This window comes from Trachypithecus francoisi, unplaced genomic scaffold, assembly GCF_009764315.1.
Source record: "Trachypithecus francoisi isolate TF-2019V2 unplaced genomic scaffold, Tfra_2.0 Contig01579, whole genome shotgun sequence".
Lineage (NCBI taxonomy): Eukaryota > Metazoa > Chordata > Mammalia > Primates > Cercopithecidae > Trachypithecus > Trachypithecus francoisi.
This window is the reverse complement of record NW_022681442.1, coordinates 32,383,138-33,440,898: the sequence shown is the minus strand read 5'-3', so window position 1 is coordinate 33,440,898 and position 1,057,761 is coordinate 32,383,138. Positions and strand designations below refer to the sequence as shown.

The following is a 1,057,761-nucleotide window of genomic DNA, read 5'->3' as shown; positions in this document are numbered from 1 at the left end:
GTCTCTAGCTGGGTTGCCTTATTCTTTCTACCTTTAAGGGTCTCTTTTGTTTATTTTATATATAATGCCCAAGATTTTTAGTTGTATTACTACTTAAACTCCCAGAGAGACAGAAAAAAGTGCTTCTATTTCATCTCCCCAGAGGCAGAAATGTTTCCTCCTCATTTATTTTCTGAAGAGTTTATGTAGGATTGGTATTATGCTTCTTAAATGTTCGGTAGAATTTTCCAGGGAGGCCACCTGAGCCTGTGGTTCTCTCTGTTGGAAGATTTTTTACTGTGAATTTCTTTACTATATCTAGGATTATTTGAGTTACTTATTTTTCTTTTTTCTTTTTCTTTTCTTTTCTTTTTTTTAGACGGAGTCTCGTTCTGTCACCCAGGCTGGAGTGTGGTGGCATGATCTTAGCTCACTGCAACCTCTGCCTCCTGGGTTTGAGCAATTCTCCTGCCTCAGCCACCTGAGTAGCTGGGATTACAGTTGTGCACCACCACACCTGGCTAATTTGTGTATTTTTAGTAGAGATGGGGTTTTTGCCATGCTGGTCAAGCTGGTCTTGAACTCCTGACCTCAGGTGATCCACCCATCTTGTCTTCCCAGAGTGCTGGGATTACAAGCATGAGCCACCGCACTGGGCCGAGTTACCTATTTTTCATGTAAATGAAAGTTTGGCAGCTTATGATTTTCAAGGAATTTGTCTATTTTATCTAAGTTTTCAAATTTACAGGCATAGTTTGTTTGTTTGTTTGTTTTTTTTTTAACATTCTCTTATTTTATTTTTAATGTCTTAGGGTCTATAGGGATAACCTTTTTTTTTTTTTTCTCATTTCTATTATTGTGTCTTCTCTCTTTTTTTTCTTATTAAGCCAGATCTTGAGGAGGACAAGCATTATCTTGTGAGGTGTCTACCTCGGCTGACAACTTCAAATAGTATCCATTCAAGGGGCTGGATCTTGTAGGTGGGACGATCTTGAATAAGGGAGAGGGGGATGTCTCAGCCAGGCCAGAGGCTTCAAGTGAATCTGAGGGTTCATGGTTCTCATACCCATTCTCCTGTGTGTGTCATCCTAGATCTTAGGGTCCATTTATTCCCTATCATGGTTCAGCATAAGAAACTAGTTAAAAATGCATCCATATCCTTTTCAGTTTTACCACTCTTGCAGTTAAACCCTGTGCCTAATTTTCAGCACTCTCCCCCATGGCTACAGGGATGAGAGTCTCTTTAAATGCTGCCAGGCAGGGCTTCCAGCTTTCATGGAATGCTGAGTTGGTAGTTGACTGAGCCTGTTGTTTTCTTGCTGTGATATTTCTAGGATAATATTTTAGAAAATCATTCAATTCCATTATCCTTATTAGGACCATTGCCACCACAATATTCAACTTCTTGAGTATTGCATGAGCCAATATTTTCCCTTCTAGCTGTTTGTTATCCCAGTACACCGCTGGCAAGAACCTTAACATTTGTGAGCTGCAACATAGTACAAAGGGTTTTAACACCCACCCTTACCACCATTAATGCAGTCATTTTGCTGTGTGAACCAGTAAATAATTCAGTTTCAGAATCCTATCCTGAGGGTACACTTTGGTACCAATGGAATTAGTTTGGGTTCTCCTGGAGGCAGTGCCTGAGATAAGGACTACTGTGCAAATTGTTTACGTGGCGGAACATTCCAGAAGACAGAAGTAAAGGACAAAGAAGAATGATACCAGCAAGGGAGAAAAGCCAATAGATGTGTTATTGAGCTGGTTACCATAGTGAGTACTTGAGGATCTATCTACTAGGGACTCTCTTTGGAGGGATACAACTAAAATTTATCCTGAAAAGATGTGAGGCTGGGACATTTATTTCCTAATTCTTTCTCCATTTGTGTCCTGTCTTGTGGAGGGTTGCCTTCAGGGCATTAGCTACCTAGGGGGATACAGCATGGAGCATAAAAAGCATCTGCTGGATCTCCATGCTGCCAGTGTGGAACCTGGATGCAATGCCAGGCATGGCCATAGTCCTTCAGCTACAGTATAGCTTGAGCTTGTGTTATGACCCCAACAATTGTGCCTAGGTTTATCCTAACCTGACTGTAACTCTGCTGGTCTCTTAGTCAACCAGGCTTCTCCAGTGCTGGCTCTCTCCTATGATAGCAGCCTGCTTTTCTGGGGTTTTGATGTCCTGCCTGCTCTGATGAGCGTTCGGGGGAGAGATGGGGTAGGCAGAGGCTGATTCTATTCCCAGATACCAGCTGTATCAGAGGGCTGAATAGTGGCCCAAATAAGATATATCTAAGTCCTAACTCCTAGAATCTATGAAGATGACCTTATTTGGTAAAAGGATCTTTGCAGATACAATTAAGGAACTTGAAATTAGTTCATCCTGGTTTTAGGGTGGACCCTAAATCCAATGACAGGTATCTTTATAAGAGAAAGGAGAGAGAGATTTGAGACACAGGGACAGAGATTGGAATGATGCTGTCACAAGACAAAGAGTTTCTAAAGCCACCAGAAGCTCGAAGAAGCTGGGAAGGGCTTTCCCCTGGAGCCTTCAGAGGGAGTGTGGCTCTGCTGACACCTTGGTTTTGGACCTCTGGCCTCCATACTCTGAGAAAATGAATTTCTGTTTTAAGCCACACAGAGTATAATAATTTGTTATTGTGGTTCTAGGAAAATAATACATAAGGCACAGGCTGAAACTTTTGCTGTGAGAGGGCCAAGTACCCCAAAGCTGGAGCAGCTGCCCCATTGCTGTGTTACCTCTGTTGGCTGGGAAATGGCCACTCCTGTGGTCAGCCATCTGCTGACCTCATGGATCCCAGCCCACAATGGCTGGAACTTGGCCATAACTGAGGTCTTTAAATCCGCTCAATATTGTCCTGACCTGTGTGATGCTTCCACTAAAGTGGCTTAGTTGCCCAGGCCCTGCCTGGCCAGAGACATGGGATGCAGCCTGATTACCTGTCACCACTCAGATCTCTCCTAGCAGGACCTTGTGGGTGATATGAATCAGAGCTTGTGTTGCTTAGAAACGATAGACATCGACTTTGATTAATTTAAACAAAAAAAAGGAAGTTATCAGAGGGATATAGGAAAAGCTGAACAATCCAGTCTGGTAAAGGCAGACCAATGGCCCAGGAGACCTGGTTATTAGCTGGAATGAAAGACTAGTTGAGCCAGGTTGCTGCCAGTAAAATGGCCTGACTGGGCCAGATGAGGTTCTGTGCTAGGCCTCTGGGGGAACAAGGATGCAGGTGATAAGGGGACACTTTGAGAGTCCAACCAAGTCCCAGAATGGGTGGGGGGTTCCTCAAAGGGAAGGTGAAGTGTGGTACCAATGAAAAGAGAAAGGACCCTGGGCAGAAAAAAACACCTGCTTGCAGGCCAGGGACAAGAGCTTGTTTTACTGCACCTCTTCTTGCCCTGATTCCTCCCTTGCAATTGCTACCGCTTTCCACTTGGTTCCTCAGAAGGACGAGGGAGAAGCCAGACTGTTTTTTTTCTAACATTAGAGGATCCCTCGAGTCAGCATTGAATGATAATTAGACTGTGATCATTCTATTTAAGCACTTCACTTAATCAATTACAATTGCCTATGCTGTCTCCTAGTATCGATTATAGAGTCCCTCGTTCTGGAAATCATAAAGCTCCCTCCTGGGATATACCACTGGCACCATGACTCTCGTGGACGCATGAACACCCCGTGCTGAAGCAGATCTTTCGATGCAGCTGCTTGAGATCCTTTTTCATCTTAATTGTTTCTGAAGACAGGACAGAATACCAGCTCCTTCTATTCCTAATCTGAATCTAAGTGGGAGGGAGCAGCCCAGCTAATGGGGCATACAGTGGCTCCCAGGTGGGCAGGATGAGGTTGGCGGCTCCAGACACCCTCTCAGAGGAGACATAGGACACGGCCTACAGATTGGCTGTGACCCCTTGTAAGTATGATAACTGGGGAAAGGTGACCCTGGACAAACACCAGCCACCTCACCTACCATAGTCATTCTGTCGGAAAACAATGGCTCAGGCCAGGACAGGGTGCAAGTCAGCAGGAAGGTCCCAGAGCTGCCTCAGGTCTAAGCAGTGTGGAAAGGAGAGGAAGGGCTGGAGGCTGAAGACAAAGTTGCAGTGGTTTTCAACCTGGCTGCACATTTTAAAACACCCATGCCTCGGTGGGTTAGGAAGAGCAAGCTAGTTGCACAAACTGGAGACACCTGAGTAGGGAGAATAACTGGGAAATTAACCCAGGTCTCTTAGCCAGGGTTCTCCCAAGAGACAAATCCAATAGGAGCTCTTTCTCTCTCTCTCTTTCTCTCTCTCTCTATCTCTATCTCCACACACATGTACAAACACACACACACACACACACACACACACTCATATATGAGAGGGGATCTCTTAGCATAACTGGCTCACACGGTTTGGAGGCTGAGAAGTGCCACAGCAGGCTGTCTGCAAGCTGGAGACCCTGGGATGCTGTAGTGTGGCCCAGTCTCAGAGCCAAGGAAGCTGATGGTGTAATTCTCAGTCTGAGGCTGACGACCTAAGAAGCTTGGGGACTGCTGGCGTAGTCCTGAGTCCCAAGGCCTGACAGCCCGAATTTCTGATATCCAAGGACAGGAGAAAAAGAATGTCCCAGGTCCAGGAGAAAGACAGGCTTTCTTGTCTGTCTTTCCTCTGCCCTTTTTCATTTTATTCAGCCCCCCAGCGGATTAGATGGTGTCCACCTACACTGAGGGCAGACCCTCCCCACCCAGTCCGCCCACTCGCATGCCAGTCTCCCCTGCAAACAACCTCACAGACACACCCAGAAGTGATGCTTTACCAGCTCTCCAGAGAGTCCTTCATTCAGTCAAGCTGATGCTTACAGTTAACCATCACGCCAGGTATGAAGTGAAAAGGACCCTCCACTGAGGTGTAGGCAAGTTGGCAGAGGTGGTCATGTTTGAGCGAATGGCCTGCTAATGGTTTAAAGGCTTTTTATTGAAGTATGGGTGGTGAACAGAGCTGCCTGCCCTCCCCTGATCAATCCCAGGGCTGTCTGCCTCCTCTCAGCACCTAGTCCTGTGCCTGGACCTGGAAAGTGCTTGATAAATTGTGAATGAACCCAAGGACCTGGGCAAAGAAACATAGTTCATTACCAGGAAAAAAGGACATTTAAACTTACCTCAGTAAAGGAGTGATTAAATAACCCACGGTATAACCCTGGTATGGAACACTGAACAACAGAGAAAAAGGATGAGAAAAGCAATCCCGTTATTGGGTTTGCTTTTTTATATTTTATATTTATATTTTATATTTATATTTCCTGAAGGAATATAAATTGTTCCACTATAAAGACACACGCACGTGTATGTTCACCAAAGCACTATTCACAATAGCAAAGTCATGAAATCAACCTAAATGCCCATAAGTGGTAGACTGGGTAAAGAAAATGTGGTACATACATGGAATACTACATGGTCATATAAAAGAACAAGATCATGTCCTTTGCATCAACATGGATGGAGCTGGAGGCCATTATCCTAAGTGAACTATCACAGGAACAGAAAGCTAAATACTGCATGTTCTCACTTATAACTGGGAGCTAAACATCAAGTGCTTATGGACACAAAGAAGGGAACAACAAACACCGGGGCCGACTTGAGGGCAGAAGGAGGAGGGTGAGGATCGAAAAACTCCCTGGGTTCTATGCTTACTACCTGAGTGGCCAAGTAATCGGTACACCAAACCCCCATGACATGCAATTTACCTATATAACAAACAGGCACATGTACTCTGGAACCTAAAATGAAAGTTACAAATAAAAAGTAAATTGAAAAAAAGTATAAGAAGACATGGAATGGTTTCCAGACAAAAGTGAAAAAAGCAAGTTCCTCATGAATGTGAGTAGAAGGATGCCATTTGTGTAAAGAAGGAGAAGTTCAAATTATATGAGTATGCAAATGTGTTTGTTTGTTTTTGAGACAGAATTTTGCTTTTGTTGCCGAGGCTGGAGTGCAGTGGCACAATCTCAGCTCACTGCAACTTCTACCTCCCGGGTTCAAGCGATTCTCTTGCCTCAGCCTCCCGAGTACCTGGGATTACAGGCTCCCACCACCACACCTGGCTAATTTTTGTATTTTTAGTAGAGACGGGATTTTGCCATGTTGCCCAGGCTGGTCTCGAACACCTGATCTCAGATGATCTGCCCCCCCTCAGCCTCCCAAAGTGCTGGGATTATAGGCGTGAGTCACAGCACCTGGCCTGCAATTGCATTTTTAAAAAGTATGGAAGGATGTGCAACCAGCAATTGACAGGGATTTCCTCCAAGGAAGGAAGTGAGATGGGAAAGGAGGACATTCACTTTGTGCACTTAAAGTTTTGCTGTGTGTTCTACTTTTCTTTTAAAACAACTAATATGCATTCCTTTATTACCTGTGTAGTTAAGACAACTTTTAAAAATTAGAATTATAGTCAGCCTTCCGTATCCGCGGGTTCTGCATCCTCAGATTCAAACCAGTGCAGATCAAAAATATTTGGGAAAAAATGATAAAAAATAATATAGTGAGAAATAATATATATAAAAATACAGCATAACAACTATTTACATAGCATTTACTTTGCATTAGGGCTTGTAAGTAATTTAAAGATGATTTAAAGCAAGCTTGTCCCAGCCGCGACCCACAGGCCTCGTGTGGCCCAGGACAGCTTTGAATGTGACCCAACACAAACTCATAAGCTTTCTTAAAACATTATGAGATTCTTTTGTGGATTTTTTTGTTCTTTTAGCTCATCAGCTATCATTAATGTTAGTGTATTTTATGCGTGGCTCAAGACAATTCTTCCAATGTGGCCCAAAGAAACCCAAAGATTGGACACCCATGATTTAAAGTAAATGGGAGGGCCGGGTGCAGTGGCTCAAGCCTGTAATCCCAGCACTTTGGGAGGCCGAGACGGGCGGATCACGAGGTCAGGAGATCGAGACCATCCTGACTAACACGGTGAAACCCCGTCTCTACTAAAAACACAAAAACTAGCCGGGCGAGGTGGCGGGCGCCTGTAGTCCCAGCTACTCGGGAGGCTGAGGCAGGAGAATGGCGTAAACCCGGGAGGCGGAGCTTGCAGTGAGCTGAGATCCGGCCACTGCACTCCAGTCCAGGCGACAGAGCGAGACTCCGCCTCAAAAAAAAAAAAAAATAAATAAAAAAATAAAGTAAATGGGAGGATGTGCGTAGGTTATATGAAAATACTACATTATTTTACATCAGGGGCTTGAGCACCTGTGGATTTTGGTATCCATGGGGGGCCCAGAACCAGTCTGCAGATATGGGAAATGCCTGCATAGTTATGGAATGGGTTAGAGGAGGCCACGATACTCAATTTTGTTGTGTAGTTGAGGGAACAGTGGTGACTGACTATACGTGGACAGGACGGGGCTGAGATGAGAATACCTCCCATTGCAGGGAGTCTGAAACCCCAGTGTGCACCAGAATGAGCATTAGGGGGCTGCCTAAATGCAGATTTCTCAGCCATACTGACGCAGGATGTCAGAGTGACACATCTGCATTTCAGCCAGCTTTCCGCGATCCTGACGCCAGTGGGTCCCTGAAGCACTCCTGTGCATCCACAAAACTGCCTCCCTCCCTGGGCTTAGCAGCCAGACAGCAGGCCACCAGCCCTGCTGGGTACCTGGGCAGGGCGACTTCCCCTTCAGCTGCATCTAACCTGAGGGAGGAGAAGCTGGCGTGTGCTGTGCGGGGCGGCCCCGCCTTCGGAATGTGTGGTTCAGCGGGGCAAACACCATCCTTTTTCACTACTCCGTGCCGTGAGCTGGTGCCACGGCGCCCCTCGGGATCTTCATTTACTTTGAGGGACAAAGGTAACAACTTAAGCTTCTCTGGGCCATTCTAAAAAGACACCCAAGCTGCCCAAATTATCCATTCCAAATTCATTTGGAATTCTAAGCAAGTAGGGCAAACTGGTGTTAATTAAATATTTAATTCATGTCCATTAAGGCTAGAATATTGGTTTTCATTCAAATTTATGGCCTGGTTGTATTTTTTATAGCTGCCCATATATTGCATATAGGTCATTGGTTCCCTTCCCTCAGTGAAGTGTTCAGTGTATTTATGCCCATTGTATAGGACTTGGAGCATAACTTGAGTATTTTAAGTGGTTATAGAGACATACAGTATTCACTTTATGACATTGTTGGTCACATCAGTGATAAATTTGCTGTCGAGTTACCACTGATCAGGCCAGTAACCACCAATTACAACCCTGTGCCTATGGGAAAATATGGGCTGCTTTACAGCAATCTATTTTATTATTCGATTTTCAGGAACCTGTTGAGGTTCAAATGTGAGTCCATTTGCACATTTACAAGGCAGCGGGCAGGGGTTGAAGGGCCCTTTCCCTCACATGGCCCAGGCAAAGTCTAGAAGCAGACTTCTGCAATTTCATACATGAGTTTCGACAGTCCCTCAAAGAGTTACAGAAAGTCACGGAGGGGACTCCCTCCAGGGTCCCTCTCATGAGTTACAGAGAGTCCCTGTAGAACAGAGTGACTGACTAATCTGTGCAGGGAGGAGAGGAACACAGAGGCCTCCCTTCCTCTTTTGTTCAGCCTTCTGGAAGCCCTGGCCCTGGAACTTTCACCTTTCAGGAATGATTCTTCTACCAGGGATGGGGAGCTGTAGAACTTCTGGTCTCCAACCAGCAACAGAACAGATGCTGAGGTCAGTTTGGGTTCAGTGGTGAAAATGGAGCCCAAACTGACCCTTCTTTCCTGGTAGCCCTTGTTTCCAGAAAATTGATGTGGCATAGCTTTCAATTTCCAGAATGGATGAAGTAGGCCCCGCTCTGTTTCATGTCACATAAGAGCTGGCAGAGAGCTTAGAGATCTGAGGGCCAATGTTCTTCTTTGAAGATTTTTTAAAAAGAGAAAAAAAATAATCTAACAACATACAAACAGAACTAATTTTTCCTGCAATCATACCATGTACCAGACCTACACTAAGGGTCGTGCAGGCATTGCCTCATTTAGCCCTCAGAATAGGCTGCTGAGGGAGGCATTCTTATTACCCCCGTTTACAGATAGGAGATGTGAGGCCCAGCGAGGTTGAGTAATTGATCCACTGTTACCCCAGCCGAAGGTGGCTCAGCTTTAAACTAGGTCTTCCTGATTCCCAGCCCAAGCTCTCAACCTTATGCTCTGAGAAATTCGTTGTTTAGTTGCGGAGTGGAAGTTTGGATCCTGAAGATCCCAGGGAGACGAGGAGGGGCAGAAGGCATAGAAATGGTCCAGAGGAAAACAAACACCCCCATCAAAAAGTGGGCAAAGGATATGAATAGACATTTCTCAAAAGAAGACATTCATACAGCCAACAGACACATGAAAAAATGCTCATCATCACTGGCCATCAGAGAAATGCAAATCAAAACCACAATGAGATACCATCTCACACTAGTTAGAATGGCAATCATTAAACAGTCAAGAAACAACAGGTGCTGGAGAGGATGTGGAGAAATAGGAACACTTCTACACTGTCGATGGGATTGTAAACTAGTTCAACCATTGTGGAAGACAGTGTGGCGATTCCTCAAGGATCTAGAACTAGAAATACCATTTGACCCAGCCATCCCATTACTGGGTATATACCCAAAGGATTATAAATCATGCTGCTATAAAGACACATGCACATGTATGTTTATTGCGGCACTATTCACAATAGCAAAGACTTGGAATCAACCCAAATGTCCATCAGTGACAGACTGGATTAAGAAAATGTGGCACATACACACCATGGAATACTATGCAGCCATAAAAAAGGATGAGTTTGTGTCCTTTGTAGGGACATGGATGCAGCTGGAAACCATCATTCTCAGCAAACTATCACAAGAACAGAAAACCAAACACCGCATGTTCTCACGCATAGGTGGGAACTGAACAATGAGATCACTTGGACTCGGGAAGGGGAACATCACACACCGGGGCCTATTATGGGGAGGGGGGAGGGCGGAGGGATGGCATTGGGAGTTATACCTGATGTAAATGACGAGTTGATGGGTGCTGACGAGTGGAAGGGTGCAGCACACCAACATGGCACAAGTATACATATGTAACAAACCTGCACGTTGTGCATATGTACCCTATAACTTAAAGTATAATAATAATAAAAAAAAGAAATGGTCCAGAGAGAAAGTTCAGAGACACAACCACAAACATATTCAGCCACTTTCTCCAGAAAGGGCCTCTGTCCTCTGGATCAGATCTGTTCCTGGCTGCACACGTCTGAGAACAGTTCCCACACTACTGGAAACTTCTCTGTTGTTAAGCAAAGCATTTTGGGATTTCTGCATGTTTGCAAAGTATCTTTGCCTCAATATTTCTGGAAGAGTTCTTGCTTCCACATGGCCTGGAAGCAGGCTGTGTGCATCCTAAACCTTTATTTAGAGCTGCTTCTGATGCTCACCACAAAGCCTTGATCACGTAACAATTGAAACACCACAAATTGTGACCTTATCAAACCCGCAAGAGTCGATCCCAGTAAACACTTGAGGTTTGGAGCAGCAGAGTAACCTGCCCACAGGCACACAGCAGAGCCCTAAGTAAGACCTAGTTCTCCAGGGACCTGCCCCATCTCTTCTCCCAAAGTTCATATCCCACTGTGTCCACCTGGAGCTTCAACTTGAGGTGCTTTCAGCTTTAAGGACACCTGGTGTTTTGGGAGAGCCACAGATGGCTCACAATCACTCTGTATTTCATTTCTGGACTTAGTTTTTATTTCAGTTCATTGCATCTCCATCCTTCACCTTGGCGGGAAGATGACTTTGTTTTCAAATAAAAGTCAAAAAGGAAGGATATCTGTTGGTGATGAGAATGCAAATTTGTAAAACCTTTCTGGAAAAGAGTTTGGCAATCTCTTATAAAGCTAAACACACTCTTACCATAGGATACAGTTCACGCCTAGGTATTTGCCCTGAAGAAATACACTTTTGTTCACAGAAAAACCTGTACATGACTGTTTATAGCAGCTCTATTCACAAAGGCCAAAAACAAAAACAAAAGCCCCACCTTGAAACAGTACACATGTCCGTCTTCATGTGAAGAGATGAACCGCAGCACGCCCATGCAGTGGAATGCCACTTAGCAACACAAGGAACAAACTACTGATACAGGCGGCGACATGGTGTATTTCAAAGGCATGGCACGGAATAGAAGAAGCCTGTCTCAAAGGCTACGGACTCGATGATTCCTTTATAAAGCATCCTGGAAAAGACAAAACCATGGTGATGAAGGACAGATCAGTGGTTGCCAAGGTTGTGGGTTGGAGGAGAGTGTGACGAGAAGAGGCAGCACGAGGTGTTGGGGATGATGGAACTGCCTGTACTCCCAAACTGTGGTGGTGGGTATGTGAACCTATACATGTGTTAAAACTTGTGGAACTCTACACCAAAATTAAGGTAAAAATGAAAAAGGAAAAGCTCCATTTCTGCTAGAACAATCTAGCTCTGACAGCACAGGAAGAAGGATTTCATGTTGGGGAGAGTGGTTCTTGGCCAAGTCTGAGGATCCCACCTTTCTGCCCTCCAGACCAGCAGGACAAACCCTGGTCTAAGGCTTTGGCTCCAGGAGGTGCGTCCATCACCAGCAGGTCCCTCCGTGCTTGGAGGATGTCCACCCAGCTGACAGTCCATCTCCACCTCCACACGGAGTTGGGGGGGGCAGCAGGCTACCAGCTCCAAGACTTTCTCTGGACTCCTTTGGGAGTGGCCCAGAGGTTCTGGGGCTCCTTTTCCTCTGGATGCTGGGGAACAGCCAGATGGCTCCAGGTGACAGAGGTGTCACTCACAATGGTTGTTCCTTTGAGCTATGCTCCACTCCTTGGGATTCCGGAGAAAAGAAGCCTACCTTCCACTTCTAACCCCCAAATCATACACATATCCACAGGAAGCAAGCAGCAGTCACTCCACACTGCTACTACTGGGAAAAGTCTTCCAGAATCAAATTAGCTTGAACTGGCCAACCTAGCCAGGAGCCCAGGCACGCAGACATGAATAACCTGAGGATTCCAGGAAGAGGAACTGGAGGGCAGTCAGCTCCCAGAGCAATGGCACTGAGGTTGGCAGTGCCTTCTGGCCCTGTCTGAGCAGGAACACATGTCTGCAGTTGGGAGCTCTGTGGATGGCCCTTGTACCACAGAGTCATATCAGAAGGCAGGAGGAGAAAAGGCCAGGTGGTGGCTTTAACCATTTGTGGTCCCAAAGGAGTGGTCCTCAGAGTGGCAGCTCATGGCACAAGTGACTGGCAAGGCCGTAGTGCAGAGCTGGGCAATCCTGGGCAGGCTGGGGCTGCCGGCTTTGGCTGCTAGTACTTTTCTCCATTTACTCATCAGACTGAAAAACAACTCGGCCCACTTGCGCTGAGCTCTGCCCTGCATTTTTCACCTTTGAGCTATCATTCCAAGGAAGACATACCAGCCCAGGAGGAAAGTTTTGGCCAAGTTGAAAGGGAAGGGCTTGGGGAATGGAAAGTCCTCTGGAACCTTGCTCAGATGGTGACTGCCTGACCCAGATTTTGCCTTTTCAAAAATATGCTTGGAGCTCAAAGGCCCGGGTGTCATGTAGACATGGGCGTGACAGAGTCACAGGGAAAACACATCAACCAGAGCACAGCTGGATCCTCACTCAGAGGAACCTCAAGCCTGAACGTCTGGCAGGACTCCAAAGGTCAGCCTGGCTGTCACATGTTTCTGCAGGGGCTTCTGGGGACACCCACAGAGGTGAGGCTTGAGCCCACCCAGTGTTGGGTCTTCTCTTGGGGCCAGCTCCTGTCTCAACATGAGACTCCTCTCCCCTGTCCCCATCTCCTGGGTGTCTTATTTTCCATCCTCTGGCTTGGATGCTGAGACCCGGGAGGTGACTCCAGGAGGCACACAGTGTGGCTGCTCCACTGGGCGATGTTTCTGCTGCCTGGTCTATGTTGACAGGTGTTTCCCTGACTTGACACTCCTACAGGGATGGAGCTGGAGAAAACGGGCCAGTGCAAAATTGTACATGTGTCCTCTCACCCCGCCCCAACACACACACACTTTACTGGCATCTGTATGACAAGAAAAAAAGCCCCTACCCTTTCTCTTTCTAGCAGGGCAAATGGGTTTGACCTAGTAAAAACAATATCTGGTCTCATCCTCATCTGCTTCGAGGAGTTAATTCCTCACTGCTCCCCCTGCCCCAGGAGGAAGGAGGGGAGGAAATACTGAGACTGAAAGGGATGAGCCTCTAGGCTAGCCTTTTCTGGTTCCCAGTCTCTAGAGTATGGTTGTTCAGCCCTGAATTACTTGGGCACCAGCTGGTGCCTAGTACCATGACAAGCTCGGGTGTCACCCCAACCCTGGCTACGTGGGGCCCCTGCAGTTCCATGATTTCCAAAGTGTCAAGACAAAGCAAACTTTATTTTATTATTTGTTTAATAAATAATAAATAATGTCGCCCAGGCTGAAGTGCAGTGGTGCAATCACGGCTCACTGCAGCCTCAGCCTCTGGGTTCAAGAGATCCTCCTACCTCAGCCTCCTGTGTAGCTGAGACTACAGGTGCATGCCACCACACCAGGCTAATTTTTAATTTTTTTCATGGAAATGGTGTCTCACTATGTTGCCCAGGCTGATCTCAAACTCCTGGACTCAAGCGATCCTCCTGCCTTCGCCTCCCAAAGAACTGGGATTACAGGCATCAGCCACTATGCCTGGCCAAGGCAAACTCTAGTTTCTTAGCTTTCGTGCTGCAGCCCTGGGTCTCTTTGATTCTCTCTCACCTGCTGTGGTCCCCCTGGCTATAAAGCAGACTGCCAGATAGTATCTCTCAGCCCAGCCCCACTGTTCTATATTCTGCTTTGTAGTGCCCAAGCTGGGATGCTGCAAACCACACATTTCCTTTGCCAGCTGCTCACTGGTAGGTGCTGCCAATGGGGAGGCCAGAAGGAAGCAAGGGGCAGGAGGAGGGAGTTGGGCCTGGCTCCTTCCTGATTTGCTTCTTGGTCCTGGCAACATTACCCGATGATTGTTCTCCATCCTGGCAGCAGGAGTCAGTTTCAGTTTCTAGCCGTTTTTATTTTGTTTTGTTTTGTTTTCACACTTCTAGAATCAGCCTCACTGTGCCCCCTCAGATATACCAGCCAGGCAGCACCTACCTCTTTGAAGTCTGGGTCCCAGCTTCTCCCCCATCGCAGGCAGCCACTCCTCCCAGCTTATAGGTTCTAATAACCCCTCCCTTCCCTTTCTTCCTGCAGTGGGGTGCTAGCTGCTTTTTGTAGTTATTCACTCTGCTACCTCAATGTGTCCCTCATTTCTTTTTTTTTTTTTTTTTTTTTTTTGCCATTTCAGCCATCCAGTACAGGTTTGACCAATTCTCCAGATTAAATTCTCTCTGTTAAAATAACTGCTGTGGTTTCTGTTTTCCTGACCAGACACTGACTGATACAGACCCCATGGCTGCCAAACAGGCTGCATGAGGAAGCTGTAATTTACCATCTGTTTTTCCTCCTTCAAAGGAGTAGGTGGCTTCCAGCTTACCCAGTTACTATACTGCATTGAGGTCATTCCAGCCCAAAGCAGAAAACCCTGAAACCTCGGTCAGCCTGTGTAACCTGATCATGGGCACAGTGATGATTCTGTTCTGTTCTTATGGTAACACCTTTTTGCAGATTTCCTCGAGGTCCCTGCAGGACAGGGAGGAAGGCCATGATGGGAGCCATCGGCCTCAGGTCTCCTTAGGCTTGTAGAACCTTCTGTTCCCCAAATGGCTATGAGGCACCCCTCCAGGCTCCCAATCTCCACGGCTCCCTCCCAGGTTGCCCCCGCCCCTTGGTTCTCACCTCTCTCCTCCTAATTGGTTACCAGGGGATGGTCTCCATGGTTCTAAGTAGGCAGGGTCCCCACAGGGCCCAGACTGGGAGGACAGAGGAGATTCTAACACACGCAACAGTTAGGGTTGAGCTTTTCCCAACTCAGTGGCAACATCCCTCACAGAGCCTCAGAGCTGGAAGAGAACCCAGAGACCAACTATCCCCACCCTGCCATTCTACAGAAGAAACCAGAGCCCACAGAGGTCAGGCAGCTTGTCTAAGGTTACATAGCTTGCAGAGGCAAGTCTATGGCTAAGGACAAAACCTCTGTCTCTGGAGAGCTCCCAGTTCTTCCCAGGAACCACGCTGAGATCACGCAGTCTACAAGTCTCTGCAGGCCAGCAGAGGTCACTTGTTTCTGCCCGGCATCCTCTCCTAGATTTCCTGAGAAGTGGGGAGAGCTCTCTGCTTCCCCTGACTTATCTCTGAGCTTCCTCTGAGTTCCCTGACCCCTCAGGCTCTTTCTTGTCTCTATTTCTGGTCCAGCTCTCTGATTCTCTGCCCGTTCTAACCGCCTTTCCCGACCCAGCCCCAAAGGCTTTCTGCCCCTCTTAGGGAGTTGGGCTCTCAGTCTCCCATTACCAATGGACCTTGGCAGTCAGTCCTGGCTGTTGGGTTATGTGAACAGTGGCTTCATGCAGGGTACACCCCTGGAATCACAGGCAAGTCCCTGCCCCACTGCCCCATGGCATTGATTGAGCCACCTCTCATGAAAACCCTGTTTTTCTCAAATTGCAGGTCTGTAAGTACCATCTTCTGAGCATTCTTGGGAAGGTGGGGCAACATCCTTAAAAGTCCAGACATGATTGCTCTATTGATCAGCCCAGGTTACTCCCGAAAGCCTTTTTCTCTGGCGAGTTTGTCTGTGCAAAAGAAAGGAAAGACAGGCCGGGCGCGGTGGCTCAAGCTTGTAATCCCAGCACTTTGGGAGGCCGAGACGGGCGGATCACGAGGTCAGGAGATCGAGACCATCCTGGCGAACACGGTGAAACCCCGTCTCTACTAAAAAATACAAAAAACTAGCCGGGCGAGGTGGCAGGCGCCTGTAGTCCCAGCTACTCGGGAGGCTGAGGCAGGAGAATGGCGTAAACCCGGGAGGCGGAGCTTGCAGTGAGCTGAGATCCGGCCACCGCACTCCAGCCTGGGCGACAGAGCGAGACTCTGTCTCAAAATAAATAAATAAATAAATAGAAAGGAAAGACATTGTATCCCTTTGAGTGGTGAAAGCAGAGCTAGTTCTGAGAAATCACATCTGAAGCTGTCACCCCAGGCACAGCATAACAGAACCTCTACTTATGTTTGTGGTGCGAGGCAGTTTGCTTTAGTTCAGGGGCTCTCATGTCTGATGTAAATCAAAATCACCTGGGAAGCTGTTTAAAAATAAGTTCCTGCCCCCACCCCTGAACTTTGAAAACGGAGCCCCTGGGGGCGGGGGTCTAAGGATCTGTGTATTTTAAAACACTCTCTGAATGATTCTGTTGCTCTGCCAAGTTGAGAAGCCCTGCCTAGACAGATAACAGAGGATACAGGAAGGCTGCTAGCACATCTGCACATCTTGGTAGAAAAAAAGCATGCAGTGGAGGGTCTGAGTGCATGGGGAATGAGGCTATATCGTTAAAATCTTGGAGACTGCGCATTTGTCCTAGAACAGGCTGTGTGGGGACAGATTCTGGGCTCATCTCTCTGCACGAGTAGCCTTTCTTGGTCAGGAGTGTCTCCTTCAGGGTCATGCCACCTCTGGAACATAGACTGAGAAACCAAGAGACCTGTCACTCTGGCATCCTCTCCTGCCAGGGACACTGGGTGACTCTGGGACTGCACACACCTTTGAGGACTTTCATGCAAATACGATGCCTGCAGTGTTTCCCATCACGGCCCCCATGCAATGAGAGTTATTGAATGGCATTTGTAGGTCCCACTTTGACAGGGACCATTAGCTTTTTATTCTGCATGCATCTGATGACAAGAAAAATGCATTTAAAAAATATGTGACTGAAGCATCTTTGCCGTTATCACTTCTAAAGTTTTATCTATCTATCTATCTATCTATCTATCTATCTATCTATCTGTCGTCATCTATCCATCTATCTATCATCTGTCTGTCTATCCTACAATAATTTAACAATTTTTATACATGGATCAGCTTTGGAAGGTGGTTTGCACTGGGAGTTGGAGTGACTTTGTTGGACATCTGTTCACCTATCTTCCCTGGGAATGGCTCCCCTGCTCAGTAACCACATTCCTGCTGGGTGACCTGTGAAGCCTGGCCTGTTTGCACCAGGGGTGATTCTAAACAGGCTCAATCAGATTTTCTCTTCCAATAAATTGGAGTTGGGACTGAGAAAATGAAGCCAATCTGGTCCAGTGTCTGTTCTGGCCCTACAATGTGATAGTCACGAACAACAGAGAGCACAATGGGCTGAGTGGATGGAAGAACAGAGACAACTGACCTACAGAGGGAATAAGGAGACCCTGGGGAAGGGTGGTCATTCCCAGGGAAACAGATGAACACATGTCCAACAAAGTCACCTTAACTCCCAGTACAAACCTCTTTCAATGCTGATCCACAGTCTACAGATGAGCAGCTGAGATTTGAGCAGTCACATGACTGTTTCAAGAGCACCCAGGTGCCCAGTCTATGGCTCCTATTCTCCCTACCCTGAATGGAAGCTTTGGAAACCAGTTTAGTTTTCCATTTGGGGCAGGGAGGCAAAACTGGTAGAATGCCTAAAAGTTGTTAAGTTGTTGTATGAGAGACAGATAATATATAGATGATAGACAGATGATAGATAGATAGATAATAGATAGAGATGATAGATAGAGATAGACAGGAGATGGTGAAGGGGCCTGGTGATCTTACAGGTCCCAGTTTGCAGCGCTACTGAGGGGTGGGATACTCATACTCTTGGCTTCCGTAAGACACCACCATGCCCTAAGGCAACCCCCATTTTATTTTACATAAACCCCACACCCGTCTTTTGTTACTTGCAGCCATTGATTCCTAACTCATGAACAGGAAGAGGGCCCACCAATCCAGAGATTGGAAGTCTACAAGAGCAGCCTAGGCAGAACATTGAGGCTACAATGGATATTAATGTTAGGATTCTCTTATTGAGCACCTACTACATGACAGACACGATATAAGTATTTTATATTCACCAACCTTTTAAATCTCCTCAACAAACTTGAAGGGCAAATGTTATTATCTTACCTTACAGAAAAGGGGCTGAGGCTCATGGAGAAGAGACACCTTTCTCAACTCACTTAATGGAGGATAGAATGGAGACTCAGACCCAGGTCTGCATGATTTGACAACCTATCTTCTTTACACCACGCTGCTTTTCTGTGTGGTGTAAGACTGAAGCAGATGCGGATGCTGTTAATATTAGATGTGGCTGGCATATGGAGGGCAAAATCCAGTAAAGCAGAGGCAGCAGACCCAGCTGAAGGTCTGAGGGTCCACTGGGTCCAAGAGTATCAAGCAGAGCCTGGCCAGTACCCTGGAGAGCTCCGAAGAAGCAACAGAGACGACATACGTTTGCTCCTCGGAGACACAGGCCTGCCTGGCAGCTCCACCTCTGCAGGCTAGAGGGAGGGATTATTCACACACATGAAGAGGGGTTATTCCCTGGAACCCCGGGATTATCTTGGATCATCTCCTCTCCCTCCCTCCAATCCAGCCCCACTGTATACGTTTTTCTCTGCATCAGCTTTGGAGAGGGAATGCTGTCTTAAGGTGCCCATGTCTTCACATCCAGAGTTGAAAATAACTTGAGTAGTCTCTTTCAAACCAGCCCACCTTTTCATAAATGAAGCAACTGGTAAATGTGATCTGTTAATCATGTCAGCTTTCCTTTGGCAATGTAAAAACCAAACTGACTGCTTTGCATAATAAAAGGTTAAAATTATGAGCCATACAGGGAAAAAATAAAGCTTAATCATTCAGGCTCAAAATTTGTGACCGAAGCTTCTTGCTCTTGCTTTTCACTTTTGCTCCTTCGTCACATGTCTGACCTCAACTACGGCTGTTTATTTTTAATCTGCGTTTCCCCAAAATAGATATTAATAATTTTCCTGCAGCTTTTCTGGCAACACCGTCTACATTGTCCAAGAGCAACGAGATTTCTTTAACTATATGCATTTGGGGTTTTCTTTGACACTGTAAATGGATCTTTTGCGTGGTATTTAAGTTGGCTCTTTGTGGGAAATGTTGGCCAGTTCAGACTTCCTTAATAAGTTCTTCATGACTGCATTTGTGATGATGTTAATGAAACCATTCTGAATATCAGTGGGCAGATAATGAGCCCAGAGGCAGAGACCAGGGCGAGGGCCCAGATGGAGGGAGGAGTTGGGGTGACTGAGCAGAAGTGGGGGCAAAGTGGTCTTTCTGGTTCCTAAAGCAAAGTGATATGAATTCAAAACCCCTAGAGCCTGACTTTTCTCCCTCCATGTGGAGAGGTTTTGGAGGGGGGTATCCAAGAGTTTAATGGTTCTGTCTTCAGCCTGCATAAGAGAATGAGACTCAGAAGACTGTTCTCCTCCTGGAAGAGAAGCAAGCTAGGACATTTTCTCTCACACTCATGGAGAGACACTGGGCCTTGATGCTCTTTGGATGCACTTGGCTTTGGACCCCCCTTTCTTGCTCTCCCTGCAGACCCCCATGCTGGCCTACCTCCCTACCCTGACCCCAGCACCCCACACCTACACTGCCAGGAGGAGTGCCCAGCCTCCCACCTCACTCTTCCTTTTTCAATCCGTGTTGGCCTGGGTTCCTGTTTCTGCAGCCTCTGGCCATTCTCTTGTATTGGGGAGGGTGCAGGAGGTACCAGGGGCTCCTCTCAGGTCTCAGGGCTTCATCAGTCTGCTCCCTGAGTCTCTGGGTGACCAAGGGCTGTCTATTCCGGGCCAAGCCAGCTGTTCAGAGAATGGAAGGGAAAAGTCAAAGGTCTTGATGGGGCCATGTTGGAGGGATCTGAGATGAGAGGCAGAAAGAGGCAATGCCCCCATCCAGGCTGCCACATTCAGATGATGCATTGCACAGCGTGGAGGCCCCATTCATGTCTTACACACTGCAGATGTGTAAGAGAATGATGACAGGTTCCTGGCAATCAGGTATCTTATACTAACAAAATCAATACATGACAACACTTTTTCAACAATCGGAAGTAAAGTATGTTGTGTAAGGGGAATCTTTCTCTACTTTGCCCAAAGATGCTGTATAGGCTGGGGTGACTCTCCATTTGGGAACCCCATAAATTTTGAGGGACTTTCTGCATCTCCAAAACTGCTGTGTGACAGTACTCAGACCAGTGTCCTCATGCAGGGAAGGGCAGCAGGGGGAAGAGGCTCGTGTCCAGAGGGAGGGGTATGTCATCACATATGAAGTAAATCTCATTCTACCAGTTTCGCCTCCCTGCCCCAAATGGATAACTAAACTGATTTCCAAAGCTTCCATTCAGGGTAGGGAGAATAGGAGCCATAGACTGGGCACCTGGGTGCTCTTGAAACAGTCATGTGACTGCTCAAATCTCAGCTGCTCATCTGTAGACTGTGGTGGCTGTTATACCCATTGACCTTACCTCCTGGGGACACTAGGAGGTGCAGGCAGAGAAATGATGCCCACGTGCTTTGGAATCTAAGAAGTGGAGTTGTTTAAAACCTCTGACACCATAAGATACACAGGGCTGCAGCAGGGGTCAGCTCATTCCTCGCCCCAGCAAACAGCAACTTCCATTTCATCCTAGACATTCCAAAGGTGCTGGAATAACAGGCTGCTCTTCAGAAGGGTCATTCGATAGCTGTGGCCCTGCTTGGCCCTGCTGGCTCTTCCCAGAAGAAAACAAACAGGAAGGCAAGTTGGCAGTAAACAGAAGGGGACCGGGGGCCAACAGGCAGACTCAGAGGGTGCTGTTGAGCCAGATGTGGAAGTGTTACTCTAGGCAACAGATAACCCAGCTGAGCAGCCCAGTCAACGAGTCCCCTAGAGAGGTCACCGGAAGGCCAGGAGCTGTGGCTTTGCCTCGCAGTGGGCTCAGAGAGCATTTCCTCCTCTCTGCCAGATGCCAGGTGACAGCATGGCTCACGTGTCGGTTTGTGTCTACCTTGGCCTTGTCCCTGGAGCCTGGAGCTCTCATGTCAATCCCAGGCAGCTTGGTTAAACAACTTCTTTTCCAGCTGGGAGCGGGGCATGCCCCAGCCTGGCCCCGTGGTCCCAGCTCCCAGACAGCTGGTCTTCCAGCTGGAGCATGCAAAGGTGCCAGAGCGGCAGAACCACTCAAGAAATTGATTTTAAAGGGAGGCTTGGAGGTTATGTGTATCTCATTTGTACCCCCACCCCCACCCCACAAGCTGTTCCCTGTAGCCAAACATCTCAGCTCAGGGGAGTGCAAAGCTGATAAAAATAGATTTTAGCCAGAGTGGCAGAAAAGGGAGGAGAGGACAGAGACTCAGCGCACCCCTCCTTCCTGAGAAATCAGCACAGGCCATGTGCTCTACCCTGGGTGAGGGGCAGGTGCTCCTTACCATCTTCCATCTCCAAAACCGCTGTGTGGCAGTACTCAGACCAGTGTTCTCATGCAGGGAAGGGCAGCAGGGGGAAGAGGCTCATGTCCGGAGGGAGGGGTATGTCATCACTTAATAGAGGATGAGAGCTTGGTTGTCGGGAATAATAATAGTGATCATGGTAATAATAGTAGTAATAGCTAACATTAGTGAGCGCTGGCTATAATGTTAGGTACTGCTATATTTACTGTTTAATTTACTCCTCCTAGCACAAGTATAACAGTTATGGTGTCATAGTCAGTTTGGGTTACCATAAAAAGATACCGTAAACTGTGGGATGGGGGTTGAGGGCTTATACACTTAATTCTCGAGTTTGGAGGGTGCCAGCATAGTCAGGTTCTGGTGAGCATCCTCCTCTGGATTATGGACTGCTGACTTCTCATTGTGTCCTCACATGGTGGAAAGAGTGAGACAGCTCTCTGGGGTCCCTTAGAGAAAGGCATTTTTCTCATTCACAAGGGCTCCACCCTCATCACAAAATCTCGTCCCAAAGTCCCCACCTCCTAATACCTTCACATTGGGGGTTAGAATTTCAACAGATGAATTTGAGGGGAAACAAACATTCAGTCTATTGCATTTTGTCAGCTCCATTTCCCAGATGAGAAACCAAAGCTGAAAGAGAGTGAGTTTCGGCCTGAAGCTGCCCAGCTGGTCTGCAGCAATTGCCAGGATCCAAACGCAGGTCCGTCCAACAGTAAAGCTCACAGGCCTAGCCATGGGGCTATGTGGGAAGTGGACCTGCCTGTGGGGCTTGTGGATCCAAGCCATGCAGAAGAGAAGTTGACCAGCCAGGGACTCTGGGGAACGAGGGCACAGGGATAGACAGGTGCTGGTGGCTCAGACAGATGTTCGGTACCTGAGAGGGTGCCCTTGAGAAATAGCCTGGGATATGGTCCTAGCAGATGTGCCTCATGCCCTGGGAGTCTGGGGAAGGCTAGGCAGTGGGTGCCTGTTGGGAGGGTGAAATGAGTGATCCAGCAAGCAGGTGGCCAGCCCGGGGAAAGGTTCCAAAAGTTCCAATGCAGTGACTCCCAGCCGTCCATTCAAGGGCTCTTCTGAAGGCTTCAGGGGCTTCTACAGATTTAGAACCCAGGTCTGCCCAGTGAGCCTTTCTGGGGAGGGGGCTTGGGAGCTGGTTTTACACAAGCTGCATGATCCTGACTCAGATGCTCCAGGAACCACATTGCCAGAAGCTCTAGCCAGGAGAAGTGGTGAGAGCAGGGCAGGCCCCAGGGTCAGAGACAATGGGGCTGCAGGAGAGGCAGTCAAGCCTGAGCTCAGGCAGCAGGAGGTGAGGTGGGGGCTGGCCACCAGGGCAGACACTGGCTGCCAAGAGGAGACTCTAGCTGAGTGGAGTGAAGGCTTCAGGTTCTTCCATGTAGGGCAGATGGGGCAGAAGTTAGGATTCAGGCTTAAAGCAGTGGGAATGGGAGGAATCTTCTCATTTCCCTGCTTACAACTTTATAGGGACTTCCCGCACCCTTACAATAAGTGCAAACTCCTTCCGTGGCTATCAAGGCTGCATGGTGGAGCCCTTGGCCATTTGACCTCAGCCCTCCAACTTCCCCGTCCTTATTAGGCTCTATCCACATTGCTCTTCTTACCTCTGAGCCTCCGAACATTCTGGTCCTTTTGCCCTGATGAGTTTCCTCCCTAGTGTGATAGTGTTTTCTAGGGGAGCTTCCTCAGACTTTGGACCCCTCTCTGAGATGGACACCCTCCCCCTCTACCTCCACAATTATTTTCTGTCTCAGCCACTTGCTGCTTTCTTGCAGGGTTCTCACCAATATTTGTAATGTTTTGCCCCCACTGCTCCCAATAGAGTACGCACTCTGTGAGGCTGGGAACATGTCAGTCTCGTTTACCTGTGTATCCAAGTACCTGCCACTTGGTTGGCACCTGATTGGTGGGGGGATGTGGGGAAACTGCAAGTCTTCAGGAAACTCTCTTTGGAAACTTTCTGAAACATGTTCTTTTACACCAACAGTGATAGGAAAGTCGGGAAAATCCACATCACCTCTGGTTTTGTTGTCCAGGTCTGAAAAAGATAATGGGGTGGGGAAGAGGGGGTAAGTTCTCTGTCTTGCTGGAAAAGGTAAAATAAATAAATACAACAAAAATTGACAGGTTATCCTTCCTCAAGGCTCTGCTTCAAATGCCACCTCCTCCAGGAATGCCTTCCTGATCACCACCTGCATTAGCCAGTTGGGCGTGGTGGCTCCCTCCTCTGAATTTGTGCTCCCCCTTTGATGTGTCTTCTGTGGTGCCTCTCACACGCTGCCTGGATTGTGCCGGTTGTGCGTGCATGTCTTATGTGTTATATATGTGTCTTGATTCATCAGGATGCTTTTGATTGCAAATGACAGAAACTTGACTCAACTAGCTTAACCCATGAGAAATTTATCAATTCATGTAGCTAGGAAGAAAGAGGTGGTGTTAGCATCAGAGGAGCTGGATGGATCTGGGGAAACTCTGATGAGAGCCTCTCTCTCTCTTTTTCTTCCTCTTCTTTTCCCCATTCCCCATCACTTCACTTCCTGGCTTTTCTCATTGTCTTCCATCCAACAGTTCTCTATGTGGTAGGGAATATGACCACTGCCCAGCTCCAGGCTTATCACATCACTGGTCACTATCCATGGCAGATGAGCCTCTCTCCCAGTCCTCATAGCAGATCTCATGGAAGTGTCCTAAGTGGCCCTACTTGCTCATATGCCCAGTCTTTCGACCAATCACTCTGAATGGGAAGGGGGATTAACGAGGCCTTGTTACGGGTCCGTCCTCTTAGTCAGGGCACAGACCACTATGATTGGCCACCTCACTAGAATCATAATTAGAGAGAGGGAGGAGTAGTTGCCAAAAGAAAGGAACATGAGAAAGGGGTGCTGGGCAGATAAACGTCTTAGAAATTTACTCACTTATCTTATAACGGCTTCTATTTTTAAAGTGTCTGCGTGTTAGACTTGGTGTAAGACCTTTTCCATAAGCTGTTTCTAATCCCTTTAGTTGCCAGTGAAGGTGGGTGTGTTAGGCTGTTCTTCTGTTGCTATAAAGCAAGCTTGTCCAACCCATGGCCCATGGATGGCTTTGAATGCAGCCTGGCACAAATTCGCAAACGTTCTGGGCAGTTGTATTTTTTATTTCTTTAGCTCATCAGCTATTGTTAGTGTTTGTGTGCTTTACGTGTGGCCCAAGACAATTCTTCTTCCAATGTGGCCCAGGGAAGCCAAAAGACTAGACACCCCTGTTATAAAGAAATGTCTGAGACTGGGTAATTTATAAAGGGAAGAGGGCCAGATACAGTGGCTCAGGCCTGTAATGCCAGCACTTCGGGAGGCCAAGGCAGGAGGACTGAGTCCAGAGCTTCACCACCAGCCTGGCTAACATGGCAAGACTTATATCTACAAAAAATACAAAAAGTAGCCAGGCACGGCGGTGCTCGCCTATAGTCCCAGCTACTTGGGAGGCTAGGGTGGGAGGATGGCTTGAGCCCAGGAGATCAATTTGCAGGGAGCTATGATTGTGCCACTGCACTGCAGCCTGGGTGACAGGGTGAGACCCTATCTCAAATAAATAAATAAATAAATAAATAAGTAAATAAAAGAGGTTTAATTGGCTCACGGTTCTGCAGGCTTTATAGGAAGTGTGGCGCCAGCATCTGCTCAGCCTGCGGGGAGGTCTCAGGAAGCTTTTACTTATGGTGGGAGGGGAAGTCAGAGCAGGTCCATCACATGGCAGGAGCAGGAGCAAGAGTTGGAGGAGGTGCCACACACACACACACACACATACACACACACACACACCAGATCTTGAGAACTCAATCACTATCATGAGGACAGCATGAAAGGGATGGTGCCAAACCATTCATGAGCAATCTACCCCCATCCAGATACCTCCCACCAGTTCTTACCTCCAACAATGGGGACTGCATTTCGACATGAGATTTCACAGGCACATATACTCAAACTAAGCAAGTGGGTATTATACATCATATTTGTAAAGGTGAGGAAAACAAGTTCAGAGAGGCTAACTTGCCCAAGCCACATAGCTAGTAAGTGGCTAGTCCAGGATTCAAACATGGGTGTGTTTATCTCCAAGGCCCAAGCTTGGGTGTGTTTATCTCTAAGGCTCAAGCTTGTCCCACCACACTGTCATTCCTGGGGACAGAGATGATCTATTACTAGAAGTAAACAGATGGATAATCTCACATATTCTTACCTGGGAATTGTATCAGTCAGGATAGGCTTGGTTAAGATACAGTAACAAACAGCCCCCAATCTCAGTGGGTTAAAAACCATGGTTTTCTTTCTTACTTAGTTGACATGTCCACGATAAGTCAATAAGAGTGCTGTGCTCATCATAGCAGCTCAGGGTGCTGGGCTGCAGGAAGAGCCATGATTTTTAATGTTGCCAGTCACTGTGCCAGAGGGAAGAGGAGCTCTGGAGGGCCCAGAACCTTCTGCTCACAACTCACTGGACATAAGTAGCCACACAAACTTAATCCACCGCAGGGGCTCCAAAAAGTGCAAATCTGCCACGAACCCAGAAGGAGGAAAACCAGAAAAATTTAGAGAACAACACCAATAAATTTTTAAAACCCATTTTGTATTTTTTTGTGGTATATAATAGAGTGATTTTTAAATGTAATAATTTCATTTTAGATCAGTATATTATGATCAATTATATTTTAAGGTATATTTTAATCACTCTTTAATTATAACCATAATGTATAAAGATGAATTTGAGCATTTTCCTCACTGAGGAGGTGATATAAGTGCTATTTAATTTAATCACGCAAAAAAGTGATTTGCTGACAAATTTTAATTTGATATATTATATGTTTCATTTGAGGACTAAATGTATTTTAAAATGCATGTTGTAATTATAAGTTGCAGCATAACAATGTTTTTAGGACCTCATATTTGAACTTAATGGAAATTTTGTATTTCAAAAAATAAAGTTGTTTTTTTAAATGTAAAGGATTTTCTCCCATTGGATATTGAGATTAAGGGTATGAAACCACTATTTTTTGGTTTTGTTTTGTTTTGTTTTGAGACAGAGTCTTACTGTGGCCCAGGCTGGAGTGTAGTGGCATGATCTTGGCTCACTGCAACCTCTGCCTCCTGGGTTCAAGTGATTCTTGTGCCTCAGTTTCCTGAATAGCTGGGATTACAGGCATGCGCCACCACACCCAACTAATGTTTGTATTTTTAGTAGAGATGGGGTTTCACCATGTTGGCCAGGCTGGTCTTGAACTCCTGACCTCAGGTGATCTGCCCATTGTGGCCTCCCTAAGTGTTGGGATTACAGGCATGAGCCACCTTGCCAGGTCAGAAACTGCTATTTGTTAGCACTTCTCAAAAATACACTACAGGAATGGATCATCTTTATTCTTAATAAATAAAAATGTCAACTTGGCCATAATTGCCAGTGTGTTTTCTCTTTTTAGCATTGGTTTATGGAGTACTAGAACAATTTTTAGAATTATTCTATTTTTTATGTTCCTCATTAACTTGATAGTGTATTTCCATCTCAGTGTTCCTTATGCTTCTTGTCTTAAACCAATGGTCCATCCATCCTGGGTGTAAATTAAACTGAGTATGACTAAACATAAAAAGAATTTAATGCTGCATGATAGTGAAACCCACCAGGATGGTTAGTGGTGTTCGGCTGAGTGCTGAGCCAACAGGCTGGAGACTGAGTCACAGCGAAACTGATCTCTACTTCCAGGGAAGGTGTGCTCTCTGGGCATGCCTTCGGAGCACTCACGCCCTTCCATTTAGAAAAATAACTACTGTATTATTGATTTAGAAAATAACTGGAAACATACTATCATTGCCTTGAAGCACACAGATGCTTGCAATATCTTCAGGAGTCCTTGAGGATCACAAATAGCACACTGGGAAATGTTTCACAACGCCAGCTTCCACCGACTGTAGGCGCCTGGGGGCACATCTGAACTCAGCCATCTCTGCAGGTGACAGCCTCGTGGTGCCCAGCCCAGTGGGTTTTGCATAGGCTTAGATACTTGCTATTTGTAGATTGTAGCTGATATTGCTTGATATTTGGAAGGGCAAAGAAAAAAAGGAGGGAAAGACCGACTACCTCCTCTTGAGTACATTCGCTTCCCAGTTTACAAGGGGGTTGACTGCACTGCCCAGGTCTGGATCATGTCTACACAGCCCGAAGAATGAGAGATGGTGGTTGGCAGGATGCAGCCAGGGCTGGAAAGAGATGCAGAGATTCCCCAGGAATCAGTGTGTGAACTCTCTGGCCGTGTCCTCCCCCTGCCATGAAGAGCCGAGATAATGAAGATAGAACAAGTTCAGAGCAGGGCAGAGAAGTGATCCAGGAGACATGACTTACAGGAGGAGAGTTTAATTGGTTTAGCCTAAAAAGCCCATTACGTTCTCTGGTGGACACGGTAATGCTATAAATATCCACAAGGTGACAACAAGGGAGAGAGGATGGAATCCGTCTCACTGATAGACTGTTAAGACCGGCGGCGCAGCAGGGGGAGGCAGGACCTGCTGGGGGCTTGAGCCCATTTCAGGGGCTTGGAGATGTTTTTACAGTCAGAATCCTTTGTTCTAATGAAAGCATACATGGAACTCTGTTACATGAAACAGATGGATAACTAAGCTTCTCTAGTGGAAGTGAAGGTCATTCTCTGCCCCAACTCCTGCAGATACCTCACCTCACCCTCCCCCGCCCCCCAAGTCCCCCGGCATCTCCTCCAGGCTTAGTTGGAAAACCTCTAGCTGAGCTACTCAGAGGCCCCCAGCTCTGACAGTCCTTGCTGGGGAGTGATCGTGTCTAAGCAGGAGATGAGGGTGGGGCACCCAAAAAGACAGGCTGTGGGGATGCAGCTTAAAGCAGGGCCCCTGGATGGAAAGTGGTTTTGGCTGGGATGAGATCCTGGGAGTGGTGAGACAGTACCCATCAAGCCTCGGGAAGGACCGAGCTCATTAGATCACAAGTCGTATCTCACTTGCAGCTGCAGTCTTGGGAGCAGGCATTGGCGATGAATTGTGAGCAAGCGCATGCCTGTGGGGTGTTTCACATGGTCGGGAGGGGAGCTCAGCTTTCAGGGAGCATCCCAGAGTGTGCAGATGAGAGGGTGTTAGGGAGAAGGAAGCAGGGTGACGAGCACGCGAGTCCCGGACCCAGAGTGCGGAAGCTGAGCTCCGATCCCTGCTCTCTGTAAATCTGCCATGTGACCTTGGGTTGTTTGGCTCTCAATTTCCTGATCTGAAACACAAGGTTGGATAAGAAGAGGGACTGGGATGGAGGCGTAAACTGCAGCCGCCCATTCCCAGCCCTCTTCCGCCCTCTTATGGCCACCCCTGAACCAGCCTTTGCTAGGAGGCTTCCCAGAGACTCCAGGGCCTGCGAGCGCAGCCTGGGAAAACTCGGCTTGGCAGTGACCCTAGCAAGGGCATCCCAGGCCCTGGTTCCTGGATGAGACAGACAGAATCAACTCTGCCCTGGCGGGAGGGGAACTGGGAGAGCTCCTTTTCCAAGGGACCACACTTGGGGGCCACCCTTGAACCTCTTTCTAACAAGGAACAAAGACAGCTCCACGAATGACTCCCCTGCTCAGAAACACAGCTCTCTGCTGCCTGGAAATCACAAAAAGGCACCGAGTGATGGGGTGCCCTTCTGTGCTCTGGTTCCCTCCCAGTTTCTTTCCTCCCAATTTCCCTCCTCATCTTCTACGCTTCTATTTAGCCCTCAGGACGTGACAGTTCCTAGATGCCTCCCTTTATCTGAAATGCTGGTTCCAGCCTCCAGCACTCCCCGTAACAGGGAACAGGTACTCACTCTCTGCTCCCTATGAGACACAATTAACACTAACATGCAATTTTTAAATGTGAATATCAACCACAAAGCAGGCCAGGCACAGTGGCTCATGCCTGTAATCCCAGTATTTCGGGAGGCTGAGGTGGGAGGATTGCTTGAGCCCAGGGGTTCAAGACCAGCCTGGGCAAAATAGTGAGACCACGTCTCAGAAAAAATAGAAAACCAGCCACAGAGCCGACTACTCACATGTGTAATTCCTCAGTAGGAGCCATGGTGCACCTGGCCTTTTGTTCTTGGTTTTTCATCACTGTACAATGTTTTTTTCCTGCTGCTCCATAATCCTGATGATAGTAATTTAGCAGCTGCATGATTCATCATTGTACAGACTGGTGGCTGTCAGTCTGATTCTAGGGGCTGTCCAGGTAATGGCATCCAACTGCTGCATTGACTCCAGGAACTCTGCATTTACCTTTCTCCCAGCGTCATTGTCTTGTTATAACACACTGGGGGTTTCAGGAAAGATTTTATTTGGAAAAAAAATCTGTGATTTAAAACACTTAAAAATCATGGAGCTAGATTAACAAATCTGCACATAACCAAATGCATAACAAATACGCACATAACCAAATGCATCATTTCAAAGAATGGTTGTGCACATGCAGACTTTCCCTCTTTCAAAAGTGTCTTGTTGGCATTTTTTTTCTCCCCTGCCTGGCATTGTCCTTCTCTGGAGAATGTGTTTGCCTCGTCCCTTCAATTAGAACAGGACTCCTGAGAGTCAGGGGCTGGGTCTTGTTCATCTCAAGGCCTGGCAAGGTGCCTCACACACAGTACATGCTCCCTTGTGGAACTGAATATGAAGGTGGCTCCACAGGGGAACTGGGACATGCCTATGTTGGATGGACAAGACGTTCCTGTTCAGAATTTCTCAGCACACCAGGGAATGGCAGAGGTTCTCCAAGAAAGTTTTTGTTGTCAGGGTAGGGCCAAGACCACCTCCCTTGCCAGGCTCCGGGGAGACTCAGAGAGTCGTTTCCCTGGCAGGGGTTTTGTCAGGAGCACCAGGTGAAATAGACCATTCTGGGCTCCCTCCGGGGCTCAGGACAGGCCTCGGCCTCGGCATTCATCACTGGAGCCTTTCCCACATCCTCCACTGCACCTTGCTGGTCTGCGTCCATCACTCATCTGAATGTCCTGCTGGTGAGGCACCTAGCTAGGAGAGAAGTGTCCCTGGGCTCTGCTTGGAGGAATAGCCCTTGGCCCATCTCCTGTGCTGTGACCCTCCATGCCTGCCCTCAAGTCATGTCTCCAGAAGGAAACTGCCAGTCAGTCCCCAGCAAGGGGGAATAGTGAATCAGAACACAAAGAGGCTTTTGGCTGGGTACGGTGGCTCATGTCTTCCCAGCACTTTTGAAGGCTAAGGTAGGCGGATCACTTGAGGTCAAGAGTTCGAGATCAGCATGGCCAGCATGGTGAAACCCTGTCTCTACTAAAAATACAAAAATAGCCAGGCGTGGTGGCAGGCACCTGTAATCCCAGCTACTCGGGAGGCTGAGGCAGGAGATTTGCTTGAGCCCAGTAAGCGGAGCTTGCAGTGAGCTGAGATCGTGCCACTGCACTCCAGCCTGATAAAAAGCGGCTTTAGTGAGCCGGCCCACACCCTCTTTTATTGATAACCTAACAGGGCACAGGCTGGCTCAAGGCAGGGCCTAGGGTTCCCGGTGCCTTCATCAGCATCACAGTGTTAGGTGTGGCTCTTGATGCCTCTTCCTTGTGTCTCTCACTGGACAGGAAACAGGAGAAAAACACCACGGCCTAGAACTTGGGAGACTTGGTTTTTGGAGATCCCCATCTGGGTGAACTCGGGAACAGCACCTGAGCCCTCTTTCTGCCTTCGTTTATTCAACTACAAAACAAGCAAGTTGGTCTAGCAGGTCTCCAAGGGGGCACCCAGATGTGGCATCTTGTGGTTTACACGTGGGGAGTGGGATTGGGAGGGGATTCCATTTCCTTAACTGTGGCCCCAGGAAAATGTCCTAAGTCGGGGAGTACCATGTGAGTTATTATCCAACCCGGGACACTTCTGAGTAAAAGGGAGTTTTGTTTATAAATACCTAGGGACAACAGGTGGAAACCAGACAAACTGGTACATTTGGGTGCCTGGGTGATGGGGTGTAGGTTAAGCCACAAGCACCCACACAGCTCACCTCCCAAGAACCCTGTAGGTTGCTTGCTCACAGTAAGCAAGATTAGTAATGCCCAAGACCAGACCTGTTTCTCCCTCTTCCCACTTGTGGCATGGCTGATGCTGCAAGATCCATTCCAGAGAGATGAGCCTCCTCCTCCTGGGGAGTCCATGGGGCACATCGGATGCCCTGGGCACATCACTGGGCTTCTTCTAAGAAATGTCTTCTATGACAGCTTCTCTCTGAATGGCAGAACCTAAAGTCTTTTCATTGCGCTCGAGCTCATTTCATCTTTATGGCATTCTCAGCAGGAAGGCATCGTGATTCCCATTGTACAGGCGGGAAAATTGACGCTCAGAGACATTAGCTTGTCCCAGATCCCATGGCTATGAGTGGCCGAGTCGGGCCCCGGCCCAGGTGTGTGGCCCGCTCCTCTGGCCCTCCGCAGTCCACCACACCCTGCTGGCCATGAGCTGCGGCTACACAGCGCAGGCGTAAGTGCTTAGAACGGGAAGCAGAGTTTGGTGATGGGGTTATAAATTATTTGCTAAAACCTCAGGCTAAGTACTAGGCATTCTGTGGTTTTGACTAAGTGCAAATGCCTTCCCTCAAGTAGAGGACCTCTGTAAGCTGGGCTTGCTCAGCCAGGAATTCACCTTGGGATTCTGAAGATATGTATAGCCTCGCCGTTTGTGGATTTCACATTTATGAGCCCTTCCTTGGCACTTGTAATAACTGTCTGTTAAAAGTTTGCATTTTTCCCCTCTGCAAGGGCCCCTCTCCAGCCTTTTGGGTTGAACTTGTCTCTACCTTGTTCAGGATTTTGGAATTATAACAAGGGAAGGAATTACTAGTGAGGAAGCATTTACTATTTGCAGGATCCATCACTTCTGTTCACTAGTTAAATCCTCAGCGTGAGCCTAGGAAGTAATCAAACTTATTTTCAGGTGTGAAAATAGAGTCTGTGATTTGGCTGAGTCACTCTAGGGTAGGGAGAAGCTGGTTCTTAAACCCCTGAGGAGCTTTTCCCTTCTCTGTAAGGGTGAGGGCCACCAATCCCAGGGAGTAATTCTCAGAAGCCAGTGATGTCCTAGACAGGACTTTAAGCTACATTTAATTGAGGCCAAGGTGGAAGCTGTTCCAAGAACTCAGGGACACTTGGGAGCATTCAAATCTGTTTCTAGAATTCCAAGGACAAAGACCTTGGAAAGCTGCTGACAAATGCCCATTAAAGGGCCTGTAGAATTCAATTAAATCCAATGAACTTTTATGACTGCCTCCTGTAAGCCAGGTGCTGTGCCAAGTGCTTTGGGGAAGCAAAGGTGAATAGGCAGGTCCCTACCTTTATGGAACTCCCTGGATGGCGACACTGGCATTTCTGGCCTCACCACACAGCAGCCCCATGCCACCGAGATGGAAGAACAGAGAACCCTCTAGCAGGGGCCGTCAAACATGTTTGTGAAGCATTGAGTTCTGGAACCTTCTCCTGTAGCCCATCCACATTGGCATTTTCAAAGGCTTGAGAAGGAAGGACATTTGTTTAACTTTCTTTAGAGTTTCCTGAACTTATCTGACAATGGAGCCCACTCCTCCTATGTCCTCTTGTGCCTGGTGGAGTATTTACTAACATCCTCAGAATATTCCATGGAACACACTTTGGGATACAGCAACCTGGGGGCAGCTCCATGGTGGGCCTGGGAGGCTAATGGACGTGTTCTCTTCTTTTAGAATAAATCGTTTGGGGATGTCACTACTTCTCGCTCTTTGCTCTCTTGGACAGAAGATGCATCTGCGGAGGCTTGGGTTTAGCTTTGGCAGCTTACTTAAAAGGGCGTCTTTCAAAATTGGAGATTACTCAGGCTTTTCAGCCTTTCCGCCAAAGAGATCCCTTGGGTCAGCATACGAGTGTTTGGGGGACACGAACATGGCCACAGCTTTCATAACATATGCAACAGCACAATTTCCAGCAGGGGATTGATGCAGCCTAAATTTTAACGGAGAAAACACACTGGAAAACAACATGGGGAGGGGCCATTTGGCCTCTAGCTTGTGGGCTTTGGTCAACAGGGCTCCACTTTCGTCCCCACTGAGGTAGCCCAGCCTCACTGGCTGGACTCCAGGCATTTATTTGCAGGATGAAAATGGATGGGCAGCTGTTGACAGCATCACAACATCCAAGCCTTGGCCTCGTATGTCTGGGGCCTCTTCTTGGAGGTGACACGTTGACAAAGCTGTTTACCCAGCACAGCCAATGCAAGGAAGTAACTTAGATCCCCAAGGCTGTGGCAAAATTAAATGCCTTCATGGGTGTGGTGACATTTTTCCTTGGTTGAGAAATAGCCTGGCACCATGACTAGGGCACGTTCTCCAGTGTCATGCAGGCTTGGCCCTGCCTTGGGCCCGTTGTGTAATCTTTCTGAGCTTTGGGCTTTTCTGTTAAATAAGAATAATTCCTACCTTGGAATGTCCAGTTCTGGATGAATTTAGAGGCCCCCTGGGGTCTACCTTTAGGATTAGGTTGTCAAGTCAATGTGAAAATGCTTTATAAACTGTAAAGCTCTGTACAAATGGAGAAGATTGCAGTCAAACTTTACTGAGTACTCACTGTTTGCTGGGTCTGTTGTCATATAATGAGTTACACACATTATCTCATCGAAGACTCACAACAACCCTATGAAGTCGGATACTATGATTCTCCTCATCTAACGGACGAGAAAACTGAGATTCAGAGGTTGAGTAATTTGTCTAAGGTTACACGTGATGGAACCGGATTTCCTCCCAGGTCTGTTTCCTTGCAGAGCCCCAGACCTCAGTTCCGTAATCTTTGCTGGAGAAGAAGTATTCTCCTATTGGGGGCTGGCTAGGAGACAGGGGAGTCTGAACATTCTGAGGGAGGCGCAGGATTCTAGAGGCTCCGAGTCTTTCCTGGAATCTTTTATGTCAGGTACCCCCAGAGAGAGGAGCAGCCTTCTCACCCTGGCCTCTGCAGGTAAGAGTCCTTCCCTTCCTCCTAGTGATGAGGTGGGAGCATGATGAAGGCACTGCTTCTGCTGTTGCTGTGATGTTACTGGTAATATGGACAGTTATGGAACCTTTTATCTTGCTTCATCCTCACAACAATTATCAGGGAGTGACAGCACAACACCCCACTTCATAGTTGGGGAGACTGAGGCATAGAGAAAACTTGTGCCTGGTAAGCTCCAAAGCTGAGACCCAAACCCCAATGCTGGCTCTCAAGCCTGAACTTCACATCCTCGGAATGTTGGGGTTTCAGATCCTCTGGAAGGCCCCAAGGGGAAGCATCTCCTGTGGTCCAGTTCCCAGGCCAGGCCTGGAGAGAAAGAGATGGGCACTCCACATATTTCCATCTCACCAAACTTTACAACTGAGGTATGTCCGACTGTGCTGATTTCACAGATGAGCAAAGGCAGGCTTAGAGAGCTTGCAGAGATGTGTCCAAGGCCACCCAGCTAGGGAGGAGTACCAGTCTGCTGGGCTCCAAAGCCCACCTTTGTCCCTCTACCTCTCAGACACCCTTAGGAACCCTTCTGCTCTCTGAGACTCTCACCCAAGCACACTGTGTGCTTCTCAGTTGGGCACCCATGGGACCAGGACTCTCAGCATATTTACTTTAGGCCTCTTTCTCAGCAGCTCAGACCCAAAGGCAGGTGGTAAGAAGAGAGGGTGAAACATGGTAATGAGGGGAACCAAATCACCCATCTTACCCCTGTGATGGCCATGCCCCTAAGAGTCTCTGCAGATAACTTTGGCCACTGGATGGACATTTCCCTGTTCAGAAACTATCATCTGCTCTTCTCCTCCCAGAATCACATGCTCCTCATGCATTGTAGCAGCACAGAAGGCACCAGGACCAGGAACTTACAGGAAAACGAGATCTGAGGCACGGTTGCAAGATCCAGCCGCAGAGTCACTGTACTGGGAAGTGCTGATGGCAGGAGGGGTGTCTGCACAGGCTGAGCTGTGGGAAGCAGGGATAAGGCATTCATTTATTTACTTCTTCCTTTCACTATGCTTTATTAAACACCTACTGTGTGCCAGGCACCATGGTGAGTGCTGGGATTAAGAACAGAGGTTTTGGAGCTCACTGGACTGAATTCAAATTCCAGCTCCATCCCTGAGCAAGTCACTTAACCTCACTGTTTGTCAGTATCCTCAGCTCCAAAATGGACACAGTGGCAGCACCCCACTCACTGAGCTGTGGTGAGGATTAGATGAGGTTATGTATTTTAAGTACTTAGAGCAGTGCCTGGCACATAGTAAGAGCTGAATAAATGGTGGCTATTAGTGCTATTATTATCTCTGTCCTTGGGAGTTCACAGTCTGGTGAGGCACAGGCATTAAAAGAAACAGATAATTTCCTAATGACTTGGGCCAGGAAGTGAGTTACACTGAGTAATGAGTGTCAGAAAATCCTGCCTCCCTGCTCTCTATGAAATGCACTGAGGTCACATTCTGTGCTTTGTTTCAGGATGGGATCTGACTGGAGTACTCCCTCTGCCATGGGTGCTAGGGGGCTGGGGTCCAGAAAAGGGGTCCTTGCCATCTTCCCTCGTTTGGTTTCACCTTCTGAAAGGAGAGAAAAACTGCTGGGATTGGAAAGAGTAACCAAGGCTCCTTACAATTCTGCACTGCAGACAACAGACAATGAGATGGAAAATCCAAATGGCCAAATGAATATATAAGAGCAGGAAGTTTAACAGTTTTGATGACAAGCAGCACATGAAATGATAATCCCCTGGCAGGTGACAAGCATTTTGGAAGCAACAGAGCAGAAAAGGATTAGTGGGGTGAAGTTAGGGACCCTTGCTCCCTGGTCTGGTGGAACGCCTCTAGGGGAAGGGGGGCCACGTCCACTTTCTAGACTTTGCGGTGAGTTTTGTCACCTGAAAGGATCACCCAGAGGCCGACTATTCTCAATCGTCACTGCTTTTATTACACTCATGATCTTAAGGACAATATTTGCCCAGGGGCAGAGGGAACTAGACTTTCCAGGGGCCCCAGAAAGACTCAATTTTAATCAAAATGGCGATCACCTTCCTCTCACATCCTAACTGTAGAACACACACATTTTATTTTGTTCTTTTGTATTGTCAACTTTGTACCCAAAAGATCATCTCCGAGGAGCTATCTTTAAAGAGATTTTTTTTTTTTAATTGATGTCTCAACTTAGAGTCAGTCACAGTCTGGATGGAAAATTCTCCTTCCAGGAGGTCAGGTGTGCTGATCTTAGGACGAGACAGTACTGAAGCTAAATGTGCCTCTGAGGTTTGCCTGCTGCTGGGGCCAATCCCTGCGGTGGCTACTGACAGAGTTCAGGCAGGTTCTAGGCCTCACCATTATATTAAGCCAAGACTCTGGGCAAGAGCCAGACTGAGGAAAAGGGACCTGCAGAGGAGGGATAGACGGGTGAACCAGCGTCATCCCAGGTAATGAGACTTCCCATTCGGAGTGATCTTGTCTTGGTGGGTGTAATAGTGGCCCCCAAAAGATATGTCCACGCCTTAACCCCTGGCACCTGCGAATGTGATCTTATTTGAAAAATGGTTTCTGCAGATGTGATCAAATTAAGTATCCTGAGATGAGATAATCCTGGATTATCTGGGTGGGCTCTAAATCCTTACAAGAGATAGAAGAGAAGGGGCCATGTGAAGACATAGGCAGAGCTGGAGGGAGGCAGCCACGAGCCAACAGGTGCTCGGAGCCATGAGGAGCTGGAGGAGATGAGGAAGGAGTCTTCCCTAGAGCCTTTGGAAGCAGGGCAGCCTTGCTGACGCCTTGATTTGGACCGTGTGTTACTGATGTTGGACTTATGGCCCCCACAATTGTGATAGAATAAATTCTGCTATTTTCAGACCCCACGTCTGTGGTCATTTGTTGTGGCAGCTGTCGGCAATGGATCCAGTGGAGACAGAACTAAGTGATGAAAACGTTCATTGAAGAGCTGAGCCCATGAAGACCGTGGCTCACAAACAGGCAGGAGGCCCAGGGTGGGTTGTTGAATAAAGAGACAAAGAGGGGTCCAGAGCCTCTCATCCTCATCCTCGGCCAGCATAAGCTCAGGCCAAAGATGAGCTCCACCTGAAGTACCTGGGCGAGCACCATCCAGGGTGACGTGGGCAGTCGTGGCGCCTCTCTCTTTGATTCTTGCTTTTCCATCCTTCCCATTATGCCCACTGGCTTGCTGTGGTTACAAGGGAAGAGATCTGCTCAGGTGATTTAAGAATGCGTGAGCACCTGGGGCCCAGGCATATCATCTCAGCAGCAGCCCAAGTCACACTGGAATCTGGTACTTCAACCAGATGCAGGTGACTGCTGGGCTCAGGACAGTGCTGGTGACTGCCCTTAGCCCTGGCGCACTTCTCACACCAGAGTCCTACATCTGGGGAGCTGGAAGGGGCTTTCTGAACTCTCACGGACTGGATTCCTACACACCATGGCTCAGTCTTCTCACGAGACCCCATCCTTAGTTTTTGATACGTGCTGCTCCTCCACCGCTGGGCAGACTTAGGAGCCCACAGCATGAATGAACAAGCAGCAAGCAGATGCTAAGAGAACCTTTGCACGCAGCCAATCTCAGCTTGGCAGCTTGTTATTATTTTTTTTTCTAGAACATGTGTGTTTGTGGTTATGATATTATATTGCACACATTAATACAGTCATATTTTCTGCTAGTAAAATTGTTCCTGGCTCATATAATGGGATTAAATATATCAGTATTTCATGGTGTTCCGCAAAAAGCCCCATAACTTCCAGGTGCTCAGCCACGTGGGCAAGTTTGAGAACCACTGATCTATAATAAAGGGCAAAATCATTGAACACATAAGTAAGCAGGAGGTCTGAAAGAAATCATTTGTCACCAATCCATCAGCATTCTGGGAGGTGGTAATTGTCCATGTGTACAGGCAAACTGATAAATGAAAGTTATTTTAAATTTTCAAGAAGTATTTGATTATACTTTGCATCTAATAGAACTGATATGAAACACTGAAGACCTCTTCTAGCTCTCAGGGCCAAGCCAGAAAATCAGCCTCAGGACTTCATGAAATAAACGGAGCCTCGTGACTTCCTGGCCACACTTTGATTTGTCCATCTCATTCTGTCCACGCAAATGGAGGCTGCATATATAAACGCCACATCACAGATGCTGGCCCCGGCCCCAGGGTTCATAGGGTCTGCCGCTCAATCAGTTGACTTGCGAAGTGTCCTCAGGAGACAGGAATATCCTGGCATCAGGGTCATTGTCTGCCTAATCTGAACTGAATCCTACTGAGCTGTCAAATGAAACCTATAAAGGGTCCTCGAGTCCCTGCAAACTATTCTCAGCAGTTATTTGCAGGAAGACATTCTTTAAAGGCCAGGAAGCCTGGATGTTGGCCGCCTGCTAGAAGACGTTGTTCTGCCTCTGCAGAAGCCAGCGGTGGACTGGCTCCGGCTGGAGCGTGGAATGCATGTTAGTCACTGGGCATCCTTGAACTGGAGACGGTTTAGAGAAATCTGCTGAAGACCAAGGGGGTTATGATTTGGGATCAGAAGACAGAGAAATAACAAAGAATAATCATGCAGTAATAATAAAAATAAAATAAGCCTCTCTTACTTATAATGTAGTCATATCATATGATGAGGATGGGAATGAAGAAAATGGCTCAGAAAAAGCAAGTTAAGCCAAGGATGCACTTTAGGTCTGGAAAGGGTTACTCCAACTTTGGCCAAAGGAAATGTGCCTTCGTAAGATGGAGTTCATGATGAGAAAGCATAGGCAGAAAACGTAACGAGAGAAAAAAAGATGCAGCAAAATCTTCCGATGGATCCACAACTGGCTCTTAAAGAGAATTCTGAGTTCAGAGGCGTGTTGTTTATTCCTTGATCATTTGTTCAGACTCCTCTCTACTGTGTGGTAGGCACTGGGCTAGGCCCTGCTGGCACAGCTGTTCAGAAGACAGACACTGTCCTGCCCTTTAAGGAATGAGCTCTTCGGTGAGCAATCTATGAACACAGGTGGTAATTACAATGCCATGTGATAAGGGTTATCACTAGGAACCCAGGATCTGATGAAAGAAAGGGCATCTCCTCCAGTTGAGGGAGCGGGGAGGAGGGTGGCCATCCCCGTGTCTCTGCTAGAGAAGGAACCTGGCTTACTGAGCCTTGGACAGTGTCTCTTACGCTAGGACACATCATGGTCCCTGGAGAGCAGCTACCAGGAGCACAGATTGTTGTGAAAGCATTTTAATGACTGGGTCCATTCATAATGCAGCTGCTGTAGCCCCAGAAACTCAGACAAGGGGCAATACGATGGAGTCTATACTATTATAAATATTTGATCTCCTAAGACAATATTACGGTAAATATTATTTGCTACCCTGAAAAGCTTCAAGCTCATAGTTTAAATTTCCCCCATTAGGAGCCTAATGAAGAGGATTTCAAAGTGCACTCTCTGCGGGCAGGGCTTCCTGGCAGGCTCCATGCTGGGGAGGGAGGGTAAATGCAGGCTGGGTGGTGCTGGCTCTGGGCGAGGGAGACAGGCAGGCCCAGAGGGAGGAGTACCGCAGATGTCAGTAGAGAAGCCTGCACTGGGGCCCCTGGGGATCTGGGGGACCCGAGGGGGAGGCTGCACTTTACCCAGCGTCCCAGAGAGGAGTATGGGACTGCGGCTGTCTCTGCTTCAGATTCACTGGGTGGCCTCAGGCTCGGTACAAAGTCACCTCATCTGCAAAATATAGACAATATCTGGCCCTACCTTGTAGGATGAACATGTGGGAGAATGTGGGGACCTAGCACAGGGCTCTGCACGTATTAAGTTCGTAGGAAATACCAGCTGTTAGCACTGCAGCGAGCACGGCTCCTGCATTCTGCGGCTGCTGCTGCTGCTAATGGACAGCCCACACCCTTCAGGTTACAACCCAGCCCCTCAGCACGGCCCACAAGCCGCTCCTCCATCTTAACCACCTCTCTGCTGAGACAGGCCCCAGGTCCTGGCAGACACTTACTGTTGCCCCTCATGGCACTCGCGCTCCTTGTGCTTCCCCTGCTGCTTGCTCTCTGTGGCTGGAACACTCACATTTCTCTCTGCCTGGCCAGCTCCTTTGGGTCCATGATGCTTTAACTGCCGGGGCCCCCTCCATGGAGCCTCCCTGACCCTCGGGCACCTGGGAGACCTCTCTTGTGGGTTCCCTGAGGGCCCTGACTCTCTGTGAGAGGTGCTTGCTGGCCAGTTTCCTCTCCATGCAGCCATGAGCCTCTGGCAAGCAAGGATGGAGCCTCACTCATCTTTCTACCTTGAGAGCCCAGCAGAGCGCTTGGTGATTGGAGCTCAGTAGTTGCTTGTTGAATGAATGAATGTATTATTACAGACATTTACAGTCTCCAAAGGATTTTCATACCTGGTGTGCATTTGCTCCATGGATGTCCTGGAAGCATTGTGGTGCTTCTCAGAGGCTCAGGGAGGCTAAGTGAATTGTCCAGAGGTACTCAGCAAGTTAGGAACATGATAGTAATCCAGGTGCTTCTATACCCTGAGCCCAAGGGATGCTGAGTGATTACAGTGTACTCTGGGGCCTGGATTGTGTGAGTGGACTCAGGGCATCTTTTTCTGACTGTGACTGTTTTAAGAGGTGAGGACTCCTACAGAACTATTACTCCTGGCTCTCCTGCAGTTCCAGGTTATTGGCGGTAAGGTGGGAGTGGAGGGGTTCTCCTGGAGCTAGAAGCCATCAAAGCTCTCAGAGTCATCAGATCCTATGACAGGGTCTTGGAAGAGGAGACTGAGGCACAGAGAAGTTGGTTCACCTGCTCAAGGTCACACAGCGAGTCAGTGGTAGAACTTGGCAAGGAGCTCAAGCTCTTATCCACTGTTCATTTCCCTGGGTCTTTGACACAGAGATCACGCCAGGGTCTAAAACAAATCTAGCCCCCAGGATAGCTGGTGCTGATGATTTAAAGGGCCTGGCAGTGCTTAATCTTTCTGCCCGGCTCCCTCATTTTAGAAAATGTTGAGATTTAAGAGCTCATAAAACTGAGCTATAACAGCACCCTGCCAAGAACTCAGCATAGGGCTTTCTATCCTGGGCTGCCCGGCCCAGTGGTTTCAGTCTTGTCCCCAGTCACCCTGGGAGAGTTTTGCAGTCGATTACAGCTGCTGGGCTCCTTGGGCCCTCAGGAGGCCCATCAGGTCATCTATGTCCTTGCCAGGGCTGAATGACGTGTGGCATGGCAATGTGCGCAGTGACTGGCTAAGTTCATAAATTGTTCAGGACTCTGGCAGCAGTGGCAGCAAGGCTGGGCATCAGGGTTCATTCAGCCTGTCACCAAAACAAGTGAGCATTGACAAGCATTTGCACAGGGACCACCTTTCTGTGACCACAGCAAAGCAGAGGTGACAGATGCCCATGGAGCCAGCTGTGTGGTCGCTTGCAGCCCGCTTAATCCATTTTGATGGTGGTTTTCTTCTGGTTGAAATCCCCTTCGAAAGTTTAGGGCTCATGTCACTAATATATACTTCCTCCAGTCATGCCTCCAGCACCTAGCAGGGTCTTGTCCAATAGCAGATATCCAATCAATGTGTACTGGGTGGAAGGATGGATGGATAGGAGGAAGAGAGGGAGAGACAAAGGGAAGGATGGTAAATTGATTATGAAAACGACCCCATTTCTTCATGTCTCTCTGTATCCACACCACTTACGATGTGACTTTTCAGCTTCCTGCATGAAGAAGTGGAGGGCTTTCCCCCCTATCCCTTAAGTCTAAGTTGCATTTGTGACTCACTGTGGCCAATGGAATGCAGTGGAAGTGACAATGTACCAGCTCCAAGCCAAGGCCTCAGGGCCTCTTGTGTACTTCTGCTTTTTCCCTTGGCACCTGGCCAAGCCACTAAGTGACTAAGCATGAGCTGGCCAAGTGCATGATGACAGACACATGGCCTAGCTACCCCTTCACTTCGGCCTGTGGCCAGCCATCCCCCAGGCACATGTGTGAAGGGCCTCAGGCTGCCCCAGCAGCTGACCTGCAGATGCAAGAGCCCAGCTGAAGTCAAACAAGCCTGGATTAGATCTTCCCTGTGGAATGATCATCTCATGAGTGATAATAAATGCCTGTTGCTTTCAGGCTACTGAGCTACAGGGTGGTTAGTTATGTAGTGACAGTTAACCGATACAGTATAGAAACCGTGGGAAACTATGCTCTCCAGGTTCCACAGAGCCCCAGTGTCTCCTTTTCAGAGGCCTCTTCCTTGTCCCCTTTTGTCCTGTGCCATCCTCTCCTGCCACTCCAGCCAGAGCCTTCCATTCACGTTTGGACTTTCTTTCACTAAGTCCATATCTAAGATGTTGTGCAAGCTTTTCAATTCAATTCAGCCAACATTTATGGAGCACCTGCATACCAGGTGCTATGGAGATGGACAAAAATAACACATGACTCTTGCTTTCAGTACATTTAGTGGCCGTAATAGCAGCAGCATTAACGATAACTGATATTTGCACAGTACTTGACACTAAAAGCGCTTTCACACATTATCATATATTTGAACTTATGATTTAGGGGGTGGCACAGCAGGTCAGACGCAGATTCAGCTATTACTGGGTATCTACTGTGTATGCAGCACCACGACAGATGCTAGTGAAAATAAATGTCACAGGATCATTGTAAAGATTCGAGCTTCACTCAGTGCTGGAGTGGTTACGTCCACTCCCTTTTAAGCTGTATCCCTCCTCGTAGAGGAAAATTGAGATGCCAAACCAAAGACTACAAGGAACACATGTAAATTTCCACCTTGAGGTTCAAAAAATCAATTTTGCAAGTGCAAGTGCAGTCAGGGGATCCATGGCTTAGCATCAGTCCTTGTGGAAAAGATCTGAGAGAGATTTTAGTTGTCATAGCAACTGAAAAGCCAATTCTGTTTTAGATTACGGAATGAACATGGTAATCATGTTACAGGACTATGTGAGGGTGCTGGGCTTCTCATGCTACATCCAGGCCCAGCTCTACATTCTTGTTTTTTGGAGACAGAGTCTCCCTCTGTTGCCCAGGCTGGAGTGCAATGGCATGATCTCAGCTCACTGCAACCTCTGCCTCCCGGATTCAAGCAATTCTCCTGCCTCAGCTTCCCGAGTAGCTGGGACTACAGACACATGCCACCACGCCCAGCTAATTTTTCTGTATTTTGGTAGAGACAGGGTTTCACTGTGTTGCCCAAACTGGTCTCAAACTGCTGAGCTCAGGCCATCCGCCCGCCTTGGCCTCCTGAAGTGCTAGGGTTACAGGTGTGAGCCACCGTGCCTGGCCCAGCTCTACATTCTAAGGAGCCTATTAATTAACCAGAGTGTGGTCAGAGGGAAGACTGGGATGAAGAAGTGTTAGGAAACTGGGTCTGGATGTTTGAGGAAATTTGGAATATTTAGCCTAGAGAAGAGAGGGCCCAAGAAAGATGGCAGGGCAACTTTAATTGTTTGAAAAGTCTGCTGTGTTTAAGAAGGCTAGACCTCAGACTGCTGCCAGTGGAGAAAAAAAAAAAAAAGGCTAGACTTCTCCACTGTTGGCCATGAGAAAAGAATGAACAGGGTGAGAGAGAAATAAATTTCAGTTCAACTTAAGCAATAACTTTCTAATATCTGAAACCATCCATCAAGGGAACAGGCTCTTCCTCTGTGGAGAAGATCTTCAGTATCCATTGACTAAAGGTTGTTTGGCTTGGTAAGAGTTTGAGTTCAATGACTTCTAAGGTATCTTCCACCTCTGAGTCCCTGTGAAGAGCTCTGCAAAAGTGGCTTCTGAGACCCCAGGGGCGGCCACATCCTTTTGTAAAGACAGCTAAAAAGAAGGTTAATTGGAAGAACGCTTCCATCAGCACATTGGACTCTGGTGGCTGCTGAGAACATTTGAGAAATTGGTCTATGCCAGGAGAATGTACATTAGCCATCCTATAGGAACCCATATAAAGATTTTATCTATATCACAGTTCATACGTATATGTTATGAAAATGTGGCCTATAATTATATAACTACATGGCATCTATGTAAATGTGATGTTTAATTCTTCTCTGAAGAGGTGGGATTGAAAGCCTGGCTGGGCCCCTCTTTTCGTTATGGTGAGGGGCTCCTCTCTCCCAATTAAAGGGTTCAAGAATATGAAGCCACAGTGTTAAGCAGAGGGAGTAGGAGAGGAAGGCAGACAAGGGAGGGGAGTGACAAGGAACCAAGCCAAATGGGTGGTCAGATTAACGGTGCTGCAGCAGGGAGACACGTCAGCTGGGTGAGGGGTTGAGGTGGGGGTTGTGTTCACTTGCTTCCGGCATGCAGCTTTGGGATGTTGTTACTGTTGTTGTTGTTGTTGTTTGAGACAGAGTCTCACTCTGTTGCCCAGGCTGAAGTGCAGTGGTGCGGTCTCCACTCACTGCAACCTCTGGCTCCTGGGCTCAAGTGATGCTTGTGCCTCAGCCTCCCTAGTAGTTGGATTACAGGCACCTGCCACCATGCCTGGCTAATTTTTGTATTTTTAGTAGAGACAGGGTTTCACTATGTTGGCCAGCTGATCTCAAACTCCCAACCTCAGGTGATCCACTCACCTTGGCCTCTCAAAGTGCTGGGATTACTGGTGTGGGTCCCCCAGCCCGGCAGAAGATTTTGTTGATGATAATAGTGCTAATAGTTGACGTTTACCAAGCATTTACTGTATGCCAGGGACTATGCTTTACATGTTATCTCATTTAAACTTCACAACAAGCCAGTGCTGTAGGTGCTCTTGTTACCTCTACTTTAGAGAAGAGCAATTAAGGCACAGAGAGTTTAAGTAACTTAGCCAAGGTCACACAGCCGGGAAGTGGCAGAGCTTGCATCTGAACCTAGATTGTCTGACTAAAGCCTGCACCTTTAACCTCGTCCCAGTCACATCTTGTCTGTCTCTGTAGTGCTAGTGGAAGGTTGTCCATCTGTCCTTCAGGCATCTGCAGTCCCTAGGGTGTGAATAGGACAGCGTCAAAAAACAGTTCAAGAGTGCCGAGCAATCCCACCACCTCAATATATTGATTCCTCCCCTGGAAAGAGACAGGAGAGAAAGATGAGTTCTGTCTGGTAGCATAAATTAGCTCTGTGCCCTTGGGGCTTTGTCTCACCATGCTGCTGCCTTGCCGTTCAGATGGCAGGCCTGCCTGCAGCAGAGCTGTTGCTAGAGCGATTCGTGGCCGGCACATTGCAAGTGCCAGGACAGCAGCTTCCACATTGAGCCTGGACAAATGGCAGAACAGAGCAGAGGGCAACGCAATTTACAAGGAATCTTAGCAACCAGGCAAGGGGCAATAAACCAGAAAATCGCTGAGGAAACTCAGTGGAGCATGAGCTAAACGAATTGCAGGATTTGTGAACCAATTTACACCCATCAGTGGAGGGGTGAGAGGGGTACCGGGCGGCTCCGAAAGCCATGGCTGGAGAACTGCCAGGTTGTCACCCACGGCAGACTTGTTGAAGGGCAGTGAGGACACACAATCCCTGCCAAGGGACCGCTGGGCAGTGGTCTCTGGGGACATGACGAGAGGACCTTTGGCTGCCCTCTCTGCAAGGGACCTGGGGTACCTCATCCCGCTGTGGAGGGATGGGTGTCAGGGAAGGGGAAAAGTATGGATGGAGGGCCTCTCTTCCTTGTTCCCAGGGAACTGGTAAAAGACAGATGAAGTGTTCTTGACCAGAAATGAAGCCCACCTTTGGTTTCCATTCCAAGGAGTAAATCCCCTGGGAAGTGAACACCATTTCTCACATGAGGCGCCCCGATGGGAAGTGGGAAGAGGCTGGTGAGGACGTGGAAAACCAGCAAAGCAGCGAGCAGCACCTTCTCCTGTGGGTGATGGTGGCACATGTCTGTGCAGAAGCACACTCCCATCCTGGGAGCTCTGGGAGGGACAGATTCAGCTGTCCGTGGACCTATGCAGTGGGGAGGGCACAGGAGGGGCCAGGTTTTCCCATATAAACATTCCCAGCTAGTTAAAGCAGAGCTCCAAGAGAGCATGTGAGGCAGACATGTCCCTTTCGGCCACACAGGGTCTAGGACAGCGTCTGACCCCGCGGTGGCCTGGCATGTTCAACGGTCAGGTGAATGATCAAGCTCTCTAATAGTAATAAATGTGCAAGGTCCTGAACTGGTATTAAGGGCTAGAATCTCAGGTTAAGTTAAAAACAACAGTGTATAGATATTTTAGTAAGGAGACTAATGCATTGCCCTAACAGCGTGACTCTCGCTGATACTCCTGGGAATGGGAGTGAGACTACATTGCAAAGAAGTGGGCCTCAGTCTTCCCATCCGTAAAGCAAGGTGGGAGGTTGAAACCACACTTCTCTAGGGCCATCTCCAGCTCTGTCTTGCTGTGGTTTTGCGATTCTCAGCAGCACCAGAGTGGCTTGGACTTTTCCCTGGAGGAGCAGTATGATCCAGTCTTCCCACAAGCCACATGGTGCTCCCCCCAGAAGCTTCTGGAAAGCCTGTCTGCTCACCCCACTGCTCCCTTTCCTCTGAGTTCTAAGCTCTACTGGCCACAGAATGGCTCCCCAAGGCTTCGCTGCTGCTCAGCAGGATGCAGCACAGGGGATCTGTCCTTTTCAGGTTCCTGCCACAGTTCCTGTCTGGGAATCCACCTGCAGTGCAGGGTCTGGACTGGGAGGAGGGAGCAATGGCAAAAATGGCAGCGACCACTGACCCAGGGCCTAGCTCTCTGGCCCTGAGCACAGATGGGGAGAGAGCTCAGCTGTGATTGAAATGGCCTTGCCTGCCACCCTAGTGTACAGGGCACAGAGTGAGTCACACAATTTAGGTCAACACAGGGCAGTGGCATGGTGTGGGCTCTGGAACTGGACACAGCTGGGTTTGAGCTCTCTCTCCACATGGCTGTGAGGCTCAGAAAACTCCTCGGAGTGCATTAGTCTTTTTGTGTGTACTAGAAGGCTGAGGAGTACCTGAAATAACACATATGGCTCCTTAGTACGGGGCCTGGCACATTGTTAGTGTATGCTCGGTGTTAGCTAATTTTTGGTGCCTATAACCTAAATCCTAGTGACTAAGATGCACGTGTTCTTTCCTGCTTGTTGTTAGGCCATCCTAGAGATTCTAATCCTATGGGACAAGCTGGAGGCCCAGGACTCTCACCTGAGCTGAGATCCTTGGCACAGGCTGGGACTGCACATGGGAGTGGAGTCTAATGTCCACATGACTTAGGAGCTAGCTGAATGGTCCAAAGAATCAAGGCCAAATGGATAAGAACAAGAAGAAGAATCAGATCTTCCAGGAAGGGTCTGTTACAGAGTGTATCAGTCAGCTTTTGCTACATGACAAACAGCTGCAACATCTCGGTAGCACATAACCCCAAGCATTCATTTTACTCATGAATCTGTAACTTGTCTGGGGAAGCTCTGCTTCATATGGTCCCCAGGCTGAAGGAGCAGCAGCTACCCAGGAAAAGCTGTGCTCACAGCTGTGGCAGAAGCACCAAGGAGCAGGTGAAAGCTTGCCAGGCCACTTAAGGTTTAGGCTGGGAGCTGGCATACTCATTTCTGTTTCATTCTATTAACCAAAGCAAGTTACGGAACCAAGCTTAAAATTAAAGAGCAGGAAAGTGGCTGGGTGTGGTGGTTCATGCCTGTAATCCCAGCACTTTGGGAGGCCAAGGCGAGTGGATCACTTGAGGTCAGGAGTTGGAGACCAGGCTGGCCAACATGGCAAAACCCCATCTCTACTAAAAATACAAAAAATTATCCAGGCATGGTGGCGCATGCCTGTAGTCCCAGCTGCTTGGCAGGCTGAGGCACAAGAATCACTTGAACCCAGGGAGGTGGAGGTTGCAGTGAGCCGCGATTGTACCATTGCACTCCAGCCTGGGCGACAGAGTGGGACTCCACGTCCCCTGCCCCGCAGATAAAAGGAAAGTATACTCTGCCCGGGTGGAGGCTGCAGCAAGGATGTAGTTACAGGGAGGGGTGAAGAATTGCGGTCTCCAATTTGATCTTTCACTTAAAGAGGGAACCCTGGTGGATAGGAATAGATGTAGGAGGCAGAGAGATCCCCAAAGAAACAGAGACCAAAGAAGGTCTGCAGTGGGGCTGAAGGAGATGTGAAGTGAGCAGAACTGCTTCAGGTAGAAATAACAGTGTCCGCTTCCCTGGGTCCCAGGGCATCACCATGAAGCCCCACTGGCCAGGACCTCTCCATTTGACTTTATCATTGCCAAATGGGCTGGCATAAAAGTGGAATGGCTCGCATCCTTGTAGGGAAATTGCCCAGCGTTATATCAGAAAGAGGCTGTATTTGATCAGAGACTTACCAGGACTTCCGTTATACCAGAAAATGACTAAGTGATATCACTGTGTAACAGTTCATTCCTTAAAAATTCCATTCCTCTCAGGCCGGCCGAATGTACCCAACTGCATCTTAAAATGGCTCTTAAGGTGCACTTGCCTGAAAATGCCAGGAGGGAACCTGGTATTGGTGAAGGGAATTATTAATTACTAAGGCAGGCATGGCTTTAAAGAGATGGCCTGGGGTCATGATTATTGTTTTTTTTTTTTTATTTGTGATTTGTGTTCCTCTTAACTTCCAAACAAATTTGAGATGACTGACAATTAAAAATATGGGCCCCAGGACAGCAAGATTAAAGATAAAATATCCAAAGTCATAGGGATGAAGGGAAGAAATGATTAAACCAGAAACCTAGCAGAAGATAGTTACTGCAATTGCACATTAAATTGAGCTAAAGCGAAAGGGAAAATATGATGAGTTATTGGATAAAGGGAAGTATAGCTATTTGTCAGGAGAGCCAAACTTTTCCCTGACACTCAATGTGAGCACAAATTTATCATGAGAATCTCAACAGAGGGGGACAGTGAGGCCCATAACAGGCGCTCTCCTCCAAGACTCCTGCAGAAGATGCAGAAACATTCTTCAGATGGTCGTTTATTATATCGACCCTGGATAAAAGCTGAGGTCTTCGAGATGAACCCTTCTAGATTTAATATAGCCCCGGCTAATGGCTTATAGATTGTTGAAGAGACAGGCCCAGTTAGAGTGTTAGAAGGTCAGCCCTAGAGCAGAGGGCAAACACTGGGAGCGATGTGTGGCTTTCCTCCTGGAGCCAGACTGAGAAAGGACTCCTAGATGGGCACTGCATGGCCCACATCCTCCTGGAAGCACGATCGCTAAGCAAGGCAGAGTCCTGAGTAGGTGAAGAGCAAGAAAGCCCTTAGTATAGGAAGAAACGTGAACAATCAGGCCACAAAATGGACTACAACCATCTCATTTCATTTATGTGAACAAACCATATACGCAAAGAGAAAAGACTCAAAGGAAATTCACCAGTTTGTGAATAGTGGTAAACCCTGGGTTGTAGGAACTTGGAGGATTCTTTCTCCTTATAATTGTCTTTACTTTTCAAATCTTCTAAGATTCAGCTGGCATAATTTTATAAACAAAAAAAAAAAAAAGAGAGAGAAAGAAAATGTCTTTCCTAAATCATGTTTCTGAGGTATTTAAATTGTGGAGAGGAATCACTAGCAATGGTCCATGTCTTCCTGGATAGACATCCTTCCAAGCAGGTGGGAATAAGATGTTCAGAGCCATGGAAGTCTTCATTCCTGTTTCTGCTTCTCTCACAAGCTACTAAACCTAACCCTTCCTCTCTGCATCATGTGGTTTCACAGAGAGTAAGGAAGATGTGGAGGAGCTTGGCAGCTGTGACCCCTGATCATAAGAACATTTCGCTTTGTTGGCACAACTTCTCTGGCAGGAAAACTGGCAATATGTGGCAAAACCTTAAAAGCGTGCCTACCCTCGCTACATTGATTTTATATATGGAAACTTATTCTAAGGAAATAATCATGGCCACATGGGAAGATTGAGCTGTAAAGACATTCTTTACTGCATTATCTGTACAGCAAAATATGGGGAAACTCACTCCACATTTAGCAAACTTAAATATTCACCATTAGGGATGCAGTTAAATCAATGGTGGTCCTAAGGAACACAGTACAACCTTCACAGAGGACAGTTTGGTGGGATGCCTAGTGGCAAGGGGCTGTTTTATGGGTCTCTGTTAAAAAGTGCAGGTTTCAGAAGCTCATGTACAAGACTGTTCTATTCTTGGAAAAAGGAAAAATGTATACATCAGTAGGATTATAGATGATTTTTCCTTTCTCCTCCCTATTCCTATTTCTGGTTTATCTGCATTTACTAAAATTTCTATTATGACTATTTTTTTGGTAATTAAAAAAATGAAAGAAAATGCATTTTTTTCCTCAAAGTAGTACTATTTCATAGTTCTGTTTTCTGAAGGAAGATTAGAGGAACACGTGCAGTGTTGGGATGATCTTTAAGGACCCCACTGGGAACAGGCTTGCCCTGGTTTCAGGATAGGAGGTTGGAGCTGAACAGGATGAGGCATCTCTGGGCCATTTGTCTCTTGCGTCCTTTCCTTTGTGTCCCTCCCTGGGTTTGAAGCAATTTGCATGACACTGCAGCACGTCCGCCTTCCCTCCTCTCTCTCCTGCTCCTCCGGTAGGAGATGATTATGGGTGATGCCCCCTACTGGAGGTGGAAAATGCCAGGAAGCAAGAACAAGAACAATTGCTAACCCTGATGTCAGGCTGGCTTTTGAAAGATGACATGTTCTTCTCAGGAAAGACTCGCTTTAAGAGACAGGGACCCAAAGCAGTGCCCCTGCCTCTTGTGTGTACCCTCCATGAGATTTGTTTGGCTTTTTGCTATTAAGTTCAGTCCTTTGAAAATTCATCCCGGTTCAGTTTCTTCCCATGTTGCTCCTCTTTGCAGACAAGCTAAAACAGACGAACATTTTTCTTCTTGGTCTCCCTAGGTTATAAGCCACAAAAGTGAAGGGATATGTCTTCAAGAGAAAAATAATACATTGGGCATGTCACAAATATTACCGGGCCTTTGTGCCATGAGATTAAGGGATGTCTGGTTGAAATAAAGACAGGCAGGAAAAAATGTCATAAGAGTGAAGGAAAGAAATCACAGACGACAGGAGTCCTGGATTTGAAGAGACCCAAATGAAGCTGGTGACATGTCTCCTTGTTAGAATGGTTCTTACAGTGCGGTCCGGGGATGTGGGTGGGACACAGGGGTTGTCCATGAGTTTTATAGAAAGGAAGGGAACAGGTCTATATGGAGGTCTCCTGAATGCAGGATGCTGTGCACGTGCTATCTCACCAGGCTTCCTACAGCCATGGGAAATAGCTGCTGTCCTCCACACCCCACAGGAGAAGAGACCAAGGTTTAGAAATGCTGAGTAACTTGCCTACAGCCACGCAGCTAGAAAGTGGAGAAGTCTGAATTTGAACCCATTGCTGTCTGACTCCGGAGACTGAACTCTTTTTGCAGTACTAGGCTCATCTCCCTTGCTGTCAATATTGATAACATGACTAAAGCAGATGAAAATGCTTAGCCTGGTGCTTTTGGCCTTGGCATGAAACAAACAGCTCCAACTGTTTGCCAGAGGCACTTAATTCTAAAGTTTTAAATGCTTTCTGTTTCCGGCATGAATCAGTTGTTCGCTTTTAAGATTGTAAACAAAGGGTTACTTTACAGTGTCTTACCAAAGCAGTATCAGTGTTCATTTATTCTCCTGAGAGATTTTAAAATTTATTTTATTTTGCTTTGGTGTTTTGCAGCAGTCAGCAGAAGAGGGGGATGTGCTTGGTTCACTGAAGTGGATAATGGCTAGAACTTTTTAGGAGGCTCTGCTCAAACAGAGGAGAAGAGCTCCCTGCTCTTTATCAAGAGTCTGGTGGGCATGGATAGCAATTCCAGCATTTTGTGGCTTTATAAACACATTTAAAATATTTATATTGAAGCACTTTCAAACTTACAGAAACATTGCAAGAAGAGTACAAAGAACTCCCATATCCATTTATTCAGATTCCTCAGTTGTTAACATTTTACCACCCCAATTGTTCCATCATCTTCCCTCTCTCTATAGACATCAACCCATCAGCATTAGTCTCTTTCTGAACTTTTGAGAACAAGTTGTGGATCTGATACCCCATACCTTTAAATACTTCACCACATCAAAGACATTCTCCTACATAACAATCATAGCCTTCCAAATTCAGAAAAGGTGCTGATACAACATCACCATCCAATTCACAGACCTCATTCAGAATTTGCCAACTTTTCCCATCAATGAATTTCCGATCAATGTTTCTTTTTTCCTCCCTCCCTCTCCCCTTCCCTTCCCTTCTCCTTCCTTCCTTCCTTCCTTCCTTCCTTCCTTCCTTCCTTCCTTCCTTCTTTCCTCCTTCCATCTCTCTCTTTCTCTTCTTCTTTCTTTTCACATGGTTCCAATCCAGGATCACATGTTACTTTGATTGTCATGTTTATTTCCTTTCAATATGGAACAGTTTCTCAATCTCTCCTTATCTTTCTTGACCTTGACATTTTATGAAGAGTACAGATTTCTCGTTGTTTTTTTTCCCAGTGCCTCGTGCTCAGGCTGTGCATTTTGATGGAACACCACAGAAATTAGGGCTTTTCTCAGTGCATCTCATCAGGACACGTGATACTGACCCTTCACACCACTGGGATGTGATCCTTGAATGTCTACCGGGTCACGGTGTCTGTCAGACTTCTCTACTGTAAACTCACCATTTCCCCCTTTGTGATTGACAAGTATTTGGTGGAGAGATGTTCCAAGGCTACACCAATATCGGGGCTGGGTAGAGGATCAATGAACATGATATTGGCAGAGCCTCAGAGTATTTCCCCACCAATTACTATGCCTGTTAATGCCTTTATTTATAACTTCGATGATTGTTGCCAAATGGTGATAATTGATTTCCACCATTCCTTCTGCATTTATTTGTTGACATTTCATGGTAAAGAAGAGCCATCTCTTGTGATTTACTTATCTACCTACCTACTTACCTATCTACCTATTCATGTCAATATAGACCAAGCTTGTCCAATCCACGGCTCACCAGCTGCATGCGGCCCAGGATGGCTTTGAATGCGGCCCAACAAAAATTTGTAAACTTTCTTAAAACATTACGAGATTTTTTTTTTGGCAATATATTTGTTTAGCTCATCAGCTATCATTAGTGTTAGTGTATTTTATGTGTGGCCCAAGACAATTCTTCTTCCAGTGTGGCCCAGAGAACCCAAAAGATTGGGCACCCCTGGTATAGAAAATGAATTGTAATCCATGAATATCATTATTTATTTCGGTGCTCAGTTGTCACAGATTTGACTAATGAGGCCATTCAAGCTGCCTTCTGTGTCCTTTTGACAGGTCTACATTGTTCTATCTTTGACATAAAGAATATCAAAGAACTTTCTGGAATAAGATGCTCTTGTACAAGTACAAGAAAGTCTTGTACTTTCCTTGCCTCAGCCCTGGAATCAGCCATTTCTCCAAGAAGCTCTGGTTCCTTTTAGTGGAGGGTCGTGTTTAGAAATCAAACACCGGATGCTCCCTTCTCCTGGAGTGAGATTGTTTTCTAGGCCCTCTTGGCAGGCAGAGCTAGGAATTATATGTGTGTACATGTGTGCACACACACACACTCACTGTGTAGTATATGTTTATATATACTATGAATACACATAAACACATCTATCTATCATCTATCTGTCTGATCACAAGATTACACTGACACTTCCAATTACAATCTATCACCTCAGGATTCTTTCTATTTCCCCCCTTTCCATATCTGTCAATCCCTTCTCCAACGGTGAAAAACCTAGCTCCAATTAATCTCAATTTATTTACTCCTTCAGTCAGTCCCCCTAATGTAACCCATGTCTTGATGATGCCAACTGACTCTGAGTCCCCGGCCCTGCCACCTCCATCCAGCCCACAGCCACTTCCAGGGCCCCGGCCCTGCGCCACCTCTAAGGAAAGAAAAGAGAAAGGAAGAGGCAGAGGAGGAGGAAGAGCAGCTTGAAACCTTGATCATTTTCTTTGGGATCTTTCTGTCTTGTTTTCTTGTGTAGTTAACACAATCTGGAGCCACTATTGTTTGGAACAACCCTTACTCCCAGGCTATGCAGAGAGGACAGACTTTTTTTTTTTTTTTTTTTTTTTAGTAGACAGGATCTTGCTCTGTTGCCCAGGATGGAGTGCAGTGGTAGGATCATGGCTCACTGTAGCCTCGACTTCCCAGGCTCAAGTGTTCCTCCCACCTCAGCCTCTCAGGTAGCTGGGACTACAGGCACACGCCATGCCAGCTAATTAAATTTTTTTTTTTTTTTTGGTTTAGAGACTGGATGTCTCTATATTGCCCAGGCTGGTCTTGAACTCCTGGGCTCAAGCGATTATGTCTTGGCCTCCTAGAGTGCTGGGATTACAGGTGTGAGCCACCGTGCCTTGCCTGGACCTATTTTTATACCAAAAGATTCCTGTCCCCTCCACTCTTCCAAGTCATTGGATGGGGGGACAGTCAAGGTATTGGTAGATGAGCAACTGGCTTGATCCTTTCCATCAAGGATTGGAGCTGAGGGTGGTAGAGACTCTGGGCCATGAAGTCAGGCTTGAGTGAACGGCACATAGTCTGGCCTGAGGCAGCCGCTTCCGCCATGGCACACTAGAGGAGGGACCCCTTGCAGAGAGCACAGAGGCATGGCACACAGAATGCCTCCAGCTTTTGTGGACCCTGAAGCTTGTACAACTTGCGGATCCTCTTTAAGAAAAACAATGTGAACATGAATACATGAGCCTGTGGCGTGGCCTTTAAATGCTTCTTGCTCTTTCCATAACTGTTTTATGGAAATTAACTCAAGTGGGTATCTACTACTTGGCCAAGAAGCTAAGGCACCAACAACAAAGCAAACGCTAGCTATTTTTTCCCCTCAATTGTGAAGGTGAAGTCAGTTCAACGTTTTTGTCCCTGAAAAATGCTCCTCTTAACTAGACTACTGAATTGCCAGATAAGATTTGGGATTTTGCAGCAGTAAATAAAGAAAAATCAGAAGTTATAGTTTTGGCATTGCCATCCCAGGGTTTTAGTGTGGTTCACAAAGATGCCTTCTAAATCAAATGTCTGGGTGTCCTTCAGGATTGCTGTTGATTCAACATTCCTGGGCATGCTTTATATCCAGTGCCAAAGAACTTCAGAGTTCATATCAGAAAAAGTTTGCAAATCCACTAGCTGCAACTTTTGGAAGTGAAAGTTAACCCCTTTTCTAGGAAGTAGTGGACCGCAGTTGAGCAGAAGACTGCTAACTAGAGAGGCCGCTCAGGGTTGGGGGTCTTGCCAATAAGGGGCACTGTGCCCCTGGGAGTGCCGCCTGCTCACCCCTCCCCACATTCTTGCCCACTCCCCTCCTCCTTCATCCCTCCCTGTAAATCCAAGAGTTGAAAGGGATTTGGACAACCTTTTATGAAGGAGAATACAAAGTTATCATCACTGATGTCAGGAAGAAAGACTACACAGTGCTGGATCAAGAGGACACTTCATCATTATCTAGTCAATTCCTGGCTCAAGTTCTAGCTCTGTACTCTTTAAGCAAGTTACTTACACTTTCCCAAACATTAGGTCCCTCTTCTGTAAAATGGAGGTAAAACTAACACCTAAGGACCTTGTGAATGGCAAAATACAACAACTCCCCACAGCTAACAGATCTGTCTGATGCACCAGGCTCTGTTCTGAGCACTTCGCTTACATTGTTTCATTTAATTCTTACTACAACCATGTGAGTTAGTTGCTATTTTTATCACATTTTACAGACCAGGAAATGTAGGCACGGGAAGTTAGGTGATTTGCCCAATGTCATTTAACTAATTAATTGTTATTTTTATTAGATCTGAAGAAACTGGATGACTGAAGCTCAAGTTAATGCCCTTAGTCTGATGAAAGGATCCTTTGCTCATTTCAGAGGGGAATTCGCAGCAGGTCCTTTTGCCACTACATGGGGAAAGCAGAGGGTGGGAGAATAGTTGGAGACTTACCACTGGGTGTGCGCCAAACTAGCCTGTGGTTCAGTAAGAGAGAAAGAAAACCTGCTCCTCCTCCAGGTCGGGTGAGAGCACCAGGATGTGGAGAAGACGTGAAGGGCTCTAAGATCCTGAAACTTTCTCCCCCGGTGGGAAAGGAGCAGCCCGTGTGTCTGTGGGGCCCAGAGGGCCAGTATCCATGGCACCGACCTCGTAAGGTAGCTCATTACCTTGGCTGCCCCAGGTAGGGGGCCATCAGGGAGTCTTGCTGAGAGGGGCCAGGCACTGAGGGGCTGGCTGCCCAGACGCAGGCAACCCACCCATCCCTTAAAAGTATACAGTTGAGGCCAGATGTAGTGGCTCACGCCTGTAATCCCAGCACTTTGGGAGCCTGAGGTGGGCGGATCACAAGGTCAGGAGTTCAAGACCAACCTGGCCAACATGATGAAACCCCGTCTCTACTTAAAATACAAAAATTAACTGGGCATGGTGGTGGGTGCCTGTGATCCCAGCTACTCCAGAGGCTGAGACAGGAGAATCGCTTAAACCTGGGAGGTGGAGGTTGCAGTGAACTGAGATCACGCCACTGCACTCCAGCCAGGACCACAGAGCAAGACTCCATCTCAGAAAAAAAAAAAAGTATACAGCTGAAAGCCCAAGGCACCTTTCAAACCTCCAGTGACTCCTAAATTCAAAATGATACATTGTAATTATGGGACATTAGCTGGCTTTCTATTTAAGACCTACACGCTTTGACTAATTTGGGATTGGTGACTTTTCCCCAAAGAAAGTCTTATAAAGAGATATTGCTTGGGGATTATCTAGGTTCCCAAAAGGACATTTGGCTAAGGACCCTCCCAGCTCAGTCATATGGCCATTTAGTGGTACAGCCAGAACAAAATGCTTCCTTGGATCTCAGAGCTTGGGCTGTGGCGTCATTTTGTCGTGGATCCAACTCCAGCTCCACTGACCCACTGAGGGAATCTGAGCAAACTACTCCTTGTCTCTACACCTCCCTTTCCTCCTAGGGTTGCATCAGGATTAAATGAGATAATGCGTGTAAAGGCATAGCACAGTCCTGGCATAGTGCTGAAGGTGAACTATTCTTATAGTCTAGTGACCTTCCTATGACTCAGGAATAGCACCGCCTAGCGAACTCACTTTTGGAGTAGCCTTTCTTTGTTCCAGCTTTGTTGTGATATAACAGAAATACAGTAAACTACACACATTTAAGTGTACAATCGGATGAGTTTTGACATAGGTACACACCTGTGAAACATCATCACAAACAGGATAATGAACTGGATCTATCACCCTAAAAAGTGTCCTTTGCCCTTTTGCAATCCATCTCTCTCTTCCCCTTGTCTCCCAGCAAACATGGATCCGCTCTCTGTCACTATCGATTAGCTTGCATTTTCTAACATTTTTATAAATGGAAGCATACCATATGATTCGTTTTTTGTCTGGCTTCTTTTACTCAGCATAATTATTTTGAAATTCATCCATCTTGGGATGAATCTCAACTTAGTTTCAGTTTTTTTTTTTTCTTTCTGCACATGGTGGATAAAGTATTTCCAAATGAGAGATGCAGGCCAGTGGGGTGCTTCTCCAAGGTCCTGGCTGGGGTTTCTAGTATATTCTTGCAGCTGCCTGGGGTTTCTAACACTTGTCTTTTGAGCACTCTGATGCTCCCTGTGTCCCAGTATGTGCAAGTGTAGCTGGTTCAAAAGCCACAGGACTTACCAGGGTGCACACCAGAATCTTGGACACATCTTTTTCACATTGCGTGTGCCTAGACTTCATCCCCAGGGCTTCAAAGGTCTGAAGTATGGCCTCATTGTGAAACTTTGTTTTGAAGTAATGCCACTAATTTCCAAAACTCACCTGGGCAGTGAACACATAAGCAAAAGGAAGGGAGTTCAGGTTGGGCATGGTGGCTCACGCCTATAATCCCAGCACTTTGGGAAGCCAAAGTGGGCAGATCACTTGAGGTCAGGAGTTCAAGACCAGCCTGGCCAACACCGGGAAACCCCATCTCTACTAAAAATACAGAAATTAGTCAGGCACGGTGGCAGGCGCCTGTAATCCCTGCTACTCAGGAGGCGGAGGCAGGAGAATTGCTTGAACTAGGGAGGCAGAGGTTGCAGTGAGCTGAGATTGTGCCACTGCACTCCAGCCTGGGTGACAGAGTGAGACCCTCTCTCAAAGAAAAAAAAGGGAGGGAGCTCAGGTAGCGCCTGATGGTAGGAATCACATTCATAGAAGATGTGCTATGGGCTGCTCTGTGTGGCCTGAATACCTTGTAAGACATCTGTGGGCCAAGGTGAGTGTGGTACCCACAGTTTTAATGACACATATGAAAATAAGTCTGCTCCCTGGGTTTATTTCAGTATTTAAGCACACATGACCGGAGGGCCACTGCGTGTTGTGTGCATCAGGAAATAAACAGGGTGATGCCATCACCTGCCTGCCCATGCAGTTCCAGAAAACCACACTCAAGAGGGCACGGAAATCAATATTGAAAATGAGACACTCAAGTTACCACAAAGAGTTATTTTTGCTTATTCCAAATTGCTCTGTTTCTTTAAGCAGCTATTTTCAGTCAGCCTCTTCTCTGGCTATGTATAGGAACGGCTCAGGCCATCTAAAAAAGAAAGATGAAAAAGAAAAGAAATCTGCAAATAGGTTCACACCCCAGGGATAAATCTGGGGCACTTGTGAAGGTGGTACCAGCCAGTTATTTTCCCAAATACCCAGCCTCTCCAAATTCTACTCATGGGCTGGAAACCATCAAGAAATAAATACCCAGGTACATTAGCGGGTCACTTTCTAGTAAGTGCTCAGAATTTAAAAATAGAGATTTAAAAGGAAATGTCTCCTTTGCCTCTAGCAGGGGGCAGCTCTCTGCTCTGTCTTTTGCTCTGCTATCCTGAGACCGCGTTTTGGTGGCAGGTGAGGGGAAGCTAGGGTCTATTTTTAAAACCTTCTGCTTCTCTGACTGTTGCCAGGGAGAACTTGGACAAAAGAGCAGTGCAGAGAAGGGAAGGAAGATCACCGTGAATGCTGGCCCTGTGAGTCACTCAGCGGTTGTGCTCTAGTTCCTCTGCCCCCAAAGACATCGGATCTCCCTCCTCAGCTCTATCTCCTTTGCTGCCACCTTGTCTGGGTCACTGTTATTTTTCACCTTGGCCACATGGACTTCCTGTTCTTACCCCGGCTCTTCCAGTCTGTCCTCCACCCTGGAGCCAGAGAGAGCTTTTTAAAAGTGCAAATTGGACTGAATCACAGCTCGCATTAATATAAATGCATAATAAAAAGTCTGGAAGCTGTTAATAGTAAGTCTCTCTGGGGTAGGGGCGAAGGGAGACTAGAATGTTTTTACTATGCCTGCTTCTGTGTGGTTTGAATTTTATACCATGAGCTTGTATTTCTTTCATAATTTTAAAAGAATCTCGAACGTTTAATTTGGTCCCTGCACTCCAGGAGCTCTTAATCTTCCATTAGGGTCCCCAACACTAAAAAGTCTAGGAATTATGCTTGTTCATTATGGCCTTAAGGAGCAGAAGCTGCCATCAACGAGTGGAAGTGATCAAACTGAATATTAAGAGTGTGCTGATAAGCAGAGCTGCCCGAAGGTGGGCTGGCGGGCCAGCACAGGCAGTGTGCCAGGGCCAGGACAGATGTCCCGGCTGAGGCTGGTGTCCATTGCTGTGAAGTGGTCACTTGCCCTTGGGGTCCCTGCAGTTCTGTGACTCCATGGGATGCCCTGGCAGATACTTTTTTTAGCCTGATGGCTTTCTTTCATTTCTACCTCTAGTTTCTTTTTTCTTTTTTTTAATTGTTATTTTTATAGATTCGGGGACTACAAGTGTAGTTTCATAATATTGATATATTGAATGGTGGTGGAGTCTGGGCTTGTAGTGTAACCATTACCCTAATAGTGTACACTGTACCTATTAGGTAATTTCTCATCCTTCATTCCCCTCCCACCATCCCACCCTCTGAGTCCCCAGTGTCTTTCTACTATGTCCGTGTAGCCCACTTATAATGGAGAACATGCAGCCATCTGCAATTTCTGCTTTTTTTTTTTTTTTTTTGAGACAGAGTCTTGCTCTGTCACCCAGGCTGGAGTGTAGTGGTGCGATCTCAGCTTACTGCAAGCTCCGCCTCCCGGGTTCACCCCATTCTCCTGTCTCACCCTCCCGAGTAGCTGGGACTACAGGTGCCCACCATCACACCTGGCTAATTTTTTGAATTTTTAGTAGAGATAGGGTTTCACCATGTTAGCCAGGATGGTCTTGATCTCCTGACCTTGTGATCCACCCACCTCGGCCTCCTGAAGTGCTGGGATTACAGGTGTGAGCCACCGCGCCCGGCTGCACTTTTTTTTTTTTTTTTTTTTGAGACAGAGTCTCACTCTCTCACCAGGCTGGAGTGCAGTGGCGTAATTTCGACTCACTGCAACCTCTGCCTCCTGAGTTCAAGTGATTCTCCCACCTCAGCCTCCTGAATAAGCTGGGATTACAGGTGCCCAGCACCATGCCCAACTAATTTTTGTATTTTTAGTAGAGATGAGGTTTCACCATGTTGGCCAAGATGGTCTCAATCTCTTGACCTCATGATCTGCCTGCCTTGGCCTCCCAAAGTACTGGGATTATAGGCGTTAGCCACTGCGCCCAGCCAGCCACCTGCAATTTCCATCAGACAAATACAGTCCTGCAAGTCATGACTTAATCTTGTAGTTTCATGTGCCCTGAATGTATGGACAGCAGTTCTTCTGCAAGGAAAAAGAACACACAATATCTATAAGGAGTCAAATTGGACATGAGTTGGAAGAAGACGACTCCAGGAACAGTGGCCAAGGAGGAACCATCAGCACAAACATTCCCAGCTAACCTCCCCTGCAGCTTCAACTCTAGAAGTCACTTCACCTAGAAGTCAAGTCCCATGGGTGCCTGCCCGTGCCTGCCTCCCCTTCCTGCTTTCTGGTCCCCCCACTCACTCCCTCGGGCATAGTGACACCTCTGGATGCAGCTCATTGTTTGGTTTCTGGAAGAGAAGTCATACTCCTGTCCAAAGGGATGACATATCCTTCCAGCTGTCATTATTCTTATTGTGGAATAAATAGAGATATTAGTTTGATTGGACAAGCGCTTTATGGAGCCTACCTTGTTCCCTGGAGTCTCTCAGACATTTACAAATTGGTTGAACCATGTTTTTATTTTCTCCACCACCTCAAGGCCATACCATTTCTCTTTTTAATATACAGACTACGCCTTGCACAGAGTAAGTGCCAATAAATATTTGTTGAATTGATTTTCCTGTTCAGAGATGTGGCAGAAAGACCCTCTTGCTTTCTGTGCATAATTCTTCTGTGCGGCGATTGTTGAAATCCTTTCTCGTGGATACTGGTCACATCGGCGAGCACCAGGCCAAGTCTCAGGGTCTGAGCTGAGTATTACCTGGGTCAACAACCAAAGGTGACCTAAGGCTGAGCACAGACTGTGGTGGGGGAAGGGAGACTACAGAGGGTAAAAGGAGAACAATTCCAGTCCCTCACGGACAGGGATGAATATATGCTGCAGGCAGGAGTCAAGGTAAGAGGCTGAGAGCCCATGAGATGAGGAGCTGGTGAAGGAGTAGAGAACAAAGGGGGATGATATGATGGGTTCAAGGTCAAGGTGGTGGCCAAGGGTGGCCAAGCCGGTCATCCTGGGTTTGCATCCTCGCTCATGCTAGATGCCACTTTGGACAACTCTCTTTACTCCACGGAGCCACATCAGCTCCGTCTCTATAAGACCAGGGGCTCATAGTCACTGGGGATTTAACGAGGGAACTAGTATTTGTGAAAACACTGTAAACTGGGAAATGTAAATGCAAGTAGAAGGCAAATTTGCAACATTTGGAAACAACTCCTATCCTTGAATAATTTTTTGCAAGTCTTCCTCTGCTTTCTCATTCCTCTTGAAGGTTTATCCCCAGGAACCTGGGGTCTTCAAGCTTGAGGGACCCTGGAGTTCACTTGGCTCATCCCTGTCATGTCACAGACAAGGAAATAGGCTCAGAGGGCTAATGAAAGTCACCCAGGGCTAATTAAAGAGCACATCAGGCTGGGCGTGGTGGCTCACACCTATAATCCCAGCACTGTGGAAGGCTGAGGCGGGAGGATCACCTGAAGTCAGGAGTTCAAGACCAGCCTGGCCAACATGGTGATACCCTGTCTCTACTTAAAATATAAAAAGTAGACAGGCATGGTGGTGCATGCCTATAATCCCAGCTACTTGGGAGGCTGAAGTAGGAGAATTGTTTGAACATGGGGAGGCAGAGGATGCAGAAAGCTGAGATCACACCACTGTACTCCAGCCTGGGTGACCGAGTAAGACTCCATCTCAAAAAAAAAAAAAGGAAAAAAGAAAAGAAAAGAAAGAACACATCAAAGGCCATCCCCACCAATCACAAGTTCTCTGGCTTGGATCTCTAGTTCACGTTTTTACTTTGCTTTTTACTCCCCGGTTTTCATTTTACTTTCACCCCACATGTCACTTTAAGGACAACTCATGCTGCTCACTATAGACCAATATGGTCTAACTATTGAAAGCATGGTGAGGATGCTTATTCGGTTGGCCCCAGGCCCTAATAATAATAATTACCACAGCTGAGCCTTGAATCTGCTACTGGGACCAGGCTACTTGGAAAGGATGACCTTTTGCAGGGTCCAGATCCAGCTGGTGAAGGTGGGAGGGAAGAAGCTGAAAAGCCTCTGCTCCCCTCTGTCATGCTGCTTCATCTTACCTTCCCTTGCAAAGTTAAAGTCTCCTTCGAGTCTACTTGGTTCCTTGTAGAGAGCCTGCTTCCCACTTCACCTCTGTCTTACCTGGTGTCTTTGGCAGAGCCCCAAACCATCTCAGTGTCAAATCCTGGGGCTCCCCTATTTGGCCCTGGTCTAGGTAACTGAACAGTCCCTGCAAACATGAGGGATTGATGTATGTCCAATGCAGGTATGTCATGAACAGGCTCCACAGCAGAGTGACTAAGGAACCAATTAGGAGATGAATAAAACGTGTCCTATATAGGTTATTCAAGAAAAGACTAATAATGAGAAACCTGAAGAAAGATGGGTGCATTATTTTTGGGATCGTCCCTTCTTGAGCAAGTGGAAGAAGGAAGGCCTGAGAGTCCTTCAAAGGCACAGCAGCCAGGGGAGGTGCTGAGTGATGGAGGCAGAAGCATTTTTTGCTCCTCATTTAGCAGACTTGCAAACACTGCCTCCTCCTCCGTGGTTGGGAGATGCCACCTTTTGCTTGTCCCAAAGGCCCAGGACCTGCTGACCCAGCATTTTTGTTTCCTTCAACTGTTGCTATGACCCAACTCCAAGTCCTGGCTATTGATTGAGGGACCGCTTGACTTCCCCAGATGTCTCACTCTGCACACCTGATGTGGAAAGCTACCCCCATCCAGAGTAGGGCCTCTGGGTGCTGGCCAGCCTTTTCCTGGCTCCCTGCATCAACGTCCTCCCTACAAACTCTGAGATGCAAGATCTGTTTTCCAAACCACCAAAGTCATCACATAAATGTGTGAATGCATACATTTGCCAGAATAACCGGCAGACAGTACTACTAATGACTAAACCAGAGCTGGCTCGGGAAATGAGGGTAAGTCATCAGCAAACTCGTCAGTGTGTGGCTGTGAGACGCTGTGGAGAGCGGCTGGTGTCAGAGGCTGTGGGTTCCTGCACACTCACTGGCTGCATTGCTGCTAAATAAGTCTCAGGTTCCTCATTTGCAAAGTGGGCTTAATAATCAAAATAGTGCTTATCCTATTTACTTTACAAGGTTCTTGCTAGGATCAGAGAACACAAGCCCTGTGAACTTTTTTTTTTTTAGAAAGCTATACTTGCATACAAGACTATTCATTTCATAATCAGCAAAGTGCCTTGCTGAAAATAAGTGCTCACTAGGCATTAGAACTGTAGTCTGATTGTGAAAGGAAACATTATTATTTAATGACATTTCCTGCCTGACATTCTTCTTTGTTTGCCTGTCTTCCCTGCCTCCCCCATTAGACTGTAAACCCTCTGAAATCAGGAATTCTGTCCATCCTGCTCAGAGCTATGTTCCTTGTGCCTTGGGGGCTATTGGAACAAAGAAAATATCATTAAGTGGTTTGTGAGGGGATGAATGGCAGCCTTATGGCTCAGAAGGAAGCAATGTAGGGAACAGTTAAAATGGGCTTAATTCTGGGGAATGCAAGCTTTCTTTTTTCTTTTTTTTTCTTTTCTTTTTTTTTTTTTTTTAAGATAGAGTTTCGCGCTTGTCACCCAGGCTGGAGTGCAATGGCATAATCTTGGTTCACCGCAATCTCCGCCTCCCAGATTCAAGTGATTCTCCTACCTCAGCCTCCCGAGTAGCTGGGACTACAGGCATGCTCCACCACGCCCAGCTAATTTTTGTATTTTTAGTAGAGATGGGGTTTCACCCTGTTGGCCAGGATGGTCTCAATCTCTTGACCTCGTGATCCACCCACCTTGGCCTCCCAAAGTGCTGAGATGACAGGCATAAGCCACTGCACACAGCCTGCAAGCTTTTTTAACGAGAATTTGCTGCTGGTGTAGAATTGAAATATATCTTAGAAAGTAACCAGGTAATCTTGGAGATCGAAATATGGAAGGAAACACTGAGTGTGAAGATCAGATAAGAGATCCGTGAATATTGCCGGGTGCAGTGGCTTGAACCCAGGAGGAGGAGGTTGCAGTGAGCCGAGATTGCATTACTTCACTCCAGCCTGGGTGACAGAGTGAGACTCTGTCTCAAAACAAACAAACAGACATCTGTAAATATTGAGCAGGAAGAGATTTGTTCTGTCTTCTAAAAAGCTGACTCCATTTGTACTGCCCCAGAAAGTAGAACCAGGACCTACAGAGAGATGGGGTTTCTTTCAGTTAAATACACTTGAAAATAGAATGGGCTGACTCAGGAGGTGGTTTTCTAGACAGAGGAGAAATTCAAGAAGAGGCTGGATGAATTTGTGATACTAATGTTGCAGGTAAACTGAGGAACTATGTTATTAAATGAGATGTAATAGGGCCTCCATGGCCCCAATTTATTCTAATCTACAGGGTTCCAGAGGCAAAGTCCAAAATAAGTTAATGAATTAACTAATTAATTAATTAAAGGGAAAGAAGGAGGAAAGGGAAGAGGGAAGGGAAAAGAGAGGAATGATCTGGGATCTCTGCCATTTCCCTTCCTTGAGAATCTTTTTCATCCTCAACCTAAGCCCCTTGATAAAGAACGTCAGACACCACCCACCCCCATTTCAGAACAACTCATGACTTGTATTCTCTTTCTCCAGCCAGACTTACCTCTCACCAGGACACATGGCCTCGGCTCCCATTGCCCCGTCCTCCGCCAGGCATTCTCTCTTGGTGTAAGGAAAACCACTGTTTACTCCATGCTGAACTGACCCTGGAGGTTCTTTGTTCTTGACCTCCACATACCATGTGGAACAGGAACTGGCAGCCCCCTGTTACAGGCTGAATGTTTGTGTCCCCCAACACCCCCAAAATCACATTGTTGGAAATAAGATCTTAGAGTTGCAAAGAAAATGAGCACTCAAATAAAGGATATCTCAGCAAGGCAAATTTACTTCTGCAGAAGGGTGCTGCTTGTTCTTCTGATCACTGCAAGAACACATCAAACAAAGGAGGGAAGGGGTTTTTATCCCTCATGCAGTCAGTCCCTACTACTGTGTCCAGTCCCCATTGGCTGGGGTTGGACTACATAATCTAAGCTGATCCCGACTGGCTACTTCAAAATTGAGCAGGGGTGGGGGCTACAGTGGCGGGAAGAGAAGTTTCAGAACTAAGGATGCCAAATAAGGATCCTTATTGGATCCCAGATATGGGTTGTTGCAGATTGGGAAAGGATGTGGGTTACAGATTGGGAACGGATGTGGGTTACAGACTGGGAATGGGTGTGGGTTACAGATTGGGAACAGATGTGGGTTACAGATTGGGAACGGATGTGAGTTACAGATTGGGAACGGATGTGGGTTACAGATTGGGAATGGGTGTGGGTTACAGATTGGAAACAGATGTGGGTTACAGGTTGGAACGGATGTGGGTTACAGATTGGGAATGGGTGTGGGTTACAGATTGGAAACAGATGTGGGTTACAGGTTGGGAACGGATGTGGGTTACAGACTGGGAATGGATGTGGGTTACAGATTGGGAATGGGTGTGGGTTACAGATTGGGAACAGATGTGGGTTACAGACTGGGAATGGGTATGGGTTACAGATTGGGAATGGGTGTGGGTTACAGACTGGGAATGGGTGTGGGTTACAGACTGGGAATGGGTGTGGGTTACAGATTGGGAACAGATGTGGGTTACAGACTGGGAATGGGTGTGGGTTATAGATTGGGAATGGGTGTGGGTTACAGATTGGGAATGGCTGGAAGGTTGTTTACTGTAACTAGTGGCAAGGAGGCAAGGAAGTTAGTTAGGCTTTGAAAATAGAGGACAAGCAGAACCTTTGAAGAGGAACTCACGGTTTCCAATAATATGTTGAAGCCCTAACCTCATTGTGGCTGTACTTTGAGATAGGCCTAGCCCCTAAGGAAGTAATTAAGGTTAAACAGGGTCACAAGGGTGCAGGCCTGACTTGATAGGATTAGTGTCCTTGCAAAAAGAGACACCAGGATGCACTTCTGTTGTCTCTCTCCTCTCTCTGCCACAGAGAAAAGGCCATGTGAGGGCATGGCAAGATAGGCGACTGTCCACAAGCCAGGGAGAGCGCCCTCCTTAAAAACCAAATGGATCAACACCTAAATCTTGGACTTCAAGCTCCCAGAACTGTGAGACAATTAATTTCTGTCATTTAAGCTGCCTGGTCTGTGGCATTTTATTATAACAGCCTGAGCTGACTAAGACACTTTCTTGGTAAAGAACTTTCAAGGAGGAAGCATGATTTGGATGCTCATTCTGCCACTTACAAGCTGAGGGGCCTTGGGTGAGTTATTTTTCTCTATGAGCCTCATTGTGGTCATTGGTAAAATGTGGATCATAACACCTATTGCAAAAGGCTATTATGAGGATCAAGTGAAAAATCTGCATGTCGGTATCTGGGGCACAGTAAAACACTTAGAAAAAGTTAGATCTAAAGGAAAATACCTACATCTTGAGACTGGAACATTTATCGGTGTGATCACTTGATAAAACAACAGCAACCTGCCCCCTTTGAGGCTGCCTCCTCTGGACAGTGGCCTTGAAGTCCCCATTTACTTAACAGTTAACTTTTGGGTTCGTCTCTCAGCAATACCAGCCTCTCCCGGGTCTCTAGGGTTCACATCCCAGAGCTCCTTGTGCTTTTCTCCGCAGAATTTTGGGATCACAGCTAAAAGAATCAACCAGTCTGTTGGAACATTTAAGTTCTTCCACCCTCCTGATATCTGCAGACATAGGTAACAATTCCATGTGCAAAACTTTCAAGTAATGATGAGTCCCCTGGGGCCATAACTCACACCCTGAGGCCACCCCCGAAGGATGGCTGGAGGTACCCCACCGAGGAGTCATCCCGCCCACTAGTCCCATGAGTCATGCCCTCTCATTAGATCAAATCAGAGGCAGGGAGAGATTTATAGCTTATCTCAAAACATCTGGACCGGCAATGTCGATTCCAGACCAACAGCAGGAGAAGGTACTTGGGGCCACATTACAAGCCTTGCTTCTGAAGAGCAGCTGCCCTGAATGTTCACCTCGAACACTTCTCAGCATGCTGCCTCCTCAGAGTGTGCACATCTGGACTTGAAACTGAGAGCAAGGACTATACATTTTTCTTGCTGTTGAAATATGGCTCCCCGGGGACCCAGCAGGTCGGACCAACACAGACACTTCCCGCATCCTGACCTCAGACAAGCCCACATTCTGTAGGATAACCGAAGGGAATGCTTCCAAGTCTGCAAGCTGCCATCAACTAAGAACTCAGGCATCCTCACTTCGTGCTGAGAGGAGGCTCTTAAACATCACTGCCTGGGCTGAGCTTAGGGGAGAAGGAAGTAGAAAATGTGATTAACATGTAACCATAAAATGTTGCAGCCATAAAAAAAGAGAAAAATTATGCATAAGTTATGACTGCATGAATGGCCACATCAAGCCATTTCCAAAAGCCCATCTCACTAAACAGCAGTTATCTTGCTCATCAAGTGGAAACCGCTTTGAGACATTTCAAAATTAGTGATTTTCTGCCAGCAGCTACACTGACTGCACCAGAGATCCTGACCACAGTCCTTGCTAGAGTCTCAAACAGACTTGCATTTGACTTTTTTTATTTTTTATTTTTTTTTGAGACAGAGTCTCACTCTGTCACCGAGGCTGAAATGCAGTGGTGTGATCTCAGTTCACTGAATCCTCTACCTCCTGGGTTCAAGCGATTCTCCTACCTCAGCCTCCCAAGTAGCTGGGACTACAGGCACCTGTCACCACACCTAGGTAATTTTAATATTTTTAATAGAGGCTGGGTTTCACCATGTTGGCCAGGCTGGTCTCAAACTCCTGACCTCAAATGACCCACCCACCTCGGCTTCCCAAAGTGCTGGGATTACAAGTGTGAGCCATTGCACCCGGCCAAACAGACTTGCATTTGACTTTCAAAAAATATGTTACAGCTGGGCACGGTGGCTCACGCCTGCAATCCTAGCACTTTGGGAGGGCGAGGTGGGAGGATCACAAGGTCAAGAGATTGAAACCATCCTGGTCAACATGATGAAACCCCGTCTCTACTAAAAACACAAAAATTAGCCAGGCATGGAGGCAGGCATTTGTAATCCCAGCTTACTGGTGAGGCTGAGGCAGGAGAATCGCTTGAACCCGGGAGGCAGAAGTTGCAGTGAGCTGAGAACGCGCCACTGCACTCCAGCCTGACTACAGAGCGAGACTCTGTCTACAAAGTATGTATGTTGCATCCTGCAGAAAAAAACAATGAGGACTGATTCTCAACCTCAGGGTCATGATCAGGTGTGATGTGTTATAACTAATTTGTTTTTAAGGTAAAGTAAAGAAATCATTCTGTGAAGAAGAGAAAGGAGGAAAACATATTGGAGATTATCATGGTTATAAATGCCATCCTCTCACATGTATTCTGAAGAGAGTTCCTGATTCAGGGAGAAAGAAATTGTTAAAGGAAAGACCAAGACCACAACAGTGATCAACAGAGAGCTGAGATCATCTGCTTGCCTTCCGAAAGAACCCACACAAAGGAACAGTCACAGAGTAGCTCTAGGACCACAAAGAATCCAGGGGATCTCATGTTCTAGAAAGGGAAGTTTTGGCTGAACAGAGGCTCACACCTGTAATCCCAGCACTTTGGGAGGCCAAGGCCAGAGGATCGCTTGAGCCCAGGAGTTTGAGACAAGCTGGGGCAATATGGTGAAACCCCATTTCTATGAAAAAATTTTAAAAATTAGCCAGGTGTGTGTGGTGGCACATGCCTGTGGTCCCAGCTACTTGGGAGGCTGAGGGGGGAGGATTGCTAGAGCCCAGGAGGTCAAGACTGCAGTGAGCTATGATAGTACTACTGAAACCTGGTCAAAGAAAGAAAGAGAGAGAGGAAGGAAGGAAGGAGAGAGAGAGAGGAAGGAAGGAGGGAGAGAGAGAAAGAGAAAGAGGAAGGAAGGAAGGAAGGAAGGAAGGAAGGAAGGAAGGAAGGGAGGGAGGGGCAGGCGTTTTCTTATGGTTATGCTAGTTAAAGATTGAGCATAGAGCCTGGGTAGGGTAGAATGGAATCCTTAGGTTCATACTTTGAATCTTAAGCCTATACTTAAGTGCCCATAATGCATAACGACAAGTCCCCCTTTACACTCTGCAGGAGAGTCTTTCTTTAGGTCAGCATGCGGGGGTGGCTCATAGTTCTTTGTCCCTTTCAGTTTGGGCTGGTTAGCACTAGCAGGTGTGAAACACAGCCTCCAGTTTTAATATCTTGGAAACTCAGTGCCACTGCAAGTGGAAAGTTATTCTTCAGAACGAAGTAGTGGGGTTGGGAATTGAGGCAGGTACCCCAAGGGTGTGCTCTGAACAGCATCACTGCTGCGGTGGTGGGAAGGGGATGGAGGCTTGCAGGAGCTAGGAGTATCTGCAGCCCCTTCCAGAACACACCTACTGAGTGCTTGGGTTCCCTTCCAACTCTCATGCTATGTGGCTCTTACACTCACCCATCTGCTGTTTCAGCCCGTGACTCACAACTCTGATTAAGCCTGCCCTTTTTTGCTATCCTTGAGAAAACGTTCCTCTTGCTTGATCTTATTCCTTACAAATTCATTCTCTTGTTTAGGGTCAATGCTCCTGAATGATGCTGTTGTTCTATTGTCTACCACAAACCCCTTTCCACTTTAAAGGTTTGTTAACATGAACCAGTTTGTTGATGAAATCAGACAAGACAGATGTGAGGATGATATTCTTCTTGAGGTGTCCAGTCCTGCTTGGTACCTGACAGATCTAGACTAAAAGCATCCTCCTGACCCATGTGCAGAGCAGGTACATGGTGCTTGGCTGTGTGATGGAGACACCAAGACACAGCTTGAGTCCTCTGTTCTTACTACCCATGAGAATGTGGTGAGAAATGTGACCACCCTGAGCCTCAGTCTTCTGATGTGTGAAATGAAGATAATTGGAGACCCTATTTTCTAGGGTGTTTTAGGAAGAAACAAAATCATGCTTAGCATGGTACCTGGAATACCTTTAGGATCCAATAAAAAGAATAACTATATTCCTTGTAGTGATGAGATAGTTCTGTATCTTGAGTGCAGTGATGATTACACAAACGTACGCATGTGAGGAAATGGCATAGAGCTACGCACACACTGACCTGGTGTCAAATTCCTGGCTCAGATTTTGTGTGATAGTTATTCCCGTAACCACTGGGCAACTTCCTATGAACCTATCATTATTTCAAGATTTAAAAAAAGAAGAAAGAAAAAAAAGACCAGGAAGGTAAAAAAGGAGATGGGGTGAATAGCTGTGGTGGGGTTAGTATTGTTTGGAGACTTCATTTCCTTCCTTGCTCTGCGGTATGACTGCAGAGCGCTGGCTGCAGACCCTGCTGCACTTTCACGGCTGCCCTAGTCTCCAGGTTCATTATTGTCTCACAGACTCACAGCATCAGCCTTCACCCTGGCTCTGCTGGAGACTGCCTCAGAGCTACAGTCCTCTGGTAACGCCCTCGTGCATCACCGCCCCAGGCAGCTCCACCACCCCTGCCCCACCCCCAGCAAGACACATGCAGGCTATGCCAGGAGAATCTCTTGCTGAAGGGAGACCTCGCTGTGTGAGCAAGGCTCTCCATGGGCCCATATGCCTAGCCCTGGAGGGAAGCCGAGGATAATGGGTTTTGCTGGTGGCTGTAGAGTGTGGATTGTGGGGATGTGCCAAACCTGTGAGTATGAGCTCAGGCGAAAGTCCTGTCGTGAAAGATATGATGGCTCGAGCTATGGAATTCTGTTCCAGCAAGGATGAGAAAACATTCTGTGTCTTTCCAAACCAAGAAGGAAAGCATCAAATATGGAGGGTTTTAAACTTTGACGAGTTCCAGAGGCTCAGTGATAAGAACTAGGGAGAGATTCCAGGGGGTGGTGGCAATCAAGGGAAATGTCTGAGCCCAGGAAGGGGAGGCGAGGTGAGCGGCAGGCCCCGGTTACCAAAGACGTTCATGTGTGAATCAGACCATGTAAGAGACCTCCGTGTGAACCTGATAGGTAGTATTTTAAGATATTCATAAAGGAAAAGTAGATCCTATCTGTGGCAGATTGTAAAATGCAGGGGCTGCTGCAGTCTGCAGAGAAGACACCTCAGGATTTTGATCAGGTTGGAGGATTAGGGGAGCATCATTTAAACCAGCTGCCAGAGGACCTCTGATCCGAGAGGGGAACGTTTGTGCAGACAAGCATATGGAGAGGCTCTAACTCCTTTCTTTCCTCATTTATTTGTCTTCCATAAAGAAGAGAAGACCTAAAGCCCAGGATCCTAGGAATAAGAAGAGCAGATACCATCTTTCCTTAGCAGGAATAACTAACAGTCAGCCCAAATCCTACCCTTCCAATTTTGGTGAGCATGTGGAGAAACAGACACATCTCCAGACATGATGGTAAGGGTGTGCATGGACAATGTTTCTGGGGAATTCAGTTTGGAAGATCCACACATGTCTACAACTGGGTCTTTGTGGAAAAGATTGTGTCTTGCATATCTCAGGCTTTTGCTGGTAAAGACCAATGAAATGAAAGGAGTGGGTGCTTCTGAATTGCAGGCACCTGCTGTGTGCTCCTCCCAATGCCTCTCACCAGTGGGAAATCTCGGGAGCCTGTCTCTGAACTTGTTTCCCTTGCTGTGAAATAGGGATGGCAAGAATAAAATCTCTTTCTGGGGTGGCTGGAAGGATCACTTGGAACAGTGAACAGGCTTTGAACATTGAACTACACCTCTGGAATGTTACTGAATGTTGCTATTATGACATGTGAAGAGGCAGAGATTTTGGTGTCTGGGAGTATTTTCCTGGGAAAGGGAAGGGGTAAGGAGGCTAGGGAGGTGGGTCATCTACAATCATCCCTTTACCCAGGTGGCTGGAATTGTTGTATAGGAATTAAAATCAACAAAGGAAGTCACTGTGAAAATACGCATAGACATGAGCTCTGGACAGAACAGGTTCAGGAAGTGGAGGAGACCCCCAGGAAGTCTTCCAAGCACAAAGAGGAAGAAATGGAAAGTATGAAAGTACAGATGCAGGAACCTGTGATTAAAGGAGAAATGAAAGAATGAATAAAGGAACTATAGTTCTGCAAACAAGAAAACGAGGAGGCAGGAGTAAGTCCAGCTCTCTCTGAAAGTCTTTCCTTCATCAAGCCATAGGAAGGAGGGAGCAGATGGCACAGAAGCTCTGAAGAACAAAACAGGGCAAGTCAAAACTAAATCACTAGTGAGATAATGAGAGGTTAATAAGAGCAATTTCCAGATCTGTCGGCAAACATGGGTGTGACTAAGACTGGTACACAATTTGGGGGTCCCCTGTGAGATGCTACTGATGGAAGGGGAAACGGGGATTTTAAAGCAGAAACATTGCCCAGGGACACAGAAACCCTGGAAGGGGACTACTACTTCCAGAATGGGTGAGTTCATTGAAGAATTTTCCACTAGCAATTGACTTGTCATTCATAGAGGGAGAAAGCCGGAGACAGAGCAAATGCTGGCCACACTGGCAGTGGTAGGTATGATCCCACACTCACCTGCTGGGGTCAGCTTCCCTGTCTGCATCCCTTACAGCTGGGAAATCCAGTTGCCCTGTCCATACCATCTTATATCTGCAAGGACTCTTATTTGACACCAGGGCTGGTGTTTGAACGACATTACTGTTAGTGGAGGGAGCTGACAAAACGACTCAAGGCACAAGTATATCATCTGAAGAAGACTAGAGCCTCAATGCCTTAAAAGAATCAGCAACAAGTGAAAAGTGATGGTGGCTGACCACGTGTCCTTGGACAAGGTACTTACCTGCTCTGAGTGTACTTGCTGAGTCTGTTTCAACTATACAATGGGAATGACGTGATCTCCTACAGAGGATGATAAAGACCACCTTAGAGAGCAAGTGGAGTGGCCAGAGTTACACCCTAGTACTGCCTTCAAGAAACAGTTTCCTTTCTCTTGCAGTGAGGGAAGCCAAGGTGCCTGGATGGGCAGATAGAATCTTTGTTTGTGGTTGCCCAGGCATCCCTACCATCGTCATTTAGATGTCGATGCCAGCTCAAAGAAAGCATGTCTGAGCTTTATCTCTTTATTCCTCTCTCATCTTGTCAAGCCCAAGGATGCCTTTTAAAAAACAGGAAAGGCCAAACCATTTAAAAGAAAGGCCAAGTGCCAGGCAAGAGCTTTGGTGAGTGGTGGGGTGTGGGGAGGGCTTCACAGACCCTGGGACTCGCCTTCAGGCCTTGCACTGACCCTGTCTGTTCCTGACAAGACCTGTGCACTCTCCTCTGGCTCCTGGTGGCTTCTTTCCTGGTTCCAGCCACTCTGTTTGTCCTGGACTTCTCTTGACCCATCTGTTCTGGTTGGGCCTTCCCTTTCTGAATTCTTATCCCTGTTTTTGCAGTCCCAGAAGCCTTGGCTGCCTCCTGGATGTCCAAAGCCTTCCATCTTGCCTCAGGCTAGTAGGCTGCACTAATTTACACTGAGGGGTGAATGAGGCTCAGTTAGGGAATGTTTGCAGCCCAGGAGTACAGAAGGGCTGAGGGAAGGAGAGGTCATGGGTGGGGTGAGGTGAGGGGATATGGGCGGCACTTGGTTTCAGTGTGATTTGCCGAAGAGCATCCCCTAACCCCACCCCAGACGTTCTCCAGTGCTGTCAAGGGAGAGAATAAAAAACACCAAATGCAGAAGTCAAATGTCCCTCCACCTTCGACAGCCTCTGCCTTTTAGATGAGGTCAAGGATAGAGTCCCCACATGTGAGGCTGTGTCAGTCACCAACCAAGAGACTCCACTTCCACCTTCACAACTTCCAGGGCACAGACTCCTCATCTGACAAATATGACCAAAGACCTAACTGTGGTGAGCTCAGCATTTTGTTCCCCTGCTCTGACATATCAGTAATATTGGCATTTGAGCTGTGAGATCCCATTAGCTCTCCTCGGACCCTGAGGCTTTAAATTTCCTGTTGAATTCATTTTAACCCACAGTTATTGGCTGTGTACCAAGCTTTGGGCTCAGCACAGTAAAGAAAATGGTGAATTGGCCCCACAGGGAGATATGATGTAACAGAAGCCAACCTGTGAGCTCTGGCTTTCACTATAGGGTGGGATACATAGGGGCTAGAGGGCAAGAGGGCAGGGATCATTTATTCCTGGGTGCGAGTCAGGGCAGTGGGTGTGTGGCTGGCTGGAAGGAAAGTGAGATTTGGCATGGCCTTAGCAAAGCATCTTCAGACCGAGGGAACCTCATGAGTAGAGGCGTGGAGGAGCAGGTGTGGGCAGAGCCTATGATGGGGAGGTGGGGAGAGCCTGGAGAGGTCAGCCCAGGCCACAGAGGAAATTGGTTAACACTTGAACCCGAAGGCCAGAAGTCTAAGAGACATCAGGGTCTGTGACTGCTCAAATTATATGCAAATATCTGAGTGCAAATGTAGTTTTTAAGAGGAGAGTCTATATATTTCTTCAGGGTCACAATGAGACCCAGAGTCATCAATGCCGATATAGGCTATGGGGGACCTATTAGAATATTGTTTTTCATTTAAAAAGTTATTTATTATAAAGATTTTCAACCATACCAAATAGAGGTAATAATGTAATGAACTCAGTGTCCCACCTTCAACAATGATCAATTTGTGACTGGTCTTGTTTCAGTTGCACCTTCACCTCTTCCCACCACCTCAGGCTTGATTTGATGCTAATCTCAAAGAAAATATTCAGTACGTTTCTGAATTAAAATATAAGGATTTAAAAAAAAAAAAAAACACACACAACCACAATACCATTGAGTCATCTAAAATGCTTAATAATATTTCCTTAATAGCGTCAAATATTCATCAGGTGTTCACATCTCCCTAATTGTTGCTTGACTTTTTTTTTAAACAGTTTGTTAATTTGATTTAGGATCCGTATAGAGTCATACCTTGCTTTCTTTAAGTCTCCTTTAACCCATAGAGTCCCTTTCCATCTATTTTTTCTGTCATTTGTCCTGTAGAGTTTCCTGCAGTCTGGAATTTCTGAGCTGCAGCTCATGGTGTCATTTAACATGTGCCTTTATCTGTGTGCTTCCTATAAACTGGGAGTTTGAACTACAGATGTCATTATATTCAGGTTTGATTTTTTTTCAGTACAACTTCAAGAAGTTCATAATGCCTGGTTTTCCCTCTTCTTTCCATCACAGTGACTTTTTTTTGTTTTTTTTTTGAGGTGGAGTATCGCTCTGTCACCCAGGCTGGAGTGCAGTGGCGTGATCTCGGCTCACTGCAACCTCTGCCTCCTGGGTTCAAGCAATTCTCCTGCCTTAGCCTCCCGAGTAGCTGGGACTACAGGCACGTGCCACCGTGCCCAGCTAATTTTTTGTATTTTTAGTACAGATGGGTTTCACTCTTTTAGCCAGGAAGGTCTCAATCTCCTGACCTCATGATCTGCCCGCCTTGGCCTCCCAAAGTGCTGGGATTACAGGTGTGAGCCACCACACCTGGCCGCCATCACAGTGACTTTAAGCTTGAGAGATGTATTAGTCCATTCTTATGCTGGTATGAAGAAGTACCCGAGACTGGGCAATTTATAAAGAAAAGAGGTTTAATTGACTCACAGTTCCACATGGCTGGGGACGCCTCAGGCAACTTACAATCATGGGGAAAAGCACCTCTTCACTGGGCAGCAGGAGAGAGATAAGTGCAAACGGGAAATGCTAGATGCTTATAAAACCATCACATCCTGTGAGGCTCACTCAGTAGAATGAGAACAGCATGGGGGAAACCGCCCCCATGATTCAATTATCTCCCCTGGTCCCACCCTTGACATGTGAGGATTATTACAATTCAGGGTGAGATTTGGGTGGGGACACAGAGCCAAACCATATCAGGAGAGAAGCGTAGGCATTTCAGAAAGGTCAGTAAATGGTGTGGGGTCTGAGCAGAGACAGGGTCCAGAGGCAGGAAGGCCAGCCAGGAAGCTGCTGCAGGGGTCTAGGTGAGCTGCCACCTTCCAGCCGCAAGAATGAGCCTGTATAATTGAGGGGTGCCTGTGTGCTTGTATGTGTAGAACGCACCCTGGAGCTGCAGGCAGCACTCTGGCACTAGACACTTGTTTCTATGACCTGGGGGAACTTAACAGCCACTTGAGGACCCTCAAATAAATGAGGCACTTTTACGAACATATTTGCTTTTTCTGTATCTGCCTGAAGCTTTGCTAGGTGAATTAGGTTTCCAATGTGTTGCTCCTCCCTAGAAACATGAAATCCCCAGGGGATAGGAAGTGAATGGAAATGACTGAAGCACAAGGCGAACCCCTGGCCTGTGTGGTTCCATCTGTGTGTTGTAAAGGAGAAAAATAACAGCTGTATTTTCATGGGAAATGCTTAAACAGTGAAAAAGCCCCAGACTGCAAAATCTTACCCTCCCCAAGAGGAACAAGAAATTTAATGTTTGAAAATGGTTTTACATTTCTTTGAGGACCAAAACTATTCCTCTTGTTTCTAATGCCCATAAGCTAGTCTCCGACTCTCCTTGAAATCTGAGAGGGGTGGGCAGTGGGGTGAAAGAGAGAGATGTATTATATTTCCTTTTAGAGTGGGTACACATAAAAGTGTCCAGTAATGTAATTTTTGAATGTGTAACTAGGCTTATTTTCTGATAGTCTTGAGTCATAAAATTATACCTTAATTTTAGAAAGCATTCTGATTCTAAGATGTAATAAAATCATATTTAATGCTGTGAAACATTTTAAAGTGTGTTTTTAAAGGAAAATAATATTTTGGGTAACCATTAAGTAACTCAGCTATTCAAAATAAACTATAAAATGCAAATACAAATGTACTTGGGTTGTATTTTGAAGTTTGATACAATACCTTAGAAATCTGTTGAAGCTACAAGAATGGTAACTGAATGAAACCGATCCCACTGGACCTATCTGCCGTCATGACATCACTGCTCAAATCCTGCAGCTTGATCTAGTGCATCTCACAGCTTGATGGCTCCGTGGTCTATGTTTCTGAGTGTTTTGAGGAAGCTGATTTTAAGAACAGCCAGCTTTGTGTGGCATGGAGAGGACAGAGAAGCAGGCAAGGCTCAGCCCCAACCTACTTGTTTAGGAGACTGTTGGGTAGCAGTCGATGGGGGAAAATAGACTCTAAAGTCTGATGAACCAATTTAATGTTTTATAACGTGACTACCACTTCCTGGCTGAGTGATGTTGGATATGTCATTTAACCTCTTCTGTGGTTTCTTTATTAATAAATGGAAGATTTAAAACTCCTTGTTTTAATACCCAGTAAGTGGGGCTTAAAAAGAACATACAGGAAAATTGGCTGTGTGTTAGGAACTAAGCTGTTGCTTAAGAAATGATAGATCTTGTTATTATCAGGACACGTAAGAAAGTAAATCAATAATAGAGGAATAAATTAGCTAGCCCTTATAGCTGAGGGAATATTTTAATCTCATTTTGTTATTCAGTAAAGGTAATATCATCAATTTTCCCTGATTAATGAATATTGAAATTCTGTGGTATGGTAACTAGCTTCAAAGATGGTGCCCAATTATCCTCTTGGTCTTCATGACCAGAAAGAGACATGTGGTTCTCATCCTCATTGTAACAGACTTGGCCTATGTGGCCAATGGAATATGGCAGAAATAATGATAAGTGCCTTCTGAGATTCGGTTATAAAATACATTGTGTTCCCCCCCCCCAAAAAAAATACATCGTGTTCCCATGGAAAAGAATAAAGTTGGATCCTTATCTCACACCATATACAATAATTAACTCAACGTGTATCAAAGACCTATTTTAAGAGCTAAAGCTGTAAACTCTTAGAAGACAACAGAGAAAATCTTCACGATTCTGGATTAGTCAATAGTTTCTTAGATATGACACCAAAAGTACAAAGAACAAAAGACAAGCAAACTATACATCACCAAAATTAAAACTTTTGTGCTTCAACGCAAAAGTCTTGGTCAAGAAGATGAAAAGAAAATCTAAAGAATGGGAGAAAAAGTCAGCAAATTATATCTAATAAGGATCTCGTATCCAGAGTATGTAAAGATCTCTAACAACTCAGTAATAAAAAGCCAATAACTAAAAAGCAAGCAGAGGATCTGAATAGACATTTCTCCAAAGAAAATATGCACATAGCCAATACACAAAAAGTTGTTTAACATTATTGACCATCAGTGAAATGCAAATCAAAACCTGGCAGATACCACTTCATACCCATGCAGATGGCTATACTAGAAAAGACAGATAATAACAAGTGCTGACAAGTATGTACAAAAATTGAAACCCTTATACATTGCTGATGGGACTGTGAAATGGTGCAGCCACTTTGAGAAATAGCCTGGCAGTTCCTGAAAATGTTAAACATAGAGTTATCATATGACTGTGCAATTCCACTCCCAGGTAAATACCCAAAGAAGTAAAAACACATGTCCACACAAAAAGTTGTACATAAATGTTCATAGCAGCATAATTTGTAATAGCCAAAAAGAGGAAACAACTCAAATGTCTATCAATCAATGAATGGGTAAATAAATTGTGGTATATCCATACAATGGAATATGATTCAGCAATAAGAAGGAATGAAGCACTGATACATACTACAAGGATGACCTTTGAAAACATTATGCTAAATGAAAGAATTATAAAACACCACATATTTTGTATGATTCTATTTATATTAAATGTCCGGAATAGGCAAATCCATGTAGAGAGAAAATGGCTTACCGGTTAGTGAGGGCTGGGAGGCTTAGGGAGAAATGAGGAGTGATTGCTAATGGTCATGGGGTTTCTTTTTGGGGTGATGAAAATGTTCTAAAATTAATCATAGTGATGGTGCACAACTCTGTGAATATACTAAAAACTGAATTGTATACTTTAAATGGGTGAATCATATGGTACATAAATGACATACCAATTAAGCTGCTATTTTTATTTTTATTTATTTATTTATTTATTTATTTTGGAGACAGAGATTCTCTCTGTTGCCCAGGCTGGAGTGCGGTGGAGTGATCTTGGCTCACTGCAACATCTACCTCCCAAGTTCAAGCAATTCTCATGCCTCAGCCTCCTGAGTAGCTGGGACCACAGGCATTTGCCACCACACCTGGCTAATTTTTTGCATTTTTAGTAGAGACAGAGTTTCACCACGTTGGCCAGGCTGGTCTCGAACTCCTGAACTCAGGTAATCCACCTGCCTCAGCCTCCCAAAGTGCTAGGATTATAAGTGGGAGCTATCATGCCTGGCAGGAAGCTGTTATTTTTTAAAATCACATTGCAAAATATTTTTTAAATTAAAAATTATAAATAAATTAACAAAAATCACATTGGAAAGTATAGCAGATCTCTGTGATCTGGTCTGAACTCTAATGTCAAACATTAAAATCGAGTTTGTCAGTATTACTATGTATGGTTTTTTAAATACCAAATAAAAGATAATGAGGAATCTGAAAATATTTAAAAAGACATCATGGCTTTGGCGTTGCTGGTGCTCTCAGATCACTCCCTCTGGGAAGCAAGCTGCCATGTCATAGCAGGATGCCCACAGGGTGAGGAGCTGAGGCCTCCAGCCAATAGCCGGCAAGGAAAAAGCCTTCTGTTAACAGCCCCTGGAGTGAGCTTGCAGACAGATCCTTTAGCCCCAGGCAAGTTTCTTGATGATGTGGTCCTGGCTGACAACCAGACTGCAACCTCACGAGACACCCTGAGCCAGAACCACCAGCTAAGCCACTTCTCAAGTCCTGACTCACAGCGCTGTGAGATAACAAACGTTTTGGAGTCATTCGTAACACAGCAAGGGATAACAAAGATATGTGGGTTGAATGGGGCTTTGCCTAATATGCCCTAGTGCCTCCTGAAAGTGAATGAGGCCAGCTGGGATGGCCAGGCAGTGCTCAGAGAGCTGGGGTAAGGTCACCATGTGCTTTCCCAAGGGGAGTCAAAGTAGAGAGAGCCTGAGATTAGCATTTTCTGGAGGGAGGGACTGTGTCACCTGGGAGAGTCACAGGCACCTGGTTTCTAGGGCTCTGGGCCTCAGGGGCAGGTGTCATCTAGGGATAAAGGACTACAGGCAATGTCCAGAGGAGGAGGTCCCTTCTCTGACAGCCTGGGGTCGCAGGAGGCAAAGCTTTTGTTGAGAGGCAGTTAGTTCCCTGGCTTGATCAGAAGAGGAATGTCAGCCAGCTTCAGAGGACTGCAATACCAGAGCCTCTGAGGCAAACTGGGACATAGGAAGATTGAAGAAGACTCCAGAAGCACAGAGACACATTACTGGAGCCTTGGAGATGGTGGTCATGGAAGCCATTAATAAAACATGGAACTTTCTGAAACATTGGTATTCATCATCATCATCTCTTACCCTCATGTCAACACTATTTATTTATTTATTTATTTATTTATGATAGGGCCTCTATTGCTCAGGATGGAGTGCAGTGGCACAGTCACAGCTCACTGCAGCCTTGACCTCTTGGGCTCAAGTGATTCTGCCACCTCAACCTCCACAGTAGCTAGGGCCACAGGCATGCACCACTATGACCAGCTAATTGTTGTATTTTCTATAGAGACGGGGTTTCGCCATGTTGCCCAGGCTGGTCCCAAACTCCTAGGCTCAAGTGATCTGCCTGCCTCGGCCCCCCAAAGTGCTGAAATTACAAGCGTGAACCACAGCACCCAGCCCTGTCAACACTTTAATGCAGGCAATTGCTATCCCCATTTTACTGAGGAGAATGTGATATCATGGCAGGCCAGGTCTCACTAACACAGGCCCCCATAACAACTGCTTCAGTGCTGACTGAGTGGTTAGGTTAAATACTAAAAGCCAGGGTCTTTATACAAATGCTGGGATGTAACAAAAGCCCACCAAGAGTTTTGTCTAGGCCTTTCCTGGGCCTTAAAGCATGACAGAATAGTGAAGGAATTCTTAACAGGACCCATTTAGGATTAAACAAGTTTATTGGGGGTCTGGAGGAACTCCCCAAACCTGTGATTTAGCAGGAGACAAGACAAGGGTAATCACCCCAGCAACTGGACCCATTAAGCCTAAGTAAGCTGTCTGGGTGCGGTGGCTCACACCTGTAATCCCAGCACTTTGGGAGGCCAAGATGGGCGGATCACGAGGTCAGGAGATCGAGACCATCCTGGCTAACATGGTGAAAGCCCGTCTCTACTAAAAATACAAAAAAAAAAAAAAAAAAAAGTTAGCCAGGCATGGTCATGGGCGCCTGTAGTCCCAGCTACTCGGGAGGCTGAGGCAGGAGAATGGCATGAACCCAGGAGGCAGAGCTTGCAGTGAGCCAAGATCACAGCACTGCACTCCAGCCTGGGTGACAAATCGAGACTCCATCTCAAAAAAAAAAGCAAGAGTAAGTAAGCTTACTGAGCCTCCAGAGGAAGGTCTTCAAGACTCAGACCTTACTTATAGATTAAAAGAAGTTAATCATTTATGTCTTTAGATGAACGCACACCTACACATAGACACGTAGCTTAGAACATATAGATGCTCTGGAAAACTTTGTAATTTTGAGTTGGTTTGGCGATAATTTCCAGGCCTTCTCCCTGTAACAGATTGCAGAAATAAAAATTCTCTTCCTCCCCAGTTCATCTGCATCTCGTTATTGGGCCATGAGAAATAGCAGCCTGAACCTCAGTTTGGTCCAGGAACAATAACATCAACAAAAGTAAAATGTGGACAGCTAATAAGTGGCAGAACAGGTCTTCCAACTCCAGGTCCTGGGTCGCTACTGCCACACAGCACTGGAAGTCATGAATGGCACCTTCAACTCGTAACCAGATAGGAGGCGGCTCTGGAGGAAAACGCCCAGCTGAGACAACGCTGATGTCAGACATTGTGCCCAGTCTGTTATTTCTCTTACTTGACCTAAGCATGTGACTGTGTGTTTATATGTGTATGCAAAATATATTTTAAAAAGTGTATATGAAATCCATACAAATCATAATAAATACCCAAGCGCTTACCAGAGAGCTCAGAAAACAGAATTATCACCAGTAACAGGTACTCTTGTAAGCCCTCCCTAGTGGAATTCTCCTTCCTCTTCCCAAAAGTAAGTCTGAATTTTATGTTAATTTTATTATTTCCATCTATTGTTCTCTAAGGTTTCCGGTTGTTCATTTGTGTGCCCGTGGTGGCCAGCGTGTTTGCAGTTGGGAGGATTCTTCACCAGTCTAACACATGCCTCAGTTTTCGGGGTGAGAAACCCAGAAAAGTATAATACCTGCCTCTCCCCTCCCTTTATCACTCCAGGTCACATGGACTGTGGGTGCCATGGCCGTATCTAAAAGCAAATGCCATTAGTCAGGGACTGTTAAAATCAAAGGGACTTTGCCATCCAGGTCAGAGAGGGCACACAGAGGGCCTGCTGCTGTCATCCATGTGTGCAGACGCTGTCCATCCTGGATGGCCTCCTTTTGTGCCAACCTGTCTTGATCCTAAGCCAAAAGCTTTTTTCTGTTATTAAATTCTAATCACTTCTCCTGGTCTGACTCAAGGCTTTCTCCTCCAGGCGTGTGTACCGAACTATTCGGCTCCCACTTATTTCTCCATGTATTGCCCTGAACTCATGTTTCTGGATCTGGTTGGCATGGTTTCCAGAAGGTAGTGTGTAAGCCACTTGAGGCAGGGGTCTCAGCCTGCTCTTTAACCCCTAGCCCAGCCTTGGGCGGAGGTGCCCAACTGGGCACTCCCCAGCGGTTGACTAATCACTGGAGGAGTCTCTAGTGATTGTAAAGCCAAGGATCCATTGCCCCAGGACCAAGCAGCGGTGCCACATAGAAGCCTCCGATGCACTCCCAAAGCTACAGCTCTTGTCCTAAAATAATTTACTGCGCTCTGCTGGGCTCTCCACTTCCCACGTGTTCCTGATTTTCCCTTTCGCTACTGTCCCACTGGCCAAAACATCAGTGTGGGAGGCCAAGCCCAAAATACCAGTGTGGGAGGCACCACCAAAGGGTGTGGGGAGAGGGAGCAAACTGTGGCCTTTCCTATCATCAGTCAACCACGGTAAGGGAACTGATATTTATTAAGCACCTGCTGTGTGCCAAATGCTTTACTTCTCATCTTATTTAAGCTTCACAACAATTCTCTTCAGTGCTGGCATCCCTGCCCCCGGATGAAAAGCATCACTCAGAGATGTGGGTCACTTGCCCATGTGGTTAGCAAGTGCTGGAGCGGGGATTGGTACCTGCTGAGTTGGGGCATGGGACGGAGCCTGCCCCTCTGAGAGTGACTCTGAGTGTGACATAAGTGAGTCACAGTGAGAACTGCAGGAGATCAAACAGAAGCCTGTGAATGAAGCTACCAGGTGGATCCTGCTCCTTACTTAGGAGGACATGGCCTTTCTCCAGGCCGACGTGTGTCATCAGCAATGACATCCTCTGGTACACCAGGTTCTCTACTCCTCACCACCGGTGATGAAGATAAAAAGGAGGGAGAAGGGGAAGCAATGTGACGCTTGGGACCAGAGTCCCAGATGCTGATGGTCTCAGTGATGGGGGTGTGTGAAAAAGACCTTTTCCTTTTTCCCTTTCCAGTGTCAGGCTTTGCCCTCTGAGGGCTCACAGGCCACCCAAACCCTTTCCACACTTTCAGACACAGTTGTGGTTTTTTATGTTTGTTTGTTTTGTGTGTTTCTTTTTTTTTTTTTTTTTTTTTTAACAATTTTGAAAGTGCTTAGGTAGAGACACAGTTTTAGATGGGCCACATGAAAGGCCCCATTCAGACAGCTCTCATCTGATACAAAGCCTCAGAATGCCCATTGATGAGGCCCAAACGGTGGTGCTCACTTGGGCAGGTGCATCTGAGTATTCACATGGTCCCCTGATGGAGGCATCATCTGAGCTGAATTCTGGCTCAGAACAAAGGAAGTGCAAGTCAGGCCCCCTGTCAGAACTTCCAACCGCCTTTCTGCATAAAAGGATCATGCCTCCTGGGTTGTTGGTGGCTGCGTGGAGCCAAGTCAATCGCAAACTGTCATTTAAGACCAAAAAAAAAATGCAGTTTTCAAGTTCAATGGACAGGAACTCAGAGGAAAGCAGGTGGGAGAGAAGAGCAGGAGCTGCTCACAGCAGCTGAAACAGCAGGATGGGATCTGCGCAGCCCAGGCCTCCAGTGCCAGGCAGCCCTGGTGTCTCAGTGGCCGGCCCACCTCCTGAGGCCTGGCTACAGCCAGGAGCCCACACACCCTGCTGGGAAACGCGCAGAGGCCTGCGCACAGCCTCGGTGACCCCTCATCTTACACGCAGCCTGAAATAGAAGCTCAGCCACACACACTGTCTGACCCGGAGCCAGCCTGACGAAGCCGGAACTTCCCACTTCACCTGAACCCACCCGCCACCCACCTGGCCACAGACTCACTGCCCTCTTTATCCCCAAATGAAAAGGGTAGTTGTCTCGCTTGGTGCCCAGGGTGCCAGCTTGTTTACCCTTCTTCATAGGGCATATTTCTGGGCCTGTCCTTTTTCTCCCAAAGTGCCTAAGACAATGCTCCCTTTATAGGTCAGGGAAGGGGTATAGATCCTGCTCTCATTCTGTGCTCTTCCCCCAGGGCAAACAGCTTCACCCTCAGCTTTATGAATTCCTTCCTATTCTTACTTTTCTCAGAAGCTGTTTCTCATTGACCTGATGTCTCCTGACCTGTTGACGAAAGCACCATTCCACATGTCCTGTGTGTGTGTAGCTCACTGTGAACTTGCTGTTAAGCTGAGGCCTTGCCCCGAATGTCACCAGCTTGCTGGTTACTTACTGAGACAGGAGATGAAGGCGCTACAAGAGAGAGGGAGATGAAAGTGGAGAGGAGAGAGAGGTAGAGAGATGGAAATGACCAGGAGGGGGAGGACGAGGAGCAGAGCTGAAAAGTAGGAAGGAAGGAAGGTGTGACTACGAGCTGGGTGCTACCCTGGGGCCTGTATATATTACCTCATGTAACCCTTACAACACACAGGTGACATTCACATCAGCACTCACATTTTTCGTGAGAAGACTGAGTTTTCAGAAAGGTTAGTTTGTCTGAGATCACTCAGCTATGAGGTGGCAGGGACTAGATTCAAACTCAGATTTCTGGCTTTGATTTCAGGACTTTTTCCTTTCTAATCTTCTGCTCCCGCTAAGAGGGGACCAGAGAACAGAGGAAATGAAGGGAAATAGAAGGGAAGTGGAGACCGCCAATTGTTCTCTGGCTGCAAGCAACAGAAACTGATTCTAGCTATCTTAGATGGGAAAGGGTTTGGCTGGAGGGAGGCCAGGTGGCTTTCAGAATCCAGTGGACTGTAGGAGAGCAGGGTCAAGAACCAGAGTGTTCTGGGGTCTGGGCAGGAGAGAGCTTACTTGGGATTCTGCCCCTGAAATAAATATACTCCAACCCTTTCCCCCTCTCTCTATGCAGAAGAGAATCCCAGGAAAGAGTCTGATTTGTTGTATTGGGGTTACTTGCCTACCCTTAAGTCAAGGGAGCTAAGAACACGAAGATGTCACGTGATGGAGGAGAGAGCTCCAACTCCCAGTGATGTTATCAAACGAAGCGGACACGGACACAGAGCACCCAAACCACAGATGACAACCACGCCAGAATTTTTAGGTGCTGCCTGCAGGTATCAGGGGCTGATTCTATCTGCCCCAAACTGCATTAGGGCTGAGCCCAGCAGGTTGAGTCTTTCTCATGACATCATGGCCACCATTGTCACCACTAATCCCATCTGGCAGAGATGGGATGTGCCCCCACCTCTTCCAAGCCTGGCTTCTGGGAGGAAGTGTTTCTCCTCCTCTCAGGAATTAGTCCTCGTTCAAAAACTCCATGCGGTAAGGTTGCAGAACAATGAGCAGCTTACAATCAACACTTTGGACACACTGCTTTATAAAGATTCCTCCTAGTGAGTGGTCTTCAGAGTGAAACTTCCTGAGTTGGAGTTCTAACACCATTACCAGCTGTGAGAGAGAAAACGCCCACCTACTCTCTGAGCCTCAGTCTGTTCTGCTGCACAGTAGGGAGACAATGTGTATTCCGCCCCCATCTGTATGTTGTTCTATCAAATGAAATAAAAACTGTCATCAGCTTGTAAACGGTGAGATCCATACGGATACGAAGAGGCATTGGTGTCCTTTTCGCTATTACCAAGTGAGATCGGGCTGCTCTGGGAGTGTGACTGGAGGCTGAAGGCGGCTGCACACTGCGGTAACAAGAGCAGAGGTTGGAGGAGTTGAAGGTGAAAGTCCGGAGAATGGGGTCCTCTGTGCTTACAGCTTGCTCTCTACTTCAAGCACCGTGAATAGATGAAGGTCCACCACGTCCCAAATGGCCTGAGGGCAGAGTTATACATTCAACTGGTAATTGTAAAAACCCTGATTAGTTTCATCTAAGCTCTGTCTTCTTTACTGAGAACCCAACTGCTAAGCCTTTCCTGGCAAGTAGGCTTCTTGAGGCTGAGCCTTCACAAAGCTGGGTTGCCTCCAAGTTTCCCTTTTTTTCCTCCCATAGGTTGGCACTGCACAGAGATGGAACCTGATGAAACGGCCCCATTTGAGTGCCTGCTGTATCGTGTTGGCTCTGCTTCCTGCAGCTGTGCTCCGAAATGAGCCTTTCAGTCATCGCTCCCTAATAGCCCCATCTCCCCGAATCCGGGAGGATGCACATTCCTCTCCTTGCTCACATGCCCCACTTCAAGCCATCTGCACACTCTACAGGGAACTTGCCACCTAACGTCCTGATGTGCAACCCCATCCAAATCCTCTGCTGGAATCTCACTATTCACACCACTGATGCCCCTGGAGCATGCAACAGAAAGGCCAGTCTTCTTGTCTTTTTATTCTAAATGTTTAATACAGATTCCATGGACTTGGTCCATAATAATATGAGCGTGGTCTTACATCAATCCTTTTACTAATTTCTCATCATCTCCCTCATCCTTGTCCTTTAGTGATTGTTCCAGACCTTCTCTTCTTATCCTCATACTCTCCTCTTTGGTATAGTGATGAGTAAAAGAAAGAAAAAAAGGTCCTAATGTGGCTCATATCATCATGGTTTATTTACTACCTGGAGGATTTTTGAGGCTATGAACATTGTTTTATTTTCTGCTGTATCCCCAGCACCTAGCACAGATGTGTGTGTACCAGGGCCTGCACGTATATGCTCTATGATGCTGCTATAACATGTAGTTCCCCCTTCAAAACTAAGCATTATTAAAGTAGCATTTTGAACAGGGTTTAAATTACCTGGCCCGTGACTTTGGGAATTGGAATTTTGTCTACTGCAGTCGCTTGGGGGACCTTCCAATACAGATTTATGATTAAAATGATATCATCCAGTAAGACTTTTACTGCAGGGCTTCTAATAAAAAGATTGTCTGTGGCAGAATCTGCACTGTGGAATGAGAATTATATATGGTTTACTGTAAAGTAAACTCAGGCATAATTGTATGTTGTGAACTACAAACGCACAGTGGGATTCTGAGATTAATTTCCAATCACTCCTCACCACGGGTTGGTGAAAATCCCAGCCAAGTTCTGTGCGTTCGTTGCTGATCTCATATCCCACCTTCCAGCTGCTGCTGCTCCACATCGGGTACTGCAGAGATGTTCAGTTTTTCATGCCAGGATTTCTCTGTCAGGATTTGTGTTAGTAATTGCAGAGACTTCGTTAGGCTCTGTTTGCAATCATACATAACTCAGATTTTAAATTAAAAAGGTAAAAATGGAATAATTTGGAAAAACATTCACAGAATATCAGAGTTAAAAGGAGATATTTAACACGATCAAGTCCAGGAACAGCAAATAGTTTTCTATCCCACTTGCCAGCCCTATCAACACCATGTCTAGGCCTTGCCCGTGAGAATGCAGTGATCAGCTGGTGATGCTGGCCACAAGCAAGGGAGGAGAGGCGGCGTGGCCTGAGCCACATACCTGCCCTCCTTGCAGAAAGGCAGGGATGTCCCATGGATGAAGGGAGGGCAGCCTTTGGGTTGAAAGTTTTTTAGGAAAATGGAAACTTAGTGGCAGAAATAGTGTTGAATTACTATTTGAAATAGTGAGAAATTACTAGTCAGAATTACTGTTGAAATAGTCAGAAATTACTATCAACTGACATTCAAAATCACTTTCAAACCAACAAGACTAGTAGCAAACTGAAAAATAGGAGTGAGAATGCCTGACCCAGACATGAATCGTGTGGGGGCAAAACGGGTAGATCCAAATATCAGTGAAACAATCAACTGCGACTCAAGCTGATTTCCAGCCTGCCACTGTCAGCAGGTACAACAGTGGGGGGCTGGGGAGAAACCATCCGGCCTCGGACCAGGTGCGGTGAACTTTACGGACCAGACAAACATGTTACAAGAATCTGGCTCTAAACAGATTTCCGCAAGCCCTCTCTCAACCCCAGCAGGAGGGAAGTTGCCACTCCCTGACAGCAAATCAAACTGGATCTTGGGACACAAAATGTTGGAGACGGTTAAAAAATTATAATTGAAAACATTGAAAGTTAGGCCAGCCACGGTGGCTCAGGCCTATAATCCCAGCACTTTGGGAGGCCGAAGGCGGATCACTTGAGGTCAGGAGTTTGAGACCAGCCTCACCAACATGGTGAAACGCTGTCCTTACTAAAAATACTAAATTTAGCCAGGCGTGGTGGCACACACCTGTAGTCACAGCTACTTGGGAGCCTGAGACAGGAGAATCACTTGAACCTGGGAGGCGGAGGTTGCAGTGAGCCACGATTGCACCACTGCACTCCAGCCTGGGCGACAGAGAAAGACTCCATCTCAAAAAATAAAATAAAATAAAAAACAAAAAAATTGAAATTTAAAGAAAAGGAGAGAACACTATTTAACCATAAATAAATACATATGTGACCACAAAGAGTTACAATGTAAATTATTGGGCATTAATCAAAATAAACCAGTGGGGTAAAAAATGATAATGCAACTTGTAAATTGCCTGACTCTCTAAGTTTTGCTGCTAGACGTAAAATATAACATTTCTAATTTAAAAATTCCAAGCTTAAAACTAAAATGTTCAATTATAAGGACTTTAAGTAAATAATATAATTATGAATGGAAAGGTTTAGAACAACATGGGGAAATGCTTGCTAAGATGTTAAGTGAAATCACAGTACTATAAACACAGGATGATCAAACTAAAGGAAAAAAGTGTTTCACTGGAAAAAGCATCTTTACCCTTTCTGGAGTAAGAAAGGGTTAATATTGTGTATTATATGCAGCTATATCATTATGTCTCTCTCTTTTGGTGTTTTTGTTTATCTATCAGGCACTCAGAAATATGAACAAAATTTGCACTCAGGAGCCGTAACCACAGATAATTTTTGTCTTTTGGCAGTTTTTATTACATCATTCCTTCCTGTTTATAGTAGCAATATTAGAAAAGAGATAAACAGAAGTAAAGTAAAATAACATTCATAATTCTCCCCTGGATAGATAACATTTGGCGCTTTCTTTCCAGACAATTCAATAAGCAGATAGACACGTAAGTGCATTTATTTTATAAAACTGGGATCAGACTCTGCATCTGGTGAATATTTATAACCATTCGACCTGCCCTGGCTGGTGCCATCCCCGTCCCTCGGGACTTGTGCTCGCCTCTGGGTGGAAGTTGACAGGCAGGCAAATCACAGAGCTGCAGCCCAACCGAGTCTATATGTTGCCTCTATAAGATGTTAAAGGTAGAGCAAGGGAAGGTATAACCTGCTCAGTTTCTGCAGAGGCAGGCCCCTTCCCTTGTAATCTGATGAGCTCTTTGCTTTTATCCTTTTGCTGTATTTTGCTTAAAGATACAGCAAAGGTCAGGACGGCCCATTGGAGCTCTTGCCCTTGCCAAATGGTGTATGGATAGCAAAATGTCAAGTGGCTCTGCTGGAAGCACTTGACCAGGAACAGGCAATCATCCTCCCAGCACCCTCAGGGACAAGGGGCCCCAGGCGGGCTCCCCTGCCCTCCTGTTGCATGACACGGTCTCTGACACCAGGTCACCTGCTCCATGTCCAAGCTATGTCCCCTCCCAGGGGCACACTCTCTGATGCAACTATGGCAGGCATGAGGGAGACATGGCAAAGAGAAACTGGAGGATCTGCACTTTTCCCTGAGGCTTTTGCTCCCAACCAGCTGCAGAGAGAGTGTGAGGAGAGTACCCACGCCAGGCACGGGGAGCCACTGAGAGGCTCTGTGTTTGTTTCCTGGGCTTTAATGACAAAGAACCACAAACTGGGTGGTTTAAATTTATTCTCCCACAGTTCTGGAGTCCAGAGGACCACAATCCAGGTTTTAGGAGAGCCACACTTCCTCTGAAACCTCTTGGGGGGTGGCAAGGGGATCATTTCTTGCCTCTTCCATAGTCACTCCAGACACCCTTGGCTTGTGGCAGCATCCTGCCCATCTCCACCTCCACTTCACACGGCTGTCTTCTCCCTGTGTCTGTGTCTTCATAAGGCACTGTGTATGTGTGTGTGTGTGCGTGTCCCAATTTCCCTCATTTTATAAGGACATGATCATATAGGATTAGGGCTCACCCTTAGGACTTCATCTTGACTCCATGTGCAAAGACCCTGTTTCCCAACAAGGTCACGTCGATTGGTACTGAGGGTTAAAACTTCAACGTGTCTTTTTGGGAGACACAATTAGACCCTAACAAGCCCTATGAGGGGCCAAGAGGACCAATGCTCTTTCACTATGTCAGATGTATGTGGAAGGAGTGACTAAGTAAGACAGACGAACTATTTTAAAATCCTACCTCTGCCTCCCTAACATACCTCTGCAGCCCTCAGAGAACCTTCCTTGGAGGATCCATGGCACCTGTAGCCTTGGAAAAGTCACTTGACTTCTTGGGACCTCTGTTTTCTCATTTATTAATTGAGCTGATGCAGTGACTCTCAAAGAGGGACCCGAGCATCATTCTGATGACTATGAAGTGACCCAAGCTTGCAAACCTTTCCTGTGGTTCCTCCAGGTGGGTCACAGAGGTGGCCCCCACACTTTACTTCTTATGTACAAGTAAAGCCTCTAACCCACAAAAATTTGGTATTCGTAAGCTAAAATCAGTGTTCTTGGAGTTTACTGAGGACTCCAATTTGTTATTCTACACTGTACTTTACATAGTTGGAATTTCCCCAAGTTTTGGAAGAATGCTGTTTCGTTAGTTCTTCAGTTGTTTTGAGCTGTCATGGTTTTCAGCTGCTGTTACTTATACTTTGTATTTATAAATTGCTATTGGTTTTGTGCCCTCATTATCCATCGAGTCTGGTGAGAGTTTTGGGTTGTCCTAGAATGGATAGTAGTAAGTATTTACTTTGATAATTTTTGGCTTATAAAATTGTCCAATTTCTAGACATTATGTGTAAATGAATTGCAGTTGAATAATTCATCACTCATGTACCCCTACTGCTAAGGGAGGTATATACATGATCCCATTATATTTTTCTTATATAGTGGTTTGCCCAGGACTGAAAGGTTTGCCAGAAGGTAGAATTTTCAATGCTAAAACTGGGAGAATCCTGAGCAAACTCGCACGGTTGGTCACCCTATTACAGAAGGACACTTCATTGGGGGCTTCCTTGCCTGTGAATTTGTGCTATTTTCGTCACTTTCGACTTGCAATCAAGGTTAGCATAATAAAATTAGTAGGGTTATTTTGAGATTGCGGGGCACTCATTTATAATATAAAATCAAGTGTACAATGGCAGATTTTTCTTTAACGTAAGTAGGAAGTGAACCTTGTATATTGCCTGCTCAGCAGGTTTACTGCAACATGTCTGGTTCCTCTGCAATCCTCTTCTCCTTCCCATAAGCCCCACCCCTATAATTACCAAACTCAGGAGAGAGGGGGAACTGGTGAGACATTGGTGTCCTTTGGCCCCACTCAAGTGAGTGTAGTCAAAGAAGTTTAGGAACCCCTGGGTTAAGGACTCCTAGACTGCCCTACCCCTTACAGCTTGGGGCTGCAGATCCACCCTGACTTTGCTCAAGATTCTAAGCAAATGCAGAGTCAGAAGCAGCTCCGAAGCTTCCCTGGAGGTCCTTACTGAGAATTCCCTAACGGGCAGGCAGTTCCTCCTACCCTAGGAAGATTTTGAGTATAGCCTCCTTTGCATAGTGTCCACTGTGAATTCTCTTATCTGGCTCCATTGCATAACAGGAAGGCAGGAGGGGAGGACAGAAAGCTGCTCTTTATTTTCATTCTTATCTCCAGCTGTCAGAACTCTCATTAGGGGCATTTTGCTTTGGGCTTAATTTACCTTAGTCCTCACAGCAATGCTGTGATGTATGACTGACCCTACCTTGTAGATCTGGAACCCGGCTGCCCTGACCTGGCTCACCTCGAGCCCTGGTCTCCCCTCCACACTTGCTCAGCCCCTGAAGTCCCAAGGAAACCAGGACTCCACTCACCTGAACAAAGGTCACTTGAAAACTGGGAAAGGGACAGAAGCTTTAAAAAGCCCAAACAAACAAACAAGAGGTTGACAATTTAAAAATAAAACCAACACAAACTCAGCCTGGAATGGAAGCTCCTGATGGAGTCATCCTTAGAATTCATTGCCCCCAATTTGACCCAAATCCTGGGTGACCCCTCCGCCACTGCTCGGACTGCTCTCAGGTATAGCTGCTTTACAGGGCACTGTGGGCCTGTAATAGATGGCTAAGCCATCAGTGGGAGGCATCTCTCCCTACATACCATCTCTTTTTCCCAGCTCGGAGTATCTTTTCTAACCTAAGAATGTCCTTGCTTTACATTTCCAGGGGGTCGTCCTTAACAGTGGGTAGGTTACCCTGTGGCAACCTGATTCCTGCTCAGCTGTAAGCTTTTTCTGTCCCCTGGCGGGGGACAGACACTCAGCATTCCAGACAGGGTTAGTGGTGGGACTTCTATTTATTTAACTACTAATCCCACTTATGTGAAATTAATTTGCTCTCCCATTATAACTCACCTTGCTTCCTGCCCTGACCAGCTTCTGTAATTGACACCTGGCTGCTCCATTGTGCTCCTGCTTCCTAGGCTAAGGGGCAGCGGTTGGAAGCCAAGTCTTGGAGTGACTCACATTAGGAGGCTGCTCTATACAGAAGAGAGCTTTGCTCATTATAGAGTGAGGAGGGTTACTGCAAAAACAGCAGTGGTGTTTTTTCTCCTAATAGCCAGTTCCCCTTTAGGCCAGCCCTTTCCGAGGAAGTTTGTGCACTATTATTAAACTTCTTCCCAACTCCAAATATGGGCTGCTCCAGTTTCTGCAGCGTACAGATGAGTCTCTGGCTTCTGCAGTAGAAACCCAGGCCCAGGTCCCCAATTGCCTCGGTCCTTGATGAGGTGCAGGTCATCCACAGTCCCAAAGCAGGCGCTCATGGAAAAGGTGTCCATGCTGCCCCAGGGGACAATGCCTACAAGGTGTTACAAACACCTCTGGCCAAAAACGGGCTGCCACTAAAGCCTCCAAGATCCAGGTTCCATGGCCAGGATCCCTCTTCTGTCTATGGCAGAGTTGAATGAGGAGCTGTTTGCATTAAGGCTGCAGGGAACACGGCACTATTATGGAGATGAGAAGGAGGCATGCTGGCCTCTGTTCGTGGCCCTCCACTGAGCACCTGGGCTGGGCAGACAGAGGGGTGGGGTAGTCTGAAGATCTGACTCTAGCCTCCAAGTGAGAAGCTCCCACCCCCAACTCATGTCTATCTCTCAACTGCTCATTTGAGTCCTTGGGAGAGGGCGAGGGGAGGTGGGGATGTGGGGCGGAGGAAACCCAAGAGTTTGTCCCCTGGTCTCTGCCAACACTGCAAATGTGGCCACTTACACAGGCTAACAGACTGGACGTCCTCCCATGTGTGTAAAATCCCCAATACCTCCTCCAGCAAACTTCACTTTGGCTGTAGAAGGAAGGCCACCTTCTGCCCGGCATGGCGTCTGCAGCTTGACCCTCTTATCCGGCCTTATTCTTGCCTTTGTTCTTCACAGTCCTCATCCCGTCCAACTGTGGCTCTGAACTCTTTGTCCATCCCTCCATCCCACCTTTGTCACATGGTGCCCAGAAGACCCTGAATGTCCACCTTATTCTTTTCACTCGTCATGTCTAGTGCATCCTTGATCCCACTCCAGCTCAGTCCCCTCTGCTGTGAGAAGTACTTCCTAACCCTTCCAATCAACAGGCAGCTTGTCTCTCCAAATTCCACTAGTGTGCTCACACAGATTCATGCAGCCCTGGGGTTGTTAATAATTCTTATATGAGTGTTCTTTGTCGTCCTCCACTAGACTGTAAATGCTTTGCAACAAGGAACCGTTCCTTAGCATTTGTGTCTAGCTCTACACAGGTGGCCAACAATTGATGGAACTTGATGAACCTAAAACCTGTTGTCCACTAGGTGTGTCCAGAGTGTTGTTTCTTGCTTACAGCATGATTTTTGCTGTCAGAAGGACCTCAGTTCAAATCTTGACTGTGTCAGCTACCAGCCCTATGACCTCAGGAAACTAACCTAACTGTGTTTGTTTCCTCATCTGTAAAAGCAGAGATGTACAGTGATGGGCCCCCGGGGTTTATTGTAGATTTAAATGAAGTAACGCATGGGAAATTCTTGCTCGGTGCAGTGCCTGGCATGAAATCAGGGCTCACTAAATAGCAGCCATTATTATTATCGGGTTAGTTTTGGGGCTGGTGCCTCTGTTACAGTGAGTCTTAACAAACATCAAATTAATGGAGATAGATCCTGGTTTTAGGGGAGGCATCCTAGAGAGAATGTTGAAGTGAGTTTTGGAAATCCAACAAGGAGAGAAATCAGAAGTTAACCCAATTGCATTTCTCCCAACTTTTCAACAGCCTTCAGGCAGACTCATTTTTAGCTGATTCTCCAGATATTACTAGAACTTTTCCCAGAGGCAGATGCACAGTGACTATGCGAACTCTGAAAAACAGTGCTTGTCACCTGACCTTGAACGTAACAAACAACCCCTGAGGAAGGTAGCTCCAATTACAGTCATGAAGTTGTAGGAGCCCTTTCAAGGTAGATTGATTTATCGGACCAAAAAAAAAACTCAACATCCCACACACAGATTTCTGCCTTTGGCAAACTGCGCTGCCTGCTTCCTTCTCTCTTGCCCTGGTGTATTGATCTGTATGTGTGAGTTGGTATAGTTTATTGTATAGGGTTGTGTGTGTGCGTTTGTGTGTGCCGTGGTCCCAGGATGGAAGCTCCCAGATTGGGGACCCTCTCATTGAGTGATGTCCAAAGCCTTAATTAAGGGAAACCTTGCTCCATTTCTTTTTGTGGTGCCTTTCATTTCATCCCCCTGCTTCAGGTGGGCATAGGATGTTCCAGAATGCCTCTCACTGTGTCTGATTCCTGCGCTTCTGAGTGTATGTAGTAGCATGTCATTGTATAAGGAAGGAAGGAAACTAGTTTTTCTTGTGTGCCTTGTGCCAGACAAAAAGAAATCACCATCTCCATGAGTCACATAAGAAACTGAGACTCAGAAGCATCAGGAACATGCTTAAAATCCAATGCTGGTAGAGCCAGGATCCAAACACAGGTGTGTCTGACTTGATGCCTTCTGTCATGGTGACTCCAGGCTTGGCCCTGCTGGGAGATGGATGCCCACTATGAGAGTGAAGTCCAACTCATAGGGTCATTTTGAATGGGAATACTTTGAAATCCAGGGCATAATTTCAATTCATATCATCATATTTTGCATCCATCATGTGCTTGGCTATGTGGCCTTCTCCCTTGTATTAGTTATTGACTGCTATGTGACAAATTAGTCCAAACTTGGTGGCTTTGAACAACACACATTTATTATCTCACAGTTTCCATTGTTCAGGAATCCAGGTACAGCTAGACTCCCTGCTCAAGGTGTCACAAAGCTATACTCATAGTGCTGGCCAGGCTGTGTTCTCATCTGGAAGCTCAACTGGGGAAGCATCCATTTCCTTGCTTACATGGTGTTGGCAGCATCCGTTCTCTGAGGTAGAAGGTCTGAGAGCTTCAGTCAGCTGGAGGTTACTGCAGTTACTTGCCACATGGGGTTTTCAACAGGGCTACCTGCCTACTCACAGCCAGCCAGGAACTGAGATCTCTGCATGATGATGCTATGTGTGGTATAATGACATACATCCTTTCACCTTTGTCACATTCTGTTGGTTAGAAGCAATTCACAGACCTCCCCCACCCTTGAGGGGAGGGGAGCACACAAGGGCATGGGCACCAGTAAGCAGGGGTCCTGGGTGGGGGTTCCTACAGGTCTGTCCACCACATCCTTCTTTCCCTTTCTCCTCTTCTCCTTCCTTACCCTCTTTCTTCATTTTCCCTTCCAAGCCTAGCCTCAGACATAGGTCTTTGCCAATAAATATGAGCTTTAGAGTAATAATGTTGATAAGTGACATCACCATGTTCCAGGCACTAGTTTTTTTAACTTTCTATTGAAGTATAATATACATACAGAAAGCTACAACATCCTAAGTGTAGAAATCAATGAATTCTTCAGAAACTGAACATGCCTATGTAACCATCACACAGATCAAACAGGTGGATCTACTGCTAGCACACTGAAGCCCTTCTCAGGCTTCCTTCTAGGCCCTAACACTCTCAATGGTGAACTTTTTTTTTTTTCAATTCAGTGTCTTATTCTGTTGCCCAGGCTGGAATGCAGTGGTATGATCATAGCTCACTGTAGCCTCCAACTCCTGGGCTCGAGTGATCCTCCCTCCTCCACCTCCCAAGTAGCTAGGATTACATGCATGCACTAGATGCCCGGCTATTTTTTTTGTTTTATTTTAGAAATGAGGTCTTGCTACATTGCCCAGGCTGATCTTGAACTCCTTGCCTTAAGCAATCCTCCCACCTCAGCCTCCTAAAGTGCTGGGATTACAAGTATGAGCCACTGTGCCCAGCTAAAGGTGAACTTTTAACAGTATAGGAACTATTAATTTAGCCTGATTCTGTACAATTTATAAGCAGAATCCTACAAAATGTATTATTTCATGTCTGGTCTCTTTGACTCAACATAGTTTTGTTGCATGTGGTTCTATAGATTATTCATTCTCATTGCTGAATAGTAGTCTATCATATGAAGGTACCAAAATTTACTTATCCATTCCTTTGTCAATGGGCATTGGGGTAGCTTTCTGGTTGGAGGTATTACAAGTAGTGCTGCCAGGAGCAGCCTAGTATGTATCTTTTGGTGAACACCAGTAAGCATTTCTGCTGAGTATACCTGGGAGTGGGTGTGCTGGGTCACACAGTGTGCATATTTTGGTGAGCTGTGTTTATGTATATACAATCCTCACATCCCTCTGTGGGAGGCATCATCATCCCCTTTATACACAACAGCCTTCTGGGTCAGACCTACACTTTCTCAATGGGTCCTGAAAGATCAGACAGAAGGGAAGGCTGACAGGTGCAGTGCAGAAAGTGTAGGTTTCACCTATCTTTTCACCTATCTTTTCACTGTTGACAACCTTCTTTTTATTTATTTTTTCTTAAGAGACACATTGCCTTGAAGACTTCTGCATACCAATCAAATGGCCTTTGCTTAGTCTTATTTAATTCCTCTTGTGATTCTGTTATTAGTCAAAGACATATCTAGCCAGCTGCAGAGCTGCTGGTCTGACAACCTACATAACAGCATTGACTAGTTCCAGATAAAACCAGAGAAAGTTCAGGTTCAGGTTCACCTCGGTCACCTCCTTACAAGAACACAGGATTTCTGTTGGGCTGTGGAAACACGGAGAAGATGCCACTCTTTCCCTTTGTGATGCTGCAGGGACTTTAGGTGACTGAAGACCCCATGCCTCCACTGAGGATCTCTTAGACCCAGACCAGGTCTGAAGCACTCTGACTTATGGCCAATCGATATCTATCAATGCATAAGCCATTCACACACCATTTGGACCAGGTCCAGGCCATCATTTTTAAACAAAAATTCAAAGTCCCATCCATTTACTTTGGGCTGGTTCTTATGCTAAGGTAAGTTCTACAAAGGTAGTGAGGAACATTTTCCAAGCTGCTGCCAAGTGGTCAGAAAGACTTGAGCCTTCTGCTAGTAGCCTGTACTTTGGGGTATACTTTGTTCTTTTCCATTTGTCTCTCTGTTTCTGTCTCTCCATCTCTGTCTTTCTCTCTGTCTCTGTTTTTCTCTGTGTGGGTATGTTTTATATAGTTAGTATATATAATGTATATTATATATATATATATATATGAGAGATCCATCTATCCATCTATCACCCATCAACAAAACTCAGGTCCCATTATATCTTACTTTTTATTAGCATATTTTTCCATGTGATAAAAGTAGGTTCAAAAATGTAACTTTTAAAGTTATTGTCTGATATTCTATCACGTGCAGTTACCATGATTAATTGAACTAATTCTCTATTTTGGGACATTTAGCCTGTTTCCAGTATTTTGCCATTGCAAACAATACTGCATGACTATCCCTCTACCTAAATCCTTAGGGACATTTCTGATATTTTCCTTAGGCTCAGTGATAAGATGCGGAATAACCCACAAAGCACACGGATGTTGGCTTTTGAGTCTCGTTATCAAATCCAAATGTATGCTGCTGTCAACAGCAGAGAAGAGTGTCTTTTTTGCCTACACCAGTAATTTTCTATACAAATATTTTTTCTCAATTTTATAGGTAAAGCATGATCGTTTGGTTTTCACTGCATTTAATGGATTCCTGGTGAGCTTAAATATTTTTTCAGGTTTGCTGTCCATTTGCGTTTCTCCTTGCTTTGCATTTTGCATTCCTTTTTCTCATGTCATGTGTCTCCACTCCCCCACAGAATGACATCCTGTGCTCAGCAGGTCTCTTTCCCCCTCATTCCAGACGTCAGGGTAGGAGTATTACGAAGGTCCCACAGAAGAACTTGGCGACTGTCACCTGCCTTGCAAATCGAACATATGTTAGAAAGATGCACGCTCACAAGGCCCACAGCCGGCTTGGTCAGCCACATCTGTCATTCCTCCCACCAGGAAAGCCAAATTCCTCCCGGAGCTGTAAACCTCACATCTCACTGAATCTCTGGACACCATCACCCAGGGGCTGTGAGATCAGGAGGGCCCGCTCGCTGGTAACGACTTAACCAGCTGAGGTTCCAGTGCACTTCAGGGGTTTACAGGACTGTGCCTCAAAGGAAGTGTTCCCTGCTGCTTTGGGAAAACAGGTAATTGTAAATCAGGTAACAATGAGGCCCTGACTTATTTATCCTTCTACAGGTTTTATGTACTAGGGCCAGCAAGGGACACATTTGCCCAGTTCATGGCTGACTTGCAGAGTCAGCACTTTAGGTAAGACCAGCCCGCCTTGCTCAGCGGGACGGCATGTGCTGGGGGCTTCGAGGAACCAACGCACCCTGTGGTGCTGAGGCCTTATCTTGTCTCTCGGTCTGGACCAAATGCCATCTTTCAGAGACATGAGACACAGAATGAGAAGTCACCAAACAGTGGGAAATTCTTCCTCTTGGTGCTAAAAGTGCTTTTTCCCCTCTTTCCCTGGCCTCCTCCAAGGTCCTCCTCCTTTAGAGGGAACATTTGCCTGGAGAACAGCTGCACCCTCGTGATCCCAGAAATGATACGGGACCATTAAAACAGGAACAGCGGCGATAAAAGAAGCTTTCAGGCCTTTGGCTTGTACTAATTAGCAATCAAGGCCAAAGCTGAACCCAATGTCCCATAATAAATTATGACACATCCTTACAAGAGAATATTAGGCAGCTATTAAAAATAATGTTTTCAAAGAATTTTTATGGCACCGAAAACTGCTTATGACATGAAGTGAAATGAAGGAAAGATGTAAAGCCCACATATAGAACACGGAATGCCAATGACCTGAAAGACTACCTGAAAATACTGTAAAACTGGAACTGCGATTATCTCTGCAGGAAAAATTATGTGTGCATTTTATGTTTCTCTCTTATTATATTTTAAACATTTCCTACATTAGGCATTCGTGGCTTTTGTCTATCAAAAATAAAATAAAATAAATAAAGTTTTTTTTTTTTTTTTTTTTTGAGACAGAGTCTCTTTCTGTCGCCCAGGCTGGAGTGCAGTGGTGTGATCTCGGCTCACTGCAACCTCTGCCTCCTGGGTTCAAGCAATTCTCCTGCCTCAGCCTCCAGAGCAGCTAAGATTATAGGTGTGTGCCACTACATCCAGCTAATTTTTTTTTTTTGTATTTTTAGTAGAGACAGGATTTTACCATGTAAGCCAGGATGGTCTCGAGCCCCTGACCTTGTGATCCACCCACCTCAGCCTCCCAAAGTGCTAGGATTACAGATGTGAGCCACTGCACCTGGCCAAAAATCGTTATTACTTTTAAAGACTAAGTCTGATGTGAGCTTCCCCAGGCCTTTGAAGATTTTCTATATTCATTTCTCCCTCCCTCCCTCCCTTTCTCCTTCCTTCTTCCCTCACTTTCTTTCTTCCTTCTTCTCTTTCATTTTCCTTTCTTTCTTCCTCCCTCCCTTTTTCTCTTTCATTTTTTCTCATTCTTCCTCCCTCTCTCCCTGCCTTCCTTCTTTCCTTCCAGAAAACCAGCAATATTGACCAAAAACAAATTTTCTTTTCTTTTTTTTGAGACAGTCACCCTTTGTTGCTCAGGCTGGAGTGCAGTGGCGCGATCTTGGCACACTGCAAGCTCCGCCTCCCGGGTTCATGTCATTCTCCTGCCTCAGCCTCCTGAGTAGCTGGGACTACAGGCGCCCACCACCACAACCGGCTAATTTTTTGTATTTTTAGTAGAGATGGGGTTTCACTGTGTTAGCCAGGATGGTCTCGATCTCCTGACCTCGTGATCCACCCGCCTCGGCCTCCCAAAGTGCTAGGATTACAGGTGTGAGCCACTGCACCCGGCCAACAAATTTTCAACAAGCTCAAGAAGTTGATGGTACTGATGCTGAATAAGGGTGGGGCTTGGCTACTGTGGAAAAAGCTTGGGGACCTAAACGTTGCTCTGCACTGTCCTGCACCATGCTTCTAGGGGGCTAGTTTCAATTCTGGCTGCCAGGTTAAAAAGTATATAGCAAAGACCACCTTCTGCAGAATACAAAAATGACAAAAATATCTTCACCAACAAAAGCCGCAGCAGCAGCTCCACCATGTACTGAATGCTTATCGTGTGCCAGATACTGGAGGGAAACATGACCTGTTGTCTGATGTCAGCTTTAAAATAACTCTTTTACAACTGAGAAATCTGAGTTTACCAACATTAAGCAATGAGGTGGATCTATTCGAATCGGTATACATTTGCCCAGGAAATGGAGGAAGGGAAGCTTTCCCAGGGAAGATCCTGCCTCATCTGCAGATGGGACAGCTTGGACTGTGGCCTTGGCTGCCGGAACTGGAGAAGCTGGCTGGGAGGGCTGCATTGCCACGGGAACTTTGGATGGATTTTCCTGGACAAGAGTGACAATTAAACTCACTTTAGAATTATAGGGGTTTATATTGAAAGGTGTTGGTGACACAACAGACTTAGCTCATGGCAGGCAGAGGTCTGAATGCTCTGGAATCAGGAAGAGTGGGCTCCCAGACAGCCTCAGTGGAATCCACCTTGCAGTCACCCTTGACTGCTTTTTGCCTGACTGGAAGATTCTGTGGCTTGAGATGCCAAGCATTGTTCAGGCCCATGGCCCCTGTGGGTGACTCTATGGATCATGGGGAAATTGGGTTCATTCTTATCATTTGCCAGGAATGTGACAGCAGTTGACTGGGCTCCACCTGGGCAGTCCTCCAGTTGGTGGTGGTGGGGTTCCCAGCCAAGGACAGGGGGATGCTTAGATCAGACTCTTCCACTGGTTAGATGGCTGGGTTTTTTGTTTGTTTGTTTGTTTTTTAGTTTTTGTTTTGAGATGGAGTCTCTGTCGCCCAGGCTGGAGTGCAGTGGCGCAATCTCAGCTCATTGCAACCTCTACCTCCTGGGTTCAAGTGATTCTCTTGCCTCAGCCTTCCAAGTAGCCGGGATTACAGGCACCTGCCACCACGCCTGGCTAATTTTTGTATTTTTAGTAGAGATGAGGTTTCACCATGTTAGCCAGGCTGGTCTTGAATTTCTGATCTCAAAGTGATTTGCCTGCCTCAACTTCCCGAAGTGCTGGGATTACAGGCACGAGTCACCATGCCTGGCCTTTAAATGGACTGCTTCTTAGCTGATGTAAGAATTATCAGTACCCCAGACAAGTCTATCCCACCAACTAACACAGAGAAAAAACACGAGCAAGTAATCTGTATGAAATATTAGTTTTAATAAAACAGAACCAGTCCACGTATGGAGGCACGGGCATAAGGTTAACTTGCAGTAAATGTAATTGGTACATTTTTTCTAAAATAATAGCTTGAGCATTGAGGACTTGATGGCCTTAAGCACTAACCCGAAGCTGAGCTTCCCGGGAAGGTGACCCAATGGAGCGCTTGGAATTACGGGCTGAAGTCTTCTTCCTGGGTCAGAGCTGGTTCGGGATCACTTGCTCTTGAGGTCCCTAAAGGCCGCATGCGCTGCATTTCGCCCAGCAGCTCCCATCACACCTCCTCCTGGAAGGGAATCTCCTATGAACCAAAGCTCCGCTCAAAAACCCGCCAGGGTGGGGGGAGGGGGACGGGGCTTACAGAGATCCAGCAACAAAGCAGAGTGGGGCTGCTTAGAGCGGTGCAGGGGCGTGGGCACTGGAATCGCCTAGGACAGACATTCAATAGATCCTGGCTCCCTCCAGGCTTCCCGCACCAAAGGTCTGGGAAGGGGCCAGGTCCACAGCCCACAGTCTCAATGGCTGAGGGTGGACCTGCTAGATGGGCAGATGCTTAGTAAGCAAAGTTAAAATTTCAGAATAAGGGGCTGGGGGAAGGGGGGAGATGTGGAAGCACAGACTCTTTCCAGGGGGACCAAGTCCACACAGCTCAGAGAAAGTGCGCATAGCAAATGACAGCCTCAGCCAGCTCCCTTAGGCTTGGAATGCGCACAAGAAAGAATTGTAAAGTTGAAGAAGTTAACTTTATCCATCCTTTCTGGTCTAAAATATGGATGGAGGCCTCTAATCCCAGCACTTTGGGAAGCTGAGTGGGGAGGATCACTTCAGCTCGGAAGTTCCAGACCAGCCTGGGCAACGTGACAAAACCCATCTCTACAAAAGAATAAAAAATTAGCCAGGCATGATGGCACACACCTGTAGTCCCAGCTACGCCAGAGGCCGAGGCAGGAGGATCACTTGAGCCCAGAAGGTTGACGCTGCAGTGAGCTGTGATCATACCACTGCACTCCAGCCTGGGCCATAGAGTGAAACCCCGTCTAAATATATATACGGATGGGGAATTTAGGGACGTGGGTCTCTCACAACCCCACATTGGAATGTGGTGAGATGCCTCCACCAGGACGAATCCCCAGGCCTCCTGAAGGAGAGGTGTGAGCTCAACTGTGGGCTGTGGTCAGCCTGGTGGAGGCAGCGGCTGGGTGCTCACCTGTGCATGGAGAGTTCTGAACACAAGGCAGCTTCTTATGGTGGGAGTTCCCTGCTCCCCTCCCTCTCTGCTGCCTTCATTGTTTATCTTCTTCCTCCTTCTCCAAGTCTCTGGCCTCCAGTGAGCCCTCCCAGTCCCCACAGGGTAGTGGGACTCCAGGTCACTCACCAGGATGAGCCCCACTTCCACAGAGACACAGGCCCTGGAGAGGGCAGCGGTAGCCAGAATGCAGGGGCACAGGGCGGGCAAAGTAGAGCTGGTCCAGGGACATGGCACAGTGGAATATGTTCTGCAGGGGCAGGGCCACAGTCATTAGCACAGGAGCGTTACAGCCTTTCCTGTCCTGGCGGGGTTTCTTCCCCTCCCCTGTTCTCCAGCAAAAGTTCTTCTCCTTCCGGGATATTTTCTTGGGTTCTTAAAATGCAGAAAGGGAAGGAGATGAGATGGAACGGGCACATGCCCTGGCGCTGGGAGTGAAGTTTTCTAGAGGCCTTTTGAGGAAGAAAGCAGGGTGGGGAACAGGAACTGAACAGGAAAGAAAAGAGGGTTTTGCTATCTACTCTGCATCCCTCTCGCTCTGCTGGAAAAACAGAATCATCTGACTTATTGTGGCTGCTGGCATGTGTCTCTGTGAGAACTTCCTCCTGTGGCCAAGGCGTCCACCTGAGCCCGGACCCCGGTGTCCAAGTTCCAGCAGGATCACTGTGAATGGCAGACAAGGGGCAACGGAGCCCGAGCACGGTTCTGCCCCCCCTGGCTTGGGTGAGACCAGCCCCAGGCTGAGAAGGGAGGCAGCATAGGACAAGCGAAGGTCAGACTCAGGGGGCAGGTCTGGACAAGAAGCCCCACGTCTGCCGGGCATCACCACAGGAGTGTCCCCCCACTGTCCCCCTCACCTTGCCCCAAACTGAGGCCATCCTCTTCCCTCCGTCTGCTCCTCCCCATCCTCCTGCGTCAGCGAATGACACCACCTTCCTCCCCCTGGCCTCTGCACCTACCCTTCACATCACCTCCACCCTAACCCCCATGTGCACACTGTCACCAAGGCTTCTCAAGTCCGCCTGCCCCATGCCTGCTGTACCCAGTCATTCCCTTCCTTCCTGCTGCCTGGCCTTCTTTCCTCTACCTGGACCAGTGCTGTTCAGTGAACATGTAATGGGAGCTACATATGTACTTTTTGATTTATTAGTAGCCACATTTAAAAAGTAAAAGCAGAGCCTGCTGTGGCCTGTAATCCCAGCACTTTGGGAGGCCAAGGTGGGAGGATCACTTGAGCCCCAGAGGGGCTCAGCTACTTTGGTCCCAGCTACTCAGGAGGCTGAGGTGGGAGGATGGATGGCTTGAGCTCCAGAGGTCGAGGCTGCAGTGAGCTATGATTGCACTACTGCACTCCAGCCTGGGTGATAGAACAAGACCCTATCTCTAGAAGGAAGAGAAGAGAGGGAGGGAAGGAGGGAAGGATGGTAGGAAGGGAGAGAGGGAGAGAGGAAGGAAAGAAGGGAGGAAGGAAGGAAGGAAGGTAGGAAGGGCAAGTTGATGAATTAATGTCAATAACATATTTAGCTCAATATATCCAAAATATTACAATTTCAACATGTAATCAATATATAAATTATTGATGAGATATTTTATATTTTTTTCTATACTGTGTATATTCTACACTTGCAGTACATCTCACTTTGGCCTCAGATTTTTCTTTTGCTTTTTTTAAAAAAATTTTCTTTTTAGAGATAGGGTCTCATTCTGTTGCCCAGGCTGAAGTGCAATGGCGCATCACAGCTCACTGCAGTCTCGAACTCCCAGGCTCAAGCAATCCTCCTGCTTCAGCTTCCTGGGTAGCTGGGACCACAGGTGCACACCACCACCCCTGGCGATGTTTTTGGTTTTTTGTTTTTGTAGAGATGGGGTCTCACTATGTTCCCTAGGCTGGTCTCTGGCCTTGCAAGTGCTCAGTAGCTGCAATGAGGCAACTGAGCCTGGCCTCCTAACTGGTCTCCCTGTCTCCAATCTCTAGTTTTTGATAAACTGAAGTCTGAGGACATGCTGCTGCCTTGAGAAGGGGGTACTCTCTCTGAAGAAAGTCAGATGGCAGAGCCAGCATGGTTATCAAGGCAGAGGGCCACAATCCTGGTGACCTTCTCAGTGGGGCTGTCCTGCCTGTGTTTCTGAGTCCTCACTAGGGATCCCCCATTCCCTCGATTTGACCACTTCTCTGCCCTCTTTCAGCCAGGGTCCCTGCCACTGTCCTCCCTTCCTGATGAAAGCTGAGTATGGAGGGACAAGATAAAGCAGAGAGGTCACAGCCAGGAAGTGAGGGCGCAGAGGGAATGCTGTGTGAGAGACCCCCTAGGCTTATACGCACCCCTCCAGGAAGCCCGAAGATTCTCTCCAAATCTGGTGGTGTGAGGATGTCTCTGCCAACCACAGAGTCCTTGAAGCCAGGGGCATAGACCTCGATGCAATCAAACACTGGGGTGCCAAAAACAGAGAAATGAGATGGTGTTAGGAAGAAGAGGAGGCGCTAAGGGGATACAACTTGGCAAATTTACTAATAGTCATTAAATTACACACAGACATGGATTTATTTTATCATATGCAAATTATACCTCAACAGGTGAAAAACAAAAATCAGCCCACAAGCAAATGAATAACTCATCCCAAAGATGCATGGGCAGGCCAGTCCAGTCCCCAATTTTCCCCACTTCCCTACCAACCCTAAACACAAAGCTGCTTGTCTCCTCTTGCATATGCAGCTTTTTTCACCTCATCACTTTCCACAAGCTCGCCCTTTCTTTCTTTCTCTCTCTTTCCTTCCTTCCTTCCTTCCTTCCTTCCTTCCTTCCTTCCTTCCTTCTTCCTTCCTTCCTTCCTTCCTTCCTTCCTTCCTTCCTTCCTTCCTTCCTTCCTTCCTTCCTTCCTTTCTTCTTTCTCTCTCTCTCTCTCTCTCTCTCTCTCTCTCTTTCTCTCTCTCTCTCTCTCTCTCTTTCTTTTTTTTTGAGACAGAGTCTCGCTCTGTCACCCAGGCTGGAGTGCAGTGGTACGATCCCGGCTCACTGCAACCTCCGCCTCCCGGGTTCCTGCCTCAGCCTCCGGAGTAGCTGAGATTACAGGCATGTGCCACCACCCCCTGCTAGTTTTTTTTGTGTTTTCAGTAGTAATGGGGTTTCACCATGTTGGTCAGGCCTGTCTTGAACTCTTGACCTCAGGTGATCCACCTGCCTCGGCGTCCTGAAGTGCTGGAATTACAGGCATGAGCCCCCATGCCGGTCTGCTCAAGCTGTTTCTCTTGCTTGGAATGCCCTTTGCTGCCTGGCCAGCTCCTAGTCATCCTTGGAAACCCAGCTTGACTGTCCCTTCCTTTGAAAGCCTTCCTTGTCCCTCTGGCTCATGTTTCTCCTTTGGTTCATGCAGTCAGTTGTGCTGTAATGACAGGTTTCTTAATTTGTCTCCTCCATCCCTTGCTAGGCTGCGAGCAACTGGGGGGCAGGAACTGTGTTTTCTTGGCTTTCTTAGCCCAGTTCCTGACCCCAGCAGTCATTCACTATGCTGACTTGAGGTTCCCTCGACTATTTCCTCCCTTTGGGACGTCACCTGCAGCTGTCAATCCTGAATGGGGCAGTGAGGAGGAGCAGGCCCAGTCAGGTCGCAAGCCCGGCCGGCTCTGGAGGCAGAACATGCAGCTGTCTTTACCTCTGTCTGCATAAGCGTCTCTCTCCCGCTCGTCCCAGGCCTTGCCTCCAGCCAGTGTGTAGGGCGTGTACTGAGTGAAGAGAGAGACTACGTGGCAGCCGGAGGGAGCCAGGGTGGGGTCCAGCGCAGAAGGGATGCAGAGTTCAATCATAGGCCTGTGCGGGCAGGGAGGAGAGACGGCAGGTCTAAAGAGCAGCAGTGTGGAGGGAAGGGCCTCTGAGATGACTTGGGACACAGTGGAGACCCTGAGATGACACCAATCCTGGGCGACTGTCGCTGTACGGCCACAGTGGTTGTGCACTTGCACTGGCTTAGAAGCCGCCAGCGTGATCCAGAGCACCTGTGAGGAGCTGGCCTTGCCCAGACCTCCGAATCCATGGCCTGTCCTTGCCTGCCTTCATCACACGCTGTGCTCTAACCACAGCTCCCAAACGCAAATGTCTCCAAGGTCCACACAGACAGTGGGAGTGTGGAAAGAGGCCAGGCCTAAGACAGCAGGCGCCCAGGCAGCCAGATTTCAGCCAGGCTTTAGCGGCCTGACTGCCTTTTCCAGAGCAGACCAATGGAAGACAGAGTTGCTAGGGCTACCTCAAGCTCCAGCAAAGCTGTGACCTGCTTCCCACCCCACCACCTTTGCCTGCCACACCTTTTCTACCTGGAGCACATTCTCCCTCTCATCTCCAAATATGAGTCTCCTTCAAGGCCACGGGAAACGCCCCTTCTCCCTGAGTCCCTCAGCCGCAATATTTTTGCTGAACTTGGATGTCCACCAGGGATCTCAAACGTCCCCCGTTCAAACCCCAATGCCTGATTAGCCTCTAAAATCTGCTCCACCCCCGCCGCCTCTTCCTCTCTTCAGTAAATGGAGGCACCATTTCACAGTCGCTCCTTTTTATTACCTACTTCCCACTCCCTGTCCAACAGCAAGTCCTGTTGGCTTCAGCTTCAAAATACACCCAGTCTTCCGTCCCTTCTCATTACTTCCACTGCCCCCACCCTTGTCCAAGCCACTGTCCACTCTAACTTGGATTCTGCAACAGTAACCCATTGCAACAGATGCCTTAACATTTTCTCCACACCGTGTCCAGGCTGGTCTTTCTAAAGTATAAGGCAGACTCTGCACAAACTTTCCTGGAGTAAGAGCCAGGGCAGTTGACAAGACCCAGCACAATTGGATACCCTTCACTCCCAGGTGCTGTCTCTCCAGTCACTCTGGCCTCGTCCCTGTGCCTCCTACACAGCAACACACTCCTGCCCCAGGGCCTTTGCACCTGACCTTCCCTCTGTCTGGATGTTCTTTCCCAGGTACCCACAAGATCTGTATCCTCACTTCCTTCTGGTCTCTGCTCAAGTGCCGCGTTATCAGAGAAGCCTTTCCTCCCCTTCCCTGCCTATTTTTCTCCGCAGTGCTCATCATCAGTGCGTACTTGTTGATTGTCTTCCTCTCACGGATAGAAAGTCAGCGACCTGAGACCTTGTTGGCTTTGCTTGCTGATCTGTGCCCAGTCACTGAACCAAGCCTGGCACAGAGTAGAGACCCCAGAATATTTATAAATGGATGAATGAACTTTGCCCTATACCCTTCTCTCCAGGCGCACATCTTCTTTACTACATGCTGTAAATATTTGTGTACCTGTCTTATCATAAGCTTCGTGTTGGTTTCATGCCCCTGCCCTGCTAGTTCTCCCAGCCCGTACCTAGTACAGAGCCTGGCACTGAATAGGTTTTCAACAGTGTGTGCTGGACAGCGGACAGGATGGAAAGGCTCTTGCTCCTATAGTGCCCCTGCCTTTTCTGGAAGGATGGAAATACAGCTGCAGTGGGAGGTGGGAAATGCTTTTAGAAGTTTTGCAAGAAGGCAGCTTATCAGAAAAAGAAAGGCTATGGAGCAGGGGACTGAGTGAGTGCGTGCCCCCTGACAGGTTCTGAGTGAGAGAACCTCCTTTGCTCTCCCAGAACACATTTTCTCGTCTTCTTCCCCAGCCCCAGCACTTTCCCAGGCAGCGCTCTGCCTCTCTGCCCCTTCCGCTAACCTGAGCTGCTCTTCACCCTTACCTGCCCTGGTCCTCAGATTTTTCACCTGGGATGCGCTTCCTGTCCTTAGAAGTTAAGTATGGATTTTGGCAGATCCTAACTCACTGTGAAGGTTGAACGCCAGCCCTGATCCCTGCTGTGTGTGGCATGGACAGCCCCGCCTCCCAGGCCCACGTGGAAGAACATCAGGGGATGTTCTGTCCAGGACTCCTACCTGTGGGAAGGCAGGCCGTCCATGGCGTCTTCAAAGGCCTGATGAAGGAGGAGGGTGTCTTCACAGTTCAGGTGGATGGAGCACTGGTGATGGGGCAGCGGATGGCCCCTGGGAGCATTGGGGGCCGCCAGGAAGCTGGGCAGCCTGTCTACGGCCACTGAGGGATCAAAGAGGAGGGTCAGGTCTTAGCCCCCCAAGGTCCTCCCTCTACAGCCAGCACCCTGCTACCCTCAGTGGTGGATGGGAGTAGGAAAGTACGAGCAAGTGTTTCACCTTCTGACCAGGCTGCAGGGGGACATGGGCTGGAGGTCAGGGAATGGAGATGATGACAGCGTTCAGCTGCCCCCCGCCTGGAGGCTTCTCACTCGGATGGGTCAAAGAAGACAGTGCTGCAATGTAGTGTGTCTCTTACCATTGATCTTGGTGACAGGCGACCGGGTGTCCAGCTGAGAGATTTTCTCCAGGAACTTCTCAGGAAGCCATTCCTGGAAGGAGAAGCCTCCATGAAAGCCCCCAGACGTCCAAGACCCCAAGGAAGCTGCCTTCTTTCTTTGCTCAGGAAGATCCCTCAGTCGCTCCCTCTGGAAATCCTCTTCATCCTTCAAAGCTCAGCCAAAACCACCTCCCCTGTGAAGCCTTTCTAGATCCCCTCCCACTCAGCTCTAACCACTTCCTCCTCTGTGCTTGGCCAGCAGTTCTGACTGTGAAATAGTCCACACCTCTCTCTGCTTGCAAAGGGGACAGTGGTTTGCAGGTCTCTTTTCACTACTGGTCTGTAAGCTCTTGGAAGCCTCAATGATCTCAGAATTGGCTTAATGTTTCTTTTTACTGATGTTTGTTGAATTTTATTAATGGAATCACTCAGAAAAAGTAGTGCTTTGCCCCTAAGAATTGCCCCCAAGAATGGCTGGGAGCTTCCTGCACGTATACATGTTATCATATCTTTTGGGCACAGGGAAAGTCAATTGCAAAAACTGTCCCCCAAAGCTTACCCCTCCCTGTTTGCACACCCGTTTCTGTGTAACCTTGCAGTGCCCTCACACTCTGACTCTGGGCTTGGCCATGAGACTTGCTTTGGCCAATGCTAGCAAACAGGATGCAAAGAGATCAAACCACGTGATGCTTGCACACATGCTTGAGCTTGCCTGCTTTTGCCCCTTGCCAGACCCTGAGAACATGCCTGGACTACTGTGCTGCGGGAGGACAGACACACGGAGCACAGCTGAGTCCCCCCAGTCATCCCAGCAGAAACTGTCCTGGACCAGCCACCACCGGCTAGCTCCCAAGAACATGAAGGAGTCCCGCCAAGATCAGCAGAGCCGGCAAGCTGACCCGCAGCTGACTGCAGATGCATGAGCTAGCCGTGAGCAGCTGAAATCCACCAAGATCAACTGAAGTCTCCAGTTCTGGGTGCCAGTATTTCTTATTGTGTGCCCAGAAGTTTTGTGGCTCTTTTAATTAATTAATAATCATGGATAATACAACAGATAGTTGACACATACAATGGAATTAGAGCTGGTGAGAGGGGAGAAATGAGGAAAGTAGGAAAGTTGTGGAAACAACTCTAGATCGAAAGTCAGACCTGGGTTCTAGCTCTGGCTCTGCCAGTGGCCAGAATCTTGGTCACTTCACCTCTCTGGCCCCTTCTCCTCACCTGTGAGGCTTCTTCCCTGTTTGCTACCTGCCCTTACCTGCCTGTTTCCCAAATGCAGAGACTTGGCTTTTGCATCTCACACCCTGATGCAATCCTGGCTCCCTCAATCCCCACAGATTCCAACCCCTGTTTTGGCAGACATCTAAGCTCCACCCTCCTGCCCGCAGTCTCACCTGTGGCGTCAGCTTCAGGAAGGTGATCTGCGGTGATGTGTTGGACAGCACCACCTTGCTTCTCACCTCTGTGCCATCTTCCAGCACAACTCCTTGAACACAGCCTTCACTGTTCACCTGCACCTTCACCACTGTCTAGCGCCCATCAGAAACCCCCAGGAAGGGAAACCCAGGTTAGATCTTGTGGGATTCCCATGGTCTGTGATGGTCCTAGGCATTCGCAACTTCTTCATCCCAAACCCACCCCATCAAGTTCTGCAGCTTCTCCATGAAGCCTCGGCTTCTCCATGAAACACTCAGCCTCAGTTCAGTGACCAGGGAATTCAAAGGGGGTGGTTAGCCACTAACAGGCTGCTTGATTGTAGTCTCTTGATTCTGCAACCCACCCCCTCACAGCTCCTCTGTTCATCAGTAAAACAAGGGACCTTCCAAATCTGAGACTTGGTTCTGTCCTGGGATCCTTGCCAATAACTGGGGTGGGGTAGAGGGGCTGTTCACCTTTTCAGTGAAGATGCTTGCTCCATGGGTGGTGGCTGAGCTTGCGATGGCATCAGAGAGGGCACCCATGCCCCCTTGGACATAGCCCCAGGCCCCCTGCATCCCCTCCAGGCCCCCCATCACATGATGCAGCAGCACATACCTGAGGACAGACCATCCGACTCAGATCCTGGAGGTGGGATCTCATCTCCCCAGAGTTGTAGGTGCAACTATTCCTTTCCATCTTGATCTTCAGCCCCTCCCTGCCACCATCCAGCCCTTTCCCAGTAGCCTTTAATGAGCTCAAGTTCTTGTAAGAGCCCTTTGCCTTCTCTACACTGACTCCCCAGCAAGTGTGTCTATGTGCATAGCTTTATTACCAAAAAGAAGGCAACGATGCCCAAACCTGTAGCTCCAGCATTCTCCTGAGCTCCAGCTCCTGTGTCTAACTACCCATAGATATCTCCATTTGGATGCTTTCTTGGTAGGCATCTTAAACCCACCACCTTTTCCCCATTCTCCAGCTGCTTCCGCTTCAATCTTTCCCATTCCAGTGAATGACACCTTTCCATAGAAGGTTCTGTTTCCAACAGAAACCAGGTGTCAGTCTTGACCGCTACCAACCTTCCCCATCTACGTCCACACAGCAATGCCAACTCAGCCTCCAAAGGGCTTGCAAGGCCACCCCACCTCTCAGCCTCTCTTCTCTTCCTTATGCTGCTGCAGTAGTGCCCCTCATTGGAACCCCTCTCCCACACTTTCTCCCCTGCAGGTCTTTGTCCACATATATCCTGGAGCCTTATCTTAAAGCCCAGCTGTGCTCCTGCCACTCACTTATCGCCATTCCAAACCTCCCTGGCTTGGCACTGCTCTTAGGGAATGGCCAGTCTCCTAGCAGGTGCTCCAGCCTCATCCCTCATCCTGTCCCCTCTCTGTACCCTATCCTCCTAACTAACAGAACCACTAGATTCCTGGGTAGATCACACGTTCTCTAACCCCAGCATTTCCCCTGCTGTTCTGTCAGCCTGAAGCCCCTTCCTCCCTCATCTTGTGTTTTGCTAACTCCTCTTTGTCCTTTGGGTCTCAGATCAAATACCTCTTCCATGTGGAGGCTTCTCTGACCCTAGATCAGGCTGTGTTCCGGCTGCTCCTCCTAGCATCACACTCACACCACTTCATCATCATCACTCGCTCTGTGTCTCTCACCCATCAGGACGTCTGCTCCACTCACTACGGTATCCCCAGCACCTAGCGAGCGCTCATCCATATTTGTTGGAAGAATTAATGAAGGAACAAATTACTTAAAGGCACATTTCACAAACTGAGCACTGGCTAAGCCTCTCAGAGATCCCAAGAGAAAAGGGCAGGAGGCCCCAGCTGGAAGATCCAGATTGGCTGGTAGATCACAGCTTGGCCAACGTGTAGCAACTGCTGCCAAGCCCCCGTCTCTATGGTCCTGGGGGAATTTGGGGCCGGCTTAATATGTGTTGAAAAACCACTTCCGAGGGTGTGCTCATCCCTTGAGTCCCTTGAGAGAAAAGCCACGTCGACAGCTTCTAGCTTCTAGCTGTATCTTCTGGTGCACTGGAAACGGCCCAACCCTTGGCGGCATTCTCCATCCCAACACACACACACACACACACACACACACACACCCCTCCAGTCCTGCTTCTGTGGGGGCTCATTAAGTCAGACCACACTGCAGGCTTCACTGTGTCTGACTGCCACCTCTCGGATTGGGCTGTCAGCGCACACCCGCACTCACGAAGAGAAAGGCAGCTTACTGTCCATCCTGAGGTGTCTATGTGAGCGTCCCGGAGCCCAGGGAAAGGACCGGTGGCAGGCAAGGGAGAATGGGTGTTTGCGGGAGTGGAGAGGTGGAAGAGGGAAGGGAAGAGGAGAGGAAAGAAGATATTAATGTTGAGATACCAAGCGGGAGGTGGAGAGAGACTTTTCTTAGTGAAGCAGTAGGGCACAATCACTAAGAAGGAAGATTTTGGGGAGTCAGACACCTCGAGCTGAAAATCAGCCTTGCCACTTGAGTGGCTTTGGGCAAGACACTCCCTTCTCTGAACCGCAGTTCTCAGACGTTGCTCTGAGGGTTAAATGGATGGTGTGTGATGTGCCTGGCTTGGTTCCTGGCTCACTGGGTGAGCTCTGTTAAGTGGCAGCTGTTGCTGCAGCCACTGCCACTGTTGTCCTCACTCCTGTTGGGGAACATGCCCCATTCCTGTGTCCCGCCTCACACCCCTCACTCACCCACTCCCCGGAGTGCGGGGACTTGTCATGGCTCCAATCACAGCATCTGTGGCCAGAGTGGCTTTTAGAGGCTCAGACTCAAACCACTGATCCAGCACCTGGACAGCACAACAGCAGAGAGAAGGCCTTAGGGGCCTCGACGGGAGGAGAGTCCCCTTGCTCCCTAGTCGGGCCTGATGCTGGGGAACCGCTCACCTTGGTAATGGGAGCTGTGAGGACCTCATAATATTCGGGAAGCTGGGCTCCCAGGATGCGGCCTATAACAGAAGATCCACAAAACAGAAGTTGAAACAGGTGACAGGGAAACCCTCCAACCTGGCCTGTGGGATAAAAGATTGGAGGAGGCCGAGACTTCCTGCCGGGAGATGGTATAGCACAGCCAATGCAGAGACAGACCCAGCTTGAGTCCCGGCCACACCTCTCACTAGCAGCGCCTGGGACACATTTTTAACATCTCTGAACCTGATTCTTTACCTGTAACACGGGAATCCTATTTTACACCCCAAGGGCTACGGTGAGCATTAAATGAGCTGGGTAAAGCATTTGCAAGTTCATAGGCATTTAATATGTTTAATCAGTTAGCATTATGTTTGGAAAATTTTAAACTTGTACCTTATTCCCTTATTGCTGATCCATTCCTACAACCCTGATTCAGACCATTTCAGAGTAACTAGGTTTTAAGACCTTCAGGATAGAAATCACGGTCTCTAGCCTTATAGCATCCAGGCCTAGCTTAGTGTCTGGTACCTAGTAGTTGCTTGATAAATGTTTTTTGTCTGTTTTTCACACAGAGCTCCCTGGACTGGTTATCTGAGAGGCAGTGTCTACTTTTTGCATTTGTAATAGATTCCACTGGCTCCACACTCTTTGCAATGTATAAGTCTGCAGTGCCTCCCAACCCACCACAGCTTGGTTAACCTGCCCGGCTCCTTGGCTCTAGGCTCATCCACGTGACTTGGCCAGCCAGTGTAACGTTTACAGATGTGACACAAAGCCAGACCTGAAACAGGCCTGTATATTGGGGCATGCCCTCTGTGCTTGTGCCACTGATGTGAAAAGTCCATGCCCAGATCAGCATGTGCTTCTACAAGGAGGACGGGAGGTACCTGGAGCAGAGCTGCCTCCACTGAGCTGCTGCAGACACAAACACATGCCCGAGACCAGACCAGATCAGCTGAGCCAGCTGGGACCAGCTGAACCATGAAGACATGTGGGAAACAAGCGATTTGTTTGTTTGTTTTTTCTAGGATATAGAGGCTAAACTGGTCTGTATATCCTCAAGGAGGGCAGAAAATAATAGCACACTTGATGTGCCTTCCATTCTCATACTCATGACAGACATTACTAACTGATCACAGAACTTCTCCTTGCTGACCCCAAATCTAGCATTCTTCCTGTATGGGAGCAGCACTTCAAATCTCTTGGCCCCTATATCTTATTCTAGCCACAGCCATGATGCCGAACTCCATGCAGGCTTTGATCAGCTTCACAAAGGCAACTCCACAGCATCTCACTTCAGTGCTGAAAAGTAAGCCTCTCTACTTCTTCCCTAGGGCACTCATGGGAACCTACTTGGCACCCACAGATGCACAGCCCAGAAGTGTGGGAGTCAATGCCCTGTGAGGCAACCCTTGACCAATGGGAGATAGAACCCAAGGAATAAATATTTCCCTTTCCATCTCCCGAGAAGGTTCCTCAAATGCATTTCATAAGGTTTCCCAGAGGGCCCACACAAGTCCAGCATCTTGTCACCCACAGTGTGGCTAGTGTGATCACACACTCTGGTATTGACTCTTTCTCTGTCCACTCTCACCCCTACTTTCTCCTATTTTTGTGCCTTGGGGTCACCCTTCCAAATGAAGTACCCATGCACAAGCCTTGGTCTCAAGCTCTATTTTAAAGCGCATCAGCCTAAGATGCTCTCAACAAAGTGCTCCAGGCTGCCCGTAATTGATCACAGCATGTTAACTGATCCCAGCTGGCAGGTTGCCATGGAGGTTCAGGCTTGTGTCTAGGCATTGAGACAATGAGCTCACCTCCTTGAAGGTCACTCATCATGCCCTGGTGCCTGCACTTGGACTTACCTGCCTTCAGCAGGGGCTTGAGGGTGGACAGCGACTTGATCCTTTGCAGCAGAGAGCCACGCTGGAGGGCCGCCATGTCCACAGGGGCCGCATCCAGCAGAGGGTCAATGGCTAATGCCAAGCGATGCATGAACTCCTCATATCTGGGAAAGACCTGCAACAGAGCTCTGCATCAAGGCCCCATCATCCACATCCCTCCCCTCCATGCTGTCCCCATATGGCCTGTCACCCCCACAGCTTGATGGTTCCTCAGGCCTCGGCTTGGCTCTGTTGAGCTCCCCCAGTTCCAGGTGTCTGGGTTAACATCAACACCAAGAAGAGTACATGGGGTGGAGGTGGGGGTGGTCAGGAGACCCTGGGCGATAGAGGAGTGACCAGGAGTGGCAACAGGGACACGGAGCTAATGCTGGCCAACACAAAGTGTCACCCACAGAAAGCTGGCAAGAATCTTAGGGTGTGACCTCTGCGATAAACCATGAAACCACTTAGAAGTTTCTTCCTTCTGTCATTTCTTCTTTTTTTTTTTTTTCCAAGATGGAGTCTTGCTCTGTCACCCAGGCTGGAGTGCAGTGGCGCGATCTCGGCTCACTGCAACCTCTGCCTCCCAGGTTCAAGTGATTCTCCTGCCTCAGCCTCCTGAGTAGCTGGGATTATAGGCATGTGCCACCATGCCCAGCTAAATTTTTGTAGTTTTAGTAGAGACGAAGTCTCACCATGTTGGCCAGGCTGGTCACGAACTTCTGACCTCAAGTGATCCGCCTGCCTCGGCCTCCCAAAGTGCTGGGATTACAGGCGTGAGCCGCTGCGCCCAGCCTGTCCTTCTGTCCTCTCATATATTACTGGTAGAAGTTAGACCTTTGCTTGTATTCTTTTCTAGTCTGTAGGTCTCCCACACTGTCTCATCACCCGCAGTCACAGAAGACTGCCTCTTCTCACCCCACAAGCTCCCATGTCAGAATCCACTTTCGAAAGCCTGCTTTCTGACACTACTTTCGCTTCCCTGGTGGGCACAGGAGCAGTGACAGAAGCCTGTGCTATTGGAGGCCCTACCTGATTCTTCTTAGCCTTGGACTTTGCATTTTGGTCTATCTCTACCCATGGATAGACCCATGACATTTTAATAAGTGTTACATAAAGAAAAGTTCCATGTTAAAATACATTTGAGAAGTCTTGGTAAAAACGAAGTTAAACAGGTTTCTCTAAGCAGGACTTTAATATGACAGCATGGAAAGGCAAAACCAGGAATCAAGCTCCTTACTTTCCACAATGGGAAATGGGCCCTTGCCTCTGGTGTGTGTGGTCGCTAGAGTGTAGGGCCACAGCTAGTGTCCTGCAGGCCCGGGGACCTGGCCTTGTGCCAAATCCCCTCAAGTGCATCTGAGATGGGCAGGATTTGGACGAGAGGATGCAGGTGGTGGTCTCCAATCTGCCACACAAAAGAACCATCAAAGAAGCACTTTTAAAAAGCTAAGCTCCTCAGGCCGGGTGTGGTGGTTCATGCCTGTAATCCTAGCACTTTGGGAGGCAGAGGTGGGAGGATTGCTTGAGCTCAAGAGTTCCAGACCAGCCTGAGCAACATAGTGAGACTTTTGTCTCTACAAAAGAATTAAAAATAACTTAGCCGGACATGGTGGTGAATGCCTGTAATCCCAGCTATTCAGGTGGCTGAGGCAGGAGGATTGCTTGAGCACGGGAGGCGGAGGTTGCAGTGAGCCAAGATCGCACCGCTGCACTCCAGCCTGGGTGACAGAGTGAGACTCCGTGTTAAAAACAAATGAAATAAAATAACAAAATAAAAGGCTTAAGCTTCTCAGGTGATTCTGATCATCAGCCAGGTCTGAAAACTGCTGGTGGAAGAGACTTGTAGGCCGTGCATCTGTGGTTCTCTAAGTTTTACCCAGTAATAGATTAACACAAGAAAAGCAATGTACATGGGTTCTATTAACCTAGGTTCTTCTTATGAAAATGTCTCCACTGAGATATGATTTAATGCTACACCTCAGCTTGTATCCATGCTTGGTACAAAATGGCCATTCAAATAATCTTCCTATGTCCACAGAACCAACTGTGGCAGGGCCCTCACGGAACTCAGTGGCTCATCTAGACAACGCCACCCAGCAGGTTCCTAGAACGCAGTTCCAAGGGGAAAAAAGTGCATTCTCCATCCAACATGTGCTCATCCCGTCACCAGGGCTGCACACCATCATGGACACTTCGTTGCCTTGGGCAGTCAGGAGGGAGCCTTGGGATGCCACATTGAATGAATATTTAGAACTCTCTTGTCCTAAGTTCCTGATTCAGTTGATTTTATCCTTAATTTTCTCTGATCATCCCTCATCTTCCTTTCTGGCTTTCATGTGCTTTAATGTGGACAAACACTCGGAACTCTGTCTGAAAACTGGAGGGGCATGAAGCACTTCCCGGTGTAAGAACATGCCGGTGCATTTCCTCTTGAACTCAGCATGCACAGCCCCTCTGACAGTGGCCCCATATTGAACACATGCTGGTGTGCGGGTCTTCCAGTCCACTGGTCTTCATCAGCATCCTCCACCCGCTTCTCTTCCCAGTGCCTGAGATCAAGAGCTGCCACCAACTGGAGCCCTCCTAGGAATGTGGGGTGGCCTGGCCCAGTGCCCATGGCCTTTGGACAGTTGTTCTAGGACAATCCAACCACGCCCATCTTTAGGCTGCTGAGGGAGTAGGAGCTCAGTCACTGTCGCCTTCCCTACCTGGGCATCCTTCCGGGAGAACTGGGCAATCTGCTTCTGGTTTTCTGCCATGTCTGTGCCCAGCAGAAGGGACCTGGGCACCTTGCTGCCCGCACCCTCTTCCAGCATGGGGGTGAAGGAGTAGGGGTTTCGAAGATGAAGCCTCAGCCCATGTTTCTGCAGAACACAAACAGCACGGCAACAAATGAATGACTCTGTGGTCTCTGCCCGTCATCTTTTTCTCCTATTGTGTGTGTGTGAACACACAGGTACCTGTGTGTAGATTCCCAAGTGTATGGTCCTGGTGTCTGTTTTTTAAATATAAGTTTATAAAAATCCCTCTTGCCCAAGTACCCTATGCAGACAATACTGTCTCATACCCCAGTACACTATAGCATTCTATACCATAGCATACATACCATACCATGCCATACAGCACCACGCCATGCCACATCATACCATACCACACTACATCACATCACACCATACACACCATGCCTTACCACACCCTACCACATCATATGATACTATACCATGTCCTATCGCACCACACTACGCCATGCCACATACCACACCACACCACGGCACACTCATTCCGTGCCAGGGACTGTACTAGGGTTTACAATGGTTACCTCACAACAACTTTGTAAGTACAGTCTTGCATCACTTAACGATGGGGATATGTTCTGAGAAATGCATTGTTAGGCAATTTTGTTGTAGTTTGAGCATCACAGAGTGTACCTACACAAACCTAGATCTGATAGCCTACCACACATAGGCTGTGTGGTGTAGCCTATTGCTGCAAACCTGCACAGCATGTTACTGCACTGAATCCTGGAGGCAACTGTAATACAATGATATTTGGGTATCTAAACGTATCTAGGCTGGGAGCAGTGGCTCATGCCTGTAATCTCAGCATTTTGGGAGTCCAAGGCTCACAGATTAGCTGAGGTCAGGAGTTCGAGAGCAGCCTGGCCAATATGGTGAAACCCCATCTCTACTTAGAATACAAAAATTAGCTGGGCATGGTGGCACACACCTGTAGTCCCAACTACTCGGAAGGCTGAGGCAGGAGAATCGCTCAAACCTGGAAGGCAGAGGTTGTAGTGAGGTGAGACTGCACCACTGCACTCCAGCCTGGGTGACAAAGCGAGACTCTGTCTCAAAAAACAAAAACAAAAACAAAAAACCCAAACATAGAAAAGGTACATTAAGAATATGGCACAAAAGGTAAGAAAAATGATACCGTATAGAGCCCTCACGATGAATGCAGCCTGCAGGATCAGAAGTTGCTCTGGGTGAGTGGTGAGTGACTGAAGGCCCAGCACATTGCTGTGCACTACTGCACGCTTTATACATACAGTACACTTAGGCTACACTACATTGATTAAAACATTTTCTTCAGTAAGTTAGCTTACTGCAACTTTTAAACTCTATAAAAGTTTTAATTTTTAAAACCTTTTTGATTCTTTTAAAAAGACACTTGGCTAAAAACACAAACATTGTATAGCTATATAAACTATTTCCTTTATATCCTCATTCTATAAGTTTTTTCTGTTTTCAAAATTTTTACTTTTTTTTTTTACTTTTAAAATTGTTTTGCTAAAAAGTAAAACGCAAACACACACATCAGCCTAGGGCTACACGGGGTCAGGATCATCAATGTCACTGCCTTCCACCTCCACATCCTGCCCCACTGCAGGGTCTTCAGGGACAGTAACATGTGTGCTGTCATCTCTAGAGAGCAATGCCTTCTGCTGGATACCTCCTGACAGACCTGTCTGAGGCTGTTTGACAGTGAATTTTTTAAATAAGGAAAAGGAATACATTCTAAAATAATAATAAAAAGTATAGTATAATAAATACGTTAAGTGACAAAGTAATTTACTATCAAGTATTATGTACTGTATATAATTATATGTACTAGACTTTTTGACGACTGGCCGCACGGTAGGCTTATCGTCACAAACACATGAATAATATGCTGCACTGTAACTATGACATCACTAGGGGACAGGAATTTTTTTCAGCTCCATTGTAAGCTTATGGGACCACCATTGTATATAGTCTATCGCTGACCACCATGTTGTCACGTGGCACGTGGCTGTCTTACTATCCTCATTGTACAAAAGCAACATGAGAGGCTCATAGGAGTTAACTAATTTGTCCCAGGTCACTTTAGGAGGTAGGTCTGGGTTTCAAAACCACAGCTGTGTAACTGCAAAGCCCTAGCTCTCAGCACCAGTCTGTAACTGCTCCACTTCAGAAATAAATAATTAAATTTAGAAAGACACAGTCAAGCAATGGTTATGTGAAAATCTATACTTACAAGGTAGATAAATTATTAACATCAGAACATTTTATTTACTTCGCAGACTCATTTACTCCAGGGTCACTTTAAGTGGAAGTCCCCCGATGCATTTAAAATATGATTTGATTTACAAATATTTGATTAGCACACAGAACTTTCCAAGAGCATATCTACTTCCTCAAAGGAGGCACAGATAAAGCAAAAGGGGCCTGTGCTGCCTCCAGTTTCTGCTGTCCAGAGGCTTCCTTCTCCAGATCCGTGGCCTGCTCCCTCAGCGACTGGAGGTCTTGGCTGGAATGCCACCTTATCAGCCAGGCCTCTCCTGCACTTCCTGCCCCCTCGCCCTGCAATATTTTTCCCCAAAGTACCTGTCACCACATGGCTAATCACATATTTAGTGTTTTCATTGTCTCCTCAAGTAGAATGTGAGCCCTGTGAAGTCAGGGGCATTGTCTATTTTGTTCACTGCTGTATCCCCCGCATGCGGACACAGTGCAGTTAATAAGCATTCCGTCGACTCTGAATAAATGGATGCTACGTTGCAGACAAGGTACGGCCGCAGAGGAGAGAAATGAGATCTGAGAGTGGAGGTTTTAGAAAAGCACGAGGAAACCAAAAACAGGCTTTTCCAACAATTGCCGCTGGAGTTGCTCCACACTGGAGACGTTCCAGGCAGGCAGGCTCGCCGCAGCTCTGGACACTCTGTGCCTTGAGGAGGTTCCCGACACTGGCAGGGGCCGGGGCCAGGAGACGGCTGGGGTCCCTCCTAACCCTAAGATGGAGACATTCTTTATTCTAAGCTGGAGAAACTTCCAGCTTCGTTCTTCTTAAAGTAGTCAACTCTCTCATACCCAGGAAGCATCCTTAGTTTCTCTCCTTGTCATTCTTGACATCCCCTACGCTGCCTCCAGAACCTGTGTGCTTCTCTCTAAGCCACCATTTTGGGAATCGCTGCAGCGGCGGCCTCGTGATCCACATGCGACCCCTCCTGTTTCCGCGGAGTCCTCACCAGCCAGCAGGTGGGCTGACCTTTGTAAAGTCACACATCCTAGCAGTGAACTTCCTGATCACACACCTCACTGGCTTCTCGCTGCACTTGGATAAAATGCAGTCCCCGAGTTGGCCCCTGCCCCTCCCACCCCAATCTGCGGCCCTCTGCCTGTCACTCCTCTGCCCTGGCCACACTGATCTGCCCTCTGCTCACGCCTGCCTGGGTGGGTCCATCTCCTCTTCCCTCTGACGGGAGACCGTCTGCTCAGATGTCCACGTGGCTGCTGCTGGTGACCTCTTGGTATTTGAAAACGTGCTCAAATGTCACCTCCTTGAGGAAGATGTCCTTCCTGGTCGCCATCTAGGCTGGAATCTCCACTCTCTCTCTAATGCTGCCTTCTTTTCTTTTCTTCTTGGCACTTACCTCTACCTGAAGTTCTCTCCCTAAGAGCAGGGTCCTTGCCTTTCCAGTTCACTGCTGTACACCCAAGGGCTTCTCTCAGCGCCTGGCACACAGCAGGTACTCAGAAACATGGACTGAATGAATGAATAACCCCCCCCCAAATCAGGGACCTAAGAGGAATCCAGAAGTTATTCCAAGTATAACTAATTGACTATGAATCACTTTTCATTTGATTCCAGGACTTTCTCTTCTAAATGGAGGCTCTGTCATTCTTAATGGTGTTAAATCAAATTTAGCTTAAAGCTGCCTCCTTGAATACTTTAAGCTCAGCTGAAAGGTTTCTCTGTTCATAGTGAACTCTAAGCTAGAAGGAAGTGTAAACAGACTGTAACCTACTCCTGTGTCAAGCGTCGGGTTTTGGCCAATCAAAGGGGACCAAGTGTTTAAACTGTGTTCAAATAAGACAAACACTGAGCTGTATCCCATCCAGCTATTTCTGTACCTCACTTCCATTTTCTGTACATCACCTTTCACTTTGTCTATGAATCTTCTTCTACCACAGGGCTGTGCTGGGGACTTTGAGCATACTCTGGCTCAGGAGGCTGATCCATTTATGAATCATTCTTTGCTCAATTAAACTCTGTTAAATTTAATTTGGTGAAGGTTTTCCTTTTAACAATGGTTTTAATTATGTGGAGTTCGAATGAGAAGGGGAATGTTAAGGAACCATCAGATTATATCCATGAGATTTGTTCGGATTATGAAGTATTTTTCTTAAAAAAAAAAAAAAAAGAAAGCAAAACCCTTCTTTTATTTACCCCATGAGAGTTCTCAGCATGCATAACCATCATGGGTGGAAACTGTTGGAAAGTGTGTGTGTGAAGGATGTGTGTCTAAATGACCAGAGATACAAGAGATTTTTTTTTTTTTTTGAGATAGAGTCTTGCTCTTTCGCCCAGGCTGGAGTGCAGTGGCGTGATCTCGGCTCACTGCAAGCTCCACCTCCCAGGTTCACGCCATTCTCCTGCCTCAGCCTCCCGAGTAGCTGGGACTACAGGAACCTGCCACCATTCCTGGCTAATTTTTTTTGTAGTTTTAGTAGAGATGGGGTTTCACCATGTTAGTCAGGATGGTCTCGATCTCCTGACCTCGTGATCCGCCCACCTCAGCCTCCCAAAAGTGCTGGGATTACAGGTATGAGTCACTCTCTCTAAGAGCAGGGTCTGGCCCGTAGGAGAGATTTAAAGGGTGTGCTTCTCAAAGTTGTGTTCCGGAGGCCTCCTCTCTCAGAATGACCTGAGAATGCCATCAAAAAGACGGTTTCTGGGCCCCACCACTGCCACCGAATCAGACCTGCGAGCAAGAACCCCAGGGAAATCTCCGCTTCCCCAGCAGTTTCCCAGGTCATACTCTGTGCCCCTGCAAGTTAGAGCCCTACCTTAGAGAGATTTCCAGGAGAAAAGTAGGAGCAAAATGAATAAGACTGAGTGAGACACAGAAGGTCAGTGAGAGGGGGGAGGGAGGATGAGGTTGCCTCTGGCAATGAGGTCAAGGCTGGCCCAGGGGGAGGTGGGGAAGGTGGCTTATGGCTGAAGGGGATGAAAAGCCCCCCTCCACATCCCCTTCTCTGCCAGTGCAAAGGCTCTGCCCTTCCAGCCTGGATTCCATCACCCAGCGTGAGACTGCTGCAAAAGCAAACTCCGCTGGGCGCGGTGGCTCAAGCCTGTAATCCCAGCACTTTGGGAGGCCGAGACGGGCGGATCACGAGGTCAGGAGATCGAGACCATTCTGGCTAACACGGTGAAACCCCGTCTCTACTAAAAAATACAAAAAACTAGCCGGGCGAGGTGGGGGGCACCTGTAGTCCCAGCTACTTGGGAGGCTGAGGCAGGAGAATGGCATAAACCTGGGAGGCGGAGCTTGCAGTGAGCTGAGATCTGGCCACTGCACTCCAGCCTGGGTGACAGAGTGAGACTTGGTCTCAAAAAAAAAAAAAAAAGCAAACTCATTTTCTAGGTGGATGGAACCGGGAGGTGATCCAAGTCAGTGCTCGCATTGACAGCTGTGGAAACTAACACCCAGGACGGGGAGGCAGGCCCTGGTGGGGACCACAGAGGGTCAGTGGAGGGTGCTTTGGCTCAAGGAGGGGAGGAGGGGCAGCGGTGCCAAAGCTAAGCCTTACACTTTAGTTGGCGGCTCAGTCTAATTGGATACAGCCATATAAGTGGCAGGGTGATTGAGTAGTCTCTGGCCATTGGTCTTTCTGGAGCCTCAGTTTTCTCAAGTGCCAAAAGGGGGTAATAATAATAGCAACAAGTACTGAGCCCTCTGTGCACCAGGGACTGTGCTGATGTAGCCTTAGGAGGCAGGTGTTGTTGTCATTCCCATCTTACAGATGAGGAAGAGAAGGCATCACATGGTGAAATCACACAGCTGGTGAGCTGTGGAGCAGGGAGGCAGATGCAGCCGGCCAGTTTCCAGCAGCTCCAGTCTCAGCCTCTGTGCACACCCCGCTGGAGCTGCCAGGGACACTCCATCTATGACCATGTTCACCACAAACTACAAAGAGCTAGAGGCATGTGAGTCTGGGTGGTATCGGTACCAAGAGGCCTGAGTGCATCATAGCTCAAGAACAAGGAGTAGGAGACAGTCCGACCTTGGCTCAAATTCTCCATCACTTTCTAGTTCTGTGAATTTAACCCCCGAACTTTAAGTTCCCTGATTGTAACATGGCTCTTGACTTACAGGTGAGGAACAATTGAGATAGAACATTAAAGGTCATAGCCCAATATGTGATGCTGATAAAGTAAATGCTCTCCATTATAGTTTTGGAAAAAGGATATTCCTGGAAAGAGTTTAGTTGCCCTCCTGTCAATGCCCTCCAGGCCCTCAATGTCCTGTTAAAACAAGGTGCTCCAGATGGGGTAAGTCCTGCACATCACACAGCAGAACTGCTTTCTCCCTGATCTGAGCACTGTACTCCTATGAATGCAGCCCAAAGCAGAGGTTAAAGCATCTACTCAATTCACTTGGGAGCTTCTAGTTCAAGGAACACTATGACAAATACCATTTCAAATGAGTAACATTTTTTAAGTAAAGAGAATAATCAAGTGAAAACGTCCATCCTGTGATTCTTAGTCTCATAGATCAGGTTTGCCAAAAGGAGGGTCCCTGTTCCCCAACATCTGCTACTATGAATAAGTGGTGCATTTACAAACTGCCTGCTGCCATGGTCCGGTCTGGACTAGAGACCAGCGACTCACCCCCAGCCCTGGCTAGATTTCATCCAGTCCTGGTACCAGGATGCACATACTCTGTCTCAGTGGCTTGAAGAAGTCTCTACATGAACCAGTTAGAGCAGCCAAAGAGCTGTGAACAGCAGCTGGACATCACACTAGCTTAAAATTTTGAATTTAGAGCAAAGATGGCACCAACATGGCTGGGTGCGGTGGCTCACGCCTGTAATCCCAGCATTTTGGGAGGCTGAGGTGGGTGGATCATGAGGTCAGGAGATCGAGACCATCCTGGCTAACACGGTGAAACCCCGTCTCTACTAAAAATACAAAAAATTAGCCGGGCATGGTGGTGGGCGCCTGTAGTCCCAGCTACTCGGGAGGCTGAGGCAGGAGAATGGCGTGAATCTGGGAGGCAGAGCTTGCAGTGAGCCGAGATAATGCCACTGCACTCCAGCCCGGGCGACAGAGCAAGACTTGGTCTCAAAAAAAAAAAAAAAAAAAGATGGCAGCAACGTGAGTGGCAGCTGCTTGTATAGATGGCACTAAGAACCCTTTTCTCTGAGTGGTGAGTGACAGTGGTACCCAGCAAGTAGAAGCCAATCAGCCTCAGGAATGTGGTGACGCAGTTTATAAGACAGTGGGGGTGAAGGAAGGTGAAAGGGTTGGCAGCAGGGTTGGGCAAGGTTGCGGACAAAGGTCGGTGGACTGAGAGGCAAACAGCACCAGATGAGACTCCCAGGAAGCTTCCAAACAGCCCGGGAGCCAGAAAAGTCCCCAGGCCCCACTTTCTGCTCCAGCTGCCAAGAGAGGGAATCAGCTCTCAAGTTCAATGAGGGCAGAAATGGGGCTTGTGTCCCAAGGCAGCTGTAAGCTCAGGTGCCCAAGGCTTCAGATAGGTGTCCCACAGGGCCTGATGGTGACAAAGCTCATTCTTCAAAAGAAGTCTGATTCTTGGATGAAATTTCCCACTTTTCAAGACACTATATGGACAAGACAAAACCCATCCATGGGAATGCAGCAGGGAAATCCCGTGGGATACACAAGACTTGGGTAGAAGAGGGAGCCCTCAGGGGCGGGCATCACCTCGGGCGTGGAACAGGGAGGCTCTGCCCAGGTTGGGAAGATGGAACTGCCTCCTCCCTCCCTGCAATCAGGCCGGGGAGGCCCTACCTTCAGCTCCAGATCAGTGTAAATCTGCGGCCTCAGCAGGCTGAGCAGGTAGGACGCGCGGGAGAACTTAAACCCTGAAACCGAATCCAATGAAAACGGTCACCAGGGGTCAGCAGGGATGCAGACCGTCACCGGGGGTCAGCGGGGACGAGGACCGTCACCGGGGGTCAGCGGGGATGAGGACCGTCACCGGGGGTCAGCGGGGATGAAGAGGATGAAGACTGTCCCTGGGTCACTGCCCTCCACTCCCCCATGCCACATCAGAGCTCACCTGGGACGATCTCCTCGGTGACAGCTGCACCCCCGATCACATGGCGCCTCTCGAAGACCGCGGTGTTCACCCCCAGTCTCTGCAGGTATGCTGCCTGGGAAGTGGGGCAGCACACAGGGCCCTCCCTTTATCCCTCTGAAATGTCAGGGCTCCCTCGGGCTGACCCTCAGACTAAGGTCTTCACTATAGGCCAATATGCCCCACACCCCATGGCCTCCCCACCCTGCTCATGCTGTTCCCACCTCTGGGAATGCCCTTCCCTGTGCTTCCCCTTCCACTCTTGCCTTTCCTAGATGTCCTCTAAGATCTGACAGGCCTGCTCCCACCCCTCCGCTTCCCAACTGAAGGCGGTCTTCCCTCCTTAGAGGCCTGGTGCCTCAGGGTCTCACGCTGCTTCCTGCCACCCTGCCCTGGGATGTTCCTCTCCTTCAGGCAGGGAACAAGCCTCAGTCCTCCTACAAATGCAGCACAGTGAGGTGAAACTTGTGAATGCTGACTCTTCCGCCCAGGTTCAGCCCCTCGTTCTCTCTCTGCTGCTGCAGCCTCAGTACCTGATCCGCCTGGCCTGTTTGTTCACCTGCAAAAATGGGGCTGATGAAAATAGTCCTGGCTTTACCCACTTCATAAGGCTGCTGTGAAGATGAACTGAGCTGGTCCCTAGACAGGGTTTTAAGTGGTCCCTGGCACAGAGAATGTGCTCAGTAAATGAAGCTGTTCATAGCAGAGCTTTATTTTGGGAGAACAAATGATGCAAGGATTTCTATTAACTTTTTTCTAGCACTTAGTGGAAAAATCAATAAATATCCGTTGAACCAAACTGGTCATGAATCTACCGATCTAAAATGCTGGCCCTGTGACCACAGGAATGGTGCCATGCAAAAGTCAGACTTTTCAAAAAGCTTACTTGGCAACTATTATGTGCCAGAAACAGTGAGTATATTGTCTTATTTAATTTTTCCTACCAGCCACGAGGCAGGTACTATGATTCTCCCATTTTACAGATGAGAAAACTGAGGCTCAATAAGGTTAACAGCTTGCCTCAGGCTCACAGAGCTGAAGAGCAGAGGTCTTAGGAATTGAAATGAGAGTGTGAAACCAGCGTCTATCCTCCTAACATATCCTACTGAGAAAGAAACAGCAGCCGTCACTCAGTGGCTGAGGCCTGGCACGCAAGGTAAGCTGCATCTCCTATTACACAGGAACAATCTCACAGATGGACAACCCCAAACAAGGTTTCTATAAGACTATGATAAAATGAGGCAAGCACAAACAAAAGCAATGTCTCAGTGCCATCGAGAAAATACCCAACACCCCTCTTGGCTGAAATGAGTGACTGCTACTTCTTTATCAATTACTGCTCTCCGCACACATCTCTCTCCTCCCTACAGATCAGATTTCTTGAGCTGCCCAGTTGTAGATACTCCTTCCTGAGAGTATCTAATCTATGGCAATCCCTATTTCCTTAGGCCTTCCCTCGAATCAACCAAAGCTCAAATCCTGTGCTAGGTTCTTTCTAACACCTTCCTACTGAGGCAACCCAAGGTTCCCCTGATGTGAGTCCCCTCGCTGCAAAGAGCAAGAAACCCAACTAGACTAACTACAAGTGTGTTCCTGGTGGGCTTTGGGTAAAGGGGATGGATGCCAGCCTTCCTTGGCCTGGAAACTTCCAATAATAACAGCCACCACTTGCATGTGACAGGTCCTAGCAGCAAATGACCCATTACCTTCACAGCAGCTCTGTGAGGGCAGGTGCCATTGTTCCATTTTACAGTGACTCGGAGAGGCTAAGTGACTCACCTTAACCTTCACAAAGTGGCAGAGCTGGGAGATGAATCTTTGTTTATATTAATATAAAATCAGGCCTATATTAATATAAAATTAGGCCGGGCGTGGTGGTTCATGCCTGTAATCTCAGCAGTTTCAGGGCTGAGGTGGGCAGGCTACCTGAGGTCAGGAGTTTGAGATCAGCCTGGCCAACATGGTGAAACCCCATCTCTACTAAAAATACAAAAATTAGCCGAGTTTAGTGGTGGGCGCCTGAAATCCCAGCTACTCAGGAGGCTGAGGCAGGAGAATTGCTTGAACCCGGGAGGTGGAGGTTGCAGTGAGCTGAGATCGTGCCATTGCACTCCAGCCTGGGCGACAAAGCAAAACTCCATCTCAAAAAAAATTAAAATAAAATAAAATAAAATCAATGTTTTAAATTACTGATCCATTGAGTTACAAAATGCCCCACACAAAATGTTCAGGTAAAACTTAGACATCAGGCAAAGTATTAAGGTTTAACATCAGTCCATTAGTACATCCACAGTTCTCCCCATATTGATATTCTAGAGCTGCCGCTGCTTCAAGAAGATGTTGCATGTTTGTTTTGTGGCCTTGAATATGTTCTGTGGCCTCTTGGAGGTATCTAGACTCAGGTTACAGAAGCATAGGCTAAGGATAGCTCTGGGCCACCCAGCTCAGCTTGGGATCTTGAAGTCAGTGGTGCTGGGGACGGGGTGCTGGCCCTTCTGCTAGGCTGAGCTCCTCAATGTACCCAGGGCACACTTTAGCCACATAGCGGCTACTTACTCCAAGGTGGTACGTGGCCTGGACCTGGCTGGGAGCACAGGGCTCTAGACACAAGGGCTGCCTATGATCTGGAGTCAAGGGCACCCACCATGCCCTGGGTGCCCAATCCCCTGCTTCCCACCTGCTCCCATGCTATGTTGGTTACATGCTTCCCCGCCTTGTCAGCTTGTTTCTGGAAGCTCCCTGACTCCCTCACAGGCCATGGGGAAACCACCTTTCCCCATTCGGGGAAGGGGAGGAAAGCAGCCTGTGATGTCCTCAGCTGGCTGCAGATGTGCATTCGACCCAGCCCCCGATCAGCGCAGGAGAGCAGAGAGTGTCGACTAGGCTGCCTTTTCCTCTCTTGAGGCCCTTATCCCACCTGCTTCTTCACACTCCTTCCCAGGCTGCTGAGAGCCACACGCCCAGGGGCCAGTGAAGTGGGATCAATTGGGGAGGTACTCACAGCCACCAGTCCGTTGTGTCCTGCAACGAGACAGGGGAGAGGGAAGGAAAGCATCACTGGTCAGCGGGCGGGCAGACGGACAGTCCTTGAGGAATGTGCTCACCGCTCCCTGTCCCCATGCCATGAAGATCCTTGGTGACCCTCCCCTCCCCTTCCCGCACTCAGATGTTGGAACAGCAGCTAGCTCAACTCCATGAAACACCAGATCTTCGAGTCAGAAAACCCTGGTTCTTGCCCTGGCTGGAAAAGTCCTGCTCCCCTGGCTTGGTCAGGGGCTCTGCTGGAGTAAGGGGTTCATGAGAGCATCACCAGGGCTTCCATTGCTTGGGAGGTGCAGGTGATGGTATCTGAGGGAGCAGCACGGTTGATTTGGCAAGCAGGAGAAGCAATGGGTGGCTGAATGCTGGTGCGCCAATGTCCCATCTCACATGGCAGCATCAGCATCCAGGGGGAGTGCTGGTCATGTGGGTAGCTGCTGTCAAGCGTGGCTTGTTTTGCCCACATGTGGTTCACAATTGGCACAATGGTGCCCTAGGAGGCTTCATTCACATGGGTTTGTTTTTGCCAATCCCCAGTGTTCCAAAAATAAAATGTGAACAGTTCAACATGAAGCAAGCATGTACAGCTTCAACATGTGCTGGAGTGACTGGCTGTGCTTCAGGGTGCCTTGGGCTGAGAGGCCTGAATTTGGCCTTGGCATCTCATGTTCCACACCAAGCCCCTGGGTAACAAGTGTCTCTCCAGCTCTGATAAGCTCAGAATCACCTGGGAGGCTGTGTAAATGTCGACTCCCAGATCCCTCTCCCAGGAGTCTATTCAGCAGGTGTTTCACAGAACCAAGAGTTTCATGAGCTAAAATTAACTCTGACCACATGAGAAGCATGTGAGAAGCTAGTTGGTTATAGTTCATCTTAAAAAGTGCTGCTTGACATACTCTTTATTTGTATGGGCTTTTGAAAATGTTCATAAGAAAGTTTAAACAATCTGCCAGTTGGGACTCATGAGCAGATGGAACCTGTCTCAAAGACATGCAACAAACTAAAGGCAGACAGTCCTGGGCTCAGCCTAGCCTCTGCTGCTTGCCAGGGCGTGACCTCAGAGAGCTGTCAGCTGCCCTGAGCCTTGAGCTTCTTCACGTGGGGAACAGAGGGTGCCAGGGACCCTGCAGTGCGGCAAGGATGAGACAAATGGGAGCTATTTGTCTTTTAATTGGTGCTGATGGTTAGTCTTGGAAAACTCAGTTTTCCAGGCAACTGGGTCCAGTTCTATCACGGCAGACCTCAAATGAGTAAGGTAAAGGATCCAAAGCACAAGACCCCCTCCCAGTGGCCACCCCCAGGTCCTGGCTGAGCCCTCCTTGGCTTCTGGTGACACCTCTGTTTCCTTGAAGAGGACTTCAGCTGTGGGCTCTGCTAATCCCCAGACCTGCCTCGGGGGCCCCACAGCAGGCGCCTGGGCCCTTGAGAAGCTGCTCTGGGCGTGGACTCTGCAGCTGCCTGCATCAGGCAAGGTTGGTTGGGTGGATGTGCTGACCTCCGGGAGTCACCCCCCGCCCTCAGAATGCTCATCACCAGGTACAGGGCCAGGAATCTCCATTTTAACAAGCTCCTCAGTCACTCTCAGGCACATTTAGTCAAATGACTAAATCAGAGTCATCTTCAAGGTGGCGGCCAGGTGCCAGTGTGCCTTCAGGGACTCAGAGGTAACCCTTGTCTCAGAATATGCCACTCTGTTCCTCACTCAGGCCCAAGATGCCTTTAAAACAGGCTTTATGGTATGTTTAGCAACTAAAGAAATCATGTCAAGGAAAAGCTCACACACTGAGACTCACTCGCACTTGTAGGCAAGTCACCAAGGCAGCTGGTGACCTAGAGTCAACCTTCCCCATTAGGAGACAGCAGGGTGAGCTGTGGCCGAGCACAGAAGAAGGCAGGGGGCTTCTCTGAGGCTAAGCGAGGTGCTGGAGATGTCTCCCACCAGCCCAGGGAGTTTGTGAGCCGGATGTCAAATAGCCATTGTTATAAACCAAATTATATAAGCTTACAATTAAATAAATTATATTAAAAACAAAGGTAAATACTCAAAACACACTACCTCCTATTTGTTTTACTACATTTGTCTGTTCCCCATGCCTTTGCCGTCATTGGCCTCTAGGTACATCTCTGCATGGTGGACATGCTATACAATGATGTGCCACTGGGTATCACTCCCAAATCATATTCAGCAACCTCATCTTGGTGACAAAAAAGGCCATGGTGGGAGTATTTCCACCACCGTCATCACTATTACACAAATATTACACAGCAGGGCTGCGTTTATTGTTCTGTGGTCAGGCTTAAGAAAGCAATGGGAAAATGCTAATAATGCAAAATAAACCTAACAGCATTAGCTGTTACAGCGTGAATAGCATAAAAATTGAAGGAAATTCTAGTATTAAAAAAATTATCTTATTTGAGTAACATCATTCCTGTCATTTAAAGAAGGAGACCGGGAGCAGTGGCTCACGCCTGCAATCCCAGCACTTTGGGAGGCTCAGGCAGGTGGATCACAAGGTCAGGAGTTCGAGACCAGCCTGGCCAACATGGTGAAACCGGACTCCACCGAAAATACAAAAATTAGCTGGGCGTGGTGGCGGGTGCCTGTAATCCCAGCTACTCAGGAGGCTGAGGCAGGAGAATCACTTGAACCCAGGAGGCAGAGGTTGCAGTGAGCTGAGATTGTGTCACTGCACTCCAGCCTGGGTGACAGAGCAAGACTGTCTCAAAAAAAAAAAAATTAATTAAATAAAAATAAATTAAAAAAATAAGGAGTAAGGCTGGGATATAAATCTTTGCTGTTTCACGATCGTCCTACTCTTTACAGAAAATATGGAGCACCATTCTCTTCGGAGCTACCCTCATTTGTCAGTTGCAACTATAGGTTGGCTACCGAGTTTAGCAAAAATAAAAGAAAGCCTTTGGTAAGAATCACTTGGCTAGACTGCATTTACATTGAGAGTATTGTATTTTTATTTGTAAAATTGTGTGCAGTGTATCTTTTATTTCAATATTTAAAATAAGCATGTGTGTGTCTATGTATACACATATATGTATACATATATACGTTATGTGTGTATATACATGTGTGTATATATGTATGTGTATATATACACACGCACACACACACACACATCACACATTTTTCCCTGGAGAGGTGACTGTTGAGTATCTACCAGCTCGCAACTGCTCTAGCACATAGGAAAATGAAGACACGCCTTCAAAGCTGCATAATGAGTGCCGTCTGCTTTCGGTCCCTGTCATTATCTCTGTAAGACCTAGCTGGCAATCATGCATTTGGGGCCCTCTGCAAGTGTGAATGGAAGGCACTAAGGAAGAACCACCTGGTCCTGGGCCTGCCTCTTCCCCTAGCACCCAGCAGACTTTGATACTCTTGAGCCCAGGCGTTGGCAAAGTATGGCAGGATCACTGCAGATTCACAAATGTCCCAGAGCTGCAAGGCAATGGGGGCCACTGCCCTCTGCAGACACGCAGTAGGAACTCCGGGACTCAGTTCTGTTTTATCCTAACTGGCCTTTATGAAATGACTGCAGTTTCTTGTGAGGATGGGTGGCCTCAGTGGTAAGGTAGTGGTGACCAGAACTCACGGCACTGTGGGGGAGGTGGGGGGTGGGTGCTGGATTTCACTTGTCTGTTGACCCAGAGCTAGTTCCAACCCTTACAAACCACAGGCTGAGAACGTGGTGGAAACCAGGTCATTTTGCAGGAGATAGAGGGAAACCCCTGAGCTCACCTAGTCTTCCTTTGTCATTCTCCATGGAAGATCCAAGCCCAGAGAAGGCAAGCATTTGCCCCAGGCCACATAGCAGAGCCAGCACCGGAATCCCAGGTGCCCGCCTGCCAGATGGAAGGGCTTTCCATTGCAGCCTCTGCTAGTGTACAAACTTCTGGTGGGTTATGCCCAAGGAGAGAGCAGTGGGGCTTGGCAAAGCCGCCTCCTCCCCACCAAGCTCTGAGCAGGGCTGCCTTCCCGCCCCTCAGCTCTGGCCCAGCCTGCTTTACCACTTTACCTGCTCCTATCACCACCGCATCATACTCAGGCTTCAGACCTCCCCCGGCTTCTGTGTGAGCTCGTCTCCAAGCTGGGAAGGGAGAGGCAGCCACAGCCCTGCAGAGACCTCGGCCACTTGCAGGCATTTCTGCCCCAGGATGGGCCTTGCTAGGCAGGGAGTTAGCTAGAGATTTGCTTTTGTGCTGCCCTAGGCAGGGGGTGGAGCAGGGAGGAAGCAGGAAGAGGAGGAGCTACAGTCCCCCTCCAGCCCTCCTCCACCGTGCATTCTTGGCCACAGGCCAGCCTCCTGCTGCTGCGCAGCTGTGCTGGGCCATCAGGAGGGGTTACCTATTAACCAGGTGGTGTCACCTCCAGGATGCAGGGGAATCATGACAAAACTGATCATCCACTGGGGTTCCCATGTCAGGCTGGTACTGTGCTGAACTCTGTAGGCAAAACTCCCCATTTTACAGATGAGGGCACTGAGGCTGCAGGGTTAGGGAGTGGTGGAGGCAGAGAGGAGCTCCAAAGGCCCTCTCCTCCCCTGTGCAGCTCCCTTCTCAGTCAGAACTGAAATGCCTGGGATGGCAAGTGCTCATGTCAGACTCGGCTCTGACTCCATGCTGAGTCTGCCAGTGCAGAGTGGTGATGTCTTTACACCCACAGGAGGCGTCTAGGGCAGCCCTCTAGTGTCACCACGACCAGGGCCTTCAGACACCGCAAAGGCAGCTGTGTTTGTCCCTGAGAAGCATTGGAGTCCTCTCCTAAATGCTCAAACACACCCCTCAATGAGGGCTTAGGGGCAAGTTCACTGTCTGTAATTCTCTGAGTTTTCTTCTTTTGAAGGCCTGGTCAGTTCTCTTCTTTTGGCACTTTGCCCATTTTCCAAGAATCCCCAAGGATTAGAGGTCACATCTGTAAATACCTCCAGCTAAAGTTCTTTCTGACCCTCCCTTAGGCCTGCCTTGAATGAGGAGCCCCTTTGTTCTCTGCCCATTACTTAGCAGTGTTCCCTAGGAGGAGAAAGCCCTTCGGAGTGGAGCAGAGAGTTCCTGCGCTGCTCTGACATGGCAGTGTGAAGGAAACCTGCTATTGGTAACGAATCTCAGAACTGGGAGAGTATGTGGAGATGATCCTAAGAGGGGGTTCCGAGGACCCCTCCACACACCATGGACAGTTACCCCGCATGTGAGCATCTCTGCTAAGATCTGATTCAGGATGTCCACCCCTGTGTTATTTATTATATAGAAAGATCAAGGGGACTGGTTAAACTAGACGTATCACATCCAGCCACTGCTAAAAACTAAAGGGAAATAGTAGGCGACAAAAGCAGGTGTCCTGAACACTGGTGGGCTCAGAGGATTGGAGTTTTTTCCTTTATGCTTTTCTGTATTTTCCACAATCCATGCTTTTCATTGTCATTCCATCAGATGATGATAAGGAGGAACACAGATCCAGTCACCTGAGGGGACACTTCCTCACTGCCTCCTCCTCTGGGTTTAGACCAACGTGTGGGTTCGAGCTCCCCCAACGCCTCCCCAAAGCTGTCCCCTGCAAGGGAGAGACCAGTCTGTGCGAATTTTGGCTCAAGACTGAAGACACAGAAGGCGCGGCTCCCACATGCACAGCACAGGGCCATCTGTTCCTGTGCTGCAGTAGACGCTGATTTCTGCCACGCCGCCCTCTCTGGCCCAGCACCAGCCTCCTGGCCTCAGAGGAGCAGATGCTCCCAGTCCCAGGGCTCTCAGGATCTCTTGTCCTTGGGTCCATTCTTGGACAGGAACTTCTCGGTTGGAAGAGAGAGGCTGCACTCCTTGGGTGGTGGTTCTTAATCCAGGGCGTACCACGGAAGCTTTGAAAGACATCAAAGCCTGGGCTCCATGGCCGCCAAGCGAATCCGTATCTCTGGGCCAGGGCCAGGGGCTTGAGAACCCCAGCCCCAGGGCAGACGCCAGCTGAGCGTGAAGGGGCTGGGACTTAGCAAGGGCTTATCGGCACAATAGAAGAGTCTAGAAGCACAAGCGTGTTGAGCTTCAGTGATAACAATGACCAATATTTATTGAGCACCTACCACATTGGGTAATCCTCACACCACCCTGGGACGGAGGTGCCATCGCTTTAAATGTGGGGAATAGAAGAAACTTTCCAGGAGATGCAGAGAGGAAGTGGCAGGGCTGGAATTCAAACCCAGGCAAAGGAGAGAGCTTGCCGGGGGGGTTTCCTCCACTCGGAACAGCAGAGATGGGGCTTCCTCCCCATCTCCCAGGATAAAGGCAGAAGCAGCTCTAGAAGAGGAGCTGCTGCCACTTTTGTTTTACGAAGACAAACTGGGCCCCTGGGAGGAGAGAAGGATCTGGGGCCTTGCACAGTACCCCACATGGAGGGTGGTCTAGGTGGGGTTTTAGAAACCCTGGGGCCACCCTGGGCACTCTGCCCCATCCTCAGGATGGCCACTGCAGACAGCAGGCTCTTGCCATGGGGAACAGTGGCAAGCAAGAGCAGCTGGAGGACGGGGTGCAAAGGCAGACTGCAGCCACCTTGGCCTAGAGCAGGGGGATACGGGAGGCCTCCCAGAGGCGCCGGGCCAGCTGGCCGGCCTGCTGCACCAGCAGGTCAGTGGGGATGACAGACAGGTGCAGGGCCAGCAGCTCGTAGCACCTGACAGCCTCGGCCGGGCGGTTCTTGCTGTAGTAGCGCAGGAGCTTCCTGGGGAGGAGAGGGAGGACGGGATTCAGGAGCGAGGCTGTTGCCCTCCTCCAGTGCCAGAGGCCTCTCTGGGCCCTCACGAGCAAATGCCCATGTCCTCGGTCATCTCACTAGGCCCCTGCACGTGGGCCTTGACACCTGCTCCTGTTCTTCACTGACCTAACAGTGCCATCCTGGCTACCAGGCAGCAGTGGGGATGTTCTGGGCCGGGCGCAGACGTTTCCTGTGCTGCCAAGACCATGCCAGCAGGAAGGTGGTAGGAACACAGAAGTGCCCTCCACACCCGTCCTCCCTCACTGCACACAGGCCCCGCTGGGAAGGTGTTCCCAGCATGGATTTCTGGGTCTGGGGTAGGGCACTGCTGAAGCAGAAGCCGCTGCCGGCAGAGGCGAGTACTTGTCACCCACACGGGGCCGTCCGTCCCCAGCGGCTCCCGACGCGCCATCACCTGTAGTAGTCTCCTCCCAGCATGCCAATAGGCACCGAGTCATCGGAGAGGACGGGCACCTCGATCATCTGGAGTTTGTACCCCTGAGGAGGGAGGACAGGGAGGCAGTGGGTGTCGGGGGAGCACACGGGCCTGAGTCAGACGCACCGGGCTCGCAGCCTGGCTTGGCTCTGCCTTGTGTGCTGGGTGCCTGGGAAAATGCCTGGACCTTGGTTTTTCATCTTTGAAGTCAGAATAATGACAGTCGCCTTATGAACATTAGAGACAAAGTATACAAAGTTCCAAGGGCTGGCAGGGTAGCTCTCATTCCCATCAATACCTGGACCTGCACAGGCCACAAACACACGCTCAGGAGGGCAACCTGCAGGGCTGTCATACAGGATCTCAAAGAGCAGAGCATTCACAAAAGGCCTAAGCCTCGCTTTGAAAGAACTGGGAATTCCCAGGGTGGGATAAGGTGGGAAGGGAATTAAGATCTGCTGGACGTGCCCTGTGTGCCAGGCACGAACATGGCGATTAGCTGATACTTGTGTGGGCCACCGTGGCCTGCCATGCAGGGGGAGTGGACTCCGCAGCGTGCAGGGCTGCCCCTGTGGCACCAGCTGGGCTGTGTGGCTGACATTCAAACCTGGCCTCTCCAGCTCACAGCTCTGCCTCACTGTATCACCCCATGGGGCCACCCAAGCACACAAACTCCTGTCCTTCCCTAGAAGTGAAGGTAAAGGTCACAGGAATTTTCTAGCACTTCTGTTGCACACAAGTCCTGGGCACTTCCAGTGGCACAGAGGAAAGCTGGGAGCCTGCAGGCTAGGGGAACAGAGCTTGGGCTCCGGCTTCCTCACTTAACAACCTCGGTGGCCCTGGCCATGGCGTCTGAGCTCTAGATCGTCGTGTCTCCATCCGTACAATGGGGTCAGGGATCCCTGCCCTAGCCACTGCACAAGGCTGTGAGGGATGACTGAGAGAACAGCGGCGGAGGGCCCCAGTAACCACCCTGCCCTATGGAAAGGGATGGCTGTCACCCTCAGTGAACAAAGAGAATGCAGGGTGGGTGCAGGGGAAGGCACAGTAGTTCAGGGACCCAGAGACCAAGGGCTGCGAGGGAGGAGGAACGCTCCTGAGAGCTGGAACAACCATTCATGGTGACAAACGAGATGCAAATAAAAGAGAAACAGGAGGAAAGCAAAGAAAGGGAAGAGACAGAGAGGAGGGAGAGACAGGAGGAGAGGGGCAGGTGGCCACAGACAGTAAGTTCCCCTCACCGGAGCCTACTCTGCAGTAACAGTGAGGCCCAGAGGAAGCAGTGTAGGGCCAGGAGGCCAGGGCCCCGAGCCACACCACCAGTGTCTCCTTGGGTGGCCTGGCTCACTGCTTCAAGCAGGGCCTATGCTCTTGAGTTCAGGGACCTATGCCACAGGGATGACCATGTGCCATGCTTGGCATGTGATGCTGGTGACATGGAATCACTAGCGACAAAGTGTATGATCTGAGTCGCGTTTCCCACAGTGGGGCGTGTGCCTATCTGCTCACATGTGTGCCTGCATGCCACGTGGACAATGGCAAGAGTCTGCCAGACAGCTGGGCAGAGGGGTCACAAAACAGTTAAATGCCCACGTGAAAATGTGACCTCTGAGCTCTGGGTCCCAACCTGCTGGGCTTACCAGCAACAAGAAGAGAAGATGAGACAGACAGACAACAATTCAGAAGAAACGAATCCAAGAGTTACAGAGCGGGAAGTGTGTGCGGACTGTCCTGGCCCAGGAACTCGGCCTCACCTACCATGTCATTCTCAAACCACAGGAAGTAGGAGCAGTAGAAATCCCCCTCCTGGAACAGCAGTGTGGTGTAGCCCTTCTGCAGGTACCTGCGCGCCAGCTGGATCAGAGACCAGACCTGGGGAAAAGAGGAAAGTGAGGATCACCACTCTCTCAGCGTTGGTCTGCCCGGGCAGCTCTCATCTCCGAAGGAAGGAAAGTGCGCAGACAAGAAACTCCGTGAGTGCCAGGGGCCTCTCCTAGTACCTGGGCACTGCCTTGGCCCAGAGCAGAAGGCTCAACAATAAATCATTATTGGATGGATGGACTACCCTCCAGTTAGTGTGGGGGCAAAATATATGTAAAAAAGCTTTGTGTAACTTTACTATACACATAAGCCATACATTAGTGAACTGGGCTGGTGTGGTGGCTTATGCCTATAATCCTAGCACTTTGGAGGCTGAGGTAGGTGGACTGCTTGAGCTCAGGAGTTCAAGACCATCCTGGGTAACATAGCAAAACCTCCTCTCTACAAAAAACACAAAACAATTAGCCGGGTGTGGTAGCATACACCTGTAGTCCCAGCTACTTGGGGGGCTGAGGTGAGAGGATCGCTTGAGCCCAGGAGACTGAGGCTGCAGTGAGCTGTGTTTGTGCCACTGCACTCTAGCCTGGGTGACAAAGTGAGACCCTGTCTCAAAAAATAATAATATTAAAATAAGTAAATTAGTGAAATGATCATTCAGGCCAGAAAACAGCCAGGGACATCATTAATTAACACAGGAGAACAAGGTGTGGTCTCCTGAATCCATCCTAGCGCCCTTCAGGCTGGGAACTGATGATGGTCCAGGTGAGTGACCCTGTAGGATGTCCTGAGCCAGGGGTGAAGTCCAAATCAGAGCTCACCAAGGGGTCAGATGGAAACACAGGGCCTGAGAAACCACATGCCTTAGCTCCCCTGGGAATGTCCTCCTGCCTGACGCAGGGACCGTCACCAATGCTGCCAGGGAAGTACCCCAGGGAAGGCAGTAGGGACAGTGGGCTCTCTCCCACCTCTCAGGGCTGGGAAGAGACTCGAGGAGCCCGCTCCTCCACCCTTAGCGGGAGGGACAGGCAATCTGCTCCAAACTGCATCACTGTGCAATTACTAATTAAATCTGCCATGGATTGATTATACTTTTCAGGAAAGTAATTTGACAACACCCATTAATAACCTTAAAAACATTCCTCCCATCTGACTTAGTAATTCCATTTCTAGGAATCCATATTGGGGACATAATCAGAGATGGGGACACAGATGTATGTAAGGTGTATACTGCAGAATTATTTATAACAGCAAAAGCCTAGAAATAATCTGTATGTCTAAACATCAGGGAAATGGTTCAAGGAATTATGTTACATTCACATGATGGACTATTACGGAGCTGCTAAAAATCATGTCTATAAAGAATTAATGGCATGAGGAAATGCATCTGATATAATGTGAAGGGAAAACATGGTAACAAAGTTGCACATACAGAGTGATCTCAACTACAACAAACTGCACAGAAAACCAAAAAGAAAAACGTACCAAGATAACCCCGACTGTCTCCGGAATGAGGGGCAAGGATGAAGATGGTAATGACGATGCTGCCAGTAAGTACTGAATGAACTGTATCTACATTTTGTACCACGTGCTATGCTAAATATTTGACACGTATCCTCTCATGTAATCTTCATAGCTCTGTGACATAAATAGCACTATTTTTTCCTTCTACGGATGAGGAAACTGACACTTGGCTAAGTACTGCCCAAAACCACATAACTAGTGGGAGATGAGGCTGGGCTTCCAACACATGCCTCTGCCACCCAACTTCCCATCTTCCCATCTGGTTTTAAACATTAGAATACACTTCACTTGCCCCCCACCGCCCCCCCCCCAAAAAAAGAAAGAACACACACACACACACACACACACACACACACACGCGTACAGTTTTTTGGACAGTGGCAGGGGTCCTCCCCCTACCAAAAATACAACTTTGCCATGAAAACCAGTCAGTTAAATAAGGAGAATAAAAGAATGTCCGGGGAATGCTTCCCTCACAGAAATCGCCTTGTTTTAGGTTCTGATGCCCATCTGATGTACCTTGCTGTTCTCTCCATTCTAGCTCATTCAACAAATACTTGTCGAGCATTTATTTATGCCGGCACTGGCCATTGCCTCTTCTGGCCTGCTGCCCAGTGCACTCTGCTAGCCCCAGGTACGTGGATCACACCAGCAGGGACTGCCCAGTATTGGCTAAGGCCCACCCATCCCCACCCTGGGCCCGAATGGTTACCTTGGTTTTGACAAAGGCAGCCAGCGGCCCCTTGCCCAACTCCGACGAGGTCTTTTCACTGCGGTTGAGGGAAGGCGCCACCATCTGCCCGGTTGTGCGGTCCACGTAGATGAAGTGCACCAAGCCTGGGAAGTCTTCTAGGTAGGTGAAGGTCTGAGTTAAGGTGTTTACCAAGCCAGGAGCTAGGGATGACCTGCCTCTGTCCTCGCCCTGGACTTCTAGCTGTGCCCAGTCATGGTGGCAGGAGGGCCAGGACTGCTTCTCTCCAGCAGCTTCCATTTCAGCCAAGCCCCCCGGTATCCTTGCTTCCTCAGATCCCCACTACCTCCTAGCTCCCCAGGCCTTGAAAAGCTGTAAGATCCTCAACGCTTGCACAGTTGACATGGGCAGTTCTGGCCCTACAGGAACATGGTTTGCTCAGTTCATCGTTTTCATGAGGGATGAATTTAAGTCAGACACACGTGAGGCTGGAATGTGAGCACAGCCACTTGGTTCATGAGTGAGCCTAGCTGACCGCCCAACCTATGCACCTCACTGTGACCTTGCTAAACCCTTACACTTCTTCATGAGCATTTGGAAGGCTCCCATTTGGGAGGGGAAGAGATATCCATGGAAGGGCAGCAGCTGGTGGCTAACGAGGCCCTCTGGCATCCTTTCACCTGCCCACTGAGGACCTGCCTCAGGAGACTGAGGGCTGGACACTTCAGAGATGATGTGGGAAAAGCTGTTTTACATCAAGTTCCATGGAAAATCAGTATTCAATGAAATTAGTGTTCCATAATAAAAGGGTCAAATAGTCTTAGGAATGGTTTTTGAAACAGGGATACACATTTACTGTAGGCCTTCTGGGAGCTTTTACATGCCACTGTCCACTGTGATGATCTAAGAAGGACATGGCCCTTTCAACCCAACTAGACCACAGGAACCCACCCCGTCTCCACCCCTTGTGGAATACCTATTACCATTTTGCCAGCTGGCAACACTGACATAAAGAGTCTTTATGGCTTTTGTGAATTAACTTTGGGACAGGAGGAATTCCTGTAATTTCAGCTTGGAATGTTCCTATCGACAAGGCACACGGGTCACTATGTCCTATTGTTTTCCTTCAGAGAGGTGGTGAGCGGCTGAGGGGTGGAAAATATATTCCGCTTCCCCGGGGGCCACAGTCCTTCTGGGTGCAGGTGTGGGGGCAGAAGACCCAAGAGGCTTGTTGGGCTGGCTGGGGCCCCGGCGTCAGGATATGACACCATGGTGATGTTCCTCCTGCTCTTCACCAGCAAGAAGTCCTTCCAGTCCATCAGCTTCTCCCTGCCGGGGGAAGCTCAGGCTGCATGGAGGAAGTACGGACCCCAGACTCTGCCCTTGCCATCCAGGGGGCCGCACCGCACTTACCGCATGAGCCTCTGCACTTGGTCCTGCAGGTGCTGAGGCAGGTGTGGGCCTCCCCTGCTGGGGGCTGTGGTCAGGAAGTTCAGCCGGTAGATGGCACAGAGCTGCCGCTTCAGCTTCCCACATGCCTGGAGCAGCCTGGGCATGAGAGAGGAGAGCATCACAGCAGAAGGGACCTGGGGGGCCCCTCGCCCCGTGTGGACCACCTTGTTCCTGCACCCAGGACAGAGAGACCTGGGGACGCCCTCGCCCCGTGTAGATCAACCCGCTCTTGTACCCAGGAGAGACAGACAGACAGACCTAGGAGAGCCCCTCGCCCCATGTGGACCTCCCTTTTCCTGCACCCAGGACAGACAGACCTAGGGGAGCCCCTCGCCCCTGTGTGGACCACCCCACTCCTGTACCCAGGACAGACACAGACCTAGAAAAACCCCTTGCCCCGTGTGGACCACCGCACTCCTACACCCAGGACAGACAGACCTGGAGAACCTCTTGCCCCTGTGTGGACCACCCCATACCTGCAGGACAGACAGACAGACCTAGGGGAGTCCCTCACCCCATGTGGACCACCCCACCCCAGTACCCAGGAAAGACCTAGGAGGACCCCTCTCTCCATGTGGACCAACTGACTCCTGCACCTAGGACGGACAGACCGACCTAGGGAGCCCCTCACTCCATGTGGACCTCCCTGTTCCTGCACCGAGGACAGACAGACCTAGGGGAGCCCCTTGCCCCATGTGGACCACCCTACTCCTGCACCCAGGATGGACCGACCTGGGGAGCCCCTCATTCCTAGGTGGACCACCCTGCTCCTGCTCCTGGGACAGACAGATGGAAAGACCTAAGGGAGCAGCCACAGCTGATCAGGCAATAGGAAGGAGCTTCCCAGCTTCTCTACATGGTAGAAATCTCCTTTCTTGAAATTATTTTGATGATAAACGATGTGCAGTGGTGGAGGAGATGCGGTCTCCCAGGGAACAGTCTGCCTGGGCACATGACCCACCCCTTGTCCTGAGGCCCACCACTTACTCGGAGGAGGATCCAGGCTCACTTTTGGAGAAAGCCTTGGCCTTAAACTCCAGCCAGGTGCTCTGTAAGGAAGACAGGTGGCAGGTTTGCATCCCCACCATGTTTCCAGTGAGGTCCAGGCCAAAGTCCTTCCCAGATCAGGCTCTGAGAGGGCACAGGGCCCCCAGACAAATCTGCCCATCTGGCCAATGCAGGCTACCCTGGCAGGCCCCACCAGCCCCCTGCAGACTTCAGTGTGCCATGTTCTAGTCACTCAGCAGCGTTTATTTAAAGGGCAGTTTCCAGGGGCTCACTGTCTGATGGGCGCAGGCACGTACAGTAGCACCCTCACAGTGACCAGGCCAGCCCCTCGAGGTCGGTGGGCACACATAGGGCAGGGGCTGGGGTGTGCAGAGGAGGTGCTGCTGCAGGAGCTGGGAGGGCATGGGGTGGGCATTGGGTAGCCACGCAGGGGGCGGCCTCACAGGATCTCTATAAAGCAGAAGAACTTGGTGTTCTAGTGAAAGGGCTCCTTAGGATGCCCTGAGGCACTGTGGGATGCGGCACTGCCTCTGCCTCCGTGAAGAGGAACCTGGGTCTGGGGCATCAGCTGCTTGCTCTGTCTCCTCCAGGCAATCCTGCAGCCTTCAGACTGACAGGCACTCCAGCCACAATGGGTCCACACACTGCCACTGCTTAAATCCAGTGTCAACCCCCACCCACCTCACTGCTGTCCAGGCCCTGATCTGGGCTTTGTCAGAGCACGGGGTGATGGCCTCTTTCTACTGCCTGCACATTCTCGCGTGTCTCCTGGTCTCAGCTCCCCACCTGGGCCCTAAGCTTGCTACGGGTAGGGTGGGGCCATGACTTGCACATCCCCGTGTTGCCCTGTGAACCCAGGTGCCTGGCCCCGCGGCAGGAGGAAGCCTGTGACGGGCGGATCCCTGGCCTGCACTTGCTCACTGCGTCCAGGCTCTGGCTCCATTGCTCATGAGCTGCATAATCTTGGCCAAGCTAAAACTTATCTAAGCCTTAGTTTCCACACCTAAAAAAGGGGAATTATAATTCATGTTCTGCCAAACACACATACAAAGATTCTGAAAACCTAAAAAGCAGCTAAGTTTTTGTTATCATTTCATAATAGGGAAAACAAGGATCGTAGGCCTGGTGGAGGTGCAGCCTGGACAGGAACCCAGGCCTGCTGGCCCCTCAGCTGCGGTGGACCCGATGGACCCTGCTGCCAGCCCTGCCCCTTCCTCAGGTGGGGAGGACTGGAACTTGGGTCTCACCTGAATCTCCTGTGCCCCTCGATTCTTGACAAACTTGTCCATCCTCTGGCGCAGGTCTCCCACAAGGGGCTGGGAGCGCAGGGAGGCCCTGGCCTCCGGCCCTTCCTTTAGCTTCTTCTCCAGTATGGCGAAGCCATCCATCAGCTGGGACAGGACCAGGGCCAGGGGCGCGCTGGGGCTCTGAGGGAAAGGGCCGAGAGGAGAGTGAACAGGGCTGCCCCTGGGGAAGCCGTGCCAGCCCCAAGCGTCACCAGGGCAGGGTGAGGGGCTCTCCTACCCTGGTCAGGAGCACCAGGTTGATGCCCGGCCACAGGGGCAGGCAGTACATGGTGTGGGGCACTAGGGGGCAGTAGCTTTCCTTCACGTTGGCATCCAGGAAGATCCTTCTAGGGCTGGAAGGCGCAGGGCAGTGGGGAACCAGCGTTTGGAGGGTGTCCTCCGCTATCTACAGAGGAAGAAGAGTTGAAGTGAGAGGTGGGATCCCTAAGTCGGACCCACCCATTGCTGCCCTATCTGTGAACCATAAGAAATAAACATTTTTAGCTCTAAGAAACTCCGGTTTTTAAATCCCTGCACTCTGCTGAACCTGTCCTCGCAGCTCCAGTTCCGCTGTTGCCCATCTCAGCTGCTTCTGGACCTTTCTGCCCAGATTCTGGCCTGGATGACAAGCAGGGCAGTGGACGGGGCAGAGGGGCTGGGTGGTGGCACAGAGAGGACAGAGAAGGCAGGGAAACACACTCGTGGATGGGGAGTGCACATTTTCAACAGATGGAGGTACTAACGTTCAACATTGTATCATTTCAATCACCCTCAGAACATCCCAACAGCCACTCAAATTGGGGAAACTGAGGCATAAAGTGACCAAATGAGCAAGGCTCCAGCCTTACAGAGGGATCTGAGTAATAAGCCTTTAGTTCTAAAAATTATAGAATTAAGGAAATCACGAGAGATGCCACACAAATTCCCCTTCAGTATTATATATAACAGCAAACACTGGACACAATGATGCGATTGTCCTGGGCATTTGTTAGATAAATAACATATGCATGTGATGGACTCCCAGACAATCATTACAAACCACACTGTGAGACTGCTTAGGAAACAGAAGAATTTTAAATAAAAAAGTATAATGAAGCATGTTAGCATCCAAATCTGATTTTAAAAGTACACACGTGTACATATGTCCTGTGTGTGTGTGTGTGCGCGTATGTGTGGGTGTGGGTGTGCGTATGTGTGTGTGTGTGGGGGGGGAGGTGTGTGTATGTGTGGGTGTGGGTGTGTGTAAAGTCACAGGAAAAAAAGACTAGAAAGAAATACCCAAAGATGTTAATCTCATTTTGAGGACAGAATTCAGAGTAATTTTCATTCCCTTTTTTATAGTTTACTTTTGTATTTCTCAATCTTTCTACAATAAATATACACGCTCACTTAAAAAAAAATCAAAAATTCGATTGGACTTTCACTCCCAAGAACAATGGAGCTGAGGGACAGCACCTGGGGGAGGGGAGGGGCAAGTTCACCACCCCTCACAGCCTGTCCCCAGACCCTGCCTCTGCGCTGAGCTCTGGCACCAGGACAGGCACCTGTACTGACCAGGCCTGGGGTGGGCCGGAGGAGGGCTCCCATGGGTACAGTGACCCTGGAGGCGGAACCCTCAGAGCCCCCAACACTTACTGCAGCATCCCAGATCAGCTGCAGCCCAGACAGACACAGGAGAAACTCACCTGAAGGGCTTCCATGGGTGGGGTGCCCCCCTCCAGCCAGATGGTGCTACCTGCAGGCCACAGGTAATAACATAACGATGTAAGTATCATGAGATGTAAGCAATGGCTCAACAGCATGGGGTAGGGGGTCCAGGTGTCCCCCACAACCTCCGCCCTTGGCTGCCAGCTCCACGCAGGGGTGGTAATGTGGCTGGGCAACACCCCTTCATCCTAAGTTGGCAGGCACAAGGTGAACTTTGCAGTACCAGGGCTGAGGTGGCCTGGGCCTGGAAGAGAAGCTGACCCTCCCTTGCTCCCTAATCCCCTCCTTGTTCTGTCCCCTGTATTCCTTCAGACCTCAACCCGCCCTTCAGGAGTCAGCACACACAGTCCACCTTTGCGCACTCATTATTCAACCAGCAAGCTCTTACTGAGCGCCTACTGAGCGCCTACTGTGTGCTGGGAATTGAGGTGGATTTCCTTCCGAATATAGCGCACAAAAACCTACTGAACTCACCACATATCTGAAATATTATGTCTGTGATAATACTGTTACCTCTTATATTTCATTGCCAACAACCCTCATTTATAATCATGTTCCTCTGGGGGAAGTGTGTTCCTAGTCTTAAACACCTGATTTACAAGTGGATGAGTGCAACCCAAGCCATTTGTAAGTTGTTGAGTTCTGTGCATAGTGGAACAACATTATTTTTTACAGTTCTGAGGCATAAAAACCACTGTCGAGAGAGAGGGACTGGGAGGAGGACGGTGATGAATGACGAAGGGAGCGGTAAGAGGAACTTCGGAGATTACCCAGAAGCACTGCTTCTCAACAGGTCTCAGGCTCATTGGGAGCTCAGAGAATCTGAAGATAGCTAGGAACCCTCACCCCAGGAACTGCACAGGCACGGACGAGTTTGCACACAGTCTCGGGGGTCCTGGGCTTCTAGCTAGTCCAAGGACCTAAAGTTAAGAGCATCTAACCCAGTAGTTGTCAACCTTGGCTACACGACAATCATTTGGGGACCTTTACAAAATCCTGACGCCCAGGTCAACTGAGTCAGCATCTCTGGGTATAGGCTCAGCTTGAATGATTGTTAAAGATCCAAAGGTGAGTTCAATATGCAGCCGGGGGCAAAGCATGCTATAATCTAAATCTGTGCATAGTAGTGGTTTGCACCCGAGGCACGTTGGACTCACCTGGGAAAATTTCCTAGAAGTAATCACACCTGGGTCCCAGGCCCACAGACTGTAACTTAATTGGGCTGGCTGAAGCTGCCCGGTGATTCCAATGTACCAGGGTTAGGAGCCACTGCTTAAAAGAAGCCACATAATAAATTCCTTTCAAATCCTAGTCCCCAACAGGTTTCTCCTCCTGAAACCCTGGCCTTCTTTCTTCTATGGGATGATGTGGATGGACCACAGGATCCTTTTTTTTTCCCTAAGAACTTCAGAAATAAATGTAATGCTCATTCATAGTGACCACAACAGTCTGGATTTTGGTTTATCTACTTCTCTAAGCAAGGTTGTCTATTTTTTTGTAACATTTTGAATATTTGTAGTTTTTTTTTTTTTTTTGAGACAGAGTCTTGCTCTGTCACCCAGGCTAGAGTGCAGTGGCATGATCTTGGCTCACTGCAACCTCCACCTCCTGGGTTCAAGTGATTCTTCTGCCTCAGCCTCCTGAATAGCTGGGATTACAGGCACCTGTCACCATGCCTGGCTAATTTTTGTATTTTTAGTAAACACAGGGTTTCGCCATGTGGGCCAGGCTGGTCTCGAACTTCTGACCTCAAGTGATCTACCCGCCCTGGCCTCCCAAAGTGCTGGGATTACAGGTGTGAGTCAACACACCTGACCCATTTTGAATATTTATAGTTTTTTTATTGTTTACCCACATACTTTGGAGAAACAGGTAAAGTATAAACTACAGAGGCTGAATATTTATAGTTTAGAATGTATTGAAATGAGATGATTATTACTTAATTTAACTTAATTTTTAATTACAAAAAAGAAAGATGAGTCTGAGAATGCATGTTCAAAAGTTTTAAACGATGATAATCAACTTGTCATCAACAGCATTAGGGATCAGTGGAGTGGTCTTAACAGTCCTTGAGTTCAGGCTGGAGCTGGCAGGGAAGATGGGGAGTCGCAGACAGCACCCTGTGTTCTAGGAACACGGGTACCTGCACTCATGTCTTAGGAGGCGCAGGGTCCACTGAAGCCTAAGACAAACGTCCTGGGCTGCTGATTGCTACTGCTGCAGGCAGCTAGCTGTTGTTTCCTACTGCTTCCCTCCAGGCCTCACCTGAGCTCTGATCACCAGGGGAAGGAGCTGGTGTGAAGTACTCCTCAGGGAGGGAGAAGCTGTCTGTCTCCTGGAATGGAGAAAGTGGCTCAGGTTGAGAGGCTCTCCCAGCTGGCTCAACCCTGTCCCTGCTCTCCCGGGAGGGGCAGGAAAGGCCTGGTTGCCTGCAGAGGCCAATCCCCTCCTGCCCCTGACTCCACGAAGTGCACAGCACACACCGTCTCTGCAGAGCTCCCCCTGGTTGGGCCTGTGGAGTGAGGGCTCCACGCCTGCTGCACGGGGATGTTCTGGCTGCTCCGGGCCCTCCGTGGGGAAGGCTGTGCAGGGCAGGGGAGAAGCTGGTTAGCTCCTATCTGACCTGGCTCCCTCCACCCCTTCTGCCTCCCGGTGCTTCACAGAGAAGCCCCCACCCCTCCACCCGTTCCGGGTGCAGTCCTGGGTGTGCGGTCCTCAGACTTCCCAGGGATTTGATTCTAGGCAGTCTGTTCTGTGGAAATTCCAGAAATTCCAACACACTGGTATCCAACCCACCACTACCCCTGGTGATGAGGTCAACAGCGATGATGGTGGCCAACACTCACTGAGCATTCACTATGCCCCAGGCGGTGCCGGGTTCCGTGGGAACTCCGCCTTTTGTCCCTCCAAACACCCCTGAGAGGTAGATGCTTTGTTATTCCCATTGCACAGATAAGGGCATTGAGGCTCTGGGGATGCAAGTATGAGCTCAGCTCACATAGCCAGATGGTGAAGCTGGGTTTCAAGCCATGGCTGACTTGAAAAATCTGCACTTTGAACCCACTGGACCATGTGCACTCCAGAATTCCCCTTACATCTGAAAGCAGTGGGAAAAAAGTCACGCCCAACCACACACCCAGAATTGTGACTTAGACAACATGGAGTCCCCAGGGGGAGCCCGCCCACCACTTTCCAGGCAGGTTTTCTGAACCACTTCCCCAAGGCCTCCCTCTGCCCAGAGAGCTGCCCTGAGACCTGAGTGTCATCCTCCACTGTGCTCTCGCTGGGGTAGAGGTCCTGAACCAGGAGGATGAGGACGAGCAGGTCGGCCGGGCGCAGGGAGCTGGCACCGTGGCTGCAGACATAGGAGCACAGCCACCCATCAGCACGTGCCCAGCAGGAGATGGGGCAGGCAGGTTAAAGGAGTGTAGAGCCTGGCCCCTGCCCTCAAGGAGCAATGTACTTAATCTTTTCTGGAGACGGGCAAGGCACAAACACAATTAATTAACTCATCAAATTTTAAAGTAAAACTTGGTTGTATAGAACAAAGAAAAGAAAATGATTTAGCAGTGGGAAAGCACCAGGGACTAAGAACAACACAAACGGAAGTTCTAGATTGAGACTATAAGACAGTGTTCCAGGAAGGAATGATACAGAGAAATGAGTGAGCTGAAAAGGGTTGAAGAATCAAATCTGGGAAGGTTTCAGGCTTCATGCAGGAGGTGATTCTTGGCTGGGCAGGTGGTGCTTTTCAGGCAGAGGGAATAAGGGGAGTGGGGAGGCCAGGGAGACTTTAGCCACCACATGCCGGACCTTGAGCTCACCTAGAGTAGAATGCCAGCAGCTTGGAATGCACGAGCAGGAAGGCATGCAGGGCCTCCTCGCCGCCCCGCTCTGGGCTGGTGTTGATAGCCTGGATGACGTGCCGCTCCAGTGCCTCTATGCACAGCTCACAGAGCTGGGGGTGAATCAGCCGCTCCAGGGCCTGGCCAGGGCAGGCAGGGAGAGAAAGCCGTATCACCAACCACCTTGCCCCACTCCAGGCCCTGGGCTAGTGGGGACATTCACTGTCCACACTGAGCTTGGACTCTGCACCAGATACTTGGAAACAGGGGGACTAAGACCCACCAGGTCCCAGCCTTCCTGAGGCTTACCATCTGGTCACTAGACTCCAGTGGATGAGGCAAGGCAATATACAAGGAAATAAAGTTAAGTGCCATTTGTAAATAAGCACCAAGTACAAAATACACAGCACTGGGCTAGAGAGAAATAGCAGCGACCTCCTTGGGTAGGGTGTCCAAAGAAATGTCCCTGAATTAGGTCACCTTTAAACTAATATCTAAACAACCGGATGGCCTACCAGAGAAAGAGGGAGAGAGAGAACACTGCAAGTCAAGGAAACAGCATATTCAGAGGCTCTGAGGAGGGAAGAGAGTTTGGAATGGTGCTGTCCAACAGAAATAAAAGGTGGGCCCTATGCATAATTTAAATTTTTCCAGTGACCATATTAAAAAAGTAAAAAGAAACAGTGGACATTAATTTTAATGACATATTTCATTTTACTCAATATATCCAAAATACTATCACCATATGATATAAAAGCCTTATTAATGGAATGTTTTACATTCTTTCTTGTGCTAAGTTACCAAAATCTGGAATATATTTCACATGCATAGCGTAACTCAATTTGCACTAGCTGTATTTCAAATGTTCAACAGCCACATGTAGCTAATGACTATCATATTGGACAGATCTAAATACAGAGTTTTCCTGAAACTTAAAGAAGTTTCATGTGACTAACACTCAGTAAGTGTGGACAAGAGAGGCATGAGATGAAGCTGGAGTGAGATAGGCAGCGATAGATCACACAGGGCCTGGTAGGCTTGGGAAGGAGTTTGGATTTTATATTAATGGCATTAGGTCACCTCCTAGAAGAAGTCTTTCCTAATGTCCCAGAAAGAGTTAACCATTCCATCTCTTGTGTCACCATGGCTTTTGATGAAAAACCTAATATGGCACTCAGGATTCTTATTTATTTATTTATTTATTTATTTATTTATTTTTGAGACGGAGTCTTGCTCTGTCACCCAGGCTGGAGTGCAGTGGCCGGATCTCAGCTCACTGCAAGCTCCGCCTCCCGGGCTCACGCCATTCTCCTGCCTCAGCCTCCCGAGTAGCTGGGACTACAGGCGCCTGCCACCTCGCCTGGCTAGTTTTTTGTAGTTTTTAGTAGAGACAGGGTTTCACCATGTTAGCCAGGATGGTCTTGATCTCCTGACCTCGTGATCTGCCCGTCTCGGCCTCCAAAAGTGCTGGGATTACAGGCTTGAGCCACCGCACCCGGCCAGGATTCTTTATTATATCTTTTAGTATACACATGGCTGATTTCCCCTCAAGGGCAGTGAATGTGTCTTTATTCATCTCTTTATTCCCATGGCCTGGCACACCTCTTAGCATATAACAGGTATTATATGTTTATTGGAAGAGTGAATGAGTGGGGGGTGTGAGAATGAATTCCTTCAGATCTATTTTCCAGCTCATTAATTCTCCCTCTAGCTATGTCTCATCTGCTATTTAACACATCCCTTGAGTTTTTCATTTTAACAACTATGTTTTCATTTCTAAAATATTTGTATGGGTTCTTTTTCAAATTTGCTTGGCCAATTTAGAGTTTCTTCTTATTTTGTGATTCTACATTTCATATATTTAAACATTTCATAGTTATTTTATATTCTATACTTAATAGTTTCAATGTATCAAGTGCCTTGGGATAGAAATCTGCTGGTAATTGATTTTCCTGACTCTCACTCATGGTGGCTTATTTTCTTCTATATCTGATTTTCTTCAGTTGTGAATTCACATTTGTTTGATCAGTACCTTTCCTGCTTTAGCAGTGGTTTTCCAAGTGTGGTTCCTGGACCAGCACAATAAACAAACAGCACCTGGGAATTTTTTAGAAATGCAAGTTCTAGGGCTGGGCATGGTGGCTCACACCTGCAATCCCAGCACTTTGGGAGGCCAAAGTGGGCAGATCATGGGGTCAGGAGTTCCAGACCAGCCTGACCAATATAGTGAAACCCCATCTCTACTAAAAACACAAAAATCAGCCAGGTGTGGTGGCATATACCTGTAATCCCAGCTACTCAGGAGGCTGAGGCAGGAGAATCGCTTGAACCTGGGAGGCGGAGGTCACAGTGAGCCAAGATTGCTCCACTGCACTCTACCCTGGGCAACAGATCAGACTCCATCTCAAAAAAAAAAAGAAAAGGAAATGCAAGTTCCAGAGCCCCCATCCCAGACTTGCTAAATGAGAAATGCTGAAAGTAAGGCCCAGTAACCTGTATTTGACAAGCCGTGCAGAGGATTCTGACACACACTGGAGTATGAAAACCACTGCTTGCAAGAGAATTTGGTTTACCTCTTTAGGAAGCCAAGGAGTGCTACTGACCAGCAGCCACTTTAGTTTTTATTTTTAATTTTTTAGTTTTTTATTTACTAGGCTTTATAAAAGCACCAGCAGCCACTTTAACTTTTGGGGGCTAGGCTTAATCTAGAGTTGCAGGCTTAGCTCTCCTATGCTGCTGCTGGCCCAAGGCTGTTTACTGGCTGTAGTGCTGATATCATTTGCACTCGGGGCAATCTTGCCTTTAGTGCTGTGTTTTTCTCCACTGCTTTCCCCTCCAGTTCCAGCTCAATATAATTTTGTGGGAGGAGGAGGGAAGGATTGAAGGAACTGTCTTCAAAGATTTCTGTAATTTACAGTGAACCCAAAAATTACATTAAAAGTCTGTATTATCCAGGATCGAGCTGTTTTACCATGGGAAAGCCCATCAGAGTACACAACCCTCCATATGGCCACAAAGAACAACTCTCTCTGAATACATGAGTTTCAGGGGCTGCTTGTGCCTTCACTCATTAGGGTTAAAACATGGTCTTAAAGCTGGATGCCCCCTCTGACCTGACAGCTCCAAGTCCTGAGGACTCCCGCGCCCAGTAGTCACCTCCACGGCGAAGCACTGCTCCTGCTCCCGCAGGTGGCTGTAGGTCCACAGCAGGCTCTGGAAGTGCTCCCACAGCTGGACACGCTGCTCCAGGTCTGGGGGCCGCAGCCTGGGGGCAGAGCCAGAGAGGGCGGGAGAGATCACAAGAAAGCTGGTCTCCCCCATACCCAACCGAGGGGCCACAGTCCCAGCTGAGCATCAGAGCCTGGTGAGCCCGCGTGACCTGCCCACACAGCTGGGAAAGGGGGCCAGGTTTCTGGCTGAGCTCTAGCTGTGGAGTGGGGTGGGATAGGCACGGAGCCAGAAGGCAGGCAGCTAAGCAAATCACCTCACTCCTCAACCTCTGTCACACAAGCACATGTCATACAAAGCCAGCTAGAGAGAGCCAGGGTGATGCTTAAGCTTCCCACACAGAGGCCACTGAACACAGAAAGGTCTAGTCCATCATCAGGGTCCTACACAGGGTTGCAGACATCTCGGATGCTGGCAAGGTCTGCACTAGCCAATGTGGTCCATGTAACAGGCATCCACCACCTGTAGTATTTGCCACTGAAACCATGACCTATCTGGGCTACAATGACTCATGAAACAGTGTTTGTGCATTTGAGAAATGCCTCTATATGGGTAGTTGCTCACATTGCTACAAAACTCTAAAGTCCCAGAGTTTCACACTCTGCAGCTTCCTAATCCATCTTAGAGAATCAGGGGGTGGTGATACCATGAACTTCTCTTTTCTAGGTCTACATTTCAACTACAAGCCTTTTCTGGGGTCCCTCCCACCTCAGTGTATACTCTGAACCATCATTCCCTTTCCCCAAGTTCTTGACTGTGGGCCCAGAGACAGGTTTTAGGGTCTGTCTCCTGAGAAAACCTTTACGAGACTGTATGAGTGTGCACGGGCTTGTGTTTTTCTGGAGAGACAGTCTGAAGCTTGAGAAGCCAGAGAGGACTAGCTCAGACCAGATTTGTAATGACGGGCGACGATGTTGGGAGAATGGAAAGAGCACTGGACTGAGTCTTGAGCTCAGATTTCCAGTTTGGATGTGGCCAACCACCAGCTGGATGACCCGAGGCAAGTGAGTTCCATTCTCTGCTCTGTTTCACCAGATACAAAGTCAGAGGGTCAGACCAGAGTATCTCCAAGGTTCCTTTGAGCTCTGTTTCTCTGAACTAGGGACTCAGCTGGGGGCAGTGTGTGAAGAATGGCAGCTTCCCAGGGGCTAGGCACACACTGCCTGGTCCACAAGGGTGCTCGGCAAAGGACAGAGGGGACCAGCTTTGAGGACTCACTCCTTTCGGATAAGCTGACCGTCCACAGTCACCAGCCCGAAGTGCACTTCAAACAGGTACTTGAGCACGTATAGCTTCCGCCGCAGGTCGCCCTCGCTCTCAGTGTGGTCGCCATTGATGGCAATGAACAGGCATTCTCCAAACTGCAGAAACAGGCAGGCCAGTGTCAGCCAGCCCCCAGGGCACTCCCTTCACCTGCCCTAGTCTCTGCGGACAAGCCAGGGAAGGCTCAGGTCCCAGGGGGGTTTGATAAGATGCCGTTTCTGCCTTCTAAAGGAATCTAAAGCTCCAGATAAGACAGGCCTGTGGACTCCCCATCGAGCGGAGGGAAGAGGAACATGGGCCCCAGAGCTACAGACTCACCAGGTGAAGGACATATAGGGAGTCGCCGTTTTCTGTGGAGAAGCAGGTGTAGGTGTCTGAGAGCTTCTCCAGCATCGTCATGGAGGATATGATGACCGGGGCTAGGAGGGTGCTGAGCTGGTCCTCCAGGGCAGGGAGCTGCAAACATGGGGGAAAATATCACAGCTTAGAGTGGGCCAGACAACAAGAACAAAGGAAAGGACAAGACCAGGCCTTGATATCAAGGGTTCCATAGTGTCAGACCCTCCTGGGAGGGTCTCACTGTCCTGGTAGGGAGGGGGCAAAAAGAGACTGCCGCCAACACTTTGGGTAGTGGTTAGGAAGAATGGGGAGGGCCAGCTGGGTAATGGTGCTGTTTAGGCTCTGAATCTGGAAGGAAACATTAAGGAATTGGGCCTCATTACAATAGTGGAATGTGGGGAGCACTGAACAGGCAGCTGGAAGGAAGTTTGCAGCATGTACCAAAGTCTATGCTGTTTTTTGCAATAAGTCTACTTTGGAAAATTTGTCCTAAGGAAAATGATCAGAGATTAGGACAAAGACACATGCACAAAGATGTTCACTACTGCATAATTTATAATAGCAAACAACTGGAAAAAAATATAAACATCCAGGATCAGGGAAATAGTTAAACAAATAGCAGTACATCAAAATTATGGAAAAGTCTATAGTCATTTAAAATATTAGAGTGTTTCTAGACCGGGCGCGGTGGCTCAAGCCTGTAATCCCAGCACTTTGGGAGGCCGAGACGGGCGGATCACGAGGTCAAGAGATTGAGACCATCCTGGCTAACATGGTGAAACCCTGTCTCTACTAAAAAAAAAAAATACAAAAAACTAGCTGGGCGAGGTGGCGGGCGTCTGTGGTCCCAGTTACTCAGGAGGCTGAGGCAGGAGAATGGCATAAACCCAGGAGGCGGAGCTTGCAGTGAGCTGAGATCCGGCCACTGCACTCCAGCCTGGGCGACAGAGCGAGACTCCGTCTCAAAAAAAAAAAAAAAAAAAAAAAAATTAGAGCATTTCCCACATGTTCTCACTCATAGGTGGGAATTGAACAATGAGAACACTTGGACACAGGAAGGAGAACATCACACACCGGGGCCTGTTGTGGGGAGTGGGGAGGGATAGCATTAGGAGATACACCTAATGTAAACGACGAGTCAATGGGTGTAGCACAGCAACATGGCACATGTATACATATGTAACAAACCTGCACTTTGTGCACATGTACCCTAGAACTTAAAGTAAAATATACATATATATATATGAGTGTTTCAATGACATAGAAAATTCCTCTGACACAATGTTGTAGTTAAAAATAAAACAAGAATGTGAATTCATAGAAAAAAAATGAAGTATTGATAAAATACTGAGAAAGCCATTTTATTAAAGTTACTTCTGGATAGAGGAATTAGGAGTGATTTTTTTCCCTCTATTTTTAAGTATATTTCTGTACTTCCCCTATTTTCCATAACAAGCCTGCATTGACTTTGATAAGTTCTTCCTCCATCCATTCTCTCAGCTCGCCGAAACAAGGAACAAAACAAATAAGAACAAAAAGGAACTGGACAAGTTTGTTGCAAATGTGTGAATAAAATGGGATAAAGCCAGTGGAACAGTTACAAATCAAATTCTCCATAGTGGAAAAAAAAGAAAGGCAGATTTCCCAAGAGGATTTCAGGAGACGTGAATGAAATATGAGGGAGGCACAGTACTAACTTGGAGCTAGGGAAATCTACAAGGAGCTGAGCAAGACCTTGCCTTGAAAAGACGGGCAACTGGCCAGTGGGAAGGTGCAGCATTGAAGTACAAGTGGGGACACAGCACTATGGAGTAGGTTTTCCTGCCAACATTCAGGAACCAAGGACTGTGCCCAGCTCCCACAGTCTGTCTGTCAAGCTTTCACAGTGGCTCCTACTCATCGTTCTGGTTCCAGCTCAGATTGTTTTTTTTTTTTCTGGCCACCTCAGGCCACCAACCCCTGCCTCTGTCACTCCCCATCCCACACCCCATTTAACTTCTTCAGGCTATTTGTCACTACCTGAACTCATGGTACTTATTTGCCATCTGGTTCACTGTACAACGTCCTTCTTTAGACTCTAAGTTCCATGAAAGCAGGGATCATGTTGCTATGTTCACTGCTTTACCCCAAGAGACTGGCACATGATAGGTTCTCAATTAATATTTGGTTAATGAATACCCCCACAGATAGGCAAGAATTCAATAAACAGGCAAGAATTCAAATATTTGCTGAATTATTCATATACCACGATTTTCTTGAACAAATTTTATTAATACAGAAATCACTTATGAATCTAGATTTTGATAGAAACTCATCTTAAAAGCAATATAGTCACGTACTGAAGAGCAATGTTTTGGTCAGCAACAGACCACGCACGATAGTGGCCCCATAAGATTACACAAAGATTTTTGCTATACCTTCTCTATGTTCATTCAGATACACAAACATTTACCATTGTGTTACAACTGCCTGCAATATTCAGTACAGTCACATGCTGTACAGGTTTGCAGCCTAGAAGCAACAGGCCATACTGTACAGCCTAGGTGTGTAGTCAGCTACACCATCTAGGTTTGTGTAAGTACACACTCTGATATTCACATGACAAGGAAATCACCTAATGATGAATTTGTTATTAATGGAATGTATCACCATCATTAAGCAAGGCATGACTGTAGCTTTTTCTGCAGGAATAGAACTTTTTTTTGGTGAGGGGATGACATGGTCAGGCTTTGTGTCCCCACCAAATCTCATCTTGACTTGTAATCCCCATAATCCCCACGTGTCAAGGGAGACCAGGTGGAGATAACTGAATCATGGGGTGGTTTTCCCCAGGCTGTTCTCAACTCGTTCTCACGACATCCGACGGTTTTATAAGGGGCTCTTCCCTACTTTGCTTGACACTTCTTCCTGCTGCCTTGGGAAGAAGGTGCCTTGTTTCCTCTTTGCCTTCCACCATGAATGTAAGTTTCCTGAGTTCTCCCCAGCCATGCTGAACTGTGAGTCAATTAAACCTCTTTATAAATTACCCAGTCTCAGACAGTTCTTTATAGTGGTATGAAAATGGACTGACACAGTAAATTGGTACTGCAGGTGTGAGGAGCTACTATACAGATACCCGAAAATGTGAAAGTGACTTTGGAAATGCATAACAGGCAGAGGTTGGAACAGTATGGAGGGCTCAGAAGAAAACAGGAAGACGTGGGAAAGTTTGGAACTTCCCAGACACTGTTGAATGCTTTTGAACAAAATTCTGATAGTGATATGGACAATGAAGTCCAGGCTAAGGTGGTCTCAGATGGCAATGAGGAACTTATTTGGAACTGGAAAAAAGGTGACTTTTGTTATGCTTTAGCAAAGAGACTGGCAGCATTTTGCCCCGCCCTAGAGATCTATGCAACTTTGAACTTGAGAGAGATGATTTAGGCTATCTGGTGGAAGAAATTTCTAAGTAGCAAAGCATTCAGGAAGTGACTTGGGTGCTCTTAAAAACACTCAGCTTTATACATTCACTAACAGATGGTTTGGATTGGGACTTACCTTTAAAAGGGAAGCAGAACATAAAAGTTTGGAAAATTTGCAACTTGATGATGCAATAGAAAAGCCCATTTTCTGAGGAGAAATTCAAGCCTTGGCTGCAGAAATTTGCAAAAGTAATGAAGAGCCAAGCGTTAATCACCAAGACAATGGGAAAAATGTCTCCAGGGCATGTCAGAGGTCTTCACAACAGCCCCTCTTGCCACAGGCCTGGAGGCCTAGGAAGAAAAAAATGTTTCAGGGGTTGGGCCCAGGGCCTTGCTGCTTTGTGCAGTCTGGGGACATGGTGCCCTGCATCCTAGCCATGGCTAAAAGGTGCCAACATACAGCTCTGGCTGTTGTTTCAGAGAGTGCAAGCCCCAAGCTTTGGTGGCTTACATGTGGTGTTGGGCCTGCGGGTGCACATAAATCAAAAATTGAGGTTAGAGAACCTCCACCTAGATTTCAGAGGATGTATGGAAATGCCAGGATGTCCAGGCAGAAGTTTGCTGCAGGGGCAGAGCCCTCATGGAGAACCTCTGCCAGAGTGGTGAGTAAGGGAATTGTGGGGTCAGATGCCTCCACACAGAGTCCCCACTGGGGCACTACATAATGGAGCTGTGAGAATAGGGCCACCATCCTTTAGCCCCCAGAATGGTAGATACACTGACAGCCTGCACCATGCACCTGGAAAAGCTGCAGACACTCAACACCAGCCTGTGAAAACAGCCGGGAAGAGGACTGTACCCTGCAAAAGCACAGGGGTAGAGTTGCCCAAGGCCTTGGGAGCACCTCTTGTATCAGTGTGACCTGGATGTGAGACGTAGAGTCAAAGGAGATCATTTCAAAGCTTTAAGATTTGACTGCCCCACTGGATTTCGGACTTGCATGGGGCCTGTAGCCCCTTAGTTCCGTCCAATTTCTCCCATTTGGAATGGGAACATTTACCCAATGCCTACACCCACATTGTGTCTGGGAAGTAACTTGTTTTTTATTTTACAGGGTCATAGGTGGAAGGGACTTGCCTTGTCTCAAGTGAGACTTTGGTCTTGGACTTTTTGGTTAATGCTGGAATGAATTAAGACTTTGGGGAACTGTTGGGAAGGCATGATCAGTTTTTAAATGTGAAAGGGACATGAGATTTGGGAGGGGCCTGGGCAGAATGATATGATTAGGCTTTGTGTCCCCATCCAAATCTTATCTTGAATTGCAATCCCCATAATTCCCATACTCCTCATATGTCAACAGAGAAACCAGGTGGAGGTAAATGAATCATGGGGGCAGGTTCCCCCATGTTCTTGTGATAGTGAGTTCTCATGAGATCTAATGGTTTTATAAGAGGCTCTTTCCCCTTCACTCAGCACTTCTCCTTCCTGCTGCCTTGTGAAGAAGGTATCTTGCTTCCCCTTCGCCTTTTGGCATAATTGTAAGTTTCCTGACACCTCCACAGCCGTGCTCAACTGTGAGTCAATTAAACTTCTTTCCTTTACAAAGTACCCAGTCTTGGGCATTTCTTTATAGTGGTATGAAAATGGATTACCACAGGGGAGATAAAAATGTTTGGTGTATACAGAATATAAAGGAGCATACTCATATATTACTTGGTGGAATTATAAAGTAGTACAATATCTTTGAATGGCTTTTGACTCAATATTTTTATTTTTAGGAATTTGTCCTAAGGAAACAATCTGACATGAGATAAAATTTAAGCACAAATGTTCCTTAAAGCAAGAGTGATATAGCAAATTAATAGCAAAATATTTGTCCATATAAGGAAAATGGTTAAATAAAGGATGATACACTGATTCATGTACTGGAGTATAATGTTTCCATTAAGAATTATGCTTCTGAGACTATTTAAGAAAATAGAAGAAATATCTTGATATAATGGCAAGTGAAAAAAAAAAAAAAGGCAGTAAAACTGTAAATGTGGTATAATCCCAATTATATAGAAAAAATAAAGACCCAAAGAAAGTATATTAAAAAGCTAATAGCTCTGGGTAGTGGAATTACAGGTCATTTAAAAACTACCTCTTTGTATTTCCAAATTTCCTACAATTAACTCATGTTATTTATATGACAAGAAAAGAATGTGTTGCACATTAACAACAACAAAAAAAACTTTAAAGACAACATTTCCTTTACACTACTCATTTTTAGGAACTGAAAATTCAGGAGTTCATTCCTTTGCCAGGTTTTCAATAAAGAGGAAGAGAAAGGCCACCAAATAATTTGCTTCTTAAGTTGACATAGTTGTAACAGTAGTTTAAAAACTGAAATACTTTAAAAGTCTTAATTTAAATATTATATGTATTGACTGTTAAAAAATAAAGTCTAACAAAGAGTTAGCTTAAATAAAACCACTTGAATGTCTATCTCTGATATTTTGTGTTTGCCTAAAGACTGTGATGAGAACATGGGTGACATTGATGATAAATGGACCCCCTGAAGTGGAGCTGGCTCACTCATTGGCTGGATGATGAGACCCCTTAGAGCAGAAAGGGCAAGACAGGCCACCAGTCCATGCTGCTGCAGAAACGTAAGAACACCTTCCACTGCATCCCCAATAAAAAACATTTTTAACCCAAAATTAATCGGGAAAACATTTTCACAATAAATTACTCCTTTAAAATATACAGTGGAAATTATGTAAATGAAAAGGACAAGTATTTCTGAGTTGTAATGTTAAAAGTGTTAAACTGGATGTCCACATGCAAAAAAAAAAAAAAATTAACTTCAATCCATAGCTCGCACGACATACAAAAATTCAAAGTAGACCATCAAACCTGATATAAAACCTAAAACTATAAAACTTTCAAGAGTATGTAGAGAAAACTTTTTGTGAGTTGGACAAAGATTTCTTAGATATAACACTAAAAGCATAATCCATAAATGCAAAATGGACAAATTCAAGTTCTAATACTTCTGCTCTTTGAAAGATACCACTGAGAATATAAACACAAACCACAAACTGGAAGAAAGTATTTGCAAAACATGTATCTGATAAAGGACTTCATCCAAAATATATTACAAGCTCTCAAAACTCAGTAAGAATAGTAAGAGGAAACAATCAACTCAAATAAAAACTGGACAAAACATATGGCAAATAAGCACATGAAAAAATGCTCAAAACCATTAGTCATTAAGGAAATGAAATGTAAAACACAGTGAGATTCTAGTGGACATCCATTAGAATGGCTACAATTAAAAAGATGGACCATAGCATTGGTGAGGATATGGAGGAACTGAACTCTCAAACACTACAGCTGCAATCAAAAATTATACAACCACTTTGGAAAAGTTTGGCAGTTTATTAAAAAGTTACACATACACATACATGATCTAGCCATTCTACTCTAAGTATCTGTCCTTGGACGTGAAAGCATCCATGTATACATAGACTTGTACATGCATGTTCATAGTTGCTTTATTTGTAATAGTCAAAAACTGAAAATGACACAGATGTCCATCAACAAGTAAATGAATGAACAAATGGTGGCATCCTGATCCAATAGATTACTGCTCAAGAAAAGGAATGAACTATTGATACATGCCACAACACAGATGAATCACAAAATAATCATGCTGAGTGAAAGCAGTCAAACCAAAACCAAACTAAATCCAAGCACATACTGTATGGCTCCATTTATATAAGCCCATATAATACAAACTAACCTATCACGACAGAAAGCAGATCAGCAGTTCCTAAGGGATGGGGATGGGAAAGAAAGGATTACAAATGTTTGAGGTGGTAGATATATTCCTTTTATCGATTGTGATAGAATCATAGTTATATATACATATCAAAGCTTATCAAGTTGTGTACTTTAAATATGTGCAATTTATGGTATGTTAATCATACCTTAATACAGCTATTAAAAAATTAATGTGTTCAGCTTACGTTAAACTTTTTCATTTTTTTTTTGCTCTGTCGCCCAGGTTGGAATGCACAGGCACAATCTCGGCTCACTGCAGCCTCTACCATCTGGACTCAAGTGATCCTCCCACCTCAACCTCCCAAGTAGCTAAGACCACACCTGGCTAATTTTTGTGTTTTTTTTTTTTTGTAGAGACAGGGTTTCGCCATGCTGCCCAGGCTGGTCTCAAACTCCTGAGCTCAAGCAATTGGCCCATCTTGGCTTCCCAAAGTGTTGTGATGACAGGCGTGAGCCACCATGCCCAGCCTTGTTAAACTTTTTAGGGTACAGAAACTGATGGCTCCAAGTTCCTCTGTTATGTGATTAAAATTCGACATATTCTTGCCCTCACTTAGCCCAGAGAGCCCTGGTGGGGTGTGGGGGTGGGGTCATTGAGCTCAGAGCATCAAGAGGCAGACCTTGAGGATGAAGGTCTAGCTGTGAAGGATGCTGGACCCCACACAACACCCTGCTCATGCTGCCCAGGACAGGGTGAACACAGGTTTTCCTGCCTCTCTGCCTGCTGGTAGTTTTGTATGGTTCCTTCCTATCCATCCCTCCTGGGACTGCCTACCCTGCACTTACCTCTTCTTCCTCATTCTCTGACTGCCCGAACTTCAGCCGGAGACTCTCTTCAAACTCCTCATCTGTCCAGTAGAAGAGGACCTCTGCACTCTCAGTGGCCACCAAGACGCACTTCATCTGCCAGGGAAAGGCAAGGTCAAGGTCAGCCCCTAGCCCCAACATCCATGAGCACAGCCTGAGTAACGAAGAGGACCCCAACCTCAGCGAATATCCAGTGAGCCCTTTCTGCACACCAGACATCACAAAGGCCTTCCGTTTTTGTTGCACCCTCACAACTGGACAAAGTAGGACTCTTTAGGTTCTCCCATTTTAGAGAGCAGGACACAGGCACAGCCTGAAATGACAAAGCTGGAAACCGGACCCAAATCTGTTTGATGCCAAGGCTGGGGCTCTTTCCTCTGTGGTATCTGGTCCCTCTCAGCACAGCATTAGACCCACGACAGGGCCTACCGCAACCAGACTGGGACAGGAAGGGACCCAGGTCTTGGCCTGGACATGGAGTCAAATGCCCAGGGAGGCCATGCTTACAGCAGACAGTTAGTGCCTGGTGTGGATTGGAGGGCGCTGCTGCACCTCCATCTCTGCGCAGTCCAGAGATATCTCTCCCTCAGATAAAAACAGTTCCAGGGCTGGGTATGGTGGCTCACGCCTGTAATCCCAGCACTTTGGGAGGCTGAGGCGGGTGGATCACCTGAAGTCAGGAGTTTGAGACCAGCCTGGCCAACATGGTGAAACCCCGTCTCTACTAAAAATACAAAACTTAGCCAGGCGTGGTGGCAAGTGCCTGTAATCCCAGCAACTCGGGAGGCTGAGGCAGGAGAATTGCTTGAACCCGGGAGGCAGAGGTTGCAGTGAGCCGAGATTGTGCCACTGCACTCCAGCCTGGGGGACAGAGCAAGACTGTCTGAAGAAACAAACAAACAAACAAACAAAAAACAGCTCCGGAAGACGAGCCTCAAAGCTCCTGAATTTACTTCAGCACCACAGAAGTTTCATTCAAATGCTGCTCTCCCTGCTCATGGTGAGAACACAGGCTGCCTAAAGACCCTGTACCTAGCAGGCTGCAGCTTCTAGGGCCACAGTCACCAGTGTCTTCAGCCCTTCCAAATCTCCTTCCCCACCCCCCTGCCACATACACACCACACACTCTGTGCTTGATTGTGTAAGGAATGTCTTAACTGTTCACCCATTGGAAGATCTTTCATATAGCTCCCCACACTGTGTGCTGTGGCCCTCTGGGTGCGGCAAGCGCTTATCTTCTAACTCTTGGGGCAGCCTGACCAGGCTGGTGAGGACAGCGCTCCAGGCTGCCTGCTGCAGCTGAGAGGCCTCAGGCAGTGGTTTCAAATCCTCTTATGTGCCTCAGGGTGTCATGCAGATATAATCATGTGGTATGTGTGCTAAGCCATGACAATGATTAGGAAGCTCTGCTGTAACTCTCACACATGTGGATTTCCAGTTTTTTGGGAGGATCATAGCATCTCCAGGTCTTGTGTTCTGTCATCCCCATGTCCAGCTTAGTGGTCCTTACTGAATTCCTCCCAAACTAACTCGGTGCAACTGGTCCCAAGGTGTTTATGGCGAATGCCAGGAGACAACAGCACAGTGAAGGAGGAATGTAGCCTATTCCCACAGAATTACTCAATGCCAAGGCAGACACTGAGAGTGCAACAGGTGTGAAGAGGAGGTTGCTGGGAGAGGCAGGTGGACCTGAAGAGGCTTCTCTGGGATTCCCAGGTACATGTGACAAAGCTGACCAGAGTGTATGGGTTAGGGAGCAGTGGGCTATGGAATGGAGGCTGTGGTTGTGAGCAGAGAAATGACCGGCTGGCTGGAGATGGGCAGGTCGAGGTCATGAAGGCAGTCATCTAGGTGTGGATGTCGGGTAATGAGTGCTCACCCCTTGGTGGGGGCCGGGAGGAGCTTTAAAGACTCAGCAGGCTGTGATGACCCACCTGGATGTGAGGGGTGAAGGAGAGATGAGGCATCAGGATGGGGGTGGCCTCAGGATGCAGGGCTGGGGAGGGGATGAGCAGGTCTGCAGAGCTCAGGAGCACTCAGTCCACTGCCTACCTCATTCCATCTGCCTCCCAATGCCCCAGAGTGGATGCTGCCTGCCTCCCTGTCCTCCCCAGGTGGGGCAAAATCATCTACCTTGGCAAGGAGCACAGTGGAGCATCCAGACAGTCAGAGGTTCAGAAAGGGCTGCAGCAGACAGACTCAGGGACTGGTTCATGGGAGAGCAGCACGGCATCCCTGGTCCTGCAAATGCGTAAAACAGAGAGAACATGAGGGCAGACAGATGCCCTGGTCCTGACTGCTGCCCGTTGGGAAAGGACAAGCTGGAGAAGGGCTGCGTGGTCCCTGGTCTCTCCAGGCCCTGAGGCAGTCTGCTAAGAACATATCCAGGATCCTGCCCCTCACCTCCCATAATGGAGAATGAGAACCCGGCCAGTACAGCCCTTTGTACAGAGCAGGTGCCCACTTTTGTTCCTTCCTCCTTTGTTCCTATAAAGTGCTCTCACTTCTGTGGGTCACTCAGAGCTCCCCAAGCAGCCCCAGGGAGCTTGCTAGGAGTGACTGACGGGAGACAGCATAGCACACCCCAGGCGGCGAGGATGCAATCCCAGTGAAGGGAGTGGGGATCCTGGGATGATGCAATGAGTGGAAGGAAACAAACAGGAAAGGCATCTGGGACCAGGTTCTAGTTTTGGCTTTGCCAAGTCGCATAAACCTCTTTGAGCCTCAAACTTCCAAGGAGAAATAGAGCAACATCCCCTACTCTACCTCCCTACAGGGTTAGATCACGGGAGTGACCAGGCAAGCTGGAAAGTAACCTTAGCAAACTGCTTTCTTATATAGGTGTGGGGATCATTATTCCTATTTCCCAGCTTCCCTTCTTCAAATAACAGGATTAACGAATCTGGTTCCAGAATCTTTCATATTTGGAGAGAAGGCAGGAACAACAGAAAACTTAATTAGGAAGTCAAGTACTGTGAGCGAGTAAGAGGCAAGTGACTACCCGCCACAGAGACTGCTGTTAGGAGTTCGGCCTTTAGCAACCTAACCCTGAGACGGCCTCCATCACCCACATGATTGGCCGGAATGCCACATTCCCGAAACAGGGGGATGCTTCCCAAAGGCTGCTGGGAAGAGAACCTCGCCGGTGAAACGTTGTGACTTCGGCTTCACCTCGCTATGTTGCCCTAGAAAGGGAACTCGGAGGGGACTCACTGGCGAAGGGTGCTCCAGATGGCGGGGGGAGGGCCAAGCTGGGGCGACCCCCAGAGCACACTTTCACCATCTGGACTCCAGCAAACCTCCCTGTGGCCCTTGGTCCCGCCTTCAGCAGCTCCTTCTCGGGTCCCACACCTTCGGAGCCCGGCCCTGTCCCTGAGTCTCTGCAGGGAGCGAGTCAGCGGCTCCCGTTTGCCTAGCACGCCAGTTTCTGTCCAGTTTCACCCCCAAATCCCCACCTCTCCCCACCCCCGAACCTCACGGCCACCCTGGGAAGGAGGCCTGACTTGTGACATCCGCCCCTCTTCACGGCTGAGGAACTTTGGCTCCGAGCGAGGAAGCGACCGGCCCATGACCACACGCCCGGAGTGGGTGAGGCTAGGGGTGGGCCCGCTCCGGGACCCCTAGAGCCCCTCCCCTACTTCCGGGAGGGTTGCGAGGGGCTCCGGAGGAAGAATCGCCTCCCCGGGAGGGGACAACCCGGAGACTCACGTACCGCATCGCGGCGCGCACAGCGCCCAGCCTGCAGGAGCCCGGGCGCGCTTCCGGGTAGGACCGCGTGATCCCGCACGTGACCGCCCCGCCCCGGGAGGGGCCGGAGCCGCCGTCGCTTTCCGCAGGTTCGAGCCCCGCCCCTGCCAGGCCTTGCCCATGCCCAGTTTTACAGAAGAGGAAACGGAAGCTCAGAGAGAAGAAATAACTTGCTGAGGGGCCGAACCAGGCTCAGAACCCAGGTTTCCTGGCTCCTCAGCTGATTCCTTCCCTCCTCCCCATTCCCGGAACCCCAGGCTTTGCTTAATGAACTGAAGTTCTGGGGCTAGAGCTGTCCTTTTGTGACTGCTCTTCCTGACCTTTGGGGAGGTGACACAGCGCATAGAAGGGCTCAGTTGCCCCCAGAGTGCCAACGCTGGAATTTCTTTATAGAAGTTTTCAATCTATTTTGGGAGCGGAGTGCACATTAGGAGTTTTGTGTTGAACCTATGTTTGCAATATTAATTTTAAAAAATGGTATGTGTACTGGGGGTGGCTGGAAGTGGAGGGGGCACTCTGTTAATAATGGAAGGGGCTAAATTCCCGAACAATCCACCCCTCAGTGCCTGGGTGCCACCTAGGAGCTCCAAGCCCAGCCCAGCAGGGTATGGGTTGTAGGAACTGGCTGGGGATATAGTAGATTGAGCATCCCTTGGGGGAAAGGCAGAGGCTAAGAATCAATACCTCCACCACCTGCAGATCAAAGAGAGCATCACTCCCCACAACCCACTACCCACCCCTTCCAGCCCACCTTAGGGCAAATTCTTCCAACTCCCCATCCACAGCACATAGCCCTGCCGCAGGCATCTCTCTCCCCAGCCCACCATTGAGATCGTTCACTCAATATGCTTTCAGTGGTTGAATGAATTCCATCAAATGAATATGCTATTATTTACTTATTCATTCCCCTACTGGTAGTTTCCATTTCCCAACAGCAATGTATGAGGATTCTGATTTCTCCACATCCTCATCAAAGCTTGTTATTGTTAATTTTTTTTTAAAGTATAGTAACTCAGTGTGGAGTAGTATCTTGTGATTTTCATTTGCACCTCCCTGACGTTCAGCATCTTTTCATGTGCTTTTTGCCCATTTGTGTACCTTCTTTGGAGAAATGTCTATTCAAATCCCTGATGCATTTTTAAATTGTCTTTATTATTGAGTTGTAAAAGTTCTTTATATGCTCTGGATACAAGCCCCTTATCAGATACATGATTTGCAAAAAAATTTTTTTCCCCCATTATATGGCCTGTCTTTTCACTTTCTTAGTGGTATCATTTGTAGCACCAAAGTTTTAAATTTTTATGTAATCCAGTATAATCTATTTTTTAGTTATGTGCAGGCTTTTTGTGTCAATATGTTTCTTTTTTTTCAAATTTGTTTGTGGTAAAATACATATAATGTAAAATTGATCATTAAGCATTTTAAGTGTACTGTTCAGTGGTATTAACTGCATTCCTAATGCTGTGCAGCCATCACCGCCATCCATCTCCACAGCTCTTTTCATCTTTTGAAACTGAAACTATATCCAGTAAGCAATAATTCTGGCCAGGCGCGGTGGCTCACGCCTGTAATCCCAACACTTCGGGAGGCTGAGGCGGGTGGATCATGAAGTCAGGAGTTCGAGACCAGCCTGGCCAACATGGTGAAACCCAATCTCTACTAAAAATACAAAATTAGCGGGGTGTGGTGGCACACGGCTGTAGTCCCAGCAACTCAGGAGGCTGAGGCAGGAGAATCGCTTGTACCTGGGAGGCAGAGGTTGCAGTGAGCCAAGATCGTGCCACTGCACTCCAGCCTGGGCAATGGAGCAAGGCTCCCATCTCAAAAACAACAACAACAACAACAACAACTCTTCATTCCTCTTCATAGCAACCACAATGCTACCTTCTGTCTCTATGAATTTGACTACTCTAAGTACCTCATATAAGTAGAATCATACAGTATTTGTCTTTTTATGACTGGCTTATTTTACTTAGCATAATATTCTCAAGGTGCATTCATGTTGTAGCATATGTGAGAATTCTTTCCTTTTTTCTTTATTTTTAAGCCTGAATAATATTCTATTGCCTGTATATACTATATTTTGTTTATCCATTTATCCGTTGATGGACAATTGGGTTACTTCCACTGTGTATAAGGTCGTTATGAACATGAGTGTACAAATATCTCTTTGAGACTCTGCTTTCAATTCTTTTGGGCATATACCCAGAAGTGAAACTGCTAGATCATATGGTAATTCTATTTTTAATTTTTTAAGGAACTACCATACTGTTTTCCACAGCCGCTGCATCATTTTACATTCCCACCCACAGTGTACAAGGGTTCCAGTTTATCCACATCTTTGTCAACACTTGCCATTTTCTATTTTCTTTAAAATTTTTATAGTAGCCATCCTAATGGGTGTGAGGTAGTTCAACATAAGTTTATATTTCTCTTAGGTAAATATCTAGGCATGGGATTGCTGGGCTGTATGGTAAGTCTATGTTTAAATTTCTATTAAACTGCTGAACCATTTTCCAAAGTGGATGTACCATTTTACATTCCTCCTAGCAACACTGACAGTTGTAATTGCTCTGTAGTCTTGTTAGCACTTGATACTGTCCTAGTAGGTATGTGGTAGTATGTCAAGTGTTCAAATCTTTTGCCTATTTAAAAATTGGATTGTTTGTCTTATTATTTATTTGATTTATGTGTTTGGATTCAAGCCCTTTATTAGATCTCTTTTCCCCAGTCTGTGGCTTTGTCTTTTCCTTTTCTTTACAGCGATTTTTGAAGAGCAGAAATCTTTGTGCATTTTGTGTCCTATGTAGTCTCTGCTTAGCCAGGTTCAGAGATTTTCTCCTGTTTTTTTTTTTTTTTTGCAGAAATTTAATAGTTGTAGATTCTGTCTTTAGGTTCACAATCCATTTTGTGTTAATTTTTGTGTATGATGTGAGAGAAGGTTGAGGTTTTAGTTTTTTGTTTTGCATATAGATGTCCAATGTTTCTAGCACCATTTGTTGAAAAAAACACATTTTCTCAGCTGCGCACGGTGGTTCATGCCTGTAATCCCAGCACTTTGGGAGGCCGAGGAAGGCAGATCATCTGAGGTCAGGAGTTCGAGACTAGCCTGGCCAACATGGTGAAACCCCGTTTCTAGTAAAAATATACACACACACACACACCACACACACACACACACACACACACACAAATTAGCCGGGCTTGGTGGCATGCACCTGTAATCCCAGCTACTCGGGAGGCTGAGACAGGAGAATCGTTTGAACCTGGGAGGCAGAGGTTGCAGTGAGCTGAGATCATGCACTCCAGCTTGGGCAACAAGAGTGAAACTCTGTCTCAAATAAATAAATAAATAAATAAATAAATCTTTTCTCCATTGAATTAATTACCATGGCACAGTTGTCTCAAATCAATTGACCATCTGTGTGTGAATCTATTTTTGGAGTCTATGTTGTTCAATAAATTTAAAAGGATTTTATTGATTTTCTTAGAGGCAGTTTTTGGTTTAATCAATTTTTATTGATTCTCTGTTTTTTAATTCATCAATTTCTGTTCTGATAGTTACTATTTCCTATCTTCTGTTTACTTTGGGTTTATTTTTTCTTCTTCTTTTTAATAGTTTGTTAGGGTAGAAACAAAGGCCATTGATTTGAGAGCTTTTGTCTTTTTTTTTTGAGACAGAGTCTCGCTGTGTCACCCAGGCTGGAGTGCAGTGGCGCGATCTCGGCTCACTGCAAGCTCCGCCTCCCGGGTTTACGCCATTCTCCTGCCTCAGCCTCCAGAGTAGCTGGGACTACAGGCGCCCGCCATCTCGCCCGGCTAATTTTTTGTATTTTTTTAGTAGAGACGGGGTTTCACCGTGTTAGCCAGGATGGTCTCGATCTCCTGACCTCGTGATCCACCCGTCTCGGCCTCCCAAAGTGCTGGGATTACAGGCTTGAGCCACCGCGCCCGGCCGAGAGCTTTTGTCTTTTCTAATGGAGTTTAGTGCTGTTGATCTTCCCCAAGGTACTGCTTTATCAGCATCCCACAACTTTTTATCTGCTGTGTTTTCATTTTCAATTACTTAAAAATGCTAATTTTTCTTTTGATTTATTTAGAGTATAGTTCAGAGGTCAGCCAGATATTTGAGTGTACTTTGTACCAGGTTTTTAAGTTTCTCCCACCTGTTCCCCTTCCCTCTCCATTCAATTTTCAGCTGCTCTGGTAGTCTTGAACACCAGTGTCGCTCCACGGCCTAATATAATAGCTGCTTGCTGATGGACCTTGCTTTCTGTTGTGAACTAGGGGAATTCCTTCGGGAGAAAAGCCAAATAAATGCGGATATCACCCAGTGTGATTTTCTTCATTGAAGAGCTATATCTCCTGCAGTTTCTGCCTGCTCTTAGCTGTTTTGCATTGCCTTCAAAGAATTGTTTTTTGAAATTTTGTCTAAGGTTCGTAATTGTTATTGGCAAAGGGTCAGTCTGATACAACTTTAACATTATCAGAAATTGGAAGTTTTTCTGCACATTTATATATGTAGTATTTTCCATTTAGTTTAAAATATTTTCTACTTTTTATTGTGATTTCTGATTTTTTCCTCATGGAATATTTAGAAGTGTATTTCTTAATTTTCAAGCACAGGGAGATTTTCTAGTTTCATATCTATCTATCATCTATCTATCTATCTATCTATAATTTCCACTTATATTCCACTGCTGTCAGAAATACATTGTATGTTATTATTCTTTGAAGTTTTTTGAAACTTTATGTCACAGTATATAATCAAGTTTTATAAATGTTTTGATGTGTTGTTGAAAAAGGACTTTATTCATTTGTTGTCGTAATGTTCTCTGTATATCATTTAGATAAAATATGCTAATTGTATTGTTTAACTCTTTTCTATTTTTCTGATTTTTGCCTTTTCTCTCATTTTCTGAAATAAGAGTTAAACATCTATTATAATTGCAAATTTGTCTATTTCTCCTTTTATTTCTGTGAGATTTTTTGCTTCACATATAGAAGATGTCATTAGGTACCTGCAGATTTATAATTATATATCTTACTGTTAAATCAAAACTTTCATCTTTATGAAATGTCCCTATCACTAGCAATGCTTTTTGGTTTTTTTTTTTTTTTTTGAGATAGAGTCTGGCTGTCACCCAGGCTGGAGTGCAGTGGCCGGATCTCAGCTCACTGCAAGCTCCGCCTCCCAGGTTCACGCCATTCTCCTGCCTCAGCCTCCTGAGTAGCTGGGACTACAGGCACCCGCCACCATGCCCGGCTAGTTTTTTGTATTTTTTAGTAGAGACGGGGTTTCACCATGTTAGCCAGGATGGTCTCGATCTCCTGACCTCGTGATCCGCCCGTCTTGGCCTCCCAAAGTGCTGGGATTACAGGCTTGAGCCACCGCGCCCGGCCACTTTTTGGTTTAACAAAAACATTTATTGTCTCGTATAAACATAAGGACATCACCTTTTGTTGCATGGCATATCTTTTTCTTACTCCTTTTAATTTCTTATATTTTAGATATTTCTTTTGAAATAGCTTCTAGTTGGACTTTCTTTTATCTGACAACCTTTGTCTTTTAATTGGAGCATTTATTCCATTTACATTTAGTGCCATTACAGATAAATTTGGTTTTAAATCTATTATGTTGCTAGTTGCTTTCTATTTGTCCCAAGTGTTCTTCATTAACTTTGTCTTCTTTCTTGCTTTCTGTTAGATGAAGCATTTTTGTGATGATTCCACTGCCTCTCCATTCACTTAGAAAAATATTCTTTTAAATATTATTTCAGTGGTTACCATAGAGACTAAAACATGTATCCTTGACTTATCAAAGTTTAATGTAAATTAGTAGTTTTACCTCTTTCTTGAAAATGTCAGGATGTTAGTATATCTTTCATTTACCAGCTTTCAATATGTATGGTATTATTGTAATGCATTTTTAATTACTTACATATTTTAAATTGCATGAGACATTGTTATTATTAGATTATATTTATTTAGAGTTTCCCACATAATTACCCTTTACGTTGCTTTTCATTCTTTCCTGCATCTCTCATTGCATTATTTTGGTTGTTCATTCTTTCTCTCCCTGTCTTTCTCTTCATCTTTCCTTTCACTGTCTCCTCCAATTTTCTCACCCTCCCACCACCCACTCACACCTAGACATAGTTGAGTTCTAAGACATTAGGTGCACACATGGTGAAATTCTACTATAATACATTTCAGTTGCTGCTGCAGAAACCCCATGTACTTGTCTTAAAGTTCAGTTTAACTAATTTCTCCAATGTGAGGTCAATCTTTTCCTTTTAAAAACCTAACAAGGTTTTTAAAGCCTTGGGGCATTATTAGTCTACATTAGATATGCACTAAATCACGACTTGGAAGAAATTGGGGTGGCAAGAGTCAAGTAATTAACTCAAAAAAAGTAATTAACTCAAAAAAAAAAAATCAGGATGCTATCCCTGAGAGTGAGAGGATCTTCAAAACGTGTTATCTGTGTTGAATTTCATGTGCATGCATTCTAGAAGGCATATTGCATTTATGTAGAAATAGCAACAATTTAAAGCTAACTTTGAAACTTCTCAAAAGGATGTATCTAATATATAAGCTAACATGAGGAGGAGATAGAAAAACAACAGCAGCTGGACCAGAGACCATCTGACATGACATTGGACAACAGGGAGTTTCAGGTAAACTTAGAGTTCACTTAAATCCAAAGTCCTCATTTTATAGATGAGAACACTGAGGTCCAGAGAGGCTGACTGAGTTGTCTTCTGAGGTGGATAAAATCAGTGGAGTAGCCTGTTCTGATCTCTAGGTGTGATTGTTCATTGGGTCTAGAGTTGGCCTCTATATTCTCTAGTTATCTTTTAACCCACTTTGCTATTTGAGGTTTCAAATTATATTTTTGATGTTTCCGGTAGAGGGTGCAGCATCTTCTACTATGTGCATCTACATTGCATGCCTGTGGAGCAACACAGAGATTGTTTTCTGATAAAAATCAGCCACGTACTACTAGGAGAGGCAGGACTTTAGAAGTGGAGGAGATGCAGAAGGAAGGTTAGGTTACTATGGAGTGTGCAAAAGAAGTCCTGTGGATTTAGATAACACCACACACAAACGGTATGTAATACTCACTTGATGGCAAATCAGCTAGAGGGATCTAACAGCATTGACCCATTCTCTGGTCTTCTAGCATCCATCATAGTTTTGTGCTCCTTTTCCATGAAATACGGTTGTTATTGGAAAGTAGCTGCCCAGATAAGGACTGCATTTCCTCTAGCCTCGAGATGAGACCAAATGACTGCTGGCCAATGGAAATGAGTAGAAAGGACTGACTCCAGTTCCAAGTTAGGCCTCCAACTGCTCTGGGCATGTTGATGGAACAGGACCACCACCTCCACCCCATTACCACCAATTCAACTTTACATGAATTATAAGTGAGAAATAAACTTGGACTGTGTTAAGCCATTGAATTTCTGGGGTTTAACTGTTATTATAGTTAACAATGCCTTTAATACAGTCAATGACATCTAACTGGAATTATGAAATTCAATTTCTACTTAGAGTAATTGAAGCAAAGGTTGTGGGGGAGGGGAGGAGGGCAGCACACCATGAAATCAGAGATCCCCAGTATGAGTTACTTCGTCAATCAGTCTTAAGGTCAGGGTGTAGCGTGGGCAGCAGTTGCCTCCCTCTCCCCACAGAACACCCTGAGAATAGGAAGTTAGAGTAGTCACATCTTGTTACTTACAAAACATTACCTCAAAATGTAAACCACCCCCTGGACCCAAACTCTCTACAATCACGAGGTTTCATAAACTATACTCGAATCTGCTTTCTGGAAGAAAATATTAACCTGTTAAAATTTCCTGCAGAGAGAGGCAACTTTTTCTGGGAGGTATTCCTGAACTCATTTTGCCAACTTCCAGATGAACAAAACTAAAGTTTCTTTTTGCTTCTTCCAAACGTATAAATTATCACATAACATTTACAACTTGAAAAAGAATCCTAGAATATTTTCATGAATAATAATTAGAAGAGTAATGTTCACATAGGAAGGACGCCTTTTCTCTGCTGTGTGCATAGGACCCTGGGACCCTGGGATTTACTTATGAGCCAGTCACATGGAACTTGGTCAACTCCTCCAAAATGCTCCCAGCGCTCACAGGCGCTGCCTTGGTGTTTGGAAGGAGGCGATGCCAAAGCAGTTGGTTTGCTGGATTTTGACTTTCTTGTTTTAAAGTGGTATTTGCAAATACTACCCCGAGGGCAATGGTTAATGGATTTCACCTTTGGGTCATGGAGGCCAGGAAGCAGCACTTACAGCCTCAGCGGGGGGAGGTGGGGGCGGTGCGGGGTGCTGACTGGCTCTGCCACTCACCTCTTAGGCCTTAGGAATACCAAAGATTCTCACCTATGATTGGTGGTGATGGTGGGAGTGGTCCTTAAAACTGCTGTATAGAAAATCATAGTGGGGGGCCGGGTGCGGTGGCTCAAGCCTGTAATCCCAGCACTTTGGGAGGCCGAGACGGGCGGATCACAAGGTCAGGAGATCGAGACCATCCTGGCTAACACGGTGAAACCCCATCTCTACTAAAAATACAAAAACTAGCCGGGCGAGGTGGCGGGCGCCTGTAGTCCCAGCTACTTGGGAGGCTGAGGCAGGAGAATGGCGTAAACCCGGGAGGCGGAGCTTGCAGTGAGCTGAGATCCGGCCACTGCACTCCAGCCTGGGCGACAGAGCAAGACTCCGTCTCAAAAAAAAAAAAAAAAAAAAAAAAAGAAAATCATAGTGGAACAGACCAGAAGGACCACTGATGGGGCAAGGTGAACCTGGACTCAAAGTTCTACAGCAAAGGCTGTCCACAACACTACTTACTACTCAGAAGAGCTTCTAGTTGGCATCCTCAAACCAGAGAGCAGTTGTACTGGGGGTAAGGCACTGCTAGGGTTCTCTGCAGGACACACATGCGATGTTAAGGAATCTAGCTGTGGGCAACATGGAGATGAGAAATAGTTGGCTACAATCAGTCAGGTGAGAGGTAGCACAGTGTAAGGACAGCAGGCTTTGAAATTTAACAGACCTGGGTTCAACTCCTAGTTTTGCCACACTGTTTTTCTGGGTGGTCTTGGACAAGTTCTTTCTCTAATCCTTCCCATCTACAATTGGGTCTGAACACTCACCATACTACCCAGGACTGCTGTAAGCATTCAATGAAATAGCATGTCTGATAAGAAGAAGGCACTCGATCAAGGAAGGGCAGCCACAGAAGCCTTCGTGCCATGGTTAGTGGAACTCAGAGGGAAGGGTTCTGTATGTCCCAGTTGTTTGGGCCTTATAATAATAATAAAATTCATTTTAGCACTATCTCTCTTTGGAGTACTTCTTATCTTCTTTTCAATTCTGGTATATCCTAAGAAAAGATTACAAACAATTCTAAAATGGAAACTTCACTCTACTTCAATACAGCAGATTTCCCTGGGCTCCTGGTTGGGCACAGAGTGGCTGGAAGAGGGCAATCTGTGGACGTGGAGAGTAAGTAAGTGGAAAAGAGCACTCAGCAGGAGCCAGGCTGGGGCAGTTGTGCTGATGCTGGAGTGAGGAGAAGTGGAGGAAGCTGTGCTAGGTAAGCGTTTATGCCCTTTCTTCCCTTGCCTTTTCTAAGCCATAGTGCTATTAATTTTGGTTGCTCTACTGACATTTCAAAATGTTAGTCTTCCCTTCTCCTAGTGTTTTTATCGTCAGAGGGATCCACCTGGTTCACCTTTGCTTCTGCAGAGGCTCAACACTGCCCTTGTGTTTTCAAACATAAAGCTACCCTCAATGGATTTCCAAGGTGAATCCTGCAGCTGCATCCGTCCCAGACACTGGGGCCTTGAGTGCCTGTGGAGAACACCTGCAGATGCTGGGCCTCGCCATGACCACCGGAGGCTAAGGGGTTAGCACACCGAGTCCTCACTGCCAGGAGGCCACAGAAACTCCCAGTGCTGACAGCAGGTGGGAGCCTCTCAGGCGGTATCCACCAGCAGCCTCTGCCCTGCTGGAGAGTGCAAGGCTTTGAGCCCACCTGCCTAGGGACTGCCCACCTGCTGGGGAAGGGTGGGGCTGCAGAGGGCCACTGGGCTTTTGGGAATTGAGGTTCTGGGAGCCCCAGACCTTAGTCTCACTGTAGCCCAGTTCTGGTATTTTCAAACTTTTCTCCAGCAGAGATAATGCTAATATCCCACAGTTGCAGCATTGTTCAGGGCACTAGAAGAATTGGGGCTTTCTCTCCAAATAACAATGAGTATTTCTTCTGAGCCTTTGTGATAAGAAATGAGAAAGAAAATCATTCCTAGAGGCAGATGCAGAAAACCGTCTCAACAAAAGGCAGAAACGTTTCATTATGCATTATTACTCTTTCAGATGAGCATTTCTGCCAGCCCATTCTAGGTTTAAAATAAAGTGGCTTTTAAGTCTTAGATTATTATGGCCACATCTTGTTTTAGAAGGAAACATCTGATCTGGGGCAGCTGCCGGATGAGCTCTTCTGTGCTTTTGTCCATGCTCCCAGCTGGCAACCTGGTCCCTTGAAGTGCATTGTGATGCTGAGTTTTGCCACAGGCTGTCTTTTGTGGGTGGGTGTGATATGGGAATCCCTGTGAGGAGCAACCCCCACCTCGCCGAGAGAAAAAGCCCAGGTGTTTCTACGGAATGTGATTTTACAGTGAGTTTTTCTGGTATCCTTTGAACAATGCACATATTTCTTCTGTGAAAGAGTTGCAAAGTTAGAATTGCAGGACTCCAGAGATAAATTTCAGTAGTCCCTTCTTCCTTTTATTAACTAAAAAATAAACAAAACTTAAACCTCATGGGAGCAGCATTTAATACACAGAGAAAGATAAAAGAAGCAGGAATTACCCATATTCTGCAAGGTTTAGTAAAAAAAAAAAATCAACACTTATTTACAGAAAGTGTTTGAGTGGAGTTCTGGCTGTTCTGAATGAGCAGAACCTACACAGATGTGAAGGAGGTGTCTGGACCTGCGGAGCCACTGAGCCTTGTGGTTGAGTGGGCAGGCTCTGGATTATTTCACACTCAGCAACCCATTCCCCTGGGTGCCCCTGGGCAAGCCATGGATCCTCTCCATGGCTCGTAGGAAAAATGGGGATAACAATAGCAGCCCCTTTATGATGGGGTTACTATGGACGCAAAGCAAACCAAAGGTCCCCAAGGCCGCCAGGTCCTTAGGGACCTTTGGTTACTCTTGTTATATCAGGGGGCCCTGCAGTTGCACCTGTACCAGTATGTAGAAGAGATGTTGATATCTGCACAGATTGTTAACAGTTGAGGGGAACAACCTTTTAGTCTCATTTCTATTTTCCTCTTTCCCTCACTTTGGCTTGTCAATCTGTTTCTTCTTTCTCCTATTTTCTATCCCATGCCCTGGCCCCCATCTCAGCACTTCACTTTCCTGCCCTCTCAGAGCTGAAGCCTCAGTGGGAGGCGCCTGGTCCCAGAGAAAGGGGCCCCTTCTGGGCAGCCTTGCAGGGCAGTCTCAGGGTCTGCCCCTGTCTCTCCAGTTGCTTCCGTGCTGAGCACAGCCACTGACCTGGTGCAGCCTGGTCCTTGGGCTCTCCCTTTCTTGCTCGCTGTAGTACATCTCCTGTATGCTGTTCTTCCTGTGCTTAATGATCAGCATGTCCCCTCGCTTCCTGGAATTAGACAGTCAGCTTCCCTCTCCCAAATCCCCAGTTCTCCAAGCTCAGAATTCTCTCCCTCCTTTTTGGTCTAATTTCCCTTTCATCTCTCACTTTGCAGACTTGGCCCAAATCCTTAACTACGTGTGCATCTTAGGCAGCCTCCCTAGCCTCTGCCCTCAGCAACCCTGCCTTGCCCCCACCCCATTCCTGTCCTTTCAAAAACAGCAGAAATTCTATCACCGTCTCACTTGGAACAGTGTCAAATCTCTCCTCCTTCTAACAAAAGCATCATTCCTGTCATTTATCCTGAGAAAGAAAAGCACATCTATTGGGGCCCGTGCCGGGGGTGGTGGAGAATGAACAGACACAAGAGACAAAGGCAAACAGAGAACATGGCGGCCGCGCCTAGAGCCTCCGCCTCACTTTATTTATACTCCATGAATCCCACGTCAGCAAAAATAACACAATGCAAAACAAACTTTCTGCACCCAGATATAACCTTCTGCTTAGTTCCTTGTTTCTAAGTTCTTTCTTATTTTGTCTGCCTTCTTGGCGCCTACTAGAGTTCATTAAAAGTTCAACTAGAGATACTGTCCTTGACTACTGGAGTTCATTGAAAGTGCAACTAGCTAGAGATACTGTCCTTGAGCCTTATCTATTCTTAGCATATTATTTTCAATGGCCCCTGCACACATCCACAGAAAAGAAAGTCATTTCAGCTGTAGCTCTTTGGCAAAGACCCTCATGCCCCTTGAATCATATAGAAGGTCCTCATCCCCCACTTCACACCGGCCCAACTCAGAAGCCTCCTACCTACCATTCCATAGTTTTGACCAGATCTTCATCCTCTAGATTCCCCCATTCTCTCCCAAAATAGCTAACAAAGTTTTGTTCTAGCTCAAATAGGCTACCTGGGAAGAGGCAAAAAGGTTAGATTCAGTTGTGTCTTCCAGTGATGACCTTTGATTCACACCTTTTTCTTCTTTTTTTAAAATAATGATTTGAGTTAATCAAACAATTAAGGGCTTACCCTATAGAGCCCCTAATATTCTCTTAATTTTGGGGAGGTCTAATGTGCTTTGTCCAGTTGGGGTGTGTGTGTGTGTGTGTGTGTGCGTCTGTGTACCTGATGTTTCAGTATGCTTTCTCTTTGTGCTCAAACTCTCTCCCTCATAGCAATATGAAGAATGAGGATTGCTTTTTGTTGTGCCTAGTAAGCTGCTCTCCACTTAATGAATATTGTTACTTGACTCCCATTGCAACTCTGGGGGAATCTGGATTCACAGAGCAATAGAACCTTCTTACCAAATCTGGGGTGTGATTGTAATTTTACTTTTGAAGCACCCGCTTCCCAGAGGAATTGCCAGTGATGAATGCCACTGTCAGGAACCCAGATGCGCACGCTCATACATCAGCCGAGAAATCACATAAACAGCCCTCCCGGCAGGCCAGGGCTGACGCACCCATTGCTCCCCTATGGAAAGAGATGTGTCAAAAAACTCAGGGCAGCAGCAAGAAAGAGGCAGAGAAGAAGGAGTTGGGAGAGGATGGGTTTCTGCTAGTCCACCCAGTTTTTTTCCTTCGTCATCGTCCTCTGAGGGCAGCAGCAGCAGCAGGCTAAGGTTTGGGTTTGTGGTTCAAATGCTGTGTGACAGGATCATGGGGAGTTGTCTGGAAACATTTCTCCTGGGAGTGTGCTGTCAGCTCGTTTTCATAGTGCACATGAAGGGAAACATTCTGCTCTATACACATCCCTTTATCCTTATATAGGTACAGGTTATGTCTACATTTTCCTTTGGGATGAATGTGGCCTACCTAGGCTAAGATCACGCTATGACATTTAGTCTCTTTGAAGAGCAAGTCTGTGTTGATTCCAGCAGGATGGGGCAGCAGGGGCTGGTTGCTAAGATGTCTGAAAACAGAGGATACTACTGGAGTGGAGGAATGGAAGCAGCCCAGCGGGCCCACTGGTAGCCGTGAGTGTTAGGATAGCTTATCGGTAGCGGCAGGCCAAAGCATTGACATTCTTGACCACATAAAAGCCCATGGTGACTGGAGGGATGACCAATGTCCGGCCGGCCCGAAGGGGGCGGGGCTTCAATTCTGGGAGGGTCCCGTCGTCCACCATCACTAAGGGCTGGCCATTCAGTTGCACTGACCTACAGTGAGGAAAAAACAGTATGGAACTCATTATTGCATTATAAGGGAGCCATTGCAACAAAGCCTAGCCCCAGATGGCCTGGCAGTGTCTGGTACACACACACAGCTAACACTTATTGGCACTGGCTATGCCCTAGATTCTGACCTAGGTGCTTTACTTTACTAACTCATTCAAACATCCCAACACTCCCCCCCCCACTCCCCCGAGGTAAGGAACTATTAATATCATTATCCCCATTTCATCTAGAGTGGCTAGGTGACTTGCCCCAAGTCACACAGCTTGAAGGTCCAGGGTTTGAGCCCAGGTAGTCTACTTCCGGAGACACATTTAGAGAAGTGAGAAGTCTGTGACGCAGAAACTGGAATGTTTCATTCCTATTTTTTTAAAATCACAATATCGGCTCAGTTTGACTTTTCCACCTAAAGAGTTTTTACCTGTGGAATGATACATGGGCTTAAGATGACGTCAGAAATCTATATAATTCATATCTCATTAATTTACTTGACAGATCAGATAACCTTGCTTGTCTAGGGTTATACGGAAGGGAGACAGAGACATAGGTAACAACTCTACTTTTTCTAATTTAAGAATGAGTTTTGGCTGGGCGTAGTGGCTCATGCCTGTAATCCCAGCACTTTGGGAGGCCGAAGAGGGAGGATCGCTTGAGTCCAGGAGTTTGAGACCAGCCTAAGCAACATAGCGAGACCCCATTTCTACAAACAATATAAAAGCAAAATTAGCCTGGCAGGGTGGCTACTTAGGAATTTGAAGTGGGAGGATCACCTGAACCTGGGAGGTTGAGGCTGCAGTGAGCCAAGATTGCACCACTGTACTCCATTCTGGGTGACAGAGAAACTCTGTCTCAAAAAAAAAAAAAAAAAAAGAAAGCGTTTTCATATTAATATTAACAGATGTTTCCATTTAGCAAAACAGCAAAGTAGGTGATAAAGTAGGCACTTGTGATCACAATTCGCCTATCTTGCTTTTATTCTTTCTGTATAGCCAGCCACCTTCACCCTGAAAAGGTGGACCACATACATAGCAAACTGAGAAAAGAGAAACCGCTCATCTTATGCTGGATGAGAGGGAAATGCCACCTATCCTTGACATCTGGTACCAGAATCCTGATAATGTTCCAGTTGTTTCTCACAGCCATGCACCCAGGTGGAAGCTTAGTTTTATGGGTCAATAGAAAAGGCCAGAAACAGGCCACCAGCTGGAAATAAGGTTGTGAGTCACCCTCAGAAAATCAACATTGCATAGTGATGACTGTTTCTGGGCTTTGCCCAACCTCCAGTGTGATAACATTGCTGTGATATCATCTGAGCTGTAAAGAGAATAAAATGTTATAAATTGATATAAAGGTCTTTGTTTAGTGTTTCTTTGTGGTATGAGTGATAGACAAGGTTAGAGAGAGATAATCAGACCCATGCCCGATAGAGCAGTGAATTCCCCTAGATAAGTGTGTTGTAAATTGCTCCCAGTGGAGAGGTAGGCAGAGAAGAGATCCAGGCCTGGCCCCAAATGGCTAAGTTTGGGCTAGGTCCAGATCTGACAGGCCAGAGGGAGTAGGCCCCCTTCTCTTGCTAGATGACTGAGTGAATAAGTGTGTAGGAGGCTCCTATATGGAGAGCGAGGCCTGCCTCTGGAAGGCGTGGGGGTGGGAGAATTGAGATCTGAAGGTCAGTGTTGACTGCATGAGATATGCAAGGAGCTTTTGCTTCCAAATATGAGAAGTGACCCTCTCTAGTGAAGACAACCTACTCACTGGAGTGGAAGGCAGGGCGAGGAGAGTGGTTCAGTTAAGTTACAAAAGAAGCCCAGATGGGTCTTCACAGTGTATTTTCATTATTTTGTTTCAGGTGCTGTGAATATCACCCAGACATAAGCACAGTCAAATACAAGTTCAATAATACTGATTAATCTTTCTAAGGCATACTCAAATTTATATCAGGTCTCTGCTCGAAAACCTTCAGTGGTTTCTCCCATACGCAGAATTCGGTGCAAACCTTTCTTCTGAAGAATTAGGTAATGCCCTTTTAGGTTCAGATGATCCCAGAATATTGACATCTTTGGGTTCTGGGGAGTGCAAAACAACGTGTGATAAGCAAACCTTTAACAATCTATACTAATAAGGAGTAGTTATCCTGGGACAGGCCCTATTCTGGTTTCTTTATTGGTTGGTTAAAAAGTTAAGAGTAGAACCAGGAAAGATGGTGAAGATTCTCCACCGAAATCTGTAATTCCAGGAGCCAAGTCGCTAACTAGCTAGATGGCTTTGGCAAATCCCCTAACCTCCCTGCCCTGTTGCTTTTGCATCTGTAAGAATGTTATATAGGCTATAACACCAAAGAAATGAAATAAGAAATATGAGAGTGCTTTGAAAGCATAATGAGCCACATACTTAAGATATGATGTTTTTGTTGTTGTTATTCTTATTCTTTTTATTTATTTATTTTTTTGAGACGGAGTCTCGATCTGTCACCCAGGCTGGAGTGCAGTGGTGCATTCTTGGCTCACTGCAACTTCTGCCTCCCGGGTTCAAGCGATTCTCCTGCCTCGTCCTCCCGAGTAGCTGGGATTACAGGCATGTGCCACCACACCTGGCTAATTTTCGTATTTTTAGTAAAGACCGGGTTTCACCATATTGGCCAGGCTGGTCTCAAACTCCTGACCTCAAGTGATCCACCCGCCTTGGCCTCCCAAAATGCTGGGATTACAGGTGTGAGCCACCAAGTCTGACCTGTTGTTATTCTTTTTAATGTCATTGTGGACAGATGCACTTTTTGGTCTTTATCATACCTGACTGCTCTGTGGTACTGACACTTTTCAAGGCTCCATTCTCAAAACCCTCTCTCTCCTTGGCTCCCATGATATTTCTCTCCGTTTTCCTCCATTTCTGGATGCTGTTTCCTTTTGAGAGGGAGCCGTTCCCCTCTGCCTGCTTCTCAGATGCCAGGGTTCCTAGTGTTTTGTCCCTGGACTCTTCTCTCCCCACACTCTGCACTCCTCCCGGGGTGCTGCTACTCTCACCCATGACTTCGGTTACTATCCACATACTGATGCTCCCCAAGCCTGTGTCTCTACCCTACATTCTATGAACTTGTGTATCTCCACTTGGCTGTACACATGAATTTCAAAGTCACTAGGTCCAAATTCAAAATCTTCTCCTCAAACTCTGTCCTTATCTCTGCTTTTTTTAAAAAAAATCTTTGTGATGATATCGCCATTTATTAAATTACCCTAGCCAGAAAGCTGGGAGTCTCCTGAGACTTCTCCCCCAATTCCCATGTGTAGGGTAGCTACGTCAAAATAATTCACCTTATAATGTTTTTCAAATCTGCTCCTTTTCCTCCATTCACTGCTATGTTTTTAGCTCAGAACTCGCCTCCTAACCTATCTCTGGGCCGCATTGCTGACAGCTATCTGTTGTCACTGCACTGCTTCAAACTTGCCAACACTCCCCTTCCCTTACACTTTATTGTGAACAATGACACCCAGCTCCAGCTACCTCTTCAGTCTCAGATCCCGCCGGGCCCCTCTCCAATGCTCACTGTGGATCGCAGACCTCTGGGAGTGGGTGTTGGTAGGGAGTTGCCAGTTATTGTAAGAATTTCATTAATATATGCATACACAAAGATGAAGATTGAAAAAATTATGTCTTTCACAGAGATGAGGTAAATATTACTCAATGAAAATATAAGTAGTTATTGTTGGGACTGAAATACACAAGTTCATTTAAAAGTATAATAGGCTGGTGTGGTGGCTCATGCCTGTAATCCCAGCACTTTGGGAGGCTGAGGCAGGAGGATCACTTGAGTGCAGGAGTTTGAGATTAGCCTGGGCAACATAGTGAGACCCCATCTCTACAAAAAAATAAACAAAATTAGATGGATGTGGTGGCACATGCCTGTAGTCCCAGCTACTTGGGAGGCTGAGGTGGGAGGATTGCTTGAACCCAGGAGGTTGAGACTGCAGTGAGCTGAGATTGCACCACTGCACACCAGTCTGGGTGACGCAGCGAGACCCTGTCTCCAAAATAACAAAAAGGTGGAATATATTTTTCAGGCCAGGTGCAGTGACTTATGCCTGTAATCCTAGCATTTTGGGAGGCTGAAGTGGGTGGATCACGAGGTCAGGAGTTTGAGACCAGCTGGACCAACATGGTGAAACTGTCTCTACCAAAAATACAAAAATTAACCAGGCGTGGTGGCACACACCTGTAATCCCAGCTACTCAGGAGGCTGAGGCAGAAGAATTGCTTGAATCTGGGATGCAGAGGTTGCAGTGAGCCGAGATTGCACCACTGCACTCCAGCCTGAGCGACAATGTGAGACTCTGTCTCAAAAAAAAAAAAAAAAAAGAAAATATTTTTCAAATGTAAATGGTAGTCAGCAGTTTTGGGATTAAAACGTAAGTTCATTTAAAACTGTTCTTCAATTCCCAATAGATTTTTTGGGAGGAGGGGGGTATCATGTACTTTTTAAGAAATAGATTTTAAAAGGACAATTACTATAATGTGGAAGGCCATGACATTTGTTGACACTTAAAAGGAACCCACATGCTTGAACAGGCCAAGCCCCCGTGCCCTAGTATGACCAAATTAAATGACTTGCAGTTTTGCTTCTGAGTCGTTGTGTCATTGTGTGTGGTGCTCCCTCCAGCTGTCCTCCTCTGCCAGACTAACTGCAATGGATCCTTGCAGAGTCTGTGTAGGTGTTGCCTCCTTTGGAGAACCTTCTCTGACCCCTAGGTTGGGTTTGGAGTCCCACCTCTGGACTCTCTTAGCACTCCAAAGTTACTTCTAACTGTGGCCCTTATTATAGTGAGTTACTTGTTTGATCCCTCTCTGGGCTATGAATCCTCAGTGCCTAAAGAGGTGCTTGGCACAGAGTAGGGGCGAAATATTTTCTGAGCAAGTGAATGGGCTTTTGAGGTTCTTTTGCATTATTTCTGATCTTCCTGGATTAAGTTTCTTCACCTCTAAAGAGGCTCCCTGGAGGTTTGCTGAGTATATTTACAGATTTCATTAATGTGCCAATTACTCTTGCTCTCAGTGGCTTGTGGAGATGTTAGATAAGGTCTGAATTATCACTGATTCTCTCAGTCACTCACTAGATGCCTTATCCCAACCTGACATAAGACTATTGATCATCGTCAGTGTTTTCCATCCTTAAAAAAGATCTATGCGACCATCTCTTAGCTAAATGAGCATAAGGTTTTGTGAATAAGGTTTTGTGAGACTTTGAGTCCTCATATGTCCTCATCCACAAAGTCCCTTCATTATAAAGATGGGCCATGTGCTTTATCATTTCCATTCTATTCTTCCTGCTTATATTTTTCTTTTAATATTTATCTTCTTACCCAGCAAAGTCATATCATGCTAAATATAACAATAATCTTTCATTTATATACATTGAACAGCTTGTAAGCTTGTAAACATAATCACATTAATGACAAAATCATCAATTATGCAGCACTGTTTATGCAAAGGCACTACGCCATGATTTATTTTGACTATCTCATTTAGTCCTTACAACAACTGAGGCAGGTGTTAGCATTCCCGTATTACAGATGAGCAAATCAAAGTTTAGAGGGGTCTAAAACTCACCTAAGCCATACAGCTAATGAGTGGTAGAGCTGAGATTTGCACTGACACCCTTAACCATAGCCCTATCTGGCCTCCCTTGTCACATGTGATTGCTAAAGAGCCCCAGGAGATACACAGGCCAGTATTACTATTATTGTAACTTTACTATGGGGACAAGGTTGGAGAGGTTAAGTGGCCTGGGCAAGGTCATGTGGTTAATAAGTGGCTAAGCTAGGTCTCACATCCTGGCTTCCTGGCCACCTCTTGCTACTCTTTCATGTTGTTTCTCCAGTTCCAGCTGGCGTTCACCAGGATTGTGTTTCTTTCTTTGAAAACCGTCCTTATCATATTTTCATCATATTCTGAGACCTCCTAACTGGCCCATGACTTTTCAAATCAAATACTGAATGATCCAGCCTGGGTTGAACTATTTCTCTTAATTCCCTAGCTTGCCTGAACTGCTGAGGGTATTTAAATTATCCAAATATTAGGACAACTGCATTTTATCACCATCTGTTTTTACAAAGTCTAAGTTACTTTCCAATTCCTAAACTTGTTTTATTAATTTTGAATGTTATTTAAAATGGGATTCAACATGTCAATTTGGAGTCAAGCCCTCTGCCCCCCAGGTCTCCATGGGAGCTAGGAGCTCCTTGGCCAAGTCACTTCTCTGCTACCCTCTGCCCACCTGACTACAGTCTCTGGTCTTCATGTCTTATCACTGTTCTTGATAGCCATGGATATTTAAGCAAGGTTTCAACTGTTCTGAGGTTGGGTCAGGGAAGTAAGTCTAATGAGCATGTCCTTTTTAAAGCTTGAAGCTAATTTTCTGGACTACAGTCTGGCCAGCGGGGAACTTTAGTGGGGAATTACGTGTTTTATCACGAGCAGCCTTGGGAGCTGCTGTGTAGCTCAGGCTGGCATATTTTGGGGCCTTGAGTGGGAGGTGAAGGGACTTAAAGAAAATTGGTTCTGGCCAGGTGCGGTGGTTCACACCTGTAATTCCAGCACTTTGGGAGGCTGAGGCAGGCGGATCACAAGGTCAGGAGTTCCAGATCAGCCTGATCAACATGGTGAAACCCTGTCCGTACTAAAAATACAAAATTAGCCGGGTGTGGTGGTGTGCGCCTGTAATCCCAGCTACTTAGGAGGCTGAGGCAGGAGAATCGGTTGAACCAGGGAGGTGGAGGTTGCAGTGAGCTGAGATTGCACCACTGCACTCCAGCCTGGCAACAGAGTGAGACTCTGTCTCAAAAAAAAAAAAAAAAAAGAAAATCGGTTCTGTCTCACCCACTTTCAGAACATTTGCCTTCTCTGAGCCTAGTTTCTCCAACTGTAAGGTGAGGGGTGATAGGTCAGATGAACCCTAAGATCCCTTCTGGCTTAACCGTTTTTCAGTTGGGTTGCCTATGACTAACAGCTAGCCTGAGGCAAAGTTTAATGCCAAACCCAGAGTGATCCTGCATAAACAGAAATCTGATCATGACATTCACCTGTCTAAATATTCAGTGGCGTCCTGCTGATCTTAGAACATTGTCTGAAGTTCTTATGCACAGGCCCTATTATCTACTTCTCCAGCCGCGGAGAGGCTCACTCTAGCTCCTGCCCCTTCCAGCTCCCTTCCACTCCCACCTCCTTTCATTCTTTAGGGCCTTTTCTCTAATCTCGGCCTAAGGGCAGAGTTTTGCATGCGGTTTCCTTCTACCTGGACCTTTCTCCATATGCCCTCCCCCTCCCTTCCAGCTTCCTTCTCCTGGCTAACTCTTACTTGTCCTTCAAGTCAGGGGTGCTCCCACAGGACCCAGTACTTCTTGGATCTCAGCTCCTGTCACACAGCTAAGCTGATTGCTTGTCAGTCTCTCAACTAGATAGGAAGCCCATGTGTCTTACTCATCCGTCACTCTCCTGTCCGCCCACTCACACAGGAGGCGTCAATAAAAGACATATTGGATATAAACACGTGGGTAAAAGACTACTACCTAGAAGGAAAGACACTGGACTGGAAGATCAGAAACCCGTTTTAGTCCAGGCTTGGGACATGAAGTGTGCAGGTCTAGGTATGTGACCAGCCGATTCTGGCCTCAGTTTCTGGATTGTTAAATGATGAGAGAGAGAGAGAGAGAGAGAGAGAGAGAGAGAGAGGAGAGAGAGAGAGAGAGAGAGGGAAGGGGGAGAGAAAGGAGGAGGGGCTGGGGAGAGAATGAATAAGTCCGGCTGTGTGTTTGTATGGGACTGCGCCTGGGTTAGCAGCTCTCTTTCCTCCAGTGTGCTTTCCTAGGGGCCACTAGAGGTCACTCTTGTCCTACACAATGGTACCAGGACAGTGTGACTTCGCGGTGGCTCCCAGGGAGCCGGAATGCGTCCGCCTGCCTCCAAATCCTGCACTCCAGTCCCGGGAAGGCCAGGAGATGTGCCCGGCGCTTGGCCTCCCGGAGGAACAAATCACAGAATCAATCAAATCCCAACCAGAACTTCGTTGCGGTCCCGTTGGCAGGGGTCCCACCTGGAATGTGGCCTAATATTAAGGAAACGTGCGAAACCGGGCTGTAATTCCTGCAGGGGTGCCGGCCTCCCAGCCAGCGTGCAGAGAGGGGGGTCCCGGCGCAGGTGCGGGGTCTGCGGCGCCCGCACGACTCGGCGCCGGGCTCTCCCGGGCTCCGGGTCCCCGGCCGCCAGTCGGGTCGGCCCCGCACCTGTTTGTGCTTTGCAGGCTCCCAGGCCCCCTCGCTGAGTGAGGAAGCTGGTATGTGCAGCTGCCCTGCCCTTCTCCAGGTCAGGGGCAGGTTACAGCCCGGAGGAGGCCCAGTCAGGACAGAGGGGCTTTGCTTCCCTTTCCTGCTCGGTGGGGAGACGGTGCATCTGGGGCAGCTTGGACAGGAGGTTCCTCTGAAATTACCTTGAGTGATGGCTACCATGCTGAGAAAGGCTGCTCAGAAGGGGCCCCTGCAGGTAGTGTTGCCTGGTCCCGCATGCCCGGTTCGAGGAAAGGCGCTAAGACCGTCATGACCCTCTCTGGGCTGCTCCCACTCCTCAGGAGTCACGGGGAGGATTACTTCCTTTCAAGTGTGTCCTGAACTTTTCTTCTATGTGCTTTTTGCTCTACCTGGAATCCGGTGGAATCTCTCAAAAGCCTGTTCTTCCCTCCAGGCCCCGTCAGAGGTAGCCTCCTGCTTGGGACCTTACCTGCTAACAAGCTGGAAGGGAGGGCGGCACATTATCTGCATCTCCCTTTTAGTTTCCCTCTCAGCCTCATTTTATCTGTGTGCTTGGGTCATTTTGTCTGCTACTGACTTGTTTTCACTTCTTAATTTTCAATAGTATGCGGCTCAGTGCCTTCTTGTCCATGATAGCTGTTTAGTTAATACTTGTTGAGTTCTGCGCAATCAACCGCTCTAGGAGTCATGCCTGGTTCCAATCTCTTCCTCTACTGTTGTTAACAGAGAGGACTGTAAGGGATAGAGAGAGAAAGTGGGGAAAATAGTGTCCTGTTCCCTTGCCCTTCCAACAGCCCATACCCTATTTGAAGTTCCTGGTCCCTAAGACATTTTGAGGCTGAGATTATTTGCCCTCCATCCTACCCTCTGAGGGACACACTGAAATGGTGAGCAGTTTTAATCTAGCTTCTGCATCACTGACCAGAGAAAATACTAGGACCTCTTTGTACAAGCAGAGCTGGAGGTTTTATAGGCAAGTTGTTAGGGATATAGGCTTTTCCTGGATGTAGTGTGGTTTGGGGGTCAGGATTTGATCTGTATTCTATCCAAGTCTGTGTAATAGTGATCCAAACCATAATGGATTCTACCATGTGCTTCTAATGGCTTAAAAATAACTTAGCACACTTGGCAGACAAGATGAGAGCCTGACTAAGGAACCTGGATTTATAATGATATTGTTAACTCCCAGCAGATGAGGGAATCATCTGGGGGAAGTTTGGAAAGAAAATTTGATCCTGCAACCATTTCAAAGCTCCATGTCACAGGCATATCACACTCAAACCACAGGACACAATAGGAACCCAATACAAAAACCATGGAGACTTCAGTATGTGGTTAACTATGTCCCCCTCCCATCGTAAAGAATTGGTGTCATCATCATCAACATTTACAAGTAGTGTTTAAGGGGCATTATTTGTAGTTCCATCGTTCTGTTCTGTTCTTTTTTTTTTTTTTTTTTTTGAGACAGAGTCTTGCTCTGTCGCCCAGGCTGGAGTGCAGTGGCCGGATCTCAGCTCACTGCAAGCTCCTCCTCTCGGATTCACGCCATTCTCCTGCCTCAGCCTCCCGAGTAGCTGGGACTACAGGCGCCCGCCACCTCGCCTGGCTAGGTTTTTGTATTTTTTAGTAGAGACGGGGTTTCACCGTGTTAGCCAGGATGGTCTCGATCTCCTGACCTCGTGATCCGCCCATCTCGGCCTCCCAAAGTGCTGGGATTACAGGCGTGAGCCACCGTGCCCGGCCCCATCGTTCTTTTCATTGTACCAATTAAATTACAACAGACTTACTCCTTGTCCTCTAAGTCAGAAAACACTGAAATATGCAAATGTCTGAGCAGACACACCATAATAAACATATTACACAAAGAGCAGGAAGGAAGGAAAATCAGACTTAGTCTGGATTTCAAGGCCATCTGCAGTCTGGCCTTATTATGTGTTTGTGGGCTTTCCCTTTGCCCCACAAAGCATCCTGTATTCCAGTCACATGAGATGATTTGCCACCTCCCAAACAAAATGAGCCTTGAACTTGTGTACTTCCAAACCTTTAGTGAGCTCATCCTGGTGCTGGAAGTTGCCTTTCCTACAGCGTTTCCTAGAAGTATGGCACATCCTTCCAGCTCCAGCTCCATGGCCTTCAGCCCTGGGACTTTTCAGAGTCCCAAGTCAGAATTCATCTCTCTCTTTCTCATAATCCCATCTCCTATCTTTACCCTTATGTGGTCTGTTTTGTCTCCGAGTTAAGGTATCCTCTGTGGAGAGGGACCAGGTTTCCCCAGACCTAATTGTGTGGAGCTGGAGGAGACAATATGGGGGTGCAAAGTATTCCCTTTATAGCAGTCTACAGGTGGAGTGAAGACAGGTAGGAAGGCAGGTGTGTGTGTGTGTGTATGCATACATGTTAACATGTTTTAAACATGTTTAGTTATGTTTAATACACATGTTAAAGAGATAAATACCTGTTTTATTAGGAATACTTTTGAGAAAGTATTCCCCATGACATCAGGTGTACTGGTATAATCTCAAAAGGGAAAAAAAGATGTCTCAGGTGGTACAGGCTCTGTTCCAGATCCCACAGATATCCAAGTGCAAAGTGTGGGGCGACTCTGAATCATTGTTGCAAGAGGAAGCAGGCAAGGGCTAATCTGCACCGGTATTGCTGGTTTTGGCAGTGGGTCCACAGTTTAATGCTCCAGGCCCCTTGTCTGGAATGAGCCACATCGTGCTCTGGGCTTCCTGATGTTTAGCAGCCAAAGAAACACCAGTTTGGGGCCCAGGCCCCACTGTAGGGATAAGCTGGATTAGAACTTTCAGTTCCTCAAGGCTTACATTTGTTCATCGCCAAATCACAGCCTCTGGAAGGTGCAGGGGAAGAAGAAGACAAGGGCCATTTCTTCTCAGTCTGCCAGAACTGCCCACATATTCTGCTGCTCTCTCACTTTAGAATCAACTGTTTAGAAATATGTTAGCCCTACCCTCACTTGCCCATTTACGGGTGTTTTGTCTAGGTCATCTGGGACAGAATGGAAATCTCTGCCTACAGTGAGGGTCCCTAAGTGAGTGAAGGTGAAGAGGGGAGACCACAGCCTTAATGGACAGCTATGCAGAGAGTTTCCAGCTGCTGGGAGTGAGCTGGAGGAAAATACATTCTGGATCTGAGAACAAACAAAAAACTCTCGAAAAATAACAGTGAAAAGCCTAGATTCCTAAACATCTTGGTTTAAGATGTCAAGTTGCTGTAAAATATAAAAGCATTTTATAATCCTCTAATCGGCACAGTGATCGCCACATTAGTAATCTGGGAGTTAAAACAAAACAAACAATAAAACCTTTGGGGAGCCAGCACTCATCCTTCCACTCAGTCACAGAGAACTCCCAGGGGCTCATGGTATGTTCACACCTTTGGCAAAATGGCATAGCGCCTGAATGAAGAAATAATCTGGGAAAAATTGAAGATACAGATCATCTGGGATCTTGTTCTAGCAGTTTATAGAGGGACAGTGGTTCTCAACCTTGACCACATATTTGAATCACCTGGGGAGCTTTAACAACAACTGGTGCCTGGGTCCCAGCCCAAGGATTTTGGTTTAATTGGCTTGGGGTGTGGCTTGGGCATTGGGGTTTTTAAAGCTCCCCAGGTAATTGGAAGTGCAGCCAAGGTTGAACACCCCAGGTAGAAGAGGGGGTGGGCATATGTTTGTAGGTGGGGGTGGAGGGGACTCAGATATCTTTCTAACTATTACATTCTGAATTTATTTTGAATAAAAAGAGACTTTCTTACTTTTTGAGTGCCATGTCAGGAGGCTACACATTTTTTTAACCTAAAAGGAAGATGTGAACTTTCCAAAGACAAGTTTTTTGCTTCATAGACTGAAGGGAGCATTTTTGCTATTTCAGTGGAATGGCTTCACTGAATGTCTTGCCCCCTCCCGCTTGTATCTTGGTGGGATGATTCTGCTCCTCGGTGTGTACCAGGGAGGTTCATGTGTAGCACTTTACAGGATGACTTAGGAAACAAATCAGATGAAGCATCAGCACTGATAACCAATGCTGTGTTTCTTGAACACTGAAAAGAAAAACTTTTTTCTTTTCTTGAAAGTCAGTTTCTATAAAATCATTTAGATTTCTCTCAAGTTCTGGACTGTGTCGCAGAGAGCTCCTTATAGACAAAGAGTGGTTCAAGTTCTCTTCAGGCAAGAGGAACTAGGGAATGAAGAATGTGTCATTCAGTATCTTCACTGTAGTTTTCAGATATGCATATACTTACTTATGTAGCTAACATTGGTTATAGCTACTATCTCTTTATGAGCCACAAAACACCCACAAATTAGCACAAGGGCTAAAAGAATCCAAACTCCTCTGGGTTTCAGTGAGTAAGCTTGCATTAACAAGATTTGTGAGGCTCATTTCTCTACATATTTACGTCTCTTTCTTTTTTTCTGTATACTGCCTCAGAACCTTAAGTATAAGTATTTTTATAAATATATATATATATTTAAATTTCCGCTTTTTACAGTGTCTATTTCGGCCTTTCTGAACTGGGGCAGTAACCTGAATGTTAGTGTTTAGAGTAAGTACCACTTTCCTGCTCACTCACAGCCAGCTCATAAATCTCCCTGATCCCAGGCACTTTCTTGCCATTCGGTGCTCTCAGCCTTTGCAGCTTGTCTTTCCTGCTGAGGGGCTCTGAATGGCCTTTCAAAAGGGCTGCAGCTGATGTGGTTGATCTGCACCAGTGGGGCCTTTTGCTCCAGGTCAAAGATGTCCACTCAAAGTCTTGCTTTGTAAAAAATTATCCTATTTTTTCCTGATATTTTAACATCTGAAGCCCTGCAGGGGTTAACGGCTTTCCTCACATGCTGTCAGCCTGAACGTTACAGGCACTGAGGCTCCTTACCTTTTACCATGCATCAAAACAGATTCCGAGTGAATCAAAGAAATGAATACAAGTGAAACAAAAAAGAATCTGGAAGAAAATGAAGATGCATATTGATCTGATTTCAAGAATATAAATTCATACACATATAAGTAGAATGGAAGAAAGCACAAGGTAAACATATTTAACTATACAAAAGGGAATACTTCTGTATGTCAAGATAATACCCTAATATTATATAGTTAGAAAAATAGCAAATAAAATAGTAGAGAAAATATTTCAATGGGGGAAGTTGCCTTATACCTGTATTAGAGCAAACTTAATAAAACAGACTAACACCCGAATATAAAAATAGCAAAAGACATAGAAAGTGCATAAAAGCAATACAATACTAACATATGAAAAATCTTCGGGCTCATTAATGCTCAAAGAATAGAAATTAACATAAGAATACTATTTTTTTATAATGAAGTTTTCAAAGATGTAAAAAATGTTACTATATTGTGTTGGTGAGATGAATTGTAATAACAAAATGTTCATATTTCCTTCTCCATCTCAGACCTCTTCAACTAAGTTTGGATGAGGTAAGAAATTTGAAAGGTGGCCAGGCACGGTGGCTCCTGCCTATAGTCCGAGCACTCTGGGAGGCCAAGGCGGGCAGATCACCTGAGGTCAGGAGTTTGAGACCCGCCTGGCCAACATGGTGGAACCCCATCTCTACTGAAAATACAAAAATTAGCCGGGCGTGGTGGCGTGCACCAGTAGTCCCAGCTACTCAGGAGGCTGAGGCAGGAGAATCCCTTGAACCAGGGAGGCCGAGGTTGCAGTGAGCCAAGATTGTACCACTGCACTCCAGCCTGGGTGACAGAGTGAAACTGTCTAAAGAAAAAAAGAAAGAAAGAAAGAAGTAGAGAAAGAAAATCGAAAAGGTTCATCCTGTGAGATAAAATTCTAAAACTCAATGGATTCCAAGGTGGGCAATCTGAACACCAGGTCATTTGAGGAATGGTTGAAGGATCTGAGAGTGTGTAACTTGCAGACTAGAGTTTTTAGGTTAGATATATAGAAAAATTGATAAAGAAGAAGGTATAGATTTTCTCTTCTTATTTTTTCCAAAGCAAGAGTAGAAAGGGCAAGAAAGCACCTTTGGCCTAATACATGGAGGTTCTTTCCTACAATCAGAGCTGTCTAGTCCTAGCATGAGCCAGTTCCTGAGACGAGCCATCCCATCAAACAGAAGCTGAAAAGCTTTATGTCGGGGATATTATAGAAGAAACCTCTTGACCCATATGAGCTCTTTGAAATTTTTCCTTTATAAAGTCATCTTTTACTAACTACAGAACTTTCATAGAACGGTTTATTTTTAAAAGAAACTAATTTAAATGATCCCAGACAAGTGAAGATAATGGAAACCTGCAGGGAGTACATCTGGTTGACCAGAGTTCAAAAAGTCTAGGTACCAACTAATATCAGCAGTGTAGAACTAAAATACTTAGATGTCTCGAATCTGCTGGGATAAATGGACAAATGGCCTACTGGTCCCAGAAACAAGTCTTCATGTTTTGTTTTTGAGTGTCTGAGTCTTGGTATTGAATTAATGGGGTTAAGGTTTTTCTGAAAGCTTCTTTTACCTGCTCTCTCTGTGTCCAGAAACTAAACATGGTGCTTCCAGACATCATTAGTGAGAGATTGTGGCAGGTCAGGTGGTGGCCAGTTCACCCCTCAGGATTTTTCACATTAGCCAAGCTCTGAATCCAGAGATGAAATATCATAATATGATCTGGTCTGTTCCAACAGGGACATGAAGATATTTTTAAAGTCTTAGCACCTGGGAGTTACTTGAGTATTTTCAGAACCGTTCTGTTTGGTTAACATCAAATGACACCTCTCTAAAGGCATGCAGTTAGATGCCAATGTTTTTCTTTGATATAGGATTTAATGAGGGTGAAATCAAAGCAAAAGTTATATCCCAGAGAGATGGAAAAAATGAGCAGTATGTGGAAAAGGAAAAAAAAAGATGTTCATTTCTTCACAGAATAGGCAATAAGATTTTTGGTTCATAGGAGCCTTGAGATTTTTTTCAGCTGAAGGAGAGGCTCATGCAGATCTGAAATTTAAACATTAATATGGAACCTATTAGCCCCAAAGCAGAAATACTTTACATGTCTATTTATGGCACCACCCACAGGCTGCTTCCTGTTAGTTGTTTGTTTCTAGTAACAGAGATGAGCTCCTTTAAGAGATTCTTCTGAGCTCCTTTAGGAGATTCTGAGATTCATCTCAGAATCCTCTCCCCAACAACCCCAAAACACCCCATATTAAATAGCTCTTGAAAGCCAGGTGAGGATATGGCCTAGCAATAGAAGGATCAAGGGACATTCTGATCGGAAACATTCACATTGAACTTTACATTCAGAATTTCCCCCTAATTTGTCTACTTGGAACTCTTGAGTACTTACAGCTATGGGACCACAATTCTTTTAAAATTTTAGTTAGTCATTGCAAATTAGATCACTGAAGAGGAAGAAGTTTTGTCTGACACAAAGTAGGATCAATAAAAATTGATGAATGGATGAAGATATATACTTTCCAGTTTCCTTCGGAGGCCTCCCTTCTTGGCCTCTTTCCCTCAGAAATATACCTCTGAGAATGGGCTCCACTAGGTGTGAGGGAGTTGGAAATGCGTGTGTATAGGGGGTTGGAATGTAATCTATTTATATTGATTTTTATATACCTCAAATTAAACAAATCTAGAGTCATTGCTGGTTTTTAATAATCCCTTTGTTTGAGAAGAGCATAATAAAAATAGAAGGGAATTCCCCAGTTTTGCTGGAAGAAAAAAATGTGCTTTTACTAGAATTCTAATTGGGAGACAGTCTTAGAAGTAGCTCAGAGAAGAACTTTTAAAAGGGTCTGAGGCCGGGCATGGTGGCTCATGCTTATAATCCAGCACTTTGGGAAGCTGCGGCAGGTGGATTACCTGAGGTCAGAAGTTTGAGACCAGCCTGGCCAACATGGTGGAACCTCATCTCTACTAAAAGTACAAAAATTAGCTGGGCATGGTGGTGCATGCCTTAGTCCCAGCTGCTCGGGAGGTTGAGATGGGAGAATAGCTTGAACTTGGGGGGCAGAGGTTGCAGTGAGCTGAGATCACACCACTGCACTCCAGCCTGGGTGACAGGGTGGGAGTCTGTCTAAAAAAAAAAAAAAGCGGGGGGTGGGGGAGGGGGTCTGAATTCTGGACTTGTGAAGAAAAGTTAATGAAACTGGTATGAATTAGCCTGAAGGAGAAAACTTCTGGGTAACCTAATACTCATCAAATATATTCATTCTATAAGGAGCCTACGATGAAATGAACCCAGATAATATCATGACAGAGTCCAGTTATCCATATGTATATTCATCCTATGTAATTGTAATTTTATAATACCAGACTGTTGGTGTAGCACATTGTTGAAAAAAGTGCACTAGAGTAAGGGTCAGGGGAACTGGATCCTAGGGACTTCTAGCTTTTTCACTTACTAGTCGTGTGACTCTTGAATAAGTCACTTATTGCTTTAAGACTCAGTGTCTTCAACTCTAAAATGGAAGGGAGGCAAGAATTATTCTATATGCTTCATGGTTCTGTCAGAAGGTTAAATGAGATAATGGCTATTAAAGTTTTTCATTATCTATAAAGTTGCAGTCATAGGTACAGTGGGCCCCAGTGCTCTTACAAAATTAAGTGTTCAGACAGGACTGAAATTGTGGTCACCCCTTTCTAAGAGGTCTTTAAATGTGGGCCATCTTCTAGTCCAGATGGCTTGGCCACAGACTGAAGGCTAGGGGAGAGAGCCAGATCACCTCCCAGTGTCACTCCATCTCAGGATTCTCAGCATCTGCTGGTTCCCTCAGGTCAATGTGTCAGAACAGAACAGCCAATGTGATGAAAGTTGCTTCCCTCTTTCCTAATTTTTGGAATATTTTCCCTCCAAATGGAATTGAACAAGGCACATAAGGGAGAACACTGGGATCTGACCTAACACCTGTTCTTGGTTTGCTTTTTCTCTGGAAAGGTAAGTCCTTTTCATTTTAGATGTCAGTTGGCTTGTGAGGCCAAACTTCATGTTGCTTCTCTGTTTGTTGAGAGACACTGGAGATATTTATCAGGTACAAATGATTCCCTAGAGCAGGGCTCCCTAACCTCTGGGCCACGGACCAATCCTATTAGGAACTGGGCTGCACAGCAGAAGGTGAGTGGTGGGTGAGCATTACCACCTGAGCTCCACTCCTGTCAGATCAGCAGCATCACTAGATTCTCATAGGAATGCAAACCATATTGTGAACTGCACATGCAAGGGATCTAGGTTGCACACTCCTTATGAGAACCTAATGCCTAATGATCTGAGGTGGAACAGTTTCATCCCCAAATCACCCCCAACCCCCACAGTCTGTGGAAAAACTGTCTTCCGTGAAACCACTCCCTGGTGCTAAAAAGGTTGGGGACCGCTGCCCTAGAGGACAGTGGTTATTGCTTTGTGATCACACAAGGCAATGGGTAGATTCTGTGTTTTGCAGATGCCCTCAAAGTCTCCCCTGACTTATCCAGAATGGGAACTATTGTTCTGGATGTGAATGGGGCCATCTTCTTCCGAGAAAGGTGAGAAACCAGGGAACATGACGAGGGAGGGACCCACAGCTGGATTTTTTCTGGAAAAGAAAACTAGCCAGATACTGCCACCACTTCCTCTAGTCATAGAGCCTCTTTGTGTGGCCTTTTAGTGGCTTGACTTTGCCAGTGACCACTGAGAACACAGGCTCCAAAAGTGAAGAGGAAGCAGGGGGAATAGGGACCAGAAGAGAATAGAATTTCAGAGCTCAAAGGGAAGCTATAATCCCTTGTCCAACCCCCAACTGAGGAAGGAATCCTAGAGCACCTCTGAGATGGCTGCTTACACTCTGATTAATAGGCTACCTCCTGAGAAAGCCTATCCTGACCTCGGTCAGACCAGGCAAGCCTTTGGAAAACGAGCTCATTTTGAAGTGAAATCTCTCTCTTTTAAATTGCACTCCTTGGTTTTCTGTCATTTTGGAGTATTCTAGGCCAAAACTATTTAATTTCACTTGGCAGTCCTCTGAAGAAAGTCCTCATGACTTACCTTACTTTTCTCCTCTGAACTAAATTTCCCCATTTCCTTCAGCTATTCCCTGAAGAATGTGTATTCCAGATGCAGAATACTCTTATTTGTACACACTGCAATTTTCTAAAACTTCTGTCCTATGGGCTAGAGAGCACCCACTTTTTGTCTGGTTCCTAGAGTAAGTACAGTCTCTTATATAAGGAGTTGGGACTGGAGTAGGGGGTCTTACGATTGGTTCATTCACTGAGATGGGAAACAAGAACCTTCTTGTGAATGTGGTTGCCTAGACCATACCTAAATAGTGACTCCAAGGGTGCTTCCTGTGTGATACTTGACATACCTTAGCTCTGAGTTCACACAGAGATGCCCTTTCAGAGATTTTAAATCTTCCCAGGCCCAGTGGCAATTCTAAGAGAATGGGAATTACCCCAAGTCCTCGAGCAATCAAAGAAGTCTTCTGGCCTTTCCCTACTCCTGAAACACGAGACCAGAATACCCAACTGGTGGCTTGAATTGGGGTGGAGGGCACTGACTTACTCTATATCCTCTTCCTGGTTCCTCCAGACAGGAGCAATTACACATTCCTCTGCTCCCAGAACTTTCTATCCCCTTCTGAGCTAACACGGCTTCAAGCTGTAGCAAGAACTAGCAGACACAGAATACAGAGTCTGGCCCCAGAGGCTTATAAAAGACAGAAAGAGACACCAAAGGCTGAAATCACTTCCTAGCATTTCCTTTCATCCCTTTCTGCACAGTCTGCTTCACTGAAACCACACCCTTCCTGTGAGACCCCCATCCCAGACCTCTCAGCTCTTTAGTAGCTGCTAAGCAGAGCACTAGATGTGGTCTTGAACATGTACATGACAGTCCCCGTCTGGCAGCTTACAGTCCACCATGGCACAGCCCAGGGTCGAGCCAATGAGGTCCAGAACAGGAGAGGTATTAAATTGGCAGTAATTTATAGGCAGAACAGACTCAGAAGAATGAAGTCCCCAACATTTCACAGTGAATTAGTGGCAGGATCAGGGGCTGGAATCCAGTTCCCTTGAATTCCAATCTAAAACTCTCTAATCCAACATATGTAAAATCGTTATGTGTATATCTGTATTTATATTTATAGATGTATGCATATGCATGGATTTGTGGAAGGCTTTATTTCAACCATATTTTCCAAATTGAGTCTCACAATAATCCCATTTGACAGTTAAGGAAGCTCAGGTTTGATCACAAAGATAAATGGTGGCATCTGAATTCAGACCCTTACCTTCTAATTCCAGTTCCAATGTTCTTCCAATTACCTGATATTATTATTTGAGCTCAGTGGGCGTTACCAAATCCTTCTTAAGGATCCCTGTAGAATGAAATTCTCTTTGTCCTTGTCCCTCTCCTACATTTTTTTTTTTTTTGAGACAAGAGTCTTGCTCTGTTGCCCAGGCTGGACTGCAATGGGTGTGATCTCAGCTCACTGCAACCTCTGCCTCCCAGGTTCAAGCAATTCTCCTGCCTCGGGCTCCCAAGTAGCTGGGATTACAGGTGCTCACCACCACACCTGGCTAATTTTTGTATTTTTTTTGTACAGAAAGGGTTTCACCATGTTGGCCAGGCTCGTCTCAAACTCCTGACCTCAAGTAATCTCCCACCTCAGCCTCCCAAAGTGTTGGGATTACCGGTGTGAGCCACTGTGCCTGGCTGGTCTCCTACATTCTTAACAAAGTTGTAACACAACTCCTCACTAGTGTGGTGATGGCAAAGGTTGAACATACGGCATATTGCTGGCCAGTGGGAGTCAGTCCCTTCAGTCACTCTTAAGGATAGGTATAGAAAGATAGGGATTAAGGTGTGGTCAGCTCCAAACTGCAGGGGAATCATCTTGGAGGCGGGGACATAGGGGAGGGGTAAATAGGGTTAGAGGCCTGCCTGCACCCTTGGTTGGAGGGAAAACAAGCTCATAAAAAAGTGCTACCCTTGACTATCATCTTTTGTTTCATCCTTTCGCTTTTTTGTAATTCTTAGCATGATTTTTTATCATAATCCTAACACATGTCTTGTTAACACATTATCTTAAAAGTCTGAAAACATTCCTCTTTGGAAGAACATTCTTAGGGAAAGCAATTGTATCCTTCCTTTTTCTCAACCAGCCAGATTTCTGAGTTGAGGAAAAGGAAGGTAATGGACATTTATTGAGCATTTACTATGTGTCAGGAACTTTACACAGATTACCTCATTTACTTTGCTCCACAAAAGAGGTTTCACAGATGAGGAAACTGATGCTCACAGAGATGACATAACTTGCCTAAAGACACACATCCAGCAAGTAACAGAGCAGGGATGGACACCTTGGCTTGTTAGACTATAGCATTTGGCCAGTCCCCTCCACACAGTGCACACAGTCTTCCTGACACTGGGCAGGCTCAGCTCCTAAGCTCTTCGGTTCCAGAGGACCCTAATGAGAGCATCCTAATCATTGCTGCAGAGTCAGCCCTTCTGTCAGAAATGGTTTTGCAGATCATTATTTAATGGCAGCAGGAGATTTAATGCACTCATGGTCCTAAGAAAATCACACCCAGGATGAGAGTTTTCAAGCTGCACAGGACCCTACCAAATATACAACAACCCTTGAAATCCGAATATTAGGAAACTGAGGCCAAAGGATTAGGATAAAATAATTTTCCCAGGTCATATGATTATTTACTGGCAAAGTTGGGACCAGAAGCAGGTCTCCTGCCTAGGATGAAGGCCAGGAATTCAGCACACTCATCATGAACTACTCAGAAGTGGAGAGAAAGGGGATAAAATACTCGATAGAGTCCTGCTGACATAGGTAGGACTGGGAAGAAAGAAAAGCAGACGCAATGTACATGTAGCCAGAAAAAAGAGCCAGCATGTGAACCAAGACTGAAAATGAAGATCTAGGGTGGGCTAAAGAGACTCAATAAGTGACTTCCCAGATTGTTTTTTGCTCCCATTGCAAATACAATTGGAAGCCAAATGCAAGCCACCAAGGTTGCAGTGAAACAGTGAATAATTATAGCACAAATATTTGTGGGCAGCTGTTGGAGTGCAAGCCACCTGCTCCAAGTTTACAGCTTTGTTAAACTTGGTAAACATTAAAAATGGAATAGGAATGCTTCCAGTCGGTGCAGCATCCCATACCCTTCCTGAGAGGCCTTACTCAGGGAGCTGGGGTGGCCTTGCCCTTGACCAGGCCCTGCTCACTGTCCTAGAGTTTTTCTGTTCGTAGAGATCCATGTGTTGATAGTCTCTAATAGAGACTGAGGGAGGCAGGGAGTGTCACAGAATCATACATTTGTAGAGTTTAGAAGGGGCCACAGAGTCCTCAAAATAAAATCTCTGTCCTATTATTCAGATGAAGAAGCTGAGATGAAGCAGTGGTGTGTTCAAGTTGTAAAGTTCGGGGTAGGACAGAGTCTTCACCTCTGAACTTTCAAGCACTAAACTCTCTGTTTAGTGCTCCTTCCTGTAAGCCCTGTGAGGTTAATAGATGGTAACAACAAGGGAGTCATAGCATTACAGAATGTTACAGCTGTGAGAGACATGGTTCTCAACTACCAGGATGTTTGGTTGCTACATGACCATGGGGCACTATTGGCATTTGGTGAGCAGCAGCCAAGGATGCTAAACAGCTTACAATGTGATAGTCGTGTATAAAGAAGAGTTATCTCGCTCAAATACCAAGAGCACCCTTGTTGAGAAATACTTTCTCCACCATTTGACTTTACAATTGAGGGATCTAAGATAGGGAGGGGCTTGAGCAGGTTTCCAAAAGGAGTCAGCAGTCACCTGACCCCAGACCACTCTTTGTCCTACTCCATCCCACTGAGCCCTTGAAAGAATTAGTAGTAATCTTGGTGTCTTCAGCTGCCCCCTCCCTCAGCTCCTGCTGCACTTACTCCCGAGCTATTTTCAGGTTGGCACGTACTTGGACTTTAGGCCCTCCTGCCCATAGGGCTGCAGCAGGTACTGGTGAACGAGCTTGTCTCTGAGAGTCCCAGCCAGCTTGATTTTCTTTCTTGATCGATGCAAGTTGATGATAAAAAGTGTAATGGACCCACGAACATAGTTGTGGCTGAGATCCAGAGAAAGAGAGAAGTGAAAGATGGAAACAGAGTGGTAAGTTAGATGCTCCTAAATAATTTACAGACTGTACAAAATATGAACAGCCCAGAAAATGGCACTTAAAAACTTGGCCACCATAGACCCTAAAAGACAGGAAGGCCTCGTCATTGTGGTTTCTTGCAAAGATGATAGCCACTTCCCGCCATACTTCTTTTTTTTTTTTTTTTGAGGCGGAGTCTCGCTCTGTCGCCGGGACTGGAGTGCAGTGGCCAGATCTCAGCTCACTGCAAGCTCCGCCTCCTGGGTTTCCGCCATTCTCCTGCCTCAGCCTCCCAAGTAGCTGGACTACAGGCGCCCGCCACCTCGCCCGGCTAGTTTTTGTATTTTTAGTAGAGACGGGGTTTCACCGTATTAGCCAGGATGGTCTCGATCTCCTGACCTCGTGATCCGCCCGTCTCGGCCTCCCAAAGTGCTGGGATTACAGGCTTGAGCCACCGCGCCCGGCCAACCCGCCATACTTCTTTAGTTTTTATTTAAATTTATTGCAATGATTTTAGAAAATATAATGTATATATTTTATGGCATATATTACCATAGTATGGAAGTAAAACATGCTGATTGCAAAAAAGGGAAAATATTGAGAAACACAAAGAAGAAAAAGAAAATTCCCCATAACCCTCATATCTTGAGATATGATAATATTTTGGCAAACATCCTTCCAGTATTTTTTAATTTATTAATTTGACAAATATTTATTGAGTACTTTGACACATTATTACTCAGTTTTACAAAACTGGAATCACATTATTCACAGAGTTTTTTTTCCATTAATGAACATCTTAAACATATTCCCATGTGATTCTTTTTCTAGTTATAGAAGAATCCTAAACTTTTCAATCATAGACGTGTAATAAAATTTATTTAACTAATCTCCTACATTTGCAGTTCAAACAACTCATGTTTGAACATTTTTGCAATTATAAATTACGTCATGTGTATAAACTTTTTGATTATTTCTGAGGGATAAAGTCCTAGACGTTGGAATCATTAGTCCAAGGGGAATGTGTGTTGTACGATTCCTCGCCAAATTTTCCAGTTCATTCCCAGTGGTGTACCTCCCTGTGGGAAGAATTTTTCTTCCTGCCCTACTGAGTGATCACGTGATTTGCTTTGTCCAGTGAAATGTGAGTGGACATGGTAAAACCTCTAGGCAGCAGCTTTAGGACTCAGTCCATCTTTTGCCATGTTTCATTTCCCTCTGCCAGAAGACTGACAATGTTCTTGACAAAAGCTGAATGAAGATGATGTGGGCAGAGGTACAGTCGAGCCATGATGGACAAGTAGTGTGAATGAGAAATACATTTTCTTATTGAAAGCCATGGAGATTTGGGGGTTATTCATTATTGCAGCATAACCTAACCTATCCTGACAGATGCACACATTTTGATGACATTGATATTAACTTTCTAGGAAGCTTTCACTAATTTTGCTCCCACCTACTCTGTATGAGAGCACCTATTTACTCATACCCCTAAGAACACTTCCAACGTGCTCTTTTAAAATACCTTTGTCAACCTGAGGGGTGAAAATGGGATTTCAATGTTGTATTAATTTGTATTTTTAAAAATTAATACTGACATGCAGCATTTTTTCATTTACCATTTCATTTCTTCTTTTGTAAGCTGACCATGTCTCCTTCCTTCCTTCCTTCCTTCCTTCCTTCCTTCCTTCCTTCCTTCCTTCCTTCTTCCTTCCCTCCCTCCCTCCCTCCCTCCCTCCCTCTCTCTCTCTGTCTCTCTCTTTCTTTTCTCTGTCATCTAGGCTGGAGTGCAGTGGTATGATCTCAGCTCACTGCAACCTCCACCTCCCGGGTTCAGGCAATTCTGCCTCAGCCTCCCTGGTAGGTGAGATTACAGGCATGTGCCACCATGCCCAGCTGATTTTTGTATTTTTAGTAGAGACAGGGTTTCACCATGTTGGCCAGGCTGGTCTCGAACTCCTGACCTCAAGTGATCACCTGCCTCGGCCTCCCAAGGTGCTGGGATTACAGGCATTAGACACCGTGCCCGGACACTTTTGCCTATTTTTCTGTTGATTTATAAAAACAATTTATTTATTAAAGAGCAGTCTTTTGTCTGCAAAATTTCCCTCAGTTTTCTTTGACCATTTCAGTTTATTTACATTGTATTTTAAGATATAAAAGTTAAAAAACTTTTATGTAGTCAAATTTATCTTTCTGATTTCTTCTTTTGCTGTTTTACCTACCTCAAGATTATAAAACTATTCACCATTTTGGAATTCTTTTAAATGAGCATAAGATGTTCAGAAGTCTGAGAGAACTATATGCCTACATGCATAAGCCCTTCAGCATGTATTAGGAAAACTATAATGATTTCCTTCTCTCTGTAGGAAAAAATACTTTGTTTCTAAGGGGTCCCTTAGGGCCCCATCTGGATGAGTTAATGAGAGGAAACAAAAAAATGACCCAGCCCCACCTTCAAAGGAGGAGTTCAGAGAAACTCTAAGTCAACTTTGCCCAGAGGAAAGCATCATTCCTTGTAGAAATAACACTCCTCCATCCTGGGTCACTCACCTCTGCTTCTAAAGGTGCTAATTAAGAGGTGAGTGACCAAGGACAGGTCGGTATGGTGACATGGAGTCTTTCATTTTTGTTTTTGTTTTTGTTTAGAAGCACAGTTTCCAGGTCTCTTCCCTGGAGATTTTGATTCAATCTATTTGGGATTAGGGACTGGGAATCTCTACTTAAAAAAATCTTTCTGGGATATTTGGCAGATGAATTGGGTTTGGGAACCACTTGCTTAGAACAATTCATTAAGATTATGAGAAGAGCTACCGAAGTATATCCTGCTGGCTGTGTGTCAGAGGATTTTTCTTGCATCTGCAGGAGGGTACATTATTGTGTTCAAGGCTTTTGGATGCCTGCATTTGTGTTCTGATAAATTATTAAAATGACTCTTCCATCCGGTTCCTCCTCCTCCAGTCCTTCTTAATCCCCTGCAACATGTGAACTAGCTTTTGTAGCTAAATGAGTTAGGTCAGAAGAGAATGCCAGTGGATTTAAGCATACTTGTGTCCCCAGAACTCTGAAGAAGGATGCTGGCAGCCTGAATCAGTGTAGACCATCATTAAAGAAGAACATCGACTCTTTCCCATTGGTGGGGTTTCAGCTTAGCTTAGCTATCTGTAAATCTGAGGAAGACACCATTAATTGCAGGATATCTAGGCTTCAGAGTGGGAGCAAAATACATGTGGATGGGTATCAATTTTGCCAGACTGCAGTAAACTCTTTTGCTAGCTACTATCAAACAACACTCTCAAAGGCCAGCAATGGAGGAGAAGAGAGCCACGTGCTTGCGTTTATGAGTTTCTCCTCTGCAGAGCTGGGGCAGAATGAGCCCTTGGAGACTGCAGAAGAGAAGGTGGGATGTGGGGAAGTGGTGGGTGGGAGGGAGACCTGAAATTACAGTACTGCTGCAGGGAAAGCTGTCTTTTTCAAGCTGTTTGGCAGTGGTTTGATTTCCACTTACATAGTTCCCCTGGGGAAGACAAACCAGTACAGCCCAGAGACCCACATACAGAGGCTCTCAGAACTCACAGCACCTTCTCAGGTAGGAGCTGGCATTAAAGACTGCTTCAGCCATCCCTCTCCCTGCTCGGCTTATGGGCAAGGACATTAAGGGAGGCCTTTTTGCTACAAAGACACATTCTTGGCTGGGGAGTGCAGCACCAACCTGAAAGTAGTGTGTTGCGAATCCAAATTCCTGAGAAACATATATTCTCTGACCATAGAAAAATAATCTTGGAGAAAATGGTGTCTGAAGGCTTGGCCTGCAAGCATTTGCTGGCCTTCTGATGTTGTCAAGTCCAGGTGGCTTTTGGTTATCTTAGTGAATGTTCCTTTCAGGAGAGAAGTTGTCTGAGAGGATCATCTATCTTGCCCCATGTCTCATTCATGGGTAAGATTTTTTTTTTCACCAGCAGAGAATCCATGTATCTGGAGTTCATTTTTTCTGGCTGTTCTTTTCCTGCCTGACATTTCTCTGTGTTGCCATGGGAGGAGGGGGAAGTGAGTCAGGGAAGGGAGGCTGGAATTGGAATATCCTAATGTAAGAGGTGGGGAATGTCAAATGGGGAGGTGCATCTTGACTTCCAGATAGAAAACAGTCATGTTCTAGAAACGTCTCCAGTGAAGCTGGGAGGCTGGGAAGGGGAAGGGAGGATGATGCTTTGCAGTCCACGGTCATTCCCACTGAAAGTCAATGTGCTTGAAACTGGGTTGATCCATTGTCTCCACATCTAATTCAAAGGTTTTGGGTTCGGTAAAAGCCAGGCCATGTTTTGCCAAACATTTTTTCCCTTAATTTCAAAGCCCCTGTGTATTTTAAGGGAAATTTAATCCACATGTTTCTGATTCATTTACACTTAACTCATCAAAATATTGTTTTGTAAGAGCCATTTGATGTCCAAGAAGCCTCAGGAACCATTTTTATGAGTCTTTAAAAAAACTTCTTCTGAAAAACAGGAAGTCATGTTTTGCCAATAATAAAAGAACTTGAACCCCAAAAGGCTTAATTTTGCTTCAACATCCACCAGGTTCCAATTGGTTCTGAACTTGGCGAAGGACCTCATCTCCACCCCAGAAACATACATTGTCTCAGCAGAATGGCTCATAAAAAGAGGCTTCCTTGTCAAAACTTGATTGTTCTCTAAGCAAGAAGATGGAGGGTGAGAATTGCCATTCTGTCAGTGTCCTAATTTGTTAATTCCAGAAGAGAAAACAGAAAAGCACCTGCTGGTGGTGGTATAAGGATCTAACTTTTTCTCCTAAATCAATCCTAACAGACAGCGCTCTACAAGGTCAGAAATGCCCCACAATGCAAGGGGCTGCTGTGACAGGCAGTATCCACGTAGGGGTTGCGTGACTGTCAGGGAGATGTGAAATGGATTCCTGTGTTGAACAGGCACTGGGCCGTATGATTTCTAAGGGCTCTTTCCAAATGTAGCATTCTTTGCATTATTAATGCTGCTATTTGCATGTAGGTGTGATACCGCAGAACCTCTGAAATTCAATAAAATAAGTGCAAATATCTGGAAAGATGCTTGTCACACAGCAAGTATTTAATATACACTGGAGTGCAGGGGTTGTTGTTTTAATAGACGCTTTCTCTGGATGATTCTACTCATAAGTTTATACCTTCTCTTCCAATCCCTGTTTTGACCCGGGACAAATATTTTCAGAGTATTTGTCAAGGTTGCATAGTGTGAATCTACCATGCCCACTCTGGGATAATTCTGTGATTTTGGCCTATTGGCCACAGATAAATGACTCAGCAGTGCTTCCTTAATGGCACATGATTTCTCAGAGAGGTGAACAGATACTTCTTCTACCTTTGAGCTACCCCAGCTAGACACTGACACCTGTTGACACGGAGGAGCCCTGCAACCTCAGCCAGCTCCGTGCATTCACTGTGGGTTTTCTTTATGAATCTAATAGGAACAAAAACACCTTCACCCCAATTATTATCATTAGGGTCATATGTAGAATGGATTATGAAAGTCTTCTTTCTGTCTTTTTAACAGGGAGTGAGAGGTTGTACTGATAGAAGCCCAGTGACACTGTTTCTCTAGAGAGATTCTGGAGTGACTTTGCATAGAAATTAGAGGAGAGCTGGTGGTGTAGACAGAGAGTCTTGAATGCAGATGGTTTCAGTAACTTGTTTGAGGTCTCATACTAGGGAATGGTAGAATCCCTAACCACTCCACCATACCATTTCCTTCTGGCTGATGTGGTAATATCAAAGAGGAAGAAAGCTCTAACTCCAAATCAACGGTAACATCTTGATGCCCAATTTCTGCACTCATTCATTCATTTGCAAACCTTTCCTGGGATCTTCATGCCAGTCACTACATTAGACACCAAGAATACAAAATGAATGAGACACTGGCCCTGAGTTCACAGTACACTCAGAGTATTAATAACAACTTCCCATGAGAATGTTAAAGAATGAGGATGAACACTCGAATGAGATTATGTGAGGAGGCTTCTATGAAGAGACGCAAACCCTGCTAAGCCCATGGCTGCAGATACTTTTTTTCCCGAGTCCTCAGACTAGTAGTATAAAGGCCACAGACTGATATGCTTTCCAACAGGGATATAAGGTGCCAAGAGTAATTTTTCTATCTTGAGTCTGGGGGTCCACCTTTTGGGTGGTTACCTCAGGGCCAGGACAGAGACAAGGAATACAATGTTTCCTTGTGTGATGATCAGATAACTCCAGGCCAAGGCCATAAAGCAGTCACTCTCTGTCAGGTATTGCATTGAGCTTCCTGTTGAGCAAAAGGGATGTTGAAAGCCTCTGGCCTCTGCCCAAGCCAGCCTCCCCTCATTTACAATAGGCACTTGTATCTACTGACAAGACAACTGGCCCCTGTCCCCGCTCTGCTCAGAGTGATTCTTTGAAAAGTCTTATCATGATAAATTAATTGGCTTGGCTCCTCTCTCATCAAGGAAGGAGAAGGAGCATCTGTTGTAACCTGACCACTCCAAGCTCTTTGTACTAGCTACTCCCCTTGATCAGCTCCCGATAGGCCTGGGCTGGAATGAAGGTCTGGCTGGAGGTACTTGCTTTACCATTCCCTGCCCTGTTATCCCCTCACCAGGTTTTCTTTGCATTAAGAGAAAGAGAAATAATTCTCTTTTCCAGGGCAACCTATTCTGCCTTAAACAGGAAGTGATGTAAGAAAGTCATATTTGGCCAGATGGATTTTGCTTTAGGCACCCACCTCTCTCCGATTTAAAGTTTTCCCTTATGGTCTTAATGTGTTAAAATTTTTTGTCTGTCAAACTTTATTTATTGATAATTAATTTTCCTGTTTGTTTTAAAGACAACTGTAATGACAACCAGTGCTTCAGATCAAAAAGAGAAGGATAACCCCACACTACCACATTCAGTTGTTATAAGCCCAGAGCCCTCAGAAAAGGAAGCCCAGATTTCACTTAGCCTCTTAATTTTTAAAATAGCCGAAAAGATTTTCAAAACACTGGAAATGGCTCTAAAGCTGGCATGACCACCTCTGGGCACTCCATTAGTTCTGGGGACACCCAGTTTGAGATGCATTGGTCTAGGGCTAGGTTTCTAGTGGCATATCTCTCCAGCATGCATCTTAAAAAGGGAGATTTATTTTCTTAAGCTTTGCTGGTGGATCATAGGAAAAGATTTTGCACCTCTTGACTTGGCTGAAGCTTAGGCACACAAAAAAGCCTCATGGGCATTACATCAACTGGCACAGAGAAAATGCCCAATAAAAATGTGTTGGATGAATAAGTAAATGAACAAATGGCAAGAATTTTAGGAACCTTTTATGATTAATCCTCTAAGTATGAGAAGGGAGGGTTTACTTGGAGTAAAAGCTATTTACCAGAAATTATTTGAAACCTGCAAAGAGCAGGTATGGTGATTCCAGCGGCAGAAAGTTTTCGATAAGATTAGTGAATCGACATGAGTCTTGAAGGGGTCCCCAATGGAACGGGGTGGGAGCCCCTCGGGTGGCCTTTCTGTGTCATCTCTCTGAGGACTTACTTGTGGTGGTTTGTGCAGTGAGCATAAATCCTCAGTTTGTCCCGGATCACTCGGCCGGGCCGTGGCTTCCGCTGCAGCCCAGCCACATGCACAGCCAAGACTTTGGGGCCAATCAGGCGCTTGTAGAGGAGAGAGAGCCAGTAGTCCTGAGGAGAATAGAGAGGGAGAGGGTCAGGGAGAGACCACATGCTCAGGTGTTCTGAGTAAACATGACACACACCGGCCAGAAATCACTTCCTACTGGGAGTAAAGTGAGTCATGACCAACGCAGCCCTAAGCCTACAAGCATGGTCAGCCCCATGAAACAAGAACCTGGGTTGATAATGAAGTGGACACTGTCTAAAGTGGCCTTTCAACTAAACTGGGATGTGTAAGTGGAGTCGACCTACAGCAGCATATGAACAAATGAATCAAGGATTTTCATATATTATGAAATAAAACCATTTGAGACTTTATGTTTTCAACTTTCTTTTCCTATGACTTTACTTTTATAGTGGTTTATGATTTCTGTTTAATTATGGAATGGGCTATTTCCATTCCTTAGAATTGTTACTAACATGATCATCCAAACTGTCATCCTCCAAATATTGTCGCTGAAGACTACTAGTGCAGTGGGACTGAGGTGACGCTTCTCCACATAGGAGACCAGAGTCCTTGATTCCAGAGTCAGAAAGGCAAACAGAAAAATGTTTGCAACCATGGTGCTAATTCTTGGTTATCCTCAACAGTTTGACAATAGAAAGTGTAATTCTAAACTAAAAAGAATGTGATGCTTTAACCATTCTATGAACCATGTGTAATGGATTTAAAAATATTCAATCTGTGGCACACATTTATATGAGCTTACAAAAGCGCACCTTAATTTCTGTTGTATTTACTATCATCATATTTTGTGTTTGCATCTGATATAAATATAAAATTTACATTTCTCTTGTGCACGTTCTTATCAACTATTGTGAGGTAATGACTTCAGTGTTTATAACTCAGTGTATAAAATAGGGCTTCCTAATAACATTTAGGACCCCCCACCCCACTCAAATTCCTGAATTCAGTGAATATACTGTTCAGTGCATACTCTTCAATGCCTTAAAGACATCATTCGTATTTTATTAGCATTCATCTTTTCAGGCAGAAGCCTTCTGATAATGTTTTTTTTTCTTGTGTGGTCATTTATAGTATCAGCTGCTTAAAAATATCTGAAGAGCTGCGTAAATCAGAACGAAGTCTCCAAGCCCCTTTGCTACTAGAATGGCTCCAAATCTGCCCTGAGTAGTTAGTGTGCTCTAAGCCATGCACAACCATTTGCTTTAATTTTAAGTGGCCTTAGGATGGCTGTTAAATATGGTGTCCTAATATTAAAAAAGGCAAATAATCATTATCAATTATATAGATGGAAAAAGTGTTATGGGTTTAATATGCTCAAATTTGGTTACAATTTCTGTGTTTTTGATGATTACTTTATGAAGTGGTTATCACACTCCAAGGGGATTTCCACCCTTTTCTTCCTGATTTGCAATGTGCTTTATTTTAAATGATAAAAGTAAAAAACTGTAAGTTAGCTATGATTAGCTTACTATTTTCTCAGTAATAGTAAGATATAATCCTCTGATATAATAATAGGGATTATTATTCTCATTTTACAGACATGCGGACGTTTCAAGGTATATCTCAGGTCACAAAACTAGTGAATGGTAGACCCTGAAAGCAAATAGGGATCTATTTGCCTCCAATGGCTGTATAACACTTTCCTTCACGCTGTGAAGTACGACGTCATATTACATAAAGACACAAGGCAGCTGAAAAACAAAGAATTCAACCTAGAGAGTGGGTACAAAATCTGGAAGGGATCCTTAGTTTTTATATACAGGTTGCCAAAATTTAGTTTCTGATTTTTACACTCACAAAGCATTTAGAAGTCAAGAAGAGCAAAAGCACAAAACACTTCCGTTTCTCCAATTTCGACTCACTACAGATCGCTCCCATTTTTCTTATCCTTCATTCCAATGTCTTATCACAAACACCCCTGTTTTTATTTAGGTAATTTGAAAAAGCTGAACAGGCTTGCTCTCAAACTTGCATTTGGGCATAGCCATTATCTTTGTGTTACAGCAATTTTCACTTAATGTGAGACACGTTTGTAACAGCAAGTTACAAAATAAACTTATAAAAAATAAACTTATATAATATAATTCCCACCAAAACTGAGTGGCAAACTTTAGATTTATTAACTTGAAACCTCTCTGCTTTTCAGTAGGAGATAGCTAAATGCCATGTCATTCTCTAAAAAAGGAGACGAGGATACCTGGGTAAAACTCTAAAGAGGTTTGGGATAGATATATAAAAGAAGTCGATAAGGTTAATTCCTAATGACCAACATTCTTTCCCAATTTTTTTTTTTACTGTGGTGAGATCCGCATAACATAAAATTTATCATCTCAGCCATTTTTAAGTGTACAGTTCAGTGGTATTACGTAAATTCATAATGTTGTATAACCATCACCACTGTCCATCTTTATAACTTGTCATCTTGTAAAACTGAAACTCTGTACCCATTAAACATTAACTCTTCATTCCTCCTTCCCCAACCTCTGGCAACCATCATTCCACTTTCTGCCTCTCTGACTATTCTAAGTACCTCATATAAATTAACTCATAGTATTTGTCTTTTTGTGACTGGCTTATTTCCCTTAGCATAATGTCCTCAAGGTTCATCCATGTTGTAGCATATGTCAGAATTTTCTTCTTTTGTAAGGCTGAATAATATTCCATTGCATTTGTATACCACATTTGAACTTAATTTGCAGCCTAACACATGGACTTATCCTGCAAAATGTCCCATATGCAATGAGAAAAAAATGTGTATGCTATTGTTGCTGGGTAAAGTGTTTGGTGTGTCTGTTAGATTTAATTGGTTTATTGTGTTGTTTAACTCCTCTACTTCCTTACTTCTGTCTTGTTTTTCTTATCATTATTGAGGATGGGATATTGAAGTCTTCAACTGTTATTGCAGAAGTGTCTGTTTCTCTTTCAGTTCTGGCAACTTTCACTTCATATTTTTGTGATCTGTAATTAGGTGTGTAAACATAATTGTTATATATTATTGCTGTATTGAACCTTGTATTAATATATAATGTCCTTCTTTGTCTCTTATAATCTTTGAAAATTTAAAATCTATTTTGTCTAATATTAGTAAAGCTGCCTCTGCTCTCATTTGGTTACTATTTTTATGGAATATATTTTTCCATCCTTCCAATCTTTTTGTGTTTTTGGGTCTACAGTGAATCTCTGTGTAGACAGCATACAGTTGGATCCTGTTTTACTTTTAAAATCCTTTCTGGCAACCTCTGTCTAACTGGAGAGTTTAATCAATTTACATTTAAAGTAACTACTGATAAGGAGGGACATCTGTCATTTTGCTGTTTTCTATATATTATAGCTTTTTTGTCCCTCATTTCTGATATCACTGTCTTCTTTTGTGTTTAGTGATTTTTTTAGTGAAATGTTTAAATTCCTTTCTCATTACCTTTTGTGCATACTCTATAACTATTTTCTTTGTAGCTACTTTGGTATTACATTTAACATCCTAATTATAACACTCTAATTTGCATTTATACCAGCTTAACTTTAACAATATACAAAAACTCTGCTCCTTTACAGCTCTGTCCTCACCCTTCTCAATTGTTTGAAATGCTTGTTCTCTGGTGTCGTAAAGAAATAGCACTTGAACATAAATTTAATTTATTTAGTAAGGCCATTTTTATTTCCTGCAGAAAGGGTACACTCGCCAGCAGTTTTGCCACAAGAGTACACTGAACAAAGGAGACAGGGTCATTTATAACCTGACACATCCACCCTACTGCTGTGTCTGGTTTCCATTGGCTGGAACGGGACCTTACATTCTGTTATTTGTCTGGTTTGGCTAGCAACTTAGAATTTTTTAAAAGAGGCAAAGGTAGAGGAGAACAAAGGAAGGAGGAAGTAACTTGTGGAATGCTGAGAAAGATAAAAACACTTTTAAATAAGGAAGAGGAACAGGCTATGACCTAATGCTTGCTTGGACCAGTATAAGCATGCCAGGGCAAATATTTATGCTAAATTGTGGGAGCTAAGAACATAAAGCACATTGATTTCTTTACTACGGCCAGCAGATATTTAAGAATGTTAGCACAGGTCTTTGAATAAATTTTGCTTTTAGGAGAAGTTACTATTTATTCCTAATTAGACGGAGAGGAAAGTCTTTGAAGAGGAACCTCTACTTTACTTTTTATATCAATGGCTGATGTCACAAAATTACATCTTGATATACTGTGTGTCCCCAAAACATAAACTGATAATTCTTTTAAAAACATGATTCTCTTAAATTATGTAGAAACAAAAATTGGAGTTACAAACCAAATAATAACACTAGCTTTTAGACTAATAATTGTTTTTAAAAGAGGTATTAGTCTGTTAAATCATGCAGAAAAACAGTTAAAACCTATTGTCTTAAAAGGAGTTAAAACCTATTGTTACAATAATGCCAGCTTGTATATTTGCTCATATAATTAATATTTATTGAGATATTTATTTTTTCATACAACTTTGAATTACTATGTAGTATACTTTCATTGCAACATGCAGGACTGCCTGAAGCATTTTTTGCAGAGCAAATCTAGTCGTCACAAAATCTCTCAGCTTTTCTTTATTTGAGAATGTCTTAATTTCTCCCTTGCTTTTGAAGAAAAAGTTTTGATGGATATAGGATTCTTTGTTGACAGTTTTTTTTCTTTCAGCACTTTGCATATATTGGCTGACTGCCTTCTGGCCTTCAAAGTTTCTGATGAGAAATCTACTGATAATCTTACTAAGAATTACTTATATTTGGCAATTCACTTCACTCATGCTGCTTTCAAGATTTGATTTGGCCTTTAAAATCTGATTAAAAGTGTCTTGGTGTGGGTCTCTTTAGATTCATCTTATTTAAAATTTATTGAGCTTCTTGGATGTTTATATGCATTTTTTTAAATCAAATTTGAGATGTTTTCAGCCATTGTTTATTGATTATTTTCTGTGCTCCTTTTTCTCTTCTCCTTCTGGGACTCCCACAGTGTGTATATTGGTCCACTTCATGGTGTCCCCCAGGTCCCTTAGGCCCTGTTCATTTTTCTTCAATCTTTTTTTTCTGTTCCTCAGACTAGATAATTTCCATTGTCCTACCTTTGAATTTGCTGATTCTCTCTTCTGACTGCTCCAATCTGCCTTTGAATTCCTCTACTAAATTTTTATTTCAGTCACTATATTTTTTAGCTCCAGATTTTTTTTTGTTTGTTTCTTTACAGGTTTTCTTTCTCTTTACTGATATTCCATTTTGTTTATATATCATTTTCTTGACTTTTTCCACATCTTCATTTAGCATCTTCAAGAGAATTGGTTTAAAGTCTTTGCTTAGTAGATCTGCCATCAGGTCTTTTTCAAGAATGGTTTCTATGGATTTATTTACTTTTTTCTTTGAATGAGCCATACTTCAAAGATATTGTTTATTTGTATGCTTTGTAATTTTTTTGTTGTTGTTGGAAACTGGACATTTGAATCTAATAATGTGGTGACTCTGGAAAACATATCCTCTTCCTCCCTAGGGTTTGCTGGGTTTTAGTTGTTTTTCATGATGCCTCCTATTCTGCCATCTTCCCAGAATCCTCTATAACATAGGCTTTTAGTTTTGGTAGTAACAATCCTTTAGTTGTATATGGCATAAATATTCTGTTCAAGTCTGTAGTTTGACTTTTATCACTTTTTACGGTTTTTTGTTTTTGGTGTGTGTGTGTGTGTGTGTATGTGTGTGTGTGAGTGTGTTTGTGTGTGTTTAATTGTTGTAGGCTGTTTCTGTGCCAAGGATCAGCCTGAGGTACAAACTTAAGATCTTCTCAGGTCTTTTTTGAGTCTGCACCTTTTCCTGGGTATGCATAGTACTTTCTACTTTTCCCTGTACACGCAGTTGCTTTTTGAATGTTTCTGTATTTAATGTCTGAAAGAAAAAAGAGGAAAAAAGGAGGAGAGTAAAAAAACAAAACAAAACAAAAAGGCACCAATCTTTTAAATCCCCTACAGTCACTTCAGCCAGAGGGGGAGAGGCTTACATCAATGGAGAGAGGTGCAACAACAATGGTTGCCTGCCTCCTTATCTGCACCTCTTGGTCAGAAGCAGTAATCAGAGATGAGAGTAGAGATCCCTGGTATTTAGAGGATGGGGTATTTTTTGACCACTCTGACTCCTGCAAGCTGTATGCAAACTGCTCCAGGAACACATACACAGCTACCTGCCATAGGGCTAAGAGGTGGGGAATGGGTAGTCACTACTGAGCTAAGAGCTGAAATTGACCAAAATTAGCTGCAATTCACCTTCCTAGCCTTCCCTTGAAAGCTGCAAGCCTTTATTTAATAGACCTTGTCCTTCTAAAATAGTTACATGAGACAGATTCTGCCAGTGCAATTGTTGTCTGAGTGAAGAGACAGATTCATGATGCCTCCTATTCTGCCATCTTCCCAGAATCCTCTATAACATAGGCTTTTAGTTTTGGTAGTAACAATCCTTTAGTTGTATATGGCATAAATATTCTGTTCAAGTCTGTAGTTTGACTTTTATCACTTTTTACGGTTTTTTGACATGGAGAATTAAAAAAAATTTATAGGAAAACACATCAATATTTTTCTTTTGGTTTTTTCCTTTTTTAAATTCTTAGTTAAGTCCTTCCTCATATAAGGATTAGATACATCTTCACTTATATTTCTTCTAGTTCTTTTTTATATTATTTAAACATTTAAACTTTTAATTCATTGAAATTGATTTGATGTATACTATTAAGTTTGTTATTTTTTAAGTAGTCTGGTAATTATTTTAGTATCATATATTGAATAACCTATCCATAAGCCCATCCTTATCACATACTACGTAACAGTAAGTCGTCTCTTAATGTCATCAAGAGGTTCTTGGAAATTGTGACTTTAAGTGAAATGATGTGTAACAAAACCACTGTTTTCCTCATCAACATTATAATGAAATGACATTGAGCAAAATGACATTATTTGAGGGTTTGCTGTACATCATTTCACTGAAAAGCACAGTTTCTAAGAATCTATCAATGACATTAAATGAGGACTTTGTATGTATGTGTGTGTATCTTATGATGTGAGATATTCATGATATACTGATAAATAGTATATGTAATTCTGTGTCTAGATTTTCTATTGTCTTTCACTGAACTCTCATTTTTAATCAGTTTCACAGCATTTTCATTATTATCATTTACATTTTAATATCTACAGATTCAAGTCTATTTCATTATACTTTTTATTATTTTGTTCAAACTTTTCTTATTTAGGCATATTTATTTAAAGCATTTTTGAAATTGATATATAATCAAGATACATATTTTCAGGGTGCATGCAATAATTTAATTTGATCATAAATTTGTAAAGATCAAGTCAATGTAATTGAGATTTCCATTACCTCATACTCATTTGTTTTTCCAAATAAATTTTGAAATCATTTTCTTTTTTAAAAATTTCAATATTGACCTCAAGTAGAATGAGGTCATTTTCTTGTAGCATTGTTGCAGAGAATTTTGAAGCTAGCATGATTTTTGTTATATGTATGGGTAACGTGTTTATTTTCTAGTTTTTGTGTTTTGCTAGGATGCTCATAGAAGTCATGTTTTATCCTTAATTTTATGAACTTTGGCCAGAAATGTGTCAATATGAGTTTCTGCATTAATTTACCAGTATTAGGGAGAGCACTTTTGATCAGAAAGACAAACACTTTTCTTTAGCCTCTGAGAACTTTCTTTAAATATAGCTTTGAGGAGATTCGACCATCATGGTGGACGGGAGGCAGAACTAGATTGCAGCTCCAACTCAGACAGACAAAGCAGCATGCGGAGGCTCACATCGTGAATTTTAGCTCCAGATCAACTGCAAGAACAAACCAGCAATCTTGAGAGGACCCACAGACTCTCCAAAGGAAGCAAGCGAACTGCTTCTACAGGACCCGGGAGGCACCCTAAATACTGTGCTGATATCCATGGCTGAGAGACCCATAGACGGTTCCCATCACAGGACTCTGTGCAGACAACCCCCAGTACCAGCTTGGAACTGGGTAGACTTGCTGGGTGGTTAGACCCAGAAGACAGACAACAATCACTGCAGTTCAGCTCACAGGAAGCCACATCCATAGGAAAAGGAGGAGAGTACTACATCAAGGGAACACCCCATGGGACAAAAGATTCTGAACAATAGCCTCTAGCCGTAGACCTTCCTTCCCTCTGACAGAGCCTACCCAAATGAGAAGGAACCAGAAAACCAACTCTGGTAACATGACAAAATAAGGCCCTTTAACACACCCAGAAAATCACACTAGTTCACCAGCAATGGATCCAAACCAAGAAGAAATCCCTGATTTACCCGAAAAAGAATTCAAGAGGTTAGTTATTAAGCTAATCAGGGAGGCACCAGAGAAAGGTGAAGCCCAATGCAAGGAAATCCAAAAAACGATACAAGAAGTGAAGGGAGAAATATTCAAGGAAATAGATAGCATAAAGAAGAAACAATCAAAACTGCAGGAAACACTGGACACACTTGTAGAAGTGCAAAATGCTCTGGAAAGTCTCAGCAATAGAATTGAACAAGTAGAAGAAAGAAATTCAGAGCTCAAAGATAAGGTCTTCAAATTAACCTAATCCAACAAAGACAAAGAAAAAAGAATAAGAAAATATGAACAAAGCCTCCAAGAAGTCTGGGATTATGTTAAGTGATGAAACCTAAGAATAATCGGTGTTCCTGAGGAAGAAGAGAAATCTGAAAGTTTGGAAAACATATTTGGGGGAATAATCGAGGAAAACTTAACTGGCCTTGCTAGAGACCTAGACATCCAAATACAAGAAGCACAAAAATCACCTGGGAAATTCATTGCAAAAAGATCATCACCTAGGCACATTGTCATCAGGTTATCTAAAGTTAAGATGAAGGAAATAATCTTAAGAACTGTGAGACAGAAACACCAGGTAACCTATAAAGGAAAACCTATCAGATTAACAGCAGATTTCTCAGTGGAAACCCTACAACTAGAAGGGATTGGGGCCCTATCTTCAGCCTTCTGAAACAAAACAATTATCAGCCAAGAATTTTGAATCCAGTGAAACTAAGCATCATATATGATGGAAAGATACAGTCTTTTTCAGACAAACAAATGTTGAGAGAATTCGCCACTACTAAGCCACCACTACAAGAACTGCTAAAAGGAGCTCTGAACTTTGAGACAAATCCTGGAAACACATTAAAACAGAACCTCTTTAAAGCATAAATCGCACAGGACCTATAAAACAAAAATACAAGTTAAAAAGCAAAAACAAAAAACAAAAAAACCACGGTACTCAGGCAACAAGTAGCGCAATGAATACAAAGGTACCTCACATCTCAATACTAACATTGAATGTAAATGGCCTCAATGCTCCACTTAAAAGATGCAGAACTGTAGAATGGATAAGAACTCACCAACCAACTAACTATCTGCTGCCTTCAACAGACTCACCTAACCCATAAGGACTCACATAAACTTAAAGGGGTGGAAAAAGGCATTTCATTCAAATGGACACCAAAAGCAAGGAGGGATAGCTATTCTTTTATCAGACAAAACAAACTTTAAGGCAACAGCAGTTAAAAGAGACAAAGAGTGACATTATATAATGGTAAAAGGCCTTGTCTAACAGGAAAATATGGCAATCCTAAACATATATGCACCTAACACTGGAACACTCAAATTTATAAAACAATTACTAATAGACCTAAGAAATGAGATAGACAGCAACACAATAATAGTGGGAGACTTTAATACTCCACTGACAGCACTAGACAGGACATCAAAAGACAGAAAGTCAACAAAGAAACAATGGATTTAAACTATACCTTGGAACAAATGGACTTAACAGATATATACAGAACATTTCATCCAACAACTGCAGAATACACATTCTATTTAACACTGCATGGAACTTTCTCCAAGATAGAACATATGACAGTCCATAAAATGAACCTCAATAAATTTAAGAAAATTGGCATTATATCAAGTACTCTCTCAGACCACAGTGGAATAAAACTGGAAATCAACTCCAAAAGGAACCTTCAAAACCATGCAAATACATGCAAATTAAATAACCTGCTCCTGAATGAGCATTGGGTCAAAAACAAAATCAAGACAGAAATTAAAAAATTATTCAAACTAAACGACAATAATGACACAACCTGTCAAAACCTCTGGAACACAGCAAAGGTGGTGCTAAGAGGAAAGTTCATAGACCCTAAAAGGCTACATCGAAAAGACTGAAAGAGCATAAACTGACATTCTAAAGTCACACCTCAAGGGACTAGAGAAACAAGAACAAACCAAACCCAAACCCAAAAGAAGAAAGAAAATAACCAAGATCGGAGCAGAGCTAAATGAAATTGAAACAAACAAAAAATACAAAAGATAAATGAAACAAACAGCTGGTTCTTGAAAAAGATAAAGTTGATAAACCATTAGCAAGATTAATCAAAAAAAGAAGATTAAGAAGAAAGAAAGTCTAAGTAAGTAACCACATTAAGAAACAAAACAGGAGATATTACAACTGACACCACTGAAATACGAAAGATCATTCAAGGCTACTGTGAACACCTTTATGCACATAAACTAGAAAACCTGGAAAAGGTAGATAAATTCCTGGAAAAATACCCTCGTAGCTTAAATCAGGAAGAATTTGATACCCTGAAGAGACCAATAACAAGCAGTGAGATTGAAATGGTAATTAAAAAATTACCAACAAAAAACAGTCCAAGACTAGATGGATTCACAGCAGAATTCTACCAGACACTCAAAGAATTGGTACCAATTCTTTTGACACTATTCAAAAGATAGAGAAAGAAGGAACCCTCCATAAGTCATTCTAGGAAGCCAGCATCACCCTAATACCAAAACCAAGAAAGAACATAACCAAAAAAGAAAACTACAGACCAATATCCTTGATCAATATAGATGCTAAAATCCTTAACAAAATACTAGCTAACTGGATTGATCCAACAACATATCAAAAAGATATTCCAACATGATCGAGTGGATTTCATACCAGGGAGGTAGGAATGGTTTATCATATGCAAGTCAATAAATGTGATATACCACATAAACAGAATTAAAAACAAAAATCACATGATCATCTCAATAGATGCAGAAAAAGCACTTGACAAAATCCAGCATCCCTTTATGATTAAAACTCTCCAGCAAAATCGGCATACGAGGGACATACCTCAATGTAATAAAAGCCATCTGTGACAAACCACAGCCAACATAATACTGAATGGGGAAAAGTTGAAAGCATTTGCTCTAAGAACTGGAAAAAGACAAGACTCAATAACTTATTTAGATTTGTTTGGATTAAGGTAGAATATTAAAGGTGAAATAAATAAATAAATAAAGCTTTGAATTCTTACTTCTTTCTATTGCTCCAATCTCTGCTTCAGGAATCTGTTAGATCTCCATCCTCAGTTCTGCACATCTATCATCTCCTTTCTGATTATTTTTTAAACATTTTGTGTTTCACCTGCAAGAGGTTGTCTCAAGTTTGTCTTCCACATTGCTACACCTATTTTCTCCAGGACTATTTCTGTTACTTACTATGTCCAATGAACATTTTAATTGTTATTATAATTTTAGTTTCCTCATAATCTTTTCTTGTCTCCTTTAGCTCACCTTATTGTCTGACTCTCACTTAATTTTTTTTCATTTTATGTATATTATGTATATGTTTTTCATATACAGCAGACTATATGTAACTTACATGATAGTTCTGAAGCACATGAGAACCTACCATCCACTGTAAAAGTTACCGTAATAGGGCAGGGCACGGTGGCTCAAGTCTGTAATCCCAGCACTTCAGGAGGCTGAGGTGGGCGGATCACGAGGTCAGGAGATTGAGACCACCCTGGCTAACATGGTGAAACCCCATCTCTACTAAAAATACAAAAACAAAGTTAGCTGGGTGTGGTGGCACGCACCTGTAGTCCCAGCTATTTGGGAGGCTGAGGCGGGAGAATGGCATGAACCCAGGAAGTGGAGCTTGCAGTGAGCTGAGATTGCACCACTGCATTCCAGCCTGGGTAACAGAGTGAGACTCCATCTCAAAAAAAAAAAAAAAAAAAGGCTACTGTAATACCCACACTGTTGCATTGAGTTACGTGATTCTTCTCTTTGCCATTAATTTCCTTACTTTATATTTTATAGCTTTATCCACATATGTACTCCTAAACAGTATATTATTCAGTGTGTTAGCTTTATAAAAGTAGTATGTAATTTCCCGTGTCTTAATTTTTTCACTTAACTTTATGCTTCTAAGATTCATCCAGGTTGTTACATGCACTTATAGTTTGTTCCTTTTTAATTTTGTATAATACTTCATTGTGTGAACATCCTACAGTTTATTTATCTATTCTCCTACTGATGGATATTTGTGTCTAGACTTTTGCTATTATAAGCAGTGTGGTTTTGAAATTCTTATTCCTGTTTCCTTACACACAAGAGAAAAAATCTAGAGGAATGTTACTCCAACTGTGATTGGAGACCAGCAGCAACTTCATCAGCTGGGTGCTTCAAAGAAACCCAAATTAATAGAATTCACCCCAGACCTAATGATTTAGAATCTCCAGGGAGTGAGGATCCAAAATTGTGTGACACTCCAGGTGATTCTGATGCTCATTAAAGTTTAAGAAGCTCGTTCTAGAGTATATACCTAAGAGTGGAATTGCTGTGTCATATACAGGTATATGTATGACACTTTATAGCATAATGCCCAGTTGTTTTTCAAAGTGATTCCAGCTATTCCAACTTATACTCCCTCCACCAGTGTCCGTATGATCTCCTCTTGATTTACATCCTTGCCCACACTCATTGCTTTCAGACTTCTTAATTATCTCTTTCTGTGTGTTGTTTAAGAAGTCCTTCCCTATATCTAGTTCATAAAGATATTCTATATTTTCTTTTTAAACTTTTAAAGTTTTTTTCTTTCATGGATGAGTCTTTAACCAATCTAGAATTGGTCTGGGGTATTTATGAGACAGGTATCTAATTTCATATTTTTCCACTGGATAAATGGATTCAATTGGATAAATGGATAATCCAGTTATACCAGCATCATTTATTAAATCATCTCTCCTTTCTTTAGTGATCTGAAAGGCCTTGTGTCCTATATTAAACTCCCACATATTCATGAGTCTGTTTCTGCGCTCTCTATTCTGCCCTGTTTCTTTGTCCTGAACTAATACCACACTGTTTTAATTACCATTGTTTTATACTATGTGTTGAAATCTGATAGAGCAAGTCCTCCTTTCTTACTCTTCAGAAATGGCTTTGTAAGTCTTTAGTCTTCGCTCAGTTGTAGACACTTCAGCATCAGATTATCTGGTATCTAAACAAAATCTGTTGGAACTTTGGAATTGCATAGAATTTATAATTCAAATGAGGAGAATTTATGTTTTTATAATACTGAGTCTTTTTATCCATAAAGATGTAAACAAAACTGAAAAAGAACTCCTTCCAAGGAGGGAATCTTTATTTTCTCTTTCTGCTTTGAAGGTGAAAGTTCCCAATCATGTAATTTTTCTCTATTAAAGAAATGGTCCTAGATCTTTTATAATGAAAATAAATCTTTAATGGAGGAGAAAATGTGAAAACCTTTTCAGTTTAGAGAATTAAAATAAAAAAACATTTTATTTTTAGGAGTTTACTATTAACCATTAGTAGTATGCAAATCAATAAGGAAAATACAGTGTTAACTACCAAACTTGTCCTGTTGGCAGATTCACTGATTTTCCATTTCTTTCTCCTTTTCTTTCTTTTTTTGAGACAAGGTCTTGCTTTGTTGCCCATGCTGGAGTGCAACAGTGTGTAACCACAGCTCACTGCAGCCTCAGCCTCCTGGGTTCAAGTGATCCTCCTGCCTCAGCTTCCCCCAGCCTCACAAGTCCTTCCCCCAGCTAGGACTACACGTGTGCACCACTATACCCAGCTAACTTTTACATTTTTTTGTAGAAACAGGGCCTTGCTATGTTGCCTAGGCTGGTCTTAAACTCGTGGCCTCAAGTGATCCTCCCAGCTTGGCCTCACAAAGCACTGGGATTTACAGGTGTGAGCTTCTGAACCTGGCCTGATTTTCCATTTCTAGAGAGTGCTTTCAAAGTGCTTCTATGTTTCTATTCTCCCTGCCGATCCTTTTGATATTCTATGAAAACTATTTGTGACGGATCTCTTCATTTCCATTTCCAAAAGTATACATTACTGGACAAAAGCCTTCAAATTTACTCCCATCCCCAATCCAAGGATAGTGTAACCAGGTAAAACATGTGATGTAGGTAATAGTTGTATGCTTCTCGTATACTGTAGGCAAATGTTTGCCTTTTTTGTTTTTTAAAAAATTTGTTTACAATTAGCTCATGCATATTGCTTAAGCACATATATATTTGTAATAAAGTTGTGTGTATATGAGTAGTTTGATAATCATAAAATTTAAAATAATGGTTATCTTGGGTGGGACAGGAGAAATCAGGGAAATGGGGCAGTAAGGGAACTCATAGGTTGATGGGATTTTTGGTAATGTTTTAGTTTTGGGGTGGAGTGGTGGATTCACAGGTCCTGAGTGTATTATTTTGCTTTAAAAGTAACATATAAGCACAGATAATGTTTTGTATGTGTCAAATAACATATTTAAAAGATAATACATGAAAAGTTTTATATTATTTGTTTATCAGAGCTTCCTTTAGGAAGATGACATTATTGACGCAAGTATAGGCTGGCATCTCTGAATTGTTTTACCCAATGAGAGAAGAGTTTGTGATGATTTGCTGTTAGTTTACCATGTCTTCCCTCAGGGCAATGGAGGGTTTTGGTTTGTAAGTTAGTTGATGGTGGGTTGAAAGTCAGGTGAATGTGGAATTTTCACCTTTTCTTAGCTCCACGTACCATTTTCAGACTCCTTTTTCATCCTTGCATTTCTCTCAGTTCCCTATGTATTCTAGCTATTTTTTTCAAACTCCATCCTCCCCCTCTCTGTCCTTACCATGTCCTTATGTAAACCAGCTCTCAGCAGAATCAAATTAGATTTCCATGCTCACTTCCTCCGTCTCTTTGTTCCTCCTTCTTTTCTTTCCTTCCCTTTTTCCCTCCCCATCTTTCTTTCTTTTATTTTATTATGAATAGGTTCCATTATATAATCATAAATAAAATGAAACAAATGAAATAACTCCTGAATATTTCGTAAAGCAATGGCCTGTAATCCCAGCACTTTGGGAGGCCGAGACGGGCGGATCACGAGGTCAGGAGATCGAGACCATCCTGGCTAACACGGTGAAACCCCGTCTCTACTAAAAAAATACAAAAAATTAGCCGGGCGAGATGGCGGGCGCCTGTAGTCCCAGCTACTCGGGAGGCTGAGGCGAGAGAATAGCGTAAACCCGGGAGGCGGAGCTTGCAGTGAGCGGAGATCCGGCCACTGCACTCCAGCGCCTGGGCGACAGAGCGAGACTCCGTCTCAAAAAAAAAAAAAAAAAAAGAAAATGCATAAAAGTTATCTTTATGCACAGGATAAGATAAAAAGAAAGAATACACAGACACATCTAACAATAACAACAACAAAGACATTGCCTGGAAGATGGAAGGTAATGAAAACTTTGCAGACAGTAAGAGTCATTAAGAAGGAAGGCAAATAAAATGTTTTTTTTATGTCAATAATAAAAAAAATCTAAAGGAAGGCATACATTACAATTTCCAAAGGTCAAAGAGAGACACAGACAGACATTCTTTAAATGTATTAGACGTGAGAAGAGGATGAAGAAAAATAGGGTCCATTTATTAGTTGGAGAGGGAAAACTAATAGCAGATGACACTAAAAAGACAGAGGTTTTAAATCTTTTCTTTTTCTTTAGTGTTTGTCAAAAAGTCAATTGCTGTCTGAAAGCTAGACAAAGTAGTATATGGAATGAGTTGAACCAAAATAAATAGGAAAAGAGAAACTGACAGAAGTTTACAGAATTTGCTGGATTAATTGCACAGCTATGTGTTCCCCGAGGTCTAAGACTCCCTACCAATTCCTATAGCCCAGTGCCTAGTAGAGTGCCTGGCTATAGGAGGTGCTAGAATTTAATTATGGAATGCCTACTATGCTTAAGTTCTTGGCATCATGATATTTCTAACCTAGCAAGAAAGACAGTTCTTAAGCCAATGAGTTTAAAAATTACTTAATTTTAGTAGTGCTAATGGTAAGAAGAAGTAGGGCAGGACTCTGAGAGCAGACATTAGAACATGTGACCACGTCTGAGGGCCAGGGAAGAAGTCTCTCATGAAGGAACATTTAAGATTTGAGGAAAAGAAGGGAGGGGACGTAAAGTGTTTGGGGCAACGGAAAGAGCATATGCAAATACTGTGAGATGGGAAGGAGTTTGGTGTGTTTGGGAATTTGAAAGCAGGCCAATTCAGCTGGAGCTCAGCAAGTTAAGGCAATAGTGGAACAAGATGAGGGTGGTAGGGCAGATCATATAGACCTAAGGATTTCAGAATTCATCTTACAATAAATGAGAAACCATTGCAGAACATTTAGCAGGTTGACTTTCACAGCTATGTAGAAAGTAAATTGGAGGAAACCACTTCAGAAGTTAGTTTAGATGGGGCTGGACGTGGTGGCTCACGCCTGTAATCCCAGCACTTTGGGAGGCCTACGCGGGCGCATCACAGGGTCAAGAGATCAAGAGCATCATGACCAACACGGTGAAACCCCGTCTCTACTAAAAATACAAAAATTAGCTGGGCGTGGTGGTGTGTGTCTGTAGTCCCAGCTACTCGGGAGGCTGAGGCAGGAGAATCACTTGAACCCAGGAAGCGGAGGTTGCAGTGAACCAAGATTGCGCCACTGCACTCCAGCCTGGTGATAGAGACTCTGTCTCAAAAAAAAAAAAAAAAAAAAAAAAAAAAAACAAAAAACAAAAAAAACGAAGAAGAATAAAAAAAGAGGTTAGTTTGGATGAAAGATGATAGTTTTCATTAAGGTAAGAAAGTTAACTTAGGGCCAGGCGCGGTGGCTCAAGCCTGTAATCCCAGCACTTTGGGAGGCCGAGACGGGCGGATCACGAGGTCAGGAGATCGAGACCATCCTGGCGAACACAGTGAAACCCCGTCTCTACTAAAAATACAAAAAACTAGCCGGGCGAGGTGGCGGGCGCCTGTAGTCCCAGCTACTCGGGAGGCTGAGGCAGGAGAATGGCGTAAACCCGGGAGGCGGAGCTTGCAGTGAGCTGAGATCCGGCCACTGCACTCCAGCCTGGGCGACAGAGCAAGACTCCGTCTCAACAAAAAAAAAAAAAAAAAAAAAAAAAAGAAAGTTAACTTAGAAGAGAGGTTTGGGAGATATTAAGGAGATAGCATTGATAAGATTTGGTGATTGATTGGATATACAGAATGAGCATAAAACAGGATTCATAGCTTTTCTACTTTTTTTTTTAATTTTTTTGAGATGGAGTCTTGCTCTGTCACCCAGGCTAGAGTGCACTGGTATGGTCTCAGCTCACTGCAACCTCTGCCTCCTGGGTTCAAGTGATTCTCCTGCCTCAGCCTCCCGAGTAGCTGGGATTACAGGCACGTGCCACCGCGCCCACCTAGTTTTTGTATTTTTAGTAGATATGGAGTTTCACCACCTTGGCCAGGCTGAAATCGAACTCCTGACCTCGTGATCCACCCGCCTCCGCCTTCCAAAGTGCTGAGATTACAGGTGTGAGCCACCGTGCTCGGCTTCATAGCTTTTTAACTATGAAGTTAAATGCTTAACTCGGGAGGTTGGGATGGCTGCTGGTAGTGCAGCAACAACAGCAGCATTTCTCTTCTCTCCTCATCCTGTCCCTCCTATCCCACCTCAGCCACAAAAGCTTAGTGCTGTCAAGCTCTGCCAGGGATACACATACACACACACACACACACACACACACACACACAAACACACGAAAGCACACTTTGTTAACTCAAACTCAGATATTAGCTCAAGGGTCATTTTCCCAGGGAGCACACTAAAAGAAAAAAGAATCAAACAAAGTAATAATACTAACTCACAAATGTGCATGATATCTTCCTGAAATTTAGTTCTGAAGTTTTTTTTTTAAATCACATTTACCGATAAATATGAATCCAATGCATATTTTTGAAATGTTTTGTCTTTACTTACTTCACTCACTATTTCTCAGGTTTACTATATCCAATACCTATAGCTGGCCAAGAACACCCTTGTTTCAGAAGGCCAAGCTCCAGCTCTCCTTCAGTCTCACCCCTTTCCATGGGGCAAGTCCACAGGACCAAGGACTTATGCCCACCTTGAGCTAGCACCCCTTTCTAGAGCATGCCCTGAATACTCAGGCTCCCAAATCCTCTGCTGAGATCTCGTCCCTAGCTTTTTGCCAGGACCTGCATGGGCTGCAACCTGGAGTCTGGCTTCCTGAGAGCAAACCCAGTAGAGTGTGCACTTCTAGGCCAGAAAGGTGGCAAAGGGAACCTGCTTATGGAGGTGTGATCAGGCTTGGTTTTGTGAACTGGACTGTCTACACTGCAGGCCCATGAGACTCTTGACGATATACTACAGAGCCAGGGGTGAGAAGGGGAAACTGGGTTGTGGCCCTGGACTCTGACCCTGGGCTCTGACCAACTCAGGCACAGGAGTGAATATGTTAGTCGATCCTTTCATTCTACAAGCATTTTCTGAGCACGTATTTGTGGTGTGTAAGGTTTCCTGTGTGGCCTGGGGGAATGCGAAGATGAACAACACATCCTTCTGTCACGGAGGGTCGCAGGGCCAAAGATGCATGTAAACAACCCTCTGTGAAATGAGGCTGACTAAAGTAAACATCACATGAGCGGGAACCGTTTGTAGTACTTTGGGAATTCAGAAGAGGAAATTATTTTTTATAACTGGAGGAATTTGGGGACAGCTTTACCAAGAAACCAAAGTGGAGAAGTAATTTGCTTAGAATTGAAACACATATGCAAATTCTACAAAGTTATGTATTGATTCTAAACTTCAGTTTCCTCATCAGGATTTAATGAGATAATATATCTGGAAACATCTATCATAGTGCCTCATACATAAAAGTATTTAGTGAAGTATTTAATGTGTTGCTTTTTTTTTTTTTTTTTTTTTGAGACAGAGTCGTGCTCTGTCATCCAGGCTGGAGTGCAGTGGCGTGATCTCGGCTCAGTGCAACCTCTGCCTCCCAGATTCAAGCGATTCTCCTGCCTCAGCCTCCAGAGTATCTGGGACAACAGTCACATGCCACCACATCTGGCTAATTTTTGTACTTTTAGTGGAGACAGGGTTTCACCATGTTAGCCAGGATGGTCTTGATCTCCTAACCTCATGATCCACCTGCCTTGGCCTTCCAAAGTGCTGGGATTACAGGCGTGAGGCACCGTGCCCAGCCATGTGTTGCTGTTTCTTTTTATTAATTAAAATATATTTTTTACCTCATGAAAATATTCCACTATGCACACAGGTATGCTTCAAGTTGCCCTGAAAACATAACTATTGTATGTGTGTGTGTGTGTGTGCACGTGTGCGTGTGTGCGTGCATGCATGCATGTTGGGATGGTTTAGGATGGTTGGAAGGAAGTTTCTTGAGATCAGGGCCTATATCTTTGCATTCCCAGTGCCATAGATATTGGAATTTAATAAATATTCTTTGATTGAATAAATGATCAAATTAAGATTCGCCTCCTGAAGCTGATGCGAATGAAATAACTGCAAAGTTTGAAGATCATGGTTTTCCTGGGCACTGACAGGCCTTGCTGCAGGTGCATGCGCTTGTTTAATCTCAACAGTTTTTGCTTCTGGGAATTATAAATGCTCCGAAGTGTGATGGCAAAATGACAGATATTTTTCCTTCCTGGAGCCTGTTGTGTGATTTCCAAAGTTGTAAAAACCTAATTAATTCTAATAGGCACAAATGCTAAACCAGTAGCTACTCTTCATCTAGATATTTGGCCTTGGAGAGCCAAGAAGAAATGGAGTGGAACATTACCACTGGTTTTTGCACCAGATGTGGCAGGATGCCAGAGCTAACATGAGGGAAAGGCCTCTGCTTCTCTGGCTTCCTCCACAGAGAGGGAGCTGCAAGGCAGATCCAGAAAGTTTTCTTGTGACTTAAGCATCTTTGGAAATTTTGAAAGCTACTATTTCCCTTGCTGCCCCTCTAGAGGTAATGAAATACACTCCAACCCATTTTTTGACTGCTTTACTTAAAATTGTCAAATGGCAGCCAGGCACACTGGTTCACGCCTGTAATCCCAGCACTTCGGGAGGCCAAGGCAGGTGGATCACGAGGTCAGGAGATTGAGACCATCCTGGCTAATACGGTGAAACCCCATCTCTATTAAAAATACAAAAAAAATTAGCCAGGCGTGGTGGCGGGCACCTGTAGTCCCAACTACTTGGGAGGCTGGGGCAGAAGAATGGTGTAAACCCAGGAGGCAGAGGTTGCAGTGAGCCAAGATCACACCACTGAACTCTAACCTGGGTGACACAGTTTCAAACATACAAAAAAATGGTCAAATGGCTTCCCATTGCTTGCTGGGTAAAGTAGGAAGATCAGTGCTTTCAATGAGTTGTCTCCTTACCGATTCACCTTTCTCTATCTGGCCTTTCATGCTTAAGGATTTTGATGGTTTTCTGCCTCCCTTCAAGGATAGGGCCTTTCTGTTTCTCCACTTACCTCCCACTCCACTCCTCCCAGACCTATTCCACTCCCACCTCACAACACACACACACACACACGCACACACACACACACGCACACACTTTGTTAACTCAACTGAGATATTAGCTCAAGGGTCATTTTCCCAGGGAAGCCTTCTTGGACCACCCACATCCCTATCCTGGGTGAAATCACATTTCTGTGTCATATGTTCTCATAGAACTATTTCTTTCTCCTGGGACACTTGATTCAGTTTGTATTTACATATTTATTGGTGGGATTATCTGATTCATATGTGTCTTTCCTTCTAGACTATGAATTTCATAATGATGGGATTATGTTTTCTCACAGATGTATCCCTAGAGTCTAATACAGCACTTAGAACATAAGGGTGCTCAATAAACGGTTGTAACTATGAGGCCTTGAGGTACTTATGTTCCCCTTGTATGGCCTCCTGCCCCTTGCTTCTCTTACCCAGTCTTATCTATGGCTGGACTTTGGGTAATATACTTTGAAAAACATTACAGAATTTTTATGTTTTCAGTCTCATCAAACCCAGACCTGAGATTTAGTGGGAGGAGGCATTTGCTCAGTTAGGGTTCCATGGAGCAGCCAGTGGCAGCAGTGAGAAACATTTAACCCAATACAATGAGGATGATGATGCTCAAACTAGAGAACTGAGGAGAATGGAGACCCATGAAGCCCCCAACCTTGAATTACAGTCCAGAGGGTCATCACATAAGGGGCGCCAGAAGTCCTGGAGCATGAAGTCAGAATTCCAGGTGTGTTGCAAGTGAAAGCAATCATAAACTTGCACGCAAAATTACAAAGGAATGCCTTCATCTGCTCACTGCAAAAAGGCAGGTGATGCTCTCCGGGCTCAAAAAATCAAGGGCAGAACTGACAAGTTGGCTGTGAAAAAATGACAATATGCTTTTGGTAAGAGCTATTTTTTGGCAGAAAATGCATTTGAACTATTCTTGTTTCAACAACTTGGAGAGTCAGATCATGAAAGTCTGGTATGCCAATGAAATATTTCCTAGTGTTTAGTATCAATAATGAATTGTCAAATGGTACAGCCACTAGGAAAAAGTCTGGTGGTTCCTCAATAAGTTAAATATAGAATTACCACATGATCCAGCAATTCCACTCCTAGGCATATACCCAAAAGAAGTGAAAACAGGAACTCAGATACTTGTACATAGATGTTCACAGCAGCATTATTCACAATAGTCAAAAGGTGAAAGAAAACAACCCAAGAGTTCATCAACAGATGAATGGATAAACAAAATATGGCATGTATATATACATAAATGCAATATTATTCAGATGTAAAAAGGAGTGACTTTCTGAAACATGGTATAAAATAGATGAACCTTGAAAACATGCTAAGTGAAATAAGCTGGACACAAAAGGACAAATGTCATATGATTCCACTTGTATGAATGATCTAGAATAGGTAAATTCACAGAAAGTAGAATAAGGTTACCAAAGGTGGAAGGGAGAGGCAAGAATAGGGAGATATTGCATATGGTTACAGAGTTGTTATTCAAAATGATAAAAAAAATTTTGGAAATAGCTAGTAGAGATGGCTGCATACCATTGTGAATGTACTTCATAACACTGAAGAGTAAACTTAAACATTGTTAAAATAGCAAAGTTTATGTTATATATATTTTACCACAATAAAAAAGAAAAAAAAAGAAAAAAAGAATGAATTTCTAGAAATAAACTTTCTTGAGATTAACTTGGCAATATGTATCAAAAGTCTTAATTGCTGCATACCCATTTTACTTCTTATAATTTGTTTTTAGGAAATAATCACAGATGTGTTCGAAGATTTATCTGCAAGATGGTTTTAGTGATCATTGCTGGTTTTCTTCTCTAATATCCTCCTTCTGGTCACAGCATCTGGATTTTCTTTTAGGAAATCATTTGGCTGTGGTTATATACTGTTTCGTTTTTTGTTTTTGTTGTTTTTTTTGAGACAGACTCTTGTTCTTTCACCCAGGCTGGAATGCAGTGGTGTGATCTCAGCTCACTGCAACCTCCACCTCCCTGGTTCAAGCAATTTCCCTGCCTCGGTCTCCCAAGTAGCTGGGATTACAGGTGCACACCACCACACCTGGCTACTTTTTTTGTATTTTTAGCAGAGATGGGGTTTCACCATGTTGACCAGACTGGTCACGAACTCCTGACCTCAGGCAATCTGCCCCCCTCAGCCTCCCAAAGTGCTGGGATTACAGGCGTGAGCCACTGCGCCCAGCTGGTTATATACTGTTTACTTACGTTCCCTGGTCTCCCTTGAGGCAAGCAATCATATTGCCTAGTTGGACTTTCTCTCCAGGGAATCTGAAAACTGGGTGGTGTGGTCAAGCTGACTGAGAGTGGCTGGAAACAATTTATGCCATGGAGTGGCACTTTAAGGAGACTGACCTTAAGACAGGATAGGATCCAGGTACCATGGGTGCCGACATCTAGATCTCCTGTGTTGCCCTGGATCCTATCCTTTCCAAGCCGGCTGCTTTACCTTTTCTTCTCTGCTTAAATTACCTACATTCCCTTCCTCCTTTATTTTCTTATTATCAAAGAATCTTGGTTCAATGGTCATTATAGCATTATTTTTAATGGGGAAAAATCTTGAAAGCAAAGTTCAATAAATCAATTAATGGGTAAACAAATTATAGATCCAACTATGGACACTTTATAGTCACTAAAAATTATATTTTAGAAGAATATAATGATGTCAAAAATGGTCATTACAGTCTGCAGAATAAAAGCAGACTCTAAAATAGAATTATCCTGTTTTAAGGGGAAATAAAATACGTCTCTGTGCAGTTAAACCTGAAGGATATACATATAAATGAAAATGGTTGTTATCTCTGGGTAGCAGGATTATAGAGCATTTTCTTTTTAAGAATATTTTCTAAACTTTCAGGAATGAACATTTAAAATGAAAACAAGTTTTCATTTTTTAAGATGTATACACATATTTCTGTTGATAACTTCCTTAGTCTTAAAATGGCAGACCTGATTATTTCTCTGCTTTCAAAGTCGTATTTTTAAAAAAATGGATCTGTGTTTCTAACTGCCTTTTCTACAGCACTACAAGCACCTCGTATGTAAAATACCCAAATATATCAATTCCTCCCTCTCCCCACCAGCTCCACTGAAACCTCCTCTAGGAAGCCTCCCTGAACTCCCAAGTCCAGGTTAGGGTTTCTTTTGTACCCCACCCTGTGGATTCCTGCAGTTCTCCCTGCTGACCTCCATCCCTTACAGCATGGTTCATACTATATGCGAATTGCCTGTTTACCTGTCCTCTCTACTAGACCCTTCAGTGGCAGAAGGGTCCGTGTTTGCTCATAACAATGTCAATGAACATTCCTAAAGTGCTTAAGATGTGCTCGGCCCTTCACATGTATTATCTCATTGAATTCAGGAAACAATCCTATGAAGAGGTACTATTGTTTGTCCTATTTTACAAATAACGATATTGAAACTTAGAGACAGAAAGCAATTTACCCAAGTGACACAGTTGCAGCCGCAGCACCCAGCACAGGGTCTAGGTATGTATTCGGTGCTTTATAAATAATATTTGTTGAATGAATGAATGAATGTACTAAAATTATGTAGCTAAATCTCCCTATTGCAGTTTTCTGAATCTATAAATAAAAAGCATTGCCAGAATTAAAAGTGCCTGATGAAATGGGTAAAATGTCAGTATGTAGCCAGAACGGTAAAGACATCTTATCTCACTAATTAGTGACTTCACTGTGAAACTCTCTTAAAAATTCAGAGCCACTACTGCCTAGAGATAAAAATCAGTCCCATTTTTTTTCTGCCTCTGAATGCTTCTGTGAGAATTATTAAACCAGGAGGGTACACTTCACTGGCTGAATTACATGCAGGGAAAGGCAAGAGGTAAAAGCGCTTCTCTCTCACCTGAATTGCCCCCAAGCTGCCCTGTATCCCTCTTTGCTGCACTTGGAATACCTGAACAGAGCCAGAACACCAGATGTGAAGCTCATTGTCCAGACCTTCACACTGTGAGTAGGGGCCTGAAATACAAAGAACAAACCTGGGACAAATGTGATAATCGATGAAGCACTGCTGTGAAAAGAAAAGGAACAGGCTGCCAAAATCTCCATGTTAAGCTGGAATTCAGCAAGCAGAAAGTAAGTGATAAGAAATCTCCTGCTTTTCACTAGGATTGCCAAAGTTCCTAAATTTACCAGGATCTCCCTGACTCTCTGAGTGATTCTTAGTTTCAGGGGTTATTTTTATCCAGGAAAATATTGTAGGAATAATCCCTTCTTTTGAATCCCAGGAACCTGAGAGAAAGCATACTATTTCCCAGTTCCTAAGACCCAGAGCAGGGCTTTCATCCTCAGCACTATTGATAGCTTGGGCCTGGCAATTCTCTGTTGGGTTAGGGGGCGGGGTGAGGGGGTGCATTGCAGGATATTTAGCAGCATCCCTGTCCTGTCCTATGCCAGTAGCACAACCCTCATGCCCCACCCAGCTATAACAACCAAAAATGTCTCCAGACGTTGCTAAATGTCCCTTGGAAAGCAAAATCACACTTCCCACACTTCCCATCCCATCCCTTCATTTGGAGAACCACTGACCTAGAGTGTGGCAAATGGAAAACACTGGTTCATTCCCTTCCCACAGAACATCATAGAGTATTTCATAAATACATATGTGGACACACGATGCTTGTTTATTTACCTGGAGTGGAGGAAGGGAGAAAATATCCCATTAACCTAACATTTCATGTTTGATGGTGATATGCAAGAATGTCTAATATTTTGTTAATCTTCACTTAAGAACCTTTTTTTCCATTCACCCAGTCAACTAAGGTTTCCAAGCATGGAATGCTTGTACTGCAATCTTAGTCTTTGGAATGGAGCTGGTTCCCTGGACCATTTTGGATTTCTGGACGTTTGTGTACATCCCTAGTAGACAGAAAAGCATGGGGTTTGGAGTCAGGCACCCTGGATTGAAATTCCAATGAAACTTTTATTTACCTGTGTTCACTGCAAGTCACTAAACTGCTCTGAGACCCAAGTTCTTCAACCATAAAAACCTCTCTTATTTGACTGTAGTCAACACTGAATGAGATAAAGTCAAGAAATGGGCCTGGCACAGGCCTGGTTGGTAGAACCAGTTCCTGCTTATAAATGTTTTCTTCCTTCAATGCTTGATTATTACCCAAGAAGTAACAGTAAGGGAAAGCTTCCTTCCCAGTGTCTAGTACCCCAGAATATTTCTTCAGCTCTTCCCAAAACATGGTGAGAAGAGGTAATACTGGGTGAGAAGAAGTAATACTGGGATAATCAGGGAAGGCTTTTGAATGTGACTTACAGTTTTTGCCTGGAGTTGGTCAGAAGCAACTTGGCAGGCAGTAATTAAAGACTGCATTTGGGCGGATAGGGCTTTTTCAGGGAGAGTGTCTACCCATGGGCGAGAGGTCTGTTGGTGCAGAGATTTTGTTTCATTCTGAAGACCTGTTCTACATAATTCCGCAAGCTATAATGCAGATGACAGTAATCCGAAGTTAGATGTGGATTCTAGTTCACCTTCAGCACTTTCTAGATGAGACCACCACCTTGGGCAAAAACTTTCCCTCTAAGCCTCAGAATCCTCATCTATGAAACAGGATGGGCCAAATGTGGTGGCTCACACCGGTAATTTCAGCACTTCAGGAGGCCGAGGCAGGTGGATCACTTGAGGTCAGGAATTCGAGACCAGCCTGGCCAATATGGTGAAATCCCATCTCTACTAAAAATACAAAACACTTAGCTGGGTGAGGTGGTGCATGCCTGCCTGTAATGCCAGCTAACCAGGAGGCAGGAGAATTGCTTGAACCCAGGAGGTGGGGGTTGCAGTGAGCTGAGATTGTGCCACTGCATGCCAGCCTGGGCCACAGAGTGAGACTCCATCCCCCAAGAAAAAAAAATAGGGTGATACTTGAGCCTATCTCATCAGGTTGCTGTAAAAATTAACAAGTTAATGCATGCAAAGAGATCAGCCCAGTTCCTGGTGAGTAGTAGACACTGAAATATTAGCCAATGTTATATTAATAATCATCTTCTGTAAATGCCTGTACAATATGAGCACATCTGAATATATTCTTGAAAGGATAAATAATAGGGAAACAAGGTCCAAGACAGATAAGACAGAACTCAAACAGCTAACCAATCAAAAGAAAAAGCTGAGGATAAAGTACCAGTGGGGGAAAAATGCAGAATAAAGAAAGTCGGCAAAAAAGACAAAGGTCAAAAGTGAATAGTGCAACTTTTTTGTGAAAGCTGGGGACCACTTATGTATGTGCCCCAAAGTCTTACATTCGGGCTGGAGCAAGGCCCTACATTGAATAGAGACAAACAGATAGATAGTAGAAGGGCTTTTTGGCTAGATATCATCAATCATTATCAATCAACATTTGCTGAGCACCTGTGAGGTATCGGACAGATAGAAATAACTAAGATACAGTCTCATGCCTTGAAGAGCTCATAGTTTAGTTGGCCGACAGCCAGGAAAGTCTCTAAGTAGAGTTTCTGAGCTAATTCTGAGGTCCCATGTTCCTTCTTTCACTGACACACCCTTTGGATGTTGGTGGGCAGAGGAGTACAAGCCCCCGTGGGCTTCAGCAAGTCCTTTTTTCCCCAAACACTCTTGCTCTCTTTTACCATCTAAGCTTTTCTGCACCAAAAGTATTTCTACAAGTCAGGAAAGTTAAAGTGCATGTGTTGTGCTTAAAGAAGAGGTTTTATAATAACCACTGCCTTCTTGGCAGGCTGCAGAACCTGGGCCAGTGGAGAAATCTCTGGAAAGGCAGTTGGAAGTAACTGGCTGACTCCTTTGCCCAGGGTGGGCATCATGCTAGCATCTTTCTGGCTACAAAGAGTAGAATCAAGTCTGTGAAGTCAGCTGGAGACCTAACTGCAGCTTTAACAGGCCAACAGCTGGGTCAACCAGCCACAGAGGAGACATTTTCCTGACAGTCACTCTGACGGGTTTAGGGGATTCAGAACACAAAAGTGAAGGTGGTCTCCATCCAGACCACTCCAGGAAAGTCTGTGGAACATTGCGTTGTCCACAAGCTATTTTGCAGCTGCTTCAGTTAAAGAATTAAACTGTATCTGAGTAGCAGCAACATACATGAGAGCCAAATTGGATTCCTGCTTGGAAAATAAGCTACAGACCATGTCTTTATTGTGCAGACACTCATTAACAAATATGTAAAAAAATACCAGTCAGAGAAAGATGTTTTCCTGCTTTGGAGACTTTAAAAAAAGCATTTAATTCAATCTGGCATGCATGGCTGAACCTGAAATGGCTACAATGTGTAACTGGTGGGAAAGCATGACTAAAGGAGTTCTGTCTATCAGTCCACACTTTGCAGGGCAACTGTATCCACAGCTCCACCGGGTTAGGGAGAACGGGCCATTCACTGTTCTCTGAACACTGGGGACATGTTTTCTATGCTTGAGGAAGTTCTAAGTTTAGGGTCTTTTCTCAGGAAAAGAAATGCTGGCTGCAGACAGCGGGGCCAGTGCCTCCATTTCTCTCCTCGCTTGTGAGCAGTTCAGATGCTAGACAGGCTACAACATACAGACCATCTACAGAGAGACTTACAAACCATTCCCAGGAAATGGTCCCAAGTAACCTCACATTTCACATTTTTAAGTGTAGACTATACTGTCTATGCTTTCACAGGGTCCACTAAACCTGTCAGGACAGCAGACCCTGCTCTCCAATGTCCAAATTCAAGTGGAGCCACGCCTCACAGTAAAGTGGGCTTTAAGGCGCAAAGTAAGATCTATCCTTTAAGAAGAAATTGTATGTCTAATGGCTTTTAGGATATTTTCATTGATATTAGGCTTTACTTGATTAAAAAATAATAGTTAACTTTGCAACTTCCAAAGTGTATTGTTGTACCCTAAAGCCAAGGCACAGATATAGAAATATGAATAAGAAAGAATCAAGCTGGGATGCTACTGGTACCAAAACAGATGTATAGACCAATGGAACAGAACAGAACCCTCAGAAATCACACCACACATCTACAACCATCTGATTTTTGACAAACCTGACAAAAATAAGACACGCAGAAAGGATTCCCTATTTAATAAATGGTGCTGGGGAAACTGGATAGCCATATGTAGAAAGCTGAAACTGGATCCCTTCCTTACACCTAATGCAAAAATTAATTCAAGATGGATTAAAGACTTAAATGTTAGACTTAAAACCATAAAAACCCTAGAAGAAAAACCTAGGCAATGCCATTCAGGACATAGGCATGGGCAAGGACTTCATGAATAAAACACCAAAAGCAATGGCAACAAAAGCCAAAATAGACAAATGAGATCTAATTAAACTAAAGAGCTTCTGCATGGCAAAAGAAACTACCATCAGAGTGAACAGGCAACCTACAGAATGGGAGAAAATTTTCCCAATCTACCCATCTGACAAAGGGCTAATATCCAGAATCTACAAAGAACTCAAACAAATTTACAAGAAAAAAACGAACAACCCCATCAAAAAGTGGGCAAAAGATATGAACAGACACTTCTCAAAAGAAGACATCTATGCAGTCAACAGACACATGAAAAAATGCTCATCATCACTGGTCATCAGAGAAATGCAAATCAAAACCACAATGAGATACCATCTCACACCAGTTAGAATGGCAATCATTAAAAGTCAAGGAAACAACAGATGCTGGAGAGGATGTGGAGAAACAGGAACGCTTTTACACTGTGGGTGGAAGTGTAAATTAGTTCAACCATTGTGGAAGACAGTATGGCGATCCCTCAAGGATCTAGAACTATAAATAGCATTTGACCCAGCAATCCCCATTACTGGGTATATACCCAAAGGATTATAAATCATGCTGCTATAAAGACACAAGCACACGTATGTTTATTGCGGCACTATTCACAATAGCAAAGACTTGGAACCAACCTAAATGTCCATCAGTGACAGACTGGATTAAGAAAATGTGGCACATATACACCATGGAATACTATGCAGCCATAAAAAAGGATGAGTTCATGTCCTTTGCAGGGACATGGATGAAGCTGTAAACCATCATTCTCAGCAAACTATCACAAGGACAGAAAACCAAACACCGCATGTTCTCACTCATAGGTGGGAATTGAACAATGAGATCACTTAGATACAGGGTGGGGAACATCACACACTGGGGCCTGTTGGGGGGTGGGGGCCTGGGGGAGGGACAGCATTAGGAGAAATACCTAATGTAAATGATGAGTTGATGGGTGCAGCAAACCAACATGGCACATGCATACCTATGTATCAAACCTGCACGTTGTGCACATGTATCCTAGAACTTAAAGTATAATAATAATAAAAAGAAATCAACTACATGGGATTGTTAGGAAGTTTAAATGGTTTCATAAAGGGCTTAGAACAATGGCTGATATGTATTAGAGCTTGTAAACAAAATAAACTCTTCAATATGCAAAAAAACCCAATAAAACAAACTAATAATAATAATAACAAAGAAAGAATAAACCTGGGGAGAGACAGATGGAGGGGAACAAAGATTCTGTGTCTCTCCCCAGCTTCATTTTTTTCTTTTCCTGACTTCTTAATGATCGCCATTCTAACTGGCATGAGATGGTATCTCATTGTGGTTTTGATTTGCATTTCTCTGATGGCCAGTGATGATTAGCATTTTTTCATGTGTCTGTTGGCTGCACAGATGTCTTCTTTTGAGAAGTGTCTGTTCATATCCTCTGCCCACTTTTTGATGGGGTTGTTTGTTTTTTCTTGTAAATTTGTTTGAGTTCTTTGTAAATTCTGGATATTAGCCCTTTGTCAGATGGGTAGATGCAAAAATTTTCTCCCATTCTGTAGGTTGCCTGTTCACTGTGATGGTAGTTTCTTTTGCCGTGCAGAAGCTCTTTAGTTTAATTAGGTACAATTTGTCTACTTTGCTGTTTATGACAAGCAAAGAAGTATATTAGGTGTGTGAGGCAGTTCCGGGCGGCGGGGAAAACAGGTCTTGTGGAATAAGGCCACCTCCATCAACAAATGTTTTTATTTTTGTTTTTGTTTTGAGACAGAGTCTTGCTCTGTCACCAGGTTGGAGTGCAATGGCATGATCTCAGCTCACTGCAATCTCTGCTTCCCGGGTTCAAGCGATTCTCCTGCCTCAGCTTCCCGAGTAGCTGGGATTACAGGTGCCCACCACCATGCCTGGCTAGTTCTTTTGTATTTTTTAGTAGAGACGGGGTTTCACCATATTGGCCAGGCTGGTTTCGAACTCCTCACCTCAGGTGATCTGCCTGCCTTGGCCTCCCAAAGTGTTGGGATTACAGGCATGAGCCACCATGTCTGGCTTCATCAGTGAATTGTTGAAAGGAGGAGATGGACACAGTATAGAGAAAAGACAGAAGACCTGAATCTTATCCTGAGTCTTGTAGATAGTTTTGTGGGCATCTAGTGAGGAAGAGGACTGGTAATTAACTGGCAAGCCCATGCTGCCAAATTGGATCATTCCCAAGAGAAAATATACTAGAAACAAAATTAACCAAAGTGGCCATCCATACAGCAGGGTTTTTCTGGGCTGCAACTTAATTCTTCCTATATGGATGCTGTTCTATGACCAGGGACAACAAGAAGTTCTCTCAGATGGGCACAGCATCCAACCATTGGAAAGGTGTTTCTTTCCCCCCCCACCCCAGCTATCACCTTGTCCTTACTATTCAGAAGGTAATTGTGGATGAGTGACAGGAACACTTTGGGGCAGGTACTTTGCCAATTTATATTCTTGTGCTTAATAGACGTACATGGGAAGGCACAGTACCAACTCAGTAACTGCCTTTGAAATTTTCATACACAACTACTCAAATACTGGAAACCAATCATTACAAATCTAAAGAGCTTTAGCTATCAGGTTCTACAGACTTTGTATAAGAAAACATTAGTTGATGAGAAAGTTGGAAAGAACAGGCACCTTGGCACAGAAACCCAGTATGAAATAGAATATAGACTCTTGGAAATGTGAAAGTTTTTCAAAATTCAAAGGAAAGTCCAATTTCAGAAAACTGCAGGCTAGAAGATAGCTTATTGAATCCCAAATAAAGACATTACTATAAATTTCATTACATAATTTGATAATTCTGACATTTACAAATGCATAATGACATAAATCTTGAATTGCACAAAGTCAAACTCTCCATACAAAATAAGCTGGATGGAAAAATTTTCCTTATTTTGCTCTGATCACCATTCTGCAGTTTTAAGGGCCAGTAGTTGTTTTGAACATATAAGTGGGATACTAAAAATGTATTTTTAAATTTCCCTTATGATTAGGAATTAAAGTCTATATAGTATAGGTTCACTACCTGATCTCTCACTTCTGCCTCAGCAGAGTTTCCTTGTTAACCCTAATGTAAATATTGGCAGAGTCTCCTCCTATCTTCTCTACCTCCTTAGCCAAAGATATAAACAAAAATTTCAGATGTTCTTAACAGAAATCGGACCAGAAAGTACAATAGCTTAGGGGCCTTTCATAATATAATAAAAGATTTCTTTTGGCAGAGTGAAGGATTTCTGCTCCACCTGCTTTCTCCCAGCTACCTAATCCTTGAACCCTTTCTCAGTCCCAGGGTCAACCTCAAGACACACAACCAGCACAGTTGCACAAGGCCCCATGCTCCAGAGGGCCCTGTGCTTGGCTTAATGCTCTGCTGCTGACATCTTGAAATTCTCAATAATTTTATCTTTGAACCGCTGCTTTGTAAATGAAGTCCAAGGGGATAATGGGACACGCACATGAGTTGAGGAGCTGTGCACAATATGCGTGTCCAAAGATCCTTGCTGTCATATTAACATATAGTGGTGCAATGCCCCGTGAGCACAGAGTTCTGGTGGAGCCGTAATGTGGGTGGGGGACTTCAATGATGCTCAAGTGAGTGCAAGATAAGTGTGTGTAAGTAGGGAGTGGAGGGGCTGACTGCCCGAGAGGCCACACTTTCTTTCACCCCAGAACTTTTTTGAATGCAGGAAGAAGGCAATGGTGTTTGTTTTAAGTAACACAAACAACCAAAGAGCCTGATCATATCCTTTCTTTCTCATGTTACTTCTCTGTATTAGCCAACCACTTTTGCTGAAAATGATAATATAGAAGGAAAGGGAAAGATAAGGCAACCCGTTGTTCCTTTTGCTTCAGTCCTTCCTTCCTTATTAATCTGAAGGTAAAAAGTGTTGGTAGAAAGCACACATATTAAGAAATGAGAGAAGAAGAGTTGAGTTAGTTTTGTGCAATGTTTCTATGGTTTTGGTAAGAACAAAATACATGTGTGTGTATTATACAAGCTGTGAAATATAAGTTATATAATTTTGGTAATTTTGTATATAACAAATGCTCTTATGTTATTAGCATTTAAATCTTACATGCACATATAAGTATCATATAATTCTAGATACATTCTCTGAGTCATGCACAATATAAAGATGAATGGTAACACTCATGCTAATCATTTAACATTTTAATTTTTCTTTACTTAGAACAATGTTAAATAGCACATTAAAAATACCATGACAAATCAAGAGACAGACTGGAAGAAAAGACAGAGCTTTACATTTTGGGACCTTTAAAGGCACATTTATTTATTTACAGACAGAGTTTCGCTCTTTTCACTCAGGCTGGAGTGCAATGGCACGATCTCGGCTCACTGCAACCTCCGCCTCCTGAGTTCAAGTGATTCTCCTGCCTCAGCCTCCTGAGTAGCTGGGATTACAGGCGCCCACCACCATGCCTGGCTAATTTTTGTATTTTTAGTAGAGATAGGGTTTCACTATGTTGCCCAGGCTGGTCTGGAACTACTGACCTCAGGAAATTCACTGCCTTGGACTCCCAAAGTGCTGGGATTACAGGCATGAGCCACCACACTGGGCCTAATGGTACTTTTAAAAGATAGAGGTCCCACATTTCACGGCCCATTTAGTCCTCACCTTAACAACTCTATGCCATCACAACATCTCCTTCGTCTTGTCACACAATTCATAGGCATATACCATAAAATGGAATAGGAGTCTGCAAAACAGAAGGGACACTCATGGACGACCTGCTGGGAAGACAGGCCTAAGGGAGCCCCACTGTGGCTTTTTGACAATGAAAGGAAAAGCTATAGGAGAGAAAACCATGGCAGCTGCTAGTTAAGGGAAATGGGAGGATCTTGTGGTGAGACCCACAAGTTCTAGAGAAAGCAAAGCAGGCCTGTGGGCTGTTGTGGTGACCTACTGTTTACCTGGGTGGCCTTTGGATCTCGCAAGGGCAGGAAGTGAAATATGGGAGTGGGATGGGTTGGGGGGCAGGTAACTCAGAGGGCTGAGACTGGCAGAAAGACTCTTCAATGTTTTACCTCCATAAAGGAACTCAAAAATTTGTCAGCAAAGTAAAGTATTAATCGGCAGCTTTTAACACCAACCATGAATAATATTTGAACTTCAGTTTTTTTGATGTAACACTCCAGTAACAGTACCTATCCTGTATACTAGGTGCTGCTATATGTGCCAGGCAAAATTGCAGGAACAACAATCTGAGAATGCATTGTCTAAGATGTACTTCCCAACATTACATATATCCTAGTTACTCTGTAGAACAGGGATATGACAATTGCCATCATCCCTTACATAAAAATTCCACAGCCTCAGAAGCTAGAGTTTCTGCTATTTCTAGCCTGCCAGTATGTAGATGCTGAAAACGGTAATATATGCTACTAAAGGACCTGGGTGTGGGCGGAAGGTATAGAAGACTGGGTGTAGCAAGGAAGTCTCAGCCCTCTGGGTATAATGGTTAGAAGGAAGGTCTAGATAGAATCTTTGTCTTTTACTGTGAGTTGGTATTTGCACAGTTATAAGGAAAATTAAAACTTTCATGTGGCTGTGAAATAGAATGTATAAGTCATTTACACAAATGTCCTTCCTCTTGCAGCATAACAATCATATTATTAGATGTATCAGAGCAACTCGGATGTAAGTTTCATTTTGGTTACAACAGCAACTCATATTAAATTATGTAAGTTTCATTTTGGTTACAATACCAACTCCTCTATTAAATTAAACTCCTGTAGTATAAAGTTTAGCACTAGTTATGGGGAACCAGCCTTATTCAAAAATCACATTTCTTTGGTTCAAATTTCAGTGCTTGTGCTCAGGCAGCATGGCCATCTGCTCAGGACTTTAAAAATAAATACAGAGAACATTGTTTCTAAAAGACCTGGAGGCTGAAATACAGAAAATGGTCATCATTAAGTTTACAGATGACACTAATGGAAAGAAGGATGGGTTAGGAATTCCAAATAAGAGTACATGCAGGGTAGAGGCCTGGGGAGAACATCTTAACCGTAAAAGTAAATGACGGGGAAGGACTGGTTTTGTGTGGAAGGACTAGGACCAGGGTTCACTGGGGTTGAGGGGATGAAGCTGGTATAAATTTCTGGGCATAGCACTCAGGGGTCCAACTGTGTTACCATGAATTCAAATCCCTTGCAAAGATATTTAACTCGTCCACACTTGCAAGCTTTGGGACGGGCAAAAACTTTTTTTTAAAGGGACCTCAAACCCACTCTGGGGTTTGTGCAGTATTTATGTGATTTAGGATAATACTATCCTGGGTGTGCATAAAACGGAGTAGAATGTAAACAATTATCCCTTGGTTCCCCTCTTAACCTTACCCCTTCCCAGCTGATTCATCCACATGTTCTTTAATTTCTACCTCCTAATATCTTTCATCTGTCCCCTTCTGCCTTGTTTATAGTCATTACCCTACTTGAGCCAATAGCTTCCTCTCTAGGCTCTCTGCCTCCCCTTTTGACTCTTTATGATCTACTCTCTGCAGAGCAGCAAAAGTCATTACCCTATAACTTAAATCCAATCATATCAGTTCCTTGTAAAGTTTCTTCACTGGCTGCCCATCGCTTTTGGACTAAAAATCAAGCTCCTTATGGTGATCTGCACACTCTGCATGATCTGCCCCTGCTCAGCTCTCCAACCTTGTTTCCTACCACATGACTACTTCGCTACATCTAGCTTTCCTCTCTGTTCTTTGAACCCTCTGGACCCTCTCCCTTCTAAGACTCCTGCACAAGATGGTGCTTCCTCTAGCTCCTCAAGAGTCCACGTCATTCTCATCCCTCAGGGCTCTGCTTAAGTGCTCCTCCTCAGAGACCTATCTTTACCTATTTAATGTGGCCACTTCCCCAGAATTCTCCAACCCCTTATTACATTTTCCAGAATCTGTCGGAATGACCTTATTTATCCAGTTACTTATTTTTATTTGCCTCTGCCCTAGATTGACTCCGAGCTCCTTGAAAGTAAGAGGCTATTTCTGTTTCCTTTGTAGTTATATTCCCAGAGCCTAGCACAGCGTTGGCACAAGGCCGGCACTCAACAAATATTTGAGGAGTAACTAAACCTGTCTCTCATCATGGGTCACTACCATGCCCAGCATATTTAAAAACTGGTCCTCTGAATCCTATGGTCATTCCTAGGGAGGATATCTACAGCCACAGAGCTAATGAAAGTACCTGAACTATGTATTTTACGCTCCAAGTTGCTGATCTGAGGCCCTTCAGCAGTGGGATAGGTGGGTATCATTTGTGGTCAGGTGTTCTCTGAACCTTCTATTGTAGCAGTGGCAGCTTTGAAAAAACTTTTTTTCTTCTGTTACTTCCTACCTGTATTTTCTATGCCTTGGAGAGTGTCTCTAAATTTGGTATCACCTGCATTCTCATTAAGGTGGCTTTAATGTCTGTCTTCTGGATCCCGAATGATGAAAGAGACAACAATTAAAGGGATCCTCATCCCTGACAGCCTCCCAGCAGGCACTCCCTGCTCAGCCAGAGCCACTCATCACTCTCCTGTGTTTGCCTTCTCCGAGCCAGCTTTTAGTTCATTTGACTGGCTTAGATTCAAACACACTTAAGTTTTGAAAGCTGAGCTTTATAATTCTAGATACTTACATTCTCTGAGTCATGTCATTTTCTCAAAAAAGCATATGATGTGAGTTTTAGAGGGCATTTCCGGAGGCAGAGCTGGAATTACAAAAGAAAAAAACAAGCAGGAGAGCAAAGAGGATGGATGATTCTTTGATCAACACTCATTTCCCAGGCCACATGGTGATTCCATCAGTGAAGCACGGTGTGTGCAGATCAAACCAGGAGAGCCGGTGGAGAACAGACACCCAATTAGTTATAATAACCTTTGACTGGTAAGTGAAAGGAAGGAACTACGGGAACCTGGACACCCAGAACAAATTTCGGGACCAAACCCCTCTGAGTTTCCTATCTGATGTGTCAGCCGGAAGGCAGCCCTTCTAAGGGAAGTGCTGTGTGTTCCTTAGAACACGGGGAGCCAAGTGACTGGGAAGCAGCAGCCCCAAATGGGCTTTACAGTTACTGCGAATGAAAAAGAAAGGCCATATATTTTTAAGAGAAAAAGCCATATAAATCTGACAGCTCCACCCCACTCATAGCAAACCTCAGTCATTTCCAGCCAAACCACTTTATTTTCCTGACAGAGACTTGCACAGTGGGAAGACATTGTGAAAAATCAGTGGTAACAACCGCAAACCACTTATGGTTCGCCCTGGGCTTAATCATGATGTCTTTGGGTTCATCTGGGGCAGGGTCACCCTCCATTTTCAAACACACACATACCCACCACCCTCTCCACACACACCCTAAACTCTTAACCAACACACATGCAGTGATAGCCTCACACACAGAAGATGAATTATACAAGTAAATTTTCTATTTTCTCTCTTAAATGGAATTAAGCTTTTCTCTTTTGAAACTTCTAAGTTATTAGTCTTAATAATTCTATTATCCAGTTAATGTTTTTGTTTTTGTTGTGTTGAGATAGACTAACAGGGATGAAAACCATATTTTAAATTTCTAGTTAAATCTGCAAATATTGATTGATAGTGATCTCTATCAACACTTAAAATGCACATACCCTTTAACCCAGTCATTCTATTTCTAGGTATTTTTTATTAAAGACATGCAAAAATATACAAAGACATCCCTATCCATCCATCTTCTCCATTTTTGTATTCAAGCAGCTAAATTTAGCTGGAGAAAAGCACACAGGCAGATAGGTGTCACTTTAACATGATCTCAGACCTCACATGCTCTCAATGCTGCAGTAATCCTAGATGTTTCTCTAGTTTCTTTATCAAGCTTGCCTTTCTAACCTCTGATATATTTTGTACATTTCCTTTCTCTTCAAAACCTCTTCTACAATCACTTCTCTTCCTCTTAGCCTTGCCTTACACTTCAAGCAGTACAGAAAGCTATGCTTTGGAAGCTGTCCTTTCTTCTCACCACCCAATCTGTGCATGATTGCCACTGTACCCTTCTCTTTTCTCCTGCACAAATTGGATGTGCTAAATGCTGTTCTTCCTAAGCAAGGTTAGGTTCTGTGTCTGTCATCTCTCACCTTGTTTCTCTCCTGCATCCTCACTCCTCTAACTTTCACCTGGATTTAGATATGCTTACACATTTGTATCTTCAAAAAGGTTTATGCCACACCTAAATAGCTGTAGAGCACTCTGTGATAGAGCACCTAGATGACTGGAGTCATCCCTGCTGACTCTGGGACAGATTGCTTGGATCCTTATCAACTGCCAGGACCTCATCTGATTGGAAAAACCTGCAGAGCAAATTGGTGCCCACTGGCTCCTTTTGGTTTCCTTCTGGCTGCTTCATTTGTATTTCTAAACAGATGTATGGAAGAGTGTATATACATGGGGACGAGGTGGGGTGGGGTTTGCGCTCTCTCCTGCTCAAGGGTACTAAACCAGCCAGATTTACTTCAGTTCACCTCATGTGTTCCATCCCTCACTTGGAGGACTTTAAATCTTCTAGTGCTTCTCAAACTTTAGCATCCATAAAGGATCACCCAGAGGGCTTGTTAAAACCAGATTTCTGAGCCCCATCCCCAGAGATTCTGATTCGGTAAGACTAACGAGGACTCTAAAATTTGCATTTCTAACAGGTTCCCCGTGATGCTGATGGTCTGGGACTCTACTTTGAGAACGGTTACTTCAATGGGGTAACTTTGACTCTCCTTTATCCATGTACAAGGGATCCTGGGGCAAGTGTCATGAGGTCATACAGGAGAGCATCCATCCCTTTTGTTAGCTGTCAGTCCAAAGGCTTTTGATTTTACTGCCTGACAAGCTCCGGGCAGTCTTGGCATTAGAGAGGTGGCAAGTAGCTGTGTGCAATGTGTCTGCTCTGCTCGGACTGGCTCCAGGATTGCAGCCCCCACTCTGTAGTGTATACACAGCATCCATAGGTAACCTGTAGCAGGGCTTTGGAGAGTCAGATGTAGGAAGGGATGCAGCCCCACATTCTCATCCCTTCCCCAACATGGTGCCTCCCACCCCCAAGGTGGCCCTGCTGGAGAAGACTCCAGGAGGAGCGAGTAGAGGGACCCTCTGCTGAGGCCTGTTACTGAAGGAAGAGGTCTGGACCCTATGAAGAAGGCCCTGAAAGTCAGTCAGTCATTTCTGCCCTTGATTTTCTCCACTCCCCTCCCTGCCTGCCCAGCCATTTTCTTCTTCCCTTTCTTCCCTCAATCCTAACTGAATATATACACTGTGTCAGGCACTATACTGTGGAAGTTAGGGACAACAAATGTGGAAAACCCAGTCCTTACCCTCCATTTTATGCCCGAGTGGCAAAGACAGATATGAAGTGACTACCATAGAAGATTGAAAGCAATAGGGGCTAAAATGCAAATACATGGAAACACAGGGAGCACAGAGGCAGGGACAATGGATTCTGACAAGAGAAATTAGACAGACTTCAATAAGAGGGCAGCATTTTAACTGGTCCCAGGAGGAGAATGGGAAGAATGAGGAGTCTGTGCTTTGGAGAACAGAAACTGCTAAGCTCTCGCCTTAGTATGGTACCCCTTTCTGATGGGGAAATAGCATATTTCCAAGGCTTTACTTAGTGCTATCAAGAGCACCAGCTCTTCCTGGCTGCAGCCCCACATCCAAGGGTGTCTTCCAGCCGTCGACACTGGTAGTCACTGGTGGGATCTACTGTACTCTGGGCCTGGTATCCAAGCAACTGTAGTGCACATGCGGGTTGATAATGGGGAGAACTCATGACTAATGGTCATCGCTTACAATTCCAAAGAGGTCTTTTTCAGGAAAGATGTCCAGATGTCCAGTTTCTCAAATGTAGGGCAACAAGCTCAATCTTACATTTCTCATCTTTCCCACATATCAGCCTTATCAGGCATGTGGGCTTTTTCTTTTTTTTTTTTTTTAACCTATATCCTGTGACATAAGAACGACAGTAGCTATTTTTCTGGATATTTAAGATGAAAGTTTAGCCCAGGAAGCTCTCTGGTGACTCTGTATTTCCCCTCTACTGTTGGATTACCAACTGTGTGACCCTTAGCAAGTTACTTTATCTCTCTGTGTGTCAATTTTCCTCATCCACAAATGGGGAACATAATACCTAAACTCATAGGGTTTTTGTGAGAATTAAATGAATTAATACTTGTAAGTACTCCATAACTGCTAGTTGTCTTTTCATATGACATTTAAATCAAGCAAATAGATTTTAAGGTAAATCAGCCCCAGAAGGTCCTTATTTCTATTTTTTTCATGTGTTTAATTCAGAACTCTTTATCTGGATTTCAAGAGGGCCCTTCCTAAGCCAGGCCACGTGCAATGTTTGCCTGTTCGACAAGGCAGACTCCTAATCTATCACTATGGCTGAGAAGCTCTTTGAGAGCTTGGGGAAGAAAACTCTCCTATTCCTATGTTGGGAGTCTCTAGTATTTCTTCAATACCTCCCCCAAATTGTTTGTTATGTACGAAGCTTCAAAAATAGAGGAGAAGGCACATCAGATCCTACAACACAAAGGACTGGCACAGAAATCTTGAACTGCCTTTTGCTGTAAAGAGAGTTGGGAATGGGAAACTCGTGGACCCTTGAATCTGCCTGGGTTGAATTCTGCCTCTGCTTCGTGATCTTGGGCCCATACCTTAAGCACCCTTCGCCTCACTTATCTGAAAAAACAAAGATGATAAAGATGCCTACCTCAGGGGGTTACCGAGAGGACTAAATAATACATTTTGGGTAAAGCATTATTATAGCACTTGATACCTAATACGCACTCAATAATAGCTCTTGTAGCATAATGTAAAGAAGACCAGATTGGAAGTCGAAGTTACAGAGTTTTAGTCCAAGTGTGTCACTATTAATCTCCACTAATAATTGTTGAAACTGCACTTTCTTTTCTGTAAAATAAAGGAGTAGGAGAAGATGGTTTCAAAAGATTCTTCCCAGGTGTAATCGCTTTTTTTAGCCTCTATCATCTTTCCTTTCAGAGGTCAGAACAATAGCCTTCTCTCTCTCTCTGGGATTCAGGGAACAGACTGCAGACCCTGGAAGAGCTTCCTTTTATTTGTCTATTTGGCCTTTATTGCTTCTGGCCTTACTGATTTTCAGGGACGAGGGCTGACCTGATTCTTTCTCTTTGATGGGCCTGAGCCTATTTCCATTTTAACAGATACTCTGGGCTTACTTTGATCCCTTTCTATTTTGATATTCACTGAAGAACTAGAACTAGATATGCTTCTTCTTGGAGCCCCAGTCTTCTCAGTTGTAGAGACTGGATGATCGCTAAGATCCCTTCTAATGTTCTATGAGTCTGTGAATCCTAACTGGTACCCCTTTCCAGTTGAAGTTTGGCCTTGACTGTGACAAAGCTGGATACATTCAAGGGCAGTGTGGGCAACAAAGATTTCAGCCAATGGCTAGGACTACAAATGAAGCAGCTGTGATGTCAGGAAGCATCACCATAATTTGAGGCTCAAACAGCATAAAGTAGAATTTTATAGAAGGTAGGCTTTTGGAGGTATTTATGGAAGTCACAATGGGACAGTCTGAAGATATAATAATGCCTTAATACAAAATTTCCTGGCTTTCTTTTGAGTCACTGGAACACAGTGTTTATGTTTCCTAATGTTAATCACATGCAATTCTTCTAAATCTGGGATCTAATGGATGCAAAAATTGGTCCAAATGTCAATTTTAAACATATGTTTTTTATATTGAATAGACCTGTATAGTTCCAAACACCAGTTAACTCTTTGATGAAATTAGGGTCTGATTTTTTTCAGAGGTGGTTCTGATTGCTATTAAAGAAGGAAGAAAACCTTAGATCACTCCAGCAATGGGGTCAGCTGAGGAAGACTATTTCCTGAAACAAAGCATGAAGCCTGGGATATCTCAGTGAATACTGCTCACCCTAAGTAATGGAGGGAGTTGGGAAGCTGTCCGGCAGACTTTGGTAGAATCTGGAAATTTGAAAGTTGGACAGAACAATGAAAGTCAATGTGAGAACCCTTTCATGGGGACTTTAAATGCAGATGGAGAACATACTGATTTTGTTGGTCATTAATAGTCATCTGAATTTCAAAATGACCATTTTCATTTTTTTCTACTGATGTGAAACAGTTTCACTTGGTCCTCAGAGAACAATTAACCAGACTTTTTGTTGGTATCCAACAACTGTGCTTGTTGTTTTGTCTGAAGAAAAGGAGGCTGGGAGATGACTTAGCCTTTCAGTACAATAAGAAATTTACAGTTTAAAAGTGACAGAAATAGGGTTAGACATAAGTCTTCAACTGCCAGGACATCACAATGAGAACTGGCAAAAACCATGATACAGAGGAATGGGTGGCATCTGCTCTGAAGATCTGACAACTACTATCTGTTTTATCCTACAAGGAAATGGAGGACAATTTGATTCTTAAAGTTCCTTCCCACTTGGTGCTTCAAATAACACTGCCATGACTCATAACCATTTGGATATTTAAATTGGAATTGTCTTTTGAGCCAATAAAAGTTATGGAAGAAATCCACCTCATAGTCATAACCTGAGATTTTTTTCACCCCAACTGAAATTTCCCAGTTTAATTATTCACTTTATTCATTAGTTTTTTTTTTTTTTTTTTTTTTTGAGGCAGAGTTTCACTCTTGTTGCCCAGGCTGGAGTACAGTGATATGATCTCTGCTCACTGCAGCCTCCACCTCTCGGGGTCAAGTGATTCTCCAGCCTCAGCCTCCTGAGTAGCTGGGATTATAGGCGTGTGCCACCACACCCGGCTAATTTTTGTATTTTTAGTAGGGACAGGGTTTCACCATGTTGGCCAGGCTGGTCTTGAACTCCTGACCTCAGGTGATCAGCCTGCCTCAGCCTCCCAAAGTGCGGGGATTACAGGCATGAACCAGCACACCCGGCCTATTCGTTAGTTTTCGCACCAAATAACTTTTGGCTATTCTGAAAAATCCAGTGTAGCGCTAACAGGTAAGATTAGTGATGGATAAGGTACCAAAGAATGTGCTATAAACTTGGAGAGCAATTCCTAAAGAGTTATTTCCAAACATTTTCAGCAAAGGCAACATCAATAAAAGAACTAGAGCCTTCTGAAGTGACTTTTTGAAGAAAACTGCCTTCATTTGGGTATATAAGCTTTAAGATGTTTGATAAAAAGTTAGCATGTTACCCCCCAAACTTACTTCATGTATAAGGAGAACCTTCCCTTCCACCCGCCTCTCAGGTGTTAGGAGAGCAAGTGAAATGATTCAACTTTGTAGATTACCTACAGAAAACAACTTCATGCTATTTTTTTACTACTATTTTTGAAACCTGCTTTCCTATCCGTGAATGTCTTCTCAAAGCAGATTTCTTAGCTTTTAGATAATAATGAACAATTTCATTTTCAGATTTTAAAAAGTCCAGGCAATTTTATATCAAAACTAGTTTTTCATCCAATTTGATTCACATCTTGGACAATTTAGGCTTGACATTAATCAGAAAACTGCAGTGAGTGGAGAGACTACATATTTTTGTTTGCTTTTTATTTAATCCTCTTCCCTACCAATTCCTGAAGGAGCAGAGGGAAAGAAGAAAGGTATAATTGGGACAACCATCCTCATTGACTGGTGGTGTAATATGGCTTTGGTTCATCCCCTGAGGGTGATGCCAAATCATGGACCCCTCTCTTGCCAGACATTTTTGTGGGTTCTTCCAATGCTTTCCTGCTGGGAACCCCCATGTCATACTGTTTTCTTAGGCAGGCAGTATACTCTGGCAGACTATTTAAAACTCCTCTAAGTGTATACTATTGATATATATCTCAGTCTCTTTCTGTTGGGACATGATTCTTTAAAGATAACTGAAAGCTTGGTTACCTGTTGTGGTAACTACTCTAGCCCAGGAGAGAGAGGCATCTTTGTTCTGCCCTCAGTGGAGATGTAATTTCATAATACAACAGCCCTCTCACCCCACTCAACTGTTAGGGACAGTTCCAGCCTGCCTCTTCATTAGACCTTTCCAGATGAGAACCAGGCACTGGGCTCTGTGCCTGCCAAACTTCAGCACATATCAAGGCTTTCCAAGAACTCTTTTGATACTCTAGAGTGTTTCTGGGGCCAAGGAACCCTATCACTGGGCTAGCAGTGGAGACGAAGAGCCTTCCTCCTGTTCCTACTGCCAGGCTGACACAGCTCTCTTCAGACACAGACAGAATCTTCTCTCTCATTAACCTCTCAGCCCCCTTATATGCAGACAGGAGATGGGCAATAGGTCCCATCTCATTTGGGTCCAGAGCTGGTTTGGGGCTACCCCTCAGGAAGTCCTGCATGGACAGGTCAGCTCTAACTTCTCTTTAAAATGTATGGGCACTTTATACCCATCGACCTCAGCTTTGGGGCTTCAGGTGGAATGGACAACAGAAAAGTCCCACCTGTTACAAAAGTAAAGGCTCAATGAGAATCAGAATCAGAGTCATGGTGGAGCTGAAAGGATATTCTCAGTTTATCATTCAAAAGATCATTTCAGACACAACTATTTCTTTATTGCTTTATTTTAGATTAGTGGGGAACCCAAACAAAACTGCTAACGAAGCAGGCCAGGTGGAAACCATTGAGGTGATGCTGGAAAGAGAGAGCACTTCTGCTGTGAACAAAGAATCCTGATGGTCCTTCCTTCCAAACTGTGATGGCAAAGTGAAGTGCAGATGAGTCTGGTTACCAGAGACAGGGAAAAACGGGGAAGGCCAGGGTTGGTGGGGAAACATCAGGAAGTGTGGTCAATAAAATAGGGGTCCAGAGTCATGTTTTTTTTCATCTAAGGCCAAGGGAAACAGAGTCAGGTAAGGCATGAGAAGCTTCATAGCCCTGAATCAACAGATTTGTGCTGGAGAATTAGTTCATTGCCAGGGAAGATAACATCTAAAGCTTTAAGTACATATTCACTGTCTCACCCATGCACACACATGCCACAAATGCTTCCTGGTGCTGACTCTGTACCAGGGACTGTGGTAGGCACTGGGATTGCAGCAATGAATTTAAGAGAGTTTACTCAGAGGAAAACAAATAAACCACATTCAGAGGACTAAATTAAGTTCTGTTTGGCTGGAGAACAGAGTGCAAGAAGAAGGATGGCACAAGATGGGGTTGGAGATGTGGGTAAAGGCCAAATCATGCAGGTCTCTGTGGCCCACTTTAAGGAATCTGAATTTTATTCCAGAGGCAATGAATTAAAGGGTTTTAAGAAAGTGTTAACAAGCACTGTGTTTTAGAAAATATTTTTGGCCTCAGTGTAGAAAATGGATTGAAAGAGAGGCAGAAATAAGTTAAGGAAACTTGGGGAGTAAGATGAAGAAGTAAGTTAAGTTTCTAACTCAGGCGATTGTGTGATAGTGAAGCCATTTGTTTAGACATGGACACTAAAGAAGATTCAAACTTATGGCAAGGGAATGGAGAGGTAGAGGAATGGAGATGTTGAGCTTACATTTAGGTAAACATGCCTGTGAAACATTCAGTTGTTTATGTCCAGCAGAAAGCTGAAGGCCAGAAGAGGGAAATGGTCAAGACATATGTATTTGTGAATGTGGGCGGAGGATTACCTAGGTGCCGAGGCAAGAGACTGAAGGCACAAATGGTTTCAGTATAATAAAGAAAATAGTTAGAATAAGAATAGTCATAATATGAATTAGATATAGAGATGATCATGAACAATTATCAATCATTATTATAAACATTATTAATCATTAGCTTTTAATATTACTCTTTGTTGCATTACTAATATAACCTAGGAATAACCGGCGGGTATAGGGTCAGGTGCCGAAGGGACATTGTGAGAAGTGACCTAGAAGGCAAGAGGTGAGCCCTCTGTCACACCTGCCTAAGAGCGGCTTGAGGACTCCTTGGGAGCTCCTGGTCAAGTGGTAACACCAGTGCCTGGGAAGGCACCTGTTACTTAGCAGACCACAAAAGGGAGTCTCCTTTCCTTGGAGGAGTCAGGGAACACTCGGCTCCATCAGCTTCTTGTGGAAGGCTGGATACTATCCAGGCCTGCCCACAGTCATCTGGAGGCCTAAACCCCTCCCTGTGGTGCTGTGCTTCAGTGGTCATGCTCCTTGTCTACTTTCATGCTCCTCCCACACTCTTGGTTCCTCTTTGAAGTTCACAGTAGATAGCGGTAGAAGAAATAATGAAAGTCTTAAAGTCGTTGATGTTTCTTATAAGTGCAGAGAAGAAAATGCTGGCGTATGCTGCCTTCTCTCTCTGCTTCGGCTACCTAAAAGGGAAGGGCCCCCTATCCTGTAATCATGTGATGTGCTTCACCTTGTCAATCGCTTAGAAGGTTCACCCTTCTTACCTTGCCCCCCTTTCTTGTATACAATAAATATCAGCGAGCCCAGCCGTTCGGGGCCACTATCAGTCTTTGCATCTTAATGGTAGTGGTCCCCCAGGTCCAGTTATTTTCTCTGTATCTCTTTGTCTTGTGTCTTTATTTATTACAATCTTTCATCTCCGCACACAGGGAGAACACCGCTAAGCCCCATAGGGTTGGACCCTACATGTGAGTGACAAACAAATAGATAATAGTCTCCTTTTCTGTTGGGTTTTCTTCATCTTTTTATGGGTCCTGACAATCTTGAACCTTCCTGAAACTAGGTTTACCTAATATTACCAGTAGATTTAGTAATGTATTTATTGGTATTTTACACTAGTTTCTTGGAGCAGCTAAGAGCAAACAAGGCAGTTATTTATTCCCTATGTCTATATAAAAATGTCCCCCAGAATATCTCATTAAGAAGGCCTATGTCAGTGGTTCTCAACCTTACTGTACACTGGAATCCTCTGGGGAGCTTTAAAAAATACTGATAAATGGGACCTGCCCCCCACTCCCTGCCAATTCTGCTTTTGCTGCCTGGGAATTGGATTTTTTTTAAAGCTCCCCAGATGATTCTAAATGTGTAGCCAAGCTTGAGAACAACTGACCTAGATCCTACTTAATTAATGTGGTTTTTGATTTTACATCAGCGTTTCCAAATAAAGGACGTATATTCATCTGTAGAGAACTGCTTGTTTAGCTTAATGGAAGAACTGCAAAGTTTGAGCAGGCCCTTCAGGGATACAAGTGAACAGAGGCATAAGTACACCCATTTGTGGGGACAGTGGAGGCACTGATGGGGCCATAGCCAATGGATTCATGTGTATTGTCAAGTACTTTGACACCTCTTGTCTAAATTGTCCATAGGTAGCCAGCAACGTAGACTGGTTCTCTCCTAGCAGCACCAAACAGAAATCAGAATACTGTTCTCTAGAATTACTGACCCATTACATGGGGGAAGGCAATAGGTGACTACTTAATACTAGGCTCAGGAAAGTGGTAAAGAGGTTGAAATCGGTTTTTGGTCCTCTCTTGTCAAACCATTTTATCAACAAATCAGCCCCACAATATTTAACAGTCTGGTAACTGCAAGGTATGACACTTACCCTTCCTTAAAAAGCATGTTAGGCCAGGTGCTGTGGCTCAAGCCTGTAATCCCAGCACTTTGGGAGGCTGAGGCAGGTGGATCACCTGAGGTTGGGAGTTTGAGACCAGCCTGACCAACATGGAGAAACCCCGTGTCTACTAAAAATACAACATTAGCCGGGCGTGGTGGTGCATGCCTGTAATCCCAACTACTCGAGAGGCTGAGGCAGGAGAATCATTTGATGGAGGTTGCGGTGAGCTGAGATTGCTCCATTGCACTCCAGCCTGGGCAACAAGAGCGAAACTCCGTCTCAAAAAAAAAAAAAAAATCTCAAGACGCCGGGTGTGTGGTGGCTCACGCCTGTAATCGCAGCACTTTGGGAGGCTGAGGCAGGCAGATCATGAGGTCAGGAGTTCGAGACCAGCCTGACCAACATAGTGAAACCCTGTCTCTACTAAAAATACAAAAATTAGTTGGGCATGGTGGCAGGCACCTGTAACCCCAGCTACTCAGGAGGCTGAGGCAGGAGAACAGCTTGAACCCGGAAACAGAGGTTGCAGTGAGCCCAGATCATGCCATTGCACTCCAGGCTGGGTGGCAGAGCAAGACTCTGTCTCAAACAAACAAACAAACAAACAGCATGTTGACAAAGTTGTGTGATCCTATTTTTAGCATTTTACTCAGATTATCAGAAAAGTGTGGGTGGCATTCTACTTCAGGGACTTTCTCATCTACCTCTTTCTTACCCTCTCTGTATCGCCTTCTTTTGTTCCTGGCTGTCTCTGGCCTATACTATCTTTGTTCACTCTCCCTCTAATTGCTTTTCTTTTCTTATCTTTCTCAACCCCTCTGCCTCTTACAGTTTCTTGGCACTCTGCCCTAAGCACTTTGATTCTTCTAACTGTGATATTCATTCCTGATTTTACCCCCTCCTTAGGCACACCTTTCCTCCTTCTGTCTTCTACCATTCTCCCTGCACCCTTCAACAGTCTTCCTTCATCTTTAAGAGAAGTCACTATAGCAGAAAAAGCCCTTGAGTGAAGAAGTAGGAACCAAGATTTCAGGCCCTGCCTGGTCAGTGACAGTAGTATTACCTGGGATAAGCCACTTACACATTCTGGGTCTCAGTTTCTGTACATAAAAATAAAGTTGGTATGAGTCAGTGGTTCTGAATAGGGCTAGAAATAGTCTCTTTTGTTCATTGTATATCCCCAGTAACTAAAAGAATGCTAGGAACATAGGAGGAAGTCAATAATTTTTGTTGAATAAATGAATAAATTTGTTGCCTGCATAAGTCACCAATGGCAGAGCATATACATTAAACCATTTTTTTTTAGCAATACGGTTGAATTTGCATTTATTCATACATATGTTTTCTCCTAGTTTCTCTTGGGCATGAAAATCTACATTTGTAATTAAACTAAAGAGCTTCTGCACAGCAAAAGAAACTACCATCAGAGTGAACAGGCAACCTACAGAATGGGAGAAAATTTTTGCAATCTACTCATCCAACAAAGGGCTAATATCCAGAATCTACAAAGAACTCAAACAAATATACAAGAAAAAAACAAACAACCCCATCAAAAAGTGGGCAAAGGATATGAACAGACATTTCTCAAAAGAAGACATTCATACAGCCAACAGACACATGAAAAAATGCTCATCATCACTCGTCATCAGAGAAATGCAAATCAAAACCACAATGAGATATCATCTCACACCAGTTAGAATGGCAATCATTAAAAAGTCAGGAAACAACAGGTGTTGGAGAGGATGTGGAGAAATAGGAACACTTTTACACTGTTGGTGGGATTGTAAACTAGTTCAACCATTATGGAAAACAGTATGGCAATTCCTCAAGGATCTAGAACTAGATGTACCATATGACCCAGCCATCCCACTACTGGGTATATACCCAAAGGATTATAAATCATGCTGCTATAAAGGCACATGCACATGTATGTTTATTGCGGCACTATTCACAATAGCAAAGACTTGGAATCAACCCAAATGTCCATCTGTGACAGACTGGATTAAGAAAATGTGGCACATATACACCATGGAATACTATGCAGCCATAAAAAAGGATGAGTTTGCGTCCTTTGTAGGGGCATGGATGCAGCTGGAAACCATCATTCTTAGCAAACTATCACAAGAACAGAAAACCAAACACCGCATGTTCTCACTCATAGGTGGGAACTGAACAATGAGAACACTTGGACTCGGGAAGGGGAACATCACACACCGGGGCCTATCATGGGGAGGGGGGAGGAGGGAGGGATTGCATTCGGAGTTATACCTGATATAAATGATGAATTGATGGGTGCTGACGAGTTGATGGGTGCAGCACACCAACATGGCACAAGTATACATATGTAACAAACCTGCACGTTACGCACATGTACCCTAGAACTTAAAGTATAATAATAAAAAAAAAAGTTAAAAAAAAAAAAGAAAATCTACATTTGTGTGAATTTTGAGCAAGGTCTGTGATCTGTAAATGGTGTGACATAAATTGGCCCACGAGGTAAAGGGCCCATGAGCTTGACCATTGTAGGACCCTAAAGATGTAGTAGGCCAAATGCAATTATAGGTCGTTTGACCATTCTCTGAAATCTCGGCTCCCTACTTCTTCACTCAAAGCCATTTACAAGTGTGTCTTGAACACATTTTTTAGAAAATCAAGAGCATATGAACAAAGCAAAAGAATCATTTTTGAAAAACAGACTGCATTGAATAGAGAACGGAATACAGAGCATCTTGGAGTAATAAGTCAAAGATATAAAACATAAACTCCTTCAAAAGTACATAAATAATCGAAATAGAAAATTCTTGCTCTCTGGAAATATAGTTTACAAGATGGAGAGAAGGTTAAATAGCAAGAAAATTAAGTAAACAAAAGCAACTAATCCATAGCACATTAAGACTTATAATCCAGTCAGGAAACAGCAAATTTGAATGCAGAGCCATTTCAAATGCATCCACCATGATGTAATTGGACTCTAGATGTAAAGAGGAAATATGAGGATAATTAAATTTGAGGTTGTGTGAACTTAAAGACTATAATATAAACTGTATCAAATAAAAAAGGAAAAGCAAGAACAATGTAAGGAAGAGAAACAGCTTTTGTTTTTAAAAGAATATTGAGGACTCAGGATTCATTAGATAGAGAATTATTCATTAATTCTCTTCATATGATTAAAAAGCAGATTTTAATGTAATAATTTAGAGTGGGGTAAATGTTTAGAATCCATGTAGTTGTAAAAAGTTTTCCTCTTTTCAATTTTAATTAAAAAGGCTTTAACCTTATGCTATCCTTATACTGCAACTCTAGTATTTCATTGTTAAAATTTAACTTTTAAAAGGCGATCTTTGTGCTTCTGAAATGTACTACATAAGACAAATATCAAATGGAAGAATATTTATTAAAACATTGCAATTGTCTTCACAAACTACTTAAAAAAACTCAAGTGATGATAATGGAACTGACTTTTCCATGTTTAAACATTCATTTAAATTCAGAATTTCTTGAACTAGACAAAATTTCAAGAAGTTGAGCAAGAGGTCTCTTCTTCTACAATAATTCAATTTAAAGATGTATAATCGATTTATGAGATTCCAGGCACTATTCTGGGCATTGAAATACAGATATGGACAACACATAGTTCTTGTCTTCCAAAGCTGATGGTCTCATAGGGGGACAAAAATGCCCATAAATAGCTATAATATAATGTTAGTCATATATCCCGTAAAAGAACAAAGCATTATGACCACAGAGAACATATTACTCACTTCTAATAGCTCTTATAAAACTTTGGTTGTAATCCTGATTCTCTGATGACTTAGTGAATGGTGCTAGACAGAGAAAAGTATATTGTTGACAGTGGGTAGGCAAATTCCCTTTCCCCTCTACCTCCTACTTTCAGTAGTTCAAAGATGAGGCTGGGTGCAGTGGCTCATGTCTGTAATCCCAGCACTTTGGGAGGCCGAGGTGGGCAGATTGCTTGAGGTCAGGAGTTCAAGACCAGCCTGGCCAACATAGTGAAACCCAGTCTCTCCTAGAAATACAAAAATTAGCTGGGCGTAGTAGTATGCACCTGTAATCCCAGTTACTTGGGAGGCTGAGGCAGGAGAATCTCTTGAACCCGGGAGGGAGAGGTTGCAGTGAGCGGAAATAGCTCCACTGTACTCCAGCCTGGGCAACAGAGTGAGACTCTGTCTCAAAAAAAAAAAAAAAAAAAAAGAAAAGACAAGAAAAAGAAAAAGAAATTTAGAGATGAATGTGTACTGTTTTCAACCTTCAGGTAAGGGGAACAAGAGCTCCTCTGAGTGCTGACACTGGTATTCCATAGTAGGAATTGTACAGGAGCACACTTGGAAGCTGAGATGTTAGGCCCATTGCCCCTGGCCTTAATTCTACAACGAAGTACTTCAGCACCTGGCATCTTGAAACGGTCAAGAAAAATAAGAAAATTAATTTACTGCGAGACTCATATTTCTCTCACTGTAGCAGGTAAGAGGATCAGTCTTTCGATTCATCTTTTACTAGACCCCTATTGAATTTCTCACACAACAGATTCCCAAATCATCCCTGTTCCCACACAGCCCCACAATTGCACCTTCTTTCGCCCACTTGCTGCAGATACCTTCAAGTCCTATTTTCCTACAAAGTTGTATGTCATCTGATATGAGTATCCTAAAGTATTCACGTTAAGGTTCTATTCCAGCAACCTCAAAATCTTTATCATCTTACAGTATACTGGTTAAGAGTAGAAATTCTGGAATCGAATTACCTGGAATTAAATTTTGCTTATACCACTTACTGTCTTTGAGACATTGGGCTAAAAAAAAGATTGAGCCTCAGATTTTTCATCTGTAAAATGAGGAAATTAATAGTATTTACCTTATATAGTTGTTGATAAAATTAAATACTTCTAGACTACTTAGAATAGAACCTGATGGCCGGGCGCGGTGGCCCAAGCCTGTAATCCCAGCACTTTGGGAGGCCGAGACGGGCGGATCACGAGGTCAGGAGATCAAGACCATCCTGGCTAACACAGTGAAACCCCGTCTCTAGTAAAAAATACAAAAAACTAGCCAGGCGAGGTGGCGGGCGTCTGTAGTCCCAGCTACTTGGGAGGCTGAGGCAGGAGAATGGTGTAAACCCGGGAGGCGGAGCTTGCAGTGAGCTGAGATCTGGCCACTACACTCCAGCCTGGGCAATAGAGCTAGACTCCGTCTCAAAAAAAAAAAAAAAAAAAAACCGGATATTCCACGAAACTATAAAATAACTATTATTGTTATTATTATTATCCCTCCATTGCTGAGAATGAAGATAAATTTCGTATATGTTAAAAGTTCTCTTTCCTCTGGCCTCCTTCAGGAGTTCACTCTAATTATCTGCATCTTATAAAATTCTATTTTAAAAACCTATTTCCTTATCCTGCTACAGTACTGTGGATCTCCCTTGCAGCACTGACAAACTTCTTAAAAAAGTCCTTGCCTCCTTTGAAAATCACCTACCCGCTTGTTTCTATCTAATCAATTTGGTCCAAGTGTTCTTTTTCATCACTAGTACACTCCATCCAACAAATGTGAGGGCTTTTCTTCGTCACTCTTCTTCTTCACCTCTGCATTTAAAGCAACTGAACATTGACCAACAACTTTCTCCTTCTTGAAACTCTCTTCCTTTGCCTTCCATGACTCACTTCCTACCTGTCAGAGAGAGCCTTCTCCGCATCTCTCTTAGACGTGGTCTTTTCTCAAGTTGTCCTCGGTCTCCTTTTACCAGATCTACTCCTGAGCAATATCATCATTCCCATGGTTCAGCCCTGTATCTGACTCCCAGATCATATCCCTGGCCTGATATATGAGAAAATCTACACATTATAATTTCCAACTCAGTCGAGGTCATTTGCACCTGCATTGCTTGCTGCACTTAAAAACTCAACTTACTCAAGTTTAAACATTTTCCCTCCAAAGGAAATTTTATTTGATTTACTTATTCCCGTTGGTATCTCTTCTCAAACCAGTCTTCTCTGTGTTCCAGTCATGCTGGCCTTCTTCCCGTTCCTTTAAAATGCCACTTTACAGCCTGTGTTACCTCTATTAGAAACTTCCTTTCTTTTCCCAGCCTAGTAAACTTCTTTAGCTTGAATGTCCCTTTCTCAGGGAAGTCCTTCCATCCTTATTAATGCTTAGCATTTTTTTTTTTCAAGTTGGGTTCTCTCTCTGTCACCCAGGTTTGAGTGCGGTGGCACAGTCATAGTTCACTGCCTCACTGCAACCTCAAACTCCTGAGTTCAACCAGTCCTCCTGCTTCAACCTCCCAAGTAGCTGGGACTACAGGTACAGGCCACCACACCTGGCTAATTCTTTCTCATTTTTTTTTTTTTTGAGACAGAGTCTTGCTCTGTTGCCTAGGCTGGAGTGCAGTGGCACGATCTCGGCTCACTGCAAGCTCCGCCTCCTAGGTTCACACCATTCTCCTGCCTCAGTCTCCTAAGTAGCTGGAACTACATGTGCCCGCCACCACGCCTGGCTAATTTTTTTGTATTTTTAGTAGAGACAGGGTTTCACCGTATTAGTCAGCATGGTCTCGATCTCCTGACCTTGTGATCTGCCCACCTCAGCCTCCCAAAGTGCTGGGATTACAGGCGTGAGCCACCGTGCCCGGCCTCTTAAATTTTTTTTGTAGAGACAGGGTCTCGCTTTGTTGCCCAGGGTGGTCTCCAACTCCTGGTTTCAAATGATCCTCTCACCTTGGCCTCCCAAAGTGCTGGGATTACAGGCATGAGCCACTGAACTTGGCCAGGACTAGTCTGTTTTGATCTCAGTTGTACCTCCAGTACCTGGCTTATGGTTGAGCCTTATATAACTATTCACTGATGAACAAAAGAATAAATGAATACAAAGGCATCAAACAGTATAGCATATTTGAAGAACTATAGTTTTATGACTGAAGCATAAAGGGAATTGAGTGAGGGGATGAGAAAGGGGAAGCAGCAAAAGATGACACTGAAGTGGGATGCAGGGGTCAGCTCACTGCAGGCCCTGTGAGCCTTGTCGGGAAGCTTGATCTTTATTCTGTATGTGGGATTGGGTTTGCTAGGGGTTGCAATCAGGAAAGTAAGACAATCAGTTGTATGTTTTGGAAGATCACACTGAAAGTGCTGCAGAAAACAGAGATTAGACAGGATGCATACTTCTCTAGATGAAGCGGAATGAAGACATGGACTATGTGTTTGGGTTGTTTGTACTGAAGATCTGCTGCTTTTGCCTGCCCGTCATCAACTCGCATTTCTTCTGACAACAGTGCTCCCATTTGCCTTTTATAAAAAGTATCTATTCCCCACTGAATGCTGTTCTGCTAAGACTGTCAATAAAGATGCCCCGCCCTCCCACCAAGGGGCAGGAGTATGATCTGAACTAAGCCAATCAAACGTTCTCTCTCTGGAATCAGAGACACAAACTGAGTGACACAAGGACTGAAAAATGACTGGGGCTCATTCATTCCAACTGTGGCCTCTGAAGAGACTGTTCATTAGTTCCTGCTCCCTGGATCCCCAGAGTTATCCAATTTCCTACCATTTCTTGGTTGCCTAGCTTTTTAAAATAGTCTGTGTGCTGTCCATATCTTTCTAATACATTCTTTTTTTTTTCTTTTTTGCTTAAGTTAGCCAAAGTTGGTTACTGTTGCTATCAACCAAAGTACCCTAATTGATACAGCACTGTATCCCAAACTTGCCTGAATATAAACATCATCTAAGCATCTAAGTTGCTTGTTAAAAATACATATTTCGGGATCCTACCCTAGCAAAAATCACTGAATCAGTAACCCCAGGGGAAGAGCCTAGGAATCTTTATCATTAATACATTTTTTTCTGGTAGGTTTTAATAACCAGGCAAACTTGGCAAACACTGAACTAGGGAAAAGACTGCAGGGAAAGGAAAACAAAGAAACTGATAGACATAGTGATAAGTTGGATGTGGTGGATGAGGGGGAGGGACCTGACTTGAGTAACTATCAGTATGCTGATGCTCTAAAACCTAAGGAGAAGCATGTTTATAGGGTAACAATGAATTTAGTTTTGGGATATGTTGATATTTAGATAATGCAGGATATTTAAGGGAAAACAGGTAGCTAGTAAATGGTTCTGCCACTTACTAATGTATGACCTTGGAAAAGTTACTTAGCCTCTCTGTGTAATGGAGATCATCATCATCATCATCATCATCATCATTATCATTATCTTAGTAATGATAATACCTATTTATAGGGTTTTTATGACACTTCATATAAAGCACTTAGAACTGTGCCTGGCACATGTAGGTACTACATAAGTGGCAGAGAAATGAATGAAAAAAGTTGGATATAAGGGTCTGCATTTTAGGAGAGAAGACTAAGGCTTCTGAGTTACGATCCTAGAGGGAGTAACTGAAGTCATGGAAGTTAATGATCTAAGAATGTATGGACCTACAGTATATAAAAAACAGAAGGACCTCTACTTGGTAGGCTTTTTGTCTTATTTCAACCTATCAAAATTCTTAGACAACATTTCATCAATTCTATGATGACTTTTTTCACATTTTTAACATCTCTGGAAAAGGAATGCCTCTAGCCATCAATGACATGTCATTGTTTAATTATCAGAGTTTTCCCTTTTAGCGGTGCATAAAATAATGCTGTGTCTTTCAATAGACAGCATCTTAGATTTGATGATATGAGAAGTATGATCTCTCTTCTTTGAACCTCAAAGACATCCCATATCAGCCTCTTCTATAACATTTATTTTAGCCTGCTGAATATTAGAGTTGTCCATCAGCTACTAGACTGCAAGAACCCCAAGGGTCAAGACATCTCTGACTCTTCCTTTTGTTTGTCAAAGGACACACTAAATGGTTTTGCCTGCAAAAGACCCTTAATAAAAATTGCTTGGATTAAATTGAATTCTAAAGCAGGATATAAATTATTTTTAGAGTTTCTGATATTTTGCAATTAGCCTTATTGCAATTCCCATCTCTTGCTCTGACATGTGTAAGTACACACTTGTTTTCAGATTACTAACATTACACCTAATCCAAAGCATCTACAATGTGAATTCCCCAGGTGGATGGTTACATGAACTATTTCAAGAAAACATATTCAGCATTCCTGGGAATATTAAAAAGATAAGACCAAAAATCTTACACAAAGTTATATTCAGAATAGAGAACGCTGTTCATACACCTATTGATAACTGTGTAATTACTACAGATGTCGATACTTTATGTGTTATCTTAGTTTGTGCTGTCTGTTCTTTCTGTTAATGAAGTTTTATTCCTTTTCCTTGTTTACATATGAGACTTTGGGTGGCCATTACCTGTGTGTTCAGTCTCACCAAATCCGTAGGGGTCAACTACATGCTCAGACATGCATCATTATGGAAGTAAAGAGCTCACCTCCTCCCCAAGCCTACTTTTTGCACAAAACACACCTCAAGCCTTGGTAATGGCCAGGTCAATTCTCTTGGTCTGTTCCAGCTGAATTTTCTACCATCCTTGTCTCCACTACTTCTGACTCTGCCAGCCCACTGCTCAAGTGCTAATATCACTTCTCGCCTTCTGGATCCTAGATCACATTAGCCTCTCTTCTTTTCCAAGGCCACAGGTTAATAAAGCCTCTCCAGTGTCACAATAAGAAAGAGGAATTCAATTGCTGTCACCGATGATTGCTATTTTTTTTCTCTCTATGGCTCTTTCTGTGCTGTTTGCAGGGCTGTTTTGTTCTCAGTGGAATTTCTCGTCTTCAGGTGGACAGCCATATGTGTATGTATCCAGTCAGTCCTCTGGCCCCTGTTTCTTTTTACAGTACAATCTTGCATTGTGATCTTGTTCACTGAGTACTCTCTCCTCTATAGAACTCACCAAGGATCCAAGGGTACTTTGAGTACTCTTAGCATTAAGTAAACGGGTTACAAGCATGTCATGTCACTATAATAATATGTAATGTTTCAGTCTTATCATCTACCTTTTCCCATAATTCTGAGAGAAATTTGCAGTGCATCCCATGCCCACCAAGGTTCAGACTCATCCTGTCCTCCAAGCCTTACCTCTCCCAGCATACTGCACACTGTCTCCTCCCCATAGGCTGCCAGCCAGACCAGACTATACGACAACATCCAAACTCCCCGTGGACTCAGGCACCTCTCAATCTTTGTTCCTATTATTCGCCCAAGCCTGGAATTCTCTTTCCTCCTTTGTGGCTACTGAAATCCTATTCATTCACTCAAACCTGACTGAAGTAGGACCTCCTTCATGAAGTCTCCCAGTCTCCACCTGGAAATAACTGTCTCTGTACTCTCCCACAACAGCTTTCTTGTATTGCTGTGTCTGTACTTCATTGTGTCTTGAATGATTATTTGTACTTAGCTAATTCCCCATAAAATTTTAAGTTCTTTGTGGTCGGAGACTACATCTCATCTCAGTATTCCTTAAATCAGCCCCAAAATGCCTTATGACGTTTACTTAATAGTTGACTACACAAAGGCAGAGAGATTGTTTACAATGATACAAGTATCGTAAAAGTAAGTAATATTCCAGAAGAGTAAGATGAATACCTAGAAACCCTTGCAATTTTGAATTCTCTAAAATTAATAGCAAAGTCAGTTGCTGAAGAAAGCACACTAGTCTGGAAATTAAGGGATTTGCGTGTTAGTCATGGTTCTGCCTTGGTTAGGTCATGTTTCCTCTCCGGCTTAGTCTCCTCATAGCTAAGACGAGGGGGTTGCTCTAGGTCATTATTTTCCAAACCTTAATTTTTGCAGTATCTGTACGATACCTGTGCTTTATTTGCTTAATAGTTTAAATCACCCAAGGCCTAACATGACTACCAACTTTAGCCTCATCCTAAATAAGAATATCTGTGAAATTGTGGTTTCATTGCAGCAGCTATAATTTGTTAACATAAATTAAATATAACTGTTAAGTAAAAATAAAAATCAAAGCACCATTAAAATAACTTCCTATGGGCCGGGCGCGGTGGCTCAAGCCTGTAATCCCAGCACTTTGGGAGGCCGAGACGGGTGGATCACGAGGTCAGGAGATCGAGACCATCCTGGCTAACATGGTGAAACCCCATCTCTACTAAAAAATACAAAAAACTAGCCGGGCGAGGTGGTGGGCGCCTGTAGTCCCAGCTACTCGGGAGGCTGAGGCAGGAGAATGGCGTGAACCTAGGAGCGGAGCTTGCAGTGAGCTGAGATCTGGCCACTGCACTCCAGCCTGGGCGACAGAGCGAGACTCCGTCTCCAAAAATAAATAAATAAATAAATAACTTCCTATGCCACTAATGGCACATAGTTCATGCTTTAGGAGGTACTGGTTTAGATTCTCCCTGAAGTTCCTTTCAGCTCTACGGGCTTTAAAATCTTCTCTGGGGAAGTTATGCCCCCTCTTGAGCCATTTAACAAAATGCATTAAATGAATCTTGAATGGGAATGTTCAGCATTAGCCTCAGGGAATAGAATGTAACTTAATAAGGCTTCCAGCACCTCTAATGACTGGGATTCCATCCTTTTTATGCCTCCCCTCTGAACGAGGTGCTGTTTGCACATTCTGCCTTTTCTGCAGCCTCCGCTTTCCTGCAGAGCCCTGTGTGTGTCTGCCTGCCCAGATCTCCCCTCTGAGGGCTGTTTATGTTTGCACACTCGGCTTGTCCTGTGGACTTGTCTAACTAAGCTCCCCTTTGAGGGCTGTATATTTTGGCACAGTCTGGCTCTCCATGGGATTCGTTTGTCCATTAACACCTCTTGTCTTGCAGTTATAGTAAAGTCTTTGCTGCCCTTGCCTCAAGCAAATAAGCCCACACGATTCTAAACTTAACTATTCTTCTGTGTATTTCCATTTATTTTCTATACTTTATACAATGAACATGTATAAAGTTTATAATAAGGAAAGCTATAAATTTTGCTTTTTAAAACTGTGAAGAGGACATTTGGTTGCAGATGATGGAATAAAGGCATTGCAACTTAATTCTCCTCTTTCGAAACCAATTTGACAACAACGAAAATAATGTAAAGCAGCCTTAAGAAGAAGGCCATTATCAATGAAGCAAGTAAACAGCCGTAATACCAAGTACCATAATGACAGAGCTTACTTACGATGTGCTGGGCTTGCTTGCTTGAGGCAGGATAAAGAGTCCTGAAAACTGTCACAGCCTTGAAAGCACACTAAGAACTCTAAAAGTATAAGTGGAAGTGGAGAGTGTCTCTGTATAGACTTAGCTCCTCACCACAGAAAAGACTGAGTTGAAGAAGAACCCATAATAAACTCTGACTTTTATTATCATTAATTCACTTTTATTATTTGCCACATGTGCTTCTAGCCAAAAAAGATAGTGATAAAGAAAGGCGTGAGCTTACCAGATAGCAACACAGAGTCTAGATCTAAGGGAAATTGCTGTGAGCTACACTGACTTCTGGAATGTGGAGAACAGAAGAGGGAGTGTGCTCCCAGAGCACAGGAAATGCAAACTTGGTGGTAGGAAGTATGAACAACAAATCCTAATAGAGATAGTATGCTGCCCCCATACACATACTTCTGCAAATAGATGGCTCCATTCAAAGATGAGTAATAATTAGAACAGGAGAAAGAAAACTGTTTATCTGACGACACTATTATTGTGTATGTAGAAAATTCAAAAGAATCTACAAACTATTAGAATTACTAAGTGAATTTTGCAACATCACTGGATATAAGGTCAACATACAAATGTAAATTTGATTACTATCTACTAACAACAACTGCAAAGAAAATAAAACTTTAAGAAGGATATAACTTCAAAAACATCAAACACCTAGAAATACATCTAATGAAGGGTAGGTAAGACCTCTGCCTTGAAAACTATAAAACCTTATGGAGAAGAATGAAGAGATCAAAATAAATGAAGGGATTTACTATAGTATGGAATGAAAGATTCAATGTTGTAAAGATGTTAATTCACCCTAAAGTAAACTACAGATTCAATGCAACCTCTATCAGAATTTCAGCAAGTTCTTGTGCAAGTTAATAAGCTGAGTCTAAAATTTATACCACAATGTCAAAAGCCAAAAATATCAAAAGTAATCTTGAAGAAGAAAACCAAAGTTGGAAGAGAGTTATACCACCAGATATGAAGACTTATTATAAAGCTATAGTAATTGGCCAGGCACGGTGGTTCACACCTGTAATCCAAGCACTTTGGGAGGCTGAGGCGGGCAGATCACAAGGTCAGGAGATTGAGACCATCCTGGCTAACATGGTGAAACCCCGTCTCTACTGAAAATACAAAAAAAATTAACAGGGCATGGTGGCGGGTGCCTGTAGCTGCAGCTACTGGGAGGCTGAGGCAGGAGAATGGCTTGAACCCAGGAGGTGGAGCCTGCAGTGAGCTGAGATAGCACCACTGCACTCCAGTCTGGGTAACAGAGTGAGACTCCATCTCCAAAGGAAAAAAAAAAAATTAAGCTGTAGTAATTAAGACATCAAAGTTTTGGTGCAAGAATAGACAAACTGACAAGTGAAATGTAATACAAAGTCCACAAACAGACCTTTACCTATATATGATCATCCGATTGATGCCAAAGGCACCAATGCAATATACTGGGGAAAGGATGATCTTTTTCAATAAATGCTGTTGAGTCAATTGAATATTCATATGGAAAAATGTTTATTGACTCCTACCTTATACCATACAATAAAACAATTCCAGATGGACTGCAGATCTAAATATGAAAGGTAAAACAAGGAAGCTTTTAGAAACATAGGAGAACATCTTTGTGACAGTGGAGTATGCAAATATTTATTACACAAGACACAAAGAATCTTGATCATAAAGAAAAAAATTGATAAATTGGACAATGTTAAAGTTAAGAATGTGTGTTTATCAAAAGACACCATTGAGGCCAGGTGCGGTGGCTCACGCCTGCAATCCCAGCACTTTGGGAGGCCAAGGTGGGCGGATCATGAGGTCAAGAGATCGAGACCAGCCTGGCCAACATAGTGAAACCCTGTCTTTACTAAAAATACAAAAATTAGCTGGGCGTGGTGGCACGTGCCTGTAGTCCTAGCTATTTGGGAGGCGGAGGCAGGAAAATCGCTTGAACCCGGGAGGCGGAGGTTGCAGTGAGCCGAGATCATGCCACTACACTCCAGCCTGGGTGACAGAGCAAGACTCTGTCTCAAAAAAAAAAAAAAAAAAAAAAAGACACCATTGAAAGAATGAAAAGGCAAGTTACACAGTAGAAGAAGATATTCATAGTACATCTATCTGTCAAAGGCTTCATATCCAGAATATATAAAGAAAAGGATAGACAGCTTGATAGAAAAATGAATAAAACCCTGAACAGACATCTCATAAAAGTAACTATCCAAATGGCCAATAAATATAGGAAAAGGTGCTGAACATCATTATTAATCACGGCAATATAAAACAAAATCAATACCACTACATGTATCTGAGAATGGCTAAAATGAAAAAAAAATCAAGTGTTGACAAGGCTGTGGAGAAACCAAAATTTTCATACACTGCTGGTAGGAATGTAAGTTTGTACACTTTGGCAGTATCTATTAAAGCCAGATGTAAACATATTTTATGATCCTGCTACTCCATCCCTAGGTGTACATCCAATAGAAAGGTACATATAGGTTTACTAAAAGATGTCCACTAGATGTTCTTGGCAGCACTGTGTGTAATGGTCAAAACACTGAAATTCTAAATGTCCATAAACAATAAAATGGATTTATAAATTGTGGTATATTCAAGTGAGATACCTTCCCACAGTGAGAATGAGCAATCCACAACTATGCTCAAAAATATGGATGCTTCCCACAAACACAATGTTGACTGAAAGAATCCAGACACAAAAAATACTCCTCTATGGTTCCATTTATAGAGTATAAAACTGGCAAAATTATTCCACATCATTAGCAGTCAGGATAGTGGTTACTATTCAGACAACAATGACTGGAAGGGAGAACTTGGGGAGAGGGATTCTGGGTTGCTAGTAATATTCCAATACTTGATCAGGGTACTGGATACATGGGCATCTTCAGTTTGTGAACATTCATTGAAAATTCACTTAGGATATGCGTACATTTCCATACGTGTGTCATGTTTCAACAACAAGTTTTTGAAAACCCTAATTGTTTCCAATATTTCACAAAAGAGAGATTTCACCAAAAAATATGTATTTCTGGCTTCTCCTGAAAACATCTGAAGATTGTCCATGGTGGCTTATTTCTAAGAATCCTCTGGAACTGAGCAGAGGCTGTACCCTTGAGATAGGGTATACACAATTCACTACCCACTTAGCTCATTCATGTTCCATGTTTAGCCTTTCTAGGCATCTGAGTTTGTGACCCTGGAATCAAAGCCTGTCTATTGGTTCTTTTTTTTTCTTTTGGAGACAGAGTCTCGGTTTGTTGACCAGGCTGGAGTGCAGTGGGCCAATCTTGCCGCACTGCAACCTCCGCCTCTCAGGTTCAGGCGATCTCCTGCCTCAGCCTCCTGAGCAGCTGGGATTACAGGTGCCTGCCACCAAACCTGGCTAATTTTTGTATTTTTAGTAGAGATGGGGCTTCACCATGTTGGGCAGGCTGGTCTCAAACTCCTGACCTTAAGTGATCCACCCATCTTGGCCTCCCAAAGTGCTGGGATTACAAGCATGAGCCACTGCACCCAGCCTTATCTGTTGGTTCTTTCACTCAATTCTGAGTCCCCGGGATAGAGCTCACTCTTTGCCCTGTATGCTCTTTCCTTCTGCCCTCTATTCTCCCCCTGCCCCAACTCTCCACTCCCACTGTGGTTGTACCTCAGCACACTCTCCAGTCATCTTACCCTGAAGGCTTCTCTCCTGGCCTGTGCTGGCACGCATCTGATTATGTCTATTCTCACATCCCCCAAGGCCTTCTCACTCTCCCCTTATCTGCTTCCTGATTTCATTAATCCATTCACTCACTCACTGACCGACAAACATTTATTGATTACTTGTTATGTGCCAGACTGTCTATCAAGAGCAGGTGAATGAAGGGATAGTCTTTGCCCCAAGGGCCCTACCCTCTGATGAGAAGTAAAGACAGCCTGGGAGAGTCACTATACAGATAAAGCAATATAAGAACGCGGCAAGTCTGAGATTTATTCTGTCTGGGAGGAGAATGTGGGGGTTCTGGAGAGTCCTTGTGGAAGAGATGGTTTGTGAGCTGAACTTTTTAGAACTGGCAGCGATTTAGATTTGCAGAGAGTGAAGGAGACTGTTCCAGACAAAGGCTGGGTTCTGGGTTCGTGTGGAAAAGAGTATGTATTTCACTGTGGCTGTATGTCCTGAAAGGGAGCAGTGGGAAGTTAGGGTGGAAAATAAGCTGGGGTCAGACCATGGAGCGTCATGGAGGCCTCACTACAGACTTTCTTGTATCGGTAGTGCAGACTATTAAAAGGTTTTTAAAGGCAGAGTGCAGAGCCAGGAGTATAAAGAGTCTTTCATCCATGTTCATCTCTCCTACTCTCTCTGAGTCGCTTAGTTTCCCCCTTAAGCTCAACCTATCATTACTGCCAATCTCATCTCCAAATACCCTCAGAAGTCTTGTCTCCGATCAGCACAGCAGATCCTAGATACTGTGAATGATGGGCACCACCACTGCTTTCTCCCTATTGCTTTGCTGATAAGCCAGGTGTCTCCTGAAAGTGTGACTGGATGAGCTGGCTTCTCCCAACCAGATTTCACTGTGACAAACAGGCAGGTGGAGGAGGAGGCAAAGCCGCACAGTACTTGTCTCTGCCCTGAGATGCACCTCACAGGTGGTCCTGTGGCCCTTGGGGATCTGCTGATGAACCCTAAGCAGCCTGAGACCAAAGCCCAGTCCTGGCCGTATGTAGGCCCCACCTTCCTCTTTGCCACTCAGGCCTTTTTTTCTTCACTGAGTGTATTTTCTTGGTCCACCTCAGCAGGACGTTGCCTCCTTTAGATCAGTCCCACTACAACTCCTTCACAGTTGAACAGCCCTTTCCAGTGTGCCAAGTACAGTCACGCAGTACATAACGATGTTTCAGTCAATGATGGACTACATATATAATGGTGGACCCACAAGACTACAATAGAGCTGAAAAACTGCTATCGCCTAGTGACATCATAGACATGGTAATGTGGTGTGACACATTACTCATGTGTTTGTGGCAATGATGGCAAAAAACAAACCTACTGCGCAACCAGTTGTATAAAAGTATAGCACATATAATTATCATGCATAGTTATCATGTATAGTGCCTAATATTTGATATGATAATAAATGACTTTGTGACTGGTTTATGTATTTACGATACTATAGTTTTCATCATTATTTTAGAATGTACTCCTTTTACTTATTAAAATTTAACAGCCTCAGGCAGATCCTCCAGGAGGTATTCCAGAAGAAGGCATTGCTATAGGAAATGAGAACTCCAGGCCGTGGAACAAGATTTTCCAGGGGGACAAGATATAGAGGTGCAAAAAAGTGATAATTTGTTTTTTTTCCACACAGAGTCTTGCTCTGTCACCCACGCTGGAATGCAGGGGCGTGATCTCGGCTCACTGCAACCTCTGCCTCCCGGGTTCAAGCGATCCTCTTGCCTCAGTCTCCCGAGTAGGAAACTGATGATCTTGTCCGCTTGTAGGCCCAGGCCAATGTGTGTGTTTCTGTCTTAGTTTTTAACAATAAACTTCAAAAGATAAAAAAATTAAAAAGTAAAAAACAGAAAAATCTTAAAGAATAAGGATATAAAGAAAATTTTGTATAGCTGTTAAGCTAAATGTTATTATACAAGCATCAACAAGTTTTAAAAAATTAAAAAGTTTATAAAGCAAAACAGTTACAGTAAGCTAAGGCTAATTTATTATTAAAGAAAGAAAATCTTTGGCCAGGTGCAGTGGCTCATGCCTATAATCTCAGCACTTTGGGAGGCCAAGGCGGCCAGATCACTTGAGGTCAGGAATTTGAGACCAGCCTGGCCAACATGGTGAAACCCCATCTCTACTAAAAATACAAAAATTAGCTGGATGTGGTGGTAGGTGCCTGCAATCGCAGCTACTTAGGAGGTTGAGGCACGAGAGTCACTTGAACCCAGGAGGCAGAGGTTGCAGTGAGCCGAGATCATGCCACTGCACTCCAGCCTGGGTGATAGAGGTAAACTCAGTCTCAAAAAAGCAAAAACAAAAACAGAAACAAAAACAACAACAAAGAAAAACTTTTAAATAAGTTTAGTGTGGTGTAAGTGTACAGTGTTTATAAATTCTGTAGTAGTGTACAGTAATGTCCTAGTCCATCTCATTCATTCAACACTCACTCACTGACTCATCCAGAGCAGCTGCCAGTCCTCCTAGCTCCATTCATGGTAACTGCACTATACAGGTGTACCGTTTTTAAATCTTTTATACCATATTTTTCCTGTACCTTTTCTATGTTTTGATGTCTGGATACACAAATACTTACCATTACATGACAGTTGCCTACAGTATTTAATATGGTCACATGCTGTACGGGTTTGCAGCCTAGAAGCAATAGGCTATATTACATAGTCTAGACATGTTGTAGGCTATCCCATATAGGTTTGTATAAATACACACTATGATGTTCACATAAACAATGAAATTGCTAACAATGCATTTCTTAGAATATATCCTTAACGTTAAGTGATACATGACTCTACTCAATCCTGTTGGATCCTCACAGACAGCCTCTGAGAACATGGAAAGGCAGAGATCAGGTCTTTTGACTTAAAATCTGCTGGTCTCCTCTTTTTATACAATAGATATTCAGAAATATTTGTAGGGTAAACAAATGATTCTATGTACAAATTTCTCTTGAGGATTAGTTACTTTTTTATTCTTTTTTTTATTTGGATGGGTTGATTTTTTATTTGGATGATTTTACAAGAGGTTTGATATAGAAAATCTGATGTTAGGATAATCTTCCTTGAGCCAGGTATCACACAAGTGGTTCCTGGGGCTCTGGCTTAAAAAACAAACAAACAAACAAACCCAAAACACCTTTTCAAAGATAAATGTGTTCCTCAAAATGTTACACACAGAGTTACCATATGACCTAGCCGTTTCACTCTTAGATATATACCCAAGATAAATGAAAACACGTATACACACAAAAAGTTGTACACAGATGTTCATAATAGCTGAAAAGTGGACGTAATTCAAATGTCCATTAACTGATGGGTGGATAAATAAAACATGGCATATCTATGTAGTGGAACATTATTCTATAATAAAAATAAATGAAGTATAAGCACACATTGCAACACGGATGAACCTTGAAGACATTATGCTAAGTGAAAGAACCCAGTTACAAAAGACTGTATCTTGTATGATTTAATACATAAGAAATGTCCAGAATAAGTAATTCTATAGAGACAGAAATTATATTAGTGATTACCTGGGGCTGGGAGGGTTGGGGGCATACAGGAGTGAGTGCTTATAATTATGAGGTTTCTTCTTGGGTAATGAAAACATACAGAAAGTGATTATTGTACAGTTCTGTGACTATGCTAAACACCATAGCATTGTATCCTTTAAATGGGTAAATTGTAACTCATGTAAGTTATATGTCAAATAAAGCCATTATTAAAAAGATGCATGTTCCTTAAGCAACATTTAGAAAATAAAGAAATATACAGAGAAGAAACAACTTACCCATTATTTTACTACTCAGAGATAACCACACTTGACATTTTTGCTATACCCTCTTCTTATTTTTTTTCTGTGTATCCACATGCACATGCATGTGTGGCTGCACCAACAAACACAACTAGGGTCATTTTCAATATTCAAGATTGTAGCCTGCTTGTTTGGTTTAGTATGAATCATAGCACTTTCCACAAAAGCTATAAGCAGGGGTCCTGGGGTCAGACAGAATCCTGGGTAGCAACCTTGCTTCTGCCCCGGCATACTACGAGGCCTGGAGAAACTCTTTAATCTTTCTAACCTCCAGTTTCTGTAACTGTAAAATGGAAATGATGACACCTACTTTCCATGCCTGTCACGAAGATGAAACGCAAAGTTCAATAAGTGCTATTTTCCTTTGTTCCTCCCACCCCTCCTCCCTTTAGTGAGAGCTGGTTTGTTTCCCTCAGTTGCAAGGCAGACTGCTCTCACCCAGTAGCCAGCCACAATGTACTAAAACCTAGCTAGTGCTGTTGTCCCCACTCCCTGCCTTTGTTTAAACGAAAGTGTTACCTCTTTCCCAGGAGTACGAAGCACACAGGTTGAGAGTGTAGGCTCTAGATCCAAACCTCCTGGGCCAAATTCTGTCTTTGCCACTAACTTGAGCAAGTTCCTTTACTCTCTGTGACTAATTTTTCTCATCTTTAAATATGCATAATGGTAGTACTAAATTTATAGGCATTTTTTTGAGGATGAAGTGTGGTAGTATTTGCAGAGAACGTAGCACATTGTTAACTATTTTTGCAATTTATTTACGTAGTATTCTACGTTCTTCTTTCAAACTTTTAGTTGTCCAATAATTTGTTAAGCTCCAAACTTACAGTATTTCTTTACTACAATCTGAAGCAGAATTCTGCGGCTCCAAACTCATAATGGTTGCTCATCCACATCCACTAGTTCACAGCACAAAGCAATTTTTGTTTGGCAAATTGAGTAGTTAAAAATGTTGTTTCCATTAATTTTACTACCTACATACCTCCTGGAGGCAGGGCAAGGCAGTTTAGTTAAACCAAACCAAACAAAGCATTTTAGGGGGCTTATAAATGAGTACTTATTTGCAGTTGTTCTAAATCATCTCAACCAGATGGGCATGTTTTAAATATTTCCAAGGAAGAAAATTTCCCAAGCTTTCTCAATAACCTGTCTTAATGTTTCCAACCATCATCAAAAGTTCTTCTGCAAATCTAATTCTGGGGTGACTCTACAATTTATCATCCAAACCAGGACATTGAATATTTACTACCAAAGTAAACTGGGACGATTCTGGACAAACTGGGACACACAGATATCATCCTGTATGGCCATTTGTCCTGTTCTGAGTGTTGCCCACATTACGTTACTCGGTACTTAGCAGAAAAGAACAACTGGTTCCCATGGTCTACATAACAACATTATATTCTTAAGCTTTTACTTTTTTATCAATTTGTGGAATGAAGGAAAAAGAAACAGAAACCCAAGCAGACAGACAAAACTTGAATAATTTTTTTTTTTAATTCTATTTTAAGTTCCAGGATACATGTGCAGAATATGCAGGTTTGCTACATAGGTAAACATGTGCCATGGTGGTTTGCTGTACCTATCAACCCATCACCTAGGTTTTAAGCCCAGCAAGGATTAGCTACTTGTCCTAATGCTCTCCCTCCCCTTGTCCCCCACCCCCTGACAGGGCCCGGAGTTGATGTTCCCCTCCCTGTGTCCATGTGTTCTCATTGTTTGACTGCCACTTATGAATGAAAACATGTGGTGTTTGGTTTTCTGCTCCTGTGTTAGTTTGCTGAGGATGATGGCTTCCAGCTTCATCCATGTCCTTGCAAAGGACATGATCTCATTCTTTTTTATGGTTGCACAGTATTCCATGGTGCATATGTACCACATTTTCTTTATCCAGTCTATCATTGGTGGGCATCTGAGTTGGTGCCATGTCTTTGCTATTGTAACTAGTGCTGCAATAAACATACGTATGCATGGGTCTTTATAGTAGAATGATTTATAGTCCTTTGGGTATACACCCAGTAATGGGATTGCTGGGTCAAATGGTATTTCTGGTTCCAGAAAAACTTGGAAGAATTTATTCCTTGTCCTTGATGACGATACTTACAGAACACTTAATAGGTATACTAGGTGAGTGTCTTAAAGTATTGTTTTATTAAATCTTCATAAAAACCTGTATCATTATCATCATTATTGTTATTTTGCAGATGAAGAAATGGGTCACCGAGAGAGAGAGGGAGAGAGACAGCATATCAGCCAAGGCTATACAGCCAGGATCTTCCCAAAGTAGAAGTCCAGAGGCTGCATTCTTAGCCAACATGCTCCCCTCCAGGCCTCCTGCAAGATCCTGGCAAGACAAGACCTTTTGCTGCAGTGCCCAGCCCAGACTGGCTATCCCTATAATACTGCGTTATAATAAAAATACTTCAGAACACTTCAAATGTGTGAAATACACATTATCTTCTTGAATCCTCACAACCCTGTGAGGTGGTTAGTGAAGGTTATCATTCTTCTCATTTAACACATGAAGGAAATTGAGACTCAGGAAGGAAACGTAAGCTATATAGAGAAAAAGTGGCATAGCTAGGATGATGACCTATGACTTGGTTCTGACTGCTCTTTTCACCAACTGCTAATGACTTAACATGTGATCTTCTTCGTGGGCATTTCCATTTTAACTGAGTTGTTCTGGAAAGGCAAAGCCTGCCACAAGGGATGATCTTTGAACGGGGGATTTTGGCCATCATCGCACATGCAAGGGAGGCATTTGGAGATGCAGAACCTTTCTAGTGGCCTTCAAACTACACCTCTTATGTAAGTTCCTTACCTGTTCTCTAGAAGGCCACGCTAAAGACCTAGAAGCAACCACAGTTTTTTAAAAGTTGAATTTATTTTCTTAGCAGGTAGATTTTCTACCCATTTTCTCCAAGACTTTGTGCTAAGGCAGCACAACGTCAGGCCATCAGTAACCTGCCCATGTGCCCAGGGAAGGTGGGAGAGACAGCCTGAGCTGGAGAGCTGGGGAAAACTTGCCCCTGAACACAATGTGCTTATGTTCGAGAACTGGGTTAATTTCTCTACTTCCTAAGGTGGGACACAGAAGGGTTTGAGTTAGAGGCTCTCCTATGGAAGGAGAGGTGACTTAGTTCCTGTTGCTCCAGATGGAAGAGGAATAATGAAAAGAAAAATGGGTGAGAATTATAGAAGGTCAAATTCTTCTCAATAAAAGATATTTCTCCCCTCATTACCATAATCTTTTCTAGACTTAGCTGCCCATGGAAGTAGTGAGTTCTACATGGCTAACTGTACTCAAGCACAGGTAGATGACTTGCTTCTCAGGAAGGGGATAAGGTAGTCTGCAGTGCACAGATATCTCTTGGGGAGCTTGTGAAATGCAGGTTCCTAAGTCATATCCCAGAAATTATTATTTCCAGGAAGCTGCATTTTTTACAAGCTTCCCCACTGACGCTGACACAGGTAGCCCAAGCAACACTGCTGTAAAGGGATTCCTATTGGAGTGTGAGACAGGATGAGGTGTAAGGCAGGGGTGAAGGGAGAGAGAGAGGAGGGCTCACACACATCCCTTCTGAGCTGAACCAGATGGTTGGGTGAACTTTACTCTTTTAGTCTAATATTAATCTTCTTTTTGGATGTTTATTCCTTGGTTTCCTGACAGATAATGCTTGAGTGACATATGAGGTGAGAGATTTGGGGTGTAATAACACCATGTCATGGAAACACTCATAAAGCCGTGACCCCATGGCATATGAATTCTACGTGGGTTTTGCACAGGTATTAAATGTTCTGTGGTTGGCTTTTGGAAGCCTGCTCTATCCTGACACCAGGATTTCTAAGCTGGCCTGGAGGGAAGCAGGCCTGCAGCTTCCTGGTGTTCGGAGCAGATGGGAAAAAGAGTCTGAAATATTCCTTGTCATCACCTCCAGCTGACAGACCACAGGCAAAGGAGGCAACAGGGAAAAGTCAGACCAGCTGATACAGGAGAAAAGAGGAATCAATGGTGATGCCTTGTGAATGTTTCCTTCGTGTTTCTCTACAAATGGATGGTGTGTGTGTGTGCGTGTGTACATGTAAGTGTACCAAATTGTGTAGCACTTGTCTCTGACTGGAGACAGTAATAAATCAGGGGTTACAAAACCACCACTAGCTACCTCCTACAGGCCCTGTCAAAGAAACAGGACTTTGCGAACACAGCTGAGCAGGCAGGATCCCCAGTACTGTGGCCCCACCTCATGGGATAAAAATCACACATCTGGGATCAAGCGTGCCAGATGTGCAAAGGGCTAACATGGAAAAGACACTGCTGGGAAGACCACATAGCTCTCAAAAACATTAGTGCAGGGTTCAATGGGTTTTGTAACCTTAGTCACCATAATGCTTTTATCAGACTTAAGTAGCAGACTTTTTAATGTGCCCTGATTCTTTGCCTCAGCATGTCAAGAAGGATGCAGAAGAACTAAACTCTTTAGAAGAAATCCTGTTGACCCTGCTGAGGCAGTGACAGTAAAGATTCAGAAGCTCAATGAGTCTTGGTTGAAGTCCTTAGATTAAAATCAATTTAAGTGTACGATCCTGAGTCAGTTACTTTAACTTCTATAAACTTGCAATTGTTAATCTATAAAAATGAGAAATGCTGTATCTACTTCATAGGTCTGTTGTGGGGATTCAGTGAGATGGCAATGAGAAAGCCCCTAGGTCAGCGACTGGCACATTTCAGGAGCCATGGCTGAAGGTGGGGATGAATACTGCTCCAGGAGGGATGGGTAGACAAAGGGAGATAACTTCCTGTCGGCCAAGCCCCAGAAGTCTGTGGGCATAGAGCAGTCTCAAGATTGTCCTTAAAGATTCTCAGATTACTGGGGCTTCTGGGAGAAGTGTGGCCTTGTTATCTTCTTTGAAACCTTGATTGACTTCTCTTTCTCACTATACCCAACAACTCCTTTCTCTGCCTTGAGGTTCCCTTATACATCTTTCCTTTCTGGGCTTCAGGTTCTTTCCCCTCACCCCCACCCTGGCAGCCTAGCCACATCAGGATGTTTTTCCTTAGAGGAGCAGTGACATGGGACTTGAAGATTAATGAGTCACTCAAGGTTTCCACCCAGCTAAGGAAGACAGAGAATTCCTAATTCCTGGCAATCTACTCATTGTTTTTGTGAGTTTTAAATTAAAAATAGGTAAGACTAGTGCTAACGGGTATGGGGTTTCTTTTTGGTGTGATGAAATGTCCTAAAATTAGACAGTGGAGATAGTTGTATAACTCTGTGAGTATACTAAAAACCACTGAATCATACACTTTAAAAGTGTAAATTTTATGGTTTGTGTTATATCTTAATAAAGTTGTTATTTTAAAAAGTCTGATTTTTTTTTTTTCTTTGAGATGGAGTTTTTTACTTGGTGCCCAGGCTCGAGTGCAATGGCTCGATCTCAGCTCACGACAACCTCCACCTCCTGGGTTCAAGTGATTCTCCTGCCTCAGCCTCCCCAGTAGCTGGGATTACAGGCACCCGTCACCAAGCCCAGCTAATGTTTTGTATTTTGAGACAGAGTTTCACCATGTTGGTCAGACTGGTCTTGAACGCCTGACCTCAGGTGATCTACCCATCTTGGCCTCCCAAAGTGCTGGGATTACAGATGAGATCCAATGTGCCTGGCCAAAAGTCTGATTATTTAGTTAGCTTTACATTCTTCTGTACTTCTCTACTTTTAATTAAAATGTAAAATAAATTTAACGATAAATTTAAATTACAAATTTAAAACATAAATTTAATAAAAATATAGAATTATACCATATCGCATTTTGAATTAAGATGACATACCACCTCTATCCCTCCAAATCCATATTCATTCTCATTGTCTCTCTCTCTCCTCCTTAAGTACTACTATACCTGTCAAAATTCAATATATCCTTCTAGATTTATCCCATGAAGACTCTCTTGGTCTCCATCAAGAGGTATCTTTCTAATCACTTTTCAAATCTGTGCTAAGTTATTCCTATCTGTTTTGCACGGGACTAGGCTCAAGGATGCACAGATGAGCAGGGGTAAAGGAAGATATTAACAATACCACTCCTAAGATCTCCTCTACCCAGAAGTCTCTTGTTTACCTCTTCCAGGATAGCTCCCCAGTCTGCATTTCAGACCAGGACTGATGCCCAGGCAACCTTCCTGCCTCCTGGGTCCTCCAGCTCCCAAACAGCTGCCACAAAACTTCTTCATACCCATTTTCATTTACTTCACTCTCCTAATTAAGAACTCCAATGACTCTAATTACACACAGAATCCAACTAAGTGTTAAGAGGTCTTCTCTGAGACAGCTGTTTTGTATCTCACTGGCATCTCTGGCCACCTCACAACATTCCCACTCTATTCTAGCCAGCTGGTTTATGGGTCTCTGCAAGGGTTCCTGGCAGGTGGAATCCTAGCCACAAGCTGCTCCTTCTTTGCCCCTCACCTTTCTCCAAGGCCAGCTCTGAACATTCCTTCTCCCTGAAGGCAGTCTTCCCCTAAGGAATCTTGTTTCATTTACCTGCTGTCTCTGTGCTCAACTTGCTGTCTATTGTTTGCCCTTCCTGCTGCTATCTGCATGGCACGGCTCCTGTTGTTTTATGCCTTCACAGTACAGTACAGTACTCAAATGAATGCTGTCTTCTCTTCTTTAAGACAAACCTTCTGCCTGCTTTGAACTTTCCCTCTGTACTAAGAGGAAGCGTTTTTGTGAATTTTTTTTTGGTCTTCTTTTTTTTTTTTGAGGCGGAGTCTCGCTCTGTCGCCGGGACTGGAGTGCAGTGGCCAGATCTCAGCTCACTGCAAGCTCCGCCTTCCAGGTTCACGCCATTCTCCTGCCTCAGCCTCCCGAGTAGCTGAGACTACAGGCGCCCGCCACCTCGCCCGGCTAGTTTTTGTATTTTTAGTAGAGACGGGGTTTCACCGTGTTAGCCAGGATGGTCTCGATCTCCTGACCTCGTGATCCGCCCGTCTCGGCCTCCCATGGTCTTCTTTTTAAAATAAGAAGCTGATAATTAATTAATTAGCTCTGAATTGCCTATATGCTAGGCACTGAGGGGACTATATTTTTTCCCTTTTTTTGGCCTTGGCATTAGAATAAAAAAACAGCATTTAGTAGTGACCTGGTAGTTGGATACATTGCTTTGTCTGCTCAGACCCCATCTACCAATTCCCTTAGCTTTTTCACATAAAACAGGCCCACCAGATGGTACCATAGAAGCAGCCATTTTCTACAAATGGGACCCTGGCTGCGGCCACAGATAAAGGGTCTGGGGGTGGACAACTAACCTGGATAGGTCAACTGGAGTCCCATTATAACATGCACCTCATGTCTTCTGGGTCTAAGTTTGAGGTTTGAAATGATTTATCCTGTCCAATTAAAAAAACACGATTCTTTCTCAGATTGTTTTCAACCACATAGTGTTAGTTATTGCATGTTTAAAGTTCGTAGTGCTGCACAGTGTAGAAACTCAAATGTATAAATCTAATGACATATGCTTGTTGTGGTCTCGCTGAGGACAGTAGGACTGTACAACTTTCTTTTTAAAATATAATTCAAGCAAATAAAGGCATTAAGTTGTACTAGCGCAATCGAAGATTTATTATCTAAACTTTGAACAGTCAGGAAATTCCAGAGTTGGATTCCAGCAGAAATATTTCTAGAAAAGAAATTAGAAAGACCTAATGTACGTGAGTGCTTGGTCCATTTGCTGCCTGGTACAATAATCCTGTGGATTAAGCATGGGGACCTGCCAGGCATGTAGCTCATGTCTGTAATCCCAGCACTGTGGGAGGCCAAGGCAGGAGTATTGCTTGAGGTCAGGAGTTTAAGACTAGCCTAGGCAACACAGCGAGATTCTGTCTTTACTACTACTACTACTACTACTAAAAAAACAAAATTTAAAAAATCTTGGGGGATCATATTGCACAGACTAACCCTGAACCTTGCAAAAGGAGACCAATGTGTGATGAATGATTGTTGAATGGGCTTCAAAGGGGTAAAATAATTTTATGTTTAAAAAAAGCATTTATCTTGATGTAATTGGCCAATAAAATTACATTATCTCTGTTACAAAAGGAGAAACTGAGGAACAAAGAAGGAAGTAACTAACTTGAGTCTCCTAACATATCCATAGTAGACCTAGGACTGTATGCAATATTTACTTACTCCAGATACTGGACTCCAATTTCAAAATTACAACATTCATGGACTACTGATGTATTTCATGAGACTGAGAAATTGTGAGCAGAAATGAAGGCATTCAAAGATGCCTTCGAGACAAAGTTCCGTAAAAATCTCACACAAAATAACTGCTAGGCGAGGACGGGTCTTTCAGCCCAGCCTGATTCATTTCAGGCATTGACAGTTAAGCCAAGTTTATTTTCATAGCTGTGAGTCTCACTCAGATTTCTATCTATCTATTCTGGATCGTGAGTCCTTGGAGTTCTAATTCAGAGCAAGACAATTCCTATTTTCTTTTTTTTGAGACGGAGTTTACCTCTATCGCCCAGGCTGGAGTGCAGTGGCGTGATCTTGGCTCACTGCAACCTCACCTCCTGGGTTCAAGTGATTCTTCTGCCTCAGCCTCCCAAGTAGCTGGGATTACAGGTGCCCGCCACCACGCCCAGCTGCTTTTTGTATTTTTAGTAGAGATGGGGTTTCACTATGATGGCCAGGCTGGTCTCGAACTCCTGACCTCAGGTGATGCGTCCACCTCAGCCTCCCAAAGTGCTGGGATTACAGGCATGAGCCACCATGCCCGGCCTTTTCTTTTTTTACCTGGTTTTATTTCTAATTTCAAAATAAAACTTCTTTATAAATATAGTGTCTACTTTCCATTAAGGTGAGATGCTATAATTGATGATTTATTTATTCCCTGGGGATAGCATCTGCATATTCCAGAGGTCAGTTTTATTTGTTTCTGTGAACATATAACCATATCTCAATGTGGATCTTTCTGCTTTGGCTGCTTACTCTAATTTTCTCTCCTTCCTGACCTGATCCACACATGCTCATGTACATTAGGGATGCCTGGGGTTGGATTTCTTCCTTCTCAAGGTATTTTGTGAACTCTTATATCTGTCATTTGCATCCTGCCAACTGCGTCCTCCCATCTCTCCACTTTTCTGCTTTCTTGAGAGTGAACTCACCTTCCATAACTAATGCAATCCATAAGCAGCCTTCATGCTGATTCTACAGATTTTAATTTCCTAACATTTCCCTTTAGACTTTTCCTGACATCCTCTTTTTAAAAAGAAAATCCCTTCTTGGAGTCAGTCACAGGCTCCACATGCCTCCTGTGTGAAATCCCCCCAGCTCAGATGCCTCAGGTGGTATGTGGCCACGAACAGGCAAGGCTTGCCCAGACTAAGGGAAGGGGAGGGTTCTAAGAGACTATTTCTACTGACATGTACTAGGAACTGACTGTGTGCCCAGCACCCTTCTAGGAGTGGCGGATGAGACAGGGATAAATCGAATATGGGTCCTGACCTCAAAGAGCTCTAAGGTCCTTGGCACAATATTCAAGGCTAAAATACATAAACTATAGCATGGTGTAGCAGAAAGGGCACTAGCTTTGGGGCAACAGATCTGAGTGACCTTGGGCCAGTTACTTAACCTTATTTTCCTCAATTGTAAAAGGAGTTGGTACCTATCTCATAGGGCTCTCGTGAGGATACACTAGTGCAAGTGGTATATACTAGGCATTCAATAAATGACATTTAATGGCTTACTGTTATTTTATTTTTAAATATAACAGCAGCATTTACTATTAGAACTCTAGAATCAGCTAAACAAAATCTGGAACTCAATTCTATTGTAGAAAAGCTTTCAGAGATGCCTTTAATACATATTAGAAAGAAATTGTTCCAGGCTTACTGGTAAGCCTGACACTCGAGGCCTGCATATAGAACATGTTGTTACTTCCCCAAAAAGGGCCCAATTTTACCATGAGGCAACTGAAGAGGGACTCTGTGGAGAACCCACTCTGGGAGTGTTGCTTGTTGCTCAGGCTCACACCCATTCTAAAAGCACAGGTGAAATGGGGTGAGAGCGTTTCCTGCTTGACTCTTGCTCTTAGAATGGAAAATGGAAACCAGCAGGAACTCAGCACTGCTCAGCCCCTATCTTCTTCACCTCTCACTTTTTCACAAAGGCCATGGGTCACACAGGTCATGGCTCAAACCTAAAAAAGGCTTTATCTGCAAAGGCGACCAGGTTCGTCACAGAATATGCTAGCTGTATAGATGAGGAGCTGAGGTTAAAAACCACAAGCACTATCAGGCAGTCCCTTGAGATGACCTCTAATTTGATCAGTCGTAATGAAGCATACCTAATGAGAATACTACTATATTTCTTTTTCTTATACAGCTTTATTGAGATAAAATTCACATTCCATGTAATTCATCTATTAAAGTGTGTAATTCAATGGCTTTCGGTATATTCACAGAGTTGTGCATCCATAACCACAAACACTTTTATAATTTTTTTACCCCCAAAAGAAACCCTGCATCCCTCAGCTCTCATCCCCCAACCCCTTACCCCTGCCCCTCATGCCTAGGAAACCACTAATCTATTCTGGACATTTTGTATAAATGGAATCATAACATATGGTCCTTTGTGACTGGCTTCTTTCACTTAATACTACTATATTTCTTAAAGACAGCAGTATCTTCAATGTATGACAAAAGAAGAATTGCTAAATAAAGCAAGGTGCTGTCATACTGTGGATTACTGCAGCATTAGAAAAGGTAGATCTACATATGCACATAAATATAAAATCTGGAAGAATATACATCAAAATGATAAAAGAAGAAATCCCCAGGGAGGGGGAGAGAGGAATAAGACTAGGAAGAGAATGCAGAAAGGACCTTTCCTATTAATTTTTTTCAAGGATAACTTTTCATGCATTACTTTTATAATTAAAAATTAATTAAAGGCTGGGCGCGGTGGCTCACGCCTGCAATCCCAGCACTTTGGGAGGCCGAGACGGGCGGATCACAAGGTCAGGAGATCGAGACCATGGTGAAACCCCGTCTCTACTAAAAATACCAAAAATTAGCCGGGTGCGGTGGCGGGCGCCTGTAGTCCCAGCTACTCAGGAGGCTGAGGCAGGAGAATGGCGTGAACCCGGGAGGCGGAGCTTGCAGTGAGCCGAGATCGTGCCACTGCACTCCAGCCTGGGCGACAGAGCGAGACTCCATCTCAAAAAAAAAAAAAAAAAAAAAAAAAAAAATTAATTAAAAAGAGAACAGTAGAAATAAGAGAAAGAGAAGCAGGAGCTTTCCTTGGAAAGTCCCAAATGGAATTGTGCAGGAAGTCCAAGTTTCCCTGATGCTGCTGAAGAATCTGGAACCACTCTGATCCCACAGACCCATCCAGTCTACCCAACATGCAGAAAAACTCCTTGGATAAGATGCAGCCCTGAAGCAAACCCCAGGAGCAGCGATTCCCTTTGTGCACTGGCATCAAGAAGAAGGTCTACTTCAACCACAGGACAACCTCAGTTGTCCTCATTTCCTACTAATTTAAAGGGAAGTAGGTAGGAAGACTGGGGACTCTGAACTGTGAGAGACACTGTCAAGCTCCAGGGAAATATAAGGAGGGCAGGAACTACACTATCCAGGACCCTGTGTATCTGTACATACATACTGAGATGGAAATCCAGCTTCTGGGACCTTGGGAACTGTCTTGACCTCAGTGGTCTGCAAAGATTTAGTGGAGTAGATCTTGAAACAAAAAGGGGAAAGGAGGACCTTTTGTCCTTTTTCTTTTCTTTTTTATTTTTACCGTTTCCTGGGAAAGCAGGGAAGAGGAAAGCTGGATAGGCTGATTCCACAACCAAACACTGTAGGGGAAGAGCCCTCAGCAAACAGTCTGAGCAACCTTGACAGGAAAAGGCATCATATAGGATCCTCGCTTTAAGCAACGAATTATGGATCATGAGAAGAATTTACTTTCATTTTCAATAGACTCTGATGAGGCTAAAGACCTAGGCATAACTGAATTTGCTTGTGATGACATTAGACGGAATATCTGCTATCTACACATCAAGGATTGGAATACAGGTACCCATTCTTAGGGTACCCATTTTCCACAGAGCACCACATGTCCGTGATGATAAATGATGGCTCTTAGGTGGAAGACAGCCAAATTGGAGTGTCACAAAAAACAGAGATAAGATAGAACTCATCGACTCTAATGGATGTTTAAACAGGTAAAGTCACTTGCCTGAAGTCAAATGGTGAATTTGTAGTAGCAACAGTCATAGTAACAGTGATAACATAGTTAATATTTATTAAGTGATTATTATGTGTCAAGCACTACGCTAAGCACTTCATATTTATTATTTCAATTAATCCTCACAACAGCCTTATAATGTAGATGCTATCATGACCTTCATTTTATGCATAAAAAAAAAAGGCTCAGAGAGATGAGGTAATTTGCTTATGGTCACACAGCTAGTTGGGGGCTAGAACAAGACGTCATGTGTTCTGATTCCAGTGCAATGTTATTACTATGCCATGGTGCAAACTCTTGACTTTCTTCCCCTAGCCTCCTAAAACCACCAACATTTTTAATTCCCCAGAGTTACCAATTTGAAATCAGACTACTGAACTTTTTCTTGTCATTTTTAACTGTGTGTTTGAGTTAAATTCACCCAGTAAAGACAAGAGGTTATATTAGTAAATAATTACCTTCTAGAATTTCACTCATCCTGTGTGCACCTCCATTTAGTATTTTCATAAGCTGATACTTATAATTTAGGTGTTTATTGTCACTACTTAGCTAAAAATTGAAATTGATTCTTTTGTTGCTAAGTAGAATGAAGCCCCTGTTTTCACTCTTTACTGGAAGAAATATACGTAAAGGTCAGAAATGAATTCCAAAATAATTGGAATCATATATACTAAGCTACAAAGTGAACAACTTACGATATCACGGATAAAACCTAGAGTAGGTTAAAATAATGAAAGGTGTCGTGGAAGAGCACAAATCACCAGGGAAACAATAAAAATTCTGGCATATGAGAAGGCGGATTACATTTTCCAAAGGGAATCCTGTAGACTGGGGAGGGGAGGGGTGAATCTTTGAGGCCACTCACCCACAGAATGAAGACAACTGAAGACCACAGAGAAATAAAAAGCAACTCAATTTAGTTTAATATTTTTTTTTGGAAGAAACAGAAAATGTTGAACTCATCTGCTTTTTCAATTATGAACAGGAAACATAAAACTATACTCAATAATATACCAAAAACTGTAATAAAAACTACCTCGGGCCCATGTTACAGCCAGCAAAAGAGGACAAGGAGAAGCAGAGAGGGAGGTGGGGGAAGAAGAGAGAAGAGGAAGCTCTGCAGGGTCCCAGGCACCTCCACATCTGTCACTGTCAGACCCCCTGTGTTTCACAGAGGGCCCTCCTCAGGTCTACCCGATTTCTTTGTTTCCTTGCCTCCTAAACTTCTCCAGCACAACCTTTGCTTCTGCTTTCTCCCCTCCCGCATCCTGTCCTGCCTCTCTGCTCCCAGCAGTCTGAGAAAACAGATCACCAGGACCCCTGCTCTAATCACAGCCCTTGTTGTCTATAGTCTTTCCACTGGATTTTCAATTGCTAATTAGCCCTTCTTTTTTTATTGTTTTTCGTTAAAATACCACAGTAATATATTCACATGGTTAAAAAAAAAATGCCAAAAAGCTTATCATGATGAGTGCAGCTTCTCCCATCTAATATACCACTATTTCTGAATTTCTGGTACGAAAGATGAGGTATTTAGCTCTTGATAAACCCCCACATTCTCTTCTCTCCTTCCTTCTCCTGATATGATGAAATTATATTCTCACACTCTCTTCTGTTCACTTCTGCAACTCCAAACAACATATTTAAACCTATAATTCTTTTGGTAGCAAGCATACATAGTTATCTATGACACCCCACCGAGAATGGAAACCATCTACAGGCAAGCAGCTTGCTGATTACTTTAACTTGTCTTTATTTAGTCTACTGTCTTTATCAATATGATTTTACTGTTCCAGGAAGCTCTTGCCCAGGAAGATACAACTTGAAAATATGTTTATTGTTTGTTTCAGCAATTTCCTGAAAACCCACTTAAGTAAACATCAGATTGCACAAATTTTCAATAGATAGTATCAAATGACTGATCAAATGACTGTTTACTCTCTAAGACTCATCCTGTGTAAACTAAGCTACAAAGTGAATAACCCTCACCCAATGTTATTGCTTTGTGGTATTGACCAGTCCTATATTATTATATTATGATATTACCTAGCCCTAATCAAGCCCCACAATGAAAGATTCACTTCAAACGAGATCTCACCAGATCCCACGAAAGGCCTCATAAATATCCCATTTTGTCCTTGCTCTTCTGAGGTGCTATTAAAACTTTCGAGAGGTATTTTTCTCTCTCTTACCACAGTAAGCAATAAACTCAGTTTTGCCTTCTCATCAGGTTAGTTTGGTGGTACTTTGGAGCCCTCATTCAACAATTTTGGCGGTGCCATTAAAATTCATTTGGGACCTACTCACTATCACTACCTAAGACTCAACTCCAAGACAGTGCTCCCCTGAGCCCTATTGCCTCCTGCTGGGATCTTGTTGACATTGACAATAAAGTTTATAAGTCCTGCATTGGACTTGGCTCTGATTTCTTTTTCATTTCATTTCTTTGAGCTCTCCAAATGCAGAGTTTATTTTGCATCCTAGGGTTAAGAAACCCTTTTCAGGAGTTCTTCGATTATTTGATAAGATTGGGAAAACTTTTATTCTTGGCAGAAATCTGCCTTATTATTAACCCTGCTATTTGTTTCTATCTGTCCTTGACATTTCTTCTTGTACATCTTTAAAGGAAAGTTCAAAGGGAGAGGATAAAGACCCAGAGTCTGCTTCTCAAGCTGGCCCCAAGGACTAAGAAGTTCAGAAGGTTTCTTTTTGACCAGCATCCTTTGGGAAAACTATGCTTTGGGTCAGTTTTCAAAACCTCGTAAGAATTTTTCTCACTGTAGATGTTTTGACTCTAAGACTCTGATGCCGGATGAGATCTCCTCTCTAAACCTTCTGTCCCATAGGAACTGAAAATTCATCAAATTTTCCACTGGAGATGGCCCAGTCTTTTGGATGGTGACCCCAAGTCATGAGGTGCACAGCAACACTTTCAACCAACTATTTCCACACTCTCATGGGTTTGTCTCACTCTAAATTGAATGCTTCAATCTTCTGGGCCACACTCCTGCTTTTTACATATTCTTAAACAAAATCCAAATTTGTGAACTTCCTTTCTAAATGGCATAATTTCATCAAGTATAATTTAGAATGACAGAATTTTTAATACGAACAAAAAATGTTCACTTGAGAAACACTTTAGAATGAAAAACGAAGTAAATATCAAATAGTCTGCATTTTTTGATTAGTATAAACAAGAATACAACAGAAATTAAAATTATAAAATTACTTCTTTAAGAGATTCCTTGGCCAAGGCAAAGGAAAAATTGTGAAGCACTTAAAATTTTTTTCCTTTAGATACCCCCTACAACTCACAACTTGACACAAACCGCCTTCATCTTCCTATTCCTCTTCCCTCATCCTATGCTCCTCCATTTCCCTCTGCTTCTCTTTCTTCTTCAGATGCATTCCCCTCCTCTCCTGGCTAGCCAGAAATTCTCAAAGCTCAGTTACCCCTTAAAATTAAACCCCTTTCAGAGCAGGAAAACCCCTGGCTTTTAATTCCTTGTCTCAATCTGGCCTGAGAGCCATTGAAAAAAGACTTTCCAACGCCTAGATGAGATATTGTGAAATTTGCATAGGAATTTAGAATAGTTTTAATTGTATATAATGTGGGGCTCCCAGATCTACACCAATTAGCTTATACGTCAGTGGGAATCTCAGCTGCAAAAAAATTGGATGGAGAATGAAGAATGGGAAGACCCTGAGAATGACTTAAAAGACCCAGAATTGCGTCACAAGCCCTGATGCAGTCCCATAAGTAAAGAAGGATTAGTCTATTTGAGATTCGAAGGATCAGCTCTTTAACACTGCTGGATAGCATTCAAGAGTAGATCCTGAAGCAGAGCTGATCCCAGTTCTCTCTTCACTTTTTGTGAATAGCCTAGAAATAGAGTATTTAATATGCAAGCAAAATCTAGAATGGGAAACAGTCCTATTGCCAGACCTCCACCACCTCCCCGAAGATTTAAAAAGAGTCTTAGAACAAAAACAGAGAAGACTTGCCAAGGTAGTGCTTTCCATTACTGTGGTAAGCAAGTCACTCAGCTTTGCCTGATCGCCAGGTTATTTTGTTGATGTTTTCAGGGAGCCGGCAGGCACTCAACTCCATTTTGTAAGAGGAGGTCATTAGTTCTTCCATCTTTCCCTCCACCACTTCTCCCCCATTCCACTTCCCAATTCTGTCAGCTGTGCTTTCCTTTTACATCTTTCCAAGGCTGATAATATTTATAATCTATTCTTTAATCAAGGCTATTGGAAGATGTAGTCTAAGTGTTGAAAACCACCTATCAACTTTTAGTTTACTCATATTTGAATCATGACTTTCTCATTTAGTTCTCACCCTTCCCCTCCACTTTACAGTTTCTAAAAGGCTTTTCTCTTCTTCTTGAACTCGTATGCCTTTATCATGTTCTCAGTTCTTCCCCCAAATCTCTAACATACTACCTGTTTGATCAAATTGCCATTTTCTTCCCAGAAAGCCTTCCTCCTGGAGTCCTCCATTCTTTTGCTCCAATCTGGACTATCTGCTCTGTAAGTCTGCTACCCAGCTGGTGATTTTTGGACTTTCATGCCTGAAAATGTCACTGACCTCACACTTGATTAAAAGTCAGGTGAGTTACACATTTCTGTGTTGAAAACTAACTTTCAAAGTATTGCTCTATTGTATTGTAGTCTCCCGTGTTGATGAGAAAGTTGATGCCAATCTTAGCCTTACTCCTTTTTCTCTCTGGAAGGTTTCAGTACCTTCTATTTATTCTTGGTTTTTAAATTTTTTTTCAGTGATATGCTTACATGTGAATTGGTTTTCTTTCATTCTTCTTGAAATTTGCTAGGCCCTTCAAATACCAAGACTTTTATCTCCCTTCAACCCAGGGGCATATTCAGTTATGGGATATTTTCTACCATTATTTCCTTGATCATTTCCTCTCCTCTGTTCTCTTTGTTCTCTCTTTTTCCACTTCTACTAGTGAAATAGGGGAACCTTCTAATCTCCATTTTATAACTTTTCTTTCAATATTTTGTAACTTTTTGTTTTTCTGTCTGTTCTATATTTGGGGACTTTTCTCTATTTCATTTTCCAGTCCTTTTATTATTATTTTTGCTTGAGAATTATATTTTTAATTTCCAAGAGGTCCTTACATTTTCATTGTTCTCACTTTTAATACATAATATAGCTTGCTGTGCTGGTTTCTGAATATAATACACTGTGGGCTGTCTTAGCTGACTTCCATCAACCAATTTATTGGATCAATGGACACTTTCCACTACATATAATACACTGAATGCTCATGGCTATTAGGCTATTCACTGGTTTGCCCACATTCCTACTTCTATAAGCTGAGCTGAATACCTATCAAGAAGAGTTACGTTTTTTCCCCAAATCTGTTTAGTCAAGTTGTGCTTGGTTATATATATATATATGATATACATATCATATATATGGCTTTTATGTGGCATTATTAAAATTATTTGCTTATTATTATTTATCTTTCCTTCCTTTTTTTTTTTTTTTTTTTTTTTTTTGAGACTGAGTCTTGTTCTGTAGCCCAGGCTGGAGTGTGGGCCCCTGATCTCAGCTCACTGCAACCTCTGCCTCCTGGGTTCAAGCGATTCTCTTGCCTCAGCTTCCCAAGTAGCTGGGATTATAGGCGCGTGCCAACACACCTGGCTAATTTTTGTGTTTTTAGTAGAGATAGGGTTTCACCAATCCACCCACTCTGACCTCCCAAAGTGTTGAGATTACAGGTGTGAGCCACTGTGCTCAGTCTATTCATCTCTTTATGTACTATTTTTTATGTTAAAATATTTTCAACATTTAAAAACAAAATTTGTGTTGGGTGTCCCAAGAGCTCAACATCTGGCTATAAGTAGTTTATAAAAGTTTGATCATTCTTCTTAATGATCAAAACCAATTTTTACCTTGATAAATCCATTTTAACTTAACGACAACTTAGTGTGGGCTTTAGAGCCTCTATAAGTCAGAGACTTGAAAAAATTTACCTTTGAATTCCAGGGCTAGGATCGTATAGCAGACTAATAGTAATTTAGATTTAAATAATATAATTTTTTTACTATTAGTTAATATTTGAATCACAGTAACTACAGTTGTTAGAATATATAAGCAATCATTTACCACAGATATGATTAAATCCATGCAGGCTTATGCAACTGTGGCATCCCACGTGTAGGATAGTGGGAATAGTCCACCCTTGGTACAGGCATTGAGAGGGATACATTGTGTGTAGAGATTTTTAAAGCAATTATAAAATGAAATAAAAGTCAGTCTGCTTTTTATTATTGCCATGTGCCAACAATTCTAAACATTGCCAGTTATAAAATACTCCTCCCTGAAACAATCTTTTGTTGTTTCTAACTTCTAAACAACCCCTGTGGTTTCTGTTGAGTTTGAATAATATGTGTGTAAGCTTCAAATTAGCACATTTAAATAATTTATCCTTTAGTAAATATTGTACTCTACATAAAAGCTAATTCCAAGAACTCCCAGTTATTTAGTGGGTCCCCTACACACACATGTTCCTTGTGAGAATGAATTTGTGACCGTGTGAGCTGTGTGACATTGTGCAAGCTCTCCTCCAGCCAGGACTTCACATCTCCAACTCCTAATGGCACTACATACTCCTGCACTTAAACAGAGGGTTCGAAATAAACCATGATAGCATGGTGATCTTAAAGATGAAAAAACAGAACTAAAGTTATTTCAACTCTGTCAATTTATGTGACCATTTAGAGATTTTGTGTTGAAAAATGTAAACAGGAAAACAGAGTACAAGCTGTGCTCTATTTCTGTTGTACAAATGCAAGTTTTAGTTTACACTAAAATATTTTACTGAAATGGAACAATACCTTTAAATAGAAAGAGCTTTAAAATAGAAATGTGTTTGCTCTTTTAAATTGTCAACTGTTTTAATACTATAAAAGGAATCAAGAAAATAATACTATTACCGATTATCACTGCGAATAACTGTCATCTTGAGGAAGGGGATGTTGAAAAATAATCCCCTTCTGGGTGCCAAATACACTAAGCATGCCCATGCATGACTTGGCAGGTTGCTAGGGCAAGACCAGGCAGTACTGTGAAGCAGATGAGTGTGGCACCAGTTCATCAGCTCCATCTGTGTCTCCTCTTTCAAGCCCTGTCCCTTCCCAGGCCTCATCCTAGCTTCATCAATTCAAGATTCCACTTCTGAAGTTTTGCTCTCTGTAGTCAATTAACGTATTCTTTCACGGCATAACCCTCTCTATGGAGTATTTACATTTTACAGGAGCCTTTAAAGTAAATACCTTTATTGAGATACAATTCACGTATCATATAATTCACCCATTTAGTGTTTATAATCCAATTAGTATGTCTACAGTTGTGTAACCATCACCATAATCAATTTTGGAACATTTTCGTCACCCATTAAAGAAATTCCATAACTATTAGTAGTCATTCCCTATTTCTGCACCCCCTGCTACCCCCAAACGTTTTCTCCCCTGCACTCCCTGGCCCCAGGGAATCATTTATCTACTGTGCGAACTGATTGTACAAAATGAACTTATTTTTGTCATACCCAACAAACAAAGAGTAGGGTGGCATAGGGAAGCAGGTCACAAATGCCTACTCCGGGAACTGTCTTACAAGTCCAATCCAAAACTGCATCAACCTGCTACTGAGGAAGGAGAATAGGGTCTGGAGGCAGGGAACCTAAGAACTTCCTAGAACTAAATCAAAAGGAAAACCCTAATCTTCTACACTCAAGTAAATAACTTTGTAACTTCCCTTCAGCAATGGCAGGAATTATCCTTTTCATTTGCATAGGGTGTATACCAAGTAAATAACTTTGTAACTTCACTTCATCCTTTCATTTACATACACCAACTAACCAATGGGAAACCTCTTAGAGGGTATTTAAACCCTAGAAAATTCTGTAACCAGTGCTCTTGAGCCGCTTGCTCGAGCTAACTCCCCTTCTGTGGAGTGTACTTTCATTTCAATAAATCTGTGCTTTTCTTTCATTGCTTTGGTTGTGTGTTTTGTCCAACTCTTTGTTCAAAATGCCAAGAACATAGACACCGTCCACTGCTAACACTATGACTTTAAAATACAAGTTTTACCTAGAAACTGCTGCCATTCACCAATCAGAACTTACCTGCTCCTGCAAAACAATGTCCACGCCAGTTAACTTTATATCAAAATAACGTACGCAACCTTCCTCTTTTCCCTCAATAAAGCCCCAGGCTTTCCCTTTGTTCTAGGACACACCTAACAGCTAACAGCTGCCTAGTTTGTGTGCCCCAAATTATAATTCTTGTATATTATTTCTAAATAAACCCTTTGCTTGAAGATTCATCACTCTTAAATTTATTTCATGTTGACACTACTTTCTGTCTCTATGTATTCACCTATTCTGGACATTTCATATAGCATAATGTTAAGGTTCATCCACGCTGTAGCATGGAACTTTGTTCCTTTTATTGCCAAATAATATTCTATTGCATGGACATACCACATTTCATTTACCTCTTCATCACCAGTTGATGAACATTTGGGCTGTTCCTACTTTTTAGCAACTGTGAGTAGTGCTGCTATAAAAAATCATGTACGGGCTTTTATGTGAACATGTGTTTTTAATTCTCTTGGGTATATACCTAGCAATGGAAATGCTGGGGCATATGGCAACTCTGTTTAACTCTTTGAAACACTGCAAAACTGTTTTTTCAAAGTGGCTGCACCTCTTTACAATCCTACCAGTGATGTAGGAGGGTTCCAATTGCTCCATATCTTAATAAAAGTCTTTGAAAGTAGGGGGTAAAAAAAAGTGTGAAGGGAGTAAATATGCACTGAGCACTGAGCATAAAACATACATTAACTCCAAAATCTGTTTACTTTTGGTTGTACTACCCTGAGGACCCAAAAGCCTTTACTGGACTGAATCTTCCCCTGTGTAAGGGCAGAAATAAGAAATTGGATGGTTGGGTTGCAGGAATCAAAACTATAGCCACACCTCTTACTGTCCATAGTAATCTGACTTTACCATTCCAATGTCTTCATCAATGTAGCTTTCCTGTTTCAGAAAATTCTTTGTCAGGAAGATAAAAGCTGCAAATAATTTAATTGTGGATTCCAGGAACTTCCTGAAAAATCCATCAACCCCTCAATAGAAAGTAGCAAACAACAGTTTGCACCTCAAGTCTCCTTTGAACCCCTCACCTCAAAATCCCCACCTGGCCATTCACTGATACTAAACTATTATATCATGATCCTTAGCTAATCTTAACTAAGACCCAGGATAAACCAGACTTCAAAAATCTCATAAATATTCTAACTTTGCCCTCTCCATTCTAAGATGCTACCAAGAGTCTGTTTAGATAGTGTTTCCTCTACCAGCAAAAACAAACTCAGTTTTGTCTTAACAACAGGTCGCTTTGGAGATATTCTGGAAAGCTAGGATTTGACAGTGGATATTTGTGAAAGGAAGCCTGCAACCCCACATACATGTATAGACAGGTGTCTTGCCTCCCTACCTGGACGGTCAGACCTGCCTAGTAATGAGTAGTAAAAGGCTCCTGTATTACTAAGAAGAATCTTGCTTAAAGTCACAAAATATTAGAGCAGTAAAACGAGAAAAACAAAGACAGAAAACATAATTTAAATTTTCTATTAGACTGTAAGTTCTCTGAGAGTTTTCCAATAATCTACCTACCCAATCCCCCCAAAATCCTCTGCAGTTTGGTCTACTGGTACCACGTGGGGGTCGCGATATGGCTAAGCCATGATCAGGATGACTTCAATCACATAGTTTGCTCTAAGCCTTGGGTTAGTTGCTACATGAAAAGTTATAATCAGAAAGAAAGGTACCAAGTTCTACCATAAGCACTTCTTTATTTTAAAAGTTGTTCTAAAGTAGTGTCTTTTTTTTTTTTTTTGAGACAGAATCTCACTCTGTCACCCAGGCTCTGGAGTATAGTGGCATGATCTTGGCTCACTGCAACTTCCACCTCCCAGGTTCAAGTGATTTTCCTGCCTCAGCCTCCCGAGTAGCTGGGATTGCAGGTGCGTACCACCATGCCCAGCTAATTTTTTGTATTTTTAGTACAGATGGGGTTTCACCATTTGGCCAGATGGTCTCGATCTCTTAACCTTGTGATCCGCTTGCCTCAGCCTCCTAAAGTGCTGGGATTACAGGCATGAGCCACTGTGCCTAGCCTACTGTAGTGTATTTTCAAAGGAACAGTCACCTAACGTTTATCTGATGCTAAAAGTTTTATGCTAAAGAAGTATGTTTTTGGTAAGTAAAAACGTATTGAGGCCGGCGCAGTGGCTCACACCTATAATCCCAGAACTTTGGGAGGCCAAGGTGGGTGGGTCACCTGAGGTCAGGAATTTGAGACCAGCCTGCACAACATGGTGAAACCCCGCCTCTACTAAAAATACAAAAATTAGCTGGGCGTGATGGCGGGCGCCTGTGATCTCAGCTACTTGGGAGGCTGAGGCAGGAGAATGGCGTGAACCCACGAGGCAGAGATTGCAGTGAGCTGAGATTGCCCCATTGCACTCCAGCCGGGGTGACAGAGCAAGACTGTGTCTCAAAAAAAAAAAAAAAAGTCCTTAATCTCTTACCTACTTATATAAATGAAGCTTTACAATTATTATTCCAATTATTCTAATTCCAATTATTTTGGCATAACGTTGATATAAAGGGAGAGTTCACAGTAGACAACAAAAAAGACATGGACACTATTTAATGTAACTTACATCTCTATTAGGAAATCGTAAAGGTAAAGGATTCATATGCAATAGAATTGCCAGGTTCATGCCTCAGTATCTACCATGCATATCTTAGCTCCCCAAACTGTTCACTGTTTCCAGATGCATCATATTTTGACATATTTCTGAGTTTATGAGTCATTTTCTATCCTTGGAGTGCTCTTTTCCCTCTCACCACCAACAGCTATGTTCCACCATCCCTGTTTATCTAGTGAAATCCTTTTCAGCCAGGTGTTGTGCTTTAATGTCCTAAACAACATTCACGTAGGCCACTATTACACCTTCTACAACCATTTCCACTGGCGTTTTTCTAATACTTGTTTAAATGCTTCTTCTAAATTTACGTGTATAAATGGGAAACTTCATATCAAATTATGTAAAAATTTAAATAGCATTACTTCCCATAATTAGAAAGTAATCATAAAAACAAATACTCTGGAAAAAATACATTGTTACTTTCTAAATAGAAATCTAACAAATGCTCTGAGACTCTGTAAAATAGGAGATTGGCAAGATTAAAGAGTTGAGGACGTACTCCAACAAACTGAAACTCTCTCTTAGACTTGATCAGAATAATGAAAAGGGAATAATTTTCCCACAGTGGGATTCAGTATGTAAGACCATGCCATGTCTCTCCTATTCACAGTCACAGGATACTTAGATTCTTCTCCCGTATCATCAGTGGTGCATTCCCTACACTTTGGGAAACATTGGTGCAGAGGAATAAAGGTGGGCTTTGGGGCCAGATTGTTCTGTGCTCAAACCTGAGAGTTGCCATTTATAAATTTGACTTTGGACAGGTCACTTGACCTTTGTAAACTTCCTTTCTTCTTAAGTAAATATGACCGACCTCAGCAGGAGATTTGAAGGATTTGAGATAAGGTATTTATAAGATGGCTAGCCTATGAGATGTCTTAATAAACCATAGCTTATATTATTGTTATCTTTATCAACATCATCATTATCATCCTTCAAGGCATGGATCAAATATTATACCCTCTGTAAAAATGCCACGTTCTTCCCTGAAATTTCACAATATTCTGAACATACTTTCATTTGAATGGTGTGTTTATATCTGTCTCACTCATTGTTTAGTGAGTTTTTCAAAGGCAAAGCCTCTTCTTAGCAGAGCAGAGCAAAGCACGCATTGATTGAAAGCCTACTCTGTCCAAAACTCTGTGTGAGTCATATCATGATTTGGAAAAAAATTGCAAATTTAAACCTGCAAGAGATTGAGCACTCAGGCAGGTTATGGCCATATCATTAGAACAGTTGCTCTGGAAACAGCCTCATACATGCTGAAAAGAGCAACTGATATATGTTTCTACATTGTAAATTAAGAGACAAGACACTTAGGGCCAGATAATTTTCCACATGTCCCTAGCATGCCCTTGTCCTCCCACAGCTGTTCCTTTCTACTCCTCTTAATAAAAAATTCAAGTTACCAAACAATGGCTGCTAACTCTTGAGTACAATTCCTCCTCTTCTGAGAACTGTTTTGATCCAAATATTTCTGAAACTAGATGAACTTCAGTTCACCCCTCCCTCTGAATCCCTATAAACATCTCTGCCCTCCTTCCCCAAGTTAAAATGCTCCTTCAGAGCCTTCTTTGACCTGTCATTTTTGAATAAAGGCTTCTGCTAACATTCTCTGGTTGATTTTCTTTACTCCAGAAAACAGTAAAGTGTCATGAGAATGATATTTAGAGATCGTAAACCAATGTTTTAAACTTTTAAAAATTATAAAATATTTCACTAAACAAAAGAATACACGAAATAGCTAATTCAGTTTTCATTCTGTAACCAGTTTTAGCTTTCATTCTCTGTACATCATGCTGCCCTTCAGCTCTTTATATATTGAATTGAGGACATTCAAGCTTCTTCAGAAGGTCAGATACCACTTAGAACAAAAAGGTCAATACCCAGCTTTGAGTTTCAAATTAGCCTAAAAACATTTAGTGAGGCAAAGTCTTGGAAAACAGATTTTATTAAGTAAGTTTTTTCTCTCTAAATTGTTAAAGCTTTTCTTAACACAGCAAAGCTTGGAGGTCTGACATAATGTTTCACTAGAAGCCTTACTGTAGAGAGGACTGAGGATATGACAGAGGGAAAGTCTGGAGGGGATGAGATCAGGGACAGCACGTTGCCTGCATCACAGAAAAGAGGCCCAGTGTTTATCCTACTAATTTTCAGGCCAGGGAGCAGGAGATACTGAAAGACAGGCATGCAAGTGTTTGACTTTTCATATGGAACTCTGTGGGGAGACTTTACCAACCTAGGGCAGCTACAGTGGCACAGAAACAGTGTCTTGGTGTGACTCTGCAAAGACAAGACCTAGGTCAGTGCTTCCAGTCCGCCATGGCCTTTGCTTTCCTGCAGGAGATTCACAAGTTCCTATGTGCTCTGTGAAGCCACAGAGAACTGCTGAGGGGACTGATTTTCTGAAATAATCTTGGTGACAGTACAAGGAAATCTCAGAATATGGACAGCTTAACATGGAGCAATGGGAATGCTCCTGCTCAACAGCAGGCACCGAGACAAAGCCAAAAAGACCTAACAGCACCCACCACAGCTCAGTAAACACCAGTGTAGTGCACCAAGTAATCAGGGATGGCGATGACTGAGTGAAGGCCAGTGAGTAACCAGATGGATAGCACACGAGCCACAAGGCCCCTGCCCAGTGCCAGCACATGGTGTTAGCAGCTGTTAGTACCTAGATGGCATCTAGAAGGAAAAAAGGATAAATAGTTCAAAACTCTACAAAACACAAAAAATTACCAGGAAGAAAAAACTGAGCTACCTTTAACTGGGAAGTTGATTTGTTGTTGTAGTTATTGTGATTTTGTTATTTCCAAGCAGAGTTAGGGGTTCCAGAGTGATCAATCCATGAAATAAAGTGTGTTTTTAAAAAAATATCTGATTGGTAGAATACGAATTCAAGGCTTCCTGTTAAAATAACATAGTGTAAGGACGATGGGTGCACTGCAGTCAAGTATAGACCGGGGTACACATCTGGGACAGCATGACACAGTGGGATTGGAACGCAGGTGCACAATCCCATGCATTATATAATCACAGCTATGCAGCCATAACACGCGGGGCTCATCACCTGGCTCTGAGCCACTATTGTCTGTGAGGTGCATAAATGCAGCACTGACAGTGTGAGCGAGCTGTTGAATAAAGCCACATCCCACCTACCTGTGGTCTCTTGAGTGTTCCTTCAGCTACCTGCCACCCCACTGACTCCCCTCAGACCTCAGCTTGGGCTGGAATCTAACAAATAGTGGTCAAGATGATGAGCCCTGGGATGAGACTTCATGCTTCCAATCCTGGCTCATCACTTTTTAGCACGAGTTGAAATCTTCCTCCTTTTAGTTTCCGCCCAGGAGTTCAGTTCTGTGCCCTACAAGAAATCTATGCCCAATAAAAGAAATCAGCCCTCTCATACATGACAGCCTTTCAGATGTCAGAAGACAACCTTTGTCTCCCCTGTGAGCTTGTCCTTTGTTAGTCTACTTTCTCTAGAACTTTTAATCCATAGTCACATCATATGATTCATCACCCTGTCACTATCCAGACTGCTCTCCCTAAAAGTGTTTGCAAGTTACCTATATTCCCTTCATACTAATTTCACACTGTTACACATAACTGCTTGATAAGATTCCACTTTTGTCCTCCGCCATGACTGGAATGGTTCTTTTCATTCCCTTGAATCCTCATCTTTGACTCAAACCCCTCTTGGAATTACACAGAATTTAGTCTTCCCATCAGGAGAAGGCCACTGGCAGCTGTGATTCAACTATCCAGATGTTCACAATTTTCCCTATCTTATCTCCCTTATGCTGATAGGTTTAAACAAAGAGATGAGGTTAATTAGAAAGTCAGCTGTTGGACCCAAGTTCCCTGATCACTAATTCTCCACAAAGCAAGAACAGAGAAGTAAGAGAGTAAAGAAGGGGTGCCTGCATGTTCTAACACCAACCCCCAAAGCCTTAATTATAAAAGATAACTTTCAGCTGGGCGCGGTGGCTCATGCCTGTAATTCCAGAACTTTGGGAGGCCGAGGAGGGTGGATCACGAGGTCAGGAGATCGACACCATCCTGGCTAATACAGTGAAACCCCGCCTCTCCTAAAAATACAAAAAAATGAGCCAGGCAGGGTGGCAGGCGCCTGTAGTCCCAGCTACTCAGGAGGTTGAGGCAGGAGAATGGTGTGAACCCGGGAGGTGGAGCTTGCAATGAGCCGAGATTGCACCACTGCACTCCAGCCTGGGCGACAGAGCAAGAATCCGTCTCAAAAAAAAAAAAAAAAAAGGCTGGGCGTGGCTCACGCCTATAATCCCAGCACTTTGGGAGGCTGAGGTGGGCGGATGACGAGGTAAGGAGATCGAGACCATCCTGGCTAACACGGTGAAATCCCGTCTCTACAAATACAAAAAAATTAGCCGGGCTTGGTGGCGGGCGCCTGTAGTCCCAGTTACTCGGGAGGCTGAGGCAGGAGAATGGTGTGAACCCAGGAGGTGGAGCTTGCAGTGAGCAGAGATCGTGCCACTGAACTCCAGCCTGGGTGACAGAGCAAGACTCCGTCTCAAAACAAAAACAAAAACAAAAACAAAAAACTTTCACTCTCTCTCTATTCCCTGTTAAGAAGAGGCAACTATCCTGCCAATGGGAATCTCTGGTTATGCTTCTAAGGGTCATATTCAAATATTGTCTTGTTTAAATATCACCCCTTATTCTTTCATTTTTGAATTCTCTTTTTCATTCAGGGCTCAATAGTCACTCGTGGCTGAGAAAAGAGTTTTGTGTCTAAGTTGGAGCCATGATGCGCTTATCTGTTGATAGGCACGTCAACATGCATGTCAATAAGCATTTCTCCAGTATAGAAACATGCAGTAAATTGAAATCTGTACACTAGGATTAGATACACCTAGGATTGTATGCCAATTTCCAATAGCTTTCCCCACACCGGGAAAATGAAATTTATGATAAAGTAGCTTCTAAGTTCAATACAATCTAGTGGTTAGAGAGTGGTTTCTGGAGCCAGATTGCCTGGCTTTGAATTCCAGCCCCTCCACTCACTAGCCAGTGGGAGAGTCACTTAATTCCTTTGTGTCTGAGTTTCTCTACCTTTAAAAAATAAATAAATGAAATAGAAAGTTTTTTTTAAATGAAAAGCAATAATAAGGTCTACCTCATAGTGTTGTTGCGAGCATTAAATGCATTAATATATGTAAAATGCTTAGACCATCCAATTAATCCAGTCTATAAGGGATGTAAATTATGTCAAGAGACTCTGAACAAGCTATAGTAATCTTCTTCCCTATACAGTTATACCTATGAGCTATACATCTATTTAGATATAGGAAGAAAGCTGATATAGGGATAAAAAAAAAAACAAATAAAACAAACAAAAAAAACAGAGCCCCTGACACTGCCACTAGCTAGCAAATTATTTGCCATTTCTGTGCTCCAATTTATTCATCTGCAAAAATGAGATAGTAATATTACCTGGTAGTTACTGAGAAGACTATGGGACAATTTACATGGAGCACCATGTAAATGGCAGAGCACTGTACAAATGTAAAAGGTCATTAATATCATTGACCATTATTCTTCTCACAATTAATTGGCATCCAGAGACATGTATAAGATCAGGATATCAGCCAGGCATGGTGGCTCATGTCTGTAATCCCAGCACTTTGGGAGGCTGAGTGGGGCAGATCACCTGAGGCTAGGAGTTGCAGACCAGCCTGGGCAACATGGCAAAGCCATCTCTACTGAAAATAAAAAATTAGCTGGCGTGGTAGTGTGTGCCCATAATCCCAGCTACTTGGGAGTCGAGGCATGAGAATCACTTGAACCTGGGAGGCAGAGGTTGTAGTCAACTGAGATCACACCACTGCACCCCAGCCTGGGCGACACAGTGAGACTCTATCTCAAAACAAAATAAAAATAAAAATAAATAAATAAATCAGGATATCCTGCCCTGTAAAAAGAAATTGATTATTTTCTTTAACCCCATTTTCTAGACTTGAAGAAAGCCCCTTTGCACTTCCTTGGCATTAGAGCATTTCATCTTCATTTCAATGTATCAGCACATGTATAATACTGCATTATATGGCCCAGTTTTCAAGGTCAGAGCTTGCCTGTGATGACTATACTTCAGTTTGGCTTATTGGCCTATTTGGATGAATATCTGATCTCTTCAAAAGTGTTTCCAAACGACAAGGAAGGATAAAACACTTTTAGGCAAGTCTCCTGTGGATGGCTCACGAAGCATTTACAGCTTCAAACAGATTGTGTCCTTCCCTAAAGAAGGTATCCTGTTTGAACGTAAGCTTCAGTTTCTCTTGGTTTGGATCTCAGACTCCATTTTGCCTCTGTAATCCATGCTCAAAGACTGCGGCAGTCTTGACTTCAGTCATTCATTTCCTTGAGTTACCTGGAGAAAGTAGTCTGATTTTAGTTAAACCTTTCCTACACCAGGTAAATCTTGATATGACCAAAGTGAAGACCTTGTTCACACTCTGTGGGCAATGGGTATGATTTCATATTCCATAGTTCAGGGCCCTTCTTCTTGCACCCTCAGGAATCAGAATAACCAGCCTTCTGTCATATGGACCATGCTACCTAGAAATCACCCTAAATGTCTTATAGTTTGCATAACTTTATTGGGTTCTTCCTCAAACAAAAATCCTCTATTTCTGATTATTTGTCCCAAATGTATCTGGAAAATATTTTCAAGCTAAATCTCATTTTCTTATTTCCTGTCCATATTTTTAACTTCCCCAGATCCCCTGGATAATTTATCTATTGCATTATTATTTGCAGTGAAAGAAATAAAGACCTGCTCCTTCTCAGTCTTTGAGCGCAGGAAGTATCTCCAATCATTTTTCAATCTTTTGTGGTCCAGAGAGAGCCTAAACATGTGTTTTCTGGGGGAAATTTAATCCACATGCTTATGATTAATTTATATATAAGTCATTAGATTGGTGTTTCTAAGACATTACATTTGGCAAGCTACCTCTCTCGCCCTTCAAATTCCTTCTTGGGTCTTATTTGAGTTGGTATGGAACTCTACCCAGGTGCTTTGCAGTGCTGGTAAAACACTTGGAAAAGTCATCCTGAATATCTGAGATGCCATTCTGTCCATCTTATAGTTGATATATAACTGCCTGAATGGAGGGTATCTTACAGTATAGAGAGTGATTAAATAATTTAGCATCAGGATTCTTTTAGGCAGCAGCTATAACTGCTCCTCAGAGTGGGCTGATTCATCCACTAATGACTGATTCATCCAAAACTAAAATTCATTTCAATTTAATGCCACCCAATTTAATAATACTTCACTATGTACCTCTTATGTGCTAGGTACAATGAGTCATAATATTTCCTGCCTTCAATTTGCTCACTGTTTAAAAGGAAAAATGGATCTATTTAAACTATTATAGAAGGAGCTAAATGTAACACATAATTAAAGTGCTACGGAAGAAGCAGAAATTCCTATTGGAGACATCAGGGAAGACGGCAATATGGCTGCACTTAGGAATTACTGAGTATGTTGTGGGTAATTATGAGTAGGTGGCTCCAGTAGAAGACATGCAATCTGGAACTGACTCATTGGAATAAGATTTGAAAGGCAACGAAAATCCAGATTATGGAAAGCATTGGATGCCATGCTTAGGAGTTTGGGGCATTATATAGGCAAAGGGGATCCAATGAAGGTTTGTTTTTTAAATACAAAGAATGATATGATCATATGTTTAACTCTGTTAACGTGGAAGACAGATTGGAAGTGAAAAACTATAGGCAGGGGAAGATTCAGAAGACTGCTGTGATGATCCAGACAAGAACTAAGAGGCTCTGACTGATGACAGAGACTACAGTAATGACAGTGGATGGCTTGGCTTTGAGTCACATTGCTGAGATGGGCTTCATAGAGCTTAGAGGTGAGTAAGATATGAAGACTAGGTAGGCTGTGAGTGATCTCTGGGTAAATTACCTACATTGTTGGGGTCTTCCTTTTCTTAACAATAGATTGAAGATAATATCTCCAGTTATATCAAGGATTGAAAAAACATAGTATGAAATGTCTTAGTTCCTTCTTGGCATACAGCAGACTCTCATTCCATAGTAACATAAAAAATAAAAATGAAAAGGAGGTTTGTGAACTAAGATTTCCAGAACAAATCCATACCCATGCTTCTTAGGTCTCTGAACTTTTGGAATATTCTATTTAAATATCTTCCACATGTATCTCTATAAATATCTAGTTATTGGCTCATTTTTAAACTGACAAATAAAAATTATATATATATTTTTGGTGTGCAACATGTTTTGAAATGTGTATATATTGTGAAACAGCTAAATGAAGCTAATTAACATATGTATTAGTTCACATACTTTTCATTTTTTGTGGTGAGAACGCTTAAATATATTCTTAGTGATTTTCAAGAATACATTTTTATTAACTAGAGCTGCCACATTGTACATAGATAACTTAAAACTATTCCTCTTATGGAATTGACATTTTGTATCCTTTGACTAATATTTTCCTACCCCGCCTCCCCTTCGCCACCACAAGCCCATGATATACACCATTATACTCTCTGTTCCTATGAATTCAACTTTTTTTTTTTTTTTGAGACGGAGTCTCGCTCTGTCGCCCAGGCTGGAGTGCAGTGGCCGGATCTCAGCTCACTGCAAGCTCCGCCTCCCGGGTTTATGCCATTCTCTCGCCTCAGCCTCCCGAGTAGCTGGGACTACAGGCGCCCGCCACATCGCCCGGCTAATTTTTTGTATTTTTTTTTTTAGTAGAGACGGGGTTTCACCGTGTTAGCCAGGATGGTCTCGATCTCCTGACCTCGTGATCCACCCGTCTCGGCCTCCCAAAGAATTCAACTTTTTAAGGTTCAATTTATTAGACATATATCCAAATATCAATTCAGATATATATCTAGATATCTGAATAAATTTATTAGTTCTAATGGTTTTTTTCATGGAGTCTTTAGGATTTCCTTATATAAGATCGTGTCATCTGCAAAAAGGAACAATTTAACTTATTATTTTCCATGTAAGTGCCATCATGTGGTATTTGTCTTTGTGTGCCTAGCTTATTTCACTTACCATAATGTCCTCCTCCAAGTTCATCCATGTTGTCTCAAATGACAGGATTCCCTTCTTTTTAAGGCTGAGTAGTATTCTATTGTGTATATATACCACATTTTATTTATCCATTCATCTGTTGATGGACACTTACATTGTTTCTATATCTTGGCTATTATATGTTGCAATGATCATGGAAAGGCAGATATCTCTTCAACAAATTGATCTCATTTCCTTTGGATATATATCTACCAGCTAGATTTCTGGGTCATATGACAGCTTATTTTTATTATTTTGAGGAATCTCCATACTGTTTTCCAATAATGACTGTACTAATTTGCATTCCCACCAACAGTGTGCAAAGGGTATTCTTTTTTCTACATCCTCACCAACACTTCTTTCATCTTTTATATTAGTCATTCTAATAAGTGTGACGTGGTATCTTACTGTGGTTTTAATTTGCGTTTCTCTGATGATGAGTGATGTTGGGCATTTTTTCATACATCTGTTGGCCATTTGTATATCTTCTTTTGAGAAATGTCTATTCAGGTGCTTTGCCCATTTTAAAATCAGACTATTTGTTTACTTGTTATTGAGTTGAGTTCCTTATAGATTTTGAATATTAGCCCCTATCAGATGTATAGTTTGAAAATATTTTCTCCTATTGCATAGGTTGTCTATTGATTATGTTGGTTGTTTCCTGTGCTGTGCAGAAGCTTTTTACTTTGATTTAGTCCTATTTGTTTATTTTTGTTGTTGTTGCCTGTGCTTTGGGGGTCATATCCAAAGAAAAACAAAAACAAAAATGACTACCGAGACCAATACCCTGAAGCTTTCCCCCTATATTTTCTTCTTGTAGTTTTATAGTTTCAGATCTCATATTTAAGTCTTTAATCCATTCTGAGTTTTCTTATATGGTATGAGATAAAAGTTTATTGTCATTCTTTTGCATGTGGAAATCCAGTTTTCCCAATGCTATTTATGAAAGAGTCTGTCCTTTTCCACTGTGTGTTCTTCACATCTTTGTCAGAAATCAATTGACTGCAAGTGCATGGATTTATTTCTGGGCTCTCTGTTCTGTTCTGTGTGTTCTGTTTTTATGCCAGTACCATGTTATTTTGATTACTATAGTCTTAAAGTATATTTTGAAGTCAGGTAGTGTGATGTCTTCAGCTTTGTTCAAAACTCCTTTGGCTATTTGAGGTCTTTTGTGGTTCTATATGAATTTTAGAATTGTGTATTCTATTTCTGTAGCGATCACTGGAATTTTGATAGAGATTGCATTACATCTGCACATCACTTTGGGCAGTGTGAACATTTAATTCTTCCAATCCATGAACACAAGAGATCGTTCCATTTATTTGTGTCTTCTTCAATTTTTTTCATCAATGTTTTATAGTTTCCAGGATACAGGTCTTTTACCTTCTTGGTTAAATTTATTCCAAAGTATTTCTGTAGCTATTATAAGTGAGATTATTTTCTTTTTCTTTTCTTTTTTCTTTGAGACGGAGTCTCGCTCTGTCGCCCAGGCTGGAGTGCAGTGGTGCAATCTCGGCTCACTGCAAGCTCCTCCTCCTGGATACACACCATTCTTCTGCCTCAGCCTCCTGAGTAGCTGGGACACCAGGCACCCACCACCATGCCTGGCTAATATTTTTGTAGTTTTAGCAGAGACAGGGTTTCACTGTGTTAGCCAGGATGGTCTTGATCTCCTGACCTTGTGATCCACGCGCCTTGGACTCCCAAAGTGCTGGAATTGCAGGTGTGAGTCACCGCACCCGGCCAAATGAGATTATTTTCTTGATTTCTTTTTCTGATAGTTCCTTGTTAGTATATTAAAATGCTACTATTTTTATATATTGGTTTTATATCCTGCAATTTTACTGAATCAATTTATTCATTCTAATGGTTTTTTTAGTGGAGTCTTTAGGATTTCCTTATATAAGGTCATGTCATCTGCAAAATGGAACAATTTAACTTATTATTTTCCAATGTGGATGCTTTTGTTTTCTTTCTCTTGCCTAACTGCCCTGGTCAGGACTTCCAATACTATGTTGAGTAGAAATGGTGAGAGTGGAAATTCTTGCCTTTTTCCCGACCTTAGAGGAAAAGCTTTCAACTTTTCACCATGGAGTATAATGTTAGCTGTGGGTTTGTCATATATGAACTCTATTGTTTTGCGATACACTCTTTGCATACCTGATTGTTGAGAGTTTTCATCATGAAACAATGTTGAGTTTTGTCATACGCTTTTTCTGCATTTATTGAAATGATTATATGTTTTTTGTCCTTCATTCTGTTAATGTAGTGTATCACCTTTATAGAGTTATGCATGTTGAACCATCCTTGTATCCCTGGGATAAATCCCAGTTCATCATGATAAATAATCCTTTTAATGTGCTGTTGAATTTGGTTTGCCAGTATTTTTTAGGTGACTTTTGCATCTATATTCACCAGGAATATTGGCCTATATTTTCATTTCCTTTTTAGCGACCTTGTCTGGCTTTTGTATTAGTATAAACTTTGATCACAAAAAAACTACACTTTTACTCTCTGCTCCTACATTTTATAATTTTGATACATCAATTTAAATATCTTTATATTGTGTATCGCCTAACAAATTATCCTTCCTATTATTTTTAGTAGCTTTGTTTTTTAATCTTTATTTTAAAGATAAAAATGGTTTACACAACACAATCACAGTATTAAAGTATTCTGAACTTGACTCTATAATGACTTTTACCAGTGATTTTTATCCTATGTTTTCATGTTACTAATTAGCATCCTTTTTTTTTCAGGTTGAAGCACTCCCTTTAGCATTTTTGGTAAGGCAGGTCTAGCGGTAATGAACTCCCTTAGCTTTTGTCTGTCTGGGAAAGTCTATCTTTCATTTATTTCTGAAGTGCAACTTTCCTGGGTAAAGTTTTCTTGGTTGGCAGGTCTTTTGTTGTTTTTATTTCTTAAGCACTTTGAATGTATCATCTCACTGTCTCCTGGCCTGTAATGTTTCTGCTGAGAAGTCTGCCGCTAGCCTTATTGGAACTGCCTTATATGTGATTTGCTTCTTTTTTCTTGCTGCTTTCAATATCTACTTTTTGTCTTTGATTTTTGACAATTTAATTATAATATGTCTTAGTGTAGTCTTGTGTGGAGCGAATCTGATTGGAGACTGTATTAATTCATTCTCTTACTGTTAATAAAGACATCCCCGAGACTGGGTAATTTATAAAGGAAAGAGGTTTAATTGACTCACAGTTCAGCATGAGTGGGAAAGTCTCAGAAAACTTACAATCATGGTGGAAGGGGAAACAAACACATCCTTCTTTACATGGTGGCAGCAAGAAGAAGTGCCAAGCAAAAGGGGGAAAGCCCCTTATAAAACCATCAGCTCTCATGAGAACTGAGACTCACTATCTCACTATCATGAGAATAGCATGGGGGAAACTGCTCCCATGATTCAATTACCTCCCACCAGGTTCGTCCCACAACACATGGGGATTACGGGAACTATAATTCAAGATGAGATTTGGGTAGGGACACAGTCAAACCATATCAGACACCTCTGGCCTTCCTGTACTTGGATATTTATACCTTTTCCCAGATTTGGATGAGGAATGTTTTCTGCTGTTATTTCTCTAAGTAAAAATTCTATTCCTTTGTCCCTTTGCTCCCCCTTGAATCCCTACAATTAAAAAATTTGTGGCCAGGTGCCATGGCTCATGTCTATAATCCCAGCTCTTTGGGAGGCCAAGGCGCGCAGATTGCCTGAGCTCAGGAGTTCGAGACCAGCCTGGTCAACATGGTGAAACCTTGTCTCTACTAAAAAAAAGAAAATTAGTTGGGTGTGGTGGCACATGCCTGTAGCCCCAGCTACTTGGGAGGCTGAGACAGAAGAATCGTTTGAACCCAGGAGGTGGAGGTTGCAGTGAGCCGAGATTGTGCCACTGCACTCCAGCCTGGGCTACAGAGTGAAACTCTGTCTCAAGAAAAAAAAAAAATTTTGCTCAGCCACATGTGGTGACACACACCTTGTAATCCCAGTACCATGAGAGGCTGAGGCAGGCATTTGAGGTCAGAAGTTTGACACCAGCTTGGTCAACATGGTGAGACCTTGTCTCTACCAAAAATATAAAATTTAGCTGGGCATGGTGGTGCATGCCTGTAATCCCAGATACTCAGGAGGCTGAGGTGGGAGAATTGCTTCAATCCAGGAGGCGGAGATTGCAGTGAGCTGAGATCATGCCACTGCACTCCAGCCTAGATGACAGAGCAAGATTCCATCTCAAAAAAAAAAAAGAAAATGTATTGCTCTTTTGATGCTGTCCCATGGATCCTATATGCTTTCTTTATTCCCTTTCATTCTTTGTTTTCTTTTTTCCACCTCTGTGTATTTTCAAACTTGTCTTATTGTGTTTTTCTGGTGGTGTGTCATCTTGTTTTTATATGTTACCTGTTGCCTTGGGTTGATATCTCCACATTTTGAAGAAGTAGGGACTTATTCCATTTGCTGCAGAGTGGCTTTACCAGTCAGTCCATCTGGAAATTCTGGGTGGGTTGTCTGGGGTGGTCCATAAGTGGGCTTGCTGCTGGAGTCTTTGGGCAGGCTGACCTGGTGTCTGGGTCAGGTTAGCAGGCCTGGTGTGTAAGTCCTCAGGGCTGGGCCTGGATCCTGGATCCACTGGGGTAGACTTATTAATTGGGTCCATTAGGGCAGGCCTGGAGCCTGTATCTGTGGAGATGAACCTGGAGCCTGTATCCATGACATCCAGTCTAAGACTGGGTCCATAGAGGTTTACGTGGTGCTGGTGTGGGCCTTGAGCCTGAGTCTTCTGGGACCAGCCAGGTGCTAGGATGGGTCTGATACCTGGGTCCACAGGGTTGTGACTGAAACCTGAACTCATGGAAGATGGGTCTGTCTCCTGGTCCACAGCGATTGACCTGGTGCTGGGACAGGTCCAAAGCCTGAGTCTCTGGATGCAGACCTGGGTCTACTCAGGTAGGTCTTGGCCTTGGATCAACTGGAGTCTGGTGTCATCAGGACTGGCCTGGGTCCTGGGGCTAGTCAGTGATGAAGGAGGCATGGAGCCTGGGTCTATGAGGGCTGGTATAGAGCCTGGGATCATGGGTACTGGTTGGTGCCTAGGGCAATGGGGACTGGCCTGAAGCCTGGGTCCACTGGGGCTGGCTTAGAGATTGGGTGTATATGTGCTGACTTGGAAACTAGGTCTGTGAGGGGTGACCTGGGTTCTCAGGCCATGGGGGCCAGCATGGAACCTGGGTCCACAGAGGTGATCCTGAAGCCTGGGTCCATGGGGACTGGTCCAGCCAGCACCGGGATCTACTGAGAATGGCCTAAACCTTGGGTCTGCTGGAGCTTGGGGCCACAGAGGTTGACCTGAAGGATAGGACAAAAGGACTGGCTTGGCACTGGGCATGCCTAGACTCTGTGTCCATGGGTATCAGCCTGGTGCCTAAGGCTAGATGTGTCAACCTGGTTCTGGCCTAGTCCTGAAGCCTGAGGCCACAGGAGCTGGCCTGGTGCTAGACAGGTCTAGAGTCTGTATCCACAGGGGCCAGCCTGAAGGCTGAATTAAAGGGTGCTATCCTGATGGCTAAGGCTGCAGGGGTGGTTTGGATACTTTGTCTGCTGGGGCTGGCCTGGCCTGGCCCTTCAGGGTGGGCCTGAAGCCCAGGACCACTAGGGCCAGTCCAATACTGGGGCAGGCCTGGAGCCTGGGGCTGTGTGGCCTTGCCTGGTGCAGGGCAGGTTTGGAGACTTAGTCTGTAAGTACTGGCCTGGAGTCTGGTCCCATGGGGGACTGATCAGTGCTCAGTTTTATTGGGGGCAGTCCTGGTGTTGAGGGTCTGAAGCAAAGTCGGTGTTCATTTCCCTCTTCTTCCCCCAAGTGCAGGGTATCTCTTTCAGTGCTAGGGTTGGAGGAGTGGTATAAAACTGTTCTTCTTTCCATATTGAAGAGGTTCAATGTGTCTTATTTCTGTGCTCTACCCAGGTGCTATAATATTTCACCTGACTTCCTTAGCTCTTGTGAAGGTATTTTCACACATAATTGTTGTGGTTCAAAAGGATGTTTCTGCAGGGAGGCAAGCTCTGGAAAGTCCTATTCTGCCATCTTGCTGCTATACTCCCAGCCTTCTTTACTGGCTAATTTTAAAGGCAACCAGTCATTACATTGATGTGTAGTAGTTAAAGTGATCATTAGCAAAAAGGTCATGTTTCCTAAAGGGAATCTGAGCTGCTAACTAATAATCAAAACACCTTTAAGACCAGCTGTGGGTAATTAGCACATTTGCACCAGTGATTTTTCTACTCTGGTTTGAGACAGTCCAATTCAGCAAATCATTTTTTAGTGTATGTTAGGTATGGATGTGTACTGCTTGCTAGAGGAAATACAGGAAAAGTATACCAAGTCCCTACCCTCAAGGAGCTTATATTCTAGGAAGGGAACTAGAAACAAGTTTAAAAATGACTGTAAATATCTGTAGATAACACCATATATACTACATGCATAAAAGGATACAGATAACATGTTAATGAGTTATTTTTTTTTTTAATTTTTTATTTTTTGAGATGGAGTCTCGCTCTGTTGCCCAGGAAGCAGAAAACATTCACTTACGATAATTCAAAAAAAGCGTCAAGAAAGAGTTGGTGGTCTTTGAGATAAACTTTGAAAGATAGCTTGAGTTTTGTTTAATGGAGATACTGGGGAAGGCAATTATAGGTGTTGAAGAAATCCAATCATACACTTACACACTCAGTTCCTCTTTCATTCATCAAACTTTTATTGAGTACCTACTGTGTTTGAGGAGGACAGAGATTACTAAAAACAAAGTCTCTGCACATCAGATTTCAGTCACTTTCAACTCAAATGTTTCTCCTCCTCATGGAGAAGGAGGAAAAAGAGATGAGCAGATGAACTGCAATGTAATATGCTCAGTATTTCATATAAGTCCTTAATTAAATGCTGTAAGTATTAGTCATGGTTCTCCAGAGAAACAGAACCTATACCAATAGGATATATATGTCTATACATACACACACACAAAACATATATACACACAAACATACATACATAAACATGTATGTATATATACACATATGTATGTGCATGTGTGTATATATACACAAAGATATATACATATATATTACACGTATATATATATACATATATATAGAGAGAGAGAGAAAGAGAGAGAGAGAAACAGACGGATTGATTTTAAGTAACTGGCTCGTGTAATTACGGATGCTGGGAAGTCCAAAATCTGTAGGGTAGGCTGCTGGCAGGGTGGAGACCCAGGGAAGAGCTGAGGTTGCAGTTCAAGCCTGAAGGCAGTCTGCTGGCAGAATTTTTGTTGTTGTTCAGGGAAGGCCAGTCTTTTCTCTGTTAAGGTCTTCAACTGATTGGATGAAGCCCATCCACATTATGGAGGGTAATCTGCTTTACTCAGTCTACAGACTTAAATGTCAATTTTATCTAAAGAACATCTTCATAGAAATATCTAGAATAATGTTTGACCAAATACCTGGGTAACATGGCCTAGCCAAGTTGACACATAGAATTAACCATCATACTATATGAGACAAATGGAACAAATTTGGTCCCAGCCTCCATCCATCAGATTAATCAGAGTGGCTGATGGAGTGGCATACTCAGTGTAAATCTGAGTTCAGCCAAGAACATGCAGGGCTGAGGGATGGATTGTTGTGAGAAGTAGTTGACTACCAGTCCTGATTATCTCTGCATGTTCCTGATGAGTGTGCCAGACTGCAAGATTTACGTCTTCTGATAAAAAGTAGTTTCTGCAGCTACTTACACAGGCAACTAAGTTGTCAAAATGACCACAGCATGACAACCATACAATTGCCCACCCCTGCGGGGAGGAATACTGTCTTGTTTGCTGCTTCCACAATGTTTGCTGATAGCATAAAAAGTGCTAGACTTTTGGTCTGAACTCCTCAGCTGCAGCTCATACCCACTGCATGTGTAGCATAAATTTGGGCCCAGTGCATTGTTCCTATGAGTCTTAGTGGCCAGGGAAACCCACACAAATATGCTAATGCTCATGATGCTTGCTGAGGCTTTCTGTCTGAATCCATGGAGCAGCAAAGGCAAATTTGTTAGCTTGCAAATAGGGTAACTCTCAGGCCCTTCACAGTTCTTGACAGTTATAGTGACAAGGATGGGATGCCAACAGTGACATGACTTTCTGAAAAAGGAAGGACAGAGGCTTTGCAGGCTGGGTTTGGGGATATAAGACTTCCCATGAGCTGGCAGTAAATGCTGTCACCAAAATAGTGAGTGATGCTGAGGAGTAAGCGTTCCCCAGTGTCCTATTTTTAATGAACAAAAGTGAAATTAATTATTTGGAGGCAAACAGTGATAGGATTGAAACAAGCCACCAAAATGGTACCTTGGCTGTTGGTCACTTTCCCAAGCACGGTGATGGAAAGGATGTTTATTATGACAATGGGATAGCAGGCCCTGTGATCCTAACCCAAATGCAATGTGGTTGTGCTTACTGAAAACTGAAATAGATGATGTCAGTAATTATGAACTTACCACCTGACATGGGGCTTTGGAAGGGCTGAAAACATTGGAAACTCATTTGGCTGAGCTGTGAGCAGCTGTCACACCACTCAAAACTGAAAGTAGAAAGTAAACCAGTCTTGAAAAAGAACATATTCATTTTTGCACTCACTCACACTTTCCAATTTCAAAGTTTAATACAAAGCTACAGTAATCAAGAGATTATGGTATTGGCCATACTCGCTTGATTACTGTACATATACATATATGCATAAAGGTAGACATAAAGATCCATGGAATAAAATTGAAAGTCCAGAAATAAACTCTTACATCTATGGTCACTTAATTTTTCAATGAAAGTGCCAAGACAATTCAATGGGAAAAGAGTAGTCTTTTCAACAAATGGTATTGGGACAACTGTATCTGCATGCAAAAGAATGATGTTGAATCTCTACCTCACATCATGTACAAAAATTAACTCAAATGGACCAGAGACCTAAAGATAGGAGAGCTAAAACTATATGAATTCTTAGAAGAAAAAATAGGAGATCTTTGTGGCCTTGGATTGAACACCAAAAGTACAAATGACCAAAAAATAGATAAATTAGAGTTTATCAAAATTAAAAACTTTTGCACTTGAAAGGACACCATCAAGAAAATAAAAAGACAACACACAGATTATTGGACTTCTGGTCTCCACTTCCACATGTGAGGAGTTTAGAAGTCACCATTCCTTCTGATCAATAAATAAAAAGCTGAACAGTCTGAAAAATCAACAATTTTTCTTGGATCCATTAGAGAGGTGAGGACACAGGGCAAACCACTGCCCCCAAAATTGGAGAGACAGATAGACAAATACAAGGAGTCATAGCATACCGCAGCAGACAACCTAAACTGTAACTGTGCTGGAGGCTCAGTGTGGACAAGTTTGAGAGTTTGCAACTCCCAGAGAGTCACTGGGAGAACCCCAACAATTTTGTGAGTTTTGCCTCCAGGAACTCAACCAGGATCTCACAGCAAATACTGGGGAAAAATTCTTCATGCTTCCAGTGGGGGCAAGGGAAAAGGAACGATTTTGAAGTATGCCAGACCACTCTGTTTTGTTTTTGTTTTGTTTTTTTGTCACCAGGCTGGAATACAGTGGCTTGATCTTGGCTTACTGCAACCTCCGCCTCCCAGGTTCGAGCAGTTCTCCTGCCACAGCCTCCTGAGTAGCTGGGACTACAGCCACACGCCACCACGCCAGGCTAATTTTTTGTATTTTAGTAGAAACAGGGTTTCACCATGTTGGGCAGGATGGTCTCCATCTCATGACCTTGATCTGCCCACTTTGGCCTCCCAAAGTGCTGGGATTACAGGTGTGAGCCACCGTGCCTGGCCTCTGTTCTTAACAAGTTCTGCCCTCAGGAGAAACTAGTTAACCATAACCTAACTTGTTGGGGTATTATCAGAGCCTAACTGACCTAAGTGAAAGGAAATACCCAACTCCAGTCAGCTCTAGCCTTCCATGCAGGAGAAGGGAAATACCAACTCCAGCCCACTCTAGCCATCCTGTTCCACTAAAAGGGGGAAGAAAAATACTGAAAAACACTTGTGAAGTTCACAATCCAAAGGCACAGGCTCACAAAAAGTCTGAGACCTAATCATAGGACTATACGATGCTTCCTCTCCCCGCATACCTTACCACCATATTACTAAAGTCTTATTACAATTGTCCTTTTTACCTGATACATCACATCTATCCAGATAAATTACAAGGCACACTGAAAGGCAAAAAACACAATTTGAAGAAACAGAGCAAACACTAGACATGGCAGGAATGCTGAAATTATCTGAACGGGAATTTAAAACAGCTGTTATTAATATGCTAAAGGATCTAATGGATAAAGCAAATAGCATGCAAAAGCAGATGAGCAATGTAAGCAGAGAGACGGATATTCTAAGAACTAAAAGAAAAAAACTGCTAGAGATCAGAAATACTATAACACAAATGAAGAATGCCCTTGATAAGATTATTAGTAGACTGGACATGGCTGAGGAAATAATCTCTGAATTTGAGAAAATATCAATAGAAACATCCCAAATTGAACAACAAAGTGAATAAAGACTGACTAAAATAGGGCAGCATATCTGAGGACTGTGGGACAGCTACAAAATGTGTAACAAACTAGAAGGAGAAGAAAGAGAAAGGAATTGAAGAAATAATTGAAACAGTAATGAATGAGAATTTACTAGTAGGTGGACCCCAACAATTCTAATAACAAAAGACAGTCATAAGTACTATAACAGGGCTATAGGAGCCTTGAGGAAAAAAGCTTTATTCCCTGAATGATTTCAAAGGGAAGCAGTGCAGCTTTATTTTAAAATATTTTATTAATTTAAGTTCAGCTGGGAGGTCCATCTGAAGACAGTGGTATGGAAATAACATATTGAAATGAATCAGAAAACTTCAGAGCTGAAGGGAACCTCAGATTGTTCAATTCAACCTCTAAATTAGAGACAGACCCAGAGCACCCAGTGCCCTAAAATGAGTGAGTTGGTGTCAGAACATGGAATCAGATCCAGAATTCCTGGTCTTCCAGTTGGTGAGCCTTCTATCCCAAGGCCCTCCTTTCTTCCTACTGTCACATCATTGTGGTGCCCTGGAGTAAGGAGCCTTCTCAGGAAGATGTATTATGTGGGTAACTAATATTACAAATGTCCACCAATGACGTCTTGTTGCACAGTCTTTCCTAATTCTTCCCTCTGGCTCCTCCCTTCTGGCCAGTAGTAATATCTCCTATCTCAGACATCTAAAAAACCTATTGTCTATTTATCATTTGGATCCTTTCCTCCCTCTCTTATTTTCACAAATATTTATTGAGTACTTCCTATGCAAGGCACCTTATGTTAGGCTCTGGGGATAATGAGTGAACAAGACAGACTTTAACATACACATCCATCATCTGTTAACTCTCTCTCCAAGGCTTTATGTCACCCAATACAGATTGTAAACATGGAGAGAAGGAATCTAACATTATTTTTTATGTTCTACGGAAACTAAAACAGTGCTTTGCTTTAGTGTATATCATAAGGTTCTCGAACAAAGATATTAAAAGAATTATTGGTGAAATTTGTAAATATACTCAAAAACGGAATAGTATAATAAACTACCAAATGTTCTGCCATTCTTGTTTCAAAGTCTGATGACAGGTGACAGAGAGTGTAAATGGGGATGGCTGGGCCAGTGACGGGGAAACTCTAGGCACTAAGCCCAGTTGGGGATCCCACATAAAGGGCCAGGCAGTGAGATACACCACTATTATTTGCATAAAGGGCAATAAACAGGAAGCAATGAAGTTTGCCAAATGCTGCTGGCAAGGGCAGGATAGAGCAGCATGTTCAGGGAGCTTGAGCTAAACTGTGCTGAGCACTGCTGCCTGCCTCTGTGCCTGGCTGTGGGTGGACCATACCTCAGGTTGGTCTTAGAGACACTGTGTGGCCTCTGATGTGTGACTGAGCGTCTTTCCCCCACTGCAGCCTTTGCAGATACTGTTCCTGTTGAGCGATGCTCTGCTCTTCCACCAGCCTCTAATGGCTGCCTCTTCAGTGAAGACCTCCTTGGCCACACTTTCTAAATTATTCATTATTCAATTTAGCAACTGCTTCCTTCACAACATTCTGAATTTTGTAATTAATTGTTAGTTTACTTGTTTATTTTTAGTCTCTCCTTCCAGACTGTAACCTCCAATGAGGGCAGGGATCTTGTCTTTCCCCTTTCACCTCCATTTCATCAGAATCTAGAAGTGTCTGGCACATACTAGATACTCAATAAATAGTTGTCAAATGAATGAATGATAGTACTAAATATTTTGTTACTATGTCAAAAATTGAAGCAAGAGTTGAGTACGGAGGAGTAGAGAAAAATAAAAAGGTAGTTGATAATTTAATCAGGGCAATGTAAACCTCTAATACAGTTCTCAATTCTGGCTTTACATTAGAATCACTTGGACTTCAAAAAAAATATCAACACCTGGGATCCTCTACAGATCAACTTAAACAGGAATCTCTGGATTTGGTGCCTAAGCATAGGTGTTTTTATAAAAGCTCCCTAGGTGACTATAATGTTCAGCCAGGCTTGAGAACCACTGCTCTAACAAAGAAAGGCTATAAGGATTGTGACAACAAGATGAGGGTGAATTTTAGAGTAGAAGGCAGGTCTTCTGCCATCAAATTTAGGGTAAGTAAAAATGGTGTGTTCTATTGAATCCTTTCAATGCTTAAAACCGAATCAAGGATGAAACAAGCAGTGATTGATAATGGTTGAAAGTTAGTAAGTGAGGTATCTAATGACTGACACTTTTTTAAAAAAGTTATAGTGTAGTACATTTAAATAAGAATTAAAAAGCAGAATTTGTTCTATTTCTATTTTTAATAAAGACTTTTGCTTTTATTTAAACAACCACAAAACCATAATTGAGTGAGAAAAAAACATAATGTATTATCTTGGTTCTATCGGAGGCTTATTTTTTGGTTCCTAAAGGTCACAACCAGACATCATTGTGCCCTTAATGTTTGCAAAGTCTTTAAGATGAAATATTCTTAAATTTGTCACATTGTGGCATTCACAAAAGTGCCTTCCAACCTACCAAATGACATTTATTTTTTTCCTCTCTCTTATTTCCTTTCTTTTTTCTTCCTCCCTCCCTCCCTCTCTTTCTTCTCAGGTCATTTTTAGATAATTCTTTAGTATTTTCAGCGAGCTGATGAGGTTAGGTGAGTGCAGTTCTTTTCATTCCAGTGCTGACCTTGCTTCTCACTGTCTGCACGTTGCTTCAAGGATGGCGAATCGTGTTCCTAAGCTCAAGTGCAGCGAGACTATAATTGCTTCTTCTCCCTAATTTATTTAGGAGTCCACACAGTTTGCTGTAGCTGTAATCCCTCAGTATTGCAATCTAGGAACAATATAAATGGCTGATGGCAGAGTGGAATTTTCAGTTGTTGCTTCTCAGTGATTCACATAATGTGCTGTCATTAGCACTTTGATGTGACATATCATGGTTTCCAGGGCTTATTGGGCCATTTATAAATACCAAATGAAGGTGTTGGGGCCTGGTTACTGCCTTAATTGCCTTCACTGGGAAAGGTTGCCAGAATCTTCTCCAGAGGGAAATAAAATGTAATTTTTAGTTTATCTTTAACCATTGCAGTCAATTCCTCTCAGGTGAAGGAATCATTGCTTTCCTTTTTTGTTCTTCTCATTTTCTAGTTAAGTTACTAGAAAATTATAAAAAGTTAAATTACTTTTGCCAAAAAAATCTACTTTTCATCCTTTAGTCATCATTGCTTGATTTCCAGATATCTAAATATTAAATGTATATCAAATATATCAAATGTATATTTGATATCAAATATATATTATCTCACCACAGTTATATTCAGGTTATTAATAATAATTATTGTGACTTACAGAATTTTAACAAAGTGACTTTATAAATAATAATAGTGCTTTGGGAGGCCGAGACGGGTGGATCACGAGGTCAGGAGATCGAGACCATCCTGGTCTACACGGTGAAACCCCGTCTCTACTAAAAAATACAAAAAAAAAACTAGCCGGGCGAGATGGCGGGCGCCTGTAGTCCCAGCTACTCGGGAGGCTGAGGCAGGAGAATGGCGGGAACCCGGGAGGCGGAGCTTGCAGTGAGCCAAGATCGCGCCACTGCACTCCAGCCCGGGCTACAGAGCAAGACTCCGTCTCAAAAAAAAAAAAAAAAAAAAAAATAATAATAATAGTGATTAATATTTACTGAGTATTTACTATGTGGTAAAAGATACACATGCATTGGCTCGTTTAATCTTTCTAACAACCCTCTGAGGTAGACACTATTATTGTCTCCATGTTATGAGAGGAAATTGATGTTTACTGATGCTTATAAATCCAAGGACATATAGCTAGTAAGTGATAGAGCTAGTTTTGAAACTCAGGTCAGTCTGATTCCAAAGTCAATACTTTTAAGCAGTACATTCAAATACTTCCCTGTCTCTAACATCAGCACAGTTAATCCCATTTCATAGAGGAAGAAATGAAGACTTATGTAACTAGAAAATTGTGGTGCTGCATTTTGAGCTTGCACCTTCTGATTTTAGGTCTAGAGTGCTTTCTGTTTCCCAAGGGGGCTTCCATCGCGTGAGCTGTTACAACTGCTCCTGTTGCCGACATCCTGTGCACACCACTCAGGCTGATAAATAAGCAAGGGAGGAGAACTCCTAGTAGAAAATTAGAGGAGCGTCTAAATGAAAGCATTAGGGGCAAAAGACCTGCCTTCCTGTCAGATGGTGCAGAGCACAGGCTCTGATTTGAGCAGCCAGGGTTTAGAGACACAGAAGAGAAAAGAGCAAGTCATGTTCCCTGGGCATGCAGCCCAGGCACTTCGGCCACTGACGTGGAGCCAGCCTGAGTCTCAGTGATTGATCCTGCAGCCAAGGATGCCCTTCTCTCAGCAGCCGCAGGTTCCACAAAGGAAAACTGCACATGGTGAAGTCTTTGTCAGGGCCCCTAATGGGAGCATTGGGTTTCACATCACAGCTACCCCTAAACAGGTACACTCTGCTTCTTTCATCTTTCTGATGGCTCCCACGGGAAAGAAAAGAAAGAGAAAGGCGGCTTCACCAAGAAACAGGTCACAGGCTGGTCTGGCTGTGTTTTGTGCCTCCCCTGCCCTACCACCTCCAGGTCTGTAGCTTTGAAATTCTTTAATTTTCATACACCCTGTGTGGCCACTGGACAGCAATGGGAAAATTTTTCTTAATTTTTCCTAATCCATCTAACATGACTCACTGGAAAATTAATGCCTCTGTACCTTTACATACACTACTGCTTCTGTTTGGAAGGTCCTCCCCAGACCCCAAACTCTTCTTCCTATGGTTAAGTGGCCCTTTTTAAAGATTCAGCTCAGGCATTGTTTCCTCCAGAAAGTCTTCCTTGATGCCCTATGCCTCCCTCCACTCAATCTGGCTTCTGTACTTCCCTTCTAATACACTATAGGGCTTCTGTTATAGTCCCTGCTAGCTTGTCTATCTCCTTAACTCTACTGTAAGCTCCTAGAGACAGTGTGTCTAGTGTCTAGCATAGTATCTAGCACATAGCATGAATGCAATAAGTGTTTATAAGTGAAACATGAATAACAAGGGAACATTTGCATAGCTATTTAAACACAATCCTTTTGAAATACTCTTTTTTCTTTGAAAAATAGGCCTTTTTTTAAGATCTTAAAAGCAATAACGCTGATTGCAGCAATTTTACATACAAAAAATTCATGTAAGAAAATAAAAACTGCCTGTAATCTTACCACCCAAAGAAAACCACTTTTAACATTTAGATGTAGTCCCTTCCAGTAATTTTCTACATGTATGTATATATACCAAATCACAATCCAATTTTTATATCTAATTTTCTCAAAGATTGTAACAGTAACTTCTGGAGGTAGAGGTGGCATTTTTATCCCAATTTAAATGATGGGAAAACTGGAATACCAAGATACACATCTAATTAATGGCAGAGTTAGGACTAGAACTCATGAATCTTACCATAGTTCCAGGCTCCTGCTGTTTCCTAGGTGCGGTCCTTTTTTTTTTTTTTTTTTGGGGGGGGGGACAGAGTCTTGCTCTGTTGCCCGGGCTAGAGTGCAGTGGCACAATCTCGGCTCACTGCAACCTCCACCTCCAAGGTTCAAGCGATTCTCCTGCCTCAGCCTCCCGAGTAGCTGGGACTACAGGCGCCCGCCACCATGCCTGGCTACTTTTTTGTATTTTTAATACAGACAGGGTTTCATCGTGTTAGCCAGGATGGTCTCGATCTCCTGACCTCATGATCTGCCTGCCTCGGCCTCCCAAAGTGCTGGGATCACAGGCGTGAGCCACTGTGCCTGGTCTCAGGTGGTGTTCTTCTTGTATCAATCCAGCATCAATGGAACATGCATTTGTAACTGGGTGTCCTTGCTCTACACAGGGAGAGATTTAAGCCCTGTGTCCACACCACGGCTCAGCAGTGCACACTGGGCATTGTCTCTAACACTTTGGAGGGAAACAAGGATGGAGCATCTAGGATCTTGTTCTAGGATCTTGTGATAGGCTCATCAACTGTGCTAGGCAGGCACCAGTAAGAGTTAGAGTTTCCTTCTGATGGCCAAATTATATCTGAACAGCAATGGCTTGGTTCAGAGCACGTTGCTATGGGAACTGCAATCACAGGTTCAATCTCACCATAGACCAGCGAGTTGTACTCCAATCCACGACCAATGACTATATTCCAGAACAATGTACACAGCAGGCACTCAATAAGTGTGCATTGGGCCGAGTTGAGTGTATATTATTCATCAGGGAAAGTAGGCAAAACAGCATGCTGACAGTAAATTTCCATACCACCGTGCCCAGTGTGGGAAAGGCAATCCAATGTGATCTAGCTTTTTATTTTATTCCAAACAGAGGACAAAATTGTAGTCCCACAAACACACATCAGATTATTAGTCCTATGGATGAATTTATGTGCATGTCCCTAGAATGCCAAGCATGAAGCCAGACACAACTGAGGTGTCCATGTTTTTTGAATTGAATTGTGCGAAGACAGCCTGGTGTAGGAGTTAAGAAGATGTCGACTAGTAATTCACCATTCCTTTCCCTGAAAGCTCTGTAAATCAAGCTCTTAAAAAAAGCAGCAAGCTAAATTCCAAAACCCTCTCTGAGGAGAAATGCCCATGAGTGGTGGGGTCTGGACTATGTCCACCAAATGTGCAGATCTCTTCTGCACAAACATCGTCTACTCCCAAGGGAGCCCGTGACTGACTGACCGGCTGTGGAGACTCACATGTCCCCTCTTTCCCAGTGTTGAGGGGGCCAGGGGAAGGGAGTGGGAGTCGAGTGATGAAGCACGGCTGAACTGAATATTCTCTTTCCAGGAGAAGGAAAATGTTACAGCAGGAGGTGGGTGGCACTTTTCTGGAGGAATAACCATGAAGAACATGGGGTATATTTGAAAATGATCTTTTCTGAGGACAAGTTTCTCTTTTAAAGAGGTATCCTTATATTCTCTCTTACCTTAGATTGGGGCTATTGAAATGGTCCTGCCAGAGCTAGGCTAGAATGCCACAAACTGGGATTAAAGTTGACTGGGCAGGGGGAGGGGTAAAATGGGATATGGGTTGAAGAGCCATAAGGCCAGGATGCTCACTTTTTCTAAATTCATTCAAGAGCACCAGTTTGGGGAGGCAACCAAAATGCAACTCACTAATCCCCTAAGCGCTTAACAAACTCTCTTGAAGATTTACTCACAATGTAAAATCCACAAGTTTTTATTGGCAGCGTTTAGTTATCAATTGCACAACTCTCTGAAGTGGCAACCAGTATGATTCCCAGGTCTGTCTCCATTACACATTCCAGGGGCCTGCTGGCAATGTGTGTCAGATTGGTGTTCTGGTCTAGCCTTGTAAATACCTTCCAGGGGAGACTTAAGACACACTCTCCCAGCTGCCAGGTTCTCTACTTATAAGGTGCAGAATTTATTAGTGCAAAGAAAGATAAAAAGAAAGCCTGCTACCTTTTTAAGTGCTTTTACATACAGTTTCTTTATTACAGTTTGGTGTTTCCAGAAATACAGCTGCCCAGATCATTTGAGTCTTTGTGCTGAATCAGTGGAACTTGTTTTCTCTTCCCCGTGAATTTCTATGAGCTCTGCTCCACCGTGTATCAACTGAGGTCTTTTGTGCCATGCTTTTAAAGAAAGTCACTGGCAGCAACTCTCATTTGAGGAGGACAAAGCCATGAGGACTGACATCCTTAAATTACACATGGCCATGCAAAGGTACAAAGAGGGTTGATACGGAATCCAAGTTTGTCCAACTCTGGAAATGAAGCCTGTCTAGTCACCCAAAGACTCTTTTTCCAGTCTGTTTTCTTCTCTCCAGTTTCCCAACATGCCTGGTTTCATTTCCACGCATTTAAGGCAATGTTGGCCTCAGACCACAGCAAAGACATCTAACAGGCTACCATAAGAAATAGTGTGGTACAGTGAAAACACAATTTAGAATTGGAAAACTGTGTTCTAGCTCTCTTACTACTCCTCTGACCTTGGATAAGTCACTCAATAATGTCACAGAACCTTAGTTTCTCTTTAGCAAAATAAGTATAAATATTCATATTTATCTCACCATGTTCTTTTCAGAGCAATTATGACAAATTGCAATTCTCTGATTTATGTTTATTTATTTATTTTCCATTTATCAGTACAGTTCACTACATTGTAAACTCCAAGAGTTCAGAACCTTGTCTTTTTGGTTCACCACAGTGGCCCATTGCCAGGAACAGCAATTAGCACACAGTACATGATCAAGAAGAGTGAATGAAATTTGAATGAGTGATGGAAGGAATAAAGGAAAAAAGGAAAGAAAGGAAAAAGAAGGACAGAGGGAAGTGTTCAGAGCATTGTAGATGCCATTTATGAAAGTGATCTGTACATTGTTAGGTATTATCTGCATCCTTTATAACTAACATTTGATGCGTTAATTATGCCAGGGTGAGCTGTTTAAAATGTAAGTAGATCATATTACTTCCCTAATGAGGCCTTCCAATGGCTTTTCATACTATTTACAAGTCAACTCCTTTCAGCATACAAAGCCCTAGGTGATATGACTCCTACTTCATTTCCAACTTCTCCCCCTTCTTCATCATGCCCCGGTCACCCTAGTGTTCTTATGTTTCCTCAAATGTGCCAGGTTTGTTCTTGCCTTGGAGCTTTTGTGTTAGTTTCTTCCCCGGCCTGGAAAGTTCTTTGTTGAAATCTGCATAGCTGGCTTTTTACTGTCATTGGCTCTTGGCTTACATGTTACCTTCTCAGAGAAGCCTTTCCTGCACATGTACCCTAAAGGTCCCAAACAGTGCTCTCTTATTTATTGATTCACTTATCTATTACTAGTCCTCTCCAGTACCTGATGTTCAATAAGTATTTGTTTCTGTGTGCCATTATATTTGTTTAGTGCTTACATTTCATAGATACTGTTCTAATTATTTTATTTCTACAAAAACAAAACAAAACAATCCTCTGTGGTTCCATACTGAAAACTCTTTTTATCCCTTTCCACCCCAGTCTCCCATACATGTATCTTGGAAGATGTACTCTTGTCCAGCAAATGTAAGCAACTATGCTAGTTAGTTTTACTCTTTGTGATTTAATTGGACTTTTGGAGTCATGTACATTAAGTGATACAACAATTACTTGGTTGTAATTGAGACGTGGAACTGGTGCTGTGGGTGCTGAGCTGTTGCTGTTCTCTGCTCCGAGCTTGGAGGCTTCCTGGTTCAGGGCTTGGGGAATGGATGGAGTGGTAGAAATAGGCAGAGAGAGGCAACTGGTAGCAATGCTCACTGGTTCCAGTGTGGGTCTGTTTATTGTGGGCCCCAGGGCAACAAGTAGTTCTGTAGAAAGAGCACCGAACCAGGGTACAGGAACAGCTTCTAGGGCTAGCCCTACATGCCCCACCTCCTTGCCCCTCCCCTAGCTAGCAGTCCCTCTGTTAAATGAGGTAGAATTGGATCATCTCAAGGGGGGATCCCAGCTCTGAAATTCTATGACTTGATGAGAGCAGTCTGATCTTTTGTTATGACCATGACTTCTGTGATAAAGGATAACCCGTGTAATATTTCTGATAAGCATAGCTTTTCTGGTTGGTGGAATTTCTCTGATTGGCCAATAAGGTCACTAGACAAACCCATATTTCTGCTTTTGCCATTCTAGTTTATTCTTCTCTTTCCTAGAGAAGTTGACGCTCTTGGTAAATCCCCTCATTGTCACATAAGGCTCAACATCTAACTGTAATTGCACTTCAGCCACTCCTCAAGAGATGGGTTCCTAGTGTGTCTGATCTTGGCTAACACTCCCCCATCTGCTTTCAACATGTTGCATTTGATGTCAACTAATGTCTTCTATTAGCATTAAAATAAAACAATATGGAAAAATTCACTCTCAAGCAGAGTTCAAACAGGCCACAAGTAGATGGGGAATCTCAACTGCACAAGGACTGTTAAAACAATAGTAATAATTATACAAATATGTATAAATGAATATAAGTATATTGCATACTGTACATACATATGTATGTGTATATATAAAAGTGAGTGACTAGATGTGTGTGCATGTGTGTATGTCTATGTGTGTGTGTCTGTGTGTGTGTGTGTGTGTGTGTGTGTATGGGGTGAAGCCAAAAGTCTGTGAAATGGATCAAGGGAACGAAGACAAGAATGTTTCTGTTCAATTAATGAAATTAACTGGTAACAGCAAGAGGAAAATTATTCTCCTAGTATGGAACAAGGCACGATCAAAATAACTGAATGTTATGGAAAAGGAGTTGGGAATCTTTATCCCACACTTACTGGTAATGGGTTAAAATTCTGGTCCACGAGGTGATTGTATCCATGGTCAAAAAATGAGTGCCGTATCACGACATCAATGCCCTGATTGGCCAGCATTCCTAAAGTATTCAACCATCTAAAAGGCAGAGAAAAAGAGCTACATCAATACATTTTTAAAACAGCATATAACAAGCTCTATGGAGATTGGCTACTATATATATGTATACACCAATCTCCAGTCACCAAATTTACCTAGTACTTTAAAAAGGGTTATTTTAAGCATTAAATTCACAGCTGTAATATATTTTAGAGATTATCAAATCCAAACTCTTCATTTGATAGAAAAAGAAACAGAGGTCTAGGGGAGTAAAATGAATCACTCTTGATCATTAAATAGTTTGTTGTTAATGACTTACCTTTTTATTCCTGAAATAGTAACAAATGAACACCCTAGCCATTTGTAAGCCTAATATCCCTCCTGGCCAGAGGACATACAATTACAGACAGAGGAGCATACATTGTGCATTCCATCCCTCAAACTCCCCTGCTTATACCCTGTCCCTGAACATGTACCTTTAACAGAACTCTAACTCATATACTCCTATGACCTATGCAAATATAGTCTAGTCATTAGCAACCTTCATATATCACTGTCAGTAGTCAATGCAATAATAATTTTCCTTGGCACTATAAGTAACTATTCAGGGATTCAAGTATGCTACCATCAACACGTATCTCGCAGTGGAGGATCTGCACTGTTCACACACTTATCATCTATCCCACTATGCCAAACACCCATTTTCCAGTGCATGCCATCCTTCAAAAATACTGCCTTCTTGGTTCTTCCAACACTGCTGACTCTGCCTTCATTATTTACACTTTCAGCTCATTCATCCATTCATGCATTCATTTGGGGTTCTCTTTCTCTTCCTACTTCTGAAACTTAGGGAAACGTCTACTTGTAATAATACATGGAATAAATGTGGCTTAGAGATTCAGTCTTCTCTACATGTAAGATAAGGCATTTCACAGCTTGTCCTAAACATATGTGTGTACAGCTTTATCTGTCACCTCTTCCCCATCTTCTCTCACCCTAAACCCCATTTCCCACAGGCTCCAAGACACATGAAACTACTCTTGGCTACCCAAATACACATTGCTTTCTCACACTTACCTAAGTCCTTATACATGTTTTAATTTCTGCTTAGAATTCCCTTCCACTCTTCTTTGAACCTATCCCTTTTCATCTAGCAAATTTCTTCTCATATACTAATCTCCAAATCAAGTGTCATTTTATTCTAAACTCTGCTGCCCCAGCCAACAGTGGTACCTTCCTCTGTACGTCCCCAGATCTCTTATTCATGCCCTCAGAAAGTCCACAGAAAGAATCACTTAACTTATTTCTCTACCTTTCCCCTGTTAGGTATGAGCTCATCAAGCATAGACACAATGTCTGAACTTGTACTCCAAACACCCATCACCGTTCCTGGCACACCGTAGGTACTCAATACTCTGTTGACTTGAAATCTGTCTGGATAAAATTAGATTCTCGGAACTTTGAGAATCACTATTTAGCACACTGGGGAAAATTACGCATATTTATGATTTCCCAAATCTGAAACCACGTGGAGCTCCAAACCCGTGACTTGAAGAATTAAATTTTTTCCTTGCTGGAATAAAGAGCATTGCTAATTTTTTTTTTTTTTTTTTTTTTTTTTTTTTTTTTTTGAGACGGAGTCTCGCTCTGTCGCCCAGGCTGGAGTGCAGTGGCCGGATCTCAGCTCACTGCAAGCTCCGCCTCCCGGGTTTATGCCATTCTCTCGCCTCAGCCTCCCGAGTAGCTGGGACTACAGGCGCCCGCCACATCGCCCGGCTAATTTTTTGTATTTTTTAGTAGAGACGGGGTTTCACCGTGTTAGCCAGGATGGTCTCGATCTCCTGACCTCGTGATCCACCCGTCTCGGCCTCCCAAAGTGCTGGGATTACAGGCTTGAGCCACCGCGCCCGGCCGCTAATTTTTATATTGTGAATAAATATTATTCCTACATTCAAATATTTTTTACATCTACAATTATATTTTATTCTCATAAAAACTAACAAATATTTACTGACAATTAGAGTTACAAAAATAAAACAAAACAAAAAGCAAAGCAAAACACAAAAGTTTTAAATCAAAAAGGAAATCTGACTGTAATATAGTAGAATCATTTTTGTTGTTGTTCTTCAAATTGGAACATTGTGACCCAGGGAATTGAAATTACTTTTGGAACATAACATGGCTAAGCAAGCTACTTGCCTTCATAATTTTTATTAATTTGGTAATCCTATAAAATCAAGATATCAGCTTTAGCTTTTCCTTTAGCCACTGAGACATACTATGAAATACCTTGTCAAAGGCTGTCCTGTGGTAGAACTATAACATGAATTGTGGGCTAATGCCTCCTAAGTAGTGTTCTTTCTATATTGAAATTGCACAAATACAATAGGGTCTATATCTAACAAGTATTTTAAAGGCAAATTGTCTTATTCAACTTTCCATCCCTATGCTTGTCAAATGAAGGAAGAAACAAAACAATGAAGAAACGCATAATCACATATGTGAGTCCCTCCATCTAGCAGCATCTTCATGTCAATACAGGGCTCTATCTTGGTGTTTGTATATGTGAAAAGATTCCATTTGTTTACTCATTCATTATTTATTCAATAACATTAGTCAATGCTAAATGCTAGGCACTGTTTTCAGAATTGAGAAGATATTAAAAATGCTTGTGTGACTATGTAAATACCTGTGTATACACATTTAAAGGAATCATATCAAATTTCTACTTTTGACCTCTACAGAGCTTAGCTTAGTGACCTAGAGTACATACTCAACAAATAAATTATCAATTCATAAACCTGATGTTTTCACCAGTGTATAGGAAGATATTTAAGAAATTAAGAATATGCATCCTCCCTGCAAATCTACATCCCTATATGCACATGCAGGATCTGGAGCATTCAAAAATATCTAGAACCAGAACTACTGCTTTTGGAACATGACATGGCTAAGCAAGCTACTTGCCTTCATAATTTTTATTAATTTGGTAATCCTATAAAATCAAGATATCAACTTTAGCTTTTCCTTTAGCCACTGAGACATACTATGAAATACTTTGTCAAAGACTGTCCTGTGGTAGAACTATAAGCAGAACCCATGGCTTTCGGAATAGAATGGTTAATACAAAAGTTATCTTCATCTTCCTCCTATAACAACAAGCCCCCTCAGAAAGGGAAAGAAATGGTTTCCCCAGGCTCCTTTCTATTCTAAGCTAGAGACAGTTGATAAAATGACTGGTATATCTAACCAAAGATGCTACCCTGCCATTATTTTCCACTCCACTAAAGGTGAATATCTACCATGTGCCAGACACTATTAGGTGCTTGAAACATAGCAGTATGCCAAGAGTACTTGTGGTCCACCAAAGAATCGCAAAGCCCTAGCTGGGAAACATTACTCTTGAACACTTGGTAGCAGAGAATCCCGATTTATGCACACATGCACGTGTATATGTCCTGGTGAACTCAGAGTTATGTGATATATTAACATTTCAAAAATGCTGGAAAAATGCCTTTTCAATTTCTTACTAGCCTCCTAGAGCTTCCTAGAATGCTTTACTACTCCCCCACCCCTCCCACCCCCGACAGGAAGCAATTTATGCCCCTTGGAGAACTGAACTCAAAGGGTACATTGCTGGGTGCTGCCAGTGGAGTTGAGACCAAATGGGTGACAAAGAAGTAAGAGAAATCGGGAGCAGAATAAACTAGTTTTCATCTGATCTGTGTCAACTAAGCATTGGATATCGGAATTACAAACGGAATATAAACAACTATGTTCATCCGTGTTCTGCAAAGTGATTGTAGGAATCTATGGCTATTTGGCTGATGCTCACGAAAAGGCAGTTCTCTTTTTCAACTTCCTCCATGAAGGTCTGCAGTATTTCTCATTCCATATCATTCCTAAAGGGAAGAATGCTCACAAAACCACTCAGTACAACTGGGCTGCTTGCTGGGCCCTGTAGCAGCATCCTATAGTGACTGCTGAGCAAATGTCATTCCTCTGCTGATTCCAAGGGGGCCCCTGCAGCACTGACGCCCTGGCTTCTCATCTTTCAATGGGTCTCATATCAAGCCAGTGGAGAGTGGGAGTGTACTTTTGTGGGTTTTTTTTGGCGGGGGGGTGGAGTGGAGGACGGAGTCTCACTCTGTTGCCCAGGCTGGAATGCAGTCTCAGCTCACTGCAACCTCTGCTTCCCAGATTCAAACGATTCTCCTGGCTTAGCCTCCTAAGTAGCTGGGACTACAGGCATAAGCCACAACGCCCGGCTAATTTTTGTATTTTTATTAAAGATGGGATTTCACTATATTGGCCAGGCTGGTCTCGAACTCCTGACCTCAAGTGATCTGTCCACTTTGGCCTCCCAAAGTTCTGGGATTACAGGCGTGAGCCACCATGCCTGGCTGGGAGTGTACTTTTGAAAGAAGATTCTTAATGACACTATATCAAAGGTGACTCACTCCACTTCATGCATTTGAACCATGCTTGCTACCAATGTCTGTGCTACACAGTGTAAGATGCTGAGGACACAGAAATGGAAGACTCAAGGTATCACCATGAATTACACTGACTCGTTTTCTTTATCTACATTTGCCAGAACGCCATCTGTAAAGGCAATCCACTTGACTGGCCTGATGTGTCCTTCATTAATGTATTAAAGAAGCTCCCTCTATACAGGGGAACTGAAGCTGCATAATTAGGAACAGCTGTTAGCAGCAAAACACACAGCTGAGGGCAAAGCTACAGTTCTTAGGAGGACATTGCTCAGTCAAAAATCCAAGGCCACAGGACTGTACTGGAGCAGGAACAAGTCACTTACTTAGTGGTCCTGAGGGGTTTGTCCCTGCCACATGACACTGGCAAGCTAATGAGAGGCCCTTATGCTTCTGGCTTAAGTCATTCTCCAGATGACTGTAGTAGCCTTCAAATTCATTTTCCCATTCCTTCCCAACTTTTGTGAATACCATTAACAAAGCCAAAGTCAGAAAAAACACAAGTCAGATTCTCCAGATTTTCTCTCTCTCTCTCTCTCTCTTTCTCTGTCTTTCTCCTTCACAATCTTCAATGGCTTACTGTGAATATAGAACAAGGCCTCACTTCCTCTACTGGGTTTTCAAAACCTTCTGTAATTTGGTGGTAAACCCTTTCGTGAGTCTCAGCTCTCTTTGCACCCTCGCAGATAACAAGGCTTTAGTCACATTAGCCATTCTCTGCTCCTCTGTGCCTTTGCTCATAATGTTTCTTGGGCTTAGAAGGCTCCCTCTGCCATCACCATGACTCCCACCTATAGAAATTAGAGTAATCCTACTCTGCGGCACTCATGCCACTTTTTCCATGAAGTCCTTCCTGATACTCCCAGTCACAGAAATTCTTTATTCCTTTGCATGTCTGTCATTTTTCTTTTGTAGACAGACCATGTGACGCAGAAAGGCAGGTGGTCTACTGCAGTGGTAAAGGAGTTGCACTCTGGAGCAAACTGTCTGGGTTTGAGTCCAAGCTGTGCCACTAACTAAATGAGTGATCTTGGATAAGTTACTTCACCTCTTTCAGTTTTCTCATCCATAAATGGGATAATAACAGCATCTATTTCACTAAATTGTTATTAAAAGCAGTAGCATCTATGTCATTGGTTGTTAAATTATGAAATACAAATAAAGCACTTCAGACAGTGGTAAGCACCGTATTATTAAAGGTATGATTACTATGGCACTTACCTCCTACAGCTTTACAATGTAGTTATCTCCTATCCCAGTTCCACCAATCATATTTTTTCCGGAGGGAAAAAACCATGCCTTATTGCTACCTATCTCCCAAGACTATAGTGAAAATTGGCTTAGAAAATGTATGTTGTTTACACTGTGTTTTGAACTTTAGACAATCAATAAAGCTGTTATTACTATAATTATTACTGTTACTAATATTACTTACTATAATCTTTGTTCTGATGCCTGTGCCTGACATTTTAATATCTAGAGACGGCGTTGATCATTGTTGAATGGTTTAAGACATACACAAATGAATGAAATGAACTTTCAACAGGAAGCATGCCTCACCCCTAGGATGGGCAGAATAATCAGCAATTACAGAGATTCACTGTCCTTCCCTCCTGAAAGCCCCCGGGGGTGAAATTTCAAGTGTTACTCACAAGAATCCTGCAGCATAGGAATCTGATAGATTGTTTGTGCCTCCAGCTGAGGTGGTCACCACACCTTCAAGCCAAATCTTCTTTCCTGGAGTGTATGTATTAACCACCTGTTTACACAACAAAAGCAGAAGGGGATAATGAGGTTTTAAAAACTATTTCCACATGAGAAGAAACATGCATTCCCTTAAGGAAGTTGATCTGATTTCCTGTTTTCAGGGGGTCATGATTTGTGCTTTTTTATGATGATGCACCCAGTTCAGTGAGTTGGCACAAACCAAATGCATTAACATTGACACGTGCTACTTAAAGAAATTATCATTTTTCCCTAAGTAAACCCAACTGACAATGTGACAGAACAAGTGCATACTCTAGGATGTAAACTGACTGCAGTACTTTCCACTAAAAAATATAAATCATATTGTGTTTCCATATTACCAAGCATTGAGAAACAATGCTTTTCAGTCTCTCTTATAGCACATCTATGACACATGCACTACCTAAAAGCCACGAATGCATTACAAGCATCAAAAGTCACAAATCACAACAAGGTAGAGAGAATGTTCGCGGGAGACGTATTTTATAATTACTAGTGCAGGTAGATTGTAATCACATTTTGAAAATAACTGCAGTAAGGGTAAAAAGAAAAGTCACTGACCCACAAATGACACATCCACACAGGGAATAACTGCATGCCTTCCAAGCAGAAGCAAAACTTCTTGTCGAAAGGTAGCACGCTGAAGATTTGAAATGGCCCAGCCTCTGACCCACAAGGTGAAGACTGACCAAACTATTCAGATCAGGGTGAAGATGCTCTGGATTGCAATCTGGTGGCACTTAGGAGTAAGATTGTATGCTGGGTAGCCCCTGAAAGCAGAGCCTGAGTCAAAGGCTTGTCTACAGGTAGTTCACTCAAGAAATAATACCAAGGAGCAGGAATGAGGGACTGGGGGACTGAAATAGGGACAAAGGGAAAACTAAGACAAGGATGCATTTTCAAATTGACAGCCAATGCTGGCAACTACTCAGTCTCACAGGGATTTTGGTAAGAGCTTTACAGACTGTGTCTCAGAACTGACCCCCAAGGGGGTACAAGAGAAAGTATGAGTAGCCTTGTGACCATTAACCCCTTGCTCCTCTATCCCTATTTCAAGTGCAGGCTTGAGTGCTGAGTAGATTCTCTGAGTGTTCCTTCCTCATCTCTGCCTCAGAGAAGGAAATAAGAAGTGAAGTACTACCTAGCACACTGACACCTAGCTGGCTGCAGCCTGCATGCTGGCCCAGCCCTGATCTCTACAATGATGGCTAGAGTAGGAGGTGGGACTGGGAGGATGCCAGCTATGCACTAAAGAGGCTGGACAAAGAAAATAGTGTATTTAGGTCCTATGGACCCCCAACTACTCTCCTAGACATACACACCAAAGCAATTCTTCCTCAGGTCTCTAAAGAGTAAGAATGAGAATTCTTTCTATGTCACTGTAGCAGAGGTCCATTGCTAGAGGAATGGAAAAATAAAATGTGGATATATACTATACAATATTATGCAGCAGTTAAAACAATAAAGTCAATGTAAATCCAACACCATGAATAGTCTTTAAAGGTTTAGTGGTAAATTAAAAAAAAAAAACAAACACCAAATGAGATTTATGGCACAATATTACTTATAAAATTGCTCATTCGCACCCAATAACACTAAATACCCTATAATGACACACGCCTCTTAAGAACATATATCAAACACATAAGGAAAGCATATATAAGAGAGAGGTGAAAATTTAAACAAAAACAAGACCTTTCATGAACTGATGATAGTAGTTTGCTGTTAGGTTAGGAGTATTATGTTAATTTAATTCTCTGCACCTGAGGGCTGTCAAAAAGAAAAAAATATATGTGGCCAAACCCATGGGTACATAGACATCAACAATCAATCATATTCCTCTTTTCATTTCTAGCGAGGTACAGCTCCCTGCCCTCTCTCCCTACATTTGCTAGACAATGTGCATTATTTGGAACATATTTTGGGTTGGCAAAGTTACTGACCTTTTTCAGAAACAAAGTTGTAAGAAAATTACACAAATTTGAGATTAAAGTGAGTATTATGATCATAAATGGAAGAGAAATCCTGAGAATTAACAGTGGTGACCAATAGCATGTTGGTAAAGATTAAATAAAAATGTACTCTTATACACAAAAAAAGAAGTCATTTGAGGATACCACCAGGTAGTCCTCTCACTCCTTTCAATACTGTTCAGCCTGCCCAACTCAAGGGAAGCAGGGAACTGTAGGAATAAGAAAGGAAAAAAAAGGCCTTAAATAATCAAAAGACACATCCATATAGCCAGATTAAAGAACTACATCTATGATTTCCCTTAAAATATGGTGCTAAAAAAATCTGTGTACATGATAAATTATCTACTTCCTTTATCAGTAACCAGAGCAGAGTAATATATTTGTGTTTTTCTTTTTTTGTCTTTGGCTTGGAGGATATTTAATGTTTAATTTTGTGCTCAAAGATATTAAAGGCAGTTAGAGAAAGGAGCTTTGGTTAAACAAAACAAAAAGGTAAATACTATAACATAAATGAACCTTGAAAACATTAAGCTAAGTGAAAGAAGCCAGACACAGAAGGCCACATATGATATGGTTCTATTTATATGAAATGTTCAGAATAAGCAAATTCTTAGAGACAATAAGTAGACTAATGGTTTCCTAGGGTTGAAGAAGAAGAGAAAGTTTAAGATGGCAGGGGGAAAGGAGAGTGATTGCTAATCAGCATGAGGTTTCTTTCGGAGGTGATGAACATGTTCTAAAATTAGACTGTGGAGATGATTTCAAAATTCTGTGAATATATTAAAAACCACTGAATTTCATACTTTCAAAGGGTGAATTTTATGCTATGTGAATTATATCTCAGTAAATAAATATAGGTAAAACAACACATTAACAAAAGGAGAGTTATGGTCTCAGTAGGCAAATAACCATAATGTGGAAACAAGAATGTACCTTGGAAATTCTGGGTTATGCTATTTGTGACACTTGTAGTAGTTATTATCTTGGACTTCAATTTCTTCATTCACATTTAAAGTCATGAATTTGTGGTATATGACCTCTAAGTTTCTTTTAAATATAAATGTTAAAATGTGTTAGTATTTTATAATGCTAATGTAGATTCCCTTGGTTATCACTCAAAGGTCAAGAGTATCTTTGATTCTGAAAGTTAAAACAACAAGTATGGGAAATGAAAAAAGTCAAACACAGCTCAGAGCTGGTCATCTCAGAAACAAAGATCTGGGCTGGAGGAAAACACTGAGAAAGGTAGAAAAATCCACAGGAGTAAATGAAATTGCCTAGGAGAATATAAAAACATGAGGCTAGAAAGGGCTGAGGATTTCCCATCAAAAACATTAATGCATTATCAAGGGCATTAACTAATTCATTCAACAAATATTTACTGAGCACCTACTATATGCCAAGCAGAGTTCTAGGGGTGGATCTACAGCAATGAAGCATAACAAGTCTTTGTTCTTGTTGTCTTACATTTTAGTCAAGGGAAGGAGAATAATAATAAACAAGTAAACAAATAAAAGAAATTTAGATAATAATAAGGGATGGAAGAAAACAAAACAGAGTAACACGCTAGACAGCAATTTGACAGGAGGGTAAGGTCAGTACTTTAGACAGTGGTCAGAGGAGGCTCACGTGGAAGGTGGTATCTGAGCCAAGAACTGAGTGAAGCCATTAAGGAGCCAGCCCCTTAATGGATCTAGAACAGCACAGTAAAAGGACCTCAGGTGGAAACAGGTCTGCTGTGTTTAGAACCAAAGAAGACTATCTGGAGTGCAGTAAGTAAGGGAGTGAAAGATTTAAAAATGAAGTCAGAGAAGAAAGGAATATTTTTATTCTGAGTGTGATGGAAAGCTATTGGAGGGATTTAACCAAGAAAGTGATTGGATCTGACTTATGTAAAGATCCCTGCAGCTGCTATGAGATCATACATATATATATATATATATATAAATGAAACTATACCATGATACAGTTATTTGTATATCATTTTAATTGTAAAATGATATACAAATTAGTTTATCATTTTATAACCACTTTGAGCTTCAATTTCCTCACATGTAAGCTGGAATAATACCTGATAGGATAGTGTTAAGGACCTTTCTTTGTCAAAGGTCAAAGACACATATACTAGGCCAGTCACAGGAAGATCCTGAGAGCTAGTGAAAAGGAGCACAGACCTAGCAGACACACATTTATGTGGGTCTGTCTATGGTGATGCATGAATTCAGAGGAACTAGTGCCAATTATTCTTACGGTTTGGTGGTAGGATTCTGAACTACCATTTTTGACCCACGTAAGAAATTCAGGAAATTTCCTAGAAACTTTGAACCATTAGCTCTTTGAAGGCAGGGAATACTCTTACTCACTTTTGTATTTACTTCCTATCAGAATGCCTGGCACAGAGTAAGTGTTTCACAGGAGATTGTGTGTAACACAAAGAAATTAATGCAATTCCACACCTGCCCTCGCACAAGCTCACAGTAAACTGCCACTCCTTAAAGAAGTCATATGACCTGATAAAGGGCGACTAAACTGATCAAAGAATTGGAAGCAATATGCTGATTGCAAAAACAATCTTAGAGATCAGGAAAAACAAAGGCATACAATGAAAACCTATTACAACATGAAAGATCTAGAAAAGAGCAACATGCTTATTTGCCAAATCCCAGGATATCAAGCCTCTCCTTGATCTGAGAAGGAAAAGGAAAATTCTGCTTTGCTTAGCAGGTAATTTATGTATGGAATCCAATAACCTCAGAAGTGTTAAAGGTCAATTACCATACAAGGTGATTTGGATACCAGAGGATTTTATGTGTTATCAAGCTCGTTATAATATTCTGATATTAAGAAAGGAAAGAATGATGTATTTCCACATTTATCACTTGAGGACGTTTGCTATAAGTACAATAAGTCTTCACTTAAAGTTATCAATAGGTCCTTGGAAACGGCAACTTCAAGCGAAAGAACATATAATATAACCAATTTTGCTATAGGCTAAATGATACTAACAAGAATTAAGTTCCTATGACATATTTCTGGTCACAAAAACATCACCAAATTTCTAAATAAAGACCCCAAAACTTTTAATACTAATCACTGAAATAAGTGTGATCTATATATACATTTAAAAAAGATGAATAGGCCAGGGTGTGATGGCTCACACCTGTAATCCTACCACTTTGGGAGGCCGAGGCGGGTGGATCACGAGGTCAAGAGATCGAGACCAGCCTGTTTTAACATGGTGAAACCCTGTCTCTACTAAAAAAAATACAAAAACAAAATTAGCCGGGTGTGGTGGTGGGCACCTGTAGTCTCAGCTACTTGGGAGCCTGTGGCAGGAGAATGGTGTGAACCCGGGAGGTGGAGCTTGCAGTGAGCTGAGATCGCACCACCCACCACACTCCAGTCTGGGCGACAGAGCGAGATGCTGTCTCAAAAAAAAAAAAAAAAAAAGAAAAGAAAAAAGATGAATAAAAACTAGAAAATTATTTACCCAATTTTTGGTGAATCAGTGAGTGGTGGCAGTCATGGAGGTGGGGGGGTTAAATCAAGAAATTTGTTTGCAAAGCAAAAAGGAGCACCTCCTACCACCAGGAATTTCAAACAAATCACAAATATGACAGACTTGCTGTGTGCTTTACTGCCACATCATTTATTATGCATTTGTATAATTATTGTAGACTTTACAAATTTTTATTTTACAATAATTTTTATTCATTTATTCATTTATTTTCCAATGTGCTTATACCAGTTCAGGGTTGAGAGTAGCCAGAGCCTATCTCGGAGGCTCAGGGTACAAGGTGAGTACCAGCCATGGACAGGTCACCATTCCATTGCAGGACTACTCATCCCCACACCCATACTCACTTGGACAGGGACCATTTAGACACCCAGGAAACCTAATGCAATCTACATATTTGCAGGAGTATCTGGAGAAAACCCAAACAGACAGTGGCCCCAGCTGGGAATTGATTTTTTTCCCCATCAGTATTATAATAAAGTGATGTTAAATGAAATGAAATTATTCAAGAACCTACTGTACTTAGTTGGATGGTGGCATGCCGAACTCAGAGGGGTGATTTGTATGAGATGATTATTTTTCAAAAGGAATTCAAACTCTAGCTCCTTTAAGTGAGGACTTGATTCCAGAAAACGGTGGGATTTATAAAATTCTGTGTCCACAGGACCCTTCAAGGACATAGACTCTGTGTAAATAAAAGTGACGCCTGTAGCCCTACTACTTGGGAGGCCGAGGTGGAAGGATCACTTGAGGCCAGGAGTTTGAGACCAGTCTGGGCAACATAGCTAAATTCCTCGTCTCAAAAAAAGAGAAAAGAAAAAAAATTAGCCAATCATGGTGGCTTGTGCCTGTAGTCCCAGCTACTCAGGAGGCTGAGGCAGGAGGCAATGAGTTATGATCATACCACTGCACTCCAGCCTGCATGAGAGTCTCTTAAAAAATAAAAAATAAAAATGTTAATCAGAATTTTCTTCTGACTTGCGGGGAGATTTGAAAGGAAACAATCGAAAATTGAGGAGCAGTTAGGGGCATGGACTCTGGAGATGGATTGCCTTCGTTTGAATTCTGGTTCTATTATTTACTTACTGCATGATTTTGAGTGAGTTACATTACCTCTCTGTGTTTCAATTTCCTCAACTGTAAAATCACAATAATATCTGCCTTAGAGGATTTTATGATATTTAAATTATATAATATTTGTGAAGCAGTTGAAGTAGTGTCTGGCATATAGTAAGCACTTAGAGATGTAGACCAGAATGTTACCTAGACCACTCTCCTTGTCCAAGGCACATGAGCTTGTGTTTGAATGAATTACATTAGAGTTGGTTGTTCTTCCTTCAGACATAACACTTGTGGTGATAGGTAATAGCCCAGACGTATGCTAAGCAGCAGGAAAGGCCAGTTTAGAATTTAAAATGCACATGGATAATTCACACAAACATAATTATCATTTGGAGTAGTTCATTTCTCCATTCTCAGCACAGGGGTAGTTCCAGTCAAGCCACATGAACGAAAAACACACAGTGAGGGACAACTTTGATACAAAAACTAAACTAGTTACGTGAAATGTTGTTTGGGGAAATAGTCCTAGAAATTTTTAATGTTAAAAGTTCTAGGAGTAGTCCGTACAAACCAACAAATATTTTCTGACTATTTACAGTTTGGGGCATGGCGGGAGGCTTATGACCTCTGTATCTTTCATGAGCGGAGAAGAGCATGATGGTGACATGTCATGGAGGTACAGACACTGAGGCTGGGTGCTGGTTGGGTCCGGAAAGGAAATCAGTGTGGGCAGAAGAGCAGAGAAAAAAATTAGGAGAAACAGATGGAACCAGCTGCAAAATTCCCTTAGAAAGTAAAACTCTAAGAAACTGAGGGCTATAGTTCAACACTGTGGTTTTTTGTAGTAAACATGATTCTCCCTGTGCTAGCAGAGAGAAAATTGGAGTACTTTGGAAAGAAAAAGGGTACAGTTGCTGGTGAGAAATGATGTGCCAATGAAGGCTATTTTAAGGGATAACACTGTCTGGGGAGAAAGACGTACAAATGCTGAAATTACTTAAGTGAAGGTAAAGGGAGCTGAGTGGTTGGCTGCCTTTCAGCAGTTCTTCTTTTCCCAAATAGACTTCAATCCTTGGGTCCATGTGGTCAAGGGGGCTTTCAGGTACCCAGAAAACTGCTCAGTAAAGGGCCACTGGCTGCTCTGAATCCTTGGACCTGCCAGAGGCAGAGTTGTATAAAGGGAAACCTTCTAGCTCCATTTCTTCATATTTCAGGGCTGGGGACTATGAGTACTGTTTCACATGGACATGCTGAGGGAGGAACAGAGAGACAGAAAGAGAGGGGAGACTAGAGAAAACAGCCTGGATTTTTTTAGTTTATTTTCCCTACCATTTTGAATTAAAAAAAAAAAAGAATAAAAAAAAAACGGGTAAAAATAAGAAAACAACAATGTATGTAGCACATTTGCAAATCTGGGCTTCCTTTTCCTGTGTTTCCTTGATATCCTGCCTCTAAAACTGTGATCTAAGTCCTTTAAAAAGACTCTTGAGAGCCTGGCTTCAACCGCTGGCTGTGTAAGAAATGGTAGCTTGAAGCAGCAGACATGTTGTTTATGGTTATCCAAACCCAACACCTTCCTTAATGAGAAAGGAAGCAATAAAACAGGAATAGTGGACAGGCCAGCTGGGCTAATCAGCCCCGGCAGGAGGCCCACCCTCCAAATGAAGCTGGAGCCCATTAATTCTAGCATCTCATCTAGTTGGAAATCAACCTTCCCCAGAATTTCACGAAGAACAGTAGCTCTTTAAGTAACCCAAACTGGTCCTCTACAGAGTTGGTTACAAAGAGCTGAATAGCTACAGGAAGCTTCTTAAACCTTACCTGCTCACAGAGCTCTTCTTAGGGACATCCTTGCCTCTTGGCAGTCTTTGTTCCTTATTGTATTTATAAGTGGTCAAGGCAAGAGCTCTGTGCCTTTCCTATGTTTCTTTCCATCCTTCTTTCATGTTTTTTTGACTCTCCAGTTACCTGCTACATTAGGGCAGAGGATATTGACTCTGTCCTCTTCTTCCTCACCGCCCTTCCCTGAGTTCTGGATCTTGTCATTTGTTCCTTGGTCATCCTGCCTCTAATCTTTTCCTCTTCTAGTCCATCCTTCACACTGCTGCTATTTGTTAACTTGACAAATCCCTCTCCAGCCTTCAGTGGTTCCCTATTGCCAGCAGCAGTACTCAATTATTCGTGCTCAGAGAGGTCTGTTTGATCAGCTGGCAGATGTGCTACAAGCAACTTGTTTCAGATACTATTGAAAATAGTGATTTGGGAATAATTTACTTCAAAATAAAAAGAGTGGATTCAAAGTTGTCATAATATTTCACCCAAATTCTGAAATGTTTCCTTAACTGCGAAAAAAAAGCTAAGGAGCTAGTAATTGCGTGCAACCCATAGTCTATTTTATCCATTTGTCCATGAGAGTATTTTAGACATGATAAAATAAAGTTGAGAACCACTGAACCACAGGACAAGATGCTAACTGCTTTATTTAACTTGTTATCTTAGACTTTCACAACCACCCCTTAGCTACCACTTCCCCCATTCCTCCCCTGTGGGAGGAAGATCTATGGTTCACTATAAAGAAAGGACTCCTACTTTTCAACTACACGAAGTAACAAGTTTTTTACTGATTACCTTTCCCCTACACACTGCTCATCCACATTGTCTGACTTTTTTTTCAAGCCTATTTCAAATGTTATTTCCTCTGTGAAACTTTCCTCAAACCCTCAAAAAGTTATTATTCTCTCCCCTGGGTTCCAAAGTTCTTTGAACCTACCTCTGACCTTGACCTTATTATACTGAATTGTAATTTTCTATTTTTTTTTCCTTTTTGCGTGCCCTATAGAATGCTTGACAATTACTTTGCTTATAAAATACTTACAAATAAATGAGAGAGATAATATTTCACTGATGAGAAAGCTAAGTTTCAGAGAAGATACCTCAGTATCACAAGGGCAAACACCAAATCCTCACAGTTCCAGTTTAGGGCTCTGTTCACTTTCTAATCGAATTTCCTGTTTGAGGAGACCCACAACTTCTGGTTGGCTAAACTGCCTCCATATTTAACATGTCCTTCTTAGGTTAGACAAGCTGGGCTATTCTGAGCTCAGTCATTCCAGTATCTCATCACATTCCTCTTGATATATTTCTTCTGTCTAATGTACTTCCTGTCAGTTTCATTAATCTTTCTCTGTATAATTTCTTTTTATCATCTCTGTGTTCTGGAGTGCCATCTTTGCCCATTTTCTTTCAGTATCAGATCAATTTTTAATTTGCGGCTTCTGTTTCTGTGACATTTTTAGGATTTAAAATTTGCATTTTCTGCACTTGTTATCTCAACCCACAGAAAAGCAGTTGAACGTAATTGCAACAAAACATAAAATTAAACTAAGAACATACACAAAAAAGACAAAGTCACTGGGGAGGCAAGGACATTATGATCATATGCAAGAAAATGGGAAATAAAAGTTTCACAGAGTCCCAAAGCAATGACAACGTTCAAGGATAAGTGCTAGTAGAGAGACTGGAAAGTAGCCACTTGCACATAAATTACTCTTCCTTTCTTTCCCTTTCTTTCTGTGACTAACCAACCCCTACCCACTTACAAGTCATAGGCTCCAGTAGCCTCACTGGTAATTTTACTCTTGCTTAGGACAAACCCTATAGTCCTCCCACTTACATGTTGAAACACTGCATGGTCATCCTAAGTTGCCCCTTCCTCCTGATGAGGCTTTTTGCCCCAAACAGCAAGTTGCTCCCAGGGCCATTCCTCCAAATGTCCATGGGTAGCACATACCTTCTTCACATTGTCATTGCCTTGCATATTGCAGGACCTTACTAAACACTGACCAAGAGCCTGTGCATATGAAACATATGAATGGAATCCAGTAGATCAATGCAAATAACACTAAAAAGTCTTGTCCTCTTCCACTACCACTTGCCTAATATCATGATAACCAACTTCATTCATTCATTCAACTCTCTCTTCATACATCCATTCAATTCATTCAACCCTCACTTCCAGGACACTCACCCTAGCTTATTAATTGATGGTGGGGTCAAATTGATGTTCTTTCACCAAGAACATTCATTCAGTATTCTCCTTTGAAAGCCTTCCTAATCCTGGGTGGTTAGGAATATAAATATTACATGGATTATAAAATAAATAGTTGATAAGTGTGGGTGATACTGAATAGTGTAATGGATAAGAGTGCAGGTTCTAGAGTCCAATAAGCCTCAGTTTGAATTCAAATTTTACTACTTGAAAAGCTCTGTGGACTTGAGCACATCACTGGTTTATTTAATAGATTAATAATATATAGTGCACTCAATAAACAGCATTTATAACCCTAAAGGTAATACAATTATTAAATTTCTGTAAGTTAATGATGCATTTTTCATAATTCAATGCTTTTGAAATCAGGATATTATTCAAAATCAATATCAAATGAAACTTGCCTGCTGTTTAGCCTCTTCCTTCCCAGTTATTATTAAATTAATGGTGAATTTTCTAATATTTGTTCTAAGATTCAAGGAAATATTTGTATCTAAGAATCAAGGAAATTAAGGTTCATGGAATGACAATGACTAAAACTTTGGTGTTCTTTGACAGTAAACATACCTTTCAGGTCAGACTCCCCAACTATAATATTGTTCATGTCTTGTATATGAAGGCAAAGAGTCAAAATTTCCCTTAGGTCATATTCTCCCATTTGCAGATGCACAGCCAAGTGGGGTCACAGAGGCTAATTTACCAAGAAGTTCATGGAGCTTAAATTTCCAGCTCCCTGCTTTCACAGGCATCTAACAATATCCTAAGAAGGGCCCTGCTAATGTGTTCATATGGTCAAATATTTACATAATTTGCAGATTTCCTTGTTTTATTTTCCTTATAAAGGTCCCCATTGTATAAATGTCAGGCCCCATAAAACTCAGAATCACTCATTGATGTTATCCCGAGGTATTAATGTGGTACAGTTTGTATTTGAGGTTCCGTGCCTTCTGAGTACAGGTGACCCTTAAATGACATGGGTTTGAACTGCGAGAGTTCACTTATACATTAATTTATTTCAATGAAAATTATATTGGGTGCACCTGCCTCTCTTTTCTGCCCTTCCACCTCCTCCACCTCTTCTGCCTCTGCCATTCCTGAGACAGCAAGAGCAATGCTTCCTCTTTCTCCTCCTCCTTAGCCTACTCGATGTGAAGACAAAGAGGATAAAGACCTTTATGATGATGATGATCTGCTTCCACTTAATAAATAGTAAATATATTTTCTCTTCCTTATAATTTCATTTTCTTTCTTTTTATTCCTTTTTTCTTTCTTTTTTTTTCTTTTTTTTTGGAAACAGGGTCTTGTTTTGTTGCCCAGTTTGGAGTACAGTGGCAGGATCCTAGCTCACTGCAGCCTCAACCTCCCTGGGCTCAAGCAATCCTCCCACCTCAGCCTCCCAAGCATCTGGTATCACAGGCATGTGATACCATGCCCAGCTAATTTTTGTTTTTTTTGTGTGTGTGTAGATACAGGGTTTTGACATGTTACCCAGTTTGGTCTCAAACTCCTGGTTCAAATGATCCACCTGCTTTGGACTCCCAAAGTGCTGGGATTACAGGTGTGAGCTGCCATGCCCAGCCCATGATTTTCTTAATAACATTTTCTTTCTTTTAGCTTACTTTATTATGAAAATACAGTAGATAATACAGATAACAGACAAAATATGTTTATCAGTTAGACTTATGTTATATTATCAGTAAGTCTTCTGTTATGTTATCAGTAAGGCTTCTGGTCAACAGCAGGCTATTAGCAGTTAAGTTTTGGTGGAGTCAAAAGCTATAAATGAATTTTCGACTATGCAAGAAGGTCAGCGCCCCTAACCCTTATGTTACTCAAGGACCAATTGTATTTCCTTGGCCTGTGTTTCTCTTCCCCTCCATCAAAACCTGCTCTTGGGAAAGGATCTTCTATTTGCCTTTAAAGCCTTAGTGTGAATTTAAGCCAGTGTGGTCTACCTCTTCCCAGATTGTTTACATTCTTCATCATCATCCTAATGTAGAATGAAAGATTGTTCACTCAAATGAAATGTCTGAAACAGACTGAAATATTATTTGGGGCCACAAAAAGATTTTTCCATCACTCCTAAACATATACACTGAAGATACTTTCCTACTATGTCTATATGTAGGCATAGCTCATAGGGCTGTCTTAACTGATTTCCATCTATTCAACACTACCACAAAGTTAGCAGCAGATAAGGTTCTTCTGCAGTGTAAACAATGGAGACAGCACATATAAATGTGAATGAGATAAGACATTACTTCTTTTGTCCTTCAGGTGCTTTATTCTGCTCATTCACCTGTCCCTCGCTTTGTGCATCCTTCCCTCCAACATGCATTGAGCACCTGCTAAGTGATGGGCACTGGGACATTGAAATAAGCGTCAATATTCCCGAACGAATGAGGGAATTAATGAATGCATCAAGCAAACACTGATTTTTGTGGTGATACTATGGTTCTGTCTCTAGTTTTCATTTTCCAGTTTTCTTCATTAGAGAAGACTAATATTGTCATTGTCCTCATGTTTCCTTTAATTGTGCCTCTAGTTATTCTATGGTCCTCAAGAATAATTGAGTTTTTGTTTGTTTGTTTGTTTTGCTCTTTTCTTCTTATTTACTAAGAGGTTCAAATAAGCAGGTAAACTGGAAAGCTGGTTAAAAGCAAGGGTTTCTTTTAAAATCTATTAATTATTTCAAAGAAATTACATGTCCTTCTCCCTTACTTCCATGGTCCTGCAACTACAATATATTGGAAGAAGTGGCATAATGTCACTGCATTTATTGAGACTACAAAAGAGTTGATCTTTATTAAATATAAATAATCATAAGCAATGATAACAAATGAAGGATTATGCTCATATGAAGAACCATACAAACCATTCCTTTATCCATACACGTCTACCACCAGTGGTCCTCTGATCATGCCCCAAGAAGAACTGTATAAATTAGAGACAGTCTAACTTTTAGGTGTTAGCCTCAATGTCATTTTCTCTGAGAGGACTTCCCTGATTTCCTTTCCTTCACAAACTAAGGTGGGTACTTCCCACTATGGACTCCTATAGCATCCTGTAATAGGAATCATAACATCTTATTACTGTTGCTTGCTTAATTATCAGTTTTCCCCACTGGACCATAAGGTCTGTGAAGACAAGCATCACGTCAGTCTTGCTCACCATTTTATTCTCAGGGACCTGGAAAATTCTAAGAATGTTACAAATAGTCAACAAATGAAGGAAGGAAGGGAAGAAAGAAGGAAATGAAGGCAGTTAGAATGACTACTGTAAAGAAGACAGTAAGAAATGCTGTGAGGTATGCAGAAAAGAGAACTCTTATACCTGTTGGTGGGAATGTAAATCAGGACATCCATTATGGAAAACAGTATGGAAGTTCCTCAAAAAGCTAGAAATATAACTACTTGTATGATCCAGTAATCCCAGTACAGGGTATGTATCCAAAAGAAAATAAGTATGCCGAAGAGATATCTACACTCTCATGTTCACTGCAGTACTATTCATAATAGTCAAGTTATGAAATCAACCTAAGTGTCCATCAGCAGATGAATGGAGCCAGGTGTGGTGGCTTAGGTATGTAATCCCTGCACTTTGGGTGGCTGGGGCAGGAGAGTCACTTGAGACCAGAAGTATGAGGCCACCATGGTCAATACAGCAAGACCCTGTCTCTACAAAAAAATGAAAAAATTAGCCAGGTGTGGTAGCGCGGGCCTGTAGTTTCAACTACTTGGGAGGCTGAAGCAGGAGGAGCGCTTGAGCCCAGGAATTCAAGGCTGCAGTGAGCTATAATTGCACTACTGCACTCCAGCCTGGGGAAAAGAACAAGACCCCATCTCAAGAAAAAAAAGAATGGATAAAGAAAACGTGGCATATATATTTGCGGAATACTATAGAGCCATAAAAAAAGAATGAGATCTTGTCATTTGAGGCAACATGAATGAGCCTGGAGGACACTGGGTTAGGTGAAATAAGTGAGGCATAGAAAGATAAATACCACATATGTTCTTGCTCATATGTGAAAGCTAAGAAATTTGATTGCATAAAAGTAGAGAGTAACACTGTTGTTACTAAAGGCTAGGAAGGGTGGGGAGTGGAGATAGAAGAGGCTGGTTAACAAATCCAAAATTACAGCCAGATAAAAGGAATACATTCTAGTGTATGATAGCACTGTAGGGTGATTATAATTAACATAATTTATTGTACATTTTCTAATGGCTAGAAGATTTCGAATGTTCCCAACACAAATAAATGATAAATGTTTGAAGTGATAAATTTGTGAATTATCCTGATTTTTTTTTTTTTTTTTTTTGAGACAGATCTCGCTCTGTTGCCCAAGCTGGAGTGCAATGGCGTGGTCTCGGCTCACTGCAACCTCTGCCTCCAGGGTTCAAGGGATTCTCCTGCCTCAGCCTCCTGAGTAGCTGGGATTACATATGCCTACCACCATGCCTGGCTGATTTTTGTATTTTTAGTAGAGATGGGGTTTCGCCATGTTGGCCAGACTGGTCTCAAACTCCTGACCTCAGGTGATCTGCCTGCTTAGCCTCCCAAAGTTCTGGGATTACAGGCGTGAGCCACCGTGCCCGGCCAAGTTATCCTGGTTTGATCATTACACATTGTATACATGTATTGCAATATCACTCTGTATCCCATAAGTATGTATAATTATTATATGTCAATTAAAAATAACTTTAGGAAAAAGGAAGGGAGGAAGGAAGAAATTTTTCAAATATTGGGGGAGCTAATTGTTGAGTTTATTTAGTATTCAAAATGCAATAATATGGACAGTACTTTTGGAAACACTTCCTTTATGACTGGGATTTCACCGACTCCTTTCTGTGCTTATTGAATTACTGAAAATAATATCAAAAAGTGTTATTTCCTCTTCTGATTCCTCTAGGAGATGAAGACACAAATCAGAGTCCAAATGACTTCAGCCAAAGTGGTTCTTCTTGGTTCTTAAGTCATTGTTTTGGAGTCAGCCCAGCTATCCAGACTATACCATCTGCACTGTGTCCTAAACTTTCTCACTTTCCCATCTGACTCTTCCTTGTATTTTTAGATTATCAACTCTTTCCTTTGACTCATCTCCCAATGTACACATGATCATCATCATTCTAATGAAAGGGAAAGAGTGTGTGGATCATCCAAAGGGGTGAGTTGTCCACCCATTGCTCAAACGTATCTCTATTTGGCTTTCAGATGCATCATGTAGATTTTCATATAACCAGATAATTCACCCACTGCTCAGAAAACTGAGAATTCTTCTCTAAGTGGCAGTCCAAATTTGCAAACCACAGCTGTTTTTAGCAATTGAGTCATTGTCTTTCAAGTGCCAAAAATATCACCTATCATATTCCCCAGAGTTCAAAAAAAGAGGAAAGAGGAGAAAAAGCAAAGAACAAGTTGAAGATAACGGTAATGTAAAGCTTCTCTAGTCACAGAAATTATTAAAAATAGCTATAATAACTATAACAACAATAATAATAGCAATAAGAGCTAGCATTCAATAACAATGAACAAAACAGGGCTTTCTCACATGACTTTCCTAATCTACCTAAGAGGGAGGGAGAATAGTATCCTTAGCATCTTCATTTTACAAACAAACAGACAAAATCAGACAAATCAAGCCAGTAAGTGACTGGCCCAAAGCCACACATCTATACTTAAACCAGGCCATCAGACTTCAAATCCTGGGCCTAATACCCTATTCAAACAGCCTTACCAGTGATTTATCAAGCCACTCCCACATGGTACCATTTTGGTGAAAAATCTGCCCCTTTTCTACCACTGTGGGCCTAATGGGGTCCTTAGGACTTCAATTCTACAAAGAGAGAAGAAACAAAGTACACTTCCAGCTTTGGGGTGAAGGTTCCAGGTATATAGACAATAAAACCTTACTTGGAAGGCCAGGCACGGTGGCTCACACTTACAATCCCAGCACTTTGGGAGGCCAAGGCGGGTGGATTGCCTGAGCTCAAGAGTTCAAGACAAGCCTGGGCAACATGGTGAAACCCTTGTCTCTACCAAAAACACAAAAATTAGCCAGTCGTGGTGGCATGTGCCTGTGGTCCCGGCTACCAGGGAAGCTGAGGTGGAAGGATTGCTTGGCCTGGGAGGCTGAGGTTCAGTGAGCTGAGATCCCACCACTGCACTCCAACCTGGGTGACAAAGTGAGACCCATCTCAAAAAAAAAAAAAGACCGGGTGTGGTGGCTCATGCCTGTAATCCCAGCACTTTGGGAGGCCGAGGCGGGCAGATCACGAGGTCAGGAGATCGAAACCATCCTGGCTAACATGGTGAAACCCTGTCTCTACTGAAAATACAAAAAAATTAGCCGGTTGTGGTGGCGGGTACCTATAGTCCCAGCTACTCAGGAGGCTAAGGCAGGAGAATGGTGTGAACACAGGAGGTGGAGCTTGCAGTGATCTGAGATTGTGACACTGCACTCTAGCCGGGGCAACAGAGTGAGACTCTGTCTCAAAAAAAAAAAAAATTAAAAAAACGTGAAACCTAACTTGGCCCATCTTTGAAATGATTTGAGGAACTTGCAAGAAAGTCATTTGGCTAGTGCGTCCTAGTTTGTACTTTGGACCCTAATTCCCAAGAACCCTCCTCCCCACCCACCAGGGACTTCAGGAACAGTCAAAGCAACATCTCAACAATCAAAGTTTGGGGATCCTAGTCTAGTCTCCTAGCTCTCATGTCCCCAGGGAAGGCCAGTGCTCAGCACACCTTGGGTTGTGGTGAGAGAGACTCTCCTCTTGGAGGCCCTAACAACTGGGTCCAGACTGCTTTAGCCAATGAGAAGTCTATCCAGTGGTTCAAATCTCAGGGAATCCATGATCCAGCAACACCTCTAGCATATACACACTTAAGGCAATATCTGGCAAGAGCTTTGTAAAAGAGAATGGGGGGAAAAAAACAGGGAAATGACTTAAAGCCTACTAAATGAAACAGGGAGGATGAAAGTGTGGAAGATCATATTTTCCAAAAATGACTGCAAAAACATTTCTGGTCTTATATGCTTTTCCAGAGTATTGCCACTCCCCCATTGAAAGGAGGAGCTTATTTCTTTTCGCCTTGCAGCTTGGTGGGTCTTTGGGACTACTTCAACGAATAGGATATGGCTAATGTGATGCCATGTGACTTCTGAGGTTAGGTTAGGAAAAGTGATACAGCATCCCTTGTCAGAGATGGGAGTGAACAAGTCTTCTGATGGTCCCAGATACTAACCTTTCAGTAATCCCAGCTTTTACGTCTTTTAGCTCAGGCTTCAGACATCATGGAGCAGAGACAAACCATTCCCTCTGTACTCTTTGAGAATTCCTGACCCATACAATCCTTTGGCTTAATAAATGGCTGTTTTATGCTACTAAGTTTTGGGGTAATTCGTTGCACAGCAAGAGATAATCAGAATAGGAACCCTGGCTTGAGGGGACCCTGGGCATGCTCTCTTTGCAACTGCCAAAAGGTAAGTCCAGACCCTGCTGCGAAGCCTAGCCCTCTCCTGCCAGGTGCTTTCTGTATATAGTCATCTCTCAAGGGTTCCACTTTCCTCCCTGTGACAGCACTTCCCCTTCCCCTTCTAAGTCCATTAGGCTTGTTTCTAAAGATCTGAATACCAATTGTGCACAGAGTTTTAGCTCTTTTCCTGAAGTTTATTGGGCCCAGATAAATCAGGAGGTAAGTTATTTCAGTTTTCAAACTGGTTCATATGGTCAAGGCATATGCAGTGGGGGAGGGTGACGGGAAGTGGGGATAAAGGAAAGAACCTACCTTCCAACACCTTTGTCTTAGTTCTGACCTACAGCCACTTGTTGTACTTAAATAATAACATGAGTGCAGTTAGAACCTTCACTCTCAGTGCCTTGATAGAACTGAATCATTTTACTTCCAACAACAACCCTCTGATCAAACTCAAAACTGGAAAAGCCAAAACTATAGGAACTTGACAATCTTGTACACTATTGTAATATAAACACTTAGAACAGTGTCTAGATATAGTAAGCACTCAATAAACATTTATTGAATGAAGCAATAAACAAATGAATTAATGACGGAAAATTCTTCCCTCCTTCTAGAGGGCAAGATGTAATATCAGATTAGCATAATGTGCTTAGAAAACTACAGTATTCAATAGGTTAACATTCTATTACATTAGGTAATATGTTTTCAATCTGCTGAAAGTAAGTGTTAAAACTTACTTTACCTTGAGGGCAGAGACCATGTCTTATACCACTTTGTATCCCCAGCATCTGACACTTTGCCTTAGGTACTCGCTAAATGCTCAGTGAATATTTTTCACTAAATGAATATCAAATAGGGACTGGTAGAAATATTTCAAATCATTTAGTTCTCCTAGGCTTTACCTAGTGAAAGGCAGTGACAGATAAGGGTGCTGGCCAATGCACCTGATCCCTGGAGGGATCAGATTGGGATGTAGTAGTTCAGAAGTTCTGAGGCTTCTCAGCCTATTGAACTCTTGAGAACAAGAGAATTCCAGATGCTGTTTATAATCTGAGTATGACATTGGGATGAATACAAAAAAGGTGAAGCCTTCCACTTCAGCTCTCAAAACTGATGTTCCTTGATTTCTTCAAATAGGATTTCCTTTCAGAGCTATAAATGAGCTATTCGTTTGTCTATTAATTCATAGAGCTATTCGTTGTTTATTAATTCATCTTGTATTTATTGAGAGCCTACTTATTACAATTTTTTTCCAAAGATTTGTTTAATTCGCTCAAGAAATAGCAAACTATTCAAAGGGTCCCCATTCCCTGGAGAAGAACCTTAACCGGGCAACCAAAGATGATAATATATTGTAGAGGCCCATGACAATTGTAGATGTAAGATCCTCACAATTTAGAATTAACTAATCCAGTATTTCAAAATGTGATCCATAATTGGCATTATGGAAAATCACTTGACAGATTATTAAAAATAGAGACCTCTGGGAGCCACTCCAGCCATATTAAATCAGAACCTCAGGAGTGAAATTAGAAACTTTAGTGAGCACCACTGGTGATTTTGATTGTCCTCAAGTCTGAGAATCACTGACCAAAGGTGTGCTGACAGCACCTACATGCAATTGCTTAATATAATATAGCTTTCCTCTCAACTTTACAAAATTAGGATCTTACTTGGCTAATTCTAAGACACCGAGGAACAGTATAAATATGGCTTAGAATTGCCAGTGCCCCAGACTGGAATTTCACTGAATGAATATAATCATTTTCTCCCTTAAGTAACCTAAAATAAACGCTCCAAAAAAGAAAATATCAGGTAAATCTATTCTTCCCTTACGAAATTCACAGTTTAAAAGCAATTAAAATAGAGATGCTTTAGGTCAGGCACAGTGGCTTACACCTGTAATCCCAGCACTTTGGGCGGCTGAGGCGGGTGGATCACTCGAAGTCAGGAATTCGAGACCAGCTTGGCCAGCATGGTGAAACCACGTCTCTACTAAAAATATAAAAATTGGCTGGGCGTGGCAGCTTATGCCTGTAGTCCCAGCTACTTGGGAGGCTGAGGCAGGTAAATTGCTTGAACCCAGGAGGCAGAGGTTGCAGTGAGCTGAGATCATGCCACTGCACTCCAGCCTGGGCAACAGAGCAAGACTCCATTTCAAAAAAAAAAAAAAAATTAATTAAAAACAATAGAGATGCTTTAAACCTTGATATGGCACACACAGACCCTTTTCAATTTGAAAAACAACAAATGACAGGCAACAATTGTGATGGGGGGCTTGTGACCATGCCCATCTGGACTGTACTATTTTCCTATTTTTCTACCCTGGTTCCCACAGTGCTGAAGCCCAGCTGGGACTTTGTGTCTTTTTCCTTGCCTTACCCCCAGACTTGCTCCTTTTCTTCCCAGGATACTTTTACTCACTTTCTGAATTTTCCTAATCTGGTCAGAGAGTGTGTCTAACAGGCGAGTTTTCAGGAAGTCCATCACCTTGACCACCCGGCCATCAATGTAGCAACTGGAATGAAAATAAAATAAGAATCAGATAAAATCTCAAGCAAAGGACTATAAATACATTTTTCTAGCCGGAGGTCTCTGTTGCCCGAGGAAACAAACCAGGGTTCCACCTGGGCTCTCACATTCTAAAAGGTTTTGACCCTGGGTACTTTTCAAACAAATAATAACCTTTTTATCTTCTCTATTTCCACCGCTATTTGTGGGCTAATACTGTTATTTTTTTCAGCTTTTGTCACATGAAACCCCATTGCTTACTTGACGGAATTGATGGAAATTCCATAATACAAATTGGGTAATGAGGAAAAACTTACTTTTTTTTCTCTTGGGGAAGTAATTTAACACCCATCCCATGCCCATCGCTAATCCCACCTTAAAGTAATAAAGGTATGTGAGAGGTTTGAAATAATACTCAACCATTTTAATAAGTTTTTTTCATACTTTTAAATAAGAAAATAAATACAAAAGCAAAAATCTGACTTAGTGTAGTGAGTGAGTCTCCAGCTCATTCCTGTGGGTGAACACTCTGTAGTCAACCTGCTACCAAAATATGCCGTGGTTGCCTACTACCCCCAGAATGAATGAACAAAGGAATGAATGATGTACAAAGGTGGAAGAGCCCTCTCCTAAAATAGTAACAACTTGATACTCATTGGTTTTTGTTTTGGTTTGGTTTTTCTTAGCTTAAATGAAACATTAAGTTATGTTGACACTATGTTGTAAATATTTGACCAAAACAGGCCCATCCAGCTTTGTGGAGATATCCTTTGTGAGACTCTTTTCTGAAGACTAAGCTAAGGCTGACCCAGGGTTAGGTGACCTTCGTTACCTCAGACCTTCCCTTACCCCCATCTTGGCAAAGTTCTGAATTCCATCAATTTCTAAATGCTTGTGATTCCTGGGTGCCTTTTCCAATCCACTAAGTTATCCTTGGTTGCTGGCTAATGATAAATTATTTCATTTTTAAGAAGCAGCCACCCATCACTACATATTATAGAACTATGTGAAAATTATTTTCAATGTCAACTCGCTATACCAACATGTGATGTATTGGAATGGTTAATTTTTAAATGTTTGTTTTATTGTAAGGCAGGTGCTTTCGTTGAGGTAAGGGTGGTGATCTACCCACTCAGCCTTCCTTTTGGCCTCACTTACCACTTCATGACATTTCCACAGAATCCAGTGCTTAAACCATTGGAATGTTGGAGCAAATTTGGGTTTTAGCCAGAAATATCTGAGTTCAAATTCCAGATCTGGTATTTACTAACTATACGATCTTGGGCAAGTTACGTAGTCTCTACGGGCCTCAGTTTTTTTATTCTTAAATGGGGGATAATATATCTTCTCCTCAGGCTTAACTGAGAATTAATGAGACAACAAACGTAAAGTTCCTGGCATACAGTAGGGACTGAACAACTTTTAGTTCTTTCTAATTGTCAGCTCACAAAGATGGGATTATAAACAATAGGAGACTGATTAAGTTATGTGTAAATATAGAATACTATGATAGTGGAATTTCTGAGTCAGGGGATACATGTAATTGAAAATTTTTGATGGTTACTTATATCAGGAAATAAAATAATAACATGTCCTTTGCCTCATCCCTTGTATAGATGCCAGACTCAGATCCAATAAACATTTATTATGTGCAACACATAGTGCTGGACATATCCATGTCCATTATCCTATCTCATAACCTGCTCATAGTAGTACTTCTTAATTGGCACCTCTGATTTTTGCGAAAAGATCAGATACATGGCATACTACATGGAAGCCAGGCATATTGAGACAGAGTAGTGTTAAAATTAAAAATAATTTAAGCAATGCTAATCTAACACACATTTGAGGAACATGAATACTTGATACTATATTATATGGTGACCAGGAATATAACAAGTAATGCATTTTAATTATTATTTTATTATTTAATCAAATATATTATAGTTTCCTCTTTTCTCAGTTAGTTTCCCAGTAACTACATTAAACATCAATATTTATAATTTTTGTTAGCAACACACATAGTTTAATACTTATTGAGATAAAAATTCCAGAGGTAATTTTTCAGTATGTAGGATTTCCTGTGAAGAACCTCTCTAGCCTACCCCAATCCGTGGCCCATGGTTGAGGGTTCCTTCACTCCTTTCCTCCTTCGTTTTCTCAAGTACCCAGAACCCGGAGTTACAAAACCTTGGTTCAGTCCCTTCTTTAAAGTGGGTTTCAAAAAATCCAAATCTATAGTATTTCACAGGGTTGGTGTACTGATCACATAAGGAAAAATGCTGGGCATGGGACCTGGCATATAAAACCTATTAAATAACCAGATCTACCCTGTTCAGATTACTTAACAGCCCAAGGCAGCAGAAACTTACACTGAAAGGCCATGGATGGGATGCGCAGGGGGAGCATCCCTCTGGAGGAGAGCATGCAACCCGCTGTAGAACTTGGAGTGAGGAAAGTGTAGAGCAGCAAGAACAGACTCTGGATTCCCAGCAGGCATGAGGCAGAGGCATGGATGGAGATGGCTGTGATATGTTGTAAAAATTTGGAGTTTGAAAAGACCTTAGTGGTCAGCTGGCCTAAAGCATGTAAGCTTGATACAATATCCCTTAGAAGTGATTTTCTGGTTCTGCTTGAACATATCCAGGGACAGGAATTCACTGTCATACACTACTAGGACTGTTTCACTGCATCACAGCTCTAATTGATGAAAAGCTCTTCTGACATGGCGCTGAAATCAGATCCCTGTTACCTCCTCTCAATGGCTAACATTCTATCTTCTTGAACCCAGAAATAGTCCAATTGCTCCTTCATGTGATACATGGGAGATGAAATCCACTAACCTTGGCTTAAGCTTTTTAGCCTATTCTTGTCCCCAGTTTTAACCTTACAAGCTGTATCCAATCATTCTCAAGTGGTCTTGGGCTATTCCTATAGGCTGTGAATTGGATTGGAGCAGGAGGAGATACAGGCATGGAAACCAATAAACAAAGCTATCTTATCTCAATAGTGCTGGCAAGAAATGATCTGGGTCTAAATAAGGGAGAGAACAAGAAAAGTGACAGCGAGCAGCCATGAAGGAAGAACAAATAAAGCTTCTGTAGAGGGTAAAAGAGAGGAAGGGAGTCACTGATGACCATGAACATATAAGAGAGATTGCCTTGGAGAACACTGTTGCCAAAGAAATGTAGGTTAGTCATATGGGAATACAATTTGTTAAGAGAGATGAAAGATACTGTCTGACATATCAAAAGTGTACAGAATATCAAGAAAGAACTACATACCAGGTAGCTGGAGATACGAGAAAGAGGTACAGAGAAGTTGAGACAAGAAATGTTGACGTGGGGGTCTTTTTCAGGTTATAAGTAATGGACAAAGCCATGCCTGCAGATGAGCTCTTCAAGAGAATAAGGGAAATTAAAAGAGATGTCAGAGACCCTTTAAAATGCTTCTAAAATATGGCCCTGGGCATTGCCTCTACCTTTGACCCAGCTAAGGACCCTTCCTCCTCTAGCCTGATGATCACAGCATCTTTTTAATAACTTCAGTCTGAGTCCAATTCACATTTGAATGTCAAAGGAATCCTCACATTATACTGAGAAGTTTCAGCAATGTTCATCTGCAACCTTAAACCCACATTTATATTGTACTATGGAAATATGAACTTTGGTCACCCAGAATTCAGCATCGCTTTTAAGAGAGGGGATCATTTAACCATAGGGTATGGCCGGGCGCGGTGGCTCAAGCCTGTAATCCCAGCACTTTGGGAGGCCAAGGCGGGCAGATCATGAGGTCAGGAGCTCGAGATCATCCTGGCTAACATGGTGAAACCCCGTCTCTACTAAAAATACAAAACATTAGCCAGGCATGGTGGCTGGCGCCTGTAGTCGCAGCTACTCGGGAGGCTGAGGCAGGAGAATGGCATGAACCTGGGAGGCGAAGCTTGCAGTGAGCTGAGATCGCGCCACTGCACTCCAGCCTGGGCGACAAAGCAAGACTCTGTCTCAAAACAAAACAAAAACAAACAAACAAACAAAACCCATAGGGTATGAATTTATCAATACCTAAACCTTTTTCTTGGATATTCTTGGACAACTAACTTACTGCACTTACCCATTGTAATGTGAAGCTTCTAAGAAAACATTCAGCATCAGCAATCTGTGGCTATTTGAAAGCTTCTTCCCAGTTATAGAGCTTTGGTTCTCTGATGGTAGTTGCATGTGGTGATAGGTCCAATCTAAATATATCATTTGTATCTGGGCATGAAGGAGGTGGAGTAGTCTGTGGTGACCATTTTGTAAGAATAAATTGCTAAAAATGGTGATAACGGTGATTTCTTTTTTTCTTTTCTTCTCTCTCTCTTTTTTTTTTAAACCTAGCAGAATGGTCTAGAATCACCTAGACTGACACTTTTAGTTAAATCATAGTCATCCTTCAAGCTCTCTTGACATTCAGCATCACTTAAGATCATACCACAAGTGGCCGAGCTGTTCCACTAAAAACCAAAGCCAAAAAAGGCTGTGCAGAAATAACCTTTCTGAGAACTATCACAAAGGCAATGAAGTTGAAACTTGCATATTAACACATGGTCAAAAGGTCTGTCTCGCCCAATGCCAGCAATTTATTCCTGCCTCTAGATTGGCAGCTCACATCAAGCATGTATCCAGGGAAGTGGCAAAGATAGCAGACTATACAAAGTAAAAGGAACCACTTATCAGTGCATTCACCAACTCTCCTGTCCCCCTTAATTTTACATTTAGTTCCAGCACAATACTCTTCATCTTATTTTATTTAGTGTTGTCCTTTATTTTTATTATAAAAGAACTAAATGCTCATTGTAGATGAATTAGAGAATGAACATGAACAAAACAGAAATAGGAAAATGGAAAAGCACCTACAGTATAAGCACAACACCTAGAGAGGCTCATTGCAACATTTTGCTGCATACTCTTCCAATTTTTCATAGTGAATAAACATAAAATTTCCCATAATTAGTTTTTCAATAAACCTGTATTCCAGATCCTATTCAACTAGCATTTAAACTTAAAATTGCTCCAAATGAGACATCCAAGCCCATCCCACGGGGATACTGTCAGAATGATTAGAGACTCCCAGTCAAAGCATCTTACTCTTATTTTAATTTCATTCTGGCCATTTAGAGGTCCTCTGCCAGGGGCAGAGCTCACCTCCTTTCTGTCTCTGTCAGCCAAGTTTTAACCCCATTCCCATCCCACTGACCCCCTTCCTCAGGCCACTAGATTCAGTCTTCAGGATTGTACTATAATTAGCCACTTATGCCCATTAGGCTCTTAAAATATTTAATGAGGAGAGTTTGTTGGCTCCAGGGGCAGCTGGTTTTGTTTACCTGGCCCTTTACTTTAAAAGGAAAAACCTTTGCCCTTTATTATCTGACCCCTTCTTTTATTTCAGGTAATTGCATTAGTGCGGGCTTCCCAATGCTCAGGAATTTCCGGACTTATTTTGCTCCCCGCTAGTTTCAAGAAGGAGGGGCAGTCTGCTCAGAATTCTAACACCCAGCCTGCTGACTGGGCAGGTAATTCCAGAAAATCGGGGCCTTCCCTACTGAAGGGGGAGAAGCTTGGATAATCATTAGAAAAACCCTGTTGACCTATAAAACCTATTCTGCCACCTCGAAGCAAATACTGGAGAAAGGCTGCTTTGAGTATTTAGGCTTTATAAATTGCACTTGCCCCTCCTCCAGAGGCCCTCAGCCTGGGCTCCTGCTGAGCACTTGGCATCAAGCTTTTCTTCTGAGGCTACATTAGTTTTCATCTTCTTTGCAGTGGGTCAGCCTTCCTATCTGTGTTTCAGAACTGCTTTGGGCAGGAAAGCTGAGATGAAATGAACACTGTTACAAAAAAAGTCAACCTCCCTATCCTGTGTTTCAGAACTGCTTTGGGCAGGAAAGCTTAGATGAAATGAACGCTGTTACAAGGAAAGGTTCTACAGAATACAGATGTTTCTTTGGCTTTCTTAAACCAGTTCAAATAATTCCATACGGGAATCATCTAACCTACTAAAGGGACATAGTTCAGTAAGAAAGAGTTTGTACTCTGGAAAAATGGTATAGAAAAATAGTACAGGTAAAGGTCAGAGTTGTGAGCAATACTAAAGGCAAATCATGTCTTTAATGAAAAAATGAGTGCCTGTAAGATTTGATGAGCCAACCGAAGCTCAAGTGCTATGCCAATGGCTCCATTTTCTTCACCTTCTTGCTCTCCTAACTCTTTGCACACTTTGGGTCCTGCGCCTCAAGCCCAGACCCTTTTCCCCATATATCCAGAGTTGTATGTGGAGAGGCACTGAGTGTGGGCAGAGACTCAAATCATCTTGATCCCAGCCGTGTTAAGGAGAGGTGTACAGGAAGCTGGGAAAGGAAAGGGGTACGGAAATCATACGCAGCTCCAGCCATTGGAGTGGGCTCTGGGGAGGGACCTCTGAAAATGTTCAGAATAGTAGCAGGTGATGGCACCAGAATTGTGGGCAGAAGTGGATCCATGTGCTTTTGGTCTGAAACTTACAGAAGTTGTGGCGCCCTCTTTAAGAAGAGGAAATCAAAAGTACAAAACAAGGCTGGGCACAGTGGCTCATGCCTGTGGTCTCAGCAATTTGGGAGACGAAAGTGGAAGGATTTCCTGAGGCCAAGAATTTGAGACCAGCCTGGGCAACATAGCGAGACCCTCATCTCTACAAAAAATAAAAAAATTAGCTGGGCGTAGTGGCACAGGAGGATCACTTGAGCCACAGAATTCGAGGTTACAGTGAGCTATTATGGCACCAGTACTCCAGCCTGAGTGACAGAACGAGACTCTCTTAAAAAAGGAAAAAAAATTAAAAAGCATTTTTTAAACTACAAAACACATAATAGGTACAAAAGTAAATATTTATATCGAATGACAAATCACAGCAAACTCCCAGAAACTTAGAGAATCGAGTTCCTTTCTTCTGAGAGCTCTTCAGGCAATTTCCCAGAAATGTTTACATAATGCTTCCTCATACCAATCTGCCCCCATCCCCTTACTACCTAGAACATCCTACAACTCTCAGCACTCATAGGAATCCATGCAAGAGAGGGGTCTGAAGCTTAATTCATTAGCTTCATGGTAAATTTAAGTTGTGAGGCATCAATAACAGGAATGATAGGGTCTAAGTTGCCAGAACCCAACCATCTATGTGCAGTATTTAAAAAAATTCAGTGTTTGCAGCACTATTCACAATAGCAAAGACTTGGAATCAACCCAAATGTCCATCAGTGACAGACTGGATTAAGAAAATATGGCACATATACACCATGGAATACTATGCAGCCATCAAAAAGGATGAGTTCATGTCCTTTGTAGGGACATGGATGCAGCTGGAAACCATCATTCTTAGCAAACTATCGCAAGAACAGAAAACCAAACCCCACATGTTCTCACTCATAGGTGGGAATTGAACAATGAGATCACTTGGACACAGGAAGGGGAACATCACACACTGGGGCCTATTGTAGGGAGGGGGAGGGGGTGGGGGAGGGATAGCATTAGGAGATATACCTAATGTAAATGATGAGTTAATGGGTGCAGCACACCAACATAGCACATGTATACATATGTAACAAACCTGCACGTTGTGCACATGTACCCTAGAACTTAAAGTATAATAAAAAAAACAATTCAGTGTTTGTAAATTGGGGGTTGCTTATACTGTTACCATATCCTTTCCCTGGCCTCTTTTCATGTAATTGTCATTGTTTGTGGCAGGATAGCACAACTCAACTATAATTAAGTTAGTATATTACTAACTAGGAGAAAATAGAAAGGAGAAAGAAGAAGGGAGGAGTCTTACATATATTAAGTTCCTTCTTATTTGCTATTTTACATATAGTGTCATTTAATCTTCATGAACACTCTCTATTTTGCAGATTAGAAACTACAGCTCACATGGTATTAGTAAGTAGGAAACCAGAGATCATATAGGCACTAAGTAACAGATACCAAAAACTTTTCCTTCTGTACTTTGATCTGCCAAGTATCCCAACAATACAGCATCATGCTTACTTCACTGGTCCTGTAGTCAAGTAAAATTGTTTTTCAACTGCCTTTAGTCTTGCCTACTTCAACCAAATTTAAACAATATTGAACTAAATGCAAATTTCTCAAGAAAACAAAACAATTACAACAAAACCAACCCCAAACAATAACAAAAGCAAAAACCGGGCAGATAAGTAAAAGCATGGAGGTGGTAAAACTACTCTTTTCTTTGCGAAAAAGTTTTTCAAAGTGTTTTAGTAATTGTTATATAAAGAAAAGGGGGCTCCATGGTCAAACAAGTTTAGGAAATGCTGGGTTAAAACCAAATTAAGTAGTACTTCCTGTTTCAGCCATGATAGAATTGAACAGCAACCAATTCAGGCTGCGATTCTTGAGAGACGGTAGGGCACATGAGGTGAACTTCAGATCCCATTCACCTGAGCTTGCTCCTTGGGACAGGGTAAAGATAGTTTACTGATTACCAAAAATTTGAGCTTCCCTTCCACAGTGCTGAGCTATTGCCAAGAAGCAGCTGCCCAGCCAGAACCTACATTTTTGCCCCTCTTACATGGTAGAGGCAGGGGAATGCCAAAGCAATGTGAGCAGAAATAATGTGTCACTTCAGGCTAAAGTAGATGTAGGTGTTTTTCACTTTTGAGCAGAAATTAAGAAGCCATGTCTTCTTTGTAGTGTCTGTCCCCATTGCCAGCTGAATGGAAGAGTCTCTGAGGAAAAGCCACAAAATGGTAACTACCTGGGTCCTGGAATGGCCACGTGAGGCCATCCCCGAGGCACATCAGCATTGGACTGTCACGTTAGTGAGAAACAAACTTCTACTGCCAGTCCACTGAGATGTGGGGATTTCATTGTTAAAACAATTTGTGTTATATTAACTAATATATGGGTATTCATTACAACAAAACACCTTTATACCAATCAATCTGTTTGGCCAACAGTTCATAATAAAAGAGTTTTTCCTTTGAGAAGAAATTGTCCTTGTATGAAAATTAAAAAGATTATCCTGGAGAACTTACTTACAATTCTAGTTTGAATGGACTGAGTGTCTATCAGTGATTGGCTGAATAATAACTTTCATTCTAATCCCATGCAAGAACAGTGATGAGGGGAGATATTATTCTTATTTTTCTATATTTAGACATACTGAGCCTGGTGTTAAAAACACAGTGACCAAGGTGATTACTAATGACCAAAAAGGACATGGAATCTAGAATGTTGGAAGGGAGGCCAGTTAATAAAGATCACATATCAGTAGGTGGCAGCCTTTTGACTACATAGAATATTCTCCATTAGGCTTCTAGATACCTTAGTTTTCACTCAGGGACAGCCAATAGTTTGAGGTAGATTTATTGAGACATTCTCATTATTTTGTATCTCACTGAGAACATGAAATCACATGTCCTAACTTGCATGCATCACAAAAGCTAGAGGTTCAACTCTAGCCTGCATGATGTTTCTTATGTCCAGACAACCCAACATACACATCAAACTGCTTTTCTACCTACACTCACCAACACCCTATATATTTTAGTTCCTGTACCTAACTTTTACAACCGGCAAACTCAATGTCATAGAGCTATACCTTCTTAAAGGATGCTCACTGTGAAGAATATTGCACTGAAAGGATATCTTACCTCACCATGATTCTTTTCATGACAATTTCCACTTCTTTGTTTAAAAAGAAAAGCTAGTTCTCACCATATAAAGCCTTTAAAGGGATTATTTACTATGAAGATACATGCATGTGCATACAAACCTGTGTGTAGATATGTGTTAAAAGAAACAGAAAGAGATTGAGAGGGAGAGACAGTCAGTTCTGTATGATGCAAATCACATCAGGACCAGGAAATAAAATTTAAGTTCCTTGAACTAGTGCTCAGAATATATAATATTTGAAACTGATAGATGATTCAGTTAAATTTATTCAGCTAATAGGAATTCTAATGTCATAATTATAAGGTAAAATTTCACATGTCCCTCCATAACAGAATGCTTCTTTACCATCCTTTCTTTCAAAAGATTTCAAGGAATTTTAAGAAATGGTGCTCTAAAACATCCTATTTTTTTCCATCCAATCTCCTACAAATTCACTTTGGTTATCTAACCAAAAAGAGTCTGAGAATTAGAGAAATATCAGCATATTATCTTCTTCTCTGTGACTGAGGAAAGTTTGCTTTGAACACAAAGAGAAAGCAAGCTGACTGCTATCATTTTGAAGTTATGTTAAGCAGGAGGGTAGATCACCTTTAAAAAACTAGTTCCTTTTTTTTTTTTTTTTTGAGGCGGAGTCTCGCTCTGTCGCCCAGGCTGGAGTGCAGTGGCCGGATCTCAGCTCACTGCAAGCTCCGCCTCCCGGGTTTCCGCCATTCTCCTGCCTCAGCCTCCCGAGTAGCTGGGACTACAGGCGCCCGCCACCTCGCCCGGCTAGTTTTTGTATTTTTAGTAGAGACGGGGTTTCACTGTATTAGCCAGGAGGGTCTCGATCTCCTGACCTCGTGATCCGCCCGTCTCGGCCTCCCAAAGTGCTGGGATTACAGGCTTGAGCCACCGCGCCCGGCTTTTTTTTTTTTTGAGACAGAGTCTCGCTCTGCCGCCCAGGCTGGGGTGCTGCGGTCGGATCTCAGCTCACTGCAAGCTCCGCAAGCTCCGCCTCCAGGGTTTTACGCCATTCTCCTGCCTCAGCCTCCCGAGTAGCTGGGACTACAGGCGCCCGCCACCTCGCCCGGCTAATTTTTTGTATTTATTTTTTAGTAGAGACGGGGGTTCACCGTGTTAGCCAGGATGGTCTCGATCTCCTGACCTCGTGATCCGCCCGTCTCGGCCTCCCAAAGTGCTGGGATTACAGGCTTGAGCCACAGTGCCCGGCCTTTTTTTTTTTTTTTTCTTGAGATGGAGTCTCGCTCTGTCACCCAGGCTGGAGTGCACTGGTGTGATTTTGGCTCACTGCAACCTCCGCCTACCAGGTTCAAGCAATTCTCTGCCTCAGCCTCCCAAGTAGCTGGGATTACAGGCACCCGCAACCACTCCTGGCTAAGTTTTGTATTTTTAGTAGAGACAGGTTTCACCATGTTGGTCAGGCTGTTCTCAAACTCCTGACCTCAGGTGATCCACTTGTCTCGGCTTCCCAAAGTGCTGGGATTATAGATGTGAGCCACCACGTCCGGCCAGAAATAGTTCCATTTTAAAAAGTTAATTAGGCCGGGCGCGGTGGCTCAAGCCTGTAATCCCAGCACTTTGGGAGGCCGAGACGGGCGGATCACGAGGTCAGGAGATCGAGACCATCCTGGCTAATACGCTGAAACCCCGTCTCTACTAAAAATACAAAAACTAGCCGGGCGAGGTGGCTGGCGCCTGTAGTCCCAGCTACTCGGGAGGCTGAGGCAGGAGAATGGCGTAAACCCAGGAGGCAGAGCTTGCAGTGAGCTGAGATCTGGCCACTGCACTCCAGTCCGGGCGACAGAGCGAGACTCCGTCTCAAAAAAAAAAAAAAAAAAAAAGTTAATTAAAGACAGAAATAAAAAGAATTGCTCCATGAAAGAAACAATGATAGTTAACTTTCTAAATTAAGATCAAAGAGGGTAAAATTTCATTTAATATATTATCATCACATATTTTAGACAATTAAAGTAGAAGCAAGTATATACATAGAATGAAAGGAAAATAGGGAATAGGAAGGTAAGAGTCAGATGAGGAAGGAAACACCAACATAGTGCATTGGGGATCTTTTGGTTCCCCCAAGCCAACTCATCTTCTGTCTCTGTTCTTTACATCTGTGTATCCTACTAAGCCTCATCATTCAGCAACCAGTCCCACATACACCCTTTCAGCCATCTGCTTTTTCATCACCAAGTCCATAAAGTGACCTCCCATGATTCACTAGCTTTATACCACCACCTGTCCAATCCTACCTCGGTTAGTGAAACACAACAGAGCAGTTTTTACCCCCTGCCCATTCCCAGTCTCCCACTATCTAGCACCTACTCCAAATCCCCTGAGTTCTGTCACTTGAGTGGCAAACCAAGCCTCAATCTCCACTTTCATTCTCCAGGCAGTGCAACCCTTCTTGGCAAAACTACAAGGTCTACATGACTGATCTTTGGAGACCTTCGTCTGTTCAGCCTTCTCCACACAAAGCCTAGGCTTAATTAAATGGTATCTTGGCTAAAATGTGACCTGGACTCTCTCTCTCTCTTACCCAGTGGTTCTTAATCCTGACTGAATTTGCATTAACTAAGATAATAATTATTCAAACAAAATTTTTACTTACTGGATAGCAATCTGGACAAGGAGCTAGGAGACTCAGGTTTTCCAATCATTGGTCTTGTCACCTTAAGCAAGTCACTTAGATTCTTTTGTCTTCTTTCATCTACCTAGGTTTTTAAGCGTAGATCAAGGATGGCTAATAACTAATTGTATTCTATCAGTTTTTGCCTCACATATTTTGACACACTGTTGTTAGGTGCATACATGTTTAGGATAATTCTTGGAGAATTAATCTATACATCATTATGTAATGGTGCTCTTTATCCCTGATAACTGTCCTTGTTCTGAGGTCTGCTTTGTCTGAAACAGAGCTGCTTCAGCCATCCTTGATTTGTGTGTGCATGGTGTACTTCTCTATCTCTTTACTTTTAACCTATCTGAGTCTTTATGTTTAAATTGGGTTTATTGTAGACAACATACGGTTAAGTTTGTTTTTATATCCTTCCTGACAATCTTTGTCTTTTAATTGGTATATTTAGACTATTCACATTTAGAATGATGATTAATATAGTTGGGATTAATATCTATTATGCTGTAAGTGTTTTCTATTCCTTGTATCTGTTCTTTTTTTAATCTCTTCTGTTTCTGTTTTCTCTGGTTTTAATTGAGCATTTTATATAATTACATTTTATCTCCTCTCTTAGCATACTATTATACTTCTTTCTAAAAAGTTTTATGTGGTTGCCCTAGAGTTTCCAATATACATTTTTAATGAATCTAAGTGTGTCTTCAAATAACCCTGTACTGCTTCATATGCAGTACAGGTAATAATAGAGTATCCTAAATTTATCCCACCCTTCATTTCTATCATTCATTTCCCTTATATATATGTTATAATAACCCAGTACATTGTGGCTATTATTACATTAAACATTTATCTTTTAGACAAACTAAAATAAGGAAAATAAAATTTTTATTTTACCTTCATTTATTCCTTCCCTGACACTCTTCCTTTCTTTATGTGGACTTGCAATTCTTACCTATATCACATTCCTTCTACCTGAAAAGCTTCTATCAATCTCTGATACAGGGAAAGTCTGCTGGTGATAAATTCCCTCAGTTTTTGTTTGTTTGAGAAAGTCTTTATTTCTCCTTCACTTTTCATGGATAATTTTGCTGGATACAGAACTCTAGGTTGGTGAGATTTTTTCTTTCAACATTTTAATGATTTCACTCCACTATTTTCATGCTTGCATTGTTTCTTATGATACTTCAGATCCTTGTTCATAATTGCTTCATATGAATGCACTTCATTGCCTTGTTCCTCTTTAGGTAAGGTATTGTTTTCCTATTGTTTTTCAAGATTTTCTCTTTTTTCTTTGGTTCTCAGCAGTTTGAATATAATATGTCTGGCTGTAGTTTTCCTGGAATTTATCCTGCTTGGTGTTCCCTGAGCTTCCTGGATCTGCGGTCTTATACCTGTCATTAATTCCAGAAAGTTCTTTGCCATTATTGCTTCAACACTTGAATTACTTAAGGCCATTATTATTTCATTATTCTTCTGCTCTGTTTTCTCCTTCTTCTCCTTCTGCTATTCTAATTATGTGTATGTTACACATTTTGAAATTGTTCCACATTTCTTGGCTATTCTGTTGTTTTCATTCTTTTACCTTTCTGAATTTCAGTTTGAGCACTTTCTATTGACTTACCCTCAAGCTCACCAATTCTTTCATCAGCTATATCCAGTCTACTGATGAGCCTACTAAAGGTGTTCTTCATTTTTGTGACAATGCTTTTTATTTCTATCATTTCCTTTTGATTCCTTTGTAGAGTTTCTATCTCTCTACTTGTATTAACCATCTATTTTTGCATGTTGTCTACTTCCATTAGAGCACTTAATGTATTAATCATAAATTCTCCATCTAATAATTCTAATAACTATGTCATATATAAGACTGGTTCTGATACTTTGTTCAGACTGTGTTTTTTCATGCTTTTGGCTTACTTTGTAATTTTTTGTTGTTGAAGACTGACATGCTGAATTAGGTAATAGGAATTGAGGAAAAAGACTTTTGACGTGAAGTTTTGGGCGAGGAGTTAGATTGTGTTTGCTATATCTGTAGATGCCAGAGGCTTCAAATTCCTCTAGTATCCTTGTTTATGCCTCTTTTCTTGACTTTAGGTTTTCCTAATTACTCCTCTTCAGAGAGAATTTGTGTCTGGTGAACTCTATCAGCTGTATTCACAGTTACTATGCTGCTGGTGTGGCAGTAAGTTGTGGGAGAAGGGAAGTGTTCTGTAACTTTATGGTTAAATCTCAGTCTTTTAGTGGACCTGTGTCTCTGGGCTATGATCTTCACCTTTTTTTTCCCCAGTAGTATAGCTTTCCCTCTCTATGTAAGACAGAAAGGCTAGAGGGGGTTAGAGTGGGGGGAATGCCCTTTCCCATCTGGGATAAGGCTTGGAGAGTTGGCTTTTTAAATGGAAAATGCTATGGTCATATTTCACAATGATTTACTCTCTCTCCCTGACAGAGTTACTAGGAAATCTTTTTTGGATCCCACAAAAGCGTGGAGCCAAAGACTGCAGCTCCCAGGTTTCTACACTCAAATTAGTTCACACGAAGTCTCCAGCAATTCATCGGAATTACCACTTAAGTGTCGACACCAGCTTATGGCTTCATCCGTTTCTGCTCTTATTAAGCAAATTTTGGTGGTAACTGTGGATTCACCTGTCTCTCCAGATTTCAGGGTGGTGTTTGCTTTGCAACATCAATTCTCTGATGCATTCAAGAAAAGTCATTGATTGTCAGTTTGTTCAGCTTTTGCTTGTATGAAATTTCAGCTTTTTCAGCTTTTTCTTGTACAAATAGGAAGTAACAACTTCCTATTTTCATGTTTGAGCTGAAACCAGAAGTCCACTAATGGAATTCTCATCATGCATGTCAATACTGATCTTTTGCAGTTGTGCTGGGAAATACCCTTAATCTCCACTTTGTATTGTCAATTAGTAAGGAATAAAGGTGCATGTGACACACATGTGTCATTTTGACCAAGATGATTTCTAAGACCCACTCAAGCTCTCCTCTTTGACACAGAGTGAAATGATACCATATGGTGTCCCCTCAACACATATGAAGATCCTATATTTCAGTCAGTGAAATTGCATTGTATAGAATGTTGTCCAACAGATGTGAATAGGATAAAATCCAACATGTGAGAAAGGCAAAACAAAATGACTTTCCTAAAGGTTTCACATTAGTTTCCTATTTGAGTTTGATTTTTCTTTTTTTTTTTTTTTTAATTGAGATAGAGTCTCGCTCTGTCACCTAGGCTGGAGTGCAATGGCGCAATCTCAGCTCACTGCAACCGCTACCTCCCAGATTTAAGCGATTCTCCTTCCTCAGCCTCCCAGGTAGCTGGGACTACAGGTGTGTCCCATCACGCCTGGCTAATGCTTTGTAATTTTAGTACAGATGGGGTTTCACTGCGTTAGCCAGGATGGTCTTAATCTCCTGAACTCGTGATCTGCTCATCTCAGCCTCCCAAAGTTGCTGGGATTACAGGTGTGAGCCACCATGCCCAGCCTTGAGTTTGATTTTCTACACCTTCATTTATACATGAGATTGATGAATCATTGTTGTTTTGCACTGTTCCTATGCATGCCTCTTCCTTAATGTGGGTTTTGCTTCTAGGCCTTTGAGAGAATAAGATAGACAAAGAGTATTATATTATACCAGATATCAGCATCCATATCATCACATAATAGACTTTTTTATGAGGACCCACCATAAGAATTTGCATCAAGGCTTAGTATCAGGAAAATGATGCTTCTCATGAAAACTTACTTTAATTTCTTACTTACAGACACTAGATTTTGTTTTCCCCTTTGCTTTGGCCACTATGAAACATAGAGTCAAACTTATACCCCATCTCTCATAAGAGAATAGAATCAGCTGATGGGCATTTTTTTTTTTTTTGAGATGGAGTTTCACTCTTGTTGCCCAGTCTGGAGTGTGGTGGCCCAATCTCGGCTCACTGCAACCTCCATCTCCCGGGTTCAAGTGATTCTCCCGTCTTGGCCTCCTGAGCAGCTGGGATTATAGGCACCTGCCACCACATTTGGCTAATTTTTGGTATTTTTGGTAGAGATATGGTTTCACCATATTGGTCAGGCTAGTCTCAAACTCCTGACCTCAAATGATCCACCTACCTCAGCCTCCTAAAGTGCTGGGATTACAGGCATGAGCCACCACGCCTGACCTGATGGGCATTTTTTACAGTACTAATCTTTCTCATCATTTTATTGCTACTCTAACCCTATTTTCCATTTACTCTTCCTTCCTGTTTAAAAAAAAAAAAATTTGCATTGGATAGCAAAGTGACCAGAAGAAAGGTTGAGAGAAGCTGTGCAAAAAAAAAAAAAAAAAAAAAAGCATTCAATAATTCACTAACTATATACTTAGCCCTTATTTATACAAAGCAAAGCAAAGACCTTCAATTTTGTATCCTGCTTACGTTCCTTCCCTCTTTCCTCCAAAATCCATTTTTTTTGTGTGTCTTTTTTTTCCTTGTTCTGTTACAACTCTGTTACCCAGGGTGGAGTGCAGTGGTGTGATCTTGACTCACTGCAAACTCCACCTCCTGGTTCATGCGATTCTTGTGCTTCAATGCCCCTTGCCCCAGTAGCTGGGATTATAGGATCACGCCACCATGCCCAGCTAATTTTTGTATTTTTAGTAGATATGGGGTTTTACCATGTTGGCCGACTGGTCTTGAACTCTTGACTGTAAATAATCTGCTCGCCTTGGCCTCCCAGAGTGCTGGGATTACAGGCGTGAGCCACCGTGCCCAGCCCCAAATCCACTTTTTTATTATAAGATAGTTGGAAAAGATTCAGTAAGCTCTGTGCTCTTATTAAGTTTAAAAATACTCTTTGTCAGATAAAATATTGTATTTGGTATAATACAGTTTAAGGTTGAATCACAAAGACATTAACCTTTAGTCTGCTGTAAATAGATTTCCCTTTCTGATAATTCTTAGACATGTTTATGTTTTCTTGGGGCTGGAATTGACCATCTTAAGTGGCACCAATACTTGGCAAGGTTGAAAAATTAATATAATCAGGACTACCTGGTATATTTAGCACATATTTTCCCAAAGATCACAGAGTACTTCGCAGATAACAAACTTAAGGGATTTTTTTGGAATGAGAACAGACAAAGTTTTGGTTTTTCTCTTCTTTCATAATGAAGAAGTCCAGGACTTCACTGCAGGGCACATTCCATCTCACAGTGTATATGGTTTGGGGGTTGGGAGGATCAGAAAAGTGGAGGCAGTTGTGGTTTCTTTTGTATGTACCTTGATTGATATTGGCAGAGTTTTTTTTTTGTTTGTTTTGTTTTTTATTGAGATAAAAGCCACATAACATAACCATTTTAAAGTGCAATTTAGTGACACTTAGTACATTCACAAAGTTGTACAACTATCATCATTATCTAGTTCCAAAATATTTTCATTACCCTAAAAGGAAATCCTATATCCATTAAGCAGTCATTCACCATTTCCTACCTCCCTAGAGAACCTGGAAACTACTAATCTTTTTTTTTTTTTTTTTTTACCTCTATGCATTTTTTACCTCTACCTGTTCTTGATATTTCATATACATTCATCCCTCAGTATATGTGGGGGATTGGTTCCAGGACCTCCATGTTACCAAAATCCACACATAGTCAAGTCTTGCAGTCAGCCCTGCTGACCCTGTGTAAACAAAAAAGTCAGGCCTCTGTATACTCAGATTCTGCATCCCAGGAATGCTGATTTTCCATCCACACTTGGTTGAAAAAAAAATACATGTATAAGTAAACCTGACCATTTCAAACTGCATTGTCCAAGAGTCAACTATAAATGGAATCCTACAGTATGTTGTCCTTTATGACTGACTTCTTTCACTTAATGTTTTTGAAGTTCGTTCACATTGTACCATGTATCAGTATTTCATTTCTTTTTTATGGCAGAATAACATTCGATGGTATTGATATATTTTATTTATTCATTCATCTGTTGATGGACATTTGGGCTGATTCTACCTTTAACCTCTTATGAGTACTGCTGTATGAACATTCATGTACATATATTTGTTTGAATGCTTGTTTTCAGTTCTTTGGAGCATACACACCTATGAGTGAAATCACTGGGTAACAGTATCAGTAGGAGGGTCCTATGGATGGAAATCACTCTCTCACTTCAGAAGAGTCAGTAAAGAGTCTCCTTTGAACAAATTTCCACATGAAAAATTAGAAAGATAAAGAAAACAAACAAAGACATCTGGATTAGAGTGAAATTGAAATTACACAGGACAATGGGTCCACTTAGAGAAGAGGAAAGGAAAGCTGATAATAGATGCAAAGAGTATTAGCATTTTTCTCCCTAGGAGACTTGGTGTGGCTAACTTCACTGAGTACTTGTGAGTATTAATGAACTAAGAATGGGAAAAGTTGAACTATTTTTTCAATTAAACTTTGGTTGCAGCATCATTAAAACTAAGCTGTTCTGCCTGCTACTGATTTCATTCTTGGCTACCAGGCTGGTTATTTGTTGTCTGAATGAAGAGAGAAAGTGCTGCTGGGGGGCGCAGCTCAAACAGAAGTACATATGAGGGGAAGGAAAGGTCATGTGTTAACGAGTAAGAGGCAGCTGATCCCTGAGGGGTTCTCAGCACAATCTTCTCATTGCAAATTTATTTTCTAAATTTGTTAACACTGTGAGTGCAGAATTGTACAAATGCCTGGGATTTCTTTTTTCCCTTTTCCAGTTGTGTTGGATGGTTTTATTACTTTAGAACTGGAAGGGACTACATGATCATAAAGTTCTCACCTATAGATGTAGAAACTGAGACCTAGAGAGGTGAAATTTTGGTCCAAGGGCATACAACTTATTATTGGGGCCCCTTTCCATGCCTCTGAAAATAGTTATAAGTTCTACTTTTAAAATTAGCCACTATTAAAAATGCAGATTTTAAAAGGTGCCCCTGGCATGCCATAGCCTCTCTTGGCCATGGAAACATCTTGACAAAGGGCTGGCAAGGGAGCCCATTTGAACAGGGAGGCAATTCTTGGCACCAGCTGTGTCTCTGCACTTTGGCTTTCCCATAACGGCCCTTATACACTCAGGATGAAGTTTCAGAGTTTGAAGATGACCTTCATCTTTCCTTTCCTTCTGTTTCCTTTATGAGGGACGGTGGTAGAACCAGAGACCTTGCAACAATGCTACCATATGGTCATGGCATTGGGTGCCCCTTGAGCAATTTTCTCTTCACAATGAATCCCTGTCTTTCATCTACATGGAACCCACTGTGTTTGCCAAGTACCCTTTCATCTACACTCTCAGTGAACCTAAAAACCTTCCTAGTCAGTTCCATTATCCCAATTTTCAAGAGAGGAAATTTAAAATGTAAAGACGGAGTAGGCTGAATTGACACCAGAGGCCAGGACACATCTCAGGACACCCACCTTGAATCTGGAGTGCTAGCCATTCTTTAGCTCCTCCTTGCCCTGACACAGCCTTCCTCCCCGGGTGTATGAGCCTGTCTGGCCTAGAACAACCTGCACTAAGCCTCCCCGAATAACCTGCACTAAGGCTCCCCTGGGAATCACAAGCTCCATGCAGGCTAGAAGTTGGAGAGACTGGTGAAGGGAGTGGGAAATAATTATCTCCTTCAAAGGATGCATAAGAAAAGTCACTGGAAGCAGCATGATAAAACTTGGACTAATGAAGTCTCAAAGGATTCTGGTCTTGGAGAAGAAAATACAGTTTGTTGGTTTCCAAATCCCTGTTGCATCAGAATCACTTAGGATTGCTTTTAGTTTATTTAATTTTAGTTCCTAAGTAGCTAATACATGTACAAGGCTCAGAAATCAAAAGGAACAAAAAGTATATGGAAAAAAGTCTCCTCCCATGTCTGTGTCCTAGTGACCTTATTTCCCTCCTTGGAGGCAACAAATGCTATCAGTTTCTTTTATATAAGTGACTTGAAGCACATAGAAGCAGAATATATATTTCCCCAAACATATTTTTATACAAAAGGTAATATTCTACGCACACTGTTCTTAATTTTCCTTTTTTCACCTAAACAATACATCTTTGATTGTTTCATATCAGTCCACAAATAGCTTCCTCTTTCCCTTTTTAATCTGAATTAGTATTCTATTACATTCCTGTACCATAATTTTTATCTAGTCAAGTCCCTATTACTAAACATTCAGTTGTTTTTAATTTTTTGCTATTATAAACAAAGGTGAAATAAATGACCGTGTGCAATGAATGTCCAAGAGAACTCAGTTTAAGTCTAAACTCTTATACTATGCAACTGTGTGGCCTTGTGCAAGTCAGTTAGGACTTTGGCCTTTTCAAAATGGAAGGAATCGTCTTTTTGCTTATTTGTTTTACTGAGACGGAGTCCTGCTCTGTCGCCAGGCTGGAGTGCAGTGGTGTGATCTTGGCTCACTGCAATCTCTACCTCTCGGGTTCACGCGATTCCCCTGCCTCAACCTCCCGAGTAGCTGGGAATACAGCGTGCGCCACCACGCCCAGCTAATTTTTTGTATTTTAGTAGAGATGGGGTTTCACCATGTTGGCCAGGATGGTCTCGATCTCCTGACCTCGTGATCCACCCCCCCCCACCTTGGCCTCCCAGAGTGCCAGGATTATAGACATGAGCCACCGCGCCCGGCCAAAATGGAAGGAATCTTAACGACCATTTGTTGTAGCATTTTTCCAAAGCATGTTCATGGAACTCTCATCCCAAAGGGTGCCCCCCTGGAAACTGACAGTACACATTAGATTGAGAAGACCACAGTGAACATACATGAATTAATCCAGGGTTTCACACATATATTTAATAATACTATGAAGTCATAAAAAAAGAATGAGATTATGTCCTTTACAGGAACATGGATGGAGCTGGAGGCCATCATCCTTAGCAAACTAACACAGGAACAGAAAACCAAACAATGCATGTTCTCACTTACAAGTGGGAGCTAAATGATGAGACCACATGGACACAAAGAGGGGGAACAGACACTGGGATATACTTGAGGGTAGAGGATGGGAGGAGGCAGAGGATCAGAAAAAATAACCATTGAGTACTAGGCTTAGTACCTGGGTGATGAAATAATCTGTACAATAAACCCCTGTGATACGAGTTTACCTAATAACAAACCTGCACATGTACCACTGAACCTAAAATGAAAGTTTAAAAAAAAAAGACTTTTTTTTTCAGGAATCGATAATTGTCATGCTGTGGAATTTTCTTTAGAATGCACCTTGAGAAAACAACGTTTAGTCTAGTCCAACCTCCTCTTATTTTACAGCTAGGAAATCATAGACGTTTTGGATGTTCAGCATCTAACACATGCTTGAATAGTATAGCTCAATAAATACGGTTGGACTTGCATTAAACAGAGATCTATTTAGGGAGATAATACAAGCCTATATAATAAATTTAGAAAGACTTAAAGTACAATAAAGAACAATTTGATGAGACCAAGATAGGACATGATAGGACCACAAGAGTTTAGAAATAGATGAAGGTCATTTAATATTTATAGGGGAAGTAAGACTTAGCATGGGTCACAAAGGATGAGCAGACTCAAGGGCAGGGGTATGAGGGCTAGCCATTCCATGAAAACACAAAGCATGTTCTGGGCATAATAAAAATCAGTTTGATTAGGCCCCCAGTCTTCACCAATCTTCCTTTAGTTCCCTCATCAACAATCATTATCAAGCATCTGTTATGTGCCAGGCACTGTTCTAGGTACTGGGGATAGAGCAGTGAATAAGAGACAACGCCTCTGCTCTCACGGAACTTATATTCTAGAAGGGTGAAAAAAACCTAATAAGGGACTCATATTGAGGATAAGTGCTATAAGGAAAAAAAATAGGGCTAGAGAGTTCTAAGGCTGACTAGAAGTGGCTAGTATATGCCATTCTCACAGGGAGGAAACAAAGTAGTGAGTAAATAGTGACTCTCCAAGTGGCTCTTTTAAAAAACCATGTTGGGATCCAACAAGGGAGCAAGGGGACACGGGAAAAACAGAGAAGACTGAAGCTGGGGAGCCACCCACTCAGGTGCAGAGCCAGGAGATGCTCCCTAATACGAAGAAAGAATGAGAAAGTAAGAACCACCAGGTGATCACACTTCCCACAGGGGCCTGTGTAATCTTGGGAACGGGAGAACTCTCCTGACCCCATGGGCCTCTAGACTGACACAGAGAGCCACCCAGATTTTTGTAGAGGTACCATTCAAGACCACGGGGAGCCCCATGGGCCTTGGATCCTTGAGCAGCCTGGCACCAGCTACCATAACACCAGTAGTGGTCACAGTCAGTGCTAGGGAAGAGTCAGACTGCTCCATTCCTCTTTGCCAGACAAAGCTCGGCTCCCACTTCCAGCACAGTGGCCTTGCCCTTGTCTGAACACTGTGGGTAGGTTCAGTTCTATGTTCCCTGGGGAAAAGGTGAATTGGCTGACTTCACCTACCCCTGCTGCTTCTAGTAGGGTGGGACTCACTGACTTGGGCTTCCAGTGCAGCAACCCTGCCACTGCTTGAACTCTGCTGGTGGGTACAGCTCTGTGTTACCCTGGTAGGTACCCAGATGGCAGACCAGATGATTTCACCCATCTCTGCTGCTCTTAGCCAGGCAAAACTGGCTTGGGATTTCAGTGCAGTGGCTGAGACCCTGCTTAAACTTTGCCAGTGGGCACAACTGTGTTACCCTGGTAAACACCCAGATGGTGGACTGGGTGATTCCACCCACCCCCACTGCACAAGCAGGGGAAGAGCCCCCACTCTCAGAACACTGAATGGGGTGAGATGCCTGGGTTTGTGTGCTGGCAGGCAAACAGGGCATACCTCCTTCTGCAGTGCCAGTCCGAGAAGGGTGTAGCCTGTTTGCCAGCCAGGGACTCTGCTTGAGGCAGCCCCATGGCTCAGAACACCTGGCAAAGAAAACGTGGGCACAGTACCACTGATCAGAGGGGGCTCTTCCAAGGCCCAGGAGTGCACCTGGTAAAGGGATCACCTCTCTCACTCACTATCACAGAGCAGTACCGACAACGCACCGAAAGGCAAAAGAGCCTGGTGGCTAAGGGCTTATCTAACGGCCATCACTCTCAGGCGCCATCTACTGGACGATAACCCAAATTACACCACTAAAAATATTTTGCCGGTATATAGCCCTTGTGAAACCTAAGGCAAAAATCTAGACAAAAATAAAGATGCGGTTAAGAGCCTTTGCCCTCTGAAAGCACCCAGAAATTAAGCCAACTGACTATACTCATCTTACATCACAAAGAAAGACCAGCCCTCTCAAATGAGAAAGAATCAGCACAAGAATTCTGGCAATTCAAAAAGCCAGGGTGTCTCCTTACCTCCAAAAGAATACAATAGCCACGCCAACCCCGAAATGGTTCTTAACCAGATTGAAATGACTGACATGACAGACACAGAATGCAGAATCTTGATGGCAAGGAAACTCATTGAGATCCAGGAGAAAGCTGAAACCCAATCCAAGGAATCCAGTAAACTGAAAGATAAATAGCCATTTTATGAAAGAACCAAACTTAACTTCTAGAATTGAAGAATTCACTAAAAGAATTTCATAATATAACCAGAACCACTAACAGCAGAGTAGACCAAGCTGAGGAAAATCTCAGTTTGAAGACTGACTCTTTCAAATCAACTCAGACAAAACTAAAGAAAAAGAAATTTAAATGAACAAAACCTCTGAAACATATGGGATAATGTAGAGACAAAATCTATGACCCACTGACATTCCAGAGAGAGAATATGAGAGAGTAAGCAACTTGGAAAACATATTTGAAGAAATAGTCCATGAAAATTTCCTCAGTCTCTCTAGGGATGTTGACATGCAAATTCAAGAAATACGGAGACCCTCTGTGAGAGACCATGTAAGACAACCATCCTCAAGGCACACAGTCATCAGATTCACCAACGTAAGTGAAAAAGAAAAAGTCTTAAATGCAGCTAGAGAGAAAGGTCAGGTCATTTAAAAAGGGAACCCCATCAGGCTAGCAGCAGACATCTCAGCAGAAAACTTAAAAGCCAGAAGAGATTGCAGCCATTTTTCAGCATCCTCAAAAGAAAGAAATTCCAACCAAGAATTTAATATCCCACCAAACTAAGCTTCATAAGCAAAGGAGGATGAAATCCTTCTCAGACAAGCAAACAGTAAGGGAATTGGTTATTAACAGATCAGCCTTATAAGAAATCCTTAAGGGAGTGCTAAACATGGGAACAAAAGGTTGATACCTGCTACCACAAAAGTCACTCAAGCACATAGCCCACAGACAATATAAAACAATTACATGACCAAATTTACAAAACAAAAAGCTAATAACAGGATGACAGGACCAGAATCTCATATATAAATACTAACCCTGAATGTGAATGGTCTAAATGCCCCACTTAAAAGGCATAGAGTGACAAACTGGATAAAATGACTAGACCCAAAATTCTGCTGTCTTCAAGAAACCAATCTCACATGTAATAACATCCACAGGCTCAAAGTAAAGGGATGGATAAAAATCTAACATGCAAACAGAAAACAAAAAAGAGCAGGAGTATCTATTCTTATATCAGATAAAACAGATTTTAAGTCAACAATCAGAAAAGACAAAGGGGAGTATTGCATAATGACAAAGGATTCAATTTAACAAGAAGTTCTAACTATCCTAATACATATGCAGCCAAATTGGAGCACCCAGATTTATAAAACAAGTTCTTCTTGACCTATGAAAAGACTTAGACAGCCAGACAGCCACACAGTAATAGCGGTGGACTTTAACACTCCACTGACAGTGTCAGATTATGGAGGCAGGAAACTAACAAACTAACAAGGAAATTCTAGACTTAGATGCAATTCTTGGCCAATTGGACCTAAAAGACATCTACAGAACATTCCACCCAACAACCACAGCATATATATTTTTCTCATCTGCTCATGGAACATATTCTAAGATTGACTACATGCTCAGTCATAGAGCAAGTCTCAATAAAATAAAAAATATCAAAATCATACCAGGCAGTGCAATAAAAATAGAAATTAATACCAAGAAGATATCTCAAAACTACACAAAAACATGGAAATTAAACAACTTGCTCCTGAATAACTCTTGAGCAAACAATGAAATTAAAGCAGAAATAAAAAATTCCTTGAAACTAATGAAAATAGAGACACAACATACCAAAATACTTGGGATGCAACTAAAGTGGTGGTAAGAGAAAAGTTTATAGCACTAAACACCTTCATCAAGTAGTTAAAAAATTTCAAATTAAAAAGCTAATATTGCACCTAGAGAAATGAGATAAAAATAATTATTTCTAGAAGAAAAAGAGTAATAATTAAGTCAGAGAAGAACTGAACAAAACTGAGACTCAAAAGTCCATACAAAAGATCAATAAAACCAAGAGCTGGTTCTTCAAAGGAATAAACAAGATTGTTAAACATCTAGCTAAATTAACAAAGGAAAAAAAAGATCCAACTAAACAAAATCAGAAAGACAAAGATGACATTAAAACCGATCCCACAGAAATAGAATAGAATAGAAAAGATCCTCAAGGACTATTATGAACACCTCTGTGTGCACAAAGTAGACAATCTAGAGGAAATGGATAAATTCCTAGAATCACACAACCTCTCAAGATTGAACCAGGAGGAAAGTGAAAGTCTGAACAGAACAACAATAAGCTCAGAAGTTGAGTCAGTAATAAAAAGCCTGCCAACTAAAAAGAGCCCTCAGACAGATGAATTCACAGCCAAATTCCACCAGATGTACAAAGAAGAACTGGTATCAATCATATTGAAACTATTCCAAAAAATCAAGGAGGAGGATCTCCTCCCTAACTCATTTTATAAAGCCAGCATCCATCCTGATACCAAAATCTGGCAGAGACACAATGAAAAAAGAAAACTTCAGGCCAATATCCCTGATTAACATAGACACAAAAATCCTTAATAAAATATTAGCAAACCAAATTCAGCAGCACATCAAAAAGTTAATTCACCACAATCAAGTAAGCATTATTCCTGATATGCAAGTTTGGTTCAACATATGCAAATCAATAATTGTGATTCACCACATAAACAGAATCAAAAACAAAAACCATATGATCATCTCAATAGATGCAAAACAAGTCTTCAATAAATTTCAACATCCCCCTCAACAGAGGCTAGGCATCAAAGGCACATACATCAAAATAATAAAAGACCTCTATGACAAATCCACAGCCAATATCATATTGAATGGGCAAAAGCTACAACCATTCCCCTTGAGAACTGGAATAAGAAAAAGGATGCCCACTCTTACCATTCCTATTCAACGTGGTATTGGAAGTCCTAGCCAGAGCAATCAGGCAAGACAAAGAAATAAAAGGCATCCAAATAAGAAAAGAAGAAATCAACTTATTTCTTTTTGCTGATGATATAATTCTATACGTAGAAAACCCAAAAAGCTCCTGGAACTGATAATTGATCTCAGTAAAGTTTCAGGATACAAAATCAATATACAGAAATCAGTGGCATTTCAATAAACCAATAACATTCTAGCCGAAAGCCAAATCAAGAACACAATCCCATTTCTAATAGCCATAAAAATAAATACCTAGGAATATATCTAACCAAGAAGGTAAAAGATATCTATAAGATGAATTACAAAATACTGCTGAAAGTAATGAATTTACACAAAAAATAGAAAAATATTCCATGCTCATTGATTGGAAGAATCAATATTGTTAAAATGGCCATACTTTCCAAAGTAATTTACAGATTAAATGTTATCCCTATCAAAACACCAATGTCATTTTTCAAGTAGAAAAAACTATTCTAAAATTCACATGGAACCAAAAAGGAGCCTGAGTAGCCAAAGCAATCCTAAGCAAAAAGAACAAAGCCAGAGACATAATGTCACCCAACTTCACTAAAAGGCTACAGTAACCAAAACAGCATGGTATGGGTACAAAAACAGACTTATAGACCATTGTAACAGAACAGAGAACCTGGAAATAAAACCACACAGCGACAACCATCTGATCTTCAATGAACTTGACAAAAATAAGCAATGTGGAAAGGACTTCCTATTTCAATAAACGGTGCTGGAATAACTGGTTAACTGTATGCAAAAGAATGAATCTGGACCCCTACATTTCACCATATATAAAACTCAACTCAAGATGGATTAAATATTTAAATGTAATACCTCAAACTATAAAAGTCCTAAAGAAAATGTAGGAAATATCCTTCTCCATATGGTTTTGGTAAAGAATTTGTGGCTAAGTCACCAAAACCAATTGTGACAAAACCAAAAATTGGCAAGTGGGACTTCATTAAATGAAAGAGCTTCTGCGCAGCAAAATAAATTAACAATGGAGTAAATAGCCTACAGAAAATATTCACAAAGTATGTATTCAATAAAGGTCTACTATCCAGAATCTATAAGGAACTTAAATCAACAAGCAAACCCAAATAATCCAATTAAAAAATAGGCAAAGGAGATGAGATGCTTATAAAAAGAAGATGTACAAGTGGCTCACAAACATTAAAAAATGCTCAACATCACTAATCATCAGAGAAATGCAAATCAAAACCCACGAAGATACCATCTCACATCAGTCAGAATGGTGATTATTAAAAAGTAAAAAATAACAGATGCTGTTGAGGCTGCAGAGACAAGGTAATGCTTATATACTGTTTGTGGGAATGCAAATCAGTTCAGTCATTGTGGAAAGCAGTTTGGAGATTTCTCAAGGAACTTAAAACTGAACTATCATTCATTCCAGTAATCCCATTACTGGGTATATACCCAAAGGTAAATAAATTATTCTACCAAAAAGACACATACTCTTCTATGTTCATGGCTGCACTATTCACAATAGCAAAGACAGGGAATCAACCTATGTGCCCATCAATGGTGGATTGGATAAAGGAAATTTGGTTCATATATATCATGAAATACTGTGCAGCCATAAAAATATTGTGTCCTTTGCAGCAACATGGATGCAGTTTGAGGTCATTATCCTAAGTGAATTAACACATGAACAGAAAACCAAATTACAGCATGTTCTCACTTATAAGTGAGAGCTAAACTTTGAATACACATGGACATAAAGATGGGAACAATAGACACTGGGGACTACTAGAACAGAGGAGGGAGTGAAGGGGTGTGGGATGAAAAACCACCTATTGGGTACTACGCTCACTACCTGGGTGACAGGACCATTTGTACCCCAAACCTCACCATCACACAATATACCTATGTAACAAACGTGCACAGGTGCCCCCGAATCCAGAATTTTAAAAAAGAAAAAGTAAAGAAGGATAAAGGGGTTACAAAGAGGGTTGAGATGGGGAGAAAAGATTGCTCTTTTACAAAAGGAGGCCAGGAAAGGCCACTTTGACATTGGGGCAGAGTCCTGAAAGAAATGAGGAGTCATGCAGATTTCTAGAGGAAGACACAGTCATGTTTCAAGGAACAGGAGGTATGCCAGAGTAGAGCATGGCAGAGTATAGGACAGTGGTGCAGGAGACGAGTTCAGGCAGCCAGTTAAGTAGAGTCATGCAGGCCACTTTAAGGGCTTTGGTTCTTATTCCAAGTCAGATGAAGAGACATTAAGGATTTTGAGCAGAGGAATGGTAGGATCAACATAGTTGCTTACTGGAATAGGGTATAGGTGGAAGCAAGCAGATAGGAATCTATTGCAATAGTCTGGGGAAGAAGTAAAAACTGTCTTTGAATTTTGGTGATCCAGGTTTAGTATCTCTTAGAAATGCTCAGGACCAGAAGTGTTTCAGGTTTGGGATTTTTTCAGATTTGGGAATATTTGCATTTATATACTTACTAGTTGAGCGTCCATAATCTGAAAACTCAAGATCTGAAGTGCTCCAGTGAGCATTTCCTCTGAAAATCATGATGGTGTTCAAAAAATTTTGGATTTTGGTGCATTTCAGATTTTGGATTTTTGAATTAGGGATACTCAACTGTAGTAGTAAAAATAACTAGAGTTTGAAATCTGGATCTATTTTGAAGACGGAACTAACAGGATTTGCTGATGAATTGCCTGGTGGTAGTGTAGAAGAAAGAGTTCTGCATGAGGAACATAAAATCCTGAGTTATGGTCTCTCCTGCTACTATTTGGTCATGGATTTGGGGACTTACTCCATCTGTAAAATGGGGTCACCTTATCTTCTTGCTTGGAGTTAGACAGCCAAGTCAAATGGTCTCTTTATGTGCCTTCGGTACTAAGATCTATAAATTTGGTTTAGTCCATGCCTCAAAATTAGCACTCTATTACCTACTCTTTTGTATTACTCACTATAGTTTCATGTAAAGATTGTAGCTTCCCCACCATATTATAAAGGAGAATAATCTAACAGACCTTGTCTAATACTTCCATATATCATTCAATATTCACTTATCAACTGATTGAGAACAACCAATCCTCAAATAATAACTCTAGGTGAATAATAGTGTTGCATTCAGTTTGCTAATAGACTTTGTAATTCTTCACCCCCTCCCCCAACTTATTTTACTTTTCTTGTGGGTCATTAAAGTTAGTGCTTAGGAACAGGCCCCAGTTTCAAAGGGTGATAAAGGGAAGGGAAAGAAGAAGGATATTCCAATTCGATTGTTGCTATGTTGAGATGTAGATTCATTAAGAAAGGCTTAGTAAAGAAGATGAAAGTTTGGCATTGAAAGGCAACTTTAAAGGAGAGGTAAGATTCTGCAAGATGATGAAGGGTATGAAAGGCACCCCAGGGAGAAAAAGTTGCATTAGCTTAGAAGAGCACAGTGTGGAAAAATAACAATTACCTAAATTGGAGCATGGAATGTTAAGGATAAAGGAGGTAGAAGAATGGAGAGGTAAGGTAGAAGCTGGAAAGACAAGTGGCATCTAGATTATGACAGGCCTTGCATGTTGTTCTAAAGAGTTGATGTTACCAAGGAAAAATAGGAAGTTATCTCTAGAACACAATTGCTATATTAACAGCTCCTCATGTCAGTCTTTTTCTCCATTGTATTCCTAGTGTCCATGACATGTTTGGTGTATATTATGTTCAACAGATAGCTACTGAATGAATCCTTATTTTTAAACAGAATAATATATTCAGATGTGTATTTTAGAAAATAACTAGTGGCAGTGATAATAAGAGATTGAGAAGTGAGAGAGACCAGAGGTAGGGAGAACAATTAGTTGATTATTGATAGTCGGGGTGAGACTAAATAGGCCAGGCATACAATGATTTTTATTAAAATCTACAAAAACCTTGTTGAATAGAATTAAAATAATTGAATGCTAATAACAATTATATTTTCTTTAAAAATATTAACACACAGGGGTGTTCAATAAATATTTGTAAAATTAAGGTAGAAAAGGCATTAATTCTACATTATCTAATCTGCTTTGTTTGCTGAGAGGTCAATGATAATAACATCAAATTTGCTATAACTGATTAGTTTTTACTTTAGAGAACAAAATTTTCTATGATATATGCAAAATAGTTATCTCCTGCAGTGGTGGCTGGTTTACATAAACTTTATTTACTACCTGATATCAAAATCATAAAACAGCAAAAGGCAAGAAGATAAGGGGGGTATTTATTGAAAATGTTAAGGAAGTGGAGAATGAGAGGCTGAGGCAGGAAGATTGCTTGAGGCCAGGAGTTCAAGCCCAGCCTGAGCAACATAGTGAGACCCTGTCTCTAAAAGAAAAAAAAATTAGCCGGGCGCGGTGGCTCAAGCCTGTAATCCCAGCACTTTGGGAGGCCTAGACGGGCGGATCACGAGGTCAGGAGATCGAGACCATCCTGGCTAACACGGTGAAGCCCCGTCTCTACTAAAAAATACAAAAAACTAGCCGGGCGAGGTGGCGGGCGCCTGTAGTCCCAGCTACTCGGGAGGCTGAGACAGGAGAATGGCGTAAACCTGGGAGGCGGAGCTTGCAGTGAGCTGAGATCCCCCGGGCGACAGAGTGAGACTCCGTCTCAAAAAAAAAAGAAAAAAAATTAGCCTGGAATGATGGCACTATTTGGAGGCTGAGGTGGGAGGATTCCTTGAGCCCAGGAGGTTGAGGCTGCAGTGAGCTATGATTACATCACTGCACCGCAGCCTAGGCGAAAGAGCAGAAAAGGATGCAGGACATGGAGGAATTCCTTTACAACAAAAAGAATTTTCAGTAAGGGCTAGAGAATGAGTAAGAAAGGGGAGTCCTGGTCCAGAAAGAGTAAGAACCTAGAAAAAAAGGAATGAGAATAAGGGAGAAGATAGGAGATGAGACAGAGGGAACAAAAGAGGTCAAAACTCAGAGAGAGAAAGGACTCCAAATGGCAGCAAATATTCGTCTTACACACACACAAGGATCTTCATGTAACTGAGGGACAGATGCTGGTGGTGCCCCCTGCCCCTCAGAAAAGAATTAGGCCTAGTTTTAAATCCTAGGTAACTTAGTGAAGCCCTCTGAGCCTTGCCTTTCTTATGTGTAAAAAAGGTATAACAATTCCAACCTTCCATGGTTTTCGTACGGATTAAATGAGATGATGCATATGAAGTACAACGTACATAAGTGCCTAGCCCATATACCTATTAATTCCATCAGGGAGAAAGCAAAGGGCTATTTCTATAAGAAAAAGGTCTTGGGTAAGGTAAACCTGAGATAATAGTCTGAAAGAGGAATTTCAGCATTTGTCACTTTGGAAGCAGAGCAGAATCATACTGAATGATGATATTTACTTATTCCTTGTTACTCCTTATTGCACTGATTTAGACAGATATTTGATGACCATTCCAGGATTTTCATGAAAATCTTAAAAGACAGCAAAAAATTTAAAAAGCCTAAAAATGATTACAAGGAATTAGAACTGGCTACATAATTTGTGGAGCCAAGTACAAAACGAAAATGTGGAACCCCTGGTTAAAAAAGTATTGAGAATTTTGGCCAGGTGCGGTGGCTCATGCCTGTAATCCCAGCACTTTGGGAGGCCAAGGCGGGCGGATCACGAGGTCAGGAGATGGAGACTATCCTGACTAACACAGTGAAACCCCGTCTCCACTAAACATACAAAAAAAATTAGCTGGGCATGACGGTGGGTGTCTGTAGTCCCAGCTACTTGGCTACTCAGGAGGCTGAGGCAGGAGAATGGCATGAACCTGGGAGGTGGAGGTTGCAGTGAGCCGAGATTATGCCACTGCACTCCAGCCTGGGTGACAGAGTGAGACTCCATCACAAAAAAAAAAAAAAAAAAAAGAATTTCAAGACTGTAAGACTGTGACAGCAGCTTATTAAAGCAAGCAACAGGGCCCTGGTGAGCTCAGAGCCCCATGTGACTACACAGATCATAAGGCCATGAAGTGGCCCTGCAAGGAGTACACCATGTGGGCATTCAGGTGGTCAAGTTCATGTGTTAAGACTCTAATAGCACAAGCATGGCACCCTTGGTAATGAGTATTCTAGAAACATGTCGCTCAATTGTGAAAGTCTGGGGGTCTTGAAGATACTTGAAATAAAGCTGCTAGTCACAGCGCCACCTGGCCCTGAAATACTGGTCAATTGCCAATTGACATTAGAAGGGTTGGCACTTAGTGGAGACCTATATGAAATGTAATAATTTTTTCCTCTTTGATTTTTTCACATTTCAGTTAATTAAATCCTACTTGAAGACAAAAGGTAACCCCCTGGCTTAATTAAAAACAAAAAAACAACTTTCTACAATATGTAAAACTTTTATCTTGGATCCCTTGAAGTAGGTACACCTCTACCTAACTGGAGGAACACAGCCATTTCCCCTCAAATCCAACATGTCTTAATGGGTATACTAAAGGCAGTCTCAGCCTTGGGAAAACTGGTTCCATTTAAAGGGATAAGCTTGTTTTAGCACTCCCAGTTTTCATCTCCCTTTCACTGTCCTTCTAGTAAATGCTCAGAAAAAGACAATGCCTCTTAGAAAAAGTATCCTATATGGTCATGTTTTTTAATATTTTAAACCTACCACAGATAAAAAGATATAAACAGCAAATATCCTTGGTTATTGCTCTTTCCCTGCTGCCTTCATTTTCCAATCTTCTTCCTGTTTCTCTGCTCCTTTATTTTCTTCTACTTCATCTCCTTATTTACTTATATCCAATGTAAATGTAATACCTGATTACAAAGTGCCTCATTCTGCCATCACAAAATTGATTACACAGTAGACTAATCTTGTTTCTAGTCTACTTACAGATGCTTCACTTATCTGCTTGGGTAGAATATGAAAAATCAGCACCAACATCATTATTATAGTGATACTTGACATTATTTATCTTGTTTCTATTTAGAATAGAATAGTATTTAGAACTAAAATGCACTCTAGAGATGACTCAGCTTAAACATCTAATTTGACAGATTAGAAACAACCTCAGAGATAAACTTGCTAGAGGTAAACTCAGGGGCAGGTGGAGAGCAGGATTGTCAGAAGTCAATAAACCATACCATGGGACTGAACAGAAGGAGCACAGAGCCTGCCACACAGCAGGTTCTCAATAAGTATATGTCCAATCAAGTAAAGAAATGAAAGAAGACATGAAATTCTAGAAATTAAGTTCTAGAAAATACTTTGCTATTTTAAACCTATTTGCTACTGACTAAATATATTATAATAAAGACAACATACTGATTAAATTTCACTTTTTTTCACTTCTATTTTATCATCTACAAAATGCAGTTGACCCTTGAAAAACATGGGTTTGAACTGTGCGGTTCCACTTATATGTGGCCTTTTTGTTTCAATAAAAGTTATACTGAGTGCACCTGCCTCTCCTGCCTCTCCTACCTCCTCCTCCAGCTGTTCTGCCTCTGCCTCTCCTGAGACAACAAGACCAACTCTTCCCCTTCCTCTTCCTCAGCCTACTGAATGTGAGTACGAGATAAAGACTTTTATGATGATCCACTTCCACTTAATGAATAATAAATATATTTTCTCTTCCTTATGATTTTCTTAATAACATTTTCTTTCCTGTAGCTTGCTTTATTGTAAGAATATAGTATAAAACACATATAAAATATGTATTAATCAACCATTTATGTAATCAGTAATGCTTCTAGTCATTAAAAGTTAAGTTCTTAGGAAGCCAAAATGTATTTGCAGATTTTTGACTGTGCAGGGGATGGTTCCCCTAATCCCTGTGTTGTTTAAGGGTCAACTGTAGCATAATAGTATTGCTGTGACCAAAAGCATAGCTCCAGGAACAATATGCTTAATACGTGTGCTATGACATAATTTTTATTAATTAAATAATATAACTTTGACCAGACTGCTGGAAAGTTGAAAAGTATTGTATTTAAGTTTATTCTTTTTATGGGAAATCTTTTTTCTTTTTTTTTGAGATGGAATCTCACTCTGTTGCCCAGGGCTGGAGTGCAATGGCGTGATCTCGGCTCACTGCAACCTCCGCCTCCTGGGTTCAAGCGATTCTCCTACCTCAGCCTCCTGAGTAGCTGGGATTACAGGCACGCACCACCATGCCCAGCTAATTTTTGTATTTTTAGTAGAGATGGGGTTTCATCATGTTGGTCAGGCTGATCTCGAACTCCTTACCTCGTGATCCACCCACTTTGGCCTCCCAAAGTGCTGGGATTACAGGTGTGAGTCACCATGCCCGGCCTTTATGGGAGATCTTTAAACCGTCTTGTAATCTAAAACTGTGGGCTTGAAACTTTTTGTATTTTGTGCTCAGGAGCAAGTTGTGATATAGGATAGACCTAGAGTTGTCTCCCCATAGCACTATTAAGGGTGTTCTTCAGGAATAAAGTATGCATTTTACAGTGTGATCAGGAAAGTTATCTTAAAAGCAATCTTTAATTATCATCATCCCACTTTCTTCCCAAAAGAAACAGATTCAGACTTAATATTTATTGATGGTTTCCCAGTTACAATGATCTGTGTTAGATATTAGATTGCCTTTTTCTGTGGGTTAGAAATTGTGGCAATTTCACATGGTTATTAGCATAATTCTTTAACATATCTTTTTTCTCACAATTATTCTATGAGGTAGATGATACTAGTCTAATTTTATAAGTTAAGAAATAAAAGCTCAGATAAATTAAACTAACTTGCCTAAAGCCCCACAACTGGTAAGTAGTTGGGGACCTAGAAGTTAGCAGTGTGGTATGAGGCTATGAGGGCAGGAGGAAGTGATGCTCAAACCTAGTTCCTTTTTTTTTTCCTGCACCTTTTAAGTTCTGGGGTACATGTGCAGGACGTGCACGTTTGTTACATGGGTAAACATGTGCCATGGTAGTTTGCTGCATAGATCATCCATTAACTAGGCATTAAGCCTAGCATCCATTAGCTGTTCTTCCTGATGCTCTCCCTCCCCCACCGCCCTTCAAAGGCCCCAATGTGTGTTGTTCCCCCTATGTGTCCATATGTTCTCACTGTTCAGCTCCTACTTTATAAGAACATGTGGTATTTGGTTTTCTGTTCCTGTGTTGGTTTGCTGAGGATAATGCCTTCCAGCTCCATCCATGTCCCTGCAAAGGACATGATCTCATTCCTTTTAATGGCTGCATAGTATTACATGGTGTATATGTACCACATTTTCTTTATCTAGTCTATCATTGTTGGGTTCATTCCATGGCTTTGCTATTGTGAATAGTGCTGCAATGAACATACGTGTGCATGTATCTTCACAACAGAATGATTTATATTCCTTTGGGTATATACCCAGTAATGGGTTAGCTGGGTTAAATGCTATTTCTGCTTCTAGATCTTTGAGGAATCATCACACTGTCTTCCACAATGTTTGAACTAATTTACACTCCCACCAACAGTGTAAAAGTGTTTCTTTTTCTCTGCATCCTTGCCAAAATCTGTTGTTTCTTGACTTTTTAATAATTGCCATTCTGACTGACATGAGATGGTATCTCATTGTGGTTTTTATTTGCATTTCTCTAGTAATCAGTGATGCTGAGCTTTTTAAAATATGTTTGTTGGCCACATGGATGTCTTCTTGTGATATGTGTCTGTTCATGTCCAAACCTAGTTCTTAACATAGGGTATTTAGATTCCTTATGAAGTCCATGGATGGGCTCTTGGTATCCACAAAAACCTTGAGCTCTTTGTAAAATTGTGTATATGTGTGTCTATTTCTGCACATACACTTATGCATTTTTCTAAGATCAATATTTTTAATCAGAATTGTAACAGAATTGACTACCTTAAAGTATTTTAAACCCCAAAAATGTAGCATTAGAGTTTTGGCTCGCATAGTAAAGGGCAAGGATCTGAGAAATCTCTTACGTCCTGGAGGTCTTTCGTGGGATTTCAAGTCTCACCAGTCCACAGTCTGCCCACTCATTTGGCTGAGTCAGCTGGTTTTCTCAAGCATTGAAAGATTGCGAGTAGTGGTGATGCTACTGATTGTTCCCTGCCTGGAACAAAGGATTTGTGCCCCACTTATGGCAAAACTCAGCTCTTGGTGCAATGAAAACCCCCAACATGCCACCAGGAAATCACTATCCCTTCACTCAGGCATGCCAAATATCCAAAAAGGAGGGACATTTTCCAAACCCACCTCCTCATCTCCCTTCTTGCTCCCCTCAAAGCTTGTGAGGCTAACCTCAAATTCACAAAACTACCTACACAGAACAGGAAATGCAAATATTGAAGTGCTCATAATGTTTGACCACATTTTTCATGTGATTCACATTAAAGCACTGAAAAAGCTATACTAATGATACACAATATACATGAATAAAAATTACATGACTTTTGAATTCCTTGACTTCTATAGGCCAAGTACAGAACTCTAACAGAAGTGGTTGCTGTTGGTAGTTCTTTCATGTTACCCTTAACTTTGTTTCTTTTTATTTAGATGAAATGAAGTGGCAAGGAAGAGAAAAAGGGGGAAAAAATGACAGGAAACAGTATTTGGTACCTTCGTACCAGAATACTAGCAGAAAACCACAGTTATGCTGCCATCTAACAACACTATATTTTGTTTAGGAAACTCTCTGATCCCAGAAACAGTTATGTAACTCTAGACAATAATGAAATTACATCTTACACAAGCTCAACATCCTCCTCCATAGCTTCTAATGACATTCATTTATTTTTGCTTTTATGCTTTCCTGAGCTGTCCCATGGGTTGTTCTTCTGAAACAAGCCATGCGTTTCAAAGAAGATAATGGTGGTGGTGATGGTGGGCACAGACGTGTAACATAATTTATCAGGCCCTCCAGTTTCAGCTGCCATAAATTTGGGAGATGGGATAAGAGTGCTTGACCATTTCTCATCAAGGAGAGGAGAAAGTTAGCACTTTTCCTAAGGAGAACAAATGTCTGTCAGAGTAAATGATTCATGCAAAGCACTCAGCCCTTTCTCTAATGACAGTAGCTGGGCTCACTCTCAATTTGTCATCAGGACCTCAGTCATTTCTAAGCTTCTTAAGAGGAAAAATGTAAACAGTTCTTGAAATCACACAGGTGCATTCAATTTTATTCTGTAAACCTTTAAAAGGTAAGTATCTCTTGCTTAATTTTTCCAGAAAAAAAAAGATAACTACTAATGATAACTCATACTGAGATCAAATTTGAAAAGTGTTGCTTGCAAAGATCACCTGAGATGAGGAAGTAGAATATATTACCAGAAATTGGGGATGACTTTGAATATCTGCATGATTTTCCCAGATGCTATAAGGCATAATTTGCCCCTGCAATCAGCGTTCTGAGGGTGGTAAATATAAAGATGGTTCCATAAGATCCTGGGTTCCAGTCATCTGTGAGGTTGCCAGTGTCTGTAATCCTAGAATGCAAACTCCCAAATGACTAACTGTCTGTAATCTGAGGAATACAATCAAATAGATGTGTTCACTGCACAGAGTAGGCCAGAAAGTCAAACATCTACATTGAGATAATACAGCTCTCAAAGGGATCAAATGACACTAGAGACAAATGTATCAAGTTGTTGTGGCAACTGATCCAAAGTGTGGTCCAGCTGTTACCAGTCTGTTTTCCCAACATCAGAGGCTATTCACTCAAGGCAAACCATAAAAATACCTCTTTGCTCATAAAAAAAAGACACTCCCTGTCTCATACACCAGATTGTTCATCTCCTCAGGCCATGTTCTGCCTTTCCCCATTTGCTCTTGTCTTCTGCTCATCAGAGCAGAATTTTAGGAGAATCCTGCCGACAACTACACTTGGGTTCCCAAATTCAACAGAAAGGCAGGTTACTTGAAGAGAGCAGGGGAGCATGTGACTCATCCACCCACAGCCACACACAAACTCAGTTATCATCTTCCTGTCCTTCTTCTTTGGACTAGGTGTTTATACTCAGCCTGTCTGTCTGAGCAAATGCTTTCAAAGTACATTCAAGTGGGAGCTGACTGGTTTCTTATTTTTTTTTTTGTAAAACAGATTATGAAATATACCTATTAAAAATGAGTAGTGAGGGAAATAGTGCAGGGGAAAAAGCATGAACTCCGCTCCGTAAACAGACCTCAGTTAAATCCTGGACCACCATTTACTACCTGTGAGTACTTAGATAAGTTATGCACTCTCTCTAAAGCATACTTACCCCACAGGAGGAAGATAGTGTTAATGATATTTGTCTTGCTAGGGAAGTTCTTCTCAACTTCATGTGCATATGAAATACCTGGGGAATCTTATTAAAATACAGATTTCTACTCAGTAGGTCCAGGTTGGGGCTCAAGAGTCCCCCTTTTTAGAAACTCCCAGGTCACGCGGATGCTGCTGGTCTGGACCACACTTTAATACCAAGGTAGGAAGGTCTTTCAAGGATGTAACTCTATATAAAGAAGCTACAACAATATTTGGCACATGGAAGGCTTTCAACTAATGTTATTTCTTACCTTTTATTTTCATCATCCTCACTCCCATACCGTATATTACACAAAACACTAATGTGCATGCAAAGACTTCTATTTCTCTGAGGATATGCACTTTGAGACAGCAAAATAGAATTCCAATTACATAAAACCTCCCCACTCTTTTATTCCAAAATGAAGAGAGGAATGGAAAAGAAAGATGGCTAGATTGGTTGGGAATAATGGAAAGTCCTCCCTAGAAAGTGGCTGTGCTTTTGACAGTAGCAGCCTTTCAGATAAAAAGCACTGAGAACTTGATAAAAGCAACTGAAGACATGAGAACAGTAGTCACATCTTCCATTTAGCTTTTGGAAAATTCTTAATGTAACATAGTTTACACCATTGGCATGGCTCTTGCCAAGGAAGAAAATAATTCAGAAATAATAAATGTTTTCATCTCAAGATTGTGTATAAAAGTCAAAAATATATAGAGAAGAAAATAGCCAGGCACGGTGACTCATGTCTGTAATCCCAGCACTTTGGGAGGCTGAGGTGGACAGATCACCTGAGGTCAGGAGTTCGAGACCAGCCTGGCCAACATGATGAAACCCTCTCTCTACTAAAAATACACTCAAAAAAAAAAAAAAATAGTCAGGTGTGGTGGTGCGGGCCTGTAATCTCAACTACTCGGGAGGCTGAGGCAGGAGAACCACTTGAACCTGGGAGGTGGAGGCTGCAGTGAGCTGAGATCACACCAGTGCACTCCACCCTGGGCGACAGAGAAGAAAACAGCAAATTCAAAGAGGCACCACTACATGAATGTGTTCTATGGATCATTTTAAAGATTCTACAACATACTAAACATTTAGAAATGTGACTTTCATAACAATGATAATTAATAATTATAAAAAAACTTATTAAACACTTGGGATTGCACATATTATACTAAATGCTTTACATGCATCATCTCATTTCTCGTCACGATAACACTGTGTAGTGGGAACTGTTATGACACCTAAAACCCTCTCTCACCTTGAAGCCTTCTATCTAGCTGCTCTCTCTGCCTGGAACATACTTTCTTAAGGTGTCTGCTTAGCTACCTCCCTCACTTCTTTTATATCTTGTGTTCAGATCTCACCTTCTAAAAGATCTCTATTTTACAATGTGAAAACCTCTGTTTTACAAATGTGAAAGCTGAGATACAGTGCGTAAATGACCTGTCCAAGATAAATATGTATTGGAGCCAGAATTCAAAACCAGATAGTCTGACTCCAGACTAGTGCAATACTTGTGTAACAGAGGAATAAAGAAAGCAAGGGGCTGGACACAGTGGCTCACACCACTAATCCCAGCACAAGAGGGAGGCCAAGGCGGGAGGACTGCTTGAACCCAGGAGTTTGAGACCAGCCTAAGCAACACAGTGAGATCCCTGTCTCTACACACACACACACACACACACACACACAATAACCAGCCATGGTGGCACACACCTGTCATCTCAGCTACTTGGGAGGCTGAGGTGGGAGGATAACTTAAGCCCAGGAGGTTGGAGTTACAGTGAACTATGATTATGCTACTGCCACTACACTCCAGCATGGGTGACAGAATAAGACCCCTGTCTAAGAAAGAAAGCCAGACAGAAAGAAAGAGAGAAAGAGAGAGTTAGCCTGTAATTCCAGAACTTTGCTGAGGTGGGAGGATTGCGTGAACCCAGGAGTTTGAAAACAGCCTGGGAAATTTTTTTGTAGAGATATCAAGACTCATCTCTACAAACATTTTTTAAAAAATTAGCTGGTGCAGTAGTGCACACCTGTAGTTCCAGCTACTCTGGAAGCTGAGGTGGGAGGTTTGCTTGAGCCCAGGAGATCGAGGCTACAGTGAGCTTTGATTGTGCCACTGCCTGGGTGACAGAGCAAAATGCTGCCTCGAAAAGAAAAATAAAAAAAAAAGGGAAGTGAAGGCCAGACCCTTTGAAGGGCAGATTGGGGATTTCATGCCTAGTAAGTCTTTAACAATATCCATACATTTAACAGATGCCCCTGATATAATGTATAACAATGTGCTTGGGAAGCTTTAACGAGTGGCCAGTGTTATTAACTATGTTCAAGGTCCTAAACCAGTTTCTCAACCTTTCCCTCCTTAGGCAGGGAGATACCTGTGAACAGAACTGGAGGTTGCTCAGACTGTTGCTCAGAGTTTTAAACACTGTACAGCCCTCCAGCCTTACTCTTCAAGTAAAATCCAGAAAGATGCAACTTTGTTTATCCCATGGCTTTGGATACTTGCTGGACCTACATCTAAGTCTCCATGAAATACTGCTCCCTTTTGGGGAGTACGGCCCCAAGCCCTTCTAGAAAGAATCATTACAATTTCTTAAGGCCACTATCTTAGTCAATGAGCCAGAAGATATCAATTAGCTCATGAGGCAGGATCTTTATCCTTTGGCTAGCTGATGAGCTGCAGTGAACTAACTGGGCAAGAATCTGGAGAAAGAAAAGGAGGTAAAAGGGCTGAGATATTTGGCACGGAGTGTAGAGGAGAGGATTCATGTAGAACACTGCTCACTGACTGAGGGGGTCACTATGAGGGGACCCCCCAGAGATCTAGGCCACGAGACTCTACATTTAGATATGGAGCTTAGGTCCAAGGGAGTTAGAGAGCATAAAGTTCAATTTTTCGCTCCCTGACTGTGTTTGGGATATTATTGTGCATGCATAGTATTCTCTTTCTTAAAACAAATAACTTTTTTTGCTTCTTTAACCTGCTTTTAGAAAGCTCTCTTTTTCTTTCTGTTCCATTTTTTTCTCTCTTTTTTTTTTTCAGCTAAGTTCCATATGTCATTAATGGTTCCCTTTCCTCCCTATCCTTTCCTTTTTAAATCCTCTGCAGCAGACATTTGTCTAGTCATAGTTCTGTCTGGAGCCCACAAGAATTTTCTCCCTATGGAGTCCTTACTTCCTCTACCAGGAGCACCTCTCCCTTTCTGCCATCTCTTTCAGAAGAAAGAAAATAAGCTGTACTTGTAGAAGTGGGCACTAGAGGGAGAAACTCCTTGCTAACTAAGCTTCCTGGGATGAGGGATCTTGTTTCCTTCTGCTCCCTTGTCTATTCATAACATCTATCACAGTGCCTTCACAGAGTAGGTGCTCAGTAACTATCTTTTGAATGAATTAATAAATAAAAAGTAACAGAACCATGCAGTTTCCTCCTTTGGCTGAAATGGCCATAGGCAAAAGCCTTGTAGCATCTGTAGAATGTATAAAAATGTTCAGAAACATGGGCTAAACATCTGTCTATTCTACAGTGAGACACTTTCATAAATACAGAGAGATTGTGAGGGATCTAGAAAAAAAGAAGGAAACTCACATTTTATGAGGGCTCAATGTATTATATGTACTAAGCCAAACACTTTTCATATGTTACCTTATTTAGTCTTCATGATAGTTTTGTGAGGTGGGCATTATTAACCCCACTTAATAGACAGGAAAACTGAGCTCTGAAGGATTTATTTTTTCTCAAGGCGACAAATCTACTAAAGGTCAGAGGGATTCTGACCAGGCCTATTTAACTTGAAAGCCCTTGTTGTTTCTACCAAATCATACTATACAAGAGATAGATAACCTATACTGGAGACAGATAACCTCTAAAAATTATGGTGGATTTTTCACAAAAAAATCGTGATGGATTTCTTTAGCTTTTCTTTTTAAGCAGAATTTTTGCTTAACAAGTCATTCTAATGTCCCATTACCCTTGGAAATGTTCATGAATTTCCAATAGATGCTATTATCAGAGTCATTTTGCTTACATTTACTTATATTGTGGGATAATTCATAGCTGCTCTTCCAATGACTTTTGAAAATGTTCATTTCTAGACTTTAAACATAGCTAAAAATCTAAATTATGTTCATTTTTAGGCTTTAAACATAGCTAAAAATCTAAATTATCAAATTGATCTCTTTAAGCCTACAGCTGTAGTATATCCACCATATTTTGTTTTTCTTCAACAGCAGAAGTGAAGAATGATGAATATAAGTGTGGGCTAAGACCAAAGAGAGAAAAAGTGCTGACTTTTATATCAGAGAAAAATGTATTGAAAATTAGATGACTTGAAACTATGACTTTCAGTACAAAGGGCAGGAATTCTCTAAAGGACAATGACCAGGACAATTTTTCTTACATTTTTTCCCCCATCCACATATCAGAAAAGAAGCTACTGAAGAAAGTTTTATGCCAAAAACTGTGGTGATGGATGTCTTCTGAGAAATCAGATCCAGGCGGCCATCTTCTGTGGTAGTGGCGCTCAAGCTTTAATGCACATCAGAATCACCTGGAGGGCGATTAAAACCGACTGCGGGGTCCCATTCCCGAAGTTTCCACTGCAGCAGGGCTGGGATGGGGCCTGAAAATCTGCATTTCTCACAGGTTCTCAGGTGATACTGATCTAGAAACTACACTCCATGAAGTTTAAGCACCTGGGCATTACTGTGCTGAGTCAGGTGGCTCCAGGGCAGTCATAGTTCAGACTTACCTAATGAACTTCTTAAAAATACTGATGTCTTGATCACACAGACAGAAATTTTGTTTTATTTTTCACTTCTTTTGGTCTCTGGTGGAGGTTCTTAAAAATTTTTTTGGTCTCTGGTGGGAGCGAGGCATTGGGAACATCTGAGTTTGGCTAACTCAATAAATATTAAAAATTAATTTCATATTTTTTGGAGATAAAATTTTAATTTGCCTTATTAAAAATAATCCTAGAGACAGAAAAAAATGCAGAAAGTAGGATTTCAGTTTAAAATGGTGGTTTAAGCACAGGCATTTACTAAAGCTGTCTGCCCAAACACCACTAAAACAATAGTAACAGAACCAAAACAAACAAAAAACCCAGGGCATTAGCTCACAAGGTCTAAAAGAAGTGGGCAAGAAAAACAGCAATAAAAATGTTGGTATTAGAAAACAGAAGGAAGAGTGGTAACTATCTTAGCTGACCAGAGAAAGCTGAATTATACACCTGTGATGAGGGAAGTCTAAAAGCGGCTGATTCTTGTGACAGAACCCCACAAAATCTCAGGAGCTGGAAATACCATGTGTCTTTGAGAATGAGGGGCTGCGTGGACTGAAACAGGAGAAACAAGAAGCAGTTAGACCTGCAGATCCCCATCCTCACTCCACATCAGCAATTCTCCAGGGAATGGTCCAGGGACTCTTGGAGGTCCCTAAGACCCCTTCAGTAGTCCTTGAGATCAAAACTATTTTCATAACAATACTAAGACATTATTTGCCTTTTTCATTCTCACCTCTCACGAGTGTACAGCGGCATTTTCTAGAGTCCATGTGACATGCGACAATGTCATTGCTCTGACAATTAATGGAATGTATGCTTGTATATCCTTGTTTTCTAGGCTTTTCTAAGGTATGGTTTTGGAGTATACATATGTATGTTTTCAGAGGTCGACTCAGTTTGCTCTCAATACTTTCTACTGTATTTTTTTAATAAGCTATTTTTATACCTGCTATAACCAGTATAAGCTCATAAACATCCAATAAGTTATTTTGAAATCCTACTGTTTTCCTTGTGCCTACATGGAAATAAGAACACTTTGTGGGATTATTTTAGTTTTTGTTTTCTGAGAAATAGGGTCTTGCTCTGTTGCCCAGGATGGAGTACAGTGGTGTGATCATAGCTCACTATATAACCAACTTCTGGGCTCAAGAAGTCTTCTTGCCTCAGTGACCTGTGTAGCTAGAACTACATGCACACCACTACACCCAGCTAATTTTTTTTATTGTTTTTGTAAAGACGGGGTCTCCCTATGTTGCCCAAGCTAGTCTCAAACCCCTCGACTCAAGAAATCCTCCTGCCACAGCCTCCCAAAATGCTGGAATTAACAGGCATGGGCCAGTGGGCCCAGCCATGTTATTTTGTTTTCCAATAACATTTAAACATTTTTTGAAAACTGATTTTTAAATTTAGAAAAGCATCTTAGAGGGTAAGTTATTGTGCTACATTGACTGGAAAAATACACAAAGTAGCTCAGAGATTAAAAGAGCTTTGTACAGTTGATATTGCTGAATGCCCATTGGATGAAAAGTTATTAAAAGGAATCATACTCAGTGGCACTTTCCAACAATTCAATAACTTGTTAAATGAAATATTTAGTTGCAAACATGAAGACAAAGTTAATATCCTGTTAGTAAAAGTGTACTTTTGCCTTACAAATGGATAAATCTATAGACATAGTTTTTGTTTTTCTTGTATCAGCACTATCATTGATCAAGATCTTTTATGTGAATGCTTGGAAATAAACAAGTGATGATGAAATATATAAAATGTTAAATCATTTATTTGACTCTCATGGTTTGTATTGGAAAAACTATGTTAACATTTGGACTGACTGTTTAAAGCAATAGTGGATAAAACTGGTACCTTTGCACAAATCAAGTCAGGAACTTCAAACTGTACTGGTAGTCATTGTCACATACTTGAAATAAAACAAAAATGTCACTTTCATTTAAGAATGTCCTTGATAAAGTAAATTTTATTGAGTACACATATAAAAAATTCTGTGTAACTAAATGGGAAAATACACATACTTTGCTCCATTAGCAAAATATGGTTGTTGTCTTGAGAAAAAGCGCTTGTATGATTGAGCTGCAAACTGAATTGGTCATTTGTTATTTTTATTTTTTTGAGACAGGATCTCACTCTGTCATCCAGGCTGGAGATCAGAGGCATGATCTTGGCTCACTGTAATCTCCGCTTCCTGGGCTCAAGCAATGTTCCCATCTCAGCCCCCAAAGTAACTGGGACTATAGGTGCATGCCACCATGCCCAGCTATTTTTTGTATTTTTAGTAGAGATGGGGTTTCTCTACTAACATATGTTGGTCAGGCTGGTCTCAAACTCCTGGGGTCAAGTGATCTACCCACCTCAGCCTTCCAAAGTGCTGGGATTACAGGTGTGAACCACCACACCTGTCCCTGAATTGGTCATTTTTAAAAATGAAATAACTTTTACACCTGAAACAACTAAAGAGAAATTATTTAGAGTTAGGCTTTTGAAAGACATTTTCTCAAAAATGAACAAAGTGAGCTTGTCAAGAAAAACATCTGAAAAAACCTGTGGCTGATTATAAAATTTGAGCTGTTGAGTGAAAATTAAAATTTTCAAAAATTTGTATCTGCCACCATGAGCTTGTCAGCTTTTCAAAACTTAAAGACTTCTGACTAGATAAATGGTGATATTGGTGAACGTGATTAAAAAATATTTTATAATGAAATGTGTCAACATTTGGAACATCTTTATAACTCATAACTGGTTTTGTAATATTTTCCAAATGACCAATTCATGATGTTATAAAATCATGCATGGGTAAAAGGTCTATTCCAAGTATAAGACCAATGGAATTTGATACATTACAGTATGAAAAGCTCATGCATATGGTTTAATAGTCCACATTGTAACTAACTTTTAAGAAACTATCACTTGTTGAATTTTGTTATAGTATATGAGAACAGCTACAATTACCTGAAAAGGATATTCAAATACACCTCCTTTTTCCAGCTACCTCTCTCTATGAGGTCAAATTTTCTTCATATTCTTAAACAAACCAAAACAACACATTTCTACAGAATGCAAAAGATATGGGAATCCACGTGTCTTCAATTAAGTCAGCTATTGAATAGATTTGTGAGAATATAAAATAATGTCACTCTTCTAACTAATTTTTTTGGTTTTGGAAAATATACTTTCCACAAGAATATTTATGTTAAAATGTAATGGGCTTATTATTTTTAAGTAAATAAATAATTTAAAAATGTGTTTTAATTCTCATACAGATGCTCCTTGACTTACTATGGGGTTATGTCATAATAAACCCATTGTAAATTCAAAATATCACATGCATTTAATGTATCTAATCTACCTGACATAGTTTGGATGTCCCCTCCAAATCTCCTGTTGAAATGTAATCCTCAGTGTTGGAGTTGGGGCCTGGTGGGAGGTAACTGGATCATGGGGGTGGATTTCTCATGAATGGTTTAGCACCATTCCCTTGGTGCTATCCTTGTGATAGTGAAGAATTTCTCCCAAGATTTGGTTGTTGAAAAGTGTGTGGCACTCTCCCCTTCTCTCTCTCTTGCTTCTGCTCTCATTATGTGACATGCACGATCCCACTTTGCCTTCCACCATGAGTGAAAGTTCCCTGAGACCTCCCAGAAGTGAGCAGATGCCAGCACAATGCTTGTACAACCTGCAGAACTGTTAGCCAATTAAACCTCTTTTCTTTATAAGTTACTCTGACTCGGGTGTTTATAGCAATATAAGAACAGCCTAACACACAACCAAACATCATACCATATGTTAACCTAGCCTACCTTAAATGTGCTTGTGAAACCTATGTTAGCCTAGAGTTGGGCAAAATCATCTGGTAACACAATACAGAGTATTGGTTGTTTAACCTCATGATCAAGTGGCTGACTGGCAGCTGTGGCTCACTGCTCCTGCTCAGCACTGTGAGAGGGTATCATACTACATATCATTAGCCCAGGAAAACATTGAAATTTGAAATTTGAAGTATACTTTCTACTGAATGCATATCACTTTCACACCATGGTAAAGTCACAAAGTCGTGTCAAGCCATTGTAAGTTGGGAGTCATTTATATAGTCTATAAACATGATGCACATAAACAAAAGTGAATTGGAGTCCTTAATATTTTTCAAGAGTGAAAAGGGTCCTGAGACAAAAAAGTTGGGAAGCCACTTCCCTATGTAGTTAAGAAACTGCTTCATTTCCGAGAAAGCAGAGTGCTAGAGACTGAACTATAGTTAGGACCACCAAGCACAGTGGAGGTGGAGGGTAATCACAATGAAACGTAGAGGATTACGTGTGAAAGGCTATGTTTTAAGCAATGAGACATCCAGTCCTTTTTCTCAGATGTGAGTATGCTAGAAGATTTATACTTCCAAAATGGCAGAATAGAGAATTCTCCTCTAGAACAACTAAATATCCCAAGAGAAAAGATGAACAGATATGGACAGTTAGGAATCCCCTAATGACCTAATCAAATCACCTTACGTAGACTGTTACTAGTTAAAAATAAATGTCCATATACAAAATCATCCAATCACCTTTTTATGCCTCTCTCCTAAATAAGAGTAGAGATTCAGGGATCATCAGATATTTGAGGAAAAACTTTAAAGCCAAAGCCAGGGACTAAGACAAATAAATGGGGAGAAGAGAGAAGGACATAGAGGAAATAACAGTAATTCAGGGACCATGAAAAAAAAAAGAAAAAAAAAAAAAACTACCTACTGGAAAAGCAAAGAAAGCAACTGAGTGGAGCAAAGAAGAAAAGAGGAAAGAAAAAAATAGGAAAAGAAGATAAATAAAACTAAAATTGATATCCTCAGAGTCAGAAACAAGAAAACAAGCTATAAAAGGGACATTTTGAGGAATAAAAAAGAGCTTTTGGAAATTAGAATATGATAGCAACATGAAAGTTTCAACAGAAAATTTAAGTGATTAAGGAGGTTTATCAGAAAAGAGAGGAAAAGTGAAGAAGAGAAAATATATAAAAATTAGAGTACTGTTTGAGGAATTCCAATATCTGACTAATAAAAATTTCGGAAGGAATGCACAAAAAAGGAAAGAATGACATTATCAAAGAAAAAATTATCAGGAAAATCTCCCTAAACAGAAGGGCACTCATTTCAGATTTATAGGGTCTAACCACATACTTAGCAAACAGAATAAAAAGAGAGCCACACAAAAGATCACTAGGAACAGGGAGAAGATCTTAAAAGTATCAAGGCAGAAAAAAAGCAGGACCAAGAAAAGGACTGGAAAATTTTAAAGGTACTGGATTTCTCAATAGTTAAAGGAAAACTAGGATGAAATGGAACAAAAGCATCAAAATCTGAGGGAAATCTATGTGCATTCAAAATATAAATCAAACTCTGCTACAGGGTCTCAACATGTTGACCTCTCATTTATCTTTTCTCAGGAAGTTCTTGGAAGAAATGCTTCACCAAAATGAGGGAGTAAACCTCAAAAAAGGGCACAAATCCAACAAATAAGAGTCAAAAAGAATCCCCAGGATAATGGTGAAGGGCACTCCCAGGACAACAGCTGTTCAGGAAACACAGCAATCAACCTGTCCAGATGGGAACAGAAGGAGGGATGGCTCCAGAAGCAGATCTCCAAAGAGAAGATGAAACCGATGGTTACCTGAGGTGTTTGCATATAGAAAGAGATTTACTACTCTGGTACAGTTTAGGGATGACTTTAGAATAGATTAATAGGAAGTTAAGCAAATAAAAAAATAGATAGTTAATAACTCCAGGGTAAACTAAAAGTTGTGAAAGAAAGAACGTGTCATCATAGCATACCACATGTCCCTGCTGTGAATAATATTTACATAGTAATAAAAATGTAAACAATGAATTCTGACCAATATCTAAGATATAAACTATTGCAGGATGAGAAAAGTATGTAAATAAGTATGTTTGGGTGTATGAGTGGTTAGGAGGTATGAGAGCTAAATTCTCATCTTCCATAGAAGCATCAGACTGTTATTTAGAAACACGAAAGCAGATGTCAGAAGTGGGAACGCTGGGAAGGTTGCTTCTGGAGTGGGGAAATTTGGAGCGGGAAGGGAGGAGCTGGGCACTGATGATTTTTAAATTATAAACAAAAATGTATTACAAGCTCATTACAAAAAAAAAAAAGGAAACTACAGAAAAGTAAAAATAAGAAAAAAGATTCCCTATACTTCCTACATCCAAGGATTAACACCCCAACAAAATCATTTCCCATTTATGTTTGTCATATATATTTTCAAAGCAATATATTATTTCATAATAGATAAGGATATTTGTTTAGGCATAATAGGTTAGGTTCTTTATCCACATTTTATCAGAAACAATTTCAAAGTGGAAAGAATTGTATAGGGAATATCATATATCCTTTACTAGGTTCTACATTTAACAGTTTACTCTACTTGTTTTTCACAAATGTATCAGTCTATCTATCCTTCTATCCATCCATTGACCCATTTTATGTTTTGAGGCATTTCAAAATAAGTTGCAGACTCTGGTGCACTTCATCCTAAATACGTCATCAGGCACACCACTAATCAGAGTTTAATATCTATTTATGGTTCTTTTTCTTAGGCAATTTTATATATAATGAGATACATGAATCTTAAGCATACCATTTGACAAATTTTGATAAATGCATACTCCTGTATAACACAAAACACTGTTTGATAGTGTTATTAAAATCTGCTATATTCTTACTGTATTTATTTTAATCTAGTCCTGTTAATTACTGAAAGAAGTGTTTTTAAATTTCCAACTATGACAGTGTATTTTTCTATATTTTCTCCTGTTGTTATTTTTTCTTTGTATATTTTGAATCTCTGTTCTTCAATACTGTATTCTATTGCTGCTCTAAACAAATAATCACAAACAGTAGTTTAAAGCAATCCAAATTTATTCTCTTACGAATAAATTTGTTATTAACCTATAGTTACCCTATAGTTAGTTCTTATTTCTAACTATAGGTTAGAAATCAATATGGGTCTCATAGGCCTAACATCAAAGTATGTGAAAGGCTATATTCCTTTTGGAGCTGCTCAAGAAAAATCTATATTCTTGCCTTTTCTGGCTTCTATGGGATACCCACAATCGTTGGCTCATGTTCCTCTTCCTCTATCTTTAAATCCAGCAATTGTAGGTCAAGTCCTGCTAACACTGCATTTCTCTAACCTCCTCTCTATAGTTAAACCTCACTCTGCCTCCTCTTTATGCCTTCCTCTTCCACTCTTGTGGTTACATAGGGTCCCTCTGGATATTCCAGAATAAGCTCCTTACTTTAAAGTCAGATGATTAGGAACTAATTCCATCCGCAACTTTAATTCCCCTTTGCCATATAATGTAACATATTTACAGGGTTCTAGAGATTAGAATGCAGGTATCTTTGGGGGAGGTTCGTTATTCTGCCTATCGCAGGATAATACATTTATGATTATTATGTCTTCCTGATGAATTGATCCTTGTATCACTATGAAAAATCTCCTTTTCTCTGGTAATCCTCCTTTTTTGAAGCCTACTTTGCCTAATATTAATATAGACTCAACAGCTTTTTATAACTGCTTGCATGACATATTCTTCTCATCCTTTTATTTTCAATCCGTGTCTTTATATTTAAAGTGTGTCTCTTGTAGGCAGAATATAGTTGAGTCTTCTATAGCATCCAGTCTGACAATATTTGCCTTTTAATTACACTGTTTAGAATATTTACCCTTAATATAATTATTGATATAATCATGGTTCAGTCTACCATTTTGCTATTTGATTTTTTTCCCATTTATTTTTTGTTCCTCTCTTTCTCCTTTCTTGCTTTTTTTGAGGTTAATTCAGTATTTCTCAGTATTACATTTTAATTCTAATATGACTTTTTGGCTATACTTTTGTCATTATTTTTAAAGGGACTGTTGTAGGAATATAATTTTCACCCTTGCTTATCAGTCTTCTCAGGGTAAATATTGTACCACTCATATAAAAGAACGTTGTAATACTATAATTTCATTTACTGACTCCTCCCTTTCTCATCCTTTGTGGTATTATTGTCATGTATTTTTATATCTACATATGTTATCAATCCCATAATACAATTTATATTTTTGCATGAATCATTATTTTGTAAACAAATTAGGGAAAAAGTAGTCTTTTATATTTAGCCACAAATGTACCATTTCCAATGCTCTTCATTATTTTTTGAGATCCAAGTTTCCTTCTGGTGCTACTGTCTGTCTGAAGAATTTCCTTTAGCATTTCTTTTTTTTTTTTTTTTTTGAGGCAGAATCTTGCTCTGTTACCCAGGCTGGAGTGCAATGACACTATCTCGGCTAACTGCAACCTCCGCCTCTCAGGTTCAAGCGATTCTCCTGCCTCAGCCTCCCGAGTAGCTGGGATTAGTAGAGACAGGGTTTCACCATGTTTGTCAGACTGGTCTTGAACTCCTGACCTCAGGTGATCTACTTGTCTCAGCCTCCCAAAGTGTTGGGATTACAGGCATGAGCCACCGTGCCTGGCTTCCTTTAGTATTTCTTGCAACACAAATCTACTGGCTTTCATTGATAAAAAAGTCTTCATTTAACTTTCATTTTTGAAGAATATTTTTGCTGGATATAGAATTCTGGCTTTACTTTTTTTTCTTTATCACTTTAAGAATATTGTTCTGTTGTATTCTGTCCTTCATTGTTTCTGATGTCAAATAAGCCATCATTTGTGTCTTTGTTCCCTGTATATGAAGTGTTATTTTTGTCTGAATGCTTCAAAGATTTTTAAGTTATTTTTGTTCTCAGCAGTTTGAGTACAATGTGCCCTGATATAATTTTCTTTGTATTTCTCCATCTTGAATCTGTAAATTAATATTTTCCACCAAAATTTGGAGAAATTCAGCTTTGATTTTAAAAAAATTTCTGCCACATTTTCTTTTTCCTATTCGTCTGAACTCTGTGCATATGTTAAGCTATTTGGTTTTGACAATGAGGTCACTGAAACTTTGTTCATTTTTTTCCACGATTTTTTCCTCTCTGTTCTTTAAGTTGTATAGTTTCTATTGCTCAGTATGCAAGTTTACTCTTTCTTCTGTGGTTTCCAGTCTCTTATCAAGCCCATCCAAAGAGTTTCCATTTCAGATATTCTTCTTTTCACTTCAAGAATTCCATTTGGTTCTTTTTTATAGTTTCCATCGCACTGCTGATATTTCTCCAGGCTAATATTTCTCAATATGGACATTTTCTCCTTAACTCTATGAATATATAATATGAATTATAATAGCTTCTTTAAAATCCTTGTCAGCTAATTCTAATATCTGGGTCATCTCAGGGTTTCTATTTATTGTTTATCCTCCTCATCATGGTCATATTTTCCTGTTTCTTTGCATGTCTGGTAATTTTTTTATTGTATATAACAAAATGTGGATGATATACTACAGACATAGAAGAATGTTGATTTTGCATCTAGCAGGAAGTTGAATGAATGACTGATCTTCTTGTTCTTGTGAAGGCATCAGTTTATGCTTTTTCTGGACAAGTCTGTTTTGGTTATACTTGAGTCTTAGAGCAAATCCTTAGTCCTGAGACAGACTTTACACCTAAGGCATAATTTTTTTAGATTTCACTGGATAAAAACAAGGTGTTTATCAAGTCCCTCTAAAGTTGTGACATTCAAATTTCAACCTCTGTCTCTCATGTGACAAACGGCAGCTGAAATCTCTGTTCAACTTTTTGAGACTTCCAGCTATTTCTTTCCACTAGGCTCCTTGGAATGTCTCATGAATATATACATTTCAGGGATCAAAGATTTGAGGGAAGTTTATATGCATATTTTGTATTTTTACATTGAAGCTTCTTCTTTTTGAGAGTTCCACCCTCAATTTCCAGCCTCTGACTCCTTCTCCTTGACACTTCAAGCCAATATGAGCAAGCATTTCTGTTTGAGTTCTAATTACCTCCTGATGCATGAATTGTTAAATAACTACAGTGAAGGCTGGACGCGGCGGCTCAGCACTTCCTCCCAAAGGGCGTGGCGGCTCAGCACTTCCTTCCAAAGTAATCCCAGCACTTTGGGAGGTCGAGGCAGGTGGATCACGAGGTTAGGAGATCAAGACCATCCTGGCGAACACGGTGAAACCCCATCTCTAGTACAAATACAAAAAATTAGCCTGGTGTGGTGGTGAGCACCTGCAGTCCCAGCTACTCAGGAGGCTGAGGCAGGAAAACGGTGTGAACCCAGGAGGCGGAGCTTGCAGTGAGCCGAGATCATACCATTGCACTCCAGCCTGGGCAACCGAGCAAGACTCCATCTCAATAATAATAATAATAACAACAACAACTACAGTAAAAAGTCAAGTAAAAGTAGATCTCTTGTAGTACTCTTCACTTCTTTTAAAGGTTGAATACCTTCCTTTGGTTTCTGCCTTTTTTGATCATATTCCAGTGTTTTTTCTTTAATACTTTATATTTTATCATTGCTCTCTATATAAGGGTTATTACAATACAAGCTACCCCACTATACTTGTAATTATACTTTCATCTTAATAACTTTTTCTGGGTTTTCTAAATGGGTTGGTGGGCAGGACCAATTATTAAGTCACATATTTTGGTCCTCAAAATATAGTAAACCCAATAATATGCTTCCAAATCAAAATAGTCAAACTACAGAGATCTGTTTATTAATGACTTCAGACTCAGAATTTGGCTGTTCAAGCTCCAAGCTCAACATCCCAATACTGAATTGATTCTTCTGGCCATCTATATATAGTGACAAATGACAAATTCTATGTTAGTCTCCCCCACCCTTTTTTTTCTAACAATGTCTCTTGATTTCTTTACATTATTAGGACATCTTCACCTCAGTATTTCTCAGAATTGGAGAAACATGGCATTTGGCTTTAATTTTCATGAAGTCCCCCTGGCCAGAATTGCCTGGGATTCTTCCATGACTTTTCCAAGTCTTGACTGAAAACTATGGCTGGAAAGGATAAATTGTAGATTCCAGGTGCTATTTGTCCTCTAATGAATGCTGATCCTGAAGCCAAAAGAAATACAACCCCCTGCTTGCTTTTGAGGGTATTTTTGGAGTAGTTGCAAACAGTGATATTTATCTGGAGACATGGCCTATATATATATGTGTGTGTGTGTGTGTATGTGTGTGTGTGTGTATGTGTATTTTTTAAGTAGTCAATAAACACAATGTATTTATTAAAAAGGTATTTTTGCATCATAAAAATAATACTGTGCTCACTTCATTCCATTTGTGTCAGGAAGAGTACTTGAATAGAAAAGAAAAGCTTTCTCTTATCCCTCCCTGTCAGCAATAATAATTAAAGCCATACATTCTTAGCCAATAATTTTCTTATGCTGATATCATTATCTTTCTCCACAAATCCTATAAATTCTTTTTTTTTTTTTTTTGAGACGGAGTCTCGCTCTGTCACCCAGGCTGGAGTGCAGTGGCGCGATCTCGGCTCACTGCAAGCTCCGCCTCCTGGGTTCACGCCATTCTCCTGCCTCAGCCTCCCAAGTAGCTGGGACTACAGGCGCCCGCCACCGCGCCCGGCTAATTTTTTGTATTTTTAGTGGAGACGGGGTTTCACCGTGGTCTCGATCTCCTGACCTTGTGATTCGCCCGCCTCGGCCTCCCAAAGTGCTGGGATTACAGGCGTGAGCCACCGCGCCCGGCCCAAATCCTATAAATTCTTAAAGACTCAGCCTTTATGCTACATTATCCAGATAGCCTTGTTGGTGAGGACACTGGACAGAATTTCAGTAAAGGGACATTACCTTGTTATCAAAGCAGTGGTAGTTAAGACAATAATCCTTGGAGTGAGACAGACACAACTTTCAGTCCAACATTTTCCACTTTCTGTGTAGTCTTTGGATTTTCTACAATTTCATCTAAGTTATAGTAAAATAGAGATAAAAATAGTCCCTAACCCATTTGGTTGTTGTGAGGATCAGATATAATAAGGCATACAAAGTTTAAGAACAGTTCCTGGCACATTGTTATTTTTATTGTCGTTGTTGTTGCCATTATTATTTTTTCCCCAGAGTAAATGACTAATAAACTATTGTCTAAATAAGTACTTGGTGATTGAATAAGTGCCATTATGGTAGAAGAGAAAAACAAATAAATTACAAAGACAAGTCATAAGGAAAAAAACAATTTTAAGTTATCATAAGTGCTATTAAAAAAGAGCTAAGAAAAAGAATGAAATGGGAGACCTGTTTTGGATAGGATCATCAGGGAAGGCCTCTCTAGGACATGACATGTAAGGTGAGACTTAAAAGATGAAAAGGAGTTGGCCACACGAAGAGAATGGAGAACAGCATTTCAGGCAGAAGGACTAGCATATAGAGAGACCCAGAGGCAGATATGCACATGGACCTGAAAGAATTGAAAGACCACTGGTGAGCTGGGACAGAATAAAGGCAGAGCGGCACCAGATGAAATCAGAAAGTAGCAGAGGCCAAACACAAAAGGCCAGTGTGGAGAGTTTGGCTTTTGGTCCAAGTGCAAAGGAGAGACATTGTGGGTTTTCAAGGAAGGGAATGACAAGATCCTCAGACTTACTCAATCCATGACTCACAAAAACAAATTGAAGAAGAATAAGAGTTTCTGAAAACATTTGGAACTTGTTATTTAGAGAAATTAAGAGTATAAATGCAGACTAAAATATTTCCCATTATGACTGAAGTTATTGATTGCTAGCAAACAAAAACACTTTAGGTGGGGAACTTTTCTTCAGAGGGAGAAGCAATCTTTAATAAAGATTTAATCCACTTCGTTTTCTTTCACATCTGTAATGAATCCACAGGGGATAGTGTGACCCACTTCAAACAGAGGATGGACAAAAGGAGAACACATGCTAGGCAGGAAGGGTTAGAGTAACTGAGAAAGAGGGCCATTGCCAAGGCCTATGTGGGCCCAGAGTAAAAGTACAGTCTGAGTTGAGAGCACCACATTAGACAAGAGATGATTTGGAGGATACTGTGAAATAGATTTCTCAGAGAAAGAAGAACAGGATTCCAGTATACAATTAGTGAGACATTGACTGTTAAGGGCTGGACCTTCTGGTACAAATGCCCTAAGGGAACTTATAGAATATTTAAATTTATTTATCAGATAATTATATTTTTCATTATCCTGCAGTAACAGGTCTTTTCCATTGTAAGATTCTTCCTGCAGTGTTGGAGTTCATTCCCTTTCTTGAAGCTGCTTCATCTTGATACTCTTTTTTTTTTTTTTTAAAGCCGCTTCATTTTAGAGACTCACTTGGCAGTAATTAAGACCACTGACATTAATAACAAAGTGTTTCTATTTCCCCATTATATATTGAGCAATTAAAATTATTTCCTGTCTTATACAAGGAAATTTATTCCCAAAGGAAAAGCCTATGGGAAAACAGTGGCATACCCAGATCCCCATTACGTGTTCACTGATAACAGATTATTTTAAAAGGGTGCATAATAGCTGAAATCTCCAAAATGCGTCAGTTGTTTTCTCAAATTTTTCTGAAAACAACCAGACAAAATTGTAGTACTACGAGACAACATGTGCCATAAAAACAACTTTGGAGTTACTTTTACATTTTTTCCTGGAGGATGAAGGATAGCTTATCGAATGTCAGTTATGAACTTGGTGACAACTAATTATCTTTCATTTCACAGCAGCTGATAATAAGTAAGAGCAAAAATGGTGAATACCTACTGTTGCCAGGTAACTGCATCTACTGTACTTCCTGCCACCTTCATGAATCTGTAAGGAATAGAAAGAAAAAAGATATTACAACTTAGATCAAACCACATCCTCCAAATCAAAAGGAAATGAACTGAGACAGATTAGACCAATCCCTAAGCAGCTATGCTTTCTGAGAGGATCCTCCACAGCCACAATCATGGCCTAGACACAGCTATTGGAGGTCAAACTATACAGAAAGTGAAAGTAACCATACTTCCAGCTCCCCATACATCCTTCACCATCTGGAAATCAAAATCCCAATAAGGCATTCTATCTACATCTGTCTTCCCAAGCCCATGCCTGATGGCTCCCACATCAATTTCCTCATAACCAAAACTTGTCTATCCCATTTCCTATTCTCTAAGGACTCCAATCTCTAATAGGAAACAAACAGTAATATTTCCCAAGGATGACAGCACAAAAGATGCCTTTGAAAAACTCCAGGCTTTCCTAGAACGAGCATGAGAAAACCCAATTTATTTATACAAGTAAAAAGCACCATCAAATATGCTCCAATGAGGGGCTGCCACACCTGTCTAAGTGTAGAAAGTTGAGCACCACAAAGAGAAATCTATCATCTACTTTTGGAGCAGCTAAGTAGTGAACTGAGTGTTATCTGACAATCATGCTCAGCTCGAAAGGTAAACCAGACTTGGCTCCATGCAGTTAAGCACACATCAAAGCCTTGCTAGCAGTTCCCCACCTTCTTTGTTTCTGGAGGTTCCAGGAAAATCAATAGAACCTGAAGATGCATCTGGGAGCCCAAAGATAACACAGGGTCTCTCATAAATTGCATGTCTGTGAATAACTCAATTATCTACCTACTTCCTTCTCCCTGTCCATATGTTCTCAGGCCATGTGCTATCATGGTTATAACTATGAGTTGAAGGAGTCAACTAGTAGTTACCAAAAGGAATATCTCAGCTCTTTAAGATATTTCTTTTATTCCTGAGACCCTGGTGGGGAACTTTTCTTCAGAAGGAGAAGCAATCTTTAATAGTACTTCTTAACTGAAGAATTCTTCCTCCAGGGAGAAAGATGGTGTTTTGTCTAGAAGGCCCTATCTCTACTTTACCCCAGCATAATATTGCAAGGCAGATGCATGTTGCTCATGCTCTGTGGGTTGCTGTGTGTTGCCTAAACAGAGGCACAGATTTGCTGTGACAGCAGAAGAGAATTGAGCCTCTCTGGAGGAGTACATAAGAGAAACATAGGGCTGGATGCCAGGACTGTTGGTTAGCATTTAAGTGAAGTTTATAAAACGAGAGGAAAAGAAGAAGGGGAAGGACACGATGGGTTTGAAAAGGGGGGAAGAAAGAGAGACGGAAGAGGAGGAGGAGAAGGAGGACAAGGATGGAGGATGAGGAGAAGGCCACAGAAGCCATGGCTTAGCCTTTGTCTGAATGGTTTTGCCTTTCTTTCTCCAGTACCATTCAGCAGTCCTCAAGCAAGAAAGTAGAAAATGGCATATGGGAATGATCAAGGAATAGAACTGGTTTGATGAGCAGGGCCAAAATGTCAACAAGGGCTGGAGGGAATGTAACATTTACTGAGTACCTACTGAATGCCAGCCATTCACATGTTATTTCTTATAATTCTTAAAAATGCCTGCTTGGTAAGGTGGGTATTGTCAATTCCATTATATAGATAACCAGCTTCCCTACTGGCTACAGAAGTACATCTCCTAACACTCCAAATAGCCAATTTTTGATGGAGTCATGCCAACCCTCCTAGCAGCAGTCATTGGGAAGCATGGCACAGATATCCTCTGCTTTTGAAGCCAACGGATTTCTCTTTCTCTTTACCTTATCTCCTTTCCCCAGCCCAGGACAATCTCTTTTGAGTTTGGGAGAATAGCTCCACTCCCTTCACTATTTCTGGACCTATGCCTCTAAAATTCCTCTTCTGGAATTCAAAAGCCAGAAAGACTTGTGCAGTGTTTGCCTTTCCTCCTGTCATGTGCTACCCTGTCAATAGGCACACAACCAGCTCTTGAATGGATAGAAGGAAAATGGAAAAATACAAGGAGAAAGAAAACAGATTAATATTCAAAATATTATCCCCGCCATCTATGCTACTCTAAGCAGGTAAGATCTGATAATAATCTTAGAAGTAGGATGGCCCAAGAATGAAGAGGAAGAGATGAAATTTTGTACCTCCTTCTCAGATATTCAAAAAATTAAAAAATCTAGACAATCGTAGACACAAGTGTCATTTCAAAGAAAGAAATGTAAAAACAAATGTTTACATGGAACTTACTCCTCCATAATAATTTCTAAAATCTCTGAAATACAAATATTTTATGTAGAGATGGGGCCAAGATAGCCAACTAAAAGCAGAGGCGATCGGAGGCTCCCATTAAAAAAAAAAAAAACAGTGAGCCAGTCCTGCACCAGCAACCAAGGTATTCAGGTTCTGTCATCAGAACTGACTAGGCAGTTGGCATGACCCACAGAGAGGAAGGAAGATCAGTGTGGTGCTGTAGCCCACTTGAGAACCACACAGGGCAGGGGAGCCCCCATCCTCAGCCAGGAAAGGCAGTCACTGAGTGCGCTATCCAGCCTGGGAAAATGTGCTTTTTCCATGGAACTGTGTAACCCATGGATTGGGTTATGAGTCCACACTACTGGGGCGAGGGTCCCAACCATGGAGCTGCGTAGGTTCTCAACAGCCACTAAGCTAGAATCTGCTTAAGCCTGCTGAGCTCCCAGAAGGAGGGGTGACGAGCACCACAGCTGTGGCTCCCTGCTGTCTAAGCCGTTTGAGCTCCTTAGGGGAGGGGTGACAGCCAATTCTGGGACCCATAGCTGCCTAACACACTAAGCTCCCAGGGTTGGGGAAGGGCAGCAGCCATCTCTATAGCTCCAGGCTGTGTTTTTTTCCTGCTGGAGCCAGGGATGATGGATGGCTTAGTCTCAAGAGGTATCCACCACAGCCCAACACAGGGGCTGTGGCAGACTGCTGACAGAGTGCCTTTTCAGGCCTGACCTTGATTCATCCCTCCTCACTGTGTGGGGCCTCTCTGCAGGAACTCCAACAACCTTAGCCAGGGAGTCAGGGACAGAACTCTGATCTCCCTGGGCCTGAGTCCCTAGCAGGAGGGGTGGCCACAGTCTCCGCAGACCAGTAGACTTAGTCTTTCCTCCTGCTAGTTCTGAGGAATCCAGGCAGCCCAGACAAGTGGGTTTCCCCCCAGTGAAGCACACCCCCTCAGTCAAAGTACTTCATTAAACAGGTCGTGCTCTCTCTGCCACCCACTGGGGTGAGACCCTCCAACAGGGGTTGTCAGACACCCTATAGAGGAATGTTTCTATTGGCATCAGGTCAGTGCCCCTTGAGGTCAGAGATCCCAGAGGAAGAAGCAGGCACCCATCTTTGCTGTTCTCCAGCTTCCTCAAGTGACATCTCCAGGCATGGGAATGAATCAGATGAATAGGGCCTGAACTGAACCCCCAGTGAACCACAGTGGCCCTACAGAAGAGGGACCTGACCATTGCAAGAAAAACAAACAGAAAGCAAAAACAATAGCATCAACAACAAAAAAAAAAAGTCCCCATAAAAACCCCATCAAAGATCGATAGTAGACAAACTCATAAAGATGAGAAAGAATCAGCGAAAAAAAAAACACTGAAAACCTAAAAGGCCAGAGTGCCTCTTCTCTAAATGGGCACAGAACTGGACAGAGGATGAGATGGATGAATTGACAGAAGTAGGCTTCAGAAGGTGGATAATAACAAACTCTGCTGAGCTCAAAGAGCATGTTCTAATCCAGTGCAAAGAAGCCAAGAATCTTAATTAAAGGGTACAGGAGCTGCTAACTACAATAAGCAGTTTAGAGAGGAACACAAATAACTTGAAGGAGCTGAAAAACACAGCATGAGAATGTTGTGAAGCATACACAAGCATCAATAGCCACATCAACCAAGTGGAAGAAAGGATATCAGAGTTTGAAGACCACCTTGCTGAAAAAAGGCATGCAGATAAGATTAGAGAAAAATGAATGAAAAGAAATGAACAAAACCTCTGGAAAATATGGGACTATGTAAAAAGACCGAATGTATAACTGATTGGAGTACCTGAAAGAGATGGGGAAAATGAAACCAAGTTGGAAAACACACTTCAGGATATCATCCAGGAAAACTTCCCCAACCTAGCAAGAGAGGCCAACATTCAAATTCAGGAAATACAGAGAACCCCACTAAGATAATCTATGAGAAGATCAACCCCAAGACACACAATCATCAGATTCCCCAAGGTCAAAATGAAGGAAAAAATGTTAAGGGCAGCCAGAGAGAAAGGCCAGGTCACCTACAAAGGGACTACAATCAGACTAACAGTGGACCTCTCAGTAAAAACCCTACAAGCCAGAAGAGAGTGGAGGTCAATATTCAACATTCTTAAAGAAAATAGTTTTAAACCCAGAATTTTAAATCCAGTCAAACTAAAATTCATAAATGAAGGAGAAATAAAATCATTTCCAGACAAGCAAATGCTGAGAGATTTTGTCATCACCAGCCTGCCTTCCAAGAGCTCCGAAATGAAGCACTAAATATGTAAAGGAAAAAACCAGTACCAGTCACTGCAAAAACATACCAAAATATAAAGACCAATGACACTATGAAGAAACTGCATCAACAAGTGTGCAAAATAACCAGATAGCATCATGATGGCAGGATGCAATTTACACATAACAATATTAACCTTAAATGTAAATGGGCTAAATGCCCCGATAAAAGACACAGACTGGTAAACTGGATAAAGAGTCAAGACCCATCAATGTGCTGTATTCAGGAGACTCATCTCATGTGTAAAGACACACAAAGGCTCAAAATAAAGGGATGGAGGAATATTTACCAAGCAAATGGAAAGCAAAAAAAAAGCAAGGGTTGCAATTCTAGTCTCTGACAAAACAGACTTTAAACCGCCAGAGTTAAAAAAAGACAGAAGGGCAGTACATAATGGTAAAGGAATCAATTCAACAAGAAGAGCTAACTATCCTAAATATAAATGCACCCAACACAGGAGGACCCAGATTCATAATACAAATTCTTAGAGACCTATAAAGAGACTTAGACTCCCACACAATAATAGTGGGAGACTTTAACACCCCACTGTCAATATTAGACAGATGAATGAGACAGAAAATTAACAAGGATATTCAGGACTTAAACTCAGCTCTGGATCAAGTGGACCTAATAGACATCTACAGAACTCTCCACCCCAAGTCAACCACATGGCACTTATTCTAAAATCAACCACACAATTGGAAGTAAAACACTCCTCAGCAAATGCAAAAGGAGGGAAATAATAACAGTCTCTCAGACCACAGTGCAATCAAATTAGAACTCAGGATTAAGAAACTCACTCAGAAATCACAGAACCACATGGAATTTGAACAACCTGCTCCTGAATGACTCCTGAGTAAATAATGAAATTAAGGAAGAAATAAAGAAGTTCTTTGAAACCAGTGAGAACAAAGAGACGAGACAATGTACCACAATCTCTGGGACACAGCTAAAGCAGGGGGACATTTATAGCACTAAATGCCAACATCAGAAAGCTAGAAAGATGTCAGATCAACACCCTAATGTCACAGTTAAAAGAGCTAGAGAAGCAAGAGCAAACAAATCCAAAAGCTAGCAGAAGACAAGAAATAACTAAGATCAGAGCAGAACTGAAGGAGATAGACACAAGAAAAACACTCAAAAATAAATCAATGAACCCAGGAGCTGGTTTTTAGAAAAAATTAACAAAATAGATAGACTACTTAGACTAATAAAGAAGAAAAGAGAGAAGAATCAAATAGACACAATAAATGATAAAGGGGATATCACCACTGACCCCACAGAAATACAAACTACCATCACAAAATGCTATAACCACCTCTACACAAACAAACATGAAAATCTAGAAGAAGATAAATTCCTGGACACATATACCCTCCCAAGACTAAACCAGGAAGAAGCTGAATCCCTGAATAGACCAATAGCAAGTACTGAAATTTAGGCAGTAATTAATAGCCTACCAACCAAAAAAGGCCTAGGACCAGACAGATTCACAGCTGAATTCTACCAGAGGTACAAAGAAGAGCTGGTAACAGTCCTTCTGAAACTATTCCAAACAGCTGAAAAGGAGGGATTTCTCTCTAGCTCATTTTATGAGGCCAGCATCATCCTGATACCAGAACCTGACAGAGACACAACAAAAAAAGAAAACTTCAGGCCAAGATCGATGCAAATATCCTCAATAAAATGCTGGCAAACTAAATCCAGCAGCACATCAAGAAACTTATCCACCACGATCAAGTCAGCTTCATCCCTGGGATGCAGGGCTGGTTCAACATACGCAACTCAATAAACATAATCCATCACATAAACAGAACCACTGACAAAAATCACATGATAATTTCAATAGATGTAGAAAATCCCTTTGATAAAAATCAACATCTCTTCATGTTAGAAACTCTCAATAAAATAGGTATTGATGGAACATATCTCAAAATAATGAGTTATATATTACAAACCTACAGCCAATATCATACTGAGTGGGCAAAAGCTGGAAGCATTGCCTTTGAAAACTGGCCAAGACAAGGATGCCCTCTCTCACCACTCCTATTTAACATAGTACTGGAAGTTCTGGACAGGCAATCAGACAAGAGAAAGAAATAAAGAGTATTCAAATAGGAAGAGAGGAAGTCAAGTTGTCTCTGTTTGCAGATGACATGATTCTGTATTTAGAAAACCCCATCATCTCAGTCCAAAAACTCCTTAAGCTGATAAACAACTTCAGCAAAGTCTCAGGAGACAAAATCAAAGTGCAAAAATCACAAGCATTCCTATACACCAACAGACAAACAGCCAAATCATGAATGAACTCCTATTTGCAATTGCTACAAAGAGAATAAAATACCCAGGGATACAGCTAACAAGGGACGTGAAGGACCTCTTCAAGGAGAACTATAAACCACTGCTCAAGAAAATCAGAGAGGACACAAACAAATGGAAAACATTCCATCCTCATGGATAGGAAGAATCAATACTGTGAAAATGGCCACATTACCCAAAGTAATTTATAGATTCAATGCTATTCCCATCAAACTACCATTGACATTTTTCACAGAGTTAGAAAAAACTACTTTAAATTTCATATGGAACCGAAAAAGAGCCCAGATAGCCAAGGCAATCCTAAAAAGAACAAAGCTGGAGGCATTATGCTACCTGACTTCAAACTATACTACAAAGCTACAGTATTTAAAAGAGCATGGTACTTGTCTGAAAACAGACATAAAGACCAACAGAACAGAACAGAGACCTCAGATATAATATCACACATCTACAACCATCTGATCTTTGATAAACTGGACAAAACAAGCAACGGGGAAAGGATTCCCTATTTAATGTATTGTGCTGGAAAAACTGGCTAGCCATATGCAGAAAACTGAAGCTTGACCTCTTCCTTACACCTTATACAAACATTAACTCAAGATGGATTAAAGACTTCAGTGTAAAACCCCAAACCATAAGAACCTAGGCAATATCATTCAGGACATAGGCATGGGCGAAGACTTCATGATGAAAATGCCAAAAGCAACTGCAACCAAAGACAAAATTGACAAATGGGATCTAATTAAACTAAAGAGCTTCTACCCAGTAAGAGAAACTATAATCAGAGCAAACAGGCAACCTACAGAATGGGAGAAAAGTTTTGCAATCTACCCATCTAACAAAGGTCTAATATCCAGAACCTACAAGGAACTTAAACAAATTTACAAGAAAAAAACAACCCCATAAAAACTGGGCAAAGGATATGAACAGACGCTTCTCAAAAGAAGACATTCATGTGGCGAACAAATATATGAAAAAAAGCTCAACATCATTGATCATTAGAGAAATGCAAATCAAAACCACAATGAGATACAATCTCACATCAGTCAGAATGGCAATTATTAAAAAAGTCCAGAAACAATAGATGCTGGCGAGGCTGTGGAGAAATAGGAATGTTTTTACACTATTGGTGGGAATGTAAGTTAGTTCAACCATTGTGGAAGGTGGCGTGGCAATTCCTCAAGGATCTAGAACCAGAAATACCATTTGACCTAGCCATCCCATTACTGGGTATACACCCAAAGGAATATAAATAATTCTACTATAAAGACATACGCACATGTATGTTTATTGCAGCACTATTTACAATAGCAAAGACATGGAACCAACCCAAATGCCCATTAATGATAGACTAAATAAAGAAAATATGGTACAGACACACTATGGAATAACATGAAGCCTTAAAAGGAATGAAATCATGTCCTTTGCAGTGACATGGGTGAAGGTGGAAGCCATTATCCTCAGCAAACTAACCCAGGAACAAAAAACAAAACACCGCATGTTCTCACTCATAAGTGGTAGTTGAACAACGAGAACACATGGACACAGGAAGGGGAGCAACACACACCGGGGCCAGTCGGAGGGGTGGGGGAGTGAGGGGAGGGAGAGCATTAGCATAAATAGCTAATGCATGCTGGGTTTAAAACCTAGATGATGGATTTGATAGGTGCAGCATGCCACCATGACACACGTAGACCTATGTAACAAACCTACATGTCCTGCACTTGTATCCTGGAACTTAAAGTAAAATTAAAAACAAAAGAAATATTTTATGTAAAACTGTTTTATAATCATATACAAATAACCACAATGAAAACAATACTGACATTAATAGAGCTTTGTCATAAAATGCTTTTCAGTTTCTTGTATGTACAGCTTCCCATAGTCCTCAAAACAATCCAGTAAGGTAGATATTTCTGTATTTCAGTGGAGGAGGTTATGGGGTTATGAGACTTTCTCAAATTCATGTAGTTAGTGTAGGCTAAACTCAGGTTCTGATTCCAAATCCGACCATCTTTCCAGTATCTTATGCTGCCTCCAAGCTGTTTTCACTGAGGCTAGGAAGTATAGTAAACTCTAAGATACAAAAAACCAGCTGAATTTTTGCCTTGAGAAAACACTACCATAGTGATTAGAAAAAGGAAAAAGCTGGAGCACCTTCTTTGCTTGTTAGCTTCCTCTCACAGTCTTGAGCCCTTCAATGCTTATTGTAAGACAATGTGCTGGATGCAGGTATCAAAAGGTGACTGGCTCAGGGCCTCTGCCACAAGACAACCACAATGAAGCCCAGGAGACAGAAATGTGGACAAGGACATACCAAAGTTTCTGTGTGCTGTAACAGATGGTTAGTTTGTACCAGTAGTACAGTAAGAGGACCTCAGTAAGAGGAGTAGTTAGGTCTGCCTTATGGTGTTAGAAGAAGGAATACAGATTAAGAAAACCTTCATATTGTCTACAATGTTGAATATGAGATTGAAAGAAGGGTAAGATTTTGCCAGGAGGAGCAGCCCAGGCAAAGAATAGCATGAGCAAAGCAAGGAAGACTCAAAATGAGCTGTTCACAGAAGTCCAGTATGGCTGGATGTCAGGGAACAAGTAAGGGAATGGCAGGAGGTTAGGCTGGTCAGATCACTAGGAGCTGTCCTGTGTTGCCTTTACAAGTCTGGCCTTTACCCTTAACAACAAGGTACAAGTCCAGGTCCTATTTATCTTTGTATGATTAGCACCCAGCATAATATTGTAAAATATAGCCAGCTCGCCCTCCACGTATGTTTGTTGAATTTATTCCGTCTTTAAACACACACAAGAGATTCTCAGGCTCAGATTTGCATTTTAGGATCTGGCTATGGAAAAGATGAAAGATATTGGTGAAGATAAGCTGGCAAGAGATTACTACAGAGACATGGGAGGCTTTGAAATATAGGAATGAAAAAAAAAAAAGGCCCACTTTAGAAACACTGTTGGTGTGCTCAAGAGAAAGAGGAGAATGCCAAAATTTTAATTGCAATAACGAATGCCATTGTCCAAGATGAGGAACCCAGGAGAGGACTTTCAATGCTGCTGGTGGTAAATATATTCCAATCCTCCTGAATATATCTCAAATAACTTGAAGTACTCGTCATTGATATTAACAGCCCTGTATTCATAAGAAAATTAAGACCAAATAAATCATTAATGCCCTACTTGGCTAAAAGTCTCTGGACAGGCAATTCGGAACATTTCTAATTTGGTATGTTGAAAATTGGAAACTGGTCCTTCATGACACCATAATCAGGAGATCCTCATATGCATTGAATAGTTTGCTCTGTTATATGTGAGAATTAAGTCCTTAAATAATGTTCTATTATCTAAAGGAACATTATAAAAAGAATGAGAAAACTATTGTTAGTGACATTCAAAGTACCGTTATTGTATTTTCTCCACATCTGCACCCTACATCTCAAAGAAAATCCAAAAAATCTATAATTAAATAGGAAATATCCTGAGCCCATAAGTAGAATAGTATAGAGTTCACAGAAAAATATTTTTAAATCGGATCTAGAAAAAGAGCTACCATGATCCTACAGAGGAAAATCAATTGTTCTTCTTAAACCAATTTATAGGCTTAATGGAATTCGAATAAAAAATCCCAGCAGATATTTTTGAAGCTTTACAAAACCATTCTAACATTCATTTGGAAGAAGCCAAGAAAATTTTGAAAACTTGGAATAATGAAGGGGTATTTATTGGATCTACCATATATTATCATGAAATTTGTAATGATTAAAACATTCAAGATTTAGTAAGGAGATCTATGGAATAAAATTTAAAATACTATATAAGAAGTTATTACACAAAAAGGAATTCAGTGTCTGAAAAATTGAAGCATTCTGAAATGTGCTATGTGACTTGTTGTCTATTTGGGAAAAAAAGTCAGATCCTCACCTAATATTCTGTATAATAAATCAAAATATTAAAATGTAGTTTAGTTTCATTATATTTAAAAAATTTCAGGCCGGGCGCGGTGGCTCATGCTTGTAATCCCAGCACGTTGGGAGGCCGAGGCAGGTAGATCACAAGGTCAGGAGATCGAGACCATCCTGGCAAACATGGTAAAACCCTGTCTCTACTAAAAATACAAAATATTAGCTGGGTGTGGTGGTGGGCACCTGTAATCCCAGCTACTGGGGAGGCTGAGGCAGGAGAATGGCATGAACTCGGGAGATGGAGCTTGCAGAGAGCCAAGATCGCACCACTGCACTCCAGCCTGGGCGACAGAGTGAGACTCTGTCTCAAAAAAAAATAAAAAACAAAACAAAACAAAAATTCAATCACAATTTAATATTTGTAGACAAATTATATTATCTTTTTAACCTTAGTGGCATATTGAAGCAGTAGAAAAGTTGTTTTAGCTAACTTTGAGGAAATACCATTATTAAGTATGTGTTCATGTAAAAATTGCTGTAAGCTACATTTTTTCCTTTTCCTTCTTAGCAAAATGATGAGATCAACTTCAACCATATGGAAGCATTTCTACACTTAGTTTGAGGAGGAAAAAAATCAAATTTGCAAATAATGTCAAACAAAATATGCATTTCCAAATCCTAGCAAGATGACCAAACACATCCTTATCTTTTTAGAAAGACCTCATCTAAAATAGGACAACTATTCTGTTTTCAGACGTCTTCGAATAATATTTATATTTTTAAAAAACTAGAAAAGGAAAACCAACCACAGAAATAACACATAAAGAAAAATAATCAGATACAATTCCAAAGAACAGATATTACAGTTAATGAGTTTGGGGTATACTCCCTGCCCTCATGAACCTTCCCTGAACATTAGGCTTTCTATATCTTATATGCATAAATCTATACCATTCCTATACTCCATTTTTATATCTGTATTGACACTGTGGAGGACAATTCCAAAAAGATCATTATTTTCTTTGTTCAAATCTAACATTGATAGACGCTTCTGCTCTCTAGTTCTGCCTGTTTCTCGGAAACTGGCCCAAACCACATAAATGAACAACTTCAACACAGCTGCAAAATGCTCAGCAACAGTAATATTAGAGGTGGAATAACATGCACACGGAATAGTGCTGTCAGGAGTGAAAGTCCACTGGGAGAGTGAAATTCTGTTTAGGGTCTGGTATTATCTAAGGACTTTCTACCATTCACTTCATTTCTAATCCCTAGATTTAGGTCTATGAAGGTACAAGTTAATGATGACTCAGGCTGTGAATACTGACAAGAGTGGAAGATCTTGGTTTTCCAGGGTTGGATGTTCCCATAGCTGAATTATGGTGACAGAGATCTGGACTATGATCTCAGAGGACAAGCTGCCTTTGCCCTCATGCTGATCTCCAGTCACACAAAGAAGCGTAAGAGAGGGAAGAGGACAGTGCCTGTATCTAATGAAATTGGCCAGTGCCAGGCAGACATTTCGATATTTGGGGGTCTTTCCATTAGGGCCATTCTGCTACTATAGAAAAGAACAAAATATCTCCTTTCATTGTGAGAGTTCCTTTCCCCCACACAGGGGACTCCAAATCTGGGAGAATTTCTTTCCTTTGTTATCCACCTGCACATATGACGTATCTGAAATATTGTTGAGCCTTCTCTCCCAGGGCATATCACAGCTCTGTATTATAATAAGGCCCATCTTTACTCATGGTCTTTGGGGTTTGATTTCTACTTCTGGATCACAGATTGCAACCCTAAAATCTGATTTCTGAAGTTTGCTCCCAGGAAAGGGGATAAATCCTTCACCAGGAACTGGATATCTGAGTACATACTTTAATAAGAGCGTAGCAGCCTGATCTTTCCTGTCCACAAAGAGAATCTTTGATTATGTTAACTAACACAAATAAGATGTGACAGCCATTCTACACAAAAGCCTAGGGAAAGTTTGTGAGAAAATAATTCATCCTGAGTTATAGTAAACCAGGCTGAACTCTAGATAAACAATATTTTGGGGCATCTTTCATTTGGTCCAAAGCCACTTACTTTTTCATGGTTAATAATATGTTGAGCTAGACTGGGTGCTACATAGAAGAAATGAAATATTGACCTCTTTCTTTTTCCCTTTCCCCTTCTCTCCCTCACCTTCAATCCTCCGTTTCTTTCTCCCTTACTCACTCCTTGCCTCTCCTCTCCTCATCCCTATTTATATATATATTAATAATATCACATTGGCAGTAGACCAATAAACAGCATATAGTTATATGTTTGTTGACTTTAATGGCTAGTGCAGGTCTCTATTTAGGCTTCCCTTGGAGCTTATGTTTCCCTTAGGTTGATAGAGCCTTAAATATACACGAATTGAGATGGGTGAGACTCTTCAACCAATCCATCTTGTTGATAAAAGTCACTTCCTGGCAGTTTAATTTAAGGAGAATCCTGAATGAAGGAAAAAATAAGTTAATTACCATCTGCCGATTGACAGGTATGTAGTAAGCAGATTACCTACTTACAACCCTATAAGGTTGGCATTATTAGTCTCATTTTATAGATAAGAAATTGTGCTCAAGATCACACGGGCAGTTAATTGCAGAGCTGGGATTCAAACCCAATTCTGATTCTAAAGCTCTTGTTATAACCATGCAGAGATGGCAAATTTGTACTATGTGTGGTGTTGTTCCTTTTTGCTAAGCCTATGGTAAGAGAGGTCAATAATCCCTCATTTATCTCACAACTGGCCTAAGAGTTTTTCTCAAGATAGAGTGCCAGACCCTGTTTCCTAAAACTGGCTCCCAAGATGAAGCCTATTTGCTGCCAGCGAAGGGTTGCGAGACGGAAGGCTATAGGACAATGTCTGGAACAAGATAGAGGCAGATGTCAGAGAATAACACATATAGGAGGACCAGATAGATTTGCTTGATTGGAATGAAGAAATGGGGGATGATGAGAAGAGATGATGAAAGAGACTTGGAAGGCTCTGGCTGGAGTTGGAAGGTGCTGGTTAGAAGATCATGATACATATCCCTCGACAGTCCAAAATGCTGCTGAGGAAGTTGTAAAGACTTGGATTCAAGCAAAGAAGGCTCTAATAACCTGAAATGATTTGACCTGGCTGTAGAGCCTGGTGAGAAGGAGGAAAAACGCATCAGGATTTTGTTATGGACTTCACATGAAAAAGCACACTTTTTTTTGGAGCTCCAGCCCTGCTATAAACCTGACTGTAAGCATGAACACTGAGGAACTGAGGTGGAGAAGAATTGTATTTTATTTTGTATGCTAGACTATTTAGCTTAATTGAAAGATGAAGATTCAGAAAAATAGCATCACTGAATAGCAAGAGAATGGGCCCCAGAGTCAGACACTTATCTGATTTGTGACCTGGCTCCACAGTTCATTAGCCATGGGACCTTGGGTAAGTTGTTTAACCTCCTTGATCCATGTCATATGGAAGGAACAGAAGCTATATCCCAAAAGTGTTGTGAGAATTAACAAGAAAACAAATATGCAGAAACAAAGGTAGTGCCTGATACACTGTTGGCACTCAATAAATGTCAGTTTCCTCTTCTTGGTTCTGGTTTTTGAGCTTTGTAAATTATTTAATATTTGCGCAACTATATTCTTTGATCCGTAAAATAAAGATAATAAAACTTGCTTTGCCTATATTACATGGTAGTGTGTCTCATACATTAGTGTGTAAAGAATTCTTTGAGGTCTTTATTCAAAATGCCAATATCTGGCTCACATTCCCACACATCTGCTTCAGGAAGTCTGAGCTGGAGCCTAAGAATCATGCTGCATGCTTAGCAGTCCCTCTAGGTGCTTCCAATTCGAGAGGACCATGGACCACACTTCTGACAAATTCTAATCTTAGCAGCACCTATAAGGGGACAGCATTCTTGGAGGGGAAAGCACGGTTGTGAGGGAAAGAAGAAGAGGGAAGAGAGGAAAAACTGGAAAACAAGAAAGTGAGGAAGAATATTTCTGAAGACCATCTGACTAGTAAAGTGTCAAATCGAAGTCTGTGTTTCAGGACTCCAGCCTCCATCTCCAATGTTCTAACACCCATCCCAGACAGACAGACTGACTTCTCTGGTTTTAGAGACAGAGATAAACATCCTCCATTGTAATGACAGTAACTCAAAAGCTTGAGTTTGGGTAAAGAAGTAGTCTGTTTTCTCAATCAGCAAAGAAGGCCTTTTCAGGAACAAAATAAAAGTAAATGAAAGCAAGTTTAGAAGTAACTGGTCATTGACACAATTCTCAGCTAGAGAGTAGACCTTTGCAGCATACAGTACTTCCCTGTTAATGAGCACTGAACAGCTTTGGTCTCTCTAGAGGCAGAGAGATGGAAATTTTCATCTTATAAACTAAGTGTAATATACTGTTATCTTCTCTTCTCCTGTAATTTGGTCAAGTCATAAAACTTTCACAGCTGAAATAAAACAACAATTATTAGGAATAACATCGTGATAATTACTCTGTGCACCAAATTGTACCCAGCTGTGCGTCTTCCTTCTCCAAACAAGAATGTGGGATAAGGTTTTTAGACAGGAAGTAGAACTGTGATTACCCTCATTATACTGACATGTTATTGTAGCTAATCTTTCTAGTTCCTTTCCTCATTCAATTCTCTGAACTGCTTAGAAAGCTACATTGAGTCATATGCAAAAAATCTATTAGACTGAAACCTGCCTTTTCATCTTGAAAATATATCTGATCTTCTTAACAATTGAGACTCCAGATGACTCAGAGACTTGAAGTATCATTCACACATGGCCAGGCATGGTGGCTTACACATGTAATTCTAGCAATTTGGAAGGCTGAGGCAGGAGGATTGCTTGAGCCCAGAAGTTAGAGGCTGCAGTGAGCTATGTGTGTACCACTGTACTCCAACCTGGGTGACAGGGTGAGACCCTGTGTCAAAACAACAACAACAAAAACAAAAACAATTCACCTAATTGATAATCCAGGTCTCATTTAGTTCCAAAGTGCCGGCTCTTCACCACCCTGCTATATTGATTCACTATTAAAGAAAACAGAAGGTTATTGCTATGTATTAGAAAATAAATCAGGAACTTGTCTGTCATGTGCTAAACTATCATAGAACTCATGAAAGTTAAACATGAAAGGGAGATCTTAAATAACTTATTACAATCCACCCATGAGGAGACTGATGTCTCGAGTGGGTATCATAGCAATTAAATATCCAAAATTACCTTTTGTCTCTATTTGAATTCTCTTCTTGGCAGGTACAGGCAGGACTGACTTGTCCATTAGGCACTACTGTAGGCACAGTGCCTGGGAACCACAACACTTTAATATACCACTTTTTTTTAAAATTAAAATTAGGAAAAAAAAAACAAGTTTAAGGTTAAAAAAATTGTTATATGTCTTTATACCAATGGAGTGTAAATATAATTTTTAATATGTCTTTAAGGAAGGGACTCATGAAGTCAAAAGTGCCTTGGGCCCATAAAAGTCACAACGGAAGTCTGTATACAGGAATACAGTAAAATTTCCATTTATACAGCCTTCATACCTACCCATGCTTTGAGGAAAACATGGAATCGATAAATCAGGATTAGACACTTAGTAGAAGTGTTGGTGATTAGACACAACTAAAGACAGAAATTCTGGATACAAATCAGCAATTTTTTTATTTCTGCTTTATTGAACATATAGCATACATCATGTGGTCTGCCGTGATGGTAAAGACCATTATTTGTTTCCTAGTTTTGTCCTGCTTCTGTCTCCTTTGCTCAAATGTAAATGCTTCCCATAGCTCTCTGGGCCACGATAGGAGCAGAAAACTCTGTCTAGCTTTCTATTCTAACACGGGTTCAGGTTAGAATATTCCACTAGCAACTCTGTAGAATGTTGGATTAACCTCCATTCTTCATTCTTCACTCATTCAACAAACTGGAGCACCTACTATGTACTAGGCTTGTTGCTAGCACTGCATATACAATAGTAAATACAACATACTTCTTGCCCTCATGGAATTTATAATCTATAAAGGACAAGCAAACAAACAACAAATATATAGTTACAAAGTATAACTATCTATACCCTGTTAGTTTAGATAGAGAATTACTTTGCTAGATGACTCAAGGAAGCACTCTGATGGATGAGAAGAAACCAGCCATGTGGAGAGGACACTGCTCTAGCATGGTACTAGCTTAGCACATAACCAGGCCCATGAGGACTGAGTGAGGTAAGAAAAAGAGAACGTGGGAGAAGATAAAAATGAAGCTCTGGATAGAGACTAGCTCATTCACTGTAGAGCCCTACAGGCCATGGTAAAGAGATTACATTTTATTCCAACAGCAATGAAAAGTCATTAAAGCATCTTTAGCAAGTGACTGACATCATATGAACTAGGTTTGTAAATGATTTTTCTGGCAACTGAGTGATCAGATAGGAGGGGGCAAGATGCACGCAAGTAGAGTAGTAATGAGGGTACTGAGGCAATTCAGGTTCTCTGAATTCTCCAAGTTGTAATTCTTTTTTTAAAGTTTCCTTTACTGCCATCGCCCACCGAAACCAGGGTGCATATTCTAAGTCAATGTGATCCAAACATGTTAGTGCAACGTTAATCTCTCAAGATGGTCCCTGAAAGTAAGATTCTGTGGTCAAATAAATTCAGAAACTTCTGCATGCTAAATCCCCTTCTTGGAGGTTCCGAATGTAAACTAATATATTAAAAGCACAGGTAAGTGTTTCAGTAAATGTGTGGATCCCAGCATTTCTCAAGCTTACTTGACCATGGAATGTTTTATTTTTTTCCCCTTCACATAATGTTAATATCCTGTAGAAGTGATATTCTCCAGAGCATATTTAAGAAAGTGCTGCCATAAGTCATTCTAACCAAGAGTCAAGCAAATTCCATGTGCTTGGTTTACTGGGTCCCCTCTCCTTTACCTCTCCATTTATTATTCTAACGGTGTAGACAATATTTTCTGAATCACCATATATTGTATAATATCACCCTTCACATATGGTATTTCTTCTCTCCATTTCTACCTTCTATTTCTATCAACTGTCCCTTTCCTTTTATATTGTCAAGGTTGGTAAAGTTTTCATTCTTTCTGTAACCATACTTCTCTTTCTTGTTTCGGGATCTGGCTCTCCTATAAGCCAGCTGTTGGATATCCTTAATTGATTCTCTATATCGGTAATATTTCTCTGTCTCTGTATAAAGTTCTGTGTATAAGAGCTTTATCTTTTATCTTCTAAATATTTTATTAGACTCTTAAATGCTTTTTGGAAATATAATTTACATACCATACAACTCACTCAGAGAAGTGTTCAATTCAATAGTTTTTATTATATTTTAAGTGCTGTGCAACCATTAACATAATCTAATTCTAGAATATTTCATCATTCCAAAAAGAAACCCTGTATCCACTACAGACACTCCTCATTTCCCCACAATCTTCACCAGCCCTAAGCAACTACTAAACTAGGTTTTGTCTCTATTGATTTCTGACATTTAATATAAAAGGAATCACACAATGTATGGCCTTTTGTGACTGACTTCCTTCAGTGACCATAATATTTTTAAGGTTTATCCATGTTGTAACATGTATTGGTGCTTCGTTTCTTTCATTGTCTAATAATATTTAATTGTATGGATATACCACATTTTCCCTATCTATTAATCAAGTGATGAACATTTGGATTGTTTCTATTTTTTAGCTATTATGAATACTGCTGCTATGAATATTTGTGTACAAGTTTTGTGTGGATATATGTTTTTATATCTCCTAGGAACAGCATTATGTCTAAAAGAACAATGTATATACCTTAATTCAAAATACTGTATTGCTAAAAATGCTAATGATCATCTGAGCCTTCAGTGAGTCATAATCATTTTGCTGACAGAGGGCCTTGCCTTGATATGGATGGCTGCTGACTGATCAAGGTGGTGATTACTGAAGGCTGGGATGGCTGTGGCAATTTCTTAAAATAAAACAACAGTGACATTTGTCACATTAAGTGAATCTTCCTTTCATGGAAGACTTCTCTGTAGCATTCAATGCTGTTTTATGGCATTTTACCCACAGTAGAAACTCTTTCAAAATTGGAGTCAGTCCTGTCAAACCCTGCCACTGTTTTATCAATTAAGTTTACGTAATATTCTAAATCCTTTTGTATCATTTCAACACTGTTCAGAGAATCTTCATCAGGAGTAGATTCCATCTCAAGAAACCATTTGCTCATTTATAAGCAACTCATCAGCCATTCATATTCTATCATGAGATTGCAACAATTCAGTCACATTTTCAGGCTATACTTCTAATTCTAGTCTTCTTGCTATGCCCACCACATCTGCAGTTACTTCCTCCACTGAAGTCTTGAATCCCTCAAAGTCATCCACAAGGGCTAGAGTCCACTTCTTCCAAACTCCTGTTAATATTGCTATTTTGGGCCGGGCGTGGTGGCTCAAGCCTGTAATCCCAGCACTTTGGGAGGCTGAGAGGGGTGGATCACGAGGTCAGGAGATCAAGACCATCCTGGCTAACACTGTGAAACCCCGTCTCTACTAAAAAAAAAAAATACAAAAAAAAACTAGCCGGGCGACGTGGCGGGCGCCTGTAGTCCCAGCTACTCGGGAGGCTGAGGCAGGAGAATGGCGTGAACCCAGGAGGCGGAGCTTGCAGTGAGCTGAGATCCAGCCACTGCACTCCAGCGTAGGCGGCAGAGCGAGACTCCGTCTCAAAAAAAAAAAAAAAAAAAATTGCTATTTTGACCTTTTCCCATGAATCACAAATGTTCGTAATGGCATCTGGAATGGTGAGTCTTTTCCAGAAGGTTTTCAATTAACCTTGCCCAGATCCATCAGAGAAGGAATCACTATCTATGGTAGCTATGGCCTTATAAAATGTACTTCTCAAATAATGTATTTCTTAAATAATAAGACTTGAAAGTCAACAGTACTTCTTGATCTCTAGGCTGCAGAATGGAGGGTGAGTTAGCAGGCTTAAAAAATTAATTTCATTGTACATTTCCATCAGAGCTCTTGGGTGACCAGGCACATTGGCAATGAGCAGTAATATTTTGAAAGCAATCTTTTTTTTTTTTTTTTTTTCCTGAGCAGTAGGTCTCAGTAGTGGGTGTAAACTATTTAGTAAACTATGCTATAAACAGATATGCTGTCACCCAGGTTGTATTGTTCCATTTATAAAGCACAGGTGGAGTAGATTTAACATAATTCATAGGGACCCTACGATTTTCAGAGTTTCAGATTTCCAAGAGAAGGATGTCTCATCTATATTGAAAACCTGTTGTTTAGTGTAGTCACTTTCATTAATTATCTTAGTTGTATCTTCTGGAGAGCTGCTTCCCCTTGCATTTTTCATGTTATGGAGATAGTTTATTTCCTTAAACCAACCTCTGCTAGCTTCCAACTTTCCTTCTGTAGCTTCCTCACCTCTCTCAGCCTTTATAGAATTGAAGAGAGGTAGGGTCTTGTCCTGGATTAGGCTTTCCCTTAGGGAATATTGTGGCTGGTTTGATCTTCTATCTAGATTGCTACAACCTTCTCCATAGCAGCAATAAGGCTGTTTCACTTTCTTATCATTCTTGTGTTCACCAAAGTAGCACTTTTAATTTCCTTCAACAACTTTCCCTTTACATTCACAAGTGGGCTAACTGTTTGGGACAAGAAGCCTAGCATTCAGCCTATCATGGCTTTCAACATGCCCTCCTCATTAAGCTTAATCATGTTGAGCTTCTGCCTTAAAGTAAGAGACATGCAGGTCTTTCACTTGAGCACTCAGAGGCCATTGTAGTGTTATTTATTGGTGTAATTTTAATATTGTTGCGTCTCAGGGAATAGAAAAGCCTGAGAACAGGGAGAGAGATGGGAAAATGGCTGGTGGGTGGAACAGACAGAACATACATTTATTGATTAAGTTTGCCATCTTACAGTTCATGGTGCCCCAAAATAATTACAATAGCAGCATCAAAGATCACTGATTACAGATCACCATAATAGACATAATAATAATGAAAAAGTTTGAAATGTTCCAAGAATCACCAAAATGTGACAGAGACATGAAGTGAGGTACCACAAACCTTCAATTTATAAAAAATTCAATATATGTGAAGCACAATAAATATGAGGTTTGCCTGTATTCACTTTTAAAAATTCGGAACTAAGTAGATTTGTCAAGGTAGAGGTATAGGTTTTTCTCTGTTATTGGATATATAATTTTTTTAGATAAATCTCCTTTTTAGTGGGATTTCTATTTTGTAGGTAGAATACAAACATGTTTTAGGACACACACACAAAAATCACTAGATTAAGATAAAATTGTCATTACATAGGTGATGTGTAAAAGTTTACAAAAGAAAAACAAGAAACTGATATAACTCTAAATAGTAATTCCCATGCCTTTAGATAAAAACTGATGATTAAGAATAGCCATTTCCCAAATGAGGAAATGAAAACAATAAAATAAGCATTTTGTTAAGTAATTCCCATTTTCCAGCCCACAGGCTAATCCCTGAAGATATTAAATACGAACATGAAGATTCTATTTCTGTCTTCATAGAGTTCATATCATAACTGGAAAAACAGTCCTGTTTATTCTGCAACTACCTCAGTAAAAAAGCTTACCCAGCAATCCCACCTATGGGTATATATCCAAAATAAAGGAAGCCAGTATATCAAAAAGATTATGCACACTTCAATGTTTATTGCAGCAATATTCACAATAATCAAAATATGGAATCAACCTGTATTCATCAAGGGATGAATGGATAAAGAAAATGTAGTATATATACACATGGAATACTATTCAGCCATAAAAAGAGTGAAATTCTGTCATTTTCAGCAACATGGATGGAACTCGAAGACATTATATTAAGTGAAATAAGCCAGGCACAAAAAGACAAGTATTGTATGTTCTCACACACATGTAGGAGCAAATGAAAAAGTAGACCTCATGGAGGTAGAGAATTGGTGGTAACCACAGGCGAGGAAGGGAAGGAGAGAGGGAGGATGAAGAGAGGTTGGTTAATGGGTACAAAAACACAGTTAGAAGGAATAAGTTCTAGTGTTCAATAGCACAGTAGTGTGGCAACAGTTAACAGTAGCTTATTGTATATTCCAAGTAGCTAGAAGAGATTTGGATGTTCCCAACATGAAGAAATAATTTAAAAATTGTCATAAATATGTACAAAAAATATGTACGATTTGTATGTATCAATAAAATTTTTTAAAAACTTAAGACATTGGTATAGTTTCAAAAAACCAAAGTTATCATGATTTATAAAATCAACATAATCCATTTAAATGATTATTTATATTATGCTTTTCAATGCTTCATAATTACAATTATGCATACTGTTTTTTTGTTGGATGACCTTAAAATCAGTTGTTGAATAAGACAGATACTACTCATTCAACAAACATTTATAAAGCACTTACTATATTCCTAGGTTCTGAGGATATAGAACGTAGGAATATTCTGAGGATATGAATAAAACAAATGGGTTCCTGACCCTACTCTGTGGTTTATCATGGCTGGCAGATATATAAACAAATGTTATCATCAATTTGATAAGTGCTATAGCAGAAAAATATAGTGCCATGCAACAACAGAGGAGGTCCTAAGAAATTCTGCCTGAACATGTCAGAGAATATCTAGAGAAAGGAGAAAAACAAGAGGAGAGGCTGGTATTCTTAACAAAATGACACAAAATAAAAAGATGTAAAGGTATAAAAGAGTATGGCATCTTCCAAAATTTACATTAAAAATTTTCTCTACTTTGATGTAGTTAGATGTAATTAGAGGGCAAGGGGGCATCACTGCTTATTAGCTGCAAATTTAGGCAGGCGCAGATGCTAAAGGCCACAAGTACATCTGAAAGGGTTTGGATTTCAAGCAAAAGTGACTTGACCAGATGTTGCATTAAAAAAAAAATACTCTGTAATCCCAACACTTTGGGAGGCTGAGATGGGTGGATTATCTTAGGTCAGGAGTTCAACACTAGCCTAACCAACATGGTGAAACCCCATCTCTACTAAAAATACAAAAATTATCCAGGCATGGTGGTACATGCCTGTAATACCAGCTACTCGGGAGGCTGAGGCAGGAGAATTGCTTTAGCCCAGGAGACGGAGGTTGTAGTGAGCTGAGATCACACCACTCCACTCCAGCCTGGCTGACAGAGTGAGACTCTGTGTTTAAAAAGCAACAACAATAAAAAAAAACTACTCAGGAATTTATATGGAAAAATTATTAGAGTCTGAGGCTAGCTAGATATCAATAAATCATTTAGGATTAAAAACAATAAGGTTTAAAATAAAAATGAAAAGAAAATGGGATATGAAGGATACTAAGAAAATTACAGTACTTAATAACTAATTGAATGTGTGAACGAAGGAGAAAACTGATCTAAAATGGCTTCCATGTCTGGGTCTCAGACAAAATGGTTATTGTCAAATTTGGTTAAGTTACTAATGGTTACTACAATGGTTACTAATCAAATTTGGGATAAGAGGAAACAAGACAACATAAGGATTTGAAAATGCTGAGTTCTTTTCATAATTAACAGAATTCAAGTTTAAACAACCATGCAACATGATCCTGCATTAATTAAAATAGAGTAAAATAATAAAATTGACAACATTCATTGCTATAGGATATTGGAGAAAAAGATACACTAATACATTGCTGCCCTGCAACCTGATGAAATTGTTGTGAAAAAAACTTGGCAACAAATATAAAAGCCATAAAAATTATCACATACTTTGACCAAGAAACCCTACTTTTTGGAATATAGCCCAAGGATGTAATTCAAAAGAAATAAATAACCGATTTGTATAAAAATGTTTATAGCTGTGCTATATATTACAAGCAAAATTTGGAAACAGTCCAATGCCCAACAGTGATGGAATGCTTAGGCAGACTTTGGTGCATTAATGCAATGGAATATTTTATTGCTATTAAGAATGACAATATGAGAACTATGTAGAAAAAAGGAAAGGGTCATGTGAAGCAATGAGTAAAAAATGCAGCACTCAAAATGATGCGTATACAATGATCACAACTATGTAAAATTATATCTGTATAACCAGGAGGATTAGAAAGGAATACAGAGCTGGTAATTTAGACTGCTGACATTTTTGTTATTGTTAGTTCAAGTTGCTGGGGATGTTTATGCATTTCTAGTTATATTCACTGTATATTTAGTACATTTAGTACATATACATTAACAGAGATAAATCTCTATTTTTTTCTGACACATAAAAGAAAATCCTGATCAGTATCTTTCCTTGCCTTAGGTGATTTTAAAAAAGATGATCAGATTTAGTCAAAACTAAATAAGAAAAGTGGTAGCAATTCTCTAGAATATCTGCTAATAGGCCTATCAAGACCTTTAATCTCTCAGTATTTTTAGTGTTTTTCAACTTTTTAACCCAGTTTGCTGGCCAAGATTTTGTAAAGCTTCACTTTCTACAAGAGGACCCTGGTATAGAGTAATTTTTTTGTCTTAAAAAATATAAAATGATGCTATAAAATGCATCATATTAATTGTGTTTTTTCAAACAATGTTTCCTTTCCAACCCATCCTAGAGATTGTGATATACTTTCCCCATCCCACGATCCCCTGTTGACTATGGAAGGCCTAGAATGATGAGAAAGATGGAGAATCTCTGACTTAGAGTGGGTGAAGCCACTATGGAAAGAGTCCCTCCTTTTTTCTTAAGACCAAAATAAATAAATAAATAAATAACCAGGAGAAATGCAAATACATTAATTCGTTATATGAACAATGTTGTAAGAAAAGCTAAATAATCTGACCTACCCATCTAGGAGGGCGATGACATTCTTCCTCGGCCGCCCAATATTAGGGCCATATAAGCTGGCTCTGGAATAAATGCGGATGGGCTGCAACAGGCTCTTCAGCTGGATGTAATCCTTTCCCAACTGGCTGCCATTTACTGCCCGGCCATGCATGGTCCGATAGTTATTTGGCTCTAGATTAAAAGCACACATGCAAGTCAGAATTGAGAAGGATAAGGCTCTGCCAACACTTTCCTGTCCACAGATCTCTCTGTCTTTTTCTTAGTAGTATGGAAAAAAAAAAAAAAAAAAAAAAAAAAAACAATAAAAAAGTGGGTGTGAATTATTTTAACTTAAAGAATCACCCAAACAAAAAAAAGTCAAGTTTGGCCGGGCGCGGTGGCTCAAGCCTGTAATCCCAGCACTTTGGGAGGCTGAGACGGGTGGATCACGAGGTCAGAAGATCGAGACCATCCTGGCTAACACGGTGAAACCCCATCTCTACTAAAAATACAAAAAACTAGCCGGGCGAGGTGGTGGCGCCTGTAGTCCCAGCTACTCGGGAGGCTGAGGCAGGAGAATGGCGTGAACCCGGGAGGCGGAGCTTGCAGTGAGCTGAGATCTGGCCACTGCACTCCAGCCTGGGTGACAGAGCGAGACTCCGTCTTAAAAAAAAAAAAGAAATAAGACAACATAAGAGATATCAGTAGCTATATAACTCAAGGGAGACAGACTCTATAGAGTTAGTCCAGGACCTATGGAATGGAGATACAGATTTCAGAGTTGGTCCAGTATATTATCTAAAATGTGTAGTTTTCAACAAAAAACCTATTATACATGAAAAAAATGGAAAAGTTTGGCCCCTCCCAGCAAAAACATAGAAACGGCCTCTTAGGAGGCCTAAATACTAGACTTGGCAGACAAAAACTTACTGTAAATTTGTTCAAGAACTTAAGAGAGTCTGGGCACAGTGGCTCATGCCTGAAATCCCAGCACTTTGGGAGGCCGAGGCAGATGGATCACTTGAGGTCAGGATTTTAAGACCAGTCTGGCCAACAGAGTGAAACCCTGTCTCTACTAAAAATATGCAAATTAGTTCCAGCTACTTGGCTTGGGAAGCTGAGGCAGGAGAATTGTTTGAATCTGGGAGGCAGAGGTTGCAGTGAGTGCACCATTGCACTCCAGCCTAGGTGACAGAATGAGACACTATCTCAAAAAAACAGAAAACAAAAAACAAAACTAAAAATAATAAAGAGCTAAAGGAAAGTATAATGTTAATGATTCATCAAATAGAAATATACATAAAGAAAAGGATATTATAAAAAAGAGTCAAAGAAAAGTATTGAACTGAAATGACTAATCTCATACAGGAGCACATAATGAGATTAACAGCTGAGTTTTTATCAGAAAAAAATGGAGGCCAGAAGATGGTAGGATGATATATTCAAAATGCTGAAAGAAAACAAAACAAAACTGATAACCAAGAATTCCATATGCAGCAAACTATCCTTGAAAACTGCATGCAAAGTTAAACATTCTGAGAAAAACAGAGAGAAGAGATTTTGTTGTGAGCAGATATGCCTTATAAGAAATAAGAAAGGAAGTCATTCAGATTGGAATAAAATGATACCAGATGGTAACTCAAAATCACACAAAATAATAAGACATAAATAAAGGTAATTATATGAATAACTATAAAAAATATTCATTCCTCTTTTCTTCTGTTAACTGATTTAAAAGATAGTTGCATAAAACAAAAATATACAATCGTATTGTTGGGCTTATAAAATATAAAGATATAATATTTAGAATAATAATGGCACAAAGGACTGGGGAATGAAACTGTACTAAAGCAAGTTTCTGTATTAAACTAGAATTAAGAGCCAGACATGGTAGTTCACAGCTGTAATCCTTGCACTTTGGGAGGCCAAGGTGTGTGGATCACCTGAGGTCAGGAGTTCGAGACCAGCCTGGCCAACAAGGTGAAACCCTGTCTCTACTAAAAATACCAAAAGTACCCGTGTGTGGTGGTGGGTGCCTGTAATCCCAGCTACTCAGGAGGTTGAGGCAGGAGAATCACTTGAACCTGGGAGGCGGAGGTTGCAGTAAGCCAAGATCGCACCATTACACTCCAGCCTGAGTGATACAGTGAGACTCTGTCTCAAACAAACAAAAAGCAAAAAAACCTAGAATTATTAAGTAGTATTACTTGAAAATAGATTGTGATGAGTTAAGATGTATTGTAATAAGAAACTACTAAGAAAATAACAAAACAGGGTGGGTGTGGTGGCTCATGCCTATAATCCCAGCACTTTGCTAGGCTGAGGTAGGAGGACTGCTTGAGCCTAGGTGTTCAAGACCATCCCAGGCAACACAGTGAAACCCCATGTCTACAAAAAATTTAAAAAATTAGCTGGGTGTGGTGGTAGGCACCTGTAGTCACAGCTACTCAGGGGGCTGAGGTGGGAGAATCACTTGAGCCCAAGAGATTGAGGCTACAGTGGGCTGTAGTTGTACCACCGCACTCTAGCCTAGCAACAGAGCAAGGCCTTGTGTGAAACAAAAGAAAAGAAAAGAAAAGAAAAGAACAATGAAAACAGTACCTTAGACAATATTTCTTTTACACAAAAAGGCATGAAAAGTGAGAGAGAGGAACAAAAATGCCACGAGATAAATGGAAAACAGCAAGATGGCACATGTAAAGTCAATTATATCAACAATCTCAAATAATGGAAATGGATTAAATACTCCAATTAAAAGCAGAAATTATCAGACTGAATAAAAAATAGGTCCTAATAAGAGACACCTTTCAGATTCAGAAACACAAATAGATTGAAGGCAAAAATTTTTTTTTAAAAGGTAGACGTTGTGGGCTGTGGCATCGTGGCTCATGCCTGTAATCCCAGCACTTTGGGAGGCCAAAGTGGGTGGATTACGAGGTCAGGAGATCAAGACCATCCTGGCTAACATGGTGAAACCCCATCTCTACTAAAAACACAAAAAATTAGCCAGGCATGGTGGCAGGTGCCTGTAGTCCCACCTACTTGGAATGCAGAGGCAGGAGAATGGCATGAACCAGGGAGGCGGAACTTGCAGTGAGCCGAGATTGCACTACTATACTCCAGTCTGGGTGACAGAGTGAGACTGCCTCAAAATAAATAAATAAATAAATAAATAAATAAATAAATAAATAAAGGCTGGGCGCGGTGGCTCAAGCCTGTAATCCCAGCACTTTGGGAGGCCGAGATGGGCGGATCACGAGGTCAGGAGATCGAGACCATCCTGGCTAACATGGTGAAACCCCGTCTCTACTAAAAAAATACAAAAAACTAGCTGGGCGAGGTGGCGGGCGCCTGTAGTCCCAGCTACTCGGGAGGTTGAGGCAGGAGAATGGCATAAACCCGGGAGGCGGAGCTTGTAGTGAGCTGAGATCCGGCCACTGCACTCCAGCCTGGGCGTCAGAGACTCCGTCTCAAAAAAAAAAAAATAAATAAATAAATAAATAAATAAATTTAAAAAGGTAGACTATATAAACAATAACCATAAGAGAGCAGAAATAACTATACTAATACCAGAAAAATAGATTTTAAGATAAAAACATTACTAGAGATAATATGAGGCATTTTATAATGATAAAAGGCATTTTATAATGAGAAGAAGGGTCTCAATATCAGGAAGATGTAACAATTAGAAATATATATGTCCCTAACACCACCAAAATACATTAAACAAAATTGAAGAGAGAAATAGAAAATTCAAGAATAATGGAAGGAGACTTCAACACTACATTCTTAATAATAGATAAAATGACTGGATGAAAAAAATCAGCAAGAATGTAGAAGGCTTGATTGGCACTATCAGCTAACTTTACCTAATTGCCATCTACAGAATACTCCACCCAACAACAGCAGAATACACATTCTTTTCATAGAGAACATCCTTCAGGACAGACCATATTGTAAGACATAAAATAAATCTCATAAATTTAAAAGGATTAAAATCACACAATGGATGTGCTTCAATCACAATAGAATTAAACTAGAATTCAACAAAAATTGAGAAATCCCCAAATATTTGAAAATTTAACAAATAATCCATTGGTCAAAGAAGAAATCACAAGGAAATAAAAAAAATAGAATGGAATAAAAATGAAAATAAAATACATAAAAAGATATGGGATGCAGCTTAAGCAATGCTTCAGAGGGAAATTTATAGACTTAGGCTCCTATATTAGAAATGAACAAAGATCTCAAATCAATAACCTAAGTTTCCACATTAAAAAGGAAAAAAAGAAGAGAAAACTAAATCCAAGCAAAACAAAGGAATGAAATAATAAAAATTAGAGTAGGTATCAATGATATTTTTAAAATAGAGAAAATTCAGAGAAAGCAAAAGTTGGTTATTTGAAAAGACCACAAAACTGATATACCTTTAGTTAGACCACCAAAAAAAGAGAGAGAGAAGTCACGGATTACCAAAAGGGAACACCAGTAAAGGATCTCACAGTAATTAAGTTGATAAGGAACTACTATGAACATCTTTGTGCCAATAATTTAGAAAACTTAAATAAAATGGTAAAGTTCAAAAAAAGGAACAAATTATTAAAACTGACTAAACAAGATGCAGAAAATCTGTATAGACACATAACAACAATAAAAACCCATTGAGGTAGTAATTAAAAATCTTTCCACAAAGAAAGCCCAGACCTGGACGGTTTAGTTGGTGAATTCTATTAAATATTTAAATAAGAAACACCAATGCTTTACAAACTTTTTCAGAAAATGGAGGAAGAGGGTACACTTTTCAACTTATGTTATAAGGCCAATATTACCCTGACACCAAAGCCAGTCAAAGACATCACAAGAGGCTGGGTGCAGTGACTCATGCCTGTAATCTCAACACTTTAGGAGGCCGAGGCAGGTGGATCATTTGAGGTCAGAAGTTCAAGACCTGCCTGGCCAACGTGGTGAAACCCCATCTCTACTAAAAATACAAAAATTAGCCAGGCAGTAGAGGTGCACACCTGTAATTCCAGCTACTCAGGAGGCTGAGGCAGGAGAATCGCTTGAGCCTGGGAGGTGGAGTTTGCAATGAGCCTAGATTGTGCCACTGCACTCCAGTCTGGGTGACAGAGTGAGACCCTTTCTCAAAAACAACAACAACAAGAACAACAACAACAAAACAAAGACATCACAAGAAAACTACAGACCAATATCCCTCATAATACAGATGTAAAATTCCCAACAAAATATTTACAAAGTGAGTCCAGCAACATATGAAAAGTTTTATACACTATGACCAAGTGGGATTTACGCCAGGAATGCAAGGTTGATTTAATGTTAAAGCCTTTTAACTAATGTAAAATACCATTGTAATAGAAAAAAGATCAAAACTAAATTATCTCAATAGCTGCAACACCACCACCAAAACTCATTTGACAAAATGCAACACCCATTCCTGATAAATATTCCCAACAAACTGAATAGAAAGGAGCTTCCTCAACTTGATAAAGAGTATCTAAGAAAAACCTAGACCTAACATCATACTTAATGGTGAAATATGGACTGTGTGCCCCTAAGACTAAGGAGAAGACAAGGATGTCTGCTCTTGCCACTTAAGAGTCAACATTTGTACTAGAGATTCTAGCCAGTGCAGTCAGGCAAGGGAGAGAAATAAAAAGCATCCAAATTGGAAAGGAAGAAGTCAAACTGTTATTATTCTCAGACAATATGATCCTACATATAGAAAATCCTAAGGAATCCACACACAGGAGGCTAAAAAGTACAAAATGTAAAAAGCAAATTCAGCAAGGTTGGAGGGGATACAATATCAATTTATAAAATCAATTATATTTCTAAGTATTATTGATACACAATCCAAAAATGAAATTATAAAAATAATTTCATTCCCAATTGCATAAAAAAGAATAATATACTTAAGAACAAGTAATTAACAAAAGAAGCACAAAATGTATACACTGAAAACTATAAAACATTGCTGAGATAAATTAAAAATTAACTAAATGTGGAGATAATCTATGCTCGTGATAGGAAGATTTTGTATAGCTAAGATGGCAATTCTCCCCAAATTGATCTATAGATTCAATGCTATCTCCATTAAAATTCCAGGAAGCTTTAATGAAGAAATTAACAAGCTAATCCCAAATTTTACATGGAAATGCAAACACCAAGGATAGCCAAATTAATTTTGAAAAAAAAGGAACAAAGTTGGAAGATTTACGTTTCCACATTTTAGCACTCATTATAAAGCTATTGTAATTAAGACAATGTAGTCCTAGCATAAAGAAAGACACACAGATCAGCGGAACAGAATTAAGAGTATAGAACTAAAACTATTTATGGTCAATTGATTTTTTTTACAAAGGTGCCAAGATAAGCAAATGGGTAAAAAACTGTCTTTTTAATAAACGGTACTGGGAATCTCTGTATCCACATGCAAAAAGACTAATTTATAGCCTTACTTCACAAGGTTCACAAAAATTAACTCCTAATAGATTTAGGGGCAAATGTGAGAGCTAAAACAATGAAATTTTTAGAAGAAAATATAGGAAAAAACTCCTTGTGATCTTGGATTAAGCAAAGATTATAGCACCAAAAGCATAATTCATAAAATAAAAACTGATAAATTGAACTTTATCAAAATTCAAAGCCTTTGCACTTTATTTTTTTTCTGCATTGATTTATTTTATTTTTATTTTTATTTTTTTTTTTTAATTTTTTTTAAATTATACTTTAAGTTCTAGGGTACATGTGCATAACGTTTATATCATGTATAACTCCCCAATGCAATCCCTCCCTCCTCCCCCCTCCCCGTGATAGGCCCCAGTGTGTGATGTTCCCCTTCCCGAGTCCAAGTGATCTCATTGTACAGTTCCCACCTATGAGTGAGAACATGCGGTGTTTGGTTTTCTCTTCTTGTGATAGTTTGCTAAGAATGACGGTTTCCAGCTGCATCCATGTCCCTACAAAGGATGCAAACTCATCCTTTTTGATGGCTGCATAGTATTCCATGGTGTATATGTGCCACATTTTCTTAAGATACCACCAAGTTACAAAAGATGAAGTAAAAAAATTATTTGCAAATCATATACTTTTTAAAAAAAAACCTGTATCCAGAATATATAAAGAACTCTTACAATTCAATAATAATATAAATAATCCACTTAAAAGAGCAAAAGCTTTGGGCTGATGTTTCACAAATGAAGTAGAAATGGCTAGTAAGTACATGAAAAGGTGCCCTAAGTACATGAAAAGGTGCCCGACATCATTAGTCACTAGGGAAGTGGAACTGTTTTCAGGTCCTTCTATTTAATATCCATCTCTTCTATAAGGATGTAGGCAGCTATATTCATCTTATTCATCTGTTATTTACTTTTTTTTTTTTTTTTTCTTGTGACACAGGGTCTTGCTCTGTTACCCAGGCTGGAGTGCAGTGGTGCAACCTTGGCTCACTGCAACCTTGAGTTCCTGGGCTCAAGTGATCCTCCCACCTCAGCCACCTGAGTAACTGAGACCACAGGTGCGCGCCAGCACATTCTGCTTACTTTTTGTATTTTTTGTAGAGATGGGGTTTCATTATGTTTCCGAGGCTGGGCTTAAACTCCTGAGCTCAATCTGACCACCTTGGCCTCTCAAAGTGCTGGGATTACAGGCATTAGCCACCATGACCAGCCTGTTATTTACCATTGTATCTTTCTAACCTAGTGAAGAAAGCCAAGAAATCTAAACATAATTTAAAAAGTAATAACCATAGGGTAGTAGAAAAAGTACTTCACTTTCTATTAGATATCCCAAGTTCCTTACTTAGATTTGGTACTTACTGCTGCCTATAGCAATTCACTTCACCTTTTCAAATGTGTTTCTTCACTTATGTAATACTTTATCAGGCACTTTATTTAGCATTTTGAGGTCCAAATAGAAGAGCCTATTTGGAAGTGCTACATAAACTAAACACTATGCAAATATAGGATGACAATATTGCTGATAATTACAAATATAAACCTCTAAGGGAGTAACACTAAGTCTTTGTAATCAACCAGTGGCAAGAAATAGGCATTTTGTACCCTTTAAAATAAAAGATAAACATATGTTATTCTTTTTAAATAGTTTCATTGCAATACAAAACACATACAATTCACCAATTTAATGTGTATAATTCAATGGTTTTTAGTATTTTCACACAGTTGTGCAACCATCACAACACATTTTAGAACATTTTAATCATCCCAGAAGAAAACTCTGTGCCCTTTAGCAGTCACCCCTCACCCCTCATGGGTTCGCCAGCCCTAAAAAACCACTAATCTACTTTCTGTCTCTGTAGGTTTGTCTGTTCTAGACATTTCATATAAGGGGAATTATACAATGTGTTGTCTTTTGTGACTGGATTCTTTCATTTAGCATAATATTCTCTTTTTTTTTTTTTTTTTTTTTTTTTTTTTTTTTTGAGGCGGAGTCTCGCTCTGTCGCCCGGACTGGAGTGCAGTGGCCGGATCTCAGCTCATTGCAAGCTCCGCCTCCTGGGTTTACGCCATTCTTCTGCCTCAGCCTCCCTAGTAGCTGGGACTACAGGCGCCCGCCACCTGGCCCGGCTAGTTTTTTTTTTTGTATTTTTAGTAGAGACGGGGTTTCACCGTGTTAGGCAGGATGGTCTTGATCTCCTGACCTCGTGATCCGCCCGTCTCGGCCTCCCAAAGTGCTGGGATTACAGGCTTGAGCCACCGCGCCCGGCCCGCATAATATTCTCAAAGTTCATCCATGTTGCACAACGTATCAGTACTTCATTCCATTTTGTAGCACGTAGTATTTCTTTGCATGTATTTGTCACGTATCATTTATCAAGTCATCAATTGATGGTCATTTAGGTTGTTCCCACTTTTTTTGCTATTAAAAGTAATTCTGTTATTAACATTCATGTAGAAGTTTTTGTATAGACATATGTTTTCATTTCTCTTGGATATATATCTAGAAGTGGAATTGTTGGCTTACTTGGCAATTTTATGTTTAACTTTCTGAGGATCTACCAGACTGTTTTCCAAAGTGGCTGTACCATTTGACATTCCCACCAGCAGTGTGTGAAGGTTTCAGTTTCTCCACAACCTTGTCAACATTTGTTACTTTACTTTGCCTTTTTAAAATTTGGCCATCCTAGTAAGAGTGAAGTGATATTTAACTGTGGTTTTGATTTGCTTTTCCATGATGGCTAATGATGTCGAGCATTTTTTCATGTACTTGCTTGTCATTTGTATATCCTCTTTGGAGACATGAAATATTTTGTCCATAATATTCTTTTAACTGCTTCTTGTGTTGTCCTTAATATGAGTGAAACAATCCTGCAAATGATATTCATATTTCCAAAAAGTAGGTCTTCATCATGACTCACAGTCTTTTTTTCTTAATTAATACACTTTATTTTTATTGTTAGAGCAATTTTAGGTTTACGGAAAATTGAGCAGACAGTACAAAGAGTACTCATATAGTTTGTCCCTTATACACACACACACACACACACACACACACACACACACAATTTACCATTATTTACTTGCCTTGGTCTGATACAGTTGTTACAAATGATAAACTACTATTGACACATCATTATTAACTGAAATCCATAGTCTACATTTGGGTTTACTCTTCCTGTTGTACAGTTGTGTGAGCTTTGAAAGGTGCAAAATGTCACGTATACACCATTACAGTGCCATAGAGAATAAGTTCACCATCCTAAAAATCCCACATATTCTGCCCATTTATTCCTCCCTCCATTCATTACTCCTCCCTAACTACTGGCAACAACTGATCTATTTACTCTCTGTATACGGTTTTACCTTTTCCAGGATGTCATATAGTCATAATCATGGCTTACAGTTTTCTAAATGAGGTAAGAAGTTGGCCTCACATTGTGTGAACTGTCTGCTGGAGCATGTCTAGTACTCCAAGCCAAAAAATGACCATATCAGGTTTTCTGTCCCTTGTCAATCTCATTTGGATAGAGAAGTCAATGGTGTGTCAATGAGGTAAGCCTTGACAACAGATTCAGTCTTCACTTTTACAAGTTATTGGAAAGGTTTTAAAATATTTAAAAATAGGCAAGAATTCTATTGGACCATTTCAGTTAAGTGTGTTCTTGTTCATAGTATCCTGTTCTGAGAAAACAAAAGTGAGTATTTAAGAAATGAGTAGGCCAGGTACGGGGGCTCACACCTGTAATCCCAGCACTTTGGGAGGCTGAAGCGGGAGGATCACCCAAGGTCAGGAGTTCGAGACCAGCCTGACAAACACAGAAAAACCCCATCTCTACTGAAAATACAAAATTAGCCAGATGTGGCAGTGCATGTCTGTAATCCCAGGTACGAGGGAGGCTGAGGCAGGAGAATCACTTGAATCTGGGAGGCGGAGGTTGCGGTGAGGAAAGATCATGCCATTGCACTCCACCTGGGCAACAAGAGCAAAATTCCATCTCAAAAGTCAAAAAAAGAAAAAAAGAAATGAGTAGAAAGTGAGGATAATTATTTATTATGGTCCTTAAAGTATCCATTTTCTCTGCAGTGGTGGGTCATACCAATGATTCATTCAACCTTCACACACATAGCAGTTAATATGGTTTGGCTGTGTCCCCACCCAAATCTAATCTTGAATTGTAGCTCCCATAATTCCTAAGTGTTGTGGGAGGGATCCAGTGGGAGATAATTGAATCATAGGGGTAGTTCCCTCATACTGTTCTCGTGGTAGTGAATAAGTCTCACAAGATCTGATGATTTTATAAGGGGTTTCCTCTCTGGTGTGGTTTTCCTTCTCTCTTGACTGCTGCCATGTAAGATGTGCCTTTTGCCTTCCACCATGATTGTGAGGCCTCCCCATCCACGTGGAACTGTGAGTCCATTAAACCTCTTTTTCTTTATAAATTACCCAGTCTTGGATATATCTCTATCAGCAGCATGAAAAGGGACTAATGCAGTAAATTGGTACTGGGTAGTGGGTCACTGCTGTAAAGATACCTGAAATTGTGGAAGCAACTTTGAAACTGGGTAATAGACAGAGGTTGGAACAGTTTGAAGGGCTCAGAAGAAGACAGCAAAATCTGCGAAAGTTTGGAACTTCCTAGAGACTTGTGGAATGACTTTGACCAAAATGCTGATAATAATATGGACAATGAAATCCAGGCTGAGAACCAGGCACGGTGGCTCATGCCTGTAATCTCAACACTTTGGGAGGCTGAGACAGGTGGATCACTTGAGGTCAGAAGTTCAAAATCAGCCTGGCCAACATAGTGAAACCCCGTTACTACTAAGAATACAAAAAAATTATCTGGGCATGGTGGCACATACCTGTAATCCCCGGTACTTAGGAGGCTGAGGCAGGAGAATAGCCTTAATCCAGGAGGCAGAGGTTGCAGTGAGCCAAGATCACGCCACTGCACTCCAGCCTGGGTGACAGAGTGAGACATTATCTCAAAAAAAAAAAGAAAAGAAAGAAAGAAATCATCCAAGCTGAGATGGTCTCAGATGGAGATGAGGAACTTGTTGAGAATGGTAGTAAAGGTGACCCTTGCTATGTTTTAACAAAGAGGCTGGCAGTATTTTGCCCCTGCCCTACAGATATGTGGAACTTTGAACTTGAGGGGGATGATTTAGGGTATCTGGCAGAAGAAATTTCTCTTTTTTTTTTGAGATGGAATTTCGCTCTTATTGCCCATGCTAGAGTGCAATAGTACAATGGCACAATCCTGGCTCACTGCAACCTCTGCCTCCCAGGTTCAAGTGATTCTCCTGCCTCAGCTTTCCAAGTAGCTGGGATTACAGGCATGCATCACCATGCCTGGCTAATTGTGTATTTTTAGTAGAGATGGGGTTTCACTATGTTGGTCAAGCTGGTCTCAAACTCCTGACCCCAAGTGATCCACCCACCTTGGCGTCCCAAAGTGTTGGAATTACAGGCCTGAGCCACTGCGCTCAGCTAAGAAATTTCTAAACAGTAAAGCATTCAAGAGACGACTTGGGTGCTGTTAAAAACATTCAGTCTTAAAAGGGAAACAGAGCCTAAAAGTTTCAAAAATGTGCAGTCTGATTATGTGATAGAAAAGAAAAACCCATTTTCTGAGGAGAAATTCAAGCCTGCTGCAGAAATTTGCATAAGTAACAAGGAGCCAAATGTTAATTGCCAAGACAAGGGGAAGAATGTCTCCAGGACATGTCAGAGACATAAACAGCAGTACCTCCCACCACTGGCCCAGAGGCCTAGGAGGAAAAAATGGTTTTGTGGGCTGGGCCTAGGGCCTCCCTTCTCTGTGCAGCCTGCGAGCTTGGTACCCTGCATCCCAGTCACTCTAGCCATGGCTAAAAAGGGCAAAGGTACAGCTCAGGCCATGGCTTCAGAAGGTGCAAGCTCCAAGCCTTGGCAGCTTCCATGTGGTATTGAGCCTGCAGGTGCACAGAAGTCAAGAACTGAGGTTTGGGAACCTCTGTCTAGATTTCAGAGGATGTATGAAAATGCCTGGATGTCCAGGAAGAAGTTTGCTACAGGGGTGAAGCCCTCATGGAGAACCTCTGCTAGGGCAGTGTGGAAGGGAGATGTGGGGTTGACACCCCCACAAAGAGTCCCCACTGGGGCACTGCCTAGTGGAGCCGTGAGAAGAGGGCCAACATCCTCTAGACCTCAAAAAAGCTCCAGACATTCAATGGCAGCCCATGAAGGCAGCCAGGAGTGGGGCTGTACCCAGCAAAGCCACAGGGACAGAACTGCCCAAGACCACGGGAACCCACATTTTGCATTGGTGTGACCTGGATGTGAGATATGGAGTCAAAGGAGATCATTCTGGAGCTTTATGATTTCACTGTCCTGCTTGATTTCAGACTTGCATGAGGCCATTAGCCTCTTTGTTTTGGCTAATTTCTCCCATTTGGAACAGCTGTATTTATCCAATACTTGTACTACCATTTATCTAGGAAGTAACTAACTTGCTTTTGATTTCACAGGCTAATAGGCAGAAGGGACTTGACTTGTCTCATTTGAGACCTTGGATTGTGTACTTTTGAGTTAATGCTGAAATGAGTTAAGACTTTGGGGTACTGTTGGGAAGGCATGATTGGTTTTTAAATGTGAGGACATGAGATTTGGGAGAAGCCAGGGGTAGAATTATATGGTTTGGCTGTGTCCCCACTCAAATCTCATCTTGAATTGTAGCTCCCATAATTCCCATGTGTTGTGGGAGGGACCTGGTGGGAGATATTTGAATCATGGGGTCAGTTTCCCCCATACTGTTCTCGTGGTAGTGAATAAGTCTCACAAGTTCTGATGATTTTATAAGGGGTTTCCCCTTTTGCTTGTTTTTTTTATTCGATTCTGGCTGCTGCCATGTAATACATGCCTTTCACCTTCTGCCATGATTGTGAGGCCTCCCCAGCCACATGGAACTCTTTTTCTTCATAAATTACCAGTCTTGGGTATGTCTTTATCAGCAGCATGAAAATGGAGTTTATACAGCAGCTGTCCCACAAATGTTTTCTGTAACTATCTAACTGTGACAGTAAACAGAATTTTAGTGAGAGAACATGGTTCTCCACCATGATAATGAACTCCAAGAACCAATGTAATTCAAACTTCACTCACTTCCCTTAATAATCAAAAGACAATTAACTTAAGTGCTTAAAAATGTAAGCTATGAATTGATGAATACATTTGCAAATTAATTTATACTTTTATTCTATATTATTTGTTGGTTTAACAATTTTCCTGATTCAGTTCTTCACATCTTTCAAACTATAAGAGATTCCTCCAGTTCTAGCATATGAGAGTTTAACAGTTTAATGGTTTTAAATTTATCCTAACTTTACCTTTAGATAATAAACTCCTGGAGACTAGGATTTCTTTGTTCTGTATATTCACTCTGTATCATAGTATGTTATGCCAAGCTATAAAGTAGTGGGCAGAGAAGGAATTCAAGGATTCTTTCAACTCCCATTTCACACTTGGCATATTTTGCAGGTGTGGGCCGGACATGGTGGCTCACACCTATAATCCTAGCACTGGAGCTTTATGATTTCACTGTCCTGCTTGATTTCAGACTTGCATGAGGCCATTAGCCTCTTTGTTTTGGCTAATTTCTCCCATTTGGAACAGCTGTATTTATCCAATACTTGTACTACCATTGGAGGCTGAGGCAGGTGAATCACTTGAGGTCAGGAGTTCGAGACCAGCCTGGCCAACATGGTGAAACCCCATCTCTACTAAAGATACAAAAATTAGCTGGGCATGGTGGTGCACGCCTGTAATCCCATCTACTCAGGATGCGAGGCAGGAGAAATCACCTGAACCCAGGAGATGGAGATTTCAATGGGCTGGGATCGCACCACTGCACTCGAGCCTGGGTGACAGAGCAAAATTCTGTCTCAAAAAAAAAGAAGAAGAATAAAAAAGAAAAAGAAAAAAATAGTACTAGGCATATTTTGCAGGTGTTTCACACATACATAGTTAATGCAAGAATGACTAAACACCATGAGAGTATGTTTCTGGATAAGAGTGTGTGGGGAAAGAATTGAGAAGATGAAGGTTGAAGGAGAGAAGCAGACAGGAAGAGAAAACTGAGAAAAGAAAGCATGTAAAGAGACTATATGGTTTCTTGTTTTTTTCCTTCCTCCTCCTCTTTTCCCCTGCTCTCCTTCCCTAACTATCAAAACTTTATCTTCTGAAAATACCGTTCAATGAAGCTCTTAGCTGTGACCTATCCTCATAAATAATTGACAATATGTGTGAAGACTGTGACTGAATTTTACGTTTGGCTTTCACATGCTATATACACATAAAAATATAGGATCAAAATATATAAATGCACATTTATACATTATACATAAATGAACATAAAAACAATTCCCTGGCAAGATGGCCAAATAGAAACAGCTCTGGTTTGCAGCTCCCAGCAAGACAAACACAGAAGGCAGGTGATTTCTGCATTTCCAACTGAGGTACCCCATTCATCTCATTGGGACTGGTTAGACAGTGGGTGCAGCCCACGGAGGATAAGCAGAAGCAGGGTGGGGCATCACCTCATCCAGGAAGTGCAAGGGGTCAGGGAACTCTCTCTCCTAGCCAAGAGAAGCCATGAGGGACTATGCTGTGATGGACAGTGCTTGCTGGCCCAGATATGACACCTTTCCCATGGTCTTCGCAACCCACATACCAGGAGATTCCCTCAGGTGCCTACACCACCAGGGTCCCTGGTTTTAGGCACAAAACTGGGCAGCCATTTGAGCAGACACTGAGCTAGCTGCAGGAGTTTTTTTGTACCCCAGTGGCACCTGGAATCCCAGTGAGACAGAACTGTTCACACCCCTGGAAAGGGGGCTGAAGCCAGGGAGCCAAGTGATCTTGCTCAGCAGATCCTGCACCTACAGAGAACAGCAAGCTAAGATTCACTGGCTTGAAATTCTCATTGCCAGCACAGCAGTCTGAAGTCGACCTGGGACGCTTGAGCTTGGTTGGGGGAGGGATGTCCACCATTACTGAGACTTGAGTAGGTAGTTTTCCCCTCACAGTGTAAAGAAAGCTGCTGGGAAGTTCAGACGGGGTGGAGCCCACAGCAGCGCAGCAAAGCCACTGTAGCCAGACAGCCTCTCTAGATTCCTCCTCTCTGGGCAGGGCATCTTTGAAAGAAAGGCAGCAGCCCTAGTCAGGGGCTTTTAGATCAAACTACCATCTCCCTGGGACAGAGCACCTGGGGGTAGGGGCAGCTGTGGGAGCAGCTTCAGCAGACTTAAACGTCCCTGCCTGCCGGCTCTGAAGAGAGCAGTGGATCCCCCAGAACAGCAATCAAGCTCTGCTAAGGGAAACTGCCTCCTCAAGTGGGTCCCTGACCCCAGTGCCTCCTGATGGGGAGGCACCTCCCAGAAGGGGTCGACAGACACCTCATACAGGAGAGCTCTGGTTGGCATGTGGTTGGTGCCCCTCTGGGATGAAGCTTCCAGAAGAAGGAGTAGGCAGCAATCTTTGCTGTTCTGCAGGCTTCTCTGGTGATGCCCAGGCAAACAGGGTTTGGAGTGGACCTCCAGCAAACTCCAACAGACCTGGAGCCTGACTGTTAGAAGGAAAACTAACAAACAGAAAGCAATAGCATCAACATCAACAAAAAGGACGACCATGCAAAAGCTCCATCTGAAGGTCACCAACAGCAAAGACCAAAGGTAGATAAATCCAAGAAGATGAGGAAAAACCAGCACAAAAGACTGAAAATTCCAAAAACTAGAATGCCTCTTCTCCTCCAAAGGATCACAACTCCTTGCCAGCAAGGGAACAAAACTGGACAGAGAATGAGTTTGATGAATTGGCAGAAGTAGGCTTCAGAAGGTGGGTAATAAAAAGCTCCTCTGAGCTAAAGGAGTATGTTCTAACCCAATGCATGAAAGCTAAGAACCTTGATGAAAGACTAAAGGAATTGCTAACTAGAATAATCAGTTTAGAGAAGTATATAAATGACATGATGGAGCTGAAAAACACAGCACAAGAACTTTGTGAAGCATACACAAGTGTCAATAGCTAAATCAATCAAGCGGAAGAAAGAATATCAGAGATTGATTATCAACTAATGAAATAAAGCATGAATACAAGATTAAGGAAAAAGCATGAAAAGAAACAAACAAAGCCTGCAAGAAATATGGGACTATGTGAAAAGACCAAACCTACATTTGATGGTGTACCTGAAAATGATGGGGAGAATGGAATCAAGTTGGAAAACACACTTCAGGATATTATCCAGGAGAACTTCTCCAACAGAGCAAGACAGGTCAACATTCAAATTCAGGAAATACAGAGACCACCACAAAGATACTCCTCGAGAAAAGCAACCCCAAGCCACATAATCGTTAGATTCACCAAGGTTGAAATGAAGGAAAAAATGTTAAGGGCAGTCAGAGAGGAAGGTTACCCACAAAGGGAAATTCATCAGACTAACAGCGGATGTCTCTGCAGAAACCCTGCAAGCCAGAAGAGAGTGGGGGCAAACATTCAACATTATTAAAGAAAAAAATTTTCAACCCAGAATTTCATATCCAGCCAATCTAAACATCATAAGTGAAGGAGAAATAAAATCCTTTAGAGACAAGAAAACACTGAGGGATTTTGTCACCACCAGGCCTGCCTTACAAGAGTCCTGAAGGAAGTATTTAATGTGGAAAGGAAAAACTGGTACCAGCCACTGCAAAAACATACCAAAATGTAAAGACCAATGACACTATGAAGAAACTGCATCAACTAATGGGCAAAACAACCAGATAGCATCATAATGACAGGATCAAATTCACACATAATAATATTAACCTTAAATGTAAATGGGCCAAATGCCCCAATTAAAAGACACAGACTGGCAAATTGGATAGAGTCAAGACCTGTTGGTGTGCTGTATTCAGGAGACCCATCTCAAGTACAAAGACACACATAGGCTCAAAATAAAGGGATGGAGGAATATTTACCAAGCAAATGGAAAGAAAGAAATAAAAAAGCAGGGGTTGCAATCCTAGTCTCTGACAAAACAGAATTTAAACAAACAAAGACAAAGAAGGGCATTACATAATGGTAAAGGGATCAACACAACAAGAAGAGCTAACTATCTTAAATATATATGCACTCAATACAGGAGCACCCAGATTCATAAAGCAAGTTCTTAGAGACCTACAAAGAGACTTAGACTCCCACACAATAATAGTGGGAGACTTTAACACCCCACTGTCAATGCTAGACAGATCAACGAGACAGAAAATTAACAAGGATATTCAGGACTTGAACTCAGCTCTGGACCAAGCAGGCCCAATAGACATCTACAGAACTCTCCACTCCAAATCAACAGAATATATGTTCTTCTCAGCACCACATTGCACTTATTCTAAAATTGACCACACAATTAGAAGCAAAACACTCCTCAGCAAAAGAATGGAAATAATAATTAATAGATGCAGAAAAGTCATTTGATAAAATTCAACACCCCTTCATGCTAGAAGCATTCAATAAACTAGGTATTGATGGACCATATCTCAAAATAGCTGTTTATGACAAATCCACAGCCAATATCATACTAATGGGCAAAAACTGGAAGCATGCCCTTTGAAAACCAGCACAAGACAAGGATGCTCTCTCTTACCACTCCTATTCAGCACAGTATTCGAATTTCTGGCCAGGGCAATTAGTCAAGAGAAAGAAATAAAGCAAATTCAAATAGGAAGAGAGGAAGTCAAATTATCTCCATATGCAGATGACATGATTGTATATTTAGAAAACCCCATCATCTCAGCCCCAAAACTCCTTAAGCTGATAGGCAACTTCAGCAACGTCTCAGGATACAAAATCAGAGTGCAAAAATCAGAAGTATTCCTATACACCAATAATAGACAAACAGAGAGCCAAATCACAAGTAAATTCCCATTCACAATTGCTACAAAGAGAAAAAAACACCTAGGAATCCAACTTATAAGGGATGTGAAGGACCTCTTCAAGGAGAACTACAAACCATTGCTCAAGAAAATAAGAGAGGACACAACAGATGAAAAACCCTTCCATACTCATGAATAGGAAGAATCAATATTGTGAAAATGGCCATACTGCCCAAAGTAATTTATAGATTCCATGCTATTCCTATCAAGCTACCATTGACTTTCTTCACAGAATTAGAAAAAAATACTTTAAATTTCATATTTCATATGGAGCCAAAAAAGGGCCTGTATAGTCAGGACAGTCCTAAGCAAAAAGAACAAAGCTGGAGGCATGATGCTACCTGATTTCAAACTATACTACAAGGCTACAGTAACCAAAACAGCATGGTACTGGTACCAAAACAGATATATAGACCAATGGAACAGAACAGAGGCCTCAGAAATAACATCACACATCTACACATCTACAAATAACATCACACATCTACACACATCTAACATTACACATCACACATCTACAATTTGTCAGCTTTGATAAACCTGACAAAAACAAGCAATGGAGAAAGGATTCCCTATTTAATAAATGGTGCTGGGAAAACTGGCTAGCCATATGCAGAAAACTGAAACTGGACCCCTTGCTTACACCTTAAACAAAAATTAACTCCAGATGGATTAAAGATTAAACGTAAGACCTAAAACCACAAAATCCCTAGAAGAAAACCTAGGCAATACCATTCAGGACATAGGTATGGGCAAAGACCTCATGACTAAAACACCAAAATCAATTGCAACAAAAGCCAAAATTGACAAATGGGATCTAATTAAACTAATGAGCTTCTGCACAGCAAAAGAAACTATTATCAGAGTGAACAGGCAACCTACAGAATGAGATAAAATTTTGGCAATCTATCCATCTGACAAAGGGCTAATATCCAGAATCTACAAAGAATTTAAACAAATTTACAAGAGAAAAACAAACGACCCTATCAAAAAGTGGGCAAAGGATATGAACAGACACTTTTCAAAAGAAGACATTTATGCGGCCAAAAAAGATATGAAAAAACGCTCATCATCAGTGGTCATTAGACAAACGCAAATCAAAACCACAATGAGATACCATCTCATGCCAGTTAGAATTACGATCATTAAAAAGTCAGGAAACAACAGATGCTGGAGAAGATGTGGAGAAACAGGAATGCTTTTACACTGTTGGTGGGAGTGTAAATTAGTTTAACCATTGTGGAAGACAGTGTGGTGATTCCTCAAGGATCTAGAATTAGAAATATCATTTGACCTAGCAATCCCATTACTGGAATCTATACTCAAAGGATTATAAACCATTCTCCTACAAAGACAAATGCACATATATGTTTACTGTAGCACTATTCACAATAGCAAAGACTTGGAACCAATCCAAATGCCCATCAATGATAGAGTGGATAAAAAGAATGTGGCACATATACACTATGGAATACTATGCAATCATAAAAAAGAATGAGTTCATGTCCTTTGCAGTGACATGAATGAAGCTGGAAACCATCATTCTCAGCAAACTAATACAGGAAGAGAAAACCAAACACTGCATGTTCTCACTGCATGTTCTCTCTCATGAGTGAGAGGGAATGGGAGGGATATCATTACGACAAATACCTAGTGTAGATGACAGGTTGATGGGTGCAGTAAACCACCATGGCACGTGTACACCTATGTAAAAAACCTACCCATTCTGCACATGCTAAAAAAAAAGAAAAGAAAAAATACATAAATACATCATACATTTATCCACCTAAACACAGACTAAAAGCTTAATAAATATTGAGGTAATGTATGAATCAAGCTGTGCTGCCAGAATCATAAAAATCATTATCTCCGACTTTCTAAGGTCAGAAACTTGATTTTACAAAATTACTTAGTACACAGGCTCCAGAGAACTGAGTCATATAACTAAGTATTATAAGAGAATAACACACAAATGTATATAGGTCAGGTTATGGGTATGAATATATAATATTGATTCAGTAATTAATTATAGTAGCTTTTACTTGCTTATAGAAATGGGCAGAAGTATTTGGGAAGCACGTTTATAGTTCATAATGTAGTTCAGTGTTCATTCAATTAGAGGTATTGCATTATCTTTAGGTAATTTTTGTGATTAAGTATAGCCCTCTAAAGAAAAAACACCGTTTCCCTGAAATGGAGTTGGACTAGAATTTATATACACTTCCAGAGTTTGAGTCCCAGCTTCAAAATTTCTCCAGTTCTTTCTTACTTTAAATTCACCAATGGTTAAAATAAATGTAAATGGGGCGGAGCAAGATTGCCGAATAGGAACAGCTCCAGTCTCCAACTCCCAGCGCGAGCGACACAGAAGACCGGTGATTTCTGCATTTTCAACTGAGGTACTGGGGTCATCTCTCTAGGGAGTGCCGGACAATCGGTGCTGGTCAGCTGCTGCAGCCTGACCAGCGTGAGCTGAAGCAGGGCGAGGCATCACCTCACCTGGAAGCGCAAGGGGGAAGGAAATCCGTTTTCCTAGCCAGGGGAACTGAGACACACAACACCTGGAAAATCGGGTAACTCCCACCCCAATACTGCGCTTTAAGGAAACAGGCACACCAGGAGAATATATCCCACACCTGGCCGGGAGGGTCCCACGCCCACGGAGCCTCCCTCACTGCTAACTCAGCAGTCTGCGGCGATCGATCTGCAAGGCAGCAGCGAGGCTGGGGGAGGGGCGCCCACCATTGCTGAGGCTTAAGTAGGTAAACAAAGCCGCTGGGAAGCTCGAACTGGGTGGAGCTCACAGAAGCTCAAGGAAGCCTGCCTGTCTCTGTAGACTCTACCTCTGCGGACAGCGCACAGCTGCAGTCCAATAGGGGAAGCAGCGGGGGCCGGTGCAGATGCGAACGACTCTGTCTGACAGCTTTGGGGAGAGCTGTGGATCTCCTAATGCGGAGGTTGAGATCTGAGAACGGACAGACTGCCTGCTCAGGTGGGTCCCTGACCCCTGAGTAGCCTAGCTGGGAGACATCCCCCACTAGGGGCAGTCTGACACCCCACACCTCACAGGGTGGAGTCACCCCTGAGAGGAAACTTCCAAAGGAAGAATCAGACAGGTACACTCGCTGTTCAGCAATATTCTATCTTCGGCAACCTCTGCTGCTGATACCCAGGCAAACAGGGTCTGGAGTGGACCTCAAGCAATCTCCAACAGACCAACAGACAGTCCTTCTGACTGTCAGACGGAAAACTATCAAACAGGAAGGACACCTATACCAAAACCCCATCAGTACGTCACCATCATCAAAGACCAGAGACAGATAAAACCACAAAGATGGGGAAGAAGCAGGGCAGAAAAGCTGGAAATTCAAAAAATAAGAGCGCATCTCCCCCTGCAAAGGAGCGCAGCCCATCGCCAGCAACGGATCAAAGCTGGTCAGAGAATGACTTTGACGAGATGAGAGAAGAAGGATTGAGTCCATCAAACCTCTCAGAGCTAAAGGAGGAATTACGTACCCAGCGCAAAGAAACTAAAAATCTTGAAAAAAGAGTGGAAGAATTGACAGCTAGACTAATTAATGCAGAGAAGATCATAAACGAAATGACAGAGATGAAAACCATGACACGAGAAATACGTGACAAATGCACAAGCTTCAGTAACCGACTCGATCAACTGGAAGAAAGAGTATCAGCGATTGAGGATCAAATGAATGAAATGAAGCGAGAAGAGAAACCAAAAGAAAAAAGAAGAAAAAGAAATGAACAAAGCCTGCAAGAAGTATGGGATTATGTAAAAAGACCAAATCTACGTCTTATTGGGGTGCCTGAAAGTGAGGGGGAAAATGGAACCAAGTTGGAAAACACTCTTCAGGATATCATCCAGGAGAACTTCCCCAACCTAGTAGGGCAGGCCAACATTCAAATTCAGGAAATACAGAGAACGCCACAAAGATACTCCTCCAGAAGAGCAACTCCAGATTCACCAAAGTTGAAATGAAGGAAAAAATCTTGAGGGCAGCCAGAGAGAAAGGTTGGGTTACCCACAAAGGGAAGCACATCAGACTAACAGCAGATCTCTCGGCAGAAACTCTACAAGCCAGAAGAGAGTGGGGGCCAATATTCAACGTTCTTAAAGAAAAGAATTTTCAACCCAGAATTTCATATCCAGCCAAACTAAGTTTCATAAGTGAAGGAGAAATAAAATCCTTTACAGATAAGCAAATGCTTAGAGATTTTGTCACCACCAGGCCTGCCTTACAAGAGACCCTGAAGGAAGCCCTAAACATGGAAAGGAACAACCGGTACCAGCCATTGCAAAAACATGCCAAAATGTAAAGACCATCGAGGCTAGGAAGAAACTGCATCAACTAACGAGCAAAATAACCAGTTAATATCATAAGGACAGGATCAAGTTCACACATAACAATATTAACCTTAAATGTCAATGGACTAAATGCTCCAATTAAAAGACACAGACTGCCAAACTGGATAAAGAGTCAAGACCCATCAGTCTGCTGTATTCAGGAGACCCATCTCACATGCAGAGACATACATAGGCTCAAAATAAAGGGATGGAGGAAGATCTACCAAGCAAATGGAGAACAAAAAAAAGCAGGGGTTGCAATCCTAGTCTCTGATAAAACAGACTTTAAACCATCAAAGATCAAAAGAGACAAAGAACGACATTACATAATGGTAAAAGGATCAATTCAACAGGAAGAGCTAACTCTCCTAAATATATATGCACCCCATACAGGAGCACCCAGATTCATAAAGCAAGTCCTTAGAGACCTACAAAGAGACTTAGACTCCCATACAATAATAATGGGAGACTTCAACACTCCACTGTCAACATTAGACAGATCAACAAAACAGAAAGTTAACAAGGATATCCAGGAATTGAACTCATCTCTGCACCAAGCGGACCTAATAGACATCTATAGAACTCTCCACCCCAAATCAACAGAATATACATTCTTCTCAGCACCACATTGCACTTATTCCAAAATTGACCACATAATTGGAAGTAAAGCACTCCTCAGCAAATGTACAAGAACAGAAATTATAACAAACTGTCTCTCAGACCACAGTGCAATCAAACTAGAACTCAGGACTAAGAAACTCAATCAAAACCGCTCAACTACATGGAAACTGAACAAGCTGCTCCTGAATGACTACTGGGTACATAACGAAATGAAAGCAGAAATAAAGATGTTCTTTGAAACCAATGAGAACAAAGATACAACATACCAGAATCTCTGGGACACATTTAAAGCAGTGTGTAGAGGGAAATTTATAGCACTAAATGCCCACAAGAGAAAGCAGGAAAGATCTAAAATTGACACTCTAACATCACAATTAAAAGAACTAGAGAGGCAAGAGCAAACACATTCAAAAGCTAGCAGAAGGCAAGAAATAACTAAGATCCGAGCAGAACTGAAGGAGATAGAGACACAAAAAACCCTCCAAAAAATCAATGAATCCAGGAGTTGGTTTCTTGAAAGGATCAACAAAATTGACAGACCACTAGCTAGACTAATAAAGAAAAGAGAGAGGAATCAAATAGACACAATAAAAAATGATAAAGGGGATATCACCACCGACCCCACAGAAATACAAACAACCATCAGAGAATACTATAAATGCCTCTACGCAAATCAACTAGAAAATCTAGGCCGGGCGCGGTGGCTCAAGCCTGTAATCCCAGCCCTTTGGGAGGCCAAGACGGGCGGATCACGAGGTCAGGAGATCGAGACCATCCTGGCTAACATGGTGAAACCCCGTCTCTACTAAAAAATACAAAAAACTAGCCGGGCGACATGGCGGGCGCCTGTAGTCCCAGCTGCTTGGGAGGCTGAGGCAGGAGAATGGCGTAAACCCAGGAGGCGGAGCTTGCAGTGAGCTGAGACCCGGCCACTGCACTCCAGCCTGGGCGGCAGAGCGAGACTCTGTCTCAAAAAAAAAAAAAAAAAGAAAATCTAGAAGAAATGGATAATTTCCTGGACACTTACACTCTTCTAAGACTAAACCAGGAAGAAGTTGAATCCCTGAATAGACCAATAGCAGGCTCTGAAATTGAGGCAATAATTAATAGCCTACCAACCAAAAAAAGTCCAGGACCAGATGGATTCACAGCTGAATTCTACCAGAGGTACAAGGAGGAGCTGGTACCATTCCTTTTGAAACTATTCCAATCAATAGAAAAAGAGGGAATCCTCCCTAACTCATTTTATGAGGCCAACATCATCCTGATACCAAAGCCTGGCAGAGACACACAAAAAAAGAGAATTTTAGGCCAATATCCCTGATGAACATCGATGCAAAAATTCTTAATAAAATACTGGCAAACCGGATTCAGCAGCACATCAAAAAGTTTATCCACCATGATCAAGTGGGCTTCATCCCTGGGATGCAAGGCTGGTTCAACATTCGCAAATCAATAAACGTAATCCAGCATATAAACAGAACCAAAGACAAGAACCACATGATTATCTCAATAGATGCAGAAAAGGCTTTTGACAAAATTCAACAGCCCTTTATGCTAAAAACGCTCAATAAATTCGGTATTGAGGGAACGTACCTCAAAATAATAAGAGCTATTTATGACAAACCCACAGCTAATATCATACTGAATGGGCAAAAACTGGAAAAATTCCCTTTGAAAACTGGCACAAGACAGGGATGCCCTCTCACTCCTATTCAACATAGTGTTGGAAGTTCTGGCTAGGGCAATCAGGCAAGAGAAAGAAATCAAGGGTATCCAGTTAGGAAAAGAAGAAGTCAAATTGTCCCTGTTTGCAGATGACATGATGGTATATTTAGAAAACCCCATCGTCTCAGCCCAAAATCTCCTTAAGCTGATAAGCAACTTCAGCAAAGTCTCAGGATACAAAATTAATGTGCAAAAATCACAAGCATTCTTATACACCAGTAACAGACAAACAGAGAGCCAAATCAGGAATGAACTTCCATTCACAATTGCTTCAAAGAGAATAAAATACCTAGGAATCCAGCTTACAAGGGATGTAAAGGACCTCTTCAAGGAGAACTACAAACCACTACTCAGTGAAATAAAAGAGGACACAAACAAATGGAAGAACATACCATGCTCATGGATAGGAAGAATCAATATCGTGAAAATGGCCATACTGCCCAAGGTGATTTATAGATTCAATGCCATCCCCATCAAGCTACCAATGACTTTCTTCACAGAATTGGAAAAAAACGCTTTAAAGTTCATATGGAACCAAAAAAGAGCCCGCATTGCCAAGACAATCCTAGGTCAAAAGGACAAAGCTGGAGGCGTCACGCTACCTGACTTCAAACTATACTACAAGGCTACAGTAACCAAAACAGCATGGTACTGGTACCACAACAGAGATATAGACCAATGGAACAGAACAGAGTCCTCAGAAATAATACCACACATCTACAGCCATCTGATCTTTGACAAACCTGACAAAAACAAGAAATGGGGAAAGGATTCCCTATTTAATAAATGGTGCTGGGAAAATTGGCTAGCCATAAGTAGAAAGCTGAAACTGGATCCTTTCCTTACCCCTTATACGAAAATTAATTCAAGATGGATTAGAGACTTAAATGTTAGACCTAATACCATAAAAACCCTAGAAGAAAATCTAGGTAGTACCATTCAGGACATAGGCATGGGCAAGGACTTTATGTCTAAAACACCAAAAGCAACGGCAGCAAAAGCCAAAATTGACAAATGGGATCTAATTAAACTAAAGAGCTTTTGCACAGCTAAAGAAACTACCATCAGAGTGAACAGGCAACCTACACAATGGGAGAAAATTTTTGCAACCTACTCATCTGACAAAGGGCTAATATCCAGAATCTACAAAGAACTCAAACAAATATACAAGAAAAAAACAACAACCCCATCAAAAAGTGGGGAAAGGATATGAACAGACATTTCTCAAAAGAAGACATCCATACAGCCAACAGACACATGAAAAAATGCTCATCATCACTGGCCATCAGAGAAATGCAAATCAAAACCACAATGAGATACCATCTCACACCAGTTAGAATGGCAATCATTAAGAAGTCAGGAAACAACAGGTGTTGGAGAGGATGTGGAGAAATAGGAACACTTTTACACTGTTGGTGGGATTGTAAACTAGTTCAACCATTATGGAAAACAGTATGGCGATTCCTCAAGGATCTAGAACTAGATGTACCATATGACCCAGCCATCCCACTACTGGGTATATACCCAAAGGATTATAAATTACTCTACTACAAAGACACATGCACACGTATGTTTATTGCGGCACTATTCACAATAGCAAAGACTTGGAATCAACCCAAATGTCCATCTGTGACAGACTGGATTAAGAAAATGTGGCACATATACACCATGGAATACTATGCAGCCATAAAAAAGGATGAGTTTGCGTCCTTTGTAGGGACATGGATGCAGCTGGAAACCATCATTCTTAGCAAACTATCACAAGAACAGAAAACCAAACACCGCATGTTCTCACTCATAGGTGGGAACTGAACAATGAGATCACTTGGACTCGGGAAGGGGAACATCACACACTGGGGCCTATCATGGGGAGGGGGGAGGAGGGAGGGATTGCATTGGGGAGTTATACATGATATAAACGTTATGCACATGTACCCTAGAACTTAAAGTATAATAAAAATAATAATAATAATAAATAATAAATAAATAAATAAATGTAAAAGTCTGTAACATTATGTTAATCAGTTACAGAGTTTACAATTTATGGACATTTCGGGATATATTTTATATCCAAAGAAAGTAATTGTAAAACAGTATGGTGTCAAGAAAGTCATTTTTTTTGTTTTGCTTTTGATTTTCTTTTCTTTTCTCTTTTTCTTTGAGACAGGGTCTTACCATGTCACCCAGGCTCGAGTGCAGTGGCATGATCATGGCTCACTGTGGCCTTGACCTCCCAGGCTCAAGTGACCCTGTCTCCCAAGTAGCCAGGATCACAGGTGCATGCTACCATGCCCAGCTAACTTTCTAGTTTTTTGTAGAGATGGAGTCTTGCTATGTTGTGACTGGTGTCAAACTCCCGACCTCAAGCAATCCTCCCGTCTTGGCCTCCCAAAGTGCTGGGATTACAGGTGTGAGCAACCATGCCTGGCTGAAGAAAGTCATTCTTTCATATACTTTAACATTCTAAACTTTCTCATCTTTGCCTCTTGATATTGGGTATATCTTGCTTTTGTGGTCTGTAGCCCACACTATTCACTGCTTTCAAAGAAGAGGAAAAGAAGTAGGTTAGTCACTTAAAGTTTAGCCACTCTAGAAAAAACAATCAAAGAAACTTATACTTTGTTTTTTTCCAATGCTAGATTTGCTCTAGAGATAAAATACTTGTTAACATGGTGTAGGTATATGGAAAGGTGAGTGATAAGAAGACTGACCTGTTCTATTGTCCCTTCCTGAATGTGAATATAATGATTAAATGATTACCTCTGTCCAAAAAGATAAGGTTACAAAGCAGAAAATGGCTAGAAGATTAGAGAAACATGTCTACCATGAAGATATTTTGAGGGGGAAGAGGCTGAATATACAACACAGAATAGTTTTGAGCAGAATACCGTACATTGGATATCTTAAGAGAGATGATTTTAGTACAAGAAGAACTATCAGTAGTTGTAAAATGAATTAAAGAAACAGCAAAATAAATCTTCAAACTCTAAAATGTATTCTTTAAACTCTAAAATGTAGCCTTAATAAATGATTATTTATTATTTATCATTAATAATCATGTATTATCTATTAATCATGTATATGGTTACATAAAAAATAGAAATGCACTTTCACAGGAAAACACTAACTCTAAACTTTCTGACTAGAGATTCAAAATGACATATAGAAACACACATTATTGGATATTTTTCACTTTATTGAATTATTTTGTTCTTTTCCTATCTATAGTCCTATTTTCTTATCAATGTCAGTGCGTTTTCTTCTCCTTATAAATAATTCTTTGTTGTTGTTAAGCCTTGAGGAGGTGCTTTAAAAGATGATGATGGGAACCAAATGATGTGTGGCTAAAGTGTCTAAATAACGTTTTTTAAAGTGTAATTAGCTCCCTTTCTGAACCATGTAGCATTGTCTGAAGGAAGGAGGTTGATGGGGAGGGGCAAGTTCTTACTTGTCTGGAATAGATGTATATGGAAAGATGTATATATTCTCTCCTCCAACCCACCCCCTCCACAAAATCACTCCAATTATGCCAATTGTAAATTTATTTAATTTAACAAGCTCCCACACTCAGAGATGCCAAAAACCCTAGAACAATTATTCCCATCAATCACGGGTAGGTAAGTTTTATTTAATCTGGGTGTATCTATTATTAGTTGAGATTTTTTACAAACCAGTTTTATGTAGGTAGCACAACAGTTTTACAAGAAAACCAAACAAAGCCTTTGGACATGTATTCTCCAGTTCAACAAAAGCCCTACCATTCTTTAGTGTCTGATACTTACCTCTTTTAACCATTATGCCCAATTGGTCTCTCATGGCAGGTGTCATGCCCTGTTTGAAGAATATTTTGCTCTGTTTGGAGCATAAAGCTAAGTTGGACAGAGCCTGATATTTGAGGAGGGTAAGGTTAGGTGGGTGGTCATGAGTAGACAATGCAAAATACCAAAAAATGTCAAAAAATATAAATAGAAGATGGTATGGAAAGGGATCAGTAAAAGACTTCTGACAATGTAATACTTTGGCCTACTCCAAAGCTGATCATATCATTCCTGCTTTTGTTGTCAAATGTATGATACTCAGGCAAGTCTGGAATATGAAAAACCTCAGGCTATCCTAGTTGAGCCTCCTACAGTCATGGTATCCTCAGTTCAACTCAACAGGTCTCCATTTGGTCACTAACTATCCCCAAATTTCCACAGGTAAAGAGGAGAGAAAAGCAGAGAAAGAGGAAAGAAACTGAGAGCTACATTCCAGTTAGTGGCTATGGGTAGGAAAGTTGGACATTTATTCTTTTCTTCCCTTGCCATCTTATTTTGAGAAATCCAAATTCCAGGATGCAATAAATACACATGGGTACACACACACTCACACATATAGTGCTCCAAACAAATATGGGTTAGCTACAGACATATAAGACTGTTAATGAAAATGCTGGAATGAATTTGCATCAGTAATTTTAAGAGAATTCTTGGTTTGTTCAATTCAATTATTTTGTTCTAAAGTATACCAAAAGGTATTTTAATTTGAGAATCACACATTTTCATATCTATACTATCAACAATTTTAACTATAATCCATATTGACTCAATAGGACAGTCATGAAATCTACAGAATAACATATATGTCACAAATAAATATATATCATGGGAATATAGCATGATTTAGGAAATATTTCTCCAAATTGTGTTCTATGGAGTATTGTTCCATGGGATGAATGATAACTTATGCTACACACACACACACACACACACACACACACACACTTTAATGATTAAATAGGACTGGCTACATAATTTGTAGGGCCCCGTGAAAAATGAAAGTATGAGTCCCTTTGTTAAAAAAGCATTAAGAATTTCAAGATGGTGACTGCAGAGAATGAAAGCAATAATGGGTCTCTTCTCTTTTTTCTTTTTTTTTTTTTCTTTTGAGATGGAGTCTTGCTGTTTCCTGGGCTGGAGTATAGTGGCATGATCTCAGCTCACTGCAACCTTTGCCTCCCGGGTTCAAGCGATTCTCCTGCCTCAGCCTCCCGAGGAGCTGGGATTATAGGTGGCTGCCACCATGACTAGCTAATTTTTGTATTTTTAATAGAGACGGGGTTTCACCATGTTGGCCAGGCTGGTCTCAAACTCCTGACCTCGTGATCCACCTACCTAGGCCTCCCAAAGTGCTGGCATTACAGGCCTGAGCCACCACGCCCAGCCAAGAATGGGTCTCTTCTAAGCATGGGCCCTATGTGACTGCACAGGCTGCACACCCTTGAAACTAGCCTTGGTGAAATTGTTTAAGAAATGCTGGGTTAAAAAATGTCAAATAGATTTCTTTGCAACAAGACTTCTTATAGCCTTTTATATACTAATGTGTACTGTGAACCTTCAGGAGGTTCACATACTGTATAAAGGTCCTCAAATATATTTGACCAAAGCTCTTTTGAATTATTATTTTAGCAGGATCATCTTGTAGGACCAATGTTCCACAGAACACACATTGTAAAAGGTAGCTCAGGCTGTGCAAACAGGTTATAAAATCAATTTGTTAGTCATAAATCACTATAAATTTCCCATTTTGCGACATTTTCCCCATATTTGGAATGAGGTAACTAGAGATAATTCTAGATGCAAATGGTGTGTATTCACTAAATCTACTGTCCTTCACTATTTGGTCTTTCACCGTTTGGATAGTCAACTCAGTGGCCAAACATCACAAATGTTTTCTGGGCCAGGGTACTAGAGATAGTCTGATTGAGACTGTATCACAAGCCAACTTATTTTTCCCCTTTATTTTGTCAATTCAGAGGAAGTAACATCCTTACTTACCATTACCCAGTTCCCAAGAAATGTTGTACTTTTTGCTGGCGCTGTACTTCAACAGACTCAGGGCACTAGAACTGTTCCAGGAGTTATTGGGATTACGACGCAGTGCATTTAGAGCAAATATCAGGTGGAGTCCAGAGCAATCAGCAAAGTTATAAAGTTTGTCTAGAGACCTGGCTGGGAAGAAGCAGAGAAAGGCTTGTAACTTTCAAATCAACATTCCAACAAAAGGAAAATAGTAGCTAATATAAAAAGCCTTTCTATGAGCTTCCCACTAATAAGGAATAACACAGACAGGCTTCTAAAAGGGACTATTACCTCTTGGTCTGGGTACATTTCAAGGTGACGTTTAGAAAGCAGCAGACAGGGCCGGGCGTGGTGGTTCACACCTGTAATCCCAGCACTTTGGGAGGCCAAGGTGGGTGAATCACCTAAGATCGGGAGTTCGAGACCAGCCTGACCAACCTGGAGAAACCCCGTCTCTACTAAAAATACAAAATTAGCCGGGTGTGGTGGTGCATGCCTGTAATCCCAGCTATTCAGAAGGCCAAGGCAGGAGAATTGCTTAAACCTGGGAGGTGAAGTTTGCGGTGAGCAGAGATTGCACCATTGCACTCCAGCCTGGGCAACAAGAGCGAAACTCCGTCTCACACACAAAAAGAAAAAGAAAAAAAAAAAAAAAGCAGCAGCAGACAGATTTCCAGACAGAGGTTGCAAATTGGCAACCAAATCTAGTCTGTCATATGTTTTATTTAACAAAAAGTTGAATTGTTGATGTTTAAAAATGGGAAGATTTCACAAAGTAGCTGAATTTCTTAATTTTTCTTGAAAAGTCAGACAATATGGCACTGCTAGGTCCATATTCCTACAGGACATAGTAGGAATAATAGTCAGGGTACAAGGCCAGGAAGGATGACTGGCTGGTGAGTCTTGGAAAACAGCTCAGCCTAGTATGATTTCCAAAACTTTTCACTCAAGTCCAGATTTCTAATATTTCTGACAATGGAAATACTATGACCACTACCAGAAATATGTTCATTGCCAGGCGCGGTGGCTCATGCCTGTAATCCCAGCATTTTGGGAGGCCGAGATGGGGGGATCATGAGGTCAGGAGATCGAGACCATCCTGGCTAACACGGTGCAACCCCGTCTCTACAAAAAATTAGCCAGGCGTGGTGGCGGGCGCCTGCAGTCCCAGCTACTAGGGAGGCTGAGGCAGGAGAATGGTGTGAACCCGGGAGACAGAGCTTGCAGTGAGCCGAGATCATGCCACTGCACTCCAGCCTGGGCAACAGAGTGAGACTCCATCTCAAAATAAATAAATAAATAAATAAAATAAAATAAAGAAATATGTTCATTATCAGGTTGATCCCAGATACCATCAATTCTATCACCATGTGTCTCCTATTTATCCCATTTATCTTCATTTCTATTGCCAGCATTCTTTTTCTGGCTGTCATTTATACTTGGATAACTTACTACAATCTCTGTACTTGCCTGTCTACTTCCAGATTCTTCCCATTCAGCCAATTCTTCTTCCCCTAGTAACTCTCAGCCAGTTTTACTCAATCCTCAAAATCCTAGTGGATTTTCAAGACCATTTCCTTCCTTAATTCAAGGCTTCTACAACTCACCCATAATTTTCCCCTCAACTTTAGGCCTCCCTATTTCTCTTAATGAGTTCTTTGTTGATGTCAGCCAGTTTATTTGTTAGGGAACTCCTTGCCCCACTGACTTTTGTTCTAATATTCTCCTTATTTGTCATGCTCTTATTCCTTTTTAAAACATATCCATATTTTACTTGTCCTTTTACACACTGTATCCCAAGGTATGGATAACATGACTTCAGGTAGTAAACAGTTTTAAAAAGCTTCTTAGATTAATAATTACATAGAAGAGTTTACATTAACCTGTATTCATTAAATGTAAAGCAGAGTTTCTCAAATAGGGTTCTGTGAAACACTAGGGTTCCACAGGAGGTCACCAGAGGTTCTGCAAGAGATGATGCAGAGTGTCCAAGTTGCCCCATTAGCGATTTTGTTATAGATCTTTTAGTCTTTTAAAAAAGAATCATTATCATTGGGTTGAGTATTTTATCAGTTTTTGAAGCAGGATATGGGAGGACTGCCATGTTCATCTTCTTATGTATACAAGAAAGTATTTCTTAAGAAGCACCAAGAAGAAGGACAGAAATGGTCTCATTTGAGTTGGAAATAAAATGGATGTAAACTTATATCATACTCTACCCAGAATTGAGTAACTGGGCAACAACAACAACAAAAGGAATAAATTTCACATTCAGGAAATACATTTAATTATTATTTTTAGTTCCAAAATAACAATTAAAATTGAAATGCATTTATAGCTTAGTAAAGTGATCATGGAACCAGTATATTATAATTTTATAATTATCTATATGCTATTAGGTAAAAAAATAATTTTTTTCAAAGTCTCATAAAATTGTATCATAGGCCTTAATTTTATTCATATTGCTTTGATGTATAGTTTTACTTGCTTTACTATTCAACCTCATTAATACATTTTTATATTCAAAATAATATTAAAGTGAATTCATAACCTTTATTTAAACTAAACCTAATAAACCTACCTTTAGAAAAATTTGATCCCATTGTGGCTTAAACTAGTTACTTAACAAAAACAAATTATGTTTACCTTATAAGATTTTCAAATTTATGAAAAGGAAATAATGAAATTAATTTCAAGAAAGACAGTTAACTACTCTTTTTATATTTTCAATAATAGTTGTCTAAAAAGTCATTTTTAGTTTTAAATAGGACTTGCATTTACCATACCTCAGTAGTATTGATACAACAGAAATCTGTTTTAAGACTTTGAGGCCCACTTGTATAAGATACAATAAAAACCAGTAGGATTTTTTTTGAAAAAGAAAAACTGAAGTTTCTTTTATCTATACCATTAGAATTGGTATCCTTTGTGGAGAGAGGGAAACTATGCAAATAATAGGTTAAGAAACTGGCCAAACTAAACAGCTTTTAAGGAAAATATAACTCTCTGTTTAACAGAGCATTTGCAATATTGGATAATTATACATCTACAGCTAAATAGTCACTCTAATATACTATGAGCTTTAGATATAATAACTTTTATCCAGAGGTTTCCCTGAGATTTGAGAATTATATTATAGGTTACTAAAAAAATAATTTGAGTACTATAAGATCAACAGAGGTCCATTTTTAAAGTTACATTATTTTATCAGAAAAAAACTCAATATTCAATTAGATAACATTTTGCTCATCCATAGTTGCAAGGACATCTTATAATCTATTAAGCATGCAATAAAATTATTTACTTTCATAATTTTTGGTTTCATTTATATACTAAAATCCAAATCAAATGTTTGCATCAAAATGTAATATGGATGACTGATGTTCCTTTTGGATAGATTGATCCCATTTAAGTAGTCTTTTCTAAAACTAATTATTTCCATATAATGAGTATTTACTGTATATGTTTCATATGTATTAGAAACACAAACACACATCAAACACAAAAGCATATCAAACCTGTGATTTTATGGATTTGATGGTTTAAGGCAAGGAAAAATGTATTTACGAAAAAAATGTGTCAACATAAAGAGCAGTATGGGAGAAACAGTATGGATAGTTTGTTCACATAGCAAAAATTGGGAACTAGAATGCTAAAAGTTTGGGAAATACTTCTTTAAGAATAAGTTTAAGTCCTGCCTCTTCCATGATGCCATTCCTGAACACACCAACCTCCTGAAAGTGATTTCAACTTTCTCTAAACTCAAGAGCTATACCATTTTTTGGCATCTCACTCCTCTGTGACATGATATTATCTTGGGATTTGCTTCTCGATTTATTCACTTCTCCAGAGTGAATGACTTGTTTTCCCAGTTAATCTGTGAAGTTTCTTAAGTCTGGTACCATATCTTATATCCTTCATAGCATCTAACACACAGCAATTTTCTGCCTTAATATTATACCAAAGAGTTCTCAAGGCCCAAATCCTTTTTGTTGCATAAATGTGGTCTATAAGAAGTAGAAAGGGACAAAAGAGACATTTGTCTAAAATAATTATTGCTAGGCTGGACGCAGTGGCTCACACCTGTAATCCCAGCCCTTTGGGAGGCTGAGGTAGGTGAATCACCTGAGGTCAGGAATTCAAGAGCAGCCTGACCAATATGGTGAAACCTGTCTCTATTAATAATAGAAAAAAATTAATTGGGCGTGGTGGCACACGCCTGTAATCCCAGCTACTCTACTCAGGAGGCTGAGGCACGAGAGTCGCTTGAACGTGGGAGGTGGAGATTGCAGTGAGCCAAGATCTCGTCATTGCACTCCAGCCTGAGTAACAAGAATGAAAATAAGTCTCAAAAAGAATAATTATTGCTAATCTATGAAACATGTTCTATGGTTTATTAGAAAAGTAGTCATATTTGAATATAGAGAATTTAGTAGATACTCAACACATGTAATCTCCCTTAGAACATTTGCTCAGGTTCCATCAAAGCAAGTAGATAACCAAAGATGACTTTCTACTTCCTCTACCAGAAGGGGCCAATGCCTCTATGTTTTCTAGTCAGGGTGCATTAACACTTCACCAGCATATAATTCTACGAAGCATTGGGTAGTAGGCAGTTGAAGATGAGGAGCTGGGACTTGAGAAAGATGTAAAAGTATATAGGCTTGGGTGTCACTCATTGCTGACAGTTGATGCTGTGAAAGTTCTTCAGATTTCTGAAGGGCAAGGTGGCTGAAGAGAAAACCTTAAGAAATGTCCACATATAAGGGTCATGGAGAACAGCAATAACAACAACAAACAGAGAAGAAGAAGAACCCAGATATGCCGTCTTAAGGAACCCAAAAGAAGAGAGTTGAAGGAAGTGCTGTTTCATAACCGTAGGTGTTCATGACAAACTGAGGAGGAAAAGGACTGAGAAAAAAAAAAAAAAAAAGCCAGTAGATTAATCAAACAGTGAGGTTAGAAATTAGATTTAGGGTGTGATGAGAACTTAAAGAATGAGTAGATGAACAAGGAATAGATTCTGATACATTCAACTTACTTATTGAAGTTCTGTGGTGATAAAAGGAAGAAAAGAAACAAAATAGTAATGAGCGAACCACCAGATTTTTTTTTAAAAAATTCAAGATCCAAGAAAAGCCACCTCTTTAGTAAAGCTAATCTCAGTTTTCTATTAGGAAAATGTAGATAAGGGTCAATGAATTCACACTAAGATATGAATGACAGATTATTTCTCTTAGTTTCCCTAGGATTTGACACTTTAAAAACCAAACAGACAAGCAATCCAACAAACAAAAAATTGGACATTCATTAACTTATTAATTTATTCAACAGATATTTATTAAGTACTTACTATGTGACAGGAACTATTATACACCATATATATCTGCATATATACATATATACATGCATATATATATCTGCATATATACATATATACAAGATTATATAGTATATAATAGTGCCAGCTTTATGATGGTGCAAAACCAATGCACGTTCAGCAGAAATCGTACTTCAAGTACTCATACAACCATTTTGTTTTCCACTTTCAGTATAGTATTCAATAAATTACTTGAGATATTTAATACTTTATCGTAAGATAGGCTTTCAGTTAGATGATTTCGCCCAACAGTAGGCTGATGTAAGTGTTCTGAGCACATTTAAGGTAAGCCAGGCTAAGCTATGATGCTAAGTAGGTTAAGGTGTATTAAATGCATTTTTGACTTACAATAGTTTCAACTTACGATGAGTATTGGGACATAACCCCATCATAAGTTAAGGAGCATCTGCATGTGATATATATATACATACACACATACATGTATATATACACACACACATACATGTGTATATATACACACACACACACATACACACATTTATATTGCAATGAGCAAAACAGAAAACAGGCCCTACCCTCATGGAGGTAACATTTAATGTGGCCGGCAGAGGAAGTAAAGCAGGGTAGGAGATAGTATAGAACCAATAGTAGCTAGTATGCTATTTTAGATAAGCATCACAATTAAGGTATCATTTGATCAGAGACCCAGTGGAAGGAAGGGAGCAAGTCAAGTAGATAACTATGGAAAGAATTCCAGGCAGAGGGTCCCAGAGTAAGGGCAAAGGTCCAAGACAGGTGTGAGACTGATGAATGTGAAGAACACTGAGAGGCTGGTGTAGCTGCCCCAGAATGAATGAGAGGGAGAGCAGTAGGAGATGAGATCACAGTGGTAGCAGGGCTATGTCGTGTAGGTCCTTATTGGTCATTATAAGAACTTTGGCTTTTGCCCTCATTGACATAGAAGCCATTAGATGGTTTTGAATATGACCCAACTCACATTTTAAAATCATCACTCTGGCTGCTGAGCTGAAGAGACTGAAGGAGGTGGGAAGAGTAAGGGTGAAAGCAAGGAAATTAGGAGTCTATAGCAATAATTGAAGCAAGGGATCATTGTGGCTTGGACCAGGGTGGTAGCAGCAGAGTGGTAGAAGTGGTTGGTTTCTGGGGATGTTTTAAAGGTTGAGCCAGTAAGATCTGCTGAATGATTGGAATATGGTGCATGAGAAAAAAAGAGTCAAGAAACTCTGAAGTTTTTGGCTTAAGCAACAGAAAGATAAACTTGATATTTATGAAGGAAGTGTGAAAGATTGGGAGAAGAGAGAAGGAGACGGCCAAGATGAGAATTTGGGTTTGGGGCATGTTGAGTTTGTAATGTCTTTAGATGTATAGGTAAAGAATTTGAGTGGGCAGAATATGCAAATCCAGAGTTAAGCGGTGAGATGTGGATGGAAAGTATAAATGTGACTAAGCAACACATTTTCAAAGGTTGGGAGAGGTAGAGAACCTTTCACTGGAAAGAAGAAAGACAGGAGCTGTCACAGGGATCTTCCAGTTTACAGATGCCAATGTCGTCAACGTGGCTTAGTTTCCCTCCCAGTTCTTCCCCTTCTTCCCTTTAATGCTGAGCATCTACTTGAGTCTCATCTTCCTTGATTCCCTATTCAGGATTAACTTCCCACCTTTTCTTACTTCCTACTTTTGTTATTACGTATTTCCCTCAAAGTCACAGCTATCCTACTTTTCCCTCCATTATTTGACAGAGACTATAAACATTTTCTTCATGTTTTATAAGCTACTGTGCAAACAAAGCTTATAGACATGGCCCCAGCCCTCACTTTCCAAATTGATGGCCTCTAAGCTCCTCTTTCATAGAAATGATGGAGCCACAGCTGTTACCTGGGAATTAAATTGGCACAAATTTTTATCAGACTAGTGTTTGAGACCAAGTATATGCAAGTATCACACAGAAAACATAGTTAATTTGTTGTAAGGACTCAGTTCAATACTATTCTTTTCTTAATCAGCAAAAATAACTCTAATACCCCTTTGTGACTATTTTATTCTTTTGCAACCTTCACAAGAAGAGTGTTTTTTTCTGTGTGGTTAAGAACTTGGGCACATGATCCAGACCCTTAGCTCTTAGAAGACAGTGCTGGTGACTCCAGAAGGAAAAATGGGTGCCTATAGAACAATGTCAACTTATTCTAATTGTGAGCATGTGCGAATATGGACAGATTATCAAGTCACATGAACAACAAAATGTAGAGACTGGACATACTTGAACAGAACGCAATACTTTGATGTTAGGCCTCTGAGGACAGCTTCCCCATAATTCCCCAAGGGGGAAAAACATGCAATGGAAAGGGGCCTGCTTGGAGTTGGACTAATACTAGGGATGACATCTTAAGTACTGAGTTATGAAGAAGCTTTAATGTGTTGTGATAGAACTCAAGAAGCAAAATCAGAAGCCAAAATTACTGAGAAGTTAAAATTTAAGGGTTTACTTCTGTGGAAAGACTTTTTTTAAAAATAAGACTTTAATGCTATTGCTTAACTCTTCTACATAAACTCTGTTCTTTTCTAAACACAATTCTCAATCTTTCTATGAGTCTATTCCATGTATATTTTGGAGGGAACAGGCTCCCTTCTCACTGCTCTTAATACAACCTTGCATTTGGTTGTAGTGAGACAAAGAACATTTGAATTCTTCTTATCTAGGTTCATGAAAGGAATTTTCAGGCTCTGGAAAATAAACACTATTATGAAAAGGATAGAAAAATATGTGACTGTGACAAAGACACATTCTGTAAGGAAAAAAGTCATAAAAACTTGGGAACAAAAGAGTTGCATAAGAAAGTCAAGTCCAGGCCGGGCGCGGTGGCTCAAGCCTGTAATCCCAGCACTTTGGGAGGCCGAGACGGGCGGATCACGAGGTCAGGAGATCGAGACCATCCTGGCTAATACGGTGAAACCCCATCTCTACTAAAAATACAAAAAAAAAAACTAGCCGGGCAAGGTGGCGGGCGCCTGTAGTCCCAGCTACTTGGGAGGCTGAGGCAGGAGAATGGCGGAAACCCAGGAGGCGGAGCTTGCAGTGAGCTGAGATCTGGCCACTGCACTCCAGTCCGGGCGACAGAGCGAGACTCCGCCTCAAAAAAAAAAAAAAGAAAGTCAAGTCCAATATGAAATAAACTAAAATGTGATATAATCTTAAGCAGTCAAAAGAGTACAAAGTAAAGAGAGATAATTTGACCTTGAGGATAGGAAGATTCTTTGAGTAGCCTATGGGATATACAGTGGAAAATGTTAACCTAACACAGATCTTGTCCCAACAGTAAATGACATTTATATTGTCATAATTATATAAATACTTTTTATTGCTTTTTGATATGTGGCTACTTTCTGCAGAAAAGTATAAATAATTTGACTGGGATTGCAGAACAAAATGTAATAACACCAATGATAAAGTAAAAATAAATGTGTTAGTGAAATTGGCAAGAGTCTTGAAAGGGGGTAGGGGAAATAGATAAAAGGGCATCAGTATTAATATTCTCATCTTACAGAGCTGTAAAAGCATCAAGAAATACTGTCAAAAGACCAAAAAGGTATCTGCACTCCCATGTTTATCACAGCACTATTTACAGTAGCCATGACATGGAATCAGCCTAAGTGTCCATCAACAGATGAATGGATAAAGAATACATAGCATACATACACAATGGAATACTACTCAGCCATAAAAAGAATAAAATCCTGCCATTTGTGACAACATGGATGAACATGGAGGACAGTACGTGAAGTGAAATAACCCAGGCACAGAAAGACAAATACTACATTTTACTCATATGTGGAATCTAAAATAAGTTGATCTCAAAGAAGCAGAGAGTAGAATGGTGGATACCATATGCTGAGGACTTTAGTTGGGAGGTGGGGATGAGGAGGTGTTGATTAAAGGATACATAATTACAGTTACATAGAAGGAATAATTTCCAAGAGATCTATTGTAGAGCAAGGCAACTATAGTTAATGATGATACATTGTATTCTGTAAAAACGTAAACAGAACAGATGTTATGTATTGTCACTACAAAAATGATAACTATGTGAGAAAAAAAGTCAGGTAATGACAAGTGCTGGTGTGGGTAAGAGAAATTGGAACTCTTTACATTGCTGGTGGGAATGTAAAATGCTGCAGCCTCTGTGGAAAACAGTGGCGGTTTCTCAAAAAAGCTAAATCTAAAAGTACCATATGATTCAACAATTTCACTCCTAGGTATATATCCAAAAGAACTGACAGTGGGGACTCAAAAGGATACTTGTACTTCAATGTTAATAGCAGCATTATTCACAATAGTCAAAAAGATGGAAAACAGTCAAGTGTCCATTACTAATAAATATATAAACAAAATGTGGTATATCAATACATTGGAATATTATTCACCCATAAAAAAGAATGAAGCACTTTTGCTAGCACCTTCCATCAGAGTGTTGTGGCCAGCAGACTGGAAACATATTGGCCCCTCCAGAACAGCAAGTGCTTAACCTCAGGGGCCAGAGGACAAAGCCTTGGGCCTGGTACCAGCCCCCAGGGTTAGAGCATGCAGCCCAGAAATGCTTAGCTGAGCCTTGGCCCCTGAAATCCAGAAAAGAAACCAGTCAACTGAATCCAGTTTATACCATAGTCAAACCTTCAAGGGCATCAAAGAATATAAAAGCAAAAAAACCCTATCCAAATGACAGTGACTTCAAAATTAAAGGAACATCAGCACCCACAGATGAGAAAGAACCAGTATAGGAACTCTGGCAACTCAAAAAGCCAGAGTGTCTTCTTACCTCCAAATGACCACACTAGCTTCCCAGCAATGGTTCTTAACCAGGCTGAAATGGCTGAAGTGAGGTATAGAATTCAGAATCTGGATTGCAATGGAGATCATTGAGATTCAAGAGGAAGTCGAAACCTAATCCAAGAAATCTAAAGAATCCAATAAAATGATAGATGAAATAGTCATTTTAAGAAAGAACCAAACTGATCTGATAGAGTTGAAAAACTCACTACAAGAATTTCATGATACAATCTGGAAGTATTAACAGCAGAATAGATCAAGCTGAGGAAAGAATCTCAGAGCTTGAAGGCTAGTTCTTTGAATCAAGTCAATCAGACAAACATAGGGAAAAAAGAATACAAAGTAATGAACAAAACCTCTGAGAAATATGAGATTATGCAAAAAGACCAAATCTATGACTCACTGGCATTCCTGAAAGAAGCGGGGAGAGAGAGAGCAAGCAACTTGAAAAACATATTTGAGGATTTTCCCCATGAAAACTTCCTCAACCTTGCTATAGAGGTTGACATTTAAATTTAGGAAATTCGGCCGGGCGCGGTGGCTCAAGCCTGTAATCCCAGCACTTTGGGAGGCCGAGACGGGCGGATCACGAGGTCAGGAGATCGAGACCATCCTGGCTAACACGGTGAAACCCCGTCTCTACTAAAAAATACAAAAAAAAAACTAGCCGGGCGAGGTGGCGGGCGCTTGTAGTCCCAGCTACTCGGGAGGCTGAGGCAGGAGAATGGCGTAAACCCGGGAGGCAGAGATTGCAGTGAGCTGAGATCCGGCCACTGCACTCCAGCCTGGGCGACAGAGCGAGACTCCGTCTCAAAAAAATAAAAAAATAAAAAAAAAAAATAAATAAATAAATAAATAAATAAATAAATTTAGGAAATTCAGAGAACCCCTGTAAGATACTATCCAAGAAGACCATCTCCAAGGCACACAGTAATCAGATTCTTCAAGGTCAATGTGAAAAAAAAATATTAAAAGCAGTTACAGAGAAAGGGCGGGTCACCTACAGAGGGAACTTTGTCAGGCAAACAGCAGACATTTCAGCAGAAACTCTACAAGCCAGAAGAGATTGGGCACCTGTAGTCAGCATTCTTAAAGAAAAAAAATTTAGGGTTAGAATTTCTTTTCTTTAAGAATGCTGACTACAGGTACTCAATCCAGCCAAACTAAGATTCATAAGCAAAAGAGAAATAAAATCCTTTTCAGACAAGCAAAAGGTAAGGGAATTTGTTACCACCTGATCTTCCTTAAAAGAGGTTCTTAAGGGAGTACCAAACATGAAAACAAAAGACTGTTTTACTGGTCATTACAAAAACACACTTGATTGCCACTATAAAGCAACTACCCAATCAAGTCTGCATAAACATCAGCTAATAACAAGGTGACAGGATCAAATCTATACATGTCAATGGTAACCATGAATGTAAATCAGCTAAATGCCTCACAAAAAAGGCACAAAGTGGCAAGCAGGATAAAGAAGTAAGACCCAACTGTATGCTGTATTCAAGAGATCCATCTCACATGCAATGACTCATAGGCTCAAAGTAAAGAGATGGGGAAAAATCTACGAAGCAAACAGAAAACAAAAAAGAGTAAGGGTTGCTATTCCAATTTAAGACAAAATGGACTTTAAACCAACAATGATCAGAAAAGACAAAGAAAGGCATTACATAACGAAAAAAGGTTCATTCAACAAGAAGACTTAAATATCCTAAACATACATGCACTCAACACTGGAGCACCCAGATTCATAAAACAAGTTCTTAGAGAACTATGAAGAGATTTATATACCCACACAATAATAATGGGAAACTTCAATACCCCACTGACAGTATTAGATCACCAAAGCAGAAAACTCCAAAGATACTTGGGAACTAAAACTCAGCCCTTGACCGAACGGACCTAACAGATATCTACAGAACACTCCACCCAACAACAACAGAATATACATTCTTCTCATTTGCACATGGCACATATTCTATAATAGACCACATGCTCTGTCGTAAAACAATTTTCAAAAAATTTTTTAAAAATCATATCACCCACCCTCTTAGACCACAATGCAATATAAATAGCAATGAATACTAAAAAGATCTCTCGGCCGGGTGTAGTGGCTCATGCCTATAATCCCAGCACTTTGGGAATCTGAAGCAGGTGGATCATGATGTCAGGAGATTGAGACCATCCTGGCCAACATGATGAAACCCCATCTCTACGAAAAATACAAAAATTAGCTGGGCATAGTGGTGCATGACTATAATCTGAGTTACTCAGGAGGCTGAGGTAGGTGAATTGCTTGAACCAGGGAGTTGGAGGTTGCAGTGAGCTGAGATGGTGCCACTGCACTCCAGTATGGCAACAGAACGAGACTCTGTCTCAAAAAAAAAAAAAAAAAAAAAAAAAAAAAAAAACATAAATATAAATATAAAACAAAATAAAAAACAAAACAAAAAAAGATCTCTCGAAACCATATAATTACATGGCAATTAAACAACCTGCTCCTGAATGACTTTTAGGGAAGCAATGAAATTAAGGCAGAAATCAAGAAATTCTTTAAAACTAATGAAAACAAAGATACAACATACCAGAATCTCTGGGACACAGCTAAAGCAGTGTTAAGAAGAAAGTTTATAGCACTAAACACCCACATGAAAAAGGTAGAAATGTCTCAAATTAACAACCTAACATCACACCTAGAGGAATAAGGTAAACAAGAGTAAACCAATGCCAAAGCTAGCAGAAGAAAATAAATAACCAAAATCAGAGCTGAACTGAATGAAACTGAGATGTGAAAAACCATACAAAATATCAATAAAACTAAAAGTTTGTTTTCTGAAAGAATAATATTGATAGATCACTAGCTAACTAATAAAAAAATGAAAGAAAGAAGATCCAAATAGACACGATCAGAAATGACAAAGGGGACATTACCACTGAACCCACAGAAATAATAATTTAAAAAACCCTCAGAGACTATTATGAACACCTCTATGCACACAAACTAGAAAATCTAGAAGAACTGGATAAATTCCTGGAAACATACAACCTCTCATGATTGAACAAGGAATAAATTGAAACCCTGAACAGACCAATAACAAGTTCTAAAATTGAATCAGTAGTTACAAGCGTATCAACCAAAAAAAAAGGGCCCGGGACCAGAAGGATTTACAGCCAAATTCCACTAAACATATAAAGAAGAGCAGGTACCAATAATCATATTGAAACTATTCCAAAACATTCAGGAGAAGAACCTCTTCTCTGACTCATTCATGAGGCCAGAATCATTCTGGTACCAAAACCTGGCAGAGACAAAACAAAAAAAAGGAAACTTCAGGCCAATGTCTGTAATGAACATAGATGCAAAAATCCTCAACAAAATACTAGCAAACTAATCTGGCAGCACATCAAAAAGTTAATCCACCACAATCAAGTAGGCTTTATTTCTGGGATGCAACATTGCATATTAATATACAAATTAATAAATGTGATTCATCACATAAATAGAACAAAAAACAAAACCCACATAATCATCTCAATAGACACTGAAAAGGCTTTCCATAAAATTCAACATCCTTCATGTTAAACACCCTCAACAAAGTAGGCATCAAGAAATACATCTCAAAATAATAAGAGCCATCTATGACAAACACACGGCCAGTAATATACTGAACAGACAAAAACTAGAAGCATTTCCCTTGAGAACCAGAACAAGATAAGAATGGTCACTCTTAGCACCTCTATTCAACATAGTACTAGAAGTCCTAGTCAGAGCAATCAGATAAGAGAAAGAAACAAAATGCACTAAATGGGAAGACAGGTAGTTCAAATGATCTCTCTTCACAGACAATATGATTCTATACCTAGAAAACCCTAAAGACTCCACCAAAAGGCTCCTGGAATGGATAAACAACTTCAGTAAAGTTTCAGGATACAAAATCAATATAAAAAAATCAGTAGGATTTCTATACACCAACAACGTCCAAGCTGAGAGCCAAATCAAAAATGCAATCCCATTCACAATAGCCACAAAAAAATTATAAAACGCCTAGGAAGACAGTTAACCAGGGAAATGAAAGATCTCTACACCAAGAATTACAAAACGCTGCTGAGAGAAATTAGAGACAACACCAATATTAATAAATGGAAAAACATTTCATGCACATGGATAGTAAGAATCAATATTGTTAAAATAGCCTTACTGCCCAAAGCAATTTACAGATCCAGTGCTATTCCTATCAAACTACCAAGGACATTTTCCATAGAATTAGAAAAATATATTTTAAAATTCATATGGAACAAGAAAGAGCCCAAATAGCCAAAGCAATCCTAAACAAAAAGAACAAAGCCAGAAGCATCACCTTACCTGACTTCAAATTATACTACAAAGCTACAAAAAACAAAACAGCATGGTACTGGTACAAAAACTGACGAATAGGCCAAAGGAATGGTTACAATGCTGAGAAATAAAGCTGCACAAATACAACCATCCAATTTTCAACAAATTTGACAAAAACAAGCAATGAGGAAAAGACTGCCTATTCAATAACTGGTGCTGGGATAACTGTCTAGCCATATGCAGAAAATGGAAACTGAACCCCTTCTTTCCATCATATAAAAAATCAACTCAAGATGGGTTAAAGATGAAAATGTAAAATGTAGAACTATAAAATCCCTAGAAAAAGGCCTAGGATATAGCATTCTGGACATATGCCCTGGCAAAAATTTCATGATGAAAACTCCAAAAGCAATTACAAAAAAAAAAGAAAAATTGACAAATGGGACATAACTAAACTAAAGAGCTTCTGCACAGCAAAAGAAACTATCAGCAAAGTAAACAGATAACCTACAGAATCGGAGAGAATATTTGCAATGAATGTATCCAAAAAAGGTCTAATATCCAGAATATATAAGGAACTTGAACAAATTAACAAGCAAAAACCAAACAATCCCACTAAAAATTGGGCAAAGGGCATAAGCAGACACTTCTCAAAAGAAGACATACACATGGCCCACAAGCATATAAAGAAATGCTCAACGCATCACTAAGCATTAGAGAAATGCAAATCAAAACCACAATGAGACATCATGTCATACCAGTCAGAATGGCTATTATTAAAATGTCAAAAAATAACAGATGCTGGTGAGGTTGTGGAGAAAAACGAATACTTATACACTGTTGGTAGGAATGCAATGAAATGAATATGATACAAATAAATGGGAAGATACCCATGTTTATGAATTCAAATAATATTCAATAATATTGTTAAAATGTCTCTACTACAAAAGTCATATTCATTGAATGAATATGATACAAATATGAAAACTATGATACAAATATGAAAACTATAATGTTTTATAGTTTTTAGTATGCAAATCTTTCACCTTTTTGGTTAATTTTGTTCTTAAGTATTTTGGTCTGATGCTATTGCAAATGGGGTTTTAAAAAACATCATTTTCAGATAGTTTGTTGTTAATATATAGAAACACTACTGACAATTGTATGTTGATTTTATATCCTGTAATCTGTACCGAATTCATTTATTAGTTCTAACAGTTTTTTAGTGAAGTCTTCAGGGTTTTCCCTATATAAAATGATGTCATCTGTAAACAGACAATTTCACTTTTTCCTTTTTATTAATAAGTTGTTTATGACTTAGTCTTGTTAGGTTTTATTTCTTTTTTGTTGTCCACTTGGTCTGGATAGGACCTCTAGTACTATGTTGAATATAAGTGGTAAGAATGGACATCCTTGTCTTGTTTCTAATCTGAGAAGAAAAGCTTTTGGCTTTTCACAGTTGAATATGATTTTGGCTGTGGGTATATCATATATGACTTTTATTATGTTGAGATACATTCTTTGTATATCAATCCATTTAGAGTTTTATCATAAAGAATGTTGAATTTTATCCAATAATTTTTTCTGTATCTATTGAGATGATCACATGGTTTTTGTCCTTTAGTCTGTTAATATGGTATATCACATTTAGTGATTTGTGTATACTGAACAATTTGCATCTTTGGAATAAATCCCACTTGATCATGATAAATTTGTCTCTAATTGTGCTGTTAAATTTGCTTTGCTAGTATTTTATTGAGAATTTTTGCATTTTTGTTCATCAGTCATACTTTCCTATAATTTTCTTTTCTTTTGGTGACCCTGTCCAGCTTTGGTATCAGGTCTTTGATATCAGCTTTGGTATCACTAAAGCTGGTCTCATACAATGGCTTTGGAAGTGTTCCCTCCTCTTCAATTTTTTGGATGACTTTGAGAAGGTTTGGTATTCATTCTTTAAATGTTTGGTAGAGTTCACTTGTGAATCCATCTGGTCCTGGGCTTTACTTTGTTGGAACGTTTTTGACAACTGACAGAATCTTACTTATTATTGGTCTGTTCAGATTTTCTATTTGTTTATGGTTTAATCTTCATAGGTTGTATGCTTCCAGAAATTTCTCCATTTTGTCTAGGTTATCCAATTTGCGGTGTACAATTGCTCGTAACAGTCTCTTATAATCCTTTATATTTCTTTTTCTTTTTCTTTTTCTTTTTTTTGAGACGGAGTCTTGCTCTGTCGCCCAGGCTGGAGTGCAGTGGCGCAATCTCGGCTCACTGCAAGCTCCGCCTCCCAGGTTCACGCCATTCTCCTGCCTCAGCCTCCCGAGTAGCTGGGACTACAGGCACCCACCACCACGCCCAGCTAATTTTTTGTATTTTTAGTAGAGACAGGGTTTCACCATGTTAGCCAGGATGGTCTCGATCTCCTGACCTCGTGATCCACCCACCTCGGCCTCCCAAAGTGCTAGGGTTACAGGCGTGAGCCACCACACCCGGCCAATCCTTTGTATTGCTATGGTATCAGTTGTAACGTCCCCTCTTTCATTTATAATTTTATTTAAGTTTTCTCTTTCTTTCTTTCTTTCTTTTTTTTTTTTTTGGTCTAACTAACATGGGAATAATAAAGATGAGAACAGAAATAAATGAAATAGAGATTAGAAAACCAGTAGAAAAGATCAAGGAATCTAAGAGTTGGCTTTTTGAAAAGATGAACAAAATCAGAAAAGCAACTCCTAGCTTTCTTGATCTTTTCTATTGGTTTCTTAATCTCTATTTCATTTACTTCTGTTCTCGTCTTTATTATTTCCTTCCTTCTGCTAACTTTCAGTTTCATTTGTTCTTCTTTTTCTAATTCCTTGAGATAAAAAGTTTATTAAGATCTTTCTTTTTTCTTAATGTAGGCATTTATTACTATAAACTTCCTTCTTCATTTACAATTCTCACAGTGAAAATTTCAACATAAAATTATTTACCCAGAAGAAAATAGCTCCCAAATAATGGCAGTTGACATGACTGCCATTGTCAACCAATGTGGAGTAAGCCAACTACACTGTATATTTCATACTGACTACAACTAAAATCTCTGGACAGAATACAAACGGCAGCTACCTAAGAATTCCGAAAAGTAAACAGTAGCAAGCGGACTGGGGACTTAACTCACAGTCTGGACAATGATCTGTAATAAAGGTGAGTTTCATGGTCTTATATTCTTCCTTTACCTCCGGTCTTTGACTAAGGGAAGGCCCAAGTGGCAGAACTGTGTGATAGGTGCTAAAAGTAGAAATTCTGAAAAACAAAGCATTATTTCTAGCCATAGAATCAGAAAAAGAGGCCCCCTCTACATGCCAGACAGTTTGAGAATACTCATTTACCTTCCCTTCCCTCCTCTCCCCTCTCCTCCCTTTCCATCCCCTCCCCTTCCCTCCCCTCCCCTCTTCTCCTCTCCTTTCCTTTCCTTCCCTTTCCTTTCTTCTCATTTCTCTGCCAGCCCTGCCCATAGGACTAGCCACTTACAGAGTTTTATGGCTATGACATTGATGACAGAGACACCTAAAATTCTAAGAAGGGACTTATCTCTGCACAGAATAATTGAAAAATGGGACCTTGTTGCTCAAATAATGTGGAAGAATTTCCTTTTTAAAAAATCCCTGTTTCTCACCAGTTTGCCTCTAAAGCAGCCCCAGTCTCACAGAACTGAAAACCTGTGGGTGGGGGGCGGGGGGCGGTGCTAAAACCTTGAGAAAAAAGATAATATATTTGGAACAAAAGAAGTGAGGAAAAATCTCTTAAATCCAGAGAGAGAGAGACAGAGAAAATGTTTGGGGTTGGAGGATTTCCGAGAAGAGAACACTGGAGCAGGAGACTCGTCTAATTCTGGGTATAAAACTCATCTAATTCTGGGTCTAAGAAATAGAAACCATAAAATAGAACCAAATGAAAATTTTAGAGCTGAAATATACAATATTTGAAATAAAACCTTTACTTATAGGCCTAATACCAGAATGAAAATGACAGAAGAAAAAAGTAAATAAACTTGAAGATAAAACAGGAGAAATATACAATTTAAAGACAGATTTTTTTTTTTTTAAATGAACATAGTCTCAGTGAACTGTGAGACAATATCAAAAGGTTTAAGACTCACGTCATTGGCATCCCAGAATGAGAAAAGAAAGACATTACTGCAGGAAAAAAAAAATATTTAAAGAAACGGTAGTTGAAAACTTCCCAAATTTAATTTAAAAAATAAACTTAACAAAATCAAGATTCTCAGTGACTCTCAAACAATGTAAACTAAAAACCAACACAAAACCCGTACATACCCAGACATATAATCATAAAACTGATTAAATCCAAATATAAAGGAAAAAATCTTGAAAATAGCCAGAGGAAAGCAACATATTACATATGAGAGAAAAATGATTTAAATGATCGTGTACTTCTCATGTGTTCTCTTCTCTGTAATATTCCACCAGCTCTCAAACATTCTCTCTCTCTGGATTTAGGAGACTCTTGTCCTCACTTCTTTTGTTCCAAATATATATTATTCTGATGAGGAGGGTTTTTTTCTTATATATTTCTCATAAGAAACTGTGGAGATCAGAATAAAGTGAAATATATATTCAAAGTGCTGAAAAATAAAAGACTATATCTAGAGAATATATTTTTCAGGAATAAAGGTGTTACGAAGACATTTTCAGATGAAGTAAAACTAGTATAATTCATTGTGAAGAAACTTGCTCTAAAAGAAATGCAAATAGAAGTTCTTTAGGCTAAACAGAAAAGATGCCAAAGGGAAGCGAACAAAGGAGAAGCAACAGAAATAGTAAATTTGGGGGTAAAGGTAATTGGCTATTTTTTTCCTCTCAAATAATTTAAAAGATGTATGTCAGTTTAAAGCAAAAATCATAACATTGTCTGAAGGAACTTCAACATACATAGATGTAATATATTAAACAACTATCCTCTTGCCCCACCTATTTAATGTATTACATCTATATATGTTGAAACTCCTTCAGATAATGTTATAATCAGGTCAGGAGTTCAAGACCAGCCTGCCCAAGATGCTGAAACCCCGTCTCTACTAAAGATACACAAATTACCCAGGCATGGCATGGTGGCACGTGCCTGTAATCCCAGCTACTCAGGAGGCTGAGGCAGGAGAATCACTTGAACCCAGGTGGCAGAGGTTGCAGTGAGCCAAGATCATGTCACTGCACTCCAGCCTGGGCAACAGAGCAAGACTCTGCATAATAAATAAATAAAATAAAATGAAGAGAGGTTTCACATTATTAATCTAATCTTCTACCTTAAGAAGCTATAAAAAGAAAAGCAAATAAAATCTAAAGCAAGCAGAAAGAAATAGAGTAGAAATAAATAAAATTGAAATAAATAAAAATCAATAAACTAAAAGCTGGCTCTTCAAAAAGATCAATAAAATTGATAAAACTCTAAGAAACTGACCAAAAATGAGCTGAGAGACATCTAAATTACCAAATATCAAGAATGGAAGAGATGAATCAATATAAACCACATAAATATTAAAAGGAAAATGAAATATGATGAACTATCCACCATCCATAAATTCAAGAATAATGTCCATAAAACAGAACAATGCCTTAAAAGACACAAACTACCAAAATTCATTCAAGAAAAAACAGAAAATAGGAATAATCATATATCTACCAAGGAAACTGAATTCATAGCTTAAAACCTTTCAACAAAGAAAACCACAGAACATACACTAGTTGATTTCATTGCTGACACCAATTCTACATCAGTAAATATTTAAGGAAGAAATAATACCAATTCTAAACAATCTCTGGGTGCTGACGAGTTGATGGGTGCAGCACACCAACATGGTACAAGTATACATATGTAACAAACCTGCACGTTATGCACATGTACCCTAGAACTTAAAGTATAATAATAAAATAAAATAAAACAAAAAATAAAAAACAAAATAAAACAATCTCTTCCTGAAAACAGAAGAAGAGAAAATAGTTCTTAATGCATTTTGAGGCCAGCATTACTCTTGTAACAAAATGAAACAAAGACATTACAAGAAATAAAAGATACAAGCCAACATAAAATGTAATAAAATGTAATAAAAATCCCCAACAAAATATTCACAAATTAATTCACAAATATAAAGAAAAATAACACAACCAAGTGGAGTTTATTCCAGCAATGAAAGGCTGATTCAACTTTCAAAATTAAATCAATGGGAGGGTGTGGTGACTCATGCCTGTAATCCCAGCACTTTGGGAGGCTGAGGCAGGCAGACTGCTTGAGCTCAGGAATTGGAGACCAGCCTGGGTAACATGGTGAAAGCCCATCTCTACTAAAAATACAGAAATTAGCTGGGTATAGTGGTGTGCACCTGTAGTCCCAGCAACTCAGGAGACTGAGGTGGGAGGATCACCTGAGACTGAGAGGTCAAGGCTGCAGTGAGCCATGATCACACCACTGTACTCCAGCCTGGGTGACAGAGCAAGACCGCAAGACCCTGTCTCAAAAAAAACAAAACCCACAAATTAAGTCAATGTAATTCACCATATTAACAGACTACATAAGAAACAGCACAAGATAATTTCAATAGATGCTGAGAATATATATGACAAAATTCAACATTAATTCATGATTTTAAAAAATTCATAGCTAACTATGAACTTATTTAGTTTGATAAACGGCATCTACAAAATGTTCCAGCTAATGTCATATTTAACAGTGAAAAACTGAATGTTTTCTCTCTCCAGAGAAGCTTTTTCACTTGTGCACAAGGAGACAAGGACAAGAATTTTGACTGAAAGGCTGTTTGCAATAAGAGTAAATGAGAAACAGCCTAAATGTCCATCTATAAGAATTGATAAGTAATTTTTTAAAAACAAACCAGAGTTACATGTATTAACAGAAATAAATCTCAAAAACATAATTTACAGTGAAAAACAAGGGAGTTGTGTAATATATATGCAGAATGATACTATTTATATCATGGTTAAAAAATACAAAATAGCACTATACATTTATCATGGAAATACATTCTATGTTTATATAATACATGATATATACATGCATATGCTATGCATATTGCACTATAGATACTATATATGTATATTATACTGTATATACATATATATTACATAATGCTATATATAATGTATAGTTATATACAATACTGTAACATCTGTATAGTATAGTATATGTTAATACATAATATATATTAATATTTATTTTAATTATATTACTTATGTGTCTATAAATTATATCAATATTGTATACACATATATAATAAATTCATATATAAACATACATGTATTTTTGATGTATCAATACTACATAGCTATATATTACAATATCATATGTAATATGTACAAATTTAATATACTATATACTTATTTAATATATATTACTACATAAACATTTATATGTCTTGAGAGACATATGTTCTATATAAACATCTATATAGAAATATATATTAAATAAGTATATATTAAATTTATACATATTTGTATATGACATAGTAATATATAACTATATAGTAGTGATACATTAAAAATAACTATCTGTTTATATAAGTAAAATAAAATAAAGGGAAATATAAATTAAAAATTCAGGATACTGTGCCTCCTCTGTGTTATGATGGAAGAAACTGGGATTGGAGAGAAATACTCAGGCAGGTTTAAATTATGTCTATACTTTTTTATTTCTTTTAAAAAATTGGAAGCAAATAGTCTCCATGTAAAAATTTATCATTCTTAACAAAGTTACTTACTGGTGGGTGATGGGTGTTTATCACATAATTCCCTACACTTTTTTGGATAGTTTTATTTTTTCCTAATAAAAATACTACAAGGAAAAAAAGTTCAACACACTCACTTGTTCTAATGAAAAAGTTTGTCTCTGGAGAGAAGGGCTGGGACAGGTGGTGGTGGCAGGAAAGCAGGCAGGAGACTCTTGCTTTTCACCATGAGCGCCTCTTTACTATTTGATTTGTTTTTGTTGGTTTATAATTCTCATAAAGCTATTTTTGTTTTAATAAAAATGAACTGATAGTAGAAAACAGTGAGGACAATTTCAGATTCTATAAATTATTTGATGACTTGATCATATGTGATACTGTAGTTTTCAAGTTTAGCATCAGTACCCAGCACAGAGTGGATACTAAGTACATATTTATTGTTTGTTTTATTTTATTTACTAAATATTATAGTCTACCATATATAAATATGATGTCTGTTTTCTAATCACTCGCCCCAAATTTATTCTGTTCCCTTGGACAAATCAGTTAACTCTACGGTACTTCAGATTCCTTATTTTACAAAAGTCAATAACAATACTTTTCTCAGTCAGGAACGGTGGCCCACGCCTGCAATCTCAGCACTTTGGGATGTTGAGGCGGGTGGATAATTGAGGTCAGAAGTTCAAGACCAGCCTGGCCAACATAGTGCAACCTCATCTCTGCAAAAAAATACAAAAATTAGCCAGGCGTGGTGGCAAGCGCCTCTAATCCCAGCTACTCAGGCTGAAGCAGGAGAATTGCTTGAACCTGGGAAGCAGAGGTTGCAGTGAGGGGAGATTGCGCCACTGCACTCCAGCCTGCATGACAGAGAAGACTCCATCTCAAATAATAGTAATAATCATAATAATAACTTGTCTATGTCCCAACATTATTTTAAGTTTCAAATAAGAAAATGGATATCAATAAACTGCTCTTGAAAGGTATAAAGTATACGCAAATTGAAGAAATGTAGGAAACCACTAGAAGACTGGGAAGAATTCTCAAGAGAACATCACATAAACATCCACAGTCCATAGTTTTCCAGAACGTGTTAGTGACCATAAAAAACACCTTCTTTCCATATATGTGTCTTGAAAGTCTGAACATAGCTTGTTGTTTAGGTGGAGTGGAAGTGGGAGTTGCGGGGGGGTGATATTTTGTGTAGAAACATTATGGAAATGGGCATCTTTAGTCATAATTAAAGACATTTTCTTAGGAAGAAATTTCTTAAGATGGCATGATGACACACTAATCAGTTTTTGGCAAAGGTTCCACTGAGCTCATGACAAAGCAATAACAAGTATAACACTTCTTACTTGACTTAAAACCATTTTGGCTCTAGGACAGACCCGGCTGTCCCATGAGTGCGGGGTGTGGGTGCTAAATAATCCAGGGAAGAGCAATGACTATATAGAGATATGGGGCTTCTCTCCAAATATTGTGATTCTAATGTGAAACTATAAAGTGCTAGCTTCGGAAGGAAGGAGATGGTTAAGAAAAGAGGTCACCAAATATTTGCTGGCACTGAATTAGTCACTTGGGTACTGAGTGTAATCAAAGATGAGACATGGTCCTTGCTTTCAAGGAATTTATAGGCTGAGACATCGTAACTTGGACACAACCAGCAGACTATCAACATGAGATGGAATAATGAGTCAAAAACATATGCACTATTCATATCGATCACATACAAAAGCCACGTTTTTATATTATTAGTATATTATTTTTCTTTTGGATACAAAGATGGAATGTTATTGCTAAGTTTGAAGAGTCTATCTAAAAAGTGCAAAGTCTATCTAGAAAGACTTTGCCCAAACCACTGAAATAGTAATAGGGCACGCACTTGGTGATTTATATCTCAAAGTGCCCAGAAATAGTCCCAGTGGCCTCTCATGGCTAGAAAGTTCTCCGCTTTTAATTTTGTTGTGTTCCAAAGACTTACTTGTGAGTCAGCTGTTGGAAACTTGGTATGTGTTTTCACATTGAAAGAAAGCCACATGTGGGGGTCATTTCTTTAGACAGGCCAAAAAAAGGTTGTACAAATCCATTCTGAATAAGGAATTATAATACTAATGGAAAGGTGGAATCTGATCCCTAGGTGTAACTATCTGTGTGTATATATGTGTCTGTGTATGTGTGTGCATGTGTATGTGTGCACCATGAAAATGCACCACTCACATCTGCCACAGGGAGCATAACTGATTAATGGTTCTAGCTACTGCTACTGCTTTTCTACATATATCACGGCATTTGTGCCAAGGTCACATTTCCCGTGAGCTGCTTCTAGTCAATGACTGAACACAGTGGTCAAGGATACTAAGACAGGTTTATTCCAGCAAATTAGAGGACTCTTTCCGCAGAAAATTTTGGCTTGAGGACTCACCATGAGCCTGGCTGAACCATTTTTGGAAGTGCTGTAGTCTAAGATGCCCTCCCCTCCCCTCCTCCCTTCCCCTCCCCCACAGACATTAGGCTAGTCGGAAGGCTTTCTTCACCTTCACCAGTTCCTCCCTGCTTCCAATCAATCTCCAGAACATCTAATCATATCTTAGTGTCTGCTTCTTGGTAGACTCGAACTACTGCAAGGAATAGTGAAAATGGCCCAAAAAAACAGGGAATATAATGGAGATTTGTGACTGACTCACCAACCAAAAGGGAAAAAGTGGGCCATCCTGAATGGGGTAGTTGGGCATTAACAGCCCCTGACAAAAGGTGATGGCTCATTTACTAAAGATTTCATTAGTGGTTATCTGATAATTTAGCCAGTTAGAGGGATGCAGCTGCAATAATTCTGGGATTTAAAAGACATGAGGAGAAAATATTTATCAAGACATCAGAGTCGCAGGCTACCGCAAAATTATATTGAGGCCCTGAAAAAAAAAAAAGAGAAACCGAGGGAGTTAACAAGTAACTAATGGCTAAGTGGGAGAGCCCGAGGACTTCTCTGGTCATTAATAAAAGGGCTGTTACATCCTGTGGTGGAAAAACAGACACAGCTAAGCAGAAAACTGAAGATCTGATGGAGTTATAGGGATTCAGAGACGTTTGAATACTCAATCAAACCTGGTCTGTTATGCTATCAGGGCTATATTGGAAAAACCCAGTACCCTGAAATATGAGATAGGCCCATTTAGATGGATTTCAGCTCCAAATATTGGAGCTGAAGAGCTCCCTGAACCCTCAGAGTTTAGTGACCACCCTTCTCTAATAAGAGGTAGCACCTGCCCTGTGTTGCAAAACTCAGCAGAAGCCTATCCCTGCAAGGCAAGAGTTGATCCCTTTGGGAGCCACTCCCACCTCCTCTCCTGGATACCAGGCTCATAACTAGGATTAAAGCCCAGGATAACCCAACTAAGAAAACAAATGAGACTATGTAGCCAGGAGTTATGGAAATTAGCTAAGATCTATCAACAGGAGCCAGAGATGTACTCCTAGGATTGGATTTTGAAAGAACTTGATCAAGGGGGCCAGGATGTACAACTGGATAACCAAGAATTCAGTGACTTCAGGCTACTCTCTTGAGATGGGGGATTTAACACCCTGGCAAGGATCCCAGTGGATGGGGCAAACTCCCTGCCAGGGTGACTTTTAGAAGTCTGAAAAAAGTAACAGCCATGTTGAGCAAAGTAGAAGTACCGGAGTTGCCCTGGCAGATGATGGTAAAGACAGGTATGTATGTATAAAAGAGACTGAAAGAAGTGGTTGGAATGGATATATTGATAAGGCCAGAAGATTCATCAGAGGATGTTCCAGGGGAGAACCCAAAGGACATCATTCGCTAAGGCCATTAGGGATGTGCTAGTGAGAGGCACACAGCATCACTAAGAAGTTCAGCGATCTTATCTGCAGGTCAGTTTTGGACTTGGCAATAACCATAAGGATGGTGGTTGGAGATGCAAAGCAATAGAGCCTTAGGTGTCGGTGCTTAACTTCCAGAAGCCAAAAAGTTGCAATTACCATAATGACTAGCAAGGTCAGAGGGGCAGCCAAGGGTGATTGATTGGCAGAGAGTTACAGAAGTGGTTAACAGACCATGACATCCCCAGGGGCAAATATAATAGACAGGCAGACTACATGAGTGTTAGTAAACATCTGTAATCACAAAAAAGACAAAAATGGATGAGTGGGAAACTGAGGATGGTTGCCCCAATCAAGAGTCCTGATCCTTTGCTAGTTAGTTCCTGGTCCTGTGCCAATTTGCAGATCCAGAACCCTTTGACTGAAGACATGGCCAGGACCTTAGGAGGGATGCTGTAGCATTATATATTATACTTCTCCTTCCCCAAAGGGACCTATGGTCATTTACTCAGGTGACTGTAAACTAAGGAAAAGGAGAAAACAAATAATTTTGGGGAATATTTAATACAGGGTCTGAGCAGACAGTGACACCTGGAAACCCAAAGGATCATCATGCCCTCTATATTCCAGAGGAATTTATGGAGGCCAGGCAATAAGTGGAATCCTAGAATTGTGCTTAATGCAAATTAGATGCCTATTACTTATTGACTGATTTGATTCACTACAAGAATGGTTATGAAAAATAAGGAGAAAGGTTTTATTCCTTGGACATGACTACAAAAAATAATCTTCCATGTTCAAATTCTACAAGCAAAAACATAAATGTTGACATGAGAGCTATTGCTAGGAGGTTGAAATTCTAAACAAGAATTTATTAGACACTAAAGGTTTCTAGGAGAGGCAAGAATTGCAAGGTCAGTTCTTCCATTAGGCTGAAATAAGCTCATGAGGCCAGCAAAGAATTATGATTGATTAGGAAGGACCTATTTCCTTTTCTTTTGGAGGCCTTTAACTTCTACTTCACTCGCCCTCCATTTAAAAGCTTTCTTCCTATGGTGATCTGTTTCAAGATCCTAGCCAGAGGCATTGGAGCCTCCACCCAGCAGTCAAGGGCATTCTGAGTATCAGAAGTATTTAATTCAGGAGGGACATATGCAAGAATCTATTCCTTTACAGTTTAACTACTTTTCTACATAACATTATATCCTTATATTCTCCTATAATTTTTTAAATGAGACTAGCTCTAGGATCCTGTGGGTTCATTTCTGTAATTAATACACCATCAATACGGAATCAAAGGTTCAGTTATCAGATTGTCTGTCTTTCTCTAAGCCAGTCCAGAAGGGTGGATAGGACTTACTATTGCATAGTCTTCAATCATAACTACTCAATTAATTAAACTGGTCTAGATACTTTTAGAATATATAGCAATGATCTCCCTTATAATTTGTAATTCCCTGCTATAAAATCCAATCTACATATGGAAATTTTAAGTTGGCTCATAAGACTCCAAAAACTCCTCTGGAAAGGGACATTTTGCCAATATGTATCAAAAGCTTTAAAAGTGCATATATGCTTTGACTAAAAATCTCCACTTCTAAAATTTTTTTTCTGAGGAAATAATCAGAATGGGATTCACAAGTGCATAAGAATGTTCATCTCAGCTTTATTTTATGGCAAACAGAGATAATGACTAAAAAGAAGAGTGAATAAATAAATCTATAGGATGAATTCAATCAATAATGGTACTATAGAAAAATATATCCCTTGAGGCCAGGGACAGTGGCTCATGCCTTTGGGAGGCTGAGGTGAAAGGATTGCTTGAGCTCAGGAGTTTGAGATCCGCCTGGGCAACATAGTGAGACCTTATCTCTACAAAAAATTTTAAAAATTAGCCAGGCATTGTGGTACATGCCTGTAGTTCCAGCTACTGGGGGGCTGAGGTGGGAGGATCACTTGAGCCTAAGGAGGTCAAGGGTGTAGTGAGCCATGACTGTGTCACTGCACTCCAGTCTGGGTGACAGAGCGACATCCTGCAGCAAAAAAAAAAAAAAAAAATTGATAAAAATCAACAGTAGAAAATTTGGATCACCTTTTGGATATATATATACACACACACACATATATATACACATATATACTTAAAACATATTTTCATATGTCTGTAAATACACATATACATCCCTATCTATACATACTCAGTGAAAGCAGAGAGACAGTAAGGACTAGCAAGAAAAAGAGCAAAATAATTGAATATTAGTGCTCTGATCATCTTTTACAGTTCCCCTTAGCAAGGCTAATATATTCAAGAGAAAAATTCCTATCTGCTCCATATATCAAGCAGAAAACAGAAGCTAGACATCCACAGCTATTAAAACAACCACCACCACCAAAACAAACAAAAAAAGTAGCATTCTGTTTAAATGACTGTGTCAGCTCTCTCTCTCTTGCTTCTTGGGACTTGACTGTACTGTTAGTGTTACCCAAGTGGGAGAAACCTAAGTCAGCTGCACAATCAGATCAGAACTCTGGTAGAGGCTCTCAGGGGGTCCCTATTCATCCCAGTCCCCTTTCCCGCTAATTGTATCCTCCATTCCTTCAGTCTTTGTGGATCTGGTGGGTGAGGCATGGGGCTGGTCAGGAAAAAGCAGCGGGGCAGATGCTGCAGTTTTAAGTGAAATCAGGTGTTGCCTTCCCTGAAGTAAGATCTGGAAAATGTCAACCTTAAGTAACAGGTACTGGCAGCTGAACACATAGTCTTCCCCATTGGGCTCAGCGTTTCCTTTCCCTGCAAGAAGTACCTAGGCTTTTCCCTTTCCTCTTGCATTTCCCCATCTCCTTCATTCCAAGACTCTTTAAGAGTCCACTGAATAAAAATTTCCATTTTGGAGATATTCATCTGACATGATTCTAAGCATGTTGGAAATGGAAAAGTGGCAATAGAATCCACAAGTGTCAAATAAAACACACTTTAGTGTTGTTGGTGACCTAGGCTTCAACCTGTGGAGGAAATACAAAAGATTTCTTGGAGGAATGGGGAGAAACAATTGAGTTCTGGCTCTTTTCTCCATATGCTGAGAGATACAGGAAGAAACACAGCACACAGATTTGATAAAGCCAAAGTATTAAATGGAGTTGAGAGAACATTCCTTAGATGTCCTTTCTTTTTCTTCTGCTAGGCCAGTCTGGAACTATTCCATTGCAGAATTGCAATCCAGATTGCAGAAACACACATATGCACATGCACAGCTGATGTATGATCATCTTTATTGTGTCTGGTTGATTTGCATATTGTGCCTCAGCACATTCTGGGATTGAACCAAGTAACAATGGAGGAGGTCTGGAACCCCATCTTAACTAGGGCACATCTCCTTTGGGAGAAACCAGTCTCACATTCATCGAAGGGTACCAGGATGAAACATAGATGACTATGAGTATGTGGTGACTGCCAGTTATTCTCTAGTCTAATTGGGGCAAATGCAATCTGTGATGAAGCCCAACAATTATAAGTTTAGTTGAGGTCTAAAGAGCAAATCAGTGGGACAACCTTAGAACTTAAAATTCTGTAAAACTATGCAACAACTATAGGAAAAGAGCACTGTACTAGGAACTACTTCTAAATCTTCACAAAGAATGCTTTATCACCTATCTCTCTTCACCTAATACTCTGTCTAGGCAAACTCATCTATCCCTTACGTCTATACCCCCTACCTATATACTAATATTGTAGTCCCAAATTTAAATCTCCAGTCCAGGTTTCTTCTGAACCCCAGGCCAGTGGTATCAATCATTTCTATCTGAACAACTCCCAGGCATTTCAACTGGTGCATGTGAAACAATAAATTAATCAGCTACCCCAATAAATCTGTTTCTTTTTTATATTCCCTGAATTGATGAATAACATAGTCATATTTCAGTAACCCAGAAATTGTCCTAGGTTCCTCTCTATTATCTAATCATAATCAAAACGGGTCATCAACTTAATCTTTTAAACCCTTCCTAGATTTGTCCCTCCTGAGTCCCCACAACCATTACTCTAACTCAGGCCACTACATCATTCACTCAAATAGTTGCCACAGCTTTCCCATTTAGCACCCTTCAATCCCACAGAATCTGCATATTTCTTCCTGCGGAGCTTTCTAAACAGCATATCTGGCCAGGCACGGTGGCCCACGCCTGTAATCCCAGCACTTTGGGAGGCTGAGGCAGGTGGATCATTAGAGGTCAGGAATTTGAGACCAGCCAGACCAACATGGTGAAACCCCATCTCTACTAAAAATACAAAAAAAAAATTCAGCTGGGTGTGGTGGCACATGCCTGTAATCCCAGCTACTAGGGAGGCTGAGGCAGGAGAATCGCTTGAACCCAGGAGGCAGAGGTTGCAGTGAGCCGAGATCACGCCATTGGACTCCAGGCTAGGCAACAAGAGTGAAACTCCGTCTCAGAAAATAATAATAATAATAATAATAATAAACAGCATATCTACACATCATCTATGTAGTATTCCTGCCAAACATATTTAAACAGAATCTAACAATAAGGAAGCAATCAGATAAATCCAGATTTAGGTGCATTTTATAAGAAAAGTTGCTTGCACTCTCAAAAAAATGTCAATGTCACACAAGTCAAAATATAATTGGGGAAACTATTCTAGATTTTAAAAGACTAAAGAGACAAGAAAATTAAATGTAAGTGTGATCTTGTTTGGATCCAGTATTGGTGGAGAATAGCCAGCATACACATTATTGGATAATTAGAAAAAATTGGTATATGAACTGTGTATTAGATGATTATTGAATCAATGAATATTGGGTTTCTTAGGTGTAGTAATAGTATTGTGATTATTCAGAAGAATGTTCTTGTTATAGGAGATGCATGCTAAGGGCTAAAATGTCATGATGTTTGCAACTTACTCTCAAACAATTCAGCAAATATTACATAGACAGGTAATAGAGAGAAAGCAAATTTGGTAAAATGTAAACAATTGATTAGTCTTTCAACTTTCTTTTATGTTTAAAAGTTTTCAAAATAAAAAGTTAAGACGAGAAAATAATAAGAAAGAAAAGACCTTAGCCAGTCACCACTGCTAAACTTTTCTCCCAGAAGACAACTTTCATGTTACAAAAAACAACTTGAAGTTCTTGGAGATTAAAAAACAAATGGTAGGGAAGTCAGTAAGGTTGAATTACCAAAGCCATTTACTCTCATCCCTATCACCTTGGGCAGGCTTAATTAGAGAGTAAACACAATAACACAATTGACCCAAAACTTAAAAGCTACATACAGAAGTAGCTGGGTAGTTCAACAGACAAACTGAATTCAAACCAGTCATTTTTTTTGACGTACACAAGAATATAAAAACAATTACATGCAAACTCTTATTGAATCTTCATAGTAACCAAATGAGATACTTAGCTTCATTTTAGAAATGAGAAAACTAAGGGAAAACCAAACTGAATTCCATACTAGAATTTTTATAACTGTCAAACCAATAATGTGCATTATTATATAATACTAGAGGTTTTCCAAGAGTAAACATGTTAACCTTTTAAAAACAGGATGGTTGAGTCTTGGTTTCTCTTCTATTAGCATTATTAATTTGTTGTTTTTCCTCTGTAATTTTCTTTTGCCTTATAACAAAACAATTTTTTAAAAACCTATCTGTTAAGCCCTGCTAAAAATTCTTATTCCATTTAGACGAGCAACCCAGAGGTTGTTTATGGAGGAGTCCCTGCCTCCTTGTCCTTCTTCTCTTGTCACATCATGCTCTTTTATGCCCTAGGCTACAGCCATCTTTAACTACTCGTACTTACTTGCAGCAGAGGTTCTATCAGGCCACAGGATTTCTTGATGGTAGTTTAAATCAAGGGAAACATGATATGGACCTTCATGGCACAGGTATGCCTAATGCAAACATATTAGACACAGCAACATGCAAGAACAACTCTATATGTAGAGGCAGTCAGGACACCATAATTCTGTTTGCTATGATTTCTTCTGGTTTGGCCTTGAGGTTTCTCTTGATAGTGGCCATAATCCAGCATATCCACTTTCAGGGAGAGCCCTGAATGGGAGGTAAGTTAGGGTCAGGTATGTCAGTCATGTGGGACACAGAGGTGGGTGCATAACAAAACACATGAAATAACAGAAGAATTTTATTAAAGATCCACAGGAGAAGCACATGCCCATGAGGACCAACAAGAAATCTGGAGATGGCAGGATGCTCAGTCAGAGAGAGAGAGAAAGACCTGTTGGCCAAAGCCTTTATTGGGATTCAGGGTATTACCCAACTAGGTTTCCCTTAGGAAGCTCTAATTGGTGGGTTTAGAGCAAGAAGGCATGAGTTCTGGGGGGGGGGGGAGCACACTGTGACTGAGATGTGGCCTCTGTGGCGTATCTACACAGTCAGTGCAGGATGTGTGGGTCAATGGGGCAAGTCAAGTAAGTTGTATCTAGCTGTGCCATAGGGAAGTAGTCAGGAGGTGGTTATACCTGGATCAATCACATTGAGAAACTGGGAGGAGGTGTAAATGGAAACTGTCAAGGATGACTGAGCCCTGCTTCTGGTATAAGAAAGTAAAATTTATATTCAAAATGGATGCCGAGGTAACGCACACTTACAAGAATTCACTACATTGCTTCCATATTGGCTGCTTAGGCAAATCCCTCATCCTCAATGAGCCTCAGTTTGTTCATCTATAAAGGAGATGATTAAATCAGAAGATCTCTAATGTTCATTTGCTCTGTGCTCTCAATGTCCATGAATCTATGAACTTGCTATGAATAAATTACAAAGGAGATTAAATTTTAGCAAATAAGAGATTTTCTTCTCTTAGGAGAAATTATCTTAAAGAAGTTGTGAAAGTCAAACAAAAGGATAAAGTTCCAAATCACAGTCAGGTTTAATGGACTTCATTGATGATATAAAAGAAATCCAAAACATGCCATATTTGATATTTATATCAAATTGCAAATGAATATCTAAATAACATGTTGAAAAAGACGTTAAGAGAGAGATTAATTTTAAACTGCAGTGTGAAATTCAGCTCCTCTTTTGGTTCCTGGGCAGAAGACAGGCTCAGAGTCTGTAAGTCTATGTAAATGTAGCACAGGAAGGAGAAAAATTAGTTTCTTAGTGTCTCATTTTCCGTCACCTGTTAGATTCAGAGATAAATTATTTAAAGCTCTGGGGAAGACTAGTGCCCAATATAACTAATAAAAGAATACCTTGAAATAATTCAATCTCTCACTCTCTTTTCTTTCAAAAGACTCAAAGCTCTTTCCATGCACTGAAATGGACACTTGGGTGGGGTGGAATCAAGTGTCGTAAAGCTAGAGAAAGAATCCCTCCCACAGTATTCAACTCACTCAGTGTAAGCAGTGGAAGAACAAATGAGGAAAGGTACCACTTTCCACAATTCCACCTCTTTATTCAGGGGACAGCACAGGCAAGGAGTGATACCAGAAAAAGCAGATGTATTGACACATACCATGGGTTCTCCTCTATCCACATAAGCCCTAACAGAGAGTTATCTTGAGAATTCAAATATTAATATGCATTGTTGTTCATACATTTTTATTTTAAAATGTTCTTAGATCTCCAGAAGCAAAACTAATAAGGATATTTTAAGAGGACTCTAGCATTCATTCATTAATTTATTCAACATTTATTGAATATTTAGTCATAGCATGAATAGAGTGAGGTAAAAGGAATATAAAATAATTAAGACAGTCCTGAATTTCTAAAAGCTCACAAACTAGAAACCAGTCCTAATACTGCCAGTGTTTTTGAGAGTAATTATATTCAAGTCCAAACCATTAGAAGTAACTTGGAAGGTTTTTACCAAGAGGCTTACATCAAAGGGTAGGGAATTGTCTGATTTCTAAGAGACTTGCTAGAGAGCCACATATTAGTTACAAGCATGAGGGTCTCCCATAATATATATTTTTTCTCCTTCAAGCTCAGATTTATCTGAGAAAATTTTAAAAAATTCCATGAACTTAAAATTGTTTTCTCTATGACAATAAAAGGGAGGAAGGAAGAGAGAGGGAAAGGGGGAAGAAATGATATATGTAAGAAGGCAGAATTAGAAAGGAGGTTCTGAGACCTGTTTACAAAGTGCTCAGAAAGCAGGTGATGTCTTCTTTCTGTTAAATTATGGGCAGAAAGTTTAAGAGCTGAGGGAAGCTTGCAAAGTGCTGATATAAAAATGAAACCATAATCAAACACAAAAGACACAAGATCTCCAATTCTTATAGAAAATTTAGTTTATAGTGTTGGCAATGATTAATAAATAGCTAAATTTTTATTAGTAAGGTATTTCATTTGTACTTAAATGTTTATATTTTCTCCAAACTTGCTCTTTGTTATAACTTTTAAGTCATGTATAAATAATAGTATGGGAAAATCACAGATGCATACTTAGAATTGAGTCTGTTACTGTCTCTCAGACCACAGTGCAATCAAACTAGAACTCAGGACTAAGAAACTCAATCAAAACCGCTCAACTACATGGAAACTGAACAACCTGCTCCTGAATGACTACTGGGTACATAACGAAATGAAAGCAGAAATAAAGATGTTCTTTGAAACCAATGAGAACAAAGATACAACATACCAGAATCTCTGGGACACATTTAAAGCTGTGTGTAGAGGGAAATTTATAGCACTAAATGCCCACAAGAGAAAGCAGGAAAGATCTAAAATTGACACTTTAACATCACAATAAAAGAACTAGAGAGGCAAGAGCAAACACATTCAAAAGCTAGCAGAAGGCAAGAAATAACTAAGATCAGAGCAGAACTGAAGGAGATAGAGTCACAAAAAACCCTCCAAAAAATCAATGAATCCAGGAGTTGGTTTTTTGAAAAGATCAACAAAATTGACAGACCGCTAGCAAGAGTAATAAAGAAGAAAAGAGAGAAGAATCAAATAGATGCAATAAAAAATGATAAAGGGGATATCACCACCGACCCCACAGAAATACAAACAACCATCAGAGAATACTATAAATGCCTCTACGCAAATCAACTAGAAAATCTAGAAGAAATGGATAATTTCCTGGACACTTACACTCTCCCAAGACTGAACCAGGAAGAAGTTGAATCCCTGAATAGACCAATAACAGGCTCTGAAATTGAGGCAACAATTAATAGCCTACCCACGAAAAAAAGTCCAGGACCAGATGGATTCACAGCTGAATTCTACCAGAGGTACAAGGAGGAGCTGCTACCATTCCTTCTGAAACTATTCCAATCAATAGAAAAAGAGGGAATCCTCCCTAACTCATTTTATGAGGCCAACATCATCCTGATACCAAAGCCTGGCAGAGACACTACAAAAAAAGAGAATTTTAGACCAATATCCCTGATGAACATCGATGCAAAAATTCTCAATAAAATACTGGCAAACCGGATTCAGCAGCACATCAAAAAGCTTATCCACCATGATCAAGTGGGCTTCATCCCTGGGATGCAAGGCTGGTTCAACATTCGCAAATCAACAAACGTAATCCAGCATATAAACAGAACCAAAGACAAGAACCACATGATTATCTCAATAGATGCAGAAAAGGCTTTTGACAAAATTCAACAGCCCTTTATGCTAAAAACGCTCAATAAATTCGGTATTGAGGGAACGTACCTCAAAATAATAAGAGCTATTTATGACAAACCCACAGCTAATATCATACTGAATGGGCAAAAACTGGAAAAATTCCCTTTGAAAACTGGCACAAGACAGGGATGCCCTCTCTCACCACTCTTATTCAACATAGTGTTGGAAGTTCTGGCTAGGGCAATCAGGCAAGAGAAAGAAATCAAGGGCATCCAGTTAGGAAAAGAAGAAGTCAAATTGTCCCTGTTTGCAGATGACATGATTGTATATTTAGAAAACCCCATCGTCTCAGCCCAAAATCTCCTTAAGCTGATAAGCAACTTCAGCAAAGTCTCAGGATACAAAATTAATGTGCAAAAATCACAAGCATTCTTATACACCAGTAACAGACAAGCAGAGAGCCAAATCAGGAATGAACTTCCATTCACAATTGCTTCAAAGAGAATAAAATACCTAGGAATCCAGCTTACAAGGGATGTCAAGGACCTCTTCAAGGAGAACTACAAACCACTGCTCAGTGAAATCAAAGAGGACACAAACAAATGGAAGAACATACCATGCTCATGGATAGGAAGAATCAATATTGTGAAAATGGCCATACTGCCCAAGGTGATTTATAGATTCAATGCCATCCCCATCAAGCTACCAATGACTTTCTTCACAGAATTGGAAAAAAAACGGCTTTAAAGTTCATATGGAACCAAAAAAGAGCCCGCATTGCCAAGACAATCCTAGGTCAAAAGGACAAAGCTGGAGGCGTCACGCTACCTGACTTCAAACTATACTACAAGGCTACAGTAACCAAAACAGCATGGTACTGGTACCACAACAGAGATATAGACCAATGGAACAGAACAGAGTCCTCAGAAATAATACCACACATCTACAGCCATCTGATCTTTGACAAACCTGACAAAAACAAGAAATGGGGAAAGGATTCCCTATTTAATAAATGGTGCTGGGAAAATTGGCTAGCCATAAGTAGAAAGCTGAAACTGGATCCTTTCCTTACCCCTTATACGAAAATAATTCAAGATGGATTAGAGACTTAAATCTTAGACCTAATACCATAAAAACCTAGAAGAAAATCTAGGTAGTACCATTCAGGACATAGGCATGGGCAAGGACTTCATGTCTAAAACACCAAAAGCAACGGCAGCAAAAGCCAAAATTGACAAATGGGATCTAATTAAACTAAAGAGCTTCTGCACAGCAAAAGAAACTACCATCAGAGTGAACAGGCAACCTACAGAATGGGAGAAAATTTTTGCAACCTACTCATCTGACAAAGGGCTAATATCCAGAATCTACAAAGAACTCAAACAAATTTACAAGAGAAAAACAAACAACCCCATCAAAAAGTGGGGAAAGGATATGAACAGACATTTCTCAAAAGAAGACATCCATACAGCCAACAGACACATGAAAAAATGCTCATCATCACTCGCCATCACAGAAATGCAAATCAAAACCACAATGAGATACCATCTCACACCAGTTAGAATGGCAATCATTAAGAAGTCAGGAAACAATAGATGTTGGAGAGGATGTGGAGAAATAGGAACACTTTTACACTGTTGGTGGGATTGTAAACTAGTTCAACCATTATGGAAAACAGTATGGCGATTCCTCAAGGATCTAGAACTAGATGTACCATATGACCCAGCCATCCCACTACTGGGTATATACCCAAAGGATTATAAATTACTCTACTACAAAGACACATGCACACGTATGTTTATTGCGGCACTCTTTACAATAGCAAAGACTTGGAATCAACCCAAATGTCCATCTGTGACAGACTGGATTAAGAAAATGTGGCACATATACACCATGGAATACTATGCAGCCATCAAAAAGGATGAGTTTGCGTCCTTTGTAGGGACATGGATGCAGCTGGAAACCATCATTCTTAGCAAACTATCACAAGAAGAGAAAACCAAACACCGCATGTTCTCACTCATAGGTGGGAACTGAACAACGAGATCACTTGGACTCGGGAAGGGGAACATCACACACTGGGGCCTATCAGGGGGAGGGGGGAGGAGGGAGGGATTGCATTGGGGAGTTATACATGATATAACCGTTATGCACATGTACCCTAGAACTTAAAGTATAATAAAAAAATAAATAAATAAAAAAAATGCAATTACTTTTGACCAACATAAAAAAAAAAAAAAAAGAATTGAGTTTGTTATATCAATAAAACATTTTTTAAGGACAATTAAAAATCAGTAGCAGTTTTGCTTAAGAACTTTCATTCCAACTACGGCAGGGAAGATGGCTGGGGTGCTGAAAAGTGGAGACTGAGAAATAAAGAGAATCTAGGAGATTATTGCAATACCATAGCCACAAAATAGGCTTTTGATTGCTTGGCTAGGGAAGATGAAAAAAATGCAAGATGTCTGCAAGTTTTCAATAGGAAAGAAGTTGTGAATGGTAACATATTTGAAATAAATAGATCTTAAAACAGAGCAAAACTTCTGGGAAAATTTCTCAGGACTTGACTCAAATGTCACTTTTTCAGTGAAGTCTTGTGTGGCCAGAAACAAAAATGGAGTGATCAGTGCACCATTTCCTCTTCCTGGGCAGAGAGAAGAACATTTCCTGGATTCCCTTGTAGTTAGAGTGGGAACATATCACTTAGTTTTGGCAAATGGGATATATGTATGAGTGATGTGCCACTTCCAGGCCAAGATACTTACTGAATACTGATCTACCTTTATCTCTCTCTGCCCCTAGAAACAATGTCTCTGTGGCAACATCACAATATGTAGGAAGCCTGGAATCATCAGTTACTAGATGACATGATGAGCCACCTATATCAGACTTACTATGAACAAAAGCTAAACTTTTGTTGGGCTAAACCACTAACATCTAGATTTAGTGCTACAGCATAGCATAGCTTATTTTGATTAATACATCTTACTTGGCTACCATATCCAAAATTTCCACAAGCCTCCGCCCCTATAAAACAAAAACACCCATATACCCACTTCTTATCTTTCTCACTTGTTTTTCTTTTTCTCTTTAGCACCGTCACTCTATAACTTACAGTAAATTTTACCTATTCATCTTGTTTATTATCTCTCTTCCCCAGTAGAATGCAAGCTCCATGAGGACAGAAATTTGTGTCTGTTTGGTTTGTTATAGACCCAGTGATACAGGGCTTGGAACATGGCAGGCATTCAATAGATATTTATTGGATGAATGAATATAAATGGTAACTTTAGCTGTGTGTAAAAAATGGTCAGACCTTAAGTGGAGAAGTATTATGGGCAACTGTGAATGCTAGTATGAGAGCTCCAGAGACACATGCTTGGGATACATGGATATAGTTAGAGTGGTCATCATTGAAATCATAAGAATGAGTTCCTTGAGAGGATGAATGTTGCAGTTTGGGTTCTTCAACAGCAAAGCCTGAGTAAGAGTCTGGGTGTTTATTAAGGATCAACAACTTTGAAAGGAAGCAGACTGGTTAGAGAAAGAAGTTAAACTGCAATGCAGGCTGGAAATACCTCAGCCAAGGTAGTAGAAAACTGTAAAGTAAATGCTGCCTGTCAGAGTTGTCCTGAAATAGACCCAAATGGTTGGACCTTTATAGCCCCATCTCATTCAGTCACTGATGTGGATTGTCTTGAGTAGAGCTGACCTTGGATGAAGCTACTCTCTGCAGATGAGGCAGATCCTAAAGGAGCTGACAGCTGGAAGCTCTCTACTGACCTCATTCCCTATAGCTGGATGGCAAGTACTTTTTTGAAGGGAAATATGAGCAGTACATCTCCACATCTACCACAAATGGGGAAAAGAAGGCTAATGGCTAGAGTTGCCAGATTTAGTAAGTATAAATATAAGACACCCAGTCAAATTTAAATTTCAGGTAAATAGCAAAATAAGTTATTAATATAAATATTCCCACATAATAGTTGAATCACAATTATGCTAACAAATTATTTGCTCTTTATTTAAAATTCAAATTTAACTGAGTGTCTGGTGTTTATTTGTCAGCTCTACTAAAGGCTGAGTCAGGATAGAGACACAGTAGTCAGGAGAGAAGTAAGTGGAATCGTCAAGAAGAGATGAAAGAAAGCCAGAGAATGATCCAAGAACCAAGATGAAGTAATAGCACTGAGATACAAAGAAGGAGGTGGCTTTCAAAATAATGAGGTGACTGACAGAATTTTCTATTTTTTAAAGACTGAATAATATTCCATTGTGTATATGTGCCACATTTTATTTATTCATCCCTTGATAGACAAATAAGTTGATTCCATACTTTGGCTATTGTAAATAATGCTGCAAGGAATATAGGAATGCAGATATCTCTTCGATATGCCAATTTCAATTCCTTTGGATAAAAACTCAGAAGGTGGAACTGGAGGGCATTATGCTAAGTGAAATAAGGCCAGACACAAAGAAACAAATCTGTATGATCTCACTTATATGTGGAATCTAAAAAAGTCGATCTCATAGAAACAAATTAGAAAGGAGGTTACCAGAGGCTGGGAGGGAGAAGGAAGGATGAGGAAAGGGGATATGTTGATCCAAGGGTACAAAGTCTCAGAGTGCAGGATTAAGCTTTTGTGATCCATTGTACTGCATGGTGACCACAATTGATAATAGTGTATATTTCAAAATCACTAAAAGAATAGATTAATGTTCTCACCACAAAGAAAATCATAAGTTGGTGAGGTAATGGATATGTTAGTCAGCTTGACTGAATATTTCTACAATGTATACATAGATCAAAATATCACATTGTACTTGAGTGTGGTCAGTATGTATGTATATTTATCATACATAATTATAATTTGTCAATAAAAATAGTTATATAATATTGAATTTTGAAAAATGAAAAAGATGTGTAAAAGACGATGACTGAGGATTACTGCAGTGACTAAAATATTAGAGATAAGAAAAGGCTTTAAAAAAGAGTGGCCTTCAGTGTCAAATACAGAGACAGGCAAAACAGCCAAAATATTTGCAGGGGTGATGAGGTATGTCAAAGCAGATGTGATTTTGCCACAAGATGGCACTCATAGTTCCTTCTTTTTCTGAGTTTCTATCAATAAATATTCTGCAAATTTTTTATTGTTATAGAACAAACAGACTATCTTATGTTTCACAACTTATAGCATTGTGTTTCGTGTTATATCATTTTCCCACAACTTATCATTGTTTTTCCTTTTAGAACATGAAGATATAATGAATGCTGGAATTGACTGAGGGGGAGGCAGACTGGCATTAGAACTTGGAGGAGGGAGCAAATGCAATGCTATTGTAGATACAAAGTACAAAGCCTTAACAAATGGCTGTTAGATTTAACAATCAGATGATGACTGATGAGTTTCAAGAAAATGAAGAATAGTGATGGAAGTGGTAGCCAGACTGCCTGATGTTGAGGAATGAGAATGCACTGAGAAAGTAGAAGTAGTGAATACAGACTATACGTTTAGCACATCTGCTATAAAAGAAAAAAAAGGAAAAATAGGTGGACTCTTTCCTTATAAGGAATTATTTTCCAAATAAGGGTTTGTTTACCTTATATGTAAGTTTCAAATATTTGACCAAAATACCTCTTAAATGGCAATTGCCTCACATAAAAATATCTCTATAAAACAAATGCAGTTGTGTTGCAGAGACACTTCTACTTAACTGAACAACTCCTTTAGTCCCTCTATATTATAGCACTTATTTCTTTTCAAAATCATTTCATACCTTTTTATCATATTATATTGTTTATTGAGTGAATGTTTGAATCAAGGTCTACAGAGAACACAAGATTTGCCTAACATTCCACAGCTAGAGAGAAACAGAGCCATGAGTCAAAGTTTTCTGATGTATAATTCCATACTCCTTTTATTGAATTTCTTTTTCTGTTACTTGATTTCTAATTCAAGTTTTCCACTTATTATCAACGTTATTTTTTCAACATGTATAAAGTGACAATGGCTATATGAAATTACCCTGTTCTGAATATTTTCCATGCTGACTCAGATATGTAACAGTTAAAAGTTACCTGTCTCCAGAACAGCATGGTACAATATGCGCATTATTATCTCTGCTTTGTGTAAAACTGAGTATAATATTGAGCTGAACCAAAAATAATTTATAAACCACCACACTGCTGCACAGGTAAAATCCTATGCTTATTGTTTCAGGTGGATAGGTACTTCTCCTAGAATACAAACAGTCTCACCACACAATCAAAAGGTTTTCTTTTTTCAGCCAATAAATCTAATCTGTACACACTCATTTTTCTTTTACTTTGATCATCAAGGTGAAAATCAGTTTCTGTATTTGTATAAATCTGAGTAAAATCTAATCCCTTTGAACATAAGAAAGAGTGAAAGGAAGACAACTTTAGCTTTGTTCTTCCCATTACATTTCCTCACCCCAAATATATAGAAAAGGGTGGAGGGGCTTCTATAGCTACTTCACCGATAACTCCACAGAAGTCAAACAAAAGAAAACTTCAAACTTGCTTTGTGGCTAGGCCTCCATGGGGAACAGCCTTCTTACTGAATTGGAAAGAATAAAGGATATTTTTGAACTTACAGTGCCTGAAAACATCATGTCTGCAAAGTGTGGTTGGCATTTTTGTGCATTTAAAAGAGTCTAATGAAGCCCAGCTCCATACAAATTCCTATAAAAAAAAACACGAAGAATGGAAAACGGTTCCTGCCACCCAGGGATCAGAGTGGTGGTTGTTTCTCCAACCAATTGTACAGGGGAGACATGTCATTTATAGATAGTTCCAAAGTCTTGCATTAGCAAGAACACCATGAAGACTGGCTCTTACCCAAAGAATTTACTCAGAGAGACATTTAATATGGGGTAAATACAGCCTCAAAGAGAACAGTTTTGAAGGATGTCTTTGAAAAGGTTAGAAGAAGATGAAATGAGGAATGTTGTTACTTAGGGCCTTTATTAAACAAATGCTTGCCTTAGCTCATCTCCAGCATGTCTCAAATGTGGCAAAGTAATAATGACATACCCACTTCACAGACAGAAAACAAATTGGAATGTGAAATTTTTCATCAGTATAGGCCCTCAGGCCAATGGGTTGTTCTAAAAGTAGGTGAATGGCCTCTTTCCACCAGTCTGGAGACTGCTCCTATCTCAGGGACATATCTATTGCTCCGTTAAACAGTCAAGGACTGTTTGTATTTCAGATGTTCTCCCTCAACTGTCATACAAGTTAAGTTTGAAAACTCTGTTCTCCCTAAGCCTTATACATGTCCTATCCCTTCAGGTTCTTGGCTTTAGGTAGAAATAACCAGTTACTGCTACCATTACAACAGACAGCACTAGGTGTTAACTTTTTTGGGGTCATAGGCACTTTTTTTAATCATAAAATTAACTGGCTATTGAATTAAATAGATTTTTTGGTTATCCATAACATCACTTCCAACAACTGATTTCTTTTCTGCTGCTATTCATCTCTAGTTCTTTGTACATATAAATGTATCCATCCATTCAATGGATATTACTGAGCACCTGCTATGTGCCAGGTATTGTTCTAGACAAAGGGATTATGGAAGTCATCAAAACAGACAAGGTCTAGCTATACGGACCTACATTCCAGATAGGTAGGAACAGAAGAGTGTGGGATGAAGGAAGTAACAGGCAATAGTTAAACAATATACATTAAGATAGTGATAAGTCACATGAAGACAAGAAAACAGGTTAATGTAATCGATAACTGTATGGAGAACTACTTTTGCCTGAATAATAAAAAACTGCTGCTGTGAGATGAGGTGTTAAAGTGTCACCTTTGAGTTAGGGCCCAATGATGACAAGAAGCCAGCAGGTACAGGTCTGGGAGGAGAATGCCGTAAGCAGAGAAAATAGCAAGTACGAAGGTTTGAAAATAGAACAAGCTTGGAATGTTTGAGGAGCAAAAAGAAAGCCAAGGTTGTTGAATACTAATAAAAGGAAGTGGCAGGTAGGACATGAGTTCTGAGAAATCCAAGAGGCAAGTTGGAGCTGCTAGATCACGAAGGAGTTATACATGAAGGATCTCAAAAACTGTAAAGTTTTTTTTTTTAACTCCTAAATATTTTAGTGTATTTTCCCTAAGATCAAGGACAGTTTTGAAAGTACAGTTACCAAAATGAGGAACTTTTCATTGTTATAACCATAGTACAGTTATTGAAATCAGAAAATAACGTGAATGTATTTTATCTAATTTACAAACCTTTCTTAAACTTTGCTAATGGTCCCCAAAATGTCCTTTATAGAAATGTTATTGAGAGCCCAGCATCATACATTGTATTAATTTTTTTTTTTTTTTTTGAGACAGAGTCTCACTCTGTCACTGAGGCTATAGTGTAGTGGTGCAATCTGAGCTCACTGCAACCTCTGCCTCCCAGGTTCAATAGATTCTCATGCCTCAGCCTCCTGAGTAGCTGGGATTACAGGTGTGTACCGCCATGCCCAGCTATTTTTTTTGTTTTGTTTTGTTTTTTGTGTTTTTAGTAGAGATGGAGTTTCACTACGTTAGTTAGGCTGGTCTTGAACTCCTGGCCTTAAGTGATCCACCTGCCTTGGCCTCCCAAAGTGCTGGGATTACAGGCATGAGCGACTGCACCCAGCTGCATTGCATTTAATTTTCATGCCTCTTTAGTTCTTAATATTTTCTTGTCTTTCATGAACTTGAAATTTTTTAAAAGAACTTGCCATTTATTTTGTAGTATGTCCTTCGATTTAGGTTTGTTTGATGTTTCCTTGCGATTAGACTCAAGTGACACAGGTTATAAAAATGTTATCCTTTTCAACATAGCATATCAGGAGAGGTACAGAGTTTCACTTTGTCCCATTACTAATATGCTGGGAAGGTGGGATTTAAAAATGGTATGCTTTGCTAGGAGGAGATCAATGTACGTTTATGCTTTTAAAAATTGCAAAAATGTAATGTTAATTGTAAAACCAGAAATATAATTAGGCAAATGCCTGTGAATTAAACGCAAATGCAAGAAGGCTTTCTTTCCTTGTTCAAAACTGTAACTATAGCCAAGGGAGGGGAGGAGAGGGGAGGGAGGAAGGAGAGAGAGAGAAGGAAGGAAGGAAGGAAGGAAGGAAGGAAGGAAGGAAGGAGATGGAAGAATAGAAGCCTACAGCATGTGTCTCCCTGCACCACCCCCCACCCCAAAAATATCAAATATTAACAACTGTTTGCACACAGAAAATCACTGTCACAAGAACCAAAAATCAGGAGAAAACAGTACCTGGTTTTAACTTCATATAACTGAAAAGAGGCATTACAGAGGGTAGGAGAGACAGTCTTGAGTCACCAACACCACCCCTCCCGCATCCCCTGGCAGCAGCCTTGCAGCACGGAAAGTCTGTGCACTTGGGGGAGAGAGAGCACAGCAGCTGGAGGACTTTACATTGAATTCAGTGCTGCCTTGTCACAGAGAGCAAAGCTGTGTTGGGCTCAGCCAGTACCTGTGCGTGGAGGGAGCATTTGGACCGGACTAGCCAGAGGGGAATCACCTATCCTAGCAGTCAAAGCTTGAGTTTCTTAGAAAGTCTCACCGCCACAGGTCAAAGTGCTCTGGGGTCCCAGGTAAACCTGAAAGCAGTCTAGGCCACAGGGACTGCAATTCCTAGGCAAATCCTAGAGCTAGGCTACGCTCAGAGCTAGTAGACTCAGGTGACATGTTACCTAGGAAGATACCAGCCAGGGTGGCTAAGGGAGTGCTTGCGCTGCCCCTTCCCCAGCCCTAATCAGTGCAGCTAGAAGCAATGAAAGTGACTCCTTCCTTCTACGTATACAGAAGAGAGCTAAGAGTAAAGAGGACTTTATCTTGGATACCAGCTCAATCACAGTAGGAGAGAGCACGGGACAGAATGTTGTGGACCTCATTCTAGGCCCTAGCTCACTGACAACATTTCTAGACACACTCTAATCCAAAAGGGAACCAGCTGTCTTGATGAGAAGGTCCTAGTCCTGGTAGGATTCATTATTGCTGACCGAAGAGCCCTTGGGCCCTGAATAAGCACCAGTGATACCCAAGTAGTATGCCATTGGCTCTGGGCTCTGAGATGTGCTCAGTTTATGGTGTGACCCAAGACATTCTCAGTTGTCGTGGCTACGATGAAAGACTCCTTGTATTTGAGAAAGGGGGAAAAGTAAAGAGGACTTTGTCTTGCACTTTGCCTTAGGTATCAGCTCAGCCACAGTGAGGTAAAGTGACAAGCAGGTTCTGGGGTTCCCTGAGTCCAGGCCTAGGCTCTTGGACAGCATTTCTAGACTTCCCCTGGGTCAGAGAGGAGCTCACTCCCCTGAAGAGTTAGTCCCAGGCCTGGCAGCATTCACCACAAGCTAACGAAAGAGCCCTTGGGCTTTAAGTGAACATTGGCAGTGGCCTGGCAGAACCTCCTATGGGCCGCTGCTGGTCGTGGCTACACAGAAGGGCTCCTCTGCCTGTGAAAAGGGGAGAGAAGAGTGGGAAGGACTTTATATTGTGGTTGAGTGCAAGTTTAACCACAGTAGAATGGAACATCACGTAGATTTCTAAAGTTTTTGACTCCAATCACCGGCTCCAAGACAGCATCTCTGAACCTGCCTGGGGTCTGGGGGAACTTGCTGCCTTGAAGGGAAGAACACAAAGCTTGTTAGCTTCACCACCGGTTGATCACAGAGACATTGAGCTTTGAGTGAACACAGATGGTAGCCTGGTAAGTGGTTACAACAGGCCTTGAGCAAGACCCAGTGCTGGGATGGCATCAGATCTAAGCCAGTGCAGTCCCAGTGGTAGTGACCACAGGGGTGCTTGCATCACCATGTCCCAGTTCCAGCACCTCTATACAGACAGAGAGAGACTACATTTGTTTAGGAGAAAGTAAGGAAAAAGAACAAGAGTCTTTGCTTAGTAATCCAGATAACTCTTCAAAATCTTATCCAAGACCACCAAGGTGGTAGCTTTACAAGTCTGCAAAAACCACAGTGTTAGGCTTGGGGTCCAAGTTCCTTTGAATACCTGGAAAGCCTTCCCAAGAAGGACAGGCACAAATAAGTCCAGACTGTGAAGACTACAATAAATACCCAATTCTTTAATGCCCAGACACTGAAGAACATCTACGAGTATCAACACCATCCAGGAAAACCTTACTTCACCAAGTGAACTAAATAACGCACCAGAGATCAATCCTGGAGAAACTGAGATATATGATCTTCCAGAGAGAGTATTCAAAACAGCTGTTTTAAGGGAACTCAAAAGAAATTCAAGGTAACACAGAGAAAGAATTCAGAATTCTATCAGATAAATTAAACAAAGAGCTAGAAATAATGAAAAAGAAGCAGAAATTCTATAGCTGAAAAAGGCAATTGATATGCTGAAAACTGTATCAGAGTCTCTTAATGGCAAAATTGATCAAGAAACAATTAGTAAACTTGAAGACAGCCTACTTGAAAATATACAGTCAGAGGATACAAAAGAAAAAAAGAATAAAATAGAATGAAGCATGCCTATAGGATCTACAAAACAACCTCAAAAGGGTAATCTAAGAGACATTGGCCTTAAAGAGGATGCAGATAAAGAGATAGAGGTAGGCCAGGCATGGTGGCTCATGCCTGTAATCCCAGCACTTTGGGAGGCTGAGGTGGGCAGATCACAAGGTCAGTATATCGAGACCATCCAAACATGGTGAAACCCTGTCTCTACTAAAAAATACAAAAAATTAGTCGGGCGTGGTGGTGGGTGTCTGTAGTCCCAGTTACTCGGGAGGCTGAGGCAGGAGAATGGTGTGAACCTGGGAGGTAGAGGTTGCAGTAAGCCGAGATCACGCCACTGCACTCCAGCCTGGATGACAGAGCTAGACTCCGCCTCAAAAAAAAAAAAAAAAAAAAAAAAAAAAGAGAGATGGGGTAGAACGTTTATTCAAAGGCATGATATTAGAGAATTTCTCAAACCTGTATAAGACACCAACATTCAAGTACAAGAAGGTTATTGAACACCAAGCAGGTTTATCTCAAAGAAGACTGACTCAAGGTATTTAATAATCAAACTCTCAAAGGTCAAGAATAGAGAAAGGACCCTAAAAGCAGCAAGAGAAAAGGATGGAATAACATACAATGGAGCTGCAATAGGTCTGGCAGCAGACTTTTCAGTGGAAACCTCACACTCCAGGAGAAGAGGAACATGACAAATTTAAAATGCTAAATTAAAAAAAAAGAACTTTTACCCTAGAGTGATATATCTGGTAAAATACCCTTCAAGCATGAAGGAGAAATAAAGACCTTCCAAGACAAACTAAGGGTGAAGAATTTCATCAACACCACACCTGTCTTACAAGAAATGCTAATGGGAGTTCTTCAGTCTGAAAGAAAAAGATGTTAATAAGCAAGAAGAAATCACTGAAAGGTACAAAACTCAATGGTAACAGTAAGTACACATGAAAATATAGCATATTGTAACACTGTAATTATAGGTTCTGGTATGTTGTTTTTTCATTATCTTTTTTTTTCAAGAAAATTTTTCAATTTTCTTAATTCCTTCATTGACTTACTTGTCAGGCAGGAGCATATTCTTAAATAGGAAGAATACATAGGAAGAGCCTATTCTTAAATAGGAAGAATAAATGATGAATCAATCAAAAGTAATAACTACAACAAATTTTCAAGACATAGGGAGTACAATAAGACATAAAAAGAAACAACAAAAGTTAAAAAATTGAGGGGATGAAGTTAAAGTATAGAGTTTTAATTAGTTTTCTTTTTGTCTGTTTGCTTATATAATCAGTATTAAGTTGTCATCAGTTTTAAATAACAAGTTGTAAGATAATATTTGCAAACCTCATGGTAACCTCAAATCAAGAAACTTAGAACAAATACACAAAAACTATAAAGTGGGCTATTAAATCATATCACCAGAGAAAATGATCTTCACTAAAAGAAATACAAGAAGGAAGGAAAGAAGGAAGAGAAAACCATGAAACCACCAGAAAATAAATTTAAAAATGACAGGAGTAAGTCTCTACTTATCAATGATAACATTGAATGGAAATGGACTAAACTCCACAATTTCTACTTATCAATGATAACATTGAATGGAAATGGACTAAACTCCACAATCAAAAGACATAAAGTGACTGAATGGATGTAAAAATAAGACCAAATTATTTGTTGTCTACAAGAAACACACTTCACCTATAAAGATACACATAGACTGAAAATAAAGGGATGGAAAAAGATATTCCACGCCAATGAAAACCAAAAAACAGCAGGAGTAGTCATACTTATATCAGAAAAAATAGATTTCAAGATAAAAGCTATAAAAAGAGACAAAGAAGGTCATTATAAAATGATAAAGGGGTCAATTCCACAAGAGGATATAACAATTGTAAATATATGTGTACCCTATACTGGAGAGCCCAGATATGTAAAGCAAATATTATTAGAGCTAAAGAGAGAAATAGACCCCAATACAATAATAGCTGGAGACTTCAACACCCCATTTTCAGCATTGGACAGATCTCTCAGATGGAAAATCAAGAAGGAAACGTTGGACTTCATCTGTGCTATAGAACAAATGGACCTAATAGTTATTTACAGAACATTCCATCCACTGGCTGCATAATATACATAGTTCTGCTCAGCACATGGATCATTCTCAAGGATAAACTTATATTAGGTCACAAAACAAGTCTTAAAATACTCAAAGAGCTGAAATAATATACAGCATTTTTGACCACAATGGAATAAAACTTTAAATGAACAACAAGAGGAATTTTGGAAACTATACAAACACATGGAAATTAAACAATATGCTCCTGCCTGACAAGTAAGTCAATGAAGGAATTAAGAAAATTGCAAAATTTCTTGAGAAAAATGATAATGAAAAAACAACATACCAAAACCTATGGGATATAGCAGAAGCAATACTAAGAGGAAAATATACAGCTGTAAGTGCCTACATCAAAAAAGAACAAAAACTTTGATCAAAAAACCTAATGATGCATCTTAAAGAATTAGAAATGCTAAAACACCAAAAGCAATGGCAGCAAAAGCCAAAATTGACAAATGGGATCTAATTAAAGAGCTTCTGCACAGCAAAAGAAACTACCATCAGAGTGAACAGGCAACCTACAGAATGGGAGAAAATTGTTGCAATCTACTCATCTGACAAAGGGCTAATATCCAGAATCCACAAAGAACTCAAACAAATATACAAGAAAAAAAAAAAACCCCATCAAAAAGTGGGCAAAGGATATGAACAGACATTTCTCAAAAGAAGACATTCATACAGCCAACAGACACATGAAAAAATGCTCATCATCACTGGCCATCAGAGAAATGCAAATCAAAACCACAATGAGATACCATCTCACACCAGTTAGAATGGCAATCATTAAAAAGTTAGGAAACAACAGGTGTTGGAGAGGATGTGGAGAAATAGGAACACTTTTACACTAGTTCAACCATTATGGAAAACAGTATGGCAATTCCTCAAGGATCTAGAACTAGATGTACCATATGACCCAGACATCCCACTACTGGGTATATACCCAAAGGATTATAAATCATGCTGCTATAAAGACACATGCACACATATGTTTATTGTGGCACTATTCACAATAGCAAAGACTTGGAATCAACCCAAATGTCCATCTGCGACAGACTGGATTAAGAAAATGTGGCACATACACACCATGGAATACTATGTAGCCATAAAAAAGGATGAGTTTGCGTCCTTTGTAGGGACATGGATGCAGCTGGAAACCATCATTCTTAGCAAACTATCACAAGAACAGAAAACCAAACACCGCATGTTCTCACTCATAGTTGGGAACTGAACAATGAGATCACTTGGACTCGGGAAGGGGAACATCACACACTGGGGCCTATCATGGCGGGGGCGGGGGAGGGATTGCATTGGGAGTTATACCTGATATAAATGATGAATTAATGGGTGCTGACGAGTTGATGGGTCATGGCACACCAACATGGCACAAGTATACATATGTAACAAACCTGCACGTTATGCACATGTACCCTAGAACTTAAAGTATAATAATAAAAAAAATTAAAAAAAAAAAGAATTAGAAATGCAAGAGCAAACTGAACTCAAAATTAGAAGAAATAATAAAGATCAGAGCAGAAATAAATAAATTTGAAATGAAGAAAATGACACAAAAGGTCAATAAAAAGTTTTTCTGAAAAGATAAACAAAATTGACAAACCTCTTGTCCAACTAACAAAGAGAAAAAAAAGGAAGAAGACCCTAATAAATAAAACCAGGCTGAGAGTGATGGCTCATGCCTGTAATCCCGGAACTTTAGGAGGCTGAGGTGGGCAAATTGCTTGAGCCCAGGAGTTCAAGACCAGCCTAGGTAACATGGCGAGACTTCATCTCTACTAAAAATGCAAAATATTAGCTAGGCATGGTGGCACATGCCTGAAGTCCCAGCTACTCAGGAGCCTGAGTTGAGAGGATCTGTTGATTCCAGATGGTCAAGGCTGCAGTGAGCTATGATTGCACCACTGTACTCTACCTGGATGACAGAGTGAGACCCTATCTCAAAAACATATATATATAAAACACATACATAAATACATATTTATATAAATATAATATACATAAAATATATAATTTTATATAACATATTATTTTATATAAAATATATAGAGAGAATATATAAATACATATTATAACATATATAATAAAATCAGGCATAAAAAAGGAGACATTACAACTGATATTGCTAAAATTCAAAGGATAATTAGTGGCTATCATGAGGAACTATATGCCAATAAATTGGAAAATCTAGCAGAAATAGATAAATTCCTAGACACATACAACCTACCCAGATTGAACCATGAAGAAATCCAAAATCTGAACAGACAAATAACAAGTAATGAAACAGAAGTCATTATAAAAAGTCTCCCAGTAAAGGAAAGCTCAGGACCTGATAGCTTCACAACTGAATTCTACCATACATTTAAAGAACACCTAATACCAATCCTACTCAAACTATTCTGAAAAATAGAGGAGGACAGAATACTTCCAAACTCATTCTATGCGACTAGTGATACCCTGAGTGCTAAACCAGATAAAACCACATCAAAAACAGAAAACTACAGGCCAATATCTCTCATGACTATTCATGTGAAAATCCTCAACAAAATACTAGCAACCTAAATTCAACAATACACTAAAAGATCATTCATTAGAACGAAGTGAGATTTATCCCAGGTATGCAAGGATAATTCAACATATGCAAATCAATCAATGTGATACATCATATCAACAAAATGAAGGACAAAAACTATATGATCATTTCAATTAATGCGGAAAAAGGATTTGATAACATTTAACATCCCTTCATGATAAAACCCTCAAATAACTAGGTACTGAAGGAATGTAACTCAAAACACAAAAGATATATACAACAGACCCACAGCTGGTATCATACTGTACAGGGACAAACTGAAAGTCTTTCCTCTAATATCTGGAACACAACAAAAATGTCCACTTTTACTACTGTCATTTAACATAGTACTGGAAGTCCTAGCTAGAGAAATCAGACAAGAAAAAGAAATAAAGGGCATCCAAACTGGAAAGGAAGAAGTCAAGTTTCCTTGTTTGCAAATTATATGATCTTATGGTTGGAAAAACCTGAAGAACCCATCAAAAAACTATTTAAATAAACTCAGTAAGTAGCAGGGTACAAAATCAACATGAAAAAATCAGTAGTATTTCTTTATGTCAACAGTGAACAATATGAAAAAGAAATCAAACAAGTAATCCCATGTATATGAGCCTCAAATAAAATTGAATACCTAGGAATTTCAAATAAGTGAAGTATCTCTACAATAAAAACTAGGAAACACTGATGAAAATAATTGAAGAGGACACAAAAAATGAAAAGGTATTCCATGTTCATGGATTGGAAGCATCAATACTATTAAAGTGTTCATACTACACAGAGCAATCTACAGATTCAATGCAATCCCTATCAAAATACCAATGACATTCTTCCTAGAAATAGAAAAAACAATCCTAAAATTTATATGGAACACAGAAGATCCAGAATAGCCAAAGCTATCCTGGGCAAAAAGAACAAAACTGAAATAATCACATTACCTGACTTCAAATTATACTACAGAGCTTATAGTAGCCAATATAGCATGGTACTGGCTGAAAAACATAGACCAACAGAACAAAATCAAGAACACCAGAAACAAATCCACATGTCTATAGTAAACTTATCTTTGACAAAGTTTCCAAGAACTTATATTGGAGAAAAGACAGTGACTTCAATAAATAGTGCTAGAAAAATTGGATATGCATATACAGAGAAATAAAACTAGATTCCTATCTCTCACCATACACAAAAATCAAATTAGAATGGATTAAAGACTTAAACATTAGACCTCAAACTATAAAACTACCAAGAGAAAACACTGGGAAAACTCTCCAGGACAATGGACTGGGCAAAAATGTCTTAAGCAATACCCCACAAGCACAGGCAACCAAAGCAAAAATGGACAAATTGGATCACACCAAGTTAAAACACTTTTGCACAGCAAAGGAGTCAATCAACAAAATGAAGAGATAACCTACAGAATAAGAGAAAATGTTTGCAAACTCCCCATCTGACAAGGGATTAATAACCAAACTATATAAGGAGCTCAAACAACTCTACAGGAAAACACCTAAAAATTCAATTTTAAAATGAGCAAAAGATTTAAATAGGCATTTCTGAAAATAATACATACAAATGGCATACAGGCACATGAAAAGGTGCTCAACATCATTGATCATCAAAGAAATGCAAATGAAAACTACAATGAGATACCATCTCACCCCAGTTAAAATGCCTTTCATCCAAAGACAGGCAATAACAAATGCTGGAGAGGATGTGGACAGTAAGGGAATGCTTCTATGCTGTTGGTGGAAATGTAAATTAGTACAACTACTGTGGAAAAAAGTTTGGCGGTTCTTCAGAAAACTAAAAACAGAGCTACTACAGGATTCAGCAACCCCATTGCTGCGTATATACCCCAAAGAAAGGAAATTAATGTATCGAAGAGATACAAGCATTCCCATGTTTGTTGCAGTACTGTTCACAGAAGCCAAGATTTGCAAGCAACCCAAGTGTCCATAACATATAAATAAATAAATAAAATGCAATACTTGTACACAATAGAGTACTATTCAGCCATAAAAAAGAATCAGATCCTGTCATTTGCAACAACATGGATGGATCTGGCAGTCATTATACTACATGAAATAAGCCAGGCAAGGGAAGACAAACATCACATGTTCTCACTTACCTGAAGGATCTAAAAATCAAAACAATTGAACTCATGGAGATAAGAGAGTAGAAGGATGGTTGCCAGAGGCCAGGAAAAGTAGTGGAGAGCTGGGTGGGGAGGAGGTGGGGATGATTAACCCATTTATGCCTAGTGTTCTATTATTGGAATGCTAAGCTGTGGGAGTTATTTATATCCTACTGCTCAAGGTTATCGCCAAGGTCTGATTTTGCACACAAAAAAAGTGTAACCTTTGGCATAAATGGGTTAATGGGTTCAAAAAAGTTAGAAAGAATGAATAAGACCTGGTACATTTAAAATAGCTAAAAGAGTATAATTGGACTATTTGTAACACAAAGGATAAAAACCTGAGGGGATAGATACTCCATTTTCCATAATGTGATTAGTATGTGTTGCATGCCTGTTGCAAAGCAAGTGTATGTATTTATGGGGTACATAGGGCATATCTTGTGAATCCCATAAATATATACACATACACCTACCATGTACCCACAAAAATAAAAAAATTAAAAATTAAAAAAAGGAAGAGATGGAAAATAGAATGTGCATTGTTAATGATAAGAAATAAGACATGTTTACAAACTTTCAACAAATAAAAAATAACTGACTTTAAATATAAATTTATATAGTTAAATAAAATAGACTAGATATTTAGGTAAATAAATAAGTTACTTTTACATCACAGATAATGTGAGAAGAAATTGTTGATCACTTATGAATTGTAATTAATTTAGACACCCAGTGGCAAATGCAAGGTTTCCAAAATTTTTTTCTTCCAAGTATAGTGTAATTTATTTTACCATGAATACTAGCTAAAAGTAAACAAACAAGGGAAAAGTGTGGTTGTAAATTTTATCACTGGGGATAATGGAGAAGGAACAGATCAGAAAATCCAAAATCTATATAGAGAATATAAAAAATTAAAGGAGATAGGGAATGAGCAAGAAGCTCTGTAACATGAATTTAAATAGTCGACTGAATCATAAAGGCTTTCAGTGCATGGACTATTGTTTTCTGGCATAGTTTTCTTTATCAGTCTCCCTTAAGATACAGTATGCAAAAATAAAAGCCAAAGTCTGTATATGACCTGGTGCATACAACAGGGCAATTGTTTCCCTTTTGATCACCAGAACTCTATTAGCACTTAAGTTACTTTCAAATCTAATATGCAGAATTTTAGAAATGAAAAACCGAGACTCTCATCAGGTCCAGTTCCCTCAGTTTTCAAATGAGGAAAATGAAGTGCATTAAAGTTAACTGACTTGCCCAAAGTCATCCAACAGTGACACTACTGATGAGCAAACAGTTTAGGCTTAGAGCCCCAGAATGCTAATAGAGACATCACAAATATGTCACTATCAAAATACCACTACCCAGGGAGCTCATGGAATAGAGTATTGAACTTAGAGTCAGCAAACTTGCATTTGAATCCCAGCTCTGCCTCTTACTTCCTATGAGACCATGGGCAAGTCACTTCAGCTCTCTGAAAAATGGGAATGATTAAGACCTACTTCATAAACATGTTACATATATTCAGTGTGAAAGTGCTTTGTGAAAAACAACAGATAGTAAAACTATTAGAATATATGATAGTGGTGATGATCTCATAGTCACTACTTAGTTAAATGGATATAATATTTTTCAAGTAACTAGACTGTTATGCGAATGTTTTATGTAACATATTTTATGTCTCTAATTCTCATGATTCAGAAAAGATGTTGCATATGTTTAAATTTGCCCTTAAAGATTTTTTTTAAACTTTTAATTATGAAAAATCTCAAACATTTGCAATGTGATTAGAATATAATGAATTCCAGCTGGGTGCGGTGGCGCATGCTTGTAATCCCAGCACTTTGGAAGGCCGAGGCAGGCGGATCACGAGGTCAGGAGTTTGAGACCAGCCTGGCCAACACGGTGAAATCCCGTCTCTACTAAAAATACAAAAGATTAGTTTAGCTGTGCGTGGTGGCAGGCACCTGTAATCCCAGCTATTCATGAGGCTGAGGCAGGAGAATCAGTTGAATCCGGGAGGTGGAGGTTGCAGTGAGCCGAGACCACGCCACTGCACTCCAGCCTGGGCAACAGAGTGAGACTCTGTCTCAAAATAATAATAATAATGATAATAATAATAATGAATCCTAAATATGCATCACTCAGCTTCGATATTTTCAAAATTCTACCATTCTTTTTTATATGTGGTAAAATATACATAAATTTACCATTTTAACCATTTTAAGAGCACAGTTCAATGACATTAACTACATTCATATTGCTGTGTCTGCTAGTCTTAAACTTCCATCCACTTCCCACTTATCCAGTGGATAATTATGAAGATCTTACTTTTTAAATCAGACATCTAGCACTTCAATTTTCATCCAAATTGGTATGAAACTTTTTTGCTCTAAGCCTCAGTTTCCTCTTCAGCAAAATGAGTGTCATATCATCCATCTCTCAAAGTTGTTGTGAATTTTAGAGGATGTTCTGTAGCATCATATAGCTAGTACTCAATAAATGTTAGCTCACTTGCTCCCACCATTCACAGGTATGACTGTTCCCAGAGAGTTGTGCTGATAACACGATGGATTCCATTTCACTGATGTGATGGCTTTCAAGTTTTATTTGGAGTATTTTACTGACATTTCTTCATTGTTCCTTTGTACCTTATCAAGGTGGGACATATAAACCAAATTAAGTTTCCTAAATGATGATAATCTTTGTATAAATGTAATGAAGAGTTCTTTATATCTTCTTGGTGATAGTATTTACTTTTAAAATAATTATAAAAGAAGTAGAATAAGCTCCATAGCCTAAGTGAGAAGTTCCTGAAGTTATTGCAGCCATTTATTAAAGCATATTTGTAGGCAAACAGAAAACACCTTTGACTTTCCTTTAATGATGGAGTCACTGTGAAGGACACAGGAAAATGCTGACTTCTTATAGGTCACTGATCAAACTATGTCTGTCCTCTCTGATAAGTTCATCTCAGCTTCACTTTATCCTTCTGCATACTAAATGGGAACATATTCTAAGACCTACTCCTCTTCTTTGAGATTTTTTACAAGCTCCTGTGGGTAAGTTACTTATATTGCTTCAGCCCGCATCTCTATATGAATAACTCTAAAATAAACATCTCCATCCAACAATTATTTGTCTTGACTCTAAGAAACTTCTGAGCCTCAAAAGAAGCATATTCAAACCTAAATTCATCATCATCCCTCAAACTCTTTTGCCCTCTCAGAAACGCTCTGTTTCTGTTGATGATACCATCACTCCTGTATCAGACTGTCTTAAACTAGAGACTCATCCTTCCATTTTTACATCCAAGTCAAAGAGTGTTAGAAATGTTTCTTTCATTTGCTCTGTTCTTATCCCAGCTCCACTAATAGGGGCATTACAGCTTCACCCAGCCTAATTAATGCAATAGCTCATGGAGTCAATAAAATATACTTTCTAGCATATAACGTTTAATCAAGAAACCAGAATTCTAAACACTTTTAGAAATTAAGTGAGAGTCATGCCTGAGCAGCCCTTCAACTAACACTTAGGAGAGTTTAAAAAGACATAAATCCTTTTTCTGAGCCAGAAAAAAACAACGTTCTCTTTATTGGTAAAGCATGTTATTTTATAACTAGGTCTGAATAATGCAAACATCTGATAATCTTTAAAGAAATCACACCAACAAAATCTGAGTGCAATCTGGGCCTTCTCAAATACAGCTCACATTTCCCTAATTTTTACAGTCTCTATATAAAGACTTATATTCCCATTATTTCATTTAGAGAGCCCTTCAAAGGTGCCATAAAGTTCCAGTCTTGATAGTCTCCAATCAGTGTCCTAGCTACATAGCTCTGAAGTTGCAGTTTACTAGCTTAACATACAAGCTAGAGCTTATCTTAACTGAGAACACTTATCTCTAGTGACTGGCTTCTATTAAAACCAATCCCCCAGCAATACAAAACAGCTAATTTACAGATTTTAACTTTCTGCTTAGCTTTTCTCTTGCAATGTATTATAGTATCGTCCAGATATCTACCTTCCCAGGTGACTCTTTCTTCAGAGAATACCCCAATTGACATTGACTCACTCTAGTACTCTGGGACTCAGTTTTGATAATAAACATATAAAGGTTCATTTGCAAATATATTCACTATAGTTGCATTTGTCTAGCAGAATTTCAGTCATAACAATGTCTATTCATAAGTGGGTAGAATAATGGGTAAGCATATTGATGAAACAAAACTGTCATGAGTTGGTAATTGCTGAAATTGAGTGATGTGTTCATTATATAATTCTCTCTACTTTTTTGCATATATTTAAAATTTCTTCCATAATACAACCTTTTAAAATTAGGGTACTATTAATATAATGTAACTACTAGAAACAATTAAGATTGATCAATCTGTACTCACAGAAATAGGGCTATGATATATTATTAAGTGAGATAGCAAGTTGATAAACAATAATGTTCCATTTTGGGTTTTTTTTTTTTTTTAATTATACTTTAAGTTCTAGGTACGTGCATGACGTTTATATCATGTATAACTCCCCAATTCAATCCCTCCCTCCTCCCCCCTCCCCATGATAGGCCCCAGTGTGTGATGTTCCCCTTCCCGAGTCCAAGTGATCTCATTGTTCAGTTCCCACCTATGAGTGAGAACATGCGGTGTTTGGTTTTCTGTTCTTGTGATAGTTTGCTAAGAATGATGGTTTCCAGCTGCATCCATGTCCCTACAAAGGACGCAAACTCATCCTTTTTGATGGCTGCATAGTATTCCATGGTGTATATGTGCCACATTTTCTTAATCCAGTCTGTCACAGATGGACATTTGGTTGATTCCAAGTCTTTGCTATTGTGAATAGTGCTGCAATAAACAACGTGTGCATGTGTCTTTGTAGTAGAGTAATTTATAATCCTTTGGTATATACCCAGTAGTGGGATGTCTGGGTCATATGTACATCTAGTTCTAGATCCTTGAGGAATCGCCATACTGTTTTCCATAATGGTTGAACTAGTTTACAATCCCACCAACAGTGTAAAAGTGTTCCTATTTCTCCACATCCTCTCCAACACCTGTTGTTCCTGACTTCTTAATGATTGCCATTCTAACTGGTGGGAGATGGTATCTCATTGTGGTTTTGATTTGCATTTCTCTGATGCCAGTGATGATGAGCACTTTTTCATGTGTCTGTTGGCTGTATGGATGTCTTCTTTTGAGAAATGTCTGTTCATATCCTTTCCCCACTTTTTGATGGGGTTGTTTGTTTTTTTCTTGTATATTTGTTTGAGTTCTTGGTAGATTCTGGATATTAGCCCTTTGTCAGATGAGTAGGTTGCAAAAATTTTTTCCCATTCTGTAGGTTGCCTGTTCACTCTGATGGTAGTTTCTTTGGCTGTGCAAAAGCTCTTTAGTTTAATTAGATCCCATGTGTCAATTTTGCTTTTGCTGCCGTTGCTTTTGGTGTTTTAGACATGAAGTCCTTGCCCATGCCTATGTCCTGAATGGTACTACCTAGATTTTCTTCTAGGGTTTTTATGGTATTAGGTCTAACATTTAAGTCTCTAATCCATCTTGAATTAATTTTCGTATAAGGGGTAAGGAAAGGATCCAGTTTCAGCTTTCTACTTATGGCTAGCCAATTTTCCCAGCACCATTTATTAAATAGGGAATCCTTTCCCCATTTCTTGTTTGTCTCAGGTTTGTCAAAGATCAGATGGCTGTAGATGTGTGGTTATTTCTGAGGACTCTGTTCTGTTCCATTGGTCTATATCTCTGTTGTGGTACCAGTACCATGCTGTTTTGGTTACTGTAGCCTTGTAGTATAGTTTGAAGTCAGGTAGCGTGACGCCTCCAGCTTTGTCCTTTTGACTTAGGATTGTCTTGGCAATGCGGGCTCTTTTTTGGTTCCATATGAACTTTAAAGCCGTTTTTCCAATTCTGTGAAGAAAGTCATTGGTAGCTTGATAGGGATGGCATTGAATCTATAAATCACCTTGGGCAGTATGGCCATTTTCACGATATTGATTCTTCCTATCCATGAGCATGGTATGTTCTTCCATTTGTTTGTGTCCTCTTTGATTTCACTGAGCAGTGGTTTGTAGTTCTCCTTGAAGAGGTCCTTGACATCCCTTGTAAGCTGGATTCCTAGGTATTTATTCTCTTTGAAGCAATTGTGAATGGAAGTTGATTCCTGATTTGGCTCTCTGCTTGTCTGTTACTGGTGTATAAGAATGCTTGTGATTTTTGCACATTAATTTTGTATCCTGAGACTTTGCTGAAGTTGTTTATCAGCTTAAGCAGATTTTGGGCTGAGACAATGGGGTTTTCTAAATATACATCATGTCATCTGCAAACAGGGACAATTTGACTTCTTCTTTTCCTAACTGGATACCCTTGATTTCTTTCTCTTGCCTGATTGCCCTAGCCAGAACTTCCAACACTATGTTGAATAGGAGTGGTGAGAGAGGGCATCCCTGTCTTGTGCCAGTTTTCAAAGGGAATTTTTCCAGTTTTTGCCCATTCAGTATGATATTAGCTGTGGGTTTGTCATAAATAGCTCTTATTATTTTGAGGTACGTTCCATCAATACCAAATTTATTGAGCGTTTTTAGCATAAAGGGCTGTTGAATTTTGTCAAAAGCCTTTTCTGCATCTATTGAGATAATCATGTGGTTCTTGTCTTTGGTTCTGTTTATATGCTGGATTACGTTTATTGATTTGCGAATGTTGAACCAGCCTTGCATCCCAGGGATGAAGCCCACTTGATCATGGTGGATAAGCTTTTTGATGTGCTGCTGAATCCGGTTTGCCAGTATTTTATTGAGGATTTTTGCATCGATGTTCATCAGGGATATTGGTCTAAAATTCTCTCTTTTTGTTGTGTCTCTGCCAGGCTTTGGTATCAGGATGATGTTGGCCTCATAAAAAGAGTTAGGGAGGATTCCCTCTTTTTCTATTGATTGAAATAGTTTCAGAAGGAATGGTACCAGCTCCACCTTGTACCTCTGGTAGAATTCAGCTGTGAATCCATCTGGTCCTGGACTTTTTTTGTGGTAGGCTATTAATTGTTGCCTCAATTTCAGAGCCTGCTATTGGTCTATTCAGGGATTCAACTTCTTCCTGGTTTAGTCTTGGGAGAGTGTAAGTGTCCAGGAAATATCCATTTCTTCTAGATTTTCTAGTTGATTTGCGTAGAGGCATTTATAGTATTCTCTGATGGTTGTTTGTATTTCTGTGGGGTCGGTGGTGATATCCCCTTTATCATTTTTTATTGCGTCTATTTGATTCCTCTCTCTTTTCTTCTTTATTAGTCTAGCTAGCGGTCTGTCAATTTTGTTGATCTTTTCAAAAAACCAACTCCTGGATTCATTGATTTTTTGGAGGGTTTTTTGTGTCTCTATCTCCTTCAGTTCTGCTCTGATCTTAGTTATTTCTTGCCTTCTGCTAGCTTTTGAATGTGTTTGCTCTTGCCTCTCTAGTTCTTTTAATTGTGATGTTAGAGTGTCAATTTTAGATCTCTCCTGCTTTCTCTTGGGGCATTTAGTGCTATAAATTTCCCTCTACACACTGCTTTAAATGTGTCCCAGAGATTCTGGTATGTTGTATCTTTGTTCTCATTGGTTTCAAAGAACATCTTTATTTCTGCTTTCATTTCGTTATGTACCCAGTAGTCATTCAGGAGCAGGTTGTTCAGTTTCCATGTAGTTGAGCGTTTGGATTGAGTTTCTTAGTCCTGAGTTCTAGTTTGATTGCACTATGGTCTGAGAGACAGTTTGTTATAATTTCTGTTCTTGTACATTTGCTGAGGAGTGCTTTACTTCCAATTATGTGGTCAATTTTGGAATAAGTGCGATGTGGTGCTGAGAAGAATGTATATTCTGTTGATTTGGGGTGGAGAGTTCTATAGATGTCTATTAGGTCCGCTTGGTGCAGAGATGAGTTCAATTCCTGGATATCCTTGTTAACTTTCTGTCTCGTTGATCTGTCTAATGTTGACAGTGGAGTGTTGAAGTCTCCCATTATTATTGTATGGGAGTCTAAGTCTCTTTGTAGGTCTCTAAGGACTTGCTTTATGAATCTGGGTGCTCCTGTATTGGGTGCATATATATTTAGGAGAGTTAGCTCTTCCTGTTGAATTGATCCCTTTAACATGATGTAATGGCCTTCTTTGTCTCTTTTGATCTTTGATGGTTTAAAGTCTGTTTTATCAGAGACTAGGATTGCAACCCCTGCTTTTTTTTTGTTCTCCATTTGCTTGGTAGATCTTCCTCCATCCCTTTATTTTGAGCCTATGTATGTCTCTGCATGTGAGATGGGTCTCCTGAGTACAGCAGAGTGATGGGTCTTGACTCTTGATCCAGTTTGCCAGTCTGTGTCTTTTAATTGGAGCATTTAGTCCATTGACATTTAAGGTTAATATTGTTATGTGTGAACTTGATCCTGTCATTATGATATTAACTGGTTATTTTGCTCGTTAGTTGATGCAGTTTCTTCCTAGCCTCGATGGTCTTTACATTTTGGCATGTTTTTGCAATGGCTGGTACCGCTTGTTCCTTTCCATGTTTAGGGCTTCCTTCAGGGTCTCTTGTAAGGCAGGCCTGGTGGTGACAAAATCTCTAAGCATTTGCTTATCTGTAAAGGATTTTATTTCTCCTTCACTGATGAAGCTTAGTTTGGCTGGATATGAATTCTGGGTTGAAAATTCTTTTCTTTAAGAACGTTGAATATTGGCCCACTCTCTTCTGGCTTGTAGAGTTTCTGCCGAGAGGTCTGCTGTTATTCTGATGGGCTTCCCTTTGTGGGTAACCCGACCTTTCTCTCTGGCTGCCCTTAAGATTTTTTCCTTCATTTCAACTTTGGTGAATCTGGCAATTATGTGTCGTGGAGTTGCTCTTCTGGAGGAGTATCTTTGTGGCGTTCTCTGTATTTCCTGAATTTGAATGTTGGCCTGCCCTACTAGGTTGGGGAAGTTCTCCTGGATGATATCCTGAAGAGTGTTTTCCAACTTGGTTCCATTTTCCCCCTCACTTTCAGCACCCCAATCAGACGTAGATTTGGTCTTTTTACATAATCCCATACTTCTTGCAGGCTTTGTTCATTTCTTTTTCTTCTTTTTTCTTTTGGTTTCTCTTCTCGCTTCATTTCATTCATTTGATCCTCAATCGCTGATACTCTTTCTTCCAGTTGATCGAGTTGGTTACTGAAGCTTGTGCATTTGTCACGTATTTCTCGTGTCATGGTTTTCATCTCTGTCATTTCGTTTATGATCTTCTCTGCATTAATTAATCTAGCTGTCAATTCTTCCACTTTTTTTCAAGATTTTTAGTTTCTTTGCGCTGGGTACGTAATTCCTCCTTTAGCTCTGAGAGGTTTGATGGACTGAAGCCTTCTTCTCTCATCTCGTCAAAGTCATTCTCTGACCAGCTTTGATCCGTTGCTGGCGATGGGCTGCGCTCCTTTGCAGGGGGAGATGCGCTCTTATTTTTTGAATTTCCAGCTTTTCTGCCCTGCTTCTTCCCCATCTTTGTGGTTTATATCTTCTCTGGACTTTGATGATGGTGACGTACGGATGGGGTTTTGGTATAGGTGTCCTTCCTGTTTGATAGTTTTCCGTCTGACAGTCAGAAGGACTGTCTGTTGGTCTGTTGAGATTGCTTGAGGTCCACTCCAGACCCTGTTTGCCTGGGTATCAGCAGCAGAGTTTGCCGAAGATAGAATATTGCTGAACAGCGAGTGTACCTGTCTGATTCTTTCTTTGGAAGTTTCCTCTCAGGGGTGACGCCACCCTGTGAGGTGTGGGGTGTCAGACTGCCCCTAGTGGGGGATGTCTCCCAGCTAGGCTACTCAGGGGTCAGGGACCCACCTGAGCAGGCAGTCTGTCCGTTCTCGGACCTCAACCTCCGCGATAGGAGATCCACGGCTCTCCCCAAAGCTGTCAGACAGAGTCGTTCGCGTCTGCACCGCCCCCGCTCTTTCCCCTAATGGGCTGCAGCTGTGCGCTGTCCGCAGAGGTAGAGTCTACAGAGACAGGCAGGCTTCCTTGAGCTGCTGTGAGCTCCACCCAGTTCGAGCTTCCCAGCGGCTTTGTTTACCTACTTAAGCCTCAGCAATGGCGGGCGCCCCTCCCCCAGCCTCGCTGCTACCTTGCGGATAGATCGCGGCAGACGGCTGTGTTAGCAGTGAGGGAGGCTCCGTGGGCGTGGGACCCTCCCGGCCAGGTGTGGGTATATTCTCCTGGTGTGCCTGTTTCCTTAAAGCGCAGTATTGGGGTGGGAGTTACCCGATTTTCAGGTGTTGTGTGTCTCAGTTCCCCTGGCTAGGAAAAAGGGATTCCTTTCCCCCTTGCGCTTCCAGGTGAGGCGATGCCTCGCCCTGCTTCAGCTCACGCTGGTCAGGCTGCAGCAGCTGACCAGCACCGATTGTCCGGCACTCCCTAGCGAGATGACCCCAGTACCTCAGTTGAAAAGCAGAAATCACCGGTCTTCTGTGTCGCTCGCGCTGGGAGTTGGAGACTGGAGTTGCTCCTATTCGGCCATCTTGCTCCGCCTCCCCATTTTGGGTTTTACAAATTATGTGTGTATGTGCTTATGTGTATATATATTTGTATATCCACAGATAAAAATCTGGTTACTTTGGACCCACCAAACTAACAGCTAACCCTGGTAATTAAAAAGGATTACAGAGGATGATCATAGCTTACTCTTTCTGCTGCAATAATTTTTACAACCAACATCTGAAAATTTTGAAAATAATATTAACAACTGAAATATTTAGTACAAAGTGAACCTTGAGGATTATATTCTTGGGAGCATTAAATACTAAAGAACAATAAAAGTATACATGTATGCTTCAAAACATGCTACATATTGAAGGCAAAATAAGTTTATTTGATGTATTCTCTCAAGGCATTGACTTTAATTAAGTGCTTTTTCTACCAACCTTATCTGGGACTGCCTTCTGTTACTTTCTGGCAAGGTTTTACTTAATTCTTTGATCTTTCCCATTACGGGCAAAACAGATTAAGGAAAACCATGAAAGATTTTCTTGGCCCTCAGTTTAGTCCAAATTCATAATTTTTTGTAAAATCATGATCAAAGTCAATTTGTATATTTCTGCTTTGTCCAAAGATGCTCCTACCACTCCCCTAAGGAGAATTTGCAGTTATCCTTGCTTTTGTACTTCTGATTTTTGTAGTCTTCATGTCCAAGTTTCCCTGCCTTTCACCATCTCTCCACCCAAATCTGGATCAGGTGTCTTCCTCTATCATAACACTTCTCATACTCTACTGAAAGTGTTTACTTATCTGCTTCCCCTGTAAGACTGTAAGTGGGCTGCGACCAGGGGTGGATCCAAGTTTTATGGGGCTTGAAACCAGTACAATTTAGGGAGCCTTCTTTAAAAAAATATATAAACTTACAAATATCAAATTATGTATAAACATGTATATTTAGTTACAATGAGAAAAGAAATCACAACACATTCTTGAAGCTGTAGAGATTAAGATCCTTCTCTTCTGAGACTTCTTTAGATAATTTACCAGAAATGTTTATATAGAAATGTATTTCAATTACAATCTGGCTTTCCCTTCCCATTACTGGCATTTACAAGAGCCTAGGAAAGTGGTACACACTGAAGTATGAGCTTCATTAGCTTCACGGTAAATCCATGTGTGACTTCTTTATTGCTGTATTCTTGGCACTCAGCACAGTGCCTTAAATGTATTAGACCAGGGGTATCCAATCTTTTGGCTTCTCTGGGCCACATCAGAAGAAGAAGAATTGTCTTGGGCCACACATAAAATATGCTAACAATAATGACAGCTGGTGAACTAAAAAAACAAACAAAAAAAATCACACACACAAAAATCTCATGTTTTAAGAAACTTTATAAATTTGTGTTGTGTCAAATTCAAAGCCGTCCTGGGCCACATGCAGCCTGTGGGCCATGGTTTGGACAAGTTTTTATTAGATCCTCAAAAATAAAGCTGTGAGCAGGAAGGCAGGGATGGGTGGATTCATACTCTTTTTTTTTTTTTTAACCAAATATATGCTTACAAACCCTTCAATGGCTTCCTACCACTCTTAAGATAAAAAACTACTGTATAACCCAGCCTTTGCCTTCCTCTCCAACTGCATCTTGACCTCTTCTTTACCTTCTATACTCCAACTACATTGGCCTTCTCTTACTGCCTTAGGACCTGTCCATAGGTAGTTTCCTTTGCCCAGACTCCTCTTCCCATCCCAACTCCACCATTTACAGCTCAGTTCAAGTGCTACTTTGTCAAGAAAGACTTGAAGCTAGTTTAAATCTCCCAGTAATCTCATTCACGATATTCCCTACTTCTTCAAAAACACTCTTCACAATTGTAATTACAGAGTTTTGTAAAAAGTTGTTTAATACCTATTTGCCACTGGAATGAAAACTCCATGAAAGTAGGGGTGACAGTGTGTTTGTTTATTCATTGTTTCCCCAATTTACCACAATGCTGTATACAGAGTAGGTGCTCAATAAATATTTGTAGAATTAATGAAGAAATAAATGAATGAAGACTAATGTCCAAGAGGATAGAACTCTCAGTATGTATTACAGAAAAGACAGTATCTAGGCCGGGCGCGGTGGCTCAAGCCTGTAATCCCAGCACTTTGGGAGGCCGAGGTGGGTGGATCACGAGGTCAGGAGATCGAGACCATCCTGGCTAATATGGTGAAACCCTGTCTCTACTAAAAATACAAAAAAAAAAAACTAGCCGGGCGTGGTGGCGGGCGCCTGTAGTCCCAGCTACTCGGAGGCTGAGGCGGGAGAATGGCGTGAACCCGGGAGGCGGAGCTTGCAGTGAGCAGAGATCGCGCCACTGCACTCCAGCCTGGGCGACACAGGGAGACTCCGTCTCAAAAAAAAAAAAAAAGAAAAGACAGTATCTAAGATCAAAATATTCACTGGTCAAAGAGAACAATAAAAGATTTCTTAATAATAGCTAATATTTATTGCTTGCTGAATGTTAGGCTTTGTAGTATGCAATTATCTTTATATGCAATTATCTCATTCGATCCTCAGAAGAACCCTATAAGCAAGTAGATATTAGAATCAACTTGTTGATTTTGACCAAAAAAATCCTTCTGGATTTTGACTGAGATCGTGTTCACTCTGCAGATCACTCTAAAGATCAGACTGACTCCTTAACAATGTGTATTGTAAACCATAAACATAGCAAATATCTCCATTTATTCAGGTATTCTTTTATCAGTGTTTTATAGTTTTCAGCATCCAGATCTTACACAAATTTTGTTAGAGTTATACCTAGTCATTTCACAGTTTACTGTTCTATTGTGAATAATACTATATTTTAAAGTTTCAAATTCTGATTGTTAATTGTTAGGATATAGAAATACAATTCTTTATCTTGATCTTGTATCCTTCACCTTATTAATCTCAGTTAGTTCCAGCGACATTTTTGTAGGTTCTTTGAAGTTTCCTAGACAATCCAGCTTTCATTTGATTTGTGTGGTTCTTTATCCTAAATCTATTTAGCACTAGCCAGGGAAAATGCTATATTAACATCAGACGGTTTCAACCACAGGACAATCTTCTTAACTCCTATAATTTGGAAAGGGAAAGACAGGAATAAAGGGATACTCCAGGAATTCTCAAAATTTATATACATAGGAATCCCCTGTGAACACCTATTAAAAATACAGATTTCTGAGACTTCAACCATTTTAGCAAGACACCTCAGGTGAGTCTGATGCAGATGGTCCATGAACCATACTTGAGGAATACTAGTCTATATTCGATGCTCTGTAAAGCAGCACTGCCCAGAAAAGCAAGGCACATATGTAATTTAAACATTTTTGGTACCCCTATTTTTAAAAAAGATAAATTTCATTTTAACAATATATTTTTGTTGGCCCAATATATCCAAAATACTATCATTTTGACATGTGGCACTGGCCACATTTTAAGCATTCAGTAGCCACGTGTGGCTAGTGGCTATTCATATGAAACAGCACTTTCATATGAATATTTGATTTTAAGCAATATTGCTCAACTTCTTTTATAATAAAAGTCACCTCAAACTTTGTCTCTTTTTTCTTAAAAGCTTTTTATACAAATAAATTAATAAGCTTCTCCCCAGAAAGTTCTAAATCTGTAGGTTTGGACAGAAAACCCTAAGAATATGTGCCACTGTAGGTGATTCCTATTTTCAGGGAAGTTTGGGAGTCACAGCAGCAGGGCATGAACCAAAGCTCATGTAGGCTCTCAGGCAAATAGTTGCTATGGGCTGGATAAGGCTGAACTCTTGATAAAGAGATCACAGAACATGAAAGAATTATTGGTCTTAGCTTTCTCCAGCCTCCCAATTCTGTTTACTTTCCTCAAGGATATTTCTATTACCCCCAATGAACTTGCTTTCTTCCTCCCAGGAAAACTGCTTTCTGATCTAGCATTCTTACCAAGCATTAAACAATTAACATGAATTATCACTCATAGCAAGATCTGGGCCACTTAACCTCAAACTTGAACCAAAGACTTGTGACCAGAACTTCATATTTTTCTTCCTATACATCAAAAATTCCAGAAATTCTAGTATTGTGAGTCTCTAAACTAAATCCCCTAGGTAAGAAGGAGGATGTCTCTTGTATAGGCAGAATCTCAGTCAGTAACTTGAACATGCTCACCTTAATAAGAAGCTTCAGTTCATAGTCTCCAAAACATTGTGAAGTTGAGGAAGAATTGCTGATCTTAGAATCCCTAAAGTCACTGCCTTCTCCATCTATGCACAAACGTGGCCCTGCCCACAAAGGTCAGATAGAACCAGATCAATTAAAGGGATGTTACTCAAGAGTAGAATGTAAAATTTAAGGACAGAGATTCTGGAATCAATCAGATTGGGACCCATTTTATCCCATGGTTTCCAAATCACTATTTCTCCATAAGTAATCTTATTTGATACTATCAGCACTTAAAGTAATATTTTCCAGTATGACAGTTCCCTGAACTTTTTATTTTGAATTAACAAATGGTTATGTTCCTTATATCTTTAAATTGTACTCTTTCTCTCAATATATTTTTGCTTTAGTGAACCAATCAGTATCTTGAAAATGTTAAGATAGCCACATTTGCAATAAAATATTTTAAATTCAGAGGTACAAGATGGTCCTTATGTTGTTATACGAAGAGGAAAGAGACAACTAATAAGTATTAAACACTTGCCATATATGTTAAATCATTTCAACCCCTTGAGGTAATTTCTACTATTCTCATTTCAAAAAAGGGGAAACTGAAGTCTAGAGAGTCTAAGTACCTTGTTATAGGTTACCCTGCTAGTAAGTAGTGGAGCAAGAGTTTGAATTTGTGTTACCCATAAGGCGTTGGTCTTTTCACTATACCCTTATAAATGTTAATAAAATCATTTGATGTAAATTTTCACAGATCAAATTTATCAAATTTGATACTGAGTTTTTTTAATGTTTTTAATACAATTGAAAAAAATTAAATATTTTATTTTCCAGTTATTTGTGACTAGTATATTGAAATACAATAGATTTTTGTGTATTGACTTTACAGCCTATACTCTAGCTAAATTCACTTATTAGTCCTGCCAGTATTTTTGTAGATTATATAGAGCCAATCTATATAAATTGTCTATTTCTGTGTTCCATGTCAAGTAAAAATGACTACATAAATTTTTATCAAATTTGGAAAATATAATGTGATGAGGCTAATAATAGTCTATCAGGAGATGACTCTCAGGACCGTTTAAAGAGGTAGACAGTCATCATCACAAGCAGCTGAAAGCGAAGCACAATTGCAGACCCACATGACTGCCCAACCAAAGGAAAAGGCAACGTTGATTACAATACCAGAGACAGGGAAAACAATCAATTAAGAAACACATTAAGGGCAGACATATCAAACTGCAATTTATGACATGCTTGTTATTTGGGCAACTTCAAGTATTATGATGCTCCAGGGTAAGAAGCAGCAGGGTTTTATTTATTTAACTATGGCAGACAATTCTCTTCAGCAATAGGGAGGTCAGCCAATAAAACAGCCATTATTTATTGTTTCTTAATGCTATCTTTGTCCCTTCCTCTTCATTATCCAGTATAATTTGTTATTACATTATACATTGCGGCCAATTAATTTAAAACACTCAAGAGATTTCCACTCTTGGTTAGGAAGAGTCAGGCTGTATCAGACCAATGTTCCTGCTGAGAATAACTAGAAAAAAACGATTTTAAAAATCAGTTTGGCCAGGCAGTTGCCCAAGCCTGTCCAGCACTTTGGGAGGCCAAGGCAGGAGGATTGCTTGAGGCAAGGAGTTCTAGACCAGCCCAGGCAACAAAGGGAGAAACCCATCTCCACAAAAGTAAAACAATAATAAAAATAAAATTAGCCTGGTGTGGTAGCATGCACTTGTGGTCCCAGTACTCAGGAGGCTGAGGCAGGAGGATCACTGGAGCCTAAGAGGTTGAGGCTGCAGTGAGCCATGATGGCAGCTCTGCACTCCAGCCTGGGCAACAGAGCAAGACACTATCTCAGGAAAAAAAAATCAGTCTGAAGGCATCATATAGTTGTCAAGACAGGCAGGATGTAACAGATAGATCTATGAAAGAAAAATCCCTAATTGAGGTTAGCTGTCTTTCATGGCTTTCCTTTCAAAGCAATTGTTGATTTACATGCAAAACAGAGCCAAGAAGCTGAATAAGAAGAAAGCAGCAGCTAAGAGGCTAAGATGCTGAGTACAGATTCCGGCAGTCTCACAGTGCTGGGATACAAGTACAGTACTTGCAGTTTAGGAGCATATGCCCTGGTAAATTTCCTGTGCTTCCTGTTGGGAACCTGAAAGGATGCAACCTAAGAGTGAGAATGAACCAGAAATAAAACGGTCCTTACAAAGACAGAAACAAGCTTCAAGTCGGCTTGGTTCCAACTAGGATTGAGATAACTGGCCCCTAATCTGTCTGCCAGTAAATATTTTCTGGAAGAAAATTATGTGATGGTTTGTGCTACGCTAACTTGGTTAAGCTGGAAACTACATTTCTCCAAGTCCTCTTCTCCGTACCGTTCTGGGTTAGAGTTGACCAACAAGGAATTTATGTAAGATTTAAAATGCAAAAGATAAGAAGCAGCCATTAGAATCTAAAGGTTTTGTTTGTTTGCTTGTTTTTTTTTTTTTTTACAGTCAAAGGTGTTTCTCAACAGATGCCCCGGGGCTTAGCTTCCAGTTCTGGGAGTGTGGGCTGCAAAATATACAGAGTAATAAGGCAAATGACAACAGCAGCATAAACGATGGGGAGTGGATAAATAGATTTAAAGTATTTTATGGCCCTTGTGTTGTCGAGTAAATTATCAAATTACTAATTTACATTGTGAAAGAAAATGAGTTAACTAACGCTAAGGCTTTCTAAAGTAGAGGGAGGAGATTTTGAGAGGGCTGCACTCACACCTGCTAAAGGTGGAATGTTCCAATAGACTTGGAAAAACAACTGAGGTTAGTATCTGCCAACCTTCAACATCTCTCCAGCTGGGAGTACCCCAATTAACTAACCAATTAAAAGAGGTTTACAATTTAGGATTTTTGCCCAGCCAATGAACTGCCTCCATAAACAACTTTTTGTGAAAATCCCTAATTAAACACACTCGCCTATACTTGCCTTATGGGACACTATTCAGGGCTGTCCTGAGGTAGTGTACCTGAATTGCAATTCTCTGTTTACCAAGTAAATGTTATTTCTTTTGACCTCCATGTCAATCTTTTTTTTTTTTTTTTCTTAGATAACATAGTTGATGTCAGAAGCAGGACCTGAAGTAATCTTACCTTCTAGTGGACTGGCTTCTCTGGAATCAGATGAGCTACCTACAACAAAGAGCTCCTTGTGCTCTCCTTCTCTGCTTCCTTGGACTGCTGGCCCCCTCAACTGTAAGTCTTCTTGAGCTCCTCCCTCTCTCCCTTTGGTTGAGGTCAATGCCTTTATTTGGGAATTTGGGGACGTTGTTCCATTTGTGCCCACAAAGGCTTTTAGCTTGTGTGGGATTTCTTCTAGGTATGTTACTTTTCCTATTATTTGGAAATTTTCCTATTGTTCAGTATTATTATAAGTTTCGGATTCTTTAATTCTAAACTTTGCAGTGATTGTCCCCTTTCTGAGACTACAGTTGGTTATTTATTCAAAAATTATGGGCCTTCCATCTGTAGTAGCCTTCCAAACCTAGTTTCTCCAAATTAAATTGGAAGACCATGGTTCTAAAACAAAACAACCTGAATGAAGTACATATTTTAGTTAGCATTTAGAGGCATCCAAACACATTCAGGACTCTAAAATTGCTTCTCCCTAGAACAGTCTTTAAACTCACAGAGGCTAACAAAAAACCAAATGAGAAAGAAAAAACCCTTGAGACTCTAGTTTCTTCTACTAACTCTCACTCTCCTACTCCTGCTCTCCAACCTCTATATCCTATACTTGCTGAACTTCCGTTCTACTCTTCTGACCCTAAAGCTTCCCTTGATTCCCGTGTTTCTATTAAACCTGTTCAAATTTACCCTTTCAAGCTCCATCCGAATAATGAGGGCACTCTACTAAATGTTTCCTATACACACTTTGGACAAAAGCTAAACTTAGGGATATAGCTAAAGAGTTCACCAAGATTACTGAGGATCCTCATAAACTTGTTGAAGAATTTAAAATTGTTATCCAAACTGATAAATCTGATTTCTCTAACTGTTACCCATTAATACAGTCATCTCTCAGTATACACAAGGGATTGGTTTCTGGACCCACGCTATACCCAAATCTGTTCATACTCCAGTCCCTTAGTTGGCCCCACCAATCAGCATATATGAAAAGTTGGACCTCCATATATGCACCCAAAAGAAAACTGAGGCAGTATATAATTATTATAATAGACATGAAATAGTTACCAAGGAAAACTCTAGATTCCCCTCAGTCACCAAATCTATCCAAGTGGCTTTTAATTCTATGTTCGTAAATAGTTTAGACAACGATCTTACAATTCTAAATAGGCTCACCTTGAATGAGAAACAACACGATGTCCACCTCTGATTCAGTTAACCTGGCCAGCCAATTAGCCCGAACAATTTGTAAGGTGGATAAATTGAGGGCAAAGAAAATAATGAACCTACAGCTTCACCATCTTTCTGTCCCTCATAATAAAACATGGCACTTTAACACTATAAAACCAAATCTTAAAAGAGTCTGCCACTACTACAAAAAGTCTGGACATGGAGTAGGGGGCGATTGCATATAATTAAAACAAGCTAAATGACCCCCTTTAGTAGGCCACCCTCTATGTTCCTTATAGACTGAGAGTGCTCCAAAACACCTACAGGTGATCTTTCAATCTTGCCTCTTAATCAGTTGGGTACAACCCCTGTCATGATCAGAAAGGAGATTCTCGCTGTCCTTATCAACACTGGGGCAATCCTCTGCATTTGATACTCATCAGCCTCAACCAGATCCTTCCCTGAAGTACTGAAAAAAAATGCAAATGGTGAGAGTTTCTAATACATTTTTAACATTTTACGAATCTTTCCCCTTGCTTTTTCAATTAGGTTCTAAAATCATTCTTTTTTTTTTTTTTTTTTTTTCCTACCAGTTCTCTTGGTCCCAGTTCACTTACTTGGAAGGAACTTCTTAGAAAAAGATCATATGGCCATTACCTTTTCCCATAAGGGTAAGATAATTCTTAAAGCTGATTTACATCCCCATCACCTTTAACTGACAACAGTGAAAATTCTTCAACACTCTTGCCTACTTTTGTCTTTAACCTAAATAACAAAAATGCTGAGAGTTTCATTCTTTTTAAAAGAGCTTTTTGAGGAAGTTTTGGATAAATCTATAATAGACACTGGACAAATCCACTGGGCTCTTGTGATAAAGATTCAAATTGACCCAAACAAGCCCCTTTCTAATATCAGACAGTACTCCTTAAATCCTGAAGCTTCTGCAGAAATTAAGCCAATTACAGAAGAATATAAAGCTAAGAATCTTGTGGTGCCTAGTTCTAGCCCCTGTAGTACTCCTATCGTTCCTATAAAGACATCTCATGGACATGGATGGAGATTTGTACAAGACCTATGAACCATTAATAATACTGTCATTCTTTGACACCCTGTCATTCAAAATCTCCATACTCTCATGACTTTCATTCTCACAGAATTTAAATTTTACAGTGGCATACTTTCATAGTGCTTTTTTAAAAAAAAAAAGCATTCATGTGGCTGCTGGGAGTCAAATTTTATTTGTCTTCACATAGGAAAGTCAACAATATACCTAGATAGTAATGCCTTGAGGGTATGCAAAAAGCCCTACTTACTTTTCAGATACTGAAGACATATTTAACAGACATGTTTTTCACCCAAGGATTGATTCTCTTGCAGTATGTTGATGACCTCCTTCTTTGTTCCTTGTGAACATGATTATGTTCATCTCCTTAAACTTCTAGCAGACAAAAACCACAAAGTTTCCAGGGAAAGACTATAATCTACCCGGGACCACATCAAACATTTGGGACACATGATATAAAACCAAGGACTTCTCTTGGATCCTGACAGACTTAAGGGTATTTAAACTTTTCTCAATCTCAGACTGAGACTATTACAAAGGTGATAGGCGCTGGCAAGTTCTGTCAAAACTGAATACCTAATTTTCCTTTGATAGCATAATCCTTATATGCCCTTCAGAAATTTGACAAACTAGATCCCCTGGACTAAAAAGAGAACACCTATATGGCCTTCTATCAAAAGAAGGATTTCTAAGTCTTCCTGCCTTAAGGTACCCCAATCATCAGCTCTCTTTCTTCATTTTTGTGCATGAAAAAGAAATAAATGTGTTGAGGGGGGTTCTTTACCCCAAAACATTGAGTTCAACACAGACCCATTGGCTATTATAGCCAGCAGTTAGGTTCAATAGCTGACTCCCTCTCTGCATGACAGCTATATCAGCCACTACAACTTTAATTAACTCTACAGAAGAGATAATCATGAACTCTACTCTCACTGTCTATGTTCCTCATGCTGTAGAAGCTTTGTAGAAACCATAGAGAACTCTCATCATACTCAGTATCATTCTGCAAGCAGACTACCTTCTTATGAGATCTTGCTGTTGATTTATCATATTCTTTCTCACTGCAATACTCTTAATCCAGTAACCCTCCTTCCCCTACCTGTTGATGAGACACATCATGACTGTTCAAATCTAACTGGTCAGCTAAAACCTAAAGTTGATTTACATGAAATATCTAGACCAAATGCAGAACTTTCATGGTTTACTGATGCATCATAAATGACAGATAATATAGGAAAATGTTGTGCTAGATATACTATAACTCTTCTTGAAGTACACACATGCATCTCTTAACGACAAGAATACATTCTGAGAAGTGCATTGTTGGGTAATTTCATCATTGTATGAACAGAATATCATAGAGTGTACTTAAACCTAGGCTTCTACATACCTGGTTATATGATATTGCCTGCTGCTCCTGTACAGCATATTACTGTACTAAATACTGTAGGTAATTGTAGCATGATGCTAAGTATTTGTGTATCTAAACATATCTCAACATAGAAAAGGTACAGTAAAAATAAGGTATTACAATTATGGGACCACTGTCATATACGTGGTCAGTTGACAAAAATGTGCAGCACATGACTGTAGTTGAAGAAGCTGCACTGCTGATGGCTACTTCAGCCCAACAAGCAGAACTTTATGCCTTAATCAGGGCTTATATTCTGGTGAAAATAAAACTGCAAACTTTTACACCAATGACTGTATTTGAAGTAATTGCAGCAATGACTGTAGTTGAAGAAGCTGCACTGCTGATGGCTACTTCAGCCCAACAAGCAGAACTTTATGCCTTAATCAGGGCTTATATTCTGGTGAAAATAAAACTGCAAACTTTCACACCAATAGCCGTTATGGCTTTGGGGTTGTTCATGATTTTGGCATGCTTTGGAAACAAAAAGGATTTTTAACTTCCAGAAGGAACCAAATTAAAAATGGAACTTTTGCCAATTTATTAAATTCAGTTCAACTTCCCTCTGCCTTGGCTATAATAAAAATTTCTGGGCACTCTAAATTAGAAAGGCTAAGAAAAATGACTTGGCTGATCATGCAGCAAAAGCAACTACCTTGAGTTCCACTAAGACTAAAACCTTATAGCTAATATGTATTGTTTTCCAAAAAAGGATTTAAATGATGTTGAGAAAGTTGCTCAGTCTTGGGCATCACATAAAAAAATTATATTGGGCTGATAACAATTGCATTTTTTGCCCAACAACAAATTTATGGTATGGCCCCAATAATAAACTGCTATTACCAGAATCTATATGTCTTTTAAAAACCTTACCCAAAATGACACATCAGATGACTAATTGGGCAACTGATAAATTTTATAAAGCAGTATTATTAGTGGGGAAACATTTCAAGGGCTGCCAAAGAGTTACAACTGTCTTGTACTGTTTGTCCAAAATTCAGCCCAGGAAAGACAATTCAGATAGTTCCAGGTCATTTTAACCTACCTAATGGACACTCTGAGGTTTGGCAAATGGATTTCATTCAGCCACCTCCGTATCAATATTATAAATATGTTCTAGTTATAATTTGTATGATATTTCCTTTGACCTCCATGTCAAAGGGTTTTTTAACTTAATAATATCATACTATATAAGAATGTATAATATAATTTCAAGAATAATCACTAAAGATTATAATGTTTAATAAACTGCTTATAGAGAAAATGAAATACTAAGCATGAATTTTTAAAATTCAATACAAGAAATGAACATAAAAATGTAGGATGATTAGAAAATAAATAAGGTATAGATGTAAATCCAAATATATCAGTAACAACATTCAGTGGAAATGGATTAAGAATTCCAATTAAAAGACAAAGACGGTCAGCTAAACAGAAAACAAAACCCATAATGTTACTGAAAAAGAGGCCAACTTTAACTATAAGGATACAAAAATGATAAAAGTAACAAGATGAGAAATAATGCTATGCAAACACTTATCAAAAGGAAGTTGTATGTACCTACATATTTCTATCAGACAATGAAAAGTTAAAGATGTTGCAGTAGGCTGAATGATGGCTGCCTTCTCCCAACCAAAATGTTTACATCCTAATCCCTGGAACCTATGAATGTTACTTTATGTGGCAAAAGAGATTTTGAAGATGTGATCAAATTGAGAATCTTTAGATGGGGAGATTATCCTAAATTATCCAAGTGAGCCTGATATAATTACAAGTCTTCTTATAAAAGAGATGCAGGTGGAGTCAAAGTTAGGTAGGAGGCAATGTGACAAAAGCAGCAGAGGGACAGAGGGAAAGAGATTTAAACATATTATGCTTCTGGCTTTGAAGACGGAAGAAAAGAGCCAGAAGCCAAAGAATGTAGGCAGCCTCCTGAATCTGAAAAGGTCAAGGAAATGGATTCTCTTGGAACATCTAGAGGGAAGACAGTTGTGGAGAATAAATTTTAGACTTCTGATCTCCCAAAGTGTAAGATGATAAATTTGCATTGTTTAAAGCCACTTTGTGGTGATTTGTTACAGCAGCAGTCAAAATGAATATAGACAGATTACTATAAATAAAGATAAATAATGCACCAGTCGCAGTGGCTTGCACCTGTAATCCCAGTGCTTTGAGAGGCCAAGGCAGGAGGACTGTTTGAGGCCAGGAGTTCAAGACCAGCCTGGGCAATATAGCAAGAACAAATCTCTACAAAAAATAGAAAATAAAAAAATTATCTGGGCACGGTGGCACATGCCTGTAGTCCCAGCTACTCGGGAGGCTGAGGTGAGAGGATTGCTTGATCCCAGGAGTTCAAGGATACAGTGAGCTATGATCATGCCACTGCACTGCAGCCTGGGTGACAGAGCAAGACCCTATCTCAAAAAAATAAATAAATACATACATAGATAGAGATAGATAGTGATTAAAAGCATTAATCTACCAAGAAGATATAATTCTAAATTATAAAATCCATAAAAATATAGCCTCAAAAATGCATTAGAAAAGAAAACAGCATACATAAACAAATACACAAGTCACAATGGGACATTTTAACATACCTCTAACAATGACCTTTAGAAGCAGATAGAAACTATTGATAAGAATATATAAAATTTAAAAGACATAATCAACAAACATCACCTAATATTTACAGAACTCCAAACAGAAAAAATGCGTGCTTTTCAATCAATATTTACCATAACAGAATATATGCTGGGTTACAAACAGGTCCTAACAAATTTTAAAGGATTGATGAGTATGTTCTCTACAGTAGAGTTAAATGAAGAAGATTAAAAGATAACTAGAAATTAAGCAACATTCTTTAAAATAACCCACAAGTCAAAGACTAGCTCAAAAGGGAAACTGGAAAATATCTTGAATTTAATAATAAAAATAAAAGACATGAAAACTCAAGGGATGCAGCTAAAGCAGTATACAGAGGGAAATGGGAGATTTTTAGCCTTAAATACACATATTAGAAAAATCTAAAAAATAATCTAACCTTCCATCTAAAGAAGTTGGAAAAAGAATAGCAAATTAGAATGAAGTACAATGAAAAAAAAAATGTCAGAGCAGAAATCAATGAATAAAAGACAGATATGAAATAGAAAAAAAACTCAACAATGCCAAAAGTTAGTTCTTTAAGAAGATTGAACTCTTGGCAAGACTGAACAAAAAAGAAAAAAAAGAAGGCACAAATAATAATACTGCATGAGGAATTAAAACTGGCACATCACTATGGATCCAACACACATTAATAATATAATGAAGCCCCGTCTCTACTAAAAATACAAAAAACTAGCCGGGCGAGGTGGCGGGCGCCTGTAGTCCCAGCTACTCGGGAGGCTGAGGCAGGAGAATGGCGTAAACCCGGGAGGCGGAGCTTGCAGTGAGCTGAGATCCGGCCACTGCACTCCAGCCTGGGCGACAGAGCAAGACTTCTAAAAAAAAAAAAAAAAAAAAAAAAAAATAATGAAGGTAAAATTACAATTCCAATAGATTTAAAACTACATATGAAATGGACAAATTCCTATAAAAATCAGTTTACCAAATTTAACATAAAAAATAAAAAATATGATTAGTCTTAACATCTTATTAAGTTTTTGACACTTGCTTTTTTTTTTTTTTTTTTTTTTTTTTTTTTTTTTTTTGAGACGGAGTCTGGCTCTGTCGCCCAGGCTGGAGTGCGGTGGCCGGATCTCAGCTCACTGCAAGCTCCGCCTCCCAGGTTCACGCCATTCTCCTGCCTCCGCCTCCCAAGTAGCTGGGACTACAGGCGCCCGCCTCATCGCCCGGCTAGTTTTTTGTATTCTTTAGTAGGGACGGGGTTTCACCGTATTAGCCAGGATGGTCTTGATCTCCTGACCTTGTGATCCGCCCGTCTCGGCCTCCCAAAGTGCTGGGATTACAGGCTTGAGCCACCGCGCCCGGCCTGACACTTGCTTTTTTAATTCATAAAATTACATTCACTAACTTAACAGGTGTCCTAATTCTAATTTTATACATCAAAAGGACCATTTTCCAATTAGTATTTCATACTTACACATTTACATTCATGCATCACTTAATGACAGGGATAGGTCCTGGGAAATATGTTGCTGAGTGATTTTGTCATTGTGCAAACATCACAGAATGTATTTACACAAACCTACATACTACAGCCTACTACATACCTAGCCTATATGGTATAGCCTATGGCTCCTAGGCTATAAATCTGTACAGCATGTTACTGTACTGAACATTGTAAGCAACTGTAACACAATGCTAAGTATTTGTGTATCCAAACATGGAAAAGGTACAAAACATAGTATTATAAATTTATGACAGCAATGTCATATATCTGATCCATTGTTGACCAAAACACCATTATGCACTGCATGACTATATATGTTTAATCTATAATTGAAAACAGTCTCACAAAGAATCTCTACATCTAGATAGCTTCATTGATAAATCCTTCCATTAATTTAAGAAATAATACCAATATTAAATCAACTCTTTCAGAAAATTAAAATGAAATGGGAACTCTTCCCAATTCATTTTATTAGATCAGCATAACCCTGATACAAAAACCTGACAATGGCCTTACCAGAAATAAAACATAGCAGTCAGGCATTCCCAGGAGCATAGACGTAAAAATCCAACATAAAATCTTAGTAAAGAAAATAGAGAAATATATAAAAACGATAATACATCAAAACTAAACTGAGTTTATTCCAGTATGTAAAGTTAGCTTAACATTCAAAAATTAATCAATGTAATTCACCATAGAGAAAAATTGTTTGATCATCTTAATGGATATAGCAAAAGCATTAGATAAAACTCAGCACTCATTTATGATAAAAATTCTGAACAAACTAGGATTGAAGGAAACATCCTTATGATAATAAAGGGTATCTACAAATATCTACAGCAAACCTCATATTAATGATAGAAAAGCAAAAGATTTCTGCCTGAGATTGATAATGAAGATGCCCACTAGCACCATTTCCTTTTGACATTGCACTGGAGGTCTTCCTCAACTAATCAGCTAAGAATTTAAAATAAAGGTATAAGAAATGGAAAGGGATTAATAAAACTGTCAATACTCACAGGTAACATGACTTTATACATTAAAAATCCAAAAAATCTGCAGATAAATGTTTAGAATGAATAGGGAATTAAGTAGGGTAACCAGATATAAAATCAATATATTAAAAATCAAGTATATTTTTATATTCCATCAAAAACAAATAGAAAATAAAATTATAAAAACATGTCCAATAGCAAAACGCATATAAAAATAAACATATTTGAATAAATGTAAAGACATCTACACAGAAAATCATGAAATATTGCTGAAAACAAAAGACAAATGAATGTATATATCATGTTCATGGGCTGGAAAGCTCAATATTAATTCTCTCCAACTTGTTTATAGATTGAATACATGTCCAATCAAATCATAAGCAGACTTTACATAGAAATAGATTGGCTAATGCTAACATTTATATAGTTACGTGAAGGGCCAAGAATTGCCAAGGCAACCATGAGAAGGAAGACAAAGCTGGAGAATTTATTCTACCAGATATCAAGACTTACAGATCTATAGTAAGTAAGAGTGTGTGATACTGATATAAAGATAGGCAAATAGGCCAATGGAACAGAAGATGGAGTTCAGAAACATATCAACATATATCTGGACAGTTGCCTTATGATAAAGGCTTTGCTACAAACAATTAGGGAAAAAAATGATCTTTTCACAAAAATGATGCTTGATCAAGTGGATATGCAAATAGAAAAGAATTTAACCCACCCTCCATTCCCACCTCATATTCAAAAAAATCAATTCCATGTATATTGTAGTTCTAAATGTAAAAGGTAAAATAATAAATATTCTCACATATAACACAGGAAAATATATTAGTTTTTTGTGGTTAGCAATAACTTGCTGAACAGGATAGAAAAAGCACTATTAGAAAGAGAAAGATTGATAAATTTAACTATAATAAAATTAAGAACTTCTTTTCATTAAAAGACACCACTAAGTTAGTTGACAGGCAATCCAAAAAGTGGGTGAAGATATTTGTAATCAATAAAGGGACTATATCCAGAACACCTAATCAATAAGAAAAAGACAGGTAATTAAAGAAAAAAAAAAAAAACAGGTAGGTTTGAGTAGGCATTTCAGAAAGGAAATGCAGTAAGATACTACTACATACCGACCAGAATGGCTACAATAAAAACACCATCAATACCAACTCTTGGTGAGGATGTAGAAAAAAACTGAAAGAGCTAATGGGTATGTAAATTAGATAACTACTTTGGAAAACTATTGGGAAATATCTAAAACCCATTTATCCTATGAGCTGGCAATTCATTCCAAGGCATATACCCAACAGAAATGTGAACATGTTTACCAAAAAGCAAAATGTCTCTAGATATTCTTATGTAAAATTACTATTTTCAGTAGTCTCAAACTGGAAATAACCCAAATGTTCATCAACAACAGACAGAATAAATGAACTTAATATACTCAAGTAACAGAATACAATATAGCAATAATAATGGACAAACTACAGCTATATGAAATAATACGTATGAATCTCACAAAAATAATGTTGTGAAAGAAGCCAAATATAAAAGAGTGCATACTGTATGATTCCATATATACAAAGTTCAAAACCAGGCAAAACTAATTTCATGGTTTTTCAAGTCAATAAGAAGATAAAAAATGGTTATCTTCAAAGAGGAGATGTTAGTGAGCAGGGGTGGTCATGGAAGGACCATCTTAATGCTGGAAATGATCTATTTTCTGATCTGAGCGGTTGTGTTCACTGTGTGTTCACTGTGAAAATGCATCTAGCTATTCACTAATACTGTGTGCACTTTTCTGCATGTACGTTTTAATTCACTAAAACATTATTAACATAACTCAGAAAAATTTTTCTTCATTTTTATTTCCTGTGGTGCTTGAAGATTTTTTGTGTGCTAATGTCTCTTACTATCATATGAAGCTATCTAGGTTAAGAAAGTGTCACTTAATTTACCTTATCTTTAAAATGATGGAGCTAATTTTTAGGTGACTTCAGAAATGCATCTCATTTCTAATCTTTTATGGTTCTATAACCTGGGGAAAGATTTAGTCACATTCTGCATATCCTACTAAAATTATTTTATTCCCTTGAACTATATTCAGTTTGTCCATCTGGGGACAGAATTAAAAAATATGAGTTTTCTAAAATATCAAAACCATTTCATGAGTCTGCATTGTTTTCAAGAAAACCCCTGAAGTCAGAGGTAGCTGTTGTTGCTTCTGCTCTTAAAACCTCTTCAAATGTCTTCCTTGTGGTATAGCACTTAGCAGGCTTCATTGCAGTTATTTGCTTATTTCTCCATCTTCCTCAGTAGCCTGTATGTTTCATAAGGGTAAACGTTTCCTTCCTCCCTCCTTCTCTTTCATTCACTCAACAGACATTTATCAATAATCTACCGTGTGTCAGGCACTGTGATAGTCATTAGGGGTACAAAGAAAAAAATGGATATGATCTGTATTCTTGCAACCAACAGTATAGTAGGAGCTGCACACTACTCAAGTATACCCAAAAACCCTGCTGTAATACTTACAACAGAAGAGAGGCACATACTTCTTCAGAGTTTATCAATCCAAGAAGGTTTATTGTTGTTTTTGGATGTGTGTGAGGTGGGGAGAGGGAAAAATGGTATTCCTGAAGAAGTAATACTTGAGCTGAGCTTTCCTAAACTAAAAATAGGTATTACTATGATGAAAGAAAGGAAAAAAGAGTGTATAGCCAAAAATGTCATAAACCAAGGCTGGGATGGATATGTGGATAATTATTTGAGAAAACGCTGGAGAACTAGGTAAGATGCCAATTATTTAAGTCTTTAAGTGTTGCTTTTCCTTGAGCAAGGATAGCTCTTTTCTGTCATTCAGATTTCAGCTTAAATAACAACTATTCAAGGGAGGCCTTCCCTAACATCCGAACCTAGTCACTGAAGCTGAAGCCAATTCCTTTTCCTCCTTTGCTAACAAGAATTAAATTATCCTTCTCTGAGCACACTGGTGCTTATAGGGATACAGGGTCCAGCCCCGGTGGGGGTCAGTAAAACCTAATTGGTGTAAATTGATTACAGTGGTCTCACTATCATTGCTAGGTTTGGCTCAAGCATGGGCATGTGACACAGTTCTACCCAATGAGACATGAGAGAAACCTACTTTGAGAAAATTTCTCTCACTTCTGCAAGAGGAAAAGAGAGAAGATTTATATATACACACTCCTTTTTCCCCTTCTTTGTCATTGGACATGGTCATGAATGCATGTGGTGCCAGACAGCTGCAGTCATTTTATGACCATGAGAGGAGAAAGATGGACAGCACCTGGATTCTTGATGTTGTCTCTGACCGCTAAATTAACCAGCCAGAACCACCCTACTTCCAGACTCATCATTTAAACTACTCTTAATTAAATTCAGCTGTTACTTGCAGCTGAAAGCATTCATTTTCAGTCATTTAACACATCCTTGTAGTTTAATTCTCTGCATTGTATCTATCATCATTTGTTTTTTATGTGTTTATTTCCCCACTAAAATATATGCTCCAAAGAATGCAAAGACTTTGTCTGTCTTGTTCACCACTGTATTCCAAGTATTTAGAATGGTGCCAAGTACATAGCAGATGCTCAAATATTTATTGAATGAATACATGAGAAAACTCTGAAAGGATTTTGTGTCTGTATCGTGTAGGGTCAACAAAAAAAAAGACTCTATTTCTAATGTTTTTTTTACATTCATTTTACTACACTGTATACAATTTTAACTTCAAATAGCAACACTGAAAAGAGGGCATCAACAAGATTAAATATTGGGGTTTGTGGAAGTACCTTTGTGGCAGATTTAAAACATTGTCCCAAATTCTTTGACACTATTTTCATAGAAAGGTTGGGGTATATATCTCCTGTCCTTGAATTAAGACTCTGTGACTACTTGAGCAACAGAATATTCCAGGAATGACAGTGTGCCAGTTTCTAGGACCAGGCCTCTTATAAAACTGGCAGCTTCCTCTTCTTATCTCTTATAATGCTTACTCTTGGTACCTAGCCATCATGCCATGAGGAAAACAAATATCCCAAAAAGAGACCCGGTAAAGAGGAAATTAGGCCCCTAGCCTTCACCTTCAGTAGACATTGTGCTAGCCCCAATTTACCAGCCATGTGAGTCAGCCATATTGGGAGTAAATCCACCAGCTCAAGCTGCCCAGTTGGATGATACCACATAGAAGAGAAGTGAGCCTTCTTCCACAAGCACTGCACAAATTGAAAACTTATGAGGCAAGGCATAGTGGCTCACACTTATAATCCCAGCACTTTGGGAGAGCAGGGCAGGAGGATTGCTCGAGATCAGGAGTTTGGGACCAGTCTGGGCAACATAGGAAGACCCCATCACTACCAAAATTTTTTAAAAAATTAGTTGGGTGTGGTGGTATGTGCCTGTATTCTCAGCTGCTCTGGAGGCTGAGGTGGGAGAATTGCTTAAGCCCAGGAGTTAGAGGCTGCAATGAGCTAGGATTGTGTCACTGCACTCAGGCCCAGGCAACAGAGCAAGATCCCATCTCTAAAAAAAAATTTTTTTTTAAAAACTTAAGCTAAATAATTATTGTTTTATACCACTAAGTTTTCAACAGTGGTTTGTTATGCAGCAACAGAAAACTGAAACACCCTTCAACAGAAAAGGGCAGAAAGATGCTTAGAGAAGGACAGCTTAAGTTTGATTACAAAGGGGAAATAGTAATGGTAGTTATGAAGTAAGGTAGTCAAAGGACTGGAGAAATAGAAGTGTGGATGAATTACATATTTTGTCATGTGGTAAAAATGAGTAGTTAAAAACTGCTTTAAGGTTGCTGAAGCGGTGGTGCCACCAAGGCATATACCTGACCACTATTTTTACCATGTGATAGCTAATTTTATGTAGCAACTTGTTTAGACCACAATACCTAGATATGCGGTCAAACATTATTCTAGATGTTTCTGTGAAGGTTTTTTTTTTTTTTTTGGTAAGATTAACATTTAAATCAGTAGACCTTGAGTAAAGCAGATTACTCTCCATAATGTGAGTAAACCTCATCCAATCAGTTGAAAGCTTCAATTTGAAAAGACTGGCCTCCCCAGGTAAATACAAAAGTCTGCCAGCAGACTGCCTTTGAACTCAAACTGCAACTCTTCTCTGGGTGTCCTGCCTCCCAGCCTACCCTGAAGATTTAGAGCTGCCAAACTTTATAATCATGTGAGCCAATTCCTTAAAATAAATCTCTGTCTTTCTCTGTCTCTCAGACATATTCTGTTGGTTGTGTTTCTCTGTAGAACCCTAACTAATACACACCACTTCTTTTTGAATAATGCTGTAGTTTTCAAAGAATGTTCATGTATATCGTCTTATTATATGCCCACAACCTTGAAAGGTAAGCCGAATGAAAATTTCAAGGATGGTGAAGTTGGGAAAGAATAAATAATTTTTCCAAAGTCACAAGGCTGAGTAAGTGGGAGAGCCTGGCTAGAACTCATAATCATCTGATTCCTGGTACCAATTATTTGTACTATATCATCCTGCCTTCTGTATTAACTTTGATACATTCTCATGAATAAAATCTCATGCATCCCTAAAACTCAACAGCAAAAACAAAACCAATTACAAATGGGCATAGGACTTAAATAAACATTTCTCCAAAGGTATACAAATGGCCAATAAGTATATAAAAATATGTTTAACATCACTAATCATTAAGGCAATGCAAATCAAAATCACAATGAGATGTCAGTTCACATCCATTCGAATGACTATTATAATAAACAAACAAAAACCCCAGAAGGTAAGTGTCGGCTGGCAAGAGTGTAGAGAAATTTGAATCCTTATGTGCTGCTGGTGGGAATGTAAAATGGTGTATAAAACTGTATAGTAGTCCTTCACAAAATTAGAATTACCACATGATCCAGCAATTCCATTTAATTCCATATAATTAAATTCTATTTAATTCCATATAATTCCATATAACCAAAAGAACTGAAAGTAGGAACATGAACAGATATTTGTACATTCATTTATAGCAGCGTTATTCATAATAGCTAAAAGGTAGAAGAAACCCAAGTGTCATAGGCAGATCAGTGAATTACAAAATATGGTGTATACAAGCAATGGAATATTATTTGGCCTTAAAAAGGAAAGAAATTCTGACATGTGCTACAACATAGGTAAACCTCGAAGACATTATGTTACGTGAAATAAGCTGCTCAGAAAAGGGCAAGTACTGATGATTCCATTCATATGAGGTACTTAGAATAGTCAAATTCATAGAGTTAGAAGAATGGTGGTTGTCAGGGGATAGCAGGAAGAGAGAATGGGGCCTTATTGTTTAAGGAATAAAGAGTTTCAGTTTTACAAGATGAAGAAAGTTGGGCTGGGCGCAGTGGCTCACACCTGTAATCCCAGCACCTTGGGAGGCCAAGGTGGGTGGATCATGAGGTCAGGAGTTCGAGACTAGCCTGGCCAATATGACGAAATCCCATCTTTACTAAAAATACAAAAATTAGCCGGATGTGGTGGCATGCACCTGTAGTCCCAGCTACTCAGGAGGCTGAGGCAGAAGAATTGCTTGAACCTGGGAGGTGGAGGTTGCAGTGAGCCAAGATCATGCCACTGCACTCCAGGCTGGGCAACAGAGTGAGACTCTATCTCAAAAAAAAAAAAAAAAAAAAAAATGAAGAAAGTTCTGGAGATCGATGATGGTAATGGTTGCACAATAATGTGAATCTATTTAATGGCCCTGAATAGTACATTTAAAATGATTAAAATGGTAAATTTTATGTTATGTATATTTTACCACAATTAAAAATAAAATTTAAACTTCCCCCCAAAACAAAAACAAATAAACAAAAGACCAAAAACTTTATCTAGCCTTTAATATATGGGCTGGATTGCATTTTCAAAGTGATTTTTCAACACTACTTGTATGAAATTTTTAACCTCTCACTTTTGTCTGATACCACTGGAGATTTTTATTTTTATTTTTATTTATTTTCTTTCTTTTTAAAATTTTATTTCTTCTTTAAAAAAACGGGATACATGTGCAGAACATGCAGGTGTATTACATAGGTATATGTGTGCCATGATGGTTTGCTGCACCTATTGACCCGTCCTATAAGTTTCCTCCCCTCAACTCCCACCAACCAACAGGCCTTGGTGTTTGTTGTTCACTAATGGGGATTTTTAAAGTTACTTGTTTCTTTTCCGGCTATTCTCATTCACTCATTCATTCATTCATTCATTCACTCACTCACTCATTCATTTATTCAATCAGACAGTCAGGTAGTTAGTTCATAAATACTATTGCCTACTATGGTCCAAGCACTAAGGAAACTGCAGTGAATGAGGCATATGCAGTCCCTGTGCTAATGGAGATTACATTCTATTGGGGAAGACAGAAAACAATAAATGCAATAGAGAGAAGGAGGAGGAAGATAATAAATGTGATGAAGAAGAGGGGTAGGGAGAGGAGGAAGCAGAGGAAAAGATGAAGAAAAGAACAAAGCAAGATAAGGAACAGGACTTAACTGGAAGGAGGGGACTATTTTAGATGCCCTATGTATCATGCCTTCCTCTACCTAATGGGCAAAAGACACCTATGATTCACAAATAAAAGGCTTCAATCTGAAAACAGAAAATTCAATAACAGAACACTGGGCCTCAGAGCTTATACTGTCCTGGGAAGAGGGTGAAGAATTTACAAAAATTATGCTTGATAGCTACTAAGTCTAATTCTATAGAAAATGTGCCTGTGTAGACATAAGCAAGGCTTACCAACAAGACTCCCAACATTATGAGAATTTTAGCTTTGCTTTAACCAAGAGATTTAAAAAGTAAACAGCCATCTCGTTCATAGGAAAAAGACTTTATGATTTAAAATATTCTTTAACTTAGCATCCCTTGGTCAAAAGCAAAGGCTCCCATTTCAGCCCTAGAGAGTATGATTCTCCCCATAATCAATGGGGAAGCAAGTCCATGCATTTTCAATAGTGGAGATGAAATTCAATTTGATTCATAATAGTCCATGCAGATTTTTCCCCCAAGTTATTTACTTATTTATTATTTATTTTGAGACAAGAGTCTCACTCTGTTGCCCAGGCCAGATTGCAGTGGCGCGATCTCGCTCACTGCAAGCTCCACCTCCCGGGTTCATGCCATTCTCCTGCCTCAGCCTCCCGAGTGGCTGGGACTGCAGGTGCCTGCCACCACGCCCGGCTAATTTTTGCATTTTTAGTAGAGACCGGGTTTCATCATGTTAGCCAGGATGGTCTCGATCTCCTGACCTCGTGATCCACCCGCCTCGGCCTCCCAAAGTGCTGGGATTACAGGTGTGAGCCACTGCCCCCGGTCCCCCCAAGTTATTTTTATATGAAGGCATGCTTGAAAAATTTCAGCCCAGATTTAGGTTTAAGTTTCCCAGACTTAGTAAGTAATTGCTGCAGTAATGAGTTCTATGTCTTAATTTAGTCTACTCCAGATGTTAACATCTAGATTGTTTTTCATTCTCCACCCCTCTGCATTTCCTTATAAAACAGCACATTTGTAAATATTCTGAATTTTTAAATATGAGAGGGGGGTACAAGAGAGCAGGAAGAAATAGGGTGAGCAAGAAATCTAGGGTCTCATCTGCTATGCCAATCAGACCAACTTCTTTGCTAGAGTAAGCTGGGGGAAGACCAGTTTTCACCTTCATAGAAGCCATATTAGCCCTCCTACATTTGCAGGAGGGTGTAGTCCTAAAGAAGAATATGCATTCAGGGCTGATAGTGTGCTTCCTCCAAGGCAAGGTACTATATTGGTGGTCCTCTCTGAGTGAGAAATAAAAACTCTGTGGCAGAGTTGGCTATGCTGTACTACAAATCAACTAACTCCCTTCCCCCCAATAGTTATTGAAACAAGGTAATGAACCCCATCCTATAAACTAGCACAACTGAGTAACAGGAAAAACTTGGCTTATACATCCAAGCTAATAAAGTAATGCACTGATAGTGTATATTAGTAAGAACTTGCATTTTAGACCCAGCTGGTGACCAGCTGCATGGCAGCTGGAAATTTGGGATTGTTCTCCAACAGATAAGAGAGACTTTGCTCAAGGGCAGTGGTTCTCAAATTTTAGTGTGCATGGGATTCATCTAGAGGGCTTGCTAAAAATGCAAATTCCAGAGCCACAGGTCTAACAATTATGAGCCAGATCTGGGTAGACCCCAGAAGTCTGCTTTTTAATAAGCAGCCTCAGGTGATTCTGATGCAGGTGATAGAAAACCACATTTTGAGAAGTACTGCTCCTCAGAGCTACTAAGATCATCTTTCAAGATCTTTACAGCTACAAAAATTAAATAAATAAATAAATAGGCTTTCAACCAATCTTTCCGCTTAGTTTTTGACAGGCGAGTCCAATCCACAGCTGGTAAAGAGGTTGGATAATGACCGCAGATAGGTTTGATCCCTTGGGATAGAATACTTAAAGTGGCTTGGGGACCTCTGTTTCTCCCCCATCAATAAAGGGGTTGGAAAGCAGCCACAGTCTGGGCTAGAAATCCAGCTGGCACAATACTTGGAAGACAATCCTCAGTGAGGTCTGGGTTCAATATCTAACTGCTAAAGGGCTTGGCTGTCCGCCTTGTGGTGTTCGGTCAATCTCCAACTGATATAATGCTTTGATAACATGTGAGCAGCATGGGTTAAATCCAGAAACTGTAAAGGACTTACATAAAAGTCCTAAGACCTAAAGTTTGGTCTCCAAATGGCATAAAGCTTGGATGATATTTGGGAATGAGTTTAATCCTCAAATGGTAAGAGTTTTGGATGTCAGGAATGAGGTCTGGGTTCAATCTCTTGTCATTAAAATGCTTGGAAGACACTTAGGGTCTGGTTTCAATCGTCAGATGGTAAAGAGTTCAAATGACAACAATGGTTTCTAGGTTCAAGTGAAAGCTGACAAACAGCTTGAAATAAACTGCAAGATCTGGGTTCAATCTTGAAATGTTAAGAGTTTAGATAATTGTCATGAGAAAAGAGTTCAGTTTGGAGGATTCTAAAAGTCTAGGTGAGGTAGCTAAGAATCTGCACCAGATGATTAGAGAAAACTTGTGGTCAGGATCCACGTGGGAAAGGATTTAGATCATGACTACTCTTTTCAGATTAGGAGATAGAGAAGGTGACCAGATACCACTGATCTAGTGCAATGTATTTAGGTGATATAAAAAGGAGCTTGAATTCCAGCCATGGGGGTAAGAAAATGTGTATATTAGGTGGTAAGAAAATGTATATACTATGTCATGATTGCAAGAGAATATTATGTGACTTCTCCATATCCATAACTATGAAGAGGGATACAGGCAGCAAGCCTGGGAATGTGATTCCTGAAATAATGGAGCTCTTTTGCCAGGAGTTTTGCTGACAGAACGGCTGTTTTATATGGCTAAGTGAGCAGATGTCTGAAAAGCACTGAAATCTATGATGTGTGTTCCTAAGTGGGATGACAGCTGGCACCACTGCATAAAATCTTGTTCTTACTTTTACAGTTTCACTAATACTCTTCTTTCTGATTATTCTGATTTATCAACAAACAGCATTTCTGGAACCTTTTAAAAGCATTCTCAAATAGTCAAGAAGTAGACAGCTCTCCAAACACCTAACAATCCACAAGAATTTTAGAGACAAAAATGGAACTGGATTCCTTGGGGAAGAAGCAAAAACCAAACCATGACTACCAAATACTTTTCTTCCTGGATATCTTATTCTTTGACCTGACAATCCAAGGTGAATTCAAAAAAGATGGGCTCACTAAGGGATTGGTTTAGAGCATAGATATATGTGCCAAAGTCTTCTGTGCTTCTTGAATCTGAGCATGTTCTGAGGAATACCTTTTAAGGAATAACCACGCTTCAGACTTCTGGACTATATTAGGGATTTGTTATAAAACATTACTATCAAAATGATATTGTTATTAATAGGTAACATTTATTGAGCGCTTATGTCAGATATACTACACTAGTTCACTTAATACTTAACATAACCCTATAAAGTATGTCTTGTTATTATCTTTATTTCACCAGTGAGGAAACTGAGACACAGATGTTACCCAAGTTACTTAATGTTGTAGAGACACTGCTATGTTCATCACACAACCTTTTTCTAGGCATAGAGACTACATTTCCCAGCATCCATTGCACAAGTTGTAATCATGTGATTAAATTCATCCAATGGGAAGCATGCTTAGAAGTGATAGAAACCACTTTTGAGCCTAGACCTTTAAAACATCTGGTACAATCCTCAGGTTTTTTGCAACCCCACCAAAAATAAGCTTAGAGACCAATGTTTCAGATGATGTAACAAAATGAAGGAGGTATGCCTAACATGCCTCAATCAGACTTTAAGCAAGAAATAAATCTCAGTTGTGTTAAGGTATTTTACCAGATACCTTAAAATTTTAAAGGTACCAAATACCTTTAAAATGCTACTGATTGCATATGCACTGTTATTTTACATATCACTAAGAAAGAAAAAAAAATGTTGCCAAATAAACAATAACACCCAACTGATTGTAAAACACACCATTATTTCAGAGATGCAAATTGTGAAGAATCGACAAGGCTTATAGCTTCCTTACTATCAGGACTCAGAAGACAATTTCAAGAAATTCTGACTCATTAAAGATGGGACAAAATAAGCTTCAAAATGATAACTGCAATTGATTGAGATCCACAAAATATACTAATTCCATTAATCCATTAGTGATACTTTACAAACTAACTGGTGACATATGGAAGATGATAGAGAACCAATTCATTATCTTGAAAATATGGTAAATAAGGGAAAAGAATCGATGATTTATTCTAGTTTTCCTATACTAACTGCACCACTGACTAGCCAGTAAATGAGGGGAAGCAGGTTTGCATAAAAGTATTATGACCATTTAAAAGAACTGATAGAATATCACCATTTTGCAACATCCAATGAATTAATGCAACTGTACACTCAGCATCAATAGCTGCTAACACCATTAAAAAAAAAAAGCAAGTAGAAATAATGTCCCTCATGGTGAAAAATCTCAAAACCACATATAGAGTTACCCAGAGGTTCTCAAAGTGTAGTCTCAGGATCCTGGATCCCTTTAGGAGATCTGTGAGGTCCTTACATTTCCAGCTACATATCTGTATGAGGCCAGGTTTTCTTCACATACTTCAAATAAAAGAACACAATGCAACAGATTGAATGTAAAAGCAGATATGATAATCCAGCTGTCTTCTATTAGGCCAGGCTTTAAAAAGATTTGCAAAAAATGTAAAACAATGTCATTCTTCTCACCAGGCTTTTTTTTTTGTTTTGCAAAATATAGTTACTTATGATTTAAAAAATTTATATTAACATGTAATTAGTTTATATTGTTATTTTAAAATGAATTACTATATAAATATTTTTAAATTTCTCTATCTTAATTTCTAATATGGCAAATATTGATAAATATGACCCACATAAACAAAAGCTTTTGGGGGGTCTTGAATAAATAAAGGAGGATTATTTCTCAAACTAAAATGTTTGAGAATTTTTGGTCTTGCCAAAGAGATGGAACCTGACTGTGTCCCTGAATCCAGTTACCAATTTTTAGGAAATACAGAGGACAGATGAACATATTGATCTGCAACATATTAGTAAGTACCTAATGAGGAAAATTCAGACTGTGAAACACTCTACAGGTCAAATGCCCTGAATTCTTCCACAAGCAAACTGTAAGAAACAGAAAAGGATAGAAAAATATCTTAGATTAAAAGATACTTCAAAAACATGAAATTTATACACACACACAAATGGACAAGATCAAAACTATAGTATCTAGGAATGCACCCTTGGTTACTAAAAAGTATTTAAAGATACAAGAAAGTGATTGCTATCATGGTTACTTTTGAGGTAGGGAGAGGGTTCACTGGGGCAATGCACAGAGGGGACTCAGGGTGATTTAAAAAATTCTCTTGACCTAAGTGGTGGTTATAGAGGTGTTTACCTTATAATAACTTATCAAGCCATAAAGAGTTCTTAGTTCTCAATAAAATATGGCAAGTTATGGAGTTACTTAATCCTGCCAAGTACAGGAATGAGTCCAAAGCCTGTATGCTTAACCATTATACAATATTATTGGATGTGTTACAACTTGAAGAGACCATTCTTTAGTCACATATTTTAAAAAGATGATACTAGCTATATGTCTCTCAAGTTCTTGTAACTCTCTAACCATGGGTCATGGGTCCTCACACTTTTTCTTTGGAATTGTCAGATAAAATTTATGGGAGGCCATTGTTTTGGACTGAGCTCCTGCACTAGACCCCCAACAAATCAAACCAAACCAGAATGGAGTCACTCATGCTAGGTGCCATATAATCAAATTGAACTTGAAAACAGGACAGTATTTCTAAAAACAGGAGATTTACAGCAATCAATCAAAAGGGGCCTAGTCAACCTGAGCCAGCACGATAAGAAACTCCTCTCTGCTTCAATCCATACAAGGAAAGTAATTTTGAAATGAGAAATAAATGCTTTTTGTTTCCGATTTCTACTTTATTCTGCCTTTCCTACATAAAAAGCTCACTCCCTCTGCTTAGCTCTAAAGAACACCTTTCTATTTTATAGATGAGGTGTTGTCTCATTCACGAATTGCTAATAAAAGCCAATTAGACCTTTAAAACTCAATTCGTTGAAATTTTGCTCTTAGAGTCTAAACCACCTTTGAAAATAAAGTGTTTCACATGTAGTAACCTGAGTTATAATTTCCTGCCTCCTTCAGATCCTTCAGATACCCCCACGCAAATCTCCAGCACAGAACCTAGAATGCTTTATTGTCTTTATCTATTTACATATCTACCTCCTTGAAGCAGATTGGCAAAAAGTAGGTTCTCAGGAAAGCAATTACATCATGAATCTAACAAGCTTTAATGTGACTTCTGATAAAAACTTGTTACAAGGTTTATGCAGTTATCGTATCTGGCTAGCAAGTCTGAAATCTGTAGAACAGGTCATGAGTAAGGACAGGCTGGGATTCATGAGCATGAACTGAAGCTGCTGACCATAAGAATTTATTCTCTGGGGAAGCCTCAACCTTGCTTTAAAGCGCTTTTGACTGATTAAATTAGGCCTACTTAAATTATGTAGGATAATCTTCCATAAATAAACTATGGGCCGGGCGTGGTGGCACATGTCTGTAATCCCAGCACTTTGGGAGGTCAAGGCAGGTGGATCATGAGGTCAGGAGTTCAAGACCAACCTGACCAACATGGACAAACCCAGTCTCTACTAAAAATACAAAAATTAGGTGGGCATGGTGGCATGTGCCTGTAATCCCAGCTACTCGTGAGGCTGAGGAGGGTGAATTGTTGAACCGGGACCTGGGAGGCAGAGGTAGCAGTGAGCTGAGATGGTGCCACTGCACTCTAGCCTGGGCAACAGAGCGAGACTCTGTCTCAAAAATAAACAAACAAACAAATAAATAAATAAACTGATTATAAACTTTAATCACATGTACAAAACATCTTCATAGCAATACCTAGATTGGATTGTGACTAAATAGCTGAGGACTTTAACCTATTCAAGTTGACACATCAGAAATACCATCACAGTGTAAGACAGAATAATCATTAATACTCATAGTTTGAAACAGCAACATCAAGAAATGTACACATTACTTTTAGTTAGTGGTGACCCAAAAGATTTTGTGTTGGAGAGACTTAGAGGCAGTAAACTAATTGGAATGGGAGCTTAAACAGTATTTACATTGTACTTCATATAAGGTAGAAAAATGACAATTGTCTATTTCAAAGAATGGGGCAGGCATCAAAAAAATGTGGAGGGTGCTAAAGTTGCCATCTAATTTCACCCCTTGGAACTATTACTGTTTTCTATTTTCTATGTATAGGCAACAAAGATCAAATTTATGACAAATACCAAAATCAGGATTGTGGTTACCTCAGGGGAGAGAAGAAAAGGGATCTAAGAGGAATACAAAGAAACCTCCAAGTATATCCGTGCGGTTTTGCCTAAATTTTTTTTGAAACAAACTTGATAAAATACTATTGTATGAGAAACAAAAGTAGTAGATACATGAATATTCATTATACTATTTTCTACATTATTCTGTACGCTTGAAATATTTAGAAAAGTATATGACATATTTCAGACAAATTCCTATCAAACGCATTTGAAACTGTCCCTAACACAGCAAGTTGGGAGTATTTCCTCTCTCTCTAATCTCCTATAGTGGTTTGTGTCTGTCACCTATGGCTCAAATCCTCTTGTGACTTGTGAATCAGGCAGACCTGGGTTTAAATCCCAACTCCACAGCTTACTGGTTGTATAACCACAGACAAATTACTTTATCTCTTTGAACCTCAGTCACCTAATCTGTAAATTGTAGATAATAGTATGTATCTCACCCTCTTATTGTAAAGATTGACTATATTAAATATAATAATAATGTACATAGAGACTGGCACATAGCTGAATGCATTATATTATTTCTATCTGTGATATAATTATCTTTTCACATTTTAATCTTCTCTTTCAGAGAAGAATCCAGGCCTGATTCTTCTTTTTTTGTTTTTTTTTTTTTTGAGACGGGGTCTCATCATATTGCCCAAGCTGGTCTCAAACTCCTGGGCTCAATTGGTACTCCTGCATCAGTGCCCCGAGTACTGTGATTACAGGCATGCACCACCATGCCTGGCTAATTTTTTAACTTTTCTGTTTTTTAGAGATGGAGTCTCACTATGCTGCCCAGGGTGGCCCTGAACTCCTGGCTTCAAGCAGTCCTCCTGCTTTGGCCTCCCAATGTGCTGGGATTACAGGCATGAGCCACTACACCTGGCCTGATTCCTTTTTATATTCCTCACATCACCAAGCACAGTGCTAGGTGTTCAAATGATTACAAAGGAACGTGCAAAGATGTCCATTTTCCCCGTCTCATCCATGCTACTGGCCTCCTGTGCTCTCACCTGACCTCTATCCCAACAACGCACATATATATAGGCTCATCTGTAGATCCCATGAACAGTCTTCACAGGGTTATGGGAGGTTAGAAAATTATGATCTAGTTTAAATTTAAAATTCATAAACCATCTAGAGAAGTTAATATAAAACTGTAATAGATCAGTTCTAGAAATAGTCCAGCAAAGAATATGTGATTCACATTTTACTATAGCATGTCTTTACTAATGTAGGTAATGAGCCATATAAAGAAAATTTACTTCATTCATCTAGACATAATTAAAATACGGAAACTTTATAAATTAAAGTCCAAACCTACAGCCATGCAACATTAAGGCTGAAAATTTAAATGCAGAAGTTAGGAGAGATAATTTTTTCATATTATTAGCGACCAGTAACCAAACCCACATAGCATTGCTGTTGCATATGATATTGGCTATGAGGCTCTGAACTCCTATCAGATTCAAACCCTTATCAAAACCTCCCCAATACTCTGTTTTTGAAATGTAAGATGGAGATTAGGCAAAGAAATATATTGTAGAAAGGTGAATAATACTTTTGTAATCATGAATTTAAATTCATAACTCATTCACTAAGTACAAGAGAACATCCACAATGTTTAAGACAACATATTAAATTAAAGAAAGGGGACACAAAGATAAAATGATTAGGGAACCATTCCTCCAAATCCTCACAATTTAGTAAGAGAAATAGAAGATACACATAAATAGTTAGAATAAAAGGTACATAGGTTAAGTGACCAAGCCTGATTCATTTTTATATTCTTCACAGGAACACAGTGCTAGGTGTTCAAATGATTATAAAGGAACGTGGGAAGATGTTTTTTCCCTATGTTATCCATGCTATCGACCTCCTGAGCTCACCGATGACCTCTATAAGGTAGAGCTCTCCTGACAGTGCACATATGGGCACATCTGTGAATCCCACAGACAGTAAAGCATAGGGAAAGTGCTACCAGGATTCACAATAGGAAAGGTTTAGATTCAAATGGAGGAGGGAGTGACGATGATAAATAAAAATTTCCAAGAGTGGCATTTAAGATAATCTTTGAGAAGCATAAATGGGAGAAACATTGCATGTAACAATATTTTACAAAACATTTATAAATATACATTCTTATTTAAGCCATATGACCATCATTTAGTTGGATTTTTCTTTTTTGCAAATATGGACATTAGGACTTAGAGAAATTCAGTAACTTGTCCAAGGCCTTGTAGTTAGTGATTTTGAACTCAAGATGTCTTGTTTCATGTTCATTGTTCATTTCAGTAAATGAACTATTTTTTAATTAAGAAATCCTCATAAGTATCAGCATGGGGCAGATAATTACAGGATCTTTTGAGGAAAAGTGAATTAATAGTTCAGCTGGGTTGGATTATATGGTAGATAAAGAAGAATAGTATAAAAATTGCTGGAAATAGGCAAGGGTAGATGGCAGAAGCTCTAGAAGAGCAAGCTATTAAATTTGGACTCCATCCGTAGATATTAAAACGTTTTGAACAGAGGAATGCCTTGAAGTCTGAAAGTCTGAAGAAAGAATAAATCTGACAGCACAGTACAAAACTGATAGGAGAGATGATAGGTTAGAAGCAGAGACAGCAGTTGGGAGCTATTTCAATATTGTAGACGAGATCTAATAAGGGCTTGGACTAGGGTGATGACAGTGGGAACAGAGAAGACAGGAGCAAAGCGGGAAAAGCAGAGATATACTCCATAGGGCTTGAAAACTGATTGGACTGTGAAGAGACAAAAAATGAGGAGGGTTTCAGAGATGATTCCAAATTCTCATGCCTGAGTGGCTCAGAGGAGTATAGTGTCATCAGCTGAAACATGAAATGGAGAAGAAAAGAATGGGAAGAAAATAAGTCAAGTTTTAGTCATACCAAGATACATGAAAATAATATAAAGAAATCAGCATTTTTAGCCTGGAACCAAAAAAGTAAAAGCAAGTCATGTTAGCCAGAGTTAACTATTTAAAGGATTGTCACTTTTAAGAAAGAAAAAAGTTTTAATTTACCATACATAGCATTGGATTATTCACAATTCTTGTTCATGACATACTGTAATTATTGTTTAACTAATTAATGCTTATGAACTTAAAACTGGACAGAAGAACTATAATAGGTACAGCTGGGCTCGGCGGTTCACATGGGAGGCCAAGTGGGGCGAATCACTTGAGGCCAGGAGTTGGAGACTGGCCTGGTCAACATGGAGAAACCCCATATCTACTAAAAATACAAAAATTAGCTGAGCCTGGTAGCGCAGGCCTGTAATCATGGCTACTTGGGAGGCTGAGGCATGAGAATCGCTTGAACCCTCGAGGCGGAGGTTGCAGTGAGCCGAGATCGCACCACTGCATCCAGCCTGGGCGACAGAGCGAGAGATGCTGTCTTAACAACAAAGCAACTATAATACTTACAATAGCACACATTTGCCTATATGCTTCTTCCATATTCCTTCACTCCACCCCTCTGATAGTTGTTATTCTGAGGCCACTATTATCCCAATCCTTTAAGATTCCCGTGGTGTTTTTTAAAATACAGTTTGATCATACCTGTGTTCCTAAAAGGAACATTTTAAAGCTTTATTTGTATTTAGCTTTATTTAAAAAAAAAAAAAAGATATCTTGACTTTTTAACTCTCACACTGTAAGTAATCTTCTGGAACTTAACTTTTTCACTCAATAGTATTGCTAAAATTCATCCTTACTTCTATGTAGCTATAGTGCATCTTTGGAATCCTATTAGTCTTGTCCACAGAAATGTGGTTGTGAGTGAAAAGGGGCAGCAATCACTTCATCTGAGCATATTCTCCAAGAAGATGACTTTGCAATAATTTTACTATGTATGCTAACATGAGAGCTGTTAAGGATGTAACAAAAAGTACATTATCTTCCCCTAGTGGAATGTAAATTCCATGACTTTCTGCAGGGATTACTCTTCCTTGTAAATTTTTTTTTTTTTTTTTGAGATGAAGTCTTGCTCTGTCACCCAGGCTGGAGTACAGTGGCACAATCTCAACTCACTGCAACCTCTGCCTCCCAGATTCAATCAATTCTCCTGCCTCAGCCTCCTGAGTAGCTGGAAGTACAGGCATATGCCACCATGCCCGGCTAAGTTTTTGTATTTTCAGTAGAGACGGGGTTTCACCGTGTTAGCCAGGATGGTCTCGATCTCCTGACCTCGTGATCTGCCCAACTTGGCCTCCCAAAGTGCTGGGATTACAGGCGTGAGCCACCCTGCCTGGCCCAGACACTTGAGAAATTTATTGAGTGAATACAGTACATTCTATAAGTTTCGACAATTGTATAATAACATGCATCCACTATTATAAAAAATTTCTTATTTGTTATGAGAGATACACCAGTATATGTTGAAGCAATGAAAACTGATATACGGAAACATTAGTGGTCTAAAGACAGAGTAGGTCTTCAGAATATACTATCTTTTTATGTGTGTGCTTTACCTAGGAGCGACAACATACTGCAGCCTCCAAGCTTGTCATGGCTACATGGTCTCTGCCACAAGCCTGCTATTACAAGGGGGCAGTGTCCAGTTGGTTGAACTGGAACTGGTTTTGGTAGAGTTTGCCAATCTGTCATGTCAATGATGTAAAGTTGGATCCATTGAGCTTTAATATAACTTCTTTTGATTTTTTTTACTAGTTCTTCTTTTTTGCTTTTAAATGTCTCTTTTTTTTTAAAGCAGTTTTAGATTCACAGCAAAATTGAGAGGAAGTTCCAGAGATTTCCTATATACCCCCTGTCCCTGCACATGCATAGTCTCCTCTATTACCAGCATCTCCCACCAGAGTGGTACATTTCTTCTGATGAACCTACATTGACTCATCATTATTATCCAAAGTCCATGGTTTACCTTAGGGTTCACTCTTCGTGTAGTACCTTCTGTAAGTTTGGACAATTTTATAATGACATGCATCTACTATTATAATATACAGAATGTTTCCTCTTCCCCAAAAATCCTCTGTTCTCCACCCACTTGTCACTCCCTTCCACCCTAATCCTTGGCAACCGCTGTCTTATAGTCTCCACAGTTTTGCCTTTTCCAGAATGCCGTATTTGGAATCATATGGTATGCAGGCTTTTCACACAGGCTTCTTTCACTCAGTAGTATACATTTATGTTTCCTCCATTCTTTTTTTTTTTTTTTTTTTTTTTTTTGAGACGGAGTCTTGCTCTGTCAGCCAGGCTGAAGTGCAGTGGCCGGATCTCAGCTCACTGCAAGCTCCGCCTCCGAGGTTTACGTCATTCTCCTGCCTCAGCCTCCCAAGTAGCTGGGACTATAGGCGCCCGCCACCTCGCCCGGCTAGTTTTTTTTTGTATTTTTTTTTAGTAGAGACGGGGTTTCACCGTGTTAGCCAGGATGGTCTTGATCTCCTGACCTTCTGATCCGCCTGTCTCGGCCTCCCAAAGTGCTGGGATTACAGGCTTGAGCCACCGCGCCCGGCCTCTTCCATTCTTTTCATGGCTTGATAGCTCACTTCTTATTTTTTTAATTTAAGTTCTAACTTCAGGGGTACATATTCAAGTATGTTATACAGGTAAACTTGTGTCGTGGGGGTTTGTGATACAGATTATTTCATCACCTGGGTATTAAGTTGAGTACCCATTAGTTATTTTTCCTGGTACTCTTCCTCCTCCCACTCTCCACCCTCCAATAGGCCCCAGTGTCTGTTGTTTCCCTCTATGTGTCCATGTGTTCTCATCGTTTAGCTCCCATTTATAAGTGAAAACATGTAGTATTTGGTTCTCTGTTCCTGTGTTAGTTTGCTAAGGTTAATATCCCTTCTAACTTAAAATTCTAGATTGAGGTATACAGGAAATGGTTGATATTAAGACAATCCAACATAGAACACAATATATTATTGCAAAATTGGAGGGAAACAATGATATACTTAATTCAAAAGACATTTGTATTTGGCTTTAGAATTGGGCACTTATGTTTGAAAACAGAGATGTTTGGAAACTATATAAAATTTCAATAATTAAGCTACAACATAAAGACTAATGGAAAAATAAATGAAAAGTTCTTCAAATTCCCTAATCTACTTCCTGCTAAAATCTATTCCCACTCCTACACTCACTGTTGAAAGTAGACATAACATCACCTCTCATGAAAAACCAGCATTTTACAACAAATCTACAAACAATAAATCTTCCTTTCTCTCTAAATGGCTATATTTCTACATTACTCCTTCTCCAGGTTGGGGAAAGGTTATTGAAATATTTTGGTTCCAAAGCTTACAAGTGATGAGTTTACTGCCTGGTGAACAAAAGCAATAAAATTCTGAGTCTTCTGACTTAATTTTAGATACATATATATCTTCCATTAAAAAAAAAACTTTTAAGAAACTGTTAATATGTTACTTCAATTCTAATTCTGGTTAAAGACTGATTCTCTTTCATTCCTAGGATGGTAGTTTCATTGGAAAACAGGAGTTCCCTGATGCTTCTGGAGAGTTACCCAGTGGCAGGGGCTCATTTATATCAAGCAGTATTCAACATGGTTCTACTTCTAAGCTATGTGGCCTTGGGCAAGTCACTTACCCTCTGTGGGCCTCAATCAGCCATATGGCCTTAGGAAAGTCACTTAGCCTCTCTAAACTTCAGCATGTACTTTTAAGGATAGCTTTCACATATTAAATATACACTATGTTCTAGGCATTATGTTGGTTTATATTACATACACATTTCTAATATTTAATCTTTACAACACATCCTGAGAAATAGGTATCAGTATTCCCATTTTACAGATAAGAAATCTGAAGCTCAAAGTGGTGACATTCATTGAGAACACCAAAATTCTAACCTTGGTCTTCTGATTGAAAATCCCAACCTCCTTCAACTGTGCTCTTCCATTAGCAAATTATACCAAATCAAGAATATTTATTTCTATTATATGTAGGGTAAGGCAGCGGTTAAATGCCATTAAGATACTGATTTCCTGGATGAAGACATTGCCAAATGTGACATAAATAAAATGAAGGTAACTCCTAAAGTTGTAACTTGGAGGAGAAAGGAGGTTAAGTGTTGGCTAGGAACAAGAAAGGGAAGATAATTCTAGGCAAATTGCCTCTGTCTGGGAGCTAGACAGGAATGAGAGAGTTGGTGAAAGAAATAAAAGCAATTTGTGAAACTAAGTTAGGAACATGGGGTAAGAGCAAGAGAGCCTATTCCTTGACTCCTCTCACTCCACTCAAATCAAGGCTGTAGTACTGGAGGATAGGTGAGCAGCCAAAAAGATGTCTTCCAATATTAGTTTCTCAACTAGTTTATACTGTTTGTTACAGGTGGTTGGCAGCAGTGATGACATCCTTGATGGTGTCTGTCTCTCCTATGTAGACCTTTCGTTTGAGCATTGGATCTATAGAGCAAATCATAAAGTTTTTGGTTAAAAGACCAACATGTGAGTATAAAGTAATGGGCAAATTTTCATAAGAGAATCAACCTCTACAAGCCATTCGAAGGAGTCATTCTAAAAATGTTATGAGCAATGGCAGCATTTTATATTTTCCATGGTGACCACTTTGTGGAACAATCCTCAATTGGATGCATAAATCCTGTTCTCAGTTCAGTTGTCTTGTTTTGTTTGTAAGTGAGCCTCATTACTTTCCAGTCACACCTGGTGTGCGTCTCTGATGTGGCTGGGAGCAGGCTGGACAGGGGACTTCCCGTCTACTCTCTAGTGTGTCCTGACCAGTGCACAGGTGTGTCATGGACTAAAATAAGGTTGGGAACTGGGTCATTTGCAGGCTGAAGGCAGCTGGAGTCTTTAGAACACAAGCTCCTAACTGATTGTCTTGGGACTGCTCAGTAAATGAATGAGAGCTTTTAATTACCAGTAGTTGTGTTTCCCAACCAATAGGAATTCTTTTCCATTTCTAGTATTTTCCCCTTGAACAGATGCAGAATAAGGGGCCTTGGGCCTGGCATGTGGTGTGGGATTTCTGTTTCCTATCAAGCAAGATAACTTTACAGATTCTCTTTACAAGAGTTTATTCACCATCAGATGAGTTTTTGTCATGGCTGATTCTGCAGGGGAATATGATATTATTATAAAGTTACTAATTTTGTCTTTATACAACTTAACAAGAAAATAAGCTGGATCAAAAACCTATACCAGCTTTTGAGAGTTTTTTTAAAAGATAGAAGTCAAAGTTGAAATTTTTGATAACTATGTCATGCCCTGCTTGCCTACCTCCTGAGATTATTATTAAGACCTATTTATATGAAAGTGCTTTGAAAAGCAAAATACTCTATTTGGATCCAACATACAATTACTTGACTGTGAAGAAAATTAAACCTGGGTTTTGAAGCTTGTGATCAGATGAAAAAGAACTTAAACAATACAGCACAAGGCTGTAGTATGCTGAGCATGGGGACATGCTTTCTACATATCTCCTCGGCACACATTTTTTTCCTTGTTGTTGAGACAGCCCAGGAGTAGGGTAGCATCTGCTGGAGCTCTCTCTGGAACAAATGATGCACAATTCAAACAACTTCATCATTAATGAAAAAGCTTTCAATAAAACCTAAAAAACCGAAAGTTACTGAGACTCAAGCCAACAAACAAAGAAGCATATTAAAACAAACAAATAAACAAATGCTTCTTTTAAATGAGCTTTACTAACACAGCTGCCAAAATGCTATCATGACACATTGTTTGCTTTGCTTTTTTAGAGACAGGGTCTCAATATGTTGCCTAAGTTAGTTTCAAACCCCTGGGCTCAAGGAATATTCTGGCCTCAGCCTCCCAAGTAACTGGGACTACAGGTACACACTACTAGTGCCCAGCTCTGACACATTGTTTCCAATGACAGAGTTCACACTTATAAGTCCAGGAGACAAATTCCACAATATTATTCTGTGCAAGTCAGAGGGTGTGTATATGCAGAGGCAAAATGATGTCATGATCTCAGAGAAGTTTCAAGCAAACATCAACTCTAATCGTAATAGCGGCTACCATTTATTGAACATCTGTTATGCATCAGGAATTTTCTGAGTGCTTCATATGATTGCATTTAATGTCTATAACAACCCTAAAAGAATTATTATCCTCATTTGATAGAGAAGGGAATTAAGGCTGGAGAGGTTACACAGGTAATAAGTGGTTGAGCTGGAATTGAACTCAAATTTGCCTAACACTGAAGCCTATGGTTTTGACCACTACCCCAGGCATGGCTATTGTATTTTACTTTATATGCCAATTTGCCTGGATTATAAATACATTTCTCTATTCTTAGGCAAAGTGTAAGTTCAGTGGGGAAAAGAATCATGATAGCTTATTGATGTCTGCTATGGCAAGGGATGGAAAAATGGTAGTGGTGATATATGCAGCAGTTATTTGCCACCTCTGCCTTAGATAAAGCTTGCTCTCTCTATGTATGATATGTGATCTACTCTGCAGACCAGCTTATAACATGTCTATGTGATCATATTTTATCAGATTAATCTCAGAACAAATGGTCTGTCAAGGAAATTTCCCTAAATGGTACTTTATTAGAATACCCAGACTGCCTAGTCCCTGTACTATTTGTGGAAAACAGGGACCAGACTTAAGTTTCCCACAAGAAATGTGTGGCTCAACTGGGATGGGAGAACAAGAAGAACCAGCATATCAATTAAAAAATGTTAACAAAAATTTATGTACTAGCTAGATGTTCTCTGTGCATATAATTCATAAAATAATTCAGGTAAAAATAGTTTTTAAAAGATTAAAACTCAGATTAAGCAGACGTATTCACAGCCAAGGGAGTTAATTCAGGGTATAAGAGTATCTGAACAAAAGGATTCAAAATTAAGAAAGAGCCAGGTGCGGTGGCTCATGCCTGTAATCCCAGCACTTTGGGAGACCAAGGCGGGCAGATCACCTGAGGTCAGGAGTTCCAGACCAGCCTGGCCAACATGGTGAAATCCTGTCTCTACTGAAAATACCAAAATTAGCCAGGCTTGGTGGCATGCGCCTGTAATCCCAGCTACTCAGGAAGCTGAAGCAGGAGTATCAGCTGAACCCGAAGGGCAGAGGTTGCAATAAGCCTAGATTGCACCACTGTACTCCAGCCTGGGTGACAGATTGAGACTCTGTCAAAAAATTTTTTTTTTTAAATAAGAAAGGTTAAAGAGCAGCAAGGTTAGAGAAAAAGAGGAAATCAGATCAAAGCAGGAAACTCATAAACACCATCTCCTTCTCTTAAGAAACAATTACTTGCTTACTGTTTATATTCTGGCAATTTTTATTGCTGCACCAAAACAGATGAGTCAGAGTTAGTCTTGTGGACACAAGAAACATGTACTATTCCTTATTGCTCTATTCCTTATTTCTGAGGCCAGGGAAATGAGTGAAATGAGTGAGAGTGCCCAGGACCTGAGACAACAACAGGAAAGTCAGGCTGTTAGCTTTCCTTTCGTTGCAATGCATTCCTTTAGCTTCAACAGTTTCACCCGCTAAACTCAACCATGATGAAAAAGTACCACATGCAGGGAAGAATTTTCCTACACCTTCTCTTTTTCCTCTTAACTTCTGTGCTCCCTTTTGTCCTTACCCTTGGTGCTTTCCCCTCTTTCTTTACTCTTCCCACTTTTTCGTCTCATAAGACATTGTTGAGGGCCAGCTATAATGAAAGTACTTTAGGTTTACACAGGTGAATTAGATTTACATTTTGCAATTCCAAGGCCCACAGTCCAGTGGGGAAGACAAAAAAATAAACCATTATAATTTCATAGCACTTTACAAAGCAGTTGTTCACACAGGGCAGTGAGTTACTATGTCCTTTTTAAAAATGAAGAAACTGAAGCCCAAAGAGGTTAAGCAATTGTCCAAAATCAACCATCTAATGTAGAATATGGGTAATAAAGAGATGAAAGAGAATTAGTGATGTGAAAGTTAATGATACCTTTCTTCCCTCCCAGTTAAATAATTTTCACCATAGTCTGCATAATTGACAGAGATATACTTCTTCATGTGTATGCACACATACATATACACACACATATAAGCACGTGTGTGAAGGATAACACTATGGATGAAAGTACTCTGTATCTTGCAAAAGGTTAAGCAAATATAATTTAGCACCATCATTAAACAGAATCAGAGTAAATAAACCAAAGAGTAAGCTAAGATTGGAAATATCTGACAACCATCCTTCTGCTTACAAAAGACAATACATTTCAAGGTTCAGGATAAACTATGCAAGAAATCTATCTGGATTCATCACCAAGAAATTAAGGAATGGCTTCACCAAAGGCTTTGGAAGTAAAGTCAAGGCTTTACTATGGCCATAACCTCTCCTAAAGGGAAAGGAAAGATGAGAACTGGAGAATTAGGAAGACCCATTCTTCTTTCTTAATAAATGAATAAATAGAAATAATTTGTAATTAGCTATAAAATATTTTAAGTTTGAAGGTGGCCCTATTTAAGCTGATCGATTTTTTTTTTTCCCCTGAGACAGAGTCTTGCTCTGTCACCAGGCTGGAGTGCAGTGGCACAATCTCGGCTCACCACAACCTCCGCCTCCCGGGTTCAAGCGATTCTCTTGCCTCAGTCTCCCAAGTAGCTGGGATTACAGGCATGCACCACCACACCCAGCTAATTTTGTATTTTTAGTAGAGACGGGGTTTCTCCTTGTTTGTCAGGCTGGCCTCAAACTCCTGACCTCAGGTGATCCACCTGCCTCAGCCTCCCAAAGTGCTGGGATTACAGGTGTGAGCCACCATTCCTGGCCAATCTTTTTTTAAAAAGTAAAAATAAGAAAATCAAATTCAAAAATATTTATTCTTATTTGGCTTATGAAAAAGATAAATTCAATACACCAATGGCATCACTTTGGTAAAAAGTGCTAGTCTTATACATGCTAACGGTAGAGAAGTTTCCTGTTTAAAAAAAGGCCTCTCTGTAGCACACAAATCATCTCATATAGAGTGAGCTATACATTCCATATTTCTATTTCACATTGCTCAACAAATATTCAAAGTTCTTACATAAGTGAGAAGTACAGCCTAGAAGTGATAAGGAAAGAATTAATAGGAACATTTCTAGCAATTTTAGAAAAAATAGCTTTTCTGGAGCCAACTGGTAAACTCCAGTGCTCAAACTGGGATCCAGGTATTATAGTGAGTTCAAAATATTAGTTTGGGCCAGGCATGATGGCTCACACCTGTAATCCCAGCACTTTGGGAGGCCGAGGCGGGCAGATCACGAGGTTAGGAGATCGAGACAATCCTGGCTAACATGGTGAAACCCCGTCTCTACTAAAAACACAAAAAAATTAGCCGGCTGTGGTGGTGGGCGCCTGTAGTCCCAGCTACTCGGGGGACTGAGGCAGGAGAATGGTGTGAACCCGGGAGGCGGAGCTTGCAGTGAGCCGAGATTGCGCCACTGCACTCCAGCCTGTGCAACAGAGCGAGATTCCATCTCAAAAAAAAAAGAAATATTAGTTTAACCTTGCTAATACCCCTGCAAAGTGGATACTGCTACAGTTTAATGCAATAGCTGCAAACTGCAATTTTATAAATGAGAAATATCACAGACATTGAATAACTTGCCTAGGCAAAATCAAGTAGACACTATTTCTCCCTTACTTTGTCTTCTAAGAGAATTGGAAGAAATAGACGTGTAATTAGCAGATGAACAAGAACAGGGGATTAAAAATGACTCTAAAACTTAGGATTTATTGTGAATTAATGTCAAACCAAGTTGGTAATGGGAGTGAAACTAATCATCGGAAAGCTAACAGTTTGTATTTTTGAGATTACTCCACAGAGTGATAGCATGGCTTAAACAGCTAATCATACATGTTGGGAAGAGATAAATTTGAAAAGAAAAAAGTACCTCAGGAGAGACAGCCATGTGTTCTGGACCTTATAGAATATTTGAAGTGAATCTCCAAAAGGTCTTGATGACATAGGCAGAAAGTTACCTAAGACACAGGGAGGCTAGCTGAGCAGAGAGAGGGGCCTCTGAATTTTAGTGATGCTATGGTTGCTGCTATTTCTGTCTGGAATACCTCAACAGTCTCCCTTCTCACTTATCCTTAACTTCTTGCTGCCCAGGTTTTCACGAAGTGAAAAGATTTCACATTTTTGTTTAGCACAAACCAGAAAGGCATTCCTCAAGAAAATATGTTCCATAACCAACACCTGCTTCTCCTGTAGCCACTTCCTGGATTCTGCTTTTCCTCTTTCTACAAAGAGCAAATGTCTCTCATATAGAACAATCCCTTCTTTATAGTCCCTCCCTGTCTTTTCACCACTGTGTCTTCTTTCCCAGATTCCTATGCATTTTGAGGGGATCTTCCTTAAAATATTCCCTAATCCTAACACATACTTCTCTTAAAATCTAGCTAGAATTTTGACTTCTTGAGCTGTTATGACAAAGAGTAAACCAGTATTTACTTTAACTGTGATACAAATAAGCTCACTTCCACCTCTAAGAAAGTTTCAATATGGGGTCATACCAATTACATCTGGAATTCTTTTCACTACAACCAAGTATCCTAAGTAATAAAAATCACTTATCACCTAGACAAAGCCAGGTTGGTAATTCTTCCTTATTTGTCTTCTAACAGAGCTGGGAGAAACAGATATTGTAATTAGGAGGTAAACCAGGAAGGGAGATTAAAAATGATTTTCAAATTTAAGATTTATCATGAATTCATATCAAACTAAATTTGCAGACAACAGTACTGGTGTCCAGCTACAGCAGCTCACACATTCATTTACTTTAAAAAACTAATCCTCTTTAGAGGAAGGTTTTGCAAACCTGGTATGATATTTTGATATATATATATATATATAGGTTTGGTTTTCATCCATCCTTCCTGGCTGATAACTCCCATAACCCTTGTTACAATGTTGGGGCACTTTAGGTCTCAGAAACAGAATCTCTCTCACTCTGACCTTATCCAGCCCTCCTTTTACCTGCTACCTTTTCTGCCCAAAGCAGAAATCTTCCCCCAGCTTTTTGTCTTGGAGCTGGCCATAAAGAATTCTCTGACCTACCTTGTCTGATTATAGGTCATAAGACAGGGGCTCACTATGTTGCCCACGCTTCTCTTTAACTCCTGGGCTCAAGTGGTCCTCTGGCCTCAGCCTCCCGGGTAGCCCGATGAGCATCACTGTACCTGGCTTAATTCAAAATGGACCCTGTCCCATACTCAAGAGAAAAGAATGCTATACAGAGGCCAAGAAGAATTTGAACAGACAGGCCTTGCTGGGGTTTCCCATTCAGTCTACTAGTATTAGATCGTACTCTTTTTGTCCAGTCACATTTCCACAGGGCTGACCATGCTTCAATCACGCCTATTCAATGGAGTCTCCCATATGTAATAGAAGTCTTCTTGTATTGACTGTTGTGGTGTGAGAATAGAAGGAAACTAGTTTGTTTTTTTCTACACACCTTGTAACCCTATATTTTTTCTAAAAACAGCCTATAAACCAAAGGAAGAAACTGAAAAAATAAATTGTGAAAAGTAAGATGCGCTCTTATATACAACTACCACTAGAGGCCTGCTGACCTTCTTGAACACAGGCTAAGAAGTCGCCTATATGCATATAACCTACACTGCATCATTTATTTATTTGTTTACACAGTTTTTAAGGCCCTCTGTGGGGCCTTACGTTGTCTGATGTAGCTCCAAAACAAAAGTTTTAAAATGTAAATTAAATACAAATGGCAAAAGCCACATATCTGAATAGTTGCAAATGTAAGTCACAGAGACATTTTCATAAATATCTTTGTCATTAATCTTCTTTGAAAACTTCTTATGCAATAGGCAATTTATGGAAGGCTGAGCCATTCTATTTTCACAGCTAAATGAGGAGGAACAGCAAAACTTCCACTAAAAATTTCCAGCATTTGTGAGGGGCTTTGAAAGAAAACACAAAGATGTTTTCCCTCTTGTTTGCCATAAAGTCAAATAAGGCATTGAGACAATATGTTTCATTCCTTTCCAGAGAAGGAAGGTGTTTCAGCAAAGAAAACTCCCTGAGATTTCAGTTCTAATCTCAGTTCTCCCAGTCAACATTATTGCCTTTGATATTGACAATGGACAGCAAGAAAAAGAGTCCCCTAGCTATATTTTTTTCTCATTCTCTGTTTTCTCTCCTTTTTTATCTTGTCTCCTTATCACCTCCCCTGTCTTTTCATCTCCTCCCTTTTCTGCACATATCATTAGGAAAAATGTTTTGCCATAGTGAGGTGGCATGATTTAGAATAAAATGGCCAAGAAAATGTATAAGTTGTATCTCTCCCATGAATCCCACCTGCCCACAGTACTATTCCATATATTTGAAACATACATACATGAATCCTAACTATAAAAAGGCAGTTATAAAGAGGAAATATATGATGCTAAGCCACAAACGATAACCCAAACCCCACTTCTTACTAACTGTGTGGCTTCGAGTCAGTCATGACTCTGCTCTGGGCTTCAGTCACTTATCTGTTAAATGGAACTAAGGGTCCCAACTATCTCACGCATGAGATCTGTGAAATTGTTTTGTAAACTGTAAAGTGTAAGACAAGTGAAAGGGAACAGTATCATCTTCTTCATCGTCCCTCTGGTCTTTTTCTAAGTAGGCTGATCAGAAATATCAAGAAAATAAGTAATACTTGTATGTCTCAATAATTTAAAAAATATTAAGAAAAGTGATCTGGAATAATACAACAAAAAAGTTGCCTCTTTTCCATTACTCTGGGAAAAGAAGATCTAAGAATGAGAGTTTAAAAGTGAAGATTTCTTAAATGGTCTCTGCTCTTTTTCTTAATTTCCTCTAGGCTACTTTACTTATATTGCATCTTTCACTCTCACTTTGCATCATAATGACTATTTTATGAGTTGATGATTCTTTTATGAGAAATGGCTTACTGTGTAATCAAGCAGAGAGAATTATCTCAAGGGTCACTTACAAGAGATTTAATTATGAATTGCTAAAAGTGCTGGTCACACAGAGAAGACTTAAACCTGTTTTGTTTTTGTTTTGTTTTTCTTTTTAATGTATCATTAGCTGTCACATCATTAGCTGGAACAGGTCAGCATTTCTTTGCTTGTCAAGGCCAACTCATAACTTTTCAACTTCTCATTTAGGAAATCAAATGACACACTAAAGACCTAGTAGTGTAGTGATTTATAATTGAGGATAAATTTCTTTAATTGGCATTCACCAAACATGGATTTACTTGCTGCTACACATAAACACCTAGGGGCACTTGGGGAAGGACAAATATGAATAATAGATAAAACTGCTACCCTCAAGGAGTTGAAATTCTGGTAGAGAGAAAAGAAAAGGACATATAACATGTAAGTAACATATTGAGAAACATGAAAATCAAGACCCATGGGCACTAAGAGAGAGGGCACTCACTACTAGCTGATGGGCAAGAAAAACCAAGTCTCTGTACTTGTAGATTTAGTTTTATAGGAAGGTATTTTAAACCACTGAGGATTCTTATACATCATATTTACCTATAATAACCAATAAAGCTTAAAAAGGGAAAGAAATTAATCATTTAACATCTTTAAAAGTTCAAATGTTAACTCACTGGAGTTTTGACCTTTACGTAGGATACGGGAAGCTATAAAGAATTTCACTCTCACCCTAATGACAAGAAAATTTACAAGATAATTTACAAGATCTAGATCCCATTAGAAAAGTTCAAAGATCTCAGGGCAACTAACTAGCATGAATTCTACAGATAGGCACCTCCAAAAAGAGAAGAAATACCTGCACTTGTTTACCTGGGGCAGAGCATGGGAGCAGGTGATGCCTAGCACCATACAAGCTGGTAAGAACTCAACTAAGAGGTCCAACATATTGCAAAAAGTGAAGTATGGACTAGTATAAGTGTATAGAACACCTGGGAGTCTCACACACAAAGAGAGTTTTGCATTTACTCACAGGTTCTTGTTCCTAAATCTCACTGGGCATGTTTTAAAATGATTGGGTGTGTGGGGATTGTGGATAGAGAGAAGGGAGATAAGGCAGAAGACCAAGGAGAGCTGCCCTTGGTGGCTCAGACCTGGAAATGGGGGTGGGAGGGTGGTAATAACCACTCTGGGAAAGGCACAAAGACCAGCTCAGATCCCTTTCTCCTCTCTTCTTTAATCTACAAAAGCTCCACACTACTAGGGGACAGGAAATATAACCTATGACTCTCAGGGAACAGTTGAAAACCCATTGCAACTGTGAAAAGGAAACAGAAAATACCCACTTCTCTGTGGGTGAGGCAGGGAGCAGTCCTGGGCTCAGATCATTAAGGATTCCCAGTCACCCAGAATGAAACAAAAATGACTGACGAGAAAGCCCCACCTCTGAGACCCAGGGACACAATGCCAATCTAAGACTAAGGCTAAACCCGAACAACATAGGCTGAACCTGAACAACATAGGCTGAACCCCTGCCCCTTGCCTTTCCCAACTAAGCTAGCAAGCAATGAGTAACAAATAGTGGTAATCTACCATTGAGGAGTCAAGAATGTGAAGAAAGACCCTCTTTTCAGGCATAGACTCATAAGGAATGCCTGAAGCTGAGGATGTTACAGGAACATTGAGAAAAATCCTCTGGCAATGCAGCCCTTACCTAAGCACAAGGTAATGATAGAGGAATTTGACACTGGTATTTCAATGAGGTAACCATAGCAACAATAAAATCCAAACCCAGCTTCCAATAAAATCCAAACCATAAAACCCAAACTCCTGAGGTTGACTCAGACATCACCTATACATACTAAAGGCCTAGCAGAAAGAGAGGTACACCCATCTGCAGACATAACTACTATTCACCCGTCTCTACTGTCCTACACATAATTGTTAGGCTTTCAACCAAAAATTATAAGACAAACAAAGAAGCAAGAAAAACAATCCCCTAACAAGAATCAAAACAATCAATAAAATAAGTCTTAGATATAGTCTAGATGTGAGAACCATCAGATAGGGATTTAAAAACAATTATAATTGACATGTTAAGAGTTCCTGGGAAGCCCATCAGACTAACAGCAGATCGCTCTGCAGAAACTCTACAAGCCAGAAGAGAGTGGGGGCCAATATTCAACATTCTTAAAGAAAAGAATTTTAAACCCAGAATTTCATATCCAGCCAAACTAAATTTCATAAGTGAAGGAGAAATAAAATCCTTTACAGATAAGCAAATGCTTAGAGATTTTGTCACCACCAGGCCTGCCTTACAAGAGACCCTGAAGGAAGCACTAAACATGGAAAGGAACAACCGGTACCAGCCATTGCAAAAACATGTCAAAATGTAAAGACCATCGAGGCTAGGAAGAAACTGCATTAACTAACGAGCAAAATAACCAGTTAATACCATAATGGCAGGATCAAGTTCACACATAACAATATTAACCTTAAATGTAATGGACTAAATGCTCCAATTAAAAGACACAGACTGCCAAACTGGATAAAGAGTCAAGACCCATCAGTCTGCTGTATTCAGGAGACCCATCTCACATGCAGAGACATACATAGGCTCAAAATAAAGGGATGGAGGAAGATCTACCAAGCAAATGGAGAACAAAAAAAAGCAGGGGTTGCAATCCTAGTCTCTGATAAAACAGACTTTAAACCATCAAAGATCAAAAGAGACAAAGAAGGCCATTACATAACGGTAAAGGGATCAATTCAACAGGAAGAGCTAACTATCCTAAATATATATGCACCCAACACAGGAGCACCCAGATTCATAAAGCAAGTCCTTAGAGACTTACAAAAAGACTTAGACTCCCATACAATAATAATGGGAGACTTCAACACTCCACTGTCAATATTAGACAGATCAACGAGACAGAAAGTTAACAGGGATCAACGAGACAGAAAGTTAACAGGGATATCCAGGAATTGAACTCATCTCTGCACCAAGCAGACCTAATAGACATCTATAGAACTCTCCACCCCAAATCAACAGAATATACATTCTTCTCAGCATCACATCACACTTATTCCAAAATTGACCACATAATTGGAAGTAAAGCACTTCTCAGCAAATGTAAAAGAACAGAAATTATAACAAACTGTCTCTCAGACCACAGTGCAATCAAACTAGAACTCAGGACTAAGAAACTCAATCAAAACCGCTCAACTACATGGAAACTGAACAACCTGCTCCTGAATGACTACTGGGTACATAACAAAATGAAGGCAGAAATAAAGATGTTCTTTGAAACCAATGAGAACAAAGATACAACATACCAGAATCTCTGGGACACATTTAAAGCAGTGTGTAGAGGGAAATTTATAGCACTAAATGCCCACAAGAGAAAGCAGGAAAGATCTAAAATTGACACTCTAACATCACAATTAAAAGAACTAGAGAGGCAAGAGCAAACACATTCAAAAGCTAGCAGAAGGCAAGAAATAACTAAGATCAGAGCAGAACTGAAGGAGATAGAGACACAAAAAACCCTCCAAAAAATCAATGAATCCAGGAGTTGGTTTTTTGAAAAGATCAACAAAATTGACAGACCACTAGTTAGACTAATAAAGAAGAAAAGAGAGAGGAATCAAATAGACACAACAAAAAATGATAAAGGGGATATCACCACCAACCCCACAGAAATACAAACTACCATCAGAGAATACTATAAACACCTCTATACAAATCAACTAGAAAATCTAGAAGAAATGGATAATTTCCTGGACACTTACACTCTTCCAAGACTAAACCAGGAAGAAGTTGAATCCCTGAATAGACCAATAGCAGGCTCTGAAATTGAGGCAATAATTAATAGCCTACCAACCAAAAAAAGTTCAGGACCAGATGGATTCACAGCTGAATTCTACCAGAGGTACAAGGAGGAGCTGGTACCAATCCTTCTGAAACTATTCCAATCAATAGAAAAAGAGGGAATCCTCCCTAACTCATTTTATGAGGCCAACATCATCCTGATACCAAAGCCTGGCAGAGACACAACAAAAAAAGAAAATTTTAGACCAATATCCCTGATGAACATCGATGCAAAAATCCTCAATAAAATACTGGCAAACCGGATTCAGCAGCACATCAAAGGGTTTATCCACCATGATCAAGTGGGCTTCATCCCTGGGATGCAAGGCTGGTTCAACATTCGCAAATCAACAAACGTAATCCAGCATATAAACAGAACCAAAGACAAGAACCACATGATTATCTCAATAGATGCAGAAAAGGCTTTTGACAAAATTCAACAGCCCTTCATGTTAAAAACGCTCAATAAATTCGGTATTGAGGGAACGTACCTCAAAATAATAAGAGCTATTTATGACAAACCCACAGCTAATATCATACTGAATGGGCAAAAACTGGAAAAATTCCCTTTGAAAACTGGCACAAGACAGGGATGCCCTCTCTCACCACTCCTATTCAACATAGTGTTGGAAGTTCTGGCTAGGGCAATCAGGCAAGAGAAAGAAATCAAGGGTATCCAGTTAGGAAAAGAAGAAGTCAAATTGTCCCTGTTTGCAGATGACATGATTGTATATTTAGAAAACCCCATTGTCTCAGCCCAAAATCTCCTTAAGCTGATAAACAACTTCAGCAAAGTCTCAGGATACAAAATCAATGTGCAAAAATCACAAGCATTCTTATACACCAGTAACAGACAAACAGAGAGCCAAATCAGGAATGAACTTCCATTCACAATTGCTTCAAAGAGAATAAAATACCTAGGAATCCAACTTACAAGGGATGTCAAGGACCTCTTCAAGGAGAACTACAAACCACTGCTCAGTGAAATAAAAGAGAACACAAACAAATGGAAGAACATACCATACTCGTGGATAGGAAGAATCAATATCGTGAAAATGGCCATACTGCCCAAGGTTATTTATAGATTCAATGCCATCCCCATCAAGCTACCAATGACTTTCTTCACAGAATTGGAAAAAACTGCTTTAAAGTTCATATGGAACCAAAAAAAAGCCCGCATTGCCAAGACAATCCTAAGTCAAAAGGACAAAGCTGGAGGCGTCATGCTACCTGACTTCAAACTATACTACAAGGCTACAGTAACCAAAACAGCATGGTACTAGTACCAAAACAGAGATACAGACCAATGGAACAGAACAGAGTCCTCAGAAATAATACCACATATCTACAGCCATCTGATCTTTGACAAACCTGACAAAAACAAGAAATGGGGAAAGGATTCCCTATTTAATAAATGGTGCTGGGAAAATTGGCTAGCCATAAGTAGAAAGCTGAAACTGGATCCTTTCCTTACTCCTTATACGAAGATTAATTCAAGATGGATTAGAGACTTAAATGTTAGACCTAATACCATAAAAACCCTAGAAGAAAACCTAGGTAGTACCATTCAGGACATAGGCATGGGCAAGGACTTCATGTCTAAAACACCAAAAGCAACGGCAGCAAAAGCCAAAATTGACAATGGGATCTAATTAAACTAAAGAGCTTCTGCACAGCAAAAGAAACTACCATCAGAGTGAACAGGCAACCTACAGAATGGGAGAAAATTGTTGCAATCTACTCATCTGACAAAGGGCTATTATCCAGAATCTACAAAGAACTCAAACAAATATACAAGAAAAAAACAAACAACCCCATCAAAAAGTGGGCAAAGGATAGGAACAGACATTTCTCAAAAGAAGACATTCATACAGCCAACAGACACATGAAAAAATGCTCATCATCACTGGCCATCAGAGAAATGCAAATCAAAACCAAATGAGGTACCATCTCACACCAGTTAGAATGGCAATCATTAAAAAGTCAGGAAACAACAGATGTTGGAGAGGATGTGGAGAAATAGGAACACTTTTACACTGTTGGTGGGATTGTAAACTAGTTCAACCATTATGGAAAACAGTATGGCAATTCCTCAAGGATCTAGAACTAGATGTACCATATGACCCAGACATCCCACTACTGGGTATATACCCAAAGGATTATAAATCATGCTGCTATAAAGACACATGCACACGTATGTTTATTGCAGCACTATTCACAATAGCAAAGACTTGGAATCAACCCAAATGTCCATCTGTGACAGACTGGATTAAGAAAATGTGGCATATATACACCATGGAATACTATGCAGCCATCAAAAAGGATGAGTTTCCGTCCTTTGTAGGGACATGGATGCAGCTGGAAACCATCATTCTTAGCAAACTATCACAAGAACAGAAAACCAAACACCGCATGTTCTCACTCATAGGTGGGAACTGAACAATGAGATCACCTGGACTCGGGAAGGGGAACATCGCACACTGGGGCCTATCATGGGGAGTGGAGAGGGAGGAGGGATTGCATTGGGAGTTATACCTGATATAAATGATGAATTGATGGGTGCTGACGAGTTGATGGGTGCAGCACACCAACATGGCACAAGTATACATATGTAACAAACCTGCACGTTATGCACATGTACCCTAGAACTTAAAGTATAATAATAAAAAAAAAAGAGTTCCTGAGGCAAAAAGTAGGTGAATAAATAAGCAGATTCAGAAAGTTCATCGAACATTAAACAAGATTAAAACAAACAAGCAAACAAAAATACATAGACATATATTCAAACTTATGTCCTGAAAACCAAAGAAATAAAAATGCTTAAAGGCAGCTAGAGGAAAACAATGCATTACACAGCAAGAAACAAAGATAAGAATTACAGTAGACTTATTAGGTACCCTGCACACCAGAAGATAAGTGCTGGAAGAAAGAATTGTTAACCTGGAATTTCACAAAGCAACAAAAACATCTTTCTAAATATGAATAAGATGGATGGTTGTGATGGCTGTACAACAATCTGAATGTACTCAATGCCACTGGCCTGTAAAATGTTTTAAATGGTAAATGTTATGTATGTTTTATCACTACAAAGATTATTTTTAAAAATATGAAGGAGAAATAACGATTTTTTCAACTGTTTCCTAGTCATCCCACATGTAGTCATTCATTATTTTAAGTAAAAAATCAGAACATTGTGTTAGAAACTATTTTTATATTACTCCCACATAAGAATCCCTGTTGTTCAAGACAGCCAATAATTAGCTGCAATCTGGCCAACACTTAGTGACCCGATGGGCAATCTAGTTTTTCCACAATATGGATAATATCTTCTTTCTCCTTTATCACCTCCTCACATTTAACTTCTCCTCAGCTGATTCTTCTCTCCAGGTCCATGTCCATCAAGTCTTAATCACAAAATGTTAGAATTAGTAGGGTCACTCAGAGGCATCATCTCTAAGGAGATAGCAGACTAAATCTGTAAAGTCAAATCCATTTTGGGTTCTTTGGGCTAATTCATCATTTTACTCTTGGATCTTCTGTCTACCTTAAGAAGATTAGCCCTTCCTATTTATTCTAGGATCATTAACTTTACTCTACAGTCCTCTGTGGGTACCTTACTCGCACAGATAGACAGGAGTTCTTATCTGTACTTTGCAGCGAGACCTATACATAATAAAAGAAATAAAACACCTTTATGTGTCTGTATAAGCTAGACGATGGCTCACTATAATGTGAAGGCAATCCAGTCCTCCAACTGTGAGTTGGAATAGAAACAGTATGATCTTCTAGAGCGAGAAATATTTCTTTATTGGTTGAGAACATTAAACACCACAAATTTAAATCATTCCCCAGTGTAGATTAATATGAGTGTAATATTTACAACATAAAAATGAGGTTTTAAAATACAGAATAGTAAACACATACACACCAAAAATCAAGGCATAAAATGACATTTTAAAAAACTGTCATGGATCTCAATGGAGTTGTGTCTCATAATAGAAAAATAATTATACTAATAATCAGAAGCAAATATGAGAGTTAAATGTATGTGACTTTTAACAATGAAGTACTAATAATGGAGGGAACTAAGGACCTGATTGAAGACAGTTTAATTTGGCATATTTATCCATTATCTGAAACAGGGAATACAGAATAGAATATTTACATTTGTAGGGCATAGAGTCTTTTCTAGATTATAAAATGTCCAAGTGATAAGCATAAATCATAATGCGATCTCACAAAATATTTTGAGTACGAAAAAATGTGAGGACTGTATTTTTATTTGAGAAAAATATAATTTTATAAAGGAAAACCACTGGTCTTAGAGGCAAATAATAATGGCTGTCAAATAATATTCATGGCTATCAATAACTATCAAGTATCATACATTATCTCATTCAATCTTTAACAATCTTTCAAACGAGCTATTCTTCCTATCTTATAGACAAGCTAACTGAGGCTCAGAAAGTTTCAGTAGCTTGCCCAATGCTACAACAATGCTTGTTGAATGTCTATGTGAATGAACTTGTCTCAATTATTCACATCCCAATCTTTGGAAGATGAAATTTGGTTTTCCAACTATCAAGACAAAGGATGACCCAGAAATTGTAAATTCTGCCACTCTTGACCTTGATAGTTTGAAACAGAATAAATGTTGGCAATTAGCAGCCTGTTAAACAAAAACAAAACCCCTGTGAAGCATGATTATTAAGCTTTGATTCCTTGGCAACTTTACAGATCTGTAATATGTTTAGGGAAACTAATAGAAAACCAAATTCGGCAATAGGAAATTCATTCGTGTATTTGGTAGGTTGACTTCCATAGTTTTAATGCCACAATTTTCATTAATACTTCACCAGGACATTAGAGTAAAGCAGATTTGAAGAAGGAACAGTGGGCCTGTATATGAGGCTAAAAGCTAGAGATTAAAAGTTGCTGAAAAAGCCTCTGTAGAATTGTAGGAAGGGTCCCAAACTCAATGTTACTAATAAATGGCAGTTGGTATTACAAATCATTTGTAAGGGGAATCATTTCCAAGACATCTAAGTTCACGACAATGTGGTTGTGGATAAGACCAACCAGCAGAGGGGGCTGCTAGAAGAAATAGGGGCCACATAGCCCCTACCTACCTTACCAATAGGTTGTATTTTAAGTCTATTTCAAAGTTAATTACTTAGAATGCAGAATACATTGCACCTTGGAAACAATGTTACAAATCAGAAATCAGCACTACAGTCCACATGCTAACTCCAGCCTATCATCTGTTTTTTTGTTTTTAGAGTGGAGATCTCACTTTGTTGCCAGGGCTGGAGTGCAGTGGCACAGTCAGCTCACTGCAGCCTCCAACTCCTGGGCTCAAGCAATCCTCCCACCTTAGCCTCCTGAGTAGCTAGGACCATAGGTGCATGCCACTGTGCCCAGTTAATATTTTTAAATTTTGTTTTTCATAGAAAAAATTCAATTTTCTGTGTCCATTGATAAGGTTTTATTGAAATGCTGCCATGCTTATTTGTTTATGTATTGCCTACAGCTACTTTCACATACCACAGCAAAGTTGAGTAGTTTTGACCATATGACTCACAAATCATGTATACAATACATATACATGTACATACATGTATGTGTATATATACACATACATATACACTATCTGGCCCTTTATATTAAACGTTTCCTGGTTGTGATGGTTAATATTATGTGTCAACTTGTCTGGGCTAAGGGATGCTCAAATAGCTGGTAAAACATTATATCTTGGTGTATCTGTGAGGGTGTTTCTGGAAGAGATTAGCATTTAAATTAGAAAAGTGAATGCAGAAAGTCCACTTTCACCTATGTGGGCAGGTATCATCTAATCCTTTGAGAGCCCAAATAGTACAAAAAGGTGGAGAAGTAGAAATTCTCTCCCTCCTTGAGGCGAGACATCCATCTTCTCTTGCCCTTGGACAATGGAGTTCCTGGTTCTCAGGCCTTTGGACCTCAGGACTTAGACCAACCCTCTTCTCCCTTCCCAGGTTGTCAGGCCTTCAGCATTAGACTGGGAGTTAATCATAGCCACCCCTGGTTCTCAGGTCTTCAGACTGGAACTGAATTATACCATCAGCTTACATAAAGCATATTGTGGGACTTCTCAGTCTCCATAATCACATGAGTCAATTCCCATAATAAATTTCCTGTATATAAACAGTGGTCTTCCCTTATCTGAGGTTTCACTTTCTGAGGTTTCAGTTACCCTCGGTCAATTACAGTCCAAAATTACTATGTCCAGTAAGATATTTTGAGAGAGAGAGATCACATTCATATACCTGTTGTTATAACATATTGTTACAATTGTTCTATTTTATTAATTGTTGACAATCTCTTACTGTACCTAATTTATAAATTAAACTTTATAATAGGTATATAAATATAAGAGAAAAACATAGTGTCTTTAGGGTTTGGTACTATCCACAGTTTCAGGCATCCTTTGGGGGTGTTGGAATATATTTCCCACAGATAAAGGGGTACTACTATATATCTATATGTTCCCTATTTATTCTATTTCCCTGGAGAACTCTGACTAATACAATGATCCTTGTTATAAAAGATTATTACATTCCCAGGTTGGCTGGCAAAAGTCAATTTCATTTAAAATGTGGTTGTGCTGTGGTGTTAATAGAATTCCAAAGTCTATGCCTTGAATTCTTTTGAGAATTCTGGTGGCATTTTCAGCTGTGGAAGCTTTGAATATCAGAACATACTTTTCAAAGTCATATTTTCTACCTTTGCTCATGCTGTTCAGTCAGTTTGGAATACCTCTCCCCAATGAGAAAAACCATAAAAATGGTTAATATTTATGAGTTAAGAAAATTGAGCATTTTCTACATGTTTTAAGCATTTTACATGTATTACTTTAATCCACACAGAAGAATGAGATAATTACTATTAATATGCCCATTTACAGATGGGGAAACTGAAACGCAGACTTGCTCCAAGTCACACTTCTGGTAAGTGCTAGAGCTAGGACATAAACCCTAGAAATCTAACACAATCTCAGATATTATGCTATTAACTACTAACCACAAGGCTATAACCCCTTTTGCAACTTTTGAAAGCCCTTTCAACTTTTAAGGCCTAATTAAAATGCCAACTTTTTCATAAAGCCTTTTTCCAAGATTCCCATGCCCACAAGTTCAAAATAATTGTATTTATGGTTTTATGAGCCCTCTATTTGTCCATAAAAGTACTCAGTTCATTTTACTCTGTGTTCTAATTTACATGTTGCACTCCAAACCTTAGGCACACACATAAACAAAATGTGAATTTTAAGCTTATTCAGGGCAAGAAACGTACAATCCATTACATCATACACAGCAGGTGCTTCACGAATGCATCTACTGCAAATAACTGAGTGAATGAATGCAAAGGCAGTTGGTTCCTGATATTAAACAAAACATTCTAATGGAGATAATTCTTCAGGTGGTAAATATATTAACATGTTTGACAGTGAGCTTGGTTTCATTTGCTATTCAAAGTGAGTCATAATCAAGACATTCTTTTCAAATCTACATAACTACCTGAAGAAAGCCTTAAGTATAGCCAAACAGGGATCTTGAAGAAATTCTCTTGTTTATACAAGATCTAGCCAGAGAAACAGAAGCCCTCAACATTCATCTCTCTTTGGGGTTAAGGCAGTGATATTCCAATCTTTCTTATTTGCTGATATTTTATTTAACAAAATCCTATATGGAAGTCCAAACTATAATATAAAATCAATGAAATGAAATATCTTGTAATTGAGGCAGTAGAGGGTAGAGAGGCAAGGAAAGATGAAGCTCTAGAATCCTTCCACCTCCAAGGGACCCCTAGGGCACCACCACAGGACTTCTAGAACACAGCATAATTTGGCTTGAAAACTATACTGAAACGCATGTTAATTCAGTAACACATTTTCGTTCATTATTACTTATTATTTTCTACATCATCAATTATCCCTAGAACAAGAAAGGGCCTTGGCAGCATTCAATATTTGCCTTTTGACATAATGTGAAGTAAATTTTGATAGATATGAGGTCAAGAAAGGATCTACAGGGAAGCAGGAGAGTACAGATATGAGAGGGCAGCCATACCAGAGGGTCACCAGACAATCAAAAGATAATGATGCTGGGTGCTATCAAAAAGGGATGCAGGAAAAAGGACTCTGAGGGCCACATCTCAACATTGCACCAGGCTTGTATCACCAATGGTAAAGAATGTGGCAATTGTTAGTTATTACTCCAAGATGTCTCCTGATTTAAAAATCACCTGCTGGGAGTGGATCTTTGAAATATAGGTATTCCAGCATTTGCAGGAATAGTGAGGTGTCCAGTATAATATCAAGGTGAAATATCCATGGACTGAAGAAAAGTATGTGCTCTTAGTTAAATATTGATTAACAGACACAACAAGAAATCATTCTGTTTTAATCCATAACAGTGGTACTGGCTGCGTTGAAACCAAAGCTCAGATAGATATATCATTGTGTGGAGATAGGTTGAGCCCATCTCTGGCTCTAATGCAATCTTGAGCCTCAAGGGCACTGGAATCAGGCACACATCATGACAGCCCAAGAAAAAAAAGGCAGCTTTTCCAGAGAGAGAAAATAAAGAGAGAATTAAAGAGCTTTATCCATGATCTTCAAATTGGTAAGAACTCGGGGGTCTCATATATTCCAAATGTCAGTCCTTAGAAACAGAAAAATCCCTAGTTTTGGATTCAGAAAATTTTATTTGAAGTCCTGACACTTCCACTTATTAGATTTAAACTTGATATTTAATCTCTCTGATATGTACAGTGGCACTTATAATACTTGTCCTATCTCATGGTGTTGTTAATCTCATACTGAAATGCGGATGATGAACTCAAAATAGTCACCCTTTTAAGGCTACTATTAGATTACTAATTTAGAATCTACAGTTCTTTTCTTTTATGCTTATGGGAGAGTGATCATGGAAGGATATACTAGGCTTAGCAGAGAAGAATCCCTACAGAAGTTTTTGGGATAAAACACTGGAATTGTACATGAAGTCCCAAAAGAGTAGAGTAGGCAAGAAATAACTATTAAGGAGGGGTGATTAGGACTCTTGGGACCAGAGGTGAAAACAATGCTGCTGTTGCTGTTTCTTTTTGTAAAGATAGGGTCTTGTTCCATCACCCAGGCTGGGGGACATGGTGTGATCATAGCTCACCATAACCTTGAACTTCTGGGCTCAAGCAATCCTCCTGCTTCAGCCTCCCAAGTAGCTGGGACTGTGCGCAGGTACCACTGTGCCAGGCTAATTTTTAAAAACATTTTAGTAGAGACGAGGTCTTGTTATTTTACCCAGGCTTGTCTCAAACTCCTTGCCTCATGCAATCCTCTCGGCTTGGCCTCTCAAAGTGCTGGCATTATAGACATGAGCCACTGTGCAAGGCCGACAATGTTGTTTTAAGGGGAAAGGAAAATCCTTGGAATGAAACATGTCACTAGTTGAAAAGAGAAGAAAAGGGGTGAATTTTTGTTGATCATTGGTTCCCAGAAAAAATCATAGGCAATGAGACCCAAGCCTTGGAAAAAATTGGAAAAGAAAATTACAAAGCAGTTAATACAATCTAGGGAATTCCAATGAGCCAAATAATTGACATTATTTCTGAGAGATCTTGTCAGTAATTCCAGTGGCTAGGAAACAGGAGTAGACCGAGCAAAAAAAAAGTGTGTGTGTGTGTATCTGTGTGTCTGTGTCTGTGTCTATGTGTGTGAAAGAGAGTGGAATTGGGAAGCAGTTATAGATAGCTTGATAGATAGATAAAAAGATAGATAGAAAACTTGCCCTGTGAACTACCCACATGTACACACACTGTGATTTCTTGGCTCCTCCTACCCACCCTGCCCAATGCCACTGAGGGTTAATCAGTAGAAGAAACTTACAGGCAGCCTCTACTTCTGTAGCCTCCTGTTTCAAGTTTAGAAGGGGATCATCTCAGGGATGTTCAAGCCTACCTGCAATTGGTAAGACAGATTAGCTACCCTATGGGTTAAATATTCCTTCAATGACTGGCGTAAAACCCCTGTCATTTGTAAGTGTGTTTACAAACCTTTTATGAAGTATAATGAGCCTTTGCTAATAGAAAACTATCTTATATTTAAGCTCTCAAATGATGGTAGTTGGATTTTTTAGAATCTATTAATTGAGAAACTACAAAATGAAGACAGCTGCTGTGAACCCAAAAACTTTTAAGTGAATTTCATTATTATTCACCAGCATCATAAATATACTCAAGAAGTTGTACATATTATAAAATATGTACTATATATGTATGTGAATATATATATACATGTACTATGCAAAACAAAATTTACTCAGCCTATAGCTGATGATTTGTGTGTAAATGAATTTAAAAAATCTCTTCTGATTCTGAGATTCCCAGAAACATAGTCCACATGTTGGGAATCATTAATTCATATCACTAATCTTACATAGAAAATGCATTCTGGGTTCTAAGTGACCAACCCAGAACTAGAAAACTTAAGATGACTAATCAACTAATAAGCTAATAATAAGCAATGGCTAAACATTAGACTAAGGCAGTGCTTCTCAACGTTTTTAAATTATCATCTCCCCAAGGATCCCTTATAGATATTTATTTTTCTTAATTGTCCTCCTTGAAATTTTAATACTACCCATATACTGTATATCTATTTTATACTGTTCATACTGTAACCTTTGGAAGAGAACAAACCATTGTAATATCTAAGTTTTCTCACACACACTCCACCAAGTACCAATTTTTCACCAACTTGAAGGCTATATTGCTTATATTCAGAATACATGGGCTAAGGAATTTTTATATTCATTATCTTATATAATCCTTAAACTGAGTATTATTCCCATTTCATTAGATGACACTGAGGCTGAGAGAGGCTAAATAAAGTTATCCAGTTCATTACACTCACTAAGTCCACGCAAGGACTGAATGGAAACACTATACATGGTACATTTCCTAGAGCAGCTAATAGGACACTCACAAACACAAGTTGCCCTTAAAGAATGACAGTGTCAAAGCCATGCATTATGCATTAAAAGCTGCTACATGTATGACCAGATTTTTTTTCTTTGACATTCATTGTCTGATTAAGCCTGGAAAGTCTTTGCTGGCTTGGTATAGAATAATTTTTCAGTATTATTGATCAAACATATATTATTTAACATTTTTAAATGTTTTAACATTTTCATTTTCTAAAGTCCAAGTAATTTAAAGAAATATGGCTTGCAGACCATTTGCTTCTTCAATAACTTAGAGGTTATGTGAAAGCAAGTTTTACTCTTGGGTAATTTTAGCAGACAGCAATGATATGTAATTATGTCAAGTTATGTTTTTTGTTCAGTGTTTTTATCAATGTTGTCACAAGAGACAGATGCATCAAATGTTGGCGCTAAAAAGATTCTTAAGAGATAATCTCAATTGAAGCTCAACAGTCATACTCCTGGTTAGGAGAGGAACTAAGACTTAAATTAAATTATAGTTGATAACCTTTCTTCCCAACCAGAGGAATTTAATCTAGGTGCCATAGAAAAAAATAAAATTACAGATTTTTAAGTTAGAAGGTATGTTAACTGATTCCTAAGATACTTCCAAATTGGTAAGTCACTAAATGTAGTTTAAAGAAAAAAGATATGAGACAATTCTGCTTCTGGCCAAGATAAAGTAACAATGACCAGATTCAATATATGAAACAATGGTTTCCAAAACACTGAACATCAGACAACAAAGGACAGTGAACTCTGAGAGATGACAACCAAACAACTGAGCACTGTGATTTTTTCAGTTTTCTGCATTAAGAGAGTTACAAGTTATGACACAGAAAAGATGAAAAGATGCTTAGTAAGCTCCTTGATTTGAGGAGATAGAGGTAAGAGTCTGGGGAGACCAAGGCACTTCATTCAGACTAACAGCAAATAAAGAGATGCATGGAGACGTAACTCTAGATCTACAGAAAGTTCTCAAATATTCAGCAGAATACAAATAAGCACATGAGTATGAAGAAACTACCAGAGGTAGGGAATCATCTGAAAGTTAGAAGGAATAGCGTGTTCTACAAGACTGAGAATAGTACTTATTCTTGCCAGTGAGCCTGAAAAAAATCATAATTCATAGGGTATTAGATGGAGTACTTAGAGAGGTCTTGCCTCAGTTATGGAGAATATTAGCTCTAAACTGAACATTGCTCCAGCCCTTCCTAACAAATTGTATAAGCAAGACAGGAAAGGATCAAACTGTTTCCAAATAACTTAATTCTCCATAAACATAGCTCAGAACAATACAAAAATATACACTTTTTAACAAGGCAAAATGTACAATATCTCTCATTCAATCCAGGATTATTTCGTATGCAAAGAGTCAAGAAAACATGACTCATGATATGAAAAATAATCAATTCAAAACAACTCAGAACTGACAGATGTCAGAATTATCAAGGCATGACATACTGTACTTAAATTCTATATGTTCTAAGAGAGACAAGAAAAATATTTTAAAATATCCAAACTGACTTTCTAGAGATAAAATCTACAATGTGTGAGACGAAAAATACACAAAAGTTTAACAGTGGATTAGACAATGCAGGACAAAATATTAGTGAACTTGAAGGGATAATATTATAAACAATCCAAGATGAAATCCACTGAGAAAGAAGAATCCAAAAAAATGAAAAGAGCATTAGTCAGCTCTGGGACAATTTCAAGTGGCCTAATGAGTCTTAGAATAGTGAGAAGAAAGGTCAGAAAAATATATTTGAAGAAATTACGGCAGACAACTTTCCAAATTTCATGAAAACCATAAAACACAAATTCAAAGAGCTCAAAGAATCCTAAGCATAAGAAATATAAAGAAAACTATACCAAGGAACCAAATTGCTCAAAACCAGTGATAAACAGAAAACATTAAATGTAGTCAGAGAAGAAAAATACACTACCTACAGAGGAGCAAAGATAAGTAAGACTTCAGATTCCTCATTGGAAACAATGCAAGTGAGACAACAGGAGCAACATCTTTAAAGTACCTAAAGAATAAAACAAACAAACAACAACAACAAAAAAAACTGTCCACCTAGAATGCTATAGCCAGTAAAAATAACTTTCAAAAAATGAAGGTGAAATAAAAACATTTTCAAAATGACAAAAGGACAAATAATTCATTGCCAGAAAAACTGAACCATAAGAAATGTTAAAGATTGTCCTTAAGGCAGAATGAAAATAACAAATAGAAATCTGCATCTACACAAAATAATATAGAGTACTGGAAAGGGTATCTACAGACAGTCCCTGACTTACAATGGTTTGAACAACCAGACAACAAAGGACAGTGAACTCAGAGAAATGACAACCAAATAAAGGGAGCACTGTAATTTTTGCGCTTTCTGCATTAACGGAGTTTATAGGTCATGACACAGGGAAGATGAAGTGAAAGGAGCTTAGTAAGTTCCTTAATTTGAGGAGATAGAGATAACAGTCTGGGGAGACCAAAACACTTCATTCAGACTAACAGGGAATAAAGAAATTTTGGGGAGAAAATATTTGCAAACTATTCACCTGACAAGGGATTATACCAGAATATATAAGGAACTCAAACAACTCTATAGGGAAAAAAATCTAATAATCCAATTAAAAATGGGCAAAAGATTTGAAAAGACATTTCTGAAAAGAAGACATACAAATGGCAAAAGGCATATGAAAAAGTGTGCAACAACACTGATCATCAGAGAAATGGGAATCAAAACCACAATGAGATATCAAGTCATTCCAGTCAAAATGGCTTTTATCCAAAAGTCAGGCACTAACAAATGCTGATGAGCATGTAGAGAAAAGGGAACACTTGTACACTATTGGTGGAAACCTAAGTTAGTACAACCACTATGGAGAACAGTTTGGAGTTTCCTCAAAAAACTAAAAATAGGCTACCATATGATCTAGCAATCCCACTGCTGGATATATACCCCCAAAGAAAGGAAATCAGTATATCGAAGAGTTATCTGCACTCCCATGTTTGTTGCAGCACTATTCACAACAGCCAAGATTTGGAAGCAAGCTAAGTGTTCAAGAGATGAATGAATAAAGAAACTGTGGGCTGGGTGCAGTGTCTCATGCCTGTAATCCCAGCACTTTGGGAGGCCAAGGCAGGTCAACCACCTGAGGTCAGGAGTTCAAGACCAGCCTGGCCAACATGGTGAAATCTGTCTATACTAAAAACACAAAAAATTAGCCAGGGGTAGTGGCGGATGCCTGTAATCCCAGCTACTCTGGAGGCTGAGGCAGCTGAATCACTTGAACCCAGGAGGTGGAGGTTGCAGTGAGCCAAGATCACACCACTGCACTCCAGCCTGTGTGACAGAGACTCCATCTCCAAGAAAAAAAAAAAAGAAATTGTGGTACTTATACACAGTGGAGTACTATTCAGCTATAAAAAGAATGAGATTGTTATTTGCAACAACATGGAAGAAACTGGAGGTTATTATGTTAAATGAAATAAGCTAGACATAGTCAATAGTAATTAAATTGTACATTTAAAAATAACTAAAAGAGTATAATCGGAATGTTTGTAACACAAAGGGTAAATGCTTGAAGGGATGGATACCCAATTTTCCATGATGTGATTATTACGGATTGCATGCCTGCACCAAAATATCTCATGTACCCCATAAATATGTACACCTACTACGTATCTACAAAAGTTAAAAATTCTAAAAAATTTAATATGAATGCTCAGCACATTAACTTCTAGTCTTCTTGATTTTCTAATATATACATTTAGCATGATAAATCTCTCTCCAAAGTACTACCTTAGTAGTATCATAGAAATTTTGATTGTTGTATTTTTATTACAAAGTTCAAAAATGTCCTAATTTTCATGATTAATACTTCTCTCTTTGACTAATGTTTACTAGAGGAGTTTTTGAATTTCCAAATGCGGATTTTTCTAGTTAAAATCTTTTAAAATTATTTTGTGGTCAGAAACTACATTCTAAATTATTTCAGTCCTCTAGAATGTATTTAGACTTGCTTTTTATGGTGCCCAATTGCATGTGTGCATGTCTGTGTGTGTGTGGTGTATATGTGTGCATGTGTGTGTATACGTGCGTGCGTGTGTGTTTTCGAGTAATCTATTTATTTCAAAAACAACGTGTTTTCCATTCTGAGGTTCAACTTTCTATATCCTTAGTGATTTTTTTGTCAGTTTGGTCAGTTTTTAAGAAAGTATCTTAAAGTATACCACTATGATTATGTGTTTGCTTGTTTCTCCTTGTAGTTTGTCATGATTTTCTTTATATATTTTGAAGTTATGTTTTTAGTTAAATAAAATTTATAATATTTTTTCTGGTGACTTGAAACTCTTTTCATTATTAAGACATCTTTTTAAAACAAGGATATCAGAGCCCTAATGTCCAAATGAGTTTTAATCCCTTTAAAGTAGTTCTTAGGAAGTCAGATACTTACTACAACAATGTTGTTATCACTCTAAACATTTTTGTCCTTTGGTTTTTGGGAATTAGCTTCCAGACTATGGCCTCATATGAACAAAGTCTATTTCATTATATTGTAATTAAGAATTGGTTTTTACTCCAAGTGTGATTGTACAGTTCAGTCACAAACTTTCTTCCCTAATTTGGCTCCAGATTGCCTTCTGACTTACCACCAGTGAGAGTATTTACAAATATGTCACAGACTCAGAAAGTAGTGCCCAAGAAGAACCAATGGTAGCAAATTTGGAATAAATATACCATTTCCTAAAGAAATAAGAATTTTGATCCTGGCTTGGACACTAAACAAATTGTGTGATCATGGGCAAGTAATTTCTCTTTTCCTCTCAGCCATAGTTTCCTTCTCAAGTGTATTGAGAGGGATACTGTCAAAGTCTATTATTCAATTATTACAATAGGAAATCAATAGCATATAAACGCAACAACCTGAGACAGCTTGAGTTGGAGCTTCAAGAAAAAAAAGAGAGAAGATAAATGTTTATCAGGAGTATTTCATTACATACTCTTGTTTGTTTTTTAATGCTGTAGTGTAAGTTTTAACTTTTCAGATTTAGAAAAATATAGTGCTTGCAACTGTCATTTTATTAGAGGAGGCAGGTCTAAAGTATATACCTAATAATAGGTCATGTATAATGTAGAAAGATGTCAGAAAATAACAAATTATCCAATGAATATATGGTTAATTGTGAGCTCTAACAAAATTGAACTCAGGAATCCAGTGTTTTCCTCTTTTATTACATTGCCTTTCAATAACCAGAACCCAAAGTTGAATGTATAATTTAATTGGCAACCAAAGCAGCTGAGATGTCCTTAGAGTCAGAAAGGTATTTGGCTACAGAAATCTGAGCTGGCGCTCAAACTACCCATTAAGCAGCAGCCAAGTCTGTGTCTTTGGGAAACCCTTTCAGAAGCAGGGTAAAGTAATGGGACAAGTACAGGCTTTATAGTCTGATATGATCTAGATTTATACCTTGGCTCTGACAATTACAGTTAAGTGACCTTAGGAAAGTGATCTCACTTCCATATCCATATGATGAGAATAATTCTACCTACTTTGAAAAATTGTTGTCATGAGATACTGATACTGAGTTTGGACATGTGTCCCCTCCAAATCACAATCCCTAATGTTGGAGCTAGGACCTGGTGGGAAAGGTGGTTGAATCATGGAGGCAGATCCCTCATGAATGGCTTGATGCCATCCTTGCAGTAATGAGTGAGTGCTTACTCTGAGTTCACAGTGAGATCTTTTTTTAAAAAACATTTAAAAAAATAATTTTTTAAAAAAGAGGCTGGAACTTCCTCCTCTCTCTCTTGCCCTCTCTCACCATGTGACGTGCTGGCTCTCTCTGCCTTCTGCCATGATTGTAAGCTTCCTGAAGCCCTCACCAGAAGCAGATGCTGGCACTATGCTTCTTGTACAGCCTGCAGAACCAAGAGCCAATAAAACTCTTTCCTTTATAAATTACCCAGTCTCGGGTATTCCTTTATGGTAATGCAAATAGTGTATGAAAAACACCTGATATAGATGTTCAATAAATGGATTTTGATTATGTGCCCTGTTTATATTTTGGGGCCCTAATCCATACACCCATACTTAAGGATAGATCCTCTTGACTACATCCATCATAATTGATAAGAAAAGTACAGCTAGGAGCTGCACCCAAATGGGTCCTTACCCTCTCACAGGGAGCAAGACAGAACCAGATGCTTTCTTTGGTATATCCACAGAAGTGTTGGTATTACTGGATACTGGCTTTAAAAAAATCGCATACTTTTAGCTAAAATTTCTTGGATTCTTAGGCATGTTGGGAATAATTTAATAGCATTTAATGTTATTTATAATTTAATGACATTTAATGGCAAACATACAAAATCAAGCAATTATGTTACAGAATTATATTTTATTTAAAATTATTTATTACTTGATTAAATGAATATTTACTAAATTCATGCTGAAAATGCCATGATGTAGCATTTAATTAGAGCATTGAAGGAAGGATTTGGACAGACAGATTTAGTAGGGCAGGTCATTCCAAGCAGAAAAACAGTCTAAGGAAGGGATTCTGGAAAACTGACTACTAGAGGAAAGCAGGTAAAAATGTTGCCTATCTTTGGTAGAGGTGACAACTCTGAACAAAAGACCACTGAGACTTATTAATCAAATTGGAGACGGTATCTACTGTGAAAACAGCCTCAGCAATAGAAGTTGAAACTTAAAAGCTGGATAGGAAAGCACTGAAAATACAAAACACTAAATGCAAAAAATAAATTGATTTTGTTCCAAAAATGAAAATCTACCAATCTACTTCTCTGTCCTTGTTTATATCCCACCTCTATCCAGAAGAGAAACTTTGAAAATCTAGGATAAATCCTTTTTTTTCCTCCTATATACCACTGTATCCACTGTTTAGGCATTTTTGTGAGGTCCCTTCCTATATGGACTAGGACTAAATACTAATCAAGAAAGAGATATGCAGCCTTGATGAAAAGGAAGGACCGTTTTCTGCAGAGGTTTTTTCCCCCTCACTAAGAAATGGAATATAGTATAGTATTCCATGGTGTATATGTGCCACATTTTCTTAATCCAGTCTGTCACTGATGGACATTTGGATTGATTCTAAGTCTTTGCTATTGTGAATAGTGCCGCAATGAACATACGTGTGCATATGTCTTTATAGCAGCATGATTTATAATCCTTTGGGTATATACCCAGTAATGGGATGGCTGGGTCATATGGTACTTCTAGTTCTAGATCCTTGAGGAATCACCATACTATGCAGCCATAAAAAAGGATGAGTTTGTGTCCTTTGTAGGGACATGGATGCAGCTGGAAACCATCATTCTCAGCAAACTATCACAAGAACAGAAAACCAAACACCGCATGTTCTCACTCATAGGTGGGAACTGAACAATGAGATCACTTGGACTTGGGAAGGGGAACATCACACACTGGGGCCTATTATGGGGAGGGGGGAGGGGGAGGGGGGACGGGGAGGGATGCCATTGGGAGTTACACCTGATGTAAATGACGAGTTGATGGGTGCTGACGAGTTGATGGGTGCAGCACACCAACATGGCACAAGTATACATATGTAACAAACCTGCACGTTATGCACATGTACCCTAGAACTTAAAGCATAATAACAACAACAAAAAAAGAAATATAAAAAGGTTATTTAAACTTTAAATCACTGGAAGAAATAAAATAAATTATTTTGATTATTGTTAACAAAGAAAAAAAGAAAAAGAAATGGAATATAATCGAATTCCTCTAAAAGGAATGGAATACAAGGACATCCTGCTCTACTCTGTCTCCAGCCCTGTTGAGAGAATGAATATCTCCCTTCCTTCCTGTGCTGGAGAGATTATTAGGTCAAATTCTGGTGTTCAGCATGAGATATACAAAACCCAGCATTAGCCTGAGGCAGAGGTTCTCAAACTTTAGAAATTTAGTCAATTTTTGATTATCTTTATATTTGCCATATCCACTTAGGATCTGTTCTATTGTCAAATTAATTTTTTCTTTGGAGTAACTTAAAGTGTTAAAAAAAGCACCTCACTTTTTAATGTAAATACTTATATTTACTTTACCTTAGGTAAACACATCTGTAAAATCTCAGGTCTGATGTGCTAGTTATATTTTTTAATCCATAGGAAATTAAATTTGCCCCCTATCACTCAGAGCAACCAGTGGTACATAGACAATATTTTGAGCAATGATAATTTCAATTTACCTGTGTTTTGCCGTAGCTGACTAGAATATCTAAGAAAATATCTGGAAAATGCTAAGAAAACTACAGCAAGTTCTAGATATTATTTCTTATCAAATCAGAGGACAAAGCTGTCATGTTCATCATTAACTCTCAGTAACTAGAACAGTTTCTGGTAAGTGGTAACTTCTCAGTAAACTTGTATGAATCAACTTATGAATAATTGAAGACCCAAAGATTTCTTTACTTCCTATCTTTTTACTCAGCAAATTTCAGAATGTGCTTTCTGTTGAAGGGACACTAAGTAGCATCTGCTTGTTCTGTTTAGAAGGTGAATAAGAGAAGGCTAAACTTGACCACACTTGGTCATCATGGTTACAGGAGCCCCTATTTAACTTTACTTAATGCCGGAGTTTTGTTTTCCAAAGCATAGGACATACAATTTTATGCAGTATATGAATTGATTTCACATGATTCATGAATATGGTATTAAATAACACTTGAATTACATGGAGGAAGTTATTGTAGTTTCTTTTTTAAATTTTTATTTATTTATTTATTTTAATTTTACTTTAAATTCCTGGATACTTGTGCAGAACATGCAGGTTTGTTACATAGGTATACATGCGCTATAGGGTTTGCTGTACCTACTGACCAGTCCTCTAAGATCCCTTCCCTCACCCTCCACCCCACAACAGGCCCCGGTGTGTGTTGTTTATCTCCCTGTGTCCATGTGTTCTTATTGTTCAACTCCCACCTATGAGTGAGAATATGTGTTGTTTGGTTTTCTGTTCCTGTGTTAGTTTGCTGAGGATGATAGCTTCCAGCTTCATCCATGTCTCTGCGAAGGACATGATCTTATTCCTTTTTATGGCTGCACAGTATTCAGTGGTATATGTGTACCACATTTTCTTTATCCAGTCTGTCATTGATGAGCATTTGGGTTGGTTCCATGTCTTTGCTATTGTAAATAGTATTGCAATAAACATGTATGTGTGTTTACAGTAAAATGATTTGTATTCTTTTGGGTATATACCAGTAATGGGATTGCTGGGTCAAATGGTATTTCTCGTTCTAGATCCTTGAGGAATCGCCATACTGTCTTACACAGTGGTTAAACTAATTTACATTCCCACCAACAGTGTAAAAGCATTCCTATTTCTTCACAGCCTTGCCAGCATCTATTGTTTCTTGACTTTTTAATAATCTCCATTCTGACTGGCATGAGATGGTATCTCATTGTAGTTTTGATTTGCATAATGATCAGTGATTTTGAGCCCTTTTTCATGTTTGTTGGCCACATAAATGTCTTCTTTTGAGGAGTGTCTGTTCATATCCTTTGCCCACTTTTTGATGGGGTTGCTTTTTTCTTGTATTTTTTTTAAGTTCCTTGTAAATTCCACATATTAGACCTTTGTCAGATGGGTAGATTGCAAAAATTTTCTCCCATTCTGCAGGTTGCCTGTTCACTCTGATGATAGTGGGTTTTTTTTTGTTTTGTTTTGTTTTGTTTTGTTTTTCTGTGCAGAAGTTCTTTAGTTTAATTAGATCCCATTTGTCAATTTTGGCTTTTGTTGCAATTGCTTTTGGTGTTTTCATCATGAAGTCTTTGTCCATGCCTATGTCCTGAATGGTACTGCCTCGGTTTTCTTACAGGGTTTTTATGGTTTTGGGTTTTACATTTAAGTCTTTCATCCATCTTGAGTTAGTTGTGAATGGGAGTTCATTCATGATTTTGCTCTCTGCTTGTCTAGGGTGTAAAGAAATGCTTGTGGTTTTTGCACATTGATTTTGTATCCTGAAATTTTGCTGAAGTTGCTTATCAGCTTAAGGAGTCTTTGGACTGAGATGATGGGGTTTCCTAAATATAGAATCATGTTGTCTGCAAACAGAGACAATTTGACTTCCTCTCTTCCTATCTGAATATGCTTTATTTCTTTCTTTTGCCTGATTGCCCTGGCCAGAACTTCCAATACTATGTTGAATAGGAGTGGTGAGAGAGGGCATCCTTGTCTTGTGCCAGTTTTCAAAGGCAATGCTTCCAACTTTTGTCCTTTCAGTGTGATATTGGCTGTGGGTTCGTCATAAATAGTTATTATTATTTTGAGGTATGTTCCATCAATATCAGTTTATTGAGAGTTTTTAACATGAAGGGATGTTGAATTTTATCATAGGCCTTTACTGGATCTATTGAGATAATCATGTGGTTTTTGTCTTTGGTTCTGTTTATGTGATGGATTACGTTTACTGATTTGCATATGTTGAACTATCCTTGCATCCCAGGGATAAAGCTGAATTGATCATGGTGGATAAGTTTTTTGATGTGCTGCTGGATTTGGTTTACCAGTATTTTATTGAGGATTTTTCCACTGATGTTCTTCAGGGATATTGGCCCACATCAGAAAGTTAGAAAGATCTCCAATTGACACCCTAACATCACAATAAAAGAACTAGAGAAGCAAGAGCAAAGTCATCCAAAAGCTAGCAGAAGACAAGACATAACTAAGATAGAGCAGAACTGAAGGAGACAGAGATACAGAAACCCTCCAAAAAAATCAATGAATCCTGCACCTTTTTGAAAAATTAACAAAATATATAGACCACTAGCTAGACTAAAAAAGAAGAAAAGAGAGAAGAATCAAATAGTCATGATAAAAAAATGATAAAGGAGATATCACCACTGATCCCACAGAAATACAAACTACCATCAGAGAATACTATAAATACCCCTACGCAAATAAACTAGAAAATCTAGAAGAAATTCATAAATTCCTGGACACATACATCCTCCCAAGACTAAACTAGGAAGAAGTCGAATCCCTGAATAGACCAATAACAAGTTCTGAAATTGAGGCAGTAATTAATAGCCTACCAACCAAAACAAACAAACAAACAAACAAACAAACAAAAAAACCAAAAAAACAGGTCCAAATGGATTCACAGTTGAATTCTACCAGAGGTACAAAGAAGAGCTGGTACCCTTCTTTCTGAAACTCTTCCAAACAATTGAAAAGGCGGGACTCCTCCCTAACTCATTTTATGAAGCCAACATCATCCTGATGCCAAAACCTGGCAGAGACATAACAAAAAAAGAAAACTTCAGGAAGTTATTCTAGTTTCAATCCTCTGTGAATTCTATTTGCATCAAACTCTTGGTTTGGCACTAGGTGATTATCTCTCAAAAACTTCCAAAAGCAGACAACAATACATAATTATATTTAAATAGTATTGTTTTGTTTGTCATTTGTATCTACATTTACAGAGTAATATACTACAGTAGTTAGGCATTACAGGCTCTAAAGTTACTCAGCTTGAATTAAAAAAATACAGGTTTGCTAACTATTGACTGATTTCTTGGGTAGGTTGCTTCTGTGTCTCTCTGCTGTCATTTGTATATGGGTCTAATAATGGTACCTACTTAATGGAGTTCATGTGAAGATCAAAGGCCTAATTCATGAAAAACAATATAGTATGAAGCACTAGGAAATATTCAATAAATGTCAACTATTGTACTTACTTTTAGGAGGTGATAATGGTTTTCCATTATAGCAAGGAGTTAACTTTATGTTAAAACAAAATTTGAGAAGTAAAAACAAGTAGTCAGTGTAGAGAAAAATATTATAGAATAGCTAGTAGAAGACTACAGGTAAAATTGTTATGGTGGTGAATAAACTTTGGAAAGTGTTATGCTAGGCTGTTAAGTTATAAATGAGTTAACCAGTTCTGATAGGGCCACCAAGAGGCAGTGCCTTCCAAATCAAATGTTCCATGGAAATACTCTAAAATTCCTTAGTGACCAGTGAACTTAGCACATAACTTGGCACATGGCAAGCACTCCATAAATATTTGTTGAATGATGAATTAATGCATTTAACTGGTATACAGACCAAGAGAATTTTCTTGGCTAAAACCCACCTTTTCTATTTTATTTTTTAAAGAAAATATTGAGCCTATTTTCAGCCATCCCATAGCCTAACTCTGTGCAGACTGAGGGTGGATTTTTTTTAGTCATAATAAATGGCAACTTTGCCAACTGTACATTAATATTCAAAGCATATAGATTTTCTTGCAAGCAACAGCATCAACAGAATATCTTCATGGCCGACTCACTAGAGAGCTCTGTCCCAAAATGTTACTTGTGGAATTGTTGCTACAATCTTAGCTGAGACTATTAATAGTTGAAGAAATTGAAGACATATTACCTTTCTCTACTTTTCTATGAATTCCAAGTTCTATTCTCAGACAAGATAAAACCAATAGATGACTACCTGAATCTCATTACTTAATATCCTGTATATATGTCTTCAATGAGCTTTTTTGTTACACCTCTGAGGTTTATTAATAGTATTAGACATGACCTTTTTATAGGGCATGCTATTGAATATTTTGTAAAAAAAAAAAAAAATCCATGTTCAAAAACAATGTTTGTTGTGAAATATCTCTTACATAAGAATCTGCTGTACAATTATTTTTAGAAAATGAATGAGCATCCTTCATTTTGTTACAAAACAAAATTTTATTTGACTGATTGAATTTCCTTTTTACTCCTGAGTGATGGAAAGCTTGAAACTGAAGTTAATGTCCTTTTCCAGTAGCACATATTAGCCTGGGTTCTTAAGGGAATATATGCTTCCTATTACTATGACTTCTATTTTAAATTTCTATTTTAATAATATGTTTTCTAGATTTTTTTTAATTGTATCTATAACCTTACTTGGAAGCAAGAAGTACTAGAAAGCAGTTTAGGTAGTTTAGAAAAAGTGCACACTCAAACTCTCTGTGTTCAAATCCTAGCTCCATTGCTTCCCAGCTGCTATCTTGACATTTTGTTTAATCTTTCTGTGCCTCATTTTCTTATCAATAAAGTGTGAACAAAAATAGGCCCCATCTCATAAGTTTACTGGCAGGATTACATCAGTTAATGTTTAGTACACTGCTTGGCAAATCGTAACTGAAAATAAATATTAGGTATATTTCAAAACTAAGGAATGTGACAAATAATACATAGGATATAATCATTATAAAGAATAAACTGATAAAGAATCTATATAGCTAAAAATTAAATGTGCAGTTTTCTCACTTCCAAAACTAACATACCAATTTTTCGTAGGATTGTGATTTGCCCAGGCCTATGTTCTAGTAGCAGATATTCAATGAGGGAGGGTATGTTCAGGGCAGGTTTCATTCAACTTTTAATTTATTCAATGTCTATTATGGTCTTCACATGATGCTGTGGGCTGTGGGGATACAGAAATAAACAAAACAAAATCTTAGCCCAGTGGATAACTTTCTAGGTTTAAGATGTTCTAAGAGAAAAAGGTTAACTTCAGGCGGAAATAAAATCCAAACCTCAGAGAATGCTAACATAGAGTAATTCCAAGAGAAATTATGTGACCTGGAACTTCCACTTCCAGCTGAGATAGAATTACAAGAAACAGAATTACCCTCTTGACTTAAACAACTGAAAACCTGGACAAAGTATACAAGACAGGTTTCAAATCTCTGACAACAGCCAGCACAGTCCTGTGATCACTGAGAAAAGAAAAACAAATTTCTCCAATGTATTGCCTAGAAGTCGTTCCTAGGTCATAGCCAATGTACAGAATGCTGTAGGAGGATATAATAAAGAGATCTATTTTTTTTTCCTGGGAGTCATGAAAGGCCTCCTTGAGGAAATGATGTTTATGCTGAGGCTTGAAAGATTTAGTTATTCACTCAGCAAGTACTGTTGAGCATCTGTGCATTGATTGTTCTAAGTGCTAGGTGGCAGAGTTAAACAAGAGAGACAAGGTAGGTACTTGCTCTCACTGAGTTTATTTTCTGGTGGATGAATAAGAGATAAGCAAGACAAAGTGGCTAAGGGTAAAAGAATGTTCCAGACTGAAGAAAGAGAAGGTTCAATGTCCCAGAAGTTGAAGAGATCCTAGTGTATCCTAGTGATTAGATATTTAGTTTGATTAGAATGAAAATCGGAGTTTGTAGTTGAGGAGCTATAACTAAACTGAAGAATGATGCAGGGATCAGAGCATGCAGAAGGTTGTAGGTCATGTTAAGAATGTGATGCTTTGTCATAATAATAATGGGAAGCCACTGATATTTTTTAACAAACAAGAGATCGAGTCAATTTTGTATAATTGAAACATTACTCTGGCTCCAACTCAAGAATGAGTTGGAATGGGCTAGAAGCAAGGAGATCATTTAGGAAGATAATGCAAATGCCCCCAATAAACTATTACAGAGACTGGATTACAGTATGAAGATGAGTGAGACAGATTGGAGGATAGATTAAATATCTGGCGAGAGAGGAAAGGGAAAGAGGGAAGTCAAGAATGACTTCACTTATCTGTGTCTAGCAACTGGGAGAAGAACGATGTCCTTTATGAAAGAGATAATTATGAAGAAGGAGCATACTGGGAGGGAGACAAAATAATCCAATTTTGATTCTATTACACTTGGGATGCCTGTGAAATATACTAGTGGAGCTGTCAATGTGGTGAATACACAGGTCTAGAGCTCAGGAGGAGAGTGCCAGCAAGATATGGGAGTTTTTACCATGGAAATGGTATAGAAGTCATGGATGCAGGTAAAATAAGCCCTGTCACACCATGGTACATCTAAGTATACTGTTTATTTCTTACTTGTCTGTATGCTCAGTAGTTTGTTTTAAGGTGTTTCACACATATCTGTATGCTGTAAGAGATGCTCCTAGTCTTTGATTTCCTATATACTACTTCTGTTTCTTTCTAGCTTCTAGAATAAGCCTCTATACACAATACATACACTATAAACATTTTCAACAGAGAAACCAGAAAACATTACTCTTGTTCCAACTGGTGTCTGGTGAGGATGCACTTTTTCTCCCTTACAGGTATAGCATTCCACATTTGAGGCAATGGATTTCTTAGGAATTACAGGAATTTTGAAGGACTTTTTTTCCTACCATGATGTGTATCCTGACAAAATAAATATGCATTCTCTTATTGGAGCAGGCAGCCAGGAATGCAGTGCTCTGGGAAATCCCTGAAGTAATGAGCTCTGCAGTGTAAAGACTCATGTGAATCATTTTCAGGCACAAGTTGATTGAGCTTTTCCCTAAATTAGAAATGGTTTTATGGAGCAAACATCTGTGGCCTTGGTGGACCTCAAGAAAACAGACTTACAGTTGACAGTTTTTTAGTTAATACTGGGAAACAACTGTATGTGTGTGTGTATGTGTGTGTGTGTGTGTGTGTGTGTGTGTTTGTGTGTGTGATGTGTTTCTGCAGAATCCTACTCCACCAGGGAACATGAGTTTTACATTACAGTTGTTTGCCTTTCTGTACATAACTATGCCTTCAGTCTTTCACTTGCTGAAGCTGCAGTGCTGCTCTATTCTGATGCTACTTCAGTGCAGCTGGAGACATGTCTTTTGGCAAGGTTCTGTGTTTATTATAATCTCTGTGATGTAAATTTCTTCTTTAACTTTCTCTTTAAATACTTAGAATTATGAATGTGATTTTAATTAAGGATTTCAAATAGAAACATTTCCTTTTTCTTAAGACAGTTTTCAGTTAGAATATTTTAGGGTTTTGAGAAATACCAGATCCCCAATTCACAAAGTGCACAAAATAATCATCAGTTACTCCTTTAGCCTGCCACGGTGTGGCTGAGGTTGCAGGGCATGGATTTGAGTTATAGTCACAATTAAGTATCCTGCAACTCTTTTTTGTCCCCTTCAAATGTCTACAACCTATTTGCAGATTTGGAAAACCTTTCCTACATCACATCGTGGGTATTTTTCCTTTATGTAAACTCATGCCTGTTAGGGGTAGGTCTTGCTCCAGGCTTGGCATTTCAGATCAGATACTGTTTTTGCCTCTTTTAGACTTGTGGCTTTGTCACTTAGCCTCTACAAACCTCAGGAGCTTCATATGTGTAACTCTGATGTCCTGCTCTTACCAGGTGCAAAATGAATATTCAAAATCAAATGATTCCACATGCTCTGCTTCCTTTTGATTATCAAATATATAAGTAAATATGCTTATTTTTACATGGAAATGGCTCTGCAGAGCCATTACAGAACCCAAGTAACAAATGTTGTCCCCAGAGGTGAACTGAAGGTAAGAAGGAGACTTACATTTTTCACTACATATCCTTTTGTACCATTGGAGGTTTCTTCCATGTTTAAATATAACTTTGTTAAAAACAAAGAAGCAAAGTCAATATGACTAAAAGCCCCCATTTGTGAACTGTGAGAAGTTTTTTTTTTTTTTTTCTTAGTTTGTTTTGTCAGGTATTCCTAAGATTGCTTTCCCAGTCCTAATTGGTTAATCCTCTCTACTATCAACAGGAAGTCTGCCATGCCAGCAAAGAATGTAAACCCTGCTGCTCTTGCTGCTCTCTCTATCCCATAGTGTTATTCCTGTATTTGAGGACAGCTCTCAGGACCCAATAATCCCTGCCCAGAAGCATAGCTTTGTTTGCTTCCAGATCTGGGCCTTCACCCTCCTTTCTCTGTAATCTCTGGCCTCAGCACAGGCTGCAAGCAGCTGTGCAGGAAGAACATAGAAAGAATGATGAACTCATAGAATTGCCAGGGTTTCTGGGAGGTTTATTCTTGCTAGAAGCAGTTGGCTCTGCTCTTATGGATAGGGATTCCATGGCTTCCCTTGGTAGATCAAGTCCAGTCAAGTCATTCCTTCCTACACTGGCAATATACATTTCAGTCAATGACATGGATGAAGGCAGAGATTGCATATATGACAGGAAGTTGGGAGGGATGTGCTAAGTAATAAACTCAGGATCCAAAACTATCTGAACAGGCTGCAACCAAATTAAATATAGCAAGATGGGCCTAAATATACATATAGCTAAATGATCTGTTACTTGATGGGAAGAGATGTTTGCATATTAGTGTGGATGAAAAATAAACTAGGATTTTAGGTGACAGTGAAGGTACTAACAAAACATTAATGCTTAGGATGTTTTTGAATAAGAATATAGAATGAGAACTGTGATAACGCCATCCAATTAGACCATATATAACTATTGCTTTCTATATCAACATATTACTTTTGAGAGAGACAGTAATAAACTGCACTTATAGGAGAACAATCAAAATGGAGAAGAGCCTGAATCATTGTGAGGATGTTTAGTTATGATAGCTAGCCTTTGTTTACCAGTTTCTATGTACAGCACATTCTCTTGAGTGCTTATTCTAGTTATTGTTGCATAACAGTGTAGAATACATTATTTTTTAGTAAATACTCACTCCCTTTCCTGCATCCATTGGAAGTGTATACTTTTCCACACCATTTGATGTTGAATGTGACTATGTGACTTGCTTTGGGCTCATGATTGGCCAAGTTTACTTCCCCTCCTCTGGAATTTGGACTTCAGCACAGGACTTTCTGTGACTAATGGTAAGCTAGAAGAGGTGACAAGCAAAAAGCTCAGTTTTTTGTGTGTCTTGTTGGTTGGCTTTTCCCTTCTACACTCCTGCCTTTCACCATTAGATAAGCATGCCTTGGGTAGCTACTAGTCTGAGTAAGAAGGGGCTTATTTGGAGCAGACCCAGACCCGATCAGCAGCCTTTGGAGTGAATTCCAGCCAAAACCAGCCTAGATCAGTTGAACCTCAGCCAACGTGTAGACAAGGGAGCTAGGAAGAACTGTTTATTGTTGTACACTATTGAGTTTGGTGGAGTTTGCTATGCAGCACTATTGTGGCAATAATTGATTAATATACTAACAGACAACCTCAAAGTCTTGATGACTTACGACAATATTTTTTTTTCTCAAAAGTCACAAGTCAGTTGTGGCTCTGCTGGATATGGCTAAAATAGGCTAGGCTTGGCTTCAGACTGTAGACTGGGTTTGAATCAGCTTTGTGTGCTTTCTTATTTTCCTTGTACTAGTGACTCTCTGGGGCATGTTCTTATAGAAGATCATTAGAGTATAAGAGACTAGAAAACCATGCAAGTATGTTTAAAGTTTCTCATTATATCACTTCTGCTAACATTCCATTGGCTAGAGCACATCATTTGGCTAAACCCAACATCATTGAGACAGGAAAGTATGTTCTACTCACAGTGACAGGCCCTGCATAGTGGCAAAGAGGATAAATGTAAAATATTTTAACACAGAGAGTTTAGGGAAAGTTCAGAACAATGACTGTCCAATCTAGCCCAGTGCTCTACACAAATTATTTATCTTTTTCTTTACAACACTATGGAATAAACACAATTTCCCTATTACAGTTTGGGGAAACTGAGATACAGAGAGGCTAATGACTATGCAAATATCACACTGTTAGCAGGTTGTTATTACAAGATTTGAACCTTCAGAGTATGATGTCAAAGACTGTATACTTTATCAATCTGATTCACCTCCTTCCAAACATGTCCTGTGATCAATGTTTAAAGCAATAAGAGCAGTTTTGCATGGAGAGGAAAAGCCATGTGTTGACCATCTTCCTAGCTCTGAAGGGCTATCATATGGAAGAGAGAGATAAGGTTTGTTTTATGTGTTGTAAAAATGTGGTACCCTTGGTAGAGGTGGTGGGTTGAGAGATCAAAGGAATATACATTTTGGCACAATTTAAAGAAAACTTTTTTAACAATAAAAACTTCTCAATGATGGCTTGTATCCAAGTAAATACCTAGGTGACCACAAGGCATGGGTGTTACAGAAAAGATTCCAAAATCATATGGAAAATATGGTGAGCCTGCAAGATACTTAAAACTTAAAATTCTTTCAGCCAAGAAACTTTATAATTCTATGAAAATTATTCTAAAAACATAGACATTCACTCTCAGTTAATAAAAGCTTTTATTATAGTAGTAATAAAGCAGTTTTTCAATGTCCAAAATGGCTAGAAACATTTAGAGCTAGCTAATAATCAAGAATCTTGGCTGGGTGTGGTGGCTCACACCTGTAATCTCAGCACTTTGGGAGGTCGAGGCAGGAGGATCACTTGAGACCAGGAGTTCAAATCCAGCCTGGGCAACATAGCATGACCCATCTTTACAAAATACAAATAAATTAGCCAGCCATGATGATATGTGCTTGTAGTGCCAGCTACTCGGGAGGCTGAGGCTGGAGGATTGCTTGAGCCCAGGAGTTCAAGTCTTTAGTGAACTATGATTGCACCACTGCACTCCAGCCTGGGAGACACAGCAAGACACCAACTTTAAAAAGTAAAATAAATAAAATAATAACCCTACAATGGCCTCTAAGTGTTTAAGTAAAAGAGTCACATGTTTCTCATTTTAAGTCAAAAGCTCAAAACAATTAAGCTTAGTGAGAAAGGCATGTCTAAAGCTAAAGCCCAAAGCTAGGCCTCTTACACCAAACAGCTAGCCAACTTGTTAATGTAAAGAAAAAAGTTATTGAAGAAAATGGAAATTACTACTCCAGTGAACACAGAAGTTATAAGAAAGCTAAACAATCTTATTACTGATATGGAGAAAGATTGAGTGGTCTAGACAGATCAAACCAGTCACAGAATTCCCTTAAGCAAAAGCCTAATCCATAGCAAGGCCTTACCTCTCTTCAATTCTCTGAAGGCTGAGAGAGGTGAGGAAGCTGTTGAAGAAAAGTTGGTTGCTGAGGTTTAAGGAAAGAAGTTGTCTCCAGAACATAAAACTACTAGATGAAGCAACAAGTGCCAATGTAGAAGCTAAAGCAAGTTCTCCAGAAGATCTAGCCAAGGTAATTGTTGAAGGTGGTTATATTGAACAACAGATTTTCGATGTAGTTGAAACAGCCTTCTATTGGAAGAAAATGCCCTCTAGGACTTTCATAACTAGAGAGAAAAAGTCAATGCCTGGCTTCAAAGCTTCGAAGGACAGGCTGATTCTCTTGTTAGGGGCTAATGCAGCTAGACATTAAGTTGAAGCCAGTGCTCATTTACCATTTCAAAAATCTTAGGTTCCCTAAGATTTATGCCAAATCTACTCCATCTGTGCTCTATAAATGGAATGACAAAACCTGGATGACAGCACATCTGTTTACAGCATGGTTTACTTCAGCAGTCCCCAACCTTTTTGGCACCAGGGACTGGTGTTGTGGAAGACAATTTTTTCATGGATGGTGGAGGTAGTGGGGTGTTGGGGAGGAGGATGGTTTCAGGATGAAACTTTTCCACCTCGGATCATCAGGCATTAATTAGATTCTCATAAGGAGCGTGCAACCTAGATCCCTTGCATAGATCCCTCTGACAATACAATACAAAGAGACTTGTATTGTTTTTATGCCTGCTAACCCAACATCCATTCTGAAGCCCATGGATCAAGGAGTAATTTGGACTTTCAAGTATTATTATTTAAGAAATATATTTTGTAAGGCCAGAACTTCCAAAGGCAGTGATTCCTCTGATGGATCTCAGCAAAGCAAATTGAAAACCTCTGGAAAGGTTTCACCATTCTAGATGCCATTAAGAATATTTGTGATTCATGGGAGGAGGTCAAAATAGCAACATTAACAGGAGTTTAGAAGAAATTCATTCCAACCCTTATTGATGGCTTTGAGGGGTTCAAGACTTCAGCGGAGGAAGTAACTTCAGATGTGGTAGAAATAACAAGAGAGCTGGAATTAGAAGTGGAGCCTGAAGATGTGACTGAATTGCAACAACCTCATGATGAAACTTTAATGGATGAAGAATTGGTTCTCCTGAGCGAGCAGAGGGAGTGGTCTCTCGAGATAGAAACTATTCCTGGTGAAGATGCTGTGAACACTGTTGAAGTGACAACAAAATATTTAGAATATTACATAAGCTTAATAAAGCAACTGCAGAATTTGACTTTAATTTTGAAAGAAGTTCTACAGTGGGTAAAATGCTATCAAGCAGCATCATGTCTTGCTCTTTCGCCCGGGCTGGAGTGCAGTGGCCGGATCTCAGCTCACTGCAAGCTCCGCCTCCCGGGTTTTACGCCATTCTCCTGCCTCAGCCTCCGGAGTAGCTGGGACTACAGGCGCCCGCCACCTCGCCCGGCTAGTTTTTTTTGTATTTTTAATAGAGACGGGGTCTCACCGTGTTAGCCAGGATGGTCTCAATCTCCTGACCTCGTGATCCGCCCGTCTCGGCCTCCCAAAGTGCTGGGATTACAGGCTTGAGCCACCGCGAATCTTTCATGAGAGGAAGAGTTGACCAATATGGCAAACTTCACTGCTGTCTTATTTTAAGAAATTGCCACAGCCACTTCAACCTACAACCACCACCACCTTGATTAGTCAGCATTTGTCAACATAGAGGCAGGGCCCTCCACTAGTACAGAGATTACAACTCACTGAAGGTTCAGGTGATTGTCAGCATTTTTTGGCACTAAAGTTTTTTTAAATTAATGTATGTACTTTTTAAAGACATAATGCTATTTCATACTTAATACACTATAGTATAAACAGAATGTTTATATGCACTGGGAAACCAAAAACCTCGTATGACTTGCTTTATTGAGATATTCACTTTATTGTGGTGGTCTAGAACTAAACCCGTGTGTCTCTGAGGCATGTCTCCATCCAGATTATTTTCATCTCTGTTACTATGGTGAAACCTGGAGACAGAGGATAAAATCTGAAAGCTGTTGAAAGTTTAGATGAAGGGTCAGCTATTGAAAAATAAACACCCTCTTAGTATTCATATTATCTGCCAAAAAATATTCATAGTCAATTTATGAGCATGTTTTTAAACCTTTAGGATGAAACAAAACTAAAAATTTCTTTTGAGGTATCAATATTAAGATACACAAAAATAAGAATTTTATAAAAATGTTCATATGCAAGGTCTTAGTTCCCCTCCCCTAAGACTAGTTTTGCCATAAATTCTCATATATTTCAGTTACAAATCTCCTGCCACATGGTTTTTCAAAAACAAGTGTGCAGAGGAAATACTGTAATATTCATATATTGTACCTATATTCCAGATACATCCAAGACACATAAGGTAAAAACATCTTTGTTGGGATTAAATAAAAGGCATGCCAATCTAATCTAATAGAACATATTTAAAAAATACAATTATGCTACATTCACATGTGCCTAAGTTCACATAAATTTACAGTGCATCTATTATGTATAATGCCTTAACACTACAGCAACACGTAATTTCTAGCCAGGAATTAAAGTGTTATGAAGAGACAGAGGAGATACATGCTAATAACTCATATCAAGAGCATAGTAAGGAAAGAGTGCCATAGAGAAGGCTCATGCCAAACATTAGGAAGATTCAAAGGAAAGAGAGAAAAGAACTCATTAGGAGGAGTTTTGAGATTCATCGATTCAACAAAGAATCATGGAGTTCCTACCATGTTAAAGGCTTAGTGCAAAATACTGGAATGGTCTGACTGGTAAGCTAATCAGTAGTGGAGATAAAAATTGAGAGAATCAGAAAAGCATGAGACAAGAACTGAATAAATGTCTCCTAGGGCTCTAGGAGAGCTTCCTTAATTCAACAGGGAACTGGAAGTCAGAACATTTATTAAACAGGGAGTGATAGCATGAATCATGGGTCTGGCAGATAGTATATATAATTATTTTAAAAAATAGTTTCTAAATTTCAGTGGTATCATTTGCAATTAGTTATATGCATATGAAGATGAAACAGTGTGGTCAGATCTTTCTCAATCTTTTGATTTCTGAAGAAGGCAAAGCGGACTTAATGGTTTTAGATCCTCTGTAAATTTATAGAAATAGTACAAAGGAATGCCTCAGAAGCTGACTGTCACAAAAAGTCACAAAGTTGAAATGATTAATATACCGAACAATGAGTTTTCCTATATCACAAAATCTACATCATCACCGCTGATCAATGGTCTTATAGAACACAAACATACAGTATAAGTTAATTTTTTCAGGTCAAGACTAAGAATCATAGTATCAGCTTTAATATTGACTAAATTCCAATACTGGATCTCAGTTTTTCTCAATTTCCTCAGGTCATTAACCTCCTTTATTTTTGCAGTGGGGAAAAAGATAATATGGCCTACTAGCTCCACTATTGTGTGAAAGAACTAAATAACACTGATGAAGAGGTCTAAGACCTGGGAAGTGCTAAATTTAATTATTTACTATTAGCATCTCCTCTCCATGCAGATGTTTCTGGTTTTAAAAATGTGAACCATGTGGAGAACACAGGATCAGTGGGTCTAGTAAATGAGGAAGCAAGAAGGGTATACAGAGAAGCATTATAAAAGCCATGGGGCCAGAAAAGACAGAACATCCGAGGTGTAGGGGAGTTCAAAAGTAAAGTAGGATTAACCCAAGAAATACTCTCAGGGATGTGATTTGAAGAAAAACAATCTGGCAGACCAGACACTAACATAAAAGGCAAAAAGGGAGAGGGACAGAAATAATGCAATATTAAAGACATAAAGGGACAGCCTACCAAAGGAAAAATAGAAGTTGCATGGGTGAGAGATGAAAAATGCATTTGCAAAAATTAGTTCAAATGTTTCCTTTGGAAAACAGGAAATGTAAGCCTTGGTGAAAACAATATGACACACGAAAATAGAATTAAAGTAATTTAAAATGAAGATGTGAATGCACACCCTCAATAAGGTACAGTTTTATACATTTATTAAAAAATAGAAAGAATAAGACCTACTATTAATATTTGATAGCACAATAATGTGACTATAGTCAATAATAACTTAATTGTATACCTTTAAATGACGTAAAGAATGTAACTGGATTGTTTGTAACTCAAAGGATAAATGCTTGAGGGGATGAATACCACACCCGCAAAAGGGATAGGTTTTAAAAAAACACACAAACACACACAGACACATACATGCATGTGTGATAAGGTCTGAAGAAATCAGCCCTGAAGCAAATGGAACAAACAGATCCTTTGTTATCTTGACATATAGTTTCCATAGAAATCTGATGGTGAATTTGATCACTTACATACTCAAACTTAAGAAAACTGCTTCAGAATTAGTCTTAGGGTCACTATGCAGAAATCATCTTTACTGAAGGCAAAAAAGGATACATATTTTTACCTGCTTATTGTTTAAAAACATAATAATTATAATTGACTATTCTAATTTTTGTACTAGGAAATTAAGAAAAAGATGTCAGTGAGCTTCTATGAGAGAACAAACCATAATGGAATCGGATACCACCTCACCTCCTAATTACCTGTTTTTACCTTGAACAAGTCAATTAACTTCTCTGGGCTTCAGTTTTCTCATCAGTAAACCTCTGTTCAGGGATTGTATAAATGAAGGTATGTTACGCACAAATCTGGTACATGATAAGTGCTCAATTACCCTCTCCTTTTCTTCCCAAACTGGCTGGCATAAAGACACTGAAACACACATAATTCATTTACATATCAAAAGGTGTTTCTCAATAGTCCACAAGGCCTTAGTAAGTAAACCTCTTGTTAACTCTGAACATGCCATTTCTTCAACAAAAACAAGGAATCATTGGAAACCAATTAAATTTGAGAATTCTTTCAATTTGGAATTGCTTAAAAGCTATGTGAAAACTAGTAATTTAGTCCTACATTCTCATAATTAGTCATCTTGGGTGGGCATGATGGCTCATCCCTATAATTCTGGCACTTTGGGAGGCTGAGGCAGGAGGATCACTTGAGGCTAGGAGTTCAAGACCAACCTGGGCAAATCAATCACTTTCTCCTTTAAAACAACATAGTTTTTTTTTTCCCCAATTTTTTCTCTTGCCCCATTCCCAATAAAAAATGAACCAGTAATGAGGTTGATTCAATCTTATAGACTGGGTTTTGCTTTGTTTTTTAAACTTTTTTTTTTTTTTGGAAACAAGATCTCATTCTGTCACCCAGGTTGGGCTGACTGCAACCTCTGCACCCACGGCTCAAGCGATCCTCCTACCTCAGCCTCCCGAGTAGCTGGGACCACAGGCATGTACCACCACGTCTGGTTTTTCTCCTCTCCTCTCCTCTCCTCCTTCCTTCCTTCTTTTCTTTTTGGTTTTTGGTTTTTGTTTTTTGTATTTTCAGTAGTAACAGAGTCTTGGCATGTTGCCCAGGCTGGTCACAAACCCCCGGGCTCAAGTTATCTGCCCGCCTTGGCCTCCCAAAGTGCTGGAATTACAGGCATGAGCCACTGCACACAGCCGGTTTTTAAACTTTTATTCTTGGGCCAGCTCTGCAAAATTTGTGGTTGGTATCTATTGGCAAAGACCAAATGAGAGCAAGAAAAAGAATATAGAAGGAAAATACAAATATCTGGATGATAACAAAGTGTATTGCAAAAGTCACTGGTCAAAGGAGTCAAGTGGGCCCTGGGTTGATATTGGACAAATTACTTCAAGATGATATTCCAGGAGTTCCCTTCCAGCGGCAAAATTCTGTCATTAACTATGGGGTACCTTTTGCTTCTATCAAATTAACAAAACTGACAGAGCTTGGGATGCAGGATGGGGGGGATGCATAACCCTTTCTAAGGTTCATAAAATCCTGTACTCTCATTTACAGCCTGGGTGGGCAGAACAGAATGGAGAACTGCTATAAATTAGTCTGACTCTTTACAAGGAAAACTTGATAAAATACATCCAGGACATGAGACTCAAACAGTGGTTCAAAGTTGCCAATCTCTAATTTTCAGAATGGCAAAGTTCCAATGCCCATTTAGTTAAGTGGTTTAACACAGTTATCTCACATGTAGTTGTCTAAAAGGGTGTTATGACAATTAAATTAAATTCAGGTCAAGGCCTGCCCCACTAAAACCTGGCCCTTGGTAAGTACTGAAAACATCATTTTTATTTTGTTTTTACTCAATAACCCCACTCCTGGGATTTATCTCTAAGAAATCATTATAAGAAAAAACAAAGGTACTTGATAATTTGTGGTATCATTGATTGCAATTGGAAAAAAAAAAAAAAACTGAAAAAAACCTAAATGTTCAACAACTGAAAAGTGGTAGTAAACCTGATAGAGAATTAAGAAGTCATTGAAGTAATTACTATAAAGGGTCGACAATACTGTGGGAAAATATGAATGATATAGTACTAACTGAGGAAAGCATGATCCAAATTGCCTGTACATTATGATTTTAACTATATAAAATGTACATACATGTATATAAAGGCAAGAAAAGACAGAAAAGTGAAGTTAGTTGATATTTGAATAAACTGAATTATGTTTCTCCTTTAATTTTTTTCAAGATTAGCCTGGTATTGTTATATAATGCATTTTAAAACAAATGAGTAAATAAAAACAAACAAACAAATGAAACAAAACAAAAGAAAAACCCTTCCAGGTAAAGGATAACATTAATAACTGCCAGTTTTAACTCTCTTGGGGTTGTAAAAGGGGCACAAAACCCAGGGCATCCTACTAGCTAGGCACATACCAATACTGTGCACACAGGATGATCAGAGGATATGCTTTTGACATGGCTATTTTAGTGACAGGACTAGATTGTCAACATTTCTGATCACTCCATCAAAGTATTTACTCCAAATATCAACTGAACTCCGAACTAATACAAATATAGTAACTTTCTTATTGCAATTTGACCATATAAATGCACTTGTTTTCATGGAGCACATATCTTATTTTAATTTTATTATCACTATACTTTCTGATAGGTACTTTAAAATTTATGAATATCAGAACAATCTCCTGTTTTATAAAACCTGCTCCCCTCAAAATGTTCAGACATAGCTTCTATTGATCTAGGTTCTAGAATACATTCAAAGAGTTCCTATTTCTCAGAATTTTCCCCAAAATGTCCTTTACATTTCCCCAAAATGTAAACAACCATATCCAAACAGTAGCAATATCCGATAAAAACCGTTTGAATAGCAAGTCATCAAAACTTCAAAATGATCCAATCAGCATAAAAGGGTTAAGAATAAACTGATTAAATAATTCCAACCATACAGAATAGGTTGACCTGAAAGTCCATAGATGTGGAACATTTATTTCGAATTTACTCATGGAATGTAATGAAATTACATTACCAGTTGTTAAATCTTAGCAATTTAACAGTTACATTATTATTATTTTTAAGTAGAGGCCGGATCTGTGTGACCCAGGCTAGAGTATAGCAGCATGATCATGGCTCCCTGTAACATGGAACTCCTGGACTCAAGCAATCCTCCCACCTCAGCCTCTGGAGTAGCTAGGACTATAGGCATGCACCACCATGCACCACTAATTTTTATTTTCTATTTTTTCATAGAGACAGGGTCTCACTATGTTGCCCAGGCCGATTGAACTCCTGGCCTCAAGTGATCCTCCCAGCTTGGCCTCTTAAAGCATTGAGATTACAGGCATGAGCCCTCACACCTGGATAACAGTTAAATTTTTATTTTATTTTATTTTATTTTATTTTATTTACAGGCTCTTGCTCTGTTGCCTAGGCTGGAATGCAGTGGCATGATTTTGGCTCACTGCAACCTCCACCTCCCTAGCTCAGGTGATCTTCCCACCTCAGCCTCCTGAGTAGCTGGGACTACACACATGCGCCACCACACCTGGCTAATTTTTGTATTTTTAGTAGTGATGGGGTTTCATCATGTTGCCCAGGCTGGACTCGAACTCCTGGGCTCAAGTGATCTGCCCGCCTCAGCCTCCTAAAGTGCTGGGATCACAGCCGTGATGCCATTTTGCCTGGCCAGTTACATTTTTTTTTTTTTTTTTTGAGACTGAGTCCCACTCTGTCGCCTGGGCTGGAGTGCAGTAGTGCCATCTTGGCTCACAGCAAGCTCCTCCTCCCGGGTTCACGCCTTTCTCCTGCCTCAGCCTCCCGAGTAGCTGGGACTACAGGCGCCAGCCACCACACCTGGCTAATTTTTTTGTAGTTTTAGTAGAGACGGAGTTTCACCATGTTAGCCAGGATGGTTTCAATCTCCTGACCTCGTGATCTGCCCACCTCGGCCTCACAAAGTGCTGGGATTACAGGCGTGAGCCACCGCGCCCAGCCCAGTACCATTCTTAAACTGAGATTATGGGGAAATTATTTATACTTTGAGCACTTGGTCAGAGGTCTTTCAGACACAAAATCGGGGATGGAAAACATTTAAAAAGATTAGCAAAAAGTCGAAAAACTCAAAATTAAGTGAAAGGGGGAAAAAAATTTACACTACATGTTATAAGAGATACCTCAGGATTAGGTGGAGTATATCTCTGTTGCATTATCGGAATATTCAGTTATCAAAGCTCAAGACTTAGTATGACTACCAAAGCCCTATCATGATCCCAAAGATTTCTAAATGAGCTTTATAATAAATTTGAATAAATATTCTTTAATTTGTCCTGACACCACCAAGTCCACCTTCTACTTAACTCAGCAAATATATGTTGAGTGCTTATCATGTTCAAAGCATGGGAGTAAGTAAAAGAAATTAATCCAGAAAGGAATAAATATGAACTTTCCCAATCTACGAACTCTCAGATGTTTCTTAAGCAGAACTCTCTATTATGCTTTATAGATCTCTTTAGGAACAAAAAAGATACTCACAACTGGGCCAGTGGCCTTTCTACTGAGTTGAATTTCATTCTAAACTTCTAAAAACCACAAGCTAATTTATCAACAAGTTAACTGTCCGACAAGTAAAATAAATTGCCTTCTGACAAGTCTCTCACTTCTGCTGAATGATTTTAATTATCCCTGTAGCCAAGAATTGTGACTAACTTCTGTGACAGAAGTGAGGAGTACATTGCTTAAAAAGCTATTAACATTGCGATTTTTTTCTTGTTTTTGCTTTCTTTTCCCCCAGCATTAAACCTTTGTAGAGCTGTCCTCTGTCCTGAAGCAGGGAACAGGAGGGCAGCTAACTTGGGTACCTACAAATGCCATACACTGGTCTGAGTGCTATCGGTACATTACCTCATTTAACTCTTGTAAACAATACTGAGGTAGGTATCATTATCACTTTCATTTATTTTTCATTTTTTATGTTTATATTTATTTATTTATTTAGAGATAGAGTTTCACTCTTGTTGCCCAGGCTGGAGTGCAATGGTACGATCTCAGCTCACTGCAACCTCCACCTCCAGCGTTCAAGCAGTTCTCCTGCCTCGTCCTCCCGAGCAGCTGGGATTACAGGCATGCACCACCACACCTGGTTAATTTTGTATTTTTAGTAGAGACAGGGTTTCTCCATGTTGGTCAGGCTGGTCTCGAACTCCCGACCTCAGGTAATCTGCCAGCCTCAGCCTCCCAAAATGTTGGGATTACAGGCGTTAGTCACCACACCTGGCCATCACTTTCATTTTTAGAATGAGGCTAAAAAGGCTAACTAACTGGTACATAGTAACAAAGCCAGTAAACATATCCCTTTTTCCTAAAGATAAAAGAGTATGCATTCTGTGTTAACATCTGCATTTGTAGATTGAAATTATAAGACAGTCATGGGCTAGGGATCCAATATTAAAAGAAAATGCCTGAACTCCATTTCTAGATAGATAGCAAATTAGATACCCTGAACACTACTTGACCTGCCTTAAAAAAAATTCTGAATAAAACATAAAAATATCTTGTAAAATGCATTAGTGAGCTGGTAAGAAAGTAAGGAAAACCAAAGAGGGTACAAACTAGGGAATCCAGTAAGAAAAGTAAGCACTAAAGCCAAAAGCCCTGGAAACATCTCTAACTGCCTGGAGACCCTGAGTGGTATTATGATATTGCTGTAAGGACAGAAGACAAAGTCTAGAGCTTTGCAAGGCAAGAAGTCAGACAGAGGATCCCTATATAAAGCCAGGACCTCAAAGGGCTATACCATGATGAAGTGGTAAAGTAGAAAAAAAATAGAAAAAAAAATTCCATAAAAAGTGACAAGAGTGAAAACTGCCTCTCTTGACTTTGGCAAGAAATGGACAGATGGAAAGAAAACAACTATTTTCTGAAAACACATGCCACAGATTGGCCTTCACACGAATATAGAACTTAAATTCACACTAGTGGTATAACTGGAAAAAATCATAATCTTATTATTTATTCTTAAGTGGTCATAGATTGCTGGTGCCCAAAAGTACCTGGCAAAATAACACTCAAATAATCTCTGAAGAAAACAATCCTTCAGTTCAGGACTGAAAAAATCGTCTCCAAATAAGTAACAACAGAAAACAAGGCACCATGAGCAAGAAATAGCAAGTACAATAACAGATATTAGAATCAGACCCCAGAATATTTCAGATATTGAAATTATCAGATACAGAATATGACAAACATGTTTTCTATGATATAATAGGGGATATTTTAAACACTGAAATAATGAGGCAGAATTTAAAATGAATCAAACAGAACTTCTAGAAGTGAAAAATGTTACCATTTAAAGTTCAATAAAAAGTTAAACAGAATGGGAAAGCAAAAGTTCAGTAAAAGGTTAAACAGAATGGGAAAGGAAAATTTCAGACAATGAATGACATGGAAGCTAGAGCTAAAGAAATTACCTAAAAACATACCTGGAAAGTCAAAGATACGGAAAATATGAAAGAGAAACTAAAAGACAATGAGGTTAGACTGAAAAGGTTCAACATATGTCCTAACAAAATTTCAGAGAAAATAATGAACAATAAGAGTAAGAGACAATAGTTAAAAGATATGACTAATAATTTTCCAGAACCGACAAAAACTTGAATTTTCAGATTGAGGAATAACAATATTGCCAAGAAAGATAAAGTAAAAGACATCTCTGCCAAGACACAGTGAAAACACAAAATATCAAAGCATGATCTTAAAAGCAGCTAGAGAGAAAGGAAAGATGGTATACACAGGAAGAGTTATATTAACATCTGACCTCTCAGAAGCAACAATGGATGCCAAAAGATAGTGAAATAATACCTTAAAGTGATGAGAAAACAAATAACCATCAACCTGGAATTGTATACAAACCAAAACGATTTTTCAAAAATGAGAGTGAAACAAAGACATCTGATGTTTAAAAAAAAAAAATTAGGAGCATTTACCATACCATGCTCTCAGACCATAACAATTTCTGAGAGTAAACACTGAAATTAGGATTAACAACAAAAAAAAGTCAATTAGAAAAACCCACACGTATAGAAATTAAAAACACACTTCTGTACAGCTGATTATACATATGATTTTTTCAAGTAAGAAATCATAACATATAGAAAATAGAGGGAGTTGAACAATAACAAAAAATACTGCTTCTCAAAATAGGCCCTATGTTTTAAATTCATTGCATAAGATAGTTAGCCAGAGTTTCTATGATCACAGTAGAATAAATTTTCTTACAGCCACAGAGTCCATGTAGTTGAAAATTGGTTGCAGAGTCCAATTCTGTGTGTATTTTAATTGTTTCACCTCATTAGGTCTCTGTGTAAAGGTATTCACATTCATTGAGAAAGTTTAGGAAGATTCAGATAATTCTAAGTACTCTGATCTTCAAAACACTACTCTTGTCTATACTGTCAACCAAAGGAACTTGACCCCAATGTTTGAGAGGCCTATTTCTGACTTACTAAAAACTCATCTACAGTATCTCTTCTAAAGTAGTTCCCTTGCAACGAGATACCATTTTTCTCATGTTTCATCTAAATATCTCATTGCCTACAGTTGATCCTAGTATATTACCAGGTGGCCAATTGCAAAGTCAAACCCAAGAGGAAAATGCTTGCATGGTAAAAGATTGGCTAATTATACATTGGTGGAAACTAGGGGGGAAATTTGGAGGGAGCTAGACCAGTGAGAGAGAAAAATACTTTTAGAACCAGCTAATTTGTGGCTATAGGTGAATTTGCCAGAGATTCTATATTCAACACAGTAGGCAGTGCAACAGTTCTAATCATATGGTTGGTTGGTTGTCTGAAACCTGGACAAAATGGTGATGAAGAAAAAGCACAGTTTAAGAGAAATTTTTAGCATTAAAATGCATGTATTAGAAAAGAGAAAAACACCTAAAATCAATAACATGGTTTCCACCTTAGGAAACTAGAGAAAGAAAAGCAATTTAAGCCTAAAGCAAGCAGAAGAAAAAGAATAAGAATAGAGCAAGAATGAATGAAATTGAAATTAAGAAAGCAACAGGGAAAAACAATGGAACTAAAACCATCAGTAACTGATAAGCTTCTAGCCAGGCTAACCAAGAAATAAAGAGAGCCAACACAAATTACCAGTATCAGAAATGAAAGAGGATGCATCACTACCGATCCAATTGATATTAAAAGGATAATAATGGAATGCTAGATAAAACTCTGTGACCACAAATTTGGTAACTTATATGGAATGGATCAATTCCTCAGAAGACACAAATTAACAACAGCTTACACAAGGAGAAATAGGTAATCTGAATAGTCCAATATCTATTAAAGAAGTTGAATTAATAATGACATTCTAAAAAAAAGAAAACACCAGATTCACATGGTGTCACTGGGACATTCTGCCAAATATTTAAGGAAGAAATGCTACCAATTCTCTACAACCCCTCCCAAAGGGAAGGAAGAAATAAAACTGTTCACAGATGAGATGATTTTCTAATGCAGATAATACCAAGAGATCATCATCAACAAAAAGCCTCGTGGAACTGAGTGAGAATAGCAAGTTCACAGGATACAAAGTTAATATATGAAACTCAATTGCTTTTCTACACACCAGCAATGAACAATTTGAATTTGAATTTTTTAAATGTCATTTATAACCGCATCCCCAAAATAAAATACTTAGAAATAAGTCTAACACAATATGTATAGGATCTATATGCTGAAAACTACAAAACTTAGAATAAAGATATCAAATAAGATCTAAATAAATAGAAGGATATTTCATATTCATAGATTAGAAGACTCAATACTGTTAATATGTGAATCCCTTCCAACTTGATCCATAAATTCAATGCAATCTCATTAAAATTTCCACCAAGCTATTTTGTACATATCAACAAACTGATTCTATGGTTTGGAAAACTACAAAGCATTGCTAAAAGAAATCATAGATGACACAAACAAATAGAAATACATCCCATGCTCATGGATGGGTAGAATCAATATTGTGAAAATGACCATACTGCCAAAAGCAATCTACAGATTTAATGCAATTCCCATCAAAACACTATCATCACTCTTCACAGAACTAGAAAGAACAATCCTCAAATTCACAAGGAACAAAAAAGGGCCTGTGTAGCCAAAGCAATACTAAGCAAAAATTAAATCTGAAGGCATCACATTACCTGACTTCAAATTCCACCACAAGGCTACAGTGACCAAAACAGCATGGTACTGGTATAAAACTAAGCATGCAGACCAATGGAAAAAAAGAGACAACCCAGAAATAAAGTCAAATACTTATGACCAACTGATCTTTGACAAAGCATATAAAAACATAAAGTGGGGAAAGGATGCCTTATTCGATATATGGCACTGGAATAATTGGCAAGCCACATGTAGAAGAATGAAACTGGATCCTCATCTCTCACCTTATATAAAAATCAACTCAAGATGAATCAAAGACTTAAATCTAAGATCTGAAACCATAAACATTCTAGAAGATAACATGGGAAAAAATCTTCTAGACATTGGCTTAGGCAAAGAATTCATGAGAAAGAACCCAAAAGCAAATGTAACAAAAACAAAAATAAATGGAACCTAAATAAACTAAAAACTTCTTCACAGCAAAAGAAATAATCAGCAGAGTAAACAGACAACTCATAGAGTGGGAGAAAATCTTCACAAACTATGCATCTGACATAGGACTAATATCTAGAATCTACAAAGAACTCAAACAAATCATCAAGAAAATAAAACCAAATAATCCTATCAAAAAGTGCGTAAAGGACAAGATAATTCTCAAAAGAAGATACACAAGTAGCCAACAAACATATGAAAAATGCTTAACATCACTAATATTCAGAGAAATGCAAATTAAAACCCCAATGAGATATCACCTTACTCCTGCAAGAATAGCCATAATAATAAAAAAAAATAGATATTGATATAAATGTGGTGAAAAGGGAACACTTTTACACTGCTGGTGGAAATCAAAACTAGTATACCCACTATAAAAAACAGTATGGAGATTCCTTAAAGAACTAAAACTAGAAGTACCATTCAATCCAGCAATCCTCCTACAGGGTATCTACCCAAAGGAAAATAAGTCATTATATGAAAAAGACACATGCATGTGCATATTTATAGCAGCACAACTCACAATTGCAAAAACATGGAACCAACCTAAATACCCATCAACCAATGAGTGAATAAAGCAAATGTGGTATATATAGACCATGGGATACTACTCAGCCATAAAATGGAACGAGATAATGGCCCTTGCAGCAACTTGGATGGAGCTGGAGGCCCTTACTCTAAGTGAAGTAACTCAGGTATGGAAAACCAAATATTCTGTGTTTTCACTTAGAAGTGGGAGCTGAGCTATGAGGATGCAAAGGCATAATAATTATATAATGGACTTTGGGAACTTCAGGGGAAGGGTGAGGAATTAAAAAACTACTGATTGGGTACAGTGTACACTGCTTGGGTGATAGGTGTACCAAAATGTCAGAAATCACCACTAAAGAAATTATTCATGGAACCAAAAATCAACTGTTCCCCAAAAACTATTGAAATAAAATAGAAAAATAAAGTTTATATGGAAAAGCAAAAGATCTAGAATAGCCAACACAATACTGAAGAACAGCATTGGAAGACTCACACTATCTATTTCAAAGACTATGGTAAAACAGCATAAGGCTACATTAATCAAGACCAATAAAGTGATAGTAATCAAGACAGCATGGTATACACATTAATAGAACAGAGTAGAGAGTCCAGAAAATGACATACAGATAAAGTCAACTGATCTTTAATAAAGAGGCAAAGGCAATTCAATGGAGAAAGAATATCTTTCAAAAAATGGTGTGGAAACAATTGTACATCCATATGCAATAAAAAACAAAGCTAGATTCAGATCTCATACCCTTCACAAAAATTAACTCAACATGTATTATATATTTGAATGTAAAATGCAAAACTTCTAGATAAAAACAGGAGAAAATGGTTGAGACCTTGGGTTTGGTAATGAGTTTTAGATAAAACACCAAAAGCATGACCCATGAAAGAAAAAAATTGACTAGTTAGCCTTTACTAAAATTAAAAACTTCTGCTCAGCAAAAGATAGCATTAAAGGAACGAAAAGCCACAGACTGGGCAAAAAAGATTTTCAAAATACATACCTGATAAAAGACTGATGCCAAAAATATAACAAAGAACTCTTAGAACTCAACAGTGAGAAAACAACCTCAACCCAATTAAAACATAAGCAAAATATATGAACAGACAACATATCAAAGAATATATACAGATGGCAAATAAACATATGAAAAAATGCTCAGTATCATCTGTCATTAAGGTATTGCATATCAAGTAAAAATAGTACTGCCACTTTAAAAGACAGTTTGGCAGCTATGTTACAAAGCCAAACATAGTCTTACCTTACAATCCAGCAATCACACTCACAGATATTTACCCAACTGATTTGAATGTTTCAGTCCACAAAGAAACCCTATATGTGAATGTTACAGCAGCTTTATTTATTATTGCCCCAAACTGGAAGACAAAGATAAACAAATGTGGGTCATCATTAAGTGGAATCCTATTTAGTGATAAAAAGAAAGAAATTATCAAGCCACAAACACATGGATTAATCTTAAATGCACACTAAGTAAAAGAAACTAGCACATGAAAAGGGTATGGTACTGTATGATTCCAAATATATGACATTCTGGAAAAGGGAAAATATCAAGACAGTAAAAAGATCAGTGGTTTCCAGGGGCTCAGAGGAAGGAAGGGATAATTGAATAGACAGTAGAGATAATTTTTTTAGGGTGATGAAACTATTCTGTATGATATTATAGCAGTAGGTATGTGACACAATCCATCTGACAAAAAAATAAAACAGCACACAAAAGTGAACCTTAATGTATGCAAACTACAGAAAATTATTTAGGAGATCAGAGGATTCCAAGATGAACTGCAGAATGTAACAGTACAATCCAACTGGTGTAAAGATCAACAGCTAGATACATGGAAAACAATAGAGTCCAGAAATAAACAAAACTTATTTGGAAAACTGATTTTGACAAAAGTGCAAAGGCAATTCAGTGGAGAAAGAATAGTTTGCTCAACAAATTGTGCTGGAACATATGTTCATGTATAAAACAGCAAACTTTGATCCATAACTCTAAATGTAAGAAGAAGATAAAAATGGATAATACACCTAAATGCAAAACATAAAACTTGAAAAGTATACAAAAACTACAGGCAAAACTCTGTGCCTTGGCTTAAATAAATTTTTTCTGTAAAGGGCAAGAAAGTAAGTATTTCAGATTGTGTGTTCCATGTGGTCTTTGTTCCAGAAATTCAACTGTGCTTTTGTAGCTTGAAAGCAATTATAAACAATATGTAAACAAGGAGACATGGCTGTGATCCAAAATAATTTTATTGCCCAAAACAGGCAGCAGGCCAGATTTGACCCATGGGCTCTAGATAGAACATCAAAAGCATAGTCTATTTTAAAAATCGATAAACTGGACTTCATTAAAATTGAAGCATTTGCTTGTTGAAATACACAATCAAAAGAATGAAATAACAAGTAATGTAAAGGGAGAAAAATATTTACAAACCATATATCTGATAAAGGACTTGTATCCAGAAGATATAAAGAACCCTTAAAACTCAATAATATGAAAATAAACAGTCAAATTTTAAAATGGGCAAAAGATTTGAACCAACACTTCACCAAAGAAGGAATATAGATGGCAAAAAAGCCCATGAAAAAAAAGTTCAATGTTATAAATTATTAGGAAAATGTAAATTAAAACCAGAATGAAGTACTACTGCATACCTATTAAAATGATTAAAAATAAAAGACTGACAATAGCAAGTCTGGTGAGGAGGTAGAGGAATGAAAATTCTGAGCAGGGAGCACCCAAGATGGCTGAATAGGAACAGCTCCAGCCTCCAGCTCCAAGTGTGAGCGACACAGAAGACAAGTGATTTCTGCACTTTCAACTGAGGTACCAGGTTCATCTCACCGGGGCATGTCAGACAGTTGGCGTTGGTCCACGGGTGCAGCCCAACCAGTGAGAGCTGAAGCAGGGTGAGGCATCACCTCACCTGGGAAGCACAAGGGGGAAGGGAATTCCTTTTCCTAGCCAAAGGAAATTGAGACACACAACACCTGGAAAATTGGGTAACTCCCACCCTAATACTGCGCTTTACCAAGGGTCTTAGCAAACAGCACACCAGGAGATTATATCCCACACCTGGCCCAGAGGGTCCCACGCCCACGGAGCCTCCCTCATTGCTAGCACAGCAGTCTGAGGTCTAACTGCAAGGCTGCAGCGAGGCTGGGGGAGGGGCGCCCACCATTGCTGAGGCTTAAGTAGGTAAACAAAGCCGCCAGGAAGCTCGAATTGGGTGGAGCCCACCACAGCTCAAGGAGGCCTGCCCCTCTACAGACTCGTCCTGTGGGGACAGGGCATAGCTAAACAAAAAGCAGCAGAAACCTCAGCAGAGGTAAATGCCCCTGTCTGACAACGTGGAAGAGAGCAGTGGATCTCGCAGCACGGAGGTTGAGAACTGAGAACAGACAGACTGCCTGCTCAAGTCGGTCCCTGACCCCTGAGTAGCCTAACTGGGAGACATCTCCCACTAGGTGCAGACTGACACCTCATACCTCACATGGCGGGGTATACCCCTGAGACGAAGCTTCCTGAGCAAGAATCAGACAGCAACGCTTACTGTTCAGCAATATTCTATCTTCTGCAGCCTCTGCTGCTGATACCCAGGCAAACAGGGTCTGGAGTGGACCTCAAGCAAACTCCAACAGACCTACAGCTGAGGGTCCTGACTGTTAGCAGGAAAACTAACAAACAGAAAGGACACCCACACCAAAACCCGATCAGTATGTCACCATCATCAAAGACCAAAGGCAGATAAAACCACAAAGATGGGGAAAAAGCAGTGCAGAAAAGCTGGAAATTCAAAAAATCAGAGCACATCTCACCCTCGAAAGGAACGCAGCTCATCGCCAGCAATGGAACAAAGCTGGACAGAGAATGACTTTGACGAGTTGAGAGAAGAAGGCTTCAGTCAATCAGACTTCTCAGAGCTAAAGGAGGAACTACATAACCAGCGCAAAGAAACTAAAAACCTTGAAAAAAGAATGGATGAATGGATAACTAGAATAATCAATGCAGAGAGACCTTAAAAGAACAGATAGAGATGAAACCATAACACAAGAACTACGTGACAAATGCACAAGCTTCAGTAACTGATTCGATCAACTGGAAGAAAGAGTATCAGCGATTGAAGATCAAATGAATGAAATGAAGTGAAAAGAGAAGTGTAGAGAAAAAAGAGTAAAAAGAGGCCAGGCACAGTGGCTCAAGCCTGTAATCCCAGCACTTTGGGAGGCCGAGGCGGGCGGATCACGAGGTCAGGAGATCGAGACCATCCTGGCTAACATGGTGAAACCCCGTCTCTACTAAAAAATTACAAAAAATTAGCTGGGTGAGATGGCAGGCACCTGTAGTCCCAGCTACTCAGGAGGCTGAGGCGAGAGAATGGCGTAAACCCGGGAGGCGGAGCTTGCAGTGAGCTGAGATCCGGCCACTGCACTCCAGCCTGGGCGACAGAGCGAGACTCTGTCTCAAAAAAAAAAAAAAAAAAAGAAAAGAGTAAAAAGAAAGGAACAAAGCCTCCAAGAAATATGGGATTATGTGAAAAGACTAAATCTACATCTGATTGGTGTGCCTGAAAGTGATGGGGAAAATGGAACCAAGTTGGAAAACACTCTGCAGTATATCATCCAGGAGAACTTCCCCAACCTAGCAAGGCAGGCCAACATCTAAATTCAGGAAATACAGAGAATGCCACAAAGATACTCCTCGAGAAGAGCAACTCCAAGACACATAATTGTCAGATTCACCAAAGTTGAAATGAAGGAAAAAATGTTAAGGGCAGCCAGAGAGAAAGGTCGGGTTACCCACAAAGGGAAGCCCATCAGACTAACAGCAGATCTCTTGGCAGAAACTCTCCAAGCCAGAAGAGAGTGGGGGCCAATATTCAACATTCTTAAAGAAAAGAATTTTCAACCCAGAATTTCATATCCAGCCAAACTAAGTTCATAAGTGAAGGAGAAATGAAATCCTTTACAGACAAGCAAATGCTTAGAGATTTTGTCACCACCAGGCCTGCCTTACAAGAGACCCTGAAGGAAGCACTAAACATGAAAAGGAACAACAGGTACCAGCCATTGCAAAAACATGTCAAAATGTAAAGTCCATCAATGCTAGGAAGAAACTGTATCAACTAGTGAGCAAAATAACCAGCTAATATCATAATGACAGGATCAAGTTCACATATAACAATATTAACCTTAAATGTAAATGGACTAAATGGTCCAATTAAAAGACACAGATTGGCAAATTGGATAAAGAATCAAGACCCATCAGTTTGCTGTATTCAGGAGACCCATCTCACATGCAGAGACACATAGACTCAAAATAAAGGGATGGAGGAAGATCTACCAAGCAAATGGAAAACAAAAAAAAGCAAGGGTTGCAATCCTAGTCTCTGATAAAACAGACTTTAAACCATCAAAGATCAAAAGAGACAAAGAAGGCCATTACATAATGGTAAAGAGATCAATTTATCAGGAGGAGCTAACTATCCTAAATATATATGCGCCCAATACAGGAGCACCCAGATTCATAAAACAAGTCCTTAGAGACTTACAAAGAGACTTAGACTCCCATACAATAATAATGGGAGACTTTAACACCCCACTGTCAACATTAGACAGAGCAACGAGACAGAAAGTTAACAAGGATATCCAGGAATTGAACTAAACTCTGCACCAAGCAGACCTAATAGACATCTATAGAACTCTCCACCCCAAATCAACAGAATATACATTCTTCTCAGCACCACATCGCACTTATTCCAAAATTGACCACATAGTTGGAAGTAAAGCACTTCTCAGCAAATGTAAGAGAACAGAAATTATAACAAACTGTCTCTCAGACCACAGTGCAATCAAACTAGAACTCAGGACTAAGAAACTCACTCAAAACCGCTCAACTACACGGAAACGGAACAACCTGCTCCTGAATGACGACTGGGTACATAACAAAATGAAGGCAGAAATAAAGATGTTCTTTGAAACCAATGAGAACAAAGATACAACATACCAGAATCTCTGGGACACATTTAAAGCAGTGTGTAGAGGGAAATTTATAGCACTAAATGCCCACAAGAGAAAGCAGAAAAGATCTAAAATTGACACCCTAACATCACAATTAAAAGAACTAGAGAAGTAAGAGCAAACAAATTCAAAAGCTAGCAGAAGGTAAGAAATAACTAAGATCAGAGCAGAACTGAAGGAGATAGAGACACAAAAAACCCTCCAAAAAAAATCAATGAATCCAGGACCTGGTTTTTTGAAAAGATCAACAAAATTGATAGACCGCTAGCAAGACTAATAAAGAAGAAAAGACAGAAGAATCAAATAGATGCAATAAAAAATGATAAAGGGGATATCACCACCGACCCCACAGAAATACAAACTACCATCAGAGAATACTATAAACACGTCTATGTAAATAAATTAGAAAACCTAGAAGAAATGGATAATTTCCTGGACACTTACACTCTCCCAAGACTAAACCAGGAAGAAGTTGAATCCCTGAATAGACCAATAACAGACTCTGAAATTAAGGCAATAATTAGTAGCCTACCAACCAAAAAAAGTTCAGGACCAGATGGATTCACAGCCGAATTCTACCAGAGTACAAGGAGGAGTTGGTACCATTCCTTCTGAAACTATTTCAACCAATAGAAAAAGAGAGAATCCTCCCTAACTCATTTTATGAGGCAAACATCATCCTGATACCAAAGCCTGACAGAGATACAACAAAAAAAGAGAATTTTAGACCAATATCCCTGATGAACATCAATGCAAAAATCCTCAATAAAATACTGGCAAACCGAATCCAGCAGCACATCAAAAAGCTTATCCACCATGATCAAGTGGGTTTCATCCCGGGGATGCAAGGCTGGTTCAGCATATGCAAATCAATAAATGTAATCCAGCATATAAACAGAATCAAAGATAGAAACCACATGATTATCTCAATAGATGCAGAAAAGGCCTTTGACAAAATTCAACAGCTCTTCATGCTAAAAACTCTCAATAAGTTCGGTATTGATGGAACATATCTCAAAATAATAAGAGTTATTTATGACAAACCCACAGTCAATATCATACTGAATGGGCAAAAACTGGAAGCATTCGCTTTGAAAAGTGGCACAAGACAGGGATGCCCTTTCTCACCACTCCTATTCAACATAGTGTTGGAAGTTCTGGCTAGGGCAATTAGGCAAGAGAAAGAAATAAAGGGTATTCAGTTAGGAAAAGAAGAAGTCAAATTGTCCCTGTTTGCAGATGACATGATTGTATATTTAGAAAACCCCATTGTCTCAGCCCAAAATCTCCTTAAGCTGATAAGCAACTTCAGCAAAGTCTCAGGATACAAAATCAATGTGCAAAAATCACAAGCATTCTTATACACCAGTAACAGACAAACAGAGAGCCAAATCACGAATGAACTCCCATTCACAATTGCTTCAAAGAGAATAAAATACCTAGGAATCCAACTTCCAAGGGATGTAAAGGACATCTTCAAGGAGAGCTACAACCCACTGCTCAGTGAAATAAAAGAGAACACAAACAAATGGAAGAACATACCATGCTCATGGATAGGAAGAATGAATATTGTGAAAATGGCCATACTGGCCAAGGTAATTTATAGATTCAATGCCATCCCCATTAAGCTACCAATGACTTTCTTCACAGAATTGGAAAAAACTGCTTTAAAGTTCATATGGAACCAAAAAAGAGCCCGCATTGCCAAGACAATCCTAAGTCAAAAGAATAAAGCTGGAGGCATCATGCTACCTGACTTCAAACTATACTACAAGGCTACAGTAACCAAAACAGCATGGTACTGGTACCAAAACAGAGATAAAGACCAATGGAACAGAACAGAGCCCTCAGAAATAATACCACACATCTACAGCCATCTGATCTTTGACAAACCTGAGAGAAACAAGAAATGGGGAAAGGATTCCCTATTTAATAAATGGTGCTGAGAAAATTAGCTAGCCATAAGTAGAAAGCTGAAACTGGATCCTTTCCTTACTCCTTATACGAAGATTAATTCAAGATGGATTAGAGACTTAAATGTTAGACCTAATACCATAAAAACTCTAGGAGAAAACCTAGGTAATACCATTCAGGACATAGGCATGGGCAAGGACTTCATGTCTAAAACACCAAAAGCAATGGCAACAAAAGCCAAAATTGACAAATGGGATCTCATTAAACTAAAGAGCTTCTGCACAGCAAAAGAAACTACCATCAGAGTGAACAGGCAACCTATAGAATGGGAGAAAATTGTTGCAATCTACTCATCTGACAAAGGACTAATATCCAGAACCTATAAAGAACTCAATCAAATTTACAAGAAAAAAACAAACAACCCCATCAAAAAGTGGGCAAAGGATATGAACAGACACTTCTCAAAAGAAGACGTTCAGACAGCCAACAGACACATGAAAAAATGCTCATCATCACTCACCATCAGAGAAATGCAAATCAAAACCATAATGAGATACCATCTCACACCAGTTAGAATGGCAATCATTAAAAAGTCAGGAAACAACAGGTGCTGGAGAGGATGTGGAGAAATACGAACACATTTACAATGTTGATGGCACTGTAAACTAGTTCAACCATTTTGGAAAACAGTATGGCGATTCCTCAAGGATCTAGAACTAGAAATACCATTTGACCCAGCCATCCCATTACTGGGGATATACCCAGAGGATTATAAGTCATGCTGCTATAAAGACACATGCACACGTATGTTTATTGCGGCACCATTCACAATAGCAAAGACTTGGAATCAACCCAAATGTCCATCAGTGACAGACTGGATTAAGAAAATGTGGCACATATACACCATGGAATACTATGCGGCCATAAAAAAGGATGAGTTCGTGTTCTTTGTAGGGACATGGATGCAGCTGGAAACCATCATTCTCAGCAAACTATCGCAAGAACAGAAAACCAAATACCACATGTTCTCACTCATATGTGGGAATTGAACAATGAGATCACTTGGACACAGGAAGGGGATCATCACACACCAGGTCCTATTGTGGTGGGGGTGGGGGGAGGGATAGCATTAGGAAATATATCTAATGTAAATGACGAGTTTATGGGTGCAGCACACCAACATGGCACATGTATACATATGTAACAAACCTGCACATTGTGCACATGTACCCTAGAACTTAAAGTATAATAAAAGAAAGGAAAAGAAAAGAAAATTCTTAGACACTGCTGATGGAAATGTAAAATGGTACCATCACTTGAAAAATATTTTGGCAGTTTCTTTTTTTTTTAAGTTTTGTTTGTTTGTTTGCTGTTGAGACAAACATGCTGTCACCCAGGCCGGAGTGCAGTGGCGCGATCTTGGCTCACTGCAACTTCTGTTCCTGGGTTCAAGTGATTCTCATGCCTCAGCTTCCCGAGTAGCTGGGATTACAGGCGTGCATCACCACACCCAGCTAATTTGGTATTTTTGCTAGAGACAGGGTTTCTCCATGTTGGCCAGGCTGGTCTCAAACTCCTGGTATTTGGCAGTTTCTTACAAAGTTAAACATACACTTGCCAATTGTGATTCAGTCATTCTACTCCTAGGTATTTGGCCAAAAGGAATAAAAGCATATGTCTACATAAAGACTTATACAAGCGTATTCATAGCAGCTTTATCTTTAACAATCAAAAGTTAGAAACAACTCAAATGTCCATCAATAAATGAATTTATAAGCAGCTGTGGTATAGCCATACAAGGGAACACCACTTGGCAATAAAAAGAAACACTACAACATGGATGAATATTAATATAATTGTACTGAGTAAAAGAAGCCAAAACCCAGTACAAACTGTAATATTCCATTTATGTACAGTTCAAGAAAACACAAACTAATCTATAGTGATTAAAAGCAAATCAGTGTTACCTGGGAGAAAGTGGAGGAAGGGAGGGAAAAGTTGCTAAGGGGCATGAGAAAACTTTGGGGGATGATGGCTATATAGCAGATGTTCATACAAATGTACGAACATTATGTATGATATGAATATACAGTACATGTTAGTTATGCATGAACATTATATATGATATGCCAAAACTTATCAAATTGAACACTTGTAAGTGTAGCTTATCGTAACGTCAATTATACTCCAACAAAACTGTTATAAAAAATACATAAAGCCAGATACCTGTACATGTTCGTCAAAGTGGATAAAATGTAAAACACTAAATATTGATAATATTAAATGTTGGTGAAGATGTGGAAAAATCTAATCTCTCATACAGTACTCGAAGGAATGTAAAATAGTACCATCACTTTGCAAAATCAATTTGGCAATTTCTTGCATTTACCATACAACCCATGAATTCCACTCCTAGTTATTTACTAAAGAGAAACAAACACATATGTACATACAAAAATGTATACATAAATACTCACAGTAGTTTTATTAATAGTAGCTAAAAACTGGAAACAACCAAATGTCCATCAACAGGTACATGAATAAAAAAATTGTGGTATATTCATACAGTAGAATACTACTCAGCAGTAAAAAGTAATGAGTGCTTGATATGTGCAACAACATGAATGAATCTCAGAGTTACTGTGCTGAGCAAAAACCTCCAGACACAAAGATGACATACAGCATGATTTCATTTACATGAAATTCTAAAAAATAAAACAATTTAACCTAAGGTGACAGAAAGCAGATTAGTGATGGTCTGGGGCTGGGGATGGAGGGGGTGTTAGTCAAGGAGGAGCACAAGAACACTTTCGGGGCTTGCTAAAATACCTTATATCTTGATTTTGATGGCAGTTACATGGTTGTATACATTTGTTAAACATTTACAATTTGGGTACATTTTATTGTATGTTAATTTTATTTCAATACAGTTGATTTGGAAAACACAGTGTCCTCCAAGTGATTCTGGTATTAGGGAAATCTCTGAGCAAATCCAATCTCCAACTGAATGCAACTACATTTTCTACAACAGTCACCTAGCCCTACCTGAATGTTTCTTATGTCTGAAGCTTGCTGCTAAACAATGCTGCCTTGCCCGCTTCTTGACAGCTCTGTCAGAAAATCTTTTCATGCTGAGTCTAAATAAACTTCCCTCTGATGGCCATATTTGGTTCAAGTTCTGCCCTCTGGAGCTACTCTCATATAATCTTTATTGACAGTCTTCAACTATTAAAAGCTGCCTATCTTGCAGACAGTATAACAGAGAGTGTTTATATAACATGCGCTCTGAGAACTGACAGGCTTAGAATTTAATTCGGACCACGTCACTTTTGAGTGATTTTAAGCAAGCTACTTAACCTTTGTAGGCCTATGTTTCCTCAGCTGTTAAATATTCATAATAATAGCACTATGAGGATTATGAGGATTAAAGAGGTAATGCATGTAAGGCACTTAACATAACGCCTGGCATATGGCACATGCTCAATTATCATTACCAGCTCTCCTTATCTTTCTCACACAGGCTAATCAACACCAGGTACCTCAGTCTCTAAGACTTTAATTCCAGAGTGCTCAACATCTAGGTTTCCTAAAAATGCTATAATTTGTTCATGTAATCATAACTCATACCGTCATTCATTATTTTTTTCGACATTATAGATGCCTTAGGATCTGAATCCGTAGTCACAAAATGCTGACTTAAGAGGTGTTAATTATTTGAGGCAAACAATAAAGGAAAAAAGATCAGAAGAGACTTAGAATAAAGTATCAGATGAAGTAGTACTTGAATACAGTTTTGCAAACTAGGAGGCATATGAATAAAGGTGTATTTGACTGAAGAAAGAAGTGAGAATTTAACTTGTAATCTTGGCTAGACTTTCCAAGGTCTAAACTCATTTGCTGCAAGAGTACTTTATTACTTGACATATAAAGTCCTACTTCATTTAAATCTATGTACAATAAGCATGAGTTTAAAGCCCAAAATCTCAGGTAACTTTATCACCATGTTAAGGTGCTGCCTATAGATTATAGCAACCTCAAGACCTAAGGTATGAATGACAATATAAGTCAAAGCATGCTAGGCTGATGCTCTGCTTCTCCTTTGATTTTGGACAAGTTACTCCCCCTCTCAGGATATTAGTTTTCCTCTGTAAAATGGGAGGGTGTTGTCCAATACCTTCACTGTACTTTCTAACTTAAAACCCTATAATCTGGGTTACACATGTGAATGCATTTAGTGAACATATACTGATATTTGGTGCATTTAATTGTATACAAACTTTATGTGAATATTTTAAAATCCTACATACAAATAATATATTTTAGTTAATGATATGCATGCTAAAATGTTTAGGGCTTAAGTGTAATGATTTCTGCAACTTATGTTAAAACGCACCAAAAATAAGACAGATTAATGGGTGGATAGATGGATAGATAGGTGATAAACTTCCTCAAATGGGTAAATCAGGTGAGATGACAATTCTACTTTAGATATACACATCCAAGAGAATTAAAAACATATGGCCACACAAAAACGTGAACACAATGCTTATAGCAGTATTATTCCTAATAGCTAAAAGAGAGAAATAATCTAAATGTCCATTAGTAACAGAATTGATAAATAAGATGTGATATAGTCATACAATAGAATATTATTCAGCCATAAAAAAGAAGTACTTTTACAAGCAACAACATGAATGAAACTTGACTTCATTATGCTAAATGAATGAAGACAGTCACCAAAGATTACATATTATATTATTATATTTATATGAAATGCCCAGAATAAGAAAAACTATAGAGATAGAAAGTGGGTTAGTGGCTGCCTAGGCCTATGGGAGTGGGGATTTGGGGAGTGATGGCTAGTGAGTACAGGTTTCATTTTTGGGGTAGTGAAAGTATAAAACTGATTGTAATATAAATGTACAATTTTATGAACATATTAAAAGACATTGAATTGTACACTTTAAATGGATGAATTGTATGGTGTGTGAATTATATCTCAAGAAAGCTATGTTAAAGATTAAAAAAAAAAAGGCAAAAAATTTATTGGGTCTCTCTCCAGTTTCTTCTCTACCCTATACCTCTTTAGTGCTAAGATCAAGAAGCGGTCTCACTCTTTCTCTCTCTCGTTTCTGGCTTCAGTGGCACTCGTAATTTTCTTAAATATTCCTAGAAAACTGCATCTCAGATTTTCTTTTGAAATTATATTTTACTTTTGTTCTTGGACTACAATAATGTGTGATGCTTTCCTGATTTCACTCATTTGTCACTTTATCCTGACAAATTTATACTGAGTGGTTACACTGTGTCAGAAACTCTGTTAAACACCTAAGGTACAAAGTCAAATAAGACCAGGTGCCTGCCATCAAAAAGTTTACAATCTAGTAAGGGAGACAGATGTATAAACACAAGGTAATATATCAATTGACATGCACTATAATTCAAGCATGTAAAAGTGCTAAGAACAGATTCTGCCACTAGATGTAGAGTTAGAAAATTTGGTTAAATGAAATAGGCGTAGTAGTTTCATAATCTTAAGTAAGTCATTTAACTACTCATAGTTCCAGTTTTTCAACTGTGTAATGGAGAAAATGCCACCCAACTCACTGGGTTATTGTGATAATTAAATGCAAACATGTGTACAAAAGTATTGTATAAACTATGTAATATCACTGTGTATTATAGTACACTGTGATATATCAATATTTTAGAAATAATCATTGCTTTGTTAACTTTCTTTGTAAATTAGTGAGAATAGAGTTAGTAATATGCTTTAAACTCTGAGAAAAAATAATATTTTTCCTGTAACTGAGAATAACAGATAGAATTTTAATAGTTTCTGGGGGAAAAAAAGGAAACAGCTTGAAATGTAATGAAGAAGATGAAGAATAACATGGAAGAAGGGCTGAGACAAAGGCCAACCAGATAGTAAGCTTGAAGAGAACACAGGCATGGTAGAAAACATGGTGCTGAAGGCAGGGCTTTGAAGATGAAGAGAAATCTTATTTAGTAAGTTGCCATATATCTTTATTAGTCACATAAATTTTCTTTTAAAAAGGTGAAAGTGAAGGTAATTCAGTGAGCACAATATCTTCTCCAAGAATACTTTAAATACAAAGTTCTACTATAGTTCCAATTTCTCACAAATTAGGATCTAAGCATCTACATACATAGGGATAAAAACAGTCTGTTTTCTGATTGATTTAATGTTTGCTTGTCTGTAGAATGGTGACTTCTAGTAAAAACTGTGAATTATCTCCATATTTCCTATGCCTCTCCAATCCTTTAAAAAAAATTGAAGAAATTATAAGCTAAAGAACAAGTAATCATAGGTCCATATAAAGTCAAGAAAAAAATAATGGTAAAAGTAAATTCACCCTACAATACAAATTGTCTGGAAAAACAATTTAAAATATAATCTGAAATGAAATACTCAGTGTAATATAACAGAGTGAATAGTACTGTTTGACATTTAATATTTCAATGTCCTGACTCTTCTGTGTATACATTTCAATCTTAATGACACAAAAATGTAAAGTATTTTCAAAAAGTCTTTAACATTTAATACATTATCGCCAGCTCTTACTTACATGGGCACAATAAGAGACAGGAGAAAAATAGAGAACATAGATAACATTCATCACATATATGGTCTAAATGCTTGTATTTATCCCTATATACTTATAAAGATTACTAACAAGTACTTCTAATTGGAGCACAGAAACTGACAGATGAGAGTCGCGGGAAACAAGCTAAACTTAGGAAAAGGGAGACATTTTATTTACTAACCTAGAAAAATACTCACATGTTCAGGATCCAATGACTGCTATTCATTCAGCCTATAGGTATGGGTATACCCATGGCATTTCAGTGACCCCTTCTCCCAGACTAGCATTACACACAACTGGTTATAAAATTTTTCTCAATAAATTGCTATAAATGTTTCTCAATAAATTGCTCCAATATGGTATTATTTAATAAAGGTAGGAAAGGACTAGGTTAAGAGTCTGGATTGAACTGGTCCTGGATTGAAAATTCCTTCATTGTGTTCAGATGCACTCTTTATCATTTTAGAGACTAAACCAGAAGGACACAAACTGAAGAAAAAATTGGAAACTAAAAGAATGATATTCACTAGAGACAATGGAACACAATGCCCTTCAGGGTCAGGGACAACACCTGCACAAAACAAGCTGTAGTGGATGTATGTGGCACCCGCCAGATCTCCCTTCAGGATTGAAGGACTTAGCCTCCCAGCTGCTGGGAGTGTTGCCAGCTGACAACCCTCTCTAGGAATTGTCCTTAGCTGAAAAGAGTCATCTTTTCCAAGGTCTTGCTGCCTGCATCCAATAATTAGTTAATGTGAGAGTGAAGGTCTGATCCCCTCATCTCCACTCTGAAAGGCCATCCCAGCTCTAGAGCTTCTGGCTCACTGAGTCCTTGTTTAGGAGGTATCACAGACCAATGTCTCCCTCTGTCCAATTCTGCTTTCTTCCCTTTCCCCAAAAGTGTTGATTCTGAAGAACAATCTCCCCAAAAAATTCCTTTCATGCCAATCTCCATCTCAGAATCTGCTTTCTTGGAAACCCAACCAGCAAGCCAGGAAGATGTTGAACTACTGCCACGGAGTTTCACTGTGAAGAGACTATGATATTAGGAACACCACATATCTCTAGGTAATTCAGGACACTAAGTAATAGATCAGGTTCTTTCTTGGTATGGTGGTCAACTGAATAAGCTACAGAAAATCTGGAGAGGAGACAGAGGTGCCAAAGGAACATGAGAGGAAACGTTAAAGGAATTTGAAATATTTATTTCAGAGACGAATGAAAGGGGAAAATCCCATTGGGAGGCCCAGGTGGGCAGATCACCAGGTAAAGAGATCAAGACCATTCTGGTCAACATGGTTAAACCCCGTCTCTACTAAAAGTGCAAAACTTAGCCAGGCGTGGTGACACACACCTGTAGTCCCAGCTACTCAGGAGGCTGAGGCAGGAGAATTGCTTGAACCTGGGAGACAGAGGTTGCAATGAGCTGAGATTGTGCCACTGCACTCCAGCCTGGCGACAGAGCGAAACTCTGTCTCAAAAAAAAAGAAAAAAGAAAAATGCTAGAATAGTAGACCAACTTCGTAATGAAGGACATTTATTCATTTAATATTATGTTAATAACAATGATTTGAGTTTACTCTATGTTGGGAACTAGGCACATAACCTTATTTAAATTCCTCACAACAATTCTATGAGGAAGTTCAATTATTATGCCCGTTTTATAGACAAAGAAATTAAGGCTTACAAAGTTAAAGTAACTAGTCTGAGCTACTGCCTCTTCATGTATACTGTTAGAATCCGAGAAGATGAAAAGACCTGCTTACTTTTCCTAAATCCAGAGAGAAACTGACTAGTTGACATGGACAAATTAAAGAGTCTTTTTGGGGCCTCTGTTGCTATCTGTGTCAAATATAGTTTTAAATGGCCAGCAAGGTAAGTAATCAATATATAAAATCTTAAGGAGGAAGTATGTCTCAATGTACATTCATAGGCTGGGTGCAGCAGCATGTGCCTGTAGACTTAGCTACTGAAGAGGCTGAAGCAGGAGGATTGCTTGAGTCTAGGAGTTTGAGGCCAGCCTAGGCAACATAGTGAGACCTGCTCTCTAATTAAAAAAAAAAAAAAAATACACAGTTTTCTTTCTTCAGCTTAACAATAGTCACTGTAATTGTTCTGACAAGTCGTGGTCTAAAAACAGGACCTTATTCCACATGAACATACCACAAGTGCACTAGGAAAACAGGATAAATAGGAGGCATGATGGTATAGTAAACTTTGATGGGAGACAGATCTGTGTTTAAATCCTGATCTTGCTACTTACTAGCATTTGTGGTCTTGTATTAATTATCTGAACCTCACTTTTGTTATTGAGTCAATCTGAATAAAAATACTGTTCCTGCTTTCCAGGGTTGCTAGGATAATTAAATGAGATACAGTATAAAAGTATAAAAAGCAGGGTCTGGCATATGGTGGGTATTCAATAAACTATAATTTCCTTTTACTTCCTGTATCTCCCAAAACTATTTAGTATATATTGAAAATCTCTTTCACCATTGTAGTTAAGCTTATTTGATAAAAATCAGTCTATTTTGTGAATAAAAAGTTGCCAAAAAAGTGCTCAGAACACTCATTATCAAGTACCAAGAGATTCAAAACACACCCAAGATACCAAAGTGAAAGTATAAGACTGATAAGTGACTTAGGAAGTCCAAGTATCTTCATACAACCATAATAGATAACAGTTACTGTGCTAGGCACTATTCTAAGCTCTTTACCTGCAGTAAGTTGTTAATTAGTCACAATAATCATATAAGGTAGGTAGATAAGGAAACCAAGACCCAAAGAAGTTAAGCAAAATGTGAAATAACAAAGAACCACTCAAGTCACTCTCACACAGAGCTGGTGCCACATTTTGAAAAACAACTTGTCGGCCGGGCGCGGTGGCTCAAGCCTGTAATCCCAGCACTTTGGGAGGCCGAGACGGGTGGATCACGAGGTCAGGAGATCAAGACCATCTGGCTAACATGGTGAAACCCCGTCTCTACTAAAAATACAAAAAACTAGCCGGGCGTGGTGGCAGGCACCTGTAGTCCCAGCTACTCGGAGGCTGAGGCTGGAGAATGGCGTGAACCCGGGAGGCGGAGCTTGCAGTGAGCCGAGATCGCGCCACTGCACTCCAGCCTGGGCGACACAGCAAGATTCCGTCTCAAAAAAAAAAAAAAAACAAAACAAAAAACTTGTCATTATACATCAAGAGCTTCAAAAATAGTTAGAATAATAATAATATAAAAATATTCCTAAAATATTAGATGATACATAGTAGATATGAGATGGTATATGGAGGCCGGGCACAGTGGCTCATGCCTGTAATCCCAGCACTTTGGGAGGCCAAGGCAGGTGGATCACCTGAGGTCGGGAGTTCAAGACCAGCCTGACCAACATGGAGAAACCCCGTCTTTACTAAAAATACAAAATTAGCAAGGCATGGTGGTACATGCCTCTAATCCCAGCTACTTGGGAGGCTGAGGCAGGAGAATCACTTGAACCCGGAAGGCGGAGGTTGCAGTGAGCCGAGATCATGCCATTGCACTCCAGCCCAGGCAACAAGAGCATAGCTCCGTCTCAAAAAAAAAAAAAAAAAAAGAAAAGAAAAGAAAAGAAAAGATGGTATATGGAAAGTAATCGTGATCTGCTTAATATTCCATATATTTATATAAAGGGGTTAAAGGGAAACATATCAGCATACTAACAAGGGTTATTTCTGGGAGACAGAATTGTGGGTAATATGCTTTAAAAAAAATGCTATTTATTCTCCAAGCCATTTCATTTTCCTCCTGTCACAGAAAGACACATTCCTGCCTTAAACACCCTCTCCCCTGTAGCTTTGTAGCTCCCCTGGCCATGTAACTGAATTCAGGTGATAGAATGTGGGTGGGAATGGTATAGGGCAATTCCAGGTCCGAATCTATGTGTGGTCTTCCACGTTTTCCTTTCCCCCTGTTAGTTATGCCATCAAGGCAACCTTGAAGCAACAAAATAGTGAAGCCACAAACAGAAGCATCCTGGGTTCCTGACGCTTGAAGGCTAGTCACACAGGAAAGGCCTTATCTGCATTTCTCTGAGAGAGAAGTAAACTACTAATGTGTTATGCTACTGACATTTCAGGGTTTGTTACCTCAGTAACCGATAAGGTGATTTCTGTAATTTTCCTTATTCTTTTCCTGTATTTTCCAAAATGCCAATACGGAACATGTAATAGTTCTACAACTGGTATCCAAAAAGTTTTTTTTTTTTTTTTTTTTTTTTTTTTGGCTGATGGGGGCTCATGCCTGTAATCCCAGCACTTTGAGAGGCCGAAGCAGGTGAATCACGAGGTCAAGAGTTCAAGACCATTCTGGCCAACATGGTGAAACCCTGTCTAAAGACACAAAAAATTAGCCAGGCATGGTGGCGGGTGCCTGTAATCCCAGCTACTCCAGAGGCTGAGGCCGAAGAATCGCTTGAACCCAGGAGGCGGAGGTTGCAGTGAGCCAAGATCGCGCCACTGCATTCCAGCCTGGGCGATAGAGTGAAGATCCATCTCAAAATTTAAAAAAAAAAAAAAGAAAAGTTTTTTATTTTTTAATGCATGACTTTTAACTCAGTAATTTCAATTTGGGAAATTTAGCCTAAGCCAATAAACTGACATGTAGACAAAAACATACACATCAAAGTGTTTATTAAAAGGTTACTTGTACAACTTCAAAAAAAAAAAAAAACTTAAATGCCATTCACACAAAAAAAGTTTACTAACCTATACTCAGGTGATGGAATATTAGGCAACCATTAAAATTATTTTAATGAAAACTTTGATGACACAAGCAAATGCTTATAATATCACATTACATGAAAAACCAAGATTAAAAGTTGTTCAAACATGGAAAAACCTGTTAACAGAGATGTAAGCTATCTCTGCATGATTACTTAATACTCATCTATACTTTATAGTATTTTCCAAGTTTTCTAAAAAGAGACCATAATGCTATTATAAGAAGAAAAAAAAAGTGTCCATAAAAATAATACCTAACCGTGCTATGATAAAGACACCAGCAATATCACTGATACAGTGGGGCTACTGGGAAGGGCACTTACAGACCATCTGCTTACCTTCCCCAAGCACAGAGGAAAGAGACTGACAGTTGTCAGGGAGGGGCTAGTAGTTTCTGGTGCCCAGGGTGGAGACAAGGCACTAAGACAGAGCTGCCTTGTTAGATAAAGCTCTCTCTGGTCAGACACCCTTGCTGCCCTCAGTATAGCATCAGATTCAAGAAGGTTTATGAGTCACCAGTGAAGAGAAATTTCAACTGAAGGGAATAAAGAAGCCAGTGCTAAAAGTCTGACAAATCAGTATAAGGGCACATAGGGAACTTCAAGGGCTGCCAGCAATGTTCCACTTCTTGATACTTCACCTGGTTTCATTTGTTGAACTGTGCATATGCTTTATGTATTTTTCAGTTTGTATGCTATATTAAATAATAAAATATATATTTTTAAATTCAGCAACAGCATCTTCCTAAATGAGACAGAAGAAGGCTTTAGAGGCAGAACAAGAAGGAACAATGCTCAATGCAGGCCTGAGAACAGGCCCAGAGGAATAGTAATCTCTCAATGTCAGCATATTGCTCTGTAGCTTACAAAGTGTTTCTATATCACAAACTGCATTTAAGGCTCAGAATTACTCAGAATAGAGACCTTGAACTCATGTCGGCTGATCACATCCAGTTGTTTTCCACTATACCAAATTCACACAAAATACATTTGTGGATTGAAATTAAGGTATTAAGGCATGAGTGCCCACAGACTTCCTCTAAGATCTTGCTTAACTAAAAAGAATTGAGGTATTGCCTACTCAGCTTCACTGGCCACCCTCTATCTGAGGACATTTCTATCTCCACCAGAAAATGTTGAGATTTTCTGATGCAGAACATAAAATATCAGAATAGGAAAACAGAATTGAGCCAGAAGAAAAGCAAGAAGAGAGCTTAGTCAAGAAAGAGGAAAAGGAAGAAGGAGAAACTATCAGACATCAATGAGAAACAAGTCTGTTGGGCATAGAAGTAGTTTGGAGGAGAAAAAGGACCTCAACACATGTGGCTGTAGTCTTTGGATTATATTTCTTTGAGCAAGACATGATGTGATTCCAACTTTTCTAGGGGCAGCACATTAATTGGAGCCAACTTCCAGATTGTTTGTAAAGAGCTGCAGGAGATAAGTACAAAGAATAAGACTTGATTCCTGCTTGTAAGGGGTTCACAGGCTTCTGAGGGGGAATAGACACATAAATGATTAAGGCTCCTTGCATGTGTAATGGAAGTGCAGAGATTAGAGTTACTAATTCTGCTTGGGAAAGCTGTGGAAAAGCCTCACAAAGAAAGGAACACTGGAGCTGGGTGTAGGAAAATGAATAGGAGCTCACAGACCAAAGAGGGCAGCTATGGAGTGTGTTGCAGGTAACTGAAATAGCACAGAGACATTAAGCATTCACATAACACCACCACATTTTGGTGCCACTGAAACATAAGGAGCTGAGGTGGAGGGATAGGAAATGGGAAGGAGAGTAATCAGAGATGAGGTAGGGGTCCAGCCATAATCGGGTTGAAACAAGCCACGAAGGCTAGACTTCATTGTTTAGGCATTGGGTAGGGGGACATATTGATGTTTGTATATTTCAATATTAACACAGTAGTACTGCAAAAAAGGATCATTGGAAAGAAATAGCAACAAGATAAAGGTGGGGGCGGGAAAATTAGGAGGCTGTTGCAAATAGAACAATGAAGGAGTTTTAGAACCGATGAATATGGGTTTAAAACCTGGCTTTTGTCACGAGTTATTTGATCTTGAGAAACTAAACAATCTCCCCAAACCTCCATTTCTTCTTCTATAAAATAAAAATAATATTATCCTTGCAGAATTGTTGTTATGATAATTAAATATGATAATGTGTCTTGTAGTATTTGGCTACATATTAAGTGATAAATATTAGTAACATATGCATTGGTAGTAGAGTGGCATTGAGGATAAGGAGACAGATTCAAGAGGTATTTATGAGATAATTGCCATTAACAGGATTTGGGGACTAATTGGATGTTTATTATAGGAAAAACGCAGAGAGTGGAAAACATCCTGTATTTAGCAACTACTTTGTTCTCTACAACAAAGACATCTAATACCAACAACCTAAATTGCTAACATCTATCTCTGCTAGACACCACGCCTAGTAGAACAGAATCTTCCAGCAATGCCATTTGGTGTGAATGTAGGTCTCTCTTCTTTCTTATATCTCCTCTACTTCATTGGTTAAAGTTAAGATTCTCCACTCAGGTTCCCCAAAAAAGTAAAACTTGAACTGCCATATGATTCAGCAATCCCATTGCTGGGTATATACCCAAAAGAAAAGAAATCAGTATATCAAAGAGCTATCTGCACTCCCATGTCTGTTGCAGCATTGTTCACAATAGCTAAGATTTGGAAGCAACCTAAGTGTCCATCAGCACATGAATGGATGAAGAAAATGTGGTACCTATAGACAATGGAGTACTATTCAGACATAATAAGAATGAGTGTCATTTGCAAAAACTGGAAGTCATTATGCTAAATGAAATAAGCCAGACACAGAAAGACAAACATCACATGTTCTCACTTATTTGTGGGATCTAAAAGTTAAAACAATTGAACTCTTGGAGATAGAGAAGGAGGATGGCTACGAGAGGCTAGGAAGAATAGTAGCAGGGGCAGTGAGGAAGTGGGGATGGTTAATGGGTACAAAAAAAAATAGAAAGAATGAATAAGACCTACTAATTGATAGCACAACAGGAGGACTATAGTCAATAATAATTTAATTGTACATTTAAAATTAAGTAAAAGATCGTAAGTGGATTGTTTAAATCACAACGGATAAATGCTTGAGGGAAGGGATACCCTATTTTCCATTATGTGATTATTATGCATTGCATGCCTATACCTAAGTATCTCATGTACCCCATAAATATATATACCTACTATGTAGGCACAAAATAAAAAATAAAATACATAACTTAAAAAAAGATTCTCCATTCAAATATTTCAAATTTTCAAAATAAATGTATTCAAAAACTGTATCAAGTAATTTAGATCCAAGGTAGAGTTGTTATCTAATTAGCAACAACATCAATTGCAAATGTTAAAAGAACTCCATATACTTGTAATGAAACCTCCAGTAGCCAATAAAGAAGGCCTACAACCAAACTGGAGATGATTAAAGTCACTGTTCCTGCAACTTGAGTATTGTACATATTGAAAGTCAATCAACACTTTATTTATCTGCTTTAATAGAAATGTTGAGATCAATTACAGGACACAAATCACTTATAAACTATTTCATATAGTGAAATAAGTTGTGTGTAAATCTCTATTATCTCTTATGGCATCTTCAGTTACTGCACAGTGGAGGTGAAACAGGGCCCAACAATAGTTGAAAAAAGAATTGACCTTAGAGAAGATTCACATATTCCTAACTTTTGGGTTCCTTCTAAAAGCCCAGATAACACCACCCAAAAGACACTTCATTTTTGAGGGAAAAAATGGTCTAAAAGCTACCAAAATGAGCAGCCCAAATGCCACTGAAAATCCCCAAGGATGCAGACCACTGACTGCCCATCATGGCTTGGAGATGCCTGAATTACAGCAATAAAATGAAATTAAAGCTCTCATTGAGATCATCTGATGTGGAGCTTCAAAAAATTTTAAAGCAGATTTCTTGAAAGGGAAACATTTAAGAACTTAAAAGGAAGGGGAAGATTCCTTAATAAAAACAAAATATCCTACTAAATGACCCGTGGAGCTTAAATCCACAAATACTTGTGGTAACAAAGTAAAGCACTCATACGCTTTTTCTCTTTCCCATATAATCACTAAGGAGAATGAAATTTTAGAAGGTGAAAATGGAGGATTTAGTACTATTCCTTCAACAAAAATAAGAGGCTGATATGGTTTGGCTGTGCCTCCACCCAAATCTCATCTTGAATAGTAACTCCCACAATTCCCACAAGTTGTGGGAGGGACCCGGTGGGAGGTGAATGAATTATGGGGATAGGTCTTTCCTGTGCCGTTCTTGTGACAGTGAATGAGTCTCATGAGATCTGATGGTTCTATAAGGCGGAGTTTCCCTGCACAAGCTCTCATTTTTTTTGCCTGCCACCATCCACATAAAAATGTGACTCGCTCCTCCTTGCTTTCCACCATGATTGTGAGGCTTCCCCAGCCAGGTGGAACTGTACGTTCAATGAAACCTCTTTCTTTTGTAAATTGTTCAGCCTCGGGTATGTCTTTATTAGCAGTGTGAAAATGGACTAATACAGAGGTAAAACAAAAAACACTATGAATTTCTCAAACCCTTACAATTTAGTATCCATTGGGGCACTTTCGTGCTGGAAGGAACTATAAAATAAAAATTAAGATTGCTCCAATATGCTGCATAAAGGCCAAATAGCAAAAGCTTCTTAATCCAGGGCAACCGCACTTAGTAACTTAATGTAACATCAGATCTAGTATCTTCTTACATATAGAACGAATGTTTAATAAGAAAGGTTACCCTGATCCCAGTAAATATGTACAATTCTTATACGTCGATTTAAAAAATAAAATTATAAAAGAAAAGTTACCCAGGTCCTATGAAAAAGCACCCTAGTATAAGCTGAGAAATCTGAACCATGGCAGCATTAAGATACCTGCCCTCTAATACTAAATGGCAAAGGGAAAATAGAAGATGGATATCCATCTGTTACCAAACTGAAGCCAATTTGGTGAGCTTCATCCCAATACCCGACTCCCACGACAAAGATCAATTTAAGAAAAATCTATTATAAAACTTTCCAAAGATAAAGCAATATACAAAAGCATACACACAGGATAATCCCAACCATTTAGGAAGTAATATGCACTGAAAAAAAAAATCACTGGAAGGAAATATGCCAAATCATTAATTGTTTTTGTCTTTGGTGATAAAATTATTTTTCTTCTATATACTTATATAACCTCAATACACTTTGATGCAATTTTACATTGTTTTTCTAAATTTTCCTTTTTTTTTTTTTTTTTTGAGACGGAGTCACGCTGTCGCTCAGATCAGAGTATAGCAGCCTGATCTTGGCTCACTGTGAGCTCCGCCTCCCAGGTTCACACCATTCTCCTGCCTCAGTCTCCGGAGTAGCTGGGACTACAGGCGCCCACCACCACACCCGGCTAATTGTTTGTATTTTTAGTAGAGATGGGGTTTCACCGTGTTAGCCAGAATGGTCTTGATCTCCTGACCTGGTGATCTGCCCGCCTCTGCCTCCCGAAGTGCTGGGATTACAGGCGTGAGCCACTGCACCGGGCCTAATTTTCCATATTTTTTACAACGAGCAAGTAAGAAAATAAATGTTAGAAGAAAAATGAGAGGGAGGGAAAAATTTACTTCTAAATAAATGCTTCTAGAATCTTTAGAACACCATCATCTATTCTGAAAGACGGAATCATCAAAAGCCTGTACTTATGCTTTAACAACATAACCAAAAGCCTAACACTTCACATGCCCCAGTCTCTGGTCTTTTCTGTGCTTGCTTTTCCTCTGTGCAAACTTGATAAAATGCTCTCAATAATCTTGTTCCATGAAAAGTGTGAATGAGAAGAAAAATAAGTAGAGCAAATTTTGAAGCGGGAAAAGAAAGAGCATGCGGAAAGGAATGACTGAAACTTTCAGAGAAATGGGTAGAAATGCATATAAAACTCCAAATGAGATACAATAGAAGCTGGGCTTACCAACAGGGAGGAGAGTATGGAAAGAGTGCAATGGACAGGAGAGAGTAGTGTACAAAGAAAGGATAGAAGGAAACACAAACTTTGTATGACTTTTTTTTCCACATAGGATTCACAACATTCCTCAGAAAATTCAATTTAGTTGCCCTGTTCTAGTTTGCTAACCAGAACCAATTTAATTTTAAATCTACACTCAGAGCCAAGGGGGATGAGATATTTTGCAATTCCTTTTAGCTCCCTGTTGGAAGACAGAATCAGATTTAACCATTTCTGCTCTGGCTGTGATAACCAGCCAGGTTTGTCAGAGGACCAAATGGTGTCCTTTGAAGATTAAAGAATATAAAACTGTACCGAAATTACTTGCTATGTTTAACAACTTAATGGGAATGCATTTTTGAGGATGTGACAAATTGCTCTTGGTTTATCTGCACAGGGCATGAAATACTGGTACAAGAGAGCAATTTGTTACACAGACAATGTCTACCCCTTGCTGTAAATTTGCCCACTGTCACATACTATTTGACATCTAGTTAGGTGATTTTAAAAAACTAGTTTATTACTGCATCTAATGAGGAGCAGAAAACTGATATATGACTCTCTTAATTCTTCTCAGCTACCAGGCACACATTTCTCAGATATCAGTTTATGAAATTGTTTCTTGGTTTTATGCTCTGTTGTGACAGATAGGTAAACAAGCTGATAAAATCAAGTGCTTTCAAAAGGGAAAAGTTACCATATTCATGTAGGCTTCTGGCTTGTCACAAAACTTCAAACAGTTTCTGGTTCTGCTTACCATCTGCACAGATTTATTCCAAAGAACATAACAAAGTTTGTTTCTTGATTTCTTTCAACATAAAATAGAAATACTAAGTTTGGGGGTATTTATATTCTGGAAGATAGTCAGATCATTTATTCTGATTAATCTTAACACATAGGTCTGACCCCTGCCTCTATACATAGCTCAGCCCCAGTCCCTTCCTCTGAATTTCCTTTTAATCAGCCTTTTCCACATCAGTATTGCCATGAATATCTCTAGAGCATCTATCTTCAGAACCATTTGTTTACCATGCCTCCTACTGAGAGGAAATGAGGCTGCTATTGGTCTGACTGAAGTTCCCCTTAGGCTATATGTAGCCTGTCTTTATTAAAAGCAAAATAAAGGCCTCACATGGGGACTTGGTAACTATTACAAGGGTTGCGCCGGGTTTTTTCGAGTCTTGCTTTTTTGTTGGGGGTGTATGAAAGGAATCAACAGATCCATCCAAGACTATTTTATCACTGTCAACTTACATGCAGACCACCCCGACCCCCTGCTCACTATTAGTCTGTTGAAAATTGGAAGAATTTGAGGGGAAAACACTGGGATTTTTAATAGAAATAATTCTTATAGGCAAAATAAGAACTAAACTACAAAGATTCTAATTATACATTAGGTATTCAATAAACATGACGGTGATTCCAGAATTGTATTTTATATACCGTCATCTAATTTAGAAGTTGGCATCATCAGATTCCAAGATTGAGTGAAAAAACCTCAGTAATATAAATTATATAAGCAATCATCAGGTGAGCGGGTGGAAATGATTCTGAAACAGATAATTCTGAAATCAATCCTGAAATAGGACTATTTGAAAGGATTAACTTCTGCCTTAAAACCCTAGCTCTACAACTTAACTTCTCTGAGTATCCAATTCTTCATCTTTAAGAGGAAAATAGTATTTTCTCTCTCATAGAGCTGTTCTGACATTTAAGTCACCCAGTTTGGTGCCTGAATGAGGACTCAATAAATGGTACCTACCCTTATTATTATTATTTTTCTCATGGATTGTTTTCACTTACCACTGTAAGTTGAATGATAAATGAATAAATAGGTGAGTGAAAGTGAATGAAGGAAGGAAGGAACAAATAAACGTTTAGTTAACACTTGTATGGGAGAAACTGGTAGGCATCTAGCAAGGAAGTTTCATTTCTTTTCTGTTGGTCTTTCTGATGGCAATGCCTGTAGGGAATTTTAATGAAGAGCCAGCACATATCATTAGAGACAGTTTTCTACAGATGCAACACAACATAATTGTTCAGGTACAGGTTATACAGAAATGAAAATGATACCAGTTCAGGGCTATACTTGCAAGATAACTCAGGCTGTCAACTCTTGCCTCTTGCATCATCACATTTCTGTAGACATATGTGATACACATACAATGTGTTGACCTAGTAGTAAGGCAAGTAAGGCAACTGCTCTCAAGTAATGAAAATGGTCAGATTAAGATAAAAGCAACAACAATAACAAATCTATTTACTGAATATTTAAACTGAGTTTTCTTACGGTTCCTAAAATACGTTTTCATTTTATTCATTTACATTCCATTACACAAACATTTGTTCATTAAGACTCTGTGGTACATATTGTGGAGCAATACAAAGAATGTAACTCAATTTTGGCATAGTTCAGCCAATATTTATTGAGGACCTCTCATGGGCCAAGCATGGTGTTGGTGCAAGGGTTGTAAAGAAAAATAAGATACAGCCTAGGGCCTTGAGAAAAAGGCACAAACAATTAAAATATAAAACATAGAGCCTGCAATTACAGACTGCTAAGAGATTTAATAGGAACATAAAAGATAAAGTCATCAGTGCTGACTAGAACCTGACCAGATATTTAGTAGCAGTGTGTAAAGTGAACAAGAAGAGCACATTCTACACAAAGAAATGAAGATACACATAAGCAGATAATATGCAGATACATAATTGGTTCCATAGCACTGGACTAGAAAGCATGAGGGGGAGAATAGAAGGAGATGAAGTTAGCAAAGTGGACATGGATAAATTCATGAAATGCCTCATATGCCATGACAGAGAGCTTGGATTATTTTTTCCCTCTAAATGCTAGTAAGCCATTGAAGGCCTCCAAAAACGTCAGATTTGGGTTGGAAATTATACAGAAGGCAAACTAAACTGCAACAAGATTAGAGGCAGGGAGAAAAGAGAGGAAGCTACTAAAATAACCCAAGGAAGTGAGGATGAGGGAACTAAGCTAATCTAACAGTACAAGGAACAGAGAAAATGAATACATTTTAAATACATTCAAGAGATAAAATTAACAATCATTTTAGATTAATCAATATTAATGGAAAAATAAAAGTGAACAGTATGTACAAGTATGTTCTTTCTGCTAATATCAGAACAGAAATTTGAAGCATTTAGAAAAAATATTAGATACCAAATGGCAAATTTCATCAAATTCCAGAAAAAATAAAAATAAAAGTACGGATAGTTGGATAATGGTTGGATATGGTATCTGGAAAAGAAGGAATGAAGAGGTTTTTATGGAGGATGCTTTGATGCTACAGTATTTACTTTTAGGAGAAAATATCACTGAAATGGAAAATCATTTCTTGTTTCACTTGACATTAGCAGTACATTTGAAGAAAGTACTCCAGTGTGGCAAGACAATATGTAACAGTGGCAGACATGGAGGTGCACTGCTCAGATCTCTCGTCAAGAGAACATGCTGCTAGAAGCATAGTTGTCTGATAGTCTCCAGCTGCTGTATGTTTAGATCCATTGCAGTGTTCACTCTGAGGTCATGCTCCCCACTTCCACACCTTCTGACCCCTGTGCTGCTCCCAGGCAATGACTAAGCACAGAAGGCACAGTAAAGCTAAGCCATCCTTTCTCCGTAATGTGGGATTTTTCTAATGGGGAACTTTTGCTTAGACTTCTGTTCCCAGCCTGGCCAATACTTTCTCAGAACTGCATTACTGACTGGGGTCTTCCTGCCCAATTTCTTTCCTTCCTCTGCTCCTTTCATAGATGTTAGACCTGCATCACTGGCTGAAGGCTCTCCCTGCCTACTTCTGCTCCCTTCCCCTTTACTCAGCATGGATATTTCTCCAAATAAAACTTATATGTCTAACTCTGTCTTCATGTCTGCTGCTCAGAGGACCTTAACTGACACAATAGTTTAAGTAAATGTATTAAGAATGAAAATCACAGGGAAATGTGAATTCCTCCTCAGAGCATCTTACACGCAAACCACCCTGGCCTCAGGGTTTTATTACGAGTACACAACCCAGACCACTGTTTAACAGCCCTCACTGGCAGATATTTTACTCCTAAAGACTTACCCACCTCCCTTGGGCCATATGTTCCATTCTAACTTCCAGAACATCTTTTACTAACATTTCATATAATTGAATTAAATTAAACTTCCCATAAAAACTGGATTGGACTAAAAATAGTGAACACTCTATTCCAAAAGAATTTTATTTTCAACTAAGTAAATTCTCAGCTTAAATAATCATAGTCTGCTCTTTGAGCTCCAGGGGCACAAGCAATTCAGGCCAACAACACAGTCTCCTCTGGAGTACAACGTTCATCCACCTTCTCAGGAGAATTTGCCTTTCCTGCTGTAAACAGCTTCATCCAGCTGCCAGTAGAATATTTGGATGACATTGCCTTAGAGTCAACACACAAGAATTCTAGTCAAGGGAGGCAGTCTGACATAATAGTTAAGTGTACAGGCTCTGTACTCCTACCACTTGCATCTAAATCCTGGTTCTACTAGGTGCTCAAACTAGGTGACTTCAGGCATGTTTCCCTCTGCCCCTCTCTGATCCTCCATTCCCTTATATGTAAATTGAATATAATACTAGTACCTATCTCATATGCTTGTTGTGAGGATTAAATGGGCCAAGGCAGATGAAGCATTTAGCACAGTTCCTGGCATATACTGAACACTCAGTAATTGGAAATTATTTATGTATGTCATTGTTGTTAGTGGAAGCATCTGCTCTGAGAATAGATGGAGTTGTTTATCCACACCGGAGAAACCAGTGGCCATATAAAATGATCTGGCATTTTTTTAAAACTAGAAAGCAGAGAAGCTATGTACGTGGCCACACATTAAGGCTCAGCCTTCACTCACAGCAGCAAAGGGAAAGCTGGCCTCTTTCTGAATTAGGGGTAGACAGCTGGAGAGGGCCAAAAGAGGGATTACCAGAAGATTACGACGGTCAGGGGAAAGCTAAAATAACTATTTTAACAGACAATTTGTGCTCCAATTACCATCTAAATGTTCATGGTAAATAAGAATCCATAAAAACACATCTGTAAACCCCCAACTTTAGTGACTGGAGCTTTGCATGGTTCATTAGCACATACTCCTTTGCCCAACTGTGACATCACTTATCAGCAGACCTTCTCCTTTCATATTCCCCAGCAGTTGAGGCCAGTGCTCCATGAGGACTTTTTCTGAAATCAATGCAGTCACAGATTTCCTCCTACAGGTGCAGGAAAAGCTTATTACGTGAATATCTTTCATGGAGTTCTGTCACCTACCCTCTTGTTTCTCTTTTAAAGTAAGGGTTAGTAACTATAAATAAGTAAGTGCCAATTCACAGGGAGAGAATGGTGTGCTACATGCAAGTGATTAGCTGTAAGGAAAGGGCTAAGTCTCAGATCTGCACTCTAGACATGTGATGTCCAACAGAATTATAACGTAAGTCACAAATGCAAGTTACATTTAAAATTTAAAATTTTCTACTAACCACAAGAAGAAAAAATAAACAGGTAAAATCAGTTTTAGTTAATAGAAATGATTTAATTAATTATAAATATATCTAAAACATTCTTTTAACAGGTAATCAGTATAAAATTATCAATGTGATTTTTAATATTTTATGCTGTTTTCAAAATTCCATGTGTATTTTACACTTGCAGCACACCTCAATTTGGACTTGCCACATTTTAAGTGCTCAGTATGTCCATGTGGATAGTGGTTACCAAATTGGATAGCGCCCTTCACGGGAGCTGGACTGAGAAATGACAAGGTTCTATAAAAGACCAAGACACTATTATGGATGTTTGCCATTTTGGGATGCCTAGCATCTTTTGAACACTCTTTCTATCCTAGGGTAGCTTTCATATTATGAGTCTCATTTCATGAAGGTACAAAGGAGAACTCAATTTCTCAGATTCCCTTTCAGCTAATGCATTGGAAAGTAATGCATAATTGACCAATCAGATACCAATCAGAAACAACCATATGAGATTTGAATTATAAACAGAAAAAAATGAAGAACGTGGCCTGTATAGGTGGAATTAATTTTCTGGCCAGGCTGATGGTGAAGGTATCCAGCTTTCATGGACACCAGTTAGGGTGATCTGATATCTAATACTCAGAATCCATAAATACATGGTATGATATGCTTCAAGTATGGCCAGCAGCAGAGACAGTAGGGGCCATGCTGGCACCATTCCAAACAAACATGCAAAAAGAAAACTAAAAAAACTCTACAGGTTAACTTAGTTCCCTGGCTTTTTAATTTTTTGTCGTTTCTCTTTATGTCTTATTTTAATGTCTATGTCTTGAAAAGTTGTTGTAGCTGTTATATTTGATTGGTTCATCGTTTATTCTTTCTACTTTAGTCAAGATAAGTTTATACACCACAACTATAAAGTTATACCATTGTGTGTTTTTCTGCATGCTTATTACGGTAATAATGATTTTTATATCTTCGGATGATACCTTGTTGCTCATTAACATCATTTTCTTTCAGATTGAATAACTCTCTCTAGCCTTTCTTATAGGACTGGTATGGTATTGAAATCCCTCAGGTTTTATTCGTCTGAGAATGTCTTTATTTCTCCTTCAGGTTTAAAGGATATTTTCTCCAGATATACTAATCTAAGAGTTTTATTCTTTCAGCACTTTAAATATCTCATGCCACTCCCTCCTGACCTGTAGAGTTTGCACTGAAAAGTCTGCTGCCAGACCTATTGGAGCTCCATTGTGCGTTCTTTTCTCTTGCTGCTTTTAGAATCTTTCTTTATCCTTGGCCATTGGGAATTTGATTATTAAATGCCTTGGGGTAGTCTTCTTTAGGTTAAATCTGCCTGGTGTTCTATAACTTCTTCTACTTGAATGTTGATATCTTTCTCTAGGTTTGGGAAATTCTCTGATACTATCCCTTTGAATAAACTTTTTCTATCCCTATCTCTTTCTCTACCTCCTCTTTAAAGCCAGTAACTTTCAGATTTGTCCTTTTCAGGCTACTTTCTAAATCTTGTAGGCATGTTTCATTCTTTTTTATTCTTTTTTCCTTTTGTCTTCTCTGACTGTGTATTTTCAAACAGCCTATCTCTAGGCTTACTAATTCTTTCTTCCACTTGATCAATTCTGCTATTAAGAGACTCTGATAAATTCTTCAGCATGTCAACTACAGTTTTCAAGTCTAGAATTTCTGATTGATTCTATTTTATTATTTCAATGTTTTTGTTAAATTTACCTGATAAAACATTTCATTCCTTCTCTGTGTTATATTAAATTTCTTTGAGTTTCCTCAAAACAGCTATTTTGAATTCTCTGTCTGAAACGTCGTATACATCTATCTCTCTGGCATTGATCCCTGGTACCTTATTTAGTTTATTTGGTGAAGTAATGTTTTCCTGAGTGATGTTGGCACTTGTAGATGTTCTTTGGCATCTGGGCATTAAAGAGTGATGTAGTTATTGTGGTCTTCACAGTCTGGGCTTATTTGTGCCTGTCTTTCTTGGGAAGGTTGTCCAGGTATTCAAAGGGACTTGGGCCCCAAGCCCAATAATGCTGTGGGTTTTGTACACTCATAGAGGTACTGCTGTGGTGGTCTTGGATAAGATCCAGAAGAATGCTCTGGATTACCAGGCAGAAACCCTTGTTCTTTTCCCTTATTTTCTCCCAAACATATGGAATCTCTCTCTTTCTGTGCCGAGCCACCTGGAACTGGGGGATGTAGTGATGCAATCACCCCTGTGGCCACCACCACTGGGACTGTGCTGGGTCAGATCCAAAGCCAGCACAGCCCCAGATCTTTGCCCAAGGCCCTTCCCTTCAGGGTAGTGAGTTCTTCTAGGCTCCAGGTGTATCCAGAGATGCTGTCTGGGAGCCAGAAGATGAAATCAAAAATCTTAGAAATTTATGTGATGTTCTATTCTACGGAAGCTAAGTTGAGGGAAAGGAAGTAAAGGGGAGGGAAGAATAGGAAGGACTTTGCATTGTACTGAACCACAATACAAAGTTCTTCCTAGTCTTCCCTCCCCTTTCCACAAGATGTAAGACAAAGTACCCTTTAACTTTGATCTCCTCTCCTTAAACAGAAAGAAGCAGTCACTTTCATTGCTACAAGCTGCAATCCTGGGGTTGGTGGAGGGATGACTTATATTTACTCTCCCATAGCTGTGCCAGCTGGTGTCTCCCTAGGTCATGTTCCACTCCTAGTTCACCGGCTTAAAGCCCAGCCTAGCACTAGGAGTTGCCTAGGAATTGCAGTCCTTGGGTCCTAGACTGTCTTTCAAGTTTACCTAGGACCCCAGAGCACTTCAGCCCAAAGTGGTGAGGCTTGCACAGAAACTCAAGTTTGGACCACTGGGATGGGTGATTCCCCTTTGGCTAGAGCTGGTCCAGATGCTCCCACTGTGCGCAGGCACTGGCTGAGCTCAATACAGCTTTATTTTCCACTGTAACAGGGCAGCACTGAGTTCAATGTAAAGTCCCCTAGCAGCTGCACTCTCCCTCCCCAAAGTACACAAGTTATCTCTCTATACTGCATGGCCACTGCGGGGGGATGGAGGTGAGGTGGTGTCAGTGATTCTAAAGTATCTCTCCTGCCCTCCTCAATGCCTCTGTCATTAAATCCAAGCACTGTGGACATGACGTTAAGTCCAGGTACTGTGATTGCACACCTGATTGCTGGTTTTTGTGATGGGGCTTTTCTGCGTGCAGATAGTTGTTAAGATTTGGTGTTCAAGCTAGAGAGACCAACAGTGAAGACTTCTATCCCATCATCTTGCTCCACCTCCCTAGATCTTATTTAAACCTTCTGTTTTAATTGGCTTTTTTAATTTTTTTCTTGACACTGCTCTGGCAGGGTATAAGTGAGGGCACTGCTTTGTTTCTGCCAGGTGGATGTCAAAGTCCAGGTTGCCCATCCAGCATTCATTGACACCTAAGGGAAGGCTCCTCATTATTGCTGAGCAGGTGGGTAAGTTCCACATCTCCAAAGTCTCAACTAATACTGCAGTGAAGTGGGAGGGTGTTCCCTCAATATCAACCAGTGGGGATGAAGTTCAGGCTCTCAACTTGGACACCATCCTGGCAAGGACGTTGCGGGAGCACATTAGAGTTTCACGAGGGTAAGTCCAGGCTCCCTACTTAGCCTTTGTTTGTGTGAGAAATAGGACACAAATTTTTTAAGACATTTGGCTAGGGTGGAGTGGTTATTATGCAAAACCTTTCTATCTTGCTAGATTGCTCCCTTATTGATCTCCTTGGCTACAGAAAACTGGCTTTTGTTGGGGTCTTTTGTGTTTGTATTTGTTGATATTTCCAGGTTTCCAGTTTCTTCAGCTCCAAGTTTGGGATATTTAAGACAAGAAGAAAACCCAGGGAACTCACCATCATGTTGTTCCTTGGGTTCTTGGCTGACTTCTTTTCACCTCTGAATCTTCTTATGTTTTATATATATAATATTTAGAGTTTTTAGTTACTCTTAATATGAGGAATAGGGGAAAGTATATTTACTTTATCTTTTTGGAAGTAGAAGTAAGTGTCATTGCCTTTTAAAATACTGAATATACATTCTTTATTCAATAAACAATAAAGATCTTTATTCTTTATTATCTATTTCCCCCTGGTAGAAAGTGAACCTCAAAAGGGCATGCTTTTTGTCTGGCCATAGTAACTTATTGAATGAACTTATAAAGCCACAAAATGAGTGCTATTGGAAAATACATCATTTTTAAGTTTTATTTTTTAAATTGGTGCTAAACCAGTGGGAGGAGGTCTGAAGGTAAATAGGAGTGAAGGAAAGGTCTACATAAGAATTATAAGTAAGAGACAAAATTAAAATTAAATATAACCAGACAGTAGTGAAACAATTTACAGAGCTCAACTGAGGGAAGGTAATGGTACAATACAGCTAGGATTACCCATTCATGGAAATAGATCTAATGTTGCCTACTTCCATGATGAGCAAGCACTAAATAAAGCATGAGGAAAAGGAGGAATGCTTCAATATTAGCTTTTTGGGTAGTGGAAAAGGTTTGGTCTCCTTAAATTGTCACCAACCTGTTTGCCTAAATACCTCTTCATTGTCTTCCCTTCTAATCACCCTCTCTCCAGCATTGACAACAATGGTCAAATATCAACCTGTTTTCAAGGCACCATTAAATAAGCATGAGACATACTTTTCCCACCAAGCTCACAAGGTAAAAAAATTTTAAAAGGCAGTGATTGCGACACATTAAATAAAAAGTTGTGATACATCTTGTCCCTTACTTATCCTTATTTTTCCCATGCCACTAAAACCCTGCTCCCAAACTGTAAATTAAAAGAAAAGGAAAAAACCAAACAAACAAACTTAAGCTTTTATTTATCCATTTACCACCAAATGCCACAATTCTACCACAAACCCATACCTTCTTTCCTATTAATACTCATGGTACACCACATGTGCCCTTGTAAACACAAATAGCAGGCACAAAGTTCTAGAAACACACACCACTGTCAATGCGCCAGGCAAAAGAACAAAGAAATTGGAAACTTCAGCATCAGTGGACACTGCAGATGCTATAATCTTCAACTTTTTCACTGTTTATAACCTATAGCTAAGCAAGGCTTTCCTTGACCAGGGTTGTGGTACTACCTCTACTCGTGATAAAATAAAAATTTTAAAACTCTAGACTTCAGATTTCTTGTCTGCAAAATGGAAAATGGAGGAGGAAAAGATAATATTCAAGATCCTTTCTGGCCCTATTGATCCAGGTTTTTACATACTAAAGCTATCTTCATACTGAACAAGGAGAAGATAAGCCCAGTTTTGTAAAGAAGCTGAGTGGCTTCTGAAGACCTAGGGTAGTTGCCAGAAGAATTCCAACAATCAAAAGTTGAAAGACTATAGATAAGAGGCTTGCTCTGGAGTGACCCAGAATTGTTTAATGTCCCTAATGGAGAAAAAATAAGACTCTATATTCATATTTGCTTTTATTTGGATAAAGAAAGTCTAGAACAGAGGTCAGCAATCTACTGCCAGTGGGAAAAATCAGCCTAAGTTTGTGTTTGTTTAAAACAAACAGCCCATGAGCTGAGGATGATTTTTACATTTTTTAATGGTTCAAAAACTGAATAATATTTCATGACACAGAAAATCATTTTTAAACATTAAAATTTCAGTGCCATAAAGTTTTATTGGCACATAGCCAATAAAATTTCAGTACCTATAAATAAAATTTTATTGGCTATTGGCCTATAGCCATGACCTTTTGTCTATGAGTGCTTTTTTTTTTTTTTAAAAATTAAGTTCTGTGGTACATGTACAAGATGTGCAAGTTTGTTACATAGGTAAACATGTGTCATGGTGGTTTGCTGCACCTGTCAACCCACCACCTATGTATTAAGCCCAGCATGCATCAGTTCTTTTCCCTAATGCTTCCTCCTCCACTCCCGGTAACAGGCCCCAGTAAGTGTCGTTCCCCTCCCTGTGTCCATGTGTTCTCATTGTTCAGCTCCCACTTATAAATGAGAACATGCAGTGTTTGGTTTTCTGTTCCTGTGTTAGTTTGCTGAGGATAATGGCTTCCAGCTTAATCTATGTCTCTGCAAAGGGCATGATCTCATTACTTTTTATGGCTGCATAGTATTTCATGGTGTATATATACCATATTTTCTTTATCCAGTCTATCATTGATGGGCATTTAGGCTGATTCCATGTCTTTGCTATTGTGAATAGTGCTGCAATGAACATATGTGTGCATGTATCTTTATAATAGAATGATTTATATTCCTTTGGGTACATACCCAGTAATGGGATTGCTGGGTCAAATTATATTTCTGGTTCTAAATCTTTGAGGAGTTACCACACTGTTTTCCACAATGGTTGAACTAATTTACATTCCCACCAACAGTGTACAAGTATTCCTATTTCTGCACAACCTCACCAGCATTTGCTGTTTCCTAAGTTTTTAACAATCGCCATTCTGACTGGCATGAGATGGTATCTCACTGTGGTTTTGATTTCTCTGTGATGTTGAGCTATTTTTCATGTGTTTGTTGGCTGCATGTATGTCCTTTTTGAGAAGTGTCTGTTCATATACTTTGCCCACTTTTTGATGGGGTTTTTTGTTTTTTGCTTGTAAAATTGCTTAAGTTCCTTGTAGATTCTGGATATTAGCCCTTTGTCAGAGGGATAGATTGAAAAATTTTCTCCCATTCCATAGGTTGTCTGTTCATTCTGGTGATAGTTTCAATTGCTGTGCAGAAGCTCTTTAGTTTAATTAGATCCCATTTGTCAATGTTTGCTTTTGTTGCAATTGCTTTTGGAGATTTCATCATAAAGTCTTTGCCCATGCCTATGTCCTGAATAGCATTGCCTAGATTTTCTTCTAGGGTTTTTATGGTTTTGGGTTTTACATTTAAGTCTTTAATCCATCTTGAGTTATTTTTTGTATACGGTGTAAGGAAGAGATCCCATTTCAATTTTCTGCATAGAGCTAGCCAGTTCTCCTAGCACCAGTTATTAAATAGGGCATCCTTTCCCCATTGCTTGTTTTTGTCAGATTTGTTTAAGATCAGATAGCTGTAGATGTGCAGTTTTATTTCTAAGTTCTCTGTTCTGTTCCATTGGTCTATGTACCTATTTTTGTACCAGTACTATGCTATTTTGGTTACTGTGGCCTTGTAGTATAGTTTGAAGTTGGGTAACGTGATGCCTCCAGCTTTGTTCTTTTTGCTTAGGATCATCTTGGCTATGCAAGCTCTTTTTTGGTTCCATATAATTTTAAAGTAGTTTTTTTCTAATTCTGTGAAGAATCTCAATGGTAGCTTAATGGGAATTGCATTGAATCTATAAGTTGCTTTGGGCAATATGTCCATTTTCATGATATTGATTCTTCCTATCCAGGAGCATGGAATGTTTTTCCATCTGCCTGTGTCCTCTCTGATTTGCTTGAGCAGTGGTTTGTAGTTTTCCTTGAAAAGGTCCTTCATTTCCCTTGTTAGCGGTATTCCTAAGTATTTTATAATCTTTGTCACAATTGTGAATGGGAGTTCGTTCATGATTTTGGTTTCTGCTTGTCTTTTGTTGGTGTATAGGAATGCTTGTGATTTCTGCACATTGATTTTGTATCGTAAGACTTTGCTAAAGTTGCCTATCAGCTTAAGAAGCTTTTGGGCTGAGATGATGAGGTTTTCTATATATAAGATCATGTCATTGGCAAACAAAGACAATTGGATTTCCTCTCTTCCTATTTGAATTTCCTTTACTTTTTTCTCTTGCCTAATTGCACTGGCCAGAACTTCCAACACTTGGTTGAGTAGGAGTGGTGAGAGAAGGCTTCCTTGTCTCATGCCAGTTTTCAAGGGGAATGCCTCTAGTTTTTGACCATTTAGTATGATATTGGCTGTGGGTTTGTCAAAAATGGCTCTTATTATTTTGAGGTACATTCCTTCAACATCTAGTTTATTGAGAGTTTTTTAAATGAAGGTATGTTGAATTTTATTGAAGGCCTTTTCTGAATCTATTGGGATAATCATATGGTTTTTGTCTTAAGTTCTGTTTATGTGATGAATTACATTTATTGATTTGCATATATTGAACCAGCCTTGCCTTCTGTGGATAAAACTGACCTGATCATGGTGGATAAACTTTTTGATGCACTGCTGGATTTGGTTTGCCAGTATTTTATTGAGGATTTTTGCATCAATGTTCATCAAGGATATTGGCCTAACATTTTCTTTTTCTGTTGTATCTCTGCCAGGTTTTGGAATCAGGATGATGCTGGCCTCATAAAATGACTTAGAGGGAAGTCCCTCCTTTATAGTTGTTTGGAATAGTTTCAGAAGAAATGGTACCAGCTCCTCTTTGTACCTCTGGTAGAATTCAGCTGCAACTCCATCTGGATATGGGCTTTTTTTTTTTTTTGGCTGGTAGGCTACTTATTACTTCCTTAATTTCAGAACCTGTTATTGGACTATTCAGGAATTTAACTTCTTCCTGGTACAGTCTTGGGAGAGTGTATGTGTCCAGTAATTTATGCATTTCTTCTAGATTTTCCAGTTTATTTTCATAGAGGTGTTTATAGTATTCTCTGATGGTTGTTTGTATTTCTATAGGGTCAGTGATGGTATCCCCCTTATAATTTCTGATTGTGTTTACTTGAATCTTCTCTCTTTTCTTCCCTATTAGTCTTGCTAACAATCTATCTATTTTATTGATTTTTTTCAAAAAAACAGCTCCTGGATTTGTTGATTTTTTGAAGGGTTTTTCATGTCTCTATCTCCTGAGCTTGGTTATTTCCTGTCTTCTGCTAGCTCTGGGGTTTGTTTGCTCTTGGTTCTCTAGTTATTTTAATTGTGATATTAAGGTGCTGATTTAAGATCTTTCTAGTTTTTTGATGTGAGTATTTAGTGCTATAAATTTCCCTCTTAACACTGCTTTAGCTGCGTACCAGAGATGCTGGTATGTTGTCTCTTTGTTCTAATTGGTTTCAAAGAACTTCTTGATTTCTGCCTTAATTTCATTATTTACCCCAGAGTCATTCAGGAGCAGGTTGTTCAATTTCCATGTAGTGGTATGGTTTTGAGTGGCTTCTAATCTTGAGTTTTAATTTGATTGCACTGTGGTCTGAGATACTGTTATGATTTCAGTTCTTTTGCTGAGGGGTGTTTTACTTCCAATTATGTGATCAATTTTAGAATAAGTGCCACGTGGCACTGAAAAGAAATGTATATTCTGTCATTTTTGAGTGGAGCATTCAGTAGATATCTATCAGGTACACTTGATTTAGAGCTGAGTTCAAGTCCTGAATATCTTTGTTAATTTTGTCTTAATTGTCTGTCTAATACTGCCAGTGGGGTATTAAAGTATCCCACTATTATTGTGTGGGGGTCTAAGTCTCTTTGTAGGTTTCTAAGAACTTGTTTTATATGAATCTGGGTACTCCTGTTTTGGGTGCATATATATTTAGGATAGTTAGCTCTTCTTGTTGAATTGAACACTTTATGTAATGTCCTTCTTTGTCTTTTTTTATCTTTGTTGGTTGAAAGTCTATTTTGTTAGAAACTATGATTGCAACCCCTGCTTTTTTCTCCTTTCCATATACTTAGCAAATTTTCCTCCATCCTTTTATTATGAGTCTATGTGCGTCTTTGCACATGAGATGTGTCTCTTGAATACAGCACACCAATGGGTCTTATCTTTGTATTCAGCTTGCCATTCTCTGTCTTTTAATTGGGGCATTTTGCCCATTTACATTTAAGGTTAACATTGTTATGTGTGAATTTGATTCCATCATCATGATGCTGGCCGGTTAATTTTGCAGACTTGTTAATGTAGTTGCTTCATAGTGTCATCGGTCTGTCTACTTCAGTGTGTTTTTGCAGTGGCTGGTAATGGCTTTTCTTATCCATGTTTAGTGCTTCCTTCAGGAGCTCTTGCAAGGCAGGCCTGGTGGTGACAAAATCCTTCAGTATTTGCTTGTCTGAGAAATATTTTATTTCTCCTTTGCCTATGAAGCTTTGTTTGGCTGGATAAGAAATTCTGGGTTGGTTTTTTTTTTGTATATTTGTTTGAGTTCTTTGTAGATTCTGGATATTAGCCCTTTGTCAGATGAGTAGGTTGCAAAAATTTTCTCCCATTCTGTAGGTTGCCTGTTCACTCTGATGGTAGTTTCTTTTGCTGTGCAAAAGCTCTTTAGTTTAATTAGATCCCATTTGTCAATTTTGGCTTTTGCTGCCGTTGCTTTTGGTGTTTTAGACATGAAGTCCTTGCCCATGCCTATGTCCTGAATGGTACTACCTAGATTTTCTTCTAGGGTTTTTATGGTATTAGGTCTAACATTTAAGTCTCAAAAAGTGGGGAAAGGATATGAACAGACATTTCTCAAAAGAAGACATCCATACAGCCAACAGACACATGAAAAAATGCTCATCATCACTCGCCATCACAGAAATGCAAATCAAAACCACAATGAGATACCATCTCACACCAGTTAGAATGGCAATCATTAAGAAGTCAGGAAACAATAGATGTTGGAGAGGATGTGGAGAAATAGGAACACTTTTACACTGTTGGTGGGATTGTAAACTAGTTCAACCATTATGGAAAACAGTATGGCGATTCCTCAAGGATCTAGAACTAGATGTACCATATGACCCAGCCATCCCACTACTGGGTATATACCCAAAGGATTATAAATTACTCTACTACAAGACACATGCACACGTATGTTTATTGCAGCACTATTCACAATAGCAAAGACTTGGAATCAACCCAAATGTCCATCTGTGACAGACTGGATTAAGAAAATGTGGCACATATACACCATGGAATACTATGCAGCCATCAAAAAGGATGAGTTTGCGTCCTTTGTAGGGACATGGATGCAGCTGGAAACCATCATTCTTAGCAAACTATCACAAGAACAGAAAACCAAACACCGCATGTTCTCACTCATAGGTGGGAACTGAACAATGAGATCACTTGGACTCAGGAAGGGGAACATCACACACTGGGGCCTATCAGGGGGAGGAGGGAGGAGGGAGGGATTGCATTGGGGAGTTATACATGATATAAACGTTATGCACGTGTACCCTAGAACTTAAATAAAAAAAAGAAAAAAAAAGAAATTCTGGGTTGGAATTTCTTTTCTTTAAGAATGTTGAATATTGGCCCCCAATTTCTTCTAGTTTGCAGAGTTTCTGCTGAGAGGTCTGCTGTTAGTCTCATGGGTTTCCCTTTGTAGGTGACCTGGCTTTTCTCTCTTGCTGCCCTTAACATTTTTTCCTTCATTTTGACCTTGGAGAATCTGATGATTATGTGCCTTGGGGCAGGGGCAGATCTTTTTATGGAGGATCTTATTGGGATTCTCTGGATTTCCTGAATTTGAATATTGGTCTGTCTTTCTAGGTTGGGGAAGTGGAAGTTCTCCTGAATGATATCCTGAAGGCTGTTTCCCAACTTGGTTCCAATCTTCCCATCTCTTACAGGTATCCAAACAGTCATAGGTTTGGTCTTTTTACATAGTCCCATAATTCTCAAAGGTTTTGTTTGTTTATTTTCATTCTTTATTCTCTTTTCTTATCTGCCTGCCTTATTTCAGCAAGATAGCCTTCAAGCTCTGATACTCTCTCCTCTGCTAGGTTGATCTGGCTATTGATACTTCTGTTTGCATCACAAAGTCCTCACGTTGTGTTTTTCAGCCCTATCAGGTTACTTATGTTCCTCTCCACACTGGTTATTCTAGTTAACAGCTCCTGTAATCTTTTATCATGTTTCTTAGCTTCTTTGCATTGGGTTAGAACATAATCCTTTAGCTCAGTGAAATTTGTTATTACCCACTTTCTAAAGCCTACTTCTATCAGTTCATCCATCTCAGCTTTAGCCCCATTCTGTGCCCTTGCTGGAGACATGTTACAATCATTCGGAGGACAAGAAGCATTCTGGCGTTTGGGATTTTCAGCATTTTTGCATCGGTTTTTCCTCATCTTTGTGGATTTATCTCCCTTTGATCTTTGAGGCTGATAACCTTTGGATGGGTTTTTTGTGGGGTCTTTTTTGTTGATGATGATGTTGTTGTTGCTTTATGTTTGTTTTTCTTCTAACAGTCAGGACTCTCTTCCACAGGTCTGCTGCAGTTTGCTGGGGGTCCATTCCAGACCCCGTTTGCCTGGGTATCACCAGTGGAGGTTGCAGAACAGCAAAGATTGCTGCCTGCTCCTTCCTCTGGAAGCTTCATCCCAGAGGGGTACTGACCTGATGCCAGTTGGAGCTCTCCTGTATAAGGTGTCTGCCAACCCCTATTGGGAGGTCTCACCCAGACAGAAGGTACGGTGTCAGGGACCCTCTTAAGGAGGCAGTCTGTCCCTTAGCAGAGCTGGTGTGCTGTGCTGGGGGCATTCCCCCTCATCGGGATCAGCTGACTGGAGCTGGTGGACTCCTGCAGGGATGCCTGGCCTGGTGAGGAGGGATCTAGAGAAGCAGTCTGGCCACAGCCACTTTGCTGCACTGTGGGGAATTCTGCCCAGTCCAAACCTCCCAGTCTCCTTAGCACTGTCAGGGGAAACCACCCACTAAAGCCACAGTAATGGCAGTCGTACCTCCCCAGCCTGGGAACTCGTTCCCTCCAGGCAGACTCCAGACTTCTATACTGGCAATGGGAATTTCAAGCCAGTGGTTCTTAGCTTGCTGGGCTCCATGGGAGTGGGACCCACTGAGCGAGACCACTTGGTTCCCTGGCTTCATCCCCCTTTCCACAGGAGTGGACAGTTCTCCTGTCTCACTAGAGTTCCAGGTACCACTGTAGTATGTAAAAACTCCTGCAGCCCAGTGCCTGCCTGAACAGCCACCCAGTTTTGTGCTTGAGACCCAGGAGCCTGGTGGTGTAGGCTCATGAGGGAATCTCCTGATCCCCAGATCACAAAAATCTTTGGGAAAAGTGTAGTACCCCTGGTGGGTAGCACAGTCCCTCACCACTACCTTGACTGGAGAGGGGAGGTGCCCCCAACTCTGTGCACTTCCCGAGTGAAGCCATGCCCCACCCTGCTTCTGCTCACTCTCTGTGGGTCACACCCACTGCATAGCCAGTCCCAATGAGATGAACTGGGTACCTCAGCTGGAAATGCAGAAATCACCTGCCTTCTATGTTGGTCTCCCTGGGAGCTGCATATCAGAACTGCTTTTATTCAGCCATCTTGGCCCCTCTTCCCTATGAGTGCTTTTAATGCTACAAGAACAGAGTTGAGTAGTTGTGACTGAGATTATATGGTCCATAAAGCCTAAAATACTTAGAGATTATATGGCCCATAAAGCCTAAAATACTTACTTATTTTAAAAGTTTTCCAACTTTTTGGAAAAATTTAAGTTTTTCAACCTCCTCCTCTAAAACAATATACAACAAAGTTTTTAAAATAATTACCTGTGAGAAGGGTAAAGGATAAGGGCAAAAATGGGAGACTTGTATTGAGTATCTTTGAATATTATTTCGATTTTTAGACTACATAAATGTATTTTACCTATTAAAATAGCTTTTAAAATAAATTGCAATGGTTTCTGCAAAGACCATTTCTGTACCCTTGTGGTAGCCAGTCTCCAAGACAGGCCCTAATGATCCCTACCCCTTGGTATTCATAGCCCTTTGTAGTCCCCCCACATCATACTAGGAAGGTCTGTGTGACAAATAACACATGGTGTGTCACTTCCAAGACTGGGTGATAAAGACAATGGCTTCCATCTTATTCTCTTACTTTCTCTCTCTTTCTCTCTCTCTCCCCCTGTCTCTCTGTACACTAGCTCTGGATAAAGCCAGTTGTCATATCATGAGGACACCCAGGAAGCCTAGAGAAAGGCTATGTAGTAAGGAACTAAAGCCATTGAGCAACAGCTAGATAGGAACTGAGGCCTGCTAAAAATCATGGGAATGATTTTCTAAATGTATCCTCCCCAAATTAAGCCTTCAGATTAGACTGTTGCCTCAGCCAATATTTTGAATGAAATCTCATGAGAGACCTTAATCAGATCCATCCAGTTTAGCAGCTTCCAATTCTTTCCCCATAGAAACTGAGTTGATTAATGTTTGTAGTTTAAGCCACTCAGTTTTGGAGTAGTCTGTTACACAGAAATAGATATCTAATAAAACAATTATCTTTGACTTTTTGAGAGAAAAAGAAAAACATGGGATAGGGTTGAGGACCAGAATCCCAGAGAGGGAGCAGCGAGAGGTACAGGGAAGATGCTGATGGGCCAAACAGTGTAAGAACAAGAATACAGATCAATTTGAAAGGCAAAGGGTAGTAACAGGTAATGACCTCAAAAATGATTGACATGAGTCCGTAAGTGCCCAGATGGAAAATGTATTAAGGGACAGTATCTAAAGCAGCTGAGGCAGAGAGCAAGAGGACAGGAAGGAGGCAGGAAAGAGCTCTGCTGGACTGGGATTTAAAACACTAGCATTTCTTAAGCCAAATGGGACCCTGAACAAGCCTCTCGGTCACTCTGGGTATTTAGTTTTCTTATCTAAAAAGGAAAGAGATAGGATGACTATAAATTCTACCATTGGAATATTCTCCTTGTACAATGCTAGAGGTGGTAGCACTGCCTTGGATGAATTATAGTTTATACTGTTTCAGTGGTTTTGAAGGACAAGCCATTGGTAGGGCATCTTCTCAGTCTGGAAAGCAACCCAATTTATGCATATGCATGTATCATTTATTCAGTAATTGTTTACTGAGTATTTCCTCTGTTCTAGGCATAACATACTAGGCTGTAGACAGGGAAGGGATTAGAAATGTCAATAAGGCACAATACCATTCCTCAAGGGACCCACAATATGCTAATTCTGCCTGGCCTAATGCCTATTAGCTTAAGTAACAAGTATCCTCGTTCATCCATACATGATTGAAATCCTTAGTTAGCCTCCAGTTTCTTCGTCCTTGACCTTTTAAAGTTTTTACATCTATTCTTTTATCTTCTCCACATTGCTACCTTTGGAAAGAAAGGGTACCTGAAAGCCAGGGACCTTACTGAGCACTATTCATTTTAATAACCAGGGAAACCATTATGCCTCTTTTTATGAGTACTACACATCTATTAATGGAGCCTAAGATTGCCTTAGATTGTTTTGCTGTCACGCCGCAATGGTTGTTCAATCAACTGCAAATTCACCTAGGTGCAAATTCATCATTTTAGCTACAAGATGTATGACATGGAAGCCTTGGTAAATTGCTTTGCTGAAATCAATATACCTTTTGTGTATGGAATTCCCCAATACATCAAGCCACTAACCTCGCCCAAAAAAAGAAGCGAATTTACTTTGGCAGGATTTCTTCTTAGTGAACCTAAGTCGGCTCTTACTGATTAACACTTTTTCTTCTCAATGGTCACAAAGTATAAGCTTTATAATTCTCCAAGTTGTTTTTATAGATACTGAAACATAAAAGAACTCTATTATTAGGTTAATATTTCCAGAATTCACTCCTTTTCTTTAAAAACTGATCTTTGGCTTACATTTGATCTGCTGATAGCTTTCTCTACTTATCATATTTGTAGATGGTATAGAAAAATGCTCTCATTGTTTTATTTACCCTCTTAACCCAACCAATGAAGAAGAAATGCAGTATAAATTATGATCCATCAACATAATGAAATAATATATTACCATTAGGTTGTCATTTTAATTGCTACTTAGAAGAACAAAAAATATTTGCTATGTAATATTAAAAGCATAATAGAAAGTGAGAGGTAGACAAAATTATAACTCTGTAAATGTTTTGGGGGTGTAAAGAGGCTTAGAAGACAGTATGAAAAAGTGCACTAAGTAAATGGAATTATGGGTAATTACTTTCTTTTCAAAGTTTTTCTTTAATTTTCTATCTGTTGTTTTCCTTATCAAAACTCCTTTAGAGGAAATGAAATGATACCTAAAAAGAGAGATAATTAGATAATTCTGATGTCTTGTTTAGCATTTACTGTTCACATTGCAGTATTTCATTGTTGCCCATTCATCAAAATTAGCTGGGATAAAGACGGAGCACAGATTATATAGTTGATCCTTGAACCACACAAGTTTGAACTGTGCAGGTCGACTTACATGCCGATTGTTTTCAATGAGATATATTGGAAAATTTTTTCAAGATTTGTGACAATTTGAAAAAGCAGACAAACCATGTAGCCTAGAAATATCAAAAAAATAAGGAAAAGGTTGTGATGAGGACATAAAATATGTATAGCTATAGTCTACTTTATCATTTTCTACCATAAAATATTACACAAATCTATTATAGAAGATCAAAATTTGTCAAAACTTATGTGCATGACCAGACATGGCAGCTCACACCTATAATTCCAGCACTTTGGGAAACCAAGGTGGGAGGATTGCTTGAGGTCAGGAGTTCAGACCAGCCTGAGCAGCATAGTGAGACCCCATCTCTATTAAATAAAAAATAGCCAGGTGTGGTGGCACATGCTTGTAGTTCTAGCTACTTACTAATTGGGAGGCTGAGGCAGGACCATCATTTCAGCCCAGGAGTTTTAGACTGCAGTAAGCCACGATCATACTATTGCACTCAAACCTGGGCAACAGAGTGAGACCCCTATTCAAAAAAAGAAAAAAAAAACAGAAAAGAAAAGAAATAAAACTCATTTTGAAAAATGCAACTTATTAAGGTAAAATGAGAACAGCAGAGAAAACGAGAACAGCAGAGGAAACGGAGTGTTGGGTATATGGGAACTTACTATCTTCACAGCAGTTCTGGAAACTAAAACTATTCTAAAATTAAAAGTTAATTTAAAAATTTAATGTCATGAAGATATTATAAAAGAAAGTATGCACACAAACACATAGACTATAAGTGGCACCATTTACAGTTAAAAGAAATGTAAACAAATGTAAAGAGGCAGTATTAAATCATAACTACATGAAGTTAACTAGTATCTATTGTACTATGGTAATAATTCTGTAGCTACCTCCTGTTGCTGTTGTGGTGAGCTCAAGAGTTGTATTCCCTTAAAACACCGTGTGAGGCTAATCATCTTCATATGAGCAATTTGTCTCTCCAGTAAGCTGCATATCACAGTAAACAGTGAGTACTTGGAATTCTCACATATTTTTTATCATGTTAAGTGCAATACCGGAAACCATGGGGCCCATAAGGAGTGCCACTAGTGATGCTGTAAGTGCTTCCAAGAAGCAGAGGAAAGTCATAACCTTACAAGAAAAAGTTGAATTGCTTGACACATACCACAGATTGAGGTTTGCGGCTGTGATGCCCACCATTTCAAGATAAATGAACCCAGAATAAGGACCATGGTGAAAAAAGAAAAGGAAATTCATGAAGCCATCACTGCAGCTATTCCAGAAGGTATGAAACCCTTGCACTTTTTGCAAAATACCTTCTTATCTCATATCGAAAATGCAGAAAATGCAGCTTTTGTGTAGGTACAGGACTGCTATAAGAAAGGCATACCTATAGACTATAATATGGTTAGAGAAAAAGCAAGGACGTATATGGCAACTTAAAGCAAAAGGAAGGTGAACTATCTAAAGTTGGAAAATTCAATGCCAGCAAAGGATGGTTTGACAATTTCAGAAAGAGATGTGGCTTTTAAAAAGTCAAGATAACAAGAGAAGCAGCTCCTGCTGACAAGAGGCAGCAGATAAGTTCCCAGGCACCAGTAAGAAAATTTTAAGGAGAAAGAATATCTGCCTGAACAGATTTTTGGCATAGACAAAAGTTTTATTCTAGAATAAAATGCCACACAAAGGACATTTGTTAGTAAGAAAGAGAAGCAAGTACCAAGATTTAAGGCAGGAAGAGACAGGCTAACGTTATTGTTTGGTGTAAATACAGTAGGGTTTACAATCAGGACTGCCCCTATCTATGAAGCTGCTAACCCCAAGCCTTAAAGGAAAAAGATAAATACATGCTACCCACCTTTTGACTGTACAATAAGAAGGCCTGAACAAGAAAAGCCCTTTCCCTGGATTGGTTCCATTGATGCTTTTTCCCTGAAGTCAGGAAGCACCTTTCCAGTAAGGGACAGCTTTTAAAGTTCTTCTGATATTAAACAATGTCCCTGGCCACCCGGAACCCCATGGATTCAACATGGAAGGCATCAAAGTGAACTACTTGTCCCCAAACACAACATTTCTACTTCAGTCTCTAGATCAAGGGGTCATAAGGACCATTAAGGGTCATTACACATAATACTACAGGAAAAAATTGTGAACACTATGGAAAAGAGCCCTAATAGAACATCATGAAAGTCTGGAAGGATTACAACACTGAAGATGCCATCATTGTTTAAAAATAAAAAGCTGTGAAAGCCATAGTCCAAAACAATAAATTTCTGCTGGAAAAAACTGTGCCCAGATTTTGTGCACGACTTCACAGGATTTATAACAGAGCTGGTCAAGGAAATCATGACAGATATTATGGATGTGGCAAAAAAAGGTGAGGAGGGGGTAAAGGGTTTCAAGGTATGGATCTTAGAGAAAATTCATGTGCTAATAGACACCACACAAGAGGAATTAACAGATGACTTGGTGGAGATGAGGGCTTCCAAACCAATGCCAGATAATGAGAAAGAAGATGCAGAAGAAGCAATGCCAGAAAACAAATTGACATTAGACAATCTGGCAGAAGCGTCCTGATTATTCAAGACTGCTTTTGACTTCCTTTACAACGTGGATCCTTCTATATGATATGGGCACTAAAACTAAAGCAAATGGTAGAAGAAGGATTGGTACTGTATAAAAACATTTTTAGAGTAAAGAAAACACAAAAAAGTCAGACAGAAATTATGATGGTATTTCTATAAAGTTACAATGCCTGCCTTTCCTGCCTCACCTTCTACCCCATCTACATCTTCACCCTCTGCCACCCCGAGACAGCAAGACCACTCCCTCTTCTTCCACCTCCTCCTCAGCCTACTCAACATGAAGACTTTTATGGTGACCCACTTCTACTTAATGAATAGTAAACATGTTTTCTCTTTCTTATTATATTCTTAATAGCCTTTTTTCTCTAGCTTACTTTATTATAAGAATATACAATATAATACATACAACATACAAAATATATAACTGACTGTTTATGTTATCAATAAGGTTTCTAGTTAACAGTGGGCTATTAGTAGATAAGTTTTGGGGGAGTCAAAAGTTATGTGCAAATTTTTTATTGCATGGGGAGCTGGTGCCCCCTCAACTCATGTGTTGTTCCAGGGTCAACTGTAGTCTCTATTTTAGACACACAGATAAGACTATTCCTTTCACCCACATACAAAAGCAACAATAAAATAACCAAGTGTTTTAAAAGAATTTTTGTTTCTAACAATAATCCTTTAAAAAAAGGTGTAATCCCCCAACACGCACACGCACATGCATGCATGCACACACACACAAACACACACACACACACACACATACATACATTATATATACACACACAAAAATTCTAATCAGGTAGTTTTCTTGAGGATTGTTAATATAGACCCTTGCCCCTTCCCACAATGGATGTAACCCAAGGTGGACTAATCAGTATTTCTATGGCATTTATTACACTGGAGCTGGGGAAAAAATCCAGTCTCTTTCTGGTGGCAAAGTTGTGTCAGAGATGTAAAAAATAGGAGCTGCTAGTAACCAAGTTTCCAGCCATATGAAAAAAGCCAGTCTGACAAGATGAAGCTCACCAGAGAGCAGCAGAGTTTACAGAGGGAAATGGGCACAATTCTTACAACATTTTAGTTCCTGATGTCAGTAATTCCTGAGCCTCAATTGCACCCCTTTCTGAAGTTACCTGAGTCAAAATTTATATGGTTATTGTTTGTCTAACTTGGACAGACCTGGGTTTCTATCATTTGAAATAAAAAGTCATGCCTAATATAGCAGATATTATTATTCCTGCTTTTTACACATAGGAAACCTAAAGTTCACAAAAATTGAGTAAGATTATGAAGTCAGTTAGTGTTGGCCTGGAAGCACATGTGTTTTTTATAAAGACAAGTTGCAACCCACTGAAGAAAAAAAAGCAGCTAAAGGAAAGATATATAAAAAGAGGGAAACAGAACAGGAAGGCAGAAGTATGGCAAATGAACAAAAATGGTAACAGCATTTATGTCAGGTTGAAACTTTAAAAATATCAAGTTTTCTTTATTAAGTTAGGAAGCAAAACTCTTGAGAGTCTTCAGTAACAGCTGATTCCATCCTAGTTTGTTTTTTTTTTTCTTTTATCTTTATATGATATCCAGGTGCACCTTAACTGGTTCTTCTTCTTTTAGTCTCTCACGTGAGCCTCTCCATAGAGCACATTACAGCCTGGTAGCTTGCTTCATCAGAACAAGCAAGCAAGAAGGCAAAGAAGAGTGCCAGCAAGAAAGAGAAAGTCCTAGTAAGGCTAAAGTCCTAGTCTTTTGTAGCCTATATGAAGTGGTAACCCATATGTTTTGCCATATTCTGTTCTTAAGAAGCAAATCACTAGATCCAGCCCACCCACACACAAGGATTACCCAAAGGCATAAATACCCAGGAGTAGGGATTAGTGGCAGTCATGTTATAAGCTGCCTGGTATACTAGTGGTACTTAAAATATTAATAATAATGTATTTCGCAGTCAAAGTGTTAGAGTCATTGAAATACATTAGGATGTACCCAGTAAATGTTTGTTGAATGATTAAAATGAATGGAAAAAAATGATGCTATCCTTTTTGAAAAAATCAATGTTCTGCTATGTTCTCAATATTTCCAAATGTTTCTGACCATCTCTGTGGCTGTACCAACTTCCTTCACACTGACTTTCTTAAAGTAAGGAACACAGAAACAATATAATTAATCTGGCATTTAATTGTGGTATTATGGTGATGGCGGAACACACCAGCACCTTTTACTTCAGTGCAATATTGACACATGTTCACTCAATAAACAAATCAACATTCCCATCTCAAGTAACTCATTCAAGAGGATAGGCAACTCAAATGTTAAGCTATGAGTTGACAACATGCTACCTCTTCCAAAAACCATATAATGCCATTGTGATGTTTAGTTCCTTGAGAAGTAGCAAGACTCATCCACCCCATCTTTACTTGTTCTAACTATTGGTACCACTGTTTACACATGAACTGACTCTGTCTGGCTTACTGTGCCACTTTATGTCAGAGACTGTAATAAAGGGAAGTTCATGTGATGACAGTCCAAGACAGGCCTATTAAGTAAAAGTGACAGAAAAAGTGGTGGTCAGCCCCTTTCTCATCCTACTAGTTTAACTAGAGAAGGTGGAGGGGCACAAGATGAGGAAGAAGATGAAAGAACCATTTTAACAGCATGAGGAGATAATCACTGGCCCCTTTTCTTTTTTAAACCAAAAAGCACACTGTCAACTCTGGATGACAACAGTAAGACTACAGATATACTGCAGACTTGTCTCCAACTAATAATAGAAGCAAAAGTATTTTTATCTTAGTTGCTACCATTAAGATACCCTGCAACAGAGCTGTTTTGTTTTGTTTTTATAAGAAAATATACTGTCTTCATGAAGAAATGACAAAGTCAGCATGTATAATACGTGGAGCCTCTGCAGTAGATGTTCTTCCAAGGAAGTGTCCCTCCTTTGCATGCAAGAAAAGAGGCTGCTTTGGAGAAGCACCAGGGAAGTGACAAAAAAATAATACATGAGGTATAATATTTGGCCACATTGTGCACAGGGCCAGGAGGAAGGATGCAAAAAAACCTAATGTAGTTGACTTCAAAAAGATTTAGGAAGGCAGATAAACTATGTGTGCAGGAAAATGTAACAGTGGCTTTACTGGAAAATGGGAATTCTGAAGATGTTTAAAAGACTTGGTGTCTGTTAGGGTTTCTTAATCTCATAGGAATCCTGCATGCCATTTTTCATCCTCATAAGTTCCCCAAAGGCAGAAACAGACCATTATCTCCCTTCATATTTCCAAGTATAGTGCCCTTTACAGGAGATGCTTACTGAATAATAACAAAGCTAACATTTATTCACTACTCAGCCAGATTCTCTACTACAAGCTTAACAGATTATCCAACTAAATGCCCCCAGCCCTTTGAATAGGTATTACCATAAACCCCATCTTAGAGATGAGGAAATGAAAGTTTAGGAGGTAACGTGACTTGCCCAAGTTCTTACAACTGTACTGTGGAGCCAAGATTCAAGTCCAGGTAGCTGATTCCAAAGCCTTCACCACTTTTAACCCTATACCAAATGATGGCAGACTTGAACTGCTGTTCTTAGGTATATAAGTGGATCATGAGTGACCCCTTTCTGATTCTATTTCACAGGATTTTGTTTTTCACTTGTCATGGTCAGAAAAGAATAATCTACTACCAGAGGTAAACTCTTTTTCACAAATGAGGTGCTAAGCAGGTTACCTGTTTTTCCCATGGTTCTGCCACTCCAGTGTGTGTAAAGATGGTGTCAAGAAAATGTACGACCATTGAGGAAGGATTTCCCGCTCAAAAGAATTTGTGTGTGTGTATGTGTCAGGGTGGGTATATTAGGGCAAAATGGCAAGGATTTGGAAGGTGGAAAGGAGTGGAAGGTGGGCTGCAAAAATGTCATTTCAAAATGGTAAATCCTTTCTTCCCCAAGTAAGACTTCTCAGTCATTCACAACTCAATGCGAATTACTTTGATCAGTTTGCTTTTCTCTTAGAAACTGAAAGCATTCCTGTTGCTCTGGCCAAATTAAATGACCAGTCACCGAGGACAAAAACATCGTATTAGTCTAGTCAGCTTGGGCTGCCATAACAAAATACCATATAATAAGTGGTTTAAACAACAGAAATTATTTTCTCACAATTCTGGAGGCTGGAAGTCCAAGACCGGGGTGCTAGTATGGTAGGGTTCTGGCGAGGGCTCTTTTCCTGATTTGCCGATGGCTGCCTTCTTGCTGTGTTCTCACTTGGCCTTTCCTTGGTGCATGTGCACAATCTCTCTTCTTCTTATAAGGCCACCGATTCTATTGGAATAGGACCCTAACCTTATTACCTAATTGAACCTTAATTACCTCCTAAAATCTCTGTCTCCAAATATAGTCCACATTGGGAATTAGGGCTTCAATATACGAAATTAGATAAGGTGGGGGAAACAATTCAGTCCAAAGCAGTAGTGGTAGTAAGCTCTGACAAAGAATGATGACTTGTGACACCCAATCCACACTTTCTCTCCCCCACCCCAACTTCTCCCAGGACCTGGAATAAGTCCTAGAAATGGCTGCATAGTTGAAAAAGACACTGAAGGCTCCTGGTGCACAAGAGGAATATTTCTTAAACAAGAGAGCTGGGCTTCCTTCTGGTAGCAGGGTAAACCTGGCAACTCTAAGATGTTCAATAAAAGGCTCCAGCTGTAAGACTGCTGTGAGAGCTGTAATTCATTTGGGGTTCTCCTTTGTGCAGGGGCCTTGGGATAGGATTCTTCCCACATGACTAGAACCTTGCTGACTTGGCCTTATCCCACACTGCACATGTCTAATCCAGTTCTGCCACTGTAACTATGACCCTTTGGCCTTATCAATGCCAGCTTACCTCACCATGTTTCTATCTAATACAGCAAGGACCTGGGCAGATTCAGCCATCTCACTACATCAAACTCTGCTCACACTGCCTAGGTCTGGTCCCTTCTACCCTCAATCTAGATCTGTGTTCCATAGTATCCTGTATTATCTATCTAGCCCTGCTTGAGGGCTGTGGGCTCACTTGGTTCAGAGTACACAGCTCCACATTGACAGAGTGGAAGGATGAACTGTTTTGGAGCTTGAGGAATTAGGGAAGCTGGTTAAGACATATTTGTATGCTACACTGCAACTAGAGAGTGAAAAAAACAGGCATCATGGGGACAGTATAATATGGCCATATGACAGGGAAACTGGTTAAAAACACAGGCTTTAAAACTCAATAAACCTAGGTCTTCATCTCAGCTCTGCCTTTTGGTGACTATGCAACATTGAATACTCTATTCAACTCCTCTAAGCCTCAGCTTCTTCATCTTTAAACTGGAAATAACACTTCCAAATTCATGTTTTTGTCAGGATTGAAAAGGTACCATAATCAAAGTGCTGATTATAGTGCCAAATCTATAATAAGCATTCAATAAATAGTAGTTATTACTATTGAGAATAAATATGAAGTGGGAAGAAAAGAGCACTAAGTTGGCTGGATGCGGTGGCTCACATCTGCAATCCCAGCACTTTGGGAGGCCAAGACGGGTGGATCACGAGGTCAGGAGTTCAAGACCAGCCTGGGTAATATGGTGAAACCCTGTCTCTACTTTAAAAATATACAAAAATTAGCTGGGTGTGGTGGCGCATGCCTGTAGTCCCAGCTACTCAGGAGGCTGAGGCAGGAAAATCACTTGAACCTGGGAGGCAGAGGTTGCAGTGAGCAGAGATTGCACCACTGTACTCCAACCTGGGCCACACAATGAGACTCCATCTCAAAAAAGAAAAAGAGCACTAACTTTGGAAAAGGCTGTTGGCAGGAAAGTGAGGGGAAGGCCTAAAAATCCTCATTCCCTTTTCCATTCTGTTGGGAGCCCTAGGGCACTGAACGTGTCACTAAAAATCTTCCTGATGAAATTAACACTTGTGACAGTTAAGACATTAAAAATATTTAAGTTAATGAATGTTCCTTAGTTTTCCACTACTTGCAAAGTACTCTAAATCAGCATTTTCTTATATCACCAGTGGTTGCCTCTGAATCATTTTTAATGTGTTTTTCTTTGTGGGGTCAAAAGAGATGGCAAGTTGAACACTATTCAGCATCATGTAGCCACTGGGATCCTGAAAGCACTAACCTTATCCCATTTACCACATCATGGAGAAATAAATTAAATTTAAAAATTCCATTTGATTTGAGGCAACAGTCATAAATATAAGGTCAGTACAACATAAACTCAGCATTTTCCACTTTGTTTCTATTATATATATGGTTTAGATTATGTGGTAGTGAAACTACCAATAACCCAAATTTGATTGGTGTACATGCCTACAGATGACAGTGAATGTCTCACAGAAAAAACCCTTAGAAATGAAAGTTGAGTATTAAATACTCAGTGGATCTAAGCATGAACTATACACATACACACACACACACACACACACACATATTTATTTATATATAACTCTAAGGCTAGAAAGATCTGTTTATATATATTACTTTATCCAAAAGAATGGTGATTCACTGGTCAGCCATAGAACAGAATCACAGAGATAAATGCTGATATAAGAGGAAGGAATTTTAACCTATGGATTTCACTGACTCAGCAATTTGTTATTAGACAACCTACAGAATGGGAGAAAATTTTTGCAATCTACCCATCTGAGAAAGGTCTAATATCTAGAATCTACAAGAAACTTAAACAAATTTACAAGAGAAAAACAACCCCATTAAAAAGCGGTCAAAGAATATGAACAGATACTTCCCAAAAGTACACATTTATGTGGACGACAACATTTTTTTTAAAAAAAGCTCAAAATCACGAATCATTAGAGAAATGCAAATCAAAACCACAATGAGATACCATTGTACGCCAGTCAAAATGGCAATTATTAGAAAGTCAAGAAACAACAGATGCTGGTGAGGCTGTGGAGAAACAGGAATGGTTTTACACTGTTTGTAGGAATGTAAATTAGATCAACCATTGTGGAAGACAGTGACGATTCTTCAAAGATCTAGAATCAGAAATACCATTTGACCCAGTGATCCCATTACTGGGTATATACTCAAAGGAATATAAATCATTCTATTATAAAGATACATGCACATGCATGTTCATTGCAGCACTATTCACAATAGCAAAGACACTGAATCAACCCAAATGTCCATCAGTGATAGAGTGGATAAAGAAAATGTGGTACATATACACCACAAACACTATGCAGCCATAAAAAGAAATGAGATCATGTCCTTTGCAGGGACATGGATGGAGCTGGAAGCCATTATCCTGAGCAAACTAATGCAGGAACAGAAAACCAAACACCGCATGTTCTCACTTATAAGTGGGAGCTGAACAATGAGAACACATGGACACAGGGAGGGGAACAACACACACTGGGGCCTCTCAGGAGTGGAGGGGAGGGAGAGCATCAGGATAAATAGTTGATGAATGCGGGCTTATTACCTAGGCAATGGGTTCATAGGTGCAGCAAACCATCATGGCACACGTTTACCCATGTAACAAACCTGAACATCCTGCACAAGTATCCCAGAACCTAAAGTTAAATTAAGTTTTAAAAAACAAAAACAGGCCGGGCACGGTGGCTCAAGCCTGTAATCCCAGCACTTTGGGAGGCTGAGACGGGCGGATCACGAGGTCAGGAGATCGAGACCATCCTGGCGAACACGGTGAAACCCCGTCTCTACTAAAAAAATACAAAAAACTAGCCGGGCGAGGTGGTGGGCGCCTGTAGTCCCAGCTACTCGGGAGGCTGAGGCAGGAGAATGGCATAAACCCAGGAGGCGGAGCTTGCAGTGAGCCTAGATCGCGCCACTGCACTCCAGCCTGGGCGACAGAGCGAGACTCTGTCTCAAAACAAAAACAAAAAGTAATTTGTTATTGAGTACCTATTAGACATTGTTTTCTCTCTGAAGACAACACAGTAAACAAGGAAGATGAGGTCTCTTCCCACAAAGTTTGTATGTAAAGCAGGAAGGACAAACAATAAGTTTGAAAAAGAAAATAATAAGAATTTCCAGTCACTAAACATGCCATGAAGAAGACAAACCAGAGAATAATGGTATTATAGAGCATGGTGTGTTCAGGCAGGAAACATGATACGTTAAATTGGTTTGGAGTAAGTTTGGCTGCATATACAAATTAACCTAAAATAACAGTGAATTAAGTAAGATAAAACTTATTTCTCTCTCATGTAAAAGCAGCATAGAGGTAGACAGCTCGGGGCTACTGTAGAGCCTCACAAATTCATCAGAGTGCTTTCCAAATCTCTGCTCTACCATACCCAGTGAATACCCTTTCCCCCATGGTCCAAGATGGCTGCTAGAGCTCAGTCACCACATTAGGTATTCCAGGTAACACAACAGATAGAGAAGAGGAGAAAGAAGAATACACTTCTTTCCTTTTACAGTTCCTGTCAAAGTACCACAGTACACTTTGGTTTACATTTCATTAGCCAGAACTTAGTGACAGGGCCACACTCAGCTGCAAGGGACGTTGGAAAATATAGTCGTTCAGCTGTGTGGCAATGTGCCTAACAAAGAAAGAAAGGGAGAAGGACTTTGAGAAGCCACTAGCATTGGTGCCAGAGGAGGTCAGGGAAGGCCTCTCTGAGGAGTCAGTCATGACCTGAAGCCTCAATGATGAAAAGAAGGCAGCCATGAAAGGATCTGGAGATGAAAGGTTTCAAAGGGGAGAACAAGTGCAAAATCCCTGAAGTGGGAAAGAACTCTGTATACCTTAGAAATCACAAGAAAGTCAGGGCACTGGTACGAATTGAATGAGAGATTGTGCAGGAAAACAGTCTGTTGCATTCCAAGAGTGGTGCCATATTGAAGTGAAACCACCATGATGACTAATGTGGCATATCAACATGTTCTGCAGCAAAGTCTTTAAACAATACTTGTAGCATAGATAACTCCCCATAAAGGTGCTCATCTAACCTCCCCAGTGGTCACAAGTTTGGCAAGAAAGTCTGAGGCATGACCAGCTGCACATGTCTTTACACTAAAAGCTTGCTATATGAAGGATACTTTCTAGAGGGCAGGTGTGAGGATTCACTATCTAGCAGCTACCCAAGAAATGACACCTCTTTATTAGTCCCTATTAAATGTTTCTTTCTGAGAAACTGGATTTGTCAGCCTCTTTCTCTGGCCTCTCAGCTCCCTCGGCCTTCAGGGGTAGGTTTGCATAGACCTGCTCACTGTTCTCACTCTGTTCTCACTGCAGAACAGAGTGCTACAGCATGAAGTCAGAAGACTGGCATATTAGACTTAATAATAAGTCATGGTAATAAGTTGAGATTGGAGTATTTCCAGTCCCCTTAAAAGGGCCATGCCCATTGTGATAGGACAGATAAAGCCGCCTCAGCCTGAGCCACCAAACATCCAATTTATCTAAGTCTCCTTGTTGTAAATGCACACCCACACAGCAGTCTTCTGATTCCACAGCTCTATCAATAAAGTAGCTCTGGTTCTTCAGTCTCACTCTCCCTCTCCTGATTTCCTTAGCAGTTTTTCCCAATTGTGACTTTGGAGTGCTTGGGCTTTAACAAGATCATATAGGCATACCATGAACACAGATACAATTCAAGGTAGTTAAATCTTAAATTCCCTCAAAATAAACATATCCGTCAAGTAATAGAAGATTTCATTCTTGGCTTCCAAGAAAAATATCCAGAAAAGGCTCTCTTAACCTTTGTTTGCAATAAAATAAACAGCTCAACAGTTTCCCTTTGGATTCACCCAGATTTCATACTGGGGTTTGTGGGGAGTGTTCACATCTGCAGAGAGAAGAAAGGGAACAGCTGGAGAGGTTGTCTCTTCTTCCAGCATTTGCTCTCTGTAAGCTCTGATAATCTGAGTCACTGATCTTCCAGAAAGTTCAGCTGTTTAAAGATGGATCTAAATTCCCAAGAGATTAGTAGGATTGTGAACAAAATAATGCCCTATAAGGCTAGTGTCTCAGAGGGCTTTCCTTGTCTATATCACTCACTACACACCCAAATGCACACACATATATTTACACACACACATATCTGTATACATATACAACAGCTAAAGCAGGCCAAGTAATTTGCATATGAAACAATTTTAACACGTGTGCAGAACCTGGCAGGTTAAAGTCAAGTATTAGTCAAACAGATAGCAAGGTTAAAAAAAATGCAAGGAAGAGGTCACACAGAGAACTGTGGAACAAAGGAAACTCTAATGCAATAGGAAAAGTTGAACTTCAATTAAATGAATAAATAATGATAATGATTATTATGCATGCTATCTATTATTGAGCATTTACTACATGCTAAACAATTAGCACATATTAAATAAGGCTTATCTCATTTAATAATAATAACCTTAAGACAGAGGCACTATTATACCTGCTTTATACTTAAAGAAACAATACTAAAGATCAAATTTCTTGCCCAGACCTGAGAAACAATAAGTGACTGAGCTGAACTCAAGTCAGATCTGCCTAACTAAACCCTGTGCTCTAACGGCATCTTAGGCTTATATGATATTCATATGCCACATGGGGTAGGAAGGACAATGAAAAATGTAAACTTAAGCTACATTAATATTAAAAGTTTATAATATTTCTACTGGATTAAATTCCCGTTATACCAGCATCATGTCAAATTAGGAACCAAATTTGACACAGACTTACAGAGTTAGAAAGTACTGGCTCCAACCACTGCTAGCTATGTGACCTTGGCTAGTTCCACAGGAGCCTCAATTTCTCCAACTGAAGTGGGAAAAATATCTATTTTAAAGAGTTGATGTTAAGAGCAGAGATAATATATATGAAGTCAGAAACAATGTTTAGCATGTAGTAAGCATAGAAGGCACTAAAAATATGAAAGCCAATCTATGTATCATTATTCCAAGAAGAAGGTGACTAGGACATAGGTCATGTTTTCTAAACATTAGCATGAGATGTAAATTCATATTTTCTAAAGGAGCGCTTTCATTATTACTTTGCATTCTGCTACAAATTACAATTCTTAACATTCCTAAAGTTGGGCTCTTCTAAGGCAAACAAAATAGATTCTATAAACCTAATAATTTCACATTCCTCACAGAACAGAAAAGGATTCTCTCCAGTTTCTTGTCAAAACTATCTCTGGGGGGGGAAAAAATGGCCAGTGGATAGGAGGCCCAGTGGCTGCTGATTTCCTGCCAAATCCAAACACCCATATCTCTTCAAAGGTCTAGCTCATAAATAAATAACACTTTCTGTCTTGACTGACAGCGTTTATCTTGGATTTTAAAGCATCAAAGCACTGTTTGTGCCCAAAACGTTTTGTGAAATGATACTAATGTGTTCAATGATCTACATTTGAGAGGTTGTATTTCTGAAGCTGATAAACTCCAGCAAAACCTCCCTAGTGAAGTCTATTTTCAGTACATAAACTTCATCTGCATTTGAAAAGGCATCCATTATTCACATCTGCGGAGGCATTTATAGTTTAAAGCAGACACACGGACAGATTGAGGGTGGAGGCCTTCATCTATGTAGAGACAACTAGAAAGAAGGCATTAGAAATGTGGGAAAGCTGACACTAAGCTCATTTTTACATCTAGACCCAAAATGAATTCTAGGGGCAGAAAAATAAAGCTGTGAAATAAGAGCAAGTCTCCCTCCTTCTCTTCTTTCTCCTTTTATCCTGCTACCATAGAAGCCAATATGCTTCTGCAAAGTTTGCCCCCAAAACACAGGAATCTGACGCAAGGATTTGATTCAGATTCTGCCAATGAAAAGCCTCAGACACCACTTCTTCCATAATCTCTGCCTCTTTCCTTCCTGCTGAGATCACATCCATCAAACTTAAAATCTGGACTGTTGATTCACCAAAATACTTCCAAGGAAATGAAACTGGTACCACAAGTGGTTAAGGGATGCCATGAAATAACATTGAATCACATAGGAGAAAGTTACTCTATTTTCATTGTTTTTTCTGAATTTCTGATTTGTTAAGAAGCATGTCTCACTGCCACACTAGTATGTCATTAGCACCTCTCCCAGTTGTTAAGCTTTCTTTTTACAAAGACTCAGTCTGAAAGCCAAGGAACAGGCAATACTACCTAGATAGAATTTAATAATACCATTTTGTTTATACTGTCTTTATTTTTAGTTATGGTCTGTTTGTGGCAAGTGAATTGTTTTTCCATTTATAGTAGTAAAATAAAGTTTACTTTCTAAATTCATTTATTTACATTATTAAAGTTAAAAAGATGAATCAAGAATAAAATTATATGCAGATAAAAAATTATGAAAGGGGGCTGAGAATGAGTAAACGTGGGAGATACTAATTATTATACAACCTGAAAACAGAAAAGTTTAAACTGTATCCCCCTACTACCCCAAGGCAGAGCTAATCTATCCCTCCTCTATAGTTCCACAGCCTTGTTTGTATCTCTAATACAACAAGAGTTCATCTTCTTTGAATTACAGTTAACTATGTACATTTCTTATATTCCCTAAATAGAAGTCAGAGTCTGGTTTATTCATTTTTAAGGATGTGTTTTATGTTCTACAGAGCACATTCTCTGTGAATGTCTGTTGAATTGAAAACTTGATTCACCTCCATCCCACCTGTGGAATAGTGGTAATCACTTTAAGGACCCTCAGGATGCACTTAGCATACAATTTCTCTATAGCATGAGATTCTCATTACACAGTATTTAAATATCAGTCAACAAATAATCAATATGTACTTTCTGACCTTCTATCATGTTCAAGTTCTTTGGAGTGTGCAGAAAAAAATAAACAAGACATATTATAGCTCTTTGTTTTCTGATTTTAAAAAGTTCAAATATGAAAATTGCAGAAAATTTAGACAATACAAAAAGCAAAGGCTAAAAAGCGTAAAGTATAAAAATTAATAAACTCTAATTCCCACGTCTGCAGATGACTGCTATTAACATTTTAGAGTGTTTTCTTTTAGTCTTTTTGTTTGTGTCTCAGTGCCACACTAGTATGTCATTAGTACCTCTCCAATAGTTGCTAAGCTTTCTTTTTACAAGGACTCAGTCTCAACATGCTTGCTTTGAAAATTGAGAATGCATTTGTGTATTAAATAATGTTTCTGGCTTTCATTTTCTTACTCATCCCCACATACACTCTTGTGCCACCTTGTTTTATATTTGGTTTCTATATGCCAGCCACATGAATGACAAGTAATGAAGAAATATCAAGAAATACAGAAGTATGGTTACAAATGTCCCCTTCCAAACTTTTTCCAAGTAGAGACATTCCATAACTTCACAGGAAACATAAAAAGAGTTTTGAAAAGGTGCCTCAGAATATTTCTGTAAGTGAAGAACATCAATGGTGGGCATTTCCAATTGAGGATTAGTCATGGAATGATAGGCTGTGTAGGCTGGAAAAGATTTTAGACATGCCTTTGTAAGACTAGGAAACAAAGGTCAAGATAAAGTTAATGACTCAGCAAAGAACACTGATTACAGAACACAGAATAGCAGGACCTATTATCTAAACCTAATGCCCAATGGAGATAAAATATTTCACATTATAATGCAAGTCAATGGGATAAACAGATGCGTGTTCACACAACTTCAGAAGATCATATCTATTATGGCATGAGGAACACCTGCATAGTTCAATAAATTAACAAAAAAGTTTTCCTCACTCCAGAGCTGTCCAGTGAACTGTCACTATCGCCCTCCTGAATTTTTATCTTTCAACTGCCCACCCTTTCCTAAATTTGTGTCTTTTATTTTATTTTCAATTATTTTCTCCTTCCCTCTTCATGAATGTATAACATAATCCCTATTTCAAGGTTTCTGTACAGAACTCTAAGCTCTTTGAAAGAAAATAGCTGTCACATATTATAAATAAAGAAGTTTATTAAAAATGGAATGAAATTGAAATACTTGGTATTCATTGACATTAATTTACCTAGCTAATAACAACAGTAATTATCATTGTTTTAATAATCTTTTAGAATTCATATTATCCGCCAGTATCAGGCATCTGCTACTACCGCACTATTTATTACATTTGATTTCTTAATGCACCTTCCTTCCTTTCCATAGAATCCCTCTAGTGTGATTTTCCCACCCACTAATCACTCTACTCTCTCTATTTCAAGTACCTCCTCTCGCTCCTTGACTCTAGATGTTAGTACTCATCAAGGATCTATTTGCAGTCCTCTGCTCTTGTATCTATCAAAAGTCCCTAATCCTTCATATGCATTCAAGATATTTGATACCTCTTTTATTAGTCAACTATTACATAAATCTGTCAAGACCCAACTTCTCTCTCAAGTTCTAGTCATATCTTCTTAACATGCTACAAAATATCGTTAATTATATGTCTTGTTATCATCATACGAATAACTCAGTTTCATCATATTTTCCCCCAAATCAATGCCAATCCCTGATTTATCTTTCTGTCTTAATAGAGGTAAACCATTCCTTTGGCTTCCCTCTCTTACCCATAACATTTAATCCTCAACAAGCACTATCGATTCTTCCTTGTACTTCTTAATATTCATAACTTGATTTTCATGTTTCCAATTTCCAGATAGAGCCATTTATTATTATCTCATGCAGAGACTACTGCAATACCTTCCTTACTCGTTTCTCTGTCAACAGACCACCCACTTCTAACCTATCCTGTACAAACCTACTAGAATAATCTTCCTAAAATATTACTTTCATCATGCAATTCCCTGATCAAAATAATCTTTAATAAGTACGGTTATCTAGAAAATAAAGTTCCAATTTCACATCAAATTCTCCATGACTTCCAACTTAACATTCTTATTTAGGGATTATTTGTAAGAAATAGCTCAGAAAAGTATAAAGGATAGTAGACTCTGAGTAAGGAGATAGGGGGTTTAAATACTAGTGCTGGTTGGTAATTGTATGATCTTATGAACATCAAATTATTTATTTAGAACATAAGGATAAATAAAAATGCTTTCAAATAGTTGGAGTAAATACAAATTAAGTAAACAACAAACAACTGATGTGCATGACACATGGTAGCCATTCAATCAGTCTGAATCTGAATATGAGGTCTCTTCTACCTCTAAAGTTCAATGATTCTCTTCTCTAATCAGTCTTTCCAATTCCAGTCCAACTCCCGTCTTCACTTTTCCCAAACGGAAATTCTTCTATTCTCTTGTGCCTCTCCTCTACACCTACACAAATATTACCATCCTCCAAGTTCTCTTCAAAACCTACCTACTCTATGAAGTCTACAACATAAACCTCATCTAAAAGTGGTCATTGCCTCTAGCACTCACGTCTCTTAATTTATGAGTTGTCTCACATCATCAACTTTTTAAGTATTCAGAATATATCGTTCTAGCAACATTACATGCTCCTTGAAGACTACTAAGCTGCATGGCTCCTCTTTGTATGCCCGGCTCATTCATTCAATCATTTAGAGAAAGCCACCTTTTTTTTTTTTTTTTTTTGAGATGGAGTCTCACCCTATCACCCAGGCTGGAGTGCAGTGGCATGAATCTGGGCTTACTGCAACCTCCGCCTCCCAGGCTTAAGCAATTCTCCTGCCTCAGCCTCCCGAGTAGCTGGGGTTACAGGTGCCTGCCACCACCCCCAGGTAATTTTTGTATTTTTAATAGAGACAGAGTTTCACCAAGTTGGCCAGACTGGTCTTGAACCCCTGACCTCAAGTGATCTGCCTGCCTCAGCCTCCCAAAGTGCTGGGATTACAGGCGTGAGCCACTGGGCCTGGCCAGAAAGCCCTCTTTGATGAGCACTGAGTTACACTAAGTTTTAAAGGATGAGTAGAAAATGGCCAGGCAAAGAGAGGGAGGGAAAGCTTCTAGGAAGAAGGAGCAGCTCGTGTGAAGGTTCTGAGGCCAGAAAAATCGTTTTGCAAAATAAAGGAATTAAAAAAGAGATAAGGTAGAGAGACAGAAAGGGACTAGAGAGAAGCAGCGTAAGATGGCAGAGAAGGGGAATCAGCTCCTTCCCCTAAGAATATACTATCCAAGTGCCATATTTTTTAAACAGGTACTAGTCATATATTGAATGAGAGCTGCTCATACTATAATGAAAAGACTTCAGAAGTACCAGCGTCGAAGATGCCAGGGTGACAAAAAGAGGAAACAGTTAAATGATGGGACTGTATTTTGATTGTTGCTCTTCTACCAACTAATGGCCTCACCTCTACTCCCTCTGTGACGCATCCCCTCAACTCAGTTGACATTAAAATCCTTCTACTGTTAGGTAGAAAAAATAAGTTCTAATGCCTGATAGCAGAGTAGGGTGACTATAGCTAATAACAATATATTGCATTTTTCAAAATAGCTATGAGAGAGAACTTGCAATGCACCCAACACATAGAAATGATAAATGCTCAGGTGACGAATACCCTGAATACTCTGGCTTGATCATTACACATTTTATGCATATAACAAAATTTCACATGTACCCCATAAATATGTACAAATATATCAAAAAGATTTTTTAATCCTTCCAGGCTGGAGTTCAGATCATGTGGGGCTCTTCCAGGCTAAGATAAAAAGTTAGGACTTTATGTTAGGAAGATTATCTCATTTGCATTCTAAGAAGATCACCCTCTGCCATGACTGGCATGAGTGAACCACGATTTGAAGGTTAAATAAATTAGGAGAAGGGGGTAGACTCCAAACGGGTTTTTTCTGAGCATTTAGCTGGCAGTTGCCATGGAGGCTTGAGCTCAAAAAGCTGATATAGATAATGGAGTGGGTATAAGCTCAGAGGCAATAGAATATCCTAGAAAGAGTTTAGCACACACTACCATATTAGCCCCACTCCAGCCATGCCCCAAATGTGGTTCTCCATTGGAGTTTATGATACTGTAGAATGCTACAACACAGAGAAAACAAAGTCATATTTTCTTCTCACACTTAAGCCAGTGGAAGTCTTCTTTCTACAGAGTTACCTAACTCTTCAGCTATTTCAATGTGAACTGTCTCCAAGCCATTTGAGGTTGCAACTTCTCTGTGCTTTGTCTCAGCACAAATACAAACTCTTTCTGGGAAAGTCTGAGGAAAGCTCATGAGATATTTGTAAGTTTTATTTGGTTTCTCAATTGGAAAAAACAATAGACATTTCCCTGTTTAAAAAGAAAAACAAATCTGTTGACTCTTACATACAAATAACTCAAACCAGCTGACCTTTAAAAATGTCAAACTTCACATGTGGTCAAGCCTCAGACAGACTCTAAGCTTAGTTTGGAAAAAGAAAATTTAAATAATAAACTGGTAAAGCAAATAAAGTTAAATATTTGAATGATGATTCAGTTGAGTAACCACTAGTGACCTCAAACTGCCACTTGTTACGGATAGATGCCTGTAAGATTTTAACTTGGGAGAGCCCAGAAACAACTCAATTATGGTGGGTGTCCTTTCAAATTGACCAGGGGCTACAAGCAAAAGGAGAGGGAATATCTGACCAGTAAAAACTGAAATTCTGAGGCCCTGGGGAATACTAGAAAAAAGTCTATTACACACATGACTCACTTACTCCTGGCTTGAACAATGAATTTTTCAGATTAAGGACTAAAACCTTTAAAGGATTGAAAATCATAGACTTTCCCCTCCCTATACAACCCCACTATGTAATTCAAAATAAAAACAATACTAACCTATAAGAGAAAAAACATGTAAGGAAGCTTGACAGGTTTCTAAATTTCCCCACGATGGCCACTCTTATGCCTTTAAAAATTAATAATTTAAATTCTTTTAAAAATATATGGTACCCTATTTTTGCAAGCTCCCTAAGCATATGCTTAGTTCACCTGAGGGCAATTAACATTGTTTGGATCCCAACAGATACACTGTTTAGGTTTTCTGCGTTCCAAGAATGACCATAATTTAAAAACCAAAAAATAATTGATGTTGGTGTGGATGTGGTGAAAAGGGAACATTTTTACACTGCTGGTGGGAATGTAAACTAGTATAGCCACTATAGAAAACAGTATGGAGATTCCTTAAAGAACTAAAAGTAGAACTACCATTTGATCCAGCAATCCCACTACTGGGTATTTACACAAAGGAAAATAAGTCATTATATGAAAAAGACACATGCACATACATGTTTATAGCAACACAACTCACACTTGCAAAAATACGGAGCCAACCTAAATGTCCATCAATCAATGAGTGGATAAAGAAAGTGGTATATATACACCATGGGACGCTATTCAGCCATAAAACGGAATGAAATAATGGCATTTGCAGCAACTTAGATGGAGCTGGAAGTTGTCGTTCTAAGTCAAGTAACTTAGAAATGAAAAACCAAATATTTTATGTTCTCACTTATAAGTGGGAGCTACGCTATGAGGATGCAAAGGCATAAGAATGATATAATGGACTTTGGGGAGTTGGGAGGAGGGTCAGGGATAAAAGACTATATTGCGTACAGTGTATACTGCTCGGGTGATGGCGGCACCAAAATCTCAGAAATCACCACTAACGAAGTTATCCATGTAACCCAAAACTGCCTGTATCCCAAAAACTATTGAAATAAAAAACTTAAATAAATAAATATCACAAAATATGTCCTGCATTCCATAAAATTAATTATGGAAATTCTTAAGTCAGTATTTTTAACATAAATCAAAGTCACTTTACATTACTAGATAACTAAATGATTATCTGTAATTTTACAAAATGAGAGACAGCATGACATCTCAATGAGACTCCTGTCTGGTCATCTCATTCCTCACATAATCAATTTATCAAGGCTGAGCATAGCATATATGATTATGCACCAAAATTTCATCTTGGCTTATGGGAAACTACATAAAGTCAAGTTTATGTAAGTCAAGCCTTAGAACCCAAAAGCTTTCTATACTAATCTTTCCTTTTTCTACCTGCTCTTCAGCATCAGAAAGGAAATAACCACAGTTCATTCCTAGATCAGATAGTTAATAGTTGCATTGGTCTGAAGCCCAGTGCCAACTATTTTCACCCAGACTTCCCCTATCCAATAGGAAAGGAAAAATCCCACAAATCTCAAGGTAACAAATGGACAAGTCTATACTTTAACTCTCTCTTCTTCATGTTTCTTTTATCTTCCTAGGTAAGTGTTTGTTGAGTTCTTGCTGGAGGTTAATTAAGAAGAAACATGAAGAGGTTTCTTCAAAGTACCCTTGACTGAAGACAGAACATGCTATGACATTAATCCAGTCACTTCTCGTATTCCCTTCAATCTGTAACCAATGTCCTGGGGATTTGTACTAGAGTGAACTAAAAGGTCCTGTGTTAGGCCATTCTTAAATTGCTATGAAGAAATACCCGAGACTGGGCAATTTACAAAGAAAAGAGGTTTAATGGGCTCATGGTTCTGCAGGCCATACAGGAAGCATGGCACCAGCATCTGCTTGGCTTCCAGAGAGATCTCAGGAAGTTTCCAATCATGGGAGAAGGTGAAGGGGGAGAAGGTGTTTCATGTGGCAAAAGCAGGAACAAGAGGTGAGGAACAGGTGTCACTCACATTTTTTTTTTTTTTTTTGAGATGCACTTTTGCTTTTGTCGCCCAGCTGGAGTGCAGTGGCGCCATCTCAGCTCACTGCAACCTCTGCCTCCCGGGTTCAAGTGATTCTCCTGCCTTAGCCTCCCAAGTAGCTGAGATTACAGGTGCCCACCACCATGCCAGGCTAATTTTTGTATTTTTAGTAGAAATGGAGTTTCACCACGTTGGCTAGACTGGTCTTGAACTCCTGACCTCAGGTGATCTGCCTGCCTTGGCCTCCCAAAGTGCTGGGCTTATAGGTGTGAGCCACCACGTCTGGCCTGTCACCCACTTTTAAACACCCAGATCACATGTAAACTCAGAACAAGAAGTCACTTTTCACCAAGGGGATAGAACCAAGCCATTTATGAGGAATCTGCCACTATGATCCAAACACCTCCCACCATGCCCCACCTGCAACACTGGAGACCACATTTTACCATGAGATTTGGAGGGGACACACATTCAAATAACATCAGGTCCTTTGCAACACTGACACTTTATAATTATGGAAACATCTTTGCCTCAGTGAAGGAGAGGACAGGTAGGCTTAGATTAGTATAAAATCAATGATTCAATAACACTGCTAAAGTGGGCTAATATTTAAAAAGCACATTGACTTAAGCAATATACCCTTTTATCATTGCATTCCTTGAATTCAGGACAATGCTAACACAAAAAAGTGGCCTAAAATAAACTGTTCTGATTGTTTCAAATATCTGAAACCACCCTGTGATTTCATGAGAGAAAGAGCTTTATTTCAAGATCAGAATGTATAAAAAAGCAAAAGGTCATCAAACAACATGCCCCATTTGTAAAATGAAAGAAGTTTCCCATGGCATAAAACTCAAGGTACTTGAGGAAAAGGATGAGGCAAAAAATAGGTAATCAGAAGCCATATGATGTGCCTGTTAAATTTTAAAGTTATTTCCCCCTAAAAACCTTAAATAAAGCCAATAAAGTATTTAATCATGTAAGTAATTAAATCTGTATTTCAGAAAGAAGCCTCTGGTATCATCTTTACAGTTTGTGAAGTGGTGCACATTACAGAGGCTATATTTATTTCCCTGATTCAGAGCAGTTTAAAATTTGATAATAACTGTAAGGAATGCAGAATTACTGAAAATAATTAGTTCTATTCATCCATCCATTCATTTATTCATTAAATTAACAAAAATTTAATACTAACTACTACATGTGAGGCACCAGAGTTACAAAGACTAACCAGAATAATAACATAATCCATTTTTCCAAACAATTTTGGTTTTGTAGAGGAATTGTGGATTTTTTTTAAAATTCTGTTGTTTTTATGACATTGTTATCATCATTTTTACTTGTGATCTCAAATGCAGAGGATAGAATTAATTCTACTCTGTTAATGACACTTCATCATCATTGATCCTTGCAAAGCCTCTCTCTTCTTTCATTTGTTTTTTTATTTCTCTTTGTACCCATAACACATTCACATCCCCATTCATAAGTCAGACAACCACTTAAATGTGTTTAATATATTTTTCCTTGCATATGCCTTTATAAATGTGTATTATTATGTGAGCATATATTTTTAATTCATGTAAATGGTATTGTATTCTATATTGCTGCCCATTTATTTCACAATGTTATAATCCACTCATGTTGCTAGATATAACATCAAACTGTGTACTGTTAATTGTTGCATAACATTCCTTGTTGCACAATCATTGCATTTTATATAAGCATTCTCCCCGAAATGAACATCCAGATTGTCACAACTCCCCACCACAAATAAAGCTACAACAAATACCTTCGTACCTGGCCCTTTATAGACCCACATGATAATTCCTATGGGGGTAGAAACACATAAGTGAAATTTCAAAGTCAAAGAGTGAGCATACTCTTCATTTGTTTTCCAGAATAACTGTACCAGTGTACAGTCCCACCAGCATAATACGAAGGTTCCTATATCCCCTACTTTTACACCCCGGGCCCCTACATTTTACGTTTTTATGTCACAATTTACATCTTTTTATATTGTTTATCCCTTAACAAATCATTGTAGCTATAGTTATTATTAATAGTTTTTAAACTATAACCCCTCATGCCTTTCAACATATGGCATTATCAAACTTTCTAACTTTTGCCAGTTTAATAGGTAGAAAGTAATATCTCATTGTTTTTATAATGAGTATCTTTAAAATTACTAATCATTTTGAACATGCGCTTGTTAGCTTTTAGGGTTTTGTCCTAAGTAAATTTTCTGTTCCTATTCTTCACCTATTTTTCTCTTCTTGTTGCTGTATTCTTGTCGATTCTAGGCATTCTATACATTCTAGATACTAATCTTTTGTTGATTATAGACATAGCAAAAATATTCTTTCCTTATGTTATGTGCCTTTTAATATTGTCCCTGGAAGCTTTGTTGAACAAAAATCCTGAATTTTAATGTATTAATGTTTCTTTTATTGTTTGTGCTTTATTGGCTGAAATTTTGTTGAGAAGACATTTCTTGAGCCCTTAGTTCACAGAGATATTCACTTACTTTTTCTTCTATTAACTTTATAGACTTATTTTTCACATATAGGTCCATTGATTTCTAGTGCCACTTTATCATATATAAGTGATACATACATGGCTCCTTCTCTGAGATCTCCATTCTGCTCCCTTAGGTTGTTTATCTGAAATTGTATCATTGAATTATGTATAAGTTAATTAAAACAACTTTGCTACTCTCTTTCTTTCTTCCTGTCTTCTCTTACTTAGCTCAAACCACTCCAACACTCTGCCCTAAAAGCTTGATTACAAATGGAAGAAAGAAAGACAGCCATCCTAGTTCTATTTTCTTTAGTCCTGCCCTTAATCAACAATGCAGAAAGCATTTTACATTTCCAGAAATGCAGTCTCATGTTAATGCAGTTATTCTTAATATATTTATAAGACATGTATGGGGGTGGGGGAGCTCCAGGTGGGTAAGTTTCTTGTTTAGAAGTCAAAAGCACTTTGGATATAGATGACCAGGTTTTTAAAGATGATAAAATTTATATATTGATTCCTGAGTAATGTATTAGTAACACTATCATGTTGAACTGCTTGTATATTCTTCTAGATTGCACTAAGCAATAAAATCACCATTCTCACAAGAACTGCAGTGATTTCTACTATACAATATAATTTTGAAATAACTCATACAGATCAGGTGGAAATGATAATAAACTACATTATTGAATTATAAATTTAAGGCTTATTATGCCTTCCATCAATCAGAGCCTGTAGTAAACCTTTCCAAGAAAGTCATCAACAAAGTAGTAACACAAAATTCAGTGTTTGCAATTTTCTATGTTTGAGCTATATACTCATGATTATAAATGTCAAAATTACCTGAATAAATAAGCCATCTTCTGTCTAGATAAACTACAAGTCACAACTTTGACCCAAAGAAGGAAGCATCTTTCATAAGAAAGCTGTTACCCAAGTAAAAGCACCAAGCTGAGCCATTAATTGCAGACTATCCCTACGATGTATTATTATTATTTTTTTTTTTTTTGAGACGGAGTCTCGCTCTGTCGCCCAGGCTGGAGTGCAGTGGCCGGATCTCAGCTCACGGCAAGCTCTGCCTCCCGGGTTTACGCCATTCTCCTGCCTCAGCCTCCCGAGTAGCTGGGACTACAGGCGCCCGCCACCTCGCCCGGCTAGCTTTTTTTGTATTTTTTAGTAGAGACGGGGTTTCACCGTGTTAGCCAGGATGGTCTGGAACTCCTGACCTCGTGATTCGCCCGTCTCGGCCTCCCAAAGTGCTGGGATTACAGACTTGAGCCACCGCGCCCGGCCCCTACGATGTATTACTATCTGAGAACCCTCAAAGAATTTCCTGCCCACAAACCCCTTCATCTCCAAAGGTAAATTCTCATGTATACTGAAGATGCTGCCTCCAAGGCAAAATACCCAGGCCTACAAAACTTTAAAAAGCATCTGGCACGTAAATAGTACTTCTGAAACAGATAGTCTTGATGATCACATCTTAGTTATAACAAGGTAAATCTTAAGCTTACCTTACCAAATGTGAACAATTTCTAAGAACAAGAATATAGCTTTTTTGCCAAGGAAAAAAATAAGGGACCTGAGTTTTTCATGGGAATTTTCAAGAAGTACATTTGGGTGATGTTCTCTAACTTTCTTTCTACTAAGTTGTATTTTCCAAATTGCCTATAATGAGCAAAAAGGAAAAAAAAAAAAAAGGAAAAAATATATAATTTATTTTAAAATACTATATTTATCCTCATCATCCTCCATACCCCATTACCAATACCACCAACCACCTACACAGTGACAAAAGAGGGGTTTAAAATACGGGGAAGAGTAAATGATCAAATAGAATGATTTGTAGGCTGGGCACGATGACTCCTGCCTATAATCCCAGCATTTTGGGAGGCTGAAGTGGGTGGACCACTTGAGGCAACAAGTTTGAGACCAGCCTGGTCAACATGGAAAAACCCCATCTCAACTAAAAATACAAAAAATTAGCTGGGTGTGGTGGTGTGTACCTGTAATCACAGCTATTCAGAAGGCTGAGGCAGAAGAATTGCTTGAACCCGGGAGGCAGAGGTTGCAGTGAACTGAGATCGTACCATTGCACTCTAGCCTGGGCAACAGAGAGTGACTCTGTCTTTAAAAAAAAAAAAAGAAAGAAAGAAAAAGAAAGGAAGAAAGAAAGATTTGTAATGCCAAATAGTTTGGGTTTTTTCAGGTTTTTTTTTTTGAGATGGAGTCTTGCTCTGTCGCCCAGGCTGGAGTGCAGTGGCTGGGACTACAGGCAGGCACTACCATGCCCGGCTAATTTTTGTATTTTTAGTAGAGATGGGGTTTCACCATATTGGCTAGGCTGGTCTCAAACTCCTGACCTCGTGATCCACCCGCCTCAGCCTGCCAAAGTGCTAGGATTACAGGTGTGAGCCACTGTGCCCAGCCTAGTTTTGTTTTTAATTATCCTTAATGTAGGATTTTAAAAGGTTACAGCAACTTTATAGACAAAAGGATTACCTGGCATTCATATAAAAGGATCATGGAAAATTCTTCCTGTATGTTAGGCATGGTAATTCAACTTGAGGCACCAATATATCATGATAAAGTATCCATTATAATGATGGAAGACACAATATAATTATTATAAAAATTGTATCACCTTATTCCCTTTGGTTGTTAATAAATACCTCTCCATAAGCAACACTAACTAAAGATTGTATGTAGCAGTACTAATATTATTTTGGAAGCAAGGAACTGATGTTGAATAAAAATAACATGAAGCCTTCATTAGTAAGAAAACTTAATGCTATTACTTTTATTATTCTGATCTTCAACATAGTAGTTTTGTTATTCTGGTATTCAATACAGTAGATGAAATGTTGGATTTATCATCTTTGAATGAATAACAACTGTATGAAGCCTGAACCATGAAAATAAAGTAAGGATGTTCTTCTAATTTACTTTTGATTTTATTTTCTCCAGCATTATTTCCTAAGTGGATTCCTGTTTCACTTTTGTTTGGGTGACTGGTTTTCATGAAATCTTGTTAGATTTAAAGAAGAAACTGCAACAGTTGCTGAGATTATAATGTTGAAATATCTGGCTGAATCAGTGTGCACTCTGTTGGATGCCTACAAAGTAGAAAAACTATTGTGAGAGTATACTAACTGATCAAAGAATAGAAACAACAGCCACCTCTTTCCATAAGACATTTACTCTTTCTTCTTGGCTATTTCTATTTCCATCAAATTCTAGTTGTATGTTAGGCATGGAAATTCAACTTGAGGCACCAATATATTCATTTTAAAGTGTCCATTATATTGATGGAAGACACAATAGTTATGTGTTCTGGCATTGTTTGGGTGACTGCTTTTCATGAAATCTTATTAGATTTAATGAAGAAACTGCAACACTTGCTGAGATTATAATGTTGAAATATCTGGCTGAATCAATGTGCACTCTGTTGGATGCCTACAAGGAGAATAAATATTTATTGAAAAATATAAGCATATGTAATATATTGAGGAAATTCACTTTCTTATTAGAGGCGTTTGAGACCCAGCTCATGTGTTTCAAGAACTGTAAGAGAAGAAGCAAGTAGATGTAAGTGTAGGTTATTCACCAGAGAATAATGCAAACAGCTGAGGTTGGAACTAGGTTAGGCTGTGGGCATTCAGTTCGCCTGAACAAATTGTTGGACATGGGGGGTTCTTCAGAAATCAAAAGAGTTCAGATTCAGAAAACTTGATATCTTAGTATCTGGAAAGAATCTTATAATTAATTCATTTCAGAGAAAAAGGCTAATCGACGCAGGTTTTAGAAATAGAAGTAAGGAAAAGAGTATTTTGCCCACTCATAACAAGGTAGAATAAAGTTACCAAGGTTTGTCCATTTTTCCTTAAAAACTCTTCACTTATCCAACCTTTCTATGTCATTCCCATATCACAGCTCCAGTTCAGGCCTCCTTTATCTTGCAGAAGATTTAATACAACAAACTCTAAGACAGACTTTTGGTATATCATTCTACAACCAGAACTCAGCTATGTTCATCCTGTCTCCTCCACAGGATATTAGAGATCTCAAGGAAAGAGTCTATGTTTTATATTTCTCCTGTATCTCCAACAAAGGCAAGTACAACAATAGCTAATAATAGTTAATGCATATTAAGTGCTTAATATGTGCCAGGTATTGTTCTAAATGCTTTACATGTATTAGCTCATTTAATCCTCACAACAAGTACAATTATAATTCCAAGTTTACAGGCAAGACTTACTTAAGGCCATGTGGCTAGTAAATGATGGGAATAGGATGAGGGATTTATAGCCAAGTAATCTAATTCCAGAGCCTGCATTCCACTATCCTTGCAGAGGTGGGAGTGGGAGCTGCATATTACACTTCTCAATTTAGCATGGGTGGTTGGGAAGATATTCAGAATTTAATATACTCTAACACTACAATTCTTAAGCATAGCTGAGCTGTGTTTTGTACATGCTACCATCTCTCTCCTTATAATTGGCAACATAATCATTCCTCACACCTGAAGTAAGGAACAGTTTGTTCCCTCATAAAAACGGACTGGACAATTGTTGCTATCTGTGGTAAGCTAAAAAAAAAAAAAAAAGTCATACAAAATATCCATATCAAATCCCTAGAAACTGTGACTGTTACTTATTTGGAAAAATGGGCTTTGCAGATGTAATTAAGCATTTGAAATGAGATCATCCTGGATAATATGAGCAGGCCCTCAATCCAATGACAAATATACTTATAAAAGACACACAGAGAAAAAGAGATAGAAGAAGAGGAGGCAATGTGACAGGTGGAGATTGGAGTGATGCAGCCAGAAGCCAAGGAATGCCCGGAGTCACCAGATGCTGTAAGAGACAAGGAATAGAATTTACCCTAGAGCCTTCTAATGAAGCCTGGACCTGCTGACATCTTGATTTCAGACATCTGGCCTCCAGAACTGTGAGAGAGTACATTTCCATTGTTTTATATCACCATGTTTGTGGTAATTTGCTATAGCAACCATAGGAAACCATCCATTTGCTATCTGTGAGAGACTAGAAGGTCCTTGTATAGAAACTGTTTTATGTATCTTTGTAGCCCTTCCTTTACCAATTTAGTGTAGTGCCTATGATGTGCAGATACAATGGCAATGACACTGGAAAATAAAAGTGGAAATGGAAAACAAGAAGGCTGATTTACAACACTAAAACTGTGTGACCTTATGCATTTAACCTGTTCATTCGATAATCATACACTGGTGGTGTTCACTGGGGAGGTACTAGGCAATGAGCTGGGCAATCAGGAACCACAAAGACAACAAATATGATCTTGGCTCACATGTCATTTCAAGTGACTTACTACATTTTCTTGTAATCAATAACAGCGGGAAAAGGGATTCATGGTAAATTCATAAGAGGAACAGCTTGCCCAGATTTAACAGTGGTAGAGTCTGGCAAGCAAGTCACTTAACTTCTCTGGGACTTCATTATAAAACAAATAATAAATAACAGGGGTGATATAAACACTGTCTTCCATAGTGTCTTCCATTATATTCTTTCATGAGACTACAATGACTTCTGCCTCTCTGCCTTTCCACATGAAGAGTCAAAAGTTATTGTATTCTCATTTAAAACAGATTTTTTATAATACACACTTTTTATAAAATGCTTAGAAAGTGCTATGTATCTTATACAGATTATGAATTTAACTCTCACACCCTAAAAATTATTAATGTATACAAATTGTATACTAATTTTTATGGGGTATATAAAATATATGAAATATATATTGTATATTTCATATATTTACAGTATATATGAATTAGTATTACGATTTCACCAGTTTTTCAAATGGAGGAAACAAACTCAGAGACAATAAATATAATGTCCAAATCCACATAGCTAGTACATCGTAGAGGCAGGATTTGAAACAGGCTTAATTCCACAGCCTAAGGTTTTAACCACTACTACCAAAGTTGTTATGCAAATGTTAAAAACGGAAAATATTGTTAAAGCCTTCAATAAGTATGTATTAAATAAACATGTACCTTTGAGTGGGCATAAGAGATCTTTTTAAAAAAAAAAAAAAGTCTATGCTTCCAAAGGAATCACTTTCTATAAGCAGGCCTTCAAAAGAAAAAAAGCCCCATTATTTATTATTTGTTTTATAATGAAGTCATAGAGAAAAGACTTGCTTCACAAACTCTGCTACCATTAAGTCTAAGTTAGCTATTCCTGTTATCAATTTAGAATGAATCTTGTTTTCCTACTGTTATAATATTAATTACAAGTATTAGGTAGTACCAACAAAAATGAAAACAAAACAAAACAATAAAAACCTAGCAGTCTGGTACTGTTTTTCCACAGTTGCATTTTAGCCAACTGGTAGCTTATTCTGTGATTTGAAAATAATTACTTACTTAAGCTTCTGTATTGCTAACAGTAACCTGATAATAAATCTAAAAATTTTCTTTACATGGGTATTCTGAGAAATATACAGTAATAAAGCATGTGACAACTTTATTCTTACTAATTGCTTTATTCTTGCTAATTCCTTCAAAGCATCATAAAAGTCCTGAAAATTGCAATGCATACAAAACTGTGGTTTGCAATAAGTCTAATTACAGTTGATCCTTGATTTTGGTAATTCTGTACTTGCATATTTGTCTACTTGATAAAATTTATTTGTAACCTTAAAGTCAATATCCTTGATACTTTCTTGGTCATTTGTGGACATACACAGAAAGACAAAAAATTGGAGTCACTGGCCATGCATGTTCCCAACCGAGGTCAAACAAGGAGATGCTCTCTGCCTTCTTGTTTCAGCTCTTGAACTGTAAAAACATGTTCTTTTCTTGGCCTATTTAGTGCCACCGTTTTTACATTTTTGTGCTTTTTGTTGGTGATTCTGCTGTTTAAAATTGCTTCCAAGCATAGTGCTTAAGTGCTGCCAACTGTTTCTAAGTGCAAGAAGGTTGTGATACACCTGATGGAGAAAATATGTGTTAGGTAAACCTCCTTCAGGCACCAGCTAGAGTACTTTTGGCCATGAGTTCAATGTTAATGAATGAACAATGCAACACATCCAGAAAAAGAAAGATGAAATTTGGTAATCAATACCAGAGGCCACACCGGACAGAGCTAAAATAACATCTACAGTGCATAATGAAGCTATGGAAAAGATGAAAAAGTGGCTAAATTTGTGGATTCATTAGATGATTACCTATTTTTTAAAAAATAAGCATAGTGTAAAAGCATTGTTGTGAGGCTGAAAATCAAAGAAATTTATAGTCACATTACTCAAGGTTTGGAAAAAATTATATCCTTCTCAGCTAGTGCTTTATTATAAAGATACACTGTATACAGTTAATTATTTATACAAAATACATATTAAAGAGGTGTTTTTAAACAGAAACATATACTAAACAAGGTTATGTATTGATTGGTTAATAAAAAATGTGACCAGAAATTTAACCTTGTATTTTCCCTAGTAGTAATGGCTCTCTATTTCTAATTCAGTGTTTGCTGCAACTTTATAGTACAGAACTACTACAGCACTTCACTAAAAGGGAAACAAGAAATAGAAGAGAAACAAATCCTTTCTTATTGCTATGCTGTTTCAAACATCTTCCCTATTGTCCGAAGAATATTTAAGCAACAAAAGCAGAAATGTCTAGAGAAGGAAATTTCAAGAAGAATGAGGAAAAGCCATATTGAGTTGGCCTCAGAAAGGATAAAAAGCGTTATTCTAAACTCAAAGCCGCATTAGGAACTCACAAGCAGCTAGAGTGATATCCATTTTTGTATGGCTTAGTTAAAATGAAACTAATACATTCTATGTGAGATGAACACTGCAGACCAGTAATTATTATTACATGTATCTTCGTGTTTGTATTTCCCCATAAGGAATCAACCTAGTGTTCTACAAGGCAGGACATGTAAAGTCAGAGAGATCTTGGCTCAAATCCGAACTTTGCTGCCATCCAACCTAAGTGCCCTTGGACAACTCTTAACATTTTTTAGCCTCATCTCTAAAAAGAGGAAATAATATCAATCTCACAATTTTGCTTTAAAAATTAAATATGTTAATCATTTAGTACATCATAATGATGTAATAATGTCAATAAAGTTTATTATTTTATTACTGTTGTTAAAAATCATGGAATATTGGTGTTAAAGGAAAATTTCAGACAAATTTAACAGAGTGTAATTGAGCAAAGAAAAAAAAATCAATTCATTAGTCAGGCAGCCTGAAGAATCACAGCAGACTCAGAGAAACTCCAGGGATGTCTCATGGTCAGAGCAAATTTATAGACCAAAAAAGGGAAGTGACGTACAGAAAACAGAAGTGTGGTACAGGAACAGCTGGACTGGTTACAGCTTGGCTTTTGCCTTATTTGAACACAGTTTGAACAGTCAGCAGTGTTATGAGTGGTTGAAGTATGGCTGCTGGGATTGACTGCTACACAGCTGTTGTTACAGTAGCATACTTCTAAGTTAGGTTTTCAGTCTTGTCTACCTACCAAGTTAGGTTACGGTTTGTCCATAAGGACTCAAATATGGAAGTATGGAGGCTTTCTCAGGCCGTATTTAGTTCGATTTAACAATTGGCAATTTCATATGATCAAACCTAATATGATTGCATAGCTCAACTTTTAATGTTGAATAAACAGTAAAGACAATATTTATGTGACAGAGCTATGTATTTTGGTTGCCAAATCAAACTATTTTTCCTCTATGGCTCAATATTTGCCATCGTTTGGTTACTAGTCAGGAATATAATAAGATATTATAATTAGAATCTTTCTAAATTGTGGCAATTTCAGTAGCTATCTCTCATGGAATCTCTAGCTAAAGATGGTAATATGTTTATGCTAGGTGGCAATGTTCCAATATATTGAGTAGATGAAATATCAAGAGAAAAATTCAGCCATATCAGCCACCAGAAAACTGAAATAAATCTCAAGTAGAATCAACTCTAGATTTATATAACCAGGTTTTGAATAAAATATTACTGGTGAAACAGTCAAATTCTCACCTGCCTAAGCTAATCTGTTTTCTATCTAAAACAATTTAATTCCTTCATGCTCTCCATCTGCCTTATACCTGTGCATTTCTTAATTTCTACTTCCAAAGCTCCTTTCCAATTTTTCCCTGTCTAGGTGTCAGAGTCGATGTGATATAAATAGGAAGAGTATGGCTTTGGAGTTTAACTCTGGCTCTACCAAGTGTGCTCACTGCAAGAGCTTGGACAAGTCCCTTAACATCCTCATCTAAAAAGGGAGGCTCATATCCTCATAGGATTAGCGTAAGAATCATTGAAATAGCATTTATGAAAAGTTGGCATGGTATATGATTTACAGACAGGTTCAAGAATGTTAATTCCTCCTGCTTCCCCTTGTTCTGTCTCCACTGAGAGATCCAGTCTTTGTATAAAAGGACACTAGACTCCTGAAATTTAATCTCTATTTCTGAAATTGATATCTCTTCTAGCTTCTTGTCTAATTGATCACCTGTCTGATAGCTATTTCTACATCCTTGTCCTCCCTTTCTAACCCCTCAATATATCTAAAACTGGTTTTCCCTCCTGAATGCCTTATTTCTACAGCTATTTGTATTTCTCCCTTACTACTCTCTGGAAAAGCCAATCCTACCTTTACATTCATACATTCTTTCCCATTTCCCTAATGTCTCTGTGACCCTAATAACTGAGCCTTGGAACAAAGCAATACTCTCCTTACTTCCTTCTTTCTCTTAAACAATCCCCTTGACTAGTCACTAACCCCATGCTAATCTTAAAGCACTGCTTCCAAATTATCACTATGAGAAAATACTTCTATCCTTTCTTTTTTCAAAAATTAGATTTTGTTTCTCCTCGTTCAACATACATTTAAAAATTTTTTTAGAGAAAAAAGTCTTGGTCTCCATCAGAAATTCAAGTAAAGATATAAAAGATCACCTGTCGGAAAAACAAAAATTCCCACTTATTTGAATAGTGTCATTGAAAGCTTTCTTTCAACTGCTATGGAATTTACCCAAAGAGATGCTGTCTTGTGAGGAATCCAGAGCAGTGAGAAGATAAATAAAGGTAAAACTGCCAGGTTAGGAGATACTTAAGTTAATTTCAAAACATACACACAGAACACAATAAAAGAGATGGAAGATTTAGGGGTAAGAGAAAGCTTTATAAAGAAAGTTTTATAAACTCAATAGATTTTCTAACACAAGGTTCTCATCGATTCAAATTCCTATCTCGCTCAGTTTTTAAAGTCACTGAACATTTGATATCTAAAAGTAAAAGTAATAAATTTTTATCTCTTCTTGATACAAAGGAATAAAGGAAAGTCAAGAATCAGGAAAAGGGAGCTTTTAAGCACCTAAAAACAGATATGGCTTTCTAATGGCAAGATTGCCAGTAACTAACCAAGTAATGTCCCAAATAAAGTTAATTTTGATAAAGAACATTCACTATGCATTCTAGATATGATTATAATCCTAATAAGGAATCAACTGAGGATAGGAGACTTGTCAGAAGGAAAATAAATTGTGCTTACAGTACAATTCTACTCCATTTTAATCCAAAATTTACTTCATTTAGTTATTTACTGCTAATGAAACAATGTTGAATTCTGATAGTTAATCATGAAGGTGAAAAAGTCAAGTCTCACGTTTGAACTATGTGGCTGATCACCTGAATTACTTCTTCTCTAGAAAACATGAAGAACTGCCAAGACTACTTTAGGAAACATTCTATTGGCAGAGATAAGGTAAGTCATTCAAATTCTTTCGAATTTGTTTCTACTCAACAAATACTATTCATATAATCAATATTTACTGGCTACTATTAAATGCCAGGCAATGTGCTAAACCAGCAGTCCCCAGCCTTTCTGGCACCAAGGACCAGTTCCATGGAAGACAATTTTTTCCACGAACTGGAAGGCGGGGGATGGTTTTGGGATCATTCAAGTGCATTACATTTATTGTGCGCTTTATTTCTATTATTACTACATTGTAATATACAATGAAATAATTATACAACTCACCATAGTGTAGAATCAGTGGGAGCCCTGAGCTTGTTTTCCCACAACTAGATGGTCCCATCTAAGGGTGATGGGAGACAGTGAAACCCGAAGTGTGTCACTTATGTTTAGTGTACTCCGTAATCTCGTTTTGGTTGCTGTCATTGCAGAAAATCCTGTTTCACAAAGATAGGATATCGGAAATGGAAGCAGACTTTTCAGTGATTTTTTGGGCAATCTCAGGATATTCCATTTTGACTTTAATCCACAATGTATGGAGATCTGAAATTGTCTCAAACATATTTTTAAGGCCACCGTCATTTCTGATCTCAAGCAGTTGATCCTCTTCTAGCATAGACAAAGTCAATTTACCTGACTTATTCACAAATGGGTCGTGGATCCATTCCTTCCCAGGTTAGGAGTATTTTGTGGTTGGAAAGTAATGCTCAGACTCTTTTGAAAGCTTAGATAGGTGATCATACACCAGCTGGGAAAAAGAAGGCCCTGGCTAAATCTCTTTCAAGATCTCTGCTAATGTTTGAAACATATTAAAAATCCCAATGTTCATTCATTGCCCCCATAATTCCACTTTATCTGCTGACTTGAACACAGCTGTCATTCTTCCCTGAAGTGACAGATTGGGTTAATTGAGCAAGCTGAATATGTCACACAAGTAAACAAGTTTTGTGACCCATTCTGTGTCATTGAAATGTGCTGCCAGTGGTGACTGTTTTTCTAAAAGAAATCTCTGGAGTGGCTCTCATAACTCAAAACCTCTGGCCAGTCATCTACCTTTAGAAAACCATCTCACTTCTGTGTATAAGAGAAGATGTGTGTGCTCTGATCCATCTCCTCACAGAGCTGCGCAGATGTCAGTTAAGGGCATGTACCTTAATGTGCTTGATAATTTTAATCACATCCTGCAAAACACTGTTAAGCTCAAGTGACATTTTTCAGCTAGCCAGCATTTCTCTACGGATGACACAGTGTGTAGACTCAAATTCAGAAGCGACCTTTTTGACCCAAGTAGTGAAACCAGAAAGCTGGCCAGTCATGGCAGCCACTTTGTCCATGCATATACTGATACAAAATGACCAGTTCAGTTTTCCCGATATATAATCATTCAAAGACTTGAACAGTTCTGCAGCTATGGTGTTGGTTGGCAACAAAAGTGCACGTAACATATCCTCATGCACATCCTCCTGAAAATATATTGTATAAAAACAAGTGTTGTTGTCTTTTTGTCAACATCGGTAGACTTATCAACCTGGATTGCATACCACAGTGGCTCATTAATCTTTTCTAACATTTGTGCCTCAATATCCTCTGATATCTCATCAATTTGTCTAGTTATGGTGCTAGCCAAGAGGAACACGTGCCACCATCGGAACCGCAGCCTCTCCAAAAGTTCACGACAAATGTCCTTAGCATCAGGCAGGATCAACTGTTCTTCACCAATAGCAAAGGGCTTCTTAGCTTTAGCAATGTGGCTAACCACTAAAAATCATGCTCTCAGTGCAGACATATTTGATGAAGTGGTGGCCTTAAATAATGGCTTCTGTTCTTCGTGTTCACATTTTTTCCTCTTTTGAAAAACTCCAGGCTGGGCATGGTGGCTCACACCTGTAATCCCAGGATGTTGGGAAGCTGAGGCGGGAGGATGACCTGAGGTCAGGTGTCTGAGACCAGCCTGGCCAAGATGGCAACACCCTGTCTCTAATTTAAAAAAATACAAAAATTAGCCCAACGTGGTGGTGCATGCTTGTAATCCCAGCTACTTGGGAGGCTGAGGCAGGAGAATCACTTGAACCAGGGAGGCAGAGGTTGCAGTGAGTGGAGATTGCACCACTGCACTCTAGCCTGGGTCTCTATCTCAAAAAAACAAAACAAACAAACCAAAAAACCCCAAAGGCTTGTCTTTTAATCCAGGATGCCTGGTCTCCATGTGGCGAAGCAGTTTTGAAGATTTCATGGCCTTTTTTGGATAGCTGATTGCCACATATCATACAAAGCAAGCTTGGAAAATGTATATCACCTGCTACAATGAATCATAATTTAAGTAGGACTCTTGGTATTTTCATTTAAATGCAGCTTTCTTTTGTTGGCATTCTTAGAGTCTTCTGCTCTCTCATCATTGAATCTTTCCTCCTTTTCAAAGAAGCTCTCTAGTGACGTTAGTCTTTTACTCATTTTGCCTAGAGTTAGCTTGTGGGCTAGTGATTGAGACAAGTGCACAGTGTTAGAAAGAGGTGCAAACAAAAGTAGTAAAAAAAATGAATGGGCAGGCCATGTGGAGATTAAAACAAGTGTCAGATTCTGACTTAAAGCCTGCCACCAGATGCAGCTGTATAACTGAAGTACATCAACTCACCTGCCACCAGATGCAGCTTAATTGTCATTTGCCACTCACTGATAGGGTTTTGATATGAGTCTGCAAGCAATTGGTTTATTATGGTCTCTGTACAGTCAAACTTCTCAGCTAATGTTAATCTGTATTTGCAGCCACTCTCCAGCACTAGCATCACTGCCTCAGCTCCACCTCAGATCATCAAGCATTAGATTCTCATAAAAAGTGTGCAACCTAGATCCCTCACATGAGCAGTTTACAATGGGGTTCGTGCTCCTATGATAATCTATTGCTGCTGATGATCTGACAGAAGGTGGAGCTCAGGCAGTAAGCAAGTGATGGGAAGTGGCTGTAAATAAAAATGAAGCTTGGCTCGCTCACCCTGCCACTCACCTCCTGCTATACAGCCTGGTTCCTAACAGGCCATGGACTGGTCCTGGTCTATGGCCTGGAGGTTGGGGACCCCTGTGCTAAACAGTGGTCTTTGCCATGAAAGCACTTATAATACCATAATAGTAGCTTGAATAACATGATGTCAAATGATTCTTACATCTCTAAAATGAAAATTAATTAAAATCTTTTCATCTATATTCCAAAATAGCCAAGCTTCATTCCTGGAGCTCTAGCAACAGGGACATTGGAGAGATTTTTAGCTTCTATGGGATGTGCCTAATAGATTCAGTCCTGTTTAACAGCAAGAAAGGCACGCTCCATTCTTCTGCAATCATTTCACATTACCTACACATATACACAAAATGTCTTAGTTTATTCTTCAGAACTTTTCCCAATATACTCTAATACAACATCCTAAATTTTATCCATTCATTTCCCAAATCAAACCCCATGCCCCAGTCATACTGGTCTATTAACTGTCTCTATAATTGATCATTCATATTCCCACCTCCACTTTTTTCTCATACCATTTCCCTAATGCAAAATGACCTAACTAGACTTCATATATCAAATGTCTACCCATTTTTAAAAAATGTCTACTTCATTCATTCATCAAGTGTTATAACACATAGGCTCTAAGAATATAACACAGAACAAAGTTCCTTACATTCAAAGGAGAAGTTACAGACAATAAATGGCTAAACAAGCATAAAATGTGAAGAGAAATAAAGGGGCTAGAAAGTGCTGAGGTCAGAGTGGGGACTGTTATTTTATTTAGATGGCCAGGAAAAGCCTCTCTGATATATGAACAGATGCCTGAAGGAAATGAGAAACCACACAGGCATCTGAGGGAAGAAATTTTCAAGCAGGAGAACAGCTAATGCAAAGGCCCTTACTCAAGAGCATGCTCTGTCTTATAAGGAAGAGCAAAGAGGCCAATGAACATAACAAATAGGAGAGTAGCAGGAAAAAGGTCAGAGAGGGGGCAGACAGTGGGGAGTAAAGCGGGTGGTAGATGGCAGACTTTATAGCCTTGTAAGTCACTGCTAGATGGTAGCTTTCATCTGAGGGACATGAGAAGCCACTAAGAGGTTTTGAGCAGAAGAGTCACACGGTTCGACTTAGGTTTAAAAGGATCCATGTACATATGCCAATGAAAGTAAAGGATAAAGGAAGGAAAATTAAGTGTTGTAGGTTTTGAAGAGAGAAGAGAATAGGAGAATGGGTGGTGGACAAAAAATAATAATAATAAGATTGATGGGCATCACCAACGCCTATTTCAGGTTAATGATCATGAAAGTAAAGTAAACCCAGTTAGTAAAATCATGTTCCACCAACATAAAACTGGCTAGGAGCAGGTCTGAAGCAGGCTGCTCCCAGGTGGCTCTACTGTCTCCAAAACCCTCCCTGACCATTCTAGGTTTCAATCACCATTTTCATTTTATCAGTTCCACATACATTTCTCTAAAGCCATATAGCATCAATGCCTTTCCACTCATGTAGAAATGAATCAATTGCATATTTTTCTTTATCTTGTCTTTCCAATCAAATTTTAATTTCCTTAAGGATAGAGACAAAATGTGACTATATATTCCCAAATACAGGATAAACTCATATGTAAGGCAACTTTTAAAAAGAAATGTTAAAAATGACAAAAATATATTTCCCTGGATAAAACAGTTTACTGTTCCCTTGGGCTTTAAGAAACTAGAAGAGCCCCTTTTCCCTTTAGCTTTCTGCCTTATTTAGGACTCGTCCTGTAATGTAAATAGTTATTTTTTTCATAGTAACTGATTTGGGTTTTTAGTAGAATTTCTTAGTAATAACTCTCTAAAAGAGCCAAAATAAGACATTTTAAAATAGAAAATGTTAATGTTTTCCAGAACACAGGCATGAGATTATATTGCTGCTAATCATTTACGGGGGAGATCTATAGGGAAGCTGAGGCCATGAGGGTTTGATTTCCAAGCCACAGCTCAGTCTCTGTGTTGAATCATTGAAGCACAGTAGGATTTAATTCAATTCAACAGATTTTCATTGAGTACCTACTATGTACAAGGCATTGGGCTAGATCTGTCAAGGAAAGCACAAAGAAAAGTCTTGCAGTCAAGGATCTTTTTATGCAAGAAATTATATACAAAAAAAAAAAAAACCAGTATAATGATACATATGAAGGAGGCACAAAGTACTTAAATAAATAATATCTTTCTTCCCTACAGGTATTCTCAATGATAGCCATGCATACAGTAAGTTAAAATGTGATACAGGAATCAAAACATCTTCATACTGTAGTCGCCAGAAACACAGGATTTGAAGTTAGACAGCACTGGGTTCCAATTCTGGCTATAATTATTTGCAGCTGTTTGACCTTGGACAAATTAATTAACTTCTTTGAGTCCCAGTTCACAATGGTGATAATAGTTATGGGAATTACTACAGTTAACCAATATCCAGTTTCTAGTTCTGAGTACATAGGAGAATTGTATTTTCTTGTTCCTTCTTTGATTTCTTTGATCTCTATGAAGATTTCTCATATATTAAGTTAGCGCCATGGTCCCTCCATTCAGTCACTCATCAGTAAAAATTTAGGCTGCAAAATTCCTAAATACCGTGATCAGTGCCAAAATAGAGGAAACTACAAGGAGCACAGAGCAGGAAGTAACTAACTGCCTGGAAATGCTGGGTAGGCTTTCATATAAGAGGTGCCTTTTGGCTAGGCCTTAAAAAATGAAGAGGGCTAGGGCATCTGAACCAGAGAGAACTGCATATACAACAACATAAACATATAATTTCATATTCTGGAAAAGACAAATTGCTCAGACATATACAATGTTCTAAAGTGTCACAATGGAATTTGTTAAAATTGAATATGGTTGTCCTCTTGGACATCAACTTCAAAGTTTAGGCATGTCCCTGTCCCCTCCCTGTCACAGTCTAGTTTCCCTAGGCTGCCATGATAGTATCTAGTTCCAATAACTCATGGAACTGCCATTCATTTAACCTTTCAAACTTTACTTTGAATATATTTTTATTTTTACCCTTCACTATCTCTTCAGTTAATGCATTCCAGAAATTATGTAAAAGAGTTATTTCCTTTTACTTAAGCTTCCATTTATTAAGGAAGCTTCAGTGTTGGTCCTCTTATGCTACAGTACTGAGATCCAGCAACTAAGACTCTGCTCATGTTGTCCATACTCTGGATACTTTAATGGATTGGTTACATTCCCTTTCAGCTTCATATATCACTTCCAATCTATAATTTTTTCCTGAACAGCATTTCTAATACTATCACACTTCCTCCTCACTCTGTATTATATTAGTTGAACTTTCTGATTTCATAATTTTGAAGTATAGTGACCCAAAAATTATACATGGTGTCCGAGATAGAAGGGCACCAGTTTTATATAAAGATAAAACAGTGTTTTCCAGAGATTATCAATATACTTCTTTTGCCGCAACAATGACATCTGGAACAGTATTCCATAGCTCTTGGTTTCCATATTGGTAGCCACACTGAAGATCACTTCTATATTTCTTTCTGCCAGAATAGCACAGAAATTAAGCATGAAGGCTTTGAAGTCAGACTACCTGTATTTAAACTCTTAATTTACCATTTTCTTGCCATCACCTTGAACTCAGCCTGAGGGTGGGGCAAATCCCAGTGTTAAACTCTCAAAATAATGCCAGCTGTGGGCTTATAAACAGAGACGGTGCAGTTCCACTCAGGTAAGCAGCATGGAGAAGAAGCTGTGGGGACTATAATCTGCCCAAGTCTCAGTTTCACAGTAGCCCATAGGAGGGCAGTGGGTATTGTCCTAGGTATGTACAGCAGAGCCTAGTTTCCCTGTCCCTCCTCAACCAGACAGCAGCTGCAGCTATGTCAGTCAAATTCAGCCTAAAGGCAGGGCACAGCCCAGCATTAAACTCTCGAAATAGCACCTTGGGCCTGCAGCCAGGGAGAACGGGATCCCTCCCAAGCAGGCATCATAGGCAAGTAGCTATGGGGCACATGGTCTGCTCATGTTTCAGTCTCATAGCAGCCCACTGCAGAGCAGTGCATCTTGTCCTAGATATGCATAGTAAAGCCCGGTTTTCCTGTCTCTCCTTGGCCAGAGAGTGGCTATAGTCATGTCAGCCCAAACTCAGACCAAGAGTGAGGCACAGCTCAGTGCTGAATTCTCAGGTCCCTTGGTCATGGGACCAGAGAGGGAGGGTTCCCTCCCAACCAAGCAGCATGGGCAAGAGGCTGTAGGAATTGTGGTCCACTCACTCACATCTTAGTCTCAAAGCAACCTGTTGTAGGGTAGTGGGTATTGTCCTAGATATGCATAGGATAACCTGGTTTCCTTGTCCCTCCTTGGCAGAGTGGTGGCTATAGCCACATCAGCCCAAAGTCAAGCCACGCGGGGGAGGGGAGGCGGTGCAGCCTAGCTTTAAACTCTCAAAATGGCACCTTTGGGCCAAGACCTTAGTGGGTCTATGGTTTCTCATGTAGCCAAGATTGCAAAAGCCCATTTTTGATTCCTGGGGGTTTCTCTGTCACTATTTTCCCATGTCCAGGGGCTTTTCCCCAACTCTCAGTCTGTTCCTGGCTGAGGAAGGTGCTTCGAACCCTCTCCTAACTTGCTTCTGGTGCTTCCCATCTCTTCTCTGGTGAATCCTAGCATTCTCTCCCAAATGATCTGTTCAAAATATATCTGTTGACTATTCTGGCTCCTCCACATGGAGAAGGTACATATTACCTGCATCTAGTCAGCCATCTTGTCTCCCAAAGTTTTATTTACCACCTTTAAGCCTTAGTTTCCTTACCTGTAAATGTAGATAATAATAATTCTACCTTATGAGTTTGATGATACCTATAAAGCAATAAGCAATGGGTCTGCTACACATGGTAAGCACACAACAAGTATTATCAATTTCTATTATTATTATTATTATTGCTGTAATATTAGGCCCATTCCTGATGTATCCCCCTTCAGGTTTGTATTTTCAGTGTCCAGAAAAACTTAGTTCAACCTACCTCTTTGAAAAAGTCACCATTTATTCTCCTCTCCTGATAAATTTTTAAAATATTAAACCTGAGTTATCTTTCTGCTCCATAGGAACCCTATTACACTTCCCCCTTAAGATAAGTATTCTATTCACTTCTACTTATTGAAAGACATCATTGAGAAAATAAATAGACAAATAATAGTCTAGGAAAAAAATTCACAACACTTATATCTGATAAAATTATATCCATAACAAATAAGAAATTCTTAAAAAATCAGTAACTAAAAAGCCAATAACCAACTCCCTCAAAAAAGAAACAAAAGAAAACCAGGCAAGACACTTGGACAGACACTTTACTAAAGAAAATCTATAAATGGACAATGAGTACATGAAAAGGTGATCATGATTAGTCAACAGGAAAGTGCACATTAAAACCATAATGAAATTAAATGCAATGTGGTATCCTGGATTGGATCCTAGAACCAAAAAAAGACATTGGTAAAAACTAAGGAAACTCAAATAAAATCTACAGATTGCTTAATGATATCATAACAATGATAATTTGTTTTGACCAACCTGTCAATGTATTAGTTTTGATTAATATAAAATGTTAATATTATGAGAAGTTGAGTGAAGGTTTATGGGAACTTGCTGCAAATCTAAAATTGTTTGAAAATTAAAAGTTAAAATAACAAGATACCACTAAGTGTCCATTAGAATCAGTAAAAAAAAAAAAAAAATGTTGGTGGGTATATGGAGCAACCAGAATTTTCATATATAGTTGGTAAGAGTGTGAAATGGTAGAACCACTTTGGAAAATAGTTTGGCAGTTTCTTAAAACATTAAACATATCTCTAGCTACCCTATGACTCAGAAATTCTGCTCCTAGGTATTTTTATGAGAAAAATGAAAATCTATGTCTATAAAAAGCCTTAGGAATGTTCACAGAAGCTTTACTCATGATAACCAAATACTTTACCATCAGTAAATTCAGATATCCATCAACAATTCAGACATCCACCAACGGGTTAATGGATAAACTGTGGTATATTCATTTAATGGAACAGTACTCAGCAACAAAAAAAAGGGATGAAGCGCTTATTAAACAATGACATGAGTGAATATCAAAAACATTATGCCAAGTGAAATAAGCTAGACACAAAAAGTACATGCTACATGATTCTATATATATGAAGCTCTACAATAATCTAACATAATCTATGGTGATAGAAATCAGATGAGTGGTTGCTTAGAATTGGGACTCAATAAGTGCTGACTGGGAAGGAGCACAAGGAAACTCTCTGGGAATGATGAAAATGTACTGGGTGCTGATAGTGCTGGGGTAACACAAGAGTATGCATTTGTGAAAACTGATCACTTAGGACCTTTACACTTCACTGTATATAAATTATATCTCAATAAAAACATTTTAAATAATTTAAGTATGTATTTATTCCTTCTTTTTATTTCCTGTTCCTAAAGTCCTTACTTTTTCAATACAGACCCCTTTCGTTTTTTTTTTTTTTTTGTTTTTTTTTTTTTGAGATGGAGTCTCACTCTGTCACCCAGGCTGGAGTGCAGTGGAACGATCTCAGCTTACTGCAGCCTCCGCCTCCCAGGTTCAAGCGATTCTTCTGTTTCAGCCTCCTGAGTAGCTGGGACTACAGGCACATGCCACCACGCCCGGCTAATTTTTTTTTCCTATTTTTAATAGAGACGGGGTTTCACCATATTGGCCAGGCTGGTCTTGAACTCCTGACCTCATGATCCACCTGCCTTGGCCTCCCAAAGTGCTGGGATTACAGGCTTGAGCCACTGCGTCCGGCCAAAACAGACCTTTCTACTTCACACTCAGTGCAATGACTACATCTTAAAGGCCTTTGATTAGAAGGCTTGTTATAGATTTTGAAAGTCTAACTGGATTATATACACTTATTCCCTTCAAAATAGCTGGCAACTTATCATAAACAGGAGACTGAAGGGACTGCAGTATTTCCAGCATTTGTATTTTATACTTTGGCACATTTTCACACACAATTTAAGAATATACAAATAGCCCTCTTATCTGAAGGAATCCTAAGTGTTTTACAAACCTTCAAAACAGATTTTTTAAACTATCTAATATTTTATAGGAAGAACATTTCATGCACACTAAAGTGCGACCACATCTGGCCTGCAACATGGCAGCTGTTTAACAGCCATGACACCTCACAAAAGTTTAGGACAGGAAGTAAAGAATTCTACAGCCAACCAAAGTGAATACGAGGAAGGTTGCAGAAGCAGAAAGCTACAATGGCTTGGGCTGGAGCACAGCCAGCACGATGTGGTTAACACATCTGTCGTAATGAAAAGCACAAGTGTCATTAGTGGTCAGAGCCTCATCTCACAGAAGGCATGTCCCACAGCACAGTGACCTTTTCCTTCCATTGGTGGCATTTCTAATACAACAGGAAAAATGATCCCACTAGCCATGCCCAAAACATTCTTTCCTGAAGTCTCCATTCCAGGTACTACACTACACACAAGTTTAGCTGTGCTGAAATTTGAAAAGGTCTTTATCTTCATGTCAGAAGCTCAAGCCAACACTTAGTTGGATATATTTCATCGCAGGCAAATAGAAAAGAGAAAGTTGTGATTTGGGTTACGGGACTACAGGCAAATACATTACCATGCAAATACTCTCCTTTTAGATAGTTTTTTAAAACTTCTGTTTCATTTTGTTTTGCCGAATTAAAGAAGAAAATTTTCAGTGTTTTTTCCTGTGATAGTTTTAAAGTATCTTCCTGATGAAAGCTCAACTAGTTTCATTAAGCCTAGAGGAGAATTCTAGATGTAGAAGAGATTAAGAAGACCATGGATTTCTTCATGTGATTTTGGCCAGTAGTATGTGCCTAACAGGCTTCTTATAAGAAGGGTATCAACATACCTGTAAATAATCATCACACCTTGGCTTCAGCTCCCTGGAAACATAGATCCTCCTTCATTTAGTTCCAAACTTTTCTGGATGCTAGACCTCAAATCATTTTTTCCAAACACAGGAAATGAACCAGATCACTCAGTCCTCCAGCAACTCCCCCATCACTCTCAGGATTACATAAGAATTTGTACCTTGAATTTCTATGACTCCCCCTTTATACTCATGTATTCACTATTTAAAAGCCCACGTAAAGATAACCCAGTACCCAGAGTTCTAAAATAAAACGTCTACCCATGCAGACGTCTACCCACGTCTACTCTTTCACAAGGCATTTGAGGCTGTAGAGACACCTCCTGGATACCAAAGGATACTAATGAAACTCCAACCTTATTAAAGGACATGTTATTATTCCCCCTCAGTTTTGCCCAAAGGGCAAGCCAAGTTAGAGATGGAATTCCATATAAGGCTGGAATTACATTTATCTATTATTGCTTGGATCCAAGTATATGGGTTCGTACGTATTAGGAGAGGGGTTTCTTAGAAAGACTGAGGTTTGCAGAAAAGGAGAGAAATTATTGCACTAAAACACTAATTCCATCAAATGAAATAATATATCAGTTACTGGCCCAAAGCACACTGCTAAGTGGTATAGACTGTGTGTGTGTGTGTGTGTAAAGAGAGAAAAAGAGAGATCACAAGGAGCTAATTCATCATAATGGGCAATAAATATATGGAGGAAATATGAGTTTTGCAAACAATGCTATTGCCATTTTATTTTGGAAACTCAGATGCAATGAACATTTGTGGGCAATTTCCAGGTGCCTGAAGAGCTTACGTATGCCTATTTAATCTTCCCAACATCCTTGTGAAAGTTTAACTGTATACTCTTATTTTTATAGATGAGGAAACAATGGTTGGACAGGCAAAAGTGATTTATCCAAAGTCATTCATATGGAGACTAGAAGTAAGTCCTCTGAGTTCAAATCTCTTGTTTTTCTTTCCATGCACCATGCTGCTTTTTTATGTTGCCAGTCTGTAAAGAAGTAATCTCATTGGAAGTGAGATGTGAGTTGGAAATTGAAGGATACTCTGTGAAGAGGAATGGGAAAAGCATTTTAGGTAGGCAGACTAGACTCTATCAAGCAGAAATGATTTTCTGCAGAAAAGCCCAAACAAAATATCAGTTAAGTGGGCTATGAGGAAGCTTGCTTTAAAGGAAAGATTATATAGAAAAGAAGAGGGAACTAACACTCCAAAGACAGCTCTAGACAAAATCATGGAAAGATTTTACCATTAAGCTTAACAGTGTTGCCTTATTTTCTTGATAATGGGAAGCCACTATAGTTCTTTGAATGACATTTTTGAATTCACTTTTAAGAAATATCATCTAGTATTTGGAGTATGATAGATGAATTAGTGGAGAAAGAATCAAGTAGAGAAACTAGTTTGAGGTGTTTGTTTTAGCAGTGCGGATGTGAAATGGTAAACTAGGACAGAATTGAGAGAAAAATAAAAATAAAAACAATCCTTGGCATGGAGTAGACACTACTTAGTAAGTAAAATATTTATAAAAAGGCAGAGCAGTGGGAAAAAAGGCAGTGTGAGGAGAGAGTCATTAGAACTTGTTAACTTACTGGCTATGGAAAACAAGAGAATGTGTGTATTAAACGTCACTCAAATGTCAGACCCAGACAACCTTGATGATAGTGGGATCAACAGAAGTAAGAAATTTACAAGAATGGAACCAAATTTAAGAAAGAAAAATAACAGGTTAAGATTATGAAACACTGAATTTGAGACAACTCAAGGTGCCTCATGAAAATGTTTCATGGACACAATTACCCAGGAGAAAGATCAGGCTGGAAATTTAGATTTGTCCATCATCTTTACAGTGGTGGAACCAAAGTGGAAAAAAATCACCAAGAAAAATTGCATAGAGTGACAAGAGATAATGGCTAAGAACAGGGTGCAAGAACAAAACAAAGCATACAATCAGAGGTGCAAAACAGTATCAAATGTAGCATGCAAATCAAAGACACTAAGGCTGGGAAAAGACTATTTGATTTGACAATTAGGAGGTCATGGTGACCTTCAAGAGCTCAGATTCAGGCAAGTAATCAGGAAAACACAGATTTCTGAGAGCTAAGGAGAGTGTGAATTGAAAATGGAGGCTGTAAGACAGACTACTTATTTGAAAAGATTGGCAGTAGAAGAAAAAAGAGGATTTTATATTATATGCTAAGCTTAATGTCTCTAGGAGAACTTTAACTTTTTCAGTCCATTATTTTAATTTTTATTTTTATAGTAAAATTCTATTTTAAAACACCACTATGCTACAACCTGAATTAAGTTATACTGTGGCTAAAATCCTGTCCTGTCCCCTGTGTGCATGGTGTTATACACCATGGTCTCAATACACCAAAGAAAGCATATGAGTATTAGACTTGTCCACCTCATTCCTATCTGTGTTATTAAACAGTTGAACAGTAATTTGAATTTATAAAACTAATGTTGTTTCTTTGGGATTTTAATATGTTTATTATCTGAAATAAACAACCTCATTTCTCTAATCACCCTCTATTGACAACTTTACTAATTTGGTGAGATGATGATGTTGAAGTGTGAAAACCATATTGATATAAGATTTATATGTAAATCCAGATGTTTACACTTATTAAACCACTATGAAGCCTTATGATTTATTTTCTCTCACTTTAGGTCATAGCATATGGCTTAGAGAACACTTAATAGAAGTAGGCTAATGCACTCATACTTCATTCCTGGAAACTTTGGTTCTAGTTTGACTAAATTTACCAATAAAATAAGCTTGATGGACATGTACAAAACTCTAGTCAACATTCTTCACTGTTAACGAAATTCTCTACTTATCTGCTTCCATGGGGTAGTCCTAGTGCTACCAACAAGAAATTTCTCAAGCACACAGTCATTTAAATAACTCAGGCCATGATTACATAAATTATTTTAGTCCAGGTTAGTAAAAAGAATAAAGACAAAATGATCTTATCTTTAAATTTTTTCTTTCACCAAAAAAACTGCTGACAGAAAAGATACTTTGTAACTAGTCAAGTGTCCAGGCAAGGAAACTGTAATGGCAAAAGAACACAGTTACACAAACCAGAATATTCAGTAAAGACTTGTTGACAGTACACACTATTGATGATTATACTTTAGAAGATAATGTTATGAGTAAAAAGTGTGACATAAATTTGAATCTTAAAATTCTGGAAATTATAATCCATTAAGCTACAGTACATTACTAAAAATCATAGAGAATGGTCTTGATCAAGAGTCAGCAATTTTTTTTTTCCTGTAACAGGTCAGACTGTAATTAGTTTAGGCTTTACAGGCAATATGGTCTCTGTTGCAGTGAATTAACTCTGCCACTGTAGTGCAAAAGTAGCCAAAAAGAACATATAATAAGTGTGGCTGTGTTCCAATAAACCTTTATTTACAAACACAGATGGCAAAAGCAACTACTCATCAACAAAATCTGCAATGAGAAGGTACGTCAAAGAGACATGGGAGCCAGCTGAAAGCGCTACACATAGCCAAATCTAGAACAATTTGAACAATGAAACAATTAAAGCAATATTTATTATAACCCAAAATATAACATAAATACCCACAGTCACTAACTATTAATAAGCAATTGATAAACAAATGGGAGAAAAGACAAATCTCTCATGCAGAATACAAATAATTGATGTAGATACTCCACCCTCACGGAGGTGAAGCATAACTCTCCACTCTTTAAGTGTGGGCTTCACATAGTAGTGACTTCCTTCCAAAAACTATGGTATGGATACCAAGGAAGGGTAAGTAACTTTACGCTGGAGAAACCTGACAAACACTACCCCAGCCAGGTGATAAAGGCCAACATGAACAGTGATAAGTCATACTGTTAGTGACTTATAACCAAATCCATAACCTCAGTTTAAATCACAAGAAAAATAGCAGACCAATCTCATACAGACACCTGATAAAATACCTGACCAATATTCCTTAAAACTGTCAACATCATCAAAAACAAGAAAAGTCTGAGAAACTGTCAGTCAAGAGGAGCCTAAAGAGACATGATGACTAAATCTGGATGAGACCCTGAACAGAAAATGAATACATGTAAAAACTAGGTAAATATCTATAAAGTATGGGTTTTGGTTAATTTTTTCAGATCAAAAAGTATTTTATATTTTATATTTTTATTTAATAGAAAAATAAAAATTACAAAATACATATACAAAATGATGTTTTGAAATATGTCTACATGGTGGAATGGATCAACTGAGCTATTAGCATAGGTATTACCTCACATACCTATCTTTTTTCATGATGAGAACACTTAAAATCTACTCAATACATTGTTATTACCTACAGTTAACCATGTTGTACAATAGATCCTTTGTATATACATCTCCTATCTAACTGAAATTTTGTATTCTTTGACCAACTCCCTATCACCTGGCAACCACCATTCTACCCTCTAATTCTCTGAGTTCAATTTTTTAGATTCCACATGTATACTATGCAGTTTTTATTCTTTCTTTGCCTCTTTATTTCACTTAATATAATGTCCTCCATGTTATTCCATGTTGTCACAAATGACAGGATTTCCTCCTTTTTTAAGGCTGAATAGTATTCCATCGTATATATATACACCACATTTTCTTTATCAATTCATTTGCTTGTGGACACTTAGATTGATTCCATATATGGCTATTATGAATAATGCTGCAATGAACGTCTGAGTGCAGATATGTCTTCAATACACTGAATTCATTTCCCTTGAATATTCATTAAAGAGACTGCTGCATCAAACGGTGGTTCTATCTTTAGTTTTTTTGAGGAATGTGCATTCTATTTTTCATAATAATTGTACACATACCCACCAACAGCATGCAAGGGTTCCCTTGACTCCACATGCTTACCAACAGGTTATCTTTGGTCTTTTTGATAATAGCAATTCTAATGAGTGTGAGGTGATACCTCACTGTGGTGCTAATTTGCATTTCTCTGATGGTTAAGCATCTTTTTGCATGCCTGTTGGCCATTTTTATAGCTTCTTTTGAGATACATCTATTCAGGTCCTTTGCCCATTTATTAATCAGGTTCTCTTCTTGCTATTGAGTTGAGTTCCTTACACATTTTGGATATGAACCCTTTACCAGATGGATGGTTTGCAAATATTTTCTCCCATTCTATAGGTTCTTTCAACATTCTATGGATTTTTTTTAGCTGTGCAGAAACTTTTTAGTTTGATGTAATCCTATGTGTCTATTTTTCCTCTTGTTGCCTATGCTTTTGGGGTCATGGCAATTTTTTCCTAGATTTTCTTCTAGTAATGGTAAAGTTTCAGATTCTAGATTTAAGTCTTTTATCCATTTTGAGTTGATTTTTGCATACATTGTGAGACAAGGGTTCAATTTCGTTGTAGTGCAGGTGGAAATTCAGTTTTCTCAACACTATTTTATTCGATATAAGTATAGTTACCCTGCTGTTTTTCATTTGTTTGTTTCCATTTGAATGGAATATCTTTTTCCATCTCTTCACTTTCAGCCTGTGTTCCCTTAAAGGTGAAGGAAATCTCTTGTACACAGCACACAGCTAGCCCTGCTTTTTTTAATCCATTCAGCCCATCGATGTCTTTTTTTTTTTTTTTTTTTTGAGGCGGAGTCTCACTCTGTCGCCCAGACTGGAGTGCAGTGGCCAGATCTCAGCTCACTGCAAGCTCCGCCTCCCGGGTTTACGCCATTCTCCTGCCTCAGCCTTCCGAGTAGCTGGGACTACAGGCGCCCGCCACCTCGCCCGGCTAGTTTTTGTATTTTTAGTAGAGACGGGGTTTCACCGTGTTAGCCAGGATGGTCTCGATCTCCTGACCTCGTGATCCGCCCGTCTTGGCCTCCCAAAGTGCTGGGATTACAGGCTTGAGCCACCGCGCCCGGCCATCGATGTCTTTTAATAGGAGAATTCAATCTACTTACATTCAAGGTAATTATTAATATGTAAGGGCTTGTTACTGTTATTTTGTTGTTGTCTTCTGTTTTTTGTTTCTGTTTTTGTTTTTTGTTTTTTGTTTTTTTTCGTTTTTGTAGAACCTCTTTTCTTTCTCTCTTGCTGTCTTCCTTTGCAGTTAAGTGATTTTTCTCTAGAAGTATGCTTTAACATCTTACTTTTGATCTTCGGTGTATCGATTATAGGTTTTTGCTTTGTGGTTACACTGAGGTTTACATAAAACCTTATAGTTATAAGAAACTATGTTAACCCAAAATTTGATTGCATTTTAAAAAACTAAGCACTTTCGGCCGGGCGCGGTGGCTCAAGCCTGTAATCCCAGCACTTTGGGAGGCCGAGACGGGCGGATCACGAGGTCAGGAGATCGAGACCATCCTGGCTAACACGGTGAAACCCCGTCTCTACTAAAAATACAAAAAACTAGCCGGGCAAGGTGGCGGGCGCCTGTAGTCCCAGCTACTCGGGAGGCTGAGGCAGGAGAATGGCGTAAACCCGGAAGGCGGAGCTTGCAGTGAGCTGAGATCCGGCCACTGCACTCCAGCCTGGGCGATAGAGCGAGACTCCGTCTCAAAAAAAAAAAAAAAAAAAAAAACTAAGCACTTTCATTCGTCCTCCAATATTTTATGTGTTTGATGTCACTATTTACATATTGTTATAGTGTGTATTCCTTAAGAAATATTTGTAGCTATTAATCTTTTTAATGCTTTTGTCTTTTAACTTTCATACTAAAGATACAAGTGATTTACATATTACCTTTATAGTATTAGAGAATTCTAAATTTGACTGTATACTTACTTTCACTAGTGAGTTTTATAGCTTCGTAAGTTTTTGTATCACTAATTAGTGTGCTTTCCTTTCAACTTCAAGAACTACCTTTAGTATGCCATATAAGACAGGTCTGGTGGTGATGAATTCCCTCAGCTTTTATTTGTCTGAGAAAGTCTTTATCTTGCCTTCATTTCTGAAGGACAGCTTTGCTGAATACAGTAGTCTTGGTTGGCAGGGTTTCTTTTTTTTCCTTTAGTACTTTTAATATATCATCCCACTATCTCCTGCCTATAAAGTTTCTGCTCGGAAGTCCACTGATAGCCTTATTGGAATTTCCTTACATGTGATCTGCTTATTTTTCCTTGTTGCTTTCAGGATCTTTTCTTTGTCTTTGATTTTTCACAGTTTTATTATAATATGTCTTGGTATAATCTTGTGTGAACTGAATTTGATTCAATACCTTGGACCTTCTTGTACCTAGATCTCTGGATTTTTATGTGTTTTCCCAGATTTGAAAAGTTTTCTGCTACTATTTCTTTAAGTAAGCTTTTTACCCCGCTTGTCTTTCTCTTCTCCTTGAAATCCTACAACTCAGACATTTGTTCTTTTACATTGTCCCATAAATTCAGTAAGTTTTCTTCCCTCCTTTTTTTTTCTATTTTTCATCCTTTGACTATATATTTTCAAATAATCTGTCTTCAAGTTCACAGATTTATTCTTCTGCTTTATCAGTTCTGCTATTGATGCTTTCTATTGCAGTTTTCACTTCATTCTTTGTATCTTTCAGCTCCAGAATTTCTGTTTCACTTTTAAAAACAATTTCAATCTCTCTGTTAAATTTCTCATTTTGATAGTTTACTGTTTTCCTGATTTCATACAATTTTTTTCCATATTTTCCTTAATCTTTCTGGGCTTCCTTAAAACAATCATCTTGAATTGTTTTTCAGGCAGTTCATAATCTCTAGTTCATAATAGCTACTGGGAGATTATTGTGCTGTTTTGGTAGTGTTATATCTCCTTGGTTTGTCATGTTTCCTCTTATCTTACATTGAAGTTTGCACATGGAAAGAAGTTGGAATTCACTCTAGTTTTTGCTGACTGGCTTTGTATGGGAGAGCCCTTCCTTTTCAGTCCATCCAGAGATTCTGAGTAAGTTGTCTGGCATTCTGGGTAAGTTGTCCACAGGTGGGCTTACTGCTGGAGTCTTTGGACAGGTGGCCTTGTAACTGAGTCAGCAGGTAGGTGGGCCTGGAACCTGGTTCCATGGGGTTAAGCCTAGGGCCTAAACACACCATGGTGGACCTGTTGATTGGTTCCTCAGGAGTAGACCTGGAGCCTATGTCACAGAGGGTAGGCCTAGAACCTATTTTTCCAGGGGCTTCCCTGAAGCCTGTATCCACATGAACTGATCTGGCACTGGGGTAGTCTCTGAGCCTAAGTCTGCAGGGGTCAGCCAGGTGCTGGGATGGTCCTGGGAACTGAGTCCACAAGGGCTGGCTTGGAACTAGAGTGGGGTGGGATACAAGGGTGAACCTAGGTTCTGGATCTATAAGGTGGTCCTAGAGTCTTGATCCATGGGGACCAGTCTAGAACCAGAGTCTGTTGCAGCAGGCCTGGACCCTGGATCTGTTGGACCTTGTGGCCACAAGGACTTCCCTGGAGGATGGCACCACAGGGACAAGTGTGGCACTGAGCAGACCCCCAGAGTCTATGTCTACAGCAGCTTGCCTTGTATCTGATGCCAGAGGCTATGACCTGGTGCTAGAGTAAGATTAAAGCCTGAAAAGGGCCTGCAACCATCCTGGCTTTGGCAGTCATGGGCCATTATGGCTCCAGGCTCCAAAATCTAGGGCAGAACTGAAGCCTTGGGTCCCAGAAGCTGGCCTGGCATTGAGTGGGCCTAGAACCTATCCATCTTGGTGATTTGGTCCATAGGTACCAGCTTGATGACTAGGGCTTCAGGGGCTGGCCTCATGCAGGGGTGAACCTACAGCCTAAGTCTGTAGAGGTTGGCCTGGTGCTATGTCATGCCTGAAACCTAGGGCCATTGAGGCCAGTTCAGTGCTGGTACCAGTCTGAGGCCTGGGGCTGCTGGGGTAGGCCTGGTATTGGGGCAGCCCCAAGTACTAGTATGCAAGGCAGGCCTGGATCCAAGGGCTGCAGGATTCTGTCTTGTGCCAGGGTGGGCCTGGAAGCTCCATTTACAGGTACTAGACTGGAGTCTGGGGCTTCCAGAGTTGGTCTGGGCTAGGTGGGCCTGGAGCCTGTTTCTGCAGAAGCCAGCCTGGAGGCTGTGTTCACAGGTATTGGCCTGATGACCAGGGCTGCAGGGGCCAGTCTGGTGCTAGGGCAGGCCTGAAGCCTGGGATTGTTGATACTAGCCCACTGCTGGGGGTAGCCTGGAGGCTAGCACTGTAGGGATCAACCTGGTATAGGGTAGCACATAGAACAAGTCCTCCAGGTAGACCTGGAGTGTAGAGCTTCAGGATCTGGTCTGGCACCAAGATGAGCCTAGACATTCAGTCCACACATACCACCCTGGAGTCTGGGGCTGTGAGGGTTTGTGTGGCACTAGGTTGTACTGGGGCAGGGCTAGTGTTGGGCTAATGCTATCGAAAAATAGCATTCGATGCTCATTTCCCTCTCCCTCCCCCAAGGAGAGAGTATCTATCTCCACATTGTGCTGCCTGGAGTTGAGGGAGGAGTGATGCAGGTGATGTAAAACTGTCTTTCCCACCCTCTTCAATGTGTCTTTTCTTATTTCTCTGCTATACTTAGGTACTTAAATCTCTCACCTGGCTTCCATTGCTGATGTAAAGGAATTTTCATGCATGAATAGTTGTTCAAAGTGATGTTTTTGCAGAGGACAATCACTGGAAAGTCATATTCTGCCATCTTGCTGACATCAATCCGGACTTTAGTTAATTAAAACATATATATAAATAAGAGATGGCAGACCAGATTTTGCCTGGAGGCCATAGTTTTCTGAATTCAGTCTGAGTTAATTGCCTTATTTACTACAGGTCATGATGGTCTCCTAGTCATAACACAAAACAGAAATAGATGACAAAATGAGAGCAGGGCCTTTAGAGTCTAGCTCCTTATTTCATATCTGAGAAAGCAGGAGCAGTGAGGTTAAGTTTCTTACCCAGGTCCAACCAGTCTGTAAGCGATGGACCTAAAACTGAGATTCAGGGTCCAACTTCCTGGCTAATGCTTTTTATGCTACCCGATGCTGCTGCCCTCTCCCCATGCCCTGTATGCATAATTCCAAGTCACTCAAGAAAAAGAGAAGCACTTTGGCAATTCAAATGACTTAATGCAGTCCAAAAAGAAAACCCTAGTGTGACTTCTTGCTTTCTTCCCAGATAAGATTTTTTCCCTAAGTTCTTGCAACTGAAAGTTAGAACCCATGGAGCACCAGAGCCCAGAAGGACTGACTCTTCACTGCTTTCCATCTCCTGATCTTGTTTACATGTGTTTATCTGCAAAAGTTTTAATGGAATAAGAGAAAACGAGTGCTTTAACTTCCCAATAAAATCTGTGCCCCAGCATGAGTCATTGTTTTCTTTTTTTACACTAGCAAGGGTAAAGCCTTCTGGTTTTAATAACTAATACTGCTGAGTTCAATAAAAAGCACTTAATTTAATTTAATCCAAACCTTGATCAATGCCAGCTTCCCCTGGAATTTTATCTTTGTTTTAATTTGAGTCTTTATGTTCAGAAAAATGAGAGGCCAAAAGGAAAGAAACAGAAGTCAATTAGCTTGTAGGCTTATTTCTGGACAAAGGACATGAAAATACAAGATTGACAGGTAAACTCCAAGGCTCTAATGTTTCTGCCCCACTGGACAATCTTTTCCTGGCAGAATTAATGTTTTCTTTAATCCTGAATAAAGAAACTGAACAATTCACAGCCCCATTTGGAAAATGTTTTTAAGCAAAATATTCCAAAGCCAATTAGCATCAGATTTCTAAGCTAGAAATATATTGCCTTTAATGTGTCAATAATCGAGAGATATGCTACTGTAAAATTAGATACAGAAACCCTCAAGTCCATCTGTTTCAATTCTAAAGCAGCCAGACTCAGTGCTTAAGGGACTGAAATGTATATAGGGACTAAAATGGAAATAAAATGAAGCACCCTTGAAGATAGTTTTGATAAGCTTTTCTTAAATGATCCTTTTATTGTCACAACAGAGTTCAGTCCTATTTCTAAAAACATCCATCATTGTAGAAGAATTGCAATTTACTATTAACTGAAACCACTTTCATAACTTCAACCTGAAAGTTCTTGCTGCTCTGTCAAGTTTGAACCAAAAACTTTGCAATGGTTGACGGGAATTATGAAAACCTACATTTTTGGTTCAATTATGTAGTTTTTCAGTGCAGAAGCTTCTAGAAATGCCCTGAAGGCTATTAAAAGAGAACTGAGGCCAGACACAGTGGCTCACCTATAATCCCAGCACTCTGGAAAGCAGAGGTGGGAGGATCGCTGGAAGCCAGGGGTTCAAGACCAGCCTGGGCAACATAATAAGGCCCAGTGTCTACAAAAAAAAAAATTGCCAGGCATGCTGGTACATGCCCTGTAGGCCTAGCTACTCAGGAGGCTGAGGAGGGTGAATTGTATGAGCCTAAACTCCTAGTTTGAGGATGCAATGAGCTATGATTGCACCACTGCACTCCTGCCTGGATGACAGACTGAGATCCAGTCTCAAAAAACAAAAACAAACAAAAAAAGCAGGACCGAACATCAGGGATAGCATTCAGTCTCCCTCCAGAGCTGGGTTACTACTGGCAGCCACATTTCCTTGCCACCATCTGGAAGTACTGATTCAACAGTGGACCAGAGGGAAAAGGCAGCCAGTTTCTTGTAGAATTCCAAACTTCAGTTCCTGTAGCACCTGGTTTCCATAGGGGTTTCATGTCCAAGTCTGATTAAACCACAATTCATAGACTATAGAATGTTAGCCCTGGGAGGAGACAAAGAGCATCTAAGCCAGTGATTCACATAGTTATGGATTTCAGGACCAGTAATATTTCAAAAAGAAAAATAACAGGGCACCAAAATAGAGTTGCTCATTTTTTTCATAGTTATTTGCTTTTGCAAAACAAAGACATTTAAAATAGCAACTACCATTAATTATCAACATCATTTCATAACTTTAATAACAAAAATATAGGAAGGACATAAACTTGGAACTTAACAATTAAATAAATTTAGCTTCATAAAAACTCATCACTTGGTTCTTATTTTGTCCCAAGTTGCTAGAAACTTCATTATAAACTGAAATTCATTTATAGACCATTGTTTGGGAACAATTAGCTAGTTTAATTCTTAATAGCAGACCCTTAGAACCTGCTCTGTTATGACCACAGCTGTTCTCAAATAAATTAGTAATCTAAAACTCAGTGAGATTCCTTAACGAATAAGATGATTTACGTGCTTAAAGAGGACAACAAATGAAACTTGCAGCAACTATTGTTTTGGAAAGCCAAAAGACCGGAAGTAAACTAAATGTGTTTATTTTTTATTTTTTTATCTTTGAAAATCCTTTAACACAAAACATTATAACAGGTAAATAAAACATACTTGGGGAAAAAGTGACCATGAAATCAGCCTGTTTGGGAATCTTCACCTTCACCTAGAAGCAATAATAGTGTTAATTATATACTTTCCTGAGCTTGGGAAAAAGCAGGCTCATGAATCGCAGCCTTGTGAAAGAGGGATTTACTTGACTCCTATTGATTCCAGAGATCAGAATTACCATAAATGGGCAGAAATTTTAAGAGAGCAGTACATAGATAAAGATAAGAACTTGTTTTTAGAAGCATAATTTCCTAAGTCAATTCAAAGATGACTGGGAAACTTCACGGTATGGGAGGCCAACCTATTCTAGAAGTGCTTAAGCAAAACCTGGTTAACAATTTGGCAGCTTTACTGAAAAGGGAAATCAAGGTAGTAGATTAGCTTAGATAACCTCTAAGAAGCCATCTAACTCCAAGAATCTAGGATTCCTTTCCCATCCCTGCACTTACCTGCCAAGAGTCAAAAAAACATTCGTCAAATACTTGAGGATAGACACAAAACTCTCATGAGGATGGATATGAATTGCACAATTTCAGAACACTGACAACTCAGTAATCATCAGTCTTTTTTTTTAACTTTTAAGTTCAGGGATACATGTGCAGGTTTGTTACATATGTAAACTTGTGTCATGAGGGTTTGCTGTACAGATTATTTCATCACCCAGGTATTAAGCCTAGTACCCATTAGTTATATTTCCTGATCCTCTCCCTCTTCCCACCCTCCACTCCTCTGTAGGCCCCAATGTGTGTGTGTTGTGTTCCTCTCGATGTGTCCATGTGTTCTCATCATTTAGTTCCCATTTGTAAATGAGAATATGTGGTATTTGGTTTTCTGTCCCTGTGTTAGGTTTTTTTTTCTTTTGTAATTTAGGATTTAGTTTTGTAAAACCATGTAGACAAATATTAAATGTTATGCTTGCATTTTGAACATTATAAATATGAAACACAAAACATCCAATGTTAAATACTGATCTCCTATGCCTGACCTGGATTTAGATATTGAGTATTTCACATTTTACAGAAAGGAACTTTCAAAGTTTGATCAATAATTACAGTATGTACTATTATTCACCATAATCATCTTGAAATGTAAAAGGCTGAAATTAAAAGTAGTTTTTCTTTTCTTAAGTATGCTAAAACGTATCAGTTTGGATTAACTTTCAGATTTTCAGGCCATGAAAGATATATAGGCCAGGCACGTTGGCTCATGCCTGTAATCCCAGCACTTTGGGAGGCTGAGGCAGGCAGATCACGAGGGCAGGAGATCGAGACCAACCTGGCCAACATGGTGAAACCCCGTCTCTACTAAAAATACAAAAATTAGCCAGGTGTGGTGGCGTGTGCCAGTAGTTCCAGCTACTCGGGAGGCTGAGGCAGGAGAATTGCTTGAACCTGGGAGGCAGAGGTTGCAGTGAGCTGAGATCGTGCCACTGCACTCCAGCCTGGTGACACAGCAAGACTCCATCTCAAAATAAATAAATAAATAAAGATATATAAATAGAGTACCCAATAATATGTTTTAACACATTTATGACAAGTTTGTTTACAGTTGTGACAGGAATATCCTTGACTTTCAGATATTTTTAAAAAATGCTCTAAGCAAACATAAAGGGTGTTTTGGGTCAAGTTACTTCTTAGTACAAATACTACATTGTATCAATCAATTTTAAAAAGAAATTCTTAAAGGCATTTAAAAAAGCTTGCATTTTATAGTTGTCAAACAATATATTTATATTATAGAAGATACAACAAAATTTACATAAATAAAAAATCTCACACTATATTCTAAGTCCTAAAATAAAAAAGAAGAAATCTGCAAATTAAGGAATTATCAATGTTGTTCAGAAAACATACCTTACTTTTACTTTGAAATTCACTTTAACTGCTTGACATAAAAAATAACATAGCTAAATTATTTTATAATATTTATAGAATATTACTTCTCTGAGTAGACATGTTTCACACAACAGTTTCCAATTAATGCTGATAATTCATTTGATAATTTTAATCACAATTTATGATAGACTGATTAATGGATTAAAAATTTATTCAGTAATTTAGATGTCATAAGAACAATTGCAAGTAATAATCTTGTACAATCCTGCCCATTAGTAATACTAAGCCAAGAATCTGGCAGCTATCAAATTCTGTTGAATTATGTTTCCATCTGTATGATTGGTCAACAACAAAAAATAGATACACAATATCATGCTTTTTCATTTTCCTTTTTCTTTTTTTTAAACAAGCAGCTCAATGATTTGGAGGGTTGGTTAATACAATACAGAAAATATAGGGAGAAAGTATAAAATGGCACCTAACACCAATGCCAGTACTTATCTCATTATGGTTATAGCTAAGGATATTATTAATATTTGTGTTATTTGCTTTTCTTTAGAACATGAATCAAAGCTATTAACTTGAACTTGAGGTATATACACAATACACATACAACCTTATGCAAAATACTTTCCTAAGTAACATTATATTTTAAAATATTGGAAACTGAATATCTGTGCTGATTTGTATTTTGACTTAATGGAACAAGAAGAGAACAACACTCAACTAGGGAGAGTTATGCTGACAATAAAGCTCTAAAATTCAAAATGTCTTCCTCTCCCTTTGTACTTACCACAGGCTACACAATGTCCTGAGAGGATTCATTATGAGAAAAATATCATTCACAGCTTTAATAACTTACTTTGGGAAAAACTAATGAGAAAGCAGATTGGAAGGTGAGACTTCATCTTTGTTTTCAAGTAAGTGGTCTTAATTTTTCTTCTCATGGAAAAGGCTTAAATCAGTTGATTATAAATACGTCTAAATCTTTAATTGCTGTGGCTTTCAGGTAAAGTTTAGCACTTCATTTATACAAAGTCTATGAGAAGAAGTCAGTAGAGATCATCTAATCTTAAATTGTGACATCAACCATTCAAGTCCTTGGCACAATCCCTCACGAGTTAGAGAACAGCATGCCTGGATATGACACTGGTGATCTTTAAAAGATAATAGCTTCACAAACTGGGAGATTTCTGCTACAGTTACGCATTCTTTCACATCTCATTTATTAGCAAAAATCAGCAATCCAGCTTTTCTTAGGTCCTCATGTGCTAACATTTTATAGAGTTTCTAGTTACAGAAATCCTCTCTCTCTCTACTGTTCACAAATATAGTATAGTAAGTGTTTCAGGAAGAACGAAGAGATTCTTGGCCACCAATATCCCATATTAGGAAATATATATTATTATTATTATTATTATTATTATTGTTATTTGAGACACAGTCTTGCTTTGTCACCCGACTGGAGTGCAGTGTTGCGATCTTGGCTAACTGCAACCTCCGCCTCCCAGGTTCAAGCAATCCTCCTGTCTCAGCCTCCCGAGAAGCTGGTATTACAGGTGTACGCCACCACGGCCAGCTAATTTTTGTATTTTTAGTAGAGACAGGGCTTCATCATGTTGGCTGGGCTGGTGTCGAAGTCCTAACCTCAGGTGATCCACCCACCTCAGCCTCCCAAAGTGCTGGGATTACAGGCGTGAGCCACCAGCCAGAAGCATGTATTATTAATCACTACCTCTTCTACATTACTTCCTGTTGTGGGAGATGTATGTACAACTTCATTCATAGAAAATTGTTAAAGGATGGTAGTTTTCCCTGCACTATCCAGCCCAATAATGATACTTTTGTGCTCCTAGTGATTGAACAGTCTCCATATCCTGGTGAAGAGATTTCCCATTCTCGGGCAGTGGACCCTGTCTCCAGACACCCAGACCGCCTGGCCTCCCTGGCTTGGGCTAAGGGGGCAGCAGAGAGAGACACACTGGAGCCTCTGCCTCTGAAGCTGCTCCCTCCCTGGTTGCTGGCCCACTTCCAGGGAACCAGAGGGAGGTGAAACCCGGGTCACCCTGCCACATGCGAGGCCCTGCTGCCGCCATGCACTCACCTGGCTCATAGACATTGCCACCAAGTTGTCTGCGGCGAGCCTCAGAAGCCATTGTCCTCCCCCTTCATGTGTTAGTTTGCTAAGGATAATGGCCTCCAGCTCCATCCATGTCCCTGCAAAGGACATGATCTCATTCTTTTTATGGCTGCATAGTATTCCATGGTGCATATTTACCACATTTTCTTTATCTAGTCTATCATTCATGGCCACTTAGGTTGATTCCATATCTTTGCTATCGTATACAGTGTTGCAATGAACATGTGCATGCATGTGTCTTCATAATAGAATGATTTGTATCCCTTTGGGTATATACTCAGTAATGGGATTGCTGGGTTGAATGGTATTTCTGTGTTTAGGTATCTGAGAAATCGTCACACTGTTTTTCACAATGGTTGAACTAATTTACACTACCACAATGTATAAGTGTTCCTTTTTCTCCACAACCTCACCAGCATATGTTATTTTTTGACTTTTTAATAATGGTCATTCTAACTAGTGTGAGATGGTATCTCATTGTGGTTTTGATCTGCGTTTCTCTGACGATTGGTGATGTTGAGCTTTTTTTTCATGACTTTCAGTCACATGTATGTCTTCTTTTAAAAAGTTTCTGTTCACGTCCTTTGCCAAATTTTTCTTTTTTTTAATGGAGTCTTGCTCTGTTGCCCAGGCTAGAGTGCAGTGGCACAATCTGGGCTCATTGCAAGCTCTGCCTTCCGGGTTCGCGCCATTCTCCTGCCTCAGCCTCCTGAGCAGCTGGGACTACAGGCACCCGCCACCATGGCCGGCTAATTTTTTGTATTTTTAGTAGAGACAGGGTTTCACTGTGTTAGCCAGGATGGTCTCGATCAGCTGACCTGGTGATCTGCCTGCCTCGGCCTCCCAAAGTGCTGGGATTACAGGCGTGAGCCACTGTGCCCAGCCCCTTTGTCCACTTTTTTATGGGCTTGCTTTTTATTCTTGTAAATTTGCTTAAATTCCTTGTAGATGCTGGATAGTTGACCTTTGTTGGATGCATAGTTTGCAAAAATGTTCTACCATTCTGTAGGCTATTTACTCTGTTAATAGTTCCTTTTGCTGTGCAGAAGCTCTTTAGTTTAATCAGATCCCATTTGTCAATTTTTGCTTTAGTGGAAATTGCTTTTGGCGTCTTCATCATGAAATCTTTGCCTGTGCCTATGTCCCAAATGGTATTGTCTAGGTTGCCTTCCAGGGATTTTAAAGTTTTGGTTGTTATATTTAAGCCTTTAATCCATCTTAATTTTTATATATGGTATAAGGAAAAGTTCTAGTTTTAATTTCTGCATATTGCTAGCCAGTTATCCCAGCACTATTTATTGACTAGGGAATCCTTTCCCCATTGCTTATTTTTATCAGGTTTGTCGAGGATCAGACAGTTGTAGGTGTGTGGTCTTATTTCCGGGTTCTGTATTCAGTTCCACTGGTCTATGTGTCCGTTTTTGTACCAGTACCATGATGTTTTGGTTACTATAGTCCTGTAGTATAGTTTGAAGTCAGGCAGTCTGATGCCTCCAGCCTTGTTCTTTTTGCTTAGGATTGCCTTGGGTATTCAGGCTCTTTGTTGGCTCCATATGAATTTTAAAATAGTTTTTTTCTAGTTCTGTGAACAACGTCAGTGATAGTTTAATAGGCATAGCACTGAATCTATAAATTGCTTTGGGCAGTATGGACATTTTAACAATATTGATTCTTCCTATCCATGAGCATGGAATGTTTTTCCATTTGTTTGTGTCATCTCTGATTTCTTTGAGCAGTGGTTTGTAGTTTTCCTTATAGAGATCTTTTACTTCCTTAGTTAGCTTTATTCTTAGGTATTTTATTTTTTTGTGTGGCAATTGTGAATGTAAGTTCATTCCTGACTTGGTTCTCAGTTTGACTGTTATTGATGTAGGAATAATAGTGATTTTTGCACATTTATTTTGTATCCTGGAACTTTGCTGAAGTTGTTTATCTTCTTAAGAAGCTTTTGGGCTGAGACTGGAAGTTTCTAGACACAGAATCATGTCATCTGCAAACTAGGATAGTTTGACTTCCTGTCTTCCTATTGGCATGCCCTTTATTTCTTTCTCTTGCCTGATTATCCTGGCCAGAACTTCCAACACTACAATGAATAGGAGTGGTGAGAGAGGCTATCCTGTCTCGCACCAGTTTTCAAGGGGAATGCTTCTAGATTTTGCCCATTCAGCATGATGTTGGCTATAGGTTTGTCACATATAGCTCTTATTATTTTGAGGTATGTTCCTTTGATACCTAGTTTATTGAGAGTTTTTAACATGAATGGATGTTGAATTGTATGGAAATCCTTTTTTGCATCTATTGACAGAATCACGTGGTTTTTGTTGTTAGTTCTGTTTATGTGGTGAATCATGTTTATTGATTTGTGTATGTTGCACCAATCTTGCATCCCAGAGATGAAGCCTACTATCAAGTGGTGGATAAGCTTTTTGATACGCTGCTGTATTTGGTTTGCCAGTATTTTGTTCAGGATTTCTGCATCGATGTTCATAAAGGATATTGGCCTGAAGTTTTCTTTTTTTGTTGTATCTCTGCCAGGTTTTGGTATTAGGATGATGTTGGCCTTATAGAAAGAGTTAGGGAGGAGTCCCTCCTCCTCAATTTTTGAAATAGTTTCAGTAGAATTAGTACCAGCACTTCTTTGTATGTCTGGTAGAAATCAGCTGTGAATCTCTAGTACTGAGCTTTTTTTGGTTGGTAGCCTATTTATTACTGCCTCAATTTCAAAACCCGTTACTTCACTTGGCTATCATTAGGAGTTGGGACTCTTTACTCCTAAGAATAATGCTCTTTCTTCAAAAGAATACTACTTTTCCTTATGTTGATATTTTAAAGCGACTTTGATATATGCTTTCAATACACACTTTTGAACACCTATTTCATGCCAGGCACCGTGCTTAGGCACTGTCCTGAAATAAAGGTACCCTGACACGATATGGAAGGAAGCTTCTTGAAGTCTCTTTAACCTTAAAAACTTTTACTACCCTAGAAGAGGAGGGTTTAGTAATAATAAAGAGGAAAAGTAAAAGGAATATATATCTACTTAAGAGTTTCTCTGTCTATGAATAGCTCCTTACCACTTAACAGTTCATGAAACCCCATCAATAGGAATCTGTTCCCTTGATTCTTGAAGGTTTTGTTAGAAGACTTCTGTTACAAAGCAAATATCCCCTGGGAAGAGAAATAACTTAAAACTCTAGCAGCTTAATCACTTCCCCACTTTGGATTTCAGCTTACCCACCTGTAAAATAAGGGGTTTTGACCACATGATCTCTGCGGTCTTCTCTAGTATGAAAATCTAGACTTACTAGGCCTAAAGGCCAGGGAATGGGAGTAGTTTATGGCTGGGTTTTCAAGGCTGCCTAGAAACAGCAGTTGGAATTATAAGCAGCCTCAAGTATTCTCTCCCAACCCTGAAGTTATAGGGAAAGATTTAAACATGCTTCCAAGCCTCATGGGCAAATCACTCCCTTAGAGCTGTTGGACAACCTTTGGCTAATAAAGATTAAACAAATAAATATAAAAAATGGTTCTATCCAGCATCCTGAGAGGCCAATTTGCTGTTAATGGTGGTGTTTAGGCCCTAAAAGGGTATTAACTTACAGAGTAGTAAAGTTTCCAAACACAGCCCAGAGCTTTAAAAGATGTACAGGTGCCAAAATTAAGGGCCAAATTACCAATCTGTTTTAAATGATGGTCTGGGAATGCTCAATATGACAAGGAAAATGTATGACAAATAATATCTTCAATACAAAGAAAAAGTTGCTTGAATTTATTAAAGGAAATAGACTACCTCTTGGGACTCCTTTTTTGCCCACTCCTCAAAGAGGTAATTTTTCAAAATTGACTTGAAGACACAGCTAATGCAAAATGACCCTTTAAGCATAAAGTAAGCTCATTTTTAACTGAAACAGTTTTCATGTCAGCATTTGCCTAAACCTTTGGGAATTTAGAAATTCAAAGAAATGCACATTCCATTAGTATCAAAACTAGGTGCTTCCATGATGTACTAAATGCTGCATTACTCATCATATGCAAAAGCTTTAAGTCAGAGTAAAGCCGGCTGCGTTTCTACTCATCGACAAGTTTAAAGAATTCATTGGCAGCCCTGCTGGATGACAACAGAATGACTTCCTGTCAAGTAACCTCCATCCTCCAAGGTGACAGGAAATGGGCTTAAACACTGGTAATATCACTAATCAGTGTAAGGAAGCACATGTTCCCAGCCTGCAATTGTGAAGTTTGGTTGCAATGTGTTAGCTGCTTGCTGGGCCATGTGATTCAGCATAAAGACAGATGAAAGGAAAGGTCAGATTTACTAAGTGTTGAAGAGGTGTCATCAAGTGTTGCATATTACTTCAAGATGTCCTCTGCATCAGAGGCATCTCACTATATAGGAGTTAATTTCTCCTGCAGAATTCTTCAGTTTCCCTACGACCTTTATGGAAGCCCCCAAATTTATTTCAACACATGAGGAATTGGACTTTCTCTTCTTTCTGATTGACACTAAATAGTCCAAGATAATGGTTTTACCTTTATATGATTCTACCTTGGTCTTTAAGATAAGTGCATACGTGTATATACCTTCAGGCTTTGCCAAATACACTCATGTAAAGTCAAAGTAGCCAGATTTTCCTCAAAAGTTCATTCTAGTGCTTCCACTTTCTTGAGGTGGTTTTCCGCCTCTCAAATACAATGGCAGGTGTATTCCTTTTCAAAGAAGGACTATTCAGTTTTTTGTTGTGTTTTGTTTTGAGATGGAGTCTCACTTACTCTGTCCCCCAGGCTGGAGTGTAGTGGTGCAATCTTGGCTCACTGCAACCTCCACCTCCCAGATTCAAGCAATTCTCCCATCTCAGCTTCCAGAGTAGCTGCGATTACAAGCATGCACCACCACGTCTGGCTAATTTTTGTATTTTTAGTAGCGATGGCATTTCACCATGTTGGCCAGGCTGGTCTCAAACTCCCGACCTCAAGTGATCTGCCCACCTCAGCCTCCCAAAGTGCTGGGATTACAGGTGTGAGCCACCGCACCCAGCCTATTCATTTTTATACTAAAGAGGATGTGAGGAAACATAACTTTCCCTTTATTTACAGAATAGGAAGGAACCTTCAGGGTCCTCTCCCAGAGCCCATTCCTATCAGATTCATTTCTTCAGTCATAAATTTTTCATAATTATTTTTTGAGCATTTACTCTATATCAGGAATTATACTAGTGGTTACAATACCAAGTAGAACCAGATGTAGTCTCTGATCTCCTGGAGATATTTAATTAAATAATCAAATACGTAATTATTGAAATAAATATATAATTCATAAACTACTTATAATTATTAAATAACTATTCAGCGAATGTATAGCTGTTAACTGGAGATGAGTAAACAGACATAGAAAGGTGAAGTGACTTTCTAAGGTCCCATGATAAGTCTGTTATGGAATACTGGTCTCCTGGCTCCCAGCCCAGTTCTCTTTTACTCTGTATCCTAGTGCATTTCAGTGTGCTTTCCCTGGACTGAAAGATGATCTGACATTCCCTTTCCAAGGCAGTCTCATAGCATCTTCTCCAGAGCAGGGCTTTCCAAGTTTTTTACCTCCTTTTGCAAGTTTAAAATGCTTTGCTCTTTGCTGAGATTTACCTGAGGGAAGGGCATATGCAAGTGTATGTGTTGAGGGAGGTGGTGAATGTCATAATGGAGGTCTCCTAAGCTTTTGTGAAGAACACACAAGACTATGCTAGTAAAAGAAATACAGCAGTGTCTGCCTAGCCTTTCATGATCCCTGCCCACAGTGAAAAAGAGATATGTATCTGGGGACAGGTGAAGGGAGACATTCTAAGTGATTTTCTAAAATCACCATCAGCTTTGTCATAAATACTACCTGAAAATGGTGAGCTGGCCAACTAACAGAGCCAGGGAACACACAGGCCATGGACATGTCCTGGAAAACTATGGCAGAGGATGATATTTATTGGCTGTGAGAGTAGAGCCAGGGCTTTCTGAAACATTATCTCAAAAGTCAAAGTAGCAGGACCAGATAGTCCATTTATTCCTTTCCAGGTCTTAGAAGACACAAGAGTAAAGAACTTCAAATTATCTGATCCTTCCATTAAAAGCTTCACAGTTCACATACCTGTCTCCATAGGAGAGAAGCAAGCTGTTTTCAACACTCAACCTACAAACTAGGTCCCTAATCAATATTTACTTAATGCATAAATGGTGTGGACAGTGGCATCAATCTGCACTGATGAACATTAATAATAAGAGTTTATTGAGCACTTAGTATGCGAGAGATACTATGTTAAAGGTGTGAATGCATTATTAATCCTTATAACACTGTAAAACAGCTAAAATTATTACTCTTATTTCATAGATGAGAATAAAAGAGATTAGCAAGGTTAAATAATTCATGCAAGGTTACTCATCTAATAAAAGACCAGAGCCAGGATTTAAATATAAATCTGATTCACTTCAAAGCTCATGTTCCTGGTCACCATATTTATTGTCTGCTTGATGGTTTAGGCAAGACAAGATATAGAGCATCTCGCTAAGGGTCCTACTCTAAATTAATTAAGACACTTACAATAGCAAATAAGAAAAAAACACATAAATGTAATACGTAAAAAGAGAAGACAAAGTAAGGTGTTTTAAGGATTAATTAATTTAGTAGCTTACTGGTATAATGCAAGTGCTTTCCAATTTCTTCTCTGATGTCCTTAGAACACTGGCTTTTGTCTTCAGGCTTGTGCCTTAATAATAGCAAGATGGCAACAGCAGTTGCAGGCATTACCTCCTCACACAGTTATATATGAAGGAAGGACACCAAGTTAATGACTATCTATACCAAAAAAAAACCCAACACCTTCATGAGAACCAAAAATCGGGGGGGTGGGGGATCGGTGGGCACTCATTGTACCTGGTTTTAACTTAATATCACTGAAAGAGGCACTGAGGAGATAGAAAGTACAGCCTGAATCTCTGACACCACCCCTCCTCTGCCCCCCAGCAGTGGCAGCTTGGTGCAGAGAGCTTCTCTGGGCACTAGGGGAGGAAGAACAGAGAAATTCTGAGAAATTTAACTCAGTGCCATCCTGACAAAGCAGAAAAGAAAACTGGACCAAACTCAGCTGATGCCCACCCACGGAGGGAGCATTCAAACTAGACCTAGCCAGAAGGGAATCACCAATCCCAGTTGTCTGAACCTGTGTGCCTGCAAACCTTGCCAGGGAGTGCTACAGCACTCTGTCTCTCCAAGTAAACTCAAAGGGCAGTCTAGACCATAAGGACTACAACTCTTAGGCAAATCCTTGTGTTAAACTAGGCCCAGACACAGTAGACTGAGGGGGCATGTGACATACTGAGACACAAGCTAGAGAAGACAAGGAAGTGCTTGCACAACTCTTCCCCTAACCCCAGGCTGCACAGCTCAAGGCTCCATAAGAGATCCCTTCCTTCCACTTGAGGAGAAAAAGAAGAGCAGAGAAGACTTTGTCTTGCATCTTGGATACCTGCTCAGCCATAGCAGGATAGGTACTGATGAGAGTGATGAGGCCCCACATTTCGGGCCCTAGCTTCCAGTTGACATTTCTAGACACACCCTGGGCCAGTAGGGATTCCACTGCCTTGAAGAAAAACACCCAGTCCTGGCAGCATTCATTACCTGCTAACTGAAGAGCCTTTGGGCCCTGAATAGCTAGCAGCAATAGCCAGGTACTATAATCAAGGCCCTTGGGTGAGCCTCTGAGACTTGCTGGCTTCAAGTGAGATGCACCACATTACCAGCTGTACTGGCTACAAGGTAAAACTCCCTCTGCTTGAGAAAAACAGAGGGAAAAGTAAAGGGGGCTTTGTCTTGCACCTTAGGTACCAGCACAACCACAGTGGGATAGAGCACTAAGTGGGTTCTTGAGGTCCCTGATTCCAAGACTTGACTCTCGGCCATTTCTGGACCTGCCCTAGGCTAGAGGAGAAACTGCTGCCCTGAAGGGTGAGTCCTGAACCAGGCAGCATCCACCACAAATTGACTTAAGAGCCCCTGGGCCTTAAGGGAACATCACCGAAAGTCTGGCAGTATTCCTTGTGGACTGGGGTGGCGGTGGCTATGGGGTGAGGCTCCTCTGTCTTTGGAAATGGGAGAAAAGAGTGGGAAGAACTGCATCTTGCAGTCTGAGTGCCATGTCAGCCACAGTACAATAGAACACTAGGTAGACTTCTAAGGTTTTTGACTCTAGTCCCTAACTCCAGGATGGCACTTCTGGACCTAGCTGGGACTGGGGAACCTCACCACCCTGAAAAGAATACAGGCCTGGCTAGCATTGCCACTTGCTGATTGTAGAACTCCAGGGCCTTGCATGAACATAGGCAGTAGCCAGGGAGTGGATACAACAGGTTTTGGGGAAGACTCATTGCTGTGCTGGCTTCAGGACTGACCCAGCAGAGTCATAGTATTGGTAGCAACAGAGGTGCTTGTGTCACTCCAGCTCCAGCTTTATGTGGCTCAGAACAGAGAGAGAGACTCTGAGAGAAAGTAAGGGAAAAGAACAAGAGTCTCTGCCTGATAATCCAGCGAATTCTTCAAGATCTAGTCTAAGACCATGAAGGCAGTTCCTCTATGAGTCTACAAGAACCACAGTGTTACTGGGTTTAGGGTGTCCCCGAAAGCAGATACAGCTTAGATCACAACACCCAAGCCCTTTCAAATATCTGGAAAGCCTTCCCAAGAAGGATAGCTACAAATAAGTCCAGAGAGTAAAGAACACAATAAATAACTAACTCTTCAATGTGCACACACCAAAGAACATCTATAAGCGTCAACACCATCCAGAAAGACATGACCTCACCAAATAAACTAAATAAGGTGCCACTGATCAATTCTGGAGAAACAGAGATATGTGACCTTTCAGAAAGAGAATTCAAAATAGCTGTATGAGGAAACTCAAACTCAAAACAACCCAGAGAAGGAATTCAGAATTCTACCTGATACATTTAACAAAGAGATTGAAATAATTAAAAACAATTAAGAAGAAATTCTGGAGCTGAAAAATGCAATTGGTATACTGAAGAATGTATCAGAGTCCTTTAAGAGCAGAACTGATCAAGCAGAAGAAATAGCTTGAAGACAGGCTATTTAAAAATACACAGAGGAGACAAAAGAAAAAGGAATAAAAAACAATGAAGCATACCTACAAGATTTAGATAGGTTATAAAATAGTATTTGCAACCCTCGGGAAATCCTCAAACCAAAAAACATGCAATGGATACACACATAATGAGATAAAATACAGCCTCAAAAGGGCAAAGCTAAGAGTTATTGGCCTTAAAGAGGAAGTAGAGAAAGTGATGGGCGTAGGAAGTTTACTCAAAGGGATAATAACAGAGAACTTCCTAAGCCTAGAGAAAGATATCAATATCCAAGTACAAAAAGGTTATAGAACACCAAGCAGATTTAACCCAAAGAAGACTGCCTCAAGGCATTTAATAATCAAACTCCCAAAGGTCAAGGATAAAGAAGGGACCCTAAAAGCAGCAAGAAAAAAGAAACAAATAATACACGACATGTCTAATAGCAGGCTTTTCAGTGGAAACCTTACAGGCCAGAAGAGAATGTCTTGACATATTTAAAGTGCTGAAGAAAATAAACATTTACCCTAGAATATTATATCTAGTAAAGTATCCCTGAAACACAAAGGAGAAATAAAGGCTTTCCCAGACAAACAAAAGCTGAGGGATTTCACCAACACCAGGCCTATCCTACAAGAAATGTTAAAGGAAGTTCTTCAATCAGAAAGAAAAGGACATTCATGACCAATCACAGAAAGGTACAAAACTCACTGATAATAGTAAGTACACAGAAAAACACAGAATATTATAACATGGTAACTGTGGTGTGTAAACTACTCTTATCTTAAGTAGAAAAACTAAACAATAAACCAATAAAAAATAATAATTACAACAACTTTTCAAGACATAGTCAGTACAATAAGACATAAATAGAACAACAAAAAGTTAAGAAGCAGGGAGATGAAGTTAAGGTATAGAGTTTTTATTGGTTTTCCTTTTGCTCCTTTGTTTATTTATGCAAATAGTGTTAAGGTAGGAATGTTAATTAGGTTAACCATTGTGCAAAGCAGTGTGACAATTCCTCAAAGAGCTAAAAGCAGAACTATCATTCAACCCAGCAATCCCATTTTTGGGTATATACCCAGAGGAATATGAATTATTCTACCATAAAGACACATGCATGCAAATGTTCACTGCAGCATTATTCACAATAGCAAGGACATGGAATCAACCTAAATGCCCATCAATGACACATTGAATAAAGAAAATGTGGTAAATATACACCATGGAATACTATACAGCCATAAAAAAGAACAAGATCATGTCTTTTGCAGGAACATGGATAGAGCTGGAGGCTACAATCCCTACCAAACTAACACAGGAACAGAAAGGTGAATACCACATGTTCTCACTTATAAATGGGAGCTAAATTATAAGAATTTCTGAACACAAAGAAGGAAACAACAGACACTGGGTATACCTGAGCAGAGAGGGTAAGAAGAGGGAGAAGAGAGAGGAGCAGAAAAGATAACCATTGGGTACTGGGCTTAATACCTGGGTGATGAAATAATACATATAAAACCCCTGTGATATGTGTTTACCTATATAACAAACTTTCACATGTACTCCAAAACTTAAAATAAAAGTTAAAAAAAAGTTATCAGGTTAAAATAGTAGGTTATAAAATAGTATTTGCAAGCCTCAGGTTACCCTCAAACCAAAAAACATACAATGGATACATAAATTAAAAAAAGCAAGAAACTAAATCATATGAGTGGAGAAAATTGCCTTCACTAGAGGAACACAGGAAGGAAAAAAAAGAAGGAAGAGAACACCACAAAACAACCAGAAAACAAATAACAAAATGGCAGGAGTAAGTTATTATTTATCAACAATAACATTTAATGTAAATGAACTAATCTCTCCAATCAAAAAGCATACACTGGCTGAATGGATGAGAAAATAAAACCCATTGATCTGCTGCCTACAAGAAACACAACTCACCTATGAAGACACAAATTGACTGAAAATAAAGGGATGGAAAAAGATATTCCATGCCAGTGGAAACCAGTAAAAAGCAGGAGTCACTATACTTAATATCAGATGAAATAGATGTCAGGACAAAAACTACAAGAGACAAATAAGATACTATATAATGATTATGGGGTCAATTCAGCAAGAGAATATAAAAATTTTAAACATATATGCACCCAACACTGGAGCACCTAGATATATAAGTACAAAAAGGTTATTATTAGAGGTAAAGAGAAAGATAGTCCTCAATAATAGCTGGAAACTTTGACACCACACTTTCAGCATTGGACAGATATTCCAGACAGAAAATCCATAAAGAAACATCAGAACTAATCTGCACTACAGATCAAAGGGATCTAAGATATTTACAGAACATTTTATTCAACAGCTGCAGAATATGCATTATTCTCCTCAGCACATGGATCATTCACAAGAATGAATCATAGGTTGGGTCACAAAACAAGTCTTAAAACATTCAAAAATTTGAAATAGTATCAATTATCTTCTCTGACCACAATAGAATAAAACTAGAAATTAAGGAGAACAATAATTTTGGAAACTGTGCAGATACATGGAAATTAAACAATATGCTCTTGAATGATCAATGGGTCAGTAAATAAATTAGGAATAAAATTTAAAAATTTCTTGAAAAAAATGATAATGAAAACACAAAATACCAAAGCCTGTGGGATATAGCAAAGGATGTACTAATGGGGAATTTTATAGCTATAAGTGCCTACATCAAAAAAGAAAAAACTTCAAACAAAAAATCTAATAATGCATCTTAAGTATCCAGAAAAGCAAGAACAAACTAAACCCAAAATAGTAGAAGAAAATAAATAATAAAGATCAGAGCAGAAATAAATACAATTGAAATGAAAAAATATACAAAAGATCAATGAAACCAAAAGTTGTTTTTTTGAAAAGTTAAACAAAATGGACAAACCTTTAGTCAGACTGACAAAAAAGGAAAGAAGATCCAAATAGAGAAAATCATAAATAAAAAAAAAAACAGACATTACAAGTGATACTGCAGAAATCCTAAGGATCACTAGTGGCTACTATGAGCAGCTATATACCAATAAATTGGAAAATCTAGAAGAACTGGACAAATTCCTAGACACAACCTACCAAGATTGAATCAAGAAGAAATCCAAAATTTGAACAGACCAACAACAAATAACAAGATCAAAGTTGTAATAAAAAGTTTCCCACTAAAGAAAATCCTGGGGCCTGATGGCTTCACTGCTGAATTCTACAAAACATTTAAAGAAGAATTAAAACCAATCCTATTCAAACTATCCTGAAAAATAGGAAAGAAAGGAATTCTTCAAAACTCATTCTATGAGGTCAGGATTACCCTGATAATAAAATCGGATAAAGACACATCAAAAACAACAACAATAACAACAACACTATGGGCCAATATATCTGGTGAATATTGATGCAAAAATCTTCAACAAAATGCTAGTAAACCAAACTCAACAATATACCAGAAGGATCATTCATCATGACCAAGTGGAATATATCAGAAAGATCATTCATCATGATCAAGTGGAATTTATCCCTGGGATGCAAGGATATTTCAACAAATGCAAATCAACCAATATGATACATCATATCAACAAAATGAAGGATAAAAACCACATGATCATTTTAATTGATGCTGAAAAATTAATTGAAAATTTACCATCCCTTCTTAATACAAATCCTCAAAAAACTGGGGAAGGAACATACCTCAATGTAATAAGAGCCATATACACCAGACCCACAGCTAGTATCATACTGAACAAGAAAAGACTGAAAGCCTTTCCTCTAAGATTTGAAACATGACAAGGATAACCACTGTCACCACTGTTATTAAACATAGTACTGGAAGTCCTAGCTAGAGCAACCAGACAAAGATGTAAAGGGCAGTCAAATTGGAAAGGAAGAAGTCAAATTATATTTGTTTGCAGAGGACATGATCTTATATTTGGAAAAAAACTAAAGACTCCACTAAAAAATACTATTAGAACTAATAAACAAATCCAGTATTGTTGCAGGATACAAAATCAACATACAAAAATGAATCGTATTTCTATATGTCAACAGTGAACAATGGGAAAAAGAAATTTAAAAAGTAATCCCATTTACATAGCCACAAATAAATACCTAGGAATTAACTTAACCAAAGAAGTGAAAGATAAATGTAATAAAAATTATAAAACACTGATGAAAGGAGTTGAAGAGGTCACCAAAAAATGGAAAAAATTCCGTATTTATAGATTGGAAGAATCGGTATTGTTAAAATGTTCATACTACCCAAAGCAATTTATAGATTCTATGCAATCCCTATCAAAATACCAATGACATTCTTCACAGAAATAGAAAAAACAATCCTAAAATGTATATAGAATCACAAAAGACCTACAATAGGCAAAGCTATCCTAAGCAAAAAGAATAAAATTGGAGGAATCACATTACCTGACTGCAAATTATACTACACTGATACAGTAACCAAAACAGCATGATACTATCATTAAAAACAGACACATAGATCAATGGAAAAGAATACAGAACCCAGAAACAATCCACATACCTACAGTGAACTCATTTTTGACAAAGGTGCCAAGAACATACACTGAGGAAAAGACAGTCTCTTCAATAAATGGTGCTGAGAAAACTGAATATCCATATGCAGAAAAAGGAAACTAGGTCCTTCTCACCATATATAAAACTCAAATCAAAATGGATTAAAGACTTAAATCTAAGACCTCAAACTATTAAACCACTACAGGAAAAGATTGGGGAAAATCTCTAGCACATTGGTCTGGGCAAAGATTTCTTGAGCAATACCCCATAAGTATAGGCAACCAAAGCAGAATTGGACAAATGGGATCACATCAAGTTAAAAAGATTCTGCACAGCAAAGGATACAATCAATAAAGTGAAGAGACAAACAACAGAATGGGAGACAATATTTGCAAACTATCCATCTGACAAAGGATTATAACCAGAATATATAAGCAGCTCAAACAACTCTATAGGAAAAATATAATAATCCAATCAAAAATGGGCAAAAGACTTGAACAGACATTTCTGAAGACATACACATAGCATACAGGCATATGAAAAAGAGCTCAACGTAATTGATTATCAGAGAAATACAAATCAAAACTACAATGAGATACCATCTCACCCCAGTCAAAATGGCTTTCAGCCATAAGGCAATAACGCATGCTGATAAGGATGTAGAGAAAAGGGAAACCTTGTACCCTATTGGTGGAAATGTAAGTTAGTACAACCACTATGCCGAACAGTTTGGAAGTTCCTCAAAAAACTAAAAATAGAGCTATTACACAATCCAGCAATCCCACTGATGGCTATATACCCCAAAGAAAAAAAATCAGTGTATCAAAGAGTTATCTGCACTCCCAGGTTTGTTGCAGCACTCTTCACAATAGCCAAGATTTGGAAGCAACCTAAGTGATGAATGGATAAAGAAAATGTAATACATATATATACAATGTAGTACCATTCAGCTATAAAAAGACTGAGATCTAGTCATCTGCAATAACATGGATGAAATGAAGATCATTATGTTAAGTGAAATAAGCCAGGCACAGAAGACAAACATCGCATGTTCTCACTTATTTGTGGAATCCAAAAATCAAAACAATTGGACTTAATGGGCATAGAGAGTAGAAAGATGGTCACCAGAGGCTGAAAAAGAGTAGTGAAGTGGTGTGGGCAGGGAGAAGGAGGAAATGGTTAATGGGTCCAAAACAAATAGAAAGAATGAACAAACCCTAGTATTTGTTAGCACAACAGGATTCTATAGTCAATAGTAATTCAACTGTACATTTTAAAATGACTAAGAGTATAACTGGATTGTTTGTAACACAAAGGCTGAATGCTTGAGGGAATGGATACCACATTCTCCAAGATGTGCTTATTTCACCTTGCATGCCGTATCAAAACATCTCATGTACCCCAAAAATACATATACCTACTATGTACCCACAAAATTTAAAATTAAAAAAAAAAATTTAATGTGAAGAATTTTCTATGTGGGGGTCAATGTCCATAATCTTAGTTTTTCTACTCTAATATTAATCTCATATAACCCTATGCACTATCCCCTGAACCTAAAATTTTTACTAGGTCCTAGAGGAATGAAAAGAATCAGAAATTCCCTATCTCAAGAAGTTAATGAATTCTCAAATTTCCATAATACACAGCACAGTCCTCTCTATGAGGTAGACACATTTCTTCCTATTCAGAGGGAATAAGAATACATTTCATGTAAGGGATAGAATTTGAGCCTGGATTTTTAAAATGCTTGAGCTTTCAGTACACTAAAATGGAGGTATCATTGGAAAGAATTCTAAATAGTGGGAGGAATTCATAGTTGAGTAAAGGTAAAGATACAACTAGTTGTGGGGAACAGAAAACAAGCAGTTTTAATAATATTTGGGTTAGCTACAGGGTAATATTGGAAGACACAGCAGGAAACACTGTGAAAGTCCTCAACCACATTGATAAACCGTTCATAGTTAAGTCAGTAAGTCCATCTCTAAGGTAAATGTGAAATACTGGCAATCAAAAAGGAACTGCCTCAGCACTTTTTAGGTTTATATAGAATATACCAGCCAAGTTCAAATATGGCAAGCTATCAGGGATTTTTGTTCCTGGGATTTCCACTACCTTATTAAGCACGAGAGAAATCCCAACATTCACAAAATATGCATGAATCAACTTAGGCTTTTAGTTTTAGTTTGAATGTCTACATCAATCACACCACATATATCTCGCTTAAATATAAGCACAATAATATTAATCTCCACTTGCCACATCATAAATATGACATTGAAAGGCGTTTTTCACAGATCCTGCTGAATGTTTGGAGGACATCAGCAAGAAGGTGAGAAACAGCTGTTGTATCTAGAGTCAGCAGACACACATTTACACATAGGGCAATATTTAGAAAATGTCTTCAACTGGCAATTACTTCCTGAGATCATGATGTCCCCTCTGTTCACCCACTGCTTAAAGAAGGGGTAGAAAGAAAAAATAATCATCAAATAAGAAACTATGAGTACATGAAAATCAGAAAATCATACCATTATCCAATCATTAAAAATCAATAATCTTCAACATGAATTCCATGAAACACTAAAGATTCCACTGAAGTAACCCAGGATCCCCACTTACTCCCTGCCCCATCCCTTTCAAACCCATGTTATGTATTTTAATATTTATTTATGCCTCTGCTTTTATAATTTTTCTAAAACCTATAGTGGATGAGCGTATTGATGTAGATGAATTATCTTGACACTTGTATCAGTTTTCTATTGCTGCTATAACAAATTACCACAAACTTCATGGCTTAAACAATACAAATTGGTCTTATACAAATGGAAGTTAAAAGTATTAAATGGATTTCAATGGGCTAAAATCAAGGTATTGGGAAGGCTGCATTCCATTCTAGAACCTCTATGAGAGAGTCTATTTCTTTTCCTTTTCCAGTGTCTAGAAGCTGTCCACACTCCTTGGCTCATAAGCCACTTCCTCCATCCGCAAAGCCAGCAACAAGTCAAGTCCTTCTCATATCACATGTAATCTCTCACATTTGCTCTTCTGCCTAGATCCTCCACTTTTAAGGATCCTTGTGATTACACTGGATCTACCTGGACAATACAAAATAATCTCTGTATTTTAAGGTCAACTGACCAGAAACCTTAATTTCATCTACAACTTAAATTCCCCTTTGCCATGTAAGTTAACATATTCACAGATTTCCAGAAATTAGGACATGGATATCGGGGATGGAGGGGAAGGATGATATTCTTCTAGCTACTACAACACTGAAGTTTCAAAAAGGTATGTAGAAAACAATAGACAGAATGTGCATTTGATTAAATACATATATGTTTCATATTTATGAATAGAAAAAGTTCTAGAAGGATATATAACAATATGGTTATTACTGGGTGGTGAAATGTTTTCTATTTCCTTTTGAGGGGGAGATTATTTGTATTTTCTAATTGTTCTTCAAAACTTATTTATTTTAAAAGAAGGCAAAATATGATTTCTAAGTTAAAATCCAAAGTATGAATAGACACTTTGCCAAAAAAGATATACAGGTGGCAAATAATCATATGACACGACACTCAACAACAGTCATTAGGGACACGCAAATCAAAACAACAATGATACAGTACTATACACCTATTAGAAAAGCATTAAAAAACCAATAACAGGCCAGATGCAGTGGCTCACACCTGTAATCCCAGCACTTTGGGAGGCCGAGGCAGGCATATCATGGCGTGAACCCAGAAGTGGAGCTTGCAGTGAGCCAAGATGGCACCACTGCACTCCAGCCTGGGTGAGAGAGAGAGAATCTGTTTTAAAAAAAAGAAAAAAAAAACCAACAACAGCAACAACAGCAGGTGCTATAAAGGACAAAGACTAACCAAAATCCTTATGCACTCCTGATAGAAATGCAAATGATACAGCCAGTTTGGAAAACTGTGTGGCAGTTTCCTATAAACACACACTTACCATTTGACCTGAAAATACCACTCTGCACTCCAAAGTAGAGTGAATCAAATGCAAGTGAATTTTTAACATGCTCACCAAAAACCTATATGTGCATATGTTTAGCAACTTGATTCCTGATTGCAAAAACTGAAAATGATCCCCAATGCAATTCAATAGGTGCATGAATAAACAAAGTGTGGCACTTCCATATAATAGAATATTATTCAACAATTAAAAGGAACAAACTATGATTTATGCAACGACACAGATAAATAATAAATGTATTTTGTTAAATGAAAGAAATCAGATCCAAACGTCTGGTTGTATTGTATATATACATACCTATGTATTGTATGATTCCATTCATTTGTATGAATTCTGGAAAAAGGCAAACTATGAGGATGAAAAACAGATCTGTTGTTGCCATGGGTTGGAGTGAAGGAAAGATAAACTATCAACATGTACCATGAGGAAATTTAGTGACTAATAGAACTGTTCTATAGTGGGGGTGGATACATAACTCTCGAAATTCATCAAACCCATAGAACTGTACACCACCAAGAGTAAAGTTTATTGTTTCTAATTTTTTTAATTAACCACAATGTCAGAAGAAGATGAAATGCAAACTGTGGCAAATGATTCTACCTGTATTACATGATACATGTACACAGAGACATAAATACATATACAGATATAGAAATAAAAATAGACACGTGTGTATACATATACATTAGTAAACATACAGTCATGCATCACTTAACAAAGGGATATGTTCTGAGAAATGCATAGTTAGGTGATTTTGTTGTTGTGCAAATGTCGTTGAGTGTATTTACACAAATCTAGATGTTATAGCCTCCTACACACCTAGGCTATGCTCCTAGGCTACAAATCTGAACAGCATGCTATTGCACTGAAAATTATAGGCAATTCTAACACATGGTAATTATGAGTATATATAAACATATCTAAACATAGAAAAGATACAGTAAAAATATGGTATAAAAGATAAAAAATAAATGGTGTACCTTTATAGAGCATTTGTTACAAATGGAGCTTGCAGAACCATAGGTTTCCTGAGTGTGTCAGTGAGTGAGTGGTGAGTGGATGTGAAGAGCTAGGACATTATTGTACACTACTGTAGAGTTTATAAGCACTGCACACTTAAGCTACACTAAATTTATTTGTTAAAGTATTTCTTTCTTCAATAAAAAATTAACCTTAGCTTACTTTAACTATTTACTTTATAAACTTTCTAATTTTTCTAAATTTTGGACTCTTTTGTAGTAGCACTTAGCGTAAAACACAAACAAAAAATATACAAAAAATGTTAAATCCTTATTCTATAAACTTTTTTCTATTAATTTAACTTTTTAAACTTTTTGTTAAAAACAAATACACAAACACATATTACCTAGGCCTACACAGGATCAAGATCATCAATATCACTGTCTTCTACCTCCACATCTTGTCTCACTGGAAGGTGTTCGGGGGCAGTATTACGCATGGAGCTGTCATCTCCTATGATAACAATACCTTCTTCTGGAATACCTTCTGGAGGACCTGTCTGAGGCTGTTTTACACTTAGTTTTCCTTTAATAACTAGAAAGAGTATGCTTAAAATACTAAGAAGCATAGTATAGTAAACAGGTAAACCAGTAACATAATCATTTATTATCATTATCAAGTATTATATGCTGTATATTGTTGTACATGCTAGCTATACTTTTATACAAGTGGCAGCACAACAGATGATGTTTACACCAGCATCACTATAAACACATGAGTAATGCATTGTGCTACAATGTTATGACAGCTACAATGTCATTACATGATAGGAATTTTTCAGGCAGGAATTTTTCTCATAAACCATCATATATGTAGTCTATCATTGACAGAAATGTCATTATGCAGTGCATGACTGTACATATACTTTCTAGCTTTGTCCAATGACAGAACCAAGATGCAGTGACACTCCAGCAGCAATGAGCACATTTAACACCCAGATAGTGGTCTCTAAACACCATTCTCTAGGCTGAGCCTGGTGGCCTACGCCTATAATCCCAGTACACTGGAAGGCCAATGCAGAAGATCACTTGAAGCCAGAAGCTCAAGACCAGACAGGGCAACAAAGCAAGACACTTTTTCCACACCAAAAAAAAAAAAAAAAATTATAAAAAGCTAGGCATAGAACGATGTGCCCAGAGTCCCAGCTACTAGGGAGGCTGAGGTGGGAGAACTGCTTGGGCCCAGGAGTTGGAGGCTGAAGTGAACTATGAATGCACCACTGCACTCCAGCCTAGGTGACAGAGCGAGACCCTGTCTCAAAATAAATAAACTAAATAAAATAAAAATAAATAAACATGATTCTACAATAAAAGAAATCAGGGATCTTTAGAGAAATAGTTAATTCCAAGGAAATCAAGATGGGGAAAATATACATAAGCCTGGATCATCTTGTGTTGCTAGAAAGACAGGTGGTGCTCAAAACAACAAGAATGAGACATATCTAAAAAACACAGGAGTCAACCTGAAGGAATTCTCAATGACCAAAGCTGGAACGATTTGAGAAACAAAATAAATAATATTAGTATTGAATCATTACCTAAAGAATAAAATAAATATCCCTAAGTCCTTAGTGATACAAATTTTAAAATTGGATAAATGAATAAATGAGAGAGAAAGGACAACTAATTCTTCCTTACAGAAGAATTTCAAATTATAAAGATAAAATGAATGAAATAAATGAAAATCAGCATTAGAACACCGCAATAATAATTGCTACAGGCAAGGTCCACAAAAGCATGCTTAAATTAGTGGGTAAAAGTTTAAAGAGGTAACAGATTTTCATAGCTTCAAACAATCTCTGCCCAAGATACTTATTAATTATGGTGGTTTTAACCAGAAATCTCCATACTTTTCATTTTATGGAGTGAACCTTAATTCACATCCCCTTGAGAGTGAGCATACTTACTCAGTTGCTTAGTTATTTGCTTCTAATGAATAGTCAAAGAAAGGGGAAAATTGTAAGTTAACAGAGAAAAAACCTGGCAAACACCACAGTAACTAAAAGAGTAAGATTAGTATCACTAAGAAGAAGAAATACTGGTATTATGTACCCTCTGAAATGAGGTAAAGAGAGGCACATCATATCTGCAGTAAACTTCCCAAAAATCCATAACTTCAGTCTAAACATAAGAAAACATTAGACAAACCCAAATTGAGGGACGTTCTACAAAACACCTGGCTAGTATTCTTTGAAACTGTCAAGGTCATGAAAGAAGAAAAGACCAAGGAATTACCACATATTAGAAGAGACTAAGGAAATATGACAACTAAATTTAATGTGGTATCCTGTATTAGATTCTGGGACACAAAAAGGACATTGGTAGAAAAACTGGGGAAATCTGATAAAATCTGCAGTTAATTGTATTATACAATATCGCTTTCTTAGTTCTGGTAATCATACCATAGTTATACAAGACTATATTGGGGAAGCTGATGATGCATATATATAAACTGCACTATCTTAGCAACTCTTCTTTAAGTATAAAATTAGTTTGAAATTAAAAGTTTAAAAAAGCATTTAGCTATATAGATTACCCTTAAAAACATAGAAACATGGTATATAATTCAAAGGACATCAATTAAATGCAAAGTGTAAACAAACTTGCAAGAATACCTACATATATGTATACAATATTAATATATTAGAATGGTGATTTATAAGAAGGAGAAAGGAATAAGAGTAAAGTACAGGGATTAAAAGGAATAAAAAAATAAAATGAGAGAAGACTTGCATCAGTCAATGATGATAATGTTCTATGACATGAGAGAAATGATTAATTCAATACTTTGCGTATTAGATTCAAAAAATAAGAAAAACCTGAAAAGTAAAGGAAAAGGCATTATAAAATATAACACCAAATCAAATTTCTCAAAACTCACAGTAAAAAAACAAATAACCCACTTAGAAATGGGCAAAACAGATGAACAGATATTTCATCAAAAAGGAGATACAGATGACAAATAAGCACATGAAAAAATGTTCAATATCACTAGCCATTAGAGAAATGCAAATTAAGACCATATCACTACATACCTATTCCAACAGTTGAAATAAAAAGTAGCAGCCATATTAAATGCTGGCAAGAATGCAAAGAAACATTTTGTAAGAGGCTGAAAATGGTATAGTCACTTTGGAAAATAGTTTGGCAGTTTCTTTTTTTTTTTTTTTTTGAGACGGAGTCTCGCTCTGTCGCCCAGGCTGGAGTGCAATGGCCGGATCTCAGCTCACTGCAAGCTCCGCCTCCTGGGTTTACGCCATTCTCCTGCCTCAGCCTCCCGGCAGTTTCTTAAGAAACTAAATATACACTCACCATACCACCCAGCAATCATACTCCTAAGGATTTATCCTAGAGAAATGAAGAATATGTCCTCACAACAACCTGCACACAATTGTTCATACATTATTTGCAATAGCCAAATACTGGAAAGTACCAAAATGTCTGACCACAGTGAATGGTTAAACAAATAGTGGTACAGCCACACCATGGTATACTACTTGGCAATAAAAAGAAATGAACAATTAACAAACATAACGACTTGGATGACTATCAAGAGCATTATGCTGACAAACAAAAGACAATCTCAAAAAGTCAATTGCTGTATGATTTCAATTACATGACATTCTTGAAGTGACAAAAGTAGAGAGACAGAAAACAAATTAGCTGTTGCCAGGAGTTAGGAATTGGGGGGAAGCAAAGAAGTAGGTGTGACTATAAAGAGGTAATGTGAAGAGATCTTTGTAGCAATGGAATATTTCTGTATCTTGACTGTGGTGGTGGCTATACAAATATATAAATATATATGTAAAAAATGACATAGAACTTATACACATACTTCATACCAATGTCGACTTCCTGGTTTTGATATTATACCACAGCTATGCAAGATGTAACTAATGGGGGAAGCTGGGTGAAAGATATAGGATACCTCTCTGTATTATCTTTGCAACTTCCTGTATATTGCTTTGTCACTAAAATGCTTCCAAATAAAAAGTTTTTAAATATCATTATGTAAGTTTAATATTCTCTTCCAATTGCTTCCCTCATTCAATCACTTGCCTGTGTTATAAAAAGAATAAGAGAATGTTAGAGTTGAAAAGAAATCAACTAACCTAGAAGTTGCAAACAGAACAGAAGCCCATGGGCTGGATCTGGCCAGCAGAATCTCTTTAATTGGCAGTAACAATACATTTTTTTAAGTATCACTCTTCAGAGGGAGCATATCAGCTGTAGTTTACTAGTTTCCACTGCGTTATAACTTTATACTCTGTGCTCCACTCATTTAAAATCCTGTCTAATCCTTAAAGACTTTTGAGTTTGCCACCCTGACTAATCTTTCACAATAGTGTGAAGCAGAACTCTGAAGAGGTAAAATGAAACGTTCAAACATAAGCTTCTGTTTCCCAGCCAGTGCTCTGCCCAAATTTTGGAGTTATCTCATGTCCTGTTGGTCATTATCTCACTCCGAGTAGATACATAGATCTAAGTTTTCACTTCTGGAGTTATCTCATGTCCTGTTGGTCATTCTCTCACTCTGAGTAGATACATAGATCTAAGTTTTCACTCCTTGCTACCACTTATTTCATCTGTCTTGAGTATGACACCAACCATACCAAGCCTCTTTTAAAATAGGAATACTTTCTTTTCCCAACTGGCAGAACTACTGGAATAATCAACTAAGATAATGCATATAAAATTATTATGTAAAGTCCTTTAAAAATGAAGACTATTAGGATATTAAATATAAACATATGTGTGTATTATATATTATATATAACATCATATTATAATATATATTTGCCATTTTATCTTTGAAGCAGCTGGCACTCTGGTCTGTGATGTTCTGTTTGGCCTTTGCAGGTAGAGAGTAAGTCATCAAATATATGTGTATAATTATCTATCTGTGTAATCATAGAATATCTTCAATAAGATCATCATATTGCAATGGGTTATAGGTCCAAGATAGGGATGATAGCACAAGAAAAGGGAGGAAACAAAATGGAAATAGCCTCTGGGAGGCTTGGAATCAAGCAGTAGAAAGAGAAAATTAATGTTAAGAGTAAAAGGAAAGAAGTTAGCTCTTTAATCCAACTGTCTCACTTCTGACCTGGCCAAACAAAAATAACCAGAGTCAGGGCTGTATATTTACTCCTCCTTAATTATTCTTTGAAAGTGATTTCACGTACAAATGCCTACCTTCATCTCTTAAAACTATATGTAACTGTTGTTGCCTGTATAATATTCACTATTCCATAATTTTTCTATGATTATCCAGATAGATTATTGATTACATACACACATATTTGTATCCATAGACCTTCATATGTAGTTTTCTTTTTGTAGAAGTTGGGTAATGCTAAACAGATAATTCTTCAAATTGCATTTCTCATTTTAAAATATATCACAGGCATCTTTCCATATCAGCACATATAGCTCTACTGCATTCTTTTTAATAGTTGTATGTATTTCAATTGAATGGATGTACCAAATTTACCTAATCGTAACTCTATTAATGCACATTTAATTATTTCTAAGATTTTGTCATTTTAAAGTATGCTACAAAGAAAATATATATTAATATACTCATGGTACTTTTCTATGAAATAGAGTCCTAGATTTAGGATTATTAAGAGTGTATCTCTTAATTTGTATACCAATTTATATTCCCACCAGCAGAGTCCATTTTCACACATGTTCACCAACACTTTGTCTTCTACATTTGTATCCATTTTCTTCTAATCTATTTTTCATCTTTTAACTTCACATATCATTTTAACTTTACATATCATTTTCTAAAACCGAAGTGTAGTTTTATGCAATCAAATCTGCTGCTCATTTATGTTATTTCTAAGTTTTATGACTTGCATATTTATACCAAAAAAAAAATCTTCCACACATTCTTGTAACATCTCTATAGTTACAAAAGGAACTCTATTATTAATTCATCTGGAATTTATATGTGATATGAAGTAGAAAATAAAATCTAAATTTACATTCTTAAAATTGCATAGTCAAGCCAGGCACTGTAGCTCTCACCTGTAATCCCAGCACTTTGGGAGGCCAGGTCCGGTGGATCATGAAGTCAAGAGATCGAGACCATCCTGGCTAACACAGTGAAACCCCGTCTCTACTAAAAATACAAAAATTAGCCGGGTGTGGTGGCTGGCGCCTGTAGTCCCAGCAACTCAGGAGGCTGAGGCAGGAAAAAGGCGCGAACCTGGGAGGTGGAGCTTGCAGTGAGCCGAGATCACGCCACTGCACTCCAGCCTGACTCGGTCTCAAAAACAAAACAAAACAAAAAAATCGCATAGTCAAATATTCAGCACATTGATCTGAAATGTCACAACCTTTTTCATGTACTAATTCCCAAAAGAAGTGCCAAGACTCATTTTATGAGGCCAACATCATCCTCATACCAAAGCCTGGCAGAGACACAACAAAAAAAGAAAATTTTAGACCAATATCCTTGATGAACATCGATGCAAAAATCCTCAATAAAATACTGGCAAACCGGATTCAGCAGCACATCAAAAAGCTTATCCACCATGATCAAGTGGGCTTCATCCCTGGGATGCAAGGCTGGTTCAACATTCGCAAATCAATAAACGTAATCCAGCATATAAACAGAACCAAAGACAAGAACCACATGATTATCTCAATGACAAAATTCAACAGCCCTTCATGCTAAAAACGCTCAATAAATTCGGTATTGATGGAACGTACCTCAAAATAATAAGAGCTATTTATGACAAACCCACAGCCAATATCATACTGAATGGGCAAAAACTGGAAAAATTCCCTTTGAAAACTGGCACAAGACAGGGATGCCCTCTCCCACCACTCCTATTCAACATAGTGTTGGAAGTTCTGGCCAGGGCAATCAGGCAAGAGAAAGAAATAAAGGGTATTCAGTTAGGAAAAGAAGAAGTCAAATTGTCCCTGTTTGCAGATGACATGATTGTATACTTAGAAAACCCCATTGTCTCAGCCCAAAATCTCCTTAAGCTGATAAGCAACTTCAGCAAAGTCTCAGGATACAAAATCAATGTGCAAATATCACAAGCATTCTTATACACCAGTATATAACAGACAAACAGAGAGCCAAATCATGAATGAACTTCCATTCACAATTGCTTCAAAGAGAATAAAATACCTAGGAATCCAACTTACAAGGGATGTAAAGGACCTCTTCAAGGAAAACTACAAACCACTGCTCAGTGAAATCAAAGAGGACACTAACAAATGGAAGAACATACCATGCTCATGGATAGGAAGAATCAATATCGTGAAAATGGCCATACTGCCCAAGGTTATTTATAGATTCAATGCCATCCCCATCAAGCTACCAATGAGTTTCTTCACAGAATTGGAAAAAATGGCTTTAAAGTTCATATGGAACCAAAAAAGAGCCCGCATTGCCAAGACAATTCTAAGTCAAAAGAACAAAGCTGGAGGCATCACACTACCTGACTTCAAACTATACTACAAGGCTACAGTAACCAAAACAGCATGGTACTGGTACCAAAACAGAGATATAGACCAATGGAATAGAACAGAGTCCTCAGAAATAATACCACACATCTACAGACATCTGATCTTTGACAAACCTGAGAGAAACAAGAAATGGGGAAAGGACTCCCTATTTAATAAATGGTGCTGGGAAAATTGGCTAGCCATAAGTAGAAAGCTGAAACTGGATCCTTTCCTTACTCCTTATATGAAAATTAATTCAAGATGGATTAGAGACTTAAATGCTAGACCTAATACCATAAAAACCCTACAAGAAAAGCTAGGTAGTACCATTCAGGACATAGGCATGGGCAAGGACTTCATGTCTAAAACACCAAAAGCAATGGCAGCAAAAGCCAAAATTGACAAATGGGATCTCATTAAACTAAAGAGCTTCTGCACAGCAAAAGAAACTACCCATCAGAGTGAACAGGCAACCTACAGAATGGGAGAAAATTTTTGCAATCTACTCATCTGACAAAGGGCTAATATCCAGAATCTACAAAGAACTCAAACAAATATACAAGAAAAAAACAAACAACCCCATCAAAAAGTGGGCAAAGGATATGAACAGACATTTCTCAAAAGAAGACATTCATACAGCCAACAGACACATGAAAAAATGCTCATCATCACTGGCCATCAGAGAAATGCAAATCAAAACCACAATGAGATACCATCTCACACCAGTTAGAATGGCAATCATTAAAAAGTCAGGAAACAACAGGTGCTGGAGAGGATGTGGAGAAATAGGAACACTTTTACACTGTTGGTGGGACTGTAAACTAGTTCAACCATTATGGAAAACAGTATGGCGATTCCTCAAGGATCTAGAACTAGATGTACCATATGACCCAGCCATCCCAGTACTGGGCATATACCCAAAGGATTATAAATCATGCTGCTATAAAGACACATGCACACGTATGTTTATTGCGGCACTATTCACAATAGCAAAGACTTGGAATCAACCCAAATGTCCATCTGTGACAGACTGGATTAAGAAAATGTGGCACATATACACCATGGAATATCATGCAGCCATAAAAAGGATGAGTTTGCGTCCTTCGTAGGAACATGGATGCAGCTGGAAACCATCATTCTCAGCAAACTATCACAAGAACAGAAAACCAAACACCTCATGTTCTCACTCATAGGTGGGAACTGAACAATGAGATCACTTGGACTCAGGAAGGGGAACATCACACACTGGGGCCTATCATGGGGAGGGGGGAGGGAGGAGGGATTGCATTGGGAGTTATACCTGATATAAATGATGAATTGAGGGGTGCTGACAAGTTGATGGGTGCAGCACACCAACATGGCACAAGTATACATATGTAACAGACATGCACGTTATGCACATGTACCCTAGAACTTAAAGTATAATAAAAAAAAATTTAAAAAAAAGAAGTTCCAAGATGGCTGACTAGAAGGAACTAGTGCACACTGCTCTCACAGAGAACAGAGTGGTGAGTAAATAGGCTCTTCAAGTGGATCATCAGGAGACCACATTGAGATTCATAAAGGATGCAACAGCAACCCACAAAGAGCAGAGAGGAGCGAGGCAGAACAGCTGCCCACCCAGGATTGGCAGCAGAACCAGGGGAGGCTCCCTACCTCTAGGGAAGGGCGAGTGAGTGAGAGCCCCTGGGGACCCATACTTCTGCCATGGATCTTTGCAATTCTGGGTATGGGCGATCCTCCCAACCCCCAATCCCTCTGGGACTCCAAACTAAGGCAGAGAGCTGCCTGGAGTCTGAACAGAACTACCCACTCAAACCCATGTTGAGTCCCACAGGCCTTGGACTCCTGAACACCCCAGCACCAGCTTCCCTAGCCTCTCTAACAATGGAGGCCAGGCACTCTCATGTGCCCTTAGGGTAGGGGCCACATCCACAGTGCTGAGGAGTGCAGGGACTGCAGGCCTCAACTCTGCGGCACCTGGCCAAGAACAGCCAACTAGCCTGGGCCCCTAGCTTAGTCATCCCACTGACACCTAAGCACTCTGTCCCTGCAGTTCTCTGGGATGGAGCTCACAGAGATAACTGACAGGCCCGTTGTGATTGCCTCCATAGTCCCTGTCCCTGCTACCCTAAGGCTGGGGAGGGAGCTAAGAGCCTGAGAACAGTCAGGCCTCCAACATGCTGCAGCTGCCATATGAAAAGAGAGCCGGACTGTTTTCCATATGGTTCACTGCTCCTCACACATATTACATACACACATATTTGTACACATAACCTTCACATGTACAGTTTTTAATTTTGGGTATAAAAACTCAAGTCATAGCCACCACACTCCCACCTGATCACTTCAGTTCAGTGTTTCTCTGGAGTGGAAGTCCCTAGAGACAACTGGCAGGCCCTCTCCTATTGCTTCTGCCCTGGTCCCTGCCCTTCCTCCCAGCAGGCTAGGGAGGGAACCAAGAGCCTGACTACTTTCCTGCACCGACCGCACACCCCTACAGCCATCCTATGGAGAAGAGGCCAGACTGTGTTCCGTGTAATCTCCTGACCCCTGTCCCACTCTTGGCCAGACAAGACGTCCCTGGCTTGGGCCCACAGCTGATTATCCCAACTGGCAGAAGCAGCTCTGCACTTCTCTGGGGTGGAGTTCCCAGACAGCCCCTCTGCCATACCAACCACTATGGTTCTCACTCCTGCTGCCCCCAAAATGAGGGGGGAACAAAAAGCCTGAGATCACCACAGGGCTGCAGTGCAAAGCTTGGGAGTGCTGAGCCAAGATCTATGACCAGCACTGGAGCGGGAGAGCAGTGTACACTCTCAGAGCACAAAGAGGGGTGAGTCTCGCTGGCTTCTGGACTGCTGCGGGAGCAATGCATGCCTCCGTCTGAAGGGCCCACGGAGAAAGGTGTGGTTTATCTCTTTGCCATTGCCTCTTCCAGGGAGAGCCCCGTGGCCCCTCACCTCAGTGAATACAACAAAAGAAATGCGAGTGCAGTCCCAGTGATCAGAGGGGACTCTCCAGAGGCTTAGGAGTGAACCTGGTGAGGAGGTTACCTCTCTCCACACTGCAACAGAGAGCAGGGCTGCAAATGTCAGAAACTACAAAGGAGCCACAAGACTTAAGTCTATACACTGGTCATTACTCTTAAGCGCCATCTACTGAATCACAGCCCAAACAACAACACCAAAAATATTTTGCTAATACACATCGCTGTGAAACTAAGGACAAGAATTCAGCCACAAATAGACCCCACACAGAGCCTTGGCCCACTAAAAAAATCCAGAAACGAAGTCAACTGACTATACTCAACTTACACCACAGTTAAAGGGACACTGACCCTCTGAGATAAGAAAAAATCAGCGTAAGAACTCTGGCAGTTCAAAAAGCCAGTGTCCCCCTCCCTCCAAATGAGTTCACTAGCTCCCCAACAATAGGTTCTTAAACAGTTGGAGGCCAGGCACTGTGGCTCACGCCTGTAATGCCACCACTTTGGGAGGCCAAGGTGGGTGGATCACGAGGTCAGGAGATCAAGACCATCCTGGCTAACATGATGAAACCCCATCTCTACTAAAAATACAAAAAATTAGCCAGGCATGGTGGTGGGCGCTTGTTGTGCCAGCTACTCGGGAGGCTAAGGCAGGAGAATGGTGTGAACCCAGGAGGTGGAGCTTGCAGTGAGCCAAGATCACACCACTGCACTCCAGCCTGGGTAACAGAGCAAGACTCCATCTCAGAAAAAAAAAAAAAAACAGTTGGAAGTGAATGAAATGACAAACATATAATTCAGCATATGGATGGCAAGGAAGCTCATCAAGATTCAGAAGGATGTTGAAACCCAATCCAAGGAATACAGTAAAATAATCCAAGAGCTGAAAGATACAATAGTCATTTTAATAAAGAACCAAACTGAACTTCTAGAGCTGAAAAATTCACTACAAGAATTTCATAATACAATCAGAAGCATTAATAGTACAATAGACCAAACTGAGGAAAGAATCACAGATCAAAGACTGGCTCTTCAAATCAACCCAGTCAGACAAAAATAAAGAAGAAAGAATTTTTAAAAATAAAAAAAAACTCCAAGAAATAAGAGATTCTGTAAAGAGACCAAATCTATGATTCACTGGCATTCCTGAGAGAGAAGAAGAGAGATAAACAACTTGGAAAATATATTTGGAATACAGTCCATGAAATTTTCCCTAATCTTCCTCGAGAGATTGGTATGCAAATCCAAGAAATACAAAGGACCCTGTCTAGATACCATACAATATGACTATCCCCAAGGCACACAGTCATCAGATTCACTACAAAATAAAAAATCTTAAAGGCATCTAGAGAGAAGAGTCAAGTCATTTACAGAGGAAACCCCATTAGGCTAACAGGAGACTTCTCAGCAGAAACCTTAAAAGCCAGAAGAAATCAGGGGACCTCTGTTTAGTGTTCCTGAAGAAAAGAAATTCCAAGTAAGATTTCATATCCTGCCAAACTAAGCTTGAAACATGAAATAGAAATACAATCCTTCTCAGACAAGCAAACACTGAGAGAAGTCATTTCAGTTAGAACAGCCTTACAAGAGGTCCTTAAGGGCATGCTAAACATGGAATCAAAAGAACAACACCTGCTACCACATAAACACACTTAAGCACATATGCCACAGGCACTACAAAGCAATCACACAATCAAGTTGACAAAACAACCAGCTAACAACATAATGACAGAATCAAAATCTCACATTTCAAAAGTAACCCTGAATGTAAATGAACTGAACATCCCACTTAAAAGGCATAGAGTGGCAAGTTGAATAAGAAGACAAGACCCAACCATTTGCTGTCTTCAAAAGACCCATCTCACATGTAACAATACCCACAGGCTCAAAGTAAAAAGATGGAGAAAGATTCACCATGCAAACAAAAAACAAACAAAAAAAATAGCAGGAGTTGCTATTCTTATATCAGATAAAATAAGTTTTAAACCAGTATAAAGAAGGGCATTACATAATGATAAAGAGTACAAGCACACAAGAAGACTTAACTATCCTAAAATATATACACACCTACATTGGGGCGCCCAGATTCATAAAACAAGTTATTCTTGGCCTACAAAAAGACTTAAGACAACCACACAACAATAGTGGGAGACTTCAACACCTCACTGACAGCATTAGTCGGTCAAGGCAGAAAACTTACAAAGAAACTATGAACTTAAACTCAACACTTAACCAATTAGACCTAACAGACATCTACAGAACACTCTACCCAACAATGATAGAATATACATTCTTCCCACATGCACACAGAACATATTCTAAGATGAACCATATGCACAGTCATAAACCAAATTTCAATAAATTCAAAGAAATTGAAATAATACCAACCATATTCTTGGACCACGGTGCAATAAAAATAAAAATCAAAGATATCTCAAAACTACACAAATACATGGAAATTTAACAATTTGCTCCTAAATAATTCCTGTGTAAGCACTGAAATTAAGGCAGAGATCAAAAAATTCATTGAAATTAATGAAATTAGGAACACAACATGCCAAAATCTCTGGAATGCAGCTAAAACAGGATAAGAGGAAATGCCTTCAAAAAGTTAGATCTCAAAGTAACAATCTAACATTGAACGTAAAAGAACTAGAAGAAAGAACAAACCAACCCTAAAGCTAGCAGTTCCACTCTAACAATAATTAGAGAAGAATAAAATGAAATTGAGATGCAAAAATCCATATGACAAAATCAATGAAAACAAGAATTCATTCTCCAAAAAAAAAAAAAACAAGATTAACATATGGCTAACTAGATTAACAATGAAAAAAAGAGAAGATCCAAGTAAGTACAATAAGAAAAGACAGCAATGACATTACAACTGATCCCAAAGAAATACAAAATATCCTCAGAGAATATTATGAACAACTCTATACACACAAATTAGAAAATCTAGAGAACATGAATAAATTTCTGGAATCACACAATCTGTCCAGATTGACTCAGGAAGAGATTGAAACCCTGAATGGACCAACATCAAACTCTGAAATTAAATCAGTGATTTAAAAAACCTACCAACCAAAAATAGCCCTGGAACAGATGGATTCACTGATGAATTCTATCAGATGTACAAAGAAGAACTGGTACCAATCCTACTGAAACTTTTCCAAACAATTGAAGAGAAGAGGCTCCTCCCTAACTTATCTTAGGAAGCCAGCATTAACCTAATACCAAAGCCTTACAGGAACACAGTGAAAAAATAAAAGTTTAGGCCAATATCCCTGATGACACAAAAATCCTCAACGACATACTAACAAACTGAATCCAGCAGCACATTAAAAAGTTAATACACCAGAATCAAGTAAGCTTTAATTCCTTGGATGCAAGGCTGGTTCAACATATGCAAATCAATAAATGTGATTCACCACAGAAACAGAACTAAAAGCAAAAACCATATGATTACTTCAATAAATACAGAAAAAGCTTTTGATTAAATCCAAAATGTCTTTATGATAAAAACCCTCAACAAACTAAGCACTGAAGGAACATACCTCAAAATAATAAGAGCCATATAACAAACCTTCAGCCAACATTATACTGGAAAGGCAAAAACTGGAAGCATTCCCCTTGATAACTGGAATAAGACAACGATGCCCACTCTCACTACTCTTATTCAGCATAGTACTGGAAGTGCTAGCCAGTGCAATCAGGCAAGAAAAAAGAAATAAAACACAATAGGAAAAGAAGTCATTAAACTCTCTTTGCTGCCAATATGATTCTATACCTAGAAAACCCTAAAGACTCCCCGAAAGGCTACTAGAACTGATCAATGACTTTAATAAGGTTTCAGAATACAAAATCAATGTACACAAATCAGTCACATTTCCACACACCAATAATGTTCAGGCTGAGGGTGAAATTGAGAACATAATCCCATTTATAATAGCCATAAATGAAATGAAATACCAGGCCAGGTGCGGTGGCTCAAGCCTATAATCCCAGCACTTTGGGAGGCCGAGACGGGTGGATCACAAGGTCAGGAGATCGAGACCATCCTGGCTAACACGGTGAAACCCCGTCTCTACTAAAAAATACAAAAAAACTAGCCAGGCGAGGTGACGGACGCCTGTAGTCCCAGCTACTCGGGAGGCTGAGGCAGGACAATGGCGTAAACCCGGGAGGCGGAGCTTGCCGTGAACCCAGATCGTGCCACTGCACTCCAGCCTGGGTGACAGAGCGAGACTCTGTCTCAAAAAAAAAAAAAGAAAAGAAAAAAAAAAAGAAATGAAATACCTAGGAATACAACTAACTAAGGGGGTGAAAGATCTCCACAAGGATAACTACAAAACACTGCTGAAATAAATCAAATAAATGAAAAAACATTCCATGCTCTGGATGGAAAGAATCAATATCATTAAAATGGACACACTGCCCAAAGGAATCTATAAATTCAGTGCTATACCTATCAAACTACCAACATCATTCTTCACAAAATCAGAAAAAGATATTCTAAAATTCATATGAAATAACAACAAAAATGAGCCCAAATAGCCAAAGCAATCCTAAGCACAAAGAACAAATGTGGAGACAGCATGCTAGCCAACTTCAAATGATATTACAGGGCTACTGTAACCAAAACAGCATGCAACTGGTGCAAAAAACAGACACACAGACCCATGAAACAGAGTAGAAAACTCAAAAATAAAGCCACACATTTACAACCATCTGATCTTTAACAAGGCTGACAAAAACAAGCAATGGGAAAAGGAACTCCTATTCAATAAATGGTGCTGGGATAACTGGATATCCATATGCAGAAGAATAAAACTAGACCCTTACTTCTCACCATATACAAACATTAACCTAAGATGGATTAAATTTTTAAATGAAAAACCTCAATTTATAAAAATCCTAGAAGAAAACCTAGGAACTGCACTTCTCAACATTGGTCTGGGCAAAGAATTTTTGGCTAAGTCCCCAAAAGCAATTGCAACAAAAACAAAAATTGATAAGTGGGACCTAATTAAACAAAAGAGCTTCTGCACAGCTAAAGAAACTATTAATAAAGAGACAACCTACACGGTAGGAGAAAATATTCACAAACTTTGCATATGCCAAGGTCTAATAGCCAGAATCTATAAGGACTTAAATCAACAAGCAGCTCTTTTCTGGATGGAACCATGGATGGTGTAGAAGAGAAGAAGAAGGTTCCTGCTGTGCCAGACACCCTTAGGAAAAAGTGAAGGAATTTCACAGAGCTGAAGATCAAGCACCTGAGAAAGAAGTTTGCCCAAAGGATGCTTCAAAAGGCAAGAAGGAAGCTTTCTACGAAAAAGCAAAGCACTATCACAAGGAATATAGGCAAATGTACAGAACTGAAATTTGAATGGTGAGGATGGCAAGAAAAGCTGGCAACTTTAATGTACCTTCAGAACCCAAATTGGTGTTTGTCATCAGGATCAGAGGTATCAATGGTGTTAGCCCAAAGGTCTGAAAGATGTTTCAGTTTCTTTGCCTTCATCAAGTCTTCAATGAAATCTTTGTGAAGCTCAACAAGGTTCCAATTAATATGCTGTGGACTGTAGAACCATATATTGCATGGGGGTACCCAAATGTGAAGTCAACAAATGAACTAATCCACAAGCGTGGTTATGGCAAAATCAATAAGAAGCAAATTGCTTTAACAGATAACATTTTGATTGCTTGATCTCTTGGTAAATATGGCATCATCTGCATGGAGGATCTGATTCATGAGATCTATACTGTTGGAGTACGCTTCAAAGAAGCAAATAACTTCCTCCGGCCCTTCAAAGTATCTTCTCCACAAGGTGGAATGAAGAAAAAGACCACCCATTTTATTTTTCTAAGCTGGTCAGTTAATAAATAGTACCTGCTCTCAAATTGAAGAAAGATAAAAAATAAACAAGCAAAAACAATCCCACTCAAAAAGGGGCAAAGGACATTAACAGACACTTCTCAAAAGAAGACATACAAGTGGCCAAGAAACATACGAAAACATGCTCATTGTCACCAATCACAAGAGAAATGCAAATCAAAACCACATTGAGATACCATCTCAAAGCAGTAAGAATGGCTATTTTTAGAAAGACAAAAATACAAGATATATTGGTGAGGCTGTAGAGAAAAGGGAATGCTTATACACTGCTTTTTGGGAATGTAAGTTAGTTCAGCCACTGTGGCAAGCAGTTTGGAGGTTTCTCAAATAATTTAAAACAGAGCTACCATTCAACCCTGCAATCCCATTACTAGGTGTATACCCAAAGGAAAATAGATCATTATACCAAAAAGACACATGCACTTCTGTGTTCATCACTATGGTATTCAGAATAGCACAGACCTGGAATCAACCTAGGTATCCACCAATGGTGGACTCGATAAAGAAAATATGGTACATATATACCATGGCATATGATGCAGCTATAAAAAAGAATCAAATCCTGTTATTTGCAGCAACATGGATGGAGCTGCAGGCCATAATCCTAAGCGAACTAACACAGGAACAGAAAACCAAGAACCATATATTTTCACTTATAAGTGGGAGCTAAACATTCAGCACACAGGGACATAAACATGGGAAAAATAAACACTGCAGACTACTAGACTAAAGGACTTCTACCTAGAATATATAATGAACTCTGACAACTTAATAATAAAAATGAACAATCCAACTAAAAATGGGCAGAAGAACTGAACAGCCATTTCACTATATATAAATGGCTAATAAGTACATGAAAATATACAGAACATCACTAGTCATTAAGGAAATATAGGCTGGGCACAGTGGCTCATGTCTGTAATTCCAGAACTTTGGGAGGCCAAGTCAGGAAGATTGCTTGAGGCCAGAAATTTAAGACCAGCCTGAGTAACATAGTGACACCTCATCTCTACAAAAAAAAGTTTTTAAATTAGTCATGCATGGTGACATGCATGTGTAATTCCAGTTACTTGGGAGGATGAGGTGAGAGGATCACTTGAGCCCAGGAGTTTGAGGCTGTAGTGGGGTATGACTGTACCACTGGACTCAAGCCTAGATGAAAGAGTGAGACTCTGTCTCAAAAAAAAAAAAAAAAAAAACCCAAAACTTGAAAAGACAACAAGTGTTGGTAAAAATATGGAGAAAAGGGAGCCTTTGTACACTACTGGTGGGGATAAAAATTGATACAGCCATTATGGAAAACAGTATGGATATTCCTCTAAAAACTGAAGATAGAACTACCATATGATCCAACAATCCTATTTCTGGGTATATATACAAAGGATTTGAATTATGTACATCAAAGAGATAACTGCTCTCTCATATTCACAATAACATTGCAATAAACATGGAATCAACTGCAATAAGTTATGGAATCAACCTAAGTGTCTGTCAGCCTAAGTGTCCATCAACCAATGCACACCAAGAAAATGTGGTATATATACACAATAGAAACAATTAGCCATTTAAAAGAAGGAAATTATATCATTTGGGACACCATGGGTGAACCTGGAGGTCATTAGTATAAATGAAGTAAGCCAGGCATGGAAAGACAAATTCCACATGAAATCTAAAACAATTGAACTCAGGGAAGCAGAGAGCAGAGTGGTAGATACCAAAGGCTGCAGAGTGGGGATAATAAAGAGATGTTAGTCAAAGTGTACAATGTTTAAGTTACACAGCAGGAATAAATAATAAATATCTGAGGTTTGGATATGTTAATTAGCTTGATTCAATCCTGTGTGTGTGTGCATGAAAAAAAATCATACCATCACTTTGTACCCCATAAATATATACAGTTATCATTTTTTAATATCCAATAAAAAACACAAAGTGAACAATTCAGTGAAAAAACTATATATCACTGGTGAAACCCCGTCTCTACTAAAAATACAAAAAAATTAGCTGGGCATGGTGGCAGGTGCCTGTAGTCCCAGCTACTCAGGAGGCTGAGGCAGGAGAATGGCATGAACCCAGGAGGTGGAACTTGCAGTGAGCTGAGATGGTGCCACTGCACTCCAGCCTGGGTGACAGAGCAAGACTCCATCTCAAAAAAAATAAATAAATAAAAATAAAAAATAAATATATTTATGTATATACATATATTTATATACATATATATTTATATTATATATATATATATGTATGTCTCACAATTGTGCTGCTCTGGGGAAATAAGGTTTTAGCTGTAAACCTACTTTCCCTAGGATTTTCTTCTCTATCATTCATGCCCCCGGTGATATATTGTTGAGGTCCATCTGATGAAAAGCTTTGCCAATTTCTGACCCATATTTCTTATAGAAATATGAAAAAGAAGCATCTAGCTAGGAAAAGAAGCATCCAGTCTTGGAAAGTTAAAGTCACTATAACCACATAATTCTGCCAAGGACCACTCATTCTTCTTGATATTTATTCACATTGGTCCAGATGTGTGCTAGGTGCAGGGGATTCAGTGATGATCCAAACAGACATGGCTCTTGCCTTAGTAGTTCATTGTCTAAGTGAAACAGAAATGTACTGAGGATAATTCTATTTGGTCTTACTGATATCCTGGCCTATGCCTGAATCAATCACTAAAGTAAGTTTGGGCCACATTTCCACACCTGAGGTTAAAAAAAAAAAAATGTAGATTAAGGAGATAGGCAAGGAGCACAACTATGAAGAACTTATCCAGATAAACCACATAAAGAGTTCTCAAAGAAAAGGTGGAATGCCAGGGGAAATACTATAACTAGAAATAATAAAAAATAAAATATGCTTGGGAGGCCGAGACGGGCGGATCACGAGGTCAGGAGATCAAGACCATCCTGCCTAACACGGTGAAACCTCGTCTCTACTAAAAATACAAAAACTAGCCGGGCGAGGTGGCGGGCGCCTGTAGTCCCAGCTACTCGGGAGGCTGAGGCAGGAGAATGGCGTAAACCCGGGAGGCGGAGCTTGCAGTGAGCTGAGATCCGGCCACTGCACTCCAGTCCGGGCGACAGAGCGAGACTCTGCCTCAAAAAAAAAAAAAAAAATATGCTGGGCAAACACACCAGAAATCCTTTTCCATGAACAGTACAATTAAGAAGGAATACACATAAATGCTATTTCATAAGATATGTGAGGTTTTACAAGGCAACTTACCTGGGAAGTTCACCAAGAAAAGTATCTATTTTTATTCTATTACAACCAAACATGAAGGGTAATGTACCTACTCTTTGGGGGAATTCTGTTACCAAACCTGGTGATATAACTCTCTACCTATATAAAACCAACATGTTTAGTTCTTACATGAGTGAGAACATGCAGTATTTGTCTTTCTGTGCTTGGTTTATTTCATTTAACATAATGACCTCCAGTTCCATCCACATTCCTGCAAATGACAAGGTTTCATTACTTTTTTCTGGCTGAGTAGTATTCCATTGCATATAGGTATACCATATTTTATTTATCCATTCATCTGTTGATGGACACTTAGATTCATTCCATATTAAAGGTTTCTTTTTCTTTTGAGACAGAATCTCACTCTGTCACCCAGGCTGGAGTACAGTGGCACAATCATGGCTCACCGCAGCCTCAACCTCCCTGTGCTCAAACAATCCTCCCATCTCAGCCTCCCAAGTAACTGGGACCATGGACCAAGCCTGGATAATTTTTCTATTTTTTGTAGAGACAGGGTTTTGCCGTGTTATCTACGCTGGTCTCGAACTTCTGGGCTGAGGCAATCAGCCCGCCTCGGCTTCCCAAAGTGCTGGGATTACAGGCATGAGCTACCATGCCCAGCCTAAAGTATTTTTAATTAAGGTATATACATTGTGTTTTTAGACATAATGGTATTGCATACTTAATAGACTACAGTACAGTGTAACCATAACTTTCAAAACTTCATATGCAACAGGAAAGTAAAAATTCAAGTGATTTGCTTTATTGTAATATTCACTTTATTGCAATATTTGCTTTACTGCAATGGTCTGGAACAGAACCTACAATATTTCCAAAATACCCCTGTAAAATATTCTCCATTTTTCCCATGCAGCATTGATTTAGCACATAAACAAAAAAAGAAAGAAGACTTATAAATAATAATTTACCCAATACTCTATTCAGGGCATTCATCAGTCTGTGCCAAATGGTACAGAAATCCCCAGGATGCAGAGTTCAGGGCAGGCAAAGAAGCTAGTGATTGAGATAGGAAATCTATGAGAAGAAAAAGCCATAGAAGAGGGAGTTACCAAAATTAAGCATAAATTGTAAGCATACAGCTCTAATCTAAGTATAAAATCTAAGTATAAACTAACTTCCAAACTGTGAGATTCCAAAAAGTCTGGTAAAGCAACAGTTGGAAAGCTGAAAAGTCTGAACAGAGGTTTCAGCTGTACCTAATTCAGGGAGACTGTATTTTAAGTTTGAATCCTGTCAAGTTAAAGAGGTTTGATAAACATCTGTGACTCTCTAGTGTATCTGCAGAAAGTAGTAATGCCATAGGAGTAAAGACTATGTCTTAGGACTACAGGTTCACACTAAGACTAAAAGAAAAATGAAAACAGACCTGCTCTAGAAAAGTGTTAAACAAAGCCTACACTAGTTTAAGGTGATCAGCCAATAACCACACTGTCTGCTCAAAATAAAAAAAAAAATCACTCTTCAGGGAACAAGAGCAAAATCTAGATTCTCCAGGGTATATCAAATATAATTTCCAGTTACAATAAAAATTACTCTACAGGGTAACAAAAATGTGACCCATAATTAAAAGAAAAAGCAGTCAATAGAAAGAAACCCCAAACTGATACAGATGTTACAAATAGCAGACAAGAACTTTAAAGATGATATTATAAATATAATCAAGGACTATAAGAAAGAATGATCATGATGAATGAAAAGATGGAAAATCTAAGCAAAAAAAAGATTATAAAAATAACCAAGTAGAAACTCTAGAAATGAAAAGTACATGTGAAATAAAAAATTAAATAGATGAGATTAACAGAAGACTGAAGCCATCCCAAGAAAAGGTCACAAACTTGAAAACAGAACAATAGAATAACCTTAAAGACCACAGAGAAAACAAGACAGGACAAAATGAATAGAGTTTCAGGGTTTGTAGAACAATATCAAATAGTTGGCCATATGTGTAATTAGACTCTCAAAAAGAGAAGAGTATGAAATTGTGGGGGGAAATTATGAAAAAAAAAATGGATGAAAACTTCCCAAATTTGATTTAAAAACATTGACTTTTAGATCCAAGAAGCTCAATAAACCAAATCAGGAAAAACATAAAGAGAACCACACGTAGCACATAGTAAAACAGCCAAACCAAAGGTAGTAAGAAAATCTTGAGAGCAGCCAGAGCAAAATGACACATCACATATAAAGGAGGAATAATGCAAATGAAAACTGATTCCTCACGGTAAAGAAGAAAAGGCCAAGAAGAAAATAAGACATTTAAAAAAAAAAAGCAAAAACTATCAACTTAGAATTCTATAGCTTGGTAAGATATCCTTCAAAAATGAAGGTGGAATAAAGACATCTTCATATGAACAAATGCAGAGAGGATTTATCTTGAAAAAACACACACTTCATGCCAAAGAAGTTATCTGGTGAAGAGAAATAACACCAGATGGAAATTCAAACATATAAAGAGAAATAAAGGGGACTGGAAATGATAAATATATAGGTAATTTTAACAGATGATATTTTCCATCTTTTATTAATTTCTTGAAAAACCAAACTGCCTGTACATACTTAATACTACTAAACTGTACACTTAAAAATGGTTATGATCATAAATTGTATAATGTATTTTTACTACAATAAAAATTGGTAGTTTAATGAAAAATTGTAATATTGTGGGGATTATAATATATGCAAATGTAAAATATATGACAACAGTATCAAAAGAGATGGGTGGGAAGTTAAATAAAATTATACGTTGCAAAACTTTTCCATTTTATGGAAGTAGTATAATATTAACTCTAAGTAGATTGTGATAAATTAAATACCCATATTATAATCCCTAGTGCAACCACTAAAAAAAGTACAAAATGTTATAGCTAAAAAGACATTAGAAGAATTAAAATAAAACATTTAAAATTTGATTAGCCCAAAATAAAGCAGGAATTTAAAAACTAGAAGAGAAACAAAACAGACAGGACAAAGGAAACAACAAAACGACAGACCTAGAATCCCACTTCCAATCATGTTGGTACTACACCAGCCCTCCTGACATAAGCAACTATAAACTTGAACCAACTATTTGTAGAAACCATTTTCAGGGAGTGGGCAATAGATAGGACATTATTACAACCCTTGAAAGAAAGGAAACTAATGATGTGAGCATCTAGCTCATACTGGACACAATTTCCTGAATGAAGTACAGAGAGTTGCAGTCTTTTTTTTTTTTTTTGGAGACAGAGTCTTGCTCTGTCATCAGGCTGGAGTGCAGTCACACAATATCAGTTCACTGCAATCTGCACCTCCCAGGTTCAAGCAATACTCCTGACTCAGCCTCCTGAGTAGCTGGTACTACAGGTGCACGGTGCCACGCCCAGCTAATTTTTTTTTTTTTTTTTTCAGTAGAGATGGGGTTTCACCATGTTGCCCAGGCTGGTCTCCAACTCCTAAGCTCAGACAATCCACCCTCGTCAGCCTCCCAAAGTGCTAGGATTATAGGCATGAGCGACTGTGCCCAGTCAAGAGTTGCAGTCTTAGCAGATCAAAGTGATCCCACTGACCTGAGGCAGCAGAAATTAGAGTTCAATCTGGTGAAAGTCACTGTAATCTATGAGGCAAGACATCAGAGAACAGGTGGCTATGAAGAGAAGGGAGACCCAGGAGTTTACATGGAAAATTGCATGTGATTCCTAACTTAATTCAGAGTTAGATAGTGCTAGGTTTATCAGATAGCAGATATTCCAGAGTTGAGAAGGGAACAGAGAAATTAGAGGAAAAGCAATGTTAGAGTAAAAGCAGAGTTCCTGGCCCTATCAGAACAGAGAGATTTTGTTAATAACTTTAATAACACTGCTGGCATTCAGCTGAAACACCAAAATGCTACACTATAGAAGTAAAAACCAAACTCTAGTCTAGATCTCCCCTAAATCCACACTAACGAGGTCTGAAACCAAGTACTGATGAGATCCACAAGAGAGACAGAGTTTGCAAGTTAAGTCCTATTAAAATAAAGGGACCTGAAGAAACACCTCAAGATCACAGATCTTCCAAAGATCTGTACTAACAAAGCCCACAATAGTTTAAGGTGACCAGCCAGCAACTGAATTGCCTGTTAAAATAAGAATCAATACTATTCAGAGCAAGATAACAGAATCCAACTACTCTACAATATTTATTTTTATTTTTATTTTATTCTATTTTATTTTGAGACAGACTCTCACACTGTTGCCTGGACTGGAGTGCAGTTGCATGATCTCGGCTCACTGCAAACTCCACCTCCTGGGTTCAAGCGATTCTCCTGCCTCAGCCTCCTGAGTAGCTGGGATTACAGGTGCCTATCACCACACCCAGCTAATCTGTTGTATCTTTTAGTAGAGACAGGGTTTCAATATATTGGCCAGGCTGGTCTCAAACTCCTGACCTTGTGATTTGCCCACCTCGGCCTCTCAAAGTTCTGGGATTACAGGTGTGAGCCACTGTGCCCGGCCTACTCTACAGTATTTTTAACTGTAATGTCAGTATTAAATTAAAAATTCACCAGATACATAAGAAACATATACCAGCTATATATGGAAAATGTTATTGATAGTCAAAAATATACACATAAACCAAAAAAAGTATTTTAACTGGTCAACAGAAACCAAATCAGAAAATGGCCCACATGCTGGACTTAGCAGATAAAGACATTCAAGCAACTATTGTAAATATGTAAAGAATTGAAAGAAAATGTAGTTTTAGTAAGTTAAGAGATTAACAGTGGAGAAATGGAAACTACACACACGTACAAGGGACCAAATAAAAATACTAGAACTGGAATTAAAAACTCACTAGATGGGCTTAAAAGCAGGTAGTAGAAGAAAGAGAAGTGAACTTGAGGACAAGTCAATAAAAATAATATGATTTGAAGAAGACAGGGAATAATTTATTGAAAAATATAAAAACCTCATGGATACTTGGAACAATATAAAATGATCTAATATAATTGAGTCCTAAAGGAAACTGGAGCTGATAAAATATTGGAAAAAATAATGTCCAAAAATTTCCCAATTTTGATGAAAAACACCCATTGTAAACCTTAAAATCCAAAGACTGAAACTCACAAGTATATTATCTTACCACAAAGTTAAATTGAAAATCAATAATACTGAGATATCTAGATAATCTCCTAGTAGGTACAAATTAAATAACATATTTCTAAATAACCCATGGGTCAGGGAAGAAATCAGGAGAAAAATTAGAATGTATTTCTAACTGAATAATAATAACATAACATATCAAAACATGTGGGGTGCAGCCAGAACAGTGTTTGAAGAAGGGAACTTACAGCTTTAAGTGCCTATATTAGAGACAAGAAAAATATTTAAAATCAATTATCTAAATCTCCACCTTAACAAGCTAGAGAAGGAAGAGCAAATTAAATCCAAAGTAAGTAAGACAGGAATAATAAAGATCAGAGTTGAAATCAACAAACAGTAGAACAAATTAATAAAATCTAAAGTTTTTCTTTTAAAGGATTAATAAAACTAATAAGCACCTAGCAAGAATAAGGAAAAAGACTTTAAGAACACAAATTAATAATATCAGGAATAAAAGCAGACATCACTACAGATCCTATACACATTAAAAGAACAATACAGGACTATTACAAACAACTTTATGGCAAAACATTTGGTAACTTAAATGAAATGAACAAATTCCTTTAAAAAAAAGAAACTATGACTTAACAAAATTAACTTATGAAAAAACAGAAGATCTGAATATTCCCATACATATTAGAGAAACTAAATATAAAATAAAAATTTCCCAAAAAGAAAATTTCAGGTGCAATTGGGTTCACTGGTGAATTCAACCTTGAAGGAAGGCTTAACATCAATAGTACACAAATGCCTTCTGAAAATAAAGGAGAAAAGAATGCTTTCACTTCATTTGATGAGATGGCTTAAGCCTGATGCAAAAATCTGACAGGCTGTTAATCTGAGAAGAAAAAAAGATTACAAACCAATAGCCCAAATCCTCAACTAAGTTCTGGGAAGGGTGGTCTTTTCAACAAATGCTGCTGGAACAATTGAATAAACATATGGGAAAAGTGAATATTAATCTCCCTAAAAATTAACTAATGTGAAATGGATCATAAACTTCATTGTAAGAGCTAAAGCTATAACATGTATAGAAGAAAATAAAGGAGAAAAAATTTTGTGCCCTTGGGAGTAGACAATAATTTCTTAAATGAGACACAGAGAGCATTAACCATAAAATAAAATTTTGATAAATTGGATTTTATCACAATCAAAACTTTTTACTCTACAAAACTGAAAACAAGTTAGAAGTTAACATGAGAAATCATATATCAATTGTAGAATATTCATACAATGGAAAACAACTCAGAAATTTTTTAAGTGAACTACTGATACATACAACAAAGTGGATGAGTATGAAGAACTTTATGTTAAGCTTAAATAAGAAACAAAAGAGTATACATGAAGTATATGAACAGGTGAAATAATCTATAGTGACAGGTTGCCTTTGGGAGGTGAGGATTTGCTGGAAAGAAATAATAAGAGGACTTTCTGGGTGATGGAAATGTTATAGATTTTGACTGAGGTGGTGGTTACAAAGGTGTACAATTTTATCAAAACTAATCAAATTGTACATGTAAGATGTTTGCATTTTACCACATATAGATTTTACTTTACTTTTTTAAAGTTATAGTATGGGAAAAACTTTCAGTTCCTACCAATTTATGTAATTTTTATCTAGATTTCAGTAAGTACCAAGTACTAAATAAAATAAAAGCAAGTGACCCATGTGCCTTACCTGAACCAAATTATAGACCATAACATAGCTAAAATGAAAGATTCTAAAATCCTCCCATTTAATACTCTAACAGATTAGGAAATTTATACTGTGAATATACACACAAGGAAGATAGGCAACAGCATGAGATTTGATCTGTCATCTGCTTCTTCCCTTAACCACCCCCCAACAATGCTCAACTTCCAAGAAAAACCCACCTGACCCCTCTGGAGATGAAAACTTGCCTATAAGCTTTCAGACCTTACCACCATAAGTTGGGGATAACTCCACACTCAGCTTATCAACAAGACAACAACCAGGTCCAATCCAAAAGCAGTTGCTTCCTCAGTAGCCCCATCAAGGTCATTGAAGTCAGGAAGACTGACCATTCACAACATTAACCCAGGATTCTAATCAAGCTGACATGGTGATGAACTTATTTTGTTTAGCTGGCTGCAAAAATAAATGCATGAATTCTTTCTTGCTCACTCTCATGCTATCCTTTCCCTCCCCTCTTCCTGTTTCTTTTCTTTTCACACATGCACAAACAGTCACATCGTCTTACAAGACAAGTGAACTCTGAATCTTATGGGTTAAAAAAAAACAGATGTCTTCCAATATTCCTTCACAAAAACCATATTTTATATTGGGTTCTTTTATGGATTTATAGCCAATGAAGGGATGTTACTACATTAGCTCATGGAGGGGAATGATAAAAACTGGAAAGGAAGAGTCAGAGAAGGCAAAGAGAAGCTATCCAGAAGGCTGCAACTGGAGAAGCATGACAAATGGGCAGCACAGTTTTAGAGGGTTCCGGCAGAAAGGCAGATTGCCTGACTGGGAGAGATTCTCCACAGCTGGAGCATCACATACACCATCTGGAATTTTTTAAATCTGCTTTCCCCAGGTGATCTGATTCTCAGAGTGCCAGTAGAGATGAGAAAAGAGGGGAATTATATAGCTCAAAACAGCTTCAAATGTTCCCCAAATTAGTTAATGAAATCTTGTTTGAATCAGTTTCAGCTCCTCCTCCAAACTGAGCCTCTAGTTTTGTGTTGTCATTTCCTCACAAAGACGAATGTTTGGAGTCTCACCCCTAAACGTTTTCTGTACCAAGGAGCAAAACAGGATTCCCAGCATGGTATTCAAAAATGGCACTCAAACTGTTGGATCTGATCCAAATTTCCCAGTACAAGCCAACAAAGCTTCATTTTCAGTTTCACTCCTCTTGACTAGCCTTAGCACTTCGTTCAGGTATTGCCAAATGGAGAGCCTACATACTGAGATCCTCAGTTCTTTCCAAGATGATCCAAACTCTATATTTTAAGCAATAAAAGAAAATATAATTTTAAAAACTAAGAGCAACCAGTAATTCTCATAATAATGAAAGACTTTGATTATTGCTTTTTTCACAAACATATATGTGTTTATGAATTTGAAGGTGGAGTTGGGTGGGGATGTGTGAAAGAGAAAGAAGAATAGAGCTTACTTGGAAATGGGGGGCAAGGGAAGAAATAAAAGGTAACAGGAAAGAAATTCTGCCTCAGTCTGCTGCCCACCTTTTTGAGGGGGAGATAGTAATTGTTTTAGGCTTTGTGAGCCATATGGGCTCTGTTACAACTACTCAACTCTGCTGTTGTAGCATAAAAGCAACCATAGACAATATGTAAATGAATGAGCATGGCTGTGTTCCAATTTATGAATACTGAAATTTGGATTTCATATACTTTTCACATGTCATGAAATATTATCCTTCCTTTGATTTTTTTCAATCATTTAAAAATGTTAAAACCATTCTTAGTTTGCAGACCATACTAAAACAGGAAGCAGGCCAGATTTGGCCCATGGGCCATAGTTTACCAATCCTTGTAACATACCAGTAAAGACCATTATACAAGTTTCAGCTTTAGAATTGAACAATGGTTGCAGTAAGAGTCTCACATGGTGTCTTAACCAGAGTAGATTTTTTAAGTGTTCAATTCTACTGCAAAGAACTGTGAATTTTTTACTCTCAGGATCAGCAGATGTCTGGAGGTCTCAATAAATATATATCTGAAATAAATTTCTTCACTACTTTTAAATTTTCAAAAATTCTCTACTGGCCCATTCTTTTTATATACTTCATTTCATTCTCATTGGCATAAAGAAAAAGTAGTCTCATGGTGATCATGAGCATTTTCAAGTATTTACTAGTGTTTTATTTTGGTAATAATAAAGGCTAATACAGGTACCAGTACCTTTCTTTTCTCTCTCCTTTTTTAAATAAAAATATTAATATGTCCACCCAAGTAAATCAGCATATCTATCTTAATAGATTTATTTTCCAGGAACAACAAATGCATGTCATTTTAAAAGAGAAAAAGAGGCACAAAAAAATACACAAGAGCAGCACAAAATTTATAACTGTTATGTGTTTGCTAATACTTTCACAGTTTTCACTGAAGGGACTATACATAGATAAAGATACCAAGACAAAAGCTGATAGAGCTAATAAATATGGTCTTACTCTTAAAAAATGTATGGTCTAGTTGTAGAAGTATAAAAGTCATACAAAAGAGTAATATAATAACTGCAAATACTTCACATAATTCAACATATATGAAAATTTGTAACAATATAAAATGCTATATTGATGTAATAAAAATAAAAACCTACAGAAATTATAATTAGAAATACGCTATAAAAAGCAATAATATAATATAACATCTCCCCCCACATACACAAAAATAACCTATGGATATAAAAGAATAATTATTAAAAAAGAAAAAGAGGACAATTATTAAAAATATGGTAAAACATGGGAAATAAATAACAAAAGACATAAGAAAAGGATAATATGGGCATAAAAGAATGTCCTTGAGGCATATATTTGGGGACATATTTTTATGTGTAATATCAACTATGTATTAAACAATTTAAGCTTAGAAGAGGCAGAGCAAGATGGCCAAATAGAATCTTTCACTGATTGTCCTCCCCACAAGAACACTAAATTTAACAACTATCTACCCAAAAAAAACCTTCATAAAAAACAAAATCAGGCCGGGCACGGTGGCTCATACCTGTAATCCCAGCACTTTGGGAGGCAGAGGCGGGAGGATCACCTGAAGTCAGGAGGTCGGGACCAGCTTGACCAACATGGAGAAACCCTGTCTCTACTAAAAATACAAAATTAGTCAGGCATGGTGGTACACACCTGTAATCCCAGCTACTCAGAAAGCTGAGGCAGGAGAATCACTTGAACCAGGGAAGCAGAGGTTGCGGTAAGCTGAGATCAGGCCATTGTGCTCCAGCCTGGGCAACAAGAGCGAAACTCCGTCTCATAAAAAACAAACAAACAAACAAAAAATCAGATGAGCAATCTAAGTGTCCATCAACAGACTAATGGATAAAGAAAATGTGGTACATATATACAACAGAGTACTATTTAGCCATAAAAAGAATGAGATCCTGTCATTTGCAAAAACACAAATGGAACTGGAGGTCATTAGGTGAAACAAACCAAGAACAGAAAAATGAAGTTTGCATGTTCTCACTTATTTCTGGGAACTAAAAATTAAAACAACTGAATTCATGGAGATAGAGAGTAGAATGACGGTTATCAGAGGCTGGGAATGGCAGTTGTTGGGGGTAAGAGAGTCAGGATGGTTAATAAAAATTTAAATTTTTTTAATTTAAAAGTTTAAGCTCATAGTGTTTCAAATTTTACAGAAAAATGGGTGAGGGAGACAACAATAAAAAATTCAACGCCAGGCACAGTGGCTCACGCCTGTAATCCCAGCACTTTGGGAGGCCGAGGCGGGCGGATCGCAAAGTCAGGAGATCGAGACCATCCTGGCTAACAAGGTGAAACTCCATCTCTACTAAAAATACAAAAAATTAGCCAGGCGTGGTGGCGGGTGCCTGTAGTCCCAGCTACTGGGGAGGCTGAGGCAGGAGAATGGTGGGAACCTGGAAGGCGGAGGTTGCAGTGAGCAGAGATCACACCACTGTACTCCAGCCTGGGCGACAGAGCGAGACTCCATCTCAAAAAAAAAAAAAAAGAATTCAAGGTAATTGATTATATGCTGACAGGTACACATGATAATTAATCGAGGAATCCAAAGAAAACTGTGGACTAGGGTGGTGGTTTACAGAGGACTATAGTTCTGCATAGAGCTCTGCAGAAAAGAAATCCAGATGTTGAAAGGAAGACGTGGTGCACCAGATCTAAGACCCAACTCTAGTGTCCCGTGTCCCAGATGACCTAGTATGCATCCATTGTAATGCACCTCCCCTACACGAAGTCCTCAAGTGATGTGTGTTCATTTCTGTTACTCTCTCAAAATTTTCCAAAAGTTGCCTTTCAATATCTGAATTTATAATTTTAGGTTTACTTAGAAGACTAAATGTAGCTGAGGTTTGTTTTCATTTGTTTTTTTATCAGTATAGCAGGATAGTTAATACAGTTTCTAGCATAAGACAAATCTATGCTTAAATTCCAGCACTGCCATTATCGATTTTATGGCTTTAAGTAACATTTTACCTGTAAAGTATGTAGTAGATGTCCTGGAATATAATAAAAACTCAATAAATGCTGGCTATTGTTAAAGAACACATTCACCCACTCCCATATTTTTACCTAAGTTGGGCAATACAGCATGGTAGTTAAGATGGTTAGGAGCATAGACTATGCAGCCCTTTGCTCTGCCAGTTACCAGCTGTTTGAGCTTGGGCAAATTACTTACTCTCTGTTTCTCATGTTCTCTATCTGCAAATACACTTGTTGTGAGGATTAAACGAGATATTGTACATAAAGTACTTTTGTTAATAAAAATAAATTCATAAGGTAGGAATTTCTATCTACTGAGAAGTATTGGGGAGAGAATTTTGTTTTTTGCTCCATGGATGGGAATGGGACAGTGACTGCATATGACTATAGTAAGGTCATGGTAGTGGTGAGGAGAGCAGAGAGGGCATAGAGGAGGGAGAAATGGGCATGCAAAGCAACTGCCCCAAGTCTTTTATCAATTTGCTTCCAAAATCCCTATCAAGAGGTTCTGCTTCAACTGGTCAATAACTCATATTGTTGATGAGTTAGAATCCTAACCAATATTACATCCTAGGGCAGTGTTCTATTTACAATGAGATTAAACTATGCACAGTGCTCTGTATCTTGATGTCTTTATTTGATGATAACTCCCTCACACAAGTCTTACCTTGCTTTCTAGATTTCAGATTGGCTAGGAGGTGCATGCCAGTTTCTCCTAGTGTCCCTGCTCCTGTCCACCTCCAGGTGACAGAATGTTTAAGAAGAATTTATATGATTTAATCCATGCTAGGAGAGTAAACTGCCCACAACTAGTTCTCAGTTAGACAGAAGAATTAAATGATGAAACGTACCATTCTTCCAACATTCCTCCAGCCATTCTTCTTATTCACAGACATTTGGTATCCAGTAGCCAAATCTTCTCATTAAATATTTTGAGAGCATTTTTTCTGTTGCATTTTTCTCTATTTGCCATCTCTCTGTTATCTACTGATACAAGGCCTAAGAGACCAGTATTAGCACCATTACCTTCAATCGGAGTCAAAACCTTAGATCTGTAATCAAGAGAATCACTGAGATTTCAGCCAGTAATCTGTCCATAGGCACAGCCAATGATAAGAGCCAGAAATCATGAAGCAAGCAAAGTTAATATCTAAGATGTGAGCCAAGAGCCATAAAACAACATTGGCAGAGGAGAAGTGAGGAAGGGAAATGGGTGTCAAATGTAAGCCAAAGAAGTTACAAACACCTCATATCACCAGAACCACCCAGAAACCATTGCAAAACTAAACTATTAGTCCTGCTTTAGGCACACCCTCCTTAAACACTGTTGACCAATGGCTGGTCCCTGAGGAGCAGTTAGTCTGAAATAAAAGAAGGAGGGTACTAAAGCCTTCTTTGTTCTGTGGCTCCCATTCACCTATTTTCTAGTTTCCCTCGTCACGGTGTGCATTTCTAATGTGAGCCTAGATGTGAGTCCTTCCTCCTCGAGCAAGTCACTGAAGCCCTATGAACCTCAGTTAGTGCATCTATATGATGATGATAGTAATTCTTACCTTCATAAGTTTGTTTTAGGAGTTATATGAGAATATATGTGAAAATCTTGAAGATTTGACAAAATAAAAATAAATTTTTGGAAGAAAAGTCAAAAAAGATAAACGTAAGACTGAAGAAAATATTTATGACAAATATTTAACAAAATGTTAGCACCCCAATTATCCAAAAATGCTCCCAAATCAATATGAAAAACACAAACAACACACACATAGAAAACAAAAAAAAAAACCAGCAAGGGTATACATAGGCAATTTGCAGAAGAAATGCCAGAGGCTCCATCTCATTAGGGATAAGGAAATTGCAAACAGGAAGATACACTTTTCAGCTTGGCAAGAATTAAAAAGATTGGTAATACCCATGTTGGCAAGAGTGTGGAGAAAAAGGATACTCACATTCGCAGTTGAAAAGAGAGTAAACCATTTAGGTGGGCAATTTCCCTGTACTATTTAAAATGTGAATAACCTTTACTCTATCAATTCTACTTCTAGTAAATTGTCAATCAGAAATACTATCACAAGTTCATAAAAATACACATACAAGGATGTAGATTAAAATAACTAAATGGTAAATAAATGTTATGCCTATATTCAGGTATTTTATATTTATGCATTTGTTATATATGTTTATATAAATGTGCTTATATGTGCATAGAAATATAAATATATAAATATGTTTATATGTGCATATAAAAAGGTCTGGAAGGCCGGGCGTGGTGGCTCACGCCTGTAATCCCAGCACTCTGGGAGGCCCAGGCATGTGGATCACCTGAGGTCAGGAGATTAAGATCATCCTGGCCAACATGGTGAAACCCTGTCTATACTAAAAATACAAAAATTTTCTGGGCGTGGTGGCACGTGCCTGTAATCCCAGCTACTCGGGAAGCTGAGGCAGGATAATTGCTTGAACCAGGGAGTTGGAGGTTGCAGTGAGCCGAGATCATGCCACTGCACTCCAGCCTGGTGACAGAGCGAGACTTCATCTCAAAAAAAAAAAAAAAAAAGAAACAGAAAAAGGTCCAGAAGTTTTTACAGCTGCTAATGATATCTATTCCAAGGAAACAGGATTAGATAACAAGAGTTGGAGTAGGAGGAACTTGTACTTTATATATTTTATTTAAATATATAAACTGCCATGTACCTCCTAGCCAATATGAAATCTAAAAAGAAGTAAGATTTGTGTGAGGGAGTAATCATCAAATAAAGAAAGCAAGATACAGAACACTATGCATAGTTTAATCCTCTTATAAGATAAAACACTATCCTATAATGTGATATTGGTTAGGATTCTAAGTTATAAGCAGTGTAAGTTACTGGCCAGTTGAAGCAGAAACCTCTTGATAGGGATTTTGGAAGCAAACTGATAAAAGACTTGGTGCAGTTGCTTTCGATGCCCATTTCTCCCTCCTCTCTGCCCTCTCTGCCCTCCTCACCACCACCATGACCTTACTATAGTTATATGCAATCACTCTCTCATTCCCAATTATGGGGAAAAAAGATAATTTTATATATATCCCATAATTTTCCCCAACTAACATGAACTTCCTTCTTAACATTTAAAAAAAAAAGTTTTGCCAATTGTTAAAAAAAAAAAAGTATACTATTATTCTAAAATACACCTTATCAGTCAAAAAAAAAAAATTAAGGTGATACACAGTATGAAGTGTTACTATTTCTTGTCAGAATTTCTTACTTAAAATTATTTTAGAGTCAAGAAAATTGTTTTAAAAGTTGTTTCAAGCTTCCTATGCTTGGCATAAGGAAATGTGGTAATTCTAGATTTAAAATACAGAATTATAACACTATTTAGAAACAATATAATCAGAAACAAATTCCTGTAAATTTTTTCCTCTTCCACTATTATTCTCATGTTTAAAGCTTATTACAGACATTAATATTATTCCTAGAACATGAAGCTTTCCCTGACCTACTTGTCTTCTAAAATAATTACACCAAACTTAAATTTCCTTTTTTTATATCTTCCCATTTTCTCAGTTTGTCAGATAATTTAAAATTGGAACATATTTCTCTCTAGTACAAGACCACCAGCTCAATTTTGTGACATTCTTTCCATTTTCAGTGAAGACAATATAAACATGTTATGATGTTATCAAAAAATATGAATCATGAAAAACTGTGTTAAGCTCAGAGGCAAATGAAGCAACAGTATCCAAAACTATTAGGTCAGTGCAATCTGCCTTTGGTGTGCCCATTTTCCTTCTGCACCCAATTTGCCTTTGGTGCTGCTTTCCAAGATACCCATCTCCCTCCTAACAAAGCCTACTTTCTGGAAAGGATGTGAAAAGCAAATTTACATTGATTAGTAAAAAATAATAATAATAATACAAAGGAATACAGCTATAACTGCTAAATTTTAAAAATCAATTACTTTTATTCAACATGAACCCCCCACAGTCCCAGGTATTTGATATGAGTTGAACCAAATTCATGGGCCCTGTCCTCAGAGAACATGGACAACAGATAAACAGGCAAACAGTACACTAAATTGTAATAAATCCTATGATAGGGTTAAGACAGAGTGTTATGAGAGAGGAGGTCTAATCAAGTACAAACACTCAGAGAATTCTAGAAGAAGAAATATCTAAGCCAAGGCTTGAAGAGTGAGTAGGCATTAATCAGACAAAAGTGGGTGGGAGGAAGGAAGTATGAAAAATGATTTCTTGATACCTCTGAAATCACATCACCCATTTTATCCAAAATACATGTCTGACCCTGATGAGCAATGATGTTGGGAACAAAATCCAACCCTTCTAACTTCCAGTTTCTTTCATCGTTTGGAATACTATTTCCCTCACTTCTTCACCTCTCTTCAGCTTTTAGGAAGCATGGAAAACAACTGAACAAGTAAAATGAGAAGTCACGGAAATCCATAAGCACAAGGCAGAAAGTGAGTAAGTATAGGCAGGCAGCTGGGAAAATTGTTTTGTAAAACTTTCTCTAGAGGACACATGTTTGTGACAAAACAGAATTCCCAGCAACAGTGTATATGCCCCTAAAGATTATAGCTTTGGCAGGGCAGTAAATATTCAACCCCAGTATCCAAACAGAATAAACATCTGGATACTCTCTGCCAAACCAAGATTACAAACTGTTACTACATCTTCTGAAGTAAAAATAATCAGCAATAAATTTACCCATTTTCAGTTAAGCAATACTTAGAGGGAAATTTATAGTTTTAAATGGCCTATTAGAAAAGGAAAAAGATATCTCAAGTAAGTGACCTAAGTTTCTATCTTAAGAACCTAGAAAATGAAGAGCAAACTCAACCCAAAGCAAAGAGAGGAAAAATAAATAAAGATTAGAGTTGTATTAGTCTGTTCTCATGCTGCTGATAAAGACATATTTGAGACTGGGTAACTCCAATTCACAGTACCACATGGCTGGGGAGGCCTCACAATCATGGCAGAAGGCAAATGAGGAGCAAAGTCATGTTTTACATGGCAGCAGGCAAGATAACTTGTTCAGGGAACTCCCATTTATAAAACCATTAGATCTTGTGAGACTTATTCACTACCATGAGAACAGTATGGGGGAAACTGCCCACATGATTCCATTATCTCCACCTGGCCCCACCCTTGACACACAGGGATTATTACAATTCAAGATGAGATGTGGGGGGGGTCACAGCTAAACCATATCATTCTGCCTCTCTCCCCGACTCCCCCAAATCTCATGTCCTCATATTTCAAAATAAATTCTGCCTTCCCAACAGTCCTCTAAAGTCTTAACTCATTTCAGCATTAACTTAAAAGTCCACAGTCCAAAGTCTCAACTGAGACAAGGCAAGTCCTTTCCACCTATTAGCCTGTAAAATCAAAAGCTAGTTAGTTACTTCCTAGATAGAATGAGGGTACAGGCATTGGGTAAATATACCCATTCCAAATGGGAGAAACTGGCCAAAACGAAGGAGCTACAGACCCTATGCAAATCCAAAATCCAATGGAGCAGTCAAATCTTAAAGCTTCAAAATGATCTCCTTTGACTCTATGTCTCACATACAGGTCATGCTGATGCAAGAGGTGGGCTCCCACAGCCTTAGGCAGCTCCACTCCTGTTGCTTTGCATGGTACACCCCACCTCCTGGCTACTTTCACAGGCTAGCATTGAGTGTCTGTGGCTTTTCCAGTGCATGGTGCAAGCTGTTGGTGGATCTACCATTCTGGGGTCTGGAGGATGGTGGCCCTCTTCTCACAGCTACCCTACGCAGTGCCCCAGTGGAGACTCTGTGTGGGGGCTCTGACCCCACATTTCCCTTCCACACTGCTCTAGCAGAGGTTCTCCATGATGGTTCCACCCCTGCAGCAAAATTCTGCCTGGACATCCAGGCCTTTCCATACATCCTCTGAAATCTAAGCGAAGGTTCCCAAACCTCAATTCTTGACTGCTTTGCAACTGTGGACCCAAAGCTATGTGGAAGCTGCCAAGGCTTAGGGCTTGCACCCTCTGAAGTAATAGCCTGAGCTGTATGTTGGCTCCTTTTAACTACAGCGGGAGCAGCTAGGACACAGGGCACCAAGTCCCAAGGCTGCACACAGCAAAAGTGGCCCTGAGCCTAGCCCACAAAACCATTTTTGCCTCCTAGGCCTCTTGGCCTGTGAAGGGAGGGGCTGCTATGAAGGTCTCTTATTTGCCTTGGAGACATTTTCTCCATTGTCTTGGTGACTAACATTCGGGTTCTTGTTAGTTATGCAAATTTCTGCAGCAGGCTTGAATTTCTCCTCACAAAATGGGTTTTTCTTTTCTATTGCATTGTCAGGCTACAAATTTTCCAAACTTTTATGCTCTGCTTCCTCTTGAATACTTTGCCACTTAGAAATTTCTTTTGCCAGATACCCTAAATCATATCTCCCAAGTTCCAAGTTCCACAGATCTCTAAGGCAGGGGAAAAATGCCACCAGTATCTTTGCATAGCAAGAGTGACCTTTACTCCAGTTCCCAACAAGTTCCTCATCTCCATCTGAGACCACCTCAGCCTGAACCTTCTTGTCCATATCACTATCAGCATTTTGCTCAAAGCCATTCAACAAGTTTCTAGGAAGTTCCAAACTTTTCCACATCTTCCTGTCTTCTGAGTACTCTAAACTGTTCCAACCTCTGCCTGTTAGCCAGTTTCAAAGTCACTTCCACATTTTCAGGTATCTTTACAGCAGCGCCCCACTACTCGGTACCAATTTACTATATAAGTCTGTTCTCATGCTGCTGGTAAAGACATACAGTAATTTGCAAAGGAAGGAGGTTTAATTGACTCACAGTTCCACATGCCTGGGGAGGTCTCACAGTCATGGCAGAAGGCAAATGAGTAGCAAAGTCACATCTTATTTGGCAGCAGGTAAGAGAGCTTGTGCAGGGGAAGTCCCATTTATAAAGCCATCAGATGTTGTGAGACTTATTTACCACCATGAGAACAGTGTGGAAGAAACTGCCCCCATGATTCAATTATCTCCACCTGGCCCCACATGGGGATTATTACAATTCAAGGTGAGATTTGCGTGGGGATACAGCTGAACCATATCGAGTGCAAATCAATTAAATGGACAATAGAAAAGCAACAGAAAAAAAATGTTAAAAGCTTCTCTAAAATGTTCAAAAAATTGTCAAACATTTAACAAGATCCACTGTGAAAAAAAGAGAGGACAGATCATCAAAATCATGAATGAAAGAGGGCACATCACCATTGATCCTACAAAAATTTTTTAAAATGTAAATGAGTATTATGAACAAATTTATGCCAATAAATTAGACAACTTGGGTGAAATGAACAAATTCCTAGAAAGAAAAATTACCAAAATAGGCTCAAGGAAACAGAAAAATTGAACAGGCCTATAATGAGTAAAGATTAAATTAGTAATTAAAAATCTTCACTCAAAGAAAAGCCAAGTCCCAGCTGGCTTTACTGGTGAATTCTATTAAACATTTAGGATGAAATAATGCCAATCCTTCACAAACTCTTCCAGTAACTGAAGATGCAGAGAATACTTCCCAACTCATTCTATAAGTTCAGTATTTCCCTGCGAGTACTTCTAAACCCAGTTGAAACAAAACCCAGAAGAGTAGAACTCAGTTGGTTCTCATAAGTCTGAGTTTCTTAAGGCTATCTGGGAAGCTAGAAATTTTGTCCAACTACAGGTTAAGAAAGCTCTAGAACCAACCTGAATCTCAGAAGTCCTTGAAATATTTAAGGCCATTATCATGGGGAAATTGAGAATAGCTACCTTCAAAGTCCATAAGGTAACATATTAGGACATTTTGGCTTGCAGTGCAATACTGCAATCAAATCATGAGAGCTAGACCTCGCAGTTCTTAAATTACTGTATAGATTTTGGATGTGCTTATTTGTTTAGGTGGTATCTCATATTTCAGGTTATTACATCTATGGAAAAGAGATGATTTTCCAGTTTAAATAAAATATTAAAGAATATAATACAAAAATACTTTTTTCCTCTCTCCTTCTCTCTTATGTGTTTATATTTGTTACATGCTCACTACAGTTATAGCTATACAGTACCAATACTCAATTTTCTTCACAGTTGTGAGTGATGCTAAGAAAAGTATTTAGCTAAAAATCAGCATAAAATTGCAATGATAATAGTCACATCTAGTATTTACTTAGTACTCAGTGTTTTCATGTATCATCTCATCTAGTGCTCACAATGTTCATGTTTGTTCTCATCTAAAGAGGGTTACACAGACAACCACTATGACAGTAGCAGCTTCTCATATGGTAACATGAAAAAAAACTATACTTACTTGAACAAATAAAATTGGGATAATTTGTCCATAGCAAGGAGAGGGAAAGTGGGATAGAGGCAGTGAAACAAAAAGAGTCTGCATATCTAGGCACTGAGGAGATCTGAGGAAAGTGTAAAGCAAGGTTTTTCAGCACTGTTATCCAGAGCAATTTAGAGAGAGATGTCTAAACGCTTTTTAAAAAGATTTTCTGTGCATTAAGAACGTAATAACACCAAAAGCATTATCCACAAAAGAAAAAAACTGATAAACTAGACTTCATCAAAATTAAGAACTTCTGCTGCTTGAAGGACATTCACAGAATGAAAAGACAAGCCAAACTGGAAGAAATTATTTGCAATTCACATATCTGACAAATGACTTGGATCTAGAATATGAAGAACTCTCAAAACTCAATAATTAGTAAACAACCAATTTTTTTAAATGGACAAAATATTTGAACATACACTTCTGCAAAGAAGATATACTGATGGCAAAAAATACATGATATGATGCTCAACACTGTTATTTATTAGTAAAATGTGAATTAAAACTGCAGTGAGATACTACTACCTATGATCTAAAAAGGGCAAAAATTAAAATACTTGTAAAATACTTTGGCTATTGAGATAAAAGATAATTCTTTTTTATTGTAGTAAGAACATTTAGCATGACATTTACCATTTTAAAAATCAAGTATATAATTCAGTATTGTTAACTACAGGTACAATGTTGAACAGCAGATGCCTAGAACTTATTCATCTTGTAACTGAAATTTTATACCCATTGGATAGCAAATCCCCATTTACTACCCCAGGCCCACTAGCCTTTGGCAACCACCATTCTATTTTCTGATTCCATTGGTTTGGTTATTTTAGATAATTTGTATATGTGGAATAATACAGTATTCATCTTTCTGTGACTGGTTTATTTCACTTAGTATAATGTCCTCCAGTTTCATCCATGTTGCTGCATATTTCAAGATTTCCTTATTTTGTAAGGCTGAATAATATTTCATTGTACATATTTACTACATATTCCTTGTCAATTCATCTACCCATCAATGGACATTTAGAGTGTTTCCACATCTGTTGTTGTGAATAATGCTGCAACAAACGTGGGAGTGAAAATATCTCTTCAATATCCTGTCCTTAACTCTTTTGTATAGGTATGCAGAAGTGGGATTGCTAGATAATATGGTATTTTTATTTTTAACGCTTTTTTTTTTTGAGATGGAGTCTCGCTCTTGTCACCCAGGCTGGAGTCCAGAGGTGCTATCTCAGCTCACTGCAACCTCTGTCTCCTGGGTTCAAGCGACTCTCCTGCCTCAGCCTCCTGAGTATCTGGGATTACAGGCACCCACCACCACACCCGGCTAATTTTTGTACTTTTAGTAGAGACGGGGTTTCATCATGTTGGCCAGGCTGTTCTCAAACTCTTGACCTCAGGTGATCCACCTGCCTCAGCCTCCCAAACTGCTGGGATTATCGGCATGAGCCACTGTGCCAGGTGTATTTTTAATTTTTTGAGGAAATGTCATATCTTTCATAGTGGCTGCAACTATTTCACATTCCCACCAGCTGAGTACAAGGGTTCCAATTTCCACACATTCTTGCCAGAATTTGTTAATCTTTTGCTCATTTATTTTATGATGGCCATCCTAACAGATATGAGGTGATTTCTATCTCATTGTAGTTTGACATGCATTTCTCTTATGAGTAAAGTTGTTAAGCATCTTTTCATATATCTTTTGGCCATCTGTACGTCTTCTTTTCGAAATGCCTATTCAAGTTCTTTGCCCATTTTTAAATCACTTTTTTCTATTGCTATTGAGTTATAGAAGTTCCTTATATATTTTAGATATTAACCTCATCAGATAGTTTGCAATATTTTCTTCCATTCCATAGGCTGTCTTTTCAGTCTGTTGTTTCCTTTGCTGTGCAGAAGCCTTTTCATTTGATGTAGTCCCACTTACTTTATGCTTTGTTGTCTGTGCTTTTGGTGTCATATCCAAGAAACTATTGCTAATGCCAATGTAATGAAGGTCTCCTCCTATGTTTTCTCCTAGTGGTTATGCAGTTTTAAGTCTTATGTTTAAATCTTTACCCTACTTTGCATTAATTTTTGTCCACGTGTAAGAAAAGGGTCCAATTTCACTGTTTTGCATGGGAATATCCAGTTTTCCCAACACTATTTATTGAAGAGACTATCTTTCTCTCATTGCCTATTCTTGGCACAGTTGTTGAAGATAGATTGACCATAAATGGGTCAACTGGGTTTATTTCTGAGCTTTCAATTCTGTTCCATTGGTATATGTCTGTCTGTATGCCAGTACCACACTGATTTAATTACAGTAGCTTTGTAATAATATATTTTGAATTCAGGAAGTGTATGTCCTCCAACTTTGTTTTTTTTGTTTTTTGTTTTTTGTTTTTTTCAAAAGATCGTTTTGGTTATTTAGGGTCCTTTGTGGTTACATATAGATTTCAGAATTGTTTTGTCTATTTCTGCAAATAAAAAATTCCACTGGAATTTTGATAGAGATAGAATTAAATGCAGAGACTGCATTGGGTAGTATGGACATTTTAATAATATGAAATCTACCAAAAATCTACACAATACTATTCAGGACATACATGCCAGCAAAGATTTCATGACGAAATTGCCAAAAATAATTTGCGACAAAAGCAAAAATTGACAAATGGGATCTAATTAAACTAAAGAGCTTTTGCACAGCAAAAGAAACTATCATCAGAGCAAACAGGCAACCTACAGAATGGGAGAAAAGATTTCCAATCTATCTATGTGACAAAGGTCTAATATCCAGAATCAACAAGGAACTTAAACAAATTTACAAGAAAACAAAAAACAAAAAAAAACTGCCCCATTAAAAAGTGGGCAAGAGACATGAACAGACACTTCTCAAAAGAAGACATTCGTGCAGCTGACAAACATATAAAAAAAGATCAACATCACTGATCATTAAAGAAATGCAAATCAAAATCATAATGAGACATCTCATGCCAGTCAGAATGAAAATTATAAAAAAGTCAGCTGGACGTGGTGGCTCATGCCTGTAATCCCAGCACTTTGGGAGGCCGAGGTGGGTGGATCATGAGATCAAGAGATAGAGATCATCCTGGCCAACATGGTGAAACCCTGTCTCTACTAAAAATACAAAAAAAAAAAAAAAGAAAGAAAGAAAATTAACTGGGCATGGTGGTGCATGCCTGTAGTCCCAGCTACTTGGGAGGTTGAGGCAGGAGAATCGCTTGAACCTGGGAGGTGGAGGTTGTAGTGAGCTGAGATTGCACCACTGCACTCCAGCCTGGTGACAGAGCCAGGCTCCATCTCCAAAAAAAAAAAAAAAAAAAAAATGTCAAGAAACAACAGATGCTGGCAAGGTTGCAGAGCAATAGGAATGCTTTTACACTGTTGGTGGGAATGTAAATTAGTTTAACCATTGTTGAAGACAATGTGGCAATTCCTCAAAGATCTAGAACCAGAAATAACATTTGCCCCAGCAATCCCATTACTGGGTATATACCCAGAGAAATATTAATCATTCTGTTACAAAGATGCATGCACATGTATGTTCACTGCAGCACTATTCACAATAGTAAAGACATGGAACCAACCAAAATGCCCATCAATGATAGACTGGACAGAGAAAATGTGGTATAGATACACAATGGAATACTATGCAGCCATAAAAAGGAACCAGATCATGTCCTTTCCAGGGACATGGATGGAGCTGGAAGCCATTATCCTCAGCAAACTAACACAGGAACAGAAAACAAAGCACCACATGTTCTCACTTACAGGTGAGAGTTGAACAATAAGAACACATGGACACAGGGAGGAGAACAACATACACTGGGGCCTGTCGGGGGTAGGGTGGGGGAGGGAGAGCATTAGGCAACATAGCTAATGCATGCTGGGCTTAATACATAGGTGATAGGTTGATAGGTATGGCAAACCACCATGGCACACGTTTACCTGTATAACAAACCTGCACAATCTGCACATGTACCCTGGAACTTAAAATACAGAATAAGGTTTAAAAAATAATATTCAGTCTTCCAATCCATAAACACGAGCTGTCTCTCCATTTATGTGTGTCAAATTTGTGTCATCAATGTTTTGTCATTTTCTGTGTACAAGTTTTTCACCTCCTTAGTCAAGTTTGTAACTATGTATTTTATTCTTTTTGATGCTATCATAAGTAGGATTGTTTTCTTAATACCTTTTTGGATAGTTCATTGTTAGTGTATAGAAACAAAACTGACTTTTATATATTGATTTTGAATCCTAAAACTTTACTCAATCCACTTATTAGTTCCAAAAGTTTTTTGTTTTTTTGTTTTTTTTGGTGGAATCCTTATAATTTTCTACATGTAAGATAATGTCATCTGCCAACAGAAATAATTTTTACTTCTTCCTTTCTGATTTGGTTGACTTTTTTATTTCTTGCCTATTTGCTCTGGCTAGGACTTCCAATATAATTCTGAACAGAAGTGATGAGAGTTGGCATTATGCTCTGTTCCCAATCTGAGAGAAAAAAATTTCAGTTTTTCACCATTAAATATAATGTTAAATGTGGGCTTTTCATATATGGCCATTATGTTGAGGTAATGTCCTTCTTTTCCTAGTTTATTGAGTTTTGATCATAAAAGGGTGTTGAAATTTGTCAAATGGTTTTTTCTGCATCTATTGAGATAATTATGAGATTTTTATTCTTCATTCTGTTTATGGGGTATATTGCATTAACTGATTTTTGTAGGCTGAATCATCCTTGCATCCCAGGCAAAAATCCCATCTAATCATGGTGTATTATCCTATTAATGTGCTCTTTCATTCAGTTTGGTAGTATTTTGTTAAGGATTTTTGCATCTATGTTTATCCAGAATATTGGCCAGTAGTTTTCTTTTCTTGTAGTACCTTTGTATGGCTCTGGTATCAGGGTAATGCTAGCCTCATAAATGGACTTGGAAGTGTTTCCTCATCTTCAATGTTTTTGGAAGAGTTTGAGAAGGACTGGTATTAGTTCTTCTTTAAATGTTTGGAAGAATTCACCAGTGAAGACATCTAGCACTAGGCTTTTTGTTGGGAGGTTTTTGATTACTGATTCAATGTCTTTACTCATTATTGGTCTGTCCAGATTTTCTAATCCTTCATGAGTGAGTCTTGGTAGACTGATATATCTAAGAATATGCCCATTTCTTCTAGGTTTTTCAATTTGTTTGCATTTAATTATTTATAGTAGTCTCTTATGATTCTTTGTATTTCTGTGGTGTCAGTTGTAATGTCTCCTCTATCATTTATAATTTTATTTATTTGAGTCCTTTCCCCTTTCTTGGTTAATCTTGCTAAAGGTTTGTTGATTTTGTTGATCTTTTTTTTTTAAAAAAAAAAATCACTATTAGTTTTATTGGTCTTTTCCATTGTTTTCTATTCTCTATTACACTTACTTCTGCTCTAATCTTTATTTCCTCCCTTTCTACCTTTGGGCTTAGTTTGTTCTTTTTCTAACTCTTTGAGGTATAAAGTTAGTTTACTTGAGATCTCTTTCTTTTTTAATATAGACATTTATCACTATCAACTTTTCTCTTGGGATCACTTTTGCTGCATCTTATAGGTTTGGTATGTTGTGTTTTCATTTTCATTTGTCTCAAGATATTTTCTAATTTTCCTTATGATTTCTTCTTTGATTCATTAGCTATTCAGGAGTATGTTGTTTAATATCACATATTTGTGAATTTTCCAATTTTCCGTCTACTGTTTATTTCTAGTTTCCATTCCACTGTGATCAGAAAAGATACTTGGTATGATTTTAATATTCCTAAATTTGCTAAGACTTGTTTTGTGACTAAACATATTACCTCTCCTGGAGAATGTTTGGTACATTTGAGAAAAATGTATATTCCTCTGTTGTTGGGTTAAATAATTGATACAAGTGTGTTAGGTTCATTTGGTCTATAGTGTTTTTCAAGTCAGCTGTTTCCTTATTGATTTCTGTCTGGATGTTCTATTGATTATTGAGATTGAGATACTGAAGAGTACCACTACTATAGGATTGTCATCTACTTCTCTCTTCAATTCTGTCAATGTTTGCTTAAATATTTAAGTGCTCTCATGTTGGGTGCATATATATTTATAATTCTCATATCTTATTGGTGAATTGACTCTTATTATCATATAACATTCTTTGTCTCTTATAACAGTTTATGACTAAAAGTCTATTTTGTCTTATATAAGTATAGGCACTGTACTCCCTTTTGGTTACCATTTACATCGAATATATTTTTCTATCCCTTCAATTTTAGCCTATGTGCATGTTTAAATTTAAAATGAGGCCGGGCGCGTGGCTCAAGCCTGTAATCCCAGCACTTTGGGAGGCTGAGACGGGCGGATCACGAGGTCGGGAGATCGAGACCATCCTGGCTAACACAGTGAAACCCCATCTCTACTAAAAAATACAAAAAACTAGCCGGGCGAGGTGGCGGGCGCCTGTAGTCCCAGCTACTCGGGAGGCTGAGGCAGGAGAATGGCATAAACCCGGGAGGCGGAGCTTGCAGTGAGCTGAGATCCGGCCACTGCACTCCAGCGCGGGCGACAGAGCGAGACTCCATCTCAAAAAAAAAAAAAAAAAAAATTCAAAATGAGTTTCTTATAGACAATATATATACATAGTTGATCTAGTCTGCTATTCAACCTCCCATTGAATTTTTTAGTTCAATTACTGTATTCTTCAGCTTCAAGATTTGTTTGGGAGTGTGTGTGAGTGTATGTGTGTATGTGTATATGTGTGTGTATCCACTTCATATATATACACACATCAATTTCATATATAGATCCATTAAACATATACATGTATATAAATATCCATATATATCCATTTTATATATATGTGTGTGTGTATATATATGTGTGTGTGTGTAGTACACACACACACACATTTATCTATGTTGAAATTTTCACTTTGTTAACACATAGTTCTCCTGATTTCATTGATCATGATATGGTTTGGATGTTTGTCACCTCCAAATCTCATGCTCAAAGTTAATCCCCACTGTTGGAGGTGGGGCCTGGTAGTAGATGTTTGGGTCATGGAGGTGGATCCCTCACGAGTGGCTTCATCACTCCTCACAGTAATGCGTGAATTCTTGCTCTCCTCACAGTAATGAGTGAATTCTTGCTCTCAGTTCACACAAGATCTGGTTGCTTAAAAGAGTGTGGCACTTCCCCTCCTCTCTCTCTTGCTCCCATTCCCTCTATGTGATATGGGCCTGCTCCCCTGTCACCTTCCACCATGAGTGGAAACTTCCTGAGGCTCTCACCAGAAGCAGATACTAGCACCATGCTTCCTGTACTGCCTGCAAAACCATGAGCCAAAATAAACCTCTTTCCTTTATAAATTACCCAGTCTCAGCTATTCCTTTATGGTAATACAAATAGACCAACACAATCATCATTATGATTATTATTTTGAATTATCTGTCAGAGAATTCAGGTAAGTTATATACAGTCATCCCTGGATTATCCATCAGGAGTTGATTCCAGGACCTTCCACGGATACCAAAATCCATGAATGCTCAAGTCTCTGATATAATATGGGATGATATTTGCATATAATCTATGCATATTCTCCCATGTACTTTAAATCATCTCTAGATTACTTATAATACCTATACAATGTAAATGCTATGTAGACAGTTGTTATATTATTTAGGGAATAATAACCCCAAAAAGTATGCACATGTTCAATACAGATGCAATTCTTTTTACTTTCAACATGCATATATTGCATGATGCTGAGCCTTGGGATACAAATTTTTTAAAAATATTTTTGATCTGTCATTGGTTGAATCCATGGATGCAGCACCCACAGATATGGAGGGCAAACACTGTATCTCCAATTCATTAGAGTTGGTTTCAGGAAATTTACTTTATTCCTTTGTGTGGGACATATATCCCTGTTTCTTTATTTTCCTTGATTCTTCATGATAGTATCTGTGCATCAGAGAACTGTTACCTTTCCCAGACTGGCCTTGTATATGTAAAGGCCCTCTTCAATCAGCCTAGCTAGAAATTCTGGGGACTGGCCGGGCGCGGTGGCTCAAGCCTGTAATCCCAGCACTTTGGGAGGCCGAGACGGGTGGATCACGAGGTCAGGAGATCGAGACCATCCTGGCTAACATGGTGAAACCCCGTCTCTACTAAAAAAATACAAAAAATTAGCCGGGCGATGTGGCGGGCGCCTGTAGTCCCAGCTACTCGGGAGGCTGAGGCGAGAGAATGGCATAAACCCGGGAGGCGGAGCTTGCAGTGAGCTGAGATCCGGCCACTGCACTCCAGCCTGGGCGACAGAGCGAGACTCCGTCTCAAAAAAAAAAAAAAAGAAATTCTGGGGACTTCTCAAACCTGTGTCCTGGTTCAACCTGCTTTCTTTGCCCTTAGCCACCCTTACGCATCAAGATTATGCTGGGTCCAGTCAGCATTCCAAGACAAATGAGACTGAACCTAGTCTCTTAGGCAGCCTCTGGAAAAGTTGGATATTTGGATGCTCTATCCAACTCTTTCCCTCCCCAAGAAAAATCTGGGATGCAGGATTTTTTGCCCATTTGCTCTGTATTGAGTCATGGAAAGTGGCTATGAGAGCTGCTAGTTCAAACCACAGTCTTTGTCTGCACTGGTCCCCAGGCAGCAAAGTATGCTGGGTGCCTCAGTTCCCCATAAGAGGCAAGAAAGAAATTATTCTTTGGCAGCCCACAGAGAAGCTGGGGCATTGGATGTGTGATCCAGCTCTTTCCCTCCCCAGAGGGAAGCTGGGGAAAAGGGTATTTTCATCTGCTTGTTCTGTGTAGAGCCAGGGGAAGGAGCTATGACAACTGCCAGCCCAAATCACCACCTCTGTTCTCACTGGCCCCAAGTGGCTAGAATATGCCAGGTTCCATCAGCACTCTAAGTCAGGCAAGACAGACCATAGTCCTTTGGGCAGGCCCCAGGATAGTTGGGGTATTGGACATATGGTCAAACTCTGTCTCATCCAAGGGAGAAGCTGGGATCTAGAGTTATTCACCTATTCACTCTGTGCTGAGCTGGGGTTGGGGATTATGGTAATAGCCAGCCTAAACCACCACGTCTGATCTCACTGGTTCCAAGGCTGCTATAATATGACAGGCCCTGTCAGCATCCCATAACAGGCAAAACAGGATCTAGTCTTTAGTGCACCTCCAGAGAAGTTGAGGCATTGGATGTGTGGTCCAACTCATTTTCTCACCAGGAAAAATTTGGGAGCTGGGTTTTTTCATCCATTCGCTTTGTGCTGAGTTGGGGGCATGGGCTATGGTGACAGCCAGTCCAAACTGCCATCTTTTTTCTCACTGGTGTCCAAGCAGCTAAAGTATGCCCGGTCCTGTCAGCACTCCAAGACACTCAAGACATACAGCAGTCTTCTCAGTAGTCCCCAAAAAAGTTGAAGTATTAGACACATGGTACAACTCTTTCCATTCCCAAGGAGAAACTGATAATTAGGAGGTTTCTTTCTGATTGTATGGCACTGTGCCAGGGTAGCTTCTTATGAAAGGGCATCCTGAATTTCAATACCAGTTTTAATGTGGCTGGTTTCACACTCACCCAGGATATAAGAGCCTCTCAATAAGTTTCTGGATGTCTCATAAAAGGAATTTGTCCATGTTTTGCTGTTAAACAGATGTGTTTGTGCAGGAAAGGAGAGTCTAGAGCTTCCTATCCTTCATCCTTGCTCAATAATTTCTTATTTTAAAAAAAATCTGTTTGAGTTTTAAGTTTTTGGCCTAATATTCCTTGTGGACACTATTTTAATGAGCATAGTTTGAATTATCTTAGCCAAATAAAACCAATAATAGCAACAAAAAGGGCTCTCATTGCTTCTTAACTATCTAGTAAACAATATAAACAAGGCCATATGGCATGTGGGAGAAACGGCTTTGGGGGCAAATACCATGGTACATTTCCTTCTTAAAGCCATAGGTCTTACCAGGCTGAGGGCATCTCTGGCATTGACACTGCAGTGCCTTGAACCTTGTAGTCTTAGGTATGTGAGAAAACAATATTTAGAGTTCATTGCATTGTTTTACTTGGCATTACCCTGACACTGCTCAATCATTTTGTAAATCTTAGGGGTGCCAAGTCTACATGTTTCTGATTTAGTTCCACTTAGCAAATCAAAGTGCTGTTTTAAAAGGGCTATTTGAGATTTAAGACAATACTCAAATGGCATCCTTTGAAATAAGGAGACTGAGTCAGAAGCCATCATTCAAGTGGCAAATGGGTTAAAGATGCTTTATATAAACCAGCTCTATCAGTTTCCACTAAAGCCGATGCTCTTGCCAAATGCATTCTCTTAGCATATACAATAAGGTTTTTTTTTCACATTTATAGGCCAAAATTCCTCTTACAGACACATCTTGGTTCAGTTTATTTGGAATAAGTACCTATCTCTTATATAATGCTGACTGTAGAATATTTGAAGCTATGTTTCTTTCATTCTAAAATTTTAAATTTTGTATTTTTAGTAGAGATGGGGTTTCACCATGTTGGCCAGGCTGGTTTCAAACTCCTGGCCTAATGATCTGCTCGCCTTGGCCTCCCAAAGTGCTGGGATTACAGGAGTGAGCCACTGCACCCGGCCTCAGGCCTTCCTGATTTATGAGTAAACCAAAAGTAGAGGATGTTGGTAGAGTGTGCAAACATCAGACGGTAAAGTAAAAAACTGTTAAACTTGCACAGCATTTCCATTGTTCTGGTAAGAAAGAAATACATATGCATGTATGAACTATAAAATCCTGTGGTTCCACATACAAGTTAAATGCTCTTTTGTTTGTATTTAAAACTTGCATTGCACAATATAAAGATGGATAGTGGTCCATCTTCTCCCATGTAATGTTTCAATCACTTTACAACATTGCCATTTAACACTTAGCGTATATGCTGACTTGAGAACTCATAAACTCTCTAAGTCTCAGGTGCCTCATCTGCAAAACAGGAATAATGATATTTTACAGGATGTGCTAAAGATTTAAAATAATTCTTTAAAGCCCTTAGCACAGTATCTGGATATGTTAGGCACTCACTAGTAACTCAAGTAGCTACTAGAGTACTATTCTACTACTACTAAAGATGATGATGATGATGATGATGATGAGATAATACAATTTCTTTCTTTTTTTTTTTTTTTTAAAGGTGGAGTCTCGCTCTGTCACCCAGGCTGAAGTGCAGTGAGGCGATCTCGGCTCACTGCAACCTCTGCCTCCTGGGTTCATGCCATTCTCCTACCTCAGCCTTCCGAGTAGCTGGGACTACAGGCCTCCGCCACCATGCCCGGCTAATTTTTTTGTATTTTTAATAGAGACAGGGTTTCACTGTGTTAGCCAGGAAGGTCTCAATCTCCTGATCTTGTGATCCGCCCACCTCGGCCTCCCAAAGTGCTAGAATTACAGGCGTGAGCCACCCCGCCCAGCCGAAGATGATACAATTTCTTAAAGCTACCAATTCATTTTCAGACAGCTTTATTGCAAAGCCCTTCCAAAGGAACTAAAATGTGTTTCCTTTTAAATTGTACCATGGTTAATCTTTCTTCCATAGCTCTTCAGATGACTAAAAGCAATGACATAATCTGTCATTTACAGTCTATAAAAGCTGCTGCACACAAATTTATAAAGGGACAGAGATGGTAAAGAAAGGGTAGGGGCCTGCTACACGCGGTCACCACGTCAATGAGAAGAAAACTTCACCCTAACCCTAAATCTAAACTTACCAGAAAAAAAAAAAGTCTAAAATACATGAACATTAGAAAGTTAAAGCTCTTGGTGTACAGACAATCAACTGGAAAGTTCCCAAAAGACCTCGAAGATAATTACAATGGAATAATTCATGAGCATAATAACAAACTGAGACATGGAGTGAAAAAGTTGCTGCACAGACCGTTTCATATCTTTGTTAAGGCTGAGCACCCCAGTTAAGCTTCTGAATGTTGGACAATCTGTCTGTTGCTATTGCTTTCTTAGAAGTTCATGGGTAAGGGGTCATTCATTCTATATTACAGCTGAGCAGGTACCCTACTTTCATCCACCTTATATATCCAGCTTCAGCTACATTGTTAGACTACATAAATGTCAACAGAAAAAGTTGAAGAAAGAGAAATTTTTCACTAGAATATTGGCTCCAGGAGAGCTGAGATTTTATCATCTTTGTTCATTGCTAAGTTCATAACGCCTAGCACATACTAGATACATATTATTTATTGAATGAATGAAAAAATAAATTCACAGGGAATATAAACATTATTAATTTTGCTATTATTTCTACCCTATTTTCTAGGAGCCTTCCTATTTACCCAGACCCTAAGTTAAGGCTTACAGCCTTAACATGCGAAATACAAAAATAACTGAATTTCAAAAATAAATTACACCATTTAGTAGCAAAACAAATAAACATGATTTTTATATGCAGAAACACATAAAAGAAGAGAACAGCAAAGAGATACAAATTCATTTTACAGCACTGAGGAAGACTTTATTTAGAGATCTCTACTTTGGGCCTCTACAACTAAAACAAGATTTGGGGAACTGAGAAGATGTTTCGAGGAATAAAGTTTTAGGAAATAGACACTACATAGAAATTCAAAAGTAACCAGACATGTTTCATTTACAGAAGCCAAGCCTTCAAGCGTATAAAGGGATATTACAGCTATCCTATTTCCATTGAGAATGGGACAAAGGAACAGCTTTACATTACTAGCAGGAGGTCTTTAGATCAAAAATCAGAATTCATATCTCAAGGGATGTGAAACACTGGCAAAGGCTGTCAAAAGAGATACGGATTCTCCTACTCTATAGACTTTCATGAAAAGAGTATCCATCTTTCTAACATGATTTAAGTGGATTTCTGCCCAAAGGAATGTGTGAACTAGATAACCTCAAGGTCACTATTCTACAGATTTTGTAATCAAAGGTATGGGTTTTCTTTTCCTTATACTCACAGAGTTATTTTTAAAGTTTGACTTCTAACTTTAAAAAAAATAGGGCATTTCCAAGTACCTGAAGTAAATCACATAATAGGTCTAAGATCTTACATTTAGATAGCATTTCACAATTTACAGTGGGATTTCAAATATTTTACTTCTTTATTTTATATGACATGGTACCCCAGATTTACTGCCCAAGCTTGAAGGGTTAAAAATCGGGGTGGGGGGGATATGGGTAGAGATCAGCAATCTAGGTTTTAAATAGGACAAGTTCTCTATTCCTCCTCAACTATCTTTTCATTTATTTTTCTTGGGAAGAGGTATTTGTTGACAGGGACTCTCGAGTTTCTTTTCCTCCAACAAATATGCTTTTGGTGCCAATAATAGGAAAGAAAATGTCTTGAAGGAAAAAGAACAAAAGTCAAAGAAGACAATGTGAATTTTGCAAAAGACTGGAAATACCTGAGCCAGAAGTCACTGTTCATCTGCAAGTCTGGACTAAAGGCCCAAAAAAACCATATGGGAATGTGTGAAAGTCTTTTTAAGTGATTGCCCAAGGTTTTTTCTCGAGTCATTTCAGACTCAGTTATCCCATTTTTGATCTGAAACAGAAAATACAGCTATTGGAAAAGGGCTGTCATTCACAGCCAGCTTAGAAGTCCAAGACTTATTTGGCTTGTGCCCTTTGCAGCAAGGACCATAAAACTCAATTTCTCCCCATCTTGAAATAAATGCTAGGCAGAGTAACGCAGAACATCAACAGAATGCCACAGAGAAGCATTTGCTTTTCTTGGTAACCAGTGCATTTAAGGGCACTGAAGTCCATACTTTCAATTCTCGAGAACTAAGAACAAAACAGCTATTTCAGGTTATTTTTTTCCCCTAAGAAAAGTGCTAGGGGGAAATTAAAATGTAAAGTGGACTTTCTTTTCTACGCAAATATGTGTTGGCCCCTTTCACTGACAAATCACAAGGTGCACATTTGTTCCCAGGTAGGTCAAAGTTCCTAAAAGAGGAAGGATCCAAATGTTCTCAGGGTATGAGTTTCTTTTCCTTACACTCAGAGAGTTATTTTTAAAGTTAGAGACTTCTGCAAACAATGCCACACTGAGTTTCCCTGGAGAACCATTTTTGCTGCACAGGTTGGCTCCACTGGTTTGCATGAGGCCGTCAATTTGAACTTTACCTCTTCAAGGGACAAAACTCTAAAAGGCAAAAACAAAAAACAAAAACAAAATTCTAGTAAAGCTAGGCAGAGACAGAACCTCTTGTAAATGCTAGTCTTTGGTTGCCAGCAAACAACGCAATTGTATTTAAAGAAATAAACAGTAAAACCTGTAAACATAAGCCTGTGGACAAACCTGCCCCTGTTACCACTGCCTGACACACAGAAAGTACATTAAAAAGTAACAAACTCAGCAGGGAGAAAGAACAGCTTTGCCTATTTTGTAATTCGCCCTCCCCTAAATTTCCATACTTCACACCTCCAGCTCAAAGTACACCTTTGACTACCAATTTTCCCTTACCTCTAGCACTTCTCATTCTCTTCACTTCTATTACCTTTCTCCTCCATCACCCTTCACGTGGCCTGTAGGTGCAAAGCAAGGGGAGGGAGTTGTACAAGCCAGGTGCAGGAATCTGCAAGTGCATCCAGAGTGAGATGCTAGTGTGCTTTAGCACTCCCCAGCAGCAGCAAAGACAAATCCAAGAGGGGTCTCTCTTACTAGGTGCAGCCATGACTGCTCAGTATTGAATCATGGAAGAGGAAGGGAACCTAGAACTTGTTTAGACCAACTTCTCATTTTCATAATAAAGAAAATGAGGTCTAGAGAAGTAGAGTAATTCGTCCAAGCTCCTGTATTTGTAGCTAACACCAAGGCCCAGGTTTATGTGCCAGCACCATAGTTTGCCAGGCTGGGACTAGCTGCATGCCTGTGCTTTAAACCTACATCATCTCTAAGCAAAAGAAGACTCCTGCAAGAAGATAAGAACTGAAAGCTGTTTCTGCTTCATGGTGTCTCTTTTTCTCACCCAAAGATTTTTACATCTCTTCTTTTCACCTTGAGTATGATATCCATCATACTGCTTCATAAACCTGTTTACTCAGCATTAAAACCTTCCTAAACGAGTAAGGAATCATATTTATTAAAAGTATTGAGAGAAGGTTAAAAAAATAAAAACTGGGTATGTGTTTGTGATATTATATCTGAGCCTATTTTTAAGTGAAATGACAAGAATTTTATCCTGTTATGGACTGAGATTACACAAAACCAGTAAGAAATGTGAAGTACTTTCAGGGCAAAAGCCAAATTCCTCAGCTTAGCATTCAAAGGTCAAAGGTTGGTCTCAACTATTTTATCTCCACTATCCCTATTCAATATAACCTACGTTCTAAACACTTCAGATGCCTCACTGCTCCCTAATATCCACATCAAACACTCATCTAATTCTTTGTTCAGGATTATCACTCCACCTAGAATACTGTTCTTATTGCCCTGTCCACAACTCTGTCACCTGTCGAAACCACATTTATTTTTAAAGTACATCACAGATGATCAGGGCTACTTAAGGCATTTCCAAAAAACAGGCAAATTTAAGCTCTTTCTCCCTGACTTCATTCTCTTCCAGAATTTTGTTTATATGCCTATTACAGAACTTATCATACTCTGTCTTCTATGTATAGTATAGTATGTCTGGCCCCTTCAACAGATGTTGAGTATCTAGAGAGCTAGGACTCAGTGTTTAGCCCAGAATGCTAGCTCTCAAACTAACATAAAAGAGTGACACAATAAATGTTACTTTCAGTGAATTGAAGACTTAAAGAAAAGCAATTACTATTAACCAGCATTAAACAGTCTAAAGGTAGTAATACAGAAAAGTACTTTCATCTGAAGATTTTAAATAATGACCTCTCTATATATTTGAATTGGATCTGTTATAGAAAACAAATCATCCTAATCTCATCTTTCATCCAAAAGTAAATGTGTTTGCACATTTTGAAGACTAAATGCCATTTACTATTATGCCAAATAAAAGCATAAAACTATTTCTCTCCTTCTGAGGATTGACAAGAGCTTGATCTCCATCCAACTCCCAAATCAGATAAGGCAGAGTATTATTGTCCCTTTTGTTCAGTCCGAAAGATCCCTAGCAATTCTCAAACTCCAGACAACTTCATTGTAGAAAATGCATCCACTAATGGATGAAATGTAGCACTAGCTTGAAGAATGTTTGGGTTTCTCCATATTATTCCAAGCTAAAATTATAGAATGAAAGTTATCTTAAAATCTTAGGGGTTAGAATTTTAATGTCACTGCATTTAAATGCATACAGCAGGCAATGACTGCAAACTTCACTGAGCCATCTCTTGCATGTTTGAAAAATCATGTGTACTTTCAAAAGCACATTTGCAGATCACAATATTTGTAAACTTAAACAGTAATGGGCGGGGCCCAAATTTTGCATCCCTGGGCCATTTAAATTTCTCAGTGTTGACATTACCACAGAAAAACTTCCCTTTCATGGTTAGTAGCTTGTCGCTCTCAGTAAATCTGTGATACTTTCTGGCATCCCACACAGGGAATTATTTAATTTAATTTCTAAGGACCAGATCCTGCCCTTGGATACATGTAAGCAATAAGTATTGACGTCAATGGAAGTTCTGGGTGTGCATCTAAGGGCAGACTATGGTCCTCTGCATATTCCTAACGTGACTGCTCAAAGTCTGTTTGTTAAGACTGGTTTGATTTTGGCTCCTTTTTTCTTAAAAGTGCACACAATACCAGAAATGATGCATGAAGGCTGTGATCAAGTGAAAAGCTACGTGCGTGACTGGGTGGGATCCTGTGTGGCCTTTTGACCTAAGCAAAGAATGAGATTTTATGTCCTGTAAGTCCCTGGGTCTGCTATTGTCCTGACGACTAGCCCACAGCAAAATTTTTCATTTCTGGATCTACTATTTAAAGAGAAAATAAAACTGAAATCCAATGAATGCTGATAATTTTAAAAACAGGAAGTTTTATTTAACAGCCTAAATATGGCAATTCAGAAGAGTACTTTTATCTGAAGAGTTGAAATTATGACTTCTGTATAGATTTCAATTGAATTTCTAACTTTAGAATTCCCAAGATCATAAGCCATCCATCCATTCCCTTCCATCCCTTAATTCCTGAATGCCCCTTCTCATTAATGCTTTAAACATATTTGCCTACTAGGTTCCCCTTGTTCATCCCTCTGCAGCCACATTGGGCTCCTGGAAGTCCCTGGAACACAGTCAACACGTTCACGGCTCATGGATTTTACCCACGAAACTCCATAAGCCTGGAATACTTTCCCTATTACCTTTATGACCTGTTCCCCAACCACGTTAGGTCTTCCTCAAATATCTCTTTCCCAGTGACCTCTCCCCTCAATACTCTATTTATTTATTTATTCCAATAGGTTTTGGGGAAACAGATGGTATTCAGTTACATTAATAAGTTCTTTAGTGGTGATTTCTGAGATTTTGGTGCACCCATCACCCAAGCAGTATACACTGTAGCCAATGTGTAGTCTTTTACGCTTCACCTACTTCCTACCCTTTTCCGAGTCCCCAAGGTCCATTTGTATCATTCTTATGCCTTTGCATCTCATAGCTTAGCTCCCACTTATGAGTGATAACATAACAATGTTTGGTTTTCCATTCCTTAGTTACTTCATTTAAAATAATGATCTCCAATTCCATCGATTGCTGCAATTGCCATTATTTCATTCTTTTTTATGGCTGAGTAGTATTCCATGGTGTATGCATACCACATTTTCTTTAACCGCTCATTGATTGATGGGCATTTGGGCTGGTTCCATATTTTTGCAATTGTGAATTGCACTGCTATAAACATGCATGTGCAAGTTTTTTTTATATATATATAATGACTTATTTTCTTCTGGGTAGATACCCAGGAGTGGGATTGCTGGATCAAATGGCAGATCTACTTTTAGTTCTTTAAGGAATCTCCAGACTGTTTTCCATAGTGGTTGCACTAGTTTGCATTCCCACCAACAGTGTAAAAGTATTCCCTTTTCACCACATCCACACCAACATCTATTTTTTTATTATTATTATGGCCATTCTTGGAGGAGTAAGATGGTATCACATTGTGGTTTTGATTTGCATTTCCTTGATAATTAGTGAGGTTGAACATTTTTCATATGTTTGTTTGGCCATTTGTATATCTTCTTTTGAGAACTGTCTATTCGTGCCTTTAGCCCACTTTTTACGGGATTATTTGTTTCTTGTTTTTTGGTTTTTTTTTTTTTTCCTTGCTGATTTAAGTTATTTGTAGATTCTGGGTATTAGTCCTTTGTTGGATATATAGATTGTGAAGATTTTCTCCTACTCTATGGGTTGTCTGTTTACTCTGCTGATTATTTCTTTTGCTGTGCAGATGCTTTATAGCTTCATTAAGTCCCATCTATTTATTTTTGTTTTGGCTGCATTTGCTTTTAGGTTCTTGTTCATAAACTCTTTGCATAAGCCAATGTCTAGAAGGGTTTTTCCAATGTTATCTTCTAGAATCTTTATGGTTTCAAGTCTTAGATTTATGCCTTTGATTCATCTTGAGTTGATTTTTGTATAAGGTGAGAGATGAGGATCCAGTTTCATTCTTCTACATGTGGCTTGCCAATTATCGCAGCACCATTTGTTGAACAGGGTGTCCTATCCCCACTTTATGTTTTTGTTTGCTTTGTTGAAGATCAGTTGGCCATAAGTATTTGGCTTTATTTCTGGGTTCTCTATTCTGTTCCATTTGTCTATGTTCCTATTTTTATACCAGTACCATGCTGTTTTGGTGACAATGGCCTTATAATGTAGTCTGAAGTTGGGTAATGTAATGCTTCCAAGATTTGTTCTTTTTGTTTAGTCTTGCTTTGGCTATGTGAGCTCTTTTTTGGCTCCATATGAATTATAGGTTTGTTTTCTCTAGTTCTGTGAAGAATGATGGTGGTATTTTGATAGGAATTGCATTGAATTTGTAGATTGCTTTTGGCAGTATGGTGATTTTCACAACACTGATTCTACCCATTCATGAACATGGGATGTGTTTCCATTTGTTTGTGTTATCTTTTATTTCTTTCAGCAGTGTTTAATAGTTTTCCTTGTAGAGGTATTTCACCTCCTTGGTTAAGTATATTCCTAAGTATTTTATTTTTTTGCAGCTATTGTAAAAGGGGTTAAGTTCTTGACTTGATGCTCAGCTTGATTGCTGTTGGTGTACAGCAGGGCTACTGATTTGTATACATTAATTTTGTATCCTAAAACTTTTCTGAATTCATTTACCAGTCTAGGAGCTTTTTGGATAAGTCTGTAGAGTTTTCCATATATAATCGTGTCATCAGCAAAGAGTGACAGTTGGGCTTCCTCTTTACTGATTTGTATGGCCTTTATTTCTTTCTCTTGTTTGATTGCTCTATTTAAAATTGAATACTCCCTAGCTCCCTTTTCCTGCTGTAATTTTTCTCCATAGCACTCATCACCATCTAGCAGAATAAACATTTTGTTTACTTTATTTTCCCTTCTCTTCTAAAATAGTCATTATTATATTCTGTGGTAATTAAACAGTGCCTGGCACATAGTCCAAGAAGAGCCTAGGATTTTTGGGAATTTCTACCGCAACAAGACTTTCCCAAAGCAGTAAACCCTTACCAGAATACTTTCCTTGTGAAAATATAAATATAAATAAACTTAAGTATCAATAAATGCTAAATAAAATTTAAGTATGCATGCATCAATAAGAAATATTTGAACAAATAAATAAATGAGTAGGATGAGAAAAACATTTCAAGGAATTTATTTTGACACAGTAATCAAATATGTGAAAATATTAAATTTCCTAAAAACCATTATTTCATCTGTTATAACATTATTATATCATCTTCCACTATTTAATGATAGTTTTACATAGGTTGTAGCTCAATTTTTTCAAAATGTGATCAAAGATCTATCTACCTCAAAATATCTGAGGTGTTTATTGGTTTAAAAAAGAAAACAGATTTCCTGCCTCCACTCAAGAGCTCTGAGGTTGTGGCCTATTAATCTTCATTTTTCTAATAAGTTCCCCAGGTAATTCTTATGCTTATTTACATTTGAAAACTATTGTTTTAGTTTATCAGTCCTCAAAATCCACTGCAGCCAGTTCTGTCCTGGCCTGCCTTCCACAGGGCTCTCTCCTTGAATCCAGATCCTCTTTTAATTCCAACACTTAGATTTTACCTTAACTACACATTTTTAAAAACACCAAACAAAAGAGCTAAATCTTCTTTTGATGCTAACAAGCCTTCAGAAATACTGAAAGATCAACATTTCTACCAATGACAAAAATATTCTTTTTAAACTATTAGTCTTTAGCAGTTTCTAGTAATAGCATCATATCAAGTTAAAAATGAAATAGAAGCTCTAAAATATCCCAATCTTCTTTTCTGTACTCAAAGAGACACAGAACTACAACTAAATTTATTAAATGCCTATGTAGCACAGAGAAGTGTACCCATTACCTTATTAAACCTAAACCTTATGAAAAAAAGAGTAAATAACACTATGTTATTTGTTCAAAGACACTTAGTTGGTACCTGCAGAGCAAAAGCTGAACCCAAGTCTCTAGACTCTATGTCCATGATTATTTCTAAAATATTCACTGCTACATCAATCTATTAACAGAGTTTTTAAAAGCCACAGCCACTACTTGCTATGATTTTGGACCCATTCTCTGTTTTCTTAGAAATGGAGTTGCTCTGACTTAAAATATAAGATAACAAAAACAACAAAAAAATGAAGGCACAAAGTCTCCTAAACATGCTCCATTTGGCATTCTGTGCTCCATTGCCCTGTTGTGGTGCTTTTTGATAGCTATGCTAGCATATCCTTCTGCCCAGCTGCTTTTAATTTACCCTTTTATAGGGGCATGAATGTCATTACTATGTTCCCTATTTCAAATGTTCTTGATGCTGTAGTTCTGCCATATCATTTTTTCTCATCTTTTTACCACATACTCCCTCATTAAAGGACATGTCACTTCCTTCATTAACTTAAAATTCACTATGGATTTTTAATTATCTGTGAGCTTTCAGAAATTTTTTAACTCAAAAGTTACTGTCATTTTTGTTACATGCATGAGCTCAATTGCTGAGAATCCTCTCCAAACAAATCCTTTTAGAGGGTACTTTTGAAAATACATTCTTTGGATCTTTCCAGTCTCAAGACTTGCTGGGAAAGTGGGGAGAAAACCGGGAAGAAAAGAGAAACTGATCAAGTAAAATTAGGGAAAACCACATTCTATATTCACCTCATTGAGATTCATATATATATCAGCATATTAAAGGCTTGGATAAGTCCTACAAGAAATATTGTTTTAACTCAGTATTTCCCAAACCTGCATAACCATGCAACCTCTTCCCCACCATACAACATCTAATAAAATCCCATGGAATTTTACTATATGATAGACATTAGAAGACACAATAAACATAATGCCTACTAAATAATAAGAGTTTACTAAGTCACAGATATTATTGTCATTAGCATTAATAATCAGGTCAATAAGTATTGTTACTCAACTAATCTATTACTCTAAAAATGGCAAACTGTGGTCCTAATGTGCTCAGTCCAAAGCAAGCACCTTCACTGACCTTTTAAAATAATGTCAATTTATAATTCCCAATAGAAATTTCACAGAGAAGAATATTCTGAAAACCCTCAGGAACCTAAGTATTTAGCATCAATACTTCTAAAATGCTACTACTTCAAAATATCTGCAAGCATAATCAACTGAAGTTTGGATACCGCATGGTCTGAGGGAAGGTGCCTAACTGAGTTTTGGAGTAAAACATTCAAAGGCAGCCTAAACATTCAAAGCCAGCCTTGTCACTTAGCCTTTCTGAGCCACCATTTTCTTAATACATAATTGATAATATCACCACCAATTTTTGCAAAGTTGTTGTAACAATTAGAAATAACACACCTAGGACATAGCAGGCATCAAAAAAATAATGTAACTGCTTTTGTGGTTCCAATGAGACTTGTTGACTTCTGGGAATCTTAAATTATATAATATTTGGTCGTACAAACAGATCTACTTCATTTTTCAATGAAGACATTTCTTATAAAGTATTGCTAGCTGGGCACAGTGGCTCACGTCTGTAATCCCAACACTTTGGAGGGCAAAGTGGGCAGATCACGAGGTCAGGAGTTCGAGACCAGCCTGGCCAACATAGTGAAACCCCGTCTCTACTAAAATACAAAAACTTAGCTGGACATGGTGGCATGCGCCTGTAGTCCCAGCTACTTGGGAGGCTGAGGCAGGGGAATCACTTGAACCCAGGAGGCAGAGGTTGCAGTGAGCTGAGATCGCACCACTGCACCTCCAGCCTGGTGACAGAGCAAGCCTCCATTTAAAAAAAAAAGTATTGCCCTTTCTACCACTCAGGAATTCCGCTCTCAGCTGTTAACTAGCTATCAATCATAGCTGTCTTGTTAAAGTTTTTGCATGAGAATATTTTCCTGAAAAAAAAACTAGTAACATTGACTTTATAAAGGTCTTTAAGATTTTGACTAAATTTTTACATTCACATAGTTTAAGAAGCAAAACATCATAAAGAGGCACTGTCTGAGACTGTTTTGTGCTCCTATGACAGAATACCAGACTGAGTAATTTATAAAGGGAAATGTAGTAGGTCATAGTTCGGAGGGTTGAGAAGTCTAAGGTTAAGGCACCCACAGGTTCAGTGTCTAGTGAGGCCATCTTCTTCCAAGATGGTGCCTTGCATGCTGCATCATCACATAGCAGAAGGTGGAATGCCAAGTGCAAGAGCCCACTCCCAAAAGCAGTTTTATAGCAGCAGTAATACATTCATGAGGATGGAAACCTCATGAACTAATCAGCTCCCATTAGGCACCACTTCCCAACACTGTTGCATTGGGATTCAGTTTCCAACACATTAATTTTGGAGGATACATCCAAACCATAGTAGGCATGTAGAGAAAAAAAAACTGCCTCTTAATCTATTTTTATTTATCCCATACCCTGCCTGTGTCCATCTCTAGATAATCACTTTTATTTGCTTCTTATGTTTCTCTCTTAAATTTCTTTCCACAAACACATACTAAGTGTGTAGATATATATTTTCAATTTTTCAACTTTTTAAATTAAGTGCTCAATACATTGATTTTTACTCTTTGTTTATTGATAATTATCTGTGACTCCAAATCTTCCTATGACCACTGTTTTAGCTCTATTTCATAGTTTCTAATATTTTTGCTACCATTATTTTCCAGAATTTTATAATTTAAAGTTGCTTATATTTTCCGTTTGACCCATGAATTACTTAAAAGAGAGTTTGGGGGCTTTTTCTAGCTTTATTGAGGCACACATGGTTTAATCTTTGGGACTATACTGAAATGTTCTTTGGGAATTGTGAACATTTTACAATCAAGTGCAGAAAATACTCCATGGGGCACTTGAAAAGATATATCTTCTTTATTTCAAAGTAAAAGTATGTGTATACACACATATACATTTCTATATCCAATTCATACTTTTGATGTCTACTATGTTGAACTGAGAGGTGAAGTCATGAATATTAACATTTCAATTATTTTCTCTTGTTTATCATATATTTTTTTATTTTTATTTTTATTTTTATTTTTATTTATTTATCTATTTATTTATTTTCGAGACAGAGTCTTGCTCTGTGGCCCAGGCAAGTGCAGTGGCACCATCTTGGCTCACTGCAACCTCTGCCTCCCGAGCTCAAGTGATTCTCCTGCCTCAGCCTCTGGAGTAGCTGAGATTACAGGCACATGTTACCACACCTGGCTAATTTTTGTATTTTTAGTACAGACAGGGTTTCACCGTGTTGGCCAGGCTGGTCTCAAACTACTAACCTCAAGTGGTCCGCCCACCTCGGCCTCCCAAAGTGCAATGATTATAGGTGCGAGCCTCCACACCAGGCCAAATATCTTATTTTTTTACCTCTTATATTTCTGCTTTAGAAAAGTTTGGAGCTGGGCATAGTGGCTCACACCTATAATCCCAGCACTTTGGGAGACCAAGGTGGGAGGACTGCTTGAGTTCAGAAGTTCCAAACCAGCCTGGTCAACAAAGTGAGACTCCATCTCTACAAAAAAATTAAAAATCAGCCGAGTATGATGGTGTGTGACTGTAGTCCCAGCTTAAGGAGGCTGAGACAGGAGGATCACCTGAGTCCAGGAGTTCAAGGCTGCAGTGAGCTATGATTACACCACTGCACTTTAGGTGGATAACAGACCTGAGACTTTGTCTCTTAGAAAAAAAGAAGAAGAAGAAGAAGAAAAGAAGAAGAGAAAAGTTGTTTTGGTACATAGATATTCACAACTATCATCGCATATTGTATCTATTAGTATTCAGCATGGCAAAGTTTGTTTCATCTCATTTAATGCTTTTTAGTTTAACATTCACTTTCACTGATATTTCTATTGTGACTCCTTTTTTTGTATTTACCTCGTGTACATTTTAAAACAGCTTCAGTGGGATAGAATTCTGCCATACTTCAACCATTTAAATTGTATAATTCCATTGTTTTTAGTACATTTATATTTGTGCAACCATCACCACATTCAATTTTAGAACATTTTCATCACCTCCAAAAAGAAACCCTACTAGCAGGCACTCCCCATGTCCTTCCAAGCCTTCAGTTCTAGTTAACTACTAACCTACTTTCTGTCTCTATAGATTTGGCTATGCTGGACATCTCATATAAATAGAATCACACAATAATGTAACCATTTGTGACTGGCACAGCACAATGTTTTCCAGGTTCATCCATGTTGTAGTATGTATCAATATTTCTTTTCTTCTTATTGCTAAGTAATATTCTATTGTATGGACATACCACATGTTTATCCATTCATCAGTCATTTCTACTTTTTGGCAATTATGACTAATGCTGTTATAAATATTTGTATACAAGTTTTTGTGTGGACATCCTGGTATACTTTTCACACTCTTTTATTTTCAGTCCTTCTGAAATGCATTTTAAAGTATTTTGCGTGTATACAACGGAGGGTGGTTTTACCTCATGGTGAAATCTGAAACTATTATTTTACTCTATGCATAAAGACAATATGCAAAAACATAAAAAGAAAATTAATATCACCCATAATGTACCACTCAGGTATAAACTGTCTTTGATAAATCTTCTTCAAATGTTCATAAAGTTCATATATTCCTTTTCAAAACAAAATTGAGATCATTCAGTAGATGGTTTTGTGTATGTTTTTCTCTTAACATTGTCCACAAATATTTTTCCTCTCCAGGAAAAATAAATATATAAATTTAATAGCTGCATAATATTCCACTGAATAATTATATAATAGCACATAATTTTAAAATGTGGTTGTTTTTTTATCTAGCATTCTCCTAGATTTTGTAAACAATGAAAATAACAGTATTACTTAAATTTATGTACTGGGCACTTATCTAAGTGCCTTACTTATTTAATCCTAACAACATTCCTATAGGGTAGACATTTTGTTGCCTATTTTGGAGATAAGAAAACTGAGGTCCCAAGTTGTTGAAGAATGTTCCCAAAGTTAAAACTAAGAATGTCCTAAATCTGTAGTTCCCCTCTACTTTATTAAAACATCCCTCTATATTGTCTATATTTTATACACTTCTCAGTGTATTTCTTCTGGGTTGACTGATAAACTTTTCCATTTAGGGATAATCAATATCATGGGACCTTAAAATGTTTCCCAGGAATGGTGTCTTCTCTAACTTGCGGAAATTGGGTTAAATTGTTTTTCTTTTCCAATTTTCCCACAGGGGGCAAAAAGCATCCTTGAGTAAACCCAAAGGTTTCCACATACCCCTGAGGACAGAATGAGAAGGTAACTGTTCTTACACCAATCATGATATGGGGCTCTCTATGTTCAGGAGCAAAGGGGAATCCATCGAAAAGGGTACAAGAGGCAGCTGGCTGGCTCAGAGATATCAACACTGCATGGCAGAGACTTAAGACAAATGCAGCATCTGTGGGAGCCAAGGTAAAGCCATGCCAGACAGGGTGGACCACTAGGTCCTGACAAAACTGCATCTAAGGTTACGTCAGGAGTTATATCATTTGCAGACTTCAGGAGCATATACCAATATGCTACCTAGGAATGAAGTCCACTAAATCCGGCTCACCAGTTATCAGCCAGTATATACCCAAGGACAAGACCAGCACAAGGACAGGGTCTAAGTCTCACTCTCCCAACATACTTGAACACTAATTTGGAAAAAAAGCAACACCACTATTTGCATTTGTGCTTCAAATAGGGGACAGAGACAGTTCGCTGCCCTTACATCTACTATAAGGTAACAAAGAAAAAATAATTTCAAAGAAAACACATCTTTCTTTTGGTTTAAGAACTTCTATATTTCCTAAGTGCCTACAAAGCTAAAAAGCAAAGCCTCTTTTACATCTTGAGACATTTGATCATTTGAATAATACTATAAAATTTTATGTCTTTAAGTATTTTAGGGTTTCTCTAATATTCTGGAAAATAACTGATCTGGCCCAATTAGTTCTAAAGCTTTCTTTTTGCAGTAAACTCTAGCATTCTCTTTTTACAACTTCAGCATCTCCATTAACTAAATTTTGTAAAAGGTTAATAAAATTTTATTTTACGTGGTTGCAAACTTAATAGTGATAACTTCACAATAGTAATATTTTTAAATTATTTTCTTAAACACAATATAGTTAACACCTAGGAATATCCCTATGTTGTAATACTGCTGCAAAATTAAGCAAAGTTTTACAATTTGTAAAGTACTTCTAATGTACCTTATTTCACTTAATCTTAACTATAATCCTATGAACTAGATAGAAATTATCTCATTTTATAGATAAGACAATGGGTTCACAGAGATTGAATAATATGCCCTAAATGAAACTGGTAGTAAATGGAAGAACCAGGACTGAATCCCAGATCTTCTGCTTTCAAAAAAAAAGCAGATAGGAAAAGTCACTGTCTCCTCATGAAGTTGTCAAGACTCTGATGTGGCTGGGGCTTCTATGGCTATAACTTATTGTCGAAGGTTCTATACTTCCTGCTGAGGGTTCATCTTTTCCATTTCCAAGTGTAATCCAATCTCAGCCCTTTGTCATTCAATTCTGACACAAATATTACTAACATTTCATATTTTAAGAAAGCCTATACAGTTGGTCCTACATATCTATGGGTTCCACAGATTTCAATCCATGAATTCAATCAACCATGTGTTGGAAATAAATAAGTGAAAAGTAACAATACAACAATAAAAATAATTCAAATTTAAAAACCAATACAGTATAATAACTACTTACATAGAATTTACACTCTAAAATGTATTAAAAGTAATCTAGAAATGATGTAAATCTAGATGTGTATAGGTTATATGAAAATACTAACCGATTTTATATAAAGGAGTTGGGCACCCTCAGATTTTGGTATCAATACGGGTCCTAGAATAAATCCCCAACAGATGCTGAGAGATGACTGTATATTTTGCAGATAGGCTATTTTCAATTCCATTGCTTTTTAGCCTTCTTGAATTTTACAGAGCTTAAGTCTCTCTTAGTATTTCTTTTGTATTATATAATAAACCCTAGATGAGTACTTCTTATGTGCCTCTTTTATTCTTAACTCCATCTGACCTGAATTATTAAAATGCAAAAATCATTTGTTGCATTTAGGTATGCAGAAAACATCAGTTCTTAAAAATCTCTTAAAATATTGCTACTTAATTTATTACATATAGAAAACATGTTCTGAAATTTCCATAAGAAAAAAGTCACAGAATCAGCTTCACTTATGGTAATTATTTTATTGACATAGACTTTAACAGGGTTTGGGTTCAATTTACATACCATGTTAATAATATTTTATCAATAATATTTCACCAATAATTTTTGAACCTGCATAGGCTGACTAAAGTGCTAGGGTTCTCATGAACTAGTACATAAAGAGCAGGTCTGATTTTAATGTAACAGAAAAACAATGTTAAATTTAAATATGCATTATTATATTTTAAACATCTACTTTTTTTTCAAAGCTTTGGTTATATAATAATAATGGCTGCCACTTACCTAAGGGCTTACTATAAGATAGGTACTGTGCTAAACCCTAAACATACAAACTACTTAATCTTCATAATAACCTTATGAAGTAGATAATATTATCCCCATTTATAGCTAAGAAAGTTGAGGCTTAAAGTGGTTATTTTCCAAAGTTTCACTATTAATGTAAAAGTTAGCATTCTAATCCTGCTGACTCATTCTAGGCCTTTCTGACTCTTGAGTTTGTTTTTGTTGTTTTTTGAGATGGAATCTCACTCTATCACCCAGGCTGGAGTGCAGTGGTGTGATTTCAGCTCACTGCAACCTCTGCCTCCTGGGTGCAAGTGATTCTCCTGCCTCAGTCTCCCCAGTAGCTGGGACTACAGGTGTGCGCCAACATGCCTGGTTAATTTCTGTATTTTTAGTAGAGATGGGGTTTCACCATGTTGTCTGGGCTGGTCTTAAACTCCTGACCACAGGTGATCCACCCACCTCGGCCTCCCAGAGCGCTGGGATTACAGGTGTGAGCCATCACGTCTGGCCTCGGACTCTTACGTTTTAAGAATTTACTACTTTTCACTAATTTTTCTATATCTTTTTCTCTGATTTTAATCTGATAATAGTTTAGACATCTTTTGAAACAGAGTATTTAAACTTTTCCTTAAATAAACTTCCCGTTAGTTATGAAAGATTAACCAACCATACTTTTAAATACCAATCAGTTTCTATTCTGATACTGTAATTTTTTGAAATTTGTGCCATTGGTTTTTCTAGCCCTTTATCATGTCTTAGCAATCTAGCTCCACATTTCCCATCTAATTTGGAAAACAGGTTAGTACTTTCCATTGAACCATGCCCTCTTCTACCTCAAGCAACACTAAGCATAAATTTAATTTTACATGTGCCTATTAAGATTGTAATTCTAAATTACATTTTTTTTATTTTACTTTAAGTTCTAGGGTACATGTGCATAACGTGCAGGTTTGTTACATATGTATACTTGTGCCATGTTGGTGTGCTGCACCCATCAACTCGTCAGCATCCATCAACTCGTCATTTACATCAGGTATAACTCCCAATGCAATCCCTCCCCCCTCCCCCATCCCTGTGATAGGCCCCAGTGTGTGATGTTCCCCGTCCCGAGTCCAAGTGATCTCATTGTTCAGTTCCCACCTATGAGTGAGAACATGTGGTGTTTGGTTTTCTGTTCTTGTGATAGTTTGCTGAGAATGATGGTTTCCAGCTGCATCCATGTCCCTACAAAGGACTCAAACTCATCCTTTTTTATGGCTGCATAGTATTCCATGGTATATATGTGCCACATTTTCTTAATCCAGTCTGTCATTGATGGACATTTGGGTTGATTCCAAGTCTTTACTATTGTGAATAGTGCCACAATAAACATACGTGTGCATGTGTCTTTATAGCAGCATGATTTATAATACTTTGGGTATATACCCAGTACTGGGATGGCTGGGTCATATGGTACTTCTAGTTCTAGATCCTTGAGGAATTGCCATACTGTTTTCCATAATGGTCGAACTAGTTTACAATCCCACCAACAGTGTAAAAGTGTTCCTATTTCTCCACATCCTCTCCAGCACTTGTTGTTTCCTGACTTTTTAATGATTGCCATTCTAACTGGTGTGAGATGGTATCTCATTGTGGTTTTGATTTGCATTTCTCTGATGGCCAGTGATGATGAGCATTTTTTCATGTGTCTGTTGGCTGTATGAATGTCTTCTTTTGAGAAATATCTGTTCATATCCTTTGCCCACTTTTTATTTTGCATTTATTTTTAGATCAATATTTAACACTTTGTTTAGTGAGGTACCCTGGAAATCAAGAACATATATTCAACTTAATTTTCTCCATGGCACCATTATACCTATATGCACATTTAATTTTCAGTTAATAAATGATTGACTGATAAAAGACTACTCAAAATACCAATAGCACATTATTGGAAATTTTATGGAAGTTCCTGAACTTCTAGATGAACATTCAACAAGTGCTTCCCAAGTACGTGCTCATTTAGTATATTTGGTTTTCTTGGAATGAAGAAAGGGAAGAAAATGAACACTAAGTATTTCCTGGATTCATTATTCTAAAAGAGCATCCTATTATCCTTCTGTAAATATTAACATTCCACTGAGAAGCAAGATTGAACTATTTGTTTTTTTTTTTTTTTTTTTTTTTTTTATTTTTTATTATACTTTAAGTTCTAGGGTACATGTGCATGACGTTTATATCATGTATAACTCCCCCATGCAATCCCTCCCTCCTCCCCCCTCCCCATGATAGGCCCCAGTGTGTGATGTTCCCCTTCCCGAGTCCAAGTGATCTCATTGTTCAGTTCCCACCTATGAGTGAGAACATGCGGTGTTTGGTTTTCTCTTCTTGTGATAGTTTGCTAAGAATGATGGTTTCCAGCTGCATCCATGTCCCTACAAAGGATGCAAACTCATCCTTTTTTATGGCTGCATAGTATTCCATGGTGTATATGTGCCACATTTTCTTAATCCAGTCTGTCACAGATGGACATTTGGGTTGATTCCAAGTCTTTGCTATTGTGAATAGTGCCGCAATAAACATACGTGTGCATGTGTCTTTGTAGTAGAGTAATTTATAATCCTTTGGGTATATACCCAGTAGTGGGATGGCTGGGTCATATGGTACATCTAGTTCTAGATCCTTGAGGAAACGCCATACTGTTTTCCATAATGGTTGAACTAGTTTACAATCCCACCAACAGTGTAAAAGTGTTCCTATTTCTCCACATCCTCTCCAACACCTGTTGTTTCCTGACTTCTTAATGATTGCCATTCTAACTGGTGTGAGATGGTATCTCATTGTAGTTTTGATTTGCATTTCTCTGATGGCGAGTGATGACGAGCATTTTTTCATGTGTCTGTTGGCTGTATGGATGTCTTCTTTTGAGAAATGTCTGTTCATATCCTTTCCCCACTTTTTGATGGGGTTGTTTGTTTTTTTCTTGTATATTTGTTTGAGTTCTTTGTAGATTCTGGATATTAGCCCTTTGTCAGATGAGTAGGTTGCAAAAATTTTTTCCCATTCTGTAGGTTGCCTGTTCACTCTGATGGTAGTTTCTTTAGCTGTGCAAAAGCTCTTTAGTTTAATTAGATCCCATGTGTCAATTTTTGCTTTTGCTGCCGTTGCTTTTGGTGTTTTAGACATGAAGTCCTTGCCCATGCCTATGTCCTGAATGGTACTACCTAGATTTTCTTCTAGGGTTTTTATGGTATTAGGTCTAACATTTAAGTCTCTAATCCATCTTGAATTAATTTTCGTATAAGGGGTAAGGAAAGGATCCAGTTTCAGCTTTCTACTTATGGCTAGCCAATTTTCCCAGCACCATTTATTAAATAGGGAATCCTTTCCCCATTTCTTGTTTCTCTCAGGTTTGTCAAAGATCAGATGCCTGTAGATGTGTGGTATTATTTCTGAGGACTCTGTTCTGTTCCATTGGTCTATATCTCTGTTGTGGTACCAGTACCATGCTGTTTTGGTTACTGTAGCCTTGTAGTATAGTTTGAAGTCAGGTAGCGTGACGCCTCCAGCTTTGTCCTTTTGACTTAGGATTGTCTTGGCAATGCGGGCTCTTTTTTGGTTCCATATGAACTTTAAAGCAGTTTTTTCCAATTCTGTGAAGAAAGTCATTGGTAGCTTGATGGGGATGGCATTAAATCTATAAATAACCTTGGGCAGTATGGCCATTTTCACGATATTGATTCTTCCTATCCATGAGCATGGTATGTTCTTCCATTTGTTTGTGTCCTCTTTGATTTCACTGAGCAGTGGTTTGTAGTTCTCCTTGAAGAGGTCCTTTACATCCCTTGTAAGCTGGATTCCTAGGTATTTTATTCTCTTTGAAGCAATTGTGAATGGAAGTTCATTCCTGATTTGGCTCTCTGCTTGTCTGTTACTGGTGTATAAGAATGCTTGTGATTTTTGCACATTAATTTTGTATCCTGAGACTTTGCTGAAGTTGCTTATCAGCTTAAGGAGATTTTGGGCTGAGACGATGGGGTTTTCTAAATATACAATCATGTCATCTGCAAACAGGGACAATTTGACTTCTTCTTTTCCTAACTGGATACCCTTGATTTCTTTCTCTTGCCTGATTGCCCTAGCCAGAACTTCCAACACTATGTTGAATAGGAGTGGTGAGAGAGGGCATCCCTGTCTTGTGCCAGTTTTCAAAGGGAATTTTTCCAGTTTTTGCCCATTCAGTATGATATTAGCTGTGGGTTTGTCATAAATAGCTCTTATTATTTTGAGGTACGTTCCATCAATACCAAATTTGTTGAGCGTTTTTAGCATAAGGGCTGTTGAATTTTGTCAAAAGCCTTTTCTGCATCTATTGAGATAATTATGTGGTTCTTGTCTTTGGTTCTGTTTATATGCTGGATTACGTTTATTGATTTGCGAATGTTGAACCAGCCTTGCATCCCAGGGATGAAGCCCACTTGATCATGGTGGATAAGCTTTTTGATGTGCTGCTGAATCCGTTTGCCAGTATTTTATTGAGGATTTTTGCATCGATGTTCATCAGGGATATTGGTCTAAAATTCTCTTTTTTTGTTGTGTCTCTGCCAGGCTTTGGTATCAGGATGATGTTGGCCTCATAAAAAGAGTTAGGGAGGATTCCCTCTTTTTCTATTGATTGAAATAGTTTCAGAAGGAATGGTACCAGCTCCTCCTTGTACCTCTGGTAGAATTCAGCTGTGAATCCATCTGGTCCTGGACTTTTTTTGGTGGGTAGGCTATTATTGTTGCCTCAATTTCAGAGCCTGCTATTGGTCTATTCAGGGATTCAACTTCTTCCTGGTTCAGTCTTGGAAGAGTGTAAGTGTCCAGGAAATTATCCATTTCTTCTAGATTTTCTAGTTGATTTGCGTAGAGGCATTTATAGTATTCTCTGATGGTTGTTTGTATTTCTGTGGGGTCGGTGGTGATATCCCCTTTATCATTTTTTATTGCGTCTATTTGATTCTTCTCTCTTTTCTTCTTTATTAGTCTAGCTAGCAGTCTGTCAATTTTGTTGATCTTTTCAAAAAACCAACTCCTGGATTCATTGATTTTTTGGAGGGTTTTTTGTGTCTCTATCTCCTTCAGTTCTGCTCTGATCTTAGTTATTTCTTGCCTTCTGCTAGCTTTTGAATGTGTTTGCTCTTGCCTCTCTAGTTCTTTTAATTGTGATGTTAGAGTGTCAATTTTAGATCTCTCCTGCTTTCTCTTGTGGGCATTTAGTGCTATAAATTTCCCTCTACACACTGCTTTAAATGTGTCCCAGAGATTCTGGTATGTTGTATCTTTGTTCTCATTGGTTTCAAAGAACATCTTTATTTCTGCTTTCATTTCGTTATGTACCCAGTAGTCATTCAGGAGCAGGTTGTTCAGTTTCCATGTAGTTGAGCGGTTTTGATTGAGTTTCTTAGTCCTGAGTTCTAGTTTGATTGCACTGTGGTCTGAGAGACAGTTTGTTATAATTTCAGTTCTTGTACATTTGCTGAGGAGTGCTTTACTTCCAATTATGTGGTCAATTTTGGAATAAGTGCGATGTGGTGCTGAGAAGAATGTATATTCTGTTGATTTGGGGTGGAGAGTTCTATAGATGTCTATTAGGTCCGCTTGGTGCAGAGATGAGTTCAATTCCTGGATATCCTTGTTAACTTTCTGTCTGGTTGATCTGTCTAATGTTGACAGTGGAGTGTTGAAGTCTCCCATTATTATTGTATGGGAGTCTAAGTCTCTTTGTAGGTCTCTAAGGACTTGCTTTATGAATCTGGGTGCTCCTGTATTGGGTGCATATATATTTAGGAGAGTTAGCTCTTCCTGTTGAATTGATCCCTTTACCATTATGTAATGGCCTTCTTTGTCTCTTTTGATCTTTGATGGTTTAAAGTCTGTTTTATCAGAGACTAGGATTGCAACCCCTGCTTTTTTTTGTTCTCCATTTGCTTGGTAGATCTTCCTCCATCCCTTTATTTTGAGCCTATGTATGTCTCTGCATGTGAGATGGGTCTTGACTCTTTATCCAGTTTGCCAGTCTGTGTCTTTTAATTGGAGCATTTAGTCCATTGACATTTAAGGTTAATATTGTTATGTGTGAACTTGATCCTGCCATTATGATATTAACTGGTTATTTTGCTCGTTAGTTGATGCAGTTTCTTCCTAGCCTCGATGGTCTTTACATTTTGGCATGTTTTTGCAATGGCTGGTACCGGTTGTTCCTTTCCATGTTTAGGGCTTCCTTCAGGGTCTCTTGTAAGGCAGGCCTGGTGGTGACAAAATCTCTAAGCATTTGCTTATCTGTAAAGGATTTTATTTCTCCTTCACTGATGAAGCTTAGTTTGGCTGGATATGAAATTCTGGGTTTAAAATTCTTTTCTTTAAGAACGTTGAATATTGGCCCCCACTCTCTTCTGGCTTGTAGAGTTTCTGCCGAGAGGTCTGCTGTTATTCTGATGGGCTTCCCTTTGTGGGTAACCCGACCTTTCTCTCTGGCTGCCCTTAAGATTTTTTCCTTCATTTCAACTTTGGTGAATCTGGCAATTATGTGTCTTGGAGTTGCTCTTCTGGAGGAGTATCTTTGTGGCGTTCTCTGTATTTCCTGAATTTGAATGTTGGCCTGCCCTACTAGGTTGGGGAAGTTCTCCTGGATGATATCCTGAAGAGTGTTTTCCAACTTGGTTCCATTTTCCCCCTCACTTTCAGGCACCCCAATCAGACGTAGATTTGGTCTTTTTACATAATCCCATACTTCTTGCAGGCTTTGTTCATTTCTTTTTCTTCTTTTTTCTTTTGGTTTCTCTTCTCGCTTCATTTCATTCATTTGATCCTCAATCGCTGATACTCTTTCCTCCAGTTGATCGAGTCGGTTACCGAAGCTTGTGCATTTGTCACGTATTTCTCGTGTCATGGTTTTCATCTCTGTCATTTCGTTTATGATCTTCTCTGCATTAATTAGTCTAGCTGTCAATTCTTCCACTTTTTTTTCAAGATTTTTAGTTTCTTTGCGCTGGGTACATAATTCCTCCTTTAGCTCTGAGAGGTTTGATGGACTAAAGCCTTCTTCTCTCATCTCGTCAAAGTCATTCTCTGACCAGCTTTGATCCGTTGCTGGCGATGGGCTGCGCTCCTTTGCAGGGGGAGATGCGCTCTTATTTTTTGAATTTCCAGCTTTTCTGCCCTGCTTCTTCCCCATCTTTGTGGTTTTATCTGTCTCTGGACTTTGATGATGGTGACGTACTGATGGGGTTTTGGTATAGGTGTCCTTCCTGTTTGATAGTTTTCCGTCTGACAGTCAGAAGGACTGTCTGTTGGTCTGTTAGAGATTGCTTGAGGTCCACTCCAGACCCTGTTTGCCTGGGTATCAGCAGCAGAGGTTGCCGAAGATAGAATATTGCTGAACAGCGAGTGTACCTGTCTGATTCTTTCTTTGGAAGTTTCCTCTCAGGGGTGACGCCACCCTGTGAGGTGTGGGGTATCAGACTGCCCCTAGTGGGGGATGTCTCCCAGCTAGGCTACTCAGGGGTCAGGGACCCACCTGAGCAGGCAGTCTGTCCGTTCTCAGATCTCAACCTCCGCGTTAGGAGATCCACGGCTCTCCCCAAAGCTGTCAGACAGAGTCGTTCGGGTCTGCAGCGGCCCCGCTCTTTCCCCTAATGGACTGCAGCTGTGCGCTGTCCGCAGCGGTAGAGTCTACAGAGACAGGCAGGCTTCCTTGAGCTGCTGTGAGCTCCACCCAGTTCGAGCTTCCCAGCGGCTTTGTTTACCTACTTAAGCCTCAGCAATGGCGGGCGCCCCTCCCCCAGCCTCGCTGCTGCCTTGCGGATAGATCGCCTCAGACGGCTGTGTTAGCAGTGAGGGAGGCTCCGTGGGCGTGGGACCCTCCCGGCCAGGTGTGGGATATATTCTCCTCGTGTGCCTGTTTCCTTAAAGCGCAGTATTGGGGTGGGAGTTACCCGATTTTCCAGGTGTTGTGTGTCTCAGTTCCCCTGGCTAGGAAAAGGGATTTCCTTCCCCCTTGCGCTTCCAGGTGAGGCGATGCCTCGCCCTGCTTCAGCTCACGCTGGTCAGGCTGCAGCAGCTGACCCGCACCGATTGTCCGGCACTCCCTAGAGAGATGACCCCAGTACCTCAGTTGAAAATGCAGAAATCACCGGTCTTCTGTGTCGCTCGCGCTGGGAGTTGGAGACTGGAGCTGTTCCTATTCGGCCATCTTGCTCCGCCCCCGCAAGACTGAACTATTTGTAAGGAGACCTTTTAACAGCTTAAATCTGTTTTGCTTTTTCAATTAGGATATAAAAATATAGTCCTAACTCCTATAAATTAAACAGACTATTCCTCTCTAGATGAAGGGATTTAAAATGGCTGAAGCAGATAGTGACATTCCATGCCTCCTCTTTGAAAGATAGTTCAGAGCTCCTGGAAAGCTAAGATACTGTTATTTTGAGCTACTACACAGCAAACTAAGCTAAGAATGAAAAAAAGAGACAGGTAACTAGGCAGTTGGAAAAGTGTCTTGTGCCAGAGGATTTGAGAGTCTATTGAAAGCCTGTTATACTCTGAGAGATTAGAAGAAAAGTACTAAGCAGGTATTTTATAACTTCAGACTAACGGGCATAAGCTAAAAAGAGGCCATACTGAAAGAAACCTTTAGCGACTAGTGTGGTAAGTCTGGGAGAAGACACCGTTTAGAAAAAAAAAAAAAATCAGTTCATTTTAGTAACACAGTATACCCCTTATGTTTAGATACCTGTTTCTTCCAATTTCACTGTATATAATATTTCACGGCTAACTTATAAACAAGCATAACAAGCATAATTCTATTAAAAACACAGACACATGATAGAGGGATATTATTTTTCTCCATTATCCCTGCCTAAAGTTTATTCATTACTCTAAAAAGAGACCATATTTTCAACTACCAATAGCCATCAAAAATAAAAGTGAAAGACTTAGAGAAAATTTAGAAGTCCTTCCTAGGTTTACACTGTAGCCTTAGTCCTTTTAGCATGAAGTGGTTTCTTAAATTAGATGCTCTTGTAAGTGACACCTCTACTACAGGGACTTAAAAGTCTCAGTAGGCCATAAAAGGTTAAGTGTATGGCACATTTTCAATAAAATTTAACTATATCCTCTCATGCATTTTACAATTCATATTCTTCCTTCAAGACTCAGGTAAGACATCCACATAGTGAATCCCTTCCCTATTCTCCAGGCAAGTTAGTCTGAGTTCCACAACACTTTATCCCTATCTCTGAGAGCAGAGCACTTACCCTCCATATGTTGTCATGAATCTCTCGGTCAGGAGACACAAGTCTCCATGTGCTGTCATGAATCTCATCTCTCCTTTACTAATATATTAGAAAACACAAAAATTCTATTGAAATTACCCAAATATTTGCAAAAGCATCAGTCAAATCATCCAGGGTTGAAACACTAATGTACTGGCAACCATTTTGTGAGTGCCAACTTCTGCATTCAACAAAGCAGCCTCTCAATAAAAATTGTGGAGTACATATACCAATCAAGTCTTTAATTGTATAACTGTTTTCCAATTGGGCAAAATGTTATTTCATTTCCAGGAAAGAAAGCATTTTGCAATGTAATGGGAAGAACAATGAACTCAAAATCCAAAGTTTAGATTTTAGTCCCACCTAGATAACTGTGTGACCTTGAACAAGCAGCCCCAGTTTATCTACCTACAATGTAGCAGGGTAAAACTTGATTTCTAATAACCCTTTCAAATTAAATTTTATTTAATTTGGAAACTTTTTTTATCTGGTTAACTTTTTATGAGTTGCTTGGAATTCTTGCCTAGAGTACTAAATGCTGAAATGATGACTTCAGCCAAGCAAACAAAAGAGTCATTCCCAGCTAGCACAGGGTGGAATAGATTATTTTGCAGCTGAAACTGGGCAACTCTGAGAAAGGAATGATAATGCTAACCAGGAAGGTCTTGTGCTATATAGGTTGTCTCTTTACTGCCTCTTCGTCTCAAGAGAAGTGTTCTCAAGAACAAAACTGGCAGCATTCAATACCCACCAAACACTCCAGAATGCGCTTTGGCTACAAAACCAGTGGGGGCCCTGTGTTTCTCTTCCATTCTCCTCTTCTACAAAGAGGTTAAAGATGACATGAAGAAAAATTTTCCATACACTAGGTTGGGTATTGCCAGTTCATGAGAAAAGATATTATGGAGTTGTCACAGATAACAATTAAGTTGGAAGAAATAAAAGTCATAAACAATAATGTTTAATATGAGTCTGCTTGTGGAGGTCCCATGAAAATTAAGTTCTGTGAATCTACTCATATGAAGGATCAAAAAATAAAGGCCTGGAGGCAGTGATGTGAGGTGGGGGAGGGAAGTGTAAATAAAAATTATTTAAGGAAGGCAGACCAACCTGTTCTCCAGAAATTATATGACAGCAAAAATTTGTATCACAAGCAAACAAACATCTCTTAAACATCATAAAGACAATGATCTGACTCAAAGACATAAGGATGTTAGTTTGTCGGTTTTTCCTCCTAAAAGAACATAATCTTGAAACTATTTTAAAAGAAAAAGACATACGCTATAGCACTAGTTTACTGCAGTGTTTTCTGCTTAGTATATACTCTTCTTTTAGGCTAGGTAGGCCCGCTTGAAAAAGAGACTGCATTAGCAGCTGGAGAGCCTAGTTGGCTCTTCAGCCGTAAATCCTCTCTTAAGAGAGGGATGCAGCAGCCACAGAATAAATGTAGAATCTGCTCCTCAGTGTATGTGCAAAAGCTCCACCCTTGAAAGGCATGCTATGTAGAAGAGAATAGTAAGTATTCTCCGTCCTTCCAACACAGATTATGACTTCAATGCTTTGGAAAGGAGAAGATTTTGGGGAAGTAAGGCTCAATTATACAAGGATATATAAAATCCCATTTTCACAAAAGAAGTTGAAAAGTCGTAATCCTGGGAAAATATGTTCAGAGTAAATAGAAATTGGCAATTAAAAATAATGATTTTATTAGATAAAATGAATATTATACTTAAATCCTAATGACAGAAGAAAAATACCACTTTTATTCATCTCTCCTTTACTAATATATTAGAAAACACAAAAATTCTATTGAAATTACGCAAATATTTGCAAAAGTATCAGTCAAATCATCATTTTGTGTCAAATTATGATCCTGCCTTTGTTGTTTTATCAAAAGACTCATGGCCAGACCCAAGGTCATCTACATTTTCTCCTATGTTGTCATCTATATTTTCTCCTATGTTATCTCCTAAAAGCTTTACAGTTTATCATTTTACATGTAGGTCTATGATCCATTTTAAGTGATCCATTAAAATGGTTTATTAATCCATTTTTAATCCATGATTCATGAGTTAATTTTTGTGAAAGGTATAAAGTCTGTTTTCAGACTCATTTTTTTTTGTGCATGTAGATAGCCAGTTGTTCTGGTGCCATGTCCTTCCTCCTTTGTCAAAGATCAGTTTATTATATACATGGGTGTCTATTTCTGGGCTCTCTATTCTGTCCCATTGATCTATTTGTCTGTTCTTTCACCAATACCACGTGGTCTTGATTATTGTCATTTTATAGTAAGTATTGAGTTGGGACTTGTCAGCCCTCTGACTTTGTTCTTCCTCTTTAGTATTGTGTTGGCTATTCTGGTTCTTTTGCCTTTCCATATAAACTTTTATAAGTGAATTCATAATTTTGTATTCTTTTTCTTAAAGAGAGCCTCTGTAATTCTGTAAGCTAGACTCCACAAAATCAGGACCCACTTCTGCATAGTTCAAGTTATGATTGCAGATTAAAATCTAGAGGGAGAAAGCAGAGGGCTGAGACCCTGATGTATATCCTTATATAAGGAGAAGAGAGAAGCGAAGATAAAGAACAAGAAGCGAGAAAGACTGAATTCCTTTCAAATTGTTCAACAATTCTAATTCCAAACCACATATCTGCAGGTGCCTAAATATAGTACCTCTAATCCTAGTATACAAGTTATTGGTAGCATCTGATGCTTTCAAATAAAAAACTGGTTTATAGTTACTTACCTATAACTGGTTTATAGTTACTTACCTCCACCCTTGTTACTTACCTATAAACCATAGTTACTTACCTATAAACCAGTTTTTTATTTGAAAGCATCAGATGCTACCAATAACTTTGAAGAAAACTGCGCTGCTGTGCCTATGCCTTTTAGTTGTCAAACAGTTATTAATTCCCAAAAGAGATGCTAACCAGAATTTTAGTGTAAAAGTAGGAAACTTTTAGTACCACTTCCTTTATGAAGAGCCCTTTAATTCCCCTAGGCCAACTCAGACTCCTATTCCTCCAAAATAGCCCCAAAGCTAGATATCTGTAATTGTTTGTACATATTTCAAATACTAAATATTGTATATATTGAAGTATAACTTCAGTGAAGGCAGAGATTGGATCAAGTCTTATCATCTACATATCCCTAGTGGGTAGCACAGTGCTAGCACATGCTAGCACATTCTAGGTGCTCAAATATGAGTTGAGTGAATATTAACAAAAGGCAGATACTCTAATTCCAAGTTTATGAATGATGAAGCTGAGGCTTGCCCCAGAATACACGTGAAGCAAAAGGCAAAGCTAAAATCCAGGTCTCTCAACTCTGAAAATTTCTCCCTAATACAGTAACAATAATATATTTTATAACATAAGCCATAGGAGAATAAAATGACTATCTCTTTTTTCTTTTTTTTTTTTTTGAGAAGGAGTCTCGCTATGTTGCCCAGGCTGGAGTACAGTGGCGCAATCTTGGCTTGCTGCAAGCTCCGCCTCCCGGCTCATACCATTCTCCTGCCTCAGCCTCCTGAGTAGCTAGGACTACAGGTGCCGGACACCATGCCCAGTTTGGTCTTCTTTTTTTTTTTTTTTTTTTTTTTGTATTTTTAGTAGAGACAGGGTTGCACTGTGTTAGCCAGGATGGTCTTGATCTCCTGACCTCGTGATCCGCCTGCCTTGGCCTCCCAAAGTGCTGTGATTACAGGTGTGAGCCACCGCACCAGCCTAAAACGACTATTTCAAATGAAGATAAAGTTATTTTTCCCTGCTGGCTAAGTACAGTTTATCACTTCCTACTGCCACCATACTTCCACCCTCACCCAGATTATATGTGAACTTTATTTTCAGATTTGTAAATTTTCTTCATACTAAGAAAATGAACAGGTAACATATAATAGCTGAAACCATTACATTCTAAAGAAACAGAACACTAAAGAATTGGTAGGATGGTTGCATTTCTCGTCTTCAGAATTGTAACGGAGACCGGAACTGCTCTGGGAAAGTACTGTGGCAAGTATGTTCAATTGCCCACACCCACGCAGTCTCTATAATAAACTGTTTCTTTTAAGGCCTAGACTCATAGGCAAACACACATACACACATGCATGGAAAATTTTAGTTCTGACAACCATGAAACTTAAGGACTTACCTCTTTTGGACTTCATTTAGCTCATTTTCACTTTGCATTGTGATTGTATCTGAGACATGAGCTTATTTATGGAAGATTTCGTAAAGGATAGGCAACTCTCTATTAATAACAATATAACAATGACAACAATAGCAACCATTCATTGAGTGCATGGCTTCTTACTAAGCATTCAATAATATTAGCTAATCTAATCCTCATGATCTTATATTGCTTTCCCTACTATATAAATGGGAGTGAGATCAAGTAGTTTGCACAAGCTCCATACAACTAGTACATGGTAAATACAGAATTCAAACCTAGGTCTGTTTAAACCCAAAGTTCCTGCTCATAACCATTCTTCTATGCTGCTTTTAGGAGTAAAGGACTTCACAGTTTATTGGTCTCCAAATATTTTTATTGTATATACTTATTGGTAAAACATTTTTGAACATATATCACTCATATATATATGCATATACAAACATATGTATATTACACATGCACCTATGGTGGCAATATTTAATTACATTATAAAACAGATCAAATAGAATTTTAAATTAATCAGCTGAAAATTAAGTAATATTTTTAAAATTTGTTTTACTTTGATAATGGTTCAAAAACCATTTTGCTCCATTTTAAAAATAGTATTAATAATTATGTTCTGGTCATTATATAAACTTTCAATAAGATTCATTAAAAATAACAAATGTAAATCCAAGTTTCAAATATAACTTAGACTTTTTTAACTTTTTTAAATTTTTTAGTTTTATAGAATTAGTGGTACAAGTATAGTTGTGTTACATGAATATACTGTGTATTAGTGAAGTAATTTACTTTTTTTTTTTTTTTTTTTGCTTAACTTCTTTTCAGACTATTTTTACCTCATTATATGGTGCCCAAGAGTTCATATTAAAGACAAATCATTAGCTTTGCAATTTTCTTGTTGTTGCTATGTGCTGATATTATCAGTACTATATTCAATCCAACTTATTTTCAAATATCCCTTTAAGTCCACTTAGCTAGGGACACATGAACTGCAACATATTGAAATACACTGGAAATAAATCAATTATGAAAAATTTCCACCCTATTCTCAGAATAAACCAGAAATGTACAAAACAAGTCATCTTCTGATAGGTTATTAGCAAAACTTCCCCACCCAGGGGATTTCCTTGCATATCTTCTGGAGTGCCTCTACACCCTCTCTGGCCCACACCTGACCTTGGACAGCACTTAACTAAATACTCTAAAATTCACCCATATTCAACCAGATCTGGAAAGAGCTGTCTGCATTTAAGTTACCGTTCAAAAAAAAATCATTTTTATTCAATTAAGTTTTGATGTGATGTCATCAAACTAAATGAAGGAACCTCTAAGAAACTGCTTATTGTACTGAGAAAACAGGAGAACTAAAGTTAAAATGAATTTGAAGGACTTCTTCCTACATCATCTTTAACAAAGGAAGATGAAAAACAAGAAGTAATCATCATCTTTCCAGGTCTCTTAACACAAAGACTTCTACAAACATGGAGGAAGTTCACTCTGCAATTCATAAAGACAAAGTTTCCATCAACTTGGGATATAAATAAATCAATGTTCCCAAGTCTAATCCTGAGAAAAGAATGGCCGGGTGTGGTGTCTCATGCCTGTAATCTCAGCACTTTGGGAGGCTGAGTCGGGCAGATCACAAGGTCAGGAGATCGAGACCATCCTGGCTAACATGGTGAAACCCCGTCTCTACTAAAAATACAAAAAAAAATAGCCGGGCGTGGTGGCAGGTGCCTGTGGTCCCAGCTACTTGGGAGGCTGAGGCAGCAGAATGGCGTGAACCCGGGAGGCGGAGCTTGCAGTGAGCTGAGATCGCGCCACCGCACTCCAGGCTGGGCGACAGAGCAAGACTCTGTCTCAAAAAAAAAAAAAAAAAAGGAGAAGAACATAACCACTTTAAAAATATATATCCTTTAGTTTTTTGTTTGCTTGTTTGTTTTGTTTTATTGAGAGAGTGTTGCTCTGCCACCCAGGTTGGAGTGCAGTGGCAAGAACATAGTTGGCCATAACATCAAACTCCTCAGCTTCAAGGGATCCTCCTGCCTGAGCCACCCAAGAAGCTGGGACTATACACATGCACCACCTTGCCCCCCTAAATTTTATTTATTTATTTTATTGTATTGTATTGTATTTTTTTTTTTAGATGGAGTCTTGCTCTGTGCCCAGGCTGGAGTGCAGTGGCGCCATCTTGGCTCACTGTCAGCTCTGCCTCCCAGGTTCATGTCATTCTCCTGCCTCAGCCTCCCAAATAGCTGGGACTACAGGTGCCCGCCAACACACCCAGCTAATTTTTCTGTATTTTTAGTAGAGACGGGATTTCACCATGTTAGCCAGGATGGTCTCAATCTCCTGACCTCGTGATCCGCCTGCCTCGGCCTCCCACAGTGCTGGGGATTACAGGCGTGAGCCACCGCACTTGGCCAACTTTTTTTATTATTTTTTATAAAGACGGGGCTTTGCTATGTTGCCCAGGCTGATCTTGAACTACTGGCTTCAAGCAATTTTCTCGTCTTGGCCTCCCCAAGAACCTGGATTATAGGAGTGAGCCACTACAACTGGCCTCCTTTAGTGATTCTCTGTATTAATTACCAATGCAATGCGCTTACTGTACAATATGTACAGTTTTTGTAATTATATCCTTTTCCCATTTTTTTTTTCTGATCATATGTATAAAATATAACTTTATGGAGTTTGAATCTAATGAAAAATTGAGCTGGTAAGAAAAAAAGTATTCACTTATGTGATGGTTTGTAAGAGGACTTCTAAGCAACAGAGAGCATATCTTTGTACTTAAAATTTGACTTAAAACAGTTGGAGAAAAGGGGAACTTCTAGTCATGTGCCTTTTAATCTCATGACCACATTTGTGCATGGCCATTGCCTTTTACACAGACATTCCATTGTGTTGATAACAGCATTAGGCTCATTCTAAAAATGTAAAATGCCATCTGATTTTTGTTCAGCTCAACTTCATTTTAGGGTAATCAGAAAGAATTCTAATACCAACAAATGTTCATCTAGTTAGCATAATGCCTTAAAAGAACTTAAAATGTTTGGCTAAAACATGACAATGCTTCCCAAGACACATTTTCAGACCTTTATTTCCCAGGGGACTGAGTGATTCTTTGCATTTTATTTCACTAATCCTTACATACATCCTAGATAACCAAGAAATACTGATCTAGATTCAAACTCTAACAGTCTAAATTCCAAACCTCACATTGTGAATCAATATACTATGTGGAATTAAAGTTGTCCAACCATTTGCACATCTCTGCACCAAGGGCCCACTATGATTCCTTCATCTATAAAAAAGATGTAGATTTCTTAGCATTTATAAAGTATTTTTACACTCTATCTTATTATTCAAATACAAAAAACAGAAAATTATTACTCCAGTTTTGACACCCTTGAAGACAACGATTCCTAAAATAACCCCAAGATCAAAGCAATGCAAATATTACTACCCACCTATCAATGACGAGGATGCCAAGATTTCTAACACTAACGATTACACAGTTGAAAAGTCACAGCTAAGAGAGGCCTTCCCTGACTGTCATATGTAAGTAGTCCCTACTCTGAATCTGCCAGCCTCATCTCTGTCAAAGTGGCAGCCAGTAGTTGAACTTCTAAGAGAGAATGCGATTAAAAAAAGTGCCCTGTGAGACATGGAGAACAAAAGTCAGACTCCCTAATTAGAACACAAAAAGAAAAAGTACTGCTGGCCTACTACTAGAGGCAACAGTTGATGGGAAGAGGCGGGGAGAAGGGAAGATAGGGGCTGCAGGAGAGGATAAATGCATTGCCTTGTCACCTAGAATGCAGGCAAGTTATATGGCTCAGGAACTGAAAGTACAATACCCCTAAATATCACCAAAGAGCAGGAGCCCCCAAACAGATTCTGGTCTGGGAACACTAAAGACAGAATAGTGACAATCCCTAAACTGCTAACCTGGCAGAGGTGAAAACAAAAAAGAAAGAGAAAAGAAAGACTACTAAGCAATACATACACACAAACAAATTTTAAAAGCCAGAGAATACCTTTTTTTTGCAATATACATGACAAAAGATTTCTATCCTTAATAAAGAGATTTCATAATTCAAGAAAACCAATACCCCAATTTAAAAGTCATGTAAATAAACTATTTTAAATAAATTAATAAACTAAATTAATTCTAAATAAGTAGATAATTCACAGAATAAATAAAAATAACAAAAAACCTCACATCACAACTAAAAGAGCCAGAGAACCAAGAGAAAACCAACTCTAAAGCTAGCAGAAAATTTAATTAATAATTAATAAGAAAATTTGGTAAAAGGAATGAATACAAGCTTAAAATAATTAAAATCTGCATCTTCTCTTGATACCAGAAAAAACTTACGAGGGAAAAAAATTCACTCTCAATAAAACTATAAAAGGCCGGGCGCGGTGGCTCAAGCCTGTAATCCCAGAACTTTGGGAGGCCGAGACGGGTGGATCACAAGGTCAGGAGATCGAGACCATCCTGGCTAACACGGTGAAACCCCGTCTCTACTAAAAAATACAAAAAACTAGCTGGGCGAGGGTGGCGGGCGCCTGTAGTCCCAGCTACTCGGGAGGCTGAGGCAGGAGAATGGCATAAACCCGGGAGGCGGAGCTTGCAGTGAGCTGAGATCCGGCCACTGCACTCCAGCCTGGGCGACAGAGCAAGACTCCGTCTCAAAAAAAAAAAAAAAAAAAGCTATAAAATATCTTAAAATAAATTTAATAAGAAAAGTATAGAAAGAAAATTCTAAAATATTACCAAGTTACCAAGGGACACAAAATAACTGAACAAATGGAGAGATATACTATTTTTTAAGTGGAATACCATACTGAAAAATATCAATCCTTCCCAAATTGGACAATAATTTGAAAGTAATTCCAAACAGAATCCAGTGATGAATTTTCTTGAACTGGAGAAAATGAAAAGTTCATTTTGAAAAGTAATTATATGGGAATAGTCAAGTAAATCTTTAAAAAGAAAAATGAGAGAGTAGTTAATCAGCCTTACCAGAAATCAAAACAGTATACCATTGGCACAGAAATAAAGAATAGGAAAATGACAGAAAACAGAATTCAGAAATAGGTACAAATATATGTGGTAGTATAATATAATATGTAACATCTATGGTATTTCAATACAGTGGCAAAAAATGTTTTAAAAACAGTGTAGACAAAGCTGGCTAGTCATTTGGAAGAAAATATTATATACTTACACACATCACACTACATGTAAACATAAATTCCAGTCACAGTAAAAGAGTAAAGTTCTAAATTAAAAACAGTCAAAAAACAGATAATATCCAAAGTGAAAAATGGTTTGCAATACATATGACAAAGGATTAACATTTCTATTTACAAAGAGCAATTACAAATTATTAAGAAAAAGATCAACATCCAATTTAAAAAGGCAAGGAATATGAAAAGGTAATTCACCAAAGAGGATATGCAAATCGCCAATAAACAGCTTAAAATATACACATCCCAATTATAGTTAGAAAACTGCAACAATTAGATGTTTTTTAGTGGCTAGACTGAAAAAACTTTAAAAGAACACCAGAGGCTTTGACTGCTAGACTAAAAAAAGATTAAAAACAGCACTAAAGGTTGAGCTTGGTTTCAGCTCTTCTCTCCTTATCGCTTCTCTCCTTCTTGTCACCCACAAAGAGGCAAGTAGGGGCGTGTTTCAGCACTGTTTGTGTTATAGCTCTTTCAGTCCCACCATTGAGTTCTTGTCCTGTGTCCAGGCAGAATGAGGTACATGGACAACTAGGGGTGAGCAAGGCAAAGGATACTTTATTGAGTGACTAAACAGCTCTCAGGAGATCCAAGGTGGGCAGCTCCTTTCTGCAGGCAGGTCGTTCTGATGAGTGCAGCTATCAGTGGAGAGGAGACCCATAGTGAGCAGTCCTAGTCATAGGAGACCCATAGTGAGCAGTCCTAGTCATAGGCAGGTGATCCCGTCAAGTGTGCAGCCCTTAGTGAAGAGTAGACCTTGAGTGGGTAGCTCATATCCACAGGCAGGTTGTCCCAACAATTGTGCAGCTCTCAGAGGAGAGGAGACCCAGAGTGGGTAGCTCCTATCTGCAGACAAGTCATCCTGATGAGTGTGTAGTTCTCAGCAGAGAGGAGACCCAGACTGGGTAGCTCCTATCTCTAAGCAGGTTATCCTGACATCTGTGCAGCCTTCAGCAAAAAGGGGACCCAGAGTGGGTAGCTCCTATCCAATTTCAGAGCAAAGTTAAGGCTGCACCTGGGCACTGTTGGAGGCAGGTTGTCCCATTGATTCTGCAGTCCTCAGTGGAGAGGAGACCTGGAGTGGGTGGCTCATATCTGCAGGTAGGTCATCCTGATTTCAGCCTGAGTCTGACTGAGTCCAGGGTTTTTATGGGCTCAGAAGGGAGAAAGTGTGTACTGATTTGGTCCATGGGTGACTATGGGTGGGCCCGGGAAAGGCACCGTAAGTTCTCACTCTGGTCTGCAGACTGCAGCCAGAACTCACAGCCTGGCCCGCATGCTTCAGACAATTCCTAGCTTGAAGGTGGGGCTTCACCAGATACCCACCACTTTCTGCCCAGGGGCCTGTCTGCCTCCTGCCACCATCAATCATGTCCACAGCTCCCAGGCTGTTAGTGCCGAGGGGTGCCTGCAGGCCTGTGCCAAGCCACCCTCAACCCCTCCCTCAGGCTCCCTCCTATGTTTGTTGACACCCAAAGTCCAGAGGAGGCCAAGGCAGCAGTGGACTGGTGTGTCAGCACTGCCCCAAGCACATTCCCACTCAGTCAGGTTGCAACAGTATCCAGGCTTGGCCTCAACTTTGCTCCGAAATTGGTGCAGACACCAGGAGCGTGATAAGGCCAGAGAGCAGGAGTAGGCACTTCCAAGCCTGTTGGGACAGAGGGGCCTCCCTGGCATCCAAAAGTGCAGAGATCCCTGGGTCTGCAGCCATGTCTGGGCAGCTTCAGCTGTGTCTCGGAGGATGGGGCTCCCACCCTGCCAACTCAAAAGGGTGTGGGGCTCCTGCCAGCTCCGTGGAGTGTGCAGCCCTGGCTGTGCCTCCCCAGCTGCAGCTGACATCTTCACAGCAGCCACTCCATATGGGCTGCCACTGCCATCAATAGCATAAGGGAAGTCTAATAATGGAGTGTCCCAAAAGATGACATAGTACAGTATTGTGAGTAGCAGCAGAAGATAGTGGTATACAGTAAGCACTCAGCAAATGCTGTTGAAAGTTGAATCAGAGTATTTTGATTACCCACGTCCCCAACCAGGCAGAAAATAGCTATAAAACCTCTTCATTACACACATACACACAAACTTCCTCTCCTGATCCCTAATAAAGAAAGTTTTACCCTCCCAAACCTAAGAATCACTGCTCTGGATAAAAATCCTGAAAATTCATTTATTTTAAACCAGACTTCAAAATGAACTCTGCTACACTACCTGGAGAGTGAATAATGCAGAGACTGTGTCTACGATTGGTCCTTCCATGATAAAAATTTAATTTTGAACTTTTCTTTATAGCATGGGAGAGGCCACTGCTCAGACTCCATCTAATCCCCTGGCTCCTAGACTATAATATTAGGAAGGTGAGATAGCTGAGGAAGATGGTAGACAGGATACTGGGTTAATATGCAGCTCCCACTGGCATGGACAGAACAGCATGTGGAGATTCACACTGTGAACCTTTGCTCCAAGAACCACCATGGGAACGTACTAGGAAAACTGAAAGAAGTCACTGATCCTTTGAAAGAAGTGGCATACCACTGCAAATTCTCCATGACAGGCAAAAAACTGTGAGTTCCCAAAGAGTGAGAGGGGGAAAACATGCCTCTGAACACACATCCCCACTGGGGAATCTGAAAATCCAGATCACAGGAGAAAGATTTAACCTTGTCTAGAGCTGAAATGGATTTAGGGAACCATGCAAAATACAGAAGTAGAAGCAACAGTGGGAAGAGCCTTGTAAGCACTCCTGTTTTAGCTCAAGCCCAAAGAAGTCATCCCTGACTTATTCGCAGGGTCCCTAGAGAAGGCAGTAAGTAGAATTAGGGAGGTGCCACACGGTGAAAGAAGCTTCCAACTGAAATCTATAATAATTTTGACTGGGAGTGAATTTTCTTGAGCAGAATCCAGGGGGTGAATGGGAAGTGCTGCAGATACCAACACAGGAGCTGGTGATGACACCGTGAGCAGATGGGAGGAGCAAGGCCTGAAATCTGTGCTTGCTTTCTCATCAGGGAAGCTTACGACCTGGGGCAAGGTCTGAGTGAGGCACTGCAGGAGCAAGACCAGCCTTACCAACTCTGTGGGAGCTGAGTGAGGCCTTTTGCTACCAGCTATGCCCCACTTCCCTGGTGAACTATGTGACACAGCAGAGGCAGCCATAATCTCTCCTGGAATATAACCCCATCGGCCTGAGAACCACAACCAATTCCCCACAGTGGCCACAGCAAGCCTTGCCCAAGGAGAGTCTGAGCCCAGATTCACCTAACTCTGCCCCAACCTGATGGTATTTCACTACCTGTCCTGGTAGCTGAACACAAAAGACAGAAGCTCTTCCAAGCGTTATGGCCCCACCCATCACCTGGGAAACCAGGATAGTTACCCTAGCCAATGTATGGCAAGCTTAGATCCCCTTACTACTACTGCAGCTGGTGCTCTCTTGAAAGCACCACCTTCTGGCTGGAGGTCAACCAACTCAGACCATTACAACAACTCATGACAGAATAACCCAGCTCCCACAAGAAGAAGGAAACAACAGGTAATTCTACTGCCTACAACATCCTGGCTAACCAGAGGTTCTGAGTCTCTCTACATGACAACTTTACTGCTAGCATAACCCATCATTCAAGAAAGTCAGCACACTAAACATAGCTACAACCAAGGACCCTGACACAGTCTAGTTCACTCCCCTGTAACCTCCACCAGAGCAGGCGCTAGTATCCATGGCTGAGAGACCTGAATTCGGATCACATCACAGGACTCTTTGCAGACATTCCCCAGCACCAGCCTGGAGCCTGGGAGCCCCGCTTGATGGCTAGACCCAGAAGGACAATAATGATCACTGCAGTCTGGCTCTCAGAAAGCCCCATCCCTAGGGGAAGGGGAAGACTACCACATGAAGGGATCATGCCATGGGACAAAAGAAACTGAACAGCAGCTCTTGAGTCCCAGATCTTCCCTCTGACATAGTCTACCCAAATGAGAAGGAACCAGAAGAACAATTCTGGTAATATGACAAAACAGGGCTTTATAACACCCTGAAAAGATCACACTAGCTCCCCAGCAATGGATCCAAACCAAGAAGAATTCTGAATTGGCTGATAAACAGTTCAGGGGATTGATTATTAAGCTACTCAAGGAGATACCAGAGAAAGGAGAGAACTAACTTAAAGAAATTAAAAGAACAATATGGAATATGGATAAAAATGCTTCAGAGAAATAGATATCATAAAGAAAAACAATCACAACTTCTGGAAATGAAAGACACACTTAGAGAAATACAAAATGCACTGGAAAGTTTCAACAATAGACTAGAACAAGTAGAAGAAGGAACTTCAGAGCTCAAAGAGAAGGCTTCCAAATTAACCCAATCGGACAAAGAAAAAGAATTTGAGAAAAATGAACACAGCCTCCAAGAAATTTGAAATTATGTTAAACAGACAAACCTAAGAATAACTGGTGTTCCTAAGGAAGAAGAGAAATCTAAAAGTTTGGAAAACTTATTTGAGGGACTAATTGAAGAAAACTTCCCTGGCCTTGCTAGAGATCTAGACAATTAAATACTAGAAGCTCAAAGAACAACTGAGAAATTCACTGCAAAAATATCATTACCTAGGCACATAGTCATCAATTTATCTATAATCAAGACACAGGAAAGAATCTTAAGACCTGTGAGACAAAAGCATCATGTGAACTATACAGAAAAACCTATCAGATTAACAGAATTATCAGCAGAAACTCTACAAGCCAGAAGGGATTGGAGTATTATCTTTAGCCTCCTGAAACAAAATAATTGTCAGCCAACAATTTTGTATCCAACAAAACTAAGCTTCATAAATGAAGGGCAGATAAAGTCTTTTTCAGACAAACAAATGCTGAGAGAATTCACCACTACCAAGCCAGCACTACAAGAAATGCGAAAAGGAGTTCTAAATCTTGAAACAAAACCTTAAAATACACCAAGACAGAATTTCCTTAAAGCACAAATCTCATAGGGTCTATAAAACAATAACACAATGGGTAAAAAAAACAAGGTATTGAGGCAACAACTAGGATACGGAATAGAACAGTATCTCACATCTCAATACTAATGTTGAATGTAAATGACCTAAATGCTCCACTTAAAAGATATAGAATGGCAGAATGGATAAAAATCCACCAAACTGGGAATGTGAGTTAGTTCAACCATTGCAGAAGATGATGTGGAAATTCCTTAAAGACCTAGAACCAGAAACACCATTTGACTCAACAATCCCATTACTGGGTACATACCCAAAGAAATATAAATTATTATATTACAAAGATATATGTATGCATACGTTCATTCCAGCACTATTCACAATAGCAAAGACATGGAATCAACCAAAATACCCATCAATGATAGACTGAATAAAGATAAAGTGGTACAGATATACCATGGAATATGATACAGCCATAAAAAGGAATGAGATCATGTCCTTTGCTGGGACATGGATGAAGCTGGAAGCCATTATCCTCAGCAAACTAACAAAGGAACAGAAAATCAAACACCATATGTTCTCACTTATAATTGGGACCTAAACAGTGAGAACACATGGAACAGGGAGGGGAACAACACACACTGGGGTCTGTTGGGGGATGTGATGAGGGGAAAAATACCTAATGCATGCTGGGCTTAATATCTAGGTGATGGGTTGATAGGTACAGCAAACTACCATGGCACTTGTTTACCTATGTAACAAATATGCATATCCTGCACATGTATCCCAGAACTTGAAATAAAATTTAATTTCATTTTTTTAAAAAAATCCACCAACCAAGTACCTGCTGTCTTCAAGAGACTCACCTAACACATAACAACTTACATCAGCTTAAGGTAAAGGACTGAAAAAAAGATATTCCATGCAAATGGACACCAAAAGCGAACAGGAGTAGCTACACTTATATCAGAAAAAACAGACTTAAAATCAAAATCAACAACAGTTTAAAAAGACAAAGAGGGACATTATATAAAGCTAAAAGGATCAGTCCAACAGGAAAATATCACAATCTTAAATATATATGAACCTAACACTGGAGCTCCCAAATTTATAAAACAATGAAATGAGATAGATGGCAACACGATAATGGTGGAACTTCAATATTTCACTGACAGCACTAGACAGGTCATCAAGACAGAAAGACAACAAAGAAACAATGAACTTAAACTATAACCTAGAACAAATGGACTTAGCAGATATTTACAGAACATTCTACTCAACATCTGTAGAATATACATTCTTTTCATCAGCACATAGAATATGCACCAAGATAGACCATATGATGTGTCACAAAAAAAGCCTCAATAAATTTTTTAAAAATTGAAATTATATCAAGTATCCTCTCAGAACACAGTGAATAAAACTAGAAATTAACTGCAAAAGAAACCCTCAAAACTATACAAATACATGGAAATTAAATAATCTGCTCTTGAATGATCTATGGGTCAACAATGAAATCAAGATGGAAATTTAAAATTCTTTGAACTGAATCATAACAGTGATTCGACTTATCAAAACCTCTGGGATACAGCTAAAGCAATGCTAAGAGGAAAGGTCATAGCATCAAATGCCTACATGAAAAAGTTTGAAAGACTACAAAATAGACAATCTAAGATCATACTTCGAGGAACTAAAGAAACGAGAACAAACCAAACCCAAACCAAGCAGAAAAAAGAAATAAAGATCAGAGAAGAATTACATGAAATTGAAAGTAAAAAATGATAAAAGAAACAAAAAGCTGGTTCTTTGAAAAGATAAATAAAATTGATACATCATTAGTGAGACAAACCAAGAAAAGAAGAGAGAAGATCCAAATAAGCTCAATTAGAAATGCAATGGGAGATATTACAACCAATACCACAGAAATGCAAAAGATAATTCAAGGCTACCATGAACACCTTTAAGTGCACAAACTAGAAAATCTACAGGAGATGGATAAATTCCTGGAAGTCTACAACCCTCCTAGATTAAATCAGAAAGAAACAGAACTCTAAACAGACCAATAACAAGTAGTGAGATTGAAATGGTAATTTAAAAATCGCCAACAAAAAAAAAACGTCCAGGAGAAGATGGATTCTCAGCTGAATTCTATTGAACATTCAAATAATTGGTAGCAATCCTACTGACACTATTCCACAAGATAAAGAAAGAGGGAACCCTTCCTTAATCATTCTATGAAGCCAGTATCACCTTGATACCAAAACCAGGAAAGGACATAACAAAAACAAAAAACTGCAGACCAATATCCCTGATGAACATAGATCCAAAAATCCTCAAAAAAATACTAGATAACCAAATCTAACAGCATATCAAAATATAATATACCATGATCAAGTGGGTTTCATACCAAGGATGCAGGGATGGTTTAACAAGTCAATAAATGTGACACATCGCATAAACAGAATTAAAAACAAAAATTGGCCGGGCGCGGTGGCTCACGCCTGCAATCCCAGCACTTTGGGAGGCTGAGACGGGCGGATCACGAGGTCAGGAGATCGAGACCATCCTGGCGAACACGGTGAAACCCCGTCTCTACTAAAAAAATACAAAAAACTAGCCGGGCGAGGTGGTGGGCGCCTGTAGTCCCAGCTACTCAGGAGGTTGAGGCAGGAGAATGGCATGAACCCAAGAGGCGGAGCTTGCAGTGAGCCGAGATCGCGCCACTGCACTCCAGCCTGGGTGACAGAGCGAGACTCCGTCTCAAAAAAAAAAAAAAAAAATCATATGATCATCTCAATAGACACAGAAAACGCATTTGAAGAAATCCAGCATCCCTTTATGATTAAAACACCCTCAGCAAAATCAACATAGAAGGGATATACTTCAATGTAATAAAAGCCATCTATGACAAACTCACAGTGAACATCACACTGAATAGGGAAAACACAACCACTATGGAAAACACAACCACTATGGAAAACAGTGTGAAGATTCCTTAAAGAACTAAAAGGAGAACTACCATTTGACCCAGCAATCCCACTACTGGGTATCTACCCAGAGGAAAGGAAGTCATTATTTGAAAAACACACTTGCACATGCATTTTATAGCAGCACAATTTGCAATTGCAAAAACACAGAACTAGACTAAATGCTCAATAACCAACAAGCAGATAAAGAAAATGTGATACATACTTATATATGTGTATATATATGTATATATACATATACAGAAACACACACACACACACACACACACACACACACACACCATGGAATACTACTCAGCCATAAAAAGGAAAGAAATAAGACCATTCGCAGCAACCTGGATGGAACTGGAGACCATTATTGTAAGTAAAGTAACTCAGGGATTGGAAAACCAAACATCATATGTTCTCACTCATAAGTGGGAGCTAAGTTATGAGGACGCAAAGGCATAAGAATGATACAATGGACTTTGGAGACTCAGAGTTGGAGAGGGATGAGGGATAAAAAATGACACACTGGTTACAGTATACACTGCTTGGGTGATGAGTGCACCAAAATCTCAGAAATCACACCTAAATGTGGGGTACAGTGGCTCACGTCTGTAATCCCAGCACTTTGGGAGGCCGAGGCAGGAGGATCACCTGAGGGCAAGAGTTCGAGACTAGCCTGTCCAACATGATGAAACTCCATCTCTACTAAAAATTTAAAAATTAGCCAGATGTGGTGGCACATGCTTGTAATCCCAGCCACTTGGGAGGCTGAAGCAGGAGAATCACTTGAACCTGGGAGGCAGAGGTTGCAGAGAGCCAAGATCGTGCCATTGCACTCCAGCCTGGGCAACAAGAGCGAAATTCTGTCTCAAAAAAAAGAAAGAAAGAAATTACCAGTAAAGAATTTATGCATGTAACCAAAAACCACCTGTTCCCCAAAAACTATTGAAATAAAATTAATAAAATGTAAAAAATGAACTCTTTGATTTTGATTCAGGAAGCCTGAAATCCAGAATCACAAGAATCATTTAAAAGAGGCTGAAGAGGGGATTGCTGGCAAGATGGCCAAATAGGAACAGCTCCGGTCTGCATCTCCCAGCGAGATCGATGATGCAGAAGGCAGGTGATTTCTGCATTTCCAACTGAGGTAACTGGTTCATCTTATTGGGTCTGGTTGGACAGTAGGTGCAGCCCACAGAGAGCAAGACGAAGGAGGGTGGGGCATCACCTCACCCAGGAAGCACAAGGGGTCGGGGAATTTTCTCCCCAACCCAAGGGAAGCCGTGAGGGACTGAGCCTGAGGAACTCAGGCACAGATACTGCACTTGTCCCACGGTTTTCAACACCTGCAAACCAGGAGATTTCCTCTGGTCCCTACCCCACCAGGGCCTGGGTTTCAAGTAAAAAACTGGGTGGCCATTTGGGCAGACACGAAATTAGCTGCAGGAGTTATTTTTTTCCATAACCCAATGGCTCTTGGAACGCCAGCGAGACAGAACTGTTCGCTCCCTTAGAACGGGGTGCTGAAGCCAGGGAGTCAAGAAGTCTGGCTCAGCGGGTCCCACCCCCACGGAGCCCAGCAAACCAAGATCCACTGGCTTGAAAATCTCACTGCCAGCACAGCAGCAGTCTGAGATTGACCTAGGATGCACGAGCTTGGTGAGGGGAGGGGCGTCTACCATTGCTGAGGCTTGAGTAGGTGGTTTTATGCTCACAGTGTAAACAAACCCTCTGAAAGTTCAAACTGGGCAGGGCCCACTGCAGCTCAGCATGCCTGCTGTGGCCAGATTGCCAGATTTCCCTTCTATAGGCAGGGTATCTCTGAAAAAAGGGCAGCAGCCCCAGTCAGGGACTTATAGCTAAAACACCCATCTCCCTGGGACAGAACACCCGGGGAAAGGGGCAGCTGTGGGCGCAGTTTCAGCAAACTTAAATGCCCCTGCCTGACGGCTCTGAAGAGAGCAGTGTACGTCCCAGCACAGCATTCGAGCTCTGCTAAGTACCAGACTGCCTCCTCAAGTGGGTCCCTGACCTCCATGTATCCTGACTGGGAGACACCTCCCAGTAGGGGCTAACAGACACCTCATACAGGAGAACTCTGGTTGGCATTTGGCAGGTTCCCCTCTGGGATGAAGCTTCCAGAGGAAAGATCAGGCAGCAGAGGTTCTGCAGCCTCTGCTGGTGATACCTAGGCAAACATGGTCAGGAGTGGGCCTCCAGCAAACTCCAGCAGACCAGCAGCAGAGGGGCCTGACTATCAGAAAGAAAACTAACAAACAGAAAAGAATAGCATGTCCACTCAAAGACCCCATCTGAAGGTCACCAACATCAAAGACCAAAGGTAAATAAATCCACAAAGATGGGGAGAAACCAGTGCAAACAGGCTGAAAATTCAAAAAACCAGAACGCTGCTTCTCCTCCAAAGGATCACAACTTCTCTCCAGCAAGGGAACAAAACTGGATGGAGAATGAGTTTGACAAACAGACAGAAGTAGGCTTCAGAAGGTGGGTAATAGCAAACTCCTCCGAGCTAAAGGAGCATGTTCTAACCCAATGTAAGGAAGCTAAGAACCTTGAAAAAAGGTTAGACAAATTGCTAACTAGAATAATCAGCTTAGAAAAGAACATAAACGACCCGATGGAGCTGAAAAACACAACACAAGAACTTCGTGAAGCATACACCAGTTTCAATAGCCGAATCAATCAAGCAAAAGAAAGGATATCAGTAATTGAAGATCAACTTAATGAAATAGAGAAGACAAGATTAGAGAAAAAAGAATAAAAAGAAACGAAAAAACCTCCAAGAAATATGGGACTATGTGAAAAGACCAAATCTACGGTTGATTGGTGTACCTGAAAGTGACGAGGAGAATGGAACCAAGTTGGAAAACACTCTTCAGAATATTATTCAGGAGAACTTCCCCAACCTAGCAAGACAGGACAACATTCAAATTCAAGAAATGCAGAGAACACCACAAAGATACTCCTTGAGAAGAGCAACCCCAAGACACATAATCGTCAGATTCACCAAGGTTGAAATGAAGGAAAAAATGTTAAGTGCAGCCATAGAGAAAAGTTGGGTTACCCACAAAGGGAAGCCCATCAGACTAACAGGATATCTCTCTGAAGAAACCCTACAAGCCAGAAAAGAGTGGGGGCCAATATTCAACATTCTTAAAGAAAAGATTTTTCAACCCAGAATTCCATATCCAGCCAAACTAAGTTTCATAAGTGAAGAAGAAATAAAATCCTTTACAGACAAGCAAATGGTGAGAGATTTTGTCACCACCAGGCTTGCCTTACAAGTGTTCCTGAAGGAAACACTAAACATGGAAAGGAACTAGTACAAGCCACTGCAAAAACATACCAAATTGTAAGAGCATCAACACTATGAAGAAACTGTATCAACTAATGAGCAAAACAACCAGCTAGCATCATAATGACAGGATCAAGTTCACACATAACAATATTAACCTTAAATGTAAAAGGACTAAATGCCCCAATTAAAAGACACAAACTGGCAAATTGGATAAAGAGTCAAGACCCATCAGTGTGCTGTATTTAGGAGACCCAGCTCACATGCAAAGACACACATGGGCTCAAAATAAAGGGATGGAGGAATATTTACCAAGCAAACGGAAAGAAAAAAAAAATATAGGAGTTGCAATGTTAATCTCTGATAAAACAGACTTTATAACCAACAAGGATCAAAAGGACAAAGAAGGGCAATACATAATGGTAAAGGGATCAATGCAGCAAGAAGAGCTAACTATCCTAAATATACAGGCACCCAATACAGAAGCACTCAGATTCATAAAGCAAGCTTGACTTAGAAACCTACAAGGACACATAGACCCCCACACAATAATAGTAGGAGACTTTAATACCCCACTGTCAATATTAGACAGATCAGTGAGACAGAAAATTAACAAAGATATTCAGGACTTGAATTCAACTCTGGACCAAGCGGACCTAATAGACATCTCAAGAACTCTCCACCCCAAATCAACAGAATATATATTCTTCTCAGCACCACATCGCACTTATTCTAAAATTGACCGCATAATTGGAAGTAAAACACTCCTCAGCAGATGCAAAAGAATGGAAATCATAACAAACAGTCTCTCAGACCACAGTGCAATCAAAGTAGAACTCAGGATTAAGAAACTCACTCAAAATTGCACAACTACATGGAAACTAAACAACCTGCTCCTAAATGACTACTGGGTAAATAACGAAATGAAGGCAGAAATAAAGATGTTCTTTGAAACCAATAAGAATGAAGACACAGCATACCAGAATCTCTAGGACACAGCTAAAGCAGTGTGTAGAAAGAAAGTTATAGCACTAAATGCCCACAAGAGAAAGCAGGAAAGATCAAAAATTGACACCCTAACATCAAAATTTAAAGAACTAGAGAAGCAACAGCAAACAAATTCAAAATCTAGCAGAAGACAAGTAATAACTAAGATCAGAGCAGAGCTGAAGGAGATAGTGACATGAAAAATGCTTCAAAAAAATCAATGAATCCAGGAACTGTTTTTTGAAAAGATCAACAAAATAGATAGACCACTAGCCAGACTAATAAAAAAGAAATGAGAGAAGAATCAAATAGGCACAATAAAAAATGATATAGGGGATTTCATCACTATTCCCACAGAAATACAAACTACCATCAGAGAATACTATAAACACCTCTATGCAAATAAACTAGAAAATCTAGAAGAAATGAATAAATTCCTGGACACATACACCCTCCCAAGTCTAAACTTGGAGAAGTCGAATCCCTGAATAAACCAATAACAAGTTTGGAAATTGAAGCAGTAATTAATAGCCTACCAACCAAAAAAAGCCCAGAATCAGACAGATTCACAGTCGAATTCTACCAGAGGTACAAATAGGAACAGGTACCATTCCTTCTGAAACTATTCCAAACAACAGAAAAAGAGGGAATCCTCCCTAACTCATTTTATGAGCCCAGCATCATCCTGATACCAAAACCTGGCAGAGACACAACATAAAAAGAAACTTTCAGGCCAATATCCCTGATGAACATCAATGTGAAAATCCTCAATAAAATACTGGCAAACCTAATCCAGCAGCACATCCAAAAGCTTATCCACCGCGATCAAGTCGGCTTCATCCCTGAGATGCAAGGCTGGTTCAACATACACAAATCAATAAATGTAATCCATCACATAAACAGAACCAATCACAAAAACCACATGAGTATCTCAGTAGATGCAGAAAAGGCATTCGACAAAATTCAACACCACTTCATGCTAAAAATCTCTCAATAAACTGGGTATTGATGGAACGTATCTCAAAATAATAAGAGCTACTTATGATTACAAATCATTCTACTATAAAGACACATGCACACATATGTTTATTGTGGCACTATTTACAATAGGAAAGACTTGGAACCAACCCAATTTTCCATCAATAATAGACTGGATAAAGAAAATGTGGCATATATACACCATGGAATACTATGCAGCCATAAAAATGGATGAGTTCATGTCCTTTGCAGGGACATGGAATAAGCTGGAAACCATCATTCTCAGCAAACTGTCACAAGAACAGAAAACCAAACACCGCATGTTCTCTCTCATAAGTGGGAGTTGAACAATGAGAATACATGGATATGGGGATGGGAACATCACACACTGGGGCCTTTTGGTGGGTGGGGGGTCTAGGGGAGGGATAACATTAGGAGAAATACCTAATGTAGGTGACAGGTTGATGGGTGCAGCAAGCCATCATGGCACGTGTATACCTATGTAACAAAACTGCATGTTCTGCACATGTACCCCAGAACTTGAAGTATAATAATTTTTGAAAAAAGAGGGTGAATGTATGCAATCCAACAACCCCACTACTGGGTATCTACCCAAAGGAAAAGAAACCACTATATCAAAAAGACACCTTCATATATATGTTTATTGCAGTACAATTTACGATTATAAAGATTTGGAACCACCCTAAGGGCCCATCGATCAATGAGTGTTTAAAGAAAATGGGACATATACACCATGAAATACTACTCAGCCATAACAAAGAATAAAATGATGTCTTTTGCAGCAACTTCCACGGAGCTGGAGTTCATAATTCTAAGTGCAATAACTCAGGAATGGAAAACCAAGTAATGTATATTCTCACTTAAAAGAAAGAGCTAAGCTATGGGTTTGCAAAGGCATGCAGAGTGGTATAATGGACACTGGAGACTCAGAAGCAGGAGAAAGGGAAAGGACAAAAAACTAGATATTGGGTAGAATGTACACTACTCAAGTGACAGGTGCACTAAAATCTCAGACTTCACCACTATACAATTCATCCATAAAACCAAAAACCACTTGTACCCCTAAAGCTGTTGACATTTTAAATAAATAAATAATAAAAAATAATGAACAAATAAAACTAAAACTGAAATGAGGTTAAATATATGTATGTGTTATTAAAAATTACACTAAAAATCCCATCAAGTGTGCTTGAATAGTTATGATATTTACTAGATTTATTACTTATAAAGCATGAATACAAGGATTTCATTTATCAGTTAGTTCTAAAACATGTCTTTCACCATTGCAGGGGCTAGTCTATAAGTTTTTATATTGAAAAATTTCCCTAGAAAGTTTAGGATATATATATATATACACACACACACGTGACAAAATCTTTAGACCTCTGGAAGAGTCACATTTTACATTAGTTTCAGGAGACAAGGAATCATCTACTTCATTTACTTTCTGCTTTGTAGGAAAATACATTTGTGTATCAATATGAACTCAGGTGGGTGTGATTGGATGTACAGCACAACCCAAACTCCTGGATCGCAGACTACTTAATATCAAGTTTTATCCCCCTGGCATTTGCTTCCAACTTTATCAGACAAAGTAAAATAATGGTGATATAACCCACATCACTCTATAGTATTTTAATAAACATGCAAATAAATAGCACACAGTGCTACATAATCACTTTTCAAGGTGATTTTTTAAACATTATTTTACTTTCATAAAGTAGCAATAGTCCCCCGATAATTATGGTTTGTGCTAACTGAAAGAACAGTCCTTGTTTCACTGATTTGCACACTTTTGCTCAATTGAAGTTAACAGAATGGGCCATAACTGGAAGTGGAAGTCTCTGTTTAATTTATTTGCCACAGTAACACTATAAAGCCAACCACTGTAATCTCAGTCTAGTTTGGAGTCTAATGACTGGATGAAGAGGTAGAAAACCAAAAATGGCAGCCAACACATGATAAGAATCCTCATAAAGGAATATTGGAAAGCGTCCTGTGTAATGCCATCCATCTATAATGGCTACAGTTTCAAGCTGTCTGGATACAGACGGTTGACTAGATGACTTTCCCAACACAAATAAATTTTTAGAAATTTGACCTCATTTCAGGATCATTCACTATGCTTTACATGCAGTCCAGAATGCTGCACACATATGATATTCCTTGCCCTCTAGGAGTTTATGTTCTAAACAAAATCCCAGAAAAGTTATTTCCCCATAAGTTTGACTTAACTTTTATGTTTTTCATTTGATTACAGCACAAGGATCTACCTCAAAAGTTCAATTTATACCTCAAGGGGAGGGAGCAAGATTAAGGGAGACAACTGAATTCAAACCCATAAAAGTTATTTAATACATGTCAATATTATACCTAAAAAGTAATCGTCTGGCTGGGTGCAGTGGCTAATGCCTGTAATCCCAGCACTTTGGGAGGCCAGGGCAGGCAGATCACAAGGTCAGGAGTTTGAGACCAGCCTGGCCAATATGGTGAAACCCCATCTCTACTAAAAATACAAAAATTAGCTGGGCGTGGTGGCATTCACCTGTAGTCCCAGCTACTCCGGAGGCTGAGGCAGAAGAATCGCTTGAACCCAGGAGATGGAGGTTGCAATGAGCGGAGATTATGCCACTGCATTCCAACCTGGGTGACAGAGTGAGACTCTGTCTCAAAAAAAAGAGAAAAAAAATTAGTCTTCTAATGAATTCATTATTGACACAGCAGAACATTTTCAACAAATGTATAGAGCATCGTTATATTAGGAATCATGAGAGCACAAAGAACACATCTGATTCTTGTTCTTTTTTTAAAGTCTCCTACCCAATTCTCTCTCTCATTAGCCACTCCTTGAGTGACATGCACAATAACAACACTCTCCAGCTCAAGAAACTGCAGGACAAACATATACGCCCCCATAGGTGAGTCAGTGGGAAAAGTGCAGTACATGACTCATCACCATTTAAAACAGTTCCATCACTGATGCTCTACTGGAATTACTCCATCATCTCCCTGTAACCTTAGAGTTTACTTTAAAAACCCTCTAGGCTAGGCGAGGCTAACATTATTTCCAGTATCATGTAAACCATTGACATGAAAACATTAAGACAAGTTTAAAACTATGCAAAAAACATATTAAAAGAATCTACTTTTCTACAAATATAATACAATAAGGAATACTTCAACAAGGTATATACATTAAATTTTATTAGTTTTTATTTCCCTTAACTGGGCTATCACTAACAATTATAGAGTTGTTTTCTTTTATTAAATGGTTAAAAGACCTTCAAAGCTAGAATACAATTTGCCCTTATCTGGAGTAAAGGAGTGGCTATTTAAGAGGGATCATTAGCTATAATGTAGAATATGAAGCCATGCCTCTCCTACCAACAGCTGACAGGCTCATCAGGTAACGGTGGAACATCAAAGAATGAGGACTTGCTTGTGAGGTGGAAGTCAACAACTATCATTTTTAACATGCTTTTAACCATCAACACTCGATCACTTAATTCTTGCTACTATACCAATATCTTAGTTGTCCCATTTTTAAAATAAAGGATATACCAGTAACTGACCAGAAAACAATTACTATATACCCATACATATGAAATTCTATAAATAACTGGTGGGTAGAGGAGAAAGATGTAAAAACTGATCCTTTCTGAGATTGTAGAGGCCCAGTTTCCTCATTGTGTTCCCACATAAATACTTTCATTGCAGATATTTCAAGTGTTATGCCAAACTTATACAGAAAGAAATCCTGGAGTATGTGTTCTGAATGTGTTGGTAAAGAAAGTCACTTCATTTGAGAGGTCCCTGCCCCTTCAACCTCACCCTCCTTACCAATATACATTCATCACTGAAAAGGGAAATATTTACAAAAGTTAGTTTAGTTATGTTTAAATATTATGTTTAGCTGTCTGGAGACCATGTTCTCAAGATTTATACAAGAAATCAAGGATTAAACTTCATAACAATTAGAAAACCACACTGTGTAAAATCAAAGACTTAGTTAAAGGAAATTAAAATAGTTTTACCATTGGTGTTAAACTGAAATGGCTCCATTTCTTCCCAACACCTGGAATCAAAACCTTTTGAACTTTCATGTAAACAAACCAGGACATGCAAAATGCTCTGTCTGCAGCAAGGTACCACCTCTGCACAGGCATTTGGGTGAAAAATGTGGAAAATGCCTGAGGACTCTTTGAAGCAGCTTAGTAGAAGTGAGAGCAGGAAAGAGGCTCTTCTCTAGGGTAAGTTTGTTTAGTAGAAAGTAAGCAAGTTGTCAGGGTAAAAGTTGACAATGTTGATTCCAACAGTTTGAACTGCGAATAAACATCCAAAGGGATTATGTTACTGAGAATTAGAAAGATTCCACTAAACTCAATAGAACACTTGCGTTTTCAAAGATAATATGCCTCCAAGCCATACTCTGGAGCCTCGGTTTAGGGGTTAGAATTACCCTAAGCCCTTTCTATGCCACATTAAATAACACAAGGTTTGACCCCTCTAACAAGTGCCTAAATATATTAGAATAAAGATGGAATAAAATTATTTCATTTCCACTCATTGAACTGGAAAATATTACACACACACACACACACACACTTATAAACACACATGCACACATACATATGAGGTTGACTGAAAAAACCTGAAGAAACATCTATGCTCTTCCCAAACATCTAAACTTAAACCAAGTTTCACTAACCAATTTAGGGAAATACATGCATTGGCCATAAATCACTTTTAAGTTTTCCCTTCTTAATGACCTATCAAAGAGCAAAAAACAGGGTCTATACTTATGAAATCCATAATCCCCTTCTCTGCTCACCAAAGCCACGTTTAAGTCTGGCTTTCATCTCATGCTGTTGGGTTTTTCACCAGGTACAAGATGAAAAGCTGGAAGAGTCTCTTACTTTTCTAAAAGCAAAACAATTTGGTTGCCACTCAGCAATTCCTGGTGACATGCCAAGAAGTCTGTAAAAAAAAAAAGTTAAAGTTTTCCTAACTTAGAGCTTACAAAAATAAGTGTGAGATGTTCATAGCCTGTCAGACAATCCATCTTTTAATTTTTTAATATTCATAAACAAGGGAAAACACATACTTTTGACTTGTTTATTTGGAGCAATATAATGTAGGTCTGCCTTATGTGGTCTCAAGAAAATGGAGGTAACTTGGACTGCTCTTCTGAGTTCATCTCAAATCCTTAATGATTCTCACATAATATTCTGCTATTACAATCTTTTCCAAAGCCTGACAAAAGCACACAGCTCGTTTGCTCATTACCAGCAAGTTTGCAAGCAGCCCTGAAAAAAGTTGATTCTCCTTGCAGCCCTGACACATATTCGCTTTCCTCCTAGAACCAAGGATGTAAGGGAGCATGACTCAGTCTCATAGCCTCTTTGTTCTTAAAAAGAAAATCAAATTCCCCAGATATTTCCAAACTCCACCAAGAATAGAACATTCTCTGCTCTGCCTGAAGACCATTATCTCTTTTACATGTCATCTTTATATTCACTGGGTTCACAGAAAGGGCATACACGGAAAGAGGAAAATAGCTGCTTCTTAAAAGACACCAAATTTAGTATTCTCTCAAATCTACTGGCACACATCTAGAAAGTCACATTTTTAAAGGCTTCATTAGGTTTTCATTGGTTCTGTGTTTTGAGAAGAAAACACATGCTGAATCACCCATAACTTCAAACCAAAATATATCTGCAAACTACAAGGAATATTTGTAATAGAAAGACAAGTCATTACAATTTAAAAAGTGATATAGTAGGTGTAGACAGACAGATGTGTACCCCAAATAACAAGTTACTAACTGAATGCTCTAAGATTTCAACCAGCTCCAATAGCCTTACCTGTTAATATGAGATTACTGTAAGTATTGGAGAATTGCTCCTTTAGAAGAACCAGATGCATCTGAGCTGCCTTCTCCCTTTGGAGCTCCAGCATAACATCAGGGTGCTGGGCAATCTTGCAGCCTTTCTGTTTATCTAAGGCAACATCACTTCGAACAATGTCTACAAAAAGAAAGAAAGAAGGCAGGCAGCAAAAACTAAAACAAAACAAAAAATAATACACCATCAAAGTCTTGTTTCACCCAAAATGACAGAATTAATAAGCTACCAACATTTTTATTAGCCTAAAGAGATGCATAAGTAATCAATCAGAAGGCTCTCCAACTCCATGACATATCCTGAAAGTTCCTCTGGTCATTTCCAAATTCTTGGGAGATCTATCTGTTCCTTAGCTCTCTCTGACATCATTTAAGATTCTCACTCCTCAATTCTCCTTCCCAACTCACCTTCAGGACTTATTTACCTCCTGGGGCCTTTTCTTAAGATATCTTACCATTTTCCATGTGAAAAGGTATTATAATACAATTTTGAATACTAGTATCTATGAAGGTCATTCTCTCTACCTCATGCTAAAGACCAGGTGATAGCTCCAGCATGTGTATTTAGGATACTTGGTCTATTTTTAAATTCACCTGCCAGCCAGCCTACTCAGCTCAAGTTAGAGCTGCCGATCTATGGCTCACCTGGTCAGGGTTTTTTCTGCTATTTTTCATGTACCTCGAGTAAAATAGTTTAATTCTGACTCAGTAATCATTCTTTCAATCCAGAAATATTTTTTGAGTCACTGAAGAGAGGACAGGAGGTCTAGAGTCATGGCAGATCTGCCTTTTCCCCAATTATTTTTCCATACTGCTTTTTATACTTCGGTATGATTTTCATTCAAAGCAGATGTAGTCTCCAGAAAACAGCTTCCTCAAAAAGAAAAAAAATCACACAGAATGCTTTGGCTGGGTGCGGTGGCTCACGCCTGTAATCCCAGCACTTTGGGAGGCCAAGGCAAGCAGACCACGAGGTCAGGAGTTCAAGACCAGCCTGACCAATATGGTGAAACCCTGTCTCTACTAAAAATACAAAAAACTAGCCAGGCATGGTGGCATGCACCTGTAGTCCCAGCTACTTGGGAGGTTGAGGCAGGAGAATCGCTTAGCCCAGGAGGCGGAGGTTGCAGTGAGCCGAGATTGCACCACTGCACTCCACTCCACCCTGGGCAATACAGGGAGACTCTGTCAAAAAAAAAAAAAAAAAAAAAAGAATGCTTCCCAATTAGCAGGAAGCTCTCGTGCCCTAAAGTTATTTATTAATTTTTTACAAATTAAAATATAATTCAACTGATTATCATAGGTATAAATGATACCATCAGCAGTAATCTAGGTGGCAACTCCAAAAACTTGCAAGTTTTGCATAACAAAACTGAAGAATTTTAATGGAGCTAAAAAATAACTGCTTTGCCACTTTTGACACCAATGACTTTGGAAAGAATAAAACTAATGCCCATGTTAATGGTACGAAAAGGAAAGCTATATTCAGTGACACTTAAGAGAAAATAGGGCATATGGCAAAAAGGGTGGAATACTGTTCTGGAGAAGTAGTCTTTTCTTTCAGATTTCTAAAAGAAAAGCCCAGGTATAAATACAAACCCATGACTATGAGGGTTAGGATGTGTGGCACACAAAGATAACCCAGATGTGAAAATGGTCCTCACTAACTCTTAGATTAAAACAGGAGAGCTGAGTAGAAATAATGCAGTATTTATGCCTAAACATGTATATACCAATTTCTTGAATATGGGTAATAAAGTGACCTCATTTAACAAATAACTAGTCTCACAGATTTTCTGAGACTTAAATACAAAAATTGGGTAAATTAGTTCAAGAATATACTAGATTTTAAGACAATTCAATAGAAGTCAAGAGGAATAATACAGTTTACATTTATATAAATTATATTCTATAAAAGTTTTTGGATTACATCATCTAATTGGATCCTTCCAAAAATCCTATCAAAGTAAATGGCAGACATTGTTGACTGGCTGACCCAAACCCTAAACACAATCCCTTCTCCCTTGCCTTCATCTATTATAGAGACTGAAAGGCTACACTATACAATTTCCCAGCTTTCCTCACAGAAAAAGGGTAGTCATGTAACATGGTTCTGGAAAATGAGCTGCAGGCAGACATCTTAGAGGGGGACTTCCCTTGTCAGATTAAAAGAGAGAGCCTCACTAAGAGAAACTCAGTTTTTCCCTTTAGTCCCTCCTATTCTCTATGTCTGAAACGTAGATATGAAGCCCAGAGTTCTAGTAGCCACTTTGTAGCCTTGAGTCAAGAAGCAAGAGTAGGGGTCGGGCACAGTGGCCCACGCCTGTAATCCCAGCACTTTGGGAGGCTGAGGCAGGTGGATTACTTGAGGTCAGGAGTTCAAGACCAGCCTGGCCACACAGTGAAACCCCATCTCTATTAAAAATAAAAAAATTAGCTGGGCGTGGTGGCACATGACTGCAGTTTCAGCTACTCAGGAGGCTGAGGCAGGAGAATTGTTTGAACCAGGGAGGTGGAGGTTGCAGTGAGCCGAGATCGTGCCACTGCACTCCAGCCTGGGCAACAGAGTGAGGCTCCATCTCAAAAAAAAAAAAAAAAAAGAAGAAGAAGAAGAAGAAGAAGCAAGAGGGTAAAGGATTACACATTAAAGGTGTTGAACAGAAAAATGGAAAGAGCTTAAGTCCCTAACGTCTTTATTGACTTACCATAACTGTGCTAAACTGCCTATCTCTTAATTTCTTGTCATATGAGACAAATATACTAATTATGTAAGTCGTTAATAGTCAGTTACTTGTTTTTAAAATTTTAACCTGTTATATAATCCTAAATGATAAAGAACACCATTATCATCTCTATCTTAAATACAAGGTAACTGAGGTCCACAAAGCTTGACTTGCACAAGTTCACATAACCTGGTCAGTTCTCAAATCCAGGGATATTCAAAGCCAATTTCTGTGCTCTTTGCAGAGCTCCTATATGAAACTCATGAGCTTAATAGTAGAATTACATTAAACAATAAAAGGAGGAACTAAAAAGAAAAACTGAATTATACTATTACAATGGTATTCCATAGACTGGCCATGTGGAAAAGAAATATGGATGATGCTTTCTCAGAAAAGATTATAAAACTTGTATCAAAACATACTATAAAAAGTGAAGGAGAGTTTCAATTATCCTGATATCTTCTGATATAAGTCTAATTTGAAGAGTAGAATACCAACTAAACTCCCTATTTCCTATCTAATAAATATATTGCTCAGAATGCAGCAGAAGCAACAATTACAACTGATATCCTCAATATCATTCCAACAAGAACCTTGAAATAAAGTGACTACATTACCTTTATATTAATAACAGTAAGAAAAGAAAACTGTGAACATGGCCAAACGTATGTCCTAAACTTTAGAAAAGCAGATTTCAAAAATATTTAGGGAAAAATTAGATATGCTGTATCTGAAGTAAAAGTATGGATTCCTTATTCAACTCTAATCTGTTTGAAATTGTATCAATGACTAGATAAACACAAAGCAAAGATACTTATTAAAGAAGCACATGGTAATATATCTGGGGGAAGAGTTAGTATCATCTATGACACACTCAAAATTCAAAATTATCTTGGAAATCTAAAAACTTGTGCTGAAATCCCAAAAATGGAAGATAAAGACATGAACACAAAGTCCGACATTTATATTGAAAATTAACGACATAAGATTCAAGATGGGAAAGCCAGACCAAACAGAAGCTCATATACTTAAGATCTTATTAAGATTTGTAGGTTTTGATTGAATACTAGCTTAATATAAGTCGGTGCTATGATATTGCTGCCAAAATGATTAATGCAATCTTAGTCTAAATTAACAGAACCAAAACATGCAGAATAAAGGAGGCAACACAGCTATGCTACATTCTATGCCTACCAAGTGCAGCACAGTCAAGAGTTTGGAGTCAAGCAGACCTCTGTTCAAATCCTGGCTTGGTACTCGCTTATTGTTACAAAAGTGGCAGACAAAATACCTTTCTAAGTTTCCATTTCTTTATCTACTGTTGTACAGATACACAAAAGGCATTGCACTATGCATACAATAAGAGCACAATGAAGAGTACCTATAATTATTTTTCTAATTAGTATCCTGCTTATGGTATTATATATTTCCAGCTATAATAGTCTCAGATGAATCCTGATAATCTAGAGTACATCCAAAGAAAAGTACAAATATGGAAAATAATGTTGATCTTTTAAAATAGCTGAAACTATGATACAGTGGACTTTAGGGACTCGGAAGGAAGGGCAAGAGTCAGGTGACGAATGGAAGACTATACACTGGGAACAGTGTACACTGCTTGGGTGATGGGTGCACCAAAATCTCTGAAATCTCCACTAAATAACTTATGCATGTAACCAAATACCACCTGTCCCCCCAAAACTATTGAAATTTTTAAAATAAATAAATACATACATATATATATACACAAAATAAAATAAAACAAAATAGGTGAAACTGAGCCTGGCAAACAAAGAGCCAAAGATGACTTGCTTTCACATACAGAAGAAATAGTTGACTGATTCTGTGTAAATCCAAAAAGCCAAACATGATGGGAGTACCCAAAAACAAACCACTGTTCAGTTCCACGTGAGAAAACTTTTTTAACAACAGAAGCTGTCAAATAAGGAAAAGGACTACTTCATGAAAGAGTAAGTTTCCCATCCCTGGAGATATTCAAGGAGAGAATGGGTGACCCAGGCCTAATGAAGTAATTTCAATACAGATATTAAAATCTGCCAGATACAAGATTAGATACTTTCACCTATATTATGTGAGGCAATATAGCAGGATGTTAAAAAGCACAGGTTTTGAATTCAAATATATAGAGAAGTTTGGATTCCTCTAGTACTAATATCTGAGAGCTCTTGGACAAACCACTAAATCTCTCAATGCCTTTCCTAATAAAGAAGGGAATTTCCTTTTCTAGAAACATGAAAATACCAATAGCTTAATTATAATGAACTTATCACAGTAATAGAGACATATTAGGCATTCAACAAGTGCCAGATGTTTCAGTGGCTGTCAATAATAACATCACATTGTAATATCAGAAAGTTATTACTGGAGGATAGTATTTTTCAGGTCATTTCAACACTTTTATAGTTCCAAAAAAATGTGTGCTTTTCTTGTGTCTTTATCAGACATAATACAAAGAATAAAGACTCAGAGCCAGAAAACTTAGATATAAATTTAACTAATTTACCAAATAATCATAAAACTCTAAACTAAAAATTAAAAACACTATGCTTATTTTTTTTTCCTGGTATACCAAACTGGGGAGTTGCTGGCCTGGATGATCTCTAAGTCTCTTTATTCCCCCTGCTAGTTCTTCCCTCTTATTGATATTCTTTGTTGTTATGTAATCAAAGTAGTTCCAAACTTGAGTCCAAATATCAAGCTATCCATACTCCTCTTCCCATCTCCCCTTATGATCCTTACCCTAGTATACAATTCAAGGATGCCAAAATACCCAATACATACCCTGACAGATGCAACAAAGGAGTGGGCATCTAGCACCAAAGTTGATGCACTAGAATCCATTTATTGTCTATAATTATTTCTGGATATCTAGGTACAAAAGCATTTGTATTTTTGTTTATTCTTTCTTCCACACCTTTTCCATAAACTAACCAGTTAGTAACCCACAGCAGTGCTAGCCTAAGGTAGCGGTTCTGGTTGAGGCAAATGACAGACTGGCAGACCAGCCAAACAAAAAATTTTTTAAGACAGTGTCTTACTCTGTCACCCAGGCTGGAGTGCAGTGGCATGATCATAGCCCACCACAGCCTCGAACTCCTAGGCTCAACCAATCCTCCCACCTTAGTGTCCCAAACAGTCAGAACTACAGGGACACACCACCATACCTGGCTAATTTTTAAAAATTTTGTGTAGAGATGAAATCTCACTATGTTTCCTAGGCTGGTCTCAAACTCCTTGTCTCAAATAATCCTCCTGCCTCAGCCTCCCAAAGTGCTGGGATTACAGGCATGAGCCACCACATCTGGCCTAGCTAAACACTTTAATAGAAAGACCCTGGCACTTCAGGAGACATAAAATGAGCTATATATGCTTTCCACACAAGCTTGGCTGACTAGCAGGCTATGTGCACATGCAAGGGAGCCCCAACATAGGCTAAGTTCTTCACACATAACTGGCTAATGGGGAGGCTATGCACAAACATGGGAAAGACCCAAGAGATCAGGAGGAAAGAATAAAGTGAAAAAGACCGAAAAAAATGCCACAAAACTTAATGTGTTTATCAATCCACAAAGAAATTCATCAGCTGAAAGTAAAAACATTAAGGATCCAAAATGTTTGAAACATCCTCTGAAGAGTCATTGGCTGATCACTAAGCTATGCAGACTCAGAAGCAAACCCTAGGAAACCAAATTAAAAAATAAAAATAAAAATTTTAAAAACTGTAAAGAAATATCAGTAACAGCACAACAAAAAGATATTAAGTCCACATAACTTACTAAAAAACAAAGAAAACATAAAACAACAATTGTCATGGAAAAAAAAAAGAACTACTTTGATCACAAAACAACAAAGATCAGCAAGAGAGGAATGCTATAGATTGGCTATAATCTATCTAAAATAGCCAGTTTCCAATAAAATATTACAAGCCATGCAAAAAAATAGGAAAGTGTAAACCACATTTGGGGTGGGGGGAAGCAGTCAATAGAACTAACTCTGTATGGACCCAGCAGAAAAAAATTCTTAAAAAGATACATGTTTTTAAAATTACAAAGAAGCCACATTTAAATAATTAAAAAGTTATGATTCAATAAGTAGGGGACCAAGATTAAAAAATAAAACTTTATTTTTAAAAAGAACTAAATGAATATTCTAGAGTTCAAAAGTAGAGTAACTGAAATGAAAAATACACTAGATAGGCTTAACAGCAGATTTGAGAAAGGAGCAGGAAAAAAATCGAAGAACTTAAAGACAGGTGAATAGAAATGACCTAACCTGAAAAACAAAGAGAAAAAAGGCCAAGGAAAAATGACCACAGCCTCAGAGAATTATGGGACTACATGAAGCAATCAAACATATGCATAATGGGAGTCCTACAAGAAGAGGAAAAATAAAGGGCAGAATTGTTTGAAGAGACAATGACCAAAAACAGTCAATATTTGATAAAAATCATTAATCCACAGATTCAAGAAGTACAATAAACCTCAAGTACAAGTACAACAAAACTCAGCACAAAGATATCCACATCTAGATACATTATAATAAAAATGTTAAAAGCCCAAGATAAAAAGAAAATCTTAAAAGCAGGTAGGAAAAAAACTAATCCATAAAGGGGACAAGCAATACAATTAATGGCTGACTTCCTCCAATTTCAAACAATGCAGACTAAAAAGCAGTAGAATGGCATTTACAAAGTGCTAAAAGTAATAGCAAGACCCTGTCTCTTAAAAAAAATAAATAAATAAAGGAAAAATTTAGCCAGACATGATGGCATGCACTTATAATCCCAGCTATTCAGGAAGCTGAAACAGGAGGATTGCTTGAGCTCAGGAGTTTGAGGTTGCAGTTACCTATGACTGCACCACTGCACTCCAACTTGGGCAACAGAGTTAGACCCTATCTCATAAATAAATACCGCTAAAAGAAAACTTCTGACAATCAATAATTCTATGTTCAGCAAAACTATCATTCAAAAGTGAAGGCAAAATAAAGTCATCTCCATACTTTTTTTAAAAACAGGCCGGGCACGGTGGCTCACGCCTATAATCCCAGCACTTTGGGAGGTCAAGGCGGGCAGATCACGAGGTCAGGAGATCAAGACCATCCTAGCTAACACGACGAAACCCTGTCTCTACTAAAAATACAAAAAATTAGCCAGGCGTGGTGGTGGGTGCCTGTAGTCCCAGCTACAGGAGGCTGAGGCGGGAGAACGGCGTGAATCTGAGAGGTGGAGCTTGCAGTGAGCCGAGATCATGCCACTGCACTTCAGCCTGGGCAACACAGCGAGACTCCATCTCAAAAAAAAAAAAAAAAAGAGTGGGAGAATTTGTTGCTAGCAGACCTGTAACACAAGAAATATTAAAGAAAGTACTTCAGGTTAAAAGGCAATGATATCAAGTAGTAACTCAAATACACAGGAAGAAATGAAATACACTAGAAATTATAAATATGTAAATAAACAAAAATCTTTTTCTCTTTTACATGTTTTAAAAACTCGTAAGATTATATAAAGAAGAAAATATGTTTTAGTTATATCATATATAGATGTAATAGTAATATACAGAACAAAATTAACACAATAGAAAGTATAAGAAAAGAAGCTGTATTTGAGTAAAGTCGTTGTAATTTATAAAAATTAAGTTAACATTAACCTGAAATTGACTGTGACAAATTAAGATGCACAGTAAATCCCTGGAGCAACTAAGAAAATAAGTGAAAATAACATAGTGTGAAAATCAACAGAGTAATTAACTGACTAGTCTTTTTAAGAATCTTAATAATCCATTTAATAAAAAGAAGGCAGTTAACAAAAGCAATATAGAAAATATCAAAGTGAAAGACATAAATTCAATCATATTAATAATTGCACTAAATTTGAATGGACCAAACAGTCTAATCAAAAGAGAGATTGTCAGATTGAGTTTCAAAAGATTCATGAGACACAGTTTAAACAGTGCTTAGAGAGAAATTTATAGCTTTACACATCTATATTCTAAAAAAGGAAAGTTCTCACATCAATAATCAATCAATAATCTAAGTTTGCACTTATAAACTAGAAAAATAAGAAAAATTTAAACACAAAACAAGCAAAAAAAAGGGTCAGAATGGAAATCAATGAACTAGAAAACAAAAAGACAAGTCAATAAAACAAAATACTGATTATTTGAAAAGAGTAATACAATTGAAAAACCTTAAGCTAGGATGACAAAGAAAGAAGACACAAACTACCAAAATCGATAGGGAGGGAGGCATTTTCAAAAGATTTCAACATTTTCAAAATGACAAAATTATAATGATAGAGAACAGATTATAAAGAGGTTGCATGAGGGAGTTGCTTTTGCTTGGTGAAACAGTTCTGCATTCTGATTGTTATATTGGTTATACAAATTCATACATGCAATAAAATTTCATTGAACTATACATGCACACACATAGAAGAAATGAGTGTATGTAAAACTGGTAAAATATGAATAAAGTCTGTAGCTTACTTAACTTTCTGTACAACTTCTGCAAGTTTTTATAAGTCTAAAGTTATTTCAAAATATTTTTTAAAGAATTTGGACCCTTACCTTACACCATATACAAAAAAAACCTCAAAATGAATCACAGACCTAAATATAATATCTAAAGCTATAAATTTTCTAGAAGAAAACATAAGAAAAAAATTTGTATCCTTAGATTAAAAATTTCTTAATTATGACACCAAAAGTATAATTCAAAATAGAAAAATATAATAAATTGAACTTCAGCAAGAGTAAAAGCGTTCGCTCTTTAAAAGAGACCATTAGGCCAGGCATGGTAGCTCATGTCTGTAATCCCAGCACTTTGGGAGGCTGAGGTGGGCAGATCACCAGGGGCTCAAGACCAGCCTGGCCAACATGGTGAAACCCCATCTCTACTAAAAATACAAAAGTTAGCAGGGCATGGTCGCACATGCCTGTAATCCCAGGGACTTGGGAGGCTGAGGCACAAGAATCACTTGAACCTGAGAGGCGAAGATTGAAATCAGCCAAGAATGCACCACTGCACTCCAGACTCTGACTGAAAAAAAAAAAAAAGATATCATTAAGCTAATGAAAAGATAAACCACCAACTGAGAAAATATTTTAAAATTACATATATGATAAAATATATATAAAGAATGTTTTACACCTTGATAAAGACAATCCAATTTTTAAAATGGACAAAAGATCTGAATAGACATTTCACCAAAGACATACAAATGGCTAATAGCCCATAAAATTATACATAATATCATTATTCATTAGAGAAAAGCAAACTAAAACCACAATGAGATACTACTACACACCCACTAGAATAGTTATAACCCAGAAAACCGACAATACCAAGTGCTGCCAAGAATGTGGAGAAACAAGAGCCCTCATACATTACTGATGGGAATGCAAAATGCTGCACACTTTGGAAAACACATTGGCAATTTCTTAACACGATAAACTTGCTGTACAACCTAACAAACTCACTCCTGAGAGCCTACCCAACAGAAATGAAAGCATATGTCCACATAAAGATTTCTACATGAGGTCGGGCATGGTGGCTCATGCTTATAATCCTAGCACTCTGAGTGGCCAGGGTGGGAAGATGGCTTGAGGCCAGAAGTTTGGCACCAGCCTGGGCAATATAAGGGGACTGCATCTGTACAAATAATTAAAAAATTAGCCAGACGTGGTGGCATGTGCCTGTAGTCCCAGCTACTCAGGAAGCTGAGGCAGGAAGATAGCTTCAGCCTAGGAGTTTGAGGATATAGTGAGCAATGGTCCCATCACCGCACTCCCACCTTGGTAACAGAGTGAGACTGTTCAAAAAAAAATGGACTTGTACATGAATATTTATAGTAGCATTATGCATAACAGCCAAAACTGGCAACAACCCAAATGTCCAGAAACTAGTAAATGGATAAACAAAATGTGGCATATCCATAAAATAAAATGCCATTCAGAAATAAAAAGAAACTAATTACTAATAAATTCTAGACCTGGATGACCTCAACAACATTAGACTAGATTTTGTGTCTGGTGAAAGAAGCCAGACATAAAAAGACCATGTATTATGACTTCATTTATGTGAAATTTCTGGAGAATGCCAATCAATTGACAGAAAGCATATCAGTGGTTTCCTAAGACTGGGATGGGAGCAGGGCTTGATTTTAAACAAGCATAAGAATGTTCTAAAACTGGATTATGATAATTATTGGAAGCCTTTATACATTTCATAGAAATAATTAAACTATATACTTGTAATGGGTGAATTTTATGAAAATATGTAAATTATAACTCCATAAAAAGCTATCAAAAAGTCACAAAAATAATACATCCATGTTCACAGCAGCACTATTTACAGTAGCCAAAAGGTAGAAGTAACTCAAGTGTCTATCAATAGACAAAGGGATAAGCAAAATGTGATAAATACATAAAGAAGAGTATTATTCAACCTTAAAAGAAAGGCAGTCTTGCCATATGCCACAATGTGGATGAACCTTGAGGACATGATGTCAAGTGAAATAACGCAGGCACAAAAAGATAAATACTGTATGATTCCATTTATATGAGGTACCTGGCGGAATCAAATGTATAGAGACAGTAGAAGGGTGGTTGACAGAGGCTAAGGAGAGTGGGTATGGAGAGTTATTTTTTAACAGGTACAGAGTTTAGTTTTGCAATATGATGAGTTCTGGAGACAGATGGTGGCAATGGTCTGTACAACAACTATGAATGTACTTAATAACACTGAATCATACACTCAAAAATGGTTATAATGGTAAATTCTGTTCTGTGTATTTAACTACAGTTTGTTAAAATTCTAAGTAACAGAAATAAAAATAAATAAAAAGAAACAGAGCTACATAGTTTTCTCTGTAGTTTAAAATGAACCATCTTAAAACCTTGGGACTTCAATACCATTGTTACATCATGTATATTCTGTTTCTCTGCAGATTATATGAGATTGCATATTAAAACTTGGATAGACTTTTGTATGCTGCTGTTACAGTGCTGGGTCCAGAAGAATCAGGTGCAGACCTGAAAGAATGCTTTGGCTTCCCTCACACACAGTGACAGGGCTAAAACTGGAGCCACTCCCTTCCCTCCTATCTTCAATGCAGCCAGAAAAGGAAGCAGCAGCAAGAAAAGGAAGATGCTGACTTTTCCTCAGATCCTTGAAATAGATTCACAGAAGAGTTTCTGTGCTGAGATCCTAATATTCCCAAGCCAAAGTACTCATTATCTACCCTATTCTCCCTCCAAATAACTTGTCCTTAAATTTCCCTAGTCTTCTAGTCTCTGACCCTCAGTCATCTTTTCTTTCTTTTTCCCTGTCCCTTCAGTTTACCAAGTTTATCCACTTTGGCTTCAAAATGTCTCAGTGTTGTCTCCTTCTTTTCAATTCCAATTAATACTATCTACTTCATATCTGGATAACTAAAACAGTCCAAAACAACATCCATAAATCCAGATTCATAGATCTCCAGGGCATTCAGCATACTATCTTTAGAAAATAGCCTTCATGGCTGGGCGAGGTGGCTCATGCCTGTAATCCCAGCACTTCGGAAGGCTGAGGCGGGCAGATCACGAGGTCAGGAGATCAAGACCATCCTGGCGAACACGGTGAAACCCCGACTCTACTAAAACTACAAACAAATTAGCCAGGCATGCTGGCAGGCACCTGTAGTCCCAGCTACTTGGGAGGCTGAGGCAGAAGAATGGCGTGAACCCAGGAGGCGGAGCTTGCAGTGAGCCGAGATCTCACCACTGCACTCCAGCCTGGGCGACAGGGCAAGACTCCATCTCAAAAAAAAAAAAAAAGTCTTCATTTTAACATTGTTTTCATAATAAAATATTTTAATGTACAAAAAATGCCCATTCACATCCATACACCCTCACACTCTATTCTTTGATAAGATTTTGCCATATTTCCTTCAGATTTAAAGAAATAAAATAGTTCAAAAATGCTTAAAGTCCTCAGTTTACCACTCTGCAATGACATTCTCCTTCCTCTTTCCACCTCCTAGAAAGATAACCACCATCATAAATCCTGAAAGTAATATTCTTATATGTATGTATGTATGTGTGTACACGTGTGTACATGTATGTGCTTTCATCATATGAATAAAAAACATATATTGGTTTACATTTTTATTGCATTTTATACAACCAAGGGAACTTATCCAAACTAAGAAACCAATGTTTACATAAATTTAATTAAGTGCATACTTTACTTAGATTTCACCAGTTTTTCTACTAATACCCATTTTCTATTCCAGGACCTAATCCAGGATCCCATATTGCATTAGTTTCCATGACTCTTTGGTCTCCTCTGAACTGTGATAATTTCTTGATCTTTCCTTGTCTCCATTATCTTGGTGGTTTTGAAGAGTACTGGTCAGGTACTCATCAGTTTTAGGTAGAATATCCCTGGATTTGGGCTGACCGAAGTTTCTTTGTAATTGAAATAAGTTACAGATTGTGTGGAAAGATACCACAAAGGTATGTTTAGATCTTATTAATGAGTGAAATTAATAACCTTGTTCCCTTGGTTAAAATGAGTTCTGGTGGGTTTCTCCACTACAGAGTTACTATGTTCCCTTTGTAATTAATGAATATTTTGTAGGAGATATTTTGAGACTATGCAATACCATATTTTTCTGTAAACTTTTGCCCACTAATTTTAGCAATCCTCAGTGGATCTCACCTATACCAATTATTACTCTGGTGTTCCAATTCCTATTTTCTCAGTCCCTCTACATTTATTAATTGGAATTCTTCTATAAGGAAGAGAGTTGTCTCTTCTCCACTCATTTATTTATTCAAGCATTTTATACATATATATAAATATGAACTTATGAATATTATTTTCTTAAGTTACATTTCTTTATTTTGTTGGACAAATTATTCCAGCTTTGGCTAATGAGAGCTCTTTCAGCTCAGCTTCTGTAATTTTTTGACATATCCTCAATCTTTTTTTTTTAAAGCACTTCCTTACTTTCTGGTACCACAAATGTCCCAGGCTCATCTTGTATTTTTCCCTCCCATCCTAGAATCATCCACTCCTCTAACGAAACCTGGTTGCTTTTGTTGGAGAATAATTTTAGAAACCAAGATTTAGGCACCATGTGTTCACTGCTACTGGGGTATCACTACTTCTAGGCCCTCTCAAGTAGAAAGAGCTCGGAGAGGTATATAGGCTTACTAACTGATGTACACATATATATCGATATTTATTTCACTATCTTAAAAGGAAAAGAAGGACACACTGGCCCAACTCCAATCCAACACTGAAGAATTCATTTTAGGCCAGGCACAGTGGCGCATGCCTGTAATCCCAGCACTTTGGGAGGCCAAGGCGGGCAGATCACAAGGTCAAAAGATCGAGACCACCCTGGCCAACATGGTGAAACCCTGTGTCTACTAAAAATACAAAATCAGCTGGGCATGGTGGCGCATGCCTGCAGTCCCAGCTACTCGGAAGGCTGAGAGAAGAGAACCGCTTGAACCTGGGAGGCGGAGGTTGCAGTGAGCCGAGATCGTGGCACTGCACTCCAATCTGGCAACAGAGAGAGACTCCGTCTCAAAAAAAAAAAAAGAATTCATTTTAGCATTCTCATCTTCTTATCTGTAATTTCTTTCTCTGACAGTAAAAAGCCTAGTTTTCATAAACTAGAATATATTTGCTTATTTGCTCAACACTAGTATACATACAAAGTATTTTCAGAATTGCTAACCCATACTCCTTTAAGAAACATATTTACCAACTACAGTACAGTGTTGCATACTTCTTTTTTCTTTAGCCTTACAGTATCCATTCAGAATAAAGTTATTCAGCTTCTTTTTTCTCTAAGATTTCAGTATGATTGTGCCATTCATCACAATACACTTAAATTTATTTGCCAAATCTGTAGTCTGCCTTACGTTCTCCTAATATCCTGGTTGTTTCTTAAAATTTGAAGACAGTAAAATTCACTCTTTGTTGCATACAGTCCTATGGGGCTTTATTATTTATTTATTTTTATTTTATTTATTTATTTTTTTTTGAGATGGAGTCTCCCTCTGTCACCCAGGCTGGAGTGCAGTGGCACAATCTCAGCTCACTGCAACCTCCGCCTCCTGGGTTCAAGTGATTCTCCTGCCTCAGCTTCCTGAGTAGCTGGGATTACAGGCACGTGCCACCATGTCCTGCTAATTTTTGTATTTTTAGTAAAGACAGGGTTTCACCATGTTGGTCAGGCTGGTCTTGAACTCCTGACCTCGTGATCTGCCCACCTCAGCCTCCCAAAGTGCTGGGATTACAAGCATGAGCCACCACACCCAGCCAGTCCTGTGGGTTTTGATAAGTGCATAGACTCAAGTAACTACTAGCACATTACAAAACAATATGATCACCCCAAAAAACTCCCTCAGGTTACCTTCCATTATCAGCCCCTCCATCCATCCTCAGTCTGGCCAACACTTATTTGTTGTTTTTTGGTTTTGTTCATCTGTTTCTATAGCTTTCTCTTTTCCAGAATGTCTTAACAATGGAATCATACAATACACAGCCTTTGGGATATGGCTTCTTTCACTTTGCAAAATGCATTTAGAATTCACCCACGTTGCTGTGAATCAATAGTTAATTCCTTTTTATTGCTGAATAATATTCCATTGAATGGCTGAACCATAGTTTGTTTACCCATTCACCCACTGAAGGAAATCCAGGTTGTTTCCAGTTTTTGAGAATGAATATATAGTTTCAAGAAACATTCACATACAAGTTTTCCTGTGAAAATTAGTTTTCAGTTGACTTGAGTAAATTCATGAAAGCAAAACTACAGGGTCATAAATTACACATTTAGCTTTATCAGAAACTGTCAAACTTTTTTCCAGAATGGCTGTATTATTTTGCATTCTCACCAGCATTGTATAAGAGTTCCAGGTGCTCCATACTCTCAACAATAATTGGTATTTTCAGTTTTGTTTGTTAGACTTCTAATAGAGTTATAGAGGTATCTCATTGTGGTTATTTTCAGTTATCTTTGTTCGACTTCTAACAGATTTGTAGTGGTATCTAGTTATGGTTTTAATTACCATTTCCCTAATGACAATAATGTTAAGCATATTTTCATATACTTATTTTCCATCCATTTATCTTCGTTGGTAAAGTGTATGTTCATATCTCTTGCCCATTTTTTATTTGGTTATTTTCTAACTTTTAAAATTTTAAGAGTTCTTTATATGTTCTGGGCACAAATCCTTTATCGGATTTGTGATTTTAAAATATTCACTCCGAGCTAGGATTGCACCACTGCACTCCAGCCTGGTGACAGAGTGAGACTCCATCTCAAATAAATAAATAAACAAATCACTCCTAGTCTGTGGCTTCACTTTTTCATTAAAGCGTCTTTCACAGAGCAAAACTTTTTAAATATTGACAAAGCCCAATTTATCTATCTAGTTTTCTTTTTACGGATCATACTTTCTTTTTCCTTTTTTTGAGACAGAGTCTTGCTCTGTTGCCCAGGCTGGAGTACAGTGGCGTGATCTTGGCCCACTGCAGCCTCTGCCTCCCGGATTCAAGCAATTCTCCCATCTCAGCCTCCCAAGTACCTGGGATTACAGGCATGTGCCACCACACCTGGCTAATTTTTGTATTTTTAGCAGAGACCAGGTTTCACCATGTTGGCCAAGCTGGTCTCCAACTCCTGGCCTCAAGTGATCCACCCACTTTGGCCTCCCAAAGTGCTGGGATTACAGGCATGAGCCACCATGCCCAGCCCATACTTTCAATATTATATCTAAAAACTTTTTGCTAATTCCAAGGTCACACAGATTTCTCCCTTTTCTTCTAGAAGTTTTACAAGTGTTGTGTTTTACATTTAGGTATATGATTGTTTTAGTTATTTTTTGTGTAAAGTATGAGGAATGTAGAAAGGTTTATCTTTTCACATAAGAACTTCTAATTTTTCTAGTCTCATTTGTTGAAAAGACTCTCCTTTTTGTATTGAATTGCCTTTGCATCTCTGTCAAAAATCAGTTGACATTATTTTGTGGTTCCATTTCTAAGCTCTCAATTCTGCTCCACTGATCTATGTGTTTATTCTTCTATGAACACCGTACTCCCTTGATTACAATAGCTCTACATTGTCTTGTCTTACTTTTATAAAACTGTTTTACTTATTCTAGTTCGTGTGTGTGTGTGTGTATTCATGTGTATTCATGTCCATATATTCATATACCCACAAATACATATATACAGAAAAGTTTTCTATGGTTTTTGGGGATTGAGTTGACTCTACAGGTCACATCGAGAAGAACTGATATCTTAATAATACTGAGAGAGAAATGAACACATTCTCTCTCTCTCTCTCTCTCTCTCTAATTTATTTGATTTCTTTCACCACTTTTTGTAGTTTTCAGCTCTATACACATAAATGTATTCTGTACGCATTTTATTAGATTAGTTAGGGAAGTTCCTTACTCTTCCAGTTTGCTGAGAGTTTTTATCATGAACAGATACTGAATTTTATCAAATGCTTTCTCTGCATCTGTTGAAGTGATCAGCCTATTAACTTACACACACACACACACACACACACATGTAGGAGTTTGAATTGCATTGAATTTATACATTAATTTGTTGTTTTTTTTTTTTTTTTTTTTTTTTGAGGCGGAGTCTCGCTCTGTCGCCCGGACTGGAGTGCAGTGGCCGGATCTCAGCTCACTGCAAGCTCCGCCTCCCGGGTTCACACCATTCTCCTGCCTCAGCCTCCCGAGTAGCTGGGACTACAGGCGCCTGCCACCTCGCCCGGCTAGTTTTTTTGTATTTTTTTAGTAGAGACGGGGTTTCACCGTGTTAGCCAGGATGGTCTCGATCTCCTGACCTCGTGATCCGCCCGTCTCGGCCTCCCAAAGTGCTGGGATTACAGGCTTGAGCCACCGCGCCCGGCCTATACATTAATTTGGAGACAACTTCAAGATATTTCATCTTCCTATCCATGACATGACATGACATATCTCCATGTAGGTCTTCTTTTATGTTTTTCAATAAAATTTTACAATTTGCTCTATTAAAATTTGGTGCACCATTTGTCAGATTATTCATAGTACTTTGAGTTTTGCTGCCTTGATAAATGGTATCATTTTTATAGTATGTTCTAAATTTTTGCCCCTCTTTATAAAAATGCAACTGGTTTTGGTATATGGAGCTTAATTTCAGGAATTTTGATGAGTTCTCCCATTATTTCTATTTTTATCTAGAGATGTTCACGAATTCACTATGGAAATATCCTCTGCTAATAATAACAATTTTGTTTCTTCCTTCTCAACTCTTACATTTTTATTTACTTTACCTTTCTTATTTGTAGTAAGACATAAAACTTGAATTTCTGCTTATCTTAGGATGAGAGACACTGACTGCCTTTGTTCCAAAATATCTTTTCAATGATGTTCCTATGGTAAACAGTCTTGGAAGACAGAGATAGTACTTCCCTCCAGAGCAAAGGGTAGGCATGCTTACTGTACAATATAGTAAAGATAACATTTCCCTCCAGAGGAAAGGGCAGGTCTGTTTACTGCCCATTATGAAAAATTCAGGCTCCCCAAACTCAGGGCTCCCCTCCTATAACACAACCCACTGCGGCAAGGATCACCTAGTCTTATTCTTGTTGTCATATAGGAACTGAGAGTCAGGAAAACAGTGCAAAACAATTGCTGATATTCTGGCCACTGTTACTGCTGTGAAAATAAAGTTCTTTGTCTCAGATGTAGGAGTCTCACATCTTCTGCCAGCATTCATGAAACTCTGGTAGGCTACTTTTCTTAGCTTGCAAGTAGGGTAAAACCTCAGACCCTTCAAAGTTCTTGTCATTACTGTGCTGGTTAGAATCTCCAGTATAAAGGTAACCTGTAAGCATCATTGGTTTCTTCCTGATTTTAAAGGGAATGCTGTAATATTTCACCATTAAACATAAAAAATGATTTCATTTCGAGGTAGATACCCTTTTTCAGGTTAAGGAGAGTGGTTAAAAAATGTCCTGACCCAGGCCAGTCACGGTGGCTCACGCCTTTAATCCCAGCACTTCGGAGGCCGAGGCAGGTAGATCACGAAGTCAGGAGATCGAGACCATCCTGCCTAACATGGTGAAACCCCGTCTCTACTAATAACATAAAAAATTAGACAGGTGTATTGGCATGTGCCTGTGGTCCCAGCTACTCAGGAAGCTGAGGCAGAAGAATCCCTTGAACCCAGGAGGCGGAGGTTGCAGTGAGCCGAGATCACGCCACTGCACTCCAGCCTAGGTGACAGAGCAAGACTCTGTCTCAAAAAATAAATAAATAAAAATAAAAATAAAAAGTCCTGATCCATTTAACTTATAAAACTGCATAGTTAATATAGCTTTCAAAGTGGCTGTTCTTAGACTCACAAAGGAGAAGGAATATTTAGGAGGGAGTTATCAGAATATCAGAATTTCAGGCAAGACAGTGCTTCATTGTGTGCTGCCCCGCAGGACAGTTGACATTCTTGGCCTCACCAACCAGACACCAGTAGCATCCCCAGTCTCTTGGGGGAAAAATCCCCCTAATTTTTCAAATGTTCTCTAGAGCAGGTGTTGGCACACTTTTTCTATAAAGAGCCAGACAGAAAGTATTTTAGGTTTTGTGAGTCATACAATCTCTTGCAACTACTCAACTCCGGGGCTGGGCTGCAACTCTCTGTGGGAAATAAAGATCTTCCTTCTAAATTAAAAAAAAAAAGACAACTCTGATACCAAATACAAAAGCAGCCTTATGCAATACATAAATGAATGGGTATGGCTGTGTGCCAATAAAACTATACAAAAAACAGGTGGTGGCAGAATTTGGTCTGCAGACTGTACTTTGCTGACTCCTGCTAGAGAAGAACAGGTAGACTAGAATATCCTTTCACAGATATGAAAACTGGGGCTAGGGATGAAGTGATTTACCTGAGGTTTCACAGCCATTTTGTACCAAGGAAAGATTAGACTCCAAGCCTCCTGACCGCTAATGCTCTTCTCACTGTATCACCTAGTAGAACAAATGACACTCTGGCAGGATCTGCCTCAGCAAGTATTTGTAGCCACTTCTAAATGTATGCAAATATATATGGATACTTGGCAGATATCCCTGAATATGCAAGTCTCTGCTCCAGCTCCCTCCTCTCTGGCCTGCATTGTTTCTCTAGCTTTACATCATTCCCAGATGAAGACACTATAGTTCCATCTCAAGAATGTTCATGAAAACATGCAATACAATTGGGCTGGAGGCTGAACCCAGCAGCAGCCACAACAAATCAGCATAAATCATTCATCTGCTAAACATTTCCAAAGCCCTCCTCACAGTATTGACCACAGCCATGATTTTCCATCTGTACACCAGGACTCATACCCAATAGATGCGAAGGGTATTTTCAAGTGAAAATCTCTGCAGTGCTGGATCTAATACTAATCTATACAAAGTATCAGAATGTATCAAATCTATTTCATTTCTTTCACCTGCAATTTCTGTGATTCCATCCACAATGATATTTTGTTTGGCTTGGCTGATTCTTTACAAAAGTGCTAAATAAAAGGACAGAGTACAGTCTGCCCTCTGTAACCATAAGTTTTGTGTCTGTTGATTCCACCAATCACAGATTGAAAACATTTTTTAATTGTGTCTGTACAGGTACAGACGTTTTCTTGTCATTATTCTCTAAACAATAGTGTAACAACTATTTACATAGTATTTACAATGTATTAAGTATTAAAATTAATCTAGAGATTATTTAAAGTATACAGGAGGATATGTATGGATTATATGCAAATACTACCATTTTATATCAGGTACTTGAGCATCTACAGATTTTGGTACCCACTGGAGGAACTGCAACCAATCCCCCACAAATACCAAGGGACAAATATAATCATAAAAAACAGTCAGCAGTGATATACCTAGCTTGAAGAAAGCATTCATTCTTAGAAGAGGACTGTGTTTAGATGAGAACAGCTACATAACTAGCCTAGGCCAAAACCAAGGCATGTGCCAATTCACTCAGTGTATCTGGGGTCATTTTAAACCACACTTGGTGGAATTCACACACTGGGTAGAATATTGCGCTACATTAACTAAAGTTATTCTAACTCTAAGATGCAATTATTCCGAATTTAGGGAAAAAAGAGAGATGACTACAGTCTGGATAAACCCTCATAGAAGATGAACTCAGCCATAAAGACAGAATTTAGATGTGGAAAAAAAAGACAGAGTTGTATTAAGAGATGGATGTAGCTCTGAATGTCCCTCTCTTACTCCTCACCTCCAAACAGAAGCTCAAGGATTATTCCAATATCAAGAAGACCCTAAAAAAAAACCTTATAAGAAAACGAGTTAGAATTGACAACACCAAAGCAGCATTCATGAGTGCCAATTAGAGCCAATACCTTGACATATTTGACCATTGAACAGTAATAATCAGAGATGGCAATGTCTGTTGGAATCTGGTATCTGAAGATCCTTTGAAAGTTAACTGAATGATGGGCAAAGACACTTGATACATCCTTTTTGATGAAGAAGCAAGTAAGTATTTAGGCCTTGGATTATGGCATCAGCAGCCTTTGCCTTTATTCTGTGACTAAAAAAAAAAAAAACTTAACCTCTTTGAGAATCGACTTTCCCCTAGAGTGTCTAGGACTGAAATGTTTATATTCCTGACTTATCGTCATTTAGGAATAACTTCACCAAAGGGCAATGTGCAAACCAAAGCTGATAAATGCCAACATCAACCAGAAAACAAAACCAAATTCTAAAAACTTAAAACAAAGATTTAGATATCATAACATTTTATAATTTCAACTTTTATTTTAGATTCAGGGAACGTACATGTGCAGGTTTGTTACATGGATATATTGTGTGATGCTGAGGTTTGGGATACAAATGATCCCATCATCCAGATAGTGAGCCTAGTATCCAAGAGTCAGTTTTTCAACCCTTGCATCCCTCCTTCCCTCCCCCATTAGTCCCCAGTGTGTACTGTTGCCATCTTGAAAACATCTGAATTTTTTTATAAGAATTTGTCAAGCATCATCAGTTTCTTGCCTAACCTGGAAGCAAACCAAATTTCCTCATGTGGATGGCTTTGGAGCCTCCTAGTGGTAGCCTCAGGAGACCAACAGAGCTAGGAGCCTTGTGAAGAACCAGGTTTTTGTTTTTTTTTTTTTTTTGAGACAGAGTCGCTCTGTCGCCCAGGTTGGAGTGCAGTGGCCGGATCTCAGCTCACTGCAAGCTCCGCCTCCAGGGTTTACGCCATTCTCCTGCCTCAGCCTCCCGAGTAGCTGGGACTACAGGCGCCCGCCACCTCGCCCGGCTAGTTTTTTGTATTTTTTAGTAGAGACGGGGTTTCATCGTGTTAGCCAGGATGGTCTCGATCTCCTGACCTCGTGATCCGCCCGTCTCGGCCTCCCAAAGTTCTGGGATTACAGGCTTGAGCCACCGCACCCGGCCAAGAACCAGGTTTTCAAGAGAGAGTATAATTTATGTATGCTGGTGATCAATTCAAACAAACACATCAGTTCCTACAATGTGCCCAGCACACTATATTGGACGCTAGGAATATAAAGATGAATAAATATTGGTCCTACCTACCCTCAAGGAGCTCACAGCCTACTGTGGAAACATGTAAGAACAGAAATAACTCAGAAACAATGTAGTAAGTACTTATAATCTGTATAAATTAAGAAAGGGCTTTGGGAGGCCAAGGTGAGCAGATCACCTGAGGTCAGAAGTTCCAGATCAGCCTGGCCAATGTGGTGAAACCCTGTCTCTACTACAAATACAAAAATTAGCCAGGTGTGGTGGCGCACGCTTGTAATCCCAGCTACTTGGGAGGCTGAGGCAGGAGCATCACTTGAACTTGAGAGGCGGAGGATGCAGTGAGCCAAGATTGTGCCACTGCACTCCAGCCCAGGCAAGAGTAAAGCTCTGTCTCAAAAAAGGAAGAAGGAGGAGGAGGAGGAGGAGGAGGAGGAGGAGGAGAAGGGGAAGGAGGAGAAGGAGAAGGAAGTCAGAGAATGTGTAATCAAGGGGATGACATTTTCACCAAGCCTTAAAGAGTGGATATAAGTACATTACACATTTTCATGCCTTCTTGTTTAGAATACCCCATTTTCCACTTGCTGTCATACTCAGAATACCAAGCCTGGAGTATAGTAGGGTGGGGAGAAAGCTACAAAGCCAGGCTAGAAGCAAATTTGTAAGCGCCCTTGTGGTTTGAGCCTTATACTCCAGGTTCTGAAGAGACGTCAGAGGCCCTCAGAAAAGCAGTCTACTGAAGTCTGTTCACTAGAATAACATCCCATCATAGTATACTGCTATACTGTAATAGCAGTATAAGGAAGATATTAGGAGAGCTGGGAAGCAAAGAGGTCCATTAATCTGCCATAATATACTAAGAAAGAGGTAAGAAAGGTTAATATAGAAGTAGGAATAGCTATACCTACTAGCCAAATGAATATGGAGATTAGAGCCAGGAGTCAAAAATAGTTCAAAGTTTTCCTTAAGACCCAAGGTAGACAGTGATGCCCTTAACCAAAGTAGGGAACACAGGAGAAGCCAAGAGAGTGATAATGAGGGAGTTTAGTAAATTTTATTTGAGGAACTTTAGTAAATTTTATTTGTGATACAAATTAGATCTGAAAAGTATTTAATAAATACTGGGAAAGGTCTGTAAAACTTATAGGTCTGAAAAAAATTATGTTATAACCATCTTGAAATAACTGCAAGAGGCCAGGCGCGGTGGCTCAAGCCTGTAATCTCAGCACTTTGGGAGGCCAAGGCAGGCGGATCACCTGAGGTCAGAAGTTCGAGACCAGCCTAGCCAACATGGCAAAACCCCTGTCTCTACTAAAAGTACAAAAAGTAGCCAGGCATAGTGGCACACACCTGTGGTCCCAGCTACTCAGGAGGCTGAGGCAGGAGAATCGCTTGAACCCAGGAGGCAGAGGTTGCAGTGAGTTGAGATCACACCACTACACTCCAGCCTGAGCGACAAGAGCAAGACTCTGTCTCAAACAAAAAAAAGAAAGAACTACAAGAACTATAACCACAATTACAATATTAATTATTGCCATCCCTTAGTGATAAGGAGAAATTACATCCATTTTCACAAATGACACCCTGAAGTTGACCCAGTCACAGAAGACAAAACTCTCATTAGACAGTGAAATTTTTCTAACAAAAGCGAACATTTTATTTCCCTTATTTTGTCCTCTTTGGCTTATCCAAAAATATCCAACCTTCAAGGAACACCTTGAGTTCTATCTTTGTCACAAACCCTTATTTTATTTCTTCAGACCTTATTAGTTCTGACATTTGAACTCTCATAGCACTTGGCATAAATCATATTCATTGTCCTTTCTGATTTTCTGGAGTTTTAAGAAAATTTTGTCGTATTTCTCCAAGTATATTTAAGTTCCTTAAAAACTAACACAAAGTCTACTTCTGTAGCTTCTATAGTTCCTACCATAGAGGTAACTATAGAGAAGATGTATCATCAATAATGATCATACTATGGGAGCAAGCCTCCCTGTTATGGTAATGACCATTATTCTGTGACCTATCCTGCAAAGTTGATAAAGCTATCAATACTTGAGATCAGCCACTTCCAATCTTAGATTGGTAACATTTCTAAGTCTAACCATAGAAATTGAGGCATTTGTAGTGAATAATTAGTTACCTGTCAAGTTTGTACTGATGGAATTACTAGCTGTTACAGGATGAATTGTATCCATCTAAAATTTATATGTTGAAGGCCTAACTCCCAGTACCTCAAAACATAATTGTATTTGGAGACAGGGCATGTAAAGAGTTAATTAAATTAAAAAGAAGACATTAGGGTGTGCCCTACGCCAATATGACTGGTTTATTTAAAAGAAGAGGGAGAGAAGATGGCCGAATAGAAGTTTATAGCTCCCAGCGACATCAACACAGAAGGTAGGTGATTTCTGCATTTCCAGCTGAGGTACCCAGTTCATCTCAATGGGACTGGTTAGACAGTGGGTGCAGCCCATGGAGGGCTAGCAGCAGCAGGGGTGGTGAACTCCCTCCCCTAGCCAAGAGAAGCTGTGAGGGACTGTGCCATGAGGAACAGTGCATTCCAGCCCAGATACTATGCTTTTCTCATGGTCTTTACAACCCGCAGATCAGGAGATTCCCACAGGTGCCTACACGACCAGGGCCCTGGGTTTCAAGCACAAAACGGGGTGGCCATTTGGGCAGACACCAAGCTAGCTGCAGGAGGTTTTGTTTTTGTTTTTTGTTTTTTTCATACTCCAGTGGTGCCTGGAACACCAGCGAGACAAAACCGTTTACTCCCCAAGAAAGGGGGCGGAAACCAGGGAGTGAAGTAGTCTAGCTCAGTGGATCCCACCCCCACAAAGCCCAGCAAGCTAAGATCCACTGGCTTGAAATTCTCGCTGCCAGCACAGCAGTCTGAAGTCGACCTGTGATGCTCAAGTTTGGTGGGGGAGGGGTGTCCACCATTACTGAGGCTTGAGTAGGCGGTTTTCCCCTTACAGTATAAACAAAGCAGCCAGGAAGTTCCAACTGGGTAGAGCCAGCCACAGCTCAGCAAAGCTGCTGTAGCCAGATTGCTTCTCTAGATTCCTCTTCTCTGGGTGGGGAATCTCTGAAAGAAAGGCAGCAGCCCCAGTCAGGGGCTTATAGATAAAACTCCCATCTCCCTGTGACAGAGCACCTGGGGGAAGGGCTGGCTGCGGGCTGCAGGTGCAGCTTCAGCAGACTTAAACGTTCCTGCCTACCTGCTCTAAAGAGAGCAGCAGATCTCCCAGTCGAGGGTTCAAGCTCTGCTAAGGGACAACCTGCCTCCTCAAGTGGGTCCCTGACCCCCATGCCTCCTAACTGGGAGATACCTCCCAGCAGGGGTCAACAGACACTTCATACAGAAGAGTTCCAGCTGGCATCTGGCAGGTGTCCCCTGGGATGAAGTTTCCAGAGGAAGAAAGAGGCAGCAATCTTTGCTGTTCTGCAGCTCTGCTGTGACACCCAGGCAAACAGGACCTGGAGTGGACCTCCAGCAAACTCCAGCAGACCTGCAGCAGAAGGGCCTCACTGTTAGAAAGTAAACTAACAAACAGAAAGGAATTGCATCAACATCAGCAAAAAGGACGTCCACACAAAAACCCCATCGGAAGGTCACCAACATCAAAGAGCAAAGGTAGATAAATCCATGAAGATGAGGAAAAACCAGCACAAAAAGGCTGAAAATTCCAAAAACCAGAATGGCTCTTCTCCTCCAAAGCATCACAACTCCTCTCCAGCAAGGGAACAAAACTGGATGGAGAATGGGTTTTACAAACTAACAGAAGTAAGCTTCAGAAAGTGGGTAATAACAAACTCCTCCAAGCTAAAGGAGCATGTTCTAACCCAATGCAAGGAAGCTAGGAACCTTGAAAAAAGATTAGACAAATTGCTAACTAGAATAACCAGTTTAGAAAAGAACATAAATGACCCGGTGGAGCTGAAAAACAGAGCACGAGAACTTCATGAACCATATACAACTATCAACAGCCAAATCAATCGAGCGGAAAAAAGGATATCAGAGATTGAAGATCAACTTAATGAAACTAAGCAAGAAGACAAGATAAGAGAAAAAATAATGAAAAGAAACAAACAAAGCCTCCAAGAAATATGGGACTATGTGAAAAGACCAAACCTAAGTTTGATTGGTGTACCTGAAAGTGACGGGGAGAATGCAGCCAAGTTGGAAAAAACTCTTCAGGATATTATCCAAAACTTCCCCAACCTAGCAAGACAGGACAACATTGAAATTCAGGAAATACAGAGAACACCACAAAGATACTCCTTGAGAAGAGCAACCCCAAGACACATAATCCTCAGATTCACCAAGGTTGAAATGAAGGAAAAAAAATGTAAAGGGCAGCCAGAGAAAAAGGTCGGATTACCCACAAAGGAAAGCCCATCAGACTAACAGGGTATCTCTCTGCAGAAACCCTACAAGCCAGAAGAAAGTGGGGCCCAATACTCAACATTCTAAAAGAAAAGAATTTTCAACCCAGAATTTCATATACAGTCAAACTAAGCTTCAGAAGTGAAGAAGAGATAAAATCCTTTACAAACAAGCAAATGATGAGAGATTTTCACACCACCAGGTCTGTCTTATGAGAGCTCCTGAAGGAAGCACTAAATATGGAAAGGAAAAACCAGTACCAGCCACTGCAAAAACATACCAAATTGTATCACTTCTTATCACTATGAAGAAACTGTATCAACTAATGGGCAAAAAAAAAAAAAACAGGCAACATCATAATAACAGGATAAAATTCACACATAACAATATTAACCTTAAATGTAAATGAGCTGAATACCCCAATTAAAAGACACAGACTGGCAAATTGGATAGCGTCAAGACCCATCAGTGTGGTGTATTCAGGAGACTCAGCTCACATGAAAAGATACACATAGGCTCAAAATAAAGGGATGGAGGAATATTACCAAGCAAATGGAAAGCAAAAAAAAGCAGGGGTTGCAATCCTAGTATCTCATAAAACAGACTTTAAACCAGAAAAGATCAAAAAAGACAAAAGCATTACATAATGGTAAAGGGATCAATGCAACAAGAACAGCTAACTATCCTAAATGTATATGCACCTAATACAGGAGCACCGAGATTCATAAAGCAAGTTCTTAGAGACCTATAAAGATACTTAGACTCCCATATGATAATAGTGTGAGACTTTAACACCCCATTGTCAATATTAGATCAAATTAACAAGGATATTCAGGATGTGAACTCAGCTCTGGACCAAGCAGACCTAATAAACATCTACAGAACTCTCCACTCCAAATCAACAGAATATACATTCTTCTCAGCACCACATCGCACTTATTCTAAAATTAACCACATAATTGGAAGTAAAAAATTCCTCAGCAGATGCAAAAGAACAAAAATCATAACAAACTGTCTCTGAGACCACAGTATAATCAAATTAGAATTCAGGATTAAGAACTCACTCAAAACCGCACAACTACATGGCAAATGAACAACCTGCTCCTGAATTACTACTGGGTAAATAACTAAATGAAGGCAGAAATAAATAAGTTCTTTGAAACCAATGAGAACAAAGACACAAAGTACCAGAATCTCTGGGACACAGCTAAAGCAGTGTTTAGGGGGAAATTTATAGCACTAAATGCCCACAGGAGAAAGCAGGAAAGATCAAAAATCAAAACCATAACATCACAATTAAAAGAATGAGGGAAGCAACAGCAAACAAATTCAAACGCTAGCAGAAGACATGAAATAACTAACATCAAAGCAGAACTGAAAGAGATAGAGACATGAAAAATGCTTCAAGAAATCATTGAATCCAGGAGCTGGTTTTTTGAAAAGATTAACAAAATAGATAAACTGCTAGCCAGATAAATAAAGAAGAAAAAAGAGAAGAATCAAATAAACACAACAAAAAATGATAAAGGGGAGATCACCATGGAACCCACAGAAATACAAACTACCATCACAGAATACTATAAACACCTCTATGCAAATAAACTCGAAAATCTAGGAAAACTGGATAAATTCCTAGACACATACACCCTCCCAAGACTAAACCAGGAAGAAGTCAAATCCATGAATAGACTAATAACAAGTTCTGAAATTGAGGCAGTAATTAATAGTCTACCAACCAAAAAAAGGCCCAGGACCAGACAGATACACAGTCAGATTCTACCAGAGGTACAAAGAGGAACTGGTACCATTCCTTCTGAAACTATTCCAAACAACAGGAAAAAAAAGGAATCCTCCATAACTCATTTTATGAGGCCAACATCATCCTGATACCAAAACCTGGCAGAGACACAACATAAAAAGAAAAAATTTCAGGCCAATTTCCCTGATAAACATCAACGCGAAAATCCTCAATAAAATACTGGCAAACTGAATCCAGCAGCACATCCAAAAGCTTATCTACCAAGATCAAGTTGGCTTCATCCCTGGGATGCAAGGCTGATTCAACGTATGCAAATCAATAAATGTAATCCATCACATAAACAGAACCAATCACAAAAACCACATGATTATCTCAATAGATGCAGAAAAGGCCTTCGACAAAACTCAACATCACTTCATGCTAAAATCCCTCAATAAACTGGATATTGATGGAATGTATCTCAAGATATAAGAGCTACTTCTGACAAACCCACAGCCAATATCATACTGAATGGGCAAAAACTGGAAGCATTCCCTTTGAAAACCAGCAAAAGACAAGGATGCCCTCTCTAACCACTCCTGTTCAATATACTGTTGGAAGTTCTGGCTAGGGCAATCAGGCAAAATAAAGAAATAAAGCATATTAAAATAGGAAGAGAGGAAGTCAAATTGTCTCTGTTTGCAGATGACATGATTGTACATTTAGAAAACCCCACCATCTCAGCCCAAAATCTCCTTAAGCTGATAAACAACTTCAGCAAGGCCTCGGGATACAAAACCAATGTGCAAAAATCACAAGCATTCCTATACACCAATAACAGACAAACAGAGAGCCAAATCATGAGTGAACTCCCATTCACAATTGCTACTAAGAGAATAAAATATCTAGGAATCCAACTTACAAGGGATGTGAAGGACCTCTTCAAGGAGAACTACAAACCACTGCTCAATGAAGTAAGAGAGGACACAAACAAATGGAAAAACATTCCATGCTTATGGATAGGGAGAATCAATATTATGAAAATGGCCATACTGCCCAAAGTAATTTACAGATTCAATGCTATATCCCCATCAAGCTACCATTGACTTTCTTCACAGAATTAGAAAAAAAAAAAAAAAAAAAAAAACACTTTAAACTTAATATGGAGCCAAAAGGAGCCCACATAGCCAAGACAATTCTAAGCCAAATGAGCAAAGCTGGAGGTATCATCCTACTTGACTTCAAACTATACTGCAAAGCTACAGTAACCAAAACAGCATGGTACTGATATCAAACCAGACATATATACCAATGGAACAGAACAGAGCCCTGAGAAATGATGCCACACATCTACAACCATCTGATATTTGACAAACCTGACAAAAACAAGCAATGGGGAAAGGATGTTCTATTTAATAAATGGTGTTGGGAAAACTGGCTAGCCATATGCAGAAAGCTGAAACTGGACCCCTTTCTTATACCTTATACTAAAATTAACTCAAGATGGATTAAAAACCTAAATATAAGACGTAAAATCATAAAAACCCTAGAAGAAAACCTAGGCAATACCATTCAGGACATAGGCATAGGCAAAAACTTCATAACTGAAATACTGAAAGCAATGGCAGCAAAAGCCAAAATTGACAAATGGGATCTAATTAAACTAAAGAACTTCTGCACAGCAAAAGAAACTATTATCAGAGTGAACAGGCAACCTACAGAATGGAAGAAAATTTTTGCAACCTATCCATCTGACAAAGGGCTAATATCCAGAATCTACAAGCAACTTAAACAAATTTACAAGAAAAAAACAACCCCATCAAAAAGTGGGCAAAGGATATGAACAGACACTTCTCAAAAGAAGACATTTATGCAGCCAACAGACAAACGAAAAAATGCTCATCATCACTGGTCATTAGAGAAATACAAATCAAAACCACAAAGAGATACTATCTCATGCCAGTTAGAATGGCAATCATTAAAAAGTCAAGAAACTGGCCGGGCATGGTGGCTCATGCCTGTAATCCTAGCACTATGGAAGGCTGAGGTGGGTGGATTGCCTGAGCTCAGGAATTCAAGAACAGACTGGCAACATGGTGAAATCCCGTCTGTACAAAAATACACACAAAAAAAATTAATCGGGCATGGTGGTAGGCACCTGTAGGTCCAGTTACTTGGGAGGCTGAGGCAGGAGAATTGCTTGAATCCAGGAGCCAGAAGTTGCAGTGAGCCATACTGAGCCACTGCACTCCAGCCTGGACAACAGGGCACGACTCCATCTCCAAAAAAAAAGTCAGAGTCAAGAAACAACAGATGCTGGAGAAGATGTGGAGAAATAGGAACACTTTTACACTGTTGGTGGGAGTGTAAATTAGTTCAACCATTGTGGAAGACAGTGTGGCAATTCCTCAAGGATCTAGAACCAGAAATACCATGTGACCCAGCAATCCCATTACTGGATATATACCCAAAGGATTATAAATCATTCTACTATAAAGACAAATGCACACGTATGTTTATTACAGCACCATCCACAATAGCAAAGACTTGGAACCAACCCAAATGCCCATCAATGATAGACTGGATAAAGAAAATGTGGCACATATATACCATGGAATACTATGCAGCCATATAAAGGATGAGTTCATGTCCTTTGCAGGGAGTGGATGAAGCTGGAAACCATCATTCTCAGCAAACTAAACACTGCATGTTCTCACTCATAAGTGGGAGTTGAACAATAAGAACATATGGACCCAGAGAGGGGAACAACACACACTGGGGCCTGTGGGGGTGGTAGTCTAGGAGACAGATAGTATTAGGAGAAACACCTAATGTAGATGACGTGTTGATGGGTACAGCAAACCACCGTGGAATGTGTATTCCTATGTAACAAACCTTCACATTCTGCACATGTATCCCAGAACTTAAAGTATAACTGAAAAAAAACAAAGAAGAGGGAGATTAGGATATACAAAGAGATACACCAGGGACACTTGCTCACAGAGGAAAGACCATGTAAGAACACAATGAAAAGGCAGAGCCATCGGCAAGCCAAGGAGAGAGGCCTCAGAAGAAACTAAACCTCCTGACACCTTAATCTTGGTCTCTTATCTTCCAAAACTGGTAGGAATAACTTTCTGTTGTGATTAATAAATGTTTGATGTCTAAGCCACCCAGTCTACGGTATATTGTTATGGTAGCCCTAGCAAATTAATGTACTAAGCTTAAGGAAAATTTTAAAAGATACCTCTTTACTCTTTCTCTTTGAGTGATTTTCCTCAACTCCTCCAAATCCTCTAATTCCAGGCTTCTACATTCTGCCAATGTACACAAGGTCAGAGGCCAACTAATCACCTGGTTTATCCCCCTTATTTTACAAGTGATAAAACTGGACCCCAAAAAGGCAAATAACTTAGCCAGATCACACCTTGTTTGTGGTAGATCCAAGACTAAAGCCAGGTACCCAGACTTCCAGTTCTACAACATTTCTATGCCTTTCGATGCCTTATAAATATTTAGCAAGCTGCTTGTACTGTTATGCTTCCTTTCCCATGGGACACTTTTGTATCCTAAGCAGATATTCAAATATAAAAAGATCCAAAGTGAGAGGTGAAGTTGGCTGGGCCTCTAGGTCAGGTGGGGACTTGGAGAACCTTTCTGTCTAGCTAAAGGTTTGTAAACACACCAATCAGCACTCTGTAAAACACACCAATCAGCGCTCTGTGTCTAGCTAAAGATTTGTAAACGCACCCATCAGCACTCTGTAAAAACGCACCAAACAGCGCTCTGTGTCTAGCTAAAGGTTTGTAAATGCACCAATCAGCACTCTGTGAAAATGGGCCAATCAGCACTCTGTAAAATGGACCAGTCAGCACTCTGTAAAATGGACCAATCAGCAGGAAGTGGGCAGGGCCAAATAAGGGAATAAAAGTTGGCCACTGGAGCCAGCAGGGGCAACCCACTCTGGTCCCCTTCCATACTGTGGAAGGTTTGTACTTTAGCTCTTTGCAATAAATCTTGCTGCTGCTCACTCTTTGGGTCCACACTACCTTTATGAGCTGTAACACTCACCACAGAGGTCTGCAGCTTCACTCCTGAAGCCAGTGAAACCACAAACCCACCAGGAGGAACAAACAACTCCAGACGCACCACTTTTAAGAGCTGTAACACTCACTGCGAAGGTCTGCAGCTTCACTCCTGAAGTCAGCACAGACCACGAACCCACCAGAAGGAAGAAACTCCAAACCCATCTGAACACCTGAAGGAACAAACTCTGGACACACCATCTTTAAGAACCGTTAACACTCACCCGCAAGGGTCCACGGCTGCATTCTTGAAGTCAGCGAGACCAAGAACCCACTGGAAGGAACCAGTTCCAGACACAAAAGTAATGATTATTTTATGATGGAATTATAAGCACCCTGAAAGGCAGTCCAGGAGATATCTGGGGACAGGGAGACATTCTAAGAAACTTAAAATCATAACATGATTTTTGGTATCCAGTAATTATAGAATAATGGGAACCAGATTAACCATCATATCTTAAAAACCTAAAAAACAGGTCAGGCGCGGTGGCTTACACCTATAATCCCTGCACTTTGGGAGGCTGAGGCAGGCGGATCACAAGGTCAGGAGATCAAGACCATACTAGTTAACACGGTGAAACCCCGTCTCTACTAAAAATACAAAAAATTAGCCAGGTGTGGTGGCAGGCACCTGTAGTCCCAGCTACTCAGGAGGCTGAGGCAGGAGAATGACATGAACCCGGGAGGCGGAGCTTGCAGTGAGCAGAGATCATGCCATAGCAAAAACAAAAAACAAACAAACAAAAAAATCAAAATACATGAAACAAAAGTTTCAGATATAGGTAAACAGAAAGTACTGGACACTGATCCCTGAGGAAGGAAAAACAAATAAGGTGAGTCCTATGAGTACCCCCACCTCAATGCCTAGAGGCAGTTTTCAGACTGTAGTACAGGCATGAGGATTCCAAACAGAGCTCAGTAGTCTTACTGAGTCAAGGAAACACAATTCAGAGTTAAGAGTGGGCAAGGCAACTAGAATTTATAGGAGAGGGAGCTTCACAAAGAACAAAAGCTCCAGAGACCTGCAGAGAGGTTCCCTGATGGTATTTAGGTAATGATCTATGCATGTATGTAAGGAAACTACTGATGCAAGGAAAATAACTTAAATGGCCCCAATAGTCCTATACACAGCTGTTTTTGGATAAACATATAAATTGGCCTTTCTGCTGTTAAAGTTCAAAACTTGTATTTGTTTTATCCTCAGGAAAGAACCTTCAGGCTTCTCAAAAAAGTATCAAAGAACAGAAACTCACCAGATCACCATACTACATGCCTTCTTGGCCCTCCCTAATTCCTATTTTCTTACACATTGTTACATTTCTTCCCTGCTATATAAACCCCTAATATTAGTCAATCAGGGTGATGGATTTGAGGCTGAGCTCCCATCTCCTCAACTGCAGCACCCAATTAAAGCCTTGACAATACTTGTCATCTCAGTCATTGGCTTTCTGGGCGGCAAGCAGCAGGACCTGGACCAAACCCCTGGTGTTTCTACAACAGAACCACCAGGAAGAAGTAAGTGAAGCAATCACCACAGTTCACATAGACCAGGAATAGTTTAGTTTGGACAGCCAGACTGAAAAGACTTCATAACACATAAGGCACTGAGTAAGAAGGGTATGAATATAGAAGGGTACTGACTGCCTCAGAAAGGTGTTACCTCAGTAGAGAAGCCAAATTAGCATAGTCTAAGAACTGTTTTTTACCACCCTAACAAATTTTGAAGAAAGACTTAAAAAACAAGAAACTGACTCCAAGGAACTTAACTTCATTCCAGAAAAAAAATATATATATATATATATTTAAAGGAATATCAAATCAACTAGCACCCAACAACATATAACCCAAAGTGCCTGACATCCAATTAAAAATTACCAGGCATATGAAGCAGGAAAATATAACCCATAAAGAGGAGAAAAATCAATAAATATAAACAGACATCAAAATGACACAGATGGTAGAAAGAGTAAGCAAAGATAAGCAAAAAGCGGTTGGGCATGGTGGCTCACACCTGTAATCCCAGCACTTTGGGAGGCCAAGACAGGCAGATCATTTGAGGTCAGGAGTTCGAGACCAGCCTGACCAACATGGTGAAACCCTAACTCTACTAAAAATACAAAAATTAGCCAGGCATGGTGGTGTACGCCTATAGTCCCAGCTATTCAGGAGGCTGAGGCAGAAGAATCACTTGAACCCAGGAGGTGGAGGTTGCAGTGAACTATTGCACTCTGGCCTGGGCAACAGAGCAAGACTGTCTCAAAAAAAAAAAAAAAAAAAAACTAAGAGGAAAGCCATTAAGAAATATATTACATACGTTCAAGAAGGTAGAGGAAAACAGGAGAGTAATAATGAGAACTATAAAATGTATAAAAGACACAAACTGAGTTTCTATAAATAAATATATAGCTGAAATGAAAAATATACTAGATTGGATTAACAGTAACTTAGACACTGCTGAAGAAAAGACCAACGAAGTTGAAGATGTGGCAACAGAATTATCCAAAATTATATATATAGAGAGAGAGAGAGAGAGAGAGAGAAACACTGAAAAAATGTAACAGAGGATCACTGAGCTAACAGCTTATATTAAGTGGCCTAACATACAAGTAATTGATACCTCCAAAAAAATGAAGGGAGAAGACAGGAAAAAAGTATTTGAAACCTTAATGGTCAAAACTTCTAAATTGGCTGGGTGCAGTGCCTCACACCTGTAATCCCAGCACTTTGGGAGGCTGAAACTGCCAGATCACCCATGGTCAGGAGTTCAAGACCAGCCTAGCCTACGTGGTAAAGCCCTGTCACGACTAAAAATACAAAAAAATTAGCCAGGCATGATGGTGTACACTTGTAATCCCAGCTACTAGGGAGTCTGAGGCAGGAGAATCACTTGAACCCAGGAAGCAGAGGGTGCAGTGAGCCAAGTTCATGCCACTGCACTCCAGCCTGGGTGACAGAGCAAGACTCTGTCTCAAAAAAATAAAAAACAACACAAACTTCTAAAATAAATGAAAACTATAAACCCAGAGAACACCCAAGAAGAAGAGATAAGAAGAAAATGATACCATAATCATCATAATTGAACTGCCAAAAACTAGAGATAAAAAGACATTTTTTTTTTGTTTTTTTTTTTTTTTTTAGTAGAGACGGAGTTTCACCGTGTTAGCCATTTTTAAAATTAGCCAAATGAAAAAGGCACATACAGGTATAGAAAAATATAGGTGGGGCTGTTGGATGCAGTGGCTCACGCCTGTAATCCCAGCACTTTGGGAGGCCAAGGTGGGTGGATAACGAGGTCAGGAGATCGAGACCATCCTGGCTAACACCGTCAAACCGCATCTCTACTAAAAATACAAAAAATTAGCTGGGCGTGGTGGCGGGCGTCTTTAGTCCCAGCTACTCAGGAGGTTGAGGCAGAAGAATAGCGTGAACCTGGGAGGCAGAGCTTGCAGTAAGCCGAGATTGCACCACTGCTCTCCAGCCTGGGCAACAGAATGAGACTCTGTCTCCAGAAAAAAAAGAAAAAGAGAAAGAGAAAGAGAAAGAAGGGAGGGAGGGAGGGAGGGACGAAGGAAAGAAGGAAGGAAGAAGGAAGGAAGGAAGGAAGGAAGGAAGGAAGGAAGGAAGGAAGGAAGGAAGGAAGGAAGGAAAAGAAAAGAAAAATAGAGGTGGGGCAGGGAGGAATGATGGTGGGTATTTTGTCAGAAACAATACAAGGAAGAGAAGGCAGATCAATAGAGATTATCTAAATGAAATGCAAAGAGGAAAAAAGAGTGAAACAAACTGAATAGAGAATTCAAGAGCAGAGAAACTTGGCATATGCATAATTGGAATCCTAAAAGGCAAAGAGAGAAAGAACGGGGCCAAACAAATAATGGCTGAGAATTTTCCAAAATTAGTGATAGACAATAAACCATGGCCAGATCCAATAAACTCTGATAACACTAAGCAGGATAAATAACCACACACACACACACGCACGCACCCTAGGCATATCATAATTAAACTTCTAAAAACCAAAGACAGAGAAAATCTTGAAAGTACCAGTACCCAAGGAAAAAGATACACTGCCTACAAAGGAACAAGAACAAGAATTACAGGCTGGGTGTGGTGGCTCACACCTGTAATTCCAGCACTTTGGGAGGCCGAGGCTGACAGATCACAAGGTCAGGAGTTCGAGACCAGCCTGGCCAATATGGTGAAACCCCATCTCTACTAAAACTACAAAACTTAGCCAGGCGTGGTGTCAGGTGCCTGTAGTCCCAGCTACTCGGGAGGCTGAGGCAGAAGAATCATCTGAACCCAAGAGGCAGAGGTTGCAGTGAGCCAAGATCATACCACTGTACTCCAGCCTGGGTGATAGAGTGAGACTCTGTCTCAAAAAAAACAAGAATTACAGCAGACTTCTTGTTAGAAACTATGGAAGAAAATGAACGGACATCTTTAAAGTGCTGAAAGAAAAAAATGTTAACTCAAATTCCATACTATGCAAAAAATCCTTCAAAAATGAAGAAAAAAGCCTTAAATTCCTGGAGGCATGCTTACTCTAAGAAATATTAAAGAAAAGGTCTTCAGACAGAAGGAATATATGTCAAAAACTTCTTTTTTGAGACAGGATCTCATTCTGTTGCCCAGGCTGGAGTGCGATGGCACAGTCACGGCTCATTGCAGCCTCAGCCTCCCTGGCTCAAGCTATCCTCCCACTTCGGTCTCCCTAGTAGCTGGAACTATAAGCACACACTCACATGCCCAGCTAGTTTTTTGTATTTTTTGTAGAGATGGAGTTTTGTCATGCTGCCCAGGTTGGTCTCGAACTCCTGGACTCAAGCAATCCCCAAACCTCAGCCTCCCAAAGTGCTGAGATTATAGGTGTGAGCTACCCCACCCAGCCTCAAAAACTTGAATAAAAAAGAAAATTGAATAATATCAGAAAAGAAATAAAAGAAGAGAAAATCAAAATCCCTTTTTTTCTTATTGTTAATCATCCTAAGGCGTAACAATGTTTCAAGCAAAGATGGGAACAAAAAATTTCACGTATAGAATATGTTTGAGTGAAATTATGACATCAACAAGAGGTAAGACAGAGAAGTGTACTTATACTTTGCATGAAGCAGTATAATTTTTGACAGAAGATTCTGGTTATTTTAAAATGTATTTTATAAACCCTGGGACATAAAAAGAACAAATTACTTTTTTAATTATGAATTGGACTTCATCAAAATTTAAAACTTTTACTCTTCAAAAGACACTTTAAGAAAATGAAAAGGCAAACCAGATACAAGGAAAAATATTTACAAAACAAATATATGACAAAAGACTTGTATTCAGAATATATAAAAACACTTACAATTCAATAATAGAACCAACAACTCAATTTAAAGATAAAGAAAGGATGTGAACAGGAATTTCGCCAAAGCATACAAATGCCAAATAAGCACATAAAACAATGCTCATTATCATTAGTCATTAGGGAAATGCAAATGAAAACATAGTAAGATACTACTGAATACTCACTAGAACTGCTAAAATTAAAAAGACTGACTATAATAAGCTTTGATAAGGATGTGGAACAACTTTAACTTTCACACATTGCTGGTGGAAATGCAAAATGGTCCAACCACTTGGGGAAAAAGTCTGGCAATTTCTTAAAAAGTTAAATATATACCTACTACACAATCCACCAAAACTACTCCCAGGTATTTGCTCCAAAGAGATAGAAACACATGTCCATGTAAAGGTATAAATCTTCATAGTAGTTTTATTCCTAATACCCAAAACTGGAAACAACTTAAATTTTCATCAAGTGGTAAATGGATAAGCAAACTGTATAGTAAGCAAATTCATATCCATGGTTTCTGCAGGGCCAACTACAGGCCATGAGCATCCATGGATTTTGATATCTGCGATGGGTCCTCCAATCCCCTGTAGATATTGAGGGATGAGCATACATACACATTCAACGTAATACTACTTATAACAAAAAGGAACAAACTATTGATACATGCAACAACATCGATGAATCCCCAAAATATTACACTAAGTAAAAGTAGCCCAACTATAATGACAGAAAGCAGATCAGTAGTTCCTAGGGGTAGAGGGTTGACTGTAAAGGGGCAAGAAGAAACTTTTTGAGGAATAGAAATGTTCTAAGAGTATGGTAGTAGCTAATGAATGAACATATTTATCAAAACTCACCAAACTGTATAATTAAAAATTGGCAAATTTTACCTTAATAATGTTGACCAATTAAAAGGAGATAAGGAAGAGGAGGAGAAGGAACAGGAATTATTTAAAAATCATTTGCAAAGGTTATCTCTTGTTTTACCCATTCACAGGGTAATTCCTTGTCTAAATCTAATTGAGATATCTACTAAATATACTGGAAACAACAACAAGTCATACAATATTTTGGAAAACAGCATGGTTATCATCTCCTAGTTCTTTAGAACTCCAGAGAAGAGGAGGCTTAATCTTAGCCACTGTAATAAGAGAATGTTTGGGAGTAAAGGTAGGACTCAAATAGGACTTGGAATGCAGGATAAATGTGAGATAGAAAAAGAGCTTTTGGACAAGTGAAATAATTTGTTTAAATATTTTTGGAATATCGAAATGGAAATTCATTTGCAGAGATGAGAAGCTATCCTTGGAAAAAGTCCCTGAGTTCCTCATGGACTAGTCTGTGTGCTCATGACTTCTCAGTCCTGAGGAAAATTGGAAATTCTACACTCCCTTCTCTGCAGGAGTCCTGTTCCTCCACATGACTTTTTCCTCTTTTAACACAAGAGACATCTAATTAACTTTTCTGCCACATGCAGCTGGCACCAAGGCAAACCAAACTGTGGAGTGGCTGACCCAGAATTACTGATGAATGTTGAAAATAAACACGCTTTCAGCCAAAATGGAATCTTCTTTTCTAAGTAAATAGAGAACTCTTAAAATTAATTAACTCATCTGGACAAACTGTCCATCCAATGCAAGTTTTTCAGTAATGAATATCAGACCACAGATCTTTCTGCAGCTGAGCTTGTTTATCATACAAGGAGGTTGCTTCTGCATGTCTCATGGATAACTTCATGATTTTTATTTTCACTGGCTTCTGGCTTCTTGTATTTATATAAACAGGCCAAGAAAGCAAAACAACATGAGAGTAAGTTTAAATGGAAGATACCACATTTCCCCCAAAGGCAGAAACACCTAACTTTCTCTCCTTTTCCACATACCAGAGTAGACAATTAAGGAGAAAAAGATCCTGACCTTGGGAGGAGAGGAGAGGGTCTCAATAAAAAGCATGAACTTACTTAAGTGGTTCTGTCATTGTGTTGAAATTCTAATAAAGTGCTCTCTACTGCAAAGTTTGTGTATGTGGGAGCCATGCACAAAATAACACCAGAACCACATGAAAACTGTAGCTTAACCCTAAATTAAGAAGTTCCAAAGTTGATGTCCCTAAAGAATGCATTTGGCTGCAGGGTACAGATAACCAATGCCATACCTAGCAAGAATTTTTCTGTTGTTTTGTTTGCCTGTTTGTTTGTTTCTATTCATGTAGAATATAATCTTCTGAATGGGCTCTGACTGTGGGTCTAAAGGGAACAGTGCATCTCTTATGAGTCCATTTTGAGACAGAAGTAAACCCTTGAAAGTTTCTAAAATGTCTTCCCTTCCTTTGAATGAATTGACCACAGTGTCTGATACCAAGTTCTTGCTGTTCTTTAGTCAGAGAGGGCCCAAGGGCTGCTTTGGGAGCAGAGACAGGGCCTCCAACCCTCTGCGAACTAGCCTACGTGGATATTTCTGTTACTCTACATGAATCTCCTCCACTGTCTTCCTCTCGATGGGGTTTTTCTAACATCTTTCAGTACTGAGTCCTTCCAGTCACAGATCACTTTATGGGGCAACCATGTAGTGACTTATCTAAATGAACAGAATAACTACCATTTGTTAAGTACCTACTAAGGATTGGGCCCTGTGCTAATACTTTACATGTATAGTATGATGTCGTTTCACAACACCACAAAGTGGTAATACAGAGTATTAATTAAGAGTTCAAATTCTAGAGTCAGACTACTTGGTTTAGATGTCTTTACTTCATCTCTTATAAGCTGAGTGACCTTGCAGAAGTTACATAGTCTCTTTGTTCCTTAGTTTCTACATCTATCTATAATACAGAAATAATGAATCTGTTACATAGAATTTCTGTAAAGATTAAAGTACTCAATAAGTATTAGCTATTTATTATTTCTGTCTTACAGATTAAAAAACAAAAACAAAAACAAACAAACAAAAAAAACTAAGGCCTAGCAATATTAACTGACTTGTCCAAGATCACACAGTTAGAGTTCAAATATATGTCTGTCTGACTCTAAATTCAGTGTCCTTAACTGCTATAACACTTTGACTTCCCAAAATATTCTCAGGCCCGGACTTTCTCAAAGCATGTTCTGTGGAAAATGGAGAGGAGGAGGCACAGCAAGATAGCCAAATAGAAGCCTCCAGCAACTGTGTTCACCTTCCCACCACCCCTCCCCGGGCAGGAACACCAAACTGAACAACTATCCATATAAAAAAAGCACCTTTATAAAAATAAAAAAACCAGCTTTGGTATCAGCTCAGCCACAGTGGAACAGAGCACAGGGCAGGCTCCTGGGGTCCCCAGCTCTAGGCCTTGGCTCCTGGATGGCATGTCTGGACCTGCCCTCGGTCAGAGGGAGCCCACAGCCCTGAAGGGAGAGACTCAGGACTGGCGGCATTCAACACAAGCTGACTGAAGAGTCCTTGGGCCTTGAGTGAATATTGGCAGTAGCCAGGCAGTACTCACAGCAGGTCTAGGGTGGTGGTGGCCATAGGGAGAGACTCCTCTACTTGAAGAAAGGTGAGAGAAGAAGGGGAAGGACTTTGTCTTGAGGTTTGGGTGCCAGCTCAGCCGCAGTGGAATAGAGTACCAGGTAAATTCCTAAGGTTCCCAGCTCCAGGCCCTGGTTCCCAGACAACATCTCTGGACCTGCCTAGGGCTGTGGGGGAGTTCGCCACCCTGAATGGAAGGAAGGACACAAGCCTGGCTGGCTTCACCACTGCTGACTGTAGACCACTGAGGTGGCAGCCAGGCAGTTATGACCATGAACTGTGGGCAAGACCCAATGCTGTGCTGGTTTCAGGTCTGACTTAGTGTAGTTCCAGGGGTGGTGAACACAAGGGTGTTTAAGTCACTTCTCCCCTATCTCAAGGCAGCTCAGCACAGAGAGACAGAGACTCTGTTTCCATTTGTTTACAGCAAAGTAAGGGAAGAAAACAAGAGTCTCTGCCTAATCCAGTGAACTTTCCTGGATCTTACCCAAGACTCCCAAGACAGTACCTCTATGACACTGCAAGAGCCATACTGTTACTTGGCTTGGGGTGCCCCTTTATGCAGATATGGCTGCAGTGACCAAAGACTTAGATCACAACACCCAAATCCCTTTGAATACATGGAAAGCATTCCCAAGAAGAATGGGTACAAAAATACTGTGAAGACTACAATAAATATCTAACTCATCAATGCCCAGACACCAACGAACATCCACAACCATCAAGAACATCCAGGAAAATATGGCCTCACCAAAAGAACTAAATAGGCCACCAGAGACCAATCCTGGAGAGGCAGAGAAATATGACCTTGCCGACAGAAAATTCAGAATAGCTGTTCTAAGGAAGTTCCAAGAAATTCAAGATGACATAAAGAAGGAATTCAGAATCCTATCAGATACATTTAACAAAGAAACTGAAATAATTAAAAAGTATCAGAAAATCTGGAGATGAAAAATGCATCAACGTCCTTTAATTGTAGAATTAATCAGAAGAAATAATTAGTAAGCTTGAAGATGGGGTATTTGAACATACATAGAGGAGACAAAAGAAAAAAGAATTTTTAAAAATGAAACATACCTATAAGACCAAGAATATAGTCTCAAAAGGACAAATCTAAAAGCTATTGGTGTTAAAGAAGTGGTAGAAAGAAAGAATGAAGTAGAAAGTTTATTCAAAGGGATAATATCAGAGAACGTCCCAAACCTAGAGAAATACATCAGTGTTCAAGTACAAGAAGGTTATAGAACACCAAATACATCTAATACAAAGAAGAGTATCTCAAGACATTTAATCATCAAACTTCAAAAGCTCAAGGTTAGAGAAAGGATCCTCTCTAAATTGGAAAAGAAACAGTCAAATTATCCATGTTTGCACATGATATAATCTTATATTTGGAAAAAAAAGACTCCATTAAAAAACCTATTAGAACTGATAAACTGAGTAAAGTTGCAGGATATGAAATTAACATACAAAAATCAATAGCATTTATATATGCCAACAACAAACAATCTGAAAAAGAAATCAAGAAAGTAATCCCATTTACAGTAGCAAGAAATAAAATAAAACACCCAGAAATAAACTTAACAAAAGAAGTAAACAATCTCTACAATGAAAACTATAAAACATTGATGAAAGGAATTGAAGAGGACACCATAAAAATGGAAAGTTATTCCATGTTCATGCATTGGAAGAATCAATATTGTTAAAATGTCCATTCTACCCATAGCAATCTACAGATTCAATTCAATCCCTATCAAAATATCAATGACATTCTTCATCAAAATAGAAAAAACAATCTTAAAATTTATATGGAACCACAAAAGACAAAGAATGCCAAAACTATCCTTAGCAAACATAGCAAAACTGGAGGAATCACATTACCCGACTTCATATTATACTGCAGAGGTATAATAACCAAAACAGCAGGGTAGTGACATAAAAACAGACACGTAGATCAATGGACAGAATAGAGAACCCAGAAATAAATACATAACTCTACAGTGAACTCATTTTCAACAAAGGTACAAAGAACATACACCGGGGAAAGGACAGTCTCTTCAATAAATGGTGCGGGGAAAACTGCATATCCATATGTAGAAGAATAAAACTAGGCCCCTATCTCTTACTGTATGCAAAAATCAAATCAAAATGGATTAAAAACTTAAATCTAAGACTTCAAACTATGAAACTACTAAAAGGAAACATTGGAGAAAATCTCTAGGACATTGGTCTGGGCAAAAAATTCTTGAGTAATACCGCACAAACATAGGTAACCAAAGTGAAAATGAATACACTGGTTCACATCAAGTTAAAAAGCTTCTGCACAGCAAAGGAATCAGCCAACAAAGTGAAGAGACAACCCACAGAATGGTAGAAAACATTTGCAAACTACGCATCTGATAAGGGATTAATAACCAGAATACATAAGGAGCTCAAACAAACTCTATAGGAAGAAAAACTCTAATAATCTGATCCAAAAAATGGGCAAAATATTTCAACAGACGTTTCTCAAAATAAGATATACAAATGGCAAACAGGCATGTGAAAAGGTGCTCAACATCGCTGATCATCAGAAACATGCAAATCAAAACTACAATGAGATATTACCTCACCCCAGTTAAAATGGCTTACATCCAAAAGACAGGCAATAACAAATGCTGGCAAGGATGTGCAGAAAAGGAAATCCTTGTACATTGCTGGTGCAAATGTAAATTAGTACAACCACTATGGAGAACAGTTTAGAAGTTCCTCAAAAAAACTGAAAATTGAGCTACGATATTATCCAGCAATCCTACTACCGGGTATATACCTCCCAAAAAAGCAAATCAGTATGTCAAAGAGGTATCTGCACTCCTGTGTTTGTTGCAGCACTGTTTACAATAGCTAAGATTTGGAATCAACCTAAGTATCCATCAAAGGTGAGTGAATAAAGAAAATGTGATACATATACACAATGGAGTACTATTCAGCCATAAAAAGGAATGAGATTCAGTCATTTGCAACACCATGGATGGAACTAGAAATCATTATGTTAAGTGAAATAAGCCAGGCACAGATAGACAAACATTGCATGTTCTCACTTATTTGTGGGATCTAAAAAATCAAAACAATTAAACTCATGTACATAGTAAAAGGATTGTTAAGGGAGGCTCAGAAGGGTCATGGGGGTTGGCGGGGAGGTGAAGATGGTTAATGGGTACAAAAAAATAGAAAGAATGAACAAGACCTACTGTTTGCTAGCACAGCAGAGTGACTACAGTAAATAATAAATTGTACATTTTAAAATAACTATTAAGAGTGTATGTGGATTGTTTGTAACTCAACGGATAAATGCTTGAGGGGATGGATACCCCATTCTCCATTATGTGCTTATTTCACATTGCATGCTTGTATCAAAACACCTCTTGTACCCCATAATATATACACGGACTATGTACACAAAAATTAAAAATAAAAATAAATAAAAAGAAAACAAAATAAATAATACTACTAAGAATGAGTATCCACCTGATAGTTTTTTGAAGATTAAATGACACATACATGCAAAGTACTTAGCAAATAGTAAAATATCATGTAAATGTAATATAGAAATACTAATATAAAACATGAGTCTGATGAAAGTAAACAAGACAGAGAGGATATATCCTTTTCATAAACTCAGTAACACCTGAGAATAACATTACTGAACTGTAAACTTAAAAATGGTTACAATGGGCCAGGCACAGTGGCTCACACCCGTAATCCCATCACTTCAGGAAGTCAAGGTGGGTGGATCACCTGAGGTCAGGAGTTCAAGACCAGCCTGGCCAACCACAGCCAACATGGTGAAACCCCATCTCTACTAAAAATACAAAAATTAGCCGGGCACCGTGGTACATGCCTGTAATCCCAGCCACTCGGGAGGCTGAGGCAGGAGAATTGTTTGAACCCAGGAGGCAGAGGTTGCAGTGAGCCAAGATCATGCCATTGCACTCCAGCCTGGGCAACAGAGCAAGACTCCATCTCAAAAAAAAAAAAGTGAATTTTTTCCAAGGCCACAGTAATTTATTACCAGCTAGTAAGATAAATTTCTTAAGGAATAAAAAACAATCAAAAACAGCAAAGACCTGGTTTCAAATCTTACTAATTATGTCATTTCACACAACCCACACGTTTCTGAATCTCAGATACCTCATCTTTAAAATGTGAGTAATAATAATTTTTTCTCAGGGTTTAATAAATATTTAAATGAAACAAACTATATTAAACATTTAGCACAGTGTCTGGTACACAGTTAATGTTCAAAAATAACAGTTTCCAGCATTTAGTTTGAAGGTGCTTACTCTCCTCATAATAAATCTATGAATAAATCAAAAGCATTAACTATGGTTCTCCAACGTTTTTAAAGCACAGGGTATGGGAGAAATAAAAGACATGGACTCCACTTTTATAGAGCTTACAATTGAGTTATGATACCAAAAATAATGACAGATGGCATCATTTTATTGAAATGGCAAATCGCTACTCATGACCTAACTATAGGTAAGATTCATAGTACAACACTTTAAAACCTTAATATGGGCCGGGCGCGGTGGCTCAAGCCTGTAATCCCAGCACTTTGGGAGGCCGAGACGGGCGGATCACGAGGTCAGGAGATCGAGACCATCCTGGCTAACACGGTGAAACCCCGTCTCTACTAAAAATACAAAAAACTAGCCGGGCGAGGTGGCGGCGCCTGTAGTCCCAGCTACTCGGGAGGCTGAGGCAGGAGAATGGCATGAACCCGGGAGGCGGAGCTTGCAGTGAGCTGAGATCTGGCCACTGCACTCCAGCCTGGGTGACAGAGCGAGACTCCGTCTCAAAAAAAAAAAAAAAAAAAAAACCTTAATATGTACATATAATAAAATTTAGGGTTTTATAATATGAAGGTTATGATGGAAATTTTTTATATTAATGTGGTAATAACACTTAACATGAGATCTACCCTCAATTTTTACAAACAACTGTTGTTAACTAAGGTCACAAAATTCTACAGCTGATTTTAATGAATTAATTAATCATCTGGCATATTTGAAACTTTATACCCACTGGATAATAATTTCCCATTTTCCCCCTCTCCCAGTACCTGGAAACCACCATTCTACTCTTTGTTTCTATTAGTTTGACTATTTTAGATACTTCATATAAGCAAGATCATGCAATACTTGTCCTTCTGTGACTAGTTTATTTCACTTAGCATAATGTGCTCCAGGTTCATCCATGTTGTCACACATGACAAAATTGCTTTCTTTTAAAGGCTGAATAATATTCCATTGTCTATATATACCACATTTTTTATTCATTAATCCATCAATGGACATTTAGGCTGTTTCCACATCTTGATTATTGTGAATATTGTTGCAAGGAACATGGGAGTGCAAATATCTCTTTGAGATTTTAATTTCAATTCTCTTGGATTAAGAGGATTTCTGGATCATAGAGAATTTTAATTTTTTGAGGAACTTCCATACTGTTTTACATAGTGGCTGCACCATTTTACATTTCCATTGATAGTATAAAAGGGTTCCAGTTTCTCCACATTCTTGCCAACAGCTATCATTTTTTTAAATAATAGCTATCCTAACAGGCATGAAGTGATATCTCACTGTGGTTTAATTTGCATTTCCCTGATGATTCGTGATACTGAGCATATTTTCACACACTTGTTGGTCATCTGTATGTCTTCTCTGGAGAAATATCTATTCAAGTCCTTTGTCCTTTTAAAAATCAGGTTACTTGGGTTTTTGCTATTTGAAAAAAAAATCATTGTATATTTTGGATATTAATCCCTTTATATAAATATGGTTTGCAAATATTTTCTCCCATTCCATAAGTTGTCTTTTCATTATGTTAACTGTTTCCTTTGCTGTGCAGAAACTTTTTAGTTTGATGTATTTCCACTTGTCTATTTTTGCTTTTGTTGCCTGTACTTTGGGTGTAAGAACCAAGAAATCATTGCCAAAACTGATGTAATGAAGCTCTTCCCCTATATTTTCTTTCTTCTAGGAGTTATACAGTTTCAGGTATTACATTTAAGTCTTTAGTCCATTTTGGCTTGATTTTTGTGTATGGTGTAAAATAAGGATCCAATTTCATTCTTTTGCATGCAGATATCCAGTTTTCCCAACATCACTTGTTGAACAGACTGTCATTTTCCAATTGTATATTCATGGCACCCTTGTCAAAGATTATTTGACCATATATGCATTGCCTTATTTCTGGGCTCTCAATTATGTTCCTTTGGTCTATATGTCTGTTTTTATGCCCTTACTAAACTGTTTTAATTACTGTAGCTCTGTAATATATTTTGAAATAAGGACATCTAATGCCTCCAGCTTTGTTCTTTCTCAAGAATGAACAAATTGGCATTTCAATAGGGATTGCATTGAATCTGTAGATTTCTTTTGGTAGTATGGGCACTTTAAAAATATTAATTCTTCTAACCCATGAACATGGAATGTCCTTCCATTTATGTGTGTCTTCAACTCTTTCATTAATGTTTTGTAGTTTTCAGCATAGCAGTCTTTCATGTCCTTAAGTTTATTCCTAAATATTTTACCCTCTTTGATGCTATTGTAAATGAATTGTTTTATTTACTTCTCAGATAGCTCAAAGTTAGTGTAAAGAAATGCAACTGATTTTTGTATGCTGATTTTGTATCTACAACTTTATTGAATTCATTTATTAATTCAAAATGGTAAATTTTATATTATGTGTTTTTTTACCACCAAAAAAAATTATCTGGGCAGATAGTGACCCATTACTATTAGTAACTGCCTGGCTGAAATATATTCTGTATGTAGCAAAGCTATAGGCACCTGGAAACATGACATCAAACATTTTATAAGTAACTCTTTGTCCCTATAACCAGATTTCTCTTTAGGAAGTACAATAATATTAGGATGCAAGTTTTTATAGCTCTCAAACTGATGCTGAAGAGGTGCCTGGAAGTGTTTTAGCAGATATAGTAGAGATTTGGGGTCAAGTGATCTGAGTTCCTGTCTTAGCTCTGACACTTATTAGCAGTACAACCTTCAACAAGTTATTTAACATCTTTCAGCTTAAACTTCCTCATTTGTGCAATAATAAAAATGGTACCTACCTCATAAGATGGTTATGATAATTAAACAAAATGGTAGATATAATATGAATACAATGTCTGGTTCATATTAAACGTTTTAATAAGTATCATCAGTAATAAAATAATGATTACAATGAAGATGATGACAAGTAACTGGGCCATTCACTCACCTAGTCCTTATTTATAAGCAAGAACATATAATTGTAAGAAAACAGGGTAGGTTTAGGAGCACATTATTAGCTACAGAAATATTTTTCCCTCTATATTAATTAGATTCATATGTATGTCACACTGGTATGTCATATTTAGCTGTATAAGAAGGTATCTCACATACAAAAGTACTTCCTGCCCACGTACTAATACTTGGAAACCATTTATTAACCCGTCCTCAACTACCAAATTGTCTGCTGCATTTTGGCTTTTAGGAGAAGACTCAGGCAAAAAGAAAAAATAAGTAAAAGCAGAAAAATGAATTGTTATCAGTTGATTTGACAGAGCCAAAAATCTAATCTGCACTATTTGAAAATTAAGTTTGACTCATGTCCATGTTATTAACTCCTCAGTTTATAAGCATTATTTGATCCCAGTAAATTTTCCAAGAAAAATACAAATGTCTCCCTTTCATATTGCAACTTAAATACAAATAATTACAAAGGATATTATCCATATAAAATCAATTACCATATCCTGTCAATTTTTCCTTTGTAACGAGTCCCTAACTATCCCTTTCTTTTCCACTGCTGTTTCACTAATGTAATCATGCTCATCTCACTCCTGAATATCTTCACTAGCCTCTTTGGTCCTTCTAAGCTAGGCAACCTCGCCACTATTCTATTTTGTCCTGTGAGGAGCCATGAGATAAATCTTCCTAAAATATCACACGTAATTTTCTTAGTCACAATCCTTTCTTGACTCCCGATTGTTTAAAGAAAAATCAAATCCCCTCATCTTAATTCTAAAGTTAAGTCTCAGATTGTCTTCCACAATCTGATCCCAACCCCCACAACTTCATTTTTCTTATTTTTTTATTATTATACTTTATGTTCTAGAGTACATGTGTACAACGTGCAGGTTTGTTACATATGTATACATGTGCCATCTTGGTGTGCTGCACCCATTAACTTGTCATTTACATTAGATATATCTCCTAATGCTATCCCTCACCCCTCCCCCCATCCCATAACAGGCCTCGGTGTATGATGTTCCCCTTCCTGTGTCCAAATGTTCTCATTGTTCAATTCCCACCTATGAGTGAGAACATGCAGTGTTTGGTTTTCTGTTCTTGCAATAGTTTGCTGAGAATGATGGTTTCCAGCTGCATCCATGTCCCCACAAAGGACGTAAACTCGTCCTTTTTTATGGCTGCATAGTATTCCATGATGTATATGTGCCACATTTTCTTAATCCAGTCTGTCATTCATGGAAATCTGGGTTGGTTCCAAGTCTTGGCTATTGTGAATAGTGCCACAATAAACATACATGTGCATGTGTTTTCACAGCAGCATGATTTATAATCCTTTGAGTATATATCCAGTAATAGGGTGGCTGGGTCAAATGGTATTTCTAGTTCTAGATCCTTGAGGAATTGCCACACTGTCTTCCACAATGGTTGAACTAGCTTGCAGTCCCACCAACAGTGTAAAAGTGTTCCTATTTCTCCACATCCTCTCCAGTACCTGTTGTTTCCTGACATTTTAATGATCGCCATTCTAACTGGTGTGAGATAGTATCTCATTGTGGTTTTGATTTGCATTTCTCTGATGGCCAGTGATGATGAGCATTTTTTCATGTGTCTGTTGGCTGTATAAATGTCTTCTTTTGAGAAGCGTCTGTTCATATCCTTTACCCACTTTTTGATGGGGTTGTTTGTTTTTTTCTTGTAAATTTGTTTGAGTTCTTTGTAGGTTCTGGATATTAGCCCTTTGTCAGATAAGTAGATTGCAAAAATTTTCTCCCATTCTGTACGTTGCCTGTTCACTCTGATGGTAGTTTCTTTTGCTGTGCAGAAGCTCTTTAGTTTAATTAGATACCATTTCTCAATTTTGGCTTTTTGTTGCCATTGCTTTTGGTGTTTTAGACATGAAGTCCTTGCCCATGCCTATGTCCTGAATGGTATTGCCTAGATTTTCTTCTAGGGTTTTTATGGTTTTAGTCTAACATTTAAGTCTTCAATCCATCTTGAATTAATTTTTGTATAAGATGTAAAAAAATGGATCCAGTTTCAGCTTTCTACTTACAGCTAGGCAGTTTTCCCAGCACCATTTATTAAATAGGGAATCCTTTCCCCATTTCTTGTTTTTGTCAGGTTTGTTAAAGACCAGATGGCTGTAGATGTGTGGTATTATTTTTGAGGGCTCTGTTCTGTTCCATTGGTCTGTATCTCTATTTTAGTACCAGCACCACGCTGTTTTGGTTACTGTAGCCTTGTAGTATAGTTTGAAGTCAGGTAGCGTGATGCCTCCAGCTTTGTTCTTTTGGCTTAGGATTGATTGTCTTAGCAATGTGGGCTTTTTTCTGGTTCCATATGAACTTTAAAGTAGTTTTTTCTAATTCTGTGAAGAAAGTCATTGGTAGCTTAATGGGGATGGCATTGAATCTATAAATTACCTTGGCCAGTATGGCCATTTTCACGATATTGACTCTTCCTATCCATGAGCATGGAATGTTCTTCCATTTGTTTGTGTCCTCTTTTATTTCATTGAGCAGTGGTTTGTAGTTCTCCTTGAAGGGGTCCTTCACATTCCTTGCAAGTTGGATTCCTAGGTATTTTATTCTCTTTGAAGCAATTGTGAATGAAAATTCACTCATGATTTGGCTCTCTGTTTGTCTGTTATTGGTGTATAGGAATGCTTGTGATTTTTGCACACTGATTTTGTATCCCGAGACTTTGCTGAAGTTGCTTATCAGCTTAAGGAGATTTGGGGCTGAGACAATGGGGTTTTCTAAATATACAATCATGTTATCTGCAAACAGGGACAATTTGACTTCCTCTTTTCCTAATTGAATATCCTTTATTTCTTTCTCCTGCCTGATTGCCCTGGCCAGAACTTCCAACACTTTGTTGAATAGGAGTGGTAAGACAGGGCATCCCTGTCTTGTGCCAGTTTTCAAGGGGAATGCTTCCAGTTTTTGCCCATTAAGTATGATACTGGCTGTGGGTTTGTCATAAGTAGCTCTTATTATTTTGAGATACATTCCATCAATACCGAATTTATTGAGAGTTTTTAGCATGAAGGGCTGTTGAATTTTGTCAAAGGTCTTTTCTGCATCTATTGAGATAATCATGTGGTCTCTGTTTTTGGTTCTGTTTATACGCTGGATTATGTTTATTGGTTTGCGTATATTGAACCAGCCTTGCATTCCAGGGATGAAGCCCACTTGACATCATGGATAAGATTTTGATGTGCTGCTGGATTCGGTTTGCCAGTATTTTATTGAGGATTTGTGCATTGATGTTCATCAGGGATATTGGTCTAAAATTCTCTTTTTTTGCTGTGTCTCTGCCAGGCTTTGGTATCAGGATGATGTTTGCCTCATAAACCAGTTTAGTCTCTCAAAGGAAATCTGAGCCAAGAGACATCAGTCAAAAAAACAAAACAAATCTGGTATGATAATGAGAACTTAACATGAAGAGTGATGAAGCAATCAGAGAATATAGCAACACGCTATTCCTTTGAGTTGACCAGCCCCATGCTGAAGCCATCGGGAAGTCAACCAAGAGTCACCTCATTAGCACAAAAGATGCTTCTATCACCCAGAAAATTCCAAGGATTCAGGAGCTCTGTAGAAGGTGCGCCATCATCCCATCACCCAGGAAATTACACGGGTTTTAGGAGCTCAGTGTCAGAAACTGGGGACTGAAACCAAACACATATTATTTTATTATGTCACAGCAAGAAAGAGCATAATCTGATTTATGTTATAAATTCCAACTAAAGAAAAAAAAAAAAAATGAGTTAGGGAGGATTCCTTCTTTTTCTATTGATTGGAATCGTTTCAAAAGGAATGGTACCAGCTCCTCCTTGTACCTCTGGTAGAATTTGGCTGTGAATCCGTCTGGTCCTGGACTTTTTTTGGTTGGTAGGCTATTAATTTATTGCCTCAATTTCAGATCCTGTTATTGGTCCATTCAGAGATTCAACTTCTTCCCGGTTTAGTCTTGGGAGAGTGTATGTGTCCAGGAATTTATCCATTTCTTCTAGGTTTTCTAGTTTATTTGCATAGAGGTGTTTATAGTATTCTCTGATGGTAGTTTGTATTTCTGTGGGGTTGGTGGTAATATCCCCTTTATCATTTTTTCTTGCATCTATTTGATTCTTTTCTCTTTTCTTCTTTATTGGTCTTGATAGTGGTCTATCAATTTTGTTGATCTTTTCAAAAAACCAGCTCCTGGATTCATTAATTTTTTGAAGGGTTTTTTGTATCTGTATCTCCTTTAGTTCTGCTCTGATCTTAGTTATTTCTTGCCTTCTGCTAGCTTTTGAATGTGTTTGCTCTTACTTCTCTAGTTCTTTTAATTGTGATGTTGGGGTGTCAATTTTAGATCTTTCCTGCTTTCTCTTGTGGGCATTTAGTGCTATAAATTTCCCTCTACACACTGCTTTAAATGTGTCCCACAGATTCTGGTATGCTATATCTTTGTTCTCATTTGTTTCAAAGAACATCTTTATTTCTGCCTTCATTTCCTTATGTACCCAGTAGTCATTGAGGAGCAGGTTGTTCCGTTTCCATGTAGTTGAGTGATTTTGAGTGAGTTTCTTAATCCTGAGTTCTAGTTTGATTGCACTGTGGTCTGAAAGACAGTTTGTTATAATTTTTGTTCTTTTACATTTGCTGAGGAGTGCTTTACTTCCAACCATGTGGTCAATTTTGGAATAAGTGCAATGTGGTGTGAGAAGAATATATGTTCTGTTGATTTGGGGTGGAGAGTTCTATAGATGTCTATTAGGTCCGCTTGGTGCAGAGTTGAGTTCAATTCCTGGATATCCTTGTTAACTTTCTGTCTCATTGATCTGTCTAATGTTGACAGTGGGGTGTTTAAGTCTCCCATTATTACTGTGTGGGAGTCTAAGTCTCTTTGTAAGTCTCTAAGGACTTGCTTTATGAATCTGGGTGCTCCTGTATTGGGTGCATATATATTTAGGATAGTTAGCTCTTCCTGTTGCATTGATCCCTTTACCATTGTGTAATGGCCTTCTTTGTCTCTTTTGATCTTTGTTGGTTTAAAGTCTGTTTTATCAGAGACTAGGATTGCAACCCCTGCCTTCTTTTGTTTTCCACTTGCTTGGTAGATCTTCCTCCATCCCTTTATTTGGAGCCTATGTGTGTCTCTGCACATGAGATGGGTCTTCTGAATACAGCAAACTGATGGGTCTTGACTCTTTATCCAATTTGCCAGTCTGTGTCTTTTAACTGGAGCATTTAACCCATTTACATTTAAGGTTAATATTGTTATGTATGAACTTGATCCTGTCATTATGATGTTAGCTGGTTATTTTGCTCATTAGTTGATGCATTTTCTTCCTAGCATTGATGGTCTTTACATTTTGGCATGTTTTTACAGTGGCTGGTGCCGGTTGTTCCTTTCCATGTTTAATGCTTCCTTCAGGAGCTCTTGTAGGGCGGGCCTGGTGGTGACAAAATCTCTCAGCATTTGCTTGCCTGTAAAGGATTCTATTTCTCCTTCACTTATGAAACTTAGTTTGGCTGGATATGAAATTCTGGGTTGAAAATTCTTTTCTTTAAGAATGTTGAATATTGGCCCCCACTCTCTTCTGACTTGTAGAGTTTCTGCAGAGAGATCTGCTGTTAGTCTGATGGGTTTCCCTTTGTGGGTAACCTGACCTTTCTCTCTGGCTGCCCTTAACATTTTTTCCTTCATTTCAACTTTGGTGAATCTGACAATTATGTGTCTTGGACTTGCTCTTCTTGAGGAGTATCTTTGTGGTGTTCTCTGTATTTCCTGAATTTGAATGTTGACCTGCCTTTCTAGATTGGGGAAGTTCTCCTGGATAATATCCTGCAGAGTGTTTTCCAACTGGTTCCATTCTCCCTGTCACTTTCAGGTCACCAGTCAGACACAGATTTGGTCTTTTCACATCATCCCATATTTCTTGGAGGCTTTGTTCATTTGTTTTTACTCTTTTTTCTCTAAACTTCTCTTCTCACTTCATTTCATTCATTTGATCTTCAATCACTGATATCCTTTCTTCCAGTTGATCGAGTTGGTTACTGAAGTGTGTGCATTTGTCACGAGGTTCTTGTGTCATGGTTTTCAGTTCTATCAGGTCATTTAAGGACTTCTCTACATTGGTTATTCTACTTAGCCATTCATCAAATCTTTTTTCAAGGTTTTTAGCTTCTTTGCGATGGGTTTGAACTTCCTCCTTTAGCTCAGAGATGTTTGATCGTCTGAAGCCTTCTTCTCTCAACTCATCAAAGTCATTCTCCATCCAGCTTTGTTCCATTGCTGGCAAGGAGCTCTGTTCCTTTGGAGGGGAAGAGGCACTCTGATTTTTAGAATTTTCAGCTTTTCTGCACTGCTTTTTCCCCATCTTTGTGGTTTTATCTACCTTTGGTCTTTGATGATGGCGATGTACAGATGGGGTTTTGGTGTGGATGTCCTTTCTGTTTGTTAGTTTTCCTTCTAACAGTCAGGACCCTCAGCTGCAGGTCTGTTGGAGTTTGCTCGAGGTCCACTCCAGACCCTGTCTGCCTGGGTATCAGCAACAGAGGCTGCAGAATAGTGAATATTGCTGAATAGCAAATGTTGCTGCCTGATTGTTCCTCTGGACACTTCATCTCAGAGGGGTACCTGGCCGTGTGAGGTGTGAGGTGTCAGTCTGCCCCTAGTTGGGGATGTCTCCCAGTTAGGCTACTTGGGGGTCCAGGACCCACTTGAGCAGGCAGTCTGTTCGTTCTCAGATCTCAAACTCTGTGCTGGGAGAACCACTACTGTCTTCAAAGCTGTCAGACAGGGACATTTAAATCTGCAGAGGTTTCTGCTGCCTTATGTTTGGCTATGCCCTGTCCCCAGAGGTGGAGTCTACAGAGGCAGGCAGGCCTCCTTGAGCTGCGGTGGGCTCCACCCATTTCGAGCTTCCCAGCAGCTTTGTTTACCTACTCAAGCCTCAGCAATGGCGGGCGCCCCTCCCCCAGCCTCACTGCCACCTTGCAGTTAGATCTCAGACTGCTGTGCTAGCAATGAGGGAGGCTCCGTAGGCATGGGACCCTCTGAGCCATGCGTGGGATATAGTCTCCTGGTGCACTATTTGCTAATACCCTTGGTAAAGCGCAGTATTAGGGTGGGAGTGACCCAATTTTCCAGGTGTTATGTGTCATGGTTTCCCTTGGCTAGGAAAGGGAATTCGTTTCCCCCTTGTACTTCAACTTCCAAACATTAGGCACTTTGTGAAACACAAACAAGAGTATTCCTTCCTTTCCAAATACTCCTGATTATGACTAAAAACCTCAGAAAAGGGATCAAAGGTTAATATGCATAAAACAAAAACTCATTATATATCCCTTCATTTCCAAGAAAACTTTATTTCTCAGCCTAGATTCCTAGTTTTTTTCCAGAGCCCTTCCAACTCCCAAGAAACCAAAATTGCCAGAAGATGAGCATGATGCCATACTCCATGGTGGTAACTCATTAGCCCACCACAATATCATCAGCGTCTCACAATGCTCACTTCCATACCCTAACCACAGCCCTCTCCTATTCTAGTAAATAAAATGAGATCACTGGAAGAGCAAGCCAGGTGCTGGAAGTAACAAAGTAAATCCACTGCCAGGCCAGAATACATTCTATACCCTCCTCACATCCAATATATAGATAGATATAGTAGATATAGATACAGATACAGATGATATACATATAGACAGATATAGAGATAGAGATATAGAGATATCAGTTATGTTCAGTGATTTTTAAAACACCATGATATACTCAAGAGCAGAGATACCAGGAACAGAGATGATGAAATGTAGAGCAAATCCTCAATCATCATTATTTTATACTAAGAGGATCATTGGCTCCCATTTGGCTTTTAAATGTTATAAGGGTATTCAATATAAGCATGCAAGTATTTCTGATCAACCATATGTATTCATCACTAAACTAAAATGATGATACTCTTAAATGGAGCAAGAGTAACCATGTATTGTTGAAAACGACAGATTTTAGAATCATTAGCACTAATTCCCAAATCCTAGTTGTAAAGCTGAGACAAGTTATTTAACCCCTGCTGAACTTCAGTTTCCTCATCTTTTTTTTTTTTTTTTTGAGACGGAGTCTCGCTCTGTCGCCCGGAGTGGAGTGCAGAGGCCGGATCTCAGCTCACTGCAAGCTCCGCCTCCCGGGTTTACGCCATTCTCCTGCCTCAGCCTCCCAAGTAGCTGGGACTACAGGCGCCCGCCACCTCGCCCGGCTAGTTTTTGTATTTTTAGTAGAGACGGGGTTTCACTGTGTTAGCCAGGATGGTCTCGATCTCCTGACCTTGTGATCCGCCCGTCTCGGCCTCCCAAAGTGCTGGGATTACAGGCTTGAGCCACCGCACCCGGCCCAGTTTCCTCATCTTTAAAATGGCAGTATTTTATCACGTGTACCCCCAAAATATATACATCTATTATGTATCAATTTTAAAATGAATTAAATGGTGGTATTTGGAAACCTGCTTAGTAGGGTAGTTGTGAGGATTAAATGAGATAAAATATAAGGCAGAGTCCCAGCCAGATGTCAGCAAGATGGTAGAATAAGACTTTCCAGCACTCATCACCCCTATAGACACATCCATTTGAACAACTAACCACACACAAACGAACCTTCACAATAGCTAAGAAAACTAGGTGACAGATTACAGCACCTGGGTATAGCACAAAAAATAAGAAAATACATACTAAAGAGAGTAAGAGGGACAGTTTTACCCATGTCATCCCTCCTCCAACTCTAGGCAGCACATCATGGAGAGAGAAGGAAAGAAAAGGGAAGTGAGTCATCAGACTTTCCCTTGGACCCTGAAACTGGGTCCTCCTCAGTACAGTCCAGTGCTGGACAGGCCCCCATGGCCCCAGAATGAGCCTCCAAACCTTCCCTAATGCCAAGCCAGATCCTGCAGCACCAGCTCTCGGCCTACCTAGCAGATTCAGTCTCCAGGCCCATCCCACCACAAGGATGACCCCAGCGGTCCCAGGCTTCACACTGGCCTCAGCACTAGCTTGGCCCAACAACCCCAGCAACAAGCCAACCCCTAGAGACTCAGACTACAGGCCAGCCCCCAGGGCCAGGATAGCCCCAGTGATGTCAGATCCTAGACAATGCCCCAGCTCCAAGATGGCTCCCTGCAGCCCTAGTCATGAGCCAGCACCCTCAAACCCAGTCTGTATGCAGGCTCCTACAACAACAGGCTCCAGGCCCACCAAGCACCTGGCCAGTTCCTGTAGTCTCAGATTCCAATCCTACTCCAGGTTTCAGACCATCCAAGCCAGGTCAGCAACCCTGGCCTCATGTACCAGGCCAACAGCTGTGGACACAGGCTCCAGGAGCCTGTCCACAGGCCTGCCCAATGCCAGGCCAATCCCTGCAGCCCCATACTCCAGCAGACCCACAATCCAGTACTGCTCAGTCAGACCCAGGATCCAGGCCCATCCCAACAGATCCCCACTCTAGACTGGCCCCCACAGACGCAGGCTTCAGGAGCTCCCTGTGGGCCCAGGTTCCAGGCCTAAGACTGAAACCAGTCCTCGAAAACCTACCATCCAGGCCAGCATCCACATGCTGAACAAACCCCCAGGCTGGCTCCAGTGGACCCAGTCTCCAGGGAAGTTCTCATGGCCCCAGGCTCCAAGGCAAGCACCCATAGCTCCAGGACCAGGTTAGCACCCATAATCTCAGGCTCCAGGATCTCAGTTACCACAAACCCAGAACCCAGGCCTGCTCCACCAGGCCCAAAGGTCCAGGCTCACTCCAGCAGACCCTGGGGACAGATATGACCCCACAGGCCAAGATTCCAGGACCACCCCTAGAAACTCAGGCTATAGGCCAGCACTTATAGACACAGATTCCAGGCCTGTCCCAGTGGATCTTATAGACAGACTCCAGGGACTCAAGGGACAGACTCCAGGCCTCTCCCAGTGGATCCAGGAGCCAGGTACATCCCAGCACATTGTCAGCCCCTTACAATCCAGGTAAAGGCCCACACCAGTGCCAGGTCTCCTACATTGGACCCAGACTTTAGGCTGACGCCCATTCATACAGGCCCCAGGCATGCCTTCAAAAACCTAGGCTCCAGACCCAATCCCACAAACCCAAACAACAGACCCACCCCAGTAGATCCAGGTTCCAGGTCCAACCCCATGTAACCAGGTCCTAGGCCCACACACCTGCTGACTCAGGAACCAGGCCAGCCTGTCTGATGACTCCAGCAGCAAGTCTATCCATGGACATGCCAGATAACCTTCCCTGAATCTCTGGACTGTCTCACTGCTTAAGAGCTTTCCTAGACAAAACCAGTCTGCAAAAATTCAAATAAGTCCCTACTTCACAAAATGCACAGACATCAATGTAAGGTAATAGGAAACATGAAAAAACTAGGAAACATTAACACCACTGAAAGAATACAATAATCTCCCAATAGCTGACTCCAAAGAAATGGAGATGTATAAACTGCCTGATAAATAATTTGAAGTAATTATTTTAAGGAAGCTCAACAAACCTCAAGAAAATACAGTAGGCCTGCAATTATCACCATGTAAACTCCATGGGTTCAACTATATGCAGATTTTTTGAACAAATATATGGAAATTTTTTGGAGATTGGCAACAATTTGAAAAAAAGTTGCAGATGAACTGCATAGCATAGAAATATTGAAAAAAAAGAAAATGTTAAGTATGGCATGAATTCATAAAATATATGTAGATAGTAGTCTATGTTATTTACTGCCATAAAATATATGCAAACCTTTATGTGTTATATTTATCAAAACTTTGCAGCCATAAACAAGAATGAAATGTCCTTCACAAAAACATGTATAGAGCTGAGGCCATTATCCTAAGTGAACTAACTCAGAAACAGAAAATCAAATGCTACGTGTTCTCACTTATAAATGGAAGCTACACAATGGGTTCACATGGTCATAAAGATGTAAATAATAGACACCAGGAAAGCCAAAAGCAGGGAAGGTGGGAGGGAAGTAAGGGCTGAAAAATTACTTATTGGGTACAATGTTCACTATTTGGGTACTGGGTACTCTAGAAGCCCAGTCCCTACCAGTTATGTATGTAATATGCCTAAGTAACAAAGAAGAACGCGTAGCTCCTGAATCTAAAATAAAATTTAAATTTAAAAAAATAGATCAGATCTGGTCTGAATAATTTTTAAAAGAAAAAAAAAAAATAGGCCGGGCGCAGTGGCTCACACCTATAATCCCAGCACTTTGGAGGCTGAGGTGAGTGGATCATGAGGTCAGGAGTTCAAGCCTCGCCAAGACAGTGAAAGCCCATCTCTACTAAAACTACAAAAATTAGCCAGGCATGGTGGCAGGCGCCTGTAATCCCAGCCACTAGGGAGGCTGAGGCAGGAGAAACGCTTGAACCTGGGCAGCAGAGGTTGCAGTGAGTCGAGATCACACCACTGCACTCTAGCCTGGGCAACAGAGTGAGACTCTGTCTCACAAAAAATAAATAAATAAATAAATAAATAAATAAATAACTCATTTTCTTGGATTTCATGTGAAATTTCACACACATAATAAAAAATTATCAAAACCTACACAAACACAGACTGGACATGCCAATTCACAGTCAAAAGAAATGTAAAAAAAATATAAAATGCAGTATTAAATCATAACTGCATAAAATTAACTGTTGTACATACCATACTACTGTATTAATTTTGTAGTCACCTGCTATTGCTATGCAGTAAGTTCAAGTCTTGGGAGCACCCACCTAAAATGCCATGTGATGCTAATCATCTCTGCATGAGCAATTTGTCTCTCCAATAAACTACATATGGCAGTAAAAAGTGATCTCTTGTAGTTCTCACATATTTTCCACCATGTTTAGAGCAATGTTGCAAACCTTGACTAACATCATGGGACTCATATGAAGTGCCACTGGTGATGCTGGAAGTGCTCCCAAGAAGCAGAGAAAAGTCACGACATTACAAGAAAACATTCAATTGCTTGATACACACTGTAGATTGAGGTCTGCAACTGCAGATGTCCACCATTTCAAGATAGATAAATCCAGCATAAAGATCGTTACAAAAACAGAATAGGAAATTTGTGAAGCTGTTAGTGCAGCTACAACAGCAGGTACAAAAACCATGCACATTTGCAAAAAACAAAATATGTGTTAATCTACTGTTCCATAAGGCTTCTAGTCAACAGAAGGCTATTAGTACTTACGTTTTTCAGAAATAAAGTTATGCATGTGCTGGGCACAGTGTCTCATGTGTGTAATCCCAGCAATTTGAGAGGCCAAGACAGGTGAATCACTTGAACCAAGGAATTCAAGCCTAGCCTGGGCAACATGGCAAAACCCAATCTCCACAAAAAATTAGCCAAGGGTAGTGGCATGCGCTATCGTCTCAGCTACTTAGGAGGCTGAGGTAGCAGGATCCCTTGAGCCCAGGAGGTCAAGGCTACAGTGGTTGACAGAGCAAGACCCTGTCTCAAAAAAAAAAAAAGGTTATGCATGGAGTTGTGAATGCATGGGGAATTGGCACTCCTAACCCCCATGTTGTTCAAGGGTCAACGTTAAAAAGAAACAAATGAAATCTGGAAACCAATAAATGACCAAAATTATAAATATAACAGAGAAATTGAAATTTTCTTCTAAAATTAAACATAAACTCTGGAGCTTAATAAACACAATGGGCCAGGCGCAGTGGTTCAAGTCTGTAATCCCAGCACTTTGGGAGGCCAAGACAGGCGGATCACGAGGTCAGGAGATCGAGACCATCCTGGCTAACACGGTGAAACCCCATCTCTACAAAAAAATATAAAAAAATAGCCGGGCGAGGTGGCGGGCACCTGTAGTCCCAGCTACTCGGGAAGCTGAGGCAGGAGAATGGCGTAAACCCGGGAGGTGGAGCTTGCAGTGAGCTGAGATCCGGCCACTGCACTCCAGCCTGGGTGACAGAGTGAGACTCCATCTCAAAAAATAATAATAATACAATGAATGAGCTGAAAAATTCAAGAGAGAGCCTCAACAGCAGAACTGATCAAGCAGAAGATAGAATCAATGAACTCAAAGACTGGTTATTTTAAAAAATATAACCAGAGGAGAAAAGTGTAAAGGAATGAAGAAAGTTTACAAGATTCATAAGACAGCATCAAAAGGACAAATTTTTTAGGTATAAGAGTTCAAAAAGGATAAGAGGAAGACTAGGAAAGAAAGCTTATTTTAAAAAATAATAGCAGAATATTTTCCAAATCTAGAGAAAGATATAAATATCCAGGCACAGGAAAGTCAAAGATCTTTAATCAATTGCAATCCAAACAAGACTACACGGTATTTTACAATCAAACTGTTAAAAATCAAAGATAAAGAGAGAATTCTGAAACCAGCAAAAGAAAAGAAGCAAATGACATATAAGGGAGTTACAATAAGGCTAGCAGAAGACTTCTCAGCAGAAACTTTTCAGGCCAGGAGAGAGAAGGATGACATATTCGAAGTGCTAAAAGAAAAAAATACCCAATCATGAATACTGTACCCAGCAAAGCTGCCTTTCCGAAATAAAAGATAGACTTTCCCAGACAAATAAAGGCTAAAGAACTCATCATCACCAGACCTGTCTTTTAAGAAATGCTAAAGGGAGTTCTGAAAGAAAAAGATGCTAACCTAGTAATGTATAAAACTCACTGGTAAAAGTGAGTCAAATTCAGAAAAATACTGTAATGATAGTATGTGAATAATTTATATCTTTAGTGTAATGCTCACAAGACAAAATTACTAAAAGTACTAAAAATAATAATGGCTATAATAAAGGAATCTTAATAAAAGTTTTTAAAGAATATGCAATATATACAGATATAAATTGTGACATCACAAACATAACATGTGGAGGGAGTAGACTGAAGGTGTTGAGTTTTTTTATGTGATTGAAGTTACTACAGTTTTAAAAAGCCTAAAATAACTATATTTTTATGTAAGCTTCATTCTGAATACAAAGCAAAAACCTATAGTAGGTATAATAGCCACCCCCCACCGTACTCACAAAGGATCCAGTTCAAGATCCCCAGTAGATGCCTGAAACCACACATAGTATCAAACCATATATATATAAAATATATATATAATGTTTTCTCTTATACATACATACCAATGATAAAGTTTAATTTATAAATTAGGTACAGTAAGAGATTAACAATAATAATAAAGGAACAATTATAATAATATACTATAATTTATCATAGTATAATTATAAGAAGCTATAGTATAATAAAATAGTATTTTAACAAATTATATATAATAAAATTCAAACTTGTGAATGTTTTCTTCATCTTTCTCTCTCTCTCAAAACATCTTATTGTAATGTACCATAGTAACTGAAAGTTCAGAAAGCAAAACGATGGACAAAAAGGAACTATTGTACACAAAAGATCAAAAAGGTATCAAAGCAAAACACTATAAAAAAAATCACCTAATCAGAAATGAAGACAAGACAGGAAGAAAGAAACAAACAAAACTACCAGAAAATGTGAACAAAATCTCAGTAGTAAGTCCTTACCTATCAATAGTTACCCTGAATGTAAATGAATTACATTGTCCAATCAAAAGGCATTACAGTGGCTAGGTACAGTGGCTCATGTATGTAATCACAGCACTTTGGGAGGCCAAAGCAGGCAGATTTCTTGAGCCCAGGAATTTAAGATCAGCCCAGGCAACATGGCAAAACCTTATCTCTACAAAAAATACAGAAAATTAGCCAGGCATGATGATGCGTGCCTATAGTGCCAACTATATGAGAGGATGAGGTGGGAGGATCACTGAGCCCAGCAGGTCAAGGCTGCAGTCAGCCGTGATTACACCACTGCACTCCCACCTGGGTGACACAGTGAGATCCAGTCTCAAAAAAAAAAAAAAAAAGACATAGAGTGACTGAATGGATTAAAAAAACAATACTCAACTATATGCTGCCTACAAGAGATTTACTTCTCCTTTAAGGACACACAGGCTGAAAATGGAGGGATGAGGAAACCTACTCCATGCAAAAGGAAACCAAAAGAGAAGAGGGGTAGCTATAACTTAGATCAAATAGACTTTAAGTCAAAAGCTGTTAAATGAAACAAAAATGGTCATCAAACAATGATAAAGCAATTAATGAAGAACATATAATGGTTATAAACATCTGTACAACAAACATTGCAGCGCCTAGATATATAAAGCAAAAATTAATATACCTCAAGAGAGTGATAGACAAGTACAATAATAGTAGGGTACTTCGATAACCCACCTTCAGCAAGGGACAGATTATCCAGAGAGAAAATTAATAAGGAAAAACTGGACTTGAACAATACTACAAACCAAATGGGCATAACAGACATATATAAAACATTCCATCCAATAGCAGCAAAACACACATTCTTCTTGAGCACATACGGAAAATTCTCCAGGATTGGTCACATATTAGGCCACAGACAAATCTTAACAAATTTAAGAAGACTGAAATCATAGCAAATATATTTTCCAACCACAAGTGTATAAAACTAGAAACTAGTAACAGTAGGAAATTCAGAAATTTCACAAATACATGGTAATTAAACAATATGCTGCTAAATAACCAATGGATCAATGGAGAACTTAAAAGGCAATTTTTAAAATATTGTAAGACAAATAAAAATGGAAACACAATATACCAAAACTTATGGGAAGCAGCAAAAGCAGTATTAAGATGCAAGTTTATAGAAATAAATGCTTACAGTGGGAAAAAAAAGATTTTAAACAACCTAACATCATGCCTGAAGGAACTAGAAAAAAAGAACAAACTAAGCCCAAAGTTAGTAGAAGGAGGGAAATAATAAAGATCAGAGCAGAAATAATAAAATAATGACTAGAAAAACAATGGAAAATATTACTACAACTAAAAGTTATTTGTTTGTTTGTTTGTTTTGAGATGGAGTCTCACTCTGTCACCCAGGCTGGAGTGCAGTGGCATGATCTTGGCTCACTGCAACCTCCATCTCCCGGGTTCAAGTGATTCTTCTGCCTCAGCCTCCCAAGTAGCTAGGACTACAGGTGCATGCCACCATGCCCGGCTACTTTTTGTATTTTTAGTGGAGACAGGGTTTTACCATATGGGTTAGGCTGGTCTCGAACTCCTGACCTCGTGATCCACCAGCCTCAGCCTCCCAAAGTGCTGGGATTACAGGCATGAGCCACTGCACCCAGTCTAAGAGCTGTTTTTTTGAAGATAAAATCAACAAATCTTTAGCTAGACTAAGAAAAAAGAGAAAAAACTAAAATAAATAAAATTATAAATGAAACAGGAGGCATTATAACTTGTACCACAGAAATACAAAGATCCTAAGAAACTACCAAGAGCAATTATATTCAAGCAAATTGAATAACCTGGAAGAAGTGGATAAATTCCTAGACACATACAACCTACCAAGACTGAATCATGAAGAAATAAAAAATCTGAACAGACCAATAATGACTAAGGAGACTGAATCAGAAATAAAAGGTCTCTCCTCAAAGAAAAGCCCAGGATCCAACAGCTTCCCTGCTAAATTCTACCAAACATTTAAAGAACTAATACCAATCCTTCTCAAATGCTTCCAAAAAATTGAAGAAGAGGGAATACTTCCGAACTCATTTTATGAGACCAGAATTACCCTGATACGAAAGCCAGACAATGATACTACAAGAAAAGATAATTATGAGCCAATACTTCTGATGAATATAGTTGAAAGATTCCTCAACAAAATGCTAACAAACTGAATTCAACAGCACATTAAGAGAATCATTCACCATGACCTAGTAGAATTTATCCCAGGGATACATGGATGATTCGTCATACACAAATCAATAAATGTGTTACACCAATAGGGACAAAAAACTTATGATCATCTCAACAGATGTAGAAAAAGCATCTGACAAAATTTTACACCTTTTTATGATACAAACTCTCCACAAATTAAGCACAGAAGGAATGTACCACCACACAATAAAGGCCATATATGACAAACTCACAGCTAACATTATACTCAACAGCGAAAAGTTGAAAGCTCTTCTGCTAAGATGAAGAATAAGATAAAGATGCCCTCTCTCACCACTTCTATTCAATATGAACTGGAAGTCCTAGACAGATCAATTAGGCATAAAGAAGAAATAAAGGCATCCAAGTTGGAAAGGAAGAAGTTAAACTGTCCCTCTTTGCAAACATAATCTTATATCTAGAAAACTCTAAGATTCAACCAAAAAACTGTCGGAACAATACACAAATTCAGTAAAGTTGCAGGATACAAAATCAACATACAAAACTCACAAGCAGTTTTGTACACTAACAATGAACTATGCATAAAAAATAAATGAAGAAAACAATTCTATTTATAATAGCTACAAAAAAAAAATACTTAGGAATAAATTTAACCAAACACATAAAAGACTTGTATACATAAGAGCTATCCCATGTTCATGGATTCAAAGAATAAATATCATTGAAATATCCATACTATCCAAAGAGATCTATAGATTCAATGCTGTCCCTAACAAAATCCCAATTGTATTTTTCATAGATTTAGGAAAAAATCCTAAAATTCATATGGAACTCCAGAAGACCCCAAACAGCCAAAACAATCTTGAGCAAAAAGAACTAAGCTGGAGGTCTTACACTACCTGATTTCAAAATATACAAGAAAGCTTTCATAATAAAGAGAAAAAAATATATGGTATTGGCATTTAAAAATGACACATATACCAATGGAACAGAACCAAGAGGCCAGAAATGGAGTCACACATTACACTCAACTGATTTTTGACAAAATTGCCAAGAACAGGCAATAGGGAAAAGACAGCCTCTTCAATAAATGGTGTTGAGAAACTGGACATCCACATACAGAAGAATGCAATTAGACCTTTATCTCACATCTTATACAAAGATCAACTCAAAATGGTTTAAAGGGTTAAATTTAAGACCTGAAACTATAAAACTATTAGAAGAACACATACAGGAAAAGCTCCATGACATTGGCCTGTGCAATAATTGTTTGGATATGAACAGGCAACAAAATAAAAATTTGACAAATGGGATTACATCAAATTAAAAAGCTTCTGAGCAGCCAATGAAACAATCAACACAGGGAAGAGACAACCAAAAAATGAGAAAATATTTGCAAACCATACATCTGATAAGTAGTTAATATTCAAAATATATAAAGAACGTAACTCAATAGCAAGAAAACAAGTATTTTTAAATGGGCAAAGTCATTTCACAAAAGAAGATGGACAAATGGCCAACAAGTATATGAAAAAATGTTCAATATCAGTAATTATCAGGGAAATGCAAACTAAAACCATAGTGATATCATCTCACATCTGTTAGAATAGCTATTATCAAAAAGACAAAAGATAATAAATGTTGGTGAGGGTATAGAGAAAAGGAAACCCTTGCATACTTGGTGGGAATGCAAATCAGTAGAGCCATTATGGAAAACAGTATGGAAGTTCCTCAAGAAACTAAAAATCCAGCAATCCCACTACTAGATATATATCCATAGGAAATGAAATCACTATGTCAAAGAGATAGCTGCACTTCCATGTTCACTGCAGCATTATTCACAATAGTCAAAATAAAGAACTCACTTAAGTGTCCATCAACAGATAAATAAAGAAAATGTGGTATATATACATATATAACAGAAGATTATTCAGCCTTAAAAAGGAAGGAAATCCTGTCATTTGCAATAATATGGATGAACCTAGGGGACATTAGGGTAAGTGAAGTAAACCAGGCACAAAAAGACAAATACTACACAATCTCACTTATATTTATGAACCCGCAGAAGCAGAGAGTAAAATGGTGGTTATTGTGGGGCAGAGGGTTGGGTATTGCTCAAAGGATACAAAATTTCAGTTATAAAAGAATACCTTCAAGAGAGCTACTGTACAACATAATGACTATGGTTAGTAACAATATTCTGTAAAATCGCTAAGAGAATCGATTTTAAGTGTTCTCACCACAGAAAAATAAAAAAGTATGTGAGGTAATACATATGTTAATTAGCTCCACTGAGCCATTCCACAAGGTATACATATTTCAAAACATCATATTGTAAATAATATAGAATGTTTTTGTCAATTAAAGAAATAAAGTGCCTTGCAGAGGGTAGGTGCTCAAATGTTTATTCCCTTCCTTTCAAAGAAATTAGGGCCACTGACTCCAATTAGGAGATTACCATTTTAGCATAAGGCCTGGAATGGGACAAAAACAGACCAAAGGCAAAGTGAGAAATACCAAAAGCAGTTGAACAGGTAGGAAAGAGAATTGGCACTGTATCAAAAAAGCTTCATTATACTCAAACTAAAAGAAACGTTCAAAAACTGAGTCTCAAAATAAGAATGAAATTTTTTTTCTATCTTAAGAAAAAATAGGACTTCTAAGGTAAGTTCAAAATTCAGAGAAGAGAAAAAATACCCTTGGAATAAAATATTCTGGGTCATTACACTTCAACAAGAAGAAAAAAAAATTCTCTAAAGAGTTCAACATTGATGATTTACTTCATAAACAATCTCTGATAAAGAATCATACAATTATTCTAGAGACCACCTCTAGCCATAGGTTCCATCCTTCTGTGTCCAGGATCATAATATCCATGACCAAAAGAAAGCATTATCATATTTCACTGAGCGTTTGGCAAAAAAACAAAAAACACCATTTTCTTTGAGGCATTCACACCCACACACAACTTCAGTTTGAGGCATATATCTTATGCAATGTCACTGTCAATTGCCAGAGCCATTAAGAGGCATAGAAAGCTTATGTTCTCCCTTGAGTATTTGTGCTCTGGGTTCACCTTTTTAGTAAAAAAAAAATTCAAATGAGGCATTAAGAATTATGTACCAAGTCAAACTGCCCACCAATGGGCAGAGGTGGGGGAGCACAGATGTGAAATCCTGGCTCTGTTCCTTATAATCTATGTGGCCTTATGCAGTCTGAGCCTCAATTTCCTCTTCTACAAAATGGGAATAATAACGGAATCTATCTCTCAAAGACATCGTGAAAATTAAATGAGATATTATCAAATTAAAAAATATTTGTTCTTGAAAGGACATGCTCAAGGAAGTAAAAAAACCCCACAGAATGAGGGAAAATTTTTGTAAATCATATATTTGATAAAGGACTTATATCTAGAATATATGAAAAACTCTTACAACTCAATAATAAAAAGACAAATAACTGAATTTTAAAAGGGAGAATCTGAAGAGACATTTCTCAAAAGTAGATACACAAACGGTCAAAAAGTACAGGAAAAGATGCTCAACATTATTAGCCATCGGAGAATAAAAATCAAAACCATGATGAGATACCATTTCACACCTACTAGGATATTAAGAATCAAAAAGAGAGCCAATAATAACAAGTGTTGGCATGGATGTGGAAAAACTGGCACCCTCATACCCTGCTGGTTCAAATGTGAAATGGTATAGCCATTCGGGGAAACAATTTGTCATTTTCTCAGAGAGGATAGAATTACCACATGACCCAGCATATATTTCTACTCCTTGGTATATACTCAAGAGAAGGGAAAACATATGTCCATACAAAACTTGTATACAGATTTTCATAGCAGCATATTCATAACAGCCAAAAAGTCCATTAAGCTAATAAATGGTTAAATGAAATGTGGTATATCCATACAGTGGAATACAATTTAGTAATAAAAGGAAATGAAATACTAATAATGTGCTACAACAAGTATTAACTTTGAAAACTTTGTTAACTTGAAGAAGACAGTCACACAAATGGGATCTAATTAAGCTAAAGAGTATCTACACAGCAAAACAAACTATCATCAGGGTGAACAGGCAACCTACAGAATGGGGGATAATTTTTGCAATCTGTCCATCTGGCAAAGGTCTAATATCCAGAATCTACAAGCAATTTAAACAAATTACAAGAAAAAAAACCAACCCCATCAGAAAGTGGGTGAAGGATATGAACAGACACTTCTCTATTTTTTTTTTTTTTTTTTTTGAGACAGAGTCTTGCTCTGCCGCCCAGGCTGGAGTGCTGTGGCCGGATCTCAGCTCACTGCAAGCTCCGCCTCCCATGTTTACGCCATTCTCCTGCCTCAGCCTCCCGAGTTGTTGGGACTACAGGCGCCCGCCACCTCGCCCGGCTAATTTTTTGTATTTTTTTTTTAGTAGAGACGGGGTTTCACCGTGTTAGCCAGGATGGTCTCGATCTCCTGACCTCGTGATCCGCCCGTCTCGGCCTCCCAAAATGCTGGGATTACAGGCTTGAGCCACCGCGCCCGGCCCTGAACAGACACTTCTCAAAAGAAGACATTTAAGTGGCCAACAAACATATGAAAAAAAGTTCAACATCACTGATCACTAGAGAAATGCAAATCAAAACCACAGTGAGATATCATGTCACATCAGTCAGAATGACGATTATTAAAAAGTCAAGAAACAACAGATGCTAGTGAGACTGTGGAGAAATAGTAACGCTTTTACACTGTTGGTGGGAATGTAAATTAGTTTAACCACTGTGGAAGACAGTGCACCGATTCCTCAAGGATTTAGTACCAGAAATACCATTTGACTCAGCAACACCATTGCTGGATATATACCCAAAGGAATATAGATCATTGTACTATAAAGACACATGCACACACACATATGTTTACTGCAGGACTATGTACAATAGAAAAGACATGGAACCAACCCAAATGCCCACCAATGACAGACTAAATAAAGAAAATATGGTACATATACACCATGGAATACTATGCAGCCATAAAAAGGAATGAAATCATGTCCTTTGCGGGGACATGGATGAAGCTGGAAGCCATCGTCCTCAGCAAACTAACACAGGATCAGAAAACCAAACACCGCATGTTCTCACTCATAAGTGGGAGTTGAACAACGAGAATACATGGACACAGGGAGGGGAACATCACACACCAGGGCCTGTCAGGGGGTTGAGGGGTGAGAGGAGGGCGAGCATGAGGACAAATAGCTAATGTATGCAGGGCTTAAAACCTAGATGACAGGTTGATGCAGCAAACCACCATGCCACATGTATACCTAGGTAACAAACCTGCACTTTCTGCACATGTATCCTGGGAATTTAAAGTAAAATAAAATTTTTAAAAGTCAGTCACAAACGACCACATGTTGTTTGATTCCCATCATATGAAACATCCAAACTAAGCAAACCAATAGAGACAGAAGGTAGATTAGTGGTTGCCTAAGGCTGGGATGGAAAAGTTACAAGGAAATGGCCAAGGAGTGAGAGTTTTCTGTTTGGGCTAATGAAAATGTTCTAAAATTGACTATGGCAATGGCTGCATAACTCTAACTCTAAGAAAAGTCACTGAATGGTAAACTTTAAATGGTATGTGCATTGTATAGGATGTGAATTCTATCTCAATAAAGCTGTTTTTAAAGGAAGATTAAATCAGACAAATACTTGTAAAGTGTTTAGCACAGTGCCTAGCACCTTGGAAGTGCTTAATAAATATAGTCTGATAATGTTGCTGATATTGTTGCTACTTCCAGAAGAAAATATGTTTAATCTAAAAAATGTTTGTCATGCACGTAATTGATGAGAATAACCTGGTCCTTTAATCTCAAAATTATAAAACCATTCTGAAACGCAGAGGAAGCTTTTAAATATCTCAGCAATAGTCTAATAACCTAAATTCTTTTCTTTTCTTTTTTTTTTTTTTTTGAGATGGAGTTTCACTCATTGCCCAGGTTGGAGTGCAGTGGCACGATCTTGGCTCACTGCAACCTCCACCTCTGGGGTTCAAGCGATTCTCCTGCCTCTCCTGAGTAACTGGAATTACAAGCACCTGCCACCATGCCCGGCTAATTTTTTGTATTTTGGGTAGAGACAGGGTTTCTCCATATTGGCCAGCTTGTCTCGAACCCTTGACCTCAGGTGACCTGCCCGCCTCGGCCTCCCAAACTGCTGGGATTACAGGCATGAGCCACCGCACCCATCCTAACCTAAATTCTTATAAACATTTACAACAATCAGAGATAATAACAACAGTAAATTTGTCTGGTGACACCTGTGAAGTCCTCCTCAACTATCTCAGGTAAAGTTTACTGCTTCTGCCTCTATAATTTCTACTATATCATTATCTAATCTATATGTCATTTTTTTCCACTAAAGTGTAAGTTCTATCAGGACAAGACAATGTCTCATTCATTTTTGTATCCTGTAAGGACAGCAATTGCAATGCTGATACACAGTAGGTGCTTAATTGAATGAACATGTATCTGTGAAAATTCATGGATACCTTATCATTTCTTATCTATCTGAACTCCTGTTTCAGCCCCCTTTAAGAAAGGAAGAAAGGGTTTGATAACTGACCAATTTAATTACAATCACATCTTTTCCTAACAGATTAAAACACCTGAACAAGTGAAGTTTTACTAGTTTCACCACAGTCTTGAAGTTCCAAGCATTCTCAAGAATAGAAAAATAACCCATAACAGTTTATTTAAACCCTAGGAAAGCCTATGATAGCCCTAGCAAAACACTGAGAAGTTGATATAATCAGCCTGTGATCCCCACCATCACTAAAGCAAAATGCAAGAGCAGCCCCTCCCAGCTCCCCATGTTGTTTCTGCCTTTCCGTGAATATTTTCTCCTCTGGTTACCATAAGTGGTAACATTAGTATCTAGTACCAAGCTTTGCTGTTGCAAACTTCCAGGTGATGCCCTCTTCCTGGTTAGAAATTCGCCATCTTATTTCTTTTTTTTTTTTTTTTTTTTTTTTTTTTTGAGACGGAGTCTCGCTCTGTCGCCCAGGCACGATCTCAGCTCACTGCAAGCTCCGCCTCCCGGGCCCACGCCATTCTCCTGCCTCAGCCTCCCAAGTAGCTGGGACCACAGGCGCCTGCCACCACGCCCGGCTAATTTTTTTGTATTTTTAGTAGAGACGGCGTTTCACCGTGTTAGCCAGGATGGTCTCAATCTCCTGACCTTATGATCTGCCCGCCTCGGCCTCCCAAAGTGCTGGGATTACAGGCGTGAGCCACTGCGCCCGGCTGCCATCTTATTTCTTACCAGATCCACTGGTGATTCAGATGCACATTAAAAGTTTAGGCATTTTTGCCGTAACAGCTGGCTGTGCCTGGCTTTAGATTCAAGCTGGCTATACTTGGGCTCTAGAGTTGAACGCCACTACAGACCAGCTGAAGTGCATTTGGCAAATCACTTCACCCAGAGGGTCTTACCCTGTGTGCACTTTAGAACCACCTGGGGAGAATTTTTTAAATCACAATGCCTAAGCTCCACCCTAGAGATTGATTGAATTGGCCTAGGACCCAGTTTTTGTTGTTGTTGTTGTTGTTGTCCTGCTGCTGCTGCTTGTTCGTTTTTGAGACAAACTTTGTCACCCAGGCAGGAGTGCAGTGGCATGATTATGTCTCACTGCCTCACACTCTAAATCAATCCTCCCGCCTCAGCCTCTCGAGTAGCTAGGACTACAGGTGTGTGCCACCAAGCCCAGCTAACTTTTTATTTAGTAGAAAACTGGGTCTCCCTATGTTGCCTAGGCTGATCTCAAACACCCTGGCCTCAAGTAATCCTCTTGGCTTAGCCTCCCAAAGTTCTGGGACTTCAGGTGTGAGCCACTGTGCCTGTCCCCAGTATTTTTTAAAGCTCCCCTAGCTAATACTAATGGACAGCTAGAGTTGGGAACCACTGATTAACTTCTATAAGCTTCTATCAAATGGGACAATTAATAGTACCTGCCTTGTGGGGGTGTGAAAACCAAATCTGATCACCTTTGAAAAGCTCTTGGTCCAGTACTTGTGACATTTAAGTGATCAACAACTGGTAGTTATTATTGTAATACCTGGAAACCCGGAAACGAATGCAACAGCAGGGATAAAAAGAACAGGCTCAGATTGTACTAGTCTGGTCTCATCCTACAGGTAGGTAACTGCCACAGTCAAAGAATACATTATCTCCAAGGACAAGTTTGCCCCTTACCTGACACTCTGAGTTTCCTTGAAGCTTTCTGAAGGAAACTCAGAGTGTCAGGTAAGGGGCAAACTACCTCTGCAAGGTGTCAGAAAGGCCAGCACCTTCATTTGGAATTTATTGATGGAAGGTGGGGGAGCATGATTTCAGCAAGTCTGTAACACAGGAAATCCCCCTTACCACACCTTCCTGATTTACACTGATTCTTGATACACACCACATGTGTCCTCAACGCTCTTTTCCCCTCCCCCTAAGTTTTCAATCGTTCTGTTCCACATTTAGGTGATGAAAACTTAAAACCTGTGGTTATAACTTCTATGAGAAATTTCATTTTGAAAGCTTGCTAAATTTCAACTTTATTGCCATGAGAAAAACAAAAGAAACAAAAGACCTCAGTCATTCACTGACACAAAAACCCCAAGTGAAGACATTTCATGAGTGTAAGTTTTCTGCTGCAAGTTGTTGAAAATCCTGACTTTTGGACAGGGGTGCCATTCATTTACTTCTACAAATGTTCTATGAAAAAATAGCACTTATTTTTCTAATAGTTTTAGGTTACATGTTTAGTTTCATGTATGGATTTTAACTTGGCTAAGCCCAGCCTGTAGATCCTTTTGAATCTACATCTCACAGGATTTACCCTAAGTCTACTTTTCCAAGGAGATTCGTAATGGCCAGGCAAATAAGTCCATGATCTGCTTTTCTAACAATTACAAGGAAATAAACACCCAGATGAGAATAACATACTTATCAGGCCACTGAGAGATAACCAAAGATTTACCTCAATGGTGATTACATTCATTTTTTAAAGTGTGCATGGCTTAGTGACTAAGTCCCCAGAAAGCTCAAGTTCTTTTTCCACTCCTTTGCTTACTCACTATGAGCCTCCTCTACAGTAAAGGAAACAGACTCCTCCTCCCTCTCACTGGGTGCAGTGTGATAGCTAATGAGTGTCTGCATTTCAAAGGCTTTTGGAATCTTTTTGGAAGTTTCTGAAGTGATTTTGGTATCCCACAGAGTGCTCTCAAATAGTGCTCCTATTCTCTGGACTGGTTTCTTGGGTTCGGGACCTACTGTAAAGGGGGTCTGGGATTCAAGTCCTAAGTCTCCAAGAATGGCATTCTACAGCTTCTTCAGGAGTCTGTCAATGAATGACAGTTCAAAAACATGGAAGTAAACTCACCCTTGCACACATACAAGCACACATGGCCTCTCTCAAAAGCTCTAGCCTCCCAGAGAACCTGTTTCAGATTGGCCCAACCACCCCCAAAACACAAGTACCTACCCCAGTTCACTTCAGAGGAGTGGAGGGATTACTTTTAGCTGTTAAACTTCATTTAAGAATGTCATGCTTAAAGGTATAAGTACTGAGTTCTAATCCCAGCTCTCCTACTTAAAAGCCCTGTTACTTTGAGCAACTTCCTTGAGTCTTTCTCAGTTATAAAATGGAGATGCCAATTTAAAATAAGATTACTGTACTGTGAAAATCAGAGGAGTTTTTACAATCTTTAAATATTACAAATGTAGAGTGTAATTATTTTTCTCCTGAAAACAACTGGCTAGGGAGCTATTAAAAAATGGTGACCTTCTGCCTTCTTTAGTCTCTTTCTAACTAAACATTATCCGAGGTATTTAAAAATCTTTCTCTGTGAGCTCACTAGTATTCAAATTCACAGAGCAGCTTTAATGAGATGAGTGATATTCAAAGAGAATCAAAAATTGCTGAGCCAGGATTTCTTACAAATGACATAGTGATATACTATTTCAGCCAAAAATCAAAATAATGTTACTGTCACTTTCTATCTGCATCCCAAACTTTACAAAGCACTTGTTTTATTAAAGGATATATTTTGATGCAAAAAGTTTTGCTATCGCCATTTTTGTGACACTTACCCAAACAATGTACTATAGTTAAAAGGATTAAGATGGATAATGGTGTTTAAAGAGATGTTACAGGGAAATAATTAATTGAGATCAGAGAAATATGATACTACAGCACAAATAACAAACAAATAACTTCTTGTTAAAAAAAAAAGTACCGATGAAAGAGAATAAACAACAGTTCCTCTGCATATATTCTTTACCCACTGAAAAGCAGACCATAATTACCAACTATAAGGTTATCTAAACAAGCAAGTTTTATAACAATGTGATTCTATCTATATACTTTAAAATGTATATACTTCTGTATGCATGGCAAATGATCCGAAAAGATACGTGTCAGACTGTTGAAAGTGGTTATACCTATGGAGTAGAATTGGGGATGGAGGCCAGGTGTGGTGGTTCACGCCTGTAATCCCAGCACTTTGGGAAGCCGAGGCAGGCGGATCACGAGCTAAAGAGCTGGAGACCATCCTAGCCAACACAGTGAAACCCTGTCTCTACTAAAAATACAAAAATTAGTTGGGCGTGGTGGCGCGTGCCTGTAGTCCCACCTACTCCGGAGGCTGAGGCAGGAGAATCTCTTGAACCCGGGAGGCGGAGATTGCAGTGAGCTGAGATTGTGCCACTGCACTCCAGCTCCAACCTGGTGACAGAGTGAGACTCCATCTCAAAAAAAAAAAGTAGAGATGGAATATAAAAGGAGGTTTTTACTTTTTTTTTTTCTTGACGGAGTTGCACTCTTGTTGCCCAGGCTGGAGTGCAATAGCTCACTGCAACCTCCGCCTCCTAGGTTCAAGCGATTCTCTCGCCTCAGCTTCCCAGGTAGCTGGGATTACAGGTGCCTGCCACCACGCCCAGCTAATTTTTGTATTTTTAGTAGAGATGGGGTTTCACCATGTTGGCCTGGCTGGTCTCAAACTCCTGACCTCAGGTGATACGCCCGCCTCAGCCTCCCAAAGTGCTGGAATTACAGGCATGAGCCACCACGCTTGGCCGGCTTTCACTTTTTATTTGATGTATGTATTATTTAATGACAGTATTCATGTGCATGCATTACATTGATAATAAAATGAATAAAAAGCATAAATCTGTAAAAGTATAAGAAGTTAAGCAAAAACTAGAAGTGGAAGAGAGGTTATTAGCATATTAGCTATCAAATAAGTGAGAAATAACCAGTCAACAAGTACTTACTGAAGAGCTACTACATAAAAGGCACTTTACTAGATTGTGGAAACTTCAGAAATGTTACAATCACTACTCTCGCAGTGCCCTATAATCTAGGAGTAGAGCCAAGTTTACATGAACATTCACAAAATACCTGAGAACATAAAGCAGAATATGAAAATAGCCACAAGAGTGATTTTTAGACAATAAGTATTTTAGAAACTCAGGCTCAGTAAGTGTTTCATAAATGAATTAAACACTTTGAGCTAAGATAGTAAACAATCATAGAAAAGGAGGACAAACTTGAGCAGGGCTTTGAAAAGTAGGCAGAATTCAGAAATGGGTAGAATGTGGCAGAGAGATGATGGGATGGAATATCCAGAGGGTTAGAAATGAAAAGAATGTCAGAGAGGGTAGAAGTAGAGTAAACAGCTATACCATCTGCTTGTGAATAAACTTAGGTTCCTATAGGGAGGCAGAGAGAAGAAGCTGGCCAAAGAGAGTAGGCTGACTGTAGGGAGCCTTGGAAAGTTCAAAATCTTGAGCTAGCAGACAAGGGATATCGGTGAAGGTTTCAAGCTAGGGAATGACAGGAGGAAAGTGGAGCTTCAGAAAGGTTAATCAGACAACAAGATGGAGAGAGGCTGAAAACAGGAAACCCAGCTGAGATGCTACAGAACAGGTGTGAGGTGTCCAAATCAGATAAAAATAGTCACAAGGGAAACAACAATAATTATTATTTAGCCCTATTTTCAAGCAAACTTTCAAACCAGACTCCAGTTAATATAAAGGCCTCTCCTCTTGGGGAAGGGCCTTTGAAGCTGACTTGGTAAGAGGAATGAGAAACACTGTGCTGCTATGTTATAATAGGGGTAAATGAAAATCACCAGCTTTGGAGAGAGACTGTCCTGGAGTCAACCACAGCTCAGCCATTTACTAGTACAGTTACTTAACCCCTGAGACATTTTGCAGACTATATAACCTCTTTGTTCCTTGATTTCTTCATTTTAAGTGTCTATGGTTGTGTTCTCCACTTGAATTTAACAAAATCTCAGTTCAAACAGAAAGATAAGGGAAAGAGATATCAAGAAAAGGCTTTCTTGAAATATCCCCTTTATCAGTTCCCTTTTCTCTTCACAGGACTTCATTAGGCTTAGAACTTGAAGGAAGAATAAGTCAGAGTATGGTTCAGTGTATAAGTAAAAAATAATTATAAAATTGCCCAGTAATTTTTTCAAATATTCTCAAAACTGTCCAATAATTTTTTCAAATATTCTTATTTCTCTTTTTTCCTGAAATTTCCCTTATGTCAATAACACCATTGATCCATTTCCATTATTCTCTTCAACGTATCTGCTTCCAAAATATACCTCCTTCCCAGAGAAACTGTAAGTCCTTTCCTACATTGGATCAGTTGTTGTTCTACTCCTTCAACATGTCCTAAAATATGACAATCATTTATTTCCATTGTTCATGTGTCTTCCTGCAGTTATCGTTCTCTGTTTTACCTAACAACTATTTGTGTCATAACCCACAAGATCTTTGAATATGTTCATGGGACTATATTCATGGGAAGGCCTATGGCACACATTTTTTTAATGCTCCACAATGCTTAGTTTAGGGGTTTTGGAGCCAGACAAATGAATGGACTAATAAATAAGACAATGCATGATTAAAAGATTGTATCCCTCCCTTATCTAAGCACAGTGAAGAGAGTACGGGACTGGGATCTAATCCTGGTTCTACCAACGATTTAATACTTCATAGCAGACGTTCCATTTAAGCTTGAAGGTTTAATGACTGATATCACTGAGTCCCTGTAGCACAACTCATTAGCTAGGTAGTCTTGGGCAAATTACTTAACCTCTCTGTGCCTTGGCTTCCCCATCTGTCAAAGGGGTAAACAGTACTTTCCTCATAAGGTTGATGGAAGGATTAATGTATTAATACATGTACGTTGCTTAAAACAGTACCTGGCATGTAATAAGCATTCAATAATGTTAAGCATTATTATTATGGTTGTGTTATTACTATTATTGGGCTGCAGAGAAACATTCATTCTTCCACAGTATTTAAGAGATAATGCCCCAAATCTGGGCAGTTTACCTTTTCCCAGCTTTCTAACCTCACATTCCAAACCAAGTGAAAATAAGGTACTGGTTTAACCCCTAATTCCTCTAACACAAACATAGATACATACATGCACCCATCTTTTCAAAATATACAGCATATATATTTCACTCTTCATTATTTGCTACACAATAACCAGAACACATATATTCAGCCTTGTAAATAACATAAATACTTTGTTTGACTTAATGTGTCTGTTCCATGCAGTATGATGATGGTTATGTCTATATGGGTTTTTGTATGTGTAACAATGGCAGTGTATTTTTATTGTAAATTGCTAAGGACAAAAATGACCTGCTTAAGTCTGTCTAGGTACTTGGACTAAATTGGAGCACATTTTCAGAAAAGAATTTTAGAAAAATTCAGAGAAAGACAGAAAGATTAATGGGTACTGACTTAGCAGAAGGTTTAATGAAAGATGGAATTTAAGCAGAGCTTTCAAGAACAGGTAAAATTTTCAATTTCAGGGGAGAGGGAGATGTGTGTTCAACATGGAAATTATAGTATATGTAAGTGGAGAGGTAGAAGAACTAAACAAAGATTGGTATGACTAACTAAAGAGAGGACACTGGAGAGCACTATGAAATTTATATTTAATATATAAGATCACAGCACTCTTGAAAGTATAGTTTATTCCTCTTGATTGCCCCAATATCTAGCACTAAGTCTGGCTTGTATATAACTGATAATCAAAAAACACTTATTGAATTGAGCAAAATTACCCTGTTTTTTATGATATCAGAGTGAAGAAAACTGAATGGAACTGAACTCAATCAGATCATGAAAGTCAACGGATAAAAGAACTCAACAAACTTGTACAAGGTATGTAAACCCTGAACAGCACTAACCACTAGTCAAGAAATATGTATTCATTTTGCCTAAATTACCATTGATGGACCAGTTCCGGGAATGAAACACCAAATTCTCTCAATCTCATATTCATTCTCACTCTCTCTCTCTGACACACACACACACACAGCTCAGAGTTTCAATCTACCGTCTTATAGACTAAGATAGCTGAAAGCATGATGAAGGAACTAAGAAGTACCCACATTAAGATTCTTAACATCTAATCCATTTTGAAGAAGGATTCTCAGACACAGCTCCTGACCACAGAAGTCCAGATCACGTGACCAGCAGGCTAAGCAAAACCAGAAAACTTTTTGAAAGAAACGGTTTTTCTTCCATGAGGTCCCCATCCCATCAGTAGGGACTGGGAGAACAGGAGAGATAATGTAAATGAATTTGGCAGAAGAAATAATAATTTGGTATTGGCAAGAGTAGTACAGTTGCATTGTACCAAAAAAAATTGATGAATTTCCTTTTTCCCCAATGCCCAGGTGGTAAATTATACAAACGTGGTCAGCATTAAAAGGTTTATTTACTGGTTTTTCTGATTCACTGAAATTAATTAAGCCACCTCCACAAGTAATGGACCAGTATTTCTTGGTCTGTACCACTTCTAGCAGTATGCACGTTGCCACAATGACTACATTGTGACTAGACATGGTGACTAAATCTTTCTAAGATACAAATTCAAATTTACTGGGATATAGTGAACTGCAGCTCACACTCAGGGCCTGGGTACAAAATTTCAAAGGTATTAGAGAAATGCATCCATTTTGATTTCAAAAGGCAGAATAAAATAAGCATAAATAAAACTTCATAAACATACAAAAAACTTCAGGTGATTACTGACATTTTTAATACAATATTAAATTATATCAAATCCTTCTAAAGTTATCGGCAGACAAATTGTGAAATGCCAAGGATGAAGTTAGAATCAAGGCTTTTCTTGGGCCTAAAATTCTCTCAAAACTGCTTTTGGCTGCTGTTGCTGAAGTGACAAGAAGTCAGTAGTAAGTAATTTGACAATTACACCTGGGCCCCATTAATCTTCCCAGCTTCAGTGTCAAACAGGGGCCTGAAACTGGATGCCTACTCAATGAATATTATAAAATACTAGCCTGTTTTTACTCTACAAAAGAAGGAAGAATAACATAAAATAATAAGCAAATTTTAAGACCTTTTACTTTATGAAACTTGCAATGTAAGAATCTAATTAATAATTCAATTTTATTAATCTAATTAATAATTGTATTTTAAGCATGCTTTGTAACTCAAACCTTGACAAATGCAGTTATTATAACACAGTTTACTTAGAGGGAGGGAATGAATGTGTCAAGTGATTTGGAAAGGGAAGATGGGACAGAGCAAGTGTCATGGAAGGCCCCTATAAAAATGTGTCCTTCTCTTCTCCAGTGAAGTAAAACAAGTTATAACAGCCTCTTTTTTCCTCTAGGGCCAATTCCATTTTACTATGCCTAAATTTCAAGATTCCATAATCTGATCTGGATTTACCCAACCAACCTTTTGTCTCACACATGTACTTTCTTTTTCTTCTTCTTCAATTATATGTTTTGGAGTTAAGAAAAATACATTAGAATATATTAAAACCCAATTTAGACATAATTCTAGCAATATGAACTTTGCTTGGGATAATTTCTAATGTACTTTATTTTCATATATTTTTCTTTAATTATAAACATTTCTATTTTACAAAAATGTGTAAATAGGCTTCTATAAAAGAGATTTTGACATGGTTCTACCACATGAACTAAGATAATTTCTGACATACTTTCAGGGTGGTCTCCTTCCTGCCCAAATATATATGAGGATTTGCCTCATGCTCTTTCCCTTGAGTTGCATATCCTCTCTTCTTGTCTCTGTCTCTCTAAGGTCTACCTACCTATCTAACTCCACCTAAGTCTCACCAGCATTCAACTCTACTTTTCTTGTTATAGCCTGGCAAACTATTATATTCCACTTAGCACTTCATTCTAAATTGTCTTTCTGTTTTTCTTCAGTTTTATCAGTGTTAATGTTGTCTCACCAACTACACTACTGGTTCACTGACAGCAGGACACAGTATCTTTTGAAGAATACAAGTCAGGTATCTTGTAGAGTATCCTCCAGTTTGGTTTTGACTAATGTTTTCTCACGTTTACTGAGAGTTACAGGGCACATGGTGAAGTGCCCTTCTCATTATATCATATCAGAGAATAATACATGATATCAATATGACTTATCTGCTGATGTTAACCTTAGTCACTGATAAAATGATGTCTGTCAGTTTCTCCAGTGAAAAGTTACTATTTTCGCCTTTGGAGACTCTCTTCTTTAAATCCAACTCACACTCAAGGGAAGAAGAATTAAGCTCCACCTCCCAGAGGTGGAGAATTTGTGGACATATATTAAAACCACCACAATAATTAGTTAATAAATGTTATGAGGGAGATGCTTTAAGGCTATGCAAATATCCTCTTTTAAAGTTCCACCCACTAAGTTCAACACTTGATTAATGTATCCTGCTTAAAGCAATTATTACTGTTGTGTTCTAATGGTGATTTGGGATAGCATCCTTTATTTATTTTATATTCTGCCATTCTTTGGCATGAAACTAAACAGAGAGTTGATAATCAGTACATACTTATTAAATGTAACAGAATTTTAAAACATTATGTGAAATAAAATGAGATAATAGAAGGTGGATAAGTTCAAGGCAAATATATATTTTGGCAGTTGTGCTGTTCTTATACCATAAGTCTTGATTGATAGAAGGGGATTAGAAAGGAAAAGAATTAACTACTTCATCTGTGGAAAAGCTTCCTAGAGAAAAGAGAATAATAATAGTTATACAGTGTCTTAGAGCTTACAAAGTATACACACATTCATCATTTAGAATTTAGAAGCTCTCTGAAGAGAAAAATCTTCAGGAGATAAAGATAAAAGATATTTGAAAGTTGTGAAAAGGCACAGTTACACCAGGAATTGAAAAATCAGGGATAGAAATTACATTAGACTAACAAAGAAAAGCAAAAGTAAAGGCAAGGTGGAAACAGACACAATGTTTTTTTAAATGTAGTTCTAGTGCAAGGCTTTAAACTGGGTGATAAAGTTAATTTAACACATAGCATAAAATCAAGACAACTTAGACAACCAAAGATAAAGAGCACATGGTTAAAATCATGAAGAATGTCATTAAAAAATAAGCATCAAGAATGGACTGCATGGGAATATATGTTGAAAGTGTAAAATGAATAGAATCTTCATGTATACCTTCACTCATTTCTCTACTGGTCACCTCCATTTTCCCAGGGCCTTTCACAGTGCTTTTAACCTAGTATACACCCAAGAAAATTTGCTGAAGATCTACCATGTATCATAAAGGCTAGATATTGTAGATATACAATAATTAGATATAGTCTCTTCCTCTAAAGAATTTGCATTCTAGATGGAAAGGTAAAATATGTATATGTGTATATATAAAGTTGAATGTGTATATATATATAATTGAATGTGTATATATATATGAAGTTAAATGGCAAAACAAGGCAGAAGGAGCCAAAAGAAAAGCATAAAGAGTAAAAGCTACAGCAGTCTAGAGAAAGAATAGATCACTGTGGAATGACCTGTTCAAGAACATTTTTGTGCAAATAAGGAACATTTGCAATGGGCCTTCAAAAACTAGGTGGGATGGAGTAAGCTCTGACTTGAGCCAAGAGAAAGATATTCAAGGCATATTCATATGCTAACTGAACAAAGGCATGGGGTTGAGATAATAAACGTGCTTTAAGGAGACAGTGAACAATCAAGTAAGTTCGGCTGTAATAAAAGGTATATGGAAACACAGGGTAGCAAAAGTAAGCTGAGACTGAAATGTGAAAGGTTGTGAATGTCAAGTTGAGGAGTTTGAACATATTATGTAAGCAATCCAAAAATAACCATAGTTTTTAGCAAAAGAGTAACGTGATGAATATGACATTTTAGAAATATTAAGCTGGCTTTTGAGGTACATTAAAAAATGGTGTACATCTTCATTAAAGATACAGCTATGATCTTAAAAAACATGCATACAAATAAACCACAAGTAAACTTAAGAACAGAAGAATAACCCAAGATTTCTTTGTTGAGAGCAAGTAAAGCATAAACATAGAACAAAAAGGAAGTTAGGCAACGGTAAGATTCCTAGGGTATAAAGAACAACTCTATTTTTACTTCTTCCATCATCACTATGTGTGTATGTAATTCAAGGTGCCTAAGCACAGAGTAGAATAGTTAACTGCATTAAAGGGGTAACCAGTGAAGCTCCCAAAGTGATACATAAACAGTGGTTTTACAAAGTTAGAGAAAATACAGTTGCATTAATGTGCTCAGAAAGTATTTGGAAAACAGAAGACACATAAGTTGTTAATTGCATTATTAATTCATGGGAAAACAAGGGGAACAACAAAATCACATCAGGGGCTGGGCACAGTGGCTCATGTCTATAATCTCAGCACTTTGGGAGGCTGAGTTGGGCAGATCACTTGAGGTCAGGAGTTCAAGACCAGCCTGGCCAACATGGTAAAACCCCATCTTTACTAAAAATACAAAAATTAGCCAGGCATGGTGGCACACACCTGTAATCCCAGCTACTCAAGAGGCTGAGGCACGAAAATCACTTGAACCCGGGAGGCAGAGATTGCAGTAAACCAAGATCATGCCACTGCCCTCCAGCCTGGGTGACAGAGGAGACTCCATCTCAAAAAAAAGAAAAAAGAAAAAAAAGAAATCATATCAGGGTAGCAATATAAACGGATTAACCAGAAGAGTGGAGGCTTTTTGCTCAACACTACAACTATCCATTCATTTTAACATTAGTACATAACAAAAGCCACCTTTTGTTCTCAACTCTGTTCCTTAAAGATAATTCTCCCTACATTCTCTCAATCCTCTCAAGTAATTCCATAAATCTACCTTGTGCCTTCTGCAAAAACTTCAGTCTCATGAAATCTTACTCACTCCTTAATCCCACTTTAAAACATTAAATATATATTATAAATTTGCTGATGTTGCCATTAATGAAAATAAGAATCCTTACCTTTCTTATAGTGTTGTGCAGTCAAAAAAAGTAACTTACAAATATTACCTCTTAGAACCTTCAGAGAAGCAATGCACCGTAGGTAATTATCATCATCCACATGCTATAAACAGTAAGCCCCAGGCCACACATTCATAAGTGATAGGGCCAGGCCTGCAGTGCAAGCTTCCTAAGTCCAAATTCCATTTTCTCTTCACTGTATCATTCAGTTTCATAATGTGCCAGTAGGTATATCTTATTACTCAAAATATATGTTGTTATTCTGTACTATGTTTAAGTAAATACATCTTTTAATAAGATGCCTTTATGCCCAAGTGCTTACTACAGGGCCATTTCCTAAGAAGGCTTAATTACTTTAAGATGCTCGTGATGATAACAGTTATCACTAGATGAAAAGGGACAACGGAAGCATAATGTTTTCAAAATTGCTGAGACTATACCAAGAACATTTTGCCTTGAATTCTGCAATGCAACATGCAACAACAAAGACAGTATGGGTAATTTAAGGATATGTTAGCTTCAAAGGGCAGAAATAGGACGTTCTCATTCTCTTTAACTCCGCTAAAGTCTCAAATACTGATATAGTTCAGAGCATCTTATTACTAGGAAAACATAAATCAAAAGGAGTTCAGCTAGGAGCAATAAAACAGATTAGTGTCTGGAAGGACTGACTTTAAAGAAAGTTTTAAAAGAATTAGATCCAGGTAGTCTAGATAAAAAACAGCTATGAGGAAATTTTTTTTTTTTTGAAGCTAACACCCACACCAAAGGCAGAAATTATTTTGAAGATAGATGTCTAAAAAATGCAAACAGGAATAATTGTAAATACTTATAAAGGGAAAATTCAGGAGAAATTTCCCAGCAAAAGCTTACGGGACAGAAGAATCTCTCCCCTATGAGTGGTGAAAAACTACATTCCTAGAGATATTTAATGCCAGGTTGGACAAAACAAGAAAAGGATTCCATATGGAATGATCCTATACTGGCCCCTGACATGATAGAAGGACTGAAGGTGACCTCTTAGATCTTTCCATTTATTTTTATTTTTTTAATTCTATGAAGTTTTACAGGGCACTGCCTTCTGCCAATTTCTTTTCTCCCCATGATGCCCACTTTCTCCTTTCACAAAGGGAAACAAATTGTAGCCTTCATTTTAAGCAGATCTCATTATTCTCAATGTAACATAATCCTAGGTACAAGGTTGAGAGAAACAGACCAATTTCTAAATTTATAATTGTCCTTTCTCCGAACCCCCGCCCCCACCCCCAGCAATTCTCGGGGCTCTTACAAGTTTTCCCACAAACTAAAGAGGAAATAGTTCAAATGGATTGGAAGAAGAGCTATCTCATAGGGAAAACCATTAATATTCTCCCTTCTTATGTCTGATCACAGAGCTGACAGTGACCCTGGGAGCTATAAGGTTCTGGGTCAAATTACCATCAGAGGTGCTGTTAAAGACTATCTTTTACCTTTCAGCATTTATGCTGAGTGACAGCAAAAAGTCTACTTGCAATCCACACTTTTATAGCGATGACTTTTATCTTTGAAAAGATATAGCCTTAAACACCTACATGCTTTGGCAAATGTTATAAAAGAGTAAGTCCTAGTCATGCTCCAAACTCAAGAAGCCTCAGCCTTGCCCTCTTTCTCTTATTCTGGCACTTTAAAAAAACGTTCCTCAGCCACCCTTGAAATACATTCCAATACCTCTCCAAAAGTTCTTTTCAATGAAGGCCCAAGAAAATACAAGGGCATTTGCTCCTTTAGCTGATTTGTAAGGACAAGATGTAACAAAATTCAGAGGGCTCTGAAAACCTGTCCCTGAGCCTTTTATATATAAAACTGTAGTTTACTTATGAGAAGGAACAACAGCGGGGAGAAAGCCCTCCAAGAATGGACACTAATGCCTCTTCTATCCAATCTTAACAGTGTCAATAGCTCAAGAAACGCCAATACCCATCGTGCCTCTTTGAAAGCACATACCTCCACTTAAACAAGAAGTTCATAGATGTTAACACCTAACCTTCTAAACAAAAATTTTTCAATAGCATTTTCATTTTTTTCCCTAGTAAAAATGAGACTGTTCAAACCAAAAAAGATTGGCCTCTCTGACTGAAATAGGATTTCAAGTTTTCAAAGCCCTTCCAACACTTACGTAATTCGGTCAGGAAAGAAAGCTGGCATTTGTAATCCCATTTTAAAACATAAAAAAATGCAACTCTGAGATTAGGCAATCTGAAGAAGAACTAACTGTGGAGATTTCCAAACCTTCCTCAACAAGGGACCAATTTAAAAGGGATTATTCCAGAAAACTTTAGAGTGCGCTTCAAAAATCCCTTCTGTACCCTCATCACAGGAAGGCAAGAAATAAGAAAAACAGAAAGGCACTTTGCCTAGAATTTTAGCAAAGAAATATGACTCTGACCTTTAATAATCTATGAACCTGGCTGAATTTTCTCAAAAAACCTGCTGCATCTACACTCCGCAGGACCAGCCTGCTAGTAGTTTGGGCTACCAGCTCGCAGCCTCCAAGACAGCCGCCGAGCAAAAGGCCGGCAGCTAGGTGAGGACAACCTGGAGAACCCCCTTTGCGCAACGAGGTCAGGAGTTCCACACTGCAGTGTCTCCTCGTCTGAAGCTTCCAACTTTTCATTTTCAGGAGAGCTGCAACCAGGCTCTCCAAATCTGCCCCAACGCGCGCGCGCGCGCATACACACACACACACACACACACACACCACACACACACACACACAAACATACAGACACACAAACCCAGCGGGTGCTCGCTTCCGCTCCCCTGATAAAGAATGGTAATCAAGTTTCTCACCATCCTCATAGTTTTTGAGATAGTAATCCGGGCCCGGGCCCCCGCGGCTTTTCGCCGGGTTCCTCAGGTTCTGGAACTGCAGGAAGTCGGTCCTTTTGCCCCCGAAGCGCAGAAAGGCGGGCGAAAGTCCCCGGGCCAGGGTCACCAAGCGCTTGGAGCTGCAGAGGAAGAGAATAAGAGAGGAAAGGTTCCCGGGACAGGACGAGAGCGCGTGGGGCACGGAGAAGGGCCCTCTTCCTACTCCCTGAGGGCGACCTGGCCAGGGCTAGAGGCTCTGTGCCTGCCCCAGCCGGTAGTCCACGCTGGCCCCTGGCCGCTCCCGCAGCTTCTAGCTAGTGCCCCGCGCCCCAGCTCGCCCTCACCGCCCGACTCCGGGGGCTATGCCTCTCGCTTCCAGGCGCCCGCAGCGGCCCCATCCCGCAGACACCCAGATCCTGATCTCCAAAAGGCTACAGATTGTGTTTGTTCATAGAGTGTACGGGGTGGGTGTACGTGCTACCAGCACGGCGCTAAAGCGCAGTTGCCCGGCTTCTGCCACTGCCAGGAAAGCGCTCCGGGCGGAGACGCGCTAGGCGCGCCTACCTCTGGCTTCCGACCCTTGCCAAAAACTTGTATGCTGAAAGCCGGCATTGCCTCCTCAGTCCCAGGGGCCCCACAAACCTCCGTGCAGGAGGTGAAACCTGCCTTGTTTCTCTCAGACCAGGCCCGGCGCCTGAGCTTAAGTGGATTCTTACTTTCTTTCTTTTAATGTCCGAGTTGATTTGTCTTTTTCACTATATTGTAAAAACCGCATTGTTTCCCAAATCCCCCGACGGAAAGATCCCCAAGGTAAACCCTTGCCTTTCCAAGAACACTTCTCTACTCCCCCACCACCACCACCACACACACACAGAGTAAAGGCGTAAAGGCAACGTCTCTTTGGCCCCTGAAACAATTTCGCCTGATCTCAGGAAAGGTAACATCCTCCTCCCCACCCCACCCCCGAGTTAGGCTCCATCTTTCTTCTTTCCCACTTGGGGCCGTTTGGAACCGCTAGGGAAAATGAAGCTTGCCGAAATGTGGAACCTGCGCGTTAGGGGATACTAAATGAGCATTAAAACAATAGCATTTACATCTATTTAAGGTCAGGAGTTCCATCAATAGGTTTTTAAAAGCCAAAGGCTGCTGCTTTGGGAAGGAGTAGGGAAGGAGCAATGCAGATACTGATAATGCTGAGGGGATCAGCTGCTGAGTTCCGGGTCTGTAAATTATTTTTTAACGCTTTACTGTTTCAGATCCTGAAAACCCAAATCCAAATGGTGACGTTAAAGAGCATCATAAAGTAGGTGGATACGAGAAAGAAAAAACAGACTCTGCTTTTGGAGTTTTTTGAGAAGAGACGTCGCTACCCCAGGGTCTTGTAACCAGAAGGGTCCTTTGGCTGAAGTCTCCGGGACCGCGCTCCAGGACAGGCACAGTCAGGGCGTCGCATGGGCCTACTGTGGCAAAGGAGACGTCCGCGCGAATCCGGTCCTGGGGAAAGGGCAGTTCCAACAACCTTTCATCCAGAAGCCTGCACAGCCAATGCGAATGCGCTCCGCCAGGACTTCTTCCCCGAAAAGCTGCCTTCCAGACTCTTTTCTGAGGCAGGAAAGCATTAGGCGAACAGGCTGATTTTTAAAAAGAAAGAAAGAAAGAAAGCTGGAGGGGAAAGGGGGTCTGCGCAGCTGAAGGAGTTCAATGCAAGTGCGACATTGCGGAAAACTCCGTTGCACCCTACATTCGGACGAGCTCAGAGACGCACTCTGCTGCGCGAAGGAGCTTTCGAAGAGGAAGCTGGGCCGCGCGGAGCTGGTTGTTCCGCCCTGGCAGCAACCGCACCAGCAGGAACCAAAACGGCCTCCGCAAGTAAGCTACAGCCTCTCAGTTCTCCGGCTACCCTTCCTCTATGTGGAAGGAGCGCTCCACGTGGCGCCTCCCGCTACCTGCGGCATCCGCAGACCTGACCCGGGCCAGGGGGACAACCCCAAGAGCTGAGAGGCAGACGCACCTCAAGAAGCAAAACTCGAATTTCGCAAGGAGTGAAAAATACGAAGGATGCACAACGGACGTGGCCTCGGGGCAGAGTAGGACTGAGAGCGCTGAAGGCTCTTCGAGGGGAACCCACAGCTGAGGCTCCAACTTGGAGGGAATTTTTAAAAACTCAACACTTGGATCGACATTGCAGAGGATTTATTTCTTATTTTACACTGCAACTCTGTCCCTGATGGGAAAGGATCGTAGTTGCCTAACTGCCAAACTGCAACAACCCGGGGAGAGTGTGAGCCCAATTAGATTACAAGCCCTAGAGCAAAGGGAATCACAAACCTCCGGGTTTGTTAATCCGCTGGTGCGGGGTTCAGATCTCCGAAGCCTCCCTGGAGTATTTCTGGGTCTCTTACCGCTTCCCTTATGACGCTGTGACCCCAGCGAGGATTTTTTTTTTTTTCTTTTCTTTAAAGAAAAGCTAAACTGTGCAGTTACCGCAGGAGATTTAAGGAGGAACTGGGGGGGAGGGGGGCATTCCGTCTATAAAAAGCGCCTTACAAAGTCCTGAAGTCTGGAGATGACAGCGGAGGATATAAAATAAAAAAATTTAACTCCGATCCAACTTGCCCACCACTCAAGCCTCTGCTTAAATTCGTTTTCTGTCTGAGAGTGGGAGAGAACTGAAGAAACTATCTTTCCGTGGAAAATTCCACTTTCGTGCAATCCCGCTTGAACATTCACAGACACACACACACACACTCCTCTCTGTCGCACATACACACACACCCCCACACACATACCCATTCTTTTCAGCTCTTTGTTGTTTGAGATCTTTTCTTCGCTTTTGTAACTGCTCTGAACCTCTTGTTTCTTTTTCAGAAGGAGACGGGGAGGCTAATTGTGGATATATGTAAGCACAACATTTTTTCAGTCATAACTGATAAGTTTCTGAAATGCCTTCTGCATTGCAAACATGTGCATCTTAATAGAAAACATTGCTTTTCCCAATCACTAGTTACAGCCTCATAGCACACAATCCAGGAGGAAGAAAACCTCCTTTCTTCTCTTTGAGAGATCTGCTTGGCTTACTTTCTTCTTTCCCCTTTGGAATGGGGGATAGGAAGGGGTTGAGGGGATGTTACTAAAAAATTTTAAATGATCCATCGAAGCCCCTGCCTTACCTTAGGAAATCGAGCCAGCCATCATGAATGATGGACGGATCCAGCTGCAGAGAGAGGAAGTTCTCATTGACTGTCCTGACTGGGTTCTTGGTGCTCACATCAAGTAGAATCAGGGTCTTTTCCTTCAAACCTGCAGCTCTGTCTACAGGCAAGGGTCTCCTGTCTCCAGCTTGGGAGGAAAGGGAGAGATGGAGCAACAGAGCCAAGCAGAGAGCCCCCGGGGCTAGGCACGCGGGGGGGCGGGAGTTGCTGGAGGGCATGGCTTCAGGGAAGGCACAGAGCACCCTCATTCAATCCCTCTGATTTAAACCTCTCTTCCTACTTGGTCTCGCTAGTGACTAATTGTCCTTATCTAAAGTGTGTGTCTGTCCGCCTTTTTCCCCCCTTTTTTTCCCTTCCTCCCACCCCCCCCCCCACACACACTCTCTCGCTTTCTCCTCTCTCTCTCTCTCTCTTTCTCTCGCTCGCTCGTTTTTTTTTTATTTTTTTTTTTATTTTTTTTTTCAGTGTTTTGGTGCTGGTGGAGCGAACTCACGCCCCTAGCCAGCCTTCCCAGTGACTCTTGCCAAGAGAACTCGTACACCGGCACCGCCCCTTTAAGAGATTTCTACTGCAGACATTTTTTAACTTTTTAAAGGTAAGGGGAGGGGGGCAGGCGGGAAGGAGGAGAAAAGGGTGGCGTTGTACCCTCCTAATTTAACCCTCTAGGGTCAGAAAGCAGAGGGAGGAATCCAAACCATGCCATCGTACCGTCTCGGGTACAGAGCAAGGCGTCTCGTTTTTCACTTCCCTCCCTGCGAGGCTCTGGAGGTCTGGTCAAGCTCCGACTCCGACCCGAAAGCCCCAGCGCCAACCCCGAGCGCGCTGGAGTAGTGTTCCCACCGACAGCACGTTTGTTTGTCCTGACAGCGTCAGGCACTTCATCCGCTCAGGGCCCTTTTCTGGTTGAAGCAGCAATAGCAAGGGCGGTTAAGTTGAGGCGTTGATTCCTGTCAAAGCATAGAGCCCTGGAGTAGATTCCCTGAACAGGAGCCCTGATCTCTGTGATGCGTTGGGTAACCACACCGAAGCATCCTCTGACCTCGATAGGGCAAAGAGTGGCAAGAAGAAAAAACACAGTGACCTGGTCAAGCAGCTTCTCCGATCCGAGGGCCAAAAGGGGCATGCGCCCTGGCTCTGCTCTGCTCTTGCCTGCAACCGAGGAATAAAGATCTTGGGGGCGTCAATATATGCTGGCTTTGGCCAAGTCGAAGCTACCTGGACTGTGCTTGGATAGTCAGGGCGGCTCTGCTTCCAACTGTGCCACTGCTTGGCCACTCTATTCTGCTGCACAGGTAGAGTCCCCCCTCCAGACCCTCCTGGAGGTCATTCCTATACTTAGCCCTCCTGCAGGGAAGTGCGCCTTTACAGTGTCAGATGGGACCATAGTGACACTTTCGGGTTTCCATCTCGGCCCCCAGTCAAAACCAGAGTCACATAGCCCTGGATGGGGAATAACAGCTGGAAGCCGCGTGATGCACGACCCGCCGCTGCTCATTGAGCTTCCACCCCACAACAGCTTGCAAATTGAATTCTAGGTCCTAACCTGAAGCGCGGGAAAGGGATCAGGCACAGTTTGCTGCAGTCACATTGCTGGGCCCCACTTTCGGCTTCTTTCTGGAACAAAATGGGCCTTCTACTTGGCAGATGAAGGGAACTACTTTATGTAGTGTGGGCAGGCAGAAACGCTGAAGCGTCCAGGGCTCTCCTTGGTATCAAACAAGTAAAACCCTAAGATGCAGAGCAAGGGTTTTCCCCAGGGGTGGATGGACAAGGGTTAGTCTTAAAGCCCAGCAAACGCTATAATAGCAACCTGTATCCTCTTACCTCCACCCAGACCAGGATTAACTATCTGAAAAGAGCTGGAGTAGATGACATTCAGCTGAAGTACCCTGAAAAGCCTCTACCAACCTAAGCATCCAGGAAATCGAGATTATGTTGCATTCATCTGTGAAGCGCCATGACGACCTTTTAGAAATAGGACTGCATAAAATGATATGGGAGAAAGCAAATGCAAGTCATATTATTTAAAGATGATTTTTTAAATCAAGCTGTTACATAGTGAAGTATTGGATGTTGGCTCCAGCCCTAAGGCCTATTTCCTTCAGTTCCTGAACACTTCTAACACATTTAGATCCTTTAAACTGTGTGTGTGTGTCTGTGTGTGGGTGTGTGGTGTGATACAAATTTCAGTTGAAATTTTTGTAATTTTTAAGTATGTATTGAGCACCTCTTAGAGATGGCAACAGCCTGGCGAGCAAACACTTTTGTCTTTGTGTTCCCAGACCAGAGCACTTAGTAGGCACTCAATGAATTCTGTGAAATAAATTAATGGTAAATCCAATCATGCTCAACACACTGAAATAATATGCTCCTCTCCAGAAGAATGTGAAAAATAAATACTTTTATTTGTCACAGTAAATTATGGTTTGGGTCTCTGTTCAATAATTTGTTTTCCCAGTTATTAACATTTTCCTGGCCATCTCCTTCAAAAATACTTCCCTTGTAAAGTCATTAGTTCATTTGCTATATTAAGAATTTTTAAAATTATATATTTTTGACAATAAGCCAGATTTTCCAAGGGCCTAAAAAACCCTTGGCTTACAAGTGAATGTACCTTTAGAAGCCATGTTAATTGGGACCAGTGGAAGACAATTTGAATAAATATGTCCACTAGATGTCTATAATTAATATTCCTTTCAAAAATATCTATTCTTGTGACCAAGAATGAACTTGAGTATAATGAGAATGCGCTTACTTATGAATTTTCACCATTTTTGCTTACTGACCTAACTACTCTGTAATGGTTTCTTGGCCTAATTAAGTAGTATTTAATATTTTCATCAGAATCTGTATGTGGTATTAAAATCAAAATCAACAAAACAAACTGCTTGTTTTCTTAATTCCCAATGAAAACCATTTCTCTAGTCTAGCCATTGAAATTCTAAGTCATTCTATAGAGGACATCAGGGGAAAGAAATCACTGATATTTAAGGGGTTAGCCCTGGTTGGTCACTAAGATGATTTGATTGTTTGGTCCTTTGGTTTAGTTTGGGTTTAGATCTCCAGAGATACTCTTTGCAAATAGCTGCCACACATACACTATATCATGGTTTTTGTCTTACCTCTCATCTAGACCTAAATAATTTGCTGTAAGTAGTTCATTATTCATCAGTATATTAGATTGATGTTTCTATTCTCTCTTCTGTGTGCTAGGTGACAGCAATCTGCATCTCTGTTTTGTCTTAGATTGTAATTTCCTAAAAGTATTGGGCCTCTGCATAAAATATGAACTGTTAGGCCAGGCGCAGTGGCTCACATCTGTAATCCCAGCACTTTGGGAGCCAAGGCAGGTGGATCACCTGTGGTAAGGAGTTCGAGACCAGCCTGGCCAACATGGTGAAACCCCATCTCTACTAAAAAATACAAAAATTATCTGGGCGTGGTGGTGGGCACCTGTAATCACAGCTACTCAGGAGGCTGAGACAGAAGAATTGCTTGAACCTGGGAGGAGGAGGTTACAGTGAACAAGGTGGAGCCATTGCACTCCAGCCTGGGTGACAAGAGCAAGACTCCATCTCAAAAAAATAAAAAGTAAAATTAAAATTAAAAAATAAAATATGAACTGTCAGGAACTAGATGCATTGATGTCTCCTTGGAAACACTCTGCTTAGTGTCTACTGAATGGTCTTCATAGATAAATTGCTTTGATATCTAAGAGCCCAGGTTCCCAGAACTATAAGAAAACATGAAGATTAACTGATTCAGTGATTTCTAGACTTTGATATTTCAAAATAAATATTAGTTAGTGGGGAGGAGTGGACATATGTTTGTCAAGATTTTGCTTTGTTTTGTTTTGTTTTTTGAGACAGAGTCTTGCTCTATCCCCCAGGCTGGAGTGTAGTGGTACAATCTCAGCTGACTGCAACCTCTGCCTCCCGGGTTCAAGCAATTCTCCTGCCTCAGCCTCCCAAGCAGCTGGGACTACAGGTACACACCACCACGCCCAGCTAATTTTTTGTGTTAGTAGAGACCAGGCTTTACCATGTTGCCTAGGCTGGTCTCAAACTCTTGAGCTCAGGCAATCCACCCACCTCAGCCTCCCAAAGTGCTGGGATTACAGGCGTGAGCCACCACGCCCAGCCTGTTTGTCAACTTTTTATTTTGTCTAGTAAGGACCTTAATAAAAACTGTCAACTACTTATCTCTATTACTTTCCAAAAGAAAACAAAATTTTAACATATGAACAAAAGCTAAAATGACATGTCAAAATAAAGAGCAGTTGTTTAAACTGAGTAAATTTAGCTTTATGAAAAGTCCTGACCAGGTGCAGTGGCTCACGCCTGTAATTCCAGCACTTTCAGAGGTCGAGATGGGTGGATCACCTGAGGTCAGGAGTTCAAGACCAGCCTGGCCAACACGGTGAAACCCAGTCTCTACTAAAAATACAAAACTTAGCTGGACATGGTGGTGGGTGCCTGTAATGCCAGCTACTCGGGAGGCTGAGGCAGGAAAATCACTTGAACTGAGGAGGTGGAGGTTACAGTGAGCCGAAATATGCCATTGCACTCCAGTCTGGGCGACAAGAGCAAAACTCCATCTCAAAAAAAGAAAAAGAGAAAAGAAAAAGAAAAATCCCTGTATTAGTATCATTTCATCTCAGACAAGTAGAAATATATACCAGTGACCAACATGGGTACTAGGACTGGTGAACGGGACTACTGAGATATTATTCTGTGTTTATGTCCAAATTCTACTTTGTAGCATATAGTATTGCAAGATGTACAGCTAATGGTCATCTTGACTACAATGATTACTTTTTTTTTTTTTCTTGAGACAGAGTCTTGCTCTGTCGCCCAGGCTGGAGTGCGGTGGCGCAATCTCGGCTCACCGCAAGCTCCACCTCCCAGGTTCACACCATTCTCCCGCCTTAGCCTCCCAAGTAGCTGGGACTACAGGTGCTTGCTACCATGCCTGGTAATTTTTTGTGTATTTTTTAGTGGAGACAGGGTTTCACCGTGTTAGCCAGGATGGTCTCGATCTCCTGACCTCGTGATACGCCCACCTCGGCCTCCCAAAGTGCTGGGATTACAGGTGTGAGCCACCACACCCAGCCTACAATTATTTCTTTTGACTTTTCCTATGCCTTTTTCTCACTTTCAGCCTGTCACAAACTCATTAACTCTATATGCCGCCCGCCTTTTCCTTCTACTAAACATTCAAAGCTTAGGTTTCACTATTCCCATTTTCCCCTTCTGCAATAATTATGCCTAGCTGTCTAATGGAAATTTTTAAAAATGTTTTACACTAATTTTTTTAAATGTTGTAACTAGGACTGGGAAGCATGAAGACATAACAGCCAGTCCACTGTGTCCTCACTTACTGCCTGTATACCCAACTATGATGACTAATATTTATTCAGACCTGATGGTTCAAGCATGGTACTCTCAAAAAAACCCTAAGAAGAGTTTTTTATAAACTTCTTATACCTAGTTTACATATGAAAAAATTGAGACTCAGATATTAACTTTCTCTTGGTACACAATTAATAAGCACCAACACAGAATTAAACCCAGGGCCATCTGACTCTAAACCCTAGGTTTGTATTCTTACTCACCACAAGTGACTAAAGTATTGTAGAACCCTCTAGAACCTGTCAATGTATAGTGGGAAAACAAAAACAACAACAACAAAAAAAAACCTTAGAGTAGGAGTTGGAGGCCCTAGGTTTAAGTTCTGACTTTACCAGATCTGGTTTTGTAAACTTGGATAAAATTTTTAATGGTTCTAAGCCTCAACTGCCTTATCTGTAAAACTGATATAATATCCAAGAGTAAAGTAATAATCAATAAGGTTATGTACAGGGAAGTACTTTATAAATTCTAAAATATACAATCAATCAGGCACAGTGGCTCATGCTAATCCCAGCACTTTGAGAGGCTAAGATGGGAGGATTGCTGGAGCCCAGGAGTTTGAGACTAACCTGAACAACATAGTGAGACTCTGTCTCTACAAAATGTTTTAAAAAAATATCCAGGTATGGTAGCACATGCCTGTAGTCCAACCTGCACAGGAGACTGAGGTGGGAAGATTACTAGAGCCCAGGAGTTCAAGGCTACAGCGAGGCATGAAATCAAGCCACTGCACTCTAGACTGGGTAACAGAGCGAGACCTTATCTCAAACAAAAAAAAAAATTATACAATTGTGCTATCACTTTCTTATTCATTCTTATTTCCTGTCTCCCACACGTGCCACAAATACATCCCCTTAACTGATGACTGTGGTAAGAATTAAGTTATACATGAATGACTTAGTGGTAAACCTGAAACAAAAGGTCAACTCTATCTAATATAATATGGTGTTAATAAATGTGGTCCAACAAGTCTATACCACATATTTTAACCATGTAGGCTCTTCTGCCTGTGATTAGCATCTCTTAAGGAAGAAATTAGAGTAGGTTTTATATGTCTTTGATTTTCCACTAGGAAAGGAGAAACAGGAATAGGCAAAGGACAGTACAAGAGAACACTGGTTACAAAGTATGTTATTTTACCATCAAGGACTGTCTCTGTCCTGCCAGGAGGAGCAAGAGATGACACTTTCTCCATATGGAATGTTGAAGGAGAAAATAATTGCCAGCTCTACTGACTACACTTTGGGGATGTTTGTTATTGAAAATACCTGAGAAGTTTTATGTGTAATGTCTCTGGGGAAAAAAATCAGATTGCCTTTCATGTGTTCAATGGCTTCATAATTTATAACTGTGATTGCTCCACCTCATCATATTAAGAAAACTCTGGTCTTTGTCCTTACTACTGCCATCCAGCAGTACATTTATTTGGGGAAGATCATAACCATAATAAATGTGATTGACTCTAATAAGTTCAGTTTGAAACCCCTTAGCATGTTTGGAGGTAGGGATGGCAGTTATTTGAGGGACTGCTAGCGATAGAAAACTAACAGAAAAACAGATTAAAATTACTCATGTCTTTGTCACACCCATTGAAGAAGCTATCTTTCACCATCCCTGCCAATTTTGCCATTTATACGTTCAGGTAAGTTCTGAAAAGCATCATGTGATACTGAAAAAAGCATGGACTTCGGAGTCTGATAGACTGATTAAAATCTAATTCTCCATTTAATATCTGCTAATGTGACCTTTGTTGAATAAGTTATTTATCCTTGCTGAGTCCCAATTTCCCCATCTATAAAACAGGCATAAGATTACTTCCCTCCAAATGTGTTGTGAGAATTAAATAAGGTCATATCTTTAGTACCTGGCACATAGTTGCTACTCACTAAAAGTCATTTTCCTTCTCCTGGTTGGGTTTCACTGTGGCAATGAATGTAATTTGCATAGATGGGTTACAAGGAAATTATACACCCACAACCTAAGGTTTTGAAATATAAATTATACATATACTATTTAATTTTATGCTCATAGCATAAAAAAGCACAGACTTTACCTTCATAATCTGGGTAGAAAATTAGAGTTACATCCGGGCACAGTGGCTCACGCCTATAAGCCCAGCACTTTGGGAGGCCGAGGTGGGCGGATCACGAGGTCAGAGGATTGAGACCATCCTGGCTAACATAACGGAAACCCGTTCCTACTAATTAGCTGGGCAAGGTGGCACATGCCTGTAGTCCCAGTTACTCTGGAGGCTGAGGCAGGAGAATTGCTTGAACCTGGGAGGCGGAGGTTGCAGTGAGCTGTGATTGTGCCACTGCACTCCAGCCTGGGCGACAGAGCAAGACTCTGTCTCAAAAAAAAAAAAAAAATTAGAGCATTAAAATTTTCAAGCTGTTTCTTGAAGAACTTGAAACTAATGCCAGCTCTACTGACTACACTTCGAGTGTGTTTCTTATTGAAAATAGCGAGAACTTTTAATATCCTAGGGATAAAAAATCAGATTGCCTTTCACATGTTCTGTAGCGTCATTAACTATATATATATGTATAAGTTGTTTTTATATGTACTGTTTTCTTAGACAGTCATTACATATTAATCTTAAAGATAATTTCTAAGAAAGTAATGTCTATAAATCATGTATGTTTATCTCAATACATTAAAATATTAATCTCCCTGTAATCCCAGCATTTTGGGAGGCTGAGGCAGGCAGATCACCTGAGGCTGGGAGTTCGAGATCAGCCTGGCCAACAAGGCGAAACCCCATCTCTACTAAAAATACAAAAATTAGCTGGGCGTGGTGGGGAGCACCTGTAATCCCAACTACTCAGGAGGTTGAGCCAGGAGAATTGCTTGAACCTGGGAGGCGGAGGTTGCAGTGAGTAGAGATTGCCCCACTGCACTCCAGCTTGGGAAACAGAGTGAGACACTGTCTCAAAAATAAAATAAAATATTAATCTCAACATTGAGATTAATGGACCTGTAATAAAACATTTGCCTGTAATACAATTGTGTTTGTCAACTCCAAAAAAGTGACTAGCTATGACTGTATTTTCTTTTGTCCTCTAGGCTAATGGCATACTTTGACCTTTCTATTTTTATTTCTTTTATTATTATTACTATTATTATTATTATTATTTGAGACACGGTCTCACTCTGTCACCCAGGCTGGAGTGCAGTGGTGTGATCATGGCTCACTGCAGCCTCTACCTCCTGGACTCAAGCAATCCTCTCACTTCAGCAGCCCTCTGTAGCTGAGATCACAGGTGTGACTATGCCTGGATTATTTTTTTGTTTTTTGTAGAAGCAGGCTGTCACCATGTTGCCCAGGCTGGTCTCAAACTCTTGGACTAGAGCAATCCTACCACCTTAGCCTCCCAAATGCTGTGATTATAGGCATGAGACTTTGACCTTTTTAAATACGCTAATATGTTTAGTTCATTATAAGGAGAGTTAAGCAAATGTTTATAACAGAAGGCTTACCACTGGTTCATTCCACTACTCAACAATCAAAATCAGCTGATAGACTTTACTAGTACATACTTACTCAACTGAATATTTTACTTCTGCTTATTAACATCTAGACCCCTAATTCTTTGGAGTAGTTTTGTGCCCACATAAGCAGATCCAAGACCTTCCTTAATTCAACGCTCGTTATGTTAAACCTTATCAGCCTTAACTGTCACCAAATTTTCTAATTCTTCTAATCCTTTTCATTATCTAGAGATATTGACATGCTGATGACCGTTGGGAAGTATATTTAATTTTGATCAGACACTTAAATTTTAAATTATTCTTTTGATTTTCTGAAGCCTGGACAACACAATAAAATAGTATTTCCTGTGTGCAAATACCTAAAAACAGTCTTTTCCCCTTTCAAGTAGAAATGAAAATAACGTGCAAGCCTAAGTCAGGGATTCTCACCCCTGGCTGCACATTAAAATCATCTGAGGAGCTTTTTAATAATTTATTTGGAGTAGGGCTTGAGAATATTCTGGATCCCTCACTATACAATTCTATTTGGTTTCTAATTTCAGAGAGCAAATTTAGATGACAAAGGATCCCACATTATTTAATCTATTTGATTCCTGGGTTTCAGATAATGAGGAGAAATAGGTCAGACTCTAAGGGATATCTCAAAAAAAATATTGGAATCTATTCTACACCAAATTTAGAAAGTGAAAGTTCAGATAGAAAGGGACCATCCCCTAAGGGGGAAAATTATGCAAGTAAAGACCATACATCCTACTAGCTTTAACAGATTTTCAAACTGATCATTCTTTCATTCAATAAATATTTTCACTTTATACCATTTGATTAGGAAATTTGAAATACTGAATAACACTAATTGTGAATACAGAAAAATGGGAACCTTCTTGCATGCTGATAGAAGTATAAACTAACTGGGCCACTCTGGAGACTGATCTGGCAATACTTAGTTAAATTAAATATGTATATTCCCCAAGAGCCAGTAATCCCACCACTGGGCATAAACTCCAGTAGTAAAATTTGCAAAAAGGCTCATTAAAAGATTTGAATGAAGATGGTCAGTAAAGCGTTGAGTGTAATAGTGAGGAACTGGAGACACCTAGATGTCCATCATAAAGGAAATAGGTAAAATGAGGACAACTGTTAGAAGCAATGAATGAAATGTGCACACATAGATATGTACACAAAATAGATAGGTTTTAAATACAATAATAGGTGAGAAACACACAAAACCAGAATGATACCTATAGCACAATAATGTTAGTGCAAATTAAACACATACATTAAACAATATATTTTACAAGGATACGAAAACATCAAAGGACATACATCAAACACATGAGAGTTGATGCCTATAAGATAGGTGTCAAAAGAAAAAGAAAATCAAACAAAAAGACTTTTCATGGACCAATGTTCATAAACAGTCTCCTGCATTCAAAGCAATACTTAACCAATTTTGGGGGGGAAAAAACAAGAAATATTTATTGAGGTCTGACAATGGACCAGGTATTGTGTCCTCCTGCCACCTTGAGATCTAAAGAGGAATAAGAATATCCTTGCCCTTGGAAACCTCACAATCTACCTGGAAAAACGAACAGGCTAACAAATCCATTTGATAAGCGCTATAATAAAAATGTGGTGAAAGGTGCTGTGGAGCACAAAAAGGGATTATGACTTAAAATCAATTTGCGGCCGTGCATGGTGGCTCACGCCTGTAATCCCAGCACTTTGGGAGGCCAAAGCAAGTGGGTCACCTGAGGTCAGGAGATTGAGACCATCCTGGCCAACATGGTGAAACCCTGTCTCTACTAAAATACAAAAAATTAGCCAGGTGTGGTGGAGCGTACCTGTAGTCCCAACTAAGGAGGCTGAGGCAGGGGAATCGCTTGAACCTGGGAGGCGGAGGTGGCAGTGAGCTGAGATCACACTACTGCACTCCAGTCTGGCAACAGAGCAAGACTCCATCTGAAAAAAAAAATCAATTTGTATATATAGAAGCTTATTACTTGATACATGTGTAATTTTGCATCACAATAATTACTAAAATATTTCATACTGTTTTTCTTTTTATACGTCCAGTTTTGCCTAGGTTCTACTTCGGTAATAGCTAAGAGTTGCCTGTTGTAGAAATGCTAGAGTGCCATCTGCTGGTGGAAATGTTTGAAATTCCCCCATCTACCTCACAATCTGTTCTCAAAAACAAAAATAATCATGTCCATCATCAGATATTTGGGCTTGAAGAAATCTCAGAAATCGTCTAGTTCAGGACCCTAGTTTTAGAGAGTAGGAAGTATCTTTCTTACAAGATTTCATCTCATTTAAGAAAATCAAGAACACACAAGCATACACACACACCATTCCACCACCACTGTAAATGTCACAGAATGCTATACAGTTAAGACTCACAAAGATATACTATCTTAATTTCCCCAAATAGATAAACATATAATCTCCTTTAAAGACTTCCATGAGACATTTTTAAACCTTTTGGTAAAGATCACTTCCCAGGAAAACAATCTTAGTAAGGCAGTTTACTGCAACATGAAAAGAATTAGTTCTGAGGTCAACCCTAAGTTCATTCCAGTTTTACTATGTATTTTTAAAAGTAAGGAAGTTCTAAACATGGAAATGAAAACATGATACCCACTACCACAAAAACACACTTAAGTATATAACCCATAGATCCTACAAAGCAATCACACAATAGAAACTACAAAGCAACTAGCTAACAATGTCATGATAGGATCAACACCTCACATATCAATATTAACCTTGAATATAAATGGTCTAAATGCCCCACTTAAAAGACACAGAGTGGTAATTTGATTTTTTTAAAAAATGAGAACCATCTATCTGCTGTCTTTAAGACACCCATCTCACACATAATAACACTCATAGGCTCAAAGTAAAGAGTTGGTGATATGGTTTGGATTTGTGTCCCAACCCAAATCTCATGTGGAATTCTAATCCCCAATGTTGGAGGAGGAGCCTGGTGAGAGGTGACTGGATCATGGAAGTGGATTTCTCCTTTTCTGTTCTCATGACACTGAGTGAGTTCTCCTGAGATTGAGTTAAGTGTGTAGTACCTACCCCTCCTCTCTCTATCCCAGGCTCCAGCCATGTAAGACATGCCTATTTCCACTTCTGCCATGATTGTAAGTTTCCTAAGGCTTCCCAGCCATACTTACTGTACAGCCTGCAGAACCATGAGCCAACTAAACCTCTTTTATTTATAAATTACCCAGTTTTGGGTATTTCTTTATAGCAGTGTGAAAATGGACTAATACAAAAAATTGGAACCAGGAGCAGGGTACTGCTATAAAGATACCTGAAAATGTGGAAGTGACTTTGGAACTGGGTAATGGGCAGAGGTTGGAACAGTTTGAAGGGCACAGAAGCAGACAGGAAGATGAGGGAAAGTTTGAAACTTCCTAGAGCCTTGTTAAAATGTTGTGACCAAAATACTGATAGTGATATGCACAATGAAGTCCAGGCTGAGATGGTCTCAGATGGAGATGAGGAACTTACTGGGAACTAGAGAAAAGGTAGCTTTTCTATGCTTTAGGAAAGAGGTTGGAGGCATTGGGCAACTGCCCTAGGGATCTGTGGAACTTTAAACTTGAAAGTGATTATTTAGGGTATCCAGTGGAAGAAGTTTCTAAGCAGCAAAACATTCAAGATGTAGTCTGGCTGCTTCTAGTAGTCTATGCACACTCATGAGCAAAAAAATGATGTAAAACTTGAACTTATATTTAAAAGGGAGGCATAAAAGTTTTGAAATTTTGCAGCCTGGCCATATGGTAGAAAAGAAAACCCATTTTTATGGGAAGAATTTGAGCCAGCTACAGAAATTTGCATAAGTAAAAAGAAACTAAATGTTAATAGCAGACAATGAGAAAAATGCCTCAAAGACATTTGAGAGACCTTTGTGGCAGCCCCTCCCCTCATAGGCCCCAAGGCCTAGGAGGCAAGAACGGTTTCGTGGGCCAGGCCCAGACCCCAACGCCCTGTGCAACCTCAGGACACTGCTCTCTGCATCCCAGCCCCTCCAGTTCTAGCCATGGCTAAAAGAGCCCCAGATAGGTCTCAGACTCCTACTCCAGAGGGGTGCAAGCCATAAAAACTTGGCAGTTTTCATATGGTGTTAAACCTCCAGATGCTCAGAGGGCAAGAGCTGAGGCTTGGAAGCCTTGAGCTAGATTTCAGAGGATGTATGGAAATGCTGGATGTCCAAGCAGAAGTCTGCTGCAGGGGTGAAGCCCTCATGGAGAACCTCTACTAGGACAGTGTAGAGGGGAAATGTGGGGTTGGATCCCACACACAGAGTCCCCACTAGGGCACTTCCTAGTGGAACTGTGAAAAGAGGGCCACTGTTCTTCAGATCCCAGAATGGTAGATGCACTGACAGCTTGTTCAGTGCACTTGGGAAAGCTGCAGGCACTCATCACCAGCCCTTGAGAGCAGCCATGGGAGCTGAGCCCTGCAGAGCTAAGCAGTGGAGCTCCTCAAGGCCTTGGGAGCCCAACCCTTGCATCAGTGTGCCCTGAATATGAGACACGGTGTCAAAGGAGATTATTTTGGAGCTTTAAGATTTAATGACTGCCCTTCTGGGTTTTGGATTTGCATAGGACCTGCAGCCCCTGTCTTTTGGCTGATTTTTCCTTTTTGGAACGGGTGTATTTACCCAATGTCTGTACCTCCATTGTATCCTGTAGGTAACTAACTTGTTTTTGATTTTACAGGCTTATAGGCAGAAGAGACTTGCCTTGTCTCAAATGAGACTTTGGACTGTGGACTTTTCAATTAATGCTGAAATGAGTTAAGACTTGGGAGACTGTTAAGAAGGGATGCCTATATTTTGCAATGTGAGAAGGATATGAAATTTGGGAGGGGTTGTGGGCAAAACGATATGATTTGGATTTGTGTCCCTGCCCAAATCTCAATTTGAATTGTAATCCCCAATTTTGGAGGAAGGGCCTGGTGAGAGATGATTGGATCATGGGGGTAGATTTCCCCCTTGCTGTTCTTGTGACAGTGGGTGAGTTCTCATGGAATCTGGCTGTTTAAAAGTGTGTAGTGGCCGGGTGTGGAGACCCATGTCTGTAATCCCAGAATTTGGGGAGGCTGAGGCAGGCAGAGCATGAGGTCAGGAGTTCGAGACTAGCCTGGCCAACATGGTGAAACCCTGTCTCTACTAAAAAACACAAAAATTAGCCAGGCATGGTGGCAGATGCCTGTAATCCCAGCTACTCAGGAAGCTGAGGCAGGAGAATCGCTTGAAACCAGAAGGTGGAGGTCACAATGAGCTGAGATCACGCCACTGCACTCCAGCCTGGGCAAAACAGCAAAACTCCATCTCAAAAAAAAGAAAAAAAAAGTGTAGCACCTCCCCTTTTGTTTCTCTTCCTCCTGCTCCAGCCATGTAAGACATGCCTGCTTCCCCTTCTGCCATGATTGAAATTTTCCTGAGGCCGCCCCAACCACACTTCCTGTTCAATCTATGGAACTGTGAGCCAACTAAGCCTCTTTTCTTTATAAATTACCCAGTTTCAGGTATTTCTTAATAGCAACAAGAGAATAGACTAACAAATAGACCTACAAAAAGACTTAGCTGCACAATTATAGTGAAGGACTTCAACACCACCCTGTCACTATTAGATCACTGAGGCACAAATATAACAAACAATCTGGACTTAAACATGACACTTGACCAATTACACCTAATAGACATCTACAAATTACTCCGCTTATCAACCACAGAATATGCACTCTTCTCTTCTGTGCACATAACATACTGCAAGATCAACCACATTCTAGGCCATAAAGCAAGTCTCAATAAATTCAAAAAAGTCAAAATCCTACCAACCTTACTCTTGGACCACAGTGGAATAAAAATAGAAATGAATACCAAGAAGATCTCTCAAAACCACACAATACACGAAAATTAAACAATTTTCTCCTAAGTGACTTCTGGGTGAACAACAAAATTAAGACAGAATTTTTTAAATTCTTTGAAATAAAAAATGAAAACAAAGACACAACATACCAAAATCCCTGAGTTGTATCAAAAGCAATATTAAGAGGAAAGTTTATAGCACTAAATAGCTACCACAAAAAAATTAGAAATATCTTAAATCAACAATTTAACATTCCACCTAAAGGAACTAGAAAAACAAGAACTCCAAAGCTAGCAGAAGAAAAGAAATAACTAAATTAGAGCAGAATTGAACTAAATCCATACAAAGAATCAACAGAAACAAAAGTTTGTTCTTTAAAAGGATCAAGAAGATCAACAGACTGCTAGGTAGATTAACAAAGAAAAAAGAGAGAAGATCCAAATAAGCAAAATCAGAAATGACAGATGTGACAACCAATCTCAGAAATACAGAAGATCCTCAGAGACTATTATGAGTGCTTCTATGCCACAAACTACAAAACCTAGAGGAAATGGATAAATTCCTGGAATCATACAATCTCCCAAAATTGAATCAGCAAGAAATTGAAACCCTGAATAGACCAACAGCAAGTTCAGAAATTTAATTAGTAATAAAGCACCTACCAAAAAACAAAGAAGTCCCAGACCAGATAGATTAACAGCCAAATTCTACCAGACATACGAAGAAGAACTGGTACCAATTCTAGTGAAACTATTCCAAAACATCGAGGAGGAGGGACTCCTCCCTAACTAATTCTATGGAGCCAGCATCACCTGATACTAAAACTTGGCAAAGACACAACCGAAAAAGACTACAGGCCAATATCCACAATAAACACAGATGCAAAAATCCTCAACAAAATACTAGCAAACTGAATCCAGCAGCACATCAGTAAACTAATTCACCATGATCACATAGGCATATAGGCTTGATTCCTAGGATGAAAGTTTGGTTCGACAAAAACAAATCAATAGGTGTGATTCACCACACAAGCAGAATTAAAAACAATTGGCCAGGCATGGTGGTTCACACCTATAAAATAATTCCAGTATTTTAAGCAGCCAAGGGAGGAGGATCACCTGAGACCAAGAGTTTGAGACCAGCCTGGAAAACATAGTGAGATCCTCTCTACCAAAAAAAAAATTAGCTAGGCATGGTGGCACGTGCCTGTAGTTGCAGCTACTCAGTGGGGCTGAAGTAGGAGAATCGCTTAAGCCCAGTAGGTCAAGGCTGCAGTAGGCCATGATCATACCACTTCACTCCAGCCTGGGCAACAGAGTGAGACTTTCTGTTGAAACACATACATACCTACAAACAAAAAACATATGATCATTTCAACAGATGCAGAAAAAGCTTTTGATAAAATCTTACATCCCTTCATGATAGAAACCCCCAAGAAAGTAGACATCAAAGGAACATACCTCAAAATAATGAGAGCTATCTATGATAAACCCACAGCCAACATCATACTGAAAGGGCAAAAATGGAAACATTCCCCTTGAGAACTGGAACAAGACAAGGATGCCTACTCTCAGCACACATTCTTCATAGTACTAGAAGTGTTACCCACAGCAATCATGCAAGAGAAATAAATAAAAGTCATCCAAATAGGGAAAAAAAAGAAGTCAAACTATCTCTGTTTATGGATGATATGATTCTATACATAGAAAACTCTAAAGACTCCACCAAAAGGCCCCTAGAATGGATAAATGACTTCAGCAATGTTTCAGGATACAAAATCAATGTACAAAAATCAGTAGTATTTCTATACACCAATAATGTTCAATCTAAGAGCCAAATCAAGAACACAATCCCTTTATAATAGCCACACACAAAAAATGAAATACCAGCCAGGTGCGGTGGTTCACGCCTGTAATCCCAGCACTTTGGGAGGCTGAGGCAAGTGGATCACGAGGTCAGGAGATCGAGACCATCCTGGCCAACACGGTGAAACCCCATCTCTACTAAAAATACAAAAAAAATTAGCCAGGCATGGTGGCAGGCGCCTGTAGTCCTAGCTATGTGGGAGGCTTAGGCAGGAGAATGGCGTGAACCCGGGAGGCGGAGCTTGCAGTGAGCCAAGATCACACCACTGCACTCCAGCCTGGGCAACAGAGCAAGACTACATCTCAAAAAAAAAGAAAAGAAAAAAAAAGAAACTGAAATACCTGGGAATATATCTGACCAAGGAGGTGAAAGATCTCTACAAGGAGAACTACAAAACACTGCTAAAAGAAATCACAGATTACACAGACAAATAGAAAACATTCCATGTTCATGAATTGGAATAATCAATATTATAAAAATGGCCATATTGCCCAAAGCAATCTATAGATTCACTGCTATTCCTATCAAACTACCAATGTCATTTTTCACAAAACTAGAAAAAAACTATACTAAAATTCATATGGAACCTAAAAACACCTGAAGGCCAAGGCAATCCTACGGAAAAAGAACAAAGCCAATGATATCACATTACCTGACTTCAAACCATACTGTAAGGCTACAGTAACCAAAACTGTACCACTCATAGTACTGGTATAAAAACAGACACAGACCAATGGAACAGCATAGAGAACCCAGAAACAAAGCTGCACACCTACAGCCATCTGATCTTTGACAAAGTTGACCAAAAAAAAAAAAAAAAAGCAATGGGTAAAGGACTCCTTATTAAATAAACAGTGCTGGCATAGCTGGCTGGTCATAAGCAGAAGAATGAAACTGGACCCCTACCTTTCACCATATGAAAAAATTAACTCAATCTATAAGAATCCTAGAAGAAAACCTAGGAAACACCATTCTGGACATCAGCCTTTGGAAATAATTTATAATTAAGCCCTGAAAAGCAACTGCAACAAAAAAAAAAATTGATAAGTGAGATCTAATTAAACTAAGTGGCTTCTGCACAGCAAAAGAAACTATCAACAGAGTACACAGATGATCTAGAGAATGGGAGAAAATATCACAAACTACTCATCCAACAAAGGCTTAATATCCAGAATCTATAAGGAACTTAAACAACCAAACAAGCAAAAACTAAGTAACCTCATTTAAAAAGTGAGAAAAAGACACAAACAGATACTTCTCAAAAGAAGATATACAGGCAGCCAACATTTAAGTGTTCCACATAACTAATCATCAGAGAAATGCAAATAAAACCACAATGAGTTGCCGTCTCACACCAGTCAGAATAGGTATTATTTAAAAAAGGAATGCCTGTACACTATTGGTGAGAATGCAAATTAGTTTAGCCACTATTGAAAGCTATTTATTATTTCTCAAAGAACTTAAAACAGAACTACCATTCAATCCAGCAATCTCATTACTGGGTATATATCCAGAGAAAACAAATCATTCTACCAAAAAGACACATGTATTTGCATGTTCACAGCAGCACAATTCACAATAGCAAACACATGGAATCAACCTAGGTGCTCATCTACATTGGACTGGATAAAGAAAATGTGGTACAGATACACCATGGAATACTATGCAGCCATAAAAAAAGAACAAAATCACATCCGTTGAAACAACATAGATGCAGCTGTGAATTAACACAGGAACAGAAAACTAAATATTTCATGTTCTCACTTCTAAGTGGGAGACAAACATTGGGTACTCATGGACAGAAAGATGACAACAATAGACACTGGGGACTACTACTGGGTTAGGGAGAGCAGAAAGGTTGAAAAACTATTGGTTACTATTCTCAGTACCTGAGTGATGGGATCATTTGTACCCCAAACCTCAGCATCATGCAATATAACCAAATAATAAATCTACACAAGTACCTCCTGAATCTAAAATAAAAGCTGAAAAAAAAATTAAAAAAGAATAGATGTTATTCACCATTATTAATGTGATTAGGTATAATTTAATCTTGACTGAAAATAGCTAATTGTTTAACTAAAAGTTTAGTTTTTCCTATAGCATATCTAATATAAGTTGAAAGTGTCTTTCTTAAAATGTATGAGATCCTTACAATGGAATACTATTAGACAATTATAAGAATGGAGTACTAATATAACCTATAATGTGGATGAGCTTTGAAAACATTATGCTAAGTGAAAGATGTCCATCACAAAAGACCACGTAATACAAAATTTGTTTATATGAAATATCCAGAACAGGCAAACATATAGAAACAAAAAATAGATTAGTGGTTGTCAGAATTGGGGAGAAGTTCATGAGGAATGACTGATAAAAGGTAAAGAGTTTCTTCTGAAGGTGATGAAAATGTTTAAAAATTCAATTATGGAGATGACCATAAAAATCCATGAATATACTATAAAACACTGAATTTTATATATTAAATCAATAAATTTTATGCTATATATATTTTATCTCAATAAGGCTCTTAAAAAATGTATAAGGAAAATTTTCTTTCAGCCTAGTTGAACACATTGAAAACTAATAATCCCAAAGGACAGACATTAGAAAAGTTACAGCAATATTTAGACATCAAATCACTAAAAGGCTTTAATGTGCTTCTTATATTTGTTTATTTTTAATTTGTGTATGAAAACATGTGATTACTGGTGAATTCTAACAAACATTTAGGGGAGAAATAATATTAGTTTTACACAAACTCTTCCAGAAAGTAGGAGAGGAGATAGCTGTCCCCAATTTATTCTATGATGCCAGCACGGCTTTGATACCAAAACCAGACAAAGATATTAGAAAAAAAATAAAACTACTGACCAATAAGGATAATACGTCACAGCAAAGTTGGGCCTATCCAGGAATATAAAGTTGTTTTAACATTCAAAAACATCAATGTAACTCAACATACTAACAAATTAATACAAACACACACACGCATGCATGCACGGACACACACAGACACACACACACATACATGATTTCAGTAGATGCAGTAAAGTCATTTGATAAAATCCAAAATCCATTCCTCATAAAAACTCAACAAAATGAGAATTAAAGGAAACTTTTTTCATTTAATAAAGAGCAACTATGAAAAATATATAGGTAGCATCATATTTAATGGCAAAAGACTGGATGATTTCAACTTGCTATGGTTTGAACATGCCTCCACCTTCACAAAAGCATCTGTTGGAAACTTAATCCCCAATCACATTAGTCCATTTTCACTCCAGTATAAAGAACTATCTGAGACTGGGCAAGTTATATAGAAAACAAGTTTAATTGACTCACAGTACCACAGGCTGTGAAGGAGGCATGGCTGGGGAGGCCTCAGGAAACTTATAATCATGGCAGAAGGCGAAGCGGAGGCCAGCACATCTTCTCATAATTGGCAGGAGAGAGAGAGAGTGAAGGAGGAAGTGCTACACACTTTTAAACAACCAGATCTCATGATAACTCAGTATCATGAGAACAGCAAGGGGGAGATCTGCCCCCATGATCCAATCACCTCCCAACAGGCCCTTCCTCCACCACTGAAGATCATAACTCAACATGAGATTTGTGTGGGGACACACAGCCAAACCATATTACCAATGCAATAGTGTTGGAATGTGCAGCCTAATGGGAAGTATTTAGGTCATGCAGGCTCCACCCTCATGAATGGATTAATGCCATTTATAAAAAGACTTGAGCTGGCAAGTTTGATCTCTTGCTCTTTCTTGCCCTCTCTTTGCCCTTCTGCCATGAGATGACTCACCAGAAAGGTCCTTATGATATGCCAGCCCTTCAATCTTAGACTTCCCAGCCTCTCGAACCTTCAGCCAACACATTTCTGTTCATTATAAATTATCCAGTCTGATATTCTGTTAGCACAAAATGGACTATGACACTAAGACCTGCAATAACACAAGAGTGTCCACTGTTACCACTTCTATTCAATATTCTACTAGAAGTTCTGGAGTACAATCAGCAAGAAAAGTAAATAAAAGGCATTTATACTTGACAGGAAAAAGTAAAATTATCTTTATTCTCAGATAACATGAATGTCTTTATAGAAAACCTGATGGACTCTATTAAAAAGCTACTAAAACTAGTACGTGAATTTATCAAGTTTGTAGGTTATGGCTGGGCTTGTTGGCTCACACCTGTAATCTCAGCACTTTGGGAGGTCAAGGCGGGAAGATTACGAGGTCAAGAGATCAAGACCATCCTGGCCAACATGGTGAAACCCTGTCTCTACTAAAAATACAAAAATTAGCTGGGCACAGTGGCACGCGCCTGTAGTCCCAGCTACTCGGGAGGCTGAGGCAGGAGAATCACTTGAACTCAGGAGGTGGAGGCTGCAGTGAGCCGAGATCATGCCACTGCACTCCAGCCTGGTGACTAGAGAAAGACTGCGTCTCAAAAAAAAAAAAAAAAAAAAAGTTGTTGGTTATAAGATCAATATACAAAAATCAATTGTATTTTTATGTATTAGCAACAAATAATAAAGAATCAAAATTTCACAAGCAATGTCATTTATAATAGCACTCAGGAATTTTAAAACACCTGAGAAATACTTAGCGATAAATACTTAGAATTAAAGCCGACAAAAGATGTGCAAGACTTGAAAACTATAAAACATTGCTAGATAAGTGAAAGAAAATCTAACTAAATGGAGTAATATATATATATACACATATATATATATACACACCCTGCGTTGAAATAGTCAATATTGTTAAGAGGTCAATTCTCCCAAAATAGTTCTATAGATTCAACACAATATCAATTAAAATCTCAGTTTATTTTTAAGGGAAAATGACAAATTGGTTTTAAAATGCAGACGAAAATGCAAAGGACCTAGAACAGGCAAAACCAGTCTGAAAAAGGACAAATTTGGGGCCAACATTGCCTGATTTCAAATCTTATTATAAAGCTACAGTAATCAAGGCAATGTGTGATTGGCATCAAGACAAGCAGATCAGTAGAACAGAATAGAGTCCAAGAATAGACCCACATACATGGACAATTTATTTTTGACAAAGATGCAAAGGCAGTTCAATAAAGAAAGGGCTGCCTTTTTAACAAATGCTCCTGAAACAAGTGGCTATCCATATGCAAAACCAAAACTTAGCACCATACATACAAATAATTAACTCAGAATGGATCATAGACTTAACTATAAACCTAAAACTATAAAGCTTTTTGAAGAAAATATAGACGTTCTTTATGACTTCTGGTTAGGGAGTATTCTCTTAGATGCAACACTATAAGCCCAACACATGAAAGGAAAAATGTAATAAAAGACTTTGTGAAAAATAAAAACATTTGCTCTTCAAAAGACACTGTTAGGCAAAGACACTGTTAGGCACTTTGGGAGGCTGGTGTGGGTGGATCACCTGAGGTAAGAAGTTCAAGACCAGCCTGACCAACACAGTGAAACCCCATCTCTACTAAAAATGCAAAAATTAACCAGGCATGGTGGCACATGCCTGTAATCCCAGCTACTTGGGAGGCTGAGGTGGGAGAATTGCTTGAACCTGGGAGTTGGAGGTTGCAGTGAGCCAAGATTGCTCCATTGCACTCTAGCCTGGGCAATAAGAGTAAAACCCCGGCCGGGCGCGGTGGCTCAAGCCTGTAATCCCAGCACTTTGGGAGGCCGAGACGGGCGGATCACGAGGTTAGGAGATCGAGACCATCACTGGTTAACAGTGAAACCCCATCTCTACTAAAAAATACAAAAAAACGAGCTGGGCGAGGTGGCGGGCGCCTGTAGTCCCAGCTACTTGGGAGGCTGAGGCAGGAGAATGGCGTAAACCCGGGAGGCGGAGCTTGCAGTGAGCTGAGATCCGGCCACTGCACTCCAGCCCGGGCGACAGAGCGAGACTCCGTCTCAAAAAAAAAAAAAAAAAAAAAAGAGTAAAACCCCATTTAAAAAAAAAAAAAAACACTGTTAGGAGGCTGAAAAGACAAGCTACTGGCTAGGAAAAAATATTTGCAAAGCACATATACCATAAAAGACTTGTATACAGGATACATAAAGAACATTCCAAAAGTCATAAGAAACAAGCAACCTAATAATAAAGTGGGCAAAAGATGTAAATAGATACTTTACCAAAGAAGATACATGAATTACAAAAAATTGCATGAAAAGATGCTCAACATCATTAGTCATTAAGAGAGTTGCAAATTAAAGCCACAGTGAAATGTGGGAAGAAAGGAATATGCAATACCAATATGTCATAAATAAAATGATATTCCAAAGTCAAAGACAACAGAAATGGACTAGGTAAACACTCTAAGGCAGGGGTCCCCAACCCCCAGGCCATGGACTGGTATCAGTATGGTCTGTGGTCTGTTAGGAACGGAGGCCACACAGCAGGAGGTGAGCAACAGGTGACCAAGCATTACCACCTGAGCTCTGCCTCCTCTCAGATCAGAGGTGGCATTAGATTCTCACAGGACCTTAAACCCTATTGTGAACTGTGCATGCGAGGGATCTAAGCTGTGTACTCCTTACGAGAATCTAATGCCTCATGATCTGAGGCGGTACAGTTTCATCCCGAAATCATCCCCAACTCTTTCCCGGTAGAAAAATTGTCTTCCACTAACCTGGTCCCTGCTGCCAAAAACGTTGGGGACTGCTGCTCTAGGAATTGCTTATTCAACATCAGTAGCAGAAACCCAGAATTTCAAGATTTTTGTTACTGATGGTAAGTAAACAATTCTAAAATATGGAATAGATCAATCAGAAATATTGTTAAAGTTAAAGCCCACAGATGTGCCTATGCATCTTTGTGAGAATAATGATAGCTGAAACAGCAATCTCAAATCTAGCAACAGTCATGAGCTCCTACAAAAAAAAAAAAAAAAAAAAACAAACCTGTTGCTGAAAAGTCTGAAAGTCCAGGTGACGAAAAAGCATGGACATCCTGAGGACAAACTGGGCATGGCCCACCAGAGTTAACTAGATTATCCAAAAACATGTAATGTGCTACTCATATTCTGTGAAGACAAAAACAGTTATCAAATATTTATTTATACTTAGTATATACTATGTACTAAGGCATGATGGAGTCAAAACAAATCATATTATTACAGAGAAAGAGTATGAACACAAAACTCTGCAGGGAGCAAGCAGGCAAAAACTATCACTGCCAGAGGAAGACTCAATAGGAAAATAAAGCTAATGTCACTATAAGCCCTTCCTTTAAGAAAATCTATTTACTCAACCACACAAATCAGAATAATACTTCACCATCTTTCTTGAGCCCTTATTAAGTACTAGACATTGTGCAACCACTTTAATGTGTTATCTTATTTAATCTTTACAATAACTCCAAAAAACAGGTTCTAATTATCTCATTTTAAAGAAGAAAAAAAACTAAGGATTACAGCAATTAAGTAAGTCATCAGAAGTCAATAGCTAGTAGCGTAGAGATTCATATCTAGGTCTATCATTCCAGAGGCTAAGCTCTCAATCACTAGGATATTCTAAATCAGTCTATACAACATAAAACTGAACTAATATATTTAATTAGAATTAATGAACATTTGAATCAATGTACCATGTCTTTTAATATTTTATCAGGTTTTTCTCCTTGATCTAAATGAAGCTCACTTCTGTATAATACAGCATATATTTTGCACACAAAAAAATTATTTCCCTTTTCTTTTTTCTTCCTTTTTTTTTTTTTTTTTTGAGACGGAGGCTGGAGTGCAGTGTTGTGATCTCAGCTTGCTGCAAGCTCCGCCTCTGGGGTTCACACCATTCTCCTGCCTCAGCCTCCCGAGTAGCTGGGACTACAGGCACCCACCACCATGCCCAGCTAATTTTTTTGTATTTTTAGTAGAGATGGGGTTTCACCGTGTTAGCCAGGATGGTCTCGATCTCCTGACCTTGTGATCTGCCCACCTCAGCCTCCCAAAGTGCTGAGATTACAGGCGTGAGCCACCGTGCCCAGCCTATTTCCCTTTTCAAAAGCAAAACTGGTCATTTTATTTTCTCTGTAGATTTTTCATTTGATATATGACATTTACTAATATATAAAGACTAAGTATATATCCATGATTATGATCACTTTCATTGAGCATACTATGGTTACAGAGTAAGGCATAGAGAATCCGGCTCCTAGAAGCCTTCCCAGAAATCCCCTAACTCATGTGTACATATTTTTATTCATGTTCATTCTCTTTCTTGCTCTCAAGCACATACCCATTGGACAGGGAAAGAGGCATATTTTAAGATAGCATCAGATAAGTGGGTAGGTTTTGTACACCCCAATTTGTAGATGGGTTCATATATCCATGGGAATGGTGTGAAGCACTCTGTGCCCTATGAACTCACAAAATCAACCAGCCAAAACTTCCACAAATAAAAACTCATAATGAGAAATACTTGAGAAAAGACTCCATACTGAAGAAAATATAGACAACTGGGAAAAGGAAACAGAAAGCTCATGTAAAAGTGGAGAAGCAAACAAAATCAGAATATCTCAGAAAGCAATAGGCCATACTTTTTAATCTCTCTCTGACTCTCTCTCTCTATCTCTCTCTCTCTCTCACACACACACACACGAAAGCTCTAAACTTGTGAAGCTATGAAAACTCTACTAATGCATCCCTCCTTTCTAAAAGTTCAGAAAAAAAATTTTGCATTAAAATGAGCAACAAAAATGAATCACAACTTCATGAAAAAATATTGTAAGAATAAGAGAATAAAGCTTGATAACCTCCTCAGAAACAACAAAATCATGCCAGAAAACACATGCCCATGAGAACTCTGAAAACTACAATCTAATATTTCCAAATATAGTAAAAGAAATTAATAAAATGATAGAATATATTTTAAATCATAAATTACAATTAGAAAAACTCTGAAGGAAGATGATAGAATCCAGAAAACAATAAGAATTTTTTTTAAATAGCATTTCAGAAATAAAGACCAAAAGAACTGAAAAAGTGAATAAACATAAAAAATGCTGCCTTAAAATGGATTTAAAAAGAAAAAAGAGATAAAAAGAAGAGAAATAAAAAGATCAAGAATTTCAGAGAAAGTGACAAACACAGAAAATGGGTTTTTGTTGTTGTTGTTGTTGTTGTTGTTGTTTTTGAGACAGAGTCCCTCTCTGTCACCCAGGCTGGAGTGCAGTGGCACAATCTCAGCTCACTGCAAGCTCTGCCTCCTGGGTTCATGCCATTCTCCTGCCTCAGCCTCCCAAGTAGCTGGGACTACAGGTGCCTGCCACTACACCTGGCTACACCTGGCTAATTTTTTGTATTTTTAGTAGAGATGGGGTTTCACCATGTTAGCCAGGATGGTCTCAATCTCCTGACCTCGTGATCCACCCGCCTTGGCCTCCCAAAGTGCTGGGATTACAGGTGTGAGTCACCGTGCCTAGCCAGAAAATGGGTTTTTAAAAACCTAACGTATGTATAATAGGAGTTCCTAAAGACAAAAACCAGTCATGAAACAGAATAAATATGAAAAACTGTAAATAAAACTCTCCTGAAAAATATTAAACTAAATATAGAAAGGACACATCGAATCACAGAATGACCAATAGCTAGATACATTCCAGTAAAATACTGGATAAAAAAAGAAAATAAAATACCATTTGGGCATAGAGAAAAAGAATAAATTACTTATAAGAGAAAGGAAATCAGATTTACTATAAGTTTCTAACAGTGACACTTTATTATCAGACACAATAAAAAAACAGATTTAAGATATTCAATGACAGAAAATGTAAGCCAAGTGAAACGGGATTTTCTGGTGCCACTTTGCCAGCCAGAGACTTCTATGGCCAGCAACACCACTCCCTGCTTACCACTGGAGGTACTCCTCCCACTCAGCCCAGTGGGCTGTGCTCAGCTTGCACCCTGGCCCATGGTTGGGCCTGGCATGCTGTGACCTGCTTCCACCTTGGGTGCCAGTGTCTGAACAAAGGGAACACGGTGGTACCTGAAAACTCAGAGATGCCAGGAACCACAGAGCCCCAAGGGTGTCACAGCTTGATTGTTCCCGCCACTTGCAGCTTGGTGAGTGAGGGGTATGTTACATCCCTGGTTTGGGGAGTCCTGAGGTCTGGACTCTGGGAAGCACTACATCTCTAGTTCATTCCCACCCATCCACAACTTCAGTGAATGGGGGGTGGGGGTGTCACAACCAGCGGCTTCTTCTCCCCAGTTGCTCAGAGAGCAGGAGGGAGGGTTATGGTGTTACAGTACTTTTTGCACCCATCATTTTGGCATTATTGAGCAATGCAACAGCTCTCAGTGTAGAGGGGACCTCAAGTGGGCAGCCCCCTACCCAAGGTCAGGTAGTCCCCCATGCAAAGGCAGGTAGTCCCAAAATGTGGCTGAGTCCAGGGTTTTTATAGGCTCATAATGGGGGAAGTGTAGGCTGTAGGTAGCTTTGGAAAAGGCAACATTCTATTGGTTAAAAAGCGTTATTCAGAAAGAACCAATTGGGAAAGGGTAGGCAAACAGGAATAGAAGTTTTCATTCCTGTTGGGGACTTTACCTGGAACTGGCAGCTTGGTTTTCAGGCTTCAGGCTGTCTTTGGCTTGGAGGCCAGGTTTCACTGGGAACACACCCCTATCTACTTAGGAATTTGTCTGCCTCCTGCTGCTATCACAGGGATCTTATATTAAGCCAAAATGACTTTCAAGTATAAAGGCCACAGTAAAACTATTAGAGACATGTAAGAACTCAAAGGATATTGTTCCCAGGAAATCTTCCAGAGAAATCTATCAGAAAATAAAAACTCAAATGGCTGGAGACATATCTATGTAAGAACTGATGGTAAGCATTAACCATGTATGATTATGTACCACATAACAAAGTTTCAGTCAACAATGGATGGTATATACAATGGTGGTTCCATAAGATTATAATACTGTATTTTTACTATACTTTTACTATATTTAGATACACAAATACTTACTATTGTGTTACAACTGTCACAGTATTCAGTAGAGTAACATGCTATTCAGGTTTGTAGCCTAGGAGCAATAGGCTATACTATACAGCCTAGGTGTGTAGTAGACCATACCATTAGGTTTATGTAAGTATACCCTACGATGTTCACCAATGAGGAAATTGCCTAATGATGCATTCAGAACGTGTCCCCATCATTAAACAATGCATGACTGTATTTACTTATAGAACGAAGACTAGGTGATGATTACAAAGGAGAAAACATAGTAGACAATGGCTATATGCCCTAACAATATAGATCCAGTAAAAATATCTTAAAAATGAGGCCAGACGCAGTGGCTCACGCCTGTAATACCAGCACTTTGGGAGGCCAAGGTGGGAGGATCACAAGGTCAAGAGAATGAGACCATCCTGGCCAACATGGTGAAACCCCGTCTCTACAAAATAAACAAAAATTACATAAATTAGCTGGGCATGTTGGCATGCACCTGTAGTCCCAGCTACTCAGGAGGCTGAGGCAGGAGAATGGCTTGAACCCAGGAGGCAGAGGTTGCAGTGAGCCAAGATCGCACCACTGCACTCCAGCCTGGTGACAGAGACTCTATCTCAAAAAAAAAAAAAAAAAAATGGGGATGGAAAAAGAATAAGCTTACTGATTGACTCATAGTTATCAACTGGGAGTAGAAGGATATTACTTCATATCAGATGCTGGGGGAGAAGAAATGGGAGAGAGAAGTTACTTGGCTAATTTCAATATCGCTCACATTAGGAAGCCAATGGAATAAAAACAAAGTACAAGCGGACTAAAATATATAGAGATACTGAACTTTTTTTTTTTGTATTTTTTAGTAGAGACGGGGTTTCACCGTGTTAGCCAGGATGGTCTCGATCTCCTGACCTGGTGATCCGCCCGCCTCAGCCTCCCAAAGTGCTGGGATTACAGGCGTGAGCCACCGCGCCCGGCCAGAGATACTGAACTTTTAAAATACAACTTGTTTTACTGATTTGACTTTAGAACCATGTGAATATTTTATTTAAATATAAAAGAAAACTATTTTTTAAAAGCAGCCCCTAAAAATTAAAAATAGAATGAAACAAAGCAACCTAAATATATATCCAAGGGTTTTACTGATTTGACTTTAGAACCATGTGAATATTTTATTTAAATATAAAAGAAAACTATTTTTTAAAAGCAGCCCCTAAAAATTAAAAATAGAATGAAACAAAGCAACCTAAATATATATCCAAGTAAGGATATAACCACACATACAGTAAGTATTTCAAGTGATTTTAAAGCACAGTAATTTATACTTTTGTAATGATCATAATTTTCAGGGGTAGTGTGCTGTTATTACTGTCAACTTTTATAAGTATAATGCAGACAAACCAAACAAATTGTACATAACATTCTATTTTATTCTATCATATGCAGCCTTCATGAGAACTAGAGTTCTCAGCATAGAAAAAAGGAAATAGAATTAGAATAACACACCTAATGTTTAAAAACATACAAACAAAAAGATGAGGTCAAGTAAAAATCCTATAGTGTTTAATAGGGAGTATTACTAAAAATTCAGGATATATTTTAACTTTGTTAAAATCATATTTCCTAGTTCTATTCACTGAAATAACAGAGAAATTATGACCAACCTAGTAGGTCTCCAAATGATATGGTTATATATGTATTATATACAGGGTTGTAGTTATGTGCTAACTATAGGGTTACAGTTATGTTTTTTAATAAGAGTCCTTGTATTTTAGAAACATAATAAAATATTTATGAAAATGTCCTCAAGCCCTAGACCAGTGTTAGGGAGCCCTACAAGAGCACTTACTTACAAGCAACATTAAATAATAACTATAACATGGTGATATCAGGAGTAATAACTTAAGAGTCTGAATCATCTGATCATCTGTATCTGGTTTTAAAAGGGGGATTAAAATTCCCTTTAAGAACAACTCTGGCCTTCAATGCTAGGTTCCTATGCTTCCATCTACACACCCCAACTTCCCTTTCATTTCTTATACTTTTCCTATTATAAAAGTTCCCTTAAGCAGAAACTAGGTCACCAAAGATAGAACAAAATTCAGGCTGTCAAGGTCATTATATTTTGTAAAAATGCAGCCCTGATAAGTTACAGATGCATCCTAAAGTGTTTACAACTGAAATTACAAGTAGAATACTTTAGAATACTCTAGGAAAAAGAAGTGACAGGGAAGACAAGTGAAAAAAGATTATCAAAATGTTGTAATTATTGAATCTGGGTAGATACACAAGGGTTAATTATACAATCCTATTTTGACAGTCTTTTGGAAAAGCTCCATAATAAAAATATTTTTTAATGTTAAAGATAACCACTACTCAAAGAAATCAGAGAGGACACAAATAAATGGAGAAACGGTCCATGCTCATGGATAGGAAGAATCAATATCATGAAAATGGCCATACTGCCCAAAGTAATTTATACATTAAATGCTATTCCCATTGAACTACAATTGACATTCTTCACAGAATTAGAAAAAAACTATTTTAAAATTCATATGGAACCAAAAAAGAGCCAAAATAGCCAAGACAATCATAAGCAAAAAGAACAAAGCTGGAGGTATCATGCTACCCAACTATAAACTATACTACAAGCCTACAGTAATCAAAATAGCATGGCACTGGTAAAAAAACAGATACATAGACCAAAGGAACAGAAATAGTGAACTCATAAATAAGACCACCCACCTATAACCATCTGGTCATCAACAAACTTAACACAAACAAACAATGGGGGAAAGGACTCTCAATTTAATAAATGGTGCTAGGAGTACTGGCTAGCCATATGCAGAAAATGGAAACTGGACCCCTTCCTTACACCATATACAAAAATTAACCCTAGATGGATTAAAGACTTAAATGTAACACCCAAAACTATAAAAGCCCTAGAAGAAAATCTAGGCAATACCATTCAAGGCATAGGCACAAGCAAAAATTTCATGAGAAAAACCACAAAAGCAATTGCAACAAAAGCAAAAATTGACAAATAAGATCTAATTAAACTAAAGAACTTCTTCACAGTGAAAGAAACTATCATCAGAGTGAACACACAATTTATAGATTGGGAGAAAATTTTTGCAGTCTATCCATCTGACAAATGTCTAATATCCAGAGACTACAAAGAACTTGAACAAATTTACAAGAAAAAAAAATCATTAAAAAGTAGGCAAAGGACATAAACAGACACTTCTCAAAAGAAGACACACATACAGCCAACAAATATGAAAAAATGCTCAACATCACTGATCATTAGAGAAATGCAAATCAAAACCACAATGAGATACCATCTCACATCAGTCGGAATAGCTATTACTGAGAAGTCAAAAAACAACAGATGCTGGCAAGGTTGTGGAGAAAAATGAATGCTTTTACACTGTTGGTGGGAGTGTAAATTAGTTCAACCATTGCAGAAGGCAGTGTGACAATTCCTCACGACCTGGAGGCAGAAATACCATCTGACCCAGAAATCCCATTAGGGTATATACCCAAAGTAATATAAATCATTCTGTTATAAAGATGCATGCACATGTATGCTCACTACAGCACTATTCACAATAACAAAGACATGGAATCAACCTAAATGCCCATCGATGATAGATTGCATAAACAAAATGTGGTACATATACACCATGGAACATCATGCAGCCATAAAAAGAAACAAGATCCTTTATAGGGCATGGATGGAGTTAGAAGCCTTTATAGGGCATGGATGGAGTTGGAAGCGATTATCCTCAGCAAACTAGAACACAGCAACAGGAAACCAAACACTGCATGTTCTCACTTATAAGTGGGAGCTGAATGATGAGTGTCAGGCCTCTGAGCCCAAGATAAGCCATCATCTCCCCTGTGACCTGCATGTACACATCCAGATGGCCTGAGGCAACTGAAGATCCACAAAAGAAGTGAAAATAGCCTTAACTCATGACATTCCACCATTGTGATTTGTTCCTGCCCCACCCTAACTGATACGATATATTCTCCCCCACCCTTAAGAAGATACTTTGTAATATTTTCCTCACCCTTAAGAGGGTACTTTGTACACCCATCCTAAACCTATAAGAACTAATGATAATCCCACCACCCTTTGCTGACTCTTTTTTTGGACTCAGCCCACCTGCACCCAGGTGAAATATACAGCCTTGTTGTTCACACAAACCCTGTTGGTGGTCTCTTTACATGGATGTGCGTGACATTTGGTGCCAAAACCCGGGACAGGAGGACTCCTTCGGAAGACCGGTCCCCTGTCCTTGCCATCACTTTGTGAGGAGATCCACCTACGACCTCGGGTCCTCAGACCAACAGCCCAAGGAACATCTCACCAATTTCAAACCAGGTAAGCGGTCTTTTCACTCTTCTCCAGCCTTTCTCACTACCCTTCAATCTTCCTCTCTCGATGTATGCTTCAATCTCCCTGCCCTTCCAATTCCAGTTGTTTTTCCTCCCTAGTAGAGGCAAGGAGACACATTTTATCTGTGGACCCAAAACTCCGGCGCCAGTCCCAGACGGGGAGACAGTCTTCCCTTGATGTTTAATCACTGTGGGGACGCCTGCCTGACTATTCACCCACATTTCATTGGTGTCTGTTCACTGCAGGGATGCCTGCCTTGGTCACTCACCCACATACCGTTGGTGGCAAGTCAACTGTGGGGACACTTGGTTTGCCTGCTCACCCACATTGCAGTCCAGGGCTGCTCACCACCCCCTTCTCCATGTCTATACCTTTCTCTTTAAACTTATCTCCTTCACTATGGGCAACCTTCTGCCCTCCATTCCTCCTTCTTCTCCCTTAGCCTGTGTTCTCAAGAACTTAAAACCTCTTCAACTTACACCTGACCTAAAACTTAAATGTCTTATTTTCTTTTGCAATACCACTTGGCCCTAGTACAAACTTGACAATGGTTTCAAATAGCCAGAAAATGGCACTTTTAATTTCTCTATTTTTCAAGACCTGGATGATTTTTGTTGAAAAATTGTCAAATGGGTCTGAGGTGCACCTCACGTCCAAGCATTCTGTTACACATTGGTCCCTTCCTAGTCTCTGCTCCCAATGTGACTCATCCCAAATCTTTCTTCTTTCTCTCCTATCTGTTCCTTCAGTCTCCACCTCAAGCTCTGAGTCCTGTGAACCCTCCTTTTCTACAGACCCATCTGACCTCTCCCCTCCTCCCCAGGCTGCGTCTCGCCAGGCCGAGCCAGGTCCCAATTCTTCCTCAGCCTCCACTCCCCCACCCTATAATCCTTCTATCACCTCCCTCCTCACACCTAGTCCAGCTTACAGTTTTGTTCCGCAACTAGCCCTCCCCCACCTGCCCAACAATTTCCTCTTAAAGAGGTGGCTGGAGCTAAAGGCATAGTCAAGGTTAATGCTCCTTTTTTCTTTATCCAACCTCTCCCAAATCAGTTAGTGTTTAGGCTCTTTTTCATCAAATATAAAAACCTAGCCCAGTTCATGGCCCATTTGGCAACAACCCTTAGACACTTTACTGTTCTAGACCCAGAGGGGCCAGAAAGCTGTCTTATTCTCAATATGCATTTTATTACCCAATCCACTCCTGACATTAGAGAAAGCTCCAAAAATTAGATTCTGGCACTCAAACCCCACAACAGGACTTAATTAACCTTGCCTCAAGGTGTACAATAATAGAGAAGAGTTGTAATTAAACTTGTCTCCGCTGTGAGAAAAACCCCAGCCACATCTCCAGCACACAAGAACTTCAAAACGCCTGAACCACAGTGGTCAGGCATTCTTTCAGGATCTCTTCCCCCAGAATCTTACTTCAAGTGCCAAAAATCTGGCCACTACACCAAGGAATGCCCGCAGCCCAGGATTCCTCCTAAGCCGTGTCCCATCTGTGCAAGACCCCACTGGAAATCAGACTGTCCAACTCACCCGGCAGCCACTCCTAGAGCCCCTGGAACTCCGGCCCAAGGCTCTCTGACTGACTCCTTCCCAGATCTTCTTGGCTTAGTGGCTGAAGACTGACACTGCCCAATCGCCTCAGAAGCCTACAGGACCATCACAGGTGCTTTGGGTAACTCTTACAGTGGAGGGTAAGTCTGTCCCCTTCTTAATCAATATGGAGGCTACCCACTCCACATTACCTTCTTTTCAAGAACGTGTTTCCCTTGCCTCCATAACTGTTGTGGGTATTGATGGCCAGGTTTCCAAACCTCTTAAAACTCCCCAACTCTGATGCGAACTTGGACAACATTCTTTTTTTTTTTTTTTTTTTTTTTTTGAGATGGAGTCTTGCTCTGTCGCCCAGGCTGGAGTGCAGTGGCCAGTTCTCAGCTCACTGCAAGCCCCGCCTCCCGGGTTTACACCATTCTCCTGCCTCAGCCTCCCAGGTAGCTGGGACTACAGGCGCCCGCCACCTCGGCCGGCTCGTTTTTTGTATTTTTTTAGTAGAGACGGAGTTTCACTGTGTTAGCCAGGATGGTCTCGATCTCCTGACCTCGTGATCCGCCCTTCTCGGCCTCCCAAAGTGCTGGGATTACAGGCTTGAGACACCGCGCCTGGCCGACAACATTATTTTATGCACTCTTTTTTAGTTATCCCCACCTGCCCAGCTCCCTTATTATGTCAAGACATTTTAACTAAATTATCTGCTTTCCTGACTATGCCTGGGCTACAGCCACACTTCATTGCCACCCTTTTCCCCAGTTCAAAGCCTCCTTTGCATCCTCCCCTTGTATCTCCCTACCTTAATCCACAAGTATAGGATACCTCTACTCCCTCCTTGGCAACTGATCATGCACCCCTTACCATCCCATTAAAACCTAATCACACTTACCCCACTCAATGCCAATATGCCATCCCACAGCATACTTTAAAAGGATTAAAGCCTGTTATCACTCATCTGTTACAGCATGGACCTTTAAAGCCTATAAACTCTTCTTATAATTGCTCCATTTTACCTGTCCAAAACCAGACAAGTCTTACAGGTTAGTTCAGGACCTGTGCCTTATCAACCAAATTATCTTGCCTATCCACCCCGTGGTGCCAAATACATATACTCTCCTATCCTCAATACTTCCCTCCACAACCCATTATGCTGTTCTAGATAAACCTAGCCGATCCCATAAATCCTAAATCCTTCCCCCACTCCCCTTTCCATTCCTTAAAAAACAGCCTTAAAAGCTGCTCCCACACTAGCTCTCACTGACTCATCCCAACCTTTTTCATTACACACAGCCAAAGTGCAGGGCTGTGTGCTCAGAATTCTTACACAAGAGCCAAGACCACGGCCTGTAGCCTTTCTGTCCAAACAACTTGACCTCACTGTGTTAGCTGGCTCCCACATTATTCCGGATATCACACCTGACCCCCATGACTGTATCTCTCTGATCCACCTGACAATCACTCCATTTCCCCATATTTCCTTCTCTCATATTCTTCACCCTGATCACACTTGGTTTATTGATGGCAGTTCCACCAGGCCTAATTGCCACTCACCAGCAAAGGCAGGCTATGCTATAGTATCTTCCACATCTATCATTGAGCTAACATTCTGCTCCCCGCCCCCACCTCTCAGCAAGCCAGACTCATTGCCTTAACTCAGGCCCTCACTCTTGCAAAAGGACTACACATCAATATTTATACTGATTCTAAATATGCCTTCCATATCCTGCACCACCATGCTGTTATAAGGGCTGAAAGAGGTTTCCTCACTATGCAAGGGTCCTCCATCATTAACGCCTCTTTAATAAAAACTCTTCTCAAGACTGCTTTACTTCCAAAGGAAGCTGGAGTCATTCACTGCAAGGGCCATCACAAGGCATCAGATCCCATTGCTCAAGGCAACACTTGTACTGATAAGGTAGCCAAAGAGGCAGCTAGTGTTCCAACTTCTGTCCCTCATGGCCAGTTTTTCTCCTTCTCATTGGTCACTCCTATTTACTCTCCCACTGAAGTTTCCACCTACCAATCCCTCTCCACTCAAGGCAGATGGTTCTTAGACCAAAAAAAAAATATCTCCTTCCAGCCTCACAGACCCATTCTATTCTGTCATCATTTCATAACCTCTTCCATGCAGGTTACAAGCCATTAGCCCACCTCTTAAAACCTCTCATTTCCTTTTCACCATGAAAATCTATCCCCAATTCACCACTTTTGACTCGCTCTTGGAGTGGATAGATGATCTTTGCTGACAGGACACACTCCAATACTTTCACCCTGATGAAGTCCTATTCTTCACTTTTATACTCACTCTTATTCTCATTCCTGTTCTTATGCCACCCTCTACCTCTCCCCAGCTATCTCCACCACACTATCAATCTCACTCACTCTCTCCTGGCAGTTTCTTTTCCTTTTCTTTTTTTTTTTTTTTTTTGAGATGGAGTCTTACTCTGTCACCCAGGCTGGAGTGCAGTGGTGCTATCTCGGCTCACTGCAGGCTCTGCCTCCCAGATTCACGCCATTCTCCTGCCTCAGCCTCCTGAGTAGCTGGGACTACAGGTGCCCACCACCATGCCTGGCTAATTTTTTGTATTTTTAGTAGAGACAGGGTTTCACTGTGTTAGCCAGGATGGTTTCGATCTCCTGACCTCATGATTCATCCGCCTCAGCCTCCCAAAGTGCTGGGATTACAGGCGTGAGCCACCGCACCTGGCCTCTCCTAGCAGTTTCTAATCCTTCCTTAACAAACAATTGCTGGCTTTGCATTTCTCTTCCCTCCAAAATCACTGAGGCCCTGACTTACTGACTGCTAAAAAAAGGGAGGACTCTGTATATTTTTAAATGAAGAGTGTTGTTTTTACCTAAATGTATCTGGCCGGGTATATGATAACATAAAAAAACTCAAGGGTAGAGCCCAAAAACTTGCCAACCAAGCAAATAATTACTTTGAACCCCCTTTGGACACTGTCTAACTAGATGTCCTGGGTACTCCCAATTCTTAGTCCTTTAATACCTATTTTTCTCCTTCTTTTATTTGGACCTTGTGTCTTCTGTTTAGTTTCTCAATTCATACAAAATTGCATCCAGGTCATCACCAATAATTCTATATGACAAATGCTCCTTCTAACAACCCCATAATATCACCCTTACCCCAAAACCTTTCCTCAGTTTAATCTCTCCCACTGTAGGTTCCCATGCTGCCCCTAATCCCGCTAGAAGCAGCCCTGAGAAACATCACCCATTATCTCTCCATACTACCCCCCAAAATTTTCGCTGCCCCAACACTTCATCATTTTGTTTTTTCTTTTTAATATAAGAAGACAGGAATGTCAGGCCTCTGAGCCCAAGATTAGCCATATATCCCCTGTGACCTGCATGTGTACATCCAGATGGCCTGAAGAACCACAAAAGAAGTGAAAATAGCCTTAACTGATGACGTTCCACCATTGTGATTTGTTCCTGCCCCACCCTAACTGATACGATATATTCTCCTCTGCCCTTGAGAAGGTACTTTGTAATATTCTACCCCGCCCTTAAGAAGGTACTTTGTACACCTATCCAAAACCTATAAGAACTAATGATAATCCCACCACCCTTTGCTGACTCCTTTTTTGGATTCAACCCACCTGCACCCAGGTGAAATATACAGCCTTGTTGCTCACACAAAGCCCGTTGGTGGTCTCTTCACACGGACACGTGTGACAATGAGAATGCATGTACCCATGGAGGGAAATGACACACACTGGGGCCTGCCAGATGGTTTGGGGGGCGGAGAGCATCAGGAAGAATAGCTAGTGGACACTGGGCTTAATACCTAGGTGATGGGATGATCTGTGCAGCAAACCACCATGGCACACATTTACCTATGTAGCAAACCTGCACATCCTGCACATGTACCCCTGAACTTAAAAGTTGAAGAAAGGAGTGAAAGTGAAAAATGGCGGATATGAAGGATTAAATTGCAGCTCCCACTCAGATGGACAGAGCAGTGTGTGGAAACTCATATAATGAACTTTTGCTCCAAGAACTACCACAGGAACATACCAGGAAAGCTGAGAGTCCACAGACCCTTTGAAGGAACTGGATTGCTCCTGCAGACCTGGGAGACAGACAAAAAACTGTGAATGCCCAAAGTATGAGAGTGTGAAAGGGGGATTGTCCAACCCCAAACACACACCCTCACAGGGGAACTTGAAGGTCTAGATCACAGGAGAAGGATTTGACCTTATCTGGAGCAGAGACAAATTTAGAGAGCCAAGTGAAATACAGGAGTAGAAGCAGCAGCAAGAAGAGCCGCATGGGCTCTCTCAGCCCTCAGAGAAGCCATTTCTGACTTTGTTTCACAGAGGTTCTTGGGGAGGGCTGCCAGAGGAACTGGGAAAAAACCATAGGGAGAAGGAAACTTCCAGCTGAACTTTGTAACAATTTCAACCTAACACAAAGTTTCCTGGACAGAACTTGGGGGAGGGAGTGAATCGCCAGTGCAGACACAGCACAGAAGCTGCAGCAGGTCGGTAGGTGCAAAATCTGAATGCCCTGCTTGCTTTCTCAGCCAGGAGGCTGGTTTCCTGAGGTAAGTTCTCAGCCCTGCTTACCTGCTGCCTGGAAATAAACTCGGTGCTGTTGTGGGGGCATAGTGGGAATGAGACCAAAGTTTTGGGCTCTATAGGAGCTGAGTAAAGCCTATAACTGCCAGCTTTCTCACATTTCTCTGGTGACCTGCATGGCACAGCAAAGGCAGCCATAATCCCCCTGAGAATATAACTCCATTGGCCTGAGAACAACACACCCATCCCCCACAGCAGCCACCACAAGCCCTACCCAAGGAGAGTCTGAACTCAGACACGCCTAACCCTGCCCCCACCTGATGGTCTTTCTCTACCCACCCTTGTAGCCAAAGACAAAGGACATAATCTCTTGGGAGCTCTAGGGCCCCACCCACCACATAATCCTCCCTGTACTACCACAGCTGATGCTCTCTTGAAAGCACCATCTCCTGGCAGGAAGCCAATCAACACAATAAACAAAACTACAACTAAAAACCCTGACAGAGTCCATTTTATTCCCCTGCCACCTCTAACAAAGCAGGTGCTGTTATCCATGGCTGAGAGACCTGAAGACTGTTCACATCACAGGACTCTGTGCAGACACTCCCCAGTATCATCCTGAAGCCCGGTAGCTCTGCTGGAAGGCTAGATCCAGAAGATAAATAACAATCACTACAGTTTGGCTCTTAGGAAGCCACATTCCTAGGGGAAGGGAGAGAATACTACATCAAGAGAGCACCCTATAGGACAAAAGAATCTAAACAGCAGCCCTAGAGCCCCCCTGACGTGGTCTACCCAAATGAAAAGGAACCAGAATAACAATTCTGGTAATACAACAAAACAAGGTCTTTAACACCCCCCAAAAGATCACACTAGCTTACGGGCAATGGATCCAAACCAAGACGAAATCCCTGAATTGCCAGAATAATTCAGAAAGTCGATTATTAAGCTAATCAAGGAGACACCAGAGAAAGGTAAGTCCAACTTAATGAAATCAAACAAATGATACAAGATATGAGGGGGAAAATCTTCAGTGAAATAGCATAAATAAAAAACAATCACAACTTCTGGAAATGAAGGACACACTTAGAGAAATACAAACGTACTGGAAAGTCTCAGCAATAGAATCAAACAAGCAGAAGAAAGAACTTCAGAGCTCAAAGACAAGGTTTTCAAATTAACCCAATTCAACAAAGACAAAGAAAAAAAAATTTTTTTTTTGCATCACACAGAATCATTTATTAAATGTTTATCAGCAAGCAGTGGCACAACAGTTTATACAATCTGCTCCATAAGCTTAATGGAGTGTCCCAGCTTTCTGTCCCTTTTGGTGACCTGACCACCCTTTCATGAAAGGGCCACTTGAGGTGTCTGTGTCAAGTACTGGGGACAAAATTCTGTCACCCTTCTGATCAGGATCAGGCAATCAGTCCTCCGTACTAATAATGGCTGGACACAGGATCAAGCTCTGGGTACTATCCATACAAGTACAAGTTACAGGGCTGGTTACATTCTTTGAAAAAAAATTTTTTTAAATGAACAAAGCCTCAAAGCAGTTTGTGATTATGCTAAACAACCAAATCTGCTGGGCATGGTGGCTCATGCCTGTAATACCAACACTTTGGGAGGCCGAGGTGGGTGAATCACAAGGTCAGGAGTTCAAGACCAGCCTAGCCAATATGGTGAAACCCCATCTCTACTAAAAATACAAAAATTAGCCAGCGTGGTGGTGGGGCCTGTAGTCCCAGCTACTCAGGAGGCTGAGGCAAGAGAACAGCTTGAACCTGGGAGGCTGAGGTTGCAGTGAGCCGAAATCGCGCCACTGCACTCCAGCCTGGGTGACAGAGTGAGACTCCATCAAAAAAAAAAAAAAAAAAGACCAAACCTAAGAATAATTGGTGTTCCTGAGGAAGAAGAGAAATCTAAAAGTTTGGAAACTGTATTTGAGGGAATAATCTAGGAAAACTGCCTGGGCCTTGCTAGAGACCTAAATATCCAAATACAAGAAGCTCAAAGAACACCTGGGAAATGTATTGAAAAAAGATTATTGCCTAGGCACATAGTCATGATATTATCTAAAGTCAAGATGAAGGAAAGAATCTTAAGAGCTGTGAGGTAAGAGCACCAGGTAACCTATAAAGGAAAATCTATCAGATTAACAGTAGGTTTCTCATCAGAAACCCTACAAGCTAGAAGGGACTGGGGCCCTATCTTCAGCCTCCTTAAATGAAACAATTATCAGCCAAAAACTTTGTATCCAGCAAAAGAAGCCTTCATAAATGAAAGATACAGCCTGTTTCCGATAAATAAAAGATGAGAGAATTTGTCACTACCAACCCAACACTACAAGAACTGCTAAAAGGAGCATTAAATCTTGAAACAAATCCTCCAAATAAACCAAAACAGAACCTCCTTAAAGCATAAATCTCGGCCACGTGCAGTGGCTCATGCCTGTAGTCCCAGCACTTTGGGAGGCTGAGTTGGGTGGATCACGAGGTCAGGAGTTCAAGACCAACCTGATCAAGATGATGAAACCCCATCTCTACTAAAAATACAAAAATTAGCTGGGTGTGGTGGTGTGTGCCTATAATCCCAGCTACCTAGGAGGCTGAGGCAGGAGAATTGCTTGAACTGGGAAATGGAGGTTACAGCGAGCCGAGATCAGGCCTGTGTACTCCAGCCTGGGCAACATAAAGAATCTGTCTTAAAAAAAAAAAAAAAAAAAAACCATAAATCTCTCAGAACCTATAAAACAGAAACACAAATAAATAAAGTAATAAATAAGGTATTCAGGCAACAAATAGCACAATGGAGAGAACAGTACCTCACATCTCAATACTAACATTGAATGTAAATGGCCTAAATGCTCCACTTAAAAGATACAGAATGACAGAATGGATAAGAATTCACCAACCAAGTATCTGCTGTCTTCAAGAGACTCACCTAACAACACATAAAGTCTCACATAAAATTAAGGTAAAGGAGTGAAAAAAGATATACCATGAAAATGGACATCAAAAGTGAGCAGGCGTCACTATTCTCATACCAGACAAAACAAACTTTAAAGCAACAGCAGTTAAAAAAGACAAAGAGGAATATTATATAATGATAAAAATAACTTGTCCAACACAAAAAAAAATATCAGTCCTAAATATGTATATGTAACTAACACTGGAGCTCCCAAATTTATACAGCAATTAATACTAGACCTGAGAAGTGAAATAGATAGCAACACAATAATAGCAGGGGACTTCAATACTCCACTGACAGCACTAAACAGTTCATCAAGACAGAAAGTCAACAAAGAAACAATGGATTTAAACTATATCCTAGAGCAAATGAACTTAATGTTACCCTAGAACTTAATGAACTTAATGTTTCAGAACATCCTACCCAACAACTGCAGAATACACATTCTTTCATCATCACATGGAACATTATCCAAGATAGACCATTTCATAGGCCACAAAATAAGCCTCAATAAATTTAAGAAAACTGCAATTATATCAAGTACTCTCTCAGACCACAGCAGAATAAAATTGGAACCCTCAAAACCATGCAAATATGTGGAAATTAAATAACCTGCTCCTAAATGATCATTGGGTCAACAATGAAATCAACATGGAAATTTAAAAATTATTTGAACTGAACAATAATAGTGACATAACCTAGCAAAACCTCTGGGACACTGCACAGGCAGTGCTAACAGGAAAGTTCATAGCAGCCTTAAATGCCTACATGAAAAAGTCTGAAGGAGCACAAATAGACAATCTAAGGTCACAGCTCAAGGAAGTAAAGAAACAAGAAAAAACCAAACTCAAACCTAGCAGAAGAAAAGAAATAACAAGATCAGGGAAGAACTAAATGAAGTTGAAATAAAAAAGTACAAAAGATAAATGAAATAGAAAGCTGGTTCTTTGAAATATAAATAAAATTGATAGAACATTAGCAAGATTAACCAAGACAAGCAGAGAGAAAATCCAAATAAGTTCAATTAGAAATCAAATGGGAGATACCACAGAAATACAAAAAATTATTCAAATACAAAAAGATCATACTATGAACACCTTTACATGCATGAATTAGAAAACCTAGAGGAGATGGACAAATTCCTGGAAATATACAATCCTCCTAGATTAAACTAGGAAGAAATAGATACTCTGAACAGACCAATAACACAAGCAGTGAGATTTAAATGGTAATTTAAAAATTGTCAACAAAAAAAGTTGAGGACCAGATAGATTCATTCACAGCTGAATTCTATCAGACATTCAAAGAAAAATTTGTACCAATCCTACTTACATTATTCCACAAGATAAAGAGAGAATCCTCCCTAAATCATTCTATGAAGCCAGTATCATCCTAATACCAAAACAGGAAAGGACATAACAAAAAAAGAAAACAAACTACAGACCAATATCCCTGATGAACACAGATGCAAAAATCCTTATCAAAATACTAGCTAACAGAATCCAACAGCATATCAAAAAGATAATCCACCATGATCAAGGGGGTTTCATTCCAGGAATTCAGGGATGGTTTAATATATGCAAGACAATAAATGTGATACACCACATAAATAGAATTAAAAACAAAAATCACATGATCATCTTAGTAGATGCAGAAAAATCATTTGAGAAAAATCCAGCATCCCTTTATGATTAAAACCCTCAGCAAAATTGGCATAGAAGGGACATACCTTAATAAATAAAAGTCATCTATAACAAACCCACAGCCAACATAATACTGAATGGGGAAAAGCAGAAAGTATTCCCCATAAGAACTGGAACAAGACAAGGATGCCCACTCTCACCACTTCTATTCAACATAGTACTGGAAGTCCTAACCAGAGCAATCAGACAAAAGGAAGAAATAAAGGGCATCCAAATCAGTAAACAGGAAGTCAGACTGTCAATGTTTGCTGATGACGTGACCGTATACATAGAAAACCCAAAAGACTCATCCAAAAAGCTCCTAGAGCTAGTAAAGGAATTCAGCAAAGTTTCAGGATACAAAATTAATATACACAAGTCAATAGCTCTGCTATACACCAGCAGCAACCAAGCTGAGAATCAAATCAAGAACTCAACCCCTTTTACAACAGCTGTGAAAAAAAACAAAACAAAACAAACTTGGGAATATGCCTAACCAAGGAAATGAAAGACCTCTACAAGGAAAACTACTAAACACTGTTGAAAGAGATGATAGATAACACACACAAATGGAAATACATCCCATGCTCATGGATGGGAAGAATCAATATTGTGAAAATCATCATATTGCCAAAAGCAATCTACAAATTCAATGCAATTCCTATCAAAATACCACCATCATTCTTCACAGAACTAAAGAAAACAAACCTATAATTCATATGGAGCCAAAAAAGAGACCACATAGCCAAAGCAAGGCTAAGCAAAAAGAACAAATCTGGAGATATTACATTACCCAACTTCAAACTATACTATAAGGCCACAGTCACCAAAACAGCATGGTACTGGTCTAAGAACAGGCACACAGACCAATGGAACAGAATAGAGAACCCAGAAATAAAGCCACAAAGCCATCCAATCTTCAACAAAGCAAACAAAAACATATGGTGGTGAAAGGACACCCTATTCAACAAATGGTGCAGGGATAATTGGCAAGCCACAAGTAGAAGAATGAAACTGGATCCTCTTCTCTCACCTTATACAAAGATCAACACGCCTGGGTGCAGTGGCTCACGCCTGTAATCCCAACACTTTGAGAGGCCGAGGTGGGTGGATCATGAGGTCAGGAGTTCAAGAGCAGCCTGGCCAACATGGTGAAACCCCATCTCTACTAAAAACACAAAAATTAACTGGGCATGGTGGTGGACGCCTGTAATCCCAGCTACTCAGGAGACTGAGGGAGAGAAATGCTTGAACCCGGGAGGCAGAGGTTGTAGTGAGCTGAGATGGCACCAGTGCACTCCAGCCTGGGCAATAGAGCAAGACTCCATCTCAAAAAAAAAAGATCAACTCAAAATGGACAAAGACTTAAATCTAAGACCTGAATCCATAAAAATTATAGCAGGAAACATTAGAAAAACCCTTCTAGACATTGGCTTAGGCAAAGACTTCATGACCAAGAACCCAAAAGCAAATACAACAAAAACAAAGATAAATACATGGGATTTAACTAAACTGGAAAGCTTCCGCACAGCAAAACAAACCATCAGCAGAGTAAACAGATAGCTCACAGAGTGGGAGAAAATCTTCACAATCTACACACCTGACAAAGGACTAATATCCAGAATCTATAAGGAACTCTAACAAACTGGCAAAAAAAAAAAAAAAAAAAAATTAAAAAGTAGACTAAGGACATGAATGGATAATTCTTAAAAGAAGATATACAAATGTTCAACAAACATATGAAAAATTGCTCAACATCACTAATTATCAAGGAAATACAAACCAAAACCACAATGCAATACCACCTTACTCCTACAAGTATGGCCATAATAAAAAATAAAAATAAAAAAAAATAGATGTTGGCATGGATGTCGTGAAAAGGGAACACTTTTACACTGCTGGTGGGAAAGTAAACTAGTACAACGACTATGGAAAACTGTGGAGATTCCTTAAAGAACTAAAAGAAGAACTACCATTTAATCCAACAATCCCCCTACTGGGTATCTACCCAAGGGAAAAGAAGTCATTACATGAAAAAGATACTTGCACGTGCATGTTTATAGCATCACAATTCAAAATTGCAAAAATATGGAACTAGCCCAAATGCCCATCAATCAGCAAGGGGATAAAGAAATTGTGGTATATATCTACCATGCATAAAAAGGAACAAAATAAAGGCATTTGCAGCAAGCTGGATGAAATTGGAGAGAGTTATTCCAAGTGAAGTAACTCAGGAATGGAAAACTAAACTTTGTATGTTCTCAGTCATAAGTGGGAGCTAAGTTATGAGGATGCAAAGGCATAAGAATGACACGATGGACTTTGGGGACTCAAGGAAAAGAGTGGGAGGGGGATGAGGGATAAAAGACTACACAATGGCTACAGTGTACACTGCTCAGGTGATGGGTGCACCAAAATCTCAAAAATTACCACTAAAGAACTTATTCACATAACCAAACACTACCTGTTCCCCAAAAACCTATTGAAATAAATAAATACATACATACACACATTTTTTTTAAGTTGAAGAAAAAAAATCATGGTCTGAGAATTTTCCTTCTGCCTCTGCCTTTGGCCTAACTGCAATAATTTATAAATGATAGACAAGGAAAATGTTATCTGAGAAAATTGGGTTCTAAATCTAGGCACTGAAATTTGGCAGAATCAGGTCCAAGACATAAACCAACCCCTACAGATATGAGACTAGTTTCCAAGAAAAACAAAGGACATAAGTCTTCTCTTCTGGAATTGCTCGATGCATATATTTAGTCAGAACACATATAAAACGGGCAGATGGACAGACAGGTGATGGATGGAAAGATGGACAGACAAACAGATGCAGGGAGGGACAAACAAATGATCCAGTAACTGGATCACTTTTAAAAGTGAGTACTACAGGTGGGAGGGATTGCCCTTTAACCATGGCAGAGACAAAAAGAAGCCATGATTCTTTGGCCAGTGAGAATGTGTGCACTATCTCTGCTGCCAGGGACATAATTTCTAAGATCCAGTCTGAAGCAAGCGTTTATAGAAGAGAAAGGCAAACCCATCATTAATCAATCTAGAGTCATATAACCTCCCTGGTAACATTTGTATAAGTAAAGAAGAGCTACATGCCTATTAACAGTGTAAAGCAAGCCAGGCGCGGTGGCTCACGCCTGTAATCCCAGCACTTTGGGAGGCCAAGGCAGGCAGATCGCTTGAGGCCAGGAGTTTGAGACCAACCTGGCCAACATGGCAAAACCCTGTCTCTACTAAAAATACAAAAAACTAGCCAGGCGTGATGGCCCACGCCTGTAATCCCAGCTACTCAGGAGGCTGAGGCAGGAGAATCGTTTGTACCTGGGAGATGGAGGTTGCAGTGAGCCAAGATCCTAGTACTGTGCTCCAGCCTGGGACTCTGTCTCAAAAAAAAAAAAAAGGAAAGAAAGAAACAGTGTAAGGCAAGAAGTCCACAAATCTGCACGTCCTGCACATGTACCTCAGAACTTAAAATAAAATAAAGTAAAACTTTTTAAAAACCCTTCAAACAGAAAAGAAATAATTATTTTTAAGACTTATTTTTCATAAAAATTAACAAAAATTAAAAATGTATTAATAGAGGAGTAAGGTTTTCCTTCAAATTATTTTTATACTTAAATATGTCAAGCCTGTAGTCTGTGTCCAAATATTTAAAGTGCTAAGCATTTAAAAAATAAATCTGAATCTTGTATACGTAAAAAAAAAAAAAAAAAATTCAACCACACAAAAAAAGGAGACATAACATTTCCAGGAGCAGCTGGATGCTTTCAGAACTCCCCATTCTGTCTGAGATTAGTTATTAGGAGGCTAAATGCAGCTAATGAAATTCTCTAACAAGGATGGTACTGCAGCTGTCTGAAAATAACTTCTTTTTAAATTTCCACAGAGTAAACTGGAGCAAGTTTTCATATAGCATAAAGTCAAACCATACAACATTCAGCTGGGAAATATACTTCACCAAAAGCAGACTTAGTTATCTCACTTACATTGGTGTAACATTTTAAACTAGAATAAAATTCTTCAAGGGCACCCTTTTCCAGTACAGTTGTCATGAAAAAAATTATTATTTAATATCAAAACTGCAAGGTACTTAAGAAATAATTTAATCTAGCCCTTCATTTTACAGATGTAGAAACTTGGGCTCCTGCAGGGCCAGAGAGAAAGTTACTGAAGCAAGTTAGTGACTCAGATTTAGAAAACAGTTCCCACCAAATCCAATGTTAGTTCCTTCCAAAAAATATCTGGGAAGAGAAAAAAGGTAATGGCTGTCAGAGAACTGAAGTACTTTTGCATTCAGCTTCTAATTTTTTCTATTAAGATAAAGACAAACTGAGGTGAAATCTTTTTTTTTTTTTTTTTTGAGGCGGAGTCTCGCTCTGTCGCCCGGACTGGAGTGCAGTGGCTGGATCTCAGCTCACTGCAAGCTCCGCCTCCCGGGTTTACGCCATTCTCCTGCCTCAGCCTCCCGAGTAGCTGGGACTAGAGGCGCCCGCCACCTCGCCCGGCTAGTTTTTGTATTTTTAGTAGAGACGGGGTTTCACCGTGTTAGCCAGGATGGTCTCGATCTCCTGACCTTGTGATCCGCCCGTCTCGGCCTCCCAAAGTGCTGGGATTACAGGCTTGAGCCACCGCGCCCGGCCAACTGAGGTGAAATCTTTAACGTTTATTTTACTGTTTACAGTTAACCCTTTTCATTATCATTTCCTCTTTAGTACGTCTCTGTTTTCTTTGCAGGTGGTCATGTAGACTATGGCATGAACCAGGAAGTCCTTCTTGACTCCTGTGCCTTAGTACCCCAAGGGTAGAGTGACCACATAGTGTATTATCCAACTTGGGACATTTATGAGCACTAAAGGGAATATTACTAATAAGTAAACAACGACCAATGCATAAAGTGGACTTTCTTAGACAAACTGGAAGAAGTTATGGTCACCCTTCTTAAGTATTACCTGCTTTGGTTGTCTGGGCTAAAAACCGTCCCAGCAACAGCTCCTCTCCCTTCTTTCCTTTTGAATTTAATCCTGACCCATTTTATGGCATTCTTCTTATCCATAAACTCCATCCCAGGGATATGTGAAGCCCATGCTCTCTGAATCCTCCCTCTTTCCAACAGTAACATCCGTCTTGGGCCTTCTCCATACCCTTGTCCCCAACAAAATGATTGTAGTGTTTCCCCTAGGGCAGGCAACATCGTCTCTGGTACCAGCTCAGAGCAGGCTCCTTCAGACCAGAACATCTAGGACATGAGACTGTAAGAGAACCCTTCTATTGGAAATGAAGGGAAGAGATTATTATATGAAAGGGTGGGGGTGGGTGTGTGTATGGTGTATGTGATGTGCAATTCTGGTAATGTTAATGACTTATGAAAAGCACATCATATCGTGGACATAGATATGAAAAAAACAGTCAAATAGAAATAACTGAAAATTCGGTTTTATTAGTAATATTTAATAATGGTAGTATATATGCCCAAAACATTAGGATCTTATTCATTTTATCACACATAGTGCTTCGCCTGTAGTAAATGTCCAATAATTATGTAGAAAAATGAATAAAACTAATTTTTGAATTATTACATATAAATACAATATTATTTGTTGGAACAATAATCATAACAACTCCATTTAGTAACAACTACAGTGAGCCAGACACTATATACTCAGTGCTTCATACATATTTTCTCTGCTAATACCTATTTATCCTATAACCCAATAATTATTCTTTGTATCACTAAATGTCTTTATTTCATTAGCAAACAAAACTCTATAGAAAAGTATTTAAATTGCATAGTTGGGTATTTGTGTGGCATAGTTGTCTAGCCATCACTTTTTAAAGAATTTTGCTTCCAGCCCAGGGTTTTTCACTACACATTAATCTCTTTCGTATATATGTCTCAGATAACTTATTAGCCCCTTCTTTTCTCTAGTGCTCTCATCTGAACATTTGTAACCTCATACATATTTATAATGTCCTTTTATGCATTCCAGAGTTCTTTTTACATATTTTTTAAATCTATGCTTAGAGTCTTGAAATCCCCATAACTGATAAATAGGATAAGCTGCTATTAGTAACAGCAGACAATAAACAATACTGAGTTCTGTTCTCTGCAGAGGTTATTAAATCAGGGACAATGAAAGAAGTACAAAGACAGGCAAATTCTTTTTTATTCAAACCACAGGGGTGCCAATTAGTTCTACAGAAGTACCCTAGTATGTCAAATTAGATACCATGGAGTGACTTAGGTACTGGAAAGAATACAGTAATATAAAAATATTATCCTACTATAATAATATTTGAGCATATTTGTAAATTTAAAATAACACCAAAACTGCTGATTGAAACCATTTATACTACTAATTGAAACCATTCACCCAGTTGGAATAGAAATATTAAATTATGGTGCTATATTACCCAGTCATAATCTAAATTACCAAGTCAATTCTGAAAGAATGGAACAGAGGCAACAATGGATAGTGACTGCCATCTTGTGGGTTTTTATCTAATTACAGGGAAACTATTTAAGACAGACGTTTGAAAATTGCTGGGAATTTATCACCCGTTCAAATCGATATCACATGGGAATATAAATAACAAAAAAATCATCTCTATCATATCATCTTATGGCTTTATAAAGTAAAATTTTGCACGCAGGTGCACATGCGTGCAAAAATATAAGTTAAAAAACCGTAGATAATCTTAGTAATTCTCCTGGGATGCTTACACCCCACTTTGAGAAAATCAGAAAGAAGCTCAAGCATTTTATTCTGTTTTGCTGTGGACAGCAGAGTTAGAACCAACAAGTAAAAAGTAAAGGAAAATAAGGTTTTTGGCTCAGTTTAAGGAAAAGTCTGCCAAGTAAAGCGTTCAACAAAGATAAAATGAATCCCTTATGAGGTAGTGAGCTCAGCGTCACTGGATGAAACCATGAAAAGACAGAAATAGTGGAAGAGTGTTGGTTTTTTACCAAGTGAGAGCTCTATGAGCCCTTCTATCCCTGAGGGTACTTAAGAGCCCCTCCCAACCCTCCATGTTACAGGCATCTAATAGAAATATTTAGCATTTGTATTTAATATTTCTAATAAAAATATTTAGCATTTGTGTATCATGATGGAAAATTCCTGTGTATAAATGCCATAGGCTCAATATAGTAAAATATAAATCCATAAATTCCCAAGAAAAGATGGAAAGATATCATATAATACAGCTTAATATGTGTGGACCTCACTGTTAAAACAACTGATATGCGGCCGGGCACGGTGGCTAATCCCAGCACTTTGGGAGGCCGAGGCAGGTGGATCACTTGGGGTCAGGAGTTCAAGACCAGCCTGGCCAACATGGTGAAACCCCGTCTCTACTAAAATACAAAAATTAGCTGGGCATGGTGGTGCACGCCTGTAATCCCAGCTACTCAGGAGGCTTAGGTAGGAGAATCCATTGAACTCGGGAGACAGAGGTTGCAGTGAGCCAAGATCACGCCACTGTACTCCAGTCTGCACATGAGACTCCCTCTCAAAAAAAAAAAAAAAAACACTGATACGCAAAACTCCAAACTTAATAAATTAGGGATAGAAGACTCTTGACAATATTTTGATAATGAACATTTGTAAAGTAATATGTACGTGAGAAAAAAAGTTTGGAAGATAGACATGGCTATTTCTGGATTTACAAGTGATTTTCTGTTATTCTTTATAGTGTTCTATATTTCCAAAATGTTCTATAATAAATACATAATACTTATGTCCTCACAAAATAATAATTTTTAAAAAATAAAATTAGACCCTATCACCAGGATCTCAAATTCCTATTTTTGCACTCGGCCTTATCATTGGCATGAACTTCCATTCTCAGGGTTCTCTCACATTCACAAGACAGCTGCTGGAACTCCAGTCATCACACCTAATTTCTATATAGGAATGGCTGTGTCATCCCTGGATTTCCCATCCAAAAATTTCCACTTATATCTCATGGCCACTCCTAGCTAAAAAAGAGGCTGAGAAATACATAATTTTGCTACATCAAATAAAATGCGGGTTTCTGTTTATAAGAAAGAAAAATGGATGAATACTGAGTAGGCAACTAGCATTCATGGCCACAGAAATCAATAAATCTGGGTTTAAATCCCAGTTCCACTAAACTGACTGTGTGATCTTAGGCAAATTATTTGGACTTTCTTTCTATTTCTTCTTCTAATTTACTATTAAAATGACCACTTTATAAACTTATTGAAGGGAGAGTATGTAAAAGTAGCTGTCACACAGTAGGTGTTCAGTTAAATGAAAGGTTCAGATCATTCCTTTACTGAAATACCAAAAGGGTGTTCTGCAATGGAGAATAAGAGTAATCATTAAATGTTTAAAGGAGACTGTGTTCTAGGCAAATATTTCCCTTTCAAAAAATGCCTGTTTAGATCTACACTTCAAACTACCAAAGATAACTAAGTCATCAAATTCACAATTTACAAAAACTATGTTTCTCTCCTAGTTGTTGAGCTCATTTGGATTCCCTGGATCTTCATTTATCATCAGAAAAAAAAAAGAAATATAATTTCAGAATTTCAACAGGATTGCAATTGTTGTTCTTTTTGATAGATGACAGAACCAATTAGGAAGGAGAAAGAAAATGGATTCTTTTCATGAAAGGATTCCATTGTTCTTTACTGATACCATGGAAAGTGATAGCACATAAATGAGCTATCTCAGAGGAGTACAATAAGCAAATTATATACAGAAAGGCAGGATGATGCTGGATTTTTGGACCAAGAACATCCACTCTTATAAAGAACATGTTGGCACAGGAAAAACAGAAGTAAAAGAGTTTATAGTTCTCAATAAAAATCAAGGCTTTTATTATTTACCTAAGGGAATATGCTTTACTAAGAGAGATTTCTAAATTGTAAATAAAATCCAGGTTCCAATTTCTTACACAACTAAAAGAATAGCTTTCTGTTGTCAAATACTGTGGTTCATCAGAATACCCATGAAACCAATTTCTGAGTGGTAGGTTTTAGCAAGCTCTAAATTTAATGCATGGAACAACTCCATAAATAAATATGAATGCCTAGTGTACATAAGACAGAAGCATTTAATAATCTCCAGCTTTGTCCCATATGGGGCTACCCAGGGCTCTTTTTACTATGGGAAATCAAGCTATGACAAACAAAACCCATGGGAAACATAAAATGTGTTCCACCCCCTCAGAGATTGGCAAGTCACCAGGGGAGGCAGACTAAATAAATTCTATATTTGCATATTGCTGTCAGGGACTACACTGAGTAAATAAAACAGACGTGACTTTCTTGAAAAATCCCATACTCTGTATATGAAAATTCACACTGGCACATATTTTTAAGTTGACATCAGAGGAGACCCAGAGGCTTTCTCAGCATATCCTTTGGAGATTCTTTCTAGCAACCCAAAAGTGAGGTAGAGTGGGGTTATGCACAGAGCCCGTGACTATAAGGTCCAGGAGAGCTGGGTTCTTCACTGGCTTTGCCATTAACTGTTGTATGACCTTGCACAAGTCTCTTCAGCTCTCTGAATCAGGAGTTCTTCAAAGTCCCTTCCAAATCCAAAATGATTAGTTTGTGACTATCACAGATTTGTCACAAGGGAGGTTAGAGGCCTCATTGGGCAAGACCTAAGGAAAGGAGGGTGAAAGGTCTACTAGAGGGTCAGTGAATGAACCTCATCATCTAAAGAAGGATTCAGTATGCCGGAGAAAAGGTTGGCGAGAGAGGTCTGGTCAGACCATGGAGGGTTTTGAATACCACTGCAACTTTTAAAGCACACTTATATTTATCTAACATCTGCTGTATAGTAAAGCCTCAAATGTACCCAGTTACATTAAAAACAGAACAAAATGGGCATTTTAGATTCACATGCATTCCCAAATCTCAATTGCCTAATGATTACTTCAACTTCCCTTCCACACCTTTCACCAGAGAAGCTAACAATGACAAAATTGCCCCTTCCTTTTCCCAGACTCTTAAGGACAATGGAACAGTCACAATTTGAAGCATAAAAGCACCTCTGACCAAATTCAGGAATTATTCAGTACCTTCTCTACCTACTTTGCATATGTAACACAGCTCTCACTTCCTGCCACCTAGTGTTATGATTAACTGTGAGTATGTCTGTCTCACATTGCAAGCTAGGCCATACAGCTCAGTTATTAAAATTCCAGCTCTGGATTCAAATCCAGACTCCTCCATTTAATTATTCTGTGACCTTAAACTAGACACTTAAATCCCTGAGGTTCAGCTACTTTACCTATTAAACAGGATTTTATTCACTCACTCAACAAATATTAAGTGCCTTTATGTGTGGGGTACAGTTCCAGATGCTGAAGGTAAAATAGTGAAAAATACAAGGTCCCTGACTTCATGGAGCTTATATTATAATGAGGCAACAGGCAATAAAATGGTAAATAAACAATTTATTGCTATAAAGAAAACAAAACAAGGCAATGTGATATAGAGCACGAAAGAGAAGGCAACATTAGATAGGATGGGTGAGACAAGCCATCTTTTGGGGAGGTCACATTTGAATGAGGACCAAAACATCAAGAAGTCAGCAACTGGAAGAACTGGGAGAAATGCATGTCAGGCAGAAATCAGAGCAAGTGCAAAGGTCCTGAAGCAGTCACAACTTGGTGTGTTGGGAAGAACCAAAAAGCCACTGTGTCTTTTGGTTCTTAGTAGGCCAAAGGGGCTTAATAAACCAGAGACACAGTAGTAAGATATTAGGTTGGAAAATATTAATGTAAAACACTACATGCCTCATATTCCGTTTTTCATAATTCTGACCGTTTCTGTGTCAAAAGTTTTAAGATTCTCAAATATACTTTCTTCTCAATCTGATGAAATCCAGCGCTTAACCTAGAAGCTATGTTTCCTGAAAAACTACTTAAGGAAGAAGTCTCGGAGAATTCAGAAAAAGGTTGTCTCTTATGATATAGCTGAAGGAAAAGAAGGCTATATGTTACAACAAAAAGCTATATAGTGTGCTATCTTTGAGGAGCAATATAGTGTAATATGAAAAGTATGGAACCTGGAGCCAGACTGCATGGATTCAAATTCTGACCTGCTACATACTAAATGTGTGATTTGGGCAGATTACTTAACTTTTCGTACCTCAAATCTCATTGTAAAGTGATGATAATAATAGTACCTATCTCATGAGTTATTAGAAGGATTAAGAGTTACTACATATTAAAAACTTAGAATAGTGTCTATATTAATATATATATATATACCATATATGCTGTACATTGTATAAGTAATATATGTTACTTATTATTGTTAAACAATAAATATAATAACTTCTTAATTTTATCTTATTGATTTTAAGTAAATATTAAAAACAGTGCCTATATTAATATAAAATAATATATATTATATATACTATACATTGTATAAGTAATATATGTTACTTACTATTGTTACTATTTTTATAATTACTATATTTAATAAAGTGTTATATCGAGAAAATTCACAAAATATCCAACTTACTCTGCTACCTTATTCGAGAACATCTGAAAACATATGCTGTTTTCTGTTGTAATAAAAGTGCCATTTGTAAAAACACAAGAAATCAGTAATTGTTGCTTTGCCCTACGAAAGCAACTTATAACTCCTAAAATTCTCCATTCTTGATTATTTCATTTAATAACTTACGGGTCTCGTAATAGTATTTGAATTATTATCCATTTTCTGAAAAGTATACTACTTGGGAAGTTTCTTTGTTAAGTAAGTGAAAGAGCTATGAAATTTCCTTTACCTTCCCTTTATCATTAAAGGTTGTGATTAATCCTGTGACTCTACTGGATTACTTTATTAAAAGAGTTTGTCTCATTTAAATTAAGATTGTTAAGCAAGGAACAGATTGTGTATGACCCTGTAGATCATGGTAAAGAGTTTAGATTTAATTCTAAATATACCAGAAAGGCATTTAAGGGTTTCAAGAAGATACAAAGACACAAACAGGTTGAAAGTAAAAGGATAGAAAACTATATTCCAGGCAAACAGTAACCAAAAGAGAGCTGAGGTGGCTATATTATTATCAGAAAAAAAAAATAGACTTAAGCCAAAGAAAGTTCAAAAGACAGGCCGGGTGCAGTGACTCTCGCCTGTAATCCTAGCACTTTGGGAGGCCGAGGCGGGCAGATGACAAGATCAGGAGATCGAGACCATCCTGGCTAACAAGGTGAAACCCTGGCTCTACTAAACATACAAAAAATTAGCCGGGCGTGGTGGCGGGCGTCTGTAGTCCCAGCTACGCAGGAGGCCAAGTCAGGAGAACGGCATGAACCTGGGAGGTGGAGCTTGCAGTGAGTCGAGATCCCACCACTGCATGACAGAGTGAGACTCTGTCTCAAAAAAAAAACAGAAAAGAAAGTTACAAAAGACAAATTAAGATATTGTATGTTGAAAAAAGGCTTAACTCATAAAGATGTAACAATTATATATATATATATACACACAAAGTCCCAAAATAAATAAAGTAAAAATTGACAGAACTAAAGGGTAAAATATATAGTTCTACAATCATAAAGATTTCAATAACTCACTTTTAATAACAGAACAACTAAATAGAAGATCACCAAGGACATAGAGGACTTCAACAACATTACAAACTAATAACACCTAACAAATGTACAGAATCCTCTACCCAACAATAACAGAATGGATTCTTCTTAAGTGCATAAGAAACATTTTCCTAGACAGACTATAAGTTAAGCCACAGAACAAATTTTAAAAGACTAAAATTATATAAAATATGTTTTCCAATCGCAATAGAAAGAAACCAAGAAAACAACTGAAGGAAAACTGGAAAATCCACAAATATCTGGAAATTAAATAGCACACACTTAAACAAACAATCAAATCAAAAAAAAAATCACAAGCGACATTTGGAAATACACTGCGACAAATAAAAATGAAAATATAACATGCCAAAACTTATGAGATGCTGCAAAAGCAAAAGGTAAATTTATAGCTGTAAATGCCTATATTAAAAAAAGAAGGGGCTGGGCACAGTGGCTCAAGCCTGTAATCCCAGCACTTTGGGAGGCCAAGGCGGGCAGATCACGAGGTCAGGAGATCAAGACCATCCTGGCTGAAATGGTGAAATCCCGTCTCTACTAAAAATACAAAAAAAATAGCTGGGCATGGTGGCAGGCACCTGTAATCCCACCTACTTGGGAAGCTGAGGCAGGAGAATGGTGTGAACCCAGAAGGCGGGGTTTGCAGTCAGCCGAGATCGCGCCACTGCACTCCAGCCTGGGTGACAAAGTAAGACTCCGTCTCAGAAAAAAAAAAAAGAGAAGAAGGATTTCAAATCAATAACCTAAACTTAAGGAACTACAAATAAAAAGCGCAAAATAAACCCAAAGCTATCAGAAGGGAGAAAATAATAAATATTAAAGATATATAAAATAGAGAAAAAATAAGAGAAAATCAACAGGCTGACTGCAGTGACTCATACCTGTAATCTCAGCTACCTGGGAGGCTGAGGTGGGAGGATCGCTTGAGGCAGGAAATCAAGGCTGCAGTGAGCTGATCATACCACTGCACTCCAGCCTGGGTGACAGAGCAGGGGACACACACACACACACACACACAAACACACACACGGGGAAAATCAACAATATCAAAAGTTGGTTCTTTGAAAAGATTAACAAAATTAACAAACTTTTAGGCAAATTGACTAAGATAAAAAAAGAGAGAAGACTCAAATTACTCAAATCAGAAATGAAAAAGGGAACATTACTACTGATTTTATAGAAATAAAAAGGCTTAAAAGAGGATACTATGAATAACTGTAAACCAAAAACTTGGATAACTTAGAGAAAATGGAAATTTCCTAGAAACACACAAACTCCTAAACTAACTCAAGAAGAAATAGAACATCTGAATAGATCTAAAATAAGTAAGGAGATTGAAACAGTAATCAAAAACCTTGATTGAATCAGTAATCAAAAACGTTTCAACAAAGAAAAGTCCAGAACTGGATAACTTCACTGATGAGTTCTACCAATTCTGCCATTTAAAAAGGAATTAACACCAATCCTTCTAATACTATTCCAAAAAAATTAAAGAGGAAGAAACATTTACTCATTCTCCAAGGCCACCATTACCCTGTTACCAGAGCCTGACAAACACACAAGAAAACTACAGACCAATATCCCTAATGAACATAGATGTTAATAATCCTCAACAAGCTACTAGCAAGCATATTAAATGCTTAATATTCAAAGAATTACTTACCATAATCAAGTGAGTAGGATTAACCCCCAGGAATGCAAGGATGGTTCAACATACAAAGTTAATCAACGTAATATGCCATATTAACAGAATGAAAGAAAAAACATATAATGACCTTAGTTGATACAGTAAAAGCATTTGACAAAGTTCAATACCCTCTTATGGTAAAAACACTTGAACTAGGAACAGAAGAAAAATTCCTCACAGTGATAAAGGCCATATACAAAAAAACTCACATCTAACATCATACTCAACGGCAAAAGAATGAAGCTGGACCTCACCTTATACCAGATACAAAAATTAACTTAAAATTGATCAAAGACCTAAAATTAAGAGCTAAAACTATAAAAGTTTCTTTGTTTTCTCTTAGAAGAAAACATGGGCAAATCCTCATGACCATGTATTTGGCAATAGTTTCTCTCTTTTCTGGCAATAGCTTTTCAAATATGGTCCCAAAAGCACAAGCAACAAATGAAAAAATAGGTAAACAGCCTTCATTAAAATTAAAAATAGTTGGGTTTTCTCAACTTTCATTTTAAGTTCAGGGGTACAAATGTAGGTTTTTTACATAGTTAAACTTGTGTCATGGGAGTTTGGTGTACAGATTATTGCAGCACTATTCACAATAGCAAAGACATGGAATCAATCTAAATGCCCATCAATGATAGACTGGATAAAGAAAATGTGATACATATATACCATGGAAAATTAAAAACATTTGTATATTAAAGCACACTGTCAAGAGTGTGAAAAAACACACCCACAGAGTGGGAGAAAATATCTGCAAACCATTTATGTAATTAGGGTTTACTATTCAGAATATATAAATAACTCTGACTCAATGACAAATAGACAATTCAATTATTTTTATTTTATAATTTCAACTTTTATTTTAGATTCAGGGGTACATGTGCAGGAGCAACCCAATTTTTATTGGTTTACAGATCACACCTGTTATCTCAACACTTTGGCAGGCTGAATGGGAGTACTACTTGATTGAGCCCAAGAGTCTGAGACCAGCCTGGGCAAAATAGTGAGACTCCTGTCTCTACAAAAAAATGAAAAAAAAAGTTAGCTGGGCAGAGTGGTACATGCCTGTGGTCCCAGCTACTCAAGAGAATAAGGTGGAGGATCACTTGAGCCTGGAAGGTTGATGTTGCAGTGAGCTACGAGTGTGCCACTGCACTCCAGCCTGGGTAACAGAGTGAGATGCTATCTCAAAAAAAAAGAAATGCAAAGGAAAGAAAGAGAAGGAAGGAAGGAAGGAAGGAAGGAAGGGGAAAGGGAAAGAGGAAGGAAAGGAGGGAAAGGGAAGGGAAGGAGGGGTGTGAAGGGAGGGAGGGAGGGGAGGAAGAGAGGAGGGAGAGGAAGGGAAAGGTGAGGGAGGGAGGAAGGAAGGATAAAATGGGTGATGGACTTCAATAGACACTTCTCCAAAGAAAATATATGAATGAGGCTGGGTGTGCAGTGGCTCACACCTGTAATCCCAGCACTTTGGGAGGCCAAGGTGGGTGGATTGTGGCCAGGAGTTCAAGATCAGCCTGGGCAACATGGTGAGACCCCATCTCTACAAAAAATACAAAAGTTAGCCAGGTGTGGTGGCACATGCGTATAATCCCAGCTACTCTGGAGGCTGAGGTGGGATGATCATGTGAATCCAGGAGGCGGTATATATATATACACACACTCAGCAGGCACATGAAAACATATTCCAATCATTAGTCGTTAGGAAATGCAAATCAAAACCACAGTGAGACACCACTTCATATGCACTAGCTTGGCTATAATAAAAGTGAGAGAGAGAGAAGAAATATTGCTGAGGATGTAGAGAAATCAGAATCCTCATACATTGCTAATGAGAACGTGAAATTATGCAGCTGCTGTGAAAACAGCTTGGCAGTTCCTCAAAAAGTTAAACATGGAATTACCAACAATATGACCCAACAATTCCACTTGTTACATATCCAAATAACTGAAAAGATGGACTCAAATACTTATACATGAATGCCCACAGCAGCATTATTCACAATAACCAAGAAGGTGAAAATGATCCACGTGTCTATCATCAGATGAATGGATAAATCAAATCTTATATATGTACACAATGGAATATTCAGCCATAAAAATGAATAAACCTTGAAAACACACTAAGCAAAACAAGCCAGACACAAAAGGACAAATATTATATTATTCCACTTACATGAAATATCTAGAATGAGCAAATTCATAGAGACAGAAAATAAATGAGAGGTCACCAGGGGCTGCAGAAAGTGGGTGATGAGGGTTACTGCTTAATAGGTAAAGAGTTTCAGTATGGGGTGATGAAAAAGTTTTGGAAATAATGATGACTGTATGACATTGTGAATATAATGACATTGAATTATACACTTAAAAATTGTTAAAATGAAACATTTTCTGTTATATATATCTCATCACACTAAAAAGGTTTTATAAATGAAAAAAGCCAATGTGTTAAAAAACAAAATATTTAAGATTTATCCCATTAAATTAATGTTGATACCAACCAGTATTCCTTGAGTACTATTAAATGCTTGGAACTGTGCAAATTGCTTAATAGGATAGTCTCTCATTTAATTCTCACTGTAACACTGTAAGATAGATACTTTTATCATCCCATTTTTTGAATAAGAAGAATGATGCTTAGAGAGCTTGCAGTAAGCAGTGGTGCATAGATTTGAACTTGAAATTCACCCTCTTAATCACTATCCTATACTTGGGGATCTCTAAATACCTCTCACAAACAACATAATAGCCGAGATTTGTTTCATTTATCTTTGTATCTCCAGCATCTAGTACAGAACCTTCCCTAGAGCAGAATTCATTAAATGTTTGTTGAATTATCTTAGAGCTAATCCTGCAAATGTCAAATGCGTTGGTTCAGGTCCTCTGAAAAGCAAATGCCAAGAAGGAATCAGACATCCAAAAGATTTATTTAGGGAAATGTCCATGAAGGATCAAGGACAGAAGAAGCAGGAATAAGTGAGGAGAGCCTTCAAGTTATGATCAGGTATGACAATTGTGAAAGGAGAGAAGGAATGAGGATTGGGTAGGAAGAACCCCAGGCTAGAGTACAGCTCAGAGAAAGTCTTCACCAGGCCAACGTGGAGTGTCCAAGCAAAGACTGTCCATCAGAGGAGTCCCAGTTGGGCCAAAATGGCCTAACTCTAGTAAACTCTGAGCTGAGCTCAGTCATTGGCTGGGAGCAGCAGTGGGTGTGAGGGTGGGAAGGGTGTGTGACTTGGAGTGAACATCACAGAGAATGTGAAGAGAATATGGTCTGGTGTGAACATCTGGAGTCATCCAGCTACGTTTCTTGCAGCAGATCCTCTTAAATGGATGTCTGAGCAGTACACCTCCATGATTATCACACCAACTTCAAACATTTACCTTAAGAAAACGGAAATTTTTCCCTAAGTGGTTCACTTTAAAACAAGGGAGTCTGAAAATCAATAGCATTAATATCTCAATGTAGAAATGTATATTCTGATGTCTCAAGCTCATCCAGCCATTACTTTGCCAAAGTTGCTTATCTTTAATAACTGGTAAATAAGAAAGCTAGTTACAGAGCAGTAAAAATAGTTTATATTAAAAATGGCTTCTGGTAGGGGATCCTAAACCCAAGTCAAAAAAGAAAGAAATGTTGTGGAACACTAGTCATTGGATTAAGACAGCATGAGGTTAGATTCCTTTAGAAGCTGTAGCTAAAAGGGTTAGCTCATGTCATATTTCAAATTTTATAGGCAGAACTGATGCAATAATTTGAGTTGAAAGAATGTAAGAATAGGGTTCACAGTAAGTTGAGAAATTTAACATGAAGAGAGTGAGAGTGAAGGAAATAAGACCCTAAGTAAGTCATTTCTCAGGCCTTCAGTTTCCCCATTCCTAAAATCTAAGGGATAGACTAGATTACACTGTGTTCTTTAAATTGTGTTCTAGGGAGCCCTGAGCAAGAAAATCTGGAACACGACGTTGAATTGGTAGGGTCACGGTGGATGGTTCTGTTAAGCTCTACCAGTGTAGCTTACACATAAGTTTCATGTGCAATTTTATGTTGTATATATTTTATGCACACAGTACAAAAGACTTCTGCCACTATAATACATGTCAAAATAAAAGCAACTGGGTATCTTGAAGTTCTAAGCTTTTAGAATTTAATTATCCTAGAATAAAGAGAAGCTGTAAAGTCTGAAAAAGAATAAAAGAGGAGGAGGAGGACAAGGATGGCTAAAATAAGACATAGAACTGATGAAAAGTTTATCTCCTTTCCACCAAAATGAGGGAATGAAATAAGGAAAAATACACGGGATCCAGGAACCAGGGAATTCAACACAGGAGAGAAGCAAAGGGAACCCAAGATAATGGTGAAGGGGGACACGGGGAACTATACAGCTCCCTGGGAACTATGCAGACCCAGACAAGTTCTCTAGGCAGCAGCCTAGAGAACAATCAATCCAGATTGGAGGAAGTGAAAGAGCTGCAGGAGGGACAGCCTCAAGCAAAAAAAAAAAAAAAAAAGAATGAAAACTGGTAGATTATATGTTTGAGTGAATTGAGGAAGCATAATGGAGAATCTGGGATGAAATAATGATAGATGCATTTTAAAATCACCCTGGTAATTCTTAGCCCTAAGGAAAATAAAATTTGTGTAAGAAAGAAAATTTAATTATGGTATACTTACATAGTTTAGCTGTGAATATTTTCATAGTATTAGTAATTATTAAAATACCAACTAAAAATCTAATATCATTAAATTGGGCCATGGTCACTGTCTTCTGTTTTACCAAGCCCCAAAAGATGTTTTCACATGGTAACATTCTGCGTCTCTGTAAGAAGTGACAAAAAACGGAGACTTGGGTCACAGGAGAGGCAATTTAAGAAGCAACAGGAGTGCCTAAAGATGGACTGAGAGGCAGTTGATGTTTCAAACCATCCATGGTGCAGCAGATTGTAAAATTTCAGGTTGCATAAATAAGGTGAAGTCTCCAAAAAATCCGCAGTACTTAAACTGAATCATAAATAGAAGGTGCAACAATTTATGTGGCTGCAAAAAATATTATTTCTAATATTAGAACCCAAGAATGTGTTAATGGAGATATCATCTGGTTTTTTTGAAACTTTCTTCTTTTGGTTGTAATGAATGTCCTATTTTTCACGTCCTACAATTACTGATGGCAATTTTTAGCAATAAAAAATGGTTATCCATGATTTTTCTTTCTAGAATATAGTTTATATTATTCTGATTGAGTCATCTTCTTGAAAGTTAATTAATTTTTTACTCAGGCCCAAGAGTATTTTAACATAGCGGGAATATCACTGGAGTAAAAATATTATTTCATATAAAAGCTAAGGTTTTCCAATCACAGATGACTAGTTTTTTAAAGTAGTTATTTTTTTTTACTTCAACTTATGGTGCCCCACTTTCAATGAAATGACATTTACTTTAAGTTCTGACATCTTGGCAAAGGGTTATTTTAACTGACACTCAAGTGAAAAGCTTATTTGTAATGTCCTTTCACTTCAGTTTTATGGCAAATTAAATTATGGTTTCAGTCAAACAAAATTACATTAAAAACTGTATTGCTGAAATAAATAAATACCAGCTAACAAAAAATTATATTGTAACTATACTAAAAGACAAGGGGAGCAGGAGGAGGACAGGGCAGCATAAATGAACTAAATCCTCATCTTTCACAGAAGGCACCCAATATTTAATATGCTAAAGAAGAAACTAAAATGGTTGCTTCTGACAGAAGACTCAGGTAAGCAGGGGTGGGGCCAAGAACAGCTTTCCCCGCACCCCCTTATAGATCTATAAACCTATAGATTGTTTAAATTTTAAATTATGAATATATGTTTGATTAAAATTAATTTTTTTAACTTTACATCTTTATAAAATGATGAGAGTAGGGGACAGCGAAGAGAGTCATCTTAAAGTTTTCTTTGCCTTCATTTGGGTTCAGGGCAGATATAATGGAGAAGTGAAAAAGCCAGAATGAAAAAGCTTGGAGCTTCTAAAGGTAGAACCCTGAGTATTTCATTCATCTCTGTGTCCCTAGTACCCAACACTATGCCTCATACCTTGTAAGAGTTCTAAAAGGATTATTGACAAGGTCTAAATAAGGCTTCCTAATGATGTCAGTCAAACATATCCTCCTACATTCCTTCCATGAGGGCAATGGGTGCCACTGAGCCCAACTGACAACAAAGCAACTCGCTATTAAGGAATCCATCTCTTTACTGGAGAGATGATCAAGTGATTTACTAAGAAACAACTATCAGTGGAGCGAAAAGCCTGAGTAAATGTTCCACCTCAGACCAGGTGGTTCTTACGTTTCTCTCTGATCACTGCTGCATTTATGGCCAACTGGCCCATAGTGGGTTGGGGCACAGAATTTTAAGGAATAAAACAGCTGGTTTCTAGTTATGAACCTCCTACAAACTAGCTGTGTGGAGAACAACAATTTCTCCAAGCCTCAGTTTAATGGTAACAGAAGATTATACCAAATAATCTCAAAGGTCTAATTCAACTTTAACATTCTATGACCTTAGATGACCCAGACAAGTTATTGGAATGTGAGGTGTAGAACTTTCTTGAGCTGCTAGATCAGCAGAGCTGAAGATTTCTGAGGATATTTGGAGGTGTCGTCAATATTTCTAATCAAGAAAATTAAGTCCTGGGGATACTTACTGACTTTTAGAAATCATTCAAAAAGATTTTCTAGTCTGATATAAGTGAAAAGGGTAAAAGTAATTGTTGAATCACAAAAAGTAATTTGAGCTAAAGTGAACCACGAAGGAGCCCCCTTCTTATGGGTATTCTGTCCCCAGAAATAATACTGGGGAGGAAACAATTACAAGTAGGAGTAAAGGGTAAAAGAGTTTACAAAGTTGAAGTTAGAATAATATGAATTAGCACACAAGGCCACAGGAGATGTATCAAAACCAATGGAGTTCCCATTCTGAATTTACAAGGGTCTGATCTTCACTTGCTTCTCACTTCTGCCCTCTCTGATTAGTGGTTAAAGAATCACTGTATGGGCCGGGTGCAGTGGCTCACGCCTGTAATCCCAGCACTTTAGGCAGCCAAGGCGGGCAGATCACGAGGTTAAGAGATAGAGACCATCCCAGCCAACATGATGAAACCCCATCTCTACTAAAAACACAAAAATTAGCTGAGTGTGGTGGCACACGTCTGTAGTCCCAGATACTTGGGAGACTGAGGCAGGAGAATCACTTGAACCCAGGAGGCGGAGGTTGCAGTGAGCCAAGATCGCGCCACTGCACTCCAGCCTGGTGACAAAGTGAGACTCCATCTAAAAAAAAAAAAAAATCACCATAAATTAATGCCAGAAGAGACGATGGAAATCAACCATATGGTGCCCTATCTCGTTTTTCCTTTCTGATGAAGATCCATGAAGCCCCAAAAGAAGAGATTTTCCAAAACTACACTCCTAGTAAGAGATAGGGTTCGGCCCATCACCCAGACAAACCCAGATCTTCAGATCTAGGTTTGCATACTTTTTCTTCCTTGACTCACATTCTCTCTCTTGTTCTCACTCCCATTTAGTTATTTAGTTACAAAAGACAATGGCCTATAGTGAGTTCCAAACTGTCCAGTAAATCACACTGTAGTGAGCCCCACTAAGAAAGGCCTGCACAGGTGTCTGGGCAGAGAGAGAAAAGCCAGATTTTTCCATTCAGCTTTTGGCAAGCTCCATTCCCCTCCAGTTAAGTGTAAATGATTTTTTAAGAATGAACAAAAAACTAGAAACCAGAGGGGGCCAAATAAATGGCTTTTGAAGAAATAAATAAAAGGTTGTAAGGGCCTACATATCCTGATGGTTTGAAAATGTCCAAAAAGCAGAAGATTATGAAGGGAGGGGAGGGGAGGGGAAGAAAGGGGAGAGGAAGAAGTAGCCAGACATATCACATGGAAAATGTTTGAAAACAGGCTGGGAACTGGCTAAAAGCAGCGTAAGTAAATAGTTGGGAAGTTGGCTGGAAATTTGCACCAGAAAGCATTCTTCTTTTATTCATTCATCGAATAAATATGTTCTGAATGTCTACTAGTGTATAATACTCTTCTAAGCCTAGGAGGAAGTACTCAAAACATTAAAATGCACTCTGAGTCATGAGGAGTTTGTAATTTAGTTGGAAGGAAGACATATGATTGAACAAGCATTCAGGGAGTGCTTACCACATGCTTGGCACTGTGCTAGGTGCTAGGTATTATAGACATGAATGAGACAGCCTCTGCACTCATGGAACTCACATTCTAGAGCAGTGTTGTCCATCAGAAAAATAATGAGAACCATAAATATAAGCCATATATACATTTTAAAATTCTCTAACAGCTATATTTTAAAAGGTTAAATAAATGGATATGTTAATTTTAATAATATATTTTATTTAACCAACATATCTGAAATATTATTTCAACATTTAATTAATATAAAAATAATGAGATATTTTACATTTTACATTCTTTTTTTCATGCTAAGTCTAAAATCCACTGTGTATTTTCATCTCAATTTGCTCTAGCCACATTTCCAGTGCTCACAAACCACATGTGAGCAACCTTATTGGATAGTACAGATCTAGACTAATACTATTCAAACTTCTTTTGATAAACATAAATATTACATTTGTCTGAAGTTTTTGATATGTACCTTCTCTGCTCCTGCCTCCCCAGACCCTTCCTTGTTCAAGCAGGAAATCTCTATTTTCGCCTCTCCCTTCCTACCTAGTTGGTAATCTCTACTTTGCTGGCTAAAGCAGGGGGCCAAAAGTTCTATGGTTTCCCAATGTACAAATGACCCTCTTCCCCTGTAAGGTCTGATATTTAGCTACCCATACTCCACCTACCACTCACATATACATCTATTTGAAAATTGTCATAAAATCTTAACATCACACAAATATAAAATAGCAACATCGGAAGTAAACAGCAAAAAGGAAAAAAAAAAAAGAAAGCTATACAAGTTGATTCAAAAAGTAGTGCCTGATCATACAGCAAATGGTATAAGTTAAAACTGAGAAATATTGGATAGGCCAGAAGAGTCAGGTAAGCCTATATTGAGGGAATGGGATTTGAACTGTATCTTGAAAAATGAATAACACATATTGAAATAAAAAGTAAAATACTTTGCCTTTGTCATACAAAAGTCAGAATTTCAAAACTTGGGCCATTCATGACTTAAAATGCATTTTTAAAAATTTCTGAGAAGATTGTGTACCCAGTTCTAGGATAAGTTTTACAGAAAAGGATAAGAACATTTTGTTCTTCCTATAAAAACGGATAGGTTGGTAGATTAAGGGTCATGATCAAGTGAAACATAACTGGCTTTTACAGCTGACAGTTTTAAAAGAAAACAGACAGTGGCAAAGCTTTTTTTAATCTTCAATTTTAAAAAGTAAATAGTGACAAAAGAGTAACTGAAAAATTAATCAAGAAAACAGAACATTATACTTTAATCAATAATGTAACAATTATGAGTTTTCAAAATTTCAGCCCCAGATTATAGTCAATTACAAGAGACAGAAAATAGAGGAAAATATGTACAGGGCACGGCCTACATAGAAAGGTATAAATGTCTTATTCTCTCAGTCCAAACCCAAATTACTCCTGTAACTTCCCAAGTCTATCAGACAAAATGCTTGTCCAAATGCCTGGACAAATTCTTGTCCAGGTCCAGCACTGATGGACAAGGTTAACATCTTAAACTCCAAACCAGATTCAGGTTTCCTCCTCAGTCTTCACCTGCTGGTAAATCTACTTAGGGTATGAATGACCCTTCCTCAAGATATTTATCTCAGGTGAATGCGGCAGCAGTGTCTGACCAGTGGATTATGTTCTAAAAATTTATATCTAATAAAACTGCACCTAAATTAACACCTCTCAACACTCAAAATAGGGTGGTGGTAAAGAGTGCAGACTTGAGCATTAGATCACCAGGGTTTCAATAATCCCCGCTCTTATGAAGATACATCTTCTAATTTTTATGTACATATATATATATAGAGAGAGAGAGAGAGAGAGAGATGAGCTGTGCTATAAGTATATGTATTTATATATTATATGTACATTTTTATCTTATATATTTATGTTATATACATGTTTATTATATACATATATTATATGTATATAATATATAATACATAATATATTAAAATATAACAAATAATATTTATATAAAAATATATATCATCTATATATTGCTGTGCTATATTTATTATACTTTATCGACAGCATTCACAGGACAGAGCAATACTCATTCTAAGACATTGTAAGTGGAAGTGGCAAATTGTAAATTAGCAATCTATTGGGAGAGATATTTCAAGAGCTTTAAAAAAGTACACTTTGGCCGGGCGTGATGATTCACACTCGTAATCTCAGCACTTTGGGAGGCCGAGGAGAGTGGATCATCTGAGGTCAGGAGTTTGAGACCAGCCTGGCCAACATAGTGAAACCCTGTCTCTACCAAAAATACAAAAAAAATCAGCTAGTAAAAATACAAAAAATCAGGTGTGTACCACCACGCCTGTAATCCCAACTACTCAGGAGGCTGAGGCAGGAGCACTGCTTGAACCTGGTAAGTGGAGGTTGCAGTGAGTCGAAATCGTGCCGCTGCACTCCAGCCTGGGCGACAGAGTGAGACTCAGTCTCAAAACACACACACACTTTGACTCAGTAATTCTACTCTCTGAAGTCCGAAGTAACTATAGTCTTGCAAAAATCTATAAAAACAGAGATGTTCATAATAGCATTGTCTGTTAGATGAGAAATGAATTTAAGCTACATCTTTATCAGTGGAAAATTAACAGTAATAATATCCTTTCATAAATAGCATTTACTTTGTTTTGTTTTGTTTTTTTAATTTTTTTTATTATTATACTTTAAGTTCTAGGGTACATGTGCATAACGTGCAGGTTTGTTACATATGCATACTTGTGCCATGTTGGTGTGCTGCACCCATCAACTCGTCAGCACCCATCAATTCATCATTTATATCAGGTATAGCTCCCAATGCAATCTCTCCCCCCTCCCCCCTCCCCATGATAGGCCCTGGTGTGTGATGTTCCCCTTCCCGAGTCCAAGTGATCTCATTGTTCAGTTCCCACCTATGAGTGAGAACATGTGGTGTTTGGTTTTCTGTTCTTGTGATAGTTTGCTAAGAATGATGGTTTCCAGCTGCATCCATGTCCCTACAAAGGACGCAAACTCATCCTTTTTATGGCTGCATAATATTCCATGGTGTATATGTGCCACATTTTCTTAATCCAGTCTGTCACAGATGGACATTTGGGTTGATTCCAAGTCTTTGCTATTGTGAATAGTGCCGCAATAAACATACATGTGCATGTCTTTGTAGTAGAGTAATTTATAATTCTTTGGGTATATACCCAGTAGTGGGATGGCTGGGTCATATGGTACATCTAGTTCTAGATCCTTGAGGAATCGCCATACTGTTTTCCATAATGGTTGAACTAGTTTACAATCCCACCAACAGTGTAAAAGTGTTCCTATTTCTCCACATCCTCTCCAACACCTGTTGTTTCCTGACTTCTTAATGATTGCCATTCTAACTGGTGTGAGATGGTATCTCATTGTGGTTTTGATTTGCATTTCTCTGATGGCGAGTGATGATGAGCATTTTTTCATGTGTCTGTTGGCTGTATGAATGTCTTCTTTTGAGAAATGTCTGTTCATATCCTTTGCCCACTTTTTGATGGGGTTGTTTTTTTCTTGTATATTTGTTTGAGTTCTTTGTAGATTCTGGATATTAGCCCTTTGTCAGATGAGTAGATTGCAAAAATTTTCTCCCATTCTGTAGGTTGCCTGTTCACTCTGATGGTAGTTTCTTTTCCTGTGCAGAAGCTCTTTAGTTTAATGAGATCCCATTTGTCAATTTTGGCTTTTGCTGCCGTTGCTTTTGGTGTTTTAGACATGAAGTCCTTGCCCATGCCTATGTCCTGAATGGTACTACCTAGCTTTTCTTCTAGGGTTTTTATGGTATTAGGTCTAACATTTAAGTCTCTAATCCATCTTGAATTAATCTTCGTATAAGGAGTAAGGAAAGGATCCAGTTTCAGCTTTCTACTTATGGCTAGCCAATTTTCCCAGCACCGTTTATTAAATAGGGAATCCTTTCCCCATTTCTTGTTTCTCTCAGGTTTGTCAAAGATCAGATGGCTGTAGATGTGTGGTATTATTTCTGAGGACTCTGTTCTGTTCCATTGGTCTATATCTCTGTTGTGGTACCAGTACCATGCTGTTTTGGTTACTGTAGCCTTGTAGTATAGTTTGAAGTCAGGTAGCGTGACGCCTCCAGCTTTGTCCTTTTGACTTAGGATTGTCTTGGCAATGCGGGCTCTTTTTTGGTTCCATATGAACTTTAAAGCCGTTTTTTCCAATTCTGTGAAGAAACTCATTGGTAGCTTGATGGGGATGGCATTGAATCTATAAATAACCTTGGGCAGTATGGCCATTTTCACGATATTGATTCTTCCTATCCATGAGCATGGTATGTTCTTCCATTTGTTTGTGTCCTCTTTGATTTCACTGAGCAGTGGTTTGTAGTTCTCCTTGAAGAGGTCCTTGACATCCCTTGTAAGTTGGATTCCTAGGTATTTTATTCTCTTTGAAGCAATTGTGAATGGAAGTTCATTCATGATTTGGCTCTCTGTTTGTCTGTTACTGGTGTATAAGAATGCTTGTGATTTTTGCACATTGATTTTGTATCCTGAGACTTTGCTGAAGTTGCTTATCAGCTTAAGGAGATTTTGGGCTGAGACAATGGGGTTTTCTAAATATACAATCATGTCATCTGCAAACAGGGACAATTTGACTTCTTCTTTTCCTAACTGAATACCCTTGATTTCTTTCTCTTGCCTGATTGCCCCAGCCAGAACTTCCAACACTATGTTGAATAGGAGTGGTGAGAGAGGGCATCCCTGTCTTGTGCCAGTTTTCAAAGGGAATTTTTCCAGTTTTTGCCCATTCAGTATGATATTAGCTGTGGGTTTGTCATAAATAGCTCTTATTATTTTGAGGTACGTTCCATCAATATCGAATTTATTGAGCGTTTTTAGCATGAAGGGCTGTTGAATTTTGTCAAAAGCCTTTTCTGCATCTATTGAGATAATCATGTGGTTCTTGTCTTTGGTTCTGTTTATATGCTGGATTACGTTTATTGATTTGCGAATGTTGAACCAGCCTTGCATCCCAGGGATGAAGCCCACTTGATCATGGTGGATAAGCTTTTTGATGTGCTGCTGAATCCGGTTTGCCAGTATTTTATTGAGAATTTTTGCATCGATGTTCATCAGGGATATTGGTCTAAAATTCTCTTTTTTTGTTGTGTCTCTGCCAGGCTTTGGTATCAGGATGATGTTGGCCTCATAAAATGAGTTAGGGAGGATTCCCTCTTTTTCTATTGATTGGAATAGTTTCAGAAGGAATGGTAGCAGCTCCTCCTTGTACCTCTGGTAGAATTCAGCTGTGAATCCATCTGGTCCTGGATTTTTTTTGGTTGGTAGGCTATTAATTATTGCCTCAATTTCAGAGCCTGCTATTGGTCTATTTAGGGATTCAACTTCTTCCTGGTTTAGTCTTGGAAGAGTGTAAGTGTCCAGGAAATTATCCATTTCTTCTAGATTTTCTAGTTGATTTGTATAGAGGTGTTTATAGTATTCTCTGATGGTAGTTTGTATTTCTGTGGGGTCAGTGGTGATATCCCCTTTATCATTTTTTATTGCGTCTATTTGATTCCTCTCTCTTTTCTTCTTTATTAGTCTTGCTAGCGGTCTGTCAATTTTGTTGATCTTTTCAAAAAACCAACTCCTGGATTCATTGATTTTTTGAAGGGTTTTTTGTGTCTCTATCTCCTTCAGTTCTGCTCTGATCTTAGTTATTTCTTGCCTTCTGCTAGCTTTTGAATGTGTTTGTTCTTGCCTCTCTAGTTCTTTTAATTGTGATGTTAGAGTGTCAATTTTAGATCTTTCCTTCTTTCTCTTGTGGACATTTAGTGCTATAAATTTCCCTCTACACACTGCTTTAAATGTGTCCCAGAGATTCTGGTATGTTGTATCTTTGTTCTCATTGGTTTCAAAGAACATCTTTATTTCTGCCTTCATTTCATTATGTACCCAGTAGTCATTCAGGAGCAGGTTGTTCAGTTTCCATGTAGTTGAGTGGTTTTGATTGAGTTTCTTAGTCCTGAGTTCTAGTTTGATTGCACTGTGGTCTGAGAGACAGTTTGTTATAATTTCTGTTCTTTTACATTTGCTGAGGAGTGCTTTACTTCCAATTATGTGGTCAATTTTGGAATAAGTGTGATGTGGTGCTGAGAAGAATGTATATTCTGTTGATTTGGGGTGGAGAGTTCTATAGATGTCTATTAGGTCCGCTTGGTGCAGAGATGAGTTCAATTCCTGGATATCCTTGTTAACTTTCTGTCTCGTTGATCTGTCTAATGTTGACAGTGGAGTGTTGAAGTCTCCCATTATTATTGTATGGGAGTCTGTCTCTTTGTAAGTCTCTAAGGACTTGCTTTATGAATCTGGGTGCTCCTGTATTGGGTGCATATATATTTAGGATAGTTAGCTCTTCCTGTTGAATTGATCCCTTTACCATTATGTAATGGCCTTCTCTGTCTCTTTTGATCTTTGACGGTTTAAAGTCTGTTTTATCAGAGACTAGGATTGCAACCCCTGCTTTTTTTTGTTCTCCATTTGCTTGGTAGATCTTCCTCCATCCCTTTATTTTGAGCCTATGTATGTCTCTGCATGTGAGATGGGTCTCCTGAATACAGCAGACTGATGGGTCTTGACTCTTTATCCAGTTTGCCAGTCTGTGTCTTTTAATTGGACCATTTAGTCCATTTACATTTAAGGTTAATATTGTTATGTGTGAACTTGATCCTGCCATTATGATATTAACTGGTTATTTTGCTCGTTAGTTGATGCAGTTTCTTCCTAGCCTCGATGGTCTTTACATTTTGGCATGTTTTTGCAATGGCTGATACTGGTTGTTCCTTTCCATGTTTAGGGCTTCCTTCAGGGTCTCTTGTAAGGCAGGCCTGGTGGTGACAAAATCTCTAAGCATTTGCTTATCTGTAAAGGATTTTATTTCTCCTTCACTTATGAAACTTAGTGTGGCTGGATATGAAATTCTGGGTTGAAAATTCTTTTCTTTAAGAACATTGAATATTGGCCCCCACTCTCTTCTGGCTTGTAGAGTTTCTGCTGAGAGATCTGCTGTTAGTCTGATGGGCTTCCCTTTGTGGGTAACCCGACCTTTCTCTCTGGCTGCCCTTAAGATTTTTCCTTCATTTCAACTTTGGTGAATCTGGCAATGATGTGTCTTGGAGTTGCTCTTCTGGAGGAGTATCTTTGTGGCGTTCTCTGTATTTCCTGAATTTGAATGTTGGCCTGCCCTACTAGGTTGGGGAAGTTCTCCTGGATGATATCCTGAAGAGTGTTTTCCAACTTGGTTCCATTTTCCCCCTCACTTTCAGGCACCCCAATCAGACGTAGATTTGGTCTTTTTACATAATCCCATACTTCTTGCAGGCTTTGTTCATTTCTTTTTCTTCTTTTTTCTTTTGGTTTCTCTTCTCGCTTCATTTCATTCATTTGATCCTCAGTCGCTGAAACTCTTTCTTCGAGTTGATCGAGTCGGTTACTGAAGCTTGTGCATTTGTCACGTATTTCTCGTGTCATGGTTTTCATCTCTGTCATTCGTTTATGACCTTCTCTGCATTAATTAGTCTAGCTGTCAATTCTTCCACTCTTTTTTCAAGATTTTTAGTTTATTTGCACTGGATACGTAATTCCTCCTTTAGCTCTGAGAAGTTTGATGGACTGAAGCCTTCTTCTCTCATCTCGTCAAAGTCATTCTCTGACCCGCTTTGATCCGTTGCTGGCGATGGGCTATGCTCCTTTGCAGGGGGAGATGCGCTCTTATTTTTTGAATTTCCAGCTTTTCTGCCCTGCTTTTTCCCCATCTTTGTGGTTTTATCTGTCTCTGGTCTTTGATGATGGTGACGTACTGATGGGGTTTTGGTATAGGTGTCCTTCCTGTTTGATAGTTTTCCTTCTGACAGTCAGGACCCTCAGCTGTAGGTCTGTTGGAGATTGCTTGAGGTCCACTCCAGACCCTGTTTGCCTGGGTATCAGCAGCAGAGGTTGCAGAAGATAGAATATTGCTGAACAGCAAGTGTACCTGTCTGATTCTTACTTTGGAAGCTTCCTCTCAGGGGTGTACTCCACCCTGTGAGGTGTGGGGTGTCAGACTGCCCTTAGTGGGGAATGTCTCCCAGTTAGGCTACTCAGGGGTCAGGGACTCACTTGAGCAGGCAGTCTGTCCCTTCTCAGATCTCAGCCTCCATGTTGTGAGATCCACTGCTCTCTTCAAAGCTGTCAGACAGAGTCGTTTGCGTCTGCAGAGGTTCCTGCTGCTTTTGTTGTTGTTGTTGTTAACTGTGCCCTGTCCCCAGAGGTGGAGTCTACAGAGACAGGCAGGTTTCCTTGAGCTGCTGTGAGCTCCACCCAGTTCGAGCTTCCCAGCGGCTTTGTTTACCTACTTAAGCCTCAGCAATGGCGGTCGCCCTCCCCCAGCCTCGCTGCTGTCTTGCGGTTAGATCGCAGACTGCTGTGTTAGCAATGAGGGAGGCTCCATGGGCGTGGGACCCTCCCGGCCAGGTGTGGGATATATTCTCCTGGTGTGCCAGTTTGCTTAAAGCGCAGTATTGGGGTGGGAGTCACCTGATTTTCCAGGTGTTGTGTGTCTCAGTTCCCCCGGCTAGGAAAAGGGATTCCCTTCCCCCTTGCGCTTCCCAGGTGAGGCGATGCCTCGCCCTGCTTCAGCTCTCGCTGGTCGGGCTGCAGCAGCTGACCAGCACCGATTGTCCGGCACTCCCTAGTGAGATGACCCCAGTACCTCAGTTGAAGATGCAAAAATCACCGGTCTTCTGTGTTGCTCGCGCTGGGAGTTGGAGACTGGAGCTGTTCCTATTCGGCCATCTTGCTCCGCCCCATAAATAGCATTTACTTTGTATCAGGCAATATTCTAAGGGGTTTTCATGTGTTGACTAATTTAATCCTTTCAACAGATGAGTACTATATTCTCAATTTTAAAAATAGAGAAACTGACGTACCCAAATTAAGATGTCCAAAGTCACACAGATAAAAGGTGGTAGAAGCAGAAAATAATCCAAAGTCTGTGTTCTTAACAACCATGAAATACTGCCTCTCAGGAGAATGGAATTACGGTATGTCCATACAATAGACTACTAAATAACCACTGATTTGGGTTTATGAATGATGTATTCAAACTTTGGAAATGCTTATGTTGTAATGTTAAGTGAAAAAAAGCAAGATAAAAATCATACATACACATACTCACAGTTATTATTCCAACTATGTAAAACAAAACAAGACTGAATTAAAGACGTTTTTTTCCTTTTTCCCTATATTTTCTAAAATATTTGTAATACTATATTTAACTTTTTTTACACAGGAGGCAACTGGGAAGTACAGCCATACTTTTACTGATGAGAGAATAGATCTCAGTGATACACTGTTTCCAAAAACTTATTTATGAAAAATAGCAAGGTAAGGCAGATAAAGATTATGCCTTTGGAATAAAAAAACTTAAGCTGAAAAACCTGAAACACTCCACCCAAACCCTGTAAGGAAGATTTACCCTCATCTGTAGAATGGGGATATAAACAAACCCTATAATCACTGCAAAGATCAAATAAGATGGTTCAGGTGGAAACAAATTGGAAAGAAATTTGGTATTATTTCTCAGTCTGAAGTACAGGCCAGCATAACTTTTAGGTTATCATCTTAACACTGCCTCCAAAAAGTGTCCCCTGACTGCCTAAATCTAGCTTCTTTAGCCTTGGCTTGGGTAGCGATGAAACCCTAAATATAACGTATCACTTATCACACTGCAGTATTGTCTGTTTAATCACTTTCTATTTGGGGGGCCTTCACTAACTATTTTGAAGTTTGCTCATATAGCCTTCCAAAAGACTTTTATTAAATACAGGCCTCTGAACACTTAGCTTTCCATGTAGGATGGAGTAGTCTGAAGCATGTAAACATTACCACTTAGCATAACTAGAAAGGCTGGATACGCGATAGGAGGTGAGACTGGACTCCAGAGGCAGGGCTCAGATGCTGGACCAGATTGAGGACTAGCTAAAACAGGGCCAGGGTGGAAGCAGCTTTCAATCAGATGCCCACCGCAGCGTGCCATTTCTATTTGTGTTTGCCATGAACACAGAGTTACTGCCCCTTTCTGTGGAAATGACCCAATGAGCCCAAATTTCTGCCTAAACCACCCCTTAGACTACATGCAATTAAAAGTGGGCATAAATATAACTGCAAAACTGCCCTGAGCTGCCACCCTCTGCCTACAGGGTAGCCCTGCTCTGCAGGAGCAGTTACAGAGCTGTAACACTGCTTCTTTAATAATGCTGTTTTCTTCTACCTCTGGCTTGCCCTTGAATTCTCTCCTGGGCAAAGCCAAGAACCCTCCCCGGCTAAGCTCCACTTTGGGGCTTGCCTGCCCTGCATCAGCTTGGCACCCAATGCAGGGTGAAGAAAGAAGATGGCTTCATGAGATATGGCAGTCACAGATCCAGAGGCTGCAGTCTGTAAGGTGGCAGTTGACCAGTGGCAGTCAGCCAGGCAGTAGTCAAGGACTGGTCAGGCGGCAGTCAGAGATCAGCCTGTTGGCAATCCACAGGGTGATGGTCAGCAGGAAAGTAATCATCTGGACGGCAGTTGGCAGGAAGGTCATCATTAATAGGAGGGCAGGAAGGCAGGACAGCAGTCAGTGGATGGCAAATGGCGAGATGAGGAGCAGAGAGGGAGCAAAGCAGAGTTGTAATACTCTAACACTAACCAAGGGCTCTTTTCAGAGCTACATTTTCCCCAGCAGGCAGCAGAGCCCATCAGAAGGGCAAGCAGCCATAGTTCCACTACCTCATGTAGGGCCTGCTTCTCCCCACCGCAGCCTGGTGGGTTACCTGTGCAGGCCCATCCCACTGCCACAGTTGAGCCTACTGGTGGAGTGGCCATAATGCAGTCTGCCTCATGTGACACTCCCCACCTCCCACTGGCAGCCCGGTGGGTTACCACCCACGCGAGCCCTTCCCACTGCTGCAGTTAAACCAAGCCCATGCAAGTGGAGGTATCCTGGAGAGATCTTCACCCAGGTCCCACACAAAAAATCAGTCAGCGCCGTTTCCACTCTGGTGAAGAGGTGACTGTCCCTTCTGTCCCCACTCCCATAGTATCAGGAGAACTAGGGAATAAAGTAACAGCCTTTGGCTAGGCGATTGCTTAGAACTCCCTCATTGTTTGAGTGCCGGAAAGCAGGTCCTTGTCACCCCTTCACCCACTCCTTTGTCTTCTGACTCCAAAGTATTGTTCCATCAGTCATTTTATTTTCAGTCCTAAAATGGGTGCAGTCTTATGTTTGCTTTTAACTTTCTGTTGTGTGTGGGCAATTATAACAAGACACTTGATTGTGGGAGACCCTGTTTTGTTCACTCTAGGATGCCAGAGTCATGTCGTTCTGTGACCCCAACTTGGTCTTGGGTTCACTGCTGGCCACCCCCTGGGTGGCCCAGGGTTTTCAGCACTTGGCGAGGGGACCCTTATTGGCTGTAATTCGGGCACTCTGGATTTTCAGCATTGGTAATTTTGACCACCCCCAAGATACTTTGGGGTATTTGGTGTTGACATTCCCTCTAGTATTGTGGGTTATAGCCACTCCCCCAGGGGAATATTGGTCTTGCCTTTTTCTGCCCTGAAGTTAGAAGTATTATTTTCTTAATTGCCAATTCCAAGTCCTTTACTGTATGCTGTCTTATAACTGCCTTGCTCAAGCCCCTTTGGTCAATGGAAATGGGATTTCCCAGGCCACTGGCCTGACAGACCCCCCTACAGCATTAGACAAGTGGCCACCCAAATATTCTTTTTCAGTGTCTCTGCTACTGGGTAGGTTCTCTGGCAAGTCAGAGCCTCTGAGGTCTCCACTTGGGCAACGCTGTCTACCCTTCTTTTCCTCCCTTACACAGTCACCATTTGTTTAGCCCCTCTCTCTGCACAACCCTCACTCTCTGTGGAATTTAGGCTTAACACCCAACTGCCCATTTGAAGCTTGTAATTTACTTTTGTAACACCTTGCTATCAATAGAAAGTGGGAAATGAAAAGGGAAAAGTAAGTAGGCATTTACTAAACTTAGGCTAACTGAAACCCCTTGTAGTGACCCTTACTAGACATAGGGACAACAGAAAGCATCCAAAAGTCTTGCTACTAGGGTGTCTTTTAGACAACTGGAGTAAGTTCACATTATCAGCCAAAGTGATAAAGAAAAAACTCATTTACCATGGCAATAAGGTTTGGGTTCAATAAAAATTGGCAAATCAACAAATCTGGCATAGATGGTTCTTTGTCATAATGATATTGTACAATTAGACTTGTTCTGTAAAAAGTAAAGAAAATGGGAAGAAGTTCCCTAAGTATTTTTTTTTTTTAGATGGAGTCTCGCTGTGTCGCCAGGCTAGAGTGCAGTGGCGTGATCTTGGCTCACTGCACCCTCTGCCTTCCAGGTTCAAGCAATTCTCCTGCCTTAGCCTCTGGAGTAGCTGGGACTACAGGCACACGCCACCACGCCCAGCTAAGTTTTGTATTTTTAGTAGAAATGGGCTTTCACCATGTTGGCCAGGATGGTCTCGATCTCTTGACCTTGTGATCTGCCCACCTTGGCCTCCCAAAGTGCTGGGATTACAGGTGTGAGCCACCATGCCCAGCCTGTACAGGTTTTTATAGCTCTCTACCAGAATGCTAACTTAAGGGCTAGCTATAGAATATTTCTGGCTCCTGATACTCCCAGAGACCCAGAAGCTGCATCAGCTATCCTAGATGACCCCCTCCTAGTTGCTCCCCATAGGAGGTCTGCACTACCTCTTTGGAGCCTCCCCAGTCCCCTAGTTCTGACAGGGGCCCCACTAGTTCTCTAGTGCAGAATTCTACTCCAAAGTCATCAGGAACCCCTTTCCCTCATCCAACAAGCCCTGGTCCCTATTCCCCACTGCCTGAGGAAGTAAGCCGAACCAGTACTACTAGGAGTGGGGCCCCAGATCAGCCCCCTAAATTGAACTTGTGTATATTGCAGGAGGCAGCTGATGGAGATGGAAAAACAATCAGAGTATATGTGCCTTCTTCCACATTTGATTTGGTTTTCTGCAGGGAAAAATTTGGTTGGTTGGTTTTCAAAGGACCCAGGAGAGTTTATAGAGGAGATTGTTAAGCTGACCATGTCTTTTGATTTAACTTGGCGTGACATGCAGAAATCATCATCCACTTGTTGTACGGCACAGGAAAAACAAAGAATTCAATGTATTGCTCATGAACATGCAGATGGAGTGGCTGTGCATAATCCAGGCCATGCCATGTATCATATGGGAAGAGATGCAGCTCCAGATCTAGACCGTCAGTGGAATTACCAGAGAGGACCTCAAGATCTTGAATGCAGAAATCATATGTTAACTTGTTTAATAGACAGTATGAAGAAGTGTGCAGTTAAGCCAGTAAACTATGTAAAAGTGAGAGAAATAACTCAGAAGAAAGATTAAAATCCTGCTTTATCTCAGGGCTGTTTAGTTGAGGCACTCAGGAAATATACCACTACAGACCCAGATTCCCCAGAAGAGTGAGCTCTCCTGGGTGTGCATTGTGTTACTTAGTCTGCCTCTGACATTAGGAGGAAGCTATAAAAAGGAACAATGGGACCCCAAACCTCAGTGAGTCAATTCTTAAACATTGCTTTCGGGGTTTACAATAATAGGGACAGGGCAGAGGAAGAGGCAAAAAAAAAAGAATTGGCCAAAAAGCACAATTGTTAGAGCCTGCTGTAGGCCCCCTACTGCCTCAGGGTTACCCACGTCAAGGAAATGTCATCAGATCAGCATCTGGGATGTTCAGACAAGAGCTCCCCATTCATCAGCCTCTAGGCCATAATCAGTGTGCCTTCTGTAATCAAGAAGGCCACTGAAAGAAAGACTGCCTCAGGCTTAAGAGGGAGTTTAAGACACCCAGACCCATAATGGCCAAGAAGGCAGGGGACTGATGAGGCCCAAGGTCCTCTACAGCTCCCACTGGACATCTTACAATCTCCACAGAAGAGCCTCAGGTAACTCCTGATGTAACATGCAAAAATACTGAGTTCTTATTGGATACAGGAGTAGCCTACTCAGATTTAACCCATTTCTCAGGGTTCTTACTCTTGTACAGTAACGAGAATTGATGGGCAGCCAAAAATTAGGAGATTCACTCACCCCCTTGGTTGCACCATGGGATACCATATGTTTTCCCACAGGTTCTTACTCATGTCTGAGTGTTCTATCCCTCTAATGGAGAGAGACTTACTTTCCCAATTACAGGCCACAGTTCAGTTTGGGATGCGTCATGAGAAGGCAACAGGCTGGGAAGGGACACTTCTCCTAACTCTAAGTGCTTTTCTTAACACAGATAAGGAGAAGACCTCCCTTCCATCACATATTGTTTCTCAAATAGACCCCTCTGTTTGGGACACGGAAGTTCCCAGCAGAGCTGTTAATGTACACCCAGTTGAGGTTGTTTTAAAACCCAATGTTAATTACCCATAGAAAAAATAGTATCCTTTGAGACCTGAGGCTCAGAGTGGCATCCAGGCCCTAATAACAAAGTTCCCAAAGTATGGATTATTACAATGCTGTCAGTCTCCATGTAACACCCCCGCTTTACCTGTAGAGAAACCAAATGGGGAATATAGATTTGTTCAGGATCTAAGGGCAGTTAATAAGGCAGTAGTCCCAGTTCACTCAATAATTCTTAATCCTTACAATATCGACCCAAGTCCCTGAAGATGCTCATTTGTTCACAGTGTTAGACTTAAGGATGCTTTCTTTTTATAGTATATTTTTGCTTTTGAATGAACTCATTCAAACATTCATGCTGCATCTCAGCTTACCTAGACAGTCCTTCCCCAAGGTTTTGGGGATAGTTCCCACCTCTGTGGCAATGATTTGGCCAAAGAGTTAAGGGAACTACAGTAAACTAATGGGTCCCTCTTGCAATATGTAGATGACTTATTAATTTCTCGCCCTTCTAGGGAAGACTCTGACAGAGACACAATCCAGATCTTTAATTTTCTGGGAAAGTGAGGGTATTGGGTATCCCCCCACAAGGCCCAGATCTTTGCAGAAGGGTAAAGAGTTGGGTTATGTGCTCACTCCTGGGACAAGGACTTTGGCCCAGGGGTGAAAAGAGACCATCATAGCACTCCAGCCTCCTCAGACTAAGAGACAGTTAAGAGCCTTTGAGGAAATGGCTAGATTCTGCAGGATCTAGATTCCTGGGGTAGGGCTTATAGCAAAGCCACTTTATGAAGCATTAAAGGGAGTGATCAGTAGCCTTTACATTAGAATGAAACCTGCCAACAAACATTCTTAACCCTAAAAGAAAAGCTGGAAAGAGCTCCTGCTTTGGGAATCCCTAACTTAGAAAAACCCTTCACTCTCTATATGACTGAAAAACAAGAGATGGCTTTGGGCATCTGATATGGTTTGTCTGTGTCCCCACCCAAATCTCATTTTGATAGTGAATAAGTTTCATGAGATGTGAAATGAGTTAAGACTTTGGGGGACCGTCAGGAAGGAACTGGTTGTGAAATTCGAGGACATGAGATTTGGAAGGGGCCGGGGGCAGAATGATATGGTTTGGCTGTGTCCCCACCCAAATCTCATCTTGAATTCCCAACTATTGTGGGAGGGATCTGGTGAGAGGTAATTGAATCATGGGAGCATGTCTTTCCTGCGCTGTTCTCATGACAGTGAATAAGTCTCATGAGATCTGATGGTTTTGAAAAACAGGACTCTACCTGCACAAGCTCTCACTTTGCCTGCTGCCATCCTTGTAAGACGTGACTTGCTCCTCCTTGCCTTCCCCATGATTGTGAAGCTTCCCCAGTCACATGGAACTGTAAGTCCAATTAAACCTCTTTATTTTATAAATTGCCCAGTCTCAGGTATGTCTTTATCAGCAATGTGAAAACGGACTAATACAGCATCCTAACTCAAAGGTTAGGGAATAGCCCCAGACTAGTGGCTTACTTTTCTAAACAGCTAGACCAGATGGCAGCGGGGTAGCCAGGGTGCTTGTAAGCCATGGCTGCCACCACTCTACTGGTAGAAGAAGCCAGAAAGTTTACCTTGGGACAACAATTAGATATCATGAGCCCCCACCAAGTACAGGAGGTCTTAGCAACAAAAGGACACCAATGGTTAACAGGCGCTCACTTAGTTAAATACAAGGCCCTTCTGCTTCACACCCCAGAGGTAACTTTTAATATATGTCAAATTTTAAACCATGCTACCTTGTTCCCAAAGTTCATGTCCCAGGAAACAGATCCCCAACTCATTCATTCCTGTGTGGAAACCACAGAATAGATCTACTCTAGCAGGCCTGACCTCAAAGATCAGCCCCTGCCTCATTCTGATGTTGAGTGGTTTACAGAGGAGAGTAGCTTTACACATGAGGGAGTAAAAAGGGTGGGTTATGCAGTAGTAGTTAGCCAACAAGCAGTCACTAAGGTAAAAACATTGTCTCCCCAGTCTTCCACTCAAAAAGCAGAACTAACTGCTTTATTAATCAGGGCCCTCCAATTGGGAAAAGACTTAAAAGTCAATATATATACTGACTCTAAATATGGGCTCCTGGTGCTCCATACTCATGCTGCTGCTATATGGGGAAAAAAGGGACTATTAACAGCTAAGGGATCCCCCATACAATATCATTTTGAGATCCTGGAACTTTTAGATGCTGTCCAGCTCCCAAAGGAGGTAGCAGTTATTCACTATTCACTGCTGGGGATGCCAAAAGGGAGAAACCTCTATTATCAAAGGAAATGCTCTGGCTGACAGAGCAGCTAAGACCACAGCTAAAGAACACCAGTATTACAGGCCACTGCACTAATGCCAGGTACTCCACCCATGTCGGCCACATGATATTATATCCATGAGGAAATTAATTGGGCAGAACAGAAAGGCTTACAAAAAGATCCCTCAGGATGGTTAGTAGGAAGCAACAAACTTTTTCTTCCCAAGGCTGAGCAATGGAAGATAGTTAAGTATTTCCACGACTCCTCACATCTGGGATGGGACTCCCTATTCAAATTAGGTTTTCAAATCTTTTTGGTAAATAAACTATTCCAGACTGTAAAGAGGGTCACCAGGGCCTGTGAACTTTGTGACTGTAATGGCCCAGGAAGCCACCACATAGCCCCACCTCTACTCAAACCTGTACAACATCAAGAGACATATCCTGGGGAAGACTGGCAACTAGATTTTACTCAGATGACACTTTTCAGGGGACTAAAATATTTGCTAGTATTTATAGACAGTTTCATTAGATGGACTGAAGCTTTCCCTGCAAGGACAGAGAAGGCATTAAAAGTGTACAAATTTTGGCTGGGCACAGTGGCTCACACCTGTAATCCCAGCACTTTGGGAGGCCAAGGCAGGCGAATCACAAGGTCAGGAGATCGAGACCATCCTGGCTAACATGGTGAAACCCCATCTCTACTAAAAATACAAAAAATCAGCCAGGCATGGTGGCGGGTGCCTGTAGTCCCAGCTACTCAGGAGGCTGAGGCAGGAGAATGGCCTGAACCCAGGAGGCGGAGCTTGCAGTGAGCCGAGATTGCACCACTGCACTCTAGTCTGGGTGACAGAGCCAGACTCCGTCTCAAAAAAAAAAAAAAAAGGTAGCCGGACACGGTGGCTCACGTCTGTAATCCCAGCACTTTGGGAGGCCAAGACGGGCAGATCACGAGGTCAGGAGATCGAGACTATCCTGGCTAACACAGTGAAACCTCGTCTCTACTAAAAATACAAAAAAATTAGCCAGGCGTAGTGGCGGGCACCTGTAGTCCCAGCTACTCGGGAGACTGAGGCAGGAGAACGGCGTGAACCCAGGAGGCGGAGCTTGCAGTGAGCTGAGATGGCGCCACCGCACTTCAGCCTGGGCGACTGAGCAAGACTCCGTTTCAAAAAAAAAAAAAGTTCAAATTTTTACTTAAAGAGATGATCCCAAGATATGGATTACCTAAAAGTCTGCAGAGTGATAATGGACCCTCCTTCACAGCTAAAGTGACCCAGCAGGTTTCCTCAGCCTTAGGTATTACCTATCAATTTCACTCCTCCTGGAGACCTCAATCCTCAGGTAATGCAGGAAAAGCTCATATTTTAACAAGGACATTAGCAAAGCTCTGTCAGAAGATCTCAGAGGCCTGGGTTTCTCTCTTACCAATAGCCCTTTCATGTGTAAAGATGGCTCCAAAGGGAACTCTAAAACTTAGTCTGTTTGAATTGACTCGTGGAGACCCTTTTTAACTTCAGACCTCCTGCTTGATTAAGAGACACCATACTATCAACTTAGGCCAGGTTCCGAAGGCCCTCCAAGCATATGGAAATAAAATATTGCCCCCTTCTCAAAGGGAAATAATTAACCTCCTTATTCAACCAGGAAACTTAGTCCTGCTAAAAACTTGGAAAGAAGGATCTCTGAAGATCATTTACAATCAAAATGGAAGGGCCCCTATCAGGTGTTATTGAGTACCCACACTACTGTTAAACTTCAGGGAATAGCTAGTTGGGCACACCCATCCAGGATTAAACGCGTTTTGTATGAGTCGTAGGCACAAAAGGAGAACACCACAACCTACATATATGAGCCTTTGGAGGATTTCTGCTACTTGCTTAAAAGAATCAACACTCAGCCAGAAGTAGTAGCATGATGCTGTGGGTAGGAAAAGGCACTTTAATTTTGCTCTTCTTCCTGCTCTGTTTTTTACCCCTGCTAGGATCTTTGATAGCTCTCTTTTCACTAATTTTTTGCCCTGCTTGTTTAACCTCTTAAAGTTAACGTGTTCTAGATTACAACTGTTCCATGTAAAACATTGCTGGTACAAGGCTTCCAACCCTTCCCATCTACTGACCTGGAGAATAAAAGCATTCTGCCTCTGGGCCCCTTAGTTTAGGCATCCAGAGATTTTTTACTATGGGCTGAGCCTATGCCCATAAGTTCAGCAGAAAGCAGTAACAGAAGATGGACCTCCACCCTTCTGAAGCCTGTTTAAGATTAAAGAGGAGTATCTAATCTGAGGCAGGACTCAACTCCAGAGGTGACACTCAGACATCAGACCAGATTGAGGACTAACTAAAACAGGGCCAGAGCAAAAGCAACTTTCAATCAGACATGCCTGCCATGGCAACACCCGGGAGTTACTGCCCCTTTCCATGGCAATGAACCAATGAGCCAAAAGTTACTGCTGCTTCCCTAGAAATGTCTGCATGAACTGCCCCTTAATCTGCATACAATTAAAAGTGGGTATAAATATGACTGCAAAGCTGCCCTGAGCTGCTACTCTCTGCCTACAGAATAGCCCTGCTCTACAGGAGCAGTCACAGAGCTGTAACACTGCTTCTTCAATAATGCTGTTTTCTTCTACCTCTGGCTTGCCCTTGATTTCTTCCCTGAGCAAAAGCCAAGTGGGCTAAGCTCCACTTTAGGACTCACCTGCCCTGCATCAGATACATTGCAAAAATCATCCATTTAAGAGCTACAAAGGCAATAAGGAATATCAGAAACAAAATTCCAGAGAGCAGAGAACCATTCATAGGTGATCTAAGGTTCTAAAGTGTTTTGGGGGCATTTGCCATTTCTAAGCAAATATTTGGGGTATGTGCTCACTCCTGGGACAAGGACTTTGGCTAATGGCTGAGATCTGGAATTGGGCCAAGCACAGGAATGCTGCTTACAGACAGAAATGAATGAAACTTTTTTTATAAACACATGGGCAGGAGTGACAAAATGGAAGATTTGAGAAGCCTCAAACACAAGCTTCCTCTTCAAGGTATTTTCTGAATTTTGAAGATAAGCCAAAACATTAGAAAAACAGAATGGAATTTCCCAGAGTCTATGAATACTTAATACTTAGGAAACAAAGACTGGTTAGGGAAAAGAGCCTTGAATACAGCCATGAGAGGTGAAAGCCCTGGAGATTAATACTAACATCTGCTGTCACATTTGCCAATATGGGCACAGCTAGAGGCCGAGAATCCACACTTGTCAGAAGGCTGCTTCTGAAAACTAGAGAAACTGGTGGAGTTTTGACAGTTGTACAGTTGTACTGAAATTGGAGACTTGATAGACTTCAAACCAACAGCCACTCTATTCCTCAATAAATCTGTGATATTTTGAAGCTTCATGGGGTGGAAGGCTAAAGAGCTAATCCAAAACCTCTGCAAAGTGGAGTGAAAATTTCCACAGAGCCTTGGTTCTAAACACAGGACCCCAGGCTCTCAATGAAAAGCCATGAAGTACCACTTCCTAGGAACAAGGAAACAAAAGTAGACTAGTCTGACCAAAATTGCAAACCAGACTTGACCTAAATAAGTGCATAAACTGGATTAAGGTGTTCAGATCCCCATTCTATTTTCTTAGACTAGGAAAAGGTGAATCTTAATTTAAAAAATAAATGTTTAAAAGGAAGGAAGGAAAAAACAAAGGAAGGAAGGGTTGATGGGTAAATCACCTCTGGTGGAAGAAACCATCTTCTGAAGCCTTGACAGTTGGGGTGCTATTTTTTTTAACATAATACATCTTACATGGCTGATAACCAGTAAAAGCAGACCCATAGGTCATACAGACATTGGAGTTAGTAGACCAGGATTTTAAAATATCTATGACTCATATATATGAATATACATTCAAATAAAGGAAAAGACAGACAATAGAAATGAAAAAATACAAAATGTAAACAGAGAAATGGAATTTATAGAAAGAATCAAATGGACATTCTAACTCAAAATGAAATATCTGACATTAAGAACTCAATGGATGTGTGTAAAAATAGATTGACCTAACAGAAGATAGGATAGTAAACTCAAAAGAAATCAATAGAAAATATCCAAACTGAAACACACACACACACACACACATACACATACAAATGGCTACAGTGGGAAGAAACAAAAACCTGAAACAGAGGTTCACAATTTGATCCAAATAAGATCTGTTTTGGAAATTACTCTGGCAGTTCCTCAAAATGTTAAAGTTATCATATGTCCTAGCAATTCTACTCCTATGGATACACACAAGACAGTTAAAAACATAAGTCCATTCAAAAACTTGTACATGAATGTTCAAAGCAACATTATTCAAAACAGCAAAAAAATGGAAACAATCGGCCAAGCGCGGTGGCTCATGCCTGTAATCCCAGCACTTTGGGATGCCAAGGCAGGCAGATTACCTGAAGTCAGGAGTTCAAGATGAACCTGGCCAGCATGGTGAAACCCTGTCTCTACTAAAAATACAAAAATTAACCGGGTGTGGTGGCACATGCCTGTAATCCCAGCTACTTGGGAGGCTGAGGCAGGAGAATTGCTTGAGCCCGGGAGGCGGAAGTTGCAATGAGCCGAGATCGTGCCACTGCACTCTAGCCTAGCCAACAGAGCAAAACTCTGTCTCAAAAAAAAAAAAAAAAAAAAAAGGAAATAATCAAAATCCCCATCAACCAATGAAATAGGCAAACTGTGGCATATCCATACAATGGAATATTATTTGGCCATGAAAAGAAGTACTGATACATGTTACAACATGAAAGAACTTTGAAAACATTATGAGAAACTCATTAACCCTTTTTCTGTTTGCCCCAGGAATACTTGCTGGCAGCACTTGTGGCTGCAAGGGTTACCCAGAGATAACTTTGCCACAGAATATCTTGCTTTTATTATTATTTTTGCATGACTCTAGTATATCAACTTTGGAAACAAAATACATCATTCTATTTATAGCATTCTGTTTTTAGTAGTGGCATTTCCATTTACAAAATATAGTAATCCTTGATCACTGAAAATGTCAAATCCTAGAAAACATAGCATTCCTACATGTGATGTTAACATCATTCTTGAACAATTCTTGGCCAAAGATTCATTTGATGAATCCAATTTTTCCGAAATAGGTGATTCTGATGAGTCAGACAATGCTGATGTTAGTTTGGTTTAGAAATAGCTCCAAGAACAGTTTTTGTATTTTATTTTCACATTGAGAATCAGGCAGATTTGCTTCAGCCTCAAAGAGTGTGTTTATGTAAAATTAAATGAGTGCTGGCAGAGAGTTGTACTTTTTTTTTTTTTCTAAACAAGAAAAAGGTTAAGTGAAAGAGGCCAGATACAAAAGACCACACATTGTATGACTCCATCTATATGAAATTTCCAGAATTAGAAAATCCATAGAAAGAGAAAGTAGATGTGTAGAGCCAGGGGCTGGGTGTAGAAGGAATGGAGAGTAACTGTTAATAGGTATAAGTAGGTTTTTTGGGGGGTGGTTGATGAAAATGCTGTGAAATTAGGTAGTCATAGTGGTTCCATAACTCTGTAAATATACTAATAACCAGTGAATTGTATACATTAAGAGGATTAGTTTTATATTATGTGGAATATATCTCAATAAAACTTTAAAAATGAGCAAAACATTTGAACAGGCACTTCACAAAAGAGTACAACTAAACAGTCAATTTGTGAAAAGGTACTCAACTTCATTTGTCATCAGGGTTATGTGAAGTAAAACCATAATGAGATACTACTACACATCAACCAGATGGCTAAACTGAAAAGGACAGAAAATACTAAGTGTCCATGAAGACACAGAGCAGGGTCAGCAAACTATTACGCACTACCTACTTTTCTAAATGAAGTTTTATTGAACACAGCCATGCTCATTCATTTATGTACTGTCTATGGCTTTCATTCTACAAAGACAGAACTGAGTATCTGCCACAAGTCCATATGGTCTGTAAAGCCTAAAGTATCTATTATCTAGCTTTTTAATATCTGGCCCACCACCCTTGAGGTAGAGCAGCCGGAACCCTGATACACTGCTACTGGGGCTATAAATTGATGCAACCACTCTGGAAAACTATTTGGCAGTATCTACTGTAACTGAACATTTGCATATGCTATATGTTTTGTGTATTAGTTTCCTGATGCTGCTGTAACAAATTACCACAGCTTTAGTGGCTTAAAACAACAAAATTTTTTCTCTTACAGTTTGGGAAGCCAGAAGTCTGAAACCAAAGTATCAGGTGGACCACACTCCCTCCAAAAGCTCTAGGGGGAAATTCTTTACCTCTTCCAGTTTCTGGTGGCTGCCAGCATTCTTAGTTTGTTGCTATATCACTCCATCTTCACACTGCCTTCTGCTCTATGTGTTTCTAACCTCCTGCCAGCTCCTTCTTATAAGAACACTTATGACAGCTTTCAGGGCCCACCTGGAAAATCCAGAAGTATGTCCTCATCTCAGAATCCTTAATTTAATTACATCTGCAAAGACCTTTTTTCCAAATAAGGTAACATTTACAGCCTCCTGGTATGAGGACATAGACATATCTTTGGGAGCCATTATCAGCGTATCCAACAATTCCACTCCAGGGTGTACAGAATCACTAAAATAAATAAAAACATATTGAGTTGTAACCTTGTGATTGATTAGTGTTTCCTGTGTGTATGTTATACTTCAAAGAAAAGAAAAACCTATAGTGCTCTTTGCTCATCATTAATTAATATCTAAAATTTTTCATTGTAAAGTGTAAATAGTTGGATATACAGTGAATTTTAGCATAATTTTTAATTTTTAAAGATATTTTTAAAGAAAATTGTTATATCACCCCTTCAAATCTACCCAGTGGAATGTAAATATTGTACTGATTTAATACCCATCCACCATCATCCATTTTATTTTTATTTTTGAGACAGAGTCCCACTCTGTCGCCCAGGCTGGAGTACAGTGGCGTGATCTCGACTCACTGCAACCTCTGCCTCTGGGGTTCAAGCAATTCTCCCACCTCAGCCTCCTGAGTAGCTGGAACTAAAGGCACAAGCCACCATACCCAACTAATTTTTTGTATTTTTAGTAGAGATGGGGTTTTGCCATGTTGGCCAGGCTGGTCTCAAACTCCTGACCTCAAGTGATTCGCCTGCCTCAGCCTCCCGAAGTGCTGGGATGACAGGCACGAGCCACCCATCATCCATTTTAAAAATAGAAGAACAAGATCTTCAGAAATTCATATCATTTTTATTTCTCCACTTTTCCTAATGCATTTAATCTGAGTGTATTATACTTTTATATTTGGAGATCTATCAATCATCCTATCAAAATTCTCTGATACAAAAAAGTATGATAAACTTAATATTTTAACTTTTCTGACCATAAGGCTTCGAGTATTTTAAAAAGTCTTCTGAGTCATATCGTCATGACAATTATTAGTACCCAATTGAGCAAAATAACATAAACATCATAAAATGTATATAGATATTGAACACAAAAATTTTATTGGCAATGTGTAGGCATACCTCATTTTATTATGCTTCACTTTATTGCACTTTGCAGATACTGTGATTTTTACACACTGAAGGTTTGTGGCAATCCTGCATTAATGCCATTTTTCCAAGATGTGCTCACTTCATGTTTCTATGTCACTTTTTTGTAATTCTTGTTAATATTTCAAACTTTTTCATTATTATTATTATGTTTGTTATGGTGATCTGTAATCAGTAATCTCCAGTATCACTACTGTACTTGTTTGAGGGTGTCATGCCCATATAAGATGACAAACTTAATAAATGTGTGTGTTCTGACTGTACCTCTGACCGGCCATTCCCCCATCTCTCTTTCTCATCTCACACCTTCTATTCCCTGAGACACGACAATATCGAAATTAGTCCTATTAATAACCCTACAATAGCCTCTAAGTGTTCAAATGAAAGGAAGAGCAATACATCTTTCACTTTGAATCAAAAGCTAGAAATAATTAAGCTTAGTGAGGAAGGTATGTCAAAAGCTGAGACAGGCTGAAAACTAAGCCTCTTGTGCCAAAGTTAGCCAAGTTATCAATACAAAGAAAACATTCTTGAAGGAAATTAATAGTGCTACTCCAGTGAACACACAAATGATAAAAAACTGAAATAGCCTTATGGCTGATATGGAGAAAGTTTTAGTTGTCTGGATAGAAGATCAACCCAGTCACAACATTCCCTTAAACCAAAGCCCAATCCAGAGCAAGGCCCTAGATCTCTTCAATTCTATGAAGGCTGAGAGAGACGAGGAAGTTGCCCAAGAAAAGTTGGGGCTAGTAAAGTGTGGTTCACGAGGTTTAAGGAAAAAAGCCATCTCCATAACATAAAATTACAAGGTGAAGCAGCAAGTGCTGGATGTAAAAGCCTCAGCCAGTTATCCAGAAGATCAAGCTAAAATAATTGATGAAGGTGGCTACACTAATTGACAGATTTTCAATGTAGACAAAACAGCCTTCTCTTGGAAGCAGATGTCACCTAGGACTTTCATAGCTAGAGAGAAGTCAATGCCTGACCTTGAAGCTTCAAAAGACAGGCTGACTCTCTTGTTAAGTGTTAATACAGCTGGCGATTTTAGGTTGAAGCCAGTGCTCGTTTATTATTCCAAAAATCCTAGGGCCCTTAAGAATGTTAAATCTACTCTGCCTGTGTTGTATAAATAATATTCCATTCTGTTGTCATAAAGCCTGGATGACAATACATCTGTTTACAGCAAAGCTTACTGAATATTTTAAGCCCATTGTTGAGAACTACTGCTCAGAAAAAATAGATTCCTTTCATAATATTACTGCTCATTGACAATGTACCTGGTTACCCAAGCTCTGATGCAGATATACAAAGAGATTAATGTTGTTTTCAAACCTACCAAGACGTCATCCATTCTGTAGCCCATGGATGAAGAAACCATTTCTAATTTTCAGTCTTATTATTTAAGAAATACATTTCATAAGGCTATGACAGCAATTCCTCTGGCAGGTCTGGGCAAAGTTCTAGATGTAAAGTTCTAGATGTAAACCTCATGTTGAATTGCAATCCCTAATATTGTAGGTAGGTCCAGGTGGGAGGTCACTGGATCATGGAAGTGGGTTTCTCATGAATGGCTCAGCACCATCTCCTTAGTGCTGTTCTCATGATAGTCAGTGAATTCTCATGAGATCTGGTTGTTTAAAAGTGTGTGGCACCTCACCCCTCCCTTTCTTGCTCCTGCTCTCACCATGTGCAACCTGTTCCTCTTCACCTTCTGCCATGATCGTAAGCTGCTCCCCAGAAGCTGAGCAGATGCCAGTATCATGCTTCCTGTAAAGCCTGCAAAACTGTGCAGGCTTTATAGCTGGTAAACCTCATTTCTTTAAAAATTACTCAGCCTGAGGTATTGCTTTCTAGCAATGCAAGAGCAGACTAATACAAGATGCCATTAAGAGCATTTGTGAATCATGGGAGGACTACATATCCACATAAACAGGAATTTAGAAACTGATTTCAATGCTCATGGATGACTTTGAGGGGTTCCAAAATTCAGTGGAGATTCCCATCACCGCATATGTGGTGCAAATAGCAAGAGAACTGGAATTAGAAGTGAAGCCTGGGCCAGGCGCGGTGGCTCAAGCCTGTAATCCCAGCACTTTGGGAGGCCGAGGCAGGCGGATCACAAGGTCAGGAGATCGAGACCATCCTGGCTAACACGGTGAAACCCTGTCTCTACTAAAAAGTACAAAAAACTAGCCGGGCGAGGTGGCGGGCGCCTGTAGTCCCAGCTACTCGGGAGGCTGAGGCAGGAGAATGGCGTGAACCCGGGAGGCGGAGATTGCAGTGAGCTGAGATCCGGCCACTGCACTCCAGCTTGGGCGACAGAGCGAGACTCCGTCTCAAAAAAAAAAAAAAAAAAAAAGAAGTGAAGCCTGAAGATGTGAGAGAACTGCTGCAATCTCAGAATAAAATTTGAATGAATAAAGAGTTGCTTCTAATGGATAAGCAAAGAAAGCTATTTCTTGAGATGAAATCTACTCCTGGTAAAGATGCTGTGAATATTATTGAAATGAAAACAACAGATTTAGAATATTCCATAAACTTAGTTATAAAGCAGCAGCAGGGTTTGAAAGGATTGACTCCAATTTTTTTTTTTTTTTTTTTTTTAGACGAAGTCTCACTCTGTCACCAGGCCGGAGTACACTGGTGCAATTTCAGCTCACTACAACCTCCATCTCCGGGGTTCAAGTGATTCTCCTGCCTCAGCCTCCTGAGTAGCTGCGACTACAGATGAGCGCCACCATGCCCAGGTAATTTTTTTATTTTTAGTAGAGACAGGGTTTCACCATTTTGGCCAGGATGATCTTGATCTCTTGACCTCATAATCTGCCCGCCTTGGCCTCCCAAAGTGCTGAGATTACAGGCATGAGTCACCACGCCCAGCCGATTGACTCCAATTCTTAAAGGCATTCTACTATAGGTAACATGCTATCAAATAGGATCACATGCTACAGAGAAATCTTTGTAAGTCAATAGAAGAAAACTTTCTTGTTACCTTATTTTAAGAAATGTTCACAGTCACCCCAACCTTCAGCAGCCACCACTCTGTCAGTCAGCAACTACCAACATCAAGGCAAGACTCTCCACCAGCAAAAAGATTATGACCTGCTGAAGGCTCAGATGAGCTTTAGCATTTTTCAGCAATAAAGTTTTTGGTTTTGGTGTTTTGAGACAAGGTTTGTTTCTACAGCCCAGGCTGGAATGCAGTGGCACCATCTCAGGTCACTGCAACCTCCACCTCCTGACCTCAAGCCATCCTCCCACCTCAGCCTCTCAAGTAGTTGGGACTACAGATGCAGGCCACCACACTCAGCTAATTTTTGTATTTTTTGTAGAGACAGGATTTCGCCATATTGCCCAGGCCAGTCTCAAACTCGTGAGCCCAAGCGATCCTCCCACCTTAGCCTCCCAAAGTGCTGGAACTCCAGGCATAAGCCACTGCGCCCGGGCTAAATATTTTTAAATTAAGGTATGCACACTGTTTTTTTAGACACAATGCTATTGCACACTTAATAGACTACAATATAGTGTAAACATAACTTTCATATGCACTGGGAAACCAAAAACTTTGACTTACTGCAATGTGTTAGTCTGGAACAAAACCCACGGTATCTCCGAGGTGTGCCCATATCTCTTAATGAGATTAATGTGGATTTTATTTTATAAATCTATGCACTTATAATAGTATTAGTCAATGTACAAAATCAATCATTTTTTATTTTATTTTTAAATATAAGCTCTGAGAAAGCTTGCTTACATAAATAAGTAGATGGGAAAAGTGACCATTTTCTTAATGACAATGTCACAAAATTCTTTGATCTCCTCAGAGTTATACGCCAAACATCCCACGGTGATTTATGATTTAAAATTATGTTTAAGTATCTATTGGTTAACACCTACATTAGGTCTTTCTTCAATTTTGTTGAAAGAAAGAAACCACTTAAACTGAAAAAGATTTGTTACTCTAAGATTTGACTCAATCACTTCAGAACCAGCACCAATTTTCCTTCCATGCACCTTAGCAAGAGTAGGAATGGATGAGAATAATACAAAGAACACTAATTTTATTTAAATATAGTTATCAAGATATTTTTAAAACTAGGGACATAGTATTAAACACGCTTTAATGTTAATGCACTACGTAAAAGATCAGGCAGCAGGTCAAATATCTCATAATTTCACAGCCGTGAGCAAAAATATTTCTACATGCCCCAAGGTGCGTGACATTTCCGTGATTTCCATGGTGACGAGGGTACAGGTACTGTTAACACTCCTGTGATTTCTATTGGTGACAGTCACAGGTACCGCTAATATTACTGTGCTTTGTGATTGTTTTCATAATTGAAGAAAATGCTAACATTTACTCAGATATTAGACAAAACAAAGATGTTCTTTTCTTTCCACCCTCATTCACAGACGACCAGAATTTCAGGGTTAAGAACTCCTAGTTTAACAATGTCAGGAAGAAGGGAGTGATGGGGAAGAGAAGCAGTCAGGGGAGAGGTGAAAAGCGAAGCGAGGAAAGGAGGAGACAGACAGGTAGAAGTGAGGGAATGAAGACAGGCAAGAAGGAAATCTATCTCAATCTCTAGGCTCGGGCTACACAAAAAGCTTGAAGACTCACAGCCAGTGTTGTGGTTATTTCTATGGTGATTTCATATTAACATCTTGTAACAACTAGGTTCTTCAGTTGAGTTCTACCCACTAATCTCTTCCTCAGTTCCATAAATAGGGTCACCCGGCTGCAGAACTGCAAGTCCCAATACAGCCAGGATTTTCAGCCGTCTTCCCCAAACGGCATCTTCACAGCCACGCCCCAAATCTTGTGCCCTTAATTAACAGTGAGTCCATATTTTCTTGGGATAGTCCCTCCCCATTAGTCCCTCTAGGAGTCCTCAAAGAGCGGGGTACTCACCTCTCTTTTCGGCCGCCACCTGCGGCTCTCGGACCCTCAGCTCCAAGTCCCACATCTCCAGGTTCCTCAGCTCCAGGTCCTTCAGCTCCAGGTTCCTCAGCCCTGGGTCCCTCAGCCCACTGTCAGGTGCCAGTGGTTCCGCGCTATGGTCAGCCTCCTCTGTCCACCCACCCGGGGGCGCTGAAAATAATCCTCTCTGGCCCCCTCGTTTGGAAGTAGAGCCTTCTCGCCCCTCTGACATCAGTCATCGGTTTTCTTGGACCCTCCACGGTCTGCCCCTCAGTCATCGGTTTTCTTGGACCCTCCGCGGTCTGCCCCTCAGAGGGCACAGGCTCCCGCCAGGCCCCGGGTGGCTGCTCTCAATGCCATTCCGCGGAGGCTCAGGCGGGCTCGGGTGCGCTCCGGCGCCTTTTCCTCTCAGGAGCTCGGCTCCAGAGACCACCACTCTTCCCCCAGGCTCTGTCGACTCGAGTCAGCTGTTCTGGAGTGTTCAAGCCACGGAATGTGAGGGCAGAGGCGGAACACGTGTTAGAAGGTCACTGCACAATCACAGCCTATGAGTTAGCTCTCGAATTTCCACGACCCTTGAAGCGCTGTCGAAGGAGAAAAGTTCCGGGGCTGTGAGGAGGCTCCGCGAATGGCGGGCCTGGCTGAAGGTAAGCAGCCTGCTCCGCGCTCACGCAGGGGACTGTGTGGCCGCAGCCTCTCACCTCATCAGTCTCAGCCCCACCCAGCCAAAATACTGATTCACCAGCAGAGTAGGGACATTGACCGGGAAGCCCTCGGAGCAAAACGGCGCCAGATTCCATTTGTCCCAGAGTATGTTCCTCCGCCCTCTCAGAGCCAAACGAGAAAATAACTACAGTATTCCTTTCCCAACCCCAGCCTGGGTGATGGTGGTGGTGGTGGTGGTGGTGGCTGTTCTGAGACGGAGTATTCCTCTGCCGCCCAGGTTGGAGTGCAGTGGCGCCATCTCTGCTCACTGCAACCTCCGCCTCTGGGGTTCAAGAGATTCTCCTGCTTCAGCCTCCCCAGTCGCCAGGATTACAGGTGCCGACCACCACGCATGGCTAATTTTTGTATTTTTAGAAGAGACAAGGGTTCAGCATGTTGGCCAGGCTGGTCTCGAACTCCTGAGCTCAGGTGATCCGCCCGCCTCCGCCTCCCAAAGTGCTGAGATTACAGGCGTGAGCCACCTGGCCTGGACACCTAGTGTGTACTTTCTGAAAACTCCCAGAGTGGGGGAACCCCCTACTATGGATTTTTAAATCTTCTATTTGTTTATACAAACAATATATTCCCAGCTCTTACTGTGTGGTAGATACTGGAAATATAATGATACATGTCCATGGAATCATCATATGTATGATTTATTGGCAAGAATTTGACAGAATCCAAATTCTTGCCAATAAATAAAACTGGCTATTACTGGCCAGTTTACTTACCATTAAATAAAAATAAGCTATTATCCATTACATTATAAATGCCAGGAGAAGAACAAGAATCTGTGGGAACATGGGAGTGTTCCTGACATTTATAATTAAATTATAAAATAATTATATTATTTTATATTATTTTACATATAATTATTTTATAATGGATATAGTAATTATATCACATTATAAATGCCAGAAGAACAAGAATCTTTGGCAACATGGGGGTGCTTTTGACCCATACTTGGGGAATCATGAAAAGCTTAGAGAAACTTCAAAGCTGAGACCTAAAACATAAATAAGGAAGAGTTTTCTAAGTCAAGGAAAGTAGAGAGAGAAAATTCCAGGCAAAAGCCACAGTGTGTAGCAAGAGAAGACAAGAGAAAGCATGGCTCATTGGAGAAACTGAAACAAACTCAGTATGGCTGAATGGTAGCAGTGCAGGGAGTAGGTATGACTGTTGGTTCTGGAGGTAGCCTATCTGGGTTCAAATCCCACTTGCCACTACTGAGAAGCAGGAAGGGAGGGATAGAGGAGATAGAGGAGAGATTTTTTTTTAAAGGATACAAAATGACAGCTAGAGAGGAGAAATAAGTTCTTGTGTTTTATACCACTGTAGGATGACTATAGTTAACAATAATATATAGTTTAGTTTCAAATAGCTAGAAGGAGGATATTGAATGTTCCCAACACAAAGAAATGATAAATGTTTGAGATTATAGATATGCTAATTACCCTGATCTGATCACCATACAGTATATGTAGCAAAACATCACGATGTACCTCATGAATATATACAATTATTATTTGTCAATTTAAAAAATCAAGTTAATAAAATTAAATATCTTTAAAAGATTGGAAAAGGCAACTTGTGAAGGACTTGGGTAAGCCACATTAAGGGGTTTATAATGTATCCTAAGAACAATAGAGCACCACTGGAAGGTTTTAAGCAGGGGATTAACATAATTAGATTTATATTGTATAAAGATTAGTCTCTGCATTGTAAAGAATGGAGGAGAGAAACAAAACAAGACTGGAGTCAGGAAAAATAGACTTGAAGAAGCCAAGGCCACCATGAGTGAACCAATGAAACCCCTCATAGATATGTTTTCATTCCTGTTAATAAAACAGTGAAGGCTGTTAATGTTAACATTCACCTACATGAATAATAGCAGTGTGTTCAAATATTTTCAATGTATCATCCCTCGCTTGCCAAAAACTTACCAGTTTTGACAAGATGATTGGAAATTTGTTTTGCTTCATTGCAGATAATCTGCAAACTAAGAAGATGTTGTCCCTGTTGGCTCCTCCATCCAAATATGTCTTTCTGATTTTGTAACACAGGATTGTCTTTGATTCCCATTATCCTTTATCCCACAAGTTCACAGAGACATAGTCACATGTATACTCAGTACAGAAAGGCCTTCGACACACTTTAGTCTATTATGCCTAGCTGAAGAGGTACTTCTTAATCCTTTAACCAGAATACAGGGTTATAGGTCTTGTTTCAGCCCATGATGCATAAGTTCATGACAAGGCACATGCCCTCAACTCTTCTTACACCAGCCCAACTCCCTGCCTCTTAATAGAACAGAAAACAAATCCTTGCTTTACTTCGTCTTAGCTTCCTCTGCCTCTCCCAAGCCTGTATCGCAAAAAGTTCAAATCTGATTCTTCTATATGTTTTCTCTCCTGTTTTTTTCCCCTTTTCCTCTCCCTAAACTGTCTCTTTTCCTCATTTCCCCAAAAGAAATGACTTAAGATCACACATTCTCAAATAGGGAGGCAAATTCTTATTTACCAGAATTTCTCATAGAAAAAAGATAATAGTCCATAACTATCCAAGTAATTAATTCATTGCCTGTTCTCTAGACCCTGGGCAAGTCATACTGCTGAGATGCAAATCCCTGCTCAACCACTTACTTGCTGTGTGACCTTAGGCAAGTTATACTTAGTTGCTTTTCACTTCACTTTCTTATCTGTAAGCTAGAGATAATGGTCCTATCTCATAGGGTTACTCTGAGGGTTAAGTGAGTTGATATATGTAAAATACTGAACAGAGTCAGGAATATTCTAAGAACTCAGTAAGTGCTGGCTATTACTGTATGCTGGGTACTGGGAATATAGCAATGAGTGAGATAGGAAAGATTCTTACTCTTCTGGACTTTATATCCTAATGAAGGGGAAGATAATAAACAATCAAGTAAATAAAGATAACTGGAGAGTATGATAATCTTATAAAGAGAATAATGGAGTGAGCATGGAGGCTTTAGGTTAGATGGTCATGGACAGAGGAAAGATGAGATAGAATCAACAATGCAAGGAGCTGGAGAAATAAGCAACAAATTCGAAGACCATAAGAACCATCAAAAGGATGGAAAGAGCTTGGAGAGTTCTCAAAACAAGAGGCCAGTGTGGCTGACGATTGGTGAGCTCAGGGGAGAGTGGCAGAAGCTAAAGTCAACATTTACGTGAAGGCCACATTCAGCAGAACCATGTGTATCCTGTTAAGAGGCTGGATTTATTTTCAATGTCATGGGAAGACACTGAAGGGTATTAAGCAGGTAAATAATATTATCAGGTCTATGTTTTAAGAAGGCCCTTTCTAGATCTCTGTGAAATGCATTGCCCCAGGCAACCTGCTCAGCTAACAAAATTTTAGTACTGTCCAGGAACTTAAAGTTCATGAAAATTCATCTCCAAAGTCCCTCCTATTCTAATAATCAGTGGTTCGATGCTGAAGTTAAAGAGACCTTTGATTTCTCAGCAACACAATCTAAGTACAGAGCTGTATTATTTCTTTTTCTGTTTGTGCCATTGGTTTTAAATGGTTGAGTCATGTCAAATAAATGCCTTTAATTGTTCTTGTTTCTTGCCTCCAAATTCCCAAATGCTAATCAACAATTTTCTGCTAATGAAGTGTCCAAAACTAAAAACAGCATCCCAGGTGCTATCTCACTAGGGCCAAACAGAAAGAGCTATTATCTCCCTGCTTTATGACAAGAGACCAATGTCATATTTTTCTCACAATATTATACAGCAGACATGTATCTAATTTGCCGTTTAGCATCACCCTAGGGCCTCTTACAGCTATTAATATTTTCCAGGTGTTGCCCGCCTCATGAAAAAATTTCTTTCCAATTATTTTTCCCCAGATGCTTCTGCTTGAAATTTTTCCAAGTTGAGTGTCATTCCCTCTGCCATATTGTTAATGTTTTATATAATTTATTTGGCTTTCCTGGTGTTTGCAACATGTCTTCTCTTAGGGTCATCTGAAAATTTCATTAACATGTTTGTGAACAGGATGTAGCTAGAAGGGAAGTGCTGAGGGACTCATCTTCTGTTCCTTTATTAGTTAGGTATTGGTTCTAGAAATGGAGAAGGAGCCCATTCATCAAAAGTAGAATTTGTCTCTACTCTTTCCTTACACACCCACACACACACACACTCCTTGACGTGAAAAAACCTCTATATCAGGGATCCCTAACATGGTGATCACAGACACGATAGCACACTGGGGTTCCCATGCACCCCTGTGATTGTATTCACAATAAATTCATATTGTTGTATCCTTGAGTAGATACGCAGTTTTCTAGGGAAAAGACCAATAGCTCTCATTAGAATCTCATGGAGGGCCAGGTGTGGTGGCTCATGCTTGTAATCCCAGAAATGTGGGAGTCCAAGGCAGGTGGATCACTTGAAGTCAGGAGTTCGAGATCAGCCTGGTCAACATGGTGAAACTCCATCTCTACTAAAAATACAAAAAATTAGCTGGGCATGGTGGCACACACCTGTAATTACAGCTACTCAGGAGGCTGAGGCAGGAGAATCACATAAACTCAGAAAGCAGAGGTTGCAGTGAGCCAACATGGCGCCACTGCACTCCAACCTGGATGGACGACAGAGTGAGACTGTCTCACACACACAAAAAAGAATCTCATGGGAGTGTGTAAACTGCAAAAAGGTTAAGAACCATTGTTTTATATCATTGTTTCCCAAAGACTGAGCCAACAGTCAGCTCAATTGGAATCACATGGGATACTTAGTAAAATGCAGATTCTTGGGTCCTGTTCTAGACATACATAATGGAAATGGAGATAGAAATGTCAATTATTTTTGACTGGGATAAGTACATTAATTGTACAAAATTTAAAAGGCCAAAAAGTCTCCTATCCCTGTGTCCTAGCTACCGGTTTCTTTTCAGAGAGGCAACCACTGTTACCGGTTTTCTGTGTATTTTTTTAGAACCTGAAAAAAACAAAAGAACAAAGAAAGCAACAACAGCCACCACCACAAACTCCCCACATGATTTATATGACATTTATGACAATAAAATTTGAGAACCATTGCTCTGTAAAGAGAAA

At 40.3% G+C, this 1,057,761-nt stretch overlaps 3 protein-coding genes, 1 long non-coding RNA gene and 1 pseudogene across 27 annotated transcripts; 1 reads left to right on the top strand and 4 right to left on the bottom strand.

The window, feature by feature from the left end:
* Positions 1-103,250: 103,250 nt before the first annotated feature.
* Positions 103,251-136,149, bottom strand: PYROXD2 (pyridine nucleotide-disulphide oxidoreductase domain 2). Of its 15 annotated transcripts, none has more exons than XM_033186452.1 (17): positions 135,239-136,149; positions 130,849-131,192; positions 128,154-128,247; positions 127,883-127,956; positions 119,794-119,949; positions 117,065-117,218; positions 115,176-115,237; positions 114,981-115,078; positions 112,743-112,884; positions 112,245-112,379; positions 110,830-110,902; positions 110,418-110,574; positions 108,170-108,324; positions 106,842-106,948; positions 104,648-104,768; positions 103,701-103,809; positions 103,251-103,558 (listed from the first exon to the last, which is right to left on the bottom strand). In XM_033186452.1, exons 2-17 carry the CDS (start codon positions 131,005-131,007, stop codon positions 103,507-103,509), a joined length of 1,848 nt encoding a protein of 615 aa, XP_033042343.1. In that variant the 5' UTR covers positions 131,008-131,192; positions 135,239-136,149; the 3' UTR covers positions 103,251-103,506. The 15 variants fall into 15 exon arrangements, 12 of the variants coding, with proteins under 12 accessions (XP_033042343.1, XP_033042324.1, XP_033042333.1 ...); XM_033186433.1 differs by having other exon boundaries at positions 131,089-131,192; XM_033186442.1 differs by having other exon boundaries at positions 103,701-103,806; positions 131,089-131,192.
* Positions 136,150-136,442: 293 nt separating this feature from the next.
* Positions 136,443-168,389, bottom strand: HPS1 (HPS1 biogenesis of lysosomal organelles complex 3 subunit 1). 9 transcript variants are annotated; one of them, XM_033186362.1, is made up of 20 exons: positions 168,304-168,389; positions 166,725-166,832; positions 164,571-164,687; positions 156,535-156,672; positions 156,172-156,314; positions 154,882-154,990; positions 151,705-151,865; positions 151,136-151,235; positions 150,364-150,462; positions 150,146-150,215; positions 147,859-147,908; positions 146,412-146,579; positions 146,135-146,314; positions 144,867-144,928; positions 143,841-143,975; positions 143,691-143,756; positions 142,449-142,593; positions 140,153-140,266; positions 138,374-138,456; positions 136,443-137,925 (listed from the first exon to the last, which is right to left on the bottom strand). In XM_033186362.1, the coding sequence occupies exons 3-20, from the start codon at positions 164,685-164,687 to the stop codon at positions 137,763-137,765; spliced, it is 2,103 nt and encodes a 700-aa protein (XP_033042253.1). In that variant the 5' UTR covers positions 166,725-166,832; positions 168,304-168,389; the 3' UTR covers positions 136,443-137,762. The 9 variants fall into 9 exon arrangements, with proteins under 9 accessions (XP_033042253.1, XP_033042244.1, XP_033042295.1 ...); XM_033186353.1 differs by lacking the exon at positions 168,304-168,389 and adding an exon at positions 168,065-168,297; XM_033186404.1 differs by lacking the exon at positions 156,172-156,314.
* A 12,617-nt stretch (positions 168,390-181,006) lies between these two features.
* On the bottom strand, positions 181,007-957,833 carry HPSE2 (heparanase 2 (inactive)). Of its 2 annotated transcripts, XM_033186321.1 has the most exons (12): positions 957,419-957,833; positions 954,231-954,388; positions 866,621-866,782; positions 472,501-472,674; positions 441,565-441,736; positions 416,886-416,933; positions 359,394-359,487; positions 338,797-338,903; positions 332,576-332,690; positions 212,150-212,295; positions 204,412-204,558; positions 181,007-182,173 (listed from the first exon to the last, which is right to left on the bottom strand). In XM_033186321.1, exons 1-12 carry the CDS (start codon positions 957,706-957,708, stop codon positions 182,008-182,010), a joined length of 1,779 nt encoding a protein of 592 aa, XP_033042212.1. In that variant the 5' UTR covers positions 957,709-957,833; the 3' UTR covers positions 181,007-182,007. The 2 variants fall into 2 exon arrangements, with proteins under 2 accessions (XP_033042212.1, XP_033042221.1); XM_033186330.1 differs by lacking the exon at positions 204,412-204,558.
* On the bottom strand, positions 741,688-742,464 carry LOC117068737 (annotated as a pseudogene).
* A 54,653-nt stretch (positions 957,834-1,012,486) lies between the features above and the next one.
* On the top strand, positions 1,012,487-1,025,029 carry LOC117064538. Its single transcript, XR_004429520.1, has 3 exons — positions 1,012,487-1,012,509; positions 1,015,992-1,016,041; positions 1,024,961-1,025,029. It is a non-coding gene; the product is annotated as an uncharacterized LOC117064538 (long non-coding RNA).
* Positions 1,025,030-1,057,761: the final 32,732 nt, after the last annotated feature.

What these genes read in the sequence shown, in the direction of transcription:
- PYROXD2 (XM_033186433.1), bottom strand. Translation starts at nt 135,365, where the DNA reads ATGCCTGCAAGTGGCCGAGGTCTCTGCAGGGCTGTGGCTGCCTCTCCC. An exon ending in TCTCCCGGAAGGATGCCCAG is followed by an intron (nt 117,219 to 119,793) that starts GTAGGGAAGGCG and finishes GCTCTGTTGCAG; the next exon opens with GTCTTTCCCAGATATGAGGA. An exon ending in TCTTCGGGCTTCCTGGAGGG is followed by an intron (nt 104,769 to 106,841) that starts GTGCGTATAAGC and finishes CTGCCCCTGCAG; the next exon opens with AACATATTCCACTGTGCCAT.
- HPS1 (XM_033186362.1), bottom strand. Translation starts at nt 164,687, where the DNA reads ATGAAGTGCGTCTTGGTGGCCACTGAGAGTGCAGAGGTCCTCTTCTAC. An exon ending in CAAGTGCAGAGGCTCATGCG is followed by an intron (nt 143,757 to 143,840) that starts GTAAGTGCGGTG and finishes TTCCCCCGGCAG; the next exon opens with GGAGAAGCTGATGGACTGGA. An exon ending in TGTGGTTTGAGAATGACATG is followed by an intron (nt 138,457 to 140,152) that starts GTAGGTGAGGCC and finishes CTCCCTCCTCAG; the next exon opens with GGGTACAAACTCCAGATGAT.
- HPSE2 (XM_033186321.1), bottom strand. Translation starts at nt 957,708, where the DNA reads ATGAGGGTGCTCTGTGCCTTCCCTGAAGCCATGCCCTCCAGCAACTCC. An exon ending in TCTCAAAAACTATGAGGATG is followed by an intron (nt 866,783 to 954,230) that starts GTGAGAAACTTG and finishes TTCTTTTTGTAG; the next exon opens with ACATTGTTCGAAGTGATGTT. An exon ending in CACTGCACAAACCACCACAA is followed by an intron (nt 204,559 to 212,149) that starts GTAAGTCCTCAG and finishes TCTGGATCTCAG; the next exon opens with CCACAACTATGTTCGTGGGT.